Source organism: Calonectris borealis, chromosome 14 (genome assembly GCF_964195595.1).
Source record: "Calonectris borealis chromosome 14, bCalBor7.hap1.2, whole genome shotgun sequence".
NCBI classification, from domain to species: Eukaryota; Metazoa; Chordata; class Aves; order Procellariiformes; family Procellariidae; genus Calonectris; species Calonectris borealis.
In genome coordinates, this window is record NC_134325.1 from 5,092,918 (window position 1) to 6,133,961 (window position 1,041,044).

Below are 1,041,044 nucleotides of genomic sequence, written 5' to 3' on the forward strand. Positions count from 1 at the left end.
TATTTGCTGCATGGGTAACATGGGTAAATACTCATAGCAAAATTTTGTCTTTGTTAAGATCTTAAAGGAAAAGCAATGACTTGGAAGGTAATGTTTGGAAGATGTTTTTTGTGGGGCATACCTTTATGAAGGGCTGGACAAGTTCTTAAGCTTTTTTATTTTTTTATTCTCGTACTTGATCCTTTCTCAAGCTGGACAGGTGGCAAGTGAGTTGACTTGATGCTCTTCCTTCTCCTTCTCTCCTGTGCATAAAATGGTTTTCTTGCTTCATACCAAGTAAGGGGTATAACTCTGTATTTGCAACTTACAGAGACTTGAACTTGTTGACATTGTCCCCCAATGTATGCTTATTCCTCTGCCAGCTCCATTAGCCCAGCATAGCAGTCACAATGTCAAGGATATCTTTTTGTTTAATACCAAAGGTATAACTCTGTTATTCAGACTGGGATTTTATGAGGCGTTTAAGGAAACTGATTATTTGTTTTTCGCTGAAGGTTCCACTGGAAGTTGGAATCCTTTGGTCACCTTTCAGGCATCCTGCATGAAAACATAACAAAATCCATTTGCTTGTACATCTCTGTGTCTCTGTATCACTAAATGACTTTCTAGGTCACCGTGGGGAGATTGCATCTCATCATGTCACTGTAAATAGAAAACTGTGAAGCTGGCTGCTCTCTGGCAATGCTGACAGTTCGGTATTGGTGGAGTATGCATTTTCACATTATGAACTGCTACAAAGGTTTATCTTGAACTTCAAAAGGCCTAGCAGGCCACATCAATTGTTGCCTAGCAGGCAACAATTAGAGCATATAGGTTTCTGCAGACAGCAGTTTGTGGCGGTGTGTTGTGAAGTAGTGTATGTTGTCATCTTCAACCTAACAGCCCAAGTAAAAGATATACACAGGCTGATCTAGCACAGTGTTATGGTGCAAAGCTCCACCTTGTGATTTGGGTTTCCACAGCAAGGAAAACCACTAACCACTACGCTGCTGCTTCCCCAGCAACTGTGATTTTTTCCTGTATTTCCACAAGGATGTACATCTGTTTTCCTCCAGGTGCATTCCACCCTGCCTCTTTCTTTCCCAGATAAACACTGCATTTCCAGTTGCAGTGACAGAATGATTTGGGGTTCTTTTTTCCAAACTGATAAGATGAAGCTGCCTCTGGTTTGCTTGATAGTGCTGTACTGTGCTTGCAATGACAAAATAACCAAATGAAATGGAATGCACTTGAGTTTGGGCTCACATATGTGTATTCATTTGACCACACCAATTATTTGGTTTGGTTTCAGTCTTTGGACCTTAATACAAGAATGTCACTTGAAAAGTTTAAAGATTTATCAAGAATCATGAACATATCTTGACAGGACATTGAGGCATACCTAATAAGGTATGACCCAGGAGTGCTAGCAGAAGTAGACAGCTGTATTTCAAAGGTGGATCACAGAGTTTGTTTTTTAAGACAGTTTCTGGCAGTCCCTGGGAAGATTGGGATCCTAAGTCCAAGGTAAAAGTACATTCTACTGTGTCTCCACTGCTAGACAGCAAAATATCTCTGGGCTGTCAGTCTCCTCATTCAGGACTGTTCTGTCAGTCTTTCTTTCACCATTCATATTAGGACAGTCTTCCCTGTATGGAGCTGCTGCCTTTTAAGCTTGATCTTCAACAGTAGGGATACATCTGACCACATGCTTTATCTGTGTTAGAGTGAGATCTGGGTGGCATCATCTTTCTGTCTTTTTTCCTGGTTTCTGATGAAGGAAATGTGGGCATATGGACCTGAGGAGAGCAACAGCAAACTCCAGTTACAACCCTGCTCTGGATGGTCGTCGGGGGGAAGAATCACAGTTGTAGTTTGTTCCTGCTGTGCAGTTAGATGTAGCAGCCTATGCACATGCACCATGACAAAAAACAGGTGGGACATGGTGGGATATTCCCTGAAATGGCATTTCTTGGCTTGGCATGTCTACCGTGTTCCACCCCTGTGGGAGCAGACCGAACTGAGGCTATGTTAGGCCCTGGCTAGTGCTGTAATACTTCCCCACATGGGACTTTCTCAGATTGTGTGCATGTGCAAATACCATAAACATTGCATGTGCAAATACCATAAACATCGCTGCAGTTTAAGACCTGGAATGCTGAGTTGTCCTCCAACTGCCCAATTTGTAGTACTTGATGTTCTCACAACTGCACCTGTGTTTCCTTAATTGTGAGTGACAAACAGACACATTTGTGTGCTGTATTTGCAGACACACAATTAAAGAAAGCAAAAGCATACGGTAGACAACAGTTTGAAAAGCATGCCAGTCTCAGTTTCAAAAGCAACTGTGCAGCATTGTCTCATTGTCTTTCAATGTGAAATAGACTTCATATTTTTAAGCTGCTTTTGAAAATGTAACTAAGGCCCATCTTTTGAAAAACGATTGAAATTGTTGCAGCAGAACTAGTGTCCTATGTGGCTGGATCTTGAAAATCTCCCTAGACCTTTTGAAAATCTGGCCTCTCGATGCCCTAAATCATTTAGGGAGAAGGTACCCACCATCATGTTCCCACTAGAAGAATTAATCAAAATCAATGTCTGATTTCTGCAGCTTTGCCTTTGAAAATTTCCATGAAGAGCTCACAGTGGCAATCGGGAAATGACAATCACAGAAAGGTTTAACTAGATTTTTTTCCTGCTTCAGAGTTTAGAGCAAGGTATTCGGAGGAGAGTAGAGGGAAGATTCTCTACCCTGACTCTGAGATTACTTAACCCCCACGAGGAAGGAAGTTTTCAGTGTACTGCACTTCTTGCATATGCTGCCTTGTTTGATTTGAGCTACTGCCAGACGCTGTTTTTAGCCTCCACTCAGTCCTTCTGCCAGGCTTTCACACTCCTCCTCCTCCTCTGGGCTTCTCTTCTATGGCCTTGTATTTATTTTCCTTCTTTCATCTCTTCTCTCATCAGATATTCTCATTTCTATTATTCTCAAGCATACTCACGCCTTCTTTTGTCACCTTTATTTTATCTTCACCTTTCTTTGCTTGTTGCTGCTAGTCCGTTGTATAGCTTAACTTTCATCTTTCATGTTACCTGAGTGGTTTTGTAGAACCTGGTTTAATGTCATAGAACAGACATTTTAGAGGTCAAAAATACCAAAGGACCTGTTTCAGGGATGTAGGATCCAAAACGGTGCAGTATTTTGAATTGGGCACATTGTTACATACCAAATTTTGTGCATGCCTCATGGCAACCCACTATTTGGGTTGGTGGACTAACTGGTTGATTAATGGACAAACTAATCACATAACTACATGCTGAAATAAGCTGAAAATCAGCCTGGTAAAAATGCTAGTCACTTTTGAGAACAGAACCTTGCTGACATGTGTCTGTTTGCAACAGTCTTATAAACTGTTTTTTTATCTGAAGCAAACCACCCTTTGGAAGTCTAATGTCTGTTGTCACAGTATCTCAAACCTCTACTGCTTTTGGAAATCATGCTTTCTAGACCTCTGCATTACCAGTTTGCAGGTTGAGGTTTCATGCTTTCCTTATGCCTGCTGGTGACATCTCTGTCACCATGGGAAGATGCAAGAAACCTCAATGAGAAAAGTATTTTAATAAGGATAGCATTAAGAAGAGGGTGAGAGGGGAATACCATCCCCAAGAATTAGAGGTTTTAATGATGGAATGTTGTCTTCATTGTATCACAGTTCCCTCTCAGAAAAGAAGTCTTGGGAACCTGAGACTTGCTTTTTGTTTGTCTGTCTTCTTATCTCTTTCTACCTACTCATGATCTCTGATCTTTGTTAATCTGGATCTGCTCTGTATGTTCACAGGGAAAAGTTCTTAAAGGAAAGAGGAGGGACAGCAAGGACTGAGGAGTTAGCAAAGCTGATGGAGAGTAGGCGTTGAGTCGTGCTCAACTGTCCAAAAGCAGAGAGGAGCAGTCTCCCAACCCTGCTACCTGAGAAGAGTTGTCAAAGCAGAGGTGATCATGGCGTGGTCTCACCTGGTTGTTAGATTCCCAGCTGCAGTGTGTTGCACTATAAAGTCTGGTTGAATGCAACCTGGGAGTTCCCTATGTCCCTTTCACCACAAAATGCGCCTTCCAATTGAGATCTGGCTATGTTGCAAAGAAGAGCGATATTCAAGCATATTATTGAGGGAAAGAACAGGAAGGGGAGTCTGGCTGGGTGAACCTTCTGGGCCATTCAGAGTGGAACTGAGGAGCTTCAGCGCTCAGATTTAGTGGAGAAAGGAGAGATTCTGGCACTCTGTGAGAATGGCTTTTGGGAGAACGGAAGAGGAGTTGAATAAATATTTATAGAATCATTTAGGTTGGAAAAGACCTTTAAGATCATCAAGTCCAACCATTAACCTAGCACTGCCAAGTCCACCACTAAACCATGTCCCTAAGCGCCACATCTACACGTACCTCCAGGGATGGTGACTCAACCACTTCCCTGGGCAGCCTGTTCCTGGGCAGCTTGACAACCCTTTCAGTGAAGAAAGGTATTGACACATTTTACTTTTTTGGGGTGCATTTTAGCAACATCTGTCAAGCTTCCTTTAAAAATACCCAGCCAGCTATGGCTTAACTGTGGATATTTTCCATACTTACTTCCCAGCATAAGGAATTGGCATTTTAATTTCACAAACAAATCAACTAGCTTATTAGATTCATCCACCTGCTCATGGAAATGAAAACCCAATAGATCAAGTTTGTTCTCATGTGCTTTGCCATCATAGCTTTCTGGTTGTCATCTAAGCTTTAAATAGTCTATTCTGTTCAGGTTTTGTGTTGCACTGTATTCTATATAATTTCATCCCTGAAATTGCGCCCACCACTACGATACGTGTTAGCACTGGGTTGTTAGACTGTTCTCACCATGGGAGCTGAATGCCTCTTCACTGTAGTCTATTTGGCTTCTCGCGTGCTGCACCTCATGCTGTGGTAGCAGGCTGCCTGGATATTACTATATTGTGGTTCTTTGCACCTACCAAAGAGCATGAATGCTTATCAGGTGTCCTTAATAACATGAATCTGGCATTGCTTTATTTTCAACTCAGCTGTTTAGCTAAAAGAATGTGTTATTTAAAAGAAAAAAAGCAGTTTCATCTGAAAGTAAATGGCCAAATGGAATTTTATTTAGTCCTGACAATAGAGGCATTTGCTGTTGATGATTGCCATCATGGCACACTTTAAGTGAGAACAAACATACTACCCCCCTCCAATACACACAGGCCTTTTTTCCTAACAGATTTATTCATTAAGCATATGTTCAAAGACTACAGCTATTACCACTTTAAATAGACCCATTTTTTCATTGCTTTTCATAGATACAATGCCACAGTGTTATGAAAAACCCATTAACGTTCCAGATTTAATTAACTAACATATTCTATTAAAACTCCTTTCTGCTCCAGCAGTTGTTTGACTATAGGCAGATAAATACTGTATGTTGGAGACTGACCTTCAAATGACAGTCCAAAGTTGCTGCTTTGCAAAGTCTTTAGCAGTTTGAATGCCTTTGTCTTCGCTATATGTATGTTAAAAAGGTCTCTTACTTCTGAGCCCAGAAATAGGAGGGGAGGTGGCTAGGCTGCAGGGCTAGGTCCCAACTTCCTTGCACAGGCAACGTTCCTGCTGAAATAGGTAAGTTTCATCTGACCAATTTTGCAGGCTTTCAGGAAGAGGGATGGCGCTCCTGAAGGACACTAAATGCCTTCCATTTTGTATGCCTTCTGTGGGAGACAAAGATAAATACAGAAAGCTTTTTCAGAATAGGTCATTTTTCTTTCTGTCACGTTTGTGCAGGGGCTCTCAAAATGGCCCCTTTTAGCACCCTGTGTGTTCACTGTACTGCCACATGCTCACTGGTACTGGCAGGTTCTGAATGTCCTTTGCCAGGACATTGAAGAGCCTGTGCTATTTTCCATACGGGAAAACGCTTGTGCAACAGCTCTTAGCTGAAGCTTCCTTTGTTCTTGAGGTTTTTCTGCATGCTACTAAAGTGCTATTCCTATTGGATGCATGTATGGATTCGGTGATGCTATGTCTTTTCGGTTGGTAAGACCACTTCAAGATCTGTAGAGATGAAAGGATGGACTATAATGTTATAATTATCCCCCAAAAGTAGGACTTGATATTTCCTTGATTCATCTTTTGTCTTTTGTGTCTCTGCTCATCATACCTGAAATAGATCACAGTGCTTCTACTGGCCCATGCATAAAACGTAGCTCTTTCTTGTCCATTCTGCTTATGATCTTCCCAGCTTAATTAATGCTATCTTCAGGAAAAAGGACCAAGAGAGTGTGTTGCCCATAGTTGTCACTGGGAGTTGAGGGGTGCAAGGAAAAAATCTTCTAGTAGAATCTGGCCCCTGTGGAGGAAGACAGAGGTGGGGTGGGTTTGAAAGCACTGCATTGGTCCTTAGAAGCTAAGAGTGAGATTTACAGGATAACTCGGTGCGGGTTTAACTTCTTCATGTTGAAGTCAAGTGTATACCTCAGTGTGGGAAGAGACTTGGTATGAGGCGTTTGGCATTTCCTGTTAATGCAGATGAAGTGTTCTGGATAGCATAGCAGGAACATAGCTGTGTGGATGAAATCTTGCTTCCCGTTGACACATACTGTCACTCACACTTCATAAGGAACACACTAAGGAAGGCAATTGACTACCCGTATTTCAAAATATGTTATATACACAGCAGTGTTTCAGCATGGAGACAGAACAGTGGGGTAACTAGGAGTCCATAAGGATATGTTTGGTGCCTTTGTGACCTGAATTTTGAATGTTAAGAAATTAGGAGCTCTTGAAAAGGAAGAAATGCTTTAATCAAGGCCTGAGAAAACAATATTTTTGAATAGCCCCAATTTGTGTTGCATAGATGAGGTGCTAAAATAACTTGCTGTCTTTTCATGCTCAGAATAGGAGATACTGTGAGACCTTTTACACCTGTAGCAATGGGAGGTTTTAAGTGTACCTCCTTGGCGGCTCTGCCTACCACAAATGCAGTATACCTGCCACCTGCTTCCCTGTAACATCAGCTCATATTCCAGTCCTCTCCAGAATGGTCTTGGTCTAAGGTATCGAAGAGCATTTCTGCACTGTTTGCTGGAGTACAGAACAAAAATCCCTAGGCTAGCTGATACCAAGCTGGCCCTGAAGCTAGAAGCAGAAATGCAATGCTGATGCAGGATCCAAAATTATGTCTCCACAGAACTTTGCTTACCACCTGGCGGACCTGCTGATTAATGTCAGCTAAGCATGAGGCTGTGTGGCGTGAGGTACAGTCACCACAGATCAAGTGGAGCCTTGGGATGCATGCGTCCATGAGAGGTTTGTTTCTTTGGATTGTTCTGTAGAGTGAAGCTCATGACTGCAGGCAAGTGGTGCAAAATCCTCCCAGAATAATTGCAAAGCTCATCATCAGCGTGTGCTTTTTTCGTCTCACCTTCTCTGACATAGATCCTTAACAACTTGTGCGTGTCTGCTTATCTATCTAGACAAAACATTGCTCTGTGCATGTTTCCTCACTGGGAAGAGGATGAGAAGGCAAGCTGTGGTATTTTTTTTAGTTCACTACTTAAGGCTGTGTATCCATGTTGATGAGTACAGTATAGGAACCCATATAGACTAGGCACAAGTAAACAAAGTGGACTGTTAGCTTCCTCTACATGCACTGTTCGCTTTTTGTGCTGCTATGTGGTTAGCTAGGGAGAAGGAAAGATTAATGAGACCGTTATACTTATCACATTTTAATAATCTAAGCATGCCCCTAACATGAAGGGACTGCAGTTACAGAGGTAATAGAGCACTGAACTGGAAGCAATGATACATAATTGTGCAAGCTTTGCATTTGGGCCCCTAGTGGAGTAGTCCTAGGTGGAAATAGTACTCTAGTACAGAGACAAAATTGAGTGTGGACTTCCTGTCCTCACCGTTATCTATACAAGTGCTTATTCTGGAGCCTAAGTCATAGTATCTGAATGATACCATTGCTTTCTGAGGGAGCCAAGCAGTGCAAGCATAGCCTTTTTAAATGCATGAAAGAAAGTGAAATGCTTATACTTGGGATAGAACCCTTGAGGCATGTATCAGATTTGTGGCTGAAGATGATTGTTGAGACTGGTCTTAATATAATTTACTTTGCTCAGGGAAGATAATGTCTTTGAAATAAATGTTGAATGTGATAGTGGTTTTCCTAAATGTTTTTGCTTAAGGCTCCAGGGCATAAGATTTTAGTCAGTTAGTAAAGCAGGCTATACCCAAATGAATGACATCAAAATGTTCACATTTGAACCTGGCAGGAAGCCAGCATATCACCCATCTGCTTCAAGGTGCAAACCCTCTCATTCACCAGAGCAGAAAGCAGTTTTAATACCTACAGAACACAAGGCTAGTAAGTCACTGAAGAGAAATTAGAAAGACACAATGGTATTAGCATTAGAACTGTAGAAGTTATTCATTTATGAGAAGAAATATGCTTTTCTCCAAGCAATACAAGTGTGCTAACCAATTCAGATGATGGTAGTATGACTACTAAATACTTTAAAAAGTGCGTGAAACCAGAATGTGCTTGTTTCTTTTAATTGTCAGATTAACTCCTGTATCACAGAGGCCGTTTGACTGGTTTTAAATTCTTGCTGCTATTTTTTTTATTATACATTCAGGCACTTTCAAGTATATCCTGTAGTTAAAGGCTAAAGGCCCAAAAATTATAATTTGGGTTTGGGAGGGGAGAGTTGGTTATCCTGTTTCAGAAACAACCCTGTTCATCTCAATCTGCATCATTGTGCTGTTGACAGTTCTCCCTGGCTATGTTTTCTGTGCAAGGCTGATTCATGAGCAGTCAAAGCCGTAGCTCTTTAACTGTGGAATTACAGAGCTGCCTTGTGGGTTTCCATTTTCGGTGTTAAAGGGAGTTTGCAGGCTGGGAATAATTTGGGACAACCAAGTCCACTGAAAGTCAACTTGCAATCTGTTTACAAAAGCTCAAGGCGCCTCCGAAATTATCACCAGGCCCTTGAAAACTTTCACTGAAGAAAACAACATAACAAAGAAATGTATTCTTTATAAAAAAAGAAAAAAAAATGGCATCGAATTGTTAAGCGGTAATCGGATGGACCTTTTGTAAGGGGTTTAATAGGAAAGGAGGAAAGAGCCGTGTGCAAAAAACAGAAGCAGCTTTGAATAGAGCCCTGATTGAAAGGTGGCAAATGCTAATTATGTGTGGGTGTAATAGAAATTAATATTCACTGTCTCTGCCCGCCGAGGGTCTGCATTCACTTTTAAAGAGCTGTAATTTGACACCATGTTTTATATTTTAATTGTTTCGAAGCAAACACTGCTCTAGGGGCCCTAGCTGCCATGAGAAATAGCATATCCTTTAACTTGACATGTTTCGCAGGAGAAAAGGAAAAAGGACAGCGCTTAACAACACATCTTGTGTTTCAGACCTGTAAGCATTAGTAGAGCCATTAAGAATAAACCTCTTGTGTATTTGATTTAATAGTGGGAGTACAATTTATATGTGGACAAGGGCATAACTAATCTTGCATTGAAAATTAAGAGCAACTCCCCCATTATTAGTAGAGACATAGCAGTTTATAACGAGTATTGGAGAAGAATCGGAGCCCAGCAGATGGTACAGTAGCTATCATATACTTCCTATATGGTTGCTTTATCTGACAGTCCCTTACTGCTTCTGATGGCTCCTAGGGGTACATCTTTGCTGAACTGGGAGGCCTGTCTTTCTAGACCAGAGTGCCTGATGATTTTGTGTTCTTCTTGCTCCCATGTAAGTGAGGCTTACAGTTGATCTAGGGTGGTGTCAGCCAACTGTATTGTGAGCTGCTTTGCCCTTGCAGCTCTGTTTCATATGCATTATTATGGACTGGAGATTTGGTGAGCTGATCAAATAAGTTACTTTCTCTCTTACTAGATGGACTAGGTATATTAAGCAGCCAGTAGCACTGTGTAGGACTCCAGGTCTGGGAGTAGTGCTGTCTTGAGCATCTGGTTTCTTCCAGGAAAGAAGAGTTTGACAGCAGCTCAAACGAAGTCTCCCAGTCTTGCCCTTCAGTGAAACAAAGGCTCTGATGACAGACTGTATCTTCTCTCTTCAAGGATGACTTCATAGACCAGAGTGCTGTCTTGTACTTTTGATTATTTGGAACAAAAAAATTGTATGGGAAACCTTTGAGAAGGTTTTAAGTTTTGCTTTTTTCTTTCCCATATTTCTTTTCCCCTGCAGTTATCGTATTTTTTCATGAACTATTTCTTGAGCAACCCGACGATACGCCACTCTAGGTGGGGAGTGGAAGTTGATGTAGAAAGACACATTAACGCAATGTCATTAAACCCTTCTCAGACTGGGTTTTGTCTTTGCACTTCAGGCCTGTAAGCGCAAGCACGTTTTCAAGCGAACAGACTTGCACCAGAAGAATTACTGAGAAGCAAGCCTGAACATTACCTAAGAACAGACTCTTTCTCATGGGGAAAAACAGGCTTACTTTTTGAATTGCTGATTCTGCTTAATAAAACAAAATCCTTATTTAGTTCCTAACAAGCCCCCAGTTTTTCTACTGAATACTAACAGTAGCAGTAGGTTAAGAATTAGTTGTCCTGGTTTAGTTTGAAAGTCCGTTTCAGAAGCGCTTTTTCAGATCATTGATTTAAGAAACTAGGAAGCTTCTGGGCATTTTCTTTTTCATGACCTATGAACTGTGCTGTCCAGAAATCTAATTACAGAAAAAATTACTATCTTGATAATTTAATTAAATGTATGTTTCTATATGTACAGCCCACTCGAAGAGCAGTCTGGACCCTCTATAACCATGATAAACATGTATCCCACCACTGATAGCAGAGTCCCTTTTCTACGTAAGAATTTAATAGGTAGTAGAAGATGTTGGCTCCTGTTACGCTTGGGTTTTATGGAATCTGCAAGAAGATGGCTAAGATTTTTCTCTTCATCTTCTTGAATGATGAAAGTTGGGGCTGGTGGACATTTCCACTGCAGCAACTCAGCTGAAGACGCCCTTAGGAACTGGGATCTACCCAGATGGTATTGGCACTTACCATTGTGGCACTTCCCTGTGGCAGCCAGTCAGTTACCACACAGTACCTATTGGACTGTTGAAAAAAATCACAGCAGCTTGAAAGCTCTTCTAAATCACAGAAAAAAGGGAAAACCTCAAGGCCTGGTCTGAAGCCTGAAATTTGCAGAACATGTCAGCAAGCATGTAACATCAGTGACTGATTGGGAGTCAGATGAGGTTTGCAACTTGTTTGCTGGCCAGTCTCCTCTTGTAGAAGAAGAGGGGGAGGCAGTTTGTCTTGCAATCTGATATTTCTCTTCTCAATCCCTCTCTAGCAGCTTGCAGGCTTGCTTTTGTATGTGACCCTGCAGTATCATAATAATGGTCCTGGGTGAACATGAACATTTTTTCTGACTTCACCTCTTTTTCTTTCCTCCCACCCATCCCAGATGAAGTGGCAGGTGGACTGAGTGGGAGCAGTGTGAAAATGAATGCAGAGAAAATGTGTGACTCAGCAGTTCAGCAGGGAGCTGCTGAGTGGAAAGGCAACTATTCTCTTCACACACTCTGGCATCAGGTTCCTGTTCCCTCAGAGATGAGAATAGGCCATTTATGGATGGAGCTGTGCAGCCCACCAGCAGGGAGAAGGGGCTGCATATTCTTTTTAGCGGAACTTATTTCAAGTAGAGAGGAAAGTTTCTTCTCCAAGTTTGTTAAAAATGTTGCCACTGAAAGGGGAGAGGAATTGGACTAGAAATACATAGACCTCAGTTCGCTGCCTGGCTTGCTTACAGATTTTCTGCATGACTTTCCTCCTTGCTTTCTTTTTCTCTTGATGCATCTTTCCATTTTGGTAATCAGAGTTTGGCTTAAGCAGCAGCCAGACTCTACCAGCTGAGCTTGAAAAGTGCAAGTCTTCAGTGCTTTTCCTGGCTAGTAAATGACACCCATTTCCCTCTCTGCACTGTTGTCTCAAGAACTCCACAGAGAATATTTGCCTTTCTCAGAATGAAGGCTGCTGGCTTTAAGCACGCTAGCTGCCATTCCCAGACAAGCAAGTGCAAAGGAAAATTGATTATATTTGTGGGTTGTCCTCTGTCACACAAGAGTAAATTAACCTTTCTCACTCAGTATTAGAGAGGGGCCATTGCAGTGTCTTTCTAAGCAGTTTTGTAATGATGCAAAAAGTTGTGGTATTTTATTATCAGTTTCTGTGTTTTTCTTTCAGAAGGGAGGACTGAAGCAGATTTTTCTCTATAGACTAAGCAATGGCAGGTAGACACTTTATATCAGTGGTCGTACTTACTAAAAGTTCAGTTTTAAAGCTGTAGTGTGCATCGTGGTTACCAAATTTTCCAGACTTGTGTTCCAGAGTTTGGTCTTTCAGATGAACTTTTTCCCTTTTGGCTGATGCAGATAACATGCAAAAAATCCCAACACCCCTTCCCGCCAAAAAAGAAAAAAAATTTTAAAAAAACCCTTGCATGGGGTGGTGTTCTCTTGAATCTTCAGGGAGCCTGAAACAGTGTCCTTTGAGAACTCTTGAGCAGCTGCATTCCTTTTGATGAGTGTATCAACCCAGGAATCAGAGCGAATTAAATACCAATATTCTTGGCTACTTCCAGTGTGATCATTTTAGCAGAAACATCCAGGTTTCCCTAATAGAATCCCTGAACGTTATAAATTTCAGTTGTTCCCCATACAGCTATGAATACCTGTAGCTTGGCCCAGCTAATTCTTATGGTCCAGGGTAGATATACTTAGTGCAAACTGAAAGCATTAGAAACCGTAACCTGAATTTTATCTCAGAGTAAGTAACACGGGAGACTGACAACCAGGTTGCTGGTGTGTAGACTGAGTCTTGATGAAGAGTGTTCTATTCCTCTGTAATGTGTCAGAGATGGTAGTTACAGTTGGTTGGACATCTTACTTGGATTAATGGTATGTCAGGCTTATTTCTTCTTTAAGCTCTGTTACATAGAGAGGAGAATGAAGTCTGCAGTTACAGTTTGCAGTCCTACAAAGGACCACTGGATGAATCTAACGGCCTTCCAGTTAGATACCAAAGTGATTTTAGAATTGCTTTGGTGCCTTGCAGTGTTTAGTGGTAAACTTAGTGGGATAAGTGGATCTGTCCGGGTTGTTGCTAGTATTTCAATTAAGCTGTCTGGTGTCTTCTGAAGTAGCTCTCTATGTGGTTTTGCGTTACAAATGCAAGATCTACCAACCACAAGTTCTTGGCAGCTGAAACTTGGGACTTTTTCCAGAGTGGAATTGGAAGTATTGAGGCAATTACATTGTTGTAAATCCCTTCTATCTCCAATCAGGCAGTAGTAGGTAGCTGTAGAGTGCATTTGGGAATGTTTTTCTTTGCAGCTCTTAATCTGGATGCTTTTAGGAACTAGATGTTCTCCTCCCAGTCAATGTTTTATTCAGCAATTTGGAAAAGGTAGACGTATCGAATTCTTGTAAACAGAGCAGGCCAGGGATCAAGTAGAGTAGAAGTAGTCAGTACCATATCATGACTGGGAAGGTAAAAAAAAAATAATGGAGCAGCCAGAGGGAGAGATGCATTTTTGGGATAACAGTGTCAGAAATAGCATTCCCAGCTTTCAATACAGCTCATTAGATCTTGAGTGTAATTTTTAACATAACTTCTCAGATGAGTTAGGAGTGCAGAGAGCATCAAGAAAAAACATACTTTCCTAGGTGGTGAATTGCATCCATCTGTAAACAGTAATGATGCAGCTTCTGTCATTATGTTTAGCTCCTTAATATGTGAGATTGGCTGGTTATAAAGAAGTTCAGTAAAAGTTTGAGTTGTAGAATAGTGACTCATCAGTTGGTTTCCTGCGGAGAGAGGAATGTACGTACACAAGTTGTGTTTGCCATGCAAGTATGAAAGGTCCCCTTCCTCTCACTTCCTCCCATACCACTGCAGTGCAAAAGAAAGATTCACTTTTGGTCCCAAAGCTCATTATTCTGTTTCCATCTTTCTCATACTGCAGTGGCAAGCAAAAAATAGAATGTCTTTTCAGCCGATACCTTTCTCCTAAAGCTCCATTCTTCGATTAGATGAGCTGTCTTTTTACCCTCCAACACAAGCTACCTCTCGTTCACGTGCACTGAGGCAGCTCATTCAGCTTTGATGTGTCTTGCTATCATCTGGACTTGCCTGCAATCAGTGTGTCTTATGACCTGCAGGTTTAACAAGGCCTTGACCAGGTACGTGAAGTACAATGTCAGGACTATGTCCTGCATATGCAATTTAGGTGCATGTGAAAATAAGCAATTGATTTGCAGACCCATATCAGTAGTATACATTCATCTACTGTTCTCTAATCAATAGCAGGTCTCCCTAGCAATTAGATGGAAATGGGAAACAGTGATTTCAGCAGGCAGTTGCATTTTGATATCTGAAGATGTAGAGGCTATGTGAAGTATTGCTGGCATGTTCATACTTTGCAATGCTTCTACACTGTGGTCCCTTCCTATAGAGTAAATTCTTGCCTCATGAAGATATAGACAGGTTCAGAGGGATCTCCACACATGTAAAACAAATATGGGACAATGCAACTGAGCTGCTGTGGCGTGTTGACTGCTGCAGCTTGAGAGTTGGCAGAACAGGTGAGGCCTGTTTTTCCCTCCTATCTTGTGTGTCTGGTGGGTAGTTCCACAGAGCTCAGGGATTCCACCATGAATGAAGAAGCAGCCACCATTAAAATTTGTATTTCCCAGTGAAAAGGCAGTACCACCCAATCCCCCAGAAGCATAATTCCCACAGGCACAGTGTGATGGATGTAAGTAAAAAGTCTAATAACTGTATGAGCACTATATTTTCATTGCTGGGGTACATTTTATTTCTATCATAAAGATCCTTTTGATAAGGAACAAGTCTTTTTTCCTCTCAAAAATACATTGTTAAATTAAGTCTGCCAACGGAGCTGTGTCAATTCCTTGAGCGTTAGCACCCATGCACAAGAGAGGACACAAGTTCTTTTTAATGTGCTAATTTCATTAGGAAATACAGCCAGGATACATGGTCCTGGGGGTTGTTTTTTGTTTTGTTTTTCTCTAAGGGCTCTAGGTATGAATCAGCTGAGTTACAGAGCTGGTGATGCCTCGCCCACAGCAGCATTCGATTGGAGCATGGCATGTTTGTTACTGCAAGGCATTGTTGACTTACTTATCATTACTACAGTGCCTTTCAGTGTTTCAGTTAAGTCTAGTACTCTAAGCACATGTTTTTCTGAGAGTGTATATAGGTATTCTTGTTTCATTCTTCTGCCCTTTATGTACCCACATACGAAGTGAGAAAAAGAAAGAGATGGAGGCATAGGGGTTTTAAAATGGGCATTGTCTGAGTTACAGAAGCCAGCTGTTACCTTGTGAGCGGACAAAGATGTTTCCCTGTATAGATTATTCCATAGCAAAGCGGTGTGCTATTTATTTTTGGCAGCTTGTACTGGTGGCTACGTTTAAGGAAAGAATAGAGGATAAATGGATCACTGGTTTGATCCAGAAAGTTCCTTTTCCTGAACAGCAAGAGTGAGGTTAAGTTTATGGTGCTGTTCTGAAATTTCAAGTTGCTTTAACAAGTAATATGGTTGCTACAGGTGTCAGGATCTTTTAATTCTTCTGCCAAAGGATTTTTTCTAGCAAGCGTAGCCCTGCATCAAAGCAGAAGTACTTGTGGAACTTGAATCCCAATCTCCATGATGCAGGAATTCAGGAGGATATCACATGGATGTTAGATTTCACTGTCAGTCAAATCACTAGCAGAGGAGAGGCTTAATTCGCTCCTCCTGGATGTAGTCATCCTTGTCAGATGGACCTCAAGACCATCAAGACCTTCGCACTGACCTTGACACAAGAAAACTTTACTCATGTCTCACTCATTTATTATCTAATCTGTGCACTGAAAAAAGACCATTCGGGCAAATAATACAGGAATATAGGATTGCAAGATGACTTGTGAATGGTAATTGAAGTCTTGTTTAAAGCTGACATAGTTAAATCAATAGAGAACCCTAGGTGGGCATCATTATGTTTGTTAAAATCTAATCTTTTGTGATTTGAACTAGCAAATTTTTGAGTGGACTTTAATTAATCCAAGGCACTTTCTTTGTATACTCAAGACATGAATCTTAATCTATACATTCATATGTATGAATTCAGACAGTTCTCCATTATTTTAGTTCTTGACCTGGTGCCCCCATTGTCTTTTACTGTATTGGTGAAAAGACCGGTTGATAACTGCTGAACTGTATCAATTCAGGAGAGGTGGAATCCTGGACTCCTAGGTCCATAGACCAGATCTCTACCTTATGCAGAAAATAATTGAAAGTAGTAGTCGTCTATTGTCCTTCATATAGGGCAGTCATAAGAAGGAGAATGTGACTCCTACAATTGTACAGCTGTTGCTAGACAACACGGGAATACAAGGAATGGGGCTTCTGGGCTGTGGAGAGGCATGGATCCCCATGGTTACAGACACAGAGCGATCCCCTAACTTTGACGTCTTTGTTCCAGAAGGCGTGTGGTTAAGTGGCCTTCACGTCATCATATTAGAGTCAGGGTTCTGTTTCCAACCTAGACAGAAGTGACCTTGTAAAATCTCAGGCTGTTACAGATATGAAACAAAGAAACTCTGTTTACCTGCTGCATAAGACAGCTGAATGAGCTTTTGGTCAGTTAAAGAAAAAAAAAGGTCATCTGAAATATGAAATATTGTAACTTATAAAAAATATTCGAAAACTGAGCTTGAAATCTGCATTCCCTGGCTCCTTGTTCTGGTTGACTTCCCAAATATGTTATAGTTCTGCTCTGTGTGTATTTTATCTTGAGCTTTGGGGAGGTGTATCCAAGAAAGGAAGCCAATAGGATTTGGAAAAACAGTAAGTAGGTTCATTAGCCATTCTTAGGGACAGAAGTGCATTATTTAATGCAGATAAAGGAAAAGTAGGACTTAAAACATGCTTAGTGAAAACGGAAGGTTAGAGACATTAGCAGCAAGCCATAATAAACTATATGTAAATAGATATTTTTGAAGGTTTATGTCTCAGCCACAGGTGCATGTCTTTTTGTGTGGATGGCAAAAATAATTTCTGACATCAAGATTCTGTCCCTGCTGAATTTCAAATTCCTGTTCCAAAACACAGAGCATAAACATCCCGCAAAAATAGCAGAAAAAAATTGGCAAACATTAACAAGGGTTCTCCCCTCACTTCTTGTCTAAATCCAGTGAGACATGAAGCAGTTTGGAAGCTTGAAAATTTTCAACTTTAACTGTTAAGTTTTAGCACATTATAGAAAATGAAAACAAAGGTCAGCATTGAAAGTATTTAGGCATCCTTAACTGTGACTGCTTAAAGTGGCTACTCTGTTGTCCACCTGGAGAACTTTGAGTCCAGCTGTATGTAGCATGGTATCAGAAGTGAGATGTGAAACGTATGGTCAGTGTCCCTGGACACCAAGGACTGCGTCTGAGCTCTGTGTGTTTCTTGGGGGGGGTTTGTCACAGACTATAGCTGGAGCGTGGAGGACAGAGAGGTAGAGCTTCCATGATCTCTTCAGCTATTCCAGAAACTAACTGCTTTTCTTTGAAAAGTGCTATTTTCAAGCGGTTGTCTTCTAGCGTTGAAGACATATAGATGGAAGTGAAGGAAGTTAACCACTGTGAGAAATACAGGTTGGGATTGTTGACACTTCTAATTTTATCTTTTTAGTTCCATATTTTTCCATGTTTTATTGACCTGTATTTAATACGAAATTTTGATAGTGTTTATGCAAGTTACTGTACTGAGTCCTTCCTGGAAAATAGTCAGTTAATTTCAGCCATACCTATGGTATGACATACATGGGTATATGTCTGTCTAGATGCACATTCTCTATGCTTCCTGAGAAATACCTGTGTAAAGGCAATGAAAATAGCTACATATAACCAGTTATACCCAGCATACCCTGCTGAGGCCACTACCCATCATAAACTGACTGGAGATACTTTGAAAATGAGAAACCAGTAACCTGAGCTCCTGGGGAAGTACCTGATAGTACTTTGCAGGTGCTCCTTCTTGTGTCTCTGGGTCTCCCCAGTCATTACACAGTGATGACTCTCTTATTGCTGGGCAGCTGTGGGAATGGAGAACCTTGTAGAGGAAGCCATCAGCATTTCCCAAACACCTTGTTCTCTTGTGCAGGGACAGATGTCCTAAGGTCTGTTTCAGTGAGGGGGAGGGAGAACAATCACAGAGTGGGAATAAGCATCTCATGTTCCTGTCCACCCTCACATTTTTGTATTTTAAAAATCAGAACAGGATATTGTCATTCTTACTGTACCAATAGCCAGATCTTCAGCTTATACATGGATCCTATGTTTCATTTGCCTAAGTAGAACTATGGCTAGTTTATGGATGCTTATCTGACTTAGCGTTACTATTGTGAGACATATATAGAAATGTCTCATGCGAGGAACATTTTGTAGAAAGCTGACCTCAAAAAAACCATGCAAGGGCCAGCAATGTGGCCATTCCTTGGGGCACAGGTGGCTGGCTTAGGCTTAAGGCTATAGTGTTGTACCCAGCGCAGCCTTGGGGCTTTCCTCATGTAGAACGATGTAAATCAGTAGTACTTACACCAAATGGGTCTGATCTTTCATTTCTTTTAGCTTGTAAATTAATTTATATCACACAGACTGTGTTCAAAATACTGTTACTGAGGGACTAGCCACTCCAGTGTATATTTCCACTGAATAATAGCATTATAACATTATTAAATAGCTCTTGAGTATGAATTCATCCAAGAAGTGGGTTATTAGAATAAAGTCTATTTTATTAGTGCCTTAGGACACTCAGCCAAAATCCAGAGCCCTTGAGCACTATTCAGACACATAACATGAAACAGTCTCTACCTCAGAAATTTATAATCAAATTAGACAAAGCAGACAAATAAGGGGAAATAGAGAAATTGAGGCAGGGAGGGACAAAATGGGTTCTCTGCCACCATGTAGCCGGGAAGTGTGGAGCTGGGAAATAGCACAGATGGTTCCTTTTAAAAAGTAAAAACGAAAAGGTGCAGCGATGTAAATGAGAATTTATTAACAACAAAGCCCAGAATCTGCACCTCCGGAAAGAAAGGGAAAATAATTTATCCGCCCACACTCACTTTTTTCTGACGAAGGCAGGTGAATACAGCTGCACTAATAGAGCGTGACGCTCACAATCCTGAGCCGCACTTACTGATGCAGAGCTGAGAGGTAACCATCGTCTCTAGGAAAACAATAGCCCTTGCAGGCTCCGCGGTGGCTGCAGGGTTACATACTGTAATCATTCCCTGCACATGTCATTTTCACATGAAGGTCTTTCCCAATCCAGCTGGTATGGAGTCAGTGGATGAAGCTGAAGGACGACAAGGACAGCTGAACAGGAAGGAGCAGTCCCTGAAAACCTCCCAGAAAACAGCACTGCTTGGTTGGGCTGCCCGGTGGAATGGATTAATGCCTGGAGACAGCATGTATCTGTTTGTCCTCTCACAGATACTGGTAAGGCAGCTTGTCGTCACTTTGAAATGCTGGGACCCTTCTTTTAAGCTGCTTTGGCTTGGGAGGTTTCCTCCTCATTCGTTGTAGATGTAGCAATGGACATAGCTGCAGTCATCTCTTTTCTGTAGCATCCTCTCATTTCTGCAGCCACCTCTCTCAGCCTTGCTTTGCAAATAGCCCCTGCCTTTTGATGTCCCAGACTCCCATCCCGTTCCCTGCCCCTCTGCAAATGCCTACTTTGCCGAATGACCCATCTCCCAACAAATCCATCTTCGGTAGCTGATATGTATGGGGGTAGATAACCATCTTATCAAAAAGTGGATTGGGAGGCATATCCTTTAAAGTTGCAGTGTGCCCTTCATGGTTGGAGATGAGGGTATACCTCTCTGTGGGGGTGTTGAATATAACATCATTGCTTTTGTAGTTTTATGTTAACTGTGGTGTGTGCAGCAACCTTAAGTGGTCCAAATTAAATGTTTCCACATGTCTATGTTTGTGTGTGTGTGAACATGGCTATTTGTGAGAGCTTTGCATAGTATGAGATAGGCTTTAATAGTCTTTCAATAACATACAAAGTTAATTGAATTACCAGTTTTGATCTAAAAGTAGTAATGCTGAAAGTTCAGAAGTCAGAGGAATCTGTTGCTCTTTCGATGTACAGGCTGCCCTGGGCAGTCCTTTTGCTAGTGTAGATCAGAGTAAGCTTGCTTAACTTAGTGATACGCATCTAGTTAATGGTAGCTGAGCATTTAGAATTCAGTCTTTTTATTCTTGTTAAGCTACAGCTTAGAAAGTACCTGACTTCCTAAAGCAAAAATGATAATCAACACGAAATCAATGCGAACTAAATTATTTAATTATGCAGTCTTGAAATGAAAATGAATGTTTGTATAATGAGATGCTCATTATGTATTTTCTGATTGATTACACAGCTTCTCTGCGTGATGCTGTGGTACAGCACGTATGGGACCATCCCAGCAGCTCAGAATGCCTTTGACCTGCTGTCTTACTTGCTTACCCCATTTAAACAGATTTTGTCAGATCAAGGGGAGGTAAGTCCCTGTACTCCTCTCTGATTATATTGTGGATGTCAGTAGCCTTGGGTGGTGCTTCTAATATCTCTTATTAGAAGTATAATACACATGTACTTCATGTCATATAGTGACTGCTGCATTCTGTGTGTGTCCTGAAACAGTGAAAAGAGTTTTCTGAAAACAGATACATATTTTATCTTCAAGGGCTGAATTTTTGGCTATGACATTAGATCAGCACAGCAGATTTTTCATAATGTGCAAATGATTACAAATGAAACAAAGCAATAAGAAATCAGCCCACTAAGATTTAGCCCACAAATAAAGGGAGAGCTGGAACTTAATTTATTAGCATGGATAGAAACTTAAATTCTGGAGGAATGGATCAATCCACATAAAGGGTGCAAATCACAAGATACTCAGTCACAAAATTCTGCTTTTGTTGAGTGTTTAGAGCATATCCATGTGCAATAAAAGTATTTCAGGTGTACTAGGTATACAGATTCAATTATATCTACAAAGCTACCCCAGTAAAATTGCTTAGCTTCTCACCATGGCATAATGACACGTATACCAGTATGATTCCTCTGATAAATTTCTGGGGTAATTATACCCAGTACAGATTTCTCTAGTGTGGACAGAACCTTAACTAAATGGTGAGCAGCTACTTTCATAAATCAGGCAAAATATATTTGCTATCAGAATGTTTAGATTCACTGTACATAATCTTTGTAGCAGAGGCTATGCAGTACGAATAGGAAATCTGACTCAGTGCCGCTTGTGGCTGAAGTACAGTGCAGGCTGTTTTCTGTGTTCGCTTAACAATGTTTATGTGCTGCATGTCACCTGCTCTTTTGTTTATTTGAAAGAAGCACTTTTTCCTTGCCCTTTCTTAGTTGGATTTATTATGCACAGAGCTCTTCGTAGAGCATTGCCTGTATCTTATTTGCAGTAAGTCAATCATTAACAAATTGTTCCATACAGAAAATCCCTGATTTATAGGATTTTGACTTAAAATAAGTATTCAGTGTGGAGGAAACTGATTCCTAGAATGCACCACAAGAACACCCCTAGTATGACTGTGTGCAGATGTTCATGCATATCTTTGAGGACTGTTTATTATAGCACTATTTACAGTGCAAATTTAGACTTGAAAACAGTAAAGGCAAAGAAATCTTCTGATGTTGAAATAATGAAATGAAAGCTCTTAACTCTGTATTTCTCTTTACCTGGACTAGTGGGTCAGAAACAGAGTTGCCCACTGACGTCCATTAGAATTGTATTTTGCACCTACCACTGAGAATAGGCTGAACTAAGACATCAGAGTGAATTTCACTGCCAGTGCTGTGAATGAATCTGACGGTATTTCACAGAATGTGTAGAAAATGTAGAAAAGTCCTCTGTGGCTGGGTTTTATGTAAGGACCCACAAATGCAGGAACAGGACTGAACTTTTTTCAAAGCCCTTTGCCACAGTACAAAATTACACTCACTGTGGCAATGAAACATGGGTCCAGGCTGCAAAATTGAATCGTGGATCCAGATCACAATTTTGGCATGCATGAGGGTAGGAAGCAGATTTCCTCTTTGCCTTCACCGTGAAATCCAGTTTTTAGCCTTTCTGAGATGCTGGGGCTTAGAGATGGTTTCAATTTCAGTCTTCTCCAAAGCCTGGCATTTTTCTGTTGGTAGTGGTGGCTTTTGCATGGACAAGAGTATGGTATGACTAAATCTACATGGGAAATCCAAGAATGAATACACAGTTTGCCAAGAACATGCATGCAGACACTATACAGTGCCCCTAAATACTTTATGAATCACTGTCAATTCTGTTGTTTCACAGGACCTGACTAGAATCGGGAGCGTTGTGGTGTCATACATCCTGCTGTCTTTAGCTTCTCTAGGACTGTTATTTGTAGGATCTCTGGTAAGTTATGATATTGTGCAAACTATATTCATGCCCTTTTTCAGTGAGTTTTTATAAGATGTCTAACTTACCTGAAGTTGTTGATGTTACAGAATCATGGAATAGTTTGGGTTGGAAGGGACCTTTAAAGGCCATCTAGTCCAACCCTCCTGCCATGGGCAGGGACATCTTCAACTAGATCAGGTTGCTCAGAGCCCCGACCAACCTGATCTTGAATGTTTCCAGGGATGAGGTATCTACCACCTCTCCAGGCAACCTGTGCCAGGGTTTTACCACCCTCATTGTAAAAAATTTCTTCCTTATAGCTAGTCTAAATCTACCCTGTTTTAGTTTAAAACCATTCCCCCTTATCCTGTCGCAATAGGCGCTGCTAAAAAGTTTGCCACCAAGCTGATATGCCTAAGTTGACTGTAAAGTCAACTTATGCCCAAGTTGATGGTAAAGCAACATCTTTGGGGCTATTTCTATATAATTATCTGCTTGCTTTACACAGAGGAATCACGACTACACTTATTCTTGCCCAATTTCTTGATGAATTGGGGATTACATTGATGGTTTTTATTCTTTCCATCCACAGATGGGCAAACTATTTTCACTTAAATAGAAGGGATGTGGTCCAGTAATGGAACCATCTAATATGGTCCCATTAATTATGAATTACCTGCAGAGCACCCATTGACTTAAGTGGCAGAAGTAGCTGTTCCAGAGCACCAGTGTACTTGTGAATGTAATGCCCTTGTAGGAGTAGGCCAAGGCCCCAGCTGCAGAACAAGATTAGTGGCATGACTACAATTAATCTAGTTAGCTGTCAGCTGTTTGGAAGCAGGAGGAGTGTATTGTGTTTCTCCATTGATTGTGTAATGGCACAAAGGTGTGTGCTAGATGGGAAAGCTAGGGAGAATTCTTTCTTTTTAGGGAGCTCTAACTGAACATGGCTTTTCATACCCTTGTATACTGTTCTGTTAGAGTGGGAATGCAGTTACTGAAAATGCAGGTGGAACATCACCTGCTGTTCTTACAGCAGTGCACCTTCAGGCAGCTCAGGAAGCTGTACGTGTACAGCCATGTACATGCTGTTTGAGTAATGCACAGTATGATGAAGTACAACATAGAATCACTGCTGGTGGGAAGGGACCTCTGGAGATTGCTAGTCTTAATATCCTGCTTGAAGCAGGGCTGTTGCCAACACTCGATAAGGTCAGCCATGCATTTTTCTACACAGGTTTTGAAAACCTCTAGGGAAGAAGATGTATCATCTCTCTGGTTACCTGTGCCATGACTGCATGGCAGTCTTGGGAGAGAATTTTTTCCTGATGTCTAATCTGGATTTCCCAAAGCTGAATGTCCAAGCTGAATTTCTGCAGCTTGTGGCCATTGTCCCTTGTGGTATCAGCTGCCAATACCGAGAACAGTCTGGCTGCATCATCTCTGGAGCTGCCCTTCAAGTAGTTGCAGGCTGCTGTTAGATCACCCAGCCTCCTCTTTGCCAGGCTCCACCTTTTTCAAAGGTCATGTGCTCCAGATACCTTTTGGGGCCCTTTGTAGTCCTCCACTGGGCCCACTCCAGTTTGTCCTTATCTGTCTTAAACTGGAGGGCGTAAAATTGGACACAGTATTCAAGGTGCAGCTGCATCAGTGCCAAGGAGACTGGAATAATACCTCCTTTGATTTGCTGGCCACACTCCCTGGTAGAAAGTTTGTCATATTACATACCATGGTTAAGTTCACTCAGAGGCAGCACAGTGGCAAAATCTTCTGTTTAATGTGTCGGGTGAATGTGCTTTTTAAAACCATTCACAAGGCAAAGTAGTTAGTGTTAATGCCTCCATAATTGTGGTCATTGATGTAGTCAAGGAAGTTAGCCAGGCTTATGCATTTTTCCACTTTTTTGATGCTGCTGTTCCTTATCCAGATTGATTTTGTCCTCAAAAAATAAACTTCTGGTGATTTTGTAATTGCAAATATTAAAGAACAAAAATGAGACATCTGAGAATTGTGATGAACTGTGTGAATTCTAGGTAATTTTGCAGCAAAACATTCTGAGCTGGAAATCAAAATAGCAGGGGTGTGATTTCTCTGCATATCCAACCTAGTTGTTGCTGGATGGAAACATTTTATTGCTGACCCATTCTTAGCACAGCAAGTAACTTTAAATGAAAGCTCTCTGTGACTAAAAATTCTGATCTCGGTTTGAACTGCTTTGCAAGTGAACAGTTATACCAAGAAGTGTAGATGAGAGCAGACTTGGCTCATTTTTAAGTGTTGGTTAAAACTTTTGTACAGAAAACAGTTTTATAACAGTTCCCATGTAGTCAAGCTTGCTCTGTTTTGTATTCCTGTGGTCTGTGCTAACAGTCTCCTAGCTAGAGTGGAGGCACGAATGTCTCTGTGTGACAGCCTGTTCTCTGGACAAGTCGCAGAGAACGAGAACATAAGAAATGTCTTGTAAGGTCAGACCAATGGTCCGTATTGCCCAGTATTGTTCTCTCTAACGGTGCCATTACGAAGGAGAGGCTGTTTAGAGAGGGCAGATGAGCCTTGTCCCTTCCTACCTGTTGTGGTTTAACCCTAGTCGGCAACCAAGCACCACACAGCTGCTTGCTCACCCTCCCCCCTGTGGGAAGGGGGAGGGAATCGGAAGGGTAAAAGTAAGAAAACTCATGGGTTGAGATAAGAGCAGTTTAATGATTGAGATAAAATAATCATCATCATCATCATCATCATAAATTGTAGTGGAAAGGAAAACAACAAAAAGAGAGAGAGAAACAAAACCCAGGAAAAACAAGTGATGTAACTGCTCACCACCTGCTAACCGATGCCCAGCCAGTCCCTGACCAGTGATCACTGCCCCCCCGGCCAACTCACCCCAGTTTATATACTGAGCATGACATTATATGGTATGGAATATCCCTTTGGCCAGTTTGGGTCAGCTGTCCTGGCTATGCCCCCTCCCAGCTTCTTGTGCACCTCCTTGCTGGCAGAGCATGGGAAGCTGAAAAGTCCTTGACTTAGCATAAGCACTGCTTAGCAACAACTAAAACGTTAGTGTGTTATCATGTTATTCTCATGCTAAATTCAAACCACAGCACTATACCAGCTACTAGGAAGAAAATTAACTTTATCCCAGCCAAAACCAGGACACTACCTACCTGTTACCTTACTCTGTGACATAGAGTCATAGAATCACAGAATGGTTTGGGTTGGAAGGGACCTTTAAAGGTCATCTAGTCCAACCCCCCCTGCAGTGGGCAGGAACATCTGCAACTAGATCGGGTTGCTCAAAGCCCTGTCTAACCTGACCTTAAATGTTTCCAGGGATGAGGCATCTACCACCTCTCTGGGAAACCTGGTCCAGTGTTTCACCACCCTCATTGTAAAAAATTTCTTCCTTATAGCTAGTCTGAATCTACCCTCTTTCAGTTTAAAACCATTACCCCCTGTCCTGTTGCTACAGGCCCTCCTAAAAAGTCTGTCCCCATCTCTCTTATGAGCCCCCTTTAAGTATTGAAAGGCCACAATAAGGTCTTCCCGGAGCCTTCTCTTCTGAAGGCTAAACAACCCCAACTCTCTCAGCCTCTGTTCCACCCCCCTGATCATTTTCGTGGCCCTCCTCTGGACCCACTCCAACAGGTCCATGTCTTTCCTGTGCTGAGGACTCTAGAGCTGGATGCAGCACTGCAGGGGGGGGTCTCACCAGAGCAGAGTAGAGGGGCAGAATCACCTCCCTCGACCTGATAGCCACGCTTCTTTTGATGCAGCCCATGTCATGCGGCTTTGCAATTTGAAAACACCTGCTTCTATCAGAATTTAAGGAGTAAGGTGTAAAATAGTCATTAGCAGAACATTGAAAATAATGTAGTGATGGAGCTAAGCAAGGTTTCTAGAATGCCAGCCTGGTGGGCAACAGATAGTTGCATGAAGAGAGTTTTCTTTATTTTTCCCTCTTTCTTAGCTGAGTGATAGCTCTTTTCTTTTCTTTTTTTTTGTGTGTGTTTTGTTTTTTTTTTTTTTAAATACGGGTTTTAAGTGATGTCCTGCCCAGAAGGGACCTTTAAGGGGTCTTTTACGTTAAGGAGTGCCTTTATGATGAAATCTTTCTTTCCCAAATGTACCCTTCTGTCTTTATAGATGCACCTGATAGATCAGTCCCACACTGATGTATATACTAGATGGCATAGTAGTGAAAAGCAGCTTATGCATTTTTTTTATTCAGCAACTGTGGTAACTTACAGTAATGCTTTAGTAGTTCCCTGGGGAAGTGAGAAAATGTGTCTTTTTATACAGGTGCTTTGTAGTACCTGTGCTTTAATGTAGAGCAATAACTGTTGGGCCACCTAATGAGGCTGAGAAATGGTGGTCAAGCGGATTCTCAGAAGTGATACCAAGAGAAGAGAGGCCCTGTCTGGTCTGTGCACTTGCTAAAGTCCAGCTCATTCCTGTATCAGGGCATTTGTGACTCTAATACATGTAGAGCAAATTTTTCAGGAGAGCAGACCCCAGCTAAGGTTTGAGGCACTTTTCTGAGAATACCCAGATATCAGAATGTGTTGGGACGTTAGCAATCACAGTGAAAACAAAAGACTGGATAGGGTGCTTGAGGCTTGTATTAGTGATGCTGTCTGTTTTCTGCCTCATATAATGGTGTTTTAAGGCCCAGGCAGCTGCAGAGAACCAACATAGAGCTCTCTAGTTCTCCTGAACAGGTTTTCAGAGCTGACTATTTTTCCATTATTTAGTTTAACCTCATCACTTTTAAGTATAACTTAATTTTTTCCAGTGTCTTGGGCAACTCCTTATTTACCACACACTTCTTTCAATATAAGGAAAAGCTGCTTTGTTTCTAGGGTGAACTTTTTGTTCCTTTGGATTTACAGTATGTTAAATCACCAGTAAAATCAATCCTGTGTCACCATACCAGCTCTAGACTCTGTAATACATAATTGGTAGCTAGACCTTCAACTTGGCCCTTAGCACAAGTGTTGATTTTTAGTAACAACAGCACTCTCCAGCAGTACAAAGTTGTTGAGCAGATACTTTACACTGTGAACTGCTCAGCTATTACAGTCTTGCAGTATGTGAGAGAACCATGGCTGGTACTGTGGGGCTGCCAAGGTCTGGAAGTCGTTTTGGGGAATGAAAACAGAATCAGATCTTCAAGCTGCTTGCTTGTCATCCAACAGGCCAAGCATGTAGGACAGACTCGGTTCAGATTTTGCCCCAATTTTGTGTAAAATAAAAGTCTAGTAATCATGTTCCTATGTTTGCTTTTGTAATTACTGTGTACTCTGATTAGCTGAAACAAAAAAAAATTTTGTGTGAAGTAACTGTCAAGTGAATACTGCTGCTTTGTAAGAATCTAACATTCACTAAAGCTGACTAGGGACAGAAATTAAAACTTGCTTCGCTTCCTTTCGTTCTTTCTCAGAGAATTGAGAATACATGAAGACACACAGGCACAAGAAAATAGTTGTTTAAAATCCTATACGAGCTAGTATGCTTTAGTAGCCTAGGAAGAGAAATTTGACCTTTTTTAATGGCACATTTTCTAAATTCAACTGCCCATTTAAAAGCCATATAAGAAAACGATGGAAGAGTCTTTACTTTGGAAAATATGACCTGTTCTTCTTAGTCTCAAAAGGATGCATGGCAGTACAATATAGTTCATATAACATTTAGTCTGAGTGATACTGCTCCTAGTTCAATGCTAGAGGGATGAAGTTGGCCTAAGGTTCCAGATTCTGGAATTCACAGGTAGACTTGAAATTTTTAACTGAGGCCTGGGTGGGGGGATTAAACAGTCTATGAATACAATCTCCAAATCATCTAGTCTGCCACAGCATCCATGCAAACCGATACAGTAATTTTTTAGATTCTGCCATTTCAGACCTTCATTAGTTTATAATACAAACTTTAGTATTACATTTTTGTCCTAGAACTTCACAAGATTTATTACTTAATGTCTATACCATGTTTAAATCAGATAATTAGATTACAAAACAGGCTTTTCCACTGGCCAGAAAATGAAACTGGCATTCTGGGCCTCAAAACTACGTGCATCAAAATCAAGGCCTCTTTAAAAAATGATTGGTTTATACATGAACTTGGGATATAGTGCCAGATTATCAAAAATGTGCAGTTCAGGAAAATTATATTTACTTGTCTTAACCCAACTATATCTAAATTTTAGATGGAAAACCATTAAGTCAGGAGAGGTATGATTTGTAGAATAGTATAGTAGATTTTTATTTTGTAAACAAGCCTATGAAGGGTAGGAAGCTGAACAAAAGGACCGTGATATCATGTTGGCTTGCGTATGATGGTCACAAGCACATTCCGCTTCCACTGTATCCCCGAGTTAAGCCTGGCCAGCTCTGTGGAAACTTCTGTGGCTGAAAGCAGGTTTGGATGGGTAGACGTGAATCCTTGTAACGTGCACCAAAAAGCTACTCCTGCATAGAACATTCCTGTCCTCTTCAATACTCTCCAATTCTAATACATTATAGTGACCTGGGATGCTGCCCTAAAGACCCACCCTCTAGGCTGTATGGAAGGGCTGGCAACAAGCAGAAAGCTTTTTTAAATGTTTGTTTCCTCCAGTTTTGGCATCTACTCAGAGCCCGTCCAGACCCCCCCTTTCCACTACAAGAGGACAGACGCCAATCTGTGAGCCGGCAGCCTTCATTCACGTACTCAGAGTGGACAGAGGATAAAAATGAGGATGACTTCCTAGATTTGGATCCCGTACCGGAGACTCCGGTCTTTGACTGCGTAATGGACATTAAAGCGGAGACAGATCCAGCCACTCTAACGGTTAAATCCGTGGGCTTGCAAGAAAGGTAGGGTAGTTGTGATTAATAGGGGAAAGTCTGGTCCCAGATTTTGTGGATTTAGGAGTTCTGTGCCTAGTAGGAAGCTTCATTGCCTTCATGAATGTCACTTTAAAATGTGATTTTAAAGCCAAGCACCTGCTTTATTTCCTGTCTTGTTTTCAGTCCAGTCATAAATATAAACATATTAGCCAAAAACATACAGTTTCTAGACAGCTGTCAACAAAGTGTTATTCAAAAATGTCATTTATTTCCTTTGAAATATCCATTTGTATTTGATCAGTCTCTTACCGTTCCCCAAGATGGCATGAAATCCACTATAGAGTGGTGAAAGCTTTTACCTCTGGAAGAGGTGGATCTTGTTAATTTTTTTTGGTCACTTATGCTGGAGGATTAGTCTTTTCTCCAAAAGCAAGCCATAGGACAAATGGTAATCTGCAATAACTCTCACATAAATGGGTTAGTCCAAAAGTAAATGAATTCGTTTGAAATTAACCCAGTAATGAAACTTTGGGGTTAGCTGGTGTTCAACTCCTTGAACCAGCAGGGCAACGGAGCTTCTCAGAGAGATTCACAGCTGGGAAAAGGCAGTTTTAAGATAAAAGGAAAACAGGAATGATGGGAGTATTGATTTGTGTTGCATTTCTCCATCTTCACTCATACATCTCACAGAAGGGTCATCTGTAATGGCTGAACTTTGAAAGGCTCAGAGTTGGGACAGGGGAATGTTCAGTGGAGTTTGTGAATGTTCAGTTGGACTGAACTATCCTTATACTTTCATCCATAAGATTATTTTATTTCACTTTGCCAGTATATCTGTGCGTGTGAGTGAATGGATGAGTAAAAGGAAGTACACCAGACTTAGCATCCTCATCTCTGAGGCTGAGGTTGGTTTAAGGTTCCTGTCCCTTCTTCTGTGGACCACAGGAAGCCTGAGTTTATATTGTTGGCAGCCTTCATCTTTTTCTGTTTTGTGTTCTTTCAATTGTCTTAGTGAAAGAGAACAAAGATCTTGAGGATAGAAATTCCATGGAGAAAATTCTGCAAAGGTGATGATGTTATGAATAAGATTGTTACTGAAGGGCCCAACATAGCGAAGTATCACCTTTCCTTATTTCTAGATTTTCAAGCTTAATTGGAGTTCTAACCATAGTTAATTCTCGTATCTAAAATTTAAAGGGCAGAACTTAGATTTTAAAAAGTATGATGCTGAGTTTCCAAAGCACCACATGACACAGAGAGAATGTTACAGAAGAGGCTTTTAATTTGCACTCTGACCTTAGAATGTTTTTTCTGACTTTATTCTTGGTTACAACATTTGTTCTAAAATGTCCTACCTTTTATTGTTATATTCTTCTACTTTAAATATGAGATTGCAGTAACCTCTGGAGCTTGTCCCTGAACCTGCTGCTATCAGTGAGTTTTGCCATTGTTTTTCTTTATGGGCAACATTGGGCTTGAAATGTGTCACCATCCCTGATTTCGTTCCATCTTTCTCATTTTAAAGATGCTGATATTTCTTCTCAGGTGAACGCTAGCCTGCAGGAAAGATACTCACTGCTTCAAGAGAATTGGGGAATATCAGTTGATTCAAGTAATGAATTACAATTAAAAAACTATCAAAGGAGTAGAGATGGGGAAAAAGAAAGCAATTGCTTGAAGTGCTCACACTAGGTAGAATGTGTACACTGAAGATGTAAAATAAACTTGTTTTCAACATACAGGTGTGCTTGAGAAACCAGACACCATTCCAGGTTTGGGCTGTGCTCTGACAGATTTCATTTACATTAAGCATTGGTCACTCTTCCTTTATTTGGTGTTTTGTTGAATTATCTACCTATCCCTCCATTCTGCTTCTCCATATTACTTACCTCTCATTCTTTAACCACCTATGCCGTTAGAAGGGTAGTCACTAGCTAAGTTCAAAGAGCGCTGAATGTTACTCTTAAGAAGAAACAATCTCACTTCCTCATGCTAAAGAACTGTTAATATATCTAGGTATGTATCCTCTTCTACCTTAAAAGAACCAAAAGCATTTGTTATCAAATGCATCTATTTCTGGGGAGGAATGTAGTAGCGATTTAACAGCATACAGGGTAGGGTCAAAATCTTTTGGAAGGTGTCACTAAAGATTCAGTGTCTACCATTAGTGGTCATGTTTCACCCAAAATCATTTCCCCATGACTGTGAATCATAGCAGGAGGCTGGCTGCACATTCTTTTGGAAAAACTCCTGAATCCAGAAAAGGGCTGTGATCCAAGTAACAACTTCTACTGTTGTCTTTGTGAGCTAGTCATGCCTGCATGTTTGCATGGTTTTTCAATAGCTCCTGCAAACACCTCCCAACTAGATTTTGCCAGTTGAGAGTCATCAAAAATAGGTTTACTGTGTGGACGCATAGAACATTACACCTAGTAATCATCATATTGTACGATTTCATTATTCTGTTAAAGATACTTAAATATAGATTCACGACAGCATTTGAATCTTACTTTTGTCTGTGATATGCGAGATTGACAGAAGCTCAGAAATGCTTTAAAACTGCATTCAATAAAAAATGCAGGCATTTTGACTTTTTCATTTTGTTGTGTGGCTAACTTAAATAAAAGCCACTAAAAATTCTACACTCAACATCATCTTTGTTTTTAATGTAACTGTTAAAATGTTGGGATCTTCATTTTACCCTTCTCGTGATGTACTGCTGTGGAAAGAAAGTTCTTCAGACAGAAAAATTATTTGCTTGATGATTTGCATCTCATGTCTTTATTAATGTTGAACTGGTAAAGTTTATCGAAAGATCTTACCCCACTGATGTTTGTCTGTGCTACTAATAAATGGTTATTCAGCAGGATCTGGCCTGTTGAAAACTAAGACCAATATTTTCACCAGTGGTGTCTAAAATGTCAGTCCATATTTAGGCATCCAAAAATACGGTGTGATTTACACAAGTATGAAAACTTTCCTGCAGTTGCCTGTTCAGCACCCTAGACAAGCAAGTTGCTTCTATTTAGGTGACAAAGTATACAGTTACCTCACTACAGACAACGCTTTGAAAGTGTTGGCCTTCATATTCCAGTGTACAAAGTCATCTTCTGGTCTTGTCTACACAAGAAGTATCACCCATTTTTCACAGTTAAGTGACCATAATGTACACAGCAGAACCAGCTGGGTGCTTTTCTGAAGTTGCTGTTTATCTGTCATTGGGACTGTATCCATTGCTGACAATGATGGGTCAGTCTGCTCTGCTGTAAGCAAACTCCGATTGTTCTGTTTTACAGGAGAGGTTCAAATGTTTCACTCACACTGGATATGTGTACCCCAGGCTGTTCTGAGCAAGGTTTTGGCTATGTCATGTCACCACGGGAACAGTCAGCCCAAGAATACCTCCAGACAGCATCAAACATCCTTACTGAAGAGGAACTGCACAAGAAAGCACTGGATCCTTTCATACTCCAGGCAGAGTTCTTTGTGAGTATCTGACCTCTCTCTTCTAGGAGCATCATAAAAATGGGATGTTGTCTCTCTTCTATGAACCTTGCTATTATTTTCTGCAAGTGTAGAATTAGTACATACAAACTCCTCTTCCATCAGTGAAGCATTTAATGCAATTCTGAAATTCGTCATCCCTTGAAATGACAGTGTCTGAAAGCTTTTAGTGATATTGTCACTTAAAAACCAGGGAATTGGTTCTGTCAACAACAAAAAAGCTTTGTTTTCACAAGTCTTTTTTTTTTGTCGGCATGCTACTTTTTAACAAAAAAAAAATCAAACTTTTTCACTAGAGTACAGAAGAAAAGCCAAGTTTGCTATAGGCATAACTTCTTGAAATGTGTCTGGAGTTGCTCTAGGGATGAACTTAGTCCAAGTGCATGCTCTTCGCTGTTGAATGCTTGGCATGGAGCTACTTTCCAAGCCTGAATGTTCTCCAGATAACCGAAGCACAGGATGTCTGTGTCACTCAGCAGGAGCCATAGAAAGTATGTCTTGCTGGGGTTTTTTTCTGCACAAAAATTACTTACTAGTTGTAAGCTGCTCTGTCAGCTGCTTTTAGGATTCTGAAGTATGTTTCCTTGGCTCGCTGTGTCCACTGTTGCTTTGGGAGAAAGAATTCTTTGCCTCATTTGGGGAAAAAATATACGTACACGGGTGAAGCAAGCAGTTGAAAATTGGATTTCTAAGTAGCTTAGGATAAAGGCCAGATACATTTCCGTGTAGTAAGTGCACTGGCTTTTTAGATCTTTGCATTCTATGAGTCTCTTCCCTAGCTGCTTGAGTGTCCGTGTGATAGGCATTGTCATGTTCATTATACCTGCCAAGAAAAATGTTCAAAATGCTGCAGTGGCTATGAGTATTGTGTCTACTAGGCAGGGTTGTAAATTCCTGTACAAGATGGGAGGTAACCAGGGCACAGTCTTTGCATGCTGGGGTATTTCAGAGCACGTGATCAAGAGCTACTGAAGTTAATGCTGTCAAGTCAAATATTCTCTTAAGCATGGAATCTCAGCAGAGCAGGAGGAAGGTGATGTTTTGCAACATAACAGCCCTTTCAGCCTGTCCTCTTTATGACCTGCAAGGGTCTGAAAGGGCAGGAGTAACACTTTGAGTATCACTTGCTGTCCTCCCTCCTTGTGCAATTTCAGAGGTTTTTTTTTCCCCTTTACAAGCACAAGGCGAGATCAAATAGTCTGGACTTCTGTTTTAAAGCAGACCTCCAGATATCTGTGGCCCTTAATTCACTTAGTGCTGTACAAGTTGAAGAAAAGCAGCTTTTGTGTAGGCAAGCCCTGATTCTTTTAAAGTGTTGCTATTCTAGGGAGGAAATGTTCGCTTAGCAAGTGTCTGAATTGACTGCTGAACAAGTCCACATGCAGTTTCATCAGTCTCTGAGGTGCACTGTAGCTTTCAAGCAAAGGAAATAATGTTAGAAGTAGGAAAAAAATATGCTTCATTTCTCTGAGAGATTTTTGAATTAGTTTTCCTGGTGTTCAGAAAAATCATTCAACAGCCAAACTACCCCAAGTCATTTTCATTCTTTAATGAAAACTGAAAAAGCATCAATAAAAATGCTGTGTAATCAAAATGTAGTTTCTGTAATTAAAATTGTAAACTAGGTTTGTGGGGTTTTTTTTAACGAAAGAGTTATCACCAGCTAGCTCTGCGTCATGTATTTTCAGTCTGTCCAACCTACTTAGTTTTCAAAGTCCATATCCACTGCTGAAGCAAGCAGCTGTGTTTCATTTTGGAAGAAAAGTCAGAGGGGATGTCACTTGCAGGGCTAAGTCCTGAAATTCTTACAAGATTTAGAGTTTTTACTCAGGCAGAAGTCCTTTTGATTTCACCAAGAATTTGCTTGAGCAGTGAATGACTAAGTTCCAAAGACAGACCATGGAGCTTGGCTCAAGAAGAGTTTTGGGCGACTAAATACCAAGTAACAATTGAGGAAAACAGGAAGGTTTCATTCCCATGCAGTTCCTCAGATTGATAGGAAACTACTTCAACAAAATGTTTTTATCATTCATTGCCTCTGGTTAAGCCCAACAGTACACTCAGTGCTATGTATGAGACAGAATACAGATAAGTAAGTCTTCTAAAGCACCAGAATTTAACATAGTCCGTAGCTCTGCTCATCTTAATTTCTTTCCAGAGTGAGGCTTGTCTTACTCAACCCTGACTCCTGTCATCAGTATGTCCAGCACTGGCCTCTCAAATCCAGTGTGCAGCAGCTGGGATGACCAGCTCTGCTCCCAAGCTCCCGTGAGCCCTTTCTCTGCTGAGCCTGGTTGACACATCCCATCTCATCACATGGCTACTGACTTCAGCTGGTGGAAGGTTCCTGTTTGTTCCTGCCTGGTGTTGGCCACTTAACTTCCAGGAGATGAGTAGTGGAGAATAAGAAGCCCCTCCATCTTTGTATGTTCTTTGGGTCAGTAGTGTAGAGAGCAGGTAATCCCTGAACACTTGTTTGTTGTCCTTGCCCATGGAGCTTTAAAGTGTGGTGAGCAAAAAGAGTGACACTCCCAGCTCCATAGAGTCAGATCATTACGCCAACCTGTCATAATGTAGGTCATAATTTGTTGCTAGTGAGAGTCACTAGCAAATTATTTCCTTCTACCCTCAGAGAGGAAGAAGGAGCGTGAGTCAGAAAGGATGGTGTCTGAGGTCCATCGCTTTTGGAGCAGAGTATCTTACGTACCACCTTTTGCTTAGTTCTGTGCCTACACTTGCAATTCAGTTCTAATAATAATAGGAGCTAACATAATGCTGTCGCGCGTGTTACTCAATGAATTAGTCACTATGAGCGTTTTCATATTAAGGATTTCAGAAAAGAAAGCCAGTGACAGTAAAAGGAAACATCAATCATATTTTGGTGGTAAATTGCTAGAAGTACTGTACCATATGTCTCAGTTGACTTCATCACTTTGCCTCCCTTCACAGGCAGGATGTAATGGGCTTGGGTTTTTTATTCCTCTTGTGAATCTAATAATACTACCTACTGTGTTTTGTGGTTTTGTTTTTTTTTTTTTAAAAAACAGGAAATTCCAATGAACTTTGTGGACCCAAAGGAATATGATATTCCAGGCTTAGTGCGTAAGAATCGCTACAAAACAATTCTCCCAAGTAAGTTTCCTGCTTTTTAAGTCACTGAGGCAGGGTGGTTTATTCCATATGCTGAAGGGCTTTGCGCTTTCCTTTCCATAATGCATCAAGTGTGCGGTTGTTACCATGTATTGTCCAAAGGCCATATTTATGAAGCAGCAATGTGGCTTCAAAGCATAAATCAAATTTCAGAAGAGGTACAGAACATGGAGAACCTAAGATTCACTGAATATTAGCAGCACTTAGGTTTTTAAGTATTAGCATTGCATCTTTTGGTACTGCTTAAAAATTCTACCCAAGAACTTGCTGTGTTTATTCAGATGTTACTTAGTGGTTTCTTTGATTAAACTCTTTAGAAGGACTAAATTCTAGCAATGTTATTTTCCCGACTGATGTTTTTCTCAGAATCATGCCTCAAATACAAACTGAGAATACTGGGAGCTGGCCTGATGGCATTAAGATGATACAGAAAATCAAAATCTTTTTCTTTTCTATTACACTATTTTTATAAGTAGCCCGGAGTAGGAGATTTGAGAAACATTTTGGTACAAATTTTTACAAGTGTCATCATTTTCCCCTGTGACATACTTAAAGTTACTTTGAAAAGTGATACAATTAAATGTCATGCCTCTTTTTTGCTCTAAGCCATTGGAAGATGCCACCACTAGCCACAGTAGCTCTATTTGCAAAGCCCAAAAGGTTCAGTGTCTGGTTAGCAAAGATAAGTGCAAAGAAGTCAAAAATGTCCTCAGCTATTCCTATCATTTTAGTCAATGAACCTGGATTGGAAATGATTCCAGAAGAGATTTTTTTATCTAGACTTACAACTCCAGCAGCTGCAGTCAATGATCCAATGTGCGCAACCCTTCTGATGACTTTATCCTCCGCCTTGGACCAGAAGTGTAAAAACATTCAGCCACATTTTACAATTTCTGTGCTAATGACTGAGGAGAATCGTTCAAGTATTGATTCACTGTTTTTGCTGGAAAGGGAAGATTGCGAAAGTGGGTAATGATTTCAGATGCCCAAACGGCTAGATTTTAAAGTGATCTATATATTCTGAATTTGGTATCTAATGTGTACTTTGAGAACTGGATCCATTTTAAATATCTCATATTGGATGTTTAAACTGAAACATCAGAATTGCTGCCATTTTGAACACCCTGTTCCAGAGTTGTAAACAAATGCCAATTGGCCTGCTACCATATATTTTTAAGAATGATCACTCAATGGGTTAATTATTTGCTGCAAACTTATCTCAGCCATATCGATTTCTGCTAGCAGCCATTGTTGCCTCTTTGACCTCTCCAGGTAAGATAACTAGTTTCTACCCTACTGTGCAGATGACACCAAGCTGGGTGGGAGTGTTGATCTGCTTTAGGGTAGGAAGGCTCTGCAGGGGGACCTGGACAGGCTGGATCAATGGGCCGAGACCAGTTGTATGAGGTTCAACAAGGCCAAGTGCCAGGTCCTGCACTTGGGCCACAACAACCCCAGGCAACGCTACAGGCTTGGGGAAGAACCGCTGGAAAGCTGCCCAGAGGAAAGGGACCTGGGGGTGCTGGTTGACAGCCGGCTGAACATGAGCCAGCAGTGTGCCCAGGTGGCCAAGAAGGCCAATAGCATCTGGGCTTGTATCAGAAATAGTGTGGCCAGCAAGACTAGGGACTTCATCCCCCTGTACTCAGCACTGGTGAGGTCACACCTTCGAATACTGTGTTCAGGTTTGGGCCCCTCACTACAAGAAAGACATTGAGGTGCTGGAGTGTGTCCAAAGAAGAGCAGCGAAGCTGGCAAAGGGTCTGGAGAACAAGTCCTATCAGGAGCAGCTAAGGGAACTGGGGTTATTTAGTTTGGAGAAAAGGAGGCTGAGGGGAGACCTTATCGCTCTCTACAACTACCTGAAAGGAGGTTGTAGCGAGGTGGGAGTCGGTCTCTTCTCCCAAGTAACAAGTGATAGGACGAGAGGAAACGGCCTCAAGTTGCACCAGGGGAGGTTTAGATTGGAACATGAGGAAAAATTTTTTCACTGAAAGGGTTGTCAAGCATTGGACCAGGCTGCCCAGGGAAGTGGTTGAGTCACCATCTCTGGAAGTATTTAAAAAATGTGAAGATGTGTCACTTAGGGACATGGTTTGGTGGTGTACTTGGCAGTGTTAAGTTTACAGTTGGACTCAATGATCCTAAGGGTCTTTTCCAACCTAAATGATTCTATGATTCTATGCCTCCAAGGATTAACAAGCTTATTCCAAGCTCATTATGATCTGGATATTTTTTCCGAATGAATTCCAAAACTAGTAACCTCTGTGCAACTTTGTCCCTGGCTGTGACCAAAGGATGGCTTGATATTGCTAAGGAAAGAAGAGGGCTGACTGTTCACTTTGGTCCAACTACCACCATTTCGAAGGGCTTGGTGGTGGCAGTAAAGAGGCTAGCAAGGAGACTCAAACATCCCTGTTATGCTTCAAAGCTGAAGATCCCAGTAAACTATCCACGCACGAAGTGGGAGAGGGAACTGGAGGCAAGACGGGGGGGAAAGTCCAGCGCTTTTTAGGCTTTGACCATCCACTGACTTTTTCATTTCTGAGCTGCCCAAATGTAGCCTATGCTGCCTTGAGTATCTACCTAGTGTTCCTCCAAGTTCTAGCTGCAGAAAGCAGTAATGGCAGGAACTGCTGAACAAGCTGCAGACTCGGACATAGAGCAGACTCAGACAACTGATCATCATAGGGAACAGCAAATGCTTAATTACCAAACTAGAGTCAAACCCAAATTCTGAATTTAAAAAGTAACTAAAATTCGCTTACCAGGTGCATCGCCAGAAGCAATCTAGGCAGTTATCATTAAAAGGTAAGCAGTCACTTAACATAATGATCAGTTACTTGCAACCCTAGAGTTGATTGTAGTAAGTGAGAGACAGGGTAATAGTCTGTAATTAATCTCATTTATATTTCTTCTGTAGTAAATTCTTTTTGCAGATTCTTCAATCTTGCTGTTAGTAGTAAAATGGCTTAGAAGGTGGCTTTTTGATGGCAGAAGGGTGTTGTTGGGAAAATGCAGGTTGATTTGGATATTTCATAATTATGAATTTGTTTGCAGACAGTCCTCTTCTGGGAATGAATCCTATGGCATTTCCTGGAAAATGATAACTTTTCCCTAAGATGTTTGGAGGCACTTTTTGAATATATAGAAAAGGATGTTCTTGTAGAATTCCAGAGATGGCAAGAACTTACTGGAGCACGTTGTATATCAATCTCATTGAATCCTTTTCCCAAGAGTAATGTCTAGACAGACTTGTTAGATTTCTATGTAGGTCTATTGCTTTTACACCATTTTAAGTGATGCAAAACATTTCAGTTTTGTTTAGTTTAGTGAGTTCCTCTAAAGTGTCAGACATAGTATCAACACAAAAGGGCCATAAAAGAGGCTGTGGAAAAAATAGCTGCCATGTCATTTGGTTTCTTAGAGATACAGACTGCTACTGCTTTTTAAAGGCGTGGTGTCTTCTTGAACCTGGCCTGTGTGCTGGTTTTGTCTTGGGAGAAATGTTTTCGTTAAGAGTAGGATCTGATTTTGCTTAAATGCCTCTCTATGGAAAATTTCAAATTCATACTTGCAAACTCTTATATTAAAGTCTTGTTATGATTTTTTTTTTAAAGGGGGAGTTATCCCTGTTTATATATTTCTAAGAGATAAGGATTCAGCTTCAGTTACACTTTCTGCAAAACAGTGCACATTCTTTTATTAACAATGCGTTAATAGGCCTCTCTTACATGAAATAAGGTTGAAACTGTTCACTAACATACTTAACACCTTAACAAATGTAAATACTACATTAACAGAAAAATCACAAGCTAAGTATTAAAGTAAAAGCATATTCTGAATAATGTTTTAATATTTGTGTATACAGCAATAAAAAAGTCCATGCTGAAAAGTCACTCAAATTCTACTGCAGTTGAAGAATACTAAAAGAAGCCTGTGCTTAAAAGTCTGTGGCACCTGTTGATAGAGTTCTTCAGATCCATTTTATTTCTCCCTAAAGACCTACCATGAGATGGACAACATAGTATTATTGCTATTATTAGTAGGGAAAAATCCTGTAATCGTTACTCTAACTTCAGCAGACTCCATGGATGACTGCATAAAACCCAGGCAAAGGGACTTCATGCAAGGGGTCTAGCTACCCAGTCCGGTGACATTTGAGTAAACATCTGGCAACCAATGTCACCTTTTTAATGGGGTGATGTGTTGCAGGCTATCAGAATTACTGATTAAAAAGCAGATTTTATCTCATCTCGTCATCTGCCCAGCACTAGAGACATGAGCAAAGTTGAGCAGGAGGGAACTTGTATTAGACAGGAACTTGCTGGTTTCAGTATTCTGTGCTATAAAACAGTATCTTTGTTTATTTCTTTGCTTTGCGGATTGTGATTATATTATCACATATAGATTACATGAATCCATTCTGAGGACAGCATTTCATGCTGAGTCTGTGTTTGTAGTACTGTAGAAATTACTGTGTGCTTAGTCCTTTGTGCTTTACCCAATATCACACTATTTTTGCATATTTTTTTATTTTGTTCTGGTTTCTAAGCAGGCTGGATATTTTTATGAAGAAGTCATCTGTGGCTTGTTTTTAATATTCTCCTGGTGATATACGGTGTTGCTGTTTGCTGAGACCTCTGTCAGGACGATGTTTCTTGTCAATGATAACAAACTGTGTAGTACTGGTGAAAGTGGATGCCTGTGTCAGCTCGCATTAAAATCAGTGGAACAGCTCCCATTGACTTCAGTGGGAATTGGACTGAACTTCTCAGGTGGAATAATGTTTTCATTTGTCATCTTATTAGGACAAGAATAATGCTTCATAAACAGCTCCAATGAAGGAGACTGAAGTACTGAAGAGACTTATGCGAAGTACAAGAGGCTGTTAATGTTCTTTAATTTCTCTTTAACCATTGTATTTGTTAATAGCACATCTTAGAGTTTAGTTCACTGCAAGACAAAACAGGGAAAGAGTTATTGTCATCTGGCTTGCCTGTGTGCAAGGAATGTGTGTTCATGATTTGGGAGAAAAGCTGTTTGCTGTCATTTCACAAACAATATTCTAATGTCTTACAAGCCAGAATGAGTCTGTTGACCTAACAAATTGAGAATTTCCTGGAGCAGAAAACTGCTTTTCCAGACTCACTCTGGGACACTGACTCTGCAACAGGAGCAATTAAGCAGGCTTCAGAGAGTGGGTAAAACTATCAGAAGCAGCCAAATTACCCCAACCACCCTTTCCCTTTTTTATGGTAACATTTTAACATGGGAGCTCTCCAAGGCCACTCACATCTGTTGCGATGGCCATGAATGCATGTAAATGTCCCGCTGTAGAAAATAATCTTGTGTTTCTCTTTCTTTCCTCTGAGCAACTGATAAACTCTTATCTCTTTACACCTTTCAGATCCTCACAGCAGAGTGTGCCTTACCTCAGCTGAACAGGACGACCCCCTTAGCTCTTACATCAATGCTAACTACATCAGGGTAAGAGCTCAATAGTCCCAATGTGTCTGCCTAGCCTCTCTCAGCCACTGTTCATGTAAACAGAACTGCAACATCCACTGATTTTTAAAGGCATCTTAGCTGAACTGATTGCTCTTCTCTCCTGCGTATATTATCTGAAAACCAAATCTCAAAGTGCAGCTGTACAGGTTCAGACCAGACAAAAACAGGCTTCTGCACTTCTTGATGCAAATTGCTTGTCAGCTGACCTGACCAAGGCACTGGATAATAAGCCTGAATAAGGCTCTTGACCTAGCCAGAGTCACCTCAAGGCTGTTGGACACTCATTGCTGGAATTACGTGAGTCCATATTGTGCCTTTGCTCCATGTACACATGTGCAGGAGAGAGATAGAGAGGGGAAGAACTCCCTACCACTACCAGTGGTAGCTCTCTGTTTTAAAGACTGACCCTTCAAGGTTGTGGTGGTCATCCCTGTTAAAACTGATCTCTTCTTGTTTTGTTGGCAGGGCTATGGAGGAGAGGAAAAGGTATATATTGCTACTCAGGGACCGATAGTTAATACTGTCAGTGATTTCTGGAGAATGGTGTGGCAGGAGCGTTCTCCCATCATTGTCATGATTACCAATATAGAAGAAATGAATGAGGTAATGGTTTTACATATAGTCTGTATTTTTGTCTGTACTCTAGCAGATATTTTCGGCATAGATGCTAAGCCAGAGCAAACAGAAGTTGGTTCAGTGGCCTGAGCAATCAGAGTCAGCATTAAATTCTTCAGGCTCAGAGAAGATGTGGGCTTCTCTTTCAGTTCAGTTTACTGTAAGTCATACTTTGCTGTCTGACTTGGCCTGCTGCTGGTTTTGCCATTTTTCCTCTCCCAGCTGACCTGAAACCTCTCCAAACCCAGCTCTGTTTGCAGACACTCTTTCAGGTTCTCTCTGAAGGAATAAAAAACAATAGTACCCCATAACTACTAAGGTTGAATATCTTTAATCAACAGAGTTGATGCTGCTTTATCTTGCATTTATTATGATTCGTTGTCTATATCCAGATTTCATTGAGGCTGTCCCTGACTTATGAAAGATGCTAGTTACAATAATCAATAACTAGAGCTGACTTGGATATGGAGGACCTTTTCCTGAACGCGTCTAGGAAATGCTTTTGAAATACTGAAATTAAGATGCTGAAATTTTCTATTCATCACCTACTTCCAGAAATTAAACTGTCATGGTGTTTCTGCTAAGCCACCTAATGTGATTTTTGTTTGCAGTTTAAAATACTGCTGCCCTCCAGCTGTTCATTACTTACCTGCTGAAATATTTGCCCCATAGCAGCCTTGCAAGAAAAATGTGCCTGGGCTTCAGTTCACAGACAGGTAGCTGAGCTTAGGTCTTAGGTCTGCCTTTATTGGCAATGCAAGATGTGAGAAACTGGTCTGGGCGTGTGTTGGGCTCTGCATCCTCCTTCACTGCTGGCAGCAAGGTGTAGTGGAGAGATCCAAATGGTGTTTATTAAGACTTTTGACAGTATTTGTCAAAGCTTGTCCCTGAGAACCCATTAGTAATTTAGATGAGAGAGTTTCCTTTGGAGAAGAGGCTTTAGACACTTAGAAGTCCAAGAATACGGCCATACCTCCGTCATACGCAGAGTGATAATGGCTTAACTGCTAGCTGGAAGCTTAGTGCCCATAATTATGCATGTGCACAAACCTTTAGCTTTCTCCAGTTGTGAAGTAAATAAATTTAACCTTGGATTTCAGTGAAAAAAGACATGAATAAGACAGACACAGAAGAATTATGCTTTGCAAGTTAAAAATGGTCAGTTATTACAGCCGGCTGATTGGACACATACTGTCAAGGCATTGCGGATGCAAAGTACAGTATGTTGCTGATCTAAATGTTTTGGTTGCGCTAATGTTTTAAACTCTATCTGAGAGGCAGCACTGAAGTAATAACTTGCTCGTTGATCAGAGTTGCCAGTTTATGCCAAATAAGATGTTAAAATGTCATTATGTAGTGTACCAGAATCATTTAAGGACTTTGAGGTTTGAAGAAAATGATGCAGAGGAAATATTGGTCCTGAATGACATATCTGGTGATAAGTTCTTCACTACAGTTTTCATAGCAAGATTTTATAACAGGAATGTAAAATAACCTTTACATCTGAATTTCCTCTTATGCACACTGACCAAGTATTTCACCCATCATATCAGTCTTGGGAAGCAGTGCACTGCAGTGCTGATGCACTATATAACGGGAGCTTGCTACAACCTATATATCATAACAGAGCTGCTGAGTCTTTTCTGATACCTTTTGTGTCAAAAATTAAATGGTGTCAGGAATCTCAGCCATAAATGTAGGGTAAGTCCTTTCATGTAAATGTCTCCTATATGCATTCCCTTTCTTCCATAATGCATATATTAATATATGAATAACAGGACTCAGAAGTATGTAGACTCAAAACCAAAACCTTTTTTCGGCAATGATGTTACTAATGGAGGCTTTGTGTTCCTCCTCGGTGCAATGACTTTGCTAATGTGAGTATTAAAAGCTCTGTATCTCAGCCCTCTGTCACATCTAATCTGAACTGACAGACAGCCCACAGAAATGAGTGGGCAATCTTACTCCACTCCTTTAAGCAGAGCAACGTCTGTGCTATTGATAGCTGCTAGCGTTCTTGACAATTTTTACAATGGATTCTGCAGTTTAAGAGGAGAGGAAGAAAAAAATGCAAACTGTGTAAATAATTTTACAGAGACACAGTGGGCCATATTCCTAGTGGGTTATTAACTGATCCACTATACAGATGGAACAACACTGAGTCTCCCACACAAAAATTTTGACTCAGTAACTTTGCAAGATACTTTTCTGTTGTCAGTCTTTCTCCTGAAGTGAAATTATTTTTGGTGGGGGAGAGCAAAATGATTTAACTTGCTTCTCTCAAGATTGTGTACAGCTGTGTATAAAAGAGGAAGCTTACAAGCATCATCTTTAACTAGGTTTGTCCAATAGCAGATCTTACTCTCCTGTGAGAACGAGATTGCTTCTTCCGTTATGACAAGGGAGCCTTTTTCTCAGACCCTGCCTTGTTCATGTCATTCCTTGTCCATGAAGTAGTTCATGCGCCATGTTGAAGTGCTTGTCTCTTCCTTTGCATATTGATTAGTTTAAAGAGAAACTGCATACCAAAAACCACAGTCTTTTTCAGTCCTTCTTCCAGGATAGGAGTGCTTATGAATTCTCACCTGCTCATGTCTAGTGTATCGGTACCACAACGTAGATTTGCAAATGGACTATAGTTTCTCCTTCTCTAATTGTCAGGTTGTGCTGGCTGCATCTCTGACTGTTTTTTGGCAAAACCAAATGTAGTAGTCTAATAGCTCTCACAGCTATAGCTTCCTTTTAGTTCCTTAACTTTGAAAGATTCTCAGTGTCCATTTAAAGTGGATTTTGGTACATAATCTAATTCCCGAAACATCCCCAGTTGTGTTCTTTTGTACAAAAACCTATGCAAATGATCATCTTATAAAGGGTCAATGCTCTCTAAAATAAAAAAACAGAAAAGATGTATTTTGTGTTTCCATATCAGTGTATACACACCACAGAAATATTGGTAACTAATGTATATTATACTAATCATTATTATCTTAAGAAAAGAATTATTCTAAAAACACAGGCACATGGCCACTGGCCTTTCTAATGAACCTTCAAAATGCACATCAGTTGCATAAAGATAAATAAGGATGTGTGTATTTAAAAGCATTGGTTAGTCATTACTTGATCTGTGCATTTTTAATCATGCAATCAGGCTATTATGAATGCAGCAAAAATCACCTGAAATGTGGTCCCTGTTTAGAAAGTGAGAACTTGTACTTATTATAGAAGCAACGTTCATTCATATTCATCTATGCATGTGCTATATCCAATTCCAGAGGAGTAAAAGTGAACCTCCCTTGATATCTGCTTAACTAGATTTATTTTATATTGCACACAGAAATGCACAGAGTATTGGCCAGAGGAGCAGGTCACCTATGAAGGAATAGAAATCACAGTTAACCAAGTCATACAAGCAGACGATTACCGTTTAAGGCTCATCACCCTAAAGGTAAATCAATCATTCCATTGTACTTACAGTAAGTTAGCTGTCTTAACCCTTAAATGGAGATGTTCATGGAGAGTTGTGTAGAAATCTTCTGCACAGTGAACTGCTGTACAAATACCACTTTTCATTATTGAAGTTTGCAGCTGCTTTGCCCAGTTCGCCAACATACAAAAACTACAGTAAAACAAGCAGTCACAGATTTAGACTGCATATGTACAATCTGAAAGCTACCAAGCCAGTTGTAGTAGTACGGGATTCGCTCAGTGGAAGAAACCAGTGACTCATTCTGTGCCCGTGTCTGGTGTGTTGACTGGTCATTTAGGGTGACGTGTTAGCTCACGGATAGCTTCTTACCAGCCTTTGCAAGTCAGACGGACAGCCCTTGTGGAATAACCTGCTAAATTCTGTGATGATGTTCTGTAGAATTCAAAGGCTTCTTTGTTCTTTGGGCCATGGACTTAGACAAAGGATTACTGATTACTAACAGGGAACTTTTACCTGCATGGCATCTTACATATTTTGTAGTATGGGAAGGCCCCTCAGAAGTATTTAGGTTGTGCTTCTTGTCTTTTTATGACCATTATTAGGATGCTGTCAGACTGCTGGATACCCACCAGCTGTTTATACCTAAGATGACTTGTGCTACTAGCAAGAAGTGGGGGAGTTGAGAACCGAGCAGAAGGCTTTTCAATTTTGCTTCAATTTTGCTTCAGTTTTGCCTGTTTTCAGTTTCTCACAGCAGTGGGACTACTGGTCTGCTTGGCACTTGGTCTGGTAGCACCACTTCTGTTCACCATAGCTGAACCCCCTTTAATATGTACCATGCTAATTTATTGTTTGAGTGATTTGGGTGACTTGACTTTGTAGATGCTTTAAGGGATCATTCCACTCCAAGACACTGAAACTGTTGATGTCCTTTAAAAATGTTTTCACCGCAGCGTTCTCCATGCTTACATTTCTAAAAATCAGTATCTTTCCAACTAACTGTATATGTAGTTTTACATACTGGTAACCATTCTGTCATCTTGTGGATGGAGGTTTAATTTTTTGAGTACTTAGATGCTACTTAGTCTAAAGTACGAGAGTCCTATTTTACAACCGTTTTCATTGCTAGGTTCTAGAATCTCAAGCTACGTGTTTTAATAAGAACAGTCTATTTACATAAACTTTATACATCTTTCATTTACCAGATCTACGCCCAACCTCAGTATAACACCACAATTTCTTTCCAAGCTGAAAAAAATCTCCTTTTATCTAACCGGTTTCAAGTCTCTTCAGCCATATGCTAATAGGCAGAAAGCCAGCATATGAAATCCCATGTCTGGATTGAGAGTGTGGAAAGTCTGTCACTCGTGCTTTTGGCAAAGGCAGCAAGAAGAAAATCACACTCCCTGACAAGTGGGAAGTAAAGAATATTTACAAGTATGCTGCAGACTTGCACAGGTCTTAAACACAGTTTATCCAAAACACTTCTTGCAGCAGCAAGAATCAAACACAGATTAATTCTGCTGGAATGCTGATATCTAACAGAACCAGTCACTTTTTAGTTATGGTGACAAAACAAAATTTCCTCAATAAAAAACTACACTGTCTGCCAGAAGAGTTTTTCATAATTGTTTTACATTATTAAATACAGCATTTTAATATTAGTGAATATTGCAAATTTTTTTTTCAGCTTGACATTAACTTTAGAGATTTATGTTGAAATGGTCTTCCCTGCCTGCCCACCTCCCTCCTTCCCCCCCCCCCCCCAAAAAAAAAAATTCCCTCTGTATTTTTGGAAGGAGTTCTCTCCCAGGGGAAGGATCATTCAAATTCTTTTCCAGAAGGTAACAGCCAGTTCCATTTTCAGATGGGAATTGCAAGGGAGTGGCTGTTAATATCAGTATTGCAGTAGCGTATCCAAAAAACAATCTCATTTTAACAGGTGTTGCACAAAACAAAGAAACAGTCCTGAAGAGCTTATGTACAACGCTTCAAGCGTAGTAAGCTGTACTCCCATCTCACAAGTACCTTTCAAGCTAATACTCATCCCTGCAGAATGTTTTTTTCCAACAGCAACCTCTCAATGCTTTCCCAAATTCTCTTGTTCCTGCTCAGTTCTTCCTCAGGTGAAGCTCTCCGTGTTAGAGAAGGAGCTTCAGAATTTAGTGTCAGATACGAATATATCTTTTCTGTATATATAACTGTGGATACCACAGGGGGAAAAAAAAAAAAACAACAACCAGCAAACTGAAAGCCAGTTTATTTGTCAGGGCTGGCATATCCAGTATGTTCAGGCACTAGCAGAAAGAAAAAGAGAATAGCTAGGGTAGCAGAGTACAGCAAAGTCATAAGGAAAGAAGTATAGATACCACACATTTTTCCCAATCATAGCCAAGAAAGACAAGTGCTTTCCTATCACAAATGATACGAAAGCCTTTATTGGACATACACATCTCCAAGGATGTAGTTCCTTCCCTATTCAAATGACTTGATCATTGTAATTATTTTCTTTAAGCTCATCCCAGTTTGTTTTTCAGTTAAACAATACTTCTGTTTTCAGTACTAGGAGGGGCAGTGTCTCTTTCCTCCCACCCCCAAATGTCAGGAGGTGAACTGCTGAGTTCTAGAGCTGAAATAAAGATTCCATTTGTTGGGTTACCATTGCCTAGAGCTGCACATTTGTCATTTAATAGCAATAGTGCAGTAGCAGCTCTGGACCATACGTATGTTAAATGACTTGGTAGTGAAAACTAAAGAATTGACTCCTGTTTTCCCTTAAACAGAAGTGGTCAGAAATATATGATACCACCACCAGCAATATATGATTACTGCATGTGTTACAGGGTGGACTGTCATACTTTCTCAGAATAGGGGACTGGATTTAGCAAGCTTTAGGAATTTGGAAAATGCTTAGGCAATAGAGCAAGGCTTGTTTTCCTTTCTCAAAGGAACCTGCCAGTGTCTAGCCACTGATTCATGATCTCAGCCTCAGCTACAGTGTACATGATGGTAGACTTCAAACCATCAATTAAATCTTACTTCCTCCTAGGTGTTCCCAAGTCTTCTCAGTCTCAAGGAAGCACCAATAGAAAATACTTTGTTAAAGTCAAAGCAGAGTGTACAAAACCACAGAAGTCAGGGTTCTCTAAGCAGAAGCATAAAACTGGTAACAGCGTAGACAAAACTAAAGACATCCAGGGTTCATCATTAGAACTTTGGCTCTTTTCTGTTTCTGTCAAATGAGTGACTTTATGTAGTGATTCATGTTTTTCTTCAGATGACTTTTCTCTTTTATTTTTCTTTCAGTATTATTGACAACATTTTTATTATAATTTTCACAACCCACTTAAGAATCCAGTGTTCATTACTTCTGTGGCTCACACATAGTCACACATTCAAAAGCAACTGTGTATGTTCATGTTTCAGAGCAGTGTTGAAATTTGATCGGATTTACTGTAGTGAGCTCAAGTACTATTCATGACAACTAGTTATGCTCTCTTAGCCAGAATATCTTCTCACTAGGGTAAATAACCTAAAGCCAGGCTCTGTGCTATGATAGTAAGGCTCTCTTTTCTTAAACTGAGCTAAATGTACCCTTTAAGGTTCCTATGGCTGTGCTTCAATGAACACTTTAAACCCAGTGTAAGCTGGAACAGCAACTAAATGAAGCCCAGCCTCCCTTTGTCCAGGTCTCTTGTTCCTACCCTTGTGCCACCTCCCATGTGCCCACACAAGTGTTTATGTGACTGTGTGGTAAGCCAAAGGGGGAAACTGATCAATCCATCTGAAAATTAATCCAGCATGAGAAAGAAAAAAGATTTAACTACATCACTTCCCTAATCTAGTTCACTGTGAAGCTCTACAAAAGCTTTGTCAACCAAAGAGAAGGATGGAAAGTGGCACAATCACAGAGCACTTTTGACATCCAGCGACTGACTGGGTCAGTCATAGGGACTTACAAGTATAGATGACAGAAACTATTTTCAGATTTTTGTGCCTGGTTCTTTAGAAAGAGACAAATTTGTTCTCTTTTTCCTCCCCTCTTAAACTCAGCCAGCCATGTGTTTAAGGGAAGGTTGTGGAAGCTAACACTTCTGTTCCCGGACCTTTTGTAGACATTTGCTTAGCCCTGTGCCAGCTGGCTTATGTAATGGCTGAAAGGTTCCCTGAGCTCCATGTTACTATTTGGCACCTTTAGAAATCAGATGTCACTTTGAACACAGAAAATCAGAAGCACGCAATGCTACTTGGCACTCGGAAAAGGTAATAGCCCATTTGCTATATTCATAGCCATGCTGAGACAGAGAGAGAATTGGAATTTGTGTGTCTCAAAAAGCCCTGGACTGCAGCTAGATACAATTCCCACCTTCCCTAGTGTCTCTGAATTTCTCACCATGTCTAAGAGAAGAGTAGAATTCACAGGAAACTGATAGGAGTCTGTCTGTCAGAAGAGATAGAAAAATAAGCTCCCATCTCTCTCCCTCATCTATCTAGCTAGCTATCAGAGACAGAGATATGGCTCCTGGCTCTCTGTCTGTCAAATACATTATGAAAGCAATTATGTCACAAGCACAGCTCTGGCTTTGCTGAATGAATCTGTCAAGAGGGAACAGACTGCCTGGAGTGTTTTGCACACAGCTCTTGGCATAAAAGAGCAGCATACTTGGGGGGGGATTCTTTTTTTTAAGGCAGTTTACTGAAGTGTAGACGTGATATTTGAAATCCAGATTTCTGTGTTGTGTGGCTTGCCATTTGGATCTCCTGTTCCCTTTAGCATTGATTTACTGATCTCATTCTTAAAGGGAAGGCCAGGTTTCAATATCAATTTACAACCAGAAGTTCTTTTAAAACTTTGTGGTGTTTGCCTTACCTGGATTGCAGAAAGGAGAAGAAGTCAGAAACCTGAAACATTACTGGTACACGTCTTGGCCAGACCAGAAGACACCAGATCAAGCCCCACCTCTGTTACAGCTAGTACTGGAAGTGGAAGAGGCAATGCAGAGTGCAGAAGAGAAGAATGCCCCAGTGATTGTTCATTGCAGGTAAATAAATGTTGTATCTGACTTCTGAGGGCTTCTTCACATACAGTGGCATAGTGCAGATACTGTCATACTGGCCATAAATCGGACATGAGGGGAGATCTTGCCCAACTGCTTCTGAAATATGCTTGGAACTTCTAAAGTTTAATGACAATAATTTTCTATTACTAAGTGTTGCATTCAGGTACAGACTGAGCTGAACACAGAAGCTGATGGTGGCTCAATTACAAGTAAGAACAAAAAACCCCTGTTTTGTAAATTCCTTCTTTGATTTTAAAAAATTAGGCCAAAGACAATAATTTAAGTGTAATACATAAAACAAACGAAACAGTGGCAAAACTGATTGCAGCAAGTACTAATCAACAGACAGGAAATGTATGCTATTGGTAGTAAAACTGAAATATCCGTAAAAAGCCCCTGGCAAAGATGAAAACTTCTTATATGGAAGAAGCAAAATCTTCACAGTGGTTTGAAACCTGATGAGAAATTGTAATTATCAATCACAGAGCAGAAAAAATAGATGAAGATAGATCCTTCTCTTCTGTCTTCAGAAAGAAATAGGATGATGTACTTACCACTTGTAGACATGATGAAGTACATTCTTTTGCGCTGCTAACTAGGGACTGTGTTAAGCAACAACTATTAACCATTATTAAATCAGCTCTACTGGATGATTTTCACCCAAGAGTGTTTAAAAAAATTGGTCCACAGGCTCTAAACCATTAAAGTTCAGTATAGCTAGGTTCTAGTTCTTGGAAAATCTGAGAAGTTCCAGAGGTCTAAAAGCAAGTCCTGTTTTGCCAGTGTTTAGAAAGGTTAAATGTAATTACTTGAAAACTACAAGTCAGTTCTCAAAACAGTTATTCCAGGCAAATAGCGGAAAGCCTGATAAGTGATGCAGTAATCTTGCCAGGGTAATCTTCCATAATTTCAATAAAATACATCTTGCCAAATTGGTCTGTGGGATTTTTGTAAGGGATTTTACCTTTGCATAACATTTTCTAGGAAATGGCAGATGGTTGCTATCCAGAAACCGTAGTAAATGGGGTATTATCATACAATGGGAATGTTTTTAAAGAGACTCTTGGCATGAATGGTTGGTAGCCCGGTGTTGTCAAAGATCCACCTATAAGCAAATATGGAGTAATCGCCAGTAAAATGTTCGTATGATGCCATATGTCCAGTTTTTCTGCCTGTGTTTTAAAACAGATTTTGACAAATTGGGGAGAGTTCAGAGAAAAATAACAAATGCTTTGTAAGAAGGTCCCCTTTGCCCTTGGAAATCTGTGACTCTTTAAGAGCTCCTTGAAGTATTATGGTATTTGCTGCAGGTAAAGATTCTGGTCACCATGTCACTCTTGCTTTGCATACTTGTTTTGTCCTCTTGTATGGTGTCATCCCCATGACACGTTAATAATTTGGAGGGAAATGGGGTGTTTTTATTTTAAGTAACTACCAAGAGACATGGTGATAGGATTATGAAGTATTTTATGTAATAACTATGGACCAGAGCCCTTTCAGATTATTCTCAGTTGCAGTCATTTTATCTGAAGAAGGAATTTAATACATTGCCTCTATTTGAGAGTGGTATATGCAGCAAGCCGTTAGCCAAGGCCTGTGTTACACTGAGTACTATAGCTCCTTTGGCCTTTGTGGGAGATCCCCAGTAGAACATAATCACTGTGGTTTTGGCCTTCAGTGACGTAAAGTAATGCATCTTTAAGAAAAAATAGATACAAATCTAATAATGAATTAGAATCATAGAATCATAGAATGGTTTGGGTTGGAAGGGACCTTTAAAGGTCATCTAGTCCGACCCCCCTGCTGTAGGCAGGGACATCTGCAACTAGATCAGGTTGCTCAGAGCCCCGTCCAACCTGACCTTGAATGTTTCCAGGGATGGGGCATCTACCACCTCTCTGGGCAACCCTCATCGTAAAACATTTCCTCCTTATATGTAGTCTGAATTTACCCTCTTTTAGTTTAAAACCATTATCCCCTGTCCTATTGCTACAGGCCCTACTAAAAAGTCTGTCCCCATCTTTCTTACAAGCCCCCTTTAAGTATTGAAAGGCTGCAATAAGGTCTCCCTGGAGCCTTCTCTTCTCCAGGCTGAATAACCCCAACTCTCTCAGCCTGTCCTCACAGGAGAGGTGTTCCATCCCTCTGATCATTTTTGTGGCCCTATTCTTAAAAGCAGCTTCATGTTAAAGGCAGGCTAGCAGTCTTGTTAAGGTCCTGTGGATAATGCACCACTCTTGGGCAGTCTTGGAAGGTTTATGACTTTGTCTCAGCCACTGAGAGACCTGCAGCTTGTCCTGGGACGAGTGCTGTTTCAGTGCTGTTTGCTTTATCTAAAAACGCATGTTGTTCGTGCCCTTTGCGAAACACTCTGAGGTCTATGGATGGGAAACAGTAGACTGTGGCCTATTTGGTTATGGCAGAAATTGGAAGACAAAGGGGTTTTTTGGTTTTTTTTTTTAACCATTGGTGTACATCCGTATGCAGCAAAAAGTCCTCTGAAACACTGAAATATTTGAAGTGTTGATGAACAAACTAGATACAGTAAAGAAAATAGAAGTCAGGGCATGAGGTACAAAGAGTTTCAGGGACAGAAATTTTAAGTCAGGTAGGTACCTCCATCACAATTATTTGAAGACTGAGTTGAGTTTTTCGTGAGTAAGATCATTTCCCAAACTTCCACTGAATTGCTTTGATCATTCTGTAATAGAAGTTAAAACAATTCCTATGTACCCGTTTCCCTAACGAGCATAAATGCCCAGTGAAAAACCTGTCTATACAGTCAAAGAAACAGTATTAGGACTTTGCAAGCAGCAGGTGACTGCAAACTCCATTGTTGCTTGTACATTTGTTGCCACTGTTTTTGTATTATGACTTTAGAGCAATTTAAATGGAAGCAGGATTTCTTGCAGTTGTGTCAAGTAATTATTCCTGAGGATGCTCACTTAATTATTTAATGCATAAGATGTGCTGTCAGCTTTTGCTGCTAGCTTTTTATTAGGTGATAAGAAGAATTCATAGCTTTGATAGCACTGTGCCTTTGAGAATAAAATCAATTCTGGTCATTAAGCAAGGACTGAATCAGATACAAAGGTGTTCAGGAAAGACAAAGAAGTTTCTTTAATAGTGAATTTGTTGTATCCTGCACTAATTCAGAGAATTACTAGATTGCAGATCTGATCAGCAAATGGCATCACACTTACCATATTGCTGCTAGCTCTAATTATTTAAGCAAGGGGTTTGTTGTTTTTTTTTTTACTGTACCTGTGAATAAAAATAGCTTTCAAAGAAGCTATTAGGATTAAGAATCTCAAAGCAAAGGTTGCCTTCAAAGCAAGTCTATCTAAGAAATACTGTGTAACGGCTTATTTTCAATGGTTCAATGACATATTGGGTCAAATGGTACCCAACAGTCCATTTTTAGCACTGTATGTGCAATGTCTATCCTTTTGCTGCAAGTGGCTCACACTTAATTGTGTTGTCCCATTGAAGTTAGTATCATTTCCTAGTTACAGCTTTATATTCACAAGCACCCACCTGGCGAAGGTTGGAGGGAGGAAAGGGATAATGGGGTTTGCTTACTGGTTTAATGGCACTCATTTAACGAGAAAGATCCGAAGCCATTCTAACATCTCCATTGCCTCTCTCTGCTTTTCCTTCCCTTAGTGCAGGCATCGGGAGGACTGGCTGCTTTATTGCAACTAGTGTCTGTTGTAAACAGCTGAAGAGCGAGGGCATAGTTGACATATTGCGAACAGCCTGCCAGTTACGGTTAGACAGGTAAGAAAGCCTGTTTCCTTTCCAGAAAAAAAAAAAGGTAATCTTTCCCTTTACTTAAGGAGAAACAAATGGGAACAGGGGAGGAACAAAGGCAAAAGGAGGCCAAGAGAGAACGTTCCTGGAAGGAAGTTCTCCTGTTCTAAGCAGTTCTGACTTGTAATCTTTGCCTATTTTATGAGCAGTAAACCTTAATGAACAGCCCTAGAACTGAGCTAGATTCATAGCTGGCGTCAAAATCTGCATCGCTGTGCAGCTGCACAGTTCAGTGCAGCAAGGGATGGCCTTTCACCAGCTGAGGAGTTGGCCTCATGTTCTTACAGAAGCAAAGGCTCAAAGGTCTGCTGTACTTAAGTTCAGAGCCACAGATCAGCACTTTGCTCCCAGGAGCAGTAAAGAAAACTGACCTTGCATAGTTGGAGCTGTGAACACTGTTGGGAGGGCATGGCTGCTTTGCAGGGAGGGGGAGAGTATGCACAGTCCGGAGTGTTTGCAGACATATGAAAGGAGCTGTGAAAATCTCCAGAAATTCAATGGTTCCTAGTTAAGCATTTCTTAACACACCACCTTGAGTTTGATTATGAAGTAAACAGACTTGAATTTTGCACCAGAGATGTTATTTTTCCTCTCCCACTGGTTTCAAGTGCCATCAAAACATGTCTCAGCGCTCTCTATAATGATAATGACAAATGTAGTCAGGGGAAGAGATGTCACGAAAAACATACCGAAGATTTTTCTGAGGAAAAAAAAAGAACCTCAACCCCACGCTGAACTTTATTTCGAGGAGAAATTATGCTCGGTGGGAGGCAGAAAATGAAATGCTTGCTGCCCTGCTGAGGCTCTGATAGACAGGGACCTGCAGGGGCTTGGAGATTTGGCTATTTCAATGGATTTCAGGCCAGACAAGGAAAGGCTTCTTGAGGAAAAGAAAACCAGAATATGAGTAGTGAGTGCTGATTATCCATGGCCCAGTGGAATATCTGGCTGAAATATCTATGTTACACAGGAAAATAGCCATATAAATGAAGGTTGAAGACACCTGCTTACAAATGTGCTTGATACAGAAGGCCAATTAAAAATACTAGCTTTGTGGGGAGAGGGGAGCTGGCAGTCATTTGCGGAGGCTGAAGAAGGGAGATCACACTTAAAGGATGCCGTGGAGGAAAAGGAAACGTGCAGGGACCTCTGTAGCTGCCATATATCTCTCGGGTGAGGTGGGATAGGAAAAGGCCATTTAAATGTCATGGGAGAAAATACTCAAAATGGAAAGCAGTCAAATCACCATCCTTGCTCCAAAAGAGTATGGTTTCTTCAAGAAGAGAAAAATGGGGCTCGTAGTCTCTTGGAAGTCATGCTGCCATCCACTATTATTGTCACTAAACCCCCACAAAAACTCCGTGCGACTTCAAAAGCGGCGTGAGAGGATGAGACAGTGTCCAAGCAGCTAAGGAAGGAAGACCGTCTCTGTCTCCTCCTCCTGTCTGGTGGTTACTGGCTAGAGCAAATAGGGTGGATAGAAAGGAGTCACCAGGGACTTGGGGAAAGAGGGTTGGATGCAGGCCAGAGTAGATGCATAAAAGAATGCACCGCAGTGCTTCATGCCAGTAGAGGGGTTGACATGAGCCCTGAGAACTGCCTTTGAGGTTGCTGTGGGGTTGAAGGGGACAAATGTTTCTTTCCCTTCATTCTGTTACAGATCCCTTGGAAAAATCGTGTGCGCTGGGCTTTGTACTAGTGGCCAACAGTTGGTCCTAAAATAACCTAATATGACTAAGGAGAGAAAGTGATCATTCCTGCATCCTTCCCACAGTGCTGAGAGATATTTGCTGTCCTTTCCCACAATGCAGCTCAGATTTGAAAGGTTTCTGTGGCAAATAGGGGTGAAAACATAATTTCTCTTTTCTGTGCCAAAGTCTGGACAGCAAGCACATGTCATGGTGTGCATGTGTGGGAAGGGGAGGAAGCCACCACATAGCAGGGAACCAGATAAAAATGAAAATAATTTCCTGCAGTCTGAAACTTGATGGCCACCCTAGTGCTTCTGTTGCTACAACTTCAGGGTGCAACCTCACTGTTAATGGAATTGCACGGGGAGTAATTGCCAGATATGACTAATGTTCCTTGTGTGTCATGAACTGACATTGAAATATATTTCAATGCTGTGTGCAGCACAGAAGGACTCAGAAACAGATCAACTGTGAGCCTGTGTTAAGTAGAGCAGATGGGGAGGAGATGCTCAGCTAGGAAATAGTTTCTTTAGAAACGCAGTGTGTGTTTCCCACCTTTGCTTATGGATGAGAGGTTGAAGCATGGGTCCCTGCCCTTCCCTGCTCATTGTTAAGTGTTATTTCAAACAGCCGCGTAACAAAATAACTGCAAGAGGCTGAAGGAGGAGGTTGTCTTGCCCACTCATCTACCCCTTACTGGTATGGTTACTGTGTGACCCACAATACTGTGACCCCATGGAAGAAGGCAGTCCCCAAGGAAGATGCTAGCAGTCAGCTATCTATTTGGCTCAGAGGAAGCAACTTTTCATTAATTTCTTCCGGTGGAGGTTTCTGAGGGAATGCACCACGTATGCTCTTCCTCACCCTGACACAGTCTGGTTGGCGCTGGCCACCTACAGGTTCCCATGTTCCTCAACGCCGCTTGTTGTTTCAGCCTCATTTTGGCACTGTGTTCCCGGGATCTGTGCATGAGCACCAGTGCTGGCACAATTCTCCTGACACTTTCTGTGAATTTGAGCCATGGGGTTTAATTATTTTCATAATGGATTATCAGGACATCATATCACTGTTGTTAAGGTACTCTTAGCAGAATTTTAAGTGTTAGTAAAATCTGCTTAAAATGGACAACTTTATCCTTCTTTTTGTTCATTTCTGTCTCCTGCTGTAGTACTCATGTGTTGATTAATATGCTACTTGCAGAAATACACAGGCTAATGATACATGGAAAAGCAAACTGTTTCTGCTCCTGCTTGCATTTCCTTTCAGGTTTGCAGTTTTAAAGAAAACAGCAAAAGCTTAAACAAAAGCTGAACCAAAACAGATTTCTGTGCTGGGAGTCTTTTACTGATCAAGGTGTGCATGGCAGTCAATTCAGTTACAAATCTGAGTTGTCTTTTGTTGAAGTTCCATTGTCTGTTCCAAAATCCTGCTGGCCATCCCCTAGTTCTCTGGTGAACTTGCCAAAAGCACGGCGTGTGATGGCACGGAAGAAAGAACCCTCATTCCAGAATGGGAAAGTTGTGTGCTACATCAGTTGGCTGGCCTGGCCTGGCCCTCTATAGTCCTGAATTTAGTCCCTAGGGCAGTTGTGAAGTCATGGATAAGCTACTTCCCCTCTTTATTCCCCTGCTCCCATCTATCCGTCTAGAGCTTTGGGGTGGGGGGTTGCTTTTCATGGTGTTTAAAATGGTGCTTGGAGTATAGGTGCTCCAGTAATATCAATGTAAATGATGATGGTGTTGCCTTACTGGATGAGGGCCTCTGCCAAGAAAAATGAAGGTAAAGCCCATTTCTGTTCTGACTGCCTTCTGTTCGTTGGTTAGCAGAGACTTTCAAAATGGAGGTCGAGGTCAGACTGTGAGCTGGTTGCAATCAGTGGGCACTTTTCACTCATTTCAGGAAGCTTTGGAATAGACCTTTTGTGTGTAACACCGGTTTCATGTTAGCTATGCCATTTCCTCATATGTTATTTGCATGTAATAAGGCTGCTGTTTCCCTCCCCTTTTTTTCTTTCCTTTTCAGGGGAGGAATGATCCAGACTTGTGAACAGTATCAATTTGTCCATCATGTCATGAGCTTGTACGGAAAACAGCTTTCTAGAGCAGCAGAAGAATAAGTGTTCATGATATTCCTAAAGGCTAAACCCAAGAGAACTTTTGACTGCATTCAGATATATTTCAGATCTGATAAGAGACACATGGTAACCTGGCTGTCTTAGCTGGAAAGAAAGATATACTAAGATATTTTACTTCGATATTGCTTTCATGCTCTTGTTTGCATTGACATTTAAGAGCTGAGGTACGCCTTGTTTTAAACATATGTGACAGGACATACTCTTCACCAAAAAAGGCTTATTTATACTGTAAATAAGAACAGTAACTTCATTTGTTACAAAAGCAAGAAAAAAAATCAGAAAAAAACCCTGTCTTCAGTTTGCTATTTTTAAAAAATCATTGCTAATATATCCAAATACAGTGTGAAACTTTTTGAATTGTCATGCTGAAATGTGCCGTATGTTGACTAAGCTTGAAAGTAACTTTTTGCCTCTTTCTGATTGTTTTTACATATAAAATTACCGAATACTGTGTATATCGTAAACCTTCTGAGCCTCTGCGTTGAAAGATTCAAGTAGATTCACATTGAAATGATGTTTCATGCATCATGTTTGCTTGTTTATTTTTTCTAAAGCAGTCCACCACCAGTGTTATCTGAACTAAGGGGAAAAAAAAATTTCAAAGATGTGAGTTGAATTCTTACCTCCAATTCTTACCAGCAACGTACCCCAGTATCATGACAGCTGGGTGAATCTGATGTGAATAGTAGAAGTTAATCTGAACATAAATTCTTTATGCTTTACCTTTTCTTTGTCAATATTTTGGCATCTCAGTCTGCAACCAGATTTGATTTTTGCAAGTAGTTTCTCTTTTTACGGAGTCAGACCACAATCCGAATACAATTTCTCCTGAAATCTGAGGTTTGAAATCAGGTGAGGAGTTTTGTGAGTTGAATTCATCTTTATTAAAAATATAATAATAAAATCACTTGTATTCTATGAATTTAAACTTGTTTCAAAGCTTTGAGGATGACCGGGTGCCCAGTGCTCGTTAAAATTAACGCAAATCCTGGAGGCAGCTTTAAAAAAAATCAGTCTGAACGTGTTGGCTGCTTTTTGATACATTTGCCCTCAAACTAAATTTAGACAATCATTATCTCATTCTAATCACTAGTCTGGGCAGCAGTGCTTCCTTTTCAATAATACAGACTGCTGCCCATGCTTTTCTTTTTAGATCTCGGTCAGGCTGTGAAGACTGTAGTTTGTGTTTAATGCTTAGAGGTAAGCACATGTTTAAGTGCTTTATTGAGCAGAGAAAAATGGAGGTACACAGGACCCTTAACATGAAAGATGAGTGTTTTGTGAATAGAAGCTGTAATGATCTATTAAAAATATTTTTGCTTCTCTTTATTTGTAACAATAACCAAAACCCACTGCTTTTATTAGTGCAGGAGATTCTGAGAATTTACTGCACTTCCTAATCAGGAGAAGGTAAAGCAGCTCTCAGAACAATAAGGGCTGATCCTGCTCCCACTGAGGTTTTGCCATTGACGTCAGTAGGTGCAGGGTGTAGGGCCTGAAATGTTATGCCTACAACTTCATCACTGTGGGGAAAGTTTCCCGGTATTTCAGTACACATCCTTTGTGTTTATTCTGTATCCATGAACCTGTAAAATCCTGTCAGCAGGGTTTGCATGACTGTGTGGCAAAATGTGTTATCTTTAAACCACTTGATTTTATTGCTGTATTTAAAATATTTCCTTCAGTGAGAAGCTAGCAGGAAGAACTGGCATTCTTTTTAAAAATACTGGTGGTAGTCATTAAATAGAGCAATAAACTTAAGCTTTTGAGCATAACATGACTGTTAGTTTTATGTAAACCTTGCTAGCTGTATTTTCCCCATTGCTACTGATTCTTTTGAAGGGGTAACACTATTCCATCTAAGCACTCCTTAGAAATAACAAAAGCACCACTGATGTTCTGAATAACATTGTAAGTGGAACTCCCTATAAATGATGTTTTCAGCTGTTCAGTGCCCTTCAGTGTCAAAACTGACTCAGTGAATAAAATTACTTGTTCTGTCATCAACTTCCTGTGCATCTGCTAAAGAATATTTGTTGATGATTGATAGGAGTGTGCATATAGGAGCGAAGTTCAATGTATAAGTTGCCTCCTGTACAAGGAGACTTTCTAGAGGAGAATTGCTTTATGGCAAACAAGGTATAAAGGGTTCTAAGATACTGACTTTGACGTCCTTGCGCAGATCCTGAGCAGGTATTAGTTGGCAGTGCTTCACTGACTTGAGTAGAAGTGAACGATTTATACTGATGAAGGAAATCTACCCTGCTGTCCACTCCCATTCTACATTATGTGGAATGTCCTGAGAGAGTGGTCACTGATAAAATGAGGCTGCTTTGCATCAATTCACTAGTACAAAGCAAATGTCAGCCTAGTTGCACAGTCTGGTTATGAGGACTGCACTGCTGCCATCTCACACCAGGCAGGAGCATGCCACTTGGTCAGGATCAAAATATTCAAATGCCTCTTGAAGCGTTATTTTGTCTAACAGATTTGGAGCTAATCCTCCTACTTACGCTTTGGTCTTACCGTAATTAACATATTTCTCTCTGTCTCTTTCTCTCTTTCTCTCTCCCTCTCCCTCTCTCTCTTGTTTTTTTAAATAGAATTTGAGGTCTGAAGGACCTTATATCAGCTCTTCTGAACTGTTCTGACGTCAGAGGTAGTCTTAAGAAGTGCTTAGGATTAGCAGAAAGGAAGTCTGGCCATGCAGAAGCACTTGAGATGAGTGCGGCTTCTGCTTCTGTAATCAGTAAGTTTGAAACTGAGCTGACAATAGGAACTAAGCTAAGCTATGTGTCTCACTAGACTTCTCTTTTTACTGGACGCTCTTCTCTATTAGAAGAAAATTCCTAGCACGCTTCATCCACTCTTTCCAGCTCACTGCCCAGGCCTCTTTGTACCAGAGACTACAGCGTTAATACTTACAACATAATTGTTTCCCAGAGGACTGAATTCCTCTCTCCAGGTAGGTTAGCATATAACAAACTTGAGATGATTTTATGTAGAACCAACTGTGATGTCTTCTGTTTCATAAGCTTTTTCACACTTTGTGAACAGGGCAGAACCTACCTCAGTGGCTTGTTTGTTTGCTGGTTGTTGGCCATTACACTTAAGCAGTGTTATCCTGTTTATGTTTCTGTCATGGTAACAGACTAATGAGACGCTGTCCTTTTGTAGGTACTCTGAGATCAGCAGATACACAGGGTTATGTAAAAACAAAAACTAAGATTGCACTTGAGAGCAAGAGCTGTCCCCAGGTAAAGCACGTGTCTGCCTCTCTGAAGGATCAAGATAAAGATGACTTGGTCAAATTATTCTGAAACGTCAACTACCTAGCAGTCATGTACAGTAGAGTGTCGCATTTACTTGCAAGACTTTCAAAAGTAGCTAGCAATTCTGGATGTTTCCTCTACAGTTAGTTTACTTTGGAAAATCTGATCCTTAACTTGTGAATTTGCAGTTGCAAAAGGGCTTGAGACTGAAGAGATCACTAAACAGGACGTTGGTTCCTGTCACTTCCCTGCTGTCTCTGCAGTGGAGGAACCATGCAGCTTGCACACAGGTGGTCTTAGAAACTGTATGTCTGTTGACTGGTGAGTTGGCAGGTTTTAGAAGTGGACCTGCACTATTATCTTTGATGTGTTCTTTCCCTGGAAACCATTTTAAACAAAGGGAAATGGTAAATTTACAATTTTTTAGTCATAACTGTGTGTCTATTTTTGACATGAAACATGCTTTATACATTTGCTAGGGAGAAAAAACACTTTTTCTGAGATACATTGGGGATAACCTTGTTTCTTCTGCCAGGTCTGTAGATGTATATTTGCTGATGTCTGTGAGAGTGACTATCAACTTAGGAGAATGTAGGGCAGCTCAGGAGTCCTGCAAGAAAAAAAAATTACTCCATTCAAAAGCACAGAAGAAATATGTGAATGAAAGCAGCATTTGCAGCTTGGTGCGTAAGGGACAGGCAGTCAAAGAACTGCATACTCTAGACAACACAACCATGAATGTCTAAAAGCGAATTTCACATATTCAGAAAGAGGTGAATTCCTTCTACTACATGCAAGGAAATAGAAGAGTCCACTCTCCTCTGAGTACTGATACAAATCAGGCTCCAGCACCCGAATACAACAGATGCCACATTCTCATGGCATGGTGTGAAAGTCACAGAAGGGGGTACGATTAACTGGGGTACAGAAGACCTGCCCAAGCTTATGCGCCATGTAATCCCCAGCAGGGCAGCAGTGTCAGGTTTATTCAGTTGATAGCAAAGCTGAATGCAGAGAAAGGCTAAATTATTTACTCAGAATTAAAAGCTATGTTGGCATCAGAGCTGGCAATATGGCTCAGAGCATTTAAGAAGGTAAAGCTTAAACAGTCTGGCGCAGGACTCAGCTATTGCAGTTCCTGGCCCTTCCTCTCCACTGGACCATGCTACTTAACTTCTGTGTTCTCTGCTGCTTCTTAGGCTTAAAACAGAGTTAAATAAGTCACTGATTTGCACTAGTTTTAATCCAATATGTTGATGGCCAGTGTTTTCTAGGGATCATCTCTTCCCTTGGACAGAGCCTGTCTTGCCAGATGCTCTTCAGAGGGCTCAGCCTCTTCTGCCTACCTTTTGATCTCAATACATCTCAGAATTCTGGGGACAGAGAAGTCTGCAGTTCGGTGCATCTGACTAGAGACATTTCTCCTTTGGGAAATGGTAGTGTTTGCCTGAGTCAAAGTTTTCTTGCTATATGTGACCTTAGCTCCTCTAGTCCCAGTAGCAGCTGCAAGGTGTCTGCTTTCCTGTGAAAAGGCAAATGCAACACTTCTCTCCAGGGATCGGAGGGAAAAAATCCTGCATAGATCCTTTTGCTCTTTCTCTTTGCATGCTTAGCTTGTTTGCCTCTGAAGTGGACACAAGGAAGACTGTCAGGAATTAAGTCAAAACTAGTAAGGCACAACAGAACAACAGAAACCTCATGTAAATTACCTTTGACTCCTTTTGTCTCCAAAGAAGGAAAGCCAGATGTGATTGGTTTCACTCCATCCACTGTCGTTTTCTTTGTCTTGCTGCTGTTGTGAGGAATATGGAGAGCAAACACTCAAGCATCACAAAGGTTAGGGTAATGAAGAGATCGTTCAGAGTCACTCCTCCCGTTTTTGTGGCCTATGTCCGGCCTTAAAGATCCAAACTGAAAGAGCTTCTCATTCATATGCATTGGTTTTCCCCCACAGCAGTGTGTGTGCATGTGTGTGTATACGCACATGCCCACTCAACGTGCCACAGTAGCTGGTGTAAGAACAAAAGCGTGAGGGAGGATTCATGAGCACTGTAATATGAACATGGAAAGGGACTGCCTGGTTTTTGAGTCAGTTTGGATAGGTGGGAGGAATTGGATTGGGTTGGCAGTGTTTTGTTTTTGTTGGGGAAAATGTGACTTCCAGCCCAGGTACCAGGTTTCTCTGTATCTAAGTTGGGCGCTTGTTTCTGAATTAGAATATTGAAGAGGTAAGTGAAGATTGGTTCCTTGATAAATTTATTAGACAAGCAATAAATAATACCTTATCCACTTTACAGCATGACTGATCCCATTTCCACACACTTCTGATTTGATAAATGCATCTGTGTTAATTACACTAACTTCTAGAGAAGGGAGCACATAGCCTCTGTCTTGCTGGAATCATTCTTTAGCCTGTGAACTACAGCATGTGTTTATTTTGGCTGTCTGTATATGGTATTTTTTGCTCACTGGAGAAGTTGACAATGTTTCAAGCTCTGCACATTTTTTTTCTTGATTTTTGTTAAATTTGTTACCTTCCTCTTTCTTCCCTAGACTAGCAGAAATCATCTTAAAATCATCAGGAAAGGTGGTATATTCCCAGGGGGGTTTGCCATTGCTTTTTCCAGAGTTTACCCCTAGAATTATTCCTGTCAGCCTCTGGAAGTTGGCTAGATTTTAGTGGTCTTTGGTTTTCTAAATTCCTGTGTTTTGCAAACCCAGGTGCCTCCTGCACTAGATTCCCTTTTCATTTGGATTTAACATAAATACAGAATAGATAACATTTGGTTATCTATTGGTTGGTCTGTTCCAAACAGAAATCAAATGCGGCCAGTTAAGAGAAGCAGTTTATTGCCACTAATTCAGCCTTCATTGCAAGCAAGATACGTAGTTTGTGTCCTTCAGAATGGATAGACCCGTATACACGTAAGACGGCCTCTTGTACCTGCATTATTTCAGCGCTGCTGCTGTTAAGACTAGTAAAGGAAGAGAGCTAAATACACAGGCTGAGATCTGTAATTCATTCTCTTCTTGAGAAGTACCTTACTCTTTGGGAATGAAGTCCTTCTCCATATGAAGAAGGGTGACAGAATCTCACACTTATTAAGGAGTAGAGGAGAGCTGATTGAAGAATGACCTGTAATCTAAAGTTGTGAACCGATTTTCTAAAGAGCCTAGCCCCTGTTTGAGTAACTGAATGAACTGGCTGGACTTGGAAATGGTGGAAACTGCTGCCTGTATAACTTAAAAATAAACAAAGCCAAAGCCTGGCCGTTTCACTGAGGTTTGAAATGAGCACTGGGGACTGACTTAAACACCAAAGCAGGATTTGTTGAATGTTTAACTGTTTGAAACCTGGGCCCACATATTTTGTTTTTAACATGAAAAACAAGCCTGGTAAATTGTTTAGTAGTCTGCCTTTGATCAAAGTTTTGAAATGGTGTAACAATCAATCATAAGAAAACCTGGGATTGGGGAGATAATGTTTATTTTTAAATAAAAAGGTATCCTTTTGGCCTAGAGAAGGTTTACTCCTTTTAGCCTCATACTTGAAGTTTTATTGTCCTGTTATTCCAAGAATGAGAAACTGCTGAAGCTAGTGTAAAGGATGTAACAACATAGGCCACAAGAGGCCAGTATGTATTTAAATTTTGAACTACTCAAAGCCGTATTTGTCCAGTGTAAAGGGACCCAGGCATCTTCCTAGGAATGCAACAATCTACAGGACTTCATGTGAGCTGAGGGATGCAGAAGGGTCAGTAAGGGTCTTGAAAGCTCCTGTCTCTTTAGTAGGAATGATCAGGACCTCAGCAGCTGGAAGAAAAAAGGTAAAATATACATAAACATATATTCTCAAGAATGTCCTAATACTTTGTATTCTGTGGCTGTGGGCAGGGAGGGTGGAAATTGGCTATGTGAGATCAATAGCTTTAGTCTCATACCTGCTTTGCTTTTCTTTTCCTTCCCTGACCAAGAAAGGAACCTTGTGAAGTACCACTCTGAAGTAGAACTCCTTGAGACGCTTAAAACTAGGAGTAAAAGGGCTGTGAAAAGTACGATGTAGGGAAGACTCAGTTACCTACAAAAGAATTAGTCAGACTTGTCCAACTCTCTCTTCTGTAACTGAAACTAAAATTACCATTTGCTTGCACCAAGTTTCTATTGTGTGTACTTCAGTGGTACTGACAAGTCTTTTCTTGAGATCTGGTTTGCCTTGTAAATGTGCGCCGATTCTGTTAATAGCAGCCATAGTAAATACAGTGTGATAGCCACACTTTATGTGATGAGTGAAGTTAATCTCTCTGCAGAGTACCTGTGGGTTGATTCATGGTGTATTTGTGTTCCTAAGCACAGAGGGTTGTCTGCATTTTAATTTTGTTTTCTTTCTTGCCCACAGTCAAGGTATGGGCAAGTTGAGTCGTGGTGATGGGCAGTAACAGACTTCAAGTGCAACCTTTTGGGCTCTGGAAGTCGGTTCCAGTCTCATCAAGAAACAGGAAATCTTGTAATCTGATGAGGCTTCTAAAAGATCATTGCTTACTATTAAGGGCAATTTTTCTAATGAGTGCTTGCTCTCCTGACTGAAGGATAACAAAAGGTAATAGCCCAGCAGTTTAGAAAAAATCTGTTTCTTACCAGCCATTTCTGCTCCAGTAGCACAAGCTACTGGATCTTAACCTGTAACGTTTTCACATTCAGAAAATCTGTGGCCAAGGATGCAAATTTTGATCAGGTAAAAGAAATATAAGTAAAGGAAATTCCATTTTTGAGGTGAAAGGAGAAACTGTTAAAATGGTGGGTTGGCTTTTAAACCGTGTCACTGTGAGTTTTGTAGGATTTGAAAATCCAGATAAATCCGAAGGTATGCAGAGAGCTGTGCAGTGGAGCAGGTAAGTAAAGCAGCATGCTATATGCCTTCTCATTTTAGCTGCTGGTGTGGATTTGCCCCATAATGACTGGGGGCAAAATACACTCTTTTCTAGAGCGTTTGGGATTATAGAGTAACATCTCATCTCTCCCTAACCAGCCCTAATCATTGCTGTCATCAACAACCATTGGTGTGCAAGAGTGAAAGGGTGAGAACAGAACAGCGAGAGAGGGTGGTAAGGGGGCGGAACACCTTTGGGCAGACCAGGCAAAAGGAAGAGTGATCTCTTTCTCTTGGCTTCTTGGTTTGTAGGAAAGACTTTAAAAATTGTGTCTCTGTGAGAAAATTTCTGACCAGAAGAGGAAAGACATAACAGGGTCTAGAGATGCATGATATCCCTGTATCATTTTAGAGGGCACATGTAGATACATAGTCTAGGATAGAGACTCTTCATTTGTCTGCTGCGCATAAGGAGTCAGAGAACGTTTGTCCCTCATACAGGCAGGCTGGAGACAAAGGCCAGCTCAGCAAGGAGACCAGGGTATATATATTCCGATAAGGAAAATGATCTCCTTGGGAGGATGCCCAAAACAGAGCACTTTCAGCATAGCTATAATTTCTGCTGGCAACAAAGCAAAGTCTCAAGGTCATATGGTCTTAACATTGTCTTCCCTGGGGACTGTATCTTCTAGGTTGCAGTGCATAATTACAGCTTTATCATTTGTGCCCCCAAATCTTGGAGAGGCTTGTGTTTTGGGTTGATTTCCTTCTGCTCCAAGATCCTTCAGCAGCACCCAGCTGTGTCAGGGACTACTGTTCCTTACGGTATCTGTCTTGCCAAGGAACTTGCTTTTTAAAACTAGGGGTCTACAATTTCTAGATGACTAGTACTCATCCCTCCAGGACTAGAATAGAATAGTCCCTTTTCTCCAAACTGCCTTCCATACTGGGACCAGTCTTGGCATAGCTATAGGCAGCAGAATCCCCACTGGAAACAGGCTATATGGTGACAGAATTTTTTCCTGTCCTATGGCCCCATGGCCTCCCTAGGTGATGCACACCAAGCTGACAAAAGGTTGGCTGCATCTGTGCAGTGGGGTTTGCCTTCTGCTGAGGGGAAAGTGAGTATTTTTGTTCTTCTCAAAGGCCAGCACATGGTGTACGTGCTATTGCAAGACTACAGGTATTGCCCCTGCATCAGCCATTGCCTTTGATTAGAAACATTTTGTCTTGCTTTGATTATCTTGGCTTAAAGCAACCTCCTTACTGGTTCTGTCTTGACACTGCAGTGAGGACAATGACACAGTTCCCAGCCACAGCCAGTGAGAGCAGGGTGTGCACAGGCCCTTGTAGCATTCACGTATCCCACTATATGTGATACACTTAGGAGAGCTGGGGAGGTCCTTGATTAAGGAAAAGTGCAATGAAATAGTCTAAATTAATAAGCCGGAATAATCCAAGCTGGTAGTAGAGTTTCTGTTGATTTTCCTGGTGTAAAACTGAGACCTTTTGCTATTAACTACAGAAAAATATCTCAGTTCCAATGAGGCGTTTGCAAGGAGGTGTTAGAAATGAGTATTCAGGGCCAGCTCCTTACTGGTCAGTCTGGCTGGAAAAAAATACAGTTTTACCTAAACTGAAGAACTAGTTCTTATAAAAACAAACTAAATGGGTTCATTCTGATAGAAAAATGCAGCCCTTCGGAGCCTCCTGAAATGAACAGTTTAAAGGAGGAGGATTTGTCTTAAACTATGTGCATTTGTCTAAACGTAGAGCATGAGCAGTACTCAGGAGCTTAATACAGCTTGTGCAGAACAGAGTAAGTCCTAATGGGCCTTTTGATGCGTCCGGTTTTGATACCTTTCTTGAATGACAGCTAACATCAAAGCACCTTGCAGCACTCCTGCAGCCCAATTTTCCCATTGTGTAGATGACAGGACGGGTACAGAGAGAGCAAATTACTTGCTCAAAATCCCACAGAAAGACTGGAAAGAAGCAAGGAATTGATCAGCAGTCTCCTATGGACAGCTAGCACTCTTCCTGCTGCACAGACCTTCCTCTCCCAAGGGTTTTAACTGACTGGGGCAATTCTCTGTGTAACTTTACGTTTCAGGGCTTCTTGTTGTATCCACCCTTTCCCACTCCCAGTAAATAAATCCTTCAAACAGTACCTCTCTGTTGTGCTTGATTAACCAAAGAAGTTGTTTCTAGGAAATCTTTTGCCTTTTTGGAGTCTTTTAGCATGGTGACATGCTCCTTTGAGATCCTTGCTGGAGAAAGCATTCCTGAATTTGTGGAAAAACCTTGTCCACTGGCAACAGCTGAGGGTGAGTAACAACAATTTCTGATGAAAGACACGCCAACAACTGACTACATTTTCAGGTGCTCTTAGGTATATTCACCCATCTCATGCAAGTAAATGTGGTCCATCTTCTTCTACAACTGGAAGAGAGGTAAACAAAAACAGGTGCAAAATGCACCTATGCCCATCCTCACTGTTTTTAGAGATTGGTCATGGATCAGTCAAAATCAGTGGGAAAGCCGCTGTTCATTTTAGCTGCTGGAAACCTGTCCTTATGATTTAAATACAGCAGTTCTTGTTTATGCAAAACTCATGATCGAATGATTTGGCTGGGGCTGGAAGAATGTGACCTTTAATGCATAACTAAATAAGCCTTTCCATCATGTATAATCTCTCCTATATGACAGATCTGTGACTGTCTAAAGTGACAGAAAGATCATATGAGTCTTTATTATATATCACAAAAAAATCACAAATCATTCCTGTCAGTGTGCAGAGTGCTGCTAATGAACAAATTTCATTCCCAGAGTGGTATCTGTGATGGATGTAAAGTTGTAATAAGTACCGTAAGTAAAGTAAAGCAAGGATAATCTAATCTCCTCCATAAAGCAGACAGGAAAAGAAACCATACTTTTAAAATAAACCCAAACAGAGAAAGTAAGTAACAGGCCCCTGTTCCATTTTACTCATTCGTTCATTAATTCCAACGTTTCTTCTTGAATTTTAGGAGACAAAGCAATATTCTGAGCTAAAGATAAAAGTAAACAAAAGCCTAATGCAACATGGAAAAGAGCGAGTGGGTACCAATAGAAGAAGGATCCAGAATGTTTTTGACAGTATTTTTAAGAAGTATGTGCTAAGGTAACACACCTTTTTTGCTTGCTCTTAGCTCATTTTTTTTTTTATTTTCACAGTAAAAACTGTAAAAAAGAAAAACCTAAACACTATAGTATTTCTCCGCAGCAATAAAAATGTCCCCATTTGCAGTCGGCCTACTGCAATACTGCTACTTTCAAATACTGTTGTGTGTTTATAGGGCAGTGTTTCCGATCAACAGAAAAAGAGCATCAAAGCAGGAACCATTATTTTTGTTACTTGGTTTTGTGTCTAGCATAGCAAGACCTTAATTGCCTCTTGTGTGCCATTTAGTCAAAACCAACGCTAAATCTTAATAATTCATAATATTCAAGACATATGTCCCAGTTCAGCCCTGTTTAATTTGTGATGTCCCATGGCTGCAAAAGTTCTGCCCTTCTTCTGTTCTTTTCCTTACTTTCCTTGCTCTGTCACTTTTTCTCCTCTCTCCTTAATTCTTAGTTCACTCTAATTCACCTCTTCTCTCTTAGTTTACCAGCCTGCCAGCCAGGGCAGGTCAAATTCTTTTTCTTTTCCTGCAGTACTCCAGACTCTGAAGTCCAACAGCTTCCATTCACCCCCTCTGTTCTCTGTATTGCTCATGCCGTTCAGGGGTGATACTCACTTTCAATGCAGAGCACCAGAATAAAAGGATGTCTCTGAGAAGAAATGTGGCTTCATTTTGCTGCCTTAGGCCAAGAATGGACGTGATCCAAAATACATCATTGTCAGTGGGAAGACTTCTGTCTGTTTCTAGGGCTTTGGGAAGGCTGTGAGGGATCTTTAGGGAGGGGGGAGCATTGGATTTGGCTTCAAAATTTCTGCCCTCAGATTCTGGATTTTCAATTCTGTTGATGATTAAAAAATAATACTGATTTAAACACAAATGAAAAGAGGAATTCACTAATCCATTTGCCATATCGGCTCCCAGCGCCCCAACCTATGTGGAGCTTTTGCTTATTGCTTTCTTTATGTTTTTTTTCCTTTCCAATCTGAATGCTTCTTTTGAGATGATACAGATAACTACAAGTGTGTAGTGTCCGATATCCATGCTGATGCCATCTACACAGTATCCCTGATCATGACTAAAGGTAAGCTCTAGAGGTCTGGCTTGATTAATGTCTAGATCAGTTACTAATAACTAGGCTTCAAAGAATTTTTAAATTAGACAAAATGGAGAGTCTTTGCAGGACAGATTTTCTGCAGGTAGAGTGGGGTGAAGCAGAATGAAAGAATCTATCCCCTGCTGGCTTTAAACTGAGCACTGTGTGTCTTGCCCTCTGTGTCCACTGCACAAAAAGAACATGTTTTCAAAGGTGCAAGCATTGTACTTATTATGGGGAAGAGCTTTTGTGTTCCCTCTATTCCCTGAGAAGAAAATTATATGAAGCATATGGGTATGAAATATATGCAGTGCATCACCAATATGAATGGGAAAGACCTAGGCACCTACAGTCTTCTTGTGGCTGACAAGAAACTCTCTGTTACACTGAGAGTGATAAGTAATCTTTGTTCTTGGATGTTCTGTGTACAATGTCAACATCTGCAGACAAAAATTTGAGGGTCAAAATTGGTGGACCAAACTGTGACCTGCTTTTTTTTCTTATATGTCTTTGCCACATTCGTGATTCACTGGTCTTTTTAGGCTCAAACAGAAATCTAACATTGTACAAGTCATAGACCAACCCACAATTACCAGAGTGCCCATATGAAAACACCTTTCATGAGATAGCAGATTTCAGTTTGAAGCCTAGTTATTACACATAATAAGCCAAATTCTCCACTGACGTCAGTGTGGCAGGGGTGTGAGTCACTGCTGAATTTGGACCAGTTTTAGTGGAAAAGATGGGAATGACGAAATGCACCTTGGCACTGTCCTTTTAGTGGAAGTGAACTTTGCTCAAACAATGTTACAGGACTTGGGAGTGAGTGGATGGGCCTGGGCGTGATGACAACGATCTTTTTTCATTTGCATATGCTTCCTACAACCAGCCAAATGAGTGCCTGCTGTTTGAAAGAAAACCAACCACATTATATAGAGCAAACTTGCTTTAAATCAATGTTAAGTAAAAGTGATGCTGCCCACCTGCCTTACCTTTTATTGCAGTAGGACCATCTCTTAAAGATAAGCTTTGCCATAAGTACCATTTAAGTATAATACCTACCTTTTTGATAAAGCCCCTAGCAGGGCTTGGGCACAGGCTATTTTGTAGTGTGGTAGATTACATTATTTAAGCCAAATAGCGATCCTGTGCCAGGCACTGCAGCACTCTTTACAGATGATGCAGGAAGATGTCAGTCCTATTTCAGCTTGCCAAATGGTTCCAGGTATGCTTATAGATGTCATCTGCAGTTGCCTGAAGCCATTTGCTTTACAATGACCTACAGTAAAGGAGAGAAAAAAAAGTAGAGCTAAGACAGAACTGAACAGAAAACCAGTGTCTCTGTTGGTGATCAGCTTTGTAGGATTACATGAAACTTTTACTGAACATTATGAACTGTAGTTAACTTAATTTCCACTGAAGTTGAAGGAATGAATTGATCTTTCTGCTACCACTCAAGAAAGAAAGCAAAATGACTTCACTGAAGTCTAGCTATTTAGTGTAGGAAATCTGAGATCAGGAACTAAGCATAACAGAATGAATATTTGTCTTTTTGGTATTTTAACAGGTGAGCCCCTAACTCCTGACGGAACTGAAACCACTGAAAGTTACTGAAAGACAGACAGCAGTGTTTGAAATCTGCCTGCCAAAGGAAGTGCGAAACTTCACCTGGAAGCTCAATGGGAAAGAGTTGAAGTGTGAAATCATCACATCTGATGATGGATTGGCCCACACTATGAAAATTAACAGTGTTCTGTCCAGTGACTTTAAAGAACTCGGTGTTGAGACTGGAGATCTAGTGCAGAACACTCCACTCTTCATTGATCGTAAGTAATGCAAAGTAAGCTGCTTTGGCAGTGGGTAGATCAAACGCAAGATAACAAGGTTTGAGCTGCAAAATCCATAAAGCTAAAACACAAAGCCCCAGAGCTTGGGCTGAAAAAAATGGAAGCAGCAGTCTCATAAAGCTAGTCTGTGGACAGGCAAACAGAGGAGCATCAAGACCTCATTTTCACACTGGCAGTAAAGTCCCAAGCCTGGAATCTCTCCTGCACAGGAGCCCATGTTATATCCTGCAAAGGAAGGCCACCTGTTTTTATTTATAAGGTGCTTGCTGGTATGCGCCATTTTTTCTTGCCAACCCTTTCCCCTTTCCCAGGGGTTCCAATTCAGTTCGTCAGCAATCTCAAGAACAGCCAAGTGAAAAAGAAGGGAAAAGCCTGCCTGGAGTGTGTGCTGACTTTTGAAGATGTCACTCTGAAGGGGATTTAGAATGGACGACTGATTGAGAGGTCTCTTCAGTACATCATGAAGCATGAAGGGAAGAGAGCGGAGCTTATCATTAATGCTGCTGAGCTGAGTGACTCAGGAGATAGGCACAGCGACAAAATCAAGACAGTGACCCTAATGAGCAGTACAGCAGTGCCAGCCTAACTGTGGAAGGTAAGTGTGAACGGCTCAAGAGAGGAAGAGGAGGAGGAATAGTAGTCTTTACACTGTTCTTCAGTGAACTCTGCAGAGGAGCAGTGCTGCTTTGCTATAACAGCTAGGAAACTGATGTGAGATAACACTGCTCTGCAGTCTATTTATTGTTTAACATGGAATAAGCTGTTTGTCTGTGCCCCCTCTTGGTAGCATGCAGATAATAATTAAGGACTTCCCTTTGCTGTATAAAGCGGTAGAAGCATAGAGCAGTAAATCTTCCATTTAAGTCCTTGCACGTGTCACCTAAACCAGCCTAGTAAAGTGTACCGTGTTTTTTATTTTAATCAGGGTTGTCTTAATGAATTCTTATCCTGACTCTTTAAAGCGACCCATGGGACGTTTTGACTGCAGTCTGCTGAGGACCAGCAGCACAACGTGAGGCTGGTAAATATTTAATATCACATTTGTTTTGTGAATTAATTTTGCAGCAGCGTTATTGATGCTGTAAACTTAAGTCTATGATCTTTATAGAAAGACACAAGGCTGTTAAGAGTGGGGAAAAAAGTTGGAATGTTTAGCTTAATGCTCTCAGCATAGGCTGGAGAAGAATTTCAAAGTTAGGGTGTGGATTTTAGTGGCTATTAGTATTTGAGATGACTTCTGTTAGATGTGGACCAGCTTTGAACTATGCTCAGGTGCCTTCCATGAAAAGCGCAGTATTTTAAGACCATTTAAAAATGAACTGCATGGAGGAAGGATAAAATTATATTAGTGTAGCCTTCACAGGTTCAGGAACAACTGAATATTTATTGGTAGGAACCTTCAGGGGCCAAAAGAAGCTCAGCTGTGAGGTCAAGCAGATTTTCTCACATGGAAGATTGATCTGCCCTAGTACCCATCCCTGACAGATGTCTCTGTGAGGCTGGTCTCTTCCTAATAGTTCCCGGTTTTCTGTGTCAGATGATGCCCCACAAACCCTGTCCTGGTGTATGGACTTGGATGGAGGTCACTCCATTACTTGCATTTTGGCCATGTATTTCTCATTTTGTTTTCCCAAAACATGCCGGAAGGGAGCGGTTTCCCAATGGCATCCCCAGCCCTGGGCCTTCCAGGTGTGCAGCCTGGCGAGGAGACTGTGGCCAGGGTGGCGGTGGCTGGCGGTGGGCAAGGAAGCCCTGGCTCCTGGAGGATGGGTACCAGGCCTGGTATACGAGTGCCCTCTATGGGCTGTGGCCAGGGTGGCCTGAAGGGACAGTGTGAGGCAGAGGCCTTCTCTGACCACTCCTCTGGGGCAGAAACCACTTCTGTGGCACAGGTAACCTGGAAAGCCGTGGCTGAACCGCCTCTGACTCCTGTACACACTGGAATTGCAGGCTGGTGGCTTAGTTACAGATTCATCTTTCCCCGTGCGGAGTTCAGGTTCAGATACAAATGTTGTGTGGGCAGCAGAGGAAGAGTTCGGCTGGTTTGACAGCTCCTCTGGACCAGCTAAGGGTCTGGAGCAGCACCAAGAGGCTGTGTTCTGCTTCTGGGTTCCTATAGCTACATTCCCTGCAGTGAACACCCGTAAAGAAGGGCAAAAACTACTTAGGAACAGCCTTCCTCCATCCTCCTTTCTTCCCATGATGTACAATTCACTAAACCACTTCCGTCCTGAGGGCCTGTCCATTTTGGTATGAGACCTCCCTGCCGTTAAATACCTCCTTGGTGTTTGAAGTGCTCAGTCAACAATCATTCTGCACAGTTTTTCTGTTCACGTGCTTCCACCGGGATTTCTTCCAGAGACGTTTGCACCGTCAGAACCATGTGTGACGTTCATGCTCTAGTTGGAGATCCTGCCGAGCTCTGTGTTGTTCTGAATGATGCAAAGGTGGAAAGAATATGGCTCAATGATGGCAAATAGGTAAAATGCCCATGGTATTGTCAGTATAATGAAAGGCTGCAAACCCTAGTGGGAAGTTTTCTCCAAATAGCTACTGTGGGACTTGGCCTGGTTTTGATAAAGGGCTTTTGACTAAGGACAAACAGATGGACAGATCAGACAAGAACGGATTTAATCTTTCGCAGTCTACTACAGCCTCAGTCTTACTAAATTTTGGCTTTGAGTGTTGGCTTTTTCAAAATTTTCCTTCCCAGTCTCCTGTAAAGATGCTTTCACATTTGCTAACCCATTTTCTCAGCCTGTAGACTCGCATTCTCTCCCACAAGGTTGGCTTCTCACCACCCACCCTTCTCCCTCTCCCAGTCTCTGATTTTCAGAGTAATCAGTAAATGTATCCTTTGCATGGTAATGGACATGCCATGTGGCTCATCTATGCAGATACACAGATCGCTCATTCATTTTGTCCATAGATCACAGAGCATTTTACCAGAGTAGGATTTACAAATCCTGACCGCTTAGTCATCTTTGAGCAGGAAATTCTGATCAAAGGATTCAGGGACAGGGTTGGATGGTGTTTGTTGCAATGTGTGTTGTTTCCTGCCTCAATCTTCTTGTCAGACATGAAAAGGATCTGGATAGTGAAGCAGGGAGCCATCTACAAACTCATCGTTGACAGAATGGGAGAGGAGCATGAAGGGAGATAGAGAACGTGTGTTCAGACCCAAGGGGGCAGAGAGTGGAGCAACAGTTGCCGTTGGAGGTAGCCACTCCGTCTCCTTACTGCTCTTCACCAGGCGTACGCAAACACTTGCAGAATCAGTGCTTCACCAGGTCTCCTTACCTGGGCCTGTACCATTTTACAGGCTTATCTATGTGCATGAGCAAAACCTCTTCTTTCTGCTTCTTTGTTCCCCGAGGGGAGAAAATTGAACAGTCGTACTGGTTGATTTTAAGTGACTGAGCATAGGTTTCTGTGTTTATAATCAGTGATCAAGAATTTTGGCCTGAGCCTTTACTTCAAACATTGTTGTCATGAGCAACAAGAAAAACACCTTTTCTGAAATTATACATGGAAATACATAAATGCACGTATTACTCAGCCCTTGGCAGCCAGATGGCGCCAGATGGACTTGCAGACTGGTCTGCGGCGTGGAACGAAGCCTCTTTCTGTCTGCTGGATCCAGGCGAGGTGGATAGATACCGCTGCAGGGGCAGCCCGACAAACGCAGCAGTCAGGATGCTGTGGCTGCAGCACCGGATATTTATCATACCTGTGTTGCAGTAAAAACTCATCCACAGCAAAGTTTTGGTATAGGGAGAGTCGATTTTCCTGCATTCAAAACTATTTTTGAATGCCTTTTTATGACTTTCAGCAGAAGATTGTAATTTCTAAACATATGCGTTGTGTGACAAAAATAAAAGGAAAAACACCAAATATGTTTAGGAACCTGGTTATTTTTCTTTACTGTGTGCAGGACATCCTTATACTTTTCCCATATTACTCTAACAAATGAGGGAGCGCTTTGTTTACAAGCAGTACCTAACTTTGATTCTGTTATCTTTATCATGATCGTAGATATCCCAGTGTGGCCTTAGGGAAGAACAGCACAAAGGGCTGCTTCTTGTGCCTTGCAAAACTTAGAAGCTGCCTGGAATCAAATCTCCAGGCCCTAGGGAAGTGAGGAGCTTTGGGGCTTGCTATCTCCCAGAGGTCCCTGTTTTTCTGCTGAGCTGAACAACTAAAGGAGGTCAGCCGGCTCCCTGTACAAGAAACAGAACTAAATTAACTGAATCAAAAACGCTGAAGATTTTGTGTGTCCCTGAAGACTTTCACAAAATACAGGATTCTTATATTAAAAACACGAAGGAGTGTATGAAGGGCCCAGCTTTGGACCACCTTTTCTGGGAACTCACAGGCACAGGAAGGATGTCAAGTTGTATTTGCAGCTGCAGCTTTCAGATGTCTTCTGTTCTTTCCAGATTCTCCTGTTATTGAAGACGTCTGTCCTCGAGCTTTTTGCTGCACACAGCGTTACTGTGAAGACTAAGCATACAGAAAGCGTCAAGGTGCATCTCAAGGCAAAGCCAGTCCCAAAGTCACGTGGTTCAAAGATGGTTTTGAGGTGACAGAGGAAGAGAAGGTGGTGGTGGAGAAAGCCAGTGACTTCGTTACTCACAATCAAAACCTGTGTGAGAGAAGACAGTGGAGCCATTATGTTGAATCTGAAAAATGACTGTGGCTCGGCTTCTGACAATCCTTACCTCAACTTCGTTAGTAGGTCCTAAATTAATCATTTTATAGCAGGAATGACAGGTAGATATGTTGGGTTACAGACTCTGTAATTCAGACTTTCTTTTTAAAAGTCTTGCAGTGGGGCAGACTCTGAGTTATCAAATCAAGTGATTCAAGACAGTTTAGTTTTGCTGTAATCTACACTGATCTACATCGTGTCAGGGTATGACCCTCTAAATAATAGCCCTCCATGTCACTCTGGTCAGCTGCTCACACTGCAGACAAACTAAAACCCCCACAGGGGAAAGCCGAGTTCCTGTAACACATGGGGAAAATGTAAAATGAGATGGAAAGCACTCAAAGGCAATGGAGGAAAGCAGGTGACTCAGTCACCAAGAGGAGGATGGCTGAAGAAAAAATCGTGGATCAAAGTAGGGGTGGTGGAGGGCAATGGCACCACATTTGCTATGGAGAAGGTGGAGCAAGGGAAAGCTTACTAATTCAGAGTATGTGCCATCAACTCTGAGGGCCTCATCGAGCCCCTGGAAACAGAAGTTTTTGCTGGATAACCTATTAGCCAGCTGTTTTTAAGGTGGTTTCAGAGTCCCGCTTCCCATCGTTTTTGTCCTCTTCCTCCTTGCCAGGCCCCAAAAGAACACTGTCCCTGTGTTTGAGGGAACAAATTCCGAAGACAGAGCTTAGAAGCTGCTTTGTGCTTAGGCTGATAATCAGGATCAAACAAATACCCAGGTCCTTTCACTGTAAGCATTTGTGGACTCAGAAACCCCTCGACATGGACTGGCCACAAGAGAGGACTGACTAACACACTGTTCTGGTGTCACTTACGTAAGCTTCGTGGGATACGGCAGAAATGAAAAGTGGCTTTCTCTGGAAAATATTGTGGGGGAGGAGAGAAGATAATTTAAAAGGGAATGCTTAAAAACATTTTGGTTTGCGGCCAAAAAAGAAAATATGTCAGCCAAAAACTAACTTAGAAAACACTGCTGGACTATCTTCTGGGGGTTATAGTTTGGATACCTCTTGTTCTGATTTTTCCTTTGTGGGCTGGCATCCCCAATGAAAGGGGATTTGCAGTCCCCTTTCCCCAAGACCAGGGTGTATCACAGAAGATACAGTGCAAACAGCAATCTGGCCTATTGAAATGTTTCAGAAAGAAAATTACCAACTTAAAGTAATATATATCATTTTTCATCTAAAACTTTGCATTTTTGTCCAAACTTCCTATGGATTAGGGAAGGCATTTCTGAGCCACTCTGTAATGCATCACAGAAAGAGCTCAGTTTTGGAATAAGTGCAAGAATTGAAATGTTTCAACATTTGAAATGACAAAGGGAAGTAGATGGCAAAGAAAGAGTCTTTAGAAAAAGGTTGTGGCCATAAATAAACCTAAACATACAAGTTACTTTCCTTGACTTCTTGCTATAGTACATATATACATACATATTTATACACACACACACAACACACACACACAGTTTAGAGATAATGAATTCTGATTGTATTGTGCTAATTTCATTTTCTTCTGTGTAGAGCCTCTGAGACAGGTGTCTCAGCCTCAGGTTGTAGATGTCAGGAAAGAAGCTGTCACCATCACCTGGAACTCCCCAGCCCAGGATGGAGGCTCCCCAGTGCAAGGTTACACGAGAGAGAAAAGGAAGAAGGGCAGCAATCTCTGCGTCTCGGTCACCAAGGAGCCAGGCCAAGGTCAGACCATGATTATTATCTGTTTTATGTAGGCAGAAGGGAAGTTAGATAAGCTTTGAATGCAAAGCGGAGTATTGATTAATCATGGAAAATTTCATCATGACATCTAGCAAGATACACATTTTGACATACGCTATTCAAAGTGAGATTTTCAGCCCTCAAATAGAAATGGCTTGATACCCACGAGCAACAATGAGAGGGCAAAACACTCAGCACCTCTGAAAGTCACACCTATGGATTTGGGTGCCTAATTTCAAAGCACCTACATTTTACATTTCTCCCTACCTAAATTTGACTGCTTTTCCCTGACTTAGACCAGAACTGAATTAAACAGGTGACTGATTTTGTTGTATTCATCAGATAGCAACCATATGATCCATGCTTAGCACAGCTTGTATAACACATGGGAGTGTTCCTATCTGCAGCAGCATCTGACTAACGAGACTTTTGCTTTTCCTTTTCTGTTAATATTTTGGTTCTTTCTTGGATTCTTTCCTCTGTCTCATTCAAAATGTTGGACTTCTGTATTAATTAAGTTACAATCAATCACACTACCCAAAAATATCCTCCTTAAAGCACCAACGTTACTCATGGTAAATAACGGAAACACTTTTTAACGCAAATTATTCGATTCCTGAATTTTTTTCCAAAATTGAATGGAGGTTTAACCTTGCTTGAAGGCTAGGTTGTGGAAGGCTTGGCCACTCTGTTGACTTTGTTACATTGTGGGAAATCCCACTGAAGTCAGTGAAGCAAGACATGAAGATATTTTTCCCCAGCATGTATGATTATACCAGGCTATAGATCATAATCTAGTGGAAAGCAAATTATGCATTTTTCCTCTTATTATATGCATCAAAATTCCATCTCCTCCTTAAGGAGAGAGAGATGAAAATGGAGCAGACCACTGGAGAAGTAAAGGTTAGACCTAGTTAAGGGGCTCCCTGGACCCCTGAAATTTATATTGTTCTCCAGCAGTCTGTGAGCTGAAATTTCTTCTTGGTTTATTTCAGTCCAAAAGCAATTAAAAAAAAATTAGTGACCACTTGGGAACACTTTTATGGGTGGTTAGAGAGGTGTCTGATTGCAACATGTGTGTCTCTAGGTACCAGATTCAAAATGGATGGTTTTCTGGAGGGTACAGAATGAGTTCCGTGTGATAGCTGTGAACCACGCAGGCCCCGGACTTCTCAGCATCCCTCAACCGCTCATTGCAAAGGATCCCATCAGTATGTTTCTTTAATGTCTAGTTTTCCTAAACATGTATGCGATGACCAGACCTATGCATTTATGACTGAAGTCTGAGGGAATGTGGCAATTCCAGCCTGGCTCAATGTAATGGATTGCATTGTGTTTACAGCTTAACTAAAGATGAAGGAAGGCCTTAATAGCGTTGGCTATAAATGTAATTATATTGTAACTAAGTGCCTGAAAGTGTGATATGATTCACTTAAAATATGTAACTATTAAGATAAGGACACAGTAAGAGATTCCCACCTGGGGGGAATTGAGTATATGCAAACAGCAGAGATCAACATGATAAAGGTGCTCTGAGGTGTAGATACCTTTAGTACCTGTAGTACTTAATGTTTACATATAGATTGCCAAAGGCCCTAATGTATGACAAAGAAAATAATTTCTCATACATGTTACTATGGTCCTTTCATCAGTCCCCCATCAACCCTTTTAAAAGAAGAGAAAACTCTTGTGGAATTCATGAAAGTTTCTTACATTCTTTTATTTTAATACTGGATTTTTAGTAGCAAAGCATCTGTGCCTAATTCTGGACTGATCAAAATCACAGGCAAACTCCAAAGGATTACAGTAGCCTCAGAAATGCTGAAACGGGCAGATTTTATTTTGTGCCAGTTATAGAGAATTCTTACTGTATATGACCATATAACTAAAGCATTTTAAAAACAAAAGGCTGTCAGAGGCCATCAATAAGTAGCTTAAACTATTGATGGAATCTTGTAATAGATACAGGAGTGGGCCTTAGTAGCTGCACATAATTTAGAAAAAAAAACTGGCCAAGTGTGGAAGCTGGTATAGCTGAAAAATGAGAGGATTCTATGCAGTAGACGAGAGCCTTGAGGTTAAATAGTTACTCAGATGGGAAAGCATTCAGGTTCCTTTACATCAGAAGACAACACAAAACCAATTTAGAGCCTGAAGCTATGATTCTTCTCCTATTTGAAGACTTGCATTATTTCATATTAGCCTAGGAGAATATGTACTGTCCATATGCACCATACTCCTTATGACCCTGTGTGCTCATATGAGTGTTCTGTATAAAAGCCATTAGCATCAAGTTTGTCATGGCATGCTGCACTGGTTGACATTTTTGGTTTGGGGGGAGGGTCGTTGCATTTTAGCTGAGACTTTCAGAGCAGAACGTGGATTTGGATACACAACTCCCTATTAATTTCATTAAAAACATACAGATTTTTTTTAATATTCCATCTTTTGCTCTTCTTACATATTACGGAGATCGAACTAGACTGCTGCAAGGTGGACTAAAGAGCAAAAAGCAAGATCTGTGTTTTCAAAAGTGACTATTAATTAGGGGTGCTGTAATCTTTGGCAAATAAACTTGAAGAACATTAACAGGATCTTGCAAGCCAGTAAGCTAATTCACTAATCCAAGCAGTCCAGATAGCACCTGACCACTTTACACAGAACTGTAAGAGGGATTTATCAAACAAGAAGAGACACAAGGCACTCAAAGCCATACAAGGCACTCAAAGCCATACAAGGCAGATTATAGGAAATGTACTGTAGAGCTTACCAGTCAGCTCGGAAGAGACAGAAGCAAACCTTTAATGCTAGACACCTCTCCCAAACACATGTGGAGAATGAGTGGTGGTCAGTGCTCACAGAAGGTGCCCTTTCCAAGCTGAATTCAGATGGTCCTGTGTCAAATGTTGTGAGGTTTTTTCTTAAATGGCCAACCTACATATATCTGCCATGTTAGGAACTGTGTTGTTTTGTTGGACAGATTTGCTCTGTGTTTATCAAGGCTCCTTTTATCCTAAAACCTTGCAGGTTCGGCATCTTGAAATAGGAACAGCTCTGTATTCACATATGCAAGCATAGGCCTGCAGGTACAGTAGTGTGTCACAGCTCTCCTGCTGTCACAGAGCCTCCAGGACTGCTGAAGGCGGTGGCTTTTTCCAACTCCAGCATTTCCTCAGCCTGGCAGGAGCCAGACCAGGGAGGTGTGCTGTCAGGATACATACCAGAGATGTGAGCTGAGGACACCAAGAAGTGGACAAAATGCACCAAGATCCCTATCTCTAGTACCACTTACACTGTGGGAGGCTTGCAGGAGAGACAAATGTTACTTCTGAACCCAAGCTGTGAATGAAGCTGGTATGGGAGAAGCAGTGGAAGGAATTCTAGCAATGCCACCTTCAGGTAAGGCCTGCAGTATCCGTCCAGCTGGAACTCCCAGCTATCAGGTGTTACTTTCTCTTGTTTTTAACATATACCTCATTTTGTAAAGCATTATCAAATTCATCTTGCACAAAAGAACATTTAGCATCACAGCCCTGCATCACATTTTCTTTTTGCTGAGTTTTCAGAGGTGCTGAGAGAAGGTGGAGAGCAGCACAAGCTGTGCAGTCCTTGAGCCAAACTAAAATCATTCTGCCATCTTTCTTGCTGAGCTGTCCCCTGAATGAGTATGTCAGGTATAACGGCAGTTGTTTCTTCCACCATCTGACCTCTCACCTCACATCTCACATGTGATTACAGAAGTCACTTTTGGAAGATTCTCTGATTCCTGTCATGGATACTGTAGTCTGAGTATGGGTTAGAAGGATAGGTACCACAGCAAATAAACCATCACATTTGAAATGCCTGTTTGTTGTAAATAGGGTGGTACTGAGACAGGATTATAATTCTTTCAGGTGCTTGGTTTGAATGGGGTGAACAGTCAGATGCCAGCATGCTAAAGTTGAAATAATATTATCAGAGGTCATGCTTCAAAGACACTAATTATGTCTTGAGAATGAAGGTGTCATGACCTGCCATGAGATCCCTAGATAGCTTACTATTTGAGGTAGCAAAGTATTTAAATCTTTATTGTTTAGGACTTACGATTGCTCAATTATTAATTAGGAAATTCAGACTTTTTATGTCTAAGGTACTCCCAGGTTCAAAGCATGGTGCTGACTGCCCTCAGTAGCAGTAACGCCAGCAAGAAAAGATGCATGATTCGTGAGTCCTGTTACATAGCGCTGATTCCTATAGAGTAGAAGGACATTCAGGCTTGACTAAGGAAGTCTCAGAAGGCAACATCCAGATGACCGATACAAAAAATGGTTGTTTCTCTTCTTGGTCTCCACTGTGGAACTACACAACCCGTCTGTGCAGCACGGCTTTGTTACCACATCTCCAAATAGAGAAACACCAAAAATCCCAGAGAGACTGCAGGCTCCAGACAAGCTTGTCTGGTGTGGAATGGCAACATGCAGTACTGTACTGAAGAGTATGAGAAGTCCTATAAGAATCAGACGTTATACAAAATTGCTTGGGGCAATTGAAGGTGGACAGTAAAATCATGTAATGAGGCGTTAAAGCTGCTTCTTCTTTTTCTTTGTTCTCATTCACTTTTTACATGAACTATTTTTAAATGTTCCTGTTCCACCTGCCTCGCCTGAAATTTTCCTGAATAGGTGCTCATCACTAAGCTGTTGATTGCTGAGGCATTAATGTTTCTCTTCTGGTGGTATGGGCATTAGGAAAAGAGCTGGCAACATTGCAACCCTTACACTAACTGCCTTCTGCTGAAACAGTTTGAAGGTTTCTTCTTCCAGTCTCCAGGCATGACTCAACAGACTAAAGAATGGCTTTACTTTTCTGTGCAATCTCTCACTCTTAACTTTTTACTTTATCTCTCTCTATCTGTTTTTCCTTTATTCCCCCCACAGGTTTGATGTGACTGTGAGGCTGAAGAGCCACATGGTGGTTTGTGCTGGGACAGAAATGCATTCATGCATCTTTCCCTGTGAGATTCTGTGCTGTGTCCTGTCAGAGGAGAAATCCTGCAGTTAGAGTTTTCTTGGGCACCTGGTGAAATACAGCTGCAGGGCTGTGGAGGCTGTAGTTGTCCTTTGGCCTTTATCACATGAGCTGCCACTTTGGTTTAAAAGAAGTTGACCGTTGGAGAAAACTCATGCGGTGCTCTAGGTTCACGAAGTCCTGCATACCCGCTCACTGTTTTTATGGCTAGTCTTTTTATGAGGCTCCCTGTGGTGGTAAGGGTGGAGGGACTTCTGTGCACGCAAGTTTGTCAGCTGCACAATCCAGCCCTCTGCAGCTGGAGCAACAGTGTTCAGCAAACCATAAAACTCTCTGATTCATCATGAGAAGAAGAATTTTTTGAGCATGCAACTACAGTTCATGCTAACTGAAGTGAAATCCTTCTGAATTAAACCTTGAGTGACCTAGGGGAGTGATCGGGTTGTAAAGACAACGCTTGAGGTCCCAACACTGTCCCTTCTGAGGTACAATTTCTATTAACATGGATGTTGAGCTCATTTCTGTAGAGGCTAAGGGCAACTTCTGTGCTTTCCTTTTTTTTAAGCCTAGACTACTGCATGAGCTGAGGCCCTACAGTACCTTGCAGAATCAGGCCCAGTGTAAGAAGGTATCTCTCAGTCTAAATTGTACAAGTTTATCTGTATCACACCAGCTGTTTTCCCTCAGCTTTCAAGATGATCAAACTAATGAACTGTAGCATGAGGTTTATGTGGCATCTCCCAAGCCAAGCCAGCTCTATGCACTTTGCAGAGATCAAAGCCTGCCGTTGCCTTTACAGCTTGGAGAAATCTCTAGGATTGTTGTCCTTGAAACATTTTTCTATCAGGCTGATCATGTACAAGTGATATCCCTTTTGTGCTCAAAGACGTGTTTCTGTTTCCACCCAAGTCAGGAAGCAGAACATTATAGCTGCACATTTGTCTTGGCCAGGGCTCACTACCACCACCAGTGACGTGGCAAAAAGAAGGCATATCAACAAGAGGAAGGACAAGAACCATTCCCAGTCCTTATCCACAGCACCAAGTGATTTGTTTCTGACCTGTACTAGATTATCCTCAAGAATACTTACGGAGAAGCCCTTTACGACATTCAAAGCCAAGTTGCAGGTACAGTATAGAGCAAACTTGAGCATCTCAGTCACCTCTGGGTGTCGACAGGAGGTATTCCTCTGCTGACAGAAATTTCACACAATTTCTGCATCAATACTAGAGTTGGGAAGGTTGGTTTTTTTCTTCAAAAAACCAAATGATCCCAATCATACACACCCCTTCTCCAAAAAAATGCTGCAGGAGCGATCCAAAATGTTGTTTCCACTCAAGGGGAGAAAGACTCCCTGGTCACAAAGGATTTTCCTACCTCTTGTCACTGTGTTTCCCAAGTCCCACCTTCACACTAGCTCAGAGCCAGAGCCAGTTAGCTGAGCCAAGCCGGGGAGCAGCATCCCTCAGAGCTGAGGGATAAGGAAGGTACTGCTGGGGCTTTGCTCACTCTGTCCAATGTAGAGGGAAAGGGGGAAGCCGTTATTGCTCCAGACATCCCCGAATGCTGCCTTGTTTTTCATGCCATTATTTGATCGGGCAAATCACCGTAACAGCATTAACACAACAGTGTCTGTCCCCTCAGCAGTCTGGTGACATCATTTCCATTGCAAGTGAGTCTATGACAGCCAAGTGGACATGACTTGCTCCTTAGAGAGACTCCTATTACTGTAATGATCTGCTGGGAGTTAGGGACCTTTGCAGTGTATTTTGTACTTGTCATCTCTTCAGAGAGTGCTTTTTAAAACTAACAGCCTTATTTTTACATCAGAAGGGAATTACACAAGGCAAATTGGTCCTCAGGTTGCTCAGGGTAGAAGAAACCAGGGAAAGAAGTACTTTCCTAGACACACAGGGACTTTGGAAGGGAGGAGCTGAAGTGAAAGCTTCTTGCCCCAGAAAAGCACAGAGGGAGGGTCCCAAACAGAAGAAACCAATAACCAATACTGAAATGTGCTCATTAATTCTTAGATTTCCCCTGACCATCCACCAATCTGCAGCTGGTTGAGGAAGTCCCAAACACTGTGACCCTAAATCATAGCTCAGATGTAGAAGACGACTAGCAGAGTGATTATGGTGTCCTGAAAAGTGATGTCAGTACTGCCACGTGGTTCACAACTGTGGAGAACACCTACATCAATGAGTACACTGTCACCGGCCCAGGGAAGAAATACTTCTTCTGAGTCATTGTCTGCAATGACACTGGGGACACTGACCCTCTGGATTCACAGGAGCAGTGGTACATCTCCAAAGACAGAGGTAAGCATAAAAATTCATGACAACACTGGAGGCAGATGGGTGCTCTTGTACACAAGACTGTGGACTAAGCTCAGGCTCCCTCCGTGGCCTTGGGTACATCACTGACCTGTTCTGCACCTCAGGTCCCCACCTGGGGAATAGACACAAGAATACCTCCTGGCCTATCCCATCCGTTTGCCGGCAATCTCTTCAGGACCAGGCTTCCTTTTACTGTATGTATGTGTAGCGTATTATATAGCAGTTCATACAGATGCTGTTTAAATTAAAATTCAAGACAGTAAGGGCCATCCCTGTGGGTGATATTATCATGTCTTGACATAACAGATGATTGGCGTTACAAGTCATTTGTCTTGTAGCATAGTTCCAGTCTGACTGGGATTTGTTTCCTAAATGAAACATGTCACATGTAGGAGACTGTGCGACAGTCTTTCTGGGCCAGAAGCTATAAGAAGTCCCTAAATTAAACAGTCAGAGGTCATCCTGTCAGGTAAACGCCTTCTCCTTTGTTCAGTCGCTCCTTGCTTAGGCCTTATCAATAATAAGGATGTCTCATTAGCAGTACTCCCAAACAAAACTGAACATGCCCCAGCTCGTCAAATCAAAATGGTAAGTGATCCTTCTGCCCAGCCTGTGGCAAAGCAGAATGCAGTTACTCTGAATAGTGAGATCCAAGCCAAATTTTTTTGCTTGGCCTGTGCCTGTTGTAATAAAAAATATAGTAATATAAAACAAACTATATATTAATGTATATTACCAGACTATACATATATTTCTTCAGAAGCCTATCCACATGCTGCTACATGTCTTCTAATCCCATTAAGAGTAATGGGCAATACATTAAAATAACAGAATAAGTAGTACACTAAAATGAGTAACCAGGCGTCAAATTGTGTATTTGTATTTAACAATCAGCCTTCCTTGATCGACGTCACTAGACCGTAGGTGTGTTACTTCAGCTGCGTGTGCAGCTGAGAAAGAGCACTTCCAGTTATGTGGCTGTAGTCATGTTCTTGTATGGAAGTACTCTAGTCCGGTATTTTACAGAGTCTGAAATAACTTCAGTAATTTCTGTGTATGTAGGTGAGCATAGCAGAGTAGTAGATGGAGGAAAGCTAGGTTGGTTGTGGCTTGCAGTGCATTCCCTTGAACATTCCTTTGATAACAGCCCACCTGTCTTCAGGCAGGACAGCAGGACACAAGCAGATGTGAACCAATTTCCTATTCTTCATTATAAATGGCAAGTCACAAGGTTTGTTTGCACAAACCTGAGAGACTCTAGCAAAACTCTGAAGGATAAGGAAGAGAGAAGCTGTTTTCTGAGAATGAGGTCTCAAGAGAATTTTGCCATACAGTGCCACATTTAGGATCCAGGAGATTTACCTGATGGGACCCCATGACAGTGCAAAAGGAGATAATAAAGACTTCAAGAAATGTGTTTAAATGCAGGCTGAAAACAGAAGACTTGCAGTGGACACTGGAAATTCATGCAGTTCTTGATTCCCCCAGAGCATTCTGTAGACTATTAATGCCTAATAAGCAGAGCAATATCCCTTCCTTTACAAGATCACCTGCTTTGGCTTATAATTGGCTGTAATTTAATCATGCATTTCTAAAGTGCCTTGGGAGCCAAATATCCAAAAGCACTTTACAATTTAATGGCATTAGTGAGAGAAGGCATTGATATATCCCCATGGAGCAAAAACCTGACACCTTATTTACAGACCAAGAAACAAAGAAATTAATTGCCTGCTTACAGTTGCATAGCAGATTAATGGGAGAATGAGATTTCTGATTCCTTCCTCTCTTACTTTTCAGTTTGTATTTGTTTACATGTTGAGATGGGTATGCTGGTCAGATGCTGAGAGTAACGCAGTTGTTCATTCTTCCTCCTCTCTGAGTTTTGCCTGTTGGGAAAGAAGGCCCGCATCGTGAAATGCCATACCCAAGCTCTTTGGATTTGTACTCGTGCAGGAGAAGACTCTCTATCTTGATGGTGCTGGCTCTGTGTTTGCGTGTTTGCCTGTGCAACAGATAGTGCAGTGCAAAGCAGCCCCTAGTGACTCTGTCCTCAACGGAGTGTTTTGACTTCAAGATGGAGTACCCCAGGAAGGACTGTGCTTCCTGCTTCATTGCCCCACTGAAGAACCACAGCATGAGTCATGGCAACGACTGTGCCATGAGCTGTGCTTTCATCAGCAACCCCCACCCAACACTGACCCTGTACAAGGGCAACATTAGCATCGCATCCAAGTCTAAATTATGGTTCAACTCAACAAGTAGCATCTGTCTGTGTATGATCCCTATAACTTGCAGCTGCAAGCTGATCATCTGTGGGAAGTCAGATTTGCAGCCACTGTGATTTGTTGGGGGTGATTCCCTCCAGGTTGAGTAACCATAGATTTCATCTCTCCGAGTATAGTTTACACCCTGTATTTTCCAGGGCAAGTGCACTTACTGGGACTGGCACTGTGGATCACACTTCTCTGGGCCAGTTTGGCTCTCATCCTTGTCCACGGAGGAAGAGATTGCTCAGTCTGTAGGTACTACAGCTGGAGCTGCAAGGGCCGCTTTGTAAGAACTTACCTTCATATCCAAAAAACAGCCTAACTCTGACTTTGTCTTTCTCTGAAGTCACTGAGATTTGTCTTCAGTTGCTTGAAGGCAGTATTTGGGTCCCTTAAAATTGTGTATTTTGACTAGCAGGTCTCTCCCTGGATGGCTCAGAAGCAAATATGGCCATTTCTCAGTTCCTAACCAGGCTTGCCCTGCACCCGTGGCATACTTAGCACCTCCAAGCAGTCAACTGGTGCATTCTGACAACAGTTTTGTGCTTTTTTTGCAGATACCACAGACACTGCACGGGTAAATCTGTTCGTTTCCTTTGTGAATTGTCAGGATTTTGCCAACATTGTATGAAAGCAAGTAAAAATTTCCAAGACATAAAAAGGAAGCAAATCAAACATTTCATATTCCCCTCTTGCTTCTCTTTTTTTTTTTCCATGCTGGAAGCACCCAGTGAAGTTTTAGATCAGGTTGTAACACACAGCTTGATTCCAGCTGGCTCAAGTTGGTCCTGTGAACACTTTCAGGTGCATGGGGTGAGGTTCTACTAACAGCAGCCCACGACCCACACATGGTTTCCCCATGTCACCATGCCCAAATTTAAACCTTGCAGAGTGGTCTTACAATATGTACAGCAGTGCCTTGAAACAGCTGTGTCCTGTGAGTTTCATCAGTCCCTGGTAAGCTCACCCTGCTTATGACTGATTAACTAGGGAGCCTTCAAGGTTGAACATTCAAGAGCAAGAATTCTCCATCCTTTTGTCTGTCACGACACTGAAGTATGTTTTCCCCATTCTCCCTTTCTAGAGAAAGGCCCTGGTTCCTCAGGACCTGTTGGTGTTCTCTTAAAGGGAACAAGAGAGACACACTGCCAGGCACAGCTTGAAATGAAACTGATACAGCACCAATAATGAGGGACTATATTTGGAAGGATCTTTTAAGGTTATTTTTGTCTGTGATTATTGCTTCTGGACAGCCTGCTGAGCTGCCCCCAGGGTTTGGTTCTCTCTGCTAATGTGGAAGTAGCTCAGTGTGGGTCTGTGGAGGGAAAGGATGTGCACGCTGCTCTGCTCTGATTGTCAAGCAAATTCGTCTGTCTGTGTGTGTAGGATACATGCAACGCTGCTTTCACTGAAGCCAGCCACTGCCCACCTAAAAGACTGAAAGCAGTTCTTTACCATTTTTTAAGAATTCCTGGTGTTATTGGGTCTCCCACTTCCTGCGCTCCCCGATACACTCCTCGCTGAAGCCACAGTTTCAAGCCACAGCTGGAGGACAGTTTCCTAGTCCCTAAAACCATCGGGAGCTTTCCCTGGCCTGGCATCATTGCCAGCCAGGCTGATGCAAGAGGAGCCCTGGCAGCGCAGCTCACCTAGGTTCGGGGAGGGCAGGCAGGCCTGAGGGGCACAAGAACAGCTTTCTATCCCCTCAGAGATCTGATTGCTGGGTAGGACTTACCTTCTGACTTCCCACACAGAGCCTGGTGAGGTGAGGACTGTTACAACAGGAACATACCTCTTCCATGTTATTCAAAGCAGCCTGTTTACAAGCAGAGCTGGCTAAGGAACAAGGCTTGCAAAAGCACTGTGTGGGTGAGGTGCTCATTTATATTCAGATTCCTTAATGGGAGCCTATTTCTGAGGCCGCCTCAGGCTTCTCCTTGCCTTGACCCGGGCAGTCTCTTGGGAGGGTGTCTCGGCTGCTAGGGCTATTTGCAGCTGAGTGAGGGGGGAAAGCAGGAGCAGACTGTAAAACTGACTTTAGAAGATAAGGAATTTACTTCAAATTGAGCTTAACTGCAGGTTTATTTTAGATCTCAGGAACTGTATTCTTGCTGATTTTAGTTCTGGAAGAGGGGTAGTTACTGCCTGGAGTCAGGTGCTGTAGGCTAGAGGACACGGTACCTCATTTGAAAGCCCTCTTTGTTAGGCCGGGAGCTCCTTCAGACCAGGACTTGGAAGACTTTCTTTAGGGACTTTTTTTAGAGATTTTCAGTGGTCTTTACCTGGTGACAGGCTGTCCTAAGGGAAAGGGAAAGGAGTAAGGAGTGATCTAAGGGATAAGCAAATCTGCTGATTCGAATAGCTGTGCAGGAGTCGCAGTTGCTGATTTCTATGGTGATTCCATGGGAGCTAAACCTCTATTTCTCAAATATCCGTCTCCACTCCTCTTAATGTATGCTCTTCTGTCTCTCTTCTTTGAGGAAGGACACTTGTATTCCGCTGCTTAGCCACGTTTTCAGTTTTAGCCTTTTTCTTAATATTTGCAAAAACAAATAGGTTATTGCTCCACCTCTGTGACACACAGCAGCATCTCTCCTGCTGTTGTAGCTCAGGAGGGGTGAATATCATTTCCCTTAGGCTGGGAGGTGGCAGGTTGCAGAGAACACAAAGCCTGTTAGACCCAAAGTGAATTATTCGGAACTGTGATGAACTGAACAAGGGGAAATGAGAATGAAAATGAGAACATCCTAAATTCAAACTGTTCACTTCCTATGAAAACTGTGACCAGACAACTCTTTCCTGTATACAGTGAAAAGCTTTATAAAGCTTTTTAGCCAGAACTTTGTGAGACTTGCACTCAAAACATAGGGTTGGTTGCAGTAATTACGGCACTTACTCCTTTTTTTTTTTTTTCTTAAGAAAAAGATGGTAAAAGCCTTCTTGACACAGTGACAGAACATTTGCAGAAGTCAAAACACAAGATGTAATTAGTGGAACTAGCTCTGCCTGGTCCAGCATGCAGAACAGCATTGCTGTGGCTGTGTAGTCTTTGTTTGTGTGGCTCAAAATGCAACTGCCCTTGGCTTCTGTAATGGTCGGTTAAACCAGGTGGTAGAGTGGGGCTTCTGCTCAGCAGGGACGCTTCTGCTGTTTCCGTCTTTCTTCCCTCTAAGTGGTTTTGGACAGCAGGGTGCATGTTAAAGGTGATATTTCTAATACCATCTGCTAATGTATCTTAATGGTAATAAAAGGAGCCAAAGATTGCAGTTCTCTCTTCTATATATCAGTTTGCTTCCGCACTGTTCAATGAGAATCCTTCTTCTGAGTTCAAGAGGGGACTTGGATTCTGTCTCCATGTCCCCAGATAGCCCAGCAGGACCTCCATGATGATCTAGGCTTCATTATGGCAGACTGTATATAAACATAGAGTAAGCCATAAATCTAAAGTACTTAAATCCTTGCAATATCAAGAAAGTTAATACAGTCTGTAGCTTTGCAAATGAAGGAGTCACTTTGTGAAAGAGCTGGCTGTAGAAGGTAAAACTTGAGATCCAGAAGGATCCAGGAACTTCACTGCTGGTGGCCAAGACTAGATAAGGAATCACAGAATATCTGAACCATTGAAGGATCAACAGACTGGCAGATAGATAAATATGCATATATATACATTGGTGCTGGTTCTTCTAATTAGAGTGAATTCTTCCAGGAGCCAGTTGTGGAATAAAAGCAGAGCAGTGGCCAGCCACAGACACACACTCAGTCTGAGAATATTTTTCCACCTTTGTTCCATCTGGAGCTAAGAAGGCGGTGTGAGGAAACAGGATGCTCCTCCCAGCAGGCCTCTAATTTTTTGAAAGGAATTGTAAAAGAGTAAATTAAAGAAAGAGGAAAGAAGCACCCGCTTTTGCCTGCTGTTAACCCCTTTAAGGTGCTTTGAAAAGAATTTGGTAGTATTTCTGCCTGGTACCGATTCATTCTGACATCAGGAACCACTCCACTTCAGCAGGTGAGTATGAAGGAGTCTCTGTTAAGCCTGTGAGCAGATCCACTTAATGGAGCAGTTACACACACTGTGCTTCTATGCTATAAACCCTTCAAACCTGTTCCACTGGTGACAGATGGCCTGGTTCGGGATTAATGAAACCAAATATCTGTGCCACTGCATCAAACAGCTGAAGAAACTGGCATCTGATCCCCAACCAGAGAAAAATGTCCATACTACCCTACTTTTTCCTCCTGGAAATTTTGCTGGGGCGGGGGGGAAGAGAGACTTGGCCATTTGTCTGGGATTTCTGGGCAGCGAGCAGCCTTCCCAGAGCAATCCTTTGCAGCAAGCTGCCTTCTCCCTGGAAGTGTGGACAAATGGCCAGTGTGTGTGGGACTGGCTGTAGCAGCAAGGGGCGAGCGTGCCTCAGGGCTCCGCATCCCAGGGCACCCGGGAGGTGTTGTAACGCGAGTCAGGTGCCACTTGCGGTGGTGCCTGGCCAGTTTGTGCTGGATGTGCTCTGTGGGGTGCACGAGGCTGTGTTTCGGGGTTCCCCAGACAGGATACTGTAGCCGGCTGTGGCAGTGTTAGTCGGCTTCAGTGGGGCACTGGGTGGCTGCAGGGCAGAGCCACACGACTGATGGGCATAACAGTGGCACAAAACTGCCTGCCACAGAGGTTCCGTTGGCTACATACTCCACGCTGAAACTGTCACAGAAACAGAAAATGAGCAAGGAGACATTGTATCTGCCCAGTAAAAACACCCAGTAAATTAATATTTTTAATTGCTGTTACACACAGAAGAAATGAGAAAAAAATACATTCCAAACAAAGAATTAAAATAGTAAAATCAGCACAAAAATACGTTAAGAAAAGATCCCAGTTCAAGTGGCCGTACTGCATGTGGTGACCTTTACAATCATGGTAAAGGAAGTAAGTGCTAGAGCCTTTCAGACGTGGCAAAATGCTTGACTCCCCAGGGGAGAGCAGCTGCTTCGGTCACATCTTTCAGTGCACTCTGCCTGGAATGCGTGGGAGAGGGGCTGGAGCGAGAGGCTCGCATGGGTACAAGACATGGAGATTAGTGTTCAGGACAGACCAGCCAGTCTGCGGCCTCAGCCAGGCAGAACTGCCGCTTACCCAATGGCATTTTTTCCTTCCTTGTTTTTTTTTTTCGTTTGTTTTCTAGTTTTGGGGGTTTTATTTAACAAAGCGTCAGGTTCTGCTGGCCTGACCCTGCCAGCACCGTAGGCTTGGAGCAAGCCTCCCCCGGTGAATTGGGAGCAAGGTCTGGTCCAGCAGGAGCCTGCACAAGCAAGGTCTAGATGTGTGTGTTTGTCCTGATTCAGCACCACTGCCCAACGGGCTGGCTTTGGTTTATTGCGTTTTACCTGTCAGGAAAAGGTTTCTTTTATTTCCTGACACTCTCTCTGTCTTTTGACTGATGCGAATTGGCCCAGTCGTGCTCCCACTGCAGTCTCGGTGGCTCGGCCCCTGCATCCCTCTTATATGAGACTGGCCTTGCGCTTCAGCCTCACAGTTGAGCCGTCGCACCACTCCAGTAGCTCATCCTACAGCAGCGTAGTGTCACCACAGAAACAATACAAGCCACGGAAGTTTTGGCATTCCTGCCAACTGGCCACCTTTTTTCACTTGTAGTCTGTCTAGAGTTATATATTTTTATTCTTTACAATAAGAGCAAAAATAAAATAACATTAAGAAAACTTCCTCCAAACTAAGAAAACTAAAACCCATCAAACATTTTAAAGAAACCATAAAAATTTGCATTGTGTTTGCTTCTGAGTTCATATTAAGATAAGATTTTACTGCAGCTGCTTCAAAATTATGGTCCATTTCACATGTACACATCTCACGTTCCTTGGTGTTAATTCCTTGCCTTCGTTTGTGTTTGTACAGCAGCTAGTGCTACCAGAACTAAGTAGTTTCTAGCCGTGGTCCAATTTGAAATCAGTGAACAGTGACATTTTTATACTAGTTGAGAACATGGTGATGGTTTAGAGCTGTATTTCTAGACCAACTTTTGTTCTGGGCCCTAGGACTGGTGGTACAAGCACTTCTTCGCTACAGAACCTGCTATTTCTTTGATTCAGGTGAAAAGGAAGTGATTCAAGAAGGATGTGCTGACCTTATTGATTCCATCAAGGCCTTCCCTCTCTCCTGATTTTAAAGCCAGTAAAATTTACAATCACAGAAATTAAACATCCCTTTGCAAGTTGTCCCATGAAACCTAGCTGACCTTCTGCAGAAAGAAGGCTGAACAGAATAACTTCATTTTCTGTTCCAGTCTTTTCAACAGCCATAGGTAGACCGTGACAGCACTGTGTTTTGGCTGGATTAGATTTATTCTAGCTAACAGTCAGGGATAAGACCAGACTCCAAAATTTGGATGCAAAGTTGACGTCTAAGAATTTGGTTAAGGCTTTTAGAAGAACTAAAAACCATTTGCAAAACTGAAATTAGAGTTCAGACTTTTAAGCTAAACCCTCCTCAGAGTTCAAGTGCAGCTAAGCCCATCCTGTTAACCAGTATGACTAATTATTTTGCATTTGCTTTCCATCTGATGCAAACTGAAAAGGCAGTCACACATTCCATGTTTTAAGAGAAGTCCTGCAAATCCCTAAAAACATTTTTAACACTAAGGTAGGATAATACTTGGGACTTATATAGCACTTTACATCTTCAAAGCGCTGTATGAGCATTAATCCTCACAGCATCCTTGTGAGGTAGGTAAGTGCTAATATCCTCATTTTAGAAATGGGGTGAGGGCCTGGTCCCCTGCTGTTGTAACTTGGCATAGCACTGGCCCTCATACACTTGTGCCTTTTTACACCAGATGAGGACCTGGCCCCAGAAAATTTAAGTGACTTACCCAAGGCCACAAAAGGAGCAAGCATGGATAAAAGGCAGGAGAAGTACCCAGGAGGACTTCTTCATGAGGAGTCAGCAACTTCCCATCCTCTTCCAAGAATACAGTTATGATGCCTCTGCGTAAAAGAGCCCCTGTCTCTTGGTCCAGAAACCAAGCAAAGAGAAGGAGGCACCTGCCACTGAGCTTTACAGTTGCGGTTTGCTTTGATCTACTGCTTCCAGAGAAGCTCCCAAAATTACCATGATAGCAAGCTCAAAACATACAGGTGTTAGTGTCAAACTGTGGGACCGGAAAACTTTGAAGAGCCACTACAAAATTCTGCAAAGTTTGTCCAAAGACTGGGTGCTTCTCAAAGACTGTACCCCTGAAAAGGAGAAGAATGGATCAAACCTCGCAGTTTTACAGTGCAAAGAGACAACAGGAAGGTCCACAAAGGCAATGCCACAGACAGTCACGTCATTCCCACTTCTTGTTTGCTCCCTTTCAAAGTGAAGATTGCCCTCAGTGGGGTTGAGGGAACAGTTTTAATCCCAAGAAAAGGTATTTAACAGACTGTCAGCAATTGCTTAGTGTTTCTCAGGGTTTATGAAACGCAGAATTGTGTCAAATCAGTGTCCACAGCAGCTGGTCTCTTCCCAGCAGGAAAGAGCCTCCAGGAAAATGGTCTCATTCAAGTAATATGGATTAAAAGGAGGAATGCAGAGCAGGAGAGAGGTTTTGAAGATTGAGAGCCTTCTCTGGCAAACCTCCGAGCCAGCCAGGACTCTCCCTGACTTTGTATGCTGAGGGCTCTGCCTCATGTTCCTGGGAAGGCTAAAGCCATTGCAGCACTGGGACGGAGCCAGCGTGGCTGGCCAGGATGCGTCCCAGCCAGCCCGCTCCAGGTGAGGGGACAGCGAGGGAACAACAGCCCACTTGGGCTGTCTCATCTAGAGCCACCCAGAGACCTCTGCCACCAGAAACTGCACCTCTGAGGGCCAGTGAAGAAGAGAGGGCAGTCCTCCTAATAACACTTAAAAGATCCTTTTCTGCAAATATCCAGTGGCTGATGATGGAGCAGGATAACAAAGCAAGCCACAATGAAAAAGCACGCAGAAAAGCAACTGGGCCATCTTCAGGAAATTCAAGACTACTCGTTTCTAAAGAGGAAGAAAGAGAGAATCAAAATTCTAACTTAAAATAAAGGTTACTTTAAATGAAGGTTACTTTATCACACACGCATTTTCCTCAAAGCAAAGGGAAGCTCAGGGTGCGGGGGGCTCCTCTGAAGAACTGCCAGCCAAGGACTGAGTGTGCTGGACTGACCCATGACAAGGAGCTGTAAATCAGACTGAAATGTGCTGTTTGCTGACAGGCTGGGAGGACGGTGGGGTTCACCCCAAATGCTTAGATTTCCTCTTAGTCGGGTCAGGCTGTTGCAGGAAGAGATTTGCAAACAGTCAAGCTGAGTAACAGCAGGTGACATCTGCAGAGAGCTACACTGCAGGGTTCAAGCGGCGGCCAGGAGATAAGCAATGCTGATGAATGAAGATGTTTTATGGCTCTAAATTCCCTTGGCAGTTTACTCGAGACAGGCCCCGGTGTGCCAGTGAATGAATACTGACAGTATTACACAACAGCATTAAAGGGAAGAGATTACACGGAGCTGTGCTATTTACAACGCTTTCCCTCTCAATAATGCAGCTGAGCTTTCTGATCTCTGTCTGAAAAGCAGCAGATGACTCCACGGGGTCGGGATGGTTAACCTAGATTTTTGTAATACTGGCTGCATTTGCACTAATACAGAAGTCGTGGGGAGGCAATGCCTATTCCACACCCAGTCCCACCACACGAGGCTAGGGAGGAGCAGGAGACCTCTCAACACCAAGGGAAAAGCTAGCAGGGTTGGGAGGGTTGCCTCAGCTGCCCCTGACCCTGCCGCCCTCCTCGCAAAGAGGAATTCCTTCTCTGTCGATTGTGCCGGGGACTCGGTGCCAGGCTTTCACCTGGAATGGTCTGGGCACGCTAGCTATGGAGACCGTGGTGATTTTCAGCCCACGAGGGCTGCCCCTCCTGTTCACTCTGCCCACGTGAGCGTGTGCAAGGGGCTGTTGGGGCATGCACGCATTGGAGTCATGCAGTCTGTTTTGGTTGTCCCTGTTTGGCTGCACGTTTGAAGAGGTGCAGAAGAGGTGCAGAAGAGGTGCAGAAGAGGTGCAGAAACCTTTTGCACACCTGAATGCACTCATGTCTTAAAACAAGCCGTTTGGGGAGCATATCAGCCCATGGGAGCGGCCCTAGGATGGACAGAAGGAAAAAGCACATTCAAGATAATTTCAAACAGAAATAGAGCTTACTGTTAGATATCCTAAATAAGAGGAAAAAATACACATATGATCACAAATGAACTTGGATTAAAAATCAGGGCAACCTCTTCCTGTATCTTTTTAAGAGAGTCTGAAGTCAGAAGTAATCTTGCTTCAGCAGATTGGCAGACAAACCAACGAAAGAATTTGGATCAGAATTAAACTGGCTTTCCCAGCCCTGATGGCTCTCACATTCTCACTGCGTCCATGTTAGTCTGAGAAGGAAACGGCAGGCACTTCAAACACACAGGACGGTGCTTTTCAGGAAGCTCTACTGAAAAGAGGCTTTCCAAAAACAAGTGGTGCAAAGCTGATGGTTTACCACCAGCTGGCAAAGCACAACAACAACCTACATCCAAAATCAAACCATCCAAACCTTGACCACGGGAAATGCTCACACAAAGATTCAAGAGATACTGCAAGCAGCAGTACTGTAAAGCTTAATGAGTGTATGGAATATTGTTTGTTAGAATACTGGGGAAGAAAGGCATTAAAGGTTAGATTCCTGTCTGCCGTACTAAGGACAATTAGGACATACATTAATAAGACACATGCTCAAAGTCCTGCTATAAAAATCAAAGTTCCTCATGTGCCCATTACATCTCAGTTGTCACTGGTGGCTGCAGACACTGTGTAACTGCGCACGCATGGCGGGGGAGAACGCACTGGCCTGGCTATCTAGATGTCCCTGAAATCCCACCAAATTCCTAGTTCTGCCACACGCAGCAACGCTGACAGCCACCTACAGACCTGCCCTGGAGCAGTGGTCAGCCGCGATCAAAGCACACAGCACTGCACGTCAGCGCACCGCTTGCTCTGTGCTCTCTGCTTGGTGTTTCGCTTTCATTCTGGTTCTGCTGCGGGCTGCCCCACATGCTGTCGTTGACTCCAGAGCTCAGCCCTCATCTGGATATGCTCTACCTCCAAGCTTCCTTTCAGCAGAGGCAATAGCTCCAGTTTGTGTATTGAGTTTGTAATGCACAAAAAAAGACAAACATCGATTAAATTCATTTTTACCTATGACTTTAGCAGAGATCTGTGCCTGTCTGCCTACTATTGAAAGCAAGTCTTCTAGCACAGTGCATAGCCAAACCTCCTTTCCATCAGCCCTCTTCTTCCCAGACATTCAGCATCAGTTTCAAGACTAACAAGTAAAATGCAGTAGTCCAGCACTTCCAAGGAGGAAAAGTTGAATGAGTAGCTACTGCAGGGACCGTCTAAGCTTTCTGATGTGGACTCCACGCTGAAGTAAGCTGTATTCAGAGAAAGCCATTGAAAAAAAAGCCCCAAAAGTAATGCTTCAAAGAAGCAAAATCAACATCACCAATGTGCCTAGAGAAATGGAGATCTTTCTCAGGGGTGAATGCAGCTACAGCACCTGAGATATAACCCACATTGTTCACAGACTTGGCACTCCACCTAGCTCCTCTTTCTGAAGTCCTCTTCATCTCTGCTCTCTACAGCTGACAGTGCAATAAGCATTTGGGCTGCATAGTAAGTAGCCATGATGATGAAGCGCGAGTAGGGCACAGGAAAACAGAACTCGTTAAGTGCAATGGTCAGATCCGACACCATGAACAGCATCGCGCCGATGCAGGCCGAGAGCTTGGTCCATGTCCAGAGGTCGTTGCACAGCTGCATGCCGGCGACCGCTCGCCAGCCCATGAAGCCAATCAAGGCGATGTAGACAGCTACCAGGTAGGTGAATGGGCCTGAGAGGTAGGAGTACAGGAAGGCATAACAGGAACTGCAAACAAGGCCCATCAACAAGCCGGCTTTGAGGTCCAAAGGCTTCATGCCAAAGGCTGAAGAGTATAGGATGTGTGTGATGGCGAACATCAGCAGACCTGGAAAGAGGCATTGACATAGCAAATGTGACTGGCAGTTGGTAGCAGAAGAAAACGTGGCTATATTGCGTTTAAAATATACCGCAACAAACACAGGCTTAGATGTCCTTGCAGTGTTACAACCCTCAACACATTCAGTAGGAACCATACTGACCACTTAAGACCATTTTAATATAATAATCTGTGCATAGGACATCAGCCTTAGCACCAAGCTCCCGCCCTAAGAAAAAGCCCCACCGCATCTACAGCTGCAGTCAAGTACAACTCTGTTGTGATGCAAGGCTTTTTGCAGGTGAACTAAGCTGCTGCAGAAGGAACAAAGCTTGTTTTTCAGGTGGTTCCTCCTCCCCTGCTTTGGACAGAAGGGTGGGGGCAAGGCAGACCAAAGATCATCCCCTCTAACTGTCCCAAAGTGTTTTGCTCATAGGTCACGTGTGGAACAGGAAGGCTGGAATCAGGGCAGTGTAGGAACAAAATGTGAAAAAAGATACCGATCCCTCCGAACCCGGACACGAAGCCTGACCATATTTAGCCGAAAACCCAAAGGCACTAAGGGACTAAATCTGGCTTCTACTCCATCTCTGCCCATAGCTAGGAGAAACCTAAGCTGGAAAGAAGCAGCTGGCATATTTCAGGGACTGCACCAATGTGATCTGCCAACAATTTTATGGCTATTTGCAAGATTCAGATGAACCTTAGCTGGAATCAATCAGTGAAAATAAAATGCCAGCTTCCCTTTGAAGTGCAATACCCCTGAGAAATGCCAGATGTGGGTGTTGGAAGGTACTGCCCATCTGTTATTCACTTGCCACTAATCCATTTGACAAAAAATGTCACAATGTGTTGGTACAGCTGCTGACTCCTAGTTGTCATGCCAATTGTAAATAATGGGCCCCAAACTGAGTCCAGCTCCTCTGGTCCTCTGGTTCCCAGACCCACACATGGTGCAGCTGCAGGCTGTCCCCCTTTGTCCTGGCAGGGTTGTTAGAGTAGCTGGAAGTTTTCGTGCAGCCCTGAAGCATGAAATGGAGAAAAGGACCTGGGACGCTGACTCCTCCAGCAGGACACTTGTTTACATTTAAAGCATGATGCTGTGGTGTAAAGGGCAGTCACTAAAACCTGCTGCTGGCAGACATTTCTTCATCCTAATACTCTTGCATTGAGGCAGCCCAAAGAAGGGGATTTGTTTCCCTGCCTTTGAGGAGGACCAGACTGGACATCCACTGAAAGCTCAGCCATGGTGGGATGAGAGAGGAACCCGCAGGAGGGAGGGGGCTGGTGGGGATCTGGTCTGCAAGGTGAGCCTGGAGAAAATGGACAGTATGAAGGGGAAGGAGGGCGATGAGTTGATGTTTCACAGAGCTATTACACATCATGGGCACAGCACTGAGGAAACAGAGGAGGGATTTAGGACGAGAGCTGTTTATGGTGTTATAGTGCAGGAAAGGTTAGAGCCCTGGGGGCGGTAAGGAGAAGGAGGTTACTTCGCCCTAGCAGTGAGGAGTGGTTTTTTCTTCAATGGCATTATATGGAGAGTTCTGGGATGGGGAACTGAAGAATGTGTTGTCCTTCATGCAGGCAGCTGGCGAGGAGGAGGAGAGGAGGACAGGATGTGGCAGCCAAGCAGAAGCCCAGAAAGGCAGGAAGAGTTTTGTGATATGTGGTGAAGCTGGTCACAAACAAGAGAGTCAGCTCCCAGGTTTGCTCATTCAACACCCACAAATCAAGCCAGGAACTGGGGAAACCTGTGATGGCTGCACAGGGAGGGGGGTGCATTTCTCTTGCATTTCTCAGCCTTTGGCTCGGCCCTCCCAACCACATCAGGCAGATCAGCCCTTCTCCTCTCTGTCCGCTTCCTTCCCCCTCCCTGCCCCTGGAGTTTCCCCTCAGGCTGGCAATAAGTCCTTTTGTTAGTCCCTGTCTTCTTCACCGAATGCATAAATTGTTTCTAAGTGCCTGCTGTCAAAGGAGGTGGATATTAACACTGTGAAGTATTTTCTACGTGCAGTAAGACACTAGTCAGAAAATAGCGTGTCTGAAACAGCAAAAATGAAAAAAAGTCAGGTGTGCCAGGAGTAGGTTCCTAGGCTCTCACTTCCCTATAAAGTAATGAACAAATATCCTTTTATAAACTCATTGTCTCAAAAGCTGTTCAAATCAGCCCAAGTTCCCAACCCTTTTTTTTCAGCCTGAAAGCCGTAGAAATTGAACAGAAAGTACATTTTTATCTAGTATTTCCTCTTATTCTCCTGAAATTTCAAATTCCCACAAACAATGATGTCAAAAGGTTGAATATTGTCAGTTGTCAACAACAGCAGCCTGCTGAGTTTTAAATAGGAGAAAATACGTTTTGCAGGAGAGGTGAAGGATGAGGTGAGGTGGTGCGCTTTATCTGCTAACAGCTGAAACACAGATGTTAACACTTCACCACGGAAGATGGTAGCTCGGATTAGTATGGACTGGGGCAGGCAGGAGACAGCCAGGATGAAGGCTGAGATTTTCAAAATGCTCCAAGAGAGCTTTTCTTCTCCTTAAGAAGAAAAATGTGTCTAAACCCACAAAGCAACACTTCCCAGTTGTGAGACCAGGGTCGAAAATCCAACTTACTTGCAGATTAAAACACATTAACCAGACAGTGAATTGCCGTGACTGGTTGACCTTCCTCTAGCGCTAAATTGGAGAGAGAACTCGGAGATATCCCAGCTACGTGGGAATGGAGAAGCTCAGAACAATCCATGTACAAAAACGGTCATGGGGAGAATCAGGCCTTGAATGTTTTCCAAGCCACAGCTCAAGGAGCAACTCCAGGAGGCAAAAACGAAGCAGAAGCAGTCGGGCTGAGGCGACCTGCGCTGAGCCGGGTACCCCTGTTAGGAGGAGGGCCGTCGGTGGGAACGCCAACACTCAGCACAGAGGGGATGGCACTCCAAGAGAAGGCTGGAGCTCCTCAGCAACATGCCCAGGGTTCAGCCAGATAGATCCAATCCTCAGGGCCTAATCTAAACCCCACCAAAATAAGTAAAAATTTTTACATGAACTTTTAATGAGATTGCGATAAGCCCTTGGGAAGCAGGATTAAAACCAGATTCAGAGCATTTGGCCTTTCATATCTGGCATTTCACACACTTCCCTCCCATAAAGAAAGAGCTTGTGGGAAACCCAGAATAAAACTAAATACTGACCTCATGAGAGGGGGGAAAAATAAGCCTTTGACTTTCAAAGCTGACAACAGCACCAGTCAGAAAAGTTCCCTCGTCTCATCACATTTTCCAGTGGGACAGTCACAGCAGCCAGTTAATGGTGGGTGTTACGTGAGATCCCTGTGCTGGTTAAATTAACATCAGAAACCCCACCAGTCAGTTTAGTGAAGGACTCAACTGCTGCTAATGTCGTGTGACAGTCCAAGGCCAGGGAGAGTGTTGCTGCAGGCAGGTTCAACGTGGCTTTAAATGATTAATCTAAATCATTATGTTCTAGTCTGCAAACTAGCAAAATAAAACAAGCTTGTTTTGCTCTGAGAGATGTGGATCCTTCTGTAGAGGAGACAGGCCATTGTGGTAAGGTTTGTCCTTGATTCCCCATCATTTACATGTCTTGCAAAACAGACATGTCTTGCACAACAAGCTGCATGATTCACATGATGAACTTGCAAGTAGGACAAGATTTCTGATGCTTTTGTTTCTAGCATCCATTTAAACACCTGCCCCAGGCTACAGGCTTGTCTATCAAAACATAAGGGTGCTCTCCACCTGAGGACCTTTGCACCATGTATCCTATTTCTGATCCTTGTAGTGGAGGGCTGACAGATCTCCCTGCAGAGAGATAGGAGGTAGATACTTCCCATACCTTCATGGGAGCTGCCAAGTGCCATGAGCATTTCCTTCTCTTCCCCAGGGATTCTGCCCATGCCACCTTCCCAGCTCCAGCCAGCTGAGATGCTGTGAGCACGTGTCAGGGAGCCAAACCTGTCCCAATTACCTCTCTGACCTCAAGAGAAGCTCAAGAGAAAGACTCATCTATGGTGTTACTTCTCTAACCATGACGGATTTTAGTCAAGGGATGAGTGCTTCCCACTGCCCGGGGCTTAAGCTGTACATGAATAAACAAAACACGTGGCCCAGCAACTCATTACTAAATAAGAGGGTAACAGCTGGTCACTGCGGCATCCCTTTAGGACTGACACGCACTCACCATGAATGAAGTAGCCCTGCTCCTGCCAGATGAGAAAGGCGTCTCCCACTGCCGAGAATATGAGTCCCGCTAGGATGCGGCTGGCGCTCCGGTGTGACACCAAGAAGTTAATTCCATGAGCCAGAAGGAAGACCCACAGGCAGAAGATGGGCAGACATTTGATGAGGGCACTGAACCAGGAGGGGCTGGAAGTTGGCAGCCAGAGGACAAAATAGACACAAGTGGCTTTAAAGAAGGGCACCAGTTTGGGGCCTTCACTCTTCACCTAAAAGAAAGAAACATTAAAGAGAAATTAATAAGATCATCAGAAGCATCAGTGGAATAAACTGCATAACAGAACTGTCTCCTCCCTTCTGAAAGCTGCTCTTTCAGGTATGCTGTCAGCTAGCAGTGTTTCTACCCTGAGAAAGGCTGGTTGAACTTGACCATGATCCTCAGCCTAGACCTTTGTGACCCTCTCAGCTGAAGACACTTCTTGGCTGATAGGATGGGGTTTGGGTGGTGGTGATGGAGGAAGTTTCAGATACCTTTTCTCTTAATTTGTTCTACTGAAAACAAACTCTTCTGGTGGTCCTTGCCACCTATCTTGTGTTTAGACTAATCCCTTTTATACACCTCCTTTCCTGTAGCTGCAAAAATACTGCATTCCGCAGGAATATCCCAGCAGCAAAAAAAACAATAAAAGTGCAAATCTTCCCTCCCATTTTGGTGAATCCTCTGGCTTAGCCAGTTGCAGATCACCCTGAGGATACAACCTGTCTTCCAACCCATTCTCTCTCCTGCCCTGTAGCCTCATGCCTGGAGCTTGCTGTTGGCATCACCACATGACTTCAAAACCCATCACATCAACCTCCCAGGTGGGGATGTCACTTCCTCAGCTGACTAATATCAACATCAATCACGTGCTGCTTTGTTCTAGCATTACACTAATAATATATTGCCCATATTGCAGGAAACATTTTGACTCAGGGCTCTTGTGTAAATCTAGACAGAAAAATGCAGCATGAGCACTAGGCTACTCGTAACAAAGCCACAGCAGAGGCAGGGCGCATAGCTACACACTCCACAAGCTCGATCTGCTCTTACTGTGCACTTAGCTGAGACCACTCCAGACAGTGATAAGATACATACTGTGTTCACCTGCCCTCCTGTGATATTTCTGCATTTTAGTGCAGGTGGGGAAAACCCCGCATGAGAGACAAGGCTACAATTTTATTTTCTCCTGCAGTGCAGCTGAGGGCCAAAGCAAGGAGCAAAGGAAGAGACTGTGATTGCCTCATGTGCCTGCACTGTTGATGAGCTATGTCGTAGGGTCTTTTAGGAGGCCTCTTTCCTCCTGCAGCTAAGGCAGTGCAACCTCCAGAGCTCCCCTGCAAGCAGGGGTTCACTCTCAATCTTCCAATCTCTTTGGTCAAGCAAGATTTAGTTGCTTAGTATCACGACGACTTCCCACTGTTCATGGTCAAAGCACTCAGAGGCCTCATGCACTGGAGGAGGACATAGGGGAAAATTTAGAAGCATCAGAGCTAGGTTCACACTGCAAAGTCCATCAAAATCTGAACATCCATGTGCGACACTCTGGGGTTGCTTATCTCACGCAAAGAGCCCATGCTCCAAAAACCTGCAAAAGAAACATTGGTCTTTTTTTCCAAATCACTTGGCCCTGTTTCTGCTTCCTGCATCATGGGACATTACCATGACACAAAACCATCTTCTTTGATGCAATGTGCCTTGGTGCAGGTGCCTTGAATGGCTGAAGGCTGCACAGCAAATATCTCCGTGCTTACGGTGCTCATTTAATAAAGCCTAAACTCATCAAAATTCAGGAGTTTTTACAGACAGCAGCAAAGGGAATCAGGGGAAGCTGGAAGACAGAGGCAGAGGCAGTGGAGGGCATCTTCACGTGCAGTATCTAAAAAGGGAATGCAATCTCTGAAGCAGCAAGACGATAAATAAAGGGCATCCCAAGAAGACAGCGCTTTCAAAATTGTTCTCACATCTGATGGAAAGTTCCCCAGCATATCAGCAGTTTCTTAGCAGTAAGAAAGCAGTTCATTATTCCTGTATACATTATTCATAGGCTATTGCCAACACAATTTTTAAACACTCTGTTAAACAACCAGACTACACAATTCACTCACAAAAGGACATCAGCAAGCTGTTAACTTTCTTGTATTACATGGGGAGCCCTCATCGTGAGTCCTCTAGTTAGGTTGTCTAAATTAATCACCATTTACCACCTCTTGTCTACATTCCTTGGGAGAATTCTGGCAGCAAATAACAAATGAACTTGAAATAAAAGTCATAAAAGCCCACGTAGTCTGGCAGCACTGGGGGTGCCTGGGAACTATCAAATATCGCAGGGGGAAGAGTGGAGCCAAGCTTCCTCCTCCTTCAGACCCAGCACCTTGCCCTTCTGAAGCGACACATCAGGCTCAGACTATGCCCAACCACCTCCAAAGCCAGTGCCCGACTCCAGCTCTGCCTCCTCCCCTTCTGTGACTCTTTTTTATTAAAAATGTAGTTGATCACATTCATCCTCTCACAGTTGCAGGCAAGACACGACAGCGCTTCTGGCAGAGTTTCTTCCTCTCCCCCACCAGTTGTGGAGGATCCCCACCACGCCATAACGAGCCCAAGATTTTCAGCATGGAAAACTAACAACCTCCAGAGCTGCAAAGTGCGAAAGAATTTACAGCATCAGCAGTGCTCCAGGTCCCTGTAGCGGTCTCAGCTACGGTAGGTAGTTTTGTACCTCTGAAGACAAAAGTTAATGCTGAAAGATACAGTTCAAGTTCAGCCTTGTTTGCAACACATCACAGAGGCACTGTTAGAAGCATACAGGACAGGATTTGGGTTAATAAACCCCATACTAAAAGAAAAACACCTGCTAGGAGCAGTTGCCATTACAATCACAGCTTGCCCTCCCCTGTGTGCATGCATGATGAGGCAGGTTTTAATTACACTTGTCATTTTCCCCAGGAGCCTTGCCTTACTGAATATAAGATATGCACTTGTGCAGAAAGATTATGTTTGCTTGGTAAACTTAAAATTACCATTTCTTACTATTTGGATGTGAATTTCCCAAACCCAGCCAGCATTATTTTAAAATGATGGTTTGTATTATTTCCATCCAAATAACAATTAAGGAATTTTTCAGGCATAAGGGGTCAGATTCCAGTCTCAGTTACTCACCCATAACCCTGGAATTTACAGTGTTACAGAATCCTCGTGTAAGAATAACCTCGTATATCTAGAAGGGCTACAGGCTTCTCATCATTTATGCTTTATTCCTTTATACTTTTTCTACAAGTATACTTCAAATGAGTTATTTCCAAACATGCCCTTGCCCATTACTGAATGCTGCAGCTCAGTAGAGCCCCTGTGCTGGCTCCGACCAAAACGAGCACCCCGTGAGGGACACCACTTGCGGAGCCAGAGGTACCTGCGCAGCTGAGGGCTGGGCAGCACATCCTGCTGGGATGGTGTGGCACTGGAAATACTTGGGAGAAGTCTCTCAAGAAAATCTGAGGCAATCAGAGGGTAAGGCTGGGGGACTGCCCTCTGTTTGGACAAGTGGCTGAGGCTTGGGAAGAGGTGATGGGGCAACTTGCCACCTAGAGGACAAGTCAAGGCTGGTATTGGGAAACCATGTACCAACACAAGTAGAGGCTGTGGCTTGAGGAAAACCAAGCACATAATCCATGACTGGACTTGCCTGTACCTCAGGGAAGGGAGCATTATTTCTTGGCTGCATGGATAACTTGCATCAAACCACCCATCTCCTTTGCACCTGCGTCTCAGAGACGGAATGTGAGATGTGGCTGTGCCGTGGTGTTGTGAAAGGAAGGACTTGATGCAGGTGACAAGGTCCCTTTTGCTAACGTACGTGACTGTCATGGCTTAAGCTGGGTTTTGCCATTTTGTTACAAATTCTATTGCATTTTTCTTCCCACTTCTTTTCTTCTTCCACTGCTAATGTACTCTGGGCTGAAATACAGTACAGAAAACATCTTGAATACAATGACAAGGCAGTATTTCCAAGTTTTGAATTTCTAAACTGAGCATAATTTAGGGCATTTTCTCAACTGCTATGACTACTAAGTTATTTAGAGTCTTTAAAAATTAAGTTGCTGTAAAGCCACTATCTCTGTATTTGTGGAATTACAGTGAAAGTATCATTTATTAAATTATCTGTATCCAACCAAATCCAATGAAACCCTCCACGACTTACGCAGACTAGGAGGAAGTTGTGTCCTGGCTCTCACCAAGACATTTTGGACCTGATGATCTCCAGAGGTCCTTTCCAACCTCAGCCATTCTGTGATTCTGTGATCTTCAAACAGAACATGGTATTGGCACATGCAGCTCTCTAGAGGCTCAGGGCTTGGATATCCACCTCTCTGCTAGGGATTCATAGGTTTACAGTATCCCTTCTTGTTTTGTCTGTTCTCATTCTGCTCCAGTTTGAAATATTGCTCATTTCCTTGTTGCTGTTGTTCAACAGTGACAGATGACGCTATCACACAAGTATTCCAACCATGCTGTGATTTAGTACCGGTGTAAGACATGTTGAGAGGTTAGGCTAGTTACAGGAGAAGTGGCAGACCTGAAGAAGTAACTCTGGGTAATAAGGACTGACAAAAAGTTCCCAATGTGCAAAATACAAGATGTAGCACACAAAGATGACCAAAAGCTTCATACAACAGCTCCTAAGCTATATCTGCAAATTAGTTATTGGTGACTCGCCAAGAGCCCAGGGGTCCCTGCTGGATGAGCTCTTCTTGCGCCTCCCCACTAGGCAGCACTAGGAGATGCTCATGATTCACATCTATATAAACCAATGTTCACTACGGGGTATGATCTGGGGAACATCTATACTGCTCCTCAGCAGCACAGACGGCCTGTTCTGACTGCTGCAGGCACATAACCAAGTCAAAAATTTACAGCTAGCTCCTCTACCCCAGAATAAGCTGCATCCAGAGAGGAACAACTACATTTGTAAGACAGTGCCATGATTTTCTTTAATGTATTGGAGCTGGTTGTCTGTACCTACATCACAAGTGGGATGAAGAAGATCCAGCTGCCACATGGAGGGAGACATCTTCCTCCTGAGGTATAGAAGAACGTCAGAAACTTGTTGCTTTGAAATGCTAAGTTGGACAAAGTTCACTGTTCCTAAGCCTCACCCTGGTCCCAGCAAACAACGTGGAGTATCAAATAGCGCTCTTCTCTCCGCAAGTCCCCTAAATCAGCCTGCACAGAAAATAAGTATACAGCCTCTTCCAGACACCAGCTGTATGCCAACCTGCTGTGGGGATATAGCTCACGCCCATTGGGCTGTAAAATGCTGCTTTCCAGGAAAAGTGTTTTAAAAATAATACCCCAGCTATTCCACTGAGCAACACTTTAGCACAACTGTGCTAAAAAAAGCTGGGCTGTTGTCTTCCACCCATCCCTCCCGGCAGCCTTGGCTGGCTGAATACCATTTTGTGTATCCATGGCTGAGCTGTTTCTCCTGGGTTCTGGCATTCTGCGTCATGGATCCTGCCTTGGTTCTGCCCTACTGTGACAATAGTTCTTACCCCCCGTTGTGCGCCAATAAATATTGATGTGGCTTTGTTGCCATGTGTTATGCTGCCACTGCAAGCCCATGAATTCTCGTTCCCCAGAAAATGTGGCTCTTTGCAAGGCACTGATGATCCTCTGTGCAGTCTGGGTCACAGAGGGAGAGCTGCTTCAGCCTGGGGATGGACCACAGTTAGGACAAAGTATGTATTTGTGCCACAGGCTCTCATCTACAGAGCAATGGGGAACAAACAATTCCCCATCAGGCTGAGCCTACGGAAAACCCATCTTTGTGCTTTACCATAAGAAGAAGCCCGAGTGTGCACAGATCCTAGCCACAGGCAGATGATTTTCCCCTGAATTCAACGACCCATCAGCTTTTGCTGAACCAAGGAGGAAGGCAGCAGTGCTGGGCAATTCCTAGCCACGAACCCGCAGGAGCTGGCTGCAGAGCTGCCATCCTCTGGGCTTGCTTGCACGTTCCCACCTTTGCTCAGATGGTGCAATATCAAGTCTTCTGAATGTGTACACACTGAAACGGATATAAGAGCGGGAATTTTTAGGCAGGGGGGCAGATGTGTGTGTAATAGGGAGGATTCAGCTGTTCGGAACCCAGATTTACCTCTTACATCTTCCCTTTCCTGGGTGGACGCAGGGGCCCTCGCAACAACCAGCCCTGGCGTGGTACCTCCCCTGGCCCCAAAGCAAAGCCCCCAGCAGCCACTCTGGCCACTCAGGTGGCTCACAGAGGTGAGAGAGGAGGAGACGGATGAGACGTAAAGGGGCCAGCCAGACGGCGCTTTTCACTCCACGGGGTTGCTGAAATCTTAGGGCTGGCTGGGACAGCCCTAACTGGTACACTCTGGTGAGTGTAGGTGAGTGCAAAGTGCTTCACCTCCAACTCTGCTGTCCCGCAGGAGCAAACATGCTCCTGGGGCAGAACCAATTGCCTTTTGTCAAGGAAGGCACTAGCTTGTACATGCCCCAAGTTGATCCCCAATAAAATTCAGAGGAAAAAATGCTTGTTTACGGAGGGTGGTGAAGAGTAACTGAACCAGCCAATCAACCTGCCTGAAATACTGTGTTGGTGTATATTTGTGCAAGCAAGGAATTAATAAGAGGGTTTATGTTTGTGTTGGAGGTGCCACAGGCCAGGCATCCAAGGCAGATGGCTCCTGAGCAAGTTCCACGTGCTGCAGAAAATTCAGGTTGATAGATCTCCTCAAGTGGAGACAAGACCATAGAGGCTCCATCTAAAATGGACTCGTAAAATAGCTAATAAATCACCCAGGAGAAAATGGTACCTGATTTGCCTTTGGGAGAATGTGTGTGCTGATAATCCTCTGTCTCCATCATGCTTATGCCATGCAATGAGCTTTGCCAGACCTTGTGGTGCTTTATGGCAGCTACTGGCACTCCGCAGCACAACTCAGGGCCTCCATTTCTACAACAAGGCTAATGCAATGAAACTCGTCTCATGCTTGGCTGTCCAGCCAGACCCGTTCGCAAGTGGTCAAAAAATCAAGGCTTTGTCTGACAGGAGAGCCTCCATCGTTCAGCACAAGCCAGAAGTAACAAGGCTCGGCCCGAACGCTTCCCACCTGCAAAAGGACCACCCTCCCAGCTCAGCCACATATGGCAGGAGCAGTGGGTCCAAGGCAGCTCTTCCACCCCCAGGCTCTCTTCAACTCCTCCTGCAAACTAGGGCTGGTTTGTTGGCTTCTCTCATCCCTCCCCCCACCCCAGCAGCCTGGGTACTTTCTTCCTCCCCATGGCTCAATGGCATCACCCCCCAGTTAAGCAAAGTAAGCTCCGGCTGCACCTCCCAGCTTTGCTCCACCACGGACTGACACAGAGTTGAGAGCTAGAAATACTTGACTTCTTTTTCTTAAGACCAAGCTATGGCGATCTGCCAGAAAAATACAATTAAAAATTTGGCACGGGCCCTCACAGTCCTTAGGTGGTGAACTCAGATATATTGCTGCACAAGTTCTTGGCATCAGAAAAGTCGCCCTTTGGTGAAGGCACAGGGGAGCAGGCAGTGGGTGAGGATTAATCAAACTCGCGTCTAAAAAGGGCCCCTCTCCAGGTCTGGGCTGCTCCACACGCAGCTGCACGCAGAAACGAGAACCGCATCAAAAAGTTTCATTTCCAAGCCAATATCCTGCCCGACTTGCAGTCACATCAACATTCAACCTAATCTCTGGATTAACCGTGGGGGGGATGAAAACCTGTCATCACTGAGGTTAAAATCTTCCAGACAAGCGTTTTCCCCCCAGATACAGAAAGAAGGGAGGAAATTTGGAGCGGCAGTTTCCTCGCAGCCGCCTGGCAGCAGGGCAACGTGTGCCCTGCCTCTCCCAGGGGAAACCACAGCTGAAGTCCCTGCAGCGCAGCAGCACGCCTGGGCACGCCGCGGACACCGCACGGCCACCCAGCTGAGCGGCAGCAGGCGAGCGTCGAGAACGGGACATTTTGTACCCAGCCAGCTGGGGAGCACGTGAGCAAGGCTCATCGTATCGTGGGAGTGCCAGCGATGCGAGATTGCAGACGCGGCTGTTGCAAAGGTCTCTTTCCTGATGTTTGCTCTCCGATGCGATTTCTCTGCCACAGACTGCTGCCTGTCCCTGGCCGTAAACACTGCTTAAGAGAAGTCTGTGCTAGCCAATGCTTTACCTTAGCCATGCTGTGGTCCACCACCAAACCCCTACCATCTGTTGTATGGGAGTAAATTTCTGAAGGGGATTATCTAGGTTTTAGGAGAAAACTGCACTGAACACACAATGTATGAACGATATTTAAATAAATGGCTCAGGAAGGTAAAGGAGAAAAGCGTTAGATAAGCTTTGTGGCCTTCTCCAGGGGACAACAAAATGGCTACAACCGTGAATCCTTGTGCAGTGGTCAGGAAAGGAGACGAGCGGTCCCAGGCAAAGGTGGCAGACAGCCTTCACTTCTGCCCCTTCCCGAGTTAAGGCAGGAGGAGCCAAACTGCCACTCGCATAGAAATCGCAAAGCCCGTGTTAGCAAAGCTGCAATACGAATACAACAGCAGCCCTGTCTTGTCTTCTGTTGCTTAATACAGAAATTAAAAAACGCTGGGTGCTGAGCAGTCACACCGACCGTGCTCACAGGCCTGCTGACGAGGCCAGTTTGGCTCAGCGGCCAATGTGACCTGGGAGCTCTTGGACATTGCAGCTCTCTGCTGCTATACGCACAAGTTAAAAAAAATGCATCTGCAAACACCTGGGATATAAAATAGTGTGAGAAGAAGTCACAAATAGGAAACGGGAGTCTCGCCTTCAAAAGACTCCTTGCAGGAGGCCTTAGAAATGTGAGGGAACAGTCCCGTAACAGCCTGAAGGAGAGGCAGGTGGTTCTGGAGCCAAGGAAATAATCCCCACCACATCAGGGCCTCTGCCACGTGTTGCATCAGGACCCCACTCCTGCTTCTTGCCTTTCAAACCATGTCATTGCCCAAACCTATCTCGCGACACTGGACCACGGTGTTCCCTCCAGCAATTAAGGAAGTCACAGCATCCGTAAGGGTATCTCCTGTACTGAATAGAAGTAGAAATCGTGTTAGCTTGGCTAACTGCGTTCAATAAGCTATGCAACAGTGTCTCTGCGACGTTCCTCCACTACGCAGGACCTATTGCTATCAGGCCAGGCAAAGTGAGATACCGCTACACCAGCCAATACCTTACAAAGTCACTGGGGTATCTGCCCTTGACTTTCTGGGAGTGCAGGGAAGCCTTCAAGATGGTGAAGCCTTTCTTTAGCAGATGTTAACTCGTAAAAATCCAATTGCAGACAAACGCATTTCACCCTGAACTGAAGACTCAGCTTGGATGTATGTGCTTTTGCTAGGTTTTGGTTGGGTTGGGTTTGCTTTTTTCCATTACCAAGCATCATCTGTCCTGTCTACCAGACTGGCACAGGACCACAAGCAGGGCTATTTTAAAAACCTTTTCTTAACCTGCAGTAGTAATGATTGACTCCGTATCTATAGCAATCCTATAGCTGTCAGCAGTTTTGGAGGTTGCCTTCTGAGTACAGTCGGCAATGTATCATTGCCAGTGACCAACAATGTTAAACCAGTCAAGAATTCAAATGTCTCTGCAGGGCTGTAGGAGCTCTCACAGACTAATGCTTTCAGGGTAGTCCACTGGCTCTCAGAAATGAAAGCAAAAAAATAGCATTTGCCTGCCAGCATCTTATCTCAGAGATTGCTTTTCCCTCCTGGGATTCCAGACCTTCCTTTTTGTGTAGCAGAAAGCAACCCTCTCCGAACATTTCCTTTGCTGTATCACTCACAAAAAAAACCCTTGCAGATGTTTAAAAACCTGAACCACAATGGGTCTGTCTTTTCATTTTGCTCATCGGAGCTGCAGTGCTGCCACCGCAAAGGCACACACCGTTCCTCAGTGAGCGAGGTCAGGTGGGGCTGCGTCCCCTCGTGCTGCCCAGGACCTCAGGGGGATGCTGTGAAGCCATAGGGAACTTCAGGAGCCAGCCAGCCAGCGCCCTGAAATGCGCAGTCGGTGGCTGTCCCAGGCAATTCCTCTCCGGATAGGAAGGGGCAGTTATTTAGCTTGACACACTAAAATCCAGATAAAAAATTTCTACTGCTTATGGAAAAGTCTCTGCAACTCATCCTGGGGATGGTTTCCAGGCTACAAGCACACGTTCTCAGGAGACTTGTCATTATTTATATCACACTCTTCTGTGAAAGAGAATGCAGATTTCTGTTACCCAGGAAAAAGTAGTGTTAGGTTTTATGTTGCTCTAAGCATTACCTTGGAGAGGGTGGGTAAGCCCAACGTGCTGGCTGTGGAGCACAGAGCCACAGCAGAAAGCAGCACCCCCTTGCAAGGGTGTTGCTGCAGACAAGCGCCACGCACTGACATCTGCCCCACAAGCCGTGTGGCAAGACTGGGGCCTCTCTCCAGTCTCTCTGAGATGGGTGCAGACCCAAAATAAAGTGCCCCAGGGAGAACTGTCAGTTCTTTCCCTGTCAGCATCAAGGGCAGGCTGAACCTCTAAATAATAGCAGTGAGGGGTCTGCACACAGAGTGATTTGTCCCCAGAGCTGAAATCCACCTTTTGCCTTCACTTTCCCATTTCCAGCCTTATTTGCATCCCAGAACCCACCGCAACATTTATGTACTTGTTGGAGGGCCCCAGCCACCCCATTGCTCGACCACAGCAGAGGGAATGCATAGAAGATTGGGCACTCAGGGGAAATGGGCACTTGGCAAAGCTCTACCCTGCCACATCCTGCTTTGCTGGTAGGGATTGGTATTTGGGAGGAAAGGGAGGCCCTTCTATCCAAAAGCAACTTCTTCAGCAGAGACGACCTCATTTTACCTACAATCTATGGGGAATAATGCAGGTCTAAATGAAGAGCGTTGCAAGCATTGGTGCCGTCACAGCCCCTTACGGTAACTAAAGAGCCATTAGTGTAGCAGAGAAGGCAGGTGGCACATCCAGGCTGTACCAGCCCTGCCAGCAATTCCCAAGGACATGCCAAGGGTGAAACTGCCTCCAACACCCAAAAGGCACCTTTGCGGCTCACCTTTCTGGCTCACACACCAGATTTGTGCACACCTGGCAGGTGAGGTTTTTGCAAAAGCAACGGTAAGGCAGAACTGAGAGAGGAGGGGAAGGCGGCTGCCAGAGGCTGGGAAAGCTGGCAGCTCTATGCAAGAGACTTTCACTGTACAAATCCTCGCAAGGGGCTGCAATAAGATCAGCAAAATCTGGCAAAAGCAAGCAGGGGTGTGCTGGGAAACCCAGGAGGGGACAGCTTAGCTTGTCTTAGAATCATAGAATCATAGAATCATTTAGGTTGGAAAAGATCTTTAAAATCATTGAGTCCAACCATAAACCTAGCACTGCCAAGTCCACCACCAAACCATGTCCCTAAGCACCACATCTACACATCTTTTAAATACTTCCAGGGATGGTGACTCAACCACTTCCCTGGGCAGCCTGTTCCAGTGCTTGATAACCCTTTCAGAGAAGAAATTTTTCCTCATATCCAATCTAAACCTCCCCTGGCGCAACTTGAGGCTGTTTCCTCTCATCCTGTCACTTGTTACTTGAGAGAAGAGACCAACACCCACCTCACTACAACCTCCTTTCAGGTAGTTGTAGAGCGCGATGAGGTCTCCCCTCAGCCTCCTCTTCTCCAGCCTCCTCTTCTCCTTTTCTAAACAACCCCAGTTCCCTCAGCTGCTCCTCATAGGACTTGTTCTTCTGCCTAATGGAAAGCTGCATGAAATGCGCTACTTGCGTATCATGTCCTGCAGGCTGAAAGCTTGTGAAATACTGATGTTAAAGAAAATTGGAAGGGAAAATGGCAATGTACCCCAATAAAGATGTGTATTTAGAGAGATGCCACTCTGGTACCTTATAAAAAAGCAGCAGCCCTCCTCATGTTATCATAGGACCAATATGCTTTAAGAGACAGGAGGAGGGAAGGTCAAAGTATGACAGTGGAGTTAGAGATTTTATTTCCAATATCTATTCTTGTGCCAAGATGTTGTCACCCAGGCAAGTCAGTATCAGACACAAATTACATGAAGATAAACTGGACTTTTCCAGCCAATATCAACAGATGTGGGGTGGGCAGGTGCAAACACTAACCTGTGCAAACACTAACCCACACGCTCTTGCGATTCACACTAATGTATCAAGGGTTTCAGCTGCAAAACCCCTGCTGTAATTGGGCTGCATATACATGACCACACTCACAAATGAGCTTACCCGTGTTACGCCCTTTATATTGAGGGTGCAAGTCCACAGATGCATGGGACATTAGCCAAGTGGAAACTTCACAAACATCAATTAAGTGATAAACTTGTCATCACGCTCCTTTTATATCAGGGTTGCATGGAAAAACCATGCAACTTGCTTAGTTTCTCTTGCAATGGAGCACAAGTCAGCACTGCTATCCAAGCACCCTGGCTGGCTCTGATTTATGCCGTAACAAAACCAAAGGACACAAGCAAATAGGGATGTGGCAGGCAAGCTATGGTCACAGGCTCTCAGCCGGCAAAATCCCAGTTCTGCTGAAGCTGTGGGAGACAAAATGACTCACGTAAGGCTGAGGATCTGCCTCGTGTGTTTAGTATGTGCTGAAAAATGTGCAGCTCGCTTAACTTCAAACTTACCCTCAATCTCAAGCAACGATTCAATCAGAGGCTACTTGCCACTAGCAGAAATGGACTCATTTTGATCCATAATCGGAAGTTTAATGCCTGATGCCAGCTGGCACCATATCTGTCTCCAAAGCTGGTGTCTGGTGAGGGGCAAAAAATGAAACCTCACCATTCAAACTTGACAAAAGTCCCAAGGCCAATTTAGTAACATGGCTTGTCTCATCTCCCCTCAGTCTTGGAAAGTACACGTTTTGCAGCAATATATAGAAATTAGTTTTTGGGAGAAAGTGTAGCCTGCTGGTAGAAACAAGGCATTTCCATAAGCTCACAGCAAGGTGAATCAAAACAGCCACCGTCCTCATTAACAGGCAGATTTGCAACCCAACAGTCAGCCTGCAACATTAAATTAACAGAAGAAGAGACACAAGTTGCACTTACCCAGAGAGGAGCTGCGTCCTGCGCAATTCTGGGTCAGAGGCTGCAGAGTGAGCCGCCGGGCTCTCAGCAGGTATCTGAAATCCTTCCCACCCCAGCACACTTGAAATCTTCCAGGAAAGCTTTCGCCCAGCCCACCTACCACCTTTCAGCTCTGCTGGCGTGTAATCTTCTCCTAGACACAGTTTTCTGCTCCATGTCACCTGGATACTTGTTCATGTTCAGCATTACGTGGAGGGATGCTCCAGACTGACACTTGTCATACAGAAACCTGCCATTAGCGTAAATGGTATTTAGATTATGGCAGTATAAGAAATCAATATAGGAAGGGCACAAGTGAGCTAGAAGAAGCAGTAATCATCACCTTCATTTTGGGCATGCTGCAGTAAGCAAAACCTACATCTCTATTGTAATGACAAATCTGTTGGGCATTGTGTGACACAAAGGGCAGTAGGAAAATTAAGTGCTAATATAATAGCCACTTAGGCCTCCAGGAGGGAAGGAAGTTATATAACTAATAATCTTTTAGCTGTTCAAGAGTTTCCACATGCTAGCAGAAGACGGGTTCCGGATGCCATCTTTTTCTAAGAGTCTAATTTCACTGGAGTTTTATTTCCTTAGTATTATGCAGTTACCCACAAAGAAAGATAACTTTGGCTCTTCTATCGCACTCAGAGTATTTTGGATATAGATACTTGAACAGGAAAAGAGAATGGAAATGTCCTGGTTTCGGCTGGGATAGAGTTAATTTTCTTCCTAGTAGCTGGTATAGTGCTGTGGTTTGGATTTAGTATGAGAATAATGTTGGTAATACACTAATGTTTTAGTTGTTGCTAAGCAGTGCTTATGCTAGTCAAGGACTTTTCAGCTTCCCATGCTCTGCCAGCAAGGAGGTGCACAAGAAGCTGGGAGGGAGCACAGCCAGGACAGCTGACCCAAACTGGCCAAAGGGATATTCCATACCATATGATGTCATGCTCAGTATATAGACTGGGGTGAGTTGGCCGGGGGGCAGCGATCACTGGTCAGGGACGGTCACGGCTGGGCATCGGTTGGCGGGTGGTGAGCAATTGCATCATGCATCACTTGCTCTGTATATTCTTTTATTAGTATTATTACTACTATTTTACTTTATTTTATTTCAATTATTAAACTGTTCTTATCTCAACCCACGACTTTTCTCACTTTCACGCTCCCGATTCTCTCCCCCATCCCACCAGAGGTGGGGGGAGTGAGCGAGCGGCTGTGTGGTGTTTAGTTGGTGGCTAGGGTTAAACCACAACAGGAAGAAATGCATCTCCATTCAGAGGAATTACGTGTAAGTACAGGCTTCTGAACTGGACCCATAATCTTAATGCACAAAGCACACTTTGAACAACAGACGCGTGTGACTTGAGTGATATACTTGAGTTAATGAAGCCTTTAATCTACAGCACTGCCTGCAGCAGTAATCGGCACTAACTGCTTAATGCAACCACACTGGGACTGGGAAGAGCGTGACAGAAGCCCGCACTTTCTAGCCTCCAATTTCAGTTACCCATATCTAAGCCCACCCTCTCATAGCAACAGCTACAGCAAAGAATGTCAATGTCATAGGAAGAATGCGCAAGTTCAGTCTGACAAAATAAATCGTAGCATGTAACACTATACCTGGGCTCTAGCTGGCATAAATCAGCACAGCTTTTTGCTCAGAAGGACCACAGTTTTTAGGCTTCTCCCAAAAGGTGTGACTGACGTAAATGTTATTAAGATCCTGCTAAGCTTACCGAAGGTGATGATTCCCTCCCTTACTTCATTGAGTTCAGATGTTTAGAAATCCCTGGAAGTATTTAAAAGACGTGTAGATGAGGCGCTTAGGGACATGGTTTAGTGGGCATGGGGGGGTTGGGTTGATGGTTGGACTTGATGATCTTTAGAGGTCTTTTCCAACCTTAATGATTCTGTGATTCTAAATCTTTTCTATAATTCATTTAAATTGGCTTGTTTTTAATACAAGTGCCATATTTCCATAATTGTCTATGTGGTATATAAATGTGCATGTTTACAAGCCTCCTGTGTAACAAAATCCCAATTTATGATGTATTTAAGTAATGGGGAAAATTACAATGAAAGCAACAATGTTGGGTATAAACAAATAGAATAAGTAAAATTAACCTCTCTACCGTAAGAGTTACTTCTGACTCAGAGGGTTGCTAACACTTTATTCATTAATGCAGAAATAATACATCCTCTATTTAAGAAGCAAAGGCTGAAATAGTTCAAAGTGTGATCTGGCTTTCTTGTTTTCAACAGCAGTTTGAGGATTATAGAGCACACTTCCTAACAATAAACCTTTAAAACTATGCTTAGACCTACTACTGCTACAATTGCCCATAGCACAGAGTCTCTAAGCAACGTGATTTACATCTATATTAATCTGGATCAGTGTGGTTTGGCCCCTCCTCAGAAACACCCAATTCTCCAGCCCTATTCAATATTTGCACCTTTCCAGATCATATCTTGCAGGTTTTTTGCCCAGTTTTTGTACTCCCCCCCCCCCCAGTCCTGCCTCTACCCAGAGAGTTGACAAGGGCTGTTCCCAGGAGGGCCGCTGGCTGCTTCCCACCGTGGGGGGAAGGGGCCCAGGGCTCAACTTGCTTGATGCAGCCAAAACCACATATTCTTCCCCAACCCCAACAGCTATCTCTGTTTAAAGATGCAAATACATCAGAGGACGAAAGGGAAGGGATGGAGATTGTTAATATATGGCTTCTGGGCAAAAATCTGTCCCAAACAGGGAGTTTCAGCTCCCTCCCACACATAGGACTGCGCTAGGCCAAGTAAAAGCCAGGTACGGAGGGGATGTTATAGGGATGAGAGCCCATAGTTCATCTTGCTCAAAAGGAGCAAGAGAGACCTATTCTGAGCCCTGCAAGAGAGACCTCTTCTCAGCCAATTAATGTCGTCTTTGTATTTCCCATGCTCTGTTTTCCTCAAGGTGGTGTGAAGCCCTATACTAAGTTTAGCCCTAACTTCAGGGGAAAAATAAGGTCCCTTTGAGCAAGGAGCATTAAGTAAATGCCATGTGTCTCCAGGCTGTCTTCAGGCTCATCTCCCGCACACTCGCAGCCCCTGCAATCATGGTGCCTGCTGGGCAGAGAGGTCCTGAAGGCAAGGGCTATCTCCCACAAGCTAAAAACTACGTAACCAATAATGGGGAAGAAAAAAAAAAAAAGGGACAAAAATCACTAACAAGGCAGTCTCAGAAAGGACTTTTATTAAGATGGGACCAGTGACGACTGAACAAGGGAATTAAACCTCACATATCCACGAAGCAAATGTGCCACTTTTTAATACTGCTCTCCAACCGCAGGCTCTCAGCCCACACGGCTTTATGCAGATAAAACAGCTCTTAATCAGAGCAGTATCAAGAATAATAATTTTTAAGCAGGCTGCTCCTGCTTGCCTAGCAGAGTAAGCAGTGAAAGCTTCCCTCCAAGGTGACTTCCAACCAGAGTGAGCATTGCCCACCAGCTGGAGTAGGACCGGCAGACAAATGCATCTTCTCTGCCACAGCCCAGCGCCATGCAAGCCTAGACTCTCGCATCAGCAGGACCTCAGAGCTTTATCCCAGCTGAGGACCTGGCACAATACGTTAAAAGGTATTTTGGCCGCAGACTCGTTTCTTTGTGGGCATGCTCCTCCCTCAGCACATCTGAATTGTGCAGCACCAGAGACAACAGCTTGGCTAGCTCTGCACCATGTCACGGTCTCTCCTTGCTTGTGGGGCAGACATGCCAAACCCATCGTGACCCCCGGGCCACGATGCACACCAGCACGAACAAGCAGTCCTAGCTGCGATCTCTCCCTAGCTTCCTCCCCATGGTCCGTGCCTCCTTGTGTGGTTTCTTCCAGCTATCAGTTGTACAGCAAACCTGGAGCTCAGGGTTTCTGGCTCTTGTTACAAGAGTGTCCTGAAGAAGGAAAGAGGGGGAGACGCAGGAGACCAGGTTGTAAGTAGTCAGGGCCATGTGCTGCAGTTATGCACAAAGGCCATCGCTTTGAAAACGGGAAGCAAAATCATGTCACTCTCGGCATGTCACTCTAGTGTCCTCCCCGTTGAGGCTGATGCTGCAGCGTACATGCAGAGGACATGCCCTGTAGACAAATCGATTCCTCTGGCTAATTTGGTTATGACTCAGGTGCTGCCCCCACAGAGAGCATCCCCATCATGTGTCATAGCAGAGATAGCCATGCTGGCTCCAAACCTGGTCTATCAATGCAGCAAAAGGCAGTGCAGTACAGAGATAAGGCCTGGGCCCCAGGGGTAGCACCGAGCTGTGGCCAGACCGATTGCCCGCTGCTGTTCCCTTCAGCAAGCGACTTGCTGGAGGGAGCCCACCGGCTGTGAGCCTGCTTCTCACCCCCTGCACGGCTCCAGGTGGCAGCTGTGCCAGGGCCGCACCATGCTCCCGGGCAGCGCACGCTGCTGCATGACACCGTTTCAGCCTGCCCTTCGCAGACCACAGCACAGCCGATGCCGGAGCAGCACAATGCGTCCCTTCGGAGGAAGAGCGATGTGAAAACCCACCGAAGGTGATGTGCAGAGAACTGCTCCTTAACAGACTGAAGGCTGGCAGCTCTTTTGTTATGAGCTCTTTGGAGGATCAGACGCCCTCCCCTCCCACCTCTACAGCCACGGTAAACAGCTGCAGCTCTGGTCGCAGCTCCGGGTCTCATAGTCCCTCCAGCTTTCTGCAGCTTCACACCTGCGTTAGATGCCTTTGGTGAAGCAAAGAGTCGGTATGTCAGGGATGAAGCCAGAGCAGAAAGATGTGTTGTAACATGTCAAAAGGGGAGGTGAAGAAAGATTATTTTTTCCCTCCCAAGTTACCTTCCTAAAGCGTTATTTCTGGTGTAGGTAAAGCCTTCCAGTCTGAACTACGTACACCCTTCCCAACACATATTCATGCTTTAGTCATTTGCCTCCTCTCAAAGCTCAGTTGAAATAGACTCTGCAAGACCACTCTGATTCATTAGCCTTAAAAGCCAAGTACTGCCTCCTGTGGATTATGGAACAAATTCTGCCAGTTCTTGAGCCATTCCAGTATCATCCCAGCACAAGATTTTACTTTGGAGGTACACGTACACAATTCACTGTAACCAAAAGCATTACTTAAGGATGAATTTAGCTTATGGCACAGAAGCACAAAGATACCAAACCTCTTCAGTTATTTTTGAAAAACATTAAATTTAAAAAAAAAAAGAATTTGGCACTACAATGGTATAATTTGCAAGCTACTTCCCTCTGTCTCTAAAGATAAAAATCATCTCCAGGCTGCTGATGAACTTACCAGGTACATGTCAATAACTGGGGGACAATTCATCTGAAGTATCAGACAATACAAGCTGCTGTGCAGAACTGGCAAAGCAATTTAAAAGTTTTGAAACCTGGCTTTGCGAGTTAAGAACAGGGAAGGGACGGGATTTCTACCTGCGAGAGACAACGCAATGGACTGGCCATTAACCAAAATATTTCAAAACTGGATGACAATGGATCCGCAGGGAACCAGGATACCAGTAATAGGTGTTCAGTGCTGCAGCGAAGCACCAGACAACTTCCCCACCAACAGTTAGCAATTCTCACAGCCCGCATTAGTCTGCTGGTGTATTCAGACAATCCCTCGCTTTCTAGAAACAGGAACATGCAAAGCAGCGTATCTAACAGCGCAGCTTCTCTGCTGTTCTGGCTGAAAGCGTTTTGTCTTCTTGCAGCATTGAAACGCCCTCCCTTCACCTGCAGGGCCAGGACCTGGTATTGCTGGACCAGCCTAGCGTGAGCCACAGCTTTGCTCCATCAATCCAGCTGTGCTGCTACACACGTCACCTATTGACAGGACAGCGGCGAGTCGCTACCTTACTGCCGGCTACGTTAATTAAGCATCATGACTCCCTCATGAGACAGGCAGGTGACACCATCCCCGCTCAAGTCGCTAGATGATGGAAGTGCCAGACTGGCTCGTCAGGGGTGACGAGGTCTCAGTGGGAGGTTGCCCAGCCCGTGGCAAGGTCTGCCCGACGCGGTGGCCGACACAAGCCTTAGCCCAAGCCGTCACCTGGACGGCCAAGCCACCTCCGGATGGTGAGGCGGAGGGCAGGGAGGCCGGGGGGCAGGAGGATGCTCCCGGGCGCTGCGAGCCCAGGGCAGCTGGGGCAGAGACGCCCGCGCAGGTGCATTCCACGTGAAGCAGGCGTATTACAGAGTCTTTTAAAAACATCAATGACACGAGCAGACGGAGGGCCGCCCGGGGGGCCGCACCGCTGGAGCAACAGCTGCCGGGGGAGGCACGGGCGCACGCCGGGGGCCGGGGCGAGCATCAGGCACGCGGGGGGCGGGGTCTCCGCCAACGGTCGCCCGGCGCCAACGGTCGCTGCCTCGCACCCCGGGCGCGCGCGGGGAGCGGCGGCGGGAACGGAGCGCCCACCCCGCTCGGGGGCAGCGCCTCGGGGACGGGGTAGGGGGCACCGGCGATGGGGGGGAGGGACACACCGCCCGGGGAGGGGGCCCCTGCCGGGCGGCCGTGGGAGGGGGCGCGGGTCCCGCTCGCCCCGCCTGCCGCGCGGCCCGCACTCACCACGGTGACGGCGGACACCATGTCGGCGGCGGGGCACGTCCTGCTGGCGCTGCTGCCCGCGCTGTCGCCGGCCCGCTGCCCTGCCTGCCTGCCTGCCTGCCGGGGCGCTTTTTTAGACAGCGGTGACGTCACAGCGGAGGGGGCCCCCGCGGCGAATGCGCTGCGGGGAGAGGGAGGGGGACGGCCCCGGCCCCGCCCCGGGGCGGGCGAGGCAGGCAGCGCAGGCAGCGCGGGCAGGGCCCGCGGTTCCCACAGTCCGCGGCGGCGTCAGTAGCGCCGATCCCCCCTGATGGCGAGGTGCTGGCCAGGCAACCGGCAGCGGCCGGGTTTTGCGCCGCGTCCCCTCCCCGGGGGTGGCCGCAGCGGGGACGCGGCCTGCGGGGTTCCGGCGGGAGGCGGCGGGGTGCGCTGGTCCTTGTAAGCCCCGGTTGCCGGGCCCTGGGGGAGCCGCAAGAGCTCCCTCCCGACAACGCGCTCCCCCGCGCCCCGTGCCGGGGCAGGGCGCGTTGCCCTGCCCGCTGCAGCGTTAGCGAGGGCTCGCTTCTCCGGCCGCTCGCTCCTGGCTGGGAAAGCGTCGGTCCGTTTAGCAAAACGGCTTCCCTGCCCGGCGAGGGGTGCCGGCGGCCGGGTCTGCCCTCCGCCCGTCGGTAAACGCCCCGCAACGGCAGCGTCTCGGAGGCTGGAGGACACCCCCGGGCAGGGCAGGCTCGCGTCCTTTGCCCCAGCACCGCCCGGGGCTGCCGGTGCCAGCGGTACCAGGCACGGAGCGGGGGGTAGCACACCTCATACCCCTTGCGCCATCTCGGGTGCCTCCCGTCTCAGTGTTTCCCCCCGGCACGCCTGGTCGCCTGCCTGTGCCCGCACACCCCCAGCCCTTCTCCTGCCTTGCCTTCCCAGGGCTTCCTGCCTGCCACCCTCCGGCTCCTGGCCCTCCCTTTCACATCCCGATTTCTTGCACAGACCGCTGTGGCTTTCCACCCTTTCTGCTCCACCTTGACTCCTCACCACTCCCCATTTCCCCATTTTTCCCTTTCCAGGGGCTTCTGTCATTTCACAGCTGCCCCCTTAACGCTTTCCATCGCCTCCATCTTGAGACCCGCAGGTGCTTGGCAGACCCTCTCCCTGCAGGGCTGGCCATGTTTTCCAGCCCTGTCCCTGCTCCCAACGGCTGGTGATGGCCCCTGTGCCCCCCCAGGAGCGCATGCCTCCCAGCTCTCCTCCCCATCTCCATCCTCCTGCCAAGGTCATCCAGAGGCTGCAAAAATGTTAGTGTTGGCACAAAGACAGGGCGAGGAACATGTAATGTGGGATACTAGAGAGTGGGACGCAGCTCAGGCTTATTAAAGTGACCCTGGGACTACCTTCAATCTGTTTTTACTTGAGGATTAATATTTAAGGATGCAGGAAGCAGCTTTACGTGTAATACGATCTTGCTCAAAAGTTTCACTTCATAACAAAACAAACAGGTACTTAAATAGTAGATGATTAAGTAATCTGCTATTTGCAGCCTGAGCAAAAGTCATGTTCAGTATTTATCACATCAAGGGAACATTTTCTTCTATAAAGAAAAAAAAAAATCTGTGCAATTCTTTTGCAGCCTTTGTGCAATAGATTGGTATCATGTTTCCGAGGACGAAATGTATACGAACAGCAGTCCCGAGATCCCACACAGGCAACCGGATTTATATCAATAGAGACGTGTAAATAGAGAGAGGGCAGCGTTTGGCCCGTCACCATCCGATGGGACTGGGATGGACGCTGCAGCCTTTGTGTCATTTACCGATCTAAGAGGGATTTCTGCCGGAAAACTGCAAATCTGCACTATCAGATCAGAGAGGCATTGCAGTGAAATCTGTGGCAAGTAAACCTCAATCAGATCAAAGCAAACTGTACAGCAAAGACCGCGTGGTCAAGGGATTGAGTGCTGTTCTTACAATTTCAGTTAAAATAGTTCATAGGGCAGTAACATTTTCATTAGGCAAGAAGAGAAGGATAAGCTTTCCTTTTTTTCAGGGAGCCATGTGAACTAGAGAATGGGAAGAAATTTCACAGCTTTTCACAATGAAGGCTTTGCCCGGCTGAAATCAAGGGGGACGGTCCCTAGCGGAAGCAGCACAAGGAAACAGAGGTATTTAGATGTCAAAGGATGCAGTTAATTTGATACCATACAGGATGTTCAGAAGGACCAATGGACTCCCAGAACTTGGGTTCCTAATTGCTTTTGAAAATCCTTCTGGGAGCTTGATTATGTCTTGGCATTTAAATACCTTAAAAAAAAATCTGCTCCTTGGTCCTTAGCCAAACTCTTCATCTGCTTATCCTGGCCTTTATTTAAGTGACGAGCCAGGCAGTGCAATGTGTAGGGGCATGTTTGCGTTTGGGTATTGTCTCTGCTGTTCCAAATGTGGGGAGATGATATTAGGATGGATGCAGCTTTGCGTTTTTTCTTTTTTCCTAATGCAGTATCTGTCTTCACTGGTTAGCAGCTGAAGCTTTGCCTGGTCTCGCAAACGAGATCTTTCTCTGTGTCATTGATGCTGACATTCAAAATATGTTAACACTGGGGGGTGGGTTTTCATGGGTGGGTTATTAGCTCAAAGAAGCCTATCAGAAGTGAAGGGGAAACTGTGTGTGTGTCCTGACCTTCCCATCTCAAACAGGCACTGGGAAACTCAATCTCATTACTTTTGCTTGGAAGGGGGTTGACCTTTTGTGATTTCCAGACAGTTCCTTCCAAAAACCTTTTGAAAATAAAGATTCAGAAGTCCTAACAGCAAATACGGTATTTGTGTGTAATTAAGAGATGGCTCCTGTGACACAGATTTTACAACCGGAATATAAGGTGAAAATTTGTTGTTGTTGATTTAATACTAGATTAATTTCACGTGACTCCAAGATTATTCACAGGATACGTCCATTTTTCCACTATCAGAGTAAGTGCTACATCCACGATAAGTAATTCCTTGTAAGTGAGGGACACCTTGGAGTATAAATTAGGAATTTGGATAGAAAAGAAAATAACATTTCATTTTACATTTTATCTAAGTTACATGTTATCTACATTTTATCTAAATAACAGAAATATTTTACATTTGATCTAAGTTAGGGGCACCTTGGAGTATAAATTAGGAATTTGGATAGAGCAGAAATATTTTACATTTTATCTAAATGCAAGTTCTGATAGAACAGGTCTTGGCAAAAATCCATTCCCACTGTAGAAACACCAAGCCACAGATGAAGCAGGCAAAGGGAATACAGGATCGGTGGCTTCATTACACCATCAAATTTGTCTTGGTCTGTGCATGCCACACTTTTGGTGGGTTTTTTTTTGCTGGTGGTGTTACAGTCTCCTGTCCTGACCTGACTGCAGGCAAGAGAGGTCTCATGTGGCTCATCACAACATTTTGTTTTGTATCAACTGCAGGGATTTAACAAAAAATAGAAAATAGTTCTAATTTGGGGGGTGTGTGGTATTTTTAACTTGCTATTAGTAGGCAAACAGAGAGCAGTAATTACATGAGCATAAATTTATGAGGATTGGGAATAGCAAACCAGAGCATTAAGTACTTCTGAACATGTTTGTGCTTGAAAATGCTTCTGCCAGGCCATGTTTGTGGTGTGCGGGGGAAAAAAAAGAAAGCAAGAGAAGGCCCATCTTCAGCAAGGTTGCTATACAGCCAATTTTTTTCTGAAGGATCCCACGTTGTTCAATCTACTGCACATAGCCCCGTGGCTCCGTGTGTGTGCAGTAGCTCCAGGGCTCATGCGGGTGTATTATTGCTTTTTAAAATTAACCGCCGTAAATTTCAATAATAGCCTGACCCTTTTTTTTCCCCTTTCTGTATTTTTTTTCCACTGGTTTATTCTCCTGTTGGAGAAATGTCAGCCCATGGACTCCACCAGTCCCTCCTAGCTGGGTGCCCCCCCGAATCCCAGTGCGTCAGGAAGACTCAGAACTCTACATTGCTAAACACAGTTCAAACACGTCCAAAAAAGGCACACTCCTCCAAAAAGTGATTGCCTTCGCAGTGCAAGGGCCTGTGGATGTTTGCATGAAATGGAATATATGGGTGTTTATAGGAAAATGTTGGGACAACCATAAAGCTCTATGTTTTCTAGCTGTTTATTATTCAGGGAGGTTGTCCCACCTCCAGCAATGGCTGGAAGATGAGCAAAACATTTCTCACGTTCAGGAGCCTCTGGAACGAGGGGGGCCCCATCTGCTCTCGCTCTGCTGGAACGGGCTCTGCCAACGGGCCATGGAGGCACATGCTTTGGTTTGCACTTTCAGATTTACTATTAATACAAAAGTGCCTGGGAATTAAACTACTGAGGAACCAGAAACAAGTCTGTCCTTAATGCTGGAAAAGTTTTATTTGAGACTCATCCGTGTGGGATGCTCCCGAGTCATCTCCTTGCTGGCTGCCCCGAGCACAGTGCACCCAGATCCTGGGATGGCGGTGGTCATGTCAGCTGCTGCGGATACATCCAATGTGGCTTTCTATTTTGTCATATCCAGCTCTGTTTAAGCTCACTTGTGATTCGTGTACTGGTCATTGCACTAGTTCCTGATACTTTTCGTGTCAAGTAATCTGGTGTTTCCCCCTGCAGATGAGGACATACTGTGCTGTTTCCTTTCTATACAGGTTTATTTCCTGATGCCTAGAGAAATTCAGGAAGTGCCTTTACTTCCCTCATGATGGCAATTCCCATAATGATAATAAACATAAAGTATTAAATTTAGACCACAAAATTAACATCTCAGTGAAATAAAGGGGGGACACTGCAAATTCATGCCTCCTGAGAGCACTTTTTCAGGCTATTTACTGAGCCAGAAAGACAACACATCATCTATTTATAGGCTTTGTATTTGAAAGTTTTCTTCCCAGGCATAAAATCAATTTGCTGTTTGAGCTTAATAAATGCTGTGTGTACGTGTGTGTGTACACGTATATGGAAAAGTTTATTTCTAGAGATGAGCATGTGTGTAGCTAAGTGGGATCCAGAGTGCAGGTCCATTATGGGACTTTGCTTGTTTGTGATAGGTTTATATCCTAATAGGCATCAAAGCAAGCATTAAAATCTTATAAAAAAGATTAATAGGGAAGGAAAAAATATTCTCCATTTTTTAAAATTCTCTATTCTACAGCATGGAATTAAATCATAATATCTAAAATGTTTACAGTTTATAGAATCATAGAATGGTTTGGGTTGGAAGGGACCTTTAAAGATCATTTAGTCCAACCCCCCCCTGCCCTGGGCAGGGACACCTCCCACTAGATCAGGTTGCTCAAAGCCCCATCCATCCTGATTTTGAACACTTCCGACCATGGGGCACCCACAACTTCTCTGGGCAACCTGTTCGTAACCACCCTCACCATAAAAAAAAAGTTCTTCCTTATATCCAATCTAAGCCTATTCTCTTCAGTTTAAAACATTGCCCCTTGCCCTGCCACCACAGGCCTCGGTAAAAAGTCTCTCTCCATCTTTCTTATATACTAAAGGACAGCAATCAGGTCTCCCTGGAGCCTTCTCTTCTCCAGGCTGAACAACCCCAACTCTCTCAGCATTTCTTCACAGGAAAGGTGTTCCAGCCCTCTGATCATCTTCGAGGCCCTCCTCTGGACCCACTCCAACAGGTTCATGTCTGTCTTTTACTGGGGACCCCAGAGCTGGACACAGTACTGCAGGTGGGGTCTCACCAGAGCGGAGCAGAGGGGCAGAATCCCCTCCCTCGACCTGCTGGCCATGCTGCTTTGGATGCAGCCCAGGCTACGGTTGGCCTTCTGGGCTGCAAGCACACATTGCCAGCTCATATTCAGTTTTTCATCCACAGTACCCCTAAGTCCTTCTCCTCAGGGCTGCTCTCAATCCACTCATCAGCCTCTATCCATGCTTGGGATTGCCCCAACCCAGGTGCAGGACCTTGCACTTGGCCTTGTTGAACTTCATGAGGTTTGCATGGGCCCACCTCTCCAGCCTGTCAAGGTCCCTCTAGATGGCATCCCTTCCCTCTAGCATATCAACTGCACCACTCAGCTTGGTGCCATCTGCAAACTTGCTGAGGGTGCACTCAATCCCATTGTCTGTGTCATTGATGAAGATATTAAATAGCATTGGTCTCAGTACAGACTCTTGAGAGACACCACTTGTACCGGTTTTCATTTGGACATTGAGCTATTGACTGTAACTCTTTGGATGTGACCATCCAGCCAATTCCTTATCCACCTGACAGTCCATCCATCAAACCCTATCTCTCCAATTTAGCATCAATAATGTTGTGGGGGACTGTATCAAAAGCCTTACAGAAATCCAGGTAGATGATATCCGTAGCTCTTCCCTTGTCCACTGATGCAGTCACTCCATTGTAGAAGGCCACTAAATTAGACAGGCGTAATTTGCCCTTGGTGAAGCCATGTTGGCTGTCTCTAATCACCTCCCTGTCTTCCATATGTTTCGACATATCTTCCAGGAGGATCTGTTCCATGATCTTACCTGGGCACAGAGGTGAGGCTGACTGGTCAGTAGCTCCCAGGGTCCTCCTTTTTACCCTTTTTTAAATGGGTAAAAAGTCCCCTTCTTCCAGTTGCAGGGGACTTTGCCTGACTGCCATGACTTTTAAAATGTGATGGAGAGTGGCTTGGCAACTACATCAGCCAGTTCCCTCAGGACCCTGTGATAAGTCTCATCAGTTCCCACGGACTTATGTATGGTCAGGTTCCTCAGGCTGTCTCAAACCTGATCTTCACTTATGATGGGAGGGAATTCATTCGCCCAGTCCCTGCCTTGAGGTTCAGGGACTTGAAAGATGTGAGAAAAGAGATTACCATTGAAAACTGAGACAAAAAAATTGTTGAGTACCTCAGCCTTCTCCATGGCAGTTGCCACTACTTCTCCTGTCTTACTTACTGGGTGGTGGTGGTATGTTTTCTTTAATCTTTCTTTTCTGCCCAACATACCTGTAGAAGCCCTTATTATTATTCTTCGCATTCCTTGCCAAATTCATCTCCAGTTGAGCCTTAGCCTTCCTGATTCCATGCCTATACATCCAGGCAGCCTCCTTGTATTCTTCTGGATACAGGTCCCTGGTTCCACTGCCTGTGCATCGCTTTCTTACACCTTAGTTTGACCAGGAGGTCCTTACTCTGCCATGCTGGTCTCCTGCCTTCCTTTCCTGATTTCTTACCTGTGGGAATCAAGAGCTCTTGTGCGCTAAGAAAAATGTCCTTAAAGAGCTCTGTTCAGCTCTGTTCAACTCCTTTATCCCTGAAGGCTGTTTCCCAGGGGGTCCCATCCTTAAACAAATTAAAGTTTGCTCTCCTAAAATTCAGAGTCTTGACTCTACTCTTCATTTGGCCCATATCCCTCAAGACTGTGAATTCCATCAGGGCGTGATCACTGCGGCCCAGGCTGCCACTAATCTTGCCATCTCTAATTAGTTCATCCATGTTGGTAAGCAACAGGTCTAATAACGCTTCTCATCTGGTTGAGCTATCCATCACCTGGATTAAGAAATTATCCTCGACGCACTCCAGGAGCCTCCTGGATTGCTTTCAGCTTGCTGTGCCACTTTTCCAGGAGATACCAGGGTGATTGCCGTGCCCCAGCAGGATCAGAGCATGCGAGCGCAATGTTTCCTGTAGTCAAAGTAAGAACGCTTCGTCAACAGGCTCCCCATGCTCGGGTGGCCTGCAGTAAACACCAACCACGAGGTTTCCTTTGTTGGCTTGGCCCCTAATTTTTACTCATAAGCTCTCAACCTGTTCATCGCTGTTTTTCAAAGACAGTTCTGTGCAGTCAATCCATATTTTTTACATGGAGGGCAGCCCCTCCGTCCTTTCTGAACAGCTTATAGCTATCGGTTGCAGAGCTCCAGTTGTGCAATTGGTCCCAGTGATAATGGGATTAGATCGTAGCTTTCTAGCTGCACAGTGGCTTCCAACTCCTCCTATTTGTTACCCAACATGCAGTTTTATATCTCCGTACTATCCTTTAAAGCTATTGCATGTAACATGTAACAAGTTAAAAGAAATTGGGAAAGGTTCAACAGAAGCTCTTAAATAAACTAAAAAATCCAGAACAGCCTACCTCAAATAAAAGTTCTGATGCAGTTACAGCTTCTGTTCCTCACTGAGGTGCCCCATTTCCCAGGTTAGACATCCACCTAAAAGAGCTCTGATTTATCTAGCGATCAATTCACTAGTGATTTAGTGATGTACTTCTTTACAGCCAGGAAGTGGTAATAGCTGGAGTGTTACAACATGCATGAAAAGAGGTGAAGGCTTGTCCTGGGAAACATCATCAGATGATTTGTAGGGAAAGAACATGACTCAATTAAATCGTTAGATTACAAAACAGAATATAGGTAGGGCAAATGCTTTAATGTCTATTGTCATTAAAGCAATCTAGCTGAGCATCTGGCAGAAAAATTGTACTCATGATGAGGGAGAAGCTTTAAGGAAGAAGAGGGAGAGGAGCCCAGCCCAACCCAAAGCTAAGTGCTGGTGGCTGGTGGATGAGACCAACTTTTGGTGGCATTTTAGGTTTTGGTGGGCTTATACCCATCATGAATGCATGGTATCACATGGGATGAAGGCCAGCCAGAAGCTGGGAGGGGAGCAAGGAATTGGCCTGGAAGAGGTGCATGGTGGTCATTAGAACTGTAGTAACCTGATGTTGTTCGTCTCGGGTTTTCAAAAGTGACTGGTGACTTTCAATGGATGGTCTAGGTACCTCAAGTACCTATTTTTCAGAGAGCATTTTCAGAAGTTCTGCTCTGCTCTATGATATTTTCCAGTGGCCCACCGTAAATTGCAGTATCCAAAGTCACTGATCACCTCAAAGTCTTGTCTTGGGCAACAGGCATTTTCTGAATTACTCTAAAATCAGTCTGAGTCGCTAATGAGTTCAGATAAAGTTTTTTACCACTATGTTTATTTAAAGCCAATCACTGTTACATTTCCCAGAGGAAAACACTGCCAGCAGCGTCAGCAAGCAATACATTGATTTTAAATCAGCAAGACTGCCATTGATCTTAGCAGCTATTTATTGCACATGTTCCCAGCAGCCACTTTCTAATGGAATTTTAACAATTCAGTAGGGTCGCTCGAAGGTCTCGAGGAAGCAAGGGAAAATTTCGTCTCATGCAGGAAATGCCTCCCTAAGACAGTGCCTTCACTCGCAATCATAAGACAGTCGGAGTGGTGCACTTCTCGAGTTTTGGTGAATCCTAATGATTAATTTTCAAGGCATACATAGTTCTTATTTTACTCAGCTTGTCCTGGCAATATATACACAGTTTCACCTCTGTCTTATGAAATCCCTAAGCTGCTGGTTGCTGGAGGCTGGGAATATAGAAAGCAAATATGTCTAGCCTCTTGGCCTCTGCTGGGGCTCTGCAACAGCTAGGTGCTGTCAGCCTTGGGGTAGACGAACCCTTAGTCTGGTGCAGTACATCTACCCTTACATTAGAAATACTGTTATAAGAACTGCTCTGAATATGCCTCTCTTCCTGCTTTCTTTCCTGTAGAACATGGCCTTTTTCGTTTGAGTTAAAATCTTGCACCAGAAGGACAATTTTTTGTTTGGGTATACCATTTCCAATGGTTTAACAGAAAACAACACGCAAAACATTCTTCTCTGACAAAAACTACGTTTGTTACCAATCTCACTCTGTTTTCTTGTGTGTGATCTCAGCTCCAAAAGTGTCACACGGATACGCAGGCAAAAATTGGAGGAGTAGGAAGGGAATAATGACTGTAAAATATTTAAGAAAAATGTTAGTTTATCATAAAACTGAAAGGGAAGTGCTTGGTTTGGGGCTGGGGGAGGTGGCCGGTATACGCTTTGAGTTGAGCTGCTGCCCTGCCTTCAGTGCCAGAAGAGCCTTGGCGGCTCCATGCCGCGGCTCCTTTCCGTTTTGAAATCGCTGCCTGCAGAGCAGTACCTGCTGGGGCCACTGCACCCCTGTGCCCCTTGGGCAGGCGTCCTTGTCCCCGTCCGGTTGGCCGGGTCTGCTGAAAAGCAGCACGCACACCGAATGGCTCCGCAGGCCACTGACGTCGGTGGCCTCGGCTATTCCTGAGGAAAGACATAAGTGCCAGACGTACTGAAACGGTTCCTGAGATCGGTACAGATAGCACAGCCACACTTTTCTCTGCCTCTTACACGTGCGTAATGCACATTACCTAAAAGCTACAAGTAACATAAGCACTTGACAGGTACCTGTAATTTTAGCCGAGACTTGACCTGTAAGAGTGCTGTGGTTGTATTTCTTTGCATACTACAGACTGCAACATAACCCAGCAGATAACGAAGGACGAGGGCAAACGAGCACTTTGAATGCTTGGCAGCATCCATCACTTGCAAACCTCCACCGCCTGATATTGAGCCGAACCTGGTGGATGTTCTGAGCCACTCTGGCACGCTGCTTCTGTGTTACGGCAAGGACCAGAAGAAAAATACGATTGTGTGAGATTCCCTAGGTCCTTTTGGGAGGTCTGGATTACACGCGTGGGTGGAAGTACCCCGTACAACGAATAGCAGAGGGAAGGAGGGAAGCAGCGCATTCTAGTAAATAAGAATTAAACGGGACCTGGGCTTTCAGCCGGGCTCCTCTGCTGACTCGCCAGATGATCATGAGCACATTTTGGTTTTTTACACCAGTCTGCATCAGGGAACAAGGATTGAAAGCTGTCTTCAAATCTGGATTTTCCCTTTGTAGCAAAGGAAGCTTGAATACAGCTAAACCCAACCAAAGCACGAGCCAGAAAGCAATCCCTTTTTTGGAAATACATCATTTTACCTGCGATTAAGCAAAGCCGTAGTGCTCAGGCAGTGCAGCCCACAGGCAGCTAAAAGCGTGGCTGTGGAAGGCGTTTGAAGCAAAGCCCCGCGGTGAACGCTCAGGGGCTGGGGCAGGCGGCTCTGGAGCTGAATTTCTGGCTAACACACGGCCTGGGCTTTTTGGACCTTCACAATGGTGCCACAGTTCCCTGTCACTATGGAAACTGGTTTTTGAAAAGGCACTAGTTTAAAAAAGCGAATTGAAACCGAAACTTGAGCTTTGTCTTCATCCCTGGCGCTGGGGTTCCCCTGGGAACAGGGGACGGCTCCTGGAGGCCGGCCTGGCCTCCTCAAAACCCAAACGCAGGTTCCCCTTCGTGAGAGAGCCACAGGCTCAGCAGCTGATTCTTCCACAGATACGGGCAGAAACCACGAGAGCTGTTAAGTCAGCAGGGAAGACCCCCAAAATAGCTCGAGAGGAACCAAAACCAGTGTCAGAGTAACACAGCGTGGTCTGTCCCTCCCGCCCTGACGTGGCCCCCCGGGCAGAGCCGCAGGGTGTGCAGTAAAACCGTGGACAGCTCAGACAGCTTCGTCTGACAGCCTTAAACAAATTCGGGAGACGTTTCTTTAAATTACTTTGTTCTCTGCAGTCTTGCCAAAGCTTAGATACGGGAGCAAACACTTCTGTGCGGTTATTGAAGGAACAGGACGACAGTATAGGGGGGCTTCCCCCTGCCTGTGTGCTCGCCATGCCTGGCTGCCGGGCCTTTCACAGTCCAACGCAAGCCCAGCAGAGATGAGGGTAACCGAAAGGGTTTTTCTTTCCACGTGTGGGCTATAAAAAGGTCCTTATAGAAAATGCCTTTGTCTTGGAGCCTACGGTTCAGACTTAGCCGTGTTCAACGCTCTGGATAGGGCATGCTTGGCTCCAGTGAGCCAGCCGTGAGAAAAAAAACCCGGCATTTTAGGCCTCTCACTGCAAAAATCACACAAGAGACCTGCATGTGGGTGCTGGTCCCAGACTAGACCTGGTGGCACAGCCTTCATTTTAATGGTAAGTATTTATGCATCACTGCCCAGCATTAGAGAATCACACCTGAATCTTGACACTAACGCTGTCACCTGGGAATCGCAAAGCACTTGCAACCTGTATTTTCAGCCCTAGAGGCATCACTGGAACCTAAAAGCCCTTTGCAGAGGCTCAGTGAGGACAGGCACTTCTCTCCCTGCCGTTCCTGCGCCTTTCCTGATTTCATCATTGTGCCTGTGTAACTCCCTGTGGGGCTCTGCTGAATTAAAAAGAAAAAACGGAGGGCTGGAGAAGTCCAGGAGGGGGGCAATGAGCAGCCTGAGGTGAAGAAAGGAGGGAGGGAGGGTTTTGAGCAAACTTTGGCACTAGAGGAAATTCGCACTTAACTACCTTTTGGGATGAGTTCAGGAAGCCCTACGTAGGGCATACCACATCTGCAGCCCTTACAGACACCTAATTAGCAGGTACCAGGGTCCAGGATGTGATTCAGAGTAATTAATTTCCATATACAATTGGCAGAAGGAAGTGAAGACTCCCCCAGGGAAGACCCAGAAAGCCAAGTAATTATAAAGAGCTGGAACGACAAGGCACAGGGTTTCCTTCTCTCTCTGAAATTTCAGCACTCGAACCCCACTCCCTCATCACGTCCTGAAACAATAAATTCATGTATACGAGACAGAAATGGAGGAACAGAAATGTTACAGCCCCATACAGGACTGACCCAGCAAAAACAGTCGAAGTAAGCAGCTGGGCTTGCTTTTTCCAACAAACTTAATGCTGCTCCGTTATCATGTGGCCATGCTGGATTGCTTGGACCTCTCAAGCCTTTTCACCATTCCTTCCCGCTTGCTGTGTCAGCGTCTTGCCATGGAGCCCATAGCTCTACAAAGAACCTGCAAGAAGCCTGGGGGGAACCGTGAGTGAGTCCACCTGGGAAGGTGCCGCTGCAACAAGGTGCCTGCCTACGCGCAAAATTATGGTGCAGACCCTTCTCTGGAGCGCATGGGTGATTCCCAGTCCAAATGTCAGAGGCAGCCCCTTGTCCAAGGCCAACGCACCATCTCCAGGGGCAAGCGGGAACCTGTATGACCTGGTTGGGGACTGCTGGAGAAGACGAAGCCAGAGGTGGGAAGGGCTTTCTCAGCCCCAGGTGCCCCCCAGGAATCCTTCGATCAAAGGCACAAGATAACAGCTACCAGCCCATGTAAGGGAGCCTTTGCATTTATTTTTGGTCTGTTTTGCTTTCTCTCCCTTAGGGTTTTTTCTTTTCCTGGGCATGCTGTCAGGCCCTGGGCACTTTGCCAGCAGTGCAGTTCAGCATTGCTGGTCATGCCATGCTCCAGCCTGGGAACTTCTGCTCCCAGCATCGTTGCTCCGGTCTCCTCCAGCCAGAACTGCACGGTGGCAGTTTTCAACAAGCAAATGCACCCACGCAGCCATCCACAGTGACGCTCATTGCTCATTCTCATCAGAAGCACGTTCAGAAAAGAGAAATGAGGCAGGATCCATGTCCAGCTCTTCTCAGAAACTACCAGTGTGCTAACATATTGGGAAAGGAGAGACTGGAGAGTAGCTTAGGATAGCTACTAGCATTGCCTTCTTATGTGGAATAGCACTTTTTTGTCTATGAATGTCCTAGATGCTGCAGTACACAAACTCGGGAGGAGCTCCTTTTTCAGCCACGCTGCCCCTGTGCTTCACCTGTTTTAAATTGCTAAGCTGGAAGGCACAGCCTTGAATTTGGGCCAGCATTTCTTTACCATAAATATCTGTGATAGCAGCCTCAAAGACAATGATTTTCCCCTGCCACCCTTAGTGGGTTTTTTTGACATTTCAGTGTGCTACCGAGCCATTAGACTTCAAAGTACTTTAGCGTTTGTGGTTCCCAGAGGGAGGACAAATACTGCAAATAGAGGGCATGAGTCTCCTGATGGGAAGGGGAGACGTTGGCGCTGGTGCCAATCCTTTCCACCTGGTGCACTGAGGCTTTAGCACAGCTGCCAAGAGCAGAGAGTGAAAGCAGGAGGAGATTTTTAGGTTAAGCAGCAGTGCGGTAGCACCAGGCTGGCACAAAGGGGTTGCTAGGCTGCCTCCCGACCCAGCGCACGCTCCTGAGGCACCAGTGGAGGAAGGACAGCAAGCTCCTGTTTGCCCCCATAAAGGCTCTGCCCCAGGAACATGGGCATGTGAGGTAATTCAATCATTATTTTTTGGTTTTGCAAGTATGGAAATATTTTAAGCTCATTTGGGGCTTTTTCAGCTCCTCCACAGGTATACCTGAAAAATGTCCAAGCTTCAGCCATTTGCCTGTGGGCAAAATACAGAGGAACATTAGAAATAAGATCAGAAGTAGGCAAAGCTGATGTTAACTGATGTCTTTGGAAAACAATTTAAGGCCCTGAGAAACATAAAAACCTGGTTACCTGTGGTTCCCTTCTTGGGGTGGCTGGCTGGTGACTGCCGTACCAGAAGATTGCTTTTTAACGAGCACTTTTCATTTTAGGAAAGAATACAACAGTTGTAGCTTGCGCATTGGACCATAGCCAATCTGTGTGATCTCTGTTGCACTTTTGCTTGTCCTGTGCCTCACCTTATGCAAGATTTAGATGGTTAAACTAGAATTTTTATTTCGACTATTGAAGATTTTTAGCTAAAGAAGAAAAATTATTTTACAGAGAAAGATCTGGATGGTGCCTACAAATTCCTGTCCCTATTACTAACCAGCTGTAGGAGGCAAGTCATTTAAAAATCCCTATTTTGGTAGTTGAGAGTTAGGCAGCATTTAGGAACTGAAGTCTAAGACAATTATTCAGAAAGCATGTTAGACTGCACTCCAAAGTCACTCTTATTGATCCAGTAAATAATGCGTCCTTGCAGTTATCATCGTCAGTATTTCTCCTAAGCACAGAGCTAAGCTGGCTTTCTCCTAATCTTTCTTCCATAGGGCAAAAAGAAATGCAAATAGAAGATAATGAAGATCATCGTACCCTTTAGGAGAAGTCCAAAGTACTTCTCGGGACTATTATCAGTATAAATAGTTTTAAATTCTTCCTGTTTGGCACAGAGGAAGCTCTGTTTGTCACCAGAGTTCATGTAGCCTCTGAGACAGGGTCAGCAAGTGGCCAAAGCATAATGGACAATAAATCCAGCATAAATAACCGAATCTGGATTTCGATCAAGAGGCAAATTGCAAATGTTTGAGAAGCTTAAAGAAGAGATTTGAAACTTATCTTCATTGCTAAAAATAGGTTTTAAAATTTTTTTAAAGCTTTTTTAGTTTTTAAAACTTATGGATAGTTAATGTTCATTTGTTTTCCTGAAGTAGAAACAGTCAGAAGATGTGGTTTTGCTCTGAAGTAAACGTGCTGAAATCAGCTCATATGTCTGTCCAGAACTGCTGACTTCAGGGTACACTGCTAAGTGCCTGCCTTTCATCTCACGATAATTCATACGTGTTCATGCTGCTGCTGTGAAAAAATACAGCTCTTTTAGCAGTTTAAGGCTAACTTTGTAGTTACATGAGAGCATGGTATACTTTCCAGCAGGGATGGTGCACTAACACTAATGTTTTGTTTGGAGTAATTAATGGGAAGAAGGATTTGCTTCAACTTAAGCTGGAATTTTTATGGTTTCACTATGCTCAGTCATGGATGGCTGCTTTCTAGCAGGACCATATAAACGGGGCAGCAAAAGTCCCTTCAGCTCAAGCCTCTCCTCCAAGGCTGGGTATTGCAGTGCATCTGATAATGCTGAAAAGTGGCATGGCAAAAGGATTAGGACACTTTGAGCCCTGTGAGACATGTACGCATGATGTCTTGCAAAGAGTCTTCTTATCAGGGAAACACTGGAAAGACTTATTCATTGCTGTCAGTGGCAGAGTCCATAATTGCTGCTGTGCAAGCAAACAGCGCTGGGGTTGATAGAAACAGCCAAGGGTCAGCCCTCCTTTTGGATTAATGTTCTGCCTCCTGTAACATTATCAGTCAAGGAAGTAATTAGAGAATATCGCACTTATACAGGTACACGTGCTGTTGCGCCTCAGCAGAACGAGAGGCATAGCTGGGAGCGGGGAGGGGGACAGACACTAAACTTGTACTTATGTTACCTGGATTTAAGTCTCTGTTTTGCCACAAACCGCCTGTTTGTCTCTTACCATCTGTCTTTTGCTGGGTGCATGAGCGATGCACAGCGCAACCTGTGCTGTGGTTGGCGTTTCTAAGTACTGTTGTAATAAATGTAGTATAGACTTTTACTTTCCGGTGTTGTGCCTACAAGAGTTTGCATTTCTGCATCAGTATCATTAGTTTGATGAAGCTACCTGAAATAACAATAGAAACGCACAGTAAAACAGGTGTTCTTCATTTCAAGTCCTTGATCTGTGCCTATTAAAGCATGTACAGGAGGTCTGATCTGCAGCCTATTCAAGTTAATGAAAGTGTGCATTCACCTCCACGGGCTTCAGATAAAGCCCAATGAAATTAATTACAGAAACAATTTGCAGAAAAGAAGCGATAAAAAGAAAAGCATAGTACTGGAGGATGCAAAAGAAAATAGTGGCCAACAACCACTCAGAACCGCTTAAAGGCTTTTTTAGTTAAATGATCAAAAGCGTTGATGTAATTATTGTTAATAAGATGACAGGAAAATGAGATTTTATATATAAAAATTATTAGATAAGATTAGATTAGATTAGACCACTACACACTGACTTTTGAATGATTGCATATAATTGACTTTATAGCAATAAACTGACAGAATGACCAACCTGTTGATAAGAATAAGACTGTAAGCGAAGATGTAAAGATGGCACAGCCTTGCTAAGGTGCAGGCTACAGGCACTAATTCAACTGCTCTGGTCTAAGGCAGGGGCTTCAGAAGATCCTGTGTTTGGCAGCAATATCAGTTAGTGATATTTTCCTTCCCAGCTCCTGGGGTTGCTCCATTTCCCCCCTTGCTCCTGCCTGCCCTCGTGCCAGCACAGACCTTGGTACAGCCTTTCCATGAATCACACGGGGAAACTGAGCCCTCTTTCAAACATGCACACATAGAGACAAGCAAACATATTTTGCTGGGTTATTTTTTAACCCAAACCTGCCCCCCGATCTGGCTCAGAGCATGGGCTTTCGGGCCAGGACAGCACAAGGTGAGGAGAGAGAGGATGGCTGGGACGGGCACGGGGCAGGGGCTGGTGGGGCAGCCCTGAGGCGCCAGCCAGCCGTCAGCATTTCAGGTCAGCTTCTCCTTTGCTGAGGGCCCCACAAAGCTTTCACGTGATGTACAGATCACCAGAAATACCCATTCTTGGGTCTTCGTTTGTTTGTTTGTTTTAATGCAGTCAAATGGTGGTTTTACAGTAACCATTTACTTAAAAAATTGTTTAACCTTGTAGGAAGTGATGGAGTGTTGATCACTCATTCACTGAAATTCAGGAGTCGGAATATTAATTCTCTTTGCACTCCCATTCTTAGCATGTCATTATTCCAATTAGGAGAGTGTTTAAGATATTTAAATAATCTCCCATTCAGCTACATGTATGAGAAAATGCATTCACTCAGTACAATAATGCAATTGTGCCTTTCCTCTAGGAGGGTTGTTGGAGCCATTTTGAGAAACAGTCACTGAAAAGCAAAGGCAGGCAGACAGATTGGGCATGAGAAAACATAAAATCAAACAGCAAATGTGTGAAAAAGCCCCTCTGCGTGCACAGACAGCGGAGAACAAAGCTAATAAAAGCAACCTGTGTGAGATGAGAAACCGCATCGCTCCACCAACTAGAGAAATATGTCGATTTGGGTTAACTGTCTTTCAAACTGGCCAAGAAAACAGAGTATGAGTGGACTGATGTTCTGCTGCTGCAAATCAGGAGCAACTATGCTCAAGCAACTCATTTCAGCACAGGTACACTAAAGTAAAAATTATTTAAGTGAAAAAAGGGTTCAAGCCTAAAAGAATAGCTGCAAAACCTGGCAGTCAGCCCTTGCACTTCGTAATAGCCATAACATTTTTGTGGCCCTGACCTAAAAAAACGCAAAGTCCCAGCAACAATTATTCACAGCACGGACGCTGGGACATTTACTATACAGCCAAAAGATCAGCGGCAGAGGAGGTCTATGTTTAACCAAAGAGAACAAAAAGACATTTTTACAGTTGTTTATGTTTATTTGTTCTATAAATATTGAGACAGGATTCCTTTTTGGCCAGTCTGCGGATCCAATTAATTTGTTTTTCAGCTTCATTTTTGCGACTATAAGTTCAGAGGCGACTTAGGTCGCAATACACAGCGACCACGGCTGCTAAAAATAGACCATGATAACGTAATATGTACAACAGGGTTTAACCAACACATTCCTCTATACCTCAGCTCTTTGAAGTCCCTATACTTAGGCGGATTCGTGTATTTGGAGGCATGTAAACCTGCTGCGGTTGTGAATTACCATGTCCAGAGTAACACGGGGAAGGAGACAAGATGAAAACAGCATGTCCAAGAGGTGAGCTGCTGAACAGACACATGGCTGAACGCTGCCCTGTCCCATAGGGATGGGTGGGGAAACGTTTTGCCTTGGGAAAGCTATGATTTCAGCCTTTTCAGTGTTGCATGGCATTGATTTCAACTGCAAACAGTGATTAAAATAGCAGCCTCTAAAATCAAGACAGAAAAGAAAGAAAAGGGTGTGATGGGAATCGGAACGCTGCGATTTTGATGGATTTTTTCTTGCGAAGTCGCAAGCCTAGAAATAAATCTTACAAAGCAAAGTAAAAATTCTCCCCTTTCCAATAGCGGGCAACGGCTATTTTTATCCTTAAAATTTTCAGACCATCAGGTATAAAACAGCTCTGAAGAAGAGCTATTAACTCAATGATGGTGACAGTAAGCTCTTGAACCCGGGGCTCTGTTGCACTGGCTTTGGTCCCCCTTGTTGGGGCAGGGGAGCTCCAGGCGAGGTCTGCAGTGGGCGCCCCGAGCAGAGGGCAGTGCATCAGTGCCCGGGGAGCAGCTCAGCGAGCGGCCTGGGACCCTTCCAGCTCGGCTGGCGGGGGCAGAGCCAATGTTTTGCCCACTCCCTGCTGCTCTCCTCTGGGTAACCGAGCTGAAGAGGTGGTCTGGCTGGGGCAGGAGAGCAGCCACAGGCCAAGATGTTGGGCCAAGAGGGACAGGACAGCTACAAGAGGTGGGGATAAGGCTGGAGGAAGTCGGGGAAGGGCTAAAATAGTGGGGGTGGAGGTGTTTAAACTTGCACGTATGTCAAAGTAGACACAGGAGAGGCCAAAGCGGGACCAATTAATGGGACCCACTGCCTCAGAAGCTACTTTCTGATATTGCAACTAGGAGCAATTTCACAACTGGCAAGCAAAGGTCTGGGTGACATTATCGCACCTAATGACGCAATTTATACCGTTCTGCTTGGCATGTTCTCTTTCTCAGATCAGGAGAAGAAGAGGCTTTCATAGGAATAGCATAAAGGGGTTGGGTTTGTGCAAGGAAAGGCAACATTTGTAAGCTGGAAGGGTGCCAGCCAGTAGGGTGGGGATGCAGCGGAGCTCTCTGCCATCGTGGCCTTCTCTCAGTTTTTTCAAGTGGTGCCTATGTGAAGTTGCTTGTCCAAGTAACTTCATCGGTAAAATCAACAGCAGTGCAGCAGGTAGCCTGTGTTTCCTTCCTCTCTGCCAGTCACCATCCTCCTCATCACTGGGGGAGAGGCAGAAATGTCTTGGCTGATGGAGGGGAGGTCAATGGGGCGACACTGGCAGTCCGCCAGTATGGCAGGAGAAATATCACGAGGGGGGCCAGCCTCTGCAACTCAAGAAGTGAGCAATGCAGTATCTGTGATGATCCACCACGGCAGGACTTTAGGTTTTTAGCTGCCTCTATTTAGGATCTTAATTTTATATTAAGGGTCTCTAATTTTGCACTTATGGCACAAATTTGGCATTCATGCAATACTGCAGGTGACCGGCTGACGTCCTGTCTTCAGCCCCTCTTTCCTGGCACTTTTCTCATCTCTCTCTTCATCCCAGCTCTGGCCCTGGCTCTGCCAGTGCTCCAGTGATCCCACAGGATCTCAGAGCAGCTGCTGACAGGTAGATGGAGATCCCTTACATATGGGGAAAACATAGCCTTACCTAGATATGACATATCTGACATATTATCCCATTTCTCCCAGCCAGCCCTTCGTTCCCTTCTGTGTCTCCCGCGACTGCCGCCTAAGCCATTCCTGCCATATCGCTTCCTGCATGCAGGGGTATTTGCGTGAGGCGTGTTTGTAAGACGACATTGTGTGATGTGTTTGTGCTCTGGATTAGCTTAATGGAACCGCAGTATAACCTGCAAGACAGTTTCCCAGCTGGTAAATCGTGTTTAAACAGTGAAAAACAAATACACTTTCATATTGCTCCAGCCTTTTTACATCTGGTTGCTTAGCATTGTTCCTATCTCGTGTCCACTTTGCAGTGCTTCAGCAAGATTGCCAAACAAATTGGTCAAAAATCAATTTAACAGAGATCAGAAAAAAAATTCCAAATGAGATGTAACAGTAACTGATGGGATACACAGACATATCGATCTGGCAGCTAGTCAAACTCCTCAGAGCCATCAGTTGTGCTCATTAAATGTCAGAGTTGTGAATTTATCCCGGGCATTATCAGCAAAGGCTTGAACATGGCCCAGTTTGGTTGAAAGAGGTTTTCTCCCCCAAATTTCAGTTAAATAGACGAATGAGAAGAGATGTCAATAGCAATTCCATACCCCTGTTTTAGCTCCAGAACCAGATTTCTGTGCCACAAAGCCAGGCTGTAAGATTTTCCTTTTATTCCAAATAAAAATAAATCTTTTCCTTAAGTATTTACAGGTGCTTCTCAAGCAGAGGCTCCCAAACCATACAGATTTGAACTTAAAAGCCAGTAAAACTGGTACCAAGTTTTGATTTGATAATGTTCATTTATACAGCAATGTAAGCATTTACATAGACACGTTTGCCTCAAATCTTTTCCCCTACACCGCAAAAGTGATAGGGCTTCTAAGTTTTGGTGGCTTTTTTTGACATGGAAGATTCAAGAAGCAGCAAGCTTTCTGTAAACACTCAAACTCGGAAAGAAAGATGCTGCCATTACTGGGTTTTGTTTTCTTTAATATCACAGCAGCTCATGTGTTATATGACAACTGCCGGGAGGTGATATAAAATTGAAGACAACTAGGGTGAGGTAGAGAAAACCAAATTCTTCTAGAGGCCAGCAAAGAAAGAGCAACAGCTCCCTTGCCGCTAGCGCTGCTGAGCTGTGCAGGAGAGGGCATGGCAGCACCAGAGAGCTCCCTGGCCCTGTTGAGTTTCTCTGCTCTGCACATCAGGAGGTTCTTGCTGCTTTGGGTTCAAAAAGCATAAATTAGAAGACCCAGTGGCTTGCTCTTTGGTGTAGGCTTTGGGTAAATTTTGGGACAAGAGTTTATACTGAGCAGACATCAGGAAGGTCGTCTTTTTTGCACCTGACAGGGGTCTCGACAATGATAGGATTTAAGCCAGGTATTATTCAGATAACTCGACAGCAATCAGTGAGGTTTCCCACCAACAAATCGGTTACGCAACGTGGCGTAGGTTGTGAAACACACACTTGGCTAAGAGCTTTGCCTTACTAAGGACCTTGGGACTTGACCTTTAATTTTGAACGTGTGACTGTATAAACAACTCATCACAATTTGCACTGCACTCATCACAGGAACCATTCACACAGAAAGGACCTGGAGGTAAGCAGCAGGCAGAGGCCATTCTTATAACACCCAAGCCGGGTGATTTCTCTGAGGGCAAGAGACCTCCTCACCTTACCACAAAGGTGGAGAGCTGCCCAGCTTTATAGCCAGGGCCCGAAGCGCCCTGCAGGTCTCTCCATAGGAGAGCCTTTGCCCGGCATCTTCATACACCTGGGCATTTGGAAAAATGTTCAAGAGTCAAGTGTTCCCCTGTTTAAGAAAGAGGTACTTCTGCTTCTGAAAGAGGTACTTCTGCTTCTGGAGTGCGGTATTACTGTTGCATTAGGTAAGGGTCACCGTCAGTGTTCTGACTAATGCTGCCTGCTTATATCGTATTTCAAAACACGCAAACAAACCCGTGGCCTTTGCTCCCAGCAGAAGTGCTGTGTGGATCTGGATGGAGACGGGGAGACTGGCTGGCGGGAGGGGGCCTGCAGACCAGCGAAACCATCCACTGCTGAACAAGTAAACCAGGAGGTTTCTTAAGAGTGACAAGTCTGTGTCAGACACTGCATTTCTCTAGCACTGGACCAAGAGGGATCAGTCTCCTTCGTTCCACCGCTCAAACACGGCAGCACCTTCAGGAGGAGTGGCATTCATTAAGCGAATGCTAAGTAGCATTTGCAATGTGTACGACACTGTTCTCTCGGATATTATTTACCAGAAAGGAGGGTATCGATTCTCCACCTCTAGCCTGCTAATTCTCAGGAAAGAGTTAAAATTGTTCCTGCAACCTCAAAATCTGCAACTATTTGCACCTTGTTGTTGGGTTAGCAGTTTGCCTGATAAAGGAGCCCTGACCTCCTCACCTGTAGAGGAAAGTCCAAAGATATCTTCAGAAGGTTTCGGGGTTGTTTACCAAAAAGCAGAAGTGCAGAAACCCACACAGGGAGGCAGCCTGGGAATACAGGCCAAAAAAGATGTTGTAACACAGTGGAGGCCTCCGACTACCAGTAAGAGAGTACAGGACTCAACTCAGAACTTTGCAATGCCCCTCAGCATTTGAAACCCCAACCGAAGGATGTCTCCTTCGAGTGACATGAACTCAATCTTGCTGAATCTACGATTCGGTGCCAGAGCTCCACTGCTTCCTGCAATCCCTCTGATGCTGAAGAAAATGTCTTGCCTATTATCTTTACTGTTAAAGCCTGGATTTCCTGTACAGGGGAAGTCCTCATGTAAAAAAGCAGAGAAAAAGCTTTAAAGAAGGAGGAGAATGTGCTCAGATTGTGAAGCAGCTGATCTAAAGGCAGCGAGACCCTTAGGGAAGCCTGGGCCACAATAGTTAACATTTGAGGCAGGAAATGATGGTTTATTTAACTAACTGAACTGAAAACTGCCGGGGAATTTATACAAGGGAAATGGAATTACTAAGAGCAGCATTTAGCTAAGACAGACATGAAGGCTAAAACTCCTACGATCGTGGGAAATACTAAGAGAGATTTGACATCTGTAAGTGGCAGTGGCCTCCGCTTTGTGATTCATCTAAAAGACAGATCAGGTGGGCAAGGGATCCCGGAGGGTGTTCCTGCTTGCTGGTCAGCACGGCTTCTTCCAGTGTCTGCTGCTTCTCTGCACAGTTTCCCTTCTAGCCACAGACCTGCCTTGAAGTTTCTGAAATATAACAGCACAATTCTGCAACTAGGCAATTCTGCTCCTAAATATGCACGTTTTTTCAAATGCTTCAGTAAAAATACTTTTGAACACGTTTGCTAGTTAAAAAGGACCTTACTGTTCAAATAATGGTGGTTTTTTCAGAGGCTTTCTTCACTCTTCTTAGCAATATGCAGTAAACACTGGGATTTTTCACTTTCTGTCGTAGTGAATGATACCCAGGAGTTTGACTTTGCTAGAGGACCTGGCTACAGACACCAAGCTGAGAGGAGAAAACCTCTCTAAGTCAGACAACTTTAGTAACAGCAAAGGAAATGGAGAGAATGGCACAGCATAAAAGCATTCATTATTCATCAGTTGATACCCAGGGGAAAAAAAATCTGTGAGCAGTTTTTAGCTGTCACAAACCAAATCTGACTTTGCCAGAGCCTGACTGGTCTCAAGGCGGAGACCTGGTAGGTGAAGTGCTTGATCTACTTCTCCCCCATTTTTGCCCAACAGGGACATTCCCCATAGCCCTGCGTGTCCCTCCCTCTCCCCCCTCCAGCCCTGCTGAGGGCCAAGGAGTCAGTGTTTTGGGACTGGAATCCATTGTCCCAGCTGCACTTGAGCCCATTTAACAGGGAAAATAGCAGGTAGCGTCCTTCTGCAGAGCAGTGACCTTAACCTCCTTCTCCAGCCCGCTGGGAGAGCAGAGGTCAATGAACAACAGTCTGGCTGCACTGCTGAAAGCCGTGGCCTTAGGGGAACTAACTTGTTGTTGTTAGGTTTGCTTCCAGCCGAATGGTTCCTGGTCAGCTTCATTGTGCAATTGTACAAATCCTGATGCCAGCACAAATAAGGGGCGATGGAAAAGCCAGCGATGCAGGCAGAGCAGAGGTTTCTTCTCCCAGCAGCTGCACTGGCTTAGGCCATCCACAGACGCTTGTGGGACGCCTGCTCCAAGAAAAGCTTGATGCAACCATGTGGAATGTAGAACCCCGTGCGATGATTATTCAAAGTCTCCTGCAATTCTGCACAGATCCTAGCATGGGCTTGCTCCTGCCTGTACTGGACTTCGCTCAATTTCTGTGTGCTGCGTGCTTTTTAAATATTCACATGGCACTATCTGGAGGCGAGTGTGTCGAAGGGGAATGAGTCTGTAGCACCAAATCATCGCAACCTTGGACAATCGATCAACTGATTTTGCGTTATTTATGTTGCCCAAAAGACTACATTTCAAAACCTGAAATGTATGGATTGGAAAAGCTGACAACAATTCATTCTGCTCAAGCTGTTTAATAACGCTGCACAGACCTCGTTTGAAAAGCTTGCTTTCAAGGGAGGGAATTTAACCAACTTCCAGACCTACTTCCTCCTCAGTTATGGTGTACAAAAAGTCTTCAAAATATTTAGAATCTGATTTAAGGTAACAAGTCAAGGAAATAAGTGTTAAAACTCAAACTCCTGGTTGATCCTCTATTTGTAGTTCATCCAGTGGTAATGAGCCAGATTCTTGCCTGGTATAAATGAGCGTAAATCCACTTAAGCCATGCAAGAATGTTGATTTATGCTTGCTACGAATCTGACCTTTATTTCAGTATTTCATGGTAAGCTCTAATCCTCTCTGCACTGCTCTTTTATTGGAATGGAATTAGATTTACCAAGGTATGCTCTGACAAAATGGATTGCTCGTCCCTTAAAATTTTTGTGCCAGGAATAAAATGGTGGTCTGTTTCAATGTAGAACTGTTAATAAGATAGTTTTGTTGAAGGAACGTCAGAAATGATAGTATCATTCATTACAACGCAGAACATTTTTTATTTCTCAAAGGTACACCCAATGAGTACAATATGCTCCACAAATTACAACCTCCTCCTAGGAAATCTGAGATAAATCTGCAGAACGGAGGTTGAACTAAGTTTAGCTAACAAGCAATTGCATAAAAGCTTAGATATATGAAGCCAAATGATTTGCTGAGAGTGTATTGGAATGAATATACCCTTAGGTTTGCTTAACTGAAACTACATTGCCCCAAATGACCTTATGTTCTTTATTTCTAAGTCCACAATCCCGGCACTGAGGCTCAGCACGCTGCACAAAGCCAGACTTACCAGAAGATGATAATCAAGAATTTATTTTATTAGTTTTAAATATAACACTCTCGATTTTTGACTATGCTAACTGCATGGTAAATACAGCTTATCATTGCAGAGAACCATGCTGAGAAAATTGCGTGTGAGATTATGCTACTGTGAAGTGCTCAATATGGGGGCTACACTCAAAAGACGGAGCTCATGTAGGAGGCAGCACTCTGTTTGCTAAATTCTGTTTCACACAGATAACATCTTACGCTGCTGTTTTCAGTCTGCACTAGCTTTTCATTAGCTTCCTGATGATGATTGAAGTGTTAGTTTGCATTGAATTGTTTACAACCTGGCCACCAGGTAAAGCCTTCTCCTCTAACGTGATAGTACACCCATAGGGATTTGACATAGATACATTAAGGTTCGTATGTATGAGGTATGAATGGCAATGATTCACATTGTGAATTGTGAAATCATCAAGAAACAACAAGAAGGGGTAAAGGAATGGTATGTGCAGCTTCTGAAGGCACCCAGGTCTGGACAAGGGCTGCCTCCTGGGTGGATCTCAGACTTATGTTGGAGGCAGTTTTTCTCCAGCCCTGACTCTTAGATGAACCTCAGAGCTATACTGGAGTTAGCTTGTCTCCGGTGGTGTCTCCTAGGTGGACCTTGGACCTGTGCTGTAGCTTTGTCTTCAGCCCCATCTCCTGGGTGGACCTTGCACCTATGTTGCAGCCTTGTTTCAAGCCTTGCCTCTGGTCCTGTCTCCCGCTACTCTTGGATGGCCCCTGGACCTGATTCATTAACTTTGCCTTGTTTGGGGACTGTTGATGGACCCTGTTATCAGTATCCAGGTCTGCGTGCCATGTTTGGGGACAGCACCCAGCCAGTGAAGGCACTGCCTGTGCTGGGTCACCCTCGGCTCCTGGCTTGCACTACAGCTCCTGTCCGGGCTACATGGCCACACGCATCTCCATCCTCATACACATGAAAGGAGGAGTGAGAACAGTCTGTGAGAGAAAGTATGTGTGAAATCAGTTTAAATAACAAAATAAACTTCCCCTTCTATGTGGTTTTGCATTGAACTTTGCTACATTAGCTGAACATAAGCGAAGGAAACACTCCAGATAATTCTGATCTGATAGAGAGGTGCAGGTTTTTTGGTGCCCTTGATTCTGGAGCTTCTTCCCTGATAATATGCAAAAGAGATTGGATTTGTTAATCTTGGAGGGTGGGGGGAGTACTTGATAATCTGGGCATGAGTTTCTTCAAGGCAGATGAGATGAAGAAGTGCAACAGGTAGAGGAGCAGAATTTCAAGAAACAGTTCATTTTAGGTTGCTTTCATTTGGCAGCTTATTATATTGTTTTTATTTTCATGTGTAATGTAGTAGAGATCTGTAAAAACAGCTGGGACCCTAACTTTCAGAAATGACATAGCCCCAAAAAAACTAAGTAGATCTTCAAATCAGGCTCTCAGCACTGTTTGGGAAACAAATCCAAATATTTCTCTAAGTGTTTGAAAAGAAGATGCTTTGGCTCCAGAGCGATATGAGAAAATGTACAATCCATTTGATATGCTTCAGATACCACAACCATCTGCAACTGCGTGTGGCAAACACACATTTCTCAGCTTCGCAGGCACGTATGATTATGGAGAGCTTTGAGTACTTTCAGTAAAACAGATAAACCTTTGGTATGCCCTTTTTGTTATTTACTTATCCCTCAGCAGCGTTCTGTGGAAAGGTCTCCTCCTGGAAGGGGCTGGGGGGGGGGGTTCTGCTGAGCCTTTCAGTGCAGACGACATCGTGTACAAAAGTGCCTGAGAAGCAGCCAACATGGACAACAAGGGCTGGCACCAGGAAAGGGTCGCAGATGCTTGTCTGAACATGCTAGTGTGCGGTACCTCCACACAGGGGAGGCTCCAGCTGCTGCTGTGCTAAAGGCACGGCCGCCATCTGCTGTCATAAACCCAGCCTGAACCAGGGAGCGCCAGTAAGTCCGGAGGAGGTCCCATGCCCAGGGAAGTGGTTGAGTCACCATCCCTGGAAGTATTTAAAAGATGCGTAGATGAGGCGCTTAGGGACATGGTTTAGTGGGCATGGTGGTGCTGGGTTGACGGTTGGACCCGATGATCTTAGAGGTCTTTTCCAACCTTAATGATTCTGTGATTCTGTGATCTCCCCCTGCCCACCAGCCACTCCCATGGGCTAGCGCCTTAACTTCTCAACTTCAACTTTGTCATTTCTAGCGTTGCTCTCAATTCTTACAGCTTGTTTCTTTCTTTGCTCCCAGGTAGAAGGACCAAACTCCTGTAACCGGTCATATGAGCTGGCGTGCAGATGAGCAGCCGGCAGTGACACTGCACTACATCCTTCTGGGGATGCCGCCCGCCGTGTGAGATGGGGACGGAGAGGGACTCCTAGCCAAAGGAACTATACAGCCGGCACGTACGCGTATATCTCTGTATGTACATGCGTGTGCTCACAGCTGCTCAACAGCGCTAACTATTGCTTTCTGTGCACCTGAAATACCATTTTCTCAGAGTTTATATTCCATGCAAATACTTAGTCTCTTAGTTGGGAGCTCAGACGAAATGCAGACGGGGGGTTGGTTCAGAGTAGTTTCTAGGGCAGAGAGCTTGCCAGCACTGAATGAGGGATCTGCTGGAAACGGCTCGCTGAATCCGGGCTGTTGTCTCTCAGTCCAGGTTTTCTTATCTGGGTTGCTCTCCCCAGAGGCTCATGTTTCTCCAGCAATCCAAATCAGTCTAATCCCGTCATGGAGGAAAGCCCTTAACGCTTTGCAGTCTGTCTTACATGTGTTTAATTTCTATAATATCTGGGCACTGTGGCTGCTCTTCAATGTTTAAATGCTGCTTTTTCACATTTACTGTGATGGTGGGTTTTTTTCATTGCCTTCTTTTCAGCAAATTTGGAAAGGAGGTTATTCTTATAAAACAATCCTTTCTTTGCATCTTATTTTCATAATAATTATTAATATATTGCTTGCTTAAATAGTTCGACCTACTGTCTATATATCCTTATACCACATATTATAGAGGGTTTTTTTGTCTATTTCCCATATACTTATCTTTCTGGATTTTTGACACGTTTAAGCAACGGGCACTTTCAAGATACTTTAGCGAACTAAATTATTGAATAAGCTAAACAGCTAAATTAAATATAACTATTTTCTTTTTTTACATTCTTAATCTTTTTTCTTCTCTGGTTGAGAGAACACTTTGCAAATAGATTATTCCACCAGCTGGTGTTATTCAGCATCATTATCCTCACTTTCTGGCAGACCTACTTTTTGTTCATGTTGTGTTTTTTTTTCCTGAAGATGTTCATATTTTCATCACCTGATAGGTGATCCACGGGGCCGAGTTCCTCACCCTTGTAATACAGTTCACTCATTGACTTTAGGGGGCACTGAATACTCACAGGCAGTCACGGAGTTCTACACGGCTAACTGCTTGGTGGCGTGCAACGGTATTTGTTTGCACTTATCTCTGGACAAGAAAGTTTTATAACCTGTGTTTAAAACATGAAGCTGAAAATTGTCCTGAAAAATCCAAGGCAGCTACTTGAAATCAGTTTTAAAGATAAGGGAAGTTTATTTCTTGGCATCTTAAGTTTGTTTCTGTTCCCAGTGTACAGCAATGTAAAAGTGATATTTTGTGATTGCTCTGGATTTGAAATATATGCATTTTAGATGACTGATAATTTCAGATCACGTACAGAGGAATTCACATTCTCTGAATTTAGTTTGTCTAGCTTGCATTCCTCTGTTAGGAAGCTGTACCCCTTCCGAGACCAGCCGAGCCATTAAACAATGAGTTAAACCTCTCCCTCTGTTGACACATTTAAGTACCTAGAAAAGAAATTAGTATCAGTGAGATTACTTTATCTAGAATAAATCATGTCAAACAAGCTCATTTCCAGCTCTGATTAGGTAACTGCTCCTGTGTATAGCAGAAAAGCCACAGATGCCAGATACCTTGGTTTTAGAAAGACTTCTAACGCTGTCTCACATGTGTCTCACAAGCAAGCCACAGCAAAACACGAATGGATGGGAACACAACTGGATGAAACTGGACCCAGAGAATATTTAGCAAGAGTACGTTGTTAACTTGGCTGGATGCATCAAGCAGAATTCTGCAGGAGTATCTCCATAGCACCAATTTGATATTTTCATTAAATAATTTGGATGACAGAACAGACAACTTGCTTACCAAACCCACTGGCCGGGAGGGGCAGGAAGTGTTGGAGGATAGGGCTAGGGCCTCAATGAACTTGGCAAATTACAGTCGGGGGAAAGAAAGTGATTCAAAGGACGTACTTTCACTCTCTGCAGAATTACCAACATCACAAATGCAGGTTGTGGAATTACTGGTCTGATAGCATCACTGTATAAACAGATTTGGTGGTTAACATGGATCACAAACCAAACAGGAGTCAGCCACGCCACTACAAAAAAGGCAAATAGCACCGGGGGCTATATAAAAAGGAATATTGTTTGCCAGGCAAATGAAGCTATTCTTCTGTTATGCTTAGGGCTAGTAAACCTTCAGTTGGAGTATTGTATTCTGCTTTGGCTAGAATAGAGAATTAGAGGTTTTATGAGGAAACAGTGGAGGAAATTGGAGTCGTTTGTCCTAGAGAAAGGGAAGACCCAGTAGGGGGGCCTAAATATGTGCACTGTATTTCTAAGGGAGAGGGCAATAAACTCGTCTCATCTGCTGAAAAGGCTCAGTAGGCAACAGAGATCTGGGTTAGATGTTAGAAATAGCTTTCTCATGGTGCAGATAAACAGCAAGAAAGATTACTATGGGGTATGACAGCCTTGGTTTTTGAGTTTTGAGGCGCAGATTGGATAAGCATCTATCAGAAATTACCTAAATATAATTGAGTCTGCTTTTTGGGCGGGAGGAAGGAGACAATTCCCATCCCTGTTTTTCTGATATTCCTGTTTGGAGCCAAAGGTCATAATTTAGACACCTAAGTCAGATGTCTAAATTATACATTGTCAATACCAGCTAATTATCATCCCGAGACTCTTGCTTTCCATTTCTGTTTAATATATCACTAGGAAAAAAATCTTAGTGGTTAATAATTCAAATCAGAAGCTGCGATAAAGTAGGCTGGCACCACACTATGCAAACTTGATTTGTTCAAACCTGTGTTTTCCAAGTCCTAGGCTGCTTTTGAGCACATACTGCCAGCTCTGCTAATGTCTAAACAGCTTATGATCTAGAGACCTGTCTGTTGGACATTAGGATGATCCAGTTCATTTAATAAAGGCCATATTGGAACACCCATTTGACTTGCTGCAGAAAGAATGCTGGGTGAAAAGAGGAAAGGAAAACTCACACAAATATTACTCATTCAGAAAATGCTAAAACTCAGGCTCTGAACAGCCTTTGATATTTGACCTCTGCAGATGGGCCTGTAATTAAGACTCTAATCCTTTAAACACTCAAACACACTTAACTTATAAGTTAATAGTATTAGTCACATGCCTGAAGTGTGCATGGCTGGAGCAAAAAACTGTTGAGTACAGCTCATTAAAAACTTGCAACAAAGACACCTTCTGGTGGAATATTGTCCTATATTTTATGAGTCTTTTCTAAACATTCTAGTCCCAAGTAATTTCCTAATGTGAAGGTATTTAATAAAAATAAAACTTAACCAAGTTCTTGCTTAATGTGCTGGTTTGGGATAGAGTTAATTTTCTTTATAGCAGCTAGTATGGGGCTATGTTTTGGATTTGTGCTGAAAATAACGTTGATAACACAGGGATGTTTTAGTTCCTGCTGAGCAGTGCTTACACACAGTCAAGGCCTTTTCTGCTCCTCACCCCACCCCACCAGCAAGCAGGCTGGGGGGGCACAAGAAGCTGGGAGGGGACACGGCTGGGACAGCTGACCCCAACTGACCCAGGGGATATCCCATACCATATGACGCCATGCTCAGCATATAGAGCTGGGGAAGAAGGAGGAAGGGGGGAACGTTCGGAGTGATGGCGTTTGTCTTCACAAGTAACCGTTACGCATGATGGAGCCCTGCTTTCCTGGAGATGGCTGAACACCTGCCTGCCGGTGGGAAGTGGTGCATGAATTCCTGGTTTTGCTTTGCTTGTGCATGTGGCTTTTGCTTTACCTGTTAAACTGTCTTTATCTCAACCCTCGAGTTTTCTCACTTTTACTCTTCTGATTCTCTCCCCCATCCCACCGGGAGGGAGTGAGCAAGCGGCTGTGTGGTGCTCAGTTGCCAGCTGGGGTTAAACCACAGCACTTAAAAAGGTGTACACAAAAAGAATAAATCGATCTGAACTTCTTCAGAGGCAGAAATTACAGTTTCCTGGGAGATTTGAGAGGAGTTATTTTGGTTTTCTGGAAGATGTAGGTTTAAATTCACCAACTTTTACAGTTCTTTCAAAGCAAGTTTGAGATTAAACATGCACAGAATCAGACAGATCAGAGAGTTACAAAGAGGAAGAAACATCTTCTACCTTGGTTTTTATTTAACAGCAATATCAGCTTAAAGGCACAAAAGTTGTTTCTTCTCTTGTTGCTGACAGACTAGCTGTACTTGGGAATCCTGGCAAGCTTAGTCTGGATCAGTTCATCACATTGTAAATGTACGAAAAGATTATGAAGAGTGAACACAATTTGGGAAGTGATTTAAGATACAGGGAGGACAGAGCTGTAGGCATACACATCACAGAAGTTCCCATTTGTTGTTGCACATCTGCCAGAAAAAGAGACTGGACCACATCAAGGCATTGCGCTGACGTGTAACATATGCTAGATCTGGGTTTAAGTGCCATGGGTGCAATCTGGGAATTCTGACACAGCTCTGCATTGTTTGCTACTGCCCTACAAAATGCCTGCAGCATACATTTACACAGTGCTGTTACTTCTCCCATTGGCCCTAACGCAGACGTAAATCCCCCCTGCTGAAGGACATGTGATATCACAGTATTGTCATACACAGGAAAAGGTAGCGACTGTGGTTAAAGGTTTCCAAAAAGTGGCATGCAACAAACAACTGCAATGCCACCCCCTGGCCTGGTCGTAACTCCTCTTTTAGATGCAGGGAGAGATTTTCTCCACTCATCTTCAGGATCACAGTCAGCAGAATAAAGACTGCGTTTAGCCAAGTATTCCTGCCAACTCTCACACAGACCAAAGTAAGCAAACATAAAAGCCAAAGAGCAACAATCATCGCTCTGTCAATACTGTTGTTATACAGGAATCTGAGTCATACTAAAAGGCGTCTCAAGGAAGGGAGCAGTGGAGATACAAGAAATTCAAGACAGAGCAGGGAAATTCTGATTAAAGAAGCATCACAGCAGCGATGGGGTGGCGGATAAGACTACCAGAAAATGGCATCATATCCTTCTTGACAGTACCACAGAGGGCAACAAAATGCCAAAAATGAGAGAAAAATTGGTGAACCACTCACTGACTGTGAAGAGAGACTGACTAGAAAGTCTTAAAATTAAAAAAACCTTAAACTGAAAATTTGAAGAAAGTAATAATATAAAGAGGGTGGAAACGAGAAGAGGTGATCTAGATCTGAGTCAGAAGTAAAAAGTCAGCGCGTGTCTTATGGAGATGAGAATTAAACGGGGAAGAGAGAGAAAGATTAAGTTCTTACAGGGCAAGGGGTTAAATCAGGACTGTGGCCCAAGAGAAAGCAGTGGGAGATCAGAAGTGTCTACTCTGCGCAGAGCCACGCAGAGATACCAGAGCAAGCGTTACAGAAACAACTTCAGATCTCCTGTAGTTCGAGAACTACAAAAGCCCTGCGAGTTAACTGGTGCAGTGCCTCACTCAAATAAATTGTCCTGTTCCTCTCCTCAGTTAGGGCCACACTGGGCATCTTTACACCAGGCTGCAACGTGGCTTATAGCTACACCCAGAAAGGAATTTCAGATACGAAAAAGATAAAGTGAGGGCAGCAAGGAGGCAAAGGGACATTGGAAAAGACAGGAAACTGGAGGAACTGAAAGTGAAGAGTGGTCAAGTAATATCAATGTTAAAGAAGAATTTATGTTAAAGAAGGATAAAATTAATTTAAAAAAGGTTCCTTTCAGTGCCCAGGTTTCTACGAGAAGCAGTGTGGAGCAGAGGAATTGTTGTCAGATGGATCTCAGATAACAGTAATAGGAAAAGAGCTGACAACCAAAGCAAGGGAAGAGTCTTCAGTCAGCTGGTGTTCTTGCACAATTTTCCCGGTTGTCAGAGACTTGGAAATACATTTGAACACACACGGAGCGTTTTGTTTGGCCACCTCGAAGCTCAGCATTGCTCCTGGGAGCCCTGTTTTATCAGGCGGTATTCACGGGGCCGGGAGTGCGCTGCTGCTGAAGCTGTGACATCCCTAGAAGCCAAGCACCGTTTTTCGAGCCTTGATAAGCCAAGAAAGATCGCTGCAGAAACTCCATATTCCTCCTGCGCTACGGGATGTCTGCTTGGCGGTGGGCGCTGGCCTGCGAGCGGGACGGGGGGCAGGTGTCGGGGAGCGACCGCCCCTCGCCCCGAACAGCTTTGCCCCTTCAAAACCCCACAAACCTCACCGCAAGAGCTGCTAGACAAAAAAAAAAAAGAATTCACGTCGATTTGCTGACGCGTCTCTGTGCCCGGGCCGGGGCTGACCAGGCGTTTCTCTGGGGGAAACTGAGGCGCGGCCGGGGCAGCCCGAGGGGACGAGCCCAGGCATCAGCCCCACAGCGGCGCCAGCTGCTGGCGCAGGGCTGCGGGCAGGGCGGGGGCGGCCCCGGCGGCCCTCATTAGGCGGCCGCCGCCGCGGCCCCGGGCCCCACCGCTCTCCGGGGCTCACGGCGAGGCGCCGCCGCCGCCGGCCGAGGCGCGCCCCGCCCTCCCTGTCCTCCCCAACGGACGCGTTTCCTGAGGCGAGGCGCTCGTCACAGGGGAAGTGACGCGCGGGCGGTGTGACGCCGGCGCGAGGCGAGGTGATATAAAGGGTAGGCGGCGGCGGCCGGAAGCGAGCGGAGCGGAGCCGAGCGGCGCGGCGGGCGGCGGGCGGGCGGGGGCAGGCGGCCGGCCGGCGTCGCCTCTGCCGGGCGCGGAGGGGAGCGGGGAGGAGCAGGGCGGCTGCCTCACCGCCCCCTCCCCGAGCCAGCCATGGATTTCCGCAATATTCTCGTGATGGCCTCGGAGCAGCAGGGGCTGAACTCGGTGCCGGTGAGCTCGGGGGTGGCTGCGACTGCTGGGGGGCGGTGGGGGTGGGGAGAAGCGCGAGGCCGGGGCACGGTGACCGTTACAGCCGTTGCGGCGCCCGCACTCTAGTGGCCCCGGGGGGGGGGCGGCTCGGGGCTGGGCCGCGTCGTGCCGGGGCCCCGCGCTCCCCTCACGGGCCCTCGAGGGTCTCACTTGGGCCTCTGCCCCTCGCCTCGGGCCCCGCCGGGGGACCCGCCCGAGGAAGCCGGTTTACGGGCCTGGCTGGCACTGGCGGAGCCTGCCCGGCCGGCCCGAGGCCGGGCCTTTGGCTTCGCCGTCCGGCGGTACTCGCTTTTGGGGGCTGGAGAAGCGTCTGTGTGCGGGGGGAGGAAGCGGGGCTCCTTCTGTCAACAGGTCTCGGCACGCTTGGAGCTGTGAAGTGGTAGCCGGAGTTTGCGCCTTCTGGTCGCCAAAAATACCGAGATCCCGAGAGCAAAACCGGCGGTGCGGGGGAAGGCAGTGGTGGTGGTTAAAATTCGGATAAGTCCTTTTGTTTGCTCTGAAAACAGAAGTCTGCCACGTCTCAAATGCGGGTCGGAGACAAAGAATGACAAGTTTTGGATGAATGTGCTGCTGAACGTTGTCCAGTACCTTTGTATCCCTTGCTAAGGAATAGCTTGCAACAACTGTATGTGGTGAAGAGCGTTTGGTTTATTATGAATATTATTCTGAAGTCTGTATTTCATCAGTTTGTATTTTAAGTCAAGCTATCAGTTTTATCTTGATTCAGTATGAAATAACCCACTTACTTGGCTGAATGAAGTCTGGCAGTAGGAAGGGCCTGTGGCCTTTTGGTACATTAGTATCCTGGGTTTCATTCCTTTGGCAGGACCCAAATTATAAGTCATGTGTGTGTATTTGATAAAAAATATTTTCTCTTTGGTAGCCAGCAGCTAGGGAAACACTTTTCCTGTCTGTTCTTTAACCGAGTGCTAGAGTTCTATGTTTCTGTGATTAGCTCGCTTAAACCAGTGTAAATGAGAGGGGTAGTTGTTTTTAGCATAAACTATAGGAAAAACAGAAAAAGCATACTCTTTAGTTCTAACACTGCTGAAGTGGAGGCACTCGAGGATTGAGAGTATCTCAGTCTCTCTATATCACTGGTAAAACTTTGGTAATGTTCGCTAATACTGTGACCAGTTGGTAATATGGACGAACCATATGGTAGATATGCATAATTTGTCAGATTCCATCGTGTTTTAAAAACCTTATAAAATGTACTCTTCAATATTTAGCCTGATTTAGTTTGTCTCTGACTCTACGTAGAAATATGGTTTGTAACATAAATATAAAAATATCAAATATAAAAATACTTTGAGATATTTAAATGCCTGTTTTATGACTCCTAAAACCAGCTGTTCCACTAAATTGACATTGGGTTGTTGTAGTTCTTATTTAGATGTTTAAAACTTTGTTTTACCTTCTTAGTTTTCTCATGCAGCTTTAGTGTACTGTACCACTATTTTTTATCATTACAAACCATGATGATGAATTGATGAAATATCTGCCATGTTCTCTGTTGCCGATGAGATGGTGGAGGGAGGCAATCCTACTCGTTGTGCAATGGATGAGGGTTTTGTTACTTTTTAGAAAAGGCAGGATTAGGATTTGCTTACCTGATTAACTCACGGAGTGAGAGTGCCATTCAATCCATAGCTGAAGCAGTTTGGTTTCCTGCCGTTCTAGCATGTTAGTGGTGCAGCTTTTAGCTGTAAAGTTGGCATTGGTCTCTGAGCAAAAGTGGACCTGCACTTGGAATCATAGAATCGTTTATGTTGGAAAAGACCTTTAAGATCATCAAGTCCAACCATTAACCTAGCACTGCCAAGTCCACCGCTAAACCATGTCCCTCAGCATTGCTTGGCACTGCTTGAGGTTATCTGCAGGTGTTAGGCTTCAAAAGAGCGCCTGGGGAGGTTTGCTGATCAGTGGACATCAAGGTAACTCCACTAGATTAAAGTTAATACATAAAATATGTTCATATGAGAAGAATATAATTAATCATAAATATTTTTATTAAAAATACCATACAGACTAATTACAAAATTTGCTGGTATGTAAAGTTACCAGGTTTCGGAAATGTTAGTTCCTGCATTAATCAGCATATCCCCTGAATTTCCCTTTGAGAAGTTTAAAATAAACTTTACAGTGCACTAAACTAAATATTCCACGCCTATTGTAATGAAAAATAGAGTAACACTCGCAAGCAGTATATATATCTCAAAAGTAGAAACTATAGAAAAACTCTATTTAAGAAATAATATGGTCTTGTATTGTAAAAGAGGGACCTGTGTAAAACAGGTATTGCATCATGTCCCTGTAAAAACAGATCTGCTTGTTCATCTCCCTATGGAAATCCAGATTCAAAAGGAACATTGCTGAAATCAGCCTTTCAGTGCTCTATTAGTTGCATCAGGTTTTGTTTCTAAATAAAACAGTACATATATGAACTAGTGTATAAGCTATTAATGATGTGTTGCTAATAATCTTTATAGCAGTTGCTGAAAGGAGCCCCAGTTTTTCTCACAGAATGTTCCATAGGGGCTTCAGTATTGTATGTATCTTATTACATGTGTTCATATTAGCAGTCCATTAGATTTCCAATGTAATCTTGCTTTGATTAGACATGATATCAGTTACGAGATTTAATGTTGATTTCAGTAAGATTTAAATACTTTCCATGTCACTCTTCTCTTTTTGGTGAAATTGGTATACTCTGTTATGTCGCAAGTTTTACGTGACGTAACGGATGTGGTGAAGCACTTTGAGATGTTTGTATTGAAGATATTCTTAAAAGTATGAAATTGTATTGCACCTTTTCTTTAAAAAAAAAAACACTGAGCATAGTTGGAACCAAGTCATTCTTTTATTCACCTTGCTCTGTTCTCATTAATAATTTATTAGAAATGATCTCATATAGCTCCCTACTCCTTTTAACTGAGGATGAATCTTTGGTGTACTGAACTTACACAAAATCTGATACAGAACAGCATTTAACCACAAAGAGGTGACCCAAAACTGAAACAGCTTGTCACCACGTCAGCACTTGCTGAAACCTCATTTTAAGTCGGACTAATACATAGTGACCATGCATCATTACAAAATAGCCTCCAGTAAAGGTGACAGGTACACACAGCTACCAGAAATTAAGTATTTGTGAAGTAAAACAGTAGCAAAATCCCAGAGTTTGTTCCGAGGACCCTGTGTGTTGCAGAGCCTGCCCGTGAAATTGTAATCTAGAAACTATTGAATGTTTGTCCATAGGCAAAAGGAGCCCTGCAAGAGAAATACGGAGAATGGCTGCGAAGTACAGATCGCTGTCGTAGAATCAGACTCCTATTCAATTGGTGTGCATGCGTTTATTGTGTGGTTAAAGCTTGTCTCAAAACAGGGCCTAGAAATGCTTTGTGTTATATCAGCATCCACACGAGAACTGCAAGATATGCAAAGTAAAAAGTTGGCAAGGGGTGAGGAGGGCTTTTACTCTCAACTTGGCTGAACTTGATAGTTAAGTTCCAGGCACTGCAAACATTGAATAAAATGTGTAAAACTTTCAGCTTTTCCTATTCCTAGTCTCTTTTTTTTGCATAAGCAGGTGAAAATGGAGACTACAATATCACTACATAAAGGAAAGCATAAAGTATGCTTTTTAAATTTTTTTTTTTTACTGTGTGAGGCAACATTTAACAGAAGAAATTTCTGCATTTTTTCAGCTAATGGTTCAGCTTGGGTGTTGTGACAACAGTTGCAGAATCTTAAGAAAATTATTTTTGCATTTTTAGCAGTAAAATGTATGACCCTGCTAAATTGGTTTCGGGAGATGAGAACAGTATGAGCTGATAGTTAAAATACTGTTATCAGTAAAGCTTTTCTCTTGGTAGGAGTTGTTAGAACCTGAAGATAACCAAACAAATTTAAGCATGCTTGGTAACTACCATTTATTTTGTCATAACTAGATATTGATAACAGTACTTGAGAAAGCATTACATGCATGTGTTCTGAGAAAGTCTAACTGCAGAGTGAGCAGCTGGTAATCCCAGCATGGTGTCTGCAGGGTGGACAGTGCTAAGACTGTAGCAGAGGCCTTGGAAGTACAAGCACAGGATGATAGCAGGGGCCCCTGGGCCATTAAAACAAATAACTACTTATCAATTTGGAAAGCTGCCTTTTGAGGAACTAGTATTAGGGCATTGCGAGAGGAATGATACAAAAAAGGATGTATGTGTGGCTTAACTGGGTGAATGAAGCATTAGTGATGTTATCAGAAAGTTATACCCTGAAGAATATTTAGGGGGAAACAGGGACTTCCCATTGCAGAAGGCTATGTATCTTGATGAATGGTAAGGAAGACCAGGAAAAGTGTTATGACATTGTACAGGGGTCACAACTTGCTAGTGCAAAACAAGCAAACAAAAAAACCCAACCTGTGAGAACCTCTGCAAGTTGCCCGTACCAGATACACAAGTGGAATTGTCTTTACATTGCGTGTGCAAGCCCATAGCAGAAATGATTGGTTGCACAGGTGCTCTGCTTGAGAATCAGGTTCGGCAGCATTGATCACTCATATCTCGCCTTGCTACCTGTGTAAATATTGATCATCGTCAAAGGCAATGCTACTGCTGTTGCTTGTGTCTGGGTTTAGCATTTGGTCTAGACCTCTTGGGACTCCATTTGGATGCCACAAAGCTTACAATAATTTTATAAAATCTGTTTTACAGTCCAAGATTTGGCACTTGAATGCTGACATCAAAAGAGCTGCAACTGTATCAGGATCGAGTGCCACTTTTTAAAGTCAGATTTCAGAGCAAAACCTTGGTTGCAGATTCCACAGTTAAACCTGTGACCTGGAGCTGGCCTGCTGGCCAAGACTGCTTCTAGACAGTGGCACTCTGCATTTAAGGAATAGATGTCATATGTATATAAACTATATCTGACATGTATCTCTCACAAGTCAGTACATATGTGTGTGAATGTATAGGCACATACAGCCTGGTGGGTTTTTTTAGTTGCCATATTAATACCAATCTTTTTAAATTCATCTTTTTGTTTTGAGGTATACTTTTCAGTGGAAAAATCTGCTGCTTTGTCAGTCATGTAACTTTGTATGCTAGATAGCTCACTGAAACTGTTTATTCTGGCTGCAAGTGGAAAACAAGTAAGATTTTGCACTGTAATGGACTTTCCACCATACTCTTAAAGTACCATTGGGTAGATTCAGGGATAGCCAGTTATTAGGTAGGTACTTATGGCAAGGTTTGCAGAGACAAAGGTAAAAAATGAGAAACCTCAGGAGAAATACTACTCACTGGTAGGAAGAGACTTGTTATTTCTTGAGGGTAGAAAGCTGAAGAAAGGCACTTCCACAGCCTTTACTTTTTCCTTTGGGTAAAGCAGTGCCCACGTTGTGTACCTCAGCAGTGTTCAGTTAGAGCTGTCACTAGGTTCTACCCAGAGAGATAATCAGTGTTTACAACTTGAGTAGTGCAGGGTTCTGGGAACAGCTTGACCTGCTCTCTCCTAACAGCTAAACATTTCTGTTTCTCTGTTGATTTAACCAACCTGGCAATAGCTATAAAAAGCCAGAATAGCACAGCTGCTGCTTGGATGATAAAGTAGTGACATGCCCCGGCTTATTTTATCTGGTTTACCTGGAATCTGATGCATTTGCCCTATACAGTTCATTTGCACTGTAAGTAAAACACTTTATCAGTGCTTGTGGAATGTGTGCATGGTTCAGTGCTTTTAAAAAGACTAAACTTAAGCTGGTTATTTTATGCTATTTCTAAATGAAGGTGAACAAAATTTTTATCAACAATAGTAGTGATTCACAGTACAGAAAACGGGTATTCATTTATGAATCGTTTAGCTATGTTTTCAGTTATTAGTCACTATCAAGAAATGCTACTGATAGGAAGACTTCTAAATCTTGAATTTTTCACAATTTGCCACATTAGTGGCAGTGAGAAAACAGCATGTCTGTCAAGCTGCTTTACAAACCTGCTCCTGGACAGGATTGTTGGTTGTAGTGCAGCAAAACAAAGCCTGAAAACTGCTTCCCCATCACTTTAATTCTTTATAAGGCTTCCTATCAGGATAGATAAATCTACATTTGTCCCTGCTGTTTAGCAGTTTTGAACGGTGCTCCTTAGGCCTAAAACTCTCTCAGAATCATAAAATCATTTAGGTTGGAAAAGACCCTTAAGATCAAGTCCAACTGTATCCTCTGTTTTGAAAATGTTCTGTCTTGTTTGTTTTTAAAAACTGTGTAGAAATTGAATAATTAAACCAAGTGTTGCCAAATTAGGTTACCAATGGCAAAACATTACATGTTTCACTTTGGGAGTAAGGTAATTTATGTACACATTATACTAATAGGAGTATACTACAGAGTACCTCAAATTGTTCCTAAGGTACTAATTTGCTTCAACCTTTTTCTGAAAGGATTTTCACTGACTATGTGTGGATTGCTTTGCTTCTCTATCTGTTCTGATTTAGACGGAGCACGCCAGATTACTTTGGGCCACTGAGTCATGGGCTACATTTGAGCAAAAATTGAGAGGCAGTACTGGGTCGTGGTTCAGGTTTCCTGAACAGTTAGGTCTTGGAATACTTTTGGTGTAAACAACACAAGTTGGGGAAGGAAGGACCTCAGCTTCCCAGAAGAGAGGGGCCCAGCTCCAGCTATCTTCTTATGCTTTAAATAGTCCTAGCTATGATGATCGATTCTAATGACTTAAATTGTAAGTACCAAAAACTGTTCAGAGTTGGAGCTTCTCCAAGTGATAAGGATTTACAGACTGTGGTAAACTCTCTTGCACAGAGGTTAATCTTGGTAAATGAGCTTGACCGTAGTAGGTCTTTAATGCGATGAGGCAACATGTCAGGTTTTACTACTGCAATGTATGTGGATGGCGTATCTTTATAATTTTGTTGTAGTAATTTCAGAAATTACTAAAGGCAACTACAAATAGCTGTTATTGTAGCTGCCCTTGGAGCCAGTTTTGGCTGCATTTTAGAAATGAGTCTCTGAACTTTGCTTCTTAGTGCATGTATATACAAGATAAAGTATGGGTTTGCATGTTAATATTTAAAGTAATCCAAGGATCTACTCATGTGCTGCTGTTTCAATAAATTAGAAATTAGAATATCACCATTCCATTGGGTGATATTGAAATCTATAGGGAGTTATGCTACTAGCTTGCCTGATTATTCCTTCTGAAACATTTGGATGTAGGTATCTTTACCAGATATTTTAATTTAATTTTTTTAGTTACATTTCATAAGGCTATATGAGGATAGGAAGATATTTATGGGAATACTGACTTGTGTGGCTTTTTTATTAGTGATATTGTTTTTATTTGGGACTCTATTTCACAGCTCTTTCATTTGGTGAGGATCCTAACTTTCCATGTGGGAACATCTTGGTATAGGTTATAATCTATTGGCCCAAAAAACCCCAAACCTCTCAAACCTCAAATAGAGTTGTTTTTTTCCTAAATGTATTCTTCTGCTTTCCATCTGTTTAACTGGCTTCTATTGTATTTATCTTTGCAAGTGTCTCTGTCCTTCTTACTGCTTTGTTTATGTTCTCTAGTCTGTTTGTGGGAAGAAGATCAAAAAAGTCTTTTGTTTCTTTCCATTTTATCATTCTAAAGCCCAATCTGATGAAAGGTAACGTCCGAACAGGTGTAGCACACTAGTGCAAGTGTTCATTCTAGATCCCAGTAAGAAAGGCACTCGGACTCTAAACATGTTGACTAAAATAATTGGAGATTTATTGGAGATAACAGGAGAAGGAAAAAAGGGGATAGCATAGATAACTTCACATCTGTTCCGCTGTGGAACCCCGAGTTGTACAGCACTGGACAGACATCTAGGCATGGCAAGCTGTGCAAATCCCATCTGTGGTGAGGATCACCAGCATTGTAGTCTTTAGAGCTTTTACAGGATGTTCTTGGAAGTAAACAGTTCTATTTATCATTTCCACTGCCAAGCAAAAGGATATTATATGAAAACATGTTGCTTCACCTGAAGGTATAATGAGACATAGAATCATAGAATGGTTTGGGTTGGAAGGGTCCTTTAAAGGTCATCTAGTCCAACCCCCCCTGCCGTGGGCAGGGACATCTTCAACTAGATCAGGTTGCTCAGAGCCCCGTCCACCCTGACCTTGAATGTTCCCAGGGTTGGGGCATCCCCCACCTCTCTGGGTAACCTGTGCCAGGGTTTCACCACCTTCATCGTAAAAAATTTCCTCCTTATATCTAGTCTGAATCTACCCTCTTTTAGTTCAAAACCATTATCCCCTGTCTTATTGCTACAGGCCGTACTAAAAAGTCTGCCCCCACTTTTCTCATAAGCCCCCTTTAAGTATTGAAAGGCCACAATAAGGTCTCCCCAGAGCCTTCTCTTCTCCAGGCAAATTATGCCACATGCAAGTGCTGTAATTGCCAGGTGCCAAGTGGGGACTGCTTATTCTGTCACAATTAATCTGCTTGTAGTATGGTTACATGGGAAAGCTGCTGAATCTTGTAAATAATTAATTAAAATAATAGGGGAATTGTTATAACATAACATATTGATAAATTGATTTTTAGAACAAGAAAGGAACGGATGGCCATGAACCAGTAGGCATGAACTTGAGAAAAATGAAGTGTCTTTCAAACTGTAAAAATTGTGCCAAGTTCCTCAAAGATCATGTCCTAAGTTAACCTATCCCACTTATAAAATGAAAACCACACCTCCACTGCTGAAATCTCCCCCTACCACATTAATCCCCTTACCCACTGAACACGCGTAGTTAATGTTGAGAATGACAAAGCAAAGTGGTAATGAGAAAATTATAATAACCAATCTGTTTGTAGAATGGGCAGTAGTTAGCTGATTTTAAGATATAAATAAGGACTTGTTTTTGTATGTTGGCGTGCCAGCTTTGTGGAGTTACCTCCTATCACCCATCTCTGCACAGACACGAAACAAACAAATATCTGGGCTCTGTGTGAGATTGGCTTATTGCACACCAGGTAACGAACCCCCTTTGAGGGACAACATGCTGAATTCATCCAGCGGGCTCAAGTGATGAGTAGAGCGCAGGCCTGCGCCTATTCAGGTCAACTGGTATGCAGATCACTAACTCCTTGATGTACAGTAGTTTTCTGTTTAAGATCACTGCAGCATGAACTAAAATCAATACCACTGGGTTTAGATCAACCTACTAATTATGCTGGTGAAGTCAGTTCCAACTTACTTTTGGAGTAATTCCATTTTTTGAGTTGATTTATTTATTTTCACTGAATAAGATCACCTGAAACTGAAATGAGCGTCCACAAAATAGCTGAAAGCCCTAAAGGACCTGTAAACCTGCAGTGTGGAATTGAACAGACTCTGGCAGCTTGGACTGTAGTCTGCTTTTGTTTCCTGCTTAGTCAAAGACTAAGGCTGAACTGAAATATTTTTATTCCATTACTGATGCAGCTGTGCGTTCCTTCTCAGTCTAGTGCATTTTACTCATTTCTCTTGGTTTCCCTACCTGTCTTCTGGTTTCCTGTTCATTCCTTCAGAAAGCTGAGTGCATTCTTGTCATGTATGAGTGGAAGGCATGTCTCAACAGAGAAGCGGCAATATATTTTATTGAGATAAAATAATAATTTGACAGAGTTCAATAAGTTCGATGGAATTTAACAAAGTTTTAACAGTAGTTTGTTAAGGTTCAATAAGTTTGATGGCAAGAGTCACCTTATTAATTCCTTCATGGAAGAAACATATGAAGGAAAATTGAGTTAGAATTGAGTTAGAAGGATTGACACAAAGACCGGAGATGCAAAGAGTAAGGAGGACCCTCCCGTTGAGTAATGAGGTTCAGAGTGGACCCCCTTGCTTTCTAAACTCCTTTTGGAGCCTAGGTGTGGCTGGATCCAATCTTAATCTCAGACTTGGTCAACAGTTTATGTCTAATGGAGTTATCCATACAACGTTTCTAATAATATTGAGTAGCTACATGGATTAGTAACATTTCGTAATATTAATTAGCATGCTATCAGTCACTTACCGAGGATCTGTCATGGGTAAAGGATCTCTCCGCCTTGGGTAAGGAAGGATCTCTTAATCTCAGGTAAGGAACCTCTAATCTTGAGAGGCGTCCCTGCTCAAGGGGAGAGTCACCTGGCATGCAGTCCAGCTGCAATTCAGGGAGAGCTCAAATTGGGCCCATCCTGATGGTAATATTTATAGGGTGAAGTAGTTGGCTGCTTGTAATAATATAGACAAGATAGGTGTCTTTGTTTTAGCTCTGGTATCTTGTTCTGTACTTTGGTTATCTTACACTTCTGGGTTTTGAAACCACCTTTCAAAATATTTTTCAAGACACCTTCACTCCCCTGTGTGTGAGCCAGGGGCTTTCTGGCATGCAAGTTCATCCCAGGGATGTGAGGCCTCTTGCTCCTTAGTCAGCCAGAACCAAAGTACGGCTAGGGGTCAAGTGTATCACAACTCTCAGCTTCAGTGGGAATTCATTGTTTGTTTATTCTGTACCATCTCTATGCTTAAAGTCAAGTACATGACTGTTATGCAACTCCTCAGTTCTAAAAACTTGAAGATTTTTACATTTCTTAACTTTTCTGACATATTTCTTTGTTCTTGGCAGAAAAGGTACAGTTTGGCTGTTGGTCCTCCCAAAAAGGTTCCAAAAGTCAAGGGTGTAGAGTCTGCAGCAGTGCAAGCATTTCTCAGACGGCAAGAAGAAGAAAAAAGAAAAAAAGGTAACAGTCCAAAATATTTCCTATGGGAGACTTTCACTGACTCTTTGAGACTTTGCCACCTTATTCAAAGCTCTTGCAAATGCAGCTACACATCTGTTTGTGGAATTTATGCACATAAATGATGCTGAGCGAAAGCTGGGACTACGTAAGGACTAGGGATGTTTGCATGCTTTCCTAAAGAGTTAAATATTAATCAGCTACAGTAGCATTTACTGTTGGAGATGGAGAAGTAGTGAAGGTGAAGAGATATTGCAAGAAACCATCTGGACTTTTGGTAACTTAACTTTGAAAAGCTCTATCTGTGTGAAAAAATCGTAAGAGTTCCTGTTGTTGTGTCTTAATCTAGTGTATCAATACAGTCTGAATTTAAAATTTGTATGGCAGAGGCTTTGTTTGAGCCACAGTTTTTCCACAGTATTATATTTCCTTTAAGTAACCTATAGAATAAACTAATACTGCATTGCTTCTGATGTTAATATTTTGTTAAAGGTAACCAAATCTGATGGACTGGATGGCCCAGGGTATTCCTTCTCTCCTGGGCCAGTCATGAGCCTGCTCCTTTTCCCTGCTGCCAGGTCCAGCCAGAGGCAAGAGTGAGCATGAATTCCACATAGGCATGCATGCACTCACACTCTGTACAGTCACAGCCCTGGACAATAGAATAACATAGGCAGGGGATGGTACCTTTACAGGCACCCACAGCATGAGTAGCCCAAACCATTTTCTAGGAATTGATGCTTTTCCTGAATCTTTCTGGTATTTGGCCCCCACTCCCTTGGTCTCTCCAGTATCTGGCGTTCAGACCTCTCATCTTACTCACCAACTAATTCAGCCCGAATTTTGTCAACAGATCACACACAGACTCAAGATAGAGAGCATACTTATGCAGAAAATGGCTAAAAACAGTTCAGTAAAAATATAGGACAGACTGTGGAGATAAGGCGCAGGACTCTACCAGACAAATGTAGTGACCAGCAGCTTGTTTATCTGTGGCTGGCTTCTTCTGTCTCCCCTACACCCCTCTACACATAGACTCAGCCTGTTTTCCAATTCTTATCCCCCCAATACTCTTTGATTCCTTCCCTTTCCTCATCTTCCCTTACACATCTGACAGTAAATTCTGTACAGTCTCAAAATTCTCTTGCTCAGTCTCAGGACTCCTTCCATTACCCAGAGATCCCATAAGTCCTGTACCTCCTCACACAGTAATTCTCCTTAGTTTGCGTAGCATTCTGGAGAGCTGCTTGGGTTGAATCACCTTAGTGGGTTTTGCAATAGCAGCATTTGACTTAATCGTTTGCCTTTGTTTGTTGGAGTAACTGATTCAGGTGGGTTAGCTTGCCCTGTTGGCAGACCTCTGATCACCCGCTGGTCTATTTTCAATAGCTGTTAGCCAGATATCCTTAAACTACTGTCCTAAATGGTTTATCAGCTTGGAAGAAATTGAAATAAAAAGTAGTGCGTTTGCATAACTTTCTCCTGATTTTCTTTTACAGCATTGGAAGAAAGAAGAAAGAAAGAAGAACTCTTGGCTAGACGTATTGAACTGAAACATGACAGAAAGGCAAGAGCTATGGCCTCGCGAACAAAGGATAATTTTTATGGCTATAATGGCATTCCTGTTGAAGAGAAGCCTAAAAAGAGGAGGACTTGCGAGAATGTTGCTCAGGCCCCAGAGGCTGAGTATGCAATAGAAGATGAAACTGAGCAACTTGAATACAGTCAGACTGAATCTGAGCATGAGCAAGAAGAATATGAAGAGAAACCATCCAAAGTTGCAGTGAAACCAAAGGCGCCTCCCAAAAGTGCACCAGCACCTCTGAACTTTGCAGAGCTTTTAAGGCTTGCTGAAAAAAAACAATATGAACCGGTGGAAATAAAAGCAGTGAAAAAGGTAGAAGAGAGACCCAGAACAGCAGAAGAATTGAGAGAGAGGGAGTATTTGGGACGCAAAAACAAAAGAGTAGAAATGCATAAGAAAAGTGAGAAGGAGATTAAGAATACAGGGATATCCAGTTCTTCAAAAAAAGTGACTTCTCGGAAAGAATCTGTAAATGCAAAACTTAACAAAAGTTCAGTAGATAAACATTCCACACCAAAAGGCAGTCTGTTGTCTTCTATGAGCGGTACTGATAAGAAATCCAAAGCACCAGCATTGACTGAAAAACACTCACGGTCATCATCTTCCTCCAGATTTGATCAAATGGAAAAAACCTCACAAAATGGCTCCTTAAAAAGCTCTACTGGTAGCAGTCATAGTAAATTACCTGTCAATGGTATTGGAAAGTCTGGCTCAAGCTCTCATGTGCCACCCTCAAAACCAGCGGCCAATGGGGCTCCGAGGCTACCATCGGCTAAAGAATCCAGCCTGAAAAAGTCTGCCCATGCAAAATCAGGAAATGCTGCAGCCCTTCAGCATGGAATCAACTCCAATGCAAAACGATCGGGCAGCAGCTTAGGGAAAGGAGGACCTGGACATCCAGGTGGCGGTTCAAGTGCAGGACCTGGGCAATCGAGCAGCAGTTCTGGCATGGGACCTGGAAGGCCAGGAAGCGGTTTAAGCCCAGGAGCTGGGCGACTGGGCAGCGGCTCAGCCGCAGGACCTGGAAGGCCAGGTAGCAGCTCAAGCCCAGGACCTGGGCGACTGGGCGGTGGCTCAGGCATGGGACCTGGAAGGCCGGCTGGCAGCTCAAGCACAGGACCTGGGCGACCAGGCAGCAGCTCAAGCATGGGACTTGGGCGACCAGGCAGCAGCTTGGGCACTGGCCCAGGAAGGCCAGGCATCAGCACAAACGCAGGACCTGGGCGACCAGGCAGCAGCACGGGTACAGGACCAGGAAGGCCAGGGGTCAGCCGCAGCACTGGACCTGGGCGACCAGGCAGCAGCACGGGTACAGGACCAGGAAGGCCAGGAGTCAGCCCCAGCACTGGACCTGGGCGACCAGGCGGCAGCAGCTTGGGAACAGGACCAGGAAGGCCAGGAGTCAGCCCAAGCACTGGACCCGGGCGACCAGGCAGCAGCTTGGGAACAGGACCAGGAAGGCCAGGAATCAGTCCAAGCACAGGAGCCAAGCGACCAGGCAGCAGCTTGGGAACAGGACCAGGAAGGCCAGGGGTCAGCCCAAGCACAGGACCTGGGCGACCAGGCAGTGGCTTGGGTGCAACTGTAAAACCGAAGTGTACTGTTGTATCGGAAACTATTTCTTCTAAAAACCTAGTCACGAGACCTAGCAATGGACAGATAAATGGAATGAGATCTTTTCAAGGGCATAGACCTGTGTTTCATCCACAAGGTAAAAAGTTCTCGAGCAAATAATTTTTTCACTTAGTTATTTGTTTGGATTTTTTATATATGTCTGAGTTGAGGTCACTGAGGGTCTTTGACAATTAGAGATGTAATTAGGAAGACTTGGACAAAATACCATATTTGCCTTTTAAAGAGTGCATTTAAGGGTAGAATGCTTTTTTCTGCTTTGCAACTTTTTATTTATTTTTACCTATGCTCATGTTCCTTGAAATACAGGCCTGGGGTGTGAAGTATTACATGAAAGAAAACTAAGCAGCCTGTGATGGATATTGGTATACAACTGCTGTTAGAAGGAAAAGAATTGAAGGATTCACTTCCTGCATCGCTTAATTATGCTTAGTCTTTAAAATTTCGTAGTGTCTTAAATAACAGATGCTTAAAGCAGTACATGAAAATTAAAACCACACAGCAAACCTGTGATTGATACTTGTTTTGGCAAATTCACCTTATCAGTAAGCAAGCAGTTCTAAAAATGTATTTCTGAACAGAAACAAGCAGCATGGACTCTAGCAAATAAGTGCCTAGAAAACCCTGAACAAGAACGTAGACTTGTGTCTGGTAGCTTCCTCAGGATGCAGTTGGTGATGCTGATATATAATCTTCTATAGCACACCTTAAAGGAAGTATTTCCTTTTACTGAGTTTCTGAGAATTGCTAGTTAACTTGAGGCAGAAGTTTTCCACCTTGAAGCCCAGAGCTGTAAAATGGCTGTGCCTAAGGTGTAACGAGAAGTACTGTTAAATTAATGTTATGTTAATATTATTAATTAATGATTTTTTCACTCCCTGTCATTTAGGTCTTGGAAGACCACCTATTAGTTACAAGAGACAAATAGAAGACGATGATGATGATGAATATGACTCTGAAATGGATGACTTCATTGAAGATGAAGGGGAACCCCAAGAAGAAATATCAAAACATATTCGGGAAATATTTGGCTATGACCGGAAAAGGTAAGAAAAATGTCAATTTTAAGATATTGCAGAACAAGCAACAGAACAACAGAAATTAATATAGCTCAACAAATAAAAATGTTTTAGAAATAGGGGAAGTGCTGGTATCCAAAAATGGTTTTGCATTGCAGAAATTTAACAACATTAGAGCTGCTTCTGTGCAGAAGGGACCTTGAATTTTTCACACTGCCTGCCACGCTCTTCTGGCGAGCAATGAAATTTGATGCAATAGGACATAGTTGGAAAACAACACGCTGCTTCGGTGTCTCACCTGTATAACTCATAGCAACTCTTTGTTATTATTGGATGTTAAAATGCTTTCTATAGCAGTCTGCAGCATTTCAGAATTCATCAAATGTAGTTGCGTGAATATGAACTGCTAAATGCAATAGTGTTAGCTGTTCTGTAAGAGGATCTAACTTGGTATGACTAGGAACTGCTGGAAAATGAAGGCTCTTATTTGGCTTATTTAAATACTTCCCTCTTGTCTGACATTAAGGTATAAGAAAGCAAGCATTTTAAAGGCTTGTAACTTAGATTCTTTCAAAACATTAAAATCTGTATATAGCAAGGTAATTATTCTTTCTAAGAAGGTATGTGAATTCATAATTCAACTGTACATTATCATGGTTTTTTAGTGTGCTGAAAACTAGTATTTAATTTCCAGATACAAAGATGAAAGTGATTATGCCTTACGTTATATGGAGAGCAGCTGGAGAGAGCAACAGAAAGAAGAAGCTAGGAGGTATGCACAGATTTAAACTCACATAGAAAGTGGCAAGTTTGTTTATTGCCCAAGTCATGGGGCTAAGTTAGAGTGGATATTTGCTCCTTTTTATAGCAGAGGTAAATAAGCCTTACCATTTCTTATAAGAAAGCTTAGGTAAAGATGAAACTCAGCTAGCCAATGGTGGGTACACTAAATAGATCTTGTATGTTCTTTCTCATGCTTCACAAACTTTGCTTGGGAGGGGAACCCACCGCCAAACCAAAGCCAACTTATGCCCAAAAATCTTTTTAAAAATACTTTAAATTTCAGTTGAAATGCTAAACCCTTCAATTTGTCCCAAACATTACAATATTCTGCTAGTTTGAGGACTGGAAGGAGATTTATTTGTTTTTATCTATATACATGTGTTTGTGTGTGTATATTTCTATGTATGTATAAAAAGTACTTTGACAAACTTTTGTAATCAGTGATTTCAAATATGAAGGTTGTATTTACATATTGGTTTTGACCATTGGTTTTGGCCTCTAGACCTGCACAATTCTTATGTCGCTAGTATAAAACCTGGTGTTCATAAACTGGTTTTCTTTTTGTTTTTTAATGTCTGGTGGAACAGGCTTTGTGAAAGTTATAAGAGGTTTTTATAGATGATGGAAAATATTGGAATATACTGAGTTACCAAATTTTTTTTGTTCTACTAAAATTTTTGTATTGTTATTCAGAAGGTGCCTTGAGCATTGGAAACTTGTATCTTTTTGAAGTTGTAGTCGGTGTCCTTATCCCTCCTTGCTCCTGGGGAATAGCTGCAGCTCGTGCAAAGCTATAGTCTGTTAAATGGAGTTAGAGGAAACAACTGGAATTTTACAGCTATATTGCTATTGACCGAATTCTCTGTTGAAGACCTAGAGTGAGGTTTTGCAGAGTTGAATACCTGGCTAACTTAACTACACATGCTAGCATAAAGGAAGGGGAGATAAGAAACGTGAGTAAAACTGAGTTTAACCATTTTCAATGCTCAGCTACTTTTCACTGAGAGTTTGGTTAAAAGCATTGTGACTCTGGAAATGAGGAACTTTTTCTAACCAAGCAAGCCCACTAAAATTATAGTTAAGTTCTAAGTCGAAATGAAAAATGATGCTTCAAGACAGAGTTTTATCACATAGATCCTTGATGTGTTTCTTCTATCCTTAATTTGGATGACTGCAGTTTCCTGAATTCAAGATGACTTTGCTATGCTTGCTTAGGCATAAAATCCATTTTGGAGCCTGTACTGGAGCAGTTTAGCCCGGAACAGTTGAATCCTCATTGTCACGTGGTTGAACCTCTTGCATCGAGGTGCATAGCTACACTGCTTCATAGTGAGCTATGGATGTACAAATGCACTTGGTGGGGCTGCAAATGAAGCAGTAGCTGATCACGAAATGGTAACTTTGCTACACCTATTCCTAGTGTCAAACTAGCAAGACTATCCAGCCCTTATTTATTGAAGAGGAGATCAGTGATTGCAGATGCTGGTTTAGGTATCACTTTCAACATATTGACTTCTAGAAGCTGAAGAATTTATGCAGGGACGTAGCTGGAACATGCTGTATTAGCAGAGTCTCTTCCGCGGGCCTGTTCACCAGTCATGGCAGCTAGAATGACTGAGGGTGGAGCAATGTTGTGCCTGGAGCTACCCGAATGGTGCCTCAAGCCAGGAAGTTGCGACAAAATCTTTTGCTTCTCTACTGCTTGACGTATCCATTCTCTCCCTTGCCAATGTAAAAGGTTGAGGTGGCTCTCGGAGAAGTTGATGAGAATCAGTCCTGCTATGACTTGTATGTAAGAGTTACATTGGCAAGAATTGATGGATGTGTTGCAGCAGCTTCTTTTTGGGAAAAAAATGACCTTTTGTATTAAAATCAGTTTTTTTCACAATCTTGATTTTTTAATTAAAGTTTTAAATAATTTTTCCCTCAAAAGATTTAATTCTAATCTAATGATAAAATCTTGATTTCCTTTCTTACAGCTGTATTCTTGCTGTAATTAAAGAAAATTTATGATTGTTGAACTGATTTAAAATTTTTGCTCAGATCAGCTGCAGTAATTTTAGGATTGCTTTTCTTGGGGGACGGGTGGAAGTCAAATTTCATGTTTCTTGAGTAGCAGTGTGTAAATGATTTCATCTTATTTGGCAGCTTGAGACTCGGTGTTCAGGAGGACTTAGAAGAATTGAGACGGGAAGAAGAAGAATTAAAACGCAAGAGACAGTCTAAGAAGTTGAGGACACGTTAACTGACTTACGGTGTTGACTTTGTTCATGTTTCTGCTACCCTCTGCCTCCATACATCTCTTATTCTACTTCAGTTTCCATTTGCTTGTTAGAGGGCAAAAGAATATTTAAAGGGATTAAAGTACTGAAAAGCAAGGCTTTAGTTTGACCTAAATAAGATATTTATTTTTAATACTTGCAAGGGTTGGTTTTTTATGAAGAAATTAATGCACTAACGCATATTATTAAGTGGAATAAAATTAATAGATGTTTCCATTGATTAAACCAGTTCAAGATGCCAGCAGAAATATTGACTAGCTATGCACTGACTCGGAACTGCGTGGGCCCATATACCAGTAAACCAATTTTGCATTCACTTGAAAGAAAGGAATAGCATTCTTGTTCCCTGATATTTCTTGAGACTTAGAGAAATTGCTTTATATCCTACTCTGTCTCCCAACTTGAGCCTCAAAGTATTGAAATGTCATCTTCTGTACAGAAGCAGCTTGGGTGTAAATTCAGCCGTTGCCACAGATGTTCAAAGCAATAAAGTGCTGCATATTTTCTGATTTGAGGACCCATAAAAATAATTTGAACCTCTTTATTTCTAAACAGGAAAGTGCATGTCATTTGCAAATTGTACAGCTATAGATATGGCCAAAAGATTATGTTGGCTTTTGCTGTGTCTGGAATTCCAATGCCAATCTAATTCAGTATGATAAATACACACCCTGGAAACAGGAATTTCTAGTGTTTGTATGTAACTTGTGCTTTTGGGCTCAAGCATATGCTTGGGAATTCTTTTCCTGCCCTGTAAATCTTCACATTTGTTTAACAGCTTCTGCTGCTTTTACAAATTGTGTACGGTGCACATGTTTTTTCTTGCATTAAACATCCGATGTGTTAAATGATTTAAAATGTGAAGCAGTCATTTATCTAATTAGGTTTACTATTTAGAAAGCACATCAGAATTAAGTTTTGTTAGAATGTATTTGCAGCTCTTCAATATTAACAGCTTCATGATAACTAGTTAATACTTGTGATTAATTTAATCAAACCAAAAATCTAAAATGTTACGTAAAGCAGGAGAGTTAGTTCAGTTACTTATCTTAATGCCCGTATTTGCACATTATTTCTAACTATGCACTTAAAGACTGTTTCTTTCAGTAACTGAATTTGTTTACGATCAGCCCAGGGTTCATGTAAGTCTACAGGAGTTGTACTGAGAGTCTGAAGCTCAAATCTGGTGTTGCATCTACTTTGATTTCCCCAGGTTGCCCTTCAAAGCTCACCAGTATCACTACTCAGCTTTGCCTCAAGCTCCAGGACTCCGTTATAGTACTTCTAGCTTCAGCTGCTGAGGCTGTTATGTTTTAATGCCAGAAGTACTTGGAAAAGTACAAAAAGGGCTTTGGGTGTTTGTTGGGGGGGAAAAAAGGTCAAGGAATAAAAAGGAAAAATTACCTTGTAGAAAAACCACAAAGGCACCTTTCCTATCAGGAGGCTATTCTTAACAGTGCTGCTTCTAGGAAGCAGTTCAGATAGCAACCTGTAAGGATCTTGGAAGCTGCTGAAGTTTAAACATCTGACTCTTAATGTAAGAAAAAACAGATTTGCCTCTTTAAGATGTTTTCTGTCAATGGTGTAGCATTTCACTGCCTCAGTAAAACACTGACATGAGTAAGGTATTGGGATAGACTCTATAAACTAATTCAGTATTAGCTGACAGGGAGCCCAGATGAAGATACCATTGTTGCTCCTCTGTATTTTTAACTTTCTATATTAACTAACAAAAACTGTTTCTCAGTGTATGCGCTTGAGACCATGCAAGATAGTGTAACCTCACTGCTTGTCTAGAATGTGGTGTATTCACTCTGCTTCATTGGGACCATCTAAAATTTTCTGTTGTAGTTCCTAGAATTATCCATTCAAGACAATGAGCACTGGGACCATGAGCAAGTTACTGGGTTCTTTTACTTTTTAATCCTTCTAAGCTGGAGAAAGGCTCTGGGCCTGTCAGCCCAGACAGCTATATCAGCTGTGAGCAACTTCCTGCCTGGTTGGGAAAAAAAAGTTTCTTATGAAGCAAAAGAAATAGATTAATTAAAAATTGGTTCAGCTGGGAATTAAATCTGCATTTCAGATCAATATAGGTTAAATAAAACCTGATTATTTCACCACTTTCTGATTATCTAACCATGCAAGATCAGTTAAATTTCTTAATCTGTAAAGCACTTTGTCATTTGTCTTTTAGATGGTGACTGGAATGTACTCTGCTAGCCTCCCTAAGACACTGTATAACTGTTTCTTCACACAGTGATCATTGCTTAAATTTTGTCTATTTCGTATGAAAAATTATTCAAGGACACATTTGTAATTTTACAGTCAAGAAGTACTTTCTCATAATTGGCATAGGATGCTAAAGGTTTTCAAATTTTGTACAAATGTTTGGGTTTTAATGTGTTTGCATTTGCTGCATATTTGTAAATCGGCTAGGAAGGAACTAAATTTTTGGGTTTTAATTCCTGACCTTGTATCCAAAAACATGTTTACTGTTTGCCAGATTAATAGTATTAATCTAACGAGAGTACTTCAGTACTTGTCCAAAGTGCATCTGAATTTGAGGTTAAGAAAAACTGGAAGAATGCTTATATTGGTTTATGAGGATCTGATGTTAAGCTAATGGTTTGATTGTATTTAATGAAATTCTGGTTTGGTTTTTAAATTTTTAATTCACTGTTTGACAATGTGCCTTTTTTACTAAATTGTGTCAAAAAATAATGAATGTAGGAGTATAAAAAGGTTGGTCAGTTTCTGCTATCTCAGATTCTATATCCTTAAACTTGATAGTGTGAAATGACGTACTTTTCATAAAACCCTTCCAGGTCTGGCTTTGATTGCACAATTACAGTAGCTACTTCTTTACTGCTAATGCTAAATCAAATGAAGGGCACTTTCTATTGATGACTACTTTTTGAAAATGTCTTGTATTTACACTTGAGCTGTATTTCACTTTACAGCGATGTCTTTTGGAGGCCAGGGTTTTGCATATCACAGGAAGCCTTAGTGTGCAACTCTGTGCTGTGCTTTAAAATAAAAATCTTTCAAGAAGTATATGAGATCTCTATGGAAATCTGGATTTATTTTTGTGTAAAGCCCAAAATATTGTCCAGGAAAACTATTTTCTATTTTTTTTGCATTTTGTAACATAATCTAGTAGCTGATGCATATTTCTGGAGACCAAAACATGTCAGAAAGAAAATAAATATATGAAGAGACTGGTGTTTAAATTGTGATGAATGTACTTCTATTTATTTTGGTGAGTGGGTGTGATGCAATATTAAAGTGTTAGTGTGTAAATAAGGGTGCTTCTAGTTTTAGCCAATGATTTTTTTTTTTCTTTGGGGATATCATTTGTGCACAATGTCTTTCTACACAATGTGACAAATCAGGTTGAAAACTCGTACATAGCTTAACTGTTTTCTGGTGCTGTCAGGAAAGCATATACTTTTGCACACACCAAATGCATATAAGTTTTGCAGAGTATGTATACAATAAATTACAGGCATTAAACATTTTACTGCTATTTCTCATTGGTTTACTTTATGGAAGATTTTTTTCAGAATTCTTTTCTGCTGGTTTCCTCTGAGCTGTCACATACAACAGCATTAGGCTGAATGCTCTCCAAGAACTGTTCTCTTGTTCGCATGCAGCCAGCAAGAATGTATGAAAAATTAATGGAGTCATTTAAGCATTCAGAAAAGGTCTGAAAATCACTGGCGTCTCCTGCAGTTTAGGCTTGTGACATAACATATATTTGGAGGTACATGTATTTTAGAATGATAATATACACAAGTGTGCCAGTTGCCTTTGATCTCTTCCATTTGGAGTGTGGTGGTTCATCCTGCAGTTTCATAAGCAGCATCTTTCTCCGATTCTCTTATTCCCGTGTAAAGAATCTGAACCACCTCGATTGCTGTCTCCTATGGAACGATTTACTGCTGCGAGGTGTAAATACCAGTGACTGCTCTGATCAGCCAGTGCTGCGATAAATGAATACACACCAAAGTGAGCCCGTCTGTGGGGGTGCATTCCGCCCCCCCGGGCTGCCTGTTGATCTTGGAAATTCCCGTGAAACCTTGGCCTTGGTGTTACTCCTCGGTGCACCGGGTCTGGCGGTTGAGCGCCCCTTGACCGTATCAGAAACTGCATAGCGGAGGCTGGGAACGTCCTCCCACTGCCTGGCCCAGGTGTCGTCCCCTGACACCCTTATCTGAGCGGTAGCTCAAGCGGAATGATATCGTCGTTACTGAAACCTTGAGAATTGTAGTAACTACCACCTGGGACTGTGGCCAGGATGGAAATTTACGGATGACTAACGCCAACCATCTTGCCAACCTACAAAGGGTGGTCCTAAGGGAGACCCTCTGAGCTCTCCTGGACCGCAGCATCTCCCTCTGAGTGGGAGTGGATGCCTCTCGGAGCTCGCGGCCTCTCGAGTCTGCGATGTTCAGAGGACCGTTGCTGAAAGCTGACGATGAGGCCAGGGCTGAAACCCTTCACTTCTCGAGGCTCAACCCTCTCCTGTTGAGAAATGCCGAGACATTTGACATGAATATTTCACTGAACTCGAGGGCAATTTTTGACAGGTATACCTCTGTGTATTTATCTATCTTTGTGTCTGTGTGAGTGTGTGTGTGAATTGGTGGAGGTACCTGCTAGCAAATAGTCTGCTAAAACCTTATAATCTATCTTAAAACTGTGAATGAACCTTAGACTGCTGCTAAACACGTATAATTCCTTAGACATAAACTGTTGGCCAAATCTGGGACTAGGAGTGGATCCAGCCCCACCAAGATTCCATCAGCAGTTTAGAGAGCAAAGGGGTCTTCTCTGAACCTCCTGACTCAACGGGAGGGTCTCCCTTGCCCTTTTCTGTCCTCAGTCTCTGTATAAATCATTCCAACTCAATTCTAATGTGATTTGCCTTAGTATGCTTCATCCGTGTAGTAAGTGATAGAGTGAACCTTGCCATCGAACTCTGTTAAGTTGTGCTTTTATAAATCTCTATTAAAATCACTTTCTGCTAATACCTTTGAAGGGGATCCTTTAAGCGGCCTCTAAACCACTCCTTCTTGGCAGAAGTAAATACCAGTGACTGTTCTGGTCAGCTAGTGCTGCGACCTAGTTCCAAACAGATAAATGAATGCACATCAAAGTGAGCCCGTCTGCCTTTCCTTTGAAACAGCAATGCTTGCACACTCTTGTGCTTAAAAAAAAAATTTTTTTTTAAATCATATTGCAAATTAGCATTTAATCAGTGTCCTACAAGTACTTTGTTTTGAAGGCATGAAATCTTACCTTGTTTGGAATTACCTTGTATGGAATTCTCTTGAGATTTTTAATGTATCTTAATAGCTGTAGTAAGTCTATCAGTCATTATTTCAAAGCAAATATATTCTGTTTAGGTGGAAGGTGATTCTACACTGAGTTATTATCTTAATCCAGCCAGTAAAGCTGTACTTCTCTGGAAGCAATAAAATCATTATACTCAGGTTTGGGAAAAAAATAATTCCAGGTTTCCCTTGTTTGAGGGCAGTTTTTTTTATCTGAAATAACATTTTAGTTCCACAAGACAGAACTGCAGTTTAGTCATTCCACAAGCCTTTTCTTACCACTTGAAATGCATATGGAAACATTTATTTATTCTTCCATGAGCCTAGGGATCCAAAAAGCCTTTGACATATCATGCTTAACATACTTTGTGGGATGAAATTAAAGACAGAAGAGGTTCCTGAAGTATATGTTAGAGCACTACACCTGTCGATTGACCTGCTGCTGCCCTGCAATTGATAAAGAACTCTGCTTATCATTATTGTTGCACAGGAGGGGCACTAACATGAGTCAATCCACTTTATCTGGTTCTTGATTTCTATAGAATGTGCAGGAAGTCTGTTTCTGAGACCTCTACAGTGGTGTCAAATGCCACCATAAATGATGCGTAGACAGGCAGCCCAGTCACATAAGGTGAATCTTCAGAGTTCACGCGGAGCGACGCGCTGTCATTAACAACCCTCTTCCCCCAGCCAACACGAGTGAGCAGCAAACCCTTTATTAACCTGGCTTCTGTTTGCTAGCTGCGTGTACAAAGGGAAGGCGGTGATGGCAGCGTGTATTATGTGATGTGGCCCAGGGCTACGGGGAGCCCTGTTTATGAGCAGTGTGAGAGATGCTGAAACTTGCAGAAAAATTAACTATTTCGTGGAAGACTATTTGCTGCTGTATGCAGTTGGCAATGAGGTCTGATGTACCTCAAAACTGCTGGTTTAAATCCAGCCTTGGTTGGATGGTGCTTTTAAACTGATAGTTATGACATATAAAATGGTCACAGTGTAGTTCACACACGCAGGTGACTTAGGTGACTCTTCAGAACAAAGGTGAACACTGAGATAAATAATGCTCTTACTCGTGATATTTCTAGAGCTGAAGCCAGTTTGGGTTTTGTGAGGCAACTTGCTCCTGCCACTTGTGTTGCAGTTGGTCTTCATTTATTCCCCAAACTTCAGTATCTGGGACGATCACTCGAGCATATTTCAGAAGTGCAAATTTTGCCCACAGCATTTAATATTTATAAGTTCAACTTGTAATTTCCATTCCATTACTCTTAACTTAACTTGGACAACTGGTAGTATTGCATGATTTTCTCCACTGGAGAAAATTCTTTGAAACGCTTCCTGAATTGTACTTTGACGTTATTGAGAACCCTTTCCCTTAGCTGTGCTCTAAGCTAGCATACCTGGAGATACAGGATACCCACGGGTAAGCAGAAAAATAAGACTAGTATTTAGAGTATGAAAGTTTAAGACAGTAAAAATGATGCCGTTTTCCTCTTGTGTGGTGCTGAATAAATTCAAACGCCACATGCTGTAGAACTAGCTCCCTGTGCCACGAGACTGTCATTTTATTTTGCCCTCTCCCTTAGCATCTGAGAAACTGCAGCCTATTTTCTCTATAATTAACCATCTTAACCTTTCCACCAAGTCTCAGAGAAAACCTCACAGTCAGTAAGAGGACCCGTACTGCTGGCAAAGTGCTACGGTTTTGAATACATAGGGTGAGCTTTTACAGAGAAAGGAGTTGTAATAAAATAAGTGTGGGATATATTGCTTGATAAATGCCAGTTTGGGGAATTTTCTGTAGCTTGTTTGGAAAGAATATATGCAAAATGCTATGGCCTCATTTGGAAGAGCACAGCATTACCAGTCACGCTGGCTTTACCAGATTATTTGTGTTGAAGGTTGATATGCATTTGAAAGCTTTTCTGGAGCAGAGACAGTGTTTGATAATATATGACCTGATCTGAAAGCTAACTTTCATATTTTTATCTCTAGAAATCATATAAACTTAGCATTGACACCAAATCAAAGAAATGTTAGTCAAAACTCTGGCCAATAGACAATCAAATGGAATAAAAGAACGAACCTTTTTGTAGCAGATTAAAATTTAGTATGTCCAATAAAGGACGTCTCACTACTGCCTTGCAACTACCCACGGATGGCGTAAGGCAAGGTGTGTTTATCTTCAAGATTGCATTTAACAGAACACCCTCGTTGCTCGTGGAGCTATCGGTGTCTCTCCATCTGGCCGTGTTCCACTTCAGCGCTACCCTGAGTGCTTCTGGCCTGCCTCATACTGCTTTGGCTGATTGAAGCGAGTGTGTAAACATACACAGGTGAAGTAAATAACCAGAAGAAAATATCTTCAGAAATGACAGTTGTACTGCTGGCTTCCTTCTTGCTTAATGCTTGGGAGGTGCTGGGCTAGGGAAGTCAAGAGCTAGCTTCAGAAACTGAGATAGAGAAGGGAACTTTAGTAACAAAAGGCAGAGATCCAGTGATGGGGGGAGAGGAACTACTAGAGGACCGGTACAGGGTGGTACGTGGGGTAGCAAGGCTGTGTTCTGTGTGGGCAGAACGTTAGCCTGCTAGCAAGGTATTTCATTACTTAGAGATTAGTTGGCATTAGGATCTGTTAATTTAATACAGAGTTATTTATTGCAAATGACGTTTAGAGCAGATTTTGAGTCAGAGGGCACAGACAGCTCTGAATTTAAAGGAGAGTTTGAACAGTGAGTACTAAGAAATTTGGATCTGTAGTTTGGGTGCAGGCTTAGTCAAAGGTGATCTCTCTAAACGGTATTACCACTCTGATTCTTGAGATGATAGTGGTGTGTCATTACCAAGGGTATGTTGTTACTGTTCTGGTTTCTGTGATTATTTTGGTTATGCATGCACATAGAGATTTCTAAAAGTGTTTCCAAACACCTAACCTATTAATAACTGTAAATATCCATCAGACTTTCCTAGTTGTTTTTACTGTGAAATAGGGAGAAATTAAAAATTTAAATGCTTGAGATGATTAAAAATTTAAAAGGAATGCTGTATTCTCAAACATCAGTCTGTGCTAGGACTTTTGTGAAACAAAGCTATTTTCAAATTTTCTCTTAACGGGTTTAGCTAAATGTTCTGCAGATCATTCTGTAATGGCTCATCACGGGGTTCACTATGTTTCTACCCTCCAAAACAGCATGTAGCCACAGAGTCTGTAGGAGGCTGGGGTGAAGGCAGCTGCCATTGCGTGTCACCCAGACCAAAGCTCTCGGGGTCCCAGTAAAGCTTTAATTTCCTGTTCCTCCTACCACAAAACTCAGGCTGCCCAGAATACTTCCCCCTGTTTACAGAGGGTCTCCACCACAGCGCCCACCACCCCAGAGAACAGAGTGCAAGGTTATACTGGTGACAGTCCCCGAGACAGATGTCCTCCCTCCCCTCCTCAGGGCAGAGGCTTCTCTGGGGCAGTGGGGTTAGGGGCACAGCACCTAGGGTGCTGCCGGCCTCGCGTGTGCAGTGCAGAGTAGGGCGGGGGGCTCAGAGGTGATGTGCCGGTCATCGCTGCTGTTTCACGCATCCTGCCCTGCAAAGACTCTCCTGGAGGTCGGCAGCTTCTGCACAAATTTGGGCCTCGGGGAAGGGTAGGATCAAGCAAAGTGAGACCACCAGGAAGGAGGAAAGGCGGTCCTCACCGTATCTCCTATTCACAGAGAGCCAGTCCGTGGTGAGTTTGGCACCCTACCCTATGTCTCACCCACTCAAGGGGTCCCATAACCCTTTCCCCCTTGCCCTGGGGTTCACAAAGCCCCAGCTGTCATTTGCTAGGGGCTGAGTGCCACTGCTGCTGCAGCCATGGGACACTGTCCTCCTAAATGCCGAGCTATGGTTTCTGCTTCTGGATGGGCTTTCACAACCCTGGATACAAGACGCTGTTATGAATCCATCCAGCTGGATTCTCAAATGCAAGAAAGACCAATAAGAATGGTCCTAGCATCCTATCGCAGAAAAAGATAAGGTCAGCCTCTCTTCTTTAAGCTGAGTTTTCTGTTAGTATCTCCTTCCTGAAACGTAGTTGCATTGAATGTGGACAGCTGGAAACTAAAGTATCTGCTCTACATTATACCTCAGCCTCTGATATGTCATGTCTTAATAAGCGATATTTAAAAATAATCAGATGCTGATTCATTGAGAAAGCTCAAAGGGCCAGAAAGCAGAGCCTCAGTGTGTGTACAGCAACTTATCCTGGCAGAGGGCCTGTTCTGCTGCTTGAAAAAAACATATCTGAGGTTCTGCCTTGTTAGTGGAGTGTGCAGAAACAGCTTAAAATCTAAAAGTGTTCTTTTAGGAGTTCTGCTAGTGGTATTATGACCTTCTTTTGCATAAAACAGCTAACGCCTTTGCAGGGATGCAGATTTATTTTGAAGTTGCCTCACAGTACTTCTCCTTCAGTATTATTCACAAAAAAAACAACATCCAAAAGGTAATGACTATTGTACAATTGTTTGCAGAACTTCATTACCGAAGAGGTACTGTGCTTGCTGGGCAAATGATGTGTGGCACATGCTGGAATCTGCAACACCAGTTCTTGATGGACTGATCTTGAGCGGACCAGTTTTGTGGCTTTCCTTTGAGGCTGTGGTACTCTCCAGACTGAACACTGAAATTGTAAGGCCATTCATTACCTCACAGGCAACAATCTCAGCACAGAAAGAGTGGCATCAGGAAACAATACATATGATGGAAAAACTTGGTAAAGGTTGTTCTAAACCTAATTATTTTCTGCTATGGTTGTACCAACACCAACCTGTGCTCTTTGTTGCTGTTTGCCTCAGGCCTCACAGCAGCAAGGGAAGAAAAAATTGTGTGAGCTTTCTTGAGGAGATCTTACTCCTTCTAGAAACGTGCTACTATCATGTTCAGTCTGTTCTCTTACGATCTGGCAGTTTTCTGGTGGGTTATGGGGATAGGACTGGCATTTGTCTCCATTTACTTAGCTGAACCCTCTGTGTTTTCCACTGAATTGGCCATCAGACTTGCACGGCCCACTTTCCAAAAGGCAGTTTTCCGGTATTTTTACTGTGTGGTAGGGAGGCTAAAAAATAAGAGGTAGATTAATGTAAGGAAAGAAGTTCATTCCAGATTTTTATTTACATACTTGTAACTCCATAAAGTTGTAAATCAGTTGTGATACTGTCAACACAGAGGAAAGAAATCCCCAAATATCTATGTGTGGTCTTTGGTCTTGTACTGGAGATTACTTCTCTGTTATTGCACACAGCCAGATTACATTCAAAATTCGTGTTAGCTTAGTGAGAGCAGAAACAGAAAGGAGAGGAGGACAGTAGCTGAGAGCTGTCTGGTGCTGTCACGTGTTAGAAGCGATCTGCTGGAGGAGCATTTGTTCATCTCCCACATGGGCTCTGCCACGTTCTTCTGCAGATCTCATTTTCCGGCGCAGGAGACGGCAGGCATTCTCCAGGACAGGCACCTGCCAAGTGGGTGCCCCGGGAGCAGAGTCTGGGGAACCTGCAAGGCCTCCGTTCTCCGGCTACAAGTGCCACGTGTGGCGTTCCCTTGCCTGTCGTCTTGAAGAACGCGCCTAAGTGGGCTCCTGCATAGCTGTGAGGGTTTTTTCCACAGATTTCAGCCTTTTTTAGAGGCTGCGGCCTGGCTGGCAGGCTGGTGTGTACCACGACGGGTGGAAACGGCACCCAGCCGGGAGCTCTTTGCATTCACCCGTCGCAGTAACGTACTGAAGCGTTTATTTGACCTCCCGCTCGCAGATCCATTGGAAGGAAAATTTAAAAAGCACTTTTTTTTTTTTACGGCTCCCCTGCACAACGCCGGGGGGCCCGGCCGGGGCCGGTGCAGTCCCCTGCGGGAGGGGGCGGGCGCCCCGCGCAAGGGCTGTCGGGAGGCGGCCCCGCCCCGCCCCGCGCCGCCGCCATGGAGCTCTCGGAGGAGGCGCTGAGGCAGCAGCTGGGCAAGGTGCGCGCGCCGGGTGGGGAGGGGGCGCGCGCGGGCCCCTCCGGCCGCTGAGCTGCCGCCGCGGCGCGGGAAGGCTGAGGGGGGCTGAGGCGCTGGCAGAGCGGCGGCGGCGGTAGAAGGGTTGTGGAAAATGCCGGCTCTTTAGGCGGGGTGGAGGGAACGGAGTGGCTCGGCTGGAGTAGGAGAGGACGGAGCGTGCGGTTGCCGGCGTGCCCTGTGAGAGAAGCAGCGCCTGGCGGCCCCCGGCCGGGAAAAGTTCCCGCGAGTCAAAAAATGAGGTGCTGGGAGGGGAAGGGCAGAGCTGAGGGAGTTGGGCAGTTCAGCCACCCTCCCGTTCCCTGCAGGCAGCGCGGTGCCGCCTTTAATTTCGTGATCGTCGCTTGTGAAAGACTTCTGTCCCGTTCGGGGTGCAGAATTTACATTGCTTTACTGCAACTGAGTTTAAAGTTGCGCCACGCATAGTTTTATTCCTGTGGTTCAGGGCACAGTAACACGTATGGTGTGCTGCGTGCAACTGAAACGTTACTCTGCATGAGGAGTTACTAATTTCCTTGGGGGTTTTTTGTGACAATCCCTGCATTAGTATCTCCACGGTTTAGAAACACTGATGTATTTTTATAGCATCCCTCAGAGGTAAAGACGTTTTAATTTCCATACGAGAAACTGAGGTATGCATATTTAAATTTTGGGCATGCCAAATAATTTTAGGTGCAAAATTAGAAGGTCTGTATCTGACTCACCTCATAAATCTTCTGGTCTTTAGAAAAGATCAAAATATTTAATAGGAACGTCTCATTTTGCATTACGAATAAGAAGAGGGTCAGCTGGGGAAAGATGACTTTGATTTCACAACCAGGTGTATCAACACTTCTGAAAATGTGTTAAATTTAAGTTGTGTAGACATTCCTAATTTGAGCACCTTTGATTTTTTCTTTTTTTTTTTTTAATTGCCTGACTTCGCAGTATCCTCTAAGGTTGAATGTGGAGAAGCTGACTAAATGATGTTTCTTTTCAGCAGCTTTCTGTTTTCTTGTACAAAGTGGAAAATAGTTGTAGCATCCACATAGATGTAATATTGCTTCTCTTTCTAAGGTAGGTGCCTTACTGAAGAGATTTTAGATTTTAGCTACTACTTCGTGACAAGTATTCCGGTGCAGTGAGCAACTCTTTAAGCCTTTGTCAGGCCGCAGTTGTGTTTGCTTTAGGCGAGGGTTCCAGGACAACTGCAGACTTCCTAAAATGAGAAGCAGATGCTCTAATGTAGGAAACAGAAAATATTCTTCATAACTTTAAGATGTGGGAGGATGCAAGTCTCTTGGAAGTTCAAGTATGGGACTGGCTGGGGACAGTCTAAATGAAGCAGCAGTGATTCATTCTTGCTGATAATTACTTTCAGATCACATTTCAAGCATCAGTACTTTGTTAATCTGTGGGCAGGTTTTTTGCAGGTGGGAAACAGGGACGCATTATTCTGTTTGAATTTTCTCAGCTCTCAAGGACAGCTTAAACATGGAAAAAATTTCCCAAAGGCTAATTACTTACACATTTAGTATGTTTGTGGAAATCGACATCTTATGAAACTCTTCTAAAATGTGTGCAGGTGGATCTGAGTTTTTATAGTAACTGTGTCAGTACTAAGATGACTTCTTTTTTCTGAGAGGTTTATATTTTTATATTGTTTTTAGCTGTTGTGTGCAGAGGAGACTAAATTTTATTAAACCTCTGCTCACACAGCTGTAAAGGGGAAGGAATGGTATATAAGGAGTGATGTGCAGAATTCGAGTTCCAGTGTGGCAACAGCAGACCTGCGATACATTTGAAGCTTTTTTTTGTATCAAATTTTTTGATAATTTATTTTGCACCAAAACTACTTATAATACTACAAGTAATTATTACCTTCTCCTTCTTGTGTTTCTACTTTCTCTTAGTTCCTTTTCCCTATCTCTGGTAACTAAAGAAGCCTTTGAAATATTTCATTTTTTTCTGATTTTTTTTTCTCCTCCCTTCCCAGTATAAGTTCAGAGACCTGACCATAGAAGAACTAAAGAATGTTAACAAGACCTACCCAAACTTCACGTTCTCCATGAACACATATAGTAAGAAGTGATACAGTTACTTTGAACTAATTGTGATTCTTACTGGCCATAGATTTAGACTGTGTATAATAGAATCTAAATAGTGTGAATATTTTTCAGTTTTGTTCCTATCTTTATTTTGACTTGCGGTAAAATTTCTCATGCCATGTGACTGTTTTTGACAGCTCTTCCAAGAATGCATACATATAAAGACCTAAGTGACTCATTCACTAAATTTTGGTTTAACTTGTCCATAATTATAGAAGATTGATGTTCTTTGAAATTCTTTGTATGTAACAGCATTTTTCCCATATACCATGACTGTATTGAAAGCATTTTGATGTCTTTAGCTTATCAGGTGTAACTTCCAGAATCCTCCGGCCTGACTGAAAGTTCCTACAGCACCAGAATTACCCAGCACAACGTATTTTCAGACTAATGATGTGCTTAGTTGTACCAATGTAATTTTTATTAAGATTCCATTAAGGAATTATCTCAAAGCGGGAGGGGGGACCTTAGTAACATTTTGGCCTTGGTTCTTTCAGGAGCAGTGTGTTTGATTTCTAAAGAAAAATTCGCGTTGTATATTGGTAGTTGTGGATGGGATTGCCATGCCAGATTCGAAAGAATTTATTATTGTTATTTTTTAAAATCACATTTTTAATACAGCCTTCAAGGATGGATCCCAGAAGGACCTCCTGAATTTTAGTGGTACTATTCCAGTGAAATATGGTAAGATAAGTCAAGTATAATTTCCTTACCAGTTATGAATTTAATTGTAAAATGTGTTGGGTACTGCCTCTTAACAATATACTGTGCAGCTTCTTTAAAGGTGACCATAAAGGATTTTGCATGAATTGGTAGAAGCCACTTCTACTGCATAAACAACTGCCTTCATGCACTCATAGGTGCTGAAATAAGGTGGTATTAGATAAGTCAGTTAACTATTAAAAAAAAAAAAGTCATCTGGTCTGAGACTGTGTAGGCAAACTCTTTGGTTCTAATGGAGATTGCATGAACTCTACAAGCCCTATGCTTGTATAGGCAGTGTCCAAAAATAACTAGTAGGTAATTTTTTATTTTTAACTTAAAGCCTTTGAAGTCTGAGGTAAAGCTCTTAATAGATGTCTCTTTGCATCAGTTGTTGAGTCCTAAAATAAATACGAAATGGGTAGCTGTTAGAGATTTCTTTGCCTGGGAAAGGGGACACATTGGCTGATAGAATACCCTGGGAAACAAAACAACAACAAAGCTTTATATTAAGAAAAACAGAATCGGTAGCACTTCAAGTTGGTCCAGACAAGTCTGCTTTTATTAACTAGTGTAAGTAACATAAATACTTTCCAGTGTGAATCTAGAAAGTGATCTGTCAGGCTTTTTTTCTTTGTTATTATGAAGTGTGAATCATGCCCACATGCCTGGTTTTGAGTGCCTCTTCTCAATGCAGAAGTTAGCAATGGCTTTTGTTTTTGCGTTGAACAGGTAATTCCTATAACATACCTATTCATCTGTGGATTCTGGATTCTCATCCCTTTGCTCCCCCCATTTGCTTCCTGAAGCCGACTGTGAACATGGGCATTTCAGTGGGAAAGCATGTTGATGCTCGTGGCAGGATTTATTTGCCCTACCTGCAAAACTGGAGCCATGTAAGAGGTGGAGTGGCTGACAGGGGAGGAAAGTATTTGGGAATAAAGCATGGTATCATATGGAGATCAATGGAGAGGAGTGGGTAGGGTTCGGGGCTTTCTGTTTTCTGCATCTTTGTTAATCTTAAATATGCAATGATTATGCAAAGAGAAACAATGTTATATCTCTTCAAATTACAGCTTTAGACTGTCTGAAGCGACTATAAAGGAAGTTATAAGTGATTGTAAGGAAAATTATTTTAATAAAATAAAATAAAAAAATAAAAAAGGGTCTGACTTTGTTATAAAGCAGTATAAGCCTCATGTGGACCCTTTGATACTTTTTCCTTTGTTGCTGTAAATAATGAATAGTAATACTAGACCAATTGAGTATCCCTCAAGAAAGTTCAATGGAAGTTCCTACTTCCTGAGTTCCTGTCTCTTTCAGCAGAACTCTGAAATATTAACATAGAGATTCAAAAGCCAAGGCTCTTGCTGAATGATTTTATGCACTGTGTTAAATAAATTACTTAAATATGACTGCCGGGCCAGTAAAAATGATTTAATGAATGCTAGTTTCCTGAAATGGATGAGATTCTGTATCAATAATGAAACATGTAATTCCCAGGCATTTCTTTACCTTAAGTGTTTATGTAAGTGTTAAGGGTGTCAATGTTTATAATTTGATTACATTTTGTATAGCTATGGTTATTTATGAAATAGTGCCGTTTACAGCTGGTACCACTATATGAAATAGCTAGTCAACTGTTTTGTCTTCTGTATTGCTATATTTCAGCCTAAATCAACTGTCATTGGATTAATCAAGGAAATGATTGCAAAATTTGAGGAAGAGCTCCCTTTGTATTCACTGTCATCTTCTGATGCAGCCAGGCAATCGGAACTTCTCTCCTACATTGCAAAGATTACTGAAGGTGTGGATGTTTTCATGTATTTGTAATGTTCCTACACAATATCTGTTTTATTTATTGTTATTACTTGATATCACAAAGATGCCTGCACAATTTTAATATCTGAGGTTTTGGTATTTGCATGTCCACAGTGTTTGGTATTTTCTCTGTATAATCAAAAGTGCCTCTTTTTGAACCGAGAGCTCAAATTCTCTTTATTTGAATAAGTAGCTCATTTTGCATATTTGCATTTAAGCCTACTGCAAAATGCTGTAGAGTTGGTATTACTCATTTGTTGGAAATTACTGCAGCAAAACTCTGTGTGAGATCTTGTGGAAGGGAAATGCGATTTTATTATAAACAAGTTGATTTTACCCAATCACGGTCATTCATTCTCTCAGATCTCATTCACTCACACTCTCACATCCACAGTCACAAGCCCCGAGACCCGTCTGACCACAATCACTGCTGTGCAACACTGAGGACAAGGAGTGCTGGCTGTTGAGCCCATATTGTGTCTCGGGTTCTTCTTATTCAGTGGTGACAAGCTGATTTTGGACTTGTCTTTTACACCCTTCGGGAGTGGATGCTATTTGGCATTTTTGCCTCATTACTTTGTCTCACCCATTGTAAGTCTTGGGCAAAATTCCTGAATTTCACGGTTCTTGTGTTTTCCTTATCTGGATATTTTATGGCTCCAATCCTGTTGTTCTTCATCCTGACACATTTTCTTCAGGTCAGTCTTTTCTTCTTCCTTCTTTTAGTGAAATCACAGATGGTGATCTGTGGCAACTAGTGCAAACCTTTCCCTTTAACCCTTTTCTACTGTTTCTTCTGGTAATGGTGATCTATGGCAGTTAGTGCAGACCTTTTCCTTTACCCCTTTTCGGCTGTTTCTTCTGGTAATTGTGTACACGTACATGCTTGTGAGCACACATGTGTGTTTGTGCACCATACACATTTCTAGTGAATCAATCTTAATGTTTGTCTTACAAATCTCTCTGCATTATACTCGGAATGAGAATCATTATGTTACCTGTAGCATTGGCTAAACAACCTCAGATCATTGTACTTCAATCAAATTCCATTTTGCATGTCTTCTCAAAACACAAAATGTTTTACAAATTTTATGACCATGGTGTATATTCACACCTGTAACAGTAGCAAAGGGAGTATTGTTTGTATGGTCTTAGTGTGTCGCTTATTGATATTGTTACGCTCATATTTTCTACTTAGTGAAAAAACATTCCTATCCAGAGAGGAGTATTTGTGTTTAACACCTTGCAAGTTGTGATGAATCTTCTGTGGTCAGGCTTGACTGGTATTTTGAAGAAGTTTATGTAATCTGGTTTACCTCTGGCACAACCGTGATCTTTTATGAAGCAGCAATACTTGTATTGATACAGTGTGGACCAGCACTTAAGTTTGTGGTTGTCTTTTAATTGTAGGAGAGACTGACATGAAATCAAAGAGTAAAATTTGTGGAGGCAAGAACGAAGGATGTTTTAAAAAAATCACTGTTGTTGGAGCTGGAGATCTTGGCATTGCGTGTGTGCTAGCAGTTGCAGCAAAGGTACATAATTATTAGAAATGGCAACAGACCTGATTAATAGAGAGGTTTCCAACTCAGTTCTTAGTGTCTGACACATACAAATAACTCAGCAGCTTTAATAGCCATGTCACTGTCATTTGCCTCTTCAGTTAAGTTATGGACACACAGAAGTGTCAATTTCTGCCTTGTTTTCTCAGTCAGCTTTTTAATTACAAAGGGTTGAATATTGAATTCACTTATTTTGAAAATCCTTAGTTAAAGGATTCTTGCCTGAGCAGTGGCCTCTTACAATTGGGATCTCCTGGTCCCCTGGAAAAGGATAGTCTGTAGATGGTCTGTACTTCATTACAGCTATATGCTCAGAGGCAACAGTAGTATCAACATTTATAACTTCCCAGAGATGGTTTTGTGAGTTTTTTATTTATTTGTTTCATAATGAGTCATTTTCCAATTAAACTCTCTAAAATAAATTCTTTTTCTTGTGATTTGACAGTAATTTTGGTGAGTAATTTTGTTTGTTTTATACACAGTACAACAAATGCTGGAATTGGAGGAATACTGGTTTTTATTCCTCATCCCCACAAGAACAAGTTTTGGTTTGTTTTATTGTTGATCTGCATTATTTTTATTCATACAGGGTGCTGCAGACAAGGTGGTTCTTTTGGATCTTTCTGAAGGTGCAGCAAAAGGAGGGACCATGGACTTGGAGATCTTTGCTCTGCCAAATGTGGAGATCAGCAAAGGTATTAGATATTGTTGCTGGAATGGGTGCAAGTACTGTACTGTGTGTGCATGTGCTTATTTTAATGAGAGCAGGACACCTGGGGAGATACAGAGGCTTTGGCATATAGGCCATATTTTTAAAAAGATGTTATCTTTTCATAGCTTCTTGCTTTTCTTCATCTTTTCAGGGCAAAACTGGAAAGGGAATGTTCAGCAAAGCTTGCATCGCTTTTATTTCAGGCTTTTTTCATTCTGTTTATAGAGGCAGAGGTATGTACCTCCAGGGTAAGAGACTAATGCTGAAATTGGACTTGCACAGAAATAGAGAGAAGCCAAGCTAGTACTTCAGTGTCATAGGTGGAGAGAGGGAAGGAAGAGGGGAAAAAATATATGTATATTAGGGAATTAGATATAGCTGTGAAAGCAGTGTTAAAAAGGCTGATCAAGGTAGGTTTCAAAGTACTACTTTCCTAGGATGATGTTCATTAAACACGCACATGGCCAATACTTAGTTCTTAATCATTATCACTGCATATTCAAACAATTAGTTCTTAACGATCTTGTCCTCAATTAGCTGTGAGTGTACAATTCAACAGAGTCGATGCCATGTCTCCATAATTAGTGGTGATGGCTACAGTATTTGATGGTCTTAGTCGCAGAGGTTGAGGTGATGTGGCTCGAAAGCTCTTCTACAGGGGAAGCTGGAACTGAATTGAGCAACTTCCCCATTCTTCCTTGCTTGTCTGTGGTGGTTTTATATTCCTTGCACCCTCTGCAAGATGAAATGGGGGGGCTTTCTTGTGCCTCTGATGTAATTTATCTTATTTTGGGGACGGGGATTTGTTCTGGTTCCACCAGGCATCTTATCTGCTTATTCTGCACCTGACATTGCCTGCTCTACATCCTTTGATCTTATCTTGCAGGTTTTACTACTAGCACATTTTTCCCTGAACCCTGGTTGTGCAACTGTACCACAAATCTCTGTTTGTGCCTTTGTGGTTACCTATTACATATTTACATTTAGCTGTGGTTCAAAAAGCTTGTATGTTGTTGCTGGCTATGCTAATACACTGTCACCTGTTATTTTACTATGCTTATATCTAGGTTTGGGGCAAGCTGGTATTAATTATATCCTCCTTAGTATGCTTCCAATTTGTCAGTGCAGTAGGTCTCTGCTTTGGCTTCAGCTGGTTCCAGAAGTGGTGTGACAGTCAAATTGCCTTGTTTCTGTGTCCAAGCTGATCACCTGTATGGAACTCAGATTTTCAGAGCTACCTGCTCAAGGCAGCTTTGTCTTACGAATTTCTGCAGCAAATGTAGTTGTGTTTTCTTGGGCTAATAAATACATGTCCTTTACTTGGTTAATAAATAGACTTTTGGAACACTTTTCATAGTTGTCTACGTGTCCCTGATTGAGCTGTAAGATGAAAAATTATAGAAGACTCAGATAAAGGAGTAAAAGTCTTTCCCCTTCTTTAAAAATTGTAATAAAAGTGAAGGAGCCTTTTCCTGGTTGGATCTTTTTTTTTTTTTCTCTCTTGCCAAGAGAACTATAAAAAAGCTTATCTGTCAGCCCCATCTAGATGTTTTCTGGTCTCTGCTCTTTAACCTTGGACAAATTGCAGTCTGCCTTCTGTGTTGCTGACTATGAAAGGGAAAAAGTAGTTCTGTGGGAGAGCTGTGTTTTACAGGTGCTGTGGAAGTGTCCCAAATTCCACATTGGGGATTATGGGAGGAGACAGGAAGGGAAGAATCCCTAACTAAGCTGGATGCTGCAGTTCAGCCTTTAGGACAGCTTTGTTTTGCATCCAAAATTTGATAGAATGACATGAATTTTAAAAACATTTTTTTATATTTATATATTTTCAGATTTTTCTGCTTCAGCTGATTCAAAAGTTGTGATACTTACAGTTAATTTTCTGGGTAATGCTCAGACTTATCTTGATGTCATACAAAGCAATGTGGATTTGTTCAGAGGAATTATCCCAGCAGTATCACACTACAGTCAGAACACTGTTCTCCTTGTTGCTTCTCATCCAGGTATGTTGGTACTTCGCCTAATGTTCTGTCCCTCAGCTGGCTTTCTCTTTGGCCTGTTTTAAAAATACATTATTGCCAAAAACACCCATTTCGTCAAAAATTTTTGCTACTCTGAAAGATGTTTTCCTTTTCAGCTTTGAGCAGGACACTGTCTTTGAGGGTTTTTTCTTTACTGTTACCAAGATAAAAGAAAATAGTATACTTTGTTTTGTATAAAAGGTATGTATTTCTGTATGTTTCTGTACGTAGCTTCCACCTGACTGTACCTGCAAGATTAGCATCCATTGGCTGTTGTCTTGTCAGTTGTGAGTTTTATGTATACATTTCTCCTGGGCAGGAAGGGATAGATGCATGTGTGTTATGTGCTATATGGTCAGACTCATAGACTATTAATATACATAATGTAGTGTTGATAGTAAATATTGCAGCTATGTTTTGATGGAAAGTTTAAATCTGTTGGATCAGTGATACTGTGAACTAAGACAAAGCAAAAACACTACTTAAAAGGGAAAGAAGTATGTGCGAGGCTCTCTGTCCTGTAAACGCATTGAAGACAGCCCTTTTCTGTTTCTCAAGTGCTTCTTACCCTTCTTATCATTTAGAGCTGTGGAGATGGAGTAAAGAGTGCTTGCCAAATGAAAAGAAGTTAAACACTGGTTGAATTAAATTTAGGAGCATGTGAGATTTTTGGTAGAGGGAAGCACAGTGATTCATTCTGAAGTTTCACTTGACTTCTCTTAAAACTTGGGCTGTGAATTTTCTTCATCTCCTCCTCACTTGACTCGGTGTTTCAGGTTGAAAAAAAACTACTGATATGTTCTTACATGCTTATCCCTTTTCTAAACTAAACAACTTGGTCCTGAGTTTTTCATAATTGTGATTCATAGTTTGAAGTTGTGTTGAATTTTGAGGGGTCCTTCATTGTCAACATATTTTTCTTTCATATCTAGTTGAAGTAATGACATATGTGTCATGGAAGCTGAGTGCATTTCCCAAAAGCAGAGTTATTGGAGTAGGTGCCAATCTAGATACTGAGAGATTTCAGTATACACTGACAAACCTTTTGAAAGCGCAGGTGCTGGCAAAAGATGCTTGGATTATTGGTGAACAAGGGGAAGACAAAGGTAAAGCGATACTTTTTTATGAATGTGAGTATATAATGTTCTGGCAGTGCTTAAGTAATTGAGCAATGAAAGAATAATTGAGAAAAGTGATGAAGGTAGTCATAATCAGGGTGGTAGATTTTCATAATAATGGTTCTAAGTAATACAATTTTGGTGTGTGCCTGAGAGTGTGGACCTGGAGTGGTAGCAAAAGTATTTGACATTTGTCACAGTAAAAAAAAAAAATAGAAAACCTCAGATGCTTTTTATTTGGTATAACAATATAGGTTAGAGGTACAGAAAGAGGAAGGAAATGTGGTATAATATATGGTAGGTTACTGCTAATGGAAGAATTATTACATATTACTTCATTTTTAAGCAAGGGTCTCTGGCCAGGTGTTTCTATAGAGTTTATTTCAGCAGTCCAGGGAGCCTTAGAAGGTCATCAACTACATTTGGGTGGTTGTGGGGGAAGGAAAGTTTGGAAAGCTTGAATTTTTTTTTTTAATTTTTTTTTTCCTCCTTCTCCCCACCTTATCTGGTACCTATTTTAGTCACTGTTTAGATATGCATTTAAATGTTGGTTGTTTCTATTTAGTACCGTCATGGACCAATTGTAATTTAGTTGCAAATCAAACGGAAGCAATGGCTGCTCGTAACTCAAGGGAGAAGGCGGCTAACAGGTAACGCCATTATAATCTTAAATTTTTTTTCTTCATGTTTAGGCACTTGATGTTTGCAGAATTTTTGCCTTCAGCTCTTTATGAAGAGGAGGAAGTTTGTTCTAAAATGTTCACACATTGAGTTTATATGAAATTGTAGGTCTGAGTGTCATTCACTTTCATGTGTATGAAACATATGTGTATATGTTTTTCTGAAGTTCTCAATAATGTGCCTGTGACGATCCAAGGACAAGACAAGCTTTGTAGAATATACATTAGAATATTAGAGCTGCCGATTCGATTGTGTGTTTAAAAAAAAAAAAATAGTAGACAAGCCTTCTGGCACACTTTTCTCAGAGCTTTCTCAGAGCTTGCTTCCACAGAGTGTGGAAGCAGTTTACGTGAAAGCAAAGTACGTGTTTGGATCAGTTTACCTGATTTAATTAGCCGCATATCAGTTACACCTCCTGACAGAAAAGAAAATTGTTACTAGTGCGGGTAAAATATACATTAAAAAATTATTTAAAGCAATTCTTATTCCCTTCTGTTGTTTTCCAAAACAGAGAATCATGTTTTTATAGTACACTTTACCTGATATGGTACGCTTAATCTGTCTTTTGGGTTTTACATATAAACCAAAATAGGAATAATTAAAACCTAAACATCATGTTTTTCTCCTTTTCCTGGTTTATATAGAGCTATGGAAGTTCTAAAGGGAAAAGGTCAGAGATCTTGGTCTGTTGGGCTCTCAGTTGCTGATTTGACTGACAGTATACTGAAAGATAAAAGAAAGGTTCATTCTGTATCCACTCTGGCAAAGGTAAATATGTTATTAATATTTTTTGGTTGGCACTGTAATTATATTATATATACTGGATATGACCATTAATTTTAGCAGCACAGACATCTCACTTGAAGTAACGGTTCTGAAGTAGCACTACCTTCATTACTTTCTTCCAACAACAGCTTTCAATTTCAAAATTGAAAAAAAAAAATTCAATTCAAAAATGAGCAAAAATCAATTTTAAAAACCCAATTTTAAAAAACCAATATTAAAAGTGCATTATTATCCCAAAAATACAAGAATCCAGAGGAAAAATACGTTCAAGGTTGCTGACCAGCTCCCCCGGAACAGCTGGATTTGGCAAGTGTTGCAATTTCCAAGTGCTCAGTATTGAATGTAGATTTTTTCCAGGGGCCAAAAGAGTTCAGGGGTCTGAAAAGGTTTCATCTTTTATGAAAGTATAAAATGCATTTTCTGGCACTATTTTATTTGACCAGCTTTGAAACAGTTGCTTTTTTACTCCTTGATACTTTACATTGAGGAAAAGATTATGAAGCTATATTTAACTTAAAACTGTAGACTGAACCTTGTTTAAAGTTTATCCTGAGAGGCTTCGTAAAGCATTAAGTCATTTGATATGAGAAAAAAAACCATGTAGAAACATTTACTGGTCGCTTGTATTTACAGGCTTCAGAAGGGTGATTTGCATGTCCCAGTGCAGGGAGGTTGAGCAGGCTGCTTATTGTATCAAGTACAGACGTACACCTAATTTCATCATTATGTTTTCAAGGAAAGTTTTTGCTCGTTTATGAACTAAATGCAGACATAGAGGAGTGACATGTCTCTTAAACTGCAGACTAACTACAGAATGTAAATTTTCCCATAGAGATCCTAAAAATAAACAAAATCTACAGTGTAAACTTGAATTATAGGGATAAGTTTAATAAAGTCTCTCACAAAATGAATATCGGATCAATACTTGAAAAATATTCCCTGGATAGCTCTCTTTGGCTGCATTTTTTGATTTCTTCTGTTCGGTCCTAAAAGAACTAATGATACTGTACTGTCAAGTGTCCCTGCTTGTTCTACCTAAGAAACTGGTTAAACGGTGTTTTGTAGTATAAGCGCTGCCTGCATTATAGAGGTCTGATATATCTGTATTGGGAAACTCCTCCAAGTGTGGCATGGTTCAAGATTTTTTTTATCTGTAAAATAATATTTTACAGTTTCTATACAGTAACCCATTGCACAGGATCTAAAATAACTGGAATTTGACCTATACCAAATACACTATATGATGGAATATCCTTGCTTAAGTAAAATAATCAATAATCAATTTTGTGTAGTTCCATGCTTCAGACAGAGCAGAAATAAGTAACTGTGTGATGGTTGTCTTTGTGTGTTGTTTCAGGGATGTTGCAATATAAACAGTGAAGTATTCTTAAGTCTGCCATGTATTCTTGGAACCAACGGAGTGATCGAGATGGTCAAACTAGAAGAAGATCCACTAGTGCAAGAGAAACTGCAAAGCAGTGCAGGATCAATTCATGACCTTCAGCAGCAGCTGAAACTGTAAGCGAGCACAAGGGAAGCCACAGCGCCTGCTCACAGAAGTCGGAGATTTGCTAGGCAGAAAGGGTTGCTTGGTATATATGGATTTCTATACAAAAGAAGAAGTTTTTTTACTTTACTTTCAAAAAGTGCTTTCTCAGTTTTGGTTTATATTATTTAATACTGCACTGCACAGTCATTTCTTATTTGAAAAGTGCACTTTTGGTAGCCTAAAAGAGGAGGGTAATGTGCAAGAATGTTTTACCTAAATTCAGGTGACTCTTGTCTGTGGTGTTTTTGTGCTAATTATAGCCTGATTCTTGGGTTATTCTTAGCTCTTTGCCCCTCAGTAGGGCACAGCCTAAGAGAGCAGCTTACCCAGCTCTGCGGACACTCCAGTGCGTAGCGCCAACTAGAACTCTTCCTCCTGCTGTCTCAGTGCTGCGTCAGGGGCTGGTCCAGAACATGGTCACCTCCAGCTCTGCGGGGCACCGGGGTTGCAGTTCGGCAGCTCGATCTTTCATGCCTGTCACAGATGCTCTGATGTCAGTGGACTCCTGCTTATTACTAAGGGGGGAAAAAAAGCTAAAAGCATGATGTTAGCAGTATCTTTCAAACCTGGAGTATTGGATAGGGATTTCTGTTGTATTTTTACTGGTGTCTGAGACTTTCTGGTCATGGTTTGTTTGCTCTTACTTTGTACGGACGTTCAGAGCGCTAACGCATCTGCAGTTCTTGTCTATACATGCAATGCTTTTACCCTGTGCAGCATTGGAACAGGTGCCCTTCCCGAAAGGGAGGAGCAGGGGGTGGGCTTCAAATAAAGAATAAAATCTGACAGTTAAGTCACGCAGAAGTATCTGCGAGTTCAGGCCTTGACCCAAAGCCAGCTGGTGTCAGTCAGCTTTACATCAGCCTGGGGAGAATACAGCTGGTTCTAATACAGAACCTGTAACCTCCTCGGGGGAGGCCAGGGATGTGGTGAAAAAGCAGGATGTGGATTTTTAGATAAAAAGCAGATGTTTTTAAGGTAGAGGTAGAGGTTTTTTGGGGGTTCTGAACTCTTGATTCACTGCACTGGCAAAAGACCATATTCATCCCAATGATACCCCAGCATCACGATGCAGGCGGAGGAGACGTGGGCTCCACTCCTCTGTGCAGTGTAAGAGTGTCATTCCACATTTACGTTTTGAGGTATGACTCGTTAAATACTGTGTCAGAGCGAAATACGTGTCAGAGCGAAAAATCTATTCCTTTGTGCCTTCTGGTTATATCGCCAAAGAGCCAGACTTACAAGGAATTCTGAGTCTTTATTGATCTCAGAATTAAGATAAAAATAGAAAGAAAAAAAACCTTCAGTAATTCAGATTTTTTTTTTCATGGAATACTCAGATTTCCTTCTTCGTTGTTGTCAGTGATAGGATAAAATTAGTGATGGCTGCAGGTGATTAACTTTGCTGCTATATTAAAAAAAGCACCCAACACTACGGCTGGTCTTTGGGGTTGTTTTTTTCCTCTTACTTTGGAAAAAACAGCATAAAATTATCGTTTATGTTGTTCTTCAAGGTGTTATCTTTAATCTGTTGAGCATTTATTCTCATGTGAATAGTCCATTTAGGGTTTTTTTATAAATAGTTTTAATCATAAAAAGCTGCAAACTCTTCCGGGGATGCCTTTTAGATTGATGATGACGTTATAAAGCAACTGATCTTGGCTTTTTAGAAGAAATGTCACTTGTGTTTGCGTCGTGGTCCTTGGAAAAATAACCGAAGGGAGGCAGCTCGATCAGCGTGGTGGCAAACGGCACTTCACGTCCTCACGGCAAATTAATTCCCCAAAATCCCCGTTAACAATAAACTGCACTACAAAGAATTTTTAGCCCCTTTCTGCAGTACTTTTGGCACGTCAGCGCTGCCGGAGCGGGGCGTCTCCCAGGGCTGGCTGCAGGCGGGGCGGGGGGCGCTGCCCGCCGCACCGGGCTCAGCCCGGCCGTGCTCCGCCCCCCGCCCGGCCCCGCCGCGTGACGCAGGCCCCTCGCCCTCTGACGGAAGTGTCGTCACGGCCGGGCGGAAGCGCGTGTGGCTGCCGGAAGCGGGCGAGAGCGGCCGCTTCCTGTTTTTATGTAGGGGCGGGGAGGGGCGGCTGGGCCGGGCCGGGCCGGTGTGTGGCGGCGGCGGCGGCACCGGGAGCGGCGTGTTGGGCGGAGGAGGGGCCGGCCGCCATGGCGGTCTCCGAGAGCCAGCTCAAGAAAATGCTCGCCAAGGTAATGGCGCGGCCGGGGGCACCGGGAGCCCCTTCCCGTCCGCGCCGGCCCGGCTGGGCTGCTGCGGCCGCCCCTGCCCTCCGCCTACCCGGGTGCGGCGTGCGGGCCGCCCTCTGCGGCGGCAGCCTCAGCGAGGGGCTGGGCGCAGGGGAGCGGGGTCCTGCCCGCGGCCTGGCGCGGGCCGGGGGCGGAGCGGGGTCCCCGCGTCTCCCGTAGCCTCGGCGCTGGCCCCCGGGAGCGGCCGGCGCCCCTTTCCCTTTCCCTCCTGGCGGGCGGTCGCCAGCTGCGGCTTTGTCCCGGGCCGGCAGCCCGCGGGCAGCTCCGCGGGGAGCCGTGTCGGCGGCCGGGCGGAGCAGTGATATTGGGGCTGTGTCCGGGCACCTGAGGACTGTAAATTGGGTTAGTTTGTAACGGGGAGCATGGTGCACCAAAACCTGAAATGTTTCGTTATTTGTAGTCCTGCGAAACTTCAGGTTTGGGTTAGGATGTTGCCGGTAAAAGCTGAATAGAAACCATTTGCCTAGCTGGGGCTGTCGTGCTCCGAAGGGGACCGAGCCGCGGTGTGGGCCGTTGGGTTGTATAGCGTCGTGTGCATTCGCTCCTTAAGTGAAGGTGGAAGGCGAGTTCAGCTCCATTGACTAGGATAAGGGAGGGGGGGTTTATCACCCTTGTTTAAGGAAACAGGAAAATCTCTTGGAAGGTAAATCATTCATCACCGAATCATACAGATTGTGTAGTTGTGCTGCTCTTCAGGTGGAAACTGGGCTTTGTCCAGCAGCTTGAAATGAAAACCCCTAAGGCTGAATACTTAGGAGCAGTTATGGTTTTATTTGGGGGGATTTTTTAAACAACATTTAATCATCGTATTTGCACAATTTTAAAATGAAATACGATAGGCAAGGATCTGATCAAAACTGAAGAAACCGTATTAAAGGGTCTTTCACTTTCATGGAACCATAAGCAAATTTTTTTGTCAGGTTGAAAATGAGTGCTGAACTCGGTGTCAGCAATAGAGATCATGTATATATTTGTATACATCCATCTTCCCTAAATGAATGATTGCCATGCCGCAGAAGAAATGGAATTTAAGGTAGTCCCGTGTCCTCTTTCCCCCACACTCAGTCATTTTATACCCCCAATGCCATCTGACTTTCTGTAGGTAAGTTCAATGTACTTACTTGCTGATGAAAAATGAAGTTACTGTCTCACTACTTTATTTTTCAAAAATAGTTACACTTTCTGTTCTGTAGAGGGAAGCTTAGTGATATTTCCCATATTGAATAGTTCAGTGTATGAGATAACAAAAGACTTAAGCCCTAGTTTGGGTGAACATAAGCACTTAATTTAACTTCAGGTATTTACCAGCTGTCTGATCTTGAAAAGCTTCATCTCTCTGTGATCTGTTTCCTGATATGTAAAATGAGGAGGATGCATTTGCCATCTGAGAATGGAGGAGGAAAAAAAAAGTTTAGAAATTAAGAATTTAAATTAAGCAGTTTTAGTTACCTTTGTAGAAATCACTCAGATCTTATATTTGCCAAAGAGATTTTGACATTTCTTGGAAATGCTCAACTACTTACTATATGAACACAGGAAAAGATTGTAATATTCTAGTACTCCTTAGAATGGAAAAGAGAAGTACAGAATAGTCTACTTTGTGATTTAAATAATAAAAAATTTTAGAAAAGCCATCATTCTCATTAGGAAAAACTCCTTCATATGTCATTTTAATATACAGAACTTAGGTTTTCTGTAGTTATCAGGATCTAAGTACTGAAATTAATAGCTGATGTAGCACTTAATTTTGCTTGTGGCAGTAGCTGGAATCTTACATGCTTATCTCTAGTAAGTACATAATTATTCATCACTCAGTGTAAAAACTATTTGCAGCAATACTCTTTCTCTTAGTTTTAAGAGACATATGAAAATATTTTTTTAATTTTCAGGTGTTGGACCTAATTTTCAAAAGCCCCCCAGATAGCCACATCTAGGTTTTATCAACCCTATCAACCACCCTGTACCAGACTCCCAGTATGTCTGCTGAGGAGGCAGGCATTGCTTTATCTATTCCTTGACTAAACTGACTTGAGACTCTTGTGCCAAAAGTGGAGTTAAATCCTGACTCTGAATCCTTGTGCTTCTTAGGAGCTTCTGTTAGTGGAAGCCAATTCTTTTTTTAATAGTGATTATGCCAATCTTCTTGAGTCTATATCCTGTACCATAAGGCACGTTCCTATAAAAAGACCCCCTCTTTCTTTTTAAAACCGCTGGTGACGTGCTCTTATTCGTGCTTTAGTAACACATCCAGTGATGTGGGTATGTACTGCCAGTCTCTGGCTGGCCTAGGGGAAATTTCACAGACCTTCGTCTCCATGTTCTAGCAATGCCGGTTACCTCTTCCTCGCTTCCGCTGGGTATTGGGGAAGGAGAGAGGAATGTCCTCACATGCTAGCAAAGTTGTCCCTCTCTGTCATACCCCTCCTGCACACTCCCAATCCTGCACCCGCTTTCCAGAGAAGGCTGAGGTGCTTTGCTGCAGCCCTCCCGTCGAAGCAGCATCGGGGGCTGCCCTGACCCTCTGGCTCATTGAGCTCTATGCTGGTGCCTCCCTGCATGGGCAGGCATCCCGACTGGAGGGCTTGCTTTTCTTTTCCACAGACCAGTGTTTTGCAGACTGACCGTATGGCTGTTTTGCCCTTGGTCGTTTCAGGAAGATAAGTCACGGCATCCCCCAAAGCGCAGGTGCCTTTTGTACACTGAGGCGGCATTATGGGAAGTGGCATGGTGTGTTCATCTCTGCTCGTTAAATAAGAGTTATCATGCCCAGGAGTAGCATCCTTGTCAGTCTCTGTAGATAATAGGAAGAAGAATCCGTTTCTAAGCTTCACAACTCACGAGTGTTTGTTGGAGCAAAGGTGACCTTTAGCTGTGGCACCACACTTTGCTCTTGGATAATGTCTGAATTTATTTGTTCAGATGTCGTTAACATCTGTGTGCTTTGAGTATCGGACTTTTCATTGTGTTGGACCCTTTGTCTTCCTACCATGACTGAATGAAAGGATGCTGTCTGTTTACGTTCTTAAGATATTTGAAGAGTGTAATGTTTTTTTTTTATTTTATTACAATGAAAACATTATCAAGGGACATTGTTAGCTTTCTTTTTAATGGTAGTTATCAGGAGGAATGGCTACAAAGTTAAAGATCTGCGCCATGTGGTGAACTAGCTCTCTGTTGCCCAGGAGCATCTCTTTTGTCGTCTGTGGATTATAGTTCTGAGACTGTTAAATTCTGTAGTGGTGTGTCTGTGTTTTACAGATCTTCTGTGCTGCGAGTTACTCCCTGCTCCTGATGAAAGGAAGGGGGTGAAGCCGGTATTATTACTAATAATATCATGCCTTGCAATGTCTGCTTTCCATGAAAATACTGATCAATGATTGATAAATACTGTGATGCTTTGAAAAGATATCTGTGAGGTTCAGATCCTAGATAGCCGTGTATCAGGAATGTTCAAAACGTCACTGTATTTGTTCGGAGATGCGTTTTTAAGGCCCACCTATATATCTCAGATACTGTTGGTTATGGTAGAACGTGAATGAAAATGCAGTAGCTTTCCCCGAATCGCTTGATGTATGGACCCTTATTTAAGACTAAAAGCATCTCAACACCTTGTTAAAGTTTGGTAAGTTATATAGGCAGTGTTCAGTTAAGTAATATGGAGAAATAAATGCTTATTCCAAAATAAGAGTGGAGAAGAATGTCCATATATCAATGTAAACTCTCATAAACGCAGTCTACTGGGTAAAATAAAACCAAATTAAATTATACTGAAAATTTAGTCTCTGAAGTCATTCTTTCTCTTTTCTTTTCCAGTATAAGTATAGAGACCTAACTGTACAGGAGACGACCAGTGTTATTACTCAGTACAAGGACCTCAAACCTGTCATGGATTCATATGGTTAGTCTGTGCATGAGAAAATTTTTGTTATTGAATTGTTGATGGTTTAGATATATTTGGTAATTTTTGTGGGGAAGAAGGACGTGAAAACTAGAAAACATAATTTGAGTTTCTCTTCTTGATCTTTGACATCAATACTTCCTTAGAAACACAGACAGTTATTTTCTAAAATAACCTTTCTGTATTGCTGAGTCTATCTAACCTGCCAAAGAAGTGTTGCATTTTTCACAGCTTAACTTTTGGTTAATAGCTCAGTGATGTCATATCAGTTGGTGTCCTGAGATTGCTGGTATCTTATGAATTCAGCTTTGCTGTCATGTAAAGATATTTTTAGAGTTCTATTTAGAAAGAACTGTAACTCAATGAACAAATACTTCATTAAAAGTAATTGTGGCAGTCCTTAAGAGTACGAAGAAAACATAGTCAAGTAAATAGAAAATTGATTGAGAGGTTTTGTAATGTAAATTAACGATGACAACCACTGTTAGCTATTTTAAAGGCTCTGACTAAATTTGAGTGCGTTAAATGAAGATGATATCTAGGGTCAGCTCCAGAGGCTGAGGGCATGGTTTCACAAGGTACAGTGAGCCAGCACAGCTGCTGAGGTCATCCTCCTTCTGATCGCTTTTTTTTAACTGTCACCTGTGGGATTCCTCTGTGAGCTAATTTATATTTCTAATACATCATCAGAGACTTACAGTCTTCTGCTTTCTACATTCTAAATCTGGATTGAGAAGTATTAAGAAGGGACATGGACAGGTAAAAGATAAATTAGTTTTAACTTGAATAGCTGCAAGCCAGCAGCTGTCACAGAAATAAAAATTCATCCGGTGACTGGAGAATCAAAAACAATAGTGAAAGGACTGCGGTGGGAATAGCAAGTTTGCATAACAATAGTGATCAGAATTCCAGATAGCTTTGAGCTGTAGCTAGAAGCCCATTTGTATTACCTAATTCTTTCTAAGCTGCCTCGGAAAGGCTGAGCACAGAACTACTTACAGATAATTGATATTATCTGGAGCAGTGAAATGGGCAACAAGAAAATGATAACATTGCTGTTGAGATAATTTTCGAGTTTATATTAATAATGAAATATATACCCCCATTTAAGTCCCAACGTGTTCTACCTGCCTTTGCAGAACATTAGCACCAAAAGAATTGTACATGATAAGCTACATTTGAAGTATGACTAGAAACTTTCAGGTGAAATTAGGAAAATAAAAGCTTTATTAGCAGAAGTTGATTTATTCAGGCAAGAATAATCCATTGGATTGAAAGGATGGGAAGACTAAATACAGCAACTCAGTAAATTGAGGTCAGGGTTCCTGTGCAGTTTGTGAACTCAGACTAAGATGTGGCAGTGAGTCAAGTGCTACGCATTTCTTCCTCTTCAGTATATTATTGTTTGGTTAAATTACCTTTACTGATTATGTAAAAAATGCCTACGGCCCCTGTAATTTTCAGTATTCTTGCTGACCTGTTAGTTTGGAGAAAGCGTAAAGAATTCTTTGTAATTCTAAAATGACAGTTGTTTTTTAAATTAAGTTTGAGTTCAGATTATCTTTGCAGCAATTTGTGTGGTTTGCAGTTTGTATGGTTCCAACATGTTTTACTTGGCCTCTGAATGAGGAAACAGTTTTATTTGCAGTGAAGGTAGTTTGACAATAATTAGTCATTCATTTCTCAGAAATATGTTACTCATAACAAGTTACCTGACAGTAGACAATCATTTGCTAGTCCATAAATGTGCAAGAGCAGAACCTTTCAAGCTGAGTTTATATATGTGTAACATCTGAAAACTTATGGTAATAAATAGATGGGGTCTAACCTGAACAGAGATTAATGTAGCAAATATGTTTGTTTTAAAAACACTGTTTGTTCCCTTTCAGTTTTTAATGATGGTTCATCTAGGGAGTTGATGAGCCTTAGTGGAACCATTCCTGTGCCTTACAGAGGTATGCATTTATTATTCTTATCATCACCACCATTATTTTCCCAAATTACATGAAAAACTATTTAGATTTGTCCTGGTTCAACTTCACTACTTCGGTGATCACTGTTTTCTTGAAATCCTTTACTTGTCCGAAGTATAATGTTTTAAAGAAATTGTTCCCTATTTCTGCTCTGGAATAAAATTTTGATGTTGAGCATTGCTTGTTCAGTCATTGCTTGTTCAGCTCTGTAACATTTCTTTCAGTACTGCACATTTTTCAGGCTTCTCAATTGAATGAGGGTTGCAAACCATTTATTGCAGCAACTAACAATGATTCAGATTAGGGTCTAGTGAAGTTGCATTGTAGAACAAATGAGATAAAGTATTAGTGGTAAATGATAATTGTAAATCAAAGTTAAATTGTTCTGAAAAATGTTCAGTTCATAGCCATATTGTGAGCTCTTTGTTGAATGTTATTAGTAGATTTCGGCTTTGACTTCTGACTCTGTGCAGTTGAATTTACTGGGTTTAGGAGTTTTTTATAAACCTGCATACTAGAGGACAGTTAAAGCGTTGGAGTAACTTTTAAAATCTTTCAAATATCTCTTCTAGGTAACACATACAATATCCCAATTTGCTTGTGGCTGCTGGACACCTATCCTTTCAACCCCCCAATTTGTTTTGTTAAACCCACTAGCTCTATGACAATAAAAACTGGGAGGCACGTTGATGCGAATGGAAAGATATACCTTCCTTATTTGCATGAGTGGAAATATGTAAGTATAGGAAACTTGAAATCCTCAGATTGCTCAGTTCTGAATTCCTTTAGGTAGTGGTATCATTTTTAACAAAAACCATAATCCTTTTTGTTTAAGATCTTAAACCATTTTTTAATGAAAACAACTGCTTATTATTTGTAATGTCTTAAAGTTCAGGATGTTGCATTCTGTTGCCTGGTTAATTGCATCTTTAATTATAGTTTGCCTGATTAAACAGTGCAGCATAGGCGTCCTTCCCTGGCAGGACACTGATGTGAGATCTGTGAGATAAGAATATGTACAGAAGGGAAATTATAAATTCTGTGAAACATCTCTGGGCTGAAATTAATCCCTGTGACTAAAATGGACTTGTATGAGCACTTGGACTTCTTTATGTAGACATTGCTAGAGCTTTGAGTATGTGGATATATTTGCTTTACCAATAAATACAGGCATTGAGCAGTGCAGGCCTCATAAAAGTTTTGACCAAAGCATGGACTTGTAAAGGAGATAAACTGTGCTGAAAAGGTCAGAAGAATGGTACAAGATGCATAGTTCTGTAATGTAAAAAGTGATTAACAGGAATAAATTTATTAAGCGTGGCCGGTAGTTCAGCACTTGCATGGTAATAGTGGAAAATGACTGCCCAGATCAGGATGTAGGTCTTGCACGAGCAAGAGGATCATCTAAGACACAGGTGATACAGAATTCATTCAGTTTGAGAGGTTGGTAAAAATAAGTAAGTGAATTATAGAGCTAAGAAAATTTGGAAATAGGATATTTAATCTGGTGCTGCATTCATGATGCTTGTCCTTATTTTGGGGAAATGAAATCATGCCTATATTAAATGTAGTTATAAACTAAGAAGCCTAGTTTAGCTATATCTAAAGGAGGTTTGTGCCACTCCGTAGTGAGTTAGAATATTTTTTCTCTTGAGCCATTCCAAACCTGAGCAAACACTATATGCTGTATGAAATTGAAATGTCTGAAAACTTAGTGATCTGTACTTTTTTCATGTTGGAGAATGGATTTAAGTTTTAAAAAATTATTATAATCCATCATTGCACAGTCATCTTCAGTCATTTATTGCCCTGCAGTTGATATGGAACCGTGTATTACCCGGTTTATTCTGAGTGTAAACACTACTGCAGCTGTATTTTGGTATACCATTTTGGACACCAGCTGGCTGGGTTTGGGATCTGTAAAGAAATCCATAAGGGAAGTTAAATATGCACATAGATATATCTCTATAAATATTAAAAAACCCACAAATAAAAGGATGGCTTTTGAGAGCTGAGGGATTGGTACTGTTTTGTTATTATAGTCAGTTAAATGGTCTGTTAATGAAATCAAGAACTTGTGATTTGTTTACCCTCACAGCCCCAGTCAGACTTGCTAGAACTGATTCAGGTCATGATTGTTGTGTTTGGTGAGGAACCTCCAGTCTTTTCGCGGCCTACCACTTCATCAAGCTACCCACCATATCAGGCAACAGGCCCACCAACTAGTAAGTGCTCATGGCTACTAATTTCTACAAATACTCATATTAATATTCCAAAGCGTAATGTTGCTCTGCACAGTTTGTCAACAAATCATGTATTCTACTCTAGAATGACTTTCTATGTTGCTGGCTAATGAGTTCACCTGTGCTGTACTTGACCTTTTTGAACTTCGTTGGAAGAATGTGCGTGGTTTTTTGACTTTTGGAAGGGAGGGAAAAATCAAGTTTGTATTTAAAAAAAAGAACAACAAAACACACACACATCCCAAGCCCCTCAAAACAACCAGTAACCTGTCAACATTCAGAGATAACTTTAAAAAGAGATTAGTCAGATAACTGTCTTTGTATCTTAAATTTTTTTGTTCTGGTAATACAAGTCCATCTGTTAAGTGTCCTGCAACCATTGATTTCATAAGTGAAAGCATACTGCTTGTGTTTTCTATGTCAACACTTCTGTTTGCGTTTTTTTTTTTATTTTTTAATAATTGCTGGCTGAATATGAAAAAAGCCTGCCTTGTGATTTTTCATTCTTCTGTGTTGATTTGGTACTCTGACTTAGAACTCATTCTTATTTTCTTGCAAAAATTCTCGAGACTTTTTAAAGTCTTTTGTTTATTTAAACTTCTGGAGGCATGTTATTTTAAAGACTTGGGGATAGGTGGGTGGGGGAAAAAGGGGAAGTAGGAAACAGAAAATCCTAGAAATTCTTCCAAAAGGAGACTCTGCATTGGGTGGGGAAAAAAACACAGTTGAATAGACCTACTCAAGCCAAAGACTGTAGCAGGAGGGGAGGGGGAGCAAATTAGCTGCAGATTGTTTAAGGATATTATAACAGTTCTACATTAATTTAATGGTAGAGTAGCTGTATTCGGGGTCATATATTTTTGCTGTATTTTTAAGGCTGTGTCTGTTTTCTATTGGGATACAGCTTTCATCAGATCATAGTGTTACATCGGAAAAGCTGAAGTACTGTTCATTACAATTTCCAGCGGAAACCATTTTTAACAAGGTCTTAGGTTCTTAACACGTGAGAAAAGGGGTAGCAAACGTAAATGGGACCATTAGAGATAGCTGGCTAAAGGTAAGTGTTTGGGACTTTTTAGCTTGTCCAGTGCTACCCTACCTGTAAGAGCATTGGTGATTCTACTATTCTGATTTTCCAAGAACAGTGGGTGTCAGTACAAGTATAGTTTTAGTAGAGGCTGTGACCTGTATTGTGCTTTAAGGAAGGACCATCAATTGAAACACACTTGATTACTCTTGTAGTCATGCAGTGCTAGCGTAGCTGAAGTAATTTTAGTGGAAATGTTTCAGGATTTTCACATTGTTAATAGCTACTTATTTTTACTACTGTAGTCAGTTTTTCCTTATTTTACAGGCATTTAGGTTTGGGTTTTTTTAAAGTTCTAGATACACTGTTTAAGAAGAAATGAAGCCCTTTTTAAAAAATTGAATGATTTGAAAGCATTCAAGGATGAAAATAGCTCGGCTCTTTAAAAAAAAAAGCCATTTGATGTAATATTCCTAAAATTACTAGAAACGTGGAATAAATATATTCAAGCCATAATTTTTATAATAGAATTGTCAAATTTCCAAGAAGAAACTTAAAATTGCTAGGACTGTTAAATCCTTAGACGTTTATATGTGCTGATTAAAAATTTTTTAAAGTATAACTTCTAAATGGTAGAAATTACTGGATAAGAACATGACTGGATTGTTAAACAGCTAATCAGCTGTTGTGAAGTCTAGCTGCTCTGAACGTACTTAAATGATACTCATTATTTAGTGAGTAGAGAACAGTGACTACATTGGGAAGGTTATTTTCTTTTTTCAGCTGTTATATAAAAAAAATGGAGATAGCTCTTCAGGTGTGTCATCTTTAATAACATGCCATTTTTTTGAGTTCCCTAGCTGCAGATACTTTTTCTTATGTATCCACATTTTACTCAGTGTAACTACTCATTGTGGATTTTTAAATCGATACCCATTTTCATCCATGCAGTGGTTAGTTTAAAGTCGTGATTAAGAAAAAAAAATATGCAGTGAAAGTATTCTAGCCATGTTCTAAGGAATGTGTAATTGACTTCAGTTACAGTTCTGATACTCTCCCTCCAAACAAAATACTCTTGAAAATATTTTAACCGAAGTCGATAGGTAGAGGTAGAATCTTCAGAAGTGCAAAATTTGCATGTGTGGAAATTCCAACTGGTCAATACATGGAGGGAGGGTCCACTGCAGTTTAGTCCTTCACGTGTTTTGAGGGGAAGCAGCTGCCTTGGTCGGTTGGCCCAGAGACAGCTCCCAACAAACATCTGCAGGTATCTCTGCCGAGCTGCACAAGAGCAGCATGGGAAACATCTGGGAGTGTTGGGAGAAGTGATGGTGTTAAGAGGAAGCAGGGTACACGTTATTGAGGGTTTTTGGGAATAGAATGACTTCTCTTACTCGTTTCATTGTGTTATACTGTATTCATTGTTCGATAATATTTTGAAAAGCATCTAACTGCAGCATAAGTACATCTCACTAGCGTGATCTTGATATATATTAAACTTCTGAAAAGTAAAAATATACAAAATCATTGTTTTATTTAGCTTCCTATGTGCCTGGCATTCCAGGTGGAATATCTACCTATCCAGCAGGAAGCACTCCAAACCCGAGGTAAGAACCCCTTTAAACCATCATCATTTACATAACGGTTTCACTGAATAGTATCTGGTCTTAATTGTATTTTCTTATGGTATATTGTTGTATAATTATCATATTAGCAGTTTTTTTTAAAAGTGAGGACTGAATTCTTGTCAATATCCAAAGGAAAGTTTGAGAAAGGTTTAGCTTTCTTAGTGTTGCTTGCTTCAAATACAATATACTTGGGTGATAAATATATTTTGAAAATTACTACCTAGCTCCCAGGTGTTACCTTGCTTCACTCGTATATTGGATTAGTTTTTATAAGGTTGATATGTTTACATGGTACAGAAGGAAATTTATCCCTACAAATTGGGGTTTTTTTATTAGCGTTGTTAGTATTGTTTCGGGTAATTAGCAACTCAAAACATTGAACAAAACAATTGCTGGATTAATACAAACCTTGACTCCAGCATAAATGTGGACTTAATTCAGAGCACTCTAAGAAAATTTGAAGGGCACAATCTGATTTTAAAAGCTTTCTATTAATATAAAACAAGACTTTTTCTTCAAGTATATAATATAATAGTTTAGAATAAAGCTTTTCCAGAAGACTTGCAGTTCTGTCTTAGCAAATAGTAAGATGCTGATTGCTGCCTCCTAGTGTGTACCTATATTTTTTCACATAATAATTAATTCTTTTTATTATTAATATCCTATGTCCTGATTTTGTCTTAGGAGCATCTGAGGAGTTGCTGTAGTATATAACATTTTGATTAAAAAAAAAAAAAATTTAAAACCCTGTAAGCATTAGGAAGGTGGAGTGTTATGTTTTAAGAAGTGAAAAATGGCAATTTTGATAAGTTCTCATGGCAAGTTTTTTCCTCCTAAATACGTTTCTTTAAAGTGCTCTTAACGTTTGTACAAAAATGAAAAATAGAAGAACTATTTTTAAAATAATAAAATTTACGAATGAATAGGAAGGTTTTAAGAACTATAAATTTGTAATTACCTGGAGAGGCACAAAATATGCTTATTTTATATTTTACATGTTTTCTTGGACCATTTTGTTTACTAATAGTCATGGTTAATACTCTGCTGTATGCAGGTGTTTGTCAGTCTAGTACTGACTAATTTGAGTCCTTGTTTCAGTTGATGGTAAATGTATTTTAGAAAGGTATTGTAGACTGTCACGTTAATGTGTCATCTCGCAGTTGTTTCAGTGAACAAATGAATATTTTTGCTTTCCTTCATCCTTCAGAACAGGGCTGAGAATTTCTGAAGGAGTTTCATCTTGCAACCTTATTTTGCACAACATTTTTAGATTTACATGAAGCGGTTCAGCAGTCATCTTGTTAACCATTCTCATATTAGAAATTATTAAATTGAAATTGCTGTTGTGAGTTTGTAGCTAGCATAATTTCTTTTGGATACTTCTGGGGTTTTGTTTGGCAAGTTAGAAATTGCATGGCAAGATTAAGAGATTGAAGAGAATTTAGAATAATCCAAATGCTTGAGACCAGGCAATTACTAGATAGGGTTTCAGATAAAATGGTATCTTCTTAAATCATACCAGAAATATAACTTGTGAAAGATGTTAATGTGAACAAGAAAAGAGAAAAAGTATAACTTGGCCTGCAGTTTAAACATTTTATTATGTAAACAAATGTTTAACATGGTGACATAAAGATAATATACATGGATGATATTTTACAAATAGTTACATAATATTAGTATATCTTTCTTTGTCAAAGCAGCTACCCAAACTATTCTTATCCGGGTGGTGTTCCATTTCCAGCAACCACTAGTGTTCAGTACTACCCTTCTCAGCCTCCTGTGACTACTGTTGGTGAGTAGCTTTGAAAGGATTTCTCCAAAGTGAAGCTTCCCTCTGTAACTGATATGTAAAGAAAGAAAATGGAAAAAGGAGTGTATTGTTCGTAATCTGACCTTCCAAAGTATTGATCTTCAATTAAAAAGGTTATTCAAAGGAAGAATAAAATACATTTTATGTCCTTCGCTTTCTATTTTATTCAGTCAGAAACTTGATAAATTCCTGGGTTTGTGCAATGCATTGTGTGTGCTCTATGAATATTCTGAAGAACACTGCATGTAACTACCTTAAGTTTTTTTTCTCACCCTTTAACTGTAGGTGGCTTTTGCTTGTCTGCATTGCTCTGTTTGTGGTCGTGGTTTATAGAAATGCTTTCATTCTCATTTAATCATCTACTGGACTCACTTTATTTACTATTTATTTATACTTTCTTTACTCCAAAAGTCGTAGCTATCTAAAACAGAGGTTTCCATTGCGTTTGGAATGAGCTTCATTTTTACTGAGTTTCTTCTCCAGCGTCTTCACTGTTGCTTCTTAATGGTTACTACTTGTTACTTCCTTCTTTCTTCCGGTCAGCAGCAAGATCTAGGGTATTAATGTGTATCTTTTCCCAGTCTGCTGCTCTGTGGCCCTGTGCTGGCAAAACACACTAGCTTGGTTTCAGCTCTGCACCTCACTTTTAGTGTATGTGTAACAGATTGGGAACCAGTGAGAAAGGTCATCTAGTTAAGTAGGAAGTTGGTGCAGTAACCTTCCAACTGGGTGATAGTCCTTTTGGAGTAGTTATATATAAGGACGTAGACTCCTTTGTGACCTTGTTCAGAGTATCAATCATTTGTAGTCTCTTGCACCATAATTTAAAAGTGCATCCATAGGTTCTTCGTGTAATGTGTGAACTCCCAGTTACTTATACTCACACTTCCCTCCAGAACTGTGTGTATTTCGAAATTTTCATTCACACAAATGGGGACAAATCAAGTTCACAGCTTGGCAAAGGAAGATAGATGCTTCTACTTTACTCTTAAAATATTTGAGGAGTTGATCTGTTATTACAGGATTTGGAAACAACAATGAATTGTATGTTGTATTCTTCTTGTGCCTGATCCCATCCTTTGTGTCCACGTTCTTTCAGCCTTCTGGATTAGAAGAGTCTTTTCTGAAAGTTGTTGGCCATTTCAGTGGTCATCTCCACTCTGAGGTGACGTGCGTCTACCGCACACACTGCAAGAAAGCCGCTGTCCCACTTAAGTAGCTCAAACAGTACTCGGTGTTGGGGCCTGGGTTGGGTCCTTGGGAGTTGATGTTTTCCACTGGCTCTCCTATAGGGAGGTGATAAGAACCTTCCTAGGGAACATCGGCTTTCTGCGTCGTCTTTCTCAAACAGATTCAGTTTTGCTTTTATGTAGTAGAGAGTTAATTTAAAATACAGATATGTCCTATTTCATTTCTTTCCCTCATTTTCATCCCCGGTGACGATGAACAGAGGTGGAATATCTGCCAAATATCACAGAAGGCTCTTCAAGTCCTGAGTCTGATTCCATGTTGTAATGCCAGATTTTGTAGTGGCAATTTAACATTAGACTGATTCATTTGATGCAGCTAGGTAAAAGTCATACACCTGTTATACATGGTTTATCTCTTGTGCCAAATGAAGTGCAAACATGTCTCTTTAATCTTCCACTGTTTTTACAGTACTGTTTGGTTTTTTTACAGTACAGTATTGTTTTGTTTCTTTCAACTGCAAATGTTTATTTCCTATACAGGTTGTTTAGCTATGGTTTATTGTGATAGTTTATTAAGGAGCATATCACGTGCTACAACTTTAGAGTTTTGTGTGGGTGGCGGTAGGGTGTTTTCTATAGTGAGCTTAGTTTGAATTGAATGAAAATACTCATTCAGAGTAGCTTAAGTTTTTAATAATAGCTGGTTTTTCAAATAGTCCTTCAGGCTTTTTCTTTCTGTTTCAATCATCTGCCATTAATTACCTTTCTGATGCAGTTGCTAGTTTGGTGATTCTGTAAGGTCACTTCTGAAACCAGACTCTGCCTGGAAAAGGTTAAAGGTTTCAGTGCTCTGTGGATTTAACGGCTATGTGCCATAAAGTCTTCCCCAAGCTGGGCTAATTATGGAAGTGACAGAAAACGCTAAGGGTTCATGCTCTTTAAGAAGATACATAAAATCCAATTGAGCTGTATTAAAATGATCCGTTATATGTTCAAAGACCTCTTTTCTATCTGTTGGCACGTCTATATGAACTTTCATTGTGTTAAGTGTATTGTGATTTTTTTTTTTCTCTGTCCTACTTTACTGTTAAAGTGAGCCTTGTATAAAATCTCCCAGAGTGTGAGGTATTACGGGAAAAAAAAAAGTAGAATTGATGGCTGGTTCTGACTTTGTGTTAGAGAATAATTCATTATGTAAAGTAAACAGTAACTGAAATCACGCTAATGCTATTCTTGAAGTGAAATCGGACCTTTTTGTTTTGATTTGGAACATGTATATTTACAATTGTCTGCCTTAAACAGGAAGTCCTAAACAGTGAATAAACTCTTTGTCCCAGGTAGTTTGACTGACTTGGTTTAAGTTTTACTTCTCAGTGTAGAAAGTACTGTTCCTTTCTCCTTTTCATAAGAAGCAGCAATGATGAATTCCTGGGTTTGTGTGTATGGTGCCATTTGCCAGCTTCTGCTGCTGATTCTAACAGATAGTTAATCAAATATTGAAAATTATCTTGTTGACTGGCAACAGGGTGAATTGCTTAAGCCAGAACTTTAAATCGGATCAAGTGTTGGGACATCTATACTTTCATAAGGGTGTCTTTGCACCAGTTGATTAATAATTCAATCTCTTTTTTTTTCCAATAATAAATAGCTTATTTTTAAAAAATTACACATATTCTGGTGCAATTCGTATGTAAGTAAAGTGCTCACATTAGTAATTGTCAAAATCTGGTGTTCTCTTAATTTTAGAAGAATTTGGTGGATTAGTAAGCATGATGTGCATCTTCCCGTAGTTCCTTTCACCTCGTTTGCATAGCTTTATTTTTCCAGATATGGCTTGGTGTACGTTTTGTGAACAGGAATAGAGTAAAAGGCATAGGGAAGAGAGATGAATTTATGCAGCCTTGTTCTGTTAGCAGCAGAAGTCCAAAAAATCCTCTGGATGTTTTAAGGATTCTGAGGTGTGCAGTCTTGTCAACAACAGTTTGCATTTGTTAGGATAACAATACCAACAGACACTCCAAATAGAATTTTTTTCTTTTTTTAAATTATGATGAGACCCTAACAGAAAATTGTTAATTTTTCCATTCAGATGCTTGTTTCTGAAGGCAGAGTTTAGATTTTTAAACTGTGTTCTGGATTGTTGCTGATTACCGGGAAGATATCCAACCTACCCAAAGAACACTGTAAAGCTGAAATTTCACTAAACAGCCCACCCTTTTCCTGAATAAGTGTAGTAAAATTATTGTAAATAATTTTGTAAGTAAGTATTGTAAAATTATTTCTGGCTAATAGTAGTTTAGTTATTGAGTACTATCAATAACGTATTCAAAAACCTATTTATCACTGTTTATCTTAGTGGAATTTACTCTAAAAATACCAATCTTTGAACTACTGTGTTTAAATGGCAAAATTAATATATGGTTTGATTTCCTTGTTTGCTTTCGCTTCTTCTGAGGGCCTGTGGTTATTAAGAAAGGTCAAGAGGTTGATTGGGTTTCAGCTGACTTGAGACACTTTTCTGAACCTTTGGGAAGGAAAAACAAAAGATACACTAATGGTTTTGTCTTTAGCTATGTAAGATTCACGAGAGCCTTGCTGAATATTTTTTCACTTTGGAATTATTTGAGATCTAGGGTACCGGGAAATATGATGTACGTAATGCCGTAACAACTTCAGGGTTTTAATAACTGTGTCTCTAGATAAAAGATACTCTGGTAAAATTGCTTTTTGCAAATTTTCTTTCCAGTTACACTACTTCAAATCTCTCTACATTTCATCCATAAAAGTTGGAAAGTTTGGGCACAAAACAGGCTATAATTCTTGCTTTATTAGTAGATGTCACAATCCAATTGAAATTTCACTGATCTAAAAGGTGTGAGGCACAAGCATGGGGAAACTGCGACACTCCAGTTTTTCTCACAGAAGAGTGATTGAAGTGGTTTGTGATAAATACGGATACAATTCTGCAACCAGTAGCCACTTTACATTCTCTAGAGCAATCTGCGTTTCCTGGTTTGCAGATACACAACACTTCCTGAGACAGACGTAAAGGACTTACCTTTCTATTTAAAAAGGTGTTAGTGACAGACTCTTGAAATTAGATAATCTCATTGAAAGGCTGATTTGCAAAAGCAATAGTAGTATTCAGGCTTAAATGTGAAAGCCTCTAGTATTTCAGAGGGAGAGGGACTAATGAAATATATTAGAGAATTTATTTTCTTCTATTATATTTCCTGGTATTGCTGCATCAAAATGTGATTTAATAAACTGAAATTACAAGTTGTACCTATCAAAACATTCAAAAAAAGTAGTAACCTCAGTAGTTGTAACTCAGTTACATAGCAGCCTCTGTTACTGTTTAACTGTAACATCGATTATTTACAGAAGGTAGTTACATAATACTAGAACAAAATTAGTAGTTTGTTTCACTACTGCTTTCACTTTCACTACTACTTTCACTATCACTACCCTGAGTTTCTGGGCACGATGGACCAAGTGAAACTGGCAAATTAGTACACCTGCAGTCAAACTGTATGTCATCAGCTTTGTCTTACCTAAAATAGCTATGCTTGCTTTTGTTAGAATCAAATTGTGTAACGGATTCCACAGAATCTCTGTATGCTTGACTAATACTCTTTATTCAACTAACATTAAAGAAGTATTTTATCCAGAGAGAATTTTTAGAGGTTCTTCATGGGTGCCATTACCTAATTTTATAAACCATGCTCCCCACCCCACCCCGCTCCACTTGCAGTACCATTCTGCAGAAGTTTAAAAAAAGAAGTGGTAGGCCCAGTGTTACACTGAACAAGTACCTAGAAGACTGCCATCTGATTGTAATCTGCTAGAACATATCTATAAACCATATGCTAATACGACTGATTAGCATTTCTCTCTCAGCTTTATAATCTTTTAATAAATGTTGCTGGTTAAAGTAGGATTACCTCAATAACAAATGTTCTGTATTAATGCTGATTGTTGCACTGCCCTCCCATACCTGCCCTAGGATGGCTGAATGACGATAGTTGTGAAACCAGTTGGAAAGACTAGATCATATTGTAGCTTTTTAATCACTTGATACTGTCCAGCAATTTGTCACTTAAACAGAGGCTGCTGTTAGATCTTCATAAATATAAAAGGGCAGCAGTTAAGATCTTTTTCATTGAAATTGTTTTTGTTAGCTTAGTATTCATCCATTTTTATTAATCTTAAAAAAAACCCAAACAAACAGTAGTTGGCAAGCCTGAAGGTAGAGTATCTATGGACAGATTCACTGTCTCAAGCCAGCTGTTACATTAATTGTGGTTGAATACATGTATCCATTAATTCCTATAGAGTTTACCAGAAATGTATTCTTGTTTTAAAGACTCGGACTAACAACATTTGTAGACTTCAGGGGAAACGGCCAGCCCATTTTTACATTAAAGGAAGATTGTGGATATGGAATAGTAAAGTGAATGAATGGATGTGTACTCTTAAATTTACTTGTGTACATCTTAATGTGTTTTATCTCACTGTGGTCTCTTCACTGCTTCTGAAAATTATTGTGGAAAACAGTTTGTTTTACTGTCTCATATTGCTAAAGTACATACAGCAAGTTAGCCACTTTTTTTTCAAACTGGCTTTATACTGAAGCTAGTGCAGAACAGAGTTAATTTTATGCTTGCAAATTTTCTTGTGCAGGACCCAGTAGAGATGGAACTATCAGTGAAGATACCATTCGAGCTTCCCTTATTTCAGCAGTCAGTGATAAACTGAGATGGCGGATGAAAGAAGAAATGGATCGTGCACAAGCTGAACTCAATGCCTTGAAACGGACAGAAGAGGACCTGAAGAAAGGACACCAGAAACTGGAAGAGATGGTAACTCGCCTGGATCAAGAAGTGGTAAGCTAAGATGAAACACTGCTCTGTATCTGAGCATTCCCGGTAATGAACAGAAACATGTAATTAATTCATTATTAAGCATGATAAAAATATCAAAGCTTCCGGTGTATTGCTGTTTAAATATATATTCTCTCTCCAAATTGAGGTGCATTTGTTCAGACTGAAGCAAGTCAGAAGTAGCGGTGACCATAAGATGCATTGTCCTGCATGTATCTTACAAATGTCATTGTTCAGTAGCGGAGGAACAGTGTTGTTTTTCTCCATCCTCCCTATGAAAGATATCAGTGATGTGAGATTATTTCATAATTGTGTCTCAGTTTCTGGATGATAATGTGTAACAGCAGCACTGGAGAACATTTCAGCGTCTTAGTGCAGAGACACTGATTTTGGTCACAGCCTCCTTGTATAACCTGCAGACTTTTCCTTTCTCAGATAAGAGTCTCTCCTACTCAGTATGCTCAGAAATTCCTGCAGTTTTTCATTGAGGCCTGACATCTGCTTAGTCCATCTGCTCCTTGTGTTACTGCTCGGGAGCAAGATGTGCCCACTTTAAATGTAGTGTGTAATTCTAGTCTTTCCTGTCTTGGAAAGGACGTAATAGAACTGCAGATGTTTGATGCAAAGGCAAGAAGGATGATCCAGTGTATCGGACAGCTTCCATATAAGACGTGACTAAGCTAGGACTTCAGTCTGGAAAAAGGCAGTGGGGACAGAAAGTGGAATATGTACGGTGGTCTGTATGGCTTTGAGTGATATGAGGAAAAACACAGTGGTGTATAGTCTCCTCCAGTGTGTTAGCTGTTGGACATCAAAAATATCAGGAGGCAAATTCAAAAGTAGCAAAAGGAGGTACTTCTCATACAGATGAGTTAAATTATAGTTACCGTTTGTGGGTAAAGCCAGCATATTTTGTTTCCCGTCAATACAGTTAAGTGTTTGTGTGATCCATGCTCAGCAAACGTGCATAGGAGCTTACTCCAAAAGACACATTTCCAAAGAAAAGAATTATTTTGGCTTTGCTTTTATTATCTTCAGCTAGTTTAAATGGTTATTTTTCCTTACGTGGCACCTTCAAAATACTTTAAGACTGTTAGCGTGCCTTCTCTACAGTTATAAGTTGGTAATGGATTGACATTATCTAAAACAGCCTTTACTTTCTTAAAATGAAAGAGTCTGAAATCTATAGATCAGTAGTTCTTTCATTTGTAAAAATTGTAATAGAGATGAATAGAGAAGTAGAGAATCAACTGGCATGTCTAAAAATCTTTCATCTTGACAGTTGTATCACAAGAAGACATTCAGCTCTTGAGACTTAAGAAATAAATAAACAAACATCTTAATTGTTTTTAGGCTGAAGTTGACAAGAACATTGAACTTCTCAAGAAGAAGGATGAGGAGCTCAGTTCTGCCTTAGAGAAAATGGAAAATCAGTCAGAAAATAATGACATAGATGAAGTTATTATTCCTACGGCACCGCTTTACAAGCAGATCCTGAACTTATATGCAGAGGAAAATGCAATTGAAGACACCATCTTCTATCTTGGGGAAGCATTGAGACGTGGAGTGATAGATCTAGATGTCTTCTTAAAGGTAAGTTTCTTGGGATGTTTTTAAGATGTGCATTTTAAATGTGTTTAAATGCTTTGAACTCTCTTGTTCAGCCTATGAATGTTAGTGATTTCTTCACTGAAGAGGATCCTGTAAGAATATGAGTACTTATATACTGAAATGTTTTAAAAGAGGAAATTCCAGAATTAAGATAAAAGACCAATTTTAAAAGCATTATAGATATGAAGTCATTTATCATTAGGTGGGTGCAACAGTGTCAACGTAAGCTTTCCGTTGGGCTTGCATCCTAATTCTGGAGAAACTAACTTTAAGGGTGATTGGAGTATTTGGACAGCTTTTCACTTGCAGTCTATGGATGCCTCTGCTGAGGCAGCTAGTGGAGTGTTAAAGTCATAGGGAAAAAAAAAAAGCCAGCTAGTTTTGAGTCTCTAGCAGAGACCTTCTTAGACAGTTTGTTCTCTTTCTTTGCTGTCCTTAATGCTGAAAGTTTTCATAATGTCTGATCTAATAACCTTCCTTTATTTTGAACTTATGTGCATGGTGATGGCACATGAAATAAAAACAGATCTGTTGTTATTTTGAGAAGATTTAAAAACACTTTTTAACGTGGAATAGTACTACACAAAGTGTATATGCCAGAGTAATTAATGTTGCCATTGGATCTGGAAAGATTAGTGTGCAGAAGTGTTAATAGTCTGTACTGGGGCCACTGGGTAACAAGAGTTACCACTTCTTCCTTTTTCTAACGGTTGAGGTTTCCCCCAAGTTAACCACTTAAGCTTTGCTTTTAATATCCAGTGTACAATGCACTACGTAGAGACATTATTTCCTTGTTATGTAGCTTGCTAGTTCTGTTTATCTACTGTTAAAAGAACTGTTCTCTGCCCCATGGGAAGTGCATTAGTCTGACTTCACCTTGGAGTACATATTACCATTTTTCTCCTTGATAAGAATATGTGCAGAGTTAATAATTAAAATCACAAAAAATACAGTATAGCGATTGCATTTGGTAGCCATCTGCAAGTCATTTTAAGCCAAGAAAATGCCATTTAGTAGACTAATGCATTTAGTGTTTCCAAAAAACTAACATCCTTTTTGGGTCACGGAATGTGTCATGCTTCGAAAATTTGTATTGCAATATAATTAAGATTGTATCAAAACTTTCCCAATAGCCAGCTGTTTGTATCTTTCTTTCTGCAGCATGTACGTCTTCTGTCTCGCAAGCAGTTCCAGCTGAGGGCGTTAATGCAGAAAGCAAGGAAGACTGCGGGACTCAGTGATCTCTACTAAGTTCTCAGAGTTTAACTGGGAAGTTAGATTTCCTTATGAAGCAGCCATTCTCTTGATACTTCTCTTAATCAGTAGGTGCCCAGAATAAGTTATTACATCATTCAAGTGTAAGATATTTTGAATCAATAATATATTTTCTTTTTGGTAAAGACTAGCTTTTATTAATGCACTTTCTATCTCCTGTAATCTTTGTGCTGGTGGACTTACGCTGAATAAAACTTGTTGCATATTTTCTTCCTCTACAGAACTGTGTACGATGCGCTTTCTTTACAAACAGGCCTGGCTTATGCATGTCAGCTTAACCATACTTTGACTTTACTTCTGAGAGTTGGAAGACGTTTCAGTGTCCCAAACTGGAAAAATTCACGTTTCAGTGTAACTAACCTTTGTTATGACCAATGAAAGCTGGAAACTCAAGATTTCAAGGCCCTGCTGTTTGACCTAGCTGTTGACATCCACAGATTGTTTTCTTGAAATGAGCTTAGTAACCATTATATTGACTTGCCTATTCTACCATCAGATCATGGCCATAGCGGAATATACCTTATGGTGCCTTAAGAAGCCTTGATGTATATTGCATTTTTCCACTAGAAAATGCTAGGAAAAAGAAAGGCTGCTACATTCGGTGTTGCACTACCTGCCAGGCAGAAAACGCTACACACCCGAATGCTACAGGAAGCATGGGTTCTGGCTGTGTTAGCTGGGACAGGGCTCGTATCGGCAAGCCTGGTGGTTAAACACTGCACTGTCTGCAAAAGAGGGTACGTTGTACAGAGCATCTCCCAGCTTGGAGTGCTGTGGGGATTCACGGTGCTGCTCTTGTCGCCTCTCAGCAGCATGCTGCCATCCTCCTCCATTTGCTTTTGGAGGCTGCCTCAGCAAAGCTAGCTTGAAAACCAAAGTTTCTTGGTTTCAGCGCAGTAATCAGCGTGGCTCAAAACTGAGCCTTTGTCTTAAAGCTTTTCATGTTACCATTTGATCTGAAGAGATGGGAGTTCATATTAAAAAGCTGGGTGAGACTTCATGTGATCTTCTGAAAGCTTTGAAAATGGCTTCATGCCATCTTCCTGTCATCTGCATAAAACACTTGGTATGTGCTCTCTTTCCAGGTGCTATTTTGGTCACGTAGATGTAAGAGAAAGCGGTACAGTAGCTACGGCTTTTCCTTTGTTACTGAAGTTGCTGCACGAGCACTTTCAGCTTATTCTGAAATACTTTGTCCTGAGAAGTATCACCAGCTGCAGTCCATATTAAAAATTTACCCTGGACTTAATCAGGTGATCCATTTCCATTCTTAAGCTACATGCTGTGTCCTAATGTTAGAAAAAGCTAAGAATAAGGTCTTTCCCTCTTCACTGTAGTGAGGTATATTGTTTGAAAATATTAATGATAGAGAAGATGGTTAATTCTTCCTTATCTAACTTACTGTGGGCTTTGAGGAGTAACTTTGGTCACGCTTTCTATGCAGGGCTGCTATTCCAGAGGAGATGCTTTTCTGTGCTTGGCAGCAAGTTGACTTTTTATGGATGTCAAGTACTTGATGTGGAGAGATTTCTTCCTACATGCATTTTTGTGTGTACAGGTACTTGTTGCATTGTTTTTCCACTCCCCTAACATAATGTCGATAGAGCCTGTTTCTTTGCATTAAGATGGGAATCAAGTTTAACTCCTGAGTATTTAAATACTTTTGTTACTGTTTTTTCATTCCTACCTTGCAGCTGTTAGAAAGTTCACCACATATGTATCTGGAGCCTACAACAGAGTAGCTGCACGCGTAACATTACTACACAGGGGAGGTTTCAGTTAGTGTGACTGAAGAAATAGAATTACTTGATTTAGATGGGTGCAAGTGGAGCTGCATTTTGGAGACAAAGCCTTATAAAGGAAAAAAAGGCAACAAATAACAGTTTGTGGTTTATTTGGTGTTGGAGCTGGTACTACAGTTGAACAATCATTGTCTTGTTGCATACAGAAACCTTAACATTTTTTCAACATGCTCAGGAGACAAACTTACAACTAGGCTGATATAGTACACAAAAACAAGGTTCTCAAAAAAAAAAGTACACACAAAAATTCCAAAGCAGTGTTAGGAAAATACATTTGGACCTACAACAGTGAAATATTTAAGCTATTCAGCTGGCAGAGAAGGTTGGTCAATTGGCTTGACAATCCTTTAACTGCAAGAAAATAGTCTTTGGTTTCACATTGTGTTAATAATTAGTTACATATTGTTCGGAGCCAACGTTAAACAAGATGAGGAAAAGGCAAAGGGTATTCTAGGCAGCGCTGCTTTGAATGCTGGATTTCTGTCACACCACTTCACTGTACAAGACTAACTAGATTATCTAGCTCTGGCAAAGAACATGAGTGTCTGAACAGGGAAAACCCTCAAACAGTTTCCTAATGCTATCTTCAGGAAACTCATTTGTTCAGATTTGAGCTTTTTGTGTGTTCTAATTGAGATACATACATTGAAAGATTTGACCTACTTGGAAAGTGCAACGTAAGACAAACCACTAAACCCATTAAACTGCAGAGAGTGAATTGCTTAGGCAGACTTAAAACTGTAGTTCCTTCTGGATTCCCCAGAGTGTATCTGCACTCTTCCTTAATTTGTCCTCTTCCTCGGGTTTTAGGATCATCTTCACTACATCAGTGATGCCAGTATTGCCCAGTACACAAGGAACACTTAGGAAGACATCTTCTTTTATTCCATGCATGCCCTGAAAAATAGGTAAGGATAGTTAGGCTAGAATTCGTGTATGTCTATATTTTGTAGAATATGCTATCAGGAAAACTCAACTAAATTTAGTTGAAATTAAACTAGAAAGTTATCACTGTTCTTCAGAAGTCCCAAGGTTTTTAGTTCTCAGTAAGACAAAAGTTAGCAAAAAGGGGCTGCTCACCTTAACAACTGTAGAGATTGGGTGCACTCTTCTCAAATTCTTCATAATAGTTTCAGCTAGATCTGCCACAGAAAGGCCAATAGCCCATGATGTGTACCCCTTCAGTTTGATGACCTCATAGGCACTGCAGAGAAAGTTACTCATTAAAGAACAAGTACCATCAACTGAAATATTTAAAGTTTGTAAGAAGGGCTTTTGGAGGTGCCTTAATCAACTTGGAGACATCAGAAGCTTCACTGGTTTGCTGACAGGACTGAAATGAACTCAGCAGTGAAGCATTCTATTTGCATTTTACACTATTCCCCACATTTATACTGGAAACTTGGAAGTTAATACACTTCCCTAATTTAAAGTCCACTAACCATGAAAAATTAACTCTGCCAAATCTACATTACTCCTTAAAATATTATTTCAAGTACTATTATGCCTGCATCTTGACATTTGTTTTGGGCTACTATAGTATTTATGAAACCAGATATGGATACTACAGTTCAGAGGTACGATAGCTCTTCATCATTTGTTCTTGTGTTGGAAAAAAAAAAATCAATCAGTATTTACCTTTCCACCACCTGCTTATGGACCTCCTTCCAGTGTTCCTTGTCTGCATCAGTTCCCAAGTCTGGATGAAGAGCCTTCAGGGAGACGCCAGCAACATTCACTCCACTCCAGACAGGTACTGAGAGTTGCACATAGATTAATTATCTCACTAGAAAACTTAGTTTTGTCCTCCTCAAATTAACAGTTAACATAAGATCCAGTTGGATTAATCTGCAACACACACCACTATGATTTAGATATGACTTTAAATATAGTATGACCTATAAGGCCAATCTAAACTGCAGGCTGAGAACCTAGGAACATATAAACATCTTTCTTTATACATGTCACAACATTTGAATATACCTTTATTAAAGCAAAACACTTGGGCAACATGAACTAAAATGACAGTAACTCTGTATTTTGCAAAGGTTTCTCAAAATAAGAATTTATTCCAAATGAGTCCTGAGTGTCAGGAAGCAGACAGTACTGCTCTGGTGCTGCTAAAGTACAGGTTAAGCAAGGAGGGAGTTGCTTTTTTTCCTGTCCTCTAGGCTTGCCTCTGCACTTCAATTCCTATATATAGTTCTTGAAGTAATCAGGAGGTGCCAGTAAAGACAACTGAGTGACTACCAGTAGGTCTAGTGCAGATCTTTGTGAGTCCCTTGCAGAGAACTTTACCCTCTTGCTTTTTCAGTTTGGTTTTTTTTGGAGAGTTATGGGAACAACTTAGCCTAGAAATTTTTAGCCTCCTCAGGTTACAGTAAGATCTTTTCCAAGCAGAGTAACTCAGGTCAAATATAGATCATCTATATTTGTAAGATCTATATAGAGGGTTACTCTATGCAGCAGAAGACTTAGAGCAGGACTTGCATTCTTAAGGTGCTGCAGTGCAAAGGTTTTTGAGCAACATTTTGCTGTAGCTTTTTGGAGATGTTTCTTGCAAACAAACTATCAGAAAAAGTGCTGTGTAACGCCAGCCAGATTTCACCCTTACCACTGGAATCTCCATGCTCTCCAACAATCCATCCATGGCAGCTCAGAGGATGGATGCCCAGTCTTTCTCCCATGAGGTGGCGGAAACGGGCAGAGTCCAGATTGCAGCCACTACCAATAACACGGTGTTTAGGAAAGCCACTGATCTTCCAGGCCACATAGGTCAAAATATCCACTGTTAGGAGAACAGGGAGGATAAAAAGTGCCACTCATAAGCAGTTTGGTAACTAGGATGACATCTTCCATTCATCTGTAAGGATTTTCTCTGCACGCTAGTTATGTGGAATAGAGCATAAAGTAATGCCCATCACCAGGCCCTGCAGTGGGCTAACATAATGACTGTTTTAATTGAGAGGCTGTTTATGCTAAGCGTGCAATTGTCAGTGCCCCTTACTGTGTCCTATGCTAAAGGTCACTTAAAAGGCAACTGAAGACCCAAGTTGGAGGCAACTTGGTTTATTTCTCAGACGACCAGCTTGCTGAGCATGGAAAGGGAAGACGCTTCTTGTTATGTGGCATAAGCCTTTTCTAAAAGCCTATACTTGGTCACATTAGTATGCTAATGCCACCTTACTGAAGAAAACACTGTTCTAAGCCAAATCCTCTTGTTAAGGCAATATAAGACAAACCTGGGTTTGAGACAATAAGCAGCTTGCAGTCAGGACTGTATTTAACAACATTGGGAATGATGAATTTGAAGATATTCACGTTGCGCTGGACCAAATTAAGGCGGCTCTCTCCTTCTTGCTGACGGGCACCAGCAGTGACAATGACCAGCTTGGAGTGTGCAGTCACACTGTAATCTGCAGACAAAAGGCTGTGTCAAACATGACCTCATTCTACACATGGTTCAGAACAGGAGTTCTCAGTTCCTTTTAGTATTGATAGCCAAAATTCTCAAGTTTGAGGGTGCTGAAATTCTCCTGGTAATGGTTACCCTAGACTTTGCTTCTCCAGAGAGTTAAGTTTTAAGACTGTGGTTCATTGCCACAGGTGGCACCCTTAAGGGCATGTCAAAATCATAACATGTAGAATTGGGCAGTGGAATCACATACTTCTCAGGCACTGATGGGTATGGGGTAGCTGTCGGGGTGGCATCCAGTGCAAGTGCTGTGTAGAAGAGGAAGAAGGCTCTGCTCTCATAACCTACTACCTGTGGACACTGGAGCTGCACATTAACTAAGGTATGAGATGGCTAGCATTTGCCCTAATCAGGTTGCCACTAAACTTAAAGCTGTCAGACGTTTATGGCCAAGAAGTAAGCAGTAACACATTCAGGGGCTAACTGGCTGTGAAATAAAATTCTCAAAGGTGCAGGAGTACTTAAGAAATTCATCTTTCTGTAGTGAGTGATGAACTCTAGAACAGAGGGTTCCTAGTTGGACCAGCCTTAACAAGGTCTATGAAACTGAATGTCAGCTGAGCAGAAATGAAGCGAGCTTTCCTCCTAACAATTAGGATGACAGGCTAAGTGCTAGACTTGGATGACCAGTTTGAGATCTGAAGTGGCTATCTCCATTTGGAAATAACGAGCATATTAGAGCCAACTACTTGCCTTTGCCAGAGACAATCTTTGGTGTTCTAAGGAAGAGGCTGCCATGCTGGAGATCTAGCATCTCTCCTCTGAGCTTGTCCTCCACAACATCAACAAGGGCAAGCTCATCAGCTAAGTCCTACAAGAGACCAAGATTAAATAGTAAGTTTAGTGCCCCTTTGAGCAAACTACCCAACTGTGAAGTTACGGTTCTTTTAAAAGCAGTGATCTATTTAAGCAATTTTGCTCATCTGTATCACTTTATTTGTTCCCAAGCAGAGTACTAATTAGTCTCCTGGGATATCCACTTTATTGAGTTTGTTTTGTACTTTTTATATCCACATTCTGTGTGGAATAGTTGTACAATTTAGCATGACAGTGATGAAGAATAATTTAATAGCTGTTCATAAACAACCTATTTTACAGTTAAGAAAAGCAAGCCTGATGTTAAACACAGAATTTTCAATATAATAATACAATGGACAAGACAAGTCATTCAGAGTGTGTAGGACCATTTTTTCCAGTCCACACTGCAAAGAAGTATTCCATGACACACTCTGCTTCAGACAAAAATGACACCTCAGTTCTTAGAAAGGATTCTGGAAGTCGTTCAAAGGTAAATGCAGCTCTTAAGTCAAAATGATACATACAGCACGTTCTGTCTGATACTGGGATAAAATTGGTTTACAAGAACTACAGCTATTTGTTCTCTGTCAATAGCTTGAAGATTTCTGCTTCGTTTCAGGCCCAAAGAAAGAATGGACAACCAAAAGTTCATCTTGTGTGCTAGCCCAATTAGTCCAATAAAAGGAGATTACTTTTTGCCCCTCTTTTAGGCCTCAGGTGGTCACAACTGTGCTGCTTCATCCCAAGCTTGACACTTACCTTCATCAGGATGCTGATAGCACAGGCCATTCCAACCGCACCCACACCAACCACGCTGATCTTATTGTGGGCATGACTCTGCTCCTGTTTGTGGACAGTGTGGATGAGCTGATCCTTGAGAGACATGGTGCACTGCTGCAAGGAAAGCAACTGATTATTTCTCCAGGCTTTGGAGCTTTTACTGACACTAGAATATTTGTATCAAGCAAGATGGACTTTATTCCAGGATGATAAGAAAAGGCATATAAATCACATGCCTAAAACATCTGGTAGTACTGCCTGTATGCAGCAAAATGATTAAAAACACAATTATTGATGACAATGCACTGTTTAAGCTCGCTATAGCTTTCCCTCAAATACAGCCTGAGAACCATTGATTATACAGCTGGGTGGCACTCCAGCAGCATTAGCAGAATGTTCTAAATGATCATCCATATTACATTTAGGTAAAGGAAGCCATCTTAGTACTTTAGCACAGCATGGTCTGGCAATCTCCATTCTACTGCCCTGAAAAACTGGTACTCTGTGCCCTGAAGCCTTTCCAGAGCGGAAGTTGTACACTTACGCAAGCCCTTTTTAAGCACAATGTGATCCTCAAAGTCAACTTTATGGATTTGTTTTAAAGTGAAACCGCATCGTTTTGAATGAAAATGTTTAGAGTCTGGTGTTACCAGCTCTCCCCCCCCAATTTTTTTTTTTTTAGCTACCAGCTGCATGGCAGCCTGCTTATACAGGTTCTAATCTGACAGCCACAGGTGTACTGAAATGCCACAATGATGATGGAGTATCATGCTTTCACCCCAGGGTCCCTGCAGAAGCTGACTCCATGCTTTCCCAGGTGGTCCTGCACTGGCAGCAGCACAGCTTCTGCCTTGCCTGAAGAGCCCGAGGCAGGGGCAGGCTCGCAGGTGGATGCGAGTAGAGACACATCGAAATTCTCACAGTTAGTGCTGAACAGGCGGCAACTCGTTCAAAGCAGGAAAGCCCAGGCAGCCTTAGCAGAGCAGGTAAGGAGTGAGTTTGGGGCGGGGAGGAGGAGGGACAGAAAGCCAGCGGTGCCCATATTTAGGAAAAGTTAACCAAGATACGCCAGTTTTCATTTGCATAAATCTCCCGAAGCGTACAGCGCACGCTCCATGTGCCAAGTTCTCCCTTTGCACTGTAAGAACGTTAATGCGCAGGGCTGGTGAGGAGCACCGGCTCAAGCATTTCTCAGTTACACTCGGTACTCAAAACGTTTATTTTTAGAGCGCCCCTCCCCTGAAAGAAGCAGATTAGGGGAGAGCCAGTAGCCGAGGTGCTCTGCTAATGCTCTATTTCAAACGCAGCCCTTTTGCAGGATCACTCCCAGCACCCTTCCCAACAGGCAGGTCCCTGGGGCCACACGCATCTTTCCCGCCGATTAGGAGAAGCAAATTAATTCACGCAGGCTTAAACGGGGGGGCGGATGGAGGGGGGGTGTTGCAATGCAGCGCACAGCAGTCTCAAGGAGGGCGTGGGTGGAAATCCCGCCGGTTGCGCAAGGCCGCCGGGCTGAAGTCCAGGGCTGCGGCCGGCAGCTCCTCGGCCGGGGGAACGCGGTCGAGCAGGCGGCGCCGAGCGGACCGCTCGGCGCCGCCTGCTCGACCGAGTCCCCCCCCGGGGCTGGCGGCCAGCGGCGCCCGCATCCCCCCTTCCTTCCTTCCCGCCCCCACCCCGCGAAGGCGATCGCACCTACCGAGCGTCCTCAACCAAGCGCGGCAACGGCTGTATCGGCGGGGTGAGGAGGCGGCCACCGCCTTAAGTAGGGGCCGGGCGGCTGACGTGCGGCGGGCGGGCCGCGACGGTGGAGACGTGCCCGCCGACACGTCGGGGTGGAGAGGAGGGGGAAGTTGTGGCGGTGTGGGAGCAGGGAAGGGGCGGGGAGGCGAGGCGAGGCGGATGGTGACATTCGCCCCGTAATGGTCGGCACTGTGAGGGAAGACTGAGGCGGGCGGTAACGTTCGGCCCGTTAACGGCCGCGCTGGAACGTTCGGCCCGTAACGGTCGGCACCGTGAGGGAAGCTGAGGCGGGCGGTAACGTTCGGCCCGTTAACGGCCGCGCTGGAACGTTCGGCCCGTAACGGTGGCACCGTGAGGGAAGCTGAGGCGGGCGAGGAGAAGCTCAGCCCTTCGAGGGGCCCGTCTCAAGCCTGAGGCGGAGGCTGCCGGGCTGGCCTCGCTGCGGCTCCGCGTCGCGCCGTCCTGGCACGGGGAGTCGTGTTCGTGTCGTCGGGGGAGATTTCCTTCCTTCTGTTATTAACCGGGATGGGTGAAAGTGATTTAAAACGTTAGCTCCCAGGGGCAAGGAGGATGCCCAGTGCGTGCACAGGCAGTACACGGAGCAGCAAACGGTGCCGGCTCTGGAGAGTTAAGGGGAATTAAAGGTGCTCCTGACCCCGTTTGCCGCCCGAGCAGTGCCCCCTCCGGGGAGCCGATGGCCAGCACCGCCGCCAGCCCTGAGCTCCTCCTCATCGCCGGCACAAGCCGTCTGGGTTTATGGCCGTAGTTCCGGATGGAGCCTCTTGTCTGGTGGCTAGAAACCTGCTTCTAATTCCATCTAAATCTATAGATGTTTGGTTTTTTATTACAGACATCCTTCTCTGGCGTTAGCCTCTCCTTTCCGTGTGTTTACATATCCAGTTCCCACTCATTTGTTTTGTTAAGTTACATAAGCTAAACCTTTTCAGTCTTGCATGATGCAAGCTGTGCTCTGGTCATGGGAACGTCCTTTCTGCGGGACTCTTCAGTTTGAACGCTTTTGTCTGGAGAGAGGCTGCCGTATGGAGTGTTTTAGACAGTCTTCTCAGTGATGCCTCAAACGGGAACACTAGTGTTTTCCTGTCATTACTGGAAATAGCATGACTGGACTCACACTTGTCTTTTTCACAGTCACGCCACACTGTCAGCTCCCTGTCACCCTGGGGTTGGTTAGTAAAGCCAAGTCCTTCTCCTCTTCACTTATTTCTTGCTAGGATACTAACAAAGAGCAAAAAATATTTTTATTATTTCCTGGATGCCTGAAGTTTCAATTTTATGCTATGCTACAGGGTTGTCCCACAAAACTGGCTTTTAGTAAACCCATGCTACCTTTTATCCCTTTATTCATTGAATTTCATGTTTGTAGTTAAACTTTCCTTCACAAGTTTTCCTGAAGAACTGCACAGACATCAAAAGCACAGGTCCAAACCGCTTCCACCATGGTTCACTTCTTAAATACTTGCTGTTCTCTGGTCCTGTGGTAATGCCTCCAAGTCAGTAAATTTACTTAAAATGTTTGCACCTGGATTTGTGATTTACTGTGCGTCGAGATTCTGGGATTGATAATGTCTGGTTCCTCCAGTTGGAGCACAGCAGACTCTGTGAGTTTTGCTCGCCAGCTGGCTGTGTTCCTTTGTTATCTTGTATCCATTTCTCCCTTCGACCCCTCCTCTTAGGCATCCTGTCTTTACCCCATGGGTTAACATGTTCATCCTTAATGAAAATCGGGGAAGTATTCATTTAATCTTGCGCGAGTAGCTGGGTTACCTTTATTTTCCCATTCTTGTTTTACAGTGATCCTTTTTTCTTTCTTTTTTTTTTTTTAAATTTCTTGTAGCTGTGGTACCTTTGTGATGTTTATCTTAGTTTCCTTTTGGGTTTCTAACTCTAGCTGATTTTTGGCAGTATCTATTCACGGCTTCTAGGATGTACTTGACCTCCTTTCTGAGGTGCTTATCTTGCTATGGCAGAATGCCTTCCTTACTAATTAACCCCTTTGTCTTCCTCTACCCATACCAGCCTTTCCATCTCTGTTTTGTCTGGGATGTCTCTTCTCTCTTCTAAAGTCACTGTATATAGTTTGCCTCTTAGTCACTAGAGTTAGCCGATTTACAAATGAGGAGGTTGTCATGGAGGTCCCGATCTCTCCACGACCTCATCCCACTCACAGAGCATGCAAGCATGAAATATGGCCCTCGGTCGTGCTAGACCAGAGCAGATGGTGTGAAGATGGGTATATCTCATCACACCTAAGGCTTGTACTCATCTACCAAACTCTGCTTTACAACTGAAGGAATTTTCTGCTGCCATTCAAGGCACGCTAACGCCTTGTCACAGACCATCCCAGTGACAATTCCCTTCTGCTGTGGTGATCTGACGGGAATGGTAGCCCAAAGCCTCATCATTTCTTTCACAGTCCATTGGCAAAACAAAAGAAACAAAAAACACAGGTGAGAAAATATCTAAAAATGCTTGAAACGTAGAATAAGGAGATTTGCATGAAACAAGCCAGAAAAATACAAAATTTTGGTTCTTACAAAGACCAGCACTTCTACCAAAGGGGGTTAACTATAATGACCTATCGGTTGCAAAACTAGATGTGCTTTGTTCCTTGCTGCTGCTTGAGGGGTGAGTGATACTTGTGAGATGTGTCATGTCAGAGGAGACTGCTAGCTAAGGAAGAGAAAGTGCGGGGAGATGCTGAGTAGGTCTAATGCCGCATGAATGCAGAATAAAAGGAAACCGTATAATGTAGTTCTGTCGTTCTGCATTAAGCTGGGTTCACTGAGCATCTTGTTCTACCAGAAGTCTCAAGGATGGATTAGGAATTTTAGTTCTGCATCCCAGGAATCTGTATTTACAGTGGCTTTATATGAATGGGACTAAACATCTCATCCAGAGTTTGGGTTCCAGACATCTGGTAGGACAGAAAATGAACATTTGACAGGAATGAAGATGAAGAAGAAATATTTTCTCCCTATAAACATTTTTACTTCTGAAGAGTAAGATATGTAAGATAAGATGCTTCTAAGAGAAGACTGGCTGGATAGATTAATGAGCATTTTAAAAATATGTAACTAGTGTAGAGGAAGTGGTATTTTACTATTGTCACGGTGAGACCAAGGCTCCTAAGAGAAGAATGTTGGTATTATAAGATTGTTCTTATCCTGTGGCTCAGACAAAATAAAATTGGACATGGTTTTCAGGGTATAAGTTCCAATAAAATCTTCACTTGCTTGTGTTTGTGTTGCTTGTTACTGAGAACTGAACCAAGACCAAATCTCTGTTATTTATAACATAAGGCATCAGGTTGTCCTTAGCTGTCTGGTGTCTATTCAGATACCAGAGGTCCTACCTTTAGTAGAGTGGGCCAAAGCAAGCTAACTAGGATGTTTCAAAACCACCCTGGTCCCAACATGTCCTCGATGATGATAAGCAGATCAGAAGCCTTGTTTTGTTAAAAAAAAAAGTTGGCTTTTAATATGCCAGTGTTAATTCACCTGGGTTACAAAACTGAGAAGATGACTGCGACTGCCATATTTTTCCTTTTATGTGTCCTTTGTGATCTTAGTAGCAGCAGTAGATGCTCGGGAGGAAAGCAGTCATCTGGCATGATTGACATCGATTTTCTGCCTCAGAGAGCTTCAATCAGAGAAGGCTCAGAACAACACAAACAGAACGGGGTGAGCAAATTAAGGGCATTTTTCTTGCACTTGGTAGATGGAGGCCAGGTCTGTTTTGATTTCTTTTAAGTGATTGACTTTGATTGTAGGGATGGGGCCGATTTTCCTCATTTGTATACATAAGGAGTTTTATTCTTCCTGTTCTTTTTCCGCTGCTGCCTTTCATCGCAGTAGCGGGAGGTGGTGTTGATGGAGTGATGGGAATGTTTGAAATGTGACAGGGTCTCTCCGGGGAAGCTTGGCCCTTCCTCAGCCTGCCTGCCCTCTTTCCATATTAGCTTTCACAGTTTAAACATGAAAAATAAAGCAATAGAAGTTGCTGAATGGGGAAACATTTATATTTTTATTCTAGGAGTTACAAGGGGAGCCTTTCCACTGGCCTCAGGTGGCATTTGAACAGGCTTTGGTCGATAAGAGAAGGAAACAATGCCACATTCTTATTAAACAATGTGTTTGTCTTTAAACTGTGAGACACCGGTTAAACCTTTATCACAAAGTCCAGAGACAGTTATACAAGGCGAGTTCAATGTGTGCATCTCGCTGTTTTCAATAAAACACTGACAAAGTTAGTAAATTTCTTCCCATTTTGCTAATATGCAAGAGGTTTTACATGGTGATATTTAATTTCTACACTTGCCATTTGCTCAGGTCCTGGCTCATGACCGACTAAGTCAAATCTGATGGTGCTGCTGGGGTGAATAATGACACCAAACCATGACCTACACCTATTTGCTGTATGAGCTGCAGCTCAGCTAGGAGATTAGCAGTAACCCGTTGATGGTGACCAGCCCTGCAAAGGTCAGTGGAATCTCTCCGCTCTACCTGAGATCTGAGGTCTAGTTTGCCCCTAAAAATCCTAAGTGTTATTCCCAGCATGATCAGTCCTGCTTTTGCTCTGACATCATCAAGGGCTTTGCTTTCATATGATGTCAGTGTGCGGGGCACTAGACATAGGTAAATCATGTTCCAGTCCTGTCTTTCCCTTTGATTTATTCTGAGGCCTGAACAACTTCCTCCAGCTTTAATGGCTTCATTTCTCCTTTGTAAAATGGGAAGGGTCTTTATCTACCAACCTGATGGTGGTACTGCAGGGACTAGTTAATTACAAAACACTTCAGCTTTGTAAAGCAAAATGAAAATGATGGAAGTTTTTTACCTAAACCAGAGAGGCCTGGACCCCAAAATGGAGTAGTTTGGCACCAAAAGTTTGGTATACTCTGCTAAACTGTCAACATCAGAAAAGCTCCCAGAGCTAGAATTCTTGCAATTTCAAAATACTTATCAGGGTAAGATACAGGAAGTTGGTTCATACTCCGTAAAAATCCATATTTTGTGTTCTCCAAATTTGGACAGTATAGCCACATCAAACCATTTGAACTGATCTCCTAAGAAAACTAAAAGCTAGAAGATGAGTTTCACCTCGGCTTGCACTAACAGGTGTCTGCACATAACTGATTAGCCACGGTCCATACACCTCCGAGTGCCTCTCCTTGGCCGCTTCCATGCATGCGTGTTGTGGTAAGGACACTGGTATTACAAAGATCCAGTGCTTTTGCTGCTTCACACCCTCTTTTTCTTTGCGCTGTCATTGTGGGGGAGGGACTAGCTGATGCAATTCTCATTTCCGGGTATTTATACATATGTGTTTCTACAACCTATTTTTAAATGTGCACCAGGGTAATATATATGGAGACCTGTGTAAATAATTGTCAATTTCTGAAGATCCCAGACTTCCACAATGCCCTTTTGTCAGATGTATGGGTTTGATTGCAAACTGTTTTCTAGCTGACATGTTTCAATACGCAGAACTTCCAAGTTACACCAATTTTTCTTTTCCCCTTAAAAGGTTGGTTATGTTTGCAAGTACAACAGCAATGGATTATGCATGCAGTATAAAGCTTGATAAGACTGTATTTCTTGCAATTATTTTCTCAATACAAAGCTAAAGAAACCTGTATTTCTTGCAGTAGCTTCCTAAATCATCACTCTAGGTAGCTGGATTGAGCAGAATGTGTGATTTTGTCCTGCTTCTCTAAGGAAATTAATTTACTCATGGAAGCATGAGTCACTGTGCAGGATTTTCCAAGCCAAACCCATTCCCGTGATGCAACTCTGAATACTTACTCATTTGCTTAGGAACTGCAGGAAATGGAATGCTCAGATAAATCACATGGTCAGAGAGAGATGGAAGGGCACTCCCGTGGACAGGGGCCGCTATTCAGTCTTCGCCTAACAAAGTCGCAAAGATATCGGCCAGTTCAGCACCTACATCCTGTTGACTGTCAGGAGGAGTGTAATCATTAATGCATCCTTGCTGCTGCCTTCTAAACTGGCAGCAACAGGACTATTACTGTTATCTAACTTGTTCTTGAGTGCCTGGCAGGTTGCAGTAAGTGGAGACTTTCTATAAATTACAGTAAGGAGCTGGAGGGATATGAGAGGAGGGCTGCAGACTTCTGCCACTGCTACTTGCCAATTCAAAGAGGGCAGGCAGGTTCAGCATCAAAAGGTCAGAGGCATGTCCCTGCACTCCATCTGGAGCAGAGACCCCCTTGCCCTTATTTTAATATTCATATTAATTCTGCAGCTGTCAGTTTTGATTTCCCCAGGATCCCATCTCAGCACATCACATGCCAACAAGTTGATTAGCTCAGGGTAAAGAGCTACAGAGTGCTGCAAAGACAAGTTTTTACTGATTCAGGCCATTTGGGACACAGTACGTTTAACGACACAATATCGCCTCCCCTATGGAGGGAGATACTTTCCTAGCATTTCAGACCTTACGTATCTGGTTGGCCCTCTGTGTATTCAGAATGATAGCAGGTTATGTATTCTCTCCCATCCAAAAATCACTATGGCCAAACTTTCATTTCTGTGAATCAAAATTCCAGGTTACATTGCTGAAAACTCAGCATCCTATGGTTGGGAAGTTGCTGGGCCATACAACCACTGTAGAAAGCTGAGAGTACATCTCAACATTACAAACATATGGACTTGGTGGAGGAACTTCCTGCCCTGCCTGCTCTACAGAAACCGTGCACAAGAAAGATGTGAATTCATCCGTTTATCTCTCTCATCCATTTAAGAGACAGGAGCGTCACAGCTGGGACTCTGCAAAAGGAAGCTCTCACTTGAGCAGCGTAAAGTTGTAACATGTGGGTTAGTTTCTGTAGCTCTTTGTGGGTCCTGGTCAAGGAAGTCCTAGACATTGAAAATAGGTTGGTCTGTGTTTTCATGAAGAACATGCTTCAGCATGCAGGATACCTCTCTTCAAAGCTTTCACTGAAGACATCGGTGCTATAAAGCATAACTTTTACAGCTCGTGACATTTTCTGGAGCTTGTAACACGTGGGTTAGTTTCTGTAGCTCTTTGTGGGTCCTGGTGAATAAAACCCAGTTCTGTGCCTGGAGTGGAGTGGGAAGGCCAGAGATCAAGAGGTAATCACATTCTGGTTTTGCAGTCTCCTTTTAGGGCCTGGATGCCACAACAGCCTCACAATCTATCCCACACGTTGGTGTCCTCAGAAAATGCCCAGTGAATATGGAAAATGTGTGTGCCTACAGATGACTATGTAATAAATGTTATCCGTTCCTTGGGGAAGGAAGATGAAGTTTAACTTGCAGTTCAACAAACTTAGCAATAGAATGGAAGTAGGCAACCAGCTGCTTTCATTTCAGACCCCACACCTGAGGCTCTTTAAAAGAGCTGCAGCTGGGCTGGCTCAGCCCTAAGATAGCAGCCCTGAGGGGTGACTTTGGCTTGTGTTACAGAGTTGAACTCTTCTGCTGTTCTCAGATGGGAAAAGTAACTTGACTGTTTCTGCACAAGGTACCCTTTTAGATCTTTGTTTCTGTGGTGGTGGTTGTCGGCAGCTCTGTGGGTAAACACAGAGCCCTGGTGGGGGCGGGGGGACACGACTGTGAAAGGCAGGTACTGTCCTGAGAGGTTACCAGGCAGAGTTTTTAAATAGCATTTATATCATATGTACTGCCAGCAGAACGTACTGCTGGAGTGGATGTGGAGCTATCCCCCAGGGGAAAGCGTTGCTTTATTTCTTCAAAAGTTCTGCTCCCTGGGCTTTTTAATTTTGCTCTGTTTAATTTTATTTTATAAGCAGAAGGTAGCCAAGGGAAAGAAAGATGCACACCATTTCCTTAATGACTAAGTTCTTCCAGCTTGTAGTGTTAGGGATTTACACCATCATCTAGATGTGCTCTAGCTGTATGTTAGTTGGCCACTGTGGGTGTTCAGTGGCCTGCACTTCCCCCGGCGTGCGGGTTGGTGCTGGAGACTTAATCCTCCCCACAGCCAAGCTAGATGTGAGCCCTGAGGTCACGTGTAGGTTCAAAGTGTGGCTTGGCAGGAAGAGGGGGGTTATTTCTAATCCTTTTCAAGAAAGAATTTTTTCGTTAATCGAAATGCGATACGCTGTACCATGACTCAGTGCCAAAGGTCTGAACTGTGGCAGTGATTCTAAAGGAAAATAAAAGTGGATAGAGAGAGTGCAGCCTGCGTTGCTGACTATTACAATAGTTTTTTGACTCAGCTTCATTATGGAGCCATAGTGAAATCATTAATGTACTTCAAGCAGGTACCAAGCTGAACATCTTTGTTGGGAGCACAGCTTCACAGCGCAGGCATTGTAAGACACACAGCAGTTCTCCTCAGCAAAGAGCTCATCAACTAAAGAGGCAGAACAAAATGGGGAAGTGAAAGTGGAAGCAGAGTAAGGCAGAAGGATTGCTAAATATAGTGCTTGTCTTCGTATGCTGTGTTTTTCAAGAACATTACACAAATACTGATCCTTATTGTTATCAATTAATTCAGTTTTCTTATTTAAACTCAAATTTTAAATAGAAAATGAAAGGTTGCTGCTTGCCTACGGACTGCCAATGAATCGTTTTCACAGTGCTATGCTAAGTGTGGAGTTTCTGGCTTGTGGACCCTCTGTGCCTGTATTTGGATGAAATTGCACAAATGTTTAGCAAATATTTGCAGGGCATGGCCTTGTTGCTTTGCAAACTATGGTGCGTCTTGTTTAAGGAGGTCGATGTTACCAAAGGGAACAAGCACCTGACTTTTAGCTCCTATGGGGGGAATCCTGATACTCGCAGAATCTGTTGATTCTCTAGCTTGGGCCTTATAATTGGGGGAACAGCCGGTCAGTGTCCTGGGTGGTAAATGCAAGGTACGCCGTTTCTCACTGGCTATCTCCAACCTTGTGTTGTTTTTCTCATAACTTTATCCAGATTCAGTTGTATCCCTAGACCCTATGCAGTTATGGCCTTAAGAGGCAATATCTCAGTGCAGGTACCCTTTTAAAAGATGCCAATATGATGAAAACATGAGGTGCTGGGAGACAGCGTCATGGATTCTCTGTGTGTGTGTGTGCACGCACATGCGCACAAGAGCTGGATTTCTGGAGGCTGGGTCTCCTGAACACTTCACCCCCAGTATATTCTCCATATCCTTTTTGCTAGTTGTACATAATTTCTGCTAGTTGTACCATCATTTCTGCTTTATACATTCTGTAGTCTATGTAGGATTCATTGTGTGTTTGTGGAAGATCTTTAATATTTAATGCTGTGATGTCAAAAGGGAAAAGATACCAGCATGCTTTATCTTTTGCTTACTGTGTGAGGGCGAACAATTTTTTGGAGAAGCAGCAGGGATGTGCAGTCCCCTTGGTCTGCATTAACTCCTTGCTACATGACAAGCCTTTGGACTGGTTGCTGGGGCAGTGGGGCTCACCCGTCACTTCGCTCTCGGCCTCTGGACTGCAATGTTTGCAGACAGGGCAGTGCCAGTTTGGTGGAAGAATGTCAGCATAGGAACTTGTGAGGCACAGGACAGACCAGAGCCCAGGTCTCTGGCTGCCAGGATGTGACGTGGTGCATTTACGTGTTCAGACAGAAGGAGCGAGGTCTGTTGCTTTCCTTATGGAGTATCATTCTGTGTGTGTGTTTGGCTGCTAACCCAGCGTTCCTTCATTTTTAATCTCGTCAACTGTTTGTACCCCCAGAGTGGCACAATAAGGAAAAGAAATCTGTTTCACTTTGAAACTTCTGGAGCTAAGTAGTATTTCTGTCTCCAGGTTTGGTCTTGAGAAGTGAAGGCAGTTGAAGGCTGAGGGTACTCAATAAATTTTGGAAAGTTCTGGATTAAGGATATGTCCTTATTATTTTTCCTGTTTGTATATAGCCGTAATGTTGAACATACGTTCCTTGGGTAGTAATCTCAGTCTTGCATCCCCTTTTAAAATATGCTCCCTTGCAACAACAACATCGGGAGATTTGGAGTCAATAGGGTGTTTGGTTATGGAAAGAATTAAAATAATAATAATAATAAAATCTCTGTAACATTTCATATCTCTTAGGCAAAGGTTACTGAGGGCCAGTTAGTTCAGTGCATGACCTCTGTAAGAGTTCTTAGGCATATAAGAGCAGCCAAAAATAGCTCCTTGGAAGGTCAGGGAAGGCATCTTTTCTACATGTGGATAACTTTGCATTTCTGACCTGAAACATCTATATGGCGTATGGTAAGCAAGCAAGAATGGATGGAGAGAAAATAGAATACCAAAATGGACCTGGAGGGCAGCCAGAGCCTGTGTAACATGTTTCTTATTCATATGAGCCTGTACAAACTGCTGCCAGGATTTTTTCATACATGAAATGGAGAAAGCCTGCATTAACTTCTAAGCCATGCTTCAAAGACAGCCTAGCCAAAAAAAGGCTGGATTCAAACTGTCAATAGATGAACAACAGGAAGAGGGACCCTTATGTTTTAAAATGGAGCCACAGGCTCGCATCCAAGTGATTTTAAGCTTCTGACTGACCCTGGAGTCTGAAAGAAATTGCAGCTTGTCAGAGTGAATGTTCTCTTTCTTTTGATGTCTGCATGCTGAGACAGAGTTTACGAGAAGCTTTTATAGCAAATCCCAAAGTCAGACTCACCGCAGAACTCTTTAATTATTGAATAGGCAAGAGCTAATGTGAGAGGGAAAGGCTCTGTGTTTCTCTGCATATGAATCTCGCCCCCCCGCCCCTTCCTGCCCAAATCCCCTTGGTTAATCAGGTTATGTTTGCCCTATTTCTCTCAGGGAGCAAGCAGAATGCCATGTTGCTAGAAATGGAGGAAGGGAAGGAGGAGAAGGACATGCTGAAAGCAAGAGTGGGTTGAGGATGCTTCAGAAATGAAAGCTTCACTTTGGCAGGGTTCCCGAGATCACAGCGGGATGCCTTCGGGCTGTGGGATGTCTCTGTGACCTGTCACACTTGCTGACACGCATGATCTCGCATCCCAGGCCATGTGCGAAAGGACAGCGAAGGCAGCTTGCCCATCTGCGCTCAACCTGGAGGCATTGGGGGTCTCTGCAGCCAACAGCTCCCTCCCCAAACGCCCACTCAGCAGCCTGTTTCAGCTAAGAGCCCCTAGGAGGGAGTAACTCATGTCCCTCGGGGAACACTCTCTGCCTGACGTTTGCCTGAAGTGCAGTGGTTAATTCTGTGGGGGGCAGTGTGCCTGCGCGCGCACATATACGCACACATACACACATACAGAGCTGTATGTGCTGCATGCTTTTGTGCAGCCATACAGCCTTTAATTCTTGCTGCACTCATAGTCTTGGACATGGCTGCAAGCCACAGAAAAACAGCACAGATGGACCCGCCAAAGTAAAATGCAGCTATGAGAAGCAGGGAGCCAGCACACACACAGACAGCACCGCTGACCTGTGTGCTGGTGAATCTAGGTTTCCTTTAAGTCTGGTGATGCTGGAATTTAGCTCTGAGCGTGCTGAGATTTGGGGGGTGCATATGGGACATGCCTTGGAAATGGTGCACCCTTCATATGGGTGCATGTCTTGGAAATGCTCTTATCTTGAATTATAATGGACAATACCAGACTGGGAGACTGAGGTCCAAAGCTCTTTTGTGACCAGCGTCTAAACCCAAAGCTTGCAGCTGAAACTATTCCTGAAATGTGAAAAATTGCTGGTTCTGAGGCGTGGGTCTGGGCAGGCTTAGGAGAATACGGTAAGTCTTGATGGGAGAATTAAGTGCAGTGACTTGGGTGATTTTGGGAGTGTGGCAAATAATTCAGAAGGATGTAGGTCTGCAGGTCTGCATCTGCATTCTATGTTTTGGGGTTGAATTTATCCAAAAGCTTAAAACCAAACCTTTCTAGACCAAATCATGAAGGTTTAGGGAGTTTATATGTAACCCTGCTTCTCTAATGCTCTGATCCTGGCCCAGGATCAATTGAACGTCAGCCTAGGCTTGTGTTTCAGTTTTGCCAGGAAGTGCCAAGCCACACAAGCATTGCCTAATTCAGTCTTGTGTGCTGGCTTCTTTGCTCGGATCATGGTGCATTGTTCCTTTGAGACACATGTATTAGAAGAGATTTTTAGCACCCCTCTTTGTTAACAGCATGGATCAGAAACATTTTTGTAGCTCAAAGCCGTGTGAATGCTAAGACATTCTTCCAAAAGCATAAGCGTTGGCAAATGCAGACCTGAGCTAGTAAATCGTGGAGCCGTGACATGATTTTACATGTTCCCCAGCACAGAGCGGCGCTAACTGGATGGCCACAGACTCCTGTTCCCACAAGAATGAAGACAGGCAGGAAATGAAGCACCAGAAACCGTTCCTTGGCAGGAGCGAGCTGTGGGAAAAGCAAGGTGTAGCAAGCTCCGGGCTGTTGCAGAGCCAGGCCTTGCAGGTGCCTACGAGCCACGTGGGAATCCCGGATGCCTTGTTCCCACTGCGCAGTGCTCACTGGCAAGTGCGTGTCCAGAACTTGCCGATGCCCTGACACAGCGTGCTGCCATGGCCTGGTGGCTCGTCGCTGTAAGATGCTGGCCAGGGCTGTGTGGTACGGAGGCTTTGCCGTGCTTGGGCCTCCTCTGTGCAATCCATCTTTGCAGCAGTGAAGAGCAGGGAGGCCGAGTTGCTCCACAGAGCTGCTGTTTGGCTTAACTGCAGCAGGCGGGCGGGGATGGTCACAGCATCCCCCTGCTCCCCAAGAGCCAGCGTCGAGTGTGTGTGTGTGAGGAAGTGAGGGGAGAGAGCTGAGCTGCTGATGAGCGGCTTTGGTTCAAATCTGTAGGAGGTAGGAGTCTGCCTTGCCAGCCCGTGTGTGGGAGTGCTGTCGGAGCAGATGGTTAGCAGCCCTGTTGCTGCAGGGTTAGCCGGCTCCTGGGGAGCTGCCAGTTTTGTGCAGGGAGGAGGGCATCCTGCCTTTTGGAGGAGGAGGAGGATGATGGCTCACCCAAACACAGAGGAGTCTATGTCTGACTTGAAGGCTGAGCAACAGCATGATCCAAAGAGCAGATCTCATAAATTGTTTGCAGGTTAACAGGAGGCTTTTTCTATGCCTCTCTGATACTGCCAGGTAAAAAGCTGTCAGCTGCACAAATATGTAGATAAATCTCCTCTTCTCCCCAACCTCCCCCAAACTAGACTTTGGCTCCCAGAGTTATTGACTGGCTTAAAAATTCTGAATTTACCATCTGGTGTACTTCTAATTGTCCTTCTGTCTTGCAAAACCTTAATTCCTGTTATCAAGCTTCTTTTTTTATAAGCCAGGAACTAATTTTGTTTGTTTGTTAACAAAGTCCCAGGACTCCGGAAAGTGGAGCTTTAAGGAAAGCCGCAGTGGTTGCTCAGATCTAGTAGCACTGAAAGGAAGCTGAGAGGCAAAAACCTTAGCTGAGAAGGTGGGCCAGGAGGCAAGGCTGAAACAGCGGCTCCATTGTTTGACTTTTGCTGTAGCTGGTGGATATGGCTGCACGTCCCGGGGAGTTGCATATTACAAATACATGGCTCATGGTGTGCACAGCAATCAAATCACGAGGTAATTACTGGACCAGTGGGAGAGGCGTGCAAGCAGTATAGATTGTTAAATAATAATAATAAAAAAAAAGAAAAGCAACAGTCTAAAATTTAAAGTTCAGAACTCTGCTCCTATGATCTGGTTTTAGATGAGAAAGAAATAGGAAGTTTAGAGATGAAGAATCTTGAGAATATCTGCCTCAGTTTTAATTGCTGATAATGATTTTGATAGGGCCAGTGGCTATAGTGACTTCTGCTCCCAAACAGTTAAGTTTTTAACCAGTTAAGACATTAGGCATCTAATGCATTGACGGTCTGATTCTGCAAGAAAGTACTGGTACAAAACACCCATTAAAGTCAGGGCACTAAAAAAAAATAATCTTTAGAAACATTGATATGACAGCATGGGATGAATTTGGCCCACAGAGTTCTGCACAAGATCCATAGGGCTGGAGCTCCTTGACTAATAGAAAATAGGATAATTCTAATCTAAAATTTCTCACCCTTTCCCATGCTGTTCTGCTGAACATATGACATGGAATTTGGGAGTGAGGAATAAAATGTTAGGATTTTAAAATGTAACATATATTAACGTCTCAGTTCTTATGTGCAGTTTGAGGTATCCTACAGAGATCAGGTTCTTGGAAGTTGGGTACTTCATGTCTGGACAGCCAGGACTTCCTCTAAATACAGCCTTTTTAAGCTGTTGCACAGTGTTTCTTTGAAGTTTATTGTCCTCAGATTGACTTAATCTGTCTGGAAACCTCGAGCAGAGCAATGAACTGTTTATTTCGTATGGAATCTTGAATGTAGGTGTGTGATAAAGTTGGTAGATGGTTAATATTGGCTGATACATTAAATAGTTTGTTGTATTTCTAGTACTTAGGAAGTAAGTACTTCTAGTACAAGCAAGTGACTTGCTTGTAATAAAGCAGCTTTGAGAAATTATTTATGTGCCAAGTGGAGACAAATTGCTTTTCATGTGATTCGTATCCTTTTGAGAATATAGCAGCTTCTAGTTTCTCTGAAACAAGAATAATCATCGCTATCTCCTTTGATAAAGAAATGTGAAAAAGAAAACTCATTTTCCAGAAAGTATTGATGACCTGCCCAAGTTACCTGAAAACACCTGTACTCTTAGCTTTGTAACTGGACTAAAGATGTCATTAAAGGCCTGCTGTAAAAATGGTTGTGCAAGGCCTTTAATAGGGAAACTAGTTTGAACTTTGTGCTGATGCCATTTCCTGATTCTATGTAACTTGCTATGATTACATGCAAATAAATAAGGGGGAGGAAAAAACAACATACCCAAAAGTAAGGTCAACCGTTGGACTCTGGACTGCTTGATGTAGTGGCTGCAAACATGCAAAAAATATTTCAGGGTTAAAAAAGATTTGCCTTCGCAATTCTTCTATGAACTGTACACATCTCATGAGCCTGAGGGCTATTTTGGGAGATGCTCAAAAAGGTTACCATCCATGTAGCTGTGGCACTTCCACTAGGCCTCCTTCCATGGTCAACCAAGAGAAGTCGTTCCATGGATTCATCCTCTGGAAGAGCTGATGCTGGTCCCTCTTCTCCTTGGATGGGTTTGCAACCATTGTGGTTTTGGAGACCCTTAGAGATGTGTGTGTGGATCCTTGCACTGTGAATGGAAGATAAGCTTGCTTTACCTGAGGCTTCTTGTGCATCTCTTACAATTTACCTGTGGACTCCAGTGGTCACAGACGTGACTCCTCTGCAGCTGGGGTTTTATCTTCCGTGAGAGTGAGAAGGAGCCCAGCTTCGACAAGCTGAAGTTAGCCTTTGTCAGTATCCTTCCTACTTCTCATCTCATCCACTCCATCTGCTATTGCATATCCTGAAGTATGACGTTGGAAGTCAGCAATAATTTAAAAAAAAAAAATTAGCCAATCTCTCTGGGACATCTTGCTGAAAAACAAATCTCTGTCAGTGACCTAGATCCAGTGAAGTTTTGAATTATTTAGATCACATCTTGCAGATAATGCAGAAAACTTGTGTTTGGGAGAATCCTCTCAACTTTAGGTTGAATTAGGTAATCCTCCCTTTTCTTTTGAAAGTTTGATGCTGACTAGGGGCAGCTGAAGGGCTGTCTTTGACCACTGGCACTGCCCTTTTGATTACATAAATGTTCTTAACAGTTGATGGTAATCTTGGGAAATGACACACCTAAAATGTTGACCCTGTTTGTTTTTTTTTCCTCATGCTGCTGTTTGGCAGATGCAGATTCCAAAACAGCTGTACAGTTGGGTGTGCAGCTGGCAAGGTTTGGGCCCTGTGCTACCCAGTTAGGCTCCCGCCCAGCAAAGTCAGTAGGAGGGATGGCCCCAGGGTTGGATTTTTAAAGAACCAGTAAGTATTTTAATCCTGCTGCATCCAGTGCAGCAAATACTGGTTACAATTAAATTACAATTAAATACTGGTCACAATTAAATTACAAATAATTTAAGCAAATACTTGGTTATAAACTGTACCAGATAGGTGGGAGAGCTGCATACAGAGCTTGTGTACACAGCGCTGTTGTCTGGACATGCCATATGGCTCTCGCTGCCACCAGTATCTATAGGCCTCCTGCAAAGCATGCGCTGCTGCAGCGTGGCATTTCCTTACACCTCGTCCTTTAAAAAGGACGGAGCTATCAGCATGTTAGTGAGCTGAAAACGAGTCATATGAAATATTTGTCCAGTTTATTAATTTGAGTTACTGCAGCTAGTCCAATGCTTCCTGGTGCTGCTGTAGGAACAAATTCAGGCAGGAGCTTGCCTCATTGCTGCTGGGAAGAGAAAGCAGAAATGGGGCTGAGCAGTGAAGCCTTGGAATTTAGAGCCCGGCTTTTGTTTTGAGCTCATCCTATAAATGAATTAAAGACATTTCTTGGTCTGGCAGTAGTGCTTGGCATTGAGATTTGCACAGGACTGTGACCAGCTGTGTCTGCATTAACAAGGTGTGTGCAATAAATGGGGTCAGATATTGAGCAAACAGTTGATGCTGAGGTCCTGACATCCATTTTGTACGTGTGCTGGAGGTCTTACTTCTGGCTAACTCTAGTCTAGTCCTGTGGGCTGACACCCACTAGTGATTGGAGTCCATCTCTGGTTTAGTTTCAGACCGGGGAAATCTGTTTGCGTGCTCTGAGACTGCCTCGTCATCTGAACCAAAGCTCAGTAACCAAGAACACTTGGGAGATTTTGCTTTAAGAGTTTGTTCGTGATGTGAATAAAATGCTAATATAGCTTCACCCGGTACCCAGGAGCTCCGAGCTGTGTTGTGTAACACAGCAATGTGTGCTTTAGGAGTGTCTAATTATAGCATCAGATCTGATTTCAGATAGCTCCATATTTATTATTTAAAAGGGGGGTATGTTTGGGGGAGAGAATAATGAAATACTGTAACTTGAACTTAGGCGGTAGCGTGAGTGCAGAAGCAGCAAAGCTGCCTTGCTGGCAGACTGTCCCTCTAGCCTGTGCACTGATGTGGCAGCATTTCTTGCTGGCGCCGAGCGATCGCCGGCTGCGCAGGAAGTGGAGCGGAGTTGCATAAAGGGAAGAGACGACTGTGAGTCAGGGCTGGAGGGGAGAGGCGTTCTTGCAGGGGCAGAACACAAAATGCCAAGGTTTGAATTAGAGTTTCTGGGCATGGCCGTGCTGTGTCCTGTACGATTAAGTAGGAGTCTGACTAGGACAGAAACGAAACTGATTGCTGCTTCTGCTAGTTTTTGTGAGCTTTTTTCCCCTAATTTCTGTGGGTTTTCCTGTGGTGGAAGAAGCATTTGGTAGTCCTACTTAGAGACATGAAGCATGATGCTCCTCATGCATGAGGAGCCGCAGTTTAACCATGGATCGAACCAAGATGACAGGACATCAGCCATTGTATTGTAACATGCAGCGTCTCTATCCAATACCTCTAGTGGAAGGTTTCCTGGTCACAGTCAGGTTTACTACTGTTGAGACTGCCACATCTAACGCTTTTGAGGACAAAGATTTCTTTGAGCAACAGGACAAGTTAGAACCCTCACACCTGCTGGCAGGGACCTGGTTCTGGCTGCCTAATGCCCGCTGCAGCCTGTGTCTTGAGGAGAGCACCCAGCCTCCAAAGCTGCCCTTGATGGAGTCAAATCCAAACCGATAAACAGGCTGCAAAAGGCGCCGTTCCGTGCTGCGGTGTCTCGCTGCCCACGTGCGCTGCAGGTCCCCCGGGGTGGGGGCTGCGTACGTGAGTGCCCGTGCCGCAGAGCTCCGGCTGCACCCGCTGGTGCCTGCGGAGATGCAGGCGGGGGACTGCGTGTCAGGTCAGCATCGCTCGCTCTTCCTGCTTGCGTGCCTGCCTCCCTAGAACACGCTATTTCTGAATGTAGGACAGGGCTTCATAAGCCTGTGTCATTCTCTGCTTGGGTACAGCAAACAGCTGTAGGGCAGAGGGGTCTGGTTTTACACTCGGATGGCCTGATGTGGTAAGCCTCCTGAGAAGTAGCTCTGCGCAGTGAGAAGGTTTTTTCTGGCTGGTCTCAAAGTGTAGTCAAACAGTTACTGACCCCCATGGAGGCTGGACTGTGCCTTTAGGTCACCTCTGCTTCCATCCCAGGTGACAGAGAAACTAGCTGTCTTTTCTGTGTCTCCTCCCAGGCTTTGCACATCGAGCAAAGAGCCCAAGATACGGAATCTGGGGGTTGGCAATGCTTTGTCCCAGCTCTCATCCAGCTTGGGCATGACAGGGAGCTCTCGGGGAGGGGTCCTTTGCATGGCTGTGTGGGAAAGTGGCCTCGGAAACCAGGCTGCCCACACTTAACGGGGGCAGGGGTTAGGAATCGAGACCAGGCTCTGCCAACCATGCTGCCAAGGCAGTTGTCCAGCCTCATAGTTGCCCCAGGGCTGGTAGTCCTGAGGCCGTGTTCCCATCCCAGTCCCACAAAAGGCAATTGCTTCTGCAGGAAGGCTGGGGGAGCAGAGAGGTGACAGAGCGGCGATTTCCCTTTGTCTGCTGGCAGAGCAGAGTAAGAACCAGGTGTTGCTACCTAGGTGACTGTCGCCGTACTGTCCTGGTTTTGGCTGGGACAGAGTTAAATTTCTTCCTAGTGCTGTGTTTTGGATTTGGTATGAGAAGAATGTTGATAACACACTGACGTTTTCAGTTGTTGCTAAGTACCCTGCTAGTCAAGGACATTCAGCTTAAAAACAAAACAAGCATTGGGAGGGAGCACAGCCAGGACAGCTAGCCCAGCTAGCCAATGGGGTATTCCATACCATGTGACGTCATGCTCAGTATATGAATGGTAGGCGTGTTCCTAGGAAGTAGGGATCACTACTTGGTTATCGGTCAGCATGGGTGGTGAGCAATTGCATTGTGCATCACTCATTTTGTATATTCTATCATTATTATTATTATTTTTGTTGTTGTTATTATTTTCCCTTCCTTTTCTGTTCTATTAAACTGTCTTTATCTCAACCCACGAGTTTTTCTCACTCTTACCCTTCCGATTCTCTCCCTGTCCCAATGCGGGGGTGGGAGGGAGAGTGAGCGAGTGGCTGCGTGGTGTTTGGCTGCCTGTCGGGTTAAACCATGACAAGTACTTATCCAGGCGGGGGCTGGGAATCGCCAGCACCAGTGAATTTGGAGCTGGTTAGGGAATGGACACTGGTTTTTGAGGGGTTGATTTGTTTTCTGTACCCCACATGCTTTGGTATGAAGGGTCCTTGGCAGCGAGTCAGCCTGTCAGTGGTGTGGGTTGGTGTGTCTGGGCAGTGAGGTTCCAACCTGCTGTCGATGGAGTCTCTCCTCGTGAGAGAGAGATCAGCACCAAGGAAACTGCTGGCAACCTGACTGCTTTCCAGCCGGGAAGCGCCTGGGGCTGACTGTGACCTGGGATCATCCCCCTTTCTAGAACTAAAGGGGGATTGTCTGTCTTCTGTGATGTGAGGTCTAGAAATTGTGACTAATAAGTTTGAATGACATGAAGTGCTCGGGGGGGGGGGAGCATGATGAAGAGGAGGGATTTCCCACCCACCCCCCAAGGAAAAAATGCTGCCCCTGGGGAAAAATCTCCCCCCTGGGAAAAAATGGATCTTAAATCCTTGGATAGAGATCCCCGTTACGTTAGCTGAATAGGGCCTCATTTAAGGATTGGATCACAGCTCTGACAGCTGGCTCTTGTCCTGGTTTATCATGCTAGTGTGTTGGTGTTTACTCAGCCTAAAGTGGTGGTTATTACCTGAGAAGGGTTATGACAAATCTAGTAGTAACTCCCGTGTTCATCTTTGGACTGTCGTATATGTTTGCTTTTGTTAAGATAAGTTGAGGAACTGTGCCCAAGGGAGTGGCAAGCCATGAAGAAAGATTGTTTCCTTTCTGCAGCACCCCGGATCCCCGTCCAAGACTGAGGTCCCTGAAGAAGCACTCCACTGTCTGCTGTAAAACGGCACAAGCCAGTTTGGGAGCTAGTGACAGAATTTGACATAGGGAAGTGGCATTTTGATGAATTGGAGTTAGCCAGAGGGCTGGAGAGGAGAATAGCTGATCTCTCCTGAGTTTTCCATGGCTCCCAGTGTGCTTTTGATCAATGTAAATTCTAAATAATGGTAGGATCCCTACTTGAAGTGCATTTGGAGTCGCATTTGGAGTCCAGCTGAGCTCTTTCTTTCCTGTCCCTTTTTTGGGGGTCTGCTTTCTTTCCCAATAACTGCCCCCTCGCTGTCCACAGCTGTCCCATGCAGAACAGTGCCACGCTCAGCCACTCAGCGTGTAAAACCTAGAGAGATCCCCTTTTCTTCTTAGATGGAGGAGGTGCTAGTGAGAGAGACAAGCCTTGGGAGTCTGAGTGAGCTCATTCCTTGTGGGTGGTCTTATCAGGCACTCTTTGGTGGGTGGCCTTTGCTGTGACTCCTTAAATTACTGATGAGATCTCTGTTGTCTTAATTCCACCATTTTCAACCAGTCAGCTGGCTCCTTGTATTCCAGTTACAATACTTGGTGTGTTTGGTACCATGCTCACCTTAACAGCGCCAACAACCACACTCCTGAAAGCAAACTCCTGTTGTTTGGAATCATGACAGGGTGTGCAGAAGCACAAGCGAGGTTTCATGGAGCGATTTGGTCGCCTGAAGCCCTTGAGGAAGGCGGAAAGCCCTTGAGGAAGGCAGAAAGCCTTTGAGGGTGTGATTTCCTGAGCTCGGCAGGGCTGCAGGGCAAAAGGAAGCGTTCTGCTTTTGGTGACATAACATCTCCACAGAGAGCACGCTGAGGGCACCTAGGTGCCCCTGCCGCACTGCTGTAAAGCATCTTTCATAGCGACGTGCTTTGCGTGGCCTGTTCTTACAGAACAGGGTATCTACTAGCTGGGATACCTGCTGTCTGGTTCTGGCCGTGCCATCTTTGCCCCTGCTGAGTGCGCACCCGCCAAAACCAACCAGCCTGATGCCAGCGTCCCTCCTTGTCCCTCGCTGCTGCTGTTTCACTTGATGATCAGCGTGGGGCTGGAAGGGGAGGGGAGCACGGTGCCTGCGCAGGTGGCAGCAGGGGAGCCGTGCCCGGGCTCAGGGGTTGTCAGTTAGGAGGCACCAAGCTTTACAACTCGGCGCTTATTTCCTTAACATACTATCTGCAGAAGTAGGACAAAGGTAGGAATGGGGGGAGTGCTTACAGGGAAGTGGCTACCGTGGGGTTGTTGCATCTGAATTGCCAATTCTGCTCATGGGACACACCACGCGTCAAATAAAGTTATTACCAACGCCCTTTTGTCTGGATCAGCCCATCGGCTGTAGGTGGAGAGGCTGCAGGTTAGGTCAGGGAGAAAGTGAAAATGCCGCTGTGATTCACGCGACAGGCTGGGAGTCCCACCTGCGGCCAACACTCCTTGTGCAGTACCTAGAAAGAGGCAGCTCCTGCCCCAGAAAGTCTGGTCATCTCTGGCCAATTCCCAAAGTGTTTGGGTCTTGTCCTTTTAACAGAAGCTTAAGCTTGGGTATGCTCAAATCCTTCCCTCTTTTCTCTGCAACTTTGCATTCGGTGATGCAGACTGGTAGTTGTAGGGTAGAAATGGGAGGATATGAGTGTTGCCAAGAGCAGGTTTAGGGGATGAAATGCATAGCTGTGGGTGCTGTGTGTGCACGTAGATTGTGTTGGCAGCTGAGTCCCGGGGAAGTTATACAGGAGGGATCTGGGATTCCCAGGCTACAGGGTGCTTGGGCATAGTGTCAAAAGTGTGGTGAAGACAGCGTCGTGCCAAAGAGGTGATGGGCAGTCATGGGGGTGAGCACAAAGGGCAGGAGCTCGCTCAAGGAGGGTGGTGCGTGGAAGTCGGGGATGTCAGCAGTGCTTGAGGATGCTTCTGCTGGGTGCAGTAATTGTAATAAAGTGATGGTTTGTCATGTTGTGCCTGTGAATCCACATGTGTTGAAAGGGGATAGAGAGGGGCTGTGCGGATGCTGATGCTGTGGAGAACAAAACTGTGTGCAGGTTTAGCTGGCGTTTAGCAGGGGGACTGCTTTTCAAAGCTTCAGATTTAATTTGTGGTTTGCGAGGGCTGTGGGTGAGATAGTAACAAAGCAACCTCATTAAAGGGGATCTTAGCAGGCAGGGAGGACAGGGTCTGTGTAAGTCAGGACACTTTTTCCTTGGGGATATGCTGGCACCTGAACTACCGGAGTAGTTTGGCTTTACCAGGATGAAGGGTGTGTGGACTTTTGTGGGGGGAGGAAGACCAGCGGGCTGGCAGGTTTTGGAGGGGATGGGGATGTTCATTGTGTGGGAAACACAGCAGCTGAGGGCACGTGGACTGGGAAAATGCTGGCAAAGAGCCCCAGCCTCGGCTGCATTCCTCAAGGTGTCTTTCATGTCATCCTTGTGGCACTCTGCCACCCGGCTGTGATCCTAAAGCTGCCTGGAGGGCAGAATAAAGGTGAACTGGCACTGTGTGGCCTGGCGGGAAGTGGGGTGCAAACGTACTGACCTCCCTCCGTCAACGAGCTGGGGCTGCCCGCGGGCTGCTCGCTGCCCAGGGGCTGGACGCACGGAGGTGTCTGGGCTCCGGTCCGTGCCCTCTAGCAGGCACGGTGCTCTCCAACTGCTCCTTGTCTGATCAGCCGCTCTGGCTGCATCCTGCACCTTTGGGTCTTGTCTCTTCCACGGCAGAGCGTGCAAAAGAGCCCTGGTATGTTATCCTCTATCTAGGATGATATTGAGGAGAGCGGTGAATTCTCTTGCTCTCAGTGTTACAGACAAGGACTTGGATATCTTTTGGGGAGATGATGTGTTTAGAGGTAGCTGAGGGGAAACGCGGTGTCCTGAAAAAGATCCAGGAGATTGGGTTAGGTAATTTAGGCTTTTAACTCTACTGCAGGAGCACATCTGCCATTAGTTATCAGGGTTTATGGAGGATCAATGTTAGATCACCAGTGATGCCTGATCACTATTCAAACTGAAGTTGCTGTGTTCCGTTTGGATTGAGCTCCAGCTCTTGCTGCAAGGTACGGGAGGGCCTGGAAACAGCTTCAGAATATTGTGGCTTACACACTGAAACTGTGTGGCAATACAAAGACTCCAAAGCCACTTAATACACTGCCTGCAGCTAGCAGGGGTGCATGGGTAGGCTCCTCCCTTAAGAAAGGGAAACAGGATGGATAATGGAAAACTGGATCTTAAAAAAAAAAGCCAGCTAAGGTGTCATCACCTCTCCTGCTTATACAAGTGACTTTCTCGACAAAACAGCTGTTTGACAGGAGTTTTGGCAAAGGGTAAGGTAAGCTTTCCAGCTAGTAACAATACCTCATGACAGAAGTTGTAAGGGAGGTAGTTACAGTATAAATAAGGGAAAATAGTTGTAGCTGTAAAAAAGCACCCTAAACAAAGGGGTGGTGGGGGAAGTCACCCATCTGGGAAAGCACAGGGCCTTGGTCAGTGCTTTGTCACATTGGAAAGCTGAAGATCATCATCTAGAGAGCTACTTTGTGAGCGTGCAAGGATCTACTTGTAGGAATGGCTCCAGTGGAAAGGTGTCGCTTCCCGTCCTTGACTGGGGTAGAGCTCTTGTTGAGGGAGAAACAGCCCAGCCTTTTTTGTGGTGCTTATCTAAGTATTTTCATCTGCTGAAATTCACAGGCTACAAATAAGCTGAGCCAGACCTGTGTTAATATCTGCTTTAAGTTATCCTTTCTCCGTTACTAGCAAAGCTTGGATTTGAATGGCTGACAAAGCAGCCTGTGCAGCTCTCCTGAACCAACAGCTGCTGGATCAGTGTATGGAACAAGGAGAGTACTAATCCCTGGAGACTTAAACTGGCTTTTGTATGATCAGGAACTGAGGGGCAGTAGCACTAGTAATGCTGTGGATTCCCTGTGCGGCAGAAAAAGTTCTCGACCCCTAAAAATGAAATAATTTGACAGTAACTGTATTGTAACCCTTTTGCTCCTGACCTCTTCTACCAGTATGAAGGGACAGCTGAGCTAGCGCTATACACAGCTCTCTCAATTTAAACCTGAATGGAGCCTGTTTGGGATTTAATTGAACATCAGCAAACACAGCCTAAGCATTAGAGAAGACTTGACTTTAGAATTCAGTAGGGTTTATTCTACAAATCTTAGATCAATGCCAATGATACAAGTTTTATGAATTCTCATTAAAAATACAAGTCAGTATAAAGATTCCAATAGTAATATAATGCATGATGATTCAGTTTCAAAACTTAAGGAATGAATCTGGGTTTTGGACCATGCTACAGGAAAGGGGAACACAATGTAGAAGAAAGAATATTTAGTTTACCTCCCTTACTTTAGGAGGGGCCTGTGCCTTATTGCCACAATACCTGAAAAAGCAATATGAAGTGCATAGCAGCCTTGCCTGTACAGTCTCTCGGCAAAACTGTTGAATTTAGTATCATAGTCCTCTCCCCCTCCAGTTCTGTTAATTAAGGTACATTTTGATAGCCTGACATTGCTATAATAATTTAAAGCTATTGCAACACCATCCCCCGGAATGATTATAAACAACAGTCCTTTGAACTGTAAAATCTTCTTGTGATGCACTGAAACTTTTCCACCGTGCTAACCATTTTGCGTGGTGTTTCCAGGAACACTAAATACTGATTGAAATCAAAGGTGAATTAGTTCCATATTCAAAACTCTTCTGTCTATGATTTTTTTAACTGAAGTCTCAGTGCAGTCTAATACTCAAATGCGTTGTTGATAGCTTCAGGCACAGTTAGAATATAAATCAGACCTATTTTCTTGAACCTAGCCCTCTGATACGATGAAAGGTGTTACAGCTTTCACTAAACAGTTGAAATTTGGCCACAGAATTCCTAGAGCAAATGCTTTGGAGTGGGGGAGAACAAATCTACCCTTTCTTTCTGGGAGCTGCCTGCACTTACTAAAAGGATTAGGCTTAATAAAGCCATGCCCTAAGCCTAAATTTTAGAGAAACAGTTTATTTATGACAAGAGGTAACTCTTGACAAGATGTGCACCTCATCCCCCAAATGCTGTACGTACATCTGTTTATTCCTAGTGACATTTTCACCCTGTCAAAAATAATGGGCGTCTCTCTTGTTGAGCCCAGTCGTTTCTTGTAGCAGAACCACATGAACATCACAGAGCAGGTATCATGCATCTTTCTGCAAAAGCAGACAGGGAAACTAGGCTTAACAATATGCATACATTTCCAAACAGCATTTTGGTGCAGACAGTGACATTTAACTGAAACTCAGCTTTTACCAAAATATTAGCATAATACAAAAAAATCCAAAAACACTGGGTAGAAAGAAGCTGCTGACTTCCACGCGTCAGTTAAAGAAAAAACCCCTCTTGCATAAATGGAGCAGCAGCACAGAACAAGCACAGACTTGGCTATACAAATACATCTTTTCTTCTGTAGGAATTTGCAAGAATTCTCCACCCAACATCATACTATCACGTTTTAGCATCGTACCAATGGTGGCAAAATCTAGTACTAAGCCATCGTGCAGGCTAATGGGAATTTCTTCTGCCGTACTGAACACTGCTGTGCTTGCTTTGAATACGTATTGTCACTCTGATTTGTCTTTGTAGTAAATGCATCTCATACTCTTAACAGTCACATTTAGTCAGAAGTATAAAAGTTCAGTAGCCCATACGGGGCTTTAGTACAGTCAAGATGGCAACAAAATACAAGGATGTCATTAAACTGCGTATCTTATAGAAACAGGTTTACTTTGCATTTAAGTCACATTTAATACAAGACAAGTTGGTCTGAAACTGTGAACTGATTCTATTTGGAACAAAGTATGGCACAGATTCCCAATATCTATGGACATTGTGTAAATAACACATTTTTCTCTTTGCAATGATTATCAATTCGCCAAAAATAGTGTAACAGTCAAAAGGGAAGAGTGAAGGAAAACAGATTTAGGAGAAGAAATAAAAAATGTCTAACAATTGAAAATAAATGACTTCTTTTGTAAGAAACTTTATTTAACTTCATTTTTAAAAATGCATTCTCTCCTCAGAACAAATGCCACCTTAAAAAAAGATTGCAGTAGCACACACTTGTACTCAAAGGAAAACATGCAAAACTGATGGCTGAAAAAATTCTGCATAAAAATCCAAGACTTCAGGCAAAACTTTGCCCCCATGTGCCTTTAGGGACCCCAGACCATAAACAGCTTTCAGTGCAATGCCTCTTGCTTCCAATTGGTGGGGAAACATATGGCAGAAGCTTGTCTTCCGACAGCTACACTCTCCCAGATGTTTGAAGCAAAAACAGTCTCAGCTATATTTCAAAATATCATTGTTAAACTGTTGCAGAAAGTACAAACAGAATTCAATAAAATGTCAGAATCCAGTGAAGAAGAACTTTTGAGTTCTACCCTGTGCCATACACTTCTTAAAAAAAATTAGACAGAAAAACAGATTTTATTAATACACCCTCTTTAAATTTTTTATTTCTGAAAGCAGCTCTTTATGCAAATCAAAAGCAGTTCCTGAGTAACTGCAGTAAACAGTGTCTTTTAAATATTTTTGCGCCTCAGCTCTTCTGTTTTGGTTCTTCCTTGTTTTTCTCCCTAGTTTTCAAGTTTAATCTCAGTTCTTTTTCAAAAATGTGCAAGTTCAGTTAGCATTGTTTCCAGAAGTCCACAGCTTGCAGGTCTTCCTGCAACAACTATAAGATCTGCACATATGCTAGGTTGTACTCCTATACCTATTGCAGATTTTGCTCTCAAACCTGTACAGCATGCATTTTCACGTCTTCTTCAGCATACGCCGGGACTGCCATGTATGGAACTTATTGTAGGCCGTCTGCAGCATCTCTTCTATATGACTTATCAACTGAAACATTAAGAGGAGAAAAAAATGTCCCAGCTACTGGAAAACAGATCCCTTCCCCTCCCTTTGATCAGATACTCAGTTGGAGTCTTCCTTTTATTCCCTAAGAGTAATCTCACTAAAATCAAAGAGGTATGCCAGATAAAGAGAGAAAGGGCCTTGAGGCTCTATTGTGAAGTGTCTGCAGAGGGAGCAGTTCAGAGAGCTCCTAAGCTGAGAAGGTGACAGGGAAGTGACACCTGATTGTGCCGTCTGATCCGGTATTTAGTCTGTGACCACTTCAAGTCTGACATGGTGGGAGACAGTTTTGAAGTTGCTAAAGTTCTACTTCACGGTGGAAGTGAAAAATGAAACATGACTTCTCATTTTTGTTGTCTCACTTGGGTAATTTCAAATTATAGTTCTTGACAGTTTCTGGTATTGTTCAGCCAGTTATACAGGGAGAGACAGGGAGAGCAGACATGCTTAACTGTCTACCCAATTTCCCTCTGCCCATTTCCTAGTTAGCAAAAAACTTAAAATGCCCTAGGATAAGAAGTAACAAAGCCACCATCCTCTGATAATTACGATTCAAATTATTAATATTTGAATATATTAATTATTTAAATAATAAGTATTTTCTCCTTACATTTGTGCTTAAATACTGTCTCCGAATCTTTTCTTGGAATGGGCAGAGCTTTGTAACCTGAAATCTCTCCAAGTTGCTCCTCATTTTCACAACCTGAGAGAGAGAGAAAAACCAGTATTATAATAATTTGCACAGAAGTTTCATTTCCTTTAACAAGTTGTTCTCTAACAAAACACATTGTAACTAATTCTGGGGGCTACTTTAAGTATGTATCATTTGAAGAAGAAATGTTACTAAAATATCAGTCTCGAACAATTCTTGAGCACAAATTTATTTTTGAGGCAAGTGCAGTATGACTGAAAGTGCACTATGCCACTGTGATCATTTTTACTTTGTCAGTAAATACTATAGATAAGATATTCACAAAAACATCTTTTTTTGCTTCAAGCAAAGACTGTACCATGGATTTTCAGGCCATGTTTTGCAGCAGAAAATCCAACATATCTGAATGCAAATTTTTATCTTTGTGATCCATGTGAGGTCAAAAGAAAGAATAGCAACAGGAAATGGTTACAATCGTATACCTGGTCGTAGACAGACATCTCTTCTTGAAGGCAACTTTGTTCTAAAAAGCAGTGTATGTTTTGAAGCTATGACTGAGTGATTTTGCAATGCATAGAAGAGTACGGAAAAATTTCTTGCAACTGTCACTGCAGAGGTTATGTCTAAGAGCTGGGGGTGGGGGGCTTTAATTTGTGTGTTTTAAACTGGCAATAAGAAATCTGCAGCTGGAATATAGCTGACCACTCTGTTTGAAACTAGCCTACAGCAAGTGCTCCCTGAAGGGCGCTAACAGGCATGAGGGGACAAGGATGATTTTAACCAATAGCACCAGCAGAATTGCTTAAAAAAATAATGTTTTACATTGTTTTGTGACCTTCAGTTCTAGGGATGAGTAAGTGCTGCACTGATTTAAAGCATGTGTATTAGTCTATACTTCAAGTTAATGATAGTTATCCTAAACCATGATCTGGCTACATCATAACCAGGGCCACGCTAGGAAGCTCCGCCTTACCTTTTCTTCTAGGAATGGCGTGTTAACAGGAAAGCAGGACCAGAAGTGTCGTAGCAGTTCCCCTACTGCCACATACAAGTGTTTTAGTTCAGACTGAACATCATTTGGCACCATCTCTGCAACAGGAAAAAGATCTTGTCACATCACTCAAAACTGTCATATGAAAAATGAAAATGTAAGGCTCATGAAGGAGTTCAGCAATATACGTTTCTACTAGAATCACAGCAAGGTTGGCTGGGAGGGAACGCTGAGGTGCCTCATACTCGAAGTAGGACTATCAGCAGTATCAGATCAGGTCAGCCGCTATTTATGGCTCTATACTTGGAAGCTTATTATATAGGGAGTATATCAGAAGTATATTATATAGGGAGATCTATGCCAGGCAAAGAATGGACACCAAACTTAATCCAGGATTAGAAGCAGCATGTGTCTACAGTGTGGCAGTACTGCTCCTGGGAGCAGCAGCTTGTTCTCTTCACAGCACAGCGCTAAATACTGTGTGGTGGATACTGCAAGCTTTTCCCTCTCTCTTACATTGACAACGAGAATACGGTCACAGCATGTGGAAGATGAAAAATCCAGGTAGGAACAAAGAACTGTATCCCAGATACTCTTAAAGAAGAAAGGGCGACAGGGTTCAAGAACAGGGAAAGAACCACAATCATAAAAACCAAAGACAAGAAGCACAAGCAGTCACTGAGCACAGTGAACTGAACAGCGAATAGCGAACTCTAGGATGAGGTTGTTTAAAAAAAAAAAAAAGTGGTGGTCAGGCTCAAAGAAGTGGAGTGTAGCACCCAGTATGTCAACTGGCATGAGTAAGAAAGCCTCACTACTGCTTGCTGACCCTTTTCCTTTCAGTATCATAAAGAACTCGTACTGCTTTTTCAGCTGTCTGAATTAGTTTCTGCTGCTTTTCAGACAAAGTAACACAAGTTAAACTGGAAAACTTAGAAACCCTGCCTTGTGAGAATAGGGATTCATCTGCTGTGGGACTAAAGAGAAAGGAACTCAAACTGACAGGAATGTGACAACAGGGAAAGGGGTGGTTGAATGGAGATGTGAGAAGGAGGGGTTGTCTGTTTTGCCCTCAGTCTACAAGAAAGTTGTCCTTTTCCACAGCAAGCTGTGGGTCTTAAATGCAGGCTGCAAAAAAACTCGTTCCAGACAATTATCTAAGCCTCGCCTCCTTAGAGCTTTCCCAGAGTATGCCTTTATTTTCTAAAATCCAGGGGGGAAAAAAAAAAAAACAGAAATGCTGAACAAGCAAAACCCGTTATCTGTAAGAGCACTTAGTATCAAGTGCATCCTTCATCACTTGCTCTGTAAAATTTTCTCTCATTCACTTGTCTCAGCACTGGTGTAGCCAGTACCACCCTCACGGTGTGGCTGGGTGGTTGTTTTTGTTTTCTTGCTGTAACCCAGTATCACTCCAGCTACATGTTTCCATAATTTCCTTTATCACTGTAACATATTCTAAGAGGGAGACGAAACAGCAAGCCAGGTACTGCTGTATAACACAGTAAGATACGATTAAAGTATTATACACCCTAAATCCTTACGGTTTATGGCTTGCTGTGTTCCACCCTGCATAAGTGCTCCTCCAGGTGACAGGACTGCAATAGTGCTAGTAGCATCACCGCTTGAAAGAACCTGAAGGGAGAGAGGGAACAAATATTTCAGATCACTTTTTCCAAAAAAAAATCTTTTAAAAATAAGTTGTATTTGAAGTCCAATGGCAAAGATACAGTTGAGCAGATACAATGGAAGTTCTGATGAAGAGTCTGCTCTTTTCCAGAATCAGACACAGTGCCTTTAACTGCTGTAGGTCATGTTTTCAGCGAAAGCTCTCCAATTAATTACGGACAAACAAACCTTTTCTTTACCTAATACATGAACTGGCTGTGCAGCTACTTTGAGATGAGACAGAGAATTACTATACAGAAATGTGACACATTCATAATTGTGGCTGCTTTACTTGGGGCCAAATCTAGGTTATCTAACAGAGGAAGTTGGGATACTGGCTGGGGAGATCAGCTACATGGCTATGCTGCCCTCCAGTTGCCAGGACAGAGCTTCTGTGCAGCCCACAGCGAGATCTGCATCCTACCTAAGCGCATTTAAGAGCGAAAGACCCATTCAGTTACAAACCTGCTTACTATGACCTCCTAAGACCATTACATCCTAAATTTCAGGGGGTGGGATCAATAATATTGGCCTGTGCCTCATGTTGCGTGACTGTCCTGCTTAACTACTTTATACCTTTACCATTTCCTCAGAAGAACATGGTAACAGTAGAATGTAACTCTGAATATCAGCAATGACAGTTTCAAATTGTTTAGGTTTTAAACACAATAGCTCAAAAGGTATTGCCTAAAGTTGTAAAATAAATTGAATTACGTAAAAGTATTGGAGATAATTAAGTTTACCCTGAAAAATTAAAATTCCAGTAAACATGAGACACAAAATTATATAGAAAGCAAGATGCTAACATCAAGGAGGGAATTTTTTTGGGTATTCTTCATACCTGAGTTAGTTTGGGTACATATGCTTCCATTTCTTGCCTAATACTATGAAAAGAATTAATTATATCCTGACTGGTTGCATATTGCTGTGATTGAATTGGAGTTGGACCATGATAATACCTGTGAGATGAGAAAAGTGTATTAGTAGGAGTGTTGGTAAAACAGAGGCCAAACGCAGTGGACAGTTCTTCAAACGTTTCCAATTTTAGATGCTTTGTAACTGTTGATGCTACTACCTAAATCTTATTTATTGACTAAAATACATTGCCACATGGAATACATTGGGTTTGGGGTGGTATGGCAGCAAAATAAGAGAAGAGCTTCTATTGTTGAATCTGCGAGCATCATTTTGCTAGTGAAAAGCTATCTGTGCTACCCAGTTCTCGGAATATCATTAGAATGGAGGAAGACACACAACCTTCGATTGAAATAAGCTAAATGAAGTTAGGTGCACATTTGGAACTGTTCTCTTTCCTGTGGTATCACTTATTTTCTGGAGTTGCATCTATGGTTCTCAAACTCAAAAGTCTAGAAAACAAGAGGACTATTACTAGGAAAATACCAGACCAGTGAGCAGTCCAAACTATCCTGATTGCACTTTTTTTGCCTGGGAGTGGATTTTCCTTGGAATCATATCTATTTTCACATATAACACATTTTTCCACTGTAAGCTGCCACAAAGTGCTGAACCTTAAATACAGGTCTGTTAGACTTTCACAGAAATGTCAGGTAGGTTTACAGAGACTTAACTTGCTGAAAAGCAAGATGAAATCAAAATACAAATTTAAATAGGAATTACTTGGAAGTTGGGAGTTCATATTAGGTTTCTAAACTTAGCCTAAACACACCTGAATGTGGCACAGTAGAGACTAAATCAGCTGATTCTGTGCAGGCTGTGATGAGAGACCTGCTAGATTGAATACCCTGAAATATTAAAAAAAAAAAAAGCATATTTTGTTAACTTACCTATCAGACTTCTTTAAGTTTAGTGCAATAGTTTTAATGCTATTATTCTTTGCTAAATCTTCATATTCAATGGACTCCTGCAGTTTCACCTAAAATAAGCCAAATAATTATACACATTACTAATGAAGACACAATTTGATGCATCTAGTGCTTTTTTCCAGTTCACTGAGTTTGAGCGGAAGGATTACTAAAACCTTAAAGAAAATGGAAGTGTGGAATGGTTCATCTCTACCCTCCAGAGGGAGCAGTGCCCAACATTGTTTACAATGTGCAATTTGGAATTCTTGGCACGACCGCTTTTTCTGCAGATTCTGGCCAAAACTTGCAGTCCCTGCCACTTCCAAAAAGTGCCCTGCTATACATAGATCGTTCTTTGTGCTCTCTATTTATGTCCATCTATCTCCAGATTAGCAGGAATAGTAATGATTTAATGGCTGGCATACAAGAGCGTAAGACTAAAACCATAAGAGTTACCCAAGCAATTTGGTGACAGTAGAGCTAGAGCATTAGCGGTGAGAGTAACAGCACAGTGATTATCAGATTTGTACAATGAGAAAACTACTTTTGAAGTCTGCTCTTATGCTACACTCTCACTCACTCCTCTTTTCATCACATTTATTCTAGTCCTGGTATATCGTTTACTCCCCAGCAAAAATTGCAGCTTTCAGGAAAGTCAAAGCTGTTTACTACCTCAACATTTTACAACACATGTATTCTACAACCTTCTCTCACAATATATGCAGGTTTTGAGTCCCCTTGGCATTTTCTATTTAGGCTGTGAACACTAGCAAGAGTATTCAATTCAGTTTTGTAGCAATTACAGTACTCTCTTCTACTCTGTGAGCTGCTATGGTTAGTCTAAAAGAGGTTCTTGTCCTGTATTTCAGTGCAGCAGTGTCCTGTATTTCAGTGCAGTGCTTTCAGTTTAACCTCCCTTCGGCTTCTGACCTTAAGATGAAGGCTGCCATGTGCCAGTTTAATCATCCCCTCTACAAACAATACACTTGATAGGTTAATATTGGTGCTTGAACACCAATATCCCTTTCAGATGGATGTTCTCTAGAAGTTTTCAGGCATTTGGAAAAAAAAAAAAAAGGGGGGGGGGGAGAGCAAAAATAGAATTGCACTGAATGGAAAGAACCAGATTTCTGGGTCCAGTCAGAAGCATGTTGGAATTTTTTTACTTTCATTGGGCAGTACCGAAGAGATAAATTACACTTTAAGGTGTAATTTTTTTGTGTTTACTAACAGAGGTACAAAGCTTCTTACAGGCTTTCAGGGTCTTATTCTATATACTTCTAAGCAAAGCTAAATACGTATCACTTTAGATGCATCATAAACAAGTAAGGAACCTTCAGCAATCTTTTGAGAGACAGAGCTTCCAGTTCCATTCAATTGGAATTGCATCAGCTAACTTTATACCTTTTTCATTGGTGGTTGAAAGAAATCTGAATCCCTGGAGTTTCCATCCGTACTGCTGGTCTCACTGTAATGGTCATTTTGTGCTTCTCTTAAAATAGAGAAACAGCATTAAGTAGAATTCACCTCACAGGAAACTTAAGATACAAGCTAGAGACAAAGTAAATACATCTGTTTCAAAAATTTTATATGCATGTTCACATACTGTATATCAACTTTTTTCCCCTTATGTCTTCATTTCTAGAAGTTGATCTAGATAGAAGGAACCAACTCCTCAAATATAACACTGTTTGTCAAGGGGGAAATTCAACAGCAGGGGAGGGTGCTTCTCCCTCTCTTCAGAAATAGTAGCATGCCCACAATGCAAGTGGACACCACAAAATCACACCTGAATTAGAAACGCTCTGCATACACACTTACACCAACCAGGTATTAGCAGAGCTAAGGGAGACCTGAGACACTGCTGTTTCAGAATGAGAGCTATTGTTTTGTCTTTTTCTGAACTGAGAAACAGAAACACACATTACTCAGAGGAGATTGTTTAAGGTCCACTGTTCAATTTGTGCAAGGCAGAAGAACACGAGGGAGCACAGCTACACAGAAGAAAGTATTTAATTAAGCTATCTCACAGGTAAGGTCTGTAGGATCTGGGTAGGGTGGTTGTCTATAAGCCAGTTGTAAAGCAGACTTCACATCAAACCCATTTCATGCCTCTTTCAAAAGTTTCATTTGTCAAGTTTACTACGTAACCTGCTGATACATTTTCTTTTGGTCAGGGGCAGGGTACTGCACTGGAGGAATCTTTCATCTGATCCACCCATGCCGCACTGTTCTTTGGCTTCCTCATTTACTTCTGTCCACGCACCGCACTACAGGAAGCCCCAGCAGACCTGCTCCTGGAGGGCAGGCAATAGGAACGCCCTGCACCAGACCTCACCTCCACACAGCAAACAGAACACCGCTTCTGCAGCCCGCACCAGGGCTAGAGAACTAAAGCAGAAACATCCTTTCCTTTTTAATCTGCTTTGTATGATGATAAGTCAGCTAAAAATAGCTTTTGTCACCTCAGACAGCTCTGAAGAACTTCTATAAAGTAAAGTGAAACCTAAAAGTATTTTCATTTCTAAAGCAAAATACTTCATTCATAAAAATTAAAAGAAAAGCTTGGTTAAGTAATTGAAGGTGTATTTTCATTTTGGAAATTCCTTAAAATTTGTTACAAAAAAAGCTTTTACACAACATATTGAAACTTACTGTTTCCTGAGGCCAGCTGCAAGGACCATGGCACTATGATGATTAAAGCGTTTTATAATGGCAGCATTGCTACTTTCTCTAGCGGATTTTGAGGCATTTGATGTAGAGGCCACAGAAGCAACACCATAGCCCTGCAAAGAAAACAACATTAGCTATCTCCTGCCCCAAAACCAGAAGGACGAGTCTTTGTTTTCCATTGAGTTAGGAAGGCTGCATGCCACCTCCTCTGAACGTTACTGGGTGATACTGCATCATCATCTGAAGCAGTATTTTCCTACCTCCCCCCCACCATCACTTTTTGTACTTTGAAAAGTGTCCATAGACTCTTTTATTCTGCTAACACTTGGCAGTTTAGAGGTGTCTGAGAGAAGAAAAAAATTCTTAAACGGATAGTTTTGTAAGACCATGATCTGTTTTAAGTAAAACCAGAGCTAGCTTAAAAAAAATTTAAGGATCACCTGTACAAAACAGACAGGCATTGATGGCAAGTAAGAGCTAGCAACTGTTTTACTGACCTCTTTTTAACATCTTATGGGACACCAGCAGCCCACAGGCTAAATGACACCTGTCAGGAGGATGCGATACCACTAGGAATTCAAAAAAACCTTAATGTTGGCAGCGTCCCCCAGGTACCAGGTGGCTGAAGGCAACTCACTTTACCCCATGCTCAGTTTCATGCTTGCAGTTAACCAGCCTCAAAAGCAAACTAGGGCAGGTTGCACAGCACTTCAAACATACCTATCCTAAACTCCTAGTCCAGTTTCAGACTAGTAGCTTTGTACAACCCTTACAAAAAAAAAAAAACACAAACCAAAACCCCCCCAAAACAACAAAAAACCCACAACGTAGAAATGCAGTATCATTATTAATTACAACTCAAAAGTTTAAGTTAAATCAACTGCAGAAAAGTGCTTCTTTAAGTTATTTCACATTATGGTACACCATTTATAACAATTGTTTTAATTTGTACTTGGAGGCAGGTAATAGTTCAAGTTAGTCATATTCTTAGTAAAACACAGTATTTAAAGCTAAACAAAGAAAACTGTATAAAATTAAAACTAAGCTGAGTCAAATAACAATGTTCAAAGTAAGAACAAATGCAGTTTTCTTCTTTTGTGCTACTCTTCTGTACATTGTCACAGCTTCTAAAAGGTAGGAAGAAACCAGAGAGTCCACTTCAGGCGAAACCAGACACTTCCATCCAAGTGAAACAATAATTCTTTAAAAAAGGGAAGTCCTGCTTTTATACCCAGCACGCTAAGGCAGACATACAGGTCCACGAGCACAGTCTCCATTCTTTACACACACACACAACTGTATAAACGTTGACTACCCAACCATTGCAGCAGCCTGTTTTAGAATTAGAATTTGTAGTTATTTTAACAGAAGGACCCACTTTCTCCTTAAATGAAACTGGGGGGGGCGGGGCTTGACAACTACTTACTTCATCTAATGTTTTATCTTCCAAAGCTGTTAAATCTATCAGAGGGTTTTTTACTCCTTGAGACACCATTGTTTTTAACCCTGTTTGAAACAAAGAAAAAAAAAAACATGAAAAACTGTATCTAAGCAAATAAACATAATTGTGGGATTATTAGATTATATTTAACCTTTAAGAGGAGAAGACAAAGGTTCTGCAGATGCCCAAGTATCACTGTGACTAAATCTTTTAACGTTTTTCAAAGTTCCATTTAAAATAAGCAATAAACTTGGAAAGCTATTGTAAAAGATCATCCTACTAATTAGCGCAGTTTTTATCAACTTCTACACATCACTGAATACTATCTGGTAAAAAAAAATAGAAGATGCAGTTATATTAGTTGTATTAATGGGAACTGGGAAGCCTTAATTGTGTGTTTCTTCTAATTTTGGCACTGTTTTGCTGCCCTGTCTTGGGTAGAATGGTAATTTATATCTAGTGATAGCTTTTACTTGTGAAGGGTTGTGGGTTCCTAATAGAATGCTTTCGTTAGTCAGAATACGTATTAAGGAATGGTGTTAAGTGATCTCAACTCTCCACATTTCTGTATCATCACAAACGTACCTCAAATAAAAACTTAAGTCAGATAATATTTTAAGATTTCACATTAAAAAGGTTGACAGAGAACAGGGATAGCAACTCCTCTGGAAAATCTTAAACAGGATCCATATTTGTCTATTACTAGAAACTGATCTATAACAAAAGCTATACCTGTTATAAATTGTGCACGTACCACAAAACAAAGCCTTATGTAAAATTATTCAACAGTAACTGATGGCAGAGCATAATCAATCTAGCGTGATAGCATATTGTGGAATTTATCACAGATTTACTGTTGCATGAGTTGTAATAAAGAGTATTTCTAGTGCTACTACTTTCCAAAGGCTAATTTGTTTCAAGAAATGCACTCGCTATCAAACATGCTAGGAATAGCAAAGCGATAGCTAACTGTCAATGACAATCTGTAGCTTTCACTTTACAGTTCGACAAACAAGATGCCCAGTAAACAGACAGAAGAAAACTTTTGACTTCAGCTTTGCTAGGTTTACTAGATATACCTCTTGAGCGTTGTGCTCTATGATACAGCTAAGACTGTAGCAGCCTACTGCAGAAACAAACTCAAAAAGCTTACCTTTTTCATCCAGTTTGGCACATTCCGCAAAGAGGTCTTTTGAGCCTGTATTGAGCCTGTCCCGATGGAAATAATGAGACTGAAAAAATCGTGTCCAGAATTCCCTCTCGGTCATGTTATGTGGAACATTTTCTGCATATTTCATTTTTACTGTGAACAAAAAACATAATGATTACAAACTGTTCCACAAATCTTAATATGGTATTTTATGTTAAATTTCCTTGCTTGCTTCCCTGCTTTCTGCCTTCATTCATGCCGATTAAATGTAAGGGAATGCAGTAGTTAAGCGTGAGCAAACAGGTACTCTTTTATGCCCTGCAATGCTAGCTAATGCTCTGAAAAGAAATGCACTTAACAGTGGTCTGAATACTCTAATTTGAATTGCACACCCACAAGAAGTCTGATTTGCCAGAGTTCTAGTTATTCTCAGAATGGATCTAGTCTTTTTAACCTGGGGCCAAAGTGTCAGTGTTCAATACAGTGCAGGGGAATGATGGAAATCAGATTCTTTTCTCCCAAAGGTGATTTCATGAAAAATAACAATTAATTGAATTGCTGAATAGGACAGTATCATGGGAACCACATATCTACTCACCATTTTTTTAAAAAACAAAAGGTCACCGCAACAAGTTAAAATGCTTTCATTTAACGACGTCAAGTTTTCATTTCAAAAGCATGTTTTAACACATGCTTGTTCCCATCCCTCAAACGAGGCAGGGAAAATTGTCCAGAAGACTGCAGATATGGTCCTTTATACTTCCAGGCTCAGACTAACATTCTAGTTTTCCCACAGTAAGATATTAAAAAACAAATCTTAAATGCATGTATTTGTTACATAAAGCACTATTCTTACCTGCAGGATACGTTCGAAATATGGATTCGATGATATCTGAAGTCAAATTGTACCTCAGACCATTGCAGCCATCTGTTTGAGGCCGTACATCAGCCTAAGAAAAAGCATACAGGGAGGAAAAACAGTCATGTCTGAATGCCTTCTGTAAGTGGAGAAGGAAAAAAACTGGCATCTTGCAATCAAATTCTGCTGCAGATAAAATAATCTTCTTCCTCCAATAATCCATAGTATATTTGACCATAAATAGGTATTTTTAGAATGAGAAATGAAAGAGCATGCATTAATTACTTTATTATACTTGCCACGTAGGGGATGATTCAACGAGTAGACTGTAAGCTTTAGAAGATGAAAAGCCAAGACCACTCCATCAGTCAAAAGAAGGTACGCTTAGCTTAATATATCCTTGTTTCAAAGTAAAAATAGGCATGTTTACTGTTTGTGCCTAATCTTTTGTTGTTCATTCAACAATTTAGCTAGTGAATAATCAGTAATGATAATGAAGTGACAGAAAAGGATTTATGGCTCTTACACCTTATTTCCTTATACACTAAAAGCATCTCAGTATAATTGATAAATAACATTGAATTTAAAAATTGAGGGTAAGCCTTAGTCAGAACTTGCAAGTTAGATTTCAGTGATCTCTTTAGGAAGCTCTGGAGTAAGCAAGCGCTCAGTCCAATTCTCAGTAACAGGAAAAAGTACATGATTCCATATGCTGCCTTCTTTTCTTCCTTTTCCTGTACACCTAAATTCTAGTTTTTGTACCACCTTCTTCCTAGAGAAACACTCATTCTGAGCTGAGCCAGATAATTATTTTAACTTGAACTAGGACACACAAATATCTGAAGTTTTCTTCTTCACAAATGCGGAATACACAAACACAACCAGTTATTTTAAGAAAGCTTCAGTTTTGAAGGTTTGGGTTTTTTTTTTTTTAATGTTAAGGTGTAAGAATAACGGGAGACAGGAAATCAGCGCAATCAAGTTCATTCGGTAACTGATTCAGGTATTTCTAGGGGGAAAAAACAAGTGTTTGTACAGCAGCAAAGTCCTAAAACAACTCCCACCTCCTCTTTCCCTCCCAAACCCTTGATGTGTGCACAGTCATTACAAAGGTGGAAATGGGGTTCCAGCTAAAGAGTCATAATCTGTATGAGTTTTGTTGCAGAAGTAGAAACATGTCTCTGTGGGGGGAATCTGAAGATTGTACCTAGATTACTTTTAGACTACATTGAGATTACTGAAGCATGATTTCTACAAATGGGTAACATAACTGAAAGTTGGGGAAAGAGAGAGATAAAATGAGCTTTCAGATATACAAGTTGTTCTTCAAGTAGCTGAAAGTACTGGTTTGAAAAAATTGGGGAGGGAATAAAACCTTTTGTGTGGAAAGTCTTTGCAGTTTCATTTATGTCGATGCTGCAACAGATACTCTTTTTAACTTATTGAGTTAATATACTGTAATCTAGTGACTGTAAGTTCACCATTATTCCTGTTTTACGGAAGGCAGAGCAGCAGTATAAACAACATCTGCCTATTGTCAATTTAAAGTTCAAATTGAGCATCTTAAATTTTGAGGTTGCAGATTTGCATAAAACCTTTACTTTTTTTTTTTCCTCCTTTACACTTGTGATAGTCTAACTAACACGCGGAGAGATGTTAAGTTGAGGAACCAGAAAAGAACAACATTAAAATATATGGGAATAAAGTACATGAGCAGAACTCTCACTTCCCCCCATTTATTTGCTCTAAAATCCTTTAAGTTAGAGGTTCAACATACCAGAAATGCTGCAGAGATGCCCACATCCTGCTTAGTAGGTGCTGCAGAATTATCCCCTGCATTCAGGCTTAAACGGTTGGCCCAGAATTCTTCAGCACTGATTACTTGGCTCACAACAAGGTCTTTATAGAGCTGAAACAAAACAGGATCTTCTTGCAGCATTCTGGTAAAAGAATGTATTGAATAGAATTGAAACACTGCAGAACAAATCACTAGGATTTCCATAACTAACATGAGTTCACAAAAGGAACAGAAACCAACTTTTCTTTCAAAATGCTGTGCATTTCTTAACAAGATTGTGTAAACAACCAACCTCAATAACTATATTTGTCTCAAAACACTCAAGAAAGGACTAAAAAAATGTTTAAGGAATAGCATTAAATGCTAGAAAACAGTAATGCCTGAGAAAAAGTTAATGTGGGAGTAACGTCTTGTCCTAAAATATTCTGCGGTGCTCTTGTGTCTTTGCACATCCAGGACAGGAGTCTCCTGAACTGTAAAAGCGCAGTGAATTTTCTTGAACTTCCATAACAAAGGTCTCGGGGAGGGGAGGAGGAGATTTCAGCACTATCCAATTCTTGTTTAAGATCTTAAAATTCAGTCGCTACAGGTCTCTATTCTAATGCAAGAGTACAGATTACAAAATATGCGTGGGATAAGATACCTTAAAACATACATTAGCCCAAGTTGTTGGTTCATTTATGTTTCCATTGGTGACGGTAAGATCTTCACCACTTAACTATCAAATGCAGCACAAGTGCATTCAGTGTCACTACTTCCACCAGGGAATAATGTTTACAAAAGTTATCACCCAAATATCAAGTATCACCCTTACTATCCAAAATGCAAAGAACATATGCACATGAAACTTCAGTTAATTCATGTTTAAGCAGCTTTTCATACAGCTGTGTACCTGACTTGAAACCCACTAGGCTATTTTCAGGGAAACGTGCATGCGTGTTTCGGCCAATAACCTCAACAATCTTTACCATGTGCCTCAGGGTCTTGATCATTTGCAAACAAAAAAACCCCCCAGGAATCTTATGAATACATAGTACGTGGTCGAGGGAAGAACATGGATAAACTGCAATCTGGACTGAATGAAAATCTAAGTCATCTAAGGATGAAGTAGGATGACGTGGAAGTGAAAACTTTGTGGCAGGACGTCCCTATTATGTTTTAACCACCAAGGTTTTTCCAGTTTTTCTTGTTGGTACAACTATGGATCAATGGCAATTCTTACACATTAGTGCAGCAGGAAGCAATCTGTTATTCTGATTACTTCATTAAAACTTGGAATTTTGGTACATACCTGATGCCCACATACCAATAAATGGATGAAGTGCCGCAGGGAGTCTGGATGTAATACCTTTCCAGAACAGGTTGAAGGTTGAGGGTTTTTGCCTCATCTGTTGCAAATTAAGCTAATGAAGCCCCATCACTAGACTTGGACTTCTAATCATCAAAAGAACAGACTACGACTGACGTGCAGAGATTGTGGCTTTTCTGTACCTAGAAAAGCTCTGAATGCCGCATGGCATAATACTGCAAAACTCCATTTAAGGATACAAAGAATCAGAGCTAAGACTGCCCATGTACTCAGTATGAATACTGTTAGAAATAAGGCACACAGCGTAAAGAAACTAGTATGGTAGTAGTGCCAAAGCAGTCTGACTGCTGTAGACCCTAGTGGTCGCTGCAGTACTGGAACCAGTTAATCCTGGATGTGTCAGGGCTCCAGCACAAGGGCTCTTGCCCTTCTACTGGGAAATTCCCTTGTAAAGATCCAATCTGCCCAATGAGGCAATGCTCCCATGTTTTGAAAAAATCTAGCTTTAACTTACCTAAGTTCAAAGCTAGAACAGTCTCTGGAAACAGAAACTAGGAGATACAGGATTCACAGCAGATGCTAGAATGAAGTGAAACTCATCTGGGGAGATGCAGAGAAGGGTGCTCTATGGCCACAAGGTCTGGTTTGAGACAAACATTTTAAAGGAATGGAAGCGTATCTTAAAAGCCCTATCGGGAAAAGGACTTAGGTCCTGAATGTCTTCTCAAAATATTTTTTAGAATAAACATCCTGTATGCCAAATAACAAACTACTGCATCTCAAGTGAGATGCATGAAAACACCGAGCAATTTAGTAGAGTACATAAAACACCAGGAAAGAAGATTTGAGGGGGAAGAAGTTATACGGGGGGCGGGGGGAGGAAATCACAAATCAAGGAAGGTGAGAACTTCTGGAAAAGAAAAAAAAGGATCTTTCAAGCAGCTTTTCTAACTGATAAATATATACTTAAGAAGACTAAAGAGACAGACTGCCAGTTGGGTGCTTTCATCTCATAGCCGTGGATAACAAAGGCTGGATGGCAGCCGGGCCGGCTGCCTTTACACCTCAAGAACCTGTCACTGAGAACACAAGTATCGTCTCAACATGTTACAGTTATGTAAGTCTCGAGGAACTGCCTCTAAATTGAAAGCGGAGAGATTTTTACTAGGGAAATAAATGCCGTATCACTAACGATGTTGCAATAACTACTATTAGCAGAAATACACTATAGTTAGGTAACAATTAAAAAAAAAAAACCCAAACCCCAAAAACTTTAAGGCTCCTTTCCCTTTACCTGTTCTTCTCCTCAAGTTCTTTATTAGCTTTCCTTTTGAACTTGGGCAACAGTTGTTGAAGAAGATCCTTTACCGCATCTCGCTCCTTCACTGCTGTGCTTTCATTGGAGAAGTGAAAGTTGGTTGTGTCCCCTGCATGCAATACTAGCTGAAGCTGAATTTTAGCTTTACCTTCTGGACTGATTTTCTGGCCTAGATTACACAGAGAGTATTAATTAGCAACAGACAGTAAGCTTATACAAGAAACTCTCTTCCCTAGAGTATTTGCTTATAAGCAGTTACCCTCATCATCCAATTAAATACCATTATTCTGTGTGTGAATTCCAGCCATGAAAGTGGAACAGACAGTCTTCCCCTTAAATTAGTCTGAACCCTGCACCTTGTTCTCTCTAAAACACAAGACACAGACACCAGTAGCCTATTGCTCAGTATCCTTCAGCTACTGCTCAGGAGCCCTCATTCATCTTTGCATTCCCCACATCCTCCATTAGAAAACTGCTGCAAATTAGATTGTCATCACCTGGACACTTTAACCTGGTATCAATGCAGGCTGCTGCTGAGAGGTGACAGACCCATTCCCCCTTCCCGCTTCTTCCTGCTGCCTTTCTTGCACTAGTGTTAGCGTTTGTGCAGCACGCCGAACCAAGGAACTGATCCACTGAACAGTAACCCCCTTTTGTTTTTCCAGCTGGACCAGTTCCCACAGAAGAAAAGTGGTAAGAAAGCAGATGCAGGGTGGGGTAACTGCATGTTTGTTGACAGCAAAGGTATGCTGGTTTCAAGTGGTGCGGTAAGCGCGTTTAGCTGTTAGTACTCCCAAAGTCGATCACCAATGCCTCCAAGGTGCCATTACACCCTCGTGACTCATAAGAAAAACCTAACTCCTGCTTCCTTTCTCGTAACCAGAGGGAGCAGAGGGTAGAACAACTACGTTTATGGACTGTTGTGCTGTATTGACTTCAGCGTAGCACTGCAAGTGGCACTAACCTAACTTTGAATCTTACCCCTTTCTCCAGGGCAAGTGGGAGACAGGAACCAGGTGTCGCCACTAAATCGTCATCTCTGTTACAAATTTACAAATACCTCCCCCTTTTTTATTTTAGATGACAAAAAAGAGCATCTTTCATCTAAGTTAAAAAGACTTCAATGCTTATACATGTAAATATTTAACATATAAGCTGCTTAAGTGTAAGTAAATAACTAAATAAAACCTTCACAAAGTTGATTATTATAGGTTAAGAGAGCTTTTAAACCCCTTATCACATTTGTATTTAAGAAAACAGCATATTCGTTCTGATTCATCACATACACTTTTGATCATGCTGCAGTACTTGTATGTGACTTTAAACAGCAATAATCACTAAACCTTTACCAAGTGACACGTACAACTTTCTTTTTATTCCTTCTTTGGCATTACAGCACATGGAATATCAGCACTAATTGCAGCCAGAAAGGCAGCATGCTGCAGACATTTACTGTTCAGTTTTGACTTGCAAGTACTCTGCTATTGCAACAGCAAACACTTATTCGGAAGGTTACCAGTTAGGCCAAACTACATAAGCTGGCACTTCTGAAGCTATGGTCTGTTGGATGAAAATAAAACAGCGAGGTTCATTTTACATGAAAATTGAAACAGCTTTAGATGCACATTTTAACAGATGACATGCCAGATAGTTTCTGTGCTAGACCCTGAAAATCCTATACTCTTCCCCAACCCTCCTCCCACCCTTCCCTCCACAAGCATATGGCATAGATCATTTTTCTGTTCAATTTATTGCAGAAGTTTATCAAAAGTTAATGGTAAATGCAGACTTAAACATCTGAAGACTACAGAAGTTCTGCAGTAGCATCCTTAATAAGCTGGTGATACTTCACCACGGTCCTGATCTCTGCTGCTACGTAGAATAACCTAGTCAAAGCTCCAGACCCTTGCAACCTTCCTAACTTACCTACTAGTGTTTTATGGCAAATAAGCTTGGGGTTGTATTTAAATGTTTATGGAAATACTGCTTACTGGAATAGGAAAAGTGTTCACTTACATTTTATGTCTGCATACATATGGCTGACTGTGAATCGGTCTTTGCCTTCAGGTGCCCATGCTATCCTTTCAGCCATAAGGTAGAGAGCTCCATCCTGCTTCTTCTGACGTACCTTCTTTACAATCAGTAACACTTCTTCAGATGACGTTGCCATTGTGGCTATAAGGAGCTATTAAAAACATACAGTTGAGCTGATTAGTATAATTATTTTTGCTGTAACTCTTTCACTACTACTATCTATATCAAAATACTACAACCCACATTTACTTGTTAACCATTTTTGAAACATTCCAGATAAACATGCTCCCCCCGTCAGTGCAATCAGCAAATTTATTTAAACAAAATACTGCCAGCTAACTAAATAATTCATCTAATTATATTGCTGATACTGCTTTTGCTCCAATAAAAGACCCACAAATCTTACATTTAAACTGATAACCAAATTTTCCTGGTTTAATGTTTCTTTACTGGTTTTTCAAGTTCAGAAGAATACTGAAGCTAAGCAATGACATAAATTCCAAATCTCCTCTGGCATTTGGCAGCAACTCCCTTCTTCAGTGTGAATGGCAGATGTTAAGTAATTTCAGAAAAGGGAAGGATACAAGGTATGTGAAAAATCATGGATTTTCAGTTCTCTGTGCTAAAGATAAGGTAGCCCAGTTACACTCCTGTTCTTATTGTGGTGATGTTTGCCCAAGGCTCGAACAATGTCTTGTACACTTGATTCCAGCTGGCCAGTTTCCTACCCCTCTCCCCCAAAGTCCGAGGGACTAACATTATACCTACTTCAACAGAATGGTAATTTTGTCACCAGCCTCCCATCAACAAGCCTTCTGATACTTGCTGCGTTCTCCTCCCCAGCAGTCACTATCATTCCTCCCTATAAGTTCACTCTACAGCCTTAAATTTCTCAAGAGATTAAGGACACCGCAAGTACGACTACATTCTATTAACACACTGTCGAACACCTACCAAAAATTACATCTTTGGTATGTTTGCTGTAAATGTTTAGTCTGTCCAATTGCTATATTTTGTACATCATAAACTTTGTTATTGATATGTAAAATAGTATTTTCAAATGCTGATATGCATGTTTCATATGCTTTAGAATACCCGTAATATTTGCTGGGGCCCGCATCAAACTTCAAACAGCAACCTGCATCATCTATCGCACTACTAGTAGGTATCACAAAATGATAATTCTAAGCATTTAAATTCACATAGGTTTTTTTTCTTTAAAAAAACAGCAGCAAGATAGGATATCTTACTCTGACAGTCTGGACAGTAGCGTAGCAAAAGTCTTTTCAGCAAAAGTCTTACGAGCCCATCTCCAAAATGAGTTAAGTAAAATACTAAATGGAAAGACTTAATGGCAAAAGGGCTCTGCACTTAAGCTTCGCTCTTTCATCATTTCAGTCATCCAAAGCTTTGCCAAAGACTTCAGTGATGCTAAGCTGAACGTGGGGTTTCACATCAGCACCACCGCAGCAGTCACTAGAACACACTGTGCCACATTCAGAGCAGCCCTGCTAATACTTCTCTCTCAAAGAAAACTGCATGGCATGATTTCAGGACCGTTTCCTAGCATAATCCATTACAGTCTCCCCAGCAGCATTATTCTCTTCCAGTGCTATTCACACTACCATTTTATGTAGTTTCCTGTTGCAGGTCTATTCTCTCATCAGCACCTTATCCTTACAGGAAAAAGGCAGCTGGGCACGGACTGTAATACACTAGAAACCTCAACGTATGCAAGACTGAGGATTTTGACTTTTTTGTCCCTTTGTTACTTTATAGTCCTTTAAGGTCATTATTATCCAATGCAATAGAGACAAAGCCACAGAATGCAAAGGAATTAAACCTGTACTGAACAGAAAGAAAAAGGAAAGCATTTCTATAGTCAGGCTCATTCTGACGCACGTTGCTTTGCTTTTCTACCATGCTATTTCACCCACCTACAACCAGTCTTTCAACTACGGAAGAAAACGATCAGCAGCTAGCAACTTCTCCTTTACAACCGCGGTGCTTCTAGCACAGTACCCTGCAGTGTACAATCTGTGAACGCACAATTATCCCACAAGTGGCTCATTCTACCTTCTGGGCAGGCGAACACACTAGCTCACTGCTGTTCTTATTTATGTCATTGCTGTGCTTCATTTTTCATGCAGTAATTTACGGTGGCAGTAGGATGATACAACTCACAAGAACAGTAAGCATTACCCAAAATGGAGAAAATCCCGAGCTGGCTTTTGAACAGTACATCAGAAAGAATAAAAAAATATTAATAATCAGGATTTAGGAAAGTTACCCTCTTTCACTAATGAAAACAAGATGGCTTCTTGTTACAAGAAGTACAGGAAAAATTTAAAATAGAAATCTCTCCTAGCTGCTAGGAAAGCATGAGGATGGTCTCCTACCGACTGCAGAGGGGAAGGCTACGTCCTCGCTAAGCACAAACAGTACACCAGTCATTTTCTTTTCTTTTTGGACACTTAAATCTTACTATGCAGAAGGGCGAGAGCCATCAATGATCTATTCACGCCTGCTCAAATCTCACAACCTCTATATTTAACAACTGAAGTTTCCAGGAATCAGTACTGTGGATGATGACACTGCTGCTCAAAGGGGCAGGAACTGCAACATGCATACAGAGAAATTTTGTTATTTTACAGCTTTAAGTGATAATTTTAATCTGCTGCTAAACGAAGCAGCACTAGAGTTCTTCAGCTGCAAATTTTGGAAGACAAACCTTTCTCTGGTTGAAGTATCTTCCAGAATAGGAAGGTCAGACACAGTTTATTTTAAATTCCCAGCAACAGAGCTTTTGAAGTGATGGTTAATAGTTCTGAAAAGCACTTAGATCAATCAGCAGCCCTAACCCATGGGGTATGACTTGTCATCAAACCTTTCTTGAGGATGTTAATGTCAGCTGCAGTTCACAACTGGCAAGGTCTATCAGGAAGCTTCAGTGTTGGCATAACACAAAAAAAAAGCTCCTGTTTGCTTATCCACCTATAACCCCTCCCCTCCTAGCTCTGTGGGAGTGAACGCAGCTTCTAGAAATACTGTCAAAATTCCAACAGCTATCCTTCCTCTAACGCAGCAACTCTTCCTAACCACTTTTAAAACCAGGTACCTCTCTTGTCTGTTCCTTACAACACCTGTTCTGAACGCTCTCCATTACCAGCATTTCACTCCAGTCTCTTCCCATGTGGTTTCGTCGAGTGCTGAGCAGAAATAAAGGAAACCTTTACACGTTTTAATAATTCTGACTTGGTCAGGGTAGGCATGGGCTGCCAGGCAAGCTCTGACAGATTTCATGCAGGCCTTGCTGCTAGGTTTCCACTCCCCACAGGGAACAGCAGAATGTCTACGCCAATGGCCCAGACTGGACCACAGCGGCACGGGTACGCAGCCGGACCATGACAGTTTGGCCGCGCAGCCCAGGGACCTCTGGGTGGGGCCGGGAGCTGGCAGAGCAGCACCCTGAGGGGCCGCAGCGGACCTGTCAGAGGAACACAGCTCAGCAGAACAGGGAGGTGTGAGAAGCGCCGTTTGTCTTGGACGCCGGCGAGCGCGGCAGCCAGCTGAAGGAAGCCACAGCTTGCGCCCCGGAGCCCGCCTGAAGGGTCAATCCGTCCTTCCTCCGCCATTCGCATCACCTACGCTTCGTGCAGCGCTTCTGCCTGCGGCGGAACGGGCCCGAGGGCACCCCGTACGGCCCGGGCAGGGCACTGGCGGGGGGTCTGTCCGAGTCCTGGCGACCCCGGCAGAAGGCGGCCGCGGCCCGGGGCGGCGGTCCGAGGGCACCTCTTTGTCCATCGCCCGCACCCGCCACCAAGCGCTGGGGCGAAGCCCCGTGCCCGCCAGCCGCGATCCCGCCGGCGCAGCGCTGCCATCTTCCCACCGCCCCCCTCCCCGGCGGGCGCAGACCGGCGGCTGCCGCCGCGCCTCTCGGCCCCTTCCCTCACGGCACCCCCGGCCCCGCCAGGCCGCCACCGTTAAACGGCCGCCGGCGCCGCGGCTGGGAGCGGGCAGGGAGGGAGCGCGGGAGGCCGAAGGCCGCCGCGGCACCGCCGAGCCGGCGCCCGGCCGGGTCCGCCGCAGCGCTCCCCGGCAGGCGCTGCCCCGCCGCGCCCGAGAGGGAACCCCCGGGGCCGGGGCAGCGCGGCCCCTCACACAGACACGCACGCAGAGCGCCCGGCGCCGCCGCCTCCCTGTCCTCCGCGCCGGCGGGCTCCTTACCGTGCGGGCGGTGGCGGGGTCCTGCTCCGGGCCGGCGCGCTGGCGGCTGCCGGCGGGCCGCGCGGGAGGGGCCCGGGGCGGGAGCGGGCGCTACGGGGGTCGGGCCGCCGCCGCCGGGGCCATGGGGCGGGCAGGGGGCGGGCACGTGACCGGAACAAGCCGCGGGGCGCTGGGAGGGCGGGGAGGGAAGGGGGAAGGAGTCCGCCCCACGTGACAGAGGAACAGGCCGCCACGGCGCGTCCCCTGCGGTCACGTGGAGCGGGCCGGCTTCCCCCGCCCCCTCCCTGCTCACGTGACGGCCCCTCCCCCGTCGCCATGACAGTAGCGGGCGGAGGGGGGAGTGACGGGGCCGTAAACAGCGCCGCCGCCCCCCCCCCCCCGCCGCGCCCGGCCCTCCCCGTCCCCCGCCGTCACCCGACCCCGCGGGACGCGGGCCCCGCTCGTCCCCCGCCATCGGCCCCGGCGGCCCGGCTGCTCCGCTCCCAGGTCGGCAGCGCGGCCGCCACCGCGCTGCGGGGGAGGGGCCTCCCCTCGGCAACGGCCCGCGGCGGGAGGGGGCGCCGGCGTCAGCGTCACGTGGCCAGGGCAGGCGGGCGCGCGTGACGCAGTTTCCTCCCGCGCGGGCGCGCCCGGCGTGACGCAGCACGGAGCGGCCGCACGCCCCCGCCCCGCCCCTCCCGCGGGTCACGTGCCGCGCTGTTTGGGGGCGGTGCTGCGGAGCGGCGGCGGTTGGCGTGAGGGAGCGAGCGGGGCCGCGGGTGAGGGCCGCGGGAGGGGGGCCCGGGCCGGGCGGCAGCGGCGGTGCTTCTTGGCTGTACGTTGCCCCGAGACGGGGCGTCATCGTCGTCCGCGCCGGCCGGCGGCTGTGCCGCGGCCCCCTGGCGGGGCGTGGGTTATTGCTGCCGGGGAGTTCGGTGCCTGCCGGCGATGGGTGCCTGTGGGCGGGGAGGCCGGCTCGGCCCCGGGCAGTGACTTCCTGTGTCCCCGTTCCCGGCCGGCGGCCCGTCCAGCGGCAGCTCTTGCTCTCGCTTTCGGAGCGGTGGTGCGGGCGTTGCCTCACGCCGGCGCTGGGGAAGCGCAGCGCCGGTGTGGGAGCCGGCGTAAGGCGAGCGGGAACCGTTCGTTCCTAGGCGCCGGCATTGCTCCTCCGCGCCCCGCTGGCGCTCGGCGGCCTGGGGGGGCTCGGTCTGCGGGGCGTGGGTGGGCCGGCAGCGTCCCCTGCCCGCCTTCTTTCCGCGGGCAGGTGTGGCTGAAGGCTTTGGGGGGTTCTGCCGAGCTTTTGGGGTGCTGTGCTTTACTCCGTGTGTCTGAAGAAAGTAAGAGGGGTTTGTAGTTCTTTTCTCAAGCTGGAGGCTGGCGAACGGGCAGCGTGCCCTTAGGGGTAGGTCAGACGCCGAGGCGGTTGCTGGTTCCCGAGAGCAGAGTTCCAAGGAAGGATGTAAAACCTCGGCTGGCTTTGTTTGATCGAGGTTATCTGCGACCTTCCTTACGACAGAGTGTGTAAAACAGGCATTAGGGTGTCTTTCTGGACTGGATATTCTAATCGAGAACAAACCAGTCCTTTTTTAGTCATCAGAGATGTTCTAGTCTTTATCGCTGGGGTGGGGTCGTTCTCAATTCCATAATTTAAGATTTTTAAGATGTTTTTGAGAATTAGGAAGAAATAATTTTCAGCCTCTGTGGCTAACTGTGTATCTTCCCTTTTCATAGTGCCTGGTGAGAGTAAACGTTCCCTTTTTTGTAAGGAAAGGTTTCACATGATAGCATTTCTGGGAAGGGGTTATTTAATTTATGGGATTGCATACTAAACATTATTTAAAAATTCAAAGGCTTGAGTATGAAGTGTAACAAGGTTTCTTTTTAAGCAATATAGAGGTCTAAACGTCAAAAAATTCCTCAACAAGAGATTCTTTTAAAGTATGTGCTGTTTAGGAAAAATATATGAGGTTGCAGCTTTGATAACTATTTAATTATTGGTTTTCACTCTGTGTTACCTATCTTGTACGCTGGAAAGGAGATGCTGTGGAAAGGGTACATGTTTATGTGTAGTTGTATTAAAAATGCACAAACGCAGCTAATTCTAAATTTGGTATCAGTTGAGGATAATACTCCTTAAATTTAGGTTTGGGGGAGAAGATGATGTAGGTATAAAATGCCAATGCTAAATGTTTTTCTTGAGAAAATTAGTTTAAAATCAAGGGTGCATGTTGTGGGGGGGAAGTGCATTTTACCATAAAGCAAGGCTTTTCCATAGGTAGACAGAAGTTGTTGAACAGGTGGACGTAAATATATCTTATAGGTACAATTTAAATATTTCCAAGGTTGGTACCTGATAGGTTAAGTTTTCTGAAATGAACTTCAACAAAAACTTCTCATAAATGAAGCGGGGGTCTAATTTGGGCCTTTTCAGCAAACTGAAACCTGATGCTGTTTGAATGGGAAGACGTTCCGTGTTTCTTCAAACACAGAAAAACAGATGTAATACTAAAAAGTGAACTAATCAAGAACTAATTTATTTTTGGCAGGTGCAGCTAAAAGCTGAAGCTGTTACGCACCCATGAATGAGTAGTGCTAGTCTTGTACATCAATGGCCTCTGTGCCAATAATTCCAGACTCTTACAACCATGTGTTGGCAGAGTTTGAATGTTTGGATCCGTTGCTTTCTGCGCTCAGGCTGGATTCTAGTCGTCTGAAAGTGAGTTTGTGGTGTTTGGGGTTTTATTGGGTGGTGGTTTTTTTTGTCTTTTTTTTTTTTTTTTTTAATTTAAATAATCACCTTATGTGGTTAATCACCACAAGATTAATCTCGTTCTTTTTGGGTGTATGCATGCGAGCTTATGGGGGGGAACACTTTGGGAAGAAGTGGTGAAGACAAAGGATCCTATTATTCTTTCTTAATGTAGCTGTGGGGTAAATAATAGAGTCTTACGCGGTCGCTGTCTTCTACTGCTTGCTCCAGTCGCAGAGAGTGCTATTCTAATATCTTTGACGACTGTGCTGCCAGTGTTTGAGGGGTGGTACACACAGCTGGCAAACAATGAAGCCCTTAAAAAATAACATAATAATGCAAGAAAAAGATACTGTTATTAGCGCTTACTAGCAGCCATGTTGTGCATTGTGATTTGTATTCCTTCAGTGCACATGTATAGCGGTGTCGAAGAGATGGCTAGCTCTAGGCAGTTCAGGAGGAGGACTGAACCTTATACAGAAGGATGGTTGGAAGCAAAGACTCTTTCTCACTCATAAGGTAAGGGTAAAGAATTCTATACAAAAATTTCCAGGGAAAATGGGACTGGGAAGGAAACGTTGTTTCAAGTTAATTTTTATTAAGAGTCAACAGGCATTTTCAGCTTACTGAATTGTCCAAATAAGGTGAAGTTTTGGACTGCTCCATTTAAAAAAGGTTGTGGTACTGGTGTGTATTCCCAGAGTGTGTGGTGTAATAGATTTCATGAGGTGTGAAAGAAATTAGTTGAAAGGATCAGACCTTCGTTTTTCAAATTCTTATTTGTAACAGCAGCAACAAAGTCACCTGAATATTTAAGGATTAGCAGAAAACTTTGAAAATGAGACCAGAGCAACTCATGTGTAGGTAACTACCGATGTTTGGATGTCCAAACTATGAACTACCTGGACAAGCAAAGAAAAGATAAGCTGACTTGCTTTTGCTGAAAGAGGTCATGGAACAGGGATTGCTGTTTCCACAGCCAGATGCTCTTTCCTGGGAGCCACTGCTGCTCCCACCGTAACATGAATGCAGCCATTTTTTTAAGGTTGGGAGCATCTCGCTTAGTTCTGGCAAAACAACTTCTGTAGGTGCGAGAACAGGAGATTGATTTCTGCATTTTCCAAATCAGAGAATGAACTGCAGTTGTTTCTCTTGATGCTGTCATGTTGTTGTCAGCTGCATCTTTTTAGAGTAAACTCAGTGTTTGCAAACAAAACCGAAACAAACAAACAAACCCGTACATCACAACAAAGTGGTAGCAGCTGTTGAAATGAATTTGGTTTATATCTTAGAGATAAAAGTGGTAAGGGCAGTACAAGAACAACTTTTACCTGCACTTACTCCCATACTTGCTTTCAGGAAGGTGCCATTTCCCGGGTTGCCTGTTGTTTACATGATGAAGACTATGTTGCTGTCGCCACCAGGTGAGTGATGTACTTACAAACATAAATTCAGGATCAATATTTTTAAGTAGCTTTTAAGTTTCAGACTGATGTGTGCTGAGAACTTGGAGGGGGGCAGGGAATTAACTGGTAGAGGCCCCTACAGGATAATTCCCTGCACAGACAGTTTGCTTGACTTTTTTTCTGGAATAATTGTTCCAGAATAAATATTATTTCTGTAACAGAACATCTATGGGAGAGCTAATGCCTGTGAAGTTATGATGACAAATATCTCTTTGAGACCTTTCAGCATCAAAAGAAATATCTTCCTTAACTTGGCAGAGTGAGATTGGTAGTTAATACCACTTACATTGTTTAAAATCCATTTAAATGCTTATTTTTCCGCATCCTCACTGGTGATTCCAGTAAATGTGAGCGTAGCCTTCCAAAGCTGCTGATAGCGCTCGTAGCGCACGGAAAGACACTTACTCTTCTTCAGAATTAAGAATGTGATGCTTCTTGAAAGCATGCAACCTCAAACACAGCCAGCTCTGAGATGTACTACTTTGCTTAGATTTTCTGTTTCTTTGGAATAATGTATTTTTATCAATGATAAAACATTAGAAGACTTCTTCTCAAATTGTATTTTCTTTTTTAATTGTTGTAGCCAAGGTCTTGTAGTAGTCTGGGAGCTGAATCAGGAACGTCGTGGGAAGCCAGAACGGATTTATGTTTCCTCTGAGCATAAGGGCAGAAAAGTCACAGCTCTGTGTTGGGATACAGCTGCCCTTCGTGTTTTTGTAGGAGATCATGTGGGAAAAGTATCAGCCATCAAGATTAACACATCGAAACAAGGGAAGGTAAAATGTCACATACTGTGTTTGAGATTAAGAGGTTCCCAGGGGATGATGTGTGGAATCTTTTTGTTTATTTTAGTAAAGTAGGACAGAGGAAACTTGCCAGCTGATGAAGTTCTGGTAGCTTTGACTGTTGGGATGAAGACCCAGTCTCTTGAGACAACAGTAGAAATCCTAACCTGTGAATTTCCCCCACCCCTTCTTTTAGCTATTTTAGTAATGCAACATACAAATGTTTTCAAATATACAGAATTAAAAACTGGCCAAGCTTCTTCGTCTTGGAATTTACAAGTATCCAAGCCCAGGGTCTTGGTGTTTCTGAGCCTGTTGGATTCCGTAGACTCCAGCTACAGGTTCAGCTGTGCGTTTTACTCCTCAGCTCAGCTGTCGGTTTGAGAAAGGGTAATCCCAGGCTCTGATTTTGCTTGGCTCTGTCTGGATACTCTTATCCTTAAAGATGTGGATTAGTTAAAAAAATTGGTAGGTGGACGTCAAGCTTACATCCGTTACATTTTGTGCAAAGGGCACACAAATTAATGAAAACAGCCTGATTTCTAGCCCTTGAGTGTTCTTTAAATTTTACCATTACTAGGTCCTTTCCTTCTTCTTTTAGTCTGTAAGAAGGAGCACAACCTGGAAATAGGTGTGTTCCTCCAGGTCCTTTCTAGCTCTCATGAAAGATTTTGACGGAAAATTGCCTTAAAAGTAGCAAGGCTATTGCATTTAAAGAAAGAGCAAAAAAATTCAACTGTGGAAAGAAAGGGAAAAGGAGAGGAGAGAGGGGCAAGGCCCATGGAATATGTGTCTGCTCATGCCTGTTAAAGGAATTGGACTGTTGAATCTCTCATGTAATGCACTTTCTTTGAAGTAGGGAATTGACACCTTCCTAACAAACTGCTTTAAGCTGTTGAAAATGGTGACCGTCTGCTAGAAAATCTGAGTGCAGTTCCCAGTAGTTTCTTATGAATAAGAAGTCTGTCTATGACTTTGTTCTGCCACCCACGCAAACTGAGAAACTTCTATAATAAATAGTATTTGGGTAATTTGCTGCAGGGTGATAGAGAAAGTGAGTTTATGTAAACCACTTAAATCTGATGGAAGTTTTTTTTGTATCAAGTAATCCTTCAGGTCTGTCTCCATAAAACTGTTTGCTGGCTGAAAGTAACCATGGGAGAGAGTTGACAAAAGCACAAATCTTACAAGAGCAAGAATAAAAACCACTCTTAATGTTACAAAAAACACACTCTTTATAAAGAAATGGCAGGATGCTATAGGGATATGATTTTTTTTTTTTTCTTAAACCTTCAATAATGGTTTTGGGAAAAGGAGGATTTAGACTTTTATGCCTCTAAGCATTGAAGCCTTGTTTTGTAAGGGAGAGAGAAGAAAGAAACTGCTCTATCTTATGCTGTGTATTTGTAGCATATGTGAGCCTTTTCTGAATTTTGTGATTTTAACTTAATGAAATAGCCTTTACTTTGAACTGAGGCCCTGTATGTTTTCTTTCTTGTTTTTTTTTTTAACTATAGGCTGCTGCTACTTTTGTGATGTTTCCTGTTCAGATTATAACCACTGTAGATTCTCGGGTTGTTCAGCTTGATTATTTGGATGGAAGACTGCTCATATCTTCACTTACACGTACTTATTTGTGTGATACTGAGAGGCAAGTTATGTTTTACTTGTAAAATATTGGATTTTACAGAGTCATACAGAGTTTCTGAAGTGACCTCTGGACATCATCCACAGGCTCTCTGGGCAACTTTTTCCACTGGTTCACCACCCTCACAATAACAGAGCTTTTTCTTATGTTGAAATGGAATTTCCTTTATTTCCATTTGTGCCCATTGCCTCTTGTCCTTTCACTGGGCACCACTGAGAATAGTCCGGCTCTGTCTTCTTTAGTCCCTCATGAGGTATTTATACAGGTGGGATCAGATGAGTTCCACCCCTGAGCTTTCTCTGTTCCAGGCTGACCAGCCCAGCTCTCTCAGCCTCTTCGTATAAGACAGGTGCCACAATCCCTTAGTTGTCTTTGTGGCCCATCGCTGGACTTTCTTCAGTATGTCTGTGTCTCTCTTGTACTGGGGAGCCTGGAACCGGACCCAGCACTCCAGATATGTCTCATCAGTGCTGAGGAGAGGGGAAGGATCACCTCCCTTGACCTGCAGGCAACACTCTTCCTAAGGCAGCCCAGGAGGCTTTTGGCCTTCTTTGCCGAAAGGGTGCATTGCTGGCTCATGGTCAGCTGCTTGTTCACCAGGACCCCAAGGCCCTTCTCTACAAAGCTGCTTTCCAGCCAGCTGGCCTGTCCTGGTGCCTGGGGTTATTCCTCCCCCAGTGCAGGGCTTCGCATGCCTGTTTATCTAGCCCACGCTTCCTCAGTTTGTCTGTGAAAATGTTAGGAGGGGCGGTGTCAAAAGCCTTACTAAGAGCAAGATAAACAACATCCACTGCTCTTCTCTACACAGAATGGCTGGCTTGATATATGAGAGGGCTATAAACGTGATTTCCCCTTCGTAAATCCATGCTGACTATTCATAATCACCGTCTTACCTTTCATGGGATTGGAAATGGTTTCTGGGATCATTTGCACCATCACCTTCCCATCACCAGGTGGACCAAGTGGTTCTGCTGGAGAAAAAAAAACAACAAACCTTCATGATCTGAGCATTCGTTTAAACTAACAAATATTTCTGCACCCTGTCTTTTATAAACTTCATGCAGGCTTTATAATATTCATTACAGATTTTTTTTTCAAGCACCGAAACCAATTCAGCAACTAGGATTTAGTGTTTTTATTCTTCAAGAACAACATAAAATTAATTACAGCCTTTATTAATGCTGCCTTAACAAGTATGTTTTTTCCACTAGAGAGAAGTTCTGGAAAATTGGTAACAAAGAGAGAGATGGAGAATTTGGAGCATGTTTCTTCCCTGTTGGAAAAAACAGTGGGAATCAGCAGCCGTTAATATATTGTGCTCGACCTGGCTCAAGGATGTGGGAGGTGAACTTTGACGGGGAAGTGCAAAGCACACATCAGTTCAAGCAGCTGCTCTCATCACCGCCTCTCCCTGTTGTTACTCTCAGGTAGAAGCATGAATGTTATCGGTGATAAACTTACTTGGGTCTTCTAGACTAACTGAAAAGAACTGCCTTAACACTGAGAAGATTAAATAACCTCCTAGTGCAGTCAAGCATTAATCCTAGCTGTCATCTTAATACGTTCTCCTCTAATAATGGAAACCAGTATCTGAGTTACGAAAAATGCCAAAGCCTTGATTCTGCAGGTATGTCTGTGTGACTACTGCAATGAATGCGGCTGTCATACGACTATGTTTATTTAAGCCAGCCTTGTATTTCCAGGGTTAAGAATATTATATTAAGGAAGCGATATTGCTGTAGTTATGCTTGTAATGGATACTAATTTTACTTTACAGGCTGGATCCTCATTATACTAGTTCCAGCTGCTCTCCACAATCTTTATCTTTCCCCAAGCTACTGTATTTGACGTAAGTATTTGTCAGCATAGCTTCCTGTTGACAAAGTAGACTTAAAAATAAAAGAAGTTCTATATTTTCCTAGTTTATATTATCAACTTTATCTTTTTGCATAAGAATTTTCCAAGAATCATGCTAAACAACTCACTTCTCGCTTGCTGTACTTAAGCCAATGCCATCCCTGCGTATTTTACAGTGACTACCACAATTAACTGTTGCACCGTTAACGTCTGCTTTGCTTGCAGTGAGCACTGTGTAATGACCTGGACAGAAAGAGGCATTTATATTTTCCTTCCCCAAAGTGTTCAAGTTTTACTCTGGAGTGAAGTAAAAGGTAAACTAAGAATGTTCGCTTTGTAATATTGTTTGTTATGTTTGTCATTTCTGAAGTCCTTGCCTAACATGGAGCCTTCTCAAGCTCAATTTCTGCAGCTGGATTGCAGAATGTTGATCAGAAAACTGTTTTTCCTTGTCATCTGTCAGGTATATCCGTGAATATTAACCCTCTCTCTACCTCCTCCAGCCAACCCCTCCCTCCATACTTCTGAAAACATGCTTGAGAAACAAGACGTGGTGTAAAGTGAATGTTAAAATACAGTAATCAACTAGTGAGAGGTAATAACCTGCAGTGTTAGTGAGATAAAATCTGCGGTATCCTTTCCTCATTTCTGTTTATTCAGGTTTATTGTCAGGTGTCCTATGAAGGCAGCTAAAAGCTTAAACCTGTTTTTTCTAACATCTGTCTAAATTGGAGCCAGGGAATGTACTTGTTTGGCAGATGAGTGAGGCCTCATAAACGGTTTTGTGTGTATGGTTTTAGGCATAGTCCTAGAATGATTAGTCACTGTCAGTCACTCTTTTCCTTTCCCTTCTCTCCTCCACTTTTGGTGTTAATTTTCCAATGCCTTTGTCATGGAGTATTTGCATATAGCATAACTATTTCATTTGAAAACTGCTGAAAGGTGAAAGTTTTTCTACTAGGAAATGTTTTCCTTCTGTTTCAAAGCTAACAATGATGTATTTCTCATCTTTATCAGTCTTTAGTTTTTCATCCTCCTTCAGAGGAAAAGGAAACTTTTTGGTAACTTTAGTGTACTTCTTGAATGCTTCCTAGAAATGTGACTCTGGAAAGTTTTGATACTTTAACTGTGCTTTATAGTTGTTAGACACTAGTTTACCACTCTTCAGTGTTTGTTTTCCCCATGCCACAGTGTATTAGGCTTTTGCACGCATTTGCAGTCAGAAGGGAAATATGTTTTCACCTTCTTTCAGGAACAGAAAGGAATGTTGACTAACGATTTCAGTCCTCTAGATATTTATGTGCATCTGGTTTTGCAGATATTCAGGATATTGCAGTTTACAAAAGCGAGTTGTTCTGTCTGCATACAAATGGAAAAGTTGTGCACCTCTCCCTTCTGCTGGTAGACCGCTGCATAGAGCGTCTGATAAGAAGAGGGTTCTGGACACTTGCTACCAGGGTCTGTTGTCTCTTCCAAAATTCAATCATTTCTTGCAGAGTAAGTAAATCCCTCTTCGTAAATGTGCAATTTAAGTTCCGTAGGTTTCTGAGATTCATATTCTTGGAGTTTTTAAAAAGTCCTCTAAACACTATACTTTTAGGATGAAAATTAGCCTGCATGTATGGTACCTTTCGCTTTTCACATGTGCATTAGAAATAATGATTCTGTTTCACTGTGTACTTTTAGGCAAGAAAAAATTTACCTCTAGACAAGCTGGAGCATTTGAAGTCTCAGCTAGATGCCTCAACCCAACAAGATCTCATTACGCAGCTGGAAGAACTCATTTCAAAGTTGGAACCTCTAGATTCTGCGTGCAGCAGTAGAAGGAGCAGTATTTCATCTCATGTAAGTGTATTGGTAGTGCCAAAAATGTTACCTGCAAATTTCATCTTTATGGCTTAAAATCACCTTGTTGCTCACTTTGAAGATGAGGCTTTCATTTTTACCATGTCTACTATAGTTGATAATGGTACTTTCTAAAATAGGTGGGGTAGAGAGGTATGAAATACTATTACTTGCATTCTTTAAGTTTTTAGACCTCTGCCTTTTTTCCATATTATTTTGTGGCTAGTGGTTGAGATGTGGACAAAGATTGATATGAAGAAGACTTTCTCCACACCTGAGTTTAGTGTCTTAACATGCTTCAGTAAAGGTCATCTTGATTGTAACTGTAGTTTTATGTGGTGAAAACTGAATGTCTGAATGCTCAGAACTATCCTAGCCCTATTTAAAAAATTGTCTCACTCTGTGACGCTTAAGCAGAAAGCTCTAAGGAAAAAAAAATCAAAGCATATTTCTAATATTCTTTTACACATACAGCTGCTTGGTATTGTCTTAGTTTCCCAGCAGTTTTTCGAGAAAGGGAAAATATTTCATAGTTAATACAGTATCAGTTACTGCTTTCACTCTAACAATGTTTAAAAAGTAAAGTTTAACAAGCACAGTAATGGAAATTCCATCTTTATGTGGTAGACAAGTTTTTTTCATTAGCAGATGGGGAAGTAAGCTACATAGACTGACCATGAGCAAAAGAATGTATGTGTGTCCTGGAACTAAATAGTTTTGCAGGGTCCGTAATTGTGCTAGCTGGGTATGGTTAACCAGCAAAAAGAATACAGACTCTTGGGTACGCAGGTACAAAGGGCTGAAGTAACAGTCTCGGATGCAGGACTAAAGCAGAGATGGTTTTTGTCTTGTACTAAGTACGCTAGTTGTTCTGCAAGCTGCTTTCCTAAAAGCAGTTGCAGCATATATATCTTTATAAAGTCACGGGACTGCACACTTACTGGCATGTGTGTACTTTTGCATTCTGGATATGTCAAAAATATGCTGTTGCATAGGGCTTTTCCAGACAGTGAATTATGAAGTGCTGTGAGGTTATTTGTGTGGGTTGTTTGAGTTCATCGCAGGAAGTTTAACAAGGAAGTACAACATCTAACTCCTCTCCTTTGTCTGACAGGAAAGCTTCAGTGTCTTGGACTCCGGAATATATCGTGTTATCAGTCGAAGAGGCAGTCAGTCAGATGAAGATTCATGTTCTCTACACAGTCAAACGTTCTCAGAGGATGAGAGACTTAAAGAATTTCCTGCACACCAGGAAGATGAGCAAGTAGAATTTGGTAATATTTCTTAATGAAAATATGTTATTTGGATGCAATTTTTATTTATTCTACAAGAATTCAATTGGGTTGCCTCTGTGCTCTTATTTTCTACTATCAAGTTATCCATGATTAAATCCTTTAATTTGATCAATGGGACCACAGTCACCCCACCTTCCAGTCAAACTCTTTCTTAAAACATCGGGGTGAAATGCTGGCCCCATAGAAATCCAAGCTTAAAAACAAACACAACCCAGAGAAACAAAACAAAAGGTCCAGAGGGCTTTTACCAAGCTAGGACTTCACTCAAATTTCTGCCCCCCCCATCTCTGTGCAAGTCAACATTAATGCTAAGATTCTCTCAGCTGACTACGCCAGTGTTAACTGAGCTTCAAATGAGATCTGTTTTGCTGATGCTATTCTTCCAGTAACATTAGTTCCAGGAAAGAATTTCTTAGTCTTGGCTCTGGCTTTATATTTCTTTAGGGAAAACAGTAGGCCTACGATAAGTGTTCTTAACTCTCTTGCAGTGTGTCATTTGTAAAGGGAATCATCTCTTACATGTGTACATTAGCATGGGGATGGTAGAATTGTAATCAGCTAACATTTAGACCATCCAGGGAGCTTTTTTTATTTCCTAACAAATATCTGTCACTAAGGCGAAAGCTAGAATGAGACAATAATGGGTCTTGTTCTCTGCTCTGGTTGGGATTGGGAGGGGATGCAGAAACCTGTGATGATGAGGAGCTGGCTTCGTTCCAGGTATGGTACAGAGGCTTTCCAATAAAAAACCTGCTCTTTAGCTTTTGCAGAGAGTGGATGCCAGTTGAGGATGGAGAGAATTTGGGTGCTTTGTTGGGGGAAAGCCACAATGGGGAGGGAGAGTATAGGAATTAGTATTTACTCCCCTACTTGTCAGTAGTGTTATCCTGCTGACAAAGCTACATGCTGTTTGTAGCACTTAGGTTTACATTTGCCTCTTGACCTACATCACCATAAAAACCACCAGGTGAGAAAACTTGGAAGGAAGTGTATCATTTCTGATATTAAAACTCTAAAATGAAGGGATGTAGTTTTTGAATGTCAGAAGATAGAAAAGTTCTATATGTTCAACAAGAGATAACACATTTTCTGATTGTTTCAAAGTAGAGAAGTTCTAGATGCTTCTTGAAGCATGTGTACTTAATTTGGTATTTAAGAGAAATGGACTTAGTGTTTCCCTGCTCACATTTACGTAAGATGTCATAAGTTTTTAGGTTTCTAATCTGCATAATGGACAAAAGCAGCCTTATTTACAAGCAATCTTAAAATCAGTTGTGACCTTTAGGCACTATATAGAGAGATTGTGGATTCTGATGGTAGAATTTCTGTAACAGCATGGCATCTTTTGCTCTCAACAGTGCAGATAGCGCTGACTGTTGCAAAATGCAGTGTCATCCTTACTTAAAAGGATCCATTTTTTCTTATTTACGTCACTTAAAGATACAGTGTGTGTTTGTACCAGGAAATAATTAATCAAAACACATTGTCGATTCTCTTAGGGGTATAAGAGTTAAAAGGAAATAGTGATTCTATATTTCCTGTGATTCTTATCAAAAGCCAGAGAGCTATGGGTTCAATTATATTTTGAAGTCTGTTCAAATAAAAGGGTGATTTATACCTTAACCATGGCTTATGCATCTCTGTATGTTCATATGTGATTTAGGTTTTAGGAAATCGTGCTATCTGAATTGATTTATGCCACAATACTTAATTTTCCTAGATGTTTAAGTAACTGTCAGTGGATTAAATCAAGTTTTTGTCCCCTAAATGGACTGTAAGTCTACTTTTGGAAGATAGATTTCAGACAGTTGTTGATCATCGTTTGCCTTGTTACAGAGCCAAAAGACTATTAGCAAAGCAGACCTACCAGGTTCAAAGTCAATAATAAAATGGCCCTTGAAACCAAATAGCTTTTTTCTGGCTCCCCACGTTCTTGAATATTAAGTATGAAAATATCCCATGCAGGTTATCCATTACTGAATTAGTGACTTGCAGTTTGTTTCACCGTTCCATTTTTGCCAGGCCACTGTTTCATGACTCTTTATTTCAATTCCATTTGTTAGACAATGTATCTCATGCATCTGTGACGGTTGAGGCTGACCGGAGTGAGACATTTCTCCCATTCAGTATTCCTTTGTCATTTCGTTCCCCATCTCCTCTCGTCTCTCTCCAAGCTGTCAAAGAAAGGTAAAACTTGCAGCAGGTTCACTCATCCATTACATCTTTCCCTTTTCTGTCCTCTGAATTTGTAGCGTTGTCTGGTTTAGTTCATACTCTGTTCTGCAAAAATGTAATGTCTGAACTGAAACACTGGAGATGCAGTCGAGTTTGCTAGACAATTTAAAGCTTCCATCTTGACTCTAATGAAGATATGAAGAGCTGCTGTTAACTTCAGTGGAGCCAAGATTTCAACCTCAGTTTTTAAATGGCTAAGAATGTTTAAATGTCTAAGAATGTTTAACATTACCCTGTAAACTGTGGTTGTGGTTTGTATTCAAAGCAAACTTTCTGAATATTGTTTTGGGATTTTGCTTTTCTGGTACTTAGATTTCTGAAGAATGAGTGAAGGCTTCCTATGTTGCTTGGGGACAAATATTAAAATATTCAAAGCATGCTCGATATTGCTGAAACACACTTGCAAGGTATACCACGTGGTCTGCCGTCTCCCCACACACACCTTTCAGTGAATCTAATCAATTCCCCAAGTGTTTATAGAATAATGGTAGCTTATACCTGGTGCAAGTAAATATGGTAGAGTTCATTTTATGCAGAAATCAAATTGCTATTTTAAAACTCGCTTTAAAAAACAGGAGGGGACAAATGTAAAGGAGATGGTGTTAAACACATAACTTAAAAATTTGAAAAAAATTATGTATGTTAGTTCCTTAGCTAAAATGTTGCTGGCCCATAATGATGGTCTGAAAAATTGCGTAGCCCTCCCTTGATCACTTAGGTATGTGACTTATGTCCTGCAACAAAAAATGGTAGCTGATATCGATAATGTGAGGATCTCGGAATAACCTTCAGAAGTACGTGCAATGTTTTGTGTTCTTTCTACACTGTAAGCAGTTTTTAGGACTTTACTAGTAATAAGTGTTTCTACTAATAATGACAACTACATTTTCAAGTATTCACTATATTAAATTTATAATTACATAAAATACTATAATATTTACAGTTAATTTTTAAAAGTTTACCTTTAATCCTTCTATACGTTAAAGTCCAATTGTTTTGCTACATTTGAATCCTTCCTCTCTTCTGCAGCAACCTTCAACTTTTGCTATACCTTGGTATAGTAAAAGATGCCATATTCTCTGGCAAGCAGGTAAAAGGGTTGCTTTTTTCTTTTTTCTTGATGCTCTTAAAGTAATTCTTGGCCAGAAAGGAGGAAGCTGATTTTTCTGTTCCACTCTTGATGACATAGTTCTCTTCATGGCAGTGGTAGAAATAATTGGGTTTTGGTATGTTCACTGGGCTTTCTCTTGAATAAAATATCTGAAGGGGTAGAGACTGATGATGTGAAAAGGACATTTTTCGTGAGCTTTGTAATCTGAAGAATCAATTTGGAGTATAGTAAAGCTGTTTCTTACCACCAAGAGGGACATAATTTCCTAACGATGCTCTCTGTTTCTAAGCTTTAAAATGCAACATAGCCAATCTGCATTTATTTGCATACAAATATATGTCAAAATCTAAGTGCTAATGTTTGTATGTGATCCTGTTTCTCCAGCAGCAAAAAACTCAAGTCTTAAATACTTCAGGTTTTTATTCTGTGCTGGAAGTATGGACCATGACTGAAGTATGAATTTTGAGCAGCTTCTTAGTGAGTATTGTTCTTGTTGGTCATCGCTGCTCTCATCCTTTTCTCAAGAGTTCTTCAGATTATAAAGTTTTCTGAAATCGTGGTTTGAATGGAAAGGAAGTGCTTGATTTGTTCGGTTTTGAAATTCCAATTTTAAATGTTTGAACCTCTGACTTTTAGTGTTTCCAGCTTTGTACGCAAAACTACTGAAAAGATTGGCACGCTTCATATAAGTCCCGATAATAGAGGGAGGCAAGAAGCAAAGGATGACGAGCAGCTGCAGGAGTTGACTGTTACTCTGGTAACATCTCCCCAGGAAGAGAAAGAGTGAGTGCAAAATCACGTTTTCTTAGCAATTGCATTTGCTGGGGATTCTAAGGATAGCAACCTAAAGGAAAAACTACTGTTTCAAGTAGAACTGCGAGCTCAGTGTTAGGTTTTTCCAGCTGCCTTCATTACTATGGTGGGTTTCACTGGTTCTCCCTGACTCCTTTCCTAGAAGCTGATTAGGCAATGAACACTTCTGGGTGGCGGCGCATGCAGTCTCTACAGTGCTGTAACAAACTGAAGAGCAAGAACGTAGTGTATTACACTACATGAGAATTGCTGATCTGTGGTGCTCGTTATAGTTATGGACGTGAGTCCAACAGCTCATTTCCTGTCCCTCCTGAGTGGGGAGTAAGCACTTTTATCTCCCTAAAAACATACCTTTTTTTTTTTTAATAATGGTAGCTATAAAACACTGAACTTCCTTAATGGTTGTCCAATTAATACAGAGCTAAGGTAATTCATATTCCAATTATTTTCTAACTTACCATTTTGGACTAACTTTCATATAGTGGCATGATACTGATTTTTATTCAGTACCTTCAGAAATCTACTGTAGCTGGAGTGGAAGCCGTTATAGAAGGCCACAAAAATAGTATTATCGGTTGCTTTTCTTGCCCAATTCATCCATTATGTCTGTTGAGCTGTTACTACTTTAGAAATGAAAGCTTTATTTTTTTTTTTTAATAAAGGAATTAATGTTGTTTCTTCACTTAAATTATTAAAGATAATACTTCAGCTAAGATTGAAGTTAATGTGTTTTTCTAGGTTAGAACCACAGAGCTGCCAGCTTCCAGAGGAGGACCATCTAAGAGATCTCAAGGCTGCAACAGCAGAAGCTATGTAAGCAGGAAAACCTTTTAGTGTATAGATATATTGGGCTTTGGTAGAAAAAGGATTGATTTTTTTAAATTACTTTTTTTTTTTATTCATTACATACATGTAAGAGTAATGCTGTAAACATCTATTAACATAATCTGAAAGGATCTCATTTGGTTAATGATTGTTTCCCTTATTTAAAACCAAGCAAAACCCACTGAAAGCTTGTTTAGGTAGTCTAAATTGTTTAGGTACTAAATTCTAAATTATCCTTTTGTCCTAACTGCAAGTATAGTTTAAAAAAACAAAACCAAAATCACCTAACAAACAAAAATCCATTCTGAAAGAAATCTTGAGGAACTGGCAATGTACTAATATCAAATGTAGACAGTCTAAGTAGCCTAAGTTCTGTCTGATGCACTCAAATCCACAAAAAACAACAGCTGACTGTAAGTGAAGCTTAGGAATATACTTTGAGTTACACAAAACATAAATAATACTTCACTTGTGGCATCTTATAGCCGTCAAGCAACTTGCAAATTTCTTTTTTTATGCTACAGAGCGAAACTCCAGGATCCCCTGGTTTTGTTAGAACCGCAGTGTATGAGAAGGGTTTTACAGGAATGGTTTATCTATCTAGAAGAAAAGTTCGGCAGCAAAGAGCATTCTGCTTCCTCTATTAAGGAAAGCAAGGCTGTGTGTGCTGGAGAAGAGAGGGCAGTCCTGCAGGAAGATCTACAACTGGATCCAACTGATGGAGACCCAGCAGACAAAGAACAGAGTAGTATCTTGGAAGACTGCACTGAACAGGAAAATACTGATGAAACTTGCCTAAGCAAAACCATGTGTGAAAATTGTACTGATTTGAAGGGATGTCTGGACTGCTGCTTTCAAGTGTCTCCTCCATGTGTCATAGAACCGGATGTTCAGAAAGATCTCGTTGAGTTGACAACACTGTGTTTTGAGCTGCGTGTATTTTCTGGTGGAAATGGCGAGGCAGAGGAAAGCTCTGATGGAAGTCTGCCACGAGCAGCTTTGTGGACCGTGGCTTGTAGGTTTATGCGAAGCTACTTCTTTCTTTTGGATTTAAAAAGACTAAAGCAGTGTATTATAACCATGTATGCAACCAGTCCTAACGTATGGGAAACATACATCGCAGGATTGAAAGGTAGCTAAAGAAAAATTTATTACTAGTAAACTGTTTGGGAGAAAAAAAGAAAAAAGCTTGAAGACACTCCCATTTGTGTCTGCAAATTTTCCTTCTGCAGGTGCAGTGTGGGAGGGGGAGGGTGGTTGGTGTGTGGGAGTTTTTGTTCTGATTTTGGGTGGGTTGGTTGGTTGTTTTTCCCCCAAAGGCTAACTTAGGAAGAACTGCTGGCTCCTTGGAGAGGCTCTTCTTCCCCTCCTCCCACTTCGCAATTCTGAACCTTTTAATTTATATGGAGCTTGTTGGTTGAACACTGTAGTGAGTACAGACCAGACCTATTTAAAAACAAATATACGTGCTTCAAAGAGCAAAAGCATCTTAATTGGAATCATATGTCTATAGAAACAAGGCAAAAGCTAGGAGAGGGGCTTCAGTATTTGCACTGGAAACAGAAGATTCGACTTGCAGAGAAATGTGGTTAATGTGAAACAAAACTGAATGGAATAGATGGTTCCATGCAAATGAGCGGCTTGTGATCACGTCAGACTTCCTTTTTCCACAGAAATCCTTTCTGATCTTTTTGATGCCTCTTTAGCCTTATTAAACCAAAGCTTCCTGATTATATTGGAAAACAGAACTTCATCTGTTCTCTGTGTTTAGCTTCTGCTTTATGCATTTGTTCTAAGAGTGAATTAAAGTCTCAGCATTGATTTGGCGCCAACAGAGAGTAGTCACACAACAGAATCTTGCTTTGAGGGTTGGTATTTGGGTTTCTGGGAATCCGTTCACTATTTGGATTCTGAGAGCCCTAGGAGCAAAAGTAATGCATTCCCAGTTTGTCCTCAGTTGGACTGCACTTGTGCCTGTAGATTAATACTCGCATTTCATCAGGATCAAGATTTGTGTTGAATTCTGCATTTTGTGAAGTCAGTGTCCAAGCTGAATTTTTTATTTATTAATAGAAGCAAATTGTAATATATGAAAACTGATGCAGATCTGCATTATATTCAGCAAGCCATATGTCCTGCAGTGGGCTATCTTTTTCCACAAGAGAGAAAAATTGCCTCCTCAGAAATCTGAAGAAAAGTAAAATATATCAAGAATGTTATTCCATGCCTTAATTGTGTCATTTTGTAATTGTAATTTGCTGTAAGCACAGATTAGTGATGTTGATTTCTATGAAATGAAGAAGTAGGATCTGTTCACTTGTTACTACTGTTAGCTAGAGAGTTCCATGAAAGCAGTGATAACTTTTGTCCTTATGCTTAACAACAGCCGTGTGTGTGTTAAGAAAAAAAAACTTGCCCATATCTTGTAACTTGTGCGCTGATTTATTTCAGAACTAACTTGTCACAGCCCAGTGGCTTTAGCAATGGAAAATGAAGATATGTTGAAAATCCTGAAACAGCTGCATGACCTGGGGCCTTGGGATGATAGCCCGCTGTTACTGGTACATGCTCAAAGGTTTGTAGCCGAGTCCTTTTTTTCTCTTCTTCAGTGTTGTTAACTTGCTAGCAGGAATTGGTTCACTTAACATTTCATGAAGCTTTCTGGGAATCTTTTAAAGAGATCACCTTTCAGTACTGTCTTGAACTTGCAAGAGATCTTGGAAAAATGATAATTTTGCTGTTTGGTACTGAAAACAGTTTTTATCCCCTCTCTCCAGGCTTTATGAAAAATTTGGGGAAACAGCTCTTCGGCCCTTGATCAAGTTCCACCCCTCTATTTTGCCTTCTGATATCAAACAGCTTTGTAGGAATGATCCAGCTCACTTTTTAGCGTATTTAGATAGTCTGGTGAAATCAAAGCCAGAGGATAAAAGGTAAAGGGAATATAGAATCTCTTTCATCTGTCTGCTCTCTTCATCATGTAGCTGTGTGGGGTCTTTTTGGTTTGGTTTTTGGGGGCTTTTTTTACTGTTTCGGTATCTATCTGCTTGGTGTTCTTTAGCATTAGATTCCAATTCATTCTGCCAGCTTTAGTTGGTCTCTCAGACTGTGTTTTTTTGTTAGATTAGATGCTAGTTTGAACAGGGTTTTTCTAAATAATATTTTCAGTGGAACTGACTATTTTTGTTCCTGTGCCTGCAGTTTAGTATACCAAGGTTAGACAGCATTTAAAAAAAAAAAAAAAAAAAAAAAAAAGCTGGAGGAATCCAACTTTCTGTGGTCCCCTCAGTTTCTAGAAACATAAATCATTCTAGGCTTTTCTATATTTAATTTTACATCCATATTTTGGTTTATTTTTCTGCATACAATCTCTACTTCTCCATATCTAGTATATTTAAAATTGGTAGGTTTTTTCTGTGTGTTTTGTTTTCCAGGTCATCTCTCCTTAGATCTCTTCTGCAGCCCGAATCTGTACGACTGGATTGGTTGTGCTTGGCTGTTTCTCATGATGCACCACAAAAAGCAAATACAATGGACGTGGAAGGAAATCCCAGGTAACATAGGGTTCACCCAGGGTCCTGAGTGCAGCAAAAAGCTTTAAGGGGTCTGCAGGCTTTTGGCTTAGATTTTGTATGACAGTTAGGATGTCACTGAATTCTTCAAGCATTTTGCGTATTGCAGAGTTCAGCAGAAGCAATCAAAGGATTAAGTAACTTTATCTGTAATGCTTTTCAGAGTGACTGCTGTACAGTGTTTCATTCGTTTTTCCTTCTCTCTCTTCAAATACCTGCCTTTCTTGTAGAAAGAACATAATGTTCTGAAGAAAACCATTAATGCTTTAAAACTGAATTTCTCATGTTCTAGGCCACGATCGCATTTGTTTACTTGGGGCTACAGCCAGCTCATTCTGCTTTTGATTAAACTCCCAGCTGATTTTGTTACAAAAGAGAAGATGGCTGACATCTGTAAATCACATGGGTAAGAAGAAAGCTTGGTGATTCTTGATACTTGGTTAGTTGGTATTCTGACCCCAAAAAGATACAGATGAAAACCACCCATCTGCTCCGTACTTGGACAGGTTTTATTTAAAAACCTTTCCTGTTTTGAGGATGAATATTGAGTGTCCAATGTAATGTCCCAAATACCCCTTTTGACTAAGGGGTATTCCCCGTGACCCTACTCTGCAGTGATTTCTGGCATTCAAGAAATTCCATTGCTTCTGTCTTCACTGATATTTAAATGAGCATTTAATTATTGTTGACTTTAGTTTAGACTGAGTATTTGATTCCTGGAAATCTTTACTCTCTTATTCAAGATTTTGGCCTGGATATCTTTTTCTCTGTCTGGAGCTGGATAGAAGAATAGAAGCCTTTACTAATATTGCTCATTTGGATGATTTGAGCCTGTTGAATGGAGAAGATGGTTAGTGAGTCTCAAGCTGTGTAAACGTACTTCTGTAATATAGGAACTGCCCTTCTTATATACTGATTCAGTTTGTCCAAAGTTGAGTTGAAGTTTTATTTTTTGAAGTGTTTTGGTAGCACTAACTGTGTGTAGTGCAGCATATTTGAAACGCACAAATGGGTGTTACGCTCTTGTATCTTCACACTGTGCTTTGTGAAATCAGTGCTAGAAAATGCTTAAAAGTTCAAGAATGTAGAGTAGTTTATCAGTAGGGAGTAAAAGCTGAACTTGGTGTTATAGATAGAGGAATAGCTAGCCTCCCTGCACAGCACGCAACTCCCCCCACTACACAGGCACACACACACAAAGTTACGACGAGCGAAGCATTGTATCACGTGGCAGAACTTAGAAGAAAATTCCCAGTAGCCCTAAGATGGACGAAACAATTCTTTGTCTCTTGACTTAAACCAAAGCCTTAAATATTGAACTACTGTGAAGCTTTGTGTGCAGTTCACCACTGAATCTTTACAGAGTCAGGCAAGGCAGTACACTTCTGTACGCAATTTGCTTGTTGATAACGCTTGGTTTTCTTAAATCTTCACAGAGAAAAACAGAATAGCTAGCTTCCCTTTTAAGTGCAGAAATATTTAAAATAGTAGGCTTAGAATAATCCTTGTTTTACAAATAATGTAACAAACTCTTTTTACATGTAGGTTCCATTCCAGAGACCATAGAAGAATGGAAGTTTCTTCTGCGTCTTGCACAAAATCACAGCACAGCTTTCCACCACCACGGCCCACAGAACGGGAATGCTGTCAGCAATGGTAGCTCGAGCTGCCCAGACTGCATCACTGTGGAAAACGTAGCTCTCTTACTGGCAAAGGCCGTTGGCCCAAACCGTGCCTTGCCTCTCTTGCAGGAGTGTGGCGTGACGCTAGAATTGTCTGAGAGATTTACTGGTGTCTGTGAGATACTGCGAATTGCTGAGAAAAGGCAAAGGTAAGATGACACAACAGAAGATCCATGTACGCACCCTATTCATTTTGGATCTTCTTGGTGCTTTAAACTTTCTTTTCCGTTAACAGAAAGATAAAATACTTCACATTTTTACCTCGGATTTTAAACTCAGCTGAAAGCTTTTCTAGTATTTAAGAGCTATGTATTGTGCCATATATGCATTTTAAAATGGGAAATGAGGAAACAGGAGATCATACATTAAAGATGTATGTGAAGGAGATTCTCTGAAGGAGATACCTGTCTTGCTGAGTCCTGCAGAGACTCTGATCTCACCTATCCCTTCCAGAGAATGCATGCATGGTGCTGTCGTGATGTTACTTCTGAAATACAACCACGTTTTTGACAAACTTTTCTTTAAAAGGCAAACCAAAACTCTGTGTTCTTTCTGTTGTTAGCTTTTTTTACCATTTGACTTTTTTTTTTCTCCTTTGCTTTAATTGCAGAGCACTGATTCAGTCCATGCTGGAAAGGTGTGACCGGTTTTTGTGGTCTCAGCAAGCATAGAAAACAACGTGGAAAACTTTGGCAACATTTTTTACAGTAATGGTTGTATATTAAAGTGCCTCTTAAACGTAACAGGCTCTTAAAGAAATAAACTCCTGTCTAAAAGTTCAATTATATTGAGCCAGTCTCCATTTGGCAGGCATCTGACCGGGAACTGTGGATGGTTCTTCCTTACTCCTTTGGAGATGAGTTTTGAACTCTAGAACTTAAATCAAAACAATCCAGTATTTATCTTGAAATTAAGCTCACAGATTTCTGAGATGAAAATTCCTGAATTTATTTTCTGAGTCTGTATGACTTAAGTGGTAAGGATATGAGCCCCTAAGTATTAAATTATGGTGTATAGAATTGTTTGCTTGTTTGTTTGCAAACATGAGAAGCAATTCCTTGGAAATATTTAAGCCCATAGTTGTTTTAATTTTCCTGTAAATGACATTGACTTTTTCAAGTTACTGTAGAAGTGCTTGTTCAGCTACTTTTCTGTTTTTTTCCTCTTAAATTATATGGACTGGTCTTGTCCATTTGAAATGCATTAACTGAGCCAACTCTTAAAATGGGAGGGGAATATTTTCGAGGAGTGGATTAACGGTTAAGAATGCTGATTAACAGAAGAACTTGTAAAAGGAACTCACTGTTAAACCATAAGCATGGTATTTCGAAATTGCCCATATCTATTTGTGCAACATGACTATAGGCATCAGTTGTGGTATTTCAACAAACAGTGGACAGTGGAATTAGAATCATAGAATCATTTAGGTTGGAAAAGATCCTTAAGATCATCGAGTCCAACAGTAAACCTAACACTGCCAAGTTCATCACTACACCATGTCCCTAAGCACCACATCTACACGTCTTTTAAATACCTCCAGGGATGGTGACTCAACCACTTCCCTGGGCAGCCTGTTCCAGTGCTTGACAACCCATTCAGAGAAGAAATTTTTCCTAATACCCAGTCTAATCCTCCCTTGGTGCAACTTGAGGCCATTTCCTCTCGTCCTATCACTTGTTACTTGGGAGAAGAGACCAACCCCCACCTCGCTACAACCTCCTTTCAGGTGGTTGTAGAGCGCGATGAGGTCTCCCCTCAGCCTCCTCTTCTCCAGACTGAACAACCCCAGTTCCCTCAGCCGCTCCTCGTAGGACTTGTGCTCCAGGCCCTTCACCAGCTTCGTTGCCCTTCTCTGGACACGCTCCAGCACCTCAATGTCTTTCTTGTAGCAAGGGGCCCAAAACTGGTTGGTTACGTCACTAGAGGAAATGAAGTTACAGGGAGACAATTAGTGGCAGGCTTTCATCTGTTAATAGCGTTGCTTGTGGAAAAGCCAATACAACTACTTCTAAAAAAGAAAACTTTAAATCTTTTGGGGTTTAGATTTTGACATTGGAAACAGCACAGATCCTTCGATCAGAAGCACCCCATGCTCTTACAGTAAGACTTGGAATAGGTGCCTGTTCTCTTACCTGCCAAATGAGCACGCTGCTACCTCAGTGGCCGTTGCGCTTCACCAACTGCGTTTCATACAGCATGTGAACGTAGTACAGCGTTAGCCGAGTACTCGTGTTGTCCTCCTTAGAGGAAGTTGGCTGGCTTTCCGAGAATGTACCTGGCTTATCTCTGTATGTAACAGTTCCACTTTACTTGCTCTGTGTATTTTGTGCACACAGCAGGCTCTTTCTTACTTCTGTGGGGTTTTTGTACACTTGGTTAACTTCGCATGAGGGTTGGGGCTTTTTTTGGTGTTTTTGCAATAAATCATAACTCTCATAACCATTCAGAGCTTTTTTATTTTTAATTTGGTGTCAGAACAGTCATATAGCTAACATAATGGGAAGCTTTTGTTCAAATTTGGTGTCTAAAGTGAGCTTGTGTTGATGATTTCAACTGACTTGGCTGTCAATAAAGAGTAAGAATTTACTCTCTGAAGAAGAGTTGGAAAATAGTTGTTTCCCGTTCTTGATATGCGTGTTTTTGTCTCACGTGGGTAAGGTGAAGGGACTGTGAAATGAAATGGTCTTCTGTTTAGAAGTTACAGTTGTACAGAGCAATGCCCTAAAGCTACAGCCCCTACTTGCTCTTGTCAGCCAGATGAGCAGATAAGCTGCAGCTCATCTTTCGTTTTGGTGACTGACTGTGGCGGAGGGGACCCTTGATAAGCAGAGATGAATAAAGGGGGCTTTGCCCGGAGCAACTTTAAATAGAAGCTGTGTTGTTTTGGGGTTTTTTTCCAAAAAAAATATATAAAAGCCTCACACCTGCCTCAAAACATTATTTCACTGTTAGAATCATCATCAAAACCTATGGGGAAATCAATTTCATTTAAGATAAACATCTGCATAAGCAATCTGTTTCTTGAAGAGGGGCCAGGTTTGCAGTCATTCTGCATGTCTATAAGCCCAAGGCCAATGTTAGTAAATAAACTCCTGAAGTGAAAATTTCGATAAGGTGCTGTTACTTCCCAGAACAAGGAATAACTGCATCTGTTTTTGTGCCTGAGCTGGGAATTCACCTCATCCTCTTTCTCAATCTGAGACTTAGATTGCAAAATGCCTACATTGCGGAATGTTTGCAAAAAGTAGCTTGCGTTTGTAGACATTTAGAATTAAAGGGCAACCAGTTTGAGGTTGCTTTTTACCTTAACTATATCAGAATGTACAGACCCAGAAAACGGTCTCCCAGGGGCCCCTATGTGTCTTGTGTTTACCCCCCGGTGTGCACACGCAGCCCGTGTTTTAGTGCTAGGCCAGAAAGGAATATTCCATTCAAACCCTTCTGCATGCCCAGAGGCAGCTTGCCTATTTCTGTTGCAAAAGCGACAGTTTTGGCTGCAGCTTGTTTCTGTGGGCCAAGGGCTGTGACCCAGAAAGCAGGCCAAGAGGATACGGGAAAGCAGTGCTCGGGCTGTTGCTGCTGGAGCACAAAGCTGGTGCTTTATCTCGGTTACTGTAGGGAGCTCCAGCATTGTTGTCACTGCTGCTGCCCTCCTCGTTGGAGACAAGTCAAGGGCATGCAATCCGAGACCTAAAGATCCCCTCCAGCGCCTACCTTCTTGCAATTATCCTCATGTTTGTGCTCCTTGCAGAAAATTTTGGTTTGGAGAAAATGTGAAACACATCAGACCACATCGGAAGACTCAGAAATATCCTCTATGGTCCAAAAATGTCTGAGGTCTTGTACGGAAAAGTTCCTTAAGTCAGTTTTGAAGACAATGCTCTGTTCTAGGTCCGTGGGCAAAATGGGACATGCATTAGTGAGTCTGTACCCCAACTTACAGGAATAATTTTCCAATCTTTTTTTTTTTAATCAAAACCAAAAAGGTGACAGATAGGGCTACTTGCAGCCAGCAGAGAAGGCGCTTGAGCTGACGTGTACTGTAAGGGCCTAAGTCGTCACTAGGACGTGAACAGAGTTGCAGCAAAACACAGCACTCCAGTCTCTGCAGTAACTGAGCTGTTACATCTTGTCTTCCCAGCACGCATGGGAATTTCACTTAGCAGTTCCTGAAGCCGTTCTGGTAACGCAGCTGACCGTTCCTTGTGCACAGGTACAGACCCAACCTTGTGCTTCAACGTACAGCGCAGACCATCAGGCACCTTCTCCTCCGAGCTCTGTCCAGCACAAGAGCCGAACAGAAGTGTCACCCTTAAGCCAACTGTAACACTTCAAGCACACAGAACACTTCAGTCTTTGAGGCAGTTTCTTAGGCTGCTTGTTAGAGGAGCAAAAAGTCCTGTGACAGCTGAAGAAGCACCATAGACTTTCTAAAAAATTGTGTAACAGGAGCTATGAACTTTCAGGAAGGACAAGGACAGGCTTACCGTAATGATTTCTGTGTTGAAAGTAGAGTGGTGGTGGGAAATTCCCAGCCATGGGTATCCTTTCCAATTTCCTCTTTTGAGGGGTTTGAATTGCTTATAAATACCCTCTCTGAGTCTGAGAGCATAGGAGACAAGCTCCATCTCCTTTGGCTTCGTCTTTCTGCAGTGGTGAGTGATACTCTGAATTTGTGAGCTATATGCAGTGGTTTTAGATGGTATTTGGGAACAGGACTAATGCTTTAGCGTGTGGGGCTTCTCTGTACTCATGATAGGATCAGCAGGGAATGCTAAAACGCAAGTTTCTCGTGTCCATCTGCCTCTCTTGTGGAGTCCTTAGCTGAGCTTGTGGTCGCACAGAGGGCATGAGTCCTTGTGGGGGGAGAAGCGGGTTCCTGGGCTAGCCATCAGCGCTGGGGCAGCTGCCCGGGCACAGCTATGGGTGTGATGGGTGCTAGGCCAGCAGTCTCTCAAAGGGGCTCCAGAACTGCTCATCTCTCTGCTTGTCTCGCAGCTCCGTGTCAGGCTTGGGCCAGGAACCATGAGGCTCTGTGTCTGCCTCGTGTTGCTCTCCTTTATTCTATGTGCAAGTGCTGACACGTCACCAATAACCCGAGCTGCACGATTTGTCGGGGATGCGGTGGGAGGTAAGCAGCTGTTACCACGGGCCTTTCTCTCAGGAACCCCCTCCCCGAGCACAGCTTACCAGCAGTCAATGGACGCAGTCCTCGGAGCTGGGAGGTCTGCAGCTCCACACGAGGGACCCCGCTGGTTTCTGCTGCTGGAAGAGGGCCTTGATCAGCCCCCGCAGGCCCTTTCCATGGGCACACCCCCGTGCAAAGGCCGATGTGGAGAAGTGCCTCTCTCTGCTACTGCTCCTTTCAGCTCCTGGCTGAAATGGTGCTTCACTGTTTCTGGGATGACTCTTTAAAGTCAACATCATCTCTGTTTCTCTGCTTTCTTCAGGGGCATGGGATATGTTCAGAGCATACCGGGACATGCGTGAGGCAAATTATAAAAATGCTGACAAATATTTCCATGCTCGTGGGAATTACGATGCTGCCCGAAGAGGACCTGGCGGTGCTTGGGCGGCCAAAGTGATCAGGTAATGGAGCGTATTTGGCTTGTTAACAGAGAGTTACTAGGGATCCAGGCATTCCAGTTAGAGCGAAGTCCTTTTTGACTTGTGGTCAGCTTTTGACCTAGAAGGACAGTGGAGGGGAGGGGAAGCAGTTAATGTCTGAACAGCCTGTCTCCATAGCAATGGTGCCTCTCCTCCCACGAGTGTGAGCCTTCTTGTCCTCCCGAGAAGGCAGATTCCTTACCTCTGCATTTCTGGTGATAAGGAACTCCCTTTCCTTGCTGGTTTGTTTCCTGACATAACAGTTATGGATTCAGACAAGGGCTGAATACATTCTTGCATCTCCCTTTGAGAAGTTCCATGGAAAAGCTAGTTTTACACGAGTGAGGACGTCAACACAAAGTGCAGTTAAATGCTGGTTGGTTCAGGTGGACTTTTTTCTTCCTGCTAGTGATGCCCGGGAAAAATGGCAAAGCGACGTGAGTGGCAGAGGCGCAGAGGACACCCGAGCTGACCAAGAGGCGAACGAGTGGGGCAGAAGAGGCGGGGATCCCAACCGCTACAGGCCTGCAGGCCTTCCCACCAACTACTAACGCTGCTCCCCGGAGGCCACCTCCGCTCCCCTGTTACACCTCTTCTGTGCAGCCGAATAAAGAAATTCTCCTGAAAACTGCTGCCCCTCGCCACTGGCTTTCCTTCGGGGGGGCGAAGTCACAGCGGTGGCTGCCAGGGAAGCGGGACGCTCTCGCGGGCGGGCTCCTGTGCGCGTCCCCGCGGGGCGGTGTCTGGGCATCCCGGGGGGCGCCGGCGCTGCCAAGGGGCGGGGGTCTCACTTGGCCCTGGGAGCCCGGGGGCTGCTTTCCGCGGTCGGGGACCGCCGTCACGGGCCCGGCGCGGCCGCCGCGGTGGCCGTTGGGCGGTGGCCTCCCGGCGCCCCGCCCCGGCAGGGGGCGCTGTGGGGCGCCGCTCTGGCGCCGCTCTGGCCGGCCGGCGCCGCCTCGTTGGCGGCGGCGCGGTTGTGGCGGCGGTGGCGGGCCGCCATGGACCGTAACCCCTCGCCGCCCTCCAGCGGGGCGGAGGAGGAGGGTGACGCGGTGGGGAACACGGTGTACAGCAAGCACTGGCTGTTCAGCATCCTCACCCGCCTCATCGAGGTGCGGGCCTGGGGCAGCGGGGGCGCCGCGAGGGGAGAGGCCGGCGGGCCCGGTAGCGGTCAGCGCCTGGCGGGTGCGGTGCGGCCGTTACTGGTTGTGTGGGGTTTTTTTTAAACTGTGACTGAAGCGATCGGTCGTTGTTGGTGTTTCTTGGCGTTTCTCGGTCGCAGCTCACGTACCGCCGTGCTCCCGTGTGCCCCCCCCCCCCCCCGTTTCTCTCAGGTCATCAGCCCCGAGGAGACGGAGCCCGCCGTGAGCCCCGAGGGAATCCAGACAGAGCTGGACGAAGAGATGGAGAATGACATTTGCAAAGTGTGGGACATGTCGATGGACGAGGTAGGAGCGATGTGCGGGAGTCGAACCTCGAGGGTGGTTCACAGGTACCGGTGGCTTTTGCCCTGTTTCTGTTGCTGAGCGCGTTGGGTCCAAATCCGTCTGGAAGTGGGAGAAGGCACGGAGGTAAACGGGCTGGGTCAGCTCTCTCCGATTTCCATGGTGTTGCTTATCCTCTGGTTTGGCTGACAGTGTCCTGTGAGTCATTAGGCAGGGCAGGTGAGATGAATTGTCATCAAGCAGGCTCATCACGAAGGCTGCTTTTCGAGACGAGCAAGTACTTTGCCTGCACTCTTAGGTCCAGCGCTGGTTTGCAAAAGGCTTTCTGTGGCATCTTAGCTGCTGGACGCCACGCTGCTGTTGAGGGTAGAAAGCAGAGCTGTGTATGAAGGTAAAAGAGACAAGGTGGTCTGCCAGACCTTCTCCCAGGTGTCTAGGGGATCGTGCGGTGCTATTGCTTAGGGTCAGCTGGCATAAATGGGGCCGTATTCAGACCTGTTGGTTTTCTGTATTACGTGCAGGAGTTGAACCAAAGCTCGGCGTTGCTAGAAGCCAGTACCTTAGCTGTAGCTGAAACTCACTCAGGTGCATAGCCTGTATCTTCAGCAGTTTGATTATGGAGATAATATTGATGCTGTCTCTAAATAGGCGTATTTCCCTCTAGCAATTGCAGTGTATCCTGCTAGTAAGCATAGTTTTCTCTAATAGATAAACGACCTTTTAAACTTTAGCTACAATGGCAATCTAACATAACTTTTTAGTATTTTTCTCAAATTCTTAAATGCTGGAACAAATTCTCAAGTAAGAGATATATATATTATTATTTCCTGGTTCTTTGTTAGATATTTTAAATAACCATGGAAGATGTGTCCTTTAGTCCCAAATAGAGGACTAATCTTGTGGTTTAATGTCGTAAAATGAGAAGGAGATTTCCTGTTGTGTATGCTCTGGTCAAGTGCTAATGGTAATCCCTTCCCTTGCTTCTTTTTGTGTGTGTGGATGACATCACTGTCTGAAAACATGGTATTTGCTGAATTCTGACTTAGCGTCTCTGACCCTCTGTTGAGACAGAGAGCAAAAGAAACTAAATGTGACTTTTTGACTCATTGTATGGCAAATCGCTGGCGTCCTGAATCACCACAGGGGCTTGCTCATCTTCTCTCATTGAAAAGCAAGGATTATTGGTATTAACTGTTGGGAAATACCTGATCTCTTGTAGTGAGTTTGACATCTCTTTGATCCAGTCCTTGTGCTGTGAGAAAAGGTTTGATTTTGCGTTTGGAAATTGTAGAAGTCCGTTTACTTCTCCATTCACTTTCTCCACAGGATGTCGCTTTATTTCTTCAAGAGTTCAACGCCCCTGATATATTCATGGGAGTTTTTGCCAAGTCAAAATGCCCTCGCCTTACTGTAAGTATGGGCTGTCAAAAAGCTGTCTCATATTAATAGCAATAGTAGATAGCTCTGTGCATGCATTTCCACATATCTCCCTCCTCCTCCTGTTGCATGTTTGAATAGGTTAGGGGAATGAGGAGAAAACACAAAATCAAATTTTAAAATGCTTTTTCGCAGTATTTTTAATATGGTCTAATCGGTAAGTATTTCAGTGATGCTGAAGCTGATATCCGTCATTATTGATGAAGGACTAAGTTTATCAAACCTAGTTATACAGCTTCTTGTAAAAAACAGTAAAGACTGGCTGTGGTGGGTTGACCTTGGCTGGATGCCAGGTGTCCACCAAGCCACTCTATCACTCACCTCCTCGGCTGGACAAGGGAGAGAAAATACAACTAAGGGCTTGGGGGTCGAGATAAGGACAGGGAGATCACTCAGCAATTGCAGTCAGGGGCGTAACAGACTCGACTTGGGGAAATTAATTAAATTTATTACCAGTCAAATCAAGGTAGAATTATGAGAAATAAAACCAAATCTTAAAACACCTTCCCCTCACCCCTCCCTTCTTCCTGGGCTCAACTTCACTCCCAAATTCTCTACCTCCTCCCCCTGAGTGGCGCTGGGGGATGGGGGTTGCGGTCAGTTCATCACACGTTTCTGCTGCTCCTTCCTCCTCACACTCTTCCCCTGCTCCAGCGTGGGTCCCTCCCACAGGAGACAGTCCTTCAGGAACTTCTCTAACATGGGTCTTTCCCACGGGCAGCAGTTCTTCAAGGTCTGCTCCAGCATGGGTCCTTTCCACGAGGTGCAGACCTTCAGGAATGGGCTGCTCCAGCATGGGTCCCCCACAGGGTCACAAGTCCTGCCAGCAAACCTGCTCCAGCGCAGGCTCCTCTCCATGGGTCCACAGGTCCTGCCAGGAGCCTGCTCCAGCGCAGGCTTCCCACAAGGTCACAGCCTCCTCGGGGCATCCACCTGCTCCGGCATGCGGTCCTCCATGAGCTGCAGGTGGATATCGGCTCCACCGTTAACCTGCGTGGGCTGCAGGGGGACAGCCTGCCTCACCATGGTCTTCACCATGGGCTGCAGGGGAATCTCTGCTCCGGTGCCTGGAGCACCTCCTCCCCTCCTTCTTCACTGAGCTTGGTGTCTGCAGAGTTATTTCTCTCACATACTCTCACTCCTCTCCTCTGGCTGATGTTGTGCAGCAGTTTTTTCCCCTTTTAAATATGTTATCACAGAGGTGCTACCGCCGTCGCTGATGGGCTCAGTTTTGGCCAGTGGTGGGTCTGTCTTGGAGCCGGCTGGCACTGGCTCTGTTGGACGTGGGGGAAACTTCTGGCATCTTCTCACAGAAGCCCCCCCTGCTACTAGAACCTTGCCATGCAAACCCAAGACAACTGGCTTTTTTTCCTCATTGCTTGTTTCATGATTATTGAACAGAAATAGTCATGAATTTGTTTAGTCAGACGTATAAAAGTAATGTTAGCAGTTAGGAACTGTTAGATACCAGTACTTAATGTGTTGTTTTTTCTTCCCCCTTTGTTTTGATGTCATTGTTTTGCAGCTTGTATTACAAAATGCACTGGCATTTAGGATTCAAGATAGGGTTTTGAAAGATATTCAGTGTATAACTCCCCTTTCTCTGAAGTTACCAGAAGCTTTACTTTAGGAGATGAGTAGAGACATGTAAGGCTTTGAAAGATCATTATTTGTCTTTTGAAAGTATAACCAAAATTTGGAAGTCAGTGCAAATCGGCTGTCACGGCCACTTTCTTGAAATAGTGGCTGCTAGAGTGTCTGCTGTAATTTAGCAGAGGTAATAGAATGTTTATAAAAAAGATAACCTTGAGTGGTGTGGGTGGATTTCCAACTTAAAAAAGTTGCTGAAAGTGAGCGATTCCTAGGACATTTTGTGTTAGCACCAGTCACCTGCCACACTGCACCAGGTGTTTCAGTGCTTTCACAGTCCCCTTCATAGGAGCGTGCATCTTTTAATGATTGCCTAGGCATGAATATCCTAATGGGATGCACTGCTTTTGGTTTTGTTTGGTGTTTTGTTTTTTTTTTTAAATCTCTGCAATCAAAAAATGGGCTTTGCTGGAAGCTTGTATTAAGACCCCTTTCTCTTGGGAGGAATTGAATATCTATGAGGGTTGCACTTACATGGTGATATTTTTGTTCTTAGGACTCTTTATTGCTTTAATAATAGGAATGCCAGATTAGCTTCAAAACAGCATACACAGAATATGCAAGCAAAGTTGATTTCAAGATACATTTGCTTTTATGGAACACCTTGACACAGAAATATCTGAACAGTACCTGTCATGAGTATATTTTAGGCTAATCTAATAGCATCCTGTAGAAAAAATCTGTATCTCTGTCTTGAAATTGGTGGGTCATAAGAACTTGGAAATCAGCCTTGAAAACATTTTTGAACCTTTCTTACTTTTGTCTTATGGCTGTGGAAATAAAACCGTGAACTGTGTTGCAGTTGCTTCATTATACTGTGTTTTGACTTTTCAGGAAATCTGTGTGGGAATATTAGGAAATATGGCCTGTTTCCAAGACATATGCATGTCCATTAGTAAAGATGAGAATCTCGGGTAAGTGTATATGTGCTTTATACATGCAAGAGTACTGCTTTTCTGGACTCAATCATGAAACACATGTTCTAGAAGGAACTAAGTTTGCCTGCCATGCCTCATCTTCATTCACACCTTTTTGGCTAACCATAGTTTTGTGGGAAATGTTCAGTAAAGAAAAAAAGGATACAGACCACCATTTTCTTTTTTGTTGTTTTTAATCAAGTTCTTGAATCTTTAATTTCTATGTTTGGCAATCTTGAAACATTGGTAATGCATGCACAGTCAGGAAAAGCTGGTTTTAATCTCGGTACATGGCTGCAGCTTGAAATTACCCTTTTTATAACTTTTTTTTAAACAAAGATAGTTTTTATTGGAGTCTAAATTGGAGAGATACGGATTTGATGGGTGGAGTGTTTGGTGGGTGAGGAATTGGCTGGATGGTGGCATCCAGAGGGTAGTGGTCAACGGCTCAATGTCCAGATGGAGATCGGTGACAAGTGGTGTCCCTCAGGGGTCCATACTGGGACCAGTACTGTTTAATATCTTCATCAGTGACATAGACAGTGGGATCAAGTGCACCCTCAGCAAATTTGCAGATGACTGCAAGCTGAGTGGTGTGGTTGACACACCTGAGGGATGGGATGCCATCCAGAGGGACCTGGACAAGCTCAAGAAGTGGGCCCATGTGAACCTCATGAGGTTCAACAAGGCCAAGTGCAAGGTCCTGCACCTGGGTCGGAGTAACTCCCGGTATCAAGACAGGCTGGGGGATGAAGGGATTGAGAAAAGCTGGACATGAGCTGGCAATGTGCGCTCGCAGCCCAGAAGGCCAACCGTATGCTGGGCTGCATCAAGAGAAGTGTGGCCAATAGGTCAAGGGAGGTGATTCCGCCCCTCTGCTCTGGTGAGACCCCCCCTGCAGTCCTGCGTCCAGCTCTGGAGCCCTCAGCACAGGAAAGACATGGACCTGTTGGAGCGGGTCCGGAGGAGGGCCACGAAGATCATCACGGGGGTGGAGCCCCCTCCCCTATGAGGACAGGCTGAGAGAGTTGGGGTTGTTTAGCCTGGAGAAGAGAAGGCTCTGGGGAGACCTTATTGTGGCCTTTCAGTACTTAAAGGGGGCTTATAAGAAAGATGGGGACAGACTTTTTAGTAGGCCTGTAGTAATAGGGCAGGGGGGTGATGGTTTTAAACTGAAAGAGGATAAATGCAGACTAGATATAAGGAGAAAATGTTTTATGATGAGGATGGTGAAACACTGGAAGAGGTTGCCCAGAGAGGTGGTAGGTGCCCCATCCCTGGGAACATTCAAGGTCAGGTTGGACGGGGCTCTGAGCAACCTGATCTAGTTGAAGATGTCCCTGCCCATGGCAGGGGGGTTGGACTAAATGACCTTTAAAGGTCCCTTCCTATCCAAACCATTCTACGATTCTGTGATTTATTAATCTAATCTTGCGTTTTCTCCTTAAAGCCAAGTGTTATTGCAACGTTTGTGTGATTCAGACTCTCCAACTCTTCTGGAAACAAGCAGGTAGGACATCTCAGAAATTAATGCATCATTAGTGTGGTTCTGCTATGTTCTGAGGCCTGGGAAGAAAATTGGCAAGTGGGCTCGCTATTTTATTTTCCTCTCATCCTATCTTTTTGTCGTTTCCACATTGTTCTGGAATTGATTTGCTGTGAGCTAGATTCCTGTTTCTGTCACATTGTTCTCATTGTTTTGGATTTACACTTGTACAGCTAAAATCAATGAATTGGCTTCTAATTTGTTAAATGGGCAATTCTTGTCTAGGTTGTTGTTAACATGCCTCTCCCAGCCTGAAGTGGCCAATGTCTGGGTTGAGAGAATCCGAGAAAACCCTTCTGTGTATGACTGTGTTTGCTTTATCATGTCCAGCTCTACAAATGGTAAGTTGCCAAAACAAGCTGGGAATTAGTGGATGTTTGCAGAAAAAAGTAAGAACTGCATAATACATGCATTTTCAAAGACAAATATTTTCAATTGGGAGTACAGAATTTCTTTAAAATCAAGTAACCTCATGAATTTAAAGACACCAAAATAAACCTGTCCTGCCTTTGCAGGTTTATAAATATATGTAAAACCAACCAGAAAAGCACCCGTAGAGGAAGAAGAATGCTCTGTGGGGGAATAAAAATAAGTCTAATAGAAGAAATTGTTATTTGGCACGGTAAAGGAATGGACATAGTACTCATTCAGGGATATACATATGTCATTTTTGATCCTTGAAACAAGAACCTCATTTAAAATTTTTTTCAAATCAGTTATGTATTTTCCATTTTTAAAACTGCCATACTTGAGGAATGTGAACTGGAGGAATGATTCAGTTACTCTGAATGGCAGCAGAATACTGCACAGGCTTTGGGTATGCAGTCAGTGGTACACAAATATCTTTTAGCACTAATTTAGCAAAAACCACACTAAGCACCTAGTCATGGAAATATTTTGAATAGCATTTATTTTTCACGTCCAACTCAATTGTAACAGCAGTTACTATTTGTCTAGGAATCCTAATAATTGACCTTTTTCAGTTTGGTGGTTGTTTTTTTTTTAATGACAATGCTCAGAAATCCTGCTCCATCCAGTTGAAATCACAGATCTACTTAAGTAAAATGCAGATTGGCAGGTGTAAGGTTAGCAGAAAACTGCATATTTAGCGACAAATCTTGGAAAGTTTTACTTCAGAAGCAGAAGTTACAACTTTTCAGGAACCTGCAGTCGCTTTGCAGAATAAAGGTCCTGCTTTATAAATGGCATGGTAAGGTAGAAGGTGTCTGTGGGCTTTCCAACAGTCCCTATTTATCAAACTCCACCTGATCTGTGCCACAAAAAGGAAATAAACATAACAACCATCAGTAGGTCGTGAATGAAACTAATCTACTTCAGCACTGAATTTACTCCAAATACTTCTATATATTAGCATTTTGTGAACTAATTTTCGCTCTTTGTTTTTAGTCTTATTGAAATTTATACATTCTCTCTTGTGCAGTTGAATTGCTGGTAAAAGTGGGTGAAGTGGTGGACAAACTCTTTGATCTAGATGAAGAGTTAATGTTAAACTGGATTAAAAATGGCACTTGTCGGTCTGTGGGCCCGTCTGTAGATGATTCCCCCGAAGAACTTCCAGATTTTAAGATTGTGCCTTGTATACTTGAAGCAGCCAAACAAGTCCGGTATGTGAGATTTCTTTTTGGTTTCGTGGCTGGGGAGGCTCCTTATAAGCTTTTTAAGGCCTGTGTCTGAACATCGTGATTTCAGTGGGAGCTGCATAGTTTGACAGATCACTAGGATACATTTCCCTCTACTTACCATTTGAGTCAACTAATTTGTTAGCAAAGAGAATGGCAGCGATTACTGATAGTCTTCTGTGTGCCCAAACCATACAGAATATAAACTCAGTAATCAGATCTTCAATTTGTCTTTGTTTTTTGTTTGTTCTGTGTAGATCAGATAATCCGGAAGGACTTGATGTTTATATGCATATTTTGCAGCTCCTGACCACGGTGGATGAGGGTATTCAGGCTATCGGTAAGACACTTGAATTGCTACATATGATAGGACCAAGAATGGCAGTAACTTCTAGATCATCAGATATTTTATGGGGAGAAAAATAATTCATGTACCTAGATTAAATTTGATGGGTTGGTGGGTTCTCTTTCTTTCTTTCTCAAGTGCAGGCTCCTGATGGAGGAAAAGAGACTTGGGGTTTGCTTTATGACCTTGTTTGCCATGAACTTTGCCAGCCAGATGATCCACCGATCATTGTGCAGGAGCAGAAGACTGTGTTGGCCTCTATTTTGTCCGTACTGTCTGCTATGTTTGCTTCACAGACAGAACAAGAATACACCAAGATAAGGAAAAGCAAGTCGTGTTTTTTTCTACTTTCTTTTTTTTTTTTTTTTGAAAGTTCACAGCTGACTTTGTGTGTGGGGGGTGAAAGGTGGTTAATTTATTACTGTTTACTAGAGATCAGTTCAGAACACAGAATTCAGTTACATGTTTAAATACGGTAAGGTGACTCTAAAAATCACAGCTAGCTCAAAGTTCAATCACTGGATATCTCTGAAGAGTTACAGTAATAGAATCTACAGATTCTGTTCAGTCTTTTCCGTTGGGTAAATTAATGAAAATTGCAGAATTCATTTTTGCTAAAATATGAGGTCTTGGTAGTAATTTTTTTTTTTAGTAGAGGGAGATTCTGCACTTACTTAAATCCATCTTTATCACTTGTTACTTTTCAATCCATTGAAAAGTCTTTAGAATTAACAGCCTATCATGGGAATGTGAGTCAGGGTCATCTGCAGCAGAAAGACGTGTTAGTTTGGGTTATCAGATAGGATTATCTGGATGCAAATTTAACATACTAGCCTCTCTCAGTTACTACTAGAGACATTTTCCTTCTCATATTCCTTACCACTGGCATATACTTTTTATAGATACGGGTTAGCTTGCAGAAAAAATGGTTTAGGTTTTCTACTGCATTTCAACTTGCTGCTTTAAAACAGTCTTTCATAAAACACAACACTGTCAGAATATACATTTCTATAGCTTTTGTATAAAATCTTGCGGTGTGTTTCAAAGTTCTAGTGCCTTGAAAGGATGGGGAAAAATTTTCAGTGTTAAACTTCCATTTTCTTGTTACTTTATATTAGATATGCCTCTGATTGGGAGCTTGATTCGTATCTTACAATACATGGAGGGCTGTGGAAAGAGATCTGTTGATAATTCAAAGGAGTCCGAACAACAAGAGACTGGAAGGGCTGATCTAAATGAGGAAGATTTCCATTTAAAAATTTTGAAGGATATTTGCTGTGAATTACTTTCCAATATGCTTCAAGAACTGACCAAGGTAAGAATAAACAAAATTCTAAGAGGGATTTCTGCAGGGTAGGTAAGAAAAAAGACGTTACTATTAATGTGGGCATTTTTCTGCACGAGTGAAATTGCATACTGGAAATTCATTAGAGAATCAATCGGAAGGTGAGTAGCGAGATGTGTGTTATATGGCAGGGACACAGGTTTTCTGAGCTGTATGCCTTCAGGGCCAAGATTCTGTATGATACATTCTCTAGGTGTACGTCGCCATTTCTTTTGAATGAAAGCCAATTTATTTAAGAAAAGGAAAAAGTATCAATATATAAACTCACCTTCTCAGCTGGACTTCTTTATTATGGGAGCATTCAGATTAAGAGACTTGCGGTGTGTGAGCTTTCATACATTTTTGTATTAGCTATGTCTGGCATTCTCTGAGAACTGTAAGTTCTGGTTGTTTTACCCATTTTTGAGAACGAAGTGCATACTGTAGACACTGTGCACAATTTTGAATTTGTTCTTTCGACAACTGTTCATGACATGCTAGTTGTATTTCTCATTTTATTTTCCAGGAAAATACATTAGAAGGACTGCACCAGGGACACTTAAATGAACAGACATGTTCCTGTGCATTTCAGAACCTCTTACCTTTGTATTTTGCATCGGTGAGTATATGACAAGGTCGTTAACATAGCTGAAAAAATACTACTCAGGTAGCAAGGCCTTTCAGAATCAGGTGTAGAGGTAGGACAGAGTTGCTCAGACACAGGTAACATGCCACTCTAGACAGTCTTACCCTCTCTCTCTCTTCTGGCTTACTTCAGCCAGAGCTTTGCCTAGATCATCGGCTGATATGTGTTGAAATGAATGTGTGCTGTGCTGAAATGAATGGATGTCTGCAAATTTATGCTAGCTGAAAATCTGTCCTGTACATTTTTATAGAATAATTATTCTAAATGTTTTTCATGGGGAGCTTGTCTTTGTGTACTGTAAAACAATAAAATAAGAGTTTGGGGAAGGCGATAATGTTTCAAAATTTAGACCAACTGAAATTGTGGGGTTTAGGAGGAAGATATCTACTGTGGAGCATTTTCCATTATTCTTCGCAGTGGCTGCTGTTGGTGGGAAGGTACAGGAGTAGAAAAACCCCCTATACCAAGTATAAGAATTCTGTCTTCCATGCAAGTTTGGTTTTGTTTTTTTGTTTTTTTTTTTTCTTTTTGTGTATGTGTGTGTGCAATTTATTTCTAGGTGGAGAGTTTCCTTGAAGTTCTGCGTGAGGCTGATCAGACACTTGCTGACAATCTAGAAAAACGTTTCCCAAGCCTGAAGGTTCACGCTTAAGAATGTACATGAAATATTTTCCTTCTTTGGAATGAAGATTTTTGACTGTTCCATTACAGTGTTTCAGAAAACAAGTTTTCAGTAAATGCAGGAGAATGAGGCAACCTTCTTACCAACAGGTGGCTTTTAAGAAATGTTCCAGGTAGCCCTCATTAGGGTTAATCTGGTCTGCATGGGGAAGGAAATTACTGTAAATTCAGTTCTGCATCTTCCATCCTGTTTGCTCTGGTGATGAGAGACTGTTGATTTCTAATTGCTCTTCTGCAGCATAGTGTTCTTTGAATAACTCTTGATTCTGTGCTTTTCAACTTAAGTTGAAACAGCAAAATGAATGAAATGCACTGAGTAGTTTTTTAACATGGTGCTGGTTTCTTCTAAGTTGCTGTTGGCAAAAGGAGGATTGATCAGTAGGAAATCCTAGATGTCCTCTGCCTAAGGACCTTCAAGCACCTGATAAAAACAGAGTTAAATGACGCAGTTGTTTGGTGGTTTTTTTCCTTCTCTTTTAGATCATATCAGTACCTTGAGCAGGTATTGTAACAAAAATGTTTCATCCCGCTCCTTTAAAATCTTCACACTTCTTACGTTGAAGCCTCTTCTACACTGCAACTCTGAGTTGTGGCATCTAGGTCCTGTGCAGTTTGGAGGATTTGAGAATATGGTTACCAATGGTCTATGCTGCCGCTTCCAACCATTGCAGCCAGTTACCCAGAGTTAGAGTTGTAGGGCAGGTTTCGATTTAATCCGTGGCATACTTGCAAACTTTCTGCTTTTTTAAAGCAGTCTATAGTTCAGTTTAGGAATGTAACATGTATCAGACAGTTCTTTCCTCATTATGTGTCTTACGAATTAGAAGTGCCATGTTAGCCTCGTTTTTTCAGGGGAGCTTAAGGTGTTAGGTCACTTGCAGTAAATTCAGTCTACAGTCTTCTGAAAATCCGACTTTTAATTATATTATGTTTTAACTGCATTATACTTCTAGATCACTTGCCTGCATGCAGTGCAGCTAACATTTTCTGTGTCTGAAAAGACAGTATAGCAACACATCGGCGTCACTGTTTCTGTAAATGAGTGTGGAAAACAATTGGTCTCTTACTAGGTTTGGGATGTAAAAGAAAATGGGAACCAGAGCATAGAGAATAACTTAATACCATATACACACATTCCCTGGCTCGCCAGGTTTTTGTAGACTTTGCGTATTGTGCTGGGCCATGTTTTGTTTGCCCTGAGTTACCTGTACATGTGGTAAAATACAGTATGAGTATATGTATATAGCCTTTTCATCCAAACCTCCAGTTTTCAAAAACAGTGCAATTTAATCGTTCCCTTGGGCTGCCAGCAGCATCCTAGTTGTCAGCAGGGGATTTAGAATTACAAATATCTGACTTGGGTCCTGGTTTCTATCAATTTTTGTATGCTGCGTTTATCGGAGAAAACTGGTAACTGTGAATAGGATGACAGCATTTTTCATACTACTTTGACAGTTTTTGGATATTTTCTTAAACCTACGGATTTGTAATAAAGTTTCTTTTTAGAAAAAAACTGTATGCTTTCCTTCATTCTAAGTGTCAGTTAAATTTGTTTTCTGAGCCACTGGAAATGTCTGTTACTCTCAAGTATGTCATTTGTAAGAGGAAAATTGAACCTCTTCCTAATGTCAATGTCCTGTAAAATATGTTGTCCTTCATTGGATATTCATTTTAACTCTCTCTTGCTGTCTTAGTCATTTTTATGGTTTGGAAGTTAATGTCTCTCTCATCCGGTTGTTAACATTTTTCTGAGCTTAGTTTGTCCTCAGGTGTGTCATAAGTATCTTTATGATAGACCACTGTAGTTAATTATTTCTGGTTTGTGTCTCGAAATTTGTTGTAGTTGTTGAAGCTTTGCAGTAGTTGTTTAATGTAATGTACAAAAAAGCTGAGACAAGATCTGTTGTTTTATTTTGTTCCTTCTTCTTTTCAATACACAAGTGTCCGGTATTGGCTGATTAATTGTTAAATGTGGTATCACTAATTACAACGAGTAGGTGAGATACACGATTTCCCTGATATAATTATTGCCTAAGTGGGATGATACCTAATGCCTGTCATGTGGTAGAAAAAATGACTGATGTCAGTAAGTGGGAAACCAACTGGGTCCCATCCTCCCGCTCTTCTGCAATAGAAGAAGCTGTAGAAACAGGTCCATCAGCCTTGCATCAGCAGGATGATAATTCAAGTATGCTGGGAAATTTTATCCTTGATAAACATGGAGAAATGGAGACTGAATTCCCCCTTTGCCCCACCAAACTGCTCCTGTGCGGTCTGCGCGGCATGGGTGGGGCAGCGCTGTCTTAGGAGCAAAAGGCTGGTGCCAAATTGAATGCAAGGTAAATGTGCAATGTTTTTGGCATTCCGATGTGGAAGAAACTATTTGTGGTAGCAGGTGAATGATGTGTTTGGAAATGGTGTGCATGTATTTCATCGTCCTGCCAGCAGGGATCTCCCTTAGCCTGTGCTTCGGGAACATCATGTGTCTGTTTTTTTTGGTGATGGGTTTTTTTTGGGGGGGCGGGAGGGGAGGGTTGGGGGTATTTTGGGTTTTGGGTTTTTTTTTTTGTTCCCTCTTTTGAGGGAACCGGCTTTGACACCGACTGGTGAGCCAGATCTCTCTGGGCTGGTTGATTCAGAATGGATCTGTACAAGCAGGCAAGCAGCTTTCTTCCAGACCAAAGATCTGATTACCTCCATAACATCCTCCTTTGGGGAAAAAGAAGTACTTGTCACTGCTTTGTGCAGAGCTCTGAACAAAAAGCGGGTATCTGAAGCGTTGAACTAAAGTAATGGGACTGCGGTCCTGCTTGGACAGAGCTGGATGTGAATTGTGGCATGAGCACACCTAGAAAATAGAGGTAGAAATCAGACTGGAAGGCCTTAAATTAGGCTTGATAGATGCATATAATAATTTCATTGAAAAATAGGATTCCAACATTCTTTTTGACTCATGTTTTCTGTACATTTGGCGTCTTTATCCCACATCTTCATCCTGATGGGACAAAGAAACATAAACCCAAAGAAATTTGGTATGTGGAGAAAAATGATATTAGAATGCTTCATCTGCTCCCTTGATGGTGCGTGGAGATTGTTGCTGCTCTTCATATCCTAATGCTTGCCCAGTATTCATGTCACAAACCTGCCCTTTCTGGTAGGCTAAACCATGAAACCTAATATGCTGGGAAATTCTTTTCTACGCATCTCCATATTCAGGTCACTCTGCTTTCTTGATTTTCTGTCATTACATGTTTAGTTCATATTTTCTTAGAACTGCTATGGTGATTCCTTTGTCTGTAAGATTATGTATTGTGATTTCTGACCTATTATAACTACCTTTGGCTGTAACTAAGCTGAATGCAAAAAAAAAATTACAATTTTTATTTGTAATTCAACCATCTTCATAGTTTATGATACGGGTATGAAAAGGTAAGGATATGTTACTGTGGTTTTGTTTGTCTGGTTTGAAAATCCGTGCTCTTTCCCACTAGCCTTGGATTATTTTGGCTGTTACTGAGAGTTACAAAAGCAGCAGTATCTCTGTGATCTTTTTCACTTGAGAATTTGCTTGTGTTTCTAGAGCAGAATCTCTTGGTCACAGCAGTTCCTTGGCATATCCTTTATTTCCCCCTCAAAATTAAATGTTGTCCATTTTTTCCTTTTCAGTGCTTGCTGTTTACTTATTTTTTTGTTCTAGACGGTGATGAAAATAATGTGCTCTGCCAAACTCAATGAGAAAGGAGGAACCTGCTACACCTGGGGCAAGGGCCAGTCTGCTGTAATATTATCCAATTTCTCAAAAATCCTTCATGTGAAGGCAAACAGCAGCAGCGAGCAGCCGTGCGTTCGCTCCCCAGTCGCGGTTGTGTGCGTCAGTCGTGCAGTCAGTGTGCCCCTCAGTCGGAGCTGACCAGGCGTGTGCTAAGGGAACCTGACACCACAAGGTTGGTAAAATAAACCAGGTTATTTTCAATAGCTATCGACAGATGTTTTGCAATGGGAAATACTGCTCCTATTCCTCCTTTTACTTGCCTCCCTGATTCAATTATTTACCTCTTTTCAAAAAAAAAAAAAAAAGGTTTTATAACGCAAGGAGCTGAGATCTAAGATTGGTAAGAGAAAAGGTTTCCTTCTGAGGTGTTATTTTGAAGAAAACGAACAAACCCAGGGAAAACATACTGGGGTGCCATTTGCTTTCTTTCTTCCAGTTCAGGTCTTTGGGAGTTAGCTGCACGTCTTAATGATGTCTCAGAAAAGTCCGAGAGCTGAATTTTATACAAAGACTAATGCAAGCAAGAGTGCTTGAAAAGGTAACAGCGGTAGGACGCTGTGAAGGGAAGTAAGGCAGTAATACTAGAGAAAGAAGAGACGGGGAAGGGATACTGCAGAAAGAAAGAAAACGGGAAAAAACCTGGGAGAATTAAGACAAAGGGGATAAATAGCCAGTAAGTGTGATGTTGAAGGAGAAAAGTACTAAATATCAGTAACAATGTTAGCATTCTAGATTTGTCCAAGTGGAATAGCTTATGTGTGGTCACCTATCAAAACGGTGTAATGTTGATTATGTTTTCTATTTTCAAAACTGAATCTCCTTTGTAGTTTTTCCCGCCCTCACGGAAATGAGACAAGTTCAAGGTGAAGGTGAGGTCTTAAAAACCACAGCAGATGGGCAAACTAGTTTTTTTTATTTTTTAAATTATTATTCACCCCCACCCCCGTTTTTGCCAGCTGGCATCAGGGAGCTGTTTCACGATGGGGTGAGGCAGTTTCAGGTGTTGCATGCCCTTGACTTGCACAGGTCTTGAACCTGCCAGAGGTGAGCTCTGAAAGCAGAGCCCCGTAGGGTTGGTGCTTGTGTTGCACATTGGTCTGAGAGGAGCACCGCAGGCTGCAGCGAACTAGTTAGGTATTGGGGGGAAGGGGTCTGCTTGGTGCCGGCCTGTTTTTACTCAAGGAGAACAAAATCCTGCTCAGTCTGTAATAGCAGTCAGTGTGAGTACGAATCTACAATCTTGAACTTGACTTCAGCGTTTTTATATGAAAACATATTTATCCAAAATTAAAAATGCTCTGTGATTAACGTATTCTGTTACTGCTGGATTAAAATCCAAGCCTCGATGTAACATGCTCGTACGTCCATGGTAGTCTCTTCATACGTGTGGAGGAGGCATGATGGCCGACTGCATGTTTGTGCCTATAACAACTGAAGTCCCATGTTGTTCACACTTCCCCAATTTATGTCCCTTCATCCAATTTCCAAGGAAACCTTAGAAAAGTAAATGCACCTTGATATTCTGTGTTGCAACGGTGGCAGTTATTTATTCTATGCTTTAGGTTATGCAAACTCCATTTTAATTTTGCAATGAGCTTGTATCAATATTATTTTTGTTGTCATGCACATCATTTTTGGTGACAGCCCTGTTTAAAGAAGTTGTAACTTTAACAAGCCATCTGTTAACCTTACGTAGAAAGGAAATGCTTTTGTCAATTACTCTAATGAAATCACAAAAATCATTTCCTGGTCTCCAGTTGTAGCCCAGTCATCCTATCTTCTGTCAATAGGAGGATATTGAAACACACAGGAAAATACGTGCACGCTTTTATCCTGCCCTGCAATATAGCCGCGGTGTTGTATTTTAGTGCAGAAAATCGTAATTAGCCAGTGATGTCAGAAGGTTTTATTTTCTATTAAAAATTCTCTGAAGTGCACAAACTTTTATTCAACATCAGAGAGTTTCTTTAGTCAGGTAGGAAGGCTGGGCACAGGAACCACGGGGAGACATTTTGAGTTTCTGCCAGCCTGATTAGTAGAGGTTTTGATTTCATGAGTTAAGAGAGTAGAAAGGAAGGAGAAACACTTCAGCTTAGGTGGGAATAAATAAAACTGCAAAGTAACTCCATTTTGTCATTTGGGATGAGGCCACTAGAATGGCTGAATGGAAGGAGGAGAAATAGTGGAAAGAAGAGGCTGGAGTAATGGGAAGAATGAATGGTGAAGACATGGAAGAGCAAGGAAGGACTCCGGCTTTGGGAGCTCTTTAGGTGGAAGATATTTATGAGGGGATAAAAAGAAACATGGGAAATTGCCTACGAGCTGGCAAATGATGTAGGTCCAAGGAAGGTCTTTGAGGGACCTAAATGTATTGGCAGTGTGCGGTGTGAGCTCTTCACGTGGGGAAGTCCCAAGCCCAAATGGAGGGAAGATTTGTCCTTTTCCTTTTCCTCCTCTTGGAGAGGATTTGACAACTCATAAAAGGAGGTGGGAGATGGATGCAGAAGACACTGGCATGGAGTTGCTCTGGAGCGGGGCTGGAGTTGCCCAGGCCGATGCCCGCACAGTGCATGTCTTTATGGGTACAAGGGACAAACCCAGCAAGGGCAGCCAGGTGTAGCCCCGAGAGGCAAACTTCTTGCGGCCTCCGGCTTCTCCAGCCTTTCTGATGCCGGAGCAGGGGGGTAAGGACAGCATCCAGCGCTGTGCTGGGGCAGCATCTGTGGGAGTGCATCTTGGAGCCCACCCTGCTCGCTTCCCTCTTGCCCAGTGCTCTCCAGCGATGAACTCGGGGATCAGAATCAGATCTCTTATTGCAATCTTATCACTAACTTTAACGGATCTGGAGCCAACCCTCGAGATGGAAGTGTCAAAAATAATGACAGCGCTACTCCACAGCTGTCATGGTTTGCATTAGAAGAGCTCTTAATACTGCAGTACCCTCTGCGTGGTAGACTTATGTTTGGCCCACGGTGTAAAGGTCGAGCGCGCCTTTTTGGGAGAACCTGCTGAATGCGGCGCAGTGTGATGTGGTTGCCCTTCCAGGGTAAAGGAACTGCTTTCGTGATTTAATTAACCAGTCGTTCTGCTGATCCCCGAGTTTACTCAGACTTGAAAGAAGGAAACTTAATTAAATTAAACAAAGCTTTTTCCTTACCGCACATGCTCTGGGCCCTTTTGCGTCTTCTGAGAGATAACAAAAAGCTTATGAATAACAGGCGCAGTCGTCGTTGTTGTTGTTCACCTGTTGCAGAAGGTCGGCAGGAGAAAGGTTGTGCACAGGTGCAGTATGTGCATGGCATCAGAGGAAGAGGACAACGTGTGTTTGAAATGAGTTGTTTGTTTGTTTGTTTGTTTGTTTTTTTAATTTAAATTCCTGTGTTAGATTGGTGAAAGGATAAAACGGTTGAGGTTTCAGTGTTCCCTGTTGCAAGTCAAGATAATTTTGACAAAAAGTGGTAATGTTCAAGTTGAAACCTTACTGAAACAGAGGAAAGAGATAAAAGAGGTTTGAATGCAGTTCTCAGCTTACCCAAAGGCTTTTTGTATTTAACTACCTTAAGCCAGGGAACCCCTTGGTGCCTTGCAATGTGATTCAGCAGCAAATCTGGAGTAAGTGTTTTCCCCCAGCCAGAAGTGACTGCCTGGTCAGCTGTATTGCTCAACTGACCGCCTGCGCGTTTTTGGGAGCATAGTCACAAATTTAGAAGTTTCTTTGGCCGCAGGTGGAGAGCATTGTGTAAAAGCACGTCCTGGTCCAAAGGTGGGCTTTCTGCCTCCTCTCAAATGGAGCTGTTCCTCCTAGGCTGCCCTCCGCTAACGCCGCGTCTTCATTTCTAGTCTTGCGTTTGTGCTGGGGAGGTTTATGGAGGGAGATGTCATCACGGGAAAGACAGTTCCTCTATATTCTTCTATGTCATGTGTTTGTCATTTGCCAGTGACACAGCACGTGTCTCTGCAGATGTCATTTACGGTGTGCTATGCCCAATTTACCAGCAAATCTCTGATAACTACTTTTACCGTCTGATTTTTCAGGTGAATTTGCACCTGCCTATCAGGAAATTCATTCTAGACTTTATTTTCTTACTTATTTGTACTAATAGGGTAAGAAAAAGTGGTTGGGGTGAAAAAGCTCAATAAAAGCAAGAAATACTGACTCTATTTAATCCCCTTTATTCTCTGGAGCAATTCTCCCATCAATCGAAAGCAAAGTTGATTAAACACAATTTGTTATTGACTAAAAACAGATTTAAAAATAAGTAAATATCTTGTCCAGGTAGTTTGCCAGATAATAAACATTAGTTTGACTCATGTAAAATGAACTTTTTTTCCCATCTTTTCTTTCTAAAAATTAGTGCTCTCTTTTCCCATCCCTAGCTCTTTTCCATTTAATTCCTAAAAGCATTGTGAAAAGATGGGAGGTGTAGTGTTCACTAAACATACCGTTGCGAATTGTACCAAGCTCTACTTGCACAAAGACATCTTTGTTAAATCTTCTGGTCTACAGTTGCATCCTCTTGTCAATATTCAGTTGTATGTCTGCTCACGGTTTACCACCCTAATCTTTTATCCATTATCCTGGTTACTGTTTAGCTAATGCTTTTAGCCTTGAATATTCTTATAATGTTATATTTCTCTGAAACAAAATTTTGCACCAAGTGTTACTAAAAGCAAAGCCCTCTAATCAGGCAGATGAAACTCATTAGTGTTACGTTTCAAGGAGCCTTTCTTTGATGCAAACTAATTAATTTTGCCCCATTGCAAAATTGTCCTAACTGTAATGGGAGCTAAAATCTAATAAGATAAAAGAAACTCAGAGGGGGAAAAACGTCTGTTAAGAGAACACAGGGGATGAACAGCTTTTGCTAATCTTGGAAATGATGATGTGTTTTACAGCTCCGAGTTGCAATTGCCGGTGTGTTTAAAGTCCCTACTCTGAATTGATGGGTTTACATTGCTTGCTGCTTTTCATCCTTACAGCAGAATCACATCCTTACTGTGATTTAATTTACTTTGTTCATGCTGACCAGTGGTCAGTATTAGTGCCTGGACCACGGTTTGCCCTCAGCAGTCTGTTTTGCTGTGTGAATACAGGATTTCAGTGGACTGGGGGTTGTCTAAAGTCTGCAGACTGAGAACGGTCCTCCAAGCTCGTTTCACTTTGAAACACTGATGGAACATGACAGGTTGGCTAGGAACGAAAAATCTGGCCACATCCTCTGTTTCAGAAAGGCTGATCGGTCACAGCGAGGAGGTGAAACGAATACAAAAAACCTGCTTTAACAGGCAGACCCAGCTGTGATTGTTTGGACCTTAGAGTCAGCTCTCGATTTCCCTTGGCCTTGCTATTTTTAACGTGTGTGAAATATATTGAATGCAGTCTTTCTGCTTCTTAGATTCAACAAATCTAACGTCGGATAAACTTCCTAAATGAATAGGAATATGGCAGAGGCTGGTTACTGGCGCACGCTCGTGGTAAGGCTGTGTTGTCAGAAGTGCCTGAAGAGCTCTCCTTCTCTTTTCTGAGCGGATCAAAGTCTGCTGAATCGCTTTCTGAGCTGCGCTTACTCATATCATTAGCAAGTACAAAGCTTTCTCCTTTGTTAGCGTGTTCCACCTCACTTTGAATGCAAAATATGCTGCTGTTAGGCCAACAGGCTGAGGTTAACAAACACTCAGTCACTTCTCTTATCAGCAGGCTTATTTATGCATTTGACTATTTTGCTTTGTGTTTGTCTATGGTATAAAAGAACTGGATAATTCTTGAGGTTTTTGAATAGAAATGATAATGCGGTAGAAATAGTGCTAACGGGGTGGTTCCTCAATGAATGGAGTCCACTTCTACGCTTTCTGCTTAAGGAATGGCGAAGTATCGGGACCTGGTCAAAAGTGATCCCTGGCTTTGGATCCCATGTTACGCTGAGTGCCAAGAGTGGCTGGTTTCGGTGCTGGTGGCTGAGGTTGCCTGTGGCTCTCAGACGCCGTTCTCCTCTTCTCGGATGCTTTGTCTTTCACATGCAGGAGAAGCATTCTGCACCCTGTACTCTGAGCTCTCTGCAGCTCGCAGCAATGGCAGCTTTGGTGCACGAGCCCTCAGCACCAAGCAGCTTCTCAGCCTCTCTCCCCCTGCCAGGGCGGTGGGGCTGAGGGCCAGCATTGGTGCAGAGCAGCTGTGAAAACAGCCGTGAGCTGCCTCCTCGTCCACCCTCGCCCCAGCGACGCGGCAGGTACGCTGTGCCTGGCCACCTCCCTCGCCGATCTCAGCTTGCCGACTTAACTTCCCAGCTTGCCCTCAGACCCGCTTGCCACTACGGACTTGTCTGGAGATCTGTTGGCTGGTGTGCCGTCCCCGGGCCTGCCCCGCTCGCCTCGCTCAGGCGCGGTGGCACTGCCCACCCGCCCGGCCGTCACCTCTGCGCCATCAACGGTGAGCAGGGCTGCGAAATCCTGCGGGAGGGACGTGGATGCGAGACCCTTCTGCTTTACCCTCTGGGTAGTCATTCGACCATCCTGCCAGGAGGGCAGGATTGGTGCACAAGCCCAAGCAGAGCAGTATGTGTAAGACCCGGGTTGTGCTAATGGAAATGCAGTATTTCCTCGGCCTCTCTAAGCGGTGCCCCATTGCCAGGCGGGTTGTAGGTCGGGTTGTCAAGCTTTCCGCTTGGCTTTCCCCACCCTTGGTTGATGGTTGTCACTGGTCTAAATCCCGTTTGCTGTGGTAACAAGGGGAATTTTTGCCGACTGGTGCAGGACCAGAGCTCTGTTGCTTCTTGGAGATTTAACTTGAGGTGACTTGGCCAACACTGAGCAGATGAGGAGGGGAAAAAAAAAAAAAAAAAGAGTTGTAATTGGCACTTCTGTATTCACTAACTCCAGAGTAGTTGAAGCAAAGAGCTCTTTCAGGATTTTGGTTTCCAATCAGACAACAGTTTTGTTTGAAATGTAGCTGGTATTAAATTTGTGATAACATTCACTGGTGAAAACAAATCAGAGCACGGTTCCTCCCTTGCCCCAGCAGCGTCTTAACTAGCCTTTCGTAAAAAGCTTGCAAAGATGTTGTTAGGAAAAACTACACCTTGTTTGCTCAGAGCAGCATGTAACTCATGTCACTCATGATTTTATTTAGCTTTTATGAAAAGAAAAATATTACCTGCCTCAGATGAAAGGGCTAATATTATTTCTTTAAACAGTCCAAAGCAAATATACAAACAGTGAATGGTCTGTTGGCTAGATGTGCTTCAGCAGGTTTACACAGCATCTCTGGCTTTTCAAAATAAGTGTGCTTAAAGGCTATTGATACCACAGCTGGCTGAATCACGCCGAGTGGGTAATTTGCCTGATTGGTTCTTGCACTTTTCATTGGAAAAAGGTATTTGTAAATGTTTTCGATAATTTTGTGATTTAAATGCCTGGGGTTTTTTTGTTGCCTATTCACTGCTTATGAATCAAATGCTTTATTATTCAACAACTATTCAGTAACAGGGAGAGTTAACTGACTGCTAAACCCTCATGGGGATGTGGTCCCCTTCCCAGTAGCTGAGTTACTGCGCCGGGACTTCGAGACGTTTCTCGGTGGTTGTCCCGAGTGCGGTGCGTGACACTGTCATAGCCGCATGCTGGTGACAGGTCGGGTGAGTTGCCCTGGGAGGTGGCTGTTGGAAGAACGGTGGTTCACAGAAGAAGGGAGCAAATGGAAGAATTCCCTTGTTGAAAGCTGGGGATTTCAGATCCATACATTTTTAGAAAACTTGAAAAGCTTTTGGATTTGGAGCTGTTTCACTCCCAGCGTGTAGGTAAATTACCTAAACCACAATGATAGGTTATCTCCTTTAAGTGAGAGACATCAAAGGTTGGGAGAATGAAGATTAGAAAGTGAACGGAAGCGAGTGCTGCTGCTTAGGTGTTGTTATGATCAATGCTTTATAAATATTAAAAATCAGTAGACGAAAATGAGTCAGATTTTCATGCCAGCAGTTTTTCAAGCATCAGTATATTAGGACATCCATAAAATGCAAGCAGAATATGAGGAAGATCTGTAAAACCTATACTGGAAAACAAACTTTTCAAAGGGCTGCCTGATGTTCATCTTCACTCTTCCCTGCAACTTCCCCAGTGTTTGCCTAAGTGCCATGCGATTCTTAAAGGCATAACTTGTCTGCAGCAGTTAATTAATGGAAAGACAGAAGGCTGTGATTAGAATTTGCAGTAGTCTATTCTGGAGAAGGTAATTATGATTAGAGCAGACTTAGCATTAAGTCATATTAAACCTGTTTTCTTCAGGGATTTAACACTTTGTACCTTTTTCTGGAAAAGCTTTAAGTGCCACATTGCCTCAGGCAAATGCTCCTGGTCGGAGAGGCAGATGGCTGGGCCAAATGAAGTCTGGGGAGGTTTATACCCCAGATGTGGTGTTGTGAAATTACCTCGTTGGAGATTAGAGCACTTTCTCCTACCGCGCGGGGAGAAGGGGTAATTCACACTGATGACCTTGTCGGGATTGAGAAGACTTTAGGGCTGACTGATTCTCTCCTTCAGTCTTGCTGTGTTCAGGTAGATAATCTTATCTTTCAGCAGAAGATTAATATCCCCGCAGACCATTCCCAACCCGCCTTTCCGTGGCTCTTGCCTCATCAGTTGTCGGCAGTTGAACAAAATCACCCTCTGACTCTGTCTCTCCCCCAGCGCTGGAGCACTTGAGAGCCCCTGTACTACATTGATTTTTTCTTTTTTCTGTGTGTTTTGTTTTTTGGGCCCACCCCCCGCCCCGCAGACCAGCTTCCTCAAAGTGTTGGTGGATACAAGACTTGTGCTGTGTCTGGGAAGATGCGCCAGGTTAGTTGAGTCCCTACATATTTTACCTATGACCCATGGAGGGCAAACTTTCTCAGGGTGGGAGGAAGAGGAGACGTAGGCAGAAGGTTTATGTTGTCCTCTTTCACAGAGAGCGAAACGTGAGTCCCTTTACTGTGTGGCCCTCTAGGGAGGGGAAGATCTGGACATGTGATAATTTGTTTTTAATACTTTTCAGCCTAAAAATTTCCAGAGCGTTTATCTACAAATGTGTACCCACAAGTGTCAGCACTACTTGTCTGGTTGCAAGCTCTGCTGTCAAGTCCTGCTTTGAAGAACAAAACAGAACCCCCCAAAAAACTAGAGGAGGAGTCACCTCTGAGTTAGCAGCTGGGAAGCAGGAATAGGGTTGTGGCCTCTTTGGGAGCCACTTGACGTTCCTGGAGCTGCTTCGGCAAAGGGCCCAGAAAACACGGGACTTCTCAGTCTGACACCACCCTCTCCCTTGGATCTGGAGGTTGCTGAGGAAGATTCATTTCACAAGGAATTATGAGGAAATAATGTAACTGAAAGCCAGCTCTCGTAGCCTTCACGGTGAGTGCTATCCCCGTTGCTCTGTGCCAATGCAACAGGTTTTGCGGCAGCTGCAGATGACAAAGCTCTGTCTTGCAAAACGTGTGATCAGCTTGACCCACTTTTGTGCAGGTCAGACCTGTACTCGAGCCTCAGGTGCTGATTATCTGTCTGGAGGGCTTTGTCTGTATGCGAGGCTATATGTGAGAAATCTCCTGTGGGCTTTAAAAAAAAAAAAAAATCCCTGTATTGCTGTCTCTTTCCTAAGGAGAGGCCGGTTTCCCTATGGCGTCGATGCCCCAGGTTGTCTCTCTGTCCTTCACAACTCCTTCCCGCCTCGGGGTCCGTGTAGACTTCTGACGTCCCACCGAAAACTTTTGGCCTCTCTCTGCCTCAGTGCTCCTGCAGACCAACTCGGTGACAATTCAGACGTTTTCTGGGTCAGTCTTTGCTTGTGCCGCCTTCTCCCAGGATGAGCTGAGTAGCACCTGTGCACGCTGCTGTCCTGTTTGCATTGCACTCCGTACCTGACTGCTGGTAGTTTTGCTGCGCCATATTGCTCTTTTCTGTGGTGAGGGGCGCAAGCCACCATTCTGAAATGGTAGGATACGCTGCCAGCTTTTGGGGGAAGGTAGAAGTGTCCTGCTGTCTGTGGAAACCCAGAGCAGCAGTTGTGCTCGCGAGAGAGTGATGGTTTTCTGAAACCCTGCAACCCTAAGAGTCTGAAGATTCAGCTTTCGGATGAAACCTTTTAAATAGTTCTCCTATGAAACCATCTGCAGATTCACAGGAGCTGCGTGGAGAGGAGCAGAGCAGGCTCCAGCGAGCACCCAGTGAAAGCAGGCTGTAATCGAGTCAGTTCATGCTTTGTGGTTCTGCTCTTTCGGACTACAGGGCATTGGCTGTGGTGAACAAGCACTTCTTACTGAACCAGTGAATCAGCTTTAATCTGCTCCCCAAAATTCTGGGCACCCCGGTTATCTCTTTATGTAACTAATTAATTTCATATTAGGTTGAATTTCCTTGGCTGTTACTGTACTGCTCGCATTGTATCAGCAGTTATAGGTCAAGCTGACGGCGGGCTCCGCAGTGTTAGGTATGAGGAGAGGGATGACCAGTGTCCCAGAAAGCTCCTGCTCAAATTGGAAATGACAGGGCGAGGATGGGAGGCAGGGACACTGCTGTCTCTTTATGGACTGGGGCCTCGGAGGTAGGAAGTGCCCTTAAATCTGGCATGGCTGGCAGCTCAGTTGATATCCCCTCCGTGGCTCTTGTGTGCCGTGAAGCTCGTGTGCTTCTGCTGACCTCAGCTTCACCATCTTGTGTCTCGGTGCGGCCCCTCAGACTGTCCTGTGCCCTTCCCTGTGCTTCGTGCCTTCAGGTACCCGTGGATGCTAACCAAACCACTGCTGCTGTTGTCTCCTGGGGAGAGGGGCTCCGAAGCGGGTTTTCCGAAGTGCCTGCGGGACTGACTCTTCACTGAGCATCTTTACAGGTCTGGGCTGTAGGGGAGGATGTCCGTGTCCCTTAATGCTAGAATAATCCATATGTGTACAGCAAGAATAAATTGGCTTTCCCGATGTTATCTTGTGAAAGCTTATAGCCTTTGAAGGAGAGGGAAAGGCAGATCTGAGTAAAAGTAAAAAAAAAAAATAGTTCTTCATTCACAGTTAAAGTGATCCAAACTCAGCTGTCTTCTGACGCCTGAGGAAATGTGAGTGAGAATTGTACCTTGTGTTTTCTTTCAAATTTTACCAAGGATGAGCACAACACTTTGACAGAAAAGAAAGCACGGGAATTTCAACCTGGCTGCTATCAGGAAGTACTGGAAACCCATCCTGAGCCCAGATTTCCAAATAAAAGATGCTTACCTGCAATGGAAGAGCTTCTAGAGGACTACCTAGTGAGTAATTAAAAAAAAAGATATGCAGAATGACATGTTGGTTATTATTGCTGCAGGGCTATTCCCTATTGAGCTAAGGAAAAACGGACAGATTAGTCATATTCTATCTGTGTCCATGTTTACAGATTCATTATTAATATTGGGCTCTCATATGCTTAAGATTCTGGGTAAAGATCCTACGAATTGTTTGCTTTTTGAGTCAGCTTGTTTGATGGGGAGATCTATCCTGCAAGAAGGAAGTGAAATGTCTGTTGTAGAGCTAAGACATAGAGTGAATAAATACTGTATTTTCCTTATGAAGGGAAAATTGAAGCATCTGGTCACGAAATATATCCCATTAGCAAACTGGAACAAACTGGCTTTTCCAGCTATGTCATCATTTACAGCCATGCTCTTTCAATCCCGTGCTGTGTCTGAAGGGCAGAGCTAGTCACCCTCAGTCCTCTTAGAAACAGGATTGTTTGAAGTTCGATGCCTTCTGGGAAGATGGAGGACACTGGCATCATTGGAGATGCTGGTACAAGTGTGACTGTGTCTGCCTCGGTTAGATGTTAGCCTGCATATTGGCTTCGTCAGTATAATTTATCATTTGCGTTACACCAGTGTCTAAGAGATCTATCTGCAATCAAGGTTTCAGTGTTTTAGGCACTGAAGAGAAAAATACTGGAGCCTTTTCAGACACTTGAGTAAATTAGAGTAAAACTAGTGGTTGCTGATTTTGAGCATTTCTTTGAAAGGTAGGTTTGTAAGGAACATAATGAAAGACCAGAATCTCTGGTTTTGGACAGCCCCATGTCCAACACAAAACAACCAATCTCTCCTCCTCCAGACCCCTAAAGCCTCCAAGGGATTATGTTCCTGGGGAAGGTTTTGGCTTCTCCTGCTGTGTACCACAAATCCCCTTACCTTGATGTTGTTGCTAAGTCTGACCTGAATGGAGACGGAGGGGACTGGGCTTATTGGAGTCTAAAAAACCATAAGAGTTTCTAAAATATAAACATATGTCTAGATCTATACGGAAAATAAATGACACTATATATAAGAGCATACGAAAATATATACTTTCCTGCTAATTGAAATGTAGTTATTCTTCCTCTGTGAGCAGGAGTTTTTTAGAGAAGTAGTAATGTGCTGCAATTTATTTTCACAGCAACAAATGCACTGTTGTTTTTAGTGATACATTTACCCCATGTGTTTCTCTCTGAGACTACAACCTGCACTATGTGCTTTTGCAGCAGCTTTGCAGAGCATTTAGGGGAGCTCCTCGCCTGGGCCGTTGATTCCCCGTAGCTAAAGCATTGCCTTGCAGGCAGCTCTGCTGATTTACCCGCAGCTGCGGACTCAGCCCTCACCACCTCTCATTTATTATGCAGTTTGCCTTTCTTTTCCCCCAGGTAGCATATATATTAATTTGTGATGAGCGGACACGTGTTGGGAGGAGGCTGCACGGACACGACGGTGGCAGACAGGCCTCCTCCAGCCAAACGCTCGCTCTCCTCAGCCCCGTGGGGTGCAAATTCAAGTTAGCTGCAAAACCCACAAAAAGTCAATCTTCTCCGACCCCCCCCTTCATCTTCCTTATACAGGTGAGCGAGGAGGTGTAACTCAGGCGGGAAAACTCCTCTTTTTGTGCAAAATTTTTCGGGCTGCGGGGATGGTGGACGGTTGGTGGCTGCTTCTGAGCACCCCTGCTCCGCAAGCAGTGTTTGAATAAACAGCTGTCGGCGGGCATTAGTACGAGGGTTAACGAGCCCCCTTCTCAGCCGGGGCGGGCGGTGCTTCCCGCCGCCTCCGCCCCCCGCGGAGGGCGATTAGGGGCGGCTCTCGCCCCCTCCATAAAGCGGCCGCCGGGTGCCGGGCGCTGCCGAGCCCCGCGCTGCCCGCCCCGGCCCGGCCATGCACCCCGCGCCCCGCCGCGACGGCTCGCTGGAGGCGGCCGGCCAGGTGAGGGGAGCGGGCGGGGAGCGGGGCTGAGCGGCCGCGGGGGCAGCGCTGCCGCGGGGGGGCCGGTCCGGGCTTGCGGGACAAGTGTCGCTTCTCTGAAGTTACGGCTCTGCCGCCTCGCTCTTGCGGTGCTCGGAGCGGTGGTTTTGGGGGAAAAGCGGAGCTTTCTGGGCCCGGTTACCAGGAGAGCGGTAATTGCCCGGAACTGCTCCTCTGGCATCGGTGGGAGCGCTCAGTGCCGCTGGGACTGGGATGGGACTGGTTTGTGCTGAGACTGTTTTGTGCTGCTGTTTCTGGACGGAAGGGGGGGGGGGAAGTGGCAAAATTCAAATGCGAGTTGAGGAAATTAAGGTAGAACAAAAATAACTTCTGGTGCATCATTGCTTAGAAGAGAGAGGGTGTGATATAGCCCAGAATAATCCACTAAAACTGGATTATTTCACGTTACAGTGGCAATATGCTTACTACATCAGAGAAGATGAGATAAAATCGGTCCTTATGTGTTGGCCACAGTTATTGATACTGTACAGTTTAAAATCTCAGCAAAATTCTTTGCGAAAAGAAGAACGCTGACTGTAATGGAGTAAAGTTTCACAAAAGATTGTTTTCCCGTATCCCTCAGATCTTTAGAAGCCAAATAAACTGTTCAGCACAGCTTTTGGTGTGGTGTCTGAGAGCTAAACCTAGGGAAAACCTTTGGTGTGGCTGAAAAATTTCCCTGTAATGGGACATCTAGTCATGGTCACGCATAAGATCAAGTCTTCATCCTTCCCTACTAAGAAGTGTGTCAAAAGGACACTGAGAAAGTAAGCAGCTACTTAAAGAGGGAGGAGAATATAAAATGCCTGTTGAGACTTTTTATCAAGTACAATTAATAGCAATCTGTATCAAATACATTTTTTTTAAAAGATTTTTTTCATCTTCAATTTATGGCTCTAAAATGTAATTTCCTTTAGATGACTGTATGTGGATAACTTTAAATCTTGGCTATCCATTAATATAAAGAATTAAAGCACAACATATACACCCTTAAACATCTATCTCGCAGAGAATATTCTTTGGGGAGGAGGAGAAAGGGAAGGTAATTGCTCCAAAAGGAGCCATCTTTAACCAGAAGACACCTAGATACCTATCTAAATAAGGGCTTTAGAGTATCCCTGTGTTTGTGTATTTTCATTAAGACTTGAGTCATGTTGATGGGAAATCAGTTAATGATTTAAATCATTAATAGTTAGCATCAATGCAATATTAATTCCCCCTCCAAAAAGCTCAAATGTATTACCATGCAAAGGAGAAGCGTCAGAGTTGATTAGAGCTGAGTTATTGATACAGAATAAAATGAAAGTGAAGGTGCAGCTGTTGGAGGAGAGGAATTATTTTTGCATTACCATTTTCTCTTGTTGTCTTGCACTAGAATGGTTGCTGCATTAATGCAGACCTGTTTTCAGTCCATTTTTCAATTGAAAGCCAAAGATTAATGTTGGTTTAGGGTTAAAGATGTAAGTGGTCTGCGTTTGGCATTGTAGGCATCCGAGTTTCTCTTCTGCAACTTTTTTCAAATTTCTAAGTTAGAGGTAACTTTTAGAACTTAGTGTAAGAACACACTGCATTTTGTTGTATTTTCTTTGTTGGTCTCTTAAACTTAAACTTAGTACTTTACAAATATTGTCATCTGATCCTAAATACGATGTTAGTTCAATACGAAATAAGAACATTAGTCTTCAATGCATGTAGTTTGTCCTAGCTGTGCACCTTATAATATTGCATGCAACTATGCCAAATCTCATAAGCTGATCTTGTCTTAAGTCAATGATCCTGAATGTGGAATCAAGCCAACATGCTGCATATAAGCCATATATATAAAACAGCCCAACAGTTCTTGCCTTCAAAGACCACCATCTAACTCTGTTTGTAATGGAGACTTCTTTGCATCCAGCTTCTACAGCAGCATCATCTGAGTAGGATTTGGCTCATGCAAATGGCTATCTCCGCACTTGAGAAAACAACCAATAACCTGTATGTAATTGTGGGGTTATTAGGTTTTTCTTCTCTTCTTGGAGTACCCTTGCTCAGTGCCCGTTCCTGGCTCTTGTGATCCTGATCTGACGCTTGTTGATGCGAGCTGTGGAACCTGCAGGCTGCTCAGCAGAATCTGGATTGGGCCCCATCACCCACTTTCAGCAGAGAATTTGATGTCTGGAATCAAGTTGATGGAGATCAGTGGCTCTGCTGGATCAGAAACAGTGTGATGGACTGACACTGTCATCCAGGCTCATCATATAGTGACAACTCGTTAGAGATGGGGACCAAGTCAGAAATCCAGTGATTGTATTTCCATGAGCATCAGTGGGCTTGAAGCAAGAACTCTTCCATGGGATACCACCTCTGCACCCTAAGGAGCTCACGGCTAGTAACCTGCTTGAAACCTTTCTTAGAGCAGCATCAAATATCTACCTTGTTGTAAACCACTCAGTTTAAAATGAACTAATTTCATTATTTTGTTAGGCAGATTATCTTCTTAATCTGAAAGGTAAATGGGAACATTTTGATGAAAGCTAATATCTGGGTTTTATCTTTAAACTTATCTGTTACAGATAGAAATACTTAGCTGTACAGCATTATCCATTTTAAAGAGGTTTAAAGTTGGAGGGACTGTAGAAGGGAATCAATGGAACTGCTGCGTTTTGATTGCATTTTTATTTTTGTTCTTTCCATTCCCGATGAGTTGTCACCAGATAGTCGTATCTTTAAAAACTCTGTCAAATCAAAAAATAGTTCCAAATAGCAATAATGTGCCTTCATTTTTCCTCTCCTCTTTCTCATTGGCTCCTTCAGAAACCTCACCTTTTTTGTTTCTTTTTGCAAGGTTTGAAGACATATGAGATGCAGCCTCTGCTTCTAAGCCTTGTATTTTTTCTTTACTTTTTCATTTTCTGCATTCTTAATTGTTTCTATATTATCTCTATTTATGGCCTGGCTACATGTGGCTAAGAATATGGTCTGTGATATCCACTGATTTCAACACAGTTAGAAGTGTGATCACTAGCAATGTACAAAACCACGTGGTCCTACAGTGTTGGTTGTCTGAAAATTTTTAGTGCGTGATTTGGGTGATTATGGTAAGGGTTTGGCATGTGAATTAGGGGACCCGACAGATAGAATAGCTTGGTTGTGGTTGATCAGAGTGGGACTGTCTCTATAGTCAACAGATTCCGGTCAGCACAACATTTTTGACTCCTTAGGTTTTGTCTCCTTTCTCTGTAAAAGCAGTGCATTACGGTCATGTAGTGAGAGAAAGGCAAGGATTTTTCAGTTCTGATCTACTAAATCCCGATCCATCTTTTCCTGCCTATATCCAGTGGGTTTTGGATTATTCTCTTTACCAATGTTCATCGAACTTACTAACAAGTATTTTGTTCAACTTATTATTTCTGCTGACATCTTATAGCTCCTTCCCCCTCCCCCCCCAAAAAAAAATACCAATGCTAATTATAAACTATACTTTAAAAACATTTTTTGCATCCTGGAGAATGACTAAAGATGTCTATAAAATCATTCAACTGAAAAAAAGAAATCTCAGTATTTCATCCTCAGCTCTCACAGATTCTGTGCATGCCTAACTTTATGCCTGTTATTGTGTAATGATTTAATTGCCACCTTTCCTTTTGTGGTTGATCAGTAAAAGCACAATATTACCCCAAGACAAACTGAAATGTAAAGCTTCACACTTTTTGCACTACTAGCCATTCAAAAAAAATCTTTTTGTTTGTTTGCATTTAGTTAAATAAGTCAAATTACATGATGATTGAAGATAATAAAGAGAATGAAGACCATGCATCTGAAAGAGGAAGAACAGCCATCATTTTTTCCTTGAAGAATGAAGTCGGAGGACTTGTAAAAGCATTAAAACTCTTTCAGGTATGTAATAATCACATTGCTACAGCAGGTCTGTATTTTTAAATTGTAAGGATAGTTTTGGAACACACTAGAATTAATTACATCCATTTATTAAGAATGTGATTCCTAACCTGGCTCCCACTTTGCACCCAAAATTACCCACAAAGGCAAATTTATGCCTCAGAAATGAGATGCTGGCTGGCTAAAAAACTTCACAAAATATGTTATCTGCACCTACTAAAGACTGAGAGAGTTTTGTCTTTTCCCCTCATGAAAAGAGGATTGGCACTCATTGTTTCTACTGCATAGAGAGGTGGGTCTGAAGCTCCTGCCGCTGGCAGGTAGACACTTGGGGTGCTGACCCACACTGGGTTGAGTCCAGTGCCCTTGTCACCCTGCCGAGCCGGACGGAGGGTGAGAGAGGAACTGCAACTGCACAACCGCACTGCTTTGATTGCTGGGCAGGTATTGTGCGAGGAATATGCGCAGTGCCGCTGTGCTCTGTCATCTGGTCCTGCATGTCTTAGCCTGGGGTCTTCTCTGTGTTCCTTGATATAAGACTAAATAATTTTTCAAATAAAAGAAAAATGAAATTTATGGCCTGAAAACTACTGCTTTTAAATCCGTCGCTTGCTTGTGAGATAATTATATGGTGACTTGATTGGCATTTCGGTGAATTTCCCCAGACCCAGTTACTAATCAGCTTCCTATGGGAGGGATGAAAGAAAAAGGTCTATGAATTTAAACCTCCTGATTGTGTCTTTCTGTGCTTCCAGAATGTAAATGAAATTGAAAGAATACAAGGTTCTTTTTCGTTTTCTCCTGAATGGGAGGGTTTTTAAAATCAAACCATTTCCCCCCCCTCCAGTAAGCAAACTGCTATCAAGAGAGCCAATTAACTAAAATAGCTTCACAAAGGTGGTGAATATTCGTTTGACACACAAATTTTAGTTTTTAGTCAATGTGTTTGAAAACCTTACTCCTTATAAAACAGGAGAAGCATGTAAATCTGGTACACATTGAGTCACGGAAGTCCAAGAGACAAAATTCTGAGTTTGAGATCTTTGTGGACTGTGACAGTAACAGGGAACAACTGAATGAGATCTTCCAGCTCCTGAAATCCCACGTCAACGTTGTCTCTATGAACCCGACAGAGCATTTCAATGTCCGGGAAGATGGTAAGTACAAAAGGCAGTTCTGATGAAAATGCACTTCTCCAAGTCTTTTTATGGTGTCCACATCTGCATTTGTGTAGTGTTTCAATCAGTAGCTACCAGGTTTATGCTTCTGCGTTGTGAATGAGTGTAGTTTGGTTGGTATGAGCAGCGTTTGGTTGGTATGGGCTGCGTTGGCTGGCGTCACCTAGGAATACAGGCTGTTTCAGGCTGGTGCACATTGCATGTCCGTTATCTGTGCTCCCATCCCTGCTCAGCACAACACAACTGGCATGAATGGGGTCCGTGCACCCGCGCAGACCAATGCAGGCCGGCATATAGGCAAAGTCTGAATGCAGGGCTTGGCCAGGGACTGTGCACCATGACGACAGAGGTATAATACTGACAGATGCTGGGCCGCATCAGAAGCCAGCAGGTCGATGGAGGTGATTCTGCCCCTCTACTCTGCTCTGGTGAGACCCCACCTGCAGTACCGCGACCAGCTCTGGGGTCCTCAGCACAAGAAAGACATGGACCTGTTGGAGCGGGTCCAGAGGAGGGCCACGAAAATGATCAGGGGGATTGAACACCTCCTCTGTGAGGACAGGCTGAGAGAGTTGGGGTTATTCAGCCTGGAGAAGAGAAGGCTTCGGGGAGACCTGATTGCAGCCTTTCAGTACTTAAGGGGGCTTGTAAGAAAGAAGGGGACAGACTTTTTAGCAGGGCCTGTTGTGACAGGACAAGGGGAAATGGTTTTAAACTAAAAGAGGCTAGATTCAGACTAGATAAAAGGAGGAAACTTTTTATGATGAGGGTGGTGAAACCCTGGCACAGGTTGCCCAGAGAGGTGGTAGATGCCCCATCCCTGGGAACATTCAAGGTCAGGGTGGACGGGGCTCTGAGCAACCTGATCTAGTTGAAGATGTCCCTGCCCATGGCAGGGGGGTTGGACTAGATGGCCTTTAAAGGTCCCTTCCAACCCAAACCATTCTATGATTCTATCCTAGTTCAGTTCAGACACTGGTGAGAGTGGGAGATGGATTCTGCAATTTCCTCATGTAGCTGTTGATTTAATTTTTTTTTTTTTTACCACTTTTCATTATAACCAGTTACTTATGTTAGTGTGAAAGAGGTGCCTTTTAACTTTAGGATGCTTCACATCCTGTTTACCTTTGCTTCTAGTTAAAGAGATGCCTAAAGTTCAGCTCAGCAGGAAGTTGGTCCCATGTATTTCTCGGCCACTGTGCTTGGCACAGGCTGGTAGTTAGGGGAAGGTGAGATCTGGTGTCTCTTGGATAAAACCAGCTTACTGTAGCCCTAAGTAAGGGGAATTTCAATCTAGACACTCCCCCTGTCCTTTTTAAGAAAACTGAAGCGCATCGGGGCAGAAAAACAGTGCATTAACCACTCTGCCAAGAGCTTGGTTATAAACTTTCTTAGGCTTAAAAAAACAAAAGTTAGTAGCAAAACTGTAATGATGCATCTCTCTAAGGCTGCAGGGCTGAAATTGCCTCCTTCTTCTTCCCCTCAGCAAAGCTGGATGCTTCTGAGGTACACAACCATACAGCAACATTTATTTCCTATGGTCAGTAAAGCAGGATGCGAGGACTCAAACCTGCTCCCACTCTGCCCAGGGACCACAGGCAAATCGCTCCTCTGCTCCTTGGCACACTGCGTAGCCTAGAAGATTCACAGCAGTGTGCACAAGGCGGCCTTAGAATCACAGAATCAATTAGGTTGGAAAAGACCTTTAAGATCATCGAGTCCAACTGTTAACCTAACACTGCCAAGTCCACCACTAAACCATGTCCCACATCTATATGTCTCTTAAATACTTCCAGGGGTGGTGACTTCCCTGGGCAGCCTGTTCCAAGGCTTGACAACACTTTCGGTGAATAAATTTTTCCTAATATCCAATCTAAACCTCCCCGGCGCAACTTGAGGCCATTTCCTCTCATCCTATCGCTTGTTACTTGGGAGAAGAGACCAACCCCCACCTCGCTACAACCTCCTTTCAGGTGGTTGTAGAGCGCGATGAGGTCTCCCCTCAGCCTCCTCTTCTTCAGGCTGAACAACCCCAGTTCCCTCAGCCGCTCCCCATCAGACTTGTGCTCCAGGCCCTTCACCAGCTTCGTTGCCCTTCTCTGGACACGCTCCAGCACCTCCATGTCCTTCTTGTAGTGAGGGGCCCAAAACCAAACACAGTATTCGAGGTGCCTTGTCTCAGTGGGAGTAGTTAGATACTACTCTAACATTAACAGTAATAACAGTTAAGGCCACAGAAAACCCGTATTAACTGTTTCCTCCCCTGGACACTTCGGAGCTGGCTGTGCTCTGTAGGCAGACCGTGGCAGTGACAGAGGAGGAAGTGTGAGCTGTAGGCTGGTGCCAGATAGGCAGTGGACTCCCTTGTCCTATTCATGACCCTTTTAATTTATAGATTTCGCTTGTAACCGCCATAGCCATACTTGAAAGTAGCGTTTCCTCCCGCAGCATGCTCGGCGTTATTAATAACTTTGTGGATTCCATGTGTTCCCTAGACATGGAGAATGTTCCCTGGTTTCCGAAGAAGATCTCAGATTTGGATAAGTGTGCAAACCGAGTGCTGATGTATGGGTCCGATTTGGATGCTGACCATCCAGTAAGTATCTTTTCCCCCCTATGCTCCATCCTTAGTGAAAATGTACTTTGTGGAGCTTACTTTAAAAAAATTGCAGCTTTTCCTCCTCCCTCTCCTTCCCCTCAGCGGCGCCTCTGTGGGTTCGAGCACCTTCTCTTGGGAGTTTCATGACTTTTTCCTAGTTCGGGCAAGGCCATCACTGAGTTCAGCTCCTGTGCCTTTCTCCAAGGTTTACTCATGCGAGAACTCCAGGTCTGGGCCCTGGGTGGTCACGTACAAAATTAAAAAAAAAAAAAAAAAAAAAAAAAAAAAACCTGCTATGCAGCAGGCTTGGTTCCTCCTCTTTCTTTCTTCCTTGCTATAAATGGAGCAAACAAATTGGTACTTGGGCAGTGCAAATGGGCAATTTGTCCTGTAATTTAGAATGATCAAGCAAGTAACAAAGTTTGCATAACTACTGATATGACTAAAATGAATCCTTGTCTACCGAATATATATGTCTGCCAAATATATGCATGCATAAAACTGCTGATCTGTACTTTGAATTGGAGTATTTGCTTAGTTCACAGTTATTAAATATTTTAGACTATAGCTATGAGGTTCCTGCCCTGTCCTCTCGTTCTTACACAGCATACTTTTATATTTCCCAACTGAAGAAATTTCAAGTGTCTTGTTTTAAATGAATTTATTTATTACAGTTTGGAAACTCACTTAACTTTGTTTTTCCCCTTCCCCCTCCCCCAGGGTTTCAAAGACAATGTCTATCGTAAGAGGCGAAAGTATTTTGCAGACCTGGCTATGAACTACAAACAGTAAGCTTGACTTCTTCCAGAATAAGCCTTCTGGGTGCTTTGAAATAATAGCCGAGCGGACTGGCAGGAGCTCAGAGCTCGCCGAGACGTGCTTGGCTCAGGAATCAGCTGGAGTGGTAAAACGAAGGGAGATGTAAGACAAGATTAAAAGTTAGATCTAGGGCATCTTACAGCTCCCCGGACCTCTGATAGGCCTGAGGATCAGCTCGTGGTTGCTCGGCCGTTATGGCACCTGCGGCAGCGCTGATCCTCAGATGGGCAGCGATGCCCGCGTGGGCTTCCTGCAGCGTGGTGCATTTGGACTCTGCCGTCCCTCCCCGCTTCCCTGGAAATGGGTGCAACAAGGGAAGAGGGTGGACAACGCCTGTTGCACAGCTGCCTGGGCCAGGACGTACGGACTTGACTAGGGCAGATTGGTCTCCCTTGCGAAGGAGAGGGAGGGGAGGCAAAACCCAATGTAGAGCCCATTGACCACTGAGTGTAAACTCTCTGGGCAAATGTTAATACTTGAGTTTTCTTCCCTGGTTCAAACTAGCGCATGTGATGTGTAGATAAGAAGTTTTCTGTGAAAAGAAACTTGAAGAACTTCTGTCTTTAGAGATGCTGCTTGGGGGAGGGAGCTCTTAAAGCAGTAGGAGTTTCATAGCCCAGTGCTATAAATTCTTTCTAAACCTGATTTTCGTGTTGCTGTTGCCTGCTTGAATTTAGATGCCAAGTTCCTCAATTGGAAATGACCTAGAAATGGTGGGTATCTTCAGCTCTGTTGCACTGTGTATTAATGCAACTGGTTACCACAGCACAGAGCCAGTTACTGTTAATGTGGTGTTAACAGAGATTCCCTTGGGAAAGCATCTGCCATGCTGGCTACCTGGCTGGCAGTGGAAGCTCAGTGTAATGCTCCCATTGCTCTCAGTGGGCTTTAGGTCACACCCTTGCTATAATCCACTTTAATCAAGATCCTGAGGGCTAAATAGGAGACATGGACTACAATTAATATGTTCAGACAGATGCTTGTCTCCTCTGCGTAGAAGCATGATTTTTACCTAATGTGTATATTTAGCTGCTTCCACACGTTGTGTTATTAACTTAGGGAATTCTCTTTTTCTAAAACAAATCAAAAAGGAAATGGAAAGTAATTGTAGGCAGGGAAGCCCTACAGGGGAAAAGGATGTGTTCTCAGCTCCTGAAGCTGTAAAGGTTTTGCAGGTATTTTAAATGTTACTCTCAGCATTAAAAACCTAAGAAACTGTTTACAGGACCAAAGCTTTCAGGCTCCAGTGAGGTCAAGGCAAAGATTCCTGTTAGTTGATTTAGGTGGAAAAGAGAGCAAGCCCTTCGACTAAAGGCTCTCCAGGGTGTAGACCAGATCTCACTGTGTATTTGACAGTGCCTAATGCAATGGGGTCTTAACCCTGACCAGGTGTCACAGCCACATAAATGTTAAATAATAATGGTAAGTGAATGAGTCATCCGTTATTAGCCATTTACCAAGGAATATCTTTTCTTCCTCTTCCCCTTGTAGTGGTGATCCAATTCCCAAGATTGAATTCACTGAGGAGGAGATCAAGACATGGGGTACTGTGTACCGAGAGCTTAACAAGCTTTACCCAACTCATGCCTGCAGAGAGTACCTTAAAAACTTACCCTTGCTCACCAAATACTGTGGGTACAGGGAAGACAATATCCCCCAGCTGGAAGATGTGTCCCACTTCCTGAAAGGTAAGGTACTAATTTTCTTACACAAAAAGGAACTAAGGTCCGTTGCAAATCACCCTGCTATTATATGGGCACGAAAAAACGCCCTTGGTCACTTTTGCTTGTATTCATTCTGGTCCTTCAAGAGGCCTTTTGGCCATCAGTGTATTAATGTATTGTGTCTGGAATATATACGAACAGTGATATTTGAGGGGCAATGCTACCTCTGAAGAGACTAATAGGATTGGCTGAAGAGGTACCTGGCTGTATTGTGTTGGCTCTAGGCATGAAATCGTAGGAAATCCACCTATACAGAGGTAGGGACATTTTTACTAAATGTTGGTCATTCTCAGGCTTAGGCCTATTTTTTCTAATCGTGCCTAATTTTCCCACATGCTCTTGAGCCAAGGTAGTGCTGTGGCTTTTACCCTAGTTGTAGCAGGAAAGGTGACAACATTGTGCAATTCTACACTGAACTAATGTACGATTTCTCTGTTCCTTTTCAGAGCGGACAGGTTTCACCATTCGCCCCGTTGCTGGATATCTATCACCCAGAGACTTCTTGGCAGGATTAGCATTCAGAGTCTTTCACTGCACTCAATATGTTAGACACAGCTCGGACCCTCTCTATACACCAGAGCCGTGAGTCATTTAATCTTGGGGTAGAATTTGAGAGAGAGAATTTTGAATCTCACTGCCCAGAGCCAAGCTACTTAAAAGCTGTTCAAGAACACCAGCAAGAAAACTTATTTCTTAAGGGGGTGAAGACTCAGCCTTCGCGCTGAATATAATGAAGTTTTAGCATGCTCAAGTGCCACCTTTATAAGTACAGGATTTTCAAAAGTACAGCATGTTACTGGAGAGCTCTTACTGATGTCATTGTGCGCAGAGTTAGTTTAATATTCAATTGCTTCATAAATGTGGAGCTCAGATCTTAATTTTAGACAGCTTCATTTGAAAATCTGAGTTTATATACTTCTGTAGAGCTCGTGTGACCTGCTCAATTGCTTTCAGCTAAACATGATTGACACTTTTCTGCCTTTTGGATATTAAATAGTTTAACGCAAGACATTGTATCTGTTCAGTGGTGCTGCTTTTTCACTCTACCACAAAGACAGATCATGAGATTTCTTGTTTTGTTTCTTTTTCCAGTGATACCTGCCATGAACTCCTAGGCCACGTCCCTCTTTTGGCTGAACCCAGTTTTGCTCAGTTCTCCCAGGAAATTGGTCTTGCATCACTTGGGGCATCAGATGAGGCTGTCCAAAAACTGGCAACAGTGAGTGTTTCAGTGCCTGGTGATCCCACTGAAAGCTTCGTGCTTTACTAGGCTGATCCCACTCCATCGAATAAATTTGGAACTTCGTATCAACGTTAGCCACACTGGCTGCTAGACCTATGTGTTTCACTGGTTCTTGGCTTTTAAAGCATATTGCAATTTTCCATGCTAGGAAAAAAATATATTTTAAGGTTGATATGATTGGTACTTTTCTTCACTTGGCTGTCAAGTAAGGGTGCAACATCTGGTGGAGATCACTTCTTCCAGATTGAAATTCTATGGTCTGTTTCTTCCAGACAAAATCTTTTTACTTCTGGGAACATGATTCGATGATTTTAAAAGTAATCTATTTCTTCAATGTGTAGAATGAATTGAAATGATGTGGTGTTTTCATTGAATGTGGTGAGCACTAGCATTAGATACTTTTCAGCCAAGAAATTGAAATTATATAAATTAATCTTATTTCCTGGATATCAGTTTCTGCATGCTTTGGCAAAAATATTTTAAGATGAAAATTAAATTTAGAGCAAAAATAATTAATGCCAGTTATGAAAGAACTGGTTTGCTGATATTTTTAAATTTTTTTCCCCCACCTGGTGTAGCTAGTGGGAAAATTTCTACTACCTTCAGTGGGAACAGAATTAAGCCATCTATGAAAATAGCGTTCCTCCCCATATACCTGCAGAAATCCTGAAATCCAGCAAACTGAACATCTTTGATTTTACAGACCACTAAGCAAATGAGGAACAAACTATAGTGGGCTTATGTTTTCACTCACTCACAGAGATCCTCTCTATCCAGTTTCTTTTAAGCTAAAGCTGTCATGTCATGACAATATTTCTCAAAACAGATTTACGTCTCCATGTTCTTATTGACATTAACAGCTTCTAGCCTTTTTGGGTGATCTATAATATCAATCTTTCTTATGAGAAACATGCAATCCTGTGATTCTTCACCCTTCCATTCTGGCTTCCCTCCTCTTTAAATATCTGAGAAGGATAACCATGTCATGACTGTCTGATATTTGCAACTGTTTGACACTACCTACAAATCGAAATGGCCCTATGTAGTTCATCACAGCATCTTTGCTGAAGGCTGGATTATTTTACTCCCTTCTCTGTTTCAGTGCTACTTCTTCACTGTAGAGTTTGGCTTGTGCAAGCAAGAGGGACAGCTGCGAGTTTATGGGGCTGGCTTGCTCTCTTCAATTAGTGAGCTCAAGGTAAGAATATCTACTGCTGATTTACCTCTTTTCTTTGTTTGTACCTGATTATTATTGTCACTGTTTTGCCCTGTTTTTTATGAAGTATAATTCTAAAAATCCTTCTTTTGAAAACTCCTAGATACCTACTAGACTTTAAGCAAATTCACTGTGGCAATAATCACTGGACAGTCTGCTTTTGGATATATGCTGAGCAGCTCCCATGTCTTTTGCAGGAAGCATTAGATGACTGGTATTTCTTAACGTTAGGTTCCAAGTAACTATTTCAGAATAAAGCTCTGCTGGTTTAATCAGATTCTGAAAATATTGCTCTTGTTTACACATGAACCTCGTGTCTGAGGAATCTCTTTTTTGACCCGGATCGGCAGAATATGACCGTTCAGAGTTATTCCATTTGTTAAGCTTTAGCCACTGTTCATCTGCAGATAAAAATTTTAAGAAGCAATGCACTAAATATGGTCTCACTTTATCTTTTTTTATTCACTCTACCTCATGTCATCTTCCTTGTGGATTATTTGGGCGGTGATGTTCCTCTGACACATGTTACCAGCACTCGCTCTCTGGCAGTGCCAAAGTCAAGCCTTTTGATCCAAAGGTCACCTGCAAGCAAGAATGTCTCATTACAACTTTCCAGGAGGTTTACTTTGTTTCTGAAAGTTTTGAAGAAGCAAAAGAAAAGATGAGGTACAGATTTTTTTCCCTGTTTTATAAAAGTAAGTTTGATTTCATGCATCTCTTGGTAGTAGCACCAAACCCTTTTACTCTTATCACAGTTTTATAATTATCTTTCACGGGGTTGGAAAGCCAAGATTAGTATTTGCTTGGTCTTCCATGTACTGGGTGGGAAAGATGAACTATATAACAATTACAACTATTTTTAAGAAAGTAAGTAGTTTAGAAAAGTGGTTATTGATACTGACTGCATACAGAGGATGCATTTGTGTTTTGTTTATAACTCCTTCTCTTTTTTTACTTGAATAGAGAGTTTGCAAAAACCATCAAGCGCCCATTTGGCGTGAAGTACAATCCATATACTCAAAGTGTGCAGATCCTGAAAGACATGAAGAGCATTGCCAGCGTGGTAAATGAGCTACGTCATGAGCTGGACATTGTCAGCGATGCCCTCAGCAAGATGGGCAAGCAGCTGGAAGTTTAACACCTGCCAGCAGTGTGGTGCACTCAGCAACTCTTTTTTTTTCCCCCTACTGATTTCTTTCTAGGCATGTAATGTGTTGTATGCAGAACTCTCTCCTTTACAAATGGAAGAGCGAATGGCCCATAAGGATAATCACTTTATCTTGTTTCTCTGTGTAAAGTCCCTTACAGAATGTATTCCTCCATCCCCCTTGGATAAAAAAGGCCCAGAGTTGCCTTTGAGAAGCTGGTGGGGGATAGAGAAATGGCTAGGCTGGAGCAAAAGTGTGGTGTGTGGATCAGGGCTGGGATCAGATGCTGCAGAAGGTGGCTTATGAGGCAATAATGGAATAATTCGCCACAGGGAAATGTCCATTTCTGACTCTAGTAGTCTACGCTAGTAATTTTACAGCATTGCAGACTTTATAGCGTAGAAGCTATAGTAATCGGTGCTTCTAAGTCTGCGATACTAAGCTTAAAACTTGAATGATTACAACACAGGCATCAGAACACAAATAGCTGGAGGTTCACCGTGATAAAATTCAGGGGTCAAATCTTGCTTTCAAAGGGATCGTTCTTGCTCCCAAAGAATTTCAAATGTTCCGTTTGGCATGCTTCTAGTATAAGGCAGAGATACAGAGCTCTTGCATGAAATCCTAATTCTGTTTAAGAGATTGCTGTTGGCTCAGAGTCAGGATTTTTGTTGCTGTCCTTGATATTGCGCCTGAGGGAAGACCTTTCCTTACAGAAATACCATTTGCTTTTTTCCTGATTGAATTAATTTAGCAAAAAATATAGCAAACCATCAGGTACTGACTTAGTACAAAGCCTAAACCCGTTTCCAAATTACAATTTAATATTCAAAGTAGCTTCGTCGGTTCTAAAGTAACACCAAAGTTTAAAATAACAGCCAAAGTTCATAGTCTAGTCTGGCTTTTTGTAAGATTAAGTACCCTATTGATTGCTCGGTCACTTTATTGACCTGCACAAGCTGCACAAAGATACATTTTGTTTCTTCTTTACTGAACACCTTCGTTCCCTATCAAGCAAATGATAACTGAAAGACGCAAGCATTTAATAGGAGTTCTGTGGCTATGAATGCAACAAACTACCTTGTAGCGTAAAGTATATCTAATTCCAAGGAGCACTTTACAAGCGGTGGGAAGCAGTGTCCTGCTGAATTGTCCCTATCACGTAGTAGCAAACTTCCCGGTTTCAGGGCTCCATAGCTTCAAGCATCCTGCCCAGCTGTACAAAGCCGTGCCGGCTGCTGTTTCTGCCGGCCCTGCCAGTGGAGTGAATATGTGCACAGGATACGGTACCTTTGAATGGAAGATCTGGGATGTGCAGGGTGTATTTAATAGCACGCTAGGCACCGATTCTTCATAGGTAGAGCTTATCAGGAAATCCAGAATTTGCAGCTGTGAAGGTCACTGGAAAAGTGGACTGAAATCTTAAATACACTGGAGATGCTAGTCCAGGATTTTGGGAACTTGAAAGGACTTTCATGAACCTCTGTGCTTGAAGATCAGTTTGAGTTTCGTATGCTTTCTAGTAGGCCACATCTGCTCCATAAGCAATCACTGCCCCAATCTTTCCAAATATGTTCACTGTTTAAGTCAAGTCTAGATCATTTTTTCTGTGATTATTAACCCACCATGGCTTTTTTTTTTTTTAAAAAAAAAAGAACATTTAAGACATAGAAATATGGTCTACCACACTTATGGCTTACGTTACACTTTAAAATAGATTTTTAGGAGCTTTGTCTTTCTAAAGAAAAAACCTTCCTGTAAGTGAGTAGTAAGGGAGGATCTGTTTTGTCTGCTTCTGTGATAAGTTAATATTCAGCTGCATTTTTAAAAACATTGGGATTATTACATTGTTGAAATGTACATAGATCTGTGTTACTTCAAATCATTGCCTGAACTATGTATACATTTCAAGTAGGAAACCTTATACTTGCTAAATTAGCACCTAATTTCAAATACTTTGGAAAAACAGAAATTGTATCTTTATTTGCACTTGTGTAGCAAAAAATTAAGTAAACTGCTAAAGGTAATACAGAGAAGATGCATTTCCACAGCATTAACAAGACGTATGTTTGGCTTCACGCATCCAAACCTTCTGGCTATATAGAACAGTAATAATTTAAATATTTTAAACTATTGTGAAAGCTTTAAGTGTCAATGGAATAAATGACTTTTTGGTAATTATTAGAAGCAAAAAAACCTTTACTTCAGCACTGTAGCAATAAACACGAAGCACTCACTTCTGACTAAGGGTTTGTATGTTTTATACCGTGGATCAGATATTCCACACGTGTGACTGAATTCCATGGGGAACTGTATATGTTTATTTGAGGAGTGATGTGTTTTCCCCTCATTTTTTTTAAGGCTTAGAAACGGGTGTGTTGAGGAAGATTTTGGCGGGCCCTGGCCCCGCGGGGCTCTGGCAGCGCCGGCAGGACCGGGCGCTTGGGCTTTTGGGGAGCTTTCCGTGAAAGCGGCAGCCGGAGCTGGAGCCTGCCGGCGGAGTACAGGTAACCGCGGCACGGGGGCATCAGGACGGCAGCTGTTCGCCGAGGCCGCCCCCCAAACGCTCCCGAGGGCTTTCAGAGGGTCAACTGGTGCCCCCCACCCCGACAGGGAACTCGTCAGGCGAAGGCGAAACAGGGCTGCCGGCCGTTGCCCGACGGCCTCTCTGAGGTAACGGCCGCGCTCCCCACGGACCCCCCGGGGCGCGGCAGCAGCTGCCGCTCGGGATGAGGCGGGGCCCCGCCGGAGCCCGCCCCGCCTCTTCCTCCCCGGCCTGCGGCGCGGCGGGAAGGGCGAGGGGCCGCCGGCCCCATGGAGCCGGCGCTCTTCGCGTGGGTAAGTGGGCGCTCGGCACGGCGCGGTGAGGGAGGTCGGGGGGAGCTGCGGCCTCCTTCTGCCCCGCGGCCGCGAGATGGCGGCTCTGCCCGCACAGCAGCGCGGCCCTCAGGGGGCGACGGGCGGGACGCGGAGCCCAGCTGCTCGCCCTCCCTTGGGCTGCTGCGGGGCTCGGCGGGCCGGGGCCGAGTGTGCTGCCGCCGGCCCTCGCCTCGCTTCCCTGGGGAAGGGCGGCCCAAGGTTCCCCCTCCCCGAAGAAAACCAACGCTGTGGTAAAGTTTTGGTGAGTCGCCCTCATCGCGGTTCGTCGGCTCTTTGCTGCTTCGCGAGGAAGCCGGGAAGCCGAAGGCTTGTAGTCCCGCGGCTTCCCCCCGCCGAGGGGTGGCCTGCTGGGGCGGAGCTGTGCCCGTGTCCCGCGGGGCCGGGGCGTTGCTTACCTCCGCGCCCGAGGAGGTGTCACCCCTGCTGCGTGGAGACCCCCTGCCACCACCGCGGCGTGGGCGACGGGTGGAGGCTCGTTTCACTTCAAGTGCGTGGCCTGGGGTGAAATCCGGAGCTCCTCGAAAGAAATAAGACTTTTTTTTTTTTTTGTGGTTCATCAGAACCGTGATTTTACCTGATGAGCAAAGGGGATCTAAGAGCCATTAAGTGGGTATCTCTTTTCCTTGTTAGCTCGTTTTGTTCTGCGGTACTCCTGTTTGGTAATAACCTTACCCTTCATACACCATGGAAGGGTAAATGAAGATAAGTATGTTAGCGTTAGGATAGACACTGGTGTGTGGCTTGCAGTTCCTCGGGCACCTGTTTTCTTTCTGCACCTTATCTCAGCTTGCCTGTTTTTGAAGACTTGAAAATTCATTGCAAGTTATAGGCTAAAATGAGAGCTTGTGATAAGCTGTCTGAAAAGAACAATGTCTGTTAAGTAGTAACATGCTCTAAAACTGTCTGCCAGTAGTAGTGACTGTGAGACAACAACTTGATCTGCCTGTTGAGCTCGAGTCCTGACATCTCATCCACCTGTTAACTATGGACTGAGACGAGCAGCCAGATGCTTTTGTCTGAAATGTCGTTGTTTCTTTAGGCACAAAATGTTTATTGCTAAATGCATCCTTTTAAGATACACCAGGTGCTGCATTGGGTGGGTGGGTGGTGGTAAATAGAGAGCAGATAGGCAGGGGGAGCACAGGTGAGGCAGGTAAAGGCGCTCCTGGGGATCACCAGCTATGGGCAATGTGGGTGTTAAGTGTTGCTGTTACTGCAATGTGTGGGCTAGGAAAGTTACTAAATCCAGCTTTCTGGATGAAGGTTGCTGTTCAATCTGTTGGACACTTAATAGAGCTTAAATTGGCTAAGAAATTCCTTGACATGTTACCACGTTGTCAGTGGTTGCTTTCTATGATTGGTTTAGTGACTATAATTTTGTACTTATAAATTTATAATAATTATAATTGGTATATTTTAATTTCGACCACTTTAAGTTAAAAGACTTAGTTAATGAGGGATAAGTGTTTCTGCTTTACTTGTTTAGGTTCCAGAATAAGGTAGCATGTCTTTCTAATCTCGTTTCGGAGGTGGACTGCCAAAAAGCATTGGTGTGAATAAGATCTTAGTGATGAGTGGGTATCATTAGCATTAAAATTAAACAGGTGGTAATCATCCTGATAATGAGGCTTTCCTCCTTAGAAACTGTTAGCCTGCAGTTAAAGTCTTACCAGGATATATTCCAGTATGTTTCTTAAAATACTGGGGTTGCAAGGGCAGCCTTAATGACAGCAAATTTAGGACAGCCCTAGTCTGCAATTCTGGGGTCCTGTGTGACAGCAGTAAGAGTGCAGATTGCCATTTTAGGGGATTTCCAGGAGCAAATACTGGCAGGTTAACCTGTGACATGTCCGCGATAAGCTTGTTTGCTCTTAGGAGCAGATGTGTAGCTCTTTTTGTTAATGTTTTTTAAAAAATGTGTTATTTTTCTGTGTGAATTTGAAGGGTGCAAACAGCTATGGACAACTTGGTCTTGGTCATAAAGAGGATGTGCTGGTACCTCAGTCACTGAAAGATGTTTCCTGCAAATGTCAAGACATTAAAAGCATTACTGGAGGAGGGGGACATTCTGCGGTTATCACTGGTAAAAACATCACACTTGCAAGGAGTGTATGACTTCTAAACACATTTTTTTTTTCCTATGTTTCCCTGTTGATTTGGTGCTGCCACCTATCTGTGGCTTCTGTTTCTGAGCAAGTACCAGTTCTTAGTTGCAAAACAGGTTTCTGCTATGCCAATTAACTGAATATTTTGGGGAAACTGGGAAAATTCCTGTTTTGCTTATCTTCTGTAGTTACTTTATGGCTATGTGAGGACTGTTTCTTAACCTGTTTCATATAACAGCTTTTCATACAAAGCAGCCAATTTTTCTGTATAGAGGATGGGGGGGTGGGAGGGAGGAGTCAAGTGGGAGGTTATTCAATCAAAGAGAAGTTTTAAGGTCAGGAGCAGAATATAACATCTGGTCTTTGAAAGGTTGAGCGGTATGCCGTAGCTAATTGTGGGAAAGAAGGGATACAGACAGATGTGAACGGGGTGAAAAACTTCATCATAGATCTACCATATGGATTGTCTCCCTTGACAAACCCAACTCTCCATAGCTGTGCTTATTCAGAGATGTTTCTGATGCATCAGAAATAACTGTTTCTCTTTCTTTTTGCTTGATTGCAGTACCTAAAATGACACATAATCAATGTCGTTATTTGTCACAGGATCTCATGGCATGTACACTTGTCTTTTTAAAAGTCTGTGAAGTGGAACATGATTTTTTTGTTTGTCTTGTTTTTTCTTCCAGGTGCGGGAGAACTCTTTGTATGTGGCCATAACAAAGACGGGCAGTTGGGATTGAATCACACAGAGGATATACTGCATTTTACTTTGTGCACTGCCCTGTCCGGCTTTCGTGTAAAACAAGTTGCCTGTGGCTGGGATTTTACAATCATATTAGTAGGTAAATCTGCCTCTGTAAGAGCTGGAGAAATATGTTGATGTGGAGAACATGCTGAAAGTTTTCCATATTGCTACTGCTTCTGCGATGCACAGGCACTCACAGGTTTTAAGCTACTGCCTTGCAAACTAAATTACTCCATGTTCCTTGTATCCCAGTGAACTTCAGACCTTTACTGAACATGATGTGTAAGACCAGAAGCCTATGGCCTCAGGGACTTGGAATGGGACATGTTAGGTTCTTTTTTGAGCTACTTGGCTCTGATATTTTGCTTGTTAGAATGTTACAGTGCTTTGCGTTTGCTCACAGATTTACTGATTGGCCTCTAACACTTCATTTTGCAGGGTCTGGCCTAGTTCTGTCCTGTGGGTCTAACTCTTTCGGACAATTAGGACTTCCTCAAATACCAAGCCCGTCCTTGATTCCACAAAAGATTGAGGTAAAAATTTAAAAGGAATTGTGCTTCAGAGCTCTGTACTTCATATTGGTTCCAGCATCTTATAAAGGTTGTCTGACCTCAGTGGGCTTTAAGCCAGACTCTTCAACTATTTTTATAGAGTCCATCTGTTATAGCAAATTTGTAAAGTAAAGGACCGAAGATGGTCGTTGACCCAGAAATGAGAAGCTAAGGCTGCTTTTCTTGTTGTACGAACAAGTTGCCCACTTCTAACAGAAAGTTGTCTCTTTCACTAGGGATTATAACATTTCGTAATGTATTTTGATAACATATGCAGAATGAGTCTGATGCTCAGATGATGTGAAGTGATACTAAAGGTAGTGAAACTGTGCAAATTTACTCCAGCTGAAGTTTTGCCTCAAGTCTGCAAGATACTAGATATGTTTTGCTACATGAAGGGTATGTGCCTTCACTGTACTTTGTTGGAGGTTTTTGCTTAACAGCTCAAAGCAAAATGAGCCAACAATAATCCACCCCTGAAAAAAAACAAACTGCATGATGGAGTTCAACAAAAGTAGCTACGCCAGTTCTTTTGATCTATTGCTTCTTGTGCAGCGGCTCTGTTTTTTAACTATGTGTTGTTTTTTTAAGTCTATTTATAACTGTCAGATTTTCTTCCCCCTAAATGAGGATCGTAATATTATTTTTGTCTGTAAAAACAGTTAGATAAAAATAAGCTTTGTCACCCCCAAAATAATAGAAATGTGAGAAAGTATGTAGCTGCAGGAAAACTAGTCCTGAGAGAATAAACTTAAATTTTATCACTTTTAAGATTAAAGTGATTTTTACTTTTGCATGTAAAGGAACTGACAAGTACATTGACTGGCTTTTTATCTAACCTCCAGTATTTACCAAACAATATCAACTTCCAAGGAAATAGGATGGGAACTTAGATAACAATTTCTGTGTTGTCGAGTATCTTCAGCTTAAATGCTAAACGCTGGAGCACAGCTCATGTTGTTCCTGTAAGTCATGTGGAAGCCTATGGTGATATTTGTAGGTGAGACACTGCTGAGTGTGAGTAGGGAGCTTGGAATGTAGCCCCAAATTAATTGCTTTAAAATGTTTTAAGTAGTAGGTACTGAGACTTCTGTAGCATCAGAAAAGCTTTTCTGTTGTTGGCTATAAGCCTAACAGTTTAAATAAATTTCTCACAGGAATTCTAATTAATCCCTAATTTACACTGTAGTTTATTATTTGGAGAACGCTAATGAAACTTTTCCATCCACATGACTTCTCATGTCTAATGAAAGCAATAACTTCAGAGCAGAAACGATTCTCAGACAAGAAATTTAGCCTTGTGGCCCATGCCAGATACTCCTTTGCTTTTTTTTAATGTAGGAGAGGAAGGACAGCTGATCCCCTAGGTAACCCCTAGTGAATTAGGGGTTAACTCACCTGCTGTTTCTGTATCCTTGATGTTTCCTGGGAGCATCATTCCAGTATGGTGCCTTGAAAATGGTAATATTGACAGTGCTGATCTGAATCTGCGTCGTCCCTGACCATGTGGACCATTCATCTATCTGGAATATTTTCTCTTTTGGTTTGTATCCTGTTAAATGCTTGGGCTTGATGCCATCTGTTTTAAATAGTGTTACATCTGTGAGAAGAATAATAAATTTGCAGAGTACTCGGAAGCGGAGAAGTGCCAGAATTGAAGTACCTTGTGCAAACTTAAGTCACTCATTTTATGCATGCGTGACTTGGTATAGTCTTCATTTGCATGATCACATTGGGCAGCCTTCACTGGTGTAGGTGGTACTATCAGCCGTATTGTTTGTGATCAGAGCACGTGGTAAGACTGAACAGCTTGATGGAACTTATTACTGCTTGTCACGGGTATTTGCTGCGGAGGTTTTGGTGTAATTCTTGAGGAACACCAAGTTAAAATTAAGTAATAAACATATCTGTATCGCCAAGAAGGTTCCTTTTTTCATGTGATGATATTGACTGTGGCTTTTTATTTATTGCCACAAAGCTGTACATCCAGTTGCTTTGCTTGATTTTTTTTTTTTTTTGGAAAATGTTTCCACTAATTTTCCTTTGTGATACAATGTTGATATGCATTGTGACATGCAGGCTGGAATTGCGAGAACTATTTTCATAGCGTTCCATTTCTGCATTTGGCATATTTTGCTCTTAGAGTCACTAAATGCAAAAAGCAACTAAAATATATTTTTCTTTTACTTGAGTAGTCCCTCAAAGAGAAGGTGGTGGAAGTTGCTGCAGGACTGAGACATGCTCTTGCTGCTACAGGTAAATATGTCGTCATTCCTGTATCACTTCAGTAACAAATGGAATGGAGTTTTAATGGTTTGGAGGAGGAGAGGGGTGGAAAGAAGATTAAATTTATTTTAGTTTCTATTTATTTTTTTTTACAATTGAGGATCAACAAACTACACATGCTCTTTTATTTTGGTTTAATTTTACATGAACTTTAGTATGGGTTCTAGGTAGTGGAGTCTAGCTGAAGATGCAAAGGAGATGCTTGGAAGAAGAGTGGGATCTCTGGTGCCTGTATGAATACTGGGAACTAAGCTACCCTGAGCTCTGCGCACAGTGGACATCTTGATTCAGGGCTAGGTCAAGTCTCTGAAAGGTCCTGAGGAGAAGACAAGTGACTTTACTCCCTCAGTGTGCTGGACTGCACAAACAAATTAGCATGAAGAGAAGGAAAGGGCAGAGAAAGGGCAATGAATTTATAGTGATAAATAATTTGTGTCTGTTCCTGAGGCGCTACAGCTATGGGACTTCTGTTACTGAGTCCTCAGTAAAATCCTGATATAGGCCTCAGAGAGCTGAGATAGGTTGCTTAGTATCTTCGTAGTTTTCTTACCTGTATAAATGACACTACAACTGTTTGTTGCTTGATGACTTCACCAGGGTTATCCATGTGTTTATGCAGTATGTTTTTGGCATAAAGGTCTTTTAAGTGTAATTTGAATCAGTGAAAAAGAAGTGAATGTACCTTTAAAACTAATGAATGAGTTAAGTGATTTAGTTGGTGGTTGATGTGTTTTAATCTCTTTTATCTTTTTTTGTTTACTCTGGAAAGAGAGCGGTTTGGTGTTTCAGTGGGGAACTGGCATGGCGTCTCGGGCAAAGCGTGCAAACCAAGGAAAAACCCTCCCCCTGTTCTTGACAGCAAAGGAGCCCTGTGAAGTAACAGGTAATCCAGGAATCTGATTCCTTTGTAAAAGTGGGTAGAGCAGAAATATAATTTGGAGTGACATGTAACATGCTTTTATTACAAAGCCACTTGGTATTATAAACATGTAGTGGAGTATCTGAAGGGTAGAACGGGCGTACAAGGTCATAATCTATGGGGGAAAATGGTAGTGAGTCTTGCAATGTCTATGGCCCAAAAGCAGAGGCTTTTGTTATAAAATTCATCATCAGTCTGCTACACTTGATACAGCTCTGTTTTATGTCTATGCATGAAATGATAACTGAGACTAACTTTTCCCTAGGCCTGGAAGATGTAAAGGTGAAGAGGATTGCTGCAAGTTCCTATCATTCGGTGTCACTCACAGGTAGGCCTTAGGTATAGAAGTGAAAGTCCTTGTCTCCGCCGATAAAGGTTCCTGTGCTTTGGAAATGTTTGTCAATTTTGGTAAGACTGCGGGCCTTGTTAGTGCTGGTTAATTGTTTTGTAGTAGTTTTGGATTCTGAGAACTTTTTTTTTAAGAGCTGGATTCATGTTTTGAATTCTCTGAATTCTGTGTGGTTTTTCTTGGGGTCAGGTCTGATTTAGCCCTTACGGGTAACTAAGGGTCTGGGCTCTTAATGGTTAGAAACTCTGAAAGGATTTGTGGAAGCACGTGGTGGTATAAGTCTCTGGAGCTGCAGCGTGATGCTGCAGTGGGTAACTCTGGATGGGTGAGTGCTGGAACCAGTGCAACCCTTTGTCTGTGGAGAAAGGGTGTGTTAGGTGGTTGTCCCAGGGAAGATTGCTGTGGCTATCCTGTTTCTGCTACGAGAGCTAATGCCGCTGCATGGGGCTGTGCTGTGCAGGGACATGAGATGGTCTGGAGCTATCTTAGGTGGCTCTAATATAAGAGTGTGCAGATCTGTGTGAGGTAATGTAAGAGCACAAGGCTTATTTAAAGCAGTAGGAAGTTGCTTTAATTGCTTTGGCACTTCTTTAATGTCTGCCATTTGTTCTTTGATCTTTAGGCAGTGCTCCCATGCTGGGATATTAAGTATCCAGTAATAAAAGTCTAATAAAGAGGTGGTGTGGTGGTTTTTTTTTTTTTTTGGCAGACTGGGAGAAGGGGAAACAATAGCTTTTCATGCTGTAATCTTACAGTTTTGAAGTGTGGAAAATATATTGAACCTTATGAAGACAAGTCTTTGCCAAACTTTATAGGAACAAGTTCTTAGGAAATATGCAGCCATCTGGTACCTCTGTCATCATTAAATGGAGCACTGGAGTATTTGCTTATGCAGATCTACAGAGATTTAGTTGTATGGGGAGATGTTACAAGATGTAAATTATATTGAATTCTGAGATGCAAAGTGTATGTGTGATTAGTGAAGAACAACTATAAGAACAAATAGAATCTACTTTAGCTAATTAGCACTCTGTATTTAGAGAGTGAACAGAGTATTCTTTCGTGTTTTTGCTTTTATTTAAGAGAGCAGTCTATTTGGCAGCAGGGGGACCAAGACTAACAAAGTAAGTGCCGAGGATTTTAATAATGTGATGCTATTGCTGCCCTTCATCCTAAAAGATACTTGTTATTACTTAAAATACTTTGTATTTTAAAGATACTTGATATGGTAAAGAGACTACTGCAGGGTGTAGTATTTAAATGGGGACTTTTTTCCTAGGAATTTCTCACACTGTGATGCAATTTTCTTTGGCTCAGTTTCATGAGCCACCTGCTGGTAGGATGCCAAACACCTGCCATCAGGCAGGTTTTTGACACAGGCAGGGTTGTTGCAAACATGAATGGCAGTTCCTTTAAAAAAAGGATTATAGTCTACCTGTACCTAAGCATTCCTGAAACCTCCAGTGATGGGAATGTGGTGCTAAGTCTTAGTGTCTAAGTTTTTGTTAAAACCTACTCAAGAAATGAGATGAGGGTTGAGCATACGACATTTCCCAGGATAAAGGAAATGCAATTTCTGGAGAAAAAAAGGAGGTGACAGAGGCAGTGCGTATTTATTGTGGAAACATGAATGGCCATAATGTTTTTCTTTGTTGAAACAAGCTGTTTCTGTCATTTCTTTTTTTGCTCTCCAGAAGGTGTATGTACGTCACTCTGGGAAGGAATTTGTCAATTTTAGTGGAGAATTCGAATGAAACAATTGCTTGATTTGTTTTTCCTTTTCATTTCAGTTGTGTTGTTTTATTGAGGAATGTGGGAAGTCCTGAGGATGACTGTCAATAATCTGTAGCTTGACAAGTACTGACTTTTTTCTGCCCTCTCTTTCTCTCTTGTTTTTCACCAGTACTATAGTGAAATTCTCCTGGCTTATTCTTTCTGTTACTGTTACCAAACTGAGATCATTAAATATATTGTAGCATAAGTGCTACTTTTTTTTTTTTCCTCTGAAAAATTTACTTCTGTCATGCTGCTTGTAAAGAGTGCTGACCTGAGACTTCCAGAAGCCTTGAGTGTTCTAGACATGTGCTCTGAACGCTTTCATGTTGCAAATGATATGGCTTCCAGTCTTTCTGGGCCCATGATCATGTACTTCATGTGTGCAAGATTTATTTCTTATGCTTGCAGCTTGTACAGGGTGGCAAAGGACTTCAGGAGGCCTGACGCAGCTCATGTTCTGTGAAGGGTTTCTTGTGGATTATATTTTTGTAATATGGAGGCCTAGAACTTGGGCGGAATGATTTTGTGCTGAAAAGATTGAACTAATGATAGGTAATATCTGCAGAAGGACTCATCTGAACAGTCATCTTGTTACTGTCAATTGGTCATTAGGCTGTGAGCAGCTCCAGCTTGCACCAGTGAAACATATGAAGCAATGTGGATGTTTCTGTAAATATAATTATCCCTGTGGGTGGAATCCTGGAGTGTGCATTTGCACAAATCCTTATTCTAGAAAAGGGGTGGGGGAAGATGAGTAATTACTTAGAGAAGTCTCTCACTAGTTGTCTAGCATTGTTTTGAGGCATGATAATATTTTAATTTTGCCTTGTGATGGATGGTACCTGCTTTAGTTTTATGTTCTTAGCTGTGTGTCACATTCCTTTAGGAAGTGACTGAGCAAGGTGAGGCAAAGAGTGTTAGACTGTCCCTGCTTTGGGGGGTTTACTGAATTTGCTCAAGCTGAAGAAGGCGGAAGAGTTATGAGCAGAGCTAGGAATCTGTAGCTCTCGTAGAGAGGCTAGGAGACTGTAATGCAGAGCAGGAGCAGCCAGCCAGGCTTTGAAGAGTCCTAGATACTGGAGGGAAGTTAAATTATTTGCTTCAATTCAGAAAGTTATTTACTGGACTGAATCAAAGCTTTGGGGTGGAGGTACAAGCCGGCCTGCAAGAACAGAGTAGTCTGAGAGGGACTGCTCAGTGAGTATCCCCAAGATGCTTTGATTTTTTTTCTCAGAGAAGTTGACTACTGTGGTTAGTTTTCTAATAAAACTTGGTCTTTGCTATAAACATCTTTCAGTCTTCTTTGAGAGGCTCACGGTAGAAATGAGGTCTAGGCAGTTTGACCTGAAAGCTTCGGTTGTTTTGGGGAGTCAGTGTAGCCCTCAGAAAACAGGCTATGTTGTTAAAGCCCTTGCAAATATTTCTGATATCCTAGTTACAGGGTGCACACATGTGGTAAAGAGTGGTAGGAAAAGGCATACAGTGAAAACACAAATTGAATGAAACATTGTTCTTTCCTCAGCATCACTGAGTTGAGACAGAGCGTGAATCTGGTGGTGTATATCGCTTTCAACAAATTTTACTTCTCTGTCTATTGTAGATGAAGGACACCTGTATGTCTGGGGTAGCAACAAACACGGGCAGCTAGTGAGCAAAGAGATCTTTCTTGTTGAGCCCAAGAAGATTGAGACTCAGTTTTTCTCACATGACAAGATTGGAGCAGTTTGGAGCGGCTGGACCCACTTGGTGGCACAAACAGGTAGGATATCTAAAAAGCAGCAACATATGGCAGCAAACCTGTAAATTGTCTTCACTGCATGTAAATAGCATTCTTTCTCACTGATACTGATTGGATGCAGAGTTTTGCAGTTTCACTGAGCAGTGCTTGTCTCTTGAAAATGATAAGGACAGACATCCTTTGGCTTCTGTCCCTGAGTTATTATTGTGCTTATAGATTGGAGGGCCTAGCATCTTCATAAATGCAGTAGCACCTGCATGTAGGCACTAGAGGGATGCGGCCTCTCTGCATCATCAGGTTACTGGAATACTGGAATGTATATGAGCTTCTAACAATCATTCTGCTGGGTGAGTTGTGATATCTTCTTTGGAGAGAAAAGAATTTGGTGGAAAACTTGCTTCTGAAAATTGAGAGGTAGGAAAATATGGCTGCAGCTTCCAAGACATGTGACTATATTTGGCAGGAAGATACGGGCAAAATTCTTATTCAGGACACAGGAATTAGGGAGGGGGGAAGATCATCCTGAGCAATTGTCTGTGTGAAAGGTGTGGGGGCATAGATCTGTACCATTCCCAGGTTACCTGAGTATTAGCTGAGGATCTTAAGAACAGGCATAGCTGAGAACCCCCTGCTTCTGCCATCCCATTTGAGAAGACATGGTCTCATTGCAGTAAGTGAAACAAATTACATGGCTTTGCACAACTGTACTAACCTTTCTGTACTTCAAGAGTGAGCCTAGCTTTTCGTGCTGCTCATCTTTAGTAAAGTGTTTTAAGGACAAATAAAATCATGTGTTCAGAAGAAAGTCAATAAACTAAAATAAGCTGGCTTGTATGTGTGTGCGTGTTTGTGGTCAAACCCAGAAAATATTTAGAAAAGATCGGTAAAAAGAGGCATCATTAGGTTTGAAGAGCATCCTCAGAAGATGAAATGAAAGAATATTTTATGTTGAAGCTGTACCTTCCTGGGAACCTTTCCAGTAAGGACAGGGTGTAGCCCCCTACATGCAGAGGGCTGTAGGGTTAGAGTCTTTCCTAGGAAGAGATAAGAGGAAGGTTGTGTAGTAATGACATTCACGAGTAAAAGGATGGTTCATCTGATGAAGGTCACTTGAATGCATTTGTATTGTTGCTCTGTTGTGAAATGCAAAGGCAGGAGAGAAAGGTAGATGAGATGGAAAGGTAAGACAGACACCTGAAACTATTTCGTGGTGTTCACGTGTGAACAGTCTGTGCTATTTGCTTCTCCTGTTGCACACTGTGTGTTGTGGTAGTTAAGACTAAGAAAATGATCAAAGTCTTCCACAGAACAGCCAGAGTTATATTAGCAGGGGTAGCATATGTGCATTTCTGCTTTAAACTGCCAGGTGAGGAAATGAAGAGTAGATGAAAGCATTTTTCCTAGAGTCACATTGGAGATTGAAGAGCCTGTTGGTCTGTCAGGATACAACCTGTTTGTTAGGAAAACTGCAGAAGGGGCCACAGATCTGTTATTGATATTTAGTGGGTTCTGTAATTATGGAACTAGTTCAAGGAGTGCTTAGCCTTCAGCACGGGTAGTTTTATTTAAATGGAGTTCCACCATGCCCAAAGGTCAGCATGTGCTTAAGTGTTCTATTAAATTGGTGCTGTAAATCCTGAAAGAGTCACACAGTAATGTCCCTTGCTCTGTGAGAAAAGTGTCTGTTTTAATTACCATATACTGTGAACTCTTGGTGCTAGAATTTGGGGATGTGATGCATGACTAGAAAAACAAATTGGTTAAGTGTTCTGTTTCATAGCATTCATTGTTTGACATTAAAGTACATGAGAGAAATGTCGTGTAAAAAAACCTGCATTACTCTAGCTGCTTTCTTAGCTATTTAAAAGAAATGATTGAACTCTGATTTTTAGAGGTTGCTATATTGAAAATTTCAGAGGTGTAATCAGTGCTACGTGCTGCTTGGAAACTTTTCAGGTGGAGTAAAAGAATTTATCTCAAAAGTTATAATTCTTGAATAAAGTGCTTAGTGTCACTCTCACTGGAACAGAAATGGTAGAAAAAAGACATTAGTCAGGACAACCTAATTTTTAAAAGAGGGTCTTGTCAACATGGTTGCCTTGCTTCACTATTTCTTAATAATGCATACCCACTAAGTAAAACTTCCCCAAAGTTTTAGTAACTTTAATGTTTCACTTAGTTGATACTTATCCATGGCCATTACAGAAATGAAGTGAATATTTTAGTAGGTGATTTTAAGAAGAAAAAAAAAGTATGTCGAGTGACTAGCAAGGATTTTTTTTTGTGAATGCTTGAAAGGAATTTAAATAAAAATAGGCTGACTTTTTACATCTGCATTAGAAACCTGGCCAAGTGATGCAGTGGTGTAAGTTATTGCTGAAACTGAATTTTATGTATTTAGAATTCTAAATCTCTTCGAAAGTCAATGGATCTGAACCTAAATCATCATTTTGAATGGCAGCCTCTAGATACCAATCAGAATCTCATGGGATTCTCCAGGGTTGCTCAACTACTAGACATAGTGTGAGCTAAGCACTTAACTGTTTCTGAAAAATCACTTGCTGCTTGTGATTAAACTTGCAGCTAAGTAAGTGAAAAATGCTGCCCACTTGAAAACTTTTCCCTGCATGTAGTTCTTCCTCCATTATTTTTACCTCCTTCTAGGAAAGGAGGACATGCTGCTTCAGTTTCCTGGTGCTGAAGTCACATAAACCAGTGGTCTCTAAACTTATTGATTGTGCACCCCGATCAGTAAAATTTTTTTTTGAGCACGCACCCCCAATATATTTATACTTATTTATTTATAAATTATAGGCACGTACCACTGTAATATGTTATGCAAACTATAAAACATGCACAATAGAAATTTTTAAAAGGATGAGATAAAGATGAAATAAATACTAATTAAAATACTATTTTATTAACTAAATTAAAACCATTAATAATCTATTAATAAATTAAAATATTTATTATTTTCTTCTTGCCCTCCAGTGGATTGTCTTGCGCACCCCAGGGGCTGCATGCACTCCGCTTTGGAGACCACGGATATAAACAATTCCTGCTCAATTTACTTTGGAGAGTTCCACAATTAGTGGAAAGGAAGCAAAATAGTGACTTTTGGACCTGGGAAAGTGGAAGGAAGGGATATTGTAGTATGGTGCTTCTCTCTGTTCAGTGTGGAAGGTGGGAACATACTTTAGAACGACATTGCAGTGTATAGGGATTTTGCTGCATGAAAGAATGGATAAGTTTTTTCTAATTGATAGTCTCACCATGATGCAAAATTTAATAGTTTAACATTTATGTTACTGTGTCTGAAGTCTAGTGTGTTTTCCACAGAAGGTAGTGGAATTTTAAGAGACCATTGCAAATACTTAGAGTTCTGTTTGGATTTTTTTTCCCAGAACATTAATCCTGGTCAGAGTAGTAATAATAAAACATTCATAATTGCAGCTGTCTTGACAGTAAATTAAAACTTTTCTCATTGGAAAGACACAGGAAGAAACTGCATGGATAAAAGCTGGACACTCTGTTCACGCGTAAATTCACAAATTCTGCCATTTCAAAATTACATTTTGATCTTTATCTGCCTGATGAGGAGTGCTTGACTGCAGAACTAACGGAACACTGAAAAGTAAATGAGACAGTGCTGCTGTTAAAAGCAACCATCTGGAGGAATAGTGGGCAGTTTCATGGACACAGTGGTTTGACACTTTTAAAGTGAGTCCAAGTGAGTTACCAATTTTGTTATCAGAAAAGAAGGAACACAGCATAAATATTTCCTTCTTCTGTATTAATCTTTGCCTCTTATATAAACTAGCCTGTTTAAAAGACTTGCTTTGTTTTTCTTGCATGCTGTTGGCAAAATTTTGCATTGTAATCTAAAGCAAAACACATGACTTTTTTTTTTAATTTCTTCCCCACTCTGTCCTTACAAGTGATTTTAATTGCACCTGAAATCACTTTAATACCCACATCTCTTTCATATGTTATATTCTGCCTCATTCAGCAACTGTTCTGAAAGTCCTGTTTTCTGTCATTTCTCTTCAGAGTTTGGTCAAGTCTCTTTACATTTCCTGTTGTTTCTATCGTAAAGCAGTTCAGATTCAAGAAGTTAATTCCTGAGCAATGAATTGCTTGACTTTAAAGACATTAAGGAATGTTTTTGTAGGATATCGTGTTTTTCATCCTCACCCTTAACTGATCCTCATCAGCTCCAATTCTTTAATTCTTTTTAATCGTACACTAAAATGGACTATTTCCATTGTGCACAATCTTACTGTAAAATAACACTCAAAATCCTTCAAAACAGACAACTGTTACTTTTTCTGCCTTGATTACTGATTCCTACAGAGGAGAGACAAACAATTAGGCTTTGTGGCACCACTAGTACACCTTAAAAATAAGTTATATTATTCTGCTACTAGCGGTGGTCGTAGCCGATGATGGTTGGTCCAAAAAGATTAAGGTTGAGAGACCCTGGTTGCTTTTTGTTCAGGTCTCTGACGATAAGATATGAACTTGTTAGTGTCTTTGGTTTGGTTATTATTTTCTACATGAATGCTTGTATCGAGTGACTTTCAGGTATGCTTTTCAATTATGACAGGGCGGTACTGTTATTGCTCTGCGTGAAGGACAGACCAGATGCATTCTTCTGGCCTTGGACTCCAAGCGCAAGTATTGTTCTCTTCAGGTAACTGCTCTGTAAAATGGCTTGCTTCCTTTCCAGCACTGTGCTTAATGGCACAAGGTGCACCACTGCAGTATAGGTGATATTATTTTTGAGTAATAACGAGCAGCTGTCTTGCATCGCTCTGCTTAACAATGTCAACTTTAATTTGTGGTCCTTCTCAAGTTGATACAAATCCTTTGAGGGTAACTGCTGAAAGAGAGGTTATTGCTTAGATCATTTGAAAGAGAGCTAAGTTGTGGCTTATAACGCTAAAGATGTAAATTAGGCTACTTTGGGAAATGGTAGAACTGATCTGGCTTGAAGGCAAACCTAAATATAGCAAGAGAAGTTTGTTAAAGACTTAGAGGTGAATCATCAACTTCAATTCAAAACAAGTTATTTTCTTTTTAACTGGGATGCCTAATAAATAAGCTTTCTTAATCTGGCCTGTTTTATTATCTAAGTATTCTCCTGAATACATTCATTAATCTATTTTTCATGTACCATTACATGAAATGAGGCCTTGTTTGAGCTCAGATAAAGAATTCCAAACTCTTTCACCCAGAAGTTACCTTAAAAATGCAGTGAAAATGGTATTTTTGCTGCCTATGCCAAACTGCCTACAGCTAAAAAGTCTTGGAAGAACAAAATGCCTTGACATAGTCTGAATAATATTCTGAATCCTCATTCCAAATGTGCATCTGAATTTGTGCATCTTTGAATGTCCCTTGACATCATGTCACGTAAAACCACTCAGAAGTGGTCCGACATGTTAGTGACCTACATGGTAAAATAGAACCCATCTGTTTTTTCTGAAGCAAATGAAAATGTGTCCCTCCAAACACCGAGAGCAGACCGAGGGAATATTTCTAATTAGCTGGCCTGAAAAGGAGGTTTCCTGCTCTACTTGCACGTGTGCACGCTTTCTCTGATGCCCATCACTAGGTAAAATTGTCAGGCTTTGCTGGTCAGTGATGCAGTAGATGTGGTGTAACTGCAGGGAGGTGAAGTGGAAGGACGTTGCTCTCTGGCACCAGGGCAGTGCAGTTTCAGCCCACTAGAGGTCCTTTCCAGTTTTCTTTTGAATCAGACTCGGCAGCCTTCCTCGTACTGGGAAGCATGCTTTCTTTGTCTTGAATTTTTCAGCAGCTCCCTAGGACAGCAAATACAGATTTTTATTTTTTTTTTTTAAATGCTTGTCTGTGATACCAATCAGGCATCTGTTTTATGGGGACTCTCCTTTCCTCTTTTTAGCCACTATAGCTGGCAGTCAAATGGTTTGAAGCCCCTGACATTCTTTTTAATGTGAGGTATTTCATTTGGTAGGATGCTGGGTTTTGGGAAAACAGGTAAAATACTAGAAATTAGCTAAATAAAAAACCTGATAGGAACCCCCGAACTCCTTTGAAGCAGAACCTGCAAAATGAGTATTTAAGAAAGAAAAGCCTTTGTCCATCTGCCTCGGGCTAAGTAAACTCTAAATAAAATCTGGTAAATGCCCTTGCTTTTCTATGGTCTTGGTTCTATGGTTTTGCCGTGCATGGTTGTTCTTACCTCCTCTTTACAATGCTGTAGCTTGACATTAGGAAGCAGTGGGAGCTTATGCTTCAGAGCCTTTCTGTTATGTTCCTTGCTGTCATAATAAATGCTGTCGTTGTTGTGCACTGTAAGAGAAAGCAACAAAGAATGTCAGTTGAAGATACATAGATTTTAAAGCAGAAATAGCTGCCACAGGGGAGATCATATGAGTTATTCCAAAGTAGGCTGTTGAATTCTACCTGTATGCCCCAGGATTAAGCCCAGTAATTTTTGCTTGACAGAAATGTAGCCTCTAGAAGACATTCACCTGATGTTAGGTTTTTTTCTTCTTTTTTTAAAAGATGCTGGGTTGCAGGTCCAGTGACTGAATTGGATTGCCACTGGAACCACTGTAGTCACCTGGTTTGCACTTACACTGTGCAGTATTCTTTTGATTTGGGTCCAGGCAGATCTGACTCTGCTGGGATGCTTTGAGAGAGTGGAAGGTTTGCCTCTGCTGTTGATATTTGTTCCAATGCTGAGACTCCAGCTTAAGACAAAAAAGAAAAATGGCAAAGTGAACAAGAGAGGCAAAGTGAAGGCTGAGCTGAGATCGTTAATGGAATCTAACAGGAGAATGTTGCCAGCCTTAAGCCCTTGTGGCACTTTATGTGTTTGTTCAAGGGCTTTTTAGGAGCACTTAAGGACCCAAGCCGGAAGGTCTATTAAATACCAAAATCTCTCAGGTTAGAATGAGCAGAATATAACTTTGGCCCCTGAAAACTGTGAAGCTTGAGAGAGAATACGTAGATCATGAAGTAAGTTTTTAGTGCATGTATTGCATGTGTTTTCAGTTGTCATCTCTTTCTGAGTTTACACTGGTGATACGGTTGATGTACAACATATATATCTCACATAATGACCGATAATGGAACTTTTGGTTACATTAAAAAAAAAGACTTTAGATGCATCTGGTTTTGGCTGGCAAATTTTAAAACTTCAGGGCCTATCTTGAAAGTCTTCCACTTGATTATAAAAGGTAGAGCGTGGAAAGGGGAGAGAAGGAAATGCACAAGCTTGGGGACCAAAATTCAGAAATTAAAGCTTTGCAGAAATTAATATGGGATCTCTGGGTAATTAACAGTCTGCAATAACAGGATTAAAGATTCTAGGTGGATATGGAAATTGTCTCATTTTCTGTATTGTCATCAAAGCTGGCTCCTTGTTCAATCACAAATCCATCTCTCACTGCTGTTTCAACTTCCGAGATAATTATTTTTAAGCAAAGTTTGTACAAGCCGCTGAAGTAGGGGTTGATGGGACTCTTGTAGTATGGTACTCAGGCAGTCTGTTCCTGGCTGGCAGCCTACTGGGGGACAGGGAATGTACTAGCTCTTCCAGGTTTTGGGGTGACATTTATGGCAAGTTTGCACTCAGTGGATGCTCTGAAAATTGAAAGGTGTCTGAGAGAGCACATATGTAAAGTAAAATTGAGCATTCACTTGACATTATATGGATACACGTAAGATTTACAGGTGTGAAGTCAGTGTTTAAGTCAGTTCAAGATGTTTAACATACCTTAATCTTATGTGTGTTGAGTTCACATTCTGAATTGGATTAATTTTATGTTTTTGAATAGAGACATGTAGGTAAGTAAATACTTAAGCTCTGCAAAATACATGTGTATAAACTATCAAGTGTTCTGGAAACTTGTGGGAATTTACTATTTATTTTCTGTGAATACATAATGCAGAGAGTTGAATTTTGTTAAGTAATTTATATGAAAGGAATCTTTTCTTTTGGCAGAAAGTTACTTTCCAGTCATGAATCATCCCATTAATGCAAAACCTTTGAGGAAGACACAGTAAAGCTAATGAACTGGTGCACAAAAAGTTTTGTTTTTTCTCAAGAACTACAGCTTGGGCAGCCCTGTGATAGCTTTTTCTTCCTATTTGAGGAGGGAATGTTCTCACTAGAAGGAGCTCCTCTTTAGGTTAATCCTGTCCTTTTGAGAGCTTTGAAGGCAGATGTCCAGATTCCTCACATGGTCTTAAACTGTTTCTTTCAGTAATCCAGAACTCTGCTCGATCGAGATTGGTTTCTGTTGTTGCGATTTGATCATCAAGTCTGCTTTGCCTACAGGAACAATTGTTTTGAATCCTCTTTACTCTCTGCTGATGGGAACAAACCTTGATTTCCCCCACCCTGAGCTGAGGAAATTCCATGGCATCAGTCTTTTATAGGTGCTTAGAAGAACAGCCAAGAATGAAAAGCATTAGTGACTTATGGAAGCTGTGTTTTCCTATTCCTGGCATCACTTTTCCTACTTTTTATTCAAGCACGGCCCAGTCTGTATCGCTGTAGCCCCAACTTTGAGACTTTTGCAAGGCCTGGTGTATACAGATTCAGGCAGTCCTCAGGAAGGAACCTTCAGTGGAAGGGAAGACTCTTGCAAAGATTAACTTCAGAAATGTGCAGTTCTGGAGTTGGGGTACAACACCCTCCTTTCCCCAATATTTAGCAAAGTTTAACCTTCTTGCCTTCAGCAAGGTACAGTAAGATCCTTTGTCTCCTCTGTGATCTTGTGCTGTTGGGCTGCCTAGGTTAAACACCTTCATTTTAATTGAGGGACCTCGTAGAATATGCTGTGCTTTACTTTGCCTTGGCAGCTGAGACTGAGGTTGAGCAGGTATCCAGGCCTGGAGAAAATGTTAGTACTCAACTATGGAGGTTGAAGTTTGGTGTGTTTTCATGTGAGTAGATTTCTTCCTTCACTTGTTTTGGACCTTCTTTTGGACCTTCATGGGATCAAGGAGATGGTCAGTCTGGTAGATTAAATCAAGAATTAACTGGAGAGGAAAAACCAAGGAAACTCAGAAAACCTGAGCTAGTGACCCAAAGAGCCCTATTCCTCAGCAACTTACGAGGTTTACATTGTTGTTATCTGTTCCCAGGGTTTTGATGGGAATTCTTTCCTCAAGCAGCAAGGAACTGAAATTTACAGGCAGTTTATTTATGGAAGATTTCTGCAAATGAGACCTAAGCAGCGAAATCCTGCAACTACTTGTCTTTGGGGAGGATGGGGCGTGAGAACTTGCCAGGGCCACTATAGAAGATTGTTCTTTTAACTGCCAAATTGCCACTGAATCTCGGGGAAGATTTTCTGCCAGAAGATAGGTCTCAGTAAACGGTGAATCTTCTGTGTGTGCTCCCTTGAGGCACGGCAGATTTTATCTCCAGCAGCTATGGCTCACCAGCACAACGGGAGCCTTGTATTACATCCTACTCTGTGTGTCAGCCCTTCTTGTTTAGTTCTGTCTTACAACACAAACATGTTTCTTATATATATATATTTTGTTCTTACTTTAACAAGAACTGAATAAACAAAACCTGTGGGCTGGCTCTGGCTTAGAGAGTCTCTTGTTTTTTCGTGCTTTACAGTATCAGCTTTTGTTTCCAAGTCAATGAATTTTTAGTTCACTGAACATTAAAGCATCCTGGATTTTATTTTCAAATTCGTATGGATTTGAGTTCTAGATAGCTGTAAATAGCTAGAAGGGATTGGCATTTTCTATGGCTTCATGAATTGGCATTGTTCCTTGGCTTTATTTTTAAACTTACAAAGTTAGACAGTGTGTGTGTTTTGTATACGGCTTGTGATTCTACACTCCTGTTTCTGCTGCTCCCTGGTGGGGGTTACTTCTATGTGACTTTGGTAAAAGCCTCGAAGAAATTCTTTCTATGGTTTGGTTGCCAAGGAGGAGACTAGGTTCAATGTGAATTGAAGGTACATTCTGAAAGATTAGTATCAAGTGTTCAGTTGTTCATATGCAAAGCTTTTTCACAGAACCTTACTAACAACATCTTTTGAGTAATTTGTGTTGTTTCTTTGGTCACTCTCCCTCTTTTGCCCCTCCTTGTTCTTAGTAACTTTCAGTTGCTGCAGTAAATAGTTGTGTATGCCATGCCATATTACATCTTTTGTATGTGGAGAGAGAGGTGTCAGGAAGATGCTAAACTGTCACTAATTTTGATTGAAGCTATTCATTGTAAAATAGAAATACCAGTGATTGGCAGTAAGGGCAAAGAAACATCACAATATTTATTTGAAATTCCTCTTTTAAGCTATACTGTGAGTATATTGGCAAATGGAGATTCAGATGGTCTATGGAGAGTAGGATTTAAATGGATTTTTGGTAAATTTAGCTCATGATAAATGCTGAGTGTTTTTAGCAATAATTGTAAAACAGGAGGAGAACAGCTATGACGAATTTTGTAGATCTTTTCTGCTCATCTTATGTGTGTGGCAGCCTATAGAATGCCTCTCCCACAGCAGAAGGGGAAGATACAGTGCATAAGGCTAGTCTATCCACTTTTTCCTGGCCCTGACTTCCTTTCATGCCTGCTTAGTCCTGTCCAGATGTATTTTAGTAAGTACTTCACGATTGGAGGAGTTTGGAGAATGACTTGGTCATCATTCAACATTACATTCTGGGGCTTTTCTAACGTAGACCACATGTGGGGGAAAAGGGACTATGTTATATTGAATTTCTCTCCTTTTTTTGGTGCCATATCCTCTCTTTTGCTGTTGGAAATAGTGATTGTTGTGGAACTAAGTAATGCGAGTGTCTGTCCTAACTCGAAGGAACTTTGATCTTTAAAAAGCTTTCAGAAAAATGAACCTTTAAAATGTGGATGTGGTATAGATTTTGTTCAGGTCATTAGTGTGTGAGATAAGGGATTCATTACTCCTTTTTTTTCTTTTTTTTTTTGTTTTTTCCCTTTTTGTTTGTTTTCTTTGGTTTCTGTGGTTGGACTGCTGCAGTTTATGGCTAGCCATATATTTAGCAAATGTAATAAACAAGGTCGGATACATTAGCAAGTATGTGGAAGATTATAGAGAAGAAAGTTCTAATGGGACCTCACTGACAACACATGGATGGTATTAAGCAGTGAAGGATACCAAGAAGAACAGACCGAGAACTGTAGATTAAGTTGAATTTATGAAAGAATGCAAAAGCTAAAAGGGAAGCCCCTGATCCTTAGCCATTTGAAGACAGGCTTAGCTGATCACACAAAGGTAATTACTTGTGTGACAGTGGCTTTGGTTGTCTGTATTCCCTACCATTCCTATCAGAAAACAAAAAAATCTATTCCTGGTTATGATGTGTGGGCCATATCTGTGTTCTGTTTCTGCTGAAAGTCTTTCACCTGGACTCTCGGCAGTGGTAGCTTCCTTTTGTGTTATTAAATAATACCTTCTTATGGTGCTTGTATACAGGAAACCCGTAAATGTGGTGTTTGTTCTGTTTCAGTATCCTATACCACTAGAGCCAATTTGCAAGAAGAGTTGTAGTTTTAGGGGGCTGAGAAGGGCAGCTTGTTGGCTATGAGCTATTTCTTGGGGTTTTTACTTTCTCTTATTGTTTTTCCCTTAAAACAAATTAAACTGTTGCAATTGCGATGATGATATTTCTCTTGGAAACATCTCCCCTTTCACAACTATTGTGTAATCAGGGTACAAAGCTGATACAAATTTCCTCTGAAGAGGAAAAATTTGACCATGAGTGTCCTTGTCTTTCTGGTTCTTCAGTGTACTTGTAGCTGGAACTGTTGGCACTATCTGAGCCACTTGCTCTTTTGTTAAAATATTTCTGGTTTTTGTGTTAAGCCATTTCTCCCGAATCATACTGAAATAGTTTCATTCACATTGTACTAACATCTCTGTCAATTCACCTATTTGAAGCTGAAAAGAAGCTAAGGTAAAGGCAAGAGAAAATGCACTGCTCTGTTAACTTCTGTCATAAGCTGCCTCCAAGTTCCACATTCATAGGTATTACAGAGAAAGATCCAAATGTGGAATAAGTAACTGACAAGACCATTGCTGTTTGGTTGCTGTTCTGACAGGCTGGGCCAGAGACTATAGAACTTGAGTCACTTCTTTTCTGCCTCCCAGCTTTTAATTCAACTTCTAGGCTCCCATGTGTTGAGGGCCCCAGCAGCCATCCATAGTGATGCTTCTTTATCAGGCTCCGTTATTCAGCAACAAGCATGGACTGGAAGACTGGGTTAGGGGTTCCTCCCTACACCCCTTTCCAGCTGAGAAATGACGATTTCATTTTGAGTGTTGAACGTTATCACATCACATGACATAGTTGCGTGTAGTGGAATGATGATGGGATTAATTGAAATTCCGGCAACTCAAAGCCCTTAGTAGCGTAAAGAATTCATGTGAAACAGACAAACAGTGAGAATTTGCGCTTCAGAAACTTTGCAGTTGTGCAAAGCGGGTATAACATGGTCTCAGACAAACAGAATACCTAGTAAGGTAGAAGTGCTTTGCGCTCACTTTGCATAGAATAAACAGCTGGAAGCTGAAACCGATTGTTACATCATAGCTGAACTAATCTGTATGGCAACGGATTGCCAAATACAGTGTATATTTACGCTGCTCTCTTAGTTTTGTTGGTCTTTGGACACATGTACAAGAGAAATGGCTACTGTGTTTTCAAATAACTTCATTTAAAGCTAAGCATTTACTAAGCTAAGCATTACTAAGCTGAACTGCTGAAAGAAGCTGCCTATGTGTACACAATCTGTGCATGTATGTGCATTGATCTAGAGATCTCATTTAACCTTAGTAGCATTGTAAGACTTAAATACTTGTTTTCATAACCTTTAAATGACATTTCCTGTTTAGTAATTAATTATTCAGGCTTAATGCTTGCTAATGAATCTTACTATTTAAACATAGATAATGTGCTTTTTAAGAGCTTAGTGGCAGTTGAGTGCTTCTGAAAAACAGTACATTTCGGGACTTTTTCTTAAGAAACAAAAAACAAACAGGAAAAAAACTCCCACAAAGCCCATCTGGCTTGTTCTTTTCATGGTTACCTTGAGGTACTTTTCAAATAGTGAATTTGAGGTAAGATGCTATAGGATACAGGAGATATATCCACAGCTGTGAATTTTGAGTACCAGATTTGTAGTCTTGCAGAAGGGCTTTTTCCCCTTCTTTGATACTTGGGAAGTATGATGAGATCTTCCAGGAGAGTGTATCCACTTGCTTTGTTTGGTAGCTAGACTGGTGGCTTTTATTATTCCAGTTGTGAGGAGCCATAAAACAATCTAACACAAGTCTGTGATGAAAAATTTCAGTTGGCCATATGTACTTGTTACATTGTCCATGTTTGAGTGCTAGGAATGACTCTGTGCCTATTGTAACATGAAGTTGTACCTCTGTCTTAACAAAGTATGTGCAATGGGGTATTTTCTGGTATATGGGGTTTTAATTTTTGTGTATTTGTAAGCATTCAGCTGACTTAGCTGGATTTTTGAGTGCTCTGAAAATACCATGACTGACGTCTATGTTGTAGCACTTGAGTCCCGTACATACACAATTGTGGTTAGCAACTGATATCCTTTAACATTTGTTGTGTTCCTTAAGCAAAATCAGTTTTCTTTCTATTTTTTTTTTCTGTGCTGCTCTGTGGCTTGATTTCCATAAAAGATTAATGATTTTTTTAATACAGCCCATGAAAAATATTGCTTTGCTTATAAATATTGTTGAAATCTAAACCTTATGATTAATTCCTACTATATAGTAGGAATGTATATTGGTTTTGTTTAACTTTGAATTATGTTGGTGTTGATCTCCAGATCAGTTTTCATTTTGGCAGTATATTTTGGATGCTCATTTTTTTTTATAATTATATGCATGGTAGCACAGACTGTGAGGGCACTAACACCACGTAGCAAGATTAACCTGCTACCTTGAGAAACTTGCAACCAAAAGCTAAAGAGGGCCAAACCAACAAACTTGAGGAAGTCCAGTGAACAGGAACAGCTGTCAGTAGGCACTGGATGTACCTGCTCAGAGGCATGGCCCAGAGCTGGCCTCCAGCGGCTGTGCGGCAAGCTCGTGTTGGTCAGTGAGGCTCAGTCTCAATGGCACTGAAGAACAAACAAATAATTCCTATCCCAAGGAAAATGTTGAAGGGGAGTTTGCAAGCTTTTTTGCACACATTTGTTCTTTTTTTAAGTCCTCTTTTGTGTAGGAGGAGAAGGAGCTGTTTCAAGTCCAGTTTGTAGCATGGTAGTTAAAACTCAGGTGCAGCTCCCTCTGTTTTTTGTAGTTCCTATTTGAACTTCAGTGCAAAGACTGACTCTCAGTGTAGGTACGTATATTCTGTGTGGATCCCAAACACCTGAGATTGAGATCTGCAGATGAAGGGGAATTGCATTTATCTATGTCCCTTAGGATGCACTTTAGGTTTTGGGGATGTTCTGTTGGATTTAAGAGCTTATTTAGTTCAGGTCTGCTTTATTCTCTGTCCAGTATTATGAGGAACACAGTATGTAATGAGAATAAAGTAATCATAATAGTTACAAGTTGCCTGTTTTGGGACAAAGACCTGGATGATAAGAAGGTATTAGCATCTGATTCAAGCAGAATAGAAACCCTAGGAGGGGTGGAGTTCCCTTAGATAACTCATTCTCACTTCTACTTGGTGTCATTTAATTAAAAGAAAAATTGTACAAAACATTGTGAAGACAAAGATCTATTCAGGGACAGTTAGTTTTGCTAAGATCTTTTTATCATGAATATAGGAAATCTTATTTTTCTAGAATTTCTAAAAGCTTACCTTTACAAAGCTGCCAAAAATATATGTACAGAACTCCTCTAGGAAAATGTCTTCCTACTTTCCACCCCAAAACAGTAAGCAAACTGAAAATCAGTTTGGCATTTTTCATCTCGAGTTTTGGACCTTATAATAGCCAATGGTTGTTTTGTCGGAATTTGCCTGTACACAAATGTTTTTTCTTTCAGGCTTGTGCCTTCTAGTGACACAGCCGACTAGAGCCAAAGCAGTTCATTTAAAAGAAAGTGGACAATAAAACTGCCAGAAGAGGGTATGGGTCAGGCTATGGGGACAGTATAAGGGTGGTAGTGTGGATTACTAGAATTTCGTCTTGATTGAAGGATCATCCTGACAAGTCACACAGGAAGGTGTTAAATTCTTTTGTGCTTGTCTCTTCTTGCTTGCTCACCTTGCTAGAGATTAAAAAAAAACCCACAACAAACCCAAAACACTGTGGACATGCATGCAGGCAGAAGCTGATAGTTGAAACATAACAAACTGCTGATGTGTCTGATTTAAAAATCTAGGGTAGTTATTTGAAGTTTCTCTAATCCACCAGAGCTGTGTTGGAGCAGTGTTCGTCAAAATCAGGTCGCCCCATGCCCTTGGGATTCAAGTCCCTGCAGTGAACTGATCCTCTGTAGACACAAACTTGACATGTAAAATTGTTTTCCGAGTGTCTGATTTTTTTAAGCTTTTCACTTCAGAGCAAAGCAATGACTCTTCCCCACCTCTCCACCTGCTTTAGAGCAGGAGGAATCTCATGGTATCTTTACCAGCTGTCCTATCTCATTGTATTCTGTGAAGCATGAATGGGAGGGTACTGCTTCTTTCGATCAACATCCTTTTCAATGTCAGGGAAAAGAAGGCCATGAAGAGCCAGTTCTTATCTTCATTGTTGTTCCCTTCTTACTCCTAAGGAGAAAAGTTCTCTCTTTCTCCCCTCTCACTTTTAAACCTAAAGCCCTCTTATTAACAGGCAGCATAGCACATCAATACTTACATTACAACTCTGTTCATGTACATACTTAGGTAATCCTTAAGCATAGATATGCTGGCACTGCAAGCAAATACAGATGCTATAGTTATACAGAGATGGTTGTGGACAGTTATTGCTTTATTTGGTAAACATCAGAAGTAAATCTCACTAGTAGAATTCCCTCCTTGCAGGGAATTTCAGATTTCTTTACAGGAGGGATTTGAATTGCATTCATTGTATTTACATAGGTAGTAACATTTCTAAAATGTTTCTAAATTTTTAGACTTCCAGATCTAAACTTCTGCCTCATGCTCTGTGTCCTGTAGCTCTGAAATGCTGGAAACATGTCACAGTCAGTCTCTTAATATGTGAATTCTAATGAGTTAGAGGTCTGAGCTGGAACAAGAAGGCAGGCATCAAAGGGAGCTCTGCTAGCTGGTTAGCACACTCATGTAGATGATGGAATTTTTGGGGGGCATAAATGGCATTTAGATACTTTCACCATTATGTAGCTATTTACACCTTTGTCCCCTCTGTCCCTGCAGTCTCCTTGATGTTAAGCATCTTGCCCATGCATAGTTGGAGGTGGAATCTTGTGATTCCTGCTCCCTGCCCCACCCCCCCTTCTTAAACTCAGTCTCTCTTGGGTGTAGGGAAAAATGGGGATAATATTCCAGAGGGAATACATCACCTTATTGCTCATTATTCATCTCTTGACTTCAAAGGTCATGGATTTTCCTTCCCATCCTCTTTTAGACTGTTTTGTTCCTCCTGTTAGTGAGAATGCTGCAGTTACAGCTGCTCGTTATTTGAGGTGAACAGCCCACTCTGTCTTAGTCAATTGTAGTTGCTGTTCTAATGGTTCTGACTCTGAACAAGCGGGGTGATCTCCTGGGAGGCTCTGGAGGTGCCATAGTTGGTTTTGTGATACTGTTCTGTTCTTTGTGCTTTATTTCTTAAGAACAGCACACAGTTACGGTTGAACTCCATTGGATGTGGAACTCAGCTGCTTTTGGAGCTGCTGAGAAAGTTAGAGCCATTTAGCAAGTCTCAGGATTAGTCATCTATTTTTATAATGCTTCCTATTTCATTGTAGGTATTGTGACTCCTACTCTTCAGAATCATGCATGTCTGAGGCTTGTTATCTAGTGAAGTCTCTGTGCAAATGGTCTCTCAGTATTTGTTCTTGGGAATGCATCTTGTGGACAACAGCAGAAAAGCCCAGTTCTTCTTCAGACTGCCATTCCAGAGCATTTCTTGTGGTATTTCTGTGTCTGTCTTTCCACAGCATGCCCTCGAGTCTTTTGACAAGGCAAATGTTAGCACTGGGAACTTAATTACCTTCACTTTGTTTATCTCTTGTAGACAGATGCCTGTTCCTTCTTAGATAGGCTCAGATGGCAACAGGATATTGAGAGTAGCAGAATCACTTGCATTCTCCAAATTAGGCAGATTCACAAATGTTTGCAAGATTGGAGGTATAGGTAATGCTTTTCTTAAAATGTTCTAGAAGACATGGATATATTGTAATTTGTAATCTCTGAATAAGATTTCCTGTAGCACTGTACTGTATTAAGTCTAATGAAATAAGACTCGGACCTTGCCTCAAAGGGGATAAGTGCCTGAGCAGTCCATTTACAGACAAAGAGGAAGGAAATAAGACACAAGAAAATAATTATGAACAAATAAAAGCATGTGCGTTGTGTTATAATAGTTCAAGGGTGTTGCTTTTTTCAAAATGGTGTCCAGAAAGGATTGAGTAAGTGCTTAGAAAGAAGTATCTATTCAGTTTTCTGGGGAATGTTAGAGGAAGAGATGCTGAACTGCAGAAGAAAGGAAATTCCAGGTTAGGGACACCTATATGGAAGAAAGCATATAATAGTGCAGAAGGGCATGGAGATATAAATATAGAATGTCAGTAAAAGTGTATGACTCATACTGCTGTAGTAGCATAGTGCAGAATTTATTTGCAGAAGTACAGAACAAAAACCCTATGGTATACTATGATGCATTTACAGATAGTTTTCCATAGCTGGTTAATGTTTTATGCATCCTGCTTTTTTAGAGGCATCACTAAATTGTGCTTTGATTTTCTTTTTTTTTTTCTTCTTTTTGTTAGGACTTTGTTTTTAGATGAAGAGTTAGGTCCTCTATTGAACCTTGAATGCAGCAGTTCTGTTTGCTCTGTAGAGATGAGTTAGATTTGTTTTTAATCATGTAACTAAATTTAGCCAGCAATCTGCATTTTAAAGCATTGCTATTAAAAGTCTAAAAGTGAGATATGTATCGTAGTTTGAATTTAAAATGAGCCAGAGGCACAGCTGGTGAGGCAGTCATGACTCTCTAATCATGGGTGGAGAGAAATGAGAAGGGAATTTTCTCATCTTGCAGGATGAATGCAAAGTGTGATAGGTGCTTTAACATCGCCCCCTGCCCCCACCCCTCTTCCCCAGCTTTGTTTCATGATTGCATGGACTTCATGACCTGCCCCCCCCCCCCCCCCCCCCCCGCATTTTCTTTTTTGAGCCATATATCTGTTTGATACCAGCAGCATGAACACAATTTTACAAGCATTTATCTTCTTACATTTTAATTTTTCTTTCAGTTTATTCAGAGCTTTGTATGGTACTTCATGTTTCTAGTCTCTCCTCTAAAAGCAAAACAAAAAACCTTTATCCCATCTAACATCCAAACCCAGAGGCAGGACTTCCAAGGTATCTTGAGAGTCTTGAAATGTGCCATACTCCAAAGTTATTTTTGTCCAATCTTTCAAAGCAGTGAAGCATGCTATTATGTATGTGAATAATCCCATTAACTGAACGTTGCCCATCTTGAGACATAACTTGGTGTAACTATGGAAGCAAAAAAGAAAAAGCATACTTGTTTTTTAATGAATGAAAGGCAAAGTTGTTTAGATGTTTAATGGTGTGGACAGTCCTGATAAAGACGGATCTGTTGGTAAAGTGCATGATAAACTTAGCATGTCATGTGAAACTGCAAGTTATTGCTAGCCTATCATACAGAATATTAAATTGACTTAATACAGTACTGCCTTTAGCAATATTTGCTGTTGCCAAGCTCCCATTTCCCAAGGCTATTTTTCAGCCAGATCGATTCCTTGGCTTGGTTTACCTTCCCCGTCACAAGTAGTTCAAGCACAATGAAGGCTGGTGGCCTAGGGGTGAGAACAACTATTTGGGTCCAAAGTTTCTCAAGCTGTTTTGGTGTAAACTGTTGCCTAAGGAGTTCTCAGTCTGTGCTTTGAACCTTTTTGTCTGTGCTAAAAGGCTGTCACAGTCCCAGTGTCTTCTTTTGGAGAGTCTCTCACATCCTCATAGCTTTACCTGCCTAGCCGAGTATTTTCCATTACATAGCATTATCGTACGAGTCACTGGATGTTTAATGTTTTGGTATCTCCAGGAGACTTTGAAAGGAGACTGGATGATGTTCCCTTATGCTGTATTTGTTTACATTAATGCCGTGCAACAGAGCTCCCCTGGTTGGATGAATTTTCTTTCATGATGCATAATTGTCTTCTAGGTTGATTTCTTAAATTTCCTCTTTATTTTTGTTCTTTTTTTTTTTGAGCAATAGGAATGGGTCACAGTGAGAAGCCAGTTGTTTGCTGGATCATAGATGAGCCACTGATCCTAGTGGTGTGAAATCCCTTAGGTGTCTTGTTGGTTTGTCTTGCCCACACGCTTGTGATTAAATTGGTCACCAGATTTGGGGACATCTAATGTAGCTCAGAATGACAGAAATTTTTGGCCCGTTTGAAGAGTATAGGAGTTTTAAATGATAAATCTATAGCTATTGCAGGAGGACTGGTGATGCCCTTATGGTTCTCTTCCTGTGGCACTTGCGGCCTTTTGTTGCAGGTTTAAACCTATTTATAGGGTGCTTGGAAATCCTTGTGAATTGTAGCATGTTGAGTAGATGCTCTGTGGACTGTTCTGAACTAGATACATATTGCAACCTGTGACTGCAGAAGGCTGAAAATGGCGACTGAAATGATCTCTAATTTTCTATTGCTGACATCCCTGAAATGCTTTTGCTGTTTTGTCTGAATTTTCCTGAAGAGGCATGATCTCAATACTATGCATAGATTTGTGTTTTAGTGATACACTTTTAATAGCTATTATAAATGAATATGGAAAAAAAATCAGGAGCATAACCTATTAAATAAAGATGCAGAAGTCTGTAAGGAGGTCATAGAAAGAAGACGTTAAGAGATGTGGGCAGCTCTGGTACACTGAAATGCGATGTAAAAGAATGAAGGGGCCATTTAAACATTTGCCAGAGCAGATAATCCTGCTTTGTACTGAAACCATGCACAAGTACAGGTGTTAGACTGTAGGTGTGGTAGTGACGCCAGGTTTCCAGCTGCAGAATTAAAGCTGTCTTCAGCCAAGAAGGAATTAGGGATGGATGGATGAATGTTTTTGTGTAAGGTTACCCTGCACAGAGGCTGTTTCTAGGTAGACGAGGAAGTTTCTCAGAATGGTTGAAGGACATTAGTGATTGTCCTGAAGGACAGCAAAGACTTGTAATTGTGGGAGAGGTGTTGGTTTGCCTGTTGTGGGGCAGGGAGGACGCAGAGGCAGGCTCCTAATGTCAATTTTTAATACCTGCTCCTGTGAATTTTCATATGAAAGGAAACATTAGGAATTTTATATAGAACTTCGTATTTCCGGTCTGAATGAGATTAAGCATTCAGTGTGAATATCCAGAGTTCATTTGAAAAGTAATTGTTAATGCAACCATGAATTGAGATAGCCTAGATGAACTCTTTCATCTAGTATTTATGAAAGAATAGTTCAAAGCTTGCCTGGGTACTGAATAGAGACTTCAAGGAGATAACACTACTGCAATCATGATATTATCTTAAAACAGGAAAATTGATATAAAGATGAATCTGAATCTAGTGAAAATAAGTAAGTTTTAATGTTCCTGTTTGTCTGTTGTGTTTTACTGAGAAACCAACCTGTTTTTAAAACTAAAATGCATTTTTTTAATTGGTAATTGTCTCCAAATACTTATGCGGCTGAGCAGGTTGATTAAGAAACTGCTAAAAGGGAAAAATGACATGCTTTACAGCGTCAGCAGCACCATAAAGCAGCACAGTGAGAGCTACAATGTCAGGCAGGAAGCAACTAGAAGTGCTTTATGCAATGTTGCTGGATTTGCAATACTCCGAAGGTTGTGAACTTGTAATTTTGAGGCCATTCTCAACGTGAAGAAAATGCAAAGGAGCCTTTCTGATAGTGGAGTGCTAGAGTAGTGCTGCAAGCACTTGAATACGCACATACCTTCATCCGTATTCTGTGAGGGACGTGAGTATGTGTTTCAGATGATTTGCTGCTGTAGGTATACTGATGCAGACTGCTGTGTTTACAGTTCAAAGAGCAGGAGGAAACTAGATCTGTATGACCATGTAGAATCTCAAATGATGTAGCATACATAGTTGTATGTACTATTTGCTTAAGGGGCTGTTGGGAAGTTTTTCTTAAAAGTCTTCTGACCTCTGTCCTTTTCTTGTAGCTCTCTGAACTCCTGTACTGTATGTTTCATTCAAGTTGTACACTGGAATGTACACAGGATCCATGAATTATATCCATTACTCCTTAATTCCAAATGGTATTGAACCCTCTGGCCTTTATTTGATGTAGCATTTGCCTGCTGAAAAAAGGGACAGTTACAATGAAGTCATCTGGGACAATGTGGATGTTCACAGTTGAGGAGTTGAAGTGCCTTTTGGAATTGGAGCCTCCGTGCTCAGAACATGGCAAGATCAAGGTCTTAGGAAGCATTGTTAGTATCTTAGAAGAACTGGAAAAGCTTTCCAACACTGTATGCTTCTTTCTTGCACACAAGTTGTAGAAATAACTCCCGCCTTTTGTGCCCTCTTACTGTATAAAGTCTGGTATGAAATATCTCATTTTCTGATGCCTCAGCCACTTCCATGGTTGATGTACTCTGTCCAGTTGACTCATCACTGTGTATGTTTTCCTGACTTCTAATTAAAATCTGTTCTATTCTAATATTAGACCAACACTCCTTGTTATATCACTCTTCATTCTTAAGTAATTCATCCTGCAACCTCCTTCCTCTGTATGAGTAATGTCTCTTTCTCAAATATTCTTAGAACATTTTAAAATACCATCTATATTATAAGCAGCACAATAGCAATATCTCTCATTACAATTGCTTAATGCTTTCTGTCATAACTCAGTGCTTTCTTTTGCTTAGGATTTTGATGAGACTTTAACCTTTTTGGCTGGAATTTTCCATGCATTGGTGTTTGTTTCAGCCTGAAATTTCCACTTGAGACTGATTTTTTTGTTTGTTTTGTTTGTTTGCTAAAAATATAATTAGTATTTCATAGACAAGACACTTCTAAATCAGCTTCTGTTAGGTTCTTTCACAGAAAAGACAGATTTAATTTTTTTTCAAAGGATTCGTAGGCAGGTGTGTTCATTAGGAATGATTGACCATTAGCAGGAGACTGAGCATGGGAAGGGGAATGCTCACCAAACAGGAGCAAGTCTAGGGAGTGAATTTCTGTGGATTAGAAGTGAGAACTGAGTTCATGAGCGCTGAGAAGGAACTGGTTGCTTACCTAATCTTTGGGCATTCAAGAGGTTCTTCCTAAAAGCAAAAAATTAATTTATCTGGCTTTAATTTTTTTTTAATGTTTGCCTACCAATAACCACCTGAAACTTGTTTCCCTTAGAGTGGCAAAAAGGAGAAAGTTAATTACAATTGTTTCTGTTTGTAAACAGAAACAGTTTACGTTCTCCTAAAGGCTCTGTTTGGTTTTGCATGTGTAAGTAATTCTGTGCTTGCTTGTCCAGTGAAAGAAAATTGAATCTGTGGATGGAAGGTGTTTTATTGTAGCTAAGCAGTATTGTTGTCTGGTTTTAATCCTTCAAATATGCTTGCATTCTTCAGTTCCACTGAATTTACTGAAATAATTTGCAATAATAGAGATGAGCATACTTCAAAGCCTTTGTAAAGCTTAATAAAACCATTGTGATCTTACTGTTTCCAGTTCTATTACTTGCATTTCAACCTGTTGTTACTGTTGAAATTTCAGTGTAGGGTCTCAAAAATTGATCCAATAACAGAATTGCAGAGTGAAGCTTAAGGAGACCAATACCCACGGTGTAGTAGAAAAAAAGACCAAACTTGTATAGACCCTGGCACATAGAAAAGATACTAGATAGTGGAGAGAGGGGCTTTTTCCAGTCACTGATAAAGACACAATAAGCAGCTGATGGCAACTGTAGTTAGACAAATTAATCCTGTTGAAAAGAGGGATGGTTTCTGAAAAGTAAAAACAGTTAAACATGGAGGCAGCAGCTTGAGGCAGATGATGGACTTGCTAGCCCTTAATTCATAAGGGGAAATTACGTATGCAGTTCAGTTTGACTTCAGAGTAGGTGGTCGTGGTTATTTTGCTCTGATCTTGCAGTCGGGGAAGCTGTAGATCACTGCACTTTTCTCCACCTTTCACAGGCCCTTGGCAGAGGGGAACAGAATTGCTTGCTTTGCACAGAACTTGCTCTAGCAGCTCGCCATCAAGACGGTGGTGGTGTCAGCTGCTCCCTGGCTTCTGCTGGTCACTGGCAGGGTGGGAAAATTATTTTCTCAGTGAGTAACTGGTCAGGTGTGTGTTGAGATTTTAGACCGCCTTCATCTGAATCCAGATTCCAGCAGCAGACAAGACTTGAGACAAGGTGGAGCAGTACCCTGACGTGATGATGCAAAGGATCGTTTTTGTTATATGAGTGGCTGGAGTTTCTTGTTCATGTCTCGGCCCAGACAGAGCACCAGATTTGGTTGGGGAAAGAATTTTTTTCCCCAAAAGTCAGTCTTGAGAGGAACCTCTGCTACCCCTGTGTACAGGATAGTGCTATAGAATGTGTGTGAAGATCTGGGTCTGTATTATCAAATGCACTGCTTGCCTTTCCAGAGGCCTTGGGGGTTGCTGACATTTTTGCCTGTAGCACTTGATGCTTTTGGCTTCCAAGAGTTGAAATGCTTTAGTTAAACTATGGTCCTTGGGATCAATACAGCAATGTCTGGTAGCGCTTGAGAGCCTGTAGTATATTAATAATCTAACTAGATGCTAAAGAAATTCTTTCTGGCTTTGAATTTCATAAAAATCAGCTTCAGTTCTTGTAGTTGATACAAAATAGAGCAGCCTGCCTATCCTTTTCCAGTCCACTAATAGGGTTCTGGATAGGAGTAGTAACCTGGTCTGATGTTAGTCTACATTTAAATTTGCTATGTAACATACTGATGTGGGAGACTTCTCGCAACATTTTGGTAGCTGCAGATGTTCTTAGCAGAGATCTATACAAATTGCAAAGTAAATATATTACCTCTAGAACAAGCATGTTTTTAAACTGCAAACTGTTTTCATGATCTCTGTAAGGTATAGTGGTAGTTCTCTTAATGAAACTTGTTTTAATGCTTTAATGTAAAAAAATGAAGCTATATATTGAAAGACCTCACTTATATCGAAAGTAGTATGTGACTGGTTTCAACTTTTCCCTTTTGGAGCTAGGAAGCTCCAAAGGAAGAAAGCATTTGTGCCCTTGAGAGAAAAGGACAACTAATTTTATCACTTAATTATTTCAGAGGAAGCATTATCAGTGAACTGAGAGAATGCATCTGAAAAACTGTTGCAAAGATTGGAGTAAAAGATACCACTGCTAGAAGATTTCCAAGGAAAACGCATATACTTCTTGTCTGTTTAAATACACAAAGTTAGAAGTTTCCAGTTTATTTACGAGGTACATTATCAGCTTAAACTCCACAAACCAGCAGTGCCCATCTGTGTCCCCTTCAAGACAGTTTAACGGCACCCAAAGGAAAAGGGAGGTGTTCAGGTTTCTGAAAGTTTGTGTTATGGCATGTGTTAAGAAAACCCTCAATTGTCATCTTTGGGCGGTGTGACCGGTACCCCCTGCTCCTGACCCCTCTGTGGGATATGTCTGTACTGACTGACAAGGGAAGAAGTGTATGTGTTGAAGCTGACTTGCTTGACTTGACCGTATTTTCCTCAAATCCGTATCATTTGGCTTATAACTTGATGACTTGAGTTCAGTTCTGGAGAGGAGTTTGAGGCTTGGCTGAAATGTGTATGTAACTCAAGGTCCTTGCAGGCTTCCTTCTGGGCTGGAATGCAGGTTGCTGCTTCTAGTCAAAACGGAGTTGAGAACATACTGTTTATACTGTGCATATATAACTTTTTTTTTAATTGGAAGTCCAGAAGGGACAGTTTACCTGGAGAGATCTAGTTACTTCATTAAGAAAATAAGGCTGTGTTTTGGTTTGGGTGGTGTGGTTTTGGGTGTTTTTTTTGTTGTTGGGGTTTTTTGGGTTTTTTTTTGTGTTTTTTTTTTGTTTTGTTTTGTGGGTTTTTTTAATATTGGGAACTGAAGGTAAAAATAATTGCTTTATGGATGTTATCCATACTGGAGAATGGACTTTTGGGTGTCAGTCCCACAGCAGTGAACCTGGTATAATACGTGGAAAGAAGGGTGATCCATATAGTGCTGATTTCATTTAAAGTTATCTTTCCTTGGCCAACGTGATTCCTGTGAAAACGAACCAGTGCATTGCCAATGTTTAATGACAGCTGTGGTGGTGTTCCTGACTAACCAGTTGCTGTCTTGGGGGCTGTTACTCTGCTAACAGAAGTTGTGACAGAAGGTAACTTCTATCAGGAAAACATAAACTGTATGTTAAATAGAGGACATGCGATGGATGTCTGTGTGGCAAGGACTGGGAATAGAGAGGAATCTTTTATGTTTTAGAATAAGCTGTTTTGTGTGTGCTTCTGGTAAGCTAAAAATATGTCCTTTGTATAACCAAAGTGTATATATATTGTATGCAGAATGTCCAGGTTATGCAGCTCTACTGACATGGTTTCATTTATAGCCCAGGCCACCCTACAGATGTTATTCTGCTAGAAAACAAGTTAATGAAGTTTGAGTAACTGCACAGAATTACATCATAATATGTCTTTAGCTGGTTTTAATATTTTTTTGTCTTCTACTTGAAGACTACCAGAAGTAGTCTTCTACTTGAAAACTACCAGAAGTAAGTTTTCACTAGGTTTTTGAAGCGTTAGATAAGATGCATTAAGAAGTGTTGTTCTAGTTTTAAATTGGTATCCAGATGTTCCAGGAACATAGTGAATAAGTAATCTTGAAATGTGTTTTGTGTTTAGAAACTGGCAAGGTGTACACCTGGGGCAGAGCAGACTATGGGCAACTTGGAAGGCATGCAGTGGTTCCCGACGGGCAGGAGGCGTGCATAGCATCTGAACAACGCTTGGAGCTGTTGTGTAACATCCCTATTTCAGTGCCTTGCCTAAATGGAGCATCTCAGGTAAAGAAGAAAATTATCATTTTTTTCCCCAGGTGTTTTTTTTTTTTTGGGTGCATTAAAATAATCAGAACAATTTCCTAATAGAACCTTTTCAAATACTGCAGCACAAGCCCTCGCTGCTCTTCGTGTAAACTCAGAAGTTAATACGATTCAATTATTTCAAATTTCTTAAAAGGCTTTTGCATTCAGAAACTGATTTTTCCTTGGTGGAACCAGAGTTACCATTAGCAGAAGATGCCAAGTTCTCTCAGATATCAATGTGTGCAGGAGATAGTTGCACCTGCAATACAGCCTAGCAGATGGGCTGGGACCCTGCCCAGTTGCAGTGCTACTTTTGTCTGAAGCCCTCTGTAACAGTTTAGCCAATGGCCTTTCTCTAGCTGATAAATAATAATGCTGCAGCTTCTAGAATATTTCTCTACCTTATAACATCCTTGAGTGATATTGGAGGCTTTCTTTTCATATGGCTAATTTGATACAAAGTGATTTATCCTCAAGCATAAAGATGATCGGAAAGAAAACTTCACTCAAGTTGTTTGCTGTAGTCTGACACAACATGCAACCTGTACTGCCTACAAACCATTTTCTTGGCTTTTTAGTGGCTGAGAAGCAGCATATGGCAATTGGCCTTTTGGCAGGCAATGTACAGGTCCCATCTGGGCAGATAAGGAATCAAAAGGTATGCATCTCCCTGTGGGGTAGCTGGCAGTCAAAATGCAAGGGGTAAGTACAGATTGACAGCTTCAGCTGCAATGTACGTACTGCATCTCTGCCTCCTGGTAGACTCCCATGGCGAGACTTTAGAAGAGTCAGCCTCTGCCCATTCCCATCATCAGTGTTGTGTGAATGTGTGCACTCACAGATGTGAAGTGGAGCTTCAGAGCCCAGGGTGCTGCAGTAGTGAATAATTTGGTTAGTCAGTGTTGACTCCACTGAGTCTCAAACAGCTTTCTTACTGAGACAGGTGTCCCTGCTTTTGTCACTAGATATCTATAGAGAACACCACTGTTGAATCTGTTTCACGCTGTTTTTAATTTGTGCTTTGGGCAATGCTTCAAGTATGTAGTTCTGTCGTTTCTCATACAATACAAAGCCATGGCAGCCATAGCTTTTGCACAGGGGAACTTATGCTTGGCAGGACGAGTAGTCCATGAAGGTGAAGGAAAGGGATGCATTCAGGTATATTCCTTGAAAAGGAAGAGAAAAACAATCTCATCTTCATTCTGCTGCCCTCAGTGCTGTTCCTCCTTATAGACCTATGAGAGACCTGATTTGAGTGATTAGCGATGGCAGTGTTCTGGAGCAGACATCATTCTTTGCAGAGCGAACAGCATGAAGATGATTTAAGAAGAGCATGATCAAGAGCTAGCATCATTTGTACTCTAAGAGGAGCTGTGTTGATGAGAAAAGGAAAAAGCACATGATAAGAGCCTAAATTGCTTCACTTCAAGATTACAAAATAATGCCAGAGCTAGAATTTATACTTTAAAATGCATTAAATTGCAGTATGTAGGCTATGTAGAGTGTGAGCTGGTTTTCGTTTACACACAAGTTATCCCTTTTTCCATTTGTTGTTGTACGGAGATGAGGCTTGATTTGAGAGCTGAATACAGAGAGGATGAGTTCTTTTCTGTGTTTACCTTGAATTAACAATTCCAATTTGCATGTTTAATGCAGAGAGCCAGTTTAACACTTGAGGATTACAACTAATGATTTTTATCCACGGTCTATTTTTATAAATCACTTTTAATGATTCAACTGAATTTTTGGCAAAGTTGTGGTCTGCTGATTGCCTCTGCACTTCAGTTAATATTGTTAAAACCAAAATGGAGAAACTAATCTAAGGATTGGAGGACAGTATAAAAGGCACACTAGTTTACCTCAAGGACAGTGCAGTAAATTTAGCCTCCTGTACTGCTCCTTGTCTCCATGCCCATGGCTTACCTGCTTTCTGCACCAAAGACCAGGGATTCTCCTTTCTTTGTGCTGAAATTGATATAATGTCTGTGTCTGTCTACCACTCCAAAACCTGATTTTTGAAGTGTTGTGAGTGACCCATTCCATGGTGAGTTTGACGTTACCTGACAAACTTATTTGGAAGCGTTGACCTTGAGAAATATGAGCACTTCATTTTTCTCAGTTGAAACAACAGAAAAACAAAATCCTGGGTTTTGGATAATTATCTACTAATCTGAGTATGTCTTTCTGGCAGCTTTAAAAGAGTGTGTGGACATCATGTTCCTGGAGTCTCATGCGTTTAAACTTCTTGAATTATGCGACTGCAGGTCTATTTATTATTTTTTTCTCAATGCTTTGGTGCATAACCACCATGGACTAGGATGAGGCACTGAAAAGAAACTTCAGGCTGTAGCCGAAGTCAGTTGTGTGAGACATTATGCATGCAGTGCTCTTGTGTTGTGGGGCGTCCTTGATTGGACCTCTTCAGAACATCTGACTCATCTGCTGCCTGATGTGCATTCATATCCACCGCTCTTCAGATGAAAGGACAATTAAATACAAATGGCCTGAAATATGATGAGCCTCTGTATTTAGCAAATGCTACAAAGACTTGGTTTAATGTTTCCTCCTTGTCAAAATACTTTTCCAGTCCGTTTGATATTTTTGGTTTTAATAGCTATCGTTTTACTGTTTGTGGTATGTTCAGCATGTCATTCACATTGCAGCAAACATTTGCTGCAGCAATAAACAAGTGAGAAGTCATTGCGCAGTGCTGAATGTTTCTTGCTAAACTGGATGGAAGGAAGGGCTACAGTCATTTTGGATATGCAGCACTGTTCACGTGGAGCCATGTTTTCATCATATCCTTTCTCTAATTAAAGCAACCTATGCTAGATTACAGTTTTCTGAGGAGGGAGATCTGAAATTTCAGTTAAGAAATCAAAAAAAATTCTGTGTCACACTGTCACTTGGGTATGTGTTTTCTTGGGCTTAATTCCCTCCTCAGTTTTACCATCACCCAACTTAAATCTTGATGGTGGATGTAGGGGCCAATTGTGTCAGGGAATGAAAATAACCGATGGACTTATGGCAACCTGTACCTGCTCTGTTTATCCTGATCCTGCTGTGGTCCATAATTCCAGTGTGTACATTCGTCCCAGTGGGTGTACATTCGTCCCGTGCAATACAGATTAGTTTGGATCCTCCACATGGTTTCTTTCTTCAGGGAATGCCATCATGAATACACACATTCTCATCGCCCTTTGCAGTCAAAGTTTATTGCCACTCTTTTCAGTGGCAGTTGCAGTAATGTGTCATTTTTATTTAACTTAAGTATTTGAAAGATAGCTTTGTTTTTAGTATATTCTTTTTTTTCCCCTTTTTCCCCATTCATGTTGCAAAATATTAAGCATCTACCTACAAGACAATTCTAAGATATCTTCTATGACAATAATTAATTGGTTGATTATTATATAACTGATAGGTTAATGTATAAGCATCATTGTTACCTTAGCATATAGACACAATAATATTGAAAATGGAACCTTTTGGTTTACAAAAAATGACAACTGTTTTTGTATTTTTTGACTTCTCAGGGAAAATTGTTAGAGGCCTCTTTGTAAGTAAAGCTGTAGTTGAGACTTTAAAGGGTATTAAATAACCTGATAGTGTTACATATGCATCATCTCTGTGCTGTGTGCATGGCTTTTGTATACTTAGTTGTTTGACTGGGTACTGTAAATATTTGTGGCTATGTTCTTTATTTTGAATGGTCAAACAAGAGGTTTATATTTTTGTGGGAGAGAAACAACAAATTGAACTTTCCTAAACCAGATTTTACTGCTTAGAGTTTGAGAATATATGTGTAGTAACCGATCCAGTAAGCTGCTTAAAAAAACCACTTTGGGTGTTAGGGAAGGAGGTAAATGCAAAAAAGGCTCTCTGGTTTTCCAAGCTCAGTAACTTTAAGATAATCCAAGGATATAGTTCAATAGAAGTGGTGGTGTGAAAAACAAAGTTTCAGTAAACTCTGTTCCTTGTTCTTTGATTTGCCAACTTGCCTCAAAACTCCTAACTGTGCCACAGAAACAGATGAGGGCCCTGGAAAAAACCATAGTAGAAGGTGGTTCTGACTTTGCAATACTTATAGCTAATAATGAAAACAAGCAGGATGGGAGTGGAGATAAAGAAATGACATGACTTCAGGTGCAACAGCAAGTCAGCTGGAAAGCTGAGAAGAGAACCCAGGTGCTACATATTCCGCTCCAGTCCTTCACTCATTAAGCTTTCTCTCTTGTGGTATCACTAGAAGGGGAAGTTAGTTGATATCTGCATGGACCAGACAGGTCAGATTACTACCAGTGTTGTATTTCAGCAACACTATTGTGTTGCTTTCCCTGAATGTTTATTTAATGCTATTAGATCTGTCCATCTAGTGATTCTTCATGAGGAGAGAACCCCCACAGAAGGAGAGGTAAAGGCCAGCTCGTCTTTTACTGAGGAGTTTGTGAGGTCCTTCTGGACCAATTAATTAAATTATCCTCATTCTTAAGTTGAAGTGATGTGGAGTTTCTCACTTGGTAAGCAAGTAGTGCAGTGGGTTTGTGTTTTTTTTTTTTTCCATGAATTGGTGTCTTTTACAAGTTGGTCTTGATCTATGTCCTTTGAGAAATGGCATTGTTGAATTTTCCTTGATTGGTGCAAGTTGGTTTTGTTATGCTGTTTTAGAGATGCAATGATAAAAATGGTAATGTAGAGATGGTCCCTTTAATATTCTTGCAAGAGTGGAAATCAAGTTCTTGGCTTATCAATTCATTGTAAATGAAAATAAAGGCCACGGAGAAGTGGGTTCTGAGTACAACCCACTGTGCAAATGAGAAGTTGCAATTAAGGATGACAATAGAGACCAAATTGTTGAAATTATCATTAGGGGAAAAAAATCCAAACAGGATGTATCAAAAGAATGAAACTGCAGTCTGCATACGAAATACAAAGTCTGTGTTAGATTAGGTGTGTTGGTGTCATCTGCGTGCCTTGTGTAGGAAAATAACACTAATTTTGGCAACACTGCTAGAAGATTGAGAGGAGTTTACAGTTATATCACAGGAAATGAGGAAATGGGATTTACTTCTTAGGTCAGTCAGTTCTCCCTGTCATTCTAGCAGGAAATTGAGAGCAGTAACAAACTGCTGAAATTCAAATGCAACTTTTTGGCTGGGTAGCCATCCCATTTATTCTGTGCTTTTCTTATCCCATTAAGAAATGACCGTGGTTTGTAAAGAATATCTTATGGCCTGGGTAGAGAGACACTTAACACTCATAGCAAAGTCATTTCTGGAAGTTATGAATACCAGTGTGTTAGGCAACAGGAGTTACTCTGGAAATATTAGTCTGCTCCATGAAAACCATAACCTAGTTGCAATTTTATCGTAAATAATTTGGTGAAATGAAGCTCAGCTATTTAACACTAGGTGAGAGGATGGGGAGCTTTGCTTTCCTCTTCGTCTTGTGGTTATAAGCAGAGCCTAGACCACCATCTCTAGGTGTGTAATTTTTGGAAAGCAAAGACGAGATGATATTTGTGCCCAGCACCATGCTTCCCATCACTGATACCAATTTCTCTGCAGCTGGCATTGCAGAAAGGGGGATGGGAGATCAAATTCGCACCAAGTGAAAGGCAAAGGAAAACTCCTGCGCTGCCCTTGCATGCCAGAGAGCATATGCTGTGTGAGTAAAAACTAGAGGTTTTCCAGTTATCACTTTTACAGATGGGGGTTGGCTTAAAATGACCAGAATTCTTCTGCTGGGGTTTTACTGTAGCACTGAGGTGGCAGCCAGGGGTCAGGCTGCTTTGTAATCTCTATGGGAGACCACGAAGGGTTGATTTGCCTACAGTTTGGGTGAAGTAGGAGAGGACTGACACAGGATGAAGTCAGGAGTTGGAGACCCACCCAGCATGTGATGACTGAGGCGTTATAAATGTGAGTGTGGGCAAAGTCTTAATCTTCATAATTCATAAATTCATTTTCCATTTGATAGCATGTTGCAGTTAGAATTCCAAATTAATACCTCACTTGGAGGTATCAGGAAAGAGGAAAGATACTAAAACTGCTTGCAGCAGTAGCCGTGGCTTGTGCAGACAGGCATGAGCTGTCAGTAGTGTAGCCCTAACAAGGAGACCAAACTGGCAGCTGTATTTAATGAGCCTATTAGTAGCAAAATGACTCCTCTAAGTTACCTTGTTTGTAACTCTGTGATCTGCATATGCTCGTACTATATTCCTTAAATTAAAATTACTGACTGGGTCCCATCCTTCTGGATTGTTCTAAGAACTGTGCACCATGACTGCAACTCACTCTGAGCTCAGAGACAACTTGTGATCCAGCTCACTGCTCCTCTGAAGTATTTCTTTGCACCAACAAATGCCATGATCATTTACTAGTGCCATTCACATGCATGAAGCAGTTAGTGCCTGCTAATCAACCACGGGGAGCGCTGCAAAATTGCTTAAAAAATGTACTTGGTGTTAAGACAAAGCCTCTATGAGCAGCAACCTTGGAAGGTGACAACTGCTAGTGCAGAAATCCAGTTCTCCCCCACTGATGTTGTTTCAGTTGCCTTGTTCATGATGAGGAGCCTAAACAGAAAGGTTTCAATGTAAAAAGTATTCATCCTAGTTTGAGGTGAGTCAGGTCTAACCCAGCGTATGTGCATGGACATGTTCCAAATCCAAGTGAAAATATGGTTTGAAGCAAGAGGTTGGTGGAAAAGGCCCTAAAGCATGCAGTTTTTCATTCTCAATTTGTCATTAGAACTGTTACAGAGAAGGGATTAACAAATCAATGCAGGCTAAAACGAGAGAAAATCAATAAGAAACTGTAGTGAACTGGAACAAAGCTATCAATTTACAGTGTTCTCTGCAAAGAAATCTCATCCATACCTCCTTTTATGGGTGGAAAAATAATGCAAAAATGATGATTTGGGGCTAGATTAATTCTTTTTTACCTGGCTGACCCCAGGTCAAGAAACTTGTGGTGTAAATACTACTTATGTTTCCTTTTTCTGTTGTGTTGATGAATTTTATTAGCAGATACTATAACAGTGGAATCTTAAGACGGAAAAATAGTCAAGGAGACATATGTCATATAAGTTACCCTCATAGGAATGATTAATTGTTTACTTTTTTGTATTAGTAGAATTGACTTCATTAGTTGTTCATTGTTTTTCTGTCTCCTTTTCTTAAGAAGAGTGTTACTTCTGAAAAGTTACTCTTTAATAAGTAGTATGCATTATGTAGCTGGAGAATATGCTGCGCTATTGGGTAGTGTACTGCAGATGAATGAGATGGGAGAGATCTTAGCGGTTCCAGCTCTACTCATTGAGATGTTCCATTGGTCCTTTCAAACTCATTTGTCACTGTGGGGCCATAAACTCACCGAGGCAGTGCTGTTTGGCCAGCCCACAGACTGCTTCTCCCTGCTTTTAATTTAAGGATTTTGGATTTGGTTTGAACTTGGGTTATGCTTGTGCTTTTACGCCAGCAATGGTGTTTCTTTTCATTTGTCTGATGTTTCCAGCTTTCACTTATCAATGAGTCATTTAAGCTGTGAGCCCTGCCCGTCTTTCTAGCCATTGTGCTTATGTTGTAAGTTATTGTAAAGCTACTGTTTAATGGAAGATTCAGAAAAGAGAGAAACTCGTGTTTCTGCTGTGATGCTTAAAATTGTTGCTATGCCATGGCACACAGCAAGTTTCAAAGACTGGTTTACCGGGTAGCCTGCTAACCAGGTACCTGTTTGTCCTCTCACCTGGTGGCTCATCTCCTTTGCCTGTTGGCTGCCTTGCCTCTAATTTAAACTGAAATTGTCAAAGGCAGCAGCTACCTCTGAACTCTGTGTGGTTTTTATGTGGTCTAATATAGCCTGTGCCTTTGCCACAGCATTCAACCAACAGAACTTGTTCGTGAAAGGAACAGGAGGAAAAAGAAAAAGTAAAAATGGTGCCTCTAATCCTGTGAGGACAAAAATGCTAAACTGTCTCCTGTTTTAAAACCTGCTTAGGGGTTTATTCTTAGTCTCCTAGCAGTTGATTGCTGAGGTCTCTATAAATTCATCAGATACCAGCAAAGATTGCTAAGACCCATACTCCTGTTGATGCCTTGCAGGTTTTTTTATGATAAAGAAATTTCTTTATACGGTTTTTATTTGCTTTTTCTATTTCATTATCAGGGAGGAAAAAAAATTGATAGTTCCTTAGAGGTATGGTTCCGAAAATGCCACCTCCTATGTTTTGCCACTTAAGCTCCCATTTTCCCACTCCTTCTCTTCCCAGGTGTAGAGCTAATGTAAACAATCCCTTGCTTGGTAACAAGTGCTTAGGGAGCCAGGAGGGAGTTCTTACATGTGTTTGTTTTTCCAGAACATTGTTTGGCATAATGTTTGTACTCTTAAGTGTAAAATTAACAAGCATTAAATAGCCAGTTTTCCTACTGGTAATTGCTTCAGTGGAAATCCCTTCCGTCCAGCTTTTAAATTGCCAAGGTTTACCTGCAGCCTCCACTGTTAGCTGATTTCACACTTCAAAAGTGTGAACCCGTTCAAAGCCTTGAAAATCTGAGATCTTAGTTTATTTCTATAAAAAGAAAAAGAGGGGGGGGTGGGAAGGGCAAGCCAGGCTCTGCTGGACCTTACAAGAGTTTTATGGGGGGGGAGGGATGAAAGCCATCTAACAAACTTCGTCTAACAGATTTCAGCCACTTTAATCCAGAGAGAGATATTATGGTGTCTAACATTTGATTAAGTGCTATGACAAGATACATGGCAGGTGTATGTTATATACAATGCAATTCCTTTATTGCTTTTGTATATGCCAAGCTGTAGTACTTTGTGTTTGTTAAGTTCTTTGTTCTCTGTACAGATCCAAGCATAGGGTATGATTCTCAATTCTTGAATCTTATTCCCTTCTCATGTCTTTTCTATTTGGTCCCCTATTGTGATTTCCTGTGATTTTGTGGTGTGTTGTTTTTTGTTTTTTAATGTCTGGATGGAGGAAAACCCTTTTTCTTCACTAGTTTTGGGAAAGAGTTTGACTTAAACGCACAAAAGTAAATTCCAGAAATAGCAGACAACGAACTGATTTTTGTTTTCTTTGACTTCTTGATCTGCCACTGCTCCCTTTTTAGGATTTAACCACTACAAAGGAAAGATGAAGGCGTCCGGATTTTCCTAAAGATGCATTACTCACTGTGGTAATGCAGTTAAAATGAAAAAAGGAGCACCCACTTTTAGAGCAAATAGCTGTGTATTTATAAAAATTTAGACAATAATTGGCTTACAGTTATCAAAAAACCTTTGTGACTTTTGGGAGCACAGTTACAAGAATTTTTCAGAATTTTGTGAGGAAATAAGAACAGGAAGAGAGATAGAAAGCATTACAAGGTTTTTAATTATTGTCGATGTTTCAAATCCTCGGTTTAAATATATTTCTTCCTTACCATGAAAACCATATAGGGAGATGGCTCTTCTCCTCCAGCGCATGTCACTGAAGTCTTTCCAGTTTGCTCAGTAGATTGGATCATTGAGGCTGCTGTGATATCATGCGAGCAGAAGTTTTTCACCTGGCTGCATACAAGCCTGCTGAGATGAAGCAATGTTTGTGGCATTATGTGAGCCTATAAGTCCTGCCATTAGCCCTTCCCCAGGGGCGAAAGAATAGTTTGGTCTCAGCTGTTGTACTAGGATGGTAAGTTCAACACATCAGACTGGTGAGCAATGTTTTGTAGTTGCTTTCACGCTATCGGAACGCCTTGAAAACTCAGCAGGTGAGAAATGCAAGTGAAATGAATGTGTTTGCTGGAGAACAGAGGTATCATCTTGATTCTTCATCTTCTGTGGTTGTCGTATATATACAAGCTCTGCAAAATCAGCTTCTTGAAAATCTGGTCCCATTTGCAGTTTAGCATACAGTCATAGCTATTGAAGGTGCTTTGGGGCCTCTGCGAAGGTAGAAGTGGAAGAAGTGTTCCTGAATTGAAGTCTGGAAAGCATTACAGTAACTTCCTATGTTGGCTGCTGGCAGCTTGGTTTCATGCACTGTATCATTGGTTGCTCTGATACTACCTTGCTTAATACACTACATGATATATAAGGGATTCTGCTGTAGATTTGTGAGGCAAATCTGTTTCTCAGCATCTTCTATTTAGAGAAGTTGGCAAAAGGCAATCTTTTCACCTTAAGTGGACTGTCTTGAATACTGGTATGAAGAACTGATTCAGGTCCGAAGCCTTTATTTGATCCTACCCCGTGTTTCATGTTCTTGAGTGGATTGTTGGACAATTTTTAAATTGTTTATTAAAACAATTCTTATTTCCAACACTGATATGGGCATTTGAAAGCATAAGTCGTCTTATCAGTGATCTTATCTTGAGCTAGTAGGTGTCAACTTGTCTTTTGAAAATTTAAATTTGTCGTGTTTGAAAGGATTACTTTGAAACTGCATGCTAGTTTCTTAGGAACACGCAGATTGATTTTTGCTTCATGGTGAATCTAATGTTTTCATTGGGAATGCAAGTCACAGGTTGTGGTGGAAAGGGATGTTGTCAGTCTTCAGAAAACAAAAATTCACAATCTTCTCTTCTGCTGTTTCGTGGCATCTGTTGGGGTTTTATTCTTAATTCTGTTTAAAAAGAATATGTAATATTATTTCTTGGTTATTATATCATGTGGAAATAGAAGTAACCTTAAACAAATGAGAAAATGGAAATCTGTAATGACAGTCACTTTGTAAGTTTCATTGCATGTCTCTAAGACTTCTTCCTCTTTGATACTGCTGATGCTACTCCATATTCGTATCTGGGACCTCCATTACACAGAATTGAGGCTAAGAAAAATGTAGAGACTTGTAGAAATGCATTTACACGGTCAGGTGTAAAACTCTCCATGGAGGTTTTTTGTGTTCTGCTGTTAGACTGAAAGCTCCTAAACAGAACATAATATTGAGATTTGCAGCTTCAGAAAATGAGAGAATACTTGGAACAGAGCTCTCTTTTGGTTCAGCAGTTTGCATTAAGTCTTACAGGATTAATTTGCTGTCTCTGGTTTTCCTTGCCACAGCAAGTCTGAAGTACAGAGTGCTTGGAGGGGCATGAAAAGCAAAATGCTTGTGTCTTTTTACTTAAAAAGATTGAGATGATATTTGTGAATTATGGTCATGCTATTTAATAATAATCTTAAGATAAAATTGTTTTACCTGAGAAGCTGTTCAGAAATATGAAATATGATACTATGTGAATTTAATGTCTTTCATGTTTGAGAGAGAATGTGTCCCACCCCCACCTCTTCAACAAATGAGGCCTGTATAGTATCCTGGTTTGCTTTTCTGCATGGAGACATCTACAATGTCTTGTGGCCAAATGAGTTAGGAGTGCACTAAGACTGACAGTATATGTGAGGCCTCCGTTTGCAGTCAGACTGGCAGAAAGCCAGTGAGAAAAGAGCATTTATTCACTCATGTTGAGTTCATGCTCAGCATGCTATGCCAGAGAGAATTCTAATAAAGTCATTTCATCTGAGGACCTCAAATTTAGTAATGCTAAGTTCGTGAGGGACTACTGATGTACCGCTGCTGAAATTAAATACACATTCCAGGTTGCTCTTTCAACCTTTTTTTGCCTGTACTCTCCCCCTTACACTTTACCTACTGACAGCTTCTTTTAGATACCTGTGTTACTACAGGCATTTCAAATTATGCTGCTGCTTACTGTCTTTTTGGCAACAGGTAACATGCTTCAGAAACATCTCTTCCCATTCAGTGAGACTGCATGTGCTTTTTCTCTTTGAGTCCTGTGACTGAAAGAGAAACATTTTGCTTTCTCTTCTTTTGTTATTACGGGGCTAAGCACTCAATTCTGATAGTTTGAGAAATCAGGACCAAATTCTGAAATCCTTTTATTCACGTTAGATAAATGTGATTCATTGTGATGCACTTGTATGCTTATACATTTATTGAGAGAAATGTATAATATACCAAAAAATACTCATGCTTGGATTCCATCTACCTTTCTTATTTTCTTTTGTATTCAATACTGTATGTTGGCTGATATTCAGGGAGAAAATGAATCGAAAGCATTGAAACACTTGGAATGGTGATGCTAAATTAGTTTTATGTTTGAGCTATCAAAAATGAATCTATGAATTCTAGATTGGCTCTTCAATGAGGCTATTTTAATGTTGTTCACTTAGTAATTTTTAATTAAATTCATGGTAAGACAGAGATGTCAGAAGTGGTAAAAATACAGGAGTTGTGCTTGTGTTGTTAAATGTAATTTAGATATACCTAGGTACAGTTGAAGAGGAATACCATGATTTTAGAGAACTGGTATTAGAAAACCCATGGTTGTTACATTTGTCTGAGTTGCACCTCTTAATAGTTCGAGTAATTTGCTTTCACATGTAATTTATGTAACCAAGATCTCTCATGCAGGACCACAATCATTTCGCATGCCTTAGCTTAAGCTTCCTCGTGAGATATTTTGCTTCGGTGTTTTTTCCTGTCTTTCTCTTGCTGTCTTGCCCAAGAGAGTTGTTTTTGTGTAGGCCAACTGAGAGCCATCTGCTGCGGCGGCTGGGAAGCCAGCGCTGCACGCTTAACAAGCCTGTCACACTGTTCACATTTGTCAGAGTGCTGGACCTGCACCTGTGAGAGATGGTCTGCAGAGACACTTGGTTACCTTTTTTAAAAATGTGTGTTTGGTCATAAACTTTTGGATACTTTAGTGCATTATTTCTCAGAGAAAAGACTTTCTCCAAACTTTGGGGAAAAGGAGTGTTCAAGTGGCTATAAGCAGTTGTCCTTGGCATTTCAAAATTCTTTAAGGTCTACAGTCTGTTTGGACTGTCTGGGGGATAGCATTCGAGGCCTGCCAGTCACTATCCCAAGGATACTTTTTTCTATATAATATACACCTTCCTGCTTTTGGAGAGAAGAAACTTCTATACTGCAGAAACCTGAAGGTATGGCTTTTTATTCATCCTTTTTTCAGCTAAGGGCAATACCTCAAGGTGAGATGCAGTAGTGCTTTATTTCCCCTGGATCAGTGTCAAACTTTTCAGCTGAGTTTTAGAGCTGACCTGCCTGATCTTTAAATAATCTTTTCTTTCCTCTGGCAATGTAGCAGTACATTTCCCCCACTCCCTCCAGGCAGATTCTGCTACCAGAGTTGCTGAAATGAATAAAAGATTTAGTGGTCAATAGTTGCATTCTGCACCTCTTTCTCAAAGCATAAGCTCTGCTACATGTAGAAAAATACCCAAAAGCTTCTCTCCTGTCTTTCTGTCTTTCTAAGGCACTTCAAGCCTGGCATTACTGGATGAAGATGTGTGAAGAATTGAAGACCAGCACATTGCCAATCATAGCAAAGCAAACTGCATGATCCTGGGAGAGCAGAAGGAATGCACCAGTGGTTTTAGATGACTATACAAAATTGTTTTATTAGCTGAGTGTGCAGTAAGCCCAACTGCATCTTCCCATCTATAAGTTGCAAAGAATCCGTTGTTCATACTGCTGCTCTTGTCTCGTTGCCATGCTAAAATCGGAAAGCATTATGCACCTGCCTTCTGCCCTGAGTCATGTCCCAGTAGGCAGGGTTTTCAAATGATCTTTGCAGGTGAGCTGTCTCGGAACAGCGGCATCGTTCAAAGCATATCTTAAGAAAACAGCTGACAAAAGAAAGAGGGGCAAAACCCACATGGTTAAATAGAAGCAAGCAGCAATGCTTAGGTCTCTGATGGACAGAGTAGAATAAAAGGGATAAGGAAAAAAACAGCGAGCGTTCCTACGTGTAGTATAACTCTTCATAGTAAATCTCCTGTATAGAATCCTTTTGATACTTCTTTGCAGACAGCACAGCTCTACAGTACTCTTGACTGGAGAGCTGAAATGCAGCAGGAGTTTCTGGGTCAAGTCCAGTGTTGCTGTAGACAGATGCACTTAAGTCAGTGGAGCTCTACAATATCCAGTGGAGTTGTCCACCATGTTGTAAAGCCATACGATCCCTCAGTTTCTGGTGGCTGTCATAAACTAATAATATAAAAGATATCTATCAGAGATTTAAGGTAATGGTGATAGTGATCATCTATGAGAGGCTGAGTATGTGTGTTAAGGCAAGCTTTTCTTGAAAGTCTTGTGATAATTATTTTTTTTTAAATATATCTTGAAATCTTGTTTTTAAAAAATGTTGAAAACCTGAAACTTCAGGTTTTAATACCAAAGTGAAATAGCAAGATTTGCAGCCCTATGTTGTCTATTTAAAAAAAAAAAAATCTTGTTTTTAAGCTAGCTTCACAATACTGTTGTAGCTTCAACGGAGTTTCTAAAATGTTTTTGGATAACAGTATTCTAGTTGTCATTTTCAAACATCCAGTTTTACATTCAGCTATGCAGAGTACGCTTGATTAGGCCTATTGAGTTGAAAAGTAAGGTAAAGCTGAAGATGATTAAGTGTAACAGATTTTAGCTCAATGAAAATGTTTTTAAGGTATTAAACATTTACTTATGAGCAAGAATAAGCATACTGGCTTTGTCTCTTAGGGACAAGTGAATGAATTGGCTACTGACGTGGTCAATGAAATGGTGAGAGAAGTTAATGTTTGTTGTCAAGCCTTTTTTTTGTGTGTGTAGTTGAAGAGCACAAAAAAATGAAGACAGTTTTAAAATGTGCTGCTGTATTGCTGTGTGTCGCAGCTTACCGTTCATGTGGTATGGTGTAGGTTATTAGTGGCTGTTCAGGCTGACTTGAATTTTTTTGTATTGGATTTGAGAAATCTTCTGGAATTGGGCCAGAGGGCTATGTGTTCCAGTAAATGACTAAAAGTGAAATTGTGTTTAAATGACTCTCTCACTGATATCTAAGCCACTGGAATATGTGTTATCATAGTGACTGAAAAATTACTTAATCATTTCAGAGAGCTTTATTTTAGTTAATGTAACCCTCTTCTTTGTTCTAATACTGATTTGGTCTCTGATCTATTGGATTCAGTAACTATTTGAAGTTTGAATTTCCCATGACCTATGTCATATTAATGTGTCTTTAATGCTTAGAAAGTGTAATTTGTTCTTGTGAAGGTTTGCAGAGCAATAGGACATAGCTCCTTAGAGAAGAGCTAACTTTAACAGCAATATTATGAGCCTAACCCATATATTTTAATATTGCTGTTGCTGCTGCATATGAAGGCAGCGTAGCATTTTCTGTTCTAGCTTTCTATTTGGTTGCCCAAATTTATTAAAGTAATTTGCCACTCAGGAGAGAAACTTCCATGTTTGCCCTGTCTTCTGAATCGGCTTTGTTTTGAAACAGTGACCAAAACCAACCCGTTCATCCTTAAATTGTAGAAGACTTGTTCTGCCCTTGAGTAGTATTGATGATGTTGGAAAAATAAGATGGGTTGTTCTGAGTAAATACTTACAGAAAAAGGAACTTACCTCAGAAAAATCAGAGTTCAATAGTCCACTCACATAAGATGAATTATAGTTTCTTTGAAGAATATTTGTTTTAAGAGCTGAAAGTTTTGGGGTTTTTTTTAGGAGGTAACTGTCTCGGTACCTTGTTTACCGTTACTGAAACTGATAGATGAAAATATCACAATTAAGATCTCACTAGGCTTATTCAGCATGGAGAAGAGAAGGTTTCAAGGGCACATAGTAGCAGCCTGCCAGTACTACAAGGAGGTTCATCAAGAAGATGGAGTTGGGCAGGAGGACGAGAAACAAAGGACAAATTAAAATGCAAGGTTCAGACTTAATGCAAGGAAAACGTTTTTCACCATGAGCACAATCAAGCAGTGGAACAGGCTGCCCGGGGAGGTTATACCATTTCCATTATTACAGAATGGAAAAGACTCATCTGGATAAAGCCCAAGCAGGTGGTCGGATCTCATAGCTGACATGGCTATGAGCAGGAGGTTGGACTAGAAACCTCCTGAGGTCGCATTGAACCTGAATTATCCTGTGATCCTAAGATCTTGTTTCTGTCCTCAAAATTGTTTCCACACATGCTCAAAATTCAGAATTATGATGCTTCAGTCCAGTGCTGTAATATAACAAGCTGTCAGAGGGATGAGTTTTCATGTTATTTCTTAAAATGCACTGGGCAAGGCTCAAATCACGTTCAGTTTGCAGAAGCAATGCTTCTCACTAGAAAGGCAACCAATGAGAGAAAAGGAAATTAAAGAAATAATGCTGTTTTTTCCTGTCAGCTATAATACACATTTTGGGTGCAGCAAAATGTATAGAAGCATTATGTAAGCAGTTCAGAGCTCTCAGTGTGCCCCTCTGGATAAAATAAGGTGCTTGTATTACTCTCATAGGGTAGAAGGTGGCATCTTCTTTCCAGGGCTGGCTTGTGGAGAGGAAGACTGTAGCTGAAATAGCAACTTGGAAAAAACTGCTTCATGGTTCATTGGTTCTTTGTTGTTATTTTGTTTTAGCCCAGAAGCACTAAAATTAGCTGTCCTTGCCTCTTTGTTCTTATTTTCTTTATACTCCGAAGTTTGCAAAGTAGAAAATGTGTTGAGAAGCTACACTGCAGTTTAGCTATCCATACATTGAAAATCAGAGCACTTGATCTGGATGCTTAAAATGATAATTTGATTTTCAGGTTTGTTCTGCTGTTTCTCTAGTTATGTGACATTTTCTAGCATAAATTGCTCTCCGGTTATATAAAATTGTCATATTGGTTTACGCTAACAGTTTTGCTCTAAATTTATAAGAATAATTTTAATTCTATGTCCTTCTCACTGTCCTCTGTTTTCTTTTGAGTAGTAATAGACGCACAGTCTGTGCGACAGATACGCTATTGAAATTAGTTCACTAAAAACAGAGCCCCTGCTCTTCAGAAAATTAAAAAACCCATTGTCTGCAACATTGTGTTCTTTTGCAAGGGTAAACAGAAAACTGAAAGGAGACAGAGTTGTTTAGAGGTGACACAGATGTGACTTTGTCATCATTAAAATGTTTCTTGGAAAAGACAGTGCTGGTTCATGAGAATAATTTTTATTTGAGTGTTTCTTTGAGTTACAGTATTAGTCATCTAGAATCATGTATGCTGTCTGCAGTTCTTTTTAAGGATCTTTGCATGTCTGAAGAAGTTCCCTTTATTTTTATTCTTTCTCAGAGTGGTATGTGTGAACCTTTAAACACAAAGCTAATGTTTTCACCTCAATTACTCTTGACGCGTTAAGTCAGCTTGATCCACAAATAACTGTGCTAGAAATAAGGCTTTTGTTTTTAATTTATTCCTTTTCTACTTATGCCTGGACTTTCTACTTCGGGTTTGAATTAAAGGCCTCGCAAACAATTTTGTGGAAAAACAGCGTATAGCCCAAGATTTTACTTTTCTTTGAAATCTGCTTTTTCCCATTCTTTGTAAGAACAGCAGTGCTGCTGTTCTTATAAACCATGTTGCTTGTGGGCCTGGTTTTGACATGGTGAAATCACTGGGGTTTGAAGAGCTATCTATTTGCAAATCACCTAAAGCATCAGTCTTTTGCTACAAGCTGCCTTGGCTTTTCAAGGCTTAATGCATGGTGTATAGCTGATGTTTGCTTCCCTTGTAGTTTCCACCTGCATACAAGAGGATAAGGAATGGAAATGCACTTGATAGTTTTTCACGGCAGGTAAAGCACTTTTGTGGGGGCACTTGGATACCTTCTGCAAATGGTGGTATGAAAGTCTGACTGGAATAGAATTAGTGCTGTGGAAGGTTACAAAATAAAGCCCAAGGAGCCCAAGTCTGATAAATGACACAGATCATTGGTATTGAACAGAAGAATCTCATTTTTTTGGAGTTTTCAGTCTGTAACAATTTAAAATAAGTTGCCTTTAATTTGTGTTCTCCCAGTGGCTTGAGAGATCTACAGTAGGATCTTCTTAGACTTGGTAGTGCACAGATGCAAACAGAAATACTATTTCTTAGGGTCTTTACAGGCTAAGTATATAGAGGTGCTTGCAGGCAGGACACAGGAAGGAAACAATACCATTGTCATTCAGCATGGTTTGCAGTCGACGTGAAGTGTGCGTTGTTGCCAGTTTTTTTTCCCTGTTTGTAGGTATCGTAACAGTGGCAAAACTTTATGAGAAGGATTTTGATGTTTGAGTGTGTATAGAAGGCTTTTAAAAGAAAAAAAGTCAGCTAGTGTTTTGGTTGAAACAGGGGGGGTAGAAAAAGGGACTAACTACTGTGTGTGTAGAGCAAGTGGCAAAGTATTGAGGTGGGTGGCTCACTGCTGGTGAAGATACCATCCTGTGGTTTTGACTAGGGAGACTGCTTTATTGAAGACTTTCTGGGAGTGACATAGCAGAGTAAGCACTACTTCCAGGTGTGGAAAGACCTAGTCATTGATTCTTTCAGTGCTGGTAGCAGAGATTGTGACTGATGGTGTTGTGTGCTCTGAAGTCAGTTAGAAATCTGAACAGCTCTAAGCACTAAAGTGATACATCCTACACATGTAGCTGGAAAAGCTGCCTTATCAATTTAGTTGAAGGCAGTGAAAGGGTGCCATGGTGGAGTGAGATTGATTGAAGTGTTTGAAAAAATTTGAGATCGTTAAAAGGCAAAGACAGCGTAAAAGGACTTTTATGAATGCAGCTTGCCATTGGACTTCTAATTCCCCATGATACCCATTAATGTGAATTTCTGTATAACAGCAATGCACAAGTTTGGGACAAGTGAGAAAGTGCAAAATTGCTATCTTTTCATACATAAAATCTAGCACTACAAAGGATGTCTCTTGCAGGTTTGCAAACTTTCCAAAATTCTCTGTAGCTGTTGGAGCTCTACAGGGTTAATGCAGTTAGTAGTATCATTATGTGTGTAAGAACTGTGGGATGGGCAAAGGAGAAACATAAAAAAAAAGTTTAAATTTTTTTTTTAACACATAAAAAGTACATTAGAAGTCGCATTAGTTATTTAAAAGCTTTTAAACCAATAATTATTCATGTAGAGACGGTAAGTCTTGGTGGCTACCAACATGACCAGATTTCACATTGAGTTCAAAGTATGCACATCTCTTTGCAATGCTGAATGAATTTTGCAGACAGTTGTGGATATCTCTGCAGTATATGTAAGGTAACTTTGAAATACATAATACTGATACGTTTGGCAGGATTTATAAACTTTTCTGGTGCTGACAAAACAGTCATTCTTTCCTGTTCCAAGGTGAAGTCCAAAAATAAGCACCTCAATTTATGGTAAATAGCCTGTGCATTAGATGTTGTCAAGGGCTCTTGAGTTAAACATGCTTGAAATTTTTACATCAGGCTGGTTTTGAGACATGATGTGCCAAAATAGAGTTGGAAAATTTTGACAATGGTATTGCATTTGTTCATTCTTTCAGTCACAGAACTGAACAGACCTGTATTCTCTTATCCCCCCAGCCCCTTTTTGAAGCTACTGCCTGATAAGTGTAGATATAGAAGGGGAAAAAAAAGAATTGTTGAAAGAACTGTTTTGTATCCTGTCCCCGTAAATGCTTGCATGTCTGAGTTAATTTTCCTCATGTTGTAACGGTAGTACTGCAGCTCTGTAGGAGCATGCTGTGGTGGGAGCCTCTCTGGCAGCTTGCTTTCGCATCTGCAGCTTGGCTTGTTTAATGCACACAAAATTCTGCTGAAAATGATTTGGACACAAGGGTGTAGGCATTTTTGTTGCTGCTGTTCCAGAAAAGGAGTCACAAGCTGGGAAAAGGAAAAGTTTTCCAGTGGCAGCTTTATTAGATGCTCTGGCTATAAAAACAAACCCAAACTTCTCCAGAGGGATGTCTTTAGAAACCTGCAGAACTTTTCTGCTGAGTTGCATGCTAAGTATCTGTTTTTATCAGGGAGTACTGGATGGCAAACTTTCACTCTTACGGTTTGACTGTCAGTGAGTCGGGCTCACTGGGCTGACAGGGTAATAAAATTAGACAGTGTTTTGCCACACTGTTCTCAACCAGAAATTGAGAAATGAAACTGAAATGAAGCTCTAAGAATGAGGCACCTTCACTTCTTGGTAAGTGATTTTACACCCAAAGTCAGCATTCAGAATTCTGACACCCCTGATCAGGCATAGCTCTGTTGTGTTGCACAAATATGCTGTTGCACAAACGAGTCTGTTCCTGGAGGGCAGCAAATTTCTTCTGTTATAGGAAGGTGGGTTTATAGCACTGCAGTTCTAAAATCAGAAGTATGATGTAAGTCTGGGAGTCAACTTGAAGGCAGAGCATCAAGTCCTTCCTGAAAAGTTATAAACTCATCCACTGGGTGAACTAAAAAGACATATTTGAATAGGCATCTTTTGGCTTGGAAAACTAACATGGGTATCGAGTAACTTTTTGTGGTTTGCGTTGCATCATTTGTCAAGTGGTATTGGTTACACAAGTAACATTTCTGCTGTCCCTAGAAGAAAGAAAATTGGAGTTTAAGGTGTGTGTGAGCTGTCCTGTCTCACTGCCAGTTCTCCTCGCTTCCTAAAAGAGAGGATGACTCGGCAAGCTACAAAAGTCCTTATTAGTGACTTGGATTTTTGATCTGTGTTCTTCTAAATATACTATCACCTGTCCTCTGAAGTTTGAAACTAGTGCACACTGCTCAAATCAGTAGCTAAACTGCCTGGGTGACATCTTCAGCTGTGCTGCAGTCCCTTTTGAATTGTTTGCGAGAGCTGGAGCAGTTTAGAGCAGCCCAAAAAGCCCTGGTCTGTCTGCAGGCTGGAGGGGACGCATGTGGTGCAAGCACTAGATTCTGGGGGACCCCTGACAGCCCCAGGGTCTGGGGTACAGAGGTCAATGCTGCCATCGGGAAGGCCTCTGGCATGCAAAGCTCAGGGGACTGTAAGGCCCCTGGGGTATGTCCTCGTGCGCTGTGATCCTAGGAAAAGTGCACAAATCAGTTCGTGCTGAGGTCCATGCTGCCAGAGCGAGGGATGTGCTGACGTTTGAGCTAGCTGGAGGTGAGCCAGGAACCTGCAAGGCTCCGAGGGCTCCTGAGCTCCAGTACAGAGCTGCGCTAACGCAGCGCAAGTTTCCAGGCTGGGTTTGGCTGGGGTGTGATCTGGGTGTGTGGGCAGGGCCGGTGGGTCAGTCTGCAGCTCTCTGTGCAGGTCTGCTCCGTGACTGCGGCTGGCGCCCAAACTAGTTGGTTTAACAACAGCCTGGCTATTCCGCACTATGCAGTCACCCCTGTGACTGCAGTGCAGATATTTGCAGGGTTATGCTGTGGGGTTTGGCCTCTGCATCCAGGATTTGGAGGGCGTAGAAGTTGAATAAAGTTGTGCTTGGGCTGCAGTTTTTGCTCTGCACCTCTGAGAGCGCCAAAATAAAATCTCTTCTCCTTGTATCCATAACAAGCTATGGGGAACCAAAACTGGATGAGAAACAGAACAACCTAATGCATTCTGAGAAAGCAGATATTAAGACAACTGTTAGAAGTAGTGTTTTATGTCTCTAAACTATTTATAGTGTAGTCATGATATCTCCAAAGAGAGCAATACTATATCACCAACATTTGATAGTGGTGCTCTGAATAGAGAACAGAATGCAAGACAGTACAGATGGCTGACAGACTGCAGCAAATTCCAGCTAATGAAGAAATGCAGTATGTTTGTTTACATGCAAGTTGAAACAGTTGGCTGTTAAAATTGGTTTGAAATCCAGCTCTAAGCTGTGTAAACATAGATCACCCTTATGCAACTAATAATAATAAAATACATTTTTGCATTTAAAACAAATGCTTCCATTTCAACAGTATTGCTGCAGTTATCAAACTTGGCTGTTCTGTGTTCAATGATCTTCAGTCCATGGGCAAATTAATGCTGCAAGAAACAAAACCAGTTTACTGAGTGAATTTATGTATAGCCTCAAATAATGAATCCATGAGGCGTAGGTTTTGTGTTTAGGTTCTGGGAAAGAGATATGGTTTGGGTAAATTTTGCAATGCCCTGGACATACAATTCAAACAGAGGAAACAGTGAAGAGCCAGGCATTTTGCTGAACTACTTCATCCAGTGGATCAGGTTGTAATTTTGCTAGCAGTTTACATTGTGAATCATTGGAGGGGAAAAAAAAAAGGCTGATTCCTGAATTTTAACAGTGAATTTTTAATCATAGTAGTTGTCCCCCTGCCTCCTTTAAAAAGTGGCATTTTTGAGCCAGCAAATCTGTTGTTATTTAATCTTAGCACAGTGATGCCGTACAATAAGAATACTGCAATCTCTTGTGTATCAGGGAGAGAGACAGACACAGAAAGAATAAAATGAGGAATTAATTATTAGTACATGCTTTTCTGTAATATATTTCCAACATGCATGATTTGCTTGTCAGAGTATTTCTGAGAATAAGTTCATTTTACCAGGGCAGCATTCATCTCATTTGCTATCATGTTTAGAAGTGTTATCTGTATTATAGACAGCTGTTAAAATTCTGGAGCGTGTTTCAGGAAGATGTTTCAAACGTAACTTATTTGCTTCTTGTTTCCCTTGCTGAAGGGTGTTTAGAATGCATTTACTGGTAAGCATTATCTGAAAATGCAAATGTAGCTTGCTTTTCAGCAGCAGGCAAACAGCCAGTTGTTCTGCAGTTGACCACAGTGGGGTCGGTACCTGGAGTTGCACGTTGATGGGGAGAAAACAGTAAATAGGATGGGTTGATGTTTTTGTGCTTTACCATAACATTTAAAATCTTACAATGCAAGTAATGTGCTGCGTTATCAAAGCATTTGTATGACTGCAGAAGGTGAGAGAAGTCACTTTGTTGCGTGGTTGGCTTTAAGGAGTATGTATGTGTTTGTCTGTGCAAATGGCAATCGTCACATGTGGGCTATATATAGAGAGACCAAAAAGTGCTCTCTGATGTATACACACATACGTGCATATAGCTTATGCTGATGAGGTGAGTTTTTCGCTTCACAGATTGTAGTGTGATGGACAGTTGCTGATTCTCGGAGAAAAACAACCCTCCTGCCAAGAACTGGAAATCTGCCATGATGCTAAATGATCTGAGATCCCACTCCCATGGGCATGTGTGGATTTGCAAATCAACCAAGAGTCAGCCTACTAAACACCGTAACATTGAAATAATCATGGAAACCATTGAAACCGATGTTTCTTTTTGTGGTTTTTCTCTTACTCCGACTCCATACTCTGGGACTAGGAAGCAATTTAATGATTGCATCTTAGATTATATCCCCTAAAGTGCTTTCTTGATTTGCCAGGTATCTATTAGTTATATAGTTTTCCGCGTAAACCAGAATCCGTTCTACTTTTACAGCCAGAATTTTTTTAACAGATGTTCGAGCAGCAACCATTCAGATTAGAACCTTGGGTTCCTAGAGAGCTTTTGTCTGTTTAAAAAACAAAACCAAACCCAGCAATAACAAATGCTTTTGAGAAGGAAATACATCGTAGCAGGGCTCAATGAATGTTTGGATGCCAATATTGAGAATTTCCAAATTCACATAGAAAAAGCAAACAAAAATCTCTATAGACTCTTGAAAGGATATAAACTTTTATGGACCCTAAAAATAGACTTTGTAGGTTATTCTGTAACTGTCTGGTGAGGGTTTCTGTTATGTGCCTGTGAAACACCTATCACTGGAGTGGGCTGATCCAGTATAGTAATTCATTTGCTCTTCCTAAACTCCCAGGCCTCACTATGTATTCTCTGCTTGAATTGAGTAGACATGAGGTTAGAGAAGTGACTTGTGAAGGTCTAGGTTTTGTTTTGTGGTCCATGGCTCAGTAAGCTAAAATCGAATGAGATGTAAAATTTAATCCTAGGAAAAAACTGTCAAGAGGATCTCTGCTTTGCCAGACTCTTTGCCCTGGGACTGCCCTAAGGGTGATCCTATCATCTCTTTAATAAATAACAAGGCAGCAAAATAATCTCTTTGTTTTGTTGTTAAGGCTTGTCCATAGGTAGCAACAAAGAAGCTACGTACCTCTAAATACCTTCTTTGTTTGCCAGGTGTCTGTGAGTTATGGTAGATCTGTCACTAACAACTGTCCTAACTGACCTTCCTGAAGAGTCCTGTTTGAATTCTGTCTGCTTGACCCGGGTTTAAATGTGACATACTTGGTGTGAGCGAAGAGTATGTTAGCTAGCCCAAGGTTGAGGATTCTAGTCTAAGAGGTAGGCTGCTTAGTGGTGGTGGTGGCGGTGTAGGCCACTGGCGGGTAAGAGGAAAAGTCTACATTAGATTTACGATGTTGAGTTTCTTCTGTGTCTACGCAGCTGCTGGTCTGTAGGGTGCTGCTTTATGTAAGCTATGCTTCTTGCAGACTTCCTTAGTCATGAAAATGCAAGTCTGGATTGCATCTTCCATCTGAAGATGAGAGGTCCTCCCTGGGTCAAGGTAATGAGTGATGAAATATAATTACCTTGTACATTATTATAATGACTCATATATTTATAGGTGCCTGTGGTATGAAATTTGGATGAATTGCACATTCTGATGGATGTTTAATTTTGTTTTCTCTTGCTGTTGGCTGGTATCACCCCACTTAATGGATAATCAGACTACTTGTTGCAGAGATTTTACATAAGCACTTTGGGGTCCATTTTTGGGAATCTTTAGTTGATTCAGTAAATTTGTGTGATTGTGATAGTGCAAAAAAACTGTCAGTTTGTGCGGCATGTGCCACGCTACAAGAATTTTTTAGTTCTTGCTCCTCAGCAAAACTGGCCGTATTGCACATGAATAAACCTGCAAAGGTTCAAATTTGTGGTTGTCCATAGTGTATACTGGGACTGCTTTACGAATAATTGTTCCTCGTGCTCCCTCCCTTATGTAATATCCTCTATAAATGATCCACACCTGTAAGGCATTTGTTGCCCCAAAGTGTCTGTCTCTTATGAACCATTTGACGTTGTCATACTTAATTTTCTGCTGCTGCTTTTCTTTTATTTATTGTCAATGCAAAACATAAGTTTGTGCTGTTTTTAGAATGTTTCAAATTCAGTGTTTCTAATTTTAAGATGAGTAATTTAAAATGTTTTGGTGTAATGATTCTGAATAACTTTCGAAATTTGTTTTTGTTAAGAACCTGAGTTTTGCAAGTGCAAAAATATGCCACTGAATAGAAACAGTGTCTTGCCAAAGAGAGAGTTGGTAAGACCCTTAGATATTTCGTATCTCGGTGCCTTCTACATGCAAAATATTAGCAACACATAGTGTTGGTGCATATGGTGCGCCTGCATTGGCTATATTCACTGCAGAACTCTCCAGTTAAGTGCCCAGGAAGCAGTATAGAATTGTAGTATGGTGAATCCCTACCATATAACCCATGGGCTTGGCAATTTTTTAACTGAGGCCCTGGTTATGGCCATTTGTTACAGTATTTCCATATAAAGGAAGGGAGATGAATGATGTTTTTTGCAGATAAATGGAATGTGATCAACCTCCAATTTCTTGGTCTCAGAGATATCCACATATTAGATCTTAACTTTGGAGCCAGAACAGTCCTAGCTGTCTGGTGTAATGGTGAATGTCCCAAAACAAGTTTTACCCTCACACATATATGTGCAAGTAAAATCTGAAGTTCATTGCAGGTGGCTGTGTCCAAGGGAGAAATTTGGTTTTGGAAATTTGGAAATGTATGTAAGAAGGTAATTTTAATAGCTGTAGTGAGATTAAGTTTACAGTTTCACTGGACATTAAGGTGTGGAGCCCTTCTCTAGTGAGAAATAAATGACAGTGGGAGGAATTGTGGCAGGTTTTAAGTGGCACAAGTTATAAGATTGATTAGGTAATCCAGAAAAAAGGTACTAGCTCTAATAGCTTTTTCCTTTTGCAGCCCTTGAGTAGAAAAGATCTTTTAGATTTACTTTATGCCTAGCAGATTTAGTAGATTATAAATAAAAAGGCATCTTTTAAATCTCTTGAACACTTTGTTGTTGTTGTTGCATTTGACGTAAGTTTACGAAAATGACTTCAGTTTAATTAGGCTTCGTTGATACAGTACTTTTCCACTGAATTTACTAGGAGCTTGCGAATGTGTTGTAACGAACTGCACTGCAGGCTGCAGTATCTGATTGTCATGCCAGGAGCATCACTAGCGTAGAGCTAAATAGAGATTGGTGAGGAAAGTGGGTCAGGAAGCAGGCCTACTGTACCTGCAGAGACTGCGGAGTGCACGAGCAACGGAGCAGAGTGTCCACAGCATGGCACTGTCTTACAAAACATAGACGGGGAGGTTGGCTGAGGATGTGGTTAGGGTAGTGGGCATGTCTGGAAGCTAAAGATGCTGCTGCTTCTAATCTCCCTTCTCTCCCCCACTATACACACTTGTTTTGCTGGGTGATTTCGGCAGTGCCCATTTTACTTTTTCTTTCTCTGCACAAAGATGTCCGCAAAAATATTCTTTCAGCTTCAGAGGTCAAACCCATCCTATCCTGTAAGATAGACTGCTAGAGACATGTTTGCTGTTTCGTGTGAGACTGTTAAATGTTGGTAAGGAGTCTTTCAGACGCTTTTCAGATGTAGGAGAAAAAAAGGCATGTAGTATGCTGCTCTGTAGACCTTGGCGTGGTTGTTTAAAAAGGCTTTCCCGAGCGTATCTTGCTTCACTTGCAAATCTAGTCTTGCTGGAGGTGACATTCAGAATAAAATTACAGTACAAACAGAAAAGGAGCAATAAAAACCGAAGCATCTCTAAGCAACCAGTGGGACCTGCCAAAATTACCCAAAAAGTGGAAACTACATAGATTGAATGATAAACACAGAAGAAAGGGAGGAAAAAAATCCCAAAAGAACCGTTATAAGAATTTTTGCTGAAGTGGAAGAGGGAATGGTGAAATGAACCATAAAAAAGATAATTTTAAAGTTCTTCTGTTTCCTCTGCTGCCTGCCTTTGTCTCTGTGAAGCTCAATTACTGTGGCTCAAAATAGTCCATTTTATAAGTCTTTTGGTACACTGTATGCTCATCTATGTCCCGACCATAAGAGGATATCTAAAGCAGGGGACATTAATTAAATAGAAACAAGAAATGTCTAGTTTATCCTTAGGCATAATTGTTTTATCTTTGGTTTATGTGGGAAGGAATACCTTTAATTTTGTTTTATTCTTGAGATTTACTTGAGATTTGAGACCTAAGAGTAGGAAGGAAAGGAGAAAGGTAGTTGTCTGTTTTTCAATTGGGAAAGGTCAACACTAAAAGGGAATGTTTTTCAGGAATCTTTTGGAGTATGAATCCATTATTAATACAGAAAAAGGAAAAGGATTGGGTTCAGAGGCCTTCAGACTTCAGGTGCAAAAGCCTGCGAAGTTCTTATGTTCTCAGCTTCCCCTGAAGCTTCCACTGCATTGGTGAAGGGTGTATAGCCAAACACTTGTTGACTTAAGTGGAAGGATTGCCATTGATTAGGTTAAAATAAAAAAATGGAGGAGAAAGAAGGTAGCTTATGACTTGCTACCCTGTCTGTCTTAAGCTTTAGATCTCTGACACCTGATGAAAGAGGGAGATGGGACACTTGCAGCTGTTCTGTGCTAAGACAAGCAGAGCAATGCGGAGGGCATGATCATATATCTTCAATCTACTTTAATTAATCTTGGCTTGAATTGTTATGCAGAAGTAATACATCCACACTGGTACAGCATGAAGACAGGGCAAATGAGTATTCTGCCAGTAACTCTTTCTCATTGTGACTGTACGCAAATCAGTTGTGTGGAGCACTCAGACCACTGAAGAGTCTGTGTTTTATTTTGAGATGCACATAGAATGCTATTGAAAAATGCTTTTGAAAACAAGGCTTTGGTTTGTAAGCAACTTGGAAACTCAAAAAAAGAATCATCTTCAGTGCCATAATTTCCAGTCTGTGTAATACATGAATGATAACATTAATAGCATTTCAAAGACAGGAGAATAAATGCCTTGGACTGAGACACCTTCAGTTACTGTAGTGGCATAGGCAGTTTAGGAAACTGAATATATAAAAAATCATGGACTCTAGCAGTGTTAGTTTTATGTTTAAATCTGAGAGCAGTTCTACTGTGATAATTCAGCAGAGTAATCAAAATAAAAAAGAACTCCCTTTCCAACTATAGTCATTGCAGATAAATCCTGTGAATTTCCCAGTGCAGATTACTGAAATGGGCAATGCTCTGTGTCACTGCTGCTTTTCAGAATCAGCTGCTCTGGGAATTGATTAAACATCTCATGGTTCATGTTCTGCCCTGCTTTCACATATTGCATTAAACAGATTTTTCTAACCTATCCGATTCTGCATTTATACAGTGCTGTAAGCTATTCCAGCTCACAAGCCTTGAAACAGTGAGCAAAAACACAGAGGAGTAAGGAAGCGCCTGCTGACTGTAGCAGTGACAGCATTCCCTGGCTCTCACTCCGAAGGGAAATGACTTCACCTCCAGAAGACAATTTACAGCGTGTACCACAGGCCATGGACAAGATCACATAGTGCCTTATGTGCTATTTATGCTTAAATACCAAGTAAAGGTGTTGCTAAGCCCTCAAGGCTTTTCTTCTTAGTTCCTGTTTCGTTTTGCTTTTAATTGTGGATACGGAGCTAATGTGGTAACCAAAGGAGAAGGTGAGACTGCATGTGGTCTTTGCCCGCTTTCTGAACTTCGGCTGCTTGTCCTATCTTGTTCCTGAGGCCTGCAGTTGTGTCGCTCGTTAAGCAGAGTTTCTCCTGAGCGGCATTTTGCTGATTACGATTACTAGCTTGGTCAAACTCTTTTGGACAGAAGTTTTGTTTTAAAATAGCACTATTACAATGAAAGGCACCCAAACTCCATCACATTTGTGCAGTCCGTTGTGACAGCCTGGATAGGAATGAGCAGGTAGTAGCACAAATTTTTAACTCTGGCATAAATCATACTCCATGGCACTGTTTTAGGCACCTAAAGAAGCTGATTTTTAAAGATGCTGCTTGTCTTGCAGTTTCCACTTACCATCATTTTTAAAAGTAGGATATTTGAGCTCCTGGTTATGTTATTTAACTGTGGTAAATTTTAATCAGACCTCATTTTTAAAAAAAAAAAAAATCTTTGGCTTTCCCTCTGGAGAGACTAGATCCCTTGACAATATTGCCAGCAGACCTGTAGAGGGGTTCTTCAGTCTGCATCTTTTGAAGAGATGTGGGGGTTTTTGTGGCTTTCTTTTTTCTTTTTTTTTTTTTTTTTTTAAATTAACCTCTCCAGGCTTGCCATGGAGGTGAACAGCGTGTGTTCGTCCTGTCCAGTCCCGACAGCCGGTGAATGTCGCCCGTAAGGAGGGAGACTGACCTATTCTCTGGCTTTCCTTTTGGCAACCCGCAGCAGGGTTGTACTTCTGAGCTGAAGCCTGAGGCTGCGTGGCATGCCTCAGTCACTGCATCGGGGTCTTCTGAGTCCCAGCCGCCAGCCCTTACGAAAAGCCTGTCTGAAATGCGCTGTCTGGGGCTGGGGTGACACAGATTGCGTAAATACGTGTGAATGTAGGAATGAATGTGTGGGTATGCTCTTCCGATTGCTGAGAGAAGTGCTCTCAATATTCTTTCATACATTAGAGTGCCACAAGTAGTTCTTCAAGAACTTGCCTCTGAAAATAAATTTTCAGGTTCATTTCATCTTTAAAAAAAAAAAAAAACCACAAAAACCAAAACTAAACCAAAACAAAAAACCTACCACTTTTAATGTCTGTTTTTGGAAATTCCTCGGCTAAATCCCTGAGTTTACAGTTGGCTTTTAGTTTATGATTGTGCTTGCGTGCTGGATTATGCAAATTCATCCCTTGTTTTTCTTATTGTAGTAAAAAATGGTGTGTTTCACAAAATTTATCTTATTTTTATCTCTTTTTTTAAAAAAAAAAGGTACGTGTCAGCTTACTAACTGTTGTCTTTCAGATTAAAAATACAATATTGGTGACTTAAAGACCACCAATCAAAAACTTGAAAAATCCATATTAAACCCAAGAATTTCCTCAAGAAACTTTGCATCAGTTTGAATTCAGAGATGCAAACCCTTGTTCTCAGCAGAAACTTGTCATAAGAACACTTACCATAACACTGTGTTGGCCAAGAATATCGTAAGATAATTTAACTTTAGTTACTAATGGAGATGATGGTGTTCCCAGTGCTTCAGATGTTCTGTACTTGGTGTTTCTGACCTTGCAACTAAAACAGTCTGTTTGAAAAGTTGTATGGCCAGTCACAAATTTTTCTAATGCAATTCCTAATTTCAGGCCCTATGGACTTGGAATTTCTCCCATACCTAACGTACAACGCTTTTTCCTCTGACTTTGGATGCAAACTCTTACTCTTCAAAACTGCCGTATTAAGCTGTATCAGCAGTACTTGATCATCATTTCGTTTGGACACTTTATTAACACACAGATGGCTTTCACAGATAGTGGGATAGTTGCATTGTTGGACTACATTTTTCCTTGTGCCTAGTATGCTACCACTTCTGATTACTTGACTTCAGAGTCCTTAATATCCTTATCGTTATTTTAAATTCTACTACCCTTATGCTCAACCCTGGTGCTATAAATATGTGAGTAGGAGTGGCAGACTTCTGTTTTAAGCTAACATTTCTCATCCTTGTATTTTGCTTTTAGGATGTGTGTTTGAGTGATGAGGAACACTCTTATTTAGGCTAGAGGCAAAAGACTTCCAGGCAATCCTAAACCTTGGTCAGAAGTTCAGTAAGGAGAAGGGGAAACAAGCTACTTGTTCTCTTCTCTCAGAAGAAAAGAATTTCTTACATACCCAGATTTAAATGCAGTAGATAACTTAATATGCAAATCCCTGGTTTCATGATTTTGCATTTACTGTTAATATTCTACAGTATTTGAAATAAGGTAAGGCTATTCCTGTTCTTCTAACTGGAAATCACAACAGTCCTCCTTTCAAATTGAGTTTCTTCTGCAGAGGTGTTGATGATAAGAGATGATGAGATTTTTTTGTTCTCCTTCACACATTTCATTTATATTTTTCTCACACTCCCGATGTTAAGGCCACTGTAAATGTACATAACAAAAGGCTACCTTCTTCCCCTTCTCCCAGCCCTGCCAAGAGTTAGTTCCTGCTTACGTAGTTTTTGCTTTGTCTCCTTCCAGTTTTATTCATTAAAGATGTCTTCCGTTATAAGAGGTAGGTTACCTTTTCCATAGTAAGCCTTAATTCAAAATCGCAGTGCCTGCAACTTTTAAAAACAGCAACAGAAACAAACCAAGCTTAGTACTTAGTTGTGTTATGCTTCTTTGACATCAGTTTCTTCTGGGACCTTTTGCTATCCTGAAGCTTTGTATTTTATTTCATGCTGAGCTCGTTTTTGACAATGCACAAAAACTTTCAGATGAGCAGAGAAGTGGAAACATAAAAATGGTCCCTTAACAAAGGTTTGTTAATAACGATGTTTCATTTTTTGATGTTGCAAATAGCTCATTTAAAATTTGTTCAACAGCTTATGGGTTGGTTTTGGTTGTTTTTATTTTTTCCGGAGTGGAACATCTTCAGTTGGGAGTAGCTTGTGAGGTGGGTGAAGGTGGTGATCAAGAGAAGGCACGTTGGAAAGAGGGACCCGGGAGGTTACTGTCCTTGATGTAGGCTGGAACTGCAAGTGAATTGTAAGGCCTTGATCAAAACAGTTGGCAGTTTTGAAAGTAGGCATTATTTTAGCATTATTTTCTTAAATGGTAATGAAAGAGCCTTAAACCTTATCACCTCTATCTCTCTGTAAATGAGTGGCTGAAAATATAAAAAATGTTTGGTTCTTTAAAAAAAAAAAAAGGCGCTGTTATTAAGCAATTTATTAGGTCCTTCTGATTGCATGTTTAGGAATTAATTGCTCCTGATCTGTATAGATTCTCCTTTGGTGATTGCAGTGACGCTGCCCAGGTGCCTCGGATGGAAACGCTTAAGAAGCAGTGCTACTGGCGTTCCACAGCCACGGAGCGGAGGCACCACTTGGTTGGTTTTCCCAAGCTAATGCTGGGCTCTGGCTGATCTGGGACTAGAGCTAGGTTCTTTGAATTGCAGTCCCAGCTTTTTCTGTTAGATCGTGCTTCCCTTTTGCATGAAGTTCTGCTCCTTTGATTTGGAGCATCCCAAGAAAGCTGGTTTGAAACGAGAAATTATCTTTGCAGTATGTGGGCACCTGTCTGATTTAGCCCAGGAGAGTCTTGAATAGTTAATCTTGTTATGCAGCTCCGAGAGCTGGGAATCCCTTGCAGAAGCCACTTTGAAGGATAGCAGGAAAAGCAAAAAGCTACAGCTCTTAAAATAGTAATCGTTTCCTGAATTCCCCGGAAAGCCCCCTCCAACTAGGTGAAGAGAGGCTTCTTAAAGCACTTGTTTTGTGTGTCCTTTTCTAGTGTTGCTTCTGAGATTTGGTTCTATCTTATGCTGCTGTATATGTAAAGTTTTTAAGAGCACAGGGACAAGTGTGATTATGTAGTCATATTTTCTTAATTCAAGCTGGAGACCTTTACCCAAATTATTACTGCAACAGGAATAGTTTTGTGTAAGTGATGGCATCTCCCTTACGATACCCAGTGATTACTTTATATGGTGGAGAATTCAGCTTGGTCCTGTTTAAATTGTCACAGTAGCTCCTTTTGTCTTATGCTTGCCTGTTCTTCCAGAGGTAAAGTTAATACCTATTTTGCAACATCCTTTGTTAACAGCAGGCCAAGAAATCTGAAGGTTTTCTACAACTCATCAGAGCTAACATGATTCTTTTCCCCAAACTGTCAAGATTTGGATGTGTAAATGGGTCTCCGCAGCTCTCAGTAGCAGACAGTTTCTGGACTGCCTGTCTTCTAGTGGAGCCTGAAGCGTTCTTCGCTAATGAAGCTATCTGATATGGTGTGACAGCCATGTGGTTGGAACTATATATACACAACTGATGCTGAAATTATCTATTGTTTCTCATAACAGTATGTTCTTTGAAATACATCTTTGTCTTTATAGATGGCAAGACATAAACTTAGAAACAGTCCTATTTAATTTCATTAGTTTTGATTCTGTGCTAACTTCCTCTCTTTTTGGATGTTTGTATTCTATGAGCAAATTGCGAAAAAATTCTGTCTTGCCTTTTGATTATGCAGGGGGTTACTTTTGCAGCTCTCCAGTCAAAAGAGATTGCGTGCCAAAAACTTGAAAAGGCCAAAATTTAAAACTTGTTCCTCCTTTAAGTAGAAAGACCTGATGAGGAAGTGTTTTCTTGAGTGGTGTTTGTTTTATGTTTTGAACAAGTCCTTATTTTTTAGTTTTTGTTCGGGAGTGACAATTGATCACAGCTTAAATGTTTGTGTGAGAAAAAATTTTTTGCATCTCGGGGAAAAGGATAATGTGTTTTTCTTTATCTGAAAAACTAGGGGGACCAAATGAAATGAGGTAAACTAACTCACTGATGTAGTTTAAGCTTGCAAATTATTCAAGTGTGGTGTGTGGTGTTTTTTTTTGCAACCAAATTTTTTTCAAGACACATGCTGCACCACATACTTCCACTGCCTTTTAATGGCGTTAGTGAAAGGATAAAAGTACATGTAAAAATAAGCAGCTTAGATGTTTTCTGGTTTTATTTTTTATTTTCTACTTGGGATATTTTTTGAGGTAGTGGTCAGTATTAGAGACTTAAGTCTTTTGTTGCAGAGAAAAACTGAGGCAGAAACATGCTGTGGAACTTTATTTAAAGCTAGCAATTTTTAAGAAAACAAAAGATTAAAGAACATTTGATTACAAGCGATCACTGTTTTTTTTCTGTTGTGAGGTGAAAATACATTAGCTTGCAAGCTGTTGCTGTCAGATGGTGTGCTGGGTGGTTTAAGAGCCCAGTTCCCTGGTAAACTTGCGGAGTGCCTTACTCTTCCCTGTGGTATGGCCGTCACATCATTTCATGCGGGCGTGTTCAAGACAGATGCAAGATGTTGTCTGATCCATACAGTTCTCTGTGCTAAGTGGTAATCTGATAGTAACCTTGGTAGAAAGCAAGAAGCTTTACTGAAAAATTTTCCTGCGATGCCGTTGCCAGGGCAACTGTCTATTGTGTGTGGCTGTGTGCGTTTAGCTGAGTCTGGCTCCTAGATGCTGCAGTGTGGAAAAGCATTGCCTTTAAAAGTGCCTCCCTTCCCCCATTTTTGGTAGGTTTGAAGGCAGCGAAGGCTGATAAGGCCTCCCTTATCAAACTCATCCTTTCTATTTTGCTTTTAGTTTGCCCCTAGTTTAGGCGTATTGCTTAATAAAACAGAACCACGCTGAAAATGGAAGGGAAGCTGATGTCTTGCTGCAGCTCAGTCTCTCTGTTGCACCGTAGTGATAATCCAGGATGGTTTGCAGAGGCAGGCAGCAACATAACAGTCGGGCAGGGTATGTCCTGCTTCTTGCTCTGCAGAGGGAGAGGAGCCTTTTTTCTACGACAGTGAGGCGGCAGTGATGAGCAGTGGAAGAAGACTGGAAAAGATGTGTGCTGCACAGTGGAGGAGTGCTCGGAAAGGAGGAGCACACAAGGAATGCCAGAAAGGCGGGCTGAAAAGACTGTTTATCAGCAGGAGCCTTTCATCCATGTCTCTGGACAATGAGCTGCCTATTCCTGATTTGTAATCATAAAATGTCAGCATTCTCTTAAACTAAAATAATAATAATAAAAATAATCCCCATCTGCTTGATGGTGCTGTTTCTGCTACTTTGAGAGGGTGCTGGGGGGCGGTTTTCCATCAACCAGAATCCCCTTCTGCAGTTTTACCTGGATAAGGTTGGTTGTTTTTTTTTTTTCTTTCCTCATATATATTCTGCAAAGCAGTTTGAGGTGTGTGCACTCCAATTCTGTGCTGGCTGTGTTTTAGTAACAGATGACCGAGGGGGACCAGCACCAGCATTAAAGAGGCCTGGGAAGCAAAAAATTTCATTGATGTAGAAGTGAAGTGCGAAATAATTTTCTGTAATTAATCTAAAATGTATTAGGCTGCTGAAATGAATTTCAGATTCAGCATTCTCTTTCCTCCGTTGCACGTTCTTCCTGCGGGAACACGTAGACGCAGTAGGCTGGTAAGCCCCTCTCACCAGGAATAACGAACACAACCTGCTTTGTGAGTGCACCTGAAAGTCAAATGCCTCAGTTCGATGTGAGCTTTCACCCTCTCTACACTCTGTAGTTCACAGGGGCTATAAAAATTCTTTATGAATCAAGAAGGCCCCAGTTTTTGCTGCTGGCTACTGGTTAATATTGCTGAATCCCAGAATAGGGCTCCGTATATTTTTATCTGTAGGTTATCTGAGTGAGAGAATGAAGGTGATGTGAGGAGATGCAAGCGACATGCCAAACAATGGAGCTGTGCTTGGACAGCATCTGAATGGAAGCCAGGGAAATAATTTTAATGCATTGCCTAGCTACTCATTTCTTTCCCCTCCAAAAGCGTCTTTTGTTATCCAAGTATATTTTTAGTCTTTTTTTCAATCTGGTCAACATTTCATTCATGTTTGTGTTGAATACATTGTTCCTTCAGTTTTCAAGAGACTAGTGCCTGTAGAGATGGAAACAATTTCCTTAATTGCTGAGGCTGAGGTGAATGTTATTACCCTTCGTGCTGACCTGAAAGAACCTTTTTCTTCAGGCAGTCTCCTGAACAATTTAGCCTTTGATGTTTCTTGGCTCCCTTTTAGTCAAGAGGGAGCCTGTGTAGAAAAGATGTGGAAAATAATTCCTTTAAAAATTATTTTAAGAAGCAGAATTTGTGCACTCTGTAGATCATAGTCATATACTGAATCTATTCTTTTTAAAGGTGCAACATAGTTCTGAGGTTGGTTGTATTTCTTTTTGTTTTAAAATTAGCAGTGCCTTCTGTACTTAGGAAGGTCCAAAATAGAACCTTAGCTTCTAAGTATGGGCTTATATATGTTCCTAATAATGGTAAATTCAAGGATATGCTCAATATGTTCCTCTGTATGGGTAAATTAGCAGTTGTAGCCTGGTTTCTCCTGCATACAAGATTTGTTGGTCTTTAATGAGGAATTGCTGGGGAGGGGGGAAAATGGGGGAAAAAAAATATGTGGAGTTTTAAAAAGCCTGATAATTTTCAAAGGTAGGAGGGGAAAAGAGACACTTCACACTCCCCTTTGCTTTTGGTTCTTGCTCCGTTTCATTTTTAGGACATCTTTTTACCCTTGCAGACTACAGAATAAAGTCAACCAGGAAAATCTGCAGAATATTTTACTGCCTTATTTTCACTTACAAGTGATCTTAAACATACACACACACCATTTGCTCATTTATTAGATCTTTTTTCCTCAATAGCTTAACTTAGTAGTTGTTCTGCTACTTGTGGGCTGCAGTACTTGCTAAGGAATGGAAGATGCCCTTTATGTCAGAATGCCTATATGTGCACACAGAAAGAAAAGCAGGAGACTGCAGAGGTGAAAGGAGAGAATGAATGGAAAAAGGAAAAGTAGTCCAGAAATAGAAAAAAATACATGAATGTGTGTGGTAAAGATTATTTTGTCTTTGTGGCATTTGCAGATGCTTTGCTTCCCCTCACACAAGTGATGTGAAGACTTCAACAATGAATGAATGGCCAGAATCTTTCTGCATGTATGTTGAGTGATGCTCAGCAGTTGAGTTGCAGAATATTTTGATCCTCTGAGCTCGGGAATTGGGTTACTTCCGTGCCCAGCAGTAGTCCTGCAAAATACTGTTTTGAGAAACTGGAAAGAGATGCAAGCTCTTGGGAAAAAAAAGTTTTCAGGCTTTCTGTAATAAAAATGGTTGCATGCACGTAGGGAAAGATGACAAAGGTGTAGTGATTCGAAAAGAATTGAATGTATTAAAATGTAACAGGAATTTACTCACAGGTAAAAAGTCTTTTCTTGAATAATATAACATTCAAAATAAGAGTAAGCTATTTAATCCGAATATTTTTCAGGTTCTAATGGTATCATGACTAGCCAAGTTCTTCCTTATCCAGTAAGTACCACAGTATTTCAGCACTAGGTTGAAAAGGCAAGTTGCTTAAAACTGCTATTCCAGGTTTTTTTTGGCCAGGTAGTTGGGAGTGAAGTGATACTGTGTACTTTGGAACACTTCAGATATTTTTTGAGGTGAAATCTGCCATAGAAGATGATATTCCAATATATTGAAATAGTTGGAAAATCGGATATCGTTCTTTTTTTCTGCTCTCTGAGTGGTTAAATGCGTTTGCAGTCCTTGGAAGTGACATGGGTCAATTCCCGTTGTTATTTGAAATTGTAATAGCAGGGCAGCCATGCCGTGCAGATGCCACCTCCATTAAGGAGAAGTAGCTTATATTTAGAGCAGGTATTGGAGAGGCTGGGCAAAGGAGTTGAAGTTAAAGCCTGTGTGCATCGGTGGATGTTGAAGAGAATATGATCTTAAGCTAGTGCTCTATGTCCGGGAATGGTATGTTGGCCAGAGAGCTCTCAAGGCAGAATGGCAAAAACTTTGACTACTGGCAAACTCCGACACTTGTGGTATTTGCCGACGTGTAAGCAAAGTGTATAGGCATGAGTATGTACACTTCACCTCCTTCACAGGACGCTTGAGCAGTAGTTCTCAATCTTTCACACACAATGACCTTCATTGTGAGAGTAAAGCACTGCTGAAGTTGATGGCCTGAGAGCTCAGGGCAGATGAGGTGGGTTTTAGCTGTCATGCAGTGACGCTTCAGTTTTATCAGGTTTGAGAATATCCAGGAAAGGGTTTCCTTATTCTTGTTCTTAGCTGGGCCGCATATGTCACTTTAGGTTAAATGAGTTCACCAGGTTTCTGAAAGGTTCTGAAATAGGGAGAAGTGCTGCCTCTTGACTTCCATCTACAGAGGGATGCCACTTTGAATTACAAATGCATGAGAGTGGGTGTGTTTTGTAATTAGTGGTGAAGTCTGGTGGGCTGCTGACTTTAATATAACCTTATAATAAGTATTTTTCTTCTGTTGCAAAAATGCTGCTACTTTAATAAAAGATGTTAAAACTCCATTCTTCAGAGTTTATGTAGTTTTGTATTCTATCTAGTGGCATAGACTGTCATATCAGATGAAGCTGGAATTTTAAAACTGCATATTAGTTAAGCAGTATTTTATAAATTGGAAAGAAAACAGGTCTTGTAAAGGGATTTCTGATCAGTGTATTTCACAGTGACCCCTAGGTGTATTAATTAAAGAATGTGTTCCTGTCTTCAGGAGTTATTTTAAAGTATTGATTCTTTTTTTTATAATGAGTATATAGCACTGCTCATAAAATGTTATTTGAAAAATTATCTTGTCTGTCTCGATGATTCCTGTGTGCTGTTACAGAGACTCCCTGTGAGAACTAAAGGAAAAATGTGGTTTTAACAGTAGGAGGATGGGAGCCTGACTTCTGTGCATGTGGGAATGTTGTAATCTTACAAAGTAGCAGTTAGATCAATGAATTAATGCAGGAAGTCAGTGACAGTATCTCTGCCCTCCCCTCCTTGTTCAGGTTAGTCAACTCCCTTGTAGTCTGTATCAAAGAATAAAATACTCTCCTTTAAGCCATGATGCAACAAAATATTTTGGTATGAAACCTTATGGAAAAAGTTGCATGATTGCAATGTCAATGTCTATGGTTACAATTTATTTAGGAAGAATCAAGTAGACTCATAGAATTGAAAGGGGCATGTTATATTAAAAACTCATTACCTGTTCCTTAGTCATTAACAAGTTGGAAATAAGAGATCTTGTATCCTTAAGGGGTGTCCAACAGGTGGGATATCCTCTCCACTCCTCTGAAACAAGACGTAATATAAGGCACCAACTGCAGCATGCCACGAGCCATCACATCACAGGATGACCAGCTCCATCTGATAGGGATTGGCAAAGAGCTGTGATAATGTGGGTGAGTTTGCTCTCAAAGAGAAATACAGGAGACTATGCACTGTCAATACTGAAGCATCTTAAATATGTCTATTGGCAAAACATCAAACCCTGGCAAGGCAAATTAGTAATAATTTCTGGTTTGCATTTGGGGAAAAAGCAGAAGTACCATACAGTGATGAGATTCCCTTCTCCGTACCAGCATTTACTCAGCCTCTAGAGGTAGAATTTTAAAAATCAAGGCTAAAATATTTCCATTTCAGAGTTTTGAGAGATGGCCGAAGCGCTCTCTAGGCTGTTGATGTTGATAATTTTTTTTCCCCAGAATATCAGGGAAGTTTCAGAAGTCTGGTTGAAAGATAATGCCCTGCCAATATTTTAAAAGGTTGAACAACATGACTCAAATAATTATAGGCCTGTCAGCCTGGTATTTGCGTGGGCCAAAATAATGGCGTGGCTGACATGAATTTTGGTCAATAAAGGTTTAAAGGATGATAATATAGTTGCTTGCAGTGAGTATGTGGCTTTGGAAAATATATCTTGTCAAACTAATCTGATACCTATTTTTTATGAGATGAAAGTTTGATAAATGTATCAATGTCAAATGCAGATGTAACGTACTTAGAGTTTCAAATGCCGATGTAATATACTTGGATTTCTGTCAGGCAGTTGGCTAGACAGTGTATGAAATTCTGATCAGGAAGTTATAAAGATACAAAATGACAATAACCACTAAAAAAAAAAAAAGAAAAAGCCATTAAAAATTACAAGCTGGCTGCGAGAGGTCCTAGAAATATCATTGTAAATTGAAGTCCTTATCAAATATGTGTGTTTCTAGCGGAGTCACTAGTATTAAAAAAAAAAAAAGTCTGGACTGTTTGTCTGCTTCGGGAGGGCAGACCCTGGCAGGTCAGCTTTGCCAAGTGTAGGGTCATACATATTAGGAGCAAGAATGCAGGTTGTAGTAACAGGAGGAGGGATTCGCCTCTCATCAGGCAGGAGCATCTTTGAAAGATGTGGGGTCTGGGATGGATATCATCCGAGTTTGGTTTGTGGTGTTATGGTGTGGGGTCTGGGATGGACATCATCCGAGTTTGGTTTGTGGTGTTATGGTGTGGCCCAAAAGGGTTAATTCTCTCCTCAGGTGTCTGAACATCAAGGTGAGTGCTTGTTAGGAAGGTGTGCTGGGCATTAACCTCTGCTGCTTTTGTATTGTGTCCAGTGTGGGATTGATTTGAACAAGCTTGAAATCTACGAAAAAGATCAAAACATTGGAGAAAAACTAAAGCCTTAGACTGAAATATGGAAGGAATGTAATCTAGCCTCAGCAAGATGAAGCTATCCTGATTTCTACTGATAAGTAATTAAAGAAATGATGGGCTTACAATATGAATGAGTGAGGAGATGAAGATAGAGAAGGGGGAGCTCATATATACAACAAGAGTAATCAAAATCATGGAAGTTGTTCTGGGGGGCTTAAAGGTTGCTTTTTTTTTTAAAAAAAAATAGCTGGAAATATCTAAATCAAGATATCCAGTATAAAAACTGTCTCTCCTAGATGAGACAGATGTTTTCTTCACATTAGAAAACCAACAGACCTGCAACTGTCTCCTCTTCTTTTGATGCCATGGGAGATTTTAAGTTAACATTTCAGTAAGACCCTTAATGCTTTGTGTGCAAAGCAAATCAGCTCTTGTGTCCTTCCTTTGGCAAAGTAGGATATCTTGTCATGAGAGAGGTGAGTTTTGCTTTTAAAAAAAAAAAGATAATGACACGTCATCCTCTTGTTGCTTATTCCATTCCAAAATGCTCTTCTTTTGGGAACAGCATTGGTTCAGTCTGTCATAGTGCTGTGCAGCCTTCGTAGCAGAATCTCTTTGGTCCTAGTACTATGGAAACAGAACGGGCATGGCGGAATTAGGCGTCTAGATGGGGTTATAGTGGGTTGAACTGAAGTCGTCTTCCTGGAATGAAGAGGAGTAATTTTGCTACTACTAGTAGTCGTCATATAAACTACTCCTGGAATTCTGTACAAGGCTTGATTTTGAGATACTGGTGTTCTGCTATTAGTTTCCTCTGTTTTGAGGAATAAATAATTTGGTCTTCAGCAGGATTGGTGCTCATTTTTACATGTTACTATTATTTTGTTAGGTCAAGACATTTGGTCTTTCTTCGTATGGATACTTGTCCCTTTTTCCTGGCAGTATCAGAATGAAGCTGTAAAATGTAATTGGTCTGCATGAAAAGATGACAATACCCCTCTCTAAACTGGTCTAATTTCTTGCTTTTTGGGTTGCTGTCACACACTGAACAGATATTTCTGGTGAGTCGTTCACAGTGATGCTAGATAGTTCCCTTGAGAGGTTCCAACTAATTTAGAATCCATCTGTATACGTGAAGAATCTAAATGATTCTTTTTGGTATCCAGAAAGATTTATTATGCTGTACCTGACCACAGTAAATTTTAACTGTCTCAGTCTCGCCCATTTATCAAGTTTTATTAGCTGCTTCTGGAGTTTTGATTCATTCACAACCCCTTAATTTCAAGAACTCTAAATGAATTCATGTTGCAGGACGTTCACTGTTGCCTTTGTAGGCAGTTTTCAATGATGTCTGATGTCTTTAACACAGATGGAGCAAGGGATTCCACTAGGTTGAAAACAGGACTTCTCCTCAAAAACAAACAAGGATTCCCACATTGTAAAATACATGTATTTGCAGTCAGTGTGCAAGTGGATGTGAGCAATGAAAGCTTTGCAAAATTTGTTCTATTAAAGCTGTTTTTCTTTTTTATTCCAGAAGGTATATTTCTATCTTTGGCAGTATTTGGAAACAAAAGAGAGAAATAATTATTGGGCTTAAATCTCTTGCAGTCAAGTGCAATCCATCTGTAACTGTAGTAGGGACACCAGAATAAAATTCTGGTGAGCCATAGTTCACAAATGAAGATATTTACTATGGTTCATGCCAATCTGGCACCGCTGTGCAATACTGCTATAATAAGATTATTCACGTAACTTTAAGAAAATGTAAAAATATGGATATTAGGTGGACTTAAACTAAGCTTAAATGTGTAAGAACTCTTTGCCTTGTGAGTTTTGTTAGGGTCCCATACAGAAGAAAAATAGTTACCAGTCTTTTTTGGCAAAATGCCATATTTGAATTTGGCTGTCATAACTACAGTTCTTCAGAAATTGGGCTTCATGTTTCTCAGACTGTTTGTGGACTTTTATCCCTGTTAGTTCCTTATGTTGTAGTGGAAATCTCCTGACTTGTGGGAGTGGGCTCACTGGAGCAAGTGCATTCTCAATTTGTTATGGTTCCAAGGCTATAGTCTGTTTATACTGTAACTGGTTACAGCCTTTAGACTTATAGTTCTACAGCTACACTCCTCTGCTGGCTTCTTAATCAAGGCAGTATTTGCTCCTGAGAAAGATAGACCTGTTTTTCAGCCTGGGGAGGCATCAAAAAATTGCTAGTGAGTGCTTAGTGCTTCTCTGGTATCAACTGCAGGTGATTGGTGTTGGATGATATCCATTCCCAGTAATGGATTACTGAGCTGAGTGTGTTATTGCATGAGATTTTGGGGAGAACAGGTTGTTTTCTTTTGTTTTCCTGTAGGCACTGGTCACAATATATACAGGCAAATTCTGTGGATAAATTAGTATGCATTTAGTTGGTCTTGTGAAACCCTCTTTTCACAATTAGATTTGAATGGTGTTGTAGTGGTTATATTATCTGCTTCATTCTTTCAAACTGCAAAAATGCTGTCATGTTTAGAAATGGGTCATAAGAAAAATTGTTCCATAGTGTGAATTAAATGACCAGTCAGTGCATCCTTTGGCTTGTGAGGTGGGACACGTCTCTCAGCTTACTCTGCCCCTGCAGCGTTTGGTCCCCTGGCAAGACTGGGAGCCTTTGAAGTTGAGCAGGCTGACATGTTCCCTGAGAAAACAAGAGAAGAAAAGGTCATTTGAAACTGATGTGCTAGTACTGGTGTGAAAGAATCATGCCTCAAAGGTAGCAAAGACTGAAAGAGAGAGAAAGGAGTGGGTATTGTGCGAGAGAGATGGTGCATAATGGAAATGTCTTGTAATTGGGCAGCTGCTAGGTCAAAATAAACTGGAACGAATGTGTGGTTTTAAAGAACAACCCAGCTGAGATGAATGAATGGTTCTCCTGAATGTGAATAGCTGGAGGTCCGTTGGTGGGCTGCCCGGCCCGCCTGGTGTGGGCCAGCTGCAGTGCATTTTCCAGCCCTGGAAAGAGCAGATGTGTTCTGACCTCACTCCAGTGGAGCAACAGCAAGGGTCTGTGACTTTTTCTTCTCTCTACTCTTGTCCTACAGCTGTTTTCTTGAGCTAATAGATGGTTTTCTGACAGAATACGCTCTGGCTATAGTTGTATTCAAAATAGTTCAAGTTAGAACTTTGAAGGCTTTATGATAATTCAGCTTTTTAATAAAAATGCCCTTTTATCAGCTGTGTAGAGTCACTTCAGACATGTTCTTTTCCTAATTCTCTCTTTGTGACTAGCATTAAGGCTCAGTCTCTGTTTGAGCCCTTACAGACAGTATCCTTATTTATCCAGAAGAGCTTTTCTATTCATCTTTGCATTGGAGCCTTAGCAAGTTTACATTTTACTTATTTCCAGCAAGCTTGCTGCAGGGAGCTGTACTATTACTAAGTGCTGCAGAAACAGAGAATCCAACATTGAAGAGCAGAGTTACGTGACACCCTAAAGGCATAAGCCATTTATTTGGAGAGGTAAAGGAGCGGACAGTCAGCAAAATTCATGGCTTGATGTTTTTATACAAGGCTAACCCTTATAGAAGCTGCATGCCTGCAGCTCTGCTGGAAAGTAAATGAACCAAGAAAATTCTGTCCTCAAGTTGAGGTAGTTGGTATATGAAAAACTTTTTTTTTTCCCCCTCTGATGTTTATTTTGTCATATTTTAGGAGGAGTTCTTAAGGTGCTAGTGTTTTTTTGACTACAAATTAAGTTGATAACTTTTTTTTTTATGTGCGTATATGTGGGAGAGGGAGAGACAGTGAGGGTTGTGCTGGAAATGAGGCAAAGATTTGCATTCTTGAACAGCTGATAGTTATCTTAAATAATATTTTCCAAAGGCATTGGGTCCAATGAGGGACACTTCAAATGTTATTACACAGTAGTGGTTCTGTGCTTCCAGTAATCTGCTCATTTCTTTAAAAGGACATAAAATGTTTTGGAGATTAAGTAGGGTTTTTTATCCTCTTCAGTGACAGTGTATTTGTGTACTGCCAGTTTATGCAAGCAGCAGTGCTCGCTGAGGTCAGCAGGGCTAGCAGGGAAATGAAACGTCAGTCCAATTGTGCATGAGAGCTTCCTTGAACGTTTAGTAATTTCTCTGAAAATTAGTCTTCCCACATCCAGATGCTGGGTGTTGAAGAACTGAGACATTCAAAATTCTATCATGAATTTCTATTTATTGCTGGAAGAAGCAAAAAAGCCTCTGCAGTTTAAAATAAGAGTAGTATTCCTTAATGACATCACTGATGATAATATTCTTTTGGTAATACTGCCAGGTGTTTTGGATGCAATTTTTGATGAAGGATAATGTAGGTGAAAAGCATGTAAAAGAAGAAAATACTGTGAGGAGATTCAAAAAAACCACATGCTAGAAAAAGAAGGGTTATAGAGAGTCAACAAAGTCAGACTTCACATCGGTGGGGCCAGTTCCCTCTGGGCAGTATGGTTGGACAGGGCTAATCAAGCGATGGCTTCTGTCTTGAGATGTATGGCCACGGCCACGCTATCAGCACTTATCTCCTTCAAGAGGATCTTTTAGGGACGGTGTCTGCCTGTTCACAACATCCAAATAGAATACAGTCAATTGTTTGAGGGTATGAACCTTATAAGAAGTGCTATTTTTCCTTTCAGTTCTACAAAAATGCAAGGCTTTGTGCTATTGTGTAATCGCGCAGGCTGTGTGTTCTGAGTTCTCTGCGTTGTTTTCTTTTTATGTAGAAGAATTGTAGTGAGATTGCTTGCAGTAACACCACAATTAGGGGAGAGCCGAGTTCCCATGACATGTACATTTGATTGCTCTGTGATTCTCTCCAGTTTTGCTGAATATTCCACAATATATTCCAAATGGATTAAAAATGATTGACGGTTTTGCCAGAAGGAAAGAGATGTGAAACCCAGATTCTTTTGAAAAACTTAAAACTGCAGTATACATCCACAAAAGGACCTTGGAAATAGTTGTTTAGGTAGAATTTGATGTTTTGTTGCCAAATAATACTTGCTGTCGTGACTTTTATTCTAAGCCTATAAAATGTTGGATAATGATATCTGCTTCGACAGAATGTTTGCCTGCAATCATTGTTTAATAGAACCATTCATTTCATTAAGTTCACAGTACTGGAAATTAGCACATTCAGATAGGTAATGATGACACTTATATGCTATAATGAACATTTTTCTTTTTGCTGTTTGCATGTAAAATAGCATAGGAAGAAAAGACAGACACCCAATTTTTTTTTTTGCATGCTACAAGCTACAATTCCTGACTTGAAAACATCAGAATAACCTGATGGTAAGGATGTGTGTGTTGATGGTACAGTCAGATCAGTGTATGAGGAGGTTTTGAAACTTTTTGTTTCTGTGGTCTTGGTTTCTTTCTTTTCTCCTGTCAAAGTGGTGTTTGTGGCCTCAAATAAAGAGCAAACTAGTTGTAGTCCCCAAAGCAAGCCCAAATAGATTGTAAGGTATTCATCTTGGTGCCTCTCATTTAACTTAGGAGAGAAAGGAGAGAGAGGCACTGAGACTGTAAGGAGCTGGGAACTGTGGAACAATCTAAATCAAAATCATTTCGAGAAAAATGGTAAAGAAGCTCCCTTGGGTAAAACTCTGCATCTGCTGAAGACCCCATTCCTCTAGTTCGTATTTTGATGTGGATAGAGATGTCTGTAATGTTAGTGAGGACTTTGGCCGTGTGGGATTTGCACTGCACAGACATAGGTTTGGGAGCATGTACACATTAAGTTAGGGCTGATGTGATTGATAATTTCTTTATCAAACAGAAGGGATACTTTAGTCTTAATTTCCACAAAAGAATGAAGACTGAATGGGGATCTTGTTACAGGAGACAAACTAGGATTGAATGACCATGACTTCGTTCATTTAAAAAATGATGAAAGGATAAACAAAAACTGGTTTGTGGCTCAGGTCTTGGTGACAAAAATGGAAAATTTTGACAGACTGTGAGGCTGAGGGATATGGAAGTGACAGAGCTTGATTTTCCTGGAATGAAAGATGCTAATGCTTTCTGAACCCCAAGGAAGGAAGGGAACTGCCTGAAGAAGGACACAAGAACTAATCGGAAAATCTTCAGGCAATGGAGAAGAGCCAGCTGACCTTGCTGACTTGTAGAGATTTTTATCACCCTTGTCTTGGCTACATTCTTGTCATTCTACTCAAACCTAATCCCACTGGGTTCTCTTACTGGGATCTCAGCAACTTTTGTATTGTCCTAGAGTCATCTGATGATGAGTTTTTTTTGTTGGTGGACATGGATCTTACTTTGTCTTGACATCTCAATCCATCCATCCTCAATTTGAGACAAACAGTACAGATCTAAGTTTTTCAACATGACCACACTTGCCTTGCAAGTAGACTTTGTGGGTGCACATGGCTTGCTGTGATGTAAACCTTCTGTGGAAACATTGACTGCTTTAACAATTAGCTTTTCTTTCCTCCTTTTATTTTTATGCTCTGAGCCTGATCTCTTCAATGATAGCTTTATGTGGTTGTTGTGCTTCCTACCTGATATTAAAAATTGGTTGGTTTTTGGTATGTGTTTTTGGGTTTTTTTTTGGGTTTTTTTGCGTGTTGGGGAGGGGGTGTTTGGTGTTTTGTTTGTTTTTTTCTTCTTTGGAATTACAACTCTTTCCATCTTCTGCAAACACTTGAGACCCAAGCTGCACCAACTGAATTGGAGAAGTGCACCCTGTTATCCACAAGAAGCTGTTCCTGGAAGTGTGGTGCTCAGTGAGTCGGTGGATAACATAGCAGATTCTCCTGTATGGTTAGTGTCATGGAGAGGTAATGTGTGCAGGGACTTATATACGTGTCACTTATGGCATGGAGGGTGTAAAGGCAAGATCTTGGGGTTGGCAGCTGGCTTTTTGGTGACTGTAAGACAATTGGCAGGGCAGGATATCGAATGATTGGAGATGGGACTCTGAAATGGTGGGTGGAGAAGCAAGGGAAATGCTGCACGGGGAAAAAGCATTTTGTGTCTTGCGCTACAAGCGTGGCAGGCTTGGGATTAGTTTCAGGCAGGGAGGGCATAGATCATAACTCTGGGAGCTATAGAGAGCTATAAAATCTTTCTTTTGAAAGCTTACTGCATCCTGCCAATGTCTTAATGCTTCCTCTCTTCCTCCATGCTTGCAAAGGTCCACTTACATGGCATGTTAGCATGACACAGGTGTGTCTCAAGGGGGAATGTTTTCTTCCAGACCTTGGTGCACAGGCTTCAGTTTAAACTCTGTGAATTTTCTTGCTGTAGTGGAAAGTAAAACTACATACAAACCAAAAGGCCAATCACACAACAACAAAAAATTGATGTTAAATCAGTTTAGATTGATTAGATTATTAGATTAGATTATTATATTGATGAAGAATGGAAAATGTCTTGTGAGCTATAGGACACCGGGCTTCTCACTTTTCAACTGATACAGTCAACAGCTAGGAACAGATTTAATGTGCTGTTCTTGGTGAGGTTGTACTGGTTTGCTGCTAACATGTGTTGCATTAAACTGCGCTTAGTCTTGTGCTCTCCAAGGAATGTGACTAGGTTAGCAAGCTGCTTTCTTATCAATCAGGAGTCAAATGATCCAGAAGAGGAACACAGAGTTCCTAGTGAAGGATCATTGGAAGCAGGACAGCTTTGCTAATTAGATTCATTTTATTTTATTTTTTCACATCAGTAGAATTCTGCATACAAATGTAGTTGGGCAGAGTGTGTCAAATGGTACAAATCATTGTTACGATACATTAATCAAGGGCATGGAAGAACAGTTCTGGGAGAGAAGATTCCCCTATCTTGCATAAGCTTTCATCTGCAGTCTCTCGGTCACCTCGTCTCCTTCCCTTAGGACTTCTGATCCCAGAAGGAATAAAATTTGCCATCTTCTGGCCCTGGCAATTTCCTTACAGTGAAATTTGTCAAAAGACATGAGATGCCATGGCTAAAGGCAGGCACAAAGTCCTGGGTAAAAGTACTTATGTGCACGCCCTTTTAATGGTTTTCTTCCCTTGTCTGTCTCTCTCTCTCAAGAGCTATGCTTTCACGCAGTTCAAAAGTTAGAAATGTTAGTGTCTAGAATCTGGATGCAACTACTTAAACATCCCATCTTCATTCATCTCATCCTTAGAAACCTGTTTTGTACTTCATGCTCTTATCTCTGAGAAGTGATGGAAGCCTTCGTATCCTTGAATGTTTAGGGAAGTAATTGCACTGTAGGGAATTAACCTGCACTCGTAGGGCAGTGGACCAAAAATAAATGGCGTTGAGGTCCTTTTGTTGTTCTGGCTAAGCACCTTGATGTTCAGATGCTTGTGAATTTTCATTCTGCAATCCCCCTTGTGAGTCCAGCTCCCCTGCCTCTTCCTTGCAACCCCCCGTACTGTCCCTTCTCCTCTGCTGCAGCACCAGGCTGACTGTGCCTGCAGTTCTGACTTGATCTTTTTCCTGATGGGTTGCACAACAGATCGTCAGTCGGAGCCCTGGGAGTACAGAAAGAAAAGAAAGAATAGCCTTGTGGTCAAGGTACTAGCATGAAACTTGGATTTTTATATGCTTTGTCAGGCTTGTTTTGTTATAGTGGTCAGAAGTCCCTTAGGGGACGGTTGACAAAAGGTATTTTGGTCGTAATTACCTTTTGAAATCAATGGGAGGTTATTTGTCTAAATATCTGCATGAGGTTTATCCTGTATATGTTTGTTTACTGTCTACAAAGGAGAGAACAATACTTTCTTACCTCACAGGACTGTGGGGGAGCAAAAGGAGGGATAGCTCTTCTTCAGAAAGATCTCTATCCTGCATGTAAGAGGGAGGCGCTCTGTATTTACCCTAACCTCTCCTCTGAACCTTCTTCCTTGATAACATCTTCTTGAGCAGATAACCTGCTTTTCCTAATATGCATACATATGTATGCACACATTTTCTTATATATACACACATATCTATATAAATGTATATATAATATATATTAAACGTTCCTATTTTTATACTTCATATAGTGTTTTAACTGTATGAAAATACTTTATCCTTAAGTGAAATACTTTCTCTATTTTGTGTAACCCACTGCTTTTACATTCAATCAATTAATTTTTGTTAGGGCTGGGCCATAGGCATATCTGCGGGCTGCAGAAAGGTGTTGGTGTTTTGCCCCAAGTTCGTGGTTGCTGTGCTAAGGTCTTTCCTCACCATCCATGCAGCTTATGTCCTGACTATTTATGATTGATAAAATGCTGGGCCCTTGGCTGCATCTCGCCACATGTGGTGGACTGGATGGATGGATGGATGGATCTGAACTGCAACCACTGCTAGGTAGAAAACAGCTTGCTAACACACAATTTAAGGGAAGAAACAAACAATTTGGTTGAAAGGGCACGGATAATAAGGTAAATGAGTTCTGAGTAAAATGGTCCCTAAGCATTCTTTTCCTGCCTCACAGGCATTTGTAAAGTGTTTTTAGATCATTTATATAGAGATCACAATATCCTTGCACAACTCTTCTCAAATTTTCTTCCAAATCGAGAAGAAACTTTAATATGAATTGTATCTGTGTAGGGGGTCATGGTTGTTTAGGCTCACAGAGTGCTTCACTCACTAGCAGTCACCCTGATTTGTCTTTAAGATTAGTGATTTTTTTAAAACAGGATGTAAAAATATTGTCCAATTAGAAAGCATTATTGTGTGTTTATAAGTACTCTTGAATGTACTTATCTACTGGGAGCACACAGATGTCTGTTGGAATTTAATTTCTCTGCAGCATATTGGGGGTGGGGACAGAAGAGAAGTAGCCAGAAAATTATGGTTGCTGCAGTAAATACCAGGCTTCTGCCAGTGACCTGCACTGACTGCAGAGCTTATTACATCTAATGTAAGCATAAAACGTCTGTTCGGCAATGCCGTTCTCTGGCTGGTCTGTATTTGTACCAGCAAATTATGTGTTCTTGGCTGATTGTTGCCTGTTGTGGGGAGTCATGTAGGGTGTCACATTTTAAAGCTTATTGTAAAAGAGATGTTATGAAATACCTGCAAGGCAGCACTGCTCATTAAGCAGTGGCAACCTTGCTTCACCTCTGTGGTGTGGTCCCTTGTGAGCTCCACAGTCATAGGTGTGCAGGCCAGCAGGAATCCTGTAGCCTGTAGCGAGCAGCATGGACGGTGAATAAGGCTGTTGTTTCAGAAAGCTAACTTTAGAGTCCCCTAAGGGTGGTTTTTTTTGGGGTTCCTACAAAGTCAGTCTGCGATAAGGCAGAGATGGTGAACCTTGTGCTCTCAATCTAGCAAATTCTTCTTTGGAGCACAGTTCTGCTGCTGGGACATGGCGTGTGCTGTTCCTGCTCTGGGCCATCGAAGGTGAATCTAGGGCACTGCCTTCCGCAGCTTGCGATTTTGCTTGATTTGAGTCATTGTCGGCAAAGCTGGCACTTCCACTGAGGTGGCTTTTACCTGACCGAAAGGAATGCAGCAACACTTGCCATTTGTGTGTTGCAATAGCTTTTACCCCATCAGGCTACAGAGCTGCAGCGAGTGCATCTGCACAACGTGTTGGCCATGAGTGGCTGCAATGGGGGCAACTCCCCCGAGCTGGCGAGTCTGTATAACACCGCAGTTCCTGGGCTGGTTGTACCCAGTGCCGTTTGACTGACTGCCTTACAACCTGATAAGCTGGCTAGTGCGTGGCTCTGAACGGCGGTGGAGTAACAGCTCTATGAGTAGAGTACAAAGCTTCATGAGGTCACCAGCATTCTTTTATCTGGTTTGCAGGCTCTGTAGCTGCTGCTATTAGATATAAGAAGAAAATGTTTCTTTGTCAGGGGATGTTTTACATTCTAAACAACACCTTGTTTGGCTGGTTTTTGGTGTTTTTTGGGGGTGTTTTTTTTTCCTCGTGTTTGGTTTTTTTTTTTTTTAAATGTAGTGTTTCTGAAAGGGATCCTGGCAGTAAGTATGAGCCACCAGCCTTTTGTACTGATGCTTTTCAATCGGTGCCTGTGTTAGCATATTGCCTAGCGAAGTAGCTGAGATAGGATTATTCACACCTCAGATAAAATTTATTTATTTTATTAGCAGCAGCTTCAGTATCTCCAATTTTCGACACTTGGTGAAGATGCAGAATTTGCTTTTTGCTAGAAAGCCTTCATGTGTGTTTCCATGTGTGGATCTTGTTTCCATGGCATCAACCTTTACGCTCGAGAAGCATCGGTGGGAGCATTAGCCAGTGAATAGGCATTAGGAACCAGCCCTGCTCCCGTCTAGGGCTCTGACGTGTGGTGAGGATAATGATATGGCGATGATTTATGCATTTTAACAGTCAGGGCTTAGAGCTTTGCCTGCCTGCAATACTGTGGAATCAAAGACTTGATGCAGCCCTCCTAGTGCTCTTGGAAAGGCATTGCTTTTCCTGCTGCTCTGTCTTGATTTTTCTGAAGATGAGTCCATCCTGGAGTGTGCTGTGACTTGAATTCTTTTTCTTGCCCCGTTTTCCCGAATGCTTTAATGTCTTGGCTAAGCACCTCTATCCTAAAGAGTCTGTTTTGTCTTCCTTGCCATTGTTGTGTTAGGATGGCATTGACCAGATGTTTTCATGTCACAGCTGTGGTGTGGGTACATCGTGAGTAGTAGTGATTGCAGTGTTTATTTGTAACACAATCGCTCAAGCTAGTCTGTGTGTCAGCCTTGGGTATCTCTTTTCCAGTAAATGTTCAAGCACAGTAGGCTGAGTACAAGGACTGTTTCGTTAACTTCTATGGTTTTATGTTATGCAGATATTGAGGTGACAGCAGCAGTTTCTCTGGCTGTAAAAACTATAAAGTTATGCACACACAAAACGATATAAAATTTTGATGGTATGGACTTCTATTTTTTAATATATTTCTGTTTTATATTTTATCATTGCAAATGTATTTTAAGAAGAAGAAGAATGTGCTTATTGATTTTCTCCAGCTCAGTAGTATGTGTAATTGGCAGCTAGGTGTAAGACAATGAACCAGATACAAGATTTTGAGGGAATTGAGGGAATTAAAACTTGAGGGCACTCAGCAGGGTAACCTTGCATAAGATGATGTCCGTATTACGTCAGACAATTATGCCGGCAGTGACATTGCAAAAGAATTCAATGGGAGAGACAAGCCCTTGCAGTAGGACAGCAGGCTGCTGTCGGTGCTTGTGTTACCATCATTTGTGAAGAACTCATGAAAGCTTAGTGAGTGATATATGCTAAAGCAACTTAAACGTCTGACATGTTCACAGCAGTTGCAAAGAAGAAAGAAAAATACACTGAACTATGAGTTTCTTTGATAAGAGATCTATAACTGATTTCCATCACTAATAAGCTTGAAAGAAAATGTTTGTATTGGTTTCTTTTTTTCTGCAGCTTTTAAAAATTAAACCAGCCTGCTGCTAATTGAAGAGTTGAGTTCTATGGTATTTTTTCTCCATTCTAGACAAAGGACTATAGGGATCATATCACTTCAGGCTTATCACACTGAGCCTGTACACTTTGTGCAGTTCTACAGGGATAATCTGGAAAAACAGTATGGATAAGAGAAATGGAGATCTTCCCAGCTGTCTCTGTATGGCTCTGATCTTGCAAAGGCTTAATCTGTGTTTGCTCTATGCCCGTGAATAGTCTTGTTGGATCCAGTGGATGTTGTCAAGGATGTGATGTTTTTGCAGAATTGTGGCCAGTCTTGCCCTTAAGAGTTGAATTGTCAGTGGTAACTGCATTTTGAAAAGAAAATGCCTGGTTTTTAACAAAACAAACATAACCCCCTGCCACCAAGCCCCTTAGTGAGACTACAAATGGAATTTTGTTTAAAAGTGAGAGCACTTCAACCTTGGTTTTGCACCCTACAAACTGTAGTTGTTTGTGTCAGGTTAATTTTTAATTTCCTGTCATAATTGTGGTTGTCTTCCTGCTGGTAAGTGGGTTCTCTTTTATTCATTCATACTTCTTTTTCAGATCGCATGTGGCTCAGAGCATAATCTGGCAGTAGTTGGTAAGTAGCTTAATTTTATATCAAATCACCTCACCTTTTTTTCATTTTTAAGTAGCACAAGATGAAAGAAAAATGTGCACATCAAACATACTGAGTGATTAAGGGCATTGTGTGCAGCTGAAAGGAGTAAAGTAACACATAGATGTGGAGGAAAGAAGAAGAGAAACTGGTAGCATAAGTGGTGACGATGAAAAGGTGCCCTTGTTGACCAACCCCTGTAGGGAGAGAACGATTGATGGATGTAACAGCAAAATACATTTGCAAAGTGCCACAGGTTGTTTTAGAATGGAGCCGTTGCAACAATTCAAGCTGCAGATTCAGAGTAGAATCTGAGCTTGAAGCTGGTCAAAAGTATCTTTGTTTAACATGGAAATTTTCAATGAAAAAACATCCTGGGTCTTTTGTTGTTCAAAGCTTGGAAAATCTTCAAAATGTCAGTCAATGGTAGTCAGGTTCTTTAGTGCATCTTAGTATAATGCAGCTGTTATAATAATGATGAAAGTACTAGGAAGCTAATGTCGGTGGAAAAAATTGAATTTTGTGTACTAATTCTAGGAACAACCAGATTCTTGCTTTCATGTGATGAGTTGATAACTGAAGTTTGATATGTGATTGCTATTATTTATAATTACATGTTTAAGAACATTTTTAACTGTAGATTCTCAGGTGCTTTATAAAGGAGGTTAGCGTAATTATCCCCATTAATAGACAGGGTGAGAGAGATGAAGAAAGGAATTCTAACGCTAATCAGAGGTGGCAATGAAACAGTCTTCTAAGTTTCAGTCCAGCACTCCATCCACACAGACATTTTTGATTGCCATGACTGATGTGTTGAGATGTTAAGTGCAGAATTTCCCTGGTTTTCTTAAGTGTGGTGTGACAGGTGTGGGGAAACCAGCTATTTGGTATCCAACCTGCATTCCATGTCCTAATTTTTAAGGTATTTATTTTAGCTTGGTGTCTTATCAGTTTCATTAAGTGGCCACAGAGGTGGTGTTCTGTGTATGTAGTATATTTCCATATACACTGTAGTATATTTTCTAATTATCCTTTTACAGTTAAACCTTGTAGCAAACTTGTTAAGTTCTACTTAGTTTATGGCTGGCTTTAAGAAAAGATTTTTCCCTTTACCTTCTCCCTACTTGTTCAGTGTCTCATGCCTGTATTAATTGTCAGGCTGGTGCTTCTGAATGTCGACTGAAGAGCAATCTGAAGAATCACGTTGTGTTTCTTGCTGAATTGATGAAGTAAAAGTGTACTGCTAGCAGGTTCCTCCATGTGCATGAAAGCAAAGCACTGAGTTTGAACAACCTTCTCTCTCCTCATGTCCTTTTAAGCTTTCTGCCTTCCAGGCAGAAATCTCTGGAAAAAATGGGTAGGGGAAAGAAATTCTAGAAATAAGTTACAATAAACGAAGAACTTAGCATATGTAAAGAACATCATATGCCTGTCTAAGCTGTGTGCTACACTCGTATTAAATGCGAAAATTATCAATGCTGGAAGCTAGTCAATAACAGAGTTGTGATGTTACTATTTTTTTGAACTATGATACATTTTATTCCTGAAATGAGTTTTTACATGTGCTTTTAAAAGGTTGACTTTTTAGAACGTTTTGTGGTAGGATTTCTCTGATCACTTGTCACTCTTAGTTCAAAGCTGTCAACTGTAATATTCCTTAAAGATATCACACAGATTTCCGTAAATATGTCTACTTGATTGTACAATTTTCTAATAGCTTATCATTCAAGCAGAGTTTATCTAGGACAACTATATCATCAATTTCTTTCTTAATTAGTAAATGCTTGAGTGATTGACTTTTAGACTGAAATAACTCAAGTTCGATATGAAAGGTAAACTGAAAAGCAAGCCTCTAACAGTATAATATTCAAGTCACTATTTCTGATTGTATATACAAATGTGTTTGTGCTTTTTTTGTTGCATCATCTTTTAAATAGAAACATTTTTAAGACAGAGAAGCTAGATTTATGATTCATTTCACAGATGCTGAAGTTGTGTTCCAATCATCTTGCTGATGATACAAACTGATTTGTAGGACTAGCAAGCAGTTAGTTTTTTATGTTACTTTATATAGTCTGCATCCATTTGTACGGTTCAGTTATTTGAATTCTCTTTTCTTGCTTCTTCTACTGAAGTCAATGCAAAATTTGGCTGTTTTCTTCACTGTGATGGCACGGACTCCTTTTTCATGCGTAAATTGGAAGAAATTCAGTTTTCATTTGATCGTGAGGTAAATGTTTGATATAAAGGAAAAGGAGGTGTGGGATGTCCCCAAATATACTTACATTTCTAAACTTAATGAGTTAAAAGTAATAATTAGTACATGAGAAAGTGTAAACACCTTCTCTTCTAGCTCTTGATGAAAACATTTACATTTTTGTTTTGGTTTGGGGTTGTCCTGTGATACTAATTCTAAAATTTGCAAGTACTCTAATATTTATCATGTTCATATGACCTTTCACTTGAAAACGAAAATCTCTGCCTAATAAGAAAAAACCTTGCACTTTTTACCTCAATCAAGGATTAATCATCATGACAGCCAGCCTATTTTTGATTGAAAAAAATGAATAGTTATTTAATAAATGTTGTATAACATCTCACATCTGAAAAACATCTTCCAACACTGAAAACTGTGTATGTGCTTACCGAGCACATCAAAGGCTGGTTTTTCAACCTAAGTGTGATAGCTGCACTGTGTAGCACTGAACTTCATAATATTAAGACCGAATCTTTGAACAATTGAAATACATAATGAAACTAAATCACTGTGACAAAGCTGAGCTCTTCCAGGTTTGGGATTCTATAGTGTTTTCAACATTGAAAAATTAAAGAGGTTTGATTCTTACCCTAAAAAGCATGTGATTAAAAATGGTATTTATGGAGAAGGCTCTTATCAGGTTCCTACCTGCTCCCCACTAAGACTTTGATCCTCCTTTTTTTAAAAAAAGAATAGTTAACATTTAAGAGAACACTTAGCATGCCACATGCGGCTCATACAATGCTACAATTTAAATAATCAAGCAATATTAAGTATGCAGAATAGAGTTGCTGTGAAACATGCATGTCTTGACTGTACTGCAGCCACAGGGCACAGGACAGAATGCCTTGAAGAGCTTCCGAAAGCAAATGTCTTTCTTTAACAAAAATTAAACACAAATTTTATTCAAACCTCCTTGAAGTAGTAAAAAAAAGAAAAAGAAATCATTACAAGGATGACACTTCTATAGTCTGGCTCCCCAAAACCTTGGTAAAGCGTAATATCCCTTTTTGGTCTTGTTTTTAGTCATTTTCTCAACCTGTATAAACCAATGAAAATCTTCTAAAAGAAAGATACTGGAGGATGTGTAGGGAGAAGTGCTTGTTTTAAAAGCTTATTAGCTTCAGTTGAAATTCATCTTCAAATCAGCCTTCAAAGGGGAATTTGGGTCCCCTTGACTTTACATTTATAAGCAGTTATTTCTTACCTGGTCTGTGCATGCCTACAGTAGTGCAGTGGCTGATACCAAATCTAATTGGTGATTTTTCTGCTAATGTAATGGGTAAATTGGATACTTTAAATATTTTTGTGTGTTTGGAAGAGAAAGACATGGACCTTTCAAGTAAACGTTTTCTGGTATGGTGTTTTGAAGGGAAAAAGCGTTTGGACGCGTGGCTACTTCAAATAGCGCAAAAATGGCTTTTCCTTGCACTTTCATAGTGAGTGTGGTGAATTCTGACCTCTGCTCAAGGCTATGTTATTTTCTTGCATGGATGATTTAAAACCACCTTCAGTGAGATAGTCCACAAGTCCTGGCTTTGATACCGCTGTGTAGTGACCACGCCGCAGGGCACTGTCAGTGCAGGTGATGGTGGTGCAGCAGTGTTCACAAGAAGAAATTGGGCTTTGTGGTTACTGTCGTGCAGTTACTCCCTTGATATTTGTCTCTGTCTCCTCTGGACTTTTTTCTTTTCTGGTTAGCTACTTAACACTGCTTTCCCCCCGTGAGTAATGGTAGTGGAGAGGGCACTATGTAATTAATGTTACAACAACAAAAAAACCCAAAATGCCCAAGCTGGCATGTTTTGCACATGGAAGCACAAGTGACTTACGGGGACACAAGTCCCTGTCTGATCACATTGAGCCCTTTTTCAGTGTGTTCAATGCAACAGCATTTTCATAAAACATTTTTAAAACCACTTCTCAACTTTCCGCTGAATAGCAGACCCCTCCAGAAAGGGGACAGATTAGTCTTCCGTAGCCTTTTTTGTTTGCCGTATTTATAGAACGTGTGATCTGTTTCAAGATTCTCTCTTCTCTGTGGCTCATGTGCAACCACTGCTGTAAATATCATGACATGGGCATTCATGTCCCTCTGAAGCTGCAATTCATCCAGCTGCAGAGTAAACAGTAATACTAAATTTATGGAAGAATACTCTTTGTAGAGGAAACTAGGATAAAACATCCCTCCACTCAAATGGCAGGTTGTGCTTCAAACGCTCTGAACTAAAGTGTGCAGTAGTGTGAGAGGGGCAGTAAAAGAATTATTATTCTATGATCTGTAAAATTTGCTCTATGTGTTCTTATGCTGGAAGAACATAGCAATTATGAGCTGGAAAACAAATGTGATCAAAGTGATCCCAAACTTAGGGAGCTGGTGATACACATCCTAAAATGGTGGTAGTGTTGACAGCATCCCAAACAGTTTGGTTCCACATTTTGTAATAAGGAAGCTGAAGGGTTCTTTTCTTACGTGGGAGCCGCTACCTCTTAATTAACGAGGTCACGTTCTTTTAGTGAAGTTCCATGATTCCAACTAAATTATTGTATAAGCATCAGTTGAGGAAGTACTGTAACAGATTATGAAAGGCATATTTCTATGGCAGAGTGAGCACCAATGGGGAGAGGAGACTGTGCAGTCTGATGGACGGGTCTCTGCGTTATGCTGACAGTGTTATTTAGATGTTCGCAGCAGCCCGACGAAGCGGCAGATGTAGTCATGTGTCTGACATTTGGTCCCGGGGGACTCGGCAGTCTGTCATAAAGAGAAAATCATAAAGTCTCTCTCTTGCTGTAGTATTTGGGGGAATCTCCAGGATACGCAGTGGAGGGCACTGGTGTTCAGCAAGGAGCCTCAGTCTGCTAGTCTATTGCTTTATTTATTATGCATGAAAAATCCCAGTGAAGCCAGGGTCTCTATTGTAAAGGTTTCCTGGCAGACCAGCATGGAGTCATGTTGCAGCACGCTGTCTCTTTGCATTGCAGCACTAATCACATTCTCTGCTTATTAAAGGGCACCTGGCAGGACTTCGAGTAACCATCACCGTTGTCATTTTCATGGGGGTTATATGTCGACCTTCTAAATTTGTTCTCTGGCAGAGCCGTTTTGTATGCCATTTAGCTCTCAATGTGGCTTTGACTGTTAAAATAGCTCTTCGAAATATAAACTGCTTTGGTTATATTCATTATAAAAGAGCAGCCTTGCTCATATCATTAACTTGAGCACCTGTCTGAGTGCTTTCTACAGAGCTAGATACAGACCTGACATCCCAGTTTTCCTGTCATGTTTAGATACAGTGAGCCCTAACAGTGCTGTTCAAACGTCTTTTCACTTTGTGTTACTTTTCCGTAGACTGTTTCATGCTCCAGGCAAACTACTTCTTCCTCTGGTAAGATAGAAGCTGAAAATGAATTTCAAATGTCCGATTTTTTTGTTGTTTTCAGCAAGTTACCCTCACAAAATCTGATCCTCTGATCTCTTTGAGCTTCTTTTCCAAAGGCTAATGGAAAGCCAAGCTGCCAACTATTTTATGAATTTGTGGGTGTAAGGCGATGAGGAGAGAAACAAGGAAATGCTAATTTGAGCATTTGGAAAAGCCTTCTGATGGGGCTAAAAAAAGTTTTGTATCAACCAAATTGTCTGAAGTCAGGGGCCGCTGGTTATAGGAAAGGGAGGATATGTTGCTGTGAAAAGCTAATTAGATCCACAAGAAAAAATGGGATCGGGATCTCATTGACCCCCTAGAAAGAAACTCCAGAGTTTAGGATAAGATCTGGCTGTACTGCATCTTCTATGACTGAAATGAAGTCTAGATTTTACAGCTACCTTCTCTTCCAGGCTTTGTCACTGTATTGATGCATGTTTTGGGCGATTTGACTCTGCAGAATGCTTTGTTCATCTTCCTCTCTTCTCTGTGTGGCTTGTCAATTTAGATTGTGAAATCTTTGGAATAAAAACTGCCTCTTAATGTATTTTAGCGCTGCCTAGCATAATGGGACCTGATCTTTTTTATTTTTTTAATACTGCATTACAACTAATAATAGTTGCAATCACTTTCCTTCCCCTCAGAGAGGCAATTTTAAAATATAATTAATCTTGGTGTGTATGTCTCTATCTTAATTTATGTCATTTAGCATATAAACAGGTAATAATGCCGTGCTTGTCATATTGTTTATGGTGTGGTTTCCTGTCATTACCAGATACAGAGCTGCCTAGGCTCTGAAGATAAAAGCTGTTATTTTTCTGTATAAAAAGCTCATAGTTCTTGTAAAATTTTAATTGAACTTTATGTATCACCATCATGTCAGCTTATAGTTTGTCTAGAGTTGAGCTCTTGTGCACTAACTGTCATTATGTTTCCTGCAAGAGACCATATCACATCTACAGGGATAATTCTGCTGCGTCCAGAACCCTACAAAAGATGGGTAAGAGGCAAGCATGCAATATTAACCTCTGGTGAGAGCTAAAACCATCAAGCTGGAACTATGAATGACAGTTAGAGGAGATAATTGTCATAGGAAGCTAGCAAACAACCAGCAAATGCTACCAAGCAAGAATTTCATTTGAAGCAGAATGAGTAGAGAGCTCTTGCAGGTATTGGTGAAAAAGAAAAGTCGTTCCACCTGGTTTTAGAAAATTATGGAGGATGGGAAGACTCTTAAGAGTAGGAGCTGCAGTACAGATGCATGCAATCCTTTGTCAGAGGGTTCACTGGATGGTTACTAGTATTTCGAAAACAAATTAGATTTTATTGTATTTGTTTACTTGCAGGCTTTAAATGGAGAGATTACTTTAAAGTAGAAGAAAAACATATCCAATATATCTAAGGCATATTTATCTTAATTTTCAAGGAAGCAAACAGGAGTAACCAAAATAGTCACCCTTGTTTACCAAAGAAAGATTAAGCGTTTGTTGGCTATAAAATTAAATAGAAGGAAGTACAAATGTCTGGCTTCAGGGGGTCGTCTGGAGCACGTAGGAGAGATGCTCACCGAAGGAAAAGCACAAGGCCAGCAAAGCGGCTGAAAGCACTTGGAAGTGCAACAAATTAAGGCTTCAGTATTATCCTACTGAGCAACGCCTGAGTAAGCTGTGCTGGTAATTCTGGGTTCTGTAAATGTAACAATCTTAACACTTAAACTTCTAAGTGTATCGTTGAGTAGAAATTTTGCAATTTAAGGGTTGACAGGAGGGAAAGTTGGTTTATATTTAAAAGCTGGCGTGAGGAGTGCCTGTACTGTCCTGTGGGATTTGTGTCTCTCCAGGAGTGAATATCTTGCTGTACAGCCTTGGGTTGACACCCACATGTTTGTGTGTACTCACTATCCAGCTCCTTTATGGAGCACTAAGAAATCAGTTTGTCAGTGCACAAATAAATATGTGTGACCTAGCTTAGTTAATTACATGCTATAAGTGAATAATCTCTGAAGCTTTTTTCTTCTGATGTTTTTTGTGTGTGTGTCTCTTACTAACACCATCTTAAATACTCTCGGTAGTTTTCTGCTTAATAAAAACATCCGAAGTAGGGATTTTTTGAACTTTTGAGATTGGCTTGACCATGAGTCAGGGTTTTTCACAAATGCACATTTCAAAGTCATCTTTGCCCAGTTTTTGGATTTTACAATACATTTTGGTCATATTCTCCAACTGCTCTGTTTTAGTTATGAAAGTCAGAAAAATCTTTTAAAAATTAAAGCTGAAGGCAGAGATGCTGACAGTGACATATGTCTGAGAGATGATGCTGTAAGGACACATAGGAAATATTGCAAGGCTAGTGATGAAACAGGGACACTTCTGTGTATCCCTCACATGGCTGTAATTGCACAGTTCTAAATGCATGCATGAAAGCAGGCTTCTTGAAGCTTTTGTAAACCAGGGTGGATGGAGGAAATGTTCTTCCAGCTTTCCATAAGGGCAGATCCTCCTTCCGCACTTTAGGAATTAGGATTTTGAACTTGAAGGTAGTGGAAATTGTAGTGAAGAAAATCCAGAGATGTTAGCTGGTAAGCAAGATTGTTTTACTTACTAATAACAAAGAAGCAGCCATTCAAACTTGCAAGCCTGGAGCAAGCTTTCCAGCTAAAAATAGAACATTTTTATTAAAAACCATTGGCTTTAGTGAGGTGAGTATTTAAAAAATATTAGGGCAAAAAAGTCAAACCACAGATGAAAAGTTGGCATATTTTTAAAAATTACCCTTTACTTGTCTTTGCTTTTTGAACTTGTTTCACTCAAACACTTCTTTATGGAAGGGAGGTAACAAAGTAATTAAAATAAAAAATGCTTTTGAGACTCGTTTCACTATTGTGCTTTTTCCTGTGCTTTTTGCAGAGTCTCTGAGGAGCAACCAGGCTAAACAGAGACTTTTATTATTTCTGAGAAATGTCTTTGCTTCATTTTATTTTTAGATTGTTGGGCTTATTTGAACAGTGAGAAAGTGAGAAGGACTGAAAACTATACTGAACAGGGCTTTAAGAGACGTTTAACACAGCACATTTAACATTTCTTGTGGAGCAGCGAGAAGGGTTGGTATATTCATGCTTATCAAGTAAATCAAACAAGAATCAGGTCAAGCATGTTATAGTTGTTTATGGCACCGTTTCAAACATAAGTGTAGTTAGCAGGAAGCTGAATGAAGTGAGAGACTACTGCTACATATAAAGGTCTTGGTGCCCATCAGTCTTTGAGGAGCAGAATGCCTGTATTACCTATGTATTTGATCGTGATGTCTCCAAACTTGCTGAAGATGGTAGCACACCTGACAGTGTTCTTAAAAACAAAGAAACCCAACCAACAACTGCAACAAACCCCCCCAAAACTGTAGTGATTTTAAAAAACAGTATGCTGTGTCCTTCTTGATAGAGGTGTTTTTTTTTTCCCCCTTTTCCCTAGATGAGATAGTGACATTTTCCCTAGCTTAATAAGTGTTCTGAATACTCTTCCCCTCTACATATCTAATAGAATAATTACCTTGAGAAGATAATATATGATGTATTTATTCTGGCTTAAACATTGCTTGTATGTATTATAGCACTGATTTGCTAAATTAAATGTTTTCTAGGAAGGCCTTCACACAATGCCAGGAATTCATGTTATAGGCTTAGCTCTCTTCTCTCTCCCTTTTGTGCAGATTTAACATTTTACTATATCGCTGCTCTGTAGCCTTGTATTGGAACAAATTACTAGATTACTGTAAAGTGATTATGATGGGGAGCACTGGTCCAAGGCAACAGGTAGAAGAGGTGAAACTGTTGGGCTGTTCTGTGAGTGTGAGGTTACAGCCATTGTACACCTTTTTCTGAAATAACTTCAGCCAGCTCTTGTGATGCTGTACCACAGTGAAATTCCCAATGCTTATACCAGCTGTGAGAGTGACCGCCAATGTTCTCTATGGCTCTTCCTTTGGCCTTCCTAGACCTGGGAAGGCCATTTGTTACAGAAAATGTAACAGATTCTCAGAGTTTTGACATTTTGTGACCTGCAGTGCTAGTGACTTAAATCTATAAGTTGTTCTCAAATTTCCTCTTACCTTGTAAAAGAGAATCAGGCTGTTCTGTATCCCCCCAGAGCACCGCTGCCAATGAGACGTTCTGTAATGCAAGATACAATCCTTTTCCGATGAGTGGAGGACATACCTGGCGAGAAGATTTCAGTTTCCATTTTTCTCTGTAGGAAAGAATTTCTGTCACTCAAGAACTTTGAATAGAAAGGACTCTGAACCTGATGAGCTTTCTTTTTTTTCCTTGTGGATGATGCTCAGAACAACAACTTAATAAAACATGGGGAAATTCTTCTATTAGGATACATCATTAGTCATCTCCCCTTCCCCTTCTTTAGGCATTTTGCTATTATTTTTAAAAAATATTTAACCCATCGTGACCTTGGTGACAAATCTGAGTTGCCAAGAGATTGAACAAGCAAGCAGATGCTTTGCTGTAAATGTTGAAGATATTAAACTGGAGGTTGTCTTCTCTATGCTTTTGATTTTCAGTGACACCAGCTGCTATCTTGCTGAGTTTGAGACATCTCAGATAACGGGCAGGATGACAAGCAGCACAAATCCGTATAATAGTTTAATTCTGAGTAGGGAGCTCACTTGGCTTGAAAGGTATGTTTGCTTTGGCTTACAAATTTCCTATTTATTTGCCCTGAACTGTTTCCTCCCGTGTGCTTTCTCTTGTACTGTTTTTTCAGTTCCGAACATTTCAAGGTCTTTTTAAATTGAATGAGATGAAAGGTGTATCTCTTAAAGCCCTGCAACACATTGTACTTCTAAACGAACACGTGGGACACTTGATGTGTGATGCGTCAATGGTGAAAGATGTATGTATACTCAAGGGGTAAGGTCTGTTTTGCAGTGTAGCCTGCTGAATTTTGCTGTATTAACAGAATCTTGGTAGCTGTTACGTTTGCCAACATGTGTATTTTTTGTGATATTGACTTAATAAATGCTTACTTGCAACTCCTGTAAAATAAATTGCTCCCTAGTCTTGATGGGAATAATTCAGAATTTGTTACTGTTCCCTGCTGATGTAATATAGTAGATCAAATCTGTGACCTTTACTTCAAGGGGAGTTCTGTAACTGACCCCTCCAAATGGGGTTATTTCAGAAATCACAGTTGCGTATGAATTCATGATGTTAATGCGTGCTTCGCATTGCAGGATGATGTGTTACGTGTTACAAATTTATAGCACTCACTGGTTCTCTGTGGTGTAGACCCAGTGCATGGGTAATTCTGGCCTTTTCCTAGAAGTAGATATTTGCTTAGGCAAGAAAAGTAAGTACTTTATTTATGTTACTTTTTTACAGAGGAGGAGAAAAGTCTCACTAGTCTCTGTGCCCTACCGTGAGTTGTTGGATGGCCCTCTCTCCATCTGATTTGTGGTCACTGAACATGACTTTAGTCTCCTCTACTACAGGACTTTTTGGTGGGTAATGAAAGGATCCATACTGGAGGCAACTTTTAGACATGCTTATTTAACCTGGAGTCTTCCTTTAGTGCCAGTAGTGCAGCTCTCCTGTTCCTCTCCTGTAGAGGAGTGCCAGGCAGGAAGAAGGCAGCTGCAAGTCTCCCTGTGCCAGAATGGAGACGTCATCAGGGTTGTTAGTCTATGCTGCTTTTTTGGGTGCATCTAGCCAGGCATAACCTTAATGCTCATGTGAGTTTTTTCAGTAGGCCCAAAAGAGAAAAAATGTTAAAGGTATCAGGATTTGATATCCTTGCTGTTCTAAGACCACTCACCCTATTTTTAAGTGGCTTTTTTTTGGCCCTGAGACTCATTTTGCCACCTTCTAATGGAGGCAGGAATCCAAATGTATTCTGCTTACATCCAAGCCTTGTGTTGCTTGCCATTTACAGCAGGAGTAGTATAATGGTTTGCTGTCACTCAGATGTCACTCAGATTCCTTCAGTCTCGATAGTACACTTTTGATCAAGTTAACTGCAAGGCAAGATTCTTCCTAGGTAAATTCTGGAAACCCTGAAATAAAAAAGCCTGAATGCTACTGTGTAGCCCTTGTAGATTTGTTGAATAAAGAAGCAGCAACTTTAAATTTTTTTTTTAAGCACTGTAGTAAAGAAATCTTGTTCTGTTGACAAGTTCAGCATGAGTCTTGTGCAGTACTGCTCTGTCTGCTTGGATCCTCCTCCTTCTCCCATCTGCCACCTTCTCACTCTGAGGAAAGGAAACTCCATTCTGTCAAAGCAAAGTGCCAATGAAAAATGGGGAAAGACTTTTAAGAGCAGCTTTTGGATGAGACCATTCACTGAAATCAAAACAAATATAATCACAGCTCACTAGAGTTTTGCCCTGAATACCTAGCAAAAGGTTAAGGCTAACACGCAGTAAGATGCAGTTCCTCCAGTGAAGGATGTGCAGGTCAAAAAGGCAGAAGAAAAAGAGGGAAGCAGAAAGGCAGAATCACTTACTAATGCCCATGATCGGTGCTCCACGGCAACATGTTCCTTGCAAGGAAAATAACATAAATACCTATTAAGCAAAGGGATTCCCCAGCAAGCAAATTAAATGCCAGAAATCGAACAAGAGTTTTTTTGGTTTTTTTTTTTTCTCTAGGTAATTACGGTAGCTACCATTAAAGTATCATAATTGAAATGGATGCTCTGTAACTCTTTTGAAGTATGAGATGTACCCCATTTTGAAGTATCCTGCTTCAGAGGCTGTGTATTTCTGTATGTTTAGAGTTATTAGCTTTCTTATGCTTTGTGAAGCTGTTCCTTTCTAACTTTGAGGATTGCTTCCCTCTGCAAAAACCTTCTGATTGCTTCTGCCTGATGCTGATTTGCAAATTCATTGTGAGCAGTTAAAGCCTAAGAACGATGAACTTGTATTATTACAGGGACTTTGTGCATTCATTTAAGTCCCCAGGGCTGGAGCTTAAACCTGGTAACTGTCTTGACTAGAAACGAATGTGCTGCGCTTCACCCTAATCCTTAGGAAGCATATGTCCACAGCTGGGGATCTCTGCCCCTAAGAATTAAGGATTAGAGAATTTCAGGACTGTTTTTGATAGTTCAGCTTGAGATATCAAAGTACGGCAGTGTAGTCGCCTACAAAATAACGATAGTAAACGTGTTTATGCTTTCTTTATGCCTGGAATTCAGTTGGAAGATACTCAGCTGGATATTTGGGGCAAGGGCAGCAGAAATAAACAGGACTTTGTCTGCTGGAGATGCTGAGCTTCAGGCTCCACAGCTGAGAGTGCTGAACGAACTGTGTGGTGGGTCTGAGGGAGCTAAAACCATGAGGTCCTGCTTGAGTCACCGTGCCACACTCCCTGGGCACTCCATCTTACCCTCATCACACATTTGTTGGGGTCCATGTGGCCATGAATTAGGTGGCTTTTTCATTTCCTCTGTTAATAGGATGTTCTAGATCCACACTCCTTCGCTGGCTGAAAGCTTGTTTTACTGTCCAGTGTAAAGTCTTAGGATAAGTGCTCCTCCCCCCAACCCTAAAACCTAAGCAAAAATTCTAAGTCAAGATTTTGTGATCTTGTTGCAAAAGTGTAGGACAGGTATGGGAGGGGTTATATAGGCAAGAACTCTGTAGATACAACTTGTCTGAAGTCCAGTTTCTCTGCTTTATCCAGTGGGATGACTTGGTCTCTTGTGTACTGGCTCCACAGAAGAAAAGCCAGGCACAAAGCAAGTATTTTATCCTGTGAAGAGCTAGTTTCCAGTCTGTTATATAGCACTGTAAAATAGTCTACTGAGCTGCACTAGTGTTGGATAGAAGAACCAAGCTTGAAGTCAAGTTTGAATCACGTTGTAAGCCTTTAAACACTTGGCCAAGACAGTAAAATGTTGATGATGCCGCAGTACTGCAAAGCTGTAACTTGATGAATAAGTGCCTTCTACAGTATAACACGCCTCCATTTGGTATTCTGTACATGACGTGCAAAAATGAAAGGCATTTCTAGATGCAGAAGTTCAAAAAAAATGTTTCTGTTCCCTTAAGTTAAGCAAGCAAATGTTAAGCAGAAATTGCTTCCATCTAATTAAATTTTTTCCCCTCAGCTTGAGGTGGATCTAATAGCTGCATTCTCTATCCCTAAATATAGAAAAACTACGCTGTAGGAAATTGCTGACAAACCAGTGCAAAAACATGTGATACATTAGTATACAGTGGGAAAGTTAAGTTTAGATTGCATAGTGCAATGATCTGTCTGTCTTTGTATTTTTTAATTTTTTTTTTTTTAAGCTGTTCCATGGCTCAGAGGAGCTGGATTTCAGCTATTAGCCTGTCCCTAGCAAGACCAATAGCTAAAAAGCCCCTGTGGAACTGTGCCAAATAAGTCTCTCTGGAAATGAACTTCAATCATGTCTAATCTAGTCAGCTGCCATCAACAATTTATAACTGTAAGTATAACTTTAAGGCTTGATCTCTTTCTGAACTAGTGAACCTCCGTCTGGCAGCTTTAAAACATGGATGGTGCGTGTTAGTTGTCTTACTGCTCTGGAATGTTCCTGGTGTACACTTTCATGGTAAATGAGATGCGTGACACTTGCATGGAATCCGAGTGATTTCAGACAAGATTTTTAGAGTTATTTTAAGATTATTAATTTTTTGTACACACATGTCTTTGGGGGCCCAGCTTCTTGGATTCTTAAGGCAGTCTGAATTCCAACACAGTGGATGATGATCAGGCTCCTTATGGTGTATTGGATTGATCGCTGGCTTTGGGTATTCCTTTTCAAATTTTTACTGTTTTCATATTCTGGTGATACAGAATGATTTTACGGTAATAGTTCTCAATTGCTTCTTACTTTCCATCCAGATTGCAGCCCTTCATTACATAATTTTAAACTATTTATGCTAATTCTAGTGTCAGAACCAGGCATACCCAGGCAATTGCTTTATTACTTTAACCCTTAGAGGAAGCAACTGGATTATTTTGTAGATGTGCGTGATGTATTGACCCAGATTTGTGGACCATTTACATACATATCGGTATGTGTGCAAAGATGTGAAAACAGATGTACAGGAATAACTTTTGGATGTCATTTGTCTCTTTTTCATTCATGTTCCAGGACTACAGTGCAATAACTTCGGGTTTTTTCTCTTCATATTACAATAATTTAAAATATTAATACTTAAGTTAAAATCATGTTAATTCCCCTTTTTAATAGAAGGCCAAGCAGTGGCTGCTGGACTAGAATATAGTAGAAAGTATTTTCAAGTATTTCTGGGTCTGGTTCTGAGATTCCACCAATTTGTAGCTGTTCTAAGGAGGGGGTAAAATAGCTCTTAGTTGTCTCGCTCCCTATTGCTCTTTATAAGAAGGATCTGAGTGATCCTCAAAGTAAGAGAGATTCTCAAGGCCTTTCTTAATGTTGGGTTCCAAGGGAACTGCTAAATAACTTCAACCTCCCTGCACTCTTTAATCTCAGCACTACTTATCCACCCTGCTCACCAAAAAGTCTTGAGTGGAGCTGTATTTGATGATCTTCCAAGTTGTATCAGTTGTGATTCACTGTTGAAAAGTTCAGGTGCATTATTCTGTGTATTTTGGACAGTCGGAGCGACAGAGAAGCGACAGGGAAGTTCATACTGGTGTTCGTGAGAAACCATTCAGTGACAAATGAGTTGCGGTAAGATGGATCACTTCCAAACAGAGGGGGAGCAGATTTTTCTGCGGGGCACTATGGAACAATCTGAGCTTCTGATTAAGGTGGGTGATTGCCTTTACAGAGGGCATAAGATGGCCCATTTAATTGTTTTAGTAAAAGTACAGCTGAGCTTTTGATCTGGATGTTAAGCAATTAATTTTTCTATTATTTTTGTGAGGGTAGTAGTAATCAGGTATTCCTTTAAAACTCATCTGGTCTGACCCCCGTGAATTTGGTGTCTTCTTCGCAGTGTCCTTGTTTGTGTTTTCCCAAAACTGCTTTAGTTTTGTATTAGCGTTGCCTGGATGCCTTCTTAAAGCTAAGTGTCTCTTGTTGTTCAGGATCGTTTGTGGTTTCTCCTCCAGACTTAGATTGGCACTTTGCATAGACTATTTAGCCATGTTGTTATCTTCATAAAACAAAGTCATCTTAAGGATAGTCTCAGCTTTCCTGTCATGCATTGGTCATGCTGTTCTTCATGGTAATTAAACTGGAATGACTAGCTGTCTTGTGCAAGTCAATGCCCAACAGAAAGAGGATGGAGTCTGTAATCATTCAGAGTAGTGGATGTTTCTTCAGAGTACCACAAGCTGCATTGCACAAAAGGAGCGGTGGTCTGTAAATAAGTAAAAGACTTCAGCCTCCAGCATGTGCAAATCCTCCGCCGTCATCAGTGGGTTTGTTCAGAACAGCAGCAACCAAAGAGAAGGGGGGAAACAGGTTTGTAAAAAGCACAAAAGGTGCTTCACTTTCGTGATAAACCACCCAGGCATTTCTCTTCTGAGAATCATTCTACCAAATTTGCTCTGCCTTCTATCTTTATCACATGAGGTTGAAATAGGCATCATAAAGATGACCAAGAAGAAGGAAATATACTGGCTTTGTGTCTGAAACATGTAAAAACTTTGTGTAAATGTGATAGTTGAAAGCACAGCACTTTCTTCTGGGTAGAGAGGTGTAATACGTAATTTGCAAGACGCAGATACTTTGTGGATCTTTGCCAGATTTAAGACAAATAGCTGAAGTGACATAGCGAGGCTTCCAGCATGCATGTTATAATCCTGAGAAGAAGCAACATTTGCATGAGCACTTAAGCAGTGTATGCAAATCTTGGTTATTCTCCATAAAGCTCTTAAAATTCATTCTTACATAGCTTCTTGCTTCTGGGACAGTCATACCCAAATGTAACTAACAAATGAGTGACACAAACTCCGCCAAAAGTCTAGTGCCTTAAAGGACTTGTCGTCTTAAACCAAGGTTCTCCTTCAGCTTTGAATGCATAGTAAGTGGGTCTCAGTGATGATCCTGCTTATTTCTGACCTGTTTTAGAAGTATTTCTGCTCTTCAAATGCAATATTTAAGTGCAGTGATGGAACTAAAAAGGTGAAATATGTTACAGTGGTCAGAACATCCTCTCAGAAGTGACTGAAAAACAGCTTCAGTGGCAAGTTTTTATTTAATCGTCTGGGTTATGCTGTGGTCCAAATGCCAGTTCCTGCGTTATCCTGGCATGTAACAATGTCCAAAAAACAGTGTAGTCCCGTGTAATCCCATTTATGACCTGCATTTATATTAATACGATTTCATATTTAGGGTTTATATTTATGGTTTCAGTTTAGACTGAGGCTGAGCACAAACCTTGCACTGGGTTTGCTCCCTGCGCAGCGGGCATAGCCTCAGGGTTAGTGCAGCCCTGAGGTTTACCATTGTTGGCTGCAGGGCAGCAGGAGAATTTCCCCTCCGCAATCCATAGCCATATCTGTGTCTGGGCTCTTTACAGACCTGGCAGGGAGCCGGTTTGAAGGGGCACATTGTCAATGGCCTCTCCTCAGCTATGTCTGAACATGCAAGCCTTTGCCAGGGTGTAATGCTCATCAGATTGTTAAATGTACCTGTGAGTGTGTAGATCAACTTAAGCTATGCCTGATGCTTTTCTGTTTAGCAGCATTTAATTCTGTACATTTTAGAAGCATGTTTATCCAAAGGCCTCCAGAGATGCCTTTCATGGTTGAACGCAGATAATTGAAAGTTGGCTGTTTTCCCACTCCTGGATGTCAGGTAGCCTTTCAGTGAACCTGGCCCTTTCGGAGGTATCTGTTCCCTATGGCACAGTGGAGGGAAGCTGTAGCTCAGAAATTATTTGGAAATTTCAGTTGTACTGATGGCTCTTTTCTATGCCAAGGATTTAAGAAACCTGGCTTGCAGCCCCAAGAGGCAGGACTGACCTTGGGTTAGCCAAGGTTCGACTACATGGCTAATTACTAATAGAGGAAATCTGACAAATATGTGACTAATGCACAGGGATTCACCTAATGAAAATAACACCTTCTCCTTCCCAAATAGCTCCCTTGCAACATTTAGCTACATAGCAACTACTGCTTTTTTATGAATGAAGCAAGTGGATTCCACAGCAGTCTTTGTGCACACTCCCCGCCCCATGTTTGGCTCATAAAATGAGAATTATATTTTAGTGGTTTTACAGACAACATAACAGCAAAAATACACATGGTACGTAGGTAATATTGCTGCTACACTAGATAAAATGTAATTTCTCATTCTTGCAGAAGGCTCCGTTTCTGTGAACTGAAAGTATCTTGTAAATGTCAGGGTTTGCTAGGAAGTGAGAGAGTAAATTCTACAGTAATGTTAAGCCATTCCTTATTCACCATGTCTTTCTCAAGTCATGAGGAGGCAATGATGGCATATAATTTTGATACCTGATAAAATAGTCTCATTTGGTCAGGGTGAGAAACAATTTTGAAGAGCTGAAAATGCTACTTTAAATGATTGCTCTGCTTGTAGTTAACAGGAATTCATCCCAAAGAGCTAAATAAGCATATTATTTTGTCATGGCTAGTCAGATTTTCCACGTAAATTTAAAAGGAGGGTAATTTTCCCATTCCTATTTTAGAATGTTCCTTATTCTGCCTTTATCATTTTGTCCATTTCCTCATTAGTGCTCCTTTCAGAGCCCAAACATGTCAACAGTGGCATCATTATCAGCCTGAAATAAATGAACAAACATTCTCATCTTCAGTTGTGGTTTGCCTATGACAGCTATTTTTAATTTTGCAGCTGCTGGAGGCTAAGGCAGATGAGATGGATTTGCAACCGATGATTTGGCACCTATATCATGCAGCTACTTTACAAGTGTTCTCATAGGTGTTAGGAATTGTGGGGATTTCCAAGGGGTCTCTTCATAGCGCTTCTGGAGAAAGAGCGCGAGCATGAGGCAAAACACCAATAGTAGAAGGAGGTGTCCTGCTGGTTTAGCATTTGTTTGCAGGTGTTCAAAACGGAGTGTGAGATGGCAGCTAATTCTTTTTTCACCAAGTGTGAATATGAGCTGACAGCCTTGTGCTCTCTTCTGTATATTCTCAGCAATGCTAGCTCCAGGAGGTCCTCCACCTCGAGGATTTTTCTTTCCTAGAAGAGAAGGTGGTGTGACTTTTTGGCCACAAGGAGCAACTTCTGTTCTTCCCAGCCTTGACCCCTGTTTCAAAATCAGCTTCACAACTCAGTTGTTGATCAAACTGCAGAATAGCCAAGTGCTGTGCCTGGCTTTACATGGGTGTTCAGGCAGGTGAGCTTACGTGCCCACCACTTGCAAAAGTGAGCAAGCATGGAAGGCACCATGGGGTGTGGGTGTAGAAATGTCTCATTGAGTTAGGTACCTACGTGCCACTTCACCTAATCTGAGTGCTTGTTCAGGTCTCAAAGTGCCTCTTTTGTCTTTGTGCCAATATTTCTGTAATTTATAATTTGCTGTGATAGACGTTAAGATATGGCAGTTCATTTCATTAGTACCTCTGAGTGGTGTGGGCTTAACAGGTGGTTGGTAACAGTCCTAAATTTTCTTAGATGCTGAAACACAAAAAACTTGATTCTGCAGCTCCCCACAGTCAGAAGATAGTGACATGCAGAACCCAGCCTAAATGATGAACTGGTTGAAGTTTAAAATGGTAAACTGCATGGTTTGGGACTGAAATATATTTTGAAAAATCTTACGTTCTTAGTTTCATTTTGTCTTTGACCTTTAGCCCAAAATGGATTACGTATTTCCTACTCTTCCCCCAAAAATTCAGTAGCAGTGGTGCACGTGTGTTTCCACTGCACTTTTAAATCCATGTTAGTAGATCCAGGCGCTTGGAAAGCTGCACAGATTTTATCTTAATGATCCATAAAAAACAGTTCAGCTAGGTCTTGGAAGACTTTAGAGCTTCATAAACCATCATTCTGGTTTTTGTTTTGGCAAGTACTCAGTTGATTTGCAAACTTATACTAAATTTTGACTTGCAAAGTGTGGTATTAACTATATTCAAGAAGGTTGAGATACTTGCACGCTGCTGACCATACTGTTATTTAGGTAGTTAAATACTTACAAAACTAAGAGATCATTTGCATGTGCTATGATTGTAGAAGTGGTGCAAGTAGTTTATTTTCACTTGTATTGAGCATCATTGCTTGAGTACCATTGTTATTTATCTTGCTAATACTAATTTAGCTGACATTCCTGTTAGTTATCTGACCTGTTGAATAATCTGTCATATGACCTCGGAGTATTTTGATTGTATCTCTCTGAGAAAACTCTTATTCTATAAATGGGATTTCTAATAGAGGAGGGTACTATACAGCAGAAGTATTACTGGGAGACTTCAAAAAGAGAATGAAGTAATGTATCTTTGAAGTGCAGCGATTGCATTAAAAGTGTTCCAACTTAACTCTCTTTTTCGATCTCTTAAGAAATAAAAAGGCAGTTACTGCTATAGCATCTCAGAGAAACTAAAGGTCTAAAAGAACATCCTGTTGAGAGGACTTCTTAGTTATGCAGGCTAAAACTGTGAAGCATGCTTATTCTCATAAAAAGTAATGAGGACTCCATGTCCTGATTCTGTAAATGACTTAATACCATCTCTCTTGCATTCTGGTGACTAACAGGCCTTTCAGAAAAGAACATGTTCATTTAAGAACAACTGTCCACATATGGCAGGCATCTCCAGTGTGTCGCCTGTGACACCTATGACTTGAAGATACTGAAGTGGGTAATATACCTTTGAAAAATATATATCAACAGATAAACTTCACCTTGACCTACTAGCTAGAAATAAGAAAATAGTATCTTTTTTTTTTTTTTTTTTTTTTAATCCATAGTCAAGCCCTAGCAAAATGTTGAAAATCAGGATTGTCGGAGACACAGACCCAGGCTGCTTTGCAGGGTGTATTGTGTGACTCTTCAAACAATGGGAAATAGCACCTTGGCTGGCAAGGCTGGTTCCTGCTTTCTTCTGTGAGCACACTTCATATATCCTTGATATACGAAGTTCTCCTTGTAGTGATGGGCCACGTGTATTTCGGCTCATCTTTATCAGCTGGGGAAGACATGGGCTTCTCACACAAGTTGTGACCCACAGTGCCGCCAGCATCTCAGTAAATGACACCAGCGGAAACTCAGGCAGAGCTGAGACTGTTTTGTCCCCTGAAGACATTGGATTTTCCCTCTGACAAGGAAGCCCAGATTTGGCAGATGTTATCTTTAGAATAGTAGGAAGTGAGAAACTTGGTTTTATAACTAAGTAACAATAAAGTTAGGTTAATGAGGCCACGAATCATTTGAATGGTTCAGCTCTGTGTGCATCTGCTGCATACTAAGAAATTCTCAACAGAATTTGCAGTGGTTTAAGCAAAAAGCTGACATGAAATAAGTCAGTTGAAATAAGTCTTTGATCTTTGAGTTTGGTTTTTGGGTGTATTTGTTTAAGATTGGAAAGCTATTGAAGTAATGAGATGAAGACGCGATAATAGCCCAGGGAAACATGCTTATGCTAATCTTATTCTGTCTAACTCAAATAAAATATCAAGGACATAGCATATTCTATATGTTTGTTCAGTATTAAGGATGAAGTGGCCAATAATACCTATTTCAGTCTCCTGCTTAGGATCCTGTAATGAGTTCTTGCTTTGTCAAATTCATGCCTTCCTCTTCCTCTCTCTTTTAAGTAGTGTTGTGTCTGTTGGGTCAAAACTTGCCAGCTTGCTTCATGGTGTGATAATCATGAGATGCTTTGGATTGAGAATTACAAATACAGAGTCTTGGCCTTTTGAAAGAAGGTGTTTTCTTTTTAACTCAGAACATTTTGACTTATTGCCTCTTGTTTCATGCCACCTTAAACTTATCTTAGTGAGAGGGCTTAATGAGAAAGGCTTGGCTGTTGTTCCTGTTCGGGTTTTTGGTCATTAGAGGTCATTGGGGCTGCTATTCCATCACTTGTAACATTGAATGCTGTTGAAAACATATTTTGCAAGAAAAATATATTGTTAATATGGGCAAATGGGAAGCCAAGCCAAGCGTTTATACATTTATATTCACAATGCAATATAAATAATTGGGTTTGGGCTTAAACTGCATTGCAGAAAACATTTCAAATGTTTTAGGCAAAATGATTTTTGTCTTTCTTTTTATCCATATGAGAAGACTGGCGGCACCCCTGGCAGTGAATAAGTTAACCTACTTAGTGTTTTGTGTGTAGGCAGTATGCAGTTCTGTGAGATTGCAGTGGGCAATGAAGCAGCAGAATTCAATTTGCAGCAGTGACCTAAGAGGGACTATTTTTAGTAATAAAATAGGTCAGGGGATGTGGTAGTGCAGACTGATAACTGAACAGTCTTCCCCTTCACTTGTGGGGCTTGTTTTTGTCCTCCAGTATAGAAGCTCTGTGATGGGGGAAATGACATTCAATACTGTCACGTGATTAGTGTTAGAATTTTTTTATTGTGAAGCAATCACAGGAAAAGCGCTAAGTTTTATTGTAGTGAAGAAATGTAAGTAACTACTTTGCTTTGGGATTCATGGAAGGCAAAACCAACTAGGGAGCAGGGTGTTTTGAAGCCATTGCTCAAAGCTGGTTTTAGCACTGCTGGAGATCTTATGTTGCGGTATTGTCCATGTGACAAGCAGTTCTTGCTCTCTTTTTCTTTCCACTCTACTAGCTTTTCTTATGTGCTTTTTTAGCTTGCTTCTGTTACCAGTTTGCTTTCTCAGTGATTTATGCAGATGAGTGCTAGCATCTTCCTCTCAGGGTGTCAAAGATGAAGCACGGCTTTATTCTGTTCCTTTGAGTCTATGGGCGTTCGGAGGAAGCTTGCGAAGGATCTATTGAGCCAGTTCTTGAGACGCTCTCTTTAGTGTTTAGCCTCTTTTTAGTATTATGTTACTTGACCTTTGCATTTCCAGTCTCCTTTGGTTTCTCTGAAATTGTATTTCAGAGCAAACTTGGAAAGCACCTCTTGCCAGTTTGTGTGCTGATATAAACTATCCTGTTGTTAATTAGCAGTGTGGCAAAGCCCCTATAAGCTCTAGTCACAGAGCAGTGCATGTTGGTGCCATATGAACAGCAGAAAAACACTAGCTTTGGCCCTAAAACCTTTGCTTAGCAGGAAGCAAGCGATCTCCACTCCTGGCTGTAGCTGAATCAGTATCAGTGTGTCACGCCATGTAACGAAGTACAGCTGTGGGATGCTCAGGCTGTTGCTTAAGCTATCTGCAGGAGTTAATGAGCCCTAATGAGCCCTGGTGAGATGCACTGGGATGCCCAGTTCTCCTGCTTTGGAACTTAGCAGATATCTCCCTGGGGGCTGCTTAATGTTGTGTGAATGTACACGCCTGTGCTGGTGCTCATTTGTCCATTCCTGCCTTAAGCTGTGCTGTGAAGCACAGATACGGTTGTATGACATGGGGGAGAGATGCCCTTAAACTTTCCCTTACTTTCATCTCCCATCCTAGCAAAATGTGTTTAATATTCTGACCTGTCTTGTTAGGACTATGATGAAGTACCATCTAGCAGAGTTTTTGTAGTGCTTAAAATGCTTGGATAATATCACTTTGATATCGTATTTATAAGGAAAGTAAGCTAAACATTGATCACTGGCATAAAAATTGTAAGCTCAGACTGTCCTTGGCCCTTTTTTGTTTTTAAGATTGCTAGTTGTGTGTTGTCTTCTAGAATAAGAAACAGCTAAGTAATTTGCATTTCTAATTTCTGTATTTTTCTACAGAGATCTGTTTCTGTATTGTAAATAGGCACTGCATACCTCAGATAACCCATAAAGAGCCATGTCACTTGGTATTTGAAATTCATGGAAAAAAAAAAAAAGAAAAAAGACTTCCAGTGGGATCAATACAGTGGAGATATTCTCAGCAACACTCGTAAGAAACTTGAGGGGGCTTCTGATCACATTCCATAATCAGTGTAATTTAATGTGCTTCTAAGGGACATCTTTTAGTAATAATACACTATGCTGCACTTTCCTTTCTACAGAAAAAGCCCGTGATTTTTTTTTCTTTTTTTTTTTCCCTTGTTAACCTGGTTTTGCAAAAGAAAGCTTGTCAATATCATTGAATATAAACTCAGTCGTTTGGTCTTTCTGTCCACCCTACTCATCATGGGAGCTGGGATTTCATGACAATTCACGGTCCATTCACACACGTGAGCCAACTCAGGTGAGGAGAGCACACTGAGCCAGGGGCTCATTTATTAGGTGTGCAGGGGGAGAAATCCACAAATACTTGCTGCTTCTCTTCTTAAGCGTTTATAACACTACAGTGCACCCTCCCCATATTCTTCCACCCTATAGATTACTGGCCTGTCCAGTATCTGATGTGCTATGCTATGTTCCTTAAAGTAAATACCATAAAATGGAAAGCTTGCACTCAAAAGGAACGGGGCCCATCTTTTTGTTATTAGCATTTAATGGTGGTTTTAAATTTAGAGGAAGACTTTTGCTCTCCATTAGGAACTAATTTATTTTAATTAATTTTTGAGAACTCTTGCTTTTCTTTATTTCCTTGTGTTTTCTCAGCATGACTGAATCAAAAACCAGTTTGTGCCAAAATACTAAGCTGGTAAGATGGCTTGCTTTCTCTAGTGTGAAATCATGTTTAGTGTAGGTATCGCTAGTCTGATTGTGTGCGGTGTTACAGTGCCTTGCTCTGGAATTTATTTTCTGCTTATTGATGGGGGGGTATGGAGGTGGGCGGGGAGAAATGAACTGCAGTATCTGACAAAACGGTAGTAGAATGTCTGGTGGGAAGTCAATGATTCTGTGACAATGCTCAGTGTCTCTTCAGATTATGAGTAATTCCAGCTTCTTTCTGCTTTATAGACAGGTTTAAGTAGAGCTTTAAATTTAAGATCGTCTCCTTGGGCTTGCGGTTCCTGTATGCAGGAAACAAAACTGGCCATACAGTGAGCTTTTTGTGCCCAATATGAAAGGGACTGCTTTTGACAGAGATGGGGTTTTTTTGGTGATTTTCTTTTATCTTGACATGCATGTCTGCAAATCAGGCAAACTTGATGTGGTGGGTTGACCTTGGCTGGCTGCCAGCCAGCCGCCTACCCAGCTGCTCTGTGTCTTCCCCTCCTCAACAGGACGGGGGGAGAAAATAAGATGAAAGAGCTCGTGGGTTGAGATAAAGATGAGGAGATCACTTGCCAATTACTGTCATGGGCAAAACAGACTCGGCTTAGGGAAAATTCATGTAATTTATTGCCAATTAGAACAGAGTTGTTTGTGAGAAACAAAGGCAAAAACTAAACCACCTACCCCTTTTTACCCCAGGCTCATCTTTGGTCCTTCATTCCCAACTCCTCTGCCCGGGGAGGCGCAGGGTGATGGTGAGTGGGGCTGCAGCCAGCCATAGCGGTCCCTCTCCGCCCTCCCTCCTCCTCACACCTGCCTGGGCGGCGGGAGGGGGATCCCTGCTCCGCCAGCCCGAGCTCCCCCTGCCCCTCCAGCCGGGCTGCTGGCAGGGCTGTTCCTCGCACGCTGTCCCTCGCTCCTCGCTGCCTGTGCGGCGTTCGCCCTTTCTGGAGAACGTTTTCCCAGAGGCGCCACCAGCTCCCCTGACAGGCTGGGCGGTGCCCTCTGGGGGGGCCGCTGAGGAACCGGCTGGAACCGGCTGGAACCGGCTGGCCCCTCTCCTCACAGCAGCCACCCTGCAGCCCCGCTGCTGCCATAACGTGGGTGCACGTGGCAGCTCTGTTAAGCTCTGAAACACCAGCAACCAAAAGAGGTAAGAGACGGTGTCTGAAGCAGCAATGGAGTTATGTGAATCTTTAGAACGGTAGTTTAAAAAAAAAAACAAAAACACAACCCCAAAAACCCCCAGCAAACCACTTGTACCTCAGCCTAATGGTTGTCTGAGAGAGGTTGATCCTGTTCCTGGTGCTGTCACTAGTGTTTTAGTTGACATGAGCCAAGTGACCTCCATCATGTGTTCCTCCCTTTTCCATTTGAAAAATGGAGATAATGATACATGATCTCCTTTGGGGGCTCCAGGGGGAAGGATATATATTCATCAACTCCAAACTTTTAATCTAATCTTTCCAAAGTAAGGTTTTAATGGGAAATTTCTGGACTGGCCTTGGCCTGGAGGTGTGCAAAAGGAACCATGTGGTTTGGTCTGACTGTGCGCTGTTCAAAAGGAAAATCCTGGCTTTCTGTATTCTAGATGTCTTTCTAGCCAAAAAGTTAAGAGTGAAAAAATAAGATCTTTGTCATCACTCTGAAAATCCTAGGCCTCTTTCAGCTCAAAGACTTCCCAGAACAAGTAGCTCCAAAGTTTACTTGAACAATATGATTCTAATCCAGAGGTGGAAAACATCGGATTTTCACACTAGGTATGTCCAAAGCCAGTTTATACTTAAACAGTCTTTTTTTCCTCTTGCTTTATGTGCATGCACGTACATTTGAGCAGTGGGGAAACTGAGGCATGGAAAGAGGATGAGATCTGCCCATGTTACCTACTAGTAGTTCAGCAGGAATGCCAGGAATATAAACCATGTCTCTGAGTTTCAGGTCAAGTCACAGATAAAACTTGTCCCTCTACCTCTCCCTTAATTGCTACTTTTTCAGCTCTTTTGTGTAATGACTTCCTGTGTTCACTGAGTGCCCATGTCCCAGCCCTCTCCCTCACAATATGGTCACAGGGGGGTGGATTGTCGGAAGAGGGTGGAAGCATCCCCACAATGAGGTATAAGCAATAGCTTCTGAGTATTGCTGGCAGCATGACATGACCTGCAAAATTAATATGCTAGCTGGAAAATACAAAATGTATCTCTGTTCTTCCTTTAGGCTCTGATTGTTCTCAGGGCAAAGTGGCGCCTGCAAATAAGTGTTTCTGGTGTTGCATGTCACTCCTAGCTGTATTGCCTAAAGGAGGCAGCTTGTCTAAGAAACAGACGAACAGCACTGTGTGGCTGCAAGGGGTAGCAGACCGTGTCCTCCCAGCAAGGTCACGGTGTCCTGAGGGGACCCTTATAACTGATGTTTTTTTGCTGTGCCTAAGCTAAGAAATTCTGTGGTGAACTCCAAGGCAGATGTAGGTGGATTTGCTTATACTTCAGTCATGTTGGAGAACAGCTGCACCCAGGATAAGGGCAGGTCATTGTCTCTACTTGCTACCTGGGGAGCAAACTGTCTGCAGCTGTGCAAGCATTGCTAGGATCAAAATATACAGGGCAAATCCTACTGGAGCAGCAAGGTTATGGACTTGCCTAACATAGTGTTTTACAAAATAATAATTGTTGGGGGTTTCCCTCCCTCCTCCCACCCCCAATTATATTTCATCACTTGTAATTCCTGCTTTTCTGGTACAGACCCAGCTGAATTGAGGATGTTAGGGCTTTTTTGAGCAAAAGCAGTACTTTGTGCTTTAGTGGACTCTTCGTGCTCTCCTGCCTACTGCCCTGCTGATCTGCAGGGCCACACAGAGCTAGCAGCAGCCAGGCACAGCACTCCAAGCTGCCATTCACCATCCTCCCAGGAGAAGTTTGAATTAGAAGAAGGAGAAGCTATTTTTGTGCTTCATCTTAATTGATGAGTATCAGGGGTTTGTCCAGCGTATGCGAAGTTACCTTGCTGCTATTTAATGTGTATAGTTAACTTCTGTTTTTTGTTGTGGGTCTGCTGACTTACCCGTTTTAAGACACCTGGAAAATTTTTTGTTTCTAAATCTGTACGTATGTCTTCAGGCCAAAATCCACATCAGTAATATCACAGGCAAGATGTTTGAAGAAGCACCAGGCTGCCGTGTTTGCATTTAGACCTAATTTTGCTCTCTTGGTGCTCAGATTCACATACCCGAGTGTACCTGCTACACATGATTTTATGCTCAGGTACAGATATGTCCCCTTACTAGTTGAGTTCTTATTTGGGGGCTTCTTGGGGCAGAGAGCATGCATTTATTTTCCTGTATTTGTACAGGGCCTAATGTGGTAGGGTCCTGGTTCATGTTTGGATTTGTAGGTGCTGGCATGCAGTACTGATAAATGTTGGGTAAGTGTGGACTAAAGACTTGATCGCAGCAGTGTATGGATGCAGGTGGAAACCACCTTTTGAAAATTTGGCTCAGAAGTGGTATATCAATTATGAATGAGAGTACATGTGCGTTTTGTTGTGTGCAGGGAAGGTTTTGGCTATTGTTGAAACTGTTTGGGAGGAGGAAAATTGGTTTTATTCCCAGATTTGGAGGTGATTTGAAAGGATTTATGTCGAATTAAAGCTCTTGCTGTGCGGAGACTTTGATTAATGAGTTCACTCGGGAATCATAGCTGCAATAATTGTAAATGGAGGCATGGTTTTGATCATGAGTCACCTTATAGGGGCTCTCTTCACTGCCCTCCTTGAGAAAGTGGAAATCTGGAAGAGAGGAATTCGTGTGACCTTTCATTACCAAGCTGGCACTAGGAATTGGCACTAGCTAGACCCTGCTGTTGGAAAAGGCCCGGAGAATCAGCACAGTCCTTTGTGCTCAGTTGGTGCTAGTTTGGTCACAGGTGTGTAGAAGCTGTATCCAAAGGGAAAAAAGCAAGACAATAAACATGATTTCAGCACAAAGGAGTGTGGTAGAAACGAGAAGGCCAGGGAATGTCAGGCAGCTTTGTCCTTCAGTGACCCTCTAGATTTCAAAAGTTTTGAGTGGGAGCATCATTCAGAGCTTGCAGAGAATCCAGTCTTACTAGAACAACAGTCTTGGCTTTTGCCTTTTCTACCTAAATTTGATGATGGGTTTCTATGAAGAGCACATGTAGCTCCTGCATTGAAGCATGCGGTTGCAAAGTTCAACAGAAACAGTATTTGGATGTTCCTTTTTTTCTTGTGAGAACTGGAGAAACATGAGGGAACTATTGGGGGATAGTAAATGGGCTTTGAGAAAAAAGACCCTTGCAACTGAAAGGCAAAGGAAGTTTGGCTCGGTTTTTCAGCCTTCAGTCAAGGTGCTGTTTGTTTTCTCAATAGTATCTTGCTGTGAGCTTTTCTAGAGTTATTGTTTCTTTTAATTTAGTCCATTGTTGCACACAATATTGACTACTAAGTGAAAATTTTCAAAATGGCTTTGACAAAATTTTAAGAAGTTATCCTTGAGCCTGTAACCCAAGGGCCCCATGAGTCCCTCATCAAAGAAAGTGTGACAGCTTCAGGCAGTAATAACTTTCTGAATGTCTGATATCTGTTTGTACCAAGTGTGACCCACAAAGGGAAGAGCTAGGAGCTTTTCTGGAAAGTTCATAGAATCATAGAATCATTAAGGTTGGAAAAGACCTCTAAGATCATCAAGTCCATCCGTCAACCCAACATTACCATGTCCACTAAACCGTGTCCCTAAGTGCCTCATCTACGCATCTTTTAAATGCTTCCAGGGTTGGTGACTCAACCACTTCCCTGGGCAGCCTGTTCCAAGGCCTGACTGCTTGGCGCAACTTGAGGCCATTTCCTCTCGTCCTATCGCTTGTTACTTGGCAGAAGAGACCAACACCCACCTCTCTACAACCTCTTTGCAGGTAGTTGTAGAGCACTGAGGTCAGGCTGACCGGCCTGTAGTTCCCCGGATCCTCCTTGCGGCCCTTCTTGTAGATGGGCATCACATTGGCAAGCCTCCAGTCGTCCGGGACCTCCCCAGTTAACCAGGACTGCTGGTAAATGATGGAGAGTGGCTTGGCAAGCTCCTCCGCCAGCTCCCTCAGTACCCTTGGGTGGATCCCATCTGGCCCCATAGACTTGTGAGCGTCCAGGTGGGCGTAGCAGGTCGTTAACTGCTTCCTCTTGGATTATGGGGGGTTTATCCTGCTCGCTGTCCCTGTCTTCCAGCTCAGGAGGCTGAGTGGCCTGAGGATAGCTGCTCTGACTATTAAAGACTGAGGCAAAGAAGGCGTTAAGTACCTCAGCCTTATCCTTGTCCTTGGTGACAACGTTCCACCCCTCACCCCCACCCCCTCCTCGCATCCAATAAAGGATGGAGATTCTCCTTGGCTCTCCTTTTGTCATTAATATACTTGTAAAAGCATTTTTTGTTGTCTTTCACGACAGTGGCCAGGTTGAGTTCTAACTGTGCTTTTGCCTTTCTAATTTCCTCTCTGCACGACCTAACGAGATCCCTGTACTCTTCTTGAGTTGCCTGCCCCTTCTTCTACAAGTGATAAACTCTCCTTGTTTTCCTGAGTCCCAGCCAGAGCTCCCCGTTCAGCCAGGCCGGTCGCCTTCCCCGCCCGTTCTTCTTGCGGCACATGGGTCAGCCTGCTCCTGCGCCTTTAAGACTTCCTTCTTGAAGAGCGTCCAGCCTTTCTGGATCCCTTTGCCCTTCAGGACTGTCTCCCAAGAGACTCTCTTGACCAGTGTCCTGAGCAGGCCAAAGTCCGCCCTCCGGAAGTCCATGGTAACGGTTTTGCTGACCCCCCTCCTTGCTTTACCAAGTATTGAGAATTCTATCATTTCATGGTCGCTAAGCCCAAGCCGGCCTCTGACCACCACATCTCCCACCAGTCCTTCCCTGTTTGTGAACAGCAGGTCAAGCGAGGCACCTGCCCTGGTAGGCTCGCTTACCAGCTGTGCCAGGAAGTTATCTTCCACACACTCCAGGAACCTCCTCGACTGTTTCCTCTCTGCCGTGTGGTATTTCCAGCAGACATCCGGAAAGTTGAAGTACCCCACGAGAACAAGGGCTAGCGACTGTTAGTCGCTGTTAGACTGCTAGTTAAAGTTATCCATGCACTACTAACTGGCTGAATACTCACAGGCTTTTTTGACACATAAAGTAAATCTTCTGATATTAATTTCATTCAGAATTAGAAACCTGGAAAGAACAATATGTTCCTAAACAGTACTCTTGAATGACACTTAAATTTTAAATAACATTAAACTATATTGTAAATGGTTAAGAATTAAAGAAACAACCAATTGGTAATGTAGGCCTTGAGCAAAGTACAATATAAGAAGCACTGAAAAATGTTCCTCTGCATGATTAAGAGAGTCTGGTTTGCTGGTTTGATTTATTGGCTGGCTAAATGAATTCATTAATTGTGTATGACTACTTTTACTTCTGGGTGGTCATTTTTCATTTCAGATTTCATTACTGGATGAGCTTTTCCTAGGGATGTTCTTATCATCCAAAATTAAATACATGAAAATGTTAGGGAGGCTCAGCCCTCCCTTTTTATACGGTATTTTTCATACTGTGGTTTTACAAACTGCAGAAAAATTCACTTAGGCTGCAATAACCTAGGTTTTGTCTGCACGTGCTCATTACTTGGACACAAAAAGATTTCTTCTTGTTGCAATATATGCCATGTTTCATGTTATGTTTTTCAAAATAGTGGTGTGGAACTAGAAAACCTCTTTTTTAATTAGATGATGAAGAATGAGGCAGGCACTTGTTTCTGAAATACTTCAGATGTATATAAAGCACTCAACATTGAAACACCATTGTAACTACGGTCGTAGAATGAGAGGTCTAGATATGCAGGTCAGGGAAAGGTAAGGATAGATAACATTTGTGAGAAATCAAATGGCTTAGGAGAGATCCTGAACATCTTGGCTTGTAGTTTGAACACTGTTTTGTATAAGGAAAGACTAATTTCCTGGACAGCTTGCAAATAGTATGGTCTGCAAACACTCCTTTCTTCAAGGATCTTTATGCTTTCAGCTGCATGGAAAAGAAGCACTTAAAGAAGCACTTAATACCACTGTTGTCTACAGGTAAAGATGCTGTTCCAGGGTATGGTCCGTCTCCTGTAAGGCAGCGGATCAGAACCTCTGAGGCCTTGCTGGTCCTTCTAGCCAGAGGAACCCTTCTGGGTCCATAACAACAGTGGTGTGGATAATAGCTATTAGGAATTTATTTCATTCTAAAGTAATAATAGCTTTCTAAAGTAATAATAACTAAAATAATAGCTATTAGGAATTTATTTCATTCTAAAGTATGCTTCTGAAAGTGAGAAGAAACGAGAGCATAGGGAAATCTCATGTGCTTCCTTTTCTTTCTTAGCCCACATCTTCGACTTGTGCGTCTGCAAGTAGAAGGCAAAGCTGTTAGAGACTACAGAATGAGGACTATGTCATCCCTTCTCTCCCCCTCAGTTTTGGCTTATGCTGACCCCTGATCCTGTAATTGTGTAGCAGATGGGGTGGGTGAATCCCCAAGTCAGTTTTGTGGCAGAAGAGGCTACTGTGATACTTTGACAAATCTCTTCTTGCCTATGGGCTTTGATACTTCAATATTATTTCATGTGTTTTCTGTGAGAACAGTCTCTGCCTATGTAATACAAAAAAAAGGTCTTGTGAGGAAAGAAGGTCAATGAGGTAACCCTTACCCTCCCATAAACATATGGATGTGATGGGCAGGAGCCTGGGTAGGAAGCATTGGTCCTGCTAGCTGGCCTGGTTCCATTCAATGTCAGCAAGCTGTAATTACTAATCTCGTGTGATCGCTCTTACACGGTTTATTTTTTCTCAACTTTCACCCTGCTGATACCTGTCTGCAATGTCAAACTCTCATTTACACCTGCTGTCCAAAATAATGGTCCATGCTCCTCATTGTCAGTCACTCTATGGATACTGACTGTAGAGAAAGCTCTCTAGTGAAATGTGATTATTGCTGTATATATGCGTGTCTGTGGATAGTTTATTATGCGGAAGAGTAAACCATGTAGCAGAAAAGGTGAGATTTGTATATTGCTTTGTTTCTAAAGCCTTCATCTGATGAGTTGTAGTATTTATAAACTTTTTCAGGTAGATTAAATAAGCTTTATCTTGGTAATCATATACTCAGAAAGCAAAACATAGCAAAGACGTAAAGGATGAAACTGATCTGAACCTAGCTGATAAGTACAGTGACAGTGCCATCCTATTTTTATCCAGAGTTTCATCCTGCTCCAGGATCTGTTAAGTGACCTTCACTCCATAATGTGAGGCATACTAATTTGGACAAAGGCAGAAATGACTCTCACTGTTGTAGGGCTAATCAGACTGAGTTTGAGTCAAACCAGTATTGTCCTCCCAGCAAATAGACATATCGTGAAAAGTTAGTTTCAGCAGATGAGCCTAGCATTTGGCCTTGAAGATCGTGAAATTTGGTCTGTTCTGGGTGAGAGGATTAAGACTGGAAATGTCAAAGTTTATTTTGGGGAACATATTTAGCATGTATGTGAGTATATATATGTGTGTCTGCATATAACTTACAAACACAGATGCATACATGCACATACTGTAAAGAAGGCTCAGATTCATAAGATCTATGATGTCATTTTTTTTGTTAGTATTCATTTGGCTTCATTATAGCTGAATACTCTGCTGTTCCTGACTGTCTTTCCTCTGTCTAATATGAGATGAGATCTTACTTGCAACATAAGAGGTCCCTGTCACCCCTTGATGCCTCTGGCTTGGAGCAGTGCTGGAATGTAGCAGCAAGGGGCAGACGTCCCTGCTGTTCCCCAGCTGCTGCCTCTGTTACCCAGGCCTCTGGCTGTTTGTTTGCTGAGAAGTGTTTGATTGCTGGTTTGGGGTGAAGAAGGATACTAATAAGAGAACATGACTTTCAGTCCAGGGAAGACAGAATATGAGAAAGTTGGACCAATTCATCATTTTCTGCAGCTCAGTCTTGATATGACCTCACTTGATCTTAGCAACAAAAAGCCCTGTTTAATGCCTGTTATTTTCCACTCTTCTCCTAATAGCTGTCTTGACCCCCTGAAGGGTATCAGCCACCTTCTTAAGGACTCAAGAACACAGATTTTTATCTCAGTTCTAGACAATGTATTTGTGCAGTCAGGCACTTGACTGCATTAGGGACATCTCTAGAAACTTGAGCATCTTTAAGGATATTGGATCCTGCAGCTGGAATGTGGTGAGTCAGCACTAAGGATAGCAGAAGTTTAGTTATTTCCTGCTCTTCACTGCAACTGCAGCATGTCACTACATACATTTCCCTCCTGTGGAGTAGGTTTTGATGTCAGTTGCTTTTTTTAATATTTATTCAGCTGGGAGCTGTCAGTAATTTTGAACTGCTTATGAGGCTTTTTTCTTAATATTGTCATACTAGGGGAACTGCAGAAATGGTAAAGATGTAGGCCTTGGCATAATGCCTTGACTTCCAGGGTGTGTAATGATGTCAGGAGAGCTGCACCCCCTCAAAGCCGGCATACTGTGAGGAAAAAGATGATATGGAAAAATGGGACAGATTCTCTTCACAACTGCCAAAATCAGTGGCAGAACGGAGTTTTCAAAGATATCTGCCATATAAGGAATAGTTTTGGAGCTCTTTTGGGTTGTTTCTGGCTAACTTATCACCTAATCCAGTGTGAAAAAAGGAGAGAGACTGGGCTCAACTTCAATTCCTATGTATAGAGGGGTAACTTAATGACAGTTTGCTTTGGTTTGTGGGAGGTAAGCCAGATTTATCATGTGTTTGTGTTTTTTTTTTTTATTGACGTTTCTGCTATGGTCTCTCTTTTTACACTCCAAAATAAGTTGGTACCCTTTATTTAAAAACAAAACAAAAAAACAAAAATCCCCTGCTCCATGGTGAAAATGATACATTTTAGAAAGAATTCATATTTCTACTTCCTTTTCTGTTCCTTTGTTCCAATATTCCATTTATTCAAAACAGAAGGAAGTTCCTGGGCAAGACACATGTTATGATGGCTTTGTGCTGCTGTTACCGGATTTCTCTCCAGGAAAACTGCTGACACGAGGATCTATCCCTTCTGTAGGGAGGTAGGAACACACAAGCCACCTGCCGACTGCTCCAGGAGGGCTGGTTTACAGCCAGTGCTGCTCAGTGGTGAGTCCAGGATGGTGACAGCCTACAGGACAAGATGAGAATGAGCTCTGATCTTGTGTTCCCAAAGCTCAGGGCAGAGCTTGCTTCATCTCGGGAACTTATGCAGAGTGACAGGAGGACCGAATGGAGGAGGAATAAGGAGGAGTTGAGACCATTACCTAAAATTACCTTAGATTTTTAATGGTAAAAATTGTAGGGTAGCAAGAACAAAATGTACCATGAAAAATGAGACTATACCATTAAACAGTCTCTTTGTGGTGCCCACTTGTGGGAGTCTCTGCATTTGTACAGACAGGATTAAAATCTGTAAGAAATTTGTTTACAAACTTTAAGGAAGGCCAAACAATGGTGTGTCCCCAGTGTGGAAGCCCACTCGTTCGATGCTCATTTTGGATTTCAGATATTCATTATTGTCTTGCATCTTCAATGTGTAACATCTTCAATGTGTAACAGTTAAAGCTCTGTTCTTCCGATGCTTGTAATTTTTAAATAGGGGCCGCAGCATACTTTCAAATACCTAGGTTATAGGTTCCCATGCAATTTTCATGAAGAATCCTGTCAACACTCAAAGGCCTGTTTCAGGGTGCTGCAGATAAGTTAGCCACTATCAACCAGCCAATACTAACAAAGTTTTGTTTGGGAGCACAATGCTCCAACGTCTGCAGATGGTAAAGCTGCAATTGATACCACTCAGGAGTCAGAACAGTCAAACAGCTCACTTAAGAACAGGGGCCGATCCTTCCACTGTGCAATCAGCTTGATCACATGGAATAGTTGCTGCCAATAGCAATTAAAAATGGATGGTGAAGATTTAATGTAGTGTGGCCTTCCACTCTGTCCTGCAAGTGTATTGAGGGGAAAGGAGGGGACGATGAGAATTGCCTTCAAGTCAGCTGAAATAAGCAATGTATCTTTGAATTGACAGAAGCTCAACATCTGAGATATAACACAGAATGGAAATAATGAAATATCCAAAGTTAACACTTGCAGGGCATTAATAATAACGAGTGTCTGCTCAGTAATTGCACTCAGTCTCACAACTGATTTTCTTTATGTGAACCTAAATATTTTAACTGTATCACTTCATTTTCCTACCAATCTTGAATCTGAAACTTAGCAGCATTTCCTACTCTTACACACAGCCTCTTGGGACATTAACAGCCACAGCATATTGATCATCGCCATTTCATTGGGGCTTGCCTCTTCTCTCTTGTTGTGCTGCTCGTTCTTGGGCAGCTTCCATTGTGTTCATCCAGCAAGTTAATGGTCCAAGAAGCCAGTGCAAACTCCTAGAGAAACCTCCTAGGTTTTTACAGATCTCAAGTCGTTATCTAATATGACTGAATGTTAGTGTATCTCCAAGACCAAATATGCCTCCTTAATTGAAGATAATGGCTTTGACTGGATGAGAATAACAAGAAAACAAAATAATAATAATGACTCACACTAACACTACAAGTAGCTCCCTGTTTACAAGCTGCATTTGGCTTGCTTTATTCTTTCATCAGGTCATTGTTCCCAGAAGTGACTAACAGTTTTGGGAATCCCTCAGTTTTTGGTTACAAGAATTAGTAATGGGCAATGAAGGTGCCTGATTTCAGAAGGCAGGAGAGGCCTGTCCTAACGCTGTAATCCTTTAATAAGTCTTAAATTAATCACCAAGAATAGCTAGTTAATTTTTAAAATGCTTACTTGACCCTAGCTGCATCTAATTCTGAACTCAAATTAGGCATTTATTTGTGCACTGGCTTTCATGCACACATGTGGATCAACAAAAGTCGTATCTCTGCATGCACGTAGACCACTGAACTGTCACTTCCTCATGGAGATGAACTCTTTTATTAAACATTTCTAGTATACTGTATTATAGTTCCCTTTTCTGTGTTTAGTTATTGTATTTCTGTTTTCAAAGGCACTAGTGAAGATAGAGAGGTTTGTCCTTATGTTTTATAAATTGAATGGTTTCCACTCCCATTGTGGCTTGCTTACTAATATGATACACTTGGAGGACAATAGCTTTTCTTCCTTTCAGTTTCAGTTACTTTCATGGACTAATGTAATTGGTGTATTTATAGGTGAGGTAATATTTTAAATGGCCCATAAAGAGATAACATTTCATGATTTTTCAGCATATGAATCCCCCTTTTCTGGTTTCATTTTGGAATGGTACCTGTGTATGCAAACCCTTAGTTGCCAACTTTGGTTGCAGAATTTGTATAAATGTTAAGTTCACTTCTTCGGGTACTTCAGTGTGAAGTCTAACTTTTTTTAGCTCAGATTCAAAACAGATTATCCAAGCAAAAACCAAACATCCCTTGTTATCTTGCCCACTGTCTGTGGGCCTCATCACAGTTCTGTGTGAACATAGCAGCTGTGAGTTGGTAAGATGTTCCTTAGTGAGTGGTTTGTTGAAAAATATAGAATATTGTAGAATTATTTTTTGCTTAGATACAAGGAATGAATTTTCCACTTGAAAATAATCTGTGTATGTAAAGAAATACTTTTCTTAAAATCCAAAGGCAAACTCAAACCTGTCTAAAATGAGAATAAGGAAGCTAGCAAACAAGATTGACAAAAGGCTCAGAGAGTGCGGAGGTTACAGAAGCCAGATCTTAGTTTTGTAAAGACTTTTCTATACTGCCGAAAGGAAAAAGCAGGAGCATGATTTTTTTTTTTAATTGAATCTCTTTTTAAAAGAGACTTCTTTTTTGGTAACTGATTCTGACACACATTGAAAGTGAAACTTGCTATCTCAAGCTCATGGCAGAACAAAGGCCAACAGAAGTAATTACTAAATTCTTGAGATTCAAGTCTTGGAGAAATTGCCAAAGTTAGCAAGGGCAGTAGATGTAATTGCTTGCAAAGGTTATAGGTGCATTTGCTTCTCTGACTGGAAGGCTGGAATTCAATTTAGAGTGATGCAGCATGTTACCTTGCAAAACTCTTAGTGCAGATTACTGATAGGCATGTGAGGATATGGGGTCTTCTTAGCTCTGCCCATAAACAGCCTACCTGCCTGTAAGTGGGGAGTCAAAGTTCAGCGTGTTGTTTGCAAGACATAGGTGTTCAGGTAGAAATCAGCCTGCCAGGAGGAGGGCAGTATGGTTGTATTTTACCACACCTTACGATAATATTTGATGGTAATCAGTCTAGTTAAATCCTTCAGATATAAAGAACAAAAGATTTCTCAGTTTTAAGGGACTCATGCAGGAAACAAATGGGAATGGTGATGGAGGAGTATGGAATTCCTTCCTGCTCCTGCCCACTGGCCACTAGGAGGGCAACGTGAGGCCTGGGGGTAGGAGTGTGTTTTAGGGGTCAGGATAGATGAGCAGATTGTTTTACCTTTTCAGTCAGCCTTGATTGCATGCCGTCTCCAGAGCGGTGCTACTTACATATGGGACTTTAGAGCGTGGCCCCGGCTTCCACTGCAAGGCAGGGGAAGGTGTGCTCCCACGCAGGGCTTGTTAACTGCTGTGCAGGGTGGTGAGCATGAAGTCACAGGGCAGAGCCCATGTTCCTGGTGTTGTCTGATGAGCAGGCAAGGGTGGAAAGCAGTCCTGTATGCCCCATACCAGGGATTTAAAGGCATTGTCAGGATAAAGTATAGAATAACAAAAGAGATGCCAGGTAACACCAAAAACTGTTAATGCCATTTCTTCCTGTGGTTTATTTTTTTTGTTTGCAGAGGTCCCCAGAGTTCTGATTTGTGCCTCAGAATCCCAGAGAGGATCCTAGCTGTTATCAACAGGGTGGGGTGAAGTTGAAGGAGTAGGACATCTAGTGTCTCTCACTGTTCAGATGCTGAGATGATGGTATGTGCATTTAGTAGGGTCCTCCCTATTCAGTAACAGCTGGAGCTTAACAGAAGTTACAGCTGTAATTCTTGGTTTTCAGTTTTTCTCTGTGCTGTCCATGTTAAATTTCCCTTGCCCTTGAAGAAACAACTTCTTAAATGGCTAGCGGTTTTTTTTCTTCCTTCTTTGGAAAGGTTAACATTTCCCATTAACTCTCTCAAGCTGGCTTCTGGCTTGTATGCATGGCACCTTGCTAGATTGCTGTAAATTTTTTTACAAGACCACCACTGTTTTCTGTGAGCCAGAAAAGTGTAAATAGCTATGCACACAGCAGGACTCTTCAAAGATTCTCTGCTAACCTCTGTCTTGACAGGTTGGTTTTTTTTTTTACTCTTACAGTCAATTTTACCTTTTATGTTTTGCTTATCTGCTTTCAAATTTCGTTTGGAGACCCTCCCATTTCCCCCTTAGAAATCTGATTCACCTAGACAACTCTAAACAAGGAAATACCTGAGCTGCAATTGCCTGTATTTAGAAATATGGTTGCATTTATCAAATTCAACCAACCCTACTTTCTCTGGTATTTTTCCTTTCCTTCCTCTGTCTCTTCAGATTTGCTATCATCAAGAGTTTTTAAAATATATTCACATTTCAGGCTTAAATATAAACTTAGATTAACTACCATTTAATTAAGATAACATCATCAGGATAATTAAACTTCCTAAGATGGAACGACTAAGCCCTTGTGATTTACAGCCTGTGCCTTGTGATTTTCTGTTCTGTGCTGGATACCGTGCGTGAGTGATATCAGCGTTGAGAGGGCACGCCGCTAAATGCCACGTCTGATCACAGTGCGACCACCAGCCTGGCTCAGAGAGACGTGGGGCTGGCTGAGGCTGAAGCCTCACGAGGCAGAGGTGATGCTGGCAGAGGCAAGCATCCTGAAGAGTCTTGCAGATTCCTTTTATTAAGACTATGCTCCAAGATCTGACCAGGACTTTGGTGTGTAATGAGCTGTGTTTTGGGGTTCCTTGTGGATGCAATGTTTTTGCCTAGGAGCACCCAGAACAATGTCCTCTGACCACCCCAGCTGGCTAGGAGGCTGCCCTGCCATTGATGTCCTTGTCACCTTTCAGCTGTAATGCAAATGGTGGGATGTAGCAAGGTGTGGAACTGGCCACGCACAGGAACTGCTGGCTGCCACAGCATAACACAGTCCTTCCAGGGTAACTCACCATGGTTGTCTGCTTGCAGTCCCACAGCATTTTGAAGAGGATTTGAGGGGTTATGTGTTATCTTCAGGCCCGTTCACATGTAGGAGAGTGCTTTAGAACATAGGAATGGGGGTCGGGGTGAGCATCTCTGTATCTCTGATGCAAGAGAATTTTCCATAGCTGGGGTGAAACTTGGTTGCATGGGAAACAGTGCTTTTCTTGGGCTACCATAAGCACTGAGCTAAAGACTCATAAATGTCATTATTTTCCACTCTGGTTGTCAAAAATATATTTTAACCATGTATTTTAGCTGTGTTGCTTCCTAAACTCCTAAAAAGCTCTTTGGATACCTCCATTTTCAGTTCAGTAAGGTAACCTATCCAGAAGAAAACAGAACAACTTTGTTTGCATTCCACAGAGATTTGCTCCTGGCAACCTTTGAAACCGCTTATTAAAAGAAATATTTCTGCATTTGTAACTAATTGTATAGGAAACAGACTTCGGTTAGCAAATGTGTTTTTTATGAGGACAAGCTGATTCATATTTTTCTTTCCACTTCATAATCTATGCAGATGAAAATTACTCTTATCCTTTCTATGATGCTCTTTTAGAAATCTTTTCTAGTCAGATAAAGTAATTTTTTTCAAAAGTAAGAGAAAATTGAGTCAGTGGCTTAAAAATTAATATTTTATTCTTGAATAAAATGTTACACAAGAAAATGAAAAACCAAGATTCGTAAGAATTTTTTTGCTAATAAACACAATGGATAAGGATTGGCTGATTGAAAATTTCTGTATTTTAAATCAGAAATATTCATTCAAATACATTAGCCATAGAAGAAATGGTTAGACAGATGGATGTTTAGTGTATGTGGATCAGATTTTTCTGGAGTTCTTGATTTAGCAGATGTACAGATGAATTCTGTAAGATAATAGTGCTGAGCCAAGGCAAAGTTGCTGAGTACAGTGCTTTTTTTTTTAAACTTATGACTCATGGGTGAGTCTAAGCTAGAACTATGTTTAATATTAATATGAAATTCAAAAGATGGCTTTCATGGCAGACACTGGAAATATGTCTTTGGATAATCTTAAAACAGGCTTTTCTTTCCTCCTTGTAGTTCTCTGGACGTTCAAAATAAAGTAACATTTTGCAGTGGAAGGGAAACTTTAAAACACACAAAATTGGCACAGTGTACCATATTTTTGGCATGCTTGCATGTAATCAACAACTTTCTGCATTTGCTCTGTTTGCCTCATCATACCCGATTCCCACCAGTTCTTCAGTATTCAGTGCCAGTTAGGAGTTTGTGTTTCCAAACCCATGTTTTTTGTTCTTCCACTGGACGAAAGTCCTGCTTAGGTGCTGCGTAAGGTGCTTTATCTCTCTGCACCCATCCGTCCTCAGCAGTCTGCAACGCCGCCATACCTTGAGAGATGCTGAATGCATGAGAGCTGCCTTGTTTGCACTGCCCCTATCTGCCTAGCTTTTGTAAAGCACTCCTATCTTAGTACAGACAGTACTACTCTGTGTTGTGTTCAGCTGTGTTTGTTCAAGATAACTCTAATACGGCTGCACACTTGTTCTTTGCAGGAAAAGAGTAGAAATTCCCATCAGCAGATCTTCGAGTTAACTAAGTGGTACCTGGACTGGGCAGTAATTATTCTGAGTAAGCTTTTCTGCTCCAGCTCTTTTCATTACTGGGGAAGTAAAATAGAGGAGGGTGGAAGGTTTGTTGTTTTATTAAGATTCTTGTTTGGAGCTGGCATGTAAAGGTGCAGTTTTAGCTGTTTGGAATAATTAACTACCAAAACATAGCTGTGATATTTGTAGTTAAGGATCTGTGACTTGATAGCTTTTTTTATTGCCCCCTTCCATGAGGAAGCTAATCTCAGCAGCTAACCTAAACCAAGGCCAGGACTGAATCCCTAGCTGTTCTGCAGCTTTTTCAGTACAATCCATTCACCCAAAACTTGATGAGCTTCTTAAACAATCTTGGTGCATTCTGGAATTTGCTGTGCAGGCTCCATCGGTGCCTTTGAGGAGGAGATGAGGTCTGTAATGTTTCCAGAGCTCTGCCAATGCAGTCAGCATAATGGCTTTATTGAAGTCATTCAGGTACCTGAGCAAAGCTGTTTCCAAGCCGGTATAAGCAGACTTCAAGGACAGGATATGAGCATATCCCAAGCCCTTGTTAAACAGTGACTTGAGTTGGTAACTACTAAACAGCAAGTTTTGGGGTTTGGGGTTTTTTTGTTATTATTATTTAATGTATTTTTTTGCAGTAAAAGGCTGTAACTCCCTCCCTCCCACAGTGCTGTGAGAAGAGTTGGGAGGTATTGATGTCTTCCTGCAGTCCCTGCAAAAGGCAGCAGCCAGTAGGCTTCAGCTGTGAGCACCTCAGGCTGCCGCAAGGTGTGTTTGTGCCTAATGCATTTGGCATTACTTAAGAGGAGGGAGCATGTGCAAGTGCCACAGTTTGCTTCACACCAAGAGTTGGTTCTGAGACAGGGAGGTATAATGGGAGAAGAGAGCTTTCCGTGAAGATGCTTCCTCAGGCTAAACAAATGCTATCCTGTGTACTTCACAGCTGAGGCTTAAAATAGAGATAATAAATCGATACATGTTGTGTTTTGTTTTTAAGCTGGTCTTCAGTCTCCAGATTGGCTTTTAAGTATCTTGTTGCTATGGAGAAAGAACAACTCTCTCCTATGCAGTGGGTGCGGAGAGCAGCACTCCTCACAGCATGGTGCCGTGCTGCCTCTTCATCCTGCAGCTTTTTTTCCCAAGGAAATACGGCTGTTACTGGTATGCTGCCGTTTGATCTTGTCTGTACTTGTGATTGATTTCCTCCCCCCTTTCCCTCTTGCCCTTTTGAATGCCTTTCCACCATCTCTGATCTTATCTTTTATCTCCTCTGCCTTTTTTCTCAATGAGGGCTCCCTTCACTTCCGAATGAAAATTAGACTGTTAGCAAAGTCTTGCCTTCTCTCTCCCAGCACTTTTCTTTTCTGTATTTGTGGTCAGTGAGAGACCAGATTTGCAGTAGGCCCAGGAAAGTATTTGGCTACCAATACATCCATTCCTGTCCTTTTTTTTTTTTTTTTTTAAAGTAAACGAGCCCAGACTCTGGTACTACATATACAGCAGAGACAAAGGGTGTTGCTGGAGATTGCAGCAATATTATGCATCTGCTGGTGAGTCCTTACTGCAGCAGAGAGAGTATATGTCTTGACATCCAGGCATGTCAAGAGCTGTACACGTCTATTGTTCGTGTAGCTTTGTTACATGTTGTTTCCCTCACCTCGGGCTCAGTTCCCAGCCAATGCAGGCTGCAATGCAGTTTGCTCACAGGTCATCTCTCCAATGATGAGATGATGTCTGTGCTTGGGGAAGCGAGGAGGAAGGCCAGGCCAATGCAGTGGCAGGGAATACAAATGCACAGACCGATGTACCCCACTGTCCTTGAACGTCAAGGGAAGCAGCAGGCTTTTTCAGTGCTGCTGTGTCAGAGCCCTGGAGCTGCAGATTCAGATGCATTTCTGAGGCTGAATTACTGGGTGCTTTTGTTTGTACTCTTTTCCTCCCCCGCTGCTAACTGCAAGACCAGTTAGGAGAAAAAGAACGGTATTTTAATTGAAGATATACAAATGAGCAGGGAAAACTTGGAATGAACCAGAGAAAATGCTGTGAAAGCAAATTTCACTTCTTTTGCTGGTGGTTGCTTGATAGCTAGAGACTGTTCCAGTTAATTTTGAAAAGGCTCAGCTCCCACTGGGCCTCTGAAGTGAACAGGCCATTTTTTCAAGGCCATCTGCTGAGCTTCTGGGTGCTGCTCATTTCTGGAGACCTCAGAAATGTAAAAAACTTGTGGTCTACTCGTTTGTCAATGAGAATGCCATGTGCATATCAGATTGACCCCAATTTTTCTCTTGGTTTCCCTTTAATTTACTGTATTAAATTGAATCTGTCTGTTTTCTGAATTATCTCTGATCCCCTGCAGTGTGAAGAAAGCCTGCTCATCTGCTGCTGCTGCTCTTAGCTGATATTATGTTGTTAAACTTCCGCTTGCTCATTGTCAGTCCTGTGCATGTCTGTCTCCAGCCAGGGAGGTCTAATTGTGAAGCTGCTCTGGCTGCCCCTAATCCTTCAGTGCCTATATTTGTCTGCTTACCCTTGGGTTGTCTTATCTCCTTTGGGTTTGGCCATCTCAGATTATGTTTTTTTGTGCTCTCTGTGTAGCCCCGAAAGCAGTTCCAAGATCAAGGCTCGGACTGACCTTAGAAAGGAAAGTTAGGAGAACGGCAGCAATGCCTGGAGGCCAGGCCAGTGCACAAGGTAGTGAAAGATCTCCTGGCAAACAGCAGCTCTCTGGAGAAATGTGACGCTGTTCCCGTGGTGGTCTCCACTTGGTCTGAGCCCCCTGGCAACCCAGCCCTTTCGTCAGTGTGAAGTGCAGTGGCTTTCTTGCTGTATTAACATGAAAGTGGATTCTGCATTACTAATGATCAGCTTTTGTCATTGTTATTCAGTTACATTCTACTGATGGGTATTGGGAACACAGGGCAGGACAGTGTCTGGTATTCCTGCCAGGGATCCTTTTGATACTACCAAAAGAGAAACAGTATTGGTACTGTTCTGGTATGACCTTTAGGTCACAATAAATTGGGACTGCATGAGCTGTCTGCTGTCATGGTTGGCTTAGGAGCTGAGAGCTCAGTGATCAAAATGTAAAACTTGGCAGAACAATCTTGGAGGCTTTTCCAGGATTCTCTGCTTGTGTCTCCATGCCGACACTTCTGCAAGTTGTTGGGCTGCTTTTTTTGGGAAACAAGGTTCTCGTTACTGAAACAGTTACATTCAGTGGTATCTCCAGTGAGCGGAGACCGCTACATGGCTCTTTTTACAAGGCTGGAGAGGGAGAAGGGAAGAGGAAGACTTCACAGTTCAGCTGTCAAATAGTAGTTGCTAGAAAAGGAACTGCATGCCTGGGAAAATTTTCATTCTACACTTATGAGCAGATTTAAGTGCTCCAGAACTAGCCTTAGAAAAAAGGAGTATGTATACATAGCATAAAAATAATTGGTGTGTTTCTGTAAAAACAGAAATCTGCTTATCTGCTAAAGGGAATTACGGAATGCAAATGCTACATCATCATCTCTGCTGGCAAGGTCAACCCAAGCATGAGGCTCGAGGTTGTCAGGCCCTCTTGTCCCTGGGAAAGAAATTGACATGATAAGATTTCCAAGTAGAAGCCTAAAAATGTCACAAATAATGCAGATGTGAAGAATTTCTAGTTTCTTTTAAGGTAAATAAGATGCTATACCAAGGAATAACAGTTTGATAAATCCATATTTTGATTTAAACCTATATATGTATTTTGTATATGTGTGTATGTATGGAGGAGTGAGCAGGTTATCCCTTTTGAGCTTGTTGCTTTTTCCATTTGAGATGATAGAAATTTTTGTTACTGTGTTTTGCAGGTGCCAGTCCCAAGTCCTTCACTGGGACGACATATGTTGTGATCATGTGCTGGCAGGTTGGTCATCAGAGATTTTTTTTCTCTTAGGATCAGAGCTTGAGCAATATGGTCAAGAAGGGCCCACTGTGCTGTTTAAGCCCTTAGGGATGGACAGGGTACCGAGGCCAGAGCTTACACACACACGTACATAAGCCAGTTAAGCTGGAGAAAGCAAACTGCATCCTACCGTACAGCAAAGTTTTAGATTGTTCCTCCATGAAAGCCCAGGAGACAATCCTTTCGGCCATTCAAAATGGTTCCCAAGTCCCGTTTAACTCACTTAACAATTAGTCGCTGTACTGAATAAAGGGCAAATGGCTTATTCTGGCAAGGACTGTGGCCTTTGTTTCTTTTTCTTTCTCTCAACATAAACTCATTCTTGCAAACACATGCAATAAGACATTCGTGGCCTTGCAAGTTTGTAAAATTGCAAATGTTTAGCACGTTTATACATGTGAGCTGCAGCAGTTTCATCATTAGTGGGAAGCTTGTAATTGGGAAAAGAAAGAGAAGGAAAAGACCTTGAAGGTCTATCTTTTAGTGGTTCTTTGCAGCCGCATTTTGAGGCCATAAGCTGATGGCTCAGCAGCTAGCAGGCTCGGTCCCTCACTTTGTGGTCTCTGTGTCAGCAGGGTGTTTAATATGACAGTGCTTTTTGTGATACGAGGTGCTGACTTCTGGGACTACCAAACAGATGGTGACTACATGAGAACACATGTAAGTGGCTGACACTGTAGATCTTGTTTTCCCCAGTTGTTGCACTGTTCAGGATGCAGTGCTTAAGACTGAAAGCAACATAAAGATTTCTTTCCTTAAGAAAGAAAGGAAAAATAACCACCTCCAAAAAAACAAACCCAAACACATTAAGGCCTCATGGTTCTGATACCCTGAGCTATAGGGAGCTTGTCAAATCTCCCTGTTTGCCAGGTCTGCCAAATTTTAGAGAAGGCAAAAATAACACTGCAGAGTAAATTTGCTGGGTGGAGTTAAGTGGTATGGCACTGTTGCAAAATTCAAGCAGTAAATAAATGTGAATCTGTGTAAAAAGAGTACTTTGAAAATAAAAATGAGGGCCCAATGTGTATTAATAAAGCAATTTGCTATTTCTTACATTTTCCGCCAAGGACAAAGGAAATAACAGTATAATGTCTCCTCATGATCGTTTGAAAGCTGCACTGTACTGTTGGATTTCTCTTTGGAAATCTTTTCTTACTCAAGTGACTGAAATCTGTCAAATTCCAATAGACAGAAACAGAACCTGATTTCAAAGTGTGTCGTCGACCTTCTGAGATGGATCTCAGAATAGATCAACCTTCTGATATTTGTTCTTATATCAGCATATATGTAGCTTGTGGAAATTTAAATATCAAAGCATAATGTCTGAATCATTCAGTGTCCAATGAGAAAGCTAATCTGCCTGGTTCACGTGGTACATTTTACTCCATCTGCAGGAATTAACTTCGTATGTGCTTTTTAAATTAAAAAAAAAAAAAAAAAAAAAAAGAAAAGAAACCCCAATGCTTTTTGAAAATGATACAATTTGGGAGCTGGCTAGTGCATAGGATTTTTTGCAGAGTCACATTGAGTTTCTCAGCAAAGAAAGAGGATTGTTGTCTGCACAGAAGTGCTAGCAGAGGAGAAGCAAGATCTTATGAGTTTGAAAAAATGGGAAATTTGGTTGAGACAAGCAAACATTAAGCTGCCTTAGGTTACCCAGTTGCAGCTTCTCTGCATACAGTGCCTGGTGCAAAGTGTATCACAGCTGTGCAGTAATTTCAAGGCATAGGAGTAGTGTAGCGGTAAGCACTTGAGCAGAAGGCTGGAGCAGGTGATCTCCAGAGGTCCAGCCTAAATTATTCCATGTACTCAGGCTGTTTCTGTCTGGGATCCATGAAAGTTCTGAACAAAAAGTTGGGTTTAAAATACAGACATGGAAAAAAGGAGAACAGTGAAGCCTCACACTGCCTTTTAGGCAGTAAAAGCTATATGAATTAGCTCAAGTGTCATGACTAAAAGGAAGCCTTCCTGAGGAAGGGGAGCTGGGGGCACTGTACTCCAATGTCACTGTGTCATTCTCTGTTTTCCGTAAGCTGTTTGTCTCCAAAACTTTCTGTTGAAAGCCGGAGCTAGCACTGTTGCATCTGAAGCATTTATTTTGTGATTCATAACTGACTGACACTCAGGAGAGAGATGCCTGGATGGAAGGACATTTGAAAAGTTTGGTAGCCAGCGCAGATGCCCAGGGAGCAGCCAAGCCCTTAAAAACTAATAGGAATGAAACCCTGTCCTATTAACCCTCTGAACCAAGGGGAACTGTATTGCTGAAGGGGTAAATTAACATACTTATTTAGCAAAATACTCAGAGATTTGTCTGTATTTTACCCTGCTGATAAAACTGGATAATGATTGTTATCAGGTTTTTTTTGCGTGATTGGAGAAGGGCCAGTATGTGTGTACTGTGTGTGAGCCTTTCCAGACAGCGTATGACTCTGTCCTGACCTGCTGTCCCTAGTATAAGATGTCTCCTAAGAGAAGGTGGTTAAATAATGCTGGCGTTGTATGACAGGAGTTTTGTAATGTGAGTAAATATCATCTGTTTAGCTGTAAGCAAATAAATCCTTTTATCCTATAAATCCCTATTTATTAGGGGAAGAAACATGCATTGAAAATGAAAGCAACTGGAAAATATTGTAGCCTTTTAAAAAAAAAAAATCAAGATTTTAAAAAAAATTTTGTAATTTTTGTCTTCTCTTGAAAAAATGCTGACTTTTCAGTGATATATCAAAAATATATCTGTATTCAAAAATAGAACTATTTAGGATGGAAAATCAAAACAATTGTAGTTCCTTTAAGTTTTGGGATAAATATATTCTATCAAGAACTGAATGTTTATTCTGAAGAGTTTTGATGGAATACATTTTTATAAGCCCCAGTTAAATAAGATTTAAAAAGGTAAATTGTCCTAACTCACTGTCCATCTGATATTTTATGTTCTCTTATAAACACAAAATAGAATTTCAAAATAGATTTCTGAATGTGCTAAGCATTCCCAAGGTGGGCAAAGTGCAATTACTTATCTTTTTGGAAATGCTGGTCCTAAAAGGTTTTGGATTTTTTCAAATACTGTAGTGCTCTCATGAAGAATGGAAATATCTCCAACTTCAGCTGCAAGCTGAAGCTATGTATATAGCTACTGCGTAATGCCTACACAGTGGGATCCTGGTTTGGAGGAGGGTTGTGCCTGCAATTATTATGTCTTCATATGAATGGGAGTATTGTTCCTCTTCTTTGAGGAAATCAGTGTATTTCAAGTTTAATTTAAAAATAACAAACACCTTAAAAATCTTGTACGGTTGAACAGGAGATTAGTGTCAGGATTTTTCTAGAAAACTTCAAGCCCAAATATGCCGGCAGACAGAGAGACTGCCATATTCTTGAAAGTGCTGGTGTGTTCTGGGAGCAGAGTGTGGAAAATCACCCCTACTCTAAATCTCTGAAGCTGAAACCGGATAAGTGTGTCCTCTTTAAAGGACGTATTGCTCCTGTTGTCACTCATATCTCTTCTGGCATCGGCGTTTCTAATATTCTGGTTCAAGATCTCAGTGCAGTGAAGATTCATGGTTGGTAGGTATGGGAGTTGGTTTTCTTCCTGTCAGAATGGACCTTCTGCCAGGAATACTGAAACAGAGAAATATTGTATACATTAATGGAAATTAATTGAAATTTAAAAAAGAATCATTTATAATGTATGACTATATTAAAAAAAAGATGTTATGCACTTCTTTTGTTCACAGTATGGATTTCTTGTCTTTTCAGCTTTGCTTTACTGTTTTGTGATCCAGAATACAAAGCTTGTTAACTGTTTATTAGCATAGTCTGATATTCTTAACATTGTACTTAGTTATTTATAAAGAATGAGTTAATAGATTAGTAAATAGCGTTAACGAAGTCTTGCTTATTGATTTCCCAATGTAATAATAAATAGGTGTACTGACATAGTTAACTGTACAGATAATTAATGGAGCCAGATGCATATTTGGAGCCAGATTCTCTGCTATTATAATGGTGAAACAAGTGGAGTTTTGCCAGCAAATAACTTGGCCTGTTTTCTGTTTGGCTGTCTGGAAATGCATTTTTACTTCGTAAGCCCCAGTGTTTTGAAAGATCTGTCTGCAGGTAAATCATGGTAAGATGGAAACTATCATTTCTAGGAAATAGCAGATGTTTAGGGGAGTCGGTGAGTGATAACTCCAGTACTGGGGTAATTGTCACATTCTCAATGGGCATATCCCTAGTCGATGGCCTTAAGCCAGTAATAACCAAAGAGTTGATTTTTTTTTTTTTTTTGAAGGGGCGAGGCATAGCATATTCCTACATGCACAAGATTTTAAATTAGGAAGCTGGTATCTCTTGCTGGGTGGAAAATAATAATTTTAAGTAGCTGAACTAGATAAGCGCATGTTGACATTTTTGTTTGTGCATAATTCATTCTTAATGTTGTACGGCATAGCTGGATGCAGGGAACATTAAAAGAGCTTGACAATGTCTGAACCAAGATTCTGGTGTCAAACAGGAGGTGAAATTCACTTTATTCTAATTATTGATTAAAATTTTATTAGCAGACTTTAAAGATATTGGTGGGGCAGCTCTTCAGGGATGAGCAACCTAAACATGTGCCTTCCTGTTTCCATAGCGACACATCATTTTCATCCTTTCCAGGCAGCCTAGATTGCATTGTGTACTGCAAGAGTTTTAGATTCAGAAGAGCTATATTAACAGCTCTAGTTTTCCCTAAACCTTGCTATTAAATATTTTTGTTTTGGATGATCGTTAGAATAAAAAAGTGGTTGGGATTATTGTGCTTTTTTAGAGAAATAAATCATGGCAGCAGAGAAATAGAAAATGAGAAATAACTGGCAACTGGGGTGAAGTGTTTTGGTCCGATTCATTGACTGCAAAACTTGGCTATTCCTGTGACCATGCAAATGCACTTTGTCAATAAGGTCAAGATTTTAGCAGGAATAGTTCTCGATCTGGTGGTTATTGTTAAAATCTTTGGAAGTGTTTTTGATTCATATTGTTTAAGCTGTTGGAGAGAATTGAAGTAATGTAGTAAAGGTTAAGGCTATAAGTGGTGGCCATTAGCAAGGATCAGTTTTCCAGCACTGTGGATCATGGCCTTGGAAGCCCATTTAGAGGTGGCATTTTCAAGCTCAATGTAAGCGATTTGGTAGCTTTCCAGGATACTTGAGGCCATTTCAGACTGCGGCATATTCATATTTCGCTGTGAGCTTGAAACTGTTTTATTGGATTTGGAATGTCAAACTTGTCTATCAAGTCATAGATTTCTAAGACTGGGACAGAGCATCTCAGTATCATTTTCACACAGTTCTCAGCTCTGTGAGCACAGGAGACTCCTTTGGATAGACAAATATCTTTCAGAAAGATGCATCCTTTGTCTTGTCTGTAAGAGATGAATAATTCACTATATCCCTATGCAAATGTTTATTACTCTCCATGAAAAAATGTGTGCACCTTATTTCTTCTCTCCATTTGTATAGTGTCAGTTTCCCAGTGATGAATCTTTGTCAAATACAGCAATGTGCTACAGTGTTTTCTGAGCTGATTGCATGCATATCTTCTGTTTTGGCATTGTGGAGACTTAAATTACTGTTTAAACTGTGATTTTTAAAATGCTATTTTAATGTTACCACTATACAATAAAATAAGGAAATTACCATGGGGGAAGTATTTAAGCAATGCATAAAGATGCAGATCACCACAATTTTTTCCTTTGGCATGTTTAATTTTCTGTTTCTCCATTTGTATAAATTTTTCCATGAGGTTATGTGAGGCATGTCAATAAAAATCGAGAGCTTTCACAGTAGTTGTTGCTATAGTTACATGGTGCAGCTCTTAGTCTCCTGCACAGAAAGTAACCCACCTGCAATTCCATAAAATCCTTTATTGGCAGAGAAAGATTGAAAGAGACAGTACTGGTGTGCAGATACAGAGCAAATTCTAGGTTGCTCTCATATCCTTGCAGCTAATGCTGCCTTCATGCAGAGGTCTGCAGAAATGCTTTATGGATGAGGACATCATGGAAAGGAGACAAAAGACATCTTTTAGGGGGGGAAAAGGTTCTGGGTGCAGAAAATAGAAGATAAGAAATAAGTACCAAAACGAACTAAAAAGAATCTCAGTTCATAGCATATCTCAGTCCCTCAGAAAAGAGGGACTAAGTTGCCTTTTAAAGCCCCTCCGTACAGACAGAAATGTCACGCTCGCGGAATGCTGCTCTTCTCCTGGCTCCGGAATTCAGTGCTTCTAACTTAATCCTCAGGGTCTGTACAGCACAAATGTTGAAATCAACACTGACTCTTAGGAATAGCTTTTTGTCTCAACAGTTCTGATATGCATTCGGGAACCCTAAAATGCTTTTAACATGGCTTCTCTGTACTGAACTTACTTAACTGAATTCTGCTTTCACGACGTATTTTTTTCTTTTCTCTTTCCTATATGGCCATTAATTTAAGGATTTGGTATGAATTACTGCTATAAACCATAAACTTTTAAAATCTTCCCTGGGATAGACAAATGACCTTGATCTGTAGATAGGGAAACAAAAGCACTGAGGCGCATTTTCCTATGGAATCGCTCTGTAAAGCAGGCCTATAAAAAGTTGTCTTTACCTTCATGATTCCTTTCCTTGAGTTCTTTTTATGACTGAATAAAGTAGGATGGGTTTATTTCATATCAGTCACCATGTGAGAAAGGACAGTTAAGTAAGTGCATGATGTCTCATCTTACGTTAAATTTGAATGTTCATTTTTCAAGTATGTTCTAAATATACAGATGAGCCAAGATTCCGGGACCCAATAACGCCTTCACTGCAGGGTTTTTATTCACTTTTTTCTTAAGTTCCAGACTTACAGAGCAATGTGAATCTAATCCTATGGATGATTAAATAAAACAGAGATTTTTAGAGGTTTTTTCATTATTTATTTTCATTACAAACCATCCAAGGTAAGGTCAGACCATGTAGTAGAGGAGGCGGTGAAAGATATTCCCTGGCCTAAAGAGGTAACAATATAAATAGCTAAAATAGTCAAGATGAGGTGGGAAAACGGAGAAACAGCAGAGTTGGTGAGTAGCCTTTGGCTGGTAATGCAGGCAGCACTCAGAGGCTTAGTTCCCCACTGTCTGCTGCTTCTTGTGATGGTTTCTGCCATTTGTCAGGAGGGAAGGTCTGACCAGATCCCTTCAGAGCTCAGGAGGGAGGATTATATTTTTGCGTTGTGTGGGGTAATTCTCCCTCTATAATGAGAAGTTTTAGAGTCACAGGGCTAAGAGGAGCAAAGTGTTAGTACAGAAACTGATAGCTGGAAATGAAGGAATTAGTCATGACTCAGGTTTTTGCTCTCAGCTACAGTCAAACTTTTTTCCTCCTGGCTTCTTTACTCATTTCAAGGAGAAGCAAGTGGTCCCCTTGCCATTCCCATCAAGGCTGGCTTTCACTGCTTAAATCCTGTTAAGACCTTTGCTGATTACCAGTTGGAGAAGCAGCTTTGAATCCGTCCATGTAGTCAGCCTGAAGGAGAACTAGTTACCTAATCACATAATCAGCTAAGTAATTTTTGCACCTGCTGGGACTTGGGTCTAGCCAGTGCACACTGACATGAGGCTGAACTTGACTTACATTGCCTTGTGGATGAAAAGTTGTGGTCAGTATCATGTTAGTCAAATGAAATCTTCAAAAATAGAATTATGCTTTGGAATGAATACAAAGTTGTCGTTGTTTAATTGTCCTCTGGAGAGCCAAAAAATTTCTCAGTAGCAAAAGCATCCAAAAAGCATCTCTTTTGCAGAGAGAGCAAGAAATATTTCTGCCTATGAGAGCTTTGGGAGCTTTCTAAAACAAACAAAAAACCCCAACCAAATAAAAAACCTCCACAACCTAATTAAAAAAAAGAATGAAGTAAAGTGGTGAGGGAACTGTAGACTAATTAGAAGGATCTCCTAAGAAATTTCTGAAAAGGATAGCCTTTCATGCTGGGAAGTAAACAGTTCCATCAGCAATCTTTCAGCAAGACACATTGGCTAGGAGAGAAGGTGTTGAAAATCAGAGCTCCTGAAATTAATGGAACCATATTTCAACACAGTGATTTAAAGATGGTTCTAAACAATAAAGAGCTACCACTTAGACATAAAAATAATTCCTATTTCCGAAGAAATTACTGAAGTGTAATGTTTTTCTTTCATAGTAATAGGCATTCTCATGCAGAAATTGGGAACAAACCTAATCCATCAGGTAGCTGAATAAACTTATGAAGTCCCCTTTAACTTTAATGATACAGAACTTAACTGCCTTTGAATCAAGACTTTGCTTCTTTTCCTTTCCTATAGTGTATATTTGAACCCACTAGATACCAAAGATGCAGTAAAACTATAACAATAGAGCATGGTGTTTACTGAAGTGGCACCTAACGCAGTGCTGATCATCATGCACTAGAAGGTTTTGTTCAGTGGACAACATTTTGAGTTGTCTGTGTATACATAACATTTTGGAATCTGTATTCTCAAAATTATTTAAAGATTTTGGGGGCACTTTGAAATCTCAGTGGGTTTCTGATTTTGCCTTTGAAGTATCTGATTTTTCAGAAAGCTCAATGTCTTCTGACAACAAGTTTGTAAAGCAGCTCGGTTTGGGCAGCTGGGGCAAGATTTGTCTGCTTTAACTTTAAACTATGTCTGAGCTGGTCAGATATCTGTAGGCAGTGGAGAGGAAGAAATGGGTAAAAGGGTGGTAGAAGGGTTCTTTTGACTTCGGGTATTTGCCTTGGGTGAGATGAACCCCACTCTGAAAGTGCCTGTTTGTCACTTGAGTATGAAATGAATTAGGTGCCTAGGTGAAAGATGGATACGTGCATACATATGTACATACATGTAAGTAGACGCACCATAGATGTTTTGGGCTTAGGCAAATTGAATCCCACTTCCAGAAACTGAGGTACTCCAAATCAATAGTGATCATCTGCAGAGGGATGTGCGCAGAGAAGGAAAGTGTTGTGCGTTGCTACTAATGCAAGGTCCGAAAGCAGGAAATCTGTTAAGCAAAGGGTTCTGCAAAAGATAGCCAGGCCTGAGGTGGGCGTTACTGACTGTGAAGGGTGATGGAGTGAGATGTGAGCAAGTAACGAAGCAGTGGCAAATGGGCAGCACATCTTTCTGTTTCAAAGTTATGTCACTTCACTGTTGAAAACAGTTTTTTACAATTTGGACTTAACTCTCTCTGGCAACAGCCAAGATGCTGGCTGCTTCGTACATCTACCTATGTAGATGCTACTTACGTGTCTCCTCTATTTGCCTACGCAAGATCCATAATTACATGTGTGTTTTCTGTAGAATACATTTCTGCATGTGTGTATATGTACATACAAATATTTTACAAACACAAATGTTAAGTGTAGTATTGCCAGTTGTGTTGTAACTCTTTTTACTCTCTTTTTTTGGACAGTAAATTGATAAAAACTTTGGCTGTGGTCATCCTAAAATACCTTGACCTAGTTGGTTCTTATATCCTTTGTAATATTTTTAAATAAAGATTACGGTCTTTTATTTTTAACCTTTCTGTATCAAGAGATACAGAGACATATGGAGAGTTTTAAAACGCTGATAATCACCAAAAAAAAGGCTCTAATTTAGAGAAAGATAGCGTTTTTAAGTGTTTGAATGATTTGGGAACGAGTCACTTCTGCAAAGTTGATAGGACACTTAAAATTCTTATTCTTGCTTCTTCTATTCCTGGGTATATATAGCTTCCAGAGTCAAGAGAATGGCATTTTGGTTCACCTATGAATAGAGACAGTTCTGTTAGTAAGTGATCTTGAAGAATAAAGATCTCTTGGCTGTACTGTATAACAAATAATTTCATTAGTGGTATTCAGCAGGCTTTAAGTTATCACAAGACCTTTGAAGCAGAGTCAGAGAAAAACAGTTTTGAAGTTATTTAAGGAGACATCTCAACATTGTCAGACTTCGTGTCTTCGTATTTGGCTGTTCTGTTTTCCAGCAGTTTAAAGAATAAATTCAGCTTCTCTCATATTCATATTGCAGATTAGTGAGAACTACTTTGTATAGCATTCATTTGTTTGTATGTTATAAATATAGTCCTGTGGACATGCATGCATATCATGTATTGCTTTTCTTGCTGCAAACTGAAGCTTGCTGTTTCACCAGAAGTTTGGGCTGATTTGGTTTTAGTCTTTTACACTATTTTCTCAGTAATATTATCCATAACTTAAAAGCCTTTCATGCTATTACTTTTTCTTTGGGAGTAACGATAAATATTTGTCATAGTGCCAAATGCGGCCTTAAATTCTAACTAATTCTTTTCTGTCTAGCTTGCTTTCTAGGTTGCTTTCTATAGCTGCTCCTGCTCTGTGATTAGCCTAGTGCTAGCTATAAGATGGAAGAAACTGGCTTTCTGCATGGACACAGGAAAGAACAGTGAGGCCAATGCATGAAGGAGACCCCATATTTCCAGTGTTTCCACTTCCTCCAAAGCGAGGAGAACAACGCTCTTGAATTCTTAATTTGGTCAAATATTCTTTCAGAGATAGAATTGGGTTTTGGGGTTTTTTTCTTTTTTTTTTTTTTTTTTTTGTTTCTTTTATTCTGAAGAATACTTTGTTATCCCAGGTCTCTGGCAAATACAGTCCTTCCAAAATGGTGCCAGATATTCCTGTCTTGATTCCAGCTGGTTTCCTCTTCGCCCTGAGGTTATGCAGAGGATCAGATGGGATAGCACCAAACGGCATCTCAGAGACCCAGCTTGCATTGTCCATTCTGGTCCTCTGAGCTTCTGGAGCTGGCATGGCGCCTCTGAATCCCTCTGCCTATCAGCTGTTCTTCCTGTCACTGTGCCAAAGACATTTTACTTTCCAACCTCAGATCCCTGCACCTGATGCATGAGTGCTGTTTTCACTATGGCTATTTTGCCAGGGTCCAGAAAAATGTACTAGAGCAGAAACTTTCAGAAAACATCTCTGCAGTATTAATTGCAGGAGGTTTTCATCTCAGGACACTCTTTTGTGTTGGCCTTCTTCCAGGGACTGACTTGATACATTCCCTCTACTTAAGGAGCTGCCCCCAATTCAAAATTTAGGTGCATCTTATACTAATGGAGGCAAAGTGATGAGGTGTCCCCAAAATATACCTTGAATCCTATGCAGCAGAGATGTTGTTTGCCTTCGTAATCAGAACAACTCAAGTGGTGTCACTTGGCACCCGGTGGCATCCCAAATTCTGCCTGCATTTCTTTGTTCACTTCTAGGGAAGATTAGGCAAGAGTGGTATGAAGAGTAAGTGTACAGACATCTGACTCAGAGGAGGCTGAAGGTAGAAATGAGAAGGCTGAAGCCATGCTGCAGCAGGGTTATTCCCTGACTAAATGGCCTGAGTTTGTAAAAGGTGTGTTTGTACACCCATATGTACTCCATTCCACTTCAGGGCTAGGGTCTCTCTAGCCCTGTGTCTTGCTTGAAATGCTCAGGTTTTGCCAGCTTAGTATTGAAACTCAACAACTTTTTTATTTTTTACAACAAGAATTATGGGTTTGTAATTAAATAGTTTAGTGAATAAAAGTAAAGAAGAATAGAGTTAAATTTGTCCATACAGATATAAAATGGTAAAAGTTAGCAAGCTGTGCTTTACATCTTGCCCAGAATCTCTGTTCTGCACCAGAAAAGTGTGTCAAAATCTGTTTTTATCTAAGCAAACTAGTCTTTGCTTTTAACAGATATTGATGGCAGAACTCTTCCTTTGCTTAATATCAACAAGCAATTCCTCCAGACTTCACTCAACAGTCATGTATGATTTTGAACTGATGTTTGGAGAAACAGATCCAATCCTGCCTTCTGGGCAGTTCTTTTTTTGAAAAGTTTTGCTTTGATTCACTTCCTGACCGTTTTTAATTCTTATGGTATGATGCTTATTTTTTAATTATACCTGACAAAACCTATTATCCCACTACTTCTTTTATATCCAATATTGACCATTTGCTTATTTTTTTCCAGAACACTTACTAAAATAGAAAATATTGCTCTAAAAGTACAGCTAAAAAAATAGAGGTTATTCCTAAGGTCCTGGTCTTCCTGGCTATTAGTTACCTGGGAAAGGAAAGAAAATTTTTGTCTCCCCTCTGGTAAACATTTGGCTCATTACTTTGCATAAGTTTCTTGACTGGATGCTGTGGCTAAAGTTTCCCATCTTCTCCTAACCCTTAAGAAATGGGAAGAGCTAGAGCACTTGGGTTCTGCTTCACAGTAGACCCTGAAAACCCCCTCTGAAATCAGAGAAATGGCTTAGCCATGTAGATGGAACTGACGGTGCAGCTTGCGGTATTACTTTGCAGATTTTTTGTTTGTTTGTTTGTGTTTTGTTTTGGTGTTTTGTTTGCTTGCTTGCTTGCTTTTGTTTTTTTTTTTTTTTTGTTTTAAGTGTTTTTCTTCAGTATTCAGCTACTGTTTTACCTTGCAATTGAAAGTTAACACAAGCCCAGCCCTGCAGAGCCAACCTCAGGTAAAAACATTGTTTCATCTGCCCCTTTGAGCAAACATGACTTGCCTTTGGTGCACATACTTGAAGTAAACCTCTCTGAGGTCTGTGTTTGAAGTCTGAATTGTGGGATTTTTTTTTCTTCATATTTTGTCACAGCTCTGTGACTCTCTATTTTCTTCTTTGAAAGGGATGCTGTTAGTTCACAGAACTATATTATATGAGATAGAGGGGAATGAAGGTTTTAAGTGGCAGTAATGTTAATGTGGGGATGTTACCAAGTCATTTACTTTTTGCTCTTTTTCTAAGTACTCAAATGACCCAACCACTGTTGTATCTGAGTAGATCTTGAGTTACCCTATTTAGACCCCAATACAGTGGCAAGTATAAGGATCCCTATAACAATAGGCACAAAAACTGAGGCAGACAGACAAGGCACATGACCCATAGGAGTTTTATTAGACGTGCGCTTGCACTACAGTACAGTGTGGTATAGGCACACTTGAACCAGATACAAGTAGGTTAGCTCAAGTACAACAGTTGCAACACAGAGGAAACGTAATCCACAAATCCTGCCCAGAAAGGAGGGTTAGTTCATCCCGAACTCTCTCCAACTACAGCTATGCTATAGCTTGTATCAAGCTAGGTATTTTAAAGCTCTCACAGGTACACATGTACTACAGTGCTGTCACTGTTAAAACTGCACTGTGATGCTTGCAGGGGAGCCATCATCTGAGCCATTGTGTTACGCTAAGATTACAACTTGAAACTTTGCGAAGTAAGGCATCCTAATAATGTCACTGCTGAGTTGCAACTACTTTTGTGCTGAGGCAGTTTGCGTAGCTGTGAGAAAATCTAATAGTTCAATCAGTAAGAAGGAAACTGAGAAACTCAATGACCACTTGTTTCCTTGGTTTTTCTCTTTGCATTTCTAACACGTTAGCTTATGACTTCTGGACTTCACCTCAGATTACTTGTTAAGCATGGGAAAAAAGCCCTCACTTGTTTAATATCAACAAGCAGTTTTTTTAGACTTCACTCAACAGTAATGCACATTCATATCATATGTCTTGAAACTTGACCAAAATGCAGCCTTGCAATTGATAAGGAAAATGAAAGGGGAAAAGTCCAAACTAAAGCCCATTTAAACACAAAGCTATTTTACAGAAGATGTCCATGTGGAAGGTTTACACATTTCACTTCTTGGTTCTGAGTTAGAGAATTGTGTTCAGCAGAAAAGGACACCTTCAGAGATAAACCCCAGAATGCTCGCTTTTGTTCAGTGCAAACAGCCCTTCAGGGGAAGAGAATAGCAGTCAGATAAGAAGAAATTGTAGATAAATGTGACCATATGGAATATCTTTTTACCTTTTGTTGTATCGTAAGTATTTTTTATAAGCTGCCAAGGACTGACAGCCATATATAGCCTGGTCTGCATGATCACCTTAAAACTATGTACTTGTAAATAGACCAATGTATGATACAAAGAGTTGCTTTATAAAACATGTTAAGCACCAAAGCATTTCCAAAATATTCTTTTCCAATCTAGCTGCTCTTTCTTGAGGAGAGGGTTCCTGAGAGCCCAGTGGGGTCTCTTGTTTCTGACTTCAGCCAACGAAGTAGGAGGAAGCACCATTTCACCTGCATGCTGCTGCTCATCTTGCCATCTGTACTTTCTCCTGCTCTATGATTTGCTTAGTGCTTTGAAAGCTACATGTAGTACTGTAATGCAGTTCGAGGCGTTTGTCAGATTCTTGCTTCTGCGTTCATCACTGAATTTTTTTATCATCTATTACTTTTCCTAGGCCTGTGCTGAAGATGGCCTTCAATTCTAGGTCTTGGATGTAATGTTCTAGGTCAGAATGAATCGCAACTGTCCCCTCCTTTTCTTTGTATAATCATTTACATCAGTTTAAAGTGTGTGTAAATTTGAAATGGTAATGCTTTATACCCAGAATACATGGGTGCAAATGGCCATGGCACCATATAGTGGCCATGGGACACTTGAATGACTCGCACCCCTCTAGATGTGCTTTGATATACTGCTTCATCCATTTTATTTTGTGTGGACGACCTCTTACTAAGCACTTAGTATAAGGTATTTTCTGTATGTTCTGTTTCACATCATACAGAGGGTCTTGAGACTGCAGTCTCTGGCTCTGTGATGAGATTATGATTGTCTAGTTCTGGTCATACAACGTTAAAGCCCTGTCACACATTTAATGCCTGTCATTTTGAGAGGCAGGGATGTACGTTCTGAATGAATGTCTCTCTCTGCCATGCCTGATGTTCTGATGGAGCAGACATTAGTACCACGTTCAGAGCCTCAAGACAAATCTCTCCATTAACTAATTTCTGACCGGTGTTTTTGTCATGTACTTAAGAGAGCAAAATTTAAAGATTTTCTTGTCTTCTACAGGTGTAAAAAAAAGCATCTTTAATGCTTAATCCTCTCTGCACTGCAGCTGCTTCATGTATGATATAATCCTCATGTATTGTCAGTGGACCAGATACGTTCAGTCTTGCACAAAGTCGTGAGCCCAGGTTTTGTTCTGTGTTGAGTTGGAGATGCTTTCCTGTTGGGAAGGAATTGACATGTTTGAGTAAAATGAAAAGGAAAACCTTGTGCAGCACCCGTGAGCTTTAGTCATAATAAGTACCATTTGTGTTTCCCTGTGAAAACAGAAATGTGAACAGTTAATCCTTGCAATAGATTTCTCTTCTTGCTACCTAAGCACAACAAAGCAAACATCTCCATCTTACAGGACTTCAGTTTCACCACAGAAACTGTAAAGATGCAGCGGCCCAAGAAATCTGTAGTTGCAAGTATGTTGTTTTTAAATCCTAGGGTATAGTTTTGTGAATTTCTTCCTCATGTTTTTGTCTTCAAAATGGCAATGCATAACTGAGAAGGAAAAAATAAAATCTGTCATAAACTGGCCCGAATGGTAACATAAACCATGGCTTGTTTGATGTAATGTGGAATGATACTTTTAAATAGATGCATATTAATTTGTGCGGTGAGCCATTCAGCTGCTGCTTTGAAGTGCTCTGTGAGAACAGAACAAAATTTCTATTGTCATCGTTTATTAGCAAGATAGCACTACCTCTAGTGAACGGGCTCAGTTACTTGCCTGATGCTTAAAACAGTGCATAGGAAAATGCACAGCATGTTTGTATGAAACTGCTAAGGCTTTTTTTGGTAAGTGCCATTCTTACTGTATCTTTCCCTACTTCTCTGCATTGCTGTATGTTGGACTCCCTCCCCATATCCAGTTTTCAGGCCATGCCAGATGTGCTACGTTGCCCTTCACTACGCAGTCGGAAATTATATTATCATAAACATGATTCTTTCCCCTTCCTGTTTTGTAACTGTCAGCTATTCGTATGCTAGGGAAATGAGGATAGAAAAGATTAGATGTGCTCTGTACTGCTCTTCTGTTTGCCATTCATGGGATAGATACCGATATTGAAGGAGAAACTAGAAATTAGACTTTCCCAAATGAAATTAATTTCAAAGGAGGTGTGTAGCCTTATCGCTCCATTTTACAGTACTCCACATGCCACTGTGGGTCCCTAAGCCATACTAGGCATCTGATACACTCAAGCTGACTTTCTGACTCTCTTCAATAGTTAGTTGCATATTGTAACTAGATATTTTGACAGTTGGCCTTGAGGCCCTGACCCAGTTTGAAGTCCCTGCTGTATTACACAATATACAAGTATAGGCAGAGAGAAGGTCTGACTAGTAGGACAGTGCTTCTGCTGTAAAAAAATAATAATTCACATAAAATATTAGTTTAGAGCACCAGTCAGAGAAGTCCATATCGTGCAGGCTTTTGTTATGAGTAGCTGTTTGAGGCCATTGGAAGTTGTTCTTTCCAGGTACCAGGATGAACCACAGATGCACGACCTGAAGTCATCTGATTTTTCACTTGTGTAAAACTACTGCTGAGGAGGGGAGTGAGTGGTCAAGGTCCGCTGCCTGGGGAGAGCTACTAATGATGTACAAGTGGAGTGAGGACAGATTGTTGACCGGAGGCTAACTTTGAAATCAGCATGTCTTTAGCACCATGACTTTGTACTTAATATCAAAAATGTATGCTGTTTCTTATCTGTATATTGTGTTAGCACTGCAATGCCTGTGATTTTTATCCAGCTTACTCACTGTAAAGTCAGACGTGCATTTCTGAGCATCGGGTCCTGTGCAACTCCAGCAGCAATTGAATGGGCTGCCTGGAGCGCACAACAGCTTGCTCCTTGAAAATGTGGCTGTAAATGTAGCTCCATAATAAAACTGGCACTATATGAATCTCTTAGTTGTTTTCTACTTTTGGAGGTACCGTATAATGTCTTGGGATCATGTAATCTTATATTCCACTTAGCAAACTTTGCCTTTAATAAGATTTTGCAGAATGCTTAGACTTCCCTTTTAGTTACTAATAGGTTTCCATGTTTTTCTGCAGAAAACAATTGGTATCAACCCTGTGTCTTGTATTGTAAAATTGCAAATCTTTTGCGCTAATGACAGAATTGTTGCAAACAAAAATAAGAAAGTTTAGAGGGATATTTCTTTCCTTTTATTTTACGTGACACCCTGGATTGCCAGATGTCCTGAAAAAATAGGAAGACAACTTCACTTGTGTTTTACAACTCCTTGGGAGAAGTATGGTCTAAATCTCCTTCTGTGTAGTGTTACATTGTTCCTTGTGAGGTTTTAAATGCTTTCAAATAATCAAGGGGGGATAGCTGAGACACCTGCATTTTGTTCATGGTCCGGCCCTGATGCTGTTTAAAGACATTTGACTTGCCCTGAGCTGATCTCTTGCCTACTGTAACTTTATCTATAACCACCTGTAGAGTAGCACTAATTTAATGTTAAAAAAATAATAATTTGAGGTGTTGTGGAGTATTGCTAAGAGCAAGGAGCCTGTACAATAGAGCTGTACTAAAACATTTTAACGGATCCTTAACATGGGAAGCTGTCTGATGAATAGCTTGCCTTCAAGATACTTGGATTGTCTTTAAAGCCAACTTCTGTTTGTTTGTGTGGTTGGAAGAGTGGGAGAGGAGAAGCTTTTAAAGATTTCAGTGATAAGCCTCCAGGGCACAGGCTGGTTTAGACGTAGACTGTTTGTAGCCTGAAACTAGGCTGCAGTGATATTTGTAGCTTCCTTGTTTCCAGTTTTCCTTGCTTTACCTTCAGACTGATTGTAATGATGTGGTTTATCATAACCTGTTTTCAGCTGTTTAAAACTGATATGCCTAGGCTAAGACAATCACTTGGTCTCCCTCTATAGTCACCAGAGTGAGATAGACTTGATTTTGACACCAGTGTTTGGATAAGATGAATTGCCTGTTGGAGAGATGTAGATGACTCCCCTGGCTCTTGAGGAAAACTAGAGGATAACGATCTATATCTAAGTTGCTTGATTTTTAGGTGGCTGAAGTTAAGTGCAGTGAATCTCACCCAGAGCATCGTATGTGCTAACATTGATTCTTCTCATCTGAGGAACAGAGTACTCAGCAATGAGGAGCGGCTCTAAGTCCTCTACTTTCCCCAGAATCCTGTCCTCTGTCCAATATACTACAGGTTTATTTTACCTAAAAGTACTTTTCTCCAGTTTAATCAACCTGTGGATTGCAGTTGCCACTTCAGTTACCTTGAAAAAAGCCTAAATAATTATAGCAAATAGAAGCAGGGCAGTAGCCTCTTCTTGTTTTGTGTGACCGAAATAGACAGATTTGTTTCTCCCCACTTCTTGTATATTTAATGTTTGGGAAAAAACCTGCATAGTCTTACTCTAGACTTTCATTAATGTGACTGTGAACTCAAGTGAAATTCCCTTGGGATTATGCTGCATTGCCATGTGAGTTCTGTGCTTTCATTTGTACTTCGAGTATTTATGTTTTAAAAGGGAAAAGGTGAATGCGATGTATTATGCTGTTTCATTTAACCAGTGACATGGAGCAACTTTCCCTCCTCACCTCACCAAACACAAATCATTTGGTTTGAGAACATGCTACGATGCTTGTTTTAAATTTAGTTAGAAGCAATTTGTAGATGTATCACACATCATTCTAATGGTCTTTCATCCCGAGAAGGTCTGGCACAGACATAAAAATTGAATTTTCTCGTGAAAGCATGTAGGGCTGCTAGGGCTGTGTTGAGGTTTTTATCAGCAATAAACTGTGAAGAGAAGCAATCAAAAAGAAAACAAGCAAAAAAAAAAAGGGGGGGGGATGTGGGGGAAGGAAAAAGAATTTAAATGAAATGGTGCCCTTTGTCCAGAGGTTGTCCATTAGTTCCCCTTAATGAAGGCCTCTCTTTAACTCTGCAGATATTCCTTCTATGTCATTTTTTTAATAGGTGCTTCATTATCTTCGATCTTCATTGACTCCAATTTCTGTGCCAGTGATTCACATAGCTGCTTGTTCCCTCCTGGCCAGTGTCACTGCAGCCATTTTGCCCAGCCCTCCTCCAAGTTTTGTTAATGCCTTATTACCAAAAAATGGACTCTGTGTGTTTTCTGCAAATTTTGTTTTCTCTGACACAAATCTAGCACCTGGCTTTTTTTATGTGCAAACCTTTCTCTAAATCTTCTGCAGGCAGATGTGGTATAGTTGCCTTTTATTTTCACAACAATAATTCTCTGCCTTTTAGCTTTCCTGACTTCTGACTTGATGGTGATGAGAATCATTTTTGTGGCCTGTCATTCTGTATCTGTCAGCTGCCCTTTCATCCTTTCAGACTTCTGCCTGGCTCTCCATATAATGTACGAGGCATTTTTGTATAAGACTATTCGAAAATACTAGTTACTCCCTATTTTTCTTTTGCCACTTCTTTTCACTTTTGGCCTATTTCAGTAACCTTGGAACTCACTGGAGTCATGTAGAAAGATCTATCTGGTGGCCTTTCTACTTGCTTGGAGAAGTAAAGTCTGGAAAAGACTCAGTGATCCTTATTTTAGGGATCAATTTTAGGGATTGTCTGGGGGTTTCCTAGCTTGTAAATTTTTCTGTGATGTTTTTTCAAAAGATGTTTGACTAGATACATTTATCAATTTGAGAGGTTAATATCCTACTGCGCTGTTTCTTTGAATATTTATTATGCCATTAATGTTCCATTGAGCAGTTTGTAATGCAAGGTGACCAAAAACTTTCTGGTTTTCTCTCTTGTCCTGATGGGACAGGATGAAAAAAAAAAAAAAAAAAAAGTCCTGTAGTCAAACGTAGTGAGTCTCCATACAAACATGCAAGTTGTACTAATTGCCAGTGGTCTGGTACAATAAGCTTACCACAGTCATCTTATTAATGTAAGTGCACGTTATATTCCTTTCTCATTAAACTTGGAAGTTTTCCCACTCTAAGTAGGCTTATTCTGCAGGTTCCACATATTAACTGTGCAAAAGAATGCCTTTTCTTAGGTGCAGCTGGTTTTCTTTCTTTGAATTTTTTCTCTGAATCATTGTTCTGTGATGTGTCTTTAGTCATGGTTTATGATGTGTTTTTCCTGCTTGTTAATATTTACATAAATATTTTTACCTGGAACCTTAAAAAAAAAAAATCCAATTAACCTCTTGGGTGTTCTGATCTATTGATATTTAAATGGGATATGTTGCACATTTACTTTTTGGTACTTTTCTGCAGCACATGTGTGTGCATTTGTGATATAGGTTGGGCTGTCAATATTGCGCCTGCATAATTGTGAGAAAATCAGGTGCCTTCTAAGATAAGAATAACAGAACTGCTGTATTAGGTGAGATGTATCTAGCCCACTGTGACGTTCTGGTGGCGTTTTGTTGTGTTCATTGCCTTAAAGATTCTCAAGAAAATTAAAGGTCATTGTTTAATTACATCTGACTTCAGTAATGTTTACACTTCATTACAGAAGAGAACTTTAATATACTAATATGTAAAGAAAACAGACGGCAATGAAATGTTACTGGATTTGCAGGAGAGAAAGATGGTCCTGCTACTTTGCAATAATCTGTTTCTTAATTTTGAAAAGTGAAATTATTTTAGAATTATGATTGGGATTGGATTTTGTGAATTTTGGCACTTTTCTTCTCATTATTTGGATTCCAGAATGGTACTTCATGCTGTTAATACCCGCTGCTTTTCAAAAATAACAATGGCATCAGAAACATGATTATAGTGCAGGATGGCTTTCTTTTATATTACAGAAATTCACAGGCGCAGTCTCTGACAGCCAAATAAAGGAAAGAAAATAGGGAAGAAATATCTCTTGTAGTTCAGAATAAGAGGGGTTTTTGGTGGATTTTTTATTATGCCAGCCATTTATAGAACAAAATTTACATATTGTTCTTCAAAAAAGAGCACTATGGGCTAATAATGATACATGGATTATGATTTGGGATATAAAAGAGTAGATGTTACAAAAATAAATAATAATGTTACACAAATAAATAATAATGAGGGAAAATAAGCAGTGAAATGATGTCAAAGCAAGCAGAAGAGGTAGGATGATTAAGAGTAAGGCAAGTTGTCGGAGACTTGTATTTAAAGGAAAAAGGTGAGATGTGAACTTGAAAGTAGGAATGAAATGTAATTTGGCTGCTCTGTGACTCTGTGTTCCCCAATCCTACAGATCATGCTGTGAATGATGAAAGTCGCTGAGCTTCCACGTCATTTCAGGGAAGGTCCTTAGAATGTGGAGAAATTTCTGTGGGCTCTGTATAAATACTGAAACATGTATTTACTAAGTGGTTTTCAAATATTTTAATCTCTCTTATGTTGTTAACAATATGGAACAAGATAGAGAATAACTCATTCGGGTTTATTTACATTTTCAAGAGAACCAGAACATTTTTCCCCACTTTAGCAGAATTGCTTAGAACCTAATTAGAAGATGGCTTGACAAATCTGCTCCCCAAAACTAACCAAAGCTATTGTGTTTCTGTGGTCTTTATTCTGTATTTTGTATCCTCTCTTTTAGGTGGCCAGTGCTTCTCTTGGGGATGGAACGAACATGGGATGTGTGGTGATGGCACAGAAGCAAATGTTCATGTCCCGAAGCCACTCAAAGCTCTTGATTATGCAAAACAGATCTTAATTGGCTGTGGGGCAGGACACTCCATGGCTCTTTGTCAAACTCTACATTAGACTCAGCACAACTGAAATCGTACATCTTTGGATTGCGTAGCTCGAAAGTGCTACGAGAAGATTGCCCATGATTAACACAGTAGTTGGAAAGTGCAGAAGAAGTTTTTTCTAAGACTAAAAGGAATGAGTATTCATAGAAAACAATAATATTTTTTAAATTGTTTCATAGGTCCTTTTCATGGGAATTGACTTTCTTACCCACAGGTAGGATGATGCAGTACCATTGAAGAAAGAATGACTTTTTCTTGTCCTTCTGAGAAGTCTTTGAGGAAGAAACCGAATGCTTAATCGCTTATCATTGGTGTATAAATTCAGTCTGAAGAAATGGTCTGAGAAGGTGGAGACATAGGGCCACTTCTGGTCTTTTATTATTGTATCTTTACGTCATGATGAACACATGTTGCGCTTGTCAACTTCTACTGGAGTTGTGAGCTCCCAGCATCTCAGAAAATCCAGTTTGCTTCACAGAGAAACGCCAGTGAACATAAATAGATGCATACACACATTTTAAACAGAAGATTAGGATTTAAAAAAAAGAAAGGAGGTTTAATTTAGAAGGCTGTCAAAAGGGAAAAATGAGGCTCTTCTGAACTAGCTATACCTTGATTAAACTGTGAAAGGAGCAGTATTTCTGAGGAATTATCTTCTGTGCCAGACATCAGTTTATTACAGATTTACAGAGATGCAGATCGGCATCAATTATCATTAACTTGCAAACCAAACCTGAAGTTTCTGAAGCTACTGCTTAGGGAATAAAACCTCTAAATGCTCTTGGAAACAATGGAAAAGTTCTTGTCAGAGAGCATAAATGTAGCTGTTGAGGACAGTTTGATCCAACATAGCTCCTGTGTTTCTAGCAGCCTTTGAATAGGAAGACATCAAAATCTAAACAGAAAGTTTTTACAAGTTCTCCAGCCTAAAAGACAGACCAGAATGCTCCTGATAATTTCAGTTTAGTTCTCACATCTGTTTCACAGCCCAGCTGAGTTACTGTTCAGGGCATGCCCACAGTACTTGTTCCAGGTAAGTGCTTGGCAGAGAACATAGGCCTAACACTTGTTTTCATAGGAGAAATGAAAAAGTGTAAATTATCTTCAGATATTATTAGCTGCCTATGTTGAGCAGAATTTTGGAGGCTATTTATAAAACTGTTTTTCACACAAATACAGTGGATGCCATTAAACTGGATGTTTACCACCCACGATAGTTACATTTCCTGTGGTATTTGATGTATTTCAAGTTCTAAATATAGAGAATACTACTGTGTGGTAAATGCACCTTTTAATGAGACCTACTGTTGCTAAACAGTGGTTTAATTTTTAAAGCAGGCTTGCCAGGGAGGAAGCCTTACAGAATTACAAAATACTCAGAGAAGGGCTCTTAGGAAATAGTTCAGGAAGACTTTTTAATGATGTATCAGCTTACATATGAGGGGGAAGGAATTAAGGTGGTAATATGGGCTATGAGGGGTTTTCCCCCCCTTGGTTTTACAGCAGTTATAGTTCATGGCCTAATTTTCAAAGGCATTTTCTTTTCTATTCAATGGATGAGAAACTTGAACTGACTATGAAGCTGATTATAACAACTGTATTACAGATACTGAAAGAACCTGTAAGAATAATCAAATGGATGCTCTGCAAAAAGTGCAAATTAAGACTTCTATTGTAAAGTGGTTTTTTTAATCCATGTGTTGGTTGTGGTTCTTCATGGCAATATACTGTTCCGGGCTGTGACCTCTTGCATTTTTTATTTATCTGAGTTGCTGTTCATTGACTCTCCTCAATGCCATTTTCTAGATACCACAGCCTCTCTGTTATATGCACTGAACACTTTCTCATGCTTTTTTTGGCAGTTCTGTCTGAGGTTTCTACCTTCGTTTTCCTCCAAAATCTGTGTACCGAATAAACATGTTATCTTGTTTCAGTAATCATACCCTCTAAATAATTCTGTTCCTTGATTAATCACAGCTAGTATGTGTGCCCTATAACACAGGGGTTACTGTACTGAGCGGATTTTGACCGTGTATGCTGTTGCTGCAGTTCAGAGGAATGCAACAAATTATATAACAAGTAAATGCGACTTGGTTATTTGAAATGTTGTTCACTTTTTCTCATCTGTAACACGAACATGCTTTTGGAAATGCAAAGAATGGTTTGGGGTGATAAGGAGGAAAGAAAGGAGTACTTTGGTTTGTTCCTGGTTCTGATCTTGTGTTTCATATCTGCATCTGATCTTCATCTTTGAAAGGGCGAGAACTGCATTTTCTCTCCTTCGTCTTGCCTATATAGATTGAAAACTTTGGGAAGTAATAACTTGTCTTGAGAGCTTGACATACTAAATGCTTTGTCGTCTGTCGGGACTTCTAGATGCTGCTGTAGTATGAAGAGCGAATAATAATTCGTTGTGGATGGTACATGGTTGAATGTCAAAAACAAGTTGTTGCTCATTTATTCAGAAATGAATGCCCTGTTTTGTAGGTCAGTATGCTTTGTTTGCAGAATAAAACATTGTACAAAATCAGCTAAGGCTTTCTACTGTAAGGAAGGGAGCACACAGTGAAAAGCTCCTAATCAAGTGAGGAAACTCCCTTCCTTGCTGGTGTCCAGAGCTTAGTGACTGTTGCCTGTTGATGTCCTGATGGAGAAGGTCAGTCTCTGCAAGGCAAAATGCAGAGCCAGTGTGCTATGCCAATGCTTCTGCAGTGCATGCAAAGACAGACTTCTTTATGCAGATCTTCAGTGCTAAACAAAGCAAGCCTTTCACAGAAGCATTCTGGGTTCGCATTCAGATGCAAATAAACTGACAAGGTTTGTAATATGTATATAACACTGGAACAAGGTAAGCAACTGTCTGTGCAGCTGCTCTCCCCTCCCATTTTCTGAAAATAAGCAAACCTGCCAATGAGCTGACATTCATGAGGGGGAAGAGGTGAACTTAATATCACAGCTTGGCTGGAGAACAAGTTGTGAGCTGTTGACCTTCAGTCCAGAGAGCTTTCAGGCTCTTGGGTGGAGGGGAGGAAGGAAGCTGTTGTGTATACTTCTATTGTTTGAAGTCCTAGGAGATCTGCAGTTGTTACTCATGCAACCTCAACCTCCATGCGCACCTGTGCAAGACACCCTGATCCATTTTAAAGAATGCTGGTAGGAAGATGTGTCTGTTGTGTCAGAAGTTTCTGTCTCTTGGAGGATTTGTTTAGGCCACTTGGCAGTCACTGATATTATTTCACTTGGTGTAGCATTCCTGAGTGACTTGATGCTTTTCTGCTTAGAATGCCGGACCCTGTATTTGAAGTGTGTTCATTTGAAAGAAAAATTCAGTCCTGCCTTTTTTCCTGTTTGCCCAGTCACCACTTCTTACATGACACTGGCTTCCCTCCCCTGTCTGCATGTGTCAGTCCTGTTGGTGACTAACTAGTTCTTGCCATCTGCAACCGCCATAAAGGTCACTTCTGCATGAGTGACAGGAGGTTTTGCTCGGCTACGTGGCTGAGCACAGAGAAATTGGGGTGGAGGGGAAGAATGTGATTTGATTTCGCTTTATATGACATTTTTTGAGTCATAAGACTTAAAGATGAGGATGGAAAACAGACGAAGGAGATCAGTTTGAATGTACGGGAGAAAGGTGACCATGGCAAAACATTTAAATGAATGGCACTGGAGAGCCTGACGTAGTCAGCTAAAACATAGGGGAAAGGAAGGGCAGAGAGGGAAGACAGGTTCAAGATACAGGTCCTGAAGACTGAATAATCACACAGGGATAGCAGCATTCCAGCCTGCCGGTATGGTGGGAGTGAGATGAGGGACAAGCTATTCTATTTCTTGGATGTTATTTTTCCCCCTCTCCCACTGCTTATTAATAATAATATTGACCTGCAATGGGTTTTCTTTCTCATTCATAGCACATCTTGAAATTTCCAGTTCTCTTCAGTTGGAACAGCAACATCTGTCCTCACCTTCCAGTCTCAGAAATCTTTAGATCAGGCCTGTGACCTAGTCCAGCACTTAATCAAATACTTAGTATTTTTTCCATTAAATTCCGTGAACTCTGGATCTGGTTTAAACAAGAATTTTGGGGCTTCCACTTCCTTTTCCCCTGTATTAGAAATCAAGATGATGACAGATTTTTGTCACTGAAATTACAATGTTATGTTTTCACTAAAAAGTCCCCTGTGTTCTCTTAGCAATTTTGGTATTTTTATGACATATGGCAAGTCTTGTGCTTTTTCTTTTAGTTAGATGTTTTCTTAAAAAAGGCTCCAGAATTTTTCATCAGTATTGGCGTCATGCTTGTGGTATTTACTACCAGCTTATAGTTCAGAGCAGCTGAAAATTCTGTAAAGAGAAGAAGAAAATACTGAAGCAGAAAACGTAAGTCTTGCTTCCCAAAGGCTGGGAATGGATGCAGTCTGTGGTAGAAAATCATCTTGAGTAGTTTTGATTGCTCTTAAAAATGTGCACAGTAGAAAAGTGGCGCTTACACTGAATTTGCTGAAAACTCTAGCTGACACAAAAATAATTGGTCATTTGAGCTTTTGACATATCAATATCTTGATTTATGTGCAAAAAAAGAGGTAGTACATGCTTGGTTCTTTTGTTTTAGCCTTTGTGCTATTCTTAATTCCTGATAAATGCTGGTCTTAGATGTTTTGCTCCCTGTTAGAAAGAATGATTTAATAGCCTTGAATTAAAATGTTTCGGTTTTATGAACGTCCCAAAAAATAACTGTAAAGGGAGGCGTTTACCGTATGTGCCTTTGAAGCTAATTTGGAGAAACTGCGTGAGTAAAGCCATTGTTATTTTGTAACCCATTTAGAGGTTGAAGGGACTGAAGGGCACGTTCTTTAGTTGTTTGTGCATGTCATTCAGATTCATCTGTCAGTTGTCTCTGTGTTCACCTGTTTTACTCATCAATCCCTCTGTAGAACATGGACTGAAAATACCCAGCAATGAAAATGGTCTCTGTATTTGAATCATGACCTGGATGAACCAGGTGTTACCTTGTGGGAGAGTGAGGAAGCATAAATTTAGAGTACTTGGAGAACACATTTTTCAGCCTGATTAGAAACAAGAGCAACAAAGTAATTATTCCTGAATAAAAGCTGGCTGTGGAGATGAGAAAATTCAGAGGTGACGTTTATTTTGCAAAACTTCCTCAGGCATATTTATTTTGTGACATGTCAGATTTCGATTCATTTTCAGACGAGCCTTTACAGGTTGGGAGGTGGTGGAGTCTAAGTCTAATTCCTGTGTTGGCTAGCCTCTCAATTCATTTTCATCTTTCTCATCTATTTCCAGGTTGCTTTGCCTATGGACCACCTTGTTATTCAGATACAATACAATTCTGGGGGGAGTTCTGTCTGCAGGGTTGGGGGTCAAGACTTTGTCAGCGGAAATTGCAGAATTTGAATTCAATATGATTCCAGTACTCCCTGATCATCATAATCTTTTAAGTGTGTGTGAGCGCTTTGCTATAAGACTCTGCATTTTAAAATTTTTTTTATATTTAGAAGTGGGGCCAAGAATTGGGAGATTTTTAATGTTCTGACATGATTTTAGTTTTTTTCTGCAAATGTCAAATGAGTTTAGCTTTTGTTTTGTTTTTACTGATTTGAATGCATGAAGACATGTGGTACCTAAATTAGGGCAGCAGAGGAGTTACCAATCAGTAATGAAGATGCTCTGTCATTTTAACTGTGTGGGTGCTTAATCATCTTCCATAATAATCCTCTGCTTTAAAGTACAGAAGAAAAGGGATTCCTACAGGGGCATTGTGCTCTTCTGCAGATAAGGAAATATGGCATCTTTTAAATAATGGAGAGACACTTCTCTCCTCTGATGCCTTAATTCTGAGTAGATAGATTATAAGAACTATTCCTATTATAGAATCATAGAATCGTTTACATTGGAAAAGACCTTTAAGATCATCAAGTCCAGCCATTAACCTAGCACTGCCAAGTCCACCATCAAACCATGTCCCTAAGCACCATACCTACACATCTTTTAAATACCTCCAGGGACAGTGACTCAACCACTTCCCTGGACAGTCTGTTCCAGTGCTTGACAACCCTTTTGGTGAAGAAATTTTTCCCAATATCCAAGCTAAACCTCCCCTGGTGCAACTTGTGGCTGTTTCCTCTTGTCCTATCACTTGTTACTTGAAAGGAGAGACCAACACCCACCTCACTACAACCTCCTTTCAGGTAGTTGTAGAGCGCGATGAGGTCTCCCCTCAGCCTCCTCTTCTCCAGGCTAAACAACCCCAGTTCCCTCAGCCGCTCCTTGTAGGACTTGTTCCTCTAGACCCCTCACCAGCTTCGTTGCCCTTCTCTGGACACGGCTCCAGCACCTCAATGTCCTTCTCATAGTGAGAGGCCCAAAACTGAACACAGGATTTGAGGTGCGGCCTCACCAGTGCCAAGTACAGGGGCACGATCACCTCCCTACTCCTGCTGGCCAAACTATTTCTGATACAAGCCAGGATGCTATTGGCCTTATTGGCCACCTGGGCACGCTGTTGGCTCATATTCCATCTGGCTGTCAACCACCACCCTCAGGTCCTTTTCCTCTGGGCAGCTTTCCAGCCACTCTTCCCCAAGCCTGTAGCGTTGCATGGGGTTGTTGTGACCTCAGTTGTTGAACCTCATACAGTTGGCCTCAGCGCATCGATCCAGCCTGTCCATGTCCCTCTGCAGAGCCTTCCTACTCTCCAGCAGATCAACACTCTCGCCCAACTTGGTGTCATCTGCAAACTTACTGAGGGAGCACTCGATCCTCTTGTCCAGACCATTGATAAAGATATTAAACAGAACTGGCCCTGGGGAACACCACTTGTGACCGGCCACCAACTGGATTTAACTCCATGCACCACAACTCTTTGGGCCCGGCCATCCAGCCAGTTTTTTACCCAGCAAAGAGTACACCCATCCAAGCCATGAGCAGCCAGTTTCTCCAGCAGAATGCTGTGGGAAATGGTGTCAAAGACTTTACTAAGTCTAAGTAGATAACATCCACAGCCTTTCCCTCATCCACTAAACGGGTCACCTTGTCATAGAAGATCAGGTTGGTCAAGCAGGTCCTGCCTTTCATAAATCCATGCTGACTGGGCCTGATCACCTGGTTGTCCTGTACGTGCTGCATGATGGCACTCAGGATGATCTGCTCCATAACCTTCCCCAGCACCGAGGTCAGACTGACAGGCCTGTGCTTCCCCGGATCCTCCTTGCGGCCCTTCTTGTAGATGGGCGTCACATTTGCTAACCTCCAGTCAACTGGGACCTCCCTGGTTAGCCAGGACTGCTGATAAATGAAAGTGATTTGGTGAGCACTTCCGCCAGCTCCCTCAATACCCTTGGGCCCCATAGAGTTATGTGTGTCTAAGTGGTGTAGCAGGTTGCTAACCATTTCCCCTTGGATTACAGGGGCTTCATTCTGCTCCCCATCCCTGTCTTCCAGCTCAGGGGGCTGGGTACCAGGAGAACAACTGGTCTTACTATTAAGCACTGAGGCAAAGAAGGTATTAAGTACTACTTTTCCTCCTTTGATCTCAGAACAATTTAAAAAGGGGATAAAGTCACAGAAAGCTGAGGCACAAAAAATTGAAATGCCCCAACCAAGGTAACCCGGCATGTCCACAGCAGAGCCAAGAATAAAATTCCCATCTCCTGAGTCCCAAGCCAAGGCTCTACCTTCTAGGCTAGTGGTCCTTGATGCTTTTTTAGGTAAGTCTCAGTGCTACTACTTCCCTCTCTCCTTCCTCTTCTTTCCCCCTCACCACTGATTGCTGTTTCCTCATATGCTCCCCTCCCTCCTACTTGGCAGAATCCATTTTCCAGACCCATCCTGTGTCCTTCTCCTCCCTTCCCACCTCTTGTGCTACTGCCGCCTCTTCTCCAGTCACCCACGTGCACTGACACCCCCACTGCAAAGCATGGCTCCTACTGAGCTTATTTGCTTGGGCTCAAGCCAGATGTCTCCTGTTAGTTCTGATGTGACTCACTGTCAGCAGCCTCTGCATAGGCTGTGTTGTCCCTGCTGAGCCCCTTGGGTCTGGAAGCTGTGCAGGTACCTTAGAGTGAGCTAATACCACTGCAATACTTTGCCTTTTGCTGACTAAGGAATCTCTAACCTGTGTTCCATGGGCAGTAGAGAAACCAATGGAAGCCTTGGAGCCTGCGCTCTTAATATTTGGTTCCTGGAGATGTTTGGACCTATGTACTTGCATAAAGGTTTTCTAAATGCTCAAGTGAATGCTGAGGGTTGAAAACCTGGCTTTGTCAGCCTGAACCAGGGAATATATCTTTCCATGGCGACAGATGAATGTGCTTAGTTTTAAAGCATTTGCTTTGTCAGATAAGGAAAGAAAGTCAAGAGATGCAATTCTGGATCCAGTTTCTAACTTGAAGTTCAATTTGAATTCAAATATTGTTCCTGATTGCAAATAAGCATTTGTATTCCCCTAAGAGAGAAATGTTGCACCTACAGTCCTAGATGAATGCAGATGCTTTGGGACTTTGAACAGACAGGTATTTTATGCCCAAACTCAAATAAGTGAGTGACTTAAAAATAACCTGCATAATTTAAGCACGTTTTCATGAAGTGAAGTTAGTTTGTGTGTGAGCTCAGGGACGAAGTTGCTTCCAGGATACATATGGAAAGCAGAGAGGTAGGCTGCCTTGTTTTAAAACTAAGAAAAGGATATGCAAAACTGCACTTGGGTTTTTTTCAGGGTATCTTTTTTGTAAGCAGCTCTCTGCTCAGTTCCTTTCTGAATGCCCTTGCCTTCACCCTGCTTGCTCTCTTCTGTATTTCAGTCTGCTCATTTGTCCTAGCAGCCATTTGTTTCAGTGATGTATTTTCTTTTTGGCCCTGAAACTTTAAGGAGAGAGAAGGCAATTTATGTGAAAAATCACTTTATCCAGATTAATGACTGCTGCGCTTGACTGTTATCACAGCGGTATTAGCTAGACTTTTTTGTTGGAGTGAGAGAACAGAAACCACTTCTCAGATCCTTGCTGTCTGAAATTGTAGTTGTGGAGACACATCAGGTTGGTCCAGAAAAAAACAAGTACCTTCATGCAGTCAGAGGAAAAGCCATATGAGTAGAAGGTGTGGTTGAGGTGTGCTTTTAATGTTAGCAAGTAATAAACCACTAATTGCCAGTGGGTTCAGATGAAGGACCAGCATCTGGTCCTATAGCTGGGGGTCCATTGCCGAAAACTGAGTTTGCAGAGGAAGAAACCCAGGGGTTCATTTCCAGCAGGAAACAGGCAGAGTGTAACTGAACTACGGAACGTGCTTCTGCTCTTACTTACGATGGTGTGAAGTCAGAAGTAGTTGGTGGCATTATTGCAAGCCTGAGGTCAGAATCTAGCCACATGTATAGTTTTAGTGCTTTAATCAAGATAGATACCTCCTGTGATGGGAGTGGGCAGGCTTGAAGGAAGTAATGTTTTAATCATAATACCCCAGCAAAAGCTCCTTAAATGTAAGGCAGCTGGGATGATGCGGTAAATTTCTCTTAGTATTCAGTGTCAGGATTCGGTGCAACAGCTCCTGAAATTTTCCAGTTGTCTCCCTCTTTCCCTTTGTAGTCAGAGCTGTTGTGCAAGGGGAGCTCTGGGGTCAGACGGACCTCAAGCTTTAGAGCATCTCCTGAAGGGCGGTGGATGGGAAGAGCTCTTCTGTTTCTGAAGGGTTTATAGAAGTCACCCCAAAAGACATGGTTACCTCAAATCAGAATAAGCTGAGAGGAGTACCTAAATGAAAATGGGACTGGTAGATGTAAAAAGTAGCTCAGAATGACAATTGCCTTAGGGCGTGTGTACCCAACCTGTTAGCTAAGGCTCATATATATGCAAAGCACAGTGGAAGGAGAAGACCTATGTGGGATTTACAGGGCTGAATTGTTAGTATTCCTTATGGCAATGGAGAATTTGAGCAGCCTTCACGCTGGGCCCTTGAGCTAGTGTTAAATAAAAAAATGGGGCAGATAAATCTCTTTCTGGATTTTTAATACATTGTAAGAGGAAGGGTTGTTCATTAGGCAACTTTTGGATCCTGGATTAACCTGGATCTTACCTCTGGAGATAAGAAATTGCCCCTTTATTCAGCTGAGAATAACAGCATAGAAACAGCGGGAGAAAAATAGTTCTTGGGAGAAAGGATAGTCAACTGAAGTAGAAATCAAGTACATAATTTTACATCAAGGACTACAAATGAGTTTTCTAATTATGTACAAATTCAGATTATTAGCCTTTCTTCTATTCCTAAAACACAGCTTGAGGTCTTCCTTGATTTTCGTTTTGGAGTAGAGTTTTGTGAAGACAAGGTCCAGCTGCAGTTGTTTTTTTGTTTATAATTTAGCACTTACCAGAGCCATGAGTGTTTCTTCTGTTTTTTTGGGTTTAATCTCTAGTTCCTCCAGCCCATAGGGATACTATTCCTTTACATTTCCATTCTCATCAGCAGTTGCAGATGCTGTTGCTTGCCTAGAAGGTTGCCAGCTTTTTTGAAGTTCCTCACGTGAGGATAAAGATGTATCCTTCCTTGTAGAAGTACTTTACCAAAAATGCTCAAGTAACTAGAATGCTGTTGACACATAGTCCATAGTTGTCATTTGTGGCATCTAAAATGAAATTCAATCACATTGTGTTTCTTGGTTCTTACTGCTGCATGTTTTGTGTGGCAAATAAAGTGCGACTCGGACACCTGGATTTCTTGCAGAGTTTCGTATCAGGTGGACTGCTGTGGCTCAGTGAAGAACAAGTGAAGGAAAGGGACCAAAGAAGTAAGAAAAACTGAATTCATTTAATCAGCTAAAAAGACAAACTTTTATTATTGTTGGGAAGGGAAAAGGAAAATACCTAGATAATTATAGGGTTTTTTAATCTACCCTCGTAAAATTAATAATGGTGTGAATTCTTCAGACATCAGTTGTATCAAGTGTTTGCAGGCTTCATTTATTATCTACTAACCAAAATTAGCATTGTAGAACCAAAGCAATACCAAGCTTTTCTCCTACATTTCTGTTGAGAACACTGTATTTATTCAAGATTTTAGAAGCAAGTCTCTGGAAACCCCTGATCGCTTCAGAAAAGGATTCCCCTTTACACTATACAGCAGGCACTGAAACCATGATACAAAATTTATTTCATGCTAGAATTGTTTTGCATAACATTGTGCATGCATTTTACTCAGTACTAAATTGCATACAATGCTGTTGTCTTGTTTCTTAAACTTTGAGACCATTTATACTTGAGTATTTTCCTGATTTTGTACTATAAGTCCCAGTTTTAAAATAACACCTCTTTTGTTTAAAATTCATACTGATTACTTAATATGAACAATTTATGAAGGGTCTTTACGTTGGATCTATACATCAATAAAATACAACATAACCAGAGCTGGAAAATTAAATCTAGACCAGCTGTTACTGTCAGGTCCGAAGGAAGGTCCCATGTGTCACAAGCATGCCAACAAAAACAGACAGGAAAAAGTTTTTCTTATTTTTATACACTTCTAGTTGGATTAAAAGTTCTTGACTTCCATGTTGGTGTGATGAACTGTGAAGGCATGGTCAATATGACCGATGACTGCCTGATTGCACTTTTTAAAACCATTACTCTGTATCTTGTATACAAAAAGAAGCGATCCATAGCAAAGAAATGTACAGTTTTATAATGTTTTACATTTTGGCTACAACAATGTATGTAAAAGTAAAGAGCTTTGAAAGAAAATATATAACTTTGCTTTTTTTTCTTCTTAATCATACATTTGCAGTGTTTCTTGTTTTTTGTTTTTTCAATTTTTGTCTTCATGCAATTCATGCTATGGAACAAAAAAATAGATTAAAAAAAAAAAAAGGATCTTCTACAGTTTTGTTACATTTTGGCCGTAGAAAAAGCCTGCATCTCTAGTACAACTCCAAAACCACGAAGAATCATCCATAAAACCTGCATGGAGCGAGTTAACTTTGTCCAAATGAGAAGGTCTTCTATGCCTGCACAGTTCCACACAGATGTTTATTAGCCATCAATGTTCATCTCCATCTCGCCTTGTCAGGTCACTCTGACTGCCTCTGTTGGCATATATTTAGCAATGACTGGACTTTCTTTGCAAAGATCTGCATGTAAAGAATACAATCAGTACTTGAGCTTCTTTCCTGTGCTTTTCACATCAAGCTCGGCATCTTAGTTTTAAAGGAAGGAGGAAAAGGTGAAATAGCTACATGCAGAGGCAGCCATATTCTTCTTCAACAGGATTTTTTTTTTCCATGCAGTCAGCCAGACTGAGACCTCTCTACAGTGTGTCTGAGTATTGCTTTCAGCTTAAAATAGGCGCCCATGCAAAGTTTCATCCTACTGTGCTTGTTTGCTCAAACTCCTGCAGGGTTCCTATGGCTCAAAAATATCCTGAGAAAAGCAAAATCTTCCATCGTTGGCATGTTTCAGCATCGACTAAATGCCTAACCCATTCCATACAGAGCCAGTAGATCCACCATTAGCCAAAATAAGCGTATACTAGCAGGATGCACCAGGAAGGAAACTATCTGGTGCATCTACCCTTCATCCTATGTACTGATACCATGCAGCACGTATGGCCCACCAGTACCACGTAAATGCCTGCCTATTGTCATCTGAGTGCTATTTAGGAGTGTTGTCACCTAGCATCAGTAGTAACACCATTCCCAGCAGGTGCTACTGTGAGACATTGCATCTTCAGACTTAGTCACCTGGATTATATGCAACATAGCATAGGCTAATTGAAAATAAAGCTTTTTAGACCATTCTCTGCTACTGATCCATGCTACAAAATAGATGGGATGGGAGACCAAGAACGTCTCACTGGACTAGGAGAGCTGTAGGGCGCAGACACTGAGGATAATCCTATCGCTTTTCCACTTATGCCAGCTATGCTGTTAAGGCTCCGTGACATTTCGTAACCTTCATTTAAAAGAAAAATGCAAAGTACAGCATTGGATCAATGACAGAATGGACTAAGAATGTGGTCAACATTGTAGCCAGTTCAATAGCATCTGCATGCACAGACATGCTGAGAGTAGTATCGCTTGCAACATGACTCAGAAGGCCATTGAAGTACAGAACAAGTTTAAAAAATATATATATATAAAAAAAAATCATCATTTCTCAAGGATGGTCAGGCTATATAATTGATCCTACAGGCAGCAACATGGTTGTACCCTAAAAAAATGTCTCTCATACACTCACACATACCTCTCCCTTCTACTTCATGCATTTTGACCTCAGGCAAAATTAAGGTTTCTGGTATCTTTGGGGGCGGGAGGGGGAAAAGGCAGCAAAATCCAAAGAATTTATTATGTTGCTATAGAGATACTACTCCTTTGTTCTCAGCATTTAAAAAAAAAAAAAGGAAAAAAAAAAGAAAACAAAATGCATGCATTCGGTTTCCCCCCTCCCTCCCTCCCCCCCTTCTTTTCCGGACATGCACGTAAACAGCTCAGCAAGTGTACAGAGAGTTGCACAAACTATGGATGAAATTCTGTTGGAACAACAATTAAGATGCTCTCAACGTGTTTCAAACAGGCCAACAATATGCTGACGTATATTACTCTTTAGCCAACCAGCCTCTGTTCCATTCAGTAACGAGAGGCGGTTGCAGTGCATCGTGAAAACCATACATTCCTCATCCCAAAGGATGTGCCATTTGGAGTGTTCTCCTGATCCACTGGAACCACCCGAACTCGCCCAGCCTGAATGAACATGGCCAATGCTTATCCAATACAGAATCAAGTAAAACGCTTTGCTACAAAGGTAAATTTTAGAGGATATACTTTCATATGAAAGTCTTGTGGTCCAACTATATCTTTGTTGATGATAAGCTTTAAACTTATAAATACATACACTATCTATAACTGGCATTTACTATAACTATTGCCCATCATACAATGGCACGTGGGAATTCTATACTCCATACTCAGTGTATGGTTACATCATACAATCTTTGCAGTTTTAGAATATTGACTATATCATATACTATATACAGTACACCAGTGATAAACACTGATTTGAAGAGAGAGAGATTTCTTTTCCAATTTTCCCATTCCTTATCAACTTTGATGCATATATATATATGTAACTGTAATTTTGGTTTGTATGGTTTCCTCATGTTAAATTATTTAAACAAAACAGCGTATTTTAAGAAGAGAAGGTTTTTTTTCATTTGATTTGACTTCTGTTGCTAAATAGATTATGCTGACCATTAGCAAACTAAAATGCAGTTACTTCTGAGAGATCTGTAGCTGACAGAAGTCTGAGAAACTAACTAGTAATGATTTATTTATGAAAGGACAGTGACTTTAGATTGATTATTTTCCAATTGTAAGACACCTGTGCTAACAGATGTTCTTGTATGCTTCTCTTTCTCTGTTGAACTAAACAGCTATGAATATCCAAATTTGTTTTAGTGCTTTGTTAAGGTAGCCGAATAACCATTTCATATTTCTTCAGGATGTTTTGTGTTTCATCTTTTCTGTCTGCCACCTCCAAGTCTGCTTCTCAGAGTCTGGTAAGATCTGTGAGCTTTTCAAGTGGCAAACCTTCATTGCTATGAAATGTTAATTGGCCTCTCCTTGGAGGATGGGCTAATTTAAGGACATTTTAGAACATCCTGCACTATAGCTTACTGCACCAGCTGGGGTGGAAGACTCGACTGCCTAGCATAGCTGCATGGGGTAGTTACAGCTCCTCAGGCTTTTCTTTCTGAAAGAAATAGGTTAGAAACTCCAAATGCAGACATCAGGTGGTGGTTTCCAGCCCAAACGTGCATCTCTACAGCAAGCGCACTATTGCGTGTTACAGCTACGGCTGACTTTCTCTTATTTATTTAAAACGGTTGCTAACTACATGGTTACAGGACCCCAGCTACATACCCTTTCTTATTCCTCCATCAGGCGGGCAGGGATATTCCCCGGTTGATAAGAGGAAGCAGGGTCCATATCTCTCCCGAGTGCCAGAGCGGGTAAAGGGCAGGCCCTCATCAGGCGTAATAGCCTGGTCTATGTGGGGACAGTCTTCGTTTGCCAGCGCCGCCTTGGCCACCTCACCATTCAGTTTCGAATCTTCAAACATATAAGCAGAAGGCTATTGAAACACTATGCACTGTTTATTAGAGTTCCAGCTGCAAATTAAGGGTTCACAGCTAAAGAGTTCTACAGCGACACTATAAAAGGTAGCACATCTGTCCTAGACATTGCGTTCATGTGCACTGCACCAAAATAAAATAAAGTCTGTTAAGTGAGAGGAGAAACAAAACGTGATCGCGTTAGGTGTAACAGCAGCCACCTGTACTTCCACATAGAGGGGCAGTTTCAGAAACGGGCGCGCATTGGTTCCTAGTCCTGCGAGCAGAAGACTGCGGTTAGAAATCGGATTATTATGTTTTTGCATGACATCGGATGGTGCATGAATGACCTGTTTGTCATGAAGCCTACTGTCACTCAGAGCTTTGGAGAGGCAGTGGACTGTGAGTTGTGTTTTAGTATTTGAGTATATTCTGTTTGTGCTGATTTATACCTGTGTGCGATAATTATTGAGGGGAAAATTCCTGGTCTTCCCCTCCCCAAAATTTACCCAGATGATTGTTTTATAGCGTTTCCGGTATCAGTCGTGCAGAATGGCTGTACACGTTTAGACACACAGAGTACATTACGTATGGAAATACAACAGCAGAATGTGGATTTTAAAATAGCAATCCATTTTCTGATGTTCTCTGAAACACATACAGTATTTGCAATGCCAGCACAGGACACTACATATAGCAAACACTAGAGCAGGCCATGAATTTGGAAAATAGATAGAGTAAAATTTACTCTCGGCTGTAAATAATGAAAATAGGGTGTCAGATTTGCCCATTTTGCTCCACACATTCCCATGAGGATAGACTGAGAATAGTATGTTTTCTCTGTGTGACTTGTTTGTCATTTATAAAACAATTTAAAGTGCTACTTAGTGTAGGATTTATTTTAGGGTTTTAAAGTGCAAATTAGTGTATTGAGAATATACTCGAAATATGGCACAGCTCAATATGAGTATTTTGGTTGAAGGGAGGGAAAAACAGTCAACATGTGCTTTCTGAAGTTTCACAAATGCTGAGATATGTTAACTGAGTGGTATCAGCAGCATCCTACACCTCGGTTGCACAATGCTTATTACCTCAACACTATAAGGCAGCGAGTGGTCCTGCAAGTCTTCAAGGAAAGACAAACTCAACGGATAGACTTAATTTCAGTGCCTCTTCCAGATTTGCATACTAGCTTGTTCTGAACACTACGTGATACTGTCATTTATTTTTCAATGGTTTTGAAGCCAAGTAATAAAACAAGCCCGAAAGAAAAAACACATTAGGTAGGGTTTGGAGATATGATTCTGATTCTCTGGTTTCAAATGGACAACATAGATGAGTAGTAGGCAAAAGCATTTTCAAGTTATATTTGTTGCTTTGCACACTCGCACACCCACACACAGAGGTGTATATGACACATACTATGCATCTATCCATGCATCAGTAATTGCATTCTATGCCTTTACTTTTCTTTTATTTACATGTCACTGGTTTGTCACAACATAAACAGTGTTTTCTGCAGATCTCACCTCTGCCTCCTTTCTTCTCCATGCAGAATTAGCCAATTATTTCCCCAAAGAGGGAGGTAGTAACGTTTTGGTTTGTGAGCAATGAAATAATTAGGTCTCTCCATTCATTTTAAAAAAATGGCAAAAGCTATAGGTGCATTTTAATACTTGTAGACACTAATTTCAATAGGATTCTGAAGTTTTGAGGTTGCACTGAGTTGCAATTCCTTTCTGTTCATAATACTCACTGTTATTTAATACCACTCTTTGCACAAAAACCTGGCATGGCTGCCATAGTAACCGTGACATTGCAGGTACTGAGCTGTTGATTTAAAAATCACTTAACTGTGTTTGGGGAGAGCTGCTGTCCTCATGGGGATGAGCAAAGAACTGGGCTTCTTCATAAGCCTCTACTGCTACAAGCTGATGGCTCTAATCCTGGAATGAGGGAGGCAGCTGTGTCAGCAGAGCCCTGCATTGAAATGTCTGAGACTCCCACTGCTACACCTGAGCCTGGGTTTGCAAACTAAACTGTTAGTGATGGAGGGGGCACCAGTCCATTTCTGGAGCTCAAAACACCGCTGAGCAGAGTGGTTGTGGGTCAGGCTGCTCACTGGTAACAGCCATTGATCCTTTTGGAAGCAGCTTGCAGGCTCTGTTGTGCTTGAGTGACAAAAAGATTGACCTTCTTGGAATTAATTTCTTAAATTGCATTATACATCTCTAGCAACTTGAGCTGGAACTTGCTCTTGCAGCCTCTTCAGGGTCCCTTAGCACTGATGAATTTTTCTCTGTACTTGTTGAAAATCCACAACCTTGTTATTTTATTTCTATTCAATAGGAAGAGAACAGAGTAGGTGGAGATGTGGACAAATCACTCAACTGTCCTACTAATGTCCCTTGAATATTCCATGCATGGGCCATGCCTTAGGGATCACATTCTGGATAGCAATACTAATCCACAATGACAATTTTGCTAAATATTTAGGAAGCAGAGAAATTACCAGCACAGAAGACTTGCATCTGTTGCTGGTGTATATAAATAAGTGTTAGGTAGAGTAGTTGTGTTCCAAACCACTGTCTGCAGCACCTAATTCTCTGAAGGTAGGACTCAGCAATCACATGATATTTAATATGTGATTAGTCTGTTATGGGAATAAACAAAACATCACCGATGTCATCAGCCCACAGTGAGAAGTTCCCATTGTTTTCATTAACAGATCTACATGCTGCACAATTTCAGGAATGAGGTCTAAAGATGGAATGAAATTATGTTATTTTAGGCTGATTTCTCAAGTTTCAATTTGCATGTTTGCTTTTTCCAAGATTGACCTTGGGTTTGAGCGAACTCCAGATGAAGCAAAACTACTGAAACCATTACTGTCTGGTGACTACCAGTCTAGTTATACCAATGACAACTACTTCTAGGTGCTTAAAACTTCTAAGGCTTGATTCCGGCCTACCAAATTCACATGAGTCTTTCCATCCCTGCTAGCAGAATCTGAATTAGGCTTGTACAGCATTTTTTGTCCTTTAAGTTCTGTTCCATGAAGAAAAGTCAATGTTATCATCTCTGTTTTGCAGATGGGTAAAACTACCATGCAATGAAGTGACTTGCCGACTGCTATGTAAGAGGTTATTTACACAAAATCTTCTGACTCTCAGCTTGGCACCTTATCTCCATAATTGTCCTATCTGTGAATACCTAGTTAACTGCACCAGCTTTAAACATTCTCCTGCAGAGATTTGGCTGAGAGGCTAAAGAAAGCATTCAGCAGATCTCCCAGGTGAGTAGTTTGTTTCACAACTACCTCATTTGTGTGGTTTCCACTTTCTTTTTTTCCTGTCTCATCTATCTCCAGTTGCAGAAAAGTACTTTTAAAATGCCTTGGGTGTTTCCAAGCAAACACTGAATTTCAAAATGGGGGGGAGGGATTCTGAAAAAAAAAAACCTTAGGAAAACTGCTGGATTTTAGATTAGTATAGTCTGCTTATTGTGGAGAAGGACAGTAGAGAGTGCCCACGTACTTGCTGCATGGCTCATCTCTTTTGTCATAGCAAATGGTTGCACACTGTCATAGAGGCTTTACCAGTGCTGCTGGTTTTGATTATAAGCTGGAGTCTGACACTGAATCTTCACCTATTTGAACTGCATCTTACGTTCAGACTATCAGTGGACATAATTGTATGATATATTCATTGACCTCAGCCTGTGCTTGGAAATGTGGCACTTCTACAGAAGTGGTTCCAACACTGGGGGTCACCCCAGTCCTCTTTCCTTAAGCAAACACTGCCTTTCTCCAACAGCTGCCAAGAAACAAGTTCCTGGTCTACCCTTGTTAGCTTACATGTCTTCAGAAATTATGTGTGGGCCAGGGATGGTCCCAACTCACACTGCTTCCTCTTGGGGTTGTAGCTGCCCCTCCTCCTTTGTCTCCCATGTGCCTACAGAGCTGGCAATTGAAGTGGTCAATTACCCCAACGACTGGATGAGTTGAAAGGCACTCTCAGGGTGGACCATTTTCAGTCCTTACAGGATTGGAAATCCAATGCCTTTTCCAGTCCTTATAGGAACTTCTGTAGGTTGTAACCACTTTGACTGAAACAAGGCTGAGAGAAACTCCACAATTCATAGCATGCTATCCATGCATATTTACCCATTTGTCAATATCTGGCTACATGAACCCTGCCAGATTCTTTGACATTGTGCTAAAGAAGATGGGGTCTTCTCAGCCCTAGATCAGAAACACAGCAATTAAGAGACATAGTACTGTTTCCTTTGGTCACATTAGGTCACTGGCAATCTCTTCCAGAAGAACACAGACTGTCTTCCTCCCGGCTACTCTTGTTTAAGGATTAAAAGAGAAAAGGACCCAGCTTGAGTACCTACAACTTCCCTAAATAGCCATTTGCCATTCCACAAAGGCTTGGGAGATTTCAAGGTTCTGCAGCCCTATTACAAGGGAAGGGGTTGACAAGCAGGAAGGAGGTAGGAGCAGTTAAGTGCAAAACAGGTCCAGAACTGAGAAAGGAGGTTGCTTGAAAGATGAAGTTCTTTCTACTGGGGAGACCTCATCTGACTAAAGTTACATTCCACACCACCACCCCATGTACACCTAAAAATGAATCTACAGCTTGTTTAGATCTCAACTGTGCTCTTATAGCCCTGATCCCAAACCTGGGATTGCCTTTATTACGGTCTGTGGGTAGTCCAACTCCTCACCAATTGAGAGTGTCCTTTGGTTCTCATTCAGAGCTTGAGGGTAATTTTCATTTGCTCATTTTAAACCCCTGTCACTAACCCAAACGTGCACAGTAGCTGCCTGAAGTCTCTTTTGAAGAAGGATCTCCATGAGGTCGCTCACAGCAGAGACCTTTAATCCAACTGGATCCCTGAAGAAAGTAATGGTATATTGTCCATTGAGTGAGTTAATTACTCTTCTGTTTTTCAGTCTTCTTGCACTTTTCTGGTGATATAAAAGGGCTGTTAATGTGGCAAACATTAGTTGTGCCATACTATGCTGACAATGGGAAACTCTCTTGGTATGATGGTTTTCCCTAGCTCTCGGGCTAGTGACAGAAGAGTACAGGAACAGAGGTGGCATGGCCAAGGTGAGGGTGGAGAACTGCGGTGCGCTAGCTGTTCTTAGCTACAAGCCTATTAGCTGGAAGGGGGAAGTAGAGCAGCTGTGAGGCTGCTGTAGTTACTGCTGCAGGACAGAATTTCCCAGTTGTCTTTATTCCAGAGAAAATGGAAAGATTTTACATTCCTTTTTGCATCCTAATTTTGCAGCATCACTTTTGCCTGATACTTCTTGTGCTAAGCAAATGATTATGATGAAGTTAAGAGTATGAATCCAAGTATTCAGATAAGAGCGGCTCAGCATCTGAAAATACCCATTGACTTTATATCCCTAAATTTCTCTCTGAGATGTTGCATGGAAAGGAAATATTTACAGTTCAATTCCCTAATCTCTTGAGTCTCATTAATTCAAATTTCACTCCTGTTAGCAAGTTGTGTCTGTTTTAGTTGCCTGGATAGTGTTTACTGCTCATTAATATTCATTGGCCACTCATCAACTGCATCAGTATAAATAATTTTATTTTTTTATACTAGACTCCATCTAAACTCGGCTGTCCTTCTTCACTGATTAAGGGACGGTCAGAGCACAATAGCGAATCAGGAAGTACAGGAACTGCACACTGAGAAAAATATGCTTTTCTTGAGTTAGCACATAGCTATAGTGATTTCTGAGTTAACATAGAATTTACTGACAATTGAAAATAGGATTAGTAGCAATAAATGCTGTCCCTCTAGAAAATTATCAGAAACGTCTATCAGCTATTTTTTATCATTCTTTCAAAGTAGTGTTTGGGGGTAATTGGGGGACATCTTAAACAAAATACTTTGCTCAGGACCTGATTCAGCAAAATAACAATTATGCTTCTGTGCCAGGCCATCTTTGGCTACAGAAATCAATTTTTATGGGCTCCAGAGCCTCATGCAGGATTAAGAAACATGGATCCCATGGGTAGGGGCTCATTTTTATTGTTGTTAAATCAGGTCCTTAGAGTGAAAGGGATATAACTATATTAAATTAGAAAAAGAATTATGGAGAAGAAATATTAAACCACAGACAAAGGATGATGAAATTATGAAATTATGGCTTGGAGAGTATGGAAGGAAGTATAGCATAGAGAAGAACAGCATAGAAAGTATGGGTTTAAACCTTTGAAAATGAGTAATGATGCGTCAGCATGGGCATTACTGGTTTTCAAAATGGCAGTGAAAAAAATCCTAAATAGGTAGGTTTGGGAATTTTTTCTGCTGGAGAGTAATGAGAATTATTTTTTCCCATGCAGACTATCTGAAAAAAAGAAGGTAATTTAACTAAGTAGTTCTATTGTCATACCAAGTACTTACTCTTTGCATTAATACCTCGCATCAGGTTTTGTGTCACAACCTCAGTGAAGTTACCTATAGTCTGTGACATTCCTTGTTCTTTTGCATTAAAGAACTGTATTGTAATCTCCTCGGCTGCCCAACATGGAGCTCAGGTGGATGGGAATTGGAGAAAAACTTCACAGAATAAAATGTGACAGTCTGTAACATACACAAGTTGCAAGCAACGTACAGTAATAACAAGTAAATGTTAACAAACAGAGCGAAAGAGAAAAAGAGAGAGAAAATGTGAAGAACATGTAAAAGAATTAAGATTCCTATATAACAACTCAGTTTTAGTTACCCCAATACTCTAAGGCCATTAAAATAAAAATCTTTATTAGTTCTAGGTATCTTTATTAAAGTTTCCTGATTTTTATATTACTGCATATTTTGAAAGTTGCTATGAAGCTTTTCTGAGTAGATATCACACTGATGGACTTCACACTGGCACGAGAGCAGAATTTAGTACGCTACATGAATACGCAGAATCCTTCCAACCCAACCTACCTCTTCAACATTTACTCACCACCGTGTTGACCTGGGTCCCTCCAGAAAGCCGTGTCCCCCAGTAAAGGCACTCCAGTGACGGTGGTGACCGCCTCTCCCAGTACTAACTGGCCAACATAGTAACGTCACTCCCAGAGAATATCACCTTTGAGAGGTACTACTTCTTGAAGTGAGGTGACAGTATGTTGGCTGCCTACCTATTGGTACCGCTACAGGAAATATAGGAGCTCTAGTTAAGTAGATGCAGTGCGTCTTGCTATTACAGGTATTATTGGATATGTGCTTAATGCAGTGCTGAGAACTGTTGCTCCTGGAAGTGCAAAGAGCTCTGGAAGATCCTTCCTTGTTTTATCCTGACGCTTCTGGGGTTTCACTCATACCCATCCTGGACTTCTGAGAGTCTCACTAACACTGTATTCTGTAGAGCGCAGTGGGTCGTTGACAGGTCAGGTAGAGGTTGCAGGAAAATGCAGTCAGGTGAGTCATGCTACAATCTTATATTATCACTCTGAGGAATACAGTATGATGATCTGTACAGTATGGAAGGTGTCTGAGACATGGAGCATGGATGAATACAAAGAACAATGACAGCAGGAATGGTAGATTGCTTGTTATTTCGGCTTTGTGCTTATAAACAGACAAGCAAGTAGCCAAAAGGCTTGGAGAAAATTTCCAGCAAGTACAGAGTAAGAGGGATATAAGCAAGTGGACTGGGCACAGAGCTGGGACCTCACACCCTAGACCTTTTTGTCCCTGGCCTTTTGTAATAATGGGTAAGTCATCCCGTCTATCTAGTTCTACTGCAGCAGAGATGTACTTCTTGCAGAGAGGTGCCTTTTGTTGTATCTTCCTGCAAACACCAGTCGTACTCAGTCCAGCAGAAGGGAGAGATGCCAAGAGTACCTCTTTCGTATCCCAGGAATGCGTTCTGCACTGGATGGCATGAGAGCTGCAGTGGCAGGCACGTGCTTGAGAAAGAGGATTTACCATAGTTACATCTGCCTTGTGCTGGAGGATTGGTACAGGTTGGCTTTATTTGGCTGGAGTGCTTGTATCTGTGTTTTCCCATCACTCAAAGTGCCTCGTGCTCATTAAGTTATTAAGGCATGAAAAGTCCTAAGATTTATTATTTAGTTGTGCGACTGTTTTTCAGCTTAGTGCAGTCCTGCCCCTATACAGACTCATCCCTGCCTGTGGCCAGACCACAGGGGGCTGTGTGGGGAGGTTGTGGGTTTTTTTGTAATGTCTCACATAGTGCCAGAGAAAAGTGGGAAACCCAAAGCGCTGTGCTTGAAGTCATAGCTCCTCCTTTCAGTTTTCAAATGACTTGGTATAGAGGATGTTATTTTTTACTCAAATTCTAAAGTAAACAAGCACCATAGTACAAGTGACACCCACTGGTTGTATCTCTACAGATATGACAGATGAATAACTGTACAACAAAGTATTACATTATATTAGTTACAAATTCTGCTTTGCCTGTGATCCACAGCTATGAGATTGCAGAAATGCCACATGGGGCGGGGGCAAGGAATAGATCCCAATTGCTTCCACCTAACTGTAGGCACTTAACTGAGGATCTTAAGTTAGAGCTGCAGTCACCTGAGATTACTTTGGAGAAAGCCACCTCCAGAGGGCAATTCAGATCATAAATGAGTGAATTACTCTCCAAGACAACCTGACTCTTCTTCCGATATAAGGGCGAACTCAGGCAAATGCATCTTAAATTAGATGAGAAGAACTGAGCGTTATTCCTTTTATTTTGAGCTGTTACAATTTCTACATTTGATCCAGAGGACTCCATCTTCAGTGACATTAAGATGCAATCGTTACCTCATTTGCTATATTGGAGTGATGAATTTTGGACTTTTAAAGGCTAGGAAGGCTAAGTATAAGGAGGAAAAAAACCCCATCTCCCTATTATCTTTTCTACTGCCTTTTTAATATTTTTTATGTCCAACACATTTAAACTCCAAGTCTTTTGAACTGAAACAGATCTAAACTCTTTGCAGTTCCATTGCTGTCTACTGTCCGTCTTACAGAGAGGGTCAAAAGTTTTATGACACTAAAATTAGATGAGATTTTTTTTTTTTTAATGTTCTAAGGCATTTGATCAGAGAATTTGCTTCCCTGTGGATTGAAGGACCACCACAGTGACTACATACCTACGGCTTTAACAATGCTTTGCTACCCATAAAAGCCACTGAAGTTCACAGACCACAGCGAAATGTTAGGCAGCATAATGGGCCTGGGACAAGAACTGCCAAGAGTCCCCAGCTCCCACTGAGCATTGGCACTAGAATTACAGCGCTCAGCAGACTTCTGACGTTAGAACCGGTGTGTTGCACACGGAATACAGGTTAGTTAGGTTACGGTGACAGAAGGGATGAAAAATTAAGCCCTGAGAAAAGAGCAGCTCCTTCAGAAAGCGTGAGTGATAAAGCTGAAATGGGTAACTCGACATTTTTTTTTTAAAAGGAGATCAGCTCTCTCACAGGAAATTGCATTGAAATAATAGGTTCCTAATGTCACAGCTTGCTCCAGTTCATCTGACCATGGAGTACACTGAAGTCACTATAACTATGTAGTTCCCCTCTGTCAGTGATAGACTTGGATTGCTTTAACTATTCAGACATAGGGATAGTCGAGAAATGGGATATGGAAAATCGTTTTTTGGGCAGGTAAGTAAAACAACAACAGAAGTTTTTCTGAAGCTGAAGACTGTATTAGTAATGACAGACATTTTCCCTCTCCTCTTAGGTGCCTGAATTCTAGTAATATTTCTTCCATATTTTACAGCTATGCAATGAGTAGAGAATTTTGCCATCAGTACACGGTGAAAAAGGCTGCACAATATATTTGAACGAAGTTACGATATCCTTGAAGTATAGCTTAAGTGAAGCTGCATGCAGAGGGGATCAGAGAGGTGAGAAATTCTTATTTTAGCCATATTAAAGTCAATATAAACACTGTGTGTCCTGGTGTTGTAAATATATGTACGAAAACAATAAAAGGTAGGGGTAGATCTCTGAACAAACCCAAAATAACCCATCACCTGTGCTTATGTATTATGGATGCATTCTACATTGCTCTGTGGCACCAGACAGTACTGTCGACATCAAATGAAGTTATGAATTCCATTCATATTCTAAATTTCTTTTACAGTGTTGGAAAATGACATTCACCATTTCATCTTATGGCAACTTTAAGATGTAACCATGCAATCAACCTATCCTTCAGGTAAGCACACAGTTCACAGAAGAGAGGGACTGAAGAGCTGAGTAACACTTTCAAAACAAAACGGAGAGCTTTCAAGATTTGTTTTGCATGTTTTGAGGTTTTCTTACAAACTTGTACCTTAAAGTATTTCGGTATGTGTACTGAGATAAATTACTTATACCTGTAGGACAGTGTGTGGTTTGGGACAGAAATCAGCTGAGTTTAAGCAGTTGAAACTGGCTTTTTCTGCTTTACTTCTGTTTGAAGCAAATTTTGCTTTGCTTTTTTTTTATTTTGCTTCTGTTGTGATACTGACTGTTTGGAATACTCAGAAGCCTTTAGATAAAAGACACTGCAGCACAGCAGACTACGGTTGACTGATGCTTATTTACTTATGTTCAACCAGTGGCTTTGCCACAGACCTTTCGAGTGATCTTGCTCGATTAAATTAAGTCCTGTGTCAAATGAAAATACTGGAGATTACTTCCATTTTCTCTTTGCTGTCTACTTAGCCTGTTGGGTATTTGATTGTAATATAGTGGTTGTCACATGTACAACAATGGCAAAAGGAAGCCCTGATCTTGAATGGGGTCTGTAAACAACACTGCAACATAACAAAGTTAATGGTTTGATATGGTGATGCTAGAACTTGGTGTGTATATTTTAAATGAGGGGACACCTCGTCCTCTATAGTCTTGAGATATCCCCGGGTTGAGGAGTTTTAGTCAAATCGGCCAGGTGAGATCTGCTCCTTTGTATCAGGCCCAGTTCCTCCAGGCACTATATAAGCAGTATCTTGAGAATTTACGGGCATCAGAAACTGCCTTAAAGAAGATTTTTTGTACAGAGGAAATCTCTACTTTCTTAATGCTGCTGGTGAAGGCCCGCTTGCAGCAGTAGCTCTGCCATCCTCTCCTCTGAAGTGCCTTTCCTCCCCTTCTGCTGCTTTCCCAACCACCCATTGACGGGATCGGATGGGATGGAGAGCAGGAAGGGTTGCTGCAGAACGGGGAGGCATGGTAGAATCAAACTCTGACATTCTTTACATCAAATTAAAATCAAGTGCTGTTATTTAAAGATACCCTCCTGCCAGGTGTAGATTAGCCCAGGACTGAGCTGCTGAGAGTGTTGGGGACAATTTAAAAATTTAATTCAAACCTACCAGAATTTAAATTCAAACCATCTTTGCTTTGCCTGCAAATGACCATAGCATCATTGGCAGCAGCTGTGCAGCCTGTGGGCAAAGTTCTGCTCTTTGCATGTCTGTGCCAGGAAAGTGCTCCTTAGCCTGAGAGGAGGCACTGGGCCGTGGCTGTGCAGAGCTCTCCGCAGAGCCCCCTTGGCCCTGTGCGCGTGCACCGAGAATGGCTGTGAACTGCTGACTCGGTGCATGAGAGGGCTATAGAAAGATAGTCGCATGTGGAATTATTTCATACTTGTCACTGTTTTGTGAAGTGTTTAATCATTCCACCACACATAATATATGGAATTAATAACTTCATGCGATGTCCTTTACACCTGAGCAGCTATCAGGCTTTTTTTGGAATAACATATTAGGTATACATCGTATGACCTTATATCACCTAGACACTGTCACACTGAAGCTGTACAGTTAAAAATTACAAGAAATATCTTGGACAACACAGGCATTATTTTAGAAACGTTAGGCACCCATTCTGTGTTCCTAGTACAATGTTAACTGGTTGTTTACAGCTAAGTGCTGTTAACCAATCCAAATATTTTACAGTATGGGAAACATTCACTGCTTGCAAGTCTCTGTTTTCATATAACGTGCAGGTTATAGTTTCAGGAACAAGTCAGTGCCTACGAATGCTTCATATTATGTAAGTGAACCTCAACATCCAAGGCAATGCAGGTCTTGTTTTAACAGTTCTGATCTTACTATTTTTTACTTTTTTCTTGCACACGTATAGATCTTTCCCTGTTAGGATGCTAAGAGATGCAGGCAACATTTTTTTGCTGCTAGTGGTGCATAATAATTATCAGAAACAGAACTCCAGCAACAGTGTTACCGACACTAACATTTTGTTAGCTGAAGTATGTGTGCTTTGTTACTTCTTAAAATATATATGCTTGCATACGTATATAAAAATAGTCTCTCTTAATTATTGCAGAAATAGATAAGTTGCTGTTACTATCAATACTTCATGGATATTGTGGTAACAGCTGATTTTAGAGCACTGATGGTGGCAAACCAGTTCCACATTGAACCAAAGTTACACGTATTCTCAGGATACCAGTGTGGAATTGCACTGAACTCGTAGAGTTCTTAGTCCTCTAGTTCCCAGAGAGGACCAGGGTAGGTAATGGAAGGAACTTCATAAAGCAAGGGATTTCTGTAGCTCTGTAGCTGACTGCTAAAGTACTCAAGGGTCCGGCGCCTCTTGCGCATTACAAATGGGTAGTTGGCATATTGCTCACAGTAGGAGACACGCAATATTGTTTGTGCCCTCTTTCCCTCTTGATACGTGATGCCACGAAGACATCTACTTATGAGGAAGTTTGCTGCTTGGACATGAGTTGTGATAAGCATTTGCAACCTGAGGGGAATGGATGATAAAACCATACGCTTATGCGCCAAAGATACAATAGGAAAGAGACAGTCTATCAGTCACGTGAATTGTGATTGGCCTGTTGCAATGGAATAGCCTTTAACAAAAAAAATGAAAGCTATTTACCTTCTGAATGGATTTTACATAGTTGCACAAAAGGGAAAAGAAATAAGAAAAGAAGAGAGAAGAGAATAGAAAAGAAGAGAAAGGTTCCCACCAGCTCTTCCCCTCCAAAATTAGCATTGGCATTGGTGAAGTCACACACAAAGGAAAGTCTCACTTTCTTTGTGCCTCTCACAATGACATCAACATGCATGGCTATGAGATGACGAGAGAATACTTCACTCACAATGAGTAACAAATTAGAATTTTCTTCAAAGTAAAAAAATGATAACACAAGACCATCATAGGTATATGCTAGCTTTTTCCAAACATCTCTTTTTGACTAGATGTCAGTTAAAATCACTTGACTGGCGATATGTTCTATCTAATACAACACAGGGGGATATTCTGAACAGGCTGAAGAATGTCTACTATGCAACTTGGCTGGAATATCTGCCAAAAATGAAGTTGGCTTTGTTTTCAACATGGTTATCTACTTTGAAATTACTCCATGGAATAAATAGTGATATTCCATGGGTAGAGGTAGATTATGGGGTTTAAATAATCAAATTGGAGCCCCGTAACTTTATGTGCTATAGGAGGATTCTCATAAAACTGAGATATTCCCATAATTAACCACTAGCCATGGGATATTATAATATATTCCATGGTGACTAGTATTTTTTCCATTTCCCTCCCCCCTCCCAGTAGAATTAGTATGATTAATTTTGCTCTGGTTTCACCTATTGCTAACATGAATCAGTATAATTAAAAATAAGAATGCCATATTATGAGGCGATCACCGTTTAGGCCAAACCAGCCAGTAGGGACCAGTCAGACCTTCTCCAGTTGGCCTTTGCTGCTAGAAGGTTGAAACAGCTGTAACTCACCAACCCATACTTGCAAAAGGAGCATGTTTTAGAAAATGTGGTTCAAAACTCTTCATAGTTCTAAATGCTAAATTCTAGTGGAATATTATAGAATAGATTGATTTGCATGCCATGGAATAAACATCCTTACAGCTAGTCTTGTCTCAGAGTGAGTCATTTTGCATTAGTGTCAAGAATTTGAGCTGTTGTTCTACTTTGCAGTTAATCGTCAGAAAGAGACGGGATTGTCTCGTGAATATGCATGATGGCATGGTTGTCCCTTCAACTTACTAGGCACCTAGTTTCTGTAATGAGATGTACAATATCTGCCATTTAAAACAGCTGAAAGGTCCCAAATGGGAACAAATGAGAAAGCATCTGGCTGTTTCAAATTCCAGCCCTATTTTGTCAGAAAACTCTGTAATTGCTGAGTACTTGGCTCCTACTCTGCTCTATGAAGCATTCAGCTCTCAGGAGCCTCTGAGATGCATTACACAGTCCAGCAACATAGCTGTAGAACTCTCAAAATTCTTCCACTAGATGTAACAGCTCTTCAAAATATCTTGAGACTTGTATGCCCTTAACCAGGACCAAAGTTTGGGCTCCTAGAGCGTGCTCTCATCCTTAGTTTTGCTCATCAGCCTCCACTGTACCATTTGTCCCTGCAACCTAGACTTCACACATATTATTCACTGTGTGATGGTGGGACTAGAATGGATAAATGTGCTACCCATTGCTCTAAGAAAGCAGTCTGGCTGAATCTTAAATCACTACGTGGGATGGAGGTTAACGGTCAGATGGACATTCCTCTAAGAGGTTTCCTACCTGCTCTGTTAATTTCTAAAATTTCTTCTTGGGCCAGTGGGCAAGTGTCGCTCTGAGTACTGTGGTGTGGAGAGTTTACGACAGATTTACAATAATTGGGGGATCCCAGCTGGGGTGGCCTCGGGATATGCTTCTTTTTTTTCTTTGGTAGCTTCTGCTTAGCCATAGCTAAGGAGTAATACATTCCGAAATTGTTCACAATGACAGGGACAGGCATGGCAATGGTCAGCACACCAGCGAGAGCACAGAGGGCCCCCACCAGCATGCCTGACCAAGTCTGAGGATACATGTCTCCGTAGCCCAGGGTCGTCATGGTGACAACAGCCCACCAAAAGCCGATGGGGATATTTTTAAAGTGTGTGTGTTCACTGGCACTAGGGTCATTTGGTTTAGCACCTATTCTCTCGGCATAATAGATCATCGTGGCAAAGATTAAGACGCCCAATGCCAAAAATATGATGAGCAGCAAGAATTCGTTTGTGCTGGCGCGGAGGGTGTGTCCCAAGACCCGCAACCCAACGAAGTGGCGGGTCAGCTTGAAAATTCGCAGGATTCGCACGAAACGGACTACACGGAGGAAGCCCAGGACATCCTTAGCAGCTTTGGAAGACAGGCCACTGAGTCCAACCTCTAGATAGAAAGGCAGTATGGCCACAAAGTCAATGATGTTCAAAGAGTTTTTGATAAATTCCACCTTGTTTGGGCAGAAAGTGACTCTCATCAAGAACTCAAATGTAAACCAGACCACACAGACACCTTCGATGTAGGTGAGAAAGGCTTCAGTCTCTGCTTCCCTGTAGTGCCGCACCTGGGTGTCATTCCCGATGAATTCAGTTTCTGTCTTGTTCACAATGGGGTTAAATCTCTCATGGGTCTCGAGGCAGAAGGTGGTGATGGAGACCAGAATGAAGAAGAGGGAGGCAAATGCCACATACTGTGGAAAGATAGATATGAGAGAAATGTTAAACAGTAGGTTAAGTACAGGGGCTTTGATTCTGAAACACCAGGGAGAGACAAGAGCTGTATTAAAACTAAAGATAATGCCAAGCCTTTTTCCTGTGGGCTTAAGACGCCAAGTCTCACCTGCAAAGACAGCCTAACATTCAAACTTGGAGGGAGAGCAGTATATAAATACATGCTGACATCCATTCCTATACAGATAGCACTCTAGTGTGAGTGTAAATTTAAGCAAGCGTTTAAATCTCCGAGCTTTCTGTGGGATTTAAGGTTAAGGACATACTGAAATTCTACCTGCCTGAACTTGGTCTTCTGTTACTTCCTGGTCTTAAAGACAGAGCACAGCTTCTAGGACAACCGTCATGCAAGAGTCTTTTTGCAGCATTGTGTCAGTGGTATGGTGGCTGCCTCCTGCTCCCAGCTTAGTGACAGTTGTGGTATTTCAGATCTTAGTAAGCTGCTAGTAAATACTAGTGGCAGTCCCAAGTGGGCTCTACAGCAAGGAGCAGAGTCCTGCTTGGCATCGTCAGACTTTCTTGCCAAATCGCAGGGACAGGTTGAGGCACAGTCACATATCAAACTGAGCTCTCCTAGAGTAAACATCTCTGTTCTCAGTTCCCTTCTCCAGATCTTCTGGGAGTGTGGGACAGGGAGGGGAAGAAAGAGGCTTCAGGTAAGCCTGTCAGCTGATCCAAAAGGAGACAGATCTATTGGATTTTACCAGACAAAGTTTTCTTGAAGAGATTCTCATTACAATGTAAGACTTGTACCAGAACTAGATGAATCTTTTTTAAGGCTGTTGGATTACAATTTGGTTAATCAAGTTACAGTGAAGGTGGTAGCAGCCCCCAAAGTCAATAAGTGCTTATCTTAAAAGTATTTGCCTTTTCTGCTTCAGTTCCTGCTTTTCATAGAATCATAGAATAGTTTGGGTTGGAAGGAACCTTTAAAGGTCATCTAGTCCAACCCCCCCTGCCATGGGCAGGGACATCTTCAACTAGATCGGGTTGCTCAGAGCCCCGTCCAACCTGACCTTGAATGTTCCCAGGGATGGGGCATCTACCACCTCTCTGGGCAACCTGTGCCAGGGTTTCACCACCCTCATTGTAAAAAATTTCTTCCTTATATCTAGTCTGAATCTACTCTCTTTCAGTTTAAAACCATTCCCCCTTGTCCTGTCACAACAGGCCCTGCTAAAAAGTCTGTCCCCTTCTTTCTTAAAAGCCCCCTTTAAGTATTGAAAGGCCACCATAAGGTCTCCCCGAAGCCTTCTCTTCTCCAGGCTGAATAACCCCAACTCTCTCAGCTTTTCTCAAACTTTCCTCAGCCTAAAGAAGATCTCTTTGTGGTATTCCAGGATAATTGAGGAGTACAGTCAGGCCAAAATTCACAACTTTTGTAACCACAGTTCCTCTGCTCAATCCTCCTTTAATCAATTAAGTAGTTTGCATATATCTAAGAAGTCTCTTTGTGCGTAGGAGTGGTACAGTAATGGTAATACTTCTCTCCATTTCACTCTCTACATCTGGTATCTTCCTGTTTGTCTTGTGTGTCACCTTGGCAAGAGACGTCACGTAAGATATTATTTCACTGTCTTCATGAGCATAAGCAGCTGTGATAATTAAAATATTATTCAAATATTCTTATAGTGTCCTGTTATTCATAATGTCCCTTTTTCAGCAGTGTAGCCAAAATAGGGGTTAAAAAGAACTAGTTTCTTCTAATTGTCTGTAGCCAGTAAATGCCGTGCAATAATCTAAAAGAAATTGTTAAAAATAACCTATGCTTCAAGCTACCAAAGCTCTCCTGCAATCAAGAAGTTCCTCCTGTCTGCTTTCCTGGGTAGACCTAGTGCAGAATTACACTTGACCTTCCATATTAGCAAACAAAGTCAAAAGCAAGGATTTGCCACAGTTTGAGGTGAACCATTTAATAGAATACAGAGAAACTGGCAGAGAATAAAATCACAGAATCTTTTAGATTGGAAGGGCCCTCTGGAGGTCGTTTGGTACAACTTCAAAGTTGGGCCAGGTTGCTCAAGCTCTTGTCTGGTCCAGGTCTGAATATCTCCAAAGTTGGAGATCCCACAGTCTCTCTGGAAAGCCTGTACCAGTGTTTGGCCAGTAAGAGCACATAAGCTTGGAAGGATACAGAAGCAAACAGGCTCTTCTGCTTTTCAAATCCAATTTTGTTGCCAAAAAGATCAGAACTTAGCCATTGTCTCAGATTTAAAAAAACCCAGTACCTTTCCCTAAATGCCTCAGGCTATCACAGCATTGTTATGTGATGATCTAATATACGTGCTGATATGTGCTAAAATCAATGTCTAATATAAATAGTTGTCTGGAAGATAAACAATCTGGAGGTTAGTGAAATTTAGAAGCAGGACTGCAGGTATCTTTTTATCAGATTCTCCTGTTAAACAGGGAAATTTCTCCATGCACAGTTTCTCCATCTGTAAAATAGGTTAAAAAAAATACCAGCTGGTGTTTGTCATGTGCTTTGTGATCCTAGATAAATGTGTACAGGTTCTATATGCTTTCATTTTAATGTTACTGAGTTTAGTATATCAACAGTCTCCCTGAAAAATAAGTTGAAGAATCTTTTATGTGGTCAAAGTCAGTTTGTGTATGATATTGTTAGCACTCAGAGCTTAATTAAGTAGAGGTTAATACCCCTATTGTCTGAATATGAGTAAAACGAGAAACAAAAAGCATCTTGCACCAAGAACTCAGGAAAATGTTCCTAGCAGCCTCAGCATGTCTGCTCTATTTCAGCCTGGAGCAGATTTTTACTGTAGAGTTGTAGAGCCCTGAGAATTCAAGCTGCAAAAGGAAATGCTGACACTTTGTTAAGTCAGGTAGCACTCACAGATAAGAAGCAGAGAGGGGAATAAAACCATTTTGCATTTTAAGGGGTCTGTGAAGAAGGCCCCTTTCTTTATGCTGACTCAAAATGCAATTCTCCTCTTGGTGTGCGTGAATATCTCTCTGGAGTGAGTTTTTCCTGCTTAGAACAACCTTCCGGCTGACCTTGCACAGCAAGTGTCTTGAAAAGTGATGTTTTGCTGTGTTAAAGGGAAGAAATAACCAATGCTGACAGGACATTTAAGTTCTCTGCAGCGGTACATGCTAGCAGTGTTATCAGTAGAGAACATCACACCCATGATCTCTCTTGCTGTTAGCCCTCGTGTCTGCACACCTTGGCTTCAGAGGGGAATTGAGAACTTTTAGTCCCCAGTTCAGCAGAGCAGGAAGCACCTGCTAAATGAACGTGAAGCGTTTGCTTCATTCTATCTGTACTTAACAACATCCAGGGCCCTTTCCCAGGGATGGGCATGTTCTTGAATGCTTTGCAGCTTTGGAAGTGTGGGTCTGCTTCCAAGATTTCATAGAACCATGTCTGAGGAATGGTACTGATAGGAAGAATCCCAGTATTTCTTCGCCAATTTAATTTTTTTTTCTCTGTTGAATTACTGTCTAATCCTAAAACCTATTTTATATTTGGGAAGTAAAAATGCTCCTTAGTCATTCCATGCTTCAGTATTGAAAGACCCTTGTTTTTGTTTCAGAAGAAAGACTGCACAGACTGGAAGGAGAAGACAATGGAGAGCAGCTGTTAATAAAGGTCCCATTACAGTTCCCCAGTCCCTTGGCTGATCCAAAGAAGTGCAGAAATGCCTGAGAACCAGGCCTGACAATTCGTTCATTGGCACCCATCTCTGATAGATTTATCACCTGCAGCTGCTTGGGATGCAGAAATTTAGCAGCTTGCCACAAATGAATGCGTAATATATCATTGGCATAGATTTATGTTTGTGATCCCCAATTTATATTGCCCCCCACCCCTTTTTTCTTCTGAATATTTTTCTGTGTTAATTATCTGATATAAGATCTAGCAAGCTGTAAGCAAATTCCAATAGCACCAAATTCAGTGAGTGTGTTTTTCTAAGGAGAGCAGCACTTATTCGTGCCAAAAGGGTTGAAAAAAGAGCGCTCTCTGGCCCATCGGCAGAGGCCAACAGAGATCAGCCATCATGCCTAACATGATAGCTTGTCAAGTCCAGAGATGAGCAATGCTGGTAAAATCTAGTGAAGACTATGGGACTCGTATATGTTCTAATGTCTTTGAAAATAAGGCTATCTCTTTTTATTTCACTAATAATGGCCTGAACACTAATCAAACCAATGGATTGCTCTTGTATTATTTAGTGATTCTTAATCTTCTTTCTCCTTACATTTACTACAGAATTTCTCTTTCCTAGGATCTGAATGGGCTGGGGGAAAGGAGTGAGGATTTTATGAAGTGATGTCACGTGCTGTTGAGTTACATAATGGAAGCTAAAATTTCCTATAATTAATGAAAATACCTAGGTAAAGTGTTTGAAGTGATCAAAACTCTTTTATCTGCTTTGACACATGTGAATGATTCCTATTTCACTAGAGATGCTGCTGCCATTGCTTTTTTCTGGCTCTGATACCAACAAAGAAAAATCTCAGATTGTCCAAAACCACAGAAGCCGTAAGGGAAGGCAGAGAGGAGATTTTAAAAGGGAATATTTTCATTAAAATATAAGTTACATTAAAATGTCTTCGTTCTGGAGAGAGAAGTTACACTGCTGCATAATTTCTGTTAATAGTGGATATATTTTAATAAGACTCTAAAAAGAATCTAAAAGACATCATGCCCGTAAGTGGAGAATTTCATAATCTAATTTTTATTGCCTCTGATTAAATCTATCTATATATCTATTTATCTATCTCAAAGGCCTGCTTCTCCGTGCTTCTTCACTGCCCTATGTCTAACCCAGCCATTTTTGCCAGTGCAGTGTGAATATGAAGTGCCAATTAATTCAGAATAGTAGTGTTTCACATCAGCTTTGCATAGCTGTAAAAGGAGCAAGGTAACAGAATTAGACCTAGCCTCTCATGAATAATGAGCCAGTATCTTTCCACTTAGCATGGAAAGAAAACAAAAGTCCAACAGCCTTAAAAACACAAATAAACCTTCCAATACATGAGTATGAGGAGGCTAGGCTCACTCAGAAAAAAGGTCTGAGGATTGGACCAGACAATATTAAATACACTGTGGCTGTTTACTTCCGGGAACCAGTTTTTAAAACAGCACTTTACCTTGCATTTCTGAGATAGTTCTGCTCTTGGACATAAGAAACCTTTTTTATGCTTTGTTTTAAACAAATAAGCCCAGTAACGCACCAGAATTCATTGATACAGCGCCTGGAATTGCCAGGCTTCAATGCAGGTGGGCAGCGAAGGCTGGTGATGAAAGCACCGGGACAGAAATCAGTGACTGAGGGCTCTTTTCCAACCTCCACCACTGACACATTCTTAGTCTTCAAGCATGTGTGCCAGCATCTTTTGCACCATCCTTTGTCTACTTTTTTTTTAATTGAGATAGTAAACTCTTTGGGGCTTGGGACTGCCTGCCAATTTATGTCTGCCCAGCGTCCAGCCCAAAGTATGCCTGGAGTGGGGACCTGGGAAGGGAGACCTTGGCTGAGTCTGTGATAAGAGACACCACTCTTGAACCGTAGACAACAAGAAAAGTGGGTGGTGGCAGTGGAAGCAGCACAGCTTTTGCAAGTCAAGTTTCAGTAACTTCAGAGTTTGTTTTCTAGGAAATAGCGGTTTATACGACACACCATTCATAATTCATTCCAGATCACATGTTCAGAATGAGTTAGTAGAAGCTGCACGCCACAGATGGGTGCTCTTCTCCTTTGATACTGCTCAGAATCATTTAACAATCCTGACTCAAGCTACATGGGAGAAAAGAAACAGATCACACTCAGAGAAGATTTGCCAGCCTCTCCCTTTGCAACTGCTAACAGAAGTATTTAAAAAGTGATTCTTAATCCCTATCCTTTTGCAGGGAAATTCAGGAAATTCTACCCTTCCCTGAACCTCTGGATGAAAGGCAGAGGAAGATGGCATTTTGTTTGAAGTACATCTGTTGAAGCATCAGGAAATTTTCTATAGAAATGACACCCTCTCTTTCTACTGATCTATTCCGGTGAGTTTTGGTTTTAATGACAAAAATATTTAAATCACTACATCATAATCCTCCTGGTCCTGAACCAACAAAGCACAGGAGCTAAGCAGTCGCTGTCTTAGTCTGTATGAGCAGGGCATCTGAGCAGCATGAGAGTTGCTGCTTCTCTCATAGGTGAACCCAGGGCTTGCCAAGACTGAAATGGGAGGTGAGAACTCTCCCACCAGACATCTTTGTCTCTGAAGAAAAAGTGATGGAGCTATTAGTGCTGTGGGGCTTCCAGAAAAGTATGGGGGTTTTGGTTTTTTTTGGCAGGGGGGGAGCAGGCAGGGAGAATAATTAAAAAATCCCAAGTCTAGTAATTTTTCAGTAAGTCTATGGCTGGTAAATGCTGTATATCCTGCAGGAACAAGCTAGGCTCAGAAGAGTTTCAGATCAGTGCTGGCAACCCATGAGCTGGTTTTCTACAAAGCATCAGTAAATCGAATATACCCAGAGCCCTGTGCTTTTTGCTAGACCTGCATAAAACCCCGTAATTTCCATTCACAAGGCATCTCTTCAAATACTTTACCACCTTTCTTTTACAGTAGTTCATCTGCTTGAGGTTTGTCTCTGAAAACTCTTACACCTGCATGAAGCTGCCAACATTTGCCTATCTGTGACTTGAATCACAAAGCTTTGCTTAGTTTTTATTTTAATCTGAAAACTGCTTTAACCACTCTTCATTTAAAACTTAATCCATGTATCGCCAAAACGTTTAATAATAGAGACAAAACTTTTTGCTGCAGCTCAGCCGAAGTATGGGTTAAATGAAAGCTGCTTTAAAATACCTGGCTTTATAACCACTTTATTATCTATCAAGACTGATTTTCCAGGCTTTCTTAGAGATATGGACCCTGATTCAAACAAATGACTCATTTTGAATGTGCAAGTAATTCTGCTGAATTTTTGAAAGAAATATTGAATCTGTATGACTGATCAAATGACTAAATGTAGGCACATGATACTAACAACCAGATAATGCTGTGGAAGTGAGCAAAAGCCAGGACTCTGTCAAAAAGCAACCCCTGCAATATTTCGTTAAGAATCCTAATGTAAGATGTTTCGACATCCTTTGAGCAATGATTATGAAACTGAAATTATTTGCAAGGGGAAAAATCCAGTTCTGCTTTTGCAGGTGTGATATAAGTGTATGAGGGCACAAGCAGATGTTACCACCAAGCTCTTCTCTTGAAGGGAGAGGTGACCCTCTTGGCAGCCTGTCTTCTTTCAGTGGCATATAAGAATATCAATACAGAAGCTTCCATCAGCAAACATGCTGGTTCGCTCACAAGATGATTCAAATTCATGTCTCTTAGCTGAGACAAATGGAAGAAGTAGGCTTGCAGATAGACAAAGCTTGCTCCAGAGTCAGATGAAAAGTCCACTAGCAGCTCATGGATGAAATGGTTATGTAATGCCAAAAAAATATATGACAGCTTGCAAAAAAATCTTGGAATGCTTAGTGGCACGCAGACATGAAACAGCGTGTTAAAAAAAAAGTGCAGTCATCTGTGGAAAATATGCTTAAGTTATTCGGTGTTGACATTGCAATAAATAAATTGAGCAGATCTCTCAAATGTTAGTCCTAGCAGGCAGCCATGTGCTTTGACGAGGTAGTTACGGGGATAAGCAAGACTGCATCAGAACTGGAAGTGTGGTATGTACAGTATTTCTCTGTGACCACATGGCCAGCCAGCTGGTCACTAGGCAAAGGTTGGAATGGTTCTTTGTAGGTCACGGGCAAGTTTTCCAGTTTCATCTAGGATAGATTAAATCTTGTGATTTAATAGGAACGTTGTCAGAGAAGAGATGTGAATTTATTTTGCAAGCTTCCTTGCTAGCTCCCTAGTCTGGCTGGTAGTGAGAACTATATGGAGACAGTATGGTGGGAGAAAGAAATGTTTCATATTGCTCAGCAACAACTCAATGGGAAATTCTTATCTTAACATATATAGATTCCTGATCCAAAAGGGCCCCAAGATTTCTGCAGCTAGGTATATGGGACACTGCAGAAGGAGCTGTAAGTGTTGAAAGTAAGTCTTCCATTTCTTCAAGGGACTGCAGAAATGTACATTTGGTAGGGACCTCCAAATGTCATTCCCCTGTCCCAAAGCACAGTCTTTGATCATTCCTGAAAGATAGCTATATTGACTGATATTAAAGACCTCCAATGTTGCATATTGTAGAAATTCTGCAGGAAATTTATCCCAGTGCTTCACCGTATTTTATCTGTATTTTTTTCTTCCTAATGCCTAACCTAAATCATCTTTGCTACATTTTAAACTTGTTCACTTTTGTCCTATCCATTACAGACAGCTAAGCATTTAGAAATTTGCAGATGTTTTCCTTCTTTTGTAAGCTAACAACCACTAAACATTCAAATGTTGCATGAGTCCTAGACTCCTGTTTTCATATGCTCATGCTTTTGCCGCATAAATTCAATATAATTATTAATCTCATTTTCAGATGATGCCACACACATTTATGCTGTCAGTTCTGTCAAATGCTCTAGAATTAGAGAAACTGAGAAAGTCATGTAACATCTCATACACTGGAACATAAACTAACACATGACAAATGAAACCAGGGAACTTTAATTGCCCATTATTGCTAGGTTTTTCAGTCTTTTTCTTTTAGGCAGTAGGTAACATTTTTTGGACTCTGCACACTTTCTGTTCTAAACTGAAAAGGAGAGTTTTGTAGCAATGACTGGTGGTAGTGTCATGCGTTAGGATTTTCAAGATCTCACCTCACCACCTCTGTTCTGATGCTATTTTATCTCCTGAGAAAATCACACTTCCTTCATCTCTAACTTGCTGCCAGTCCTTCCTCTTGGGAAGGAAAAAGGCATTTCTTATGCAATTCCTTGACAAAGGGGAATTCCTGATTAGAGCTAGGCAGAATCCAACTGGGAAAACCCAAAGACTTGCAAAATCAGCTTAGTCCTGAGGCTTCCTATGGTTTAGAAGTAATTTTTATTTTTCTCCTTCCAAACTGAATAAAAAATCACACACATGCTCATGGTTAGGATCAAGCGCAGCCAGATGAAGGTAGGTATGTATCTCTGACCAAGCCTCACATTTTGATTTTGGAAATGTGAAACTACAAATCCTGGTTGACAGGTTTTACTCTCTTGCACGCATACATGCGTGCGCGCGCGCTTAAAGTTGCTGACTTAGGCGTTCCTTTGACTTGAATTTAGCTGTAGGCTACATGAGTCCTGGGACTCTTGTGGGGAAGCAAGACACTATTGTTTTCCCTTTTTGTTACAGCTTCTGCACTGGGACTTGCCGAAAGGTGGCTTAATTCACATGCTCATGCTTATAAGGAGTACAGCCTCTCTCAAACCTAGCTTTAGAGTGGTGCTAGGAGCCTTTCACAGAGCAGGAGACATATTTCTGTAGCCTTTCAGGGCCCACCCTCAGTGGGGTTTGATTCAGCAATCTCAGCTGCACACCAGCACCCGAGGAATAAAATTGTTACGAAGTAAAGGCAAAGTATGAAGCAGGCAGAGGGTGCTCGGGGGTCTCCAGCTCCATTAGAAGGAGCGTGCCCTGCTTGCTTATTTTTTTGCAAGAGGAAACACTCCAGTGTGTGGAAGTATTGAGTGCAAAACTCCACAGGGGAAAACCTGAAATACATAGCGAGGCTTTGTCCTGAATACAGAACTCCCTAACCTAACAAACAAGGCTGACTTTTCTCCCTGTGGTTTTTAAGCCAAGATATTTGGAGCGTGTTCCAGATCACGTTTGTATTCGGACAATAATGCTTCTGCTTCAAGACAAATTAAAATAAGCAGCTGTCAAATCTTTATGGTTTAAACTGTGGGTAGGCTGGCTACATAACCACCCTTGGACAGGGTGTGAAACCTTCTGCGTGCGCTCACCGATAGCTGGTAGGGCGCGTCAGTCAGCAGGACGCTGGCAGCTCCTGCGCAGGACTAAGGGGAAGATGCAGAAGGCAGCAGCCCCAAGAGGTGAGCAGTCTGGGTCTGCAGTGCCTGCGGTGGTAGGGTCCTTCATCCAATTTCTGTCCCAAAGCAATACTGTAGCAAAAGTAATTGTAATAGAATTCCTCTTTGGAGACACAGACCAATCTTTTTCATATTTGCCTGTGGATTTTTGAAACCTCCGTTTCTGACCACTCCGCGAGAGGTGTTCTAAAGAGCTTTAAATTCTGGGAGCAGCTGAGTGTTTACCCTCCGATAGCTGAGCTGAGCACCTCAGAACTGGGGCGCTCGAAATAACTCATTGCTCTGAAAAACTGGAGGCCCTGGGATCCCTTTGGTGCCACTAAATGTTGAGCTCAGGATTTCCTGTTTTCACTGCAGTTTATGTGGATGGATGTCACAGATGATGTAGTCCCTGAAAAGCCAGGCTTCTTAACAAGGTGGCTGAAAATGAGGTGTTAAACCCCAGGCATTTCAATGACTGCTTCATTTTAGACAATTTCACATTATTCAGTGAAAACGTTTTTTCATTAACTTTTTTGTTTTCCAGATTATGACAAGCAGTGTGTTGTAGACACTTTTCTTCCCATAGTGTTCACTTAGCTTAAGCCATAGCTACCAGTTTGTGCTTTTAAAGCATTATGGCCACAGTGCTTTCCTTACCATTGTGCAGTGTGTAGCAGAAAAGCTCTGTTAAGCTCCTAGATGGCCTAAATATGTTACAAAATATTGAGACCTTTTGTGCCTTTGCTCTACAAAACCTAAATATCAAATATCTAAATTATCTGATCCCGTCAATTTAGTCAGTTGTTACAAAACATTAAGAAACTCCAACAACTATTAAAGCAAATGAGAAAATATTTTGGAAAGCGAAGAACGTTTCCATTCCCCAGTTAGGCAGAGTCTATTGCACAGCTTAATTTGTGGAAGGATAATGCACAGGATGGGAGCATCCTCGCTCATATGAAACCTCCACTGACAACAATCTTTGCCAATACTAGGTTTTGACTGGCTATAAGCCATTTTAGATATCCAAATTAGTGACAAAATAACTTACAAAACTGTGTTGGTAGCTTTTGGGAGGCAACTTCCAAAATAGCCTTTGGCTCAGACCAACAAGATTGAGGGTATTGGACTCAGTGAGTGCTGACTGGTTTTTTCCAAGAGCAAGTTCTCAGTAAGGTGTTATGTTGCTCACAACACAGGATCTCTTGCCCTAGGAATGGTAATCCATATATTGATGGTAATGCTCCAAAATACAGGATTCTTCCCCAGTGCTAGTCCCACAAGCAGCTGAAGAGTTTCAAAATTCACTTGCTGTGAATTGAGTGGCTGCAAATTTCCACTCAATAATAAAATCCTAAATATATATGAAGATGCGTGTCACCGATGGTGGAATAAAGAGAATCAATCTTTTGTATATACATATGGATAGAATAAGATGAATATATAAATAGAATTATAAATACAGACACACATATATATTTGCATATATATTAGTTATACTGTACTCTATTGCAATACTATGTGGTATATATTATATATTACATACAATGTCCTACATAATATTTGTAATATAGATACAATACTACATCATACTATTATATTATATATATATAAACTATAATATGCTAAATTACACATAGAAATATGTTAAATATAAATACATGTTTATATATTAGGTATCTAATAGCTGTCTCAAGGACTGTGGGGATGCCTGGCAGTGCATGCAGAACTGGCAAAGGGGCCTGTTCTCCTCCCCTGTGCACAGCCCTGCCAGGGCAGCTGCTGTTACTAGGGATGGCCTTCGATTAAGAACCCCCTGAATGGGAGGGACCTGCCACCCAGAGGAAGGTAGAGGCTGCTTGCGGGGACCAGAGGCCTTACAGAAATGGCCTCAGTGCCATGGCATCTCTGCAGCCTCCAGTCCCTCCTGTGACTCCGCAGCACTGTGTTTCCAGCGCTTTTCCTCTCATAAGCAAGGAAAGGAAGGGCTCTGCCTAGCCCTTGACTCCTGTCCTGTGTTGCCTGCCTTTCAGCTAGCCACAGCCCCTCTCTTCCAGGTCTGCCAGGGCTGCTCCTCCCAGGCAGAGAGGCATCGTGCTGGGGAGACCACTCTCTGGAAGGAGGCTTTCCCAGGAGGACAAACTTGGGGCCAGCCCAGAGGATCACCTGCCTCACTCCCAGCACTCGGGATGCGGCGTGGGCTTCCAGGTATTTTGCCCTGTACAGTAACCATGCCAAGGAGAGGAGGTTTGCTTCTACTGGCTGAATGCAGGTTGATCTCCTGTGCAGTGTTGCTGCAGAAGACCCACTCTGATTCCTATTCCAAAACCTGAACACAAGCCCTCTGCAGTGCAAATTCTTGCCTCAGCTTTTACTACTAATAATTCCCCTTTGTGGAGTTCTGCTCCACTCCTTCCCAGGTACAAGATATATACTTGCTATAGTCTCCTACCTACAGATCCCTTCTCTTCTCTCCAAATTTACCATGCCAGTGAATGAAGGGGCTTTGGTGGTGATACCTGGCACTTCATCACCCTCTTCTTGCAACATCAGTTCTACCGTCTCTCTGAAGAGGAGAGTGTTTATGCCTATGTTGCTGTGGCTCGACTCTTAAATGTGCCAGCAGTAAACAATTGGAGCCATAAGGTGACCACTTTGTGCCAGTCTCTTGTTCAGGTCACACACTTTGCTTCCCCAATAATTTGTTTTTTCTTTTTTTTTTTTAATGTCTCATGGGAAATGGCTTATTTTCTTCATGGTGAGATTTCACTGTTTTGTGGGCAAGCACATATATGATATTTAGGGAAAGGTATTTTTTTCTCAATAGTGAGCACCTTAGTCCATTCTAAGTATCCTAGGCTGTCTTCTTAAACTCTTTGAATACTGTTTATATCTTTGCCTTAAGAAATTATTGCTCCCATATATGAAAAACAAGGAAAATGTCCTTTTGCTGTGGAGCTTGATAACACTAGTTAGTTTTCCTATTTTCTAGGATGTTCTAGCAACTCTTTTAAACTTAGGCAGCACTTTACATTTCAAAGATGCCTTCCAGAGTTTGCGTTTGCCTGCATAAAAAGAATCACTTTGGGCTTGGCCCAGAAGCTCTAGTTAGTTCTTTTTTTGTCCACGAAGGTACCTCTGAAATACTGTGGCAAATCACGTGCCTGCCCAGGACCTCCAGTCATGACAAGGCCTACTGTGACCACAGAAGACCTCAGGAAGAGGTACGACAGCTACAGCCCAAACTCCTGGGCACCTGCCATCGCACGAGCACCTCTCATGGTGTGCAGGTTAGGGCAGATAGGGCACGTTCCCTCTCCCCTGGCTGACAGCACTATCCTGATTTAAAGGAGAGGGTTGTGTCATCCTTTCTTTCCCTGGTAAAATGTTTTCTCCTACTGTGTACATTCACTGTACCGGATCCAGCTACACTAGTGCGTACCTACTGACGTGCAAAAACTCTGTGCTTGTATGCAGGAGAACAACTGAAAAAAAAAATTGTCCTCACTTGTGTTTTTAAGGCTAAATTGGTGAGTCACATATAACACCTGCGATACTAACCTGGCTATCAGTTAGGCGTAGTGCCCGCCCCTCCCGTAAGCCTGTTCAGTGTTAGCAGCTGTGAAGTTCTTGCGGAGAGAGGATTTCCAGGGGTAGTGCTGCAGGGCTGATGGCACGGCATTGTTGTCTTGCTCACAGCGGTTCAAAAGGGCTCCCAACAGCCCTTTGCAGGCAGCTACTGTGAGAGCCACCACCTCATCTGGTGCTGGGGAGCTGCACTAAGTACCTCTCTCTGTTAACCCCTTTTAGTTGGGGCTGTAAAAGGCTCAGCACTACTGAGAGAAGGAGACCTTTAAACACCTGCTGTGAGGTATATTGCATGAGCCACAAGCAAATGCTTCTAAAATCCACCTCTCATGCAGTCAAGGTTAAAAGAAAGATGGAAAGATTAGAAAAGGAACACAAGGTAAGTCATAGCCTGAACCTTGAAGAAAATTGTTTTCTGTATAAGATGAAAGGAATTTACAGCATTTTAAGAGGTTTGCTAGCAATATTATGCAACCGTGTTTAGCTTGCGTCCTGCAGTACACTCCACATCTTGTGGGATAATGGGATCCTCTCCTCTTTTATTGTTTGCTGCATTCTGGCTGTATCATCTGTGGTGTATTTGCATTTCTTTAGTTTATTCAAGTGCACATGCAGGTATGATGTGAACTGTGGTTGAAGAAGCAACTTAGTTTCTGAATTCTATCCTCCAGCATAAAGGAAATATCCTTCATTTGAAATAGCTTTGTTTGAATATCATGCATCTACCTGCACTACAAAGAACCTGAAATACTGCATAGCATTTAATGGTGTGGAACTCCTTATGCCTTGGAAGTGCTGTTGAAATGTTAATATAGGTATCGATCTCTGCAACTGTTTTGTAAGGCAAAACAAGTAGATACTACTTCTGTTCCCTAGACAAGGTGATCGTGAGGCTTAAAGGTTAGAGCCTGTATTTCTCAAGTATGTTGTTTTAACTTTGACTACACAGCTACCAGTATTGAGGTCTTAGATTGGGGCAAAATTAGGCGATATCATTCAAAACATGTGTCTTAATATCCAGACTTCCACAGGGATGGATAGGACTGTCAGATTCTGAGTGCTGAGCTGTTGTTAGGATACTGTGTCTGTTGGCCAGGATACAGTCCCCCAGAACTTGTCTTTGCAGAGTCAAAACCATCCGGTCGTGAAATTCCAGCTCAGTCTTTCAGCCATGCTCTTCCTTTTAACCTTGCAGTGCAGTGCGTCCCAGCAGATAGCAAATGTGGGGGTGGGTAAAGGAGGGGGGAGCAGTAGATTTGGTTAGGCTCTCGGAGTTTTGTTCTTCCTTGTGCAACTCTGCTACATCAATATCTCTAGAAATGGCCGCTCTGGGTTGGAGAAGGGTGAGAACTTTTCCAGTTCCCTTTCTAGTGACTTCAATATTTTGTCATGAGACTCTGAAGTCCTCAACGCTAAGATTTCTTATCAGATATTTTAACAGGATCAGACTGCCAGCTTATGAAAATCTGGCCTTTAAGGAGACTTTGGTTTGGAGACTCATTAACTGTGAATCACCAGAAATCACTAATCACTTTTGGAAATCTTCCCTAGCAAGTATTGCCATATAATAGGCACAAAACTGCATAAAAAATTAAGGGAAAATGGGTGAAATGAACTGACATCAGAAGTGCATTGATTCCAAGAATGTAATTTTTCTCTGGGAACGTCTGGATGAGTTGTATTTTCTCTCCTGAATGTGAGACAGACTGCTGTCTCATGTCCTTTCTGCAGCATGTCCTTTGCTTAAAGAAGAGCTTTGGCAAATGGTTACATACAAAAGTCTATTTAGAAATAAGGTCTTTAAAAATAAAGAGTCGTCTATAATGATGACTTGTTTGAAAAAAGCAGTTCATAGACTTGTGGGTAGTAAGTAAGGTGAACACAGTCAGCTACAGAAAACAAAGAGATGGAGGATTGGGGGCTGGGGGTGAAGTCAAAGAGCAGAGGAGAAAGCCGGGACTTGCGTTCAAGCTAGATATTCTGTTAGCCGGCAAGGATGGAAAAGCATTCATCCCAGAGGGGTTGTTTTCCCCCACTCCATGTCTAATTCTTGAGTGATTTGTGGCAATTGTGTGCTGCCACAGGCCTGCTTAGGGCATGAACTATGTGCAAGTGAATGCTGTAGGAGAGCGCAAGAAACTGCTTCCCAGGCAGGAAAAGTTAAAGATTACTTTAAAACATAGAGATAGTTGGGTAATTAAAAGGTGCCAAAATCAAAGTTTGTGACTATTTTTTAAAAATTATTATTTATTTCTCAAACAGAGATTGAAGTATTTTTATATTTAACTTGCAGTATAACCTCAATGAGGAGAAAGAGGCAGCTTCCCATTGTGACCTCTTCCTTGAATGCTCTGTGCTTCAGACCAAGGTGCACAATTTTCTGGAAAGGTGGAAAAGCCCTTTTCTCATCTTGATGCATTAGGTGCAAGCAACTACCTAAACACATTACTTGCAACTTAGCAACATAAATGCCCCTCTAACCTCAGGATAATTCAGAGGACACTGATCTGAGTGTACTGAATTGTTTCCTGTATAAAGGTGTCCTTTCTGGACTGTATAGGAAGCCCATCTCGGGTACTGACTGGAGTCAGGGGAGGTGAATGCACTCCCTGGTGTCACCTCCTTTGCCTCAGAAACAAGAACCCAGGATTTCTGACTCTTTTTCCATGTTTCATTAATCAATCCAGGCATCTGCCCTGTTGTGGGGAACCTTGATGCACAGAGAAATCGCAACGTGGTAGGAGTCCATTTCTGCACCGTTTCTTCCAGTGAGCAGTGCAGCTGGTTTTTGATGTGAAGTGTTGCACTGAGTATGTGATGATCAAGCTCTTCATGACACAGTCTCTCAGTGAGCTAAAGATTTGCAGCAGAAAAATTAGCTTATTCTTAGCCTGGCCTTGTGGGCTAGGAAAATTCGTATTTTACAGACCTGTTGTCTCAATGCAAATGTTGACATAGTACTAGGATTTTTTTTTTTTCCTTTTCAAAATAGTCACAAAAGTTGGGGAGTGAGGAATTGCCAACCATATTTTAAAGGAGCGGTAGCCATGGTAACTGAGGTACCTTCGGTTGCCAAGGTAACAAATGCAGCTCAACTGCCTTGCTCTAAAGCCAGACAAATCTACTCATGATCTGTTGATTTTAAGATGTTTTATAAATTGTTGAGCTATTTTAGGCACTTAAATCCATAAATCAAAACGTCTGTTAAAACGACTGATACACTGTACTATTTATGTATTATTCACCCCATTCTTATTTCACCAACTGCATTTTTTCCCCTATCAATGGGTCTAGGCTTTTTCCACTCCTAGTTTTTCTTATTTATTGTTTAGAAAATGGTTCTTCTATCTGAAACAGATGATTCACATTATTGCTGGTTGTAAATCTTATTCATCAGAGGAACCCTACCCCCCGCCCAATACCCCCTGCTCCAGTCCTGCAGTCTCTAAATGGAGCTTTATGTACTTCTGCCCTGAAACCACAAAATATGTTTCGCTAAAAATTTGCTAATGAATTAAATCAATACAATTTGGAATGAGTTCCATCTCAAACGATCAATACAGGCCCAGTGATGTACAACAGGCAAGCAGGTAAATTGGTCTAAATAAATTTACAATTGATTTTACTTTTAAAACCAAATTAGGACATTTATAGTCTTACCAAATAAGATCAACTGCAACTTATGCAAACAAATGTATTCTTAGGTTTGTCTTTTCTAATACTAGTAGTGGACCTGTTGCTATTTATAGCTCAGTAACTTTTATTCTCGTGATAATATGCAAATTTCTTGTCTCAAAAGCATGGTTTGCCTATTATTAAAACAGGTCATGTTTATTCTGGATTTCCCCTTATTAGATTGTTTTCGCTAATAATTTGTGGTAGCCTCTGCTTGTTAATGAACACTTAAGGATTGCATAATTCAGTGTAAGTTATGCGATAGTTTACACGCCTGTGTCCTGGTATGGATGTGCAGTGAAGGCCAGGACCTGCCTCCTGACCATGCCTCTGGCAGCATTGCTAGCTTGGGTGGGCGCACCAGCGCTACGTGCCTTTGCTTTCCTCTCCCCCATCTGTACTCCCCACTTTGCAGACTTTGCCACTGGCTTGTGTGCACAAGGAAAAGCAGACCCTTGTAGGAGAACACTTTTTTCTGTCCAAGTAGAGCATTGTGCTGAGACTCTGGGCTGCTTGACTCTGGAAGGAGGACATACTGCGACGTGCAGTCCAAGGTCGTCAGAGCTGCGTGCACATAGAGAGCTTGGATCTGGAAGGATCGTAGCTATGACATTGTGCCCAAGTCTGTATGATCTGCTGTTCCTAATCTGCTAATTTGGAAGTATTTCCCCTGCACAGATGACTCATTCGGGGACATGCAGCGGGCATATCGCTGGGAGGGGAGCAAAATCTAGTTCTTCTGAAATACACAGTGCCTGCTGCGTTCATTTCTTGTGTTATAGCCGTGTTGTTTCAATAGTTATGCAAAAGCTTACAGTCTGAAACCAAGTAAGATTCTGAGTTACTGAAAATCTGTGTTGTAGAAAGTTCCCTCGGATCTGTTTGTTGTGAGTAGTGGTGTCAGCAATGCTGTAAGACTGTCAAGGCTAAGAAGGTGCCTTTAAAAACTCGTAGATATTTAGGCAGATGTCATGGGATTTAACACAGCCATGGGATTTTGAAAGTGCTTGGCTTATTTTCCCTGAACAACATTGCTTGCTCATGAGCGTGACGTTACGGTCCTCTCGGTGTTCTTGTGTAATGACCATTAGCATGAGTCATTCTTCTTGCTGCTTACTCAGAAAATCCTATTAATTCTTCACATGCATACACAACTCCCATTAGTATTAAAGATGAGCAAATCAGTTAATAGGTGTTGCTTTAACCCTAGGTTTTTGGCATATCAGATGAGACATCATTCTTACAAAGCTTGGAAGTGAGAAATGCTAAAAGGTATATTTTGTACATCCTGCTGCAACTGGGAGGCCTTTCCAGGGTTATTCAGGGGATTATAAGGGACGAACTTCTCTTCATTTAAGGGAGAATTCCAGAGTGGAATTTTTTTTTTTTTTAAGCTCATCATGCTCTTCATCCCATTATTCCTATTTACCTGCTGCTTTGTTTTTCTCAGCTTTTCCCTCCTTGGTCAGAGTACCCTTCAGACTGTTGCAAACTACTTTTTCACCTCTTTAGTCGGTTGCTTAGCAAAGATGGATATATTGAGCTGGTTCAATCTGTCTTCTTAGTTTCAGTTATTCCAGCCTGCAGAGGTATTTTTTGGTTTTAGTGATGATTGCCTAGAAAATAAGGATGGGGCATGCTGGGATCTCTTCAAAGCTCAGATTAGATTGGAATAATTTTTATGTGAATATTAACCCTTTCCCTGATATTTGAGTTGAAGCCTGAATGTTATTGTTGTTATTGATGGGGATAATTTGGTATCGTGCACAGACGTGTTTAAATTGATAGCATGTTATAAGGATTTTACTTCTCAATACCACAGTTTAAAAAAATCTAATTAGTCTGCCGGTTTGTCTGCCTTTCAAACCTACTCAACAAGCAGCTCAAGTACAAGATGTTCTTGTCTGCTGCAGCTGACAGATACGCTGCACTTACCCAGCCCTCCCCATCGCCTGCCAGACAGGGAATGTATCAAGAGAGTTGAGCTGCCTGAACATAAAGAATATCTGGACTGACTCCGTGGCTCATGAATGCAAGAAGTATCATGCAATGCGTTTATTACAGTGTCGTGCTCTTGTAAGTGGACTTGAATTTCCAACTTGCTTTCTGGGATTAAATATTTTCAACATTGACTAGAAGGTTTCTCTTCCCAGCTCTCATTTAGGTTTAATGGTAGCCACGTGGCTGAACTTTCCTCTCTAGGCTTTGAAAATGCCAACTGGCATTGTTACTTGGGAGATGTCTGGGAAGTGACCTGGTTTCATTAATCCCATGGGCCAGGGACCCTGGATGTGACGTGGTCATTAAGGCTACGACTAAAATAGAAGGTAAGTGGCTCAAAGATGGGGGAGCAGAGAGGTGTTACCTTGTAACACCTGCCTTTGTATTTTTCAAAAAAAGCTCATGTAGTAGAAGGTGGTATGTCAGCGATTATGAAAAGAGGTTAACTGCTGATCTCCTGCTGAAAGGCAACACTGGAGTTTCCTTCCTCTCCTGGCACAATGAATTTCATAACTGTTGATTTTTCTAAGTTATAAATGGCTGTTGGGTTGACTCTTTAGGCCACGGTCTTGTAAGCAGAAATTCAGATAAAGCCTCTGCTTTATCATAACTTTCTAGCATGTGGCAAAAGGGCTAGGGATGGAAAACAACACAGAGAACTAGAGCCTTTTGGCTAATGTGAAGAGTGGCAGCCATGGGAGCTGGAAAACCACCTTCCTTGACATGCTGTAACTAGGCGATCTCAGTCTCCAACACAGTCAGTCTCTGCTTGCCATTGCCTGGCTGCCTTATTTTGACCCTCTAAGCCCCTTCTCTTGATTTGATTTGTATGTGCAGTCAGTTTCTGCATTCTGGGATCCCTTTCTCATCTGTGCATGTGTGTGTGAAAGGGGAGGAGTATTTGTTCTTAGGTCCTTCTGCTATTCCAAATACAGAAATAGACTGGAGCTTTCTGAGAAAGCAGTAAATTCTTCTTACAATACCACAGATGTATCGCTGGGTTAAAAAAAAGTGCTGATGCAAAGCTAGTCTGTGTCTTGGAAGACAAAATCTTTTTGCTCTCCACCACTCTGAAAAAGATTACTATTGTGAGAAGCAAAGACATAGAAAATGGGGAGAAGGTGGTGTGTCTAAATGGTTTATAGTGGGTAGCTTTAACATTAGGCATCTCTCTCATTGTAGCAAATGAATTGACATAAGCTGTTGTTAGGTTTTTCTGACAGCCTTTTTTCCTATGTGGACTGCAGCACAAATACTAAATTCTCTAAATTGCCCTCAACAGGAGCGTCACCAGTACTGCAGTGACTGTATCTCCTGTGGGAATACCTGCTGCAGCTTTCAGCTGCCTGGTTTGGCGGGTAGGTTAGCAGCACAGCCCAAGCCTGCCAGCTGCTTGCCTAGAGATGTTAATGTATGTCTGTGGCCAAAGCTTAAGGGGTGATTTTTACTAATGAGAGCAAGTGCTTTGAGGGAGGGAGTGTTTCTACAGGTTGAGTGCAAGACTACACTTTCTCTTGTTCTGGGCAGCCAATTTCCCTTTCTCTTTATTCTGGGATTTCACCCTGTACAGCTGGGTTGAGGAGCAGTGTGCATGTAAGTGGGAAGGAGCAAGTGATGAAAATGAAGAAACATGAGATTGCACTAATTAGGTCTCTGCTGCTTGGCAACAAATAAATACTACTTGGGAGCAACAGGAGTAAGACTGAAAGGAAAAGCAGATAGCTGAACTGAGTTAGGATTTAACACAATTTTTTTTAATCTATTCTCTGCTCCTTACTCTTTTTTTTTTAAACTCATAAATGGAAGAATAAGGAACCGAGTGAGATTATTCCCTATCCTGGCATGTTTTCTTTGACGACATATAACTTCCAAATAGTATATGCTTAATAGTACACTAAGTCTTGTGCATTGAACAAGGACTGCACGCAGGTGGAGGCATGATCCTTTCCAGAATGATGGAGATGTTTAGATACAGATTACTTCATTGGTGTGATAGAGTTTTCCTTGTCTTTGGCTACGCAACATTATTTGTTTGCTTGTTTTGTTTTCATTTTTCCAGTAAAGCTTATTAGGTAAATCTGTATTTGTATGCAACTTGCTCAAAGAGAGCTCTCTGCAGAGCTTTCAGCTAAGTCTAAAAGAGGAAAATTTGCCGTATTTCTTCTCCCTGAAATCAGCAAGGTCAGGCTAGAAATGATCAGGTGCTCTGTGGCACTGGGAAAAGAATGGGAAATTAAATATAATTATTTTGGATATAACTTGCTTGAAAAGAGAGGCTGTCAAAGTAGAAAGCGTATTAAAGTAAAATCTTCACCACCATTTCCCATAATCATCTAGAACATGCCACTGAGGCTTACAGAGGATCACAGAGACTCCCTGCGGCCAGGTTTGTGCCCGATGGCATCTGCGTTGCTCGCTGGAAAGCCCCAAGCTGATCCTCAGCCCACCTCCCCCGCGATGCCCCAGCGAAGGATGTGGCTCTCCCTTCGCACCCCTCGCCCTCAGTTGCTCCAGTTGTTCCTTGCACCGTGGAATTAGATTATTCGGTTTTACGCCTTTATTATTTGCAAGTGACACTTTAATTTTCAGTCTGCTAAAAACCTACTGCACAAGGTATGCTTCTGGCAGTTTTTAATATTAATGCTTTGTAGAATCTCAAATGTGTGAGACTGCCTGCCAGATGACAGAAAATCATTTTTTCATCCATTATGATGGGCTTTGTTGCTTTAAATAAAAGAAAAAGTGTGCAGGGCGGGGGTATGTTTGTGTGAAAAGAACATCAAATGCAACCAAACTACACTGAAGTTAAAGAAGAACTCTTAGTGATTAGAAAACAATGCATTAGTGAGGAAAACAAAGCATTCCTGAAAGCTTTTTAGACCAGTGCTAGGTTTTGGTATTCAGTGATCTTCTCTAGAAATCAGTTTTTCAGTTGTAAGGCCACATTGACAGCATATGCAGTAGAAGCAACTCTACTGGGTTTGATGCTCCTGGACCCTTTGCCTGCTGGCACTGAAGGGCGCACCCTTGCTGTTGGTTTCTGTACCTCGAGCAAGGTGTAATGAGGCAGCAGGATTCCTGAGTAAAAGTCCAACTTGAGACACTGTGTCTGCAAGTTCGGTAGTGGTGCATGTTGGTTCATATTAGCGAGGCCTATTACTTTGTCTCGTCTCGCACGCTACTAGGTAGGTTCTGATCTGCTCACACAAACCTCAGTCCAGTGGGACTTATTTCTACAGCATTGAGTCAAATTGCAGAACTGGCCTCTCCGTTTCAACTAATAACTCTTTGCACTTGACTACTTGTAGGTTTCTGACCTAATTGAAGGGGGAGAATGGCAGGTAGTTGGAGAGGGGAGAAGAAAAAGACTCCTTCTTCCCTAGAAATCAGTGGCAAAGATTAATAGTTTTGTGTTAAACAGCTTTTCCCATGAGCATGTCTCAAAATGATTTACAAAAGAGATATGCTAGCATTAATTCCCTTTTTGTGGATGGGGAGGACTGAGCTGCAGAGATGGAGTTGTTTTTGTTCACTAGTGAAGTGTACATGCTTCTAGGAAATAAATGAATACAACCCAGAACTTAGTATGGAACATAGATATGGCAAAAATCTCCCTTGAGAGCGGGTATTGCTTTTAAGCTACAATGTCAGTGAGCATTCAGGCATGACTAAACATGATTCATTAAGTCTGTTTCTTTGAAAATTCTGTTAAGACAGAATTTATAAATGGGGCAGGAGCTAGCCAACTTCTAAATAGTGGAGCACTGTGGCTTATGATGCTTCTATTCATTTGCTGCATTAATGGTACAGCTTAATGGGACAGTAAATCAAAATGCAAACTTCAGACTTTAGTCTGTTAGACATGTTTTGAATCTAGGGCCATTCAGAAAACAAAGTTCTGTAGTCCATTCCATGCTGGTTTTAAATTAGAACAAGAACACTTTTATGCAGTTCCAAGGATGTTGTGTCTCCACAAAAGCATAGGCTTGCTGGCTTATTTTTCCCTGACTCATTATTTAAAGAACTGGTGGGTAAAAGATACAGGGTTCATGTCACAATTTCATTTGTAGGCTTCTAACTTATTTAAAAGAACATAGTTGTCCAATGAAGTTGGCCAAGACATAGCTTTGTTTTTTATCCTCATTATGTTTCTAAATCCAGCAAATTTCAGGAAAGCACTTTGTTGTGTTTAAGGCTGCATTCAGGGTGCAGCTCTCAATTGTGGGCTTAAAATTATGTACAGTGTGTATGTTTTATCTCCCCAGTGGCTGCATCAGACCAAATTATGGTGACAAAGGAGGTTGGTGAGATAACAGGAATATCACAACTGAAGGTAATTTAGCCCTACAGGAAATCAATTCCCAAGTAGCTGTTGGTGAGTGGAGAGGCTGGTGGGAGAGCAAGGACAAACTGTCCATGCATATGCTCTGTTTGCGAGTCTGCTCACTGGCTTTATTCTGGGAAAATTCAAGTTTTTCTGGTGTGCAGAATAGATTTTATGGAAATAGTTAAAGACTTTGCAAACTGGATGAACACAATTTTCTTGGCAGGCTGTCCTTTTAACTTGGGTATCAAGATATTCATAATAGATTTCTTTGTCATAGAGGGTTATATTTACAAAGCAGTGCACACCCTTTTTGTTTTTTTTTTTTAACCTGGGAAAAGAAGTAAGTTGTTTCTTCTAAAGCGGCTGAAGAAAAAGCATTATGGAGTTTGTCTGCTCATTGCACAGGACTACGTGGTTAGAAGCATACAAAGACAATTTAAGGAATGCTTTCTTTTGTTGTCAATTTATTCCTATTCACACGGGAGAATAAGAAACCCATGTATGTCATGACTTTTGCAATTTATCAGTGTATAATTTTTTTAATTGCACCCCAGGGGAGATGACTTTACTCTGAAGTGACTTGCCTAAGTGAAGTAAGAAGCTTCTTGCAGAGTCAGGAGCTACGTGCAAGTCCTTGGAGCTCAGTGCATTAGCTGCAAGACTACTATTTTTGTCATATTTTCCTCCTTTCAGAGAAAACACCCACCTAGACCAGAATCATGCGGTTGTTGAAGTTGGTAGATATTTTTTGGCTTGTTTCAGTGTGTAGAAAATTCAGCTTCTGGTGTACGTGGAGCAGTGAATTGTGTGCTCTGTCCAAAGCTGTTTGCAGTCACTAGAACAGTTGTGAACCTTTCATTACTGAGCCAGATTCACTCATAAAAACTCAGTTTATAGCTTTTCCCTTTCTCAATTTCTTGTTGTCATGTGTTTGACATTGAGTTTGCAGTGCATGGAAAGTTTATCCTTTCTACCTGTAGTCAATTACCTTTTTTTTTGTAGCAGCTGTTGAAGCGATACCAAAAATGCGAGTTGCTGGGGAGATGGAGACATCTTTGTGTAATGCATTGAGTGCATGCTGGTGATGAGTGAAAAGGTCGGGCAATTCATTTGGGATAAACCTGTGCTCTGTAATAGAGCCAAAGCTCTTGCATCTGCAAATGTGGCAGGGAACTCTGGAGACCCCGCGTCTGTCTGTTGAAATGGAAATTTGGTATCCTATGAGAACAGAACTAGTGGATGCCATTTGTCATTCTTTTGGGTAGGACAGCAAGAGATTACAGAGGTATCCTTCTAAAGCGCTACGGAAACCTAGCAGTTTGGTCAGTTCCCTCCCTTCTGAAGAGTAGCTGTCAAATATTTGGTTTTATAGGCCTGAGGACTAGAACATCAAGTAAGTCCTGGTTTCATCCCCTCTCCACTGCCTTATTTTGCCAGGGAATATGCACTTAAATACATGCAGCCAGCCAGAAATACTGGCCCTTCATGGTAGGGGAATACCTATTCTTTTAAACGAGGTTCCTGACTCTCGTGCTGTGGGTCTCCTGAGGGCAGAACATGATGTCCCATATTTATGAGGGACTGCCAAGAAATACCATTAGTGAGGCAGGCAGTGAAATTCCTGGGCACACTCAGGACTGGGTAATGCCAGTGACGGAGGAAAGCGGCCAGTTCCTGCTGGGAGGGAGGTGGGGAGTTGGCAGTTGTTGATTTTTGCAGGGGAAGAGAGAGGCAGAGTTAAAGCAAAGATACGCATACAATACATTCTAACCAATTCCCACTTCACAATTCATATAGCAAGTTGGCATTGTTGGCTTCAGCTTCAAAATATTGGATTTCATGTGTTTGTAGGTCTGTGCAACAAAGATACCTGTATCTTCCTCTATTATCCTCCATTTTATGCTGAACTATATACCCTTGAGAGAACAAATGCTGCAACAGCAGGTTTATAGTGTCATTCAAACAGGTTTTGGTTATGCATGCAAAGTCCAAGGCCTTTTTCTTTATTAGGTTACAGCTGGCATTAGTTTTTCACCAGCCAAACTAGGGCATTTGACAGCAGGTAGCAGAAGGCAGAAACTTCATAGCTAATACTTTGCCCATGTACCGATCATCTCGATAAAGCAGGAGAAATATCTAAGCTTAATAGCTCTATATCTACGCTTAATAGCTCTACCTGAGCTCATGTATCCCTCTTCACTAATGAAGCATCAGAAGAACAGGCTGCACTGATCTTTCACCGAGTCTGAGGCGAGTCAACCCTCCTAGCTGTTACCTGGAGAAGTCCTGTGTTTTCCCAGCATGCTGTAGCCTTGTTAATCCTTGTTAAATTGGAATTGGTGATGTTGTCGGGAGGAGGTGTCATTGAAACAGGACCAGAACTGCTGCAATTATATGCACAAAAATGAATATTTGACAGTGGAAGCAGCAACTCCCCAGCAGTCGTCAGACCTCCCAGACCCCATCTCTCATCACAGAGATTCAACCACCTACCCTTGATCCACAACTTCTCATTTCAAATGCCTTCTGCCTGACACCATCCACCTTCTCCCAACATCCTGCATATTTGCAGATATTGTCACAGCAAATTGATGTCACACAATGATGTGAGAAGTTCTGCATTGGATAAATTGTTGTGTGACTCCATTTGACAAAAATGTTCTCTCCTTAATTTTCCTTGAAGCCATAGCAGAATTTCCAGCAATGCGGAGTTCAGCTAGAGAGGCTCCGTGTGGAATTGAAGTGGTGATTTCTGTGCGGTGTGTGGTAGGGGAGAGGCAGAGAAAGGTGGGCTGTCTGTGACCATCCTCTGGAGCAGTGGGTGAACACACAAGTGAATTGGAGTGTAAATAAGTGGTGGGACGTATCCCGTTTGCTTGTTTGTTTTTATTATAGCTAGAAAAAGCTGCATTATCTTTTTATGCGAGTCTCATGTTTGTTCTGAGTTCAGCTTCCTGACAGGAAAACAAACCGTGGCTGGATTGTGTTTTGCTCAGGGCTGTGTAATTCTGCACGGTGACACACGCGTTCAAGCACTGTGGGATGTTCACCTGGCGGCCCGGGTAGCACACGCGCGTCGTTCTTTGAAAAGCTGTTCTCTGCTGCTAAGCTATAGCGTGTGTAGCAATACAAAAAAAAACCCTCCTCGTGTAATAAAGCAGTGAGCAGGCCAATTAAAATGGGAAGTAAGCTCACCAAGTAGTGGAGTAATAAAAAATAATCCAGCTTGCTAGAGAAATCTAGAGTAAAGAAATTGCCACCTGGTAACTCTGGAGAGAGGTCTTTTGTGTTATCTACTAATTTTCTTTTCCTCCTCACTTTCTTGTGTTTGATTATGATGGGGAGCACCCACAGCAGACCATGTATGTACTATGGAGCAGTTAGTTTTATTTGAGGATGTTTAAGGATAGACACTTTATTTTTCCAAGAGCTTTTGTGTGTTATGTTAGGTGAAAACAATCCTTATGCAGTCCATTAAAAAACAAACAAACAAAACCTAAACCAAAACAAAAAAAACAAACAAAACCCACAACAAAACAACAGAGCTTTCATCCTTTCTGCATCTTTATAGATACATGAGACGTTGTAAGGATCCAGTTGGGTATCACAGCAGTGAAGCTGCTCAGCATCTCAGTGCTTCCTAGGCTCAAAGCAATTTATGGGGATTTAAGTGAGTGTTGACAAACTGATCCTTACAATTTACTTCTGAGATTGCTGGATAAGAACTGTTACCTTAGGTGACAGATCAGAAAAAAGAAACAGGTGAGGGGCAACACTGAACCCTGGATTAAGGGAAAACCAAGAGAATCCAGCTCATCTTCTGTTGCTTCAGGCAGCCTTGCATTTCATTTCAGTTCCTGATTTTAACATCACAGAGCTGCACTAAGTCTAAGCACAGACAACCAGATAACTTAATAATAGCAAAACATCTCTGGACCTAAAATCACAGAAAAATTGCAAAGCAGGCTCTCGGAAAAAGTAAACATCCCAAAAGTCAGTAATCACAAAAATCACAGAAGTGACAGATCTGTGTGCCTTACAGTGTCTGCGATAAAAACCGCTCTGAGCTTTGTGTTAATGTCACACCTTGTAAAACTAGAAGAAACTCTGAAAGACCCACCATGGGTGTTTTGTGGCCTGGCCTGCACAAGATACGCTCTCTCTATAATTAGAGTGTTTCTCCCTCCAGAATGGGCACTTCGAACACATATTAAATGTGCTGCCGAAGTGCAAACCGTGACCTGTTTGCAAGTTATGTCCTGGCTTGCTAAAGGAGTCCTCTTAGCAGGAGCTTGTAAGTGTTGCTTATCCAGTTGACATTCCATTTCCTGGGCCCTTACAGTTGGAATTGCTTTTACAAACCAGCCATTTTCCTCAGCTAGCACTGCTGCATTACTAATGTGCTTGCCTTGCTCCAGGAAGGTATTTTTCCTGTGTAAGATGAAGTTTAGGTGACAGGCTTTCAAACCCCCTCCCTCCCCTCCCCCCCCCCATAAGCTGCTGCTACTAGCTGGCATTTTAAGCTTTTATTTTTTCTCATTAAATTTGCATCATCTGCTAGAACTTAAGTCTTGATGGATGTACTTGATGCAAGTTCTTTATTGGCCAGACTGCTCAAGCATGTTATCATCTACGTACTGCTGGGTGCTGCACTCCACGTGTGCCTCCCTGGATTTAAAGTAACCTTGCCCTCCAGTTGTTGTTATTCCAGAAAAGCAATGAAGACAAAGTATATTAAGACTATTGCTAAGATCAACAGCAAATTTCCTTTGTTATTGACAAAACTACTACTACTTAGTCAATGCACATGGTGACAAACCCTGTCAGGAAGAATATCTCTAGAGAGATGAGTTGGAAGAGAAGCCCAGAAAGATGAAAAGATGTGCTGTGCTCACGCAGCAGGAGGTTAATGGCAGAACCTGCTGGTCTCCTGACCTGGCAGGTCAAGAAACTTAGATGTCTGGAATGGGTTCAATTAACAGAAGTTGCACTATTTTTTTAACTTCGCTGTCATTAAAATAGAATTTAATCTGAGGTAATGTGGCTTTTTGTGCAGAAAGGAGGAAGAGTTATAAATAACAATTTCTTGCATTATACTGCACCTTCTCTCCATGGATTTTGAAGCACTTGACAGATTAATTAAGACTCACGACTCTCATAGGACATCCATAGAGCATCAAAAGCTATTGAGTTACCAAAACCCTGATGACTTTTGCATGTCATCTGAGCAGCTCTAGTTAAGGGAGCACCCTTAACCCATTGCAAATGCAAAGAAGGGTTCATTGGTAGAAATCCACTTGAGTGTATTTAAATCATAAAGGAGGTTAGTAATGACTCCGCTCGCAAGTGGTGACACACTAAGTTGTGGTAATATGATGGTTTGGAGGCACGTTCAGATAATCACACTGCAACAAGTGTCCTTTTCCAGAGGCAAACGATGGATGCCAAGCAACTAAAGGCCATATTCTAAAATGAGCTTGTCTCTGGTTTTAGTCTGGCCAAATTTTGAGGTGGCACCCAGAACACTGGGGAGTACTCTTAGCTTTTCTCCTGCAATGGAAGCTGAGTTTTTGCTGCTCCCAGTTGTTAGGGATGAGTCATTCAGAAAATTCTGGCTTTGTCCAAATTTACAGGTGGTGACAGCCCCAGAAATAGAATAAAGATTTGAGGGTGTTAGCTGTAGGAGCTGGGATTTTCGCAAGTGAACCAAAGTGGATTAGGAGCCCAGAACTGTTCCCAGCTCAATGGGATAGGGCATGTGGTTTCTGAAGATGCCTCGCAAAAATCTGACTCTTTACAAGACGCAAATGGATGCATTCAGGTGTTTTGAAATAATGACTGAAATCTAATCTGAGAAGCCAGTCATGCATTTTATTCCTCTATATCTGTAGTCTGTGGCAGACTACAAACAGCTACTTCTTGGATGTCATTTTCTAAAGGTTCTGTGAGAAAACGGGCAGCACTAGCAGACAGAAGCATCAGACATCCTCTCCAGCATGTAGTGAAAGGGTGAGTGACTTACCAACATGGGATTCCAATTTCCCATGAAAGGATACCTGCTATGGACCAAAAAAAAAAAAAAAGAGGGTGAGGGGGAAGCTCAGTTCGCCTGGGTAGCTGATGATCAGCATTACTGGGAGTTTGTGTGTGCATTAGAGGGAGAGCGTGTTCTAAGGTCTCCAGAGCTGTCACAAAGGAAGTGTCAGGGTGCCCAGGCAAGCAGAATGCACAGAAGGGGATCTGCAGGGTTGCCGCTCTGGCATAACGGTTGACTAGAGTTGTCAGTTTGGGGTAATATGATGTATGCATTTAAAAAAAAAAAAAAAAGCCACAACTAAAAACCTCCATAAAACCCCTGTCAGTAGCAAATACTTATCTTTAAGCCTTGTACACAATATGCGACACAACTATTTATATTTTTAATGCCAGCATGTCCTCCCCTCTGCTCATGCCCCCTTCTTTCCTGTCCCCTTGGCCGTGTCCATGGAGAACAGCACTCCCAACTGGCTTGCATCTGTCAGATTTTCCTGTCCTGGACTCCCCCTTCCCTCTCTGCCATTTGTTTGAGTTTTGATCCAGGGCAGTTGGAAGCCTTGCCCTTCACATGCCATTTCAAAGTGCCAGGGACATAAGATATGCTGCAGGCTTAAGGTATGATCCAAAGCCATTTGGGCTTTTGGATCAAATCTTTCTGTTTTAAAAACTGGCAGCAAGGCTGGGGACTCTGTGCTGAGCAAGCGTGTCTTCAGGTCACCGATTTATTTGTTTTTATAAAGCGCTAGTCCATGTAGCTGTGATGGCAGTAATCTCTCGGGCGTGTTGGCTTTCTCAAGGAGAATGCAGGCAGAAGGCTTTTTAAACAAAACATTTTCATCCTTTTCCTCCTTTTTCTTAACAAACTGTGTTTTGCAGGGAGGAGAAAAAATTAGCATCCGAATTACAGCCAGACCAATGTGGCTGCTTTAGAAAGATGAAGAAAATAAGGCGCAAGAGCCAGGAGCCTTGGGGCTCTGAGACTTCTGAGAGCTCCCTCTGAGCTGTTCCCGTGTCTTCCTCCAGGTCCTTCCTTATCACGGTCCTCTTTTCTTCTCATCTCCTTACACTTTTGCCTATTAGGAAATGGTTCTTGCTTCTATTATTTCAAAATATGGCTGGTGACCTTTCTCAGGCTTTTCTAGGCGCTTCCCAAAGAGGAGGGGTCTCATTGCTGTGGTATGGGAAGCCAAAACCCAGAGCTCAGATTAGCAGCCTCTGGGGCAGCCTGTGTGTCCTCATCACTGTGAAGTGGGACTGGGCGTACTTAACTTCTGTCCCCGCTCCCCAGCCTGCTGGGATGGCATGGCAGAGCTCACTAATATCCTTAGGGGATAGGGTTACATTAACAGGACTCCTGGGGATTTCAAGCATCCCCTATATGCTTTAGCGGAGCCGTAGCAGTGTGCTGTGGGGCAGCCTGGGGTTTACGATGGTTTTGAAACAGCTCTGAGAGCACCCTGGCTACTGTAAAGCAGCAGGAGTTGTCTGTGGTGCCATTCCCCCCTGCCGCCCCAAACACAAGCAGTTGCTACTGTTTGTATTGTGTCTTCAGGATACACAGAAGAGCCTCTTTCTTCTTAATTACATTTAATCAACGTAAGAAAAACCAAAGTAGGCAGGATACCCTCTGGCTTGGCTCAGGAATTCTGCAGCCAGGCTCTCTGCTGCAATTCTCCTGCCCCTTTCTACAAATCTATCTCAATTATGATATGCAGTATTTTCCCCTTCTCCTCTGACTTTTGTACAGATTGCGGATGGTAGATTTTGCAGTACTCCAGAAAAACATCTTTCCTCCCTTTTCCTTCCCATCTCTATCTTTTTTTATTCCATCAACTAGCTTAACAAAGACCTCCAAATCTGGGGTTCCTGAAAGAGTATTGAAGGAAGCCAGTTATATTTTTTCTTATGTAGTAAGGCTGTTTTCTTCATTTTTCCATTAGCTGAAGCCACAAAATAGACCAAATAATTTAAAATAAATAAATAAATAAAATCATAAAAGTATCACGAATAGATATTTGGCATAGGCTATCCACATCAAACAAAGATAACGAATCAGAATAAGGAGGAGAAAGTAATTGCTTTCATTTGTCTGTGCTATTCATATGAATGTCACAGATTAATACATTTTACAGGATTTGGAAGGCTTTCAAAAGCCAGTATTGCAGTGGGATCATCCCTATAGCAATATCTCAAAACAGCTGTTACTAGAGAGTAGATGAATAACGTGAAGCATGTTTTCTAATTAGCTTCAAGTTTATCTCTATTCTACCTAACCACCTCTGATATTCCATCTCAGCATTAAATGCTTCCTCAGATTGATAAGGGCAGAAGAACTGAGCAATTGCGTATCCACTGAACATATTTTGGACTTACACTCTTCTTCTCTCCTATATTTTTAGTAACTCTTTTCACATAATTAGCAGATCTGTTTCATTTTAGGAGTAGATTTTCATATTCAGTTGCCTAAAGCTCTTGCAAAGGAATATGAACATTCAGTTGCTTTCCCAAAACTGACGTCTGCTCAGGCAATGCAAGGACTTGAATGTTCAGCTATCCTTTTGCATTCTCAGCTCCCAAGCAAGCACAGATTCTATTTTTACATGTAAAAATTAGTCTGGTGTACTAAAACAATAAAGACACATTAAAGCTAAGCACCGAAAACTAAAATCTGCTCTTTAAAAGATATTGTTGCCAACCATATGGACGTCACTGAAAGTCGTAATGACCCGTAATGTTACGTGACAGCCCCTTCCACTTCCAACAAAATGATCATGAAGTAGAAACCGGTTTATATACTGCAGTACACATAAAAGACCAAGACCTGTGAACTGGATTTTACAAACAGCAAGATGAGGTGCCCAACTGACAGAAGGAATATGTATGGCACTTGCAAAAATTTCAGGTTCACCTTGCTTTGGATTGTCATGTTGGGCATACACAATGAATAAGGACTTTTGCAGCTTTTGGCCAAAATGTTTCTGCAAGGCAGAAACAAGGCAGAAGCATTGCATGTCACTTCAGTGTGCAAATTAGAGACCAGTGCAAGTCATTTTAGATATAATTACTTTTTAGTGCATGTTTAAATTCACGATTCATATTGTGAAGGTATCCTTCCTGGTAATGTGGTGTCTACCTCCATGATATTAATAAATGCACAGATATATTCTAGACTACTAAACCAAGAATGGATTTTTTTTTTTATGAAAAGCAGATTCCATTTTGAAACTTCAAAGCTCTCTTTTAACTTCAGAAAACTTATTTGTTTTGAAGCTTTTTTTAAATTGAAACATATATTGAAGATTTTACTGAAAAGTGTGTTACTTGCATAGAAAATTAGGATGGTTCTTTTGCTATGAAACCAAATATGGGAAAGTCAGCATTTATTCTTACAGGTTTTCTTTTTCTGACCAAAGCCATTTTTCTTATTATGTTTTCCTAATTTTTTAGGCTGTCTTGAATGGCAATTTTAACATTGATGGAGTGCATGGGGCATCTCTAAGTGACACCAATGTACCTTCATAACGAAATTGCTGGGACAGCAAAGATTTTGAAATGGATTTGAGGAGTTCATAATCCAAGCTGGCGGTGGAGCATGCCGGGGGTGGGTTATTTGTGATGGTTTTGTGTGTGTGAGTGGAGCTCCACTGCATTGACTTGTACTGGCTGATGATCTGATTTGGTACATTTGAAGATTTACTTCTGACAAAATCTCATCCTCAGTCAAGCTCTCCTATCTTTGCAGTGTCCAGTGAGTAGGGTAGAAATGATTGTTTTCCCCCTGCTGCCTCCTTTTATTCTAGAATTGGGGCTTTTGCTAAATATATAGTGGTCAGCATATCTTACCCTGTATTTGTTATCCTCTTTCCTTCCTTACGCTTTCATGGGTTCCTTCTGGCCTTTTGTGCCAGTCCCCTGGGTCTGCTAATCATAGTCTTGCTTTCCCTCACTGTTCCCAGTCAGACTTTCCTGCCTTCCGCCTGCTTTGAGAAAGTACTGCAGCAAAAGCTGTCCCTGCTGCTTAAGACAAGGTTCAGTAGCACTGTGATTTCACCTGGCCTTCAACACCTAGTTAACAGTCTGCTAAACATTTCAGAACATGTAATGTGAAACTGGTGCTGGCGATATCTAAATGCCTTTCTAATTAGGAGCCAGGTGCTACATTGGGCAGTCTAGGTGACAACAGAGAATGGGTTTGAAAGTAAATATGTAACCTTCAAATTTTAGATTATGTCTTTTATTCTACGGGAATATTAAGAATTCAAGATAGTATTGACAGCTTTCGTCTTAACTGGCAGGTTTAATTCTTACGGTTCAGAACATATTTTTAAGTCCTTACATGGATGTCATTGCTAGTATACTTAGAGGTAGGTTGTGTTTTGAAAAGTTACTGATGTCAAGTCATTTTGCCAGGCTGAGGGCACAAATTCAATGACTTGTTTTGTCTCTAGAATGACCGTAATGACCTTGGTCGTGAACCTCTCTAGAACAATGGAAATGAGTTCTTTAAACAAGGAAACAAACTTGAAGTCATCCATCCCCTTCCCTTCTTCCCATGAATTATTTGGCTACTCAAGGAAGAAACTGAGGCACCAGGAAAGTACCATTTCCAGAAGTTGTTTTTTAAGTATCAGAATTCTAAAGACAGCAGTAAGTAAATGAACTGAAATGAATGTGGTCCATTACTTAGAGTTGCTGAAGTGTAAGATTAAGTGGAAGTAAAAACAGATTTCCTGATTCTTGGCCTTGTGATTCAATGACAAGATCTTGTTTCCTTGAAGTATGTAGAGATTTATTTATATTTATGTCTGCACATCTGCTTCTATGTACTTTAGAAACAAAGACATATTCCAAGTGCAACCACATCTAGAATGTGAACCTGTGCTTCTGCGTTGAGGTCATCCTAGGTCTGAAAAATGTTTGAGATGCCCAAATCACTGTGGCTTTTTTTAAAAAGCTCTCCATCCATTTCCATACATGAAACAGATGTATTTTGCAAAGAATACAACCCAGTCTGTTACTGTGCTGTCCTGTTCAAAGGAACTCTTAGGGCTGTGACTGGCTGCTATATAACTTTGAGTCTCCTTGAGTACTGTTTTTAATATCTTCTTGTTACTTTTTGTGTGTGTGCATGTGTGTACTTCTCTAAAAAAAAAAAAAAAAAAAACAACCCAAAAAACACCGAACAAAAAACAAAACAAAAACAAAAAACCAAACCCTAAAACGCTGGTTAGGTAATGCTGTTGTAAATTACCTTAGCTTAGGGCCCAAGAAACAATGCATAATGTCCTCTTCCATGCTACCCTCCTTCTCACTTCAAGATCCTTCTCCCCACAAAAGCCTCTAATGAAGTAAGTACACAGAGTCAGTCAAAGTGCTGGGCCAAGACTCAAATGATGTAAAGGTTTTTTCATAGCTCTGCAACAAACTTCCTTCTGGCAGTGTCTTGGTCTTTTTCAGCACTTACTGGTAAAATGCGATTCATACTACTTTGGTTTTTCTTGCCTTTTGACAGGCCTAACCAGACTTCAAACTCTAGATACAGTCCATGTCTCATTATGTCTTGCTATGCTTGTAACTGTATCTATAACCTGTCTGCAGAAGACATTGTCAGTAATAAACGCAGAAGCTAATGCTATTGCCATTGCAATAAAATGTCTCAGTCGTGGTGGCGGAGGCATAGGTTCATGTCCTAACTGGGGTTGAAGGCGAAGGAGGAAGACGCATACAAAGAGCTAGGGAAAGGCTCCACTACCTGTAGATGGAAGTGAATTACATACTGAGAAGTTGTTTACAACTGAAGCTTTATGTTACACTTTCATGATACGTTATCATCAGCCCTCAAAAATACAGTCCAGACCTTTCTAGCTTTCAATGCTTTGAGCTTTAAGGACAGATGCTCTTGCAAATTAAAACCAGTTGAAGAGAAAAGCTTAGGTCTGCTCTTGGCAACAAGATTTCGGAAAGAACTCAAGCACTCCTTCTAGCAAAAACGGAACTATAGCCAAGACTTGCAACTGTGCTGTCACCAGTTTTTATATTCAGACAGTTTCTATGATATTCATTGTTCCTTCCCATTCACCATAGGGGAGAATCAATAATAATCGATATGTTTTAGTGTTTGCAAGTATTTTAAGGTGTTTTGCATATTGAATGAGTAGGAAAGAAGGCTATTATAACAAAGAATAACAAATACCACCATAAACTGCCCATGTTTCTTAGACTGCTTCTAGGAGTTTTGTGTTTAAAAAAAAAAAAAAGATAGCACAATATGGCTCTGACAGTGACCTGTGATTTTTCCATCAATGTAACACTTTTATGAAATCGTATGTCCATGAGAAGTAGATCCAACACCCTTCAAGGGTGGTGTTCCCTTGAAGAACAACTACATTGGTCTTCAGCATAGGTTTTGTGTACTTTCGTGTCCTTTCCCTTTTCTTTTGTGCTTGCGATCTCAGTCTGAAACTATGCCCTACCATGGCTCTATATCGTATGGTTTTGAATAAATTGTTTTCTTCAGAAGGTGAGGCAAACAGCTACATTTTTTGCTGAATATCTGTAGACTGTAGTAAAGACAGAAGACTAGCTTCCTGCATGTTACAAATCAATCTAGTTCCACTTCCTTCAGCAATCACAATGATTTAAACAAGAGCAAGTGGCTTTCTCTCCTTACCTTTCTGTCATGAAAGCTACTGAGTACCCAGATACACTGCTGTGCTGAAGACTAAGCTCCATATTTGGTTCTTGAAAATCTAATGGTTTCAAGGAGAGGAAAATGTATCTTGTATATTGTAATATCTTGGTCTTACTTTTTCACCCATGACTGTAAACAGATAATTTTGGCTCCTAATTAAATCAAGATTTTGCAACCTATGCTAGGAAACTGTTGAAAAGATCATCATAAATTATCAATTTCATTAATGAAAGGAGTGTAAATGTAGATTTTTGGGGAACAGTAACAACCAGGAGGCTGCCCTGATGTAGAGCGGTTCCAGCACACTGCTAACCTAAGTTTAGAGTTCAGATTTTTTGCTTAAAAAACCCCATCTGTTCATGGAAACTTATCTGAGTCTGGGAAATGCCCTGTGAATGGGAGGTGGTAAGAAATTGTGCCTCCTTGGAATATTTTGCCTTTAAGAAACACTCAAAATACAGGAGATCAAAGCTGCAATTGTAGTATTATTATTATTATTTTATTATAATATTATAATAATAATGGTATATTTTGCATCTTAACATAAGATGACCTATTGCAGATGGACTTGAGGTCCATCCAGTGTTTATACCCAGAGGATTCTGCCTGCTAGAGTGTGAAGCATCTTTTGGAGATGTCTGTGCTCAGATTTCATTGGAAATTAGCTCCTTCCAAAGAGATTGTGGCATTGTTAAATTCAAGACACGCAGGCTTTTTGCCAAGAAGCTAAGGAAGGGTTCCTGAGAGGATTTTAAAGAGCTGGTTTGAAGAAGAAAAAGGGGAGTGCTTCTTGACCAAGAAAATACAAGCTGTTCTAATTAAAAAGAAGAGGTGGAAGACAGAAGTAGAAAAAAAGACTTAGGGGATGTAAGGAGCTTAGGAGAAACTGAGGACAGGCAAAGGTCGGAGCCACAGTCAGGGAAGCCTTTGCAGAGCGTGAGCAGGCTCGAAAGCAGGGTCAAAATAAGGGACTTCAGAAAGAAAAGTAAGCTTGAGTTTAGTATTGCTAGTTGCCAGTGGAAAACAAAGGCAGCTTAATGTGCAGGGCAGAAGTAAGGGGACTGAAGCTGTAGAATAAGACTTCTTAAGGAAGTAAGAATCAAGAGTGGAAGAATGCAGTGAAAAATGACAGCAAGACAGAGGAGCAGAATTCAGTGAGAGACTGACAAGATGAAGGGTAGGAGGTAGGAGATGATATTCATGTTGTGGCAGATTCAGAGTAAGAGCACTGGAGGGGTGTTCGGAATAAAATGAAAATAGTGAAGTTGGCCAACACAGCAGGATATGTCTCAGGCATGGTTGGAGATAAATGGGGAACGCTGGTGCACAGATTTGGGGAAAAAATCCAAAATAATAGGTTTAGGAGGCAAACCTCTTTTTCATGACGGTTATTCTTCTTAAGATTCTTGGAAAATTTTCATGTATTATCCTAATCATTTGCATAAAGGTATAGATATGCATAAAACAGAGGAGAATGTAGAGAGTGGAGGAAAAGACCAAGAATAAAACTCTCAAAAAGTTAAAACAGAGTGGGAGAGGGGAGGGTGAGGATAGAAGAACAAAAAAGAAAATACATAACATAGCACAGTTATTGAAATAGAGGTAGAAGCCTTTAGAGTTGCATATCTTTTCCAGGTGTAATCATCTTCGTATAGATGTGAGCTGGCAAGGTAAAAAATTATTGTAAGTGATTCCAAAATGTGATTATCTTGACAGACTGATTATATTTGATTGTGTTGATTATGGCTATTAAAATAATTTTTCTCTGATGAAAAAATATATCCTCCTAGTTTAATTGCAAGTATCCAACATGTAGATTTAACAAATTGAATATGCCTTCTACTTAAAAGTTCTCTTTTAAATGGGAGGGGGGAAAAACAAACAGATGCAAAATGTGATTATTTGTTATAGGGTGCTTTGAAGGAACTCTTTTCTGGAGAACTTGTGTTCTTCCTTGCTCATCCTTGAAGTACTGTAGGCTATATATCATTCAGAGGAAACATTCTGCTGTCATTTTGAATTAAATGCTTAGGTAGTTCAGGGGAGCCTTTTCAGTAGTTTTACTGAATGTTATGTTGTGTCCAGAGGAGGGCCACGAAGATGATCAGGGGGCTGGAGCACCTCCTCTGTCAGGACAGGCTGAGAGAGTTGGGGTTGTTCAGCCTGGAGAAGAGAAGGCTCCAGGGAGACCTTAGAGCGGCCTTCTAGTACTTAAAGGGGGCCTATAGGAAAGATGGGGAGGGACTCTTTATCAGGGAGTCTGGTGATAGAACGAGGGGTTTTTAAACTGAAAGAGGGTAGATTTGGATTAGATATTGGGAAGAAATTCTTTACTGTGAGAGTGGTGAGACACTGGAATAGGTTGCCCAGAGAAGTTGGATGGATGCCCCATCCCTGGAAGTGTTCAAGGCGAGGTTGGATGGGGCTTTGAGTGACCTGGTCTGGTGGAAGGTGTCCCTGCCCATGGCAGGGGGGTTGGAATGAGGTGATCTTTAAGGTCCCTTCCAACCCAAACCATTCTATGATTCTGACTCCTGAAGTGCAAGTTTGGTCAGAGAGACCAAATTAAATCCTTATTATGAAGCATTCAGTATAATTAAGTGTACGTTTTTTAACCAAAATAAAATATTAATTGTAAAACTTAATGCACATGGGTAATTATCAGCTAAGGAGCCATTAATCAGCATTCTATACCAGGTCTGGAGCTTTGCCATGCCTGGGACTGTGTTTATAAAAGCACTGCACTCTTTTTTTTTTTTTTTTTTTTAATATAAAAACACGTAGGCCCCTATTTGGAGATATCCAGAATCAAAATCCTTAAGTCAGTCCTAACTATATGGTACAGCAGTTATTTCTCCTAGAAAAAATATACATTAGAGTTCAGTTGTCATTCACAGAAGAAAATTTCAGACAAATCACTGCAATTTTCCTGTATGAATCAAGAGCTTGAGTTTTATGAAGGTAATCCTTGATGGAAGCTACTACCTTCTAACTTTTTCTCCCAGGCTTATTTTTTCCTAACAGTGAATGCGCATTTTTTATTTAGCAGCTTCTCTTCTTACAGACTGAGGCTGTGTGTGATTGTATCCAAGATTAAAGAAGTGTCTGAGGTTTCTCATGGGACCGGGATTTGTGTTGCATATGTCTTGAGCTCTTTGACTGCAAGCAAATGAGGTTTTTTCAGAGTTTGAAAATCAGTGCTATTTTGCAGTGATATCCAATGCGTTCATTAAGACTGAGCTGTGGATCGCTCATTTTGAAAGGTTGGTTGCCTCCTAAACTACTTGTATAAAATGAAATATTCTTTCACTATATGTAGGTGTGCCGTAGTGCTGGAAATCGTGTGGCAGTTCATTTGGTGGCGCTTTCTTCTAAAATTCGTACCCTGTATGTTGCCTCAGTTGGCCCCCTTTGGAAGCGTAATTGGAGATAAAGATCTCACTCAAATTTCACAGTGGATGAAATGTTGGGAAAGAGAGAGGGAAGAGAAGAAAGTCACAGCTGAGTGTCCAAAACCTAGTACCAAGCCTCACGAAGCTAGCAGCATTTCCAGCCGTGTTGACTCTGACCAGTTAGTGGAGACAGTGTTTGTGCCTAGCACCTGTGCAAGTCTTCCATGTTAGAGATGGTCTGACTTTGGCCCTTGGCTGTGAAAGTCTTTTTCTTTTGATGGGAGGAGCTAAAAGGAGAAAAATGGGAAAAGAAAGAAAAGTGAGAAAGAAAAAAGAAATGAAAGTTGGGACAGGTATTTCTTTGGGAAGAAAAATAAATAGCCTATGGACTAAAGAATGAAAATGTAGAATGTTTTTGTAGATTAGATACTACATGACAGTGTTGACAGGAGGTGGGAGAGAGCAGACAGGATTCCTGAGTGTTTCTGTAATTCATCATTCATGAATGTTTCCCCCTGTGATTTTGAAAGTCTAGAGTATTTTTTGTGTGTGTGTATCCAGTTTTAAAAAGTTAAATGTGCCCAAGTGACTTAGGAATCTAAGAGCAATTTCAAGATGACTTAGGCTATATTTCTCTGAATGTCTGTGGGATTAGAGGTCTGTTCACTTTTTGATAATTGGACTTTGACTCTTCCAGAGCTTCTAGAAAACATTATAAATCTTTATAGAACTATTTACTTTTCTGTTTACCAAATTGCTGTAATTTCCTCACAAATTTCTTTAAGAAAATGAAATAAAGCTTTTCTCCAAATATGGTTGGCATTTTCTAAGACCTGGAAATGACTGGATTTTATAGAAGTTATGTTTTATTTGGATGAATCTGTTTTCATTCAGAAATGATCCTGGGCAGCAGGCACTGAGTGGATTTCTATCCCCTCAGTTACTGCCTTGGCAATTAGCTCCATTTAGACTTCTGGAGTGTGAGAGCATAACTAAGAAGTACCTCAGAGATTTCTTTAACTATTTCTTTCCCTTTCCTGCCTAGAGCTCTAATTCTTATTAAGTGATACATCTAGCTTGATGAACTCCTTTGAGCCATAACTTAGTAACTTAGTACGTGTACATGTAGAGAATTATTTAACCCCACGAGCTATCTAGATCTGTGTTTTCTTGGAGGCTCGTGTTCCATTTTTTCCTTTTATGTGAATTTTGATGTGTTGTGTTTAGTGCATGTAATGGCACTTTCAAGGCCATGGGCCAATGCATTTTCATTACCTTTGTGACCGAAATATGCTTTTGAAAAAGGTCTGTTTGACTTCAAGATGAAATGTATGACAAGTTTCACTTTTTTCTTAAGCTGCTGAATGAGCAGAGGGCTAGAGGTTCTAGAGTTACCATCAACATTTTCCAGTTGTTCCTGTCTAGAGCTGCTTGTATAACCATATTTGTTAGGAAGTGCTGATGATCCATGACTCTACCTAGAATCAATAGGAGCAAAAAATGTGTGGCAGCCCTGCTACTCAGGCACCTTAAATATATGTCCATTTGAAGATTTTGTCAAAATGTTTCATTTACAGTATTTTTTGCTTAGCTGTTAAACTATGTGAGGTGAGGGGGTGAAGGGCACCCACAAATACCTGTTCAGGTCCATGTTAGTTTGCATAGTGTCAGTTTACTGAGGACAATTGATATAATAGTCTCATTTTTTAATAACAAAGGTGCTCTCAGTGAGGGTTGCAGGCTACAAGGGAAATTGTCCAAGCTTCTACACAATTAGGACTTCCATGGGCAGCTAACTCCTTCCCACAAATTCAACAGACTTAAAGATGAATACTAATTAGAAGAAAGTATGTGCCAGACACTCAGCTGGTGGAAAAGGAAATCATTCTCTTCCCCGCAGTGCTGCTAGGTTCAATTACATCAGCTGAAAGTCTGACCCAATGTCCCAGAAGACAGTGCAACTCATGTAGATCGGTATAGGAGAGCCTAAACCTTGGGACCATAAGTGAATACTAAATCTGGCAGGAAAGCTGCCCTCAGAACTTCATCAGAAATGGCTTTATCACTGTAATTATATATCTGAACCATCCAGGACACATCACCGTGTGCAATAAATGACTGTAATCAGTGGTAGTAGGCAAGGGAGAAGTAATTAGTGGTGCTGAGTATATGGTTAAATAGCTCTTTCTTTTCTCCTCTACCTATTGGTTCAAGTTAATATTATACATGTATCTTCTAAGATCAAATTACCTGAACTAATAGGTAACACTTTCCTGATGAGCATTCATGAGCAGACTATTGTTCTAAGGCAGACCTGAGACCATCAAATGTTTGCTAATAGAAAAGTTAATTTTGGAATGAAGTGTAGGTGTTTGTAACATCTGTGCGTTCCCCTGACTAATGTCTTGCTGTCAGTTGATTCTCCATTGACTTTGCCAATCATATTTGTACCCTGAAGAACTGGCTGAGCAGACTTACCCCAGCAGAAAACAGAACTTGGCTGCCTATTTCGCAATTTCTCTTTCATGGTATTGAAGTATCTTTTGGAGGAAATCACTGTGTGTGTCATCTTGTTCTCCTTACACTGGAATTCTGTGCCATCAACAGAGTGAAGGAAGGCTGTCGCTTCAGTCAGGCAGATCTTAATCCTATAGCAGTTTTGCCTGAGAGAAGTTCCCTTTAATTCGAGGATTCAGTCTGAAACACTGTGGCTTACTAAACCATTTTAAACACCAGAAACTACCCCGTGGCAGTGCAGAGAACATTAAGCTCTATGGCTTGTTACCAGCTGTGGGGAGCTTTGCATCTGTGGGTCATGCTGGTCCTCTTCCTGTACTGAGATTTGCAAGTTTATGTTCAGAAGTCCATCTGGAAATAGTTGACATACGATATGAAGGACAATTACAGGCAACTGACACTTAAAGTCTAGATCAGTATTATTTCACTGGGTTTCAGATTATAAAGTGGTTATTTCCATACCTTTCACTAGGTATTTTATGTGAGGGATGGAATGAAAGATGGTCAGCTCTGGGCACTGCTGTGTGGACTCTAATCCTTTGGGTTTATGTATTCTACCATTTCTTTCCGCAGCTAAGCAGCATTATCATTTAACTTTTGCACCTTTGAACAGTGAAATCTACTTCCTTTCTAGTATGTTCCCTTTCAGTAGATCAGCCGATAATTTAATGGAAAACTTTGCTGCATTTCAGTGGACAAATCAGTACTGCATAGGCTCTATAAACAGCAGTCTATTTCTGATGCATTTCCTCCGGGCTTCGTGTGTGTGACTTATTTACACCCACAAGACAACTTCTCTTCTGCAGCACATACTGTTAATCTTGGAGACAGAAGTGGTTTGGGCTGTACAGTACTTTGGTGGGATGGCATTAGGAAATGGCTTTAAATCAAGGAGTAAAGCTTCCTTCTTATTCCTCTCCCTTTCCTTTCCAGTCCTTTTGGACATTTGGAAATGTATCTGTCCCTGAGGGTCTATGTCCTCTGCTAAGGAGTGCTCACTTCCGCACCCATTTTAGGGGGGGACAAGGCATTCAGCCGTCCGTGGGGCTGTGGCAGAGCTCCCCTCTCCCCGGCTGTGTGCGCTGCGACACCCTGCCGGGCGGCAGTCAGTACTGGGGAGCTGTGTTCTTCTTGCCTACTTGCAGAAACTGCAGTCGCTGCTGAATTACGAGTTGAATGGTTTCCAGGGAAGAAATTTTCAGTCCCAGCTGGGACCTTACTGTCTAATGGTGAAACCTGGTATCTGTCTTAAGACTATTAAGTTTGTTAATAGTCAGCTTTTCTATTAAATCACTGCTTTACATTGCCTGAAAGCTACAGTACTGGAGGTATCACACTCTTGAGCAGCGTTACAATTGGAAGATAACTGTGCTGTCCAGCCAGTGCGTGTGTTTGGGTATATCACCTGCCCTAGAATGCATATGGTTTTGTTCTAGCTCTCCATGGGCACTGAACAACTGCTCTTATAAATAAACTGATCTGTAGATATCATGATCAAGTATTTCTTCTAGTGCTGTTTTAAGGGAAAACTGTGTTGGCTAAAGTAAAAAATTATTTTTTAAAAGTAACCTGTTTTTTACACATTCTTATGAACAGTAAATCTAGTATAGATTCAGGTTTGGCGAGTTTACTCAAAAGACTCTGTACAATTAAGCATTGGTCAGGGATTAGAAGGAAAGCCTGGCCTGAGCTCTTTGAGGGGTTGCAGGCTTTGATTTATGTGCTTTCCACTGAAAATAACGCAAAGTGATTATATTCCTTGCAGTGCTTTGAAAATCTTGCCTTGAAATTCTGCTCCAGAGTGATGTAAAAGCTTTCAGAGAGCAGAGAGCCTGAATTTGCTATCCATATACCACTGAATTATTGAAGAGTGTGGAAAATTGTTTGCCTGGGTATAGTGGCAATCCACGGTCAATAGGGAATTTGGAAACAGGTGATAAAACTTCAAAAGAAGGCTTTGATGTAGAAAAATCGGTTGAGTTTCTTTGCTTGTGTTACAGTTGATGTTGAAAGCATTTCACACACACACACACACACATATATATTTTCAGACAATGCAGAAATGACACAAGCCTATTTGGGGGGTAAATTGGGCCTGTTAAAAATCGCTGGTGTTGCAGGAGGGGTGACTTGGGGGGTCTGTTTAATTCCTCACTGGTCTGATCTCATGGGTCATCTCTGTTCTGCTCCACTTTGTCTTTGTCTGTCAGTTGACAAATGTAACGACTGCTGGTAATGACCACCTGTAGCTGGTATTTGTGCAGTGTCTATCATAAAGGATTGCCAACCTTGCTTTTGGGACCTGTAGACATTTCTATGCTGAAAATAATAGTCTTGACATTTTTCTTGTTCTGGGTGCTTGCATTTCTGCATTGAGAAAAGTAAGACTCCAATTGTCTTTTTTAATGAGCTTTGCTTCATGACTGCTGATAATGGTACCCTGCGTGTATGAGTATTTTATATTATGAAGAGTACACTAAACTGTAAAACTTACCTCTGCAGAAAGGTGCCTAATTTAGAGTGTCTGCTTTCTAAAAAGTGGCTTTAATGTACAAGTCATTTATCGGGCAGGTCTATGAGATTTGTAGACCCCAGTGCTTCTGTGAAGGGCATGCAGAGAGGACTGTATCTAGGTTTTCTTGGTGGGATTCCATCCAAATCTTAGTTAAATTATGAATTACACTAAAAATTGAAATATTCACTGTGAAATAAAAATAAGAATGCAGTGAGAATACATCTTTTTCTTTTCCCAGTTTTCAGAATTTGCAAAGAAAGGCAGTAACACTTTAAAAAGGTTTGCACTTGCAAATATTGTGTAGAATGAACTCTGGGATTTTCACGCTATCATGCCATTAGCGGAAATAATACAGCAGTAATTCATGATGTACCCTTGTGTTTTGATATGGATTGGTTAGGCCATAGATTTATACAGTCTCTTTTCCAAATAGGTTTATACATCTTGTGGTCTTGAGAGGATCGAAGACAGTTTCTGAATGGAAGAGAGACTGATACCAGTGCCCTTTTAGACTTTGAACCTCAGTGAGTGACCTCAAAAAAGTTGAGAATCTGCTGAGGAAAGGCCATTTTTGGGGAAATAGAGGCCTCCACAGTCTACTTAATCATTAGAACTCCTCTTTTTCCCTCAACTGAGATACTAGAAATCTACCTTTTACATAATGTGCATGTTCCCAAATGTAGTTTACTGCTGGCTTTCATATGGCTTTGCTATGGCTTTTTTACACAGCTTTGCTTTTGCTGTAGGGATTATTTTTTCCAAATTTCAAACTAGCATGGCAGCAAAGTGGTGCTGTGTTTACTCTGTGTTAAATATCCTTATTTAAATGGTAGCGAAAGAGTCTGAAAGCTTTCTAAAATCCACACACTTAGTAGTTCTAGCAGTACAATATTTAAAGCAAAACCAGATATTACTGCAGAGTGATGAATTCTGAAAATGCAAGTCTTAAATTTGTAAGCCCAAAGTTAAGAAATAGAGTGAAACTTTGATTTCCTTCTCCCCATCCAAAGCTCTTGAATCCAGCAGTTCCCACAGAAGCCTCTTAAAAATGTTTCCACACATTCACTGCGTGCTGAACACTTCAGAAAATCAGGTCAGTTCCTTAGGTTTCCAAATACAGATTTAGGATCCTAAATATAAGCATGTTATTCAAAAAGAAATTAGCTTCTCTTTATATAGATTGTGAAGCTAGAATCAGATCCACTTGACTTATTCTATTTCCAGCTCTTATGGAGGTCAACAACAATTGTATTTAGTTCCTGCTTTATGTATAAAATTGTCCTTCCTTGCAGGTGAGTAGGTGTGATCCTGTAAGCCACTCTGGTTACTTGCCTTTCCTTATTAATATAACAGGCTATTTTTCTTCACTCCCAGCAATCTGGGAAAAGTACTTGAATTTCCTCAGCTCTGCTTACGTGCAGAAAGCTGTACCTTCCTTCCAGATCAAACCTTATCAATGTCCTTTCTCCAGGTTTATTCTTTCTGGGATGCCCTAAGAAGGAGTATGCATTTCTTACCCTTCCATTCAAGTTACCTTAACTAAACCCAAAGTTTAACAGCAGGGTTGGCAGCCCCTTTCCACCACTCCAAAAGCAGCTCTCTGCTTTGTCTCTATCCCAGCTCCAGCCCCAGGCATCCACTTGGGCTTATGCTGAGCCCAGGAACCCCAGAGATGGTCTGGAGGAAAAACTCCTCCAGAGACAATGTTTTTGGCATCCTACCTGCTCTGTGGTCAGCCCCTTTCCAGCCCCACTCCTACTGCAGCCCTTGGCTTTGTCTCTCCGATTCATGCCTGAGAGGAAAATTGCAATTCCCATAAAGTGTGATATACCTCCACCAGTTTATTTTAATTCTTGAAGTAACTCTATTTACTCTTGGGTGCGGTCCCCAGGGAGAGCTTTGTCCTAAGTAGACAAAGTGACTGTGAATAGCACAGTAGGCTCTGAAAGAACATGCAGAGAATATGTAGTTAATAGTATACTTAATCTCTAGCCCTTACTATTAAAGCAGTGTTTTCTCCTGAGCTGCTTCCACATCATTGAATTTTTCTTTTATGTAGGAGGGCTAGAACAGAGACTAATAAGAATGCCTGTCTTTTCTGTACCGCCTTTTATCCTAAAGCCTTTATCTGCAAGAATTCTTTTGCCATAAATCAGAGCATCTCTAAACCTACTCTGGTTTATCTCAGCTGAGAATCCTACCCTGATAAATATAAAAACTATATACAACATACATGTATAAAATACGTACACTCTGGAATCAAATGGAGTGAACATGGCATATGTTTGGCCACTGTAATTAAGGACTGAAAATAGTTACGCATGCTCCACATCTGAACAGGCCTGCTGGAAGAGCTGAAGTGAGCATGGAATGGTTACAGTTACCCTATAGGAATGTGGTGTGAGTGCAGGCGCTGCGCTCTGAGCCTTTGAAAGTATACAAGTCAAATAGCTGGGCGCTACCGGCCATCTGGGAACTCAGTTGGCAAAAAGGAGTAATGTGCTGGCACACAGCTATTGGAGCTGTTTACTGCGCTAGCTGTTCCACTGCTTTTCTGTGTGGAGGAGAGCAAGGGTGCATGCAACGATAATCCTCTCTCAGTATAGAGAGCGTGCTGTAGATCGCATTTCATGCTGCAGAAGCTCCTCCTGAGAGCGATCAGCCCTCAAAATCGGAGGCACATGAGTCCCTCTCCCCTGTGACTGCAGGAGGGGCAATACAGCTGCACTCAGAAAGTTACCATGAGGTCTTTATCAATGGCAAATGACTTTTTTTCTCCCTCAGCAGTTCCAAAACAGAGCGCCTTGTAGAGAGGCAAGCTCCAAGCTGAATGAACTGGAGCTCAAGGCTGGGTGTAAAGTTGAGTCTCTGGAAGACAGAGTGCACTGGCAAAGCAACGTAGTGAAATCTATCACTGTGCCAAACTTCTGATAATTAAAATTTCATTGTAATGTACCACTGATTCCATCTCTTAATCTTCCAAATAGGAAGTGTCTCAAAAAAAATTGAATTTCTCTCCTTGCTGTCTGTTACATAAGTGGGTCTGGAAGATTTAAAACAAAATTAATCATTTTCAAATTGTTGAACCCACTGAGTGCAAGTCAGCAGCTTCCCTTTAACTGTCTTATAGAGACATATACCTCTTGGGATCACTTAGCAAGGAAATACTTTTTTTTTTTTAAGGTTTGCTTAAGGCCAATTTATCCCAAGCATTGAATCTATCCAGCTGTAACCGCAAAAAGAACTGATTGCCTGACTGCCAAGTTACAGTACTTCAACCAATGCATGTAGGGAAGAGGGGATCAGTATTTATCAAAAACTCGGGGTCCATTTCTTCAATTATGCTTGCACGCCTATCTTTTTTGATTTCATAAGACAACCTCTGGCTTTCTGTAAGTGAGAGGAAAAGAAGAACTGGAATCAATGAGTCAGATCCTTAATCGCTATAAATTGCCATAGCTTCCTAGTTTTTCTCTTTGAATTTTCAGCTGGCTGTGCTGTATTGACCTCAGCCCTAGCTATCTTAACCGTCAGCTACAGAAGTGATTTGTGAAGCTTTAAGCTTGTGTATCAATCACTGTTTGCTCCACTCGAGCAATGGCAAGGGAGGCTTGGTTTCTAAGGGGAATGTTGATGTTTCACTTCAGTTAGCTTAAAAACAAAGCTGGTTTCTTGAAGTGGGGGAATCTGCAACATAAAGATGAAATTACAATATTTGTCATGCCTTTCTTGAAAAGAGAATGCATTTGTCTGTTGACTCATGTTATTCCTACTAATGGAGGAATAAAAATAGTATTTTTGGTAGGGAGCATATGGATTAGTAGTCTTAGAAGTAGGGATTTGCTGTTGCTTAGGACTGTCAGTGAGAGTTAGCTGACTATTTCTTTTCATTTCCTGCTCCAAAGCCCTATCCTGAGGTATGGTAGGGGAGAGGGGAAGAAAGGTTTGGCTGCCTACATCTGAGCCCTGGAGAGAGCCCTGGGAAGTGGAAGGCAGAGCTCGACAGGGAGCCTTGCTTCCTGCACCCCTGTGCACAAAGTGTAGCTGCCAGGAGCTCTATAGTGGCAGCGGTGGAGGGTTTGTGTCCGTCCTTCCAGACTAGGTGGCAACACTTAGGAATTTTCCGTTGAAATAGATTTCAGTTAATTAAATTTGCATGTTCTGGAAAATCTGATTTTTATTCCCCTTTGTATTACTCCAGAAAATTTCAATTCCATCGAAATATTTTAATCTTCTCTCAGAGAAACAGCAATTGAAGTATAGCACTTCTGATCTGTTCAAAATGAATTAGACTTTATATGGTAGAAGTTCAGTGCTTGATGGGAATTGTACTGGTGCTTCCTTTGTCTCCTGCTTTTACAGCCTACTTAGAGAGCTCACGTTGTCTCCCACGATACACAACAGTCCCTCTTTAACCAAGCTGTTCCGTGAGTTGATGTAATCCATATTAGTGCACGCTCGCTCTCTCTCAGTTTAGGGCAGAGAAAAATTGCTGTGTTCCAGCTTTACCAGGCCCCTCCTTTTCGGACTCTGGGAGAGGAGGACATGCCTCAAATCCTCCCCACGTTTCTTGGCGTGTACCTTCTTTTAGGCCCTAAGCATCAGACTAATGAATACATCTACTTGCCTTCCTCTCTCAGGGCCAGAGTAGAAATGACCCATTTTGGTCGTGGTTTGCCTTAGGTTGCATTGCGTTCATTTTTACCAGCGTTCGCCGTAGCACCCCTGGAGAGCAGATGGAGAGCTGAACGCTGATGAAAAGGAGGAAGCAAAGAGGAGCACTGAGAGCAGGAACGTTTTGCTGCCAGAGGTATTTCCTTCCTCTGGCTTTTTATTCAGCACTGTATAATGATGCCCCTTGTACTGGCACGGGTGGTGGTGGCAGATGGACTGGCCGTGGCAGCACACAACCACAGCTGTTGGTACGTGGCAAGCAGGCTTGCTGTCATGCGTTATGACACAGCCAACAACCAGCCTGCAAATAGTTGGAGGCTGAGATTCTGCACAGCTGTTCTGAAGAAAAGATAGCATGGAAAACTTCAGAGAAGTGGGTAACTAGTGAGCAAGTTTTATTAAAAAGTTCTGTGGAATTATTCCTGTAGTATTTTAATGTTACTTTCAATTTGCAGTTATCCATTATTTACATTGTTTTTTCGGCTTTTCTTTTTGCTGTGTTTGGCTGTGTTCCCAGCTTGGACCACAAAGTGGGTGTTGCACAAGACATTGAGAATGAATTTGACCCACTCAGCTGGCATCAAGAAAATTCAGTTAAAACCCAGTGTTAAACTTAAGAGCATGCAAAATATCCCACAGCTTCCCAGTAAAGGGTGCCTCCTAAAATCCTCAGAAATAGCTACATTTTATTGGGTTAGAAGCTCCATTAGTGTCCCCCAAATATAGCAGTTTCAGCATTCTTACGGTGCTAACAATACAGGAGCTGAGCTGCAGAAGTGTCGCTGTAAATTCAGGACTTAAACCATTTCACAGGAATAGAGAATGTATCTATTTCCCCTATAAATGTCTGCCTTTTTTTCCCTTGGATAAGTGTATAACCTCTTCTCACCTTACTGTTCGTTCTTTCACCTTGATGCTTTTGCCCCTGTCCTTGTTTTGCTACATGGTGAACTTTTGCAATTCGCACAGATCAAGGCACCCTCTGACTGATAAAGCTTCTTCTCAATTGTAACCGCAGGATTTCAATCAAAGGCAATTCTTGACAGCACAGAGTGTTTGGGGGGTGATGGTGTAAAGATCTCATAAATACAGTAAAAGTTCCACTCCAGAATGAAAAGAGCTTTTTTTTTTAACTTCTAGGCCAACGATTGGTAATTTCTATGAGGGATAGCTCATTACTGGAGAAAATGAGAATTGGGGATATTCTTCCCCAGACCTTAAAGGTAAAAATTACAGCATGACTTAGAAATGATCTGATCTGGAGAGCAGAATGAAAATAGCTCTCAGACATTTCTCCTATCCCAAAGGAAGATTAAAGCCAAATGGTGTTGACAAACCAGTGAGTTTTACCAGCTCCCCTGTTCCAAAGAGAGAGGTTCTTCCTCTAATCTCAACTCTGCCATTGAGTTTCAACCAAGTTGTAGACTCCCTTTAGTAAAACCAGTGTAATATCTTTTATTAGTCTCAGAGGCTCTAATCACTTATTTAAATGTTTGAAAACAATTTAAGAATTCCAGCTGAATAATTTTACATAAATTGAGTTTTATCAAAGATTGCATTCATACAACCAATGCGCCTCTCTCTCCCCCCCCCCCCCCCCCCCCCCCCTTTTTACAGCACTAGGATTTTTAAAGGACAGGAAAGTCACAGTGAAAGTATCTAAATGAAAAGAATCGCTTAAATAAGACCCAGATAAAGAAATCAACAAAAAAATTGAGTTGCGTGCCCTGATCTTTCTTCCCCTCAGTTTATGTTTCTAACCCAGGTTAGCCTCTCCCCTGTCAACTCCTTCTAGATCTGTTTGAAAGCTACGTTATGTTCTCCTCCTTTGTAGTGTTTGATCTATGGATTTCTTCTGCATGTTAAAACTGCTCCTAATTTCAGCTTCAAGTTTATGATGTTATTAATGTCAAGTGCTCTGTGCAGGGTACATCTAGATTGTCTTTCAAAGGATCTTTTCACTTGTATCAGAAACTGTCTTTGACATCTTAATTTTTTTTTTTTTTTGTAAGGAATTATTTCCAGTTGGAGAATGGCTCTGAATGTTAGATGAAAGGAGGAGCTGCTTGAAGGACAAAGCAAACAACTTTTTCCTTCTCATTAGTTAAGGATCAATCATCAAAAGCTCTTCTCCATTACAAATCTGCGTCATAAGAAAGCGAATCAGGATAGTAATAGTAATTGTATTAGATTCTTTGAAGTGATGATATTTCACAGCAACTTCACAACCAGTCTAGTCGCAGCAGCAGACTAGTCAGAAATGACTAGCTCTAATCCAACAGGGATCTCTTCCACTGAGGAAGCAATTGTCTTGTAAGATCAATGGTATTTGTGGAGGAAAACTAGCTATTGATCATTTGATCATGTTAATTTGAAGCTCATTTATTACCATACAAATGGGGGAAAAATGTTCTCTATGCTGGAATGCTATTCTTTGCAAACAGCCCTGAGCTTGGACAGCTGCATCTCCCTGAGCAAAGCTGAAAAAGAAATTGATCTTTCGAGGCTCATGTTTTCCACAAAGCCATACTCCGCCTGTGTTCCCCCACTGTATCCTAGTTGTCTAAATGAAAAAAAACAATCCCAAAACCTTCAGATTTCCAAAAGGTTGAAGCTGTGTACATTGGTAAGACAGAGTGCATCTCCAGAACAGCAAACTATCGAGCCAAAGCTACCTTTTAACTCCATATACCTGCAGAAGAGCTACCTCCTGCTTTCTTTGACCATCAACTACACATCTTTAGGCCAGCTTATTTGTACTGTCCTTCTCGCTATATTTTTATGTGGGGCAACACCAACACTTGTCCTTGTCCTCATATGTGAATGTCAAGATGAGGAAAGCAGGAACTTCTCTGTTGCTCATGTGTCTGTGCCAACATATTGGACTGGTCCATGATTTTCTGATTTTAATGAGACTGGAACTCAGCCCAGACTCGGTCATAGCAGTGAATTCCGATGATTTTCCTTTCCTGCACATATTTTATTTTCTGTAACCCAGGAAAGTAGTTTAAATCTCATCCAGTCGTGTGACAGAATAATTTTATTGATGTGAAAATTTTCTCAGTTAGAGATGAGTGTGGAGACAGCAAGTTTGATTTGTCATTCTTTCCATTTATATCTTTAAGAAAGGAGATTTGGATATTGTGACCCGTGCCTGCCTTTGATATGGGTCCTAAGCTAAGCCTTCATACCTGAACGCTGTTGAATTTCTGCAGTTCAAAACTGGAACTGAGCTTTCTGGCAGAAACTCTTCTTCAGCAATACCCTCCTGAAGAAGCATAACAGATCTTCAGCTGTTCCTGAGAGCAGTGGACAGTATGTTGTCTTAGCATAAAACAAAACGGTTCCTATCAGTTTTAGGATCCTTAAAGAACAACTAATAATAGCAGTGCAGAACACTTTTTCCCTTTCAGTGCCGATGTGAACTTCCACTATTGTATCTCGGGCTCCTGCTGTTTTCCATTCAGGTTGCATCCCGTGAGCAGCATTTGGAACACAGAGCAAAAACAAGTAATGACCTGACAGCAGTGGCTTTATACCAAATAGAAATACCAGGGCATAAACTAAGAGCCTTGTATTAGCTCATGCAATGTTGAACTTCAGTGAGCTAGTACAATGTAGGAGAGTGAGGAGGGAAAGCTATTTTCTTCCTAATTAAAAAGAAATGCATTGCAAACACTGAAAGCATAAGGCTGGATCAAGAAACTACAAAATATTTCTTGAATAATGGTTTTGTTTGATTACATTGGCAGGGTTTTGAAGTCAAATTTCAAGTCACTTTGTTATTCCTGGTTTTATCAAAGTATTCTTAGCTGTACTGGAGCTTGTAATGAGCAGTTATTAGATAATCCTGTGCTCATACTGAGACCTTTCTCCCGGAGTGATAATGAGCTATTTCTCACCATGAAAAGTAAAAAAAAAAAAAAAAAAAAAGCTGAGCATTCCAGGTGGGGTGGGGAGGGGGGGTGCTTTGTTTTGCGTTTTCTTTGGGGTTGGCGATTTTTTGTTGGTTTTATTTTGAGCATTCACGGTGTCATGTTTTCCACCAGCAGATCTTTTTTAGATATCTTCAGCAAACAAAAAGGTGCAGAGTTCTTCCAGAAAATATCTGTCATTAATGCACATGCACACATCCAGCAGAGCTCTCATGATGCTTGGTTTAAAGACTGCCCTTGATTTCAGCGCTTCATATCAGTTCCCGAATGCAGTTAAATCAGACCGACCACTCTGTGAAATCACAAGCCCAGTAATCTCGCTTCTGCTTTCCTTTTTTTTCTTAAAACCACACAGGGTTTCCGCTGTTAGTATCTGTGTGTGGGGCAGAGCACACCTTTCTTACGGTAGTAGTGCTTGTAGGACTGCGTAGCTGCTACCCTCCTGCACTTGGCTGTGGATGCCACAGAACTGCACTGGTAAAGTCCTGAAGTCCAGTTAGTTTCATCCCCGTTTCAGTGGACCTTGCCATTGCTTAAATTAGTAGAAAACTTCTAATATTTAAAGTGCTTAAAAGCCTTAGCTGCTCTAATAATGGGGAAGTTATGGGGATTAGTTATCCCTGTTTTGTAGCAAGGAAATCAAAGGACAGAAATGAAAACATCCTGTATTTCTGATTTGGATCACGTCTAAGTGATTTGCTTAAGACTGAAGGCAGTCACAGTCGAAATTACAGCTGCTACCTACTTACCAACAGCTCATGCAAAACTACATTTGCCAAAAGTTGTGGGGGTTTTGTGGTTTGGTTTTTTGTGTTGTTGTTGGGTTTTTTTTTAACTGTTACCAGTTATTCTTTTGTAAAAGCATATAAGAGAGTACTTAATTAATTTTTGAACGTGGAATACAATCCCTGAATTCTTGGCTGAGCAGGACATCGTATGCTTGTCCTGCTTATTCTGTTGAAGTTAGTAGGAAGGCCACCTATATACTCTTAGAGCTGACAAGTAGCTGCCACTAAGATTAATGGAAGATTTGTGTTAATCTAGCTTCATTGATGTTTAATAATTTGAGAATTTTTACATTTTAAATTACTCAAGCCTTTTGCAAATCTCGTGTCCTTAGTAATACACTTGTTGGTGTTGATTGGTCAGTTGTTATCCTAATTTCCACTCGCTAATTTATTTTACACTCAGTAGCAACACAAACTATGTTAATTTGCTGGTTTTTTGTTTTGTACTGAACTCAGAATAAATATATTTCTATTTTAAACTCTATTTAGAAACACCTTTGGATCTAGTTTTCTCATTCTTACATAGAATTCTTTTTGTAGTAAATGGGAATTTCATGAGGAGACTGTTTATTGGATCTGGCTATTAGGTAACCTATTTCAGGGCTGCAGATAGACTTGCACAGTTAGTTGGTGGTTTTTTTTTTTATTTTAGGGACAAGGCAATGATATTTCTTCATCATCCTTTACATGGGGTAATTGATTGGCTGAAATTCTTAGTAGAGCCAGTGTCAATTTTCCTTTTGCAAAATACAATGAGATGAAATCCACAGTGCCTAGATATCTCATTGTGGAAAAAAAAAGAGATATTTTGGTAAGTGTTTTTTTTATTCAGAGACTTTAGAAGATATGGATATATTTAATTCTTATTGCTTCAATTTTTTCTATGACTTTCTTTTATAAATTGGGAATACAAAATGTTTAGAAAATTTTACTGGAAAGAATATATAGACTAGAGGATACAAGTGATATAATGTATTAAGACACGCGAAACAGGAATTACTGCCTGATTCATTAAGTTTTTCAAGTTAGATCATTTTATCACTTTTTTAAAAAAAGTTCTTTTCTGCCAGGTTCTGAGCTCTCACGTTCTGGTCATCTCCTCTGCCTAACTTCTTAGGACTGTCAATAGAACCGTTTGCTCTGAACGGACTTTTTAGGCAATTAAGTTAAGCATGTGTTTAAAGGCATTGTTGGTTTAAGATGAAAATGGTCAGCAGCTGTTAGAAACAAGTCCTCAAGCCTTTATTAGAATGCATAATTAATCTAAAGACTTGATGAGAAGGGAAATATTAATTGGGTTATTTTCTGCCAGGTCCTAAGTGGCTTCATTTTGCCTAAATCAAAGTAATTAAAAGAGACTAAAAATGTAAAGCTTATGCAGTAGAGAACTACATCTAGGCAATTCTAGTCCACCAAGTGAATGGATTTCAAGCAGGAAGAGCATTCTCTTTGAAAGCCAAGAAAATATTACTGGTAGGATATTTCTCCTAATCTTTTTGGAATTGAGTGGAGTTTTTTTTACCTTTTGAATGGCAGTTTTTCACGTTTCCTACCAGATGCTGGTTTTAATTTGAGAGTCCTGATTGGGTTCAAAGTAGGTCTTGGTACTGATGCTAGATCAGGCTGGAAGGACTTTTTGTAATTTGAGTTTCATAGAAATTAAAATCCTGCCAGCTATGTTTTGTGTGTTAGGGTTCTGCATAAATAAACATTAATCTCTTGGATTCTTGAATAAAACTAGGTGTGCTTCCTTGCAGCTTTAAATGTGGAGCCTGGAAGTAAAATTATATTGGTTATGGATCTGAATTTGGAAATAAATGTCAAGTTGCTTTAAAAGTTAAATGATTTGGACTTGAGGTTCTACTCCTTTTTTTTCTTTTTTGATTAAAGTGATGAAGTAAAACACCTCATAAAGAAAATATGATTGCTTGGCCAATCCAGTTAATGCACATTTAATATAACATTAGAATTAATGTAACACTGTGGATTTAAAGTGGTTTGGTCGACTTGTAGACCTCACTCCTCACCTCATCCCTCCTCCAGGGGTATCTAGAAAATCTCCGGCTATCCTTAAGGCAAATCTTCTTCCTCCATAACAGCCTCGTCTCTAAGTCCTTAATGCTAAGCAAAAAGGATTACTTTGGTTGTGCTTGGGAAGTAATTGACTAAAGATATGAAGTAATGACGGTGTATTAAAACATGTATCATGTTTAAATAGCACTTGTATGACTCCAAAGGGAAAGAATGGAGATGTAGAGTCATTCAAAGCCTGTCTAGGGTTTATGATATCCTGTGCACTGTTTAAAAAGGTTTACATCTAATGGTTTGGCAAGGTAGGAGCGTTTTGCAAATAACATTTTGTGGAGTGAGGGTTGGCTTTCTCCCAAAACCAATGGAGGGAAACAAAGCTTACATTTTAGTTTTTACAGTTGGTTAAAAGCAATAAATGTGCAACAATGTTATTGCATTTCAGTGATTTTTACGGTGTTATAATATATTGCAATAGTCTCATAAGCACAGCCAAGAACACAGATATTCCTGTGCCTAAGAACAAGCAGGTAAGTGGTGTTGGCCATACTTCTGTGCTAAAGGTGAGAATGAAGTCTGCATTTTGTATGAAAAATATTGACCAGGGCACAACCAGAGTTTCGGGCCTATCGCTAGCCTTGAATTTGCACATTTTTATAGAGGAGCCACACGATCGTGCAATCCTTATGCATGTTTAGAAATTAGCCTCAAGACAAGAAATTAATTGAAATACTGGCCCAGCTTCAAATCGTTGAGTGCTGTCATTGATTTCAGTGAAACCTATCTTTCACTGTAGGCCTTCTGAAAGGGGAAAAACAGTTGATAAAATGAACATAATGTGAAAAACCCTCTCTTAATTGCCAAATGACAAAGGAATACAGTGAACTCTAGGGTCCTTGAATAGCTGCCTTTGAAATCAAGAGTGCAGAATAGGATGCCACTTCAGGGAACCTTTCCTTTAATTTGGCTTTTAGGGCTCTTAGGGATGCAAGCTGGTATCTGGCTAAAAATGGACCAGTTTTTCAAAACTGTTGAGTATCTTCCCTTCTTACTGGAATCAGAAAATCATCTTAAATGCCTATCACTGGCTCTCTAATGAGGAGAAGGGCCCCATCCCAGGCTTTTCCCCTTTAACTAAAGTTACGGTGCCTGAGGAGAACAGCCACATCTTCCTGAAGCTACAGAAAAGGTTAGTTGTAAGAGAAGAATTACAGGAAATGGGTTGGGTTCCTGTGAGACCAACAAGGCAGGTGGGCACAGCTGGGCAGACCCAACTGTGGGCTGCGGGTGGGGGGCTAAGGCAGGCAGACAGATGCCCCTCAGCTGGGCGAGGAGCACTCCTGCCAGGGGCGGGCTAAAAGGCTGCTGGGCTTTGTTTGCCTGCCAGCGAGGGTGAGGGACAGGCTGATGGCTTGAAGCAGTCTCAGCTCTTGGGAGGGTGGAGGCAGATGCCAAAAGTCTGAGGTGCTGTGCCGTGCCATGCCACGTGCGGCACCCGGCACCTAGGCCATCTATGCCGGCAAGTACCTGGCATAACGTTTCGTACCACGGGTCTAAAAGTGGGCAGACTGAGAACTGCAAAATGTGAAGGCTGTTTCCAAAGACCTGGGGGTTAATCCTTACTTGGATCACCAACATATAATTAAAGCAGTTTTCAAAACGAAAGGGAGAGATTCATTATGTCTCCTATTTCTGGGCCCTGGTCCAGCTAAGCAAGGAGTACATCTTTAATTCTGAAGAGTGAATAACTTTGATGCCAGTTCATATGGGTTTAAGTTATTTGAGCCCTTTGCTAGATTGGGGTCATTTTTTTTCCCCCCTCTCTCTCTAATTAGTGTGACTGCTTAGCAAAGATATTTCCCATGACTTAGTAGTAAGTCGCCACTTTATATTTCCCTTTTAACATTTCCAAACTGATTTCTTTTCAAAGATCACTACCAATTAGCACTAATCTTCCTGTGCACATTGGCAGACTTTCAATACTTTCTGATGCTTACGGACTACATTAAGTTAGGTTTAGAACTGCAGGACAAGGGACACAGGGTTGGGGTTGGTTTTTTTTGTAACATCACCATTATGGATCTTTAATAATGATTCTTTGGTACTGAAGACATTTCATAGGGTCAGAGAGCTCCAGTTATTTCATTAGAATGAAATGGAGAGTACAGATAAGTCATTAAGTAGCCTGTAAATCCCCACTCTTGCATGCAGACTTTTTTCCATAGTGATTTATACTAAGCTTAGAATAATCTCTTTAGAACTTTAAGTACAGTAAACAAGACCAAATTTCACATTACAGTAGAGGTTTCAGATTGAACTTAGTAGAGTTATGGTAGGGCTAAATCTGACCAGCTCTGTTATGGATTCTGTAGCAGTAAGATATAAGAAGGGAAGGAGCGGGGAGATCAGTGGTTTGGTTTTGATCTCTTGGGACTCCTGGTAAATCATCAAGGCAATAATCTAAAATTAATGCAGCGACCATGGTAATAGTGGTATGAGAACATACTCAGATCCATTAACTCCTAATTCCAGTCACTATGGAAGAGCTGAGACTAGTGTTCGCTCAAAACACTGTGAAATGTGTTGTTGCGTTTTCAGTTGTGGTTCATACCCAGCTGGTCCAGCCAACACCATCAGTACCCACTCCTCCATACTTGTCTGCCTACCTGGCTTTCCACCTGCTTTAAGTATTCAGAGGATCCATGCAATACTGCAGAGTGGCAACTGTAAAATAAAGATGATATGCTGGTGGCAGTGGAATTGCTTTCTGCTTTTTTATTCTCAAAACATTGCTTCCTGTTAGATTCAAATGAAGAAAAGTCTCACTCCTAATTAATTTTTTCTCCTTTTGTGTCAAAAAATCATCACTAATGTATTTTCAGGATTTTGCACCTTCACAAAGCAAGCTCTGAAAAAAAAAATTGTTCTGTGATCTCTGTAGCAAAATGGTTAACACTGAGCCCAGCAGCACAGCCCCTGATTTAGATGTTCTCTGCAACACACGCAAAAGGACTAAGAAATGTTTTGTTGCTGCTATTTTTTGTTAGATGATCCTAGTAAGAATTAATCTGAGTTTAGCAGCCTGTTTATCCTTGTGGCTGGAAAATACAGTATCACGTTTTTCCATCCTGTCCCAGCAATATAGTTGTTCTGGGGAGACAGACATGTTAGAAGTGCCAAAGACGGTAGGAAAGCTGGACTGGGGGGGCAGAAGGGAAGACTTTCTTCTGTTACAGCTAATAATGTTATACTTACTAGCTTAGAAGTCCTTTTAGTTTTCTGCCTTAGCATGGAAAACCATCAGGGTCTGTGATTTTTGTGTCAACTGGAGCCAATCAGGAGCTGTTGGGTGAGCAAGCCCTAACCATGTGGGTCTGATAGCAACCGTGAGCAAGTCTCACTCTTGGTTACCAGGGCACGCATCCAGTGCAGGGCGTGATCTGTCAGCTCCATGGTTGGACAACTGTGCCCAGTTGCAGTGGTCACCTCATGCCTGTTTCTGGAGTGTGGTTGTCCACCACCCTCATGGCTCCGGCTTCTGAACCTCTGTCCTGTGGTCCCAGATGTCTGCTAGACTCATCCTTTGTGTTTAGACACATCTGCCCTTCTCTATGTCTGCCAGACCCCGGATCCACAGCCCCTCAGTGACTGGTAAGAGGATACTCAATGGCTTTCTATTATACTTTAGTTTCTGACATTTTAGAGATGTTTTAGGAGAGGAAAAGCTACCTTATTCTCTGTGCAGTATTTCCCTCCTTCCCCAGGCAGGAGGAATCAGGAACGTGATTTCAGTTTTGCAGGAATGTGCTTTTCATTTTGCATCTTGGGGGAGGATCAGCAGAGTTTGGAGTATCTCCAGATCTCTCTGATACCGCATTTGTGGAGCATTTGACTGTCCATCCCCTTCGTTTGGCACGTGCTGGATGCTGAATGCCTACCTCCACATCAGGCAGTCCCTGAGCTGGCCGGGACAGCAACAGAAGCTGTGATATCCCAATAGACAAAAGGACTTTTCCTCTCTCTCCTTCTTTACCTGTTCCCCAAGCTGAGTTGCAGGGGCTGTCTGAAGCCAAGCTGATACAAATGGGATCTTTCTGGAGAGTCTTTGCCTCTGGAGGCATGAAGGACTTTGAGGCCTGAGGGCCAGACCCAAGGCGGGAGGACTTTGTGGCTATGTTCGAAGTTAGCATCCCTCCAAAAGCACTTGGCCTAGAAAGGAATATCCTAAGAGGGGAGAGACTGCAAGACTCTTCTGTTCCTCTCATGTTATTCAGAGGAGATTTGTGTAAACGAATTGGTTCTTGGAAGCAGCGTGGTTGCACTGGTTCTCTCTGGTTTTGTTTTTTTCCTAAAGAAGTTGAATAATTGTTAAACAAAACAGCCTTATTAAATCAGAGTGAGGTTAAACTAGCCTGGTTCATTTTGACTACGTCGTATTTGTTAGCTGTTTTTTTTTCATTTTGGATGTGTGCAGTGTGTTTTGCTAGCATTATTTTTGTTTGGTGAAAGGATAAGCAGGAGGGAAAATGAACTCTCACTGTAAATATTTGGAAGGAAGGAAAACAGGCTGTGAGAGAGGGAAATATTTGAGCTATGTGCTTTTGAATGTTGCCGTAAGGTCTGGCTGTGTTTTACCTTACATACCGCAACACGAGAGACCTCTGTTAGGATTCTCCTCACTAGCAAATAAAAGGTTTCCTGCTTCCCAACAGGCTACCTCATTTTCTCCCAGCAGTTCATAAAGCTGTGGCATGTCAAAGAAAGCCCTTGATGTATTGACTTGATTTTCCATTAAAAATTAATTGCTTGCTGTTTGATGAATGGTGATAAATAATGACCTTTAAAGTGTGCTGCGGTCTCAAGTATACTTAAAGCTCTTAGCCTTTGGTTGAATGAACTTTACAGGTATCTGCAAGTCATGGCTTCACAGAGGTGACACAGGGAAGAAAGCTTTCTGTTGTAAAGCACCACAGAGAAGTTAAGTCTAGCTGCTAATTCTTAACCGTAAGTTTGAGTGACTTTAGCTAACAGGTTGGGTATACAAAAGCACCATTGTTGTCCTACTTGAGTTAGTGTCACATCAAGATCTGGCATCTGTTTTATTTCCTTCCATTCTAGAAAATCTGAATTCAGTGTGTATTAAAAAAAAAACAAACGAAAACAAAACCAAAAATCACACAAAAATCATGTGCCTAATCCAGACGTTATTCTGGGCAAATTAAAACACTGTCCAACCAATTTCATTCAGTTAATTGGGGGAGCACGCATGTGTGACTTGAACACACAACTGAAAAAATTGCATGTAACATTTGGGCTTGCCCTCCTGTGCCCAGCCTGCTGAAAAGAACAGGCTCATGGCTTCCTGTTACTGTCAATTGCAGCAAAATTACAAACAAATTCAGTTATGTCCTTTTCTTATTTTTGGCATGTTGCAAATTGTCTCATGTCTTACTCCAACCTGTCCAGCAAATTCTGTCTATGTCCATGCCTGTTCTGGTTGTCCTAAAATGGACTTAAGTCTCAGCTGTTCCACATCATTCATGCTATCGGCTCCTGCAGCTCCTGCCATTTGTATCCTCTTCTGTGTATTTGCTTTACTGATTTTTGATTTCAGATTGAATTTGAACTAATACTTCTGTTGAATTTATATCTCTTGGTACTCCTTCTCAATCTCTTTGGTTTTTAATATTATTTTTCAAACACTGCAAAGCACTCTAGAAAACATTAATTAAAGAGTCCATGCAAAATAACTTGATTTCTTTTCTTAACTAGGCAATGTGCTCAAAAGGCAAAAAACTCTTTGTTAACTAGTTTTGCATCTTTCAGTTCTGTTCTCCCTATCTGGCTCTTTTTCTAGTGTCGCTGAAAGCTCTGCATGTGGATGAAGCAGAGAATGCGTACGGGGTGTGTGTTATATCCCTAAGGAGACAATTGTCTTTAAGTGTCATAGTGGTAAGGTCTTTTTTTCCCCCCCCTTAATTTCTTGTGTAACTGGATGGCATTCAAGAAAGTCAAACCTCTTCTATCTGAAAGCAAAGCAGCATCTTTTATGTAGAGAAACTGCATGGTGGATCCCTGTGCAATTTGCAGTAAGACTGCTGGGTTGTGTGCGGGCGGAGGGGAGACAGGAAAATCTGCATGTAGCACATCAAATTATTATTTAAACAGTTCTGGCAGAATCTGTCAAGGGAAGTAAGATAAATCAGGGTGAAGGCAAAAACAATTGTGTAAGGTAGTTTATACAAAGCAGTTGCCATTATAAATAATAAAGCAAAAAGGCATCCTTTGGAAACTTTCCAATTCATTTTTACCAGTTCTGCCTTAAATAACTGACAATTTTGTAGTACTTTGTTCTCACTCATTGCTCTTCCTTTGCTATGGGAATCTCCACAAGTACTCTTGGTTTCTTCGTTTGGATCATAAATCTAGATCTTTGTTTCTTGTTTTTGTTTGTTCGGTTTTGTTTTGCATCCCACATCCTAGGACCTAATCACTAAGGCTACGTTCTTTATATAGATCTCTTGGCATCCAAGGCTTGTGTCTAGCCAGAACCCTCCCAGCTAAACAGAAATGTGAACCCTTGGTCACTAATATACTGTTCTAATGAACACCTTTGTTCCCAGAAAGAAATAGTTGCCCAAGCCAGTCTTACCTTGCCGGGGTAAGACTCTGCCCTGCGCTGGTAAGACCTGAGGTGTTCGTTTATCATTGACCTGCCCACAAATGCACGGGGTGTCCCCGAGTGCCCTGTCATTGCTGCATGATGGCATGTGGTCAGCAGCAGCCTGAAGCAGTCTCCTTTTCTGATGGTGACGTCTGAGCACATAAGAAATGTCAGCTAAACAGATTATGATAGTTGTGGCAGCAGTCTGTTCCTAGCTGGCACTGGTCTGAGGATCTTTCTCCCTCACAGCACCCTGATAATATGAAGGAGGGGAGGCCAGGGACATTGTCTTGGAAGACTTTGGGGACGTTATGCTGATGACATGTTGTCGTCTTCATAAATCACAGGAAACTGTGAAGAACATATACATTTTAAGAAAAAGTTAGACTGCTAAGGGATTCTGAACAAGACCATAAGAAAACATTGGCACCAATTTGTCATTCAGCTTAGGAGCACACAAATTATTAATACAGGCTTTAAAATCTTGGGCAAAATACTCAAGAAAATAATTCTTCCTGTCAGGAGTAGTTACAGAAATGCTGTCTCTGATGGCCTAAATTCACTTGGCCAGAGAGAATGCTGCCAACTGCTGTATTTAGCATCAGTGCAGCATGAAAGTCCTGCTGTTCCAGACATCTGTCAATAACAGATGAATTGTTTGTTAAGTATGGAGAACAGAATACAGGTGAGGTTCTGTTCCCATTGCAGTCAATAATGAAATGCTTGCTGATCTCCAAGGGCAGTGTAATTAATATCTGGGGAAATGTTTAAACCCATGGCATCTTGAAATATTAATTAGTATCTTGAAATGCCTGATTGTTTTGCACATACCTTGCTTCTCCTTTCTGCTTGCATTGGGATAATGGTCTGATTATTTAAGTCTGAGGAATGGCATAGATATTATCACTGTTTTAATTCTAGGATAAATATTAGCCAATCATAATTTAAAAACATTTATCTCCTAAAGCAAAGGGTAGGTGATGGTCTACGTACTCAAGTAATGAGATGTATTTCCCTTGTAATTGGATAAAAACAGGGAGTGGTGTTTCTCTTGATATAGTGAAAAGCTGGCCAAATAATTAGCAAATTTGTGGTTAACCTGCAAATTGCATTCATTTCTATTTGAAAAAGTTTTGTTAACTGCAGTAGAATCAGAGTTAGCAATTCGTAAAAGAATGGATATTAATCTCTCTCCTTTGTTTAGAAAATATCAACTAGTGAAGTTGTTCTACAGTTAAAAAACTTAACCAGATGATCATTTCTCAAAAGGACAAATCCATACTGGGATTTGTTAATTTAGATACCAATTCCTCTTGAAATCATTCTTTATTATTTAAATTTGAGAAACTTAAGCACTGAGTACTTTTAGGATGCTTTAAAATTCTCCTTCAGCATCCATCAGGTGCCTTAAGCATTGCCTTTCAGCATCCACCAGGCAATACGTTTCATGGAAAAATGGGTGCCTAAACTGAGCACCAAATTCTTCATTCAAAATCAGGCCTCTGGATAGACAAGCTGAGGAGATTATGTGAGAGTACCGAGAGACGAAGGAGAAGCTGCAGTGAGGAGAAACGAAGGCTCTGTTGACACATGGCAGATGTGTAATTTTAATTGGTTAAAACAAAGCTGATCCATGGGGGATATCTTTGGTGTGGCCTTTGGGACTTTGCTTTTTTCCTCCTTCTTGCCTACGCCGTAGCACTGGGCAGCCTCGGTGCTTCTGGTGTGAGAGCAGCTCTAGGCGACTTGAGGCTGTCCCGGCAGAGGAGCTGGTGAGCTGGAAGGAGGGCTGCTGCCCGCCTTTCAAGGGCCATCTCCCTCGCTGCAAAGCAGCGCTGACTGCAGCATGCTTGCAGCTCTGTAGCGGTCCCGGTGGTGACAGCCTGCTGTGACGGAGAGCAATGACAAACAGCCAGGAGGTGATGAGAATAGCTCTTGCCTCTTATGAAACGAAATGCTAAAAGCCAAGGAGCAGCGCTGCCTAGGAGCCCTCCCCTGTGAAAACCAGCTCGAGGTCCACCTCTACTTGGAAACGGAAGTAATGTAATATTAAAGAATGTGCTGTACCAGCTGGAAATGCAGCTGGAGCACTGCTCCAGGACGAGCTGGAAACCTCCATTAGGCTGGCTTATGGGTACCACAGCCAAGTGAAGTCAGCTTTGCCGTGGTCAGATCTAACAGCAGAACAACTGCAGTTTTCAAGCACAATATATTGTTCTGGGGCTGTTTGTTTTCGGCCATATAACCAGTACATCAAGTGATGTCCATAAATAGCTCAATCTTGCTTCTGCTAGCATAAATCTGTTACTGACTGCAGTCGGATTTGGGCTGCAAAGTGGTTGGTATATGCCAACATATTTCTACGGGATGTTTGGTATCGCTATTACCCTTCAGGTAAGAAAGTAATTTAGTTGAGAATGCTGTGGTTACGGCAGCCTGAAATCTCTGTGTTAAAGAGCACTCTTCAGAGCTGGACTGAGAGAAATGAATAACTGTGCCCCATTTTTTAAGCAGCTAGTCCTGTCTCCTAGCCAACACAAACACATTTCATAAAACATATGTGGATAGTGAGAAGCTGGTAGAAAACTAGTTCAGGAGTTTCCATCCTTGCAACTTGTTTGTCTTCCATTCTTCTGTTATTTTCATGACTAAACAAATGGGTCTGGATGCCTTAGTTTCTACTCAATGAAACTTCAGTACTCTGCAGGAATTCAATAAACCAGAAGCATGGCTTGGTGCTTGAGAAGTTGCTTCCATTTTGAGAATGTGTTTCTAGAGAAGTAGGGTGTGAGTAGATGTGGGTAGTGAAAGAAATGTCACCAACCATTGCAGTCTTGATTTCTAAAGGCATTTCCTGAGTTATTTTAAAGGTTTTGCGTATGGTTACTGAAACCTTAACTCTGAATACGAACTGTCTTTTTAAATGAAAGCTATTAAGCCTGGTCGTGTTCATCGCTTCATTTCAGTCACTTGAAGTGCTCACACAGCTTTGGTGTTCCGACCTGAGCTTGTTCCCTGAGATTAACATACATTAACTTCTTCCATGAAAACGGAATAGAAAAAAGCTTTACCTGCTCTATCTTTCACATCATGTCACCTTCTATTTGCTTTGGTTTGCTCGTATTTATGTGTATATATTTTATACTCTATACTTTTATATTTTCTGTTTTGTGATTTTCATTGAGAGAGTTTACATGTGATTTTCTAGGCGGGATTAAAGAATGAATTTTCCCTGTATGGACAAAAATCAAATGGGTTTTATCCTAAATTAGAAGTTGCATTTACGTATTGGCAAAGTATGGCATATAAAGTACGTCATACAGGACATTTGCTCAATGGCTTCCAAAATACAAGTAATAAATATTGTAGACATTAACAATTACCTTCCAGAAATTGATCGTAAACTGAGTCAAAAAAGTACGTATGTATGTAAAACAGACCCCAAGGTAGCCGTTGTTTACATGCTAGCAATTTACACTGACTGCTGCGCCACCACTTCCTTCTCTGTGCAGGCAGTTGTTACCACAGAAACTGCAACACCACATGGCACTGGGAGAGATAAAGCTCCTTCATTAAGACAGACAATCACTAGCATAAAAATTCTCTTCATCTTATCCCTGCCGTTTGAAGGGTGTAAAACGCTGGTGTATCACAGTCTTATTGCAAATAATGTAAATTCAGCCTTTCGTAGGGAAATGCTTTTAGTTATGCCCATTTGAACACCTTGGACAATGCAGGTTTTACTGCAAGCTTGTCTTTGTGCTGCTGTTGGATTGGAAACAGCCCCACGATGTAGAGCTTGAATGGAACGTGGAAGAATTGGGACAGAATTAGCCACTACCTCCAGATATTCTTTTATGAATTAAGGGGAAGGTGTTTTGATTTTTCCACAGGAGCTAAATAAGTACGCATTCAGAAGTTCTTGTGCAGGTCACTCCTGAACAGAGGGTCTGAAACTCTCTGGACTCTGTTTCCATGCTGGTGGAGGTGAAAAGGACCTAATTCACCTTTGTCCTTTTCCTTAAGGCAGAACAAGAGGTTGGCTATAGTCTAAAAACCCATTGGATTTGAGAGAATTTGTGGGTGCAGAGGTTGTAGTTAGGTTGTGTCTCCATGGCAATACAAGGGTGGACAGGGACTCTTCTGCCATTGCTTTCCCTAAAACCAGCTGGGCTTAAGGAATGGAGAAGAAAAGTGGGCACGAATTATTAATCTGATGTGCTCAAGGCCCTTAAGAAAGGAAAGGAACAGACCTTCCTGCTCCCTAAGCTCAGTACAGCCCCCTTTCCCTTTACATGAAACCCTGCCTTTAGGCTTTGACTGGAGGCTCATTAAGCATGAACTTTTTATGGCATTCCCTGTGGGATCCAGTCTGTCCTTCTGGGATCTCCGAGCAGGAGTGCCATGAAGAAACAGAGGGGCAAAGCATTTCCAGGCTTTAATTATGGGTATTAATACGCATTAATTATGCTCTACAGGAGCATCTCTATATTTCCATTTGTGCTTTTGGTGTTTGCTGGCTTCCCTCATCTATTTGTGGCAAATGATGGACACCAAATTTGCCTCAAAGGGGCAGTCTGATTCCCACTTGCATGATACACAGGGCAGAGTTGTGACACCGAGCATGAGCAGTGTTGGTGCGTGTATGTGTGCTCCCTCAGTAAGTGTGCAGACCACACCAAGCTGGGCGGGAGTGTTGATCTGCTCGAGGGTAGGAAGGCTCTGCAGAGGGACCTGGACAGCCTGGATCGATGGGCCGAGGCCAACTGTATGAGGTTCAACAAGGCCAAGTGCCGGGTCCTGCACTTCGGCCACAACAACCCCATGCAATGCTACAGGCTTGGGGAAGAGTGGCTGGAAAGCTGCCCAGAGGAAAAGGACCTGGGGGTGCTGATTGACAGCCGGCTGAACATGAGCCGGCAGTGTGCCCAGATGGCCAAGAAGGCCAACGGTATCCTGGCCTGTATCAGAAATAGCGTGGCCAGCAGGACTAGGGAGGTGATCGTGCCCCTGTACTCGGCACTGGTGAGGCCGCACCTGGAATCCTGTGTTCAGTTTTGGGCCCCTCACTACAAGAAGGACATGGAGGTGCTGGAGCGCGTCCAGAGAAGGGCAATGAAGCTGGTGAAGGGCCTGGAGCACAAGTCTGATGAGGAGCGGCTGAGGGAACTGGGGTTGTTTAGCCTGGAAAAGAGGAGGCTGAGGGGAGACCTCATCGCACTCTACAACTACCTGAAAGGAGGTTGTAGCGAGGTGGGGGTTGGTCTCTTCTGCCAAGTAACAAGCGATAGGACGAGAGGAAATGGCCTCAAGTTGCGCCGGGGAGGTTTAGATTGGACATTAGGAGAAATTTTTTTACTAAAAGAGTGGTCAGGCCTTGGAACAGGCTGCCCAGGGAAGTGGCGGAGTCACCATTCCTCGAAGTATTTAAAAGACGTGTAGATGTGGCGCTTAGGGACATGGTTTAGTGGGCATGGGGGGGTTGGGTTGACGGTTGGACTCGATGATCTTAGAGGTCTTTTCCAACCTTAATGGTTCTATGATTCTATGTGCTTGTTGTCAGACAGCACCAGCTTTGCCGCTGAGGCATTAGAGATCACAGTTAAAATACAGGTAGCTTCAAGAAGCCAGTATTCTTTTTGGTTACCATAAGGTAGTGGAAAAGCCATTCTCACTGTCGAGACGGAGAAATGATAATTCTCACCATAATTCCACTGTTAAGTATCCTGTGAGATGCTGATGCTCTTTGCTTTAAGAAATGGGTTTGAGGTAGCTCAACTTCTTTTTAGGAAAATGATTTAGTAGGTTGTATAAGCCACACTTTGGCACGATAAACTTGCATGGATACCAACAAATTTAGGCAGAGGTCTACTCCTGAGCTGCTGTAGACATCTGTCTGGTGTTGTTGTATAGCTTTAAATGAAGACATTGCCATCAATCAGCCTGTCGCCTACCTCACTACCCACTTGTATTAAATGATTTCACTATCAGCTAAGATGGAGCACACCAGTGAGTGGCATATTATAAGTGTCTAGAGAGATTAGATACTGAAATTAGATGGATAACATCCAGGCTGCTGCGCTGGATCTCTGAGCTCCCAGTATTGCGGTTGCCAATGTGTCCTGCTTCAGTCAGATAAAACCTAAAGCTGCGCTTCCTCATTCGTTTCCCTTAGCAGAGGGTGCAAACTCGAGGTGTGTAAAGTCAGTCTCCTGAGACAGTCACAACAACTGTGTGCACTATATAAGCCATGTGGCATCTAATTCTTCTATAGAAATAGTGTAGCACATTACAGTATATGCCTGAATTCATCAGATGCCTTAGCAAGCTCGAACCCCTTCTGTTTTCAGCTTTTTAAACCAGTAGCTTCTCAATCTGTTTTTCCTTGGGGTGGTCCTTGACAAAAGATGATTTTAAAAAATAATAATTGAAGTATCTGTAAAAACTGGTCAGCTAAGAGATCTGAAAGCTGATGAGACCCAAGATGACAGCCATCCTTGGGGAAAGTACCCTTCTCCCTGGGAAAGCTGATTTTAGTATGTTGGAGTAGCATGGGATTTAAAATTGGATACATGGCATTAATCTACTGCCTTAGTTTCTGTCGTCTTATGATGGGAAAACATTCTGCTGAGAAAAAGGTACAGTATATAGGTAATAAAAGAAAATATAGCTACAGGTATTGAGAAATAGCATTTAAATGCCTGTTTCCACTGGTGTTACCCTTTTCTTACAGAGGGGCACAAACTTAGGAATATGCAAAGGAAAAACTGGGTTGATTGGTGGACTCTGATATAGGAGGCCAAAGGCCTTACCGCAAATGGCTGTCTGTAGACAACTATTTTATGAATGCTTTAGAAATATTCAGAAATGTGTAGGGATTACTTAATTATTCATAAATCACACCTATAGAAACAAACAAATAGGCTGCTACCGGTTCATCTTTTCAGGGCTCAGGAAGAGCATGAAAACTTATTAAAAATCCCAGTAACTTTTCTAAATTTAAAAATGTAATACTTGAGTTCCCAGAGGTTAATGCTGGGAGAGTGTCGTGGTTTAATCCCAGACAGCAACTAAGCACCACACAGCCACTCGTTCACCCTCCCCCCCGCCGGTGGGATGGGGGAGAAAACTGGAAGAGCACAAGTAAGAAAATCTGTGGATTGAGAGAATTACAGTTTAATACTTGAAATAAAATAAAAGAATAATAATAACAATGATAACAATTTGTAATGAAAAGTAAAACAATGTGAGAGAGAGAAACAAAACCCAGAGGAAAAAAAAACAAGTGATGCAACCTCTCACCACCTGCCGACTGATGCCCAGCCCGTCCCTGAGCAGTAATCCCTATCCCCTGGCCAACTCCCCCCAGCTTATATACTGAGCGTGACGTCATATGGTATGGAATACCCCGCTGGCCAGTTGGGTTGGCTGTCCTGGCTATGCTCCCTCGCAGCCTCTTGTGCACCTGGCAGAGCATGGGAAGCTGAAAAGTCCTTGACCATGTAAGCACTGCTTAGCAACAACTAAAACATTGGTGTGTTATCAACACTATTCTCATCCTAAATCCAAAACACAGCACTATACCAGCTACTAGGAAGAAAATTAACTCTGTTCCAGCTGAAACCAGGACAGAGAGGCTCTCTGCTCTATTTTCTGTAGAAAGATGTCTTTTCTAGTCTCCAGCTAGGCTCCACATTGTAGAAAAGAAGGAAATGTTTCTCAGAGTTTAAATATATATATATGGATGTATATATCTATATAAATTAAAGTTCTTTTGTTCATATTAATTACCATTGAAAACAATCTCAGTCTCCCTAGTTAAATAAGCTAGCATACCATGGCCTTGTTCTTTACTGGGGCCTCTGGGTATTCCTCCAATATACTGAATAACATTCAGGACGATAAAGTAATAAAGGCTGTAGTACGCTTTTTAAATAATTTGAGGTTTTTTTGTGGGAATCTTGTGTGAATTTTTCATGGTAGAAAAGTTATTTTTGGAAATCTCTATATCTATCTATTCCTCAGCAGCAGCATTTGGCAGTCTTGAAACAGAATTTAGATTTATGCTGATTCATATGTTATCTTAAAATCATTCCCTGTAATTTGTGTTACAAAATATCGGGAAAATAAAATTCTCCTTTCTTCGTATTCTCTTTTACTTGGGTGGAAAGGTGGAAGTAGTTGCAAAATAAAAATTTTAGCCCTGACAAGATTACAGATAAGAATTTCATCTCAGCTATACCACCAAGTACAAGGTGGCAGGGGTCAATTGTCAAACAAAATACAACAACTACTCAAGAACTCCAGGAGAAGAGCCGAGCGGTGCTTTATTTAACGGAGACCTACCTCAGGAGTTCAAATAGTCAGAAAGTCATTGCCCAGACTTCTGTTTAGCAAGGAGCCTGAACTTTAATGCTCCATGTATGACAGCTGATCTCAACTGATCAACTGAAGTATTCCTATAAGAGGATCAGGAACGTGAAGGGATAAATTCCATATGTGTGGACCCTTAGGCAATCCCATGCACAGGCTGCTGAAGGAAGGTGAAGGTGTTCTGGTACTATTTAGTATCCTTTGTTGTGGGGTAGGAGATGTCTGACTATGACGGAGGTTCCGCCAAGTGCCCCTGAGGTTCAGAGTGGAAATAAGAATTTCAGTTTACGGGTGATAGTTTTAAACCGAGCACCGTGCAAGCCAGTATGGCCAAGTCACTAGGGGTGGCATCTGCAGAGGATGGCAAGGAGGAAGGTGGGAAGGGCAGCTGCCGGGTTGCTGCCAAGGAGAGGAGTGAAATGTTTCTGCGCTCTCCTCCCCTCTTGAAGGATTCTTCTCTCATTCGTGTCCTCAAGCATGACCAGCTCTGTTGACTAACATGCTGCAGCTTTTATTTTCATCACCATAGCAAAATATCCCCTCTCTCCCCTCTCAAAAGGTGGGTCTGGCTCACCTTGCCTGGTCTCTTTCTCTTGAAGGCTGCATTGGCCAGCAGCTCCTGGCCTCCTCCCTGAGCGTGGTTAGGAGGCGATGGGGACAAGCCTGTGTCCCTGCCTGCATCTTGGTGGCACTCAGTGAGTCTAGTAAGATGTTTGTTTTCTAGAGAAGAAAGATCGGTATTCAGGGAAGAAGACCAAGATGTTGTGACAGATGCCAATCTGCCTGGAAAATACTGAGCCTTTGCTATCATTCTCAGGGAGAAGAAATACTAGGTTTTAGAGCAGCAGCCACTGGGACTAAGCACGGCACAGGTACTCCTGGTTTTAGTATTATTGCTTTTGACCTGTTTAGACCTATTTACAATGGTGAATCTGGTGAAAGCTGTTTTTTTTAAGCAGTGGGAGGGAAGATTCCTTTCTCATTTCTGTTAGTGATTTCTTTCGAATAGCTCGAGAAAAAAGTGGGATCTTTCTGTGCCCTCAGTTTACACATTTTGTGAGAAAATAGGAAGAACACTTGCATATCTCACTAGAAGTATTGAAAGGATTAAGTAATTTTTGTGAAGTATTTTGAATTTCTGGAAAAAGAGATGTTATGGACAAGCAAAATATTATTCTCTTTGCAGAAATACTAAATGTAGAAGTTGAACAGTGATACCTAAAATAATCTAAAACTCATCTTAAACATTTATAAATCCTCCTCTTTTTGGCTATTCTTATAGGTCCTATTTCTGAAGATGCTCACTGTTGGCAACTTGTAGGCAAATCACTGGAATTTAGGGATGCTCAGCTCTGATGCCGATTATTTTTCTTTAACACAATTCAGAATATTTTCTTTGAACTCCATGTAGAAGGCCAAGTTCTCAACTGGAGTAAGTGCAGGTAGCTCTGTTCAGCTGAACATCTCTCAGCCTGTTTGTGTTAGCTAAAGGTCATGCCCATATCCTGACGTAAAAATGTCTCAGTTTGCAGTGTGAAAGCTATTGCTTTCTATTTTCCCAGTAAAGATACTGCAGAAGAAATAGGCTTCAAAATCCTTCTGGTCATCTGTAAGATGGTTTAGAGCTCATCCTGTTCTGCTAATATATGGCATTTGTAGTGCAGGGTCTGGTGAGGGAAATATTAATAGGAGTAAACTGGAACAATGTCATAGTTGCCAACATCAGCAGAGGCAACTGGATGCTGCTGCAGGGCTTACCTGGTATTATTTCAGAATAAAATCCTTGCTTTAGGGCTTTAACTCCTGCTGACTGTCTGAAATGCAGCTGCTGTGTTGCTGAACTACCTGAAAAATCCTATCATATGGGTAACTTCAGGCTGTCGGCAGTAAAAACAATAGCAGGCAAGGAGACTACAAAGAATGGGTTAAATCACAGACTTCCTACCTCTTCGGTATTCCTGGATAATAATCCACCTACAGTGACTCTACACTGTGGGTAGAAAATGCCTACCTCTTTTTAAACATAATTTATGCACTCCTTTGCCTTTTGAAAAGGATAGACACCAGCCAGATAGAAGACTGCTCTGCTGCATTAGGGCTTAAAATTAACCATCAAAATGCGTGCCTGATGTGCAAGTCAATCTGCCAAGTCATAAATGTTACAAACAGACATTTGATTACAGTGTGTATTTTTGAAGTATGCTTTTGGGCTATGTAGCTTTGGCAAATACTGCTTCTTCCAGTCTGTGCTAAAAGGACAGGGATACATATGCTGTTAACCTGGCACAATATGAAATCTGCCATAAACTGATTTCCCCAGAGGATTTCTTTCTGCAAGGGCTGTGTGCTATGAGGCAGTGTCTCCCAGATGATTCAAAGTGCCCTTGACTTGGTCTGCAGTAAGCAGGAAAGAAGGTGCCTGATAGTTTCTTCTGTGATGCAGTGGTGGCATCTGAGGAGGCTGAAAGTGTGAAGGAGACTTAAAAGGAAGCTCATTCCTTTTTTTTTTTTTTTCTTCCTTATGAGAAAAAAGTTCTTGCGCTTGGACCTGAAGGGGTTGGTTAGTGAGAAGTTTCTGCTTTTGAAGTAAAATTCAGACCTAGAAAATTCTATGGTGGTTGCGTAAGTATTGAAATTACAACATTGCTAAAGCCTGCAAAGCAAGCAATTGTCTGGGGAACATATTTCTAATATAATTGCTTCCTGACCTTTTTTTTGTTTTGCTTTGAGTTTTGATTAACTTCACATTAATTATAATCAGTAAACACTGGGGAAGAAAGGGTTTTTTTGGTTAAAATTCCAGCAGCTTTCCCTTGTTCTTCCATTTGGAAGAGGAGTAATTCCTGCTACCTTCAGGAAAAAAACTCAAGGGAGGTCAAATTTGAAACTTTTGACCCCTTGAATTAGACAACCAGCATAAAAGCAATTTCAGGCCATCTCTGTATGCCATAAAGAAACAAACTCATGGTAAGTATGAGTTAGAATTAATTTTTCAAAAGCAGTGCATTTTTTTGAGGAACACAATGGCCCCTGAGCAATATCAAAGGCACCTAGCCATGTTCGGCTCGCCTATAGCAAGAATTACCAGACTCTTACAGTGGAAGGAGCACCAGCGAGTGGGTCTTGCGCTGTTCGCCTGCCTCCAACCCACTCTGTGATCTGCATCCCAATCAAAGGGTATTTTCAAAGAGGTTGGTATCTACAAAGCTGTCCAACTCTTGTATCATATGCCTTGCTCCTTGAGTCTTCAGGGGAATAACTAGGCTGCTCCCTGTCCCAACATACTGCCAGTGACAGGAGAGGTCCAAGTGTCATTCTGCTGTGTCTGTCCTGACTTCTTTGCCTCTCATCCCGATCTGTAATAGTACCTCTGCCACTTCTGGCTGAATGTTTCCACAGGAAGCAAATAGCTTATCTTCAATATCTGATGCCCTTGTGTCAGAGGTCTTATAATATAGAGATGATCCTGGAGATAAAGCCAACTCAGCTGAGAAAAAGGTGACTGCTCCCAGTATGCCTTGTGCCTTTCTGTGATTGCTCAGGGAGCTTCAGCATATGTCAGGCTTCAGCATATACAGCATCTGCTCTGGCATCTTATTCTGTAGGGTGTTGGTCTTCTTGGAAGAGACCCATTTTGCTAGACACAGCTCTCAGCTCATACTTAGTCTGCCTGTTCTGGGAAGGCAACGTGTTTTCTGACAACAGCCAAGATAAAAATCAAGGGTTCATTCTATTGCCACTTCAGGGCTGATGTGTAACTTCCTCCTTCAATTTGAAATCTCTATTCAGAATACACAGATTATGGAGATGATGGGTTAATTCACTTAGACTATCTTCTGGCTTTATGAGGTTCCTGCAAACTCGGGAAGTTGAAATGTAGAGTATGATTAAGTCTGCTAGTGCTTTAATTTTGCATGTTTTGTTTTAAAATATCTATTTGGGGATGTGTGTTCCATTTTTAAACTTTGTCATTATTTAATTAAAAGTTATTTAGTAGATCTGTCAATAATCTGTTATGCACATTCTACTGGGTGTGTCTTGTGTTAATTTTTCATCTGAAAGAGCAAAAAGAATCTTCTGAATTTTTAACTGTTGTTTAGAAAGGTTTTGTAGATACAGTGTTAAATGTTCCTAAATTTTACTTCCCTGATCCATGAAAGCTTTGTTTCTCATTTCCTGTCAATCTTATTGAGGAATGCTGAATAATCAGAATGAAGCAAAGATAAGACTGCCTTCTGATCCCTCTGATTTATTTTGAGAACAACTTTAGTTCTTTCTGTGTCGAAAAGATGTCCTCACTTCAACTGCTTAAAGCAAACGCGATTCTGGAAATTCATCCAGTATCTCCAATTTATCTCCAAATTACTACGCAAACGTTAATTAGTCTCCACAATACCCAGAAGAGGTAGATAAATAATGTTCTATTATCCTGATTATAGATGTAAATCACTATCAAGAAGTGGCGACTTGCCGAGAGGTCACATTTGATGTCAGATCAAGAGTTGGTGCGTTCCTGTGCTTCCTACACAAGACCATACCGCTTCTGTCTGCTACCGTATCTCTCCTTGTTGCTTCAGCTCCATCACTGTATCTGCCGCTGAATCTTAAACATACAGTCATATTGGAGTCCTCAGTGAACAGAATACATTAACAAGCCACATCTTTTCATTAGACAGCATATATTCTCAATTAAAGATTGCCCATTTATTCTAGACTTTTTTTTTTAATTGATGTGATCAAACAAGGATGAAGGGGTGCTAATTGTCCCACGGATTTAACGCACAATGAGAATCACCCCCAGAATGATACCTATGGGGACTGCCACTGAAACTTGCACGGCATCTTTTAGTCTGACAGTGCAAGGGCCTGTGGCTCCCTCTCACTTCCACAAGTGTCCTATATATTTATTAGGCCAGTTGTTGTTTTCTCCTGAAATCCCATTTAGTTGTGGATCACAGCTGAAAGGAGACTCTGTGTGTGGTGCAGGCCATAATTCTTGTGCAGGACTCCTAAGAGGAAAGCTGGTTTGGCTAGGTTGAAACGCTGAACTCTCTGCCCTAGAGCTGTTAAAGAGATGAAGTTGGCCTCTTTTTTTTTTTTTTTTTCTCTTCCTGCCAAGCTCTTGTGCCAACTGTCGAGGTGTTTGACCTTCACGAGCCACAGAAAAAACTAAGTGCACCACAACACATTGTCCAAACTCCTCAAATGTCCTTACAGCAAAAGCTTCTCCAGTGCTAGCACTGGTGATGACACATGAGGCTTTTCACTGCGGAGCCTAACCCTTTTTTTATTCTTTGGCAAGCTCAGAACAGCAAAATGTGCTCTTTTGACCACAAAATCTATTACTGCAAATTCCCTTCTTCCTGGGCTCTTGTGAGGGCTGCTTGCTTGCTTGTGGCACATGCAGAATGTACTGGCATATTGCTAACTCGTTTGAATTATTCTGGTTAGGTTGTTCTCACCTTGCTGGAAAAGGATTTGCTGTAAGTTGCCACAGTCTGAGATTTCAAGCTCTTGACAGTCTGGTTTCTCTACTAGTAGGCTGGTGATTTGTCATCCTGCATTCCCTTTCCAGGGTCCCAACACTATTTGTTCTTCAATGTCTAGTGAACACTGAAGGGTGAGACTTCCCTCTCCCCACGGTGATTTGTTCTTCTAATTCTGAAGCCTCCTCCCATCTCCTATTTACTGTTGCTACATCCCACTCCCGGCATTTTCCTTCTCATTGCTTACATTGGAACCACTATTTTCTGTAGTTCCGCTTCAAGAGTGTCCTTCTAATGTCTGATGATGACTGCAGTTCCTCCACTGCATAGCATCCCGTGCGCTGTGATCAATTACCCAACAATTAAAATGTTGTTTAAAAAACAGAATTGGTGCCACAGCCTCTGGGTGAAAGAGGAACAATCAGAAAGACAAGAGGATGTTGATCCTTCTAAAGGGAAGTGTTTTTTTGTCCAGAAAGGGCTAGAGAAACACAGAGCCAGGCTGAGAATCATTTGAAGAAAAATTCATGAGCAAGCCCGTATTTTCCTGATCTACATGGAAACCTGCTTTTATTCTCAACTGATTTAAAAACAAAGAAATGAACCCCACCTCAAACAAGCTAAAGGACTGCAAGCAGAAGATGTGTATTTGTAAATAACTCAATGGAAATTGTAAAAGCAATTTGGAAAAAAGAGATTCTTTTTTCCTTGAAAACATTCAACAAAATTTGTATATTTATCCTGCAGACTTCAAACTGGCAAGGCTTTTTCCTTATTCAAAAATTTTAGCAAAATTTTGTGCAGAAGATTCTTTGCTTTTTATCTTTCGGTCATTCCCTCTTAAACTTTGCTGCTTTGTTCTTTCTTTCTAACTACCATTTTACTTTTTCACTTTTTAATTAAGTAAGTGTGAGGGGAGAAAAAGAAACTAATACCAGGGAAAAAAAAACTTTGGGATTTTTCTCATGGAGGAAAGCAAGAAACTTTGAAGAAACCTTCTTTGAGAGGAGGGGGAGAAATGGGAGAAAAAATATTTTCTTGCCAAAAAGAAAAACATGTCTATATTTATTTGACCAGCTCTAAATCTGAAACTGCAGAATACATATAATATTGTTGATACTCCAAAACCTGTTTCTTAGCCAGAAAGTCAGTGTATTGTGAGAAGGCTCCCTAAACATCATCTGCAAAGTTTCCAAAAACACAAACCCCCAAAAATTCATCAACCTTTTCCCTCCCTCGCAACCCTCACGAGTAGCTGGATTTGAAAGACAAATAAGGCAGTAGAATATATGTTAAAGAGGGGCTGGTGACATGCATGTGACTTGACTTTTGGCTCGTCTCTTTCTGTGTGTTTTTAAAAAAATAAAAACACTGCCTCAGCATAATGGGAGATTCAAAACCACCAGTGACTACTTAGCGTTCTGATGAAGGTAGGTGTATTTTAAGAAAAAATGTATTCTACCCTAAGCTGCAAGCCTGTGGTGAGTTTTGTTGACTAGAAGAATTCGTAATTGGGGCTAGTGAGTTGGCTTAAGGGTGTTTTTGTGGCCTGTGGGCGTTTTAATAGCAGGACTGCAGTGAGCACTAGCAGGAATTATGCAGCTTGCTAGCTTCTCGTCATCTTGAAATTTTTCTTGATTACAGCTAGTATCATATGCAGTGCAGGTAGTGAATGAGAAGATATTTTTTTCCATTTGTATCCAAATCTTTATTGATATGCCTCTCAAAATACAGCTTCTGGTCTCTCAATAAACATGGTGCAGGGCTTGTGAACGTAGTTTCCACACATGAGTTGTCTACTGCATTTTTCTGAATGTATTTCTTAGCCCTTTGCCATCTGTGTACATTACGGCTCTTGTAGGAAGATCTTTAGACCAAACTACTGCTATATCTGGACAGTCATGTACAAGCTCATAGTAGAAATCTCATTTTTTGTGCTCTTTTGCCAAAGCCGTCAAAGAAGTGAGGAGCAAGGGATGCCATAGAAAGGGATTTCTACTATAAGTTTTGCAGTTACGAGAATTACTGATGTGCCCACAGCTACCATAAGTGGAAATTACATCTGTCAGACTGGCATTGCTAAATAAAACCTGGTTGGCTATTGGGATGAACAATGTGATCAGATATCCTTGTGGCAAAAAAAAGAGCTGTTGTTCCTAACATTCACCTCTAGGATCTCTGCTTAAATTTACCGCAATTCTCACACCTGTAAACATACACATCTTGCTTCTAAAATAGGTTTAGGACAATCAGGATAAAAGAGACTAGATGAAATTTCTCACTGGTCTGAATTAAACCTTGCTGCTGAAGTCAAGAGCAGGAAAAGCTTATATTTGCAAGAAATGTCATAAAATGAAAGAGCAGTCGTGCGCGGTGTTCTCAGCAGACATACAGCTACTTCGAAATCCTACCTGGATGAAAAGAGTACAAAAAAGTACTTCACATTGGTGCCTATGAAAATGGAACTCAAATGATCCAAACAAAAGCTTATGGATAGATGGTCCCCCTGTGCAGTATTCCATAACCATGTAGATCCAGGGAACAGAGTAGATGCCTGCTTTACCCAGTTTTAATTCCTGTCTGATGGAGGTTGTGTAATGTCAGTCTCTGCATAAGGGAACAAATAGCTCTAATTGCTTCATAGCAGAGTTCATCTAGCAGAATGAAAATAAGGGTGACCTCCCCAGATTCCTACGTGTGAAAGATAACTTTCCTCTATTTGCAAGAACCCAGCAGAAGTTTTGTGCATGTGCCCCCTTCCTTTGAATTTTCTTACAAGGTGACTTTCATCCTAATTGTCTTGAGTATTTTGCACTTCAATATTGAATACTTGTTTAAAATTCTATTGATATTTTGTTTATATCTTGTCCTTTTTGTAGAAGTTTTTTAAAGTATTTTCATAAATAGTTAAGACTCACAGAACCTTCATGATGCAGGGAGATATTAGTAGCTGCAGTCTCCTTGTCAGATGATGATAAATGGATGCATAAATCTATCACAACTGACATTTTTAGAAGTTTTCAATGCCTAGCTTAAGAATGTTTAGGGATCAACTTGAAGAGACCATCCGCAGCTATCATTGACTTCAAGGGGAGCTGTGAAAATCAGCATCTGCTGATGAAATTCCTGTAGTGACCTCCTCTGGGAGAGCAACATTTATATCTAAAGGGGAATTTTGCTACTGCAGGATGTCCAAGGCTTAGCGAGACCACTGACACGGGAGTTAGCCCAGTGGCTGAAACCTACTTGTGATTAGCTTGTTTTCAGCATGTTTTCAGATGCGATAGTTGGCCTTTGGATGCCAAACAGAGAGTCTTGAAAACACCATTCCTCTTGTTGTTGCAACTCCTCTTGCAAGAGAGTAGTTAAAAAACTGTTCATGTTCAATTACAAAATAAGCTGGAGTGTTTTTCAGGTAGAACTTACAGAGAACAAGAGACCTAGGAACACAGCTCCAAACGTCCTGGCTTTTGTTCGTATTCCTGCCACAGTTCCCAGTAAGACTTCTCTTTCATCTGCATTTGCCGTAGTCCCTCCTTTTTCCCTTTCTAATAATTTAAGAGACAAGATGACAGAACAGACTAGAAAAATACCTATAAATAATACCATACGTAAAGAGGCATTTACCCACCGAGTCTTAAAACTCATTCCGTGATTTGGTTGTTTTTATAAGCTTCATCTTACTTGACACTGACAATGACTCATATAAATATTAAGTATTCATTTTTAGTCCATTGCACATAAGTGAACCTAAACTGTAGTGTTCCTTGGAGTTTTTACCCTGCAGGTCCTTACTTAGGATGGAAAGAGGGATAGGAGGATTCAATTCCTGAGTACTCTACAATTTGGTCCTATGGTCCTATATTAGATAGTGTAGATGTAGCATTTTTAAAATTTTCAATGCCATTCATATTTCATAGGGGTTTTTCTGTGGATTTTTTTTTTTCTTCTGCAGGATATAAAAATAGGATGTGTTACCCTGAATTAAAATCTAAATCTGAAGGCTGGGGAATATAACATGATTTCTTATTTATACCTCTTTATTGTGCTGTAGTTATGTAGAACAATTCTATCCTTTTTTTTTTTGCTCTGTCTTGTTTTTTAATTAAATCAGTTTTTAAAATGTTATTTATTGTCCAAATGTTTTGTTCTTTAGACTGCACAGCAAAGCTATTTAAACAATGAAAGAAAATATTTTTTTCAATATTTGTCACTTCTAAATTCTAATACAATTGTATTTCTGTTATAGCAGGGGTAGGCTTGATAACAGATGGTAAAACTGCAAAACTGCCTCTGCTTCATTAGAGCCCCTGGCAAGACTCCTACATGAGGTAAATTACAGTAGAGAGGGATATTTAACAATATACCCTTCACAGTTTCCACTAAGATTTTGAACTAGTGTTATGTGTATCATAGGCAGTGGATGTAATAGCTTGAATGTTTATTGATCACTTCTGTGTTGGTTGTTAATGCCAGAGCTAAGGCATACGTGCTGTAAAAGGCAGAGACTTGTTCTAGTGCTTTTCCAAGTTAAATTTATCCTGGCAATAGTTTAATTTAGATCGCTTTCCTTTAATGGTGATAATGCACTTTGAAATATTTAAAAGTAATAAAATGTAAGTGATCAATTTCCATTTAAATTAAAAGAATGTTTATGTTAAAACACTGATGAAAAGGCAGCCTTCAAAGATTTTAAGAATGCTTGTATTTACATGGCATGACTGAAAGGTGACAGATAGATAGCCCTGGGAAACATAGGTCTTTTCAAAACAAATTATGCGACGTGTCCTTACACTGACTTGGGAGCTCGCTTTCCAGTGTGGCAGAACTGCTCAGACTGGGGTGAAAAAGTTCTCTCTGCTTCTGCGTATCATCTACTTCTGCGTATCACCTCGTACTTTTTTGTGCGTTTTGTACGTTCCCTCTCCATAGGGGCCGCACAGAGATCACTAAATCATTGCACGTGGCTCATCCTGCAGTCAACCGGGTGATGATGACATACGGTTATTTCCTAACAGGAACTGGCTTCGAACTAATGAGTGATTGAAAATAAAAAACTAGCGTTGTCACACGCTACAGTTACACTGTCTCTGACAATGTCACTACATGTATCTGTTTTCTGCAATTAATCTAGCTGAATCCAGTAGCCCAGAATTACCACACAGGAACAGCTTCTTAGTTCCACGTTACTGGGCAATGCTGCTTTGCCACATACCCAATATACTGGTTTGTGAATTCCTCATGCCGTGCAAACTGGATCAACTTCACTAGCTGCCTGGATTATGCAGCTGCCTGAAGTTGGGAAGTCTCTTGAGCAGAGATGGATGAAAATTTGAAATCCTGCAGTTGGAGGAAGATATTAAACCTGGAATTTCACATTCTAAGCAAAAAAAACTGTAGCCACTGGATTATTGCATCCAGGGTACTGTTTCACACTACTAGTATCTCCTGTTTTCATTTGAGCGTGTTTTTGAAAACAGCTTATATTCAGTGTATTCAGCAAGTACATTTAAAGGACTGTGCCTATTAGTGAAGAAAAATTACGGGCATTAACAAGGCTTTGATATAAGGCAGTTGCTAACAATACTAAAGCAGTTCTGGGCACAGGGCAGAAACAATACTGTAGGCACTGGGAAATGTTAATGTGCATTTTAAAAAATTACATCTGCAGGGTTAGTGTTTTGGGAATTGTAAGTTTGAGCTCACATGGCTACATCCTTTCATGAGTCTGGCCTCAGAAGTGAAGATGTAGGAACTGACTGCTAGATTTCCGTGACGATGGAGAGATGGTGGGTGCCCACCCCTGCTGCCTTTGCGCTGGCTGGCACAGCTCATACACATACCGCACCTTTTGAAGAATCATAGCTTTGGGTGATCTTCTGCTCCAGTCCAGGTTGGTTTGGGAAACACTATTATCTGAGTACAGTGTAAATTCTTCCTGGAGATGCTTACTGCTAACTTGCTGGTTTTATAGTAATAGTATTTAGAGGTGTCAACAGAGATTATAACCTTATTGTGCTAGTTACTGCAATAAACACATAGTAAGGGAGAGCCGAAAAAATGCAAAGCAAGTAACCTGCGAAAAGTTGTTTTCCTATTTTGAAAATGACATATTAAGATCAAATGTCTTGTATGATTCCGCACACAGTAAAATTCATAGAAAATGAGAAGGGCTGAAGCATACCCAAGTGATGTGGCTTAATGAGCTAATATAACGTGCTGTTTTGTTGCAAATGTTCATTTGCTGAGCTATACGAATATGGCCTGCCTTTGTACTACTGGCATGCTGTAGATGCTAGCTGAAACCCCTGAGAGGATTCTTCAGAGCTAACATATGCAAGCAAGTAGGGCGCACAAAATACGGACTTTAGTCAGATCTGCTAACAAATGCTTGCTTGATAAGCTGCGTTAATTCAGTTGCTTTCTCAGGTTTTGGGGTTTTTTTACGGGGTTTTTTTTGCTTTCTAGTAAATTCACACCATGGAGGTCTGTGTATTTTTCTGTGGACATGTGTGGACTGTTCTGAATGAATGTTAAAGATCACCTAATAAGAACAAAGGCTTACCCTGCTGTCCTAGTCAAAATATCCTTTGAGGACAGTAAATGTGCAGTTTTAGGAGTTGCTGTAGCTGATGGTAGTACATATGTGAAGATAAACTTGTGTTTTGGAGTTGAAGATGCTATAGAATTGCTGTTGAATTTCGAACTTTTTATTTGCCTTTAGTCTATGTCACTGCACTTACAAGGTAAAATGAGCTGCTTTTCTTAGCAGAGCAGGTCCTCCAAAAGATGTTTTCTTTAGAAGAGTGAATGCACTTCTGCACTATTGATTTCCTGCTGCTTAGACATAACTAACATTTCAAGTAATCTATACAGTTTTGAAATTTACATTAGGTCTTTTAATAAAATCACTAGCACCTTTGGGACTTCTTGGTAGGATAAACACTGAACTCCTATCAGCTGAACACTAAATTTCAATATTGCTTAAGCAAAATTCAGATATAAGCTGATCTGCTACCATCCCAAAACCAGAAAACCAAACACCACCACCACCCAGCAATTGACTCGGTCTGGTACTGGTTGAGCTATCATAGCATGGTTAGGTTGTTCTTGGTTTGTGCTTACAAAGTGCTTTACTGAAAAAGCCGGAGTTAAAATCACTTCTGGAGTATGCGGGACACATACCCAAGAAGTGCTAAGACGTACTGTCACTAGATTTCTTGCAAAACTCCACACTATAAGCAATGGGGAGATCCATGCTAAAAAAAGAAACAGGAATAGCACAATGTGGCTGATATCATGTTGTCTTGTTTTTGGAGTAGAGATCAGAGGCTGCTGTGAAGGCAAGCCCTTTTGCATCGAGTATTGTGGCAATTACACAATTGTCCTTGTTCTGAAAAATTGTGCCTGAAATAGGTCTGCATGGGTCTCTGGCTGGATCCCACTAAAATCAGCGGTAGCTGTGGCAGTGTCCTGATGAGGTGGGGTGGGATTTTAAGACGGTCTCTTAACTCCTCGCCCATGTCCTTTTCTGCTGTAAGACGTGACCTCCCTTCCGCTGGAGGTTGTAGGTGCTCAGCATTTTTAGGGCTTTCTCCCTATTCATTTTTTTGAAGTCTGTTATTAGAAGCATTCTGATTGAAGGTTTTCATTTAATTAATAACGGGGTAAATCACAAAACTGGCCTCCACCATCTATACCTGTCAATTGATCCAGCATAATGAAGACTGCAAGAATCCAAACTGAAAAACAGATCAGGGTTATTGGAATGAATTTTCGAAGTGAAATCTGCAGCTGAATTTCTGATGCATGTCAAATAATAAGCGACCTGAACTGACCTGATCTTTCTGTATTTGAATAGGAAATGCAAGTAATGTTTTAAATGCGTTTTTGGAGGGCAAAAGTGGGCAGGAATAGGGATTCTGCTGCAGTTGAAACAAGGAGCTACTATTCTGTTGGTGTATTTCTGTGCACATTTTTGACTTTTTTGTGAATGCTGAGTAGATGATCCAGGAAATTCAGGAAAATAGATGGATTCGGTTCGGTTGTGCAGACCAAAATGCCTGTTTTAACTCATATTTGTCTCTGGGAAATTATAAAACTCGGTAGGAATAGGTTTTGCCTTTGTTATTTAAAACCAAATAATCCATCTTACTGCTTCTTAAAAGGGACATTCTTTCCCAGATTTGCAAGTAAAAAGCCAGTAGGATATTTTAAACTGTTTCATGCAGTCACAACACCACAATGGTCTTGACCGAACGTTTTCTCAAAGGAAATCTAGCAGTGCTAAGATTTACTGCTGCTCCTGAAGTATCAACATAATTACGTAAGTGTGTGCCAGCAGCGTGTGCCTGTGTTGGTAGCTCGTGTGCCGCACACACATCGCTGGCTGTCCGCAGTGCACTGAAATCGGAGATTTATTGCATTTACAAAGGGCCATTACAATGCAATTTTAACTTACTGTCATTAAAGGGTCTTACATCATAAGCAATCACTGCAAAAAGCCTTGGACTGAGATTTATTCATAATTTTTATAGTATGATTTATTAGAGCCCCCATTATATCTTATAAATCACATCTGAAAGAAACGAAAATCAATTAGGGCTTGGTCCTTTCACCTTTACCCGTGTTGGGAAGTGCCTTGTTCTCAGCCCGAAGGAAACGGGGATATTCCTGGAGTAAGCTATCACTACAAGAGTAGGAGTGAAGATAGCAAAATCCGGGTCCTTACTGAGCACAGGAGAGAGATGTAAAAATTATTCTAGAAATGACAGCATTCGGTTTATATTGCAGGGGGAGGGGGTGGTTCTCCGTAGATTCATAGATTTCTCTGATTTCATCAGATCCTAACACTCCTGTGTACCATTTGGAGTGAATCACATATTTATGTAATGCAATATTCAGTAGAGAAAGCCAAGTCAGCCTTCTAATACTGTTCTTTCCTCAGATCAAATTCAGCGTATAGTAACTGAGAAGCTAATTGTAATACAATTGCAAAGATCTCAAAATGGCTGTTCTATTAGTCTTATCCCCCAAGAATGCACTGAAATGCCATAAAATCAAGCCTATGCAAAATGGAAACTCAGTTTTGCCATCTGTATTTGCATGAGAGAGAATTATGCACTTGATTATCAATTAGGGCCCAATTTTTCAATCTGAATACCCCTGCTTGCCCTTTTTTATTATGAAATACAATGCTTGGATATGATTTGGTTGAACATTAATTGAAGCCATGTGGTATGAATGGGGATGTATTCTATAGTCCTTTGCAGTAAAAAATGCCAGTAAGATCATGAAGAGCTTTATCAGTATTAGAGCTCTATGTTTTGATGCAATGGGCTAAAGATGCTCATGTCTTTAAAAGATTATGAAAATATATATTTGAATATGTATGTCCTAATAAATTGCTAAGATCTATTGCACTTCAGTGCTTTGGAATGGAATATGCAATCATCTATTAAAAAAGCAGTATGCTGCAATTAATTTGTTATCCTGAACCATACTGCAGGAGAATTAGTTTCTATCCTTGAAGTTGGTGGTAATTTTGGCACTGAATTTCAATAACAGTAAGGCTGGGCCCTCTGTTGCTGATTTGCCAACCTTTCTCCTTATGTTAAAAGAAAGGCAACATGTATAGACTTTACTGAAGTACTACCATAAATTCACACAGATCAGTCACGTATTTTTAAAAATAAGAAAGATGAATACCGTTGAATACTAGACTGCAGAGCAGAAGAAAAAACAAGATGGAAAAATAATTTTCCTAGGTATAGTCTAATATATCACATTTTTGTGAGCAGTTCTAAGATAGAAATATTATAATTGATCCACGGATCTTTTAATCCTTTGTCCCATGACACACCAACAGAGAATACCAGTATTTTGTTGCTTTTTTTTCCTAACCAAAACCAAAATAGCAAATGTCAGGAGAAGGGCAAAGACAATAATTGAAGGCACATAGGGATGGACTAAAGAGAGAAGGGACCAAACATCATACTGAAACCAGTCACTAAATTCATATCGATTTCAGTGGCAACAAGGTTACATTTTCAGAAGTATTTTGGGATGGTTTAATTTTGAAGTCCTTCCTCATATGGAAATCCCACTCTGCATCGTAGGAGGTGGCAGTGATAGGAAGGCATATATATGTCTATGCATATGATGGTATCATCCATACAGTCACAGCCTTGGCTAAATCAAGTAAATTTTGTAACCTAGAAACATTAAAATTAAGTAAGATTTAAAAAAAAATCAAAATGGCAACAGATGCTGTTCTTTTTTAAGGTTTTAGAATAATAGAAATAAAATTGGAAATAGGCACATGGATTAAAAAAAACCTTCCTTGAATTGAAACTGCTAAGTCTGTACTAGCCAGCCATAGATTTGTCAGGTGGATAACATCATCCCTCTCATCTCCCTGTGAGGCTGTGACTTCAAAGAGATTGTAAGATGTTCTGGGCAGACATCATATCTTCCTATGTGTTTCGGAACAACTCAAAGCAATGAAGTCATGATTCTGCATGGCTGCTATGATCTTTTTTTTTTCTTTTTGGTGGTGGTTTTAAAATGTATTACTTCTGAAGTCAGAGGGACAATTCCCAGGAGTTATTTGTGAGTGTGCCTGCTCCCGCCTCGGCTAACTCGATAGGGACTGAACGTGGGACTTGGTGTGAGCGGTGAACACTCTAGCTCGCGTTGCAAAGGCTTCTTTGGACAGGATGCAGAGAAGACTATACCCTGCCTACTAATGGGTTATATAAGGATTTGCAGTAACATCTCCCTTGATGGGAGAAAATAGGAATAAAATGGGATTTTAGGAACTATATTAATAATGAATGATAGAATAGTAGTTAATAGATGTCTATCTGTAATTCCATTATACTACAAGTGCAGGGGAAACTTCATTTAATGTGAAAGACTCTCATTTTTCCAGAGCTGTAATGCAGCGTGCAGTTAAAATTAGGCTGTCTCGTTAATTGTCAAAGTATATGGTGAGAATTACTGCAGCCAGCTTCAGTGCAGGATTAGATACGCCTCTGCAGGGGGGACCTTGCAGAAAGGCCCGAGGTGGGAGAGCAGCTCCATCAGGGCCCCTCTGATGAAATGTCTCCCTGGGGAGGGGGGTGCCTGTGGGTGGGGGAAGGCGCATGGGGTGGCTCTCCTCTTTCCTCTCCCTATCCACTCGTGCTTGGCGGGAGCGCCCAGGCTCTCTCCGTGGAGCACTCCTCTGCGAAGCGTGTCCCACGTCGGACGGCTGCAGAACAAGCTCCCCTTGTGAAGGGTGATGAGTATCTAGTCCCACTCCTGTTTCCCCAATTCCTGAGCTTAGCTGTACTGGGCCAGGGTAAAGGATGAGCAGAAATCACCCCAGCCTCTAAGCCTCAAGACAGTATGGTTATTCAGGAACTAGGATCCCGTAAGCCTTCTCGTGCTTACGGGATGTAGTTTATATAGAGAAAAATCAGTTTAAATGAACACAGCAAGGTTGAAATGCTCTTGGATGTACAAAAGAAAGCTGGAAGAAATCCCTGGGGAATACCTTTTTCCTCATCTCTTCCCCACTATCCTTTTTCCTGCCTCCTTCTCAGTGTCGGAAACTTGTCCTTCAAAAATCACCCACTGAGGAAAGCAGATCCTTCTGCAGGATGGGAAGGGAGAACAAGAGGGAAGGGTGAGCGAGAGTTTTGCCATAAGCCTTTCCTCTTCCAGATCAGAGCTGTATAGCATATGCCAGCATGGCAAGTCGAGCTGTTGAGGACTTTCCATAGGACCCCAACCTGCTTTTATTTTAAAAACAGTAAAAATGCTTTTTTGGAAGGAGTACAAAAACTTTCCTGAGGGTTCACTGATGAAGCTTGACTGTCCAATTTGAATGTGAGCGCTAGCGCAGAATCTCAGCTGAAAGCTCCTGTTCTCAAACGCTGACTAACCTAACGACTGTGAACTAACACAAACACAACCTTATCCTGCGGGGGGGGAGGAGAAGGAAGGGGGCAAAGACGTTAGATACCTGCAGGCCAAACTCCCAGGAAGTCAGTGGGGGCTTCACTAGTGTAAGAACAGCATGACCAGACATAAATATAAAGCAGAGAGGATGCTAAGGAAATATTTTTCACACATCTGTGTACTGAGGGGCCTACGAAGTCTAATGAGTGCAGAAGGCAGGAACTCTATTACAACATAACTCTCGGATATGCTGCTTTAGTGTATCTGTGTAGCTTTTGTGTGACTCTATTTCCCCCTTTGCATCTACTTATGAAAAATAAATTTACAAAGTTGCCTGACGATGCAAAAAAGACAGTTCTGATAAGCTTTAAAGAAACGTCTTACCAATTTAGGTGCACAATATCCATTGACATGCGGTGATATTTAGCTGCCTGATCGGATGCTTTTGAAAATCTACCTGTCTATCTACATATGCACCCAGTATCTCTGTAAATCTGATTTTTTCCACCACTTATCTGTTACTCTGTTCAGACTTCCAGGTACTAGCCTTTGCCTGTTATCCACATGTGGATTCTTTAAGTTATGGAGAAGTACGACATCTGTTTATCTTATTAAGGTAGGTGTCTAAGGCAATCTGTGATTTGAAACAAGCTACCTTTTCTTATTACAGATTTAGAAGACAATGCAATTTTTTGAAGTGTTTCATCTTTTTAGAACGAACTACCTTATTTAAGAAATTGGTGTTTAGAAAACTAGACTTTAATTAAACTCAGCCACTATTGTTTTAACAAGAAACTGTTGACTATGTTGCACCTAAAGACAAACTGGGAGTTTATGCTTTATCAAAGTAGGTTTAGAAATAGACAGAATTTGCAGAGTTAGCTGATTTTGCCTGACATACACAAATGCTCTTCCAGTCTTCCCTGGCCGTCTACAATGAGATCAGATGTAATTTAGTATGAGTTAGGTGCCGGTGAAGCAAAACAGTCAAAGGTACTTGTATTTGTAAGCTGTGTCCATCAAAATGCTCCAAGAATGGCCAGATCTGAGTAAATGCTAAGCTTTCTGTAGTCAGTTCCTAAACATTCACTGAATTAGTGTACCAGATATAGTCCAGAGAAATCTTGCTGTACTCAGATATGCAGGTTTTCACTTAATCTTAATATTCATATACTCTGTTCCTTTTACTTGCCCAAGTGTAACAGTATAATGGTTATGTAAACCGATGCTTATATTAAGATGTTATTTTGACATACATTTTGGTGCCATATGTAAACACCAAACATGTATATAATAACCACCATTAGTACAAGTCTCAGATCCAATTAGGATGGCAAATTTTTGTGATGTATTTTTTTGACAAAATGGCAATGTGAATTTAAATTTTTGCATGACTGAAATTTGTAATTCAAAGTAGCGTACACAATTAAAAGTGAGGTAACGGTGGATTTGTTGCCTGACTACTTTACTAATGATTGCTTTAATATACCATTCACTTGTTAATGAAGCTATCAATTATTTTACTGTAAATTAGCTATTGTAAGTTTGAGGTCTTTTTGCAATGTCTGTGTTAGGTTACAGGAGCATAAATCAAACTCCCATCTCTTTTTACATCCATAACCATAACATATGGCTTTTATTAGAAAATGTTAAGTGTCTATAATGTCTTCTTAATGGACAGTGTGTGCATGTGTTGATGATGAAAGCCATCTTCCTTCATGCAAAATATTAATGCAATGGTCTACGTCTCCATAGATACAAGTTAAAGAATCATATTTAACCCATGAAATATTCAGTATACACTTCAACTTTGCCCAGAATTCATATTTCTCTAGTTTAACAATCCTTTAAGGAAAGAACAAGTTAGAGGTAAATCATGGGTTGAATTCTACCAGGTATGCACATGTAATTGTGAATAAATGGTATAACATCCACTGCAAAAAAATACCAAATCCAAATCACTTTATAAAATGCCTGTTCCTAAATGAAAATACCAAAGAGAATTAGAAAATGGAATTTATATCCTCCTAGAATTCCAGCTTGTACATCACAAAGACTCTTAATATCGGTTATAGATTTTGTCCTCCGACCTAAAATATCATAATGCTTCCAAGCAAAAGGGTGTTTTAGCCTCTGTTTTTATCCTTTTCATTGGGACAGCATCACCCATTTGGCTTTTGGACCATTCCACAAAATCTTGGACAAGCACACTGCTTTGACTTGAAATGTGTTCTACCAACAGATTCCTGGGCACCAGAGAGATCTGCTATTCCAATCAACGCCTGTTAACATTGGGCTTGATTAAAGGAAGCTAACTAAGCCTTTTGAAGGATACCCTCCAGCCTTCCCTCTCCGTTTCCATTTTCCCTTGGCAGAAATCAGGGATTTGAAAGCTGCAATTCAACAGCATCATCCTTTCATCTCGTGGTAAATATTTTATTGTTCCTTTATCCTCCATGCTGTTTAAAGGAATTCATTTAAAATATTAACTTCTTTGTTCAGGGAGGAAATCTCCACAGGGTATGCAAACAAGAATCTTTAGAAATGCACCAAGATATAACTCCAGGCTCTGCTCCAGCTTTCTCCATTCATTCAGTCTGCAGATCTGGCGGCTCCCTGCTGGAGATCTCTGCTCAGACCGAAAGTCTCCAGCAGCTGCTGTTCCACCACCCATTCATACAGGACCAGCTCCCCTGTCCCTGCTCCCTGCATTTCCACTTCTCTTTTCTCCATCCGTCCAATTTGCTCCCTAATCTGATCTCACTTCTTTGATCCTCCTCAGGAACACAGATCATCCTCCCACACCAAAGCACCACTCATCCCTACCGAGGGCTGGCAGCAATTATGCTGTAACAAAGATACATTTAAGAGAGGAGTAAAAGCTATCCAAACCAATTTCTTTGTGAAGGCACTATCCTTCATCTATTTTCCTGCTTATCAATATGGGTATCTGGGGGGTTAATCCTGCTGCTGTTCCTGTTTTCTTTACTTTTGACTTCAGGAGCAGAATCAGGCCCTAATTAATGTAATTATCCTCCTATGTAATAGTATGAATACCTACTCAGAGGAGGCGGATGACTGTCTAAGACCATCTTTATCCACAGCTACACTGTGAACTGCACCAGTGTGCATCCCTTTCCAAAACAACCGCAGGCACCAGGAGGGGAGGAGTTGTCCTTCAGTAGCCAGGCAAGAAACCTGCCAAACACAGTGTCCCTTCCGCATGAATGAACCCTCTCCTCTGATTAATACTTTGCATTTCCCACAAGGGAAAAGACAGAGTGAGGAGGTAAGTGAGCAGCTGAATTACCCATTCTCGGAGAAGCATGATCATAAATATTTAACATGGTACGTATCAGAAAAGAGAAAGGAACAGGCTCCCTTTCCAGTCCAGGCTGAGAAACTCTCCAAATCCCCTGGTCCCACAGGGACTGCATGCTCCTGTGATCCCTTCTGCATCTAGCAAAGGGGAGAGAGCCGTTAGCTCATAAGAGGGCTGGACAAGGTGTCTCTCTTTACGGGGAGATGACTGACTAAAAATCTGTGCATGGAGGGAAATTACCTGGAGATCTCCCTGGCCTGTGAATGGGGCCCTGCCCCAGGCTCTGGGTTTTTAGGAGCCTGTTAGAAAATAAGGGTCTCTGGAAGCCCACATATGAGTACACAAGCTCCTGCCTTGGTGTCCACTTGTGGCCCACGCATGGAGCCTGCTTGAGAGTGTGGGTTATGTCCCCATGGCCCACGCGTGATTTTTGTATCCGTATAACACACGGATGGCTGCTCTGCTCTGACAGTGGAGATCACCCTAATGATGCTGGGAGGAATTGGGACTGAAGGGAGGTTTGAGTGTTTTGATGAGGGTGCTGATTGCATAGCTTACCCTTGCATATCTGGAGGAGTAGGGATCCTCAAAGAGCGCCCAGATGCGGGGCTGCCACCGTCTCCAGAAGCCCCCAGATCTGCCATCCGGGGAGTCACTAAGTGCTAGGCGTTTTGTCATCTCCAGCTCCTCTTCACCATCACCAGAGTCTCCGGTGCCATCTATGTCTCCGTCCTCGGCACTGCTATCCAGGGGCGCCCCACCAAAGCTGTCCAGAGCCTCTTCAGCGTCGCGGTGCTGCCGGTAGGTCATCCAACAGCAGGGCTCCACATCGGTCTCATCGATGCCCCAGAAGGCCAGCTCCTCCTCATACAGGGGCCCGCACACGTCCGCGGGGCAGTGCAGCTTGCCAGTGCGGTAGTAATTCAGGATGTGGGCAAAGACGCCCGGGTGCCGGTCAAAGAAAAACTCATCCGTGCGGGGGTCATAGTCGAAGTGGCTGTGGGCATCGGGTTCGGCGATCCAGGCCAGCCGAGTGCCGGGCAGGGTGCGTAGGGTGCTGCGGTAAGTCTGGTGCCTAGTCCCTCCCACGTTGATCACAATGCGGTCGCTCTCGTCGCCCTGGCCCATCTCGTCTCTTATTAGGCATGTCGCAGACTCATCCAAGCAAGCACGGCAGGCAGCAAGCCCGTGAGGGGACGGCTGCTCGGCGGCAGTCGGTGCCTAACCCGAGCACCAATCCAGGCCCGTGGGGGCGAAGGGCCCCGGCCGGCTCCGCTCCCCGGGGGCCGCTCCGAGGGGCAGCCGGTGCCGGTGGCTCCCGGCGCTGCACCGCCTTCGTCTGAAGTCAGACACTCGGGGGCCGCGGTAGCTGCAGCCGCGGCGGAGGGGCAGGGGCAGGGGGGGCCATGCTCCGGGAGCGCGGGCGCTGCGGTGCCGGGGCGCAGGGACGTGCCGGAGGGGGAGGGCCCTTCCCTGGTTGGACGTGGCCAAAAGCACAGGGAAAAAAAAAAAAAAGAAAAAAAAAAGGGGGGGGGAGAGGGGGATTGGGGGAGAAAAATCACCGGCGCTGCCCACAGGTGCTCCGGGCGCGGGGCTGCGCCGGGCAGGAGGCGGGGGTGGGCGCCGGCGCCGGGTGCAGCCCCCGCGGGGGTACGGCGGAGCTCTGCCCGCGCCCTTCCCGGGAGGCGCCCGCCGGTGCTGAACGGACAGCGCCGCGCACCGCCCTCCCGCCGCGCCGCTCCGCCCCTGCGGCCGGCCGGGTCGAGCGCGCTGCCGGTGCGGGCGGCGGGGACCCGCGGCGCCGCCGCTGCCGCTGCTCCTCCCGCTGCCGGCGCCGCCGCTGCCGGGCGGCTCGGTACAGCCCGCCCGCTCGCCGGACAGCGCCGCGCAGGCGCGCTGCTCCCGCCCCGCCGCCGCTCTCCGGGTCCTAGCGCCGGCCGCGCTCCCGCCGCCGCCCGGACCCCCTCGGTTCCTCGGCCGCCACCTCGCGTACTTCCTTCCCGGTGCCGGGACAGGGCTCCCTGCTCCGGTGCCCCCGGCTGGGGGAAGAGCGCCCTCACCCTCCGCTCGCGTCCCGAGTAACCGGCCTCTCTCAGCGGCGCGGTGGTCGCGCTGAGGGTCCCCGTCGGGAAGCGTTGGGTGTTCCGGTGCTGCCCCGCGCTCGGCCCTGAGTGACCTCTCCAGCGCTATTGAAGTCAGTCACGGCTGGTCTCGTCCTTCGTGGAATGGCTTCACTGAAGGGCAAAGACACAAAGATCTCCCCAGGCATAAACTTCTCACATCGTGAGCAGGGGTGCCCGGGGTTTGTATTTCCTACTGCATCGCGCCTTTACGTGGTCCCACGGACCTGCTCCATTTCTTTATCTTTTCCTCTATTTTTCTACTGTTCACTTGTTTTCTTCCCTAAAGCCTGGGTTGGTAGGCAGCTGCAATTTGTGTTCATGTTGTTTATTCTTTTTTTATTCTCATTAATTCGCAAAGAATGCCAAGGGAAGTTTCACATCTACAAAAAGAACAGTTCCTGCCCTGCAAGGAGCTCGAAGAACAGCAGGGAGATGGTTGTGTGGAAGGGAAGAGGTATGTAGACATGTTCTGTATTTTGTTTTATTTGCTGCCAGGAGGGAACGGGCTTATGAGAGAGCCTGGAAAGCTGAGCCGGCAGTGTGCTCAGGTGGCCAAGGCGGCCAATGGCATCCTGGCCTGTATCAGAAATAGTGTGGCCAGCAGGAGTAGGGAGGTGATCGTGCCCCTGTGCTCGGCACTGGTGAGGCCGCACCTGGAATCCTGTGTTCAGTTTTGGGCCCCTCACTACGAGAAGGACATGGAGGTGCTGGAGCGTGTCCAGAGGAGGGCAACGAAGCTGGTGAAGGGTCCGGAGCACAAGTCTGATGGGGAGCGGCTGAGGGAACTGGGGTTGTTTAGCCTGGAGAAGAGGAGGTTGAGGGGAGACCTCATCGCGCTCTACAACTACCTGAAAGGAGGTTGTAGCGAGGTGGGTGTTGGTCCCTTTTCCCAAGTAACAAGCGATAGGACGAGAGGAAATGGCCTCAAGTTGCGCCAAGGGAGGTTTAGATTGGACATTAGGAGAAATTTCTTTACTGAAAGAGTGGTCAGGCCTTGGAACAGGCTGTCCAGGGAAGTGGTTGAGTCCCCATCCCTGGAAGTATTTAAAAGACGTGTAGATGAGGCGCTTAGGGACATGGTTTAGTGGGCATGGGGGGGCTGGGTTGATGGTTGGACTCGATGATCTTAGAGGTCTTTTCCAACCTTAATGATTCTATGACTCTATGAATCATGGGAGGTTGTGTCATGATGAGTGGATGAGGTGGAGAAACATATGATTGAAGGAATGCTGCTGGAGTGCAGCAGTGGTAGGGACAACACGATGCTCAACAGAAGAGGGTAGACTGGGGGAACGCAGTTAGGTTGAGCCTTGAAGGAGGACAGAGATTTGGATGTGCTGGAACAGCAGATGAAGAACAAGTGGAGGGCTGCCCAGGAGCAAGTGGTGTGGTTTGTAAGAGAAGGTGTTTGGCCATCCACAGCTTCCTTGGGTTGCAAAGGAGCATTGCGTGCGTTTGGGATGCAGAGAAGAGAACTTTGCAATAGTTGCGGTAGGATACACCAAAGAGGTGTATCAGACCAAAGAGGCCTGAACAGCAGATTTGTCTGTGAAAATAATAACAGATTGGTCTCGAAGCTGGTGGGGTAGAGGGAAGCCCAGGAGCTGGGTGCTATTTGTGATGACTTGTGGGAAAAGGGAGGGAAGATAGTGGGAATGGGGAGTAAATTACTGCTATGAGCAGTGAAAGAGAAAAGGGAAAGTGAGGCTAAACCAAGGCAACCTGGCACTTCAGCCAGCATAAACTGCAGACAAAATCTCTAGGAAGAGATGCCAGACATTGGGATTGAATAGAGGGAGAAAGGTTGATGGCAGAGGGAGAAATCTGAGAATCGCAAGCACAGAAATGCTATCTAAAATCTTTAAGAACTGCCAGACAGAGGGCACAAAGGGAGAAGAGTGCAGGTCTGTGAACCCAAGCTTGGCATTAAGAAAGGAAAAGAGGGTGATGACTTACTAACAGAGATAATACAGGTGGTAATTGTTTTGTAATCATTGTAAGTCGCTACTTTTGATAATAATAGATCTGGGGGTCAATGGGAAAGCACATAGGGTAGTTTCTGAGAGTTACGGAGCTGAGGAAGGTGACCCAGGAACAAGGTTTAAGGACCTGTGAATCCCAGGCCAGTGGGTTTTTCTGGTCATCTCCACAACTGTAGAGGCTCTTTCCCAGCTCATTAGCTCCTGCCTTCCATGTTACCTTACCCCACATCAGTGGTTCCTCTTTAGGAATTTCAGAGTTGAGATCTAAGGTGACTGTGGGGATGAAAGGGATATCTTGCAGCTTCTGTCGCTTCAGTTTCCCCTCTTGTCTGGGCATCTGCAGGGGGTTGGTACAGGACCTTAGAAGTCAGCTGGAAGTATACGTTAAAAAATGGAAAGCTTGTTTAAAGATAGTTTTTATGGACTCAGGTGGGGAGGCCACGCTTACGTGACCTGCGAGCTTTCTTTGAAGATACTAAGGCTGTAACTGATAAAGGAGCGTTAGTAGATGTGGAAGAGTTGGATATTTCAAAAGACGTGTGAGAGGGCCCCAAATCAGAGACTGATGGGCGCGGGGAGCTGTGAGATCTGGAGCAAGATAGCTGCTGAAATGGGAAGCTCTCTTAGAAATATAAATTGGAAAATGAAGTTTATACATTATTTTGATGTGGAAAATGAAAGATAACATCACGTTTGAAGCTTACGTTGATATTTGAGAGGGAAAGTATTAGAAAAGAATATCTTTATTAAATGAGGATCATGGCACAAAATAACTGCATATTAAGACACAAAGACTTCGCTTTGCACTGTAGATTAGAGCATGATTTGCATTTGTTTCATTAGTAATAGTTGATATCACCAGATAGGTGGTTGCTGATTTACACAAAATGAATGTTTTAAGTCAGTCCAGCAGGTGCTGTGTATCAGCAAAGTTTTGCTTTAAGCCTGCCATATAGTGATATAAAATTTTGGTTTAATTTAAAAAAATAATTTTCCATAATTGGAAGTGTTTGGACTATGATAGACAAAACAAACCAAATCATTTTCAAATATCTAATTTGTAGACAGAAAATTTCCACTGAAGTTTGGTTATTCGCAAACTGTATAGTGCCACTTTGCCCCCTTAGTCCCACTGAAAAATAACAATGTTATAACTATTTTTTATTTTGGTTTATATTTGACATTTTTAAAGATTCTTTTTGGCTGCAGAATGCAGCTCATGCAGACTTGCTATCTCAAACCAGAAGCCTCCATCTTCAGGTGCTGGGATGCTGAAGGATCCCCCCTCGCTCTGCAAGGACTTGCAAGGCTATACTGAGATTCTATAATCCCCTGCGTACGTGAGGTGAACAGATGAATGAATTTGCCACAGTTAGACGTACCCGCATTCAGTCTTCTTGGTTTCAAAATAGCCGTGTGTCTCCTCCATGCCTTTAGAATTGCCTTAGAGACAACACAGTAATTTGCAGAAGCGGGATCATGCATTTGGTCAATGCCATTGACTTCAGTGGAGTTAAAGAAGGAATGGAATGAATGAATGAGTGAAAGTTTAGGTCCCTTGCCAATACGCTGAGAGCAGTCCTCGTTACACTTCCCTGCTGGGTGTTTTCTCTACACTGGAAAGAGAAGTTAGGGAGGACTTAACGTGAAGGTGGATGTGTACGTCCAGGAATTACCTAGTTTTTATGTGACATCTCTTGTCATTTAAAGCTAAATTAGTAATTAACCTTACTAAGTTTTACTTGTTAAACAGAACTAAACCAACTTTAATAGTACTAAGAGACCTCCGTGGGAGGCATGGAGTTGGTAGGTTGTTCAAACAGTTCACAGTTATTTGAAAAAGGATTCTGATACAGCGGCAGCAGGAGGTAACGTTATCAGAAATTCTTAAAATGCGTTAAAAGACATTAGCCTTGGAATTACATTTTGTTTCCTGAGCTGATTCTCACAACTTGAGCTGGGGCTGACCAAAACCTGGCACAAGTGGGGAAACTCAGCTGTAGAGTTTAGAAAAGCCTTTCTAAAGGCCTCCCTTGTGGGAGCCTTCCGAGAGGCCAGAGTTGTACAGCTACTACCCAGGAGATCATACATGCGCTTTGAGCCGTCCTGTTAAAGTCATCAGGCCTACTTCTAACCTTAGCTGTTCTTCTAAATCAACGTTTTTAATGGTGACAGTGGAAAAATAGCTTTAAGCCATAGATCTATTTTAGTTTTTAAACTACTGTGTAAGAGAAAAGAGAGTGAGTCCCCTTACTAATTTTACCACTTGTGTTAGGTCACCCCACTGTCTCCTGTGTTCTGATGACACAGGAAGAGTAAGTCCTTCTTTCACCTCTGTATCTGGTGTCCTGGGATCACCTTTGTGGCCCTATGCTTCAGCATCCCCGGAGTAATAATATACGATGAAAGGTAGGTTGTCTTTCAGACAGAAGTCTAAATTCTGTCTACAAAGGAAAAATTAGGTTGTGGGTTTACATGCTGTTCATTTGTTAATCCCCCTGCTGTCTACTTACTGCTTTAGCTGAAAACTGCAGTGATTTCTAATCTAACTCCAAAGGAGCTTTATTCTCAATGTGGGGACGACTGAGTGTATATTCCCTAATATTCCTAAACTTATAACTTTGGAGTGAAATTTTGACTTTTTTTTTAAAATTATTTTTATTTTTGTACGAAGACATTTTACCACTTATGGAAGATGCTGGACTGACAGATCAAAATCAGAGAGTGTTGTATAGGCACAGAAAGCACATATGGAAGCTTTGTATGCTTTGGTGCTCTACTAGTATAAGAAAAGTATCTCATTCTCACACCTCTTTAGCCTCTTCCTTCAGTGAGGTTCCTAGTGAGGACACCAACAATGGACAGCTAACGAAGCACTCACTCTTGACATTTAAGCCTACGTAGTCTGAGTTCATCAGACAGTTTATATTCAAAGAAAAAGGTTATTACGAAAAACTTCTTGACCGATTCTAACGAATGGAACAATATAAAGAGGGAAAAGAGATGTTCAGAGAATCTGTGACTTTGTGTGCAACTATGAATACAACTGGAGAGCACATTCAAAATGTTTTAAAGCTGGAGGATGCTGAGAGGGCGAGATTTATTTGTAAGAGTTATAATCTCAAAACAAAAGGCAGCCAGGGCTGGAACACCAGTTTTGCAATGCTTGAATGCTATAATTCAGTCTGTGCTCTCTTGTATTAAATTCATGACAAGTCAACGGTATTTCAATGCAGTTCTTTATCAGTTTTAGATGACATCATGCTGTGAATTGCTCTATCTGTTAATATTGATCCTTATAAATCATTTGGTTTGAGGTCTTCAAATGGAAAGCTGTGATGCACTTCAGCATGCAATGTACTCACTTTGTCCTTGAAACTCATTTAAAAACAAAGCAAGCTGCAATTGCATAGATGATATTACTTTTCTGAAAGGTTAGATTTACCCCTTTGAACTGTCAATAGTTGGATGAAAGCCCTCCATGGAAAGAATGAGAATGGAGGAGAAAATACTTGGTTGGTGCTTGCTGTTGGCTGGGGGAGTCATAGAGGTGCTGCATGTCAGAAGAGCTGTGTAGCCCAAAGCCTGATTCAAAGAAGTCACGCGGCTTTTAATGAGAGTAGCCAGAGCAGCAGAAGTTCCTGTACTTTTATCTAGCTAGATTTTTTTTCTCAATTACCTAAATTTTGCTTGAATATGTACTTCATTTTCATCCGTATTCTTCAACTGTTGCATGGCTTTGCTGTGAGCTGGGAAACATTTGCTATGCTCTGCCTGCTAGGTTGCATTTTGTTCTCCACCCATTCGTACTGGGCTGCATTTGATTGCGAGTGAAGGTTCTTTTTGTTTTGCAGATCCCTTTAGGATCCTTCGCAAAGAGTGCTGCTGTAGAAACGTCAGTGTTGCACAGATGTATATCAAGCTGTGAGATAAATGGAAGTAATATTGTGGTATGTTAGAGATCATCTTGGTCTTTACTCACGGCATTAACTGAGAGAAACTCCCACCTGAATCCGTTTGGTTTTGCTGAAAACTTATGGGCGGTGGAACTGAGTAAATATGACAGCTGGGATGGTGCAGAGGAGCAAGACGAGGTGGTGGAAGCAGTGTTCTGCTGCTTGCTAAAGGACTAGGGAGGTTTCTGCTAAAGGACTAGTGTCTTTCCTTTAGAGAAGGAGAAGACTGCTCCTTCCTGGCAAGAGGGTCAGTAAGCACTGCGAACAACTCTTGAGTTGTCTGGCTGACATCCAGCACCTACTGGAATCCTGCACGAAGCTGGGCTGGGTCAGGCGCTGTGCTTCTCTGGGAGCACATATATTGGCTGAAACGGTCTGTGTTTCTAGACATACTTGAGTCAAGGCTATAGTAAAAGTCAGGATTTGTCTTTGATGAGGCATTCCCCAAAATAGAAATGATTGTTCCTCAAGAAATCAAAGATGGGGCTAAATCACAGCAAAATCTACTTTAAGTAACTGAAATTAGGCATACAGCTTGGCTAATGCACCACTTCGTTACAATGTGCAGTTATAGGAAAAGTATAGATTTGTCGCTCGTCTTCTCTGTGCTGATCTAGGCGTGATCCAGCAAAACAAGCAGCTGGTGACAAGGAAAATTCAACTTATACAATTGGAAGATTCATGTCAACACATAACAAAAACGTGCTTATGGAATCTGCTACATATGTGTTACTATGAGCTGAGTGCTCTAAATCTACGTTTCTAAAAGAGTAAATGAGCGCATGTAGATCTGAACTATTTAACTCCTACCGTGTACTATAATTAGAGTTTCAGAAATGGCTAGTGATTTGGCTTTATTTTATTAGATGATGTGTTTTGGGGATTCCTAAAAGGTCCTTGACTTTCTGAGCCTGGCCTAGTCAGCTTTTTCTGAAAACAAAACTCTACTAATGCTGTCACTACATTTTTAAAATCTCAGCCAATTTGCAGGTGCGTGAACATAGCAACAGACACAAACACATAGATACAGACATATGTATTTTGCATATACTATATACAGGATACAGAACAGGAGGTGCTAGTCTTTTCTTGAACAAGGCGTGCAGTTCTCAGTGCCTCAAGTATATCTTTTTCATTTTACCACAAAAAAAATTAGGGTCTGTTTCTGACTGAGGAATATAGAACATGCTCCATTTTATACAATATATATGTTTGCCTATCAGCTGACTATTTCTCTAATACATCAAAATAATTAGAACATTTCTTTCTTCCTCTCCTTTTTTTTTTAAACTGAAGTGAGAACTTTATTTTTATTGAATGATTCACTTTCCACAACTGTTATTACTTCTCCAGCCTACTCTAAGTTTGCAATAGTGACTGAAATGTTCTCAGACAAGCAGATGGGAAAATGGCCTGTAAATCTTTATTGCTACAAACGGTTTGTAAAACTTTGGGTGTTGAAAGGTAAGAGTAGTTCAAATAAATCTCAACAATGCTGACTCAAAGGTTTAAAGCATTGCTTAAATCCCTTGATTAACCCAGCTTCTCAATATTTGACATGAATCAATAACTCTGAGATGTCTTTGCTGTTCTCTAGCTTTGTAAATATTTATGCAGCCAGTCCCATGAAATATGACATTTAATCCTGTTGAAGTAATTCTTTGTGTGCTGCATATGAAGAGATATAAAGCATAATAGTTCCAGTGATGCTAGTTAAATAATTGGCACTAAGGATGAAATCTGCTGTGTTTCTTTTGTAAATAATGAAGATTTATACAATGTAAGTGTGAGTGAATGGAAAGCAAAACCCACCTTCTGTCGCAAATCTTGGGCCAGTGCTGGGAATGCAGATTTCCTGATCCTGGCTTGTGCCTGAGCCTGGGGCTCAGCACTGACAGCAGCCTTTTGTTCCAGTTAAATGGGGTGCTGAGAGCTAGGTCAGGGCAAATAGTGGAAAGATGGCACCTCTATTAGCTTGTCCTCAGCCTTCCCTTTCTGGGATATACTATAATGGTCTGTGCCCTCCAGGGAACAGGAAGATGCTCTACCCAGTTTCCAGGACCTGGGAAAGCCTTCTGTAGGAATCTCAGTGCAAAAGGGTTGTCCAGCCCTCCAGATCATGGCTGGGATTCCTGCTAATGTACAAGACGCATAGCAGGTTTCTATTTAAACGGTTTAGCTTACGAAGCACAGCGATATGCTTGTTCCTAAGACACCGCACTTTTAGTCATTGTTTACTGATTCAGTCTGATTCATCTGTGGATTCTGCCAGGTTTTGCAGCTGTACTCCTTGCCTCTAGGTATTCCAGAAGTAGAAGGGGTTGGGGAATAACAAGGCAGCAGAGAAAGATCACAGTGGCACAAGATGCTCGGAGTTGGCCAACAAGGAATCAGAAGTGGATCTTGTTTCAGATGTGCTCCTTTCTCATGCAAAATTGGACCTTTCTGGACTTTTAGGATGGATTCCTATCCTATAAGAAAGCCTACATAGCATGTTTATTGGCTCTCCTATGAAGGGATGAGAGAAAAAGGGTTCCCAGTTCTCAAATCCATAATAAAGGCCTTCTTTCTATGGAATTTTCCAGACTGTATATAAAAAACCCACATTTCTACGGGTTCTTTTAAAATTATTCCTTGGCTTATAGGCATTCTGCCTGTTAAAAAGCAGAGAAAAAGATTGCATTCTGTGTTATATATTTAGAAGTATTTTAGCTTCTTATTTGCTTTATCAAGCCAAACCTCTTAAGAACCCTTCAGTATATGAAAAGGTCTTCATGCAGTACTACAGTGGTGCTGTGCTTCTGTAGCCCAGTTTGACCACTGGATAATCCAAGCAGAGAAATGCACGCTCAAAAGAACAGTGCACCATAAAAAAGGTGATGTGGGAAGTCAATGGAATTACTGTCAGTTTTCCTGAGTGTATGCTTATACAGCCCTTAGGAGGTGGTTTTGGCTGTGTTTTTGCCTGTATATCCACAAATACATGTAATTCTGGTTGGGACAAAACCCAGATGATTGCATTTGGATTGCTAATGGATTCTTCTTCAGCTTTGTTTCCATGTTATGTTACATTGCTTGTCTTACTGACTATTTTTCCCCTCCCAAGCTAAGACTGAGTAGGATCTGCAGAAAGTTGCTTATATTTAGGGATGTACTTTGAGGTACTTTGGAAGAAAAAAAAATGATGTTTATGCACAAAGGTTTGCATTTTCAGCCACACCTGTTTGAGGGCCCAAGAGATTTGAAGAGGATTTCAACCAGTTGGAAATCAGGCTAGAGATGATATATCAAAATATGAATTAAAACTTTTAGAGCTGAAAATATAGAACTAATTATCTTGGTTAAGAAAAAGTAAAATCTTTTAGTTCCCTCTGGCCAATTAATGTTAGTCTTTAGATAGCAAGTTAACAAGTACATAAATAGCAATGGGACAAATTAACAGAGGACCCTTATGTGCATAGATATCTGCTCAGCCAACCAAAGTTCCTAAAGGTTCAGCTGCAAGTCTGAAAACGTAACCGCTGGTGTCTAAAATAGAAGATATGGAAATAGATGTTATTTTTGATTTTTTTTTCTCTTTCTGCATTGTGTGGTTTACCACAAAAACAAACAAAAAAAAGGCCACAGGTAATGGTTGTGGTCATGGAGTGCTTGAAGGGCATATGCCTTCACTCACCACAAAGCGAAGACGTATCAAGATACGTTGCTTCAGCTAAAAAACATACATGCAGAAATCACTACATACCTAGCAGCTGTGAGGATTAAGTGATCTGATCAATCTTTTCCGTATCTCTCTTTAATAATAATTATTTGTACTTAAAAGAGGGAATAACGTTTCGTCATCCACATCTGAGGAATAGCTTTCTTTTTGCCTTTGATGCTCAGCAGAACTCAGAATTCTTATTGCAAAAAGAGGCCGGAGAGCAGACAAGGCGAAATGAGAGATTCAGGTAAAACATGAGCAGCCAGCTCACAACAAGCGAGTTCAGTGCGTGACAACCTTCCTGCTCTTCCCTAGGGACCGGGCAGAACCATTCAAGAAGGAGCAGATGGGAACAGCTGCCAACGGATGAGTACTGGAAAGGATTTAAGCCACTGTACTGGCCGGAACTTGGGAATTTGTGATGGCCTGAGCTTACCCAATGACAGGTATCTAAGATTTTGAACCAGACAGGTATCAGTCAGTTCTTAGCTATGAGAACCAGAAAAAAACTATTGTGGAACAAAAGACATGTACAGGGCATTGTCTGAACTAGCCACCAGAGCTCATTTCTCAGACAAGTCCTATGGTGAGAAGAATCTTTAATTGGTGGTTGCTCATAGTGCTAAAGATAAAAGAACACTGTATTTTTCATGAATGTGTCTATCCCATAATTCATTCACCCAAAATGGTGGTTTCTCTCGACCTTGAGCTAAGATTTAACAGGTGGGGAAAAGATAAATTTAGGAAATCCAGTGATGCAATGCTGATACTTTTATGTCTTCTTGCATATTTTCTAGCATACCATGAAGAATAATAAACGGCAAAAGCTAAAGTGTCCTTGGCAAACAAACAAACAAAATAGCACCCTATGATATTTTTACCTTTGCTTCTCCTCACCACACACACTGTTTACTCCCACAGCGCTTGAAATATTAACCCAGCATGTTAATTTATTTCTTCCAGAGTTGCCCTGGCCATTCGATTTAACATCTCTCTTGGAAGTACTTCAAACCAAATGGCTGGCTCCATCTCTCGCGTTGTTAATTAGGCACATTACTTGTTGCTTTTTTCATATCGTTTAACGTAATTGGCATTTGTGAAGCATTTGAAAGGCATGTTTGGGACTACATTTTGTGCAGCTGGCTTTAAACTGCAAGCTGCTTCAAGTGTCTAGTTCTGTAGAGGACAGCCTTCGAGAGCGTAGAGCGTGTGTGCTCAGCACACACCGTGCTTCCTTTCCAGAAGGAACGAAGTATGACACATGTTCTTCCCTGCATACATGTGTATTTCTATGGTGTTATATCTGTAACGGGAGCATTACGTGCCCCGTTTGAAGAATAGGACTCCCTCTACAAGCTGTTGTAGAAATGCTTTGCTCTGAGATGGTCTTCATCCTAACCACCTTTAGGCAACTCATAGGATACCCTACCGTATAGGCACAAAATCCTGTGGTTTTTCACATAGAAGTGTATCTTTGCAAGCCATGAATTGCTGTGATAATTCCAACAGATAAGGGTGCCAATACTGTGTCAAGTGCTAATAAGATTGATGAATTTACACTAGGTAAGAATTCAGCTTGTAATTTCAGTTGTCTTGGTGTGAAACGATAGTCTGTACCCGAACTGAGGAAGAGATAAATATAAAAGTTTAGGAAAAAAAACAAATGTATGCACTAAAGAAATTATGTCCAAGTCCTCTTTTTCGTAGAAATGCTGCCCTCCAGAGGTCTGGAAAAAAGCATACATAGTGCTTATTGATTGCAGTAGTGGGGTTTCCACTTACGCTGCAGCAAGTAGCAATCAAATGTACCTCTTGGTATGACAGGCACATGGATTGTCTAGGCTCCAGCCTCAGGAAACCCACAGGTGGCATAAGACCAGTAAAGACATTCGTAACAAAAAGATACCTCTTTACCAGTACGGGCCCACCGACTCTCTTCTGTAAACAACCGACTAAAAATAAATGCATTTGTTTTAGGATTCTGAAGTAAAGCATCGATGTGAAAGGAAGGAATGTTGTATGGCCAAAGGATAAGGTAGATGATCTTCAGGTATGTGGCCTCTATGCTTGCTTACCTTTCCCTTGCGTGGCTTCAAATTTTCTTTCCAAATGTGCAAGGCTCTTTCTCAGCTTGTCCTGTTCTCCACCTACGTGTTAGGTGGGGGTTACTGTGCATGCCGAGATGATTTGCGCCCCACTGAGGGACTTGGCCGCCAGAGAATCGCATCGTCGTCCCGCTCTCATCTCCGGTTCCCATGCATCTGCCCCACCTGCCTGCTGGTAAGCAACCTATCTCCCCCTGGACCATTGCTCGCAGCACAGGCCATGCAATGCCTTCAAAGACCTTCCATTTTCTCTCTCCTTTTGTCTTTCCTTTTTTACTTAAAACAAAGTAAAACAGAGTGGTAGTCTAAAATTTGTGCAGTAATTAAAAAACCCAATACTATTCCTGCAATTTTCCTCTCTGTTTCTGTAGAAGGTTCTTGGTAGGGAAGAGCTTGGCTTTTCCAACATATTTTTCCTGCTGTTCCTGGTGTATGGGGCTCCAGGTGCTGACTGACAACCGTGAATATTTTTGCTGTTTCCCCACTAACAGATTTTCCATTATAGAAAGATGAGAAAATAGAACATTGAATTCACCAAGAGACGACTTCAGAAAGAACTGCAATTTATGTCTTATCCAGCAGATGTTGCTGTTGGACCAAAAAAATGGCTCAAGGTCAGTTCAGGTGAGTTAGGGAGGACTGCGTTTCAGAGGGTTTCAACAGTTCCAGGATTTTATCCAGCATCTCCAGATCTGGTCCCTGGAGATTGGGACACCCCTTTTTACAGCCATGGACTTGCAACACTAGGTGACTGTGCTGAGACACAGACCTCTGAGTGAATCTGACTCCAAGCACAAAGCCAACAACACCCCAACCACAATCACAACCTCCCTCAATCTTCTTAAGTGGGTTATTGTCTGTCAGAGTTTTTAATAAATTTTTTATAAATAGCTTCATTTCATAGACAGTATTTGCCTCTCTATTGACGAATGTGGGATTATTCATCGAGGCTTACATAAAATAGCACGCTTGTTGATGTTGCTAAGATGCGTGTAGAAGATAAAAGTTATTGATGTTTTAGAAAGAAAATGAGAGTTCAATGCCACGCTGACTGTATTATTGGGAAAATGCTGAGATTTTCTATCGCCCTGTGGTTACAGGATAGGTCAGTTTTCACTGTTAAGCTTACAATGTTAAGGTCTTTATTCGGAAGTGTCTGTGTACGTGAAAGGTGGATTTCTGGGTCCACAGGGAAATTTCTGGGTTCCTTCTACTGGCCCAGATGTTCCCAATTCTTGGTGGGACCTGGGTGGGGAAGGACTGGAGGCTCTTCTCTATTGCACTAGGGACCCTTCTCCCCCTCATTAGCCCTGAAATCTCAAATACTGAAAGGAGAGCCATTGGTCTCCACTTAATGACATTCCCAGTTGTGCCACAAACCTTTGGAGAAGGGAGCATGCTGCTTAGATCAAGGAGAGAAAGTTGTGACTGTTCAACAGGTTTACTGGAAAACAAGTGATTGAAAGGCTGAGGGAGGGCAAGCTGAGAAGCATTAGTAAATAGAACTTAATGAGGTACTGAGGTATGCTTCGCTCCCGCTGAAGTTGGAAGTTTTGCCACTGATTTCAAGGAACAAATTAATAATTTTTAAACAAAAGGGAAATATTAATTTCTTCTCATTAACATTCGGGTGGTATGAGGTACAAATGTTTGCTTGTCTGTTCCCTTTTTGATGTAGTTCTGATGATGATGATAATACCATTTTTATAAGTAAAATGAGCAGTTTTTGCCCATTGCACAATTTGACCCTTTCAAATATCTCTGCAAAATACAAGCTGTAAAATGAAAACTGTTTTTCATTCCACATTCTGTGGGGTTTTGTAAGGTCTTTATCTTGTGTTTAAAATGACAAGTCATTTTAAAAGAGCAGCATCTGGTGCAAAGCAATTGCCAACTTAATATTTCTTTAATATTTTTGGGTACAGATGATAAAATATTTTAAAAGGAAAAAAATATACCAGGAATAGCTCATATATTTCTTTTACGTAAAATTGAATTTTCAATATGAGAAAAATTTCTGTAGCAGCTTCAATGATGTGAGAAATGTTATAACATTGTTATTTTTAAAAAACAGCAAATTTATTGAATTTTTTTGTTGTGAAATATTGAAAGTAGAAAAAGGATCCTCTTCATTCTCATGTTTGCAAATGACTTGATGAAATTTAAAATCAGAGCACTTACTTAGCACATATAAGTGAGGTATAAATTTATTCCTCTTCACTTTTTCCATAGCAATAGTTTGAATAAGGTAAACTGATAATACTGGTTTTGTCACGCAGCCCCAGTAGGGCTTTCTTAAGTTATAAATCAAATCAAACGTTCCTAAGATACATACTTATCTTTATGTTCATTTGTATTGTGCGTTTAATTATTTGTAGCTGTATGACTTTCCCTTTGGAGGTAGAGTTCCACAGCTCTGCTTATGTTCCCTACCACTGCTGGAACTAAACTAAAGCTCTGAATCCAAATATTTCCAGCTTTGAAATATAGACTGGGATATACTTCTGTCAGGAACGTGCGGTCCTCTTGACGCACAGAGGAGTAGAGTAAGTTCAGGCAGTTGTTTTAAATATATTACCTTAGAAATAGGCAGGAAGAAATTGCACAGGGAACACGTTTTCCTTATTTAAATTCAAAAATAAATATAGCTGTAACCTAAATGTGTATTTATCAGCACTGACACCCTTTGGCCTTACTCCAGTGGACTTTTCTCTCTGACATCAATGGGAAAAAGATGGGCTCTGCATAGGAAATCTGAATATTTTTTTTCTTCTTCATCCATCCATCTATTTTGAGATGTGCTAAATGCTTGTTCTCTGTTGTAACATTAACATCAGTATGTGGAAACGTGGGTTGCTAAAATAAATCAGTGAAATGCAATATACATGACTTCACATGGAACTGCATGTACATTGTTGAGTACAAGCCCCGTGTCCGCTCTGCCGTGCCGGCTTCACAGCCAGGTACGCCCCATTGTGTCCCGCAGAAGTGGGGTGCTGTAGAGAGGCAGGCGTGAACTTCGTGCTGCCAGTATGTTGTAGAGTCTATGTACTGCCTGAGCTGGCAACGTATTTCTTGGTTGCCGTTTACGTGACAGTAAAATTGATACTTCTACCAGCCCCAGAGTGTGGGGATGGCAAGGTCTACAGTATTTCACAAAAGCGTCTTTTGATCTTTTGCATTTTGGGGCTGATCGAGTGTTTGCTGGAGGCAATGAAGATGTTAAGGTTGATGTGCGAGGCATTGCTTTGGGAGGCTCTAACTGCCTTTCTTTAGTTTTTGTAAGTTAGTGATATTGGCTTCAAACTAACCTGGGGCATTTTTCTGACCTTAGTAGAGACCCTCCTGATTCATGCTAGCATGAATTCGCATATTGTCAAGTTCATTTAATTTTTATTTTTAATGGAAAAAATGAAAGGGGTAAGTTCAACCTTTATAAGCTGGACTGTTTTCTGCTCACAGTGAATCAATGGGAGACCTTTGCCAAGCTGGACTTAGGTGAAGGTGTTGAGGAGCCAGTCCTGCCTCGGAGTCCCCTCCGACCCGCTCCACAGAATGGTCCTGCCGATTTATCATCCACCATGGTCACAAGCGCACGGATGAGGAAGGAATCCCCATGGCTGCTGCCTCCCCTGCCCCTCTGGCTCCAGATGAGGCAGTAGCTTGGAGCAGCCTCTGCCCCAGGAGGAAGGAGAATCGAGTGCGTTGCTCTGCTCGGCACAAGGCCGCTCGCTCCTCTCCTCCCCACGCAGCATTGATCTTCCAGGCCCCCACGACTAAAGGAGTGGGAGACATTCCCATGGAATTAGCTCTTCCCTCTTTCTTTTTCCTGCTTAAGAGGTAAGAGCTGCACAAATTCCCTCTTTAATAGTCACCTAACAGGGAATACAATGACTGATCTGTCATCAGAGTATTCAGAGCTGAGGACGATGTCTGGGTTGGTTTTTGGGGTGGTGGTTTTCTTTTTTACTGTGATTTTTAAATAAAAGCCATAAATCACAGGGAGTATAACAAGAAATGGGTTGTTTCACATTGTCTGTAGCTGCTGGTTATTTTTGTCCAAATGTACAGAAATGCCCTGATGGTTACTTACCAATGACAACCTGCTCAGGGCTTAACGCTTTTTGGTTTCATGGCAAGCTTGCAAGGTTACACATATATATACTGAACGAAACATAGCCCACTCGTTATTTTTAGAGAGGCTCTAAACAAGAAGTAAATCCCTGGAGTAGTGCTGCCAGAGATGCATAAAGTTCAAATCCAAATTAAAACTGCCTATCTTTGGCCTAAATTCCAACCTGAACTTGAGGAAAACTGTGATCTGTACCTTGAACTTTATGACACAAAAAATCTTTGCAATTATTTTCTAATACCCGAGAATATATGAACGTGGTACAAACACTTGAAAAGTAGAACTTGAATGAAAAATCTGAACATTTGTCCAAGAATGTAGTACCTGGTCTTGTGAGATACTGTTGTATGACTTTAAGTTTTGGTAGTTGCACTGGAATTTGGAGAATCTAATTTATTGTGTGTGATTCCTAGTTCTAACACATCTTTGTAAGATCGAGTCCTACAATGTAATTGTAAACTTTAGGGGGGAGGAAGAGAAACATTCTTATTTGCCTTACAGATCTCTTTAATAATGACCTCTGATGTACAAGACTTGGTTTAGAAATCATCAAGATACAATATGAAGAAAGTAGACCCTTTTCAGCAAAATATTTATGCAAAGTATTTGAAAGTAGTGCAACTGAAGCACGTTCTTGATTTCTTTGCTGAATCAGAGCCTGTATCTTCTTCCTGCCAAGGCAGTGATCTTAATACCACTCCTAAATGCACTAGTAATTCTAGAAGCCCTAATGAAAGTCAAGATAACATCACAGATTTTATAAATAAGGGTCTTTATTTAGAATACTGTTGAAAACATTCTTGGCAACCACATCGTATAAATATATAAAGTTAAAGTTTGACACAACAAACCAAGCAATATTAAATATTTTTAAATTTTTTTCCTGTTTTTAGTTTTTGCTTTTGTTTCTTTTTTTCCTTTCTTTTCCTCTTTTTTTCCCTTTTTTTTGCAAAGCAACTCTTATTTACAATTATACAAAAAGTTGTATAAAAAATGGTCCACAACCTTATTTTGGCCAGAACAGGAGTAACAGGAAGGATCTGTCATGCCACTACTGTCACAGGTTTCTATTCTCCTCTGCATTCAAGAGCCAGGTTCCTATTCCCCAAAGCCCAGATGAAACATTGGCCATTTCATGGTATACAATTTTATCTCTAGACATATTAAATAACTTTAGTTTTAACAACCAATAAATAACTAGGAGTATTTTGAAGTAATACAGGTTTGAAAAGTTATATATTTGAAGGAATTTTGAGTGTTATTTTAAAACTGGAACAAGTCTTGAGAAGTCTTTTCAGTCTTAGAAGGCCGGTCTCGGAGCTTGGCTGAATGGAGCAATTTGTTTTCAGTGCAGTCCAGCTGGGCCTGCCTTATAGCACTTGGTAGATAGGGTTGTTGCTGCTGCTGCTGCTGTTATCCTGGGGAAGTGGGGTGCAGTTGGTGGGGGAAGGAATTTGGGCTCCGCTATCATTCAGACTCGCTCCTTCGGCGGGGGAACAGGGACTCCCTTCAGCAACAGTTTCCACTGGAGGCAGTATAGGACATGTGGAGTTATCTGTGGAAATCCTCTCTACAATGCTTGAGAGGCAATCGAGGCTGGAAACAACAGAGCTCTTCCCATGCTTTGGATCTAAAAAACAGACAAAAAGGTGATCAGTTTATCCAACAGATATTTAACATCAGCAGGATGTAGTTCTTTCATAAAGCCCCAGTGAGTGGCTGACAGTATGCATCTGTGAGCACGTAAAGATTCAGAGGAAATGAATATTGGTGAAGGATGCCAATTATCAGAAAACAGAGATTGTAATTTGCAAAATGGAAGAGAGACCCAACCAAAGTATGCTACTTTTGGGGCAGGGTGGATCCAGGGCTTCACTTCAGTCCATAGGAAGGGAAGGGAAGATTTGAAATCAATCAACAATTTCTCCAGTTTGGATCAATGATAGATAGAGTTAGAAGAGTCTTCACGCAAAACATGGTTAAACACTGAAAATCGGATGAAGAGAGGAATATATTTTTACCCAGATGTTATATTTGCAAAATAGGAAATGCTATAACATATCCCCATATTTGCAAATACGCCTAGAAGAAATCCAGCACTTCTATTGGCATCGACAGCTCGCTGGCTGAAAAGGCAGGTTCCTCTTTCAGCCCAGCTGGGGTCAGCTAAACAACTGGGAACGGAGAAGGCACGGGGAGGTTTGCTGTATTGACTGCCTCTGTCTCCATGTTTCACACAGCCGTACGGCACATACTCACCATTTGGTGATTCTGTGTAGTAGCTGCTGTCATAGCTGTTTCTTCTGCGAGAGCTGCAAGGAGGCCCGCTGTACTCCATCTGGAAAGGAGAGCAATCTGAGTGAGGTCACTGGTTGGGGACAGCATTTACTGAAATCCCAGTCACCACCCAATTTCGTATTTCAGTCCCTAGCCTGTGCCGTCATTCCAATCCCGGCTGAAATGCCACCAAGTTGTGGTTTCTTTGAATGAGGCAGAACTTAACTTGGCTAGAAGGGGATTCATCCCAGAATATGTTATGTGGCACAGCTCTGCCAAAAAAAAATTACCATTGTTGTTGCATCGAATGCTGTAGCTTTACAAATGAGATGAGGTTTTCCAGCATTCTGATCAGATACTGCCCTACACGTATCTTCAATTTACAACAGGGAGACCAAGAGGGGGAATGAGTCTTTTTATGATTTGATTTTTGAAGGTTTTTCCAAACATGAGTTCCTCTTAAAGAGCCTCTAGTCTACCTTCGTCCCTTTTTATTTCCTTTAGTTTCTCTTCCCATTTCCATTTTGTACAGAAAAAGCCCCAAAGCATTGATCGGTGTATTTGTTTCCAATACTTTAATCTGGAATGAAATTAATCTTTCTGACAAAAAAAAAAGGTTGTATTTTGAGGAGGGATAATTTGTGTAAATCTTCTCTCCAGTCTGCCAACTACCTCATAATTGCAGATATTCAACTTGGTAATCCTTATCCCCACCACAGCACAGAAAAAAAATCTGAGGTCTGAAAGTGCGGTCAGGATCCCATCCCAGACAGCTGTCCTGCACTCCAGTCACCACACCCCACCACCCAGAGTCAGACCAGAGTCCGAGCCTATAGTCCCAGAGAAAAGATGCAGCGATGAGACACCCCCTCTGGCACCCAACCTTCCTCTCCCCTCCCCATAACGTACAAGCACGACTGAAAGCCAGGGGTCTCCTTCCTACTTCTGGTAAATGTCTACGAAGGGGATGAAGTGAGAGGAGAAATGGAGAACCTTTTTCTTAAGGGTCAAGAAAAACAAGTCCTGTTGCTTAGACCCTCCTCCTGTTATCATGATGAATGGCAGAAAACAAAACCCAGACTCTTATCAGTTCCCTTGTACCCACCATGACTAAGGGGGACCTTCCTCTCTGCCGTCCTTAGAGGATTCAAAGGTAATGATAGAGCAGAAGATGGAAACAGATGCCCCAGAAGCTACAGAAGCACAGGCTGGGCTCAGACCTCACCATGCCCCAGGTACCCATCCCAGGCAGCTTCCCAAAGTGCTCCCCCAGCAGCTCTTCCCTGGCTCCCCTGGAACACAGGGGGACCTGCCTAACTTCTCATCCCAGGGAAAAACGTGTGTAAGAGATTTTTCTTCTTCCCCACAGATCCTGGCATGCGGGGACCCCACCTCTCTTTGCTGCTGGAACTCAAGGCATGAGAAAGGACTTTGTCTTCTGCCTGGGGAGGTATGGCAGGCAGCTGCTATAGGAAAAGGCAGGAGGAGGCGACTCGCCCTGCGCAGGTTTGTACCAACAGCATCTGGGGCGCCTCGGTGGCAGGGTGTCCTCCCTGGGGCACTCACCATGCCGTCGGAGCAGTTGGAGCGGGGGCTGGAGGCATCCGATTCCCCGCTGTAGTGCTCCAGCACCGGGTAGTAAGTGTCCTCCTGCTCCCGCAGCAGTGCCTGCAGGCTCTCGATGTAGCGGATGGCGTTGCGCAGGATCTCCACCTTGGGCAGGCGCTGGTTGGGGTTGGTGGAGGTGCAGCGCTTGAGGGTCTCAAAGGCCTCATTGACCTTGCTGAGCCGCCGCCGCTCCCTCATCGTGGCAGCCTTACGGCGGTCGGCGTTGGTGGTCTTCCGCTTGCAAGCCTTGCAGGCCCACAGCAGGCAGCGGCCGGCCTGGTGGTGCCCGCTGGGCGCCCGGACGTGCTCCTCCTCGTGTGGGTGCCCGTGATGGTGCCCGTGGTGGTGCAGGTGCTCCTCGGGCTTCAGCAGGCCCCCCACGTGCACCAGCCGGGGGTCCAGGTCCTCAAAGAAGTGCATGTCCGATGTGTTGAAGCACGGGTCGTCATAGAAGTCATCAGCAGCCGTGAAGGAGCAGAGGGAGCCCTCCGTCATCTCCATGGGGCCCAGTAAGTCCATGGGGGCGGCGGAGGAGACGGCAGCCGGGCCAGAGGGGATGAGTGAGGGGATCAGAAGAGACGGGACTTCGATCGCGCTGTGCAGCGGCAGGTACCGGCCAGGCGGTGCGCGGAGCAGAGGCCCTCACGCCCTCTCCCAGGCGAGGCCACCAGCGCTGGCTGCTGCCGCCGCCGACCCCCTCCCCAGCGGCGCCGGTCCGGGAGCGCCACTCGAGGCCGTATTTATGCCGGAGCCCCCCCGGCGCGGCGGTCGGGACGGGGCGGGGCGCGGCGGGGCGGGAAGGGGGCCGCGGCCGGCGGAGCCCCCGGCGCAGCGGGGGGGCGGCGGGGCGCGGTGTCCCGCGCCGTCGGGGCGCTGTTGCGGACGCTCGGGCTGTTGCAGCGCTCACGGCAGCCGCTGCCGGCGCTCCGCTGCACGGTTGTCTTTTTTTTTTTCCCTTTAAGCAGCCCGCCCTGCGCAGCCAGCCAGGGAAAGCAAGGCTCCCCGATGCCCGAAGGTGCCGGCAGCCGCCGGCCGCTTGCCCCGGGGTACAGCGGTGCTCCCCGCTTCTCCCGCACGCTCCGGCGGGGCCGCGCGCTCGTGCCCGGCGGCGCGAGGTGTTTTGCAGCGCGTTTCCCTGCGCGTCCCGGCCGGTGGTCGGCGGCGGTGCACACCTCGCCCCCGGGCAGGGCAGGCAGCGGCTCCGCTGGTTTCTCCCAGGGAAGAAACCCCCGGCCCCGGGACGGGTTTCTCCGCGCCGGCCGCGGCTGTGCGGCTCTGCGGCCACAGGGTAACTACTCCGGGGGCGTTCGTGAGGGCGGACGGTGCGGGCGGCACCTCAGGGCGGCGGCGAGGCGCCGGGGCCCGACCGCGCAGGGCCCCGGGACACCGCGGAGAGCCGGGGCCGTGCCCGCCCCGCGGGGGCAGCGGATACGAGGGGAGAGGCAGGACGGAAAGGTCGTGGCCAGGGAGCCGGCGGGGCGGCCGCGCTCAAAATGGCGGCCGCCTGGTGGCGCTGCGCTGGGCGGCGGCGTGACATGGCCGCCTCTAGGGGGAGGTAGCGGCCCGCCGCGCTCCGCCGCCTGGGCCGCCTTGGGCGGCGGTTCCCTCCGTCACCTCCGCGCCGTGAGCGGCCGCTGCGGGCTGGGGCAGGTACTGGGGGCACGACTCCCGCAGGAGGGCGAGGGGCCGCCGGTCTCCGGGACAGGGAGGTGAGGGAGGGAGCGGGCCCATCCAGGAGAGCCGTTAGTCTAGCGCAAAGGCTCTCTGCTCTCACCTGGGGAAAAAAATTTCCCAGGAGAAAAAGCCGATGTGTCTGGGGCCCATTGAAGTGTGTTAGCCTTTTTCTCAGGAATCAGGGTGTCCCTGCCCGCATCTGACCCAGGTATAGTTCAGAGATACCTACCGAGGACGGAAAATGTTCAGCAAGACTCAAGCGTGTTTATTGAAACTATTTGACCTCAGAGCAAAAACAAGTTGTGTGGGAGGGTGAGCGGCTGAGACACCCAGCTAGTGCCTGAGCGAGTTGCAACCATATTTATCACAGGAAGTATTTGATTTCTCCAATAAAGCAATGCAGTAATGGTTTAGTAACGACGTACCAGAGGAGAGCTGAGGCCTGAGTTTCGTTCAGCTAGCACTTCAGCAAATGACTTTTCACATGAGCTACGATGTATAAATTTGCATTTCGGGTTCCTCTTTCAACTCCAGCCTCTGTTTACCTTTATTCGGAAGTCTTTGAGGAGATTGACTGAGGTGAAGGCATTTTGCTGCATGTGTAGTTGCACTGCAGTTGGATTGCTTGTGCATTGCTTGTGCATAAGAATTTGTTGTTTCAGGTAACTAGCAGTGGCAGAGTTTGGAGCTTGGAGAAATGGGATGGTTTTGGGTAACATCTCTCAAGGGTGCTAGAGTTTTTACTGTGTTTTTGGAATATCATTTGAGATGAGAAATTTGGTTCTTGCAGACAACACCAAGCTGGGCGGGAGTGTTGATCTGCTCGAGGGTAGGAAGGCTCTGCAGAGGGACCTGGACAGGCTGGATCGATGGGCCGAGGCCAACTGTATGAGGTTCAACAAGGCCAAGTGCCGGGTCCTGCACTTCGGCCACAACAACCCCATGCAATGCTACAGGCTTGGGGAAGAGTGGCTGGAAAGCTGCCCGGAGGAAAAGGACCTGGGGTTGCTGGTTGACAGCCGGCTGAACATGAGCCGGCAGTGTGCCCAGGTGGCCAAGAAGGCCAATGGCCTGTATCAGAAATAGTGTGGCCAGCAGGAGCAGGGAGGTGATCGTGCCCCTGTACTCGGCACTGGTGAGGCCACACCTCGAATACTGCGTTCAGTTTTGGACCCCTCACTACAAGAAGGACATGGAGGTGCTGGAGCGTGTCCAGAGAAGGGCAACGAAGCTGGTGAGGGGTCTAGAGGAACAAGTCCTACAAGGAGCAGCTGAGGGAACTGGGGTTGTTCAGCCTGGAGAAGAGGAGGCTGAGGGGAGACCTCATCGTGCTCTACAACTACCTGAAAGGAGGTTGTAGCGAGGTGGGTGTTGGTCTCTTCTGCCAAGTAACAAGCACTAGAACGAGAGGAAATGGCCTCAAGTTGCGCCAAGGGAGGTTTAGATTGGACATTAGGAGAAATTTCTTTACTGAAAGAGTGGTCAGGCCTTGGAACAGGCTGCCCAGGGAAGTGGTTGAGTCACCATCCCTGGAAGTATTTAAAAGACGTGTAGATGAGGCCCTTAGGGACATGGTGTAGTGGGCATGGTGGTGTTGGGTTGACGGTTGGACTCGATGATCTTGGAGGTCTTTTCCAACCTTAATGATTCTATGATTCTTTTTCCGATACGGAAGCACTTCAGCAGTTCTAACTGTGCGATTTCATTGACTTCATGACTAAAATAGTTATGGGTATTTTTAATGTACCATGAGCTAAAATTAATCTCTATTCTGCAGTTATAAACGTTGGTGAAATTTCAACTCATTCAAAATCAAAGGCAAAGCTCTGTTTTCAGTGGGGCAAAGAGCTGACTGAATGTGAAAAGGTAAAAAACATCCATCAATGACCTAGTCCCCAGTCCCTGTGCCTATGACTTGTTAGAGGGGCTATCATGATGGTGGCTTCTTTTGTTGTTACATGATTTGTTTTTTGCAAAAATTCCTAATCTGCAGTCCCCATTTTCTACTTACTTAAATGTCTTCAAGTACAGACAAAGATAAGAACGGTTGGTCACTTTCTGTTATTATCCCCAAAAAATAAAACTTTTATTTAAAGAATAAAGTATATATTTCGGACTCAGTACAAGTTTGTTCTTTCACTGTATCCAATGCTGAAAAGCGATATGTCCCAAGGAGATCAGCTATTGACCACCCTTACACATTTAGAAGTGTATCTCCCAGCTGTTTCTGAGAGGCAGAGTAGCAAACTTGTAGAAACACTTGACTGTTATTACAGAGGTTTTTTAATCCAGAAGGCATGAACAGATTTCATTTTTCTTTAAATCTTTATTGAACAGTTAAAAAAGTAAAAATAATTTGTATTCAAAGTAGTGCTAGGTATACAATAATGTATAATAAGTCTAAATGAGAAATAGTTGTATGCTGTAACAACTGAACATGTAAATTGGGATATCAAGGCTTGGTGCTGGCTATATGACACACTCAAGACACTTAAACTCTCTCCACATCATTGGTTTCATTCGTGGAAAAGGTAATTTTGCCTAATATTTAGCCAGCGTTGTAGCGTATTCTGCCACTGTGTGTTTCTAGGTTCTATTTGACCCCAGGAAAAGGCACTCTGGGACTTGTGCGCATAGTGGTTACCTTGGGCAAAGTGGTAACAAACGGTGGGACTTGGACAAGCAATACAATTGCCCATGGAGGCGCTTAAGTGCATGAATTCACCTAAGTGAAGAAGTCAGGAGAAGGCCGTGACCAGATGGTGAATTCTGCTCGGCGTGATCTTCCCGTGAAGGTGCCCTTGAGGACTCCTCCCCTGCTGCTGCCACCAAAACTAACATTCACTTTCCAGTATTATTCCCAAAGATGGGTTTGTCCAGAAAGATGTTGCCTTGTACGGTGGGGCCTGAAAAAAAGTCCTTGCAAAGAACAAATCCTGAGGTGCTCTTCTCAATTTTGTGTGGCCATAATGGAGAGGATGAAGGACAGCATCATCTCCACCTAGAGACTTCAAGTGAATTCCTCACTCTGGGAGTAGGCAGCAGCAAGGGCCCTTTCCGTGCAACAATAGGTAGTGCTTATGGCAAGCATTTAGAAGTTTGGAAGCCTCTGTGGCTGTAACTCATAATTTCAGTAAAGATTGGGTCTCTCCAGAGCTTCTGGTTTGGATGCTGTATTTAGGTACTGGTGCTGCTGTAGCTATTCTGAGCTACCCGATTGTGTGTTTGGATGTTTTGGGCATTGCTTTGGAAGTACAGATACAGGAGTGTGTGTATGAGCAAGCATTCAGCAGAGAAGGAGAATTCTCTAAGTGTTGTTGGCCTTACACCTGTTCCACATTCATCCTTCATCTCCTTTTTTTTCAGGGTGTGATTGAAAAGGAAGCTAGGAAGGCAGAGGCAGATTGTACTTCCTATGCTGAGAAACATGGACAGACTCGTCCTATATACAATAGACAGGTATTGTTAATAAAGTTTGAGATCATATTCACAAGCATATGTGCCCTCTCAGCAGAAGCAGCATGTGGACAAGAAGAGCTTGTTATCTACAGTAACTGATTGATTTCTCTTTTCTTTTTCAGAGGATAGAGACTGGGAAAATAGCTGATTGTGAGTTTATCTAAAATTAACAGAATTGTCTCTTCAGGCAGAGGGCCCAGAATGTGTTTTGGAAAAGGGAGAGAGAAAGACCTAAAATCTGAGAATGTGTGGATACATTTGGCTACAAAGATGAGTATGAGAAGAGCCTCTGAGAACCGACATGGCAGTATTTCAGGGAAAAAGAAGAGGCAAGTGAGTCTTGCTTTGAAAAATTTAAATGTTGAGCTCCTTGTTGGAATTCATTTCAGGTAAAAGACAGTCTTAAGTGCTGGAAACCATGGAGGAGGCTGTTACCTACATTTCAGAAGGTCACCAACTCTTAAAGGAGAAGACTCTTGTAGAAGTAGGTCAAACATTACCAGTAGTATTTGAAAGGGTTTTATATGGCGCTAGTTTATAATTCAGTTGGTAGCTTTGCTCTGTTCATACTTAATGAGCTATATTTTAATACTGAGAGGGATGGATTCCATTGCTCTTATTCATGTTGAGTTGCAGTCAGTGGAACTAATTGTTGAATAAGGTATGCTCAGCATGAGGATGGGTGATGGAATCTAGCCCAGATGGAAATATCTTTTGAACTACTGCTGTATTAGAGAGCAGCCGTCTCACCATAGGCAAATCTAGCATGTTGCTAAAAGTGCTTCGAGCCATTCTTGTGGCACATTGCAGTATTTTTACAGATGAATACAGGGGTTGTTTTAAAGTGATTTCCACCCCCCCCGCCCCGCCCCCAAAGTTGAATCATATTAGCAGAAAGATAGGGAAAGCATCTGCATTGTAATTGTCTGTCCTGTTTTACAACTCCAACAGAAAGTAGGTGTTTTGGGTTTTTTTTCCAGAAATGGCAACTTATCTACAGCAGTGTATAAAAGTCAGTTTACTGAAAATGTTTCATTGTGCAATGTTCTTAATGCAGTTTTCTGACATTTGTTTTCATTCTGTGGTCTATTCTTCCATCTTGTGCAACTTTCTTAGTAGTATAAAGCAGTTATGTATACCTACGGCAAAATCTCTTGGAGAAGCATACTAGCATGCCTATGTGGTAAATTGAGGAATACAACGTAGATGTCAAGTGCCATTTTTAGTATTGAACTGAATTTATTTTCAAGCATAATAGGAGTATCACTTAGAGTATGATGTAAAAGTGTAAGACAATCTTTCAATGAAGCAAACCCCAACTGCATAAAAGATGTATATAATGACAAAAAAGCCTAGCTGCAGGCAGCTGGTCTCACAGTTCCTCTTCTTAGGTGACCTTGGTAGCCACTGTACAGAAAGAGAGACACTCCTGCAGGAGATGAATGGAAGGAATTTGGACACCTCTGAACTTTAACCAAGCTGGCTAAAGTAAAGGCTTTAAGTGTGGTGGTGCTAATTGAACACTGCCATAATTGAAATGCAAAACTAATGAGTGACCACTCTTTATGATGCAATTCTGGTTGTGTGCTGCATTTTCACTAGGATCTTATTTCTCTACTGAGGACCAAGATAGGAAATACAAGAAATAGTAGTACCACAGTGTTGTGGTTTAACCCAGCAGGCAGCTAAACACCACACACCCGTGTGCTCACTCCCCCCCAGCGGGATGGGAGAGAGAATCAAAAAAAAAGGTAAAACTCGTGGGTTGGGATAAAGGCAATTTAATAGAACAGAAAAGAAAGGGAAAAAATAATAATGGTAAAAGAATATACAAAACAAGTGATGCACAATGCAATTGCTTACCACCCACTGACTGATGCCCAGCCAGTTCCCGAGCAGCAGACCCTCCGACACCTTTCCCCGTAGTTTATATACTGAGCATGACATCATATGGTATGGGGTATCCCCTTGGTCAGTTGGGGTCAGCTGTCCCAGCCATGTCCCCTCCCAGCTTCTTGTGCCCCCCCCAGCCTGCTCGCTGGTGGGGTGGGGTGAGGAGCAGGAAAAGTCCTTGACTCTGTGTAAGCACTGCTCAGCAGGAACTAAAACATCCCTGTGTTACCAACATTATTCTCATCGTAAATCCAAAACAGCATTATACCAGCTACTAAAAAGAAAATTAACTCCATCCCAGCCGAAACCAGGACACATAGTAATACCATAATGTAGCCAGCTGAAATAGGGGTCTGTGTGGTATTTAAAGCAACCATCCTAGGTTAGGTCTGGACAGAGCCCTAGAGCTAGTGTCTTCAGTGACACTTGCAAAACACGCACTAGAACCTGTAAATATCACATCTAATGAAAACCCCTAATTTATCTCTCATTGCTTTCTGAGGATGAGAAAAGCCAACTAGGCAAATAACTGTGGAGAAAACCAACACATTGTCTTACTCCCACTGTTGAGGAAATATTTGCATCTTTCATCTTGGAGAAGTATATCACTAGAAATAGCTGGTGATAAGTAAATGAATTAGACTACTTATTTAAATTGCTACTGTGATAAAAATAAGACAAGAAAACTTTGTTTTAAAACAAGTCTTTTAAACAAGTTCATTATGTTAGTGTACTTGTTAGTAATGGGAAATATCTGTTAGTAATATAAAATATCTAGTAATACAAAACTAAATCTTTGCATTTTCTGCCACGTAGAAGTATCCTTGTACTAAAGTTGTGTTTTGTTGTGGTTTTGGTTGGTTGTTTTGTTTTTCTTTTTTAATAAAAGTTATATATACTGTTAAAAATAATTTGCATTAACTAATCCTATTAATCATTTAAGACAGAAGAGAGGCTTAAAAGCTTTTGGCTTCTAGGAATTGCATAGATAAAAGTGTGACTAATGCCAACATCTAGGTAACTAGCAACCTTGCTATCATTTAAACAAAATAATGGTATGAGCTAGATTTTGAGCTGTGGCTCAACAGAGGACGAGGGGACAGGGTGTAAAGCAGGAGGAGCGATACAGCATGGTGTCTCCCGAGTTCTGGTCTCAAGGCCACCCTCTGTACAGGTCTGCCTTAGGAGCTGCCCCGTACTGCAACAGCCACAGTGTTAAAGTCCCTCCCTGCCCTGCTTCACTTTTGCTCCTGTCCCATCATTACACTGTGGCAGCGTGGTAGTGCAGTGTATGGTTGCATATATTGGCCCTATGCCGTTTCTGTGCTGGGAAGATTCCCTCTGGGGTCGCTTCAGCCCCCCTGCAGCTCCTGTACACTGCTGGAGAGGCGGGCAGGGGCTGCAGTGCTGACTAGACTCCGGCTCTATGCCTGTTCTGAACTCTTTCTGCAACCGGTCCATAAGGTAATCCCCAAGACTATTTCTGCCATCTTGGGAACAGTCAAGCCTGCGAGCATTGGTCAGTAGATCTCCCATCAGCTTGATCTTCCGGATTTTGGGCCCGATAAATTGTTTCTTGATAGTGCTTGCGCTATGAGGGTCTGCATTTTCAATACTTAGGGCATAAAGCTCTTCAAAATATCGTACCATAGTTTTCCACTGTACCATTGCTACTTCCAGGGCTTTCACCAGACCGACTGCGTACTCACAGTTTGGTTTCTAAAAACAAAGACAGAATTGCATTTATTCAGAAGAACAGCTCATCTTACTGTATGCGTTGATGGTTTCCTGCAACTTACCTGGCGCTCTAAACAAGATGTGCTAGGATTTTGCAACAACTCCTCCTAGTTTGGAGCATCTGTTATTTTTTGCAGAGTTGGATGGCTGTAAACACACAGAAGTGGCAGAACCCCAGCACTTTTTCAAGGAACAGAGATTTAAATAGCAGCAGCTATGCCTGAGGAGCATTCTTACACCAGCAAACCCTACCATAGAATCATAGAATGGTTTGGGTTGGAAGGGACCACTATTCATATTATTTTGGGCTAGAAAGCAACCACGTAGAGTTAGGACTGTATGTCTGACAGTTTCTAGGCATCACAATCAAGAACAAAACCATGTACACTAATATGACAGGGAAATTATATCTGGAAATCTAATAGTGGATGAATGCAGAGATCTGAAGTACCAACAATATAATGCAAGAAGTTGGAGTAATTACTGCGGATGGCAACTGCTTGAAAGCTTGTTGTCTACTACCCACCTGAATGGTTTTAGAACAGTAATGGCCTCCTCTTTCTTGCTGATACTTCATCAAAGCCTCTGCGGCTTTTCTTTCTTCCAGAGCTTGATGCAAGAAGAACTTTGAAACATTTGGTAGAGCCACATGCGACTGATCAAAATATTCACCCTAAGCAGACAAAAACCAAGCATTAAGATCTGCTGGAGATGGGACTCATTGGCAGCAGAACATGGCTTTATCAGAACTCGGGAGACCTGTTCTAATAAATGTTCCTGTTCAACCTGTTCAATGGAAGCTGTTCTACCAGCACAATCACTTTGAAGACCTTAATCCAAACTTCTGCAATAAATTAAGTAAGTAGTTACGTTCTTAAATGAAAAATCTCTATACTTCTACTAGAACTCCTTCCGTCCTTTAATACTGGACAGGTAACTGTAGTACTGATGTTCCCTTCCCTCTCAGTAGCAGACAGAGATCCTCAGAATATTTTAACTTATGAGCGGTTGGGGGGGGGGGGGTGTTGTGGTTTTTTGCCGTTGTGTTTTGTGTGGGTTTTTTGTTGGGGTTTTTTTGTTTTCTTTTTTTAAACATAGTCCCAGCACAGGGGACATAAAGTTTATCCCTTCAGGTCAGCATTCCAGTGAAAAGTTAGGTTTCAAAGGTACAAGAAAGATGAGGCAAATACTAAAAAGAGAACAAGCACAACTTTGCATCTGTTTATCAGCTTCATTATGGATAATGTTATTCTAAAAATAAAGAATACTGCCACTGAACTATACTGTATAAACCTTTAATATTGTATGTAGCTCATGCCTAGTAATACTTCAGAAGTATTACAACCCTAAACCCATGGCAAGCCTTGTTCTGCTCCAGATGGGAAAGTAACAACTCTAACCACTTAACCATGCTCATAGATCTATCAGCTTTTACCTTAGAAGAATTTTATCTATGGTATTGCTGTCCCATAAAGAGAATGTATTAGTGACAGGTAGCAAAGGAGAGCCACCAGGTTATACTCGTTTCAACATTGGCTCTGCACAGCTCCGATGTTGAGGAGGGTGAGAGGCAGCAGCTGGGAATATGCCAAGAACCGAACTGAGGGAGCTACAGTGTCTTGATCTGCTGGTTCCCTAAACATGCCTATGCAATACAGCAGAGCTTTTGTCTCTTGGACATACTCTGAATTGGAGTACTGCATATGAAGCTGTTGGCTTGTAGCCTGCCTAGGAGCGGTAAGGAACAAGTAAGTGCATTTCATAAGTTTTTCTGCTTCTTATCGTCTTCCCCGCTTTCATCTATCACCCTGCTTAAATACTAAATACTTGTGTTTCATCTAGGTTGCTCTGTTTAGATAAAATGCAGAGAAGTTATATATACAACACAAGTTTGTTTTTCGCTTATATTTTTATGGCCATCTGGGATACCGCAAACCTGTGACACACATACACGTGTGACCATAAACCATTAAAGAGCAAGTACATAGTGGAATGTTTTATTAAGAACATTCATTGCAATATTTGCATAATCCTTTTCCTGAAGTCATTCATTCATGTTTCTGTTGACAGAAGAGTCAAGATTCAGTGTTTTATAACCAGTTCCTCAGTGCAAGTGTGCTGCATGACTTCAAGTAGAGCACAAGTTAACCACACCTGCTTATCTAAGGTAAATCTTTTATGTTAATCATTAACTGTTTAACATGTTTACATTTCTAGGTTTGATTTATCCACAGTCAATTTCTAATCGAGCTTTCTCCATCCTGCCCAGCTACCAATCACTAGTATTATTTTAATCCACATGCTTAACAAGTAGAGGTTTTACTGCATACTTAAATTTTTATGGGACTAATACTTGACACCAAGCTTGATCAAAGGATCTTGGGGATATATTGAATATAGTCTGTGTTGCTTCTCAGTGGATGCTTGGCAGCAGAAGGGAGGGCATTGATCATTTTGGTTTTTGATTTTAATGGCTTTGTTAAAATATATGTTGCCTTAATATTTGATATGTAGCCAGACACAATTTTGGCATGCTTCTTACACAGTATCAGAGGTAACTTTTTAATTTATGTCCAAAGTTCCTGCCTGTGGAGCAAAAAACCCTAAGGCAACAGCGATGTTCACAAATTGTTATTTCTCCAGTTAACCACACCCAACTATTTTACATACAAAGTTTGGGAAAAAACCACCCAAGAGTAATACTCCAAAGCTGTTAGCGTTCCCTCTTCCTTTCCTCTTTCCACAGGCATAACTCTATGTGAATTACCCAAAATACACGAGCGCCTGATTCATCACCCGCCTGTTCCAGACCGTCGCTGTTTTCTAGCCATGTCAGCGGCCACCGCGGGTAAGTGCCCAGGCAACAGCAAGACCCGGAGCCGCCGGCGGCTCTGACAGGAGTGCTGCTGCGCTGCAGGGGCCGGGTGCGAAGAGAACCTCCCAGTCCCGCCGGGTCAAGTAACGGGGCAGGCACCGCTCTTCCGTCCCTGCCCGACTTTGAAACCCTCCCGAACCCCCGACAGCGCCGGCGGAACCTGCCCCGGCCCCCGGGCACCTCCTTACCCCGCCGCCCGGCGGCTGCCTGGGCAGGGGGAGGGGAGGGACCCCGCTGCGCCCTCGGCCGCCTCCCGGGGCCTCCCCGCCCGGTCCCGGCCCGCCGCCTTACCAGCGCCTGCAGGCAGTAGGCGAGCTCCAGCAGGGCGCCGGTGACACCGCAGAGGCCTTCCTCCACGGCGGGCGGGAAGCTCTGCCTCACGCGGCTGCCGGGCAGCGGGCGGTGCGCCGGGCAGGCAGGCAGCGTGACGCGGGGCCGCTTGGAGCGCGGCTCAGCCATGGCGGGTGCCGCCATGGGGCAGCCACGCCGCCCCGCCGCGCCGCCTGATATAGCCCGGGCACCTGGGACACACCTTGCCGCGCACGGCGGCGCCGGGCCGCCCCCTCCACGCCTCCCTCCCGGCCCGCGCCGACGGGAGGTGCGTGGGGCCGCCCGCCCTCGCCGCCGCCGGGGGAGGGGAGGGCCGCGGCGGCCCGGCGAGCGCCGCCATTTCGTGCGTGCCCGTGGGCAGGTGCGGCGGGAGCGGGGGCGCTTCCTGCGCTCGGGGAGCCTCGTCCCTCTCGGCGATCTCCGCCGCAGCCCGGCCTGCGCGGCGAATAGCCGGCGGTGCGCGAGTCGGCAGGTGCCGGGCCGGCCCACGGCAGCCCACGAAGGGGTGCGGCGCCTCGCCCCTCAGCCCCAGCGCGCATCCCCTCTGCTAGGCGTCGGTTGCCAGGGCGGGAAGGGCCCACCGGAGACTCGTCATTTCTACAGCTTATTTGAGGGACGGTAGCCCGGGACGCCCACACTTAAATACCTCTTTTTAATAGCAACCGATGCGCGAAAGCGCAGCGTGGCAGTCGAGGCCGGAGCAGCTGATGATAGTCAGGTGCAGTCGTGGGGAGGGAGCGATCTGTGAAAAAATCCTGAGAACTTAACAGTGTTTCGGGATATGTCTTGGCTACAGGGTAAATCCTTTCTTTTCTGATTTAGTGCTAAAAATGTTTTTGTTGAACTGGTCCTATCTGGGCAGATTAAACCACCTTCAGTATTTTAGTAACTTAATAATCTTCTACAGTAACCTCAAAATACAGATTTCTGACTTTTTCAACTGCTTTACCATATGGATGGAGCTCTGCATGTTATTGCTTGAGCATTTATTTACCTTTAATAGATTCAAGCCAGTGGAGTGGAAATACGAGTAATCTCAACACCCTTCGAATTTGATAATTTTCTGTTCAGTGACTTTCTGTTTAGTAAGTTTAATGTTACGTGCCGTTCTGTGGAATATTTTTCTAGCAGATCACCCCACTCCCCCACAAACCCGGGATGCTAACGGCAGAATCGTTACTCGTTGCACGTTTTAATTGTTATTGGATCTGATGACCTAGAGCAGGGCACGCATTGTCTAAGAGTAGTCACGTAAAGATGTGAGAAAATTGCTCATGAGAAATTTATGTACTTCTAGTTCGGTGCCTCCATCTCTTATGCTATTCAGCCCTCTTTGTTTACTGTAATTGTCCATTTTTTCATTCTTCTGATTCTTCAAGCTGTAGTTAAGTTAAATTAGAAGTTTCAGCAAATAAAATGTAAAACAGTGTGCTAAGTTCCCATTTAAACAAAAACATTTAAGCATATGCTTATTTTAAGCATTTGAGTAAAACCGCATGTGAGTAAGGTATGCCTGTAATGGTTGCAAGGCTGAAGTAAGTACCTAAATTAGTAAGTTACGATATATTCATTGACAAGACAGTTCAACAATATATGACCTTGTTCTGAAGTTCTTAATAAGGGTCCTCTTTTTCGCTGGGGCACTAGGAACTTCTGCTGGGAAGATGTACTTATGACAGTTACTTTTTAGCTCCCTCCATTCCAACTGTCTTTGTTTTAGCCAGTAAAATAGTTGCCAGTAGTTTATTATTCCAGAATAATCCTTTGAGGGCCTCAGAAAAGGAAGAGCAAGAGTGGTGTCTCTGTGTGTGTATGCACTGACATCCTAATCTAAATGGAATACTCGATGATCTCCTTTCTGTGGACAGTCCAAATTATTTGAAGAGTGAAAGCACAATAGAAAGCAAGTTAGCTAATGTCTCTGTGGAAAAGTTTATAGTTGTATTTTGTTAGGTGGGCATTCATGACGACAATGTCTGAGCATATCAGCTCACAGATGCTTGTATCTGTATTAGTGGACTTCAGGTCCCTTGGAAGTCAGTATTAAGTTATCCCATTTCAGTGATGCAGAACTAAAATACAAAGACATTTCTTAAGGCCACCTATGATGTATGGGACTGATCTGAAAACCGACTCTAAATTTCCTTAATCTCCATATGTTCTTTAACCCCTCTTTTTGTGAGAATACCGTTCAATTTCTTTTGCTTTGTGCTTCATAGAAGTAAAGGAAATACATGTCATTTGTACTGTAATCAAATGTATTGTGGAAAAATTCCATTACAAAGTAATGTAGGGATTCTTGCTACATAGGATGAGGTGGTGTCACATGCCAGTCATATCTGGACTGAGGAAAGTCTCATCTGTTCCAAAAACTTGTGATCTCAAGTCTTGGTTTTCCAGAAATGCTGAATCCTGGGGAATAAGCGCTTTGTTCAGTTTCCTAGTTACAACATTTCAACATGGCATAGAGTAAGTGCAGCTGCCTGCTATCAAGTACGGTTGCTTTTTTTCCTACCTGCCCTAAACTGAAGGGGAAAGTCTTGCGTCTCTCTTCCAAACTGTATGCTTTAGAAAAGTCATTACCCACTTGGGGTAACAACGTGACTTTGATACAAGAAGTGAGTCTGGGTTAGATCCTTATTCTCACTAAATCCTGAAGTATGAAGGTACTTTACAGATTTTCTCAATGAACTGGTGTTGGACGCTGACTGATTTTGACCGAGGGAAAGCAAGAGCAGATAGCTATGTGCGAGCCGTTGCAAAAAGGGTTGATGTCATCTGTAAATAGGGTTGGTGACAGGATTGACCTTGTTTATTCCCATAATCTGGGATTATTTAAATGCGTAATGTTAGGCACATGCCTTGACGAAAGATGTCTTTATTGGTTTTTATGATTTGGCATTATTTTAGTACAACACATTTTAAAGAGTGTTGAAAGTGTATGGCAGAGTGGGAAGCCAAGCAACCACAGCATGGTATATAGAACTGCAATTAAAATTCCAGCAAAATAAGTTTACACCCACATCCACACCTCATGCACTCCCCCCTCCCCCCGCCCCTGTCTTTCTATTCTTTGGCAAAGTGCAGCAGAGAGGACTGTTACTGTCAGTGGGCTTTAGCAATCATCTGAAAATATCCTTTCTGCTGAGACTACTTTGCAAACATTTAGTTGTGTCTGGCCATTTTCTACCTTGATTCTTTCTCATTTAAAGCTAGGCTCTTCAAGGTGCAGGTTGTAATCTGGGGTTGATATGTTTGTTCTTTAACCACAGGTAGCAAGAGTTGTGGCTGTTGCTTCTATCCAGCTACCATCTGTTAGCTTCTTTCTAGCTGAAGCAGATTTTTCATGTGCTTTGCAAATAGTGTATCTAATGCTGCCAGACTTTTTTCTTATGTGATCATTCAGTGCCCATCAGTAGCTATGATGAAAACAGAGGGCTATGTGAGGAAAAAGTGATGAATAAATAAATGTATGATATGTATGCCTACGAATTAGCCTTCTTCATTCATGATTTTGTTTCGTAATTAAGTGAAACTTAAGCGCTCTGGCAGGAAATGGAGAATGATTCATATGAACACCCGTGAATTCAAAATTGCTTGTATTGGACCTGAAGTCACTTAACCCGTTTATCTGTATGCTTTTCCATTCTCAACAGGTGCTTCATTTCACTATTTTATCTGATCCCACTCTTTTTTATTTCCTTTTCTGCGGAAGAAAAGCCAGCAAGACTTCTTAGTTGTTTTGTTGCCTTTTTGCACTGTATGACTTCATAAAGTTAAAAAAGCAGCCTGAAATTTGGGAGGTTACTGCTTAAGTAAGCATAGAAAAATAACTTTTTTTAACTGTCTCACAGTAAAAGTAGTCATCAGCAAAACATGAGATGGCCCTGGGATGACAGCAGCACTGTGACCAGGCTGTGAGGCAGACATTCTGGAAAATGCTTTTTGTCTGTATGTCACTGAGCAAATAGAAAGGTCCACTTTGCTGTAGTGCTGTGAAATCATGTTTTAGTGATACAAGAGAAGGATTTCCCAAACATAAAAATTAGCGCCTAGTGCCTTTGAAGTCAGAGAGTTGATCTTGTTGGTATCAAACAGGGCAGACAGGAGCCTATTTTTTGGGCTTATAGGTGCTGAAAATTACTGTGCAGTGCTGTATCTACACGTATTTTATATATATTCAGTTTACTGAAATGAGGTACCACAATTAAATCCTGTTTGTAAAATACTTGGATTAATTTTGATTTTGGAAGTAATTTTTGAAGCGCTTTTTTTTGGCAGTCACCTCAAATACTCCAAAGCTTAGTTTTCCATTGCTTGCCTTTTCCAGAGAGTCAAAGATTGTCTTCCTCTCATTGATATTTTTGTGTTTGCAAAACATCCATTACTGCAGTGATTAAAGCCAGTTGAGATGTTTGAGGATGTTCTTCAGTTGTACTGGAAACAGCCATGTCTTTTTTGCCTTCATTCGGTTTTCCCACTTTGCATCCGTAGCCTGATAAAGTTGCGACATTTTGCGCCTCTGATGTAACTTTTATCTCAGGCAGTTCAGTTCCATAGGCTTCCTTGACACAAGTCTGCATGGCACAGATACTGAGAAGTTGGATTATTTGTCTTTCTTCTTTTGCAGTGAAGTTCTTCCTTAAGGAACTTTCCAAACGCTGGACAATATAAACCACTGTGATATATATAGAGTTCTTTGAAACTTTACTGTTTGAAATCTCTCCTTCAAACAGAATATGCCCACAGCCCCTGGGCATGTGTGTGCTGTGTCTAAAACAAACCTAGAAGACAAGTTCATGAGAGTTTCTGAAATACAAGCAAAGCTTATCTTTAACCTTGTGTCACCGAAGAGGTATAGGCGGCTTTTCTAATTCATGCTATTTTCTTCTCTGCAGTGTTTAAATTAGATTATCTGTAATTAATGCTTGCTTTTACCATGGGACCCTTCCAGTAGCAGAGAGTTTGCTTCAGGTAATGCCATGAGGGGGCAGGCAGCCTCAGCACCTTTTTGGCAGGCCCAGTGCCCTGCAGCGCGGCAGGGAGCCTCCGTGCCCACTGTGGCTGATGCTCAGAGCTGCCCTGCGACTTTGGTGTTCGGGGCACATCCTGCCTGCATAGCACCTGCCCTCAGCCTCCTGTCCCCAGGCACCCCTCCCTTCTCCTCTCTCTCCCTGTAGGCTCTTTCCAGCTGCTGCCACAGCCACAGTGCTCAGGCAGACTCATCCTCTCCCTTTGCTCCCACCCTCCCTTCTCTGGGCCTCCGAGAAAGCTCCATGCCAACAGCAGGTTTGGGGTCTGTGTGCGTGTGTGTGTGAGCTCTGCAGTCAAGCCTAGAAGATGTCGCTGCATCTCAACTAACTGCATGGGTAGGCTCTTGGCTGTGACTGCTGTCCTGCCTCAAGCTGGTTTATGTTTGACACCTTCAGCTATCCTGCTGCATCTCAAGTCAAGCCGCATATGGCTGTGTTTGAGTGTGTGTGACTGTGTACATGTGCGTAGACTTAATGCGGGGGCTGCAGGTAAAACCTCTGCGGCCACTACTAACCTGTGTCTAGGAGCCGCATATCACTTTTTTCTCTGAAGCACGTATCACTCTTTCCAATGCAATGTTAAATGTTGACGATTCACCTACACTGAGTTGTTCTCCCCTAAGTCTTTTCTCCTTGTATTTACAAAATTGTTAGGTGTGTGGACTAGGCTTCTCAGCTCATCTGTGTCTTTAAGAGCCCTGCCTCTGCCAGGGCTCAGGAAGCCTGCGGTTTGGCTTAGGCAGAGAGGCAACAAGGAGAGCTGGAGCCCTGGGGGCTGTCTGTGCTCCCTGCCTCTCTGCCTGGTGGCTGCAGAGGGTTGGCAGCCAGGCTGAGCAAGGTTCAGCCTAGTCAGCAGCATGATACTTGGCCCTTCAATCTCCATTTCTTCTCTTATAAATACACTTAAACTGTAAGGGGACTATTAATTTCAAGTGGTAGTGGCTGAAACTACCCATTTGATTTTTTCAAAGAGGCTGTGCTTAGGAGTAAGTTAGAATAAATTGGCAGGGTTCATCTGCCTCTGAGATTTTGCAATTGTTATTTCAAGCCACATTTTAAAAAGCATAGGGCAGCAAACTTAAGGCATATTCTTGCAATCTGTCCATGGCGCATCGTAAGTCCAGTCACTTATTGCAGATTGAAGCCAGTGGGTCTCAGCACTGGAGCAAATTTAAGGGGATTTTGTGGAATTTCTGAAAACGTGGCGCACCCCAGGCAACATGTTGCATAAGGAGGTTGTGCAATCCCAAACTGCCTAAAGTCTGTCATAATTTGTATACCTTGCCTTTCTGTTCTACCTTCCTTTCGACAGCTGTGGGTAAGAATCTGTATTTACTTTTGGACAAATGAGAAAATAAGACTTGACGTGTTGAAAAAGGCAGTGCCTTTTTTTGCACAGTCTGTGCCATCTGAAATCAGTGACTGCAGGTAATGCCTTCCAGGCAGTGTAAACTCCGGTAGGTGCACTCTGTGCTCCAGATGGCCCTTGAGGGAGCATCAGACCTACCTCTTCGAGGTGAGCACGAGCGGATGCACTGTGTACATACTTAGAATATTTGGGCTAGCAGAAGTAAACTACGGGCAAGGGATGAAGGTCCAGAAGCCATTTATTGTCTTGCTGCTGTATGCTACTGATAATCAATGTTCATAGAGTCCCTGCTAGTACCAAGAGCACCTGCTTCTGAAGTACAGGTACTCCTGGGAGTTAAGTGGTTTGGCTGCTGCCATTTGCTACTTGGCTTGAGAGAGAAGAAATTAAAGCCACAGATGTGGTGAGAGATGTGCAAAATGTTTGCAGGTGAAGAGGAAATTATTCTAAATGCTTTAACTTTCGTATTCACCAAAAAATAACGAATGAACCCTTTTCAGAGTTTTTGTTTGAAAAAGAATCCTTTCAAAGTTTAAATGAAACTGCTTCAGAAAAAAAAAATCTTAAAAGGTTCTTTATTTGAAACTGTACTGTGAACATTCATCAACTAAATGTTTGGTTTAGATTTTGTATTAATACGGATTCAGTGGTGGTGAATCAGGCAAAACAGAAGTGGATAATTTCACTCAAACATCATAGACTAAATTCCAGGGAAGTAATTCCTCTTCTAGTTCAGTCACAAATGACCTTTTATTGCTTTCTGCTCAAAACACCTCTTTTAGGCCATCTACATACTATGCTTCATAGTGTAAGTGTTGTGATTCCCTAAGGTATCTCTTTCCCTATCATTTTCTGCCTAATGCCATTTTAATGGCCTTAAATACATTATAAAAATCTTATAATGTTAGGTGTTAGATTGTAGTCTGTTTGTGGCAGTATGTCCCAGGCAAAGTCTTTTGTGCCAATTTGCAAGGATCAAACAAATTGTTTTCAATTTCAGGGTCTTTATGCAGAGCACTTGTTGAGTTGGGCATTCTCCTGATTTCATTGGAATTATGAGGTGTAAGTCAGTGTGTTTGGCTCCTATCACTTAAGGCAGTCAACACCATTAATTGATAATCTTGGGAAGTTATTTATTCTGGTCTTTAGGACACAGTGGCAGTACTCACAGTGATGAAGTGAAATGCTTTACTTTTTGATTTTTTAAACCACTAGCTCCAGTTGCTATCTTTTTTAGAATTTAGAAATTACTGTGCTGAGCATTTACAAATTTCACAGAACATTTTGTTCTCTGATTTAAATCCTGCATACCAAGCGCCTGCCTGGGGCAAAGACAAAAAAAAAGTTAGCTTTGATACTCCAAAACTGGTTGAATAAATCCTGTGCAGCTGGCCTGCGTGAAATGTGCCCAGTGACAGTAAGCCACAGAGAGGATTCAGAGGGTTAGGAAGAGCTCTGTGCCTGTCAGATGCTGGGAGTGTTTTATTGCTTTTACTGTGAAGGGCAGTAACATACAGGTATCCATACTGCACAGCATTAAGTGTGCAAAGTGGTGAATGCCATGTGGTTCCCTCAGGCATGTATGTGGACAAAACTGATGCATAAGTGTGCAGTATTGCCGCCTTTGTATGTTTATACATGCTTTGATGTTTTCCAAATTTGGAACTGTGGTTAAAGCCTCATAGGGAATCTGTGAGTCTGCAGCAGCTGAGAATATGTTTCTAGCACTGGACGTTCCTGTGTGGTTGTGTGAATGTCTCTTCATTAGTGGGGAAATGGCGTTGTCTAGCCTGTACTGCAGTGTTTGTCAAGGGAAATTCTCAGAGACTTATTGAAATGAGCAAGCCAACACAGTACAATTTACACTTGTGTGTACTTGTGGATAAGATGCCAGTAACTGTTACGGATTGGAGACTATTTTTTCTGCCTGTGCTATTCTCACCACCAGCTCTGCTCCTTCAACTGTCTCTGCTTTGCTTCTTTTTGTAATATAACCCAGCTGAGACATGGTCCCAAGGGGAAAGTGACTTAAACGAATCTAAATTTGGGAAAGTCATGAATTAAAAGATGTACCGTTCAGGAAAATAAATTTTGGAATACAAAGTTATGAAGGCTGTGACCAGTTCACGTGAGCAGCTTATAGCAAGGTCATGTTTCCCTCCACTAATGCATCGACAGGAATTTGGAAAGCCTGCTTTTACTCATCTTGTGTGAGCAGAGTGGTTTTAGCAGTGCTCTGCGGTGCCGCCTTTGTGAATCCAGCTCCATTCTCAGGCTCCAGAGAGCTTCCAGGTTCTCTAGAAACAGGCACAAGAGTAACTGCACAGAGTGAGAGCAGATTTGCAGAACTGACCTTTGGAGCTCAGAATGGCAGGACTTAGGAAAGAAAAAACATAGACGCTTTAATTAATATAAGCATTTATCAGTAATACACTAAGAGGGACTTAAAAAAGATATTTGTATGCATTGGGTCATAAACCAAGTTCTAGCAAAATGAGATAAGAAGAAAATTTTCCTTGGGGCCAATTTGGCCAATAGCTGTTCCTGGCAGGGTTTTTTTTTGCGCTCTTTCCATGTCATTTTTTAGTAGCCATACATTGAAATAATGCACTGGGCTATTGGACCACTGGCCCGAGCAAGTGCATGGCAATTCTTATGATGCCTGTGCTGCAAGACTTCTCTTAAGGGACCTTGACGGGGTTTGATTTGATTTGTTCCAGAATGGGATCGCCCTTGTTCCTGTTGATGCTGTCCATGATCTGGACTCCAGGACTCAAGCGGGACTGAGGGACACATCTTGTCGGGCAACGGTAAGATTGTGTTACCTATGTAGAGGAGGATGTTGAAGTCTGGTATGTGTAGCTTGTGACTTTCAGCTGTTTGGTCTGGAGCAAGGGACAGGAAGGTTTCGTTTCTTTTTTTAAAGGAAGATCAGTGCAGAGCAAGGAGAGGAGGTGAAAAATGCTTAGGAAAAACAAAAAAAGAAAAGAAGCAGCATTGAGAGTGGGCCAAATCTTTTACTGGTGTATATAAGCATTACTCATATAACTTCAAGAGAGTACTTGCTTTAACTGAGCATGTACCAGCTGAGGACTTGGCCCGTAACGTCCTTTATAAAGCTCTGATTCCTCCCCAAATAGTTTTTCCCTCCCTCTTCAAAGAGGCACCTGTTGTTGGTGGAGTTGGTGATGATACTGGATTAGTGCACATGCGGTCAGCCTGCTTGGCCTCGGCCCTTTGGACCCAAAATGAACTCCAGCTGCTGTTGCCCAGAGCAGGTGCTTCATCCAGCCCTGGCAGCTGTTTGAATGTACACTGTCATGGCCAAGAGGAGGGGGTAGGTCCCCTGAAGTACCCAGAGGAAGAGCTGATCAGCAGGAGGGAAGGAAAAGGGAGTATGTCACAGAGACCTGATTTTTATAGCCAGCATTTAGCAGACAAAAGTTGTTTTAGCATTTCCTTGAGGAAATGGGAAATAGCGGCTGTCACTCTGCATGCACTGAGCCTGCAAGCACCATGTGGATGATGGTTCCCAAAATGAGGGGGGACCACTGAAGACCAGCAGGGCCATGGCAAATGATTGATCTCTGAACTGCCAAACCTCTATTGTCAGTTGAAGATATGATACAGGTATATCGTGTGAGAAATTTTGAGGGCTCGTAGTGTTTCACAGTTGTTCAGTGTTTGGAGTCATTGGTTTAAAGCTCCAGTGAGCGGCCCGGCAAAGGTGAGATTAGGCGCAGAACAGCGTACAGGCTAGTAGTCTGCTACATATGCTAGCTTGGGCTTCACACTCACACTGCCAAAGCCAGCAGCAAGGGAAGAAAACAAAAGGAGAGATAATCTGGGGTTATGAAGCAGCCACAGGGGACAGTGTCGGGGAAATGGAGGGTGAGGAGACAATGTGGGGGCATGTAAAGGTGTGGATGGTTGGGAGGTAGCAGCCAGAGTCTGAGGCGGGCACAGATAGCCCATGTCAGAGGTAAAGCAGCAGCAACCCAGAGCTGGAGTGAAGGAGACAGGACAAGGATGCAGGTTTGTTGGCGTAAGGGAATCACGGCCTTCAAAGGGAAGAAGGCAGCTTAGAGTAAGGGCAACCCAGACATGCAGCAGGAGGTACTCTGGGAGTGTCTTGCAGAGGAGGGAGTCTTACAGTGTAAGCTGTTCAAAGTCGTTCCCATTGGCCTCACAACCAGCCCCTTCTAAGTCCCTTCCAGCCTGCCTTCAACTTATTCCCCTTGGACTGTTCTCACTGACCCGGGAGAGGTCTCTGTGCAGTCCTGTGCTCTCTGATTATTCGCATGCTGCCAGCAGCGGCCCTCCTGGCCTCCCGTCCTATGAGTGTGCACTGGTCCCTCTTTTGGCTGTGCCTGCATATGTCATTGTCAGCATTAACACCAAATTTAACGTGACTCCTTAGGTTCCTCTTCTCTTACCTACATTCACTAAAGTTACCAGAGTCCTTCCAGTTTCTCTGATAACCTGCATGTCCACTTTGTATTCCTACCCTGTGCATGGTTTCGGTCGTGTCCCATCAGCCAGGCTTTTAATTCTGTGTATCTTTGCTGATTGCTCAACCAAGTTCCCACTGAACCTTCATAAGGAGGGGTAAATGCTAAGCAAGGACATTTCCCTGTGTAACTATAAAAGGATTATTCAGGCCATATTTCATTACAGCATGGCCTAAGAGCAGGAGAAAAATATGAATATTGGAGGCCTCTCTTTGTCAGGAAATGGCATTTCCGCAGGTGCTCGGTTGCAGATGCTCTGCATGTTTCTAAGGCTTGGCACATGGCATTGCTAAATCCTGATTCAGGATGCAGGAATGTCTCATGGCCCCTGCCATGTAAACTGGTGTCTGGCCATGTTTGGAAATCAGCCGTCAATGATGACAGTAGACGAGTATGGGTGAAATGAGCAGCTTGGCTTCAGCACTAAGCAAGATTTGTTAAACACTGTAAATACAGATGTCCAATTCATATTTTGAATAATGAATATTATGACCTTTTCTGTAGCAAGTGGTAAGAAGCTGGATCGTCTTTCTTCATCTCCTCGCTGCCTTGATTTGAAAGTATTTAAGATGACAAAGTATTTAATCCCTCTACAGGATTAGGTAAGATTGGTAACCATAATTCTTGTTCAGAATTACATAGAAATACTCTAGACAGCCAAATATATTGATTTAAGATCATCTATGTGGTGGCAGGGAAATGGGTTCCATTTTGCTTTATCCTCTTCTTGGATTGGTCAGGTTATCCAGCTGACTTCAGTTGTTTGTTCTTTTAGATGAAAAACTACTCCCGGTACAGGCCTGTACAATTTCTGTCCCAGTGTAGCTCTTCCATCAAGTATTCCTCCTATTTGTATTGCTTCTACATGAAAATTAAGGAAGTAGAGAAGCAGCATCAGAAACTCTACGTGAGTGACATTTTCAAGGCTGTTAAGGAAATAGATGCATTAGAAATAGGGTTTTTCTGTGCTCATTCTGTGCTCGCATCCCTTGGACATGTCACTGTTACACATGGAAAGAAACATCACACATGACTATTAAAAGTGCGTGATGTACATCTGTGTGAGGGGAAGACATCCTCTGATGTGCTCCTGGTTACTGTCCCTGTGTTTTTGCCACTTTCAGTAAATTACAGTTCACTCTGCTGTGGGTTTATCAGCAATAGTTCCCCACTGTCTCCTTATCTGCCCAGTAGCGCGGCTGGGTGATGCACACACCCATTGCTGCTTTGCTGGCGATGAAGTGGCAGGTGTTGCCCTGCCTTCTTCCTCTGTACTTCTCTTCCTCAGCTTCCTTGCACTGTGGTATGACTCAAGAAAAATGGAAGTGCCACTTTTTTTCCTTTTGGGTAGTAATTTTTTTTTTAAAAAGCAACCCAAATGCCATTCTCAGAGTGGTCTGAGATCTGTATTTAAGTGTGGCAGCACATTTAATTTTGTTTTCCAGAGATTTTTAACCACCTACATGCGGATAAGAATTTTTTGAAGCGCCTGTCTCTTGCTGATTTAAATGTAATTAGGTACCAAGGAGCTTTGCAGATTTAAGCCATTCTCCAAAGGTGTATGGCAATGTCCAATGTGCTGACTGGTGAGCAACAACAAGAGTGAAGCACTTTGGGTGTAGTAAGTCATGATTTACTAATTGCTGGGTTAAGACTGGGGAAATAAAGAGCTTTTTAGCAGGCCTCTATGTTTTGGGGATCTGGAGAACAGAGAGTTTTACTTTGTATGAGGCCCATGTTATGTTCTGCAGGAATTCCCAATTCAGGGTAAAAAATATTAAAGTGCCCTTTTACCATACAGCCGACAATTAGCTTTCTGCCAGTAGGAAAAACAATTACTAAGTGGTGAGTGAAAGTAGCGTCAGAAACGGACCTTGACAAAGTGGTAACATACAGTTAGACCGAGTGACATTCTTCACACCTGCTGTGGTGCATAACAGTAGCTGGCTGACTTAACCCGTGGCACTACAAGCAGAGCATTGTGCTGTGACACAGCCTGGACAGCGATTGAATTACACACCGATTAGGTCTTCGGCTTCTCTCTGTCAGTGTGGACAATGAAGAATCAGAGGAGTGGACATGAGAGCTTTAGCAGGCCTTGTGCTCTCGAACGGAGGAGGATTAGTTTGTAAATGGTAAATTGTGTTGGGGGCCAAGAGTCGTAAAACTGAGCTCTTGCCCTTCTGCTGCCTCAAAGGCACAGGCTTTGCAGAAAACCCCTTCTCCCCCCTACTTCTACTGACTGCTGTGATCAGGGGAGGGGTGGACATGTGCAATCTGCTCCTCCTTTTCTCTGCCAGAGAAGGAAGATGACACTGGTACATTTGTACAAATTTTGCCCCTCACTGTCTCTTACTATCTTTTCTTAGAAAGGGCATGGGATTAAATTAATCCGTCTTCTGCCATTCCCACAGGGATGCGGATTTGCCTTTCACTAGGTGCTGCTGGCTGGTTCATTGCCTGGTAGAGGGTGTGTCTCTTAAGACCTGATTTAACCTGAAGCATACACTTTCTCAGGAGGTCTGCAGCAGGGCTGAAGAATTGCAAATGTTGCATCCTTTCCCTCCTGTCATCTGCTTCCACACAACTGCCGTGCCTGTGCTGTGCTCTCAGCTCACTCACCCTGCAATGCTCCTTGTGATGGAGGTTTGTGCGGAGCTAGTACAGAGCGGACTTTGCTTTTGGTGGCAGTATTCCTTGTTGCTGTGTTGTTCACGGAGAAGATGCGTTTATCCTTGCCTTTATTTCACTGGGACCAGCGGCTTTACACACAACCAAAGTGGCAAATCTTCTCAAATCAAAGTGGAACCAAAAGTGGCAAATCTTCTATATCCTCTTTCAATTTTCAATTGAAGGTCTACATCACATGAACTTCTTGGGTTTTCTGGAGAGGTAAAGTTTTTTTTTTTTGAAAAAAACCCACGAACCCAAGTTGGAGAAACAACTGCGTCGTGTGGCTGATACAGCACATGGGAGTACGAAGTATTCCCGTTCCATCTGGTCTTGCACATCCACTCCCTGTACATATTAGATGTGGTAGCTGTTAGGCATTAGCGTAGACCTGGAGATGGGCAGGACTAGTTTGCCATGCAAACGTTTATCTGATGGCCCCATCCTATTTTCTAGAAACAAAGATTTCATTGTGATAAAGTGGACATCTTAAAGCATGGTAGGAGATAGGGGGATGTAACTGCACTTAACCTGAGCTTGGATTAGGCATATCTTGTATCTTGGAGTTTGCCAGTAAATAACAAAGTATATGATCGATGGAAATATGACTTTCTTAATCTGTAACTACAAAAAAGAAAAGGACAGTCTTGAAAATCCAGCAATCTTTCAAATCATCTTAAGGCATATGGAACCTGAATCATCACAGTGAAATTCAACAGGGCTGTTCCTATTAGTGATCTAAGAATATAGATGTGGTTGAATACATGGAAAACTCTATCTTGTTCCAGTTATCTTTATCACTGTAATAAATGATACTAATTCCCTCTCCCTACAGACCTTATCTCATCTGTTTATAGTGTTGGCATTTATTTTGTTTTGAGCTGGAAAGCAGTGCACGCCTAGATACGGTAAGATTGTAAGAGGCTTTATGAGTATAGCATTTAAAAAGAATTGCTTGTGCTCTGGTTACTAGTTTGAACTGAGAAAAGATACTTACATTTCATACTCCTGAAAGCAGTAGCAGATTTGCTATAATACACCAGTTCAGAGTAATTTGCTCATAAACTATCAGTTCCAGAAAACTCCCAAATCTCTTGCACCTATTTTCTCTAGTAGGTGGCAAAACCGTAGTACCTCCCAAAAGCTGCTCTCAAGTCTGTAGGGTATGAAGGCTTTGCTTTGGTTCGTTTTTTTAAAAGCTCGGTAAAAAATTATGAATGAGAGAAATTCAGTTGTTGCTCAACATAGTCGCTACTGATAACTGATAGTTCGTTTTCAAAATTGGAAAATAAGAGCTATTCTAAGTAGCCACTGTTGGTTTTAACACTCTGGAATATTTCAAAGGTAAGTTTTAAAGGAAAAAAATTCATTCACTAGTGCTGATACAGGAATGACAGAGGTTAATACCACTGACATCACGTTGGAACTGTATAGCATTTTGTTAATGGTTATTAATGCCCTGCTGCTGGGAGACAGACAGTGCCAGCTGCCAGTTAGTGTCTCTCTGCGGGTGTGCCTAGGCCTCTGCTCGGAAGGGAGAGGGGCATGAGCAAGGCTCGAGTCTGCTCCCCACCTAGTCATCCCTCCACTGAAACAGGAGGAGAGGAGATACGGAGAGAAGGTAGTTACAGCGCCTTGCTCCTGTCTCTGCTGACTTCAGAACAGGTCTCGGAGAGTGAAGCAGGAGCAGCAAACATCTACAGAGTGACGTCCAGAAGGCACTGAGGACTTGGGTTCAATTCAGATCTTCAGGACTAAACTCAAGATACACATCCTTTGGAAGAAAACAGCAAGAAATTCAGACAAACATGCATGGAAATGATACCAGCAGGCCTGGTGAAGAAGCCTAGGTTCATGTAAGAGAGCCTTAGAGCTTTGGACATCAGTGGAAAGAGGTCAGAAATCGTATAGAGTGAAGGAAAAAAGCCCTTGAGAGGAAGGGGAAGGAACTTTGTAATGGCAGAATGATGATGGATATAGAGCAATTAATTAGCTTTGACTACATCATATTCGTTGTACATCCCGATTTGTAGGTTTAGCTGCCTCACTTGGGGCTAGCTATTACTTTGTGTAATACCTTCGAATTTCATCCACCATAAGGGAATGAAACAGATACAGAAAGGTGCAATACGTCAGTGTAGCATATCAAATTGAGAACGGCATTTTTAGCAGTCTGTTCTGAACACAGGTTTAAGCCAGCATTAGATTATTCCTTAAGTGTATTGTTGTTATGACAAATCTGAAAGGAGCTAAAAGCATTTCAGTAGATGAAAAAAGGAAACTTTTATTTCCTTTCCCACAGTCTGGACCCAAAATGGGATTGCCAGCCAGGTTCACACAGCCTGGCCTTGTGCCACACAAGCACCCTCTGGTGAATGTGAGTGGAACACGTAGAGATCAGTTGTGAGTCCTGCGGGAGGAACTGCTTCACCAGGCCTCTCCAAATCATTCAGCTTCTAGATCTCTTTAAATGCTGGTGTAATGTAACCTGAATAATAACACTGAGATTGTTTAGCAGAGAAATGCCTGATGGCCCAACGACGTTGTGATGATAACTGCCATCTGATGTGCCACACAGACTATTGTATTCTCTTCCATGCTAAGAAAAAAATAGTATATCACTACTTATGAGTGTTTTCTAAAAGGGAAGATGAGTGTTCAATTGCATGAACCTCAGGTTTGGGGACACAATTTCATTTTAAAACCCATTAATTTTGCACACCCATTAATTACTAGAAATAAATGGAAACATCCATGTAATATTGTACATGTACTCTCCAATTATATGGCCTAATACTCGAACACAATGTTTTGTACGGACATTTCATTTTCTCTGGCGGCTTTTACAGGTAGAGTTTCCCATACAGATAGTTTTCAGTCAGTTGCGTAATCGTCAGTGCAACATCCTGAGCTGAACTAGCAGGAGCAGCAGATCAAGGGGAGCGGTTAATCCCCTCCCCACAGCATCGTGAGGAAGAGCATCTGAAGCATTGTGTCCAGTTTTGGTCTCCCCTGTGCAAGAAAGACATTGTCTTGTCATTGCCTCCAAGGCGAGGGGCTGGAGCACGTGCTACACCAGGAGGGAGGTGGGCTTGTTCAGCCTGAAGAAGAGAAGGTGAAAGGGAGTCCCTGTCTATCACTGTCCACAACTACCTGCTGGGAGGGAGCACAGAAGATAGAGTCAGACTTGTCTTGGACAGGATGAGAGGCAAGAGGCCCAAGTTGGAGCAAGAGAAATTCTAACTAAATGCTAGAAAAAATACTCCCAAAGAGCATGCTAGGCTTTGGAGCAGGGGCCCAGAGAGCAGGTGGCATCTCTGTCCTTGGAAATGCTCAGAATTTGACTGTGTAAGTCCTGAGCAACTTGGTCTAGCATGGCGCTACTCTAATCATTAGACTAGAGACCACTGGAGGTCCATGCCAACCGCTACGTGTCTGTGATTCTGTGGTAATACTTTGAAATGAAAAAGATAAATGGAACTATTCGCAGAGGGTATTTTTTCTTGTGTAATTCACAGTGCCTTGAATTCCATGTAAATGGAGAACTTTCTCATGGAGCTTGCTTTGCAAGCAGTTTATCTGGCATAGAGTAGATTTGATATGAAACAACAATTGCAAAGCCAATAATGCATGTAGTTAACAGTCCTTTCAATTTTTTTAAGCCTATCTCAGCTACAAGCATCTTCCATAGTAACTTTTCAGTGCCATCATAACTGCAGTTAAGTTGTCCGGTTTTAAGGATTTTCTTTAATGGTAGCTAATTAAAATAGTTCATGTTGTTTTTTCCAGTTGCTCAGACTTCTCCTGTAATTATTACAGTAATTTTCAAAGAAAAAGTTGTGTAACTCCAAACATGACTCTTTTGAAGAACTTCAGAATGAAAATAACATTGGAATTCTGTATTTCTTCAAGAGAATAGACTTGTACTTGTTAAGTCTAATCTTTGATTACTTTTTACTCTGTTGGTAAATAATATTTAGAAGATTTCAATTGCAGCGACTCAAACCTGTCTTTTCATTTACATTTCAAATCTCTGCAAATCAAACAAAAGCAAAATGAATCTAGGGAAGCCTCCACTCATCCCAGCATAACCAGCGTCGTGCACTTTAGTGCAGGGTAGCCCCCACACCCATTATATTTCGAGGTTTTGCCTCTTGACATTTTTCTTTTGGAGCTGGGGGAAGAGGAGAATTTGGCTTTTACAATAGAATATTTTGGGATAGTCATCAAACTTGTATTTTGCACATTTACCTTTTCTTAGTCATGCAGATAAATGTTGTATTACAGATAGTACTGGCACAAAAAAGTAGCAAGGTCAAAGGACACTAGTAGCAAGACTGGAGGATCATTCCCCCTGAGCTTATTGCTTCAAACAAAGAGGAGCAACTTTATGTTGATTTGTATTTTCTGTGCTAATGTGCAAAGTCCTAAGCAGACTAAAAAAAAAATTCACATCCAACAAGCTATCTTGTTGGCTTTTCCATTTTCTATGGTCATTGAGCAAAGACAACGGAAATAGTCAGTTAGGTTAGCTTAGCTTAGCTTAGCTTAGCTTAGCTTATTTTAGTTTAGTTTAGTTTAGTTTAGCCTAGCCTAGCCTAGCCTAGCCTAGCCTAGCCTAGCCTAGCCTAGCCTAGCCCCACCCTGCCCCATAGTAGGGGATGTTCCTTAGAATTAACCCAGCTACAGGTGACTCCTTTTATTCTCCTCTCCCAAATGTCTCACAGATTAGGTCCACCTGAACCTTCCCCACCTGGAAATCAATCTGAGGCAGTCCCCAGACTTGGTGTTTCATATCTCAATCACTTCTAAGTCTGGAACTATGACTGTAAAGGAGAATGGACGGATCAGGGAACAGCAATTTGGTTGAGTGCTCTTTGCAAAGAGGTGAGATGGGGCTGCTCCGTGAGTTGTGTTTTGTGCAGTACGAGAGCGATGCACCTGAGCACAGCCCCGGCCTCCCTGGCCGAGCTGGCTGCAGGTGTGGGCACTTGGGCAGGATTGCTGTGCCCCAGGTGGAAGGCAGTGGGGGGGAAAGGAGGGGTACAGCAGCCTTCTGGGAAGAGCAGTAGGGGAGACAGGCTTCTGGAAGGTGCACTAGCTGAAGCGAACTCCAGTGATGCGGAGTTTTCCATGGCGCAGCAATGAGCATCTGAAAGGTACTTTAATCTTAAAATGATAATCAATGAGTATAAGGTCATTTCTGAAGGATAAAATGGCAGTATGGCTGGGGTGGGGGTTATTTTTTGGCATTACGGGTTTGGGGGGTTTTTTGAGTGTACGGAAGTACGGTAACAGATTCTGATGCCTTTTATTATGCTTATAATGAATGTAACTGACCCTTGAAGCTTCATTTATTGTTCTGGAGTTTTAGCTGGTGAAAGGGAAGTTAAAAGTAATTTCCAGAATCTGTTCTATAACAGATGAAGGTCTTACAGAAGAGCAGTCAGGTATGTTCCAATGCACTGAGACTTTGGTTTTTCTCCTGGGTTTTGCATTATGAGTCTGTTCAAGGTAATTCACTTCTTTCAGGTTTTGACTATGTTGGCATTTCCCTCTGTTGCCAGAGTGGTATCTGTGTGGAGGTTAATCATCCTTTATTTGTGTAAAGATGAACTGCTTGTCTGGAAACCTGGGTGGAATGGTTGAAGTCATGTGCCACAGGCTGGTTATCAGCATATGTAACTGCTATGTACAGAAGTGTACATCAAGCTACTTCTGGCTGGGTCTCTTGGTTTTTTTGAGCTGAATTCTGAGTCTCTTTATTGACCCTAGTGTATGTGTATGGGAGGGGGAGCAGGGTCTGCCTTCATTGGAAGAGGGTAGGACTTTTGAGTTGGTCAAGACAGCAAGAACTAGTGAAGATTTCTTCACGATGTGATACGTCACTCGTATGCTCACTGTAGAGATGAGTAACTCCCTAATTTGAAATCATGCATGTCAAGGTAACCTCTTCACTAGCTCTGTGAGAGCAGCAGCATAAAGCTCACTTAATTATCAAACAGACTTCTAGGAGTAAAGTCATTATACCCTTCCCCTAGAAACAGGTAGTATCCTAAATGGCTTCACTTAAACAACTCCAGGAGTTTTAGTATGAGAAATGCTGAGGAAAACTTGTTTTCCTGCTTTTCTTCCCCTCTTCTTGCAAAACTGTGAAGGACTTGCACTCCTCTCACTTCATGGGAGGTGTGTTAATTCAGCGTAGGCTTTTATATGAGAACAGGTTTGCAGAGTTGTGTTGCCAAATTGATAATATCAGAGGAAGGTGTAACAGCATAAGGAAAAAATAAAGCTGAATACCTCTTAACTAAAGGTGCAGACTGCAGGTGTGAACAAGCTGCAAAGCTATTCACATGGTGAAGGAAATGAGGGGAACTTATTTCATTGAGAGCTGAAGATGTTAAAGAAACACCTTGTGTAGAAAGGATCCAGCCAAACACTGGGGATGGGGCTTGGCTGTGGGGAAGCAGGTGATGCTCCAAAGCTTGTTTTCTGTAAAGGGGTTCAGTATAGGGCTTATAAACATGAAAACTTCAGTCACATGCCTCTAAAGAACATCTCTTCAACTTGTACGCATTATAAATAAAGCGGATTAAAAGGGGAAGAGTTTACTTTCTTCAAGTAAAGAAATACCTGGAAACAGTCGAGTGAATCAGACTTGTCTTACGAAAAGAATGGTGTAATAAGTCAAACTTGTAGGCTAGCATAAGCATCTGTCTCTGCATCTGTACATATGCCATCATCAAATTGCAGAACAGAATTGATAAGGACAGTGCGAGATTTTGGTTAGTAAGGCTTAAGGAGGAGGGCAGCTCCTTGTCTTCAGAGATTGCTTTCTTTTTAAAAATAGAGGGCTTAGTTTCCACTGCCACAACCCTGTGGCGATTGGCAGCGCTTCAGCCTGATCTATGAACTTAAAACACATTTGGTCTGTATGATGGTGCTTACTGCCAGGTCCTGCGACTCCACCTGAATAACTATAACATGCTCATAAATCAGGGGAGAGCATTCCTCTGTGACACCATCCCAAATGCCCTACTGAGCTGAAGCCTGTGTTAGCCATCAACGCCTCTTACATAAACATGTCATACTTTAAAGTAGGGTCTTACAAAAAGCACAAACAATATACTGGCATAGAGGGGCCACACAAAGTCAAGAGCTGTTAAGTGGGGGGAAGAGGAGGAGGAAAATCTCTTGATGATAAATATATCTCTACCAGGTACATGTGGAAAGAAAATAGCTAAGCCTAGGTTACATTCCTTTCAAAGTGGAATAGTCAAATGTGGAAATGGTTGTCTTATTCCTTGTAAAACTTTGAAGTTAGGAGTCACCAGCAAAATAATGGTGCAGGAAACTTTTCACTTCAGCCTGGTCAGTGACTACCCCACACCTCGTGCATCGCTGTTTCTTGCTTAATAAGACCTGCATGCTGGATCTTTGTGCAAGATTAATTGTTCTTCTAATCTTAAAATGGTGTAGGTAAGAAGCATGACAGATTTCTTTACAGGACCACTTGAAACTGTCACGTGCTGTGAGATTGTGTATCTAGATCTTGAAGTAGTCCGTGTATCTGATTAGGTAGTAAAAAAAGCTGGTTTGCATTTGGTCTACTATAGAAAGCCGAGTAAGAACTACGGCTTGGTCCTGGATGTGCATTCAAAACTACTTGCTAATTCTCGCTTAAAGTCACCTCGTCGGCTGGTGCCAACCTTGTGGCGGTAGTTCCTGTCTACCTGCTCTTAATCCTTGCACAAGCTGATGCCAATTTTAGGGATGGTGAGAGAAATGTTAAGGAGCATCTCAGGCACACCTTTGTTACACTGCACAGCTGACTGACTTGGAAAACTCCTGTGTTTGTGTTGGTGCAGCCTTTGATCTGAATGGGTAAGGAAAGTGCTCCCAACAACAGCAGCTGGAACACACACAGCCAGGAGTGCCACTGGGCTGTAAACAGCGGCTCCGGCCGTCCTTGTCAGATGGGTCACAAATCATGGGGGCTGACAGGTGCCTGTGCTGCTGTGCTGCGTGCGGGGTGTGCCTTGGTGTGGAGCAGCAGGTAGGAAACCTGCGTGGTGGGTGGCCAGCTTGTGACTTCAGTACAAATAACTCAAATTCTCTGCTCCGGAGCAGCCTGTTGCACAACTTGGTGCAGAAATAGAAACATTTGCTTTTCTTTAAAGTGGGCTGACTGCTGCTTGTGCTCTCACTTCAGGGTGGGTTGGCAGCACCGTGTAGCTGCCACGGGACTTATTCTGCATCTCAAAGCAGAGCTGCTCAGACAGGTGCAGCAGCCTTTGTCAGACTAGTATTTCTGTATAAACTATAAACTGCTATCTTGCTGTTTCCACCAGCACTTCTCTCAAATGTGTTTTAAACTTCTGCCACTAACAAACTGGTATTAGTAGCTTGTAGTTAGTAATAAACTGTTGCTTTAAAACCAGTTCTACACTCTGTAACAGTCATGATAACCTTAAGGTTAAGTTGTAGTATTAAGGCAAGTGCTTTTTGTGGAACACCTGAGCCTGCAGTTCCTCAGTTGCTCATACTGGGATCCTGCCTTCAGCACCCAGGTTTCTTTCCCAAGGAGGGAGATCCAGCATGCAGGGAGGCATAAGTAGGCTTCATCCCAGAAGGGCTTCAGGGTGTTTGCACTTTTTTTAGGGATATCTGATCTATCACTAGGAGTAATTTCTCTTTTCTAAATGTAGCTGGAGGAATTGATGAGTATTACTGTGTTGTGGGAGCCTGAACCATAGTTCATATTTGATTGTGATGACCTTCCAAACATGCATGTGGGAGACGTGACACAATCTCTTTCTACTGTCTGCTTAGAATTGGTTTTTACTGCCTTACCCTCTGCCTGTATACATTAATTTCTGTGCTGCTCTTATCCCCTCACCACCTCCTTCTGTATATAATTTAAGGTCTTTAGGGCCTGATCCAAAGCAACCAACCTGGAGTAGATGGCTGTTTTCCTCCTAACACCTCGTTCATGTTAACTGGAAGCAACTCTCACCTCATGTAGGCAGTGTAGTGCCTTGTGCAGGTCTGTGCTTTTACACCCCAGCCTTCGGTGAAGCAGACAAGCTTTTGGTCAGAGTGAATAGCTTCTACACAACTTTTTTTAGAACCACAAGGCAAAGGCTGAAACAGCAGCTCTAAACGTGCGCTGCCCTTGGGGGAGGCTCCTTGCTGCTGTGCAGCTGTTGTGAGGGCCAGGGAGGACGAGGGCCTCCACAGGGGAGTGCCACATGTGCTTAGGCAGCTCTTGGCAATCAGCAGTCCTGCCTGAAGTCAACTTCTGTTTAGGTGGTGGTTTTTTTTTTCCAGGGAGTCACTTGATAGGGTGTAATCCTGTAAGATGCTCAGCAAAGAAGCTGCTACAGTAAAGTATTTCTGCAGATGCTTAATTTTCAGTGAATAAGTGGTCCTTTTATGTGGGTGGGAGCACTCATGTGCTTAAAGTTAAGCATGTGCTTAAGTGCTTTCTTGGATCAGGGCCAAAATGCTAATGTGCTGGAGGTTCCCCTGCTTTCTCAAGTAACAGCCAGTGTTCAGGACCTTCGTATGGACCCCTGGGCCTGCAAGATTGCTGAAATACACCCATGACTGACAAGTATTAGACACTTATGTTCTTAAACTTTTCATTTTCAGTAAAAACTTCATGAGTTTTTGCTATATTCTAACTTTTACACTTTGCATTCAAGAATAGTTCTTGACTAGGCTGGTGGCGGACTTGAAGAAAAATCTATTTGCTGACTTCAAACTAGTTTTATTTAATAGGATATTTTATTTTTCTGTTTGAGAACAAAAAAAAGTTTTCTGCTCTGACCCCTTATCTTTAAACTCTTCCTGCTAGACTTCTGGAAGAACATAAGCCTTTGACAGGCACCACTAAGATGTTAAATTCAAACTACTGAGTCTCTCTTGTGTGATGTTGCACTACTGATAATAGCCTGCTTTGATGACAGTACTGGTAACGAGCCCAAAGTACACAGGTTGGGGATGTGACAGGGGTGTGCACCTGTCTCGGGCGAGGAGCGCTAGGTCTTCCCCTGCGGCCGCCTTCTCGGTGGCTGTGCTAATCACCAGGAGTGACACTCGCCATGCCCGACAGACCGAGGAACGTAGCAGGGTGTTGTGAGTCTAAATACACAGCTGCTTCTCAGATTATAATGCGAAGGTTCAGAGGTCAGGGCAGTAAAAGCAGATAAAATTATGCTTTCTACCACCACCATGCCACATCAAAATGGTAAATTGTTTGTTTTATAGTGGGTCTGTCAAGCTATTTGCCTCTACTATAGCAAACACATGAATTTTTCAGATCAGTTGTAGTGTTTTAAAAATAAAGGGGTTTGTTTTCTAAATATCATGTTAGAGATTTCTTTCTATCCACTGTTCTTTGACTGCTGCTGGAAAATAGAACTTTTTAGACTTTAAAGTGTTTGCTCTGTGGCCAGCCTGGAATGAGGTGGCCAAGCTTTGAGGCTTGGCAGCAGGGTGAGGGTGTGGGGCCGGCAGTGCTGCAGGATTTGTCTGCTCCGGCCATGCTCTGTGTGGGCACGGCAGCCTGTGGGCTCTCCCTCAGATACCTGGGACTCAAAGCTAAGCTGTGGGCAGATGGCTGTACACATGATGAGCCACCTAGGTTAATAACATGGGCAGTGATGTTGTCAGCCATTCTGTGCATAGCTACTGCTTCTGTTTCTATTTAGCAAATAGGGCAGATCTTTATCCTGTGTGCAGCATCCATTCACTTTTCTCAAAATTGAACATTTCTGTTTCCAGTCACACCTTCTGTTAATCTTTGGCCATCAGCAACGGTTTTGAAAGGAGCTGTGGAAGTGTTCCTGTCCTCTCTTCCAAACTGTGGACTGCAAGTCTCAGATGCTTTGCTCCAGAGTGGATGATCCCAAGGAAATTGGGTGATGCTCCTGGTTGATTTGAGGTGGTGCTCTGTGTCAGGGCTCGGAATACTTCTGAACCTCTTGATCTTAAGAGTTCGTCCAAGGTGGACCTGTTGCATGTGAATTTTGGGACAGTCCTCTGCCAAGCTGGTGCCAGGATCCTGTGTTGTTACTCATGTTGAGGAGCCAGCACCCAATATGAGCTTAGACTGTCTGCAGATCGCACTTAGCCCTCAGAGGAGTTTGGGGGGGGGCGATAATTCTCAAGCTGTTATCCTCCGTCACCATAGGGCAGATGGGAATAGCTGGAGGCCGTGCAAAGTGCTCAGGGGTGCTTTAAGCCCTGGGGGCACTGAGACTTCCCAACCAGGTAGGCAGTGGTGCCCACCATGAAGCTGGTCATGAGCATGTTTCAGTAGGTGAGATGGTGAGGATGGCTTTTTCCTCCTGGCTCGTCTATGGGGCAGTGTAGATACAGCCAGAAACAGTTTGAGCTCGGTAAACACCTCTAGAACTACTTGTTTAGTCACTCGATATTTATTGGGAGGCTGAAGGGAAGAGCCTCTCTGGTGTCCTTTCCACTCTGGAATTTGTATTGAACAAGGGATGGGGCTTATAACAAACTTGCTGAACTAAGAGTGAGAACCAGGCTGGAAAAAACATAAGAACTTAAACATGTAGGGTATGTGATGCTTTCTCCAGCTTTAACTTTTTTTGAGTTCCTTTTTATTGTGAATTGCTTGTTAATTTTTTGTTAAATTCTTTGACCATAACTGTGACCAAAGAGAGGAATGCATTTGACAAGTGCAATAAAGCAACTGTTCCATGTTTATGGCAAGTGCTATACTTTTATGCTATTAATTCAAATTGCCTGGATTCTTATAAAACTGGGACAGTGTAGGATTACCTACCTTGCTGGAACACAGTTGAAATGGATCATACTACAAAGTAGTACACATCTCCCTATCAAGTTTTAGAGGAAATAATCTTGGAGTCATGGGGTAGGCATATGTCTCTGGAGCACAACTGTTTTGGATGCATTTTTGTATCCAGCAACAGTTGGAAGCCTCTACAAAGAAATAATAGAAAAATGCCATTAAGTAAAATACAATAGTTCAGTGTAAAAGAATAACGCTTGCACTGCATGCGAGGTAATGACGCTTGCTAGGCTACAGCTAACTTCAAAAATGCATTTTGATGCAGTACTGTGAATAAGCAGAGAAGGCACTGCTAGGTGACTTCAGTAGTCCGTCCTCTTGGAAGAGGAAAAGCGTTGAGAAGTGTATGTGGGGAAGCTCTTGTAGTATTGAGAAAATACTAGCACTGAAGGCTACATGGTGAAGCTTCCTTTGAACAGACTTCTGCTGGAAACCAGAGGTGTGTGAATAATTGGTTATTTTTCTTCAGTTTGGTGGCTGGACAGGCAAAGAAAAATTATTTGGGGCCAGTCAAACTTTTTAGAGAATGAAGAAAGCATTAATGTGTTCCAAGAACAAGACACTGCTTCAATTTCAGGGATTTTTAAACTTTTTTCCTAAATAAAAACAAGAAATCTGTTTTTCACAGGGTAGAATTCAGAAGTCATGTACAGCTCCAAGATAGCTGTGGGAGGGAGTGTGGGGGTCTCCACCTCTTTAGATGTGGCCGGTAGGGTGAGCATGTATGTTACAAAGCCGCTGACGTTGTCCTGTGAGCCTGGCAGAGCAGAAGAAGGGTCTGAATTCAAGTTTCTGTATCTGAAAATAGTTCTGACCACTGAATGAAGGATATGAAGTGGAAAAGCTAACAAGAATGACCATAGTGAACAGTACCTGAGTTTCCATGCAGAGGTAACTTCAAAATACAGCGTTTTCTGTTACACTGGGGGAGGAATGGGGACAGGGCAGGACGGACACCCCCAAATAAGCTGGGAAGGCTCTCTTAGTTAAACCTTGCCCAACACTACTTGAGTTTAGGGTCAGTTCAGATAAGTAATTAAATACTAACTGTTGAATTGAAACACACCTAAGTATGCTTACATTTTCTTTGAAGCCTGGTCCTAAAGATTCTTGGTACTGAAACAAAGATAAGCTGCTCGGCTGTCAGTGTCTCCTTCCAGGGAAGAACTGTCTGCTATGCTGTACTTGATCTTCGTGTCCATGGCACGCTTGGTCATTTCTGGTCCATGGCTGCAACCCGATAGCCAGGGCTAAATCTTCAGCGTCTTGTTGAAGTGACTCTACTGAAAAGCACGGGGCTAGTCACCATGACAAGAATAGCTTGTACTTAGGATCTGAGTGGGACCAAGGCACCTGGATTTCAGAGTTGGCCGCTTGTGTGGCGAAATGGCTAATCCCTCTTTTTGTCAGCTCCTCATCTTTAAGGGAAACTTCTCTCCTTTGCTGTCTTAGTTCCCCTGTGGTGGCTGTACCTACTAAGGAGTTACTATGCAAATGTATGGGTGGCTTCTTGAACTGCGGTATTTGAGACTTAAGTGTCACTTGACCTTGAGGTCAGTGGACCTCACTGTTCATCTTGGACAGATTCTTTTTTTGTTGTCAGACTTCTGTTCTGGAAATGCAGATGGGTTCCTCGCTGTCATGCTCACCAGTGACAAATATAAGGCAACCAAAAGAGACTTATCACTAATCCTGCAAAATTAATTTCATAAGAGTTGATCACTGAACAAGAAAATACAGCTGGGAAGACAGTGTAAGATATCCTTACGTGGTTTGAGGCAACTTTCTCCTATTAACAAATGCCAAATATTTTCACTTATGATACTGTTCTTGAACTCTTGCATTTTATACCACTGTCTTAATCACTTCAGTGCCATGGTGTTTGCTCAGGTCTTTAAGCTGACTTTTAAGACTAATGGCAGAAAGAACAAGCCGTTGGTGCTTTGTAAGTATAAACTTGAGGTCTGTGGTATGTGTCAGCATCAACCAGAGTGTGTCATTCCCGGCCTGTCATGTTGATTTTTTTCCTTGTGCATGAGAAGCAGGCTTGTATTTGAGGTTTTTACCTTACACCTGTGTCCTCTCTTCTGAAAACAATGTCCCTACTACTGTTTAGCAATTCTAGTCATCTAAGCAGTTCCTAAAGAAACTTTTCTTCAAAGATTTGGGAGGGTAGAACTAGAATAGTGAAACTGTCTGCTGCTTGGGCAGGTTTCCTTCCATATGCGCCTTTCTTAAGAGTCCACTGGTAGATGCACTGTGGAGCCTGGGGCGAGTAGGTCATCACATGCTATACGTTATTCTATAGCTATTGCCAACTGCAATTTCAAGTGCTCCACACTAATCTCTTCCCCTCGTGCATTATTTCCTTGTGCAGCATTAGCAAACCGCATCCTGATCCACTGTTGCTTCATGGATTTAGAAAATAATCTACAGGCCCACAATGATGTAAAACATTAAATATTGTTTTAAGTATTGGAGGCGCCATCCTGCCTACACGGTACTTAGGGTGGGCAGCATGCCAGCATGTTTGCTGGCATGTGGCTGAGAAATGGAGCATGCCCGCTCACAGCGAACAAAGCAAAGCCCAGGACAATAAGGCGAGAATGATGACAGACAGAAAAGGCCTGGTTTATGGGTTGTGCTATTTGACCATAATATCAGCTTTGGAGACTATACTGTCTGGAGGGCTAAGAGTTTCTTTCTACACTCCTGCCTTACTGCCTGCACCTGCCCACCTCAGGGCAGGCAAGAATGAAAGGACACTTTATAGATCTTCCAGGAGCTTGTCAGTTAGTTGCTGCATAGTGGGTTTGCACTAGCTGCTTAATGCTTGTTCTCGCACTCTCAGCATTGCCAAATAACACTGGGTTGAATGCATTTCTCCTTGATTTGCTTCCCTCTTTCTTTTTGCAGCAGCAGAAAGCCTGTATGGACACGCATGGGGAGAGCTGGGGAAGCCTGTGTGTTGCATGTGTGACTGACACAGCGGGAGTCTCTGGCTGGTAGGAGCTGTGACCCTCAGCATGGGAGCTGGGAATAACACTTCATCCCCTTCTTGGGGAATGCTGCTTCAAGGCTCCTCTGTGTGTGCAGGGAGCATAGGTGGGGTGCTGTCTGCTGCACTGTTTTTGGGAACAGTCTGTGGAGAACCTGTACGCAGACACCTCTGAGCTGTGCCTTTTCTTTCTGCTCCAGAGGAGTTACTTGCCTCTACAGCCCTTCCTGTGGAGTGGCTCATCTTCACTCTGTGCTAGTTATTCTAGCTGGTGTGCAGGGAGTCCTGATGGGCTGCTCTTCAGCCCTTGGCTTTCAGCAGTGAATCCATGCCTAGGCTCACCTTTCGGACAGAACCAGCTAGGAGAGAGGATGTTTTTTCTTTTCCTTGTGTTGGCATGGACCATGGAGGTAGGAGTAACCTTAGGGAGTCATCCGGTTTCCATATTGAAAAGCTGCAGTTGCATCATGTCAGCCTAAAAGCTGCAGAACCTCTGATGGTGGCAAGTGCGGTGTGTGCAACTGCTCACCCCTCTGAGCACAGCCTGCCCATCTATGTACATCTGTCAGGGAAAAACTGTGCTAGGGTTTTATGCTGTGTCCACTGCCTGAGGACTGGTGACCTTCTTCTTACCTGATGTGCTTCAGATGTTGGGAAACCCTCAGCCACCTTTAACTTCCTCATCACTACATCAGCTCCTGTCTTTGCTCTCAAATTCCTTGGGAGGCTGAGCACTCATCCTTTGCAAGGTAGTCCTGCACGTCTGAACTCACAGCACAGTGGCTGAGGTTTTGGAAGGGAAAAGCTTCAACTACTGTTGGAAGCACCTACCTATGAACTACTTAATTTTAATACACTTCAGTATATTACAGTGTCTGTATGGAAGACACAGGAAAAAAGGGTTGCCCGTGAATACTATTGGTACTAATAAGCATGGCGTTAATGCAGCCAAAGGTATGGTTTATTTATATACCCACCCTTTAATGCACGTGAATGTGCTAATTCTGTGAGAACTTGCAAAGCCACGAGCTATATGAACTTGAATGCCACACACTTCTTAATGCATTATGTCTCCCTTTGCCTTGAGATCCTTCTAATGCTAAATGGTGCAAGAGCTTCAAAGAATACCACAACTTAAATCTGTCCTTAATGCTTTCACTTCAACATCTTGCTGTGGCAAAGCCAGCTTGTCACTGGCTCTAGATTCAGGCTTTTAAATACAAGCAAATTATAACAGTTCATGTTACCCGGCCCAGTTGAGCTAGAAGTAGGCACCTAGTCTCATTAGAAAAGCAGGCACCTCTCTTCCACTGGACTCAAAGTCCTCATGAGCCTTGAAATATCTCTCACTGCTCCCACCCCCCAAGTTACAGCTTATTTGGCCAAATTCATTAGTTCTTATTTCCAGAAACTGCTGTATCTCAGAGAGCATCTGAGCTGATTACAAGTAATATAGGTAAGGTACCTGACCTAATTTTCATGTAATTGCCACAGATTACTTGCTGAAGTTGCTTTCTTTTCTAAGAGATGAAAGCAAGCCTTGCAGAGTGTTGGTGTGCAGTCTTGGAGCTTGTATAGGGCACAGATGAGACTCCTGAATTTTTCTCTTTAGATGCTCATCTGTGTTTGCTTAGACTCTCTTTTGGAGAGTTGCTGTAACTAGTTAAGTTGGAAGACGAATAAAAACCAGAAATGCAACTTAGCTACAACCCCCTAAATGCAGTAGTCTAATTTTTTAACCTAGCTGATTGGATAAGACAGCAGTAAGCAATACTCTCCACTTCTGGCTGTCCCAGTGTGCTGTTCCTTCCTTGCTGGCCAGCAGCAGGCAATAGTCTTCTGTCACGTTCAGGTGCACAGTGGGTCTCTAACCTGAACTGCAGAGTTCAATGAGATTAGCTCCGAGTGTATGCAATAGGCTTGACAAAATGGAGAGCAAAAGGAAGGTATTTCTATAAGGCTATACATGTTGTCTGTAAATGTAGAGTCACTCACTGTCTCTTCTTTCACTGAGCTGTGAGTAATCAAAAGATCCATGCTAGGTTGTTTCTGAAGAAGATGCTCCCCCATTTAACTGCCCTGCATACATTGTTTCAGCCTGAGCATACGTACTTTGCTTCTGGTGTATTGGAGAAATGTCATGTGTAAAACTGAAAATTATGTGAGAAAGACATGAAGATGCAGAAAATGATGAAATTCCATGGGTAGAAGGATCTTGTTAAATGGATTTAAGAAATTCTCATCAATATAATTGTAATGTGGTTTAGCTCTTTTTTTTTTCCCCTCTAATGTATTATTCATATGATAATAAGATGTTTTGTTCCACCAACAAAATGGAGCATTAACCTAGAGTACTGGATTACTCACAGCAGAAACATGGCTGTTATGTGCAAGCTTTCTATGTTCTGCCAAGGTCAATTTGTGGGGGTTGAGACGAAACTGTTTCCTAAACTGTGAAAGTGATCCCGGGTACCCAGCCTCCTGGAATGCCTGGGAGGTTTTATGGATTCCTTCTCCTTTAAGCCCGCTAGCAGGGTATCTGCTGATGCAGGCTCTCTCTTCCTGCCTGCATCGCTCTAGTGAGGCTGACTTTTAAGAAAGGGAAGCACTGCTTTGTTTTGACTCTTAATTTTGTTTTATGACTCCTTGTTTGCTCCCAGAAGGAGCATTTACAGCAGCCTTTTCTGTAGATAACTAAAGCAAAAGGGACTTCAGATATTGGAAAGATGAAAGCAACAGACTCATGTTTGAATATGGCAGCAAACCCACAACAGGAATTGGAGGGTGTTGGCTTACACTCAAATCTGCCTTCATAGGACCTAGGAAAGGTGTTACCTGCTGCCAGCAATTCAGTGGCCCTGCTGCTGCTGACCAGGCTGGGCACCACACGTGCTGTTGTGCAGGTACAGCCCGTGGTGTTCTGCAGCCCAAGGGGAGGTGCAGTGGCCAGGCTCAGCCTGGCCCAGGGACCCTCGCTGCCTGTGACCAGATTTTGGGACTGACAGCTCACATGAGTAACTACCTGAAGCCAAGCCAAGAGGCAGGGTTAAACTCAGGTAGCTTTATGTGTCTCTAATCTGGCTCACTCCTTAGCTGAGAACCCTAATTTGGGAAGGGCTGGTGAAAGGTCTCGTATCATTCGAGTGATGGAAACAAAAGGTAGCAAAAATAGGTTTTGGCCTGGGGCTGAGGATCTGCAGTGGGCTTGTTCTTCTCACCAACTTAGGGGGGGTGTGCGCTTGCTGCTCCTATGACCAGGCAGGTCTTAGTGGTGCCTGAAGGTTACTGGAAAGACCACTCTTGAGAGTGCCTTCCAAAGCACCAAATATGTTGCCCCTGTGTCAGGCTGACCTTGCACTCCCCCCCTGCAGTTCATAACTGCTGGTGGTCTGGTTCTGCTTGCCCAGTGCTCCTGCAGGTGACCACAGCCTCAGCCACAGCTTCCAATTTCTGAAGGCTCAGAACAGATCACACTCTGGGAAAGCGTTGAATGCACCAAAATGAAGGTGTCAGAGTGGTTTCTTTAACTGCTTGAAGTGATGCAGTTACAAACCATATCTGTTTATGAACGTGCTTTATGGAAGAGTGTAGAAGACTAATAGGATTAAGTTGATTAGCAGCTTTATCTTTCTAGCTGCTGCTGATGTAGTGTTTTTCTCTATGTAATGTAACCCCTAAGGTCATTTAATGCATCTCCTTGATGTTGACTGGGAACTAGTCTGACTTAAATTCAGAGCTTACATGCAACTGTGGAGAGTTAGATGCTTGTTTTTAGGACAACACAAAACCAGTCTTTGCCTCTGCAGAAGCAGAGAGCTGTGCTGAGCGCACGGAGGTGGTGTGGCCCAGGAGTTGACTAGAGCGGGCGTAGATGATGGAGATAACGGTCCTTCAAGGCAGGACTCACCAGGCCTGTCTTAAATTGGTGGTAGTCTTTGAGATAAACCCATTCTCTGCCTATGAGGCAGATGAAGTTGGAAATATGTGCTCAGGATGAAGTGGGGAAATCCCGCTTGATGAGTCAGACCCAGATTATATTCCTAAATCTTCATTTATCTGCCTTCTGATTTTTGAAATCATTCACTCTTTGCATGTGCTATACGGGATATTCATTCAGGGCTTAAAATCTAAGGGTCGTCTGACTCTGCTGGGATTTCCAGGCTTTCACAATGTAGCTGGCAGGCTTGATCCTGGGAAGCTCTGTCTTAGGTCAGGACCTGAAGATGAAGGTTCTGTGTAAGTACAGAAAATAGTACTAAATTTCAATCAGCCCTAGAAAGAAACAGTGGTGAGCAGAAGGATGTGTACTTGCTCAGCTGAAGTACTTGCTCTCTTCAGACCTGTAAAGAGGACCTTGCCCGAACTCCCTGAACTTGCTTTAAAGTATAGCTGAGATATCAAGTAGATCTCAGCTCTAGTATATTTACTGTCTGAACAGAAACAATGCACTAAGGCCTTGCCCTAATTTTATCTGAATCAGCTGCCACTACTCTGGAGCAGAAGCAAGAAAAAACAAAATTAATATCTGAATAAACAGCCCATTAATTTGATGACAACTGTTGTTCTCCATTTCCAGAAAGCAGCCCGGGCAGTAAGCTAATGAGAACACCAGAGCTGTGCAGACTTGGGAGAGGTGGGGGGTAGAGAAGAAAACAGAACAAACACTCTTTTTGTAGCTCGGAGCTAAAGGGATTCAGCCAAAGGTTAATTGCTTTCTACCCTAAAATGCTGTGAAGTGTTGCTGCGTGGTGTCATACAGCTGCTCCGTTCCAGCCTAGGGGTGTCTGTTTCAGTGGTGGGTGGCATGAGCCAATATCCTTTTCTTAAACGCACGGGGGTGTTGCGAGGTCTCTTGAGTTAAGACTTCCAAAAATCTGGTAGAGCTTGGTTGGTATCATTTAGGATGTCACTGCACCATGGAAGCAGTGAGCAAAAATACCAAACGAGCAGCCCCTCTGTCTCCTTGCTTCTCCCTCACTGGCAAAAATGTGGAGAGGGAGCGAGTAGTAAATTCTTGATGGATGAGCCCTGCGTAGCTGGGAGGAGCTGGAGGCTGGAGGAGAGGGACAGACTCTGTCACTCTGTGGTCACCCGCTTGTGCAAGAAGCATGTTTGCTGCCTTCACCGCCAGTGGCCAACTAATTGCCCAATTCTGGATGCTTGCTCAGAAATGGGGGTGCTGAGCTCACGTGCAAACCATCTTCTCCCCCCTACCAATCTCCTTCCGTTGCAGGCTTGAGGCTCTACAGGGGATAGCTAGTATAGTCAGCCCCAAGGAAATGGTGGAAACATGAAAGCATTTTGAGCTAAATGATCGGGGGCAAAAAAAAATGGGTGAAACCCGAGAGTAACCCCAACAATCCAGGCAGGATCCCCAGGCCTGGAGGCACCTGCTAGACAGGAAAGGGGAATGGAGCTTTTGTGCTCATCACATCTGCCCTGCAACTGTTTCTCTTGGCTAATCATCTCCTCACAACATGGAAAGGAGGTCTGTATGCAAGACCTGATTGTATGGCCACCTTTGTAGTGAAAAGCAGAGTCCTTTTGTTTTCCAGTTGTGCTCAACTTGGTTCCAGTAACTTGCTGCTTGCTTTTCAGTTGGAATTTTTTTAGGGGATGTAAGTTCATTGTTTTCTCTGGCTCATCTTTAGCCTATCGAGTAAAAGGTGCTACAGGAACCAGAAGACAAGTACAGAAAGGAAGTCTGGAAGAGCCTTCCAGAATTAGAGCAATATAAAGTCATTCACAGAAGGCCTCGCCATGTAGGGATGGTGAGACCAAGGGTTAGATTCAGACACTGAACTGCAGGTCTCTGTAATGCGAGTGCTCTCATCATGGTCGGCTTGCTGTACAGCAACCTAGGAGTGTTTACTGTGTTTGTATATTCTCATCTTTACTGGAGCTCTACTTCTGGTGCATATATCTGGAGTAATAAATCCCACAAGTTTCCAAGTTCTTTCAGTTTGGGACTCTTAAAACACTGGGGGTAGACCTCCAGTTGCGTGGAGAGCACTGAACCTGAAATCTGTTTGGTTCTTCCTAGACCCTGATGGCTGCTCTTGCTTGTCACCAAGTATGGTCAAGAGACCCAGATCTAGGAGATTCTAATAGTAAACTTCATGTTAATGTCGTCTTTGTCTCTTAGCCAATGTTTCTTGTGTGAACTTTAATTTTAATGCTCAAATCTGTTATTCCTAAGACTTTTCTTCCATGCACAATTCTATCTGTCATGCAGCTTTCACACTGTGCAGGACTTCAAGAAATAAAATAACTTCCCTACTGGATTGGGGCTGTTGTGACAGCTCGGAAGTCTCCTGCTGGCTGGAGGGAGATCAAAACTCTCAAAAAAAACAGGAAGCTGGAAGAGGGAAAAATTGCCCCATACTGTTGTGCAGTCCTGTGGCACTGACCAGGTTTCCCTGTCTGGAGATCATCCTGGTGGAAGAGAATTGATACTTGTGTGATTAGATGGAAGTAAATGGAAATGTTTATGGCCTCAGACCTGTCTGCAGAGTGGGTAAACTTCTGACTTTAGTGTTTGTAGGTGAAGTCCCAATATTGCAAATGATTCTGCTAATATCATTGCTGTGACCTGCTTGTCACTGTTTCTCCTGCCTGGTCATTTTGCCTGTTTCCTTGTGAACATTGTTTCCTTGCTGGCTTTTACTTGTGCTTTCGACACCTATTTTAGTTCATGACCCACATCTTAAGTTTATCATATGTAGGGTTTAAATTCATTACCTGTTTTTCCCAGCTAGTTTTAGGACATTCTCTAATTGGATTCTGATGATTAAGCAGTGGCTGGTCTGGGCACAGGATGGGAAAAGCTTACAGGTTTGGTCCATGCTGAAATCTGCCTGTGGATGAAAGCAAATGTATCAAATAAGTAATGATTTGATTCGTAAAACAAATTTTTATAGCTCAGAACTATATGCCTAAACTTCAGTTAAGCTACAAAGCTGCATGGGTGGGGAGGATGCATTGTGGGAAAGGATTTTAACTTCCACTGTCCTTGCTGACTAGGTGTGAGCTCAATGCTTTCCACCGTGGTGTTTGCCGTGGCGGTTGCAAAGAGTAGCCATAGAAGCTCTCTTCCTTGGGAAGGCTGGGAGGCCCTTGATCTGCTGCAGCAGCACCTGGTTCCTGGCACCGTGCACAGTGGTGGGTTTTTCCTTGAATATGTGTGTGTGTGTAAAGTACTTTCTCTAAAAGTCTATGAAATCTTAAGGTTCTCTCCTGGCTCCTGCGTAGTTGGGATAGCATCACTGAAAACTGTTTTGCCTGAAGCTCAATGCAGGCATCTTATTCACTCGTGTTTGTGGTGATGTCATGGACTACCGTATCTGATTGTCTAGATATTATAACCTTTGACTCCATATTACGAGTATGTTGTAGTAAGGGCTCGGAGTGTTCATATGGCTATTGTAACTGGCAACAGCTGTTGCTCTGAAGAATAAGCTTTCTGCCATGAAAAACCTGTCTTTTGCGCCTCTTGGCACCTGCCTTGAACAAAGGAGTACCATAGTGAAATTCTCCTTAAACTCCATTTTGGTCACTGTAAAACATAACTGTCTTTTCTTGATCTTGCTAATGTTTTCTGGTTGAAACTGGGTGCTAATATAAAAACCACCTAGCCTATTTCTGTACTAGTAACTTGTGCTTGAGCAAGTGTGTACTCATTGAATGTTGGAGCTTGACTATTTTCAATGCTCAGGTAAGGTGGAGTTGTTTCCTCTGTGATTCTTACACTGAATGACAGGATGGTCTGAGAAAGCCCTGGGGGTTTTATTAGTGTCTGTTCCTATCTCAGTCATGTGCACATGGCTGACCTGGCACTGCTGTGTGCCCAGTCTGGTTCCACCCAACTGCAAAAGACAAGGGGTAGGATCACAGCGCTGTTCCAGATAATCAAGCTTTTTCCAGACTTAATCTCCCTCAGTAAGAAGAAGATGCAGGCAATAGGGGAACTAGGCATCGGTGTGCTCTGGGCTCTTCTTTGCCCTCCACGTAGATCCCTCCCCCTCTTCTTCTGACAATGAAAGAATAGGCCCCAGTTGGTCTGGTGCTCGGGCAGCTAATGATCAAATGTGGGGCACAAACAACCCTTAGTGTTTGGCAGGCTGGATAAACTGCCACTGAGGAACTTGCTGCTTGCCTGACAGCAGTATGCCTTGAAGCCAGTGGTGTGCCTGTCTCCTTGCAACGCAGAGCTGCTGTTCCTATGACCTCCTGTATGTAATCCTGTTAAGCACTCCCAAGAGCTGCCTCGGGGAGGGTTGGCTCTTTCTGGTTGATGGGGGGAGGAAAGGCTGGGGTAGGCACCGGGCACGTGGGAATGCTCTTCAGCCTCAGGCTGCGCGTGGAGGAGCTGCCCTGGGGTTACTGCAAGGGCCGGGCTCTTCCCAGCTTTCTGTCCTCGGGTTAGCGCTTGCACCCCTCCCTACCTCTGTTTTGAAGTGAAAGTAAAGTGAATAGGCCTTTGCAATTTTGCCACTTGTAAAGTGGTTAAAGCATCTTTTCAACAAGGCTTTGATATGTGTTCTGCTTTTGAAGTCTCCTGTTGCAGATAGGATGATGTACTCGCTGCTTTTGTTGGAGCTGGGTATTGCGAATAGGATGAGGCTCTCTTTCTGCATGTCAGTACAATAGAAAACAATAAGTTTTTCTAGAAGAAACTGGTCTGAGTTGGCAGGATTGCCTAAACTTTTAGAGAAAACTACAGCCCAAACTACCAATGGTAGAGTTGCATGGTATCAATCACTATTTTCTTTTCCCTACTTGCTTTCTGGCCTAACTGAAGGTGCGGAAGCTGACTTGTTAGTTTGCAGCATGAGTGGTCTCTGAACCTGTAGCAGGACAGGGGAGAGGGTTTGTAATATTACTTGCATGGCTCTATTAGCAACACTTTGTATGAGTAAGTTGGTAGAATAATGTTGTTACGAGCCATCTGCCTGTGTCTGCCGTTGCTCAGCAGCCTGAAAGTGCTCTTTGAAGTGGGCTCTAGTAGAGTAGTAAGCTCCTGTTTTTTATTCCCAGAACTGTTGCACAAACTTAACATCAAGTGTCATAGGAGTCCTGGATCTTGTCAATGAAGCATGTGGGAAGTCTGAAGGATTTTGCAGGGTCTGAGAGATCTCCAAAGTAGCTTTAGACTTTTGTGACTATTTCATGGGAAACGAATCTTTCCTTGTTTTCTTTTTTCCACCTGATAATACTGTTAAACTCATTTTCTGCAAACCTGCTTTCAACTGTCTGGCTAACTTATACTGGAAGTAATTGGACACACCTAATGAAAAGCATAGTGGAATTTTGCTGTGAACTGCAATGTTCTCTTCAAGTCACTGGTCTCTTCCATTTGATAATCGTCGTAACAGCAGTTAAGTAACCCGACTTCTCCCCTCCCCTGCCAGTGACGAAGGCTTAAAAATGAGTCTACTCATTTAAGAGTAACTATTCTCTAAAGCTTCCTTAACAAAATGGCATTTATTACTCTCTTAATGTCTTGCTATCTAACATTAGGCTGCTGCTCAGCCTTCAGAGAGATCTTACTGGAAGAGTTAACCATGGCAAGGGCTTTAGGCACTTCAGGGCTACTGCTTGTCTTGTTGAGGAGTCCAAGGGGATCATGGTGATCCTGTTTGTTTAACTGCAGTCGTCTTGTATAGAGACCATGTTCATCTACTCTCAAATCCATAATGAATTCATATTATGTGCTTACTTACTCATTCCATAATGGGATCCTGGTCCGTACTCAGAACTGTAGCGTTTCTGGGCAATAGCAGTACTTACTGTGCTATTCTGGTTGCAGCTTTTCCTAGCATGCCCCTAGCACTGCAAGTGCCACACGTACGGTGTGTTGAGTTCCCACCCCTCTTCCATAGGGTTCACTGAATACCGCCTTTCTTGCGCTTTGTTGAAGGGTTCTCAGTCGTGTAGATTTCTTCAGCCTTTTGCGAGATTGTGGTGATGTGTAAAAGCCCATGGGTGGCTTTTGAGCACAGAAGGCACAGCAGAACTGTTAGTGAGCATGTTGCTGCTATCTACCAGCTAGTGTAGGGGAGTTCCCACCTTGCGTGGTGGGTGCTGTGAGGATGTGTCTCTGCCTGGGCCTGTTCTCTGCATTTGGGTCCTTCTTGTGATCTGCTGGCAGAAGAGAATGTGTGTCCCGGTTACTTCATGAAGGCTCATGAGCCTAAAGTATCTGAGTAGTCAGCCCAGAGCTGCCTGCTAGGGCTGTGTCCAAAGCAACCTCTGCGCTACTTCCTTCTTCAAGACCTTGGTATCTCTTAAATGTCCATCGGGTCTTTCAAGCAGATGGAAGAATCTGAAGCACCAAGGGACTGCAGCTGGGTCTAACACAGGCTTGCCAGGCAGCGAGGCCAAGTCATTCCACCATCAGAAAGCGTTCACTGCAATGAGTCTGTCTGGGGAAGAGCAGGAGCTGAGCAGCAGACATGCAGGTGCTCAGCAGCCTGTGTTAGGCTGCAAACCCCTGCTCTTTCCAAAACAAAAGCTCTAGGGCAGACCTTCCTCTGAGGGACTGCTTACAGCACCAACCCTTCAAAGACTTAGTAAGTGGCATTGCTTGTGGTTAGCTTAGCAGTCTGTGCTGGCTGCATCCTTGACCTCCTATGGCTGTCCTCTCTCCACACGAAACTGTGGAGATAACGCTTCTGAAGAAAAGCTTGATTTCTCCCTTCAGAGGTGTGAAGTTGCGCCTTGATATTCCTTCTCCTTGTGGTTGATGTATCCCTGAACGGTGCAGGTGTTGCTGGCCTCCCAGTTCTTGAGGCAGCTGAAGCAGGGCTGAGAGACTGGCCGAAGGGACTTCTTGTCTCCAGAATCAAACTCTTGAAGGAAACAGACGCCTCGTCTCATCTCTTAATAGACAAACCAACTTTGCCTGTAGGTGCATGCAAAAAAAACCCAACAGTCACTATCTAGCAAAAACTTATATGGGGCAGACTTACGTTAAAGGGTCTGGTCCCAGAAAGCTTTTTAAGCCACCAAGAGGGCTGGAAGGCAGTTGGGCTGCTACAGTATAGCTTGATGTCTGCAAGAGCTTCTGCGCCATGTTCAGTCCAGCAAGGCTCTTAGCCCATCTATGTGAGAATAGCTGTAATGCTATGAATTATTTCTTGTGGAAACTTTAGCTATTGTGCTTAGTGGGTTTACAGGAGCTTTTTGAGTCTGCTTTTAATGTATTTGTGTTGGTGGGGAGTCTGAGTGGAATTACATGCCCAGGCTTTCAGATGACTGCTGTAAATACACAGATCCACTCCAGTCTCTTACTTCACAGTAGCAGCTGCTGCGGTGTTACAGAAACTTCATAGCTTTGACTGCATCTTATTAGTTCAGCACACTATTAATATCCCAGCAGCTTTTTGTATTAATTTCCACACTTAATATTGGTTCTCCTTCCTTCTTCCCTGCCCCCCCTTTTCGTCACACTCGGTGATTAAACTAAATTCATCTTGGGGTTTTTTCAAGATGCCTTTGCTGCCCACACCAAAGAGGGGAACCAGACTGGAAGCAAAACAATTGTGCTAACAGTCACCAGGTATATTTAGTGGCAGTGTCATCTGACATGCGTTTATTGCTGAGAACTAGCATCTTTCTTCTTCCATATGGAGCATTTGTAGTGCTGGCAAAATCTTTCCAGAGAAACAGCTGCTGATTGGCTCTTCTTGTCTATTTGGGGAAGGATCTGTCCTTAAATACTTAGTTATTCCACTTGCTAAAAATGGCATCAAGCACTTGGCACTATCAGGATGGACTTGAAACTTTACTGAGATGCATTGGCTGCTTTGCACCAAGACCTGGGGAATCCTTGTCTCTCCCAGAGACATGACTGCACAAGTACCAGCAAGAAAACCAGTGGGTGTAGGTGGTACTTGGGCAAGTCCCTGCATGGGACTCTAAGATGCAAATTACAATCTTCTGAAAGGTTTTAACCAGAAGCAGGGCAGGAAGGAAGTCTCTGTCAAGCATTTGGCATGACTTCCCTAGCCCCCAAGTGAGTGAACCGTCTGGCCGACAGCTAACTCTGAGTGAGGCACAGGTCCTAGGTTGGGCAACTCACCGAGGAGAATAAAAGGATTTTACCCCTTTGGTTGAGGGTAAGCGCTTGCCACTTGTCCCCAGAGCTCACGAGGTCAGAGAAACATGACATCCAGACAGCTGGCAGAGTACCGAGGGATGGGTTTTACCCAGAGCCCAGGGGGTTTGCTCACCTCTCAGCTCTTGCTGTGACGCCTCGCACAACTGTGAGCAGCGAGTGAATTTATATGGTATCACCTTGAAACAGAGCCTGGCGTAGGGCAGTTTGAGGGTTTAGGACACTGAAATACCTTCCTGCCCAAAATAGTTTGAATTAGTTGATCTGCATGGCATGCTGCCAGCCTTCAAGGAGAACTGGGGAGGTCTGGCTACTGGTCAGCAGGCTGGGCTGGGCGGTAGGAAGTTATTAATAGCTGCTCTTCTGTGGAAAGAATGAGTTTGGCTTAGATGTGATGCTGGTACAGCAAGCAAATGCTGGATGTCTTGTTTATTAACATTTGAATGAGCAGCTTATGGAGAGCTTCGAGCCTCATGGCCTGAGGTCTCCAGGTATTGGCCTTTGAATCGAGTTGTGTGGTCAGGCTGTGCAGGTGCAGGTCTGAAGAAGAGAGGCTGCCAGCTCTTGGTCAGCCTCAGGGTGTGGTGGGTGTTTCTTCTGTTCCTCGGTAAATTTATGTTCCCTCAAGTTCCTTTATGCTCCAGTTCTCACCTGTAAGAGTCAGCTCTCTGTTTCTGAAGCAGCTTGATTTAAGGATGGAGAAGTAAGGAAGACGCTTTTCCACACACTAAAATTTTACTAAAGAAAAGTTATCTAAAAAAACTAAACCCAAACTTGACCAGTGTGGAGCAAAGGGTGGAGGAGATTTGGAGAAGTAAACAAATAAATGTTCTCCTCTCGCGTGGAATGGCACTCGAGCTGGATCAAAGGTTAGAATAAAGCACACAAGTTTAATAGATTAGCTTTTCCAAGAGTCATGCATATCAGTGCAGTATGAACATGTTTATCTTCTATGAATTTCCTTAACTCGCTGAAAGAATGTTAAAACTTAACACCCTTCAAGGTCTGGAAAAGCCACTCTTTCTCAACTGAAATGGGAGTCCAGTCTTCTAGTTGCTTTGGACATGGTTTGTGTACGATTTCACTTGGAGTATGATGAGGAAAATGCCATAAAGTCTCTGTCCAGATAAAAATCCACTTCTGAAAGTGTGCGGTCATGACAGCCTCTTGCCCCGCTTTGGAAAGAGCTGAAGTCAGGTGAAGGTTTCTGGTGTGCAGTAGCTATAGCACACCCTGGTCCTCTGGGATGGGAGCAGCTCCCATTGGAAGAAGGGGAGGTGGTGTAGCATTTCACAGAAGGTGCTTGGTGAGTGTCTTGGTCAAACTATACCAACAGGTCTTCTCCTTTAAATGGCTTTTGGGCAAACTATGATCAGAGTTGCTTTAATGATGTTATTGCAGGTATCTGTTGGGTTTGTTCTTGTGCCTTTGATTGGAGTTTGCCACTGTGTTTTGTTGTGTGGTTTTTTGTAAGGTGAGGGCTAGGAAAATAAAGTGGTATTGTCTTCTGTCTGAGGCTTGTATTTCCCTTTGTATCCTTCATTTCCCTTCAGGAACAGCTACCGCTTGCAGGAAACTAATGCAAGGCGCCGGCTTAATACAGAGAGGTCTCCAAGCCAAGCCCTGTTTCAGTGGGACTCACGTTATACATCCCTTGTAAGAACTGGTGATTCTTAAGGGAGCTGCTATCTCCCAGAATAACTCCGTAGATCAAGTTTTGTCCTCTCCCTCATCTTAAAGTTCACAGTTTTGTCCTCTCCCTCATCTTAAAGTTCACACTTCTGATTGTCCTGCTTAGAAAGAGGGTTGCTAACAGAGGAGGGGCAATGAACCGGAGCTGATGGAATAGCCATTTCTTCTTATTAAAAATGGTTCTTATGAAAGTAGTTCTTCTCCCGACTCTTGCAGAGAAACTCTATTTCCTTGGTGCTTGTTGCTGATCTGTGTTCTTGTCGGTTTGATTTCCGCCCTGGAAAACAGGTGTAGAGATGCTATAAGTAGCAAGAAGTGTAATGCATGCAGTGAGGTCCTCGCAGACTCTAAATTACAGTTTTCCTTCCTGTGCCACAACCTCAGGTCCCTGACCTGCAACTGCAGCGTATTTTCTGTGACTAACAGCTGTAATTCCCTAATTATCATGCTCTGTTCTCCTGCTGTGCTGTAGATTTTGTTACCAAGGAAGCAAACCAAGTTTCCTCATTCCTATCCTTGCTCTGTACACGTCCAACTGTTTTAAATCCACCATTTGATGCAGCCCATAAAGACAAATGACTATCTCGTTTCAAATATTCAAAGTCTCCAGAACATATTACGTATCTACATGCTGGGGAGGAAGACGGCAAAGTAAGTCTTTCTGGCCTTTCTTTTAGTGAAGGCAGCTGGTCCAAAGCTATTCCTAGGTTAGAAAAAGTACCTTTGTTAGCTGTAACCCTCCTCTGCGGAGTGCTGGACTAAAAGTGGTCTCAGACAGTGGGTCCAAGTAAATGGTACTTCTGTAAAGTGACTGACAAATCTTCTGGATTTGGCAAATTTGTAAAACCCTGGAAAACAAAGGTGTGTGTTAAACTCTGACGGCAGGCTGTACGTGTGTGGTGTAACTGGCCTACAAGCCTCATCGTTTGGGGATGATTGACATGGTGATGGGGCCAATGAGTCATTTTCTTTTTGCCCTCTCCATTTTTGAGGTTGGGGACAAATGATTGCATGCCAGATGGAAATGAGAATAAACCTGTGCTAATCTAGATGATTAGAGCAATACAGCCAGACTGTATTGTGGTAGATAAGCAACTGATTAAAATATCACAGAAACATGTTAAGCAGCAGGAAAACTCTCTAGTTTCTACAAAAAGCACAACTAAATATGAACCTGCTAAGTACCCAAAAGTATACTTGTCTACTGCATGCACCTTAGGCTTTATTGGATGATGCCCATCATCCTCCTGAAGGATGCTCACAGGTGAGTCTAATGCTCTAATTAGTCAGTTTGGACTTGATCAGTCTAACATGGCTGTGTCCAAGACACTTGTGTAAAGCCCCTGTGGCTCTTGGTGGGAGTCAGTGATAAACAGGAATGCTTTCCACGGGCCCAGTCTCCAGTAATTAATATTTCACGTCTCGCTCCAGAAATATCCCCCAAGTTGCAACATGAATGGGGTCTCCTAGGTCACAGGATAAAAATTACTGACTCCAGGGGGATTTACTCCTTGACTCTTCTGGCCATTAAGCTAAGATGGAGGGGGCTGCTCTTTCCTCTGTATCGCTGGAGTTAAATCCACAACAACTGCGTCTTGAAAACATGACACCCAAGGGGGGCAATAAAGGAAATGATCTGTTTGGCCTCAATCAGAGGAGAAGGAAAGAAAGCTGCCAAAGAAAAGGAGCAAATTTAGACAATGCAACTGATCTCTCTAGAAGTAAGATTGCCCAGCATTACTTCATCTACAGACTTCACAAGGGGCTTTACAGAGTGCAATATATAGCTGGCGAGCATGGGTCAGGTATGGATGCACAATAAATCTATGGGGCCCGATGTAGATGTATCTGCACTACAGAATAATGGTGGGAAGAAGATGCTTTTGTTCAGTTTCTGCAACTCTGATCTTGTGCATGAAGTGTTTAAATGTTAAGTATTGTACACCTTAGTATATACTTGTCAGAGTATATTAGTGTAACATAGAAACTTGCTTTTAAGATGCACTAAACTCAAGGTTAGAGGCAATAGAGTCAAACTTTGTACTTCATAGAAACTCAAATTATGGCGGTGGTAGCTCAGCAGATGTTTTGAGTTCATGGCACCATGACGTGGCGTTATGCTATAATACGCTGTGCTTAGATTGTAACTGAAACAATGCCCAATCTGTGCTAGCATGCAATGTCTGAATAAAATTTAAAGTGTTTTTGGTGAGAACTGTAGAAAACCACTGGGTTTGCAAACTCTGTTGGATTAATTCAATTTTACTTTGATCACTGTAAATGTTTGAATGAGAGTGCCACTTGCATGAGCTCTGTGCAACAGAGAAATGTAATGAACTTGGAAGAAAAATTCTTGGTCTCGGTGCCTATGGTATAATCTGTCCACACTTCTGCCTTGGAAGGAGATGTTGAATAAGGGTGCCAAGAGCTCGTGGCTTTGACAGATGCAATGGTTGTACTAATGTCTTACCTGTACATCTTTATGTGAGGCAGAACTTACCGCTTGATATGGTTGTAACTGGTTTAGGTTTCTCTGGCTGCTTGCTGAGCATATGTGAGGCTTCCTGGGACGGCCGGCAGGTTCCAGTGGGTTTGCCTGAGTCTTAGGACGGGAAGAGTCACCAGTGCATGTTGTGTTACCTGTCCTTTTCATTTGTGACCCTTCGCCAGCAAGGTGTGCAGGTCCTGCTCACACCTGCCAGCGATATCATTCTTTCTCAGTGGTATCAAAAGCCCTTCTAAAACAGGAGTTGGATGCGTAATTTAAAATTTTTTTTTAGGTGTAACAAAGCATCCAAGGTGTCTTTTCCCTTCAACATGGCCTGGGAGAAACTACCTTGTATGACTCTACTGGTAATACTCATTAAATTGGTAACAATGCCTTGGAGGGCTTATAGTTGGAGGTGTCTCATGCACTGAAGATCTGCACTCCTTATGTGGCAATTCTGAATTGTTCAATGTGTCCAGGTTTCATAAACTCTGCAGGTAAAGGCCTTATCTTCCCCTGCACTGAGGTCTCATGGTCGTGGGCTGCTGGGGGCTTCAAGCTGTGAGTGAGCGGCTGCTGGGGGATGGCTCTTGGTGAACAGGGTGGTTCTCAGATGCTGAAGGACACCAGAGGGGAGCAGGGTGCACTCACCTGTTTCTGACTCAATGAATAAATAAATAAATAATTTTAAAATCCCAAAACCAAGGGGGCGTTCACCTGTACAGGACAAAGAATGAGTAACCTGATGAATTATTCTAATAACATAACTAATGTGGTAGCTCATTGGAAACTGCCTTAACTGTCTTTTAATGTAAGTTTATGGTGACGGACTTGACTAGTATCATACAGTAGTGCTCCCTTATGTTGTCAAGTGCTATGGTTGGCACGTGGGTACCTTCTCTTCAAACTTTAAGAAAAGTATTGTAACTGAAATTCATTTTAGATAAGCAAAAGGTAATGTTTTCATGAATTCTTCATAATGTGGGTCTCAAACAGGGATGCTGGAGGCAGAAACTGGCTGAGCGAAGAGAGAGGGAAGCATCCAGATCTTCTGCTCTTAAACTCGGAGGTCTCCAGTGATGGAGTCCTGCAGCCCTGTCTGGGAGGCAGCTCATGGGGTGCCTGGCTATGTACAGCACTCAATTGCAAAGACAGAGTGGGTCCTTGTCTCCTCAGCCCCAGCATGGCAGTGCTCAGGCCTGCACCCTAATGCAGAACATGCAGCAGCTTATAGTGCTTTGTTTTGGGGGGTTTTTTTGTTTGTTTGGTGGGTTTTTTTGTGGTTGGTTGTTTGTTTTTTAAAGTGCAGGCTTCCACTGCAGCAATCCAGGTGTTCTACTCTATCCAGGCTCAACAAATAGGGCTAGTGCTCCAGGCTTCATTTGTTGACAGGACCAGGAGAGGTTAAGATGTGAGAAACCTGGGTGCACAGAGCATCTGCCTGCTACTCACGGGTGTGCCCACAGGGAGCAGGAGGATGCTGCGTGACCAGATTCTGAATCGAAGCTATGCTTAGCAGCCAGGAGCACTGTCCTGCAGCATTCCTGCTAAGGCACACGCGCAGCTGAAGCACTCAAGCTGTGGCACTGGGGAGTTGGGTTACACAGAGAAGCAAGCTGACTCTGTCATGGCTGAGCATCTGCTGTGCCATGGCACAAGCACGGACCGAGTTTCGTGGGGGCTACCTCTGACTTGCTTCTGAGGAGGTAACGGTGGCTGGGTATTGTACTGTGTCTCTGTTTCTCCCGAAAGGGGAGAGGGGGTGTGTCGATAACCAGCTTGCTTAGATGAAATGCTTTACTTGGGAAAGAGTACGCATGCCTGGCAAAAAAAATGCAGAGCTGATGAGAGAGTTGTGACTCAAGTCAGCCAAACTGCAGCGAGATAGTTGCTGTATGATAAGGCTAAGGTATAAAGGCTTATGGGGTTTTTTGCTGGTTTTGGTTATTTTATCAAACAGGTGAAGCAAAGCAGGTACCTTATGGTCATTGAAATTAACCACTGTTATTAAATAGTTGGCGGGGGGGGGGGAAATGAGTGTCAGACTCCAACTTCTACAGCCTTCTATTGCTCTGCTATCCAACTGTTTTTTCAGCACTGTGCATGGCTCACATACTGGTATGCCAGCTACAGCATTGCCTCAAACGATGCCTGAAAGCAAGCTGCTATTGCTGAGGGTCACAGGGATAAATGCCTTGGGAAAGGTAAAAGACTGAGATGGTCAAAGACAAATGTTATGGCTATTATTTGCTTGTGTAGTTAAAGGGGATGGGCAGAGGTAAGGACTGTATCTGAGTGGAGCTGGATGGATGCTGCCTTCTCCTCAGCTCTACTGCCGGGGGTGATGTGCTTTGCTTTTGCTTCTTGTCAGTCCCACTGGTGTAAGAAAGCAAGTAGCTGGGAAACTGGAACTGTAAAAGCATCCCCTAATGTACCGTGGGGTTTGACGGGTAAGTGGAGGGGTGGGCTGCTGTCAGGGACGGACTGAGAGTGTCTGTACAATGTGCAGCCATGTTGTTAAAGCGAAGTAGCTGATGTAAGTACAGGGTTCAACCATATACTAATAAAGTAAACGTTTTAAAAAAAAAAAAAAAAACACACTACTGTGGTTCTGGTGCAAGACTTTATTGAGTTACAGAACAGCATCTTCCTTGCACAGTAAGTACCCATGGAAGGGGACATGACAGGGAGAGGGATGATGACAACGACAAGGGGGGGCCCCACATGTGGCACAAGACGTGAGTTATGGTGCGTGGGGGGGTGGTACGGGGCACAGGACTGGTGTGTTGGGTGGGTATGCAATAGGCACATGTTGTGTCATATGTGGCCGTGTGGTCAGGGGACTGGTATTGTGGTTTGTGTCATGAGTAGCGTGTGTGTATGTTGGCACATGCATGTGGAGTGTCACACGTGGTATGCAACATACCTTTGTGGTGTGTCGTGGGTGTGCAGCACGTGTGGTGTCACAGGTGACATGCATGTGGGTCTGACATGCAGCATCATACATGTGGAGTGAAATGTGTGTGGCATGTCACAGGTATGTGGCAAATGTGTGGTGTCCCGCTTGTGGTGCAGCAGCACCACAGGTGTTTCATGTGTACAGCAAATGTTGTGGACTACATGTGCAGTGCCTGAGTGTCTTGTGCTGCAAGTGTGCAACGCAAGTGTTGTGTCATGTGTGGCACACATGAGTGTTGTGTATTCACAAGTGTGGTGCAAGTGTGCAGCAGCTGCAGGTGTTGTGCAGCACACAGGTGTGCAGTGAGCACAGGTGCTGTGGGGCACACACAGTGCACTACCCCACTGTTTTGTGACTCACCTGTGCGTTGCACGAGTAGCACACAGGTCCTGTCCCCTGCGTGTCACCAGTGTGGTTTGTATCCCAAGTGTACAGCACACACCTATTCTGTTTTTCATGTGTGCAGTGGGTAAGCGCTGTGCATGAGTGGGGTTTGTCTCCAGTGGGTGTTGTGTGGTTTAGGTGTGCGGAGGGGGGTGTTTTGTGTCTTGAGTGTGGTGTGCACATGGGTCGTGCCCAAGTGGGTGGTGTCTCACAGCTGCAGTGTGAGTGGTTCGTGCGGCACATGAGGAAGCCCCCCTGGGTGCCACTGAGGTTCTCCCCCACAGCTGCCCTCCAGCAGCATCCCCCTCCCTCCTGCCCAGCATGGGTGTTGTCATGGCTGGCTGCAGCTGTCTGGGGATGAAGCGCCCTGTTGGGGTGCCAGCCAGTCTGGCTGCTGTGCAACAGGAGCCTGCCTGCAGCCCCACTGGCATTTTTCAAGGCTGGAAGGGTTTGTGTGTCCCACTCCCCCTCACTGCACAGCCCTGCTCCGTGTGGGCTGAAGCCCAGTTGAGGGAGGTGGTGGGTAAACGCTCCCTCTGCAACATCAGCAGGTTTCTGCTATAGCAACACCCACCATGTCAGCCAGAGTCCGGAAGGTGAAGGCGCAACGCAAGGCAGACTGCTCCCATGCAGCACCTCCATCGCAGCAGGAGAGACGCTGAGGGTGCAGGAACATGTCCAAGCATGGTGGGACAGGACTGTCCTGGGGCCAAGCCCTCTGCTCTTCCTCCTCATGGCAGCATATCTGCAAGAACCGAAATCCAAAGCAAGGTTAATAGAGACTTCCTTTGTAACTCTGCTAGCCCACTGGGGGAGGAAGTCTTGAAAGCATCTACGCTAGTCAGGAACTGAAAACTCACTGGGCTTTGGCTCTGGAGCTGTGTGGATGCTTTTGACCATTTACCCTATGTTCTTATCTGACAACAGTCAATCCAAACACAGAGGAACATCGCTGGGAGGCAGTAAGTGCTTGTTTTCAGCCCACTCACCTTAGCATCACAACTCTGATTTATACCCCCTCATCAGCTGGACCACAAGTCTTTTTTTTTTTTGCCATTTTAACTTAGCTGAAAGAAAACCATGTATACGTCATATCATGCTGAATGTTAGGAGAATTTTTTTATTTATTTACAAAGCAGCTCTGTCAATTTGTTACTAGTAATGTGTATTTAAAATACACAATAATAATAAATAAATGAAGGGGGGGCAAGGGGTGCTATTCGCACCTCACTTACTTAAACAGCAAGACAAACCACATGGTAACAATTTCCTTCCCTCCTTTGCAGTCCTTCAAAGGTCTTCCAGTGTTTCACCATCCACCATAAAAGGCCGATTTGGGCTGCTGGGCATATGCAGAGAGGATTTCTTCAGTGAAACTCCTTGCACAGAGGCTGTGGGCTCAGCTGCTGCCTGAAACAAGTCACACATTAGAAAAGCTGCAAAGCTTTGACCCAATGGCTGCTGCATCTTCTGCACCGATTTAAAGCACTGCAGCCCTTTCTCAACCTGGAAAGGAAGTCAGGCATTTGAGATTTTTTTTTTTTTTTAAAATATGTGCATGTACATAAATGCCTTTTTTTATATATATATATATATACACACACAGCCACACATAAATACATATATATTTATTTACATGTATATACACATATGGGAAGATAGACAGATGAAAATAGACATATCCTGGACTAAAAGACACTTGGAGTGGCCAATTAACAACCAAGCATTTAATTACGCAGTTCAGCGATGGGCTGCAATCCTGTGCGCCTCACAGTCCCAGCTAGTAAGTTAAAATGCAACCTTTTCTGTTTTATCCTGCGTGACAAATTTATCCCTGCTAAAGGCCAGCAGCAGGTAACCTGCCACAGAGACCCATTTCCACCTCAGCAGATGAAACTGTGGCCAGTGACATTTCAAAGCCCCCATGTCACAATTTTTAGGGAACAACATGAGGGTGAGGAGACAGCAGGAGTGGGGAAAGCTGCATTTCCAGAGACACAATAGTTACCTGGGGCAGACAAGAGGTTTCCAGCCCCTGCCCTGGGGCAAGGATTGGGGGTGCCAGGCTCCACCGCCTCTGGGGACATGGGAGATGGCACGTGCCACTCAGCTGAAGCCTGGGTCAATGGCCCATCATTTCTTCCCGGGGTTTGTCCCATCCCAACGCCTTCCTTCCCCTGACGCAGTCTCGGGTTCTCAGCTCCTGGTTGAGACACAAGCATTAGGTCAGCTGCTGTGCATTTGTAGTTGAAGTGTATTCAGCACCTACTGAAACTGCCACAGTCCTTTATATAAAGTTTTTATATATATAAAAAAAAATAAATAATAATATATACTATTATATATAATACATATATTTATATGTGTCTATATACCAAAAATATATAAAAGAGATAAAAGATCTTTTATATACACACACATATTTTCTTCCTGACCTGTACAAAGACATCTGCCTTTGGCATAACCAACTGACCATCCCATACTGCCCAAACAATCCTGTCACCCACGAATGAGTGCAGCGACATGTCACCAAAACCGAGGCAACCAAAAAACCAGATGCAAACGGTGCGGAGTATGCTCCTGCACACACAGCTATGCTTGTTAGCCTGTTTTTTGGAAGTGAAAGCATATGGTAAGTTACTCTGCAACATATGTTTTTTCATAAGAGAGGAAAGCATTCAAAATTTGCAAGACAATTCTATAGCTGTAACAGGAGCTTGTACTGTATGTGCTTCTTATGGTGCCATTTTATTAGGCTCATGCTATAGAGACCTGACTGTTATCTGCAGAAGACACTGTCTCGCTGGGCATTTTCTGCACCAAACTTTGCATTCCTGCCCTTTTCCCCAACCGTCCTTCCCCAACAAAGGCTCTTTTTTCAGGAGAATTAAGGCACAAATCATCGTATCTGTTCCAAGGGCAGAGTGTGTCGGTCTTATTTACTCCGCGAGGAGCACTGGCATTCATGGGACGCCAACAGCTGGATCTGAGCATTTCCTTTAATTGAACAGGTTTACAGTCTTTCTGTGCTGAAGCAATTCTCCACATCACACAAGCCTGCATACCAGAATAAAATGAAAATTTAAGAGCGCTGGCTAACAAGACCGAGAAGCTCATTGTTTAAACAAGAGGCTGATTGTCTGGGTACTCCAGTGCCCCGTTCCTCCAACGTTAAACCCACACGAGGGACAGCAGCCTAATCCACAGCTTGCCGCCAGGTGGTATAGAAATTAATCTTCCACTTACCCGGGCTATTAGTTGCGGTATTCATAAAGGTTTGCAACCCAATGAGGCTAGCAACTGAAATTTTCTCCTTGTCATGGAGGGTCATGGCAACGTGGCGATATGAAATATCAGCCTTCGGGGGTGTCCCCTGTGGTGAGAAAAGCATGGATGATTCGCACCGTGGGGAGACTGGGGGGAACGGCCCCCAGGACCTTCTGGTTCAACACAGGCAGCCCCAGGCTGTCTAACCGCACAGCAGATATGTTGGAGGACGGGGGATGGACTGGGAAAGCCCAGGCTCACCAAGGACCTGAGTATAGTCCACCATAACGTGCAGGGCTGAGCAAGTTTGGTGTTTATGAGGAAAGGAACTAAATACTGATTTTTCTCACCTTTTAGCAACACCGAAACTCCCATTTCTAGTCTGACAGGACCCCTGGAGTTCACCCTAGATCCTCATTAGGTCTCCCAAAAGCTCAGGGGCATGCTTCAGATCTGCTTGCCAGGACATTTAACTCATCTTCCTAACAGGGTATTAGCAGAACAGAGGAGGAAAAGAAATCCAATACTTTATTAAACTGCTGCTCCATTAAAATCCAAGGAGGAAAGGGAAGATACTCGGCAGCAAGCAGGTGATCAGAACAGGAACAACACAAGCTGGCCCACATGAGCATTTGGAAGGGTAAAACCTCACCAGTCTTTAGCTCAATCGCTTCCAGTTTTCATCTGCTCCCATTTCACTGCAGACCTAATTCTTCGCAAAGCACCGCCAAAGCTTTTCACAACACCAAGATACATATAGTTTGATGCAGATAATATTTACAAATATTACAGCTGTTTTCCCTATTCTTCCCTAGCGTGTTCCCAGCAGCTTACAATCCCATCTGGCTACGTCTTTTCTTACTGCCCTCTCAATGACTTTCCTAGCCCCAGGAAGAGGCCCCAGGCTCTCCCGCCACAGGAAGACGGCAGCCTCTCAATTTGCCTGTGTGGTGACCGACCTACTTGCTGTGCAAATGGAAAAGCGAACGGTCAGGGCCAAGCGCAAGTCAGTGCCTCGCCATGTGTTTGCGCATGGCTCTGACTTGGTGCCCAGGTATGTCTCCGGGGCATCCCAGGTCATTCCCCATCCCAGAGAAACGCTCTGCAAAACACAACAGCTTTTCCCAAATGGTAACGCCACAGTCCCCCTTCGCTCCATATATTCCTCCTGTCCGTGTCCTCACATAGCAGCAATTTAACAGTTTATGCACCATCTTCTTCCATGTCTACTATCAAATTTCCAGCTACACCAAATTCTTATTTTTCCAGGGTTTAATTAGGCTAAAGGTCCAAATTCTGCAACATAATAGAAGAACTGAACAAACCTGAAAGGCTTTAATGCACATTTTTATGGATCCCATGAATAGCAGCAGAGCTAATGCAGAGCTTGGGCTTAGAGGAATTTGAATCCGAATTATTTTTGTTCCTCGTTTGGCTTGCTTTATAAAACATACGGCCAATAATTCCACAGCCTCCGTCAAACTCCTTGCTATAAATAACAATTTACCATTGAAAAGAAATGTAAAGGGTCAGAGCTGTGCTTGGAGGTTCACGTATCACCCATAAAAGGAGCTTCCGAGCGAGTTGGACACAGGCTGAAAAGTAAATTTCCCCAAATGGGAAACAATGGGAAGAACTGAACAAATAAGGTGTTTCATTCCTTCTGGTCCCATATCTTTACTTAATCTGGTGTTAATCCCACCTGCAAAGCACTGCCCCAGGATACGTCACTAGACAGCCACACACCCAGACCCAGCCTCCAGCCTAAACCTGAAAGGCAGGGCAGAGAGCAGAAGCAAGCCTACAGTCCCACCGCGAACCTCCATCCTTAGCTGTCACTAGATCTAGCCTTTGGTAACTCATTCTGGAATCAAAACTAGCAAACCAGTTATGGGGCCCAGCTGGGGTTTTGGTAGTGGGAGCTGCAAGGCTGGCTCTATTTAGCAAGATGGTGTGTCTCTGACCAACACTGTACATGGTAAAGCATTCTCCTTTTCCTCATCCAACTTTGACTGAAGTACCAGGATCCAAGAACTGAACCAACAGCCTTGGCTTTCCTGAGCTGGAGTCTCCATCTCAGCCCTAACCCCTGCCTTAATACTACAAAAGTGTTTAGTTCAGCTTAAGAAAACTAAATCTTAACCCTCCTTCAAAGAGGAGCAGGTTCCTGCACGTGCCAGCTCTCATCCTACCTATGCAGGACTATGTTCCCACAATAAATGCGTGTCTGAATCCCCTGTGTTGACAGCCGTAAAGCTAGCTCCAGTTCTACTCATAAACAAAGCCACAATTGGCAGACCTAGTCACAGTCATCACGGGTATTTCTGGCAAATGCTGAGCAGAAATGTGTGTCTGCTAAAGCTGGCCTTTATCTTGTAAGCTGCAAACGTTAAGAGATCCACCAGTTATGTGGGCTCAGCTACCTCTATTTTTCTGAAACAACCCTATTTCCCACCTTTGTTACTAATCTTAAAATCAACAGCAGCCTACCAGACGAAAGGAGCAGCCTGTGCATGAGACAGCTAAGGTCTGCGCTTAAACCGCCTGGCCAAAACTGGCATAAGGCAGCAGACTTACGACCAGCTTTCATCTGAACCAGCCAGAAAAAACACTACCCTAAGCCCTGACCCAGTGAATAGGGATAGCCGATTGTCCGTGACCTGCTTTGAAACAGTAAGGCGGCATTTAGCAGTTCCAACACCAGCTCTCATTTTGGGAGGATTAACTTTATTGTGTGTCTCTGTTATATCTAGGTCAAAGAAGCTCTCCAATTCCAAACTTAATTTCACCCACACACAGCAACCACCAAAGTGCTGCTCTTTCAATTCCTCCTGGCTGAAGATGTGGGAAATGGTACTCGGCTCTGCTGTCCCATTTCCCTGTGATTAACGTGAACTGTTAATAATGAGGCTTCTCTGTTGCTCGAATCAGACCTAAGCAAAGCTTGAACTCTAGACTTAACCTTAGCAAAAGCAATACCAAGCAGCAATGATTATTGCTTCATAAGGTGAAAAAGGTATTACATTAAAACAATACCAGTGTTCACTCTAGAAGAATTAATATTGCCAAATACACATGTACACCTCCTTTTTGGCCCAAGGAAACCTCTTATCCTAAACCCCAATCCAAAGCAAATTCAAGACTTACCTTGGAAAAATTTTTCTCACTCTTACCAGGTGAAAATGCAGAAAAAAGCAGAACTCCCCCTTATAGCTAGACACTTCAAGCCCTTTCTTTAAGACTACTTTCAATTGTTAGTATTCACTCACTCAAACTGTAGTTACAGATATCACAATATGTCCCAGACCATTGCTCAAGGTCTTAGTTTATAATAAGACTAGCACAGACTCCCAGTCTGGAACAGCAGTCATCTTAAGCAGGTACCCATTCCCCCAGAGGAACCACCTCCTAATTGCAATCTCTAATTTTCTCCACCACTATTTTAATAGACACTGACTACCTAAGGTAGGATGACAACTTCTTTGAAGTAAAAATCCCTAATATTGTTACCATTTGAGAGGGTACCAATATTTCCCTTGTACAGCCTACAGAAGGCTGGGGCTGTAACATCACTACAAGCTGTTTCCTCCTGGAAAAGTTTGTTACTCAGTATGAGAAAAACCATTTCATTTGATACTAAACTTTGCTTGAAAGTACCTTTGTGTTTTACAAGCACTGAGAAGTTAAATAAGTTGTCTCCCTATATATCAGAAATATGTAATTACTAACTGAAATTTTACAGCTGGGTCCATTGTCTGGTAAAAGAAAGTCACCTCTGCTACTTTATTTCTCTTGAAACACATAACTCAGTTGTGTTTCCCACCAGTGATTTGCTAATCTTTATACATAAAACCTACTTTCTAGGAGCACTTTAAAATACTTGTACACCGCCATCACAGGCCTAGATTAGCCATGTGCTACCCTGTGCAGATGGAAATTCGGGTGGAAGTGTGTGCAATGGTTTACAGGAGTGACAATCTTTATGAAAAAAAAAAATTAGCCACTCATGGGCTTTGCGCAGTCATTGCTATCGAATACAACTAGCAGAGGACTATTTACTTTATACATACAGCATTTTTCACACTGTGGTTAAAACACAACCCCATGACTGCTGCAGGCACCGCAGCCTCGGAGAAATACTTCGAGCCAAATTCTGCCCTTTTAGAAATCCCCTTCCACAAGTGTGAAGCTTTTGTGGCCATCTGTTCTGCACAAAACCAGCATCGTTTGCTGGGTACACCGCCTCAGCACCCTGGGAGTCCCAGCCTGGCAAGCATCTCCCCTCTTGCACCCTGCTATCATCCATCAAGGGCCATTATGGTCTTTTTTATTTTTTATCTTACACAGCTCTCACTTTCACACTGGCGCTTCTGGCCCTATCTTCTAAAACATGGTTCCAGTCTTGCAAATGTGAACTCCTGTCCACACACACTTGGTCCACGTGTGATGAGTTCAGCAAGAGCTCTTGACAGAGGATAACCCTGCCGCCACCCCAGCCAGAGCCTCCCCTTCTCGCTAAACCCATTTTGAAAATGCAACAGCATCTCCCAGCGAGCGCTCCTCTGGCAAGGACAAATCAGAAAAATGACGGGTGTTCACGTGTTACACTTACAGGCTGCAAGATGCTCAGCAACTTTGAGGATCAGGGACATACAAGGTAAACATCTGCAGCTCTCCCTTTACAATCAGGGAAAAGAAGTGGCCGGTTGAGGGCAGGATTCACCCAGCCTGCTGGAGATACCTATTTCAGGAAGAGATGCATTGGTATTTCTGTCTACTGACCATCAAAGAGGAGCAGCTCCAATCTGGGTCTCTCTTCAGTGGTTTAGGAGAGTCCACCTCCCCCCCTCCCCAGATAAGAAGCGGTACTTCAGTGGGACCTTTTAGCGCTACGGTAAGCTAAATATCTATTAACTATTAACAAAAGTTGACTATCCCCAAGTACTAAGGCATTTGTGGAAGTGGACACGTGAAATATTTACCATTGCTCGTTCTTCATGTGAGAAATAGGAAGCTCTTTATGGCCAATATCTAACACTTCATTTCTAGATTTGTCATGTTTAATGGGGATTGCTGGGGTAAAGCAGAAGTAGGAGTCTTGGTTTTCCCATAACATGTATAAGTTTGGGTATACTAGAAAAGAAATCAAATTTGGCAGAGCTTGTTCAGTCCTGGACGAAGGAGGGGGGCAGGAAGCGCATCGTAACTGACCCATCTTTGACATTTTGCCCAACATACGAATTTTCATGGGAATGTTACAAACTCAACTAGTAAATGGAAATGTTTTGTCTTAAAGTGCAGAAGAGCTACAAAATTCCCTCTGGATAATCTGTCTGCTCATAGCTGCTTTGGGCTGTTTAAGGTATACTTTTCTAGAAAAGAATAGCATTAATTTTCAGGACGCTACAAATTATAATGAGAGAAATAAACAAAAATGAAATGCAATTTTTTTTTTAAAGACTAGGGATTTCTTCTTCCAGTCATTCTCCATTGCAGAATATTCTTTATGTCCTTCATCAGTCTTGTACTTGGTTACAGATGGAAAATATTAGCTCTGGTTTACAAAACATGGCCCCGTTTCCTGTAACACGGCACAGGTTGGACAAATCTGTCATTTGAGTAGTATGTCTATTCTGTGGCCAATTCTGTAATCTACAAGCAATGTGATCCTAAACAAGGAATCTCATGTTAGCAGCCAAGATTGGAAAATCCCTGTTTAGTGCGATTGCTGCCAAAACCATCTCACTTGCTAAGGACAAACTGATTTTCAATCTGCAGTTTGGGAGCTGTTGCTTTTCCTTTTTAGCTCCTTTTTTTTAATAAATAAAACACACCTCACTTTCTAAGATGACACAAATACACACTTATTTGAAAAAGTGCAAAATGGATTTTAAGGTATACAAAAATATCACACTGTCTATAAAAAAGATTATTCTATCTTTTAATACAATTTGAAAAAATGCCGTTTTGCAAATTTGTAGAGTTGTATTTCAGAACAAACAGCAACAAGATTGTTGTGTACAAGTAAGAGGAGAACAGCAAGGGAGAAAAAAAAAGTGTTATAAGATACAGATAGGACATATATCGAGGATGATCTAGATACAGCTTTAAATGAGAACTTGACCTCAGTTTTCAAGATGGATCAGGGCGATATAAATAATGGCAATGAGGATATGAGATGATCACAACTAAGATGGAAGCAAAACTCAAGAAATTTAATATATCCAGGTTGGTGGACGCAGAAGTGAAAGAAAGGCAGAAGCAGCTACATTAAGTATTTATTATAAGTTTTCCAGGTCACAGATGCTCCCAGCTGATATAAAAGAATATAGTGCAATAATATAGTGCCAATATTTAAAAATAGAGCTCAGAGAAATTACTCCGAAGAATTAGATTTAAGTATTCAATGCTTTTGAAGAAATCTTGCAGGAAAGGAGAGAGATGCTTGACGAGACAAAGAGGAAAGCAAGTGTATAACATAGACCGACTTACCGAATATTGTGTGTACCCAATTAAATTACTTTTTTCTCCTAGAAAACTTTGATAAAAGCAAGCTGATGTAAGAGATCTTTCATGTTTGGACATTAATGAACCATTTGACATGGTGACACAGGAGAAACATTACTCAAAAGAAGATTAAAGATTAGCAGAGAAACTGTAAATTGCATGAGAAGTTGAGCCAAAACAAAATGGAAATGAGTATTTTTGAGAAGTATCAGGTTGGAGAAAAATTACAGGCAGAAATTGTCAAGAATAGCTATGGGACAGATCTTTAAGTATTTTCCTTCACTGTCTTGAGACAAAAATACAAAATCTTTCAATGAATTAAGTTGAAAAACATTGCCAGCAGAAAGGAATTTGGGGGCTGCTGTATACAAGGAACTGGCTAAACTTAGGAAGAAAATGCAAGTGAGGGTGACCTTTCCATGGTGTAAAACGCAATGTTAAATGCACGAGACTAATTGCAAGGGTTTATTTTTACAATTTGATAGCTCATTAAAAGCTGCAAATGATTGAGAAGCAGTTGTATGCCTGAGCTGATCCTGCAATAACTATCAGCATCAACGCCATGCACGTACAAAACCAGTGAATGCTATCTTACGCTGTATCACGAGAGGGGTCCTTGGCAGACACGGGGAAGTATTCATGCCGCTATGCAAGTGTCAATGGTATCTCCTTCAGTGCACTGGGTATGGTTCAACTCTCTCAGTATTTAAGAAAGAGGAACTTCATCTGGAATATGCACAGAAGGGTCACAAAAACCACTGTGAGCCAGACCTGGCCTCATTTGGTACCACATGTACCTCTTCCAGGGTTGGAATTCTTTCTTTGCCCTTCTAAATGCTCCTTCTGTGGTTTCCTATGTGAAGAGCTTCTTTCAGTTTTAAGAAAGTTGGGATGGGTGTTGTGGGGTTTTTTGGATTGTTTGGTTTTTTTTAAAGTTAAATATTACTAATGTTAATTTTCCCTGCCTTTTCACTCTTTGCAGAAATTTGAATTTGTACACATTACAGCACCTCAGGCTCTTTGCCAGCTTACTGAGCTCAGGGGGTTGAGGGCTCATCTTAGGAAGTGGGTGGTCAAATAGGAGGAGGAAGAAGAGGAGGTTGCACTGTCAGAGCAATCGATGTCTAGAGCAGTTTCTCACTGAGAGATGTATGAGCAAGACTCAAGGCCCTAAGAGCAAGCTCGGTAAGGTTAGGAGACGGATAGCCCCACATTTCCCACGACAAAGGGTGGTACAGGACAGGAACAGGAATCCCCATTTTCCATGTGTTACTGACGTGGCATCCTTTAAGCTTTGCAATCCAGGTGCAATTGTCAATGTCTGTCCAGCAGGTCTGTACTTTGCCACCTGCCTCCAAATGAAGGGTCACCCTGGTCCTGCCTAATTTGATAATGCAACATGCAGAAAAAAGTTCAGTTTTAATTCCCCAAGCTTCCTCAACTCATGACATTTTTATCTCTTATCCAGCACACTTAATTACACTGAAGAAATCCCTTTTAGCAAAACGACTCAGCTGTGGGATTGCCCAGCACCTCTCTGCATCTATCGCCCTTCATCTCTGTCGTGGCACAGCCTGGTCCAGACTGGCTCCTATTGGGAAACACCAGTCCTGGAAGCTGGTGTGTGGGAGGTGGGTACGGGAGCCTCAGGGAAATTTCCCTGGCCTCCTAAAGAGCTTCTCTCTTTCCCTGGATCTTCTCTAGCAGAGTGCAGGAGCTAATAATATCCCTCTGCTTCTGTTATATAGCATTTCCTCTCCTTTATTTTAACATTTACTCGCATTACCAGCTGCTCCTTTGCCTCTGCTGCACGATTGAGTGTCAAAAGAAGCCATAAATCAGCTTTTGGTATTCATCAAATGATGAAATTGGCACTTTCTACCCTTCTGAAGGACTAGAATTTTAAAATGCAAACTTCTAAATATACTTGAAGATTTGATTATTTTAGTTAATGTTACAAATATTTTTAAAAGACAACACAAATCCAGCTTTCCTTGGAGAAGGCATGAAGATTTCTTAAGAGAGTCGCAGCCACCGATCGGCATGAGAGGGACAAAGCCACAGCTCCCAACCAGGGATGCGCTGGGGACCAGAGCCCCAGCCATGCCAGGCAAAACCCAGCGCTGTCGCATTCATGAAGACAGGCGTGTTGGGGAGCTGGAGCTAAAGAGTAGGATGGGCACAGGCATACTGGGACCAAAACCCCGAGTCAAATCCTCCGTGTATCTCACCCTGACACTCAATATCCCAATCCCTCACCCTTTTTTTGTTGCTGCTGTTTAGACACAAAAACCAGCACAGCTCACAGATAAGGGAAGCAACCTCCTGTCCAGTGCATCCCAGTCTGACCAGAGAGACCAGAGCCTCAATACAAGACAACCATCAGGGAAACAGGGAATTTCCAAACAACTCTCTTGTGACCTGTTGTGTGTTTTCCTTTCAATGGCTAGTTCTAATAAAACACAAAGTGTCAATATAGGTATTTATTGCTTCCTAATACAAGTGCAGCAATTGCACATTAAACCAGAACAAAGTATATGATTATGAATGTATATATGATTTATTCTTATCAAATTGACAAATAGCTGTTCTCTTAAAATTTATATTAAAAGGCTTTGTCTAGATAGTTTCCTGAAATATTCTCAGCAACAGTGATTAGATTTCAAACATTAGATATAAGCAATGAACGATTGACCAAGGGGAAAAAAAAAAAAAGAGCTAAGCATTTTTTTAATTCAGCAACTAATTTTGAACAACTGAAATTTAAGCTGCTTGCGTTCATCTAGGAAATACTAACAGGAGTAACTATTTGCTCTCTATTAGCAATCCGTCTTTAGTTTCTCGTGAATGATAATCCAGGCTGCTTTTGCCTTAGGAGCCGGGCTTATGTTTCCCACTGACCTTCTACAGAGGCTTCCAAAAATAGGGAACCAGGAGAGGGACGGCTCCGAGCGCCCGTGGAGTGCAGGCAGCTCTTCCTGCTTTGCACCAAGGAATCAAAGGATTTCAGCTTTTGTTTTCTTAAATGCTTTTTCACCCTTTCTCTACAAAGATGACCATAGAAACACAAATTAACGAAAGTCATATGTGTTTTTTTTTCTTTCTGTCAAAAAAATCATCTCCTTTTCTCTTCTAAAGAACTAATTTTAATATACTTCCACAAACACTCAGGAATGACATTTGGAGCTGTCAAGTAAAAGATCCTTCTTTTTAGGTATTCACTTTCTCAAGGTACATATACAATTATTTAAAGGTAACAACTAAAATCTAATGACATCTATGGAACATGCAAGTGTAAAAATGAAGTGACTGATACACTGCCGTCTTTTTCAACCCCCTTCGGAGAAACAGAGAGTGAACACCTATGCAGCAAGGACAGGACAAAGTGAACTAATATTTACCATAAAAATATCTTCTACAGTTCTTTTCAGCTAGAAGATAAGTAGGAATACAGACAAGTTGTTCATTTTTGAGATGACTTTCAACCCCATACTACTTGTTTTTGGTTCTCAACCAAATGACCAAATGGCACTGTACCTTTTTTTTGTTCTGTTTTTAAAACACAAGCAAAACCACACATCCCTGTTAAATCCCTGTTACCATTCTTGAAAAGCAAAAGCCTTTCACAAGGAATACTACAATAAATTCAGCCTTGTAAGTGACACTTGCTCACGAAGTTATTCTGGTTTTAATTTTGGGAATGAAAAGATGTGTCAGAAAGTCTTTGACAGTACATTTCCCATTTATCACACATTCTGCTTTACCACATTTGTTTTCACTCCTGCAATATGCTTTTTGCTAAGGCACAATAGACTTCTTTTCAGGAGGAAATATTAATTGTTTTAATTGTTTGGAATTTCATACCCTGTGCAGGTGTGAAAGGCTCCGGTAACTATTCCTCCAAGTGGTGTACATTTCAGTGGTAAAACACCACTAATTATCTGGGCATAAATTACACTTTTCCATTATTCTTTAAAAAAAACCAAAACCAAACAGTCCTGCAGGACTTTTATGTAGCACTGCCATTTTTGACATTTTACATAGCAAGTTTTGTATTTTTATTTCCACAAAGAAAACTTCACAAGCAATTGTTCTTCAAGACATTTTCAGATTATAGACACATTCCACCCAACAAATAATGGATTTAAATAACAAAATCAGTAAGAGCATGAAAATAAGGTTGAAGGCACCAAGAACTACTTAGAAGTTCTAGTTCAGCTACGGCACAGCGGTCTGTGGAAAATTCAGAGAATGCGTAAGTTACTCAAAACTCTTTTTCTTAGAGCCTCATTAAACTGCGCTTATGTCTTACCTTACAGACTCGCATAATAAAGCTATAAATAATGCTGAAATCCCCGTTGCAGGCTGGCTTAGCACAACAGACGAGCTACCTAAAAGAAGCCTTGTCTGGAAATAGGGAGGCACGTTCCCATCCCAAATGAGGGGACATTTTTACTCTGCCCATCACAAAACTCCTAGAGCTGAATTTACATTTACATTGTTGGATTTACCCGCAAAGGCGCACACCAATCTACAGCTGATGAACTAATCATTTATTCCTCTGGATAAGGAAAAACAAATGTCCTGAATACTGAAGGTCTAAATGCCACCCAAGGATACAGGATTTTAGACAGTAACACATGGGAGCTTTACCGAGAGCCCCACAGGAGCTGCAAAACCAACAAGAACAGAAGATTTCTTTGCACTGACAAGCCACAAAGAAGAAAGCTGACAAAAAAGTCCTCTCTGGGGCTCAACTGAGCAGTGCCTCAGTTACCCCTTTGCAAATGCAGATAACAGCATTTCCTTTGCTAATACCATGATGGTACTAGAGAGCATCAGATTCTTACTTTACTATTGCTATGCCAATCTCTTGGGTGCTCATAAGCGTAAAGAAGAATCAGATGAGCCCGATCTATAATACTTTTTATTTCCCCCCCCAAATTGTGAACACAGGATATTGGAAAGATCTATGAGATGAAGCTGATTTTATATACAATATGATATGTAACATAGCCAGTCTCCATCCTTCTCACCTACTCCAAAAAAAATGTTGGAACCTCTTTATTTCATAGAATAATTGAAATGAAACAATTTTCAATTTTCTTCCTCAAATAGCCAAACATTTTTGGTAATTAAAGTTACATTGTTGATAAATTTTATACCATTTTCCTTTAAAATTCTCCTAAAACTATTGCTACTTTTGAGGGTACAGGGAATAAAAGTTTTCCTGTCATTTATGGAAATTATTTCTCAGCTACCTCTATCAAACTTGTGTGTGCTACCAATGCACAAGTTTTCCCAATAAAAATGTATATGCTAAATCGTCTGCCTCCGAAGCGCACCATGAGATGTTGATTAGACACAAGGCAAACTGTACCAGCCAGGGTATGCAATAGAGGCTGTCACTAGCCAAAAATGACGGCATTGCAAAGATGAGAAGAAAGGCCTGAATCTTTGCTAATTCATTTACAAGCACATGCATAGATTCATATTATAGATAAATTTGCATTTAAATCACTACATCCATTTCAAAATAATGTGAATATACTTTCTTACCTAGTGCTTATCACAATTTCACAGAGAACTTCGCTGTTCTTGTGAGAAAAAAAACCTGAAGATTATTTTGGTTCAAATTATTTTCAAAATATTTTCACAAAGCAATTTTCTGCATTTGCCTGAGACTTGTTGGACATTGGGGTTGTACTAATTCCAATCTGTTACCCAGATGTGGAAAGTATTGGTACCAAGACGTTGCATATAACACCAGCGTGTGCAAAGGTATTTTAAGGTGATGAAAAAAGCATCACTTAAAACTAACAGCAAATTCAATTAAATTAATTTTCTAAAATAAATCTGAACATACAATATCAGGGCATCCAAGAATGCAGCTTCGGAAGAACCTTAATCCAAACAGAGGATGAGACTCCCAGGGGATTTCTGCATGAAAGGTCACTGACAGCATGCAAGGGATAACTTCATGTGTACATTATCTCAACACGTCACTGAAGTACTTGGCCTTGATATCATGAAGACAACAGAGCTTGATTCAAAAATAGTCTAACTGGCAGCATCTCACAAGGAATGTAGTCTAGATGTGTGGAAAATGTCAAGAAATTATGAATTTCATCATATTTTTATATAAGCAATCATCTGTAACTTTCTAAAAATAAAGCAACAGAAACGTGAGCTGACAGAAGAAATTTTAAAAATATTTTCTTCCAAAAAAACCCCAATACCTGAAATCCTAAATGACAAGGTGATAAAGTGGCTGATGAAATTAGAACGAAATAATCTATATTAATATATGTAATTATTTTAACATATATAAAACTAAGTGATACAGATGAGAAGTCCTAACTTCATGTATAAAATTACAGACTCTGAAGTGACTGTTATGATTCAGAAGTGAGATTTTAGAGTTTTAGTACCCCACCTGTCAATCTACCAAAATTTAAGAAACTAGCTGAGTGGTAGGAAAAGGAAGTGAGGACAAATGAGAAGAAATCATTATGACTTTGAACAAAAACTTTCATCGCACCCAGACCACCCCGTTTCCTAACAGGCTGCAGGGGGACCTCCTGTCACAGTCTGCACAGCTCCTGTGACAGTGTTTGATGACAGGATGCTCTTAAACTTAAAAAGAGCAAACAACAAGTTGCTGTCAATTTGTTAGCATTACTGGTACTACCTAACAGGACTCAATGAAGGTCTTCTCTAAAAAAAGTTGCATAGTTTTAATTATGTATGTAGAGTTAACAGAAGCGCAGCTCCTACCTACCCACTGGGAATGACTCCACCAACATAAGTCACCTTTTCAATCCCCCAAGATCAGTGCAATGGGGGAGTTTCCACCATCATCTTATGCTTTCACAGAATTTCACCAGCTTATCTGTTTTCCCATTACAGTGTTATAAAAACAGTTGCCAGAAGTGACATTATTTTTTAAAGAATATCACTCCTTTTGCATAAATTGGTGCAGCACATAAGAAAACCCTGCAATGACAGTTTGGGTCCAGGTCTAAAGCTGTCATCAGTTTTTCTTCCAGGTCTCCTCAAACCCTTCACCCAACAGAACGCTGGGTTGAACCCTGCCCTGCGCCACCAGCCACATATCCAGTGCATTGGTCCTGGGGAAGGGGGACCTCGCAAGCTGCAAACCATCACAAGCTGTCAACAGCCTCAGCAAATCTCAGAGACATCTGTGGCTTATCAAGCCAGCAGCATTTTTCCTACATTAATCTCCACTAGGCCTGCCCCAGCTTTCATTTCAAAAGGCTTGGCATGGTATCTTCAAAAAAAAAAAAAAAAAAAAAAATTAAAAAAATTGCTCGATTTCTTCAGATGCAGCTGGTTGGGAGGACCGCCTTTGAAATCCGAGCACGTCGCAGAGATGTCGACATGCTCGTTGCAGGCAGCTTGCAGCACTAATGACTGCAAAAGGCTTTTTGGTGCTGCCTTTGGGCAAGCCCTCCCCTTCCTTTGGGGGAGCTTGGGGGGTGCTTTAAGTAACTGTTGGGTTGGGGGGCTCATCCGGATAGAGTGCAATCATGTTGAACACCAGCTGGGAGGGTTGCAGCATCCTCCCGCTGGTCACCAGCGATGTCGGTGCACACGTTCTCCCACGCTGGTGTTGGGGATGGTGCCCAAAGTAAGTTATATGATGAAAGCCCGGGAAACTGCTCCACCACACTGCATGTGTCCATCTTGGACCCCCACCCCACTGGCCATCCCCCTTCCCATGGCCCTGCCCACGATGTGGTCCCCATCGCCCTTGTTGTGCCCTGATGCTCGGGGACATCCCAGCCTCTGCAAACAGGCTCCTGAGGGCACGTCTCCTCGCTGCCCTGGAGATGCTCCTGTTACCATTACATGTAGGCTTATGTTAAAACACATTCTAAAAGGCAAGAAAACTCCTCTGCACGATTCTTACTAGACACTGAAATTCATCTTCGGTCAACAGAGATTAATTACTCAAGGTTAAACTCCTGTTAGGACCAGACAGCACCAACCTGACCACCTGCCTAATAAAGCCACAGACTTTTCTCAGAGCTTTGTGAAACAATTCTCGTTAGATCCAAAGCGTCTTTTTATGGACAACCACTAGGTCTTACTTTTTTCTTGCTCTTTTCTAAATAATAACCTGAAGGCTCTCTTATGACCTTTTCATAAAAATCTTACGGCATAAGTAGTAATTAACATTTTCAGTTAATATTTGCACAGCCAAGAAATATTAACACAACCTTATACACACAAAAGTCTAGTTGCCAGTGTCTCAGTTTAGCTGGCACTATCAACGCCCACATGGTGTGCAGGTGGGGCAGGTAGACTGCCGACCTTATGGGTCTAAAAGCACAGGAGGAGGGATGGCTGTGTTCCACACAGATGGGGAAAAAAAGGACTAATGGTGTTTATAGTTACAGCCTGTCTTCAGCTCCAGCTGTCTCAAAGCAGAGTGACATAAACCACGTAAGTTGGTTGTATTTCACAAGAGGATATCCATATGCTTTCATATCACATTAAAAATGTCAAAATATCTTTCTGTCCGGAGCGTGCCTGCCAGGAAAGGGTCAGAGCAGCATTTTCAACGTTGAGCGCGTGGTGCCAATCAGCAGGCCAACTCCTCTCTGCCATGACAATCTCAAACTGAGTTATCAACAGCCTTCCTCCTTACCTCTACAGCAAAGCGATGAATTTAAAAGCAGAAAGCTTAACATATATGTACATACATACCTACACACAAAAGAGAGTACCACTTCATCTGAATCAAAATACATTTAAAAATGTAACCCAAACTTTAGATCAATCTTAACACACATCATCTTCTCTGGTCAAGAGAATGTTAAAAATTTAATTTCTAATTGCTCCAGAAATTCAACTAAGCAAGTACGTTGTTAGTGTGTTTGAGAAAAGAACTGGTAGCTCACTTAGCTCTTTATAGTGGTCTACAGACATTCAAGAAAAAACTTACTGCATTGTGGGCTTAAAGTTACTCACATTGAAGCAGCCTGAAAACAGCTTTCAGGATCACCCATGTCCAATGGCTCCATTAAATGAATGGGACACCAAGATGCTCGGGTCTTCACACAGTCAGGCAGGAAGAATTGTGACTAAAAAAGGACTAACTTAAGATGTCTTTTTATATGAAGCTTTTCAGCTGATTCATCCTAGTCCTGAAGTAGTGGAACATTTATAGCTCACTTACTGCCCCGAGGCAGGGTTATAGTGAGGAGAGGTTGGAGTCCCATCAACTTTGACATAGGAATTTGTTACATTCAGAGACCAGGAATTTAATAAAACCGGGGTTTTAGTAAGAGGACTGCCAGAAACAACCAACTGATATCTCACGGGAACTCTGGTCTAGGCTCAACTCAGCAGCAGACAGAAAAATATAATCTGCACCAATTATCTAACGATTAATCAGAAAACAAAACAAATCTGCCCGATGGTCACATTTCTTTAAAAATTAGATTTCTATGTAACTAATGTGATGAGGACTCAAAAAGACAAGGAACTTCAGCCCTCTACGCTGAGTTTACAGAGTGCCCTGTCTCCTCTGGGTGACATTTCCAAAGCAGAAGAAAGCCTTGGGACACTGGGATGAACACCCAGGGATCACACACTCTTCTCCAAATTCCATAATGGAAAACCAAGTGTTCAAATTTGATGATAACTCTTATGTTTCATTTTCAGTCATAGGGGAGGAAAAAAAAAAAAGTATTTCTAAATTAAAAACTTCCTTCCCTCAGCTAAATAGGTAGTTCCCCACTGATAAACCCCAATAGACAGTCTATTCTTAAGAGACAAATTTGAAAGAATGACACCAAAATCAGTACAGTTACATTAATGCAAACACTAAGCTCAACCATAATTAACTTTTCACTCTACTCTTAACATTTGCCTTTCTCTGAGCTACTGTAAAACTTTATGGGGGTATGGGGGAACATATCATTGTCCAGACTACCAACTGGTATAAATGGACATAACATCACTGAGGTCACCTTTACAATTCCAGGACCAAAATCATGAACCGTCAATTGTTTCTTACTGGCTTGATCTTTAAGGGAAGTTGTGAACATCAAAGAACATAGAGTTTCACATTTAATGGGAAGTGAAATGCAGCTCCATAGGAAGACACTTGACTGCTCTTAACTGACAGATTTTCTTTTTTTCTTTTACACATTTCACCCATGCTACGTCATCTTGACCTATTTCTTTATCTCAAGCAACGTTATCCCCAGTCTTTTGCTCTACTAGAGACCAGACTGCCATTTTTTCCGGTCCATACACGTCCAACCATAGTGATCCATCAGCTGTTTGCCATGAACTGGAGCCATTTCTATTTCTTATTTGAAATAGTCTTACCCATGCAAAAAGGGGACGTTGCTTGGCTCATTCTTGTTACAATAAGATTTTATTGCATCACCTTATATATATAAGGTACATATTGGGATGACATGTTATTTAGATTTTATTTCATCAAGTCTTCATGTAACTTGAGGATTTCAAACTGAAGTGGTATCAACTATGCAAGATCTAAAAGCCTTCCCACTTACTAGCAGCTTCTGTCTCTCAATGCGCACACTACTGAGCACTAGCACAACCATGATCTTGGCAGCTTTCCTTGGTGCTGGGTTTGCCTGCCACCAACTAAAGCACAGAAAAAATAAACATGTTTCATTTACATCTCGTCTGTTCTCAAGCTTGATTTTAGGACATGTTTTAGTAGCTCGGGTTCTCGTTCATAATAGCTTTTCCATATAAATCAGTAGGGTTGTTAAGCTCTTAGGCTCATGCTTCCTCCAGACTTCGAGACGACCGATAACAGTTTCAGGCTTAATGCAAGTGTTTGCTTTTGTAGCAGTAACTTACAGCACTCCTCACTATATCCAATAACGCTTTTCCACCCTACTGCACTCACAGTACTCAGGAGTGCTTCACTGACATCATTGCTGCAAGTCTGATGTCACCAAACAACAGCTCCCATACAAAGCCAACAGTCTCACATTTTCTTTAATTGCCTCAGGCCCCTTAAAGCCCCTTTGTTATTCTTATCAGTCTCCAGACCATAATTCCTCTGTCTGCTTTTACTTTTTGCGAGTCCTATGTGTCCCATCTATTTTTATGAAAGCTTTTAATCAATTAAAAACTGTAAAGAAGAACAGTTTTATTGTTGGTTGTTTCCTCCCCCAAAAAAGTTCTCTTCCCCCACATTATATTGCAAGAAACCGGGTTTGCCCAACACCACCAAGAACAGCATGGGTCAACTTCAAAGCAGGCTCCTATCGACATACTAATTCCCTATCACCTCAGAGATTTCATGTGCCAATTTCTTCAATAATTAGGCTCTGCTAGCAAAGACGTGAAATTATTATTTTAATATTAGCCTTCCTTTTATCTTTGAAAAAGAGCATTTGTTTTGGCACTATCAAGACAAACCTTAATAAACCGACTGGCAAACAGTATGTTTAGCAATGAAAATGATACCCGGGCAGGGATTATAACGTAAGCAATAAGAGGGAATAGAGAGATTTAGGAAAGGATGTGATTTATAATGACTTTAAGGAGGATAAGCTTCTACATCTGTGATTGCTTGATTCTATAACATTTTAATTGATTATCAGAGCTAACAGGTTTATTTTTTCATGTGAATAAAAGCTGTTTTACTTTAGCTTTCGTTTGCATTTATTTTACAGCCTATATTAGCATGGATTTTTTTTCATAAATTTTGGCTCCATCATGTTGTACTCATTCCATAGGCTTAGAAACCTAAATTAGCTTGGGCTGGGGGAGGGAGCGGGGAAAGCCTTTGGTTACACCTGTTACTCCGCACAGTAGTGGAGGGAGTTTTGGGGATTTTAGACCAAAACCAGTATCACTCTGCACTGACTCACCCTTCTATTCTTTACTCTCTGCTGACAGGTCCCCCAGCAATTACCGCTCTCCCTTTCAGGCTGGTTTTCAGCCATGTTGACAAATTCACTGAAAAAAAACAACACAAAAACAAACCAGAAAACACATTCTCCCTGCGATTCAGGGAGGCACCTGAAGCCATCCCAATGCACATTTTTTTGCATCCCGCTGAAGGCAATAGGTCCTAAGCTGGTAACTCAGTCTCCATGCCTTTTGCTGAAATGAGGTAGGGTTGGGTTGGTTTTTATTTCACTATGTACTAATCCTCCTCTCACCAACTCAAAATTCAGGGAAAACTTTAGGTGCTGGTAAAATGGACAGAAATGCACCATGCTGCTCAGATTGGGCTGCTCTCATACAAGTGGTTTTAACTCACATTTATGAAAAAAGGTGGGATTTGGAAATATTTTCACAAAAATGTGAATATATAGAATATATTGTTTATAATTATTTACAAACAGGGTGCAGGAGTGAGGAGGGGAGCACACCCTGAGCTGTTCCTACTCCCCTTAGCAACTTGCATGGGGTGGCCAGAGGCAGCTGCACCCGCTTTTTATTCAGCACAGATCTGGCCCCCAGCAACATCTAAGGCAGGCAACTAACACATGCCATCTGAATTGCACCCAAAAGGTGTCTTTTTCTCTCCACTGACTACAAGCTAGCTTAGATACAGTTCATAGGTATCTAGTGTTAGGCAAGATGAATGCCATGCTGTATCCTTTAAGTCAATTAAAAAGCTTAGGAATTCACAATTTTTAAATTAAATAATCCAAATTAAGTTCAGCATTAAGGACTTTTTTCCCAGCTGCACATTTCCCTGAGCTCTGTCGTTACCTCACGAGATGAAGCAATGGTAAGGAGAAGCTACTGGATATGGCCAGAGGGATGCTCAGCTCCAGCCTCTGCCTGGCAGATCAGCAACATGAATATTAGGCACCTGTTTCTGAGGCTTACAAGAAAATTTTTAGCTTTTGTACACTCCCCCAACTTAGTTCAGCATTTGGGGACAGAAGCGATACAACAGAACAAAATTTTGGGGTTCCTGAAGGTACCGGTTCAGATGTGACAAAACAAGTCCTGGGGCAGCCCCTGGGACACAGGGAGAAGCAAGCAAAAGCTCAACGGCTTTAAGTAAAAATACTAGAAGAAACCATTTACGTATTTTCTGCCACCCAGCTAAAAATCTCTGTTAGCAATGGCTTTTAAATCTAAACAGCGATGAGATTTTGAAGACCTGACATTTAAGAGCTCTTATCTCCTTTTCAAAAATATGATTATTCATAGCACTTCATTTTCATGACAATAGGGTCATATTAAATTATTCCTGTGCATTTTCTAGTTGGCTTTTCCAACTAAGTTTTTTTATAAATTTTTTGTTCTCTTTTAAGGGTTTTCAGGAACTTTTCAGTGTAGTTTCTCAACAGAAAGCCCTAGAAGCAAGAACTTTAGGAAAAATCTACTTCAGTTGATTCAAATAGCTATGTGAGAGTGGACTTGTTTTGGAAAAAATAAAAATAAAAAAATCAAGGTCTACATGTAGATGGTAAACTTTTTCTAAGCAGTGAGCAACACAGATATCCTAAACGAATAAGTGAATAAATAAAATATAGGTTGAGGTCAGGAGGGTTCTGATTTCCATGGCGGAAGGAAGCAAGAAAGCCTGCCACATCTAAGCCTACAAATTATTTCAGTGACATTTGTACATGTAGACCAACCTTTATATCTGTCAACATTTAACAGAATAATAAAATACACACTTAAAATGCAAGACAAAATGATTGCTTACTTTTCTCTCCGAACAAATCTTGCAACTCTTATTGTACAATTTCAAAGGAAAGCAAGTAAATATTTATTTTTGAAGTATGCAGCTGAATAACATTTGCATACATGCAAAACATTTGCTTTTATTCAGAAGAAAAAAGATCAGCCTTTAGCTGGCCACTGCGCTAGATTTATAAGGGAGTAAACATCAAATTAAGATGACGGTCATCCCTTAAAATGTTACACAGCTCAGAGCTAAATCTGTCCCTGTGAGGATCAGTAGGGATTTTGCATGTTTTACCTGTACGAGACACCTGTAGAGCGCCTTGCTTCTGTCCCGAGGAAGACCTGTATTTTTAGTGTACTGCAGTGCCAGTTTTACCTTTCAACACTTGATGGAGCAGTTTCCCTGGATTTCCGTTTTGCCTGGGTCCCACTCCACTCTACCTTCATGCTACCTCAACCCATCAGGAGTGTTTCCTACCAGTTTGCTCCCTGGGGGCTGTTAAGGAAACGAGCCCAGACTGAGAGCTTTGTGGAAAAGTGTCCTACCGAGCATAACCTTACACAGAAAGGGAAGTCAGGAGCTTAACATTCAATTCCTTGCATTCATATTGTTAATTTTTAAAAATGCTGAATTCCTCTGTTGTTTAAGTAGAGGCATTACAATATATTCAGACTTGGGGAAAAAAAAAAAATTAAGCAGGGATTTGGAGAACAAGCCTTAGGGCTCTGTTCTGGAACGTCTTCCAGAAAAGAAACTGGTTCACAGGCAGTGTCGGGTATGGCCAGTATCCTCCGAAGGAGACTGAAGTTTGCTCTTGCCCCAGTATAAGAACAGACTTCAGCACGGGTTTCCCTACTCGTACTAACACTGTCAAAAATCTGATTCTCTCTCACAGCAAACTTTATAGGAAAAAAGAAAAAGAACCAAATTCACATAGACAGCTACAGAAATGGACCAAACTAATTGATTGTATCTCAGCAACAGGAGACTTCACATTCTTTATGAAATAAGGTCTCCATTATTATTAAAGATATACAGTTACAAGCTAACATAGAAATAAGGATACAGGATGCTGTTCCGAAGGCTTAAAAAAAAAAATCCTCTGTAATCAATATACTGGCAAATTACAACTTTAGCAGCAGCAGTTTGGTATCTGGCTTACTTCCTAATCCTTTAATCTTGTCTGCTACAGCCACACTGATACTGCCAACAAATGCCATGCCATAAAAGGTGGGTATTCTCACATATTTTCCTATGCTTTGCATGATTAGAGCTTAAATCTACTCATCGCGAACTTCCTGAATGATAATGGGATTTGGGCAAACAGTCAAGATTTCATGGTGACACTTGTGAACTGTAGTCAAGTCTCTGGCTGAGAAGCATCCCTTTAAGCATATCAAGAATCCAAGTGCCTTCTTTCCTTTTCCGTTTGCAAAATTTAGCTGTCTCACTTTGTGAAAAGAGATTCTTATTCCTTGTTTTTAATGTAAGGCTTTGTACAGCCCCAGTAGTAACTGCTAACAGAGCTGATGCCAGGGTGACCCACGGCTTGCAACCAAGCAGTCAGAGAACTGGGGAGACCCACATACAATATTGCTGACTGCTTGCCTAGATATATTTTAAAGAAAGCTGCCATAAGTTTCTTGTAGCCTTGTGCTGCAAGATATCTATTACATATTTTGGTTAAGAGAAAAACATCCTAGGAACAGGCTACTGTCAGTTCACACGTCAGGAGTTGAGCCAAAACTTCTTATATTTCTGCTAGAGTTGACATTCAAGAGGAAAACAAAGTCAGGGACCAAAAAAAACCCCAACACCTCTGCTTTGATTTAATTTGATGGACTTCCAAAGTTGACAAACAAAATGTATAAGAGCAGCAGGAGAGGAGGGAGAGGGAAAAGAGAAAGAGGCAGCCCTAACACAGATGCAGAGCTGCTGAACTTAAGAGTTTTTGAAAATAAAAGTCAAAGAGACTTTGTCCTATCAACGTTATAGCCTGACATCTTGGGCCAAGTCCCCGACTGGCATACGTTACAGTAGCTTTGCTGAAGTTGCCTCTATTTATAACAGATGGGGACCTGGCACTGCGGTCGTGCAGAAGCTAGAAGAGCTGGTTTGTACGCATGTAGTTCCTACCGAGTTCATAGCCGAGAAGTGTACCGGAGCAAACCTCACATACTACCACGGTGTTAAAAATCCGTCCCTACTCCTTCCTAAACCACTGCAGTAAACTGTCCAGGCTAGTCTGGAGAAAACGTACCATTTCCTTCTTTGCTTCTTTCTCCTACAGCCCTGGCACTGCAGGCTTGCAAGGACACCTTCTAAACAATTTCTCTATCTGAATGAAGGTTAGAAATTACTATTGTCCAGGAAGCTGGCTGACACACGGTGTGACTAAGACAACATGAGCATTTGTCCCTCATCACTCCAGGGCTTGGCTGGGCACAATAAAGTCTACCCCATTTTTATTAAGTTGGAGAGCATCCCATAAACTTGCTTAGCTTATTTGCTTTGTTATTCAGCTTAAAGAAAAACAAAATCCCCAAACCACCCAAAACAGAACCAACATGTGGAGGAACAACAGACCATTGAAGTTCAAAGCAAACAAAAGCAAGTTCCTTCCCCCACCACTTGCCAAACTCCATCAGGACAGTGGCAAACTCAGACCCTTGAAACTACTTGGCTTAAAGGGTTGTAGTGAAACTAAAACCCAAGACTACAATCTGGGAGCACATCTTGTCCCACCCTGCAGCAGGAGAGGAGCAATACCCAGGCTCCTCAGAGACTGTGTATCTGACCATCCTACAATTCCCGCTGTCATAACCCAAACTGAATTGTTCCCAGCTTTACGTCCTAACTTTTTATGGTACTTCTCCTGTGTTGTTAATGGATTTCCCTTTTCCAAGCAGAAACAGCTTTCAAGCTCATAACTGAGCAGACCTTATCTGAAAGGAGCTGCTGTCCCTCAGGAACGTAGTGGAAAATATGAAATCACAATGAAAGTTATATCTGGAAACTGCATGTGATGAGTTGAAACTTTGTTATGGGAAATACGCTGCTTCTGTTCAGCAACAACCTTGGCATACTTTTTTTTTTTCCCAGAAATCAAGTCCTACATTGCTACGTGACAAGAGTAAATAATGACTCATTAAATGATCCTAAGAAGAAAAACTGAAGGCTTGCTCCTCTCAAAGGTATTTGCACTAGGAAATTTGATAATGTCACCAACTACAGCAGCAAACATTACTTGAAGATTTTCTCTCTTCGTTGAGCCAGCCAGCAGCATGCTGAAACCACTACTCTACGTGGTTGTGCAGTCACCTTCACAACAAAGCTTTGTTTTTCCATCCTGAGACAAAGTTCGATACAGAAAAAGCTATACATCAAAAAGGCTGTGTGAAGAATTAGACAGAAGCACTGCCAAAGCTGGTCTTCTCAATGCCAGGCACACTGCACTTAAGTGACCAACTCTCTCACTGGAAAGCTTATTTTAATTCTACTTGAGTTTGACTAAATACTCCAAAACAATATTGTTACTAAATAGGTAACACCTATTACCATAGTATTCAGCCCTTGTACCAAACTAAATATTCATGCAAGACTCTCAAAGACAAGAGGCAGATTCGTTTAACAAAAATAGGAAAGCATGATACAGAAAGTGTGATACGGAAAGCCTATGTGAAATATCTGATACTACACAGCAAACCCACTACGGAGCAGGGACTTGAAGCCAATTCCAAAGGCATATTTAAAATTAAATAAATCATTCTTCCCCTCCATTTCACACAGTTAAGGCATCAGCACTGTCACAGGTTAAGCAGGCAATTAGTTTACTCCTCCTAGGTTACCTCATCCATAGTAAGTTGCCTTGGTTGGGGTTTTGGTGGGGAAGAGAGGAGGGTGGGTTATCTTTCATTTGCAGCCACCACTTTGACACTGTAAGGTCTCCGCAATAACATTCTTCTTAGCAACCTCTTTAGCACCTACAGGAATAGTGCCCTGACGTTTGATAGAGACTACAGTAGCAAAAAGTTGTATATATTAGATTGAAAACTACATAAGTTCTATTTAAGAACAAATTAAATCTTTTTATGCATTTCTGCAGCTAAAATTTGTGGCATATTCAGACCTGGAACTTTAGTTGAGTCATTAAAATGCAAAAAAATTAGATGTAGCTGTCTACAGTAATGAGGGTATTCATATTTGCAGCTTGACTCTCAACTCTATTGAGACTTACATATATTTTTAATAAATTTTCATCCAGCTAAGATGGTATATATAATTAAGTCAGATACAATCTTTCTACAAAGATTTCTTCACACTGTAGGTTTATAGCTACATTCCTTTTTCTTTTAATGGTCATATCTTTCTGTGTGCACTCCTTGGGTATGCATTGACATCGCAAGGTGCTCCCCGTCACTGGCTGGCACTGCCAGGAGCGAGAGCCAGGAGCTCCCCGCACAATCCTGGCCATGCCCAGCCACAAGCCCAGGTGCTATTCCAGCCCCAGCCGGTTCTCCTGAAATAAGCCCTGAATGCATTAACTTTGGGGCAGTGCTCATCATCCTTTTCAGTCTTCATTTGATAATGGGATGGGGCTGTGTCTATCTTAGGGGAAAAACGTCCGACGCCCACTGAAGAGGAGGATATATCCACCAAGAGAGGGATAGTGCTTCATGTGCAACACCGGGCTAGTCGTCATCTTGAAATCAGTAGGGGCAGGCTGATCCTTTCTAACGCTTGCCACGCACTGCTCTGGGCCTGGATAACATTTGCCAAATGCAAAACCTCTGCCTTTATCCAACTTCGACAAAAAGTGAGCTTTTTATATTTAGGACTGATACATTCAAATGCTTTAAGGTTCCAAAACTTTCTGAAAGTTTCCTATGCCCAAAAGCGATTTTGGACTGGGGCTCTATTTTCTTTTTGATACCAAACTGCTTGACTTATCTTCTCCCACGATGCATGACTGTCTTGTGGACATTTAACACGTTTGTATACTGTGCTTATTGCAAAAGGCAGAGTTTTCCTCGGTTTATAGATATGGACATGCTCCTTAAGCCTTCCCTGATAATTCTAGATATGCAGAGAGAGCAGGTTTTGTATCTGCCTGTAAAGCCTTAGGTCTGCCATTTCTAAATAATTCCAGTAAGGAAAAAGCTATTGAATTTTAACAGTTTCTGTTCAGCAAGCACCATGGTGTCACACACAAATATGTTTTCACCTTCTGGACTCTAGCTCAGCCAAGCAACTGCTTCTCATTCCTACAAGTGGCTGCAGTTTATTGCAACTTTTTCCTTAAGCCTACTCTCCTTTACAATCTCTAGATCACAAAAATCCTTCTGATATTTAAAGTGACTAAATTCTGAATGTTGCCAATGCCATGATCTTATCGTATAAACCAACTTGCTGCTCTCTTATAGCTCCCGGGCACTTTTACAAGCTGTCTTTATCACCACTGAAACTTCTTACATATATTTATGTTCAAATCAACTACTGTGAGTACTGCAGACAATAGTAACTGCTTCTTTACATGTAAAATGCTCTCAAAAGCTTTGTTTCTATCCTCTGTTTAGTGTGTAGGCAGTCATTTACATAGTGGAAATGTTTTACCATTATCAGTGGGTTTGAAGCAGTTCATTTTGTGGCAGTTCCACAGTCTCAGCAAATATTTAAAAAAAAATCTGCATAAGAAATATTTAGATATTTTAGTCCCCTTTAAGCTGGATAAAACCACTACCTTTTTCCTTATCAGTTACATGCACAGGGTTTAAATACAATATCGTGGGTACTGCTCAGACTCTGAATGTCTCTAAATTCTCTTTGATTTTCTCTTTTCTACTCTCCACCTTCTTCTTCCCCATGGTCTGCCTCCTGCTTTCTCGCATCTGTCTGACAATACTCAGAATATTTTGGTAGGGGCAAAAAAGCAGTAAAATTTTAGGACGCACTGAAAGCCAGAGCGGCATTCTCTTGATGTACAAGAGTCTTGTCTCCAAAGTCAACATTTCTTGTGAATAGCACACGCATGTCAAAATTAACAGGCTGTGCCCACATCCACATTCATGTCTCATTTCTAACTCAGCCCTTCCAGCCAGGTTAACACAAGCTGGAGGATGCTGTGCTTCCACCCCTGCACATGGAAAGTGATCCCAAGCATCTCCAGCTCACTCTCTTCACTGCACTCATTTCAGACCCAATGCCCAAAACAGTCCATACTTGATAGAGGACCACCTTTCTAGGGGAAAGGAATGGCTCTTGCTTTCAAGAACAGCAGGCACAGCCACTCACGCTTAGCAGACACCATGTACAGCATACCCTCCTAAAGCAACACGAAAGCAGAGCCTCCGACTGCAGAAATTACTCGAGCTCTGCTGAGGTGCATGAACCAGTGACAATTCTCTCCACCTGACAACCTGCTCCAGAGGACATCCTGCTGTAGCAAGTTACATCAGCACATATATTTGAACCACTGTGGACTATTTAAGGAAAAAGCTAAAAGGAACAACCCAAATTCTTATCAGAGGCTGCTTTGGCTAGAAATATCTAGTGAGGAAACGTTAGGAGAAAGCATGAGGCTGCCTCTGACAAAGACCCTACCAGAGGTGCTATTAAAGGTTAAACAACTGATCCTCCCAATGAGTAATCCCTAGCTTTCATCTGCAGATGGCTGTTTGAGTGGATTTTTCCTGAGCAGCTCAGGCGTATCCCTGCACTGCCCTTCTCCCGGCAAGCTGCCCTGCGCTGCGGCGTAAGGGAAACCGGCTCGGCCCACAGCGGCGTGGAACTATTTTAAGTAATAGTGTCTGATACTAGAGGAGCGTGAAATTCAGTCCTGTCATAGCTGAAATACCTAAACGCCCCTAAAAAAAAAAAGCTATTGCAAAAACCTTTCCAGAGGCTTATAAACTGAACTCTGGAAATTGCTCTCAAGTTGTAAGCCAGTAAAAGCTAAGTTCTGTAACTTACAACTTACTATTAAAAAAAATAGATAAAATACACCTATCCACAGCAACAGTCACACAGAGTTATATCTATTGCTCGAGGATTGAGTTGGAGAGATGAGTTTTCTTGCCTCTATTCCAAGACCCGTTATTGTGTATAGAAAAGCAGCCGACATAACAACAACATGTCATCGGCAGTACTGCTGGCCAGTTTATACAAGGCAGCAGAAGACGCAGGGGAGAAAATGCACTGTCACAATAAATACCTGTAGGCATATAGGCCCTCACTTTCTAGTATAAAAACTAGGACCAAAGAGCCCCATTGATTTGGCTTTAGTCAAACCCTAAAACATACAGGATTCCATCTAGAGAAATTAAACTCAACTAAAAACATAGAGAAAGGAAGAATAAGATCCATAATTATTCTTGGTATTATCTTCATCATCCCACACAGCAGTGAAAAAAAACCTGCACCAAGAAATGCTTAAAGCTTATGTCTGCCGAGTTTCCCACTAATAATTTTCCCCTCCCCAAGAAAGCCACAGACAATGCAACCGTGGGCAGCCCTGGTTAGTCACACTGTGGTGTATTACTAATTTTTTTTTTTTAAACCATTGCAGAACTGGAAAACCAAACTAAAATGTTAGTTGAAAAGATGACCAAGAAGAAAAAAAGTTATTTGCTTAATTGTGACAAATCCAGCAGCCAAGTGCCCCAAAACGATAGACTTTTAACCACCTCACCAATAGCGTTTCCACAGGAAACCCCAGGAAAGCGGGGTGTCTGCCTGAAGGCAGAGACAGCCAGCCAAAAAGGAGGTGACCAGGGCCCCGGCACCCCAAAGGACCCCTTTTCCCTGGTGCTCCTGCCCCCAGCACTTCAGCACCGCTGCCCTAAGCTCCTGCGCGCTTTGCCTATATTGTAAGACCTGGGCTATGAGCTTTAGGAAGAGACCACCTCAACCCCAAGGCAGGCACAAAATCAGGTTGGTTTTTTTTTTTTTTTTGTTGTTGTTTTTTTTTTTACGCCTAGTCCTTTCCTCCAGCTTCTTGCATCATTCTTCCTGATTTAATACACAATTTTAGCTCCCCATGTCATGGGTTACTGGCACACTCAGCTCTTGCTTAATAGTGTAAGCAATCTTTACACTCTGTCCTAGCCTACTCATTTCCTTAACAGATATACTAAAATATCTGGTTAAATGCATTTCTCATTCACTGTAAATAAGTCATGAAAATATATACCTGAAGCTTTTTTCAGAGCTGGTATTCAGCTGACGTTACTAATCATAATTTGCTGCACTTTTCTGTTGCAAGCAGAATGCTTGGCCAGTGTAATTCGATAGTTGTAGAGGAAAGGGCACGCCCTTCGCTAGGGGAAGTTGTCAGAAATCCACTGAAAAATGCAGAACCGTAGCGAGACGCCAGCTGAGCATTTGGCCTTAAACATAACCCTAGCCATAAGATGCAAAAATAATTTCTCTGATTGTATCTTTGCATGATACCATTCGCAGTCTTAAAATTAATAATAATACAAAAAAAAAAGAAGTGGACCAGGCAAATTTTGGCACATTGTGGAGAAGCAGCGACAATGCCATGGCCCCACAGATATTCAGCAAACATGTTAAAAGCGCAATTCAGAATAGGAGTGAAAGCTATTCCCATCCATCAGTATGGAGTAGACTTTTACTCCCATTTACAACTTCAGTTGTCAATTAGTGGAAGAATAGACTTGAAAATTATACAACCACTTCAGAAGTGAGGAACATCACTTCCTAGGATGCTTATTCCTCTTTTGAAAAGCTTAAACAATGTCTAACACACTGAACAGAGTCAGGAGACCCGATCACAAAGGCAGCAGCAGAGAACAAAAGCACTGTTATAACTCCAGGTTGCTGAAACACTCGTATACCAATATGAAGATGTGAAAAACGTTGTTACACACACATAATACTGCCTGTCTTATTCAAATCTAAAATATCTCAGTTTAAAATCTGTATTCCTCCCGGGAATAATACAGAAAAGCAGAAATACAAGCAGTAACCAATGGGAGAGGGTATTTCTAAATATTACTGTCATGAGTTGAGGTATTTTGCTACTCTACTCATGAAAATAATAGCATGCATCACTATTACCGACTACAACTGAGGCACAAATTAAAGCCAGGTTAAGGCTGTGACACACCATGTTGAGCTTTTAAAAACTTTGGCTTATTTGCCATTTCCCCCCGTTTCTCTCTTGTAAGTGCTCAAAGCCTGAACCTGCGAGTAGCTTGTTCCTCTGATGCCCAGCATTCACCCTCCCCACCACATTCAGGCGTCAAAGGCAAATACAAAAATGCTGCCAGCAGAAAGTGCATAGCTCCAAAGGCAGATGTTTAGCACACTGGTAAATGGTCATTTTGCTATCCATGTGTGATATTTTGGGACTTTAAAACTTCCATGTTTAACGGAGGAACAATGAATAAGTGCACTCTGAAAGGTCACGAAGCAGAAAGCACTTCTTCAAAGCATAAAACAAGCTTCAAAGTATACCTAAATACTGGTGGCACCTACCTATCCAGTAAGGGATCAGGGGACTGCTTTGCCAGACACTATACAGACACACTTTCCTTATATTTCTTATGAATGAAGAAGCCCTGTTTAAAAAAAGCAAGAGCAGCTGTTAAGCTGAACACTGGGCTCTTTGAAAGTTATGTGACATCTTTAGAAGGAAAAACCTATAACTCTATCCACAGAAATGTGTTGCTTATATAAGTGATGAAATAGAGAAAAGAGTTGAAGGATTATTTTTTTTTAACTGCTTACACCATGACTAATGCGAGTCCTCTTTGGTTACTTTCCACTGAAACATCAGAGTGTAAAAATATTACCCAGCTATTTGGTGCCTGTTGGAGTAAGTCACTTTGCCTGTGCCACACTATAAATAATGATATTAGCGGCAAGGAGTCAACTGCTCGAATACTAGCAGATCCCCAGCACTTGTCTGGGCAAGCAAATGCTTCAACTCCACACATCTTTTAAAAGAGCAACTATTGGCCACTAAATCTTACACTCATACTTTTGGGTTGGGTTTGGGTTTTTTTGTTTGTTTTTTAACAGTTTCTGCTTTTCAAGAATGCAGAGGGAAGCACAATCTCCCATAAGAGGTAGGGGTTTTTTAATCATTTGCTTTTCCTTCTGAAGGCTACCCCCCAGCTTTCTACTTGTGTTTTGTTTCATAACGCAATTGCAACTGCATCATAGATAGGAATAATTTATTATGCCAACTCCGTAATAAGAAACCCTCTAGAGGCTTACCACTATGAGCACAAACAGGTCAAGTCCTACAAAACCAGGAAATGTTGAAAAACCCATTTTAGAAACTGTCTCTACCGCTTGCCAGTTCTCTGATAATGGGAAAAAGAAAAAGGTTTTAAAGGTGTCCTGCATAGCCTAGCATTCAACTTGGTTGTGCGTTTAACTAAGAAATTACCCGAATTAAAATGAATAACATTTTAAGCGTTTGCAAAGTTAACTTGACAATGTTTTTGCCAAGAGCCTCAATATGATCCTTCTCTCTATCTGGGAAGATGTGTTCAGGGAGGGTTTTTAAGAGCCTGAGGGCATTGCTGTACTGCTGCTCGGAAGCACATAAGAAATCTAGAAACTGCAGAGCACTTGGTAGCATTAATAGCACATGCAGTTGTTATGTGACCCATTTTAATAGCACACTAACAACAATCCTTGGGTAAACCTGGATTGTCACGAGTCAGAAGAGCACTCTGTGATTAATAGACTTTCTCCTCTGGTCCTGCAAGTGTTTTTTCTAACCAAGCATGTAGTACAGGCCCCATAAAACTAGGACCTATGGTGCTTTTTGGGTCTGTAATTTTATCTTACCTGCATATATGCCAAGCAGCTGTTTGAGAGAAGCTACACCGAGCCACTGCTTTAGTTAGGGCTGGCATCTGTTAACTGCACCCACTTACCCCGGGGAGAGGCAACTCAGTACCATTTTCCCCACAGCATTCACAAACCAGAATCTCATAACAGAGACGTAGTTGTTTATAAATGGATGATTTGCCAGGTCTAGCAGAGGGACACAGTTTGCATGTTGTTATAGGCCTCTCACTGGGGGCTTCACCATCAGCCAGCACTGTTGATCTTTCCTACTTACACTTGCAAACATTGCTAATTTCAGAAGGAAAAAAAAAGAACAAACAACAAGACACACAAACCCAAACCCACATTTTCACTATATTATGTGTTAACTACTCCTTGAATTGCTAAATCTGGAACAATAGCCTTTGTTTGAGATCTGTTTAGAAAGGCTAATACATGTAATGGCAGTTTCTACATCTGAAGTTTTAATTCATTCAAGAAAAAAAAAAAAACAACAACTGGTTCTTGTTTCATATCTTTCCTTCAAGGGGGGGGAAAGTTGCATGAATTGTTTTCAGCCCCATCCTGATACACCAGGTTTCACTGTAAAGCCTTGCTCCAGAGCAGGGACTTGACCCTCTCACTGGCAATAGCTCCTCATACAGCACAACTGCTGTGTTCTTCTTGCTCAGACCTTCAAGAAACGCTTTGGTCTATACTGTTGGCTGGAAGTAGCACTTCATGGAGCATGTAACATGCAAGTACAGAAGGAATTCTTAAGGATCTAACAAATATGGCATTTGCTAGGAACTGTTTCTGGGTTCATACCCCTACCTATTTTCTCATTAACATCTAGAAATAGAGGAAAAGCATTTGAAGATATGATGAAGCAAGCGAAGGGAATTCTTCTCATCCACATGCTGGACTTTCTATCTCATCCTAGCACATCAAACCAAGAGTGCGCGATATGTTACTTTACTGTCAGTTCATGCAAAAAGCACCATCACAGCAACAAATTAATTTCACAAAAACCACATAGAAATGCCAGATACTATATTATTAGAGGCAGGTAGTCTCAAAAGCAGTGTTGAATACAGTCTATAGGCAATGATCAGGATCAGTGCTAGAAACACACAGGTTGCCTGTGCTCCAGCCATAGGACACAAGGCAGAAAATCAGCATGAGGAAATGAGGGATGTCACCAAATATTAGCTACTCTTACCACAGGAAATAATGCAAGCCCTGATCGCAATTAGAATAGAAACCATAGCCTACTTTTATTTCATTAGCAATGTTTAGTAGGGATCGACAGATATTTTATGTTGTAATGTTATGTTGAAAATAATTCCAGATGAAGCCTTTTGTCCTATTGAAAGGCAACATTTCTAAGTATTTTATATAAATATTTATTTATTTTGAGTTAAGCTTTGATTTACCTAAACCCTTTTGGATTAAAAGCCTCCAGTTGCTAATTTTTTCACAGAAAAAGGGGTGCCAGATTTGATTAGTCTAATTTATACTCTCCTCTCTGTTGTGGGTGAGGATGCACTTACACTTCAAAGCAGGAAAAGAATTTCTTTTTCAGGCTTCACTGTTAGAGTTATTTTTATTTCAGAAAGGATTTCCTTTTCTTTCTATATAGCAACTTGACTATCTAAAAAGCTATGAAATGGGATGAATAACATGCTTGAATGATATGTGCATCAGCTTCATACTTACACTCGCCTGCCCCACCAGACTCATGCAAATACAGTGTACAGGGCAGACTCCACACTGCCTCCAATTAGTCCCCCTCTACAGTCCCTGCATTTGGCTCTGAATTCCTTGCTGAGGAAACTGCCTAGTGCTGCAATATAATTGACATATCACCTCAGCCATTGCTCGCTATGATAGCAAAAAAAAACCAACACACCAAACCAAAACACACCACAAAACACAGAAAAACTAGCTTCTATCCAAAGAAATGACCTAACCTTAGCAGTGATTTACTTGAAGCCACATAATTCCCAGGTCTTGAGCTGAGATCAGTTTTATGAAATAAGTTCATCATTTTAGCTGGTATTAGTCTTTCAGAAAAAAAGAGAAAGAAATATTCACTTTCTCCCTCAAGCTGAAGAAAGTGAATTATGGGAGAAGATTAAAAAGTGATCTGAGCGAGATTGCCCGGTTTCAGTTTTCATATTGAATTCAAACTGCTGCTTTTGTTGTTTAAGCATAATTTATGAAAATTTGAGAAGCCCTTTGAAAGACAGAATTATCGTGAAGTTACCACTACCACACAGCATTATTACCATTATGTTTCACAAGTGTACATTCATTTTTCCACTACTGAAGAGATTTTAGATATGTCGCTATCTGCTGTCCTTAACAATGTATCAATATTTATAAGCAAATCTAATGGATTTTTTTAATCAAAGATTGCTCTAAATATCTAAAGAATCATGAAAAAAGTTTTGAAAGATAGGATAAGAAAATAAATGAGGTTCCTTTTGCCTACTACCAGAAAACACGGAAGTCTGAAGTGTCTCCATGCCTGCAGGATAAATTGAAAATAAATCCATTGGTTTCAGCCTACAACCATACATCTCCTGCATTTCATAAGTGACTGCCCCTAGTCAAGAGGCGTTAAACATTTTTTCTGAAAAGAAAAAAAAAAAAAAAAGTGAGGCTCAGCCCTATCTATCTAGCAAAGTGCAACACCAGTCCATGTCATCTTCTGGAAAAGTAACCAGATATCTTCGCTAGGGCAAGGAGAGATCACGTTTCATGGTCCATGACTTGTGAAAGTACTGATCTTTCCTTACAGCTGAAGGAGGCTGGCTAACATTGAATGCCTTATTAAACACTCCCTGACCCATGGGGACCCGCAGCAGTCACCCAGCTCTACGTCTGCTCCAAGGCTGCAGCTCCCTCACAAGGCTGATGCCAAGATGGGGCAAGGACAAGGTTTTCCCCATGACCGGTCTGCCCTATGCACCTTTCCAAGAAAAGCAATCCAAGAACATTATTTCAGCTCCCCTTTTTCCCCCAAATATACCTCTCCCCACCGCTCCTATGAGCTATGGCAGTTCAGACTGCAGTCAGGTCTGTAGCACCTTCCATGGTTTGATTTCACTGCAAGAAAATTTACCTCCCTCTGTTGCTACAGGACCAGGGAGATATAACACTACAGATTAATAAATGAATGAGATTGTACGACACGAAAGGTGGTGGTAACAGTTTAATAGGTAAGGCAAAAGCCGCATGCGCAAGCAAAGCAAAATAAGGAATTCATTCACTACTTCCCATCGACAGGCAGGTGTTCAGGCTCCTCCGAAGCAGGGCCATCATGAGAAGAGGAGGAGGAAGAGGCAGAACTCATAAATGAGGTGGTAACCACTCGAACACTATCCCTGAGCGAGCTGCAAGATACGTGAAAAATTTTCAGTCATTGTCCAGGTGAGCACGTTGTCACCTGGCTGCTCCAATGCTGGGATAACGGGGCCAGTAGCCTGTAATTAGAGGGTAGGGAAGCTGGGATCCCTTTCTAGGGAAGGGAGCATTGACAAAGCGATTGGACAAGGGGCACAAGTCCTCAGCCTCTAGAGGCGACTCCTGTCAGGCGTGAAGGAAAGGTATCCCTTCAAGGAAGATGTTATATGTCACCCAGGCAAGTGGACCACCATGGAGAGAGGTATCCAGTACCTCAGGGAATTAGCTGTGCTGGAGGTGATTTATGATGACCTGGACAATGAGCAGTTACCCAAAGATCCACATGAAGTCAAGTGCATATGATCCACTTGGTACAGAGTGCACCATCATCATATGCCAACTCATTGGCAGCAATGACCTGGAAAGATGGAGAAGGACAAATGGTGGAGGAATTGGCTGGCCAACTCCAGCAATATGAAGAAAGTCTCTCTTCCTCCCTACGGGCCTGCGTCTCGGCTGTGAAGAAACTGTCCTGGGAGTTCCAGCAATTCGAAGAGGATATGACCTACTCCCCATCTGTACAGACCAGTATCTCAGCTATTAGGAGTAAGCATTCCTCTGCTCAAGAGAGAGGATATAGTGGGTACACACCACGGGCCACCCTGTGGTTTTACCTGCATGGCCACAGAGAGGGTATGAGGAAGTGGGATGGAAAACCTACCTCGACTTAGAGGCACAGGTACGCGAGTTACAAGGAGAAACAAGTCTTATAGTGACATGGTACCCCAGAAAGAATTGAGTCAGAAAACAGAACTCATTTCTGAAACACCTTCATAGACACCTGGGCCAAAGAGCATGGCATTGAGTGGGTATATCACATCCTCTACCATGCACCAGCCTCTGGAGAAATCGAACGATACAATGGACTGCTAAAGACTACGCTGAGAGCAATGAGTGGTGGGACATTCAAGCATTGGGATACACATTTAGCAAAAACCACCTGGTTAGTCAACACCAGGGGATCTGCCAATCGAGCTGGCCCTGCCGAATGAAAATTTTTACATACTGTAGAAGGGGATAAAGTCCCTGTTGTGCACATAAAAAATATGCTGGGGGAGACAGTCTGGGTTACTCCTGCCTCGGGCAAAGGCAAACCCATCCGTGGGACTGCTTTTGCTCAAAGACCTGGGTGTACTTGGTGGGTAATGCAAAAGGATGGGGAAGTCTGATACGTAGCTCAAGGGGATTTGATTTTGGGTGAGAATAGACAATTATTTGAATTGTATGATGTTAATTACTATATAATACTGTATGTCACCACTACTATGGTTGCTATATGCCATATTAATGGTATTACATAAGAATCACCCAAATTAATGAAGAATGAATTTTGAAGAAACCGAGCAAATTGCAATGATGATCAAACCAGACAAGCACAGCAGTGATGGAACCGGAACTGGCTTCAGCATGCAACAATCCAACAACACACACCATCCCTCCTGCCCTGAAGGACTCTTATGACAGATGGAGCCCAAAGTCATGGACTAAATGAACTCAATGGACATTTTGTGGACATTTTATGGACAATTTACAGGGGTGGTCCATAGACTAAAGGAATGATATCTCTGTGCGTGTGTATATATATCTCAAAGGATGGGAAGGGGAGTGGTGGTTAATGAGGATGTATGGATAGCGTGAGATCTGTGTATGACACACATGGTATAGAATAAAGGGTGGATATTGTCCTGGTTTCAGCTGGGGTAGAGTTAGTTTTCTTCCTAGTAGCTGGTATAGTACTGTGTTTTGGATTTAGGATGAGAATAATGTTGATAACACACCGATGTTTTAGTTGTTGCTGAGCAGTGCTTACACTAAGTCAAGGACTTTTCAGCTTGTCATACTGCCAGCGAGGAGCCTGGAGGTGCACAAGAAGCTGGGAGGGGACACAGCCAGCACAGCTGACCCAAACTGGCCAAAAGGATATTCCATACCATATGACATCATGCTGAACAAAAAAACTGGGGGGAGTTGGCTGGGGAGGGGTGTGTGGCCACTGCTCAGGAACTGGCTAGGCATCAGTCAGCAGGTGGTGAGCAATTGCATTGTGCATCACTTGTTTTGTATATTCTTTTATCATTATTATTATTTTCCCTTCCTTTTCTGTCCTATTAAATCATCTTTATCTCAACCCATGAGTTTTACCTTTTTTCCGATTCTCTCCCCCACCTCACTAGGAAGGAGCGAGCGAATGGCTATGTGGTGTTTAGCTGCCTGCTGGGTTAAACAATGACACACATTCACCACTATCAATTTCCTCTGCACGTTGCCATCACTCGCTTTGGGCAGAGTCGCTGGAAGAGCCGCAGCCCCATTTATGCAACACAAAGTTACAAGACATCTCATTAGGGAGACGGGTGATAGCCGTGAACTCTCTAGTCACTCACAAATCATTTCCACCCACCATGCTAACCGTAAGCCCCTGGCTGTGAGACGCTGCCACCCACGAAGCAGCGTGGGCATTAATTAGTTCTGCCCCATACCCGGTAAGCACCGTTAGCACAGCCCGGCTTCCTGCGACAGGGCCCACCAGCTGCTTTTTATTCGATGCTCATCAGGGGTCTGCTGTATTTCATGTCCACCCTGCTCTGCCCTCGAGGGGAGGGTGCAACACGCCACCCCAACAGCCGAAATGACTCTGCCATGACCTGACCTCCACTCTCCCGCTCTGCAGGTGGCCCCGTGTAATCTCCAAATATATTAGGGCACCATCTGCCAAGGAAGGCCACTCCTGTGCCCCGCAAAGCCTGTTGTGCCACAGCCGAGGTGGTCCCTGTCCCCTGGGAATGTGCGACAAATGTGACTGAGTCCTTCCAGCAGCAAACATCTTCCCAAAACCCAAACCAAGCAGGTCGATCTGATGACCTACACTGAAACCAATTCTTTTCTCTCCGAGCTGTCATTTGTACTGGAGCAAAATGAAGGTCAAGAAATATCTATACAATGTCCCAGTTTTCCATGATGTGGGTATACATACGTTTTGGATATAAGCTCTTTGCACAAAGTAAAAGATAACACAGAAGTAAAGCCAGTACTCTTGTTCATAGGGAAGAGTAAATTAAACAGGAGCAAAATCCACAACATTTAGCAAACGTTTACAAAATGAAAGACAGAATTACAAACTCCAGACAAAATACATTGATTTTTTTCATCCCTAAGTTTCTGAAAACTTTAGTTTGGCACAAAGTTTATAACATGGCCCCGGAGACCATGTATTAGGTGACATATGGAAGGGTAGCCAATTCAGACCCAAGAGCATCTAACATAGCCCTAAGAGGCAAAAGTTTTCATTAAAAAAGTGTTATCTCCACAGGCTATCTGCAAGAGTAGTAAATCCTTTACGCAAGTGTATGCAAAGGTTACTTAACTGGACATGCAGACACAAATAACAATGGACTTCAAATTGCTCAACATCATTTTTTTCCACTTTACTTTTTGTACTTGAGTCAACTAAGCAAAAGCTCTTTTTTTCTTTAAATTTCTGCCATTTACCAGTGAAAGTTCCAGTAAAGAACTGAAGGTGTAGACAGCTCTTATTTTATATACCCATCAGGCAGATCATGAACCATCACATAGTCAAGTTCTTTCTTGCATTCATGAGTTTGATATTTCCACTGTACAACAAAAATCTGTAATGCCAGCTCTCGCATAGCTGGAGGCATATAAAGGGAGCAATGATCAAACAGATGAATACAAAAAATTTGAATTTTAGTCTTGAATACAATAGGAGACATATGAATGTGTGTACATAGTATAACTTTCTGTACATAACTTTTCACATCTTTTAATAATGCTGGAAGAAATTGCGATGGGAACATATATAGTCCAGCAGCTAAAGGGACACGGTGCCAATATGCCTCTGTGTGCTTTTTGGTAAGTGGCACACTAGTATTTCTGCATAAACAGTCAAGGAAAGAAGGTACAATTTTTTAAAACTAGTAAACTGATTTTAACAGGTGGAAAACATTAACATTACGTTATGACTTCTGTTGACAGATTAACCTGGAGTCTCAAGGGAACAGAGAGTTCAACAACAGGCTTCCACTTAGGCACGAAGGTGTAAAAGGTTACTCCCAACCTACCTGAACATTTCTAAATGAGTGTTGAGCTACTCTACGCCCCATTTGGGCATAGGAATAGTAATAATGCAATTCTACAACATAAAAATAAACACTTACTATTTCAGCAATCACCTGGAATAGTATAAAAGTAAAAAGAGCAGCTGATGTGAAGTCCTAGGAGATTATTACACCCTTCGGTTAAAAATATTGCAGGCAAGCAAGCCGAGCACCAATCCCAAGTCACCACTGCATGGTAGATGTGGGACAGCAAAGAGGTCTCACGCCAGGTCCTGGCACAAGCCGCCAAGGACTTTGCTCAAGTTACCCTGGCCATAGACCACCCCCAGTAGCCCTTCAGGCAGCCACATACCCTGGACGATGATCATCTGGCACAGAGGTTAAACTGGCATTTGTAGGGGAGAAAAGCACCAGGGCTCTGCAGGCACCTCAGCAGGTAAGAGGACCTGAGCTCCTGAGATTTCTTCTGGTGGCTGAAGTAAGAGAGGACTTGTTAGCAAGGGATTAAGCACCCCCGCTCAGGGAAAGTACCATAACATATGTGAGAAGTTTTAGGAGTATCCAGAAGGGCCAGTGGTGATTGTATTTGCATAAAGCATTATTAGATGTTGCCCGATTTCAAGCTATGAACAAACCAAGAGCTGCCATGTAACTTCTGTGGTCACACTGCCAGACCCAAGCCCAGGTAATGGCTAAATGTGACAGCATAAGCAGCATCCAGGAGAATAACCAAGAATAATTTCCAAGAAGCCAGTGAGTATATCACTTTTTTGATTTCTGATGTTTTTAACGAAAACGGAGATAAAGAACTCAATAACAAAGAAAAAAAAATCCTTCTCAGTATTTGCTAATGCATAGTATTACAATAGTCATCTATCCTTATTTAAATGTAGAATAAGAGGGTAGTTACATTTCAAATTAACACCACTGACTTGCAACATCAGCTTAATTTTACTTCTCATACCTGTGCATCTTATTCCCAATAATAAGTGAAGCTAGGCATATACAGAGGAAAAAAACAGAAAAAAACCTTAAACCCCATACCCCAAATCTAAAGCACAGATCAAGTCAAGAGCATCAGGACAGCATTGCCTGACCCAAAAAGCATCAACTGACCTGAAATAATGAAAAAGCCAGAAGGCATTACAACATGATTTTTTTCCCCATTTGTTACTCAAGTCTATCAGGAATGGAGAGAGGGAAAGGAGTAGCTTTACCAAGTACAGTGCACCTCTAGTTATTCCTCTAACTTGTGTGTTACAAAGCATTAGATTTGTTCCTCTATTGATGTTAATCCTTAGAATATTGACTATCATGTATTAATTAAAAATTAAGAAAGGATATTAAATATTAGTTAAGTATTAATTTTCCAACATTAAAATCTGTATTATCCTTGATTTACTTTACTCAAAATAATAAAATTCAGAGAGCCTTATTTTGGCAGTATATCATACTTTGGAATAATTTAATTAATCTGGTCTTAGTAAAACTTGGAATCGGACTACAGCTGTTGAGCCATAATGATTCTTGAATCCCTGGTATCACACTGAAAACTTTTCCTTTCTCGCATTACTGCAAGATGGTCTGATATTTAGGAAAGTTTAGAAAAATAGCATTGCAGTAAATTAATATGTGTCAAAAGTCCCATTGCTCTTTAAAGCATTGATAATCAGGACTGAAATATGCTGCCTTCCCTGGTCACACCCTTCGGTGATTGAAGTGGTCCCCAATTTGCACGCCTTTTCTTTTAGTGAGAGCCCAGATGGCAATTACTAGTGCAAAAATAAGTGTTGAAGGGGCATTTCAGTCAACAGTCTGAGGTTGTTTTTCCCTCCTATTCAACATACCCAACATCCATCTTTTTGTTGCTGTTTGCTTGTGGCTGATGAAGTTCGACCCCACCAATAACAATCCACACTGGAAGCTAAAAATCACCCAAAACACACCCCATCACCGACCACCTTCGCTTTACATTTTAATTCTCTCTGCACAAGCCCTGCATTACAACTGCAGGCAGAAATGCATTTCCTTTACAGCAGCTTTGAAACAGCCTTCACAGTTTATCTTTACGCTTAATTCCCCGCAGCTGTCGGGGATGGCGGCGGGCACCGGCCGCACGCGGGACCCCGCCGCAGCACCCCAGCGCCGCAGAAACGTTTTGTCATTTCTGCCTTTCTCCCCCTAATCCCCTTTGCTGGCCGCAATCCGACCAACGCCTCGTGAAAAAACAGATGGCAGTAACCGATATGGTCCGTAATTGTGGCCAGTTAATAGCAGAGGATAAGAGTGAGATAAGGACCAAGCGCTGGTGGCCAGCTGCTGCTGAGTTAACCCTTCCCAGCATCACCTCAGCGTGGCTCAGCTGCTTGCAAAATCCTAGGGATGAATTATGGTTATTTTCAGCTCCCCTTCTCTGCTTTTTGCCATTTCATTCATTTCAGGGCTTTCGTGCCTACCAGGATAATGAATTCAAGCCTAATTCTTTCCTTCCACCTTCCAGTCAAGATCTCAACAGGCCCTACCCTACCGAATTTCTTAGTGGAGTAGGTAACCCTTGCTACATTTTAAAGAGGGATCAAAGAGGAGGAGAGAAGCTAAGTGACTTCTCCAAAAGCTCTGGACCAGATTTACACTGGTATATACCCAGCATAACCCAGCTTAAACAAAGGAGTTGCTCTGTGTTTCAATCAAATTTAGCCCTCTGCAAGTAAATACAAACAGAAATTCCTTATCCCAAGCTATGAATGCCAGGCTGCAGGGGGAAAAAAAAAAAAAGTGAAAAACAAGCCTGAAAACAAAGCTAAGATACGTGAATTACAATCATTTAATGCAAAAGCAAGCTCTATCCTAAATAAAGCAATTGGGATATTGCAGCTTTATTTTCTAGTCATGTGTTCCCACCCAATTAAAAAAAAAAAACCAAAGACATCACTTCATGAGGTACTCATCACTCACTGCTCATGTTGTCAGCTTCTCACTCCAGGAAAAAAATCCCAATTATTGCTAAAATTTATTCAAAAAACTTTATCTTGTTTATCTCTCATTTGAACTTATCGCTATTTTAAAGTCAAGGCTTTTTGGGGGGGGGGGGGGGGAATCTTATTCAAAACAGAGTGGGGGCAAGATGCTAAAACTCCATTCACAAAATACCTTGTTTCAACTTTCTAAGAAGGAGGAAAACCTAGTTTTACTTCAAAAGTATTTGGGAGTTTCCAGTGTTACTGATCTAGAAGGTATGAACAGAAAAAAGTGAACTCAAATATAAACAGGGTTTTTTTGCTTAAAAAAAAAAAAAAGAAAAAAAAGAAAAAAAAAGGGCTTAATAACTTACTCAAAGTTTTCTTTCACAGAAATTTTAAATTTTTTTTTCACTTTAAGCTGGAAGAGTGATTTTCCAAACTCTTAAAATCCTATGCAAACCCCCAGTATTTTCATTCTACGCAAGACCTGTGACAGCCCTAAGTTGCTCATGGAAAAGGCAGTATTGTCCACATTCAAAAGGAAACCCTTCTATGTATAGCTCAGGCTAACCATAAACACACACCAGAGGCTTATGGATTTGGTGTTCTAGTTAAAAATATCCCTGTTTAAAAAAAAAAGAAAGAAGTAGATATGAAGTAATTTCACCATATGACATAATATGTCACTATTTCAGTCTATAGCCTGTGGCTTGTCAAACTTCTCCACCTTTTTTAGCAAAAGAGATTGAATCACCATTGTCTCAATTGTAGGCAGTGCCCGAGCACTTGCAGGCTGTATTCCAGTAGCACCTTCCCAATCCCACACCGGCTAGTATGCTAGTGTAGGTGCACCCCTTATGTAGCTAATGCCTTTTTCACGGTTATCTCACCTCTGAATATACTTTAAACCAGAAAGAAATTAGAAAATTCCTTCCCCTCTACTATAAAGACTAATAGATGAAGCACTTCATATCCTCTCTTACGGTCTGTATTTCCCCACAAACAAGAAGCACTTGCTGTTCTTGAGCATCAACAGTAAGTAAAACCCAAACGTTGGCCTGTACGGGCTTTCTATTTGCTGTTCTCTGGCACATATAAGGCATAGTTCACGCAGGGGCATATCCTATCCTTTTATTAATATTACCAGCATTCAGAAAGAAAAGAGGCCACAGTTTAATCACAAAAGACACCATGTTACGACAGAAACCCAACCACCAAAACAACTTCAGCAGATACACAGCAGCAAGAAGTCAAGGTGGGATTGCGCTGTGCGGGTCAAATGCAGAACAACAACGTAGAGAGCACGCGCGCACTACTGGAAAAAGCATGAACTACAATTTTATCCACCATGTAACTACTCGAATATTCCACCAAACATTTTCATTCACCTCATGGAAACTATTTTAGAGACTTCAGCCTCTCCTGCTTAACAGGAGGTTCCTTGAAGGTTTCTCTCCATTGTGTCTGCTTGGGGGGCAGAAACATGATTTGGGCTAACGTAGACCTCTGTATGACATTTTGGCATCCTGTGCAAAGAGAGTCAAACAGACTCAAAGTTTATCTTGCAAGACAAGTGGAACTGCAGGAATCTAAAACTTTACATTTAGGGCAACATGTAATACAAATGCAGAAGCAGTTTTGCATCTCTTAAGAGGTGTTAAAAAAATGCAGCAGACTTGGGTAACTTCCTTAGCTCGCCAATTAGTAAGGAATTGAAAGTGTGGTTGCATATACTATTTCCCCCTCAACCCTCTTCAGGCCACTCAGACTTCTGTAAAATGCAGCTTTTTCCTTCAGCTCAGTTAGACCAGAAGCGAGTTTAGCCTCTAGCTGTTAATGACATTCTTTTCTATTTTGAAATTGCTTCTTCGTGGACAAAAGAGATCTGTTTCAGAGAATTGGATTTTTCTTCTATCGATTAGTTAGATTTTTGTTAATAATTTTATTGAGAACCAGTTCCCAGATAGTAATTTTTAAACTTGCCACTTGCATTGTGGTGGGTCTCTGCAGCAACCCAACAGAAAAAGTATCTCCTTAAAACTACTGAGCTAAATTCTGCAGTGCCATAAGGTATTTCTTGGGTAAAACATCCCAATAACTATGGCTTGAACCACATGGAGATATGAAGATTTCGCCCAAGAACAGACTTTGGTGGGATTAAGCCAAGTATGACCCACACCAGCAATGGGAGAGCAACTGTCACTTGATGCTGTATAGTGCAGGGATTGTAATGATTATACATTTTCTAATCCTGCTTCCTTCTGGCGAAACAATAGATTTACTATGACTTTATAGCCACTGTATGTCAATCAGTCGGGTTTCCATCACCAGCATTCCTCCCTCACCACTGACACGTTGCTTCCACTTGGCCGTAAGCCGCGCACTAAACCCTTTCGTGCCGTGGAGTTTGATTCAGGCAGGAGGAACAGCCCAGCTCACGTGCCCCTCCTGCAAGTGCAGAAGGCTGCGGTTGAACATCTTGTTTTTTCATTTGCTATAGACATTTGTTCTTGCAGCTGACCATGTGCAGGAGAATTTGCTCATGTTCCAGAAAAGGACAGCTGCACCACAAATTACCTTAAACCTCCTTGCTCCAGGGATTATCTGGGTACAGTGAAGTGTGTGTATCCGAGGGCAGGGGTCTCTTCTTACTATAAACAGAGTTATTAACCTCTTATTTACCAGAAGTGTTTATAAGATCAGTAATGGAGACAGTTTTGATCTCACTAGTCACTTTCTGTTAGTAATTTTTTTGGAGGGTCCATCAGTCTACGCTCACAGGCTGGTTTCTTCAACTACTTTTTTTTTTTTATAGTTTTCCCTCATGAATTACGTCTGCTACTAGCTACCTGTACTTAGGGGACAACATACACCTCTTGAGGCTGTGGACATGCAAGACTGGGGACTCTAGCCCCTGTTTGCCACATTCCCCTTTTTGGATCCTGCTACAGTAACCTCTTAGAGGTCTTCCACCACCCTTATTGAGCAATCTCTACAGTAATTATGTCAAGCATCAGTCTCGGCTCTCAGCATACTTAATCTTGGCATTTACAAGAGGAACCACAGGAGCAGAAGGAGCATCTGGTTTGCTACAGGCCACCCGACCAGGAAAACCGAGAGGATGAGGTCCTCTATAGACAGAAAGGAGCAGCCTCATGTTCACAAGCCCTGGTCCTCATGGGGGACTTCCACCACCCTGATATCTGTTGGAGAGACAACACAGCAGGGCATAAGCAATCCAAGAGGTTCCTGGAATTGCATCGATGATAACTTCCTTCTCCAAGTGATAGAGGAGCCAGCGAGGAGAGGTGCTATGCTGGACCTTGTTCTCACCAACAAGGAGGGGCTGGTGGGGAATGTGAAGCTCAAGGGCAGCCTTGGCTGCAGTGACCATGAAATGGTGGAGTTCAAGGCCCTTAGGGCACCGAGGAGGGTGCACAGCAAGCTCACTACCCTGCACTTCAGGAGAGCGGACTTTGGCCCCTTCAGGGATCTGCTTGGTAGAGTGCCATGGAACAAAGCCTTGGAGGGAAGAGGGCCCCAAGAAAGCTGGTTAATACTCAAGGATCACCTCTTCCAAGCTCAGGAGCGATGCATCCCAACAAAGAGGAAGTCAGGACACTATCTATCATATTTGAGAATTTGTGGCAGTCCCACTGTGATGTTCCCACTCACTGGAAAAGGGGAAACATAACCCCCATTTTTAAAAAGGGAAAAAAGGAGGACCCGGGGAACTACAGGCTAGTCAGCCTCACCTCTGTGCCTGGCAAGATCATGGAGCAGATCCTCCTGGAAACTATGCTAAGGCACATGGAAAATAAGGAGGTGATTCGAGACAGCCAAGGGCAAATCGTGCCTGACAAATTTGGTGGCCTTCTATGAGGGGGTTACAGCATTGGTGGATAAGGGAAGACCAACTGACATAATCTACCTGGACTTGTGCAAAGCATTTGACACTGTCCTGCACGACATCCTTGTCTCTAAATTAGAGAGACATGGATTTGACAGATGGACCACTCGGTGGATAAGGAATTGGCTGGATGGTCGCACTCAAAGAATTGCGGTCAACGGCTCAATGTCCAAGTGGAGACCAGCGACGAGTGGCATTCCTCAGGGTTTGGTATTGGGACTAGCGCTGTTTAACATCTTTGCCGGTGACATGGACAGTGGGATCGAGTGCACCCTCAGCAAGTTTGCCAACAACACCAAGCTATGTGGTGCAGTTGATACACTGGAGGGGAGGGATGCCATCCAGAGGGACCTTGACAGGCTTGAGAGGTGGGCCCATGTGAACCTCATGAAGTTCAACAAGGCCAAGTGCAAGGTCCTGCATATAGGTTGGGGCAATCCCAAGTACAAATACAGGCTGGGTGGAGAACGGATTGAGAGCCACCCTGAGGAGAAGGACTTGGGGGTGTTGGCTAATAAGAAGCTCAACATGACCCGGCAATGTGCACTTGCAGCCCAGAAAACCAACTGTATCCTGGGCTGCATCAAAAGAAGCGTGGCTAGCAGGTTGAGGGAGGTGATTCTGCCCCTCTATTCTACTCTCATGAGACCCCACCTGGAGTACTGCATCCAGCTCTGGGGCACCCAACATAAGAAGGACATGGACCTGTTGGAACAAGCCCAGAGGAGGGCCACAAAAATGATCAGAGGGCTGGAGCACCTCTCCTATGAAGACAGGCTGAGAGAGTTGGTGTTGTTTAGCCTGGAGAAGAGAAGACTCCGGGGAGACCTTACAGCAGTCTTCCAGTACCTGAAGGGGGCCTACAAGAAAGCTGGAGAGGGACATTTTACAAGGGCATGTAGTGATAGGACAAGGGATAATGGTTTTAAACTGAAGGACGGTAGATTTAGATTAGAGATTGGGAAGAAATTCTTTACTGCTGAGGGTGGTGGGAACTATCTGGGAACAGGTTGCCCAGAGAAGTTGTGGATGCCCCCTCCCTAGAAGTGTTCAAGGCCAGGTTGGATGGGGCTTTGAGCAACCTGGTCTAGTGGAAGGTGTCCCTGCCCATGGCAGGGGGGCTGGAACTAGATGATCTTTAAGGTGCCTTCCAACGCAGACCATTCTATGATTCTATGATCATTAAAGTCAAAGACAATCCAAAGAAACATTTCCATCTCTAAATTTGTAAGCATCACTTCAGCAACACAACTACAGAAATAGATCTAAATGCAAGCAGCGAGCACTGTTCAGCATTAGGTGAGGAACCAGTCAAGGGACAGTCAAAGACAAAGCCATCGGTACAGGTCCAATGAGACTACCAACTTTTCACAAATCTAAATAATAATGAAGACATAACTATACGGACCTTCAAGACATAACAGCATTCTGGGTATTTAAAATTCATTCTTTTAGTCTTCTATTTTTCTCCTTTTATGTTTTTCATTAACGCAAAAAATTTCAATATAAAGAGGCTTTTTGCATGTGCTTCACATAAAAACATTCAGCCTCCCTCTGGCCGAGATCAGTGTACTACCTCTGAACTCCTGCTCTAAAACCAATACGTGCACTTCTAGCAAATTCTCTGCTACTGCAAATAGCCTCAGAGAAGCCCTGTCCATTTCCAGCAGCAGAGGTCTTGGCTGACTCCCCTCGAAGTTCTTCTCCCTCTCTATTTAAAGCATCACAATAGATGAGAGGTTGACATATGTAACACAAAGACACTTGTTTTATGAAACTTCTATCTGAAAGTAATGAAGCTAAAACAAGAATGAAAAAGCAGAAAGGGAGGTCATAGATAGTTCTCTGTTTTAACATCAACGATGCAAATATTTGTGCAACTAAAAATGTGTCTTCAGTCTAGCTTCAAATAGGACTCAAGTGAAAATTTCATGCATTCTCCAACTCTTCATTTGTAACTGGACGCCAGCTAAGAGGTTTGGAAACACATGTCAACCAAAAACCTGGACCATAAGAGATAACATGCAAATAAAAAGATACTAAAAACCACTGTGACCAATAACTGTTTCCTCAAAATCATTTGTAAGAGTTATTGCTTTGTAAGCACAGCTGTCCAGTTGCCATGGTGCTCCAGCAGACATGCCATCCAGCATTTTTAATAGGCCTGATGGCAGTATATTCTCATCACTAGCAGTTAATTGGCTACCTCGTGGCTTCACCACACAGCTTAGCACTAGACAAGGTACAGCGTTACCTTTCACTGCGGATCCCAGGTACTAAACCAATTTGCATCAGGCAGGAGACCTGCCAAAATGGCAGAAGGCACGATGAACCCAGAGGCCCTGACCTCATGTGGCAGCGCTGGCTTGATGGCAATTCTCAAAATTTTTAGTTTTCCCCTGAGTTGATCCAAAATGAAGTCTTTCAAAATTTCTACAAGCTGTAGAATTGAACATAAGTTCATATTTGAGGCATCTCTCTTAGTGTGCATATTAATAAGTCAGATTTTTTTAAGACAGCTAGGATCTCATGTCTAGATCCAACAGAGCGCCAAATACAGGATATATTTAGGGAGACATTTTTTACATGCAGAAAAACCACCAGCAATATCCTCAGCAAACTTAGAAATTAGATTCCAGCTGTCCGGGCAAAAATTAATCACAGTTGTGGGGTTTTTTTTTTTTGTTTGTTTGTTTTTTTGTTGTTGTTTTTTTTGTTGTTGTTGTTTTTTTGTTTTGTTTTTGTTTTGTGGTTTTTTTTTGTTTTTTTTTTTTTTTTTTAAAGGTACTCAGCTTCTTACCAATGGAATAAGCCCTCTAAAGTTTCAACATTCTTAATCATAAGCTGCCCTGATAAAAGTACTATGACCCTCCATGTTCAATGGCATGATGTGATTTGGCAATATGTTGGCTGTTATGTCTAGAGCCAAACACTTCTTAGATCCAGATAATCCTGTGTTTAATTTTAGGCCACCCTTCCATTCACAATATTTGGTAGCAACAACTTTGAGCTATTTACATGTATCTCATAGTTTCAAGATCTTATCTAATAAAATAAGGATATCACTACTTACTAATTCATCAAAGCTTTTGCAAGTACAAGCTGTAGCATCTTTCTAAGAAGTGTTTCCATTTGTTCCAAAACCTTCACTCTGATTCCAAGTAGCATTATCACTGTGATGCTTTTATCTAGGATGTATATTGTATTACACTTCTAGAAGTCAAGGGTTAGATATGGAAAGGGAAAACTATGCAACATGAATTCCTGAAGCGTACTGGCAGCCCACAGCCACATCAAGACCAGTCTAAAAATAAGTCAGTTTGCTCTGGTCCAGAAAGCCAAGTACCAACACCAGCTCCTTGAAACAATCTTCTTTCCACTGTTACCAAGCAAGCTAAAATCACTATCTGTCAAAGAAAGAAATCTTGGAAGGAAGCACAAACCACTGCTCTTTGTCATAGTAGAAAGTTATGAGCTTCAAGGCATGTTTGAAAATAAAATGTCAATGGTGCCTCTGAAATTAGATTTTCAGCCTGTTTTCATTTCATCACACAGTCCTCCCTCGTCTCAGCATCTTGTGTCTGTAGGCTACATATAAATCTCAGTCTTAAGAGATCACAAAAAACAATCTGGCAACAATGAGAAAATAGACCAGATATTTTTTTTTCTTTCCAAAGAGACAAGATATGAAGACATTTGTACTATATTCTTCACTTACTCATATAAGCTAGAGAAAAATCTCCAACTTTTCTCATCACCGCTTTCCACTACAGCATTTAGAGAAGAAGTCCAAGACACTGGGATTTACCAGCCCTGCTAGCATTTCTTTGTAATAGTTTCCTTTTTACTGGAAAGTGTGGAACATCGGTATCTTCTGACCTGGTGCACACACACCCACGACCCTTGCCAAAACCACCAACTCCTTCCTTCTACCAGGAGAGCAGAACACATCTGCAGGGAGATCAAGCTGTATCCTATTCTGGTTTTTACCTTTTCAAGCCTTTTTCTCCTCAGTGGAGTTTCATTGATCTAACACGGATAAGCCATTGTTTGTCCACCAAAAAAAGTCTAATCCTTACTGATTTAGTACAAACCAGCATCTGGGGATGGGGAGGAGAGTATCTGCAACCTGGCAATCGTTTCCTGGTGGGTCAGACTATTAGGAAAAAAGAAAAGCAGAATTTTATAGTATAACAGATACATTTAACTGGAATCAATAGGGACACCCAAACATGTACTTTGTACCATATGTTTTCAGACTGAGTTTTTCTGAATACTACATTTATAAAAAGAGATGGTTCCACTAGTGCTAGAAATATTCATTGATCAGTCCACAGTTTTCCACAAGCCTCTGGGCTAGAAAAAACACACTTCTAGGAAATAAGAGCATGTAATTCTGTCAGCTGGAATAGGTGAAAGCATATTCTCAGTTTTCCCTGTCCTTCTGCACAAGAAAGGGCTCTCCAAACAGCTGGCACAGACTCCCCTTTCCAGATATCTATGTTTCCTTACAGGGTCCCAAAAGCAGGGAGAGGGCAGGAATGCCCTCCTACTCCTGCAGGACAGGAAAAGGCTGTATTTCGGCAGGGAACACCGCATTTCCTCCACCTGAGCCAGAAAGGGAGATGAGAGCTCAGCGGCTGTGGGGAAATCACTGTGCCTGAATGAGACTGGAAACCTGATGGGGAGGGTTTGCCTTCCTCAGAAAGTCTTGTGGGGTGAGGAAGAGGGAGGAGAGAAGAGATGATTTTTTTTTTTTTCTTTCCTAGAGACTTTGGAGGTAGGAAGAAAACAGAGTATTCAACTGGAATGCTAAAAAGTCTGATGTTAACCCTTCAGGTGCATTTATTTCATTAATGGGCAGTTTCATATTTAGGGAGCAGAAGCTATAGGATGTATATTGACTTTTATTCCCAGGAAGGAGCCACATGGCATCAGGATGTTTATGACCTGCACAGACAGCTCTGGTGGAAAGCAGTGGTAGACGCTCTTACATGTGCGTCCACAGGGAGCAGAGCCCCAGCAGTGTCCCCCACGCTCCAACTGGGGCAACCAAGGGCAGCATTCACTCTTCTCATCTCCCCGTGGTTATGGCATCCACATGATGCAGCAAAGCAAAAAAGGGGGCACTTACGCTTCCAGAAGAGCCATTTGAACACAGCCTAAAGCATATCCCAAAGTCCACTTTGAAATACTCATCTTTCGAGATGCAGTCACACCACTGCTATGAGCATCATTCAGGACCTTCTTAACTACGGGACCTTTGTGCAGAGCATGCAAGATGCTGCCAGGCTGTTCAATGACAACGGGGCATCCCAAACTCTCACAGCACATCCAGTACATTTCAACAAGACAGATCAACTGGGGCTTCTTTTCTACTGCTCTCAGAACATTAAAAAAACTGAAGCCCACGCTTCCATATTGTTGATTACATTGTTTTGCATTTAAAAAATAAAATATGCCCCACTTGCTTTTCATATTCTTTCAGTCTTGCTTAACATGCAGTAGTTAAGGAAAGAAGGCAGCATTACTGAGCTGAGTGACTGCAAGTTCTACACAAATAAAGAACAAAACCATCCCAACTTGGATGTCTTTTCAAAGAAAGTGTTGGGGTTTTCTAAAGCAGCCTTATTTTTCGTGCAATGGAACTGAGGCAAATATAAGATGACAGTCAAGCATCAGAAAAGGTGCACAGAGTAGACTATAGTTTTCCTGGCATCTCATGTCAAGCTCCACATTGTCCAGTGACTGACCCACTACAAAGCATTTGAAACCACAGAAGATATTCCTACCTAAATAGCATCTCTCAGCTTATATCTCCTTGCCATCATTAGATCTAAAACAAAGATCCATTTTTAAGTGTTTTGACTCTCTGAAGAGAAAAAAAAAGAATAGGGCTGAAAGAGTTAAAGAGTTTATTGTGCTTTTACACATTTTAAGAGATCATCTTTCAACAATGGCAGTAAAATCAGCATGTAGTCTTAATTTTCTATGGTTGAACCTTGAACGTGAATCATTATATTACAATGTACTTATTGATTTCAACAGGAAGAGGATTAAGCCCAGAAAATCAGGTTAGGAACCTGAAACTGGACTGAGGAAAATGGAATTTTTCTGGTACTAAAACCCTCTTATGTTATGTAAAATACATTAGAATTTTATATATGAGATTTGGCCATTTGGAAAATATTCTTAACATCTCAAAACCCAGCAGAGATGTGACAAGGTCAGTGAACTGAAAATATGATTAGTAACCAGTGCTTTGAATAAAAACCCTATTACTACACATATTATACAGTAATATCTGATTGTACCTACTTGCACAAACAGACATTATATTAAATGAAAGGTGTTTTAATGGCATATTCAACAGGTATAAAGAGAAAACATCTGTGCCCATTGAGCGCTGTTTGTTGGCCACCGGTCCCACATTACCACATCTCCATTGTGTGCATATATATAATATACACGTGCAGAGTATAGACAGGGTATATACTCCTCAAGTGCAAACAGAACATCAACTAAGAGAAACCATTTTCAATGGTTTCTGTGGGGAAGAAGAGGGAGAGAGGCAGGTTTGGGGCAGGCAGAACCAGAGAAAAGTGGCAGTGACAAGGCAGGCTGCTTGAGTACTGGGGGCTTTTTCATTACCATCTGTATTGCCACAGCTTTCAGACAACCCACAAAGGGGATTAAATAAAAAATTAAAAAAGAAAATATACCCTTTTTTATATGTGTATGTGATGCCCCAGCGCACCACCCTGCCTTGTCTGTGCTTTTCTAACTTCTGCTGACAATGGCAGTCCGGCCACCTGGGGACACGGCACATGGTTTAAGCAGGCCCACTGCTTGCAGCAAGAGAACTGGCAAGTGGCTTCGGTGCTGGCACAGGCTGGCACCCTGGCAGTCCCTTTTATTCACCCTGGCATAACCTTTCATTCAAATGGTTTAGAAGAAATTTTGCTCAAGTTCCACATCCAACAAACATTTCTTAAAATGCTCTGGATAAGGATTTTCTTACACAGAGAATAACAGTATCTTGTTTTAAAGAGTACGCTGCAAACATCTTCAACTGCTTTGAACTTCAAATGACCTGGTAACAAAAACAGACTCTGTAAGCAATGAGCAAGTCGCATACTTCAGTGAGTAAGCACACAACTCATTGAAATTTCCAACTTATTACAACTACTTAAATCAGAATTAGCTGTGTCAGAGAAGAGGGAAATTAATTCGTTAAACTTTAGCAGGAGGCCAGGGATGCTGGTAACACATGGGTGCAAATCACTCCTGTGTTAATATCTCATTTTTATTTGAAGCAGTTTGGGGCAAATATAAAAGGCTGATAAAGATATTTTGATCTGTGCAAGGTCACTTGAACTAGAATATGGAAGTACTGGAAGTGACAAACATTTCATCAAGCAAAAGAAAAAAAAACACAGCAAGGATGGGAAATTAATCCAAATTCACAATCACAAGGCATCTCTTTCTCTCCGTCCCCCACCTCCCCAGCAGCCCCCAGCTACCTGCACGCTGGTGCTGTTTGCTACCATCAGTGCTTCAATCTGCCCTCAATGGGTCACAGGCTCTTCTTTGTCACCACCATGACTTGTGTCCAGCTAACTGGCTCTCCACCAGCCTTCACACAAGGCTAGAAACAATTCTATTCAATTCCACTCCAGTAGTGCTGCACTGAAGCTGCAGATCAAGAGAAATAGATCTATGGGATACACACTGCCTTAAAAAACACACAATGGGGGATGGTGCAAGCCCAAAGAAAGCGATACTACCGGAGCACTCCAAGTCACAAGACAAAAGGAAGATTTCTTCTTAAGCTGCAAATCTTATCTCGTAAAAGACCAGATGGCACTAAGTTCGCACAGATGGCATGAAGCTGTTTAGGGTAAATTGCAGTCTAAGGTAAATCTGGACAAATACTTTAATTCTGTTTTTAATCATTCCATTGTTAATGGAGTTAATTGCATGGTCACTTGGGAAAAAGCCCTTTGCACTGAATTCAAAGGTAAAAAATGCCTTATAGAAATAAGCAAACACTTCCATTAGCCACTTCCACCAAGTAAGTTTGTAAGTCTTTCCAAAGTTAAATACGCAATTTTCTTTGGATTTTGGCTCTCCAAGCGTAACATGACATGTTTCCAAAGCTCTAAGGCACCATGTCTCTCTTGGGAGCTGACGCAGGGTAGTACTGGAGGAACATCGGAGGAGGCAAGAGCCATAAGCACCCCAGCACCTCTGTGCTAGCTCCAACGTGGCCAGAACAGAGCAGGGAAATGGGTGTGGATTAGGAGTGTTGATACCCAACTTAGGACACCCATTGTCAAAATGAAGCTTGGTGTAGAGAGCAAAATATCCAAGCTCCACAAAGGTATGGACAGGTTATACCCAGGGCATCTAGTCTTTGATCACAATTAGCATGCACAACCTATCAGCGGCATGGCTTCCACTCAAGGTAAAAGAAGGCAATAGTGGAGTTTGCCACCAATTATTCAGTCGTGCATGAAGTGAAGCGTCTGAAAAATGTTGCTGCATTCTGGAAACATACTGCTCTTATTTGATATTGCTGTATAAGCATCAAACTATTTTATTTTAAAAGCCATGGTAAATTTATGAATGAAACTGTGCAAGAGGGATTTAATAAGAGATCCATAGCAAGTGTTCAGTGGTCTGGATGTTGCCTGCCACCAGGGTAGCATGAAATCATTTGATAATTAGACCGTGGCCACGCAGGATTAGCATACCGTAAAAATATAGGGCTGCATTATTTATATTTATATAACAGATGGATGTTTAAAAAGGTCGTGCATTTTTAATGAATGCAACGTCACGCCAGTGTTGACAGAAGACTTAGAAGTGCTACAATATGGCCAAATCTAAAGCCTAAAAATGCTAAGCCCCCCCCCCCTTTTTCTTCTCCCCCCTCTCCTTCGGCCATGGAGCCAAGAAACAAATGTGCAATAGTGCTGTGAATTTCATTCCAGAGATCAGCTTACTGTACAATAATTACAGTATTTATAGGGCACTAGGTTATATTTTCTTTCATTTCATGTCCATTGTAGGTAATTAAACGAGTCCCATTTCTAGAGCTACCTGAAGGCACCATGACACATGGATAAGATAGAAGAGCAACTACTACTTAAAAATACGGTAAAGTACTAAAACTATACTTTTTAAGCAGAGCAATATTTGCAAAATTTTCCATTAAATACAGGTCTGCAGAATATTTCTTCTTATTTAAAAAAAATACAGGAGAGAGACCTGGTAATGAAGTACCAGTTCCTGATACTGTATCACCACAGAAATTGCATCCTTGCATTAACTGTGATCTACAACTCTTTATTTTGGTGGGCAGCCCAAAGCTTCACAGCCAAGCTGTAACAGAGAATGAACTTTGTGGCCCTGTACAGCCACGATGTCTCCATCACTGCCTACAGACAAGTCCCAAACCGCAGCCCTGAGAAAGCACAGGCACATTCAGATCTGAAATAATTCACAGAGCCAGAACCCTTCATCAAAAATCCCACAGGCATTTGCTAGGGAAAACAGCAGCAGCCTTCAGCCCCTGCCTTTTTGGCTTGCTCTGACCCTATTCTGGCATCACCAGCAAAACACACAGGCAGTGGGGACTGGATACACGTGACAAACCTATATTAATACTACACCAAAGGCTGCACTCAAGCCCATTGCTATCAGCGTAACCACAGAACATGTCATTTTTCCTCCATTATCAAGAGAGGTTTTTTTCCCCCTCCCTCTCTAATGCTGAAGCTCACAATAGGCCCCTTAGGTACTGATTCCCACTTTCCCCTGTATAACAACTTGCCAGTCCCATTTGAAGAGATAAACTTCTAAATGTTTTCCTCAAAAATCTCATCCCTCATCTCCTTTCTCCCCATCTTCCAGAGGGGGAGAGAAAAGGATGAGGGTCAGGATATAAAATACTGATATTCCAACAAAATATTTGAAAATAAGGAGGTTGCCAGAAAACCATTTTTAACATTTTAGGGATCTTAACCAAAAGTGGGCGTTTTTTCCACTTAAAGTTATCCTGAAAAGATACAATAGGCTTTTTTTTTTTTTTTAAGCCAGCCCTTTTGTTAGGCCCCAATTTTCTTCTAAAAGGTTTTCATATGGAGCACTTGGAGTTCCAGAAAAATATATAAGCAGGAGTGCGATATGAACTTGTCCTCTTTTCTCCACAGGGTTGGTCCTGCCCTGGGCGGTACTACTGCAATCCTGTCAGACTGGCAGTGGAAAAATGCATTTAAACATTCATTTTAAACACCACTTTCAGGTATAGCACTGGGAGAGGCCAAGGGGATTTCCAGGTGTAGAGCCTGAAACAAGTACAGGTGAGGGGAAGCTATTTGCCAAACTGAGCAGAAACACTGCATCAGCAAAATCTGCCTCCAGCGCACTCTAGCTGCCTGCGCACAACATGGCCTTAAAGAGGGTTATGGTGAACCTGTGCGTAACAGTAAGTGGTACCAATAGCCAGGGCCTATTCCTCTCCCCTAAACTGAAAACCACCTAACTGTGAAGCCATGTGTTTCCTCACGGCATCCAATTGGACTGTGAATTTAATTGTGAGCAAGTATCATTGAAAGTTTTTTTATGATTCATAAGAGATGGAGACTTTGCTATTACAGTGTTGGATAGCCCATTGGTATATTTGCCTAAAAATGCAAGTTTCACATGCAAAATTCTAAATCACCTTTTTTATTCCAAAAACACTAATCTAAAACTTCCCACTTCTTGCAGATTCCTCAGGAGCAAGAGGCTGGAAGGAGAGTGCTGGGCTGTACAAGCTACCATTCCAATACAAAACATGATCTTCACGTGCTACTGACTGGGTTATCTGGTAACCTCTAATCACTCCAGCAATATTTAACAATAACGCTCTACTTTAGTGATTAATCATCATACAGCTAATTTTTGCCACTCACCGAAATAGCTTTGCTTGGCCAGGGTGGGGTTCTCTGAGGGGAGGGAAAAAAAAAAGGAAATATAGCAGCTATCTTCTGATAGGAAATGGAGGAGCACCTTGTTAGTGATGCTCTTGTTTTACAATCAAAGGACACCACCCTGCATACAGCCAGGTTAGAGATCAGGCCTATTGGGCACCTTGATGCCCTCATCTCAGAAGGTCCTTCTCTGCTTTTTCCCCTATTTAGTAAAATAAAGCATCAACATGAAGCTCAGTAGAGAATATGGTCCAGAAAAGACAGTTGGGGAATTAAGAACAGACATCAAGAACAGGCATGCTCTCAACATTAGGCATTTCTCCAGCTATTCTGCCTTTGCTTATTTCATGCTTAAGATCAGACTTCTGCATTATTAATCAAAAAGAAATTTTATTAAAGTGCTCTGCTATAATTTTTTTTTCTTTCCAATCTTCTACTACGCAAGGCACATATTGGACAAATGTCACGTATTCAATTCATGAACTAACATCAATCTTGAGAAAAAACCAACACCAAATCTGATGTTTCAAGTATGTAACTGAGGTCAGAATCTGCTCCTGGGCAACTGTATCAAAAAAATCAAAGAGTTGGAAAGGCCTGTGTATTGAAAAGCCTCTGTGCTGCCTCGAACCCAACTCCAGACACTCTAAAGAGCTAATGCACAAAGATATTTCATAGGTGGGTTTCATAACTTTCTGAAGAATCGCATTACCTTAAGGATCTTGGAAGCTAAAAGCTTAGAAAGCAAGATCATGAATCACCCACAAGTCTCAAGCCAACACCTACACAATAAAAACACAATAAAAGACAAAATAAAAATGTCTACAAAACAGAAGTACTTTAAAATTCAGTCACCTTATAGATCTTTTCCAGCTCATGTAATGCCTTGTCATAGTAATAAATGCATCGTATCTTCCCAAATTCAGCTGCGCTTTTCCATCTTGAAGATTTGGCTGATGACGACATCTTTCTTCAGCTCTACAGATACAAGGATAGTTTAGGTATAGCAGTCATATGAAATGAACATATTTTAAGACATACACGAAAAACTGTACAAGACATTCAGCCTCATGCAAATCAAATATTACCATTCATCACCTCATAGGAGGAGGATGGATAAGATATGCCACATACACATTATCAGTGGCTGACTTTTGAGCCTGTCGAGATATCTTTAACCATTAAGGGTGAATTTCATTCCAACTAATTTTAACAACCTAAAAACGAAGTGCCTAACTACATCTTGCCATCCAGGTTCTCTCTGCAGTGAAAGGGAAAGATGATACATCTGGAGGATGATTCATCATATCAATCTTAGACACTTATTTTAGGATGGGATGAGTCACCCTCTGGGTGCACCTCTCTTTCTTTGGTGATGGATGGAGCCTGGACACCTGAGTTAATTCAGATATCTATGTTTTAAACAGCTAAAGTGAGTTGACACAATCAAAGCCTTGGTCAAAAGTCCATAGAGAAAGCAGACCTGAAGGGATGGCAGGCTGTCAGGTACTATTTCTAAAGAGGTTAGATGTTTTCATCACATTGAAAGGGGATTTTTCTAAAAAAATCACCATCTGCATAGCAGCTGTTAACTCATTTTAATTATTCATGGCTAGCCACTTGCACTGGGAAGAAAGACGATGGTGTGGGCAGAGATAAGAGGGACGATGAAATTTTTCGAATGATTTTGGTCTGACATCGTGGACTGCATACTTGCCGTCTTTGGAGATGCAAGTTATTTAACTTGTGACTAATAGTTCGCATTAAACTGCAGACCAGCAGATGCCAATATTTCAGATTAACTTACCAAACCACCAGGCAGCACTATCGCTAATTAGAGGAAGCATTACTCAAGAGGTTATTATCCTGAGACCAGATCATGTACTAATAACCCAGGCAGTGAGAGTTTAGATAGCACAAATGATATCATGATATTTCTTTTTAAAGGCCTTTCTTAATGACCAATATCCATCATACTCAAGGCTCCAGCTGCCAAATCATTTATATTTTCCTGTGAATCACAGCTGGGTAAGCTTGCTCGAAGTAATGCAAGTAACATGTTTTTTAAAGGATGTAACAATGAGCAATCGGCACCATAACAAACAAGCAATGTTTCTATACTCAAATCACTAAATGTTTTATTCAAAGATGGAAAACAATCCAGGGTTGGAAAGATTTTTAAATCCTAGTTTTAACAAGATACAAGCCTATGATATTTCTGTACCTACATTAGGAATCACTTTTGTGGAGAAATTCGACATATGCAAACTCATGTGAGGAGAACATGGCCCTCAGGGGTGGAGTAAAGTTTTGAGACTTGCGAAGAAATGTAACAGGCCTGTTTCAATAAGATCAGGGTTTCATTCACATTAAACAAAAAAATTATTTACTCTGATGTTAGAGATCAAGAAGAAAACTATTCCTGCCCACTTTTATCATACACCTATTTTCTCCACACATACCCCTCCCCCCTCCGCAAATACTCAGTCTCTCACCTACCTACTGAAGACAATTTTTCAAAATTTAGATTTGGCTTCTTTTATTCAGGATAAACAACATTACAATGCACCCAGCCCTGCAGAGCAGCAGTCACAAGATGTCTGCCAGAAGAGCACCAACAGCATTAATTTGTTTGGAGGAATCACCTGAGCAGCATCTTTGAATTTGATCTAAATTAATCAGCCTCTAAAAGTCTATTTCTGCAGATAGCCTCGCAGCCAACAAATGACAAGAAAACTAGAGGACGTTAGTAGCTGTTTTCCCCTAGCAGTCACCACAGTTTCAGATTTACAGAGGTGGGGCAGGCCTGTTCTCCAGCCGAGAGCCACCTCCCCCAGCAGAGCCTGAAGAGCTGATTCAACACGGTTGTACAAGCATAAAAATTTCCACCACCACCACCAGCATTTTTAGTTCTTTCTTTGCTGCTTTCACCACCTGGAAGTCAGCTTTTACACAATAAAAGGTTACCTTTTCAAATCTTTCTCACAGCCACACTGAGATAGCCACAAGGGAAAGATTAAAGACCTCTGCCAGAGCCTCTAAGGCCACATACCTCCTGTCCCGCATTTTACAGCCCACAGTCCCCATACCAACAGGCCATTCCTCTCTTTTAAAATAAGGAGCTAGCTCAGGAAAACAGCACTCACCTCACACTGCCCCCTCCACGCTGCTTCCATCCCCCAGACACCCAGCCCAGCACCTGCACCACCTCCGCCTTTATTGCCCCACAGAAACAGGCTTCAGCTGGTGCAAGTTGGCTTTTTAGCTGGCGGGAGGGCAGGCCTCTCCTTAACCCCTTCAGGCTTCCTCTCTGAGGGGCAGCGGGAGCACGGCAGCAGCACAGGTGTTTTCTCCTGCCTTATCCCCGTGATTGTGAGGGAGCCAAGTCCTTCTGCTCAGGCCTTCACACCCGTTCCTGCCCCAGCGGTCACCCAGCTGAGGTGGCTCTCTAAAAAACTACCCAGCATCTGCTGGCTGGGCAGCTTTTTTGTTTCTCTTGGGCTTCTAAAACCAGGTGGTTTTTTTTTTTTCTTTTAGATCCCTAGGAAACACTGTTCTACAAATTATTGCAAGAACTCTTGGTTGAACTCGGTGAAGTCACCATTTTGTCTCTGACCCGTGCGCAGCGTGCTGCTGCAACAGGAACCGCCATAACACTGGAGCATGTCATGGCAGCAATGCTTTTAGAAAGCAAGTTTCCCGCCAGCAACTTGTTTTATGTGTTGAATGAAGGATTTAACTTTTGCTGCTATGAGAACTTACACAAAGGCTCCAGTATTTCATTAGCTCCAAGTGCACATACGCCTTTAGGGTAATAAAGACACAAATAAGGTTGTGATAGTAAAATGCATGCAGCGCATAGCTTCAGTGCTGTATACCCTTTGTATTACACCTATACAATCTAGCAAAAGACAACTTCGTAGTAAAAAGAAATAAAGTTGTTTTAGGACTCAGATACTGTTGCAATCCAAGTTCCTCCTGCATGGGAGGGCCAGGTGAAATCCACAGCTCATTAAGGTCCGTTTGGTTTCCAAAGACATGGAAGTACAAATAAGGCAAAATCTTTTTCCAGCTGAGCTGCTTTGTGCAAACACAGTGTAAGGTAAGTGGACAGTAAGGGCCCAGGTTGCTTTGAACTAACCATAGACAGACAGGCTAAGTATCCATGGAGTTTAACACGAAGGCAGGGATAAAAGTAGCTTCCCCCTGCCAAGCCATAGCCAGTTTGGATCTTTCTCCTTGTTTCTCTCAGCGTAAGCCTAATGTTTACAAAATCAGAAGGACTTAACACAACGTTTATTATTTTACTTCTTAAGTAGAAGCAGCAGCAATGTTCGATCACGGTTACTGGATACACTACAGTCTGCTTTCTACTCTCACTGCCAGTATTAACTTGCTCTTCAACCAAGGGTTGAAAGTTTGGATCTCGAATGGTTTTCAGAGTAACCGCCTTGTGCTGCTGGAAGCAATGAGTGCTTTGCCATTAGCTCGAGGGGCAAGAGGAGGGACCACACCATAGCCGAGGGCAGCGTAGTGGCTGGCCTAATTCCTGCTCTAATTCTGTCCCTCATGTTGGTGGTTGGCACTTCACAGCAAATACCATCTTGCTTTAGAGCAAAAGAAAAAGCTCTTTTTATTAATTGCTATCCTCTAGCACGGCATCAGCCAGCTGGTACTAAGGGAGGCTGAACTTCACCTTTGCAAATGCCAAAGCTTGAATTTTAGATACTTTGGTTCAAGGACTTAGCTCTGCTCAACATCTTGTAAACAGCACTTTTTTTTTTCCTGCTCCTCAGCCCATGGTTTTCCAAAGGATGCACTCTTCCCAAACTCTGTCCTTCCTCGCTATTTAGAATGTCTTTGAACAAGGAACGTGTCTTACTAAATGGGCAGGGACTGCACATACTACAGTGAGATCTTAATAACTTATCTGGCCCTAAGTACTGAAGGGTAATCATCACTACACAACTATATTATAACATAACGCCTACACTTATTCAAAACACATCTACTCATTGCAGTCAATCCCGAGGGACGGTTTAGGGAAAAGCTGTGGAAAGGACATGTGCAGAAATTCACCCTTCTTTTTTCCACGTTTTTCCAGAACAAACAGTCTATCTGACACTTATTGTCAGAAATGTGTTGTTATACTTTGATGAGCAATGGTTTTCTAATTTTTGTTTTGAATAAAATGACATAGTTGAATTTTACAGTTCTGAGGATGAAAGTGAACTGTGATGGAATCGGAAAGAGATGTCTATTTCAAAAACCCATATGCAGGTCTTCCTTGATGTAGTATTAGATCATTAGTATTAGTGATAGCAGCAAACCCTAAAATTAACCATGTGCACTGCCAAAAAAGAAATTAGTAAACACCATGTGTTGAATCACATGATAGCAAGCTGCTTTAACGATAGCAAAATTAACTGTAACAAAATAAGACTTCCTGTTGTTTATTAGATATTGTAAGAATGAAATGTACAGTATACAAAATTAATATCAAAAATGTTCACAATTGATTTTAACATTTTTCTTTGGATTAACTGCAGACACAGTTTTTTAAGTAGTTATGCTGAGATCTATTTTCTGCTATAGGATCTCAAGCGTATCACTATGTGCTTTCTACAACTTTAATCTACAAAATGAAAGCTACTGAATTTTTGTTGAATCTTGGTGGCATTTGTTGGAAAAGAACAGAACAGCAACATTAGCTTAGAGGGGAAAAAAATATTGGTTCATTACAACAAAATGTTAATTGTTCAAGTTCATAAGCAAAATTGCTTTTGAAATTTCAAACCTTACAATTGTTTGATACTGAAAATGTACACTTGCTGTAAGAAGTTACATTCCACTATACTGGTGACAAAGATTTTCAACTTTGTTTTTCCTTTAAGATGGATACATAATCCTGGTTTTCTTTTTCCTAATGGATTTTCACATTTTTAAAATTAGTGTTAAACAAAGTTCATTCTCCTAAAGAAACAGTTTAAATATGGTGCATTTTGTAAGCTGAATGTTTTCATTTAAGGTATATCTATATAAAGGAATGTAAAATAGTTTTCATTTGTTAAACCTGTGTATTTTCAGTTTATGTCATATTGTTTAGCACAAAGATAAATTTAACTACTAATGACTAATCTAAATGGCCTAAAAACAGTCTATCTGTTCCATACATTACATGTTTGCCATAATGCTTCTCACTACAATATAAAATACACTAGGAAAACTGAAATTATTACCAGGGAATACTACATACAGTTATCAGTATTGACAATGTTTCCCTGATTAAAAAAAAAAAACCAAAATCTTTAACTGATTTTCTCATACATGCTCTACTTTGCAATAGGAATATGATTTAAACTGAAAATTCTTCTCCTATTGTCCAAACAATTTATCTTAGCAGACACTGAATGTATTTGCACAATTGCAATGCATTCAAAATAGTGAACTGCTGCCAGATAAGCCAGTCGATGATTTAAAACAGGAATGGGTGCCTGACAAAGAGTGGGCCAGCCTTCCAGAACAAAATAGATGGTGTCCTTTCTCTTGAGGTGTCTCTAATGTAAATCACTTCACCTTTTAAGTTGGCACATATCACAAGGACTCTTAAAACAAGCCCTGTGAAATGAACACGAAGACAAATCACAATACAAACGATGCAAAGCCATTCTTCAGAAATTTAGAAGAGTCCAAAAATATTTTTGTTCTTTTATCTTTTAGCATTAAACTGGTAAAATTCAGTGCATTGGGTATTGTATTTTTAATAGCTAAACTATTCAAATTATCTTATGCTGGGAACAGCTGGGCTTGCTGTTTTCTTTCCTTTTATGTTGTTTTTTTTTTTTTTTTTTTTTAAGACCATTGGCAAGAACAATCTGTAGGCTCTTGGATTGAATAGCTGACCCAGGTTGAATTACTAGTGCAATACAATTGCACAGTTCGTCTCTGTAGTCCGAGCTCCCTGCAGCATTTGCAGAATCTTGCATATGCGTTGATGTTGTAGTTGTAAATGCTTGCAGACGGGCACTTTCCATCACATGAAACAATGTTCACCTGGTAACAAACATGAAGAATAATCAGCGAATTGAAGCAGCTAGGAAATAAAGTTAGGAGTTCTCAAGAAAGTCCAGAGACATGAGGCACCCAAATCCAATGGCAAAGCAATGAAAAATTTGGAGGTGTTTCCTCAAGCCCCTTGTGAAATCCCACTATGTCTGAGTAATAAACTCTGAAGTGTGTTGCCCAGAGAGCTCCCAATTTTTATCTTACTGAGATTAATGATGACTTTCCTGTCAATTTCAGTAACAGCAGATTTTGGCTATTAACAAACACAGAGAAACAATTTCAGGTTTGAATTTTAAAGTATTCATAACCTTGTCTTGAACATAGCACCAAATGTTCTGTCCACAACTCCCTACAGTATTAATTTCAGTGATACTCTGATGCAGTGTTGCTATACTGGTATCAGTAAGGAGGAATATAAAGAATCAGTCCTTTGGAAAGCCAAGGGGAATTATTACTAATGATACCAAAACTGTAATACAGACTGTAACAGAAACAGTCATATAAACTGATAATTTTTTCAAGTTTAATAGTCAGGATTTGCATTTCTGTTCGATGAGACACTGAGACTAAATTTCCTGGCTGCTCAACAGTTTACTCTACCAAACGTACTCTCAGAGTCATTTTAGAGGTTACAGCTGTTTCCCTATACTCTTTTATTACAGTTTTTCCAGGCGCTCTTACACATCTCACATGAAACGCCTGTCTGCACCCTTGCTGCTGCTCACACTGCCTTACTGCCCAGCAGGACATTGTTGGTGTCCTCCTACAGTAAATCCTTCGGTAGACACACAGATAGTGCCTCATTCTTCCTACACATTTCACAGTATGCTCATGCTGCTGTCTAAAAAAAAACCTTTGGGGCCCAAGACTCCTTTCTTCATGAAGTTGACATTTAAATACTTTCCCCAGACAGATGGAAAATTAAACACATTGCAGCCGTTTTATCTGTATGATATCACTGGCAAGATGCAGTTATATCAAAGTTAATTTGCATATAATAATTGCATTATAGGGTGAACCAAGACCTTGGATTTGCACTAAATCAACATGCGCCTAAATGCATACAAAAGCAGAAGTCACATCCCCCTTTTTCTTATTATTTGAGAAAATGATTGCTGAGAATGTAGGGAAACATTAAAACAGCTCTGCAAAACACAGAAACCTCTGTCTCTGTGAGAGAGAGATGCAAACTTGGGGAATTTGTGTTCCCTTTCTTCCTTCTTTTTATTTCTCATTTTTTTTTCCTTCTATGAAAAGAAATCATGATAGTTATTTACTTACTGGCATGTTACTCCTGCAGTCACTCTTGCGGATAGTCATCCTAACAGTCACCTTTTTACAGAATTTTCCATCTTCCTTACCTGCAAAATGGGCATTGATTGAAAAATATCAGCTCAAAATTCTAAACATACCAGAGACAAGAACATGAATGTTTTATGGGGTCAAGAGACACAAAGAAGAAAATACCCAATATATCACTGCACATACAAAACTTTGGCAAAGTGACATTAGCTATACATTGTATCACTTTTAAAACAATTCCATTTCATGGATTAAAGTATCTGTCTCCTTGTGTCTCTAATAACAATTATTCATTCTTCACTCAGAAGCCTTTTAATAGTAAGTCCACTGTCTTTCAAAAAATTTTGTAAAATTGATCAACCACTCCTGTGAGGCAGCTTGTTAATAATGCATAAAAAGCATTTTCTATGAAATAACTGTAACAAACTTTAATAGCAGCAATTGCATTCCAGTTTAAATGGACTGTTTAAACTGAACACTTAACAGTAGAATCTGATGAAGAACAGGGCTTCATGGGGCTTTACATTTCTGTATGTTTTTTATTAAATAAGAAAAAGAACACCAGTGAACAGATTAAATTTTTTATTTACATTTTCATTAGCATTACTTCCACAATTTTTCTCACAGAAGTATGTACAAAGTATATGGATGAAATAAAAAAGATAAAAAGAAATAATGGAATGAAATAAGAGGAGATAAACTTAATTTAAGAAGGGAATCCTGAACATTTGAAGAAAAGCAAAGCAGTTCAGTAGAAAGTTCAGTTGTTAGAGATCAGAAAGCACAGTATCTTCTTACGATGAATCCTCTCTGCGCTGAAAAAACCACATCACATTGCAGATCTGTAAAAGAAATGAACAGACCACTCCATTATAACAGCTTCCACAGTTTCACGGCAGATTTTACACCCCATGATGCAGTCCCACATGACTCTCCACTTACAGAGCTGCATTTTCTTTCAGCCGAGAAATCCAAAGATGTTGACAAAAGGTGAATACCGTTAGCTCCAGAAGAGCAAGGGCAATGAAAGACTCATTGGTTTCACTAATACCCTATACTGAACTGTGACAGAGGTTTATTACACCTTGATGTGCAATGTCCAGTTCCCTGCTTTAATCACTGTCAAACCAGGTAATACTGCTTCTCAAAGAGAAATATTTTGTGTGTTGTGGTTTTGGGGTTTTTTTAAACATATAAGCCTGCTACTGTTTCTAGACATATCAGAGGTTTCTAGAATATGAAAGAAAGGACAGCAATGAATCTTGTTCGAATCAAATAAAAATCTACAATCAGAAATGGCTGGCTACTGCTCGACTATCATTAAATTATATTTGCTTAGGGAAAAAGTAAATTGAGAAATGAAGAAAAAAATAAATTGTTCTCAAAAATAAACTCACCATTATTTCATGTTTCTCCTAGTCCTGTTCATGTCCTTTCTTCTTTTACAGTATACATGGCATGTAGGATGGAGAATTCAGTGCAGCTGTGGCTATGACTTCATCCAGGCTATAGTGAAAGTACATCATATCTCAAAGAAATAAATACATAATGTATTTCCATGCATGTACTTTAATGTCCAGTGGCTTTTAATGAGCTCTACAACATGAACAACCTTACAAAAAGTGAGCATCTTATACGTGTCGTGTTAAAACAAGATTCTTTTTCACAGTCTGTATGGTCAAAAATTCTTGCTTGGTTTTTGGGTAGACTCATAACACCTTTGTCATTAAAGCGATGTCAATGTGAAATATAGATTTCAGTGTAGTACACCTAGAGTCATGAGTGTAATTTTAACGAAGGATGTATCGATCACTGTGATGTACAAAATTACAGTCAACATCATTTTCTCTTACAGAAATACAGAGAGATGTTTTCACAAAATAAATGCCAAAACAATTGCATTCATACCATGTTACAACTAAAAAAATTATCACACACTATTAAAAAGAACAAAGATAATCTCCAATTTTCATGGAGCAAACACAGGCTTGCTATTTTCAGTATACTGTCCTAACTACGAATGGGAAAGAAATTACTTGCTTCTACTGTATATGCCACTGGAAGCAAAACTATATGATACATCATCTGCAAAAATGTTGTTTATATAATAAGCTTTAACAAGCAAAGCCATTAGTCTCTATGCTCTACAGCACTGTGAACATAATGGAATTAGTTTACATTTTTAAACACAGCAATTTTACACATGCAGCAAGCTAAAGACTATGCAAATGCTTACTATCAACAGTACATTGTTGGCTAACAACAATGCACCGCCCACACAGTGCAAAATGAAAAACAAACCAAAACCAAAATGTGAGCCACTCTGAACCAGGAGCAGTTATACTACACTGCAGCTTTTGGCATAATTGGGTAACGTGAGGCCTGATGCTCCTATCAGGGAGTACATTGTTGGAAATCAACAATGATGCTGTTTGGGTTGATCCTACTTATTTCCAGGAAAATGTACCTGTGTTACAGCTAGCATAGGCTGTAGGAGTGACTGGGCTAACAGGGAATGGGAGGAGCATTGACACTGAAGAACCTGGTAGGAATATTACATATTGAACAGAATACATGTTACAGAATTCCCTATCAGTATGAAACATTTTGGAGTTATTAGATTTCAGCACATTAGAGAAAAGAATTCAACCTTAAAATGTCTGAATATTACAGGATCACAGAATGGCTGAGGTTGGAAGGGACCTCTGGAGGTCATCTGGTCCCACCTCCCTGCTCAAGCAGGGATCACTGTCCCAGCAGCTCAGGACCATGTCCAGGTATTACCTGCATTGCTAAGCCTAATGTCAAAACCAGGAAGGATCTAATCTACATTCGTATAACTAAGACAAACTGGTACCCTAAATTTAAGTTGTCCCTTGGGGCTACGAGAAAGAAATAATATAATTTCCCCTGAGCAGTGTCTGTAAAAACTCTAGGTTTCGATGGAACTCCTGGGACTTAATTTTCAAGTACCACTTAAAACTGAAGGCAAAAATCATAATGGTTTCTAATGGTAAAATACTTCAAAAGAAAACAACAGCCTGATGACCCTTCTCATAAAATGTCTCACACAATTACAATTGACTAACAGCTCTCATGCCAGATTTGTTGAGAGTCAGAATGAACTACATGATTCGTAGAGGTACTATGTTGTCTATGAACAGGTGTGAAAACCAAACTGTATGAATCTACTTGTAAATGCATCTCAGAAGTCTCTGGATTTTTCAAGGGTTTAATTTTACTTTGTGATGCATGCCCCAGATTAATAACTTACTTTTGTCTTAATTATTTAAGAGTGTGGTTATGATCTTTCTCTAAGTATAGTAGTAAGATCTTCTGTCTTGCTGAAAAGTAGCTTAATGGATTTTTAACTGTCTTAATAAATTGTTTGTCAGAAGCTGGCTTATATGGCTCCTAAGGCATTGAAAGGTAATGTCAGATAATCAAAAACTAATCTCAAAGAACCTATGGAGAATTGGCTACAGAACTAGGACAAGTGCTTGAAACACAGGTCCATCAGAGTGAAAAAACATGAAGAGATACCACCATTCCCTTACAATGATCAGGAGCAGGAAAAAAGCAGATAAATCTTCCAGTTTCAACCTTCAACAAACAACCTTTGTACTACAAAATGTAATACATAATGAATAACACCAAAAGGTACCTCCCAGTTGGCAACATATATCCCACTGCAGTAACTGTGCACGTGGTACCATATCTGGTAGTCATGATTGTTCAAGTCCCATCCCACCCCACAGGAAATACCTGCACTTTTCTCCAGCTCTCTCCCACACTTGATCTTGTAGTATCTTTAGCTTTTAGGTCACTATTCCAGCCATTTATGCAAATGTAGTGAGATTTTTGCACCTTTGTAAAGATAATATGATACTGCCCAGTATAAAATCTCCTTTTCACCAATACCCTTGCTTGTAACGTTGTCAACTTCAAGTATTAGAGCTTAAATTCTTCAGGTTAGCTGTCTGCCTCAGGCTAAGTTCTTCATGAAATCAGCCAAAATGTTTCAGCTATGTACCAGTGTGTTAAGAAAAAATGTACTTAGCTCTTGATTTATATTAAGAATTAGCATATTTGGAACCTATTCTGTAGAGAATTATTTTATTTTTTTTAAAGAGAATCTTTATTAGCTCTCACAGAAGTCAAAACATATCTTGGTAATCAAGTAAGGGGGGGATTTTTTAATTGTAAGTTCTTTTGAAAGATATTGCCTGAAAGTTTCTGAACTATGTCTGTTAATGGAACCTAGGACTATATTACAATCAGTTAATTATTTACAGCATTAACTTACAAACTGCATAGATCAATCTTCATTTTTACCAAATATGAAGATATGAATGTACATGAAGCGCGTTTCAGGGTGCCTTCCAAAACACAGTACCTTTTATTATACTAAATACAGTAATTAGTATTTTGAGGAGTTTTACATGAGAATTACAAAATACTCAAGGTAGCAATTTTAGTGGCTTGGCCAGCCACAATCACTATCCGTGGAGTAAACCCTTCAATGTTAAACTACTTTCTTCTGATTTAACTCCACTAGTTTCACAGGTATTCACGAGTAAAACCAGGAAAAGCACAGCCTTTGAGATCAGTGAATCAAGCTTTCATGCAGGAATCAACTTTATTTCTAAGGTAACAACAAATCAGACAGACTTGTGAGGCAGGGTGTCATTAATCACTTACATGTTTTGCAGCATCCTTCTAAAAATGGTACAACATAGCCTCCAACCTAACCAAGAGAGAAATAAAGAGGAAAAAACTTGATTTTTTTCAAATAATCATTCCCATATATCTGCACTATTAGAAATACCTTCCAGATAAAGCTCTGCAATGTTATTCAGGCAAATGCAGCACTGTGGTGAATGGATGAAGGTTTGGCTGTAAATGATCGAACTTGACTGTTTTAACACAAGTGAGTATTAAGCGGTTGTCACTGAATGCCACTATACATCACCAGCTATCAAAATGCCACATTTGGAGAGTGAATGACTGTGTTAAGTCTTACTCCATCATGTGATATTTAGAGTAACCCCTGACTTCTTGTAGAGGCCATATTGACAATCAAAAAAAAAAATGATTCTGAATTCAAGCAGGAAGAAATCTCATCTAAATCAGAAGCCACCCACTCCCCATAGTGGAGAGTCATGGCTGTCTTCAGTGCTGTAGCATGAAGCACTCCCCAGAGTACTGTTGGAAGAACAGGTGCAGCTTTTTAAAAAGCTCTCTCTTTTGATGTCCATCTCAGTATCTCAAGCCATGATGATCTCTCTTTCTGCTTTAACTTTTTTAGTTTGCCTAGAACAGCAAAAGGCCTTTCACCAGCTGTGTAACTGAGACTCTCTCTGAAGGACCAATCCGTTGTTATCTGCAAGAAAGAACTACAGCCACTTAGTTCCTTTAGGACTGTTCCCTGCTTGTGTACCATCACTCATTAAGGAAAGTATCCTCCCATCCCATCCACATGTACATAGGAGATTGCTCCCTGCATAGGTTTCCCGGCACTTAGCCTAATCTCATTTTGCAAATTCAGTTAGAGCTTTTGCTTCTCCTGCAAAACTAATCCACAAAACCTTACGTCTCACTGTAGAAAAGATTTTCCTGATATTCAGACAATCTTCCTTTTTCTGCAATGTTTTTGACCACTGTGATGAATCAAATTGCTATATGCAGAAAATCAGTTAGTAAGGAGAAGTCCAGCCCAGAAAAGCATCCAAGTTCAGACAGCTGTAGGAGGACTAGTTTGATATTACAAGCCTCTAAGACAAAAAAAAAAAAAACAACCTTCTGAGAATAAGAAGAGTTCTCTCCAGCTGTGTGTTACTGGGCAGATTGGTGGCACACTATAGGTATAGTTAGAGCTTTTCACCTTCAAATTTCTGGGCAAAAATGCAGGCATTGCAAGAATTTATAATTTCTCCCTTCTTGAGGTAAAAATGTCTTTTGTCAATGTTAATCTTTTCATGCAAACATAAATCATAGCTGGAATACAAACAATGTATTGAACACTGACCTTCACACATTCAGTTTCGTTAAAGGGTGGGCAGCCAACTGAAGAGGAAACCACAACTGGTCCTATTGCTGTGTTAGTGCATTCGTATCTGATGCAGTTTGAAATCCAAACAGTACCAGGCTGTTAAAAGTTGTAAACCAGAATCTCTACTCAGTAACTCAGCAAACCCAGTATTATAAGTGTTTATTATACAATTCCATTGAATGTGATCTTGTCTGAATCAAAAGTAATACTTACAACAAAACATAATTTAGATGCACAGTAAAGTTCTGTTTAAGTACAGAACTTAAAAGTCCACTAAATATATAATGTTAAGCAGGTTCTAAAATAGTCAATTTGACGATAATTCCCTGATATATCAAAACCCCTTAATCTTTGTAGACAGCTACATGGTTGACTCTCCAAGAAATTAAAGTTGTGTACATGCAAAACTATTCCTAGTATTTGGCCAAATAAAGCTGCTCTTTGCACATTTTATATGGTAATGTGTGTACAATATCTCATAATTTTTTTGCTTACTTCTGAATATTTTGAGGGAATAATAAATGTATAAACTTACCCTAAAATTGGAAACTGTGCCATTGCTGAAAGTGTGGAGACAAGACAAGTTCTTACAGCTACCACAGCAAGTTGTTAAATCTTTTGGAGGCTGATAGACTTGGTTCTGCCAGAATCAAATAGATTATTCCTTGTATGAAATCATCTTGCAGCTCGACATTTTACTACTGTAATGAGCAGATTTTTTTCAGGCATCTGATTTTAGGAACGTTTTTTAAATAACTTTCAAAACCGCATAGCTTACATTTGTACACACTGTACATTCATAAAGCTTTTATAAAAAACCTTTGATCTTAATTGAAGTAAATAGGGAGAAGTTCCACCTCTGAGAGAATGAACTGGTCTTTGTACCATTTTCAAATGTAAGCCTGACAGCTTACTTCAAGAACCACTGAAATTTTGACTTTTTACACATTAGGCATCAAGTAAGTACATAATTAGAAAAAGTAATCTATATAATATTCCCATGGTAATGTATCATACTTTGTAAAAAGACAAGGTACCATTTGCTTATTTTATAAAGCTGTTTTCACCACATTTAGAATTATTCTTCTATTCATAATTATTCTCTTCCCAATTCTTATTGAGCTAATGACTGCCGGGAATTTGTACCAGTTTGCGCATAATGCAACTAAAGTTACCCAGGGATGCAAGGTGGCAGTATGCTATAAACATTAGTTTGTATAAGATTTACACGGGGGAGAAAACAGTGAAGGGAGTGAAACTTTTATAAACTTCTATCAGAAGTGCAGTAGCACATCATTAGAGGGAGATCTCATAGTTACTCTTTCCATCTTGTTCCTATGACTGTAATCTACTCAAACCCCACAAAATGTAATTAAGACCACCAGTCACAATATACATGTCTAAAATTCTGAATTTCTTACAGCTTTGCACTTGACAGCACAGTCTATTGAAGACATGTTTATTCGGTAGTATTTAGTGGAGGGATCAATCACATTTGTACAGTATGAAATACGGCAAATGCCATCTACACTGTGTTCCACGATTGTCTGTCCAGGAAGCAGCACACCTCTCTCATTACTCAGGCAAACTTTGTCTCTCACTATAAGAAAACACAAAAATAAGCAGCATGCTCAGGACAATCAGCTTGGTATCAAAAATCTGTTAAAAAATGTTTCAAACAGTAAAACACGAATGGAAAAAGCTACTCTATCTCTTTAAGAATTATGGGTCAGATTTTCAAATATAAACTGTTAATAGTAGTCTAATGCTTCTCTGCAACTGCCAAATTATTTCAAATATAACCATGCATGGAATCTAATAAATATATAATATTCTATTAGCTGCACCACCAAAATGATAGTGCAGGCTTTTTCAACGTTTTGTAAGTTTGCTTCAGGATAAGAAATGTACCTGCAAAATGTCTATTTCTTCCCACTGATTACTGAGGGCACAGAGGATAATTAGCTCACAAGTATACATCTTTGTTGTAGAAATATAGGCAAGGACAATCCCAACTCTACTGGGTGCCCCACAGGAATTATTTTTTCCTGAGTTTTCTCAGATGCTATTGGGCAGGCTCTAAGATGAATTTACACGGTGCTGAATGCTGTCCTGATCTTGTAAAGCACATAAGACTGTCTACCAACTCCTGAGTAGTTCCATAATGGGTTAGAAGGGACTTTTCTTTATGTGGACCTTGAGTGTGTGTTTTAGTTTCTTGCTGAAGTCCTTACTCCAGCTCAGCAATATGCAGGCTGCTTAGTCAACACCACCCAACTTTCCCAAAACTCTGTCTGCTATTCCCCTGCACAGACGTGCTGCTGCAGGAACTAACAGAATACAAGGACAGGCCATAATCAACGAAATATTTAGTGAGGGGTCCTATTTTCTTGCCTTTTCTTACACTATTTGTGAATTATGTCAGTCAATTCTTTCCTCCTCGGTACCATGTTCAAAGTGAATATCTGATTTATAATTCGTGATTTACCTTAGCACTTGAAAGGGTATTTCTTTGAATTAAGTTCTTTTCTGACTTACCACATTTGTACTTAACACAGTTACAGATATTTTCTGTACTGTTCTGAAACTGTTCATCTATCTGAAGTTTCTGCCCCTAAGTGTATAAAAGCAGAAAAAAAGAGAAGTGAACCGACAGTGTTTTCTTATCTGTATGATCTTTTTCTTTTAAACTCCTTTCCTTCAGGATTTGAGTAGCAATATCTCTTGCCCCTAGAAACCTATTTTGAATCCACTTTCATCACCCACAGGGACATTTAATTTAGTAGTGATAACCAAATGGGAATTTTTTTTACACCTGAAAAACAGGAATGGTTGTTGGTGTCAGTGCAGCAGACATTTAGGACGGAAAATACTAGGGCAGGCCAATAACGAAATGCAATGGCTTGCCTTTGTACAGAAATCTCCACACAGTGTGGAGTGTATTGTTTCATGGAATAACTTCATAGATATAAATAGTATTACAATAGCACAGATGTACTTTTTAATTTTGCCTTTTATTCTTTATACGTATGCATATTAAGATTTTTCTCCCAGTTTTCTCAAGTCCTGATTCCTTACGCCCAAGTTTCTTCATCTATGAAATGAAAGTACTAACAACAACCTCACCTACAAAGCATTTTGAAGTTCCTCTATAAAAAATGAGTACTATTTCCAATTCCTTCCTAAGACTCCAAATTACATTTTTTATAAATTATTCCCATCACAATATTATTTTCTGGATAAAATAATGACAAGCAAAATCAAAGCATACCCAATACTGACTGAGAACCTAACGCAGCGATGCTAATAAGCATTTTTGTAACGCAGAACAAGTCACAATGAAATACAGTTTAAAAGTTCTGCTTAGTCAGTGGTTTGAGTGCATGATATGTGTTAACATATTCACTATAACAAATAATATTAACAAAATACTGATGCTTTAAAGTACTTAGTCCTCATTTAAAAAACAAAATTTTATCCTCGGGTGCATCAGAGCAATTCCACTCCACAAATACTTCAGGGCAGGATATGGTCATAAAAAACTCCAGAAATATCAATGCTATACAGCTGTTTATTCTGCAAGATATTTAAACATAACTGTCGTCTTAAAAATGGATAGATCTTCTTGTAAAGCAATTTGGAAAAAAGAGAATAACATGGCATTTCGTAGTTCACTGATAAAACTGTTAGTAAGATACTGATAAATAGATTTATAAGAAATTAATAAAAGAATACTGACAAAGAAGATTAATTTCATACCAGTTTGCACTGAGGTTTGGGGATGGTTTCGCACGCGCATTCTAAAACAAAATACGATTACAGAAACAATAATTTAGAAAGTTATATGCCATTTGTTTAAAACAGATCATCAGAGAGAATAGAAATTCCAGATTTACAAGTCATCACTGAAGAAGTTCTGCTGAAATATACCCATCTGGGGAGACCAGAATTACATTTGATTTCTATTCCATCCTGAAAACTAATACCAGCTTCTATTACCTTTACTTATTACAATTTACAGCATTGTATCAACTGCAGTCCACCTGAACACGTTAAAAAAAAGATGATCATTCTAGCCACTAGCCTCCTTGCAGTGATGACAATCATTACAATCAATATAAAGCAATGGACAATTGTGTTTAAGTCATCACAAAGAGATGTATGATATACTCCTGTCCTTGTAAACTGGCAAATTCCCGACCTGTGAATCTAACCTTTTTTTTTTTTTTTTAAAGCCATAAATAATTTACTATCTCTTACAAAATTTTCAAGATGATAAGTCACCCAGTTTGGACAGGCAAATTATACAGTACGCAATCACCCTTCTGAAGCAAGAAAAAACAAAACAGGCAGATTAAGAAGTTCTGTACCATGTGATGACTTTTCTCTATCATTTGTTCATAAGCAGATCACAATGGTATAGCTGGCTTAAACCAGACTTAAACCCAAGAGACCAAAGCTCTTGTCTTATTGTCTAAGGCAACTAAAATGAAAATCAGTCATTTTACCACATGTCCGAAAAGGGCAGCACTTCTCTGGACTCCATACCTCCAACAAAGACATGCCTAGCATACATTTGAATTCAGGACAACGATGTATTTCACAAACTAAAATTAAAGGAAAGAAAATCCAATAAACTCAAGGTTGTCATATTTTGATGAACGGAAATATGAATCAAGAGATAGTAAATGACTTATTCATAATAAATAACTTTAGAAAACACCTTACTTGAAAAGACTAATAATTGAAATTTAATCGTTAGCCATCAGGTAATAGTAGCATGGAGTACAACTACTCTAGGCAAATATTTAAAACAGTTTTAAATCTCCAGAATTTGGGGCCTGAAATTACTCATTTGTCTCCATGATACAGATATTCAGATAATGCTTTAGGCACATGAAGTTTTAAAAGTCAAGATTATTTGTTCAGGACCACAGATAATAGCTTGCTTATATGCACAAGTGGAGCTGTATCTCTAATCTGCCATTTCTGGCACTGAACATCCACAGTACAAAATTTGACATGTTCTCTATTACTTAAAATATCAAAATCAAGTCAAACTTACTACACTGGTATGTAGGGCAACACCTCTCTGTAGTGTTGCCATCCACAATAAGAACTTCTCCTTCTTGACATTTGGGTATTTGATCAGAGCAAGCCCCGCATGCTGGAGAAAACAATTATTTAAATCTAAAACATAGGAAGAAATTTTACTACTGCCTAGGAAACATGCCCATAAGTTTCTCACAGACACATATGAAAGAGAACAGCGGCACTCTGCATTCATTCCTTATAGTCTCTATACAAGAGGCTAATTTTCAGTGCAGCTTGCCTTTTCTTTGTCCCCTGCTATAAAGAACAGATACACTGTTTGTGAGTCACATCACAACAAACAGGATTTTCTCTCCCTTTCCGTTATGAAAAATTTTGCTAGATTCTCTCTCCTACCAAGTCACCCTGCTGTATTCAGGAATGCTCCTCTGCCCGAATTATAGGATCTTTGATCCCTAATAAAGGGCATCTCCTGTGATCCCAGCGTCATCCTCCCACTTGAACACATACGAAAACCACAATAGGTACTTTTCAATATGTATAGTGCAAAGACTCATTATATCAAAAAAGAGACAGAAGGATGCTGTGCGGACAGCGAGAAGAGCCAAATACAGCACACTGCTATCACATAATCAAAGTGACCCCCTGATTACTGTAAATAACAGAAGTGTAATTCAAGTTTTCTATTAATGCTCAAATCTTTGCACATAGAAGAGCTAATCAAAACAACTCGGCCTTTGATTCACAGATACCTATGTGCAAAAATAGAGTAAATTCAATAGGACCTCATTATCACATTATTATCATACAGAAAACAACCTTACGGTAACATCGGAACTCCTATACTCATGGCAAAAGTGCAATTTTATTATTGGATTAAGTCATTAAAGGCCAAACCCCAAAAGAATTGAACAATTTTGCGTAATACTCTCATATGGGATATTTACCATCGAATAAGATGGGCCATAGCTAATATAACAGGATATAGGGAGCAAGAGCATATATAACTTCAGTCTTCTTTCAGATAAAATATTAATGCACCTAGTCCACACACTGTAGATGGACAGTCTCTCAAAAGCCCTCAACTCCCTCAACCCATGGACTCCACCACCACTCCTCTACAGGACCCAAGAATACTACTCAGTTGCACAAAGCTGTTTTGTGAGTCTTGAAGGTTGTTGCCATTTCTTATGTTTTGTAAACTTAATGCCCATTTTTTTAACCACTTTCAAGCCTTACTATGTTGGGAGAGCTAAAGGAAGTACAAGGAGCCTTAATTGGCAAGATAATAGTAGACATCATTGCATATGCAAAAATACTTATAGTCTCAACCAGCCAGGATACTGTACCACATATATAGGAAATGCAGCAGGTACTCTCCACCCGAGCAGCAATTAGTGTCTGATCATCTCGACAGCTTGGCATCTGCTCCATTGGTTCACATTTTGCTGGATCACATTCTGAAAAAAGTACAACGTACAACAATACAATACAAAGATGTATTTCTTTATACGAAGTACAGCATTCCTGCTTTGTTATGCTATATCCCTAAGAAATGGCAGTGCAGAGCAGAGAAATACAAGACACTTTAGAAAAACTTCTACCTTGTATCGCAAGAGAGCAAAGACACATTCTCGCCTGATCATTAAACACGAGACTCCTTCATCATTATATCTGCTCAAATTGAGGCATAGAACAACCCTGAGCTTTTAGATGAAAAAGAACTTTGTAAATGGCCATACTAACAATGATGTCTACACTACCTACCTTTTTGCTTCTAAGTTGATCTATTTAGTTTACTGAATGTCTTTTACGGGGTGAACTTTTTTACCTTTTCAAAAGAAACCTACCGCAAACGTAGCTGGGACAACAGGATTCTTCACTGTAGTAAGTGACCAGCTTTTCCAAGCCATTACACTCAGGGATTAGGGGTTCACAGAGGCTCTGATTACAAACTGTTACATAAAGGGAAAGAAAAAAAACCCTTCTAAACTATCTTATGCATTTATAAGTCGAGTAGAGCAGTGGCAAGCAGTATTTGCAGTTTGATACCCCAAATGTCCAAGTAACAACATGCATATGAAAACCACAACAAACTAGCAAAAAACCCTGAGGCAATATTCAGAAGTGTCTGGCATTTGCAACACTCTCCATGGAGGCAAAGTTAAACTAGAGTTGAGTCCTTATGAGAATTTAAAAAAAAAAAAAAAAAATTCCTGTGGAAAACTCGCTGCAACATCACCCCAAGTGGTCAAAACATGAAACCCATTTGCAATTTCTTGTTGAAGATGGACTTTCTAAGCTAAATAAGGATTAAAAAAAAAAAAAAGCTTTCATATCCTTTTTTTACTGCTCACTTCGTAAATTAGATAAACAATCATCTGAACTTTTTTCCTAGTACTTAGTTGCATCATTTATTTGTATTTGGATATTAAAAATAAATCAGTAGCCTGTACAGCTGAGAGAAACACAATTCACATCCAAATAAATACAGAGCTATTTCAGTCCTTATAATCCTTGTCCCCTCCCCCTACCTCTCCCGTAAAACTTACTGGATATTGAGCCAAACAGTGCAAAGTTTCTAGTTTTCTACATAATCTGTAAATTCAAACCAAAGTAATTTCCATTCACTTCAAAAGTAGGACGTGTAACAGGAAAACAAACCACAGAGAAAGGATATCTGCATATTCCAGTGGGCAGTATTCATAATCATTAAGGAATACTTACTACAGATCTTCTGAGGACAACATGTCTGATCACCAGGAACAAGCAAGGCCACTTCTGCAAATCGCTGACAGTCTAAATTGTGGATATCTGAACAGTTGTACTCCACTGGAATAATGGTCTCACTGTCAACACATTTTTGCATACAGCATCCGCTCAAAGAAGTTTTCCAGATCTCACCTACTGCATGAGGTGCTCCTGAGCTGTCCGTACAAGCTAGATCAGGACAATGGAAAACAGAAGTAATTCCTTTTTACTTCAAATTTTGACCACCGTTTTCTTCCACAGCGGGTGTGGAACTATGAAGTACAAAAATCCCAGTTTTAAAGGCATCACCTATCCCCATCACCCCACAAAACAGTGAAAGAGGAGACAGTCTGAGACTGAGTTTGTATGGAAAGCAAGACACTCAATACCCTCCAGATGATCAGGGCCTCCACTTCGTTTTGTGTCTCCACTGCAAGGCTAGTCACTTAAAATCCCAATCCAATCCTTTGTTTTTAAAGCAGTGATCTGAAAATAAGTTACTTTTGTATTTCACACATGGCAAAACTATTATTAATTTACAGTGCTTTATGTAATCTGATTTATAATAAACTACATCTTTCAGGTTTGTGGTGTTAGTGTTAAGTATTGGTCCACAATTTGGTGTGCTCAGGCAGAATTGTAATGAAAATAAATATCAATGCTGGCAGAAAAAACATAGGACATATACATGTATTATTCAAAATGTGTAATTAACTGTTGCTGCATGTCTTTTGAATGCCCCTTGGCAAAGGGCTAGCTGAAAAGGAGGCCAAGACTAACATACTTAGAATACTAGAATGCATAAACATAAGCAAAACTTCCATTTTGGAGAGCATCCTCCAGCTGACAGGTGAGCAAAACTGTATGTCACAAGGACATGCCCTGCTTGCTCAGCTGTACAGTTAATGTTCACTGAATACCTAGAGTCCTCAACTGAATGACATATGCAGAACCCACACAATATCAGACCAGAACTCAACTTATTACTACTGAAGTATCTGACCACCAACCTGCAGATAATAAAGAAGAAAATCGCATCCAAACATACCACATTTTTCTTCAGGAATACAGACAGCAGTGTGAGCTCGGTGAAGGATGGTCCCTCCAGCACAGACACAGCCTTCTGTCAACACTGAGCAGGAGTCTGAGTCCAGAGAAGCAACCTCATTACTCTGACAACTATCTGCAACCTCACAGGCAGCTATACAAGCCTGATAGGAGAAGTTTTCAGAGCAGGGGAAGGCTAGGACGGAAATAAACAAATCACTCATTCTGAAGTTGTAATCACATCAGGCAGTACCTAAGAGAAGACATTATTGTCTTGATGTCAAGTTCCTGTGCTTGCCAGCTCACTAGGATCTACAAACCTAAAACACCGGTACAGACCAGTTACCTTCTACATGACAAATTCAAACAAAAGGAAGTTGCAAGCACTTTCACTTCTCTTCTTCTTGTAGTAACATTTTCATCAGGCTTCAGTTTGCATTTTGGCAGTAGAGACATCAAACCATGCAACAGTGTTGACACAAAGTAATTTTAACTTCAAAACCATTTGCAAATACTATACAGGTTAATAATACTGTGTTCTGAATCATTCTGAATACTTTGCAGTGGCTAAGGAAAATGCAGTGATTACTAAAGGGCAAAGCTTTGTCAAATACAAAAATATGTATGTAAAGGCAAATTCACCATTGTTTTACATGGAATAATACAGAAGGGGATGAACTCATTACTATATTTAATAGATATCCACATTAATTACTCTCTTGTATGTGTGTGTTATTTTTAAGTCAATGAACACAGTTAAATTTAACATTCTTTATACTACTAATGTAAATTCATTGGCACGTTATGGGTGCATGCAGGAATAGACCAAAAAAGCATCTCATTTTGATTTAACTTCTGCTGTTGAAAACTTAACATGATCTTTCATTGGTTCAAAACAGTGATTAAAGCTGCATAAATATGGCAAACAGAGAATGACTACAAATGCCCACAGTGCGGTTCTGTGAACTACCAAAATATATGATCCTCATCATGTAACGATACCTAAATCATACAGCAACACCATCTGGAATCATGGTAATAAGACAAAGTCCAGTTCACAAAAGGACTGTCTGCTCAAAACTGAAGAAGGTTCCAGTTTAGACTTTAAAGATTAACTGGGAGAGGAGGTTGATTTTATTCAGCTCCTCACTACTAAAAATGGCCATAATGCCCCACAGGAAATATCTATTAGAGCCCTGTAAATAGAGGAACTCAGGCTTTTAAAGATCAGTCTACAGCATGTCAATGCTTAGTGACCACAAAATCCAGATGCAACGTTATGGTTCTTCCTTGCTAGGCACGCACCACCAGAGGTCACTGTGGTATAAAAATAAGACAGTGATGTGTCCCTTCACGATGGATGGAAGACATAACTATATTTACAGATATATTTTGTAAGATCTCTTTTTAAACAGTTATTTGCTCTTAAAATCCAGACAAACTGAAGAATTTTTTTTTTAAATTGACTATTTTTAAGCTTCAGACTCCTTGACTGTTATTTGCAGGGCATTACGACATGCCTTCATGAAGCCTGTATACATGTACCCACCTTAAATCACATATGATTTCTATGTACAGTGAGTTCTCTTATTTTTGGGGATCATACTTAATCAATAAGTCTTTCCTTTTTCAAGCACTGAAACTACAGACGTCCCTATGTTATCACTGCATAGGCCTTTTCCTAGGCGATCACTGACAGCAGAAACAGATGCTGTAATCCAAATTTTCTATTTACTGACAACTGCAGATCCCATTTGGTCTTACATTTTAGTATGTTGCTATGGGAGATGTCTTCTGCCAGGATACTCTAGCTCTGAGGTTTTACTCCTTACTTTCCATCTAATCTCAAATGTGTTTCATTTCTATAATCCTTTCTCCAAAGACATAGCTTTCTGGAGCAGCATCAAGCAGACATCGCCAATTCAGAGTACCACAGAACTTCCTGTGGCTTCCTCCTTTCCACAACCAATTCTGTTGTGTTTTGGTTTTATCAGTGGAAAGTGGCTAAGAGAAATGAACACTACATTGCAAGTGAGAAGATTTGACTTCTACAGTTAAGTACCTTGTAAGTCAGAAGTAGACCTTTGAGCAAGGTTCTTTGGCTTACCTTTTCCATCTGCGAAATGGCTATAATGATCCTGATTCCTTTTGCACACTGCTTTGAATTGTATTATAAAAAAATGCTGGATTTATTATCTCAATAATGACTTCCAAAGTATGTGAGGACTCAAGGAGCATTGGTATTTTCAACTTACAGTAACACTTATATTAGCCAGATTTTGTCTCTATGAACACTAGAGGTACACACACATGCAGCATACTTACGGCAGTAATCAGAGCTCCTCCATTCTATACAAATATTAAATTTGTTGCACATTGCCACATAGGCAGCCAGCGAAATGCATGGATTTTGAATGTATTCAGTGTCTTGAACCCATATATTACAGAATAGCTCAGGTGGAACCTAATAAAGAAAAAATAAAAAATATTGCACCTTCATAGAGACCCTGCTAGGTACGAAACAGATTGACCTTTTCAAATATCAGCTACAAACAACGAAGCTTAAAGTTCACAGTAAGCAAGAGGCCACCAGCCTTCATTGGTGTACAAAGAGACTCTACTAGAATTTACAAGTAAGGCTTCCTGAATGTTGAAAAAATATGACATCCTTATACTCCTCAGTTTCATCTCTTGTAAGTGCCAAGGCAAGAGCTAACACAGTTTTTCCAATAGAAGCCATAATTACTCATTGCTCCTTGTGCTTTCTTACCTCTATGTTTTTGTCTATTTTTGGCCTCCTCTTCATGAAACTCAACAATATACAAAAGATGAAATGGTAAACGTACTCATATGAGCACAAATACATACTTTATTAGCACACTGTGAGTTTGTTATTTGCTTTAGGTTTGCTTTAAATGGTCGGTTCTACACTCTCATCTCTCTAAGCTGGAACTCCTTGTCTCCAGAGCCTTTGAGAATGCAGGCTCTCAGATTACCTATTGCAATTTGGAACTTGTTAAATTACTGAACACTTAAGGATTAATTAAATCCTAAAACTATTTTATTTTACTTTGCTCTACATCATATCGATACAGTTGAATTAGCTGGGACTGACTTATAAATGAGACGGTATTGTCAAAACTAACACAGATATATTATGAATTCTGAATGTGTTAGTTGCTTATTGCAACTCCCCTGTCAAGCTGGCACAGTCTTCAATTATTTTTACCTTGCAACTGTAGATACAAAAAAGTATCTACCTCATTCCACAGATGTGGTTACATGTAGTTTCATGTTAACGTAATTATCAAGTATACAAAAGTATATCAGAACTGCATCTCTCTCAAAATGTAAGCTTCCAAAATAGTTAACATACATAAGGATGACAGCTGCTGAAGGTCTGGTTCAACACCAGTCTTAAGCACTCTGAACAGTCCATGACTGAGCAATTAGTTTCCTGATGCCTGTCTTCTCCAACATACTTTAATGTGTCTGGCACTTGCCAGCTGTCTATAAAAGTTGATGGAGCATCACTTTTGCTTAAAACTGTCCTGTTGGGTAGCATCAGGTCATTTTCCAAGCTTCTATCACAAAAACCTGTGTATTACCAGAAGAAAAAAGCAGGTTAACACCACACGGTTCATTCTGAAGTATGTTTGAAGTGGCATATTCAAACAAGTAAATAACTTTTAAAAAACTTACACAACATGACAGTATCACAACCCACAACAGATGTGGAAAGTCTCTAGTAGGATCCAAACACACAAAATTCAGACAAATTAAGCAAAGCAAAAGTAAAGATGCATCTCTGAATTAAGATGGGTGAAAGGAAATCTACTGCATATCAAAGAGCTGTTCAGGGAGCCCAGCTATGGCACACAAGCTTCACCCTCTCAGTTGCTCAGTTGAGGCTGTGAGTCTATGCAACATGAATAGGAAGTACTTATGGTTCTGAGAGACTTCAAAGGATTGCTGTCATTTCTGGGATATCTATTTCCACCACTTCTCTGACACATTGACAAGGAGACTTAACAGCAAAACTAAGGCTTCACATTTGGCTTGGCAGGATCTGGTTGCAGCTAAAACTGACATGTTTGCAGTCTCTTTCACCAGTTTTGCTACAGAGATGTCCATGTTCCCTTCCCACATCCCTCATGTCCCACACCAGCTCTTCACCAGTTGCCACGTTTGCCTGATCCTTCCACTATAAAAGACACTGTTGTCTCTGACAAAGATCCTTCCAAGGGATGCTTGCTGCTACAAAAATGCAATAGTGCCTTCAGTTTTATGATTTCCATGAAGCTGAGAAATCAGTTCACCCAAAAGACATCTGAGAAAGCTCAAATACAGAAAGCACAGAAGATCAGTGTAGACTAATTTATCCTGAAAAGATGCAGTACAACCAGCTCATTTAAAGCAGGCTCTGGTAAGTCGCACCAGACAGCACTGCGCAGGCAGATTTATGCACAGAATCCCCATCAGAGATGAACAGCAGAAAAATACAGCACATTCTCTGAAGAAGTTGTACTTGGAACACCATCCACAGAAATGTGTTGTCATCTAGTTAAAGCACCTTGTAAACCAGGAACATAATGTTCCCAGTTCTCCCTATGACAGTAATCAAACAGGTAAAGGCAAAAGAGACTTTCAGGATAACTTGAATCAGGCTTACTAAAAAATACAGTCTTTACTTTCTTGTTTCTGTTTGATCTAATTACAATAACATTTAGCCAAACACAGCAAGAATGATGTTGAAAACAAAAGTTAGGGCAAATTACAGATAATAATCCAATTTCAAAATGGCAGTAAATTCAAACTCTCTTCCTTTGCAAGAAGCACATTACTGTCTGCAGGCCTTGGAACTGGACTGAGCTATCACTGGTATTTGATACTGAGCTACAGGCATTTGCCCTTTCTGAAACTGGAAAGATATCCACTGTAATTATATGAACTCTGTAACCCTGGTTTCCAGCTCCAATTTACAGCAGATAAATTTACAGATTCAGATGTCAGAGTAGGGATTTACATCAACAAATACATGCTTGCAAAAGCTATAGCACCAACAGCTTATTCAAGGCTATGTTTTTTAGAAAGAAAGAAACTATGTGAAACTATTGAGCAGACTTAACAGAGTGGAACATGATGGTTATTTCACCTATTACTATTAAGAAATCCCCTCTGAACTATTTCCTCCAACAGATAAACTAAGGTTAGTTCTCTCAAGTTAACATTTCCTACGAATTCTGACCTTTAGAAACTGAAAATAGCACATATCGCTTCCTATCAGATGGATATCAAACACTAAATCTGTAAATGACCTTATTTGACATTATGGATTTATGCCTGACTGACTTATTTGGGTTTGGTTACAGCAATCATGCCTGTGATTCAACCAGGTTACAGTCAGAAGCAACAATATGGGTAAATGTGATTACACGGATAGGTATCAAACATCATTTCAACAATTAACAAAATTAATAATAATTTCATTTTAACAGTATCTCCAAGTTTGCAATGATCTGCAATAACTCTTTTGGGCCAGATCCTGCAAAAGACAGTTTATATAATTAGGAAAATGTGCTTCCCTAGCAAAGCATCCGAATGCCTTCATTTCTTACACTACTGTATACTTACCACATAGTCCCAAAGCTCTTGGTTCTCTAGTACTATTAGACTCAATAATCATCACCCCTGTGTTGTGAAACCACTGAATTCTGATTTTTGTTGGGGTCTCAACTGCATACTTGAAGCCCGAATCCTCGACTTTGTACCCATATTTTCTAACAGTAGGCCAAGCAAATCTTGAATTTACTGTTACCTAAAATACACATAGAAAAGAGGTTAAATGTCAGGTACCAAGTGTTGTAGGTAGAAGAACTAAGGCCAAATACTGACAGCTTAGGAATCTAACTCATAATTAATTTCAAAAGAAGTCAGGCTCACCTCCACAAAGATAATATGGGTACTAAAGAGACTAACACAGTTTATGTGCCTTGCTCTGCGATCTACCTCATTAACTGTACTTGTATCACAGTTAACTCTTTGAATTTACAAGCAGTTTAGTAAATTACAAAGTTGGAACAATTAATTATATTACCTATTGTATTCTACTCTAATCTTCAGTATCCACATGAGGAGGAAGTTGATTACAGAAGTAAGATGCTATCTAAAAGGCAAAGAAAAACAAACCCTCAAAATACTTACTTTTCTACTTAAACGATTGATAATAATTTGTTTTGATACATAGGTAAAATTCAACATTGCCAGGCACAAAGAAGTTGAATTTGAATTACCCTGTGGAGAAAGCAAAAATACATCAACCATAGTCATGATGTGCAAAATCTTTATACATTAGCTGCTTATTGTTTATAGGTACTGGGACATTAAGGATTTTTTGGGGGCATATTTTTAAGAGAGGAAAACTGCTGCTGATTGTAGTTTCAAGTCTGGACTACAAAGTTCATCTGCATAGCATTCTTGCAAAATAGACAAACAAAATATTATGATCTCAATGTGTTCAGCAACTGTGTTGTATCACCCAATCTTGAAATTACAACAGAAATAAAGGTTTTCAGGAAAAAAATACATGGTGGACTAGCTGTTTTGGACACCGAAAAATATGAACTACATATCTGAAGGTGTGCAAGAATGAGACTCAGAATGATGAATCTGTATGATATATAAACAGTACTATCCCGGTTTCGGCTGTGATAGAGTTAATTTTCTTCCTACTAGCTGGTATAGTGCTGTGTTTTGGATTTAGTATGAGAATAATGTTGATAACACACTGATGTTTTAGTTGTTGCTAAGCAGTGCTTACTCTAGTAAAGGACTTTTCAGCTTCCCATGCTCTGCCAGGTGCACAAGAGGCTGTGAGGGAGCATAGCCAGGACAGCCAACCCAACTGGCCAGCGGGGTATTCCATACCATATGATGTCATGCTCAGTATATAAACTAGGAGGTGTGGTCCGGGAAGGAGCGACCACTGCCTGGGTAATGGCTGGGCATTGCTCAATGAGTGGTGAGCAATTGCATTGTGCATCACTCATTTTGTATATTCTATCATCGTTATTATTATTATTTTTATTATTACTTCCCCTTCCTTTTCTGTTCTATTAGACTGTCTTTATCTCAATCCACGAATTTTACTTTTTTTTTCCAATTCTCTCCCTCTTCCCACTGGGGCGGGGCAGGGGGAAAGTGAGCGAGTGGTTGTATAATGTTAAGCCTGCCACGTTAAACCACAAGTACAAAAGAAATGGATCAGAAATACACGCATATTTCCCGAGCTACAAGGTGCTGAACAAAACAGAAAGCACTGAATACAACAGAAAAACAAATCTGAAAGTCATAAACAGATCTCCTTTTCCACATCAATCATATTGAGCTTCTGGAATTAACTTCCATAAGGTAATACTCGGGACCAAACTTTGTGATGGACATTTATATGGACCTAGCTTTCATAGAAAAGACTGGAGTTTAAAGAGTTTTGTAAAGGCTCAAGAGAAATTAACTCTTCATGACATAAAGCCAATCTACACTACACTTTACGCAGGATACCCATTAGGGTTTCTCTCTTCCCTCTCTGTAACAACAGGTGTTTGTCCCTATCAGAGACTTGGGATGCACAGGGTAGTCTAATGTAGTCTGACGATCCTACAGTCTTTTACGGCTCTGAAGATTGGTGTTTCCAGTGCAAGTTTCTCCATATGAACATAGATAAAGAAATCATGCACTGAAATACACTGGTGGTACACTGGTACACTATGGTGGTACTTATTACATGATGGCATTCACAGAAGTGACTAATAAATGTATATCCACTTAATCTCTCACCACCTTGCCTATTTTACACATATAATAAGATAACATGGACCTACCTCTCACCTTCCAGCTGTTTCAGAAGGAACTATGCATATACAGTGCTATACAACTTGTAAGTGTTGTAAAGTGCAAGTACAATTAATAGATATTGCACAGAAGTGAATAATTAACCATAACGATGTAGTATTACTATGCCCTTTCTTTTAAGATACATCTTATTAGCAATACTGAACACCATTTGTTAGCTAATAAATGTTAGTTACCATTCTACAGTCAAGGACATGGATGGTTATAGTTTCATCTCGAGTTTGACTAATAACGTAGGATGCTTCTTTGAATAAAGCCAAATGATTTCCATCATAGGTTACAATGCTCAGATCAGAGAAAATTGTGCAACGACCTAAGAAAAATAAAAATAAATTAAATGTTTTTTCTAACTTATTTTAGGATTTCTGTAAATATTACAAAATATGAAGATAAAACAATAAATTTTATAAGATTAACTAGCTTACTAGAGTTTCATATGTGCAGCACATATTTTCAACTGTATTTGATACTGCTGCACCTCTGTAAATGGACAACAGAGTCAAATCCTGCATATTTCAGCGGGACAACCTGCAGGCCTCTGCAATCAGTTATTTCCTTCTTCCCAGTCTTATTGCTAAAGCTTTTGCGTTTCAAAGGGCTTGGAGTTCTACTCCTAGTTATTTCAAACTATAGAGCATAAGCAGAAATTTGCATTGCTTATCTCTGCATCCTTCCTTTGCTTTTACGGACTACTTTGAATTTTTTTAAGATTTGGATTCTTCCTGCCAAATTCTACGTAATTGATGGGAGTGACTACAGTACAGCTATGCTTCCAGAGTCTCCAAACTGTTAGCAGAGCTACTTAACAGAGTCTAGGGAATCTTCTCATCCTGAAGTACATACAAGATGAACCAAAAAATCCACCGACTATATTGACTAGGTGTCCTCTGATTAGACAGAAGACAAGATGGGTCTAAGTCAGACCTAGATATGTCTACTGCAGATACCTAAAGCTGGGTTAGAGGAATATCCTACATTAAATGAGCATTTTGATTTCATTTCCCTGGATGTAAAACTAGAATTATAAATTGCATTAGATAATGAGTAACCTGTACAATATGCATCTTCTATTTCTATGCCATGCTATAGAAGCCATGCTATAGCCTTCTTATACCTGCATTAAATTGTTACCTAAATTAACTTCAAAAGTACTGCATAATTAAAACTTACATGCACATTCCCACTTTGGGCAGCATTTGTCACCATTCATTTGAGTAGCAAATCCTAAAACTCCACAGCTGGGTTGAGTTGTATTGTACGGGCAGTTCTGCGACTTATTAACTTGGATCAGTTGTCCATCCAAGCAAATGTGTTTTATGCACTCATTCTCTGTGATTGGCTAAGGCATATTTAATAAAAGACACAGGTTACCACTCTTACCAAGCTAGTATCACAATATTGCAAAGTATTTGGTCAGAAAAAGGGCTCACATTCTTCAGGTACAGAATACTTATGAATCCCCGTGACACTGATGGAAGCTACAAGTGAAGAGCACCTCTGAAAACCCGACCATTCTGTGGTGCTGCATTCACCTCCCCCGCTCCTGGGCCGCTTGTTAACCTCAGAAATTCCCGTGAAACCTTGGTATTGGTGTACTGAGTCTGGCGGTCGAGCGCTCCTTGACTGTATCAGAAATTCTGCATAGCGGAGGCTGGGAACATACTCCTACTGCCTGGCCCAGGTGTCATCTTATCTGAGTCATAGCTCAAGTGGAACAACACTGAAACCTTGAGAATTTTTTAGTAACTACCACCTGGGACTGTGGCCAGGATGGAAATTTACGGATGACTAAAGCCAATCATCTTGCGAACCTACAAATGGTGGTCCTAAGGGAGACCCTCTGAGCTCTCCTGGACCGCAGCATCTCCCTCTCAATGGGATGTCTCTCAGAGCTCACAATCTCTCAAGTCTGCGATATTTGGAGGACCATTGCCAAAAGCTGATGACGGGACCTGGGCTGAAACCCTTCACTTCTCGAGGCTCAACCCTCGCCCACTGAGAAATGCCAAGACATTTGACATGAATATTTCTTCACTGAACTTGAGGGGAATTTTTAACAGGTACCTTTTGTACATTTATATATATTTCTGTGTGTGTGTGTGTGTGTGTGTGTGTGAACTAATAGTAAGCATAATCTGTAATTAAGTCACTGTCGTAATTGTGGTAGACTCTACTAACTTACTTTGTAAAGGTTAAATCAGTTAATGATTAAGTGATGCTAAAATCTTGTAATCACCTTAAAACTGTGAATGAACCTTAGGACTGCTGCTAAATACATATAATCCCTTAGACATAAACCATTGTCCAAGCCTGAGACTAAGACTGGATCCAGCTGCACCTAAGCTCCATCAGGAGTTTAGAGAACAAGGGGGTCTTCTCTGAACCTCCTGACTCAACGGGAGGGTCGCCCTTACCCTTTTTCGTCCTCGGTCTCTGTATAAATCATTCCAACTCAATTCTAACATGATTTTACTTTGTATACTTTATCCATGTAGTAAGTAATAGAGTGAACCTTGCCATCGAACTCTGTTAAGTCATGCTTTTACAAATCTCTATTAAAATCACTTTCTGCTAGTACCTTTGATGGTGATTCTTTAAGCGGCCTCTAAACCGCTCATTCGCGACACATTCTGAGGACAGTTTAAAACTACTGTCCTGTTGTAAAGCAGAGAACAGCATTATTGAATTTTTAACTTCACATTAAAAGAAGTTGAGAAGGAAAAGCATGGAAGGGCACAAGTAGAAATAATAACAGGGTTCTCTGGAAAGACGTACTTTAAGGAGGGCAAAGTGACAAAAAATTGCCATTGAACAATACGAAGCATCATATTTTGCCAAAAAACCATTCTTGTAACAGTCGCACTTAGAAAACTGAGACCCAAAACACAGTGTACTATAGCACTTAAGAAAACTGTTATGCACAATAAAATAATCCAAAGTTACAGATATAATTGAGAAAATAATAGCGGTCCCTGTTTGATACAGATATTTTAAACCCTAGAGATCAAAGTATGGCTCACAATTTTTTTTATCAGTGTGTAAAAGTAACCAAGACATATTCAAAACCAAACAGATAAATATTTATAGTTACTTACTGTACAAGTTTGAAGAGTTGCTCTTTCTCTAGGCAGCATAAAAGCTGATGCTGTGACTCCTGACACAGCTTCAGCTGTTGCCAACCTATCAGAAAATGTTGTAGTCAAGCCATAAAGTGGTTTGGTAGATAAATAGGCAAATGAGGAAACTGATGGAGCTGTTGTGTCATTTGGATGGTCAGGTATCGTTAGCAGTGTACTCACAGAAGGCGTTTGCACCTCAGATGATATTTCAAGTTTTGAAGTTTGAGTAGTACTGACCGATGACGCAGCTATAGAAGAAAAAGGTTTCGGTTCAGAGGATGAACGTTTAGTGGACAGTACTGATACACTGACATTAGAAGGAACTGCAGTTGTATTTGTGAAATATGGAGAGTAAAATGTCTGAGGTGTTTCGGGGGTAACGGTAGCACTTTGAATATGGATGGCTTGGACTTCTGTTGTTAATTCTGGCTCTTCAGATTTTGCTGTATCGAGGGGCATGGCTCCTTTTGCTTCTGAAGTAACAGAAAAATAGGTGGGCTTCGCAGAGCTTGTGATGGATTCTGTTACTGCTTCTGCTTTGTCTGAAGTTGCTGATACAATACTAATGTTTTGCCCAGTACTGCTTATCATTGAAGAGGCTGAAGCTGCAGCTGATGAACGGGCCATAGCTGATGATGTTGTACTTGCTAGAAATGTGGAACTGTAGGCAGTGGTTGAAAGCGTGACTTGCTTAGGTAACACTGCAGTTTTCTCTGTACCACTTTTGCCCACCGATGTGGATGGTCCACTCCCCATCATTATGGGAATTTCTGTTTTTTCTGGTAACAAAACCAATGAAGAGGTTGACTTGGATTCTGGTGAAGCTGTAGTTGTTTCAAGTGTTTGACTTGAATCAAGTGATTCAGTAAATGATGTCTGCCATGTGAATTTTAGACCAGTACTTGCCTTTTGTGTGGTAAATGAAGGAAATTCTTCTTTTTTAATCGTTGCTAAAGAGGAGGAAGCCGCAAACACTTCTGGTGAGGAAGGGAGAATTCTGGTGCCAAAAATCAAGTCAGCTGTTGTTCTAGTTGGGACTGTAGACTGCAAAACAGAAGTTCCTGATACATATGGCTGCGTGACTGAATCAGTTAAATGCAACTCTCTTTCAGTTGGCAAAATAACTTGTGTAGGACCCACTGAGGAAGGCAATATACTTGAATGAATGCCTTCAGGTAGTGAGGTGATTAAGGGGTATAAGGAAGTCAATTCTACTGTAGCTTCAGTTGTGCTAAAGTCATGTTGTGGCTGACCAGTGGATTTTATCAGAGTTTCTGCAGGATACTGGTAGATTGGGGTACTGCTTTCGCTTGTCAACGAAGGCTCAGAAATCTGATGACCAAGTTCCATAGCCTTCTGAGTAGAAAGATGTGGTATAGCCATGGTCTTTGTGGTCTGTACTGAAAGTTTACCTCCTGAAGATGTCTGCCAAGAGAAGGGGCCTACTGAAGATAGAGGAAAGGATGGCTGAGCTGTAGCTGCTGTAAGTTTTACCGTATCTGTGATACTTCGGACTGTAGGTTTCAATGCTGTAGAAACTATTTTAGTTTCTACTGGATATTTTGGTGTCGTTGTTACTTCCAGTATCATTTGTGTTAAAGAAGGTGAAGAAACCAATTTATCTGCTAGATACTGAGAGGTAGAGAAAGTGTGAGAAGACTTTGTTACTGGAAGTACAACAGAAGGGGATAGAGTTGATTTTTCTTTGGCTGTCATTACTTTTTTGGTTGTTATGAGCTGACTGCTGAATTCAGAGGATGGGGAGAATGTGCCTGACGATTTGTCATGTGATACTGTCGTTATTGGACTTGATTGTTCTGTTATAGTAGAGAAAGTCAGGACTGGAGAGGTCTTTTCTGTTGGTAAGATAGATTTTGCTACAGTTGTTCTTGGATATAAAGAGATCATTTCATGGGATGTATGCACGGGACTGAGAGCTGTCAGTGATGCTTCTTTTCCATATGAGGGTAGTGAAGGAAGAGAAATGTTTAAAGAGATTAGAGAACTTGATGGTGAAGAAGGGAAAGCAGATGGCTTTCTAGTAGAGATGCTAGTAATTCTTTCCACTTGTGATTTATCAGGCTGTGTTGTCAACAATGTGGTTTCAGTTGCACTAAAGAGAGTAAGCAGAGATCCAGTGACGGATGTTCTTTGAGCTGACTCTCTTTCTGTAGCTACGAAAGGAACTGTGGTGGTTTCTTTTGATGAGATAGAGGTTTTCATTCCTGATGTGGTAACATTACCTGAATAGGCTGAAGTGCTTGTCTTCACTGTACTTGAAACCAGAGTTGACTTGTCTTCGGCAGATGTTTTTCCAGAAAACAAAGTTGACTTGGCTGCTAATTCAAGAGGGGATGTTATTTTGGATGTTACCTCAACGGACAAAGGTGTCACTCTGATAGTCTCAGCCAGAACAGGATATTTAGTGTATAATGTAGTTAGAAACTCTGTTGTGTTTAGAACTATATATGAGGGATATCCTGTAGTTGAAACAGTTTTGAATGTTTTTTTTAATTCACCTGAAGCTGGAGAAGCAGGAGTAGGAACAGGCACTGAAGGTCTTTTTGTAGAAAGAGTGACGGATTTTTCAGTTGTAGAACTAGGATGTAGCAAATATGGAGGGAAATAGGAACTTGATGTCTGCTCCACACGAGATGTTGTTTTGGGAGTTTCCTTTTTATGAATTGTAAATGATAACAAAGTTGTTTCTGATGATCTCTCTTGAGTTTGCAGAGTTGTTGTCTTTGGACCTAGAGTTGTAGTGAAAGGTACCTCTGCAGTACCAGTCAGGTGTTGAACCATTTCAATAGGAGGTTCTGTAATTGCCTTTCCTAATGAAATAGGTGGTGTGGGTGTTGGTGAAAATGTAGTCTTCGTGCTTTGTTCAGTTAAAACAATTGCTGCTTTTGTCGTTGCTGAAGACACTGGTTTTAACAAAGACAAAGTAGTGATCGCAGGAGAAAATGATGTTACTGTAACATCAGCTATTGTGGTAAAAGACTGTCCTATGCTTATTTTTGTCCCTTCTGAAGTTCCTGTTAGGTTTACTGGTGGTGTATACGAAGGCGTACCCAGAGGTGGTGATGTGGAAAACTGGGGCAAATACACAGTAGTTTTTTCTGTTATTGATTCAAATAAACTGGGTGTAAATATTGTAAGTCCTTCTGGTTTTACCTGTGCTTCTTTTGTGGGAAGTGTTCTTGTGGCTATTTCTGATATTTCCATTATTTTAGTTTTGACTGGCATTTCTGTTGTCTTAAGTATAAGTGGTGTCCCAGTAAAAATAAAAGTAGAAATTGGTTTGCTTTCTGATTCTGTGCTTGTAGTCACTGCATGTGTAGCAGTTACTATCTGAGGTTCTGTAGCCCTCAATAGTTTAGTGGAACCACTACTGATCGGTTGTATCTTAGTGGAAGTTTCTGAACTGACAGTAGATAGAAACAATGGAGAAATGTCAACAGGAGAAGACAAGCTTACATTAGATTTTGTTGTCCCGGACATTGCTGTAGTGCTTCTCCCAGATGTCATTTCTGTTGACTGTGAAGAAATATTTGATGATGAAGTTATGGTTGGAAGTGTTGTATTAGATGTAACAGCTGAAAATTCAGTTTTCCCTGGAGTTGCAGTGAGTTGCAGTTTTGAAGCAAGTGTTGTTTCCATGTCCTTTGCTTCAGATACAGGAAATGAAGTTACCACTTCACTGATCACTGCCAAACTTGTACTTGATGTTATGTGTGAAACTGCTGGTGTTTGAATGCTGGGTGGCAAAGGTGGACTATCATCTGCAGGTTCAATGCCTGAAATCAGACACAAGTAAATAGTAGTCTGAAATTTATGAGTAATTATAGTCATGGAGATAGCAGAGCTAGAAGGAAGTTATGTTAACTCACACAACTCTGATCTTTTCAATTGCCTTTAAACTTCTAAAATTAATAGACAAATTAAAAAATAAACTCATTAAATAATTTGCTCCACATCTAATGTTACTGGAATGTTTTATGAAGAAAGAACATCTTTCTTAGTTTAAAATTTGTCTCGGATTTTTAAGGAGTGAAATTATTTTAACTAAAATGTATGTTTAGTGAGCTCAAGGTTCATATAACTAAGGTCATAGTCACACAAATTTAAGCACCAGTATTTGAAAATTTGACTAAAGGCCTAAGAAATGAATATGCTAAGTATCATAAATAATATATATAATTTTTCAAACATACAGTCTTCAAAATACACGCATCTCTGAGTGATTTCATCCAGCAACATACTGAGAGGACAGGCAGGGATGCATCCTTCCACTCTAAAAGAAAAACAATTAGTAATAACAATTAGTATTAACAATTAGTCAAACAGTATCTTCTGGATTGAGCATTTCATTTTAGGAAAACAGAATTTATTTATAAAGTATTTTTAAGTAGACAGTCTTGTTCTATCTAAATGTCATCACCTCAGTTTACTCCCTCAAAATGTCATTGCCATGGCTTCCAATTTCACTCAGATCTAAGCTAAAGCATGAACTCCGCAATACTCAGCCTTTGAAATGAACGGTCACAGGTTCAATATTCATTGAAATCATCAAATGAATGCTATTGCTTAAGAAATGCCAAACATTTTTACACACCAAAATCCAAATGCCAGTTTTACAAGACTTGGCACAAATTCCAATTGGGAGGAAAAGGCAAGGACAAATATGGCTGTTGCAATGCCATAATGAAAAAGTAGGGGCACAACTATTTGAAACAAACTCGTAATCACCTCTCTTTATTAATACTCTGTAATACCCCCCCAGCTTGAAAGTTACAGATGTACTAGTGATTCCAGAATCTGACAATACTTACCTAACAACTGAAATGTCACTTTCATGTAGCTGCCACAGCAGGTTTTATTCCATTTCTTTTCTCCTTCACTTATCTCCTTATACAAGAACACCGTCCTGCTATACTGAGCCTATGGTCCCTCATATTCTTATTATGCTGCGTAAGTATATTATCCAAATTGCATATTTTTCCATAAAACTGCAGATACTTACTTTGGTACTGCCTGACAGTTTTTTCCCAAAGGGTCCCTGCATGTCTTGAAACAAGGGCTTGTACAGGCATCATAATGCCATTCACATGCAGAACGGGGTAGAAAATTAAATTTGACATCTGAAAAAAACCAAAGATCTGTTATTCTTATATATTTCTAGAAACACACAGAGATATATACGACTATATGATATATATGACTATATATGACTATGCCATAGCATATGGCATGCTTTAAGTTCACCGCAGCTCTAAATCTCTTACTGTTTCTACCTGTATTCTCTACAAATAAAATTGGTAATATTCTCTGAACGGCTAAGGTCTTTAAAAAATAGAAAAACAGTTTACGTTTATGCAGAGTATATTAAAGCGTGCTGGCTCTGCAGCCTGTTTTACTCTTTGTAATATAAAACATGACATTGAATTAGCCACATTTACTGCATATTACAATCACTTGAAAATAAAGCCAGGCAAGTTAGAGCTGTTGCTTTTAAGTTTTAAAAACTATACCAACAATGAAACCATATGTTTGGTTATTCAAACAAAATACAAAATTAAGATTATGTTGATTCAGTACCATTATTGTTATTAAAATAAAAAGCACCAATTGGATACACTGATAGTCTTTATAACATAATGATCATAACAATTGTTTACTTTGTGTGTAAAATTTGCTGATATAGCACAAAGGTGTACATAACTTGTATGATACGATTGTATTTTAAAAGCCAAAACAAACACCATTCCAAATAAAGTAATCAGAAATTATGTCAATTTAGGCTCCGTAAAGCAATATATCTTAACAGTTGATCATCTCAAAAGCAGTACAAGATAGCCACTCCAAGAGAAATTAATTGAAACCTCAAAACATTTTGAATCTGAAATTCTAACAGCTCCTACAATGAAGAAAGCAACTCAGATGAGATGAGACATGTAGTCAAGCAAAATTTAACTCAAAACATATACTTCACCAGACAAAACAATAACAATAATCCAACACTAAGGCAAATTAAAAACCAACCAAACAAAAAAAACCAAAAAAAACCAAGACCCCAAGCTGCCTTCACAGTATCTACACAGATAGCGTTTATTGAAAGACTTCAAATTCACATAATTGAAACCCAAAGTGCAAATTCAGATAGAGGAAGAGTTAAACTTCAAAGTGAGAATAAACAGAAATAAGGATCAGCTATACTTCCAGTGCTTATTAAATTATGCAGGAACTTTACAAAATTAATGTAAAGAGGAAATAGACTGAGTATAAAATCTGAGAGAAACAAATTTGTGGCAATCATCATGTGGGTGACACGCACTTGCATGTTCAAATGCAGTATCATGCTTTCTTTTTCACTACAGCCCTGCCCCACCTGCATGCAGAACCGTTTCCTGCATGATGCTAGATTAGCCCAGTGGCTCTACCAACGCCTGCATGACTTACACAATACATCTGGATTTCAGTCCCTGAACTATGACAGCCCACCCCAGCTCCTTCCTGTAGCAGTCAGGGCAGGGCAGTGACACTTCCCTAACACCTATGCCTACAGAAGACCACCGTCATGACATATGGGTCCCCTCTGGATTGGTAAACCTGATCTTAGAGCTATGCTGTTCAGAGCCTACGAAGAGCAGCTGCTCTTAAACAATGTTTACATTAATGACCACAAAGAAAATGCTTACTACTTAGAAAAACTTTCCATTTTTGGTCTTTTGAAGTCTTATTGCTTTTAAGTTTTGCTGATCTTTGCTTGACTGAGATACAAAGAGAGTAGCTCTTTTACATCTTCTTGGAGACATTCAATTTTTCCATGAAGATCCTAAGAAATTGTTCTTCCTGCAATTCAGGGACATTTGCACTTACGAGGTAATTATCTCTCTGCCATTATTAATGTTTTCTTTTTTAATAGAAATGATTCTCTTAAATCAAAGGTATAAATCAAACTCATACAAAAGAGTGTGTATGTTGCCATCTAGTGTTATCCTTTTTACACGTCACTCTATCTAAGCACGTAACTTGTCACTGCTTTTGAAAACATGATTCTTACAACAGTAACAAATGCATTTATAAAAGTTACATTCCCACAAAAAGCTAAGTACAAGTCACCGAATTCTTCTGTGACCCCTTCTAGTGAAACCAACTTAAGTTGCTTAAATCTAATGGAGGAAGGGAATTATGTCCATACATTTTGCTGACTGATGTATGGGGTTTTGTATGCACTGACAGATCAGAGTGGTAAGGTTTAAGGACAAAAGAAGAAGATATATGACAAAAAGACAGAACACATCAGAGACCTGCTGGCACAGGCAATCACCAACAGTAGTAGTAACCAGCAATAACAGTATATCCGAGTGGAATCTAGGAAATCTCATTTTCAGACAATCCTACATTAAGTACGAAGACAGATACATAACTTTTAACTCTTGCCACAAACCTCACCATTAATCACAGAAGGAGTTTCAAACACAATAAAGGCAGAAGCTTTGCATACATACTGTAACCTGACGAAGAATATTAGTTTCTCAATTTAGCAGACCAGTGATCGTGAATTAACACTTTCAAGTGCTGGGATTAACATACCATCTCCCATTCTCCAAATAAACTTAGACTTTCATGAAATGATTGCCACATTTTCCTCAAGCTTTCCTCCAGATAGTTCACAGAGTTTGCTGGTGTTGCATGCCTTGGTAGGAAATAGGGCAAATTTCTACATAACCGCATAGCGTTTGTTGAGTGGTTCACAAATACCGCTTTCAGTCAAGAATGAACAAAGTCATGCTTGTCTGCAAATTTTGCCTCTACTTCTACAGAAACAAGTATGGACAACAGATGAATTCATTAACCTGGTTGTAAAAATTGTTTTCAAAGAGCTGTAGAACCGATGGACATTTAATTTTCCAGTCAAGGGATTTTAGAGAATTGAGTATGCCAAGCCAAGCTGTATTAGGTTTTTTAGTGTGTAAATTACATAAAAGAACTGACCAAATCATCACAGCAAGAGTTGAATATATTGCATGAATTGATTTCCAGTATCTCAAAAGTTTTCAGTATGTCTCAGTAAACCCATGAGATATAGTGAAATCTATGCTTTATTATGAATTATGGGAAAATGCCTTTCCAGCATTAGGAGAATGTCAGTTCAGTCATTCATCATATTTAAAGTTTTCGCTATTGGCAGCACCACTTCTGGAATGCCTAAGCAGCCCAAAGACCTAGCGGATTGACTGTGCCAGCCACTGTAAAAAAAAAAAAACACAGCAAGATGCAGTTCCTGTTTAAAAAGTTTAGACTAAATAGAAATTAGACAGAAAATGAAGGGGAGGAGAAACAGTGGCACAGAGCCATGTTCTGAACTAACGTGAATTCAAGATAAGCCAAGAGAAAAATAAAGTATCTCTATACCTAACTAAAATAATAAATAATTTTGCCTCTTTTTAGTACATCTGATATTAACTATGATCCTAATACCCACAATCATTAGGGTATAAGGAAAAGCAGTAACAAAGTGCTTTAAAGCCATTCAAGCATACCTCTCCCTAAACTGAGAGAAATACTCCTTTCACTCTCTGTATTGATTTTAGACATTAACTTCCATGCCAGACCAACCTCAGCTTTATTGTTACTACATGCTATTCCCATGACAGAAACTACCGCAGCTCAGAAACTCTGGATTTCACTAGTGTCATGGCACGAATGCTTTATGCTAGCCAGGATGCTAATCAGCCACCTCCACCACCACATGCTTCCCATTTTTTTAATACTTAAATTCCCCCTCCAGCAACCAGTAATACGAGCTTACTGTACACTGTGCAACAGTACAGTTCACTCACAACAAAAGAATGATACACAGTTTACAGACAATGAGTCAAGCTTCTTATATCAGGCATGTGTTCCTCAAAAGGATTTGTCATGGCATTTGAAAATAACCATGTGTCTCCTGGTGAAGTCTACCAGCATTTGTCTTCTGTTCAGTGACACAGCAAATCCTTCACAAAATGGTGAATTATGCCCTAGATGACAGTCACTCCAGTTGACATGCCAGCTGAGCCCACAGTTCTTTTACCTAACAGGAGCTGAGCATATTGACGTGTTACAGTACTGCAGAAATCTTTTGTATGAATGCAGGTAGACGCGTTGCCAAAGACAATACATTAAAGGATATTCTCCAATTCCATTGTTTTCTCACTTGCTTGGACATCAGAGAAGCATTTTGTTCCCTATGACTTATGATTTTCATTCTTTGTGGCTTTCAAAAATAATTCTGTGGGAAAGAGAACAGTTGCTACCATTTAATGAAGAATTTTAATTTTTTATCACTGACAGACTGGGGTGTTCTGTTGAGGCACAACAACCTTTCTTAGTAACTGGGCCACTTTTTTGTGTGTTGACAATTCCTACTGTTCACAAGTCCATCCTGCCTTTTTTTTCTATGCTGATTTTACCTCATAGGGACAAAATCTGCCGTTCTCAGAATATGCATACTATGAATAATTTCAAGCTATGCTCAAGAATGGCTATTTACTTAAAAAAAAAACCCTAAAATTTGAAATGTTCTAATGTTAATAAAAGGTTGTATTTAAAACAAAGGTTTTAAAAATATTGGAAAAAATGAAGTATTTGGATTGTCATTCTCACCTGACACTTTTTTCTGTTTTGCTACTTTTCCCAAAGATTTCAAAAGATCTAATAGGAACAAAATTTGCTTTAGAATTAGTCCTATTTATAATGGCAGCAAAACTCTGCTTAGTAACGTAGATTGCCTATCTCCTCAGTTACAAGTTTAGAAACATGAAATCCTATCTACCCACTTAACACGCACAAACTACTAACAAACTCTGCCCATGACTTCTAAGTTTCTGCGATGAGAAATGTAAGCAAATATCACTGGAAAAATTGAACTTTGTGCCCAGTCAAAACATCACTGAGAGCAAAGTATAATTATCTACCTCTCAAATACTTTTGTTGTAGTTTACTATTACAATGTTGGATGAATATAACCTTGTTAACATAACTATTTAATCTCCTCTTATTTATTCAGTCAAAAAAGGGAGGTCAAATGTTTGTGTTTGTTGTATAACTAGGAAAGACATCCTAATTCTACAGTAACCTCAGTCTGATTCCAAGAGCTACCGAGCAGATGTGTTCAGTGACATACCCGGGATTTGCAGGTACAACAGCAGTTGCTCAGCATTATCCAGTCACAGGCCCCATGTCATGATCTTTTGGACTGACAAAGCATACGAGCTCAAATTAAACTTAAGAGCAACTCATTATAAGTAAAACAGGACATTCCGGAAAATTAATTCTACTGATGGAAATGGATAAGAGTAACTTGAAGTTAAAATAGTCAACAATATCATGTATAAATCTGACTTAAGATGCAAGATGCTTTTGCAAAAAAAAGCTTTTCATTAAAATTAATTTAATTTTCAGTTTTGTACTATGTTTCTGAATATGTTTCAGTTAATTAAGATACAAGCATTAAAAGCAAACAAAAATGCCCTGTATCAAACTTAAGCATTGATAAATAGCTCTGTGCAGTGTGCATATACTTAGTGCATCTTGAGATTTGCATTTTAGCTGAAAATTCTCTCTGAGATAGACCTTATATTTACAGCAAGTTAGCTATTAGAGCAGATAACTAACATTATTACGAACTTTGCTGCAGAATTTCTATAGGGCAAGTCACATTTTTATAATATATATAAAATTAACTCAGTGATCTTAAAAAGGTAAAGCATATGATAATTCTATGAAAGGTAAAAGGTAACTAGCTTGAGCACATCATTTCAAAAAAGTATAAGAAAACTGCAGTTATATCCATAAAAAGATCATCAATTCCCTACATCCACTGATTTCCCAACAATTTCAAAAGTGAATTTATCGCTCTTACATGACAGCTCTGTGCTTGTCCATCTAGTAAGACTAAGTGTATTCTTTCTTTTGACTGAATGCACACCAATCCATTGCCAGTAAAAATTCCTGCATAGAATACAAAATGTATTTTCTTGTGAGTAAGTATATTCTAGATATTCAAATTCAGTTATCAATTCAAACCCTCAAATGTTTGTGGGAACAGGACAGCAGACAAATTTAAGTATAATGAAAATAACCCAATTTAAAAGCTGAAGTGACTTCTCATGGAAAATACTTTGCAGTGTTAGCCCATCATATCTGCGCAATTTATAGTCAAAGTATTTCAATGTGACAATATTTATTGCTATGAAACTGGAAAAAGTGACTCGTCAGCTGACTTTAAACAAACATGTATCTATTGCTGTGGTGATCAGGTCATTTAAAATTCTTCCTTTTGAATGTGCGTCACAGAGCACGAAGAAATCTCATGAGGAACTTTCTGGCCAAAGGGATTTACTGGGCCTATTATTCTGCTCCCGATATTTATCCTCTGATTCCGCAGGAATAGCTGTTCCTGGTTCAAGAGTTTCTGATCTAATATGCAAAGCATTTACAATAGTCAGCAGGAAACTCAATACGCTTTTGCCTCTGCACTCTGAAGCTGGTGTAACTTTTCCATTAACTTAAACAAATGCTGCTGTATTTTTAGACCATGTAATTACCCTGCATCAGCAGGCTGGCCCTTGTGAAAGTACACTGGAGAAAGATTCGAGCCCTATGTTTCTCTGCTTATAAAACTCTGAAACCCAAGCCCTCGGATGTGGTGATTAATGAAATGCCTCTTGATCATTTGATCTGATCCCACTTGCTGAGGTAAATTGTTTTAGTTTTCCATTGGCATAGATAGGATTTTTTGGTATAATGACTGGAGGGTAAAGACTTCACACTTGAAAAGACATACCGCTCTGTGTTAATGGACGACCACTGAGAATTGGAACATGTTTTAACCTTCTTCATTCCTCCGTCAAAGATAAAAGACTAAGGAGATATTTTTGTTTCGTCCAAAGAAAGTTCCTTGCTTGAAATGCTGTACAAACATCCTGGTAATAGCATTAGCTCTATAATTCTGCTGTTCAAAAACCTCAACAGCTCTGTGATTACAAGCATTTGTCAAGAGGCAACAGGCACTTGGCAATGACAAAATCTGTCATTTTTTCTGAAGTTGGAGTGTGCCAGTCAACAGCTGCATTAGGCTGTCAGCATAATGCACCGCAAAATATCGGCAGATTCACAATGCCACCATTAACACTTTTAATTCAATGTTTTGATAACATGAAGCTCCACAAGGCATACAGTTGGCCTCTTCTGTCATAGAAGTCAGTGCCTGCTTCAGATTTGTCTGTGCTGAGATTCAACATGGTCACTGTAAAACACGGCCAGGCCATGCTTCATTTGTTACCATATTTCATTTTCTTTCTCTGCTTGTAAAACAAATTTCAGTTTCAGAGAATGGAGAACTGATTTTAAAAAATGGTATTGCCGAGAATACCTGTTAATATACTTCTGCTGCCCCAATAAATGAATCACTAATGCATTTGAAATTACAGCACAATAAAAAGCTTTAGAACATAAAAATAAACACTTGTTTATTTTGGAATTTTATACACCACACAAAGGCCAGTGGTTTCAGCAAGTAGTAGTTGTTGCTGAAGTTCATAAATAAAGTCATATGAATGCATTTGATGTATCTGATGTACCCAGAGAAGCAGACACTAAAGCAAATGGTGGTTTCATGAATTATCTGTTTTGTTTTATTTTACAGGCCAATATAACTTCTTGCATCTTGTTCTTGACCTGTAAGGCCATCTTTATTTCAGCACAGGGTTCCCAAGTGTTTAAGAATATGTGAAAACAGTTATTTTTATTATTTATTTTTCTTACTAATCTAAAAAAGAAAGAGCTTGATTTATTAGTGATTTTTTTATGTGTGTTTTTTTGTCATCAGTTCTTGTAAGAGCAACTTCTGGATCCAGCTCCTTTGAACGGTCCTATGAATATCTCCTATATTTCTGATCCTTACGTCCCAGTGGAATTGGACTACTATTACAGGAATGGGAATCTCTCAAGTAGGCAGAAACACACTCACAGCAGTCTACATTGTATATTCAAGAGCTGTAGCTGTCCAAGAAACAGTAGAGGAACAGACATCTAGATCCCCAAGAAAAGGCATATATCTCCACTTTGATGGTGCCTCAAACACTAGGGGATAACATCCCAGAAGGCCAAGCCTCTGTGAGTGGGTACGTGGATGAAGGTCAAGGTGTTTTTCAGGGGAAACACAAGGTTTGAGAGGTGTAACCTACAGGCAATGTGCTTAGCACTAGATGGCATGACCTCTGAGGAGGCCACAGAGCTTGCAGTGAGAATGCAAGCCGAAAACTCTCTCTTAGCAGCAATTAGCGGGAAAGGAGGAGAAAATATCATCCACAGACCTTAGCTCTTAGAGATGCGTTATTTTCTATTCCCTTTGTGAATCCATTATTCATCAGCATGAATTTTCTACTCCTTAAGAATTTCCTTACCACCTACAAAGCAAGTATTGCCCAGAAACTATACATTAGGCTATGTATTTCCAAAACTAGTTGGCAAACATAGCAAAGTTGTGTGTTAGGCTATTTAATGGCTTTGGACAAGAAAACAGAATCTCATCCTCACTACAAAGCTCAGGGAAGAAGATCTTGAGCCTGCGTGTCACAGATTACTCACAGCTCCCAGTGATGTAGGGGAGAAGTAAGCAATCTCGTCACCTCTGAAAATATCAATCCCTGTATTTTCACAGGGAGCAAACTGCTGTTCATCAAATACAACTTTAATTACCTACCTGCAAGTTTAAAAAGGGTCGACAGTCTGAACTCCTCTGAATGATGGTACTTCAAAAGCTCAACTGAAGAGGCTGAAATGTGGATGAAGTATCCTGGTTTTGCAAATGACTCAAAGGAACTGTATCCTGAAAGCCATGTATTCTTGTGAATGACATATGTAGATCTGTTGTGAAACTCTTCACTTTTTTCCCATTTAGAAAGAACAAGAGTATTATTGGAGGCCAACTGAAGAAAATAGTTTGGTCTCTCAGCTGTTTCAAATGAAATCAAGTTGGAATCTGAAAAAATCCACACAGAACTCATTTACTTGCTGATATAGGCATAATAAAATGAACTCATTCTGATGTACCACTACTGATCTTAGTAGCATGAGCAATGAAAACTGACTTTGGCCTTATCAGTGAAAATAACCTGAATCTTGTAAGAAAATATACTCTACATGGATTTCAGAGTGCTAGATTCTGATGGATATTTAGTTTTCTAAATATCCTACAGATTTCAACAGGCATACAAGCAGATTAAAACATTTGCCCACACCAGGATAAAGGAATTTAGCCCCGCAGTCAAGCAGTTTACAGCCTTCACTAAGCCATTTATTTAATAAAAATGTAAACTTCATCTAACTAGCTTTACAAGTAACATTTGCCATCAGGAATTTATAGCTTAAAAGCTCAGCCTTTCATTAAAAATAAATTACAAAAATGTATTTTGCATTCAGCTTACAGCTTTATGTCTTAATTTCGAAGTGGTCAGCTCTCTAGCCCTTCCCCTAAGAACGTTAACAGCAAAGTCTGTTTTCTGGCAAATGCACCCACGTGATACCTTACCCTGAAAACAGTATTGTTGATTCAAGCAAGCCCCTGAACAACCAATTGCACAGTGGCAGATCTTGAGCCTGTTACAGGCATCTGTTGCTCACAGAATTACTTCATTCTATTTTGCTGTAAACTCTGCTTTCTCTTGAAAACAGCCACTAAACTACTGTAAAATCAACTAACCCTCCAGGTCTTCGTGGCATTTCTTGAAAAAAGAATGCATAGAAAACAAATGATCTCTGTTAAACAGATAGACTACCACATTCTGGTGTAACACTTCTGGAAGACCAACGTGTTTTCTGAGTATAAAAACTTCAATTAATGTGAAAAACATAGTGGCACTTGTGAATATCTTTTTATTAATTGTCTGTAGCAAGTACCTATTTGGTAAGTAACAACAGTCAGTGTGATTTATAGTACCTGCCACATAGCCAATTAGTATATCAATGCCCAAAACTTTCCATTGTCTACAATTTGTCTGAAACTGATGAAACACATCCATTTTTCTAAGGTACCAAAGAACCAAGAACACAGATGTATCAATGAAGACATGGATATGAAAAATATCGTATTGATTGTATGGACTCCTCTGTGACCAAATGATGAAATGCTCCCTCAAATTGGAGTATAAGGCACAAATTCCATTTGCCAGGTTAAATTCTGAGCGAGAGATTTTTATATGGCAATAGAACAGTAGGACTGACCTTCCCTTTCCAAACCTAAATTGAACGCAATGTCCAAATGTCTCAAAACTATGACTAATAAAAGAAATCTGGCCCTGGATATTCTGTTATATGAGTTCCTGTGTCAGTTCTGCAGACAGCATTATTACTAATCAAATACTTGTCATTTTTTCAACTGACCCATATCCCTTCTTTGATTACACAAAGACAGCCACCTTCAGGCTGTGCAAAAGCTGATCAGAGGACTCTGGGCAGTAAAACTGTATTGAGACTCAAGTGCTCTCTGGGCATTAAAATTGCATATGCAGACAACTCTAGCATTTAATCAATGTCACAAAGTGCTGAATATATTCTTGTAAGCTTTCTCCATCTGTCTGAAGCTGTGCAAGACTTCTTTCATCTACTGAATAAGCAACACATTCCTTCAGTGGAAACTTAAGTTGGGACCTGAAGGAGACAAATTTGCAGTATACGCCCTTACACAGCTCAGGTTAGTGCCAATGGGCATCTCTGTACAAGTGGGCAGACAATGAGCGATGGTGGCAAAGCGAGTGAATTAGGGAGTACTTTTCCTGTATCATTTCTCTCCCATTCTTTCACATGTCCCAGTTCTGCCAGAGGAAAGGTGGAGGGAGCAACAGATATCTGGAGCGCCGGGCTACAACACTGGTTTGGTGCTTCTGAAGGTTGGGGCGGAGGGGGCTGTTGCTTTTCAACTAGAAGTATCTGTTTATAAAGCTACAATCATCTAACTAAAACTAACCAAATGAAAATTTTGACAGACAACATTAAGGTGCACAATCAGCTGCCAGATAAAGAAAGTATTTTTTGACCCAGGTCTATTCTTAAATGTAGGCTCGTATTCAAGGGCAGAATTTCCTCTGCCTTATTTAAGCCTCGAGGTTACAGTGACTTTACCATGTGCTTTGGGTTTATAAAGTCCTGAAGTTAGCATAAAGCTCACTGAATGTCCAGGAACAATATCTTCTTCTCTCACTGGGAAAACAACACCATCCACCAGTTTCACTGCCATTACAAATTCTCCATCCAAATAGCTGACCAGTTTGTATGGGCCCTTTCCCAGAGCTGTTGAGAAAAAAGAAAAATCAGAACTATCCTTCATGTCAAGTGTCACAAATGCTTGAGCTCTAAATATTATGATACAGCACATAAATAAAAACACAACTCTCCACTCTGAAAATAGCTCTAGGTGCCATGCACTAAACTATAATGACAACCAAAACAAAGCCAAATTCTTTTAGAAAATATCTGTTCTGAAAACTGCCAAAATACCTAGTTTCAATTTTCAAGATTCATGATTAGCTTCTCCTTTTCCTCTGTCTCATGCACTTTGGTTTCATAGACACTTTATTAAAGTTAGCTGACTCCTCAGTTACTTGATTTAGAAGTAAATAATGTTCTACAGACCACCCTGGGATCCCTCTAAATTGTTTATTTTATGGTTGAACTGATTATACACTTCTTACTATTCTTTAAAACCTATTTTATTAGGGTCCAAAGCATGAGGCATTTTTCAGAAGTTTGTTGTCATCACGTATCGAAGAACTCCTTGAACAGTACAGATACAAACGTAACCACTGGGAAGTGAGACAGGAAGAAATCAGCACCATAAGCAAAAGAATGGTCATATTTTACCTTTAAGTAAAAAAAGCCAAAAGTATATGAAGTTATCATTTCACAAAACTTACAATGTCACACCTCCTCACTTAGTTCCCATTTCATTGCAGAAAAGTATTTTAAAGTTTATTTTTAAATGTTATTTGAAATTATTTTTGTAAACTTCTCTGTTAAAACCAGGCATTGTAGACGACACTTGAGCAATTCAACTCACTACCATTTTACCCACAAGCCAGGACATGGCAAGCATACATCTAAGGTAGAAGTGTCCCAGAACTTCTCAGCTGATAGTAGCAGTAATACCATTGACCCTTAAAATCTGTTCCAACGGGTTAAAAGTTTGGACTGCAATTTGCAGCCTGCCCTCATATTCTGTTTCTCCCTAATCTTAAAATTTATTAAGAGTTTTGAAATCCTAAGGAAGCTGCACTACAACCAGAGTTTTAGATTCTAATGGCATAAATAGGTGGCCAGTTAGGACACAAGCCCATGCCTAGCTAAACATGTACAGTGATACCTGGTTACCTTCAGTGCAGGCAGCTGAAAAACATTTTAAAAATTACTTAAAACATCTGGTGTTCTGGAAATGTTATTATTCGTTTAAGTGTCATATCTCAGGCCCATCCAAAACTTGAGAAACCACAGCTACCAACTGAGAATTTTCCCTTACAAAAGACAAAAGGCTTCTGCTCCTGCTTCTAGTAGGACTGGAACTATTTCACTCTGACGAAGTTACATAGAGAAAACCTCTCTCTGGTCTAAGACAGTTTCTTAACCTTCCTCCAAAACGAAGTAATTCCAGGGAATGCTACTATATTTGAGGTAGAGAAGAAAATCTTCAGCATAGAGATTATTTTCCCCCCATTGGCAGCTCTAAAACATCTTATGTTAATACTGATGAGCTCTGTCAGTGAGAATTCAGTAACAAGTAAAACTAATAACATACTTCAAAAGTATATGTTATCTAACTTCACTTCACTACTATCACAGATGTTAGAGGCACTGCACTTTCAATCTGTTACAACTGCAGTAAGATTATCTAGTATTAGACTGTATTTCATTTATAAAACAAAACAAACCAAAAAGGAAATGTAAAACTGCAATCACCTCTTACATTCAACTGGCCTTTATTTAAATTAATTTAAAGGCTTAAATAGTGATTTAGATAAAATTCCACTGCATTAGCAATTTGACCCCACTCAAAATCCTCTCAGCAGTCGGTATGTCAGAAAATGTAAATTTCTTGGCCATACCGTTTGGGCCTGACACATTGTGCAAATCTCTTCTAATTTAAACTCAGTCCCTCTCCAAGATCTTTTTGGGGGTGAGCTGCTGCAATACGTCTAACAGAAGACCAAAATATCACAAACCATCTGGATAAACAGGCTTCTACACGAGCTTGATAAAAAGAGTTATAGAATAAATAGCAGGAGTCCTGACCATTTCTCACATCAGGCTGGCTTGCAGTGCTTGTATGCATACCACGTCTAACTTTGCAGACACTCGCAATATAACTTTAAAATAATCTGAATATGGGTTCCAGTGTTAACACAGCAGTACAGCATCCAGTGCAGATTCAAGGTTTACTCTAGCACCTTGTACAAGTTTCGCACCTCTCTCTGAGAGCCATTCTAATGCAGCGGCAATGCTTGTTGCTCAGGAACTTAAAGCTAGGTCAGACATAGCTAAATGGAGAGTTATTCCCCATTTGGGCACAAAAAGTTGAAATATCTTAATAGCTAGCTCCCTCTGGAGGCTGCACAGGAAATCACCGTTGGTTTAATAGACCCACTGGGTAGAGTTTTGAACTGCAGTATGCCTTAAGCAAGCAGTGCCACTAGTACTATTGGGTTGAATAGTCTATTCATTACTTAATGATTTAATTGTTTAATCATGATCTGTAAGTGCAAAGAAAATGAGCTAAACATGTATTTTTGGGAAAGTCCAGGAATAAAAAAAGGTTATGAAATTAAAATCCTTTGAAAAAGCAAAATAAACCAGTAAAACAGAATCTTGGCTATTTAAATAATATAACCATTCGCAACTGTTTTCATTAACACAATTATTTTTATACAAAGTACTAAGACTTATATAAAGAAACGGAAGATTCTATTGCCATTTTATCAGCTTGTTTAGGACTTACCTTTGTTGAAATATTCACAATCATAAGCTAAAAAATAGAAAGAAAAGAAATGCAGTTGCAGGCATTCTGCAGATAAACAGGTTTTCTATTACCCTTTACAATTAAGAGGTAAGCCAAATGCTTGGCCAAGTTAGATCTAAAAAAATTATTGCCAAATATTTACTTTATTGCTTTAAATAAAATACTAAATTAAACTACACTGATTTAAATAAACTATTATTTTCTAACAGGAAATACTAAGCTTACATACCTACAGCTGTCTTTTTGTGACCTCTAGTGGTTAAGACTAAGCTTTGCTGTCGTTCCACGCTCACATTAAAACACACATACCATTTATACAAAAAATTAGGAGTAACCCTCTCGCTCTATGGCAAATTTGCTGTGCGACTTTGAGCAAGCTGCATACTCTCTCTGTGCAACTGCAAAGTTAGAAAAATGCTTGTTTCCTTCCATTCTTTCTGTCTTGCCCATTTTTATCACATCTTTGAGGAAATGACTATCTCCTGTTAGGCATTTGCACTAGAACTCACATTTTTTTACAACTTCTAAGCATTGTTGAATAGGAATACTAAGGTAATGACAAAGTCCTGCTTAAAAACCTACTTGTTTTTCTCCAGAAGACCTTTATATTTCACACTTGCTCTGGGGACAGTAGTAAGGTAGCTAGGTTTCCTAGACCCTATTAAGAAGTGAAGTCCTCCTGAAGATGGAAATTACTTGACCTGCTAACTTTGTAACCTTGGTTTGAGGGACACGTACTGTACCCTAATATAGACTTCCCATGACTCTTCCTTTCACATCATAGGAAAAGCAATTAAAAATAAAAGAGTACCACCCACAAATATGGAAAGAAGCATGTATGTAATCCAGCTAGACCAAAACGAACACGGAGGGCAGTGAGAGGCACCCACTCTTCTTCCTACCACTGTGGCTTAGTGATTCAATTCATGGCCCCAGGTGACTTAGTGTGATTGATTTTTCAGGTCTGGGTCTCATGAATGCACACAGTGGCAGCCACTGGCAATGCTAGGTTAAGTAAACTTACGACACACTCTAGGGGACCTCCAGTCTACAGCAACTCCATGCTGGCAGCACTGATGGGCATATGCTGATACACTTGTACAGAAACACTCACAGTCACCTCCTTGGTTACAACCACATGTATCTGTCAAGCAGTTTGAGTAAAACCAGGTGACGTCAATCTGGAAATAGAAGTATCACTTGTCAAAAATATTCATATAGACACTGGCAACAATCACCTCAACAAAGCTATGACTCTTTCAAAATTTAATATGTAAGACTTTGAAGTATTAAAGATTTTAATTTAAATGTTTCCTGAAACACAAGAAAAACAATTTATTAGAACACATCATAAAATCTTGTACAGTATTTCGTAACACAATTAAGTCAATGACCCATTAAGAACATGGACACTAAGATGTTGATGTAAGCTTCTGCTTTGTATGGTTTTGTAATATTTAAACCATAATAAACTATAGAGAAGCTTATGAAATAAGAGAAACTCTCTCTAAACTGATCACAAATCAATAACTCTCAGAAGTGTTAAGAAGGTTAGATATACATAAAATGTAAGAAATAAAGTAGATGGAAACCTCTTCTTTTCCTGTAAGAGTGATTCATTCTCTTTGTATTATTAGAACAATTTCACAGGTAAAATTGTGATTATTTTGAAGTCTTAAGTGACAAAATTTCAAAGAAAACTGTCAATGCTAATTTGCTTATTGAATTGTTACACATTCTACATGGATTTACACTTGAGTAATACTTACACACTTAGGAGGAACTTAGTTGCTACCTACCTTATACAGTGGAATAAACCAACGTTACATTAATACAACTTTAACATCAGCTTCCACTTTCTTCCAAAATAATATATAGAGCAACCCTGCAAGATTCCTGGTTGTCTTCCATATGAAATCTCCTTCCTTCCTAGGAACGATTCTGACACACTCTTTAAGCCATGCACACAGTCAGTACCTGAACATCTTGGGATATGTCATTTTCTATATAAGACCTAGCTCTGGAAATCAGTCCCCCCTCATTCTCCAACTAAACCTGAGCCTGTTGACTGTCAGAACATGTTGTATGGCTCGTTTATTTCCTTAGGTGGTTGCCTGAGTGAGGAGATATACATATTTTTTTCTAGGAATGAGTTCTTCACATCTGATACTACCTACAAGAAACTGACAATTTATTTAAATATGACTGAAAAATGTGCGTGCTATGTAATACATTTGAGCAAAATAAAACAAGTGGTTATGCTTATGCAAATAGTGCTTGGGATGAAAAAAAAAGATAACACAAAGTGGGTATAATTTTGTCTGCATTAATTACAAAGGGGACTAATAGGACTACTCATATTGTAGAATGCTAAATTGGTGCCAAAGTGGCTTACTGTCTAGGTCAGCTAAGTGCAGATAGTCCTTATAGGTCCAGTTAAACATTCACATTTTAGAATAAGAATAGGTATGGGTTAGACTTTCTTCGTGTTCTCTTTTGCTGTAGTAGTCAAAATTACTATCTTATGGAAGACAAGATGAAGATTTAAAGTGATGCGAGTTGAAGGGTAAAGTTTCTCTCTAATGATATGTTCACTTTCACATCTTTCTGTACGTGACCACAACTCACCACTGGATGGCAAGCTTCAAATGCTTCACTTAACAGTATTCCACATTCCTTCTTGGCAAATGGCTCTCTAAGGGGATTCAAACTGCATGGATTTCGAATGTCAGAGCTGTCAACACACTTAACCAGAAAGCAAAATCAAGGTGAGAAACTTGTTTCATAGCCACTTTGTGTTTGAACTTGGAAAGCATAGTTTTGTTTTTTAAAAAAAGAGATGTAAAACACAAAACAAATGCATCATTTATGAAACTAAAGCCAGACTAAGATATGGAATTAAAAGGGGATGCTAATCTGCAGAAAAGGAAAAGTACACAATCTGAAGAAATGTTTAATTTGTCTGAGAGCAGCAGAAAAACACATATGTACATATAGGTCTAAACAGAGCTGCCATGCAGTCCCAATCTGCAGTCCTTACCCCTGAATAGTCTAGCTTACATAAATAACAAAGTTCACTCGGACAACATATATTAAAAGTATCAGAAATCAGATCTTTTTACTCCAACTACTAGGAAGGAACATTTCTATGAACACCACTAGACATGTGATGTTAAAAAAGTTCAATTTTTAACTTTACAGCATATGGAAAGAATATTTTTTCCTTCCATTGCTATGGTTTCACAGTTAAATATTTCCCAGCTATGAAAGATCAGCTAAACTGACAACACAATCTAAAGCTAACTCACAATTCTTCCATTACATAAAAAAATGACTACTTCACTGTTTAAACAACGTCTTCAAAAACACTTGTAGATTCAGAATATTGTACAGCATTTTTCTCTTACTCTATAGCCCTATATAGAAATAAATTTGATTATTTTCTTCTCCTTAATGGATTATAATATCTATAAGAACCATTGATATTGCCATTTGCGTTGCTGCCTGATTGATACTTCCAGGAATGAATTTCTGATTTCATTCCAGATAAATTTTATAATGTAACAGCAAAAAAATCTACTAGCAAACACGTCCTTTTTACTATGTACCTCTACAGCTGTCCAGCTGTTTCCAAAGTCTTGTGAGTTTGTTAATTCAAAATTATCTGGAGTCCTCAATTCATTTACTGTCTTCAAATCAAAATTTCCACATAATCCAGTCAATTCACCCTGGGGAAAAAAGACATATATATACACACATATAAAAAAAACATATTTCCACGTGTTACAAAACACTACCTGCCACGACTGTTTTCAAAACTTGCTTCTTAAGTTCCTGTCTCCAGTTCCTTAGTTATAAATTTGTCAGGATTTGATCCTTTTCAGCTAAATTTCAGCCAAAACAGTTCAGCTCTTTGTGATAATAAAGCTATGGGAAATATTCTATTTTGACATCAATATTATTCCCTTTCAAATAAGAATCTCCAAGCCTTTGAGAAAGGAGCTGATCCTTTGTTCAGAGAAGTGACCAGTTTGCTAGCTATGTGTTTTTCTATGCTTCAGCAAAATAACACATGCTCCAGTCATATAAGGAATGAGTACTGAAGGAGAATGTTGCCTCAAAGATATTTGTTTCTGTTGTTACAGAAGTTGGACAGTAAATAGTGAGAAAAAAAAAAGCAAATGAGAATGAATATTTTAATTGACAAGGTAGTTGAATGCTTCTTTCCTTGACTCTGCCACCGAGTTCCTACATGATTTCTGACACATTACCTATTCTCTGAATAATGATAACGTCTTACGTAAGACTTACATAAATACCTCAAAGAAATGGCAATAAAAGTGTTGACTTCCACTTACCTGCCACTGATGACCCATCTGTACATGAACTGTTGTTCTTTGATCCCAAAGAATGGTGATGTGCTCATCAGGAAAATGAACAACAGTGAAAAATCCAGCTTTCCATAACTGTATTTTTTGTAGTTTGTGTATGTAACTAGATGAGCTCTGTTCAAAATAAAACAAGGCAGCTTATAATATAAGTAATGTCTTCACAAAATGTTCACTTGACAGGAAATGAAACACCTAAACAAAATGAACGACACGGTTCTCAGACAGAAGTCCAAAAACTGACAGAAGGCCACACAGGGATAAATACTTAAACAAAAGTGGTCTGGATTTTGATTGTGAACTGTGTTGTATTTTTATGATTTTCCTATTTTAAAGAGTGATTTTATATAAAATTTACAGGATGGGTAACGGCCACTGGAGTGAAGATTAAAATGTAATGGTTCATATGCCAGGTAAAAAATTAGTCTTAAGGTTCCTGGTTATGATTTTCACTTAGTTATACATCACTGCATTCAGAAGGTCTTAGCCACATGCTTTTTTTGAATATAGATAGGTATAAAGATGCATGGAGCATCTTCTTGAAATAAGGAATTGTCTAAATATGTCCAGAGATGGCCATCTTATTTACATAAGCATTCTTCTCTCCACCCCATAACAATCAGATTCCAAATTATTTGTAGCATGTACTAAGATGTCTGGTTTACTTACACAATACCTCATAAAAAAAGACACAACTTCCTTAGTATAGTCAGTCTATAAATTGTAAATAATACTATTTATACTAAAATTACTAAATACACTAAATATTTACAGCAATAGAGTTTGCAGTTTGGCCAAAACAAAAATGAAATTAAGGTTGCGGAGGATATACGAGGGACTGCAAATTATTTTTTACAGCTGTATAGGAATATTCCTCATATACATTCCAGACCAGACTAAACTCTTAGTTCTAGTGGAATTAATAGCAAAACTTCCACTGACTTAAAAATACCTGGATTCTTCCTAAGACTCTAAACAGGAATTAAGTCTAAACAAAAGAATTATGATCATCTCATCTAACATTTTCGTGAAATATAAACAAGATTTTGTTTAAGGTTTCCATTGACCAATCCAGACATGATCAGCATTCACAGTAAAGATATTTATGCCTCTGCTACTTAAGTGGCACAGTAAGTTTTTGCTAACGAAAGGAAAAAACACCCAGAGAAGTACATATGCTACCTTTTGATCAGTATTAAAGACTGAAACTTACTGGATTTCCAGTTTCATCATCAAATACTAAAAAAGATTTTCCAATATTAATGAAAATGTTTTTTCTGCAAATGATTCCAGTATTAAAGCAGTTAATATTCTCTATAATAATAGAAAAACTGGTTGAAGAAATACCCTGAAGAAACAAAAGAAATGCACACTTTTAAATATAATATAAATATGTACATTGTTACATAGTCCAATTAGCAGAAACTTCAGTGTATAATTATTATGTTAAGTATGAATCAAAGTCTAAGCAACATCAAAGCTTAAAAAACAGTATGTAGAATTCAAAATGTACAGATAGGAAATAAGTAGAAGGACAGTTTTTAACAGGTAGTTTTTAAATCCAGTTTTACAGAGGCTTTACAAAAAAAGTCTCACCTTAACTAGGTAAACCTTACAAGTTCCAACAAAGTCAAATGTTAGTCCATCAAACGTTCTGTAATGCCGATCCCCATATGCAGTACACATTGATGGGCAAGGATGGAAGCTGCATTGAAATGATCCATGCTGGCAAATGCTGAAAAACGTATGACCAATAACGGTAATTTCAACTGTAACCATGGACAAATGATTACAGCTATTGCACTAAGAAGCAAAAAAACAGGCAAGTATGACGACTGTGGACGGAAACATTTTGAAATGTTAACTGGAAGCAGCATATATAAATTGATTCTCTGAAAAAAACACATACATATTGAACTCACACAGTCTGTGTTTCTTCCTGTTAGAATTTATAGGTTCCAGAATATATAGACACCAAAAGGGCATTTCTTTTGTTGAAACAAGAAAACAAAAAATGCCACCCGAAGTAATACAATTTATTCTCCAGTAACTCATATCAATAATGTGCCGCAAGGATAAAGCTTTCTTTTTCAGCTTCTCACAGAACATTTGTTTCTATATGAGCTCAATCTTAGAATCAACAAGCAATGTGTCCTATTACTACAGTCTTTATTCACTCTCTGCTTGAACGACAATTTCACAGAAGTGCAAAGGAAAAATTTCAGTAGCACTATTTTGGTGCTTAGGTTCCTTAAAATAACCGTGTTTTGGGTTGTTGGGCTTTCCTCCCGCCCCCCCCCCCCCCCCCCCCCCCGATGCCTCGGTATCACCATCCCCAAACCCTAGCCTAACAGTTTAGGGGCTTCCAGAATAGTTCAATTCTGTCTATAGCCACCTCAAGCATCAAAATTCTTTCATCACAGATACGCTAAGTGACTGTTCAGACCTTTCTGAATTACCTTTGCTTTGTAACTGCCCAACAGCAAGGCTTTGCAGCACCGAATACTATATCTCTTTCTGCATTACCCTCTTGCAATCCAAATAACATTTTCAAAAGTGACATAAGATTTATAAATAATGGATAGAATTTCATTTCCTATATCCACAAGTCATTTTTAAAATGTTATTTTTTATGTTTCTAAATCACCTGGACACTTAAAAACTTCCCTTGATAAAGACAGCAGAGCTGGTGCCCTGGTATAGCTTTGCTACAGGTATGTTTTATAAATATAGGTTAAACTAAATACAACGTGTGATATAATTTTGGCACATATCTAACTTTATTTTCAAAAATATTGAATTTTCAATTTCCTGATTAAATGAATGCTTCACATTTTACAACTAAAGTATTAATCTGACTTACGGAAGTATTGATAAGTGTATATTGGCATCTCATACGCTGAAGCACCAAGCAGTATGAAGTTTTTGTCCGTATAACTTTTCCCTTTCTGTTCATATTGCTATCATATATCACAGGGTCAGAACACCACTGTTTTCAAAAGAGCAGCAATTGTCTAGAAAATCTAGGCAGCTCCAATTACTAGCAGCACCATACTTTCTTCTGTTCCCTTACCATGTAACTTGCACCAACCTGGAGTCATTTTCCAGATTTTCCAAGACTCCGCTTATCCCATCATTGATTTGACCCCACTGCTTGTGTTTTGTATAACTACATATATAAATACACTAAGCACATAGCTAAAATAAGTTAAAAGTACGAAAAAAAGTGAAAAGTGTTTGCTGTACCAAAGCACAAGCAGATGGCAGTAGGAGTCACCCAGATAACTCTAGTCACCTCAAAGCAGTACCTAAGGCAAGAATCTAATCAAGCCGATGGAGGGAGAGGCAAATGGAAGAAATTATATCTGGACTGAAAGAGTAAGTGCTGTTTCCCATGCTCTCTGTGAGACATTAAGTTTTAGTTTTACTCTTGGCCTATTCAAATTCTCCTCCACATGCTGATCTGTTAAAGGTTTGTGCAGAAACATTTCTGAACATGTAAAGAATAGGGAGCTCCTTTGCATACTTTCTTTCTCAGGAGTCTTAACACATTTAAGTCAGAAGGAAGGGCTTAAGAGGTACACAATGTCTTCCAAGTCCCCTGCACCAGTCTTGTTTCATACTAAGGAAACTAACATTTAGTTATCAGAATTTAGAGAGTCCTAGTTGGAAAAGCATAGCTACTAGCGTCTTCCAAACTTCGGCTAGCTTTGTAAAAAAAGTATTTCCAAGAAGTATTTGTTTAAGAACATAGAAGTCCCAATTCAGCAGCCCGCAGAGACTAACCAGCATTTGCTCAATGGTCTCAATTTATGACAGCAAACCACCACAGCTAACTGCATTACCCATCTTACCTTGCACAGCACAGCACCAAAATGCTGCTCTGATACCTTCAGTTAGTGTAATAATCTTTTGTGTTTAATCTTGCTAGCACACGTAAACAATATCAGGCAGTTGCACTGAAAACCAAACTTGGGAAACCTAGAACCGCAGTTCAGCCAGACCCCAGAACTTGGGTTAAAAGTTCCTGACACTCCAGTGGTAGTTTTGCCAATTTAAGAAATTATTTTATTTGCCATTTTACTGTTCAATAGACAAATCAGATTAATAGTTATGTTGCTAATACTACATCAGATATGAATAAGATGATATTTAGTATCAACACACAATATTTCTGTGCACTAAATAACACTAAAGTCATTATAACTGCTATGAGTGCCTAAGTGGGTTTGTTTGCACAGGAGTATTCTCACGCTTTGCACGAGCAAAAATGCACATTTCCCTTGACTAACAAATACACCCCTACATACACACAGCAGTCTCAAAGACTTTTTACACTTTGTATCAAGCAGAGCTTGTTGCAGACTTCCCATCTGTCAGTGGACAACTGATTGCCAAAAAGCCATTATCACTTAATCTGTCTTTGCTTCTGGACATGGAAGACAGTGGACATGAAAAGCCATGACCACCTTAAGGATTTGTACATGAATTAATGGGCCTGGCCTCAGAAAAAAAGAGAGAAGGCTAAATATCCAGTTTCTTTCTGCCTGCACTGCTGCTGCCTTTGGTGAAGTCTCACAGATTAGATGGGATATAATAGTTCTCTCTGATGTAAGCAATCCCACACCAGGTCCAATTGGAGAGGCTTTTGGAAATAAGGGGGTGAATAACCCGGGTCGCTTTACCTGCCTGCCCAGTGGAGATGGCTTGTAAGTCGCTTCACCAGTCGACCAAAGGACTACAAATATCTTCTAGAGCAGATACTGAGGACCTGACGAGAGGCAGAGGTAGGCAGTCAGCACAAGGCTGGAGGGGGCAACGACATCCAGACAAGGCAGTGATTAGTGCTGACTGGACAAGCCTTCACCGCACTAGGCTATACTGAGCTGTGCAGGCCAGGAGCAGTAGTTTACCAGGTGACACCAGTTAAATGTTCCTGGTAAGCTAAAAGAAGGGGACAAAAGGAAGGAAGTGTTCTGCTGAGAAGCTGCAGGCTACACCACTACCATAGTATCTTGATGCTTGACAGTACAGCTGATTTTTCTGAGGCTCTGGTAAGACAAATGGTGCTGCTTAGTGCCAGCTTGCAACAATTCAACAGTGGTCAGAGAAGAAAAGAGGAGGCGACCATCAGGAAACAAGTTTGTTTCAGGATCATGCAGATGTGGTATATTTTCACATTTTAGCTCTTGTGAAGCTTACTGAAATGGTAGCGTACCATGTTGTAGTGAGAGTGCTCAAGGAAACTTCGCAGAGTAACATAGCTATAGAGAAAGTGCTGCATTTACGACACTGGTTAGTAAAAGGAATAGGTTTCTGCGTGTATTTGAGTGATCCTATCAACCCTCGACTATTAGAACACTTTCTTTAAAAGCCGATTGATTCATGAGTTATCTTATCCACACAATGCAAAATTAGCAATCAATTTAACTGCTACTATGCTGAGTACATGACGTTGCTCAGTACTCCCCTTAATTTATCATTGTAGTGGGTGTATACTTATGGCCACAGGGTTACGTTTTGGGTCCTTAGACTGCTCAGATTCAATGCTAAATATGAAAATGAGTAAGTAAAAAGCTTTAATAAATATCACTCAGGCGTAATATTCAAAGGATTTTACCTGTATCTTAGGAACACTGGCCAAGAAATATTAATTTAGATTACCTTGACAATCAGAAAAACGATTTTTCTAAATCAAGCTTCTTTTTTTTTTTAAATTCCCAAATAGCTGTTATTTTGTTATGTACAAGTTCCTTAAAACAACAAATCCTAAAAAAAAAAATCATTTTAATAGCTCTTTGAAGAAACGTAAATACAAAATTAGATTAGATGATTACCGGAATCTGGTGTGAAATTTATGATTAAGAAACATGAAGGAATAATCAACCCATAAATAAACAAGTAAAATGAAATAATCACTTAAACAGTTGTCTGCTTACCATGTATGACAGGAAGAAATTACTTTGTCACCTGGAAAGTATTCCCTTCCTTTCCATGAACATGGACATTCATCTGCTTCCAAGCACACATCCCCATGTTTAACAAGCCTATCAAAAAAAAGAACAAAAATACACATTCAGCAGAAGTACACATGGTATCTAAATTAAAAAAAAAAATTTCCTAAACTTTTAAATTATTAGCATTATTATTACTGAAAAACAAATAATATTTAAAATCTTCTGAAATTGAAAAGGCACAATTTTATTAATAATTATATATGACTAATTTAGTAATTTTCTTTTACAGGTACTTGAATATTTTACCTTTAGTAAGTGCTAGTACTTTGGGCACTAGCCATTCAACCACTAACCCTGTGAAGACTTATTCATTAAGGTACAAATTTCAGGTCAGGGAAACTAAAATTTTCCAGACCTCCTCTAAATTTCACCAAATTATAACTCAGCCAATTAACTTAAAATTAACTAAAGTCAAGAGACCTTTCTAGAGATGCGAGAGCCATCACACCCCTTTGCTCTAGTAGTATCTGCTCTTACTATCAAAAATCAGTAACTTATTTATTCTAAGAATTTTTAAATGAGGATTTCTTCTTGTTCTCCTCTTTTCTTCACCTGATTTAAAGAGCTTTCATTTGCTGCACAGTTTTCCTATAGCTGTAGTTACACCTCTTGCTCTGCGAATAATTTAATCAACATCAAAAGAGCTACCCTGTTTGCACAAAATTAATTGAGTACGTATTTCTGTATGACTAGCACCTTCATGCAAACAATCACAAATATACTTAACCTTATCGGCAGAAATATCCTCAGAGCCTTCAAAGGAGATTTTCATGATAACACAGATAGCCATATGAATAGCTATTTACAGTTCAAGACTCTAAATAAATTTGTGCTTATAATCATAACTCCTAGAGTAATAGATAAAAACTGAAAATTCAAAAAAATTGTGAAAAAGATTCCATTAGCAGAGAAAGAACAGAGGAATTCTTGCCCAGCAAGACAAAATAAAGCAACTAGTCTACATTGTAAAGTAAAATATTTGTGGCTTTTAATAACATCCAGAAAAACTGAAATATGAGAGTTAGATAAAGAGAGATCTTAAATGGCTTCTACACATAAATCTCAGGAAATATACCAGAAATATTGAATGATTTTATTTAAAAAGCTATCTTTCCACTGAGCCCAAGAAAGTTGTATTTCTTCCAAGAATTGATTCATTTTTAAAAAAAATATTGTAATGTTACTGGATAGGCAAACAGATATCAGTATAGGACATAAAGGTCCAATAACAGAACACCACCTTTGATAACAAATCAATCTGCCAAATGAAAATTGTGAAACGTAAACTCTTGATAAGCTACAGCAGTGTCTTTCACTCTAACTGCTGTAACTCTAACTTGTTTTGGGTTCTGTATCTGTTCCTGTACAGGATCCTGTTCGATACAACATAAGAAGCTGGAGCAACTAACATGCTATTTACATAGCGAAAGGAATTTCTTACAGGCACCACACAAACTGCAATTATCCTTGTTTCTAAATGCTAAGTTTTGAAATCTATTTGTATTGTGAAATAAAGTGTCTCTTAAAATGGTGCTGTTGGGCTGATAATCCTTCTTTTTCAAGGTAAGTTTGTTTAGAATTCCAGTACCTTTCTGTAGTAAGACAAATTTTAGACAGGTTTTCATGTGTTCCTAACAGTTTTATGAAGAAAACAGATTTGGCGTTTCTGATGTTTAGCACTGTAATTTGGGCAAGACACTGCACCGTGGACAAGAGATCGTAGGTGTGAGGCACATCTGTGACAAACAGGGTGATGCCACTGTGCTGCTTCCCTGGTATCCAAAAGGAAAGATTTCATCATTGCATTTATCATGGAACATTTTATTTACTCATATTAATGAACTGGTAATTTGTGTCCTATGACTTAGGCTCTTCTTCAGTATGTTATTTATCAGATGGAAGTTTACAACTCTGTAGCTCTTCTTAATGGCAATATGCAGACATCATAAAACCCCTCCCCTATTAAACTGAAAAACTGTAATTTTCCCCCAGGGTATGTGAAGTGTTCTTTGTAATCCATGCTTATTTCAAGTATTGGGTCATTTGAAGACAATCAACTGTGAGACTGAAATTCCCACTGGTTTAAAGCTGCTCAGAACTGAACAGGGCACATTCAGACACAAATAGCATCACACTGACAAGGTAACACTAAATGCAGTTTTTTCCTTGTGTTATTGCCCTGGCTAAAACAAGTGATAACAGCTTTCTCTCTTGTAAAGCCAAGCAAATGGATATATTTCAATGATCTATGAATTCACCACAAATACCCTACAGAAAGGCCTTGCACAGCTCCCCTTTGAAGTATCAGACATTTTTCTTGACATCTATACTTACTGTGCAACCTACAACCAACTGCAAAGATACAATGACAGCTATCACACTTCACCATACTGAACATTCAGTTTCATTACTATCTCATTATTGTCTACAGCTTTGTTCATTTACATATACGTAAATATGTAAATAGTCTTGGTAAAGGCATCATTAGAAGCAATGTGTCTCCTGTGAGTTAGCAAACACTTCTTTGCTTCTGCAAAGCCCACAAATCTGGACCAGAACACTAAAAAATAACTCTCTCGCAGCCTCCACTGAAGCAGTTTTCAACAGGTTGTGTATTGCCTGGCTCTTTCCCCTCCCTTGGGCAACAGGCTACTGCCAACTGATTTATGCATCCACGAACACTTTTGCCCCAACAATAAATCTGCTCTCTGAGGGTTTCATAAATCTTCCCACAAAAGTCTGGAATAGAGTTTAAGGGAGGCAAAAAGAATGAAATAAGCAGCAGGTAACATTTCTAATATCAGAATTCCACCACCACCTAACCAGAAAACAGGATAAATAAATTTTTAAAAAACAGCAGGTGTTGATAACATTACTGTAGCACCTAATGGCTTCATTATAGTTCACTCACTGTCCAGACAGGGAGAGTTACTATAACCCTGCTGAGTGTTTTCTTACTTGTTTAGGGAGCTTTTTGCAGTCTCTCTCTTCTTCCCCACCCTCCACCCCCTAGTTTATTATTAAAGAAATATTAAGTAAATTTGCCAAGCACCAGGCATTTTGCAGAATGCTTGAAGGTTTTTAGTATCCTTGCTGTATCCTTCTGTCTAACAACTGATTTTGACGCTTCAGCTGAGACACAGTCAGACCCCTGCACTTCTACAGTTTCACCCTGTATTGAGAAACCCCCCTGCATTCCATCAGCATCCTACTGGTACTAAGCAGAGTAGGCCCTAAAAAAGAAAATTCACAGAAACAGCAGAAGCAGCTTAAAGACCAAAGGTGGGTGAGTAAGAAAAACAAGAGTGAGAAGTAGAATGATAGGGATTCATCTAAATGCCCATATTCTGCAACCTTTTCCACAGAGGCCTCTGAAAATTTGGCTCATCCATTGCCTGCGCTTCCTCTGAAGTCTCCTTGAGTAAAAAGAAGCTCCTGCCTCCACACACCTTCTATGACTGGCGTGGACAGAAGAGGGCAAAATTACCTCACAAGTCACAAGTGTAATACTCAGAGCTGCACGAAACCTGGGTATGGGTTTTGCTGCAACATCAAAGCAAAGCAAGAGAGGGAATATGTCCTGACATCTCTCATTTTAAGTAGAAAAATACTTAAGGAAAGGGAATTAAGCAAAGTGACTGAAAGTACGAGAGTAAGAACACTTTTATTAGCACTTTTTTTTCCCCATAGATGTTTTCTTTTCTGGTTTGTACTGTAGGGAAGGAACACAAAAAGAGAGCAGGGACCAAAGAGGCTTTTGGGAAATTAATGTGTATTTGCAGATACATGTCAAAGTATATTCCTGGTCTCCGAATTCTTAATTTGTAGCAAAAGAGGATGATAACTTATGTGCCAGACCACTAAGTCCTATAGCTGAAGCAGTTTTAAACATGGAAAATGATTCAACCAGAGGTGGTGGCTCAGTGGACTTACTCATCATTACCATTAAATAATATTATCAGTTTTTTTTTTTTTTTTTTTACAGTCAGACCAAGTACCTGCTTGAATTGTAGTGGAGATTAAAAATGAAGCAAAACAAAACCAAAAAAAGATGGCTTGACGGATTCAAGATCCTCCACTCCTCTCAAAGAAACACAGAAGTAGTTAAATACTCCATAACTACACTAATGGTATTTTAGTATGCAATTTTTCTGATTTAGTGTACAAGTTTAAATAGATAATGCATTTTTGGTAAAAAGAATTTCAGAAAGTAACTCCAAATGTAACAGAAGTCTTCCTTTCAAACCAAATGACAGAAAGTTCAGTGATTCTCTTAAAAACAAGTGGAAAAACAGAAGGTAATACGAAAAGGTGCTCAGGAATCTGAATGATACTGATCTGAATGATACTGGTGAAGTTTTACTGTGAATTGAATACAAGCATAGAAAAAAATAAGCGATTTGTTTGAAGCTAGTGTGAACTAGAAAGTAGAAGACCAAGAGGGTTTTGGAAGTATTGCAAAAGGAAATAAGGAGCACTGAAATATATCAAAGAGTAGCAAGTCTCCAGAGCAGAAGAGGATGGAAAAGAAGAACTGGGTTGTCTTGTTATGGCACTGCAATGGAGGTACATTTGTTCTTTGGAAGTGAACTTCAATCCAATACCTTTAGTATGCTGTAATTCTACAACCATCAGTAATAGAAATCAGCATAAAACCCAGTGTGGACAAATATCAGCTCCTGAAGCACCCAAATACAGGAATGTTGATGCAGTTTTTGTAACAGAATTGTATTTTCCTGAGGAAACAGTAGAGTGCATAGCCATGATGGTATCCCCAGGGAGAGTAATTCTTATTTACCCAGAACACAGTAAATCTTCCTGACAGACCTCTCCAAAGCCCTGCCTAAACCAGAAAAAAAGAAAAAATTAAAATACTTAGCATGATAGAAGGGGCAGGGCCATCCAGAAGAGAGGTTTGAACAGAACACTACTTTTATTTTCATGCTAACAACAATAAATTCTGAGCTTTACTTAAACTGAGGAGCAGTAGGTCTTTTGAAAAAGGATACTAACACATACCAAAAGGACAGGAGACAGGACTATGAATTCATCTAAGGAGACATATTGTAAGACATGACACAATCGATGTAATTACTTCTAATAAAAGTTAGTTTTCTGAAAATATTTGAAACCAAATTGCATTCTTCCCCCATTATTAGGTTTGCTTGCCCATAGACACATTTATAAGATGACAAAATTCACTGTTTTCTTTGTGCAAATTAGAAAGTGATGCGTTTTCTTTTTTTAAGAAAACCTTCCAAGAATATGTTTAAGCTCCTTACACATCATTTGATACAGTACACCACTTCAGAAATACAGTGATAATTTAGAAATTTTTGGAGGAAAAACCTAGCATGATATTCCTTTCTTAATTACAAAAGTTCATTACAATTACAGGATATTACAGCTTTCAGTTTACTATCTTTTCATAGCTCTATTTTATGAGAGCAATAAGTGATGAAAAAAGAAACAGACCTAAAAATTCTTATTAGGGTAAATAGGTCCAAATTTAGTAGAGTCCAGGTTCAGCACAAAAGAGAGTATTCTCCATCATAGATGGTAATAATTGTCTGCAGAGGCGGCGTCTTGTCCTACCACACTAGAGAACGTTGCGTCCAGCCTGGAAATGCCACGTAACTCCACATCACTTGTTCAAGAGAGAAACTAGGGTGGATATTGGAACACTAGCATCTAAACCTGGTCCCACATATGTCCGTGATGTCTGAATGACTATAACTCAGTGTGCCAACATTGAATGTTTAGAATCCAGAAAAAAATTTGCATATACTTTGGTACCAAGAAAATTAAAATCCCAGTTAACTTTTTCCATTCTGTGAAGCGTCAACCACAAGCCACATCTACAGAAATCCATGGCTGTAAAGTTGGTGAAATGAGATCTCAGCTCTTTGTGGGTTTTCTTTTGTTTTGGGGTAGATGGGGGGGTGGTTTAATTAACATAGCTTATAGAGGGGAAAAAACCATAGAAGGGAAAAAATGTGGAAGATCTAGTAGGTAGGTAAAACTATGAAGTAGTAACAGAAGTAGTAGAAATAATTACTATTTGCATTTGGGGCAATATGTATTGCAAGCTATCGACATAATGCTCAGAATTTGTATTTATTATTCATATTTAGAGGCTGGAGGGCCTCTTGGTTTTTGCCACACCATGCTGCTGAAGATAGCCATTGCTTTGAAGGCTATCAGCCAGGTCGAACAGGATGAGTTTTCGCAACTGTGAAAATGTCAGCCTCCAGTTAATTTCAAGATCTACCTTAGGACTGCACTTTTTCACCATGGTATCATATTGCGAGTTGGACCAATTACAGGTTCCATTTCATGTGAACAGTTTGACATTTCATGCTTCTGAATGTTAAGGTAAAAACCTGAAGTCTGAGTAGCAATCTTTTACCATGACACAGAAAAATCTACACATAAATGAGTCCACAGACTTCAACTGAGTTATTTCAACCCAATTCGACTGAGGATCTGGCTTTTACTCTTCGTTTTGAGGAGGCTCTCGAGGCATAAACAGTCATTTTAGAGTGACAATACTCAGAAACTTCAAGCTATGTGCTTAAGAGACTAAATCCCGTCAAAACCAACATAACTTAAACACATAATTACTATTTTTATATTCATAAATCTCTCAGCAATACAGTACTTGATTCTAAAACATGACAACAGCTCATCTGCACATTTGCAGCATAAATCCCTGAGACTTAAAATACCCTTCTGAGGGAGGGAATACTGAAAATAATGCCTAGGAATGAAGAAACATGCCTCCCTCAGTGAAATGTTCAAATAAGAGGTTAGGTATCTGAAAAAACTTATCTAGGTAAACACGACTCTGCTGTAGTACAGGGATTGGATCAAATTATTTCAATGCGCTTTCTACATTCCTGTTATTTTGTTTTTATTATTGAGAGGTATTAGACCTTTGGCTCCACCTGTCTCTTGGTTTACCATTTCTTATGCCTTCAGCGGCCCATATCGTTGTGTGGTAAGCCTTCACAAGCTGGATGCTCACCCCCTTGACATCTCAAATTCTCCAAGTAGAAATGTGGCATGTCCTCAGCAGAATTAATTACTCAATGCTACTGAAGGCAGTCATCTACGTTTGTGCACCAAAAGATGCAAATCTGTCTGTACTCACCCCAGTGGGCAGACACAACCTGAAACACAAGGAAGGCGTGCTGAGAAAGTGAGGTTTAGCAGCTGATTCTCACAAGTTCTCTCTCTGCTGAGTTCAGGATCAACTTGTGGATTACTGCAGTTAACATAAATCTGTCCAACTGGGCAGCTGTGTGCTGGGGGAAAAAAATCACGAACACATTAGTCTTCACACCTGAAATTCTGTATTCCATAAATGTGTGCAATAGATTTAGATTGAGAATATGTGACACACAAGTGTAACGTCCAGTAACACCAGTAACATCCGATTGCCTGTCTCTCCTGAGCGTACTTAACTTCATAGAACCCTTATAAATCTCATACAAAATACTGAAATGAATATATTTGTTTAGTAAGGAACATGACTTTCTAAACAGTTAGTCAGGAATCAGCTTTCCAAAACAGAAATGTAAAGTACTACCAACAGAGAAACAGAAATCAACACAAAGCAAAAAATATCAAAAAAAGGTTTGAGAGCTAGATGTGACTTTCCACGCTGGAGCCACTGACTATGAACAAAACAACTCTATTGCACAATTGCTTTTGGGTTGCACTGAGGAGACTGTGTATATGCAACAGAAATGACCGAAGTAGTGGCAGTGTTTTAAAGTGTTTTTGGTTAGTTGCTGGGATTTGTTTATTTATTTATAAGGAAGAGAGGTTCTGGATAATTGTCAAATCAGTACAACCACTACTTTCAAGTGCATGGGGAACACATTTCTGCTAAAGGCCAAAGAGTTGGCAATTCTAGAACTGAAACCTTAAATAAAAGTCTTTCTCACTGAAGTAAAAGGAGCATCACAACAAGAGCATGGACGATAATACTTAATGACATACAAAATATACTGTAATAGAAAACGCAATTGTTACATTCTTTTGCTTAAGTATGACAAAAGAAATATTTTTTCATATTTCACTTACTTAGGGTTTGTGGAGGGAAAGAAAAAATATCTGTGAAAAATTGCTGCCAGTGTTCAGTTCCTACAACCATGCTTTATGGGGCAAAGTTAACCTTTGTTTGTCCTACAGAAGTTCCGCTGTTTCTCATGCAGCTAGGCTTATTTACATTAGCAATCTAAAAAAATTAGTATTTTAAAGCACTGAGGAAAAAAAAGTTGCTCAGATTTCATAGTATTTTGGACAGTTATGCTGCTGCTTTGCACAAGCCTTTGTTTCAATCACACAAATACATAATTCCTAAATTATGAATTCCCTTCTGCAACTTATTCATCTGTACATGATGAAGATGAAGATATTGCATATCTTCTACTACAGATAAGGGGTTCCACAGAGACTAGAGGATACATATTCATTGGACTTGAAGTATATTTTCACTCTCTCTCTTCACTCACCTATTATGTTGTTATCACAATTCATTATTCCATCCCTGCAATGGCTGCAATAAGAATACATGAAGATGAAATGAGAGCCAGGAAGATTTAAAATATTAATGTTTTCTGTTTAACAATGAAGCATGCAGTATGAATCAATACAAAATAACTGTATATAAATATATAAATGTATATAATATATATAAACGTTTGCATTGAACAGTAGAACTGTGGATAAAGCATGCATTGCCTTAACGCATAAACAATATTAATTACACTTCAAACTTTTGCTTTCTGCATAACGTTACCATGAGTTAAAATGCCTGTGCTGACATAAAAATACATACAGGAATACACCACTATACTGCTCCCAAAGACATCAGTGCGGTAAGAATAAACTAAGCCCTGTACATAACAGAATCATCACCATCTAAAACAAAAATGCAATGAGCTATAGCAGCATAACAAAACCAAACCCTAAACACACATAATATATGTTTGAGCAAGCCCTGGGTATGTACTCTTATATGAACATTCTTAACACTATTATAAATGCTTCATTTTCCTCACCATCAGCTTAGAACTCTGCTGAAAAGCAAGCTATTAGTTTATGTGAAAATCTTGATGATACCAACAGTTCTTAAGTTATCCCAAAGTGGAAGATAAAACCCCAATGTTGAATATAATACAATCACAAGCTATTGTGACTGCAACCATTTTTTGTACTGAACTGGAGTGACTTTTCCCCAAGCAAAACATAGTAACAGTAGATTGATAACTCTTTCTCAACTGGTCCTAACGTGGATCATGAACAAACTATCCATCTGGAAACATCTCACAATAGCATGAATTTTCTGTCTCATTTATAATAAAATGAATGTTTCAATTATTTCAGTGTTAGCTCACAGGAGGAAACAGTGATACAGTTGTTAATTTCTATCCTTGTGCTGTTTCAAAGTAATTTTGCTTCAGCAATATGATAAGAATCTGGAATATTAACATACTGTGACTATTATCAGAACCAACTGGAACTACAGTTGATAATCAGAACCTAAAAAAATTCAAACAACTCAATGTTAATCAAGATTCAAAATAAAAATTTGAAGTTAGTGTATCATAAAGCTTGTAGCATGTATACCCATTCACATATGCAAAATATTACACAGACAGGAACAGACACAACATGTTTCCCCTACATGACACAGCTCAGCAAAGAAACAAGCAAACTGCATAAAACTCAACCCTAACAAGATACTGTATGCAGGGAAGCACTGAGCAACATAATACTGTCTGCTCCTGTCTAATTACAGCCAAAATAGTCTAGTACTGTTATAAAATGGTAGCAGATCTGATAGCAACTCATTGTCAGGAGAAAAAACATAGCGGCACTGGCTTCATTTCAGGTCCTGTGTTTCACTACAGAACCTGAGCCCATGAACTCCAGCACTATTCTCCCACTCTTTTGCAATGGCAAAGACTTCCCCAGTACACCTGCTGCTAGTCAGCAGATTCATAATCAAATTCTGTATGTGCTACAGCCACCCTGCTGTCATGTTTGGAGTTGTGTATATGTACCCCAAAGCACTGCAGAAAAAGTGTCCTAGCTCAAGGACTTCACAGTATAACTCAGCCGACAGGCAACGCAGTACCAAAGGGAACTGATAGAGAGGCAACTCAAATGCTGACATAACATCAGTATCAAAATGAAAATATGTTAAAGAACTGGTTGAAAACAACAGAGCAGAAAGGCTACTCCATAGACAAACATGAGAAGAAATTCCACTCTGAAAGTGGAAGTTCCAAAGAGGAAGCACTTCAGAAGAAAAATGACGGACGGTGCATAATAAAGATAATTGTTTCTAATAAACACACAGTGACAGATAAAAACTCAATATATCTGTGTATTTTTTTCCAGTTCATCCACACATATAGTCTTACATGATTCCTAATGTATTGCTTAGCACAAGGTAATTCAGAGGAGCTGACAGTCTGTACCTTCATGTTTGAAAGCCCTTCCTCTCAACAGATCTGTATACAGCCTTGTTAAAATACAGCAAGCAAAATTCATGACTAAATAGGAGATACAGATCTCTTATTTTATCTTGAAGACTAGTAGTTGTAAACCAGAAGATATATTTTAATTAACACATTCACATGAAATATAAGCTACCAGATTCCAAGTAACTCCACTGAAATCAACAGAAAGATGATTTTCACCTGTAGTCATTTCTAAAAAAATGCATTTGTGGATGATCACATGATTAGTGTGCATTCAGCCAAATATCCACCATAGAGCTTAGCATAATTAGCTAAATTAGACCCTTGAGGAGGAGGATGAAAGGAAGCAAATAAAAGAATCTACGAGGAGAAGCCCCTTCCCATGACTGCCAGTGTTGTCTGGCACATGCTCTGTGAACAAAAATATCCATGAAAGCAGACAACAGTGCCCCCAGACTTTGCAGAATGGATTGCCTGGTACTCCCCTGGGAATCTGCCCTACGGTAAAGATGAGCTAACTTGGCAATTAAGATATATATTTATAATGATCAGTATTTATGGACACTAGGCTGCTAACAGGAGTGAGAGTGTGTGTGTTTACTAAGTATCCCTATTGCAATAGGTGTCTGACAATATTAATCTCTTATATGGCCTTTACAACAAATCTAAGTATTACATTGATCTATCACAGACATTATTTAATTAATGTGCCATTAAAATGCTTTTAATTAAGTGCCGTTACAACTGATACAGGCAGTGAGAGCTCAAACATTACTTCAAGAAAAAGAATTCTGAAAGCTTGTTTTTTACAGAACTTCTTGTCTGCACTATTTAACCTCCTCCAGACAGAACTAACTGTTGAAAAGGATGCATCTGGCAGCGGTCAGAATAGTTTAACAAGTTTTCTTCTTTAATGCCATGACTATAATGATGCAAATGGAAAAGCAAGAGGACAAGAACAAATGCTAAATGTAAGGAACAATAACAGAGATGCTTATTTACCTTTGGCTGCAGCTGATAGTTAATTTGTGTTGTTTCTTAGTTGATAAAGCCACATTGCTCTTTTACACTGATTCTATACTAGTGAAAGACAGATTCTTAATTATGCTTCATAAATGGATTTACAATCTAGTATAGGGAAGGAGAATAGCAATGAAGGTCTAGCTGAACAGATTTGAATGGACAGTCAGGAAATGTCTGGGGTTTTCTGGAGCTCTCCATGTTGATACAGATCTACAAAATTATAGCGGCTTTCCTCTCTACTTTGCACTTCAGTATATTGGATAAGCACAGCACCCTGAAAACCTAAGCTCTAAAGAAGCTCTGTCCAAACCTGCACAGAAAACCAATGTACGTTTATTCTGTATGTTTCATTAAAAAAAAAAACCAAAACAACCACAAAAACAACAACAAAAAAAAACCAACAGGCTACCCAGAATGATTTGACAGAGCTCTTAAAAAAGAGACACCACTCAGCCAGGTGAAAAAACAGTTTTGTATCTTACCATTTGCCCAAAGATGTCATAACATTTTCTCCAGGGGTATAGTCAATTCCTTGAAAATAACACGGGCATTCATTTCTGGAGCAGAGGAAAAACATGTAACTCATTAACTCAAACTGAAAGAAGAAAAAAAATTCCCATTGACTTAATTGCTGTTCAAAGTTCAATTGGTTGCTTTGTTGGTTTTGGTGATGTTTTTTGGTTGGTTGGTGGTTTTGTGTTGGTTTTTTTGGTGTTTTCGTGGTTTGGGGTTTTTTGTTTTGGTTTGGTTTTTTGTTTGTTTGTGTGTTTTTTTGGGTGTTTGTTTGTTTGTTTTGTTTTTAAATACAAGAAATTGATCTCAATACTGCCATATAACTTGAGCACATTCCAAACCAAATCAGTAACAAAGCAGAACCTCTACACAGCAATAAACACCTTTTGTCTCTCATATGCCAAAACCCAGACAATATGTAACAACTAGCTTTAGTGATGTTGGATGAGTGTTAGTACTATAAAAAAAAGCTATTTTTGATCAACATACAGGTTCTGTATAATTCTAAGATCCTGCCAAGTTTACAGATGCATAATATCTACAAGGTTACATGTTTATTAGCTTTTCACTCTGACTTGCAAATGCAATGGTCTAAAATAGTGAGTGTGACTACCCAGTCATTAGGCTAGTGCAACTTTACCTACCTCTGTACACATCGTTCAGTCTTGGAATTCAAATACATTCCAGAGGGACAAGCACAGCCTTCAACACAATCACTGCTGCATGTCTCTGGCACAGACAGTGCTTGGCAGGTTCTGCCACAGGTAGATACACAAGTACTGTACTCCTTTGTATCTTCACATGAAAGAGCTGTCCAAACGAAACAAATCTCTCAAATTACAGTGCAAGAGACTCAAGTACCTCCCAACAGTTTTCTGATAAACATCTCTATTCTTTCATTCCCAATCATACTGAATTCCACTAAAATTGCTACCTTGGCACTACACTGTGTAAACTACACAGATGTAAGTCTGCTGTAATAACAAGTACAATGAAGTCTGCTCAGTTAATCCAGGTTTACACTGGGGAAACCTAGCAGTTGAAGCTTTTTTCCTCTAACTCTGAAAATGCTTGGCTCTTGTGCATGGGCTTTGGGAAACACACAGCATCTCAAAGAAAACATTAAAAGCAATAAATAAAATGGGTGTACTTTGCAGATGTTGCACAATACCATCTTAAGTTTTCTTTTTTATATATCCTATAAAGCTCTACTTAAAAAAAGATCTGAAGTTCTTGAAATACTAAAAAGGTTCACTTATTTTAAACCCTACAAGCATGATTTTTTAAATATATTCTAATAAAACCAATCTTGCTTCTAAAAAAGTAAAATAAAATTAAATGGTTTGAATGATTCATTCAGTCATAGTGGACACAGCCATTCATGCCATAATGACTGCAAGCAAGCCAGCCTTTTCAGATATACATACAGATACTCCAGCTTGCGATACTTAAGCTGGACCAACTTTCCAAAATTCTCTTTATCATGCACTACAACATGGATAATTACATGATGTTATGAAAACTACCAGATGTTAAATTCTTGAATGTTCCTTAGAAAAGATTTTCAGCCTTGTTTACGGAGCCAACCTACTGAAACATCAGGGGCGTCAGTTTAGCGTTGTTTTATAGGGTTTCCAATTCTATCATCTTAAAAAACGTAGTTGATAGGACATGCAGTGCCCTCATCATTTTTTGCATCACTAAAAGTTCATATAAACTAAAGAATTTAATAATTTTATCCCACTCCTCTACTTGCGAGGCTTTATAGAGCAGATAGCCAAAGGTGACATCTGTTATCTCTACACTATCTATATTCTTCCATTCGTTTTAAATTAAATATCAAAAATACCAATTCTCTATACTTATTTCTGCACTCTGTGTATTTCAGTGTCACTGTCATTAAGAGAATACGCTAATAGAGATTGTCAGACAGCAGAAGTCGACAATAATCCAGTTAAAACTGCTAAATACATCACCATCATTTTTCATGTCATTCATTTAAAGAATTAGATAAACCCAACATCTACAAGGAAAAGAACAAATCTATTTACACAGCTCATGAATATCATCAACATGGGTATGAGATATTCAAAGCCATATACAAGATATAGACATATTTTTCATTCTGTATGTTTGAAGCCCTCCAATTACTTCCAAAAATCTTTGCGTTGTTTCTTAAGTCAAAAGAACTAAAGAAAGCTAACTATAAAGCAACAATCCTCTAAAACCACTGGTACTAATTCTGTCTTGACAGAAGAAGAACCTTGTCCTGTACACAAAAGATTGTGCTAGAATTAATCCTCTTCTCATTTAAAAGATTATATTAATTTAATTTTATTTTCTGATTGTCATTCTAAAGTCCTCAAACAGTAATTATTTAAGGCAACTCACCGCAGTCTGGGACACCTCCTCTGAAATCTATTACAACTCCAAATCTTCGGCAATGATGAGCATAATGGGCCAGAGCAGAGCAAAAACAAATCTGTCCACATCTGCAAGTGTCCCTTCTGCACTGCTCAAAATAGGGAACAGGACTCAAATAGGGGTAGCATGGAGCAAAAAGTTCTTTTGTAAGGATGCTACAAGCTTCCGCTGCATAAGAGGCTATACGAATAACAGATTAAACACTGTTTCAGTAAGGGAGTTTAAAAAGACTTGGAATAAAATGTGTCTTCTATACAATGCAACTGATCATAGTTATATACTATTGCCATATATATCTTTCTATCTTTCATATCTATACGACTGTATGGAAAGACAGAAAAGAAGTTAGCTGCTCATAGTTTTGAACTTGTTCTGGGAATTATTTTAAGGTATTGAGAAGACTTTACAATATGCAGACAGTGCCTACATACAGTCTCTTGTCTTTAAACTGATGGATGTGGGTTAGGCACCAGATGCTACACACTACCCACTGCCTTTCTTAAACGCACAGGATTACATACCTCTCCAGTTTAAGTCATTCCCAGTAACTACTTCAGGTAGGTGAGTATTTTAAAGAATAATCTGTTACCCACTGTTTCAGTTGCATAAGGCTGCAACCACTCCCAGAGCTGCTAGCTTGGGATAGCACTACCACACAGGAGAACAAAAGCAGTGTCAAATATTTATGTAAGCAGCTTCAAACACAGCACTCATCTGAATACCTTAATTCTGAATGCATTAAATAATTGTGCAATAGTGGTAAAAGAAATAATATGCTGTATTAGCATATCCAGAAAGAGATAAATTTATATTTCCCACAAAATAAGAGAGATGCATAAACTAGGACTTCAAAGTTTCTTTTCCAGAATTCCTGACTTCCTGTACAGGCCACTTTTTTTTTTTACATTCATGTCCAAACCCATTACCAAAGAATGCAGCTTCTTAGTGCTGCACATTGTATAAATACTCAAAAGGCAGGATGATGTTGTAGCAGGAGATGTGATGATTTCCTAGCACTGCTGAAATTACAGGTAAAACCTTAATTGGTATTTTACCTCTGTATCTTGCCTAAAAGCGTGTAAAGTCCAAGACAAGAAGTGGTAGGAACTGTGAAATGGATATAACTGATGATCTACAAAGTTCATCGTTATTAAAGGATGTCTTATTGACCATCTGTGGTCCTCATAGCATCAGCCACTAGCATCTTTCCCCAACTGGACCCTTTCAGCTGAATCTAAAGGCTGGCAGCGCATAAGTATCTTTCTCCTACTCATTCTGCTCCACAGCAGACAACTAATCTAAATGTTTCATTTTTTCCGTATTTTCAAAACTGACCACTGCAACACTTTTGAGTCTCCATCTTAACTAGCAGCATCACCAATACTAGACATACTACCAATCTTTAATGCATGTCTAAATTAACACATTGTAATAGCAAACCAGAAATAAAAAGGGGGTATTTCAAGTGCCTCTGCAAGCTAAACAATACACTATGTAATTTGTTAGGGGATTGAACTCAACAGATGCCACCTGTAAGTATTAATTTTTCAGTGGGCAGGACTGGTTATTACTTTACCTGATCCAACTAGGAAAACCGGCACAGGTATAATAAGTAGAAATGCATTTGTCAATAACAATTGACCTTCACTGCCCACCTGTCTGCAGATGAATATCACACGGATCCATTTGTGAACTATCAGGCACAAGAATGCACGCTGATGAAGTTTTCCATGTGTTTCCAAACAGCTCTGGAGTGCTTTCGGCTACCCCAACTGGAGATCTTTTACAAAACAGAAGTCAGTCACAAAAGATACAGTGAATTTAAAGAATGGTCTCAGTTCTACCATTCACTTCAGCAGAGATGATTCAAGCTCCCCTTCCACTGTTCCATATTCTCATGCACTCTCCCATGCAGCTTAAGCTTCAGGACTCGACTCTTTCTTTCCAGGCAAAGGCCCAGAAACGAAAGAGAAGATGTGCTCTGGAGCCATTAGATACTTCGTAAGGAAGGACAGATCAAAACAGACCAAGTTCCATTTTCACAGGAGAGAAGGAGGGAGCACCACTGTCCTGAAAGTCTGCATTCTTATTCATACTTCTGCCTCCTCAGCGATATCTGATCCATTTTTGTCTCTCCTCTACCTATAATTCCCTGTCTGTTCCTTGGTAGCTGACTTCCCAGGCTCTCTAGTCCCTGCAATAAAGAGGAAGGAACAGAAATCCAACGGTCCAGAGATATAACTGCAAAAGCAATTGAATAGATATCCATGAGGCCCAGGTAAGCAGAGGGGCAGCAGAAGTTGAAAGATAGAAAGACTTTGATCAAAATAACCAAGGCACATTAATATTATATAAGGAGAATGATCAAAACTGTGCATTTAAATATGGGATGTTATACCCTAGGGAAAAGATTGCATTAGGCATACAACCAGAGTATTACTTCTGGTAAAATAGCTGGGGGTGGAAGTGTTGCAAGAGACACCGCTGTCTGTGGCAAGCCTTCCAAATCTGGTGTGGATCAGGTGTTTTGTGTACATGTCAAGATGCTTGCACATTATGGTTTGTGTCATGTCTCAGCAAAATTTATAAGTTCCTGTACTTTAAGGGCTTTTTTCACAAATATAAACTATTGAACAACTTCTTGCTTATTTGAGAACAAGTCCAAAGACTGTCATCAAAAACTTACTTGCTTCAAAAAGAGAAATATTTTAAGTAGTTTTACATAAATAGTATCTCTTCATTAAGATCCTTCTATATATTTCCTAGTCTTGTTATAAACAATATTCCGATAATACTTTTTAATCTTTAAGATGGAAATTGTTCAAAAATCCACTAGAATATTTGTGTGTGTGTTTTTAAATGGGAACTATTATGGAAAGTTTTCCCATTTTTCTATTAGTTTTGATTTAAAAAATTCCAACTGTTTTGAGAGAAAGTTCTCCTACTCTTTTTTTTTTCCCCTTGGTCAAAGAAATATTCTGTCATGCTCTAAATTCATGTTTGCCTTCTCCCACTTCCATTAGGCTGCTCGAACCTCTGCAAGCAAATTTGTTCTTCAGTATCTGTAGGAAAGATGCTGCAAAGAAGCTGGACAAACAGCAATTTTGACTGGTGCTCAGGCAGCTCTGACCACCTTTCACTGCATCACAACGAAGCGTTGCTCAGGCAAAAGCCAATTTCTGTTGCTGGCAGACACTGAACAATGGAGGCTCTGTCAGAGAGAGCAGATTAGAACTTGCAGCAGAGAACAGGAGCTGGAATGAGATAAAGAGGCTTGCAGGGAGGCAGAAAGTCCCTTATATAGGCCACTCCATATTTTGGACAAAATTTTTCAGATAAACTAGCACTTATGAGTCATATATATTTCACTCTATTTTTATATTAAAATATTTTAAGCAAAACCTGGCTTGATATCCTATAGTTGAAGTTTCAGTTTTTCTGTTAGCAAATGAAAACCTACTATCTATCTCACTAACACAAAACTTTAAAATAAATTATTCTTGGTATCTATCCATTCAGCTTCAGCTTGATCTACCACTCTAACTGCAGATATACATATACTGGCAAATAGAAATCTTGCAGCTATTCATACAGAAAATCATCCTCCGTATTTCCATTGAAGGTTCCACAAAGGCCCACAGTATCATCTTTCCACCGTCCATCAGCTTGAAGGTAAAGCCTCAGTCCTTCTCTGTCATACAGTATCTGTAATCCAATGTATGTCTTTACTTGAAGAAATACCGAGGAGAGTTTCCGTATTTCAAACAACTCTGGTGAGTAAAAACAGAGATTGTTGAAAGGCAAAGGAAACCTGCTTGTAATTTACACTTTGTTTCTTGTCATTTCACTGTTTTTGTTTGATATCATTTTTATATAAGTTACATTTTTTCCTATTAAGACCCTATTTTCCCCTAATCATTGATTTCTCACAAAAGGTTACACTGATTCAGACTTTAAAGAAGAAAACAAGAAACTTACAACAGTCACCACACTTTTTAAAAATGCATCCAGAGTTCACTGGAATATTCAAAAAGGTCAACTAAAAGCAAATCAATTTAAAGACACAAACATTGCAGATAACATTGCAGACCATTTATTTTAGACAACCTAATCTTAACACCAGCAACGTGCTTCCTGTATTAAAGCGTTTTTTGGGAAACTCCCGAAGAGCCAAGGCCCCACAGACATCAAGTGTACTAATGATTTGCATATAAAGCTCTCATCGAAGCTAACATTGAATCTCACCGAACACAGCCATGTATTCATATGTAGAATACTTGGTAATATCTTCCAGAGAGAGAGATTTAAAAACTCATCGAAGCAAAAAGAAACAATAAATTTTTTGTCTGAAAATCTGTAGCTTATCTGTAAAGGCCAAGAAGGCTCCTTCCACTTACATTTACTCGGGTTGCTTAGAAAAAAGGGAAAAGAAATTATTCAGTTCAAAAATCCGAGAAAAGAATTTCCCCTCAGAAAAGAACTAACCAACCTTGTAAATGTGAGGGATGGCATTTGGACTTGTTAAGAGACAGAACATACTCAATCTTAACATAAGAGACACTAGCCCAATACAGCTACTGTACAACTCCTATCATTAGTGTAAAAAGTACATCAGCAGTTAATTTGTGAAACGTTTCATAAAAAATTAACAATGTTGCCGTTAACAACATACCACTTAACTTCAGTATGTTAGCAATATTGACAGTATCACAACATACACATATGCCATTAAAATACTGCTTGATAGGAGTTATATGCTTATATATTATTCCTTACCATCTGCATAAGGCAGGTTAATTTTGTATTGGTCATATACCAAAACATCTCCTGAATGAGTCAGAGTCACTTGCCTCTTGGGGTCCTGCTTAAGAATAAGGCTGATTGATTGGATACATGATCCATCCTGGTTCTACAAGAAAGAGCAAAATAATTTTAAAAAAAAAATCAAGTAGGATGAATGTTAAATAAGAGTGTAAGAAAAGCTATAATTAGTGGGGAATTGAAAATTTTCAGTTGTATCTTGCTTCTTAGCAGACTGCACTTGTAAAACATACAGCTTTACAGCTAAGTAAGAAAACTTAGTATTTTGAATTATTTCACATGTATGTTAAAATATAATGCTAACCTGTTATGCAAATACAGCTCAGAAGTGGGATTTGGAAAGAGAAACTTAAACAATTCTTACATAGCTTAGTACAAAGACACCTACAATTCATGAGACCCCTTGATTAAAGACCCACTGAGGCCGAGTTAATGCTCACAAACAAGGATGCATTATCCACATAGCAGTGCACAGAAATCCAAATCTGTACTTTAAAGTGTTCTGATATACCCAGGTTCTTTTTTAAGATACAAAATTTACTTTAAAAAAAATTTTAAAAATGAAAGACAGAAGCATCTTGTGAATCATTATTTAAAACAGCATTTAAGTTCATTATTTCTGAGAGGAGTTGTGGAGTATATTCATAAGTTCCCTGGATGAATACTGGTGAAGAAAGGCAGCATTGTTACAGCACACAATATCACAACATCCAACAGGCCCAACTTGCTTATTTTACTACCATTGCTTATTCTTATTTCCGTTTCAGTTCTCTAAGTCAAAACGTCATATAGAAAAATCACAGAAAGAAATACTGCATGTCAGTCTGGATGAAACATACTCCAAAGAAATTCTAGATCAACCTCTCTACCTTGCCTACACCCACCCTCTTCAGTGGCACTTAATTGTCAACATTACCAAAAGCGCTAATTGACTGAAATGCTAGTACTTACAACATAAAGAAGCTACGAGGCCTACACAGAAAATTTCACAACAGCTTAAAGATCAAGAATTGAATTCAAGTTAACTGCTTTCATCAAACTGAAGTCGACTATAGTACCCTTGTTCTACCTTAGTTAAGCTGGATTTTTTTTCCATTCAAGCAAGTCCTGAAACTGGTTGGTACCTAAATGAAGTCCCAAACTATTTAATATTCCTGCATGTTTTATGTTACTGTAGTGATCTTCGACAAGACACCATACCACACAGGTGGAAAGTAGCACAAGCCTGAGGGCTATTGAATACTGAATGTTTTCAGCATATCACAGTAACAAATACACCTGTACTAAATAACATGGAAACTAGCCAGATAGATGATTAACACTAGTCAGTTCCTATCAAAGTTTCCAGGCCAGGACTTCCACCTTTCAGAGTAACTATAGGTATAGATGCCAATAGGGAAAGAATGCTTATTAAAGCATGTTTATTAATCACAGAAGATTACCAGATTTTTCTTAACAGAATGAATTTGATCACTGCTTAATTTTTTAAAAAGAAAAATGTTCTATCACAGAGAATCAGGCAGAGGTGCATCAAGAAATGACTTGAACTTTACCATGTCAGCATCCTGTAATTCACCTTGCTACATGCTGAAAGACATCAGAATCACACACCACCTTCTACTTCCTTTTTGCTCTAGAAAGGAATTAAGTTTCTACCACTCCTGCTATACTCAAATCTCTTTACTATAGCTTCTGAGATGTCAGCTTATTTACGTTTAGCAACGTTCAGCAAAGGTGCAGGAGACTGCGCTTTCCAGTCCCACTGCCTACAGTGAAGGTATAACTGATGATGAAATAGTAAAATGTTAAGCATCTTCAGTGCTGAAGGAGGCACTGAACAAGATTTAGTTAAAATATCCCTACCTTTGGACAGTCGCACTAACAGAAAAATTATACTGTGAATAGCACCATTCACAGTGCAAACAGATTAGGATGTTCAGTTCAAAGATTTACACTCTTATCCAACTCTCACCGACTTTCACTGGGACTTGCTTAATACAGGGCAAATGCTGCCCTACTTGTTGAAAACAATTACTAGAGCTGCAAAGATCTCTGAACACTACCAGGTGGCTTTGACAGATGCTGAACTGGCACAGAGCAGATCATCTGTCAGTCCTTCAAGTACCATGGACACACAAGTACACACAGTGGTGTGTAAAGATTAAAAACTACATACAGAACTTCCCTGTCTCTAAATAATAGTGCAACAGTGATCCTTCACCAACAGTTGAAATAATAAAATGAAACTTAAAGATAGCAAATTATAAAAATAACTGGAGATACATCATCAGCTCAATCAGCTCTCCTGGACTGATGGTGAAGACAGATATCTGCATTGTGAAGCCATGCTCTTGTAGCTTTTCTTGTTGTCTTGCCTCTTTACTAAGAAATTAGGTTTCTGCGCGTATCATTCAGCAGCAGTGGCTATAAATTGACAATTTTGTCAACCTTCTAAGAAGCTGAAAATAAAAGAAAACCAGCTGCTACGCAGAGCAGACCAGAGCCAATAGAACAACCCTCCATAGTATATACATTACTACACAATATTGACAAAAGCTTTATTATTCCTTCATGCTGAAACTAAAGGAGAAATTCTGCCTGACAATTATTTTTTGTTCCAATGAACTGCCGCTTTCACAGCACTGCCCCTGCCAGCTTTCAGCAGGTGTTTTCACAGGAATAGCCATTTCTCTCACTAGACACTTAAAAAAAATTTCTATATTCAGAAGACCTTCTCATCATACAAACTACAAAGCCAGTGAGGTTGTCACCTGAAACTCAGATAAGGTTAAGCTCTGCTGATCACTTGACTGATCCTCTGTCCAAGAAGTGCTTAAACAAAATTTCACATCATTTTGAAATAACTTGTTGCCTGATGACTGTTTATGTCACCAGCTCTAAGGCTCTAGATGACTAGATTCTTTGTGATTCAGTGAGCTAAAATCTCCCCAGGTATTTTCTTTCTACATTTTTTAATCTGCTTGAATAAGATGGGACTGATAAGTTGTTTTTTCTTTTTAAAAAAGCCATCAAGAAATATGAGATTCTGCACTACAATTCTTTTAGCTTCCCATTTCAATTCATTAATTTTTATAAATGGGAAAAAGATAATGGATGGTGCCTAGGGAACCATAAAGCAGTTCTTCTGCCAAGTAGTACCAGCTAGTTGATAGTTAGATACCTGAATAGCTGCATTGAAGTCCCACATTCTTGCGTTATAGTACACAAACTGTTCTCACTAGCCTCTCACCATTTGTACCTTGATTATTAAATTAGCAGCGCTTAGACCTGGAACACACCACATAAGCCTCTGATCACCCACCTGGCTGTTAGCATCCAGAATGCTTCACTCAAACCTCTGTAAAAGTCTATACCTATTAAGGACTGATCAGGCTGGCTTTGTTAAAGGCTAGGTGAAATATGAAGCCCAACATGTAGTAAAAGCCAAGAGAATCTGTTTTTCCACCTACAAACCACTTGGATACAGAGACACATTAAGCAAAGTCCCTAAGTCAGGGCGAAGAAGATGCAAGAATTACTGCAAGGCTCTTTGCAGTCTCACGAGTGCTGCAGGAAGCAAACTAATTTGATTATCACTTTCCCCAACAAAAGCATCACAACAACTAAACCAAAAGGCACATTTCTGTCTGTTTTGCACTAAGGTAAGTGTTTTGTAACACAAAAGGGAATGAGACCCACAATACATTACCATAGCAGATATTTGCTCCAGACCTCTGTTGTCCATTGATGGGCTTTTCAACAGGTCGGGCTGAAAGGTATCTCACTGTGGGCTTCTGCAAGAAGTCCATCATGCCTCAACTTTCATTTGATAAAAAAAAGTTGCCTAGAGTGTTTCTTTGGGTATCCCCTTTGCTTATCTTCAACCTACAGTACAGGACACAGCTTCAATATACAACCACCTTTCTCAAGCTTCTTGGACTCTGCGAAGTTCTGAGAATTTTATGCTGACTGAACAGATTTATGCCTATGTTGAATGCCTACATTTATGTTTTGTTTCACAGCTATTTTTTTTTTTTTCTCTTCTAGATGATGATGCTTATTTAATCAACACCTCAGGATCCCAAGGTTAGCACAGAATGAAGCCAGCTAAACTCATTAAAATCGGAATAAGCTAAGTCAAATATGCACTTGAAGTGGGGAATTGTAGCAACAATGATATATTGCATCTTGAAACAGTCTCAATCTTCTCATAAACAGAAAATACTAGCAGGATCACCAGATTCTTCCCAACCCAAAGGATGATGCACACAGAGGTTAAAGCCTATAAGTTTTTTTAATGTGCATATCATCGCCAAGATCTCATTTCACAGCCCCCACTATAACTCTTCTACCTCAAGGAGCTAGAAGCTATTACAGCATTAATAAAGCAGTCGTATTCACAACACAAGAATCCACTTTTTCAACACTGGTAACTTCTATGCCCTGTCACATACCTCACCGGACGCCCTGATACACTTCTCCTAGGAACCATAGAAGAGATAGTGGGACATTTACTTGCAGATCATCCAGTTGGAAAATATATTTGGTTTCTATCCAGTTAAGCTATTTTTCTTACCTCTCAACTTTTATCACAGAAATGAGAAGGGGACTCCATGCACTCAGTCTCCCATCTCTTACCTGGATTGCAAATAAATTATTTCTATCATAATAAACTTGTCAATGCTGCTTTAATATGACTTTCTTCTGCTTAAAGGTCTTCTCTGTCATACAGAGAAATAGGTTTTAGTGCACGAGGACAAAGACTTTACTGAAATATGCCTTTGGAAAGTGTGGCATGACAACTTATGAGATCATTTTTCTTCCCAAGGAAATCTCAAGTGCACGAACAATATAAGCTGCAGAGAAGAATGAATGCAATCATTAGTGTAAAAGGACTTACAGAATCACACATTTATTTAGAAGACAAAAGAAAACTACTATAATGAAGTGTAATTAATTATCTCCACAGAAGTAAAAAGTAATGGGTCCAAATCTGATTTTATGCAAAGTACGTAACTGCAACAATACGGAAACTCATCATGCTAAGAACAAAAATTTGGGCCTAACATATAGTAGATGGCCTAGAAATACTTTAAGTCTATATACACTTCAAGTATCTGTGCAGTTACTCCTAGGAAAAAATTGTTACACAAGACCATTACAGACAGAACACAAATCTGGCCAAGATAAAAGTTTAACATCTTGCTCCTACAGCAAGTCCAGCAGCTTAGTAAATAGGCATCCACAGTAGCATTATAACCCTAACACAAATGTGGGCCAAGTTCTGCCCTTACAGGCATATGTAGAACTCAAAGTCAATGAGAAAAGCCCGACTCTAGAAAACAGCTCAACTCAACTACACTTCTCACACCACCTATGTATGTTTAAGATCTATTCTAACTTGCCTTAACTTCCTCAAAATTACAAGACCTACCAAGACTGTAATAAGAATGAAATGCTGTAGAATAAGAATGAAAGATCTTACCAGTGTTCCATACCTCACACATACAATGTTATAATAGATGCTCAGAAATCCACATACACAACAAAGGAAAGAGAATGGTCATAAAGCAGATTAAGTATTTGGTGACTTCTGTGTACAGTATCAGAAACTTTCAAGTAAAAAGTAGGAGCACCCTTAGTATCAGCTATATATACACACACACACGCACATGCATGTTTGGCTGAAATCAATTGTACAGGATACCAACTTAACACAGTAACACAGATGCATACATATACCCAAATCCGAGACAGCTGGCCCAAAAGCTATCCTAAGTTTTTCATATCAGTGTAAGTAAAAGTGAATTTCAAGCTGCAAGAACAAAGCTGAAAGAGAAATCTATATTCAAGGCACAAAAAAGTCATTCTTCCTTCAAGCAGTAATAAGCAGTAGGCTTATTTTGCGCTGGCTGCAAACCCACAAAGATGTACGCGGAAAGCTCAAGAAAACAAGTCAGCAGCCAGGGTTTGCTGCATGAACCACCATATGCTACTGAATGACCTCGGTGAACACTGAATCAGAATGCTAGCATAATCTTTTCTATTTATTGCAAGCAAACATGAGAATTTATGTACAAGACTTCCTCTGCACTGCTGTTGTTCAACTATTTCATCATTAAGGACAATCGTTGCTACTGATTAACTTTAATATATTCAATTGCAGGTAGCTTTCTTTTTTGTAATACGTTTTCCCCCCGATAAATAAACCCTTCAGGATATAAAAATTACAAGAAGGTTTTAAGCCTTACCTGTCCACAAGGAGCATTTTGCAAGGATATGGTAAACGCTCCAGATGTACGGCTTTTTGCTAGAACATATTGGCAGGTAGCTTGGAAAGTGTATTTGCGCCCATCAAAGGTCATGAAATGAATGTCTCCTGAAACTGAGCATTCAGCTGACAAACATAACAAATAATGCATTTAAGTATGTAGAAAAGACAGTGTACTCTCAACAGTTATTACTGCTGTAGAGTTCATGCACTCTGATACATGCTATAATTTATAAAATTGTATTCATATTATAAGCAGGTACTAGGAACACGGTTAGGAACTGAACCTTATCCTTGCTTTTGTTACGGAGTTCCTACCTGATGTCAGGCCAGGATACCTAAGCAATTCTTCCCCCAGAAGGGGACAATAATACATGTGATCCTTACATTGTGGGTATTTGATTTGTGACTCTAAAAACTGATTTGCAGAAACATTAAGCACTCCCACAGTTAACTGATAACTCTGAGACCAGTGCTTGAATCTATTGGCAGCTATAAGAACCATGAGGTCATGAGTATCTTTAACATGCAAAATCCTTTTGACCTTAATCTCTGTAGTTTAGCTTCCTATCTGTGAAGTAAGAATAACACCCCTCATTCCACAGGCATGTTGTGAAAATAATTAACTGATATTCATACAATACCTAGACACTATCTTGCTAGCCAGCAATAGTGTGTGTGGGGAAAAAGTAATCTTGCCATAAGTCTGTCAAGTGAAGATTGCAGAGGAAACTTTAGTTGAGTATCAAGAATGACCAGGTGGTGCCATCTACCAGAGACATTACAGTGATGTACACGGAGACACGTTAATGCACTAAGCTGAAAGGCAGATGCCTGCTATTCAGACCATTTTAATATTTAATCTACCGTGTGTGTAGATGCATCCATATGTAGATAAAAATAAAAATACAAATTATATAGTGAAATATCACATGAAGATCTAACAGTAATATTTTACCCCAAGTGAAAATTCAGTTACCAGAAAAGTTAAGTATTCAAGACGCACATACCTGGACATGTAAGATTTGTACAAATCCACTTTCCTCCAATGCAAGTGCTGAAATAAAAACAAAAAGGTTTCATACTTTTCTTTTTCTGGTGAAGTATATATGGCTGTCCCTCAGCTGTTCTTCCTGGATTCCTTCTCTATGAAATGAGCACGAAGTGTTTTGAGTCTCACAAACGAGTACAACAGAGCTAGCACAATCACTAGAACAGCTGGAAGCTGTGGCAAGAGCTTGTCATGAGGATATGATCAGGTGAAATTTCATCCATGCATCCAGTAACAGTTTTCTTTCTTTTTAGCTCCTTGATAATATTATAAAAGTTAAGGATGATTAAAATTGAGAAGAATAAACACAAGCAATTTGAATCTTATTACTTTAAAAAACCAGAACCATTGTGAAAAAAAAGTTGCACATCTGCAACTCATCCGTTTTCTTCAATTAAGTTGACCCAATAAAAGGCATTATTTCTTCCTAGAAACTTTTCTTTCCAATATATAAAATTAACTTAGAAATTCCCAAAACAGCAGCTTAGTGTCATAATGACATTAGGCTCTTTGTGTCCAAAAAGACAACAAAAACAGGAAACAAAGTCAAGTCAAGGTAATTCTCTTGTTAAGATTTTGAATTCCAGATTCCTTTTAGTTTGAGGCAGAGTTCAAGGTGAAAAGAGCACTAAACATCACAGTACTCTCTGCAATATCTGTCATTTACTCTTCTTCCACATTAATAGTTCTATAGTTTCTTTTACCTTTCCCCTTCATTGCAAAACATGTATGGAACAACAGGTTTTGTATGTAGAAACAGCGAGGACTTATCAACTTCACTCAATTTTTAACTGGAATAGGCCTTAAAGAAGTTGTCTGTCATGACCATGAAAGGATTAAGTCCACGGCGTAAAAAGAAAAATTACTAACCAGTTATTACATTCCTCATAAACCACTGAACCCGTTTCAAAGAAACGTCCATGGTAGTCACAAGGACAGTCCATAGGCTTGACACACAACTCATTTTCATAAATTAAGCCTAGAAGAAATAAAACAACAAGAAAAAAGTGAAATATCTGTACAAATACTGATGGAGCACTAACAAGTATACCCAAGAACAGCACAAATTGTCATGTATGATATTAAAACTCTAGATTATTTGGTAGTCATTTTTGCAGAACAAGTGTGCATTTGAATTATATTAAATAAATTGTATTACATGGACCAAGTCCCTAAATTGCTTGAGATATACTAACAATAGTATGAATAACAGGTATTTAATATTGCAGGAGAGGGGCAGGAAACCACACACAAAAAAAAACCAAAACCAAACACACAAACACCAAACCATGCTGCTTTGAGTACCTTTGGCTTCTTTTTTGACATCGTTACAAATATTTGCCTCTACGTTTTAAGGCACTGTTCGGTCCTTACTTTACTATGATGGTTTTTTGCTTTGGTGGTTTTTTTAGTTATTCCATTATTAGAGAGACAGAAGCTAAAAGACTTTACTAGCCCATAAAAGATAAAATGTATGACAAAGATGAGTATACTTATAAATCATCAGGGTATGTAGGCAGGACTTGAAGATCCATGGCATAACTTTCTCTGACCTCTTTTAGATAGAATTATATACCCAAGAGAAGCAGGTAACAAGGGGAAAACCGGACATATCAAAGTATATTTTGGTAATAAGGCTAAAGTTTTGCTATAGGCTACATCGGTAAATACCTCACTTGCCAGAAACATACAACAGTGTAAGAATCTCGGTATCAAAACCTGTTTCTGGCCACATGAATGAGTTTTAGTCATGCCACGTTTTTGAGCTCTCCTAAGCACCTGACCTCGCAGACATTCTTCAGAAAAACAAAACAAAACAAAAAACAACCCCACCACAAACAGAAAAAAGAGCAACAACCACCAGAATCAGGAGGATGGCTGTCTTGTTAATAACAGAGCAAACGCCATTTTTCACTCAAATTGTGGAGCTCTACAGTTAGAATGTGGGATGTGTGCTGAAACCTATTCTCACTTGTTAGAGGGAGGAAAAGGCTCTTGTCAGCTACAAGGAAGACAAGGTCATTCATCCACACTCTGTTGGCACTGCATTTATAAAGAGCTCCTGTGAATACCTTAATCTAGCCAGGCCATATAGGTATGCAAACTCGGGGGAAAACAGTCTGAAAGTTATACGGAATCAAATAATATGTATTTGAGAAGCACAACTTACCGTCTGGACAGTAGCATCCATCAATGCAGGGAAGCTCACTGTCAATGCACTGTGATTGTTGATTACACGAAACAGGGCAACAGTTGATGCATTCATTGTAGGTCAAGGGTTCAGCACAGGTAATCACTAAAAAAATAGAAACTACCAGGTAGAGAAATGAAAAAGTATTGTGCTACTGCCTCAGGGCTTAAATAGACTGCACACATTTCTTTCAGGTGTTTACTTTTTGGTAAGTCAATTGAGTATCTGTTGTCCAGAACAATGAAACAATGGCTTTCATAACACACACACAGAATATATATATATTCATATTCTGTCCATTCAAGGTGCATTGAGAAGGAATAATTTTAAATTACACCAAGGGAGACTTGGGGAAGCTTTCATCACGACAGAGCTATTTAGATACTCAGACCAGCATAGGAAGTGGTAGAACATCCATTAACAAACATTTTTGGAAACATGGGGGAAATCTTCTGTTATGAATGACAAAGCAAAAAAACTTACTTTCAAGCTTACTTTCTGTGACTTCTAAGATGAAGACTTATGCAAGTGTAATTCAAATTTATTTTTAACACTCCTGACATACATTTTATATATGAGAAAGCCATGAAGACTTTGACAATATTTGAAAGAGTAGCTCTATGAAAAAACAGATGGTTATCACCTTAAAGAATCTCTGATGTTTTAGTAAGAAGGTTCTTAAAACACATTCTAATAAGCTTAGTGCTTTAAATACATTCAGTACAAATTACACACATAAAAAAGAAATTCCATTGCATTTATGTAGCCTTGAAGTGAGTCCATAGTTATGCTTTCATTGAGAACTATACAAGTTCAAAATAGGAGGAAGGACAAAGCAGTAAAAGTATGAAGAGCACTCTTTTCAAAATACAACTACTAAGCACTATTTCGAAGTACGAAAGCATCTGCATACCACACTGCTGAAAGTGCATTCGCCATCCATGAAGTGGCTTTCCTGCTTGGGCACATGCTCTGGCATATTCAGTTAATGCTCGACACCAAGTTGCATTATCAACTGCTGACCTTACACAAATAAAAATTGACATATTATTTTCTACCTACATTCAAACATGCATCATAACCTCACGAGTGCTCCTGCATTGCATACAGCCATGTTGTTTGAATCTACTTTAATAATGTTCTAAAGTACTGTGTTGTTTGGCTAGGTTAAAAGTCTTAAATATAAGACATTCTGCCACACTTGAAGACAGGTCATCAATATATTTGAGACCTGATGCTAATTTCCTGAATAAATCCATGAAAGCACAGATACAACAGTATAAACAGACGTTAATAAAGGTCTTGATTTTTACAAAAGGAATAGCATCCTTCAGAAAACTAATAAGAAGAAAGTGTAAGATTTCCACCAGTGAGTCACCATAGTACAAGAAATGGAAATTATCTTCTCCTGTCCAGCCTGTTCATTTAACTAGTCAAAACTGCTTGGGCAGGGAGCATAGCAGGTTGTGAAATGATAGCGTAAGTTCAAATAGTAATCAAATTCCTCTTTTCATTGGATTAACATATGACTTGCGGATGCCAAACTGACCTATTCACTATTACTTTTCATTAAGGTTAGAAATACTAATGTTGCTGCACACTTAGAATCAAAACAGATGCCATATTCAAGGGAAGGTACACTAACAAATTATGAAAATATCTGGGCCTGATTTTGGTCATCCTTATACCAAAGAAAACAGGAACAAGTCCACAGAAATTTCTGGCAGTAAAACTAGAACAAGCAAGAAAAGCAAGATAATACAAGAATGTTAGATAAAAACTAATATGCAGAAAAAGACACACATTAGTTCTGTTAACATTTACAATTTATTCTCATGATAGAGGGACAAAGTTTTTTATAACAGCTTTGGAATTACCCAAAACCATTCACTTACATGCAAAGATCATTGGTGCAGCTTGCCATAAAAGGAACAGGACTCACATATTCATGACATTGTTCAAACGGGGGATGTAACAGGATATTACACAGCACATATGCCCTCTGAAATGAATGAGATAGCTGTTGTGAAGAGAAGGTTTTCAAAAATAAACCTAAGCAGAACAGAATACTATGGAAAATCAGAACAGACATCTCAGTCTGTGACTAGGAATCACTTTCATCAACTAGAAGCGGTGGCTAGCAACATATTGCTCTCCATGTCAGAGTATTCATAACATTGAATTTTTTATCCAAGGTCATATCAATGATAGTAAAACATATCCCTTCCCCAAGAAAGGAATAGGCCATGTTGCCCCTAAGCCCAGATGACCTGAGATAGTCTTCATTTTAGTTAAATTATACAGTAAAAGGCAACAGAAATAAAACATGCCTGGCATCAGCTTTAGTTTCAAAGCACTTCATTTCAGGGTTGTATCTTGAAAATATTACTTAAAAGGAAGAACTACTTCAATATGATGGACAAAAGTAACAATAATTCATTTTTTAAACACTGGCAAATTAACTGTGCTCTCTGGTTTTGCCTGCTTCCTTCTTTCTATCCTTCCTAAGGGAAGGAATGGGAACCAGCTCTAGAACACACCCCTACTTTACAACTTATCACTCATTTAGCCCCAGATTCAAACACTTCTATTGGCTGCTATACAGACAATATAACATTTGAAAAGATCAAGAATTAAATTATAAACTCATACAGAAGAAAACCGGGGGGAAAAGGAGGAGACAAGGGAAGCTCTGCTGCAACAACCATTTTAATCCAAAGAAGTTCTCCGAAGAAGAACTGAGAATATTTCCAGTCTTCTTCGAAGTGTTAAGTCAAATTCTTGCTCTAATTAGAATCACCAACTATTGTAATAATCCTTTTGTGTTGATCCAAACCTGTAGAGATTCATGGCTTTGTGTCAGGCAGGGTGGTTCATTGAGAAGAGATTTATCCCAGTTGGGTGCTCCTTCTGGAGGATTTTCCTGCCAACTCTCTACGAATTCTGTTATATCATCTGTCAGTTTTCCTAAACAAGACACACATACAGTCACATAGTGACTTGGAAGAACAGCATTTCTATAGGATTTGCCAGGGAAAGATCTCAACAATCAAAACATCACATTAAGCAGAGAGCACCAAACCCTTTCTACAACTAAATGAATTTGAATCAGCTGTTAGTCTGAAGACAATCCGGTCCTTTTAAGAAACAAAAATACTTTTAAAAGGGACTATAGTAGGAAGGCTTTAGAATGGCAGAAAGAAGCTTACTCATGCAATTTGGCAGGGAAGGGCTTTAGGGAGCAGGACTGTGCCTGACGCAGTCTTTGAATGGAAGAAAGGAAAGAAAAGCTGTAATAAACTGTATATACATAGGTCTATGCTGTTACTTTATATGAACTCTCCCAACAGAGAGTCTAAAACCCAAGGAAGATGAGGCATTCCTGGGTCACTGCAAGGGTACGAAATGATTGTATACATTGATCAAATAAAGGTATGGCTTCTTTACATAAGTAGAAATGTCCATGCTAGCTTTAAACTAGTTAAGAAAGGTATAATCCATCATATACAAGTGACGACATTGATTACTACTTGGATTACCCATGAATGTGTATCTTGCCATATCTTTATTACTACTGCTCCCCAAGCTAATTGGATAAAGCTAGTATGCAGTGTATCAACTTGTGCTACATCACAGCTTTATGCGACTGAGATATCCTGAGAAAGGGGAAAGAGGAAAGTCTCTGAAGGCAATGAGCTATTGATCTTGGTATTATTTTAAGCATTTTGATTTAGTGAGCAAACTATTCAATGGGGCTAAGAGCTGATATTAGTGCACAGCTGATGCTTTCTAAAATTGAGTGGCACACTTAAACAACAGAGGAAACCTACTATATATTGTACTCTGAGCTTCGAAGTAGTACTCTGCAGAAATACCCTAATTTTAAAGAGGAGGAGCAAAAAGTTAAATAGCCCAAAGCAATCATTTTCAGAAGTCTTTATCACCTAACTTGAGATATCTTTCAAGGGGCCTGATTTTTCCCCCTGGTTCTTTTTATTTTATAGAGATCTTCACTCAGTATTTATTGAAAGCCAAGACACTTGGAAGTATCTGAAGTTGGTATCCAAGGATCACTGGTCACTTCTGAAAGCATTAGCATAAATGAAGTGCCAGATCAAATGAGATTTGGCAGTTTTCATCGATTTGATTTACTAATTAAAATTATAGATTTATTTCCAATAGCAGTATCTCAAGCTTCCACAGGCTCGTATATAAAACTGCTAAGAGGGCAATGAACAGTTAAAAGCAGATTTTACCTTTCAAGTCCTAGGAAACTGAAGTACAAATACCATTGTAGGTAATCATAGAATCATAGAATCATTAAGGTTGGAAAAGACCTCTAAGATCATCGAGTCCAATCGTCAACCCAACATTACCATGCCCACTAAACCATGTCCCTAAGCACCTCATCTACACGCCTTTTAAATACTTCCACGGATGGTGACTCAACCACTTCCCTGGGCAGCCTGTTCCAAGGCCTGACCACTCTGTCAGTAAAGAAATTTCTCCTAATGTCCAATCTAAACCTCCCTTGGCGCAACTTGAGGCCATTTCCTCTCGTCCTATCGCTTGTTACTTGGCAGAAGAGACCAACACCCACCTCACTACAACCTCCTTTCAGGTAGTTGTAGAGCGCGATGAGGTCCCTGCTCAGCCTCCTCTTCTCCAGGCTAAACCCCAGTTCCCTCAGCCGCTCCTCATCAGACTTGTGCTCGAGGCCCTTCACCAGCTTCATTGCCCTTCTCTGGACACGCTCCAGCACCTCCATGTCCTTCTTGTAGTGAGGGGCCCAAAACTGAACACAGGATTCGAGGTGCGGCCTCACCAGTGCCGAGTACAGAGGCACGATCACCTCCCTACTCCTGCTGGCCACACTATTTCTGATACAGGCCAGGGTGCCGTTGGAGTAAGACAGCTTTTTGTCATGCTTTTTAAAGATCTTCCTGCCCAGAGCTCCATCTGTATTGAAACTGGCCCTCTTCACTAACAATATACTCTACCACAAATATTTCCATATCATATTTTCTATTTCATAAGTTGCCCATCTCATATTCAATTAGCATTACAATTAAAAACTAAGCAAAGTAACATTTAGTTCACCTGAAAAAAAAAACTGTATTAACACAAGAGGAAGTATTTTAAATACTCACCATAACTAGTTTCAAGATCATCCTGCAGGATAGCATTATTGTTTCCACACAGTCCATGTGTTTTGCCCAGGTACTCTGGGGCCATTTTGATATACACTGCAGACGTACCATCCCAAGCCAGAGTAAAGGCATACTGGTGCCTAACTAGGAAGTATCCAGCTAGCTTCTGGATATGTACGTTTCCAATAATATAAGGTAACTGTATTCTGAAAAATGAGACAGAATCAAAAACAACTTTACATGAGAAAGTATCACTATTAAAAATAAATTACTTGCTGATTTAATGACTTTCTCATACATCTGAAAACCCCTGATACAAATGTTGAGTAATTGCGCTAAAAAAGATGAAGTTGAAAGTAAGAGCAAAAATCAAAGGATCAATGTCAATGCTTATGCTTCTTAATACTATGTACCACTCATTTAGATATCACCTTCCTGAGACACTACTCTGTAGATGGGGAGTAATTATTACAGCTGTGGTCTGGATAGTTGGGGTTTTTTTAAGCTACCAACAAATAAGTGATCTAGTTTATATCTCTGTTATCAAATTGGTATCATGAGATTAGTTCCAGTGTAACTACAGCATCAGAAACATGATGCAATTACCCAAATCCTTTATAGGTGACTTCACTGCTCATCTTTATCTGTTCATCTCCAGAAAAGAATAAACTAATGGACCTTTTGCAGGAGTAAGGAGAAGAATGGCACTCAGGATCATTATTCACCTGCCAAATAAAATTACTAGCATCAAAGTCAAGATTTTAATCAAACTCTTCGTAACCCATGTTACACAACTAATACTCCCAATCCCACCCTCCACATGTGAGCAAGTAGTTTGGTCCCATTCTTCCCCAAAAACCTGTGTACAATTAGCACTCTTTTTAGAGCAATCTTTTCACAGCCGCAGCAGGTTTTGAAAGTACACACATCAGTTTCCTTCCAGCTATTTACATTTTGTGCTATAGTAACTGTTAGCCCACATTACATTAGAATTACATCTCGATTACATTCTAGAACCCCCATACTATCATCACAAGTTATTTTTAATGCCTAAATATTAATGCATTATTAGCAAGCTCAACAACAGCTAAAAGGAACGTAGAAGTGCAATCCCCTACCTGTATGGAAAAACTCTGTTCATCTAATTCAGTGTGTCTCACAAGTGCGTATGTGGATTTCCCAGAAAAATAATAATAGAGTCCATCGAAAGTTTCGAAATTATATTGACCCCATGTTCTGCATATATGATCTCTTTCAGCACCTGTATTATACACTAACAAAACGAGAGTCACTTGAGAAGTACCACTGTTTTTTTTGATTCAATCTGTAGTTGAGATGTATGCATGTGGTATGCTATGAAATATCACCACAGAAAAGAGAGGGAAAAATACTAGGGTATGAAGGAGCCTTTAGGCAGAGGGCGGTCATTCTTGTAGCTATGGGAACCCAAGTACAATCCCAGAAACCCAGTTAGTTTTCTCTCTTTACACACCTGTCTGGCATCTTGGTCCACTTGCATTAAATCGACTGCAGTTGCACAGCTCTCTGGAGACACATTCACCTCCATTAAAACATGTAAACAAATCTGAGTGGAAAAAACAAGGCATGTTAAAAATAAATTATGATCATTTTCATTCTTAAGACCCAGTTCTGTCACTGAATGTAACTCCATGAATGACAGGATATGCTGGCTTAGCATTTAAATGTCCAGGAGAAACCCACAGGCCTCCACAAACAGGAAATATACTGCAAAAGCTTCACCTCAAGAAATACAACCAGATGAAGTAAATCTATTGCACATTTAGAGAAGCCAAATCAAAATGGCTGTGATATCTGTTAGTCTGACATGTTTTAGTCCCCTACGCAATGAACAGAGGAAGCAAACAAGTATTACACAGCAAAAAAGCACAGTGCCTATGTCCTTACATAAAAGGCTGCTACAAATAACACTGCATGGATAAGCTCTACCAGGATGAGAGCATACTACCCTAGAAATACAAATGTCAAGATCCCAGCTGTAAAACTTTCAGCTGTCTGCCCTCCTTCCATCTTACAGCTTTTAAGTATACCAACCACAAAGACTTTCCATAAAGACACAGACCACTGCTCTTGTTTCTGATTTTATTAGAGACAAACTTTTAAGGAAGGACAAATTTAATGCTTAAGTGAGCCTACTGTTGAGAAAGCAAGCTCCCTAACTTGAAATGACAGGTTTGGGTTTGGGGGAGGGAGAGGTGATAGGTTTTTTTACTCATTATTTTCCCTGGGAAGATGCCCGTCAAAATCTGACAAAACAAGTTTTCACAGTCTAAGGAAAGATGTGCACAAGCAGAAACAAAGCTTCCTGCTACTAAATTTAGACTTTGTGATTAAACGCTTTTCTAACAATTGTGATATATTCACTTATTTTGCTAATATTTGATCTTTTAAAGTTTTAAGTCTCTTTAGGAAAGCATTTGAATTTTAATAATTGAGTATTATGTAATCATAGTAATTTTTGTGTTTGGAGAACAGAAACTGAGATTGTGTTTGTTACAGACAAGCAGACAAGTTTCTCGGAAGAAACTATTTCAGGAAGAGACAAACTGAAGACTCAGCCTTCTTGTTTTCTTTATCTTTATAAACACATCATGCTTGAAAAATACTCTTATATATGAACTTTTAAAGTGCTGTCCTGAAAACCAGAATTCACAGAAAGAGATCTTTTCTCCCATTCCAGTAAAGCCCTTGCTTATGAAATATCTAATCATCATTAGTATACACAGAAGTCCTAACATACCTAGATTATCTTCAGGCTTTTGAGAAAGCTTTGCTAAAAAGCGTTTGAAGCTTTGCTGATGCAAGCAAAATAAAGCAAACTCCACTTCTGATAACCCAAATAAACTCTACAATTGATTTAGTCTTGACAGAATTAGACTTCAGAGGAAAGCCTTCTAGGATACAGACCACTGTTTTATGATTTCATGGGTCATACCATCTTCAGGTTTTGTTCCCACTATTGGCATTCGCTAAACTTACATGAAAAGCACCAACATCAAAACTTTGAAATGTTTTTTTTTATAAACTGACTGCAAGGAAACAAATGTTTTCTAACAAGTCAAGAGTTGATCATTGACATCCTACTGCCATTAAATGGATGCTGAATTCTTGATTCCAGCAAGAGAAAAATAAATCCATTTCAAAGGGTGTTTTCTCCCTACCTAATTTTTCTCTCCTCTTCTAGAAGCTCATTTTATTGATATTTTACCAATACCAATTTCCTACCAACATCTTTTATATTTTTTTCAACACACACCACCCCCTCCAAAAAAAAAAGGAAAAAAAGAGACAACATAGACAAAGTAAAAGAGAACGCTCCTTTGCCTAGCTAGCCCAAATATCTAGCTCCTTTCCCTGCCTGGCCAGCATGAGTTCAATTTAAAAACTAATGCAAGCACCATGTAGAAAGGTCCCTACTTATTCTGACTGAGCCACCTCATTTACATACTCACAGTGACCAATCTTGTCACTAATGCAAAAGCCTTATTCCTCTTGTCAAAAGAGGCAGACATTGATCTCTTTCATCTTGAGTGTTGCAAGACCTGTGTAATCAGAGCTCAAGTCTCTGTTCTTTGCTCCTCTAAGATTATGCCCTATTGCCTGTGCAGTTACAATAATCTGCAATTAGATTGCAAGTCATGTTCCTCTTAGCTGTAGAGGAAGTTAGCCCCTTTTGATGTTTCAGGTTGAATGATTCCCCTTTAAGCATGGCTCAGGTAACATGCTTCGAGCCACGTTTATTCAGATTGTGCACACAGCCAGCTGATCTGGGACCCTTCCTGTCACTGGGAAGGATGTCCCTTGCTCCTTTTAGAGAGAAAGGGAGTTAGTCAAATCTGAATTGGAAGTCAAATGACTCAATGATGAGCATTTTCCTCTTTACGAAGTTCTCTTCTGTTTGTGCGAGTATGATTCTAAAAAAACCATGATAAACTTAGCTCTTGTATTTGCTTATATCCCTTTTTACATCACTGTAGTATCTTCCCTTACACTGTGTAGAAAAGCTCAGTGTGCAAAGATTAGTTATCCTTAACCAGGTAATGAGAGGAATACAGTGTTGATTCAGATCGCATTTAGTGATCTTACTGTTGCAGACAACGTGGCTTCCTTTAATCATCCAATTTGCTAATTAACACAGAAATACTTCCTCAGGTATCCAGAATAAACATCCTATAACAAAGAGTTCACTGTGATCTTTGTCATTAAAGGAATGTAAGCTCCCTAAATAAGCTAACCCATACAATCATATCACAAGTCTAAGTCTCTCCTACGGGCATCAGAAACATTGTAACACCTGCAGAAAGGGAATAAACATCAAGACTAAGCATAGGTTAAAATTAGGAAACATTATGGAAGAATATTGTGTCCTTCATTTACCTGAAAGTGACCTCTACTAAAAAGCCCTTAGCTCTTCTTTTTCTTTTGACATTATGCCAGTTGAGTGCATTGGGTTGGAATCTGAAATCGAAAACTGGTGAGACTTTTCTAGCAGGAAGTGGTAGGCCTAAGTAACATGATTCCACTCGCATAAATAATAATGTGATTTCTAACCAGTGATGCCATTACAACCTGCAAGTCACTCTGATAATCTGACCATTGTTGCCACAAAGCAACTTGCTTCAAATTCCTTCTTTATTGAACAGCGTGAAGACTTGGGGTCATCTTATAACGCAGGTCTGAATTCTTCTCTGCTCCTCTCATTGCTTAAATATTCTAACCATCTGGTAATTACTGAATAGGCTGCAACCCCACTCAATATGTGGATAGGGTTATTTTAGTCCCTTGGGCACCTGGACCTCCATTTAGTTCATGCCCCTTCTTAATTCTTCAGTGTCAGGCAGGGAGAGCCTTCAGGCCAGAGCTAGCGCCCTATAAGCAGTAGCAGAACCTCATGCCTCACAGCCTCTTAAAAAGTGAGACACTAATCTAGCCTGTTTGCATTTCATTGCAAGCGTTTCTGGAGATAAGTGTCCAAGCTTCACAGAGGTGATTACTGCTGTTGCTCTCTGAAAAGAGATGCTTTAATAGCATCATGTAGACCTGGCAAGAAGTAGTTCCAAAATCCATTTTGAAACTACTGTACAGTTCCACCCAACTCTCATTGGCCTTTCAAACGTTCTTCACTTGGGCTCCAAGCACAAGTTCTGCCAATTTCATATGAGAACTGTTCAATCTTTCACCTTCATCAAAATAAGCATTTATTTTGAAATATTATTATAGATGCAATACATTTTGTGGGTTTGTATCTATGATATTGTGCCCACTTAGTTTATTATGCTTTCTTACATTACTACCTCTCTAATGAGTACTTAAGATCTCTTGAACTTATTTCAGTTGCAAACCAACTATATGTCCAGGTTTGCTCACCCATGATTTGTTCTTCCAATCTTCTACTGCATCTATTAGGAATAAAATAAGTATAGCTGAAAGTAATTTATATAACATGAAGCCCTTCAGCATGAAGTGAGATACAATCATTAAAGAACAGCTCTACTCTTGGAGCACAAAGAGGTAACTGCAAAGAAAGCATGTATCTGTATCCCATACAAAAGTTAAGATACAAAATCACAGAGACATCCAAATTAAATTTTTTTCCACAGAGGTAAAAGCAAGCCAACACATTCAAGAACATGTTTAACTACTCAAATTACCATGCACATCAACCTTGAAATATTTGATTTTTGTTTTCACCATCATGTCAATCCAGTTGCTCCAACTGAATTTTGACCTCACTGTAATACACCATTATCATCAATACGCTATTAATTCTTGAAGATTTGTGACTGATGTGGACCTTGCTATGGGTATTTTTCTGTAAAACATTAAGCACTTCATAGTGTTGAAATTCTGTATTTTGTTACTGTTTTTTAAGACATAGCATGAAAAATTTGTTTAATGCAAGTCCCTGAAGACAGGTTTCCTTTCAAAATATTCATTATTAGATTTACTTGGACAGAAAAGTTGAAGTATGAAAGATTAATTTAGAGATCTGAAAGCAATCAAGTTTTACTTAAGCTAGGTAGGTACAAGGTCCAGCCTGTTCCCTCAGTTCTTATGATTCTGCCTATTTACCAGCTTTGGCCCAAACAGTTTCAGAGCTCCAGAGAGTCATTTACAGAAATAGACAAAGACTTTATAGTTTTCAGGATTCTTTAAAAAATGATATATTTTAAAGCTTTATGCAACTGTAGAAGAGAGGTCTGCCTGAAGGTTATCAAACTACTAAAAAGATGAATTATTTAAAAATCAGCAAATTTTATTCTGAAATGAAAAAGTGAAAAAACAAAGCAGTTTGGGACAAAAATTTGCAAGAAACATCAACTAGACCTATACTCATGCATAAAAGAGTAGAAGGTATGCTTAAAATCGAATATTTAAACTTTTGCTGTCAACATTCTTGAAATTCTGTATTTTATAACTGCATAATTTCCATTGCACGCTTTCTCTAGAAAGCTTTCAGGTGTCCTTCGGACTATGGGAGAACTAATACAACAACTATTTCTTGCATTATCCTTTATCCTTCAACTTTATAGTCTTCGAAAGCATCTGCCTATAAAGGCATAAGTCTTCTGTGCCATACAGGCTTCAACAGGATGCAATACAGCCTTGAAATGAGGACAAAGATCTCATTACACCAAGATGTAAAATCTTCCTTTTTGAGATTCTGAGGTGAATGAGTAGGATGTAATCTTAACCCTTCAATACTAAGAGCCTTCCAGTTAGCTGCAGATTTTCTGCTCTGGTGCATCTCTTGAAATCAGCACACATATTGTAAGGGACAAGTATCTTCTACAGTCACAGTGACTTTAAACAAAAGACTCATGCCTGCTACAGCATTTCAACGTGAGAAAATTTGAAGAGTTTAACCTGCTGGGAATTTTCAGCAGTAGTTTGAAACTTACTTCCAGAAATAATTTGTTTTGCCTGTCCCAGGCAAATTATGTTCTTAATATGCATTAGCTCTGGATTTTTTTTTTTTCTTCTTCTTTGGTTGTTTTGGTTTTTTTTAACTTCACATGAAAAATAGATTTGTGTGGAAGGAAGTTACAAGTTTAACAGCTATGTAAACTAAATCTTAACTGGTGTCAATTATTCTGATAAGCATTTCAAAACTCAAGTCCCATATTCCCTCGGTACAAGAAACTAACACAAGAATTTACCTCTTGGCATTTACTTGTACTATACGAACTTTTTTGTTCCATTGACATATAAGATATTACATTGCTTTCTAAACTGCTTTCAGTTGACTATTTCAACAAAAAGGTAAAGAGATCTATTGCACAATAAATCACGCACCCATCGTACAAAAATTCCAAGTAAAACATATTGGTTTATCTATATATACAGAGTTACAGGAAGCAAGAAAAAATGTTATTGCAACAAGAATTGACTGTAATAGGATGAAATATAAGTCCATTATAATCACAGTTTTCTAAGTATGCCGTAGAATAATCTTCATAGAGACATCACTAAACTGGAGAAAGCAGCTGATTACCTATCTTGCTGGTTTAGGAAAAAAAAAGCTTTACTATTCTATATATCCCCAGATTGCTGCAGATCTCAGTTCATGGGCAGAGCTGTAGCAGCTTGCATCTCTCTTCAAATAGGAAGGGCCAAACCAAAGCTATTGTTCTAAGCATTTAGAGCATGTTACCAAAAGTCTTGCACAAAGCAGATCAGGTTGTTCTTTTGTTCTGTTTTTAATATGTCTTTCACACAGAGACAACAATGGATTCCACTTCCCACACAGAGTTTACTGGGATTTAAAAAGGAAACTTCCAAGTCTAGGTATTCCACTGTTTAAAAAGTTTGATAATCCTGATTTTATTTGCCTTCAAGTATGGGCAATCATCAATAATTTTTAAAGCATATCTCCAGCAACATTGTCTTGCCAAAGCAAGTACATCAGAAATTGAAAATCCTTATGAAGTATTTTTGCCCCATAGAAATATGAGTTAGAAAGAAATCAGGAAGTTTATCCTATTACATCTGCAGAGGGCAATAAAACCTAATTCTTGCCATCATAACTACATTCTCCTTTAAGAGCTTAGACTTATGACAAGCTACCATGAGATGCTTGCTACCCATTTCATTCTCCCTCCTTCTAGATTTGTTCTTCCCTTTCTGAAATATTAGGCCTATTTAAGAAGCAATAAACTTGCACACAAACCCTTTTCAAGAGTTCTGTTAAAATAGCACAATGCATCTTAAGAGTCTTTTTTCTAGCTGGTTGTTTTGAAGCAGAACATGAAATCCACTAGTCCCATTAAAGGAATTTTCACTTGGCAAAAAATAAACCGAGGGAACCAAAGAATTATTATGGCAACAAATTTCTAAGCATGACTTGCACATGTTCTCTTTGGAAGCTGCTTTATTTGGTTTAAAAAAAAAAAAAAGTAGAGCTAAGAAAAGAACTACTTCTTGGTCAATAAGCTGGTGCAACCCCTCAAAAGCAGAGGGAGTTTTAATGGTATAGACTGCTATATTTGAAGAGCAATTTTATCATACACAATACATATATATGATATTTTTCATATACTGGAGATGTTCATAGGTAATAGTTTTTATTTGAGTAATATTACGCTTCTCTAAACCCTTCTATTATTCCTCCAGATTCAGCTACACACTTCTCAAAAGCTTCTGAAAACAGTATGTATTAAAGCAATAAAAAGCTTTTGGAGACAACACAACCCTAATCACAATCGGTACGAGTCCAGTCCACATATCAGTCTTGCATTTTGTCCTATAAAGCCAGGGGATGCAAACCCAGACTATTCACCATTAGGCAGGTCCAACATCCAAAGCAACCAATCAGGCTGACTGAAGAGAAACTAGAGGTTTCGCATCAGTAACTAAAATTACTCTGAATTACTTCGCCTCATGTTTCTCCTTTGTAAAAGACAAGCATGACACAGGCTCTACAGAAGAGCTAACACAGAGGATCTTTACCCTTGAGCAAAGAGATTTAAGCCTGTCCACTGCTGAAAATAAGATGAACCAAAAAAGCCACGACACAAATTCCTCGAGCAAATGCCCCCCACTGCAAGCTGGTAGCTAAGAGTACCTCATCCTGCTAATCCATAGATTATACACACAAAAAACATCCATAGATTACCTCAGCAAGAAAGTAACAAACAAAAAACCTCCAAGCACAGAAGAGATACAGGACAGGTAATTTAATGGCATCTAGGCAGCAATCCACATCTTTAGGTATGTCACTAAAAGAGCAGATTGCCCTGCTGAAAACTCCTTGTTAGAAAAACTGCAGTTAGAGACAGTCTTTCAAATGAGCAAACTAGAACCAGGTGTAAACTTAAAGCTAGGTCAAACCCCATGATAAATTGTCATACTCCTGTAGTCCTTTGAGACCAACAAGGTAGAGCTCCCTTACCCTGAAGGCCTGTATTAACTATTTTAGGGGTTTTTCCCCTTCATAAAAATAATTAAATGATGCAGAATATAACGGACAATTGAAGTTATTTCATGTAAAAACATAAATAACTTACTAGATGGTCCACATTTCATATTGTGAAGTCTCCTGTTCCGAGATAAGGATATCGTAGTAGACGAAGCATTAGAAACTGCCATTCCAGACACCTTTCACAAAGAACAAAGAAATCAGCAAGAAACCTTAAAAATCTCTTTATGGTCTATCAATAAATTTTTAGTAAACTCACTGCTTCATACTAGCTTACTAAAAAGTTATCAAAACACATCATTGTAAGTAAGTGTAAAAAGCATAGTCACTCTACTCAAGAGTCCAGTAAAGGAGCATCAAAGTGCATTATACTTAAAGACAGCAGGCAGATTTTAAGCCAGTTCAGCCAAAATGTCTGAAACTGCATATCCAAACACTGACCCCTGTGCCCTTCTCCATACTCCTTTTACTCTCAATTACAGCCTCTATACCATCAATGTGTATTTAACATAATTCTCAGTACAAACATTCTGCTGTTTTTGAAATTCTTATCACTCAGTTACAGTTATTTAAAATAATTTTAAAGTATATGCATGCATAAATCACTAAACATCATCATAATAATTAACAAAAAGTCTTGTAAGGTCCTGAACTCACACTATTTTCCAAGAACCTGATCCAAACTCCAGCAAAATCAACAGGTTTTTTTGTGGTGGTTTTTTGTTTGTTTTAAAAAAAATTCATAAACACCCAAGTTAGTTTTCAAAATGTTTCCTACCATCTTCTCCTTAATCTTTTCTTGTTGTTCTAACATGCAAAAATATATGACACCAGACTAAAGCTTTTATTCTCTTGTGTTTCCTTTCTCATAAGCACTTCTGCCTTGAGTTTTCTTGCATTAATTCTAAATATTGTGGTGAATGAAGCTTTCTTTTTCTCCAATAAATTGCCCTTTGGAATCCCAGTGTTTTTAGTCTATTAGACTTCATAATCATTTTTATAAATTGGTATGTCATGATAACATTGACTCCCCTCCTCATTCTTGCCATATTCACCTATTAATGCAACTTCCACTTCATTCTTCCATCTAGCAGTGGTGCCAGTCACAACCCCTCCACTCTCTTCCTGAACTCAAATTATTTACACACAGTGTAAATGAGTGGCATCACTTCTGAACCACAAACATACTGAGTCTCACCAGAGTACTGACAAGAACATAATCAATACTTGGCTGGGGGGGCGGGGTGGAAAACCCACAGGTTAGTTGTTAACAGTTAAAAATCAGTCATGATCACTAGTCATCCTACAGCTTCTAGGTAAATTGGAGGGACAACATCTTTCACACCGTTTAATGTGCCTTTGCTAAAACCACATTGCTCAACTTCTCTACACCCTCCTACCTTTGTTCTAGAACTGCCTACATCTGGGCTGAGTAACATTTTTCTCAATGTAACATGAACTTTTTGATCCTCAGAAGCCAATGATTTATAGTAAATTCTTCCTTATTAACGAAGCATCTAACTACATTTACCTAGTTTACTTAATACAGTAACATAAATGTTACAGCCATTTCATATTATTTCTTCACTTACTTCACCTCATGAAGAGCAGCAGCTATATCCTCTAAAATGTTCATATTTCAGTGACACATTAATTATAGAATGCAGTTTTCATTAGGGAAAATTCAGTGACAAATACAGTATCTGTTAATAAACAGCATTAGCTACAATGCATGATATCTACAGCGATACAAATAACTGCGCAAAATATTTCCAAAATAATATGATAAACGCCACCAGCTATGTCTACATAATTTTATTAGATTTATTGCATTTAATTTTCACGCCCTAGAATTTTATCATTCAAATTTCTCAGTCCTGTAAACAATTCTGTATTTTTAATATAGCAGGTGTTTTCTGTGTTCCAAATACCTACTTAGACATCTGACTGAAAACTGATCTCGGAAGCTATATCATTGACTAAGCCTTCACAGACATAAAATTCTGCAGCGAGCTTAACCACCATCGCTTAGTGTTGCTTTACCTCTTCCTCTTGAGGAAGCTTATTAAAAGCAAGAACATGTGAAAATGTATTGTTGTTAGTTTTAGACAGTTCAAATGGCTAGAAGAACCACTGTTCAGGTTCTTACCTTTTTAAAACTAACACTGAATATTTTTTTTTCCTTTCTCCTAAGCATATTTCTTACTGAAGTTTTCTGCTCAGTAGGCTAGCACACAAGGAAACAAAGAGCCTGTTACTGTATCTTGAATTCGGTGGGGCAAATCCACAAGCATTTGCTCTTATCAGTGGTTGATTTTGTTACCTGTTTGCAGTTATGTGGCACGTTTTTCTCTCCATTGAGCTTTTCCCAGAAAGAGCGGGGAGAAAGCAGAGAGAAAGGTGACTCCTCTGCAGAGCCATGAACAAGGGCTACAAAGCAAACTTTCCTCTTCCCACCCTCAAACAAGGGAGCGGGAACCACACACCCTAATTACATTTCAGCGACATGCCATGAGTGATATAGACAGGTTGCCAAGATAAACCACATCCAAAAACCAGTACTGAGTTGTAGCGATCTGATACTTCCAGCTCATTTACTTTTACTGACAAGTGAAAAGGCTCCTGTAAAACGATTATCGTTGGATGAGCCAGACCTTATATGGAGCAAGGATGCTTCACAGGACATATAACTATTTCTGAAGGAGCTAAAGCTAAAGCTCCTTCACTACTTAAACTCCTTAAACCTCAAGTTTCCTTCTGTTCATGACTCACACTCCTTATGCCTGGGATAAAACACACAGTCAACACTGTCTGAAGGACAAGTCCTGAAGAACCACATAGGGCAGAACAGCCATCAGAAATACTGGCGGTATCATGGTAAGGTACAGATATATTCAGGTAAGATAGGAGAAACACATTATCCCGATGACAACCAGAACACTTGTCCCTCAGACCGGTGCCGCCAGCCACTCCTCAGAGGGGTCTCGCCAGGCGGCAGCCAGCGCGGGAAAACCAGGCGCCATCTTGGGTCACGAGCAACGGTACCACGTCGCCTCCTCAGCCCAGGTCGCACCACGGTTCGAGGCAACCGACCGCGGCAAGGGGCTGCTCTCCTCGCGGGGGGCTCCTCAGAGAAAAGCCGCACGTCTCGGCGGCCTCGTCTCTCCGAGGAGGCGCCGCAGCCCTCTCACCAGCGCCCGGCCCCGCCGTGCCCACCCGCCGCCCCTCACAACGCCCGGCCCGCACCCCCTACCTGCGTCGCCGCGGCGAGGCCGCCCCCTCTCCGAGGTCCCGCGGCGCTATCTCGGCTGAGGGCAGGAGAACAAGGCAGGGTTCGCTCGGCCCAGGCAGCCCACCCCGCCCGGCCCGCCTCAGGGCTGCCGCCCGCCCACCACGGTGGCGAGGAAGGAGCCCCGCTATGCCCCGGCTGGCTCTTACCTGGGGAGCGGTAGGTCCCTGCTGAAGGAGACCTGCGCCCGGGCACCCCACGGAGACAGGGCTGGAAGGCAAAGGCGGCAGGTTAGTGACGGCGGGGACTGCCCTCTCCTCCCTCTCGTCCCGTCCCTGCGCCCTACCCGGCGGGAGGCTTACCCGGCAGCAGCCAGGCGCACAGCAGCGCCCCGAGGAGGAGCCGGGCCTCCATGCGGGCGGGCTAGCGGGTGGTCAGTGGTTTCCCGCGGAGCTGCGGCCCTCAGCGCCGGCCGTTACCTGCGCCCTGGGCTCACCCCGCCCTTTCGGGCGGGGCGGCCAGGGGTTTATCAGCCACCTGCCCGCCCTCCGCCCCCGGCCCTTCCCCGAGCGCCCACCGGGACGCCGCCCGTCGCCCTGCAGCGGAGCTCCCGGCCAGCTGCTGCCCCCGCAGCCGGGCGGCTCCGGCCCCAGTAACACTTCTCCCTGACTGCCCGTGCCGGGCGCTGACCTCCCTGGATCCTTACGTTTATTTCCACTTTTCCGTCCTTCTGGGGTTTAGGAAACGATTAGTGCCACGGCTTCTCAGCAGGAGCTGAAACCTCCGCGGTGGGCTGGTGTAGGGCTGTGCCCCACTCTAACGCGAACAAACCCGGGGCTTTGCCTTTGCTCCTGGGAATGTCGCACGACTGAAAACTGCCAGCTTGCGGAGAGCTGCCCGCTTGTGCTGAGAGGCAGCAAATGTCGATGCTCAACACGGAGCATTGGCCCCGACCCACTGAAACAGGTGTCAGAACTTGCGTAATGAAAGGTATCAGTAAGACATGAACTGAATGCAGTATGCAGCTAAGGTGTATGGATTATTTCCGTAGCTTCTTATAACTTTTTTTTTACTATAAATTCACACTCTTGAATTTGGAGCTCTTTGTGGACTTTTTTCCATTTTTTTTTTTTCTTGTGATTAAATTTGCTGTCCGTTTTACCTTCCTTCCATTATTTTTCTTCCCTTTTCTCTTCCCTCCGCCTATTGCTGTTACCTTTTTTCTGTTCTTTTCCCTTTCCCATCTGCTGTTGCCTCTCTCCCCATCGTTCTTCAGGGTTGCATATCTTATAACAGAAGCTTTAGAAGCTGCCCGTACCAGGTGAGAAACTGTCTCAGATGAAAAGGGGCCTTTTCTGACTGCTTTGGGAAGTCTGTTAACAGTAAGTCATTAAAAAGATCTTTTCTGCCTTTGTAATTTGTCCCTGTGGATTGTGTTTCTTACTGCAACAATTGTTTCATTTCTAATGAAATGATGGAAAACTAGTGATGTTTTCACTGAGAATTCTGTTCTCTCCTGTAAATGTTGGAGGGAGAATGTGTATGAGAGAAAAGAAAGCGAGACAGAAAACATATTCTTAACTTCAGCACAGCCTTTTCCCAATAATTTTTAGAATTACGTGCTAGCCTCAGCCTATAGCAGAGCCCATCTACTCCGAATGCACCATGCACTTGGCTTTGGTGCACTTTCTCTGATCCAGATTACATTAATGGAAGTAAAGAAAGTAGATCAAAAGCAACAGGAATCAGTTAACACAACACATTTTAATGTATTTCTTTGCCTATTAAATGGGCTGCCCGCTTTATTCATTTTCCCTTAATGCCACAAGTAGCAAACAATAACTGAAACTAGTTTAAAACTGATTTAGATGCAGTTTGATTTCTTGCTATGAAAGATTTAATTATCCAAAACTAATAAACAGTCATAATTGTACCATCTTTTAGCATCTGAAGTAATGGAAACTTCAGAACCATCTCATAAATTTTCTGATTATCAAACTTCCAGTTTTGGAGCATGGGATAGCTTTGTGGGTTTGTTTGCTTTGTATTTATGCACAGTAGAGCACAGGAGTTGATGTAACAGAGCCAGACTACCAGCCCACCAAGTTCGTTATCCTTTCTGTGGTGTGTCCTTTACCTGATGATTCAGAGCAGTTTTCACATCACCAAATGAAGTTAATTCCACAATATTTTACTACATGGAGGAGTTTCTGACTCCTGAAAAATTTATCTATATGATAAAAAAAAGTTACTTTCTTTCAAATGTACATAACTTTCAGCGTGTAAAAGATACATTCCTGTAAAGTCTTCTAGAAGTGATTGGTAGATATCAATGACTGTTATAGTCTACATGTAAATTTAAAGGAAAAATACATGGTATTTTATGTGTCCTTTAAATTTCATGTATCTCCTTCCTTTTCTTTTCAAATATAAGACAATTTTGTTTTGCATATGCAGGGAAGAAATTCTATAGCTGTATGCCTAATGCTTGGATAGAATAGCTTTTCAATATTGTGTGATAGGTAGAAGACAAATGATTTGTGTACTAGTAGTTGCACTTCTAAGAGAAAATTGTTTTCTGAAAATAGTTTTTGTATTTGTTTGTACACAGGCTTAAAATGCATTCCTCTCTTATTCCTGACACTTGATATGAGAAATGGGTGGTGTACATACCATTGAAATATTCCGATACAGCAAAACCATCTTCTGAAAGGGGTAAGAGCAATTTCTAAAGGAGCTGGTTAGCTTACAAAGGTTATCACACAGAAGTAATAAAACAGATTCCACTTTGTATTTTGCAGCACGGAATTTTTTGTCATGCCTTTATATGTATTCATACAAGTTTTCACTCTGTTGGAAGAAGGAGCAGGTATGCTACCTGTGCTTATGTAAACCCCATTCTCTCTGGAGTTATGTGGGTAAAGCTGATTCTGCAAGGAGACTAAGGGACATAGGTTAGCAGGTTAGCAGCTAACTCCACCTGCTTCCAGCATGATTGCAGAAGTCTTTATTATTCCCTACATTAGGGAAAGTGGGAGAAGAACCAGTCCAAGACAAAATTACCTAGAAGAGATTAGTCTGAAATAGGCTCCTTTTCAGGTACTCTGAGGTTGATTCTTGTGCAGTTACTCACAGTAGGCATGTCAGAGGCTACATTTGTAAGCAACAATATTCTGTTAGTGGAAAAGGCTGGTGGAAATCAGACTTAGACAGTGATACATCAGATTCACCCTGCTTACCTAAAAATAAAAAATTGGGATTATTTGCAGTAGAGCAACTTATTGAAGCAAATTATTCTTTTTTTCCCCTCCAGGTGTTAGCATGCTTTAAATTTCACATATTTGTGCTTTTCTGAAATAGTAGAGCTAGTGACATACATACATACCTACAAGGACAAAGGAGAAGTTTGGGTGTGAGCTCTCTGCTGTTTGAGAAGCACCAGTTGTAAAAATCAGCCCAGCGAAAAGGCGGTCCGTGCAAGGCCAGGTAACACATTGGGGGCGGGGGCGGGGGGCGGGGGGGGGAGGGGAGGGAGAGGGAGAGCTTTTCTTTATCTTTTACTTTTTCTTTCTCTTTTGCTTTGGCCTTAAACAACCACAGCCTGGGGTCGCAGGGAGGTTATCGCTACCCGGCGGCTCGTACCGCTAAAGCAGCGAGACGGGAGCGGCGGCGGCGGACGAGGGCCGGGGATGCTGTAGGTGGCGGCGGCGGCCGAGAGCGACGGGCGCGCCTCCCACCCCCCCGGGGCGCGGCCTCGCCGGCGCAGCCGCCTCGCGCAGCGCCCGCACCCCGCGCACTCCCCGCACCCGCGCAGCGCCCGTACCCCGCGCACCATGGAGCGCCGGGTCGCCCGTGAGTTCCGGCACAAGGTAAGAGAGCGGGGCCGCGGGGCCCACGGACACCCGGGGTCGCGTCACCGGGCGAGCACAGGCTGTAGGGAGAGGTGCTCCCCCGCGGCCTGGAGGGAGGCGAAGCGCCGGGCTGGGGCACGGCTCTTGGCGCCGGGGGGGCCTGGGGCGTGCTGCCAGTGATGCCCGCGGGTGAACGCTGCCTGTGAGCGATGGGGAAGGGAGAAGCTCGGGGAACTTGGCGCTGCCGTGCCAATGGCGCGGAAAAGCGGCTGGCAGCCTCCTGTGAGAGGGTGGTCGTAAAGCTTAAAACCCTTAAAAAGGGAGGGAGAAAAGAGGAAGAACATTCCCCGATGCATGAGCTTTTTCAGGGCTTGATACAATGTATTTTATTTTAATATCATGTAAAAAATGTTGCACGCGGTCAACTTCAGGGAAGGCAAAAGTGCAGGTGCTGAAGTCCAGGCCCAGGCACTTCCCGTTTGCAGCCGCTGCTCAGAAGACTTAAGTTCCACCTTAACGTTAACGAGTGCAATTGTGCATGTGCAGTCATGTGCAAATGCACTTGATACATGAAGCGACCCAGTCTGCCTGGCACGTCATTTGTGTGTCATTTACCCAGTTAAATAAGTGCTCAGCAGAGTTGAAAATTGTATGAGCAAAGTAAGCTCAAAAAGCTCTGTTTAAGGAAAGGAGAGGAAAAATGGTTTAGGCATTTAAGAGATGTTTTTGCATAGCCATTTAGGACTGTCTCAGACTAAAGTTTTCAGTACTGTTTTGGGGGGGGGGTGTGGGGGAGGTTGTGGTTGGTTTTGGTTTGGTTTGGTTTTTCGTCAGCTAGGGAGTGGAATTTCTTCCAAGTAGTGTAATGTTATGTTTTATAGAAGTATCACCTGGTAATAAAGCCCTTAATTAAAGAATTGTTAGGATGAAGTAGAGGGACTGCAAATAAACACCTATGTGACAAACTGGAGTTCAAAAACATTGAGGACCTGGATACTCTGTAGTGATGACTATAGCCATCTAGCAGTTATTTCTGCCTTGCTAGCTATTACTGTATAACTCAACAGTGGTTGTGCAACATATCTATAAAGACTGGTTCCTAGGCAGATGGTTACCATCTTGAACTTTAAACCTTTTCCCTTTCATTGCTGCTATAATTCATAAATCATTCTAGTCCCACCCCTGATAACGTAAGACTTATTGTCAGCGTTTGTTGGTGCAAATAAGTAGGATCTGAAAACTTTATCTGAGTTAGAGGATACTGAAACAGGTCATTTCTTTAAATTATTTCGTACTGTCCTGCTTCTAGTGGCCTCTGTGGCAATTTTAATGTCTTGGATACTTACTTTTTCTGTGTCAAAGTAGTGAAAATGCTCAGCCAGAGGATCTGAGTTTCCTCAATGATTTGCCACTTTCGTATTATTTTTTTTCTTAGTAATTTTAATCAGTTCTCCCTATCAATCAAGCAGCAATGCAAAATATATAATATATGCAAATATATTGGCCAGTTCTTCCATTTCCCTCAATAGTTTTTCAAAGGCTGTGTATCTGAATTAGAACTTTATATATTATTCTTTGAAAGCTGACAGATTGGACTAGTGCTACAGTAGTGCATTACTGTAATCTGAACTTTTTCCACACCAAAAAGTGCTTTTTTCCCCTACAACTAATATTCTACTGGATAAATTTATATAGACCTGTTGCCAGATTTTATTTTTCTTTTGTGTGTAGGTGCAGTTTTTGTGATGACTCCTTAATTTCTGTGAAAAACAGTGCAATTTATATAGTGAGACATAGAGCATAAGCAACTCTCTATTTGTGTTCTAGGATTGTAAATTATACAACTACTATGAAGATACCCCTAAATAATCACAGAAAGGTTGAGGTTGGAAGCAATCTTTAGAGGTCATCTGCTCCAACCCTTCTGCTCAAGCATAGCCATCTAGGGCAAGGACTCTGTCCAGATGGTTTTTTTAATATTCTTCGTTTAAAAGCTGTGAAATCATCTATCCCATATCTCTACAGTTATTTTCTCGAGAAATAGAGAGATACTAAAATACTTATCTGATCCAAGTTACACCATGTCACCAGTGATTTTTTTTTTTTTTGAACATGCAGGGGCATGATCTTTTAGAATTTATGAAATTGGAGTCATCTCTTAGAAGCTGTTGATGAGCCTAGGTAAAGTGTATGTCTACAGTAAGACTCTGTCCCAAGGTGTTAATGAATTAAGAAAATGGTAAGAAATGCAGGTGACTACAATGAAGTGATAATAGAAGGCAACAGGAGAAGAATGACCTAATTAGAGAGATGGCTCAGGAAGATTAACCCTGCTGAGTGTTCTGAATATATAAGAAGTCACTTGGATGTTTGTTTTTGTCAGAGGATGAGGAAGTTGCTGGTGCAGGGTGAGAAGTGCAGGAATCAAACAGGAAAACTGAATGTTGTGTGAGAAGAAATGGCAGGCTTTAGATATGGTGCTCCAGTTCCTGAGAGAGAGTGGGGATGTGTCCATCAGCTAGCGTATCAGAAGAAAAATGTAATGTTTTTACTGGTTGCTTTTCTGATCAGAAGAGGTAATGATGGTTTTGCTCTTTGCTGTGTAGGGTTGCTGTGTAGGGTTGATGTGCTTAAACATTTAATGTTCTTCATGAGACACCGCTCATACAGTCCCTTAGCTAGCACTAGGGATTGAGTTCTGTATACCAGAACCAAAGCTGATTTATATGTTGTATTTTTCCTGATGGGGAAGGGAAAAATGGGTGTTGGACTTAGTTTTACATGTGTCACCTTGCCTTGAGTCTGTATACAGTATTGGTGAACCAGTCAGTTTTGAGTGCAACCATTTTATTTCCTTTTAAGGCAGACTTTTTCTTCTGTGTTTTGAAATTCACTGTGAATAAATTGGTTTACTTGCTAGTATTACTGTCAAGCAGTCTTGTCCTGCGTGTAGCTTTTTGGCCTTTAGCTATTTTGAAAGTGTCTTTCTCCAGAGGAGACAAGTAATAGAAAACCACCTGTATGTGGAGTCTTGCTGGCTTTAGAGAGCCAAAAGGGACAAAGGGAATATGAAGCATGTATTTAGTTTAGAATATAATGCAAACCATTGCAAACCTAGAAAGAAAGGGCTTTTCTTTAAATATGCAAATTGGTCCTCAGACTTCATGTCACAGTAATACTAGCCTTTAGGTCAGATGTAAATTGTTTTCCTAAACATTAAGCTTGTCCAAATGTAAAACTAATGTGGTGTGACCTCTCACTGCAAGTAATATCACTGGGGATCTTGCTGTCACTGAATATAAATTGAACTCCTCATATGAGAATTCTTGGGGGGGTTTTTTGCTTTATTTTACTGTAATTATCCAAGAGCAGGCATAGTAATATGACACTGGTTTAAGTAAAGGTACTATTAGTGGGGGATGAAAGAATGACTAGCAAGCTCTATCAGTTAAGAGCTGGAGCAAAGAGGAACAGAAGTGTAGCAGTTTGCATAATGTTAGAAGTAAGATCCTGAAATCAGTGGTTTGGATGACAGAATATAGATTATAATCATCTCAGTGTGGTGGCTTTATCTGTGACATCATGTGCTATATTAATGAATGGCCAAAAAGGTTTCTGAAAACATTTATTCAACAGTACAGTGATTATCAGGTAAGGCAAATATGATAGTATTGTAGTAATACTACTGCTGAGGGGAAATCTAGCATACAGAGTAATCAGTATTTACGCCTTGTCCAATTGTTGTAATACTAATTTTAAAAAGTCTTGTTATGAGTTTCACATTATGAGGTAATACTCTATTGATAAAATGTGTTTATCTTTTAAAAAAAAAAAAAAAAAAAAGTCTTTCCCTATTGAAATCTTTGCTCTATAGCTTAAGAATTTGTGAAAGCCTTCTATGTTCAACCTTTGTGGCTATTTAGTCAGAGATTTTACAATGTTCTTGGGTTTTCAGGTTAATCTACTCATTGACAATGAAGCGGAGAAGGATTACCTTTATGATGTGCTGCGAATGTACCACCAGTAAGATCTAGCTTTATATATGTTTGTGTAGAATTTTACTAATGTTCTTAAATGTAAGGAGTGAATATTCAAGATTTTACGTGGTCCTTCTGTATGCTACTGGAAAAGCAGTTGAAGAATAGTTTTTCTTCTGTTTAATGAAGTCCTATACTTTTACAGTGTAGCCTGCAGACAAGGAAGGAGCGTGTCTGTAATCACCCATAAAGTTACTTCGGCTTTATGACTTGGCAATTTTGTAAAAGAATTTAGTGGATTCATATTGGGGGGTAAAAAAAAGCACTTGGATGATAAAACTGTTCTTAGGAAACAGGAAGAGAGCATTAATCAAATTCATTAATATTTCCAAATAATGGTTATTTATTTGCAACAGAGGTTTTCATTGAGTTTGCTTTTCAAAGATTTTTTGCTAACTGTTCAGATAAAAATTTGCAACTCTTTTATCTGAAAGCAGAAAAAATTTAATCTGGGTATCTGTTTGGCATGTTTAACAACTCTGGCTTATTATAACATAATGGGAAAAAAATGGTAAGGTGATAGGCCTATTACCAATCCTTTTGCTGAACTGATTTAAACCACAGTTGCTTAGGACCTATATCATTGCAAATGAGATCAGCGTCTGATCCATTGTTTTTCAAAGAAGATGAGAATGTATTTTCCACTCATCATAGACAAGTGCCTCTGATAGACATTGTTTCCATTCATATCTTAATAGCGTCTCAGCTGAGTGAAATGTAGATGTTTCCATCTGATGTTTGCACTGAGCTATAGTTATGGGTGTATTCAGCTGCATATCTGATTCAGTTTCACTCAGGTCTGTCTAATTGCTTCTGCATTCATAAAGCCTGTTGTTTGGAAAGCCAGTTGATTCAGTAGCTCTTAATTATTTAAAATCTTCTTGCAGTTACAAAATTAACAATGCATATGGTAACTTTTCTTCAATTTCCAAGATTGCAGTGACTTGAGCAAGATTTCCAGTATCTCTGTGAACATATGTTGATGATGCATCACTTTTTTTGAATACGTTATGAAGTATTCCAGGGCAAAAATATGTGCAATTGCTGTTGGTGTTAACATTTAATGTCTGCTTCACTGTGAATAGCATTTCCAAAAGTATTTGACCTCTAATCCCATGTAATATGCATTCCTGATCTGTATTTTCAGTGCATATGCCTCCGAAATATTGTATGCAAGGAAATGTAAATTAAAAGAGAAGGAACAGCAAATAGTATAGACTAAGTTTAACTGGATGTTGTGTAGGAATAGCTCTACTGAATCTTAGGGAGCTGTTACTCCACTTTTGCAGCTGGGCAACAAAGTACATTTTCTAAACCTATAACTATCTCAGTGCTGACAATATCAAGGAGACTACTTTGCATAGCTCTCATAAAACAGATGTTCACAGCGGGTTAACTTCTGTGGATTTTGTTTATTGGTTGACGGCCCTTCAGTTTTGATTTGAAAAAAAATTGTAAAACTTAAACCAAGTCTTTGCTGTAGCTACTGAGTATCTTTTTTTTTTTTCTTTCCCCTGAATCAAAACAATTTGTCAGTCCTCTAAGTTCAGGAGAGGAAGGAGCTTGTAGCCTAGATCCACTTAGAAGGATTGCTAACTAATAAGGAAACAAAAATCTAGTAGGCAGGTATATCTGATCTGGAAAGTTATTTCCAAACGGTTCCATAAATCTTTTGGGGACTCTGAGAATGAAACTAAAGATGTCGTCTATAAAAGTGATGTGTGTGACCTTAAGAGATAAAGGCAATATATACGAGATTTTCATTTTATTTTGAATGTAGTTGTTATTCCTCTTTGCTTAGAGAAGGCTTGCTTTCTTAGAGGCTATTTTACTTTGGTTAAACTAATATCTACATAAATAACTTTTTTAGTAGGTTGAAGGGACATGCAAATTTTAAAGCCATGTGTACACCAAGTTATTAAATAATGCTTTGTGTTGGTGTGTTGATTACCCGTGCCTGTTTTCTCACTGTGTTTTTGTAGATCTATGAATCTCCCAGTGCTTGTGGGAGACCTAAAACTCGTGATTAATGAACCAAGCAGATTGCCTCTATTTGATGCTATCCGCCCACTTATCCCATTAAAACACCAGGTGGAATATGATCAGCTTACACCCAAAAGATCACGGTAAGAGAATGCAGAACAATGCAGCTAACTTAAATACAAGCAGGAAATACTGACTGAGCTTTCAGATAAAATCCGAGTAAAATATGGGTCACCTGTGTTGAGCTGGGCATAATTTTTTTACTTTTGCTATATTTGCTAGAAGTACAATTTTGAGCTACCTGAAATTGTTTGCCAAGTAGTTTAATCTAGCAGGACATAGGAGTCAAAAACAATGCTTTCCAGTTGAAACAATCTTTTCTCATTTTTCCTGAATTTAATAATAAAAAAATTCTTAAAGCTCTAACCCTCTAGAAGCAGACAGCTTCAGTGATTGCAGGTGTCTTTTCTTATGAAAAATATCTGATGGCTTTAGCTAACACACATCCATCCAAACTTCAGTCAACTTGCTTTTTTTCATGCCTAAATGTTATAGGAGAAAAATAATGTGTAACTTTCATATGAAACGTTATTGCCACGAAGTGCTATGCAGCTGAACAGTCAAGAATCTTCCATTTTTGCAGAAAGCTGAAAGAGGTGAGATTGGATCGTTTGCATCCTGAAGGACTTGGAATAAGTGTGAGAGGTGGAGTGGAATTTAGCTGTGGCCTCTTCATCTCCCAGTTAGTTAAAGGAGGACAGGCAGACAATGTTGGACTTCAGGTGAGAAAATTATATTCATGGCTGCTGCGCTGCAAAAAGCCTTTTGCTACAATGTTAGGGAAGCAGGCAATAAGAATTGTTCTTTAATATCTAGAAATAGCTATTGCTAACATGCTCTTCGTCTCTTGTAATGAAATTCATAAAATATGTAAGTCAATGTCATAGTAAATACCATTATACCAATGGTGAATCACATTATTAAAGTTGTTCTTTTCTTTTCACCAGTTTTAATGATATGTAAACCTTTTCTTCATATTTGGGATATGATAATTTTTGAAGATAAAAGGGCTTTCTGGAGTGTTTATACTTCATGAGTGGCAACAGTTAAATGTAAGCAGATGGAAAGAAAGATCTCTAACTAGACTGTGGAAGAGCATTTTAAGTTGCCAAATTCTGATTAAATGTAGAACAGAGCATATAAATACTAAAAATGTTAATTCCATCTTGCACTGATATAATTTGTGTCATGAAGTGTTTATTTGAACGTCATGTATAAATTGTGGGGGTTTTGGTTTATGCAATGGAAGTACATAAAAGAAGGAACCTGTTTTTAACCATTTCCAGTATCCTTTGTACTGCATAGAATTGCACTTTCAGTTATTAAATTTTAGATTGGCACAAATAATTATGTATAGAAACACATTTTTTCTATATCAGTATTTATGCAATCCGCATTAATGAAGTTTTGGGTGTTTGATTTTTTTGAGTGTGTCATTTCTTGCTCATATATGTCTTAGTGAAGAGAGAAGTGCACAGTTGCTGTGGCAAATGTCTGCATCTTTCTATGCTTTCAAAGCTGATAAGAGTGTATTAAAGGTCTGTGTTTCTGAGTAGAAAGGCTGATATGCCTGGCTAACTTCAATTTGTTGAGTGTGAATAGTTGCTGGAAGTATTAATGTTTAAGAATTATATTTAATACTAGTCCAAAATGTATTAGACTGGCATGATTCATTACAGTGTTTAATTAAACTAATGTATTTTGTAGATATGCTTCAGTGTAACCCCACAACTCTCTAGATTAAAAAAAAAAAGCCTCTGTCTACAAGGCAAAGTTAGGGTACTGTGTTTGTCTAATTCATGTTCAGAGCTTTCTAAAATTTAAATAAGTGTTCCTCTCTCTGTTTGCATACATGCACGTGCCCTTTTGTTTGTGCATTCATACCTATATATCCCATTCACTAATTCAGAATCACCATTGAATTAGTTCCATCTTCTGGCAGCCTGCTCTGGACAGGCACGTGACCGGCCCCCTGGATGCTTTGAGAAGCTCCTTCTTAGAACAAAACTACAAATTCATGGAATACACCCCCACAAATTCTGTATTTAGTTAGAATTGAGAGGGTGGCATAGAACACAACACACACTGTGCTGGATGTGTCGGTAGCCCCTTGTAAGCATTTGCCAGTGCGTAACTCCAGAAAAGGGCATTGATGCACCTTCCCAGAGTTTGTACTACAAAAGCTTGTGTACCTTGTGCACTACATTACACAGTGAGAATGGGAGGTCTAGACAATAGAGTTGTTCCTGGATTGTGATCAGCTCAGTAGAGAGATTCCAGCTGCATCCTTCCTCCACTGCTAGAAGACTGAGAAAAAGACAAAGACCAGTCACTTATATGGCTTTTGAAAACATCTGGAAAATACTGGAAGGCATTAATGATGCTAAGCAATAAAGGACTTAATAGTCACTGTCTTAAACTGTCATGCTAGTACATTCATCTTAATGCTGTGTTGCAGCTTTGCTTCTCTGCTTGTTTCAGACTAATGTTTTGACACAATCGATGGATAAGGAGTTATGCTCACTTGTGCTACTGTAAGGATGTCAATTTTCGTTTTTTCTCAGTATGCAAAAGGCCCTACTGGCTTTCTGTGACTGAGGCCATTGTACTACAAGATGGTGAATGGGATTGTAAAGGATCTTTGGGCTGGCTTATACAAATTGTACTGCAACTCAGAATGTGCTTAGAGTTTGGCAGACAAAGTAGGGACAGTAAGGGGGAAATATGCTTGAGACTGACTATGAATTTTTTAGATTGTATGTATTAATATGAACAGATGGCGCTTCACAGCTCACGTAACTGTCTGACTTGCGTTTTTTGATATGTGGTGTTCAAGCTCAGCCTAAAGTGCCTGCATAATAGATGGCAGTAGGCACTTTCTGAACCCCACTGAATAACAAGAGCTGACAGGCAGCCCATTGTTCTAAATTGCTGTCTCACAGTAAAGCCAACTGCTTCTGAAATTTCACCCACCTGCTTTATTTAACTAAATCTCTACACATTTTGTATCCCAAAAATGCTGTCTGAGAAAGGTATAATGATCTTCTATTATACCATCACTTTTACGTCCTGCTGCTTTTTTAAAAAATTCAAATTTATTTTGCATGATTTCTCCTTGAAATAGTTTCCAAGTTACATTAAAGTGACTGAATAATCATGAAGGCTCAGTGAGGCGTTTATAGTTTTGACCCTTTTTTAACTACAGTTTCTCTGAAAGGCAAGTGTTTTGTTCTTTCATGAAGAAATGTACTTAATCTTTTTTTTTTTTTCCTCTGCTTTCTGATACTTATGTCTGTGGGGATTCTGCTGAATACAAAGAGATGGAGATTGGTATGAGTGATGGAAGTGGAAGAAGTATACAAAACGAGAAATTTGAAACAGTGATGTTATTATGTAAAAACCCTTCAATTCCCTGGAAGCACTAAATATTATATTTCTTATGTTAAAAGTTACAAATAGTAGGCATTTTACTTGGGAAAAGTTAGATTTGCAGCTTCTCTTTTGAAAGTCCGTCATCTCCCTGTTTGATAGGGAAACGGGAAACAGTCATATATAATAACAAAATAATTGTTACTGTTCTACTCTGCTCAATCCTGCAGACTTTGATCTCTACTGCTTCTGATTCAGAAGGTTGGTATACAGTGATACCACTACAAAAGTAACAAAATATATGAAAACAACTGTTAATTACTCAAGTGTATGGACATTTTTTTGCAGGAAAAGCTGTTCAAGTGTCCTAAAGAGAAGCAGTTTGTTACACGCCAATGTCTCCTGTAGTTCAGCCTAGACTGTGGTATTTCTAAAGCACCATCAGTCATACATTGTCAGTCCGTAACAGAAATGTCATGAGGTTGAGTGGAGAGTACTAGACTGTCTTTTTGTTTCATTTCTGATGCTTAGCAAAGAGACATATTAAAAATATCTATATGGGGAAAGCTCATTCTGATATGGGAGGAAAAAATAAAATATCCTCTTGGCTGCATTTGTAATTCTGCAAGTGTATACCTCTTAGGGAGATGATATAATACTAACAGGTATGACTCGCTTAGTGATTGATGACATCAGAGCAACTCTAGTTCTGCTGATACAGAAGCTATATGGAGGCTCACAAATGGCACTGCCATTTGCAGTTCTAAAACTGGGATGCTTCTGTGTGTTATGGCATTGCAATTAATAACAGTAGGTTAGGTTACCCTTTTAAAAAGCTGGGTTTGTGCAAATTCAGGCTGCACGGTCTGTTATAGCCTGCATGATGCAGAAGATGAGAGTAAAGGAGGGATCTTGAACTAAAAACAAATGAAAAAACCCCACCAACAATAAATATGCGAGATCAACAGAAAAGTCTAGATAGATCAAATGAGGTCAACATTGCATACTTGAGGTTAAATAGTTATACACAAACTTCTGGTATTTTTGCAAGTGAGTAATCCAGCGAGAGGCCAGAGACGGGAATGGAGGAAGCTTTTTGAGCATTTTACTGTTGAGGAACTCAACCTTCCTTTGAAAAGCAGAGGTCACTCCCTTTTCTACCATTTCCTAGAATAACCAGCAGAATCCTAAATAGGCTGAGAGTCTTCATGGTTTGTAGAGGATATTGAGTCTTTATGCACAGTGCCACAAGTCTGACTTATCTCTGAGCCATTTTGCTTCTTGGCAGTACAGTCACACTGCCAGTGCTAATCTCAGTCCTAAAAATGCACTATTTTCAATGGATTTCCTGAAGCATCGAGGACAATGGAACAGCTCTAGACTAAATTCTTGGTTTTGGGGTGGGGAACTAGCATAGAATTTAGCAGGGGAAAGAGGAGTGCAATGGCATGGCTGCCAGGCCTGTGGGATGGATGAGTGGGTGGATGGATGGATGGGTGAGCAGGTGGATGGATGTGGTTTTGAACATTTGGAACAAGTTAGTTAAGTGAGTGTTCTTTCATAACGAGAGCTATCAGGGGTGTGACACTAAACTGCAGACCCCATGTGCTTTTTCCTTGTCTGATTCTGCATTTTTACCACAGATTGTATGTTCAAAAGCCTTCAGTACTGACCTATTTCTGCTCTTATTAAAGATCATATTAAAAATCTGACTTAAATGAAAACGGTCAAGCTCATAGGAGTGCTGCAAATTGCACATAGGCCATTGTCCTGGCTGAGATTTTTGGATGCCCAGCAGGTGGAGCAGCAGTCCCACTGGTTAGGGGCTGGGGACCACGGTCATGTTCTGCCTCTGCGAATGTATTCTCTCCTGCAGGACAGTCACATACTGCATTTTCTTTGCTTTTGTAGTCTTCTCATGCTGTGTTGTGTTAGATAAAAATCTTTTAAGTTCAGTGGAAACTGCACTACATGAGCTATGCTGGTACAGCAGACATGTTGTTAATGTTTTGTGTACTATTGCAGAGCATATGGCACTTCCCAGAAGAAGTGGAAAAAATTGTGAAAGAAGTGAAAAAGATAAGTGGGTGGTTTGTTGTTTTGTTGTTTTTTTGGTTTTGTTCTTTTTTTAGCTGAACAGATTACAGCAGGAAGATTCGGTAAAACTCATTACATATGAAAAAAGGCAAAAGGTGATGGCGTGCCCAATGTCCTGTCATTCAAGGGTAGACCTGTCCCAGTGTGTGTTCATGTGACAGTCTCTAAGACATAGGCCATATTGAGGAATTCCTAATTCCAGTTCCACTCCCTTCTCTCACATAAATGTGGTGATGCAGATTTAGGCTTTTGGTGCTAAACTGTGCAGTGCCAGAGGAGGAGTCTCCAGCTGTGCCCATTTTTTCCCTAAAACTGTCAGCAAGGTACAAGGAAGTTAGTCCTCGGTGAACTAGACTGTGGCTTCTTCACTTTTTTTCAGGCACAGATACTCCCATCAAACTTGTGTGATGGAGAAAACAGTGGATACACTGTATGATTTAGTCTGTATGGCCACAGTAGATCACTTGCTCAGTCTGACCAAGACTGGTGGCGTTGCCTTCTATCCTTCCGGTGACAGTAAAGTTGGAAAGTTTCTATGGGGGAGACTAGAAGTATCTGGCTCAAAAGAAAAAAAAAAAACAACCCTGTTATATTAAAAAAAAAAATTTGGGTCACAGAGTTATCTAAGGTGGCAGTTGCTTGCACAGTCTTAACAAATGCGTTAAAGATTACAATATTCATTGTAATACTGTTGTGAATATTACAATGAAGTCTTTAATTCTGTAAGCAGGTAGTGGTTTTTGCACAATGGCTTTTTTTTGCACCACCTTAGTGGTTAGGGCTGAATGAATCTTCTCATCCCTTTCGGCTCCTGGTGAGTCTCCTGTGCCCCCTGCATTCTGGAAGCACTAACTCTTTTGATCTTCTGCAGCAGCAGTTGAAAGTGTGTTCACAACTGATCTTGGTACCAGGGGCTGGTGCACTGGCAGTCCCAAAGCAAGTGGATGAAAGGGAAGTTCCCCCATATCAGAACGACTATAGCCAGAGTCTTTATATTACTAACTTTCACCAAACATGTTATGATGTTCCCTAAACTTTTCAGTCAATAAAGGTGTTCACTAAGACTGTAAATATTGTGCTCTTAATTGGTAGTATAAGGACCTTTTCCAAACCTAAAGTCAAAGCTTTGTTCGTGTGGAGATCAAAGTACAGAGGTATAAGAGTTACTGTTGATGATTTGTTGTTAAAGCCATTTGCTGGTCATCATTTGTATATCCTACTGTGCAGAGGATTGATTTGCATTGCCTAATGGAAGAGAGTATGCACTAGTTTTCACACAGACATATCATGATTCACATCAGGTAAAAGTCTTTGCTTATGATGCTCTAGCCAGGGCCTGGCTTTTTTTCCGTGTTATCTTGAGCAGCTAATAAGATACAATCTTAAATGAAGTGGGCAGTGTCTCCATCACTGATTCCTTCTCAGCCTACCTAGCTAAGGGGATCATTAGGCAGAGTTCACAGAAACTTGAAAATTTCTAGTCTAGTTGTCATATCATATCAATTTTAGATTTTGATTAGAGGAAGGGAAGCCTTCTGAAATAAAAGTTTTCCAATTATGTACCATCATTTTATCACCAAATAAACATTAGTTCTATTAGTTCTTTTGTGTATTCTGATAAGTAAGATGTGAAATTTTATAGAAGTGGCTGAAAGCTCATGGCACCCTGTCTATTCTACACCAGTGAACACTGCCAGGGAATATTCTTGGGGTGCTGCCATTTGATTGCTGATAAATGTTAGTGTGGTCCCCAGTGTGGCCTTTGGTCTATGCCAGCGAGCACTCTCGATCAATTCCTATGCAGTTCAGGTGATAACATGTGCCAAGGGTGATTCCTAGAGAGCAGATTACATGGAGCCACCCTGCTTTGGAGGAATTGTCTTCAGTGCTAGAGAATGGTCTTTGTACTTAATTTATATACCGGGACATACGTAGTTTCTGTGTAAAGCTGGCCTGTTTTAGGATTAGCCAATGAGTCTTGGAGATAAATTGAATGCATCACGTAAATTTGTTTCTACAGTCTTTTGCTTCCAGATATGTTACTTCTTTTTGGTGCAGTATACTAATATAAAGATGCTGGAGGATAGTTCAGTTGGTTTTGTATTTCTGCTCTCATTCCTTCATGAGAGTTTTGTGATATATTTTTCCATGATTTGTTCAGAACAATATTGAACTGTTTTGAGGCAGGTAGTACACACTGGTAATGAGGGTTATCTTTTACACTAGTATACACTTAGTTATCTAGTATTATTTTTTTTCTCTGGAATACCTGGGGTTTTTTTTGTGGGGGGGGTTTTTTTTTGTTTGTGGGGTTTTTTTTCCTATTAGTAAAACCCCAGACATCTTTTCCTGCACAATAGGTGAAACCTGCGTGGAAAATTCCAGTTGCTTTTCAGTCCGTTGTGAACCCAATTTGTGACACAAAAGGCAGATAGGTTTGGAAGATAATCAAAGAGGGACCGTATCTGTATGGAGACCCAGAGCCAATCCTTTAGGGTGGAGGACAGAGTGCAAATTACTGCTTCTTTCAGTCAAATTATCTTCATCTAAGTTTGCCTCAGGGATAAACACTAGTTTTGTCTCTGCTATTGAGAGTGCATGTTCTTGGTCTGTTCTGTAGCTTACTATGCTCCCTGTCACCCATGGAGCCCAAATATATATATTGCATACACATGGAGGGCTGAGTAAGCTTGGGAATAAGTGATTGACTTGCCTTCTATCTGGTGGGAGCTTCCTTCTATGTTTCTGTCTCAAGTTTTCTCACTTTTTTCATGTCATACAGCAGGGGGAATGCCACCGCCTTGGGGCCACAGTAGGGTGGTGGTATCATGTTGTCAACTATAGTGTATGACGGGTTGCTGCTGTGAAACACTTGAAAACACAAGTAGCATGCAATTTTGTAACTAATGTAGGTGATCCAAGATGACTTAAGCTATTGCACCCCAGAATAAGCATTTATTATGCTAGTACATGACTGTTGTAATTAATCAGATGTTGCACCTGAAATGGAGGTAAATTCCATTAAAATAATGCATTGTTCTGAATAAGACCAAGTTTAGTTTCCTATTGATCAAAACAGTTAAGAAGGTATCTCGGAGAACTTATGGTAAAAGCAAACGTAAACTGCTGAAGTATAAAGGAAGAAAATCACTCCAAAATTATTTGAATTGAAATACGGACACTTGTATTTAAGGTAATCTGTGAAGTACAACTCTGATGTGTAGAGACTCATTTTTATGCTTTCCACTAGATAATATTTATAAAATTGTTATTTGGCCATTAATCTGCCCTTTTGGTGTTAAATATTAAGTTCAAACAAATACAGGTAAATCTGATCTGGACACTACCTGAAATTCAAAAACTTTTCAGGATTTAACATTATCAAACCTTTGCATCAAAATGATTGCCAGATTGCATCATTGCTTAAAAACTTTAACATTAATTCACAATCTAGTTTTTCTTCTCCCTTTCATTTTTGAGGTTGGAGATGAGATAGTTCGTATAAATGGATATTCCATTTCATCGTGCACACATGAAGAAGTCATAAACCTCATTCGTACAAAGAAAATAGTGTCCATAAAAGTGAGACGTAAGTAATATAAAAAATCACCAGTATCACTAAAGATTGATGTTAATAGATTGCTAGTGATCTATAGAAAGTGTTACTTAACAGATTATTTTTCTTTTTCAGATATTGGCATGATACCTGTCAAAAGGTAATGATATTTAGTTTGAAAACAAGTTAGATTATTCATTTTTACATAGCCTCTTCAATATCCAAAGAACTTCTGTCTTTATTCTGTATATTTGAAAATGTGTGAATGGGCATCTCTGTAGCTGATTAAAATATCACATCCTTTGTGATAAACAGGCAAATGTCTTGTTTGAAGAATCCGACTTTTTACGCCAGTTGCCTACTTAATTGAACCAATTTCTATTCCCTCATTATTTGTGGATATTATCTGGACATTTCATTATCAATTCACCTAGCTTAACGGAGAGCTCCACTGTTTCTCTATGTATGTAACATTTGAGGATTGCTTCAGAGAAGCAAGAAAAATTTCAAATTATTGTCCCCTTCCAATTTTTGTTGAAAAGTTGAAACTTTAAGTGGAATGTTTGAGAAATGTTAGCGATGGGAAATGTGTCTTTGCATAGACATTTATATAATATGCTCAAGTCGTTCTGGTTATTTTCACAGTCTTTCTTAGAGTTTCCCAAAATTGTTTCACTTGAAGAGGTTTTTCTCAATTTTATATTTGACCAGCTTTACTAGCCTAAATAATTATATGCTTGCTTGATGTTCTATTTAAATTGCTGGAAAATAAACCAGGTTTTGTGAATGGTACCCGAAGGAACTTGCGGATGCAAAATAGGAGGCCACGTTCCAAAGTAGCTTCTTGAATACATTCACATTTATTTTTTCCCCATTATTTTAAATTACTTTTTCCTTCCAGTTCAGCAGATGAACCCCTTAAATGGCAATATGTGGACCAGTTTGTGGCAGACACTGGGGTAAGCGATCAATATTTTATTAAGATGTCTTCTGGGAAATCTGTAATGGTTCTGAAACACTTTCTCCTCTGACCTTATCACAGAAGTTACTGTAAATATTTCTATGATGTAGTATCTTGTTACAGGTGTTCTGAGAGAAACATCTTTTGTGATATGAAGTGAATCATTAGATAAGGAAAGGGCAGGATACAAATGAAATATCTTTTACTCATTAATTGGTACTTTATTTTGCTTGAGCTTATTAACTTACCAGGCTACAGTTCTACTGTATAAATCTTTAACAGATTACTTGGCCTATGTTAGTGGAGAAATTACAGGTACGAATGCAAGTGACTTCTGTGAGTTGCAGCATTGAAAAGAGAGACCACAATTACTGTTCTTCTGCTTTCAGGAAGAAAGACTTAGTTAAATAGTGAGCACTATCATGTATTTTTCCAGCTCTTTTGTCAGGGAACATCTAAATAATTATTTTGCCATATCACTTTCCTCTGATTTTCCTTCACCCTTCTCTGAAGACAAAGTTTGACTGTTTAAACAATCTTCTCCAAATAGAAAGATAAGTTCAATGTTTCACCTCAGCCATGCAGCTCCACTGATATGATTGTACCTCACATTCATCTCCAGTAGGACCTTGGAGGAATCTTATCTTGATGTTGGCAGGGTTTGATCCTGGCTTCATGAAGTTTTATAGTAGCCTTGATACGAGTTCAACACAGAGTAACATCTGCAGCATTTTTAATCCCCCTACAGGAAGGAAAGGGCAGTGTTGCTGGTCTTGCTTCTTCTGGAGGGAGAGACAATAAAGAGAAGAAAGTCTTCATTAGCTTGATTGGTACAAAAGGCATGGGATGCAGGTGGGTACATGTTTCTTATTTAATGTCACTGGTTTGTTAAGTGGGACATCCAAGGCAGTTATTTCCATCCTTCATTGATATGATATCAGGAAAATAGAGATCCATGCTAGATCAGGAAGGCAAACTGGAACAGGAGGGTATCTGTGGCACACATTATGTATTATTAGACAAAGTATAAATACCTGTGCTACAAGTTCTGACTTAAAACCAAAAAAAATCTTTTAAATTTAAAAATAAGAGGAGGATGAAAGTGACATAATACAAGTTGTCGTGGAAATGGATCTTTCAAATGCTTTTACATTTTAAAATACTTTTAAATGCTGCTCTGTGCTGGAGCAAGTTCCAGCACTGTCCACTGTCAGGTTCACTCCCTGAACTTACGTCTGCTTTCTGTGACCCTTTTCAGGACTGAGAAGCCATCATACGGCTATATCCAGTTCCTAAAAGTAATGTTGAGTTTGCAAGAATTTTAGAAATATGAACAGATGCTTCTCAGACTCATGTCCTTGCAGTAGTTATGGAGATTTTGGGGTAGAAGGGATATTGTAGGATTTCTTATATGTTTAGGAATATATAGTTGAAGTTACCAAGATTGAACTGCACAGAATATTTTCTAAAGCATAAGTTTTCTTTCATATTATTTGGAAGACCTAAAGCTTTTTTTAAAAAAATTATTTACAAACCTGGAGGGGTGGTTCAACATCACCTGCTGGATATATAGCTACAAAAATCATTGCTGTGTTTGGGCCCAGCTTAGTCTGCAGCTTAAAGTTTCCAGGCTAGATGTTGGCCCCTGATTGACACATCCTTCTTGCTTCTAATAAACAAATAACATTGTATTATACATATAGTAGACCACAGTTCAGTGAGTAAAAGTGCAAGCAATTAGTAATTCTTCATTGTGTTACATGCTTGCTTTCCAATGTCATTAGTGTCCCAGTCCCTTAGACAGTGTAGGTCAGTATACTATGTTAGTTTCAACATTGAAAGAAAAATCCAGAAGCTTGAATATTTTTCTTTTAGCTTTTTCTTAAATCACAGTTTTGTGGTGTAAAGGGTAGAAAAGTAGGATGATAAACCACTGTGTGTGTACTGGCAAATTTTGGTGTTTGTTTCAGAGTAGGCTAATATCACAAAAACATTCTTTAATCAGAAAAAAATTATGAGAAAACAACTAAGACTTCTCACTGTATTACACTGTATTATTCTATAAATATTATCCTATAAATGTTTGGTTTTTATATTATACCAGTATTTCCAGTGGTCCAACACAAAAACCAGGCATTTTTATCAGCAATGTTAAGCCGGGTTCTCTTTCAGCAGAGGTGGGCTTAGAGGTAAGTATGCCACCTTCCAAGGTAGGTACCATAAGGAAATCTTGTTTGGTATTTACTACTTCAAGGATTCTGGATCACTGTAAAGTCCCTAGCTGTGGTTTTTTTTTCCATGGGAAAGAAATACTCTGTAGTTACCTTTCAAAGGAAGCAAATTTCCTAAATATTAAGAACATGAGAAGTGCCCTCCTGGGTCAGACCAGTAGTTCATCGAGCTCAGTATTTGGTCTCAACAGTTGGCAATAGGAAATGCTAATATGGGAGGATGTACAGGCCTGCCCAGTTTCTGCTCTGTTCCCCTGGTACTCTGCCAGTATCCATGATTATTGTATTAGGAATGTTAGTGTATCTTTTTCTGTTTTCATTTAATATATGTACTAATTTAGCAGCTGTACTAAAATTTGGATTAACTCCTTTAGGTTGGTGATCAGATTGTTGAAGTAAACGGAGTGGACTTTTCTAATGTGGATCATAAAGAGGTAAGTTCAAGTCTTCCTAATTCCCCGAATACGTAGTTGTCAGCTTATTAAGCATCTGTCTGATTTTCCTGACTGCAAAAAATATGTTTTGATATCAGGCTACTTAACCAAAAAGGTTGTGTATTGAACATGGGAGTTTGGAGATTTGAATACCTACCACCCTGTTTAGTTCCAGTGGGTCTTCTGGAAATTCCAGCCTTGACAACCAGCATCTTTCATCCTGTATATACAGGTCTTTTATCACTTAATTCAGACTGATTTTTGTTTTGTTTTAATTTGCAGGCTGTCAGAGTGCTCAAAAGTAGTCGTACTTTGACTATCTCTGTGGTAGCAGGTGCTGTAAGTAGTATATTTATAAAAGCAGAACATTTGTGAAAACTACTATGCAGGCAAATAAATGGTAAAAATAAATAGATAAGAAATAAAGCTGTGTTTCGTTATAATGTCTATACCACTAAATTCTGTCAAACCAGGGCAGTGTTGAGTGGCTTTTGATTATTTTATTGATAGCTATCCACAGGATTCTCAAATAAAACAGTTTCATGACTGTGGGCCAGTGCAAAACCGTTCCCTTGACAAGGAATGAAATTAACTTTCTTGTAATGGTTTCTCATTTTTGAGAGCTTCTGTTCTAATAGATAGCTGCTTCTGCTGACACGTGAAAGGTGAATTGGATTGGACTAGAGTGAATTAATTGTTCCTCGTGAATAGCTGATGTCTTATTCCAAATTAATTCCTTGTGTAACTCTTTATCTGATCTCTTTAGTGTATCAACACATTGAAAATTGTTCAATTTTCCATTTCCACTGTTTTGTACAACAGAACTATATGCCTTTGGGGCCTAATCTAAAACCAGCTGAAACTAATTAAATCTTTCCACTGACTTCAGTGTGGCCTTCAATAAATGTTTTAATGTTTTTACTGCTTTAATCCTTCATGTAGTAAAATGTATAGTTATATACAAGACGATACTCAAGTTCCATAGGCTAATCAAAGATGGTATTTTCTAATTGCCTTGCAACTGAATTAAATAGGGAAAACAAGATTTAATAAATCATTTAAGCTATTTCCTAAGGGCTCCTGTATACTGTGTAGCTATATTAAGGAATTCATGGTTTAACTAAACTACTTTTAAAGTAACAAAAGATGCAGGTGTCCAAAGGCATTGTAGACATTGTTTAAACAAATGCTCCAGACTAGTTGATTAAGCTCCAGGAACTCAAAATCCTAAGGACTTAGTTTCAACTCCCAGATATGTTACCAACTGTTAGAAAAGACAGGACCTACTCCAGCATGTACCACTAGGATTGCATCCTTAAGATGGTGAATTTTTGCTATGGAACTCTTCTGCTCCACCCTACCTTGCATGTCTTTCCTTTCCTCAGTACACGTCTTTGTACTGAAGAAGAGATTGCAAAAGGAAACAGTTTCTCTACTCCTGTTTTTCGGTCAGCGAAAACTGTGGTGCAAAGGCATTCTTCACTGCCTGTTTTTGTTCAAGCTGTCTACTTTGAGCCTTAGAGACGTGAAAAATTCTGCCTTCCTAATTAACATGGGATTTTAATTTCAGTAATGAAAATTAGATAAACGTTATCAAAGTGTTCCACAGATAGCACCATGGAAATATCTTTCTTGAATAGAAAGTAGTGCTGGTATCTTAACTATAAAGCAAATGAAACAGGAACAAAACCAACTGAAACACATCAACTATACAACCTTTTGGCAATGTACGTTCCCTGTATTTGGGTTGCCTGAATGATGGTACCTTTCCACAGTAGCCAGGCACAAGAGCATTAAAACACGGTAACTGTGTAGTTGTCTTCCACGTTGGGATTCATTCAATGTGCTGTATCTAGCATTGCATTGCTCAGTTAGATTTCAATAAAGCATAATACGGAGTTTTTTCTGGGTGACACGCTGAGCATGTCTTTGGCATGACCCCTGCACTGTTGTTGCTGACTTTAGTAGTTGCATGCCTCTTCTGAGCACATCATAACTTTGAGAATGAAACTGGAGTAGCTCTTTGGAATGAAGTGGTCACATCTTTCAAGGTCTTTAAGAAAGCATTCCTCAGAAAAAGTAATGTGAGGAAATAGCAGATGTGCTAGTACGTAATTGGTTTTGAATTATTTCCTAGAAGAATTACATTCATGAGACTTTCACAACTGATTTGGGTGGTGTTCTGATTGCAGGGAAAGGAGCTGTTCATGACTGAAGAAGAAAGGCAGAGAGAAGCACGTCTCCGTGAGCAAGAACGCCAGGAGTTAATGCATCAGAAGCGACTTGCGCTGGAGACTAATAAAATCATCAAAGAGCAGCAAGAGAAAGAGAGATTGTAAGGACTTTGCATAGGACAGTCTGAAAAATTTAGCTTGGATTTGGAAAGGGCATGGAAGATAGGAACAACTGTGAGAAGATTCCCAACTTAGATTAATTTAATTTTGCTGTTGCAGAGTTTCTGTTCATAAATCCTTACCCTGTGGTGCTCTTGATGTTCTGGGTTTTCAAAGCTGATATCGTTCAAACACATCTTGAGTAGAAGGGTCACTTCGTTCCCCAACTGTCATACCCCTATGATTCAGTGTGATATTAGTTATTTTCTGATGCCATTCCCTCATCCTTGTTTTTTTTGGCAGGACAGTTACAAATTTTATACTCTTACAATAATACACTGTGGAACTCTCTCAGAAGGAGACTTACAGAATTAAATAGATGATATGCCCTTATTAACCAGATGGTCATGAATGTCCTCAGGGTTCCTATGAAAGTATATTGAACTATTGGTATCTTAAAGATGACTTTTAAAAAGGAGCCTTTTCCCCAATGCGTATGTATTTAGTGTCTATATTTTTTAGTAACTATATGCTGACACACTTTGTGCAAGTTCTTACTCAGAAAATACTCTTTCTATCATTGTGTCCTAATTCCTCTTATTATAGAAGAAAACTGGAGATTTCCCAGAAGGCTGCAGAGGAAGAAGAGAGATATCGCCGAGAAATAGAGCAGTAAGTAAAAACCTACATAGGCAATATGCTGCCTGAAAAAGGGTCCTTATAATATATCAGGTCTGGCTGAAAACATTCTGTATATGCTTTTCTAATAAAATTGTATATATTTTCATTTAGCTAAATGTAGGATCCAATGCATATGAGTACGTACACCACCGTTACAGAATAGGAAACTGAAAATCAGCATCTGGAAAACATGAGGGTTATGGTGATAATAAATTCAGTGTGAAATTGAAGTTGGATGCTTATTGTAAAAATGTTATAAATGTATAGAGAAACTTAAGATTAAGGGAGTTCTGTGTCTCAGAACTTCTTTACTCTGTTGTCACTGAACCACTACATTTAATTCTAACAGAAAAATGAAATGAATTCTGCAAGGAAATGGATCAGGGAAGAAACAGAGAAGAATGACTAAAGAGTTGGAAAACATGCATATACTCAGGGGCTTGATGACGTATCCACTTGGCTTATATTTTGGGGGGAAAAAAAATCCAAATCAACAACAAAAAACAAAAACAAAAAGCAGGTAGTTTGTTCATGATCTGTAAGAGTGTACACGGTGGAATTTAATAGCTTTTCCAGTCTATCAGGCAGTTCTGAAAACAAAAGCTATGTAGATTTAGACTAAAATAAGGACTATGTGATGCTAATTGTCTTGAGTAGAAATTTCAGTCATCATAAATTTTAAGTAGGCTTTTGCTTTTCTAAGGAGAGAATTAAAGTAAAACTCTGGCATTGAAAGCAGGAAGTTCTATGACCTATTTTATTCAGGAAATCTGATTTTTATTATCACAGTCTATTCTGGTTTTAAAAATCGGTGATTCTAGGAACTAGACCCATTCAAAGATCGTATCATAATAAGGCCAGTACTATAAATGTAACTTAAGCATTGTTTTACATTTAGAACTTCAAAATTAACCAGTATAACATGTTGTTGTTACCAGAGTAATTAGTTTCCCTTCTAAATGACATTGGGAAATTGCATGAAAGATAGCGTGAAATTGCACAATACCTGTTTTGATGCAGCCTTTAAGAGTTAAGATTGACCCTGAAGTATTCAGCTTTGCACCTTTGACATCTTAAACAGTTTTTAATTCATATTCATTCACTTTAGTCCCTTTTCATGTACCTGTATTAGCTAAAATTCTCTGATAGAAAAAGTGCAGGGATCTCTGAATCTATGAGGTGCAGAAGGCAATATATTCCCCAGCTGTCACAACAGAAGAATCTTCTGAGTCCTGCTATGGGCTCTACTGCAGCACATGCATGAATTCTTACACGTTTTCCTTTTCTAATTCCTGGGGAATAGGTAACACCTGTTCTTTATTGTGGTCTGCTGTACAAATTCCTGCAATAGCCATGGAAAGCTGCTATAAAAGCAGACCATCACAGGTGAAGAATGATTCCTTTCTTCAAATCCAGGTTGCCTGTCTGTTATAATGAATGTTCACCATCTGCAGTATCCTTCTGAATTATGTGCATCTTTACTCACTCAGTGAGGACTTGCATGATTAGGCTGCCTTGAGGGCTCCTCATTGTAAGGTCTAGCATGTCTTTATACTTGTATATTTTCCAAGTGCTGCTCAGGCACTTGTTAAGTTTTTCCATATTACAACCCAAACTGACTAAGTCAGTGTCAACTCCTTGGTGTAGGGGAGGGAGGATGGTGGTATAGGAACTTACATATTGTAAAGCTTAGATTTAATAAGCAATTGCAGACAGGCAGTTTCACTAGAATGTAATGCTTTCCTGTATTAACAGTTTGTGAGGATGACCCTTTGCTCCATTTTTAAAATCCTTTCTGCAGGAATTCCTTGTATCAAGTCACTGTGCCCTTTATTAGTACCCGCATACATTTTAGGAAAAAACTTCAAATGTGCCTAAACGGCAGAGGTCCTTAACTCTGTGTACCTCAAGTTACATTGTAACCTCATTTTTTTTAATTAAAATGAAATGTAATAACAAATCTAAACGTTCTACCCAATGTTCCCTGCTATTGACTATGCCTCCAAATTTAAATACTGACCTCAGCTGCAGATTTAATAGTGATTTGACCATGTGGATATTTTTTAATTTTGCCTTAGCTAATTTAGAGATGCAAAAGATAATCCAAGTATAAATAGCATCATATATATCTAAGACCTGGTAAATTTTGGCACCATATATCAGTTTACCAGTTCAAGACAGGCTACAGCCAAGAATGGATCTTGGATCACTTAAAGGCACCATATATGAAGCTACAAGCTATTACGTTATATGGCAGTTCTCTTGTGACCTACTTGGGATTTGCTGAATTTTCCTTCAAAATGTCCTTTTTTTGATCATGGTCCCTTTCTAAGTACCTTCTAGGTAATTTCCTTGTTTTACGAGCTCCTTTGTCCTGAAGTGCGACAATTCTTCCCCCCTCCCTTCTCCCCGCCCCATCCTTGGAATGCTGAATTTAATGTGGTTTGTGTTTCATCAGTATTTAGTTCTTTTTGAGAAGAGTCACTTTTTAGTGTAGCCTGGGATTATATGTTTAGGAAGCAATCATCAAAATGGAGATAAGATACAGAAATAAGACACACACTTTTTAGGTATAATTTACCATTGTCACATCTGATTTAGGCATGTGGTAGATGTTCTGTCAATTAGTATTTTTGTAAAAACTGATTATTTTTCTAATAGATATTTCCCAGTTCTAAAAATGAAAAATTATTAGGTGAGAAATGGTTTTTGGCTTCAGTTAAGGTGACAGTCAGTATTGTAGTGTATCACTCTGGGCTTAATATCTGTGCAGGTGTTTATGTAACTGGCCTTAGAAGTCGTAATATTAAATAAGAATATTTTATTCAGTTACATTATACTTTACAAATTATCTTAGTAGCTTGGTAAATGAAACTTAGATTGACGAAAGGAATTTGGTTTGGGGGAAGGGGCAGTTTATTATGCTTTATATTAAAGAGAAAAAACCAAACATACTGAACACTAAATAATTGTGAAGAATTTATATTGGTTTTATACTCAGAATTCCTAGCTGCATTTTTTTTTCCTATAGGATAACAGCAGAGGAAGAGAAATTTAAAAAGGAGTGGGAAGAAGACTGGGGTCCTAAAGAACCTCCTAAATCTCTAAAAACTGTAACTGCAGAAGTGCACTCTGCCCCTTGTTCCAAACACAAAAGTAAGTAATGGATTTCAGTCTGCTTCCTAAGGAAAGTATTTGTTTCAGACATATCACTGAGCTGTATGGAACGTATCACCAGTTTGTGCCCAAGCCAAGCTACCTATGACTTGGTTATTTTCAGAAGGCTGGAAGCATACGAGAGATTAATTTAATAGCTTTTATTTAACAGGTACCTAGCTCACAAAATCTACATCCACTCTAACAGTCATGGTTTTCAACAATCAGCAGCAGCAGGAAAAAAAAAATAAAGCTCACTAAGAAATTGTCTGAAGTATCAAACTCTTTAGCTTGTGGTTTTGGTGCATTGCTTTCCATGTTGTTTCTGTTCAGTGTTTTGCTTGTCAACCTTTTCACAGAGCAGTTCTTGCATCAGTAGACTTGTGCTGATTTCCACTATATGTCCAAATGGAAGTAATGCTGCATTTTTTTATATAATATGTGATAATGTTTTTATGTTCATGTGTATAAGCTGATATTCAAATGCTAAGTTGTATACATATGAGTGCTTTCATCTCAGTGAACAAAATATTACTTATAGTAATAAGTAGTATTTTAGGTTTTATGGGCATTTTGTTACTGGGTTTTGTTACTTTTTAAAATGAAAGTATGAAGAAGGGGAGATAAGTGTTTGGTTTTTTCCTTTCATTTGGAATTAGCGTTGAGCTTTCTGCATTAATCATATCAGCAAATAATTTAACATCATTTTTAAATTTGAGAGGAGATATTGGGAGGTAGAGTGTTTGCAGGTAGAAGACTAAGTACTAGATTTGCAGTCTCATTTGGAGTGAATGAATGCTCTTTGTACTCTTCCTATGGTTACCTTTTTTCTTTTCCCTTACTCTAAATCAGTATGAAGATTAGGGTTTTGAGTATTTTTGTCTGCTTGCTTCTAACTAGAAAAGATAGCTATGGAATCCCTGCTTTTGGCTTGGATGAAATGAATTCAGTGTTTAATTTTCAGAAAAATCTAAAGATCTTTTCCCTCATCTCTTCACCAGCACCTCAGTCCTCTCTTACTTTGGCAGTCTTTGGGGGCTGTAGGAATGTCTTGAAGCTCCCTTACTTCTCTTGCATGAGGAAGAGTAAAAAACTTTATATATTGAATTTTTTGCATTTGAATTCTATTGTATTTTTTTAATAGAAGCCATTGTTGCAAAACAACAGTAAGACACTAGACAAAAAAGAGAAAAGTCAAAGATTCTTAACAATCAGCAAGTTTTTTAAAGTGTTTTTCCTAGATCTTTTGACAAATCTGTTTCTTGCCAGCATGCCTTTCACATCTAATTTATTCCTTCTCAGGCTAAGGTATTTACCACATCATTTTTCTGCGTATTACTTACTTCAGTTTATGCTCTTGTGACAACTATCTTGAAAAGGAAATTATGATGGCATAATGATGTTTACAACCGCTGCAAAAATAATCTTGCATGCTAAGAACTTGGGTAGCAAAGCATGTAAGCATGTACTAATTAAAAGCATGCAATCAGAACTTCTGAATCAATTCCTAGTGACATAATCAGGAGAAAGCGAGGCATGTTTCTAAGAATTTGCAAAATTCAGGCATCTGTCCGTGAGGTGCTGTGTGTAGTAGCAGATCTGTTAATATCTTAAATAGACTACCTGTCAGTGGGAGGAAAAAAATCCTTCTTTTTCAAATATGGAATACCTGTGGACTTTGAAACACCTTTTCCGTACTTCTTGTTTTTTCTATTCCCCTCATACTATCATTTTCCTTATTGAATCTATCTCTTTTTTTTTTTTTTCTTCCCCTGGTCTCCTTTTTCCTGTCTTTTTCCTTTTTTCATCCATTGCAGCAAATCTTTCACAAACAGGCTGTAGCCTGCACAGCCTGAAAATTGGTTTGATATCACTGGGCAGTCTGCTTCGGAATTAGTCGAGAGACTGAGGAGGTACTGTTTGTACACTGCAACTTTTCCATGAAGAATTGCCCTGAAGTGTAAGTCTGAGTTGTCCAAAGGGATTTAAGACACTTGGAGCTTAATTTGCAGTTAGGAAGCTAAGCTGGGAGCTATAGATAGTATGTGGAAAGTGTACTAAAATGGTATTAGGCAAAGGAAAAAGTGGAAAGTGCTTGTGGAGCAGGTATTACATAACTTAAGGGAGACCTAGGTCGGTTCTTAACCTGATTACATTATTTTTTTTGTGTGACTTGGGGAAAGTCACTTAACTTTTCATGGATGAGAGCCTGAGATGGGGAAATATTTCTTCTGCAACCATCTTTTATCTATTTAGTTTTCTGATTCTTCAGGACAGTGTTTTCTCTGTATAGCATTTACCCCAGTGACAGCGCAGTAGAAGGCTAATATTTCTTTTTGAAGCCAGATATCCCAGAACTGCTGATGGTTTAATTACAGGAAAAGCCGCTTACCTCTGCAGGCTTCCCTTCATAGCAGAGCAGACTAATTGGCCATATGCAGATCCTAACTGCTCTTTAGGGTTGAAGGAGGTCGGAAATTGATTTGATTTAAGGAGGAGCTCAGTTTTTTTCAGTTATGTGGAAAAATACCCCATTGCTAACTTCTTTTTATTCCATGGAAACTTCTAGTCACACATTGCTGATCTCTCTTTAATTTCATGGAAACCTCTAGTTAGACTGTCATTTCTATCTCCTCACTCCTTTCCTCCTTTGTTTCTCTAGTAGATTTAAAGGGAGTTGCACATGACCAGCTTGAAACAGATGACATGGATGAAGTGATCATGAAGCAGGACAAACAGGTTTGCTGCTCAGCCTTAACTTCCTATCCTGATTCAGATTCTTCCTGTGTTTCCCTTCCTCCTGACAGTCAGTCTTGACACTGAATTGATCATTTGGTTTTGCTAGGGCAATATGTGTGGTCCTTTGGTAAATGATGAAACATCAAATGATGTTGCTGTCATTGCTTTCTGAAGATACCTTGATACAAATACAAAATCTGACAATCCTGCAGAAAGGTGGATTGTATTGAGAGCTCTGTGTGTTATCAGTGTTTCTTATATAAAAGTATGATAACAAATTCTTTTGTATGTTTTTACTTAGCAGTGTGTTTTTTAATATTTATATGCTTGGCTCGAAATATTTTATCTTAGGACATAGAGTTTTTCTTGCCTCCTCAAATGCCACTGTGTTCTGCCACAAGCTTGAATGAGTTTGAATGCCTGTTTCATTTTAAGCAGGCTTGTTGAAACTAGTGGAAAGTAGGACTGTGACCATAGAAATCTTAGCAATGCATATGGCTGTATGGTTCTGTATGAAGACTACTTGTTGCATTTGCTTTGCTTAACGTAAAATGTATATCAGTAAAATAAGGGTAACTTGTGACTAAATGTACTAGCACAATTGATCAAGAAGCTATCTAAGAACTTCTCATGTAATATTGAAACTTTGGTGTTGCGCCTTCAAATAAATCTTAATCAGTTACATGTATCAGCATGGATTGATCTGAATTTGAACCAGTCCTTGACTTTTCTTCAGAAAACAACTTTTCCTTTACCTTTTTGTAGCTTTTGGATGGTTTTATCGGTATGAAGGAAAATTTCCCACAATCCGCAAGGTACAAAGTTTGATATGTGAATTCGTTTGCTGTGCATTTCAATTTTCATTCCTCTTTTTTCTTCTCTGTTATTACTAGACATTCTTCATAATCAAATGCTGCTTTTTTTAACGTGCACAAATTAAGATGCGTTTGGGATGCATCTGCCTAGGAGTTTGTCCTTTTGAAAACATTAGACTTTTCAAGTCCTGCCAGCTGCAGTGGGAAGTGTATGTCAATACTTTGCAGAAGGTGTTCAGTACAGGTGGGCAGTGCGTGTCTTTATGTTCTCCAAAAGTCCTCAGAATAAGATATAAAAAAAAGTAGAGAGACAAAAATTCAATGGGAACCAAGTATGCAGTTCCCAATTATACCTTTGCAAATCTCCCAGTAAGAGGAGTGCTGAAGGCAAAAGACTTCTAAGCATGTACATCACACAGAATAAGCAAAAACAATTGAAAATCTTTAAGCTTGATAGAATACTTTTATATCTGTAGAGTTGCCGCTGAAGTATTGCAATTTCAAATTATTAGAGTTTCAAATAATACTTTATTCCTCTATTCCTAAAGCTGTTGCTTTATTCTCTTTTATTTATTTCAATGTATATTAGCCATATTAAATGTGTTTTGTGGTTGTGTTGTGTGTTTTGGTTTTTTTTTGTGGTGGCTGATGGTAATTAACTGGGGTAGAAGTGTCAAGGAGAGTTCATATGTCTAGCTCCTGAGAACTCAAAGTTTCTGAGAAGGTCAGGATTGTATCTGACAAGTGAAGTGTTTGTGTCACCGTTTAGGACTATTACTTTAACCTTCTGTGTGAACAGCAAACGTCTATTCTCCTTAATAGAGAATAGGAAATGATGGTACACTCCGATACCATTTTGTACTGCTAGCAACTGTAAGTCATCATGGATCTGTAACTTGTCTGAAAGTCAGTACAATTAGGATTTCTATCTGAGAAGTATAAATACATGTTATGAAAACTCAGTCTCTTCACACGAATAGGTGATCTTCTGTATTGCTGCTGTATTGCTGACAAAGATAGTTTAGAGAGCCTCCAAATACTTTTTCATATCGTAATGAAGATCTTACCCAGTTCCTGTTGAACTCTACTACACAGTGTGGACTAGAAGCTTGTAAAGATGTATTTTTAATCTTTCTCTTTTAGAAATATTTTTAAATCTGGAAGTGATGAATTTTCATCCTACTCCAAATTGCTAATTGCTTTTTTTGTTTTGTTTAAAACGAAAATTTCACTCTGTACTAAAAATGTCTTTAGTAGGAAGTAAACTGAATCCATGGGGAAAATGATTGGGAAGGATGACTCATCCTGTTGTATCTGAATGCAGGGAATGCAGCTAAGATTGTCTGATATATGTTCATATTCTGGAACACTTTGGCACGTGTACTGCTTAGTGTGCCTTTAAACTCAGTAATTTTTCAAATGTTGATACCTAGCAGGTTGACCTGCCAGATGTTACATTTAGTAGACAGTACTAAATATGTCTTCTAATTTATTAGAGGATAAGATACCAGCAATTGTTATTAAGGTACAAACTAATTAGCTTTGAATAAAACATGCCAACAGAATTATGTTTATGTTAAAACATTAGTGTGAAAAGCTACATTTTTTTTACTTAAACTTTTTAAAAATTTTTGTCTCTGAGGATTATTGATTTTTTTTTTTTCCCAACACCACCACCACTTAACCATGAAGCAATATTGGAACTGTACTCAGCAGTACAAAGTTCCAGTTAACCACTTGACTGGGAGAATTGACTTTTGTAGCTGCCAGGGAAAATGTCTGTTTTCCAAGGCTTTATTGTCAATATTATACGTAAAAGGTGGAAGGAAGACAAATAATGCTATGTAATGTGAAGGATGTTCATGCTTTGAATTCCCAAAACCACTATGAAAAGTCAGTAGCTGATGATAATGAGCAGAGCAAAATCAAACCCGAAGCTTAGCCTCTCTAGGCACTGCCCGTAATTGACAGTAAGTGGCCAGCTGCTCCTTCTTTTTACTTTTTGATGAATAAAAGGAGAACATGGGCTTTCGAATGTGAACTGGGTCCTACCACTACAAACGGAAGAGGGTAGCAGAAATGTGACATTGTTAAAATAGAAATAAGGAGCAGGATTTATTTCGAAGACAACAGGAGCAGAGGCTCCAAAAAGACTGTGTAGTTTTCTCCTTTGGTGCACTCTACATGTAAAATTTTAGGGTTGCTTTGTGCTGTATTAGTTCACTCACGTAGTAGACTTTAGCCAGTACTTGTAGGAGCTACTTGGTTTTTGTGATGCAGTGTTCTTTCCTGAGAGCAATTCGGTTTCTGCACTGATCTAAGCCTTTCCTTTGTAATTGCTTATTTCAGTTCTATTAAGGCATGCGATGCTTGTTTTTGGACATATGCATGAAGATGTTTTATGCATAGAATATTCACATCTACCTGAGCATCTGTCACCTGAAAGCAGTCAGTCTTGTATTTATATAAAAATGCCAGAACAGAGAGATGGCAAAGCAAGACTTAACCAAAACTGAATATTCAAAGTTTTGTAGTGGGCCTTTGTGCCCTAATGTTGTAACTTTGTGGAGGAGCAAAAAACTGTCTGATCTTGTCCTACTTACCTTAATGTGCACAGGCCCTCCAAATAAGGTATAATTTCCTGCAAATTGCTGGGGAAATGGACTTCAGATTTTTCTTTTGAAAGACCATGCCCATACTTGCACAGACTGTAATTAAATTTTCAAGGCAGGCACTCATGTACTGAGCTTGAAGTTTGCAATGTTTTTAGCTGATGTAAAGATCTGTTTAACTAAAAAAAAAAAGAAAAGAAAAACAAAACCATCAAAACTTCCCAGAAAGGGAAAGAGCGAAAGAAGTCCAAAAGTGACAGTCTATGTGAACAGAAGAAGAATAAAAAGGAAATGGAGTTTGAGCAAAAACTCGCCAAAGAGAAAGAAGGAATGTTGGAGAAAGAAAAACAACTGAAAATAAATCGTCTTGTGCAAGAGGTATGTTGTGTTCTCCTATCAAATGCAAAAGAAACAAAATGAGCTGAATCTTTACTGGAATTATCTTAGCAGGACACTTGTTTAATTATGTCGAAGATAGTGAAGTTTAAAAAAATTGCTGTTGCACTGCAAAACTCTTCCCAAGTTTGCTTGTTCCTACAGTCAGTTTTTGCCCAAATGAGGATACCTCTGCAGTTAATGAGTGTCCGTGTGTAGTGATGAATTTAATGAAAGACAGCAAAATAGGAAGTCATTCTCAAAAGCATAATTAATTTTAAAACTAATTTAAATGGCATTTCATACTTTTGAAACATACTTGTGTCGTAACTATACCTATAACCTTTTTTCATGCACTGATGTTATGGTTAAGGTATCTGAGACAGAACGAGAAGACCTGGAAGAATCAGAAAAGGTGCAGCACTGGGTGGAAAGACTTTGTCAGACACGGTTAGAACAGATTTCCTCTGTGGAGAATGAGTCTCCTGAGGTAAAATTCTGGCCTTTCTATATATTGCATGCTCTCTAAATAACTCGCTAGTTGTTTCCTAAAAGCAACAGGTTTTTACCAGAGAAAAATCTGTCTTCCTCTTTCCCTCTCAGCCTTCATTCTAAGAAGGGAAAAAAATGTCAGTTACTGATGAATTACAATCTATAGCATTTGTTGTTCTTATATTTTATGGATTTTTTTTTTTATTATTTTAATGAACTGGTTTTATTTTGTCCTTTTTAAGTATATTATCACCACAAAATTAACAATTTTATTGGCTCGTGAGCTGTTTGGGCTAGATGGGACATGATGCTACCAATAATAAAACTGGGACTAGAATTCCCAGCCATATTTTTTAGTATCCTATGCAAATAAGAACATCATTGATGATGAGCACTTGGATGCTTCCTTGTATTGCATGGAATAAAGGTATAGGTTAAGAAAATGACAAAAAGATAAGAAACTCCCAAAGAACAAGGTTCAGTTTTGTATTTTAAATAGGTCCCTTAAATGAAGGGAGTTGCAGACAGTGGTTGTGCCTTAAAGCCTGATGGTTCTAGATGTGATGCTTTCCCACCATCCTGCTGCTCTGGCTCTCTTCCAAGCACAGCTGCTTTCAAGAGGAACACTGCAATCTGTTGAACTCCCCTGGGATCCCCGAGGAATTGCAGCCACAAAGGGGATCCTTGGGGAACACTCTCGCATGAATTCCCTTCAGGTCAATGTGGAGCAGCTCTGAAAAAAGCAGCTGGTCTGTTCTTCTGGCCTGAGGCTCAGATCCATGTGGCTCTTCAGTGCAGGTCTCTAGGACAGTGGAATGATTATACTAAGTTTTCTCTCACTACCTAAATTTGGCTGCCTGTATTCTGCTAGATCTTTGTCCCTCTTACTTTGTAAAGTGAGAGGGAACATTATAGATTAAAATCACTGTTGTATTTCCAGAGCTCTACCCTGATTTAAGACAAGTACTCTGTGTTGTATTTGCTCCATCAATTCTTCTATTACGTTATATATAAATATTCTATTACAATTCTTCTACAAAACTACCCAGGCAGTTAAACTCATGTGAAACACAAAACCATAATGCTTCTGAGGGATAAATGCAGCTGAACAATATTCAGGTACTACAGGCTTGAACTGCTACTTGGATACAGGAGCCATCAAGATCTCTTTACGTCTGCCAAAGAAATACCTGCTTTTTAGTACGAAGGGGTGAGTATGGCAGATAAGGAGATCCCAAAGAATGTCAACAGAGATACCCACTTGAGGGAAGTATTGTCATATTAGACTAAGATGCATGTGTCTGTAGGACAGCTTATTATCTGTCATACTTCCTTAGCTGAGTCTACAAAATAGCAAAATGAAAGAGTATCAACTGGATTTACTTAAATACTTCAGTTGGATCACTGATGAAAGAAATGTTAGCAACTCCAACAGCGTATGTAGAATCCTTTTTCATGCACCCAAACTTACTTTTTGGGTGAGTTGCTCTTTATGTTCAAACTCTGGAGTTTGTTAGCCCCATGATGCTTCTGGTGTTGATTAACAGAAATTAGAGGGTCCAGAATCTCCTGAGGATCTGAGTTTCATAGCACCCTAAACTTTTTGTTTTGATAGCTGCTTAAGCTTACTTCCCCCTCTTGTATTAATATCTGGTTATGTTTACACCACACTTTAGCCCCTTTCCCTTTTTTAATGGCATGGAATTTCGGGGCCCATCTTTGATTACTTTCCTTTAATATAATCAACTTTGCAAGGAGCAATTCTTGCTTTCTCTTCATAAGACCTAGAGAGGCAAGAGTTGTGTTATTTATGATTTGTCCTATGATTTTACCTTCTGAAGACTCCATGAAGGTTTTTTTTGTTTGGTTTTGGTTTTTTTTGTTTGTTTTGTTTTTTTGTCATCCCTCCCTGCTGCAACAGCCAAGGCTACTGTCACAGCACTCCAATTTTCTTGTTTTTAAGCTGGAATCCCAGGGAGTGCTTTTAAAAAGGCTTTTGGAGAAAAAGTTTGTGAGTATTCTGTGTGGGAGAAGCCAAGAGCTTCCCGTGCAGGAGCAGTTAGGCTGAGTGATATTCTAGCGTTTGCCATTAATTTCTTCAGAGCTGTTGCAGGCAGATGAACTGTTAAGGCAGATTTCTGTTCTGTTGCACATAGTTGGCAAGTGGACGACCTTCCGCTTCTCCTTCTGCCACATCAATGCGGTGTTTTGCTGGTGGTCTGCAGCTTCATACCACAGATCTTGATGATATAAACTTAGATGAAGTTGACAAGCCTAAGCAACGTGTGGCGCCACCTCCGCCACCACCATCCACTGTTGCTCCAGCAGCATCAGCTCATCCACTTCCTGCATCAAATGTTCCACTTTCAAGAGGTCCAGCCCTGGCAGTAACACCAGCTTCCCAGGTGACCTCATGATCTGTTTGAATGCATGTGCTTCTACCATTCCCCTGCTGGCCTTCCTTCCCTGCTCCATCACCCACTTTATGCACTGGATCTACCCATCTGCCATATGCAATGTTAAAAGACGGAGTTAGATGGTTTCATTGTTTCATAGTAGTGAATTCAGTCCAGAGGTGGTTTTATTTTAATTTTTTTTAAATTTAAGTTGAGAGGGTTTTGCTGTCTCCTCCCTATGTATGTTGTAAGCCTGCCACATGTAGGTATCTTGGGCAGCATGTGTCAGTTAAAAAGGCAATTTGGACTTGAGTGTTTATTAAAAAAAAAAAAAAAGTGGCAGTCAACAGATTTAACTCATAGTTAAGTTTGAGAAAAATATCTGTGTAGTGAAAGTGACTTGTGAAGGTGTTTTAAATATGTCATCAAATTGCTTTGTAAGATGAGAAGAGTGGATGAACAAAATTAGCTTAAAATCAGAAGCTCAAACTTCTAAAACATCAACACAGTATAAATTACTGGTAAAATGCTTTTAAATGAATGAGAGTTGGTAATCAGGTTTTACTTTTTTTGGACACACAGGAGTTAGGAATTTCTTTGAGAAAATATTCTGACTTTCTCCTTATTACAATCTCAGTCCAAAAGAAGATCAAATATAAGAAATCTTGTGCCAGATCTCACTTTAGGAGAGAAATGGCAGCTGTTTCTTCATAATTCCCTTTGCTAAGCACTGTAGTGGGATCCATGTATGCATTTTTATGGCAAAAGATCCTTACTTCTTTCAAACAGCAGAAGACGATCCCGTATGGTCGTTGCTTTCCTACACGGCTTTGTGCATGGATTGACTGACTGCGTTGTTGGTTTTCATTTTTTTTGCATGTTTACTTGGAAGTACTAGGCTTTGCTTTTGCATGATTCTGGTTGGAGTGGGGAAGGATATGCAAATTAAACAGGGAAACTGGCAGATTATTTCTATGTGAATAATTGCCCTAATATGAACTATGAATCTCTTCTTATAAACTTAAGTAGACCTCTGATAGTGCTTGATCTATGTGGTTACATGTTTGAAGTGCCAAGAATATGCTAGATCCACTGAAATGGAGATGTCAGATGTTCTTATGGATAACAGGTTTTCCAAGGTATTTGCAAAATAAAAATGATGTGAAATGACACAAGTCATTTTTGTTCACAAGTGTGCAAAATACTAGCATTCAGAGGAGAAATACATTCTCCTAATGCTAATAGAAAATATTCAGATAAAAGAAGTAATATAGGAACTGCCATACTGGATCTGACCACAAACCCATATATTCCAATATATGTTTCTGGCAGTTTTTCAGTGCTAGGTATGTTAGAGAAAAGAGGTTAATAACTAAAGAAAAATTGGGCAACAACAACAAAAAAATAACCTAGCCTTCAAAAATAAGCCAGTTTTCACTGAATATAACTAGTGTATATGAGGAAAGAACTAAGCTCTTAGTAAAATATTAATACTGAGGCAAAGCTGCTTTGTTTATAAGTAGATAACCCAGTATTCCTGATGTGGTTTCAGACATGGAAGAAAAATCAGAATCTGGACAACTTATCCTTGCTGCTTTTTAAAAAGCCGGTTTTTAAAAACAAAAAAAAATTTTGTTGTTGTTTAAAAAAGATAAGCAGAAGCAGTGCGTTTATTTGACTTCAGCGATAAAAGGATAAAAGATCTTGTGTTTATGCCTGCTAAAGCCAAAAATAAGACAACTGGTGCTGTCCCATAAGTTTACTCTTCTAATATTACTCAAACTGGTAAATCTTCTCTATGTTGCTAAATTTTTTTTTTCCAAAATCTTTTAATTTCAAATTCAGCTCGAACAAATACCTGACAAAAGGAATGAAATCCTGTCAAATAAATTCTTGACAACTAACTATTAGAATATCTGGTATTAATTGATCTGTTTCTCAAAATTATTATTAGCTATATACTTTATATGGACCCAGTACTAAGTCTGTTACTGTTTAGGTTGTAAGAAACACCTCCCACGTCGGCAAAGTATCTTCTGTATCAAGCAATCCGCTGGTATGTTATGTACTGTTAATAATGACTGTAGTTTTATGAACTTCCCATGTAATGCCAATGTAAAGGAAATGTCAAGGGTTTGACTCTGCATGGCTAATTTATTTAAAATTCAGCACTTGCATTCGTGTGTGTGGATCCATTGCTGTGTTACAAGATACCTAATACCAGGTAGTGGAAGTGACTCCAAATGGTCTGAGGACTTCATATTTCAACACTTCAGGTCCATGTTTGCATGTTCTGTATGTCATGAGCATATTCTTTGTTCTTCTGTCAAGACAGACAAAAGGAGCTAGGACCAAACTATATTTTAAACATAATGGGTGCTAAGAAGCAAGCTTTCTTCTCAGAAGAACCAACATTTGTCTGATAACTCTTTGCACTGATTTTGATTCAGGATGGCCAGATGTCAGGTTTCTCTGTTCTAAGGCACTCTAGAAAAGTCTGTCTTTAAATTGTGCAACTCCCGGAGAAATCATCCAGTTCCAGTGCAACTTTAACAAGTTGATACCTGTGAACCTATGAGCCAGTTGATATCTGTGAACCTGTGAGCCAGTTCTTCTAAGATCAGAAAGCTTAGATATATTTTGTGGTGTGGAACAGTATTAGTTGAGGGATATCCACAGGGACTTTCAAAGATCTGGTTCCAAAACTTTTTTCTTAAATTACTTAAAAAAGGGGGAGAAAAAAAAAGACAAACAAAAAACACCCCAAAAATTCCCCTATTAAAAAAAAAAAAAGTGGCTTAACCAATTTGCTGGAAGCAATTCAAAGAATTTCAGAGGATACAGCTTGTACTATATGAATAATATCTGGAATACATCACATTTCCTATGAGAAACATTGACAAGAGTGTGCTGAGAGTTGCTGGGGTTAAGTCAGAAACTAAACCCACAGGGCTCAGTTTTGAACTCTTTTCTTGAATAAAACTATGCTTGACGTCAGTGGGAGTTTTGACTGAGTAAGAAGTGTACAGTTGGGTTAGTACGTGCTGGATGATGAGGTCTCAGATGCCTCTGGGTATCTGTACTTTATGTAGAGTCAAGGGTATGTAATTAGCGTAACTAACCCTTGCTCTTAAGTCAGGATAAGTTAACCTGAAATTCTTTATGGTAAACTGATCGCTGCAGTTCTGGTGAATTTAATCTTAAAAGATCTATTTAGTCATAGATTAATTAAAATCTCATTTCAGGTTCACTATGTTCTTGCACTCAACTTTAGCATTTTTTTTTCCCTGTAGTTTCTCATTCAATTCATTGCCTTTATGGGATAAATGCCAAAAGCAGGGATGAGATTTTTCCGTGATCTTGCTGGTGAAGTCAGTTTAGGGGAAAAAGCTACTATTTAGATGCAAGAGAAATTATGTTTTGGCTTGTTAACTTTGTAAGTCTTAAAATAATTCTGTAAGCCTTTTGTTGTATTAGTGTCATTAAACTCTTTACCATAAACTATTTCTATTGAGGCGTCTTGGTGAAATGATGGATTTGCGCAAATTACGTTGTGAATTGTAATTTTCTTAAATTAACCCCATAGCAACTTGCTCCAAGTCCACCTACCCAACGATGTCCAGGGGTACCAATAGTCTCTAAACCAGTCATGCTGCATCCTGACCCAAACTTTATGGTCAGGCCAACGATCAAATCAGAGGCCCTGGTAAGCCTTTTAATGTTCTTTTTCCGAGTGCTACAGTACTGTGGGATTTGTTGTTGACTTGTCCTCAAAGAATCAATGTTTGTCTTGTTTTCTGCTAACTAAAATTCATGTAGATTTTCAAATGATCACTAATGGTAAGCACTAAAAGAGTACTTTTCCATTTTTTTCATGATCTAAAAGTCACTTAATGACAATTTTTGTACTGAGGTGCATAATTCCAGCACGGTGTAGAGCCCTAGACTCTGTAGATCTTATTTTTCATTTATTCACAAGCTGGTTTGTATTTTTATAAATTCTGAATTCCTTTGTCAGAAATGAAATAGTAAAAATTAATTACACTGTATTTTTCCTTTGTGAATAGTCACGAACATACTTGAAATGTAAATATATAACTCATAATTTCATTTCCAGAGAAAAGAAGTTCATTGTTCTATCTTAGACTCCAGTATACTGGTCATGCAATGCTACTGCAAAGTTGACTCACAATCAAATTCTTTTTCTTATTTCTTTTCCATTTCTGTTTCAAATGTAAATGAAGAAAAAACCGTTAGGCTAAGTATTTTAGGACCAGACATATAGCATCTTTGGGAATTGTATTATATGAGGGAAGGTGAGCCAACGCTTACTGGAAAAAAAAAGAGAAATATTGCTTTGACAGGTGATAACTCCCGAACGATAGCCCTGAAAATTTATCTAAGATAGCTGATGGACCAATTAGTAGTATTTATTCTCGAGGGTCATCATGACTTATGCTGTTACAATTAGTTGTGTGTCTGTTAATATGCATGTGTGTGGACATATGTGTATATGTACATTTAAATGAGCAAGGCAGTGTATTGCAACATGTGAGCTTTCTAAGTGATGGAAAATATATCACACTTGCATTTCATTTATTTAATTACAAGCTTATGCTATATCTGATAATAAATGATGGGCACGATATTCCTAGCTGTCTTTCATTAAAGTGAGATGGATTTTTTTGTCATTTTCTGCTTTGATAAATCAGATACTCTTGTCCTTTATTTTCCCAGTTACAGTTTGAACAAATTTTAGTGATACTTAGTAACCAGTTTTCCCACAGACATAGTTGTCTTGAAACGTCTATATTATAAATAGATTGAAATGATAACTGAAAGCAGTTTTTATAAGTTGCTCAAGAGACGGCAGGTACACGAACTAAAAATAAATTCAGATCCCTCTAGTGTAGATATTTCCTTCAGTTGTATGCTTTGGAGCTTTCATTTTGATTGTGTTCAGTAATTCAGCATCTCTAAGCAATTTAAAATTCCTTAGGGGAGGAATGAACAGAGTAAAATCATAATCTGCAGTTAATATAATCTAGCTCTTGAAAATAAATGCCTGGTGTGCACATATAAACTAGTTTGCAAAATTGATAATACTTTTATGTGTAATCAGACAGTCTTGGTACAAATTGAAAATATTGCTTGTGTTTTTTGTTACTGACTGCTTGCAAAGTTTGAGAAATTGGCAATAAGATCCACCTCCATAGGGAAGTTTCTTATGATTTGTTATGCATGCATGCACGTTTTCCAAATCACAAGTCTGCTAAAATGTTTCAGATGTCTATTATCTTCATTCCCAAACTGCCTTATATTAGTTCAAAGATCACAATTTCAGTGGGAGCAGTATTCTGATAGGACTTTAGGAGAAACATTGATCTATAAATTGTTTTTGTAAACCTGTTACCTCTTACTTCCTTTTATGACAATGCAGTGAAGAGTATTCATCCTGGCTGCAATGAAGTCACAGTGGTATGTGGAGTGAGGCTTGCATGGATACCGAAGTAAAGAGGGAGGCTATTTCTATTAGTTAAAAAATGAAAAGGCCAGTGTATGACCAAACAGGGAAGGAGGTACCTGCCTATCTCCAGAAATGTATAAGAATTATAATTTGATTTCATGTAGAAGGAATGTTTTTTGGTTTTTTTCTGGGGGGAGGGGGTATGTCCTTATTTAAGTCAATGGTTCAGATACAGGACGGGTTCAGCTTCTCTTAGCGAAGGGAAGTATCACTAAAGGCAAAGTATCCTTTGCTACCATATTTCTTGTCTTGCTAGATTGCACACTGCAGAATAGCATGTCTTAATATGACATAATGCACATAATTTCTTCTACCTTGTTTTTATCTGAATTTAGCTGTCCTGAGTACCAAACTCTAGAAACTGATCTTGATGGATTTACTTGATTCAAAGAGCTAATCAAGTGAGCTTATACTCCAGCAATTCACTAGTAAAGAAGATGAAAAGCATGAATAAAATAAACATGCAAGAATGGGTAAAACCTTCCTGTTATCTGGAAGATAGTTGGGCCAGATAGAACAGTGAAGTCTCTGTTGTGACTTAAGTTGTCATATTAACTGAACTCAGGTCAGAATTCCCAGGTCTTTTAACAGTTCATGAAAATGAAATTGTTCTCACTTATAAATAGGGAAGTGATGGGTGAGGATTAAACCTTGAGTGTAGCCTTGAATGCCAAGGGCTGCTCTGGATCAAAATCAGTGTGAACTGTTTGTCTCTGCTGTACTAGAGTGAATTGGAATACACTCATGGCAAAGCTAATTAAATTTTGGCTCAGAGAACAGGAAGGGATTGTTATGATTTAGTGGTGGGGTTTTCAGAGAAGGAAAACCAACATGAATATTAGTCTCTGCTCTCCCAACTATCACAAGTATCCTGTTGTGTGAGTTAGAAGTCTTCGATGCACTTGCTGCTACTGAAGATTTTTCCTCCCTCACTCCTTTGTGGTTGGATGCAGCATTTCTGAAAGAAGGAATGAATATTTAAGCTTTCCTCTAATTTGCAAGGTTTGAAGCCTGATTCTGCAGGACTGCAGTCAAGAGACCTGAGACAGGTGCTTAGATACTCTGTGGTAAGATGTGTGATGATTGGAAATTTCAGTTATTATCGGCCATAGCTATACCAAAACCATCTGTGTTGAAAAGGAAATTAATCTTTTTTTCTAAGTAGCTAGAGAGGGGCCGAAGAGTTTTGCGGAAGATCTTCCCAGACTTGCCCAAAAGTCCTTCAAGACAAAAACTCAATCTTTGTATTAAATAAATACAGACCACAAATCTTTCATTAACTCAGGAATAGATATATTTTTCCAAGTAATGGTATGGCTATGGGACATTGATAGAATCAGTAGTGAAACTGATATATAGTCATTTGTTTTAAAGCAAATTGAGTTTGGAAATGTAAATACCATAGTTTAGGCTGTAGAAAGTTGTTCTGGTTTCAGAAGACTCAGATAGGTTACCTGATTTGATGCAGGGTTTTGAGTGGAGGCTGGAGAGGTGTGAGGAGTGTTTTGTATAAATATTTTTTTTTGGCCCATTTTATTTTCGAAAATTTTTGTAACTTAATAAGACGTTCTGTATTTTAAGTGATTCCAAACTACAGTGAACGATTTTGTTAATGCACTGAAACCGAAAGAAAAACGGAATCAATATGGGATTAAAATCATTGAAGCCCAATACAATAAAATAAAATCCAGCAGTTAATAATCAATATTGTGAATATTGATCAAAATTGTAGATCACTTGTAGATATCCAAACTGAAGCAAGACCACTCAGAAATTAGTCAATTAAATTCAGGAGGAATTTTTCTTTAAGTAGAAAGAATACTAGTAATTGGTATTTAGGTAATTGCTTCTTTTAGGATGAGCCCAAATACACATATCTTTTCTTTCAGCTTATCAACTTCATGAGGAATTTAATAATGGAATTCACCTTTCAGTATAGAAAATCCCTGGTAGGAGAGCAAATCTTAAATGTATAATATGTATTTATCATGACTTTTCAATATTTTGGAAATTATTTGTCTAGCATTTTGTCCATGTTTTTTTTCAATTATTTTTTCAAAAATCATGGAGAAGAGACCCCAGCACTGTTCTGCAGAAATTAGAGATAAAAGGAGTAATGGAAAGTATTTTTAAGAAATCTTGTGGTATGGAAATGTGCATTATTTATGTAGTTTCTCTAGTATTCTTTCCTCTCTGTATTCAGTACTATTTCACTCTGTGTGTTCTCTCATTTTGGGATGGTACAGGGAACAAGCACTAACAAGTGCAAGTGTGATTCAGTCCCTAGAGAAGCAAAAAAAGCAGTGAGATTATTTGTGAGTAGGTGATACTTATTTACAGCAAAAAGTTAATACCTGGCTTGGCAATTTTCTTTCTTTTGCAGCCACAAGAGATGTTTAAAAGGATGGTGGTTTACAATTCATCATTTAGACCTAACAAAAAACAAGTAAAATAACATTTTCCATGTTTTGTGTGGTACTTCTTTTTTTGACTGATCATAGATTTAAAACTTTCCCTTCTAATCCTGTTGCTCAGTTTCTAAAACAGAGGATGCAAGACAGCCCTAGTGCATGAAAACTGCCAGTCTTTGTGAACTTCCAGTGTGTGCCTGTGGCTCCTGCTAGTCTAGACAGAAGGAGAGGATAGTAAATCCTTCAGGTTGAACCATCTGTAACTACTTACTTATATGGTTAGTGCAATCTTAAAGATAGTTCAACGCTGATAACTGATCTGATACTGGCAAATTTTTTTTTTTATCTATATTCCTAAGGTTTCCTTGTTTCTTTTAGTCTCCAGTTGCAATGTTTTCAGTAATAAAATATTTTCTCAGTTTAACAAATAGAGCTATTATCGTAACATAATTATTGGTAGGAAATCAGAGGAACTAGTGGTGGAAAGCACTTATTCATATAGCCTTTCTGTATTGTGTAGGATTTTTCTGCTGTATTACTACTTTTATTGCTTTCCTCTGTCATAGTGATGAAGTTTTCATCTCTTCCTCTTCGGTTGACTGGTGGTTCAATAGATCGTCATTTGAAGAAGTGAACTTTGTGCTTAACTTCTCTACTGCTGTTAAATGTGCCAGTTTCTGTGCAAAACACCTTTGAAGTTAGATGCATTGTCATGTTATACAAAAATGTTGGCGCAGAGTTGTGAGCTCACAGCGTGATCTGTTGAGTGGTAAACCATTAAGATTAATGATTAATTTTTTCTTCTTTTGATCAGTTTCAATCTAGATCTAGAACGGAAAACTGGATTTGACTGAGATAAATCAAACTTTGAGATTGTTCAGTTGCCATTGAATGTTAGCACGTTCTGTATACATAACAGTTGTGTACTCAGCAAATGTGTTTTTTGGAAAATTTTGTTATATCTGGTCATGGGTTTCTCTTTCAATTCTTTTTTTGTTTATTTCGGTCAGGTCTTAATTGCTGTTGACTATTGATGCTATAAACTTCAGTGAGCAGTACCGTTGGCTTAGGTGCTTGTGTTTTGGTTTTGGGGTTTTTTTTCTTTTTTTAAGTAGTAACTTTACCTTTCATCCAGAAGTCCAGACAGGTAGATGTTTCAGTGCAATCAAACATTTTAATGCTCCAGATTCTACTTATGTTCAGTCCTATGAGTGTTATTGTAAGTCAAGAAAGCATTAGATATGGAGTGTGCTCTCTGCTCTCCGAATTTGTGATGCCCATTTCTGGGAAGATTTGTTACAGTTCAGTAGATGTCTTCATTGTATCATAGCTGTATTTGTACATTATTGGATCCAGATCGTATCATTTGTTTGCTTGCAGGTTTTTTGTTGTGGGGTTTAGGGGTGTTTTTCCTGTTTAAAAAAATGTTTTCCCAAGAAAACTTTCTTCAAGGGCAACATCTGTTTTTCATGAGGGCGACGTGGGACAAAGAGTTCAATGACTTCCTTTAGATTACATAATGAATGACTTGGCTGAGATTGGAGTTCTTTGCTCCAAGACCAGAGATGTCTACTTCAGCCATGATTCCAAAGGTCAATACAAATTCAGCTATTCAAACTATTAGTTGTTTAGGTAGCTATCATTGTAAAATGTTTCTCTTACAGTTTTAGTAAAACTATTCATAATATTAATACACTTTGTGAATGAATGAGTGATTGGGTTTTTTCCCCTGGGATGAAATTCTACCCTCGCTGAAATCTGTGATCAAATTCCCGTTTATTTAGTTCCTCAAAGTTAGCAGTTAACAAATGTAATGCAACCCATACTAATTTAAATGCTAAATAAGGTCTGTCATGTTCTTATTCCCAAAAGATGCTTTTAATAGATATTTCCCTACGAATATTTCCCTACTCCACTTGTGGCAGTAAGCAAAAGTTCTGCAGTTGTGCCCTGAAGATTTAGCTCTCTGGAGCCTGGGGAGACAAAGTCATGCTTCAACCCTTGCAAATATTTCTTCTGTCTCAGAAGAACACAGAATGAGGACTTGATTTGCTTAAGTTGGTCTTCTGATCTCAGGGAAAAGGTGAAGAGAGAGGCAGCCTGCAGGAAAGCCACGGTTCACACTGTACGATTCAGTATGCCTGCGTGTAATGACTGCCAGTCCACGCAAGAGTCATCAGCACCACTGTTGCATGGTCTGTATAAGGTGGTAAAACAAATGGGCAGTGCTGTTGTACATTTGAGGGTCTGCTAATGCACAGCTGTGTAGTAGTGCTCACTGACTTTGTCAGAGGCAGTGGTGGTAAGGATGAGATCTGACCCCAGAGGATCATTCATAGTCATGTCAAAATCAGGCAACTGAGAGAGATGATAAAGATGATAAGAGGAGGAGGCATTAGTGTTTTCTGCTGCAACTTTGTCCTTTAACAGCCAGCCCTTAAAAGATACCAGAGGAACCTTAAGCTGTGCATTTGATTTATAAGTGGAAAAAGGGTTAGCTGAGTCTGAAAGTAGAATAGACTTTGTCATCAGATGGATCCAGTAGAAAAGAGGGCAATAATGAATATATCAAGCTTGATCACGTACTGAACTGCTGGTCTGTGTCAGCTGCTGGCTTGCCTGCTGTGTCAGCAAGGGGTTGTGTGGTTCTGCATTGTTCCCACATCCCCAGGTTATTGCAGCTTGAAGCTGCAAGAGTGATACAGCATTTAGGTGCCTCAGTAAAGATTTCTGTTAAGTCCTGAAGTCCTTACTTTAACATGCAGGGTAAGTGCAGAGTTTTTTATAAATCTCCAGCATTGCCCATACAGTCTCACCCGCTAACTGCTAATGCTCCTCAAGAAACCACCACTCAAACACCATTGATTCCTGATTGCTGACTCGGGAACTTTCATCTTTGTGGAAAAGGTAACTCCCGCTTTTTCCCTGCAGTGTTGGTCTGACAAGAGTAATTCACTAGGTTTCGAAAGTTTAAGAAGGAGTGGGTCCTCTCAAAGCTTAAATCTTGCTCTACCTAACTGCAATATTATCTTCCCCATTTTAGAATTTCAGACACTCCCTGCCAAAACTTTTAAATCCTCCACAGAATGATATGAAAACAAAATCGGTTGTTGTTCTGCATTCGCTTGGGGTATGGAGCCAACTTCCTGAAACTCTGTGGAAAGGAGGAGAGAAGGGGGCTAGAAGAGCTCCTACAACCCAGACGCTGTGGAGTAGTGTTGCTGACAGGCAAATTGGAGCCTGTCACTTTTGCCTGTGTTAGATAGCACCCAACATGGTGATAGTCCCAAGAAACATTGCTCAGAAGAGTGTGGCAGAACATACCTGCCCATGATGCTTTCAAGATTTGTTTCTGTTCTGTCAGGTGTAGAGAGGAATTGTGGAGGTGACAGAGCGGTAATCTATTCCTCAAAACTGCTCCATAGTATGACCAGTTCAAACTGCTGATCTGTCATAAGGTTTCGAAATGTCTTCTGACTGTCAGGACGGACTTTTTGCTGCCTTTCTGTGCTTTTCTCCATTTACTGTCGTCTTTCATAGCTTACAGAATTATATGTTCTCTCACTAATAAATAAAATGGAGTTTGTGTGTTAAGTGTGTGCATGGGCCTGATGTTTTTACAATTAAGTATTGTCTTGTTCTCAGGGCTTCCAGAAATACTTGGAAGATTTTGATCCATATTCAATGGTAAGGAGAGAATTCAAATATGTCTCACTGTTTAATATGAAATACACTGGAAAAAACACATCCTTGATTTTGAGGGTTGGGAGGGGGTAAGATTCTTGCTTGTTGGTTTGTCGGGGCTTGTGTATTTGTCTTTTCCAGTCATGTTGAAAAGGAGCTTTCTTACAGGAAAAGATGATCTGGTGTTCTGATCTTCCTCTAACACTATTTTGGAGGAGGGGGAGGTCCCTTTTCTCCCATAAACTACATAGATCAGCCTGATTGTTTTGTGTTTCCAAGGTGGAAATGACTAATCATTCTATCTTTTCATAGTTTACCCCAGAGCAGATTATGGGAAAAGATGTACGGCTATTAAGAATTAAAAAGGTAAATACTATATTATTTGATTGGTCAATATTTAAAGGGTTCATGTAAGCATTTAATGTACAGTCCCATTTACTAGGAAAAAGGAAAGATTAAGCTCCTATTGATGGCAAAAATTAACAGCCTTTTCTGAACTAAAACTCTTTTTTAATAGGAAGGATCATTAGATCTTGCAGTCGAGGGAGGAATTGATTCTCCAATCGGAAAGATAGTCGTGTCTGCCATCTATGAGGGTGGTGCTGCAGACAAACATGGTGAGTAACAATGGGGAATTTGAATGCTGCTGCAAAGTGGCTCCTTACGCTGGCTCAGTTGTTGGTTGACTTCATAGCTATGCCTAGCACTGAGAGGCAAACTTAAATTGACCAAGGCAGCCAAATTCTGTCTCAGCTCTAAGGGCAGATCAGGGAGAGGCTCATGGTTTGAAGGGTGCTGCTTAAATTAATAATTATGTAAAATTTATAGATAGTGTTTAAGAAGAAATGGTCACTGCTGCTGTATTTTTATCATTACAGAATTTTCAATAATGTGGCCTGAAAATGTAGAGCCGTTCTCTTAATAAGGACTCCCCTTTTTCCAGTCTGATATTAAAAAAAAAAAAAAAACAAACCACCCAACACCTGATTCTCTGGTGTATTCTGTTAATTAAGGAAAGCAGAATATGGTCTCCATTATTTCACAGTTTCCAAGCAATGACATTTGTAGTACTTCGATGTGCAAAGCAATTACCTGACCATGGCTACACTATACTGCTTAGTTTTGTTCTTAATGCTACTTTTGATAGTAATTTGTTTCATAAAACACCTGGCTTTACTCCCAAAATCCCACTAAAGGCCAGAGCCTTCTGGCTAACAGCTTAGCTCTCTGGAAGGCACAAGAACATGCATACCAACACATCCAGGCTTTGCTCCTGGTGTCCAGTATCTCTCATCCTTTGCTTGAGAACTCTGGCAGTGACCAGGTGAACGGACAGGACAATATCTCCTTACGTGGTCTTTGCTGACTTTGTCCCAACCTGCACCTAAGTTCAAGTCACTCTTGTTGTGAAAACATCTCAGCCATTTAAACTCTCAAGTACTCTGTTTCTCTTTGACTCTTCACTGTGCTGAGGGTCTCTTATAGCTAAGGCTGTCACCCTAATATCTGTGTTTTCCCCTCTTCAAATCTAGTCCCAGTTAGCTGATTGTATTTCATTCCAGATTAGCAAGCCAAAATCAGTTCTAAGGACTAAACATGACACATGTTCTTGCAAAGGAATGACAGTCCTGCAAACCCTTGACAAATGCTACTTATACCTTCATGTCTTTAAGCAATGCTGCCATTTTCATAGTAGTAACAGCCTACAATTAACGATGGTTTGTAAGCTGTATAGATGGATTACCCAGACAGGCAAAATGCTACTACAGAAAATCTTATTGAACTAGTTTCTTACTGGTCATAATCAATAAGCGATTAGGGTGGCTTTTCCATGCCTAAAAACGCTTTTTGCCCGTAGCACACTTTCTTGTCTATGTCAATTTTTAGTGTAGGCCTTCACATCTATTGAAGACACTTTTCGTTATACTCAGTACTGCATAAATATGGGACAGAAAAGACTCACAAAATTTTTTTGCTTATGTGTATGTATACCCTATTGGTCTTTTCACCAGGAGGCATAGTGAAAGGGGATGAAATACTAGCTGTAAATGGCAAGATATTAATTGACAGCAGGCTGGCAGAAGCACAGGCAACTCTAGCAAAAGCTTGGAACATGGGTGGGGTAAGTAACCTGGAATACTTCTTCATTCTACCTACAATGCTCATATAAGGTATACTTTTCTTACATGACATTGTCACATCAATACAAGTAAGGTTGCAAACATCAGAAGTAACAGGTATGCCATGTACTGCCAAAGTGAGCTGAAATCTGCAGATGATACTGGTATATCACATCTCTGAAAATCATGCATGTAATGTACCGTGAAAGTTCATGGCATTTAGCCACATGTCAGGATTGGTATTTAAACACATTACATTGAGTGTTTATAGTACATTTATCTGTAGAATCTCTCTTTGATATTGAAAATGACTTGCAAGCTGATTGCAATTTTATGATGATAGCTTATCTTATCTTTGATTTCTTAATGTACAAGTAACACTGCACTTCAGCTACAGTGAGTGTTTTCTCAGCAAGAACTGTATTAATTGCTAAGATGACCAAATACGGGATGATTCTTAGAATAATTATTTTTAAAAGCTTGTTGCAAGACCAGCAGATTTTTCTTTAATTTCAGGATACAAATTTAACAGCTCAATCTTGAAATGGTCTTCCTATAGAAGTCTTTAATAGAGATCTTTCTGCTGCTCCCTGTGGTTTTCCAGGAATAGATTGCCCTCCTGATTCTCTATCTGATATTCCATGGTGGTCCAATAACCATCTCTAAAAGCAGTATTTAGCAACACATGTTTGCCTGTGCATTTCTTTTTCAGGATTGGATTGACTTAGTCATTGCGGCATCACCTCCAAAGGAATACGATGATGAAATGTAAGTGCATAAGCTTTCTTTCCCTGGGGATTAAACGGCTAGTCTATACAGTTGCTTTTTTTATTGGACGTATTTCAAGTATTTGCTTCTTGTGGACTACATAACCTTTTGCATCACATGGTTGCTAATTTCATAGTTATAAGTAGCTATCATGCATTACAGCAGTGGTTCCCAGACTTTTCAAAATGGTGATTCTCAGAACTGCTTGTACGTGACTACACACTCATACTTTCGGTTTAAAGTTTGAGGATTTTTGGGTGGTTTTGGTTTTTTTCAGAAATTACTTACTTCAGTCTGGATCATTTACTGTGGTTCCATGGATCATAATTTAGGGAAACAAATGCCCATACGCATTCTTCATCACAACCAGACATTTAATTCTGTTTTGTGGGGTTTTTTAATTAAATTGCAGTTACTATCCTTGTCTAAACCAACCTAAGTGTAAAATTTTCAAAAGAGCTAAGTGATTTGGGTGTCTTGGCAATTTGTGATGTTCAGAGTCCTTTTTTTAAAGATAATCAGCATAGGTGTGAAACAGAAGAATCCATGGCTTAAAGTGTGATAGAGGTATTGAGTCGATACAACTTGCTTTACTTTGAACAAACAGTTTCAAAAGCAAGACCAATGTTTCCTAGCTAGGAAAAGATTTGAAGATACCCTTACTACCAAGTAAAATGGCAGAGGAAAGTTTCGTAGTCACTGTTAACCTGGACTCTTGTTCTAGGTAGAATACTAGAGTTTTAGTTGCTATAAATCAGTATAGTTTTACTGGCTAACACCAACTGAAGATTGCCGTAAAATTGTATTTAATATCCGTGCATAAACTGACAAGCAAGGAAATAACTGTCACTTAATTTTTTGTTTTCATATCCTGTATATTTAGCCCTACTATTCCCTCATCAACAGTCAGTCCCAACACACACAGAAAGGTTTTTGAAGGCAGTGCACCTGTGTACAGACAAGGGTATCTCCTGCAGCTGTAGCCACTGCAGTGTTCCCTCATGGTGAATAGCCAGACCTGGGTTAACAGGACTGTCTGTTGTGAGGCTGCGTTATTTTTTCAGCATGTGCCTGTCTGTGCATTGCATGCCACGCTTGCTTTTGTCCCTGGCATGCTGGAGTGTTCTTTGGGCTTTTGCCATGCTTGTCCTACTAAAATATAAGTATTTAGTTTCTACTTCATAATATACCTTAGAGGTCCTCTGCAGAATTGGTTTATCATCTGCCAGACTATAAAATACATAGGCCCTGCCTAAACAAGTAGGATTAACCTAATTTTTTTCCCTTATCTGTGGACCACTGCTGTGGCTGTGAATTCATAAGTGTATAAGTAACTACAAATTACTTCCTTGTTAAGGCTTGTCCAAAGAACAAGTTTCCATTGTATTATATGACAGTGTGCCTGTAAACAAGTATTCATGACTGTTTGGTTTTCACTGAAGTTTGCCTGTGTTAATTTGTCACTGTACAATGGGTTTGTCCTGAAATTATCCTTGTGTCACAAACTCAGTTTACTGTGTATGGTTTCTCTATGCTGTAATTACTATAAGTACAGTCATCGAACTCTGGAAGAACCAAGGTAAGATTTCTTGTTGCATGTGGGTATTTGTGGTCTTCTCTATTATTATTTACAATACAAATCAAAATGGCTCAACTGAGAACCAGTTATATAAAATTGTGCTTACCAGAAAGACTAAAAATTGCACTACAGCTAACAGCATCTGTTTCACTGTCTCTCTTTCTTTTTCTCTGCAGGACATTTTTTTAAAGGCGGCTACACTGGAGAAATGAAGTCTTTCCCCTGCAGAAACCTGCTGCTCTGTAAATTAATAGGAAATCAATAAAAACATGAAATGCATCTTTATTTGAAAGAAATGTGAGCAATCAGACCTGTAAACTGAACTAGAGACTTCAGATTCTTCAGGTAATTTGAGTAATTTCAAATCATTCTATAGACACACAGCAAGAAATTTTCGCAAGATCATTGAGAAGGACTGCCAGTGAGTATAGTTTGGTCTGTGAGAACTCAATCTGTTTTTTGCTATTTTGGGGGGCCAAATTTTGAAAATTATCTTCCAATTTTCCTGGAAATAGACACCAAAATGACAAACGAAGATAGAACACAGATGTCTGTTCCCACATGCAACGCTTGTGACTACATGTTCACAGGCCAGTTTGGGTGCGAAAAGGATTATATTTTTACTCCATACATAGTGATTTTCCATGGGGAAATGGGAATGTATATAGGTAACTTCTGTTCTCACTCATATTTTTGTAGCTCTCCTAATGTCCATTTCTGTTGTTCAGTTGTGAGTTGTTTTGAGTATAAAAACCTGCCGGTGGAAGAACCGGTAATACCAGGAGTGCTAGCATTATAAGGAATAATTTTGGTGATGCTTATACAGTATAAACAATCTTCTCTACCAGCAAAGTAAATAGCTAGCAAGTAGTCCAGATAAAATCATTATGTGTAGTCACAGTTATACTACCAAGTATTTGTATTGGTGGCAAAAACTACTCCCTTACGTAGTCATGGGTGGAAAATTTGGGTGTGATGCACAGTCTGCAGTTATGTACTTTGTTCTCAGTGAGGCTATATATGTGACTAAACTGTGCAGCAGCTCACTAAGTGTAACATTTCGTTCTTGGTGACTATATGTCTTCTGTTTAAGTAAATTCCTCAAGACCATAAAATCTATACTAACCTGGCTTTAAATAAGTACGATTACAGTTGTAGACTTAGTAATTTCTTTATATTATCAAGATATCTCCTTAGAAATGTCATTGTCTTCCTTCCTTCCTTGTATCTGCCAGTTTGTATTCTCTTTTTCGTATTGTGTTAAGATTTTTCTTACCTGGACTAATGAGAGCCAGTTTATAGTTCTTTGGCGTATCAAATTCCCGCAGAAGTCTTGCCTTTTCAAGCTTTGGAAACCCTTTCTGTAACACAGAAAATAGCAATTACGTTCCTGAGAACTCTGTACTTATACGGAGATGATTAATTATGTTGACTTTCTTCATTTGCATTATTGTTCCAGCATGCCAATTAATGTGTCTGGCAGGGTACACATGTTAGAATGTTTAAAAATTTAAATCCAGAAATAAAATTGCACCTGCAAAATGGAAGAAGTCTTGTTTCCTCTTTGTCTCTGGGTTTGTACATCATAGTAATAGTTAATTTGCTCAAGTACACAGATTTCTGAGTTGATCTTTAATAACAGACCCATTTGCAACAGAGTGCCACCCTTATGGAATTCAAAAGAAAATTCACTCTGCACAGTAGGGAATTGTCACTTGGCCGAGCTGCAGTCATCTTTTACTGAGTTTTTATGGGCAAGTCTGGTCATTTGATAGTTGGCAAGCTCCTAAGTGCAGCTGCTCTGGCTTCTTTCGTTTGCTATGTCTTTGGGTGCATCTACCCAAAGCTGTAGACTTCCTAACCAACAGACTAATCTAAATGCATCAAGATTAGAATCAGAGGAAAAATTGCAGCAGGATGTACTCCTCCTGCTGCTCTGGTTCCCAGTTGCCTACATACTGCAACCATCTGGGCTGTATGACAATGCAGATAGATGAGTGATGCTATCAAATGTTCTCTTAAGGGATGCTCTGGTGCTACGTAGCAGCAAATAGAGAGCCACAGTAATGCACCAGTAATGAACTTCAGCCTGCAACCAGTGCTTGATTGTGCTAATCACTGTGTCAGAACACTAAGAAACATAACACAGGAAACTTAAAGGTTAGGTATTAGAAATATTTTTACTGGTGTTATTTTTTCAGAGACAAAAGGAGCACAGGACAACAGTTGAGTTGTAGCCTTGCTTCTTAGTCACAAAACTCTCATTCTTCTCCCCATCTACCCTGTTAACCTGATTTGCTTGGATACAGCTTCAAATGCATGAGAGGCAGTTGAGGAAATAGTTCCTGCTCATGTATATAAGAAAGTGTTACTTTGTGTGTTTAACCTGTGTTAGGATGTTGCTTTAGGCAAAGTTGCTTTAGGCAATGTAAGAAGGTAGTGAAAAGGAGGCTTACACTCCTGAAATCTTAAAATGATCTTAAGCCACTAGTCAGGTAGTTTTTTTACTTTATTTCTGGCTTTCAGTGCCCTGGGACTGGATCACATCTTTCGTTTGCCAGCTAGCTCAAGGAGTTGGAGAAAGCTACAAGAAAATAGAGTTATCAAGTAACTTCCCTTTTAGTTACTTTGGTGTGTGTGAGCAGAGTGTCCCAGATGTAAATCATTTAAATAGCAGCCCATGTGAGTTGCTACTGCAATGTTTTCTGGTGGCTGTAATAGTCACTAAATGTGCCCATGCCTCACCCCTGTTCAATCAAGCCAGCTGTGAAAAGATAACAGTAGGGTAAATTAGACTTTCTCTTTTTTTCAGCCAATGCATAGTTTCCTTTGGGAGTATGGAAACTCTGACCTGAGGCACAAAGCAGGAAGAAATCCAAGTACTTCACTGACAGTATCATGAATGCTTCAAACCACTTTTAACATAAGATGTTTTTTTGTTTTGCATTCGCTGTAATCTCAGAGGGAATATGTCTAGTTTCTCAGAGCTGTTTGTTTGGTTAAGACCACTAAAACCCACTATCTCTCTCTATGGGATAATAACCCAGAGGAAGAGTTTCTCAGAACTGTTAACAATCATTTTTATTCTCTCAGGAATTTCTCGGCCGTGTTAGTCACAGCGTTGTCTTCAGCATACCCTCACAGATGCTGAACTGGAGCATGAATTACATTAGAGACTTGTGACTTTCACATCTGCTTTGTGAGTCTGTGCGTGCCTGTGTGCAGGCAAAAAAATGTTAAACCTTATGGATCAGAACCATGACGTGCATTACAGGATAGGAAATACTGTTGTTTATTACTCATATGGATATTAGCGTTGGGAAGTCTTTGATCTATTTATTACTGCCATTCTACCACATTAAGAACTCATAATTTAGCCATTATTTATCATATGACCATAGCATCTTTTAAAACTTGTAAGTACGTTTCAAAGAAGTTACTATTTTCAAAAAATGCTCTATTCATACACATTTATATACATAAAGGAGGAGTGTGTATGTGTACACACACAATAAGATTTTTTAAAATCAATTTAATTTGAGTAGCACACGTACAAATAATCTCAGCACTTCACAAATATGAGATTTAACCTCTGAATATAAAATAGTTGTTATAAACCCTCTTGCCTTAAAAACAGGACTGAAAACCATGGTTTCATGTCAAAGGATGTATATCTGGTTGTAAGGAGTTTGGTATGCAATAGCTGATACATGTTTTCTGTATGTTGACTTTGATAAAACAGGATCAGACTCAAGGTAGCTGCTGTGGAATTCTTAGCCACTTATCACCAAAGAAATGTCCCCCGGGGATCTGTGCTGACACGAACAAACTGTCACCTTTACACCATCTAAGGACCAGGTCTAGTGTAGAGAAGCCAGCATCTTACCTGTAAGGAGCTGACCCTTAGGATTATAAATCAGATGAGTCTAAAATCCCTTATTATCAATTTACAATAAGCTAATAAGCATTTGATCCTGATACTGAGTTTGTCCTCCAGTGTTTATCTGCCCATTTTATCTTTTGCCATTGTTCTCATTCTCAGGGGTTTTCTGGGCTTTTTCTGACCTTCAGAAATTTCTGGAGCAGATTCCAAAATTCCCTTCTTGCAGATTTGATATCTGAAGAGGCTTCAGGTAGGCTGCTCACAAGACATGCAAACTATTTTCATGGAGGTTGACTAGGAAGCTTTCTTTCTTTCTTCCTAAGGAAGGCAGCAAAAAGTTTGCTTCTGCTGTAATACTGGGGGCCTCAGCTGGAATACTTCTTCCTCTATTAGTAGAGCTGCATTTGCTGCGTTATTGGAGGAAACGGATAATAGTACGGCTCTTTGGTAGGACTCAGGGTCTATCTATATTTACAACAAGGTAACTTGGGCTATTTTTGATCTTCACTGAAAGCAGCTAAGATGAAAGAGGAAGTGGAGACAGACATAGGAAAAGCAATCAATAAGATTTCTGTTCTCTAGAAAGGAACTTCTTGAAATGCGAAGTGTGTTCAGCTTTAAGAGGATCATGGATTACAGGTAAGAAAAAACTGTTCTCTGGACTGTGATGGTAGATGTGTATGATAATGTCTGGTGAAGGTGCTAAACTATTAGCGTAACAACCACTGGAAGGAAGTTTTAAGGAATTAATTTTGAACAAGTACATTGCAGCAGACTGGCAGCTCTTGGATATTTAAGTCTGAATGGCTGGTGTTCAACTCAGATTGTCTATGTGGAAAAAATGTGGAGTCTGATGTACTGCAGATAGCTGCTTCATCCAGCATCACAAAACCTGCTGCATGATTAGCAATCATTACACGTTTGAAAGGTAATTGTGCTTGATAGATACTTCCCACTTCTAAGGTAACCATAGGCTAGAACAAACAAGGCTCTGATCCAGCAAAGCACTTAAGTACATGCTTAAATTTAAGCATATGAGCCAATCCCATTGACATAGGTTGAGTTCAATAATACTACTCAGGCTTAAGTATTTCGCTGGATTGGGGCCTGAAGTCAAAATCTGAAGGCAAAGGATGCCTTAGCCCTGAGATGCTTATTATGGAAAGTTGTTATTGTTAATGTTGAGGTTCTAGTATTCATATTGAATTTCAGTTCCTCTTCATTTTCTCAAATAATCTTTAAAGGTTATTCTTCCCACCAGCCCCCACTGCTCATTTTCTTGGCTTGTCCTCTTGTCTTTTCTCACCATTTCTCTTCCAGACATCAGTAGACCTCATTAGTCTTCAACAGCTATAACACAGTTTGTTTATATGGTGCTTAAAAGTTTGAGAGAGAGAGACTGAGACCCTCTCAACATAAACTGAGTAAGGTAGAAATTGAACAGCTTTTTTGAGGACAAGGACTTTTCTAAACAATAGGGAAGTGAGAGGGAAAGTTGCTAACGGTTATTATTTATGTAAAGCTACTCCACCCCCTTCACTCTCCCTCAAAAAAAAGTTTCAAGTTACTTTTCTATGAGTTTTTGTTCTCTTCCCTCTGCCTTTCTCCTAAGCAATTCTGGATGCTGTAGCAAGAAGCAGACCTCATGATCATGCTGGCAGCAGCTTGAGGCTTTTGAGTGTTAATGCCACTTAACAGAGAGAGTGTAAATAAGACTAGGTAGAAAACATTCCATTAGAAACACTGGGCACAAAATTAAGCTTTTATTAAAATCTTGTGATAAGTATTTCCTTGACAGGGTGAAATAGCTTTTCAGGGTTATCCTTTGAACCGAAGTAGATTATAATTTTTCAAGTAACGTTTTTTTGTTACCCTCCTTCTCCCTCCCAGCATAAAACCTGAAATTTTCAGAGGAGACGGACCCAGAAGCACTTTTTGATCAGCAGCAATTCCGACAGCAAGGAAGGACAGAGGGAAGGAGAGATGCATGTTGCCATTTTGATTGTTCACAAAGAATTGTAATGAAGCAGATCTTTCAATGTAAAGTATCAACCTGGTAGGACAGAAAAAACTGTATACTGTTCCTTAGTGAAAATCAGGCAGCTCCATCTTAGTGCAAGAGTGACACGCATAGCAGAAATCAAAAACTGAAGAGTTCTTCAAGCTGGGTGAGAGAATTCCAGTTCAGAGCAATCACTTAAAACAGATATCAAGCCATTCATGCAGAGATAGTAGCTGGCTAAGAGATCAGAAGGAACTGAGATGATTGAGGTGTGTTCGTTGTGCTCCTGACTCCAGGTTGCTTTTTTCTTCACAGAGGGGAAGGCGGCTTCCCCATCACATATCTCATACATCCTGGGTATGGGCAAATTTTCCATTTTCAAATAAATCAGCATTGTTATAAAGAAGTCAGTGCATGTGGCATGCTGTGTTCTACAAATGATGCAAATGATCAAGACACAAAGTCCAGATTGAGAGAAGGACAACAGAAACAAGTCTATTCTCTTAACTTAAATAAATTTCTCACCAGTGATTTCAGCATTAACAGGTGGGTACAATGTAGTTTGTAACGTTGCTTTTCTTCTTGGAGTAGAGAACCTGATTGCCACAAATTTGTGTTAACACTCATAGGACAGATTAAAACGGAGTGGGTAGGCATATTTTGTGGTTGGATTGTTCACAGGGAAGAGTTTTTGAGTGTATTAAGTTGCCTGGCTTACTTGTAATGATTTGTCCTAGATTGTACTGCTGCAGGAAAGCTGTGTTTGTTTGTTTGTTTTTTAAACTATGTCAATATTCACATTTCTATGCCTCTAGCCAGACAAACAGATGCAGAGACATTTGTTTCTGTTGTGTAATTGAAGTAATTAATGAATTACATACCTTCTCGATGATAAAATTATCCAGTATTGCCTTTTCTAATGGTATATTTAAACCCATGTGTACATGAACAATATGTTTAAAATACCATAGTAAATAGATGGAGAAAAGTGGCTAGATTTATAAGTGACACGAAGGGACAAAATGCTTACCCTTCTTTACACTAGGAGCCTTCATGGCCCAAAATACAAGTAAATGGGGAAATGGCTAGTGCTCTTTTATGATGTAGTGATACCGTATCTGAAAAAGTATCTGAAAAAACAGCATTTGTTAAAGAAGCCCTGGCCAGTTTCAGGATTTGGAACATGTAGAAAGCAATCTTACTTTTTCTGCCCAGTTACATTGAGCGTGTGCTGAGGATGTATCCCTGGCACACGTGAGAAAATCATCACTGGTCAGTGCTTTCCAGCTGGTTCTTCTTGTTTCCACTGCAGTGCTGTTACTCTGTAGATGAAAAACAGACAGCAGATGATTGTACGTGAAAAACTTCCACGGCTGAGCCTCAGCGCATGACATGCCCCTTCACATTTGGGCTGCTAAAATGCAGACATGCAGAAAGTTTCCACTAGCTTGTGTTGCCTTCTTATCACAGAAGACAAATATAGCCTGGGGAAAGCATTCTGAGACAGGCTACTTACAACCATGAGAAAAAGAGAGAATCAGGAATAATTACATATAGGAGAGAAGATTAGAGTCTGGGAATTGTACCCTGCATAGGTGGTTGTGACACATCCACTTGTGGTACCAGAGTGTTTGTGCCTGAATGTGGCTGCCCAGGTGCCTACTGAGGAGCCATGAACTTAGGCTGAGAAGTACCTGGGACTGTACTAGGACATCAGGCTCCTACCAAGGAGACCCTGCAAACTGTTTCCTACAAATTCTCTACAAACTAATTCCTGTGAAGCGAGTAAGGCATTTCTCTTCACTATGTTTTATAAACCGGTCTGATAGGCTATTTATTATAAAAATTATAAAACCGAACAGAATGTTCACGTTACTTGTCAATTCTCACTATATCCTCAGCATGCTTTTTAACTCTATCAATCACAATTGTGTGCAACTTTGAAGCTCTTTTACAGTTTTAGCATGCTGCAAATTGACCGTTGTGCTCGCGAGTCAGGGTTGTTTTCTTAACGAATGCTATAAAGTGAAACAGTGGAACATATATCGTTATGAAAAGAAAACATTCAACTTTGAGAAAATAGATTTTTTTAAAAAAAATTTTCTAGAACAAAAGAATAGGGCTTCTTTTTTAAGAAGAGATGTATGATACAAAGCATTGTCTTTAGCCTTGTGTTACCACCAGTCAGCAAAAATTTAACACAAGTGCTGAAGGAAAGAATTACTTTTGAGGGGAAAAGGGATTATTCTCTCTATGACCATTGTAAGAAAAAAGCAAGTTTTCCAACTTTTTTTTTTTTTTTAACCAGAACAGTTTGTTTAGGTGTTTTTTCATCAGAATGTGAGATTTCGTATTTGGGCGCATAATATTCCTACCAATAGCTCATACTTTCCTGAGAGCAGTTCTTAGAGATCTGCAGCTGCTTGACATCCTGCAGTGAAGTGGATACCTAGAGTTGTTTGCTGCCGTTTTTATGATAATAGTGCACACAAGTGCCACTCAGCATCAGACTTCTGATACATCTTAAACATGGTCTCACCTCTAAATTTTCTTTTTTTTTTTTCCCCAAGAAATTTCACAGACAAAACAGTCCTATATAGGAATAAGATTGGTTGTAGTATTTTACTTTAAATGCTGCTGGAAATTAATTTCTTTTCACTGTTTTCAACCCATTCTCTGCCACACTAAATTGTAGCTGTACAAAGCCCTTGTTTCTATTATTCACTCTTAAAAAATGCAACTTGTAAATGCGCTGTGTAACACCTTAAAACTAACCTGAATATTCTCTACTCCCACCCACCCCTTATTTCAGCCATTTAAGGAATTCCTAGTTGTAAGACTGGAGTAAGAGTTCAAAATATCAGGGCAGGATCATTCCCTGAGGTATTCACAGCATGAAGGACCTGTGCCATTAGCTTGAACAGCTGAGGTTTCTTTGGCATTGACAAGAGGCTCTACCTCCCTGGCTCCCAAGGACAAATTGTTTGCTGATCAGGGGCTGGTAGCCTGGTCCCTCTCTGTGAAGCCAGTTTTCTGTGTACTGACAAGATTGCCATGGTGTTATGTGCTGGACAGTTGCTTTTGCTCCTATTTAGAATTTTCCCTCTTTTGTTTGGCCAAAAATACTAATTTAATGTGACCAAAACTTGCAAATAGTTTTAGCCCCCTTGATGCTGTATTATTTTGCCCAGTTTAAGGGTTTTCTTTATAGTGCACACTGACTTGAGGGTTTGATATTCAGTTTGTCTTATTTATTCTTGTTACAAATTTGTGACCAGAATCTATGGACACTTAATACTAAAAAAAAAAAATTTCTCCTTCTATAGAGGGCAAAGAGTAGTGCCAAGTTTCATTACTGGAGAGAGTTGTGAAGCTGCCTTTTTTCCCCTTTTACAAAAGCTGCTTGATTCCTCCTAAATACTGACAGTATAAAGAATCCCTATCCAGAGTAGATGATCTGTGGCTCGTTTGAAGGCTGAGGCTGTGGACCATAAGTGAGAACATTCAGGATTTATGTCTGACATGTCATCAGTGTCACAGGCCACAGTTACTTTCATGCAAAGCTTCCATACCTACAAATGCAGGTACAGCGCTTTGCTATACACAGACAAAACTGTACTACTCCAAGAGATAATGAGCTTCAGGTTAAAATCATCATGGAAAAAATGCAAAACAATAGGGGAAAAAAAAATTGTTCCCGCTGGCTAGGAGTTCAATTGCTAAGTAGAAAGTTAGTAAATTAATTTTCTTTATGTTTTGTATGGGTATTGATTGTTTTAATTCCCTTGAGCCTCTGAAAATCCCAAATGTAGTCTGCACATGGGCTGAACTCAAGAAAAAAGCTTCCTGAAATAGGCCTTTGACAATTAATTAGTTATATGAGAAATCACAACAGGGAATAAACAGTCTTGGCTATACGGGATCAAGCTTTTTGTGCATACTCATGATCTTTTTATTTTTTAAATAAACAGAAGAAAAATTTGTGGTGCAAAACCTCATTAAACTGCAACACACTTTTTGTTAATTTTTCTATAATTTTGTCAAATAGGGGCACAAGAAAAATACATTCCAAATCCAGGTCTGAATTAATAGATTTAAGTTCTCTCTAACATAACTGTTGTGTTGATTTTACCCACTGCGTAAATGGAGGATAACCTGGAACAATTTGGAGGTGGTGAATAAACAAATCAACTAACTACAACTCTCATGTGTGCCTGAACAGAAAACCGTTTTCTAGTCTGAAAAGGAAAGACGGTAGCTTCATTTTGTTTCTAATAATTTTTAACAAACAATTCAAATCTTCGTTTTCAGTCTAGTTTCTGTTTTTGGAAGAGTTCCTAGAAAGGCTGGTGACTTTTAGCCCTGTTATCTTTTAGAAATTAATGCTGGTTATGTGTTTATTTGTTAGTGCATGTGATTCTTGTAGTATGAACAGGCAAAATAATCTTTTATATACTAGAGTCCATATACAAGGCGAACACCATAAAGGCACTTAACTGAATTAGTAACTAAAATAACATTTGCTGAAGGATACCACGCTGGAGCCAGCACGCGAGTTGTTTATTGGCATGAGTTAGTCCACAGCACTCAACTTATTCTCCTGAGGAAAACACAACACTTGTACTACAAGTACAGGAAGTACTCAAAATATTAACCATTTAAATGCTGGAAAATAAACTAAGGTACAATGTGATCAGTGAGATCATGCAGAGATTGTAAGAGTACATCTATGTATAAGGATATTCAAGAGTGAATAGAAATTTGGTTTAGGCTGATTTTTTCAAAAATTACTGCTGCTTTGGTTGCCTCAGCATTTCACAGCTCAACTTAAAATATTTTCAAGTGTTGAGTACCAACCAAGCTAACTGAAGCTGGGGTAATAAATTACCTTCCAAAAGGTATGAATTAGAGCTGTAGGTGGAGTAAATAAGTGGGCAGCTAAGAGGAAAAGCAAACCTTTTACTGAAAAACTGGCTCTTCTTTTGGAATGAGAAGTAGATGCCCAGAGGAGAGAGAACCGATGAGTGCGACAGTAACCCCTCTGCCTAGTGAGAGCAATATGCAGAGGAGTGTCACTCGAGGAAAGGACTGTACCTGGCGAATATTGTCCTCATTGTTGTGAAGAATCGTGGTGATGCAAGAGGGCAGTGGAGCATCAGGTGTATCCTTAGGTCAGGGTAGTAAGGGAAATAGCCTGCAGCCCTTCAGTTGATTCACCATGCGTTTTGCCAGGTATCACCAAGTGCATGAGTGTTTGTTTAACACTTCAAAGGAGAGTGAGTGAAGAGAAGAGCAAGCTTTTTCCCCAGGTTTCAAGTGCCATGTGGTGAGGCCAAGTCAGCACTGCTCTGGCTGTATTGAACTAGAAAGCTAGTGTTCAACTGAGGAGCTAGTTCAAAGCAAGTATAACTTCCTGCCTGAATGTTCAGCTGTATGTTTGAAAATGTGCTTCATAAAATGACTTAATGATAGAGGTCATGTATGTAGCCAAAGCCACAAGATCCCTGAAGAGTGTTCAAGGACTTAAGTATTGTTTGTGCTACAGTAACATAGTGTGGCTTCCTCAATCATAAGTAAAGGAGAATGGCATTCCGTGAAGATCAAGTAGAGAAAAGAAGCACTGCTAACCATTCTTGCCATGTAAAATGTGGGAAACAAACTGAATATTTGAATCAGTAATATGTACGCTGCTATTTTTGGTGATGTAACAAGTGGATGCAGAGGAGTTCCCATTCATTAGTTTCAGTGGAACTCTGTGGCACACACTTAAAAATAAGCTGTTCTAATCTAAAACACTTATCTATTTGCCTAAAGATCATTGTCCTACAAAGAGCTTGTGTTTTATTTCCACTCTAAGATGGATCTGCTTACTCATCAGTTCGTTCTTCATTTTTAATGAGGGCCAGCAATTAAAAATTAATAAGGTTTATTTAGAGAAAAACAGCCATTTCTGTGAACCTCCGTACTATTATGCTTATTACACTATTTTAATAGTAGTACCTTAGACAGTTTTTACAAAGAAATTTCATTTGCTTTGTCTAATGATATCTTCTATGAAATAATAGAATGGAGTTCTTTGTTCCACAAGAATAAAATAACAGTTTTCTCTGGAGGTGATTTTCTCCAATTTTTTTCTCTCAACCTTTCTCAATGTGCTTTTGAAAGGGATTGGTAGTTTCCTCCCATTCATGTAAATTGTTTTTCTTCTTTATCTCTAAGAACAGAATTTAATAGGAAGCTAAAGTCATAGATCAGTACATCTTGTTTAGCAAATTCTAAATCACAATAAGGATTTGCTTTATTAGTTTTTTTTTTTCCTTATTAAGATTTCCTGTTGATAATGACTTTAAAATACACGGGGAAAGTGAAATTCTCCTGCTCGATGACTAAACTAACTAATTTTGAATATGGGCTGTGGCTGTTCAGAACTTTCAAAAATTTATTTTTCTTTTGTATCTGTGTTTCTAGATACAAACAACAGCAAAAACCTGCAGAGTGATCCGTAATAGCAAAACATGATTTTTAGGGATAGACCACTTCCCCTACATAGCACTGTTGAGAAAGAGAGGTCAGTGCAAAGCAGCTGAATAGGAGGAGCAAGAAACAAATGACAAAGGTAGGAAAGAAAAATGAAAACTTCCACTTAAATGAATATTCTTATCTGTTAAAAACAACTATCAGGTTTTAAATTCTGCAGTGTCAATACTTTACTGCAAATACCAAAACCTGTCTGCACTCTGTAGACAAACTCAAATTCCAAGGCAAGCATAAAAAGTGATCTTTCCGTGAATTAAAAATATTGCCCTTGTCTGACTGGAATTCAATTTCAAATAATCAAGGTGCTTCCAAAATATTTCCAGTCACCTATTGAATGTGCTGGCAGCTGCCAGGGTCTAACTTGATTTCTCATTTCTCACAGATGTGCTGAAATGGTGAAGTAGAAAACTGACTTCTTGTGATATGGAAATAGTAAGACAAGAGTGAGGGGAAAAAAAGATCTAATAGGACTCTTGAGAAAAATGAGGTTGTACTTGCAGATAAATATAGCTGTCTGCCTGTTGGTTTCATATTGTTTCTTTGCCTTTTCTGTACTTTGAGAAGTAATTCTGTTCTCCCAAAGCTTTACAAAAATGCAGCTTTGAGGAAAAAACTATTCCTCTGTGACCTACTCCAAAGCCCACTGGACACAGGACTAGCAAAGATACTCTAGGTAAGTAGATTCAGTCCTTTGACACCACAGGCAACCACATCTAAGCTTTTCAGAAAAGAATCAATCTTTGTCTTACAACTAATTTGTGAAGCCAGAGAATAGCTCTTTCACCATTTGTTGAGTGAAAAAGAACTTGTCATTTGATGCTTTAGTGAGCAAAACCAGTATTAGTCCAAACTCAGCGCTCTCTTGATTTCATTGTTACAGCAGGGACAAAATTGTGGCATTGCTATTGGAAGTGTGAGTTCTTTGAGAAGTTTGTGTGTGTGCACATGTCTGTTTATTGCTAAGAATGCTCAGCTTACCAATTTCAGTTTACCAAAGGTTTTGATTTCTGTCAGTGGGGTTTTTTCCAGTATTTCATTAAGTAGTTAATTGTAATCCAAGACTCTTCCCCATTTAATCCATCACCTTTCTGTTCAGGTTGCGAACACATTTCTGACTCACCTTTAGCTCTGTGATGGACCTGAACTGAGACCATGAATTTTAAACCACCGTGTTAATTATGTAATCTTGGCTGCATTTGAAAACCATTGAAAAGATAAATTTCAAATTCCATGGAGTCTCCTGATGTTTTGTTGTTTGAGAAATATGTATTTTAAAATACTGTGATTGACACTTTGTAGTAAAGGAAGAAGATGGTCTCAAGGTTCAGAGACCATGCAGAGGCTGGGGATGTGAGCTCAGTTCCCAGATTCCTTTGGAGACTTTAGCAGAGTTCAATTTCTGTGTTTAGTTCTCTGGCCACAGTAAAGGTGATGATTATTCCTCCCCCAAAATCTTACCCCATGATTTCAGTCTCTAGAGTGTAAACTGTCAAGTTCTCTGCTGCTATTCATCTGTAACACAGAGCCCTTGTGTTACTTGGGGCCTCACAAAATACTAAAATATAAATGATTTTAAAATTATCTGCATGTAAACTGCACATACTGTTTATTAAATAACTATTAGGATAACAGAGATGAGCTTAACCAGAAGCTCAGATGAATGCTGGGTTCTTTCCAGAACTTAAAATAATTACAGTCTTTCCAGCGTGGGTGTAACTATAACATTTGAAAATACATATATACAGGATTTGGCTTGGGGTGTGTCTTTTATTTTTTATTCTTAACCACACTGCTGGAGCCCCAAAAGACCCTATATAGGAAATAATATGTTGCACACAGAGAATTACTTCTTCTTTCCTCCTGTTTGACAGAAAGATCAATAAAAGCAGCATGACAAAACTAATTTTGAGGTCTATTAGTGGAGGTGTCTGTCCTAGAAATCAAATGCTCTCTGTTGTTGAGCATCCATAGCTTGATCATGACAGGAAAAACAAGGGAATTTTTTATTTATGGGCTCATTTCCCTAAGAGGCATTTAGCCAGCTTGTAGCTTTTGCAATTTGCAGAGTTAAGCCTGGATATGTGGGCATTTCTGTTTGTAGGATGTGGCAAGTTGTATTAAATACTCAGCTAAGCAATGGTTAAGTGTGACTGGGAATGAAAGGAGCTCCAAGGTAAAGGATTTGCTTACGAATCTTAATGTTGAGTATTCCGTGGCTACAGACCAGAGATACTTGAATCTCAGGCTTTGACTCAACCTGTGCTTGGAAGTGTAAGCCAGGTGCAGACTTCTGATGCACACCATGTTTTACTTTCTGGTATTATCCCCCAGCATGGAGGTATTTGATTAGAGTTTTTGTTTGGCTTTGGCTCAGCTGAGCCTAACTTCTACTCAAGATAAAAAGGTTTGAAAAGTTTGATTTATAGATTATTTTTTGTATACATAAAACTGCATAGGGAGTGATGTGGAACCCACTCAAATTAACGGTCTGATTCCCACCGATGCGGCAGTCTTGGTGGGGAAAAAAAATAGTTAGGCTTGAACTCATTTTAGGGGTTAAAAAAGGTAAAGCACAAACGTAATAGCTGTTCAGGATCTGATGTTGAAGTCTCCTTTTGAGTACCACTATTTACACGATTTAATCTAAAAATATCTTCACCATAGTGGAGAAAAGCGCAAAGCTGACAAGGTTAAAAAAAAATATACTTTTTGTAGTCTATAGTTCCTCTGTCATCACTAATTTAGTGCTTGGTGGTTTGTTTTTTTTTTACTGTTCTGTCTTATTAACGACGCATAGAATGCTGAATTACCGAGCCCCAGGAAAGCTGGAACCCTGTTTTATGTTGCTCTGAGGTAGCCGAGGGCGGTCACGCTGCTTCCGCATCGGTCTCTAGCCGTGTCAGGGAAGGGACACAGCCTCCTGCGCTCCCGGACTCCTTTACCCGGCGCTCCCACAGCCCCCTCGGGGCCTCGCCAGGCCCCCTGCGAGGCTGAGGCCGCGCACCGGGCGCCTGGGGTTCTTACCTGACCCGCCCCTCTCCCCCGACCGGGGCGGGGCGGGGCAGAGGGGCGGGGCGCTGGGCGGGGCGGAGGGGCGGGTCCGCGGCCGCCGCCGTCACTCGCCGGCAGGTGCGGGCAGAGCAGCCGCCACCGCGCAGCCCGCGCCGGCCCCGCCTGGATGTGCGCGGAGGCGGAGGCGGCGCCGGGCTGCGCGCAGGGTCCCGCCATGGCCCTGGCTTTCTGCGGCGACGAGGGCAACTCCACCGCCTACAACGTGGACCACGGCGTGCTCAATAACGGCTGCTTCGTGGACGCGCTCAACGTGGTGCCGCACGTCTTCCTGCTCTTCATCACGTTCCCCATCCTCTTCATCGGTGAGTGCCTGCGGAGCTCCCTTGCCCTGTCCGCCTATGCCTCGCCTTGCCGCCCACCTTGCCTTCGAGCCCCCGCCTTGCTTTGTCTTGCCGTGGGTTTCCCTCCCCCGCTGTGTGGCGTGGGTCGCGTTTCCCTCCCCCTTTGCCTTGCCTTCTTGCCTTGCTGGGTACTTCCCCCCACTTGCCTGGCCTGGCCTTGCCCTCTGCGCCCTGCTCCCTGCCGCGCGTCAGTGCGGGGCGGCGGGAGGCTGCGAAGGGGCTTAGGACGCGGTACAAGCTCCGGGATGCTCCGGTGACCGCTTCTCCCGAGGCTGCCCGCCCGCACCGCCCGCCATCCGGGCGTCTCTCCGCTCCTGGCAGCGGTGCCCATTTCTCTCTGTCGGGGACTTTCCGAGGTGGGGTTCCCTGCAGGTGAAACCCCTTGCGCGGGGGCTGGATGGATGCTGGAGGAGGCTGCAGGATTTGCCTGCAGGTTTTGACTAGCAGCGCGGGAAGCAAATCCACATGTGCTGTTAAAAACCAGAAAACCTGGCAAGTAAGTCTTATGTTATCAAATCATATTCCCTGCAATTACTAGAGTTACAGCAGCTGGACAGCCCTCCTCGGTACTGGTAATTGACAGCTGCTGTAAGTCTTGCCATATCTGCAGTAGATATTATTTGATAACATAAAACTGGGGTTACCAGTAGGTGGCCCGATGGTTTAATACATGTGACTGTTACTACTTTGAGTACCATTCTGCTCAGCCTGGTCTGTCCTCTAGATAGCCATGGCACGAGCTTTGTGATTTAACGCTCCCTTCTGTTGATCATAAAAGGTCTGGTGCTGAAATAACAGCACAACTAAAACAGGGTCAGCTGAAGAACTGCTTAGGGTAATCTGTGTTTATCTGGCTTTTCTCAGTATTGCTAATTTTTATCTAGACCAAGAGAATGAGTTACTTTAAAACAAAATTGTAAGATAAGTTGTAAATTCTTTAATCAAATGCATTGAAGTGAAGAAAAAATAGTGTTTGTATTATAGTGTTTGTGTGCATTTGTCAAGATGTTCATTTGTTGTTCATTTAAACGATATATTTGAAAAATGTTTAATGCATGTAATTACTTGATAGTAAGTTGCTAAAAGTATAGGAATTTAAGACTGTGTCCTGTCTGCATTGTTGATTTTATTCCATATGAAGTGAAGCAATGAGAATACAGGTCTGAAAATATTCAAATACATGCATGTTTAACAACACAATTGTGTCAACTTTAGTACACTAGTTTGTTACATATATGCTTTTCTGTATGCAGGAGCTTTGTATGTCACTCTTGTTGTTAAGAAAGCTCTTTATAATTTTCTTTTCCTGTTTAGGATGGGGAAGTCAGAGTTCCAAAGTACATATACATCATAGCACATGGCTTCATTTTCCTGGCCACAATTTACGCTGGATACTGACTTTTATCCTCTTATTTGTGCTGGTGTGTGAAATTGCAGAGGGCATAGTGTCTGATGGGTAAGTGTATGTCTACCTTCTCCTGATAGCGCTGAGCATTTTAAAGGTTTCAGGGTAGGTATTTTCTCAGTGTCTAAATTCTCATCTAGCCCATATTCCTTATGGTTATAAACAAGTAATCTGTTTTCTTGCTGATTAACTTACCAACCTTGAATCAGAAATTCTACAGACCTTGCTAAGTTATGTACATATGCACAACTGACCTTAATCATTTTTAGTTCAGCTTAACGGCACTATCTTTCCAAAGAGTAATCATAGATAAATCCTAACGATTCAAGCAGATGGTGACATTTTCGTGATACGTTTTATGTCCAAGGACCCAGTCCCCAGTCCTTACTCAGGCAGAACTCCCACGTGCACAGTAGGTCATACCATTCCCCTGCAAACCGAGTTCTGTTCATCTTAATAAAAGGGGTGGATCTGTCTCACACCCCATAGAGTTTCTTCTGATATTTGTGCAGTACCTCTGATCTGTTGCCTTGAGCAGAGCCGCTCACATTGTATGAGCATGATCCATCATCTATTATTCAACTTAGGATGTCTTTAAACAGTAATCTGTGGGGAAAAATTATTCCAAGTGAAACAAGTGATACACGAGAGTCATTTATCATGAAAAAAGCTAATGTTGTATAACAATGACTATGATTATCTTCCTCTGAAGAAAGGTCTGATTTTCATAACTATTATGAATTTGCAACCCAAGGATTATAAAATTGAAGCTCCTCGTTAAATAGAACAAAATCTCTCTGTTTAGCCATCTATATAACAACTATCCACCAACCAGTGTGAAAGGCACTGCAGTATTCTTCTGTAGAAGCTGATATCATCATTATTATTATAACTTCTCTTAAACGTATATAAATAGGATGTTTCTCAGTGCCAGTTTTTTTAAAATGGAATTTTTCTCATGCTTATTCAGAGTTATCAGGGTGTGGGATGCTCAGAGCAAAATCTCCTGCTTTGAGTTTCTGTTTTATTTTGCTCTTTAGCAATCCCTCTCATTATGTTTATTTGCTGTTTAACTTGACTCAGAATGTTGCTGTTAAGTAGTGAGTGTCACCTGATGAGAATCAAAGCTCCTAGCTATACTGGGGGAGTGCCAACCCACAGTCGTGCCTCCCGAGCACTCAGCAGGCTAGCAAGTGCTCCAGTGAATAAAAGCAGATTTTGAGACTCATCAGCTTTCCAAGACCAAAACTGATCACGTTGGTAAGTCCTTTTGACAGCAATTGGGTGCTAAAGGCTTTGGCACCTCAGCAATAGATACAGCCTATTGGAGAAATGGTTCTATAGGGGAATTCCAGCAACTTCTGTCTGTGAAATAAATAAATTTAAAAAAACCCTCCCACTCCTGCAGTGTTACCTACTGAAGCTTAGGCTGTCTGAAGAAATCTGTTCCTGTTGCTTGTTTGTCCTTGCTGAGAATTCAGCCCTGATGTACAAAAAACCTTGGCATTACTAGGAATTCAGAGACTGGAGAATCTTTTCTCATTTTGCTGTATACACATACAACTCATTGTCAACAAGAGGAGTTAAGTGTTTATGCCACAGGTTGTCAGCATGGCTCCAGCCAGCTCTGCAGAGTTCACCACAATGTCCGTGTGAGGGAGGGTTTTCCTTTCCTATGCAGGCAATGGTCCTGAGCTCCTTCGGATCTGTTAGACATTTGGGGTGTTCTACTCTCAGACATGGGATGTCCTGTGATGATCTCCAGCTCCCTGACAGCACAGCCCCTTTTGTCTTTCCAAATTACACAAAGGTAGCATTTGCTGCAGCAAGAACAAATCCAGAGATGCTAATTTATTTTCCATGAGGTTCAGAGGACAAGGTGTGAATTTCCCTGAGTGTTTGTGTCCTGAAGACTTCCCCTTGGTACCTCTTTTCCTGGAGCTGGTTGGGAGACAGAGGAGATTGTACCTCTTGACAGCACAGGACACTCCATTACTTTTGTGAAACAAAGAAAAAGGGAGGAGGAGAAGATGGCAAGTAGGAGGAAAGAGGGGGGGAAAACATGATTCTACCCACCTCTGCACAAACCAACAACATCGCCCAACAATTCCCATATTCCCTGGGAGGGAAGGGCTGTAGTTGGCAGAACCTCCTCCACTGCTACCTGAAGCAAAGTGTCGGGAGAGCTTTGCTTTATGGGACAAAAGTTAGGAGTATATGATTCTGTTGTAGGTTTTGTTTGTTGGCATGCAGTCACTGGAAACAGAACTCGATGTAAGTAATTCCCATGCTGTGGTGCTGTTCCTTCTCCCACACTGGAAAAAGAAGATGAAACATTTCCACAAAAGGTTTCTGTAGAAAATCTTAAACTGTTCTGTCAGTTGGTCTTACCTACATATTTTGATGGACAGCTCCCAAACTAGTTTAGCTTAAATTAACTTTTCTCATTTTGGAGCTGAGCTGCTTATCCTAATTTAAACAACGTTCCAATTGATTTCAGTAGGAAATAGGAGTATACACATTTTCAGCACAGGGGAGGAATTTGAAATCCAACTATGTGATTCAGGAGCATAAATCCAATTGCAAATTGGAGAGCTTTATTTCCGTAACTCATTCTAGAAAATCCTACGGCAGGGCTGGGTACAAGATACAATTCATAAATTAAAAGGGAAACATTTAAAGAGCTAAGAGGGTTTGATTTTAATAGATGTTAACTTTTTTCTTTTTAAGGGTTTCAGAATCACGCCATTTACACCTGTACATGCCGGCTGGGATGGCATTCTTGGCAGCCATCACATCGGTTGTCTATTACCATAATATCGAAACATCTAATTTCCCAAAGCTGTTAATCGGTACGTCTCACGACTTACAAGTCTTGGAAATGTGATTGTGGTGCTGTCTGTCTGTTCATTCTGTGACAGATCGTTGCAGTCTCGGTGCTAGCTTGTATCGATAAAGCTGCACTTATATTGGTCTGCTGGTTGCCATTGCCAGAATTAGTTCTGAGTTTTCCTGAAACTGTTCATTGTTTTCAATGCTTTTAACTTCTAATAGTATTCTGTATAGCATTTTCAGGAATCCAATGGGTCAAAGACTTCTCTAGGGAAAACTGGATTTGTGCGAAAAGTAGCATGTCAAACTCTAAACTCTAAAAGTATCCAAATCCCCCTGCTCGTTAGCATGTTGCATTGAAGCATGATATAAGATTGAAGCCATCTTCGTGTGTGTGGTTCATTGAAATAAGCAGAAAGTCAAGGGTAACGAATGACATCACTGACTTTCCGTATGACCCTGGGTATATTACTTTGCTTGCTTGTTCTTGCTTCCTAGTCCTAAAACTTCCTTTGTAAACTGCTTTAAGACCTTTTGAATAGAAAATGCTGTGTATAAGAAATACCTAGTATACTATATATTTTTTGCAAGATGATAAATAAACTGTAGCTAGCTATAGAAAATCCATTACTGCTGACGATCATGCAGTAGGTGACATGTTCTCTACTGTTTAAGTAGATTGCAGACTGTGGATGTCTACATGTTTAGTCATCCTGTTAGCTGTTATTTCTTTGGTGGTCCTGGCTCATCAAATTTTGTTTGAGCTGGTTTTCTGTATTAATGGATCCTGCTAAGGTTTGTCTTGTGTCGTTGTAGCTGTGTGTATCAAAGTTCTGTTCTAGTTTTTGTCAGGTGGTCAAAAATCAGTAACAACTGGATTTGAAAAAGCTTTTAAATATTAAAGATTACTTCGAACTGCATGTTGTGGTAAGCAAGCGTCCTCTTCTGCAGAAGGAGCCTGTAACTCCTGTGGAGGGGGCGAGGCGGGGAAGTCATTCCTCTTCAAAACCTTCAGATTTCTATCCAGGCTTGGCAACTTTTATGTCTTTGCATTTGGGACTGCTTTTCTTCTTGTGCTCTTAAGTAGGATCGTTTTTGTCTTTTATGACCAGGTGGGGTCATTTAGTTGCTTTTTTAATAAGTCAACACAGTCTATTTAATGCCTTCTCACAGGACTAGATGTTATGTCTCAGGAAAGCATTGCTAGCCTGTTACAACCACCTATGGAAAACGAGCAGTGATTTTCTTGGTGTTCTGGGGTTTTTTTGTTATTTCAGGTGTATAATGCAGTGTTTAATAATTAGTGTTGCTACCCCATTTCTGCTGTTAAATCATTGAGAAGGGTAGCATAAATTTACAGCTGGTATTTGATTACCCATTTTTGCATAATCCCTTCTCTGTAGAGATTTCTCTTTTATGATAATTTTGTTTAGTATTTAGAGCGCTGATGCTGGATAAGCTCTGGACAATATTTGAATAATAAACAGTCATACCAATGAATACCAACACTTAAATAAGTGTTGTTGATATACTAAAGTTAATAATTGTGAATTTTCATTTTGCAAGAATTTCTAAGGAACAGACTCCTTTAGAAAATCTAATCTTAATAGCTAACTCGTAGGCAAAAAAGAAAATCAAACTACCACAGTCTTTCCCACTTAGTTGGTCTGAGTTTAATTTTAATCCAAAGTCTTCACAAGATGAGGGTCTTTGGATTTTTATTATATTTTATTTTTATTTTTTGTTTTATTTTTCTTTTCATTGTCCTGTGTTTGTGAGAGAACGTAAGACAGGCATTTCTGGAAGTCTCCATCCTTTATTCTTGACTACACAAATTTATCGTTGTCTAGCTGTGAGGATCATCATCTTTCAATGTTAATTGCAACTACTCTGTACTGACAACTGGGACTAGGATAACTTTATGCAAATTAGACCAGTATGAGATAGTTAAATTATAGCTATGCTCGGCTATCAACCCACTAGAGTGCAGTGTGGCCATGAAGCAGCTTTCTTTTAGAGCCTAATACAAATGAGGTAAATGGGAACCATGAGGAAAAGCTTAAGTTGGTGAGAAACTTTTTGCTGAGTGTGTGAGAGAGGAAACCAAAAGAGGGTTCTTTGTTACTTAAATGTGGTAGAGGAGATCTAATATTACACATACACACAGGGTAAAGTAAATGACCTGATGTGGCATCTTCTGCTGCTTCTGCGCATCAGTGAAGTTCCACCTACCTGCAGGGCATCGTCTGTCTCAGCTGCAGGATCAATGCCTACACTTGCAAAGAGTTGGTAGCTGTATAAAGCAAAGGCTAACAGAGCCTTACCCAAAAGTTACCAAATCGAATGGGGAAACCCTCATTGATGCAGTACAGAAGACCCTTAAAGTTCTGTTCATTAATTCTGAACAGGATAAAATTTTCCAATCCTGTAGAACTTTGAGGTGTTTTCTTTTTTAAAATCTTTTTCACTCTGTACCTTAAAGAAACCAAGACCTTTTGCAGTTCTTCAAGAGGCAGATCCCATAACAGACCTGGGGATTAGCATATTCCATTGGAGTATGCAAGACAAGGACGCAAAGTTCCTGTACTGATCCTGCCTTTCAGCTTTATGCCCAGGCTGTTGGATATTTTGAAGTAGTCATTCTTGTTATCTCTTATCAAAAAAGTTGAAAAGGTTTGGAATATTTATTCTCTAAAGCTAATGATTGAGTTCAGGATCCCAGTTGAGTGTCCAAACTATTGGAACACTTTGATCTGGTCTGAATCTGTTTTTCTGTGTGTGGTTTTGACTTGTAATTATATTTCAACAAATACAACTTTTCCAGTATAGCACTGTTTACCAGGGGACCCTCATAATAATGCTACTTTTGGTGCTCTTTGCACAGCATTGCAGAATGGGTGCATAACAGTTGTATGGGACATATTTTAGAATAGTTTTCATACTGAATTGGAAAATCTGCTAGCTTTCTCAACGTTCAAAATATGTAATTGAATGGTAGCATCTGATTGCACTATTTTTTAAGTTATTTATTTGTTTTTTAGTATTTATTTAGTATTTATTTAGTATTTATTTAGTATTTATTTAGTATTTATTTAGTATTTATTTAGTATTTATTTAGTATTTATTTAAGTATTTTTTTTTATGGATAAATAAAGCTCAGAAATTAAACAGTAGGAGAAAATTATGAAATAACAATAGGACTTTGAGTGTTTAATCTGAAAGGGATAGTAGTATGGGAACACAGATGATTTTTTTGATTTAAGAAAATTGTCTTTTCTTTAACCAATTGTAATTATAGGACTGCCTTACCATTCTTGACAGTAATCTAGTTTTCTAATTTAAATTTCTTGTACCTTGATATTGTAGTTAATTCCCTTGGAATTAGTTTATTGTTTAAAATGGAACCTCCTGGTATCGTATAAATATAATGCTTATTGCTTAGTACACAAAACTTCTCTCACACAGGTTAATTAATAAATCCCATCCATTAAGTGCATGATTTTTCAGATTGTGGGCTTAATCCAATAAAGGTGTAAAAGAGTTTGAGTTCCACATTGCTTAATTTTCAGCGGTCTGGCCCCAGGCAAGAATCTACACACCCTGGTGTTGTGGGTTGAGGTAGCTTACACAGTCCAAGAAAAAATGAGGTCTTTTAGGCTGCAGACATCTAGAATAGATCTAAAGCAATCAAGTAAATGAAAGCATGCCTCTATGGTCTGATCACCAGGAAGTTCAGGCCAGTGGAAGTTCTTGGTGATAATTTCTAGAAACTCTCAGCAAATACGCGCTCACCAGCCAGATGATAAAAACACAGCTTAAAGGAAAGAGCCATAACTGTGTTTTCCAAGGAGCTTTATCTTGAGGGGCCTGTGAACATCCGCCAGATTAGATTATATACACTTGTATTCAAAAGTGAGAAGCTAAATAAGTTCAAATACTGCTAGGAGGTATGACAGTGGGAGGTCAGTTGTCACCTGAGAATGTTGCATTTGGCACTTTCTAATACTTCTTAGGTAAAAGATAAATGAATGTTTTAATAAAATTATAATTTAAAAAAAAAAAAGGTCATATAGACCCTTATTTAAATCCTAAATAGGAGAATGGCTCTGCTAGTTCTTATTTCTTCTTCCAAGAGCTCTACATAGATACCAGTTCGGTTGGTTTTTTTTTCAGGTGTCCTCTGCTGGTGCACGTTTTCAGTGTGCTATGTTTGTGTAAGTCCTCTTTACTCTGAGAAGGATGTGTTCTCAGCCTGTTGTAAGGAGAATGAGACACAACACAAGGATTAACAGATAAAGGTGGCTAGGAGTAGAACAATGTGGAATATATTCTTGGGTTAAGTGAGATTTTTAGTGTCAGGCATATTGCAAATAAGAATACTGTCTCAAAGATAGGAAACAGTCTGAAGAAGGATGAGGAGATTAGATTTGATGCAGTATAAGTTGGGAAGGTGGTAGGAAGCCTCACATAAGAAGGCTATAGTTTTATAATAGGGATTCTGTAAGTATGTCTCTTAAATCCTCTCTGCAACTGCATCAGCCACTAAAATACAGTGCTGAAATACCTGACCTCTTAGTGCTTTCTTATTACAAACTGGCCTATTCATTTTAGAGGAAGATAGACTCTCTTGGCAAATGTCCTAGTGCCCAGTACTTCTGTACTGTTCCACTTCCTGTCCTCATTTAAATGAGAGTTTTGAAATGGATTTCCATAGAAGCAGGATGTGCAGCCCCAAATCCCATACGGACTCTCTGTGTTGAATTTTGTTTTCCTTGGAAAGGGTAGCCCACAGTACATCTGCACAGGGCTTTCTAGGGTGCCTCAAGATAACTGGAACACCACAAATTCTTTGAAATTTGTGCAAGTTCCTGATGATTATTCATATTTGTAAGTTAGACTTGCAGTTGCTAATGTCTTGGTTGAAGACTCTCTGATGTTGCAGCAAGACACTCAGAAAGCATTATCCACATTTTCCGTGGCAGTTAGAGCACGTTCCAGCTGTTGCACCATGGCAGATACAGCAGCAATGAAAGATCCATGTAAAAGAACATAACCTGAGCAGGTATTTCCTTTAGAGTGGGGAACAGGAACTGATTTATGGTGTAGTGAATGGTACGGAATGTTTTCAAATCACCAGAGTTTACTGCAGGGATTATTTATCTATAACTGACAGTAGCGCTTTTAGACAAGAAGTTCAGTAGAACACAACTTTAACTTTTTAGAGTTCTACAAATGCCAGAACATCCTTCCTTGATGTGCCTGTGTATCTGCATTATAAATTACATATATGGAATTTGTGTTGAATAATAGAGCAGCAGCAGTTTGGAGGAAATACTTTAATATCTATTCCTGCATACATCCCAGAGATCTGCAGGGGGAATGAGATCAATTTTCCTTCAAGCCAAATTCATAGCAGTCTTGTAGCATTACCAAATTTGAAAAGCATCATTCACAGCCACCTTCACTTGTGGGACAAATCCCTCCCTTGAACTCCTTATGTGGATACACGTTTACAACAGATGGAAAAATTCCTTCAGCAGACTTCACTTTGTGAAACTTCCCGAATATCAGTAAATCTAATAGGAAAGGAATTTGGTACTAACATTATCTTAATATTTTCATGTTTGTGGAATTGAATTAGGCTTCTGTTTTGATATGAGAAAGGCCAGTCTCTGGGTTGATATATTCTTGTTGCATTCTTTCTGAATGAATATTTAATACTGCTATTTAATACTGCTGTATATTTTTGTGGAGCTGATTAACTTTTTTTTTTCCCCCTACAGCATTGCTGTTCTACTGGACTTTAGCTTTCATAACTAAAACCATCAAATTTGTAAAGTTCTGTGATAATGGGGTTGGATTTTCTCAGCTTCGATTTTGCCTCACAGGACTCCTGGTTGTTCTATATGGAATGCTGCTAGCTGTAGAAATCAATGTCATCAGGGTGAGGGTAAGTTAGTATCATAAAAGTCTCCTTCTGTGTTTTGGTTTTATTTTTTTTCTTTATTCCTCTTCCTGGGTACTTACTGTGAAATGCATTTCTAAAGGAGAGAGAAAAATCCATTTAGAAATAGAAATATGTTTCAGAATCAAAGGTTAACCCAACTTTATTAGGCCAGATGAATCCATAATTCTAAAAAATGCTGTCTCCATTGTAGTTAAATTAAAATGAATTTAATCTGTTCAAGTTTGTTTTAAAAATTACTATTATGATTCACAGTTTCAGTCATCAGAAACAAGTATTTCTGATGCAAGGAAAGACTGGGTGAGGGGAATTGTCTGCTCTATCAAAGAATACCTTAGACACACAAATAACATCTCTCATTTTCCAGGAGACAATCACAGTGGTTTGCTGGGGCAACTGGGGTTCCTATCTAGCCTCCCAGCTATATATTTTTTTTTTCTCCTTCTGTGGTGTCTGCAGTCATAATCTAAACTGGGAGATGGATTTGGAGGCTGCTGGATAGATAAATGCCAAAGTTCTTCCCTTCACCTGTCCCTCATTTAACTATGTGCACAAATTAAACTTAGTCTCAGGAAATGTAAATTTTCCATGTAAATTTTCTTGCTGCTTCCCTCACACTAGTATGTGAACTCTTTCCAGTAACGCATTCAGCAATGTGAGTTGCATCTATCACATATTTGTTCTTTTGTGATAGGGGATTTTGTGTGTCTGTATGTTTATTTGATAACTTAGGACAAAAATATGTCTAAAAGCAGACTTTTCAGTAACATTTTTGAAAGAAAGAGTAAAAATCTCAATGCTGGACATACAGTATTTATCTCATAAACGAAAAACAGTGGATTGACTTGTAGGAAAAGTAGAATTCAAATGTGATAACGGAGAGACTTGCTCATAAACCTCCTCATAATAGAACTGCATAATTAAATGAGATTTAATCACTGTGGAATTATAGGCCACAAGGAAGAATAAAAAATGATCACTGACTATAGTAATCTTTTTTGCCTCTTTTTCTGTTTGTTTGGATTTAATTATTAAAGGATGTCATTGATGCATAAAGGGAATTAGCCAGCAGTATGGATTTTTTACTGCCTATTATGTCTATGGCAGAGTTTGAGAGCTGGGCTTGTTGCTGTAGCTGCTGAAGGAAGGGATTGGGGTGCGTGGAGAGCTGGCCCCTGCTGAGGGGCAGGAGGGGCGAGGGGTGGGAGAGAGAAAATAAAAATAAGGAGTGAGGCCTCTATGCAACAGAAACTGCAGACATTGGCCTCGCCTTTTTTTCTCCTGCCTTCCTCCATCTTCTTCCAGAAGACAGAAGATTGATTTGTTTGACTTCCAATCCCAACTGTACCTTCTCCTTTGCTTTCACTGTTCCCATTGTTCCCAACCTCATCACCATTTTTTCTAGGATCTGTGAATTGTTTCTCCAACTATGGTTGGAGAAAAGATAGCAGTGAAACATATCCAGAAATTCTACTAAGATTAATAGGATCTAGGTACAGTCATGAGTAGAGATTGAATTAAATATGTGATTGAATACTTTTCAGAAAGGAAAGGTGTATTTTTAAGAGGCTTGGCTTTTCATTCCCAAAAAAGAGCGATGTCTGAAAAAGTTTTATCTTCACAACAGGAAATCATCAGCAGCCTAACCTTGCTCTTTAGACATTTAAGCCAATGAAAACGTTTGTTAGTGCCATGTGCACTCTCTAATTCAGTGGTTTCCCAGACCCGTTCGGGCCGGCAGAGATAGCTCTATGTTCTGAGCTAACTAAATGTGAGGCAGTATGGTACGGAAGATGAATCACTGTGATGGGTTCAGGGCTGTGCCTAAGCTAGTATGTTCCATGTTGCACTGTCTGGAACTCAGAGCGAGGGGCTGGGGCTGTACTATTTGAAATGTGAGGGTTTTTTCCCTGCAAGTATGCAAATTTGTACCCCATAAACAAAGTAATAGTGAATGTTCAGGCTGATTTATTTCTAGACTGGATGCCTCTGATTTTCCCGAGTACCGATGAAACTGGATTGCTGTATTGGTTGAATTTGAATGCCTAAATTCCTTGAGTACTTTTGAGAAACTGAGACTGATTCATTGATTATCTGCTATGTCCTTGATTTCTTACCTATTCTTTGCGGACTTTTATTTTCTATGCGTTTAGTGTGATTCTTTTGGTATTTTTCTGAATTTCAGAGGTATGTTTTCTTCAAAACTCCTAAAGAAGTTAAACCTCCTGAGGATCTCCAGGACCTTGGTGTTCGATTCCTACAGCCATTTGTGAATTTGCTATCCAAAGGAACATATTGGTGGATGAATACATTCATCAAGACCGCCCATAAAAAACCAATAGACTTGAAAACCATAGGCAAACTTCCCATTGCTATGAGAGCTCTGACCAATTACATTCGCCTTAATGAGGCCTTTGAAGCACAGAAGGTATGCAAAGCATGGAATTATGTCTGTCTGCTTACTTAGTGCTTACATTTTTCATTACTTTTTATGCTATGAGCATGATATAAAATTATATAAACGGACATGATGCAAATGAAGTATCCATTGGCATAGCTTTTCATATACAAAGAGATCACATACTCCGTTATACCTCGTACAAATAATGAAATTTCTTTACCTAAACACGCTTGTCAAACACATTACTGGTTAAATGCATGTAAAATCCATATGGCCTCTATTTTGATGTGGAAAGTAATTCACTTTGTATTCACTGGACCCCATTATCATTCTTCCTAATAAGACCCTGGAATCATTCAATTGCAGACAATATTAATGAGGCCTCACAGGACTATTTTTTCCATGTTATTTCAGTTACAGTTTGTCCGTAGGAGAATTCAGTGCTGAAACTACCTCAGCTCAAATTCTCCTTGACTCCCTGGTGGGAGCTGAGTATATTCAGGATTTTAAGAGAAGTCTTTTGCATTCTGTCTAAAAAGAGTGTAGGTTTCCAGTCTCTATGTTCACAGGAACACAAAACCTGTCAGTTCCCTCTCTCTTTTTTTCTTTCTCCCCCAGCAAGCCACAAACAACACGCTTATTTGATCCCTAGTAAGGGTAGGAAAGAAATAATGGTTCTTTTTGTGATATGGAGGAGAATACAAATTAATGCTTTGTTCTGACTCTATAAAAACAAATGAAACAATAATTGTAGTTCCTGTGCTCTTCTAGCTCAAAGATTGCAACTGGTTGTCAATGAATTAAAGGAGGGATAAAAATACCAGGAATTTATCAGTCCTGAGGTTAATACATAACATAATCCTTGCTAATTTTTTTTTTTTATTCTGAACAGAACAGAAGGTCATCATCTCCACAAGGATCCAGATCAATTTGGCGTGCTCTTTGCTGTGCTTTTGGAAGACCCTTACTTCTCAGTAGCACATTCCGTATTCTGGCTGACTTGCTTGGATTTGCTGGTCCGCTCTGCATCTCTGGCATTGTTCACAACGTTGGAAAAGGAAATAACACCATCCGCCCACAGGTACTGTCAAAATGTCATAAAAATAGAGAAGTCAAAAAAGTAATGCTATGACTATGTATTATTTGGCCTTAGTAAAAAAGTGATTCTGCAATGTATTTGTGAATGCTAGAAATGACAGTATGTTATGTACTGCCTATTGTCCACATTTATACCTTGATAGGGAGCAACATATGTAACCCACACATCTAGTCAGGCTTGCATTCTGGAAAATAACCACATTAAAGATAATGGTGAAGCATATCCAGGATCCCACTAGTATCATAAGGATTTTAGGTACAGTCTTGAGTAGAGATTGAATCACGTATATGACTGAGTGCTTTTCAGAAGCAAAAAGTGTATTTTTAATAGGCTTGGCTTTTTATTTCCAAAAATGAGTGATGTCTAAAGAGGGTTAAAGCAGGCTTTTGTCATCACAATAAAATACCAAATAATTTAGCTGTGACAAAGAATTTCCACTAGTGTCTTTGGGGAGGTTGGTTTTGAAAGATCGACCGAGACATATTTTTAAAGAATGCTACTTTCATGAATATTCCCCAGGAGGAAACAGGAATACTTCTTGATTAACTTTAAAAAAAAAAAAAAAAAAAAAGGAAAGACTGAGGAAGCATCTTCTCATTATAAGGTGAGGTCACTCAGGCTGGGCTTCTATGAGAAAGCTCGCTGTATTTGTGCAGCTCACTTATTGTTTGATATAAGATTTTATTTCCAAAGTCTGTTGACACTAATGGAAATATACCCATTCACTCAAGTACACTTTGGATTAGGTCCACTGTACATATTGAAATACATCAGATGCATTGCAGAAAATTTAACAAAGGCGTCAGGCTAAAATTGATTGCTTATCCATTTTGCAATCCTTATCCTAATATTTGGAAACTTAATATAGCAAGTAGTTTCAATGGAAACCAGTTAAAGCAGGAAATGAAAAAAATTAAGACTATAAGGCTATGTTGCAGCAAAGTACTGTGGAAGCTTTTTAGCTGCTGCTTGATAATTTGTTTGGAACAGTTTCAGCTGAAATTGTACTGAATCACTATTTACAGACTATCCTGTTTCATTTTCCTATTAAAGTGTCATCTAGTGCTCCTCTGTGAAAAATGCTCAGGTCTGGTCCAGATAGGCCCTGGATGGAGTCTCATCCAGCCTTGATACCCTCACTGTGTCTCGCTAAGTGGTAGCCTCATCGCTGTTGTCATTTACACCATTTGGGGATCACCCAACAGCAATATTCACTGATGGTGATAGTCCATGAGTGACACTTAGGGGTGTATTTTACCTTTGCTAAAAGGTCTCCAAGAGGCTTTTCCTTCTGTTTTGACCTGGTTTATACACATTGTTTTTCTGTTAAGAGGCTAATTACCTTTACATTTGGAAATTGCTTTTGCTGGATTAGATGAAATATCTTTCTAAAATGTATGAAGGCTTTCTATTAAAACCATCTGTAGACAGACTGGTGTGTTCAGGAAAACTCCCACATGTATGCACATACCTAGCCAACAGGGTCTACTTTGGAAAAAAATACACCAGCTCTACTGCTAGGAATGTTACATCCGTACTTGTACTGAGTCAGAAAAGGAAAACCTTGCCTTATCAATTGTTTGCTCCTGAGAGCTCATGTAGGTGTGGGAAACAAGCCTTCTAAAACACTGCCTTATGAGGGCAAAGATAAGTTGGGGGGAAACATTGTTTGTGTTTGATGTGCTGCTGAGTTTGAGGGAATTGGAAAGAATTGTCATACAGTGGGACAGAATCGGACAAGCAAAGTAAGCTGTGAGTACAGCGGAGAGCGTCTTTTACCCATCTGTTAAAGTGACATTTCTTAATTTTAAATAGTTTAGATTTTCATTTTAAATAGTTTAGATAGAGGAGGCGTTGTAATGAGTCAGCTGTATCTTTCAAACAGAAGTTCTGTTTGTGAAACTGAAGGCAAAGAGGTAGATCCCAAGATATAATATTTGCTCCATTCTTCAGGCCCTTTGTGACAGACATAAACTGCCGTGGAGCTGGAATTCTGAGATCACGTGGGTGTCACGGGTAGTATTAACTGCTTTAGTTAGTGCCGCAGTTAGTCAGAGCACGACAGCGTCTTAAATTCTGTCACGCTCTTCATGTTTATTTATAACTCCAGTATCAATATTTATGGCCACCCCGGAACATTCTTATGACATGAATTTCTCTGAGTGTTAATCATTTCACACCGAAGAAGAGACTGACAGAACGATAACCTTTATATTTTGCTGGTAGCATCTTCCACATTGCAATGTTAGGATTAGCAGTTCCAGTATTAGGAATATCTGCTGACATAACACATTCAAATGATACACCAAACCTACAGACTGATTATTTAAAAAGCTCTAGAACTCATAAGTGCCAGTGTAGCAGAAGGCCCAGTATTGACATTTAAGACTGTGTGAGTCTGGGGTCTTTAAGTATTTAAATAGTGGCCTTTTGCTCAGCCTTTTACTGATTAGAGCCTACTGGGACTTTTAAAAAGTGGTATTATCCTGAAGTTGTCAGGAAGGTGGGACACTGAATGTCCCCAAAGCCATTTCTGAAAAGAAAACATCTAATTAGTTCCATCAACTTCTCAAACAAGGTTACTTGCCTTATATGCAAAAGGTCCAGCAGATGTTCAGTTATTTCCTTGTGTTTCCTGCAGGCTGACAAGTGTATTTAGACAACTATTGTAGCTTAAACACACAGATGCTCAGTGACTTTGTAAACCCTAATGGCCCTGATAATGCACCTGAGACTTGACAGATGTCTCGGTGCTTTCACCAAATGTGTGTGTGATGTTTATGTATATATGTTTAAGTCCTCCTTTTCTCTCAGGTTGAGTACTAGAAGAAATTAGGAGAATATTCATCTCACTTTTCCTCCTTGTTTATCTATTATATAATGTTTTGATGTGAATCAACACTGCACCAAAATCTCATTCCTAGAAAAGCATGATTTGTCAGAACATGGTTGTGTAAAAAATGGTATTCTTTTATATACAGTAAAAAGTGGTATTAGCTGCAGTAATTAGCAGTACTAGCCAGATGTATAGGTAGGACAGCATTGAAATTGTGCTGCTTATGTTACTGCCTTTGATATAATATAGCACAGTCTGTAACCTGCATGGTTCATGGTTGTTACAATGCTTAGCCTTTCTCTTCGATGTCATGTTAGTATATCTTTGACATTCACAATCTCCCAGTGTCACAGACTTGTGTGTCGTTCTAGCTTTGCCTTCATAAGAAGCTGGTTTTAGTTTTTAATGTGTTAGAGAGATGCAACTTTTTCCTGGATGACCTTGTATTGAAATAAAAAGAAATCCCAGTGAAGAACTGCTAAAATAATAACTGACCTGAGAAAGGGTAGATCTCAAAGGAAAGATTCTCACTGTTGCAAGTCAACAAGATATGTCTGAGGTGAAAACATCACAGATGTAAATGATCCTGGTTTTCCCCAAATGTGCTTTTTCTTTTTCTTTCTTTTTTTTTTCCAAAATTTTTGCACTTATATACTGTTTTGCATTCTATTTTGTATTTGAGTATATATACGTTGCACAGGAAACAATAGGTAGCTCTTAAACTTGTACAGTTAAGCACCAGGGGCAGTTCTTCCGCCTTACATGTGCCTAATGCTTTATGAGCATAAATATTGAAGAGTCTGAAAGATAAACTGGGTGCATCTAATTGGCCATGGACTTGGCCAATTTGTGAATTTCTCGTTTCTTTTCCACTGTCAAGGCCTTACAGGTAGCAGGGGAGAAGACTTGGTTGTACTTGTAATTTTCCAGACCTGTGGTACATTTTCTAAAGCTTCTAGGCTAAATGTAGAGCCTTGGGTCTTCCTTCTTATTCTTCAGAGTTACAGCAAGAATAAATTTACAGCAATTACATCTTGCAAGGGTCAAAGGCAAGTTAATTTGATTTGAAAAGCTGAACTTGTAAGACTGTAAATAATCTGGAAGATAGACTTACTTTTACTGTACCATATGCTTTTTGTAGTGTATAATGCTGCTGTAGCCTATTTGAGTGACTATGGAATAAGTAATAATTTAGGGCTTAAAATCCTTTTAAGGTACAAATAACTAAAACTGTAGTTAAATGTCTCTTTATCTGAACATAACTGCTGACATGTACCGTAATTGTTCAGACTTTTGCACTTGATACAGGTTTAAAGAAACAAGTATGCCCAGCGATTGCTTGCATTCTATTGATTTGACTTGGAAGACTCTGTATGCTTGAATACTTTCTCAGAGGGCTTCTCTGAGGGCTAATTCTTATTTAATTCAGTAGCCCTACAGACTGCAGAAATGTTTATGTACATCAAATCTGGTTGAAGTCAAAGTACCTAGCTGAATTGGAAAATATTATCATCTGACAATTTGCCTTGAGAGCAGGAAATAAATTATTGAATTAAATAGTTTTTATTCCCTGTTTTCAAAGCATGAAACTCAGCACTGTTGAGTGTCACTGATGGAAATTTTCCATGTTCTTGTAAGTTATTGCACTGTATACTTCATAAAACTAGTATATGACTATCAAGATGCCTCCTAATGGAAATAAGGAACATTTGCCTGAACAAATATTTACAGGAATGGAATCATAATTATTTGCTTTTCTTTGTGTCCAGTCTTGGTCTGAATCTCAGCGGCTTGTAACAAATGCCACATAAGTGGGAAAAGGGAGTAAACCTAAGAAATCCACACAAGTCCATCTGTGTTGCATAGTAGACAAAAGTCCTTTGACAGCTTCTTAATTTGGCCAATGTTTGAAGAAGAGTCAACTGCAATTCATTTGGAAGTGATCAGATATTTATGGAGAATGACTCTTTGGTCTTGATGAATGGCCGCCTAGACACCTCAACAGATGGTTAAACTCTTGCGTGGACAGATCAGACTAGTTTCCTCTCATGAGAAGGGGTATCGCTATGTGAGGTGGGAGGCACTGTGGAAACTTGTACTGAATGTGTTCTTGTAAGTGTGCACTCTTCTCGTGGAGTAAAACAAAGGATCCTTTCAAAAACTGTTTTGCTCATTATCTTGTTTACTTGTTTGCAAAGGTAAGCATACGTTTCTCTGCTTTTAAGCCTAATTAATTACGCTACTGATGTCAAGGGGATAGATAGTGTGCCTACTACAGTAATGGCAGGAGCAATCATGAATCTCAAAAGATGGAGTAAAAAGAGATGGAAAAAATACCGTATGGTACAGACAGTGAGAGGTTGTGAAATATAGTTTATTAAGTGTTACAGCAATCTTGAAAATGTCAACAGCAAAGAAACTATGTAGGCAAGAAGAAATGTGCTGAGCAAGGAATACATCAGGAATGTAAGTGATAAGAAGCCCTCTGAGAGGGAATAGAAAGAGACCTCTTCCTACTTTTGCCTTTAATGGCAGCATGAGCCAGCAATCAAAGTTTTGCAGGAGCCAAGGGGAGAAAGAGGAAGGCAGAGACATTTTAGTTTCAGAAGGCTTCCCAAGGTGAGTCAGCCTCTCAACTAGTTGGGGCACCAAAGGTGTCTGCTTGTTAAATATAATCTAGAATAAATGAACTGCTTTCCCAGTAAACTATAGACATGCTTCAAAATGCACTTTGGTGATCTCACAAACTTGCTAGGAAGTAGTGACCGTAAACAAAAATGCTGAACAAACCTGTTGGATGCTGCAAACCAAAATATAATGTGCATAGTTCCAGGAGTTGGAAGGATGTGTGTTCGGCAAGCTGTGAAGGTTATTTTAGTGTTCAATAACCTGGGGTGCTAAAATAAGGAGACTATTTCCTCCAAAAGGACATTAAGTAGTCCTTTCTGAAAATGGGCAGTGCACATCTTTTAGCAAATGACCATATGGAGTTACTCAAAGTGTCCTAGAGTTTTGGAAGGATATTAGAAATCCTACAAATGTCATTTTGCATTTAAATAAAGCTTACTGAGTTGGCACATTATATGACTGTTCCCTTGAATTGATAAACTGTGAGGTTTCAGATCAGGTTGGGAGCACTTTCAAAATAATAAACTGTGATTTTCTCTGCTTATTAATTATGCAAAACTGATAATTAAATTACCATAGCACCTGATTTCTAATTTTCTTTTTTTTTTTATAGACTAAAATTCTTGGTGTTTTCTTTATTTCGTCTCAAGAGTTCCTGTCCAATGCTTATGTTTTGGCTGTACTCTTATTTTTTGCCCTTCTATTGCAAAGGACGTTTCTCCAAGCATCATACTATGTTGCTATTGAAACGGGAATCAACTTGAGAGGCGCAATACAGGTAGCCAATATATTATTAAGTAACCTATTTTCATACAATCATATGTCTATTTGTAAATACAAATTATAATTGTAGTCATAAAATTCTGAAATGCTTCTCTCCTGAAGTGTATTGAATGTAGCTGTTGCCATTAAAGATTGTGTTAAGTTAGACCTCCATTCTTTCCCCTGCATCTTATTTGATGATTTTATATTAAAATTTATTTGTAATATCTAATGCTGTAATTCTTCTTACTTTTGAGCATAAATTTGCTGACAGTAAAACTGAATGTAACTTTTGAAAGAATTTAGGTTGTGAACTGTACCTCTCCCCTCTCAAAGGCTCACCTTTTTGTAACATGCCATGCAAATAATACAGCTTTAAAATCTCTTGTAAATATACTTTGGACAAAAGGACAGGTTGTATTCCCAATGCATGGAGTAATGACTTATTCCATGGGTCATGCCACAAAATCTGCCAGGCATTGCGGAGTCTGTAATTACTGAACATAAGTAAGATTGGTAAAATGGAGTCCATAATCCTTGTATAACTGCGAACAGCAGATCAAAGTTTTGTCATATACAAAGATCTGTGTCTGGAAAGGAGAGAATTAGGTGTAAGATTACAACGCGATATTGTCATGTGCACTGGCTGAAACCTACCCTCTGACAGCTTGAAAGCCGGCCTTATAAGTTACACTATTTGCCCACTGAACTACATAGATCCTGTGAGAGTCTGTGTCATAGGTGGATGCTTTCAATAGCAGCGTAATTGTTTAATCCTCTTTTGATCTTGGAAGCACTTGTCAGCTGCCAGACTACTGGATTCCATCCACTGGTTTTCCCTTATTAGAGTGAAACAGAAAATTCCTAAAGAAATAAAAATTTGACCCAAAATATATATAAAAAAATTGCACATCTTGTATCAAGCAGAAGAGCTGCAACTAACTGAAAAATACATGAACCACAGCAAGTGTAAAAAGGGAATTTTGGAAAATAGTTCTACATTCCCATCAATTTTGTTTTAAGAAAAGCTTTGTGTTCTCTGTGCTGGATATGACACAGAGACCCAGATAACGCCAGCAGTCGGACTGTTCAAATTGGAAAACTTCTAAACAGCAGAATCAGTATTAATGGTGGTGTCTGTGCCAGTATTTTCATACAATTTTTTCCTATAATTTTTCAATTTTCTTTGAATCTTTTATCTCTTTTCCTCCCCTGTGTAAATCTGCATCTGTTCAATGTGCCCTGTATGACTTTATGCTTCAAGATGGACAGTTCGCACTTGATCCGAAGGCACTTACTGAATCAGGGTGCTTCCTGTCAGCTAAGTCTCATGACTGCAAAGCATTACTGTGTAGCCTTTTCCCAAACCAGCTGGTAAAAGTACACTTTTGTTATTGTGTATTAAGTTATTTTTATATGTGGTGCCTGATTCTGCACTGAGGCAGCTACTTAATTCAGTACACAATCAGACCTGTTACATTAGTTGTCTGTGAATTAAACTTTGTCATGGGACTGAGCTCTCCAGCCACAATGAAGCAATGTTCTCAGCCAGGAACATGGTTCGGAGGTTGGATGGCACCTGAATCAATTGCCAGAGAAAAATAACAAGGATTATAATATATTGACTATTATATATTGAATGTAATAATATATTATTTTATTAGCACTAGTTACAGCAAAGGGCACTCTGTGGAGAAGCTGGAGGTATAAATCATAGTTGTTCATATGGTTCTTGGGCCTTTTGGGCAGTAAAGGTTTCATTCTCTTACTGCTCCACAGGGATGCAAAAAGGGAGTACTTAGACAACCATTATGTACCTAATTGCGCTGTGCTTTTTGTGAGTTAACAGTAAGACAGTAGCTTAAAATTTTTCATTATAACACAAAAGGCCAAACTTTCAGCTCTTCATTCAAGTTACTGGGAAGGTTGGTTTCCCTCAGCATGCTAGACTATGCCTGTGTTTTGGATGGAGCTAGAAATCTTAGTTTATTTCTCCATGCTAACACCTTTTGATCTCTCTTCCAGACAAAAATATACAATAAAATTATGCAGCTTTCAACCTCTAACATGTCTATGGGGGAGATGACTGCAGGCCAGATCTGTAACCTGGTTGCCATAGACACAAATCAGCTGATGTGGTTCTTTTTCCTCTGCCCTAACCTTTGGGCTATGCCAGTACAGGTAAGGAGATTGAACGTGCTTTTGTTATTAATGTGCATCAGTCAGTAGTAATTGATTGCTTATGAATTTTATGAAAGTAGAAATATTAAAGAAGTTAATAACTTGAAATAAGATTTGAGTTGTTAATATCTAGAAACATTGTATGTAATATATTTCACATCTGTGACAGGACTCTAGATATTTAGGATTGTATTAGGATCTTGACTGCTGCCAGACATGCTTTGCATTTGTAACAAGAATATATAGCAGCGGGTTATGTTATTCCAGTGCATTAATTTATTACATGAGGGGAATTAACTGGAATGTATTGCAATCATTTGTCTTCTGAATCCTAGCAGAAGCAAGAGAAGTAGCAGTTTATTAAAAAATATGATCGCTTAGAGATGATCCTTTGGACATCTGTTAAAACTGCTGCTGCCTCATGCATGACAAACTCTAGTGTACGAAATTCCACAAATTCATTTGTTGTATGAAATGGTTTTGCTACTTTATCCTCCCTGGTGTCTTTGGTCTCCTGTCTCTAAATACTACTCTCATCCCTTCAATCTCCTTTCCCACATGGATGACACGGAGCAGATCACTGTTCTGAGTCACGCGCAATCGCCTGGTGACTCCTGGTTCCCATGTCCTGTAGCCTTGTAGCACGTGTAGTGTCCAATGAAATACAACTGTGTCTTATCAAGTCTTTAAGATGAGGAAAGCAGAGTCCCATCTCAGAGGGTACTCTCACGATTGATTTAAATTAATCTTAAGCCTGTTCCCTTACTGAAACAGGAGTTCATATGCGAGGTCCAACATGGAAACATGGTATTTATACCTCCTTCATTGTTCCAGCTCTATAGATTGTGCATTGTGTCACATGAGCTTGCACAGCTACTGAAAAACTAATCTGATCAAAACCAGTCTTTTTTCAGTGAGATAGTATTCCTTTGAGTCTGTGAATTGGTGAATCTTGCTGGGTGGCCATGTGATTAATTTAAGTTTACACTAGTAAGAGGGTAGAGCAGACACAGAGTAGTAGGAGGTCAGAGCAATCTCAGTACAACCTTCAATCATTTTTCAAAGTTCATGCTTAATGAAACAGTGGAAAAGTGGAACTTACTTAGTTTGGAAAAGCCAGTACTTAAACAAAATCATAGAAACCTCCTGCATTTCCATTCAGGAATTTCCTGAGAAAACTGCCAGTAAAGCACATAGTTTCATCTGACATTAATACAGTATCCTGCAATTCTTTCTCCTGTCTTCCAGCTACTCGGTATATTTTTGTTGAGAGTGCTTCAATGCTAAAAGTAAATACAAAGAAAAGAGGCAGCAGAGTTTGAATTCACTCAGTATTTTCTAAAAGTATCATTTAGTTTCAAAAACATGATGAAAACTCCATTGTGTTCATGTCACAAAGGCGGTCTGGTTCCAGTATTACAGAGAGCTGATTCAGCTGGTGTGGAAGTCGGAAAGCTGCAAGTAATCTACCCAGCAGCTTTGCATTTTGGGTTGCCTGCTCTTGCCCAAAAATGAAATAATTTTCATGCGACTGTAGGTGGACTGCAACTGGCAGATCATATTTCCAGTCAGTTTCTAGCACAGCTTTAAGAATGTTGCTTAGGAGTTCCTGTGTCCATCAACATCTGATACTAGTGATTTTCTTCTATAAGATGTTGAACATATAGGAATACTACATTGAAAAGTTGGGGATAGGGAAGAAAAGCCATTCAGGTGATTATATAAGTTATATGAATGTCATTCAGAGAGTAAGGTGCTAGACTGCTGTCCATCAGGAGATCTGGATTCTTTTCTGACAATAAAGATACATATTAGAATTGAGTGGGTTTTATAGTTGTTCCTGGCAAAAACAAGAGGTTTTGGTCAAGCTGCTACAGATCAGACGAGAAAGTCCTCCTTTGCGATGGTCTTAAAATCATCTGATTGCATGGTAAGCCAGATTAACTTCCTAACCTGGAAAAAAATCCCTGGTTTCATTATTTTCCCTGGATTTGGATTTGTTTTTTTCCTCACTGAGGAAAATACTGGGGAGAGGCAATGCTTCACTGTCAGGGATAGCGAGTTCTTGAATACGTCTTGTGTCCTCTTATGTAGTCTCATTCTTTGGGGAGTATTTGTTCTCTGGAAAACCAATTAGTGTCCTCTTGAAATACTCTGGGAGTCTTCACACTTTTGCTATATGTGTTTAAAACCTAATATGTTACCATATGTCTTCTAGTATCTCTGTGGTAGTGAGGTGTAGATTGCTTCCGAGACTGCAATAGGACCTGAAGGAAGAAGAAATCCATCTGAATGTCTGGTAAAACTCTTGTTAACCCCAATGAGTTGTGTAAAGCCTCAAATCAGGATAGTGAGCACATTAAGGTGTAAACAGTCATCAGCTTACTAACTGATAGCTTCTTTTAACCGTGCTTTCGTGCCTAGGGTTTGCATTTACTCTACATGTGAGCTGTATATAGCCTGTTAAAATATTAAGATTTAAAATTATTGTAGTCATATTTATACAGGTCATAGTGTGGCTGCATTCATGCAGTATAAATGCATTTATCTCTTTCTTGTGCAGGCATAACTGCATTGGGGTATAGACTAGTTTTCCTGATCTACTCTGGAGAGGATTATAGGCCAGTTAAAAACATTTTACTTTCTAGAATTAAAAAAGGGTGATGAATACAGCAATTATCAGCAGGAACTTTTCAGAAAGAAACTTGACTTAGTTTTTAGCATCAGGATGGTTTCCCTAAAATTATGGGGGGGGGAAATGGGAACCAGATTATTTCAAAGTGGGGAAAAAAAACCCCAATGACCAAGGAACATGTGCTAATATTGATTTCTAATTGCAAAAGAGAAGACAATATAATGAAAAGAAACTGATATGAAATATCATATGAAATATGGTTACAGGTTGGCAGTTTGTTAGTAATAATTTGGATATCAGGGTATTTTTTATCCAATTACTAGAAGTACCCTGAAGTAAGAAGTCAGTGATTGTATACTGCTAAAATGATATTGCTGAAAGAGCTATGAGGCATTAAGAAGAGTCCACCCCTTTAATGATAACATTTGGGGTCCAATTATCCCCTAGGCTTAGTCTCCATTGTTAAGGCTGTTAGTAAAACAGGCTATGTAAGAGGTACCAATTTCATATACGCTTTTTGTAAGACCGCTCTGGCAGCTCAGTGTAAAGAGAGCTTTAGTGCAACTGAGAATTAAGCCAATTTCATTGCATATTCTGTAACAACATTTTGCTCTAATGTGCCAGAAGTCACAGACTCACAAAGATTTCCTGACAGTCTTCTGAAAATATAATTATATTTGCGTTAAAATTCACCTTGTGATGCTCCTTAGCAGATCAGGACTATCAGTATCAAAGCATGCTCCTCTTTTGTGGATGGTGCATGCCTTGCAAGGCACAAATCAGTGAGTCATGGTGGTCACAAAGGTTTCTCCAAAACATGTTTCTGCAACATTCATTCAATACCTTGTTTTATGAGGCAGTGAAAGCAATTACGGGGTGCTGGAGAGATGGCTAATAAAAAGTTGAACAGGCTTCATTATTATTTAAAACAGGTTTTTAATTGTTTTGTCGCTCTTAACATAACAATAAGTGTTTCAGCATCTGCTGTGGATTTTCTAATTATCCTTAACTAGAAAATCTAGCCGTTCATAACAAGTTAGGTTTTCTATACAGTCCAGATAATTTGAGCCCCATCTTTGCTCTGACTGGAGTTAATAGGAGCTTTATCATTGCCTTAAGTTACTGTTTGAAGGCCATTGAAATCAGTGAAAAGAGTCCTGGGGATGCCCATCAATTGAAAGATGCCCTCAGTAGGTTTGGCTCAAACCTTGGGAGCAAAATGAGGCCCTATAAAGGCTTCCGCGCGCCCTCTCCCCCCCCCCCCCCCCCCCGCCTCCATTTTGTAAACACCCTTGTTTGGTTTCATTGTGATTATTAAAAAATCCTGTTTTCTCATACCTCTAGTTCATTGGCAGGGATAGCTTACAGTTGTAATGAAAGGACATTTGTCTCTTTCAAAACTGGCCACAAAGCAGTTTCTGGCTGAAAGTATTTGCTATCTTCAATAAAGAATCAAGACAAAATAACCAGAGCTATTGGTGGGTTTCTTGCTCGTGATATATATCTCTGGCAGGTAAGAGCTTTGGGATTTTGATGAAAGGGAAGCCAAGTGTTTCATTACATGGTTTTTTAAAAACATGATCATTACCTTCTCAGAAATATTAATGAGAGCCTTCCCATCTACGTACTGTTTATTCTTGACCGTGTAGTGTGCGGTATGATAACTATAGAATTACTTGTAAGAATGGTTACAGATTTCAGCACTTTTCAGATACAAGCATTCACATACTTACATTAAGAATATATTTTTTTTGTCCCATACATGAGGAATACATTTTAAAAGTTTGCCCTTATTATCGCAATATAAAGAAGATGAAAATGGGATCATTTTTAATCTATTGTGAAAACATAGAATTCTTATTGCAAAGACTGACCCTTTCAATAGCCAGGATGGGGGGGTGAGGAAAGCAGCTGTGAGCTAGCAACTCCCTCAGGATCCAGTAGCTAGAATAGCTTTCCCCGTGTCTATGTGAAAAGCTAAGGCTCTGTTTCTAGAACCAGCCGGTCCCGTAATGTCCTTGACAATCAACCAGCAGTGAGGGAAAGAGGGAAACCAGGGGGTCAGTGTTCCACACTGCCTTTGTATTTTTGAACATCTTTTAACTGTGCACTGTTCAATGCTTTCCTGTATTTTGAGTGCCTAGATTGTTTGCCCACGAAGAAGCAGCTGGGAATGAATGTCTTGATCTATAAAGACCAAGACCATTTCATGTTTTGGAGGGGAGCTCTGCCAGGGCTATCTGACAGAGGCCTTGCATGTTTTCTTTGGCTTCATACACTCATGGATTTCCTGACTTGAGATGGAAGCGGATTACTCACTTACTCATCACTAAAAGATATTTAATTTACAATTTAACCTTTGCTCTTACTAGATTTGTGGTGTATATACAATAGGACTTTACTTTCATGTTACCGCGTGTTTCCTAAGTAAATACTGTGACTCATTTTAAGAGTCACGTTTTAGTTTAGTTCATCTGCAGAGGCGCATCAAAGGATTGTTAAGGAAAAAAAAAAGAAAATCTCTATTTTCTCTCTGTGTGCCTTAAATTCATGAAAATGTTAAGATGGAAATGTGGAAACTAAGGACTCTGTTTTTCTTCATGGAAACACCAAATTCCCATAAATATGTGTGGGAATGGATGGGCATACGACTACTGAGCTAGTGCTTCTGTGAGGGTTATAAGAGTGTGCAAATATAGCAAGAGTAGTAAATAACGCTTTAAGGAAATTTCCAATTTTTTTTTTTAATTAAGGGAAATGATGTATGAAATTAACTTTCCATCACTAGGTCTTCTGATTAATTTATCAGCTTATACTGATAAAGGAGTCAGTCATTGGAATAGTGGTAATTAACATTGGTAGCTTGTATATCTTGTTTGCATTTATTAAGCTGCTTACAGTATCCTTTTCCATCCCGCCTGTGCCTCTCTAGATTCTTATTTATCCAAAGACAAACCTTTTTTTTCTGTCCTGGTTTTGGCTGGGGTAGAGTTAACTTTCTTTCTAGTAGCTGGGAGTGCTGTGTTTTGGGTTTGGTATGAGAGGAGCGTTGATGGCCCATTGATGTTTTGGTTGTTGCTGGGTGGTGCTTGCACTGGGGACTTTTCGGCCTCCCATGCTCTGCCAGGTGCATGGGAAGCTGGGGGCCGGGGTAGCATAGCCGGGGCAGTTGACCCAGCCGGCCAGTGGGGTGTTCCGTACCATGCGACATCATGCTCAGTGGATAAACTAGGAGGCATGGTCCGGGAAGGGGGGGCTTTTGCGGCTCGGTATGGGCTGGGTGTCGGTTGGCGGTTGGTGAGCAGTTGCATTGTGCATTGCCTGCTTTTTATATTCTATTATTGTTGTTGTTATCATTATTATTATTACTGTTCTACTGTGTTTTATTTCAGTTATTAAACTGGTTTTATCTCAACTCGTGAGTTTTCCTACTTGTGCCCTCCCAATTCTCTCCCCCATCCTACTGGGGGGGGGGGGAATGTGTGGGTGGCTGCGTGGTGTTTAGTTGCTGGCTAGAGTTAAACCACAACATTTCCTTAAGCTGTTTCTCTAACATTTTTTAACAGTCATTGCCAGTCTGGTACTGTGCATCCTTAAAACAGTTCCTTGCAAGTTTATGTTAGAGTTTATTTGAAGTGAAGGTTCTTAGTGATATGATGTTCCTTTTTTTATGTACTGGTCAGCAATAATGTCATGTTAACATTTACAAGATTAGTTGTATTTTTAATAATATTTCATATTAGTTTCTATAGTAAGCAAAGAAGCATTCCTTCTTTGTGGAATTCCCATGTGTTGTAGACTAGTGAGTTCTGATCAAACTGGGAGATGTAATTTCTCTCCTGGTGTAAAAATGCTTAAATGTAAAAGAAAAAAAAAAATTGTAAGTCAAAGAAGATGCATGCTATGTCATCTGACCATGAGGAAAAAATATTTAACAGTGACTGTAAAGGGCATATCTCAATGTGTTACTTGGAAGCATTTTAAAATAACTTTTAAATTTTATTTAAAAATCTTTTTATAAGTGTATTTATTTTTAAATAAAGTTATTTTAAATAGCTGTGAGTGTTACATTATAGAAGATATGCAAATCTGTACAACCTTCTTCTACTGTTCATAATGGGGAGTCCATGAAATGGAAATACAGAGAACCCACAAGCTGGTGAGGAACACTAGGTGGGTGTATTTGGTCCTCTGGAAGAATATCCTGATTGATCAAACCCCACTGTGCCAGCAGTGCAGAACGTACGGCGCTTGGGGATAGGGTTAGCTGCAGTGGCTGTTGGTTTTGAACGTGCTATCCAGTTACCCTGTGCTTGGTCTTGGTGGTGCATATCCAAAGTGAAGTTATCCCAAGCCTTCCCCTCACTTTCTTTTCTTCCAACAGATAATTGTAGGAGTTCTTCTGCTTTACTACCTTCTTGGAATCAGTGCCTTAATTGGAGCAGCAGTAATCATAGTCCTGGCACCTGTTCAGTACTTTGTAGCAACAAAACTGTCACAGGCCCAGAGAAGCACATTGGTAAGTGTCTTCAAACTCGTACATGATACAAATACCACTTCTGGTAATTATGCATTGGTCTGTATTTGGAATTACAAATCTAACCATGGACATCAACCAAGAACTGATTCTCAAACATTGATAATGTTCAAGAAGGTCAAGTTCAAGAATGTGAAAACGTGATAAGCGTAAGCAGTAAAGATGCAGTTTTGGGGGTTTATATTTTTCAACAAGTATGTGTTTCCCTAAGAGCAAAAAAACTTAACGTCTTTCTAACTTGCAAATGTAAATGGTCAGTAGTCATTGACTAAAATGGCTTTGTGCAGTCAGATGGTGCACAAATAAATGAATCGTGCAGGGCAAGCTGTCCAAGGGGAAAGGAAGTAGGAATGCTGCAGCCAAACTCAGACCCCAGATATATCAGAGCTGTGATTTATTTAAATAAATTATGGACAGTCCTAACTCCTACAGCATGCTCCTCAACTGGGGAGCTGAGTGGTCTGCTCAGTCACAAGCTGTTCCTTGGTCCCTCACTTGGCTTGTCTAAAATTTGAATCACCCGCATCACTGCTGTGAAAGTTACCTTGGTTCATTGGAATTACCATGCCCAGCTGCTCTGAACCTTACCCCCACTTTCAGTGACTGTTGTGCTGCCAGGGAAGCCATATGATCCTGTAATGGAGCCAGACAGTTTGCTGAAATCTCTTCTACCACAAATCATGTGCGGTAATGAGAGTTATTTGTGCACCTTCCTGTGTGAAAAGTAATGCCTTCACATCAACAGTATTTAACACAACACCTTCACATCAACACCTTTCTAGAAATGTAGACAGCATTCATCCCCGTAGCATCCAAGCAGGTAGTCAGCATCACCTAGAAATTCCTGCAGATGGGAGCAGCACGTTTTATGCTAGAAATGGCTCCGCTGTGCAACGTAGTGCAGTACGAAGATCTTTGAGCTAGCCTGAAAACTGGAAGCAGCATAACTTCCAGTTGTGCTTTACTGGGAGTATAGCTTTACCAGTGTATCTGAGCTAGCTGGCCCGGCTCAGAGTCAAGGTTCCCTAGAGGATCACAGCTTCTTGCTAATGTGGCATTGCTGCTTTGAAGCCTGGCACCATTGTTTCCATCCCATGTTGATTGGGCAGAGCGGTGTGCCCAGTTGTAGCTTGTCTGCGCGTTCTGATCTCCTCTGTGTGTTGTCAGTGTGCCTGTTGAAAATCCAGCCAATGTGCTGGGCAGTAGAAGTCACGAGAGGCTGCCTTGCAAGTGATCAGAAAGCTGACAGAGGACTAAAATTTTCAGTACAAGCTATACGATTTAGGAGTGCAAACCAATGGCCTTTTCACTTGAGCTCTAGGGAAGCTCACCTTTGTGGAAAAACAACAACAAAACATCTGAATGGAGAGAACTAGTAAAATATACCTGACTGATTACAAGAGGCTGCATAAAATTTTTGTGTGATCCTTATGTTTAGGGGACAGGTGCTTTAATTATACTCTTTCAGTAAATGTGTATGTAAATGTTGCAGGAGTACTCCAATGAGAGACTGAAGAAGACAAATGAGATGCTTCGAGGCATTAAGCTCCTTAAACTCTATGCTTGGGAACACATCTTTCACAGCAGTGTAGAGGAAACCAGACAAAAAGAAATGACTAGCCTCAAGTCTTTTGCCCTTTATACCTCCATATCCAGTAAGTCTCTTCCTTCATTCTAATCCACTGTTCAGCTGAAGTGCTACTGCATTATTAGTTACTAATGAGTTTACCATTTCTCTGTTGAGATTGTTTCAGTTGCTTTAGGCTCTGATCCGTACTCCTCGCTTTCCGTTTAGTCAGACTTTCTATTTAATTCAGTAGAATTTTGCCTGTATGGGAAACATGCCTAAAAGAGAAAGTCAAGACTAATGCTTCATAGCATTAACTTTTCTGCAGAAAAGCTTTTAAGGGACAAGTGTTTCACAGGCTACCTTCAGCCAGCAATATTCTCCTCTATAGCATAGCACTCAGGAAGAAGCCTTTGTTGATGTTTGTGGTTTTTTTTTCCCTCCTGCATTTTGCACAATGCAGTGTATCGTAATATGTGACAGGAATTGTCTTTGCATTGAAGCTCTAACAGATGGTACTTATTCTTTCTTACTCAAAATTTGGATTTCTTATAAAAATAGGTGATTCTTAAAATCATTTCTATATCCTGGAAAGGAAAAATATGAGAATCCTGGCAATTTCATCATTCCATATCCAGATTCTTTCGTCTCATGTTATCTTTCAGGCTGCTTTAAGGCATTTATCATCCTTTTAAAAAGACCTAGGGCCAATTGAACTTGTATTTGAGATCATATGCAACACCTATATAATTGCTACTGTAATACTTCAGAAATAATTAGTAAAGTCATACTGAAGAATGCTGTTCATATAACCTGTAAGATATTAATGAAATGGAAACTTTTAGTGAGAAGTATTCCAATGCCACAAGTGACCTGTACAAAGGTCTAGACTAATAAGGAAGACTGCTCCTTAGGAAAAGAAATTCCAGTCTGGTTAGTATTATTTGATTTCATTCGCCCAAGAGTCACGCAGCTGGCTTTCTTCCCTGCCAAATGATCACATAGATAATGCACTCTGAGGGAAAGATCCTGATCCGACTGAATTTAACTGACATTAAGTTGAGGTTTTCCTTGACTTCTGAGACCAGAATTTCTCTCTGGGGATCCTGAGCTTTCTGTGCCTTGAGACTAGTTTCCATGCTGACATAAAACAGAATTTAGCTGGAGTAGATTGTGTGACCGGAAACTCCATCCTACACCCAAATCAACACAGACCCTGTGTTTGCACTGCTTTGTGTGGTGGTAAAATCTATTTATAGTCAGAGCCACAGGTTCAGCTGTTGGACTGAAGGAGCTGTGGAGGCTCATCCGATTTTAAATCCTCAGTATCATTTGTAACAGCTAGGAAAAGGTGTGTTCATCCCAAGAGTACTGACTATTCTGTAAAGAAATAGCGACATAAATAAGAACATGTATTATTAAAAACAATTCTAAATACTTACTGATGCTTCTTGAAACATTCAGTGTTTGCATTTGCATTCTTGTTTTGTATTACGTGTGATATTTATGTATACGTAAAACAGCAGATCAGTTTCTCAGCTGAGGTAAACCAGTGCAGCTTTTTTATGTTGTTGTTGCATATCATTTTGGCTTATAAAGGATTCCTATAGTTTCAGCCTAGGAGTTCCTTACACCCTCTGTCTTCATCAGAAATTACACTGATTTATACAAACTGGCACTTTAGCAGACTAAAAAGGGAACATAAATATAGGCAAACTTGTCTTTTTTCTTACCGTAAGTATAATTAGAATGATGGGTTTTTTATATATATATATATATATATATATATATAAGCAAAGTGTGTTTGCTAATATTATAGTGAACATATGAGTTAATTTTTTTAAGAAAGAAAAAAAAAGAATTGAAAAGGCAGGAGATGACCAAGATTTTATGTATTATTGATCTAGGAAGGCAGACGCTTCCTAGAACAATAACAAATCAGAAAGAGATTTTTATATATACATTTTTTTAACATGCAGTTTTGAATAGACTCTGGCATTCTTTTCTAAATACACTTAGCTACTAACATCAATGAAAGAATGTGGTTGGAGCTACTTCTATTCATGAGGAATAGATTTACATTGGATTACAGAAAATATACCTACAAGTTTCAGGGCAGTGTTGGCTAGACGACAAGAAAATTCCATTTCAAGACCGCATGGAAATTGGATCTCATCTGCTTTGCCCCTGTGCCTGGATCCAGTTTGTATGTATATGGAATTGTTCATGTGTACTAAAAGAGCTATTATAGAAGTTAGCTCTTCCTATAATTTTAATTAAATGTACCCGCCAGAATCAAAGCTGGGTTGCAAAGTTGGTAGTGACACCTTTGGAGTTTCGGCAGTGAATTCTTTAACAATAGCAAAGAATATTCCTATGTAATATTTTTCATATTGATTAGTAAGATTATCCTATGTTCGGTTTTACAGGATTTAGTATACACTATATATTCAGGAAAGACAGAGAAAGAAAAGCGTCGTTTTCCTATTTCTATGAATTTTTGCCTAATCTGTCAGAAGCAAAGTAACTCCAGGCTTTCTCACAGGAAAATAACAGTAATTGCTATCCTAAAATATTCAGAAATGACTGAAAACATTTTTCCCAGTTTTCAGTCTGCCTTCTTCCAGTAACAAAGTACTTTTGACTGAATCTAATTAAACCAAAAGTCTTAGCTGCAAAATAAATTTATTTTAGAAAACATTTTATTATTCCGGACACTTGCATAATTGAAAAAATAAAAATAAAAAAAAAAACAACCCCCAAATTCCAGTGGCTCAATAAGCCCTTATTTGTTTGCTTGAAAGACAATGTTTGAAGTGAAGTCCCTGGATGTATTTGTGATCTCGCATAATAGCAAAATTCAGATCGACTTCTTGGGAGCCACCAAGTGACCTTAGCTGTCTTAACTGCAGCGGGCTTTACCAACCCTACAGTATATTTAATCCATCCAGCTTCATATTGGACAGGTATGATCTCATACTGTAGAGAGCAGAAAAGCAGGATCCATCTCTGAGAAGTTTATCAGCTTTGCTAGATTCCCTCATCAGATTTATTCATAAAAGCAAACCCAGGTACTGCAGCAGTCTCAAAGGCAAATTGCAAATGCAAGATTTAAGAGAATTAAGAAGTCCATATTTGCAGGCAGCAAGTTTCCCTTTTTCCCTTTTTCAAAATTTCTATGCCATAACTACCTCAAGTTTATACCAAGTGTGAAAACTGGGCAGGAAGTAGAATCATTAGGAGAAATGAGAGTCTGAACTGAAGCTGCTTTGTATTCCAACACAGAAAAGAACATTTTCCTGAGAAAAAAATTTTTTTTTTTTCCTTAGGGTGAGGAGTAAACTATGAATTTCTAGGCTTTAATACATATTAGTCTTTCAAAGGCTAACCTTTTATTTTGGAATATATACACAAATTATATATTGTGTATATAATTATATACATACCTATATTTTCAAATACTCCCCTCTGTCAAGGAATTAGAGCTACATGAAATAACACAGCTATTTTATTTAAGCTTGAGTACAAAGTTTACAAGTATGTTACAGGATTCATTACAGATCTTCTAAATGTAGGAAAAATGAACATCTGGCAGTATGTTAAGTTCTTCAGGGGATTTATGCCCAGAAAAGGATGGCCAAACAGTCAGCCAGAAGTATTTGTGGGTGACACTCCACTTCAGATGAGGTAACTGGGGAGAGCTTTTACGTCTGAACATGGGCTATACCTGGTAGGAAAAAAGGACAGACATAGTTTAAACAGGAAAGAAGTGGTTAGCCTCTTTCTTCTCCGTTACATGTGTACTGATCTTTTAATTCTGTTTTAGCTATCTTTCTCTGTATTGCTTATTTCATGAAATAAAGTTGAGCGAAGGTCAAAATGAAAAGGTGATGATTAAATAATATCCTCAGGTTGCCATAGAGGGGACAGATGTGTTGGGGTAAGATCGTAGCTCTGGTTCTCACTCAAGTTCCCAGATGGATAACTGGTTGTTATTGCATTCTTAACCCATATTCCTGCCCAATCTAAAAGAGATCCCTATACAGAAATGGTATTGCTTGCTTCTCCCCATCTATCCGTTTAATAAACTTTGAATGCTGTAGTGTTGAGTTGCTATAGCGAGGGAATCCAGGGCACCAAGACAGACACTGTTTGAGGTCAGGGAGGAAACTGGTTCATTGTTTGCATTTTAATAACTCGAAGCCCAGCTGAAATCAAAGCTCTACCTCATTTAGGTACTGTTAGAACCTGTATCGAGCTCCTGAGGACATTCACAAAGTAGTGAAGCCTGACAAAGCAGGAGTAATTATGGGTAAATCATCCATAAGAATACACCAAGTCAACAATACAGTGCAGGGTTGCCACTCTTGCCTTACCCTTTGAACTGCATCCCGAAACCTGAGGGGCCACAAAGCCCTTACCTCAGAAGTGGTGCCCCAGAAGGAGGTCACCACTTGACGTACGTGCCTGTGGCTCTCCAGGAGGTCGTGCCGCTGGGCTGGGGCAGAGCGAGGTGCGCAGCCAGCCCGTGGGGCAGTCCCAGAGCTACGACCTGTGCAACCTTGGCTGGGTCTCCCTTCCTCTCGCTGTCAGGTATTCAAGTCGCCCGCCAGACCTTGTACCAGCCCGGCCTTTCTGCCTGTCATGAGACGGAGACCTGCAGCGTCCCTGGCCTGAACTGCGTGGGCACTGATTGCAGCTCAAAACCAGTAGATCAGTCATCTTTTTCTAGGGTGCACTGAGGGGTTCTGTCTGTTCTGATGATGTGAAGAGAAGTGAACTGTAGGCATTTTAAAACAATGTACTGATGTGTGTAGCTAGTTGTGCATTTTTCCTATCTCAAACATAGAAAATACCACTGTAAACCAGTGCTAGTAGTATTGTAACATTTAGCATGTCTGAATGGAAATTGTTTCTAAATGTTCCTACGTGTTTTCCTTCACAGTCTTTATGAATGCAGCAATACCAATTGCAGCTGTACTTATAGTAAGTATGGACTTTTCTAAGTAGTGTTAATTACAACTGCATTTTCAAGTATAAGTGATGTGGAAATGAGGAAGGAGGAGGACAGGATCCAAACCTGCTACACATTTGCAGTTCCTCTGGGAAAGAATGGAAAATGCCCACTTGTCGTCTGTGACCAGAAGCAGCCCGGAGTATGCAGCACTCCTCCAAACTGTTAAGAGAGTATAAATTAAGATTCTGTAAATGAAATATGAAGTCTTTGTGCGTTTCCTTCTTTATAACAAAACGCTGATGATGATGTCCATCTCTTTGTAGACATTTGTGGTCCATGCTCATCTGACAAGAAAGGCTGACTTCTCCCCATCTGTGGCATTTGCCTCCATCTCCCTGTTTCATATTCTTGTGTCTCCATTGTTCCTGCTCTCCAGTGTGGTTAGATCCACTGTCAAAGCATTAGTAAGGTGAGAACTGTAAAATTAATATCTTTGCTACCACCTCTCCGACTTTTCAGAATGTGTCTATTGCTCATTTTCCAATTGTAAGTTTAGAAATAGTGGGGTGATTATTTATCTGTTGTTGTTGTAAATTGGTTCCTAACTTTTTACCTTGCAGGCTTCCCTTGGTTATAGCACGTGGGCCAAGTTCTTTGCTAATACAGTTGTCACAACTAATATTTTGTGGTCCACAGCTAGTACTTCATTCTGTAGAATGGGTTGAGCTATATTGGTACTGCATGCAACATATATGTGGTAACAGGAAAGGAAATGAAAACTTAGTGAAGATTTAGTTCACCCAAATGTTTCCCTCCATCAAGCATGTAGAAGGGAAAAAGGTAATCACAGAAGCACATGTGTTTCAGTGTGTATCTCTTGGGCTGTGCTCAGCCTCCATCCCTCTGCATGAGAGGTTGCCTGTTGGTGGAGAGTTAGACACAAACAAACAAACAAAAAACCATAAAAATTGCTGTTAAGTGTGAGAGTAACTTAATGACTAAATGTCTACTCCAGACTTGATGAATTTTTACTTTCTTATGAACATGTTAGTCTGAGTGATCAGAAACTGAAATAACAACTAGTAGAACTGCTGTTTCACTGGGAGTTTTACTTTGAGTACCAACAGATTTGTGTAAAAACCTCTTAATGCTTTTCATACCTGGTGTAACTCCACCTGACTGATAGGGGAGGAAGAAAGAGTCCTACTTTATTAGGACCTCTTTGTGACCTCCAATACAGCTGTCTTAAGAGCTTGTCTAAGCTATGGAACAGATACTGGACACCAGCCCTTGCTTAATTGCCTTTGTGTTGCTTTGGAGATGGAAAGGAGACTACAGCAGGAGGCTGAGATTGCCCTTGCTGTTTCAAAATTCCCTGACAGTGCAAAGTCACAGCTGTGTCCTCTCTCCTAACAAGTGTGAAATCTGAGAGCGTCAGCAGCTGGCATGAAATGTTTTGCAGCCACTGTGGTAGTCCCTGGAGTCATGGCAAATTGTCATGCTAAGATTGCAGCCAGCAAAGTATCTGGGGGCCCGCACTGGTAATGGGCATTTATTTTGGCTTGTCTAAGGATTTCTTTGTAAATTAATTGTGTGCCTGTTAATGCTGCAGGAACAATTCTAAAGCAATTAGCATCAACCAAGTACTGCTAGCTGGGAGTTCTTCATGAGTTATTCTGTAGTTATCTTCTTGTTAGCAGGCTATTGCCCTGCCATTTGTGGTGCAGACAGGAATCCCCCGGTTCAAACTCTGTAACAAAGTTGACGTGATCCTTGTCTTCCTGGCTGTCTGTATTGCAGTAACCCAGGTAGTGTTCTAGAGTGCATTGCTCCATAGTGCTGCTGGTGCTACTCTAGATAGGTCTTCTGAGTACCCCATTCTTCAGTGCAATATTTTGGAAGCACGTGCCAGATATTTTCAACCCATGCAGACACATGCTTGCTTGAATAGTTTGGTAAATGTGAAAAAGCAGACAGCTATTAGAAAGCTGTTTGTGCCAATTGAGCACAGCTAATGTTTACTTGCTATAACTGTGTTCTGCTGTTACACCTTCCTGCTAATAAGTAGCTGATCAGTAAGATCAGGTAAAGCTAACCTAACTTGATAAAGTTGTACTTCAGTTTTCTTTAGCTGAGATATTCTATTTGTTTTTAGCAAGTGTACAAGACAGCTTCTCCTGTAGTGATGGAAAGGAACTAAGTGAAGCAGAAGCTGATCCAGCAGTGAAACCAGCACGTAAAGGATACTAAGAGGGTGTTACTGGCTCTGCATCTCAGGCACTTCACAACCCCTGCTCTGTTAATATTGGCTACAGTGTCTGATGCCAGATGCTATTAAGGGCAATAATCTCCACAAATAAACTTGTCAGTATCTTTAATCATTACACATGTGCCCAACTGCAAAGCATCCTCATGGATTGTCATTGACACTATCAGAACAACTGTGTGATTGATTCTAATGGTAAAACAGGTTTAAAGCTTCTGTTCTACATAGGGCCCCTGCAAACTTTCCAAGTTATGGGGCTAGGGTGTTTGCTTCTGAGGGGAGGAACTGTTGAAAGTCTTTAGGAAGGTGAGAAATTCTGTTATCTCTTTGAAAAGTTTTTTTAGTATGTAGAGTGGTTGTGCCATTGAAAATTAAAACTGAGCAGCCAATTGATGTATTTCTTAAATGCCAGGTTTTCAAGGACAAAGGGTACAGTGTACAATTTTCCATCAGCAAAGGTCAAGCAGCAAGAGTGGCATTATGTATCTTACTGGGTTTAATATGAAACTGCTTTTTCAGTCAGCTGTGCAAATAACCATGTTTTAATCAATACGTCTATTCCGTGACTTAAAAATAAGCTCCCCCGTGGAGATACTGGAATACGATGTCAGCGAGAGCTCTGCAGAAGAACGTATTTTTTTTATTCTTTAAGAATGTAGAATGGTGTGGCATCCTGAAATACGAGTTGCTGCCTCTAACAAAAGATTTTCTCACTGCTACACTGTGTTTCCTCAGTAATTGCCACAGGAGCATCAATTCCAGAATTAAGCAGAGCGTTGGGCAGAGGGCTTGCAGAGACAAGTCTTGGCACTTAGATTACAGCCACCTTGATACACAACCAGAGAGCAGAAAGCAAAAATCAAACTATTGAATGGCTTAATACAGACATAGTCTTGTTTGGGTATACACGGTCCCAGAACATGTTCTCCGTCTTCTCTTCCTCCCCCTCTAGACCTGGAGCAGATACACAGGGGACTTCTCTATCTGCTCTTTATACCTTCAGAGCAATTATTCAAATGTCAGTGTAATTTTCCTATAGGGAATGTAGGTGCAGCTGCATACCAACTCCATATAAACAACATCTAAACCATCATTTGGTCCACTTAAAGACATATAAAATGTTCTTTTAAACATCTGATTCACTGAACTAAAAGGGTAAGATCATTCCTAGCCCTGTTTTTCAGAGCTTTGTGCAAATAGATATAAATATCTCTAGTTGATGGGGCTTCTGCTTTCTTCCTTTGAGATAGCAGACCTTCCCATTAAGAAATTTTGGTCCAACATTGAGCCTGAACTAGTTGTTACTCCTCTTGTCCCATCCCAAATAGTTATTCTCCCCCTTTTCAGTTGCTTAGATTGCAGTACCTGCTCTAGCTAAATTCACCCCACCGTATATCTCTTAGTCCTCAGCTGCCATTAGCAAGTGGGCAGGTTGACAGAAAAACTGTAGAACCAGTTCTCTCCTAGGGAGTCCCCAGGTGGCTTCGATCTCTACGTGCAGGACAAGTGCTAACTGTACAGGGAGTCTGCCTTAGGCAGTCCTGTACTGCCTTGGTCCAAGCACCAGTGGGCTATCTCATGAGGTTCTTAGAGAAAACTAAGTCTCCTTCTGAAGAAGAAATCCCTGGTAGTGGAATGCAAAATAAATGCTGAGGTTTTTATTTTTATTTTTTAAGATTTGCGTACTAGCACATAGCCACGTATCGCTATGCTACAATGGCATCGTTTGCCTGTTTCTCCCCAATTAGCCTATGGCTAAATATTGAAACCAATTTTTTCAGTCCTTGTCCATAAATATATTTTTAGGAACTTAAGGCCTTCTGGCACTTTATAATTTTGGAAACTGATAGTTAACTTATTTTGAGCTAATTGAGCCCCTTTGATGTTGAGTTCATGATTCAATCCACTTCCTTTACAAATTTCATTTGCTGTCCCTGTGAGTAGATTAGACATACATTTTATAAAGTCAGGCACAGAGATAAAATTGATGTCATGATCTGTTAAATGTCATAATAAAGGCACATTATCTCTTAGCTAATTAAATCTTAAGCAGCCTGTGAAGATTTTATGCCTTCTCCTTTTTACTGGTTGTCAGGATTCCTTTTATATCTCATCTGTTGAACACTGTTCTGTTTAAGCTATATTCCTTTATCATGTTAACTCATACACTTCGTATTTCATCATAGCTAGTTGAATTTAGCTCACGGTGTACAGATTTCATCAGAGTGCTAGTGTTCATAAGACTGTTCAGTAGAACTGACTGTGCAACAGTTTAGTAATATAAATTACATTAATTCTACTTCGGCACGTGACTTCAAAACAAGCTGCTATTGTAGCTGGTCTGCACCCCACCAAATGCCTGAAAAAAATCTTTCGTGTAATCTCTGTGGTGGTATCAGAAAAAACAAGACTTGAGAAGCATCTGTACAAACCATTAAAATATAATAGCTGTTAATAGACTACAGAGCAGGTTTTGTCAACTTCCTTGCAGTGACTTCTCATTGCACATTTTCATATACCTGTAACAAAATGAAAACAAACTATGCAGCAGACAGTGGTTGAAATACTAAAAGTGATGCCCTATAATAAATGTTGCAATGAACAAAAGTTTTGCCATTCCAGGCTGAGGTGTGATTCTTTTTCCCTTTCAGTGTGCAGAAACTGAGTGAATTCCTGTCAAGTGAAGAAATTGGAGAAGAGCATGATAAATCTTCAGAGCTAAGAAGTGCAGATAATCACAACAAATACCAGGCGGTGGTGAGTAGTGCTGTTTAATTACAGGTGAAGTGGCTGGAGTGATTTGTACCCAGAATAAATATTTTACTTTTCCATTTCCTACTGATTATTTCTTGCAATTGCAAAAACTCTTTTTAATACCCTGAACTGTATAGGTCATAACATGGTTGCTTGCATTTAGGACATTTTGCTGGTACTGCCACCAATTACTGCTTATTTCTGTCTTTCTGATTTTGCACAGCCACTCAAAGTTGTTAACCGCAAGAAGCCTGCCAGGGAGGACTGGAACAATTACAGCTCTCACATGAGAAGACCCATTAACATCACAGAAGCAGATGATTTTTGTGTAAAGGTGATAAGAAGGTCACTCTAATAACACTGTTACTATAGCTCACTAATAGTCACTTTTGCATTCTGATGGCAGTTTCAAATTCAAGAACCGGCATTCCATGTGAACTGTCAGACACTTGTGCTCATGTCAGAGATTAACCTCCACCTTTCTTTTCAATGTCTTCCATTTTAAGAGATGACTACTGATCTGTATGTTGTGATTAGCTGTGTATATCCCTCTAGACTTCACTCAGCAATTTTCTATTTGAAGTGTTTAAGTCATTAGCCCTGTTCTTATGACAAAAATTTCCAACTTAAAACATAGAACAGCCCAGGTTGGAAGGAACCTCAAAAGATCATCTGGTCCAACCTTTTATGTATGCCACATTCTTTCTTCCATTTCCAGTGCCTTTACAGAAAAATGGTATGAAGAAAATCTAAAAAAATTTGTTTTAGACATTCCTAAAATAATCTTGTCATGCGTCTTCCCTTTCTCTTTTGGAATTCCTGGTAGCCTTTCAAGACGAAGTTAAAAACTAACCCCCAAAGACCTAACTTCTTTGAAGGAAAAATTAAAATTACCTGTGCCACTTTGAAGACTGATGCTCTTGATTTGCTATAGAAATGGCCAGAAATAATAAAAATCCTGATGGTTGTTACAGTGATGAGGCTGTTTATTTAGGAAGCCTGCTATTACATTTGCATTTCCGACACAAGAGAATGAATAATTCAGTTTCATGGGACTAAGTAGGACAACTGGTAGTGCTTTCAGGCTTTTTTTAGATGCTGTCATCTGACATGCTGCTTTGGTGCAGGATCCTTCTTGAATAGGCTTCCAGGAAAATAGGAGGAATATCGGAGAGAGGGGTTTGGGTGGGGTGTTGGATCAAAAGACAGCCTGGAGTGACAACAAAGGGGTTTGTCACGAAGGAGAGACCAGAGCAGTAACCTCTGTAAGGACAGTATTTGTAAGGTCTTGAATAGAAAGCCAGGACCAGCTATAATCTTTGGCTCCATCTGCTGACATGGTTGTCACGAGTGGCATCTGGGTCAGGGAACTTCTGCAGTTACTAAGTACTGTCTGTCTGCAGCTCATTGCCCATGAAGGGGCGTTTTTTGAGAGAGGATCTTCTGGCTGCCTTCGGTAATCTAGAGCGAGGAACACTGCACTTTCTTTTTGCTCATTTTCTTTCAGGTTGTTTCCCAAGATGAAAGTATCACTTTTCTCCAGGGTAGGATAAAAGTGTCCCATTCCACTCTTCTCAGATCAAAAAATATTGTACCTTGCGTTGCTGAAAGGCTTTGAAGGCTTCAGTGGCTCTGAAAAAGTGAGAGAAGAGGGTCCTGTATAAATACAGGACTTTTAAAATTGTCTCCTGTTTCCTGTTTTTCACAGTATCCATGGAAATCTCCTCCATTTAAAGTCCTGAACAGGCTTTGTTTCTTGTTTTTAGTCTTTTTCAGTGAAAAGATTTCTGTATCTAGCAAAGCCTAGATTATTTGAGAATCATATCAGAAATACAAAGGGAAATACTGTAATAGGCAGCAACGTCTGATTTCTGTGGAAAGTTCTGCAAATCTGCTTGGAATTTGGACTGTGCAATTGCTCTATATGCTGCGGTGTGTCTAGAGTGACATTCCATGCTCTGCAGAGAGCAAACCGTGACCCTGTATATTTTAATCATGTCGTAGTCATTTAACTTATTTCATGCGCCCACCTTACAAATAACAAAACAAAAGAACCCTAAACAGCAACTTCTTTTTCCTCAGGAATTCTCCATAATTTTCTAATTGTTGTGCTTGTTTGAGTTCAGAGATTCTTGCACATCAGAATGCAGGCCTTTACAAAATCAGTCACTTGAAGATCTGTTTCCTGCATTGAGCAAAGGCTAACTCTGTTCCTATGCTCAGTGTAATGAAAACAGAAGAAGTGCCTCTGATGTTGAAAAGTCAGCTCTAAAACTGGTTTTCTGTTTCTTATTTCTCTCCATCTTGGCATAGATCACAAATGGATTTTTCACTTGGACACCTGAAGGTCCTCCAGCATTGTCCAACATTGATATCCGAATCCCTCAAGGTACAAAATTACATCAGTTATACAGAATAAGATGTTTTTTCATGAGCACTTGGTAAATCGGAAGCTTATATGTACCTTCCTCTCTCACAGGTCAGCTAACAATGATTGTAGGACAGGTTGGCTGCGGTAAGTCATCTCTCTTGCTAGCCATACTTGGTGAGATGCAGAAGATGTCTGGGAACATATTCTGGAGCAGGTAATGCTATTTAAAAATTCAAGTTTGAGTTGAATAATAATGCAGAAAAAAGGCAAAATCTACCCTGGGAACCTGTTTGTGGAGTCAGGGGGTTTGTAGGTGTACAGTCAAGACAAAAACCTTACCCTAAGTGGTCGGGGAGCACATCAGAAAGAACCCCTGCCAGGGTCAAACAAGCTATCTATTCCATTAATAGGAATAGATAACCGTACTTGGGCATTCTGCACTCCAGCAACATAACCTGAGTGAAATCATAACTAATTTGGAATCAGAATTAATTAGCTTGAAGGATTATGCTGCTACAGGATGGCATTTGCGCTTTCAGACCTGAGCTCGTGTCTTTGAATGGAACTATAAAGAGGTACTGGCTCACCAGGAGCGGTCCCTGGCTGTGCTTTTAGGTGTGTGCTCCATCCCAGCACTGCTCTAGTGCCTGAGAAATTGAAGAGTTTTTTATAAGTAGCAGTGACCTCAGGGTACTCCCCCAGTGCATCCTGCCTGATTTGACAAGAGGGAGATAGTCATGTCCTTCCCTCCTTTCCCAAGGGGACACAGCAGCTGCACTCTGACAGCCAGTTATAGATTATACTTGTCTCTAACTTTTGTACTGGCCATGAAGGGAGGAAAACAAATGCTACCGAACTCCAGCAGCTGTACTGTTAGGGCTTAGTGTCTTGGCCCTCAAACTAAATGACAAGTGGTATAATATATTGCAACTCCTGTATGTGGTTTCCAGTAAATTACTGCCATCTCTAGTACACTGTCTGATCAATGTGTGTGAACATTTTTGGCTTGTTTATTCTACAGCACTAGAATTCCTAGCCATACAGACTACACTTTGCCTTTTGGGATACAATTATTTGTAGGTAAAGCTTGACAAATTGTAGAAGAACATAGAGAAACAATTTTATTTTCAACTGATTTGGGATTGAAGGAACAACAGTGCAACAGTAAGTCAAATCCATGCACTCTGATGGACAGAGGATCATTGTTACCCAGTGGGTTCTGCACTGATTTCATGAAACAATTCTCTCAAATTCCTTGAGAGCTTGTAGAGAGATATTATTTATATCTAGCCACGCTGCATAAGCCGGTCACACTGCTAAGAATTACACATGCTTTAATAGTAATAGTACAAGGAAGGAAAGTTCCCTATTTTATAGGTGGGGAAACTGAAACATAGGAAGGTGACCCTTTCAGCTGGTGAGAGAGACAAGAACAGAAGCCAAAGTTCCAGAATGTGGTGATCTATCCATTAAAACATACTTCCCTAAGCAGAAAATCAGAGTATGGTGAGGAACGATACAGAATCCCTGCAGCCTTATTAGGTGAACTAATTTCATTTCAGCAAGGCTGTAATATTTTACAGTTGACATAACATGATTAAGAAGTGTAATTTGAATGTCTGATGCTAAACTAAAACAGATGACATGATAGTTCTGATCAGACTGTGTTTTTAAATAGCACTTGTTTAGAAGTATGTGCTTCACAACAGTGCAAAGGTCAGAACTGGTTTTCATGTCTTCTGTAAGTGCCAAAGTATCACAAGGTAAAATTCAGTTGTTACCACATTTGCTTTGCTATCTGTCAGATATGTATAAAGGGGCTTGTGGCTGAAACAACCTTAGCACTGTAAGTGCTGGCTGCTCTGGGAGAGATTATGTTTTGTCTCATCTTTCAGAGCTGACCATGTGCACTGGTCTATTCAGGATGATAGATGCAATCAGTGTAGGCTGCACACCTGTGTTGTAAAGCTATCAGATGAAAGCTCCCTTAATTTGATAAGAAAACACTAATGCCTGACCAGGTACATGCAACATTATCCCAGGTTCAAGGAGAGTAGTCTTATCAAGTAATCACCAGAGCTCGTAGCCTTAGCTCAGGCAATAAAATGTGTCACCAAAATCAGTAAGATCCTTGTTACAGCTCTTTCTTTGGGATGAGACAAATGCTTGGCTTCAGTCATTCACGTTGCAGAACAGTCCTGAATTATTTAATTCCAAATTTCCTCCCCCTTCCCTTCCTCCAAGGTCACAGCTATGAAGACGAAGGATACATCCTGCTGACATGTCACTCAGTGCTCAGGAAATCTAGATTCTATTCCTGGCCCTTCCCTTGGTCTAATGGATAACCTTGCACAAGTCATTTCCCTCCTCTGTCCCTCTATGCTCTATTGATAAAACAGGATTAACTGCATATCATCTTTATTTGCTTCCTAGAAAAATTATTTGTTTCAAAACCTTAAAAAGAAATGTAATCAGGAACCAGCTAATCAGAAGTGAGCACTGGCTCATCTGTGATTTTATGTTGTTGTTTGTATTACAGTGTGTGCCTGGAAGATCCCGCTCAGGTTACTGCCCCTTCTCCAAAGCAGGCTTAGAACATCTCAGCATAAATATTTTATAATACGGCTAGAGATTAACAAAAATAGAGAAATCATTATTTACATTCTGAACAGATGGTAAATAGTATTGATTTGACTGGTTATTGAGTAAATAATTATAGTATATGCCATGCTAATTTCTTCTGGGCAGTATCTCACTTTAACTAGTCCCAGTTCAAGTCCAGGGAGCAGTTTATAGTATAAGTCTTTTTGGAGTAAATAATATCAGAAAATTGACCCAAATGAGAAATAGTTTGCTCCAACAAAATTATGTCATTTGTTTCTAAACAGGACATATATACTCCCATGTGAATCTAGAGTCCTTATAATGTAAAGGAAGTGCTAGATTTGTTAAGATTGTTAACAGTAGATCTTCTACTAGATGTGGAGTTGACTATTGTCATCAAGTGACAATATTTTTAAAGTTATTTTGATGCCTGAAAAGTGCATTGATTTTTATAAATACATGCTTACTAGAGTTTTCAGAAACATCCAGGTACTTAATTTTATTTAAATTGGAAATAGAGATCTGAAGGCTTGAAAATCTCAGTAGCCACATATTTGCATCTTTATATATCTGTATGCCGTGAAAAATCAGATCTAGTCTCATTATCAAACATACATTACTTTGATATTTCAACACTGGTAGGAGATAAACACATCCTTCATTGCCAGGAGTATGCAGGAAAAGGGAGAAAGGAGGGATAAAATGAAGTCAAAGTGGGAAAAAGTGGGTTGAAAAGGCTGAGCTAAAACTCCAAATGGAGAATTAATTTTTTCCAGCTACAGAACAGAAACACAGATCAGGGAATTGATCTACCAATACTTGCATATGAAAATTGTGGCACCCGTGGCTGCACAGCAAAAGAACACGGTAAACAGAGAAGCCGGGGCACTGCTGCACCTCGTGTTACTCTACGAGAATCATTCGTGCCCTGTGAGCATGGCGCTTTGCCCTGGTTTCTGAGCGGAAACGGGAGCTAAGTTGCACACCTGCAGTAAGCACAGGTAAATTCTGCTAGCCACGAGGGACCCTGGCTGATCTTTGCTTCTTGAGCTACGTTGATGGATCATATGAGCAGCAACAGGTTCATGGGTTTTTGGAGAAGGTGCCACTGAGTTCACACGGTCACTAGAGACGAGTGGAGTGTGAGGTAACTGTGGAAAAGCTTTGTTTGGTACACTGACCTTTGGAAAAAGATATTAGTGGCTGGCTGGCGCTCTCAAATTCTATAGTAAATTGAACTTAGATACGGTCATTGCTTACTATGCATAAACTTTTTGGAAGTGTCTCAAACCAACCTTTTAAACTGCAGGTATAGTTTTCTTTCCTGGATATTTATAAGCAAAAGGTGTTATCATAAAGTTAATGAGACTGTTCTCTTTAAAGCATGAAAGACTTTGTTCCTTCTTGATTTTGTTTATACTACTTCACACACAGATTTTTCATTCTTTTCAATGGAACTGAATTTAGCATCAGTAATAAGTATGGCCAGTCATCCTGTCAAAACAATTCTGTCTGTGAACATCCTGGTACATGTTCAAAACCAGCGGAAACAAAACCTGTCTGTCCCTCAGACCTGCCCACGCTTACTTATACAGGAACATCTCCCCAAGTATAGGGCTAATACAGAACGCAGCATGTTGCAAGTCAACTGAAGGTGGGATGTGGAGTTCAAACTAACCCCTTATATACTGCAAAGGTGCAGTTACTGCCATGGAAAAATACAGTATCACAAATTATCAGTTTGTTTTCCCTGACCATGTCCTTTTTTTAATGGAACTGCATTCTTGTCACGCTGGGACTTCTCAGTTCTGTTAGCATCTCCAGGACAGAGTGGAGGTGATTTTATTTGTTGAGTCAAATTAAATGTTTATAAGGGAAAAAAACTGTCACCAAATTTTTTTGACTGCTAAAATCAAGTCAGTTTGTGTAGAAGGAACAGATGCTGTGCTGCAGCTCTGTGATAAATACTGTTTGCAGTCTGTGCACTAAGTGGAATTTAATAGTTTTTCTTTGTGGGGCAGGTTGCCTGTGCTGACTTAAGTAAACAGTCTTTGCTTTCTATTTGTGATGCAGCTGTACTTCTGACAGTGAGACGGGGGAAGATGTCAGGTATGGTATTGTATGTGATTATTGGTCTTCCTACTAAATCGATTGCAATAGAAGGGACCAAAGGTTTCTAAAATCTATGCTTAGGATTTTCAGACTCAGAATTCTGAAAATCAATGAAACTTTCACTGCATTAATTAGCTTAGTATACAATTTTTGAAACTACCTATGTGACTTATGAAAATAAGAGCTGGATTTCCTTTATGAAAACATTGCCGTTTGGCGATTTTGAAAATTATATCCTAATTTTCCTGCATGTCTTTGAAAATCCTTCTCTTAAACTCTGAACCAGGTTATTTCCTAATGCTATGCTTTAAAACATAATATCATGTATTGCTTTAAAGGTTTCATTTATTCAAGCAAATTCTCCCCATTACCCTTCTCTTCATTTTTTACATCCTGTCATAAGTTTATTTTCTCACCTAGCGTTCTTCAGGCACACACAAACTGAGAAATGTGGGGAGTAGCAGATTAGTCCATCTGTTGGCAAGGGATCCTTGCATGGAAATTATTTTTACCTGATTAACGTAGCTCAGCTTGGATTTTGGGAATATCTACCAAATCAACTGAGAGCAAAGCTTTCTGACATGGTTGTCATTTTAGTGTGGCGCACAAATGTCCAGAATGGTAAACCTTGTAAAAGTGACAATCCTATCCCTGCTGAAGTCAGTGAGAACTTTGTTACTGACGTCAGTAGCGGAAAAATGTCATATGACGTCCCTTTTCTTCACTTATGCTAAACTCTGTGGTTCTGCTGACCAGAATATTTTCTTGGTTCTGTGACGCACCAACTATTCTACTGCCTTTTCTTTAGATTTATCAGGCTCTTCTCTCCCATTTACCTTATTTCTCAGACTCGTTACCTAGTTGTCAGACTGAGTCCTCCAAAACTTCTGCTCCCATCTTTGTGTAGTATAAGGAGTTTCATGTGTCTAACAACTAAGCCTTATGGTAAAGGATACTTGGAAATCTCACAGTTCTTTCTGTATAAGAGAAACTGCAATTTTTGGGCCAAGTTAAAGTGAAACCATTTGAACCCATTAAGATACAAAAGAAATATGATCAGAATTAGACATTCACATGTTTGAAACTGTTATGGGGATGGACAGCAAACAGTGAGATAACATGCACAAGGCAAGCATATTAAAAAGTAGGAGAGGATATTAGACTGTATGAAACAATTACGTACATTATCATAGGTTCTGGGAATCCTAGTTATGCTGGGTAAGTGCTGTAGGAATATGTCTGATGGTTTTGTTTGCACTAGCATCTTGTAGAACATTTTTGGTGTTGTCAGAACAGAGAGTGTTTTGAGCCAAAGTCTTGTGAGGCCTTGAGCATTTGCTCGTAGGTGTTGAATACTTTCTACAAGGTTGTTTAGTGCTTCTCAAAACTGAAGCTTTAACCATACCTTTTTTAGGTCAATATCATGTAGTACAGAATTTTAGCATACTTAAGAGAGTTTTATTTCTGTTATGCAGTCATTTTGTTGTATTTTTAACTATAGCATAGTGATACTACTTTAAGGTATTATTTGCATTGTCTAAAATAATTGAATTTTTTTAAAAAAAACCGAACTTGTGTTTGTTTTCTGCAGCCCAGAGAAAGAATCTCCTGTTGACACGGAATTCAGGTACACCACTTTAAAAACTGATGGGAACCTCCAGAGGTCCCTTCCAACCTCAGCCATTCTGTAACTCTGTGAACATTCTTCAGAAGTGTCTGCACTTAATGAGTTGTTCCTCCTTAGAAGGCAAATGGGTTGTCTCTGTATGCAGCTACTGCAAGATTTAGAAGTAAAAACAAGCAAGTGACCCTTGCAGTTTAATAAAGGCAAAAAAGTATGCTCCTGAATACTCAGAACTGGCAATATCAGAATGTTCTATTATCTACCATCAGGCTGAAAATAATGGAAGCATATTTTTTTGTTCAGGTGGTAATAGTATAGGGCAGGACAGTACACATTTCTCTCATATCTGGAGAACATTTGATTTTGAGTTGTTGACTGGTATTAGAAATTCATGAATTGTGCAAAATAATCAAGATAAAACTGTAGTCAGCAATCCAAAACACTCAGGAAAGGCTTTGCAATGTATTATTTCCTCCATCATTACAATCATAACTCTATTGCATTTCAAGTGCATCTATTTTCTTTTAAAAATTGCCAACATTTCAGACTTGGTAGGTTTATTAAGGCACTGAGATTCATAAATTAATGTCCCTTAACTAGTCTTATTTTCAGTGATCTTGAATGCGTACTGAGCCTACTGGACTTAACAAAATGAAATGTGAAGATGGAGTTAGATTAATAACTTTAAACAAACAATCTTGACAATGTTGTTTCTGATTCTAAATTAATGAACAGGCTTGATCCTATATTAGCCAAAGTGCATAGTCCCCAGGGAGCTCAGGGAAGGTTTTCCCTATTTATTATAAGGTTGGATTTTGCTGTCTGCCTCTTTGTGGTAATTAAGAGGCTATGATCAGTCTATCTTGTGTAATCAGAGGAAAAAAATTACACTCCATTTATGAAAATACATGTTTGTTTATGCAGTCTGGGGGTAGGAGGCAATTACTTCCACCTGCAGAATAAATTTCTTGTCTTTGTCTGCTAAACCATTTGTTTGCATTCAGTCTTTTAAGCATGAAACCTTAGGTAAGTTCAAGGCTTTCTGAAAAAGTGTTACACACTCCATTTCAGAATATTTTGTTCTCTGGATTTTTGGCCACATGTTTATCACAGTTTCAGTAAAGGTTTTGTTTGACTGCCTCTTTACTGTAAGAAGCATTGTAGACATGCCATAGATTTCTCATATGATCAAGCACTTGCAAGCTTTTTGCTTATGACAAAATATGATCTGTATGTCATCCTAGTGTCAATTTGCAATTAAGATTAATTTAAGAGGGGTTTGCTAAATTCTAAATCCATAATGAATTTTGGCAAGCTCATTGCTTGTTCCCAAATTCCTTGCAGTAATTAATTCTCACTGATGTCCTGAAAGCAGAATGTAAGCCAAACATGAATGGTGTTCCCAGGCAGTGTGCTGGTTCTCAGCATGGAGTGTATCGTACTGGCAGTGCCTGTATCTTCACTGAACAAAAGAACACTTTTTACAAAAGTTGTAAAAACACTTTCCTCAAAACTTTGCTACTATTTTTCAAAAAATAAATTAGAAGTAACTTTTCAATCACATTGAGAATTAAGAGCAGCAAAGGCACAGTTTTGAGCAATGAAAAGGAGGGGAAGGGAATACGTGTTCGTCTTGGAATGCTCAGAGCAATTTTTTCTCAATCATTGGGATGAGAATTTCATACTAATTGAAAAAATGCTTCCCTCTTGAGGCAGAACTGAATGCTCTTTGAATTAGATTTTGGGACTGTGGGCTGGGCTCCTTAGGGGATTTTTTCTGTCTTTTTTTTCTTTTTTTTTGTTTCTGTTTCATTTTCCAATAAAGAAAATTCATAAAACATAATTAAATTCTAATGAGCCATCAGATATCTGAACTTGGAAGCATGTTAGCAGTGTAGCGTAACTGTGTGTTCTTTCAGGTCATCAAAGAAAATTGGATCCTATAATGACTTCTAAGCAAGCTTGGTGAAAGCCTGAAAAAATGAGCAGGGCAAGTGACCTTAACTCCTGATAAAAAAAATGATAAAGTGCCTGGTGTGTTTTGGCAGCTCACGGTTTGAATTGCATCCAGGTCCAACTAGAAAAAGGCTGCTGTAATGGCTGTCTAGCAGACAAAGGCTACGTTTGGGTGAGAGGTCCTATTGGATTAGCTGATATAGCTGGAAAGAAAACGGATAGGCTTTTAGGCATATGATCCCTCTTTTGGCCTTTTTCTGGAGAAACAGTGATATGCCAATCAGTTTTTCAACAGTATCAGTTGCTCTAATAAAAAATGTTGCCTTTCAGCCACAAAAGCACTACTACTTCACTAGCAGGCAGATACTTTTATTTTTAAATAGTAATAATTATAATCCCTGTGAAACAAAATATGCATGGTGAGATCCTGTTGACCATACCCTTCTAATGGTACATTATGGGGGCAATTCAATGGGGGGAAATTTAGCAAATATTTTTTGTTTATGTTCTCTTTTCTTGTGTTTATAGACATAGAAAGATTTTAGCCATGGCTATCCATTTACTTTATGACTCAAGTTCTCTTCTCAGAATGGGGAAAATAAATGTGTTGGGGGGGGTGGTGTTGGAATTGCCTTTCTGCATGTGTGAAGTTGTGTTTTTTTTTTTTAAACACCTTAAAAATATCTTTTTAGAACATGCCTCCTGAAATGTGTTGCCTAACTAGTGATCTGCTATACATGTTTTTATTAGTCTATCCAAACAGAGCTGAGATTCAGTCTTTGGTAATTTTCTCCCTGCCATCTGCACTGCTCAAGAGGCAGCTCTGCTGAGCTAGCCTCTCCAAAACCCGCCTCTCAGCAGAAAAAGAGGGAACAAACTGAAATTCAGTTAGGTGAACAATTTCAGTATTCTGTTGGAAATTTAACATTTTGTGTATTTCCTTGATGGGAGACTATTGATTGTCCTAAAGAACAAAAATGAAATACTGTTTTTGAAGACACAGTACCAGTTTCTTCCTTTTCAAGAAAATGGTTTCCAAAAATGCCTACTGCACTGGTAAGCTGGGAACTCTTTTGGTTTTTTTTTTCTTTCCCCCCAGGAAAAGAGGATCAGTAGCATATGCATCACAAAAGCCTTGGTTGCTCAATGCCACAGTGGAAGAGAATATCACATTTGAAAGCCCTTTTAACAAACAGAGGTAACGGGTTTCAGCACTGTTACATGCTTTACTCCCCTTTTCGCTAAATAAAGGAGTTGCATAGGCCTCAGTTCACGCATGTGGGTCCCCATCTCCCTCCAGTAACAAATGCACGGCACCTGCCTGAACATGACAAAAGACCTTGAGTTCTGCGCAGTCCCCCTTCGACCATGTTTTTCCTGAAGGACACAAGGGACAGAGTTCAGCCTCACTTGAACTCAAGTATAGAATTGTTTTCATTTCGCAGCACTGTGTGTGTGCAGCATGCGGTATTCTCTTCTTATCCCTAATTGACTGGTTTAACTGTCTTAAAAAGACATTAGCCGTTTGGGAGTGGGAATGTTGTTTATTACAGTTTCAGTGTTTGGTACATTGTGAAGGATTAATGGGCTGCCTTTTTATTCAGTATAAATGCCCACCAAACATTCTAAAATATTTAAAAGTTAATTGCTGGTATTCCATCCCCCCTGCCCTTAAGAAGCGGTTGGCTATGTATTCACATCCTACACACATTTTTTTTCTGTCATCCTTGGATATCGAAACAAGAAACAAAGGCCTGGGGCATGAAAAAAGTTAAATGCTAAACAATAACAATATACCATGAAAGAAGTTGTGCTTGTTTTGCCTGGTTTTAACTATTAAATGTTTTTAATTGGGAAGCTGACCTAAGATGCCTTTTCTTAGCTGAAATATTATTTACTTGCCTGTGATTGAAAGAGATCCCATTAGAACAATTAGTGGCTAACAAATATGTTTTCCACTGTGTGATTTTTCCAGCTGGTTAATTTTTGTTCCTCTGCAGGTAGGAAATGTGCTTCTTTAGCAGTATCTGTGTGGGTTTTGCATTACCTTTTTTGTTTCCACAGGTACAAAGCAGTAATTGATGCTTGTTCCCTCCAGCCTGATATTGACATTCTCCCTCATGGAGACCAAACCCAGATTGGAGAGAGGGTCAGTAAACAGCTACAGGCTTCTATTTTTGTTTTAAATATATAGAGGGTTTTTTATTATTTTGTTGTGTTCTTAAAATCTTACTGGTTATTTGGCAACAAAGGTAATCTTTTAGTTGAGTGTACGTTTGGGTCATTAGTCTGAAAGCTCATTGCTCAGTAAACATGGAAACACTGTCATTTATGTGAGATGCAATAATTTAAATGTGCAGAATATTTGACTAATTCTGTGGCTGCTGTCTCAGATATCCTGACTTCACAGTGCATTTTTTGGTTTCTTTAGGAGTAACATATAACTAAATAATTCAGAGATTTTTAGAGCTCCTTCATTTAAAAGAGAGCATGTTTTTAATAAACAGCAAACTAAGCTTTATCACATCAGGGAAGATTAGGGAGTGACAAGAAAGGAAACAGCAGTTACAAATTTGTAAACAATTTACTCTGGCATATACTGGCACTGTCACAAACAAACAAAACAACAACAAAAAAAAACCCCACAACAAACCACCCCACACACAGATACATTTAAGGATACATTTCCATGCCTAATCTCCACACTGGCTACCATGTTAATTTTAAATGGATTAGTTCCTAACCCAATTCCTTGTGTAGCCAAACAAATGTTTTTCGACAGGAGAGGAGGGGAGGGAGGAGGTGGGGTAGTGTCTTTTGGCAGCAGGACTGGCTTATGAGAGCTTAAGATGTTTGTGAAACTGCAGGTGGATCACAGGAAGGATAAGTAACTTAGAGCAGGGTGGTAGCAGGGGACTAAGGGCCGAAAACAAGTACAACAGCAACCAGGTAACGTTCACCTCAGCACAGTCTGACCTCCCAGCTAGCAATTACTTGTTACAGTATATAATGGAGCTGATATAGTGTGACAACATACGATTATAAAAATAAAAATAAATAAAAAACATGACACAGCCAGACTCATAAGGCTAACTTTTGAGTTAGAAGTCTAGTTTAGACTGCCTGCAGAATATCCATGCCACCTACACCATTATGTCACCACAAACCATTAAACATTTCCCGTCCCTCTGGAATGTATGGAGTACAGCTCCGGATAACAATTTGTGTACTGTGTCCCAGCCGAATTGCAGGCCCACACTTTTGAAAAATTTCTCTGGGTTTCTTTGTGCAGAAAGTCTTCTTTGGATAATCTGATCAAAATATAAATATTCAATTGATGTTTTTATAACTGTCTGATTGTTTTTCTCCTACTTATCTCCAGGGAATTAATCTGTCTGGAGGGCAGCGCCAACGTATCAGTGTGGCAAGAGCACTTTACCAGCAGACAAATGTTGTGTTCCTGGTGAGTAGGTGCCATTACGTTTGTGCTGCAAACACGAGCACAAGATGCGAGAATTTAGAGTATTTCATGGGTGACACAGACAGAACACTCTGCTTCACCGAGCTAAGCCAAATGTGCATTGTTTATTTTATATCCGTTGTTAGCTAGCCTGCAGGTAGGAAGCATTTTGTAAATGCTGCAGACAGACAGATAGATATTAGGATACAAATTGAAATGCTGATGCTTCCCCTCTCAGTCTATTGAAATTGCTTTTTGACCCTTTTGTTTCTCTTCGGTACTTAGAAATTTGATAGTCTCATCTGTATTCATAAAATTCCTAAGCTGTCTCAGGCCTAAAATTAATATTGTCCTGTGTCTGGGGTGTTTCCTTTCTGCAACAAACTAAGCTGTGTTCCCACCCTGACTGCTTGTTGTATATCCTGTCCCAACTTCAACAGAAGTGCTGTGGAAAAAGGAGTGAGATCAAGCTCTAAAAACTTAGTAAGTGGGAAAACGGATGCATTCTACACGCTCACTAGTAGTAAGCTTGCTGGCTTTCCTTTTAGGACTTCCTTCTTAAGCTCAGTTTTCAAGAGTTTTGAATCCAGCTGTTATGACAGCCAGATATGAGTCACATGGGATTAGAAAAGCTGTGCACATCAGAGGTCATCCCTAAAAGTCTGGGAGGTTACTTAGACCTCTCCCTGTAATTAGGCTGATCAATCAATAGGTGCTTGCTTCATGTGCAGGGCATTTCCAGGCATTGACCAGAATGCAGGAGGGTAGAGAGCACTGGGCTGCAAATCAGCAGACCCAGTACTGGGCTGTAACTTGGTTTTGTTACTTTTGTCCTTTTGTGCAGAACACTCGATGATCTCCTAATAGTAGCAGGTTCTCTTACGGTTTGATAATGTAAAAGCACCTACAATTACAATGTAAAAGTACCTACAGTTATTAATCTTTCAAAAATAATCAGGAATCCTGTATGTTAGTATTTGCAAACACTCAGTTCTTTTAAGACTGATTTTGTAAACAAATGCTTATGAAACTTCTCTCTCGGGACTGTGCACTTCATATTCAATAACCTTTCGTGTTCCCTAAACTTCTTGTGATCGTTGCAGATATGAAAAAAGGTCATGTGATAATTCGTTACATATTTTATTCTTAATTACATTCATTCATTCAGCATGTTTTATTTGTCACATGTCAGACTAGTCCTGTAGCACGAACTGATTTTTTTCAGGTGTCTTGTAATCAATGCATCATTATAATCATGTATGGTGAGTGCTGCCTTAATGAACAGTCTCGCCTGACTCCACAGTGCAACATCATGTTCTGTGAACTGGCATTTTCAGTGCAACATTGCGCACGAGGTGGCTGTGCACAAACTCGGGGCTCAGAATGATGTTCAGATCTGTGCCAGACTGGAATAGTGCAGCAGTAAAGCTGGCAACATACATCCTTGCTCAGTGGGCACAGTGCACACACAGTTGCACACGCATTTTTGAGAATAAATTCTGTATCACAGTCTGAAGTTACTGTGTTGCAAAAGCACTTTTTAATTGCTCTATATTATGATGCTCTGATTTATTAGAATGTCAGTGGTCATATTTATCTTACTATTGATTTCAGATGTTTTTGGTTTTGTAGATACATGAAGGCAACAACACTAAAATATCTAATGCAGTCACAATATAAATTGTTGCAAAACTGAAGAGAATAAAAGTTTGAGGCGGTTTTCTAAAGTACTCACCTTTTTGCTTATAACTCTCCCTAAGTAACCGGTGGCAATGATGTCGCTCAGAGAAAGCAGAATTAATTCAAATTCAACCCTAATTTATCAGCAAACATCTGGACAAAAGAAAACAAAATTTGATTTTTTAAGAAACCCTGGGTTTAGTGTAATTTAATAGTATGAAATAATAATTCTAAGTAAATCCTACAGCCACTATTAGTAGTGCAAGCAGAAATAATAGATTTGTAATTCCATGTAAACAGGATTAAGTAAACAAGTCCCCCAAAAGATGGTACAGATTAGCTTATGCCTAAATTAATTGCATATGATTCATTGATTCAATAAGATAATCTAGGTCGTAAATCAAGCATCTGAGCAGAGTCATCAATCTGATCAATATTTCTCCTTTTGTGATTCATTGTTAACAAAGTTTTGATTTATGGATCAAAAAAAAAAAAATCCGAAGGCAGTTATGTACAAGGAAAGGAAAAATGTGCTCTTTGTCACTGTCCCCGGAGCAGTTTGTGTCACGTATGCCATAGACGTACATTGCTGCACTGACTTGAGTCTGACAGAAGCAGTGTACTGCAGTTATGTAGGCTATGGAACGCATCTGCTGAGAGGAGCAGTTCCCGGACAGCCTCAGGAAATCGTAGCATTTACACAGCTGACGTTACCGTATGTCTGAGGGCTCGCTGCAGACACAGCTCAAGGTTTGTTGTTATGTAATTTAAGAAAACCTTTCCTCAGAACAATTTTCATCTTCTGATGGCCTCTTTTGATTGTCTATATTGATCTAACTGGTTTTACTGGTATTAAAATCTGTCAGTTTCCTTAAATCCCATAAATGCCAGCTCCAAATGCTGACCTCTTTTCCTCGTGACAGGATGATCCATTTTCTGCACTGGATATCCACCTAAGTGACCATCTCATGCAAGAAGGGATCCTGAAAATGCTACGGGAAGACAAGCGGACCGTTGTGCTGGTAACTCACAAGCTGCAGTACTTACCCCATGCTGACTGGGTAAGAAAGCTCTTCCCGTTTTTCTGAGGAGGCAAGAATGTGGCATGATTATGTCTTGCTACAAACAAGGCTTTCGCTTCATCTTTCCACCAAGTGGTAGTTTAGTGAGAAGAGACATAATAAAGATCTTTTGAAAATTACCCAGTGAGTTTGGGGTGCCATAATTTTGGGATTCCCATCTTAGAACACCTAAATAGGTTGGATTTTCATAGAGCTGATACTTAATACGCCCATGAAAACAGGCTGCATTTAAAATATGGAGTATCCAAACCCATTAGTTATATCAGAAAATGTTGCCCATTTTTTTATCTTAAAACAGCGAAATCTTTGAGTAACATATTTGCCTCTGCTGGGATGTTACTAGGAATTTGTCTGCGCTGTCAGAAAAAGGTGTGTTTATGGATATTGAGGTGCATGGAAATATAAGGAAAACAACAGTATTACCTTGCGGTTAGTATTTGTACGTAATGTATCAAGAACATTTTTACCCTTTGTATGTTGGCAAAATTTTAAGAAATGTGTAGTATTCAATTGTTTTGTTAGGTTTCTTTGTTATATCTTGTAGTTTACAGAAAAAAAATGAAGGTATACTTTGTAGTTCGCAATCGCAAATGTCAAAGATGAAGCAAATAAAGTAGGGTAAGGAGGTTTGGTTTTTTGATTTTTTTTTTTTTTTTTTAGTTCATTGGTTCACACTGGCCTTGCACTTAGTTCTGCTACAGTTATCCAGCTACAACATCACAGGTCTTCTTGCCTACGAGGATCGATGACTGCAGTTATCCCTCCTAGGAGGCCTCCTCTGTCATTTGCATCTTACACAGACTATAGCAGCAGTTACTCTGTCTCAAGCAATAATCATATTTCAGCTGCTTTTTGTTCTTCATATTGGCTTGCTATAAAGTTGCAGATAGACATTAATCTTGTTCTGATCATGTTTTTGGTGGGCAGCATTTATCCTTTGTGGTGTCTGCTGTGACCTTGTCCCTCAGTTACACACCCTTAAGAATTACTACTGTTCTAAACACAGTTCTGGTTTTCCGGTTAGTGTCTCTCAGGATACAGGAATTTTCTGCCTCCTTCCCCTCCCTGTGAGATCCATTTTAGCTTCCTCTTTTTCAATTGTTATATATTGGCATTTTTTTTTAATATGCACAGCTATGGTCTTGTGAATGTCAGACTCATTTCTAGGTGTTCGTGTTTTATGAGATACTCTATGGGAATTATTTTATTTTTATTATTTTCTAATTGGGTTTCAGTAATGTCTTATGAAATATACTGTTCCAAACAGCCTGTAGGCTAGGTTTTTTTCCTAAGCACAGTTCTCATTAAGCCTTAGCAAATTTTACCCAATGGAGTGCAGCAGGAATATTTATTTTATTTTATGAAGGAATTTTAAATAAAAATATAATTTGAAGCGTATGTGATGGCCCTCCTAAATCTCTGTATCAAAACCCTCAGAAGAATTCAGGGTCCAGCCCAATTATGGGTTTCCTGAATAAATTACCACAAAAAGATCCTCGTTTGCTTTATTTTTCCCTTTCCTCTGGTGTAAATTCTTAGCAATAAGTGGAATAGACTATTTCCTTCCCATCCCCCCACAGACATTTCTGAGTTTCCAGGGAGAGAGAAAAATAAATACTGCATTAACTATTTTCTAATGATATCACGTGGGTTTACAATCCACACGCCTCATTTTCCAATTCTCCGTGTCAGCTGTAAAGTGAAGGTAGTTACACTGTGTATATAATGTAGTTACACTGATATAAACCTGGAAACCACACCTTTCAGACTTTGTCTTGTATATGTACTTTTTTTCACACCGTGTCCACTATTAATGCTTTTAAAAGCTTTAGGGATTCAAATTCCCTAGCTTTTCCTTATCAGGTCCATGATATCAAACAGATGGTGGAGCCAGCATGCTCATATCTAATTGCCTGAATGAGGGCAAAATATGCTGTGCACAGTGTGTGGCTAAAAGCCTTTTCCTTTCAGGACGTAAGAGAACTCTCAAATCTTATCTTGCTAATGACTTGTATTTAGGAAGAGTAATGCACTCTCCTGTCTGCTGCTGGGGACCCCGTTCTTCTTCGTTCTTACTTAAAAGCAGCTTTCCTTTCTGAAAGCATGAAGTGCAAGAAGTTTCTGTTTTTGCAGCATTTTAAGTGAAGGGGATAGAGCTGAGATAGAACTTCACTGTCTTTCTAAAAGACAGATTGTTCACATAAGTATTCTTTATTTAAGAAAATAGAAAAGTCTGTCTAGACACAGCAACATAGCTTTAAAATAAATAGAGATACATGGCTATTTATCTCATCACTTGTGTTTCTAACTTCTTAGATAATTGCAATGAAAGATGGTAACATCCAGAGAGAAGGAACACTCAAGGACATTCAGAAATCAGAGACTGAGCTCTTTGAACACTGGAAGACGTTAATGAATCGACAAGACCAAGAGCTGGAGAAGGTGTTTGATGGGCAGGGCAATCGACATTTGCAAAAAATGTGACAGGTTTTTTTTCTTAGGTTGAAAGCATTAGCAAGGATTGACATGCTGTGTGTGCTTTCTAACTTAGTATGAATATAGTATTACTATTACCATTATTATTTATCTACTAAGGGAAGTTCCTTCATCTGGACATCTCATACCTCCTTGATACTGTTGCCTCTGACCCATTCTTGTTAGTGAAGCCCTATCAAAATATTGTTGTCGAGGGAATATTAAATTGGGCCATTGTAGGGGAAAAGCATTGATAATATGCAATACTGACAATTGCTTCTATAAATATGCCTGAATTTACTCATTGCATCGGGTAGAAGTTTTCCAGATGTGCCTATATCAAGCTTTCTAAATCATTAACACATTTTGTCTTTAATATTACAACACAGGAAGAATGAGATATTAATTTTAGGTCTTTTTAATTCAGGGATATCTGTCCAAGTTAAGATTCCAGGAGGGTTGGGATTGACAACCTGAAATTAACGTCAGATATCTAATTTATGTCCTTTGGTTTTAGACAGAGGTAGCAAATCAGTCACTTAAGACTGCCTGCTGTAAGAGTCTCACTTTTATTTTTCTCTGATATTCTGATTGGAAACAAGTATTGTCACAGCTAGTAATTTTTTTGTTAATTCTCTGCTTGAAAACACACAAACTGTCCCTTTTTTAGGAGACTATTATTGAAAGAAAAACTGTTTTGGAAAGAACAAATCTCCGGAGGACTATGTATTCCCGGGAAGCTCTGCTGAAAGATGATGAAGAGGATGAAGGTAAAAGGACACCCTTTGAGCCCAGTATCACTACATTTCTGTTTCACAGTTAAATCATTTTAGAATGAATTAACATAACTAAAACTGGCAAGAGAATAGTCATTTTTCATGTGGGTCATGATTTGCAATGATTCCATTGATTTTTACCTGTGGACTACAGTGATTTCAAGCATTCAGAAGTCATAGCTTCCTCCAAACCTTTAAGTGTTTTTTTCTTATACTTGAACATGGTTTGATAACAGAAGAGGAATAATATTGAATAATCTGTGCTGGGTGACCTTAAACCTGTCAGTAGCTAAGCATACTTAGTTTAAGGTCTTACCTAGGAAAAAATTGCAATTAATTTTTATCAAGCCAGTACTTTTAAATTGCCAGAACGTGACTGGAGACATTGATCACCTAGTGCTGAGGATTTTTGCATCTTTCTAGCATGCATTATTACTAACTTTAGCAGGCTAATACATGCATGCCTGAGCAGGTAATTTCACCTTAAAGCCACTCTTCATCCTGTATAAGATGACCTGTTTTGTAGCTGCCCCTTGCCAGTCTCTATGCAAGGTGTGTACGAGTAAGTCAGTGTGGCTGTACTTTTTTCATGCACATCGCAGAAGAAGTAACAGAAAGTGATGATGAAGACAACCTGTCTTCAGTGCTGCATCAGAGAGCAAAGATGCCCTGGAGAGCCTGTGGCAAGTACCTCAGCGCAGCAGGAATCCTCCTCCTGCCGCTGCTGGTTCTGTCCCAGCTGCTGAAGCACACGGTGATGGTGGCCATCGACTACTGCCTGGCGCGCTGGACCTCGGATGCCATTTCTGGGAAGACAGAGCTAGAACTGAAAAACTGCTCTCACTGTGAGGTACGCAATGCCTCATTCTCCTTCCTCTTACGATTTAACTGGTCGTGATCTCCCCCTGTCAACCTCTGCTCCAAGATTTGTATGCAGTGTGCTATATTTCTAGTAATAGAGCCACTCCAGAGTATTTTGAGGGTTAATGCATTTTTGGGTACACAGTGCAATAAAACTAAAAGTTAAGTTTTGTGTGTTTTTGTTCTCCTTTTGCTAGATTTGTTGTATTTTCATCATCTAGCTGATATGCCTAGACCTTGGTCTCTAAAGTAATTTTGATATCATCGGTTTTTTCTTTTTCCTGTACTGTTGCATTCTCACTGCAAGTAGCGCTTTCAGGTTTTGTAACATATGGGAAACAGTTGTTTTTTTTTTTTTTTTTTTGATGAGCACACTTTTTTGGTTGATTTTTGTGTGAATTCCACATGGAACTGACCACAGTGTTACCTAGCAGGGTACTCCGTATATATAAAGCAGTAGTGGAGGGATTTTGTTAGAACTGGGATTGTTTTCTTTATCAGGATTTAGTGCCTACAAATAATCCACATTACTGTTTGGGAGGTGCCTGTGTGATTTCACTGGAGTCACACTTTCATCTCTAAAAGATGCTTTATTGATGCTGGGTTTTAATATGAAATTAGTATTTCAAATGAAAAACTGTTATGTTCTGTTCCTATTAAAAAATTTGACCAAAACTGCAAAGCCATAACAAATGCTTTGAAGATGTTTTTTTCCTTCAGATGAAATTATCAAATGTATCTTTTCAGGGTTTTTTGTAGTATTCTATGATTTTAAATACCTAATTATCCTCTTACTTTCATGCAAACACTCCTCTCTCCAAAGGATAATAAATTGTGGTTTAAGGTGGTTGAAAATCATTGGCAGTTTAATTTAGGGAGTCTTGTGTTTGTGTTTTTACAATAAATTTTAAACATAATGTACAGCAAATAATTTTGTTACTTTTTCTTTGTTTCTTAGGATTTCAACCATTCTCCGTATTCAAAAGTTTTCAGCATTCTCTGCTGTCTCGGGATTGTATTATGTCTTGTCACATCAATAGCAGTGGAGTGGACTGGCTTGAAAGTCACCAAAAAGCTACACTCTTCTTTACTAAATAAAATTATTTTGGCTCCAATGAGGTATTGCTCCAATTGTAATACAAATTGTATTGTAGTCATTTTGTGTTCCTCACTTCAAGGCAGTCTTCTAAGCACAGTTTTTATTAAGAAGTGACTGTGAATCACAATGTTTTAATTTGTCATTGAAAATCACCAGGTATCAAACTACTGAGCAATTTTTGAAAATGGTACCCATTTGAAAATGGCTGCTTGAGTTCCTAGACACTAGTCAATGCCTCTCCTGCCTGACTGGGACTTAAGAGATTTACTTCCTCACATGTTTAATTTCTCTTTGCTGTTTTTAATTAGGGAGAAAACACAGTTATTGATCAATATGTTGTGTGGTTCATTCATAGCATGCATCATAATCTTAATCACTGGAAATATTTACTGTCAGGCAGCGATTGTGCAAGCCTAAGAAAGATAATGAGCTTAGACAAGTGTCATCACAAGGATCATTAGGGTACACTGGGGTGCACAGATACTGGTAAAGGCCTTTGTTGTCCTGCATAACTTTTATTTCTAAAGCATGAAAGGAAAGTTGTAGCTTGATTCAAACCTGCAGCTGTTACTGAACATTAGGAAAAATACCTTCTGATTTTTAAGCTAACTGTATTTGACCCAGAAATCATGGAGAAATAATAAACATGGAAAACCTGAGCTTTTTTTTTAAAAACACTTTTTTTTCAGGATAGAATTAGACTTCAGGTTCAACATGAGTTATGGAACAGTTAACAATTACAGAGCAATAATGAAGTATGTATTTTGCATATGCAAATGTAAAGGAAAGGTCTTTTAATATATTATTCCAACAGTTGTTCTTAGTTATGCATTTCTATTCCCAGAAAAATGCAAGACTTGCGATTTAACTTTGTTTGCATTTTTCATGGATTGAAGAGGCCTCCAATTGCAAATCTGAAAGCATTTTTTAAATCTAGTCATGTGATTTGCATAGCTCAGGCAGTAGAGGGAGCTGAGGACATGCTTGCTGTTCTTGGGTTACAGTCAAGACTGCCATTTTATTGGAAAGCCATGGTTACAGGGAAGAATGACAAACTTTACTGTGGTTGTCAATTTATTTGCTTGTATCTGTGATACAGTACCTAGCTTAAGGAAGACAGGAAAAAGAATTTAAAACTGTTCTTCTATCAATATTGTAATCTTTCCCATTCCTTGTCTCATTTTAGGTTTTTTGAAACAACACCGCTGGGAAGTATATTGAACAGATTTTCAGCTGACTGCAATACCATCGACCAGGTACTGAATAAATATATCCAAGCTCCCAAGTTATCCTATCTTTCCCAGTCCGAAAGACTGGATTTTCATTTATTATACACTCATTTAGATGAAGTTTACTGATGATCTATAATTTTGACTACTATATTAATTTGCATCATGGTTTTCTAGGTTCAGAATGAATTTCTCATCTTAAATGCACATTGAAAAACCATTTATGTGATTAAGATGCCCTGTATAAAAAAGGGAAGTGAAATTAGATCAATAGTGATATCCCCAAATGAAGAGGATCTACTTTTTTTTAAAAGTGGATAAACACATTCACTTGACACATATGAGCAAATGAAATGAAAAAAAGGCAAATGCTGTTGCCCAAAACAGAAATGACTGAAATTAAAATTATCAGTAGTTGCCCCAGACTGCACTGCCAGTTCATAGGATCAATGCAGACGCTGAAATCATCTATTGCATCCCATCTGTAATCCTCTGACATGAGGGTTGTGGTCCACAATACAGACATGTGAAGCAGCCCCACAGAAATCCCTTCAGACTTTCCCAAAACCCAGCAGTCAATTCAAAAGCAGACCTGTATGCTTAGTGCTTCAAATCCTCAAATTTTTTTGCCTTGTGTAAGTGGGAGAAAGGAAAATGAAATAATGCTGTTTTAAACTTGATCTGTTATGGAAGATTGTGTGTGCTTATTCTTCTTTATCTATACAGCACATTCCAGCTACCCTGGAGTGCTTGAGTCGTTCCACTTTGCTGTGTGTATCTGCTCTTGCCGTCATCTCATACGTCACACCAATGTTTCTCATTGCCCTGGTTCCCCTCGCAATCATGTGTTACTTCATCCAGAAGTACTTCCGAGTCGCGTCACGGTAAGAGCATAAACCAGTATCGTTCTGGCAATAGAAACATCTTCTGCAGTGCACGATTGCATTGCAGTGCTGGGGAACTTCATGTTTAAATTCGGTCCTGCCAAAGCCATGGCCCTCCCTGAAAGTGAGCCAAATCCAGTATAGTGAAAATGTGTCATTTTACAAGTTCCTTTGTCTGCAGCTCTTCAAGCAGAACTTCTGGGAGGTATGAGCAGGGTCTTTGTCCATGATCAAAGTTTCTTAGACTTCACAGGATACAAAAAATCAAATGGATTCTGTCCTCCCCAAGGTCTGCGTGCTGGGTACGTCCAAGAAAATGTGGTGACAGAACAGGGAAACTGCTGTCTGCCTATCCAGGTGGAAGTGGAAATCTGTAAACCCAGGGAGAGGCTGGAGAATGCTGCCCATTAAGGATCTAACATGCACGAGCATCCTCTCTTGTTCTGGGTGCCTTTTAGTTTTTAACAAGTTGAAAAATTTTAGCCATATCTGTGATTTTTCTCCTTCTACGGTCATACAGCTTCCCTCCCGGTGGCACTCAAGAAGCGTTTGCAGCAATGCATTTATCCCATCACGTGTGCATGGATCCAGAGGGAGTCTGCAACCAACTTACTTCCTGCTAGAAGGAACTGAGACTAAATAGAATTTCACCCCACATGTGCTTCCACTGATTTGATGACTAAACATGAAACTGAGAAGCACAACCTAATGATAAATGCGGGCTCTCATTTACTTTACTGAATGTATGAGTTATACTGTTAGCTCAGTGAGAAGTTGTGCTGTCATCTGGGGATAGAGAGGAAGTTGCATTTTGCTTTCTGCTTAACTCGAGTTCTTATTTGCAATATCCCATTAAATTTATATTCAGCATAAAGCCAGAATGGTGTTTAAATGAATAAACAATTGAGTATAAGAAATAGGAATATAGGAGAAACAAGAGAAGGCAGTGAAGGGAAAAGACCCATTCAGAACTCCAGCACTGTTTGTATTCAAATGTTAAAAGAAAAGTCCTCCTGGGGTCTTCATTGCCCGCTCAGAGACATGCAGCACTGCTTTGCAATCTATCTGAACCTTACGTATATAATTATTGTGACGATATTCCCTTTCACTCCCTGGGCCTTTTTCAAGAGAATAATTGCACAACAAAACTGGCTTTTTACAAAAATCTTCTCGTAACCCTCCCCAGGGACCTGCAGCAGCTGGATGACAGCACTCAACTACCATTACTCTCCCATTTTTCAGAGACTGTTGAAGGTCTTACCACGATCCGAGCCTTCAGGTATAGTTTTTTAAGAAACTTACATTACCTCGCTTTTGAATATCTCTCTCTGATTCCGTACTGCAATTGTGCAGTTATAAGTAATTGTAATTTGAGTCACCTGGAAAATCCAGAGTCCCCAAAACACTGGTAAGGGGGAACTCCAAAACATTGAAGAACTTTAAGCATTTTGCGTGTGAAGGAGTTACTGTAGAAAAACAAGCTAATGTGTGTCAGCTGCCTTGCGGTAACTCTCCATACACTTGCACGCAGCCTAAAAAAAAACTTGTGGGCAAATGTGATTTAAGAAGCTAAATTAGCTTGCAATTACCACAGCGTGCAGTGTGGCAGACCATGCGCTTGGACAGTTTCTATGGAACAACTAATATGCACTAACTTGTTATGCCAGAGTAATTTGTGTATGAGTCAATGTCCTGGTAAGATAAACTGTGCATGCTAGTGACTTCAGAGGGTACAATAGCACCCTAAGTTATTTTTCAGATTGCTAGCTGAAAATGTGGTTGTTTATACTGATTTTGAAAATACACAAGCTGGAGACAAAGTCTTTCATCATCTGTTTTGATTCATTTTTCCGTCCACATAAGCTCACGGGAGAGCAGCCCAGGAATACCTGATAACGTGCCTGGGTTGTGTATCTGTGTTACAAAAATGGCAGTCACACTGATACTAGTAGAGGTACCAATAAAACTACTGCTGAGCTGACCGGCTGCTTTCCCCACGCTAGTGCTATTCTTGTCTTTTCCCAGTTGACTCAAATGCGGTCAACTGTCTTCCACACCCATCTCATCTAGATGTCTACACGTTTTCTCAGTTAATTATTACTGTTACTATTCCGTCTTTGAAACGGTAGTGCTTATTCCCCCTAACCTATTAAGTTAATTTTTTAATAGAAGTAATGCACAAAGTTAACTTTTCTTAAACTATTCTAAATAGGATCTAAATAGCTTAATGAAAGAACAACCAATTCAAGAGTTTGTTTCTTTTTGACTGAAGGTAGCTTCCCGAAGAGTGGTAGAACAGCATAGTATTTTCCATTATTAATTACTGTTATTGGATATTTAATTCGTTAAGTGCCAACAGCGTTCTCTAGTTTGTAGCTATATCTATGTTCAGTTTTAATGAAATTCAATTTCTCTTTTAATTATTGCTTTTCTCATTTATCCATATGTTCTACTTGATCAAGAGGATCTTTAGAGTATTATGGCTGTATATTTTCAGGTGTTGATACTATAAATAATATTCAATGCCATCTAGCTAATATTTTCAGTCATTTGGAGCGTTCCCTCTTGATTCTTCCTGTCACCTTGAAATGAATTCCTCTGTCAAAGAATTGCGTTTTGTGCCTCCTTTTCCTTAAATCCTGCAGTAACTGACGTGTGTCTGACCCAACAGCCATGTGTGTTAGTAAGTTCTGTATTCCATCTGCCTGCCAGCCTCCCGCATCAGCTGGTAACCTAGCTATTTTTAGGACTGTGTAGCTTTTCAGCTGCCTAACATTTAGCAGGAGTAGTGGAGATTAGACTTGCTAGCTTGAGCATCCCTAAAAATAAGACTAATTCAGGAATCCCGTCATAATGTTAGGAGGTGTCCGTTGTTCCTGGAGTGCCCTTACCCTGGGTAACTCTCCGTCCTCCGCTTTCTCAGAATGCGTAAGGAAAGAAATGTACAAAAAATCCAGGGGGAGATCAGAAAGACAGCTACTGCTGCAGCTATAAATACACCTTCAGCAGATGCTCTGGCCTGATTTATAATTTGCTATCTGGCACTTCAGATAGCGTTGGTGCTAAATAATCAATAAAATGTAAATGTGAAGACTTCTGCAAAGACTGGTCTGTATTCTGGGAGGCCTGGTAATCTGGGGACACTTTCTGAAGAGAAATTCTGATATTTCTGCAGTACTCCACCAACAGTGGTAACTTTGTCTGCATTCCCATTCCACGTGCATATGCATGACTGACTCATGATGCATACCTCACATCTTCTAAGGCATATCTGCATCGCATAATGCCTCATGGTATACAGATATGAAAATTAAATGTGACTGAATTGTTTCCAGAAGCAGAACAGCCATCTCCGTATGGTAGGGCACTGAGGGTAATTAGTCCTGAGGAAAGGCAGGACTCACTAGCTCTGACGCTGCGTGACGCTAATGCTCGCTTTCAGGAACAACCATTCTAGGCTATGCAAACACACCAACGCGCTCAGAGCCAGCCCAGGCCCTTCTTCATTGCACACAGCAGACATCTCTTATCATAGAATCACAGAATGGTTTGGGTTGGAAGGGACCTTTAAAGGCCATCTAGTCCAACCCCCCTGCCATGGGCAGGGACATCTTCAACTAGATCAGGTTGCTCAGAGCCCCATCCAACCTGACCTGGAATGTTTCCAGGGATGGGGCATCTACCACCTCTCTGGGAAACCTGGTCCGGGGTTTCACCACTCTCATCATGAAACATTTCTTCCTTCTATCTAGTCTGAATTTACCCTCTTTCAGTTTAAAACCATTCCCCCTTGTCTTGTCACTACAGGCCTACTAAAAAGTCTGTCCCCATCTTTCTTACAAGCCCCCTTTAAGTACTGAAAGGCCACGATAAGGTCTCCCCAGAGCCTTCTCTTCTCCAGGCTGAACAACCCCAACTCTGTCAGCCTGTCCTCATAGGAGAGGAGTTCCATCCCCCTGATCATCTTTGTGGCCGCCCTCTGGACCCGCTCCAACAGGTCCATGTCTTGGCACATGGCTAAGTTGTGAACAGCTAAATTATTTCCACAAAGTGGCACTTATTTCTTTTCCTTAAAAGCATAAATGATTTATGTAAAGTCATAATTTTATTATACTATACTCAGAAGAAGGATTAAGATACTCTGCAGTGAACAAATTTGAAAGCTTCTCTAAGCCATGTACTTCATAATTAGAATCATAGAATCGTTTAGGTTGGAAAAGACCTCCAAGATCATCAAGTCCAGCCATTAACCTAGCACTGCCAAGTCCACTACTAAACCATGTCCCTAAGCACCATATCTACACATCTCTCCAGGGACCACTTCCCTGGTAGCCTGTTCCAATGCTTGACAACCCTTTTGGATATTTTTCCTAATATCCAATCTATACCTCCCCTGGCGCAACTTGAGGCCGTTTCCTCTCGTCCTACCGCATGTTACTTGGGAGAAGAGACCAACACCCACCTCACTACAACCTCCTTTCAGGTAGTTGGAGAGCGCAGTCAGGTCTCCCCTCAGCCTCCTCTTCTCCAGGCTAAAGAGTCCCAGTTCCCTCAGCCGCTCCTCATAGGACTTGTGCTCTGGACCCTTCATCAGCTTAGTTGCCCTTCTCTGGACACGGTCCAGCACCTCCATGTCCTTCTTGTAGTGAGGAGCCCAAAACTGAACACATAAACAAAACATTGTCATATCTTTCTCTCGTATCAGTAAAAGGAGACCTGAGTTTATAAATAAGTAGTGCTTGTTGCAACCATAATAGCTAAGGATATAAATAGGGCAAAGTTTTATAGAGGGAGATTAGCAAGTTTGTTAAACTTGCTAATGTAATAAAGGGGGAAAAAAGGCAAGTTTTGGGTGCTTAAACTAGTTCTTCAGGCCTTCAAGCTTCTGTTACTACCCTGGAAAAGGCTTTTGTGCCAAACTTCTCCTTTATTATTAGACATAATTATTGATACACTTTATTACTAACATCACATTAATTTATACCTATGCAAATAAATATGCCCAGCTGAAAGGGGTGACTGGCTGACTTGCATGCTTGCCAAGACCCTGGTCTGAATAGGTGTAGCAGGGAATTTGTTGCACCATGTGCTTGGACTTTTGTTTTTCAAAGTGCTCCATTTGTTTAGTGATAAGGACAAACAGAACACTGGAGTTCGCATGACTGGAGGTACTTTGAATTTATACTTTATAAATTATTACAGTTTCTAGGCACTACAGTAACATAAATTTTAAAATTTGAGCTTATATGATTAAGTGAGAAGAGGAACTGCATTCTGCAGTACGAATATTTCTTTTCACAAGTACATGCATGTATTATTTCTTTCTCATATATATTTTTAATTTTTTTAGTTTCAGATTTGTCTCTCAGAGTTACCATGTAATAAAATACGTTTACAAAATGCCCAGTGTGATCCAGAAGTCCCACACAGAGTTTCATCAATGCAATAACATCCATTTACTCCTGAAGATACTTTACAAATACAGTTTGCATGTGAATAATACAAGTCTAAAGATGATGTCACTCTGAACTATTGATAGGCTGATTTGAACCCTGCGTCAAGCTGCCCATGAGCATATACACCCAGAAATTAAATTTTACTTTTCGTTTTTCAAAGACCCCAAGCCCTGACCCTTTTTTTTTCTTTTTCTTTTTCTTTTTTTTTTTTTTTTTTTAGGTATGAAGCCAAATTTCGACAAAAACTTCTCGAATACACAGATTCCAACAACATCGCTTCCCTTTTCCTTACAGCTGCCAATCGCTGGCTGGAAGTCCGCATGGCAAGTACATTATGTTTGGGTATACACAGTGAATTTTGACTTCATTCCAAGCAATGTGATGAGGCATCCGACAGTTATCCAGCCTTAGCTGGGTTTTAAAGCTATACCTTTACCCTTTATGTCTATATTTCTTTGTCTGTAATGAACACATGCCCAACCCATCCTGGAAACTGAATGGAGTACGAATTTTCCCCATAGCCTGCAGCTGTTTCTCCAAGACAAGAATAGTTTTTATAGGTCACATTGGCTCCTCTGTGTGTGAAGAGTGATCAGAGCTGGTTGAGCTGTGCCGCCAGCCAGGATGCCTTTATGGGACTGTGTTAGTCAGTGTCAGCAGGCCTTTGCCTTGTGGCTCCCCAGGAACGTTGCAACATCTTGGAAGCTCTCTTTAGCAGAAGGACATAGACAGGTTGGTGCCTGTTTTGGGTCCTCTGAAGAATGCCAAAGATATTCAGATGCCTGTTTCCTTAGAGTGCTCTGTAAAGTGGCCTGGCATGAGAAATTATTTATTAAGAATAATTCCTTTAGAAGCAAATCAAGGAATTTTATACTGTGGATGATGATATTTGTATCAGGCTTTGTTAGATACAGGTGTAGTACCATGGTAACTGGTACTTTGTGGTAACATGGGCTCCTTTTATATGTGCTAAGTGTATGTTAACTCATATTTCACGTCACACTCTATACCTCCATTTTGGACTCTATTGTAGCTGGTACCTTTTGCTACTTAAATTCAGATATTGAGTATGACTTAAATAAAATGTTATTACCCTTTTATATGTTCAGTCCTAGACCATCTGAAGTCCCTAATTCTGATCGTTGCCTGTATCACCAAACAGTACAAACACAGACGAGTGACAATTTCCCTCCTACAGAGTTCATTTTCTCGTCTGTTACATATTTACTCAAAGACTTGTCTGTGGGAAGTCAAATCACTAATGATTTAAATTAAAGCAGCAAAAGCCCATCATGGGTGGACACAGTCCGACTAATAGATACATGTTGTGCAAGAACAGCTTGTTTGAACAAATATGGATGGTAGCAACTGCAGTGCCTCCCAGCAGTCAACCATCAGCTGCAGAGAGGATCCGCTCACAGAGGGGATCACATGAGCATTTCCCTCCTACCCCAGGGAACATCAGCTGCGCAGTTTCAGCCACCTCCATTACATGCTTAAGATATCTGTGTTGACTTCTCCAGAAGAAGATTAGAAGTGTTGGTACCACTCCTGTGTACAACAGCGTTTCCAAACAGCACAGCCACGCTAAAGGCAATGAGAATGGGTTCCTAGGCAGGGTCTGTATGGACTTATGTGGTGTTTTCTGCCTGCATTTCAAACTGTGCAATGGGTTTGTGATTTGGTATGCAAAGTTTGAGAATGTTTTAATCATTTGTTGGACTTATAGTGATGAAGCTTATTCATATTCCTTCAGGAGTACATTGGAGCATGTGTGGTACTCATAGCAGCTGTCACTTCTATTACCAGTTGCCTGTATAGTAAACTCTCTTCAGGACTTGTAGGCTTGGGATTAACCTATGCTCTTATGGTAAGAATCTCAGGACCCTTTTTGTCTCTCCCAAACATTTTTTTGCAATTCTTCAGGGCACAAAGATGAACAGGAAGATCGAAGGTGTCTGTACATCTATAGTGGGTACTGTAACATCGCTGAAACCACGTGTTAACTTCAGTTCGCATTCAATGGTTGACATATTTGAGTGTATGCTTTCTTCAGTCTTTAGATAAAATGTTCTTTGAAGTGTTAGTTCAAATATGTCAACAAAACATGGCCAAGTTGCATCGTATTTCTTATATTGTCTTTCATTGTGAAGAATATTTTTTCAGTGCATCAATTGTAATTATGCCCCAGTACATCATTCTAGACTGTCAAACCTTAAGTTACCAAGCTGATGTCTTTTCACCTGTCTTTACTGTTCCTCTCCCTCTTTCCTGTTGGTGTAGCTCAGATCTCCATAGTAGAAAGTGTCTGTGCACTGCAGTTACAAAATTTAACCTTTAGTCATTGTTGTCACCCTGTTGATGTGTACCATACAGTTCATTCACAACTTCAGCTTATTAAGGCTGAACAAGTGTTACTATGGAGGAATATAAACTGCATGCTGGTCAAATGTTGCAAACTACTAAAAACCTGGAATTTAGTAGTGTATTTGCTTTACATCAGGTGTCTAACTACCTGAATTGGATGGTTCGTAACCTGGCTGACATGGAGATCCAGCTGGGTGCAGTGAAAAGAATCAATGGCCTTCTCAAAACAGAAGCTGAAAATTACGAAGGGCTCCTTTGTAAGTGCAGTTTTGTGCAGCGTGCAGAAAGAGCTTGCTGAAATTTTTATGATTTTGCAGTGTATTACCATGAAAAACATAGTAAATCACTTAATGAGCTGATTAATTTATTATGAGAGGGTTGATTTTTTGTTTGGGGTTCTTTTTTTTTCCTCCCTGTACTCCTGGTACAGCTTCCTCACAGATTCCCCAGAACTGGCCAGACAGAGGGGAGATCCAAATCCAGAATCTCAGTGTCCGATATGACAGCAACTTAAAGCCAGTGCTAAAGCATGTTAATGCCCACATCTCTCCAGGACAAAAGGTAAAGAACTGCAGTGACTCTGAGAAGCTCTTTAGACTAGCACATCGTAAAAATCACAAAGTTGGAAAAACATACCATAGTTTTGGTGACTGAATTACAGAATTTTTTCTCTAAAAGAATGTAGTGCACTAGAAAGGAGTCTGCAGGTTTCTTAGTTTGATGTGTTTAGGCATGCATTAGAGTGAGAAGTTAGAACTACACACCACTTCTCAGTATCCCAGTGCCTTGCTGACAGAAGTGCCAAAAGAAGCGACAGTGACCCCTTACTGTGTTAGACCTACTTTCCATCATTCCCGTGTGGCTCTCTTGCCTTTATTCCCATCATGCCACTCTCCTATTGTTCCTGTATACAGGACTGGCCTCGATTTATTCCTAAATGCTCAGACCCCTGAGACAAGGAGTGAACTTAGGGATTGTTGTGTCCAGTTCAGTTTGACTGAACTGTCAGGAGGACATAAGGATCATGAGGATCAGAACAGCTCCTCCATCCACTCATCTTAAGTGTCAAATACATTATCTGCTTCCGCTCACCTGATGTTCATCTGCTTTCTCTGTCACAGATTGGGATCTGCGGCCGAACAGGCAGTGGAAAATCCTCTTTCTCTCTTGCATTTTTCAGAATGGTTGACACTTTTGAGGGTAAGGTTATGCTTTTGCATATCGGTCAAGCGTAGCTCCTGAAGGTGCTTTGATAGTCCTTTCCTTAACAGCAGCAGCTTTGAAGTGCAATCTTTGACTCTGCAGGACACACTCTCTGGCCTTGTTTAAACGTGATATCATCTGTCACCTAACAGCTGTGCCATTGATAGCTGGATCAATAAAAATTCTACTTGAAAGGAGCAAAAGTCCTTTTGTGCTGTTAAAGCACAATAGTAGGAGCAAACCGTAAAAGGGGAAGGTGTTCAAGTACAGTGAAGGCACAAGGCACAGATAGGACCCACTGGGCCCAGAAAAACTCAGCAACTGGGGATTGCAGTTTGGCCTGCTGCCCTGGAATTTCCTGCCATATTTCCTGCTATGTGTGCCATGTCCCTGTGCCTCACGGATGCCTTCCTGTGCATCTCAAAAACTTTTAGCCTCAGTTTCCCAGCCACATCGCCCACAGGGCCGTTACACAGAGCCAGACAGTTGTACTTGGAGATAAAATTTCAAAGTGCTCAACGGTAATTTGGCTTTTTGAAACGCTTGTTCCCCTTGGTAACTAGTCCCTCGTTGAACTAACCTCTTACCTTCTTGTTTGATAGATGTTTGTAATGGTCAAGCAGAGAAGTAGTGTGTCTAATCATTCATAAAATATTACAGGTATTCTTTGTATTCCTCCCAGCTGAGGCGGAAGGACAATAGTCTCAAGACAATTGTGCTTGCTGCTTAACCAAAACTTGTTTCATTAGTGAATAAGAGGATATGCAGTTTATGTTCCTGCTGTACTGTATTGCAAGCTGAAAGCGAGCCATGTCTTTGCCAGCAGCTGTGTGGCGTCATAAACAGTCTAGCAGACTATCAATTTTCTTTTGAATAGGAAGGATTATCATTGATGGTATAGATATCGCTAAGCTCCCCTTACAGACGTTGAGATCCAGGCTGTCAATCATTCTCCAAGATCCTATTTTATTCAGCGGAACAATCCGGTAAGCATTAAGCACCAGCAATAAAAAACATGTAATGACTTATATGCCATCGTATATTAGAATTATATCGTATAATGACTTTTATGGAACTGCTGATAGCAAACTGTTCATTCCAGTCTCCTCAGTTGGAGTAGGGGGGATCACTGCTTTCTGTCTGTGCCTTTTACCCACCCCTGCCAGACTGCACCTTCCCAGTGCCTGAGCCTGGTCAGCACGCTGTTGGCAAAAGGCATCCCATGCCTGGGAAGTAGGGAAAGTCACTATTTATTCCTCCAGGATCGAGTAATCAGTTTAGCTCACTGATCAAATACCCATAACCACCCAGAACTTCTTGAAATCTTCTTCTTCCTACATCTGTTTTCATCTGTCTGCCTTAAAAAATGAGGTGGAAAAAATGCAGACTAAAAAATTAATGTAGAAAAGAGGAAGCAGAACAATTTGAGAAGTATTGGGGGAGGTCTGGGGTGTTTTATCCTGGAGCCTTTATCCGCGTTCCTCTTCTAGTCTTTGAGATGTTCTTTCATCTGTGAGAATATCTGTGAGAATCTTCTTTCTCTGAGAGCATGATGCAGTAGAAACAGTGGCAAAAAGCTCCACAGTCTCCAACAAATGTCCTTCCCTATGTCAGTGGCATTTACCTTAGAAAGGAGCAGTACAATCCTCAGTGCAGAGTTACATTACCTGCAGTTACAGTTTCTACATAAAAGTCATTAGAGTTCACTGAAAATGATACAGCCTTCTGTGGTTTGCTGACTCCACACTAATACAGATCCCAAGATTATCTCCTGAACTTGCCTGAACAGAGCATGATTCATTCATGTTAGAAGATGAGGTGACTGTGTACCTTTGTTTTATTAATTAACCTATTAAAAATTTATGTAGGCCAGCATCAGTCATTCACAGCACATACAGTAGGAGTAAAAAGTAAAAATAAAAAGTGTTAGGCACCATTGAATCTTTTATTTCTGATTATCATTCTATATATTAATATGAGATGAGATTCACATTTTTTGCTATCATTTCTGGGCTACAGCAAGCTAAAATAACATTCATCTGTTCATAAATCCAAGATTTGTTCAGTTGTAGTGAGACTTGCATTTCATAATTCAGTATGAAGCTTTATTGTTCTGCTTAGCATTTCTATAGCAGTAAAGAACAAAGAAACATTGGATCTAGAAGGAGAGGTGGTAGAATTTTGGCCTTTGTTAAAAAAAGATGTTAATTTAAACTGATATATTCACAGCTTTTTTTCTGCAGAGCTTTTTCTAGTAAAACATGAGAATTTCTTTACTTTATTCAGAACAAAATAAATTCTAAAACCGCAAAAATATCTGCAAAACAGGAAGCTTTTCCCATTCTGCTCAACTGAAAGAGTCAAATTTTGTTCTTAATCACATTGGTATAAATGTTGACCAGTCTGCAAAATTCAGTGGATTTATACCTATGATAGGTCAGAATCAGGCCCAGATCTTCAGCATAGGATTCTGATTATTTGCAAGTTTGTTTCTAAGCACACTGAAAGAAGAAATACATTGCAGAAGTTTATATTGACTGATATTCTTGAATCACACATAACTGTAGGTTTAACTTGGACCCTGAGAAGAAGTGCACTGACAGCATGCTGTGGGAAGCATTGGAAATAGCACAGCTCAAGCACGTGGTGAAAGCGCTCCCTGGGGGCCTAGGTAATAAGACTTGCTTTTTGAGAAGATTGCCTCCGGTGTTCACAACATTTCATGTTTGCTATTTATTAAAAAGGTAGTTGCTGAAGAAAAAGCTTTTTAGGTTTATGGAAGGTGACAAAAAGTACTTGCATGCAGGCAAAGGTCCTATATCCATCCAACTCCCTTAGCAACTGCACCTGTGGGGCAAAATTCTGTTTCTATTCAAGTCAATGGTAAAATTATTTTTTTATTTCAGTATGTCTTCGTTATGAAGCATTGAGGTTTACGGGTCTTGTGAATTCAAATAAGGTGTAAAGAAGTCAGGTGTTATCTAGAATATGTACGTCTGTATTTTCCAATAGCCGTGTCCAGGGAGGAAGATTTCAAAAGCTTAAAGGTGTGAATCATTTGGCCATGGGGAAGAAAAAAAAAAACACACAAATCCCAAAACCTTAAAAGTGGTAAAGCCTTAGGGTAAAGAAATGATGGATGCCACTTTGACAGGGGGATGCAGCGTCCTAGACTGCACGTGTTCCAGAGAAACTCGCTCTTAAACATCCTTAGCTACTTTGATGTCTAATAGATATAAAAAATACAGTGAGACAGAAGTACTGGTTGTTTTGAACAATGGAAATAAACAGGCAAAATTGGGTCACCAGCAGCTGTAAACCTAGGTAATGTTACTTTGAAAATCTTTATGCTGAAAGCGAGTCATTATTTTCCAAGCATATCCTCTACTCTGATCTGACCCTCTCATACAACCCCCCCCATAAATATTGTTTTTGCTATATCATTTCCAGATGCTATAGTCACAGAAGGGGGTGAAAATTTTAGCCAGGGCCAAAGACAGCTGTTCTGCCTAGCAAGGGCTTTTGTGCGGAAGACGAGCATCTTCATCATGGATGAAGCCACAGCATCTATTGACATGGCAACAGTGAGTTTGGAGTGTTTCTGATTTCTTGCTTTCTTGAGGGGGGAGACAACTGCAAATATGCGAAGAAAAAGGTCGAAAGCAATTCTATCTACTCTGTAATATGTTTACACCATATTTAGTGCAGACGTGTTTACAAGTCCAGGTAGTTGTGAGTCATTGCTAACTAATCTAAAGAGCTTTTAAATCATTTTACTAGGGGTTTAATAGTTATTCCAGCATTGCTTGCATTAGGAGAATGAAGCATGTTATTTTCATTGCCAGTTTGATTTCCTAAAGTAAACAAAGCTTTGGAAGGTCAGCTGGGATGGTCAGTGAAGGGTAAATTGGCAAGCAGACAAATTTGCCCAGCATGGTGGACAGGACAAGTCAGGAAGTTAGAAGGCTTGAAAGTAGAGTCAAGGAAATAAACAGACATAGAAAAGACATACTGGATTATTGCATTAATTGCCTGAAATTGCTAGACAGAGGTTAAACCACACAATAATATTGCACTGACTGGATTTTAGCCAAATAGAACAGTACATTCTTAGGATTTTTTTTCTGTTACGTTGTTATGAGAAATGTTTCAGTCTTCTTCATTCTATGAATAAAGAATATAATTGGGGGCTACGATTTTTAGTTCTGTAAAATGTTAGTGTGTTGGGTGTCAGTAACGTTGGGAATTATGCTGTACGCAGCCCAGTTAAAACATTTTGCATTTTGACACACTGAGGATATAGTTCCTCCCTTGAGACACATACCTAAAGAACAGATAATAGCAAATAAAGGCTATCTGGGCTAGTGACATTTCTAGGCAGTTTGGTACTCAAGAACGTTTCCTGAATAGCAAAGGATGAGTACTTGTTGAGTGAGTGTTGTATGTTAAGACTATCTTAAATATCATCTCCACTGTTAAATATGCCAGGTACAGCACACTCCCTTGCTTATCCCTGCCACCCCTTAGCGTTAGATGTCCCCAGTGTGCTGGGACATTCCTGGGCTTCCAGCAGGGTGAAGAACGCACCGCAGAGGCACCAGCATGCAGGCAGCCCGGCAGCACCCTGAATTCACCTTTGATTTCCTCACTGTAAAACTGAGGTCAGGGTAGCAGGGGTTTGGGAGCTGGAGCACAGCTCTCATGTGCACCGAAGCCCAGAGGCAGTGGGGGTGGCAGGAGTGAGCAGGGCTGTCTAACGAGACCAGGCTCTGACTTAGTTCTGACATGTAGTTAATTTTTCATTTCTGCAACAAAGGATCAATAAAAGCATGGATTTATCAGTGGTTACCTAAGCTTTCTTAGTCTGTGTGTCTATCATGTAACTTCGGTTGTTTGAAAAGCAACAAATGTTTTTCTTTACATAGGAGAACATACTCCAGAAGGTAGTCATGACTGCGTTTGCTGACCGTACTGTGGTTACAATAGCAGTAAGTACAGTCTCTCCTGCCGTTCTAATGCAAACAAGAATCAGAAATGCCACATTAGTCAATTCTTGTCATTGTTAATAAATGTGTTAATTTGGCCATTAATCTTTTTTTAATGCGGTGTTTAAGTGTAAGCTTTCTTTTCCATTTTAAACTACTTTCTTATTTAAATACATAACAACAGCTTCTTAAATGTGATGCTGAGTCTGATTGTGGGTAAAGGCATGTAATATAAGTAGGCAGTCTATTTTCTGTTACCCATTTTAGGCTAATTTAAAATATAATATGACTGACTACTGTGAAATCTAAGAATAAGTTTCATCAAGCTACAGTAATCATTTAACTAAGGACAAGTAAAATTGTGTGATAGTTCTGCCACTGGATAAAGCAATTATGTTTCAGAATTTAAACAAATAAATGGGAATCTTACTAACTTTTAAAAATAAACATTCCATCCCTGTTGACAGTGATTGAATTTAAGTTTGCATATTCTTGAAGTGATTATACAAAGATCTCAAGTATCTATAAAAAAAAAAGTTTATGAAAGAGATTTGACCTGAATCAAAGCAGTTGGCTCAACAGATATGTCAGAAGCAATACGTATCTTTCAGTCCTCTAATTTCTAAAAATACACATATTTCAGGGAGGTGAAATAAAGTCATTATGCTTCTTAACATTTAAAAATTAAACACAAGTCAAGAAATCTATGCTCAGGAATCTTACAGCATCTTTTTATTTTCACCTAGCAAATGTGTAACAGAAAACGTGATTTATCTTATGGTATCCGTTCAGTGTGTCGTTATAAAAAAAGCAAAGGAATCATAAGCATGAAATTCCCTGATGTCTTTGCATGAAAATTCTGAGTTGCACTGCATTTTTTATTTATGTATCTTTTTCAGTTTGGGGATAGGGTGAGAAAGTTTTATTAGTCTTTCACTCTCTTAGTGAGTTTTGGACTGCACAGTTCAAACAAACAGCATTTTGGAATAAACTTACTTTGAATGTTTTTACTTCGAAGGGTAAATATGGTTTGCAGCAGGTGGGTTTGTATTCAAAACACTCTGTAATAGAAACATAATGTGGGTTGGGGGGGGGGGTTGGGTAGTAGTTTGGGTTCTGTTCCCCCCTGCCCAGGAAGCCATATATTCCTAATTTTTGCTTAGGAAGAATAGCAAGAGTATGGTACTGGGTCTGTATTATCATCTATGTTACTTTACCAGAATGGCAGCATTGATTGTGTTATACTGAAAGAGATCAGACAAGAAGGGCAGCAAGTACAACTGGAATGTGATATTTCAGTCCCCTCCCCCTACCTGTGGACTGGATAAATGTCACAGAAGGACTGCAGCAGAGATGAGATTTGTAGATGCCATCAGTGATTAGTTCATGGAACATCTGGCTAGGAAGCCATAGAAGGAAATACAAGAGTTGTTCTGGTACTGAGGGTGCCTAAGATCTGATTAGGAATCTTATGGGTGAAGAGTGACTGTGTAACAGAGACCACAGTATTCTGAGATTAAATATCCCTGCAGGAGTAATGCAGACCCAAAAAATCCAATGCAGTTACACTCAACTTTAAAAAGTGGAATTCTGTAAAAATGAGGAGGCTTGCTAAAAACAAAATGCAAAAATAAGTGGGGGAAAAGAAAAGCAAAAAGAGGAAGTGAAGAAAATTGAATCTACGGGGATCATGGAAATTATTGAAGGATTTTATTCAAAAATTCCAGGGCCAATGCATGCTATTTATTAGGAAAGGCTTGAGAAAGGATAGAAAGAAGCTGGTGTGGCTAAACAAATAAAAAAGACTATTAGAAACAAGAAGGCATTCTTGTAAAAGCGGAACTCATAGCCAAATAAAGAAAACAGAAATGATCATAAGTTCTGGCACGTTATATGTGAAAATGCAATAAGGCAGGCCAAAAAAAAAAAAAGTATGAGCGCAGCTTCTGGAAGCCATCAAAACTAATAATGAATCCCTGAAACACACCGGGAGCAAGAAGGCTGTCAATTTGTGGGGCCATTTGATGATCGATATGTGAAAGGAATGCTCAGGAAAGATAACGGTATTGCAGAAAAGCTAAATTAATTATTTTCAGTATTTACTGTGGAAAAAACTGGGGAGGTTTCTTCCTAATAAAATAAATTAATCAAATGTTAGGGCTTACTAGGAAAAGGGTAGAGAACAGAAAAGAAAACATCATTCCACTGTATAAGTCCATAGTTCGCACATATCTTGAATATTGTGTGTAGTTCCAGTCTTCTCATCCCCAGAATGACACGTTACAACTAAAAAATGTTGAGAAGCGCAAGGGTGATCAGAGGTGTGGAACTGCTCCTTAAGGGGAGCAGCTGAGTAGGCTAGGCCTCTTCTGCCTGGCGGAAGGACAACATAAGGACACGTGAGAGAGGTCTGCAAAATCATGAGGCCAGGGGGAAAAGGCATCAGATCAAGCTCTGAGCAGCAAGGCCCAGAGCATACAAAAGGGGATACTTGTTCACGCAGTGGGGAGCAAGCCAGGAAAAAATCTTTTCCAAAGGATGTGGATGCAAAACGTTTCATGAAAGCTCAAGAGAAGATGTGTGCAAGGTCTTAGAAGAGACATCTATCCAGTTTTACAAACAGACAAACCACACCAAGCTCAGGAACCCCCCTGATCTAGACCTAGTCCAGGACTGGGAGAGTACCCACATGCAGTACTGCACTCGCTTGCCCTGTTCCCGCTCTTCCTGGCTACCTTCTTGTGGCAACGCTTGGGGGCAGGACTGGGCTAGGGACATTGTAGTCTGAACTCATATGACGATTCATACTCAAAAACCTATGTGCAATTTAGGTACTTGAATATCCACGTGGCTCGTGGTCTGTATATTTATCAGCAGTATTGGCACAGTAAATTAGGATGAAAAGTACCATAAGTAGCCTGAATCAAACTTGAACTTGACAGGACAATTAACTTCTGGAAATCTGTCTTATCCTGGAATATATTTGATAGATACACTGAACTGGCGTTTTGTTTATTTGTTTTTCAGCACCGCGTGCACACTATTCTCAATGCAGATTTGGTTATTGTAATGAAGAGAGGGGTTATTTTGGAATATGACAAGCCTGAGGTCCTGCTAGAACAAGAAGACAGTGTCTTTGCTTCTTTTGTACAAGCCGATAAGTAATAAAAATAAATGAAGCATTTTAAAGTACAATTGTATTATTTTCTAAAAATGTAAAATACCTGTAAATAAATATTATTTCATAATAAATTGAGGTTTTCCTTTTTTAATAAAATGAGCCATTTTCCTCCATCTTAAACATTAATGAATTATCCATGTACTTTCCTTTTTTTTGTATACTACTACTCTTCTTCTTATTTGCTACCAAAGAGTCATGAAATATGGTTGAAACAAACTACATGGGTGACATATGATAGGATACACATCAAACAAACATAGCCAGCATGGAGTTTTTATGTAACTCTTAAACCTCTCTTGTCATTTTATTAACATGTTATTTTTTATGCGTCATAGCCCTACTGTAGATAATGCTCATGACTGACGAAATGCAGAAGGGAAAATTATATACCAAAGGTATTTCTTAAAAGCTTGTATCTGTCTTAATCATATGACTCTGTAAAGCTTTAATATCTAAATATAAAATCTATAAAACTTTTTATATTGTGGTTTATTGATAGTGCCTGTGTCTCTTTAATACCTTTTAGAAATTAATGACAATCCTTCAGCCTTTCTTAGGCTGCCTCACCTCTACCCCCATTGAATCATATTATACTGATTCCAAACAGGATTGAGCCAGACTCCCTCCCAAACTGTGAGGAAGCTAAGAGGAGGCAGGCTGTGATGAAGTATCAGTGTTTAATGCACACTGTTTCCAGCCCAGTACAGGCGTACCAATTCATCTGGAAATCAACCCTCTAAATCTGGTAAACAGTTATTAAACCTTCTGCTGTAGCTCAAGAGCCATGAGAGCTTGACTCATTGTCTCCTAGTCTCCCCTATTTCACCCACTGTCACACTGTTTCTAGATTCACTGTGATCTTTACCAATAAATTACGTATACGTATTAAAATAACTTGTAATCACTGAAATTATCCTAATTTGGCTGGACAACTATGTATCCTATCAATTCATTGTGACAATCATTCCAGGATTTATTAATTGCTAAGAGGTTAGAATGTCAATGACCCCATAGAAGGCTACAATGAATTTTTCAGTGTTGCTCTTTCTATAGCAACTTTGGCTTTACATACATTTTTGTCCTCTTCCCCTGTTTGAAGAATTCCTAGCACTTAGGAAAACTCCTTCGTCTTTTTTTTCACTCTGTAGCCTGCTCAGTTAATTTGGAATCTGTTTTTTAAAGGCTTTATTTTCTAGAAAAAGACATCTCGGTGTTCTCATGGGATACATGATATTTTTAATGCATTACTTCTCTTCTAGCACTGCAGCAGAGAGCAAAGAAAACTGAAGAGTTGTTGTTGCTGTTTAAGTAGTGTTACCAGTTCCACAGCAGAGTATTTGCAGCATCTGCTTGCTGTTATTCGTGCAATACCTAAGGGCATTAAACTGGGGGCAGAAAACATATAACCAGCAGGAGAGCGTAGGACGAACAACAGTAAAAGTGAGGAGGCAGAATACAGTTATGCAGATGAAATGCATGAGCTCTGTCATTGCCTACTACGGATGAAGAGAGAAAATGGGCAGTTGGGAGATATCTCCTCCTTCAGGGAATCATTTTGCTGGGCAGCTCCAAAGAAAAAATAGCTGCGGAACTATTGGTGTGTTTTCACTCTGGGATACCAGGTATCCATTAGGACTAAGAGACGAGAAATGGGAGACAGGTGACTATCCTCCAGGGTAGCAGAAGGGCACAGCACAGAGCAGGTTTCTACTACAGCTACTGTGTGTGCTGTCTCCTAGCTGCCCAGCACTGGTCTAGGGCAGGATCTCATCCTGTGAAGGGTTAGGAAAACACCACTCTGCAGGACATCACAAACTCATGCTGCAGAGAGAGATCCTCGGAAGCTTTGCAACCATCTGTGGAAGATCCTAAATCCTGATGGCAAGAGGAGAGATACAGAGAAGTGAGGTTTCATATGCTTTTAATAAAGTGCCTGAGTTTTCACACTGCAATTTGGACTAGCTCCTATTCCGCAAGCTTCTGACAATCTTACCTGGAAAGGAATGCAAGGGAGTAAAGGACACAACATGTCGCTAAGACAACTGTATTATATCTCATGGTATTAAGAAATAAGAACTCAAAGTACAAGTGTCATACATTTCCATTGTAAACGGGGCTTATATTTCACCAAGCAGCATTGCAGGAGAGTAGGGTAAGTGAGTTGGTTCATATCCAATGATTATATATCTTTTTAATGGTACCACAGTGCTGGGAAAATATGTGTGAACAGGGAGGCCTCTTAGCTACCAGTTGGACAGAATACACTTCACATTTCCTCAGCACATTTTATCTAGAATTGTTTATATGGGGCCAAGTCCCAGGGAGTTTCTGTTCCCTAACTCCAAAGGGTTAGAGTCTCAACAGTGTCCAGAAGAAGTATCAAGAAAATTATTCTATGGTGGGAGGCTCACTGCCATTACCTGAGTCATTAAACCTGTTGCCTCGAGATAGGCGTTCCAGAAGTCGCTATTGAATCAGGCTCACAAATGTATTTTGCATGGCAGTGAAGCATTACTAAGTGAAGTGCTGTACTAAAATGGGTGTCAGATGGCCCCAGAGCAGCCATGTCCAGACTTTCATTTCTCCACTGGGATGGGTCTCAGCTCAGTCCCAAAGGTGTTAGTGGGATAGGCTGCCCATGGAGATGCAACCAGGGTTTGTTTTATTTTGTTTTCCATAAATGCTCCCATTATGTAAAAACCTTTATAGCATTTATCCCCCTTGTGTGGCCATTTCATCCTGTTCTGCTTATTTCTAAGGGAATACTGTTTCCTTGGAAGACCAGGAAGCGCAGCCTGCCTGCTACATTAGGCCTCATCCCAGCTCTGCTCATGCCTTCCCCTGTGGCTTTGCGTAACCAACTCCAATCTCTTTTCTTCTGTCTACCCACTCGGACAGCAAGATGATTTGTGAGGCTTAATTCATGTTAGGCTAACACTGTGTGGCCTTTGAAAGAAAGGTCTGCTTCTAAAGGCAGAGTAATACCATGGTGCCAACTACATTTTAATTTAACTGTTATAGTAGTATCTTCTTTGATAGCCATTAAAATTAGGGTAAATTGGGGTGGGGGGGTGTTTTGAAATGTAAAACTTACTTTGTGGGTGGAAAAACTTACCCCTCATGATTCAATATTACAGAGTGGGATTGTTCATTCCTGTCAGCCCAATTTGTTCAGCAGCTCTTA

At 41.0% G+C, this 1,041,044-nt stretch overlaps 19 protein-coding genes and 6 long non-coding RNA genes across 60 annotated transcripts; 16 read left to right on the top strand and 9 right to left on the bottom strand.

The window, feature by feature from the left end:
- The first annotated feature begins 7,205 nt into the window (after positions 1-7,205).
- Positions 7,206-60,011, top strand: PTPN5 (protein tyrosine phosphatase non-receptor type 5). 2 transcript variants are annotated; one of them, XM_075163044.1, is made up of 13 exons: positions 7,206-7,324; positions 19,385-19,567; positions 20,500-20,619; positions 22,441-22,524; positions 29,122-29,360; positions 32,630-32,819; positions 35,885-35,969; positions 41,398-41,477; positions 41,964-42,101; positions 45,448-45,558; positions 50,422-50,582; positions 54,267-54,380; positions 58,127-60,011. In XM_075163044.1, the coding sequence occupies exons 2-13, from the start codon at positions 19,406-19,408 to the stop codon at positions 58,218-58,220; spliced, it is 1,578 nt and encodes a 525-aa protein (XP_075019145.1). In that variant the 5' UTR covers positions 7,206-7,324; positions 19,385-19,405; the 3' UTR covers positions 58,221-60,011. The 2 variants fall into 2 exon arrangements, with proteins under 2 accessions (XP_075019145.1, XP_075019144.1); XM_075163043.1 differs by having other exon boundaries at positions 19,401-19,567; positions 58,127-59,124.
- Positions 60,012-68,153: 8,142 nt separating this feature from the next.
- IGSF22 (immunoglobulin superfamily member 22) lies at positions 68,154-93,470 on the top strand. The gene is given in 31 exon segments (XM_075163831.1): positions 68,154-68,196; positions 68,576-68,704; positions 69,407-69,475; positions 70,545-70,625; positions 72,205-72,214; positions 72,216-72,463; positions 72,796-73,008; positions 73,011-73,079; positions 74,132-74,376; positions 74,806-74,978; positions 75,572-75,631; positions 76,860-77,029; positions 77,032-77,107; positions 77,109-77,218; positions 77,458-77,495; positions 77,497-77,752; positions 78,728-78,901; positions 80,007-80,046; positions 80,048-80,130; positions 82,042-82,240; positions 82,242-82,318; positions 83,024-83,156; positions 83,836-83,889; positions 83,891-83,912; positions 84,878-84,951; positions 84,953-85,053; positions 85,957-86,244; positions 86,771-86,850; positions 88,337-88,581; positions 89,087-89,106; positions 91,449-93,470. Coding segments are annotated over 31 exon segments (3,648 nt in total). The 3' UTR covers positions 91,517-93,470.
- Positions 93,471-97,586: 4,116 nt separating this feature from the next.
- On the bottom strand, positions 97,587-123,699 carry TMEM86A (transmembrane protein 86A). The gene is made up of 3 exons (XM_075163047.1): positions 123,571-123,699; positions 103,788-104,052; positions 97,587-99,596 (listed from the first exon to the last, which is right to left on the bottom strand). The coding sequence occupies exons 1-3, from the start codon at positions 123,589-123,591 to the stop codon at positions 99,169-99,171; spliced, it is 714 nt and encodes a 237-aa protein (XP_075019148.1). The 5' UTR covers positions 123,592-123,699; the 3' UTR covers positions 97,587-99,168.
- Positions 120,196-123,555, bottom strand: LOC142088094 (uncharacterized). The gene is made up of 2 exons (XR_012675717.1): positions 121,830-123,555; positions 120,196-121,717 (listed from the first exon to the last, which is right to left on the bottom strand). It is a non-coding gene; the product is annotated as an uncharacterized LOC142088094 (long non-coding RNA).
- LOC142088095 (uncharacterized) lies at positions 123,351-133,206 on the top strand. Its single transcript, XR_012675718.1, has 3 exons — positions 123,351-123,450; positions 125,584-125,698; positions 133,100-133,206. It is a non-coding gene; the product is annotated as an uncharacterized LOC142088095 (long non-coding RNA).
- A 24,638-nt stretch (positions 133,207-157,844) lies between these two features.
- On the top strand, positions 157,845-179,348 carry SPTY2D1 (SPT2 chromatin protein domain containing 1). The gene is made up of 6 exons (XM_075163051.1): positions 157,845-158,023; positions 168,702-168,816; positions 170,313-172,109; positions 172,920-173,076; positions 173,744-173,821; positions 175,981-179,348. The coding sequence occupies exons 1-6, from the start codon at positions 157,964-157,966 to the stop codon at positions 176,075-176,077; spliced, it is 2,304 nt and encodes a 767-aa protein (XP_075019152.1). The 5' UTR covers positions 157,845-157,963; the 3' UTR covers positions 176,078-179,348.
- Positions 179,349-187,342: 7,994 nt separating this feature from the next.
- UEVLD (UEV and lactate/malate dehyrogenase domains) lies at positions 187,343-206,666 on the top strand. Of its 8 annotated transcripts, none has more exons than XM_075163056.1 (13): positions 187,343-187,432; positions 189,444-189,528; positions 190,177-190,239; positions 190,990-191,153; positions 191,929-192,064; positions 193,489-193,613; positions 194,230-194,335; positions 196,185-196,355; positions 197,306-197,479; positions 198,057-198,141; positions 198,817-198,940; positions 200,316-200,476; positions 206,589-206,666. In XM_075163056.1, the coding sequence occupies exons 1-13, from the start codon at positions 187,391-187,393 to the stop codon at positions 206,605-206,607; spliced, it is 1,455 nt and encodes a 484-aa protein (XP_075019157.1). In that variant the 5' UTR covers positions 187,343-187,390; the 3' UTR covers positions 206,608-206,666. The 8 variants fall into 8 exon arrangements, 6 of the variants coding, with proteins under 6 accessions (XP_075019157.1, XP_075019155.1, XP_075019159.1 ...); XM_075163054.1 differs by lacking the exon at positions 206,589-206,666 and adding an exon at positions 200,809-202,333; XM_075163055.1 differs by lacking the exons at positions 187,343-187,432; positions 206,589-206,666 and adding exons at positions 187,461-187,710; positions 200,809-202,333.
- On the top strand, positions 202,593-268,376 carry TSG101 (tumor susceptibility 101). Of its 4 annotated transcripts, XR_012675724.1 has the most exons (14): positions 202,593-202,718; positions 206,589-206,673; positions 208,563-208,628; positions 209,219-209,382; positions 210,745-210,871; positions 213,457-213,523; positions 215,245-215,339; positions 221,231-221,433; positions 222,784-223,023; positions 224,203-225,569; positions 225,761-232,157; positions 236,501-236,612; positions 237,261-238,049; positions 267,079-268,376. XR_012675724.1 is itself a non-coding variant. In XM_075163078.1 (10 exons), the coding sequence occupies exons 1-10, from the start codon at positions 202,677-202,679 to the stop codon at positions 224,290-224,292; spliced, it is 1,176 nt and encodes a 391-aa protein (XP_075019179.1). In that variant the 5' UTR covers positions 202,593-202,676; the 3' UTR covers positions 224,293-224,549. The 4 variants fall into 4 exon arrangements, 1 of the variants encoding a protein (XP_075019179.1); XR_012675725.1 differs by lacking the exons at positions 236,501-236,612; positions 237,261-238,049; XR_012675726.1 differs by lacking the exons at positions 236,501-236,612; positions 237,261-238,049 and having other exon boundaries at positions 225,761-225,874.
- LOC142088105 (L-lactate dehydrogenase A chain) lies at positions 226,194-231,279 on the bottom strand. The gene is made up of 7 exons (XM_075163079.1): positions 231,151-231,279; positions 230,287-230,404; positions 229,361-229,534; positions 228,733-228,906; positions 227,757-227,874; positions 227,199-227,322; positions 226,194-227,015 (listed from the first exon to the last, which is right to left on the bottom strand). Exons 1-7 carry the CDS (start codon positions 231,274-231,276, stop codon positions 226,851-226,853), a joined length of 999 nt encoding a protein of 332 aa, XP_075019180.1. The 5' UTR covers positions 231,277-231,279; the 3' UTR covers positions 226,194-226,850.
- GTF2H1 (general transcription factor IIH subunit 1) lies at positions 257,000-280,923 on the bottom strand. 2 transcript variants are annotated; one of them, XM_075163052.1, is made up of 15 exons: positions 280,602-280,920; positions 277,466-277,634; positions 275,426-275,618; positions 272,802-272,964; positions 271,022-271,115; positions 270,169-270,318; positions 269,001-269,080; positions 267,557-267,687; positions 266,306-266,393; positions 264,884-264,972; positions 263,920-264,037; positions 262,955-263,045; positions 261,393-261,508; positions 260,378-260,470; positions 257,000-259,752 (listed from the first exon to the last, which is right to left on the bottom strand). In XM_075163052.1, exons 1-15 carry the CDS (start codon positions 280,674-280,676, stop codon positions 259,666-259,668), a joined length of 1,737 nt encoding a protein of 578 aa, XP_075019153.1. In that variant the 5' UTR covers positions 280,677-280,920; the 3' UTR covers positions 257,000-259,665. The 2 variants fall into 2 exon arrangements, with proteins under 2 accessions (XP_075019153.1, XP_075019154.1); XM_075163053.1 differs by lacking the exons at positions 257,000-259,752; positions 260,378-260,470; positions 261,393-261,508 and adding an exon at positions 262,144-262,868 and having other exon boundaries at positions 280,602-280,923.
- On the top strand, positions 271,103-277,471 carry LOC142088109 (uncharacterized). Its single transcript, XR_012675728.1, has 3 exons — positions 271,103-271,165; positions 271,331-271,402; positions 276,115-277,471. It is a non-coding gene; the product is annotated as an uncharacterized LOC142088109 (long non-coding RNA).
- A 3,312-nt stretch (positions 280,924-284,235) lies between the features above and the next one.
- HPS5 (HPS5 biogenesis of lysosomal organelles complex 2 subunit 2) lies at positions 284,236-306,172 on the top strand. Of its 6 annotated transcripts, XR_012675719.1 has the most exons (23): positions 284,236-284,405; positions 284,847-284,957; positions 285,798-285,862; positions 286,488-286,680; positions 288,207-288,344; positions 289,553-289,764; positions 290,115-290,186; positions 290,420-290,508; positions 291,513-291,691; positions 291,881-292,039; positions 293,154-293,313; positions 295,398-295,521; positions 297,317-297,463; positions 298,232-298,306; positions 298,843-299,450; positions 300,770-300,893; positions 301,096-301,251; positions 301,753-301,872; positions 302,183-302,296; positions 302,634-302,740; positions 303,436-303,546; positions 303,642-303,721; positions 304,183-306,172. XR_012675719.1 is itself a non-coding variant. In XM_075163048.1 (22 exons), the coding sequence occupies exons 1-22, from the start codon at positions 284,298-284,300 to the stop codon at positions 304,241-304,243; spliced, it is 3,408 nt and encodes a 1,135-aa protein (XP_075019149.1). In that variant the 5' UTR covers positions 284,236-284,297; the 3' UTR covers positions 304,244-306,172. The 6 variants fall into 6 exon arrangements, 3 of the variants coding, with proteins under 3 accessions (XP_075019149.1, XP_075019150.1, XP_075019151.1); XR_012675720.1 differs by lacking the exon at positions 302,634-302,740; XM_075163048.1 differs by having other exon boundaries at positions 303,436-303,721.
- Positions 288,337-308,147, bottom strand: LOC142088108 (uncharacterized). Its single transcript, XR_012675727.1, has 3 exons — positions 308,060-308,147; positions 305,278-305,491; positions 288,337-289,308 (listed from the first exon to the last, which is right to left on the bottom strand). It is a non-coding gene; the product is annotated as an uncharacterized LOC142088108 (long non-coding RNA).
- On the top strand, positions 306,400-309,803 carry LOC142088106 (serum amyloid A protein-like). Of its 2 annotated transcripts, XM_075163080.1 has the most exons (4): positions 306,400-308,227; positions 308,571-308,703; positions 309,023-309,161; positions 309,589-309,773. In XM_075163080.1, the coding sequence occupies exons 1-4, from the start codon at positions 308,027-308,029 to the stop codon at positions 309,728-309,730; spliced, it is 615 nt and encodes a 204-aa protein (XP_075019181.1). In that variant the 5' UTR covers positions 306,400-308,026; the 3' UTR covers positions 309,731-309,773. The 2 variants fall into 2 exon arrangements, with proteins under 2 accessions (XP_075019181.1, XP_075019182.1); XM_075163081.1 differs by lacking the exon at positions 308,571-308,703 and having other exon boundaries at positions 308,209-308,227; positions 309,589-309,803.
- Positions 309,804-310,117: 314 nt separating this feature from the next.
- On the top strand, positions 310,118-320,782 carry SAAL1 (serum amyloid A like 1). 2 transcript variants are annotated; one of them, XM_075163070.1, is made up of 12 exons: positions 310,118-310,291; positions 310,514-310,627; positions 311,951-312,034; positions 314,546-314,625; positions 316,079-316,138; positions 316,400-316,515; positions 317,616-317,799; positions 318,072-318,154; positions 318,299-318,487; positions 319,279-319,475; positions 320,011-320,103; positions 320,690-320,782. In XM_075163070.1, exons 1-12 carry the CDS (start codon positions 310,178-310,180, stop codon positions 320,780-320,782), a joined length of 1,407 nt encoding a protein of 468 aa, XP_075019171.1. In that variant the 5' UTR covers positions 310,118-310,177. The 2 variants fall into 2 exon arrangements, with proteins under 2 accessions (XP_075019171.1, XP_075019172.1); XM_075163071.1 differs by lacking the exons at positions 310,118-310,291; positions 310,514-310,627 and adding an exon at positions 310,640-310,750.
- On the top strand, positions 320,697-353,885 carry TPH1 (tryptophan hydroxylase 1). Of its 10 annotated transcripts, none has more exons than XM_075163061.1 (17): positions 324,671-324,755; positions 325,020-325,121; positions 333,354-333,415; positions 333,612-334,386; positions 335,328-335,441; positions 335,706-335,849; positions 337,244-337,435; positions 341,574-341,711; positions 342,685-342,868; positions 345,385-345,485; positions 346,209-346,276; positions 347,799-347,995; positions 348,478-348,613; positions 349,124-349,250; positions 350,377-350,472; positions 351,023-351,156; positions 351,454-353,885. In XM_075163061.1, exons 6-17 carry the CDS (start codon positions 335,823-335,825, stop codon positions 351,626-351,628), a joined length of 1,575 nt encoding a protein of 524 aa, XP_075019162.1. In that variant the 5' UTR covers positions 324,671-324,755; positions 325,020-325,121; positions 333,354-333,415; positions 333,612-334,386; positions 335,328-335,441; positions 335,706-335,822; the 3' UTR covers positions 351,629-353,885. The 10 variants fall into 10 exon arrangements, with proteins under 10 accessions (XP_075019170.1, XP_075019162.1, XP_075019161.1 ...); XM_075163063.1 differs by lacking the exon at positions 324,671-324,755 and having other exon boundaries at positions 325,006-325,121; positions 333,612-333,967; positions 334,215-334,386; XM_075163060.1 differs by lacking the exon at positions 325,020-325,121.
- A 520-nt stretch (positions 353,886-354,405) lies between these two features.
- On the top strand, positions 354,406-513,616 carry SERGEF (secretion regulating guanine nucleotide exchange factor). Of its 5 annotated transcripts, XM_075163072.1 has the most exons (12): positions 354,406-354,476; positions 356,463-356,601; positions 357,313-357,468; positions 357,810-357,904; positions 360,118-360,178; positions 360,978-361,091; positions 361,393-361,455; positions 364,853-365,011; positions 391,045-391,205; positions 444,223-444,259; positions 489,269-489,324; positions 510,824-513,616. In XM_075163072.1, the coding sequence occupies exons 1-12, from the start codon at positions 354,453-354,455 to the stop codon at positions 510,938-510,940; spliced, it is 1,182 nt and encodes a 393-aa protein (XP_075019173.1). In that variant the 5' UTR covers positions 354,406-354,452; the 3' UTR covers positions 510,941-513,616. The 5 variants fall into 5 exon arrangements, with proteins under 5 accessions (XP_075019173.1, XP_075019174.1, XP_075019177.1 ...); XM_075163073.1 differs by lacking the exon at positions 489,269-489,324 and having other exon boundaries at positions 354,423-354,476; XM_075163076.1 differs by lacking the exons at positions 444,223-444,259; positions 489,269-489,324; positions 510,824-513,616 and adding an exon at positions 393,418-393,452 and having other exon boundaries at positions 354,423-354,476.
- On the bottom strand, positions 504,259-635,356 carry KCNC1 (potassium voltage-gated channel subfamily C member 1). 3 transcript variants are annotated; one of them, XM_075163082.1, is made up of 4 exons: positions 634,122-635,356; positions 540,640-541,573; positions 525,901-526,089; positions 504,259-504,440 (listed from the first exon to the last, which is right to left on the bottom strand). In XM_075163082.1, the coding sequence occupies exons 1-4, from the start codon at positions 634,689-634,691 to the stop codon at positions 504,259-504,261; spliced, it is 1,875 nt and encodes a 624-aa protein (XP_075019183.1). In that variant the 5' UTR covers positions 634,692-635,356. The 3 variants fall into 3 exon arrangements, with proteins under 3 accessions (XP_075019183.1, XP_075019184.1, XP_075019185.1); XM_075163083.1 differs by lacking the exon at positions 504,259-504,440 and adding an exon at positions 520,657-523,933; XM_075163084.1 differs by lacking the exon at positions 504,259-504,440 and adding an exon at positions 522,829-523,113.
- Positions 635,357-652,079: 16,723 nt separating this feature from the next.
- On the top strand, positions 652,080-660,524 carry LOC142088111 (uncharacterized). Its single transcript, XR_012675729.1, has 3 exons — positions 652,080-652,166; positions 655,211-655,347; positions 660,490-660,524. It is a non-coding gene; the product is annotated as an uncharacterized LOC142088111 (long non-coding RNA).
- Positions 652,284-656,046, bottom strand: MYOD1 (myogenic differentiation 1). The gene is made up of 3 exons (XM_075163086.1): positions 655,408-656,046; positions 653,824-653,902; positions 652,284-653,194 (listed from the first exon to the last, which is right to left on the bottom strand). Exons 1-3 carry the CDS (start codon positions 655,966-655,968, stop codon positions 652,935-652,937), a joined length of 900 nt encoding a protein of 299 aa, XP_075019187.1. The 5' UTR covers positions 655,969-656,046; the 3' UTR covers positions 652,284-652,934.
- A 1,819-nt stretch (positions 660,525-662,343) lies between the features above and the next one.
- LOC142088112 (ferritin light chain-like) lies at positions 662,344-667,684 on the bottom strand. The gene is made up of 3 exons (XM_075163087.1): positions 667,379-667,684; positions 664,739-664,885; positions 662,344-664,194 (listed from the first exon to the last, which is right to left on the bottom strand). The coding sequence occupies exons 1-3, from the start codon at positions 667,559-667,561 to the stop codon at positions 663,691-663,693; spliced, it is 834 nt and encodes a 277-aa protein (XP_075019188.1). The 5' UTR covers positions 667,562-667,684; the 3' UTR covers positions 662,344-663,690.
- Positions 667,685-676,264: 8,580 nt separating this feature from the next.
- Positions 676,265-681,797, top strand: LOC142088113 (uncharacterized). The gene is made up of 3 exons (XR_012675730.1): positions 676,265-676,629; positions 678,835-678,932; positions 680,745-681,797. It is a non-coding gene; the product is annotated as an uncharacterized LOC142088113 (long non-coding RNA).
- Positions 681,798-781,609: 99,812 nt separating this feature from the next.
- OTOG (otogelin) lies at positions 781,610-885,942 on the bottom strand. Its single transcript, XM_075163088.1, has 56 exons — positions 885,891-885,942; positions 885,738-885,798; positions 885,553-885,607; positions 882,388-882,478; positions 874,335-874,427; positions 873,961-874,115; positions 873,449-873,567; positions 872,843-873,048; positions 870,529-870,659; positions 869,588-869,694; positions 868,606-868,715; positions 867,672-867,797; positions 866,372-866,480; positions 865,461-865,507; positions 864,431-864,576; positions 858,135-858,267; positions 856,951-857,128; positions 855,014-855,138; positions 853,326-853,538; positions 851,579-851,744; positions 850,904-850,978; positions 847,422-847,465; positions 846,053-846,206; positions 838,822-838,929; positions 834,479-834,617; positions 834,096-834,230; positions 832,853-832,999; positions 832,103-832,222; positions 831,123-831,239; positions 829,519-829,675; positions 828,474-828,500; positions 825,611-825,778; positions 823,194-823,472; positions 814,464-814,581; positions 813,655-813,734; positions 809,417-813,237; positions 807,492-807,660; positions 806,498-806,634; positions 804,615-804,704; positions 804,045-804,228; positions 801,787-802,007; positions 800,736-800,874; positions 798,412-798,606; positions 797,340-797,552; positions 796,463-796,567; positions 795,962-796,072; positions 794,626-794,727; positions 794,069-794,167; positions 793,320-793,360; positions 792,099-792,174; positions 790,982-791,160; positions 790,096-790,200; positions 789,537-789,656; positions 788,210-788,255; positions 783,488-783,567; positions 781,610-782,194 (listed from the first exon to the last, which is right to left on the bottom strand). Exons 1-56 carry the CDS (start codon positions 885,940-885,942, stop codon positions 781,994-781,996), a joined length of 10,725 nt encoding a protein of 3,574 aa, XP_075019189.1. The 3' UTR covers positions 781,610-781,993.
- A 3,340-nt stretch (positions 885,943-889,282) lies between these two features.
- On the top strand, positions 889,283-941,340 carry USH1C (USH1 protein network component harmonin). 2 transcript variants are annotated; one of them, XM_075163090.1, is made up of 22 exons: positions 889,288-889,397; positions 893,335-893,402; positions 895,399-895,542; positions 896,043-896,181; positions 904,406-904,514; positions 904,617-904,641; positions 905,383-905,440; positions 906,191-906,294; positions 907,547-907,631; positions 908,048-908,107; positions 908,390-908,446; positions 910,300-910,442; positions 911,047-911,112; positions 914,153-914,277; positions 917,782-917,831; positions 920,669-920,821; positions 935,290-935,331; positions 935,641-935,694; positions 935,846-935,945; positions 937,341-937,450; positions 938,161-938,216; positions 939,972-941,340. In XM_075163090.1, the coding sequence occupies exons 1-22, from the start codon at positions 889,362-889,364 to the stop codon at positions 939,982-939,984; spliced, it is 1,797 nt and encodes a 598-aa protein (XP_075019191.1). In that variant the 5' UTR covers positions 889,288-889,361; the 3' UTR covers positions 939,985-941,340. The 2 variants fall into 2 exon arrangements, with proteins under 2 accessions (XP_075019190.1, XP_075019191.1); XM_075163089.1 differs by lacking the exons at positions 917,782-917,831; positions 920,669-920,821 and adding an exon at positions 916,940-917,016 and having other exon boundaries at positions 889,283-889,397.
- Positions 941,341-955,404: 14,064 nt separating this feature from the next.
- On the top strand, positions 955,405-1,038,355 carry ABCC8 (ATP binding cassette subfamily C member 8). Its single transcript, XM_075163091.1, has 39 exons — positions 955,405-955,591; positions 956,945-957,086; positions 959,766-959,887; positions 965,651-965,817; positions 968,018-968,260; positions 969,126-969,314; positions 975,410-975,574; positions 977,584-977,739; positions 984,759-984,893; positions 986,404-986,566; positions 991,424-991,464; positions 991,759-991,904; positions 996,353-996,458; positions 996,679-996,789; positions 998,769-998,844; positions 998,935-999,040; positions 1,003,504-1,003,539; positions 1,005,134-1,005,169; positions 1,008,222-1,008,320; positions 1,009,187-1,009,271; positions 1,010,505-1,010,585; positions 1,013,186-1,013,323; positions 1,015,661-1,015,786; positions 1,016,490-1,016,589; positions 1,017,198-1,017,445; positions 1,018,415-1,018,575; positions 1,019,742-1,019,811; positions 1,020,511-1,020,668; positions 1,021,855-1,021,947; positions 1,026,345-1,026,447; positions 1,027,881-1,027,994; positions 1,028,628-1,028,748; positions 1,028,922-1,029,052; positions 1,029,613-1,029,691; positions 1,030,572-1,030,680; positions 1,032,262-1,032,365; positions 1,033,145-1,033,278; positions 1,034,620-1,034,682; positions 1,037,707-1,038,355. The coding sequence occupies exons 1-39, from the start codon at positions 955,444-955,446 to the stop codon at positions 1,037,842-1,037,844; spliced, it is 4,743 nt and encodes a 1,580-aa protein (XP_075019192.1). The 5' UTR covers positions 955,405-955,443; the 3' UTR covers positions 1,037,845-1,038,355.
- Positions 1,038,356-1,041,044: the final 2,689 nt, after the last annotated feature.

Coding starts and splice junctions, on each gene's coding strand:
- PTPN5 (XM_075163043.1), top strand. CDS start 7,240: ATGTCAGCTAAGCATGAGGCTGTGTGGCGTGAGGTACAGTCACCACAG. Junction 42,102..45,447: donor ATATAGAAGAAATGAATGAG/GTAATGGTTTTA, acceptor TATTGCACACAG/AAATGCACAGAGTATTGGCC. Junction 50,583..54,266: donor CCAGTGATTGTTCATTGCAG/GTAAATAAATGT, acceptor TCCTTCCCTTAG/TGCAGGCATCGGGAGGACTG.
- TMEM86A (XM_075163047.1), bottom strand. CDS start 123,591: ATGGTGTCCGCCGTCACCGTG. Junction 104,053..123,570: donor TGGTGTCCGCCGTCACCGTG/GTGAGTGCGGGC, acceptor TCTTTCTTTTAG/GTGAAGAGTGAAGGCCCCAA. Junction 99,597..103,787: donor GCAGGGCTACTTCATTCATG/GTGAGTGCGTGT, acceptor GCCTCTTTCCAG/GTCTGCTGATGTTCGCCATC.
- SPTY2D1 (XM_075163051.1), top strand. CDS start 157,964: ATGGATTTCCGCAATATTCTCGTGATGGCCTCGGAGCAGCAGGGGCTG. Junction 168,817..170,312: donor AGAAGAAAAAAGAAAAAAAG/GTAACAGTCCAA, acceptor TTTCTTTTACAG/CATTGGAAGAAAGAAGAAAG. Junction 173,077..173,743: donor TTTGGCTATGACCGGAAAAG/GTAAGAAAAATG, acceptor TTTAATTTCCAG/ATACAAAGATGAAAGTGATT.
- UEVLD (XM_075163054.1), top strand. CDS start 187,391: ATGGAGCTCTCGGAGGAGGCGCTGAGGCAGCAGCTGGGCAAG. Junction 192,065..193,488: donor CATTGCAAAGATTACTGAAG/GTGTGGATGTTT, acceptor TTTTAATTGTAG/GAGAGACTGACATGAAATCA. Junction 197,480..198,056: donor TGAACAAGGGGAAGACAAAG/GTAAAGCGATAC, acceptor GTTTCTATTTAG/TACCGTCATGGACCAATTGT.
- TSG101 (XM_075163078.1), top strand. CDS start 202,677: ATGGCGGTCTCCGAGAGCCAGCTCAAGAAAATGCTCGCCAAG. Junction 221,434..222,783: donor CTCGCCTGGATCAAGAAGTG/GTAAGCTAAGAT, acceptor AATTGTTTTTAG/GCTGAAGTTGACAAGAACAT. Junction 223,024..224,202: donor ATCTAGATGTCTTCTTAAAG/GTAAGTTTCTTG, acceptor TTCTTTCTGCAG/CATGTACGTCTTCTGTCTCG.
- LOC142088105 (XM_075163079.1), bottom strand. CDS start 231,276: ATGTCTCTCAAGGATCAGCTCATCCACACTGTCCACAAACAGGAGCAG. Junction 227,323..227,756: donor CATAAGCAGGTGGTGGAAAG/GTAAATACTGAT, acceptor CTTTCTCTGCAG/TGCCTATGAGGTCATCAAAC. Junction 227,016..227,198: donor CAATCTCTACAGTTGTTAAG/GTGAGCAGCCCC, acceptor CCTATTTTTCAG/GGCATGCATGGAATAAAAGA.
- GTF2H1 (XM_075163052.1), bottom strand. CDS start 280,676: ATGGGAAGAGACTGGAGTGAAATGCTGGTAATGGAGAGCGTTCAGAAC. Junction 272,965..275,425: donor GAACTTGAGGAGAAGAACAG/GTAAAGGGAAAG, acceptor TTCTTTTACCAG/AATGCTGCAAGAAGATCCTG. Junction 264,038..264,883: donor AACTTAAAGAAGTCTGATAG/GTAAGTTAACAA, acceptor CTCATCTCACAG/GTATTATCATGGTCCAACTC.
- HPS5 (XM_075163048.1), top strand. CDS start 284,298: ATGGCCTCTGTGCCAATAATTCCAGACTCTTACAACCATGTGTTGGCA. Junction 293,314..295,397: donor AGATGAGCAAGTAGAATTTG/GTAATATTTCTT, acceptor TCCATTTGTTAG/ACAATGTATCTCATGCATCT. Junction 300,894..301,095: donor TTACTGGTACATGCTCAAAG/GTTTGTAGCCGA, acceptor CCCTCTCTCCAG/GCTTTATGAAAAATTTGGGG.
- LOC142088106 (XM_075163080.1), top strand. CDS start 308,027: ATGAACTTTCAGGAAGGACAAGGACAGGCTTACCGTAATGATTTCTGT. Junction 308,228..308,570: donor GGCTTCGTCTTTCTGCAGTG/GTGAGTGATACT, acceptor CTTGTCTCGCAG/CTCCGTGTCAGGCTTGGGCC. Junction 309,162..309,588: donor TGGGCGGCCAAAGTGATCAG/GTAATGGAGCGT, acceptor TCTTCCTGCTAG/TGATGCCCGGGAAAAATGGC.
- SAAL1 (XM_075163070.1), top strand. CDS start 310,178: ATGGACCGTAACCCCTCGCCGCCCTCCAGCGGGGCGGAGGAGGAGGGT. Junction 316,139..316,399: donor ACTCTTCTGGAAACAAGCAG/GTAGGACATCTC, acceptor ATTCTTGTCTAG/GTTGTTGTTAACATGCCTCT. Junction 318,488..319,278: donor ATACACCAAGATAAGGAAAA/GCAAGTCGTGTT, acceptor ACTTTATATTAG/ATATGCCTCTGATTGGGAGC.
- TPH1 (XM_075163061.1), top strand. CDS start 335,823: ATGGAAGAGCTTCTAGAGGACTACCTA. Junction 337,436..341,573: donor CCTTCATCTTCCTTATACAG/GTGAGCGAGGAG, acceptor GTTTGCATTTAG/TTAAATAAGTCAAATTACAT. Junction 345,486..346,208: donor ATTTGGATGCTGACCATCCA/GTAAGTATCTTT, acceptor CCCCTCCCCCAG/GGTTTCAAAGACAATGTCTA.
- SERGEF (XM_075163072.1), top strand. CDS start 354,453: ATGGAGCCGGCGCTCTTCGCGTGG. Junction 357,469..357,809: donor TTTTACAATCATATTAGTAG/GTAAATCTGCCT, acceptor TTCATTTTGCAG/GGTCTGGCCTAGTTCTGTCC. Junction 361,092..361,392: donor GGAGCCCTGTGAAGTAACAG/GTAATCCAGGAA, acceptor ACTTTTCCCTAG/GCCTGGAAGATGTAAAGGTG.
- KCNC1 (XM_075163082.1), bottom strand. CDS start 634,691: ATGGGCCAGGGCGACGAGAGCGACCGCATTGTGATCAACGTGGGAGGG. Junction 526,090..540,639: donor TTTAGAAATTAACAGAGCAG/GTAGGAAACCTC, acceptor ATATGTTTGAAG/ATTCGAAACTGAATGGTGAG. Junction 504,441..525,900: donor TGATGGAGGAATAAGAAAGG/GTATGTAGCTGG, acceptor CCTTCCCAACAG/GAAAGCATCTCCAACTCAAC.
- MYOD1 (XM_075163086.1), bottom strand. CDS start 655,968: ATGGACTTACTGGGCCCCATGGAGATGACGGAGGGCTCCCTCTGCTCC. Junction 653,903..655,407: donor CCAACTGCTCCGACGGCATG/GTGAGTGCCCCA, acceptor TCTCCTTTCCAG/ATGGAGTACAGCGGGCCTCC. Junction 653,195..653,823: donor CTACACAGAATCACCAAATG/GTGAGTATGTGC, acceptor TCTGTTTTTTAG/ATCCAAAGCATGGGAAGAGC.
- LOC142088112 (XM_075163087.1), bottom strand. CDS start 667,561: ATGGCGGCACCCGCCATGGCTGAGCCGCGCTCCAAGCGGCCCCGCGTC. Junction 664,886..667,378: donor CCTACTGCCTGCAGGCGCTG/GTAAGGCGGCGG, acceptor TTGTCTGCTTAG/GGTGAATATTTTGATCAGTC. Junction 664,195..664,738: donor ACTGTTCTAAAACCATTCAG/GTGGGTAGTAGA, acceptor CTTTGTTTTTAG/AAACCAAACTGTGAGTACGC.
- OTOG (XM_075163088.1), bottom strand. CDS start 885,942: ATGGAGGCCCGGCTCCTCCTCGGGGCGCTGCTGTGCGCCTGGCTGCTG. Junction 874,116..874,334: donor TGGACCAAGATGCCAGACAG/GTGTGTAAAGAG, acceptor TCGTTTTGTTAG/TGTATAATACAGGTGCTGAA. Junction 834,618..838,821: donor ATTTCTTCCTGTCATACATG/GTAAGCAGACAA, acceptor TACGTTTTTCAG/CATTTGCCAGCATGGATCAT.
- USH1C (XM_075163090.1), top strand. CDS start 889,362: ATGGAGCGCCGGGTCGCCCGTGAGTTCCGGCACAAG. Junction 908,447..910,299: donor TCTCTGTGGTAGCAGGTGCT/GTAAGTAGTATA, acceptor TTCTGATTGCAG/GGAAAGGAGCTGTTCATGAC. Junction 917,832..920,668: donor AATTTCCCACAATCCGCAAG/GTACAAAGTTTG, acceptor AAAACTTCCCAG/AAAGGGAAAGAGCGAAAGAA.
- ABCC8 (XM_075163091.1), top strand. CDS start 955,444: ATGGCCCTGGCTTTCTGCGGCGACGAGGGCAACTCCACCGCCTACAAC. Junction 977,740..984,758: donor TTTGGGCTATGCCAGTACAG/GTAAGGAGATTG, acceptor TTCTTCCAACAG/ATAATTGTAGGAGTTCTTCT. Junction 999,041..1,003,503: donor GGGAACATATTCTGGAGCAG/GTAATGCTATTT, acceptor TTTGTGATGCAG/CTGTACTTCTGACAGTGAGA.